We start from the raw sequence: 1,150,222 nt of genomic DNA on the forward strand, positions 1-1,150,222 counted from the left end.
GATAGAAATGACCACCCTTAAGTCATGTAAAACTCAAATATTTTGGACTTAAAGGCACTGTGCAAACACACTGTTACTGCAAGTCAGTGAACATCGGCTCCTAAACGGAGCAGAACAGGATGCAAATCTGTCAGCATTTCCCAACTGGCCCGTACCACCTAAGTTATAATGCGAATGAATGAGGCCTTAGTATGCTCTGCTGCAAGGTAAGCTAAACAGTAGCTGATCCCTGAACAGAAACTTTCATTTGGTATTAATTATGGTAAAAAGATATGGCAGGGTTGTGAGAAAATTTAAATGAACCTTTTATCACTGCTGAACTTTAGGCCATTTGCATCATTTGGAGGCTTCCATTATTTGTGTCCAAAAAGTCTGTGCCTACCCAGAGCTCAGTGTAACACAGCAACTGCTGCCTTTTGCAATTCAGGAAATAAGCTGAACCCAGACCAGCAGTGTGAGTGTAACTTATACTTTCTATATGGACCCAAGTTTTATAGCCCTGATAAAGCACAAATGAAGCAGATCTTGTTCAGTCATATAAAATCAAACATGCAAGGGTCTCTCTGTGCTCACTTGACCCCATCTAGGGAGAAGCCTAGTAGGTTTAAATTACACTGTGGGAGCAATTCCTAATCACCTGTGGCTACAGAAATATAGACAGTATTTTCATCTGCTGACACAGACACAGAATATCCCAAAGAGACCTTGGGAAATACTTTCCAGTGACTAAAGGGCATTTCTCAAGTATCTGTCACAAGGTTTTTCCAGAACCAGCTGCTTATATGGTCATTAACTTTCATTTAGCTTTTGTTTAACTACAGTTGAGTTTAAGTAGTTTTTAGCAGATAGTCTGTGCAATCAAGTTCACTGAAGGGCAGGCTCTGAAGGAACTGTCGTACAACTGACAGCAGATGTGAACATAATACCAGATCGCCTTCTTGAAGGTAAACTCTGGCCAACTCCTGGGACCCAGAGATGCATCCCATGTCCTTGGTCCTGATGTGCATCCTGACCATATCCTGACTGCCTGCTAGGGCAGTGCGGGCACCAATGCCCTGTGTGCAAAGGCTGATGTTTACAGAGACTGTTGAGTGGGTAGCCTGTCCCAGCTCCAATGTAGATAGGTGGTGGCTTTGAGACTGGGCCACATTGTGAGCATACCAGCTCTGAAGTCTAAATATAACCAGCCTCAGAGATAACCAAAGATAAGATTTCTGTGCCCAACAGAACACATACCAAAAAGGACAAGAAGAATCATAATCAGCAGTTAAAAATCCCCAAATAACAATAATAAACCCCCCCAGTATAATCCAATGATCACAGTATGCTCATGCCTTCATCTGTTTTCTCCTGCAGGGTCTGAAGCTGATACTACACTCTCTTGTTTCTTAGCTCTGATTAAATGACAGTTGAAATCTATTTTTTTGCATTAGAATTCAAAAAGGCATGACCTACTTGGTAGCATTTCCTCAGAGACAGAAAGAGAGAAAGGGGGGGGGAACAAACAGGGTCAGGAGTTCTCCCTGTGAGCAGTGATAGAATGCAGCAGCCGTAAAAAGAAGTACTAAATATTGCCCTGTGACACTGAAGTTGGACACCTGCCCTAAGTGTCACAGTTACCTCTCCACACTGCCTGCCCAGTGCAAGCTGGCTCTGATGGCCCCGTGGTACCGGCAGCAGCTCCATCCCTTTGGAATGTGGTGGCTGCAGCAAGCACCAGTCTTCAGCAGCCTGATGGAGTGTGTGTTGAGGGTGCGCCCTCAGTGATTTGGGCGGGGAGAACTCTGATAAGGAAGGAAATGCAAAGAGAATGCGCAGGCACCACTTTACTGGGAGGCAGGGAGATAGCAGTACCTCCCCGAGACCCTTTCCCCGTCTGCTGCCCCATGGTGGCAGCCATCCTGGGGAATTCAGAAGGGAGCCGCTCAGGTATGTTTGCCAGTAGAGATGAAGCAGTTTAAAGGCTTTCAGCAATAAGGCATATGCTGGGGGAAAAAAAAGAAAAAAAGACCAGGTTCTTCCTTGCCCTTAGGGCAGTTTTGTTCTGAATCATTATTTGTCTTATGGGTCTTCCTGGAGTGCCATATAGCTGTGTCAGTCCTTCACACGACTCCAAGAGCATTGTGATCACGCGGGATGGGCAGGATGAGGCATTACCTTGCAAGGACACTTTACAATCCTGCCTTTCGGGGGAAAAAAATAAAAATATGCGGGGTAGACCCAGTGTCACAGTCACTCTGCTGGATCTAATCATAGCCCTGTCCTGTCCACAGCCCCAAGGAGCTGCACAAGTACTTAGCCATTGCCTTTCTTGGGCTGAGAAAACATTTAGACCAGTCTTTTAGAGTGGCAGCCCTCTGCAATTCACTGTGATGATTCTGGCCAGTTTCATTTACCACAGGCAAATTTGTTTTCTCTTGCTTGGGAACAACAACAGGGTGAACCTGTAATGACCTGCCATCTTCCACAAATCACAGGACTATATATGTAGGACACAAACATTCTGAGATGGAATTAAGGCAATGAACATTTTATGAATGCTACAAGTTCTAGGAATTATCTGTAAATGTCCAGGCTGTACACAGCTCAGTGTTTGAAAATTTATTTTGCTGAATGCTTTGCCCCATATGGCCAAGCACAGCTTTTTCTTTTTGATTTCCAGGCTCTCGAACCAGAATAAACTACCCTAATTGCTTTTATTTATTATTTATTGAAACAGTATTCCTATCTCAATTTCCCTCTTTATTGGCTGAGTACATGTTAAGTTATGGTGACAGGAAATGACAGATAAAAATGACATGCAGTTTTTACATATATTTTTCGTCAGTGGGGCTCAAAATATTTTAAAATCATTAGCGCCATTTTACAGAAGAAATCCTGAAAGACAGGGCAGGAAATACTTCATCCGACAGGCACAGGGTGGAGCTGGAGCAGCCACTGCAGCTGCTGCTCTCCCTGCTGCTGCCCAACAGCTGCCAAAGTACATTTTGATTCATGAGAGAAACCGTAAGTACATGTAATAGTACAACTGTGATCTTCAGTAACTATCTTGCTCCCTCTGCAATATAAAAACTTTCATGAATATATGAGATGGGACATATTTTAAAGGAGACAATAAGGAATCGTGACTTTATTAACAAAGTTTTAAGGAACTGGCAGTATGTATCTAATGTTTGTGGGTATTAGGGATCAAAAAACCTCAAATATTAATTTACAGGGATAATTTTGCTTCCATTAACTATTTCATTCACAGTCACTGGCTTGAGCTAAAATCTTTGGGTGTGGGGATGTGTACTGATTGTAGCATAGCTCAGCAAAGCACTGAAGTGCATAGAGCCACACAAGTTACAGACAGACCGGCTCTCCAAATCATCCAGTGTTCTCCTTGGCAATTGCTAAGATTGTCCTCTAACAGCGTGGTGTTCCTGTAGTGTTTTTACTAGTCTCACTGTAAAACATGCAGGTGTAGGGTTACCAACATTTTCCCGGGGGACATTATTTCTTGAGGTGAAATCTCCACGTTGCATAGGTTTTCCTGCTGCTTTGCCTACACTTCCCATTCCTTAACAGGGGAAGTTCTTGTTCTCTTCAGTGTTCCCCCTCCGCGCCTCTACACCAGACACAGGCCCTGTCACATGAGCCAGGCTTCCCAATTGCCTGCAGCGACATCAGGCCTGGAAGCACCATCTGGTTTTCATAATCTTTCTGGCATTGCACTGGCCGTGGCCTCCCCCCTGGTGCTGTGCCCTGGAGCACGCAGGTCAGTCCCAAGCACTAAACCCTGGTCAAGTGGGGCGTCTTCCCACCTCAGCTGTGGGCCTGTGGCAGCTGCCCTGGACACCAGGGATGCTTCACACCACAGAATCACAGCATCACAGAATGGGTCAGGTTGGAAGGGACCACAGTGGGTCATCTGGTCCCACCTCCCTGCTCAAGCAGGGCCATCCCTGAGCACATGCCACAGGATTGTGTCCAGATAGTTCTGGAATATCTCCAATGAGGGAGACTCTACAACCTCTCTGGACAATCTGTTCCAGTGAGTGGTCACCTGCACAGTCAAAAAGCTCTTTCTCCTCCAGTGGAACGTTCTGTGCAGCAGTTTCTGCCTGTTGCCTCTTGTCCTATTGCTTGGCTGAGAAGAGTCTGGCTCCATCTTCTTGGTACCCTCCCACCATTAGATACTTAAAGACGTTGATGAGTCCTCCTCTCAATTGTCACTGGTAATGTAAAAAACCAGATTTCAACTGTAACTTAAACAGAACTAAGAAACAAGAGAGTACAGTAACAGCTTCAGGCCCTGCAGGAGAAGACTGAGGGATGGAGGGCATGAGCATGCTGTGATCACTGGATTACACTGGGGGTTTTTATTATTGTTATTTGGGAATTTTTAACTGCTAATCATGATTCTTCTCGTCCTTTCTGGTACTTATTCTGTTGGGCACCTTTCCCCCAGTGAATTTTGCAGTGCCTGGATGGCTCTGAGCTGTCACCACAGATGGCCCCCCTTGGCCACAGAAGCACTGCGTGGCCCAGGGGTTTCCCATGACACCGATTTCAGTAGGAGAGGGTGACGCTCTGCTGCCTGCTCAGGAAGCGGTGTCACAGGGGAACCCCCTGCCAGGCCCGGAGCCCGTTGCTGGGGCCAGGAAACTCCACTGTTCCCTAATAGTGTTTGCTGACCCCCTTCGTTTTTTGGCTGCAATAACCCCCTGCAGTGCTACAGGCTGGGGGCAGAGTGGCTGGAAAGTAGCCCAGTGGAGAAGGACCTGGGGGTGCTGGTCACCCGCAGCTGAACATGTGCCCAGGTGGTCAAGCAGGCCAATGGCATCCCGGCTTGTGTCAGGAATAGCACAACCATCACGACCAGGGCAGTGATTGTCCCTCTGTACTCGGCACTGGTGAGGCCACACCTGGAGTTCTGTGTCTGGTTGGGCCCCTCAACTCAAGGAGGACATCTTGGTCTTGGAACGAGTCCAGAGAAAGGCAAAGAAGCTGATGAAGGATCTGGAGCAGCTGAGGGAGCTGGTGGGGTTTAGCTGGGAGAAAAGGAGGCTCAGGGGGTCCTTACCCCTCTTTACAACTCTCTGAAAGGAGTGTGTCACCAAGTGGGGGTCAGGCTCTTCTCCCGGGTAACAAGTGGCAGGACAAGAGGACATAGTTTTCATCTGTGCCAAGGGAGGTTTAGGTTGGACATTAGGAAGAATTTCTTCACAGCAAGGGTGATTAGACATTTGAACGGACTGCCCAGGGAGGTGGTGGAGGTGTTTAAGGAAAGACTGGACGTGGCACTTAGTGCCATGGTCTAGCTGGCGTGGCCGTGTCCGGTCAAAGGTTGGACTCGATGACCTCAGAGACCATTTCCAACCTAACTGACTCCGCGATTCCATTCCCAGGACGGAAGGCAGATAACGCACCGCCCCCGCAACCTCCCGTCCCCGCTCCCGGTGCGCCTGCGCGGCCGCGGTGGCTCCTCCTCCCTGCCATCCCATCCCATCCCTCCCTTCCCTTCCCTCCCTTCCAGGCCCGGGCCGGGCTCTCTCCGCGTCCTTCCGGCCCCGGGCGCGCAGCCGCGGCGGCGCCTCCCGCATTGGCGGCGGCGGCCTCGTGCGATGGTGACGCCGTAGGGCCGGGGGAGGCGGCGGCCGGGCCGGGCGGGCGGCGGCGGCAGCGGCGGCCGCGGGACGGGGGCGGCGGCAGCAGCTCCGCCGGCCGTGGGCAGGTGAGAGCGAGCGCAGGGGGAGCCGCGGCCCCCGCTCCGCGCCGCGGGGGCTGCGCGGGCCCGGCCCGACCGCCCGCGGGGCCGGGGGTCGCCGCCGGGGCGAGCAGCCGGTCGGGGGGCGGCGGGGGGACCCCCGCGGTGTGGGGGCAGCGCTGCGGGGTCCCGGCGCTGCCCGGCGGGGCGGGGGGGCCGCGGGAGGGCGGCGGCGGCGCTGCCCTGGGCCGGCCGTGTCTGGGCCCTGCGGGCGGGTGTGCGGGGCGGGAGCGAGCGGAGCCCGCGGGCGGGGAGTTCGCTCGGGGCACGGAGGAGAGCTCGGGAATTGCCGGCTGGAGGAGGCTTTGGGCCAGGGGAGCGCTGTTAAGTGGGTCAAGAGCACCGTAAGTGGGTCTTGTTTATAGTCTTCGTGCACTTGTTGCTCGCCAGGGCAGGGAGGTCTGGTGCTGCTGCTGCTGCTGCTCCTGAAATCTTTCTACAGAGACAATAAAAATAATAACGCCTCCGCTTGCACAATATGGGAGCCTTATTGTGCAAGCAGAGCAGTCTCTGTCTCTCAGAGTCTCTGTCTCTCAGTGTTTTCAAGTGAATGTGTGTATAAACACTTGAACTACCAACAGTAGGTAATGCAAATATTCTATACCGCAGTTTGGATATTCTCACGTTGTTTGAGTAACCACAATTCGGATATTCTCAAGTGGCAGCGGAATAAACTTTTTAAAAAGTTGGGTTTTATTTTTTTAATTTTTTTTTTCCCCTGAGAGAATCAGACGTTCATCTCTTGCTTGCTTAGGCTGAACAACAAAGACGTTTAAACATATGGTAATCGCCCAGAAGACAAAGAAGATATGACAGCTGTTGTTCTTACTGGGCTTTTGCAGCAGTGTTTCTTTTTGTGTCTGTTTTAGCCTTACAAGTCAGTTGATTTCGTGGCTTTAGTAGTTGTGTGGGCATTTGTTTTGAGAAAAACGTTAATATTAAATTATAACTTTTTTTGACGTACAGACTTTGTCACCTTGTGTATGTAAACTATCATGCACCTGTTACATAGCAGAAAAGCTTTTAGATATTACTCCTTGTTTAAGGGCACTTTCTGTTCTTTGTGCAGCGTTGAAGTTCTTCAGGCGGTTGAATTGTCTTGTGTATCACAACCATGTTGCGTGTTTTTTAAAATGGACCAGGTTTTACTAAACTGGCCAGGCCCTCTGTCCAAACCCTTCTTGGTATAATCTGGTTTTCAAGACTTGAGGCCTTTAAAGTGTAATTTAAACTCTTGTTTTCACTCCCTTGCTGTAGTCAGTGCCGGGCAGTATTAAATTTCTGGTTCCATCCTGGCTGTGGTCTTCACAGATCTGTTCTGGAAGTCGCTGAAGAGCTGTGCACTGCACAGCCCTCTTTCTCAGCACTGTGGTAAAAATCCTCTGCTTTCAGAGGCCTTTTTTGTAGTAGTTCAGTGTCGAGGTGCTTGTTTTCTGCAGAACCTTAGTGAGACTGCTACAAATTCGGTGGCAGCTGCTGTAACAGAGGAAAATATGTTTGTGATCGACAGAAGTAGGTTGTTGTGTCATGAAATTATGGATGCAGCATGGTCATAAAACCCAGCCTGTTTTCCTTGTTATCTTTGGCTATGAGCTAATATTATTTATATGAGAAAGGAAGTGATTGTGTTTTGAGTTTGTTTTTCCTTTTCCCGTAGGGGTACAAGCCAGCTCCAGTTATGAAGATTTTATGCTGTGGTTCTTGCATTATTATGTGTAAACTTCATCTGTCCCGTGACACTTAATCCAGTATGAAGACTATGAGTATGTGTTAGCAGGCAACTTAAAAGAAGTTCATTGTTGTGTGGGAAGTGTAATTTTAGTTGATAAAATACGGAAATGATTCCCTTGCCTGTGCCTTAATTATGGCTGTGAATAAGGTTGTTGGCAGCTTTGCAGTGAAAACCATGCAGAATAGTTACTAACGTGGAAAACTGAATCCAAGTTAGTGATGGAGGAGTTAAAAGCTGCATCCTAGCTCAGTCCAGGTTTTCAAAATGATGCTTTCTGAGTGTAAATCAGATATGAAAACGTAATCTGGTGTGAAGGGCAAGAGCATATTTTTGGCATACTTCTTAAGCAAAAGCTTTCATGGTGAAAATTCCTTCAGCAGATTCTCATGTATTGTATGTGTATTCTCAGACATAAATACAAAATGTGTTGGGTATATGAGCTTAAATTGTATCAGGTCTTCAAGAGAGCCAGACACAAACAAAGGTATTTCCCTGACCCCCCTACAACCCCAGTCTTTGCACCGATGGAGTTGTATTAGTGCTGTTGGACTGGTGACATTACCACTAGTTTGCTAAAGTGGCTAGTGAGCAGTGATTTTTGGCAGTGTGGGTGAGATTCAGACTTGGAGCCTGACTCCTGGATACAGGATTAAAGGGCTGAGGTTTGAAAAGCCTCTGCTTGCTCTAGGCAAGCGTTTCTGCTGATTTGTCATGAAGGAAAATTAATGGGAATTGGCAGGGCATGTAATGCCAGTGATTTTAGTGCTTGGCTCTCTGCTATCTCATGTCTTCAGTTGCATGTTCAAGGAGCTGTGTCAAGCATTCATGTACGAAAGATACTCAATATTAGGCACTAAAAATTTTGCAAGTTTTACAGGTTTCTGGTTGCATAACCACATTGTCCAAGACACTGTGCAAAGCAACAAGGCCCACTTTCGTCAGTGGAGATGCTGTTTGTGCATGAGGAAAATCTTGATAAGGAAACTTCAGGAGATCATTGGATTATTAGGATGCCATCAGCAATTCAAATCCTTGAATAGAGGTAGTTCTGAAATGGAAATAGCAGTTTTGAGTATTTATGATTTGAAAGTGTCTGTGTCTGAGTCATTCAGTGAATTTTTCTGACAGACGGTGTTGGTAGATTTGAAAAGATAATGGTAGCGATTATGGAAGAGTATTTGGGACAGTGTTTAAAGGGAAGACTATTAATTTAAATTGTATTGTTTTCTGATAGAACTTGTTTTAAATGCTGTTTCCTTTGTATTGACATATAAGACATTGTATTTCAGTGAGTTGTGCTTAATGTGGTGACTGCCTGCCACTGCTATTTAAAGCAATATGTTTGTCAAGACAAGTTCAACAAAGAAGTTGGTTTTCAAAAATTCAGAATATGGAGACAAATAAGATACTAGTTCTGATTCTTCAGAAAACTGTTTCTGAAAACATTTTTTAACTTTCATTTGTTTATTCGAATATGATCCTACTACTGGAACATTTTACTTTTGAAGTAGGATGCTGCAGATCAGTATGTAAACTAGTAAGAAGCAGGAGGTGAGTTGTTTTTGTTTAGTTCCTGTTGCAGAGCTGTAAAGTGAATGACCTCCTGCCTTCTGTGTGACAGTGAGAGATTCAGACTTCTGTCATGTAACTGTAAAACTGAACAACAGTTTAACTTGCCCAGTGATTTTCTGGAAAGTTTGTCGCAATGGTTTGACATAAAAATATTATCTTTATCTTAGTCCACTTTGAAGGTGGACCTCAAGGTTTCCTTTCAGGACATGGTGACGCTTTCTGTTTGCAGAGGACTGTTCACCATGCTGGGATGTGGTAGCTGGTGTGGTGATAAGCAGACAGCCTCTCTCAGGAAAGGAGGTGCCACAGCTTCTGCTGGTGCTTGATTTGAGAAGTAGCAGAGAACTTGAAGTGAGTTGGCAAAATTAAGGTGCTTAGAAATTTGGAGAGCAAATATTACATGTTTAATTCCGTTTTGCATTCTGATTTAACATGATTTTCAATTATAACCTCTTTGGAATTTTCAGGACCTCATGGAAATACCTTTGTATTTCACTATTTTTTGTTCAGTGGCATCTGTCCGAGTTATGATGTGGTCACAGTAGGAAAAAATTATTGTCCAGGTTTTGTTTGGCCTCTTTTTTTTAGTTTAATGATATCTTGATGGCAGTTTTATTTGTTGTTGCACATAGCCGTGTTTACTCTTGTATTCTGGAGTTGCAGATCTCTGCTGCTCTGTTAGTGAGGAAAGGGTCTCTTTTTCTGACCAGGCAGGATTCTTTGGACTTCTGTGAACTGTGTATGTGTGACAGTGAATGTTTTTGGACTTCTCAGGGCTGCCTTGTGGTTAAATTGATTGCATAAAGGTGCCTTGAAATGCATAGGCAGATATAAGGTTCCCAGGACACGTAATTGTCAGCGTAGAAAAATCTGCTGCATGGTTCAGATGGATTTCAATAGCTGTGAAAATGCTGGGATGTGCCAGCTGCTGTAGCGCTCTGTGAACAGGACTAATTAAGCCCTTGTGAGAAGAGAAAATAGTCAGGCACTATTTACAGGATAAAGTGTTGGAACAGGCAGAGCTGTAATCATTGGCTCTGAGGTACCTTTAGACAGCAGTAGGCAAGAGAGTAGACAATTTACTTGTGGAATGGGTTGAAAGTCAAGTGTGAATGCTTACAATGGGTATTGCAGTGTTCTGCCAGCACAGCTAAGTACATTGCACACTTCTGTTGAGACCTGCTACAGGAAAGGCTACTTCCCTTTTTTGCCCTATTTTGTTCTCTTCTGTCTGGCAGTGTTTTATCTCAAAGCAGTTAACGTTCATGTTTCTCATGCAATGCTGAAAACCAAACTATATTAGATATAGATGTCGTAAATGTTGCTTGCCTTCGAATGGGTCCTGTCAAAGTCTAACTGTCTGCTAAAGTGAATGGTTGTTTTTCCAATTTTAAGCTTTTCTATTATCATCTGCATGTATTCAAAGACAAGGTGCAACTAGGCTGCCTTACCTTAAGTACACCAAAACCATTTCTCATATCTGCTCATCCAATTTTCCTCCTTCTCAACCAAATTAAATGCTCTTTTCCCTAGTGTGCATGGTTCCATCTGCTTAGAGGATTGCAGAGACTACCATTCCTGATTTGAAGACAAGATCAATTGTGCTGCTCTGTTTAGGTTTAGAGGATGACACTTTATGTGCCACGGATTTCCTTAGGAGATCATCACTGGATGTGTTAAGCCGTTCTACAGCTTTTAGGTAAGGGTCTTTTTTAGTGGTAGGAACCTTTAGTGGGCTTTTCTCTGCTTTAATGACAGCATTCTGGCAAGGTTCCCGCTTTAGCTCCTTACTGATGGATGTTTTTGGCTTGTCAAGTTTGATTTTTCTCAAAGTGCTGTCTCAAGTGTGTTTTAATAAACTGGGTGCTTATGGATATTTGAATAAACAGGCTGTTCTGGAGGGAACAAGCCATGGGCCTTCTTGCTGTATGAAACATTTGCTTTAGACTTTGTTAAAGACCCTTATTTGTGCTCCCTTGGTTTCTTGTGTGAACTACTTGGTGGGTGATACCAGGATTTGGGAACTGTAACCATGATAAGGACTTCAGGATCACACTGTCTGTACATTGTTTGAGTTTTTATTAAATGCAGAACTTGTGATGAAAATGGAATAATTGAATTGAGACAGTAAAAGCTGCCTTCTGAGAGCAAATACCAACTCTGGGTTCTTAGATTAAATCCGAATGGTAAAATTCCTTTAGCTGGTGGTAAAATTCCTAAAGTTAATCTTTAACTCCTGATTGTACTAGAAATATATCCATATCTCCCAGTCTGCAGTGGGAGCTGTTTTAAAAAGCAGTGCAAAGATAAGTGTAGCTGAGACTGACTGTGCTCTCAATCCTGAGAGTACTGGCAAGATTTTAGCTGCAAGGAAAGGGATTTTAGCATTTGGAACAAGGAAGAGGATGGCTAGTAGGACTTGGGATGAAGAGCCATTGAACATGCATTTTGGCATCTCTCAGCTGACAGCTTAGGTGTGCATTTGTTATGAAGAACCCTGCATGGCATTTCCTGGTGGGCTGCTCCTGGGATTTAGTGGTTGCCATTCCCTGGTGTAAACTGAAGGACTTACTTTTTCTGTTTTTTTTCCTAATGTTTTAATTTATATCTTGGTCTCTGTGACTGGTGGAATTCATGGGCACGTATTACTTAAAGAAATACTAGTGCTGTGGGGATAAGTTAGTGGTGGTGGAATCTGGTACATTTTGATGTTATGGGATGACACAACCAATTTGCACATGAAGAACAGTGTGCTTTGCAAATTGTGATAGTTAAAGCAATTATTTGTGTCTGTGTATTCCCTAGAATAGCATATGGCATTGCAAGGCTGGTAACAGTGATATTCTGCTCTTCTCAATATTAATCCTTTAGGCAAATAATTTTTTGTTTTAATGGAACATGACTGTAGAAATAAAAGTAAGAGCCTATTCATAATTTTTATTAAACTATCTATGTGACAAAGTGCCAGCTACTGGCTTTCTGCCTGCTGTACCTTCAGCAGGGAACAAAACGGGTTATTTTCTGAGGTGAGTGTTCTGAGAGTTGAGAAAAGCACAGCAAAGTCAACAAAAGCTTTACTTAGTAGTTTTCTGACCTTTATGTATTCCAAGCTAAAAGGAGGATGCTGAAAAAGGCTTCTGTCATGATTATCTTAATGTCCATGGTTAAGTGCAACTGCTCTTTGACTTCCTGCTCTGTGACATTTTAATAATTGGCAACCATATGAATTCTGCAGCGTTACAGAAATAGTTCAATAATAGGTGTGTGATAAAATTCCTTTTCTTTTTGTGAGCTTCACTAGTGCAGCAAAGGAAGTTGCTAGGTAGCTTAGACTTGATTTGTAAGATATTTCTCAAGGGGCAATTTTCAAATACGTTTTTGGTAGGGAAGATGGATACTGAATTTAAATGGAAATACTATATTATATTTAAATATAAATATATATACCTGATAAGTATGAATTATTCGTTTTACTCCTGTGAAGGATATAAAGAAATAGTTTTTGTGGTGTGTTTATTTATTCTCATTTCAAATCATCCCCCAGAAACAGAGAGTGTAATTTGCAAAAGCCTCCTTTTCTTTCTGTTAGGATTTTTCATAGATGATCTGGCATTCTTACACCACCTAGGACTGTAAAGAACATCAGTAATAAAATGTTAAAACTTTCTGGGTTACAAAAATCCAATGTTTCATTCAGTAGGAAGTGACTTGTTGCTAAAATAATTGGAGATGTGTATTGGTTTTAGCTGCTGTGTCTGTAAAACTCTTAAATTTGGCCTTAAACCCATGCTCTGGAGTTCAAAGGTGGGATGTTGCCTGTATTCTGCCTTGAAGGAAAACTCGGTTTCAAGTGAAGCTTATCCTTGATGGAAGCAAGAGAAGCTTGACCAAGTTTCATTGCATAAATGCTTCTGTCCCAAACACCAAACTGGCGCGTGACGCTGTTGAAAGTGCCAGTTGTGTCAACTGATTTGGAAGGGCTCCAGCACTGGGGTCAGTGTGGGGAAAGGGAGATTGCACCAAAAAAAATCTCAAAGACTCGGATAAGGTCCGGGTGGATGTAACAGTCCAACTCTGCATGGCTGTGGGTAACCAGGGCCCGCTTTGGGTTTGGAGCAGCAGAGTTTTAAGATGCTCTTGGGAAGGTGGTACAAGATGTTCTCAGAAGGACGTTAGTTTTTCGTTCCTCCGTGTAAGCCCTTTCCAGCTGACTTTTTCTGCCTTGGTTAACCGGATCAAACAGCCCCTTGTTACACACCACAGTAAAGTCATTGTGAGAAACAAAGCGTGATTACAGAACCCATGACTGTTTTCCTCTGAAAACTCATGTCTTGGCTCTGTTTCAATAGTTCATTATTATGTAAGTGCCTGAGGGCTTATCTGCTTGCAAGACTCACATGAGTGTTTTCTGTAGACTAAGGTCATCCTTGAAAAGGTACAATTCCACATTCCTGTTCTTTTAGCAGTAAGTATGATGTGTCCAGTAGTTCTTGTACCACCACCTGAAATCTTTACACATTTTGAGAGAATTCATCCTATGTAGACATTAAAACTCCCGTGAAACTTGATGCTTCCTTCTTGGAGATCCTGTTTTGAAGTAACAGATAATTTGAATGCTTTCTCATTTCAAGCCAAAGGAACTCGTGAATTGGGCAGTAATCGAAGTAATGTCTTTGTAATAAGTGAACAGTTTATAAGCATATTATTTGTTACAACATTCAAAGTCACAGGTAACAGTGGTGGTATTTGAGGTTGACCAAAGCATAGTTGCATAATTCCTGTCGTAGAATGACATTTAGTCACACTAATGATGGAGCAATTGAGAATTACTGGCACTTAAAATTAATTACCAGGCAAACATAAAAAGGAAAGGTGGAGGATGTGCTCATTACTGCTGCTTCCATTGGAGACTGCTGCTTCAGGGGATGTGACAGAGGTAATAGAGCTGTACCAGCATATTCTGCTGATGGTGATCCAGTTGCTAAGCAAAAATGCAGGATGTGTTTGTTAAAACTGCTTCTCTTCAGTGATTGTCCAACTGCCTTTATTCGTCTTTGAACTTTTGATTTAGTTGTACTGAAAATCTTGGATCATCTGGTAAGTTGTCTAGGGAATTGGTTATATTAGGAAGCAAGTGGTCTGTTAGTGAAAACCAGTTCTGCTTTGTGTTGGAAATGTTGAATAAGGAAGCCGTACAACTGGGAGGTTTTAAACTGTTGGGAATAACACTTCGTGTAGAAGTATTAGCAGCACTTACTGTGCATAATGTGGTATGTGTGTTGTTTGAGCCAGATTTTCTGCCTTGTGTACTACTTGCAGTATGGATTAAGTAGGTTGTATAACGTACAAGCCTTCCCTCCTCCACTGGAGTGCAGTGAATGCCAGTTTGAAGCTGTCATGCTAGTGCTGTGTGCTTTTCAACTCCAGTGGCACAGGATCCCAAGATAAACACAGCCTTCATTTAGTGACATTTTTAGGCTTTAACAGCACGCTATGAAGTGAAGCAGAGAAAATGGCAATGGATTACAGGAAAAGTCTTCTGCATTCCTTGCTGTTTTCATGCTGTAAAATTTATGTCATAGAGGATCTCTCCCAAGCTCTGATTTCAAACTCCCATGTGGACCAAAAGCAACATTTTATGTGGCTTGACAAGGGTCCCTTTTCACTAACTTTAAGTGACCTGAGGCAGATTAACGTGCAGATTAATGTATTTGACAGTAATAAATCAGCTTTAACAAGTACCGAGGCAGAGATTTGTTTGGCAGAGGGTTTGGATAAGATACGGTATCTGGAGTTATGTTGAACATTTAGAGAGGATGATATCCGAGACGGTTGAAAAATTTCCTGCTGTGTTAAATTTTGTACTGATGCATCTTTGTGCAATTTAGCTGTAACTATGTGGAGTTTTATTTAAGTCATAGTTGTTATCTTGGTGAGCCAGCCTATAAAAATGGAAGGATTCTAGTCTAAATGGAATGCGTGCATTTTGTCATCCCCTGTAAATGTTTACAAGTTGCTGTATAGGACACATACTCTAAGGAGTTTTCTTCCCTCTCTGCATAAATTTATTATCTAATTTTAAGTTTACTTGGAGAAACAGCTTTCATGTTGATTACACATCTTTCTTTTAGGAAAGATGTAAGCTTCCCAAGCTTGAATACAAACATCAAGAACCAGTGACAAAATTGAGATGAGAGAAATTGCTCTGTGCTTCCTCACAGGTAGCACAGCTGTTTATCAGAGAGCAGTTACAAATTAGTGTTAGGAATACTTGGTGGTTTTTTGGGAATATTATTTTAGTGGTTAAAATAACTGCTGTGTGTTACTCCATGGGGAAGGTACAAGATCTGTTTGTTTAACTGCTCTGTGGTGTTTCTCAGTACTGAGGCTTACAAGAAATTTGTACATTTGTGAAATGACGTGACAGTGTGACGAGCTTGGCTTCCAAATTGGAGTTCATAGTTCAGGTGAGGGCTGGTTATGTGCAGGAGAATATAAACCAGAGAGACAGGATTTAAACAAGTCATTCTTTTCCCCTTCAGGAGGGAAACTGTAGCAGTGCATAAAGTAATTGGTAAGACTGGCTTTTGGGATTTTTTTTTATGCGGGGGTTTTTTCAGGTGTGTGAGTTTGGTTTATTTTGTGTATGGGTTTTTTTTTGTTTGTTTAGGGATTTTTTTCCCAGTTTTTCTTTAAATCTTTGCTCTTACTGTTCTGACTTTTGTCAGTGAAAATCAGTGACATCAAACTGCTCTATGACAGTTTAAACACCATGCATGAAGAAATTAAAAATCATAGTAGTAAACAGATTTTATCTAATCTGTACATAAGAATAAAAAATTTGGGGCACGCCGAGTGTTTTGATTTCCTTGAGTCTCTGGAAAAAGACAAGGTAATTTCATTGAAACTTGAAATTACAGAACAGCTATAACATAAACCAGTCAAACTAGAAATCCCTCTGGCTCAGGATTCTGCCTTTACTGTGGAGTTGCTGCTTAAGCTTCTGCCCCCCGAGGCTCTTTGACCACCCCCTTGTGTGTGATGCACTGTGTGATATCTGCCCAGTGTGCCTCCAAGCCCTCCTCCAGAAACAACTTCATGTTCCTGGGCTCCACTTGCTCAGTTTTCTTGCCCCTGTGTCTCACCCGTGCACAGTGACAAGACCTACCTGAAGCAGAGAGACCAAGAAGCTCTGGTTTGCTTGTGCCCAGCAGATTCTGTGTGTCACTGGTGCTGAGCTGGTGGGTAGTGAGAGTTGTGCTATGGGCCTGTTCATGGCAGGGTTCACTTGATGTATCCCCCTTGCTGCAGAACGAAATCCTGACGTGCATATGCCAACTGGCCAGGTTGCAGCACCTTTTACTGAGGCTTTGACTCTGCTTTGTCCCTGACCTTTCTATTTATAACCTTTGAGTCTGAAGCCTGGCCAAGCTGCAGGACCACCTACCAGTCTCAGGCAAGCTGACCATTCAGGGGAGGAGGAAACTTGGCAGCCGTAGGGTTTTTTTGTCCCCTCGTCCTCTTATGTAAGTCGCTGGCTGGAGCATCTCAGGGTAGTGCCTGCTGGCTTGTGGGATGCCTTTGGGGAGTTACTGGTGTTGGTGGGGTGCTTTGCCTGGTGTCCCTGGGAAACTTTGTGTTTCAACCCTCATCCTTTCTTCTGTGCAGTTTTTAGTTTTCTGCCTCGTAATAATTTGACTTCCTTCCTGTTTGGGTTTGGTTTTTTTTTGCTGTCCTTCCTCAGAGAGAACTCTAAGGATTTTAGTAAGGATGTCCATTCCCTAAGGAAGAAAATAGCTTCTAAGCATGAATGTGCAAGCAGTATATGCTAGATGTTATTCAGGGTCTTCTAGAACTAGAGGTGGCTTCATGTGCTTAACATGATTTGATGAATTTATCCAGTACATTTGTCCACTTTCCCCGTGAATCCTCATCCTGTAGCAAGAAGTTCCAAGGTTTGCTTGTTTGCTTTATCAAAACCAAGTCCTTTTTGTGTGTGTGTTTGCCATCTGCTAACTCTGTGACCTTACCTTGGTTGATGGTCAGTGGTTGGTATCTTCACTTCTTCTTGTTGTTGTTTGGGGTGGTGCTGCTGTTGTAGACTTGAAGATGAGGAAACCTTGTGCTGTGTTGAAATCTTAACTGCAATTTTGAGTGATCGACACTGGTTTTACATCAAACTTTCTTTGCTATCACAAAGGAAACCCTCTCTCAAATAATTTAGTAGATGTGTGAAATGGGATGTAAGGCTTCTGAACTCTTACAGATTGACTAACACATGATAAAAATAGATTTCAGATTTTGTATTTCATAAATGCAGGACTTGTTCACTTCTTACTTGTTTCCTTAGCTACAGTTGCTTGCTTATCTACTCAGACCAGGACTTGCCTGGTTATCTGGGCAAGTCGGTTGTCCTTCAAGGTTTTACTTTTGCTTTTACTTACCTACTAAATTCACAACACTGATTATTGATTTTTGTTATGACTTACAACCTGACATTGTCTGCTTTTTTCCCCCCAAAATCACGTCTGCCTCTACTGTGCTGTCAGTACTGGAAGAACCTTTCATGCTTTTCCTAATAGTGTACCTGGGGGTTTTACAAGTGGATAAGGCAGTGTTTATGCTCTGTTTAGAACTGACCCCCTGTCTAGAGTTCTCAGCTGGTTTTCCAAGTACATCTTTGGCATACAAATTAGTGGTTGGCTTCTACATGTAGCACTTTGTCTCTGCTGAGAAGCTTGGCCTGCGTTTTCTGTCAGTGCACATCAGGTAGAATCTGAAGAGCTGTGTTGCATCTCGGTCACAGCCATGGATACAATAATCTGTCTTTGCATCAAAATTACATTAGATAGCTTATTTTTCTTACAGAATGAGTACAAACTTATACTAGAATGAGATCCTTTATTTGCTAATTCCATTGACAGTAAATGTTGTGTCAGCATGAGGTATTTTTTCTTCTTTCCAGAATAGTTTCCCGGAGTAGTTTTACACGTATTAACACTCCTTACAGATGCAGTTGTGTTACGGTAAGAGTACTTTCAGTGAGTATTTGAAAACTAGGACAAATAACTATTCAGTAGTTTGCTGACCCAGTTCTTGCTTTCTGCTCCTGTTCCTCCTGTCTGGGCCCTTGTCCAGGAAATCAGCTGAAATTCCTACCCTTCCTACTCTTAAGATCGAATGCTTATCAGCTTGGCCATGTTTCCTTCCTGTTTTCAGGGTTTCTTAAAGAAATGGTATCTCTTCTGTGATGTCTAGAGCTTCTTTCTGCAAAACAGAAAATGCAGACAGTGACTGCTTAGCTCCATGTTTGTGTTTAAGTGCTGTTGTAGGATTGTATAAAGGTGTGTGAAAGGCCCTTTGGTACAAAACAACAGTGACCAGGTCACCCCAGCACAGAGAGTTCCCTTTTAAGGGAGAGAATATTGCCGATTCAGGCAACTCATTTAGTTGCTTTTCTTGGGGCTACTTCAGAGCTTGTTGATATATTGTGATTTTCCTGTAACACTTTAAAGACAACAATGCTCTTCAGAGTTGAAAAATAGGAGAAGGAATGGAATACTCCATGCATGCTGTTACATTGTTGTGTATGGGCAAAGAGGGAGTACCCTTTGTACATGTGTCTGTTCATGAAAGTAACATGTGAGTAAGTAAAGCCAAGACTTTATTGTTAGTATAATAGAAATCTCAACAGTCTGACTCAATTTTTCTTTAACAGTTAAGTCTAGACTAATGATTCTTAAGAGAAATGTTGCAGTCAGAATACTTACAGGAAAATGTTGCCAAGCACAGCTAAAATTGTAACACACAAACTTTTTGGTTCCTGCCCTTCAGGTGGGGTTACTTTCACCCTTCCATTGCTGCTTTGGGTCTTTAAGTCAGCAGCTTTGGACTGCTGGAGAGGATAATGGGAGGTTGTCAGCCTTGGGAGTTGTTTGTTTGTAGGAGTATGATGTTGATTTTGCCCATTTCTTCTTCCCTCTAGGAGGAAGAATGCAATCAATAAGGGATATTAAGTCATGCAAAACATCTAACATGTAAATTAACACGAACCAAGTTTATGGTCTTAAACTGTTTCAAGCCTGTAGGTGTGTTTTGAGTTTAAGCTACATCCCTGCTTAAAGGGCTGGCATGTGTACTGATGATAATTTTGGTTCTTGAAATTTTAGCATTACTCTCATAACTAGACTCTGGGTCTTTTGCCATCTCTCCTTAGTTGTGGGACGGTAGAAAGTAAAAGATTAATTTAACATTTCTACTTTTGAACTGCATCAGTGATGTATTATGATACCAGTGTCCGATAGTAGGTCTTGTTTCAGAATTCGAGATGATTTCAAACAACGTTACCAGGAAGCATGCTTATATGAGAGTGGCACTAAATGGTAAAGGAGACTAAAAGTTCACTTCAGCTTTTCTTAACTCTCAACAATATTTATCTTTTAAACCCCAAATTATTCTCTGGCTATTGCATTAAGGAAGTTAAGTAATTAATAAGTAGCTTTACCTGGTTTTATATAGAACTTCAGCCGTTTGACTGAATTTGCTTCTGACTGACATAAATTTGATGCAGTCTGATTGTGGTGGATCTGCCTCTTTTCTTGAGTTTTGGTGGGTAAAAAAGAATCTGAAAGATGATGCATCACTTTTTTGGTCTTAGACTGATACAATTCTATGATGTGGATGTTGGTTATTTCTACAGTGTTGTTGTGGCATTTTTGCTACAGAAAAGTACCAAATTTTTAGTTGTCTGACTTGTGGCAAAGCAGCATTGTGGCTTTTGAGGAGGAGGATATATGCTGTTTTCAACTGAAAAAATGTCATTGCTGAGGGTAAGTAAAGTAGTAACTTTGCTTTGTTCTTATTTTTTACAAATATGGGAATGCAAACATTTTGTAGACCAAACCTGTCAGCCTCAAAATGAAACACTGATGAGCAAGCTCACAACCTCAGGAATAAAATTTAGCAAGATTATCAGTAAAACTAGAGAACAGGTGTCCAAAAACTGGGAGGAGTGACAGCTTTTTGCAACCAGGCCTCTGAGATCCTCTCTGCTCTATTAAAATTAGTAATCTTGGTAAGGTGCCTGGTTTGCTATGCCAGATGTGGCCTGCAGCCGGTCAGCAAGTCATAATAAAGGCCATGGTGTGTACATATATAACAATTAAAGGCCAGGCCCAACAGATAACTGTCAGTTTTTAGCAGGTTAGGAAAATACTGCCTATAAAATACGTGGAGTTACAATTTTGAGGGTGGGGTGCTGCCCTTTGTCACGTCCTCCATGCTTGAGTTTGCTTGTTTGATAGCATTTGCATCTTTCATGACAAATGACGATCTTATTCTCCTCCCTGGGTTAATGTTTTTCCAGACTGTCACCTGGAATGGGTTGTGACAGCCATCAGAGTGCCTCTGGGTGGAGGGGCAGCTGTGAGAAGTGGGACTCTTTACTGCCCAAACAGGGAGAGTGGGGCTGCCCCCTCTTGGCACCAGCCAGCCCTTAAAATCTGCACGGTGGCGGCATCTAAGGAAGGAGGTGTCCGAGCAGGCCAGTAAGAAGCGCTGCAGGCAACTGTCGGAATGATTTGCTGCTTGAAGTTTGCGGCCTGAAACGTGTGTATTTCTCTTCTGGTTTTAAAAGCACAGTGGTAGTGTTTGTTTTTGTAGGGTTGCTCCAGGCCTTGGAGCGCTTTCTTGAGTTATAAAAGATCTTGGTTCAGTTTTTACAGATTCAGACTTGGCCTTTGTAGGAGGAGTGTTGTACCTGCCAGGGTGGAGGAATGTTTGCTCTCTGAATCGCTATCTTGATGTCCTTTACATTCCCATGCAAAGATCCTCTGTGTAGAGGGGCTAAATGAATGTAGCCTCAGTTTAGTGCTCTAGCTCTGGGTTTCACTGCCTGCACCAAATACTTAGGTTTCTTCATCTTCACGCAGCGTTTTGTGAATTGGATGTCCTTGAGGCAGTAACTAAAAGGATGTATTCTAAATTTTCACTTAAGAGGAAAGCGATGTTTAATTTCAGTCTTTCACTTTTAGACAGTCTGTGATCCAAAGTGTTACTAACAAAAAAGAGCTGCATCTTTTTGTTGTTGGCAACCGTGAAGTAGCATGGTGCGAGTAGCCTACCATAGAAATAAAATCATAAAAGGGCAAAAGATGGAACGTTCCTCACTTGGAGAAACTGAGCTGTTTATTGAAAAATTAAGAAAAGGCAAGTTTTCCAGGTCTGGTCTGTGGATATTTGTGGAATGTGATGCGAAAAGGATTTGAACTTCTGTTCTTAGTTTTGTATTGCTTTTGTGACACTTCTCTTGGTTTTGGTTTATTAAAGACTAAAACTAATTTACAGCGGTTATGCAGTCTGTAACAACCGGACATTGTGCACTGGGGGTGGGCCAACCTCTTACATAACACTTAACCCAGTTACAAAACTGGGGGCCAATTTGCGGTACAAATTGGACAAATGTTGTAACAATGTAATGGGATCCTCTGAAATGGAAGCGTTTTGCTAATGTAGGCAGGCTGCCGGCTTGTTCCCTTTCTTTGGACCCAAATGCATCAGAATGTGCTTGATTGTTTGCCTCTGCAGCCTGCTGTGAAATAGCTTAGGCTGAAACGTCCAGTGACAGTTTACAAGTTACAAAGACAGCTTTTTGGCCACTGACCCTCTGCGGGAGCCTAAGCTTTGTTTTGTAGATGCCTCTTTATCTAGGGAAATTACAGCGAGAAAAGAGGTGCTGGATTACTTCCTCATTGTTCCTCATTGTTAAAGATGACCTCCAAAGAATTTTTACAGCCTGATTCATACTTTTCCTTCAGCGTACAGAAAACAAGGTCGTCTGTGAGGTTTTCCTCCTCCTCCCTTTCATACATACCCTTGTTTGCTTTGTTTTCGACTGTAGTTTTAGAGAATATTTGGAATGTTAACTGTGGATGTTTAACTCCTAAATTGAAAAAGACAGCTCAACTGTTTAAGACTCTAAGTAAAAAAAAAAAAAAAGAGATCCCTTATTTCAAGTTATATTCTTGAATCTTTCAGTATTAATGTTTTGTTAACTTTTTGTCTGTGGCCTGCTGATATAGGACAATTCACAAATTACTTAAAATGTCTGGATTTCTTATCTCCTTTGCTTTGCTGTGTGCATAATGAAAAAAAAACAGCCAGCAAGTGGATCCCCCATGCAGGTACCAAGTGACCACAGGTCAGCTGGACCACATGTGTAGATGTCACTCAATGTGAAATTTAACTCGTGTAACACAGGAGTGTAGTTAACACTCTTCTTCTTTCCCTTACATGCACCCTGTGCACCTGCACACCTGTGCTGGTGTGTACCTGATTTCCCCTGTATGAATCAGGGTGGTCAAAAAAAGTCCACCTCTTCCCCAGGAAAACCCAAAGGACAAAATACAACACCTTGCCAGCAGATCACAGCTGAGCTTCAGTGTCGGTGGTGGGGACTAAGGGAGCCAGATGGGTGATAAGATGATGCCATTGTCACCTAAGTCAAGCTTTTGTGTGATGTTACTGAATGCTGTTGGTGTTACTATACCTTTTGTGAGGGACTACTTGTGACAGAACGTCCCTATCAGAAGATAGTAAAATACAATGTGCCAAGAAAGCTACATTTAACTTAGTATACTTTATTTGTCAAGATAACCAGAATCCACTGTTTCATAGGTAGAACATTCCCTATCACCCTATATGAGCCGTGTTCTTGTCACAATTTGTCCATGGGTTGTACTGGAAGTGCTTTCTTTGCATTTTTGTAGCAGTGCTAACAGTTCTGGAAGTGGAGTTGTGCCTGTTTTGTTACTAAGGCCTCATCTGAACAGCTTTAGCTTTGGTGAAGTGATTGAGCCCATCAGTGGTCTATTGTTCAGTCACCTTTGCCGTTCCACTGGCCTGGTTGTAGTCACCTGGTGATGCCACTGTGGCTGTCATGGTACATGGACACGGGCAAGGCAAAGTTTGTAGACTGAAAGAGTGTCTCTTACAAGATTTTTCAGGCACTCAAGGCCTTCATTAAACATTAATGAAAGTTGAGAGAAATGTAGAGCCTGAAATGTTCACGATGGCCCTTTGTTGTTTTGATAACAGATTAGGGAGAAGGGGCTGATCTTATGAAGAATCACCCAGTGTATACATTGCTTATGCTGCTTTAATGGATGCTTGGGAAGAGGATTGGCAAGGAAGGAGCCTGCAATGAGTGCCATTGCCCACCTGTTCAGAAAAGTTTCCGTCAGAAAGGCGGCTGAGAGGGGAGTGTAGGGGGATGCAATTTTCATTCTTCCTCCAAATACCAGCTACAGACAGAATGAAATACCTTTCAGGGGATCATTCTTGTGCTGCTTATAGAAAAGAACACATTGACAAGAGTTGAATACTGCAGAGATTGCTTTGCTTAGGGGTAGTGGGAGGTAGTCTGACCATCCGGGACTGTTTTATCCTAAAAAGAGAGTGACAGATCTTTTAGATGTGCTTACACACTGTTAATGTGCTTTTTTTGGTTTGCTACCATGTGACATCATTTAGCTTAGACTGTAAACCAGTCCTTGTGCCAGGTGAATCCTGGGAGGTTAGAAGGGCTATAGTGCTTATCCTGGGGAATATCTTACAAAGAATAATAGCATTATCCCTGGTGCTTAAGTTTGTGTCTTTCCTTGTCATCTAGAGGAGCGAAGCAGTGTCCTAAATATGCTGCAGTTATGGATGTTGACTCCTGTGACATTGCACAATTGCAGTGAACTGCTGAGATAGTATTGCCTTCTGATTCTGTTTTTGGAAAGATGGCAGGTGTCTGTCTCCAGCCTCAAACTGGCCCTGACTGTCCTCGCTGTGGGGCTGACTGCTGCTGAACTGGGATGGAGGCAGCAGCTGAGGCTGCTGTGGGGGGTGTGGTGGCATGGCAGCAGCATATTGAGTCGGATAAGGGAGTGCCTCATTTTGTGTTTATGGTTGTATTAATCTGGTAAATCCTTTCTAAAAGCTGACTTAGCATTTAGAAATTTTCTACCTTAAAAAAAGGTAGAAAACCAAGTTCTGTAGATGCTTTTCTCAGCTTATTTTAAACACATCAGGAACTCACTGATTCATCTGGATGCTGATATTATGCTTATTATGTATGCAGTCATTAAGTAGATTTTAAATTGTACATGGCAACTTCCTCTTTAAATGGCAGCTAATTTTAATGAAACCTTTAGTTTGCATGCTACAAAAAAAAGTTAAAGGACTTCATATATGAGATTTGTGATCTCAGTGGAACACAAACCAATATTTTCCAAGATCTCAAGTGTTCTGTAGCTTTCCATTTTCTTGTTTTTGTTTTCATGAGCTACAGTCTTAGAGAGAATGGGGCAATAAGTCTCTTTACAATGTTTCAGCCATCGAATTCTGTCTAGATGCTACTGACCATACTTTACTATCTTTTAGTTTGCTTACTTTTGCATGCTGTTTTAGGGCAAGCACATTTAGTGCTAAGAGGATCCTGCATAAATGAGAACATGGAAACGTTTTAGTTCATTGAACAATTCCACTGTCATTTCAAGAAACAGCAACTTTTATTTCTGCAGAGCTCTTAAGTTCAGCTCTGCTGCTGAATGCAAGTCTGACTCTCTGGAGGTGAAATGCATCTTTTATTTTTAACCTTAGTGATTGCTTGGCAGCAAGTGCTAGCAAAGTAAATCTTCAAGGCCTGATTTAAAAGTCTCTTGGCATTCTTGTATCTTCTTGTGTTAGCAGAACCTTTCGCAACCATCTTGGCCAAATGCAGTTAAGCCTGTTGTGTGGTTGTTACTGTGTCTCAGGGCATTGCTCCCACAATGTCATAGAGGTGATGTAAGGACAGGCTATTAGGCAATATAGTTGGTAACACAGCACAAAGTGGCAACTGTATTGCTTAAAGCTGATAGAAAGAAGAACTAGTAAAACTTGCCGGTTCAAGGTCTAATGCAAAATTGCACAATCCGTGAAGCTAACTAGGGCTGTTCCAACTAACTACCTCTTTGAAATGTTGTATGGAATATCAGGGTGTGTGCCTGTGTGTGTGTTTAACTCTTGTTTATGAACAGCTGCTCTGCTTGCTTGCATTTTTTTGGTTTTTGCTACAGCTTCAAATTGGTACAGGGGACTTGATGTGGTCTAAGACCAGCTGGCAACTAAGCCTCACACAGCCACTCACTCACTCTGCCCCAGTGGGATGGGGGAGAGAATCAGAGGAGTAAAAGAGAACCTGTGGGTTGAGATAAAGGCAGTTTAATAAGTGGATACAAGCAAAGCCAACCAAGGAATTTGCTCACCACTTCCCATGGGCAGGCAGGTGTTCAGCCATCCCCAGGAAAGCAGGGCTCCGTCACACATAACGGACATTTGGGAAGAAAATGAGCTCTACCCCAGCCAAACCAGCACTGTACTGAAATTAGTCTCCTATAGGTTGCCTTTTAAATTAAGATGCATGTCATTTCAAACTGTAGTTGTTGTTGCATACTCTTTTCTTTTTTAGATCAGTTTTACCAAATGGCAGTGTGATTGTCTTCATGTTTTGTGCATAAAAATAGAATTGTTACTTGGCTGCTTGAAATATGACAAAAACAATCAAAATTTCAGCAGTTCTATGGCTTTCTAAATATTTTTTTTCTTGCTCTTAAAATCTTGCTCAAGTTCTTCATTGAGCTTCCTGTGTAATGCTGTTAAACCTCATTTTAATTCTCCCGTGACTCTTGTGTTTACCAAGTAAACAGCTGTGGCCATTTTAGATGTTACTTCTCAGGTGGAGGTTGCTGACCCTGTAGTGAAGGTAGCAGGAAGGTGGGCACGCCATCTGCTCTGCTGTGGTGTTGTCAGCACACCATCTTGGGTGATTAAAGCTGTGTGCCATGCTGAACTCAGACAACTTGAGGTATCATTTAGCTCTGCAGAGTCTGTTACCTGCTCATTAGCAGCTCTCTCCTCTGAGGATTGCCAGGCTGCTGAGGGGATATAATATTGCAAAATGCTGCAGCAAAATTAACTATAGCCCATTTGTCACAGCTGAGAATTATCTTGCAGTGATCATATGTAAATGAAATTAGTTCCTGTAAGGACAGAATACACTGTTTATTGGCTTTTTGGAGGTGACATTTTATTATAAGACTGCCAATATCAATTCCCCATCTTATATTTTTAATTTTCTCTCCTACATTATGACAAATTTCAGCATCTTTATTGGGCACTAAAATTCCAATTTAATTATGCATCCTGGCAAGTTAAAACTTGTTAGATGGATTATCCTAATGTTATGTGTTAGTCACATCTGAGTACTTAGATGCTACAGTAATAGGAGTGACACCAAGTGATTAGTGCAAAACGAATAGATTCTCATTCAAAGTGATTCTGAAGCCTCAGCTGAGGCTTCATTCTGATAATTTGCTCTGATGCTTTCTGGCACTCAGATTGCCAAGTTCGTTGGTGTTGTGCCTCCCAAGGCTACCAGTGTCCAGCAGGCATCTCTTGGCTGACTATTGAAGAGATACACAGTGATGTACAAGACAAAGGGGTAACCAGTAATACCCTTGGAGGAGAGTTCAGAATAACTGCTGTCATTAATTTTCTGCAAATATAATCGCATCTTTAGCATTTTGAGATAAATTTACCCCGAATCCTTTTTGCAGTGTTGTAAGTCTAAAATATAGTGACTTTTCTGAGTAGAAATCTTGGGTTATGGTTTTCTGGGGGAATTGCCTGTGTCTCGTTGCTCTGATGGAATGAACGGTGTTTAAATCTGTCTGCTCTAATTCACTGCACAAGTAAAGGTACAAGCCTATTGCCAGTAGTGATTGTGAGCATGTTAATTTAGGCAAGGAAGCTTAATTGCTCTGTGTACTACTGCCCTCCTTGCAGCCTGTCTAAAATTAGTTGCTGCATGAGCTCTGCTTGGTTGCTATTACCTGAGCAGCTGTACCAGTACTTAACGACCTACTTCTGGTGAATCCTAGCCCAGATGATTGAGCTTGGCTATGAGCTTCATACCTGCGAAAAGCTGATAATTACAGAGGACTTGTGATAAGTAGTTTATTTCTAAGTAGTATTAACAGCTCGGTGTTCGCAGCTTTGTAAAAATAAAAATAATTTCTAAAAGAATTGCAAATTTTTAAAAGAAAGTTCTATGAAGCTCACTTTCTATCATCTTTCCAAGCTGTGTTTAACTTATGTTAAGGTATGAAAGTGTCAGTGGTCTCAAGATGAGAATTCGTTGTCCAGCGGTTTAGAAATCTGTGCAACTGATCCCGTGGGAGTTTTGGCACACAGAAAAGCAGTTGTGGTAACTGTTTGGTGGCTTTTGAGCATGCTCCTCTTCCAGCCAGCTTTTACACACTTCTTTTTAAACTTCAGTCGACTTATATAAGCCGTTTGTCTTTCAGAGCCAACACGTAATCAGCCAAACTGAACCAAGAGGAAAGAGAATATTTGGGAAGGCTCCCAGCATCTCATGAACGAACTAACGGAACTCGATAATGCTGGTTCTCCAGAGCCAGGTCTGCGGCTCAGAAGAGGACACATGTCTGACCCTGCAACAACACAGGCAGCCTTTGAGGAGGACAGCTCTCAACAGAGGCTTCTTTTAGAGGAGCCACCTCTGTCTTCTGATCAGGAAAATGTAAGTTTTATATGATTACCTGCTAGGTTTGCTGGGACGAGTGAGTTGTGACATAAGCGCTCCTTAACCCTCAGAAAGGTGGACCGTGAGCCTACAGCCTTTTAATGCCTGCTAAATAATTGTAATAATACCAGGAAGATTCCAGAAATACTCAGTTGAATGTATGGGAGCTTGAGTGACAAGACTGGGCATAACTAATTTTACAACCTCAAAGAAATAGGATTTGTGGTGATTTGTTCTCTGCTGAGATGCTGCTCATATGAAAAGATTTTTGTTCTGGAACTTTCAGTTAATTACAAGTGAAAGGGGAAGATGTATTGACTTTGGCTGAATGTAATCAGAACCTTGACTAATTGCTATAATTTTGGAGATTAGGACAGAAAAATCTGTTTGCAAGCATTGTTGTTGGAAGAATGGCCATACTGGATTAGGCCAAACATCCACAGTGTACAATATCCTATCTCTGGACAGTAGCCAGTAACAGATTTATAAGGAAGAGTACAAGGGTGGGGAAGCACATTGGGTTACTTCCCTAGAACACTCTTCCAGTCTTTAGCAGTTGGTGGCTCACAGATTTTCTGAGCCAGTGTCAGTGTCTTAAAATTTTTGGTGCAGGAGCCTCTGTAAATTTGAGCAGCCACAACATCCTGTGGAAAGGTGTTCCACAGCTTAATTAGGTGTTACACAAAGGTAATGTCCAAGCACTGGACTACAGTACCTTCTGGTTAGAGAGTTCCAGAACTGTAATTAATGCTTCTCCCAGGATATGTTCAGATGGATATCAGCACAGTTAAGTGGAAGAGGCATTCATCTCAGGCTCACTATTAAATTTATCATGGATTAATGACTTTACTGTATCAACTCAGTCACAGCAACTGTGTGGTTTTAGCCAGCAGCAAAAACATGCCGGTGCTACTTAGTGTATGTTGGGCTGTGGCTGTAATTGCATTTGCCACAAATTCTGAGTATGTGCATGGACCACTGTCATGGGTCAGCTGACATGAGAACCTGTATGAGCCTGTCTTAACTTGATGAGTTTGAGCTCTTACAGAATTTAGTTTCAAGTGTTCTTGTAATGAGAAGTCAGAACAGATAACCATGGCTAGTAAGCTAAGCCAGTGGACTGTAAGTTGTACACTTCTTTAGGACATTCTCAGTATATCATGATAACAGGAAATACCCAGAGTCTTTTTCCATTCTGTGGAAGGTTGTGAAGCACGTGTATGAGGTGCAAAGTCTTGGCCAATATTTGAATTCTGTAATGTTATAAAAAGAGTAGTTAAACTGTGCCATCACGTATTTCAAACACACGTTTATCTGACTGTGTTCAGGCTCATCTGTTTTGAGGGATGTTTTCATTCTCATCTCTGACTTTCCTGGTTGATTAATGTGAGTTACATGCTACCTGTAGGTGGAATAGCCCAAAGTAAAAGCCCATAATTAATTTTGGTCTTAAATTCTTTCTGTACATTTGCTTAACTAAACAGAAATTACCTGGATGAGTCAAAGTGTTTAATTTTAAAATTTTGGAAATAAAATGGTTTGAACACTTTCATTCTCTGTTTCAGGCATTCTTAGCATATGTTATGTTTGGGGTTTTTTATTTGTTTTCTCTAATTTGTATGACAGAAGTATGTGTTTCTTGTGTTTTGGCTCACTAGAAGTGCTTAGCTTTCTTGTGTTTGATGTCTTTTCTTTTTCCTGGTCTTCTGAAATGCTGTCACAGAAATTTGTTGTTGCCATTTGGACCTTGCTGTTCTGTCTTGATCTGCATCACTTTCTCTGCCTTATATGGCTTCCTGCTTTTTTGATATTCTTTCAGCCTTTCATTCCTGTCCTCTGTGATTTCTTCTGTTTTAATAGTGTGATGTATTTAAATTATTTTTCATCATAAAAGGCTGAATAATTGATGCTTCTGATGGATCATCCCAAAACGCTCTGCTGTCAAAAGTACCAATATTATCTTGCCAAATGGCCTTTATTATGTGATATTCTAAATAATCTGGAAAAAACATTACACTCTACATCTTCCCCTGTCTTGTGTAAGCCTCAGCACAGCTGTTACTCAACTGTCAGCTGGGATTCACTCCTTTGCTCCACTGTCCATTCTGGCTGTGTGCAACTGCCTCAGCAGAGATGACTTAATTAGTTCAAAAGCATGATTCTCCTCTGCTTTTGACGAGGTTCATGTTTAGATAAGGGTAATGTAAGGTTATTGTTCTTGGCTAGATGGCAGTAGTACTCAGCCACTCAAGCTAAATGTAGCCTTATGAAAGGACTCAAGTGGTGCCCACTACATTAGTATTCCAGAGGCTAAATGTGACTACAGAGCAGCTGACGGTAACAATTCCAGTGCTGGATAAGGGAGGTGGATGAGAGCTATACAGTGTCTTGGTGGAAGAACCACCATCATCATTTAATGTGCTTTTAAGTGCTTCTACTTAGGAAAAGCTAGTATCATAATATAGATGTATTCTAAAGGATACAACACTTGCCAAAAATGTACTGGGCCTAAGACTTGAGGTATGAGTGTAAAAAATGTGTATATTTCTATCCTGCATAGGATGTAATATGCCCTCATAATATTGCATTGTTTACTTTTCCTGTCACCTCCTATTCCCCTGCTTATATCATTGCAGCTCCTTTATTTATATAAAATCTTCCCCAAATTCTCCTATACAAGATTCCTTTGCCTACTTTCTGCTCCACTTGTAGGAGTAAGCAGTCTGAGCTCTTAAGAGATAGTAGTTGAATTTGATGAATTATTTTAACAGTCTTTTCTAAAGAGGTGGAAGCATGCCATTGTGTTCAGAATTATTTTCCATCTCCCTCACAGCTTGCATTGTGTACTGTGTATTTCTAATTTTGATGGGCCAGTATTGTTCCCCATTAGTAATAATGCATTTTTTGTGGAAAGAAAATGGGAATGATATTAAGAATTAAAATTTACTCCTAAAAGTTCTTTTGTTTTTGAGGCCTTTGACCCTGGCACCAGTAACTTACCTGGGAAGTTGCATAGCTGTGAACTAAAAATTACATTACTTTCTGTAAATAGTGACATTCACTGAATACATACAGCAAAGATTTACTAGCCATATTGAACATGCTTATTCAAAATAATAATAAAACAGCTGCATCCTTCTGCCAGTTTTACAGTGATTCTTACCAGAGGATAAAATTAATATCCTTTTACATTCAAACCCCTCAGTCAGTATTTTATCCCATAATTCTCAGCCCTCTCCTAGAGTGCATATGTGTACATAAATTATCCCCTCTTCCAAGTACCTGTTCCGAAGAACAGATAAACATCTTACTATTTTGTTTAAGCATGCAGTTAAAGTAGTGGCAGGTGAGTGGTGAAACTTGTGTGACTTGGAGAAACAGTGACCATTTTTCTGCATTTGGTGGTGAGAAAAGGATCAGACAAGCTGCATAGTTCTTCTTGTTCTTTTGGCAGCTTAAACTTTTTTTCCTTTTTCTGGTTTGCCTGTGCTGTGTATGTGCTGATAAGGCGTTTTTCAGCAGGTGCTTCCCTCCTGTAACATACTGGATTGCCTTGCCTTTGGGACAGCATTCTTTCTTCTGTCCTGGAGTTTCTGTGTCTTAACTGCCTTTGTAATTCCAGCAGTGATAGTTCCTGAAGAAATCTCTCTTACTGTGGCTTTGTTAAGCTGACACAGTCAAATGCATGTGACTTCTCACAATGTGATGAATGGGCTCTTTATGCAGCCCTGAAACCCTGTGCTTGACTCTTTCCTTTTGTACTTTAACCGGTCAGTGACAGGGAGGTAAACAAAAGAACCATTTTTTTTTTACCTTTATTTCAGTCGTCGGGTTTTCCTGTGCTTGGGTGATGATTCCTTTTATCTTTCATGCAGTTGAGCTGTGTAGTGCAGTTGTCCTGTGTGGCACCAAAATGTGCCCATAAAGTGGAGGCCTGTTGCTTTAAAGTGTTTGAAAACCTACAGCAGGGGTTTGGGAGGAGATCTGTGTAGTGCTTAAGTCGTCTGAATGGGCAGAAGAAATTTGGGTAAATACTTGTCCGGATTGCTTCTCAGGGAGCATGGGCTTGACTTCAAGTGGAACTTAGCTGACCTCTGACAGATTTCATGGTGTCTCCATGTACCTACAGGAGTCTTTCTCGAGTGTAAATACCAAAGGGACTTGAAGGAGGAAGGCAGAAGGATGTAACAGAATTTCAGGTACAAAACAGAATTTTTAGAGTAATTGAAAGTGAGCAAATGACTTGAGTCATTTGTGTCATAGAACTTAAAGCCTTTTCTGTTACGGAAGTGTGTATGTATTATCTGCAAAAGCAGACTACAGAAATACTTTTGGTATTGACAGAAAGGTACATGTAAATAAATGAAATTGTCAACCTCTCTTTATGGTACATGCCATTGGAGTGAAGGATTGAGGTGTTAAGTCTTGAAGGTCAAAGGTAAACATTTCAGTCTTTCTGAAGCTGATATTTATAAATTCTGATTACCTGAAATTTTATCCTTTATAGATCTACTTGCAAGTTTCTTGCTCAGTTTGAAACTATTTAGCTTTATTTTCAGTCTGATATTTTCCTATTGGTACTTTAAAATTATGATTAAAAACTTGGCATCTGCTTCTGTATTTTCCTTCTTGCATTGCATTGCATTGCAGGTTTTGTTAGCAGAGGCTGTCTTCTGAGAGTGAATGGGAGAGGCCTGGAAAAATAAAGTTTGAGGTCCCACTTTGCTTTTGTTTTAAAGCAGATTATGTTCAAAATTTGTTGTTCTGTAGATTTCTTTACCACATCTTCTTTTTCTCCATTTCTGCAACTCTTGGGAAGGAGTGTTATTTCTTTAAAAGCATGCGAGCTGACAATATACTTCAAATCAAAAGATCTTAACATCTGAATTTATCCTTCACTTGCTGTTCTAAGCACTGGAAGTAATATGTATTTTACTCAGACTGCCAGTCACTGAAGTAAGTGCTTGACTCTAGTAAATATGCCCTTTTGTGTTTTTTGTACAGCAAAGCATTTTTGGATACACAGAGCAGGATATCTCCAAGTATTCCCACTGAAACAGTACAAAGACACGTGATACCTTTTTGGAGATGGTTTCCAGGCTCCAGAGGCTTGAGTTGGTCAGATGCTGATGGATCCTGCACTGACAGTTGATGTGCCTGGGTTATTAACAGACTTTAAGAGCTTGAAAATCTGTAGAAAAGACAAAAACTAGTGACCTAATCAACCATGAGTAGGCAGTGCCCAGGAGGCTGGTAACGTGTGCGAATCGGCCACGTCTCTCTGCTCTGTCTCCCAGAAAACTCTCATTGAGTTAACAAGAAGCTTGTCATAGGTTATGGCTTGTTGAGTTGCAGCTGGGTTCAACTCTCTCCTATTAGTGTGGAGTTTCAGCTCTTTGGGAGGGGAAGTGTTGGTACTCCAGGGTTTGCTGCCTGCCAGCAGGTTTTGTAACCATTGCCTGCTGTGCTGTGTTTTGAAACTGGGAGAGGGAGGGAGTAGTTTTGTTTATTGTTCACTGGCACAACTGTTTCCCTGGACAAGGGTTAGATTCCATGGGCTTTGCCTTTGTTCTCCTGGAGATCATATCTGTCTGATTTCGGCAGCACTGGGAGAGCATGTTGGCCTTTCACAGTGATAAAAGAGGAAACACTGTTGTACTGGTGGGTTAACTTGCATCTTCCTCCAACTGCTTTAGATTGATTGACTCTGCTCTGATGTTAAGTTCAGCAGTACACTTTGTCTCTCTTTGTTTATTTTTTTAACAGAGCATTTATTTTTCCATAAGCCCAGCATGCTTGTTTTCTTTTCCTGCTGTCAGGATTAACAATGGCAGAGGAGCAGGAAAAGGCACACGAGACTCTTCTGCAGTAGAAGCGATTTCTACAGGCTCTCCCCCAAAGGGTGCTGATGAGCACATGTGGGCATTGAGGCCTTTGGCCCTTGTCAAATACTGGGCATTGACAGAAAATCAGTAGTTGCTACTGCTCCGAGATTCAACAGAACCTTTTCATCTGAAGATATTTAACAAGGGAGCGAGTTCTAATAAGAGTGTGTTAGCAAGGGTGCTGAAGCCAAAATGTGACTTTGTCCTAGGACTATTTGCTACATGAGTTTTGAATGCTAGTGCTTGTTTTTAATGAGTGCCAGCAAGCAGTCACCCATGACCAGTTGTATAAAGCTGTTTCCAAGTGCTATGTTAAATAGACTGTATCTTTTATAAGGTGACCTACAAAGGAAAAATACTAAACTCCAGGAACCTCCCAGTACTTAACATTTTGACCAGCAGGCTGAGAGGGTTTTTGGCACAGTGCTAATGAAAGACTTTTTTTGGTCCAGTGACAGCAAACCCAGCTTTGCACACCCTGCTTAGAGGGTGAATATAGTTAGCCTTTTTGGTAACTGTGGCGTGGCTGTGTTTACAAAAGGCTGTCAGAATGTGAATTCTAAAGGACAAAGCTGTTATTTTAGAATATATGCAGAAGTTTGGGGAAGTCAGGGAAAGTTTTATGGTGCTGTTCATTTCCAGTTAAGTTCTTCCAATCCAAAGAACATAAGCTGATGAAATTCTGAAAATTGTGCAACAGGCATTCAGGAGAAGTGGTGTGGCACGACAGCACCTATTGCTGCTTCCCCCTTACGAAAGGCTGGTTAATAAAGGTCACTTGACAGAATGGGCACAGAGGAATTGCTGAAAAAAAGCAATCTAGGGAGCTGAAAAGGATGATACAGGACTGTAATTAGAAAAATAACATTTTTATATTATAGCCTTGAACATATCTTGGCCATTATGCTGAATGCTCTCGAGTTACTGAGTCTGGCACGCTGCCCCAAGGAACATTAAATGACTTGAATGTCATGTTAAACACTATTAATCATTCATCTGATGAGATCAAGATAAACAAGAGCAAAAACTCCAAGTCATGTCTAGACTTTGTGACTTCAGTTTAATGTGAGGGATAACAGTGGTATTGTAAATGCAGCAACATATGTTTTCTGACTTGCATTTTAAGAAGAGAATAGTGTATAAGTACCGTGCCATATAATATCCCATGACTCAATATTAGTCAAGACATTTGGGTTTTCTGAGCTATCTTGCCTGTGTTACAGTGATGTAACAATAATGTGTTCCTACTAAGGCAGAGAGTTTTGTCAGGACACATGTAAAGAAGAGAGTGAAGGAGTGATGTCGGCAGCTGAAGGAAGCAGCAAGAATATTAGAACAGATTCAGACTGCATCATGCTTTGGAAATTCCTGTGATGGTAGGTTTAGGCCACTGGTGACATCTTGATGGTGAATTGGCATCACAAACAATTGAACTTTGAGACATGGGAGTTTATTAACTCCAGAGCTTAATACTACATAGGTATGTGCATGGTCAGTTAGGCTCTTGGGTAACTGAGTAATGACTGTCTGAAAAGGAACTCTAAACCAGAAGACTTCTGCCCTTTCTGGGGTTTAGGAGAGTTTTATTACAGTCCTGGTTTTGACTATAGTAGAGTTAATTTTCTTCCTGGTAGCTGCAACAGTGCTGTGTTTTGGGTTTAGTATGAGAATAACATTGATAACACACTGATATTTTAGTGGTTGCTGAGTAGTGCTTACCTGAAGTCAAGGACTTTTCGGTGTCCCCTGCTCTACCAGTGAGGAGAGGCACAAGAGGCTGGGAGGGAGGGTGGCCAGGACAGCTGACCTGAACTGTCCAAAGGGATATTCCATACCACAGAGTGTCACACCCAGTATATAAACTGGAGGGAGTTGGCTGGGAGCTGCCCATCACTGCTGGGGAATGGGCTGGGCATCAGTCAGTGGGCAGTGAGCAATTGCATTGTGCAACACTTGGGGTTTATTCCTCTCTCCTTTTTATTGTTATTATTACAATAATATTTTACTTTTTTTCAACTGCTCTTATATCAACCCATGGGTTTTACCTTTTTTCTGATTCTTCTTCCTATCCCAGTGTGAAGGCAGGCAGAGTGACCAGGTGGCTCTGTGGCACTTCATTGCTATCTGGGATTAAACTATGACATGGTGTTACTGCTTAATGTGTGCACTTCTTCAAATACCATGCATGCAACCCCAAAAAACTGTTAAATTTCAGAAAGAGCAGCCCTGAAAGCTGTAAGAAGTTTTGAGAATACATCAGGCTGTTGAAGTGTTCATCAGTTTAACTTTCCTTAATCCATGCCTAGCTGGGTTCTTAGACTCCTTGGTAAATTATGAATCCTACTAAGAGGAGGGCTGTAGATCATTTGACATCCAGCTGACGTGTGTTGAAGAGAAACTTGGCCTTGCACGTGTTCCACAGAATGTATTCTGTGGTGGATCTCAGTAAAATGGGAGCTGATGCTCTCTTTGTTTCTGTTGCACTAGCTTGAGCTCCTGAAATCCCCTGGTTGTCTGCACCAGATTTATTATCTAATAGGAGGGTCACCTAGCAAAAACAGTGTGTTTTTTCTGCGGGATTAGTATTGGATCAGCTAATCAGGGATCAGAGGGGTCCCACTGTCAGTGTAAAAAAAATGGGGGCGAAGGAGAAGAGGACCACTTTTGATAGGGTAAACTTCTTAGGTAGCTTCATTCAGATTTGATTTATGTTTCAGCTTGCACAGTCTAACGAACACAGAGAGATGACACTTTCTGAAGTGATGAACCAGAACTTGCTTGTCACCTGTGCAAACAGCACATGTGCAAACTCTGAAACTTTCTAGAAATCTTTAAACTGACATCAAGAAACTACAAACCTCAAGAAAATAAACTTTTACTGATCGAAGTCCAGAGAACACAACTTTCGAGAAAGTGGGAAAAGTGTTTCTGGACTCTTATTCTTCAATTGTGACTTGACTTCTGACAGACTTTCTAATAGTAAAGACATTATTAAACAGTGTGTCTGTTAACAGATTTGAGAGTGATAGTACAGAAACTGTTAATCTATGTGAGAAGGATAAGCTGTTGTAGTAGACAAGAGAAGTATAGAGCAGGTTTTACTAGAGCAGGTTTTACTGCACTTTTCTCTGTAACAGGATCTTTGGCTATGTGATCTGACATTTTTGGACTGTATTCAGGCAACAAATTCTTGTACTAAATGTAAACTTTTTTTTACCTTCTGTGCAGTTGCTATAAAAGAATGAGATTTTGTTCCTAATCTTATTTAATGATAGGCACTGTGCAATTGAGCTCTTGGATTTCTTGCTCTTGTTTGCTCTGGGTGCTCTAAGTCTTGGTTTTGGTATCAAACCTTTTTGATCCCTACCAACATATGCTCTGAAATTCTTGTTTAGATGATGTGTTGCCTAGTTCTCGGTACAAAATGAATGTAATAGTGTGATTTCTCCTGCTTTCTTTTACATCCTTGTCTATCACTGTTATCACAAAAGAAACAGTAAAGCTTCACAAAATAAAGTGGATATGGATAAACCAGTAAAACTGTTTTCCTCTGGCCACTTTCATTTGTCCTTCAGATTTGATTTATTCTCTGGTACCATTACTCAACTTAGGCTGTTGTTAGTGTTTATATGTCTGTTGTGTAATTTCCATCTCATTAGGTATCTGTACTGGTTTTTAGTAGCTTTAACACACTGTGAATTTGCCAAGGGAGTAGGATTAAAACTGGAATTTGGCATTTCTATGGAATTAGGAACATTATGCTCCAGAGCCATTGGAGCATAAGTATCCAGAATTACAGATACTATCCACGATTTCTTATTTGTGTGAATGACTGATTGTACACCTTGCTGCATGTGTGCAACAGAAAAATGATAGCTGATGATTGCAACAACTTTGCTTGTTACAAAGAAATGAGGGGTTTTATTTAAAGATACTCTAAAATGCCCTGAAAACTTCACAGAATTATTTAGTCAAAATTTGCAACACTTATAAAAGAAATAGAATAAATTAGGTGACATAAAAGGAAACATTGACTGGGTGAAAATCCTTTTGACCTGTGCTCTAGATACTACAAAGTCAAAAGTTATTCTTGAAAGCACTTGATTCTGGATATACCATACCTCCTTAAAAATGGAGTATCAGAGTTTTCTTCTGGGCTCTCATTTCTTGCATGGTCTTAAGCAAGTGGTATTATTTACCCAATGTGTTTTCCATTTTAAAATGTGATTCTGTGGGCAGGACTTAGAAATAGTTGAAAACAGCAACTATAACAAGCAGATGCTTGCTTACGTTGTTACGGTCTGGAATTATTGTTGAATTTCTGACACGATCAGCCAAAGAGGAGAGAATGTGGGAATCCTAAGATATGAAGGAATGTGTCACAGAAGAAATTTTACAATATGCCTTCTGAACAGAAGAGGGGTATTCTTTCCTTTCAGTCACTGTCTGAAGAACTGAAGGTCAATAGACTCCTTCAGTTTTCCAAAGGAAAGCTGGTACTGGTGTTGCCCTGCACTGTAGATTTCTGGCTTTCCAGAAGCACAATTTACTGTTCTTTCCAATGAGACGTTACAGGAAGGAGTCGAGAGAGGACAGACGTTCCAGAATGGACCTTATTTTGTCTCCTTAGTGTGGAAAGGACTAAGAAGCTGAGCTTTAGCTTTTTTTCCTTGAATGCTAATTTTGCAGTTTAATGGCAGGAAGGAGATAGTAAAATCAATTCCATTTTCTGGCAGTCATCTGGACTGTGTATATGATATGAATTCCTTTTATCACTAGAAGAAGCTCAGTAATGATTTGTTTGTAGGCACATTGCCAAAATGCAAAGATTTTGGACTAGTTCATAAATAACTGTGCTCTTCAAGCTTAACAGTCTGTTCAAATTTAAACCTTCCCATCATTCTAGAAATGGGAGTATGTGCAGAGGAGGAAATGAACATTTTTTGGCTTTGAGTCACTGGGCAGACTGCAATGAATACAGGCTTTGATTCCATAAGGGACCTTTTTTCCCTTCAGTCCACCAAGTTTTGTAAATTGAGGATTACTAACTTGTTCACCCCATTTGAGCTGGTTATTGTGTGGTGCTGGGGGAGGGAATTCTAGGGTAGCTAAAAGGCATAGCAGTGCTTTTTTGTCAATGCATTGGAACTTAAACGCCAGCCTTGCTTTTCCCTAAGACCTGCCCTTGGAAATGGAAAGTTTCTTTGGTTTCTAAGATTGTGCAGACTATCATGAGCATCTCATGCAGACCTCCATGGCAGGGGACTTGGACTAGTTGATCTTTAAGGCTCCCTTCCCACCCAAACCATTCTGTGTTTCTGTGACCTTGAGTTAATTATTTATAATATTGAAAACTGAGAATCCTAACCAGAGAGCACCATTAGTAGAAAAAGCCAGTAAATTAACAGTGTGGTAAATAATGTGAGTGAATGTTGTTGAATCAGAATGAAACTGAATTTGTTTTTTATCCCTATACCTAACAGGGAATGTGCCTATTTTAGTAGGATATTAAACCTATTTGCATCTTGGTGTTGCCTGATGCCTTTCTCAATAGAACTAATGGGATAATCTAGGCAGAGTGTATTTAATACTGTCTTAAACTGCTGTAGAATCTGGTTAGAGCTGATCAATATTTATATCAGTCATTGCTATAAAATACAAAATATTGCTCAGAGAGGGTGTTCACTGGCGTGATAAATGAAGGTGAGTAGGCAGTACGAGGGATGTGGTTTGTCTACAAAGATTTGTTTAGTCAATTAAGTTTTTCTAGTGTGGACAAACGTAAGGTCATATGTAAAATGCAAGGGATCTATGCTGTGTATTAGCAGAAATTGCATTCTGGATAAGCAGAAATGGGTCAAGAACTATTTGATGGTGGGACCTCTTCGAAAGATGAAGCTTCAGTGGCTACTGCAAGCCTTGGGCACAAAAGCAGGTATTAGCATGTCATTTCTCTCTCAGAAAAACGAAAAATATTGAGGACTCTACATAGCTCACTGTAAGCAGGAAGAAGTCTCCTTTTATTTATTAAAAACCTAAAATTTTAAGCAGCTTATTCAGTTAACTTGTTGACGGAAGTAGTTAATAAGGCTTTACTCTAAGGAGAGAGCTGTAAAGTGGGACAAATGCACAGCCACATCTGAACTCTGACTCAGAGTTCGGGGCATTAACCTGGACATTACTGCTACTAATTTGTAGGTAAGGTATGAGAGGTTATGTACCACATTCTCAGTCACTTTGGATGGCATTATTGATACAGAATCTCGAGTTTAAAGTTGTTAACCTTGATAGGAGGGGAAAAGAGTGTTTTGGGAAATATGGAGGAGGCCAGTCTTCGTACGGATTGTGGAGCTTTCTGGGTCATGAGGTGAGTGGCAACTCTCTGCGTTAAGTCTGAAGGGTACAAAAAGCTCATTTTCTTTTTTCCAGCTTTCTCAAATTTGTTTACCTTGGAAGCTGAAGTGTTGAATGGAGTCTCTGATGGGCCACGAGCATTGTAGTAAGCAAACAGGAATGTAGGACTTCTGTGGCCCCCCTGCTTTTTTCCTAAATGGGAAGCTAGAGTGTATCATAATATGTAGATGATGTGATAAGTCACCATGGGGTAGGAAACTACCAAACCTCATTTCTGTAAATTTGTTAGTGGTCTGTACCAGCTTGATGTCCCATCTCAGCGGATTCTTTTAGCTTTTCTTTTCGTAATTTTTGTGGTGCACCTTGGGGATATGGGTGTTTCTCTTTATCTGAATTTTGCTTAAAACTGATGTCTGTTGCTGCTTTTCTTTGTTAACTTGCCTTTGTCCAACTGGCAGAAGTTTTATGCTAGTTTCTGAAATACCTTGAAAATCAAACAAATGAGTGAATGTTTGTTACTGGATTATGAGCTGAATAGAAGCGTCAGTTAAACAGAATATCTTCAGATTTGGACTGAAAGTTAAGGTGAAACATTTATAACGAGGTAAATGGATTCCTCTCCTCGACTTACCTTTTATTACCCTAAAATGCCAAATATGTTATAGAGGCATTAACACCGACATAGTGTTATTGAAACATAAAATGGGGAGTAATCCTTCCCTAGAGGTGGGTAGGCTGCAAGCCTCAGACTCCATATCTGGGCTTTAATGAAGCGTAACTTGCAGAAGAACACTGCTTGCTTCCAAACCTGGTGAGAACACATGCAGAATGGATTAGACGTGTGAGTCGCTCTCAGATACCTCAGAATGTAATAATTTTTTTGCTCGTTCTTTTGAATTCCCCTCTTCAGTGCTGTACAAGGAAAGACTTCTTTATTTGCCAAGACCTCAAATCATAGTTTTGTATGGAAAACAATATTACTTTTCTCTATTCATCTTTCTACAAAGCATTTTCTGTTTTCTTTCCCCCCCACAGTGTTCTGAGGATTGCAAACACAATGATGAGTCACCTCAAGAAGACGAAGGGTTTATGGGTATGTCGCCTCTTCTACAAGCCCACCATGCTATGGAGAGAATGGAAGAATTTGTGTGTAAGGTAAGGGCATGTGGAAGCTGCTGAAGTGGTTTCCTTTTTTAGGAAGCTCCACGGGCAGCAGGCTATACTTGCAGCATCTGTGCTGCTGATATAAGGAAGAGGAGGAGGTACACATGGTCCCTGAATGAGCATCTCGTGTTCTAACTAGCAATACTACAGTGCCTCAGGATCTCAGTGTGTCATACATGATTAAATTGTAAAGCATGGAGCAATAGGGATTACAAATGAGACTCTAAAGCTGATCATGCGACTCAGGTGCATCTCTTGAGAAACACCTGTGAGTGCAAAGCAGAATAAAAGCCTTCTGGTTCAAGGCACTTTAATTTACAAGGTCATTTTGTCCAGATTTCGTCAGACTTGCAAATATTTTGCTTTTCCAGCAGTATTTGCATCCATTGTAGAATAAGCTTTGTCCCTGACTTGAAAACAATGCTGTATTAAAACCATATCTAAGTAGATCCATTGTAGGTTTTGTAATTGTTGACCTTGGCTCAATTTTTGCACTTTTGAGAGTCATAGGGCTGTATCAGTCTCTGGCTGTCCTTCCTTGCTGAAAGGAATGCTGCCTCTTCATACATCGGTTCCTGCTGTTTTTATGAACTGTTTTTGATGTTTTTACAGAGGAACTGTAGTTACTTGGTGGTCTTTTGTGTGGGGGTTTTGTTGTTTTGTTTGGGGTTTTTTTAACTATGCATCTTTTCCTCTTTTAAAACATTTTGCAGAGTGGATTGTGTAAAATAAATTCCCTCCTTCTTTTTCTACCTCAATTCACATTTTTGGTTCATGAAGTAAAACAGTTATTTTCTTGTTTAATGTATTTAAGAACCCAGTCTTGAACTGGGTTGGTTATTCTGAATGGCTTTGTTTTGCTTCCATGCATGAGTGTGGAGAATTGATTTAAAAACTTTGGGCTCTTGTTGTTGAAACTGAAATAAGAATGTAGCCTTTTAAACTCAGTGTTTCAGGAATCTTCAGCCCTGCTCCTGTAATTCTAGCCAGACTGCAAATCCAAGGAACACTGCAGAAACAGCCCCGGTACATAAAGCAGTTCCCTGATCCCCCTCTGCTTGGCAGTGCTGCTTCTGACGCCCAGCTGAAGACTCCGTGTGTCTTGTGTTACCAAAGCAGTGCTAAGGACATCTGTGCACACTTATTTCATGGGGAACCAGCTGCAGGAATAGCTGTGTGCACATGCACTGCCTCCCTGTTTAAAGAAGAAATCTGATGGAATTGAGTCACCAACCTGTTGCCTTAACTGATCTGTTACCATTTCTTTTGTGAGCGTGGGAGCATTTTTTCCCCAGCCTGAATAAGTGGTTGGATACTTGCTGCTGGGCTCTTACCCCTTCATGCTTTCTAGCCCCTATTAGTGCTGATGATGGGTAGCTTTTTTTGCTGGACTGCCCCAAATGCTAGCAGATATGTAGTCAGGTTGGCTTGTGGTGGAGGAACGGGCTTGTTTATTTCTTTGAAAGAACTAGGTGTAGGCTTCTTCACTTAAATGGTAAAAATGACCTGTAAAATAACAAACCATGGAAATTAAATGCTTTCCCTTCATTAGCAGTAAGAAAAGCCCAATAGCCTTCCTGTCTGATGAAATGCTGAAGTATTTCTTTCTCTGGTAGTGCAGGTCAGCTTCATGATGGTTTTGAATAGGGAACAGTGACTAAACCATTGTATTTCAACTGTAGAGCCTTTTCCCCAGAGATATCCCATCAACTCTTTTCTCTTTACTGTACTCATAGAGTAACACTCTTACTAATATGGGTTTTCTTTGGCCATGCATTGCTGACACTTGATTTGCTGCATTTAACTAAAATCTTTTAACTTCTAGGTATGGGAGGGCCGATGGAGAGTCATTCCCCATGATGTTCTGCCTGACTGGCTGAAGGACAACGACTACCTGTTGCATGGACACAGACCACCCATGCCTTCCTTCCGGGCTTGTTTCAAGAGTATCTTCAGAATACATACAGAGACTGGTAACATCTGGACACATCTTCTAGGTATTGTCAGCTTGCTCTAATCTAATGCCAGTTGGTTTCATTGCTCTCAAAGAAAGAGAGCAAGATAGAAAGGGGTGTGACGTTGATCAGTGTTATTGTTCCACTAGTAACCTGTTAAATTAGCAGGTTGGTATCCCTCTCCTAATTTTATCCCACCAGAGTTGGATAGGACTTCCTTAATCATATAATACAAACAAATGCATTAAAAATTGCCTAATTGTTGATAAATTACTGGTACGTACTTTTTTCCCGAATGTGTAGGTGTTAACTGGGATCACATTTCTTACCACAAGAACATACCTATGTTGCAGCTTCTGTGACCAGTTTCAGCTTGTGAGAAGCCTTGAAGGGGAAGGGTTTCTTTTAACTTTGCCCTTCTCTTTCTACATTTTGCAACAGATATTTTGTTGCTCTAGTTGTCGGGCATCTTGCTAAACAAGTGAAAATACAGGGTCTGTCCAAGTCTGAGACAGAGCTGTGGTTGGAATGTGTAACTGAAGTAGGGCAGCACTCAACTCTGCATGTGCTGCTGGCTGTCAGGCAACTCCTGTGTTTAGTGGTCCTATACACTACAGTCATGCTTTTAAAGAAAAGCTTTCAGTATGCATGAACTTGACACCTCTCTGCCTTGCTGTTTTTCAGGATGTGTGTTCTTCCTCTGTCTGGGAATCTTCTACATGTTCCGGCCAAACATGTCCTTTGTAGCACCTGTGCAGGAGAAGGTGGTCGTTGGATTGTTCTTCTTGGGAGCCATACTCTGCCTCTCCTTCTCATGGCTCTTCCACACAGTTTATTGCCACTCAGAAGGTGTTTCCCGGCTCTTTTCCAAGTAAGTGCCTAAGGAACAGGGTAGGCCAAATAGGAAACAGGTGGGAAAACAGGGCTGGGATTTGTGCCTGGAGCCCCAGTGTGGGAGTTGTTCATTTCATGACTGCATGTACTTTGGAACAGAGTTGAGCAGAGATTTAATGCAGCTTCTTCTAATTATAGTTTGTTTCAGCATGAGTTTTTGTGCTGTCATTTTAGTCTTAAAACTCCATCATTTTCTGCTGTTTGGCAGGCATGTGCTTGCATCTTGCTGCTGTAAGTAATATACCTTGAGCTTAGTTGCTGGACTTTGAATTTTTAATGCAACTGTCACTTCTCATCATTTCAACTATTCTGACTAACTTTAAGCCTTAAACTTACGTAAGACAGTTCCACAATGTGTATCAAGATGTCTTGACCTTTTGGTTTTACTTCTTTTTTGGCTGGCTGCTTAAATATCTCGTATTTCCTAAGATTACTCGAGCTAGATTCTGTGATCCGCAAGACCACCTTTAAAGTAACCCAGCTATTAAAGTCCCCTACTGAAAAATTAACTCCACCAACTTCTGTAGGAGTGTTTTGTCAGGATGGGGTAAAAAGCAATGGCTGTGGATTTCCTTTTTCACACTGGTGTATAGTAAAACAGCGTGGTTGAAAAATTGCAGAACTTTTCCTCTGTGCTCACTTGAGCTGGTGCATAACTAACTGATGCTTGTCAGATACTGAAGTGTTTGCACTGGCTGTGCTCTCACAACATACTGTGTGCCCCGTGTTTAGGGGGCTCTTGTGCTGCTTTTTACCTCATCTGAAACTCAAATTTGAGTTTACCTCAAAAGGTTTTGGTCTAAAGGTTAATGAAGGTATTGCTGATGACTGTCCAAAAATGGCCTTACTGGCTGTCTGCCAAGGGAGTCCATTACTACAGGAGGGCATTGGTGGAAGAGTTGCCATCAGGAGTTAAGCTGCAATAGCAAGAGTAATTTAGTTTTGCAGTGAGAAGTAGGCAGTTGGTCTACTAAAGAAGGGCGTGTGGGTGAGAGAATTTCCAAAAGTTTGCATTTGTTACGAAACTGATTTTTGTTTCCTTCTAGGCTGGATTATTCTGGCATTGCACTTCTCATAATGGGCAGCTTTGTACCATGGCTGTACTACTCCTTCTACTGCAACCCTCAGCCTTGCTTCATCTACTTGATTGTGATTTGTGTCCTGGGCATCGCAGCCATAATCGTCTCACAATGGGACATGTTTGCCACCCCTCAATACCGGGGTGTAAGGGCAGGTAAGACCTTGAGTTAACTGCCTTTCCTCCTTCCTACTTGCCACTTGGAGAAACCATCTTGGGAAGACTTAAGAGAGCTTAATTTTATAGAGACCTAATATTCTTGGATTGGGAGCTCGATGGGTTTGCTTTCAGCATATATTTTATAGCCAACTGGATGCACAGACAAGGGCTAGTGCCAGACCTGGAAGTGCATTCCTGAAATGGATGGTAACACATGCAGTAGGAAAGGTAGTGCAAAGTATTTCTAGCTGTATCCAGCAACTTTGCTCCCAAAAACGACTGACTGCTTGGTGTGTGTATGTGTACTTCTACTGTTTGTCTTGGCTTGGTAACACTAGGCTCAGACACTAGCAAATCATTGGATGACTGAACTAATCTGAATGATTTGCCTGGATAAAATACATAGTTAAGACAAAAACTATTTTTTCTCTTTATCAAAAGAACAAAACCAGATTTGGTTTCACACTTTGAGGTAGGAAAAAAGAGAAAGCTTAGGGGGCAACTGTGGAATGTGCTGGGTTGAATAGTAATATTTCTTGTTTCTTAACCTGCACATGCTGTCTACAGTAAATCTAGATTTCCTGGACAAGTTATGGGTGTACCTTCAGAGAGATCAGCTTTCCAAACTTAAAATCTCTGCATGGGTCATGAATATCCCCCCCACGCCCTCTTTTTTTGCAAGTTTTCTGTACTTGCTGCTAAAATCTAAACAAATAAACCATGTTTCTCTTACACGGCAGATCAAATGAGCGCAGTTGCCCCTTTTCTGTTTCCTAGGACTGCTTGTGCAGTGTATGATAAACAACCTCTTTGTTGTTTCTCCTTGTCTTGCTCTTGAGCGATGATGGTGAAGTGAGGCACAGTCTGTGTGGTCTCAGTTCCCTCTACAGGCCAAGAGCAGTAACTGGCCTCACGTACGCTGAAGCTGGCAGGAGCAATCAGTACATGAAATATTTTGGCTATCTGCTGGAACATATAGCTGAGTAGCTTCTGGTATATGAAGGAAGCCTGTGCATTCTTTAGCTTCCTTTCCAATAAATCTCTTCTGGGCACCTCCAGCTTCAAGAGCTGTCACCTTTCTGGTGCTTTGGCAAATACTGAGTTTTTTCCTTGTGTAGCTTTTGTGTTTTCATTGTGTCCCTTTACCGCCACTGTGCTCAAACCTGACTCTCCCGCATTTTCTTTACCTCCCAGGAGTATTTCTAGGTCTGGGTCTTAGTGGGGTAATTCCCACTCTGCACTTTGTCATCTCTGAGGGGCTCCTGAAAGCAGCCACAATGGGGCAGATAGGCTGGCTGGCACTCATGGCATGCCTGTACATCACTGGTGCTGCACTATATGCTGCCCGCATCCCGGAGAGATTCTTCCCTGGCAAGTGTGACATCTGGGTGAGTCTACAGCATGGCTGGATGAGGAGACCAATGGGAAAGCTGGTTCCCCTTGAGGCTGAAGGATGTTGTGTCAGTGTTTTCTTATTGCAAGTATCAAACTGCTGCACCAGAAGCAATAGGTCTTCAGGGGCCAAATAGCTGTGGGCTCTCCGAGCCTGGCTTTCCTGGTGCCTCTCTTCCTGAGTTGTCACAATCTGGCTGGTCTGAGGTAACTGCTGGTGTGCAAATCCACCCCAGCACATGTACTAGGCAGCTTTAACAAATGGCCAAGCAACTCTGTGAACTTGTGTGTGTGTGTGTTGAGGATCCTACAAACACACATCTTTATCTTGCTTCTGTGCAGAATAGTACATGGTTATTTTGCTGATGTTCAGTGTGTTCTCTGGGGTCTTCACCAGGTCTGGCTCCTCATCTTGTGCAGCCAGTGAAAATGCTGGATAGAGATGGTGGACTTTGAAGGGATATCTGGCCTAGGAGAAGGGAAAGTGGAGTGAGCAAGTGGGTGGGTGGGGGAGACTTGATATGTGGGAAAGAATAGTGAAGACTGGAGGACAAATACATGGGGAAGATGTAAAGAAAGAAATTGGGTGAAGCAAGAGTAGAGATCAGGGGGAGGTGGACGTTTAGAAGGCCACTGTACTTCCACTAGCATAGTGAAGGCCCCTAGGGGCTAGAAGTGAGAATAAGGCTTGAGTTGTTTGAGTGACTTTTGCACAGCACCCCAGTTTGCTTGGTTTGTTTAAATGGCCAAAGAAAGCATTGCTGCTATGATGAGCTAGGCTCCAAAAGCACTGGTGTACCACCAACTCTTTTCCAAGCTTTCCATGAAGCCTGCAAACACACGTTTGTAGAAATATTTCAAAAGCATCGTCCATATTGGTACGACTTCCCTCAAACAAGGGCGTGCTTTGTCATGTAGCTCCCTCATGGTTTTCATTCTGCTGTACTATAATCAATAACATGCTGGGCATTCATTCAGAACATTTAGTTATTCTAGGTTTTAATATAATACCATTTTTTTTTTCTGTTCTGTTTTGCTATGGTAGAGAAGTAAAATAACAGCATTGAAAATCCATTTGGTAAAACTTATGCCTGTGACCAGAGCAGAGTTTGTACCTGTTATCTGTATGAGAGAGACCTTTTTATCAATAAATCAGCAGCGTATCTTGTGAAGGAACTAATTTTAAAAGTGTCCTGCTTAAGCCTTTTGCCTAAGGCTTTGAAATCATCACTGTCCCTTCACAAAGAAGAGTTGTAGCACTTACATACTATATTTGTTTATTGACCAGCTGGTTAAGGTGGCTCTGGAGGGAAGGGGGTATGTTTGTTTGTGTGTGTGTGTGTAGAATTCGATTATTTGGCTAATGATAGGAGAGGGATGGGCTTTAACACACAACTTGGAGAACTCTGCAGCTCGTGGTGTGAGGTACTGCTCCCTGTCACTGTGTACTTCAGCGGAGTGTGTGGCTTTTTGGGAGGCAGGGTCGCTCTGGAGCCGGCAGTGCCCCGGCTGAACAGGAGTGTTTTCTCTCCCGCAGTTCCACTCCCATCAGCTGTTCCACGTCTTTGTAGTGGCTGGCGCCTTCGTGCACTTCCACGGAGTTTCGAACCTCCAGGAGTTCCGTTTCACGGTCGGAGGAGGCTGCACAGAGGAAGATGGGATGCAGTAGAACCAGCCTTCAGCCCGAGACCGTAACCAAAACAGCCGCCGGCGCGGTGAAGCATACAGGCTAGCAAAAGGAATACCTAAGAAGAATCCACGTTTCAGCTGATGAGGCATGGAGCTTCATGGGGATTCTGACTAACCAAGATAAAATTCTATACCTCAAGCAATGGAATAAATCAATTTGAAGACCGGGAAATTCTGAAACCCTAATTTATTCTTGGGATCTACAGATTGAGCTACAGAGGACCCTTTCCAAATCGGCTTCTGTTCAATGCCATATTTATTTGTAGAATTGGGGAGGGATAGCTTAGCAGTTTCTGTTTTTTTAAAAAAAAGAAAAAAAAAATCAAGGTTAAATTTATATCCTCTTGGAGGGTTCGGGCGTTGATTTTAGATGCTCTTTTGGGAGAAAAACAAATTGTAAATAAGATTTCTAACTTTCTGTTTAAATAAAATTTATATAAATGTTTTAAACAATGGGTGGGGGGAAAAGGGTTTTTGTAAAGAATGCAACATGCAAGTACCACACACTGTTTCAATTTTGCACAAAATAAATGATTGCAGGAGGACCAGGTAAAATTCCCAGGAGTGAAGCACGTTGGCCCTGCAGATTTGCCTGGTGGCCAGCATGCCCTGGGCAATGTGGGGTCCTGGCCAGCACTTGGAGTAGGCTCAGTACATGTACACAAGGGTTGTGAAGGCTGGATTTGTCAGGTTGTCATCCAGGTCACAGTGTGAGCAAAGGTGTTTACTCCAGTAACTTGAAGGATACATCCCAGGTGTGTGGGACAGCTGCCTTCCAAGCTTGCGTGGCGTGTGTAGTTTTGGGTGATGGATCTTGCAGTTAGTTGGTTTGGTTCTCATCATATGGATTGGAGCATAATGGGATAACTGCACATGAAATGGCAAACAGTCCAACTCCATCAGTGCCTGCCTATACCCAAAGGCCCCCATTGAGAAGATGGTTGCCATTTGCTTTGTTTGACCTGAAGAAAGGATGGTAATAGGCTTGTCAGAAGATAGTTGAGCATGTGAGGGGAAACAGAGGTGGGGTTAAGATGGACTGGAAAGAGGAAGCTGTGTGCTCCAGGACTTGGAGTTAACAGTTACTGCAGACCTCAAGCACATTACCTTCTCGTGTGTCAGGCTCCATATGCCAAGGGAGTTTGCAGGTTTTTCTTTTTAAGAGGAGTAAATCCACAACCAGCCCAGTACAGTTCCTTTTTTTTTTTTTTTTTTGTCCTTAGTAAGGTCTGCTTCCCATCTGTGCTTTAGCAATGGGACTAATGGGACTGCTGGTATTTCTAAACCTAAAACTGAGAGTTCAGCTGGATTGCTGTGGAGCAGACGCACCTCCTATATAAGGGGAGGCCTATACCCTTCTCTTATGTAATTGATGTAGCTTGATCTTTGGAGCCCAGTCAGAAGCCAGACTGAAGGAGAATCTTTGGAGTCGTAAGATGAAACTTGAACGTTTTGTTTGTTATGGCACAGATATTGCTTGGAGTCTTTAGCTGGAAATTCAGAGCAATTACCTCTCTCACAGATGAGTTAAACAGCTCATAACATGCTATATTTCACAAGGAAGGAAGGTAAGGGGTGGTTGATTGGTGTGTGGGTTTTCTTTTGTTGTTGGGGTTTGGGTTTTTTTTAGACTCCTGCAAGTTTCAGTTTTCACCCTTCAAGAGAAAGATTCGGATTGCGAAGATCTTCCCATACCGTGGATGCCACGGAGTGTGTTTTGGGGAGTTGCTTAGTCAGATAGAAGCAGAATGCCTTCCTGAAGTTGACTGGATATTAAACTTCTCCCCTTGAATGGAGTAAAGCCTCTGAGAGCAAGGTCAGCTGCAAAAAGAGGTGCTGCAGCAGAGCCTGCAAGTTTAGGGGGACAGGTTCTCAGTAGGATCATGACACTGGATGCCTGTAGGGCTGGAAGTGGTTTGTCACAGGTCTGTGTGGTACTTATATGAAGTAAAGAGCAGTATTAACTTGGATGTAAGGGCTAAATGGCACTGGAGGAAGTGTGCTGGTGTCTGAGAAAAGCGTGGTACATATCAGAATCAGAGCTGTCTGTAAGGTGCTTTGGGATACCTCTGAACAGTACCAGCAGAAGCGACAGTCTCCATCCTGGATCATCCCACGTTCACTCCTTGAAGGGTGATTGTAACCTGGTCCTACACAGCACAGAACTATTACAAAAACACAGTACTCCACCTGCTATTCTTAACCCAGTCAGTCTCTCCGTTCAAGAAGTTTGTGTGTTCCAATAAAAACAACCTAGCTGTGCACTTTTCTGTAGCTTTTGCTGAGAACTCTTCCCAGGTTGGCACCTGAATGCCTTACTCTCAGCAGTCAGAGGCTTGCTTGCTCTGTGTGCAGGTTATTGCCATAGAATAGTTAGGACCTACAGCTTCTTTCCTTCCCCATTAAATAGTGGCCTTGTTCAGTATATTTCTTTTTAAAAATTGCTTACTGTTGGAAGCAATGAAGCACATTCTGGGGTTTTGATGGCTGGGGACTCTGGTGATGGTTCCATATAAGATGGGATCTTATTACTTGCTGTATTCTTAACTTCTGCTAATAAAAGAACCAAATGGATTATTGTCTAGTTTGGGTCTTTCTGTGCTGTGTGTGAAACTTGAAAGAGTCACTCTTGCTTTCTTCATTCCCAGTGCATGCCAGCCAGGTTTGTAGGTAAGAGACTTCTGTTGGTGCAGAAACCAAACTGATGCCTAAAGGCCCGTTCCCAGGCGGTTGGGGCTTGCTGTGTGCCTCCTCTGGCAAAAACCAGCAGGTGGGAAGTTTGTGCAGCTGGAACAGTAGTTCTGCCACGTGGCATCCTCTCGATGTCTGTGATTCACATCAAGTGTGTGCCTGGTCTTGCTCTAAGATTTCAGTGCTGTCTGGTGCAGTTAAACATCGTGGCCGACGGAGCCTGGACTGTGCTGCCTCTTCCTTACGGTGCTGATCTCCAAGGAAATTATTTTTTCGGAAGTCCAGACTGTGATGCCCAATGGAGTTGCTGGTTTTGTAGTATGGGGCCAGTGGTGGTGTGAGGGAAGGTGTTGAGTGTGTCTGGTGCTACCACTGCATGAAGCTGGTTGTCATAAGGATTCCCCTGACGTACATTTATTCCAGACTGGCAGAGAACGATAGGCCTGGGACGGTCTGCTCGGTTTTCACCTCTGCCATATTTTAAAAGTAACGTGAGGAACGAAGTGGGATTGGTGTTACTGCCAAGTTTGGTCTTTCATTGTGGAGAGCTCTGCTGAACCCATAGTGTAGAGTGAGGGCATAAAGCAGCAGTGTGGTCTTGGGGCTGGCTATCCTCGGTCAGGAGTCTCCAAGCTTTCAAAGCTGGGCTGGCTATAATTTCAAAAATTACCTTTTATTTTTTTAGAGATAAAAATTTTTAGTGGCTCAGTCTTCAAGTTCCTGGTCTTGCAGATTTCAGAGCAGACTATCCCCTTCCTCATTCCAAGGTTTAAAAGGGCTTAACACTTACCACTGTGTCTTGGGTGCCACATGACAACAGGCAGAAAATGGAAAGGAACAGGGTGGCCAGGTGGAGAATGGGTGAAATGTGTTCAAAAGAGCAGAAACTGTGATTTATGGACAGCACTGGAAAGCCAAAGGTGAAGAAGCACTGGGAGATGAGCATTTGCAAGGAGAAAAATGAGCGAGAGGGACCAAGGGTGCAAAGAAGAAGAGCTTGGCGGTGCGAAGAGGGTGAGTGCTGGAGACCTTGGTGGTTGTGGGCGAAATTTTAGGTGAGTTGAGACTGAGACATTCAGGAGGCCTGGATTTAAATTCTTTGTGTAAAGGAAATGCCTCCTATCCTGCACCCCCTATAAAGGATTGACCATCTTCTCCTGGTATGCAGGCTTAGGGACTGGCAGGAGCGGGAGGGAGGGGGGTTCGGCTGGGAAGGGAGTGGGGCTGGTGCTGACCAGAACAGCCCTGTGCCAGACTGCCTTCTGCTCTGTCATTGCTGTTCCTCAGCTGTCAGCAAACATCTGGGAACTGCCTGGGCAAGATACGCCTAATCCTCCTCTTGTGTTGGCTCACACCAAGTCTGGGCATCTGCAGCTGAGCTGTGGCTTTTCTCAGTTGCTTGACTCAGGATACATGTTTTGCAGTGACTTTGTAAAGAGAGACAGCTCTTGTAAAGGACCTCGACGGCTTGAGGTCTCAGGATGGAGTATTATTGTTTTATTTTCTTTTTTTATGAAACGCAAATTCAAGGAATGGTGGAGAATGTTGGCATCAGATTTCACACAAATGTCACTAAAAGTAGCTTCCACGTTTGAATGTGAATTAGGCTTATTCTCTTTTCAGAAAGCAGAGTAATACTTAAAAGTCTCCTTTTAAAATTGTGTGTCCTACCTCCTTTGCATGTAGTTGTGGTCATGCTCTGCCCTCTCCCAAGAATCACTTGCTTCATTCGTTGCCAAGTATCCTGAGTACGGATTAAAGGGCTGCAATCAAGGTGAGTGTCTAAGGCCATTGCCCAACTTTTTAAGGAGCTGGAAGTAAATGAAGCATATGATTAGGATGGAGGAGCTGAGTTCAGTTTGGTTGAAGCTATTTGAGGCTTCCCTGAAAATTGAGTTCTTTTCCCCTTTTTTTTACCCCTGCCTCCTGTGTGGCATCAAAGCAACTTGTTTGGACTAAACCCTCCTGCTCAGTGCTTTTGTTCTGTCTGGGTTGCCCAAGCTGAAACTCTCCAGGCTGATTTCCAGGAGTGCTGAGCACTGATGTGGTTTCAGTGAAGTTTCTTAAAAAGATCGGGTCCTTGGAGAGGACGTGTGTTAATTCCTAGGTGCATATTCCCCTGGAAGGAGAAATACTGGCCTTGAGCTCACGGCAGCATCGAGCGTGTCCCACCTGATCATCTGCAGCTATTTTAACGATGAGCAAAGTAGGAAAAATGCTGGAGGAAACTGCCAGACATCATGTGGGCAGTTGCTGCAAGTGGATTGCAGTGTAACCAGTTCCTTGTTCACCACTGCTGGGAAGGTAAGTTCCTTGGGGAGGGGTGGTGGGATGTGAGCCTAGCGCCCTGTGTAGTGTGCAGGGGGATGGTTTTCCAGCTTGGTCTTATTGTAGAATCACAGAATGGCTTGGATTGGAAGGGACCTTTAAAGATCATCTCATTCCAACCCCCCTGCTATAAGCAAAGGGCACTTTCTTCCAGACCAGGCTGCTCAAAGCCTCATCCAGCCTGGGTTTCAACACTTTCAGGGATGAAGCATCCACAACTTCTCTGGGCAACCTGTGCCAGTGTCTCACCATGCTCATAGTGAAGAAATTTTCTGGTATTTCCAGGAGCTTTACCTTTGCCTTTCTCTAGTAAAATTCATGTTTAAACAACTGAGATATTACTGTTTCTGAGCTGGGAGATGTTTGCACTGGAGATTCACCATGATTCCGTTTTGTTAGCAGCCTCATCTCTGTGGTGGTACAACAGGGCACGGAGGCACTTCACAGTTGGCGTAAAATCTGAACCAGTCTAGTTGTAAATGAGATGGGAAAATCATTGGCCTGGCTGGGTTCCCAGAGCAATGGTGTGTTTCCCTTACAGAGGCAAATGACACCCCAGCCACTTCCAGTAGCTGTCTTTGCTTTCACCTCCAGCCGTGCCGAACCTGTGCCTGTGGTTTGGGGTTGCCTTGGCGTGGCTGGAGCTGAGCTCCCCCGGGCTGCAGGAGCTGTTCCCTGTGTCTGAGGCCAGGCTGCGGGGCCGGCAGGCAGCCAGAGCTGCTCGCTGTGGCACAGGCAGACTGGGAATGTGGGGTGGCATCTGCTGCTGGGACAGGAAGCCATCCCCCCTGGGAGAGGGCAGCTGCTGCCACCACCTCCTTGCCGGCTCCTGGCCACTGTGGCCAACTTGGGGCTCTGCCCTGGCTCTGGCTCAGCTCCCCCATCCTGCTGTCTGCAGGGGCAGCCAGGCTGGGGTTGCTGCCTTTGCCAGGGAGCCTCCTGCCAGCTTTTAAAGCAATACTGTGTCCCTCAGGGCCGGGCAGGAGGGGGTGACAGCATGCTCTGGCTCTGCTGCCAGGGGCTGAAGAAAGTCACTGCTGGCTGAAACTCAGAGGAGCAAGAGCAGCCTGGGGCTTTGGCCGGTGTGTGACTTACACTGTCAGCACACCCACTGTCATTGGTGTGGGGGCTTCCCCAGCAGCTCCCTGTCCCTTTTCCTGCCGCCTATGAGAGACAAACCCTTGGTGCAACGGTGGCCTCCAAGAAGGCTGGCAGCCTCCTGCCACTATCCCTGCAGTTTGAGGAGGGCTGAGGAAGCACCCATGCACGTCCCTGTGCAGCGCAGGCGCTGCTCCTCATAATGCTGGTGGGAAGGACAGCAGCAGCTGCCTGGCCCTGGAGGAGCCAAACAGGTATAAAGACAGGGCTTGGTGCCCAGCCCTTGCTTGCTGCCAGCAGGGGCCTGCCTGGGGAAAGGCAGGGTGCCAGGGCTCCCAAAATTTGAGGCAGCAGCAGCAAGCAAAGCAGGAAGAGCTGATGAAATTTCCTGCGGGGCCTGGGAGGTATTCGCTGAAGAAACGTGCTTGGTGGCGTTCGAGTGGGGCCATTACCTTTGGCATCACGCGCTGATGAGGAGCCGCGTGGCTGCGGCTGAGGTCACGGGAGGCTATGACAGAGAGGTTTGCCTGAGCCACAGAAGGTGTAAAGGCTCCTGTCAGGGGTAGGCAGAGGTGGGTTAGGGGAACCCGTAGCTGTGGCAGCGGCCTGGGAAACAGGGGAGCTCCCTAACACCCAAGGGAGACAGGAGCAGCCACCGCCCTCAGCGAGGGCCTGGCTGGTGATGGAGTCGTTCATCACATGGGAATTTGATGCTTCTTCCCCACTTAGCACAAAAGTGTGATGCTTCAGGCTGCCCTCAGCCCCCTCCCCTACAAGCAGAGGCCTGAGAGAGCCCAGGGTTTCTGTTCTGACGGTGCCAGTGGGCTTTATCAGCTGAAAAAGGATCCTGGAAAATACTCCGTGGGGCCCGAGTTTGAGGTGTGCATAAAACCAAGGAAGACTGTGGTACTGATTCTTCACTATGGCAGAGATGGGCAACCTTAACCCACTTGGAGCATGCAGCTCCTCACTAGGACTGCTGCTATCCCCAGCCTGGGATGTGCCAGGCTCTTGCTAAGTATAAGCCAACTCAGGCCAGCCTGCTTTTGTGCCCGATCTCAACTGCAAACAGCTGCTGTAAATCCAGGGCTGATTTTCCTACTATTTTGTAGGGTGAAGTCATCCCTGTCTGGCCACACTTGAAGGTCTAGTCATGAGCCTGCTGTGTCCCAAGGCATGAGTCAAGGGAGGGCACGTGTGTGCAACACTGTGCAAGGTGTGTGTCCCTGCCTGCGGCTCGGACGCCCTCATTGCCCACTGCAGCGTTTGGGGGAGATCCAGGGTTACCTCAGCCTGCAGTGGGGTGTTTCTGAAGCCTGCAAGGAGTGCAATGAAGAGAATTCAGGTCCCTTCCCAGCTCCCTGTCCCCCTGCCTGCGAGGAAATTGGCTGCAGATTTAGGGCTTGTGAAGCCCCTGGTCCGTGCGGCAGCCAGATGTGGCTGGGTGGGTCTGATGGACACCCCTGGCTGCAGAGCACCACTTAGTGAGCTTTCTCCCCTGACAGAATAAACCCTGATGCCTACAGTTTGTGTGCTGACAGGGATGGACAGGGTCTTGCAGGAGGGACAGCTGTGATTTATGTGCTGTACCAGGATGGCAGTGGGGTGCTGCTCAGCCAGAAGTAAGAGACAGCTCCTCTCACAGCTGCTCTGCTGCTGGTCAGATCCTCTGGTCTCAGCTCGTTGTTTGCTTTTGCTGACCTATTTTCATCTGCTGTGCCCAGCACATGGCTGAAGAATTTGGGAGCTAGGGCAGCTGCTCTTCCTGAGGATTTTTCTCTCGCTGTAGGGCCATGAGTCACTATCTCTGTCAGAGCATGAAATGGAATTTGCTTAACCCCACGTTGGAGACCAGAAATGGGTAGGTTTGCTTATGGTCTGCTTTGCTGCCAAAAAAAAAAATAATAAAAGAAGCCATTTGCCTTCCAAGGCTCAAACCATACCTAGGTGCAGCTCATCCCACTGTGGATCAGCAGCACTGTGGGAAGGGCTCTGTTTGCCTCCTAATAAACAGCTAACACAAACCTCACGTACAGAAGCAGGAGCCACTTCCCTCTGGAGACATGCCTGACCTTTAGTTGCCATCCTGTTTGACCCTGTGAGGGCTGGAGGAGGCTGCACGGGCAGGTGGGTTGTGATCTGTGGCACAGGGGTCACACAGGCTGAGGTGAGTGCTTGGCATCCACTGCCTGCCCTGGCAGGGCCCATCTGAACTGGCCAGCCATGCCCACAGCCTGGCCCCTGCTGCTTGAGGGTGCACTGGGAACAGCACCTTTTCCTTTAGCCACGTGCACCCCAGCGCTGGAGCAGGGGAAGACATCTGTCCTGCTGCCCACTGCGGTGTGCCATCGGGGTGAGTGACTCCACAGCCTGATTCCTGGTGTGTGCTTGAGTTTTAAGTCAGGGCAAACCTTTGCCCTTATTTCTCAGCTTAAGAAATAATGCAGTTCTCACCCCTGTCCCATTCCCTCCACTTACAACCTATGCACAAACTCGCTGAGCCAACTAAACCAGGTGTACTTCACATCTTCACTCTCTCAGTGCAGGTATCTTTACAGGGCTCATGTTTATTTTGGATTTATGCACCTGAAATCAAGCATGGTTCGTATGCAGCGGGGCAATGTGTATTTATATATCCTCTTTAAGCTGAGTGGATATGGGACTGCTAATCCTTTCTGACAGGAAGGTCATCCTTGAGAGTGGTGCCCTGGGAGGGCAGGCACGTGGAGCTGGGGGAACTGTGCCAGCCGGCGGGGGATGCCCTGAGCCAGGGGCTCCTCCATCTGTGAACAGCTCCCGGTTCCTCGGCCTTGACAGCAGCCCCTTTTCCCTCTGTGCTGCCTTCATCTTCCTTGGCTGCTTCTGGCTCTGATAAGGTCACTGCATCTGAAGCCTGGAGACCATCTCCCTCTCCAGTTTTACTTCCAGTACTGCAGTCGTTCCTCTCTTTGCTGTAACACCGCCTCCAGCAAGGCAAAACCCCCACAGCAGGACCTCTGAGGTCCTGAAAAGTCTCCAGCAGGACCTGGTTGTGACTGATACTGTCCCCTTTGTGTCAGGTGAGATGGGTGACAAAGAGGGACAGCATCCATACTGTCCCTAGCACACCTGAGGTGTATTTGTGGGCTCCTGCTTGTGCAGGAAAGGGAACAGACCCCACGTGAGGATAAAACCCTTTCCCAGAAAACTCCTCTTTGCAGCAGCTGCACAAGTCCAGCCCTGGTGGTGGTGGCTGTGGGAGTGGGTGGCCTGGTGGGCTTGGAGAGGAGCCCCACAGGTCCCCATGGCAGGCACATGTGCAGGACAATGTTGTGGGCAGTGCTGCTCATCAGGCAGGGAGTGAGGAGGGTGTGGGCCCTTGTCCTGAAGGAGGTGGAAGCTTTCTGGGATGAGCCACTTGGTGCTCTGGGGGCCTGGAGTGGTGCAGGAGGCTCCCAAAGGGGCCCACCTGGCAGAGGAGGCCAGGGCAAGATTCTGCCTTGCTGGTCTACCAGCCTGCTCCCCTGGGGCCACCATGGCTTACCCATGGGTGGCTACAGATGGGGAGGGGGCAGAGCTCAAGGAGAGACCTTGTTTCATCTGTAGCCATAGGCTGTGGCATCCCCACCCCTGGCACATTCTCTGCCAGCGCTGGGACCCCCACCTCTCCTCAGAGTGACAGAGGGCTGTGGGTGCAGCCAGCGGGTTCACAGTGTGCTGCATGGCCAGAGGTTCTTCTTCCTGTAGCTCCAGCAAAAACCAGCAGCACAGTGATCAGGAGCACTTCCTGGCACCCCTGTGAGTTGCTGGCATGTGCCTGATGGCCAGGCTGAGTCCTGCCACCCACACCCTGTCCCCACAGGTTTCTGGGGTGCAGTGTAGGGCTGTGATTACCATCAAACATGCTGAAGCTGTAGTATCTATTTAGATTATGTCATATATTTGTTTTTAATGAGATGGTATGGAGCAGTTCATACAAAAAAAAAAAAAAGAAACATGGGTGCTCCCCACCCATTGTCCATAAAGCTCTGTAAGAAAAGGCCCATGCCCAGTAGCCAGGAATGCCAGGCTCAGGGCAGGGAACACCCAAGGGCAGCTGCAGTGAGCAGGGCAGTGCTGCTCCGAGGGGAAAAGTGCCTGTTTCGTAGCTGCTTCTGCAGTGAAGATAGCAGGTAGCAGGAAACATACGTTCTCTTTTGGTAGGTCATACAAAACCCCTTTCCCAGAGGTAAGTCCACATCTAGACAAGAATCTGGATGCTGTTCTAGAAGTGTTAGGAGGGTTCTCCTTGGCAGAGTTGGCATAGCTGTAGCTAACTAGTCAAGCCGTGCTACCTCCCATTGTCCAGCTGCATGTTAAGTTGGTGCAGTTCAGGTCAGACGCCGTGTCCTACCCCGGGGTCACAGCTGAGGACCACCCCCAAGACCAGGAGATGCTGCCTCTCTGCTGGGAACCACTAAGGGCCCTGTTCTGGCAGGGCTGTGCCTGGGCTGCTCCAGACCTGGGTGCTCAAAGTCCTGGTGGCTCCCACTGAGGGACAGGCAGACACTTGTTTACTGCCCCTCCTGCTCTCCCAAGTCCAGATCTGCCCCTCTGGGCTCTCTGCCCCCTGTACCCCAAGTGGCTCCGTGGGAGTCAGCTGAAATGTTGGCCATGCTGATGACCTCGGCCTTCCCAAGGGCTGGGAGGAGCCGCTCGGGAGGTGCCGTGCCAGGGTCTGACCCCGCTGGTTCTCGCACAGGCCTTTTGCTGACAGGTTCTCAAGGAGGGAGCAGCTTCCACCGTGGGCACCGTGATGGACCTTGCGGTGAAGGACACACCAGGGAGTCGCAGCGGGTGTCCCAGAGGGGGTTGCATTCCCATCTCCTCCCGTCCCACAGCTCCGTCCCCCCGGGTCTGTGCCGTGTAAGGTGCGTGGCAGGCGGGGTCACCGCAGGAGCAGCACCAGCGGCAGGAGCAGCAGCGTCGGCGAGACGGAGATCTCAGCAGCGCCACCACAGTCTTGGGCGTTTTCCTGGGAGATAGGAGAGAAGGGGTCAGCCTGCTCACCGCCGGGGCGGCTGCAGGGGGAGGGAAAGGATCCCACCCGTCACCTTTGGGAAGGGGAGCAATGCCTGTGGCCAAAAGGAAAGAGGCAAAGGAAGGGACTGGTTTGAGCAGCCGCCTGCAAGCTTGCACTTGCCTCCTCGGCTCCTAGCAGCGGGGGAGCTTGCTCCTGACCCTCTGGTGTCTGAGCTCAAGCCCTTCCCAGGTGGTATTAATGTATGAGGGTCCTCCTGCTAGGAAGCCCCTCGGGGATTCACATGGCTGTGTCCGGGTCCAGCCAGCAGGATGGGCACGTGATACACCTGACACGAGGGTGCAGGAGGAGACATTTGTGCATGGGTAACAGGCATGCCCACGGTGAAATTCAGCTGTGTGCCCTCCCTCCCTCTCTCCCACACTACCCCAGGGTACCTCAGGGTGGAATGCATGGCAGGTGTCCGGCCGCCGTCGCAGCTTCTGGGACCGCATCCGTTCACACTTCACTGAAGCGTTATGTGCGAGGCTGTTAAGGACCACGGCAGCAGCAGGCAGGGAAAAAGGGGATGAACACAGCACAGAGATACAGGGCCCGGGTGCAAGTTTGTACAGGTGTAACTGCACGACCTGAGAGACAGAGCAGGGAGGTCAAGGGAAGGGCAGGTCACCCTGCATGGGCTGGAGATTTTTCCAAGCTGTCCCACAGGTTGGGTTGTACCCTCTACCCCCACGGCAATTGCACCAGAAGCACATTTTCCACCCTAGCAAATATGAAGATGAAGGGGCCTGTGGAGCTTTGCATCCCTGCTGGGTGTGGAAGGATATATTTGACCTCTTTTGGGTCCATTGGGACAGGTGGGAAGATGCTGCAATCACAGACAGCATCCGTGACGAGGAGCAGGAGGTTACTGCTGACGATCTGCTGTGCCACAAACATCCTGCAAGAGAAGAGCAGATAAAGAAAGCACATCCTTCCAGCTACAACACCAGAGCTGCATTGCCTGAACCACAGCAAAGAAAACAGAGATCATCAGAAACAGGATGTCAGTCATGGAAGGCAGGAGAGACCCAGGGAGCAGATGTACATGGGGGGGAAGTGGCGCTGGCACACCCTTTTGGTCTCAGAAAACTCTGAACTGGCTCACATTTACAACTCCGTGCTAGGCTCAAAAGCCAAAATCGAACCCAAAACCCAACCAACCAACCAAACCCAACACAAGATGGGGCAGCACATCACAGCAGATGACATTGAGGAAGCCTGGTTTCGTCTGGAGGTACGTCAGTGCCCATTTAACATACATTTATGTGTAAGCTCATACTATGCAAGGATGTCTGTATTATGTGGTCCTGCGAGGAGCAGTGCTTTGCTAAATTTCATGTCAGTGGAGAGAGACATAGAGGATCCCAGCAGCACCCTACGTTACATCGGTGTGGTGGGACCGATGGCTCGAAAATCGCACGGCTTCGCTTTGCGGCCACAGTTTCGCCTGCCCCTTCCCCTCCCTGTCGGACAAGCAGGCTGTGGCTTGCGGTGACCAGCACAGGCACGTGCCTGTGGTGATGTCTCTGGATGGAAGCGTTTGCCCGAGGACGTGCACGTGAGGGCTGAGCGGGCAGGCAGTGCAGGCACTGAGTGGGCAGGGCAGGACGAGGGCAGGACGTGTGTTGGCTGAGTGCAGGGTTTTCTGCATGAGTGCTGTGCACGTGGGGGTGTGTGGGCAGCTCGGATGTGCCTCTGTGCTCACGAGGCTGCATGTGCCTGTGACTGAGGGCCTGTGCACTGGCACGTGCACATCAGTCACAGGGGGTGTGTGTCCAAGCATACGGGTGCCACCACAAGGTGCTGTACATGTCTGGGCACCTCGGCAACCTGCCCAATGCCTTGCAGCCATCACGTGTCATTCACCAGCACAGAGGCTGCAGCCACCCAAAGCAAGGCTGAGCTGCCCACGCTGCCATCCCCCTCTGCCTGCTGGCAGGGAGCTGGCAAGCTGTCCTGGAGCTGCTGGGCACAGGGAAGGCTGGGGATGTCGGGCTCAGTGTGCCTGCGCTGGTGGCAGGGCTACAGTGGCTCTGTACACTCCCAGTCCCGCTGAACACCGCTCGGCCAAGGGAGAGGGCTTCTGGATTACAAATACAGGTTTGTGAGGATGTGCCCACTGCACTGTCCAACCTGGCTGTGCTGGAGGAGCACCCTGTCTCCCTGGTTATTCACTACCTTGTCTCACTGCCCTCTAGCCCCCGGGGATCTCTGTGTTCCCTTTCAGAGGTGTTGAAGGTTGCACACTGCAGCTGACCATTTCATTAGTGGCTTTTTGACTAATGACTGCTTTGGGAGCTTTGACAAGCAGGCTTTAACAAATTCAGTAACCAGGACAGAGGTGCTCCATGCACTAATCTGCAAGCCAACTTTTTCCCCAGCACGGAGCACCCAGCCTACCCTCACTCCACAAGGAACTACCTGGGCTTGTGGAACGGGATCAGGAAGGCCTGCATGCCTGAGCTAATGCTTCACAGAGCCTGTGACAGGGTGTGTGTCTCTCCCAAACACCTGCACAAAAGATGCACAAGAGATGCACCTGGGATCCAAGGGCTGTAACCACACCTGTAATTACAAAGGAGCTGAGCAGGATGCTGTGAAGGACAGGATGCAGCACCTGCTGCTGTGACGCTGGTGAGGTGCTGCCTCCAGCAAGGAGGGGTCAGTCCCAGGCTGTGTTGGTGCAGAGATCTGTGCAGCAAGACCTTAACAGGCCAATTTAGGGCAGTCAGCTCCTCTGGATCTGCCCAGAGCTTAATGCCCCTACACAATACCTTGTTGTCACCAAATCTGCAATCTCTTCTAAAACAATGTTTGGCAAAGCCTGGTTTTCCTACAGTCATGCTGACTAGCACAGGCTGTTTTCCTAACCTTTAAGTCTTTCCTGCAGTTGATCCAAGACTGAAGTCAGACCAGGTAGGATTTTTATTTTTTTTAATGGGAATTCCAGTCAGATCTGTTTGGATGCCTCATGTTAGGAAAAGCTGGACCAGTGGAAATTCATCTTTCTGTCACCTTTCCACACGTGATTGCTGATGGCACTATGGAGCCACTGAAAACAGCCTTTTTCCACAAAGACTTTTCTATCTAACTTTGTACTCTTCCTTCTCTTAAAGTGAAAATGGAAAATAAAACAGTGGACCCTTATTTTCATTTCTTTCAGTTTCACGCTTCCTTTTTTCCCCATCCCTGCTTTTTTTTGTTTGTTTGTTTCTGTAGAAAAACAGAAAAAGGGTAAAAGGAAAAAAAAAAGGAAACGGAAAGCCGAAAGCATTGCAAAAAGGAAAATTTTCTAAGAAAACCTTTGCCAGAAGCATGAGAAAACAGAAAAAGTTCCTTTCTGAAACCTGTGGAATGGAAATATATATATATATATATATTTGAATGCTCTTTTCTTCGTTCTACAGCTACCTCTGCTTATTAACAGATGGTTTTAAATTTTTGTCTCTTTTATCAAGAACAAATAACCTGGTCTCTTCACCTCCTCCCTGTCCAGCACAGCTGTTTAGCTCTGCTCTGCAGCCACAGCTGGAGATACCGTGGTGGCCGCGCCATGGGCAAAGCAGCAGGTGACTCTTCTCAGGTTGCTGTCATCACCAAGAGGCCCTTTGACAAGGCTTGTGTGCCATCCCCCTGGGGGACCCCCCCCCAAATGAAAGGGAAGCTGCAGTTCTTACTTTTGGCAGTCTCCACACTCAATCAGCCCGTTGGTCTCCTTGATGGCCGGCTCGTACACGAAAACAGGGTACTCGGTGTCACAGGGCTGCAACATGTCGTGTTTCTTGTGCTTGTGAGCTGCGAGGGCAAGGAGACAAGGTGAGATGGGTGAAGGGCAGAGCATCACACAGGAGCTGCCTGCACTGAGATGGAAGCAGTTAAAACTGGTGACACAGGTTGGAGGAGCAGCCCTGCATGCCTCCTACCCCCTCAAGAGTGGCAAAGAGCAGGTGCCTACCAGAGAATAATGGGAAGGAGGTGCTGCACAAAGCAGCCAGGCAGTGATCCCTGCTCCCACTAGGTGGTGTGGAAAAACCAGTCTATGTGAGAAATGTGCACAATATTGCCACTTGCCTTCCCCCAGCAAACCCAGACCCTGCTATGCCCAAGCCACAGCTGTGGGACCGCAGTGGCCACAGCACCCCAGGGACTCCCTGCCCGGTAGGAAGGATCATTTGAGCACTGGTACCCTTCTGTTCAAAGGAGCAGTGGGGTCTGACTGAACCAGCAGCATTAATGAAGTCCCTCCTGCCTAAACCAGCCCTGGTTCACTTTTTTAAACATTGAAACTGTGACTGGGCTGGTCCTCAGTGCCTGTGCCAAGGGATCTATCCCTGCGGGAACCCTGCCTGTCCACGGTGGGATTCATCAACTGCTGATCCCTCCTGAGCCCTCTGATGCTTCAGAGCGAGCCCACAGCAGGAAATTTGAGGGGTTGAATATTTGTCACACCAAGAAACCACGGCCAGCAAAAAGATCTGGCCTGAGACCACAGGAAAGCAGATGATGGCTCTCAAGGACCAGCAGAGACCCAGCTCAGACACAGCAGTGGCTCCTGGAGGGAGCCATCCACCGCAGAGGCAGGGAGCAGCTGCTCCATCACTCATCAGTCACACTCTGTGGGACTTCCAAACTAATTTGGGGATGAGGGGGAGCTGGACCGCCTTATTAAGCCTCCCTCGAGAAGCAAGAGCGTTCTTTCTAGGAGTTCAGCGAAATCTGTCTTGCCTGGAACTGCCGCCTTGGGCCCTTCTGGCAATTATTTTCTGCAGATGGAGGTAGCAAAGCCAGCTCCTGCCTCTGTAGGACACAGGGGAATGCTGCCGATGGAAACGCCGAGCTTTGTTGCTAGGGCAGAGGTGGCTGCAGCTCAGCCAACAGGCACGTATGAGAAATGGTTTCTACATCAGCTTCGGGTCTGAGCACAAAGCCTCAGTTCGCAGCCCCCCTCGCACACAACAGCCACAGGCAGCCCTGCCGGGGGGGTGGGGACCAGCAGGGAAGAGGGTCCTTCGGATGGGGAGGGCACCCACTTTACCCCGTGCAGCAGAAGCGCCGAAGATTTATAGAAAAATGCAGCATCACGGGTTTTAATCAGCAAATGTACGTTAAGAAGGCACCAAGAGGGCACCATGATTCCGATGGGTAATTTGCATCACTGTAGAACCCTCGCTGAGAGCAATGGTCTCCTTTCCCCCCCCCCCACCCGATGCTGCCAGAGCACGCAGACAGCAGCAGGCACCACCCGGTGGAGCTTGCCGTCTAAACAATGTGGATTAAATGAGAGGGAGAAAAAAATGGATGATTTTCTCTGATTTTTCTCTCAGGAACTCCAGCCCAATTTCCCCTCTAATGCCCTTCCCGGGTGAATATAATGGGTACTCAAGCCCTTCCCTGCAGTACAGAGTCCTTGGTAGGTTTTTTTGTGCTTTTCTTCTGAACTCTCGAAAAACAGTGCTCATGAGGCAGACCCTTTAAATCCTCCCAGACTGTGGGACCCACCTGTCGGTCTCATGGTTAGGTTAATTTTGCACAGACCCAAAAGCACAGAGAGCACGATTTCAGCATGGTGCCTTGTTTTGTATTCACCTTGGATTTACATTGAATTAATCAACTAAACTCCTCATTTCAGGGGCTGGCAGCACCTCTGCCATCAGCCAGGAGCTGCCTGGCTGTGCTCTGCCACCATTTGCTGTCCCTCTGTGCAAACCCCACACCGCAGAAGCACAGAAAAGCCTCTCCCGTTTTTTGCTAATGGAGAATGCCTCTGTCACAAGGAACAAGTAGTCCTGAGGAGATTTGGGATGAGCAGAAGAAGACCCTGTTCCTGAGGTGAATTTCAAAGGCTTAGACATTTCTGATGGAACATGCAAAATATCAATGTTTGTGTTGTAAGGAGAGAAGCTGCAAATGCTTTCTAGCTCAGACCACCTCCAGGACTGGTAACTATTCTGGCCAGTAAAGTCCCTAAACTAAGACCAAAGGAGTGTGAGGAACAGAGCGGGAACCCTTTCAGCCCTAATTCACTGTAGTTGAGGCCAGGAAAGCAGCTCCAAACCCTGGAACAGGTGGCCAGGCTAGTCTGGACTGGGAACACACCTTCTCAAGGACATGCTTGTGGCAAGGCCACACACTGGTCTTTCAGCCACAAACCATCCAAGTCCTGTTGTGTTACCCCTGGATTTGCAGCACTGTCACTGCAGCCCTAACCAAGAATGGACTGTGCCATTCTTGCTCAGAAGAGCTGTTGTGATGACCGCAAAGGTGACCTGATAAACTTGGGGCAAACTGCTAGCAGGAATTTAGAGTATTGCTCATGTCAGGAGTGGCAAAGGCTCCTGACATAACAGGGATTTCATCCAGGACCTCAGTTTTCCCCTGTCTCTGGTAAAGAATGACATCCTTCTCTAGCTCCTGCTTCCTGTTATAATATCATCAAAGCAGATGGAGCTGCAGTAATATAAAATACAGTGGTGTGAAGGACGGGGTGGAGGGAGGGGGTGAAAGAGACTGTCGTCTTGGAAAATACAGAATGGAAATCAATCTCAGACCTCCCAGCCTCAACCAGCAATGAATGAGGGCTGTCATGCTGGTCTTAGTGGGCTTGGAGAACAGCCTTGGGCCTCAATGGGAATTAAAGACACTGCATGTCCATACCTGGACAGCACTGTTTGCTGGCCTGACCTGCACACATGGGCAAGAGCACACAGGACTAGAGAGCCAACACTTGGTCAGTAATTCTGGGTTGAACGACGCCGTGGTGGCACTCACAGGAGCAGCGTGTGCAGTGGGAAGTGCACCAGGTTTGGTTCCTTCAGAAACACTTTTGCCACTGGCATTATGGGCTGTGTCAGTCTCAGAAGGGGCATTTCTGGTTGAGTCTTTCATGACCCTTTGCAATTTGAGCTGCTCTGGGTTAACTTCATCGTGTGCACCAAGCTGTATTTTTAAACTCTGCTAAATATTGAGAAGTGCCCGGCACAGACAGTCTTTACTCAGATTTTTTTGGCACAAGCTGAATGAAAAGAAGCCACTTTAAAATCTCCTAACTTCTGCACAGAGACAAGACCCATGACAGAGATTATACTTAAGCCTACTGCCACTTAATTCTCTTGGAAGCAATGCAGTTGCAGCAGTACTGAGAAGTTCAGAGAAGCCCAGTAGCATGTACATCATCAGCAAAACGCTTGGGCTGAGCCTCTCAATGCACATGCTGGACATCAAAATGCTATCAGCCCCCTGAGAGTCTGGTGGTCAGGGATTAGTAAACAGCCAGCGGAGCTGATAACATATTGCAAACTTTATAGCAAAGAGTGAGTTAATTCCAGGCTGTCGTTGCTACCATCTGCACTTCCAGAAAGCCTTTGTCAGACATTTGGCAACCAATCCTTCTGAGCAGCAAAGGCAGCTGCTGTGCCTTGTTATGAACTATAGAGCCCAGATTGTGAACTCTTTCCCACCAGCATAAATCACGCGCCCGAGTCAGTGGATTTACTCTGGGACACGAGACAAAATCTGCCACTTAGTTACCAATATAAAACACAGAATCTGATCAATTTTCTTGTAAAATATCCTCTGTGTACACTACCATGCAGTAAAAAAAGGAAACTTTTATGATTTACAGAATTCTAGAAATAGTCCTTTCTAGGCTGCACGCCTTGGCTGGAAGTATTTTTGCCCTAATTAAAAGCTTTCAAACCTGGTGATGTTCATAAAAGCAGAAGCCCTTACAAACACAGAAAGAAATTAAGATGCTGAGAGCAGTGAAAAATCTGTGGCAGCAAAAATGTCTTCTCACCCCCTCTGAAAAGCAGATTTGTATGATGAGTGCACTCTGAATATATCATGCCCATTTTCCAACAGCAAGTCTCACCTTCCCAGGAAGCAAGAGAACTTGGGAAGCAGAAATAGGCTCAGTGCTGCAGAGCCAGAGGTACACAGTCAGGCAAGGGTGAGTATTAGAACCCTGATCATTAATTCCCCTGCACATAACCCGGAAAAAATGTGTGCTCAATTTCTCTCTCACAAAATGTCTCCTTCGCTTCATATTTTTTGCATACACCAGCCTTGGCATGCAGTCAAGAAAATGTTAACAACTCTGGCAAAAATCTACAGCCCCTTCTTAACAACATGTGCAATCCATTTCTTCCAGCCCCAATAGTATTCTTCCACCCTGCTACTCCCACACACACATGGACACTCATTTTTTTATCTGTAGACACCCTCTCCTTCTCTTCCTCTTCTTCATACAGTGAAATGCATTCCAACTGTCTCTATTTCTCTATCTCTGTCTCACACATACGTCTTGCTGGGCAGAGAGCAAATCAGCAAATACAAGCTAGATATGGAATCAGGGAGATACAAACACAGCCACAGTCTGGACTCCGTCTTGGAGGAATTTCTAACTCGCCTGTAGGAGCGGATTTATGAGCTAGAGCATATACTTATCAGTTGAACTGCTTGAAAGTAGTTTTGCATTATCCTGGAGCTGGGCTGGGATTTATCAGAAGGACCTAAGCCATAGGGTGTGGAAAAGAAGACTTAAGTTGCTTCTTAATAACTGAAGTCTACGAGACTCGTATAGTTTTTCCTGCAAGAAGGCGTGGGTTGGTCTTTGGTTTTGGGATAAAAACTGAAACAGAACGGGCCTGCTGGGAACCAAGGTGAAGGACATGCCACAGTACACAGGCTATGGGCCCAGCTATGCTGTAGTAATGAGTGATGATGTTGCCTGTGATTGTAGTCCCTGAGGAGGCTTGTGTGTTCCTTCTTTTATCAACTTCTCAGTGACAGACCTTCAATCACCAGCTCGGCCAGCTAAACGAGCAACAGCTTCTCTTGCTTCTTTGCAGAGCAGGGAAATAGAGCCAGGCACTGCCTTGTCCCTGTCACACCTTTCTGCAAGTTTCCCACTGTCCAAAAGGTGGAAAAAAGTTTTTCCTAGCCTGGAATTTCTAGTTAATTCTGGTTTTTTTCGCTGTTAAGTGGTTCTACTTACAATGATGGAAGACAGCCTTGGCTGGAGAAGTGCCGTGACAGGCAGACACACAGTGACGATGGAGCCACGTGACAGTTTCACATGATGGCAGCACAATGAACACATGGATTCACACACAGCAGTCATGGAGGTGATGTGGGAAAGAGATGAAGAAAGCACAAAAGGAAATGGTGATGAGCAGGGCAGCAGTGAGAACCCCCTCCCTTTTCCCTCACATCTCCTTGCGCAAAGACTAAATCCAACGGCAGCCACCGAGCATCCACAGCAGCTCAGTGCAGGAACACCAGGTCAATCTGTCCTCCAGAAGGAGCAGTCTCTCCTGCCCTGGCAAGAGCACTGCACTTGCTCATCTGACTCCTCCTCACTGATTTTGGCATGGGGCCCCTCCTGTTATCCTGATGGCAGCAGCCAGGGCCACTTAGAGGATAGCTGCAGCTTCTACTGCCATCTCTTTGGAGAAAGTGAGTGAGACCTAAACAGTACCCAGACATAGGCTTTGTTTTCTGAGCAGAAGGGAATTTTGCTTTCTAAAAATGACTGTTTCCCCATTACACCAGGAGAGTTCAGTGCAGAAGACTCAGCTCCACAGTTAGCATGGAAGGTACCACTGTCTCCACTAAAATAGTGATCAATAATTGATGAGAATGCAACAACAGCCCTTACAGGGCTGCACAGAGCACACCTCACCTTTCCCTTGGAGTCTCCTCAGTGCCATCTACCTCATCCCCTGCCTGCAGGGCTAGGGATGGGACCACGGAGATTCCCAGGATGTTTCTAGCAGGCAGCACTACAGCTGCAGGACAGATCACTGGATTTCAAACCAGACATACCCCTCTGCTGCACTCAGCTGCTGTGCAATACCATGTGCCATCATCTTCTCTCTTCCAGAGCAGGTCCAGGGGGTAAGTGAAGACCCTCAATGTGTTATTGAACTGTAAGGTTTCTGTCTAGCTTCCTGAAACTCCTGCTAGGCTCTGGAGAACCTCCTGCTCCAGCCCTGCTCTGTCCTGTCCTGTCGGAGACTGGAAGGGAGTCTTTCCAACTGAAGTGCTTTGCAGTGGATGGCCTCTCTCATCCCACTGCACTCAGGGTAGGAGTCCTCAGAGAGAAGCACCTCCCACCTCCTAAGCAAGTAATCCTGAGGAAAGCAAGCTCTGAGCAGCACACACCTCACTCTGACCGCTCTGGTGCTGTGGCAGCCTGAAATGGGGGTGGAAATGGGGGGAGATGTGGTGGTGGTAGGATCTGGAAGCTGGATTACAGTGTCCATGGATGAAGAGGTGTGGGGCACATGGCAGGCTCCTTGCACAAGGCCAGGCTTCCCCATACAGTTTCTTCTGTCACCCGTGGCTGTAACACTCACGTGCTGTGGGGTGGCTGGACTCTTGTGTACTCACCATCTGCCAAGTTGTTTGAGTGCCAGAAGCTACTCATGTTAAACTCCAAAAGGAAGCTGTCAAAAGAGCAAGAACAGAGGATGCTTTTTCAGCAGCCTGGAAGGATGCAGGTGTCAGGGAGATGGCCCTGTTGCCCGGCAAGTATCAGTTCTAAAATGTTTACTGCAAATTTGCTGGCAGTGGAAGTCTGATTTTTTTTTTTAATTTTTTTTTCTTCTCCATATGATAGAGTGTAACTCTGTATCGTGGGATCTGTACCGTGGAAGATGGGAAAGGGCTTTTTCCTGAAGTATATACAGTGTGAGGGGCTCGCCAGTGAAGGAAGGAATGATACAGCAACCCCTGAGGCTGGGAAGGAATTCAGTCCCTGTGGGCCCCACCTGAGGAGCAGGCATGGATGGCCATCAGAAGGCTATACTCTGTCTACTTGAAGGTAACTACATGCCACTTTGAATTATTCTGCACCAATAGGCAGAGATGTATCTTTTCCTTCCCTTTTGCACACCCAGCAAGCTGAGCAGTGGCGCTTTCATCCTAATTTGAGCTTGAACTCTGATTCACCCCAGAAGTTTGAGGGGAACCCAAATCTAGGGGACAGCCTTCCCTCTCTTCTCCCTGGCCTGTCACTCAGAGCTGAGCTCCCTGGCTTGCTTCCTTCAGCCTTCTCCCCCCGTGAAAGGAAGGTGTGCATTCGCTCAGCACGGGCAAAGGAGACAGGCAAGAGGACTCGGCATCAAGGATCTGCACAGGGCCCCAGGAGACCCAAGTCCTATTTCTGACTCAGGCACTTTGTACTGAGTGACTTCAGGTAAATCCCAGACCCACTTTGGGCCTCTGCCTCTCAAAATGGGAATAGTAATAGCTTTCTGTCTCCCAGGAGCAAGGCTGAGCTGAATGTCAGGAGAAGGCTGACATCAATGCCCTATGCAGGGGCCTCCTCTTGCAGCTTTCTCAGCTCTTGACCCCGTTGCTCTGAGCCTCCCAAACACCCCCATCTTTTGGTACTCACATGAGGAAATCACTTATCAGCCATTTCACTGCAGCTAGAAAGGCATAAATTGGCTGGAGAACAAAAGAAGAAATGAGAAATACCATAAGGACCTGGTCAGAGAATTTATAATTGTTATGCAGGACCCCACATTTCAGACCAATTCCCTCCACTGATCAGAGCTCTTGAAGACAGGCTGGAAATTCAAGGTCTGGGCATCACTGGAAAATGTTCAAAATGTTTTGAAGTAAAAAGCCAGCAGAGCTGCCTTGCTACTAATAATATCTTCTCACCCCCTCCCCATCAGGGTCAGGGAGTTTATCATAAATGTATGAAGGACTTTGAAGATGTAATTGCTTGATGATTTCTCTCCAGTATGGATGACCTTCAGAGCTCAGAGCAGGAGAGAAACACAGCTAAATGGGACACCACCAGTTTAGAATGCTTTATGTTCTGATAGCAAGTGGTGTTTCTGGGACAAGCCCAGGATTTAGTATTATCTTCCATTGATTGATTATGCTTAACTGTGCTTTCATCCAGCTTTTCCTCAAGATGGCATGACTTCTATCATCTTCCTGCTTTTCAGCTACAAATTGGAAATCCAGCATTATCCCAGGGACAATTCATCTGCAGAGGATCCTGCTGCTTCTTTTCTTCATGGTAACCATGTCTAATTTTCATCTCTCTCTCTCATAATCATGCCCGTGCCCTCAAACCCAAAACAGATGCAGTAGTCACAGGACACAAGATAATGTTCCATTATGCTAACTGACTTATCTTCAGCCAAAATAAGTCAGCAAATAGTAAAATGTAGAGATTATTGGGAATTCGACCGATTCTTATGTGTGAATATAAAAAACAGACTTTTCTTGATTTTTTCCTTTTCAAGGGTTTTTGCTAAGAGGGGAAGATGAGAGATGAAGGCTGAATGCTCACCTTTGTATTCTCTTCCCAGTTCACTTTGGTTTTGACAGCTCATATTTTGTGACAGTAATCAAAATTGGAGGATATGATCAAGCAAATATTTTCACTACAATCACAATATTTTATCTAGCTTAAGTATAGCCACTCCAAAACAGACTTACTGTTAAAAATGTAACATGTTGTTAAAAGTGTTAAAATCCCTGTTTAGGATTGTGTCAACTAGTTTAAAGTGGCCTAAGGGTCGAGTAATTACTTTGTTCTGCCTATTTGAGGCCACGTTAGGAAGGTAGAGTGGGATTAGATTCTTGGTTTGTATCAGCCTAAAGAGAGGTTGCATTTGGGTACTGGTAAAACTCTTCCCTCTGTTGGTTTGTTCCCTGGGCTATCACCACTCTGTTGCTCCAGCTCCACTCATACTTCCCCAAATGACTGTCAGTTTTCTCCCAGAGCAACCCTCCTTTATGAGCTGCTGAGTAAAACCATGCCCTGTAAAAGGATTCCTGTTCATTTCAGCTGCTAGCTGATTCCTTGGCTTTTAGGGGAAGCCTGCCATAGTTTAGTTCATGTCCTCTCCCTGAACCTTCCAATTTTCAGTGAGATCCTATATGCCAATAGAGATCCACATTGGAAACCACAGCCAGAGGCCACCGCTGCCTCAGAGACCTGCCTTAGATGAGTTTGGACATTCCCACCGCTTGAAAGCAAACATCTACTGCAGTCTTTTTTGTGGAATGTGCTGCCCCAAGGTGCTGGAGATGCCCCAGGAGAAAGCACAGCCCAGGGAGGGCTGCATGCTGCCAGATACGTACGCTGAGCAGGGGCCGGGCGCCGCTGTGGTGGTGGTAGGGTACTTTGCACATTGCCTGGTAATCATACATGGTCACCCTGCAATCAAAACAAAACAAGCCAGCAGTCAAAAGCAAGCAATGCAACTGGCCTGGGGGACAGACACGTCAGCTTTCTCTAAAAAATTTCATGTATGAAATATTTCCTGTATGAACCAAAACAGCGACCTGCTTACACGTGTCTTTGCTGTTTGGCCAGTGCTGGATCTGGCAGAGCAAGAAATACAGGCTCTGGATTAATGCAACTGGGTCAGAAGGAAATATGCCCCTAATTTCAGAGAGTGAGTAAAGCAGGCTGTGAAGCAGAGGAATTATGATTGTAACTACCTCAGGGCCCCCTAGTTCCTGTTTTCACTGAAACTCTGAACTCTCTTTTGACATCAGCTGGGGGGAGTGGACTGAGATGAACAGAAGTATTTTTAAGAGAAAGAGAAATGTGGTCAGCCAGTTGCAATGCTGCATCCTGGGGGGCTCTCAGACAACTATTCCGTAGAAAGGCTTTTCCCAGTGGCAGGAGGAACTGAAGCACTTTTGTACCCAAAATGCCAAGAAATGTTTCCCAGACAGAGAAGCAGCTACTTTCTGGCCACATAAAGATTGGAAGTTTCTGTGTCTTTCTGTGTTTTGCAGCAGGTGGAAGAGCAGGAGATGAGGAGAAACAGCCTGTGTGGTGATGATCCCTGAGCGAGTCGGGGGAGGGGGCAGGTAGCTAAAGGAGCTCTTGTTTCTAAATAAGAGAGTCACATGCATCATCAGCATGTACATTTTCCCCTGCTCAAGTGCTTCTCAGAGGGACCAATATGCTCTGACCCACACACCAGCGAAGAACGAGAAGTACAGCGTGGAGATCCCCCACTTACCGCCTGAACATGCCCATGTTTAGCAGCTGGGTCATTACTGAGCCATCCACTGCACCAAAAAATTTTCCAGTCTGCAAGTACAAAAAAGGAAAAAACAGGATAAACTGACAACAGTAAATTTTCCAAATGCTCGAAGGCTCCAGCTGATCTTGTCTGCTTGGAAGCCTGCTATGTACGACGAGTGTTTTATAAGGAGGTAACGCTGAGCCTTGTCCTTTGGCTGCCTGGAAAGCTTGAGGGAGGACTTCCCCCATCGCCAGCTGGGCATCCTGCACCATTCCTACCACGCTTGGAAATGATTTAGCCCACATAAGTCCCTGCAGCTTGTGACAGAAAAAGGCAGGCTCTCAAGCTGCAGAGACCCAGGCATGTTGAGTCACCGGAGGCCTGGGCTCTCCTGTGGGTTTTTGGGAACCCATGTTCTCTGGATCTGAATGCCTGACTCTTCCATTTGAGCCTCTCTGCTAGCCCATGACCACAGTGGCTTTGGAAACTCTGCTCTCCTGCTGCCCTGGGTGAACTGCCCCACCACATATAAGTGCAATGTACAGATTTATTTAGGCAGCAAACGTAATTTTACAACGCACTGCAGTGCAAGCTCTGAGCCTGAAGTAACCCAAACAACACAACATGAACCCATCCATCCCTTTAGCTTACACATTATGCACTGGCAAAGCCAGAGCTGTTGCACAGGCTCCACCCTAGCAAAAGTTGCATCTGGGGCAACAACCCCCCAGTCCCACTTGCACGCCTGGACTAAAAGAGAAGCTTGTGGTCCCATTTATGCCTTGGAGTCAATAACCTCAAATACGGACGCAATCCCAAATCTGGGAACTGCTGCTCTAAAGACTTCTTCAAAACCACAACAATTCTGCCTTTCCTGATTACTAAACCATGACAAATCTATTGCAAAAATGCTTCAAATCTGTCGAGTCCACCACTTTGTTTGTAGGCAAGTAAATAAAATATTCATAAGTAATAGAAACGCAGATATGAGCCGTCCTCTGTCTATTTTCCTGGCTCATGGATCCTGACACGGTAAATAGCTCCCACGTGTTATGGAAGCATTCACACAGTCTGAGGGGACGTTTTGCTTTTCCAATGATAGGCTAGCAGTCACTTAGCATGTATTAGCAGATGACAGATGACTTCATTTATTTGAGTGGGACATTTTGACTGGAAAAACCTGAACCCTTAGGCAGATTTACCTAAGATCACATGGTAATCATCTAAAAGTAGTGTTACATGGTTATGAGCTTCTTCCCAACAGGCTTTAGAAGTCATTTCGCTGTATAAAGCGATACATAACATCAACTCCTCTTTGAGCATTTAGGCTGTAATTGTCTCAGACATAGTAAAATGTGCCTGAGCAAGCACTAACTTTTTTCACTGTCCCTGCTCTTTCAATCTGATTAGGGTGATGAAGAGGCCAGCTGCTTCCATTTAATGCCAGTCTGCAGACCCAGCAGGCGCTGGAGCGGTGGGATTTAACACAGTGCAAGCTGCGGACAGCGTGGCAAGGGGAGGGGAGGGGGCCACTGCAAGACTGCAAATGGGTCCTGTCCTGTCAAGAGATGCTGATGTCCAACCAAATTTCTCCAGCTAGGATGTCATTCCTACAGGTAAAAGAATGAGGAGCTACCAGAGTAAATGAGAGTATAGGCAGTGTGTTCAGAAAAGCATCTGCAAACTGGCCTTTAACATCAAACCAGACATTCAAACCTTGGTATTGTTTTAGGTACCCTGTGCAGGAAGTAACACAGAAAAGCATCACTTGGCAGAGACCAAAGCAGTCCTTTACCAGAGCAAAGCAGCTCTCATTACAACTTGCTTCCTCCAGTGACTGCTGCTCTCCTAGGCATCCCTCTGCTGTGCTTCTCCTGACTCCCATCTCTGGGCAGGTTTCCACAGGCCCTTGCAATTTCAGAGGTTCACAGCACAAAGTGTCGCTCTGACATCCGGCATGACCCACGCTGTATCTCATCCCCCTGCACCCATGTGACACATGCTGTATCACATCCTCCTGCAGCTGAGTGTACAGGCACACATACAGGCTATGCACAGGAAAGAGATGCAACCCAGAGCACACATATGGCTCAAAAGCTACATCACTGCTCACAGACAATGCACATCCACCCTTTGCTGGCTCATTGAGCAATTTACACTTTTTGTACATTCAAAAGCTGTAAACAAACAGGGTCTGCCCAATAAGCCAGGCTTTGGGAAAGCAGGCAGCCTCCTTGTTGTATGGCTCAAATGGCCCTTGCTTTTCCACAAGCTCTGCCCAGCCCTGGTGGGACTTTGGCCTTTCAGCTGCCCCCCTGCACCCTGGGCAGAGCTTGCACACACGCCCCCGTGCAAAATGCCTCAGGGAGAAGGCAGGACCTAGAAAAAGAGGTTTAGTGAGTGAGGGAACATCTGGATGCAGCAGGCGGAGGGAGCTCAAGACCTGTGATCCACAGCTGTGCCTACGACTGGCAACGGAAGGCGGCTGAAAACTCAGGGGTGGTCGTGGGGCCACAGCTGCAAACATTGGCCGAAACACAGCACCGAGCAGCCCTCCCTGCAGCACAGCCTGAGCCTGCCACCCACTTTCCCTCCCTCCCCTGCTCTAGATCACCTGGTCCTCTCCCTCACTCGGTCCCTTCTCCTGACTCTGGGTTTTAACTCTTTGCTTCCTCTGAGCCAGATGGGGCTGAAGAGTCCGATGGGGAGATATTAGCTCCAATTAAGAGATTACCCATTTTTCCCCAAGTAATCCCGCAGGGAGTTTCCAACTCGTCACTCACTAAAATCCTAAGAAGTCCCTCTTCTGTGGTGGTTTCTGACTGCCAGCAAGCCTCCTGCTTCCTTCATAGAGAGGTTATTAGAGGCAACCCCCCATTCCGATCCCCGTCCCAAAGGGCAGAGGGGAGCAGGGCCTGAGCCATGCTGTCCTCACCCCATTCCTGAGGGAACTGGTTCACAGAATCATAGAATATGCTGAGTTGGAAGGGACCCACAAGTGGCCACCCAAGAAGAAGGTGCAGGCAGTGGGCAGCTCTGTGCTGAATGCAGCATAAAACACCACAGTCCCAAAGGAGCAAGCAGAGAGATGGAACAAAACGTCTCGGAGCCCATGGAAAGAGTCTCCAGCACCAGCTTCTGGCTCGGGGGCTGTAAGGACACAGGCATTTTGGCACCTCTCCACTATTGTTAGCTTCCACTCTGCCCTGGGATGTAGGCATTTGGATATGAAAGCTCCTCAGCTGTCTTCCTGGGGGAAGCAGGGATGTGCCTGGGGCCCTGCTGGTGCTGGAGCTGCCACAGCCCGCATGGCCCAGCAGGGTAGATGGTTCACCTGTGCACCCTCATTCCTTAGGCATCCCATGAGCTCACTCCTACCCCAGCTGGAGGTGTAGCACAGGCACTGTGCAGGCAGGCTGCCCTTCTCCACGCTGCTGGGCTGAAACCCTGACCCAGGTAGCTGAGCCACTTTTGCTGGTGAGGGCAGAGAGGGAGAGCAGTGAACTAGCTGACTTCTCCAGAATGGCAAAATACCCACAAAAATCCAGGTAGGAGATTTTGGTTTTGGCATTATGTTAAAGGATGCACTGAGGAAAGAGTGTGGGATGGGGCAGGGAAGGCCACACTGCAGCAAAGGATCCCATGAAGCAAAATCCAGGTCACAAAGCTGTGAAAACCAGGGTATTGATTTAATGCTGCTGCTGTCTTGAATTCCCTGTAGGGTTTCACCATGTGGACACTCATGGTGCCACCAGGAGATAAAAACAGCAACTGGAACAAGATAAAGAAATCAGAAGAAAAGTAGTGGTGAACCTTCTGAGGTCAGAGGAGGAAACAGCTGGAGGAGAACAGCTCTGGTGCCTGCCAAAATGCCTGCTCTTGGAGGCATGTGGATAATGTTTATAATTTACCCAAATCCACTATAATGCTATGTCTCTGCTAGTCAGATTTTTCAGAGATGAGCTTTTGGGAAACCCCATTTTCCATAAGATGCAGGAAAAAATACAGAGACAGAGCCCAGGAAGATGGTGTTGAGGACAAACAGGACACATGGTAGCTAAAGGGTGTAGTTGTCTCCACTGATGGACACGTCATGGGACTCAGTAAAGCACCTTTGAAAATGCCATGGGAGTCAGAAGAGGAACCATCAATTTTTAAGACTACCATCCAGAAGGACCTGACCTCCCAGAGCAGGGAGCCAATACAACTTCACAGCATTTCTCTCCCTTATTTTTCAAGTTTTATTTTTTATTTTTTTTTGTGGCACACCACAGAATTGAAAGGGCCTTTTTATTGGACTATTCACTGTGCTGGGTAGGTCACTTTCCTACAGAAAAGAGACTGGTTTTTCCTTGCAGTATGCCTCCCTGGATATCTGTCTGCATCACTCCCTGGCACCACTGTGCTGCCGATTCAGTTCCCGTCTTGGCCTCTCTGAACTCCCTGTGCAGTGCCTGTGGGATGCACAATCTCACCTTTTCCCTTCCCAGCCTATTCTGAATATGTTAATCAACACAAGTCCAGGTGGGAAACCACGGGACTCACATAGCTGATGTTTTCCATCTAAATATCCACCTAAAAATTCCTCTTCTTTCTTTTCTGTCCCAGCTACTTTGAGATCAATGCTGCTACTTCATGCTTCACTCTTTCACCAGAACTTCTTCAACAGTCTCTTGTAAGGGACTCTGAGGCTGAACAGAACTGAAAAGCAGTAGGTCACCCACTCTCCCTTATATTTTTTCTCGCTTTCAAAAAATATAGATGATAAGTTTTCTTCCTTATAGAAGCTGTGCTGCTTGTCCCAGTCACATCTGTTGGGAGTTTTGTTACCTTAGTTTCCATTTCAACCTGTTTGTCACATCCTGAAAAAAATAATTTCTGGGCTTGGATCTATTGCCCTTTGGAAATACCTAAACTGTATTTGTTAACTCCAGTACAATGGCAATTTTAATGAAAATCCACACTTCTGTCAGTAACAAAGCTGCTTCATTTCCCGTTTCTTTTGTGAGACCACTCTTACTACTGACTTATTGCTTTGCAGTTTATGAAACTGTTCCAACATATCACTTTCTGACATCCAGAACTATGGTGCTTTATTATTTTTAAGGAAATAGCTGTATGGTGAATTTATCAGAGAACAGAAAAGTATAGCTAAATCATGTAGTGGCTGGTAGTGTTGACTTTACCCAGGCTGCACAGGATGTCACATCACTCCTTCATCTCCCTAGAAATGGTTGTGGAAACACACACCTTATTTTTATTACAATTCTGAGCCTTTTTCCATACTCCTTTCACCTCTGTGAGTCCAGTAAATCCTTCGGTTCTTTAGGCGTGTTCTGGTTTCCAATTTGCCTAAATGATTTCATCTTAATTTTTGCCTTTAGCATTTTGCTCCTATCGTCCCCTCAGTTTCCTTTCCTGAAGAACATCTGCTTTGCCTTCAGAAGTGCTCAAAAGCACTGCTCCCTTCCCTTCCCTTCCCTTCCCTTCCCTTCCCTTCCCTTCCCTTCCCTTCCCTTCCCTTCCCTTCCCTTCCCTTCCCTTCCCTTCCCTTCCCTTCCCTTCCCCTTCCCCTTCCCCTTCCCCTTCCCCTTCCCCTTCCCCTTCCCCTTCCCCTTCCCCTTCCCCTGGCATATCTGCCCTCTGGGACTGTCTCAGGTCACCTTTCAGTAGCATTTGTGCCAAGGGAAAGGAGTCTAATTTCCTCACTTCTGATAAAAAGATATTTTGACTAGTTCCTCACTTATCACTGCAAACTCCTTCCTCACCTAGGATGTGCTGTCACTCTGCTGGGAGGCTTCCCCCTCACTGCACAGTTGAATTTAATTACACCACAGCCACCCTTATTACACAATTGAACTGCATTTGTTTAAACCAGCTCTGGTGGGTTATTCAGGAACAAGCAAACCCCACCCCTCCTCCTTCCCTTATGCTCTCTTACCTCTTCAGGTATTTTGGAAACGAGTATAAAGCCATTGTTATCAAGGAGGAAGCAATTCAGAATCTGCAGAGATGAAAGAGAATCAGTATTAAAGATGGCTTTTTCCGTGTTTGCATGTGCGTGCTCGGGATGGGGCGGTGTGGGATTGTGACGATGGCAACAGCCTCGGCATTTCCGTGCCAGCCCCACGGCTCAGCTACCACGGGTTTTACACAATTGACTTTTCCCTCTCTGCCTCCATTTTGAGGTATTCAGTTCATGAGCTGTGACAGAGATTGCCTCTTGCCAGAGCTGCGTGCAGGCCTAGCAGGCTGTGAGACACACTTAAGACAAGGCATGCTTCAGGAAGAGACAGGATATTGGGAGAGCTCTTCTCTTTAATAATATGGTGTCTAATGCCTTCCATTTTTAGGTTTCAGAGTTTTATAACCACTCATGAAATAACCCTCTCCTCACCACTGAGTACCAGTGCTGATCTTATTTTTATTTTGCAGAGCAGCAAATGGAGGCACAGAGTTTAGATGAAAACCCTTAGGTCTTGCAGAGAAAAACCAGGGTGCAGAGGAAATCCTACATGAACATACAACAAGAAATCTCTGGTGATCCCGCTCCTCAGGGCAGGAGCTCCTGTCCCAAATATTCCTGGGAACAAGGCTGAAGCAGTGGCTTAAACACAAAGAGAGGTGTCCAGCACGTCATGAGAGTGGCATGACAACTACTCTTTCCTGTTCATCATCATCATGTTCAATATCATCTGGGATGCCAGGGAGACAGAGGAGACAGACTTTCCTTAGAGCCACTGGCTGGAGCCCCCATATCCCTGCCTTGGCCCAGCTGGCCTCTCACAGCTGATGGGAAGACCTAAACTGCAAATTTTTCTTGTTAGCATGAGGTCCTGCCCCAGCTGTGCAATCTCTTGCGAGGAAACAACAGGAAATACTTTTCTTTTGGGGAGACAGAGATCTCCACAGAGCAGGTAGGCAATCCCACCCATCGTAGGTACAGAGAAGAAAGCTGGGCAACTTACATCATCCTGACAGCTGAGAGGACAGGCACCGTCAAAGGCACTGCACTGGAAAGGAAAAGTGGAGCATTAACTGTGGTGTTAAGGAAACTTTCCTGTCTGATCATGCATGAGCCACTCTGGCATTCACAATCCCACTACCAGAGACTTTCCCCGCTGATACTGAAGCCCCTTTGCAGCAGGTGGCTCCAGTGACCCAATGGGCTGCCACTTGACTCCCTACACACCCCACTCTCACACAAGTCAGACAAGTTTTCCCTACTGGTTTGACTCCAGGTTTCCCATAGGAGAGTCTCAGATATCCAGAACCTTAAAACAATTTATTCATGGTGCAGTAACACAGAAAGAGCTTGAGCTGATGCCTTTGAGGAGGGACCCTGAATGAAGTAAACCCTGGGCTTTTAGACCCTGCCAGTGTGATAGTCTGGAATCTTCCTGGTGAGACAGTGGCTCCTGCTGTGCCTCTGGGTGGCCGGACACCTGGCTGGCCCACAGGTCCCTGTGCCCTTTGTCGTGCAAAGGGTCAGTGCCAGTTCAAGGCCTCTCATCTCGGGCTCCCACCACCCAGAGCTCAGCCTGCAGCTGCACACCGAGCTACCTGCACTGAGTGTATCCCTCAGCACATGGCATGATCTCATCTTACAGCCTCCCCCTTGGGACTGCTGAGCTAAAGGTCTCCGTAACAGCACCCCATAAAGCTCTGCAGTTAAGCTGGCATTTCTTTGACGAGCTCTACAGCAGGCACAGGTACCACCCCCAAGTTGGCCACTCGGTAGCTCTTCGTATTCTCTACCTCTCTGAGCAACATCCCCTTTGCTGAGGGCTCTGATCCTGCACCCGCCTCCCTGACATGCTTCCAGCAGTACCTCTGCACTCCAAGCAGAGGTGCCACTTGTCAAGAAAGGGCAAAAGTGAAGGTTATTGTGCACCAGTGAGAAACCTGCGTGCATTTCTGCATCTGTTAGTATCCAGACTAAGTGTATTTTAGTTAGGATTCTTCTCAGGCAGGGATATTTTTTTTGTTGTTGCTGTTGGTTTCTTTATTCTCCAGACAGCTAATGATAAAATAGGATGTGAATGGTGCTCATGCAGCCCAAGGCAACATCCATTTGTTTCATTTAGGATTTCTGTGTACCGGACCTGACATGTGTTTCACAACAGTGATCCGGGTGGGGATATGAGGGGTTAAGTGGTGAGTAACAAAGCCCTTCAGGTACTTATTGATTTCATAATTGTTTGGAGTTTGCCCTGGCTGCATGTGTCTGTCTCTTCATGTTATTTTTTAATTCTATTTTCTCCAGCAGCAGAGGGAAGAAAGCTGACATGGTGATGCCATTTCTGTACACGGGGTCCCCTTCCTGCCAGAGGATTTTTGGGGTCAGGGAAGGACACTGGCATAGCACACAGCCTGTCTGCTCTCAGCCAGCTACCCTTTATTTTCTCAAAACCCTTAGACATAAACTCCAATCCCCTTCCTGGATGAATCTCAATAACAAGAGGTGAATTTGCCATTTCCGACCACGACAAGACCATAACTTTCAGCTAGAATTTGTTTCTCCTCTTGAGCTTTGCAGAACACAACCAGTAGTTTCAGTCTGCTGTCCCTCTGCTTAACTTCAGAGGAGGCTTGGAGATGCCTGAGTTTGCCTCAAGCCCCATGGCTTTGCAATATCACATGTTCACACTCTGAATCCAGCTGGCTTTTTGAGGCTCTAGGGAGGTTGGCTTAGGAACATTCCTTTATCCATGGTTGCAAGCACCGTCTCACCCCTGCCTCACCACAAAACAGCATGTGGTTGTTTTGTTTCCCTGGATGTATTCCTAGAGGTGGCCCTGTACTTCACCCTGGTGGTTTCCTTCCTTTGGTCAGCAGAGAAATGTGGTCACAACAAACCACTATAATGGCCTTGGGGAATAACAAATACAGAGATCGGAGTTCAGATGTCAGAACGGAAACCCAGAACCAGAGTGGTTTCCCACAAGAAAGGCCTGTGTCTTACAGTATCTTCCTCAGCAGGGTGAGGACCAAGTCTCACTGCTGCTGCTCTTCCAGACCTGGAGAAGTCCTAGCAGTGCCCAGTGCTGGGCTGGCCATACTGCAGCAGCACCACAGTGAGGACCCTGGTCTGAGAGCACTGGCAGCTTGCAGAGTCTCTGAGGTGGGGGCAGAACTGAAACTGTGCTCCCTGGTTACTCTAAAACCACATCTACTGCCTAGGGCACAGCTCCCTCCGCAGAGACCAGACTACCTCACAGCATCCTCCTGCTGTTGGTCAGGTCTCTGTGACCCAGAGCACTTTCAGCTTTGCCAAAGACACTTAATTACTGTGAAGACAAACACAGCCTCTGACAGGTTTGGACCATCTCCAGTGACTACAGACAAGGGACGGTGCCTATAATATGCTGGCACACAAATGACACAATTGCAAAGCCAAGCTGCAGCGAGGCCACGCCAGGATGCCTCCCTGTCCCCAGCTTTTGTCTACTTACATCACTGTCATTGGGCTGGGAGATGGGAGGCACAGCGTGGACATCCAGAGAGGCACAGTATGCAGTGAAGCAGGAGAGGGAGAAAGAAGGAAAACAAAATCTGTTAGTCATTCCTCTGTCAAACGGCGGTCACGTCCTGGGAAAGCACACGCACGCTTTTTTCATACCAGCATCTACCAGGGCCACGGCCTGCAGGCACTTGGCACACAGGCCTCCTTTAGCTTCTTTAATAAGGCTTCTCAGTTTCACTTAACGCCTGTGAGGGCTTGTTTCTGTGAGAACTGTCTGGGTATGGCCCTCAGGAGATTTTTTTTTTAAGTGATGCTCTCTGTTGCTGCTTCAGGATGCTCTCCTTTGCTTTGCAGGAGTCTTTTTAGCTCAGGTTAGGTTTATGTGATCTGCCCACCTGTGAGAATGCTCCTGCTGCCCCCAGACAGCTCTGGGATTTTTTGTTCCCCACGTGTTCTCACTCCTGGTGAGCAGCTTCCTGCCCTCTCATCTCCTCTGTCATCCCCATCTGATGACAGTTCCCTCCCCTGACAGCAAAGAGCTGCTTCTCCTGTGTGCTGCTTTAATCCTGTCAGAATCACCCCTCCAGTAGACCTCCCTGAAAGCAAAGCCTGGGGAGAAAGCCCCTGGGTGGTAAGGGAAAGGTGTTTCACTTTTCCTGCTTCTCAAACTGGGGGAGGTGTTTTAATTATTCCACTCTCTCAGTCCAGCAAGAGTGTCCAAAATTAGGACAACACCAAAAGCCTATCCCTGGAGTAAATAACTTTTATTTTGGCAAGCTGGTAGTGTTTTGTTATCATTATCAAGATGATAAGAGAAGGCAGTAGAATTTTTTTTCTGTGTGCCCAAAACTGCAGATTTCCGTGAGGTTTCTGAAAGGCTGAATGAGCAGAAACATATTTCTACAATTAAATGTGTCATATGCAGCAGAGCTAATGCCAGGCCAGGATGCTGACACTGTCAACACAGCATTTGCGGAGCAGACTCACGGCTCACACGGCATTAGTGCCATCAAAGGATTACAGAAATGTGTGACTTCAAACTAATCTACTTCATAAATCATTTAATATGAATTTTGCAAAAGCCCTCATCAAAATGCTGTCATATGTGATGTAACATAGCATCGACCTTGCTGACAAAGAGCATTAAATTGTCTCTCTGCATGACTGCTGATGCTCCTACCTGTTGCATGGTCATCCAAAACTTGCGTTGGAGCAACTCCAGCTTAATTTGCACACCCACCGCTATGGGAGACAAAAAAGAGGGGAGAATGAAGAGAGGAATGTGCAAGAGAGGAAAGACTAGTACAAGTTAGGAAAAGAAGAGTAAACATTTGCCCAAGGTGATGGCATGGAAATCACAATTGCAACCTGCTTCCAAGTGTGAATGATAAGCATCAGGGTATCAGCACTGCGTCAGACTGACAAGTGAGAGTCAGAGGTTTAACAAGGGCGAGGAAAAGGGGACACTGACGGTACTGAGGTACTGAGACCTCCCTCACACTAAGCACTATGAAGCTACAAACAAATTAACAAAAAATAAAAATTCCTCCCAAGACACCCCAGGGTATCATGAACTTTCCTCTTTGTCTTTTTCAGATTTGCCTGGCCAGAATGGATGTTTGTGATCACCCTGGCCCCAAGTCCTGTACCACGCAGCATCAATCAGAAATAAAGTAGGCCAGTGTGAGGAAGCGATTAATTTGAAAACCCACCTGTCTCAAGGGGAAATCACAGAGATTTAGATAGCTCCTAAGCCACTACAAATGCACAGAATTATGAATGTCACTTGACAGAAAGTGTGATTAGGAATAGCGATTTGTTACCTCGTCCCAGCCTAGCGCACGGTGGGCTAAGCAGAACTCCGTGTGTGTGTGTCTCTTAATGAAGTGTGCCCTAATTTCTTGGCTTAATTTCTCTTCTATTCCCAGCATTGTGTTCCTGAAGCAAGGCAGGAGAAGAAATGGCGCAGGGTCTCTGTAACACAACAACCCAGCTGTCCCCGGGTAGGTTGCCCACGAGCACATGGAACAACCAGTGCAGCCGTGCACAGCCTGGCACGGTGATGGGGAACAACTGGGCTGTGTGTCAGCTAGTTGAATCCTAGAGCTCTGGAGGAATTAAAGCCTCAAGCAGGACCTTGAAATAGAATATAAAGTGCAAGTGAGGGAGAAAAAGAAACACAAGAGAGGGAGATTCTGAGCCTTTTTTTTCACAACTGCCGATATCAGGCGGATGAAGTGTTGCTGTTTCTACAGATTTCCTCTGAATTAGAAAGAGCTTCAAAGGGGGGAAGAGATCCTTTAAATCTGAATCATGCCGTGTGGGTGCTTTTAAACTAACAGTATGAACTGATGCTCTAATTCAGATGGGTATGAATTAAAACCGGAGTATGCAATGGTGTATTTTCTTGACGCATCTTGGCACCCGGCATCAGCTCTACCTTTTATACCAGTGTCCTTGTCACATTCCCACTGCTGGTACATCTTACAAAATCCCACGTATCAGAGGCACACTTCTTAACCTGCCTCTGCCTGCTGTAAACTGAATCTGACTGCCTGTACACGGGAGAAAGGAATGATTTCGTAGAGCTGCATTGCCCTGAGCCTCACAGAGCACAAACCAGACAAGACAAAGAATGTAAAAAAAGGAGGAAGGACAGGGCTGAGTCGAGCCTGGGCGAAGATTCATCACCTTCAGCGAGGCTACTGCAGGCATGGTTTGGCTTGGTGCCCCTGCTGACAAATCAGCAGTCCATGACAGAAGGGAAACGGTGCTGTTGCTGCTGAGTCCAATGAGGCCCACGCACCCCATTTGGGATGTAGCTTTAAATAAATTCATTGCAATCCTTCCAAACCACCTCAAGAAAGAGCCATTCCCCTTATCACAGCAGATCACATCAATGGGGCTGAGCATTACCCAGGACATGGAGTTTTTACGAGACCTGAAGAGGAGTGGATAACTACATAACTAACCTTGCAATGCAGAGCATACTCAGCAGCTCATGTTTTTTGCAGGTGGGAACATTTAGTCTCAAATTGTTCTTCAGAGGGATTTTAGCCCCTGGCTGTGAATCCTTGTTTCTGCCCAGGAGGCATGAGTAGCACATACCAAACCTGGACAGAGTTGCCTGAAACACGAGGAAGAAGAAGACCTGGAAGCTTGCACGGGTGGCCAGTGGCAGGGACAGAAAGTGGAGTCTCTCAGCCCTCTTAATTCCTCTTTGCACATTGCCCACAGTCCTGTGTAACCTATCTGTGCTGTCTGACAGCAAGCCTTGTCCTTTGGATGCAATCTTTTCAGCCCTAACCTCTCCATAGGGGAGAGGGCTTGGACTTACTCATCTTCTCTACACTAGCCCTATTTCTCCTTCCCAGTAGTCCAGCACACATTTCTAGCTAGGGGAATCCATGGAGGTGTGGTGAGCACCGCTCTCCTCCTCACATCATGGCACAGCCTGAAGAGGCTGCTGAAAGCAAAGCTGGGGTCTCTTCTGCCTCGCAGCAAGGTTTGTCTGTCTGGATGGTATCCATCACAGGGAACCGTGCTGGGGGGATGGCTTCACATTCCCGCCTGGCAGCACCACTCCTTGCCAGTTGGCATGGATTGACAGCTACTGGCAAGAACCATGAGAAAATTTCACACATTCAGGTGACCTGAGGAAGACACGGGAACTGAGGAGAAACAGGCCACAGTCACCACCCCCCCAGTGCTAGTAACGAATAGTCGCCTGGGCATCTTCGCGCTGTTGGTGAAGCCAAGGAGAAAGGAGGAAAGCAGCACTTCAGTCTGAGGTAAGGATGATGCTACAGCTCAGGTGAGAAAACTGAAATAAACTCCTCCGTGCTTGTTCCACACTATAAGTGATTGTTAATGAGCCTTTTTGCTCTGGTGGCAAAAGTAAGCTGCATCAGTGGGAAGATCTGAGGTCTATGAAATGATGAATGGCCTCTGCAGAGTGTTCAGAGACACCATGGATAATAGTTTTATTCCTAGTAACGTGCAAGTAACCTGTGCAACTGTAGCATCCCAGAAGTGAAATAAAAGACGAGGACAAGCATTGCTGAACACCTTGCACAGGCAGACATTGCTTCGCTGTGCTGACACGCTACCCACTGTAGCTGTGCACTACTTCCCACCAGCAGGCACCCTGCCTGCAAACCCATGGCTGCAGTGGGCTCTCTCTGGAGCTGTGCACGGAAATAAAAGCCTTCCCCTCCACCTGTTCATCCCTCCATTGAGCATGCCTGCTTCATTAGCTCATCCTCTGCTTGCCTCTCTTTCTGTCTGCATTCTCTGGCTTCTCTCTTTGATTTATCCATATGTTGTTCTCATAAGGAGCTTTCCCCAAGATTTAACTCTTGGGCCTGCTGCACAACAAAAAGGCATAACAAAGAGGCGCAAGATTACATCCTGCAGAGTGCTTATCAAGATTTACCTTGCTGTTCACAACCTGTTTGCATGGCAGACAGTCCAATGGTTAAATAAAACCTGTGATTCAAATAGAAGAAGGTATCAGAGCAGCCATGCCCATACTATCTGTTTGCATTTTCCACTACCTGTTTCTGAAATATTCCCATTTTCCCTCTCGAGCCAGCAGCTCGAAATTTTACTTTAAGTCCTCTAAAAATTTTACTTAAAAAATAACTTCCAGACAAATGAAAATGAACAAAAGGCCCAAACCAGCCTGTTTATGACACTGGACCTGATAGAAGAGGAAGTTCAAGTAGATCAGCAAAAGAGTCATTCCTGCAAATGTGAGCAACCGAGGTCCTCAGCAAGCTGGAGGGAGGCGAGAGAGGGGTCTGATTTTGCAGAAGCCCATGGGAGAGCACAGAGGGAATCCTGACAGAGGCAGTGGGCTGGATTCAGCTGTTTACTGCGCCCCTGTACCAGCAGGCTATGTCAGGGAGGGCAGGGAATGCCTCTGTTACTGCATTGGTGTACCCACACCCGACACTTGCACTGGACATATGGCTGAGCACAGTCTCCCTGCTGCACACAAAATTCAGGGGAATGAATGGATGCAAACACACCTCTCTTTCACCCATTCCCCTTGTCCCAACTATCTCCGACCAGCACTCCTCAAGTTTTCCCTGAATCCCCAAGAAAACAGACACAGGGCTGTGCTGCACCCAAGCAGCTTCTGGGGACACCTGCTGTGGCCAGACAGGATGTGGCCAGCCCACCGTGGGCACCTCTCAGTTAAGTCTCTCTGTTGGACACGCTGCCATCCCCCCATCATCTCTGGAGCACCGGTGGAAAGGGGGTACCCTTCTCCCAGGCCCCTGGTTTCTCCCCTGCTGTCTCCCCTTCACTGCCACCGCTCGCCTCACTCCTGCACAAAAGCCAGGGCTCGTCCCTTCTCATCCTCATGCCTTTCTCTCCGGGTTTATTGTCATCAGACACAGCAGGCAGGGGGAGAGGTGGAGAGAGAGGGGGAGGTATTCAGCTCGGTGCCTTCTCTTGTAACCTGTGCCTGACCAATCTGCCTCCCGAGGGGCTGTGGGGAGCTCCTCCCGCCCTGGCATCTCCTCACCCCTCCTCGAGCCCCTTAGCTCCTGGCACCCGGAGAGGGATGGCAGCAAGGGTGGGAGGAGGGGGAGAGAGGGACTGACAGCAACTGCCCTTTCTCCAGGATGGGTTGAGAGAAACGAAAACCTCCCGAGCTCCTTCCTCTGGGTGTTTTGGAGCAGATCCTGCCTGCCTGGCGGGGTGACTCCTCTGCACTGTCTGTGCGCGTTCCTGTGCGTGTGCTGCTGCCATCGCAGATGTACCCCCAGCTGTCACTTCACCGCGCACAGTCTCTCCCTCTCCCGCCTCTCTCTCTCTCTTTCTCTCTCCCCCTATTTATTATTTACGGAGGATTACAGTCCCTTTCCCACGCTGTCACCTGGCCGTGCGGCTCCTCTGCCCTCCACGCGGGGTGAGCGGCTGGCTAGGGGGGGCTCCTGCCAGCGAGGGTCCACCGAGAGCCCGGCTGGCAACAGAGGGACTTTTCTGCTGGATTTGTTTTGGGATTGTACCGGCTTCACTGGAAGAGCTGCTATTCTCACAGGAGGGTCCATTCCAGCCTGAGAGAGGTAAGTAGAGACATCTCTCTTTTGCGTTTTTCCCCCCATCCCCAGCTAAGCGAGATCAGTGGAGCTGCCCCCCAGGAACCGGCTTCCCCGGGGAGGAGAGTGTCAGCAGGGGCAGCACTGTCTGCCAGACAGCACAGTGCACAAGTCTCGGCTGTGCCAGACTGATGGGCAGCGATCTTCCCGACAAAGCAGAACGGCAAACCTGCTGCAGAGGTGCCCGGTACTGGTTCCAGTCCAGTTTCAGTGCCGGCAGCTGGGAGCAACTTCTCCCAGCTGCGAATGGCACCAGCACCTTTCCTTGCACCACGGGCAGCTCAGGTGCAGTTTTGAGGCTTAAGGGCTTGGTGCTGTGGTCACCAGGTGCCAGGCAGCTCCCAGGGAGCCCTGGCTTTTGTCCCCTCCTCGGGACTGTGAAAGGGGTCAGCACGAGAGGTGCCACTTGCCTGGCCCGTGATGACTTTGCTGGCTATCATTTTGGACTCAGCTGTCTGAGTAAGAACAACCTAAAATGGAGAAGTGAGGACCAAAATTGCACAGGTTCAGCACTCAGTACACAGCTTTAGGATGAGGGGAGGGTGCATGTATCTGTGTGTGGGTGTGTGTGCTCACGGACATGACCACAGGACATGAAGTGAAGGATGCCAAATCACAAGTAGAGCCAAAAATAAGTCCCAAGTTGCTTTCAGCATCTCTGCAGGCTCAACCCGCAATTTTTGAACTTTTGGGCAGAAGGCACAGCACTGAGTGGGGTGGGTGAAACACAGCACAGAGAAGCCTCACAGGCTTTTCCAGCCCTGACTGGCAGAAGAGGGCAAGAATGAGGTCTCAAATGAGCTGATGTGAAGCCCCCTATGGATAGGAGTATATATATAAGCATTAGGTGTCTGTATGGTGTGTGTGTGTGCATACATACGCATGCACAGACACGTGCACACACACACATCCCACACAGGGCATTCTGCCCCCTCCTTCTCCCTCTGCCTGACCAGTTTATTGCTGTCCCTGCATCTCATGCTAATTAAGGGAGACGTGTAGAACTGCAGCTCTCCAGATTTGGGGAGAGAGGATTTTTTAAGCTGTTGCTCCAACCAGGTCATGACTGAGCTGGGCCCCAGGCCCACCACATGGACTGTCAGGTAGCCTGAGTGTGCCACATGTAGCACACCCCTGATGGGAATGGCAGCGAGCAGGGTACAGCACTGCTCTGCTGCTGGTGCCTGACCTGCCACTCAAGGATGGAGAGAGAAATTAAGATCTCATTTGGGAAAGGACTGGAGCAGCTGCTGTTGCACAGTTTAAAGAAGGAAACCCTTAAAAGACAAGGGAACCCTCAAAGGCACACAGGCACTTGTCCTAAAGCAGGGGACATTTCTAGAAGTGAGGGAGCCTTTCCAGCATTGCAGACCATTTTTCTTCTGAGCTTTGTCGCTCAGGTCTGTTTGGGGGTGGGAGGGGGTGGATCTTCCTCTAACTGCTGTGGGCAAACAACATTTGCAAGGGAATTATTCCACATGAGCGAAAGGCTTGCGGGAGTTGTCTCCCTGTCAGACATCAGTGCTGCCTCTGTTAGTGCATCTTGCCCACTTGGAGGAATTATGGTAAATCCTGAGCAAAGGGGTTGTTTGCAAAGAGAAAGGGGGAGAAGCCTTCTTATATAATTTTTATACCAGATCATAGCTTTACCCTTGCCTCCAGCAAAGTGAATGCCACATGCTAGCAAGGTGCACTCTCAGCTTGGATATCTTCATGAGTTACTCCAGTTTCCTGCCCTTCCTCTGGCCTTCTTTTAAGCCTGGTACAGAAAGGATTTTCTAGGCTGTTCAGCACCACAGAAGCCTGATGAAAGCAGACCTGTGTCTCAGCAGAGCTGGGATGCCCAGCAGTAGCACAGGGCCATGAGGATATCTGTAGAGGAGCATTCAAGGAGCAGCAGAGGCTGCAATAGGATGGGGACAGGCTCAAGCCTGTGGAAGGGCATTTCTGGGCAGTTCTTTGGTGACTCTTCAGCACTTGCCTGTTGCTGATCCAAAAGACAGACCAGGCAGTCTCCTGCACTTGCCATGTTTGGTTACAAGCAGCTGCTCACACCGCTTGACATCTGTCCCAGTCCTGAGTGGCTCAAGCCATAAATCAAATGGTCATACTGGGATGCTCCTGCCAGCTGGGGAATGTTTCAGCAAGCTACACCACGACACACACTCCAGTTCTTAGTGGAAAAGGAGCTGGAGTGGGAGTTCTGGGATGTTCCTTCTGCAGCGTGGAAACACGGAAATACCTTGTAACACATGCCTTTTTCCTGCTGTGGCTTTACGAAAATGCTGGCTCACAAAAAAGGTTTGTGTGACTGAGGGTATGAAAATAGCAAGAAGATGTGCATTTTTTTCTATAAACCAGTTAAATTCCAGACTCGAGAGATGTAAGGAAAAGTTGTTTTGCCTTTGAGGGGTGAGATTATGTGAAATATATTATTCACATTGCAAAAAAAAAGCAGTTGAAAGTTGGAAAATGTCGGTACTGGGGGTAACGTACCATCTGCACTGGGTTGCAGTCCTGACTGGTGGGATGACATGCTGTATTTTCATGAGCTGATCATTCAGGGTACTGGCTACATGGTGTGCAAGGAGCGAAGCAGGGGGCTGTTATTTTCTTTGGTACTGCAAAGTGTGCGCCCGTTTTATTTGTTTACTGCCTGCCATCCAAGCCCTGGAGGCAATACATCATTATTCATTGTCTTGTGGTGTTCTGAAGATGTTAGCTGCTACAGTTGCCTTGTAGCTGATGATAGAGAATTTATGCTCCTCACGAGGCAAGAGAGAGTGGTCATTTTCCTTGCTTTTGAAGGGAAAGGAGACTTCCGCTTTAGCCACACGGGGAAGGAGCAGCAGGTGCAGGGCCGGAGCTTGGGGCCTCTTGGCTCTCGGTGCCATCAAGTCCTTGAGACCAGTTTGCTGGCTAAGCTGCCAGCATTTTGAAAAACAGCTGTGAGTGTTCAGCAGTTCTGCAAAATGGCCCCTAGGGTCTTGTGTTGGGCACCCGCAAAATTAGGAATGTACAGACTGTGGCCTCCTGCCAAAACTGTGGTTTAATATTCAATTCCGACCACATAAAAATAGCCTTATTTATTACAGTATCCTTATTGTTAGCTTGAGTATCATGTGTCCTTTGCACTGAGTATGGGATGGGGTACCGTGAAAAAAAAGAATTAGTCCTTGGTTGGGTAAGCAAAGGCAGTGCTGTGATGCAGATGTGCAAGTGGCTGAATGAAGATTGGGCAGGTATTATCTCACATTTAAGTGCTTGGCTTTGCAAGCCAAATAGCATATTTGATCACAGGGCAATTTTTTTTTTTTTAAGTAAAATGTCACTTTCTTGATTCTTTTTCTTTATGAATGGGAAAACAAGAGACTTTCTGTTATTTATGCACTGCAATGCCCCACACCCATCATAGGAAGGACTGAGTCTCAAATTTACAGCAAGGCCATACAAGTCAGAACCTCCCGACCGACTGCAAGCAAAGGCTGTTACTTTGAAGACAGGCCCTGCTACCATGATCCTCCTCACTTCAAGGAGGCCAGAAAGACTCCTTCCCCATGAACCATGCTCTCACACAAGGAATAAAAAAGTAGGACCACATCCTGAGTCTGGAGAAGAGCTGTTAGAGGCAACTTGACTTGGCACTCATCACTTGGGCTCTCTTTCCACTCCTGGTGAGGCTCTCTATTGCCAGTGCTGCCCAAAGCAGGGCACAGTGCTGCTGTGATTTTGCTGTGAGGCACCTGTGTTGGGGCAGAGGGGCTGAAGGTGGGCCCTGCTCTTTCCACACCACTTGCATCTAGTGATTTTGATGGGATAACTCTATCTCTTCTGTGGCTGCAAACCCTCCAGAAAACTAAAGTCACATCAAATTTGAAGACCTTCCTCAGATTCAGCAAGCCCTGCAGCATGAGGCTGTGATCTGTGTGCTAACCCAGATGCATCCAAAGATCCTGGCTGGAACTCGGGATTGTAAGAGCTGTCACCACATCTTGTTGAGCTATGGGCAGTGTTCCCAGCTTGTAAAGAGCATAATTGTGTCCCAGAGATCTGCAGGCACCCCTGGAGCTGCAGGCAGCAGCTCAGATCCCACACAGTTTGTGTGGACTTTGCAGGGCTGCCCCTCTTGAGTGCTCTGGGAAGGTGATGGGGCAGCAGAAGAGCTCCAGGCTCTCTCTAACAGGCAGCACCAACAACCTCATGCCACATTGGCGACCAAGTGAGACAGATCCACACAACCCACCGAGGTAGAAAGAGGACTCCTTCAGAGAGCAGCACAAACGCACCGTGTGTGAGCAGTGGGAGTCAGCCTTTCCTGGGCAGGTTTGCCAGGAGCCGTGTGCGTGCTGGGTCACCGATCCCCTCGCTAATAAGAGCTGAGAGGAATTTTACTGCTGGCATCTTGCGCTCTGGCCCAGCAATGTGCGCGCATGGATGGACGATCCCTGCCCCTGTGAACACACCCAGGGCACAGGCTTGTGAAACAGTGGGGAAGTTCTTCCCTTGTTGGACCGTGTTTTCTACCTCCTCTCTCTCTTCCTGCCCCAACTGCTGGAGTGGCAAGACACTGCCCTTGCAGCTGGTGGTCTCATTCTGGGAGCCTGGCAGCTGGGGAAGCACAGCCGAGGTGGTGAGTGATGGAGAGGGGGAGGGACTCCCTCACTGAGCAGCCTGGGTGGCAGCAGTTCACCACACTGGCATCTCCACAAGAAGGACGAGTAACAAGAGTCAAGCACTAGGAAGGCCAGCGAGCTGGAAGTTCTGGGGTATTTCAGAATACAGGGTATAGAAAAAGGCAAAGGCAGTTTTTGGGCTAATGCAGACATGAACGATGGCAAACACACAGGTGTGGGGCGTTTTGGGTGCAAGAGATCACCTAGGCTTGCAGAATCTCACCTCATTTTAGGAATGAGAAGCCACAAGGAGAAAAGCTTATGGCTGAAGTGCCTTGGCCCCCATAAAATATAACAGGGGTTTCTTGGTGTTGATTTGGAAGCCCCTGGATTTGGCAGTCTGGCCATATTGTTCAGGCTAGACTTCTGGCCTAGCACTCCAGGGACAGAACTGTGAACTGAGAGCTTGTATTGATTAAAAACCTTATATTTTCCTATCTTGCTGCTAAACTGATGCACCTCCATCTACTACTCTGTGCATGTAAACGTATCTTTTATCTCAGACAGACTGGCACCTTTCCTCTTAAAGTTCTGCTGCATCCTTTGACTCTAGTAAGAGACACTGGGTCATGGCAAAAGTCCCAAACCCTCAGAGAATCCTTAATAAATGTGGGCCTATATCTATCTTTCTTCTTGAACACCACCCAAATACAAATAAGAAAGAGAATACTTTGGGATTCAGGGCACCATTCAACTAAGAAGTGCAGAAAATACCTGTGTGTGCAGTGGTAAGGGGATTGAGGACCAAAGAACCAGGATTCTCCCATTAAGCTGTCTTCTCTGCTTGGAACCTTTCCCTGGATTGTACCACCCACCCACACCCCCAGGGTAGGCTTGCCAGGAAGGGGGGAGCAGCATTTCAAATGCCACTGAGCTGGAGGATGCTTGTGGGGTGTAAAGGAGGAACTGGGAGCAGAAGGGTGCCTCCCTCAGACCTGCCAGGTCAGGAGCAGCTGCAGTCCTTCTGCCAAGGGACTGAGCGAAAGGATTAAGGGCCTGAGCTACCACTGTCCATGGGATTAACCCCTGCAGGAAATTAAAGTTGCAGAGAAGGCTCTTCACAGCTGAGAGAAAGAGAAAAACTGGGATCTGGATTAGAACTGGCAGGGCTGGTGACAAGCCACCACCCACAGCCAACTGTTCCCGGCTGGATCAGAAAATGTTATCTCAACCTTCATGTAGAACCCCCCTCCACATCTCGGTTACCAGTTTTTGCCAACAGTGTGAGAAGAGCGAAAACATCACTCTGTGGAAAGAAAAAGAGGAGGAAACTGGGTAGTCAACTCACGTGTCCCTCCTCTGAGCCCCTCTCCCACTCCCTCACCCGCTTGCCTCCTCAGCTGCCTCCGTTTTGCAGGGAGGAAACGTGCACGTGGTCTGTCGCATTCAATAATACTTGGAGGAGATGCTGGCACACACAGGGCTGGATTTCTTCCTGTCAACTGCCCCCTCAGCTCCCCTCCTGCTGCTGCTCTGGGCCTCCTCCATATGCCGTGCTCACACTGTGCTGGGACTTTCCTGTCACTCCTGTGGTGGGTATCCTGGTCTCCGCACCTGCTTCCACAGCTTCCCAAGGAATTCCACATCTCCACAGCAGTCTGGGTCTTTCCCAGCAGTGCTGCCCTCTCTGGCTCCCCTTCAGATGCTCTGTACTTTCTCAGAGGGTTTGCTGAGGCCTTATGTCCTTGGTATTTCCAGCCCCTCCAGCATCTCCCAGTCTAATTATTGTGCACTGTTCAGGGAGGCTTTGGATGGAAATAATGTGTACTGGTTAAGGTACGGAATGAGGAATCAAGAAAACTGGCTTCTCTCCTGCTTTTGCCATAGGCCTGTCAGGAAACTCTGGGAAAATCTGGCCAAAACTCCTTTTATCTGTGTAATTTTGGTAAGCCCTACAAGTACTTTGCAGGACAGGAGAGTATTTACAAGCCCAAGTGCAAGCATTGCTCTGACAGCTTTGAAAATCCTGAGTGGGAAACTAATGTGGGCTCATGGTGAAGTATCAAAAGCAAGACAGCTGAAATTTCACCCAGCCAAACTCAACAGTCATTTTGACTGTATCATAGTTTGCCCCTCCATAATATGGGGACAAAGTTGATCTTTCTGGGGGGGCCTTGGGGAGGAAATATTTTTTACCATCAACACATTTGCATTTCAGAGGTGCCTACACATTGCCAATCCAAAAATCAGAAGCTTTTTGACCTCTTCACATCACAGAGAAAAGGGTGTGGTTTTTATTCACACCAAGTCAGGAATGTGGCAGAGTCCCTTACAATACCAAGTGGGTTTTCCACACTTTCTACTTCCTTTACAGTTTTCTGTATGAGGTGCTTTGCTAAGCTGTGACTGATCACTGCAAGTCAGAGGGCACCATTTCTTCTGCAGCTGGGTTTTTCATATGAATTTAAAATGTGCTTTCCATTGATTGTGACAGCACAACACTAATGAATCCTGAACACATGTGTTAATAAATCAGCAAGTGCTGCAAATGAAGCCCTCAGCTATTTAGCTTAGAAGCTCACTGGGCCAGTGACACACACTGTATGTTTCTACAGTGCTGCTGAGCTTTGCTACCACCTCTGTGTGCTTTTGCAGTCCAAATAGATGACAAATGAAGAGCTGCCACTGCGACAATGTGACCTCTCGTGATCGATAATTTGCATGACTAACTTAGGTCTCTTGGGGGACCAAGAACGGGCATCATCTCTATGCCATCTGAACCCATTTGGGGTGTATTAATCAGCTGACATCTCTTCCTGCTGCCTGTGACTCTTGCCCCCTTGGGCTGATAAAGGAACAGGTGTAGAATAACATGCTTTGGTCACTGGGTGCTGTGGTACCACTGTCCCCCTCCATTATGGGGTGATACTAATAAAACATGAATCCTAAAAGCAACAAGGAAAGGGGAAGGGAAGAAGATAATCTCCTTAAAGCATCCTCCATGCCCTCCCTAACCCTGATGTTTTTCTGATAAAGGCTAAAGCAATTCAGCATCAGGAAGGGGAAAGGGACTTTGCTATCAAGGAGAGTGTGGGGGAGGGATGAACGTCTGTGTATACTTTCTGATAATTTATTGCTGGCATCTGTTGCAGCCTCTGCTACCTACCCTTCTGAAATATAGGTCACCCACATGCCCTGCCAATGCTCATAAGCCAGGCTGTTAACGGAGTCTGATCCCTGAGCCATGATCCAAGGGTTAGTGCAAAGGACTAGGAGAGATAATCAGAGACAGAAGTTGCTGGGCTCTGTTTTTCACAGTGTCTCATCCTAGTGACACAGTCACCTGTCTCTCTAGCCTCAATGTTGCTATCTGGAAAATGGAATACCTTTACATCCACCTGCCAAGAGCAGAGGCACCACCAGCTATTACCTCAGCCTTACTTCTGAGGGTCATTAAATACAAAGTAACACCACCTACAACTATGGTAAGAGCCATTCATAGAGCAAATTGAAAGCTTCGGATAGAAGGTGCCACAGAATTGGGAAGTGTTACTAAAACAGTATGTGGATGCAGTTATCTGAAACCCTCCCCACTCTCATAGCACGATCCTTGGGACCCTACCCACAGAAGCTAAGGCTTTGGAGTGATACTGCAAACATTACTGGTGTCTGGGTAGAGAGAAGCAAAGCACAAGACAGGAGTAGTGTCTGCTGTAGCTTTTATGCCCTGGCAAGTGCTGCAAAATCATTACAATCTCCTCTGAGCCCCCCCCACTCCCTGGCCCCAGCAGTAAAGTTCCCTGTTCAATCTAATTAGGGGAATCCTCATTAGAGAGTCCTCTAGAGTCTGACAGCAGGCCAAATGTCCAAGTGGCACTTCAACTCAGTGTATTTTTGGCCACTGGAGCCCATGGGCCAGAAATGGATGATTTCATTTTGTTGCTTTGAGCTGAAACTAAAAAAGTTGTCTTTTACTGTCCTATATGAACAAGTAAGAAGAAAAGGGCATCACCAGCGCCACAGGCTACCCTGTTAATTTCTCCAGAGTCTGGAAAAGACATGCTACTCCAAGTACATGGAAGAAAGCTCTGGATACTGTGTCCCACGGATCACAGGGCATTCAGCTGACATGTTGCTCTAGGGAGAAGGAACCATCTAGTAAGCCCAGGAGAAAGACTAATGCCTGGTTTGTGGAGCCCTTGGGTGACTTGGGTGACTTCAGAGCATTCAGAGCTCCAGCAATGCTAATCAGCCTTGAGCCCCCAAACCCAAGCAATGCCAGGTGGGTTCGGAACGGCACGGTACCTCGTCTTGAGTTGGGGGCACACAAGGGGCACTCCTAGGTCTGGCAGAGTGTTCACTGCTGGAAAAAACCCCCTGGCTCTCAGGTTGAAAGCAGCCAGACAGACCTGGTGCTGACATGGAGAGGCTTGAGGTGTGGGCAAGTGCTAGTTGTCCCAGGACTGGGTGTTCCCAGTGCTGCACTGGCAGTGAGTGCAGTTGGCCTGGTGCTCCGCAGAGCAGAAGGCATCTCTTGGGCCACAATAAAACAGCTAATAAAGTCAGAACTCAAGTCAGAGAAAGCATTTAAAAAAGAAACCCTCAAAAATCCTCTCTGCTTCCTTGCTCTCTCCTGACTGTGGAATATTAATCACTAAGGGTATAATGTGCTTATGGGCAGTCAATGCGTGGGAGAAACTGTTTTTTTTCCGGATCCTTGGAATTAAAATTTCTCCATAAACCTTCTACTTCAAGGTACAAATGCAGAAGCTCACTGTGCTTTGCCCTTCAGCAGCCAAGAACCTCTACCTATTTCAAATCTACTGTTCTGCCACCTGAGCATATGGTATGCTTGGAGAAGCAGGTGGTTTTGTGGAAGACATGGAGGTTGATAAATATGGGTTACAGAAGAGTCCCCAGCACATGTGCAAGCCCAAGTCTGTGCACATATTTGTAAATGTAAGCTAGATTGGTGACTAGAATATGTGCATTTGTACATGAAGGCAGTCACTTTGAAGTCTTGGAAACACGTGTACGAGTGCACACAGGGTGGCTGCTATCTGTGGGGTGGGAGTGTTGCGTGTATGTGACATGCTTTTAAAATAATCTTGGGTTTATCAAGGCCCCTCCATCTTTGTGCATGTTGCAGTGCAGGAGACAGCATTAAAGCCTGAACAGGTGTTAATCACTATGCACTGTAATAAATTCTAAACATAGGGAAAGGGCTTATTTATACACGGCTGCTCCTCCCACCCTGCACTCTCTGCTTGAGCCTTGGTGCTGCCTGAGAGAAAGAGGCGCCCGTGAGGTACCAGAAACCAGTGCAAGAGCTGGACTTGCCCTGGCAGAGTAGAAGGATCTAGGGGTAGAAATCTTGACCCTGTCACCATCCCCATGCCTGGGTGTGCCAGTCCTGCCCTCAGCCCCCCACTGTCACCTGGGGATGGTGCAGGTGAATTGCACAGAGCAGCAAGCAGGGCAGGAGAGACACCAGCCCATGGTCTGAGAGGGGGTATGGGCTGAAGGGAGATCACAGAGGGAAACTGAGTCACAAAGCACCCAAGGAAGCTGATTTTGGGCTTTTTTGTTTTGGTTTAGGTTTGTTTTTTTGTTTTTTTTTCCAAAAAGCTTAGCCCCCCAATTGGAACCGAGCCAGCTGATACAGACGGGGTGTTACAAAACAGAGCCAAAAAGCAAGAGTACAAGGAACAGAGCTATCTATAACCCTGACAAAAGTTAGATGGAGTGAAGGTGGGGAAGAGGGAAAGACAGAGCGTGGCAGGCGGCTGCCCCTGATGCTGAGAGCAAGGACGTGATCATTTGGCAACAGGATTTGGAGCTGATCGACTCGCGCTATCCAGCAGGCAGATAAGGCTCTGTGGCTGTCAGCTTAACTCTGCCGTTTATTCCAGTGCTGTAGGGAGTTAAATAGAGCACACGGAAAGCCTGCTGCTGGGGAATGAAAGTCAAGGAGGGAAAGGGAAGGAAGAGGCTGTAATTGGGCAGTGTCCGGGGAATCAGGTGGAAGTGGCTGCAGGCAGAACCTCTCCAGGTAAGTGCTTGTGGCTTTTCATCCTCCTTTTCAATACGGACAGGCGAGGAAAGGAGACTTCAGGGTGGCATTTAGGATGGAGACATTTATATGGGGGAGGCTGAAAGTCTCCTCAGTCAGGTCGAGCACAAGCACCAAATGGGGACAGCTATTTGTTGCGGCTTCTCCTTCAGTGGGGGCTGCAGGGAAAGGGCTCCAGCTCAGTTTGGGGAGTGGGGGGTTGCAGCGGGTGAAGGTCGAACCAGTTTCGGTACCGTGAGAGGTATTAATCTATTTGGTGCATTGACATTTAGGTAAGTGATCTAAATAGCCTTGCTAATGTACTAGTCCAGGCACTGAACCTGCTCATCATTCTCATCAAGATGCTAATTTAAATATTTTTTCTGGTGGTTTACATTCCCATATAAAATAAATCAGTCACGGGAGCCTGGGGGAGGGTAGGGGAGCCTGGCATGTGTGTGGGGAGAGTGTCCTGGTGGGAGTGCATTGCCCAGCTAAAATAACAGCTGTGGATGTTGTCAGAGCCCCTCAGAGGGGATGGAGCAGGGTTTATATCTGTACTCTGGTTGAAATGCGTCCATCTAACTGCTGCTGCGACTGTGGATGGCACGTCAGAGAGTACACAGGGGGACAGAAGGGTTCGTGGTGTTTTCCTTTTTCCTGCCTCCCTGTATCCAGAAGGGAAGCAGGAGGGAAGTTGAAACCTGTTGTCAGTCACTTATTGTCAGGGGATAGTTTATGGTCTTTGGGTTTCTAATTAGACTGAGGATTTTTCCTTCTTCTAATTAAGATGCAATTCCCCTCTTTTCAACACTCCCACTCCGTCTCCCCCGCCCCAGGTCCTTCCTTCTCCTTCTCCTCGGAGGCTCGCTTGCTCTTCAGCTCCTGCAGTTGCTGCAGTGGGAAATCCCCAAGCTGAAGCTGTGCTGTTCTAGCCACCACATCCATTTTACCTTAAAACAGACAGGAAGTGCTGGTAGGGAATACGGGGAGGGGGTGGGGTGGGGGGGGGAGGTGGGAGGGAGAAAAGCAGCTTGGCAGCCGCTGGTGCCCAGATCTCCGTGAGCCTGAGCGTGCGTCAGGGAGAGGATGCACAGGTGGTACCAGCCAGCGTGGAGGCGACAGGAATGAGCTGGAGTCTGCTGCCCTGGCAGGGTCACCTTAGCAATTCATCAGGCTAACCTTGAGCATGAGGCTGATGTAGCCACCACGGCAGGCTATTCAAGCACAAACTTCTCTCTCTGGCACTTAGGTGAATCAGGCCTTAGTTCTGCACTGTGAGGTTCAAAATGAATTAACATTGAGCCTTCAACATGCCGTGCCTCCTGAAACATCCTCCATTTCTCCTCCAAAACAGAGATGATGCCTCAAAGGCAACACACTAGCTGGGGAGGGGAAAGGACAACACTGAGCCCAGCCCCACGCTCTGCACCCAGGGAACTGAATCTCATCCGCTCTGCTCTGCTTTCTCACTCCAGGACCTGGCAGGCAGGCTACAAGGTCATTCCTTCTCCTTTTGGGGCTGTGTGCCAGGCTGGCTGTTGGATGTGAAGACACGCTGGAGAAGACAAGGATGCTGCCTACAAGTGCTGGCCACCGGTGGAGGAGCAGGTTCCTCATGAGGTGGCAAGAGGCTTGTCGTAAGTAATGCCTACTCAGGTACTCAGTACGATATTCCTGTTTGTCAAGGGAGTGGGAAGAAAATGGGTCACATGAGGGTTAAGAATAGGGGAGAGGGACAGCTAAGAATGGAGATGTTTGAACTAATTCCTGATTCCTTTAGAGGCCAGGCTAGCTGGGAGGGAGAGTGAGATTCTAAAGCTGAATATGGGCTTAAAGTGGGACAGCGAGTGATGATTGCTTCTGAATTCCAGTGGGCCTGGCAGGTGAGAAACAGCATGACAGATACCATCACACAAAGATCCACCCCGAGCATTTCTCAAATCAGTATCCTATAAGCTGCAGACTCCTCTCTGTGGTAGGGGTTTATACATAGGCTGCTGAACAAGGCTCCCAGCTCTTCACAGCAGAACTCAAAACAGATTTTAGAAGGGAATGCAGGACGTGAAGGCAGAATTCTCCTACTAGGCACTGCCACATGTAGTGAAAATCAAAGAGTAAATAAAGAAGATCTCTTTCAAACTAAATTGTAAGCATTCAGCCTGTGCATATTCCCAGTGGACTGGGACTGCTACAGTACCTCTGAGTGCAGGGCAGAGACAGCTAGGGTGATGTGGCCTTCTGGGAATGTACCTGGATCTCAGAGAAGCATCTGGGGACCACAGCAAAGGAAAGGGAACACTTGGAGTGTGTCCATCACTACTGCATGCCCAGGTAACAAGTAGGTCTGTGTTTTCCCTTGTTCCAGTCCTCCTGATCAAATTTGGGGCTGTAAGAATCTGGAGGAATTATTTCCTTCTCCAGAAAACAGGCATCTTTGTAATCCATCCTCACAGACCAGACTGTTAGATAAATTATTTATAATGAATGCTATTGAGTTTTGACTTAATCTGATATACCTGCATCAGCTTTCTGCCACCTACTAGAGTCACCAAACACCTCACAAAGTAACTTCATATGCCCCTAACACGAAAACACATATTACTCAGCCTTCCGTAGGGCTGGAAGACATCTCCAAGTTCTGTCTATGCCTTCCCTGCCTCTCTTTCCCATGGAGCTGCATCCTAACCAGTGCAATGAATTCCCTGATCTCAGCTCACATCCCAGTGTGATGCACTTCTTGCAAGGAGACGAAAACGAAATCAGGCTTTCTCTTCTCTCTGTGATCTTAGTAAAATATTTCCAAAAGCATACAGCAATGTATGGGTAACAACAAGACATTTTTGGCATATCCTATACATGGCTGCAGAAACTTGGCATAAATCCATTTCCTGAACATAACCACAGCCAGCTGCCTGAGACTTTGTTCCTACCAGCCGCTGCCAGCACACATACTGGTGGAACCCCACAGCCACCCGGTCGGCGCCGGAGGCGGGCAGGCATTTTGAGAGATAAGCCCTGTGAGCAGAATGCCACCTGTATAGCATTACACACGGTCTGCTCTTGCCTTTCTTGGTGTACAAAGCAGCTAAGTGTTATCTCATCATCACAGCTGTCAATCTATTATTAATACTGTGCTTTTGTTAAGCATCTAGGAAAAAGATGGGGTCACTGGAGTGACTCATGGCTCTCTCCCTTCCCCATTCTAGCTCCCATTCTTTTAATTCTCTTCCTACAACAAGGCTGTGATGTATTCTGAACAGAATTAAATATCAGCCAGCCAGTCAGTACCTGTACTGCAAGCCCAGAGGGTACAATCTGCTTTCATGGCAATCTCTGCTGTGGACCCCAACATTTGCATGCCAAGAATGCACAGAGGTGCTCGGGGTAAAGATCTGTCTTGTATTTCACCATAGGGATCCATGATTATTGTTAAAAGGTCACACATACTGGCATGGCCTGGGCTGATGTACACCTGAGCTCTCAACTGTAGGATAGCAAAAAATTCTTGAAGGGTTGAGAAAGATGGATAAAATAAGAGAGAGCTGGGACACTCTCTCTGAATGCTTATCCCTTGGTCCTTGATAAAGTTATATAGCTTAGGATCCAAAATGGGTACTTCTCCTTAGGCTACCAGTCCACAAATCTGTCAGTTCTCACAAAGATGTCTGGGAACAGAAAAACACCCTATGCAGGATGACAGGGTTTGAGCATGAAGGCACCTCGCTGACAGAAGCCAAGTCAATATAAAAAATGGGCTATGGGTCAGACTGAGATCTAGAGAGTGGCTCAGGGGAAGAGAGGAAGAGCATGGCTGACTTCAGAACTGTTCCAAGGAGAGCTACTCCAGAGCTTGTGTCTCCATTGGCTCCCTCTCTTGTGGCAGTCCTTTCACAATTCCTTTAGGGTTAAGAAACAAAATACCTGTGTGTTGGTTCTTTGAAAAAAAGCAGGACAAAAGAAACTGATTTTCAGTTTAGGAAAGAATGGTTAGACAATAAATGCATCCACCTTAGCCACCATTCACCCCTAAAAAGACCCCTAAAACCGCCCCCTAAGTGACTGCCTTCTCTGCAGAAAAGTGAGAAACGGAGAGGACAGGGCATGACATACAGACAAACCTGCTTCAGTTTTAGTTAAATGCTTAAACTTGTCACCTTAAAAACTGCGAGGGAGCTGAATTTGCTTCCCACATTGAAAAATTGTGGAATTCATTGTGCGAGCTCAACTCCATGAAAGGAATTAAGATGAAGGATGCAAATGTTTTACATAGTCTGCTAAAACATAACTCCCACTCCTCTAATGACAGGAGGCACAGAGCTCGCTTTCCTGATGCTATTGCTTCTTTATCACAGAAATGAGAGTTTTAGAAGTCACTGGTACCCAGGGAGGGTTGGTAACAAGTGTCCTGACTCCACTAAGAGGATCTGGACCTATGTCTGGAATGGTGATCCAGAGCAGCCTCTAAAAAAATGCAGATTTGTGGACTGTCTGATCTTAAGTCTGAGACACTGAAGGAGAAAGGGTGCACATGGTAACCCTTTTCCTAACACCTCTTTCTTTAGTTACCAATCTGCAATTTTTTTCCTCATTCCATTGCTCTGGGCAATTTTAGTCAGAGGAGGTACTTCTGGGGGCTATTGTTATAGGATCATGAAACTGTTTTGAGAGCAGTGGCAAGTTCCAGGTGTCCAGTCCAGGGACTTCTTCTTACTTTTTCCCAGCTTTCTTGGTCATCCCTTTGTAATGCAATCTAATTCATTAAAAGTGGACACAAGGCCCACACGACACACTATGAATATGGTAAAGCAAACAATACCCTGATGTAGAGGCTAACTTAGAACCTGAGTCTGATCTATCACAAATCTTAGAATTCAAACTGCAGGAGCGCAAACGAGATGTAGGTTGTTTTGGTTTCCTTTTTCTTAAAAGCTCTTCATTAACATGCCTATTCCTGAAGAAAATAGAGCTTCTTAAATATAAACTGGTCCCTCCTCTCTCTATCCTGACTGTTTAGAAAGAGTTGTCCTTTGTCAGAGGTGACACCTCCCACTGCTCTCTGCTCCATTCTCCTCTGACAGGCACCAGTGCTCCATTATCTGTCAGCAAAGTCCTCTGGGATGCACTGTTCTAACTTCTTTGTGAAGCTGGAAGGATATTTACTTGCTCATAAAAAAGAAAGGCTAAGAGGAAAGTCACGGTGTGAGGGTGCAGGCCAGCAGCAAAGGGATGTAGCTGTGAGGAAACTCATTACACTGCAGGGCATTGCAGCGAAGGGTCCTGCTGTGAGGGTTGTACTGTGGTCATAGCTGTGCTCAAGGTGGCGATGGGTGAGGGTGGGAAAGCACTGCTCTAATACATGCACTCTTTCTTTCCTGCTTTTCACCCACCAGTGCTTGGCTGTTGGCTGTCGCTATGTGCTGCTGAGTCCTTCTTTGCTTGTCCTTCCTCCTGCAAGTGTAACAGTGGCAACCTGGAAGTGGACTGTAGTGGCTTGGGCCTCTCTTCCATTCCCTCAGACATCCCCACAAACACCAGGACCTTCCTCTTTCTCAACAACAAACTCAGCATCCTGCCAGGGGCAGTGTTTTCCAACCTCTCCGCTCTACAGAGGCTGGATCTATCCAACAACTTCTTGGACCAGCTCCCTCAGAACATCTTCAGTGACCTGGGGAACCTCACGGAGCTCCAGCTGAGGAACAACAGCATTAGGGCCTTGGACAAGGACCTGTTACAACACACGGCCCTGCTGCGTCAGCTGGACCTCTCCATCAACGGCCTGGCCCAGATCCCCTCGGGAATCTTTGACGACCTGCCTGCTCTCCGCTCCCTCTCTCTCAGGTCCAACCGCCTGCAGAGCCTGGACAGGGTGACCTTCGAACCGCTAACCAGCCTGCAGCTGCTCCAAGTTGGGGATAACCCCTGGGAATGTGACTGCAACCTCCGAGACTTCAAACACTGGATGGAGTGGTTCTCCTACCGAGGTAGGTGCTCGCGCGGCGGGAGTGAAAGCGCAGAAGGGCTGGTCTTCCACGGAAGGGCAAACAAAGGCAGGGGAGAAACACGAGCAGATACATCTGTCAGGTCAGGCTGACCCGAATGACAGGTCTTAGCCAAAGAGTATGAGGACCATACCACAGTTTAGTGCCACTGCACATTTGTATAACAACACTGCCAGGCCGGGGAGTCCTCTGCAGCCCCAGATCTCCTATTTCCTTGTTTCGTTTCTAATCTGAACAATTACTCCCCTCCCCCCCCTTTTTTTTTAACCTTGGGAGAAGAAAGAACTTTCCCCAAGTAACATCAAAATTTTAGGATTATGAGTTCACCTCACCCTTTCTGCCTAAAGAGAAGAAATGCTTTTCACACTTGAAAATAGCCATCCCATTCTCTTTCTTAAGTCAAGAGAACTAAAAGTCAGATTTGGCTATAAAGCATCAGGTTTTCTGCCAACAAAAGAACCATAGGCAAGGGTGCCACTTAGGAAAAATACTCCAACTAATATTGGTAAACCTAAACTGAAAGCTCAAATTTACAAGCCAGGCCCCAAGTAAGACTGGCTATAAAATCATCATTTTAAAGCAAGCAGTTTTTGACAAGTTTGTATTTCCACCTTTTCCTTGAAACAGAGAAGGCTGAAAGGTACATATCACTTATGGGGAATGCTGATGGGATGACATATTTTTAGGAGATGCAACTCAAAGAAAGATGGCACATTTTACAGGAATGACGATTGAAGGCCTGACCTTCTGTTGCTGAAGCCAACGAGTAGGAAAGGGTCTCAAATCATGCGGATAGCAACAGTCAGCTGTCACATCCCTGCTGATCACAGCCATGCTGCAAGAAGATTATCTCTGCCTATGGCTACACTGCAGTCTGAAATATGCATTTGTGTGAGCAGAATCAAACAAGCATACAAGTGCCACTGTCCTCTTTTTTTCATTTTTGGTTTGTTTTCTTTCTTGACTCCCATATCACACGATATGTTGATGGAAAGTACACAGAGGTAACTTTGTTTCTTAAGTCCCCTTCCAAAGAAATTGCCCAAGTTCACTCAGGCATTTGTTTCATCATCTGTCATTATTTTCACAGAGATAGATTTGTTGTTAGAAGATGGGACCATGCATCTGTTGTTATTTTGAGAAGACACAGCCTGGTCCTATCTTTTTGCTTTTATTTCTCCTTTTATAAAACGGTTCTACTGACACTTACATAACTCACTAAACAATATGGGGCTGACTTAATAAATGGTTTCAGAGGGCTTTCATGTCTTGGCCTGAAAGATGTCTGTGCAGATATCATGCACCATGAGCTCTAGTGTGGAATCCAGCCTAGGCAGAATCATATCAGCCAGCTGACATGGGTGAAACTTCTGCAGGGAAAATACTTAGCAGACATGAATGGGGGCCCATGAACTCACCCCACCTCAGGATCTATCTCTGCTGTCACTGTCACAGGATGAAGCTGTGATTCACTCCTGTTATCTCTATTGGAACAGGTGGCAAAATTGACCAGCTGGCATGTACCCTGCCCAAGGAGCTGAAAGGGAAGGATATGCGAATGGTACCCATGGAGATGTTTAACTACTGCTCCCAGCTGGATGACGAGAACAGCTCTACCGTGCTGGACAATACTGGCCCACCCTGCACTAAAGGCAGCCCAACTCCTTCCAAATCTAAATCAGGCCCAGAAACAGAAGTGGAGCCCAGTGTGGGATGCCCTCAGAAACAGCGATACAGGCCCGTGAGCGTGCGCCGGGCCATTGGCACTGTGATCATTGCAGGGGTGGTTTGCGGCATCGTTTGCATCATGATGGTGGTGGCAGCTGCTTACGGCTGCATCTACGCCTCCCTCATGGCCAAGTACCACCGGGAGCTGAAGAAGAGGCAGCCGCTCATGGGTGACACAGAAGGTGAACATGAAGAACAAAAACAAATCTCCTCTGTGGCGTGAAACTCTTCTAGGAAGGAAGGGACAGCGATGAAAAAAAGGTACCTGAGAGCAGTCAAGCAGGGGGCCCTCCCAAAATACATCTTCCCAGACAGAGAGACAGACTGTGCTATTGCTCCACTCACCCAAGTAGTGCAACATGCTTCTGGGGGGTCAGGGCACCTGGCTCAATTTCTTTTCCTCTGCCCCAGGCCCATTTTGTGCCCTTTCACCCTTGGGGCCTCCCAGACAAAATAAAGTAGAGTCAGACCTCGAGTGCTTGCTGTGCCTCATGCCCTTGCACAGAGCTTCCCTCACATGCCTGCTGCAAAGGCAGCTGGCACATTCTGGGAACCTGTGTTGTTCTCTCAGCTTTGGTCCTGAGTCATCCTGTATCCTGTCAAGAGTTCTCTGCAAACCGAGAGCAGCTCCGTGAAAGCTTGTGTGGGAAGCAGGACACCAGAAGTGTCCATGCCTCACTGTTAGGGCCACTACCTGCAAGTCAGTGTTCCTTACATCAGAAGGGAGGGAAGGTCCCCAGGGTAGGACAACAGTCAGTGGGAGAGTTCCTTTCTCATTTTTAAAGGTGGAAGGATAACCTGTGTCACTTTAACACACTGCCAGGAGCACAGTGTCCTTCTTTTTGCTCCTGGCCAAGTCCAAATCTGTGAGCTGACACACATGTCATCTCCTATAGGTGCACAGACACGGAGTCACCCTCCTGTACACACACACACTGACTCATTCTGATCCCAACACGCACACACAGCCAGCCACAGTTCCAGATATCCAGGCACCCCACCTGCACATGCAGAGCCACACATGCCCATGCTGATCTGCCCTCTGTGTGTTGAATACATTCAGCCACTTTACCTTACCCTGATCACAGCACTGCATATTGCCTTCTGCTTCAGACAAAATACATGCACACTGCCACTGAGGAGCTAACAGAGACATCTCAGCCCTAGTGCAGAGCCAGTGGAAACTGGCAGGAGATGGTAGAGAGAGGCAAAGTTATTGAGATTAGAGCATGAGTCTGTGAAAAAAATAAGGTGTATTCTTCTTATCTGTTTTATGTTTTCTCTGATAAATGGAGAGGGTAAGGATACAAAGCCTCCATTTAGAAATGTTTGGCTGGCAGAGTAGAACTGGGTCATCAGGAAAGACTAGAGGAGGAGGTGGTTTACCAGCCTCAGTAGCGTAAGCCACGCTGAGCAGTGTGAGCCTGGGGAAAGGTGTCAGGGGAAGAAGTCACACAACTGACATGGCTGGCAGAGGGGCCAGCACGGCGTGTGGAGCAGGGTGACGCAGCTGAGGTGACTGAAAAGCGTGGGCGCAATTCTGAGGGGTCTTGAGCTGAAGGCTGAAACCTGGATCACAGCGTGGCAGGTGTGGGAGAGCCCAGGAAGGGTCTGGCATGGAAGGCAGCACAGCCCACATAGGCTCCCTTAACCATCACTGGTGTGTTTGACGCCATCCACAGCTGCACACGAGCGTGCCCACACACGCAACTGCGCACACTGCCACTGTCACGTAGGGTGACTTCCCCCAGTCAGACTTTAAAGCCCTCAGACTGCAGTGCCTCCTATTAGTCTTTGCTCATTCTGACCTGACAGGGGAAAAAAAAATAAAAAAAGTGAGAGGGAAAAAAAAATGAAAGGAACTCGACATAAGGACTCATTTTGTATCACTGGAAGTGGGATAAAATGCTGTCTCCAGGGGAGAGCGCACATTGCCATGGTAACCTGCTCTAACCCGTCACAGTGGGTATTCCTGGGCGAGGAAGATGACACTGGAGGTCGTGCATCCACAGTGCCTGTGGATGGTGTGATCCCTGCCATCAGGAAACAAGCTGGCAGCCAGCCCAGCTTTGCAGGGTGTTTCGCTGGCAACCTGTGTTCAGAGCCCAGCATGCACTGCAGGTGGACCCTGCCAGGGCACATCACCTCTTCCACCTGCTCCATCTGAATCCCGATGCCTTCGGACATGTCGCAGCCCTCCTGCTCGCTGTGACCGGATCCCTACGGAAGCAATGCACGCTGGCTCCTCACCCCCTTCTGGCTCCAGACAGGTGGTTGTACTGACCCACGGGCACACAACATCTTTAATCAAAGCCTGGAGTGGTAAAATCCCTCCTGCTCTACCCAGGGTCACCAGAGGCAAGGAGACAGGATGCTCTGAACTGTTTAAGCATGACTTTCCTTCGACACGGGGATGCATGGGACGGGGGAGGATGTTCTTCAGGAAGCAGAAGACAAGGCTGCCATGGAGGAACAACTGGGAGAAGCAGTCCACCCACAAGTGTGCACACACATTCTACCCCTGCTCCCAGCACACTGCTTGTGAGGAACTGGAAGAGGAGGAGGGGGGCTGGCAAGACGCGAGGAGGAAGGACTCTCACCCCATACACTGTATAGCCACTACAACCATCCCATCTGCTCCAAGTGTAGCCCGTTCTGAAGGGCAGAACTGGTGCACTGCAGACTCCATATGCGTGTCACTGCTGCTCCACATTCCCAGCAAGCCAGGACTAGACTCTGCCTGCTGGATCCAAACCTCTCCCCAGCCTCCCTCTCAGGGGAACTTCTCCCTTTACCATACTGGACTCCACAATCATACTTGAAATGGGACTTGAGTCAGAGTGGTATATTTATAGATCTATATTTTACTTGCATCAAAAAATGGTGAAATATTGCACAAAACAAATGGGATCTATATATGTGTGTGTGTGTATGTATGTGTGTGAGTGAGCAAGAGAGTGAGAGACTGTTTTAAAGGGAATAGACCAGAGGTAAAATGAATGGGAGAAAGGCAGGGCACACTGCAGGGGTTGAGGGGATGACATCCTCCTTTCCCTGCACCTTCCCTGTGACTTCCTCCAGCCCTGACCAATTTTTCTTTGTTGCTAATAATATTTTCTATATCTTGTGTTGTGGGGCTGATGATGACCTTGCCCATCCTTTCCTTTTTTGTTTTAATTTATACAGCAGAAAGTCTGGATTTATCTCAACCCTAGACAAGGGACTGCTATGTTTAGAAACCCACCCAGGAAAGGAGAGAACTGAGTGCTGCTGAGAAATATGAAGGCTGGCTGCTATGGGGAGTCCCACTGGAAAGCAAATACTCTGCTGGGAAGGATGAGGACCTCTCACACGCAGAGCAGAGTAACTGGGTTCACTGGGAAATACCCTCTTCATGCCACTGTTTGCAAACAGGCTCTTCCTCCTTTCCCTAGCACACCTGGAAAACAGGTTGCCCTGGTGTGACTGAGCTGCTGCACTGTCCACAGGCACACCAGGGAACACGGTACCTAGCACAGTCCGAAACAAAGCTCTCCTGTGGGATGCTGGATACAGAATGACACCCAGTGCTCCTTGCGTGCTCAGCCAATGGGTTCCTTTGGTGTGTGGAGACAGGGGCTCCTGTTATCCCTGCAGGCATGGCTAGGCACGGGGGAAACCCCCCTGAATGCACCCTTTGGTGCAGGCAGGTGCACCAAAGCTCCACGCAGGTGCCTGCACTCAGGAAATGGTATTCTGGGGCAGGCAGGTCCAACGCATGCCAGGGCGATCTAGGGGCTGGCAGGGCCACCAGAAACACCCCTTCTGCTCTCCCCCACTCCCTTTCCCCACACACCCACCTGTGGCACAGGCACATTTCTTGCAGGGAAGAGATGGCACTTGTAATTCCTTTTTCTTTTTTGTTACCGTTTGAGGGAGAGCGACAAGATTTTCTAAAATGATTGAATGGAGGTTTCTTTGGCATGAGACAGAAAATTTTTAAAGGTATATTATATTTCTGGCTTGTTGTTACAGAATAATAATAAAGAATGTATTTTCCTATGCTCCTTCTTGTTTAAATGAGATCTCTGATGATAAAACTCCCTCTCTCCTTGCCCCCTGCAAAAGCAAACACCACAGGGATACAGCCAGCCAAACGAGAAAGCCCCTCAATTCCCATAATGTATGCTGGTTTGTACACACTGTTGGAACTTGGAATGAACATACACACACACATACACACAGAGTATATCAGTGTAACTCAGGGTGAGGCTCTAGGACTAGACACACAGTCAAGGTGAGACCCTAGATCTAGAAACTCACACACACAGCGCTCCAGGGACACAGCCAGACAAGGGTGATTGTGTAACAAGGATAAGATACTGTGGCAATCAGCTCATTACATAAAAGTAGAAAGGGCCAAATTAATCCCTGGTGTAAGAACGCAGAAGCCAACGGAGTTATATTCAGGTCAAATTTGATTCCAAAAGCCTTTTTTTTTTTTTTTTTTTTTTTTTTAATTAGAACGTAATGTAACAAATAGTGAGCTATGGCTTCCTACATCTCCAGATTCCTGACCCTCTTGAGCAAGGTTATTTTGAAATGGATGGAAATTGCAGTCTAATCCTATTGCACCCCAAGTACACAAGCTGTCACCCCTGGAGCTAAAAGAGTCTCTCCACCAGCTGTTCACTGGCTTGGTCTATCACACACAGCTAAGAAGTTTAAATTCCCCACTTTGCCACTTTCAGTGCTAAGCATACACAATTCATCACATTCTCATCCTGTGAGAAAAAAGCTCATCCTGACGCATGTGGAACCACAAAAGATGTTAAGCCCCACCACAAGCAAACCCTTGTGCCACCGAACTCACACTGTTATACTCAAGTCACCCTGTTAGTCTCAGGCTGATCTTCAGAGAGAAACTGGGAACAGAACCCAGATACTCTTAATCTGATAAGAGCTGAAGCATCTGTGCTGCTAAAAAGGTATGTGCTGCAAGACAGTCACCATTATTGTTTAATAGTATGGTGTCTATGACACATAGTTTAGTCTAATTTTGCCATGTAGGTAGAGCAGTGCACACAGATACTGTTAAGCAGTTCATATAATACCAGAAACACAGAGCAGAAAAAAAGCAAAGCCAACACACTCATCTGATGACTCCAGGTTTTTTCAGTTCATGAACCATCTGGGAGCAGGCTGTAATTTTCTGCAATTTGATTATTATAATTTGATTATTATTTTATATCGGCAAATGTATTTGTCCTGCCTTCCTATCTACTCATGCACACATATAACACCATATACAACCATGTAAATATGTATATATAACATATAAAATGTATAAAATAGAATTCCTCTTCAGTATCTTGTTCATCAGCAGACTGCTGTGCTGGCTTGAAGAGCGTTTGCCAGCATTGATTGGAAGCACAGGTCAGAGGGTCAGCTTCTATCCTCTGATCAGATAAGTGCAAGTCCTAGCATGGGATTTCTGAGGACCAAAAAGCCCTCCCTCCAAGAACAATACAAACAAAAGAATAAGCATTGCCCAATGAGGACAGTTACAGAATGAAGTGCAAGTAAATAAAGATTTCCTGTGTCATTTCGGAGAGCTCTTCTCATTGGTAGGAGCCCTGGAAATCTGGGGACAAGGCAGCATACCCACAGCTTTTCTCCCCATAGAGGATGGGGGGAAAAGCAACCAACAGGGGCCAGATCTGTCCTTCCCACTGTTATGCTGTGCTGCAGCCAGGCAGACACCATGTGCAGGGCACCTGGAGCCAAGGAGAAAGCAAAGGGTGATGCTAAGAATAACTGCCTTGCATGGAGCTGCTGGGTCAGGACAGCAACGTGCCACTCTTTGCTCGAGGCTCCAAGCAGAGATCTGCCCCTTCACATTCGCCTTTTCTGTGTCCTAACTCGGGAATAAACTTGTTTTGTTACGACAGCCACAGAAAACCAAGTCGCAAAGGGCGCCGAAGGAGCGAGGAGCGCAGGTATTTCATTTGAGGCAACACGCACAGACCATACCCTGCGATATTCAACCAGCTCCGCATAAAGCTCAGGGGAAATATGCAGAGAAACAACAATGCTTTGCATTTCTATAGTGCTTGCCTTTGGCAGCTCTCTGGGAGCTTGCAAACATTAATGAATTCACAGAGGCAGAGATTCAGAGAATATAAAGGCCAGAAGGGACTTTAGATCATCCAGTCTGACCTTCTGCGTATTGCACGCTACTTGGAAATCGTGTGGAAAAGAACCACAAACATTATTTGAGGGTGGCAGAAAATGCCTTCCTGTGAAAGGCTTAAAGAGCTCAATCTGTTTAGCTTATGAAACAGAAATTAAAGAAGTTATCCTGCAGAAAGACCAACAGCGAGTGTTTACATGCAGCTAAGTCGAATCTTCCAGAAAGGCGTCTACCTTTGATTTAAAAAATACTCAAGAAAGGGAAAAATCCTGTTTCCCTTCATTCCTTACTACAGTAACTATTCATGCTCACTGTTAGCATTCATGCTTACTAACTAATTTGAGCTTATTTGGTTTTCATCACATTTTTTGTTATGCTTCTCTTCCCTAGATTAAAAAAATAAACCCTCAGTAGCCAGCACCTCTCCCTGTGAAGGCACTTTATGCTCTAAATCCAATCATCTCTCAGTCTTCTTTTAGGTAAAAAAAGCAGATTGAGTTCACTAAGTCTTTTGCCTGCAAAGCATTTCCTCACCTCTGGAACAACACTGTAGCCTATTGTCACACTGTTTACAGTTTTTCCTCCTCCTTTTAGAAGTATTCTTCTCATCCATGAATATCTGTGCTCTGTATTGTACATACGACATGATTTTGCCATAAAATAATAAATATTATCTTTCCCCACTCCTGCCCACCAAACAATGTCTCACAGCCCACTCACTAGGCTGTGTGAACATTGTTCCTACTTTAAAGGTGGAGTCATACGGAAATACTAGGGCAAACCCCTAACTAGTAATTTTGAGGAAGCCAGATTATGGATAACTGGTTCTGATCCCACTCATAGCCACCTTTATAGTAGTATAAATTCACTGCATTCTATACAAGAGCCTCCAGATTTATGCAATTCTTAGCAAGAGAAAATCTAGCCCTTTATTTAAGAGGATGGTCCCCTTCAAGCATTCTCCACTTTTTTAATCCACTCAGGCCCTCATATGGTTGTTTTTCACATCTCTCCTACTGGACATACATGTTTTTGATTCCCCAATTATTATTTCTCTCTCCTCCTTATTTTCATCCTCTTGTGACTGATCATTCCCTTTTCAGTGAGTGCCTCTGACCAGCTGCTTTTCAGATTCTCCCTTCTCTGCTCTGCTCTGCTCAGCTGCCACAAAACACACCAGCCCCCAAATCCCCACCTGGTTTCTAAGGGCTTGTTGTCATAAGCTGGGGTTTCTCTACTCACAATTCTTTAATTTGCAATACCTAAATCAATCAAGAGAAACCAACACACTGCCAAAGGCTGAGAGAAGGGTTTAGATCAGCCCTACGTTCTGGCCTTCCAGAATCTGAGGTAAAAAGACAAATGGGTTTAAGCTGGAGCTTGAGAAGTCTGTAAGAAGGAGGTGGTGCCTTGAATAGAAAGAGCTGGGTAAAGATGCGTTACCCCAACAGATAGAAACCCCCTTCTAATTTTCCACTCTAAATATTTTCATTGCCTATCTCTACTACACTATCTGCATACAACCTTGTGCTTTAGTTTAAATGTTTCCTCCAAGATGCATTTATTACAGCAAACCTATCCACTTTGGCTTGGTTGCATGTGGTTAAACAAGCTGGGTGCTTCCAGGTTCCTCTCACAAAGTCAGACTTCCCTTTCCTCTCATCATCTTTTCATCCTGTCTGTTCCTGTGTCAGCCTGTACTCCTTGGACCAAAGCTGTAACACAAACTAGAGGGGAGGTTTCACAGGGCTTTGGGTAGGAGTGCCAATGCATTTCCCTACTGGGAAAACATCCCTAAGTACTTTCTAGAACAGCGTTTGCTTTGTCCACAACTGCATCACACTTTCACTCACCACCATGCCACCATCCCAGCATTTTTTTCCTGAGCTTTCTCAGGATATGTTTACCTAATGAGTCTACCCAGCTGCCTTTCAGCAAGAATCTCAGGACACATCTTGGCAGATGACAAAGGTTCCCTGAATGTTATGTGGGCAGCAGGGAGCAATACAGCTTACACTGAGGATCCTCACTGAGTCTTGGCAAAATTGGCCCAACAGTTCCCAGAAGACAAGGACTGCCTCTAGTCCTGCTTGCTGTGCTCTCTGCCAGATCTCACAGAGTTCCCAGCTTACAGAAGATTTCTATTATTAGTTGTCAAGCATATGACCTTGTCTGTCGCACTACTGAAATTCATTCTGTTTCTAGTACTCCTGCCAAGGTCAAATAAGGCTTTCTCTATGATATCCTGGACCTTCCCTGCACTAGCAATGCCTTCTAGTGTTGAATTATCAGGATACTTCCTCACTATCTATAGCTATAGGGTCTGAGGTTAATATTAGCAAAGGCTAATCCCATGGGCGAGCACGGGGAGTGTAACAAGTAACCTTTTGCTAGACTTTGATAGGTGTTCTTGCTGCTTCTGTCTTCCCTGATTAACTTCTCCCTCCCTGCCTCTCACAACTCCTCCGCCTTTCTTATCTTCTCCAGTTTAACTAATTGTTTCTTGTGTGGCACTGTATCAAGTGCTTTACTGAAACACAGAGATGAGGCCTTTGAAATTTCTTTTGCCTTCCACAAAAACAATCATCTGAAAGAAAGCTATTGGGTTAGTCTGGTATGATCCAGCATTGATAACCCTTTTCCCCAACTGCTTGATAATAATTATACTTTCCTTCAAGATCTCCTCTAAAGTGCTACAAACATTAGAGAGGTCACACTCAAAGGCCTGACAAACTTATTTCTCACCCTTCCTTAATCCTAACTGCTGAATTTTCACTTTTCCAGGCTGCATGGAGTCACCACTGTGGGCAGAGTTGAAAAAAGCCCTCTGCTATAAGCCTGTGTTTCCACGTGCCAGCGCTCCCAGGGCCAGAGAGCACCCAGGCCCAGCACTGTGAGTGCACTAAGCAGCTTGAGCTGCTTATTCATGGTAGTCAGCTTGTTTCTTTCCCCAAGGACGACATTTCTGTCTTTATCAATAACTTGGGCACAGCGTTCTCTTTGGTTTTGGCTCAAGCTATAGACTCCTTGATCTCCACTGCACTCTTATTGCCAGAAGTGGCCCTACTTCTTCTTTTTTTTTTTTTTTCTTTTCAAATAGCTGAAGGATCTTCTGCTCTTTGTTTTAACTTGCTTTGCAAGGTCTAACTTAGCTTGATTTGTAAGCAATCTGCATTTTATCCCCATATTTCCTGACCCCTAAAAGGGGGCAGGGCAGGTCAAGGCAGGGCAGGGGCAAGGCAGGGCAAGGCAATCTTCTTTGCTGTCTGTTCTTTTTCCATTCCACACAGGCTCTCTGCAGGGCCAGTGTAAGCAGCCTAAGCAGTTGCCTGTGGTGGCAGACAGATGGAGGGCAAGAGAATCGGGCTCTTTACAGAAATGAGGGCTTCACACCGTCCCCAAAAGCTCAACTGCTCCCTCCCCACACTCCAGACTTTGCACTGCTGCCTGTGAAAGCAGTGCAGAGAGCCAGCAGCAGAACACCCTCCACACACTCTGGGCAGCAGTGTAGTCCACACCTTGCCTATCTGCTGCACACACAACCTCTCTTCTCTGCCTCTGCACTGCCGTGGGAAAGCCTGGAACTCCCCATGGCTTCCAGACAAGGGCTCTCCCATATGCAGAAGCAGGATGCCTACCTTCTGCTCTTTCCTTCCCTCTCCTCTCACATGCTCCCTGCCTCAGCATCCAACACTGGGCCCATACACACTGCAAACCACCTTGCCCTCAGCCCCTCCACAGCTCCCAGTGGGCAATGAAGAGCTGTTGATAGTCCTCACACAGCACAAGGACAGGGAGAAAGGGAATGGCTGTCAGTACAGCCTCTGCATGGTGCATCCAGGGACAGTGCAGTGCAAGAGCACTAGGGAGGAACATGAAATATTTCTGGGACTCTTCATGTGATAAAGCTCTAAGCAAATTGGTCCAGCTTCACAGTTGACCCTGCTTTGAGCAGAAGGGTGGCTAGAGACCTCCAGAGGTGCCTTCTGACCAGAATTATCCTGAGATCCTATGAGTGGGGTTTCTGCATCCCAGCGAGGGAAAGGAAGAGAAGAAAAAGGTCTTGCGGGGGGAAAGAGATGGCAGTCAGAGTCCCTTAACATAGGCTTATGGTGGGGAGATTTGTGCCTTAGGTGATAGGTAGGGCAGAAGAAGAATAATTCAGGTTGAGTTTGGTGGTAAAAAGAATGTATCTTAGGAGTAGACTGGAGCTTTACTCAGATCTGCTAAGTTTCTGTGGTTCTCACCCTGCAAAACTTGTCTGCTTGTGCCTTGGCTGAACTTCAGCTAAACCATCTTACCAGACATTTCCTATAACCTCCTCTGCTGTGATATTTGCCACCTTCATCCCTACATCTACAGACTGCTTATGTTCGCATTTACGATCACATATGCTTGTGTGATCCTTTTCAGCATCTCCTCACGTGACTTTGCTCCTCTGGTGAGCTGTAGGTCCTAATACAGCTCATGACATGAGCTCATTATACCTGTGCTAAGGCTGCAGTCCTTGCATGGACAACTCTGCTTTACTCCATGGACTTTAGATGCACAGACACAGGCTGTTGGGGGGACAGGTGTGAGCAAGGTAAAGTGCTGTCCTTGAATTCACACAGGGATTTAGGTGTGGACCCTGCTTGGTCAGAGGTGTCAGTGCCACTTGCTTGACATCTGGATCTCTGCACAGCTCCAAATGGAAGATCCTGGACTGTTTGTGCCCCTCACACTTTGTCAGTCCCCCAAACACTCAGTGTATGTTGGCAGACCCTGCACAGTGGGTAAAATTCCACGTCCACAGGGATTAATCACGGCCATGCCCGTGTGCACACACAGAAAACACGTGTGAGCATGTAGCCCCACCACAGACAGAATTAAGTGCAAATCACTCCGTGGGTATAAATATCTGTGCACATCCCTAATCAGACATTCAGACAGGTATCCCAAGCCACGCACTGCAGAGAAACTGTTTATGTATATAAATACACACAGGTATGCACAAATCCCCTAAAACATTGTGCATCTACACATACTCCACTTGCAGTGTGCTCCCTCGGGGCCACGTGGCCCTGGGCAGAGATACAGGTCCCTGCTGATGCTGGCTATGTAGGAGTTAATGGGAGAGAGGCTGGGAAGGAAATTAAAAGTAAAAAAAGTTGAAAGCCCAGCACATGATTCTTCTCCTATCACATCTGTGAATCCTGGAGCGCAAGAGTAATTGTCTGCAATGAGTCAGACCAAAAGGCACAAGGAAATGGTTGCTATGGCAACCCGTGCACTGCTCTAATTCGGCTCAGAATTAAAATGATATCAAATAATTTGCAAGCAAAGGGAACATGGCAAAGGCGCCGGGTGCCAATCTAAAAAATCCAGCTATATGCAAGTCTCTCCTGAGCTGGTGTCAAGGGCTCTTTTCCCTTCAAGAGTGACAACCATGGCAATCAGAGGAGCTGGAGAGGCAGTGGTGACGGATAACCTCAGGCTAGAAGATTTCTGCTATGCACAGGCAAGAACAGGGACCTGGGCTGGAGCTCCAGCCTGGAACAGGCTGCAGGACTGAGAGAGGCCTCACCAGACCCCACAAGAGAAACCCCCAATTTGTTTTGGTGTCCCATTGAGGAAATTCTCTGAAAGGGCTGGTGAGGGCAGGGCCTGGGCACAGGCACAAGGGGCTCAGTCACTTAGTGCTCTTTTCCCAGGAAGTGGTACAGTGTGCAAACTCTGGCACTCAGCAGGGACTAGAAGGAAATATTTATTCTACAGAATTGGCTACTCTCTTCACTTGTTCCCCAGAAAAGGACTCCTCCCAAGGCAAAAGGAAATGTCTGCACACACAGGGAGGAGGCATCACTCCTGTACTGAAGATCTTACAGCCTGTGCAGACAGCGGATACACCATGGAAGAAACGGAAATTGCTAAGGTCCAGCCAGGGTGAACAGAAAACTATGGAAGATATCTCACATGCCTATTTTTTAGCATTCTTTTGAGGATAAAATCATCTTATTTTCCCCTCTTGTTGCCAGCTACTGTCTATGCATGGAGACATCTATTTGGAGTTCTGTAGGTAGATGCTTGCTCTTTCTGCCTGTTCATTGTCATGGCTGGAGGATAACCAGCTCTGAACAGGGAACCATGTGGCCCCAGAACCTACACCAAACCTCAGTGAAAGGCAAAGTTTGTAATATCAGAGCCAGTGCAAAACAATGCAACCACCTCACTTTTGTCTGGCTCATAGATCAGCTTGTGTCTGCCCCAGAAACACCCCGAAAAGCAGCCTGTATGCTTACAGGTCTCTCCCCCAAGGCTCAGTACAGAAGCAGAACTCAATGGATGGCAGGTAGATGAGTAAATGAAGGGTGCAAGAAACACTGGTCTTGGCACTCCACTGGCACCATGTAATGTGGATACTGTGGCCCATGAACTACTGGCTCTACCCTCAGACCAGCCAAAGGTGCCCCAGACAGGTATCTTGAGAGGTGGAGAAGGCACAGCTGCTGTTGGCACTAAAATCATCAGCATTTCTGCCTTGCAGTGCCCCAACACTTCCTATGACTCAGTGCCAGGGCACGGCCCCTTCAGATGTCTCTCATTTTGTCAGATCAAAGGGATGAGTGAGAAACTGCTTGTGCTTCAGAGATTGCCAGAAGGGGCTGACATCAGACAGAAACCAAACATAGCAGGTGATGGGCTAAAAATGAGTTGAGTCTTCCTTCTTTTTATCCATCCTACCACTGGATGCGGGGGGACCGTGATTTCCATAAAGGCACCTGGTGATGCCTCAAGAGCTGACAGAAGTCTCTGCACTGGGACAACTTAGGCACAACCTTCAGCATCAAAAGAGGGACAGCATTCCTTCTGAATACTGCAGCACACACTCAAGAGGTCGGCTGCCCTCAAGTTTTGTATGGGTAACTTTCTGCTGGTTTCTGAACCAGACTAGTGAAATAAATTTAATTCTCTAGCTAAGATGCAGCTATTCCAATGTAAAATATGCTTAGGCTATTATAGCTTATTTCCATGCCTCTTAGCAGCTTCTATGGAAGCAACTGTCACTTTCTAGAGAGAAGGTTGAAATGTTTTATCCATCCAAGCAACAAAACTGTAGGAATATAGAATTGTGTGTAGATTAGTTTGAAAAGATGCCACAGCAACAGAACTGCTGAAAAAGCCACCTGCAGCTCCTGTCCCTGCTTGCTGGTGACAGACAGCAGGTATCCAAAATTGGGGACCAAGGAAGAGACATCACGCTGGCCAGGAATTGCTTTTCAAATGAAGAGCTTCTGTCAGAATGACAGAGGTGGAATATTAACCAGTGGTAAAATGGCAAAATAACTTCCCATTATCTATTTGTCAGACTGATTGTTTTCAAATACCTCTGAAAAAACCCATAAGTTTGTTTTTTTTTAATCTGCTCCTGCTGTGAGTACAGAGGTCTTCCAAAAATACTGGTCTTAATAACTCAGTGTCCCAAAACTCCCTCTTTAGAATAGAGACAATATTTCTCTTCTCTGGCCCTTGTTTGAGCTTGCCTAGAGCTCTCCCCAAATACATCTGTATATACCGTTGGTGTCAGGGGATAATGATTTCACCGTGTTCCAATCACTGCTGCTAAGAACAGTAACTTTCAATATCAACAGAGGAGCTAAGTGTTGTAGAAAATGAACCTGCATCTCCCAAGTGCCCATTTGGATCGTTTTTATTGGGCACCATGGAGCCTTTGCATGCCCCATTGTCCGTTTCCCATCCCTGAAACATGACAACCATGGTCAGGAACCTAATGGAAAGAAACCTCTACCTGCCCCTGCTGGGACTGGCAGCCAGCTGACAGCCACGTAAGTCGAACAGCAAGAAGGTCAGGCAATGAAAGAGACGTCACACACAGCCCAGAGTGACAGCTGAACTGGGCACACTCCAGCAGTTTCACCGGGGCTTTAAATCACTAAAAGCTTCTGTCAGCAACTACATGTGATTTCTGCCTTGCACCCCGAGGACCAGGAAGCCCCGGGCTACTGACTCACGGGAGGGAGCAGATGACAGTGCTATCTGGGGCAGGACATGGCTTGGGGAGAGTGCCATCACCATGCCTTATTTCTCATTTCCAACAACGTTAGTGTGCGTGAAAGGTTCTGGACTGACATCCCAGTAGAATAGTTGCCTTCTCGTTAATTATAATTAATCATCCAGGCTTTACTTAATGTTTGCATAATGCTTTGAAGTGGCAAAGCACAACATAGCAGGTAGACATTATTAATTCCAAGAAACGGGTATCTAGTCAAGCCAGGGGTAGGTTTCCCTGTGTGGCTTCCCACCCAAGAGGCCACACCACCTCAGCTCACACAAGTGGACTCTGCCTTGGCTCCATCACGTCCTCCAAGAAATTTGCACAGACCCTTTGTGCACTCACCTTGTGCCCCAGGATTGGCCCATGGGGGAAGGAGAGGGATGAGTGAAAAGGGGAAAGGGTAGAGCAGGGCAGAGGACACTGCTTTTCTCTCCTGAATTTGGCCACCTCCCCACCTGTCCTTGTGTGGAGTAGCATCTCTAAAGGCAAGAGAAGCAACCTTGACATCCCTCAAATACATTCTGGGATTTCTCAGTGAGCTAAACCAGATTGAAATGGGAGTAAGGAGGCCCTTGTATTCCCTCCTCCATCCCTTCTCTCAGCCCTCTAGACTGGCTACTCTCTAATCCCATCTGACTGCTCCCTCACTCCCTGACAGCACCCAGACCTGTGTCATCTGCCTGGAGATTTGATTTTACCAGTTTGCCTTACTCTGCCTTGGCTGGGGACTGACATTCATCTGCCAGAAGAAAAGGGGCCCAACACTCCAGCACTGACGTTCTCCCCACGGGGACACTGAGGGTGCTCCCTCCCCACGGGCATGGCTGTAAATCCTGGAGCCTAATTTTTCACTGCATGCATAGTGAACATTTCAAAGTGCTTACAAATCCCCTCCAGCACCATCAAGTCAAACAAGTGACAGTAATGATCACTGGCAGAATGACAGGCCAGTTCATACCACTTGTTCTTTTATAGGGGCACTTAAAAAGTCTCTGTTGTTTCCCTTCTATAGAACTGTGACTGCATTTATTCAGAAACTACAAGTCTACCCAGATATTTAGCTTTCTGGGAACAAGTTCTGGGTACCAAACTTCTGCTAGTATCATAATCCTAAATGAATACAGCATCAATCCCACTGAGGGCTGATGCCATCAGAATAACAATAATAATAATAACAATCTGCATTCCATTCTGCTCTGATTGCTTCTTGTTGTGTCTCCCCTTCCTTTACCTCTCTCCTGTATTCAGGATGGTATTGCAGCACAGCCCAGCATCATTTGAACTGGAGACTGCTGTAGGATGAAGTCCCCTAGAATCAGGATCTAGCCACTCAGAATATTAGTGTGAGGGGAGATGAAGTGAGACCTACATCCTTACTCTCAAAGCTGACATCCTCAATAAAAAATAGTATTTCAATAAGTAGTGTGATCATAATTATTGTCCTTTTTTTTTAATGACTTCTAGTATGAAAGACTCAGATGATGAACCTGGTCACTGCTGGAAACAAAGCAAAGGGTAATATAGATATAATACCTTTTTCCTCTTTGAAACCCCCAAAGCATGGTGTAAGCTGACACCCAAACCAGAAGATGGGTCATATCTCAACAAACCCTGGCACTCCTGCTGAAGTCAAGGGGGGGATGAAGGACTTTGGACCCTTTGGGAGAAAGTAATTGTCTGGATGCTGTCATTGAGCCCACACCATGGATGAAAGACGGGTCGTTTTCATCAAAGCATAAGAAACCAGGAATGAAGAACACACACCATGTGTGAGAACAGAAGATGCTTGTGGTCAGGTCACCAAATGGGCCTTTAGTGACAGAGACCATGGTACCTTTAAGGGACAAAAACAACTGAAAATTCATTTCTGTGTCTCAACTTCTGTGGTTGCCAGTGAGAACACTGGTTTGTTCGGTATCATTTCCATAAATGACAGATTTTCTACCTTACTGTTGTTGTTTTAACATGATTTGTTTCCCTATCCTCTGCTGTTCTTTCCACCTTCTGCAAAGGATCCTGCCCCTTCACAGCATGTCCACACAGACAGTCAATTCAGTGTGCAGCATAAGTGAGTGGGTGGAAATCTCCACAGGGGTTGTGAAAAGTGCTGCTGACAGAAGAGAAATGGCTCTGTCAGGGGCAGATCCTCCTGCCACTTGTTCTTGCTCCAGTGCTTCCACCAAGAAGTTTCCTTCCCTGTATTTATGCTGAGTGCCAGATGAACTGCTGCTGTGCCTCTGCTCTAACTCACAGGTCAGGAAAGGGAAGCAAAAAGACCATGAAAAACACATGGTCTTTTTTTTAAAATATTTTTTGTCCTCCTTAATTACTGTTTAGAAAAACACTCCAGTGCTACACAGGGACCCTTGGTACAGCTTCAATGCTCTTTTCTTTCTCTGCTGGGTATAACAGTGCCAGCTAGTATCAGTTTGGGGAGCAGTTTCTATGATCCAAGCACCTATTAACGTGAACTTTGCTGAAACCATCTCTATTTTACAGGTATCTCTGGACAGACATCATAACAATTTTCTGATTTTGGGCTTAACGTGGTGGTTTATTAGTGAAAAGTGCTATTGCATAACACCCTTCCTTCAGCTTATAAGTACTTTCTTAATGCCTGGGTGATATTTAAAGAGTACCACTCTCAGCTAGAACTTACTGGAAGCCTGGAAATTAAGGAACACTTGATCAGATGAAGTTAAATTGCCACAGTTTCACTGACTAGTAGTAGTGTTGAAGATCATTCCCTGCATACTACCCAGCCTAGGCAAAAGCAATATCAGGCTCTGTGATCTGAAGGTATCTGCTGTATGACCTTCTCTCTACTGGAGATATATATATACACACATAACTATATATAACTATAAGAAAGTTGTTGTTTGGTATCTATTCCATCAGTCATTCCTTCCACCATACAAAGCTCCATTAACACTAACCATTCTTTCACAAGAAGCTTTGCATCACAGAGTATTTCTGGTGATAATTACTCCATTACCTGTTCCATCAACCTCTTCCCTTGGTCAACACTTCCAGGTTCTAAAAAAAACTTGGGGTAAGAGCTACATCTTCTCTTACCCCAATACTCCTATGCCGAGCATTTAAGTTGGGTATGACACCAGTGTTATTGATTTATGTTGATTTTTCTTTGTTAAATGGGTGCTCTGTTTCACTTGTGAGTTTACTGTACTTCCATAAAGGCTGAAGCAATTAATACAGAAAATGGTAAATCTTCAAAAGCTTTGGGGTTCTGCTAGAAATAATGTGCTGTACGAATTTTCCAAAAGTAGATGCAGAGTCTAGTGAAGGTCTGCCAAAAAGGAGTTTAAAGCTCAGATACAACAATAACTTTGGCAATCTATAGGTCTGAGTTGGAGATCTAGCAACACATCCATTCCACCAGCAAAACTTCGTTTCTCAGCTGAGACAACAGTGGAGATGCACAGACATGATGCTTTTCCAAAGCCAAAAGTGTCTCCTGCAAAGAGTTTTAAACCTGCACAGACTTCTCAACCTACTTGTGCTCCAGAGAAAGAGTCTCAATCCACAAATTCACCAGCACTGACAATGGGAAGTTTCCTTTCAAACAGCCAGTTCCCCTTTCAGAAGCCTGTCAGCCATTCAGTACCTGCTCTATTATTCTCTGTTGAGCCTAGTTTTCAACATCACAGTCTATTGTGGCTCCCATCACTTCCCTTGAATGACAAGCTAAGAGCTCTCAGCTCCCACACTCCATACAAAAATGCAACCGTTTCATTCAAGATAAAAAGAGGCACCAGAATGTCCTACCTGCAGCAATCCCCATCTTCCCATCCACAGACACGGACACAGCCGTGCTCACGGTCACCACTTGTGGTAGGTCACCTCCCTCTGCCAAGACACAAACACAGCAGGCTTGGTTAGCTCACCACCAGAGAGGAGCAAAATGCAGCAGGAGCAGCTTGCTCACACATTTTCTCATCCAGGACAGTGTGTACACATGTATCAACTCTAGAACATCCCAGAGTTTCGAGGACTACATCTTTCAAGACACATAAGCAATGTAATGGGCTATGAGTAGATTTTAATTTTTTTTGCCTTTTTTTTTTTGCCTTTTAGATGATGTCTCATGATAAAAGGAGCATCCTCAGCATAAAAGAAGTGTACAAGGCCAGGCTGGATGGGGTTCAGAGCAATCTGGTCTAGTGGAAGGTGTCTCTGCAGGAGACACACCACCAAGCAGGGTGAGTGGAACTAGATGATCTTTCAGCCTCAAATATTCCATGATTCTAAGATAAAATGTAAAGGATTGGCCTCCTCGATTTTGGACATGTAGAGCCTCTCTTAGACCAGAAAGTTGTTCTGCTTAATGCACCATCTAAACTCTGTAGACAGAGGAGAAACAGGACAGGTAATTCTGACAACACTTGCACAGTAAAGGCTGGGCTTATGTCTAGCTCAGTTACCCAAGCCAGACCAGCACCACAAACTGCAGAGGCAGACAAAGCACTCCCAGGTACTTCCAGGGTGCACTCCATTTTAGAAATAAAGTCCTCTGGGACTTCAAACTGTTATGCCCCAGGGTCTCCTGATTATCTTTGAGCTGCTGTTTTAAGCATCCTGTAAGTCCTGTGTCACATCTGCCAGCCCTGTGCAGATCTCTCAGCTCCCACAGGGCATTTAAAATAACATGGCTGGATAGGCTTAAGCAACTGAACCCAACCTCCTCTGCCTGTGTTACTGCAGTTGTTTCAGTCTGCAGTTGTCCATGTGGCAGATCCCATTTCTGTATTTTTTTTTTTTAAATTATTAGATTAGCTTCAGCTGGGGCACCTCTTCTGGAACTGCCAGGGGACAGTTTAATGGTCAGTATGATCGATCTGGTCTGCAGCTGATTCCCTCCTTGCATGCTGCATGGAAATCTCTTGCTTAGACAGATGCATCAGGGATTCTTTCTTTCCAACAGCTCCAGCATTTGCTACTGCTTTCATCGTTCTAGGTGGTACCCAGTGCGTCCAGAGCACAATTCAGATTATACCACAGTTTAGCCTGGAGGCTCTCACTGTTTTTTGATTTTTGGACCAAAGCCACATTAACCTGCTCAAGGGTGTCAGAAATAGGAAAACCCTCATGAAACACTACCCAGCCAACTTATGCTCACATGCCTTGGGCATGATCCTGCCTTTATGGTGAATCCCAAATGTCTTGTTCTTCCTCAGATGGGACAAAGAAGCAAAATACATCTAGTGTCTCTGGAAAAAAAAAATATCTCGTCCAACACACGAGAGATCTGGGCTGCAAGAACAGTTCTACTTGACATGCAGAGGGTTCCCTGATATCTTTTTATCTCTGGGACTTTTGGACTCTGGAAGGAGGTGCCCTGGATAAAGTATTCTGATGACCTGCAGCCATTCCCTGCTGGTTTCCTCCCCAGCAGGGAGCTTTTGGGGCTTTTCCTTCTTGTATGATTAGAATTCCATCAGCCATGAAAACCCCTTGTCACTGGGCAGGGAGTTGTGGAAAACATGAAAAGGGGACTTCAGCATCCAACAGAATTTAATAAGAAACTGGGTGGCCTATTTTGGCTAAAAGGTGGGGCAACCCTGCTTCATTGGATGTCAAGGAAGGGCCTGGACTTTGCTTTACAGTGAACCCCTGTGGCTCAGAAGCACTGAGTATTATTTCCTGGCTCTTTCCAGGCATATTGTGTGATCTCATGGATCACAGTCCCTCTAAACCCAGCTGCTCATCCCTAAAGAGACTTCTAATCTCCCTTACAGTTTAGGGCACAAGGCCTTCAGGGTCATATACTACTTCTTACAATGTGCCTGCAGGGTTTCCAGGTGAATGGGGTTCTGGACTTGATTGAAGCTTCTGACCATTAGCCATGTAAAACAAAAACTAGTGGCAGCTACGTGTTTTCTGTCTTTATGCATAACTACCCATGACTTCTAAGAAAGCCACAGCAAACCACAACCCCAGTGTTAAGCCAAGAGTGACTGCTGTGGGTAAAGGCTGCCCTAGGAACTCCCACAGGGTGTCACTGCCCGGTTTTCTAACCCACGCTCTACTCCAAAGAGCAAATGTTGTGACATGCAGGGGAGTAAAAGGTCCTTCCTGCCTTCTCTCCCCCTCTCTCCACACTTGACTTTTAAGTGATATTTAAGGGTGCTGGGCAGAGAGAGGCTTTTCTGAGAGGTTTCAAGTATTTTCTCATTCCATCCCTCCCGCTTTACATCCTGGTTCATCTCTTGCCTTCGAGCCTGGTTTTCTTCACTTTGCTACTTGCTTTCCCACCCACCAGCCTCCCACCACTGCACCACAAAAAGCTTTAACAGCTAAAGTGCCGAGCTCCATGACAGAAATGGAGAGCTAGGGGCCAGGGAGGAGCACAGAGGGGATTTCTGCTTTCTGTGTAGGAGTCTCACATGAATATTTTGTTTTGTTTGTTTCTTTTTAGGCTCTTCTGCTCTCTTCCAGCCTTTAAGGAGGTCCTGGCTGGCCCTGCATACTCACAGGAACCAACACCCTAAGCAACAGACATTGAAAAGCTACTCCTTGTTTTCCTCTAGTGTTTGAACTTCTTTATTTATGCTATATTCTAGTAGGAAGGATGCAGGGCACCAATGCTGTGGAAAAGCTTTTTCCCCACCCTTTTCCTCTGCCATCTTCCATATCAAACCCATCCATTCCTGCCATGAAAAGTGGTGATGGAAAAAATGACACCCTCTAAACTTAGACTTCCTGACTGAGTGCTGATGGTCCCTCATCCGTGCCAGCTGCTACTGTCATCCAGTATGGCTGATGTTCCCTCCCAAGCCTGGCCACACCTATGTGTCTCATTCCTTCTGCAACGCCTTGCCTGTTCCCTTCTCACCTTTCATGTGTTCTCCAGCTCCACGCGTAACTTGTGTTCCCACAACTCCCACATCCCTACATCTTTCCATCTACCCAAGCCCTGCACTTCCACGCATCCTTCACCTCCTCTGTGACTCTGCATTACACAGCCCTGACCGCCTTCCCCACAACTTGCAGCTTTACCTTTCTGCTCTGACCAGTATCTCGGCCGTGATCTCTGTGCCCCTACACTGGTGTGAAGGTAACACCCAGCGCTCAGGTTTTAGCAATTCCCACTAGGCGGGGAGCAGCCATAAAGGCATCGGGATGGGCGTGGTGCGGGATGCAAGATGTGAAAAGCTTTCTCTTTCTCTCTCCTCTGAGTTCAGGCTGGGGTTACCTGAATCGTCTTCCGAGACAATGCTGTAGATGAAGCTCCCGGGGGGATGCTCGGCCGCCCGGCGGTACCACAGAGGGAAGTGGTCCATAGTGAAGATACTTTCCTTGTCCTTCTGTGTCAGGAATTTCCTGCCGGGAGAAGAACCCAGGGCGGCCGCTGTTCACGGGCTGGAGGGCGTGCCCTCCTCGGGGGCACCGCAGCGCGACCCCCGGGGCTGAGCGCATCGCCCGCCTCTCACCACCCGGGGCGTACCGAGCGAAAGGGGCACACGGTGTCCCCCGGGGACCCCCGGGGCAGTGCCGGGCCCTCCCTCGCCGTGAGGGGCGGCCGCTCCCGGGCCCGGAGCCGCCGCCAGGTGCCGCTGTTGGCCCGGCCGAGCCCCGCGGCGGGCGGCGCTGCCGCCGGCTCCCGGGACCTGCGGCTCGGAGCCCGGGAAGGGCGGGATGAGGGGGCATCCCCCTGCCCCGCCGGGGCGGGTTCCCCCGCGGGGAGCAGGGGCAGGGCCGGCAGTGCCACGGGTGAAGCGCGGCAGGTGGGAGCGGGCGGGAGAGGGGAGCCCACGTGGCGCTGGAGGGTGGCCGTGAGTTACCGCAGGGGAACGGGGAGCAGGTGAGGAAGGGGGGATTGGGCAGTCTCCTAACAAAACCGCTCCAAGCCTAAAGTCGCGCTACTGAAGCCAAATCCCGATCTCCTCAGGAGTCCCTCTCTCAGAGTGGAGACCTCATAACAACCTTCCAGTATCTGAAGGGGACCACAGATACTCCTTCATTAGGAGCTGTATTGATAGGACAAGGAGTAATGGGTAAAAACTGAAAGAGGGGAAATTTAGGTTGGGTATTGGGAAGAAATCTTTTTCTGTGAAGGTGGTGAGACACTGGAACAGGTTGCCCAGGGAGGTTGTGGATGCCCTGACCTTGGCAGTGTTCAAAGCCAGGTTGGATGGAGCTCTGAGCAACCTGGTCTAGTGGGAGGGGTCCCTGCCCATGGCAGGGGGTTTGGGACTAGTTGATCTTTAAGGTCCGTTCCAACCCCCTAACATTCTATGATGTGATGCAGGGACTGAAGTGCTTGAGCAAAGGGGTGCTCCTGAAGGCAGGAGGATGTGTCCTGCATGGGGGGCATGACAAGACAAACAGTGGATGCTCAGGAGACACCTCATGAAAATCAGGTCATTGGTTTCCCTGGAGGTCTCTATGGCTTGGCTGGCAAATTCCTTTGTTTTCAGGCTCTTGTTTTTCTGTATATTTTGACGTAATGATAATTACTCATTTATGTGGTTCCTTCCTTTCAGGGGATTCCAGAAGTGCCTCCTGTGGGGCTCTGTCTCAGCAGTGTGGTGACTGTGGCTGTTTGAAAGCACTGAACGCTGCTCCTGATGAGCAGTGGGGGATAGGGAATCATCATATTAGCCTCCTGCAGCACACAGCGTTTTCTCCCTTGTTGCCAGAGACTGATTACTCTGAATCGTTCAGACTACCTCAAAAACATAAGGGGTGTCACCTTTCAGGCACAGCAGAGCTTGAATGTAGGACTTATGTTTGGGGAACTTGGGGACAGTGAAACAGTTGCCAAGAAGTTAATGACCACCATGAACATGGTCCCCTTCTGTTCCATCTGCTGGTGTGCCTCTGTGACCTCTCCTTTCTTATAGCAGCGTGCACCAGCCTGCATATTCAAAATGCAACAGAATGCAAACTGTACCCTTTCCATGTCAAAACCCTCCACTGAACACACGCTTTTGCCTTGAGGCAGAGGGCAAGAGAACGAATTGTATGTGACAGATGTCAGTCACATCACTTAATGCCTCACTGGAAGGCATTGGGATGCTGCTGCAATGTGGGCAATGAAGGAGGCAGAACAGAATAAATGTGGGAGAGGAATTGAGACAGAAAGATCAAACATAGCCAAGCTGGGATGTCGCTGGGGCACTGGAGTGCAGAGAGCCTTTGCACTGCAAAATGGTCCTGAGGATATGTGGTAACTGTGGGCATTTTCTGCACTGGCTGACTGAAGTCAGGGAATGATTGAAAGTTTCCATTTAAATGAATGCACTTTGGGACAGTATTTTAGGAAAAACTTGAAAGGACCAGAGGAAGACAAAGGCCCCCTAACCTGACTCTCCAAATCAGCACCAATACTGTCAAGGTGTTGTTTCCATTCTGTTTCTGTCTCCCTAAATACATTTCTAAGGCTGGTGGTGATTTCGTGCTGCCCCTTCAGAGACACTGAGAGAAACCCCTTAATCAGTTTAGGGACTTACCTGTTGGAAATTTTCTCAGAGCCCACATAGAGGGCACTCCTCATGAGTCCAGCCCGAGTGCCCAGAAAAGCCATCTCAACACCTGCCTCAGTGTCCCTGTGGAACAGAAATGCACAGGCAGAAGCAAACAGCTCTCAGAAGAACAGTCATGTCCTTGCCCCAGGGTGGGAGCCTTCCAAACTAGAAGCCACACCAAAGACATGGTTAATTTGCAACATAACCCATTTACACCAGGAGTGACAGTGGTTCCTCCCTGCTAATGGCAACAGGTAGTTGCTGGCTAACAATTGGCAGGCTTAAGACTTGTACTTAGGTTCACACCTTTGAAGTTTGCTTATTTCATTCTCTTTTAAGTGGATCACAAGCTCCTCTCCCCCTGCTAACCCTGCTTCAGGCTACCTTCGTGAGGCTGAAGTGAAGGAGAGGAACTGCAGAGAGAGAATGGCTGGATCAGGGATGCAGAGGATGGGCAGCATAGCAGAATGTCTCTGAAGAGAGTGTGTTGGTGTAGCTGTTTAAGGGTGTACTGATAACTGGGTGGGTATCCTAACATGATTGTCACTGGCTCAACCTCTGTTAGTGGTAGGGATACCACTAACTGAGACAGGAGCTCCGTGGCCACATATCTGTGTAAGCAACATATTGTCTGCTGAAAGAGGATCTGTGTGACATGATACAAGATACTACAAGCAACAGGTGCATCACTGGAAGTAATAAAGTAGAAAGTTGTCTAGTGAAGCCAGCCTGTCCACTACCTTCCTGAGGCTCAATCTGAAGGCATCACCAATAGAGACAAGACCAAAGTACCTTTTCTTCACTAAAATAATCCCTCACCAAACTAAAGGCTGCCCCGAGGAGGCCCAGCCTGCTGGAGTTCACTCCTGAGAGACACTTTTTGAGTTATTTCTAAAACTATTGAGCTATTTCTATCAGCCTTTTGAACTTCTTGTATGCTGTACAAGGCTCTGTGATTGTTTCAGGCACTGCCTAAGTCCATATACTCTGAAGATGCCTCTTCAATGGTGTTCTACCCATATTTATTTCTCATACACTTACATGGACATATTGAGGGCTAATGTAGTCCAGTAGGCCTCCATGGGTGCAGTGACCACTGCATCAAACAGCACTTCCTGGACCAACTCCTCATCACCTGAGAAAGAGGGAGAACAAAAATCAGGAAAGAAAGATATGTTCCCATCTAAGTGTTTTAGAGAGCCCCTTGGTAAGGAACATCTATCTGGCCAGGAAAATGGAGAAATGTGGCACAAAAGGAGACCTCCCATCACAGGGCAGAGAAGAGGACCTACCCCCCCTGGATGGTGGAGAGCACAGGAACAGATGTTACTGCCAAGATCACAGAATCACAGAATCAATTATGTTGGAAAAGACTTCTGAGGTCATCGAGTCCAACCCGTGATGGATCATCACCTTGTCAAGCAGACCATGGCACTGAGTGCCATGTCCAGTCTTTCCTAAACACCTCCAAGGATGGTGACTCCACCACCTCCCTGGCCAGCCCATTCCAATTTCCAATCATCATTTCTGTGAAGAATTTCTTCCCAATACTCAAAATCATCAGACCAGTTCCCCTGCAAACTTGGTGGAAGGGTGGTGCCCAAACAAGTACGGGCAAGTGAGAGGCTTTCAAATGAAGTTATTCATTAGACCTTCACTCAACCATCTCCTTTAATGAACAGGACACTGCCTGAAATCCCTGCCTTGACTTTTCTTCTGGGTATCCCATGGAGAGAATACCAGCCACTACGTTCCACTCAAGAAGCTTCCTTCAAAACCCCTAGTGACTTCTTTATGGCCTCTACTCTATGCCTCTGCTCACCGGCTTCTCTGTTAGCCCTCCTTCCTTCCTGTAAGTCTCACAAAATGCTGTCCTGTCCTGGTTTCCACCAGGTGCTCAAGCCAGTCCAGGCCACCAGTCTAATCCACTTTGGAACTAAGAAGTGATTAGGAAAGCTCGAAGTATCATCATGTGCTAAATGACTTATCCCCAAACCCCATTTCTTTGACCTGCTTCATTATTGTATTGCCCCGCTTGCATTAATTCTCATTCTAATGAGAATATGATGACCATCATATTGCAGAAATGCCCCTTTCAGTGCTATTCTAGATGGAAACACCCTCACCATTTCAGTGTTTCTGGGTTGATATTCCAGTCTCCCTTAATGTTTTATCTCAAGTTCGCCCAACTTGCTTTGTCACAGCTCTCAGGATCCTTCTTTCCATCCTTGTAGTTCAAACCTCAGAATCAGAGCTCACCACGAGACCTTTCCCTCTCCAGGCCCCATATGTCTAAGATGTGTTCAAATCATATTTGTTTTTCCTCCACAGCACTTCCAAGTCTGCATGTTTCTCATAGTCAGCTCTCCTGAAACTTTCTTCCTCCCTGGCCACTTGAGCTGATACATATCCTCTTTCCAGCCTGCTCTAAGGAGAGCCAGGTGGGGATCCACTCACATTGTACAAAGAGAGGCAAAATTACTAGATTACATTTGATTTTATTTTTAAGAGATTCCCATTCTTGTACCAAAGGTTTGTGCCTCTCAGCTGCAGCATTATATGCAAAATCTTATACTTTGCACAACTAAAGGGGCTGAAGGACATCCTAAAGCTAAATAGCTGTAAGGAGTTCCCATGCACAGCTGCCCACCTCTGCCCCCTGACAAAGATCTCACTGTGGTGGTGCTGTATCAGCTGCCCGTGTGGCTACATGTTGCCTGGAGAACGGGACCTGGTGTAATGGATGAGCAGCAGGGGGAGCAGGAAAGACAATAATTCTGTGACAATTTTTTACTCCTGGATCAGTTACCTGTTGTGTTTGGAAAACAAAGGTAATAATCCTTGTTCTGAAAGACCCCATCTCTCTAGATGGCACTGTGAACCCTTGGAGGATGATGACTGGGACCCTGGGGAGCTGAGTAGTCTCTAGTTTTCCTGGCTCCTCCTGCCATTGCCCCATCTAGCCCAGCTGGTCAGTCTGTCTTAAACATGGTTTGCAGCCCCTACCAAGCTCCTTTCAAGCTTTTCACCCCTCAGTATTTCCTATGCTGAGACCTCCAATAAGGCTGAGTTACGTGTCAGCTTTGAAATGGAAAAAGAATCCTCTGACGGAATCAAGGGAGTGGATTCTCTGTTCGTTTCCACTTGTGAATTACTCTGGGCTTGAGTTCTGCCCTGCCTGTGTGAATAGGTGCCAAAAGAGCTCAGTCTGACACCAATCAGTTTGTCCTAGTTCCCTCTCCCCTGTGATGGGTACAGGAAAAGGCCCTTTCAGTGCCTGGGACTCACATTCCAGGTCAGCGTCCTCTCCAGTGAGGAAACGGATCACAGCCTCCAGCTGGCTGAGCTTTCGGTGGTCTGGATCAATGTCGGTGATGCAGTAAATCCTGGTGGGAAGGGAGGAAGAAGCAAGGGCAAAGAGAAACCACAGTTAACCAAATGCTCCTGGAAGATAATAACTGCAAAAAAAAATTCAGCAAGAAACCTGGGTCTGCAAAGATTTTGCCGCTGCTGCACGATGTGCCCACCCAAAATCTAACAGTGTGGCTGTAAGTCAAACCCTACCAGTAAACCAACACCAATCAACCTGACTGCTGAGCTTGGTAGGACTGTTGTTATGGTCTTCAGCATAAGCTCACAATGTAAAACAGCTGTCCCAAATCCTCTCAGCAGTTATCTGTATTACGTGTTGTGTAAGATGTGTACATGTGCCTATATAGACAATAACAATGTGATGGAGAGACCTGAGAAGCAGAGGGTCATGTGTAACGTGAGTAAGACCAGACCAGGAGCAGAAAAAACGAGAGACAGAGAAACAGAATGTGAGATGAGGAATGATCTTGCAGTATGATATGGTGACAAGAAAATCTGTCCCAAGGGGACACCACTGCAGGAGCCTCTGGACACAGTTTGGGGAGAAGCAGAAGAATGTGCTACAAATGCTCGGCATTATAAAAGAAACCAGTCTTCTAATCCTGCTTCCAATTTTGACCACTCCATTGTCAGGAGAGGAAGGGGTTATAAGAGAGAATTACAACTCATAAAGGGGCTGAAAGGAGTGATTTATGAGAGAAGTCTAAGAGAAATTAATATGTAAAGTGTGTAAGCTGACACACCAAGTCAGAGGTAGAAGAAGGAGAAGTCGCTGCTTGTGTCTCAAATGTGCTGCCTGTGAAACTTAGCAGTGTAATGAGAGGTGAGAAGAGGTGGAGGGCTTCTTGAATATAGTTATTTTGGCTTTGAAACAGGCTGGGTTCATGTGACTGAGTGTAACTGAATGTTGGGTTCATGAAAACCCCAAACCTCACAGCAATAAATGGAAAGTGCCATGCTTCACCCTGTTTCATATCCAAACCAAGCAAAACTGTAAATTCTGCTTGCTATTGAAACAGGGGTCATAAATCACCTCCATGTTCACTAGAAATTAGGTCTAGGCTCAGTTCAGAAGAATGCCAACCAAAAATAAGCTAGGATTTAAAAAAGCATTTCAATCTCTCACCAAGCTTGCAACAAAATTTCCTGACAGGTCTGACATACTGTAGGTCTTGTAAGACAATTCTGAGCAACATGAGGGGAAAAAATAAGTCTGAGCAGAGAAGACTGAGGATAAATCTCAGATGTTTGTTAGCACGGTAATGTGCCAGGTCTTGGTGGGATCTCCCAGAGGAAGAGGTGGAACTGAATTGCCTGGAGACAATCAGGTCTTTGCAGGTACAGCCCCTGAAGAGTGCTGCTTTTTCCCTAGGCCACAGAGGGTGGTGAATGCAAGCCACATTGCTGGGAAGTTTGCCCAAATATCGTGGCAAAGTCCTGTGTCACTGACAGGGTTTCCTCCACTTACCATTCATTTGCTAACGACAAGTCTGGCTGGAGCAGGTCATGCAAACCTGAAAGCAGATAATACATGGAATATTCAGTTAGGTACCAGCCAGATACAGGCTGTGGAGGAGAAGCGAAGTGGTGAAGTTCAGAGTAGCTGCCTTGTCCCTTGGGACAGCATGGCCCCTTCAGATTAACCTACCTTCTTCCACTGAAGTGTTCCCCAGCAGAATGTACTCCCCGTGTCCCCTGGACAGCACAACACCCAGGCTGGAGGCAGGAAGGAAAACAGAGGACTTGTCAGCAAGGAAAGGTGTCATTCCTAAACATGACGCTGCATTCCCTGCAGTAACAACCCTTAAAGACATTAACTCCCTCCACAGATATTAAAGAAAAGAACATCATCAGAAGAGGATTAAGTGAGATCCGATTTCAGCACAAGAGGCAAAGGAACCTGTCTGTAGAGCTGAAATGAGGCATTTCTGGTGATAATTTTTAGCCAACATTGTAGATTCAGGTCAATTATAACATTACTCAAATCTGTGCCAGTTTCAAATCATTTCAGCTGGGGAAAATAAAAGCCAACCCACAAGCAATCACACACACATGCTTTGCTTGATTTGTTATTAGATTTTTTATAATTTTCAGTTTATAACAGTGTTGTTTTTTTTTTAAAGCCATACACCAGAACATAAACCATATTCAGTGGAATGGAAAATTGAAGATGTCTTATTTCTCTGAATTGAAACATGATTCACCTAAGGCATAGCTTTTGTATTCTGAACTTCAGACAAATCATAATATTCCTTTTGAGTTGACCCCAAACAATATTTTAATGGCTATAGCAACAAAGAAGTCAGTTATTCACACTCCTCTGCTCATGACTTGTAGCCAGTTTTATGAAGAAAAGGGACCGATCTGCTGTTCATGATCCATGATCATACTTCTGATACATTGTGTTGATGTCACATAGTCCTCGCTCACCTGAAGGGTGTGCCACTGATGTCCGTGAAGAAATAATCATTGGTGAGGAAAAGAACTCGTTTCTGGAATAAGAGCAGGAATAAGAAGAGTGAGAGACCATCTGACAGACCAGGAGCACAGTGGTGGTGGGGACCTGGGATATATGTCCCCAAGGCTAAGCAAAAGCAGTCAATCATTACCAACACTTCACACCCTGCTAGGGCTGGCTGGAAGCAGGGATGAATGTGCAGTATTCAGCATATCCAGCTCTTTCAGCATCCAGGCAGCCACTCTGTCTTTCCAACTAGGGCTTCAGTTAAACCTTTCTTTGCTCTGGGGCTCCTGCACTGGTTGCAGGAAGGGGTGGGGGGAAGCTGCCCTCCCTCTCACACCCTCCAAGCCAATGTGCTGGGGCCCTACTGCTCTTTTGCCATACACAGCAACCTTGACAGCTTTGCACATCATCATCATCATCATCATCATCATCATCATCATCATCATCATCATCATCTCCAGCAGGAGGGGGGGCTCAGTGGGGCAGGTAGAAAGATGGCAAACCTACCCACTGTGTGTGTGGGCAGCTGGGGCCAAGGCAGCTGGAGCCAAGTCTCCCCACTCCTGTGGGAAATTCTAATATTCCTGACCTTTGCTTTCATGCCAAATTGGGACAAAACATTAGCATATTCCAATTTTGTTAAAAAACATAAGTAAAAAAAATTTACGCTTTAAATTTGGAAAAAAAGTGCTGATTCAAATCCAAGCCGTTTTGATTCACGTGCAAATATTTTTTTCAGACTGACATTTCAACTGAAGACATTTCAGATTATTGAAAGCTGCTTCAGAACTTCATCTGTTTGCCAGACTAGCCTTTTCCTGTAGGAAAGTGTTGATTTCAGTGGAACGCTTTTCCAAAGGAGAAAAGTTTTTGGAAAGTTTCTGTCCAAGCCTCATGCCAGTATATGAACCCTAATATGTTTAAAATTCTAGACCCAGCCTGAAAACGAGGTGAGAGGATGTGTGTGGGAGACAGGGGAGTGAACACAGAAAACTCAGTGTTCCCCAGGGAGAGCTGTGCCTGCTCTAACCTGCTCAAGCCGTGCAGCAGTGGAAGTGGAGCGAGGCACAAAGGACGAGCCAGCGCCAGCTCCAGCTCCACAGCGAGCACCGACTTTGTGCTTATTGGGCTGATGGGGCTGGGGGATATTTTTAGGTGAGGAGGTGGCAGGTGGCTCAACCCCTTCCCTCCTCTCTCTCTCTCCCCACGTATGGCAGCTCTATACTGCTGAGCAACAGGGTCTTTGGCTGTGCCAAGATCACACGGAATCATGGAACCATTTAGGTTGGAAAAGGTCTCTAAGATGACCGAATCACCATCTTGTCAACTGGCCCAGAGCACTAAGTGCCACATCCAATTGTTTCTTGAACATCTCCAGGGATGGTCACTCTACCACCTCCCCGGACAGTTCATTTCAATGTTTAATAACTCTTTCTGTGAAGTTATTCCTCCTGATGTGCAAGATCTTCCAGAGTGCTGTCATACCCCTGAAGAACACGGCATGGTGATTTTTTGAGGTGGTACAAGAGCTATTAATCCTCCCTTTTCTTGCCTGTCTGATCTGATGGTGGAGGCAGGGAGGCATGGAGAAGAAGATTTGGCCACTACCTGAGACCCTTTCCTTTAGCAGGGCTTGTCCTGCTCATCCTTTGCTCCCCTGACCTGCCCCTCTTCTGCTCATGCAACCACTCAGCACTTGCAAGTTGAGGGAGGGAGGGCAAACCTCTTTTTGGGCAGGAGGAGAGAGTGGGTGGCCAGCCTGCTCCAAGACAGCTGGAGGTATCACCACTTATCCATGGAATGGAAGAAAAGCAGAGGCACCCTTGAACCAGGCAGGGCTGAGGATGATCAGACAGGACTTTGCTATATAGGGGGATCAAGGGAGAAGAGAAGAGCATGGGCACGCTGGCACCATGATGGGATAGCTGACTACCACCACCTGCAGCCTGGGAACAGGAGTATTTCCAGTTTTGGTATTGTCACTGTACCAGGTATCCACTCCTGGTTATTGCCATTACCAGTGGTTTGCCACAGCTCCTACCCCATCCTCACCCTTTTGCTTTCACAGTCACAACTCTTTTGTACTCCAGCTGCAAACAAAGACATTTTTGCCACTTGATTCCTTATTTTCCCCTCTCTGTCTCACTCTGCTCTCAATACCTTCCTGAGATCAGCCTGGGAAATCAATGTTTACGTGGCTGACAGAATAATTTCTATCTTTTCATTCAGACCTTCTCTCTGTAGTCTGACTGCCTCCTTCTCTTTGTTTCAAGGCTCTGTCAGCACTTTCTTTGTTTCAATGCTGATCTGCTTCATCAGCTGGCAGGGTAAAATTGGGAATTGCTGAATTTTGTTTCTGGTTCCCACCGTGTGTATTCCAATAGTAGTAAAACTGTCACATACTTCAGTTTCCTATTGTGCTTCATAAGGCTTCCAGAATTGCAGAATGAAACAGGTAATACCTCTTTACCAGGCTACTTTTTGTTATCTTTTTTTTTCCCCCTGGGTAAGGGAGCAGAAAGATGTCTCTAAAATATTGAACTAAAAAGATATCACTGGATGACTCAGAAGAAGTGTTGTTGAGGGTGCACAAAGAGGTTAAGCTAGCAAAATAAGCAATCTAGACTTACAAATAATAGATTTTGCTTGAAAACCTTGATTGCTTTTCTGACAGAATAACTAAGGTAGAGGAATGAAGGAAATAAAGGACATGCAATGTATCTGGGTTTATATAAAGCACTTGAAACAGCTTCTCATGAAATTTTATTCTAAGGAATCTGTTAAAGTGGGCTTAAATAAGATACAGAGTGAGAACCAGCTGCAGCATTGTAAACAAAAAGAGGCAGTAAACAACAAGCCATCAAGGGAAAAAGATCTAATGAGAGGAACAGACAGACTCTGCCTTAGCAGCCCTTATGTACAGGGATCTGTAAGACAAAATAAAACAACATTTCTCTGCATGCTGAATAAAAGCCACAACAGACCTTAAAATTAGAAAGGCTGGATGAAGAGGAGGAGTGGGTTTCACGTGGAAAAAAATAGCTAAGAAATACAGAAGTGAAGGTGGCAGTTCCAGTGGAGCTGGGGGGGACAGAAAAAATTGAAGGGACAGCAGAAAGGAGATTTGGGGCTCCTTGTTCAGAAATATCATATTGCAGAGAATAGATGCTCTCTAAAGAGCATCAGGGAAACAGAACTCTAATTCAGCCCTAGTGCTTGTGCACCAGAAATGATAAAAGACATGAAGATAACAAACATAGTGGCTGAGTTGCTTGGATTGAAAAATGTGCAAATATTTCAAATGTAAATGTTGGCAATGCCCGGGAGAAGAAAGGCAAAGGCATTGACAGGAACCTGAGAGTTGTAAACACCAAGAATAGAGAGAGAAAATGTAGTGACAAGATCTAGCAGTACAACCATTCAGAGGAAACAAAGGGGTGTCTTCATTAGGAAGTGGCACTATTTTCAGCAGTGGCTGTGAGCAGCTTGTTGGAATTGGTGCTGACTGTGGCTTAGCATGGGAGCAGTTCAGCCAGCCACTGAAAAAAATACTCTCTGTAAAGGATGGAAAATTTTCCTGAAATATGGAAGATTTCTGGGCAGTGTAACTTGCAGGACTCTGGAATACTTCCTAACAGGAAATGATGAAAGCCAAAATCTTTAAGAGAGTTAAATAAACCTGAATGAAAAAGTACCAGTGAACATAAATGTACAAGATAATCTTGCACTGATTCCAAGGGAAGATGTATAACCCTACCCTAGAGCTGGTAGGGAATGTTCAAAAGTCTACATTTCACTAGGGCTTTTCATAAAACATCTGCAAATATTTGCATAGAAATTTAATCCTGGACCTGGATAAAGGAAATCATATTCTGACAAAGTGAGGGACAAAGTTTTCATGAGAGGTTTTGGGTAGGGAAAGGGAGTGGCAAAATAATCTCCAAACTTCTTTCTGTCTAGGTCAGATCTGTGTAATCTTCCCTATTCTAAACTCTTGAAGATCTCCCATTTCATTTCACAGCCCTATAAACAATGAACAACATGCTTTTTGGCTTTGCCTGGAAAAAGTAGGGGGCTGAGAGGCATTTCCAATAATTTTCTAAGACCAGAATATTAGTAGGTGTAAGGAGCACTTCTAATGATGCTTTTTTAGGTGTCTTTAGCACATGCATTACATATGTGTTGAAACAATAAAATCCTCACACTCAGAAATGCTGAGCATTAAAACCACATCCTTTGTGGTTCTTCAGCATCCACTTCCCATCCACTCCCTTGTGTGACCTGAACAGAAGGATAATTTCTTACCCCTTTGTCCACAGGGACCTTCACATCCATAGAGAGGTAGCCTGTTTCCCCATTGATCATGGCAGTTCTCAGCTGCAGAGGTGAACAAATTTAGTATTAGTGTCTCCAGGCAGGACAGGACAGGAATTAATAGACTCACTTGTCATTAACATACAGTGGCTGGCAGAAAGAGTGACTGCAGCTTCCCTCTCCTTCCCAGCTCTTTCTTGCTTCTTTTAAACTGAAAACCTGTTCTCAGTGGTCACAATCCTTGTTCGGTCAAGCTGATAAGTGACACAGAGTAGTAATGGTTTATGCTGAAAGCCTGTTGATATGTCTTTTTAGCACAAAGAAAGGATCTGGAATCTATGAAATTGCCAGTCTGAGTTTCAGGCTTTGCTGTGTGGCAGCCAGAAAGTCATTAGCACAGTGCTTTGAGAGCCTGGAAGAGGAGACAACTGAGAAACTCACTAACTCCCCCAGACCAAATCCAAAGCTCTTTGACATTTTAAAAACTGATTTATAAATTATAGGCTGTATTCAGCACCACTTCTGAGGTGCAGCAAAGCAGCTGTTTAGCGCAGCAAAGCAAGACTGTATGTCAGCAGGGTAGGCAGTGAGAAGACCTCTTTATTCAATCCAGGTTCCAAAATTTAATTTTCACGGTGACTCCCAGCCTCTTGCAAGAAAGAGCCAGGAAATTTTTCCACAAGTGCAGAGGCTTTGACTTTAGGCCCAGCCTGCCAGAGCATATCAGTCTATTGCTTCAGCCTGGATAGAAAAAATAGGTGGGAAGTAACTTATTCATTCACACAAATTGTTTCCTTACTTCCAGAGACAGGCCTCCATTCAGGTGCTAGCCAGTCTCAACTGCATTTGCTTTACAGGGCCACAGCTTTGTTTACTATGGCTGTTTGATGTGGGTTATTTACAGACCTAGAATATAAAGCTCATGTTTCCCAAGGCCCACATCTTGGAAATGAAAACACTGACTGGTACTATTACTCCTTTTTGGCTAAGAGTGTTTGACCTCCTGCCAGAGCCACGGCATACTCTCTGGTCTGACAGCCTGCAGCATTTGCTACAGGTTCTGGATTTAGAATCATTGAATATCCCAAGTTGGAAGGGACCCACGAGGATCACCAAGTCCAACTCCTGGCCATGCACAACACAGCCCCAAGAATCACACCGTGTGTCCAAGAGTGTTGTCCAAATACTTCTTGAACTCTGTCAGGCTTGCTTCTGTGACACTTCCCTGTTCCAGTGCCCAACCACCCTCTGGGTGAAGAACCTTTTCTAATATCCAACCTAAACCTCCCCTGACTCAGCTTCATGCCGTTCCCTTAAGGGGCCCCCCTGTCACTGCTCACCAGAGAGATGGGATCGGTGCCTGTCCCTCTGCTTCCCCTTGTGAGGAAGCTGTGGAGTGCTGTGAGGTCTCCCCTCAGACTCCTTTTCTCCAGGCTAAACAAACCAAGTGACCTCAACCACTCCTTATACATCTTCTGCTCTAGACCCTCGATCCTTCTCCTTTCCCCCTCACACTACAAATACCCCTGTGTTGCTTCACAAGCAAGCCCAAACCCTTGCTGCTGCCTGGCTGCAGATAGTACCATCGTGCATCAGTTGGTATTTTCCAGACAATGCCATCTTCCCTCCACTAGATTTCCTTTTAGCGGCTGGCTGTGTTACACATCATTAGCACTTGGGCATATTTTTCCAGTCGGAATTCGCTGCTTATCAGTGTTGCTGAGATTATACTGCAACTGATGTTGAGTCTGTCATTGATCTAATACCATAGCTACAAATCTGAGTGTTGAAATGTTGCAGCTTTCTGCTGCAGTGGGTGTATCTTGAGAGCCTCTAGACTTGCTGAAGTCACACTGCAGATATACTTCGCGTCACTGAATGTCTCTGTACCCTCAGTGACTGCAACCTTTCTTTCTTCTGGAAGGTGCAGCAGAGAAACACAAAGTGGCTTTGTTATTCATGCCTGTTTCATGACTTTTTTCCCCCGTGGGTAGTTTTATTCTGACTGCCTATGGACAAAAACCTTACACGTTGCATTGTAGTTAAATTCAGGTATCAGTTAATTGGTCAGACAGGAACCTGCTAGCCAAATAAATAGGAGAGCAAAGCAAAGTTCTCTCATTTCCTGGATTATTTTTTTTTTTAACAGCAAACTAGGTAAAGAGGAACAGCTCTAAAAGTGGCTCCAGTGAGAGAAAAACTACAGTGGGAGCAGAGCTCGTATAAGTTATCAGTGAACCTACACAAAGCCATTGGCAGCTACCATCTTGGTGGTCCCACTACATGTAAAGCCTCTTATTTTGTCTTGCTTTCCATGTTTCACACCCGGTTCTGCTGTGTTTTCTTTCTCAGTTTGCCACTCTTCCCCTTCCCAAGTTCCTTTGGTGTACCCTTTGTACTTGGCCTGCACTAGTGGCAGTGGCTACTTTGATCCTGTTGCTGGTCAGTTTGTTTGTCCTACCTGTTTAAGTGGATATCTATAGCATCAGATCCATTTATCTCTGCAGTCTCCCCTGTAATCCAGAAGCATCTGTCTCGCAGCTAATTCTGTCTTACTCCAAATTCAGTTCTTATCTTAGTAACTTAAGTATCTCTTTTCTCCTACTTCTTCTGAGTAAAATAAAACCAGCCACAGAGGAACTTCACTACCTTCTCATTTTATCTAGGTTCCTAGTTATGCAAAGCAGCAATGTGCAGCTATAACATGCATGTTCTTTCTTGTCTATCACTTTTTAATAATTTTTCTCAAAAGACAATAGAAAAAGTATTTTCTAGTCTTTACCCTCTGGTCAGCTATTATTTTCAGTGCCTCTACACCTATGCAATAAGGTGATTTCTGGAAATTTGTTTTTCTTAAGTGTCAAAGTCCCTTATCCTCTTTGTCTAATATTAATAGTAACTGCAAGCTTTAGACTCTTCTTGAATGCACTTTCTTCCTTGCAGCAGATCTTGTTAGTTGCGTGGTTTCAGCTATATCTCACATCCTGCATGTATGGGTAACATCACAGGACACTGCCACACTCCTAAAGCTACCTTGGCTTTGTATTAAGGCAGCATTTGGGCCATGTGTGCACAGACTGGCTCCATGGAGCACCCTCCAAAGTGCTTCCTTCCTCGTGCCAGCACTTTCCCTCTTTGTTCCTTGTAAAGGTAAACTCATACTGGGATGGAAGACAAACACTTTGTAGAGGAGTTTCATCTTTTGTCCTCTTTTAGAGCACCAGCCTCTCTTACTCAGAGCCGGTCAGGCACAGAAAAAAACAGGAGTGCCCACTGCTCCCCCACGCCTTCCATACAGGCACACCAAGTAATAGAAAGAAGGAACTACAAAAAAGGCTAAATTCACTTTCTGATACTCACTATTTCCTCCTGGTCTTCCCACTCCACTTCTGAGAGATCTACACTGTTGTAGTTCGGCTTAGGCTTCAGTTTCTTTCCTTCCTTATACTGGTGTTTATTGAAAAAAAAAAAGAAAAAGAAAGAAAAAACACCCAAATAAGTGGCTAGATAACTTTCTAAACTAACCCTTTAAGAATTGGCTGAAAAATAGGGGTGTCTCATTTATTCTCTGACTAGGAAGGCAGCATTTGTGCAGGTGCCTTATTGGTCCTATGTCATGTATTTCTTTACACAGGCAGTGAGGGGCTAGGAGAGTTCAAGTGGGAGAGGTTGATCCAGGAAGAAGGCAGGAACACAGGGAAACTTGCAGGTAAAAGCTATGGCCTCCTACTTCTAAACAGATCAGTACAACACACTTGCCTCCAGAAAATCAGTTTTTTCCCTGCAGCTAAGAGTATAATCCCGTTAACATTATAATACCAGCAGGAGATCCTTCCTGACAGGAGTTAGGCTTTGACTCCACTGAGGGTAGACTTTTCACCTAGAGCTAACTGACAAAAGAGAGCTATTTCACTGTAATCTTCCAGGTGAGGGAAAAGGTGTGAAGCAGATCGAGAGAGGCCAAGTTAAGGTGGAAGGTAAAGCATAGCCCTTGCCAGCTTTGCCTTGCCCTGTCCCTTCTCTTCACGTAACAAACTCCCTGTGCCAGTGGTCTCTCCCTTTGCAAAGCTGCCTTTTTTAAGACAGCTGCTGTGAAGCCCTGTGGTGGCACTTTCTCTTGCTGGTGACCACACTAATGCTCAGAGTTGTGTGCAGGTGGATTGGTGCTGAGCAGCACGTGTAGGAAATGTAAAATCTCTGCGTGCCTGGCTATCTGACTGATGAGGCCAGCTGTGTGTTTGCAAACAGATGGGTAGCCTGGAGCTCCCAGTGGCACCACGAGGGAGAAATGCTGTCCTTATGTCCACTCCCTCAAGTCCCAGGAGGTGTTTGCAATCTACTGGTCTCTGAATGGTCTCGGACTCACCATGTTACTAAGATTGGTGGTACCTCACCCCGCTAGGCTCAGAATCCTAAAATGTCCATATCTGCTGGGTGGTGATTACTGGGGTGCTACTCATGCTGAATCTCCTCGTAGGAGATATGCCTGAGCAAGGGGACCTGTTCCTGCAGCCTGGCAGTGAAACCTTGCGTGGGCACAGTTACATGTGCACCCACAGTACAGCAAGTGCACACGAATACAGCCCTCACATACAGTCCCACAGAGAACAGAGAGGCAGGATACCCTATGCTTCATACCCATGCGTGTACATATATACATCTGTGTACGTGGAATTTATTTCTCTGCCCCTCTTGCTACTGAGTGCCTGTATATCAGAGCCTGGTAGCCTTCACAGCTCAAAAACCCCCCAAATCAGAAAGACCCCTGAAATTCTCTGTTTTCAAGTCAGCAAAGGTTCTCAGATTCACAGCTATACATACCAAAGGACGGAGGTCTGGGTGTGAAAGGATGTAGCCGTTGTTGGTGTTCAGAAAGGCGTATCCATGGACACCCAGCTGAAGAAAGAGGCATCAGAATAATTAGTGCTTTAGCTAGAAACATGTATGATGGGTACCACTAATACTCTGGCACCACCGATAGTCAGAAATATTTTCCTTTTGTAGGTATTGACCAGAAGAAAATAGGGTCCATCCCAAACCATTTATCTCCAGATCTCTGACTGCTCTGCCCAAGCAGACTCACTGTGCTTGGATGCACAAAAGGATGGACAGGTAATTGGTTTTGTGTACACCTTCAGAGAGAGATGCCCCCCTACAGTCTGACTGTCGTCCTGGACAATCACCACCCAGAGGCAGACTGAGCTCTCCACAGCAGGCATAGCAGAGCCACTCATAAAAAAGGCAATGTTGTAAACAGCCCAGAAACACCAGTGACAGGTCTGTGTGCCCATCACTATGTGTGCAGAGCAGTGAACGAACAAGTGAGTATGAATCTCACAGACGGCTTCCCTGGAAACCCCGTTGGCCTTCAGAGGAGCTCTGCATTATGTTTCAGTGTTGGCAAGACCAGACCTAGCCCAGGCCAGTTGTACAAGCCTGTAGTCTTAAAGTGCTTTTTAAGGAATAGCACAGTCTAACAAGAGCAGACACTGACTGACCTGATCTGCAAGAGATTTCCGAGAGAGCAATTACTCAGCTCAAGCCCACATATAATACAAATTCCAGCTAAAAATCTGGAGATAGCCTGTGCTTGCCAAAACAAGAGGTGTCTCAAGAAAAACAAGGACGTCTAAGGTTTCTATCTTCAAAAAAATGTTGCAGCTTTATTTTCCTATAGAGACAATCCTGGAGGGATAACAGCAGGAAAGTGAGGAGGTGAGTCATTTACAATCCGTCTGTGCATTCAGGGAACGAATTCTGTATTTCACACATCTTGGATCACAACTTTGGACTGTCTCTATGTGAAGTAGCTTTTTGTAAAGCATACTTGGCTCAGCTCAGCGTGGTAAGAACAAAACCAAGATACTGGATCAGCAAACTTCTTTTTTGCCTATTAAACCTGATATTTCCCAGCCAAGTAAGCATGATCATCAATACACAAGCTCTTGAGGGCTGGAACTCTGGAACTGGTCCTTTTGTAACCTATATTCCAGGGAATTTAAGTTGAGGATCCTGGGTTTCTAAACTGCTTTGGAGTTGGAAGAGCTTCTGGGAAGATGTGTCCTGCCTTTCATGTAAAGAAATTCAAATAATTTTTTCTCCTTCCCTGACACTGCTTGGAGGAAAGAACTGTGTCCCTTCTTGGGTCAGAAGAAAGATTATTGTGACACCTGGCCTGACACCTGGCCTTTGAGTGACATGGAGAGAGGAAGATGAAAAGGTATCAGTCTTATACAGAAAATAAACGTATAAAAATTGAAACTCCTAGACAAGGTTCCCCCAGGCCCAAAGCACCCAGCTTTTGCATGCTGAATGCATGCACCCTGACACTCCTAGTTCTAGGATTACCTGAAGGATCATTTCCTACAGCTTCATGTTAATGGTCTGCTGTGTATCCACATCTGGAAGCGCCGCAGAAATTCATAGCTTCTGACAGCACTTTCAGTCCTGTGAGCCTTTAGCAATCAGGTTTTGGACAACTGCCTAACTGGTAGTAGTTTTCTGATAGTTATTTAAGAGAAACCGAAAACTTGAAATGATGGCTCAAATTTCCTCGTTTCATGGTGGTCCTTGGATGTGCTTGTTGTCTCCTGGTGTGCAGCCTGACTGAACAAAGGGTCACTGCATGGAGTTTACATCAGAAACCAAACTAAACAGTGCATCTCTGGAGGGATTTCCTATGAATGAACATTTTTTTTTTCTTTTTAGATACGTTGAACATAGAGCTAATGGAAAGCTTTTTGACTAACAAGTCTGGGGAGCATATACTCCATCTAGGTATAGAAAAAGTGAGTGAGAGCCAACTTTCTGTGCACTGTCCTGCCAAAAAATCTTCATGCTGATCTGGAGAAACTCTTCTGGGCATGCCAGAAGAGTTGGCTCTCCATAATCCATTCAGCCCTCACTTTTTCTTCTAAGAATATTGACAGTGAAACCAATACATTTTTTGCCAGCTGGCATGGCAACTCTTGTCCACTGGGAACTGGATATAAAAGTTTAATTCTTCTAAGATAGGCTGTCATCTCTGAGGGATCTAGGTTGGTGACCATCAAAATGCAAAAGTTCCACAACATTTTGCCAATCTACTGGATCATCCAGGTCTTGTGATCCTGAAGCAGCAAAGAGCTTCTAGTAGTGAATGTCACTTGTGCTGTATAGAAACCACACATCACCACATCCAACATCTCTTCCTTTATGCTCATAGTTTTTCTTACAGGCAGAGAAATGATTTTTCAGTCATGCCCATGAGAGAATGACTAATGACTTTGCTGTGCAAAAGAACAAATTGCATTTTCTGAGTCTTACCTTATACCGTGGAGCAAGTTTTAACAGCTCCCTCAGTGGTACATCAGAGCCCACCACACCCAGAAGAATGCCATGGGATCGCTTTAAAACAAAGGAGAATCTATTTTCAGAAGCAAGACCTGGGTAGTTTTCTACCTGAAGGCACATTGTCTCCCTACTAGTCTCTCACATATCCTCTCTAGGCTTGTGTATCTATCTTTATTTAAAATCAATTAGCATACTTCAAAAAGTCTAAAGAGGTTGTTCCAGGGTTTGTGGAGAGGAGTATTTCTACACAATACTAGTCAGTACTATTTACTATGCTTCAGAAGTAACATAAAATCACTGAAAACAAGTTTTGAGGCAAATTCCTGGATTCAGTATGTGTAAATAACAATAAGGTCAAGACAATCATGCAACAGAACACAGATTGGTTGACAACTTGGGTCAACTAAATCAAATACTGAATATAAAATTGTTAACCTAGGAAAAAGGAATTCCCCCCTCCACTGTATGGGAAACTGGTTGTTTAATAAGCATTATTAATGTAGCATGATGGAAAAAATGACACACAGACTCCCATTGCACCACTGTGCTAATACAGGCTAAGGCCAGCCCCAGGTGGAGAAGGCAGACAGTTGTTTGTAAAACCTGGATGAATAGTTTATCCCTCATATAGCAAAGGAAAGATACTGTCCACCATTTAAAAAGGATGCTGAGAAATTGTACAGAAATTGTACAGAAAAGAGCGTCTAAAGGGTTTTAAACCCTGGAGGAAATGCCCTTATCAAATACATTTAAATAACTCAGCCTTTTTATCTTATCAAGACAGACAGGTTTGACTTTATGTCAGCGTAGAAGATGCTTCCCAGGAGAACGTACCAAAGGGTATAGGCTTTTTAATCAAGTAGAGGAAGCCATTATGACAGGAACATGAGGCCAGACAAACTGAAAGCAGAATTTAGACACCAGTTTTTAGTGGAGAGTGAGAAACCACAATGGAGAGATTTGGGGCTGGATGCTTTTCTTCAATGGCACTTTTGCCAAAACAGGTTATTGGGCTCATGAAGGACCCTCTGTGTGAAATGTAAAGGTCTGCAATAAAAGAGTTGGACTAGACAAGGTAACGATCTCTTCCAGCCTGAAATTTTAAGGTCAATGAACTAGGCACATTTTGAAAATGGAAGGGATAAAACAGAGAGACATGTCATATTTAAGAGGTATTTTAAAGAAATAGCATTCAGAGGACATGACAGGCTATCATTTTGACAGATAAATTATCAGCCATCCATCCTGCCAGAAGTCTATCGCACTTCTGAATGGCTTTAAAACCCTGCAAAGGTCCCCTGCATCCTGTCACCTCTGCTGGCAGGGAGGAGAGCAAAGCCCACGTCACACTCACCGTCTCATTCTTCTTGCTGAAGACTGGCATGGCCACTGTCGTCATGAGCAACAGACTTTGAGCCTGAGATGCAAAGAGCTGCCACAGAGCAATGGAACGTGTGTTAGCAAGTGCAATATCAGAGATAACCCAAATGGAAGGCACTGGAATTCCCAAGGACCCCAGATGTTGATTACAATTAACCACCTCCTTGCCTCCTCCCACACTTCTCGAGAAACAGATGGCAGCACTTTTAAATACTCTGTATCCAAGAGGATCGTGGGGTGGATGCTTGCTCGTGTGGGGTGATGAGGATGGGATGAAAGCCAGTGAAATGTGTTGAAGCAGGAGAAATTGAAGAGTTGCTTTAATGAAGAGGCAGGAACCTGTAGAATTGGTGGCACAATTTATACCCACCATGTGTTAGGAGTGTAGACATGAACACTTATGCAATGAGTGTAAAAACCACCAACACAAGGAGCACAGAATGGAGAAAAGCAACACAAATATGAGCAAAACCACAGACAAGGTATTGTCTATATTGCTAACATATGAATACCACAAATGAAAAACACCACAGGCAAATATTTAACAGGGACAAATACACACAAAGCCTGCTTATATATACTTGTTACCCAACCATCTAAGTGTAGGAAAAACAGAGACAAAATCATGATCCAAACAGATACAACAGAGTGAGCTTTCTCTATGAGGGATATAGGAAATGCACATGTAATGGGGTAACAGATGCTCCCAGTTCAACAGAAGACAGATGCTCTAAAAACACACATGAAAGGAGGTAAACAGGTAAGACACATGCAAATGAGTCTCCCAAACATGCCAAGCTATCGAAAGAATCTAATCCTTTGTTGTCAGTAACATTCCCCCCTTTTCTCTCTCATTTGGCCAAGTCAGTAGCAAGGCAAGAAACGACCTCCTGTCTTCATTACAATATGTACTAGGAGCCATAAAGGAGCCAGTCAATAATCAGTCCCTTGATGGGGATTTGAGCCTCATATCTTGAGTTACTATTCTGATGATTTTTTGTGGAAAATTCCCATTCACAGCAATGCTCACTAAGTAAACTTCACAGCAAGTAAACTTCCCTGGCACTTACTGGACATATGGAAAAAGAGATCAGGTGAACTAAGCTACTGCACAACACAGACACCCCTACCTACTCTGAACCAGCAGCACAGCACAGCTCCCCAGTACATCCAGCATTTCCTCTCCTCTTCTTGCCAGTGCAAGAGGACTCTTTCAGTGCTGTGTCCCCCACCCCTCCCCAAAGATGTACAGGCCAGCTGTGGCTGTGAACACTGGCACTGACACACCAACTGGCACAAGGGAAACAACACAAAACACAGGGGTGCAGTTACCTCCTCAGACTGTGGCAGCTAGTGAGAGACATGGATGAACACATAAATGAATACATGAATGGAGGAATGAATCAAAGATGGGAGAGGCTGGGACAGAGGAAGAGAATGGCAAGCCAAGACACAAGGCAAGAAAAGAGGTGCAGCAACAAACCTCTGTGGCTGCCTTGGGAAGTGTGACCCCATACAGCAGTGCCAGAGGTGACAAGCCTGCTGATAAAATAAACTTGCTGGGTAATTAGTAGCATCTCTGGAGGTTTCGCCTTGTACCTTCAAGTACCATGTCCCAGCTCTCACCTGGCAGCAAAGACATCTCCATTTCACTCTCCCAGAGCTAGTGTGCCATGGCTGCAGCCTCAGACACAGCGCAAAAGTGGGGAATGGTCCCTTCCTACAAGAGTCTCCCAATTATAACATTTATACACCATGATGGCACAAGCCTGGCAACCTTGAAGGTATTTCCTGGGGTTCATGTGGTTGACTCTGAGCACAGCATTGAGTACCACCATATGTAGCCTGGACTTCCAGGAACTCATGTTTCTCACTGTAGATCTTAAACCTGAAAACTGTGTGTGTTCCCCAGGGCTGCGGCAGACACCCTAAAGCTGCTGTTGTCCAGACTGGAGCCTGCAAATTCAGTCCCACAGTGGGACTGTGTACAGAAACATTCTCAATGTTTCTAGAAGATTCTTCTCCTCAGATAGAATAAATAGTCCTGAAACCTTAGGTTCGTTTCTGGAAGAGGGAAACCTGACTTCAGATCATCTCTAGCTGTCCAGAAGTCAGGCACTTCTCTGGGGTGAAGAATCCAATGTGGGAAAAAAACTCTCTCCCACATAGAGGGTACAGAGAGCCACAAAAGAAAAACTGTAATTTTCTCTTTTGGCAGTGTAAAAAGGGGTGGAGATGGAGACTGAGGAACATCATCTGTTTGGTGAAGTGCACAGGAAGGTTCCTTCAGTGTCATCTACGCCTTTGTCCTTCCCTTCACTCCTTTGAATTTCAGAGCTGCCTTAGCAGCACCACATGATGACAGCACCTGCTCGTGGTCCAAATGTCTTCCAACAGGGCAGGCCTAAGGCAAAGCAAGGGGGGTTGGGAGTGCTGATTGTCTGGTCCTTTGTGATGTGTCCTTGGCCCTCAGGGCTGGGCACAGGACCATTGTGGTGACAGGCCTTGCTAGAGCAAGGAACAAAAGAGCAAGCCTGCTTCCCCAGCATCCTGTACCTTTGGGAGGCAAGCAATATGCAGTTGGCTCCTGGTCTGGAGGAAATCAGTCTCTGTGACCTGTACCCTGAGCCACGGATAATCTTTCCTGTGAATAATCCTTTAGAAGGTAACCTGCTTTCACAGAAGCACTACTTAAGTGACGTTGTGCCTGTGTGATTAGCCCTGGGAGACTGGGTCACTGCAGATTCTGATCTGAGACCGCATACACACCTCAGCTCCGGGAGAGAGTAGAAAAGAAATATTGTCTGTATCAACAGAGCCAGGGACCAGTAATTTCTGTCCATCAGCCAACTCCCGGTATTACATAAATTTCAGGGCTTTATTTAGATTCTGATACACATAAGATATTTAGATGGGAAGCAGGGATAAGTTATATGGCTAACACACTAGCTGTGTGCCTAAGACCTCTGCCACTTTGGCCCACAGGCCCTGCTGTTTGCCGACTAAAGGCTCGTGCTGTAGGTGCTTACCGCGCTGTCCATGTAGGCCTCAGTCCAGATGATGTCGTGGTCGTGGTTGATGACCATGGGGCGGCTGAGCACGTGCAGGTACTCCATCACGTTCTCCTGGACATCCGCCAGCGTGGAGATCTGAGTGTAGTAGCCTTTGTGGAGAAACAGAGGTTTGAGTCACTCTGCCAACGCATCTTCCGTATTTTTACACGAGCGCCTGTGCAAAGCTAGAAAACTAGATGTCAAACACTCTATCTACCCAGTTTACAAAAGCCTTGATGCGCCTTGTATTCACAAGCTTCTGTGGGCACACGTTTCTGTGGAAATCTAGTTTTGAAGCATGGACTCTGTTCTCTCAAAATACTGAAGCAATGCTCAAGGCCAGGGTCTTGATATAACCAGATTTATGCAAAGCAAATACACAACATTGCATTGGGTCTTGGGCAAAACCTTCCACTACTGAGGCTGCCTTTGGTCCTGAAGGCCAAACATATGCAGACAAAGTATTTCACCAGCCTACCTGCTTACCCTGAGCTATTTTATATTAAGACCAAACTCCCACCTTTGCTTCCAGATTTTTTTCCGGCACTCTTCAGTCTGCCTAGCTTTACATCCAAGGATGGCGACTACTTCCATCTACCCCTTGGAAGCAAAAGATAAAAGTGCAAGTAACCTATTTCCAAGGCTTTGTCCCTGCAGATGGACCTATAACAGTCTAATGCTACAACAAGGAGTATAGGGGGAAGAATATATTCAAGTTATCAGACAGTCCTCAACACTAGCTACTTAACTGGTTAGAGATGCTAACATAGTGTAATGTCATGAGGACCCTTGTCCTGCTTCTCACCACATGGTTTGATTGTACTTGGTATAAGATGGAATACATCAGATAGATGGAAAACTTTCCTATCACTAGGGAAACACTGTCATGTGAAAGGGCTTGTATTCTGATAAGCTTTGTGATTTGGAAACAGACTTAGTGTGCTTGAAAACAAGGACCATAAGAGCTATACAATGTGCTGAAACAGAAGAACCAAAATCAGGGAGCCCTCTACAGAGTTCAAGTGTGGTAAATAAGAATCCAAGTGCAAAGAGCATATTTTTGTTATCTGGTTATTCAGAAGAACCCCGTTCTGACATTTTATGATGAACCAACAGCACCACAAATTCCCTGTCACTAATCTCATCACTGGGAATACAATCTGAAATCCAGGATTTTGTTTCATTTAACAAAACCTAAAAATACTATATGTAATTCAAAGTGCTAATAGGTGAATGTTTGAGCCTTGAAAATCCCCAGCTCACAGACATTCTGCAGGTCAGGAACTCATCTGTCAATGATTTTCAGTAGAAATGCCTCCATGCATTTCATAGTCTGCTGGAACTACTGCTCAGACTGGAAAACAGCTGATGTACCCGACTCCCAGCTCCAGTCTTCCCTTCCTTTTCCTGTTTAAGCAGGACACTGATGTAGCAAGCACTGCTGTCTCCAGGCACACTGAGGCCAGGTCAAGCCCAAACACGGAAAACTTGTCCCCCCTCTTTCTTCCTTTAGCCTTGCAGACTCTGATAGGACTAAATTGACTTTTTAACTGGCCCCTAATGCATAGAGGTGACTCACCTACTGTGAATGGATTTTCCTATTCATGTAATTTAATGCCAGTTAGAGAGAATATTGGGTTTGGGGTGGGATTAACAAGCTATTCTGGTGCCTCAGTGAAAACCACTGACACACAAAGAATTTGGCTAGGATACAGGGGTTAACCCACAGACCTCATGAAAAATGCTGTAAAATCTTTAAAGAGGTGATATTTGTTTGACATCTCAGCCAAAAGATGTCGGGCTCTCTGACAGAGCTGTAGACAGATTGTCAAAAGCCAGCAACTGGGGCACAATAAGCACAGGGACTTAGGTGGACTACAGCCAGCGTGAATCTCGGTCATAGTGTCCCTTGGCACCGTGACAGGAAAATGCAGTGGCTCAGCATGGAGGACTGGTGTTAGTTGGACACAGACACACTTCACAGGGACTAGCAGGGTCTGATTTTTCCTTATGTTGTCTTCCAAGCAAGGGCTTCTGGGCCCCAGCTGTAGTGGGTGAGCCTTAGCAGGATCCAGGGCCCTGTGGCTGCAGTCCACATGTGACGTGTGTGATGGGGATTGGGGAGCCATTCCCACACAGCACCTTTGTTGTTGCAGGCAATCCATTTCACCTGGGGGGCAAAAGTGACCTCCCGTCCGATGAGGTAAGTGAAAACCCGGACCTGGGAACAAGAACGCGAAGATAGAAGAATTAGTCTGTAATGTGCTACCAAATCCTGAGGTTTGGTATCCTGAGGCTGAGGTTTGGCATCCTGTTACACACTGGTGTGAGTGCCTGTTTGTGGTGCAAAGCAATAGCTCTGCTTTCACACAGAGACGGGAACCTCTTGCGCCATTTGTTTTGCATTTTGCGGGCTGGAACTTAATTTCCGATTACAACAAGCCCAGAAAGCCAAGTAGCACCCAGCATCGTCTGAATAACAAGGCAGAAGTGCAAATTCTGCTTGATTTTATGATAGCAGCTCTGCCAGGCACTCAGCAACCACATGCAGAGAGGTTTATAGCTCACAGGAATCCTTTACCCAAGGGAACAGCTGGCTGCATGAATCATTTAGAGAAAGCTTTACCATTTCTCTTGTGTTTGACCACCAACAAAAGAGCCAATCCTGAAATAAACTGCTTTAACAGCCCCTTGCTCTGGTCTCTCAGTAGGTTTCTCCCTCCCTTTGTGCATTGCTGCTAGCTGGGAAGAGGTAAACAAATAAATCAGGAGGGTTTAGGATGAGCCGTGGTCTATTCTGCTTTCACAGTCAGCTCTGCTAGTACAAGACTGTAATTACAGACCTCAGAGTAAACAGGGCTGGAGGGCACCTAGAGAGCTTTTCTGGGCCATTCCCTGCCCAACATAAGAACTGCTAATAGCCAAACCTTTCCCAAACAGGACCAATTATAAACAGTCCTGCACAGGATTAAAACTATTTTCAAAAAGGCGTTTTGGTGGGTTTTTTTAAAAATTTTTAAGTATTCAACTCAGTGTTTATAATGTTATCAGGAGAACACTTTGGTTGTCCATACCTTTAGAAAATGAAATGTATGAAAAAACCCTCTTTACTGACCTACAGATATCCATTTGTAATCCTACCACCTTGAAAACCTCTGCAGCAGGCTCCTACCTGGCTGCTTTGGTTTGTGTTTACAGCCAGGTGCTCACGGGTATACAGGTGTTGGAGGATGTGAATGCTCAGCTCTGCCTGATATCCTGACTTGTGCTCTGCTATTCCCACCATAGCAGGATAGCACCTTTCCTCTCCCTCTCTACTTATCACTTCCCAGACAAACCTTCCGATCTGGCCAGTTGTATTTTTCGAACACGGATTCATAATCCTCCACTGCTCCGTCGGTGATCAGCATGATGGCTTGGTTACACAAGCCGCCTTGACCAGCTTCTCTGAACTACAAACAGAGAGGAAGAGCATTAGTTATCCCAGCTCAGGCTGCTTCTGTGTAATTGCACTCTATTTATTCACGGTGGGCCAGATCCTGACTTCCTCTTGCAAACCTCACACTCAGAAAGAGCTCCGCTTAAATAACGGCTGTGTTCGCACGCTGCATATAATTTTTTTATTTATACAGCCCTGCCTAGCACATGTAGACATGGGAGGCTTCACAGAAGTAAAATAATGAGGGGAAAATAAGCGTTGTGGAGGAAGGGTGCGATTCCCTGCTGCTTCACATCTTGCACAGTCGCATTCGTTTATGCAAAACAACTAGAGATGGACCATAAACACTGCAATTCTGATTTGACAGCAGTAACTGTCACTTTTTATGGCAGAGAATGTGAGAGGAGTAGGAAATCAAACTCATTATTTCAGGGTAAATACATCAATCTGCCAAAGAATAGCAGAGAAAGGCAGGAGCACATGAAAAAAGGACGCTACTACCACCAGAGATGAGAAAGGTTGTGGATGGGCCAGATAGAGAGCCCATACACTGCAGTGACAGATGACCCATTATCTGTGCATAAGTGACATTTAAGGCAGAGCAGAAGTACACTGGGACTCTGGTACAAACGCTGATGTGCTCCCAAGGGCACCTGGAGAGGTGTTGAACAGATGTGCTCTTGCAGGCAAGCCCTTCCTCTTTTTCAGCCAAAAAAAACCAGCCATGGAGCACTGCTTATCTTGTGCTTCTGCATGCAGAGCCATTTGCCTCTCATGCCCTCAGGTACCCAGCTCTAGAGAGCTAAATGCCTTATCCAGCACCAACACAGGTGTTAACAGCCACCGGTGGAGGCAGTGGAGGACATCCAAGGTACCAAACCAAGCAGCCACTTTTCTGAGGCTCCCAGCTTCTCCTTTTTCTGCATTTCACCACTTCTGTGCTCTGAGCAAGGAGAAGTCCAATCAACAGAGGAAGATACAGAAACTGATGCAGAGTAAAAAAAATACAGAAAGGGGGAGAGATGACAACTCTGCACAAGAGATTAATGAGAGGCAATGGCATGAGATGGAGACTATACAGGAGACTAACTGAAGGGTGAGTAAGGTTATATCAAACAGCAGCAATTTTAAATTGGAGAAGATAGTTATATCTTACAAATGAGGAAAAAGATATCCAAGTGGCAAGATTAATAGCATAAAAAGAAAGCAAGCATTGGATGGGAAAACAAAAGCTCAGAGTGCGAACTGGGACTTTTTGGGTCTTTTAGGGTTCAATTCACAACTCCCCTCTGTTTTGGTCATGCTATGTTATGACAGACAAATGTTTTTACCAACATGAATGGTACTGTAGTTCCACTGCAGATCAACATCATGTACATCCATACCTGCAAGCCAACGCCAAGTCCAGATTTCCCCAGTAATTTCACCACAGTTACCTCTGTGATTGTCCCTTATTATGAAATTACCAGGTTCAGTGCTAACATCACCATAACATCACCTTCTGCCACCTCCTCTTTCGTGTCATCACAGCAGCACATTCAGAGGGGAGACAGACAGTACCTCTGCTGCTGTGGTCACTCCAACACAGCCCTGGGGATCTCCCATGTCCTTCTCTACAGAGTCCCCAAGGTCTGCCATTTCCAGTTGTCCAAAAAGCTGCTATACTTTGTACCATGGAAAAAAAAACCCCATCAGTGTAACTTGATTGCAGGGTAATTTGAGCTTCAGGAGGGGTCAGAGCTCACGTGCATCCTGCTCAACAGGGAAACTCAGGGCAAAGGCTGAGAGTGTGCAACTGGGACAAGCACAGGATGCCCTTAGGTGAAAACTAAGGGAGAAAAGGAGGTGACAGCCACATGGCATTCTGCTGCAGACTATCAGGTACAAAAAAGACAAAGAGCCTCAAGTGAGCTATTTCTAGGACAGAGATCAACTGCATGCAGATTAGCAGAGAACAGACAGTGTGAGTGTCCACCAGGGAGGCATGGGGCTATTGGGGCTACGATGGTGCAGGAGATGCTGTTAGAATAAGGCTCAGATCACAGATATGCAAACCTTATAGTTACAAAAGCAGCTTAGTCCAAAATGTTGCAATCTGCAGCGTTTGTTTAGATTATTATTAAATTAACGCTTAATTAAGGTCACCCACCATTTCATCAAACTACTTAAGACATCTCTTCATGAAGCTTGCTTCAGATTTCATAATACTGAGATACTGAGAAATTAGATGCTGCATCAGAACTAGCAATCTCCTAATTACAGGAGTAGATGATATTTTCAACAGGGAAAATGAGATCATCAGTGCCATAGAAATAGAGATTAAAAAGACAGATTTAGAAAACAAATGAACAAGGAGGTAATCCTTGGGTTTTAGGTCCTTTTGTGACTGGTTGCAGCTGTAGCAAATGATCTGACAGCATTCACATCAAGCTCTCAGCATAATTCCCTCCTCTGACTGAAGTCTCAGGAGCGTGAAAGAAGGGGAGATGAGGAATAATATGTCCACAGAATAGATGTCTAAAGAAATGTGGGCTAGAGCTGGATCAGAGGAAAAGGCACGGAGCTACATGCTCTCCTATAGAACTTTGGTCACGTTGCCAGGACTAACAGGCGTGATCTAATTAATTCAGGGTCACAGTCTCCTGTACTCCCTTGTTTGCTCATTGCCATTTGCTTTGCAGTTATAACCTGGCACAGAGTTACTAGCTAAGCAATAGAAACCATCACCATCGCTCAGAGATGTGCAGGCACACGTGCTGATTATGTACACATCTGGCCAGAGGACTGAGCAGCCCCTCCTCATCTCCTCCTGCCCTATTCTTATGCAGACCTGCCTCCGGAGTGGCCTCCAGAACTACTGAAAATTCAAACTTGGTGAAAAGCGTCTCATGGGTAGAAAATTAGCAGTAGAGAAGGAAACAGCCAGTGCAGAAGAAATGAGAAATTAAGCAAAACAATAAGAACTGGTAAACAGGAAATTCTGAGCTTTGCATGTCTTGAAAAACACGCTGTAAAATCCAGGTCCAAAAATGCGACTGGAATCAAGAAAACATTTATAAACGTTCAGAGAAGAAGCAAAAGAGGGAGTAAAAAGAGTATGTTGCCAGCTAATAAAAAAACAGAGGGAAATGGTCAGACAGAGATGCTTTACAGCCTCCATACTTGATCATCAAAAGGACAATGTTGTAGTGGCTGGGTACGTGCTGAAGTGATAAGAAACAAGGAAAAGACAGAAAGAATTACAGGCAGGATCACAAAGTGGTAGAGTTAAAGAGAAAGCTAATTGAAAGCATATGAATAATCTGTGTTCAGCATGAAGGGAAAGAATTGCAGAAGGTATAGCTGAACTACTTGCCTCATGAGCTGAGACCTGACTGGGACTGTATGAGATCCCAAAGGATGAAGAGAGGATCAACTGAAAATGTGTTACAAGAAGGGACGAAACTAGATGGGTAAGTTGTCCTTAAACATTTAGCTCATTGCTAAAAAAGTTAGTAACACAGTTGTGAGTGCACAAATGAGATGTTTCCTCACACAAGTGGAGCATAAGAGACCACAAACTTTTGATAACTCACATCAGCAGATGGGTTCATCCTTTTCATAGCACCAGTTTGCTCAAGTTACTCAGAATTTTACGCCTCACTCAAATCCAGTTTGTTACCAGTTTCATAATGTTTTATCACCTATAATCATTCTGGAGAGACCTACTCAGTTAACTTGAACTTTTTTGCGATTTCTGAGGTCAGCAGTGAGTCAAGGCATGATTAAAGCATCTTGATGTTAAGAGAAGACAATGTTCCAAGGTGGCCTTGGAAAGCTGAACTTGGCATTTCTTGTCCTCCAGAGAATGGGTAAAGCATTAGCTTTCAAAATACTCTGAGTGGGTTCTGAGAAAGGAGGACACATAAGTGTCACAGATTTTCACAGAATCATAAGAATACCAGGTTGGAAGGGGTCCCTCAAGGATCATCTGGTCTATCTAATGCGCTATCTAATCTTAAAAGATTAATATATAACAAATATATGAATATATTTGTATGTCTCTCTTAGGATTGGGGGAGGGTGTTTGCATATGTATATGTGTGCACACATATGTACCTTGGAAAGGAGAGCCAGTGCTTCAAATACCAAACAGGAAGGTGGATACTGCCTGGAGAGGGATAATGCAGAGACAGATCAGCTGGATAGGAATTAACAATGTGACAGTGTCTGAAAAAACATAGCTGTTGTCTTACGTTGTGTTAAGAGGACTACGGTGTGTAAAACAGGGAAGGCAATTATTCTGCTCTGCTTAGCACTCGATAGCTCTCAGCTGCAGCACTCACACACTGTTGGGAGCGTGGTGTTTCAGGGAAGACAGCCTGGAAGCAGCCAGGAGCAGAGCAGCAGCCAGAACAAAGGGGTATAAATCCTGCAGGAAAAGGGTGAGAGAACAAGACGTGCAGAGCTTGTTGAAACAGAAGAGAAGATAACAGGGAGATAGATTACTGATAAATAAGAGAAGAGCTCAAAAGATAGCACTTAACACCTGAGAATTCTGAAGCACTTCATAAACGTGTGCTTAAGACTGTAGTTTCCCTGGGATGCTTATTACATTGAAACCACTTTGGCGTGTGGCTAAATTGAAATAGAAAGTAGAAGTGGTTTATTGAGCGTGGCAGAGAGGGGCAGGGGAAGCTCTGGATAACCATTCTCCTGAAACCATTCTGCAAATTGCGTCATGGATTAAAATATGCCCTACCTACTCCAGAACATAATGGAAGAAAACAAAGATGTGAGAGACTCGTGCTCTTCTTCATACCCTCTCTGCTACTCATACCTCATTGAGTAGGTCTCTGCTGGGCTATTAATTCTATGAGCAATTGGACTGAGGAAAATTACCAGGGAAATTTTGCAGTCACTTTCATTACAGATATTATTACTGGTTGTCTATTGTAATCAGCAAAGCCTGTTTCATCAGTGTGATGTAGCAATTTTCATTTTCATTCTCTTGCGTGTGCTCCTGTGAACAATAACAGGGCAGCCTGTGAGGAACAGCTACAATTACGAGCTGAGAATGTCAGTCTTGCCTGATGAGAAGGGGGTGGTCAAGTTCACCGAAGTTCCCTTTTCTCCTGCCTGCAGGACTGCAGTAGCACAGACTTGTTTCCAGGCACACTGATGAAAAAACCTTTGCCTCCACTATTACTGATACAGATTTAAGAGTCTCTAAGAGAAGATTTCAGAGAGCCCTTAAGCCATATGAGCACTTGGCAGGTGGTACCCTTCTGCCTTAAGCTGTGGTACTTGCAGAGCCTGGGGTCCTCCAGCTGGTGATATCAAGGCACTCTCTAGATGAGCCCTTACCAGGGAAGCTGCAGTCAGGGGAAGGCTGCAGCAGGACAACAGGCACGTTTCTATGCTTGCATTGCCTGTGTATGTGCAGCCTCTGGGGCTGCTGTGTGTGCACAGAGACACAATGCCTGTCTCTTGTGAATGTCACCAGGCAGAAATCCTGGGATGAAGACACGGGAGGTCCTGTAGGACTCCTGCTGCACCTCCAGCTGCCCCACAGCTGGTTGGGAACAAGACTCTCAGCTGATGGCTTCAATGACCGTGGGCTGAGGTCCCATTGTGCTGAAGAGTACAGTCATGGTCCATGCTACAGTGAAAGACACTCTGCAAGAAAGCTGCACTCAGTGTTACTGGGGAAGGAAGGCTGGGTGGAAGAGATGTTTAGCCCTGTTTCATGTCTTTCTTTGGCAGCAAAGATACCATTTCTGAACTACTGTTTTATGGACCGCTTTTTCCAGGATGCAGAAGAATGTGACACCTTTCCTCATCTGCAGGTGCTCAAAGGAATGATGCTAAAAAGTCTGAGCCAGTTGCCTTCTCCCAGATAGCAAAAGGCATGAGGAAAGCAGTACTTCACCTTGCAGGTGAAGAGCAGGTTGCTGGGTCCTGCAGCACTGTCCAAGAGCCATCTCAGAGCTGTTTCAAGCTCATTAGACAAGGGAAAATCAAAAAGGATCAAGAGAAGTGATGACTGCTTAAACTGTTGACTGCATTTTTGATGCCAAATAGAAAAAAATAACTTCTTTACCTACAAATAATTTCTTATCTATTACTGCAGTGGAATCATGTTAGTCCACTGGGTTGCATGGACATCAGTCTCTCTTTGGAGGTATTTTTGGTCTAGCTATGTCAGTGGAGGGCACTTTTTTCTGTCTCAGCTGTTTTACCATGTACCTTCTATTTCCCATGGGCATACCTGTCTTGAAGCATGCAGGGCTTTATAAAGGTTCTACCTCCTGGAGGCTTGAAGATTACCTAGTCTAGTGGATGATCCATGCCTGTCAGAAAGGAGGTGTGAGCTCTCCTCATTAGTTATTAGTGAACCAGAACAGTTTTTGGTGTCTGTGCCTGGAATGACCTGCTGCTATCTCATCTGGGGCAAGCAGGCTTTCTTTAGCACTGTGCTTTATGATTCTCCACTGAGACCTTCATAGCTGTGCTGCTTGAGAATGTCTGCAGTTGTACTGCTCTGGGCTTCTTTAACCTGTTGTCACTGTACATACCAGGGCTACATTGGACATTAGGAAGTAATTTTTCCTCTGGTGCAAAAATTCTTTAAATATTCTGATTTATACAGTGCAGCCCAGTATAGGCTCTGGATCTTTGGTTTTAAATATTAATTAAAAAATAATTTTTAAAGTATTTTTGTTTGTTTGTTTTGTGGTTTTTTATGTTTGTGGGTTTGTTGGGTTTTTTTTGTAATTTGCAAGAATACAAATTTGTAGGCAATCTAGCAGGCATCTAGACCGTGTAATTGTTCTAGTTCCATATCATTACTGCTTCCCTGGTCATCTCAGTAACTATCTTCCTCCAAAGATGTTGAACTCCTCGGAGTGCTGCCAGCCTATTACTGCCATGTCAAGTCTACATCCCACCCTTCTCAGGTAGTCATTAAAACCACTCTACTACCAGTGACAAGTCAGGTCAGCTCCAACCCTCCCTGGGTTCAACTCCGATCATGCCAGCACTGGCATAATTTAGGAACAGCGTTACCATGGCCAAACAAACCTACACCTTCAGTTTTTAGGATTAATGAGAGAGGAGGATCCTTCCCGGGGTGTCACACCTCCGGCCCACCTTTAACACCCACATCATCATTATGGCCACTAACATTGTATGTATATGTACCAAAGGCATTGGCTTCTTTATACCAACCCCACTATGGACAGTGCCATGAAGAGGGGGGTATTCAGCTGGTTCTTGGTGGGTTTTTTGTTACCATTCCTTAAGAAATAGAGCTAAGTTGCATATTTATCTCCAGGCTACTGAAGTCCCTATTGTTCACAGAAGGCAATGAATCATTTATGATTCTTATCACGGGGTATAATCAGAGTGATTAATTCTCTTGGACCTGTGATTTCTTCCCCAAGCACTGATACTCAGCAAAGTGACACTGAAATAAATCTGAAGCCTGAGAATAGTCTTTCATGTCTTCGCCATCATCTACTGCTCACTAATAACATTACTTACAACCAGAATTGCTGCCCTCAGTTGATCAGTTATATGTTATTGCCACCATCTATAAAGGTGCTTGGTCAAAGCACAGTTGTGGAGCTCATTAAAAAAAGACTCACAGAGCCACAGCCTTGCTGGCTCCTCATCCCTCCTGGGCAGGGATCAGTGGCCACAGACATCATGCACAAACCAACACCTCCCCAGAGCTGGGTCACCTCCCCCTGCACTGCTTGTCACAAATTTGGGGTCCATGAGATCAGCTCATGCCACATCCCCCTGCAGCACAACACAGTGAGGGACGTGCTGAGTCACCACTTGTAGAGGGGAATGTAGGAATGGGCAGGGACTCCTGTGCCCAACACGAGCACCAACACCAACTCTTACCTCCCGCAGAATTTTGAAGGACTCTGTCAAAGCCTTGCTCACAGTCCCCACTCCTTTTGCCTGCAGTTCTTCCACCAGCTGCTTGAAGTGCTGGCAAGAAGAGAGTGAAAAAGACAGGAATGAGTTGTAGGCAGGGTGTTCCCTTTGGCCAGGGGAGGAAAGGGTAACCTAGACAAGTTCATGCCACTGGGCTCCTGCTCCTCCACTACTGCTGGCGGGGCAGGGGAGGTCAGCACTGGGATTGAGGGAGGTGGGAAAGTCAAATGGCCACTCCTTTGGTGGCACAATCAGGTTACACCTTTGCCCATGCAGCTACAGCAGCACTGCATTTCTCAGTCTCTGTGCTGTGAACCATTGACAGCCCATGAAAAATCATGCCAGGGACAAACCCACTAGAAATCTGACTTTCCCTTATCCATTCCTTCAGGTAAAGAACATCCTGTGCATGCAAAAACAACAGGATTGGGGGGGGGAAGAAAACATTTGAATGCTTGTCTACTACTTAAGAGGCATTGTTGTAAATTAAAACCTCAGAGTGCTCTCTGCAAGATAGCTTCAAAAGGCTTGGGGATCCTTTAGGAAACACTGTAGGAGACATCACCCTCTGGAATCATACTCTGTGACCAAGGACCAAGCCAGAAAAAGGAATTTGGAGAGAAATCTAGTTTTTGAAGACATGGAGGAATGTGCTACCCTCTGTGGTATTAATACAGAGAGAAAAAAAAGGAAGAAAAAAAGCCAGTATGAAGAGCTAAAAATACCAGTCAGCCCAGAGGGTGGTGGAGCAGCTGGATGCAGGCTGACCACCTTGGGGCTGCAGAGACCTCCTGGATCAGAGCAGCAAAATCCCTCACCAGGGAAAGCTTGCTGGCAGTCCACCCTGTTGAAGGATAAGACCAGGCTGAGAACACGTTCACCAGGAAAGGGTTGGTTGTTCTCCCTTCTGAAGGCTCAAGATGCAGGGTTTCAAAGTTGGTTTGCCCTCTGTGCACTGTTTTTCCACAGCAGCCTGGACTAGGTCTGCTCGTGGTCCAACAGTGGGGACCCAGGAAAGCTGGCTGCTGTTCTTTAGTTAGCCAGCTGACCCCGTGCTACAGTGACTTCATGTAAGCAAAGATGAACCTCAGAGCCAGCACACACCACTGAACTGATGCTTGTTTCTGAAATGCAAACCATGTGCTGCTCTGAGATGGTTGTTCCTTGTCCCTGGAGTTTCGTATCTCAGCATCTTAACCCCACGTAATTCTCACATTAAGAGAGCTACCTGAATTACACTGATGAGAGCCTGGTACTCACCTCTCTGTTATCTCTGTCTGCTTGGACCAGGATACCCTTAAAACAGGGTTCAACAAAATGAACATAATCATTGTACTGCAAAGAGAAAAGGGAAAGAAAGGGGTTGCAATGGGAGAAAATTCACAAAATGGGTTCATGTCTTTGGTGGATGTTCAGAAAGCAGTATGGAGCATTATGCTAATTTATACCTATTTCCCTTTAAAATTGCTTACAGTGATAATGGCAGATTACAATTTTGATAAATCCTCTATTTGTTTAAATAACGCATTAATTACAGTGTTTTTATGAGTTCTATCCGAGCATACCTACCCAGCTTTTTCCCCACTCACACTGTAGAGTTTTTATCCACACTCCATTAGCTCGTGCCCCTTCTAGCACTATTTGCACATAGTTCTGACTTCTGCAGACTTTGTGAGTCCCCAGCCACCAGCTGAACTTTGCGAGTGGTTTTGTAACCTGAAGCTTGGTGCCTCTGGGTACCCAGCTGAGTAATAACATACCCGGTAACCACACCTCCACAGAATGGTGATAATTAGTGGGGTGTATGCTTCTAGCCTGGCATGTTTTACCTCAGATGTGGAAACCTTTTCCTACAAAGTTCAGAAGAGTGTAATTCATAAGAGGCTCAGCTGATCAGTAGGAGGTCAGGCTATAATGTGTCTGAGCCAGTAGGTTCTTGGTGCGAGTGCAGTAAAGGAATATATATATTATATGGTCTTTCTGGGATTGTTTTTGAAGAACAGATGATATTTCAAACTCCTTAATGACTCCTCTCCATTTTTCTGCCAACACTGTTCACTCTTCCATCTGTCCAGACATATAAAGACGGAGCTGTTGCCATTGGAGTTTCTAATTATCTAACATAAAAAGCTATCGACAAAAAGTAGACTTTACATCTCATTTTCTGTGCCCTGGCAAGCTTTTGTGGAAAGGAGCTTGGGGAAGGACATGATGCTGAAATAGCCTTGAAAATTAGAAGGTGAGCAGCCTTTAACCTGACACCAGTCTTGGCAAAAGTCATGGAAAAGTTTTGCTTTCTGTGGTCAGTGGTACCGGTTCTCTGTGGGTAACCAGCCCATCCTTATCCTAGTCAGACCTTAAAAAGGAAGAGAATAACACCTAGACAACCTGACCAAACTCCATGCAGGCCTGTGCAGATTGACTCTGAACTGTAGTGGCAGCCTTGCAGGGTGCTGGTGCACAAAAAGGCACATGGTGGTAATTTTCTAGCACGGAAACATTATCCTGAGCATTACACTGCTACTGGACCCAAAGACAGCATTCTAAGCTAGGTGAATTTATTAGCTCAGGTCCCTGCCATCTTAGGTGTCTCTCTACAGCTCCTTGTTATCTGTTGCAGTCACACCCTCAAGTAAGCAAAAAAATGCAGCTGACATGCTCTGTAGAGGAGAGGTGAAATGACTCGACAGCCACCCTGCTGACCACACAAAACTGACTTCCCAAGGGTAATTTTTGTTAATCTCCCATCCAACATAGCTCCTGTAGCTACATCACTGGAATGCCTGTAATTTGCTAAGGGGAAGGAGAAGTTGGTAAGAGGCACAAGGAAGGCAATTCAGTATTAGAATTGAGACAGACATACTGCAATGATGTTGACAAAGTCATTTTCTCCCAGAGTATCTAAAATGGTGACAATGGTGTGCTTGGCAATGGTCATCCTCAGGCCCTTCATGCTTCCACTGACATCCACAATTATGACAATGTCCTTGGGAGAGGTGGCTGCTTGGATGTACCTGTATAAAAAGAAGAGCACAAGGAAGCAGGATGAGCATCCAGGAAGGAGGAATGCTGAACATACTGCTGTCACACAGTGCTACCCACAGCATAACACAGGCCACGAGCACAGCTATCCAGCAGGATCAGGCTGATCATACCAGAGGTCCCTTCCTACCAACCTGCCCCTTCCACTGGCCCCAGCACCTCACTTCCTGCATTGGGAAGTGCTGGGCCTGCTCCAGACACACGTCCAAGAGTGACCATTGCTAAAGTTTTCTTTAGGCATGCTGAGTAGACTGAGTTAATATGCCACATTTCCAGAGTCTTAGTGTCCCTTCCACCAAATTGCAAAATTATAAGGAGAATGGGACAGAGAAAGGATACACTGGTGATTTCTGTGTAGATCCCATATGAAAAGCTGTTGCTGGCAGGGGATAGGGCTTCCTGCCATTACCTGTGTTTATGTACCCCCCATCTCTCACAAAAGCAGCACAGGACAGTAACTGTTTCTCAGCAACTCTCCCAGGTGTCACCTTGGAAAAGAGAGAGAGAGGAAAGCTGAACGGTGCTTTGGCCACATCTCTCCAAAACTTACCAGCCACGGTTTCTGCAGTCGAAGGAGATGACTCCATTCTCATCTGGTAACCATTTTATGCCTGAATAGAGCAGCAAAAAGAGCAATCAATACACACAGGCAGGCATCTGCTCCCCAGGCACTGGCACTGCTGCTCTTCACTGCCGAGACCCGGCAACCCAGCGGGGGCACACAAGTCTGGCCAGCAACAGCAGCACCCATTCTGCAGAAACCCAAGCAGAGCTGCGTGGTCTTTGGCAGTTCTTGGTAGACTGTTTATAAAGTTTTTGTTAAAAGATGTACCTAGGCATAGTCTGTTCAATTTTGGGGAGCAATTGGATGTACTTTGAACTTTTTGCCACTTTGATGTAGTTCTCAACAATGTATTTTTCTCCCCGAGGGTGGTTGAGAGCATAAAAAAGCAGCAGTGGTGACAGGGATGTGTCCCAGATTCCCTGCTAAATGCTCTGTTTGCAGTCATCCCTGCTTTCCCCTTCCCCAGCACGTGACAGGTCACAGAACAAGGGCACGCAGCCATCTGACAGAGCGGCCACAAGGCCAAGCTGCAGCTGCAGAGCATCTCGTGGGTTCCTCTGAGCATGGGACCTCCCTCTCGTGCCATGACCTTATGTGCCACTCACAGCTGGTGAGTGGATAACAAGTCAGGCCGGCCAGCTGCATCTGCCACGTGTGTCCTCTGAGACAGAGGGAGGCTTTGGCCACTACTAAAAAGCCCAGGGGAGCATGAGGCAGGGAGCCCTGCCATGGGGGAGGTCTGTCATAGTGTTCTGTGAGCTTTTTGGAGGGCAGCCTGCCTGAGGCATACCCCTGCCATCAGACTCCTCTGGGGTTGCAAGGGCAACATACCTGGGGGGCTGGTTCCCATGGGAAAAAGGGGTTTATGCCTGCTGGACACTGTTCCTTCAGCTTAAGCAGCCCATGCAAGAAGTATTTTGCTCACTGCACCCTGCCCTTCAATGCTCCCAACCTTCCCAAATTGGACTCTTCCATGGCACAGACCCTGTCCTGCAAAACCGTTGTGTTGCACTGAAAGGCAAAAATCAATCTGCTCTTTCACCTGGATAGAGCCTGAAGAATCCAGTGGAGCTGCCGAAGTACTGCCAGGTCAGCGTGGGATCCCTTTCAAAGTTGTCCACAAAAATAGGATTCAGGGCTTCTGACATGTAAACTCCATTAAGGATGGCAGGGTCTGTGGGGGGAAGAATAAAAATGGGGAAAAAAAGTGTGTAAAAGAAGGAAGGACATCTGCCACCCTGACAGAGAAAAGGGATGGGAACAGAGGAAACTCCAGGAGGAATGCACCCTTATCCAATGCACCCTTATCCCAATGCACCCTTATCCCAATGCACCCTTGCATTGGGCAGGGAGTTGGATGCATCATTCAAAATAAATCCTGGAGGTCAGGTCACCACTGGCCCCTGCAGGTGATCTCAGCATGGTCATACTCTGTTAACCTCATTTCTCTTTCCAGCCTTGTCTGCCCTTGAGCATTACATCTGGTTGGAAGAATGCTCTGAGAGACCCAGACAACCATCACTGTGCCAAGCACAGCTGGCACACCATACAGCTGGTACCTGAGAGGGGACCTGTGGCTGTTGAAAAGCAACTGCCTGATGCACCACTAACAGCCTTTCTGCAAATTGTGTTTAAATTCATGCTAGATGTAACTACCTAGGACAGAGGAGTCCTAGAATTTACACAGTTTCTCTTTTGTCTTTTCCTCAACAATTCTTTTTTTCTTTGCCTGCCCTTTCTCTCACAAAGCCTGGGCTGTCCTGCCTCACCCCCATCTCATCAGAATCAATAGGATGTTGCAGATTCCAAGAACTCCTGAGGCCATGTATATTTGGTGTCTGTGTTGACTCATTGTCTCAGGAGACCAAAGTGCAGCAGCAGTAGAAACAGGGAATCATGAGAAACTGGTCATTGTATTAAATGTTGAAAGGGTTGGGGATTTGACCTACCACTTCCTGTTTAGTTACTTTACTAAAGGCAGTTTTGGTCAAAATAAGGGAAAAAATGAACTGTGACTCCCCAGTGATGAGGTCAAAGTAAGTCTCACAGGAATGGAGAGCCACAAGAGCTGTGGAGAGCCAGGCTTGATGCTGTTTGTAAAAGGAGTGAGTACTGCTGGACACTGCTCCTTGGAGGATCCCTGGACATGGAAGCAGCCCTCCATGTCCTGCTCATGCTCCAGCCGTAGCCAGAAGAGCTGGTTAGTTTGTGCCAAGCTGTGCAGGCAGGAAATCAGCCAGCTGGGCAGTGCCTCTCTGCTGTCTCTGCCAGTGGCCATTTGACCACCTCTCTGTCCTCTGCTGAGGCCAGCAGCCTACACTGTGCAGCTCTGCTGTATCTACCCACAGCCAGCTCTGCTGGTGGCTCTATTGTGAGCAAGATTTTAGTGTCTGGGGCTGTTGGACCAGATGGAACTAATTTAACATCATGGGAGACCCTCTATTGTCTCTCTAAATAACACAGCAGTTGTGAGCACAGTCACTAGCCCCTGCCCCGTCTGGCCCTGAAGACTTTAAATGAGCTCCATCCATGAGAGAAGCAATGGCACTTTTTTTTCTTGTCAAAAATACACAAGGAGAAGAGCTGATAGGGAGGCAAGGAAGGAGCCAGCACAGGCAGCTCTGAATGTTGGCCAAAATGAGCTGTAAACTTAAGACAGTTGCAACTGGTGTCTCAACCTGCAGATGTGGCTGTGTGCTCGCCAGCCCAGAGATGAACCCGTTTCTGGGGTGTAGCTGGAGTGCTGTGAATGTGCCCTTGGTGCCTCCCTGGGCTCCTGCAGCTGCCAAGGTGCCAAAGGCTTGGTGAGAACAGAAAACAGCCCAGAACAGTCATGTCCCAGTAGCAATTGTGAATTATCCCTAGTCATCTATGGATATGCTCACTGAGCATTAAGAGTGTCCTTGTCAAGTGTTAATGTCTCCTGACACGAAGGTACTTGAGTCTCAGTTCTCAGCTGAAATCAATGAGATCCTTGACGTCTAAAGACCTTGATAGATCCAACCCTTCCTATAGAGCAACAATTGCCAATAAAGTCACATCAGTTTTCACAGCATCTTTGTTTGAGTAAATGAACTGTAGGAGAATATACTGCCTGCCTAAGATGGAAGACTGTCCATCATAAGAGGTTTTCCAAGAGCAGATTATACCAAGTCCTGTCACAGTGATAGAGGACAGCACAGATATGACTGTGCCTTGGGATAGTACCTTTCCAGCCTTGGTTTCTTTTCTGTAAGTTGTTTTTTTCTATTCCCATCCTTGTTTCCAGTATCATTACTGATAATTCCCACAGCAATCTACTAGTAGTGAGAAAGTAGAGGCCATTACCTTTGTTGTAGACATTGGTGGGGAGCTGGATATCACTGTATGTTGTGTTCACCAGCAGGTTATTGAAATGCTCATTTGGCTCCAAAATGAATTCATCTCCAAGCTCCACATAATTGTCATTTTCATCCTTCTCATTAATCAGGAGAGAGTTGTAGTAATCAAACTGTTGACGAAGACAATGGAAAAGAGAAAGACGAAGAGAGAATAAGACAGACGATTACCAGTGTGGCTGAAAAAAACACTCTTTAAAACATAAAGAAGGGACATATGGGGAATTGGGGCTTCAAACAGGATCAAGATGAGCAACAAACAAGCTAGTATCAAATGAAAATTGTAAAGCTGCCAAAATGATGATTGCTGGCCAATTTCTTATTGTCAATAAGAAATGACTGAAAGCATGGCCATAGCCTGGAGCAGAAGAGCCACTGAAGAACAAAGGGACACAGTGGCAGACTCCTGTGGTCCCTCAGAGGTATTTAAGTGATTAGTTGGAGAGCTGGAGTGTCTCACTGGGTCTGGCTCCCAGGTTTAATACAAGGCATGTCAGTGCCGACCTTACTTGCCCTGTCTCAACAGCTGTCATTTGCTAGGGTTAACTCCTGGTGTACATCCAGCTAGGATTATCCCCTCATTCTGTCACTCCAAGTGGCAGGCACTCATCGAGAGCAAAGGATCAAGCAGAAGGTGCTCAAAGACAACACAGTTTCCACCCTGTGAAGGTCACTTTAGTACATTTAGGACATTCTTCGTCCTTGGATAACCTGTTTTTAAGATGTTTTTGCTGATTTTATCTTAGCCAGAGGTTATTTAAGGATATATGTTCAAGCACCATCAGTATTCAGAGGGTGCAGATACTAAATCATGTACCTCGACTCACCCATGACCCTTACTGGGAATGCAGGTGACCCAACTACCATGACTAACGTGATTCTTAAAAACAAACAAACAAAAAAACCAACCAAACCAACAAAAAAAGAGGTAGGAGAGATGAAATTAGTAGCTAACCTGATTTCAACAAGTGTTTTCATTCTCAGCTTTTCCCTGCACTGAGATGTCTACTTGCAGGGTTAGCCTGCACTTCTGCTAATATATCTGTGCTTGTACTACAGACAGAGGACTTCCTTGAACAGAATTTTCCCTCCAGTTCCCCTCACCAGCAATAATCCCACAGCTTGGCCACAACTAACAGTTATTAACAGAAAGCCAATTATCCAAATTGCTTGGACAGCACCAAACTTTCACCTAACGGAAGTCCTGACAAGTGGGTGCCTGTCTGGTAGAGAAAAGATGGTGGGAGCTGTTGAGAAAGATGGTGAGAAGCTCAGTTCATTTGGATTAACAGTTTGCTGTGGGTATTTGTAACAGCATCCTCCTCGTTGCTCATTCACACTCAATTTTTAGCTCATTTTCCAGTCAAGTAACCCACCAAGTGCCAGCTAATTTGCACTAATGCACCACAGAACGATAGTGTTGGTCTGCAGTAAAAGTTATGCCAATAATATCACACAACCTAGTGTCTTCCCAAATCCTTCCCCTCCCAAAGCCAAAGAACTAATCTCTTTGGTGTTACTAGATTTGGGATCTGCCAGGGGAGTCTCTTATTCACAGTAGTCTCTAGACAAGCTGAGTGTCCTGAAGGCAAGGAGACTCCTAACCTGTCCAGGAACCTGAGGTGGCTGGGTTCCTGGCTAGGCCTATCTTTTGACTGGTCTCTCTGAGGATGTGTGTCATCTTTTGTCACTGACCAGGATAAACTTACCTCCAGTGAGGAGTTGTACTCGTGGTTCAGATCTGCGTCTTCTGCTGCTTCCACCAACCTCTAATGCAAGCACACAGAAAGAAAGATGAGTGGGTGCTGTGGCAAGCCCTCCAGAAGTTCTTCCAGCTGTATCAGCCATTCACACAGTTAATGAAAAGGCACGACTGCCTCTTTCACCACAAGAGATCATGGAGCTATAAACTTCCCTCTTTCTCTCCTTTTCTGCTGACCTATCATTCTGTGCTGCAACTTTATAGCTTGGAAGGTACATTTGCAACTACTTATTGCCAAGTATATTCACACCTATTTACTGCAGAGTCCCTACTAAAGCCCTGAGCAATTTTAGGTATCACAGGACATATACAAACAGAAACAGGTCCATTTAGAGAAACAACAGACAGAGATTTAATTTCATTTTCCGTGAACCCTTCCAAAAAGCCATGGGAAAGACTTTTCAGACCCAGCTTGATGTCAGTATCTCATCAAAGGAAAAGGCCTTGTGGGAGTCTCAGTCTGGTATTGTTACTGAGACAAAGACCATGACTTGATTTCATAAAGGGCTCAGTGATGCTGTGGCCATTTATAAGCTCTTACCATTTATGGAAGGCAGTAAAAATCAGCCAGTGTTCTCCAGTATGATGCTTCAGGGCACTAGTTCTCAGTCGGTACAGACTGGGAAGGAATCCAACTAAACATGTACATGTTTTCAGGGTTGCACAATCAGCAACAGTCTCAGCAAAACTACGTTTTGCTCCTTCACAAAGGATAAGGCAATCCAAACACTGGAAAAGTCTGGCTAAGAATTCAATGTTATGGGCCAAAGCTCTGGGTTTAAATATGCCCACATTTCACTTTGAGACTCAAATGATGTGTTTCTGGATGACTTTTCCACATTAGACGCCTTAAACAGTCAAGGCTCTGTGACTACAGAAATATGCTTTTCATAGAAGGTAAATACACAGGAATATGATAAATCCTTAGATGCAGGAAGTAAGAGGGGCCATAACGATTACCTGCTCTGATCTCCCACACAGCAACAGCTAAAGACCTCTTGCCACCTCCTCCACACTTCCCCATGTACACAGCTAGAAATCCAAGCACCTTCCTTGCAGCTCATGTTCAGGGGGTGAAGAAATTTCCCTTGAGCCACACACACAGCTGAAACAAGCTACTAGTCTTCAGTGGCCAGAGTGCATTATGCAAGGATGAACTTTATTTTCACTTGTGAGGGGGTTTTTTTCCCCCCTTCTTAAAACAGCTCTTGTCTCCTAAAAGGGTGTTCATTCCCTCATATTTATTCTTAGACTTTTTTTAATCTTATTTCCTCCTTTGGGCTGAGGGAGAAGCCAGCATTCCCTTGTCTGAACGCCCACATCCTCCCACCAGTGTCTGCTTAAAGCTCGGAGTGAGCAGCCAGCCGCACCAGCAGGAGTTTGGTTGGGCAAAGTCCTCACACAACCTCTGCGCCCACACGCTCCTGGAACAGGCAGGAGGCCTGTGCCTGCTGCTCTGGGGCTGACTGAAGGAGAGGACTCCCTTCCCAGAGCCCCAGTGGTCCTACCTCGACAGCTTCGACCTTCCTGCGGAGCATGCTTTCCATCTGCTCCGAGAACTTCTTCACCAGCTCCAAGCCATCCACCTCTTTGATCTTCAGAGTTGGCTCCACATCTTTGTACTTCTGCCCAAGGGAAAAAAGAAAATGCTGTTGAAGAGGAGGCTCGTAAGGAGTGAAGTGAATCTATTATTGCTGACTGGATATTGTCTTTGGTGAAGGAAGAGGTGTTGAAGGAACTGCTCTGATTTATCACCTTCTCCCATCTTTGCCTTTTCTCCTTTTTCACCCCACAATTTGGGTGTGTGCAGATCATTGGCCATAGTTTGAAGCATTTTGACTAAGTAAAAGTAACTGATCCAATTGGGAGCTTGTGGCTGTTGAAAACAGCAATGTACCTGAAGCTACTAGTGCCTACAAATTTGAGAGAGAGAAGCAGAAGGCCAACTTTTAAAAAAAACCCCTAAATCGCAGATTGTGATTACATCCATAGCAACATTAGACATGTCACATACCTGAAGTTTAATTAAGGCAGAGGGAAGAACAAGGGACCAGAGCTGTATACTGTCATTAACATCTCCTCCTATGTCATATGTGCTTTGGGGCAGCAGTGGGAAGGATGTCATGTTAGTCCATGTGCTGTCCTCCCACAGTGTCATCATATCTGTAAGGTAACTTGCCAGGTCTCCAACAAGAGGAGTCTGCTCAGTGCTTAGGTGGGAGACTGCCAAGGAAAGCTAGTATAGACAGTTATGATCTTAATTATCAGGCACCCAGGAGCACGCTTTAGGCCAAGAGCACCAGAGAGGCATTTCCCAGAAACTAGGAATTAGAAGCATGGCTGCTTAGTGCTGCCTCCACTGGGAGAGATGCTGTGATGAGGAAGATCTGGATCTGACAGGTTTAGAGATAACTGGTTTCTTCTGACCAGGTTTCATATAATCTAGGCATTAAAAAACCCAAGAGTACTCCCAAACTGTGTAACTAATCTGCCTCCTTAAATCTGCCCTTTTGAGGGTGGATACAATGGTCTTTATTTCTGCTTTTCAAAAAAGCCCACAGCTAACAGAAATAGCCAAAAGGAAAGAGAAAAAAACCTGCCAAAGGACACGGTATGATTAACCTATTCAGAAGAGACAGAGCCTTATCTCCTCAGCAATATGGAAAGACGAAGGCAACCAAGTGCAATTCCCTGGTCCCTCATCATCAGTTTTCTCTGCACTGTACTCAAACCCCCTTCATGTTGTGCTAGCACCACAGCAGCAATCTCAGCCAGGGCTGGACTTCTTGTGCTGGGAAAAAAGAATGAGGTGGTGAAAAGGAAAAGGAGATGGCAGAGGTTTTGGTAACACTTTCGAATTAGAAGAAAGTGGCAGAGAAAGGACTTTGCATGTCTTTAGGGTGAGCGAGTGGAGCTCCTTTTGTTCCAGCAGCTCCTTGATGGTGCGGGAGGGCAGCCGAGCACAGGCAGAGTAAGAAACGCCTTGAGGATGGGGCAGGCTGAGGAGGTCAGACAGAAATAGCAGCAGCATCCAGCCTGCAGCAGGCATGGCAGGGAGGCTGCTCGCTCTGTCTGGCATGATTAACGGCGAGGGTTTTACTGGATTAAAAACGCCGGGCCCCGCATCCCCTCCGCTGCGGCTGGGACAGGCAGGCAGCGGGGGAGGAGGAGGTGGGGTTGAGCACGAAGGTTGGTGTAACCACGCTGCAGGAAGAGGAATGTGCAGCCACAACCCCCCGACTGCGGTCCCTGGCCGCTGACGAGAGCGGAGCACATCCCAGCTGGTGTCTGTCCCATTTAGCTCCATGTCATGGTTTCGTCGGGAGAGAAGTGATCTCTGCCAGGCCAGGCTTTAATCAGGCCCTCCTCGGGGGGAGGAGGGTAATCTCTCCTGGGAAAGCTAACGAAGGGGGGGGACCACATCAGCACGGGCTTCACAAAGTGACCTGCCACCCGTTGCCTCGGGTCACATCTTCAATTAAAAACCAGGTCTTTTTACCTCTCAATTTTTTTTTTAATGTGCTTTTCACACATTGACAAGCAGATGCTCACAGGATAAAAGTTATCACAAGCAATCATGAGCACTCTGCTAATACTGTACATGCCTCAGGCCCAAGATCTAGCCAGAGCTGGGAAGAAAAAAAAAAAGCAAACCCAAACCAAAAAACCCAAAAAACTTTCTGCAAGATTTGGTTCGCTGAAAGAATACATCAAGTTTGAGCTCAGATCCTCTGTGAGCTTTTTTCCTACAAATGAACCAGCAAACCACTTTGTGCCTATATTTCTGCCACTAAAGTCTCCTGCTATTAATGACTATTGACTCCGAGAGTTTCTAATGGTGGGAAACGAAGTAATACTTGTGTTTTCAATACTGTTACCAGACACCACGGCTGAAAGTCAAAGCAGGTGCTTGTAGCTGGCCAAGATTATCCCATGCAACCTGCATTTAGGGTTCAGGTAATCAGATCATTATAATTTACAGAACACGAACGAGGCTTGGGAGAACTGGCTGGAAGGATCTGATGCTGAAAAGAGGCCAAAAAGTTAGCTCAGATCTAACAGAAAATCTTTTCTTATTCAGCTAGTACTTAGCACTCCCTTAAAACAGCAGGAGCAATTCATTAAGATTCGCCTTCTGCAGCGTTGGGGGTGGTAATTTAAAAGTGGAATATCCAGAATTCAGTATCCTAAGTTTTATCTGTGAACAGAGATATGTCACCAAATATATTTTCTTGTTCCCACCTCCACAAAATTTAGCCTATTGAAATACACAGTGCTCCATTACTCACTGCTAGTGGAACTATATTAAGAGTGTGAAAGACATTCCTTTCATCTTCACCCAGGAAAAAGTCTTGACTGAACTTCTTGAGTTTGTCTGTTCTTTGCCATGTACTTTTTTGTTGCACTTTCTAGTAATTACAGGGCTGGAGTCAAGCCCTGCTGTCCTTTCTCAGCTCTATCCACTGGGTAGGGCAATCAGCACCTCAGCTATAAAAGAGAGCAGGAGATGATTCTCAGAAACACCTGTAGTGCATTGTTAACACAGTAGAAGGAAATTTAAATTTTGGGTCTGCTGAAGCTGATGGTGTTTCTGACACTTAAAGACAAGCCCTGAAAAGCCCAGAGTCATCTCCTGGCATGGCTGCCCTTGGTGGTCCTGAGCCCATGGTCACTGCTTGGCCAACTGCAGCAGCAAGGCTGTGGCAAACACCTAATAAGCCACAGGTTCAAACTTCTGTTCCTTTGCTCTGTGAGATGCTACTGCCCTCCCCCTACTCACCCTTTCACATTGCTTCTTTACTCCAGCCCTGTTGCTCTCAGCTGTCCCAGGCCACAGCCAACACTAATACAGATCCATCCTCTCTGAGCCAGGTTTAAGTGTGCATAATGGGCAAGGGAATACAAGACAATGAATGCTTCAGCCATCAAGCCAAAGCCACTTGGCTTTTGCTGCCTCTGAGATTTAATTTGACATCCTGCCTGCTTGGGACTGCCAGCCATCTGAGAGCTTTCTTAAAGATTTCTGATCCAGGGTAAAAGCCTGTCCCTGTGGATTCAAGGGATGTCTACTGGTTCACCAAGTCTCTGGGAATGATAAATCCTGGTGAGAAGTCAACCATTTGGGTTTGCAACATGATATTAAGGTTCTTCTGGAGGAAGCAAACAAAAAACCCAAAGAAAACCAAGCAAACTCAAAGCCACAAAAGAAAGTTTATGCTTAATGTTAAAGACAAGGTTTACATGCAAAGCATCCAGTGACTGAGAAATTATGGCTCTCAAAGCAACAATAAGCTAGTTACTTCAAGACTATTAGGCACAAGGGAGACATGAAGAAAAATACAAAATATGCTGTTATCTCTCAGTCTGTGTTTCATCAAAGGCAAAATGCCCATTGACTTAGACAAGCACTGAGAAAAGAATTGCCTGGACCTCTGCACTGTGCTCCCCACCATTCTGCTGGTCTGCACAAAGAGAAATATTTCCCATGGAAAAGAGGCAACAGCCCAAAGAAGAGAAAAGTGCCAGAGGAGCAGGCAAATCCACGTGTTTGATTTTCAGACTTTGGTGTATTTGGCTCCCCAGGCATAACTCATCCACAGTCTGTGCCAATATGATGATCTACATAAAGTTATTTGGGGTCTGCCACTCTGCATGAAAGTGTTGCCTAACAGTAAATGACATGCCTGCATCCACTTGAAACATAGAAGGTGCCAGAAATGCAGAAGGAGCCCTCCAGAATGGTCCCTGCTTTAAGATGAGGATTTGTGAGAAGGTGCCTGACTTACTGCTCTACTAAAGAAACGGAGGCTGAGAGAAGGACTGAAATGGGTGCTGGCTGGTTCTCCTCTATTTCCTTACCACAGGGAAATAAGGGGAAATGAAAGAGCTCAAGAAGTGGGGCTTCAGGGTTGAAAGGTAAATCTGAGCTGTTTAAACTGCTTAAGTAAAGTTAGGGCAGGGAAGGACACAACATGCATTTAGGAGATGACTTTGCTGGAGTGTTTACAGCACAAGGCTGGATCCAGCTTATCTGTACCCCCTGCTGGAAGTTGACATTTTCCCCTCTCAGTCACAGATAACACTGTACTGCACAAAGCACAATCAGTCTGTGCTGTATCCAGGCAAAAGCAAACCAAACACCTTCCCCTCTCCAAGATGAAAACTGTGTGTATGGAGCAGGCAAGTGCCATTATTTTATAAGGCTGTCAGACCATCAGGAGAATATAGGTCTGCCTTAGTTCCTCCTGACATGAGTACTAGATTTGATTTGGTAACATTCAGGCTTCTTTTTCATCAGAAATTAGTCTTCTTCACTTCTGGAGAATTATACCAAGTGCTGATAAGAGTTGTGAATTTTGGTTCAAAATAACTATAATTTTTAGTGGTACTATACTAGCATCTACAGGTCTCAACCCCTATCCCAAAGGGATCAAGATTCCAAGAATAAAACCCACAGTGTGGGCAGAGGTAGGTAAGGCAATCTGGTGCAATATATCCAAAGTGCCAGCACAGCACAGCTGCCTTGACAGTCACCCCAGTACCACATCTGCCATCCTTGTCCTGCATTGCTATCTTCCACAACACTGTTTTTTCAAGCTAACTCTGGTTCTTCTTAGTCCCACTGACTTTTGGACCTCAAGGAACATGAGCTCCCTTAATGTGTTAGTATAAAAAGCCACAGAAGCAGTGCAAGTTGCCTGTGTTGACCCACACCCATACAGCATCAGCCAGGTACCTGACTATCAAATAACCTCAGCCTGTATCTCCTCCCCACTGAAGCTCCAGTACCCACCAGAGATGCCTTAGCATGTCACTTTGGCAACTATTGCCTGGGGACCCCGTGGGTCAATAGGCAATGTGGAAGCATCATCAAAACTGCTAAAAGGTGAACTTTTGCCTTATCAATACCCCACTGCAGCTGCCTCATGGTTAGTGCATGAAGTACCTATATCAGTGCTGATAGCTTTTAATTGCCTTGTGACCCTTTCCTCCCAAGAAGAACTGATGATCACCACAGACCTTTGTGATGGATGCTGAAAGCCTTTCTTGGCCAAAGCCTAGCAAAGCTGATGCTGCAGGAAATGCTCCCTTACTCAAGACAAAAAGCAGCACTCAGGGGACAGGGAAACAGGGCTCAGCAGCACAGAAAGGAAAACTATTTCCACATCTCTTTTTTTGCATTGGGATATGGGTGTTATTACTAACATAGTGACAGAAATCAGACACCTAGGAGACCTGAGAGGCAATTCATTACTTGTCTTGAAGAGAAGAATCATAGAAAGAGTAAAGAAAAAGAACTGAAGTAGAGAAGTGACACATGAAGTAGAGAAGTGACTGCATTCCTGAGGCCCCCTCCAGTCCCTCAGAGAAGCACAGAGGGTGGAGATCACCAAGTCTGAAAGAGGAGCAGCCATTCACCACTGACTTAAGGAAACTCCTCTAGAGCTGCAACTGGGATTATTTCTTTAAAGCCCCTGGAGCTACACCCTTTAATGCTGGTAGAGAGTTTAGTGAAACAGAGCCTGTTTGGTGATGAAGCCAAGCAGAGGTCTGTGCCTCTGGAAGATCGTGGCTTCCCAGGGCACCTGCCTCAGGTACTCTGTCCAAAGCAGAGTTTCAAGGGCAAAATTCAAAGGATTGATGAACAACTGGATGAATACTGATGAGGAAGCAGTAAGAAATAAGTGCCAGCTGAAGTACTGCAGGAGGGGACGATGGGGTGACAACAAGCAGGTGAGTGATGAGCAGCAGAGGGACTGATTTAGACTTGGGAAAGGAGAAGCAAAGGCACAGTATGTGAGGGCATGAAATAATCATTAGAGGGGAAACATAGGGAGAAAAATAGAAACTGTTAGAAAGTATTAGTAAAAAATGGGACAATTTAGGTGGTATTTGGCAATGGCTAATGAAACAGGAAAGGCATTAAACAGATCCCCCTCTCCAGTACATGGAAAATGGGTACAGAGCATCACTCTGTGCTCATGGATAGATTTGAAAGATAGCTGGAGACCTGTGCCTTTTTCTTTTCTTCCACACCAGGGGGAAACCTTGGAGGGCTACACAGGGAGATAATGTGAAGCAAAGGGAACCCTCACACATTTAGCCTACCTTCTGCAACAGGAGAGAGCCTGAATACTTAGTCACAATGGAGTACAGCTCCCCACCAAAGGCATCTGCCCAGGACTTCACCCTAAAAAGACAAAAAGAAAAGGAAAGTCAATGTTAATAAATCAAAGTCTGCCCAACTTCTCACTTTTTCAGACAGAGAAAACCCCATCTTTCCAAGTATAAACCCTGCTCTATTTCTCTAAGCTACTATAATAACAATGTTTTTTCCCCAGACTGCTAGCCAGACAAGCAGTAAGGCAGGAGACAAGCACTGCTCTTGGACATTCGTCAGCAAGGGGAAACATTGAGTTCTGCTGGTCTTGGTCATTATGTTTGGAGTTGAAATTTTCTCACCTAACTTTAGAGGTACAATTTTCATCTTAGGTATCATCTGTTTTCCTTCTATTGCCAGCAAAGTGAAATAAATAGCTTTCTGCAGACACCCATTTATCCTCACTGACAGGGCCTGGGGTGATGGGCTAGACACCTAGTGTCAGGACTGCTGAAGAGAAAGAAGTGTCAGACTTGGAAGAAGTTGTCAAGATTCACCCCTTGGATTCAGTTCCTGCAGCAGTGCAGGCCAGAGACTAATAAGGCAGATGAATTCACTGCTCTCAGTGGAGACACTACTGCTTGATAATGCCACAGTAGATTATGCACCTCATCATTGTAAAGCACTACTCACATTCCTGCCATCCTGTAAATAATTGACGATAGCAATACCACACGGAGAACATACGGATGCTGAAGAGCAGCCTGAACGCAGAGCCATCCAAATCAAAATAGATGGCTCTCATAATTGACAGAGCACTTCATCAGAAACCTGTTACACGATCCACATTAGGCAGTTCCACCTACAGTTGCAGTTTCTTCCTGAAGGATTCACTTCAGAGGGATGTCTCTAATGCAGTAAGTGGCCTTCTCCATTTACCTGAATACACCACTTATTTATGGTGTGCAGTCTTACCTATGGTTTTCAGTAGATTTCTTTGAGTCCCAAGCAGACTTTAACCTCGGGGCCTGATTCCCCAGTGCATTGCACCACAAATAATACACCAACACAGAGATGGGCTCTGGAGTGAAGCCAGCATAGCAATGGTAGAATAATCACAACTGCTAGCTTTAGCCTAGGAAAGCCTGTTTAGACTCCTCTCTTACAAACAGGAACTAGGCAGCTACAGGCAATAATTTGGTACAGACACAGGACTTCAGCTCTAATCTGCACCTCTCTCCACTGCCTGTAAAAAAAGCATGAGGGAGTGGGTGCCTTTTTAAATCACTCCTTAATTGGCAACAAGGCATTCGTATTTTACCACTGAGTGTGAACTAGCACCAGCTGAAGCAATTTTGTTTTTTCTTGCATTGTGCTCTGCATCTTATTTTGAGAGCCAGAGCTTTTATCTCATCATGTCATCCTTAGAGAAAAAAGAATACAAGTATTTTCTAGGAGACCAGGATTTATTGGGCCATATCAGAGTTATTTTAGCAAGCCTAGAATAAAAGAGGAAACCAGAAAGAGGGATCCCATGGGATGCTTTCTTGTTTGTTGTAGTAGTGACTAACACATTCCCTTAGATATGAGGATCTCTGGATCAACAGCTAACTTGATGCCCATCTGCTGCTGCTGGCTTTATAACTTTTATGTATGAGATGTTTTATGCTGATATTAACTGATATTCTCCAGTCTCCTCACCTTTTACTGCAGAAAGAGAGAACACAAACATGAAGCTTGGGATAGTAATTTTAGCAGGGATATTTACTTTTACCCCATTTGCCTTACAAAAATGGTGCACTTGACCCTGGCCTTTCTGTTCAGTGTCATGTCTGTGGCCATGTGTGTGCCCCTACTCCTTCCAGCCCTCATCATTTTTCAACCCAGCAGGGTGGAAGTGTCTGTGGTGTTAATTTCTGATTAGCAGGTATAGTTGAGCATCTTGAAAGTTCTTGAAGCTTCCAATAATGGCATAACTCAAATAAAAAGGTTGAGATTTGTATAATTTTGGGATTTCTGTGTGGGTGTTCTATGTGTCGAGTGGTCCCTTACCCTGGGAGGGCTCTCCCAGCCACTTCTGAGTCACTACTCTGGCTCAGGGGCTGATATTTCTGCTGGTCTTGAAGCAGAAATAGGAGATGCAAGGGCAGGGGGACCAAAGAGAGGGCAAAACTGGAGGGTTTGTTGGAAAGTTAGGGGGCACAGAAGGATTAGAGGCACAAAGGTTCAGAATCCCTGTGTAACAGGTCTGAAGACGGGGTAATTAAAAATATCTGGTGGCATTTCATGGAAGTCGAAAAGGAGGAAAGTGAAGAGGCAGGAATACACTGGCATTTACATATTTAAAAGACAATTATTTGCCAGGGAAGTGAGCAACCTTAGAGTACTAGGGAATTAAGGGCAGCCTGCTGAACTTAAATGGGTTTGCTTAATTTTTTCATGAACAAGTGAGAGAAAAGGTCAGTCTAAAGCTCATCAAGTTGTATAGAAATTTTGTCCAAGGCTGCTGGTTCCATCAACCCAAGAGCAGATGTATAAAGGCAATAGGGGCAGCTAAAAGAGGCCATACCAGGTCAATCTTTACCTCTCCCACCAGCATTTCCCAACGTTTCCATCAGCTCAAGAAGAAGCCAGCCCTAAATCCTCACAGCTGCAAGCACTCCTGCCCATGCCGTGGCCACCGGACAAGCAGAGCTGTGTCCAGGAGGAAAGAAGAGGCGGTTTCTGTGCTGAACTTGCAATGCACCCCAGAAGCATTGCTAGTAACTGGGCAGATTTTTGCACTGCTGGAGTTAAAGCTGAGTGAGCTTTGCAAAGATGGGAGTGAATCGGCAGTGAGCCAAGCGTGGTGCAGCAAAGCCAGACACGACTTGGGGAGCAGCACAGGCCGACTCAGCCTTGTGTCACTTAAATGTGATGGAACCCAGCTGGTGTTTAAAAGACTGCTTTTTTGTCCCCAAAATGTCCCTGTGTAACCTATGGAACAGGTCCATTTTCTGCTGATTTACTCCCTTTGGACCCCTGTCCAACGTGTTTCTCTACTGAAATTTCATTTGAAAAGGGTGACTTCTGTGTTTTAGTTAAATTCATAAGTGGATGTGAAACACCAGGGATTAATTCAGCTGTTGGTCTGGTTTTAGTACCAGGGGAGAAAAGCTCTTTTTCTATTGTTTATTCTTCATTCTTGTACATGAATTAAGTTCCAAACTGTGCAAAGTGACGTAAATCTTTTTCTCAGTAGTAAAGGGCTATCACATTATAACTAAACACATCAGAAAAGGATTTGGTCAGAGATTGCCTGCGTGTAATCCCTGCACTTGCATTCAGTGGCAAAAACAGCGGAACAGACTGGCTGGCTTCTTAATGCCACACAAAAAGTATTTCCATGAAGTATTTATCCCGGGCATGGAAAGTCAATTTGCATAGTTCGCAGTTATCAGAAGTTGGATTTTTTTCTGGGTAGCCACTGTGTCCTTTTTGTGAAACCCAAATCAGAACCACTCTGCTGAGGAAGGGCTTGATAGTGCAGCCAAGTATAAAATTGGCAGCAAAGTTTCCTGAGACCCTCTTGGACATCAGCTCAGCTCTTGGTAATTCCACGGGCTGTATTGGTGGGCACATCTGTAAGGGTTTTATTGGCAGTTTTTGAATGTAAAACATTTTCCTAAACTCAGGAAAGGGCTTGAGCTGACTTGTTGATTTATTGGACATATCTCCTTCTGAAACTGGATGGCAGTGTTGTCTCCTCTCCAGACCAGCCCACTGTCCTGCACCGATGGAGATACTGTAGCACCCAAGAAGCTGCCCCACAACAACTTTTACCAATCGCGGTGCTGACATTTTTAATCCTTAAAGGATTTAACTCGTCTAAATCAGCTTAACAAGGTGAAGTTTTTATAAACTGGGGTTGCTGAGAGCTGTTAGGCTCCTGGGGGGCTGCCAGGGCGGGCTGCATGGCTGGCAGGGAGCGACCATGCCAGAGGAGCCACTTGTCACACCAACACAAGCGCAGGCAGGGGTGCCCTGCAAACCCACATCCAAAAAGGTGCATCAAGGTTCCCTTCACGTGCACTAACTAGCACCTGGACCCAAATGCAGTGCGTGCACAAAACGTGGCTGTGTGTGCTTTATATTGCAGCTCAGCTTTTCAGTCATTTGCTCCAGACCTCTGGGAAGGGCTACTACACCCTTTGTGGTGAAGAGGAGCAGGAACAAGTAAGAAGTGCCACGGCCTCTTTCCTCTATTCAGCCTCCTCTCACTGACATCCCCTGACGTCCACACACGTGAGTAAATGTGTGTGCATGAGGGCCCTTTTAAGCTATCAGTGTTCCAGATCAATGCAAGGGATCAGAGCTTCGGAGCTGCAAACCTTGCCCTGCACGATCTGGATCTCGTGTGTGACGAAGCGATGTGTCTTTGCTTTGTGGGATAAACACCCTGTGTGTATCCTCCCACAGCCAGATCCTGGCCAGTGCTGTGCATCCCTTGGCTGTCCCTGCCATACTGAAAACCAGCAGTGTCTACTGAAACCACTCTGCTCAACTGGGGAGCTGCCAAACTGGGGCCACTTGCGTGTGCCTCCATGGTTGGATCTCCACCAGTTGCAGCAGCAGCGGGGTTTTATGAACGCGTCTTTAAACTGGTTTTGCCTTCTGCCGCCTAGTGCATTAAGCAGAGCATTAATAGATGTCAAAGTGCTTAACTAAAGCAGATGAGTATCATTGCTATGCTTGATGAATGGGGAAAAAGAGGTATTGCATCCTATGCTAGACCTGGGGAACTGAATTTGTGGCTCCTGTGTCTGTGTCCTCTGCCATGAGCCATCCCTACCCTCGTGAGGAAACGCCACCCCTTGCAGCACCGTGCCCCTCCGGAGGAGCCCACACCCACGGCGCCTGCCACTGCCAGGGAGACACTCCCACCCGCCTGCCATGCCCACGGCATTGCCCGCTCCACGCCAGGAAAACCCCACGCCAGAGAGAGAGAGGAACACTTACGTCTCCAGCGGGATCTTCGTCTGGGCCCTGGCAGGGGGCGGGAAGCAGAAGAGACAGAGCATCATCCACGGGACGGCCCAGGGCCCCATCCTCCGCGCCCCAACCATCAGCAACGGGACCGGCCGGCGGGGTGCGGGGGCTCCCCGCCCTTGCTGCTGCCCTGGGGGGGCTCCCGGGCGGCCCCCGCCATTCTGCCGGGCTGGGGGCCCTGCTGCTGCGGGGCCGAGCCCCGGGGCGACCCCGGCTGCCTCTGCCCCGGGAACGTCGCTCCTGCTGCCAGGCGCCGTCGGGGGTCTCCAGCGCAGGGCAGGCAGCCAAAAACCTGCCCTGCCGGCACCTCTCGAGGGTGGGCACCCACAGGTGCGGCGCGGCTCCGTGCCCCGAGGTGCAGCCGCGCCAGGAGGGAGCTCTGCGACGGGAGCCGCAGTGGCTGCGTAATCCCCTGCCAGCCCCTTAATCCCCTCGCCAAGCAGCAGCAGCCACAGATTTAGGGAAGTGGAGTGGGATAAAATCACCCGGGATTACTCTGATTCCTGAAGACGGGTCTTGGCTTCTCCAGCCGGAGGTCAGGCCATGCCTGCTTTAAAGGGGTCTCATGCGCATCCTCGAACACCTCTGCCTGAGCTTTGATCTCTGTCTGACGCTGCAGGATGCTGACAGGTCCCTCCACAGGTTGGCCCAGCGCTGCCTCCTCCCCAGTGGGTGCCTGGGATTGGCACTGGGAGTGTGGGGGCAATGGTGGGGTCCTGCAGATACCAGCAGGTTCATGCCAGCCACTGCTTGGTGCTGAGGTTTGCACAGGACAGATGAGGCCAGGCAGAGCTGGTGCTTTGGCAGCATCCAGTGCAGGTCCAAGGCGATTGCCAAGGAAATTGCCCTCCAAACCAGGAGTGGGAATCTCGCATTGGTGAGGGGAGAGGAGGGAAAATGAGCAGTGGGAAGCAAAAGCGGCGTGAAAGAAAGGACTCTGCCAGTTTTAACTGATCACCTCCTAATGTGAATGATTATTTATTAATAGTCAGACCTTTCCGTTTGGGCAACATTCAATTGAGATTGCCATCCCCTCATCTGTGTCTGGAGACCAATGAATCAAAGGAGCCCGACGGCTGAATTTGATGAATAGCAGGAAGTAGCAAACTGCATGCTCGAATGAGGGACACGCTATCAGAGCTCATTATCATCACATGAAGTATAAATTATAAATAACTACAGATATGGCAGCAGAAAGATTATAAATTACTACAGCAACCTGTTGAGCTGCTTTACTCTATTGCTATGAATCAAGCCATTTATTGAGAGTATCTTCCAATCATCTTTTGCACCTTTACAAATGGCTCATTTAATGTAAAATGCAAAGCCATGCTATATTGTTAGGTTTCTCATGAGGATGTGGAGGGCAGAGCTGACTGACAAAGCACTGAAATCAAATTAAGGCATGTGCTACAGATGTGATATCGAGTGCAGCACTGGTGCCTCTTCTGATTTAACCCCAACTGGGGTTAAGCCTCACACAGCTGCTTGTTCACACCACCACAGTGGGATGGGGGAGAGAATCAGGAGGCGAGAGAGAAAACTCGTGGGTTGAGATAAAGACAGTTTAATAAGTAAAGCAAAACCTGCACACACAAGCAAAGCAGAAAAAATGAGAAGTCATTGGGCAGGCAGGTGTTCAGCCACCTCCAGGACAGCAGGGCTCCATCATGCGTAACATCGGTTTGGGAAGACAAATGCCATCACTCTGAAAGTCTTCCCCTTCCTGCTTCTTCCCCCAGCTCAATATGCTCAGCAAGGTGCCAGGCAGTGTGGCATGTCCCTCTGGTCAGTTGAGGTCTGTGATCCCAGCTGTGTCCCATCCCCACCAGCATCTTGTGCACCCCCAGCCCACTCGCTGGTGGGGTGGTGTGAGATGCAGAGAAGACCTTGACTCGGCAGTAACCAAAACATCCCTGTGTTATCAACGCTGTTTCCAGCACAAATCCAAAACCCAGCCCCATAACAGCTACTATAAGGAAAATTAACTCTATACCACAGCTAAAACCAGCACAGGTGCACTTTAAATAGGATAATAGAAGTGACAGAGGAAATACAGAGAAGGGAATAAAACTATGAGATGTGAAATAGAGGTTAAATTGTATGACAAAGAGGCTGAAAGTCTGTGGTGAGCACTTAAGTAATTACAGGAATAATTCACCTCAGGATAGGATGGTTTCATCATTTATTACAATCTTTACTCCAGACTGAGTGTCTTATTGAAAGTTACGATCTTCTTCAGGCAGAAGCTGTGGGCCTGAAGGGCAGAAATTTCCAGATAATGTTCTTAAGTCTGTGCAAAGGGTTACATGGGAAGGTTTAAATGGTTGTTTCTGACCTTAAAATCTACAAAAAAAAATCAATTTCTATGCACATGAACACTCTATAGACAGTGTCTTCAGCATACCACCAGTGCATGGCAATTGCCATAGGCAGCTTAGGAAGACCAGATTTGGGTCTTAGTAATGGATTTCTCAAATTGCCAAAATGTTCTGTGAGGGCTCTTGCTCCAAAAAGGAGTACATGCAGACCTGCATGGTCCCAGGGGGAATCTGTAGGCGAGAGCAGTACAGAGAAATGTATTTCCTCCCAGAAATTGCAGACAATGTGCCCCCATGGGAACAGAGGGAGCTGATTACCCTTCCCCTGAGTTCAGCCTCATGCTGGGGCCCACAGGGCTGGGCTTCTGCTGCCTTATTCTTCCTCTGCAGCCTGAAAAGAAGAGAAGATTGCTCTTAGAGGAGCTGGGAACACTGACAATCAAGGTTCCATTTGTCTGTGTTTACCAGGATTACAAATGAGGGGTAGCATCCAGGCTGGCAGGCTTCCCTGTCTGGATACTTCAGGGAAGAGATGATAAAAATTCGCATTCTGAAAAAAAAAAAAAATCTAAAATGAGATCTGAAAGCAGGAGTATCAACATTTTAGATTGCATTTTCTTTCCACTTTTCAGGGAGCCATATAAATAGTTATTGTGAGTGATTTTTGCAGGATCTTTTCACTAACCCTCCCAGCCACTGTGTGCTATTTGCAGCTGGGACCCAGTTTAATCCAGATGGGTTCTGGCAAGAGCCCTTGTCTGGGTGTGTTTGGAAACCCCTGGAACATTGATAGAAAAGACAGTGAGACACAGGAACACGCTGAACTGGGAGATCTAAATCCCTTTATTTGGATTTATCTCATTTACTGGATATATCTCACTTAACCCCTTAATGATCTAAAATTGCAAGGAAGTAAGATTTGAAGATTAAATGAAAATAGCACTGAAAACTGAAAACCCCAGGTGCCTGGAGGGCCCTTAATGGGATTAGTGTGCATCCAGTTACTTCTGCAGAGCTCAGCCACCACAGTGTGTGAGCACAGTTGGAGCACGGGAAGGAGATAAACAATGGCAGGATCTGACTGGGGAAAAACAAAATGAATCCTGTGAGAAAGAATGAAAGCAAATACATAACAAGGAGTGGGAATTTAAGGCTGCAAGAGATATGAGATGAGCAAGTACAGCAATTTAGAGCTACATTTGCAAAACCATGAGGAAATAAAAAGAAATGCCAGTGTGATTTTGTGCTGTGTTCACAGGCACAAGGAAAATTTACCAGCTCTATTTATTTCTGGTTTGACTAGAACCCGAGTTCAGTTTGGATTATCATGTTATGAGAAGATACTGGCAAATGTTAAGATTAGCAAAAGAACAAATAACATCAGAACACTGGTTAAGAAGTGTAGTCTTACAGTGGGATAAATACAAGGAAAAGAAGGCAAAATGAAGAAAGGGGAATCTACACTGAGTGTCATGGAATCATAGAGTAGAATCGTAGAATAATTAAGGTTGGAAAAGACCTTCAAGATCATACAGTCCAACCATTAATTTACACTGCCAAGTCAAGCACTAAACCACATCCCTAAGCACCACATCGACACCTCTTTTAAATACCTCTGAGAAAGCTGATTAGAAAGATGCCAGGCATGGCATAACCTCTTGAGGCAACCTCTCTCCATGCACTAGTGGTCAATAAGCCACATTCTGTAGCAGTCAAGTGTCTCTGTTAGAAAGACATTTGGAATAGGGGATATGGCAACAACCTTGAGCACAGCAAAGAGAAGATCATGCAGCTTCACGGAGATGACGAGCAGATGGGACAGTGTCTCAGCTCCTCAAGTACCAAGCTCATAGTGAAGTTACTACTCTTGTTGCCAGCAGGTTTATTGGGCTGATGCTGGTCAACAGAGACACCTCTTCCCCATGGCATCCGTAGTACTGCTCTCCCAGATGGCCCATGCAGTGAGGCAGGGCTGTCCCTCCTATTTTCTGGGTACTCTGGAGCAGTGTCTCAGGACTCATACAGAGCAAACATCAGGGTCCTTTTTGCACCATAGACCTTTTTGCACCATTTTGTACCATCAGGACTGGGGAAGAGGTTGCAAGAGATCAGCACTGATTTGATTTTCCCTTCTGGAGACACTGCACTCTTGCTGTGTGCCTGCCGCCACTGCACACCTCAAGGCAAGTCTTTGCTCCATCATGATCCTGAACTAAAAACATTTGGGAGATAATCGCTTAATAAGACTAATTTGCTTTGATTTTGAATAACTTAAACCAAGGCATGATGGGAATAAACTATGCAGTCTTGTTCACAGCAGATGCATTTATCTGAGATCATAATCTTATGCCTCTCGTTGTCTCTCGACACAACTCCTTAGATGAGTATCTGGGTACAAAAGCTCCTTTCTGTTCTGGTCAAATATTCTGCATAGGAAACTGCTCTGTCACCAGTGTTTGAGCTTGTGTCCTGTTGAGGAGATATGAGGACAATGTCTCTGGCTTGTCTGAGTAGGTTTAACTGTTCCTCTGTGTGGTTTGGAAAGCAGACGTGTAGTGTTTTGCCAATACCAGAGAATCCGAACTCCCCGTCTCAGCAGCTGCCAGGAGGAGGGGGCCCTTGCCAGAAGCAGTGATGGAAAAGCACTTTCAGTCATGGTTTTACTGGCTGGGCATGCAAACCTCTTCTGATCAGGTTGCAGAGCTGTGGAGAGTCAGCACTCGCAGGCTGAGTTTGCAGAGGTGTGGATTTGATCGCTGAGTGGGGATGGGGAAGGAGGTGCTTCTGCACCAGTGCTGGCACTGCAGGCAGGATGCAGGCTGGGGGCTGGGGAGGGGTCCCTGCTGCTGAGCGCTGCCCTCCCACCCTGTTTGGTCACATCAGGGCCTGCACAACCCCAGCTGGCCCCAGAGAAGCTGGAATGAGGCAGGGAGATGCTGTCTGGCCAAGGACTCTGTTGGCCGCGTGACTGGCAGCACCTGAGATCTGGGACATTTGGAATGGTGAGACCTGACAGACCTTCATCACCGTGTGGTGCTGGGTGAGCACAGCCTCTTTGAGTGCCTCTTCCTCACTGCAACCCCGGTGGGTGTGTTTTGGGTTAAATTAGCTGCTCTTAACACCTTCCAGGCGCAGGGGAAATGCTTGATACAGTTTGCAGCTCTGCATGGAAGGGTTCTTCTGCCGCTGGAGACTGGGCTGATGAGTGCCAGTGGTCATAAGGAGATCCTGATATGACTGCACAGAGAAGGCATACAAAAGCCTATTTACCATGGGAATGCACCTAATACCTGAATACCTGATAAGTCACTAGAATCTCTGTAGGGCAGTACAGAGTCACCCCTAGTGTAACACAGGGGGGTTATGCAGGGGAATGTACAGGTACCCTGGCTGGCATGTAGGCAAGTATTACACCACTGACTCGTTTCAGGTTGCCTCAGAGGCAGTAAATAATTCATGAATGTCTGACCTGCAGAGCATCACGAGGCATCAGCAGGATGACTTGGACCACGTGCATCCTTCTAGACCCCACATTCCACCCGTGTGCTCAGTAAATATCTGCCTGCAGACCCGTTCATCTGCAAGCCACGTGCTCTCCCTGTAGTTTATAGAAGCAGCCACATAGGTGTCATGTTAATTAATGCCTTCGGCTGGTTACTTTGCTTTCTTTCCTTTTTATTTTTTTTCCACAGCTTCGCTCTAAATTTAGACTTGTTTAAATACTCCAAGATGAAATGAGTGTTTTTTTAAATTTGTTTTTGCTAGCAGCATTTTAAACCCTCATCAGACACAGCGTTCTGAGCAGCAGGAAATTGAGGGCACAGAGGGAGACACCAAGAGAGAGCAGAATGCATAGGAAACAAAGAGCACTGAAGCACCTTTCCACCACCTCTGAACCCAAAGCAAGAAAAAGAAGAATCAATTGAAAATAAAAAAAAAGGAAAAGTAAGTGAAAGCAGATGCTCTGTTTGGGGAGAACTCTAAGCAAAATGTAGCTTTCCTGGGTGATGCCACAAAAGCACCCAGAGTGAAAGTCATCCTTATCTCTCCACTACCAAAGGGTTAAACTTAATTTTTTCCATTTCAAGTCCACCTGAAGGAGCTTGATTAAGAGGAAGGGAAACCCCATTTTAAAGAGATTAAAGACTTTTGTAATAAACTGGTTGCACTAAACCAGCTTTTTCGCAGGAGGAGGCTTTGCTTTGTAGGGAGTCCCAGGAACCGTGTTGCATCAAGTGACCAAATAAATTATACTACTCATTCTGTTAGTCTCTATGCTGCAAAGACACTCGACTCAGTGCACATCTAGCAACATCATCTATGTTGCCAAATCCTTCTTATTAAACGTGTGATGCCACGACCCTATTCAGGGAACACACGACAGATACCTCCTTCTCTCTGCTCAGTGTGTAAGGATTCAGAGTTTTGCAAGGTTATCAGGACAGAGGTATTTGGGCCAAATTAGAGTTTCTCCAACCTGGCTGGGCTAGAAAGAAGGAGGGTCCGTCCTCCCATGTGTTCCCCTGTCAGAGTCAGCAGGTGTGGGGGGTGCAGAGATGATTTACCTGCCTTTGTGGTTTGATGTTACTGCCTCACGCATTTGCTGATAAGGATTTATTAGGTAATGGCTGTAGGGTATTTTGGAAGTACAGGGTGTTGTCTAATTCTATGAGCTCTTACAGAAGGAGGCAGCAGAACCTCAAAGACAAATGACCCTCTTCTCACTTGGCAAGTGATCTACTGGGGCAAAACAACCAACCCATCCACTCCCCTCCCCTCCCCTGATTTATTTGGATCACACCGTCAGTTTACATGGGGTTGGACTGAGCCCACAGCGTGGTTTTATCTGTTCCCTGGCAATAGGGGTGGATCAGGGAGCCAGTGGAGCTGGGCTGCAGCATCCTGCAAACCTCTTTGTAGTGATCCAGGCGTTAAACATCTGCCTGTCAGGAGAAATGGCATCAATACCGATGAGCTGACTATCCCCAGCGAAGTGTCTGTGGGCCACAGGCTCTGCGTCTGTGGGTTTGCATGGCACGGACAGCAGTTGTGCCTGATCCCTGGGGAAGCTGCTGCACGCTACCAGAGCATAAATAAAGGGCAATGTCTAGGCAGGAAGACTTTTTTTTTTTTTTTTTTTTAACCTTTCAAAGGTGTCCTGACAATTTTATTTGTTCTGTTGCTGTTACTGAGTGTTCAGGCAAGAGCTATTGTGGAAATGCATATCGGAATTTCTGGAATATTCAGAACTCAATTAAAAATCTTAAAAGTCTTATTTTTTTTCTGCCTTCCTTTTGATTTCACAGAAGGGAGCGGCTTTGCCAAAATTCTAGGTCAGAAATTATAGCTTTTCATGCTTTTCTGCTTTGAAAACTTTTTTCCCCACAAAAATCAGAGGCGATCATTTTCAGTGTGATTAAAGATAAAAGCTGGGCTTTGGATACATTTTACCACACATTGATGTAGGTGTAGATAAAAACAGTCCATTTTTTCATGAATATTAATGAAAACATGTTTTGTGATTTTAGGCAACCATCAATTGTTATTAAAAAAAAACCTGACAGATTTGAAGAAGAGGTGGGGGAAGGCTCCGCAAGGCTTTCCACATCCAATTAACACCATTTTGCAGCAGCTTGTGTTTTGCTCCGAAATTAGTCTGCACCGAGTGTGAAAGGTGCTTCCCTGACCTCCGGCTGCTCAGCGGGCTGACGGGGAACGGTGTTCACCCGTCCAAGCACAGCAGCACAGGCTCTGCCTCCTTTTAAACTCTTTTAACCTCTGGTTACAATTCAAGTCACTCCCCGTCACCCTAAATTGCCTCCGAGCCCGTAATTAGCTCCGTCACCTGCCAACTTCCATAACACGCGCTCGTTCTTCCTCCCTTCAACATCTGACAGCATCTCTCTCGCCGAGCAGCTTTCAAACAGATTTCCCCTCCACCCCAGGGGTTTTTGCGCTGCGAGCCTGCCCTGGAAGGATGAAGATACAAATCATGTTGCGCCCAGAAGGATCATTAAATGCCTTCTTTGATTTCCTTCAAGGAGTACAAATGAGCTGAGGAAGCAAACCGGCGCGTTTTCTGCCGGCATTTTTTGTTTGTGTTTTTTTAATCCCCATCGGCACGGGATGACAGAGCCAGTAGCCCCCTGCGGTGGGTGAGGTCTCTCCAGGTTACAGCCATCTCCTCCCAACAGGGGTGCTGGCTAAGGAGAACATCAATCCCCACCCCAGGAAACAAGGTCTCTCAAGGATTTAGCTTGGTCTGGGCACATATGTTTTGAGAGCAAATAATCTCTCTCACGCTGGAACGTGTAACATCGTGCAAAGTATGTGTCTGAAAAAATCAGTTTCTAGCAGTGGCGCTTCTTCTGCTTCCTCCTGCTGTTGTCAGCATCTGGGCAGCACGTGGGACAGGCAGTAGAGAGACAGGGAGAGCTCAGAAAACCATTTGCTTGGGATGGGGACAGAGCATTCTGCAGCATGCTTGAGATAAAACTATGAACTGCATTCACTGTTCGTGACAAAAGTGGAATTGAGGATTACCAGAGGTATAGATAAATAAATATTTAATAAATATAAAGCTTAAATATAAAATTTTAATAAAATAAATAAACATTTATACATTTTTTATTGTAAGAAAGAAAATTTATATTCCAAGTTGTGATGTCTGCCTAAAATCATCTGCCATTTGCTAAAGCAGTGCTCCAGCTCCAGCCTTCTGATTAGTGCAGTGTCAAGGCTGAAGTTAATGTCTTTCTGAGCCAGAGGCTCCTGAAGTTTCAGACAGAAGCCAAACAGTTGTGCCCTGAGGGATTCCTTCACAGGAAATCTGATGTGCATAAAGTAGGCAGAGCGGCGCTGAAAGCTCATTAGTGATGGTTGCTTGCTGCAGCTCTGACCTCAGCTTAATTCGTTCAAGCGATGCTGGAGTTAATTGGCATTCTCAGTTTGGAGTGATTCCCTTCTACAACTGCGGTTTAAACCTAGATCTACTCTGCTCCCCAGGCCTATAATTCCCCTGGAAACAAAAAAAGCATTATCTGGCTCTTCTGGTGCTTCACTGTACCGTGTCACACTTTGATAGCCACTAAGCTATTTTATGGCTGTGTGGGGGCCAAAGTGCCATAGCAGGCAGTGGTGTTGCAGCTTGCATGTTTGTAACCCCAGTGGAGTACTTCTGAACCCTTACAACAGCCATTGTCTCAAGACACTCAATGTCTTCATCCATTTACAAAGCATGTTGCAAGAATTGAAGACCACACCCGAGAGACCATGATGGATGGAGTCAGCAAAGCTGCTCCAGCGATGCCGACCTTGGAGCTGGTTGGAAAGGCCAGGTCCCTGTGGTTGCTCTCGCAGGGCATGTGAGAGCTGCACCCAGCTGGGAGGGAGAGGGACAGCAGCCTCTGCCACCATGGGGAATCCATCATGCTGTGGGTGTTGTGACTCAGGAGAGCCCTGGGCAGATGTAGGTGACATTTCCACTGCAGGCCAGGTCAGGGCTCCCAGCTGAGCAGCCACGTTTGGGACTCAGTGGCTGTGGCTTGGCAGCAGTGGCTCACTGTGATGGGACCTGCCCTTTTAGCACTAGTGGTGTACCCAGTCTAAATTATGTCAGACAGGTCACGCTCAGGCTTCCCCCTGCACTTTCCAGCCACGTAAGACTCTACCAGCCTCTGAGTGTCACCCACCCATGTGGGGCCCAGTGCTGGAGGGAAGCTATGACCAAACACAGCAGCTGAGTTTTACAGCTTAGGTTGTTGTGCAGCCTTAAGGTTATCTGTTCTCTGTTGCCTGGGCACAGGGTCAGCCACCTCTACCAGGATACTCCACCTGCTCACCTGCTCCAGCAAACTCCCCTTACTCATTGTGTGCCTCCACTTTGCAAACTCCAGCTCGTTTAGGACGTGAATTCCTGAGACTGGCTGTGGTTCTCTGGGGTTACTCAGGAAGTACACAAGGCCAGAGACACAGCATTCCTCACCCCACCTGGATGTAAACTAACTGTGCCTGGGATTTCATAGGTCCTTTCCTGGGGCACCTTCAAACTGTGCTGTGGCTGTTACAGCCCTGAGTTACTGGTCAGCCTTGTACCATCTTTAGAGAGCCATAAGCTTCTACTTGTCTTCTAGAGGTTTTCCAGAGCTCTATTGATATTTTTTCCCCTGATATCTGTTTCCACATCCACCAACAGCTGTTCTTTCCTCATCTACCCAGGCAGAACTGGCAACTGGAGAGGTTATTTACTTCCAAAGCTTTCTCTCCAAGGACAGTTTCCAGCAGCAAAGGGCAGGCACTGAAATGAACATCTGTTGAGGGTGATTGGGAAAGAGAGGAGCTCACTGCTTTCCAGTCCCCCAAAAATGCTGCAGGGGCTCCAGCAGGCTTTCAAATTCTACACGTTGCTAGTCATTCTTGGGCTAACAGATTAAAAAGAAATAAGCTAACACACCTAGTATGGAAGAAGATGGAAGCAGAGAAGATCAATGTAACTAGAACTCTTAGAACTGATTGCTTAGGAAGGTGAGGAAATTTGACAGGCTAGAATAGCCATGGAGCCCTTTTCCCACTTTTTGGCAGAGAGGGCACAGATTAGCTGGATTTAGTACACTGCTGCACATGTTAACCAAGTAGAAAATTGTTATTAGCTCTAGAAAATTGCTAGTTGGGCATATGGCAGTTCAGGGCCAAGAAGGTGTAGAAACAAATGCAGATAATACGCTTGAGAGCACACAGCCAGCTCAATCTCTGAACAGGGGCTTTGTGGAGACAAAGTGAGGAGATCCTGTGTGCAGGAGGCAGGAAGATGTTTTACCACCCACAGTGGTTTTCAGCATTGCTGGGCAGTGCTGTGCTGGGCCCTGAGATTTCTCCAGTGCATGAAGACTGGGGTGGCAAAGGACAAGGACAGAAACAGATCTCAGCAGCTCAATAGTCCACTCTATTCTGGCAAACTCATGTTTGTGGGGGAGTACCTAACACATGGGAGGTTTTTCCTTTTCCTCTCCCACTGAAAATGGACCTTTTGTTAATTCCCATCTTTTCTGAAATGCCGGTAGCGATTGCCCACCTCTGGACAGGCCATCAAAAAACCTTTAAGGCTGGCTTTAGGCTGCTGCAGTCATCTGGCAAGAGAAAAACATTTCTAAGGAAGAAGAGCAACAGCATCTGTGTCAGCAGCACATCTCAAGTCACATCAGAGACTGTGAGCAAAGAGCCGAGGGAAGAGCAGACGTTAATGGGACAGGAAGGATAATGGGAAACTTTCACCAACTGTCCTCTTTAGTGTCAGCTTTATTGCACAGCTGGGGAGAGTACATTTTGTAGCAACAGTAATTTATTTTTTGATCAATACAGGAATTGCATATGAAAGCACTCTCGCTCTTCTGATCATTCCTGCTGGCTTTGTTCATTTGCCTGGCCTGCAACAGGCACAGGGCACACCAGGCTGCCACATGCCAGCCACTGGGATGCTGCAGAGGAAGGGAGAGGGGAAGGGATTCCTGCTGGGAGATATAGCACACCTGTAAAGGTAAAAAATATAATATCAGAAATCCCGAATTTGTCAGGACTATTTTTTGGTTGCTAGGCTGCTGCTATCTGCTCCTTGCTTTTTCCAGTTTTCACTGCCTACACAACATGCTGATCTCTGATGAAGTGCTACATCTGGGAAACAGGGCAGTTTTGGGCTGGATTGAGGGATTTCTCAGTTGGCTGCAAACAAAAACGAAGAGATGGGGAAAGGAGTGAAGCCCCAGTGAGGCGTGACTGAGCATCAGTCTTTGCCTGTGCCTCTTGACTTCTTCTGTGACCTCTATAAATCCATTATCAAACCACTCTTCATGTCCATTTTAAATGGAGATAGTATTTCCTTCTCTCTTTTGCATTGGTAATATGTATGAAAGGCACTTCTAGATGCTTTTTATCTATCTAGCTATTTGTGTAAATGCACTTTTAGAGCAATGCTGAACTCACAGAAAATATATATAAGAAATAAAAATCCTTTAAAATCATGTAAGAGTTTTCATCCAAAAATGTTTTAGTGGATTGTGAAATCACTTGTTCTAAAAAAAGAACATATCACTTTGGGTTAAATACCAGAGTGTTTATATCCCTGTGTTCTGTACCTGAACCTGCCCATGTTCCCCACCCCACCATCTGTCTGCTCAGAGCTGCCCCCACAGCACCAGTGCAATTAAGCAGGTTGTTATGGTGTGACAAGAAGAGTCCCCGACTTTTCTCTTTCTGTCACGTCCAAAGCTGATGTTTTATTTCTGAGATCTTCTCATTTCATAAGCTGGTTTCTTCAAGGTGTGCACAGCAGCACTTGCAGAGTGCTCTGCTTTGCAAAGCCAGGGCTGTTTAGCTGGCCTGCCCATGTCTCAGACATGAGTGCTTGTTGTCTTCATCTTTGGGCATTGGACTGTTCAATGCACTTGGCACTGAAGAGCATTTTTCTGCTGGATTTAGCAGCCCCCTGCAGTGAGGGATTAGCTTAGTGTTCTGAACTTTAATGCTCTCTAAATTTCTGCTTTTATACAAGGAAGTGAAAGTTTCCTGAACAATATAATGTTTCATTTGTGCTTTTCAATCTTCCCTGCTTCCTCTTCCAATTGTCACGCCTTCACTTCTGCCCCTTAAAATGAAAATTCCCAGCTTTTGCTTCTCTTTTGAATTATTCACCATCATCTTGAAGACCTTACTGGATTTTCTTGAGTGCACAGCCATCATTTCCTCACACCTCTCAGCCAAAGGAGTTAGGTGGAGACTCTTCAACTTCTTCATGTTTCTATCCATTCCTTCTACCCTTCCTCTGATGAAGCTCGTGTGGTCCTGCTGACACTGTTAAGACATTCCTAAGTTGTGGCACACTTTTGGTGGGATGTGATCCACTTGAAGGTACCCTGTGGTGATGAGCTTGCTAATGGGGGAGACATATGTTACAATATCTCCCTGCAGCTGCTTTGGAGGAACTGGAGGTGGTGATTATAGGAATTGGGGTGGGGATAAGAAGGGAGGACACAGATTGCTTGGAAGCACTGGATTTTGGCCTTTAGGGGCACAAACAGGAGCAGGGAAAGGCGTATTGCAAGAGATGGCAGGGACAAGAGGTTGATCCTGCTTGTAAACATATCTCTAAAAAAGGTGGGAATTACACTTCTGCTGCCAAATTTCAAGCATGAAGTGTGCAACTCATGAACAGTGTTATGATACTACAGCTTGATGGCTCCTCTAATTCAAACTCTTGGCCATAGCTCACTGCATCCACGGGAGAAGCCAGGAGAGGAGAGGCAGGACTTCCATGATAAGAATCCAAGAGAGGAACCTCAGGCATTAAAAAACCTTTCCTTAGATGAATGTGAAAGGCAGGCACTTTTACTAAGTGGTAGGTCTGGGGCTACTGCTCTAAGCAGAAAGAAGGCAGCTGTTAGTGAGCCAGACTGCTAAGCAGCAGTAAAAATGAAGGAAAACAGAGCTTTTGTTCCCAGCCTGAGTAGCCCTGCTCTGGGAGGGCTGCCAAGAGCCTGCACGCTCCTTTCCCCTCTCTCTCTCAACACAGCATTTACAGGCAAGTGCTGAAGCAAAACCCACAGGTGGGTAGGTTTCTGAAGTGACATATTAATAATATCTCTCTCCATTTCAGTCTGTTTCAGAAGCAGATTTCAAGCATTGGTGAAGAGATCCGGCACGAGCGGCTGTGCCTGCAGACACAGAGTGTAAGAGAGATGTGCTGCAGCAGTTCCAGGCAGTACAGCAGCTCTGCATCCAGCCCATGGAGCAGGGTGGCAGCACTTGGGCAAGAAATGCGTTAATATTTGTGTAGGATCTAAGGGTGGGATTAGCATCCCTCTGTGGCAGCAGCTGTAGGACTGCCATCATCTCCCAGAGTTCCCTCACGGCGTGAAAGCAGGATATTCTCTTGCTGATAGTTAGATGTCATCCTTTCTATTTCTTGACTTTTGTTTAGTCACCACACGCCAGAAGGATTTTCCTTCTGCCTTTAGTGACTGCTGGTGTTTGTGCAGACACACTGTTCTGAACTCAGAGCTTACTTTGCTTTTTGTGGAATGTGGATACAAACGTAGTTAGAAGGGCTTTTAATTAATCTATGCTCCAAATGGTTTAAAATTTTTTTCTTTTTTTTTTTATTACGTGTATGACTGAAGCTGCTGCTCTCAATAAAAGTGCAGTGAGTTCCTGTTGTGTACACCAGATGTTTATTCTAAATTCATTCTTTGGAAGTTTTTATGTTGCTGCTCACCCATTAAAAGGAAGAAGCATGGAGATTGCTTGCAATTCAAATTCTTTCCACAACAGCTATAACGTAAAGGCATTCCTATATTGAACACGCTTTCTCCAAAAGCTATTCTTTAAAATGACCTAAAAATTTCTTTTTTCCCCCCTCTCCCCTTTATTTTTCCAGAGCTTATTTCCTGCTTGTTTCAGTAGTTTTTTTCAGCTACCCCTACAAAAGAATTCTGGTTCCTGCATTTCACATTCACTTCCATGCTGGGCAGATTTATATCTGAACAGTCTGTCCTGGTTTGATGGTACAACCTCTATTAAATTAAAAAAAAAATAAATAAAAGGAATATTCATCCAAACATCTGCTCTATTCCAAGGAAAGGTAGGGTCTGGCTGTCATGCCAGTACTGGTCAGTACAAGATGGTGGTGGTGGGGAAGGCTAACTTTAGCCCAGACACTTTAATCTCTCAAGCTAAATTAGGTTTGTACTGAGACTTGCCCTCAAAAGGCCCCCGTCTTTCTGCTTGGTCTGCGGTGAGATCAGGCTCATGGTCTGTAGTTACCCTTTGTGAGGGTATCTGCGAACATTCCCAAGGATTTCCACAGACAGCCAAGGTAGGGGACACAACAAAGTCACAGTTTGGTCTTGGTGCCACCATCCAAGTCTCAGTGTCAGCGAAGAGGCCCCAGTTTCACAAAAGCTTCAATCAGTTTAAGGCAGTAGCACAGCTCACATCTCCTGCCTCACTTTCCTCTCCCCACATGCCCCCTACTTAACCCCTGCACATCCCAGCCATACACTGATCCAGGCTCCTGGGCTGCTGCCCACTGAGCTCATATACACTAAAACCAACCTTGGCACGGCAGAAGTCTTAGCCTGGATTAATTCTGCTGCAACATGTAGCCATCTTAAAATAAAAAGGGAGAAAAATTAATTGAAAAGGCAGGAAAGATTAGTGTGGGAGCAGGGATGAGCAGCCAGGAGTGGGTGGCTGGGATGGGCTACAACCTTTGCTTCTTCAGTGTCTTGCAGAACCCCATTTTCCACTTGCTGCTTGTATATATGCCAAGCTCCCTCCTCCCATATTTCCAACTCAGCTGTGCACAGATTTATATCTAAAGGCCAGAAGACGCTTGTTAGAGAAATTCACAGCACTGTGGAAAAGGCAAGGACTTGGAAGAGTCTCTTAAAAGTCATCAGAATTAGCAGTAAAGTTTACTAGAAGTTGACTGAGGATTAATTTTTTAGTACATTATTCATCTCCAGGCCTAAAGTTTTGCCTGTTTCTAGGTGTCATGGATCTCCCCGGGTAAAGCTGCCTTCTCATAACATTTTCACAGAATCATAGAATCAGCCAGGTTGGAAAGGACCTCTGAGATCATCAAGTCCAACTCTTCTTTTTTTCTTCTTTTTTTCTTTTTTTTTTCTTTTTTTTTTTCTTTTTTTTGAAATCCAGTCTGGGTTTCCCCCCCATTCCTTACTTTGGAAAAATCCAGTCCAGTTTTTTTTCCCCATTCTGTACTCTGGAAAAATCCAGTCTGGGTTTTCCATAATTTGGAAAAATCCAGTCCGGGTTTTTTTCTATTCCGTACTTTGGAAAAATCCAGTCCGGGTTTTCCCTCATCCCCCGAATTTTTTGTACTTACTGAAAAATATCTTTTAATTTTGCCTTTTCCTCAGCAAAGATCTCCAAGTTTGCTAATATATTGAACCATGATTTTAATGTGTCCTAAAGGGACTAAGATATCTCCAATGCCCTCCACTTTTATGACTGAAATTCAGAGCTCAACACGTTCTAAATAGGCTGTCAGAGGAGATGAAGCATCCTGCCTGTTGAGCTGCATCCTGCTCCTGGAAAATTTTATTTTGCCGCACCATCTTAATTACTCCCATTTGTAAGAGATTGTTCCATCTCTGACTGGCTTCTTTGTTTTTACACTGACCGGTGTAATGAACAACTGATAACTGGCCGCCAGAGGTGTTAATGGGGTAATTAAAGGCCTTGGGCAAGGCTTCTTCGAAGCCGTTTAAAGTTGCACAAGCGGCATTTAAGGCGTTTTACCACTTCACACTAACCGAGCCACTTCCATCAGCTGAGGGACTTGCCAAGGTTAAGTTTTGGAGGCGACTGAACATAATGGGGGACACCGACTTTAGCTTTTAGCAGGGCTGTCTTCATCGACCTAGGGGGGCATTTTGCACTGCTCGCTGGCACCCTGGAGAGTCTACAGCAGAAAGTTGCTCCATTTTCCCGCCTTGGCAGAGCCAGCCTGCCTGGATACCAGCAGCATCCCCAATCGACATCGTGAAAAGATCCGCCCGGAGCCAAGCTGGCCAGTGAGCGTCCCCCGGGGGGGATTTAAGGCAGTGCCCAGCGTTGTTGACTGGTCCAGCCCAGTCGGTGTTGCCCAGGGTCTCCTGGCCCCACTCCTCGCTCCGTCCTGCCTGCCTCCATTCCTGCTCGTGTCCCACCTGCCTGCGTCTCCTGCTTCTCTTGGATTCAGGCTGCTCACCACGTGCTTCTCTCCAGCGGTCCTTCCCTGACTGCCTGGAGCTGACTGACCACACCTCCAGTTCCCTGGAGCTGACTACACCCGCTTCTCTCGCTGGTGGTGCTTTGTAGCCTTTCCTTTTCCTTATCTCTCCCTCTTCTTCTCCCCCTCCTCGCTTTTACCGTTACTTATTGTTACAAATAAAGTTAATTGTCTGTTTGAGACCTAACATTCGGAGTTTTTTGCCTTAATCTTGCCTTCGAAGTAATGCTTTAAAAGGACCTCGTTACAGCCTCTGAACGGTCTGTAACCTTTGCAGCTACAAGAAGGAGTAAACGGAGGAGCAAGAGAGCACTACTGAATAAAAATCATACTGAGGGTTTGAATTTTCTGTGAGAAAATACTTGGATTCCTTCAATGAATATTATGGATTTCCATGATAAACACTGACAGAAATTATGCTTCAGTATTTTCACTGGCTTTCTACTCCTTGATTTCTCACTCTAGTTTTAAAGGTGTGGAATTTTCTGAGCAAGTGGACAGTGGTTAAGTGGAACTACACTGAAAAGTAATATCAGTTCAAGGCTGAATCTGAGATTAATGCATAAAAGCACCGCTGCAACTCCTGGAATTCCTGCTAAGCCACAATTTACAAGTTATTTAATTCTACTGGAAATAAATAAAAAACCAACCAAACCAACCAACCCAAAGCAAGCACTATATTAAGAAATACACAGACACTAAAAATATTACATATACATTCTGTGGAATCATTTAAAGCAGTTAATGTGATCCTTACATACTTTCCAATTTTCTGCTTGCTACCTTTTTTCCTTATACAGGTAAAAAACCAGGCCCAAAGTAAGGCAATCCCAACTGCTGCACCCTTTTCTTCTCAAAAGGCCTTGTTACCTTAAGAGCTCCAACCATGTAGTAAAAAAATAAAATAAAATAGACTGTTCACAACTACTGTATTCAGAGGGGATCTATCAAACCCAAAATAACCTTTTTGGTGTCACACACAGATCTGGCTGCACAGAGACAGCACCAGCTGATACAAACCTGCTAAAAATCCACAAGGCAGAGATTAGGTTTTCAGTATTAAGTGAGAATCCTCCAGGTTTCCACAGTACTGGAAGTCTCTGACTATATTTCTGGAAAAAGCCTTTTTCTGAGACAGATACTTCAGTTTGTAGTAGAAAGAAGAGAGAAAGGGGCACAGCTCAGTTTTACACTCCACACTCAGTCTTCAATTCCCAAATGGACCTGAAGAAGTAGATCCTGCCATCTGAGATGGAAACCTAAACATGAAGTTTGTCTTTATTTCTCAACAGAATTCTCTCACTACTCCTCTTCTGTTCCTTCTCATAAAATTCAGTTTCTTTCTGAGTTTGTTCTATTCTCTTATCGCTGTTGTTCTAGGTAAGCATGACAGTGAGCTAAAACAGCACCTCCCTTCTTTAGCAGCTACTTTCCACAAGAGGCAAGTTTATGGCTCATGAACAATCTCAGAAATCCCTTACAGCATAATACAGTGAGAGCAATCCAACTCTGCCAGGGGTACTTGGTGTAGATGTAACCAGAAGAGAGGGCAGTGAAAAGAAACCCTGAATTAGCTCAATCCTTGTCTGCTTTAAGCCTCAGCTTGTCAAGTGTAATGCCAAAACTACAGTTGTCACAGGCATCAAGAGTTAACAGATGTTTTAAAAAATATGCCTTTAATTTTTGTAAATTGCTCTGAAAAGCAATAAATAAAGAGGTTTTTAAAATTTCTACTTGCCTTTTTGTAAATAAAAATGTTTCCCCCATGAGTAGAAAACCTATCACAATCACAGCTTGAAATGCTTAAGGATTATTTTTAGCCACCAATTAAAGAAGTTCTATATGTCAAATGAGGTATTAACTATGTGTCCCCATCATCTTTAAATTGCACTCTCAGATAATCCAACATCACAGACACCAATTAGGCATGTATTTAGTTTCAAACCCTTTTGTGTAAACTGCAATTTCTTCCACACCAGTTCATTCAGAAATAATACCAATTAACTCAGTAGAATCCCACAAATTATATGGCCACATAAATGACAAAAGCTGCAGGATTAGAATTAGGCCTTGCTATCTCTGAAGTCTGCTTTTCCTGGTATCTGCTCAGCATGTTCATTTCACTGAATCTGCAAGATTTGTAAGCAGTTTGGTAATAAAATGGAACTAGAGTAGGACTTGCTGTCTGCCAGTTACTTAGTGAAGGGAAAGTCTGGCAGCTTTGTGGGCACGAGTCTCTTGAGGTTATTGGCTTATGTTAATAAAGAAAATAGCTCTTGACTTTATTTTTTACTATTGATTTAGAGCCTTTCCCAAAGAAAGAGAGTAAATTCCCCCCCATCCTTGCATGGGTATGGGGGCAGGAGCAACTGTTTGAATCATTACAACTGCACTAATTGAAACCTGCAGCCAAATTTACATGAAGAACTTTCACAGATGAGGCTAATGAGTTGTGCCTACATCAATGCCCACAGTAAAGAAGATTGTAGAATCACTCATGGCTTGCAGTTTGGGTTCTCTGTGCCCACAAAAGAAATGCCTCTTCAGCAACAACTGTGTGTTCCTAAAGTGTAGTAAACTGGCACTTCAGCAGCAGATGCTAGTGAAAAATTATTTCAGTCATTTATTCTAATTGATTTAAGATCTCATGTGTCTTCTTGACAAGCATAAAAACCTTTTAAAGTCATACAAACAAGAGACCCAGCAATCCTAAATACATAGTCCATGGTACAATAAAATGAACTCAACACACAGTAGGGATTATCCTTTTTATTTTCTTAAGAAATGGATCAATGAAATCACTGTGCTCCAGGAACACACTAAAAAAAATTTAATAGGATTTTTACACCAGGTAGCCTTCCCCTTAGCAAATTTTCACATTGCTTATAATAATGCAGATTGGGCCTGGAATAATAGAAACATGAATCCAGTGCAACCCCAGAGCTATGTGATAGCAAGTACATTCACAAACCCACCCCCCCCACAATTCCTCAGAACACCTGCAGAATCCCACTTCTACACCTAGCTAAAAATAGTCTTGTCAAAATAGAAAAAGATTTTTCTACAAAAATTTGGGGGGAAGTCATGACACTTCATCTAAACTGCTTTGCAGACAACTAAGTACGATGATCAATCTTCCCGAGACTTTCCGTTCCATGATTTCACCCGGATTTTCACCCGTTCCTAAAAATAGTCCAACATTGCCACCATGTGGTCAGGGATGGGCACGTTCACCGGGACAGCTGCACAGGACGGCTCAGGGAAAACCCAGGACAAAAATGCCCAGTCAATGAATGACCACACTGCAAGTAAAAAAAGGGAAACTGGATCCCGAGAACTGAGTCCTTATGCAGGGAAACCAATTCTAAGCGTGGATCAAGATTAAGAAAAATAATTTAAGATATTTTGTGATTAAGTCTCCAGTATTGTGACGTTCCCCTTGCTAAAGGCACAATCCATTTCCACTCTTTTTTTCCTCAGTACAGCATGTCTTTGCCAACGTGCAAAATCCACGTGTATGCAACATGCCCAAGACCATTCACTTCTTCAAACATAAACATACTTGAAAATTTCGAAATCTTTTTTTCCTGGAGTTCAGGAAGCAATGGAAATTGAATTAAAAAAAAAAAAAATCATCTTTCACATAGACTTCTTCATTGCTGCCTTTCTCACACTGAAGAGATACGCTTCGTAAATAATATTTAAGAAGTTGTCATCATTCTGAAAAAAACAAAACAGGTAGTTGTTAGCTGGATAGGCACTTGGAGTAAAGAGATTAGAAGGTCATTTATTCCATTTTATGGACCAGATACTTTTCAGCCTTACTCTGTTTTAAAGAGCCAGCCATAGGAAGGCTATTTCCTTTACATAAAAATATGTATTATTTCCCAGCCTTGCCAGCAGCCTTACAAGAACTGGATGTGACTGTATCCCAGCAAGTAGCAATGAGGACACAGAGAATAGGTTTTCCAGACTTATCATGGATTTATTCTTGCATGATAACCCAGTGACAATACAACCCTGTAATTCCTTCTCTTTACCAGCACTGACCTAGGGATTTCCTTAAACTGTGTCCTCCATCAGGTCAGTCAGAATTCCAAGCACGTCTAAAGGAACAGAGAAACACCCTGGGTCTTGTTCCTACACTAAATCCTTGCATCTTGTTTACCTCTTTTAGGCTTAACACTCCTAACAGATGCTGCTCCTTTTGCTCTGCTGCTTAACTTTTTTCCTTCTGAAGAACAATTTGCAAGAATGAGTCAACCCACATTAAGAAAGAATATTATAAGTAGCTCACATAAACATATGAGGATAATTACAATCAAGATGATATTTATGGAAAATCAGGAGCATCCAAGATTGTTGTTTTATATAATGGAAAATGACAGCTAACAAATTGGCAGTAAATAATTTCCAGGTAACTCAGTTAATCCTAACTACCACCAAGAAAAGCAGGGTTAAATATATATTTTACAAGTACAGAGTTACAGAGGGTAAAACCCAATTTTCCTTGACTAGTTTCCTTTTTAATTTTCTATATACTATCCAGATAGTCAAAGTATGTAAAGATAGGATAATGAGATTTTGTTTTTAATCCCAAAATAAAAATACAGGCAAAAATGAGAAAAGCCTCTAATTTGTTAAAGATACTATTTTCTTTCTGGATCTATAATATAAATAGCATTTTAAGCAACTTCAACATTACAATAACAACTTCTGATTTTATTCCAAAGCCATACAGGCACATAGTTTTGGCCTACAAAGTAGACCCTTAACCTGTGTCTCTGTGTCTTGTGTTTTGTAGCTAGGTCTTTAGTTATGTAATGTCTCCTCAACTTCTACTCCTCAGATATTCATCACATGGCAAGTTAAGGAAAAAAAATATTCATAATTATGCATCATCCCAGAGCAGCAAGCAAGCATCTCATAATGTTGTTAATGCTTTGTCACAATTAAACCTGAAAAACTGCAGCAAAAGGAATTTTATTCACTGTCATCCTCCAGTCCAAATGCTAAGCTGAACTAGTATATATTCATGTTATCTAACCCATAGTTTAAAGTTGCTCACACTCATCCTGCAATTTTAATTTCCCTTTTGAATTCCTCTTGCTGCTTATACGCATCTCTGAAATTTTTGGCAGCTGGGATAATCACCCACTATTTATCCTTAGCTAAAAATATAATAGATATCTCTCTGGCTCATAGGCTGACCTTACAAAGCTTTCATTCATTTTGTTCTTTTCCATCAAAATTATTATCTTTCCTGAACCCAAAATCAGACACATTAATCAAAATGCAGTTGAACCACCAGTGTGCAAGCAGAAGCTCTCACATCCCCAGCCTATGTCATGGTGCCTTGTTATTAGGCAGCCACAGGGAGCACAACTTCCAACATATATTTTAATTATTCATTCAGCCTCTAGACACACACAACTGATCAGAGGTGCTTATACCAAAATGGGCATCCGGATTTTATGCAAAGTGGGAGAACCCCTGGCACTTTACCTGGATCAGGTGTAGAAGTGTTTCCTGCAGCTGCATCTTTGTCATGGAGGTGCTGCTGGCCACAGCTGGCTCTGGGGTTGGCAGGGGCAGGAGAAGGTTGGCAGAGCTGGCAGCAGGGTCTTGGCTGGCCCCTGCCAACCGCCCACTGTCACTGGCTTTTGGTGGAGCAGGTGTGGACTGAGTGAACACCATCGGGGACATCAGCAGGGTGGGAGTCACAGTGGCAGGAATGCGCTGAGGTGAGATTACCTGCCCATACAAAAATAAAGTCCTCAATTAAACCTATCCACTTCATTCTATGGGAATGGAGACAATGAAAACTGCAGAGAAGTTGGCAACAGGCACAAAGACTGCTGGATATGGACACACTGATGTAAAACTCCGGCTCAGAACCACCTATATGGTCTATTTTCAGATTAAAAGGTCTTCCATCCAATTTGAGATTGCAGCAATGGATTCAAGAGTGATTAAATCTATCTGATAGGCACATGATCTTAGGACAAGAGCATCTTATTACAGAAATCAGACCACTATTAAATATCAGTACTTAGAGAATGAAGCTGTAAAGTCTTCTACACAGGGACAGTAAGTAAGTTTAATCTTTGATAATATACTTACATGCAACTATTACTACTAAAGACTGATCTTTGCACCTTATACTAGAAAGTATTTTCCAATTAAAATTTTCACATTACTTTATAGATATATATATGCATGTATTTTATCTTCTCATTTTCTTAAGGAGAATGGAAAAAAAACAGAGACTAAGTGATTTATCTAAGAGTCACAGTGATATGGTGGCACTGCCAGAAACAGAACTCCTAACCAACACAGAGTTGCCAAAATCAAAATGACTCTCAAAGAGAATGAAAGCCTTGATGCTGCAGCAGTTCTGCAAGTTCACTCAGTATCCTAACTATGGCAACCTGCAAAGATGGGTGTCAAATAATTTTTAATTTCAAAATTTGCAACGCATCTTGGAGCTGTAAAACCTGTGGGATTAGCAAATGCTACCAGATGTAACATACAACATAACAGAAAGTTAATTCACTCAGTTTGCAGATATTAGACCTCTCTCCAGGTAATTCTAGTGATAAATCTTAATCCTAAACAACCATCTTCTTGCTATTCATGTATCCAACCTTCTGCTCAAAGAACAGAAAATACAAACTCATTGATATGAGCTCACCAAAGCTCCTTCCTTTTGAACTGGAACATGATTTATTGCTATTATATAAAGGTGAAAAGCTACTGAATCACTTCAGTCTGTGTCCTGGGTTACATTTCAGTTTTGAAGAAAAATTAAAATTAAGAAAATAAAACTGAGGCTGCTCCCCTAGGTATGCAAAACCACATAATTTAATATTAAAGAACATTCCTATTTTTGTAGCCTGTCTTACTCCTAGTTATGATCATTCTACCCAAGACATTCTTGAACAACATGAGATCAAAACATAAAAAGAAATAGAAAGAAATGAGGAGGACAGTTCTCATGCTGTTTTACAGAAAATTTAAGGAAGCAGAAAGCCTAGGGGTTAAGAAAGACTCATGGATATTAGAGAGCATGCAATATGCACCTAATGCAAAAACTTCCCCTACCTTTTCAATATTTACCCAGTTAGGTAAATATTGTTTCTGTTTCTCAAATAGAGAGCACTACTTCAAAACTCTTGACCTGCAGCTTTTTTCCAACCCCATGTCATGTAATCATAACAGTGATCATCAGGCCTTGTGTTACAAGCTCCTGAACGAGCAGAGCTTTCACTAACTTGCTGTAGGTTTGCTCCAAACAGTCAGGTAGTGCTTATGTTTGCTCACCTCTGCTTGAAAATCAACACTGAATTTAGAAGAAAACCAATGTGAGTCCAAAGTGACATCCCCCTGTGGAGCGAGACCTTCGGAGTGGGCACAGATGTTCTCCTGTATGTGAGAGGATTCTTCTCCTGCCTCTGGAAGACTGTCTATCCCCAGACACTTATCATAATTTCTGCTCTACTCATCCATGCTGCTGAAGCAACTTCTCTTTAATTTACCTCCAGCAAAATTGGCAGGGTTTGCTTAAACAGGATGACTCTCCCTAATGTGATTTAAAGAATGGATATACAAACTGCTCTGCAAGGGCAGAAACCTCCCGCAAAGGGAAGGTTGGGAGCAGCTGGAGGAGATAATCTGTCCCTCTGACATGGCTGAATCTACCACAGACTATGTCAGACCCAGATAACACATCCCTCGAAATCAAAAGACATTTTTTTCTACAGTCCAAGGCAAATAAACAAAACCTGAGACAAACTGCCCTCTTAGTAACATGCAGTGCCTCCTGTCAAACATGTACACACGCTGTGGTTTAAAAGACATGTGAAGAATTATGTCTTTTCAGCATAGAAACGCTTTTGGTAGGACTTGCCAAGCATATGGAAACTATATGGAATGAACAATATTGCCATCTACTGGTGACACAGCCAACATCTACAGGTCAGTGCAGAACTTCAAACATCTAGGTCAGAAGAACAGAAAACATACATCTCTTTTTTTCAGTGGATAGCATTTGTGTCTCTACACAATATTAAAATGAATTTTTTGCTAAGTGTTCACCCTCAAAACTTCTCTCATCTAACAAACTTTTACATAAACCACATGGGTTGTTTTTTGGTTTTTCTTTTTTAATATAAAGGAAAATTTTCATTTCAGATTCAGTTCAGATCTCCTTGAGTCACTGGGACAAATGACACCCACCAAAAAATGGGATGCTGATCTTGACATTAATTGCAATTCCTATAACACCATACTTTTGCAGAAAGCACTGAAAATGCTCTGTAAGGACATTAACAGCCTTTGGACCAATCTTACAGCTTTGAGTCACAAGTCATAACAGCCTTTCCAAAATTCTGTTGATCAACTTCTTTCCCACAGAACCTAACCTGAGCTGCTTGTTCACCCGGCCTCTACTAAATTATCTCCAGCTTTATCAGGTCAACACCTAAATCTCTGAGTCACAAAGAGTAGGAGTCTACCATCAGCTGTGCAGCAATGAAGTAAGAACAATGAGAAAGGTGCAAAACAATTGCTGCAGTATATAGTATTCCTCCTCTGAAGCCCAAGTGCTCCCTAAGATATCAGTCTGATATTCTGTGTGGCTGCTGGCAGATAGATGACATGGTAGCTGGCAAATTCACATAACACCATGAGCTAAGGAATGCACCAGATCTCCTGTAATGCAAACTGATACCTCTGTTGCTCCTGCGTGAGCAGAATCCCACGGGCACCAAGTGCTCCTCTGGAACATGGGAACATCAACACCCAGTGGGTGCTGTGAGCCTCCAACAGTTTTTAGTGGCATTACTTAAAACTGAGAACATCTAATCTAAGAATGGCTCAAGAACTTTACATGCAGTTAATTAAAATAAAGCTGGTTACAATGCTAACACGGTTTTGTCTTTCAAGTTCAATTTAGAATATTTAATTGATGTTTAGCTACAGAATCTTAAATTAATTTTTGAAACAAGTTTAATGCACCTATTTGCATTCCTCCTGTGCATTTACAATCTCCTACTGGAACTGCAGTCAGGACAAAGGAGAGGCAATGCTGTGATGCTCACACCAAGGATTCAAGATACCATGCACATACTCAGACGATGTAAGGCTATGTACAAAATACACTCTTGACAGAAAAATGCTCCAGGAAATGAGAAAAATGAGCTGCAGGAGAAGCGGCCTTCTGCAGAAAAGATAAATTTATGTCTGGGTTTTTGTAAGCACTTTTAAAACCATAATTCTGATTAACATAAACACTTAAGCACGCATGTATCTATAATCAGGATAACACATGCCTAACACTAAACATATCCTTAAAAGCCCACTGCAGATTAATGCTTTTTTATTGTATCTTAAGCACACGTTACTCACTGTCTGCATAAGGAAGACTTCACAGAATAGGGCTGGCTCCAGACCAGACTGAATGCTTCCAAGTATTATTCTTCGGCTTTTGCTTTTTTCTTCTTTTCTTTTTTTTTTTTCCCCCTCTTATTTTTTTTGGTAACTGGCCTCTTCCTTTCCATGTGGGAGATCACAGTTCTTATACCATATGGAGATGCAGCAGAAGCCAATTTAAACTTGGACTTGTAATGTGTCAATTGTGGAAAAGACTATTGCTTTCATTTTCTTAGTGCTGCTGATGGATTTAGGGTGTTCCTTTAATATGATTTTTCCAACAACAGACACTGTCCAGATACCTCTCTATTTCTGTCAGACTTTTTCGGATTTGCTCTTTCTGCATGCTGAAGTGTAGCAGAAGAGGCAATACCAAGAGACAAATAATTACAGAGAACAAACCTTTTGCAGCGTTTGTTGTCAGAATCTGCTTTGATCAATTCTGCATGAGCATGTGCAGATGTATTTGTGCCAATTCAATCTCACTCCAATGTCTACTCTGCAGGCATGGCAGCACTTAAAGCCTCTGCTCTACTGCAAGGATAAGATTATAAAGATTAAGGTTGGTTTTAAAAGTTGTTTTTTATCTTCCAGGTTTTTTTTCCAAAGGAGGCATATTTCATGTGGCTAATTCATGGCTTCCAGAGGAACACAGGCTCGCTCCTTCATTTTTAGCCTCCCTGCCTTTGCTTTTTTGGCAATCTGCTGCATGTGAAAGAGGCCATTCCTTCCAGACTGCAGAGCTTTAGGTGTCCTAAACAACAATTAGTCATGCTTTCATTATCATTTCAGTCTATGCATTAAATCTCAAAAGCAACACTAAATGTGTAGGAAGAGCTGCATCTAATAGTGTTTCGATGGCAGCTGTGGCTGTGTCAGCCTGTGAAGCCCCTCCTAGACAGTCTCAATCTCCTTGGTCTGCTCACAGCCACAGAAAAGGAGACTGAGAGTCTCAGTTGCTTCCTTTTTTTTTTTTTTTTAAGGTAAACTTGCAGCAATAATCACAGTGAATGAGACTTGGTCCAGAGAAGATTTTTCTTTTCTCACAAGCTAGTGTTCTATCCAAACTCAAGCAGTAAAATTGTTGTAATTGCATTATGTCAGACCTCAGTAATTGCCTTTCAATATTGCAACTAATGCTGGCATCGTTTTCTTTTTCATATATACACAAAGTCATTAGCCATAGCAGCATCTATGGGGATTTTTAATTTGAAAAAACATATCAGCATATTTCCTTTTTTCTTATTTATGCCTAATGAGTGGCACTTGCCTCATTTCACTTTTACCTTCAAAGTAGGAATGTCTGAGGTCCTTATGCTATCAGTACATGTACCAGTGAATCAGACAACTTCTTAGATTGAAAGCAGGCAAGTTCCATTCCCAGTGAAAACAAGTGAATTTTTGTGACTCTGGATCTTCTTTTTATTCTTTAGTTCTCCACTGGAAAGTCAGAGTTACCATCTGTAAGCAACCGATTCTGAATAATTTTAATGACTAATCCCCAAAAAACTCTTTCACACAGAGATTCAAAATCATGCTGCATTAATTAAGAGAAGAAAAATAATGATGGCTATTTGCTACATCAAATTCATCTTCCTCTGACCTCTCTCATGGAATTAGAAAACTTGACCTGTCACAGACTTAGTGACAGATGTGGCCCTTATATTGTTAAATGACTGTTTCAGCCTCTTCACATATAGAACAACTTTCTAGTATGGGGAGGATTCTTGGAGCACATTGAAGTATTCTGTAGTCTTTCATTCAGGTTTTGATAGAAATAGAAAAATAGAATAAAATAGAACAATGGAATAGTTGCAATAGAAAAGCAGCTTCTGAACTTTACACTGAAAAGGGGAATGCTTTTTCAATTTGTTAAGTAACTTCCAGACTCAAATACAAGTCATACTCCAATACAACACAAGTCTAGTGGAAGGTCTGTCCACAATAAAGGAAGCTGAAAAGAGCTTAGATGCATCCCTAAACAGGACATGTAAAGACATTCTAGTGTAGAAGATCCTTTAGAAATGTCCAGGATAGGACATTTTGCAATTGCATGTGCTGCTCTTCTGAAGACCAGAAAAAAGTACTCATGAGAGAGATACAGTCTCTTGACATCTGAATTTTTTAAGACATCAATCTGACTTTTAGGATCAAAACCACCAGAATTATGGGGATTTGCTTTTTTGATGGCATTTAGGTACAAGACCTTTTTTCAAAATAATAGATAGCAAACAAAAAAGAATAGTTAATGAATAGCTAGAAGTAACAGGTGTGGTACAAGATAACTAATTCACCAATATACAAACACTTCAGAAAGCTGCTGTTAGAAAACAAGGGACCTTTTAAGCATCTTTAGCAACTGGAATACAGAAGAATGCATATCTACAGAGAGAAAGCTATAACTAATTTTGTAGAAAAAATTATTAAACCCAAAATATTACACTCATTAACCAGCAATGACACACAACAGCCTGAGACTAAATATGGGAACTGAAAAGTAGGTGACTTTTCAAAGGGCCTCTGGAAAAACCCAACCCTGCAGTATTTTTTGGTCATCCCTGATATGCAAGAGATGTGGCATTCAGTACTTAAAACACCTCATTTTGGTAAATCAGAACTTACCTGACGTTGTTAAAGTATCACCTGCAAAATGAAAGACGTGCAACATGTGGTAAGACAGTCACAAGAATACGCTGGCCAAAATGAAGCAAAGACTAACATAATAAATCATCAAGTTTAAAAGACTGCACGAATTTTGTTTATTTATTTATAATTTTTAAAGTTCCCATTTACCTGAAAGAGTGCACTCTGTTTTTCTGTACCCGGTGCCTTTTCTATCCAGGACTCCAGTGGTTTCAGTGTATTTGTAGTCTGAGTAACAACAGGAAACTTAGCTGCCAACGTCGGTCTGCTGGACACATGCAACTGTTGCTCTTGTTGCACTATCTGGAGTTTTTTCAGTAACTCTTGAGGTGAAATCACCCCAGAATTGGCTGCTTGATTGCCAGAGAGAGAAAGTGGCTGTCTGGGCAGTTTGGATTGTTCTTTACCAAGTGTCTGAGCCTCTAAAGCCTGGCCCGGTAGGGACCCGTTGAAGTACACCAAAGGTGGCTGGCTCATGTTATTGCCCGTGGCTGCCGGTGCTCCCACAGCAGCAGGAGTCCTGCTGAACACGGCAGCCGTCGAGTTCACAGGTGCTGTCGCACCGGGGTCCATTTTTGTCACTGCCCCTGACTGACTCTGCAATTTCTGCAGCAAGCTCTGAGCGCCGGCAGCGTCCTGAACCACGTGAGACGCCGCGACACCGTGAGAAGTCACAGGTTGGAAGAGTCCTGTGAAAGTCTCCCCCGCGGGGTGGATGCTGCCGTTTTCGCAGAGCCGGTTCTCGGGGAACTCGGCGAGGGGGTGAAGGTCTGTCCCGCGCACCATCAGCTTCTGAATGGCGGGGCAGAGCTGCTTCTCCGCAGAGGGCGACTGCCCGCCGGGCTCCTCGTAGGACAGCGAACGTACCACACCCTGCCTGGCGGGAAGGTTCTCCTGCTGCTGCTTGTTAAGTGGTTCTGAGACATCCTGCTTTCCAAACAGCGCTGTCAGAGACAAGTGCTGTGGTTCAGGATCCGCATTCTGTGAGGGGACAAAGGACAAGAGTAAGCGTAGTTCCCTCACGCCTAAGTTGCATTAAGTGGTGACAGTATTTAGCCAGCGGTATTCAAGGAAAAGCTGAGAAAACTGCTATGCTCTTTTTTCCCCAAGAGGGTTTTTAATAGTTTTGTCACATAGGAAGGGCAAGAAGACTGCTGCCAAGCTGCTAATGTGGGAGAAAAATCACTGAATCTGAGATATAGCAGTGGCTTTGCTTTAAATATCATGAGAGAGCATCTTCTCTTTCAGCCATCAGTGCAATATTAGTAAGAGACAGAAATCTGCCTGTGTATGAAGTAGGGCTGCTTCTTGTGCATCTGCTGGTCACAGCTGAATTCAGTTTTTAGGATTTGGCAGTGTGATTTGGCTTGAAGATATATTGAGACTTTTCTTTATTTAGATTCAGTGATTTTACCTAAAGAAAAAACAATAAACACAAAAGCTGTGGTCCAGCAATTGACCAGATAAACTTGTGATCAAAGAAGCATCTAAAATTTGAAAGACTAATATTTCTTTGTGGCATCAGGATAGCACGTCTGTAATTCACGTGCTTCCACATCGTACGGTGGGGGTTGGGGAGCTTTTATAAAACAGATTAGTTGTGCATTAAAATCATTCCTTACAGTGGTTCCACCTCAGATTCCTGCACTGACCTTCCCACTGAAATAAATATTCCTACAGGGTTATTTGATTACAGCAGCCCCAGTCAGAAAACACACAGCACATTTTACCTTGCTTTGCTGAGAGAGGCGTTGCTGCTGGTTTTCACTGGGCTTCACTGGAATCGGTTTGATTAGGTTGGGGTTGTTATAGATTGCAGAGGAACTGGTTATTTGTTTTGGCTCTGAGCAGGTCTTACACTGCAACAGAAAAGAAGTATTTTTAGTAGGTGTGACAATATCTTTTCCCCATAGTTCGCAACTGTAGTAAAATACAGACATAAACAGGTATTCAGTAACCAAAAATGCTAATTGCAGCACTGACTATGAAGTATCATGCTACTGGAAAAACTATAACAACTGCAACCTAATTTTCTAGAACCACGAGGCATGTGAAAAATGAGCACTTGATTCCAACATTTCCCTAGTATGAGACTTCCCTCTAATTTAAATCTCAGTACTTTTTTTGATCTTCTGCTTTTCCTGCACTTAACAGAACATAAAATAATTTTTAAAAGCACTTTAGAAACCAAGCAACAGACATGCTTTTCCTGCATCAATAGGCAGCTAGAAGTAGTTCAGATCCATAAAGGATAAATGTGCCTATAAAGAACACTTAAAATGCGTTTTTTAAAGAGCAGAATTATAACTCAAACTCTTTCACATAAATCTTCAGTTTGTGGGAACTTGGAGGATGCATATATCTGCACAGAAAATTAATGAAAGATTTAATCAGTTTGTAAAATCAGTATGTTTTCTTATTAAATATGACAATATTAATAACAAATTTATAAAAAGATGGGCAGAGACAAATAACTAAAAGTGATCAGGGACATGGAATAACTGTCCTATGAAAAGGGTAAGATTTAATTCAGAGAAAACCCACAGAAAATGTTGCATGAAAGAGATAGAAAAGGAAAAGGTGAATAAGATGCTCCTATTTACATTGTAAAATATAAGAATATAGTCAATGAAACTAAAAAAATTTGGGTATACAAAGAATACTACTGTCAGTAGAAAAGAAAACAGTATATTGGAAGTCATTGTCACTTGATACAATTGAAACCAAAAAACTGGAAAGACTTTGAGAAGAATTATCTAACAAAAAGTTAATTCTATCCAACAATAATATTCACAGTTAATTATCTGAATTTGATGGGCTCTAAATTTTACACTGCAGGACAAATGGCTGGGTGAGGAATGATCAATTTTGGTTTCTCATTCTTTCCTCCAAAAAGCCCAGTCTTGTGTGTTACTGGGAACAGAATTCTGGGCTGGGCAGACTATGTGGACACACAGCAGAGTCACTGCCAGAGTCACTGCCAGTGTTCTTTCCAGAACTTTCTGAGACAAACTCCTTGGCTCCCTAGGCTAGGTGAGAAAATAACCCCCACTCTCAAATATACAAAACTCATCATTAAATTGATTTCTGACACCTACTACAGCAATAAACAAAGACATGCTGGTGCCAGGCCTGCTCAGTAAAGCAGAACCAGAGTTCTCCTGGGGACTTAAGGGGCTCTAGGAGGTCCTGAATGCTTCCTCTGCAACATTTGTCCTCAGGAATGCCAGGCCCCTGAGGCTGGTGAGAAAGTCTGGAGTGATGAAGACTCACTTGGTGGGGGAGGATGAGGACAGGCAGCATGAAGCCCATATTTGATCTATGCTAAAACAAGCGAAGACGATTTTGTTTTTCAGATTGGACAGATCCTACATGATACTACATAGACCAAAACTGCACTTCAGCAAGGTTAAATAGCTTTTTTCTCCCAAACTGTTCTCTTTCTAATGATGCTGCTTTTTCTTCAACATACCTCCTTCTTATTGCTATTTTTCAGCATAACCCACATAAGCTTTTTCTTTAACACGGTGGATAACATACTCTTGAATATTTCACAATGAGTTCTGCAGAACTTAAATAATATCCTTATTTCCTCAGGATATTTTAAAAGGCTTAATTCTTCAGAAACCATAAATACCTTAGATTCCACTGTCATGCTCTGCATGATCACAGAACTAAGCATATAAAAATGAGGCAAGAGGCAGCAGAGTTTATCAGAGTTAACATTATATAAGCATTTTTCAGACCAAATTCCTCAGCAAAATGAACATCAGTATACACAAAGGCCTATAGAGAATGACATTGACCTGACTTGGTATCATTGCTGTGATTTAATAACATGGCTACTAGGCTGGTATCAAACACAGAGTAGTACATTGAAGAGAAAAAAAAGTCTATGATGATTTCAAAAGAATCTGTGACTGTTGGAGCTCAGAATATAAGGCCATTTTGGCAGATGGGGAGCATGGCCTTGCTGATGAGTAAGTTAGGAGCACTAGCATGACATTTTAAGCAACTGTCAGGTAGACAGGTAAAGGAGGTACCAGATGTCATCATCAACAAACAGAAAAAAGCAGCATGAAAGAAATGTCACCATGCTCTTTAGTGATAGAACTCATCAGCTACAACATTTGACTTTGTCTTGTTCAAAACCATGCTCCTACAAAGGATGCATAAGAAATCAAAAGGTTCTAAGATCAAGCCAAAGAAAGGCTCGGCAACATTGGAACAACACGTGGTGAACGCGAATCAAAAAGCGCAAGAACATCACTGAGGATGTTTTGGTGAGTTTGGTACAGGCAGAGGCACTTGAGGAAAGCAGCTGCTCTGTGTTGTGAGATGTCACAGTCCACCTGTACAGCATGAAGTTCAAACTGAACAGGACACAGCCAAAGGAAACATGATGGATAAGCACGGAAGCTCAGCACCGCAGTTCTCCTGAGGCAAATACCACGTCACAGCCCAATCTTATGCTCTGCAGAGAAAACCTGACATTGAGACATGTGAGCTACAAAGAACTGACAAGAACAAGGAGGAGATGCTAGAAGGTCTGGTACAAGGAAAGAATATCAGCCACAGCTTGATGGAACTTAGAAGAGCTTTGTGAATTGATGTCTGCACTGAAAGAAAGAAAGTGGGCTTTGAAGTCAGAGCTTGAGTGCAGACCTAAAAGGCCGTGGAAAGTGAGGATTTCTACCTACCTGATGTAGTGCAGCCACAAAATGACATTAATGAACAGTCACATGAAGGTGTACAGGGTGCTCAGCAGAACAGAGTAACTAAAGAGGATAAGAACTGTCTCCCAGAAGAGCAGTAGCAGCAAGGCTTTCCAGTCAAAGCCCTGCTCAAGTGAGACACATGGAACCACTTCAGACTATTTAAGCACAGTAATGTCAACTTTGCATCATCCAGGCTGCCTATGGCAGTGCTCTCAGGGAAGCCAGACCTTCTGTATCCTACCATCAAGTCTTTCACACAGTCAATAAACCAAAAGCTAAGACACCTGAAAACTTTGAAACTATATTCCTGTTTGGTCAGGGCAGTACCAGTGGAACATTTTGCTTAAAACCAGTGAAGATGCAGGCAAAGAACAGAAACAGAAGTCCAGAGGTCATGCTTGCACACTACCAGAAATTATGTTCTCATCAAATGGTTGTGTCCTTAGTAAAGAAGGAAGGTTCAGTTATATTGGACACATCAAGTAGACAAAGGACATCCACTTAATTTGACCTTTACTGAATCAAAGATGGTGTGGTAAGTGGGTAGATGCTGGAGAAGATCTGTGCAGCACAGAGCTAAAACTAGAGCTTGTCCTGCAGTACAAGGCACAATGGTTGAGGAGAAACACGTTTTGTCATGCTTTGTTCTGTACCCTCAGAGCTGTTCTACCGTGTATCTCCCTGGCTATCATTATGAGGCCAGCTAACACCACTTTTTCTTGCCAGAGATCAAGAGAAGGCAAGTGCATAAGAAGCACAGTTTTCAAAAAATAATTCAGTGATTTAGCATCTTAAAGCTCCATTAAGAAAAAAAAAAGGAGGAGGGGCCTATGTATTTTATTTTGCATGTAACCTCTAAACGTGTAACTTAATTTGGGAACGAGATATACCCTTCAAAATCAGTTACACCACTAAAAATTGAGCAAATTTCCTTAAAAGAACACCAAGAAAATTGGTGTCTTCCAATACTTTAAAACACCCTCTTCACTGAAACAACACAGAATTCAAAAAGGAGCACAACGTATTTCATAACTGGTTTTACCACGTCAGCATTTTAATTCATAATACATACACTGGCAATAAAGTGGATGTCATAAAGCAGCCAAAACATGCTCCAAAACATATTGACATTAAATACAAAAATGGTTGTCATTGCTTTTATCTATCACACTCTTTTGAAATTTATATTGCTAACAAGACAAGAAATCACACATATCCTGCTCTTAAGAGGTAAGACACTCCTAGTACTCATGTTCCAGATGAAGAGGAAGTTATCATGTTAGTTTTTATTTTCTTGGCAATCCCTTAAATGCACAAAGATTCAAAGATGAAGTAAGAAGCAGGTTTTCAAAAGATCTTATCTGCAAAGGGAAAACTCCTAAAAGCTGTTATTTAAACAACAGAATTTCCTCTTCTTTGTCTTGATTTTCTGTGTGCTAATGTAGAAATGGAAGGTAACTTCTTTTAGATTTATTACCTCCTTTTCACAGAATCTGAAGACAGCTTAATATTTTTCCAGTTTTCCATTTACAGTATTTTAAGATTATTTAATGGAAATCTCTTAAACATTTGGTAACATCTCAGATCACACTCTCTAATGCCAACACTAGATACTGATTCAGTATTAAAACACAGAAAATATACCCGTTTCTGGAAGTGTTTGTCCACCATAATACTTTAAATCAGAAAATACAAAGGCCCCAAGCTTCAAAAGAAACTATACCACAACAAAAAAGGTTGGATCTCACCATAACTCAACAGTTTGCTATTATCTTTCTGAGGATGTTATTTGTAGCTACATTTCAGAAAAAAATAAACATGAAATTTAAAGAGAGAAAAAGATATATATATATATTTCTAGACTCAGAACACTTATGAGCTTTATTATTGCATGACAGCACATAAGCAGTACAGGAAACAGCAGCAGGAACCTGCAGGCTCTGTAACAATTTGCAGCTTCTATATGAATAGTTAAAATTATTAGATTTTTATTCCCCAAAGTAAAACGTTTTTGATTGCTCAATAATAGAGAACATTATTAGTCCATTAGTTACTTCTTTATTTAGAAGCCTCAGAAGACCAAAGAAGCACATGGGCTGAAACCATACTACATTTCAACCTTTTCATTTCCTTCCATTAGTGTCTGAAAGTAGCTAACAACCACAATTAAAAGCAGTAACTTCACTGTCAAAGGCCTCCTCTGAGCCAAGTCATTTGTACAAACCTCAGAAACTATTACCAGGTGAACACTTCACCCAGGAAAAGGGCACAAGGTGCTACTCAATAAGCACAGGAGATCTAAGGATAAAAATGAAAGGCAATTGATACTTGTTCTCTACCATTCAACAAATAATCAATCATATAAATGTTCTCCTTCCAGAAGTTTTTATTGATGGCATTTATTTCTTTTGAACCCTTAGCAAATTCTGTCAGAACTTTTCTGCCAGCTGCTCCACAAAACAAGAGAGCACACTGTCCAAAAGCACTTCACTTTTGAGCAAAACTATTCAAAAAGGAAACAAACCAAAATCAAACCTTTTATGTTTCATAATGTAAAGCAGGAGCATGTTGGCATCATAGCATTGCCCAAAAGAAACCTCTTCTTTTCATAAACAGCAAGTCTCACCTTGGTATACTCATCTTTGGCCTTGGTGAGCATCCGTAAGATATCCACTTCTTTGTTGTTAGCAGAGTTCATAAGCATTGGGGACACTCCTGTTCCTGTGCCCTGCTGGGCTTTGAATTGTTCCTGCTGAGTGAGGCTGAAAGTTGGACGGGAGAGAATATACAAGACAAAAAAACCCAGATAAAATACAAAAAGTTTACCCACAACTACCGTACAATGCTTCATTGAAACTCAAATATTTTTGTTTTCCCCCTATCTACATTAAAGTATATATTAAAAAGATCTCTATTAAAAGATCTATATAAATCCATAATTTGACATGAGATCAATTTGCTCCCATCTTGAATACACTAGACCACAGAATAAAATTTCTGTAACTGAGTCACGATTTCTATATCCAGAAGGAGCAGGGAATTTATAGTGTTATTCAGTTCTGCTGGTGGTGGAGGATGGCAAACACACACAAATCAGGCATTAACTACTAGCAAATGACCAATTTCCTGCCCCAGCTGTTTTACTATTATTGTAGAATGCTGAGAATTAAAACACGCAGCCAATTGGCTGAGCAACAGGGTATTTTTTATCTATATGAAATACTGCTATTATAAACCACTACATGTGGTTTACATTTGCATGAATCCTCTGAAAACTAGGTTTTATTGTAGTAAATTACCAGTTTGAGAGCACCTAATCACCACCAACTGAAACTTGAGCTAGTTAACTGAAACGAGCTGTCAAAAACCTGGGTTTCCTGGGGTTCATTGCTTATTTCTGTAAATTCATCCCCATCAATTATTTCTTGGGTCACAACTGACTCATTTTAGAGCTGTAGGATATACAGTAAAACCAACAAACCCCACTAAACAAACCCTCAACGCTGTCACAGTCAGTGTTTCACAATGTTTTGTCACTGCAAAATGAAAAGCAGCAGGTAGTACTTTAAAAAAGGATGTACAGAGGTAACATGACTACCTTCCCATCCAGTATTTTATCACAAATCCGATCTGGAACATAGCAGGAGAAGAGTTAGAGCACTTTGCTATGAATTGAGAGGTGTGAGGATGAGCCCTGTGTGGACTTGTACTGCAAGGGCACATAAATGGGCTTTTGGGCACTTGGCAACTTTGGCAATCAAACTTGATGTCACTCCCTCAGCAAGCCTCTGGCTACAGAACCTGTTAGCACTGAGACAGATGACCTGAAAAGGAGAGTTCCACAGGTCTTTGCACTGTGCTTTGTTAGCACCTAATACTGTCAGCTTGACTGTACCCACTTCCCATGGCTTTGCTTGGGATGATAAAGACGTGGCTCTACATCATCCCTCCTCCTGTCCCTTGCAAGATTTGTGATGCAATGATATGTCCAGCCCTCTATACCACAGGAAACTGGAATATCCTGTTCCTACCCAGCCCCTTCAGTATATCCTCCACATTATAGCTCTAAAAAATTTAGATTGCATATATTGATAAAATTTGTGAGACTTCAGCTCTTTCCTCCTCCAAGCAAACATTAAATCCTGCAGAACACAGTCATAAGAAAAGGCTCATTGCAAACAAGCCCATAATTAGGCTGCCTGAGGGTAGAGCAGAAGAATGAGCCTTGTCCATCCTGAACACATGAAGAAAGGAGTGAGAGTGGAAAAAACTATCCATGACATTCTTATATTAAAAACTAGCTGAGAATATAGTTCTGTGTGATCTCCAGCTTGACTGCAAAACTAAAGCTTCTGTAATACGTATAAAATAATAACATCTTTATGTACACAAAAGTAAGAAATTCAAAGATAGCTGAAGTCTTGCTTTATATTCCAAAAACAAAGTGAATTTTGTACATATCACTAAGAAATGAAGAAGCAGGAATTCAGTCATGATGTACAAACAGGACAAACCCCACAGAAATTGTATTAATATATTATGCCTTCAAGATAGCCTGCACTTACCTTGATTGAAGAAAAAAGGTAACAGTAACATTGAAAAACAAAATCTCCCCAAACTGAAAAATATATTAAACCCCCAAAGAAAACAATTCTTCAAAACAGATCTCTGAGTCATCAGGAAATAAATCATATCAACTGTTACACTCGGATGTAGCTGGAAAGCTGCACTGCAAATTAGGAAAAAGTATTGCAATACAGTGACTTATTTCTGATTATACAAAATGCAGGCTTGACAACTGCAACAAAGTTTACAAATATAGGTTTAAAGCAGAAAGGTATGATCATTCTAGAAATATAATGTGCATGTATGTACAGAAATACACACATAAAAAAAGCACATAAAAAAGTCTTGGTTACCCATCACTTACTTTTTCATGAGCTCTGCAATTCTTTGGCATTCTTCCTTATCATAAAACCAAATCCCATATATGGACACTGCAAATGCACATCAAACACAAACTATGAGAATCTCCTCAGACAGCAATTCTACCTGGTAGATATTTAAAAGTGACCTGTAAAGAAATTTTAAAATTTATTTCTGTCTTATGTTTTCCCCATCTATAAACAAAAAAAGACACCTGAGATCCTATAAAAATCAGAAAAGATCAAAGGCACATTTCTAAGCATGTAAATTACAAGCTCTTAAATATTCAACAGAGGCAAAGGTATTTGATTCTTTTCTTCAGAACATTAAACCAGTAGGGTTTTTTTCTTTAAAATCTTTTTCTCTGTCATTTTTTTCAGTTGTCATATCACATCCATTAGACTCCAGTGACTAGCTTACTGCAGGGAGTGCTGCAGCATACATAAGTAGGAAAATCTGTTTAGCTTTCAACAGTATTCAGGTCTATCCTATATAGCATCAAAGTTGTTGAAGTAGTAGGAACATAGCTCTGCCTCCCCGCAGATTTCCTATAATGCTGCCCATTATTTACACCACAAAAGCAGTAATTATCTGCAGCCAACCCCAAGATTAGAATTCTATGCATAAGTTAAGATCTTCACTAAAGTAAGTGCAGCAACAACAGATTTGAATTTACTAGTAGTTCAAGATTTTCAAACATACACACTGCTAATGAAACCACTATGATGGTAAGAACCATAATGGGACTCTAGTTGTAGTTACTTCAGGTTCCATAATCATCCTAAACAGGGAGCTTTTTTCCACTCACAGCCATGTGATATAGCTCTGGTAAGATAGCCTGGGAATAAATCTACAACACTGTCTCAAAACAATCTGTCCACATCTGTCAGGGTAACTGTCCTAGTTTTAACCTCATCTGCTGTGAGAAGAGGAAGGCAGAAGCACAAAGGCTTAACACAGATCTTCCCATCTCCATCACCACAACCTTGGGCACCATCCATGTTCATGGCACCAAAGAGGGAGGTGCTGTGTTTCTTCCCCCTTCCCCTCCTACCCTACTGCAGGCAAGAGTTTTCTCTTAACCTTACTAAGAAATGGCAGTTCTTAACACGTCTTCAAACACAGCAGTGGCTAGATTTCGTTTGAAAATGGGTTTCATTTGAAATGGATTGAGTACCTGCTTAAAAACAACTGCAACACTGCCCCTGATGATGTAATATTTCCTCAGATCAGCAGAATCCAAAAGCAATAACTCCTTCAATTCCACTGAGCCAAACCCGTGGCACATGAAGTGTATGTTGGCTTTGTTAGTGTTTGGAAAGAAAACAAATGTACAGCTGCTTGTAAGACACAAGTGTAATATTTTTCTCCATTCCCCCTCAAATTTTTCAGCTGTGTATTGTCTTCTACAGAACTAAAAATGGTTCAAACTGTTTAATGCAGCACGCTGGTGAAAAGTCTAAACTATCCCAAAAACCAAAAGACACCCTGTAGAAATACAAAAATTGACTTTTAAAAGATGTACTGTCCTTTTTATGACAAATGAAAAGGGTGATGATTTCTACTATTCACCTAAAAAAGGCAAGTAACATAATATGCACCAGTGGTTCTACAAATATGCAACATAAGAGCTGAACTGCACAAATGATCTCAGTTTTTTTAACATAAATATTAAAATATGCATGAAAATATACATTAATATTCTAGCACATTCCAATAGGCATCCAATAATAAATTGTGAATCTGTAGAAGAGTGTGTGAACTCACAAGGTTCCAAAACACCAACCTGTTACGCAAAACTACACATTCTTCTGATGAAACACATTTGAAAACTTATTGTCCAAACCACAATTAACCCTATATTCTTCAATCCAACGACACAGCAAGCAGACTGAGAGCCCCAGAGAAATCAAATTTGTTTTAATCAAGATTCTTCTTTGTTAGAAAAAAATCTGAAGAGTAATGATGAAATTTTGGCCATCTGCTTCATCTTCTCAAATTTTTCTATGTCTGCCACAGCTGGTGGCACCATCAATACGAAACACAGGTTGAGCAGCTTCACCTTTTGGCCAACTGATCAAACATACCATAGACTACTTATGAATATTTAATAAATCTGAATGCTGACAGTCCCTTGGAAATGCTGCAGGGCTTCTGGTCATTAAAAGTTGAAAGACTGGAATCAACTACTGTTGGAATCAACAGTAAACTGTTTACTAGTTTACTTCAACTCAGGGACAAACACAAGTAAACTGTCTGATAACCAGTAAAACAGATAATTTCAGATTTTACAGGACTACAACTAATATTTTGAAATAGAATTCCAACAAATACAAACTCATTTCAGATCACAGAATAAGGACACTGGGTCTGTCCCACCAAACCAAACCACCACCCTTAACTCCAGCTCTAAGTCAGGATACTGCAGAGCCAGAGACCTTCAGCCTAGATGTCAGCTGAGCTTCAAACCCACTCTCAGTTCCCTTCTCACCTCAGTTAAATGGTACTTTCAACTCAGATTAGGAAGCAGGGCTGAAAGCCAGCTAAGACCAAAGCCCAACAACCTCTGAGCTTACAGCTCACCCAGTTGGGAGTGAAATCTTTCACAAGTGGACAGCTCTACCCTTCTTCCTTCCACACTTCTCCCATCTGCCCAGAACAGACAAATAATTCAGAAACACACTGAGAAATAATCACTCAGCTGCTCCATTTGTGGCAGCACAACACTCTCCGAGCTCTTTCATGTGTGCGAGAGTGAGGTACTGGTGAGGAGGCAGTAAATTGTGGGAATCTGAGATACCTGGAGTAACCATGGTGTAAATTCACACTACAGTACTATATTCTACTATAGTCTGCATTTAAAAAAAAAAGTGTCAATAGTAGTAGTAAAAATGTGTATTAATGGCCTCCATCTTGATTAATGATGAACACAAAATGGCAAAAAGAGTTCTGATGTGTGTGACAACACATAAAACCCCACGACCAGAAAAAGAACCCAAGATGATTATGAACTGTAACTGTCAAGTGGTGAACCTGGCACACTTGTACACACACAATAACAATTTCACTGCAAGCTTTCTACCATCCTGAAAACAATGCATGTCTTATCAGGATTAAATCTAAACAGATTACTTTTATCTGCCTTCCCTCTCTATCAGACTGTTAGACAAAACTGAATTCCTGATCTAAGTATCATCTGTAGAGTGGTAATTTCACTAAAATATTCACATCAAAAATACATCATGAAACAGCAGAGAAAAAAGCAAATTTTTCTACTGCTGCACAGAAGAGGAAATATTAAGTCACTTTTAGGCCCAGCTTCAACCAGAAAGTTACCCAAGAAGAGATTATTGTAAAAAACAGAAAAAAAAAATCAAAATCAATTGATGACATTAAAGGAAAAAGAAAGCATCAAATTACAATGTTCTTAACAAGATTACACAAAGCTAGAAGGATATAATGCAGCTATCAAATCAAGAAGATCCAATTAATATTGAATGGGAAGCTAAAAAATGACTGAAATAATCTAATTGAAATTATTAAATATTAAGGGATATCAGTCTTTAGAATTTTTAGAATTTGAAAAAGGTAGACTACCCATAAATCAAAACTGAAGAATTTTGAACTGAAAATCTGTGAAGCTCCTTTAATAGCTCAGTGGTTGAGTTTCAGGAAGTAAACTATTTAAGTTTTAAATCACGACTTCAGAGCAAATTCTACAGCTTCCGCCTCACAATTTTCATTTTTTGGCTATGGATTTCTCCTGTCCTCACAAACACTAGAGCACTTGATACTATTTATAAGCAGAAGCTGACAGCTGCTATCTACCAGAATTATGGATAACAATTTCTAACCTCTCAGTATTTGCAGCATTTATTTAGTTATTATGATAATGCAGAACTTCCTATCAACTTGAATCATTCACGTTAAGCATTCTATTACAAAGGACAGCATTCTCTAGGATTATTTGTTTTACTCTTTATTTTTCCAGCTATCAGCTTTTTTGGCCTTCTGTTGGCTAGATGTTTCCATTACCAAAGTTTTTCTTTCAGTGCACCTGGAACACACGATTTTTAAGCTATTGCTGCACAGACTGTATAAAGTATTTAAGACTGGTAAAAATTAATATGGAAATAACTACTTACTAGAGACTCCCCCATACCCTGCTGGTATTACAAATACATAAATAAAATTGTTCTTAAACTTTCATATTTTATATCATGCTTCTTAAGGTACTTTATTCCCTATCTATGGTCTAGACTCTTGCTCCTGAATATGTAAATCCATGCCTGGTTATATTAAAAAGCAGTTCCTGTACACACATCTTATGTGGCAGCCAGACACCTTCATGTTGGTCGTCTTTTCTCTTTGCTGTCTACCATTCCTGTAATATTTGTCTCTTCAGCAAACTATCAATGCTTGCATATCTTTCCCTAGTCCTTTTTAAAATACTGCAGCCCCCAATTTGCAGCACCTACTGAAAAAGGAACCAAAGTGAGTTATATCCACAATAATATTTTTTAATCTACAAGTTCTTCACCTAAAACATGAACTAAAGCATGCCATGTTAATTTTGTGCTCCTCTACTCCAATCTAAGGGTGTTTCTTTTGTCCATGATGTTTACAGTCACAATACAAGCATCTGATGTTCCACCTACTTTGCTCAGGCTCAAGAGGTGCAGGAAACTTGCCTGTTGAAGCTCTACATCCTGCTCTGCAGCACAATGCAAGAGAGGACTGCAGCAAAGGAAAGCAAATACAAAAAAACCTGCAGCTGAGGCAACTGCACACTGTCTTGGAAAGCTGAATTCCATCTCTGATGCTGCCCCAGAGATGTTGTGCAATGATACACAAGCTGTGAAATGTCATCTTAAGTGGCTGCACTGACTGTGTGTGCCTCATTTCCCAGTGTCTGATTTGAGATCCCGGACCTCTGGGAAAGATTTGAGTGCATGACCTGCAAAAACACCACCTACTTATGAGCACAATCAAACCCAAGTCTGTAAGAAGTGGTTTTGATCATGTGAATAATAAGTATACTGGAAAACTGGCTCGAATAATGGAAGTCAGGCACCCCTTATTTAATTGGTCTCTGTAATTTTAACTACTCTGCCCTAGGATCCCAATTTGTAAAATGGGGAGAATAACATTTCTAATCTGAGCAAGGTAAAACAGTTCAGTTTGTTCACGAGTTATCAGCTATTATACTGATTATTTTTGCAGAAAACAACAAGAAAAAAGCAATTAATAATTCTGTCCCTAGTGCAGAATTTCAGTGGCATATAACAAAGCAAGAGGCCCACGTGTCAGCTATGAGAAAAAAGCCAGAACACTGAGTAGCCACTCTTCATGTGAACATCATTCTGACTGTTTGATAACTGAAACAAAGTCCTTATTGCAAAAGAAAATGATCATGTGATATAAAATTCCATAAACAGAGAGGTCACACAAGCAACTCTAATTTTGCCATTTCCTAGTTTAAGAGTCAAAGTTCTTCTAGCTCCTAACAGCCTTTAAGTTCTTTCAAACATAACATTTTGCTTAGGTCTCTAGGTACTTAAAAGCAAAACACTAGAAAAAAAATTTAAATTTTATCCTATTATACCATGTTGATAGTAATGTGGCCCATCAACAGGACTGGAATTTTTAGATCTTTTCCTTCTCTACATTGTGCAAAGCTGCACAATACAACATATAGATTAAAAATGTATTTGCTTCTAAATAATGGAAATACAGCTCTAGATATATCTTGTTATTTCAGGAGGTTTTTAAAGGAGAACCAAAACTTTTATGACTTCTCAGGCACAAAAACGTCAATAAAGTGAAGAAAGGGAAGAGTTTTTCAGGTAACAGAAATGTGTACTTTGATACTTTATTAACATAAATTCCTAAAAAGCTCTGAAAAGACCCAATCTGTTAAATCATCAGACACCTGTTCTTTCATTTAAAGGTTGATAAAGCTCCTAATCCACTTACTTGGGGAACTGCTAATAAAGAGAGGGAAAAGGATGACTTGGTATTTCCGTTATTTCAAATGTTTAAAATATTAAATACAAACGAGCAAGGAAAAAAAACAAACACCAAAACAACCAAACCAGTTAAAGGGAAAAGAATCCTACTTGGAGACATGTTAATGCAAAGCAATGATTAGACATAGAGAGTGAAAATATGCAACAACAAAACCCCCAAGAAAATGAAAAAGCCCCTCAAAACCCCTTCCCCCAAAAGCAAATGGTTTGAGAGTGGGCAATGATTGGCAACACTACTGAAGTCAAGAAAAAGTTCCTCACCACCATCTGTTTAATTGTGCCTGGAACTATGCCTTAAAAATCAACATAAGAAACAATTTTTGTTAATAGAATGGACCCTGAAATGTCCTTGCCATCTTCTACCAGTCACGAAAGTTGGGTGACTAATTTGCAGACTTCCAGATAGAGCCAGCAAATATTTCTGATTTCATGAGGCAAAAAAAGGGACAACACAGAGACAGTGAATTGTTTACTAAATAATGTCTGTGGCTCCACTGTGACAGCCTGACTTCAGGCAGATTTTTAATCAAAATTTATCAGAAATTCTTTATGGTAAAAAAATTAACTCTGTAGCAGAGACATAAAATTAGCTCACTGGAACGCCCCCTAAAATAGCCTCAAAGCTAAAGTTCTGTTAGTACTGTAGGAAAATTTAAAGTCCATTGATCCATATATTTCCATGAAGCTCAGCAGATGTAAGAGTCCATCAGCAGGTTCTTTACTTTTTTTGGAAAAGAGCCCAAATGCAAACTGTATTTGCAAGATTTCCTGTAAAAATGCATTCTGTTGATGCTACAAGAAATTTTTAGTCACGACACAGGAATAGCTTCTATGTTATGATCCATCTGGCTTAGTGCATTTATTTTTTTCCCCACACCACTGGTTTTCCAGTCACACCTCCTGCCATTGCATCATCAGTTCCAAATAATTTTTAGATCAGGATGGTGTGTGACACTGAAATAAAGGCAGGAAGACTGTAAATGCCAGGCTATCAACTTCTTAAATAACAAGTTGTTCTTAATAAATCTTTTATTGTTCTTATTTATAACTGCTCTTAAGTAACAAGTGGTTCTCATTACTATTTCACAATAGACTTCCAAAATGTCCCCATCAAACTGGAGCTCCTCTGCCTTTTGTAATGGAAAAGACTAAAGAGTCTCACTCAAGGAGTGTAAAAGCTAAGTGAGGAGGTATTAAGATAAACAAATGGTGGGTGAAAGTTCTGTTCTAGTTCTGATATAGAAAAATGAGAGATAGACAGTGACTTTAGAAAAGCAAGTGAGTGAGTCTGCAGCAAAGCTAAAAGCTGCATCCAAATATCCCGAGACAACAAAAGCAACCTTCTTGTGAAATAAAGACCCATCAGAGAGAGGCTTTGTGGAAAGAAATCCATAGCCCCTCAACATCTGAAACTATTACCTTTATTAGCTCTATATTCTCTGCTAACTTTCTAAAGCAAACAACAAAACATCTTCAATACACTGAAATGAAGCCAGGCCCTGATCTACAGGAATCATCAGAACAAAAATGCCTTGCACAAATCTAGGCTAAATATAGATCCATATTTTCTGTCAGTAGAAAAGCTTACACTAACATAAGACTATCACAATTAGAAGCATTTAAACTAGAAACCACACTCTTTTCTTGATTCTATGCATCTCACATCGTACCTAGAACTGAAAAGCAATGAGAACTTTCCTGGAGACAAAAAAAAATTGCTCTCATTTGAAAGAATAGGAAGGAGAGCTGCCTTCTGCATCTCAGTTTCCATCCTGCCTCCCATTATGTTAAGAAAAGCAGCAGTTTCCATATGTTTCTTGTGGAGTATCTGGGCTTCCAGTCCCATGGGGATAAAGCCTCCTCCACTGCCTGTGCCACACACAGTTGGTAGAGGACTCCTCAGGATTTGAACATCATGGTTTTCATTTATAATTTAGTCCAATCTAAGAATACATTCCCAATTACTTTTAAAGTGCATCTCTGAGGTACCTGCCAAAGGTCAAGGTACTCCTCTAATTCCAGAGCTATAGCTGAGTTCAAGGTCAAGTTATTTTCCAAACTCTGACAATGCCATTTTTCCAGTATAATAGAAGAGAGGAGAAAAAAAAGAAGATTATTTTAGCCTCAAATAGGTGTTCAATAGCATGTAATTTTTTCCTGAAACCTGAGTTTTTGCTCTAATCAGTCTGATGAGCTGTCACTCCAAATGGTTTAACTCCCACAAAATAATGAACAACTTGGAAAAGGACTTCATGAGGAAAATAAGCAACTTTAACTATAGAAGATGTTTCTAATTCTGACTGTTGTGATCTCATCTCTTATTTCTTCACTGCATACCTTCAGATCCTAAGTAATGGAAATACACTTGCAGATCTGGACTAAGTTCTTGGTCTGTAACAACAGACGTTTAAGTCACTTGTATATACTTGTTCTTATAACAAGAAACACCTAAGAAATACCTTAAGATTAAGAGAATTTTAAAAACCCCACTTCTGTATTTTTCTGTTTCTATACTCTGTACACACTATCACTTTGGAAGCAGGCAATTTGTTAATTTTTCCTCCACCATCTCTATTCTGAAATGGTTAGAAAAAGAATCAAAAAAATCCACATAGAAACAGGTAAAAGTAAAGTCAACTACTCCTCCTGAGATTTTAAACGTTTACTTCATATTTACATATCTTACATATTTCCTTTTATTGCTTTGCCACAGCCTGTTACCATGTTATATTCAACACATTAAAGAATTCTTCTCTACTACTCTGCAGCCATTCCTTCTCTTGCAGTCAGCTGCTACACTGCCTTCAGTGACATCTGCTTGTCTGTAGAGCTGCAGCTGGAAATTTTTAAGTCCGTGCAATTTTTAGTGATATAACACAATTTCACAGGCCCAGAAAGGCTTCTCCTTGTTCTCACATAATGGCAGGCAAACAGTAATAGGTTTGCTCCAGCTGTGGGTTGGTTCACACTGTGCTCCCAAGATAAATTTCAGCAGATGACTGTGCCCCTGAACCCTTTATCATTCACATGTGGCCACTGCATTTTTGCATGCTTGAAAGCTGAATGATCATTAAAGTATGAATAGAAATGTTTCATCTGTATTTTTCTTGTGAAATCGCACTTTAGTAATTTCTTTCATGAAGATACAAACACCACCTCCTCCAACTACCTCGTTGCTTTTTTCTTCTGATTACTGTAATTATTTTTACACATATTTGTATATCTTTTAAAATTGTATTGTTAGTGTTCAGATTACTTACTAGTTTACTGATTTTTCTGCCTCCTTGAACACCAGACATTCCATGTGGGCACACGTACAAAGGGAGAAACAGACTGTACCCCTGAGATCAAGTTTGCCACCGAGAAAATGCAATTTCAGCAGTAAACATTTCCTTACTTTAGACCTGTAATCCAACAGAAATCCCCCCCCCCCCCATTTATCAAAATAATTTTATATTAGCAGCTAGACATTTCACAAAAGCAGCACTGGGAGGTACCCTGCAACTTTGAATCCATGAATATACACTAGACATATAGTTGAATTTAAATAAAAATTTGGAATTTTGCACTGGATTATTCTTACTATAGCAATTGTATTATTTTCACACAGAAAGTAAAAATGTATATTTCATTTTGCTTCAGAAGTTGGCAGTATTTTATTAGCTCATGTATAATCCTTTAGGAATAAAATGTATCTTCTGCTTCCTCAGTCTTTCCCCTCCTTCAGCTTTTAACTCTCAGTGCAAATTTGAACATCTACTTTGTTTTCTGATAGAGTGTTAGAGAGAGAAATATTCATGTGAGAGAAACCAGAATAAAAAAAGAGATAACAGTAAAAAGAAAGCAGTAAAGCCCTGCAGGAAGGCATATAATACCTTACATAAAAATCCAATGTTATTTCTCTCCTTTTTCTAATTATTATGAAATCTCATGAACTTCTTAATTGAGAGATGCTACACATTCCCATGTAGAGAATGTAACACTGTATGTTATTTAGCAAATAATACTAAAATTTTACAGAAAGGCAGTTTGATTGGCAGAGACAAAAGAATTGGTGGAGCTCACCAAACTGAAAGTCCATATCCTGGCAAAGACAATGACCAACACCAGATGATTCACAGGAAGAATCTTCCTTGCCCCTTTATTTTTGACTTCTGACCTGAAGCATATCTTACATCTCTTACTTTTTTTTTTTTCCTCCTGGCTACAGAATCTCTGGTTGGTTTTATTCATATAAATAATATCTCTGCTTTGCAAAAGGATTACTGAAACAGGCCCCAAAAGACCTAGGCCTATGTATGTCCAAAATAATGAATCTAGCAGGTAAAACCCACTGGGGTATTTTATGATTGATTTTAAGCAACTCTTTATGACATGAAAAGTTTATATTTTATTAAAGCAAGTTCTGTGCAGCAAAACCAACAACTGGGCTGCAGCCACAACCATTAAAGCAGAGCAGACAGCAGGCATCAAGCCCAACACTGTTACTAGTTTGTAAGGCAGTTAAGTCAAAAAAGCAACGCTGCATTAGCAGCCTGAGTGGAATTCCACTGGAGCACTCGCACCGTGTTTCTGTATGTAACACATTCCTTGTCCTTTAAAGGCTATGCTATCTTACACTTGGGAAGGGTTTCTTTCCTTTTTCCTCCTGTAATTGAAAAGTATTGTTTACTGCCGACTTAAGGCTTGTTTTGACAAAGGGAGCGCTGATGAGGCACTCAAGAGCTCCCATTAAATCAATGTTAGACAGAAGTGAGCAGCTTGTATATGCACTGTGGGATGCACTCGCTCACATATTTATCTTCCATGTTTTCAGAGAAGGTTACAAATATTTTTATATATATAAACACACACATATAAAAGAGCACAAGTGAGCAAGCTCACATTCCAAGAGAAGTTTTCTGGCTATGTCAGGAGTGAAGTCCACCCTCTGCTAGACAAACCTATTTTTTTTCAAGCACCAGAGGATATTATCAGAGAGGTCCGTGCTGATATACAGAAAGCAGAGATCGCCGTGGCTCGGTGAGGTGATGAGCTGACGGGTGGATGGCGCCCATTATCTTCACTCCTCAATCCAAGTTTTCCTGAAAAACCACAGGGGGAGGAGAAGGCTCCAACTGAGCATAAGGCACAGAGGACAAGGAAAGGATTAAGAGTGAAGAGCAAGAAAAGGAAGGATAACGCAAGAGATATTGCAGAGGTTTCAAAGGGCTAGAAAATAGTTTGTAGATTAAAAGATCCAGTTGTCAGTAACTTAAAGCAGCATTCAAGCTTTAACTTCTGCACAAGGCTATTGCATAAAATAACCCAGAAGCAAGAAAAAGTTGACCAAAAGGAATGTGCCTTTTCTATCTATAGAAAATACAGTTAGGTTGAGCTCCTTGGAATTTTAAAATGTTTCAAGCCTTGGTTCGGCAAGCGTATCACCCGCTCCCCAGCCACCAGCCAGGGGAGCCTGACACCAAGTATAAGGGGAAGCTGGTGCATGAAACTCAGCTGAACTGCTTCTACATCAAACCTGGAGGTAAGACAAAGTTGTGTGCACAGGGATTGCACTGTTCTCTACCTGCTGCGATGAGTATTGCCTTCCTATTTAAACAGAGCACTCTGTATAATGTAGGAGACTACACTAATAACTTGGAGTAATATTTGGTGATAATGTACTGTGAACTCCTGAATGTGTGTTCATACCACCACAGGATTTAGATAATTCTGGTAATTCTTGAAGCTGTGGAGTTAAGTAGATGAATGGCTTCTCTTAGCAATATATTGTATTTTGAGCATCTAATGAACATGGCTTTCCAACTCCCACCATGACACGATAAAAAAAAAGAAAAAAAGGAATGCAAGTATAAGGAAAAAGAAAGATAAAGGTTTTTGGGGTTTTTTTTGGACAAAGAGGCTAAGAAGTTTAAAATATACAAAAGCTGGAAACACTAAATACGTGTGTTAGCATGTGAAGGGATTAAGGGAAAAGGCGGTTATGCAAGGGATTGCTGAAAGCAACTTGCTCTGTAATATTCTCATTTGCAGAAGAAATATGTAGGCATTCAGGTAAGTGTTTACCCTCATCTTGAAACACTCACCATTTTATGCAATACAAGGAGGTGTGTGTGAAGCAGAGGGTATACAGGTAGTCACATGAAAATAACCCCTCTGAAAAAAAAAAAATAATTATCTGTTCCAACTTGAACCCTTGAGCTTTGCTGCATCATATGCCTATCTTATCTTGGAAAGATGTCCGGAATTCCCAGCACTGGCAGTACACTCTCAACAGTGAACCTCCAGACAAGCTAATATCTTGCTTATATGCTGACATCCATAAATGGGAAACAAAGACTGTGTCTAGCAGATACATGCAGTATTACTCTCCTTCCACTCCATACAGGAACTCATCCACAACAGCAGGGTGCTTGATACATGTTTTTAATTCTACTCTGTGTAACTTCTCCTAGGAATTTGTTTGCCCAGGCAGAGATATACTTCCACCACACACAAAATAATTACCAGCCATCAAAAGACTGCATAGCTTTGTTATCTTAGCTCCTTAGCCCGTTTCTTCTCACTTGGCATATAGTTACTCTGACTGGACTCTGACTTACTTTCAGACTGGACTCCATTGTCACACAGAACTGAAAACCTGCTTTAGGATTACTGCACTTCTTTTCCTTACGCTTAGTTTTGACCACCCTCGAGGCAAAACAGAAACATGTCATTAGAGCAAAAAGATGGTTGGAGTCATCACAGTTACAGCTGCAAAAAGCCACCTCAGGAAGGCAAGCCATTCTAAATCGTTTGCTTTGCTCAGTCAAAGGCTTTCACACCACCTAACAAATCCTCAGGGTAGGAAGGGTGAGGAAGAAACAACTAAAACATCCTTTTAAGAAAGTCCGAATGGAAATACTTGTGCTATATTGGGTGGAGTGACAAGGGACAGGGTGTTACACATCCAAACTTATGTCTTACCAGTTCTGAAGGCCTTAAGTTTATCTACAAATTCCCCTGAAAAAACACAGATTTTATTTAGTTTTAAGGAAAACAAATAAGGCAGCACTGGAAAAAATAAATTTAGAAACACTTACTAGTACAAACAATTTTTCTTTAAAAACAACAAACAAAAAGGGATATTGCAGTTCCCCCTCTTGTTTTTTTTTCATTGGAACCCTAAAAACCTAAATCACAGAACATTTACTCTCCACAGTAAGCAGAAAAAACCCCAAACACTCTTAAGTAGAATTAACCAATATCTGCTAATCCTAGAATCACAATAATAATTTAGTTTGGTTGGGACCTCTGCAGGTCATTTATTCCAGGGCTGGTTTCAGTAAGAGAGAGACTTAGGAAAAGAAAAAAATTATGATCAACTAAAAGTTTTCACAGAAAACAATGTCCTATGGCACTTTTTCAGTCAATTTATTTTTAATCAATTTGCATTTATGCATACTTCTTTAAAACAAATTTTCCTGTCCCTCTCACTACATTAAAAACCCGCTTCTTCCACAGATTTGAGCTGAGTTTAGTTATAAAACCAGGTGTATCAGCTTTTGTACTCTAGAACAGGTAAGCCAAATAACCACTAGATAGCAAAATCACAGTTCCTGATCTTAAAACTCACTTGCCTTGAGCCAGAACTGCTGCACATCCATCCATTCTTGACTGCAAAATAGTATTAAGTTATGCCATCAAGTTACAATAATACTTTTATATCTCAGCAGGCAGGCATTCAAGATTTTCAGGCATCCTTGAAAATTAAAATGAGGCAGAAAGCACAAGGATCTAATACATAAATGTACATATTTTATGGGTTTAGTTATAAAAATGTAAATTGGTATCTATACCACTTCCAAGGGGCAGTTTATTATTTTTCTTGACATTCTGAAGCAATTTTTACCATTTTCTAAGCACATTAAAATCACCAGTTAGTTGAAATACAGACCACAAAGGGAGGAACTATATGGGAAACATAGTAGGAAATTAGTAATGCCTTTAAACAAGCTTTTGTAAACTAGCCTATGAACACATAATTTCTGAGTGTAGGTAGAAGGAAGTCAATTAACTGAGTACTAGAGAGCATCCCACATGAAAAAACATAAATCATCACTATGCACTTGATAAATAGAGGCAGTAAGAAACTTGTTTGCTTGTGTCAAGCAAATTTGCACTTGACAAACTCAAAAGCAGTTAAGCTGGACACAAACTGTATAACAGGTTTCAGGAAGAAAAAAAGCAAATAACACGACAAAGCTCATGCTGCAACTTTCATTTTCTGGGTTTAGAATTAACTTAGTAAGACATTAATTATTTTCAGTATGTATATTTTCTCTTGAAACTTAAAAAAGTTGGGTAGTGTTAGCATTCCAACACTCTCAGCAAAACTGAGGTTTCACTTTAAGGTCAGGAACACTCAGGGAAGACAATTGTGACCTCTGCTGTTGTTCTGTCTTGCTGGATACATGATGAATTTTTATAATGCTGATCAAAGGAGAGAAATTGGAATGGAGAGAAGGAGGAGAGGTTTGTTTATATCTCTGAGACAAAAAAGTCTCCAAGGACAGAACCGCAGGTAAACCACAAGCATTTGTATTCTGAACAAGTGGCAGTCGTCAGCCCAGGCAGACTTCTCAAAAAAACCTTTACCCAAATCTGTTTAACAAAAAAACAGGCTGAGAAGAATATACCCCTAAAGAGGGCAAGGCCCTTCTACCAAAATCACTTTGAATTGCTATAGTTTTAGCTTGCACTTTTGTTCCAAACCGACAAACGTTTTTCAAAGAGTTTTAAACTACAGAAATATTTTCAACAAAACATGCAGGTTGTAGCAGGCCAGAATAATAATTCTGCAATCAAACTTAACCTCAAAAAAATTGTTTTAAGTTATTCAGCTGTGACAAAAATCACTGCATTTGCTTAATGATGCAGCAACAGAAAACCATGTCATACTTCTGAATTAGTAGACCACTGATTTTAGAGAAAAATAATACAAATTGAATGAAGTTAAAAACACTGCAAGGTATTTGTTTCAAAATTCTGAAAAACAAATGAGCATTTGGGGAATATTCAACTGAATACACGTTGCAATTTACTGCTTTCATCATGTCAGGTTTTTTGTTTTTGGACCAGATACTGTATGTTGGCAGGCAGGAGGCTGATAAATAAGGCTCTCCATTCTAAACTGAACCAAAAACCAAAGAGAAACTCTACTACCTCATAAAAACTAAGCCTGGAATATCTATTTTGCCTGTCTCAGAGGAAACAATTGAGCAAGTAGTAGTTTACTGGTCAATATGCAGAAGGCTGAATCTAAATATATACACAAATAAATTTAACCACCAAATGCTGGTTTTGTTCTCGATTAAAAATGCATTTCAGAAGAAAGAAGAGATCTGAAACACCATGTTACAGAATGTATAATGTAATATAGACTGGAAACGTATTTCAGGGTAAACAAGACACTATGATACCCAAAAGAGGATTGGTTTCCATGATATATTAACTTTTACATATCACTCAGATTCTCTTAGTGTTGTCTCCTACTTTTCCTTCCAAAGTAAACCTCTAACAGCCTTCAAACTAAGAAATGCTCCTTGCAGGGTCACTAGGCCTTCAGAAATGCCTGCAGAGGCAGGACACTTGTTATCCATTTAGTACTTTTTACCAGGATGTATTTACTTAGGAGGGTGAACTAAAATGAGCCACAATCAGTCTCAAAAGAAGATGAGTTGTTCTGTTTAAGAGGGCCCTTGGATGCTGTAATTTAGAATTTAAGAATGAAATCCAATAGTTTGAGAAGAACATACACCGTTGTCTTTTCCTAAACATTTTACAATCACTTGTCCCCAGGGATATATTTGGAAAAATTGTCATACAAAATAATTATGACCTACATGGGAAGGAAAAAAAACCAAAACTGAACCACAAACAAAAAACCCACAATACTTCTTTGGACAGTTGGCAAACTTCCCTCTCCCTTCCATCCCATCTACTAGGCATCTTTGCAGTGTAGAAATCTGGGAAAATATAACATTTTCAGGGTTCTGACAGACACATGGTGGTATGTCAAACTGGACAACTGAAACAAGGATGAGCTTATGTATGTCTCACATGTGCCTAGGCAGGTTTGACAAAAACAGGCATGTCTGGTCTGCTTTTGGACCACTTACTGAACCTCTGCTAAGGCTCAAATTCAGTAGACACATCTGACTAGAAAGGCTTCATTCTGCTCCAAGCCCAGGGGATGAAATGATCAAAGGCCTTGCTACAAACGTGGCACAGAAATGAAAAGCAACTGCTCTGCCAACAGGTACAGAAACTCGTTATAAAGTATTTGTCAATCTGCCACACAGTTTCTTTCTCCACTCCTTATAGCAGAAAAGCACCCAATTAACCTGTATCAGATCATTGTCACAATTAGCACACTATTTTAAGGTAGGATCTTGTGTTCTTCTCTGGCAGCTGAAATGCTCAAGGTGAAGCTAACTCTGAGATACACAACTTACTGTTGACCAAATTCTCTGTGTCCTGTAAGCATGAAAAACAGTATTCAGCAATGAAAAGCTAAATCAGTCAACTGAGGAAATAATTAACTGACCCAGTACAAAGGCATAAACACCTGGTACAATACACAATGAGGAATAGCTGTAATTATTATATAGCTGATCAGTGCTAAAGAAAGAAAATTAAGTTCATTTACTCAATAATTTACCACCTTGCATTTCTTCTCAACTATCTCATATTATTCAGCACCAAGGCTTAAGCAACAGGCTCTAAATATTGCTTTTCACAATAAATATCACCAAAAAACAATGAAAAAAGTACTAATTATGTAGTTAAGATTATTCAAATATAGAACTCAGGAAATTTTTTAAAACCCTTAGAATTGTTAGATGATCTAAACGAAACCAGGACTCCTGTCTTGCTCTCATAAAGAGAGCATCTAAAATTGCAGTTAACTAGATAAGTTTAAAGGTCACATTGAACATTCCCTATTTGATACATAAACCTTCTCTTCTTGGTGGACAAAGATTTCTGCTGACATTAAAAACTGTAACTTGATCTTCCCTCCTGGCTTTGAAATGAATAACCCCAGCTCCAGCCTAACAGATTTCTCAAACTAAACTTCTCTGCAAAACAGTAGATCAGTGCAAACATTAACTGGCATGGATCCCAAATCCAGCCTGAAAAGTCCTGGGATTACACTGTGTCTCCAACATGGTGTTTAGACAGTATTTCAACTTAAGATGAACAGGATCACATAGAACAACAGAAGAAATATGAAAAAAACAACAAAGTAAGATGAAATATTTCTTTTCTTAATTTAAGTATTCCTAAAACTTATATTTATTTTGCATAATTTTGGAAAAAATCTTTCTGTTGCAATCATATATTGGATGCAAAGCAAGCTTTACAAAATGACAGCTATTACAAATGCTGGTGGACTTGTCCAGTACACAAGCACCACCTTTGGCTGCCAAGAGGTTTTATTTTAGGCTGTGTGGTACAACCAGCCATAGATATTCAGCTGCACTAAAATGAAGTTGGTTTCAACAAATATTCGGAATATTGGGAGAAGCAAAACACTGGGCAGGACTTCTTTGTTTCTCTAAATGCTTGCTTTTGTATTTTCCTGATGTTTATGTTATGACAACAGCCCTGTTATGTAGGAAAGCCACCATATCAATTGGAAAAACAGAGGAAACTGTTAGTTTTGTTAGATCTAAAAGAAGACGTGTATGAAAAACTGCATAAGAAGTCACCAAGTCAAACAAAAGGTTAGAAAAAGATAACTTGTTTCCAGACACTGTTAAGTATTACTGCCAAACTGTCCACTGTTTTGCCAAGTAAACAGCTATTACTGAGTACTCCTTGTCAGCATCTGGAAGCAGTAGAGAAAAATAATACTATGACATCAGGGCTTAAAATCCACAGGTTTTAGAGGCTGGGCATCTCTTAATTTCTTTTTTCATGACAGCACTCAAGGGAACGATCCAGTACAGAGTGCCATGAAGTCAAAAACCTGTCAGATCTCACGGCTCAGAGATTCTAAACTAAAAGAAGGGTAGTTCTACTTCCATGTTGCCACTGGCAAATTGTCAGTGTAGGTGCTGGGGGTCCACCCCAGCCAGCAGCTCAGCCCTGTGCAGCTGCTTGCCCCCTCCCCTTGGTGGGATGGGGGAGACAATCTGAAGAGCAAAAGTAAGAAAACAGGTTACCACTTAAAATATTTGAGACCCTGCAAACCCAAAAGACTGACATCTCTTGGGAAAAACAGCTTATACTCTCCAAACCCCACGATTTTCCTCCTAATAAAAAAATTAAGCAAGCACAGTTTATAGGTAGTAATCAGACTTACTTCATGTCAGCACAGAGTTATGACAACTTCTAATTACTCTTTATACCAATTGTCTCAACAAAAATGAAAAATTAATAGACCAGGTTTCAAAATGTAGGTACTAGTGTATACACACATAAACTCCTAATGGAATTTCAAAATGAGATTAAAGAAGATTACACTTACATAAGAAAGACCCTTCAAAAACAGATGGGATAATAGGTCTCATGGTACTTAAAATCCTAATGTCCTAGGTTAGCCTGAATATGTCTGCATTTCTTTTCAGTTTCTTTGTGAATTCCAATACTTTGTCAACCTAGAAAATACTCTCAAAAATAGCAGTTTCATTTAGGCTATTTAAAATGTTATTTCTCCATTGTTTTTACCACATAGTGCGTGTGAACAACAGGATTCCCTCTTGATATACTTTCCAACTCCAAACTAGTTTATGAAGTAAAAAGGTCTAGCAGATGATCAAATTGGGCTGCTTCAGCCTTTAATTCATCCAGAGGGAACCCTTCTGCATCACAGTTCACATAAAACATTTTTGCAATCTGCTTTTATGCATCAAGGACAAAGCACAGATGATACGACAGCTCCACTTCCAAGCACAGATATAAACTGTATATTTACAACTGCTCATTCTCGGGTAATTGCTCATTGTAACACTCTGTATGCAGATCTGCGTGCACAAGTAAGCTTTCCCATGTCTTCCACTTATTTCTGAGTTTGCCTGACACTTGCTAATTCTGGTATAAAGATAATCGTGCAAGATAAACACAGAGCCCAAAGTAATAACTCTGTCTTTCATCAGGGTATAATGAGACCCAACGTTATGTTGTCAAAGCACAGTGCCTTCCAGCTTGCTCCAAGGACAGTATTTTGGAGCTGGAGCACAAAACAGGGTTTGAATTTGCTGCATTTGTCTCTTTTTATGCAGAAAGCCAAGACTACAAATACCACTCCAAAACTTCCCAACACTGACTGGGGTACATTCAGAAAACACACACTCTCTGCCTCTCTCAGCCCATCACATACCCAGGACAATAAACATTTACTCTTTGTCAGTTAAATGAAGAGATTACTACTAAGCACATGCTAATACTTTCTTTAGCAGAGTGGCATTTTAGGAAGCACTGAGCAATTCTTCTCTTTCAGCACACCAAAAAAGCAAAATACACTCCTTTAATTTCACCTGTTAACCAGCTAATTTCAGCCCTTGAGAGCTGCAGTCTAAGCACTTGGACTGCCTTAACCAAGAACAGATTGAAGAGAAGCTGACTTCAGTATTTAACCCCACGTGTTATACTTACATCTGGCATTTCTGTACAGTAGAAAGGGGTCCTGGAGCTGGAAATCGAGGTCTTTAGTAATAGGCTCAGTTCGATTTTCCATGCTCAGTCTGTTCATAATTGTGAAACCATGCCTTGGAGAAGCTGATCTGAAAATTAACAAGCAGAAATCCCATCAAGCTGAGGAAAAAAAGAAATCACTAGAATTTCTTTCCTGCGTAGTTCTCCAAATTTATTAATCTTTTATTATTATTTCTAAGAGGTACCACAAAAAACTGATTTTGTTGCCAAGGAAATAGCAATTGGTTCTTGTAGTATTTTGTGTAATCCTTTTAATCATGGCAAAACCCCACATTATGTATGAGAAATAAACAGACTATCAGCATCACCTTATCCAACACCACCATCCATCCTATAGTTTCTTGCTGGAGTAGAAAGAAGTAATTACAATAAGTCAGTTGTGGGCCAGTGCAAGCATACTTTTCAATACTCTGGTTAACAATTGCAGACAGTAACAGTCACCCCAAAGAGGATTTTCCACGCCATCTAAAGTGTAAGAACAAAAGTGAGGGTGCTGGGAAACTGGAACAGGTTGCCCAGAGCAGTTGTGGATGTCCTGGAAGTGTTCAAGGCCAGGTTGGACAGGGCTTTGAGGAACCTGATGTAGTGGAAGGTGTCCCTGCCCATGGCAGCAGGAGTTAGACCAGATTATCTTCAAAGGTCCCTTCCATCCTAAACCATTCCATGATTCTATGACTCTAAATCATTATGCATGTTCATGGGGGTTACACTTCAAGTCATTTAGATAAAGGTGAGCTGTTAAATCCATCATGATCCTGATAGGAGATACTACTTCCAAACTAAGTATGACAATAAAGGAAAGACTATGGATAAACATTTGGGAAAAGTGCCATCTCTGGCAACTGCTGGTGTGTGGATTTCTCTATGAAACCCAAAGCAAAGGAAGCTGCATTACAGCATCAGAGTCAACAGAAAAATAAACAAAAGTGGAATCCTTGACAAGAATCCTTAATTTGCAACAGTCAGTGCTTCACTTAAAACAAACAAACAGTCCACTTCCACTGGTGTTAACCCAGCTGGAAGTCTGACTTTTTGACTGTTCCTCAGAATTCACTAAGATGGGATGGGTAGTAAATAAGTTATCTCAAGTAAAATGGTCACATCACTTTACATTGTGACTAAAGAGAAACAACCAAGGCAACACCAGTGGTCTCCAACCTATGATCTGTTGGCAATGTCTTTTCCACAGACCTTTATAACTCTGTTCAAAGCAACAGAAAATTAAAGTTAAAACTGATGATGTATGATGTTACCCACAGTTCACAACCTGTTCCATTCTGTTGCCTGTAGGGCAGCCAGGCATCAACCCCTGCTCTAAATGGAAATTTCCTCAGGCAACAAAAAGAACAGTGAAAGATCACAGATGCAAGGAGAACCAGGTTATATGTTGTCAGTTCTTGAGCTTTACAACCAACACACCAGGAAATACTGCTGCTGTTCTGCAGCCCATAACTACCCACATCCACCTACTGCTTGCACAACAAAGAGCTGGTTCTTTCCTCTCACGGTGCTAATTAGAAAAGCATCTTATCTCCACTCACCTGAAAGCAGCTTAGAAAAATTACTATTGACCATTTCCACTGCTGGTAGGAAAGATCTCTACAGATTGAAACCAGCATTCCCACTTCACACAAAGCTCACAGACTCCTGGGCCTCTCTGTCACTTCACACATCCATCTCTCGCCTTCTCAAAACAATCTCTTGCTTTCTCAGCTCTCCTACCAGTTCCTCTTTGACATAAAAGTTGAAGAAGAAACTTTCTGCTTTGGTGTTAAACCCTGGCAGCTACTGCAAGATCTGCTGACTGTATTATTTTCCAACTTTAACAACAGTCACAGGGAAATGCTGAGGCACTAACATGGAAACTACAACACAGGGCAGGCTTCATAACAGAACAAATGTGCTAAAACAAGTGATGTAAAAATGATGCTCTGAAAAGCCACAGTCAGAGGTGCTGCTAAAAGAAAGCATTAAAATCAGCCAAAATGTTGGATGAATATGCATGAAAAATGAACCATCAGACATAAGTAGTACGAAAGTACCCTAAGTAGAGAAAACAATACTTCCTAAGTTGTACCATTCCCTTACTTTAAAGAATATGGTTATTTATTTCACTATTTGCTTTTTGTCCAGACACTTTTTAAACTGCTACATCCTAATTAAACCAGTTTACCCATACTGAGATTTAAATCACATTTGGAAGTCTTATCAAAATACAAGGTGGTGCCTCCTTCCCAGTGTTTTCTTCCCCGCATTTGCTTCTATCAGTTTCAGTTTCTTTTCGCCCTTGAACAAGGGGGAGCATTTACTTCATGACTTCACTTCATTTCCTTCATTCACACTCCATCCACAGGTTATGGAAACATCCTGCAGACGTTAAAAGGTAGTGTCCTCACCTTGTGTAAACAAACAGCGTTCCCTCCACATCAGTCTTCTCCTGAAGAAAAGGAAAGTTAAGGAAGTTGAAATCAGGGCAGTGTTTTGCTCACTGTCAGTGAACCCCCCTTTATCTCTGTTTACCAGGACTATCAGTTTCACTTCTCTCATCCAAGCCACAAATACATAAACCCAACTTCATCAGCTGGTGGTGAGAGGCTGGAGCCAGCACAGGTCACTGTGCATCTGACCCAAGTTTTATGATAAGATATGGAAAGGCTAAATGCACGACACCAGGAGGCTAAACTGGATTAACTCTCCACTACACCCAAGGGCAGTGCACAGCCCAGAGTCAGGGAGAGGATTTTCCAAAGGGCACCTGTCCTCAGGGGCAATGTTTGGGACAGGTACAGGGGAAATGACACAAAAGGGAGATGGTGCAGATTCTTCAAACACGGGCCCTAAGCCCCACCATTACAGCAAAGCAAGAACCACCTGGAAAGAGCCTGAATGTTAGATTACCAAAAGTTTCCCTGAATTAATTAAGGTTTTAATCTTACAACAATCTTTTTAGCACTGTTAACTCCCACACTCACTCTTTTGTACATGTTTGGGTTCCATTATAGGTGTTTGAAGGGCAGAGGAGAGTCTGAGGCCTGTGTCCTGGGGTTAAACCCCAGTCTCCCACAGCTGTGGGTTAAACTCTGTCAGGCTTGGTGCTGTGACCACATCCCTGGGGAGCCTGTTCCAGCACCCAACCACCCTCTGGGGGAAGAGCGTTTTATTTCATCCAATCTAAACCTCCCCTGAAACACAACTTCAGGCCATTCTCTTGAGTCCCATCACTGGTCACCACAGAGAAGAGATCAGTGCCTATCCCTCCTCTTCCCCTCACAAGGAAGTTGTAGACCACAATGAGGTCTCCTCTCAGTCTTCTCTTCTCCAGCTGAACAGACCAAGTTCCCTCAGCTGCTTCTCATACGGCTTCCCCTCAAGGCCCTTCACCATGTTCGTTGTTCTCCTTCAGACACTGGTTAAAGCCCAGTCTCCCACAGCCCTGGGTTAAATTCCAGTCTTCCATCGACCTGGTTAACACCCAACCTCCCATGGCTGCAGGTTAAACCCCAGCCCTGGGTTAAGCCCCAGCCTCCACAGCCCCATGTTAATCCCCAGTCTTCCACAGCCCTGGCTAAACACCCAGACTCCCGAGTCCCTGGGTTAAACACCCAACCTCCCTTGGACCTGGTTAAACCTCAACCTCCCATGCGCCTGGGTTAAACCCCATCCTCCACCACCCTGCCGCACGGGACATAACTCCTACAACCCTGCAGCCTCCCAGAGCCCACTCCCCGGGCCCTAAAAGGCTGCTCTCAGCTGCGTCAGACACACCCCTCCCTCACTCCCGCCCTCACACCTCGGCCATGGCCGGGGCGGGGCGGGGGCGGGGCTTCACGGTGGGGGCGTGTCCCGGCCGCTCCCCGCCCCGGTCCCCGGTGCGGCGGGGGTGTGTGCCTCGCCGGGCGCACGTACCCACTGGCTGGCGCGGTGTCCGAAGGTGTAGAGCGCCACCTGGCTGGCCACGTCCACGATGCCGCTGATGTAGGGGTCGTGCTGCTGCAGCGCCGCCAGGCTGATGTCCAGCCCCCGGCCCAGCGCCGCCGCCATCTTGCGCCCCGCGCCCAGGCGCGAGCAATCCACCACCGAGCGGCACCATCACCGCCACCACCAGCGGGGTGGCGGCCCCGCAGCGGAGTGCAAGGCGCCGCAATCGAGCGCCGAGCGCCGCCGGCTCGGGATTGCCGCCGGTGTGTGTGTGGGGGGGGAGCAGGGGCTGTGCCGGGGGGGCGGTACCGGATCATGGGATCACAGTCACGGCATAGCCGGGGGTGCAAGAGGCCTCTGGAGATCACCGAAGTCCAACGCGCCTGCCGAGGAAGGGTCACCGAGAGCAGGTGGCACAGGGGCGCGCCCGCGTGGGCTTGACATGGGTCCAGACTCCGCGCCCTCCCCGGGCACCCTGTGCCAGGGCTCTGCCGCCCGCAACGAAAGGAAGCTCTTCCCCACGTCGAGCTCGAAGTTTTTTGTTTTGGTTTGCGGCCGTTGCTCCTCGCCTGCCGCTGGGCACCACAGAAAAGGGCCTGGCACCGTCCTCTGGGCGCCCGCCTAGGAGACAATGATGTGCATTGATGAGATCCCCTGTCAGCCTTGCCTTCTCTGGACTGAACAGGCCCAGCTCCCGCAGCCCCTTCTCATAAGAGCGATGAGTCCCACGAGCCTGCCCAGCTGGAGCAGGAGCAGGGGCACCACAGCAGGCGGGCTCGGGAGGGCAGGGAGCTGCAAGCCTGGATGGAGCTGGAGCTGGAGCCACGCGGGCTCAGCCTGGCACATGCACAGGGGCGTGTCTGTGTGTCTGTCTGTGCCACTCGGTCCAGGTCTGGGCTCCTCAGCTCGAGAGAGACAAGGAGCTGCTGGAGAGGTTCCGGCAGAGGCCATGAAGATGATGAGGGGTCTGGAGCATCTCTCTTATCAGAAGGGACTCCGAGAGCTAGGCGTGTTTAGTCCAGAGAAAGGATGACAGAGAGAATCTCATCAATGCATAAAAATATCTCAAAGGTGGCTGCCAAGAGGATGGTTCCAGACCCTTTTCAGTGGTGCCTTGGTGACTGGACGGGGCATAATGGACATAAACACAAGAAGTTTCACCTCAAGGGCAGGAAGAACTTTACACTGAGGGTGGCAGAGCCCTGGCACAGGCTGCCCTGGGAGGGCGTGGAGTCTTCCTGTCTGGAGCCATTCCAAATCCACGTGGACGCATTCCTGTGTAACCTGCTCTCGGTGACCCTGCCTTGCCGTGGGGGTTGGACTGGATGACTTCCAGAGGTCCCTTCAACCCTAACGATTCTGTGATTCTTTGTGGACACTCTGTGTGCCTGCAGAGAGAGAGACGTGTGGGACTGAGCAAAGCCAGCAGGTGTGTCTGTAACCACAGGAATCTGTCAGGATATGTGTGCTTCCCATGGGCTCAGCCAGCACAGTGCACGCTCAGCACTCGGGACAGGGAGAGAAGTTGGCTCAGAGCGATGAGCACACACCGTCTGTGTTTGCTGGCACACACTCACAGGCTCCTGCATCGAACTGAAGGGAACAGGATTGTAAACTAAACCATATACAGCCCTCCTGTAGATATATATATATATATATGTGTATGTGTATGTGTATACACTCGTACATGTGACAAGCAGCTGAAACCTAAACAAGCATAATATGATATGGAGATATACAAACCACAAGCAACAGATGGACAAGACCAAGAATTCAGTTACCACATTTTCCTGTCAGACACACATATTTATCATTAATCTATTGATACCAACAGTTTACAGCAAATACTCGAGCTTTATGAGGCATGCAAATAAACTCAGCACATACTTATATTGAAAAGATTTGCTTAACTGTCTGGCCTGAATCCCCAGCAAGAGCAAATTATTTTTACTTCATCACCTCAGACTGACGTAGTAGCAGTTTTGGAAGGAGTCACCATCTCCTCTGTACAGAAGCAGTAGGGCGATATTTTTACTTCCAGAGAACGGGATACCCTGGAATAACTCAAGGCAAAGGTAATGGATGCTGTCTAAATTGTTTACAATATTCCTGACACGACATTTTTAGAAAGGGAGTGTCTGGACAAATGGGATGAGGACTGCCATTTTATTTTCTTCCCTCCTTTTCACTGTAGGCCAGATGGAGCCTGTGGGACAGAGCGGGGAGTAACATCTGGTCTGAGAGCAAATGGGCAAGCCCAGGTGAAAAAGCTCCCATAGCGTGAAGTGGGGATAGGAGCAAATTGAGAATTCATAGTATTAAATGTAGGAACAGTGAGTCTCTTGAAGGGAGCTAGAGATGGGCATGTTGTCAAAAAGGACAGAAATAAAGATTGGGTTTGGGGACTTAGGAGAGAGTGTGTAGGTTTTATTTTATCACAGGCAGCCACTAAAAATTGCATCACTAAGAATAAGGACCTACAACTTGCTCTGCAAGCACACAGTGAAAGAGGAAACATCTGAACACACTCTTTAGTTATAATCCATCTCGTTCTTGGTTCCTCCTTTTCTAAAGGCATCTTGTTTCATTTGGGGCTGTGGTGAAACACCACTTTAGAGTTTAGAATTTTATGAGTGTTTTTTGTTATATTCTTGGTAGGAAAAGGCTCTAAGTGGTTCCATTGGAAAGCTCTGCCTGATTTATAGATCCTGTAATATCAAAGAAGATATATGGGCCCATAGTGGACAAGGAAAACTGCTGTCCTTAGTCTGGAAATGACCAGAGTAGAAAGGCAAAAAAGTAATATGTAGGAAAGATAAGTTGTGTTGCTCAAATGGCTAACAGATGCACAATAATTTCTTTTTGCTGATTAGATAGTTCTCAATTCACAGTTTCCAGGCCCCCCTAATCACATTCCTCCTCATGTGCTGGGGTTTCTCATTACCACCATCTACAATTCTTTGGCAATTCTCCTGCTTACACAAAATCCCAACTTGTCACCAAGGCTTAGAAGTGTGAAACTCTTGAAGTCCCACTCCTGGAGTTTCCCTTTCCAGATGCTTTTGCTTCCTCCAACAATAATACAAAAAAGGTGCCTTGCCTTTTTCTTTTTCTTTTCCTTGTTCTTTCTCTTTTCCTTTTCCTTGTTCTTTTCCTTATTATTTTTCTTTTCATTTTCCTTGTTCTTTTTCTTTTCCTTGTTCTTTTCCTTGTTATTTTTTTTTATTTTCCTTGTTCTTTTTCTTTTCCTTGTTCTTTTTCTTTTCCTTTTCCTTTTTCTTTTCCTTGTTGTTTTTCTTTTCCTTTTCCTTTTTGTTTTCAGTTTCCTTTTCCTTTCTCTTTTCCTTTCTTTTTCTTCTTCTTTTTCCTTACCTTTTTGGTTTTTCCTTTTCTTTTTTTTTCTTTTTTGGTGGTGGTGTGGTGCATATTGCAAAAAGTCCCATAATGAAGAGAGTGTTATAGAAATTGCATTTCAAAGGCTACTTATTTGAATTAAGGAAGTTACTCATAACTGTTTTCAGGTAGGAGAAAGCACTATTTAGAAGATATATTGCAGCCCTGTTCCATCTGAAAAAAAAATGTTTAAAGCAGAAATAAGGTGCCTTTCAGCTGTTACAGCTTACTTTGTTTCTTTTGTTGCCTCTTTTTTCAGACCAAGCAGTCAGACCAATTAAAGCCTTGCACATTTGTTGTGTTAGAAAGACTGACTGGCTCAAGGTTATCTCCTGTGCCCTTCTCTTGACATAGGAAGGCTGCAGAGTGTCCTGTTTCCTTGAGGTCCATGGAGGAAAATTCAGCTGTGAGGTTAAATATCTTGAAGCAGGCATGGCAAAAATGTTGCCTGTCTGTTTTCAGTGCCCTGTTTGCAGATGCATTTTCAGGACTACTTTCCTCCCAGATCGCTGTGCCCCTTCCTAACCCAGCTGGACAGACAATTCCTTCACCCTGTGTTTTTGAGTCAGCAAACCTGTCAGGCTTCTGATCAGGCCTTTTTTATATTTTCTGCTGCACTGAGAGGTGGTTTCAGCTGGTTCCAGCTGTTTTCCTCTCTAAGTGGGATGTAATTGCTCCTTCCATTTAGCCTGAAGTAAATATACTTAATAAAACCATTAGCTCTGCCCTGCTTTATGGGATCACTTGATAATAGACTAAAACTTTTCCAATGAAACAAGATGCTGTTAAGAACAGAAATGCTGTGAATTCTCACTGCATCTGAAAACTTGGGGATTTTTAGCAAAAATGTCACATCTTAAAAGATTGATTCTTTAAACTGTTATTTGCTTACAGTCAGTAATCCAGTAGTCCATAATAACTATAAATCAACTTTGAATGATTTTGCTGTAGTTCTGTTTATGAAACAAAGTGATTTTATAGCTTTCAAAATGTCATAATTTCATGAAGTATATTATTAGAATGTCACTTTTTTGTCTTCTACCTACCTGGATACTATTATGTTAAAAAAAACCCCAATACCCACACCTATGCTTTTGACATGGTATGAAATGCGTTTTGTGTGGGTAATATTCAGAGTGATTTAAGGCAAAATCCACACAGCCTGACATTCTGAAGGTCTCCTTTAATAACACAGGTTGGGATGGCCAGGCCAAACCCTTTCACAGGGGTTGTTCAAGCAGTTATTTAACCTTCAGATTCAAGACTCTGTGATGCTTGTAAAGATTGAGCCGTGCTTCCTGCAGCAATCACACCCCACTGACACCGAGGGTGTGATTTTATGGGCAGGTATTTGGTGGCACTGCTGGGGACGTGAGACCCATGTGCCAGGCATTCAGTCCTGCCATTCTGGCACCTTGGTTACTGCACTGGCACAGGTGTGTACGTGGCCTCAGTGTGAACCAGGCAGATGGGGGAAATGAACTGTGTGAGAAACAAGTGTTCATGCTCCCCCTGAGATCACAGCCTCCCCTGGCTGCCTGCCTACCTGTTCACGTTCACTCCGTTCTCTGGGCAGCACTTCTTTTAATAAACAGCAGGAATCACTTGAGCCAGGGGAGTGCTGAACACCTCATTTGCTTCACTTCCTCTTCCCCAGCCCATTTTGAGTTGTTATTGCATGGTAGTTGCCATTTCCTTTTTATTTCTTCCCAAAGGCTGCCATAATTTTCTTCTCGTTCTGGCTGGTGGCACCACTGCTTCCCCTTCTAGAGGAGCAGCATTAATAAGGTCCTCTTACTCCATCCAGGGCCACTTAAATACCTTTGTGTGATGCTTTCCAGCACGGTGGCTTCCTGGGAACAATGAGTTGCTCTCATGGAGCCAGAGTGATCTCACAAGGCTTGATTACCCGTGCCCCACATATATTCTGGGGATGTGCTTTCAGCACCATTTGGTCACCAGTGCCCTGTGGTTTGTGCTGGGTCCCTTCCCAGGCACATTTGCAATATATGGTGTTTTCAGCCCCTGTTTATTAGAGGCTCTCATTAGTTAGCACTGGAACACTTTCCTCATGCTCAGAAGTCGAAATTCTCGCTTGCACCGTTGGGCCACTTCTTAACTCTGGCCCTAATGGTTAAGATAATGTTAGTCTTTTTGTTAGTCATTTATTACTTGCCTAAGGTTCCTTAATGAATATCAGGTCAGACTATTATAGTTTCATCTGCTGCTGTTATTAAAATATTCTCTCTCTGCACTTTCATTCCAATTCAAAACAACCTTCCCCCCTGCCCCCAAAGAAACCCCAGCGCATTAAGATATTAGCAGGCACACGTGTGTCTGTAATGTTGTTCCCTGGTGAAGTTTGTGAGATTGTTTGGAGATTTTCTGCAAATGTTAGTCCACACAGAAGCGGGATAATGTTCTTTGGCATTGTTTGGGTTGAAATTCTGATATTATACATACTGTGTATGAAATAATTAGCTATAATTTACTATGATTTTCAGTTGGAGGTTGCATTTTTCCTGTGTGTCAGAGCCCGGGCTTTTACCAAAGGACTTTTTCTTTCTCTGACTTACATTTTGCTAAGTAATTCTCATAGTAAGTAACTCTATACATTTCTTTTGCTGTACATTTATTTGCAAGGTATTGAGCTTTACCTTTTTTATAGGCCCAGCCTCTGCCAGCTTGAGGAGAGCAAAAGGAAAGTTCTCTGCTATCATTAGTAGAACTACAGTTTTTTCTTTCTAACTTCCTATATAGATATTATTCTTGTGGAGTGAAGAATTCTTTTTAACTTTAGTCACTTTTCTGAGGGCATAATCTGAGATGAAAAAATAAATTTAACACCAGGAAAGACTTATTTCAGGAGGAGGAAGGGAGAGGCTGTACCAATATAATTGTATTGAAATATAGTGTTATTCAGAAAAAAAAAATCTTCCTTGTGTACATTTAATCAATATTAGATTTTCAGTGTTTTAAGTAACTATATGATTTCAGTGTCTTATCTTTCAGAAGAGCAGAAATGAGAAAATGATAAACCTAACAAAGGTCTTTGTGGAATATCTGTGGAATGTTTTTCCCAGGTAATCTAGTTGCCACAGTAAAAGGTGTTGCCTTTATCCACAAAATTTGCCTGACTTCTATAGCTCTACATTTGTGAGTATGATTCTGTCAGATCTCTTAATAAAATTCTAGATTTCATCCTCCAGTCTCTCTCTAATGCTGGTAATGTTCAAAACATTGTTGATTTTCCTACTGTAACAAAGAAAAAATACTGTCAAAACTTACTGGTTCCCCCCCTTCTTTCTTTATTTAATGTAGCAGAATTCACTGACTTCAATAACATTTATCATAAGGTTTACCTGTGCAAATTCCTTTGCATCCACACTCATACTACTTTAATTACAGTTTAAGAATTAACACTGGATTTTATTATGAGAAAGCAACTATTTTGGACCAGTATTTGATTTTTTTCAGTAATTTCTTTACCACAATTGTACGTGCTTAACTTCAATAAAATATTATTTATAGCCCTTACCTTCTTGCTATCCTGATCAACTGACATAAACTGTTTTGATCCATCAGCTTCATTCTTTGCACAGTTGGTTGGCTAGAAAAGCCACTAAAATACTGAAGAGCATAGAGCATTCCTACTGTCTCCTGTAGGTTAATAAGATATAATAGCAATTATATCTTACCTAAGATAATACCTTTCCAACCACATCTTTCTGGTAATCACCATTTAATTTGGCAGAATCAAACACCTGTAGCTCTACAAGAGCTATTTTCCAACTAGTTACAGGGAAGATGGCCCCATTTAATTAATTCCTAACATGGAAAGTTTCATTAGATGATTCCATTAAATCAGGACCTCGTTTTTACACCTCACTTAGCACAGCAGCTCTTGCCATATGAAGGCAATGGAGTCAGCACAGAGCTGTGACACTGGGGCTGCTGCAAAAGCAGCTGAGACTGCTGGGAGAGTGTTTGGGCTGAGCCCAGTCAGGAGGCTGGGATGGGCTGGAATGGGGTGCACTGGGAGCTGTGCCTGTGGTGCCAAAGTATCCCTGTATAAAAATGAGTTCTGTATGTTCAAATCAGCTTTTTGTTGAGTCAGTTGAAGTGAGGAAAAGGTCTGAATAGCTGTTATACCTGTAGCTGTTACAGTGTTAATTTATGAAGAGAATTTGCATTATTGCCTTGTCAACTGACAGAAGTATCTCCTTGGTGGTTGTTGTCTTGTTTGTTTGGTCTCTTGTTCATTTGTTTTAAATGAAGAATGTTGGTGCTTGTTAAAGACTAATACAGCATTTCACAGCTTTAGGCAGAAGTGAGTGAAGTTGGAGTATTGTAACAATATTGGATTCCAGAGAGCAGATAAATGATGAAAGAAGGAAGGATCCTTAAAGTTAAAACAATCCAGCAAATACAGTGGGATCTCTGTCTCAAATATTTCCCCAATCCTTTTGTATTTTTGATAGCTGCCTGTGAATATTGCCCTGGGGAGATCCTTGTGATGCTAATGGCTATTTCAGATCTGCTCCTGCAGGTGGGCAAAGCTTCTGAAGGTTCTCACAAATACATCTTCTGTAGTTAAAGTTAGGCTTAAAAGCTACTGTCTTTTAATGTGAGATCACCTAACTTATTATAGCATGATCTTGACATTTTGCTATAACATGTTGGGTGATTATTTTTATTGGTTACTGGCTTTATTTGGCTAGCAAATATCAGTGAGAGATTTGTTTTAAAGTAAACTTCCTTTCAAACTGAAAATTGACTTTTTTCTTTTATTATGCAGCATATTGCAATAAGGATCCCCAGTTATCTCTATGCTTTAAATGCAATTACTTGCTTCTTCCTGGAGCTTAGAACTGTTTCATTTTGATTTTATTTCCTCATTTTGGTCATTATTTTTGTTGCTTTAAGGTTTGTGGGTATGGGAAGAAAGCCCTGGGTAGAAAAACGAGCTTAGATTTGTGTAACTGTATCAGAAGATGAAACTTGATAACAGTTGAAGTGTTGCCCTTGGAAACAATGAATGCAGTCTATCCCTGGTTTTCAGGAGGCATGGATTTGGGCAAAGGCACCTTCCAGCAGGCAACCAATAGAAAAGATAAGCACTTTGAATGAGATTTTGAAGTGGAAACTAAAGGTATTAGCACCACAAACCTCCAGTGAATATGTGAGTCTGGGTTTATTACACTTGTGTGAATTTGTTTCCCTCGGTGAAGGCATTTGGCTGTCCCTCTCTTACAATCTGATTTTGTCATTTTCTGGTGAAGCTGTGCTGTGTCTTCTGTCAGATTACATTTACAGGCATATTACCTCGCCTGACTGAAACGTGAACTACATGGATTTTTCAAAGAAAAGCTTCTATAAGCAGTAACAGGACAAAGTTTCCCCCCTCCCCTTTATTTCTCCTGCTGGTTTGCCCAAATCTGTTAATTTTATTATCATCCTTAATTACTCTTAGAATCGTCAGATGAACTTGCCTTGTGATCTGCAGTGAAATTGCTGTGTCACTGAAGCATGGTAAACCTAACAAACTGTGTAAAACTAAACCAGGTTCAGGACATTTTGGTTTGGTACTTCTGCTATTTACTTTTGACTTACTACTCAAATTTTACATGGCTTCTGAGGGAGTTCTGTTATTAAAATATCAGGTAATGCAGTAATTCATAATGCTCTCAGAATCACAGAAGGGTTCAGATTCTGGAGGTTGTGTTGTCCAACATGATTATAAAGGAGAGGCAAGGATTGGAAGAGAATTAGTGAGAGTTTTGTGTTATTATTGGTACAATACATGAGCATGCAGACTGGGGAAACAGGATTCATGAATCACAACTGGTGTGATAAGAGGACAGAAGATCCTGGAAGAATGGGATGGAGGACAGGAGGCAGAGCTGAGGTGGAGCAAGGCTGGCTGTGGTGGAGTGGAGGGCAGGATTAGCATGGGAGCAAAACTGAAGGAGGTTTGCAACCAGAATGAAACACCTGCTAGGAATAAAATGGAATGGAAAGGCCAGAACTGTGTAGATCTCAGGGCAGGAAAATTCAGGTAGATTCTATAATATGCGGTTTTGGTGGAAGGAAGTGCTGAGCACAAGGATGGGTAAAGAGGGTGCTGTCATTACTGGAAACTGCCCTTCTGCCATGACCATTTTTTAGGTCACTTTAATTGCTGGTTGTGACATGACCTAGTTGGAAGTGGTTGCTGTTATGGAACACAATGTATGGAGAGTCTCTACTCACACAGCACTGAGCAATTAGGAAGCAGATACAGCATCACATACATTTTCTGTCTCTTTGTCTCCGAGTGGTTTCTGAGGGATACAGAACAATAGGAATTTTCTCTCCAGGAAGAAAGGGACACAGACTTAACAGCCTTAGGGGAAGTTGACTGACCATCAAAAGAAATGTTGTAATGATTGAGGAAGAATTTATGAAATGGTAAAGCCTGCTAGAAGCAGCTCTGTTTTCCCTACTACTTGGCAACAGTTGCCACAAGATGTAGAAGCCCTCTGTACAGTTCCAAGAAAGATGATACAGTCAAACACTTTCAAATGTCCAGGTATCATTAACTCCAGCTGATAAATAGCAGTTACATTTTATCCTAAAAGTCACACTTTTCCTAAAAGTATGTCAATAGAGGCTGCTGTTTGAAATGTGGTTTAAGAAACAGAGGGAGGAAAAGGCGTGAGGTGCTATTTTTAACATTCTGTCTTGGATTTTGCTGTTTGCAAAAATTATATAAACCAAACTGTTTTGTCTGAGCTTTAGGTTGTATGTGTATGTGTGCTTGTATACAAAAAAGCCACAGGCCCAAAAGGAGAGAGCGGCTCATTTTACTTCTCACTAAAAATTTCAGGCAATGAAATGATGTAAAGCTTTTCTGAAGTTTGTTTTCCTCTAGCATTTGGTTATCTGCATTAACCCCATCAGCAATGACTCCATTTTCATTCAGTGTAAGTCAATAGGATGGCTTGACTTATGGGTTTTTCCTTTCACGTGGCAAATCCATCTTGCCATACCTAGGAGAGAGTGAAAACCACATGAGTTTTGTAGTTTTATTGATTCTGAGGTGTCCTACAGTACTGAGGAATGTGATCTTTGTTCTGTGAATGAGAATACTGTGCTTAAACTGCTACACTAACAAGAAAAAAAAGGATCCCAAATTTGCCTTTTCTGTAGATGTGCCTCTGAACAAATCTTTGATTTAAACTAAAGTGGTAGCAACAGGAATGGAGATTCCACAGCATTTTTGGGCAACCTGTTCCAGTGTTTTGTTATCCTCACAATGAAAATTATTTTCCTTGTGCCTAATTGGAATTTCCTCCTTTAGAACTTGTCTGCTGCCTCTTATCCTTTCACTCTGTACCTCTGATAAGAGGCAGACACCAACTGCTCTGTGCTCTCCCCTTGAATACCTGGAGACAGCAACAAGGTCTTACCTTAGCCATCTCTTCTTCAAGCTTAACAAGCCCAGATTTCTCAGCCTGCCCTCAATGCATCGTGTGCCTCAGCCCCCTAATTCTCTTTGAGGCTCTGGACTTCTTCCAGTGTTGTGGTGTCTTGTACTGAGTAGCCCAAAACTAGATGGGCTACTCCAGTTGTGGTCTCACAGAATGCATTCCCTGTAACCTGCTGACAACGTTCTTGCTAATTAGATCTGGGATGTGGTTGGTCTTCCTCAGTCAGGACATGCTGCTTGCTCATGTTCAGCTTTTTGTCTACCAGGCCACCTGATTCCCAGCCTCTGCTGGTGCATGGGATTATTCCACCCCAGGTGCAGGATTTTGCTTTTGTGATTTGTGCTAGTCCACAGAAATTTTAATCTTCGTGGATCTAGTCTACATCTCTGAAATTTGGCTGCAAAATAGTATGGAAGACTGTCAAAGGCCTTGCTAAAGTCAAGGTAAGTGACAGTCACTACTCTCCCCTTGTCCACAGAGCCAGTCATCTCACCACAGGAGGTAGTCAGGTCAGTTGGCATTGTTTGCCTTTGGTAATTCCAATCTGGCTGTTCCTTTTTATCCTTTGTGTGCTTGAATATGGTGTTTAAATTACTTACTCCATGATCTTTCCAGGAGCTGAAGTTAGATTGACTGCCCTACAGTTCCCTGGATCCTCCTTCTTGGAGATGGATGTGATGTTTGTCTTACCAGTTGTCAAAAACCTCCCCTGATAGTCATGACCTTTTAAAAACAGGAGAGTGACCTTGCAGTGACATTGGCCACCTCTCTCCACACCTTCAGATACAGATCATGTGATTCCAGGAATCTCTCTATGTCCAACTGGTTTAAATGCTTCAATCCCACACACTCATGCTGGGCTCGGAGACTTCAAAGGCCTAAAGACAAACCTTACTAGGAACTAAAAAACGAAAATAAAACCAAACCCTCCCCCCCCAAACCTCAACAAAGCCAACATAAAACAGTCATTAAGTATCTGAGCCTTATTCATGTCCTTTGTCACTGCTTTCCCTGCCAGACTGAGCTGTGGGTCCACATTCTTCTCAGCCTTCCCTTTGCTGCCAATGTGCTTAAAGAAGCCCCTCTTTTCTTTCATCTCTCACTTTTTTCAACTACCTCTGAGCTTTGGCTTTTCATCTCTATGGTCTTGGGCCACGTCTGTGTATGCTTTCTGTGTACCCTGCTGCTGCTTCCACCTTCTATGTACTTACTTTTTCCCATTTGAGCTGAGATGGGAGTTCCCTGTTCATCCATGTTTTCTGCCGTGCTTGCTTCGCCCCTGCCCATCAGAATGACCTGTTCCTGTGCTCTGTAAAGGGGATCCACAAGGACCAGCTACATGTACTGGGTCACTTTGCCCTGAAGGGCAAAGTCTTCTGTGGGACCCCCCCCAGCATATTCCTAAACAAACTGAAATACAGTCCGAATTCCAAAGCTGTAATTCCAGTATTTCTCTTGCTCACTTCTTCAAGGAAGTTGAACTGCAGAATATCATGTTTGCTGCATCCCAGGCTGCCCTTAACCTTCACATTGCCCAGCTCTTCCTCCTTTTCTGTGAATACCGGGTCGAATGCCTCTCCTAGTGATCTTGTTGATAATCTGCATCAAGAAATTGTCATCAACATCTTTACATGATTATTCATGAGAAGGATTTGAGTTCATGAAATGTCTGTTTCAGAATTACAGGCTAAAGAAGTTTGAATAAGTTTCCCAAACTCCTGGGTAATTATCCTAACAGAACCATTTAAAGTTCTTCCGCTCCTTGTATTAATAGGAGCCACAATATTCCCATGCTGACTATGAGAGGAAAAATCAATATCAGCAAATGTGCATTCATATTGATTTATCTTCCCTTTTGGTTTTCTAATTTAGTAAAGGTTACTAATGCAACATTACATAAAGATTCTCAGGAGAGTAAAAAGGCTAATAAGAGCAGGTATTGCTCTTTGTTCTGGGCAAGTGAAGTGACTTTACAGTTCATAGTCACCTGTTGAGTTGCCCAGTGAAGAAAGTCCAGTGTGGACTTTTGAGCCATGTATCAGAGGATTTCATTCCAGGGAAAGGGATTAAAAGTAGCCACCAAGGTGACTTTTGGGAATGCAGGCCCAGCATGCTGTTACAATATACATATTAGAGAGGAGAGCTCTAAGGAACCAAATAGCAAGAGTTTTGTTTTCCACACAGTATGCCAATAAACGTTGTACATGCATTTGATTGTTCTGCTATACATGTCTGTTCAGAGCAGTCAGTAACCTTTGTCAAACCAGTTTAGAAAAGGGTTTTCAGGTCGTGTGCAAATTCTTACGAAACATTTGATTTTTAATATATTATTTTGTGTGTTGTATGAGGAAAAAGGAATGCATTATGAAAATTATCGTCTTGTTTCAGTGACTTGTTCTGAACAAAGTGAAGAGAAGCAAATGAGGGGAGGAAATACTTCTCATTATTTGAAAAATGAAGGTTGTGACTGTCCAGAACACCAGAAGGTTGTCTTATAGGAAAATGAGTAATCCATCCACATACATGTAAAATCCTTAGAGATGAAATTAGGATATGATATAGTGCAAGCTGTTGAGTGTTTGAACTGATATACAGCTTCAGAAACAGAACTTTTTCATTTCTTTCACAGCATACACTTAGCTCAGCTGTATCAATCTTGTGACATTATCTCAAGATATTCCTCTTATAATAAAAAAATATGTATTCCTTGTTATGTTATGAACATGGAAGTGCAACAGGTTACAAAATGGGAACAGCATTATCTGTGTTCTTCTGTGCATTATCTACTGACACAGATTCATGATTGGAAGTATTCCACATAGTTGGGGTTTTTGTGCCTTCCCTTTTTGAGGATAGGACATTCATGAGGACACTGTCAAAAAGTAGGACATTTCCTTATCCTGTTGAAGGACAAGGAAAACAGCAGATTGCTGAAAAATAAGACTGAATAATTAGGTCATTGAAGGTCCAGGCTCATAGAGGCTTTTAGTGTCCCAGAAGAACAGTTGATAACGTGCAGCTGAAAAATCACACTTTGAAGATGATTGTAAAAACTGAGTTCTGTTTTCCAAGGTCCAAATTCCTAGGTTTTTTTTGACTTCTATTGAATTTGCCTGTCAAGACATTCTAGTAGAGCAGTAAATGTAAGAACAGCCTTTGTCCCTTTCTAATTGATGGAAAATTAATTTTCGTTAGTCACCTTCACTGGACTATCCACAAGCTGTTGCTTATGAAGGAGAATTACATCTTGATTTGGAGTACCAAATGAGAGGGTGGCTATCTCCAAATAGCCATGACAGTCTGAAAACAACTGTGTTCAGGCTGCTCTTTCCCAGTCGTCCATCAGCAAAGACTGTGAATCCTGATGGGAGTTAGAGTAATACGAGTTTGGTTCACTATAAAGATCTGCTTTCTACCCAGGGGAAAAGGTTCTACTGTAAATGCAACCTCTTTACTCAGTCCTTTGGTTCCAAAGGTAGAGAAGATAAATCAATATCACAGAAGGTATTCCAGCGGTTCTGTCAGAAAGTAGTACTTCAATATGATGTAAATATTATAACTGCATGGAAACAGAGTTATGAGGTTACTCAGGCTTAATTCTTATATCTTTCAGTCTTTTGGAAATAATTTTCTTGTTCTATATCTCCCGAAATACACTTGTTGTTACTGCACAGTTTATTCAAACAACTGAAACATTTCTATTTAGAGACCTTATTTTACCATTTGAAAAACAGGAGTAACATACAACAAGTGTAAGTGCTTGTCTTCTCATGGCAGCCCTGGAGAGAAAACAGGGGCTACCCCTGCAGAAGATGTGGAAGCTGCTTTCTCTGAGCAGGAGAGTGCAGAGATCCAGAGGTTACCTTCTAGTGTAGCTTCAGTGGCTCCTCTGCTCTGGGATGTTTCTGTCCCTATAGCTTGTTCTTTTTCCATACTGAACATATGGAAACCACAATTCTTTCATGGAACTTTAACTTGACAAGATTCAAGTCATGTACATGACAGAAGGCCTTGAAATCTGGGCAATGTTGCTTGTCAGATTGCAAGTCCTGGCTCTGAAGCATTTATTCCCCATTTTCATGGGGAATTTCTACTATGTGAATTTTTGAATGTTGTAAGATAAAGCAATTCTTACCCTTCTCTTAAAAATTACTTGGTTTTCTTTTTTTCCTCCTGAAACTTGCAGAATAAATTCAACTTGCATCCTGAGAAATTTCAATCCGAATAGTTAAATCTTTGCTATCACAAATGGAGAAGAATGTCTTGTCATAGTGTTGTCTTATGCTTGCACTGTGTAAAGGAGGGTTATATTTAAATGAAAATCAAATTGCAGGATACTATTTAGTAATACTGTAGTTCATGTGTACTAATATGGATTTTCAGTTTTTTCATTACAAGATCTCAAAAAACTTCACAAATATTATCTCAGGGAGATTCAGAAATACTATATTCATCTTATTTAAAAAAAAATATGATGGGAAAGGCTGCAGTTGGTCAGTGTGAGTGAAGAGGTAAGATGCATTTGAGGTTAGAGATGAAATAATTTGTCAGCTCCTTCCTGTTAAACTTTGAATCTGCAAATTTAAGGAAAATTTAGTAGTTCTGGTTTTGCTTAGGATGGTTGCATTATTCACTGAAGTGAATGTGACTCTTTAACTTCAGTAAGTTTTGAATTAGGTCTCTTATTGTTGCTTGCACAGTCGTAAAATCTTGCTTAGTGGCAAGAATTTATATGTTTTCCTTTTACCCTTCATGTTCTTTTGTAGGTAATGCCTGGGCATGTCCTGCCCAGGTCCCTGGTCAGTAAATCAACAAGGATTTCACATATTCACCCCATCATTTTGGCCCACTTAGTGCAAAACCACAATCACCTGTGACATCTTGTTTTCTAGAAAAAATGCTTGTCAAGACAAAGACTAACTTGGAAATAATTCCAGGTAGTTTCTAATAGAGGACTCTCTCAGTGCCCTTCCTTTAAACAGACTCTATTGACTGTAAGTTAAAGAGACACTGTCAAGCAAAAATTTGCATGGGGAAAATTTTTAATGCATTTTAACCCTAGGCCTGCATATTTTAGAAATATTTTTAAAAAAATCAATACTGTTTGTTTATGTTTTGCTCAGGCTTCTTATTACAGTGATCAGTGTCATTCTTCATTTGCAATAATTTTCATCTTCTACTTCTAATGCACTGGTCAGTAGTTCATCTTGTGTAGCTTGGTGAAGTTATTAACCTCCTTACTCTCAAGGATTTGCCCATATTAATGAAATACCTCTGAAGATACCTCATATATCATCTGTCTGGACAGCTTTCTGCTGGTGAAAAAATAATGAGATTTTGTTTCAAAAATGTTTACAGTATTTAGAAAGTTTGCCAGTAGAAATACCAACAATGTTGTTTGTCAGTGATGCAGTTTCCCTTATTGAGATGTCAGAGAATTATTAGGGTCTGCAGTAACACTATTTTTCCCCAGTAATCCTCAAGCTTCTTCAGAGGTTTTTAGGATGTATGTTACTTACCTGAAAAATGTATTTTCTGATCACTAATTTTTTAATCTGAGGAATGGAGGTTTACCTGCATCTAGCTTTCCCCATCACTGTTTATCCAAAAACCTGGGTGATACTAGTAAAATGTATGGAACAGATAAGTCAAAGCTCAGTCTGAGAGAGAGATGAAGTGATGGATGGAAAAAATAATACAAGGAAATCACAATACACACTGCACCCTGTCGTGAGGAGATCTACCTGAACATTAAGTGTTTGCAGCCTCTTGTTCTCATAGATCTTTCATTACTTCCAAAAATCCATAAAATTGACTGCAAACCCAAATCTTCCTGAGGTGAGCAGGAAGGTTGCATGTCTTCATGGGACTCTTGGGCTTAGTTATAGAAAGCCACCATGACCAGGTTTCATTCTTTTGTCTCCCTGGTGCTGTCTGTCCCTGTGAAATGTGGTGACCAGAATCTCTGGGGAGAGGAACACAGAGCATAGAGGAGAGAAAGGACTATTTGGTTCACAGCATTACAAGAGGCTGAAAGTGCTGGGGGGATATCCAGCCACTGACACAACTAGAAATTAGCCAGGAGATGTCAAGTATTTCTTCCCTTTTCTACGAGTTTCAATAATAAATGACTCTGCACTCGCAGATCTGCTCCTCCCACCCTCTGCTGGGAACACAGGAGCTTCCACAGTGCCTCACAGACGGAGGGGGGGAATGGGAAGATGTCAGTACAAACATCCTTACTAGTGCGTCGTGGCCGGGAAGTAAAGGGGGGAGGACATGGCAGTTTGGCTAAGGCAAGATGTGTCTTGAAACCAAGATTGCCTTTATCTCTTTCTGGAACTCTAAATGTGATCTGAAACCAGAAAGCTAAGTAGGGATAAGAATGAAAAACTACGAAGAAAGTATGTGGATGATGTGATGAATTGATACCTTAAATAGTGACAGATACTGAAGAAAAATATATGTTGAGTGGGTTTTTTTTTCTTTGTTTCTTTTGGTGGGGGCTAAGAAGGGACAGCTGGTCCATCTCTTATTCAGAGGTCTAAGATATACTCTAGCTTATCCTTTGGAACTGAATAAGAGAAAGTATCTGTAATAAAGAAGGTCTTGAGCGTTTCAGAAGTCATTGATCTTCCTCTGAGTATTCAATAGTCATTGTCACTTGGGTATTAAGGATGACAACACTCTTTTCCTCAATGTTTTGGTGGTATGAGAGTAAATTCAGGAGCACCTTCTTTATGCACCACTTGCAGTAAATTCCACACATTGGCCTCTCACAGGCTGACATTTTACTCCCTGAGTTTGTGATTGCAGGGCAGTTTTTCCCCCACCTTCCAACACGTGGCTCAGGTCACTCGGTGAGTGTATTTTCTGTTCAGAGCTGAAGATGGTTTCTGTAGAGAGGGGAGTGCAGGGTGCTTTGTCAGGTGTTCTGTGATACAGAGAGCTGCAGGTAAGTGGTGCCCTCAGTCCTTCCCGGGATCGCTTCTTACATTCAGAAGAAACAGGGTGGTGGAAAACATCTTCATTCCCACCCTGCTGCATGTGTGTTTTCTGGCAGGAGAGGATAATTCAACTGGTAATGTGCATTGTAGTTTTTTGGGTCCAGTTCTGCCAAGTGTGTAGACCACAACAGGCCAAATGTGGCCTTTTACTTTTGTCTACGAAGAGCTTAATTTGGCTCTGGCATTAGTTCTAATTGCTTAAAGTCACAAAGCAACTTTTTTTTTCTTTCTTTTAACCCTATACAAAAGAGAAGGCTGCTAGTGTTGCAAAATAATTGAGTCAGCGCCTCTTGCAATCAAAAGATGATTAGCTTCTTGTGTTGGTGTGTGTTCTGATGTGAACCAATCTATTATGTCTGTTTTGTGTTCCTAGGGATGCACTATTTTTTATGTGGAACTTGCAAAAGCAGACACAGTTCACTGATGTTTATTAGTGACCTTGTCTTGTCCTCTGAATTATGGACAGTCTGCTTTGAACATGGGGAAATGCTACTAGCAGTCATTATGTGGATGTTAGGGTTTTTTTGTGCTTGTTTAACCACTCCAAGGCCCTGCTGCAGTTTTAGATGTAAAAAAGGAGAATTATGGGTGTTTAAAGCTGAAATATTTATAGAAGCAGTTTTTTATTTAAAAATAGCATTTGTGCCTGAGAAGATCAGATGTACCACTTCAGCATGAAAAACAAAACCAGATTTTAGTTGATATTATTAATAGAAAATGCATGAAATTTGATAATGTAATTTAACTGAAAATATTTTCTTCCAGTCTAGGTTTTGGAGTGGCTTTTGTGTTACTAAATATGATAAAGAAAACAATTCTTTAAAATTCTGTTGTTTTTTTTTTTTTATAGTTAGAGAATGCAAAGGCAGATAGTTGACTTACTGTTTATTAAAGGAGAGAATATACCAGGTACCAGAAGATATGACTTAGAAATGAGACCTTTCAAATTAAAACAGGCATATGACATGATAAAAATAATTTTGCTTACTACGGGAAGATGGAATCCCCATCTATCACCAACAGAGTGCAATAAATTATGATGAAAATATGTCCTAGAAATAGATTAAAATTAAAACCTGGATTATTTAGGATCAAAAGTTACCTTAATTGCCTGTGAGGGAAGCTTATGTGGACTTTCAAAATCCATTCTTATTAAAAATGAAAAGCAACAGTATGTGAAATCATGAAGTCATTATTGATTTGCAGTCACTATTTAGGTTGATTAACATTCTACCTGAATGAATTTTAGGAATTGCAGGATGTGGCCTCATTGATTTTAAGGTGGTGGCAATTATTAGTGCTCCAGTACCAAAAGTGTATCCAAATTTGGGTCATTTGCAAATGCTTCCTTATTGGATAAACCCTACATTGATGGGATTGAAAGAGTAAAAAAGTTTCCTGAATTTGTTTTCTAAAGCTCAGGGAAAGGATGTAATATACTATTTTTCAGCTGAATGAAAGGAATTCTTGCACATTCTTTGTCAAATGTTAAATTGTGATAGGGAGTAAAAGAAATGACTGCTGTGAGTTACTGCTTTGACTCTTCAAATGCTATCTTAAAGCACACTTTGGGGGGAAGAGAAGTGCCCTCAGATCAATGATCCATGACTCTAAATAAAAAACGTAAATTTGAATGCATTTTGAAGAGGGGTATTCCCAAGACTGTGGCAACTCTCTTCAATAAAAGTTTGAAGGAAAAAGTCTGCCTAAAACTTTGGGTACCAACCAGAGAAACCAAAGCCTGTCTGAATGAAGGGGAATTCCTGCTTCATGTTTCCTTAGAATGACAGTTCTCCTTGGCCTTGCAGCCTTCTCCCCCAAACCAGCATGAAGCAACACTCTTGATTAGTCAAGAGAAGGCAGCGTGCAGCCATTAATATTAACTCTATCACATCCCACCATCTGGCTCCACCAGCTTGGAAATTATGACCTGTATTCCTTAGTCACAGCGGACAGGAAATGGAAAATTAATTGGGAGTACAACTGTGATTTACCTTTTACCCCTTACTCTTGACCCCCGTAGCCCACCATTCATTTTACTTTTGAAAGGCCTAATAATTCTAACTGTATTGGTTGATCTATTCAAAAGAGAATATTTGATGTATACTAGAGAGCTAAGTATATAAAGGAAGACAAAAGGTAGGTGGAAGCTGGTATAGAGCTCAAGTTTTCTTTTTAAAAAAACACAAACTCTTTTTAAACTACAGAGTTTAAAGGAAAGTTTGAAGGAATATACTCTTCTGTGAGGATTCATTTAACATTTATTCTGAGATGTGTTTATGGACAGAGAGGGAAATGTTAGCCTGTAAGAATACAGTTGGGCAGCCACCTACTCACCTTTTTATTTCCTAACACAGAATTGACCCAATTTATTGGAAAATACATTTGATCTTACCTCCACAAGTAGGTTTTGCTACAAACAAAATTTCCAAGAAATCTGCAGTTTACTCCGGTTGAATCCAAGCACAAAGACCAAAATCTTCTTTGCTGTCTTCATAGATATTCTAAAAATTGATTGGCCCATGCTTTGCAATGCTTTAAAGAGTCATAAATGCTGTGTAAGCATGATAATCTGGTTCTTCACTCCAGTGTAGCCCAGCTTTTGATTGTTCTCCTTACCATATTACCAGGAACTGAACTCTTGCAAAATCAGTCATAGTTACTAATTGGATGAGACTTCAAGAAGAATTTAGGGTGGCACCAGATGCAGTAAAGCTAGTGAGCAGATTGCATTCTTCTCCTGGAATAAGTACTGAGCTCACAAAGCTGTATGTTTTGGGTTTCTCTGTGTTGCCTAATGTGCTGTCTTTCTTAACTGTAACATACAACTGATGGGTCAACAATTTATGGTCCTTATACACATCACTGAACCTTTTCACAAAGTTCAGAGGACCAAGCGAATTTCCTTTTTTTTGTGATGATATTCTGACCAGGTTCTTACAACAGCTAAATCATTTCACGTGGCATTTTTCAATTCCAGTTCCAAGGTGCGGCGCGGCGTTAATTCACAACGAAGCTTCAACTCAAATGTCACTTCTATCTTTGCGACTAGTAAAATTATTTTTAAACGGTTTTTGTGTGCTCTGAAGTTTTTGGATGCAAGGCACTCTGAATATCATCAGAGACTATATTTGATGCTGCTGCAGACTGTGGAAGCTTCATCTCAAGGGCTGAGAAACTTAAAACATGGGGAGTCACGAGGATGTTCTTAACTAGTGCCAGAACATCAGCTCGAGCTGATTGCTCCTTTGTGTCACTCTTAGGGCAAAAGTGTGATTCATCACTTCCATTTTGCTGAATACTGAAGTGCAGATGCATCTTTGTGGGTTAGATTTTACTTCCATTGAAGATTAAATGGCATCCTGATCTCGTTTGTAATAATGTAAATTGGGAGTAATTTGGTAAAACTGATAGACATACATCAGTATAGTTGTTGTGTGAGATCTTCTCAGATTCAACAGCTTCTCTGGAAATAGGATTGGTCTCAGGAAATACACATATTTAGTTCCCTTGGGAATTATGTGGATTTCCCTTAAACTGGAGAGCATCTGTGGATTCTGCTTGTCATTCACCAGTAGAATATTTGTAAAATAAATTGAGACATTTAGGCCATGTGTTCTTCCTGTGTGAGAGTTCAGGCATGATGTAGCTTTCGATGAATGATCAGACTTGACCACCAGCTCACTTCCATTTTGACAATAATACCATCTGCCATTCTTTCATAGTGTGCTTGTTCTTCTATCTTTGTAACTCTCTGGGTGACTACATTGTTTTGATATGCTAGGCCAGTTAAGCTGCAAAAATCTAGTTTAAAAATAGCCGTATGATTTTAAAATGATTTTTAAAACCTGGAGGAGCACAGAAGAAAAAATTGTTTATATATGGTTATAGATCTATTTCTGCAGTTCTATTTCTGGTAAACAAGCTATCTGATACATTAGAGTAGCACAAAAAGGAAGACTTATGTAAGTGTAGATATGGAGTCATTTTGGGCTGTGGTCAGGATGATCTTATAGGCATGTCTTTGGGTCACTAGGCCAAGCAGTGTTTGTTTTGGTTCTTTCAGGGTTTGTTGGGCTTTTTTCCCTTCTTTTTCTTGTCTTTTTTTTTTTTTCTTTTTCTTTTTTTCCCCCCTCTCTAGCATTCTTCTTCTGTCAACATGTTTTATTTTGAGAACAGAATTTCCTCTCTGGTTTCTTCCTCCTTCAATTAATGGATGTCTTTTACTGCTAGACATCCTTTGGGCTGCAAAACAGCAGTACAGTGATGTACAGCTAAATACAGATATTCAAAATGTGAAATCTGTCAGTCCATCCCCTGGGCACAAGTCTATGCCTATTCATGTTAGAACAACAGTCACATGCCTTAATAAATCAGGTACTCTTTGTGCAGCCCATGTACTGTGGATTTTCTCTGCTTTATACTGCATAAGCTTCACTGTTGTGCTTGTGCTGATAAGAATTCCTTCCTCAGGCTGCAGTGGAAAGCAGCAGCCCCTGTTGTGCATGGTAGCAATTGCCACAAACACTACAGATCTGAATGGAAGAGAAAGGGAATCAGAGGGATGTAATAGCCCTCTATTATTTAAATAGTCATTTTCTACATTCTCAAACTCAAACCAACCTGGAACTTGCAGACTACACTTTGCCTTTGGGTCTGACAGGCAGCACTGACCAGTGGAAAGCTCAGAAAGTTGACACCTCCATTTTCCTGTCTTTTTCCAAAGTTCAAGCTGTGTTTCTTCAGGAGATGGCAGCAGATGACACGGTAATTGTAAAAGTCAGAGACTCTCCTGTGAGACTGAAGAGGGAAAACTGCCCAACAGTTACTCAGTTAAATAACAAAACAACCAATCCTTTTGCATTATGATGATACAGATGGAACTGAGTAAGATTTTGAGCCTTTTGTGTTCCTTTGACACAAGAGAAGTACCCTTGAGACTAAAGCGAGACGGTCCAGTGCCGGACAGCTCACAGGGTGAAAAAAAGTTTTCTTTACATCAAGTTGGACCATCCTGTGTTTTAGTTTATGACCACTGCCACTTGTGCCTCTTGTAAAGAGCCTGGCTTTGTTTTGCTCTGAAAGTCTAAAAGAAGAAACTAAGGAACTAGACAGAGAGACTTCTTTGGGGATTTAGTTGTTAATGAGACCAGCCTGAAATGTTCATCTTGTTCCACCTAATCTTCTTCTGCAGTCAGAAGACTCGAACAGTCTTATGGAAACACAAGAAATGGGATATAGAGAACATCTGAAAAGGCAGTCAGAGAATAAAGTGGGCAGTGTGGGCTCTTCTGTTTTCTTTACAGTTTATAGCTTGTGCAACATTGGGTCACGCATTTGTTCTGGTTTTTGCAACTTGAGAGGTTACTTGTGATAGGTGTTATTATGTTTTCTCAGCTTATTGGTTTAATGTCGAAATTCTATGTCAGCATCAGGGCCTGAGTCCTTTACAACTCATGTTCCTTTTCTGTTTTAAGAAAACAATGCAAAGAGGTGAGGAGGATAGGAAAGAAGGATAATGGCAAGGAATGAAAGGATGCAGTTGCATGTGCTTGCTATAGGTGTAATTGGCAGGAGCTTTCCATTCTCCTTGGATTTAGTTTTTTTTTAGTAAAAGTGATTAGTTTTTCTTCCCATAGTGTAAAAGGAGAAGTCAAATAAAGACTGAAAAATTCAGTGGTGCTCTAAAAAATGGTGAGTTCTGAATGACAGCTCAAACAGACTTAGCCAGTGATGTAACCTATTCTGAAACCTATCTATTTTCCCCTCAGTGTAAAACTACCACTATTTTAAGTTCAAGCAGAAGGTGGTCTTTCTGTGTTTCTCGCTTACTGTCACCCTGAATTAAAGAGGATGTTAAACCTGATCTGGAGATCTTATTTCCTGTGATGCATTTCTTTTAGATAAAGCTGTCTTTTTTTTTTTTTTTCTTTCTTTCTAGTTTTTCCCCCTTCTGGTGCGTGTTAGGAGCTTAGCTGGGTCATTCATGATCTCATGGAGTTCTGGAGAGGCAACTCTTATAAACTAGTGTACACATCAATGGCATTATAAAATAATGAACTCTTAACCACTTATTTTAAAGAAATATAAATAATTCATTCAGAACACGTGTAACTAGTGAGTAAAGATTTTAAAGTTGTTTACTTGTTTCATTTTGCTTGTGTGCATGTTTAAGCAAGGACAGAAGAACTGAAAGTGGAGATGTAAATAAACTGTTCTAATTGCATGCTGGAGGGGTAGTTTAAATAACAGCATAGCATTTCTCTCAGCTTCTAAAGCTTCAGATTTTTTTGGAGAAGCTGCAAACATAATGAGCATTTCTTACACTGTGTCGAATCAAAACCTACCTTACTGTATTATCTCCCAAATCAAATAATGCTCTCAACTTTGCTGCCTGTCACTTCACCTATTTTACTGCTCCTGTTCCACCAAGGTTCCACTGCAGCTGAGGAAGCTTTGGAGGGCACATATTCAGGAAACCACCCATTACATATTGCTACAAGTGTTTGGAATATTCTGCAGCGGTCTTGGAGTTCACAGTGACAGCCACACAACCATTTTTAAATTAAGGCTATTTGACTAACTGTTTTGTGCAAGCCCAAATCCATGCAATTGGAGCAGATTTAATTTATACAGTGTTCAGGAACCCTTCCACGAGTGCCTTTAATATCTCTCCAGCAAAACACACTTTCAAACACTTTGTTTCACACTTCCAGAACTTCTGTAACACTTTATTAAAGTTCCCCTAAATGAGCCTTTGGGTGTCCTCAGAGAATGATTAGTCAGGATGGAACCATAACGAAATATACAGTTTTAAAGTTGATGATATAACCAATTCAATTAGGGTTTGTATAGCATTTGCTTGTGGTGTTTTGATGATGATTTTTTTGGAAATAAAGAGAGCTATTTTGAGCAGTCTGTTGGAAGTAATTTTGTTTTAAAGGGCAGTTTGCAAAGAATTGAACACAATGGTTAGGTGGTACTGAGGTAACTGCTCTGACTATGGTACCTAACCACACAGTTCTGGAAACTGGGGTTGAAATCAAACATGTGGAAGTTGTTTCTAACTTAGTGCCCATTTGAATTGACCACAAAATCATCATTCAGCTAAACACAATTACTAGTCATTTTAACAGGAGGTAGTGGGAGAGCTGCAAGTTGTAGAACAGACTTTGAGATTACATGAAATAAAGTTGCTGGAGCTGAAACAGAGGCTCTAGCAGAGATTGCTGGATGAGTTGTGTTTTTCTTTGTTTTGGAGAGAAATAATGGTGAAAAAAGCCAGAGGAACACCACAAAGATTGCATTATAACCAGATACACTTACTAAGCAGTTTAGTCCTTCAGTATAGGAAGACCCATAGTTGAAAATGAAGTGTTGACATTGTATGTCAGGCCAGTATCACAGTAACTGACTATTCTAACCAATTATTCTAATCATCTTCCTTACGGCTGATACGTAAGATGATGTATTTTTAGACCATTTTATCTCATTAGTGATTATTGTAAATCCTCCAAAATCTGTCAGAACTCCAAGTTGCTGGCTTCCATGAGTTTGTCAATAATTTTCTGTGTTGATGAAGCAGATCTAAAAGTTCTGAGTTTTAAAATTGCAAAAGACAAGGAAGGACCTTGGCCTTACAGCCCACTCCAACGTTAATTTGTTTTTCTTTTTTGAACTCGGGTTATGAATTTTATATGATTTGAATTGGTTCTACTAGCTAAACATATTTTTCTGCATTGCCTTCTTGTTTTGACTTTGTGTAGTTTTCATTGTTTGGTAATTAGATCCACTGAGGTTTCCAAATGTCAACATCATGTAATTCTTCTAGTCACTGTAAAGTCTTCCTCAACAATTGGCAAAAATATACTCCTTGAAGAATCCATCCCTTCCAAAAAAGTCTGTCTTTGTACTTGCCCTAAACCTTAACTTACACGTGGTTCTTAGTTATGAACAAGATACATACTACATATTCCTATTTTGTAGAACTATGTTAGAAGATTAAAATGGTAATAAGTTCTTAGTTTTTGTTGTGTAAGCAGTGGCAAGTATCTAAGATACCCTCAACAGTTTGCATGATTACTTTCACCAAAGGGTAAGCTGATTGGATTAAAATTTAATTTTTCATTGTACATCTCCTTGTAGACATTATTATGTCGTATCTTTTGTTTAAGTGATGATTTTAGACTATTATTTACAGTAACAATGTTGCTTTTTTCTCTCTAATTTTTTTTTAGTTGGCAGTAGCTGAGTCTAAATCTCTTTGGATCCTTATATAACCAGTCTAGATAGGCTCAATTATTTCTTCTTTAAAATAGAAACAGTGCAACATTTCTTGTTAAGTCCAGGTCTTTCCCTTAAGCTTTTATGGCAGAGGCACCAACTGACCTTTTTCCTGCTTGAAATTCTGCAAAGGTGTTGAACCTTCCTTCCTTAGTGCTCTAATTAGCACCGTGGCCAGGTGTCCCTGATGGTGATGGCACAGTGAAAACTGCCACAAGTTCTCTTCAGGTCTGATAAGCATAACTGCATTTGTGTTTTACTTGGGACAAATGTCTCCTCTGTTGTTTCTGGGTGTTCAAGCATTTGTTTCCTGTTGCACTTTAAAACTGTACCTGGGTTCATGAGTACTGGTCAAACACCAGTCACCTGTTTACAGGGATAAATGGTGAACTCTTCCATTTCTGCAGCTGGTATTAAAAAAAGCACCCCTGCCACCACCCATTGAATCACAGCTGACAGCTAAGATAGGCAGCAAGATTTGAATAAAATCACACACTCAGATATCCACATTACTTTCTAGAGGCTTCTGCAGTCTAGAAAATCAAAACCTACTTAAAGGCTATCAATTCCTTCTCTTCCATGTCTAATGACCATTTATTCTACTTGCTAGCTACTTTCTTATTGACAACTTACAGGTTGTCAGTTATTTCATTCTTTTCTTTTTCCCCCTTAGATTTGATATTTTCTGTGGTTTACCAATACTAGGCCTTCATGTGCTTTAGTGGGCCATACAACTATCTGGATAAATCTTAAAATTTTCCTTCTAACTTTTTGTAGTTGCTTGTCAACCTTTAAATGTAAATATAAAAGCTAATGACTGAAATTTCAAAGCCAAGTGACCACTCCTGTTAATTTGAATGTGAAAAATACAACTAAGTTTTCCAAGTCAACTCTGAAAATCAATCTTTTTCACTGTCTAAAATTTCAGAAGTTCCTGTTCATATGTCACTATTCAAGATTTTAAAAAATGAAATCACCTAGAAATTCTGATCATCAACCTTCCCTTTCCCTTCCATCCTAGATTTTATTTATCTTGAGAAAATCTCCGATGTTCTAGTTAGTGGATCGTTTTGAAGGGTCTGCAGTTTCCTGACCACACTTTGAATACCTTTACATACGACTATCAATTGCTTTAATTTTAATTAAAATGAAGCTACAAAGACAAGTCAAATAAAGAACATTTTTATAAATCCATACTCATAGATGTGAACAGGTATTTTTCCCGTTAACAAATAGGAATTTCACTTGTAGAGGATGATACTTGTGGTTTTAGATGATATGTAATTCAGAAGGATCAAAAATTTTAAACAGAGCAGAACTGAAGTATGAGAAAAAATTGTTATCATCAGTATTTCAGTTTAAAAAGTAACACTGCAGTCATGCAACACTGGCAGATTTTTCTCTTTCTATTATACTGTGTATGGACCAACCTTGCAGTCTTGACAGAAATGACAGAAGTTGTTAAGAGTATTATGTTGTTCATGCACAGTGATTCTTTTAGTGTACCCAGGACTGATCAGGCTATTGCTTAAGGCTGGAATGCTCTGAAGAAAACAGACACTAGATAGAAACCAGAATTATTGACATTTAAAAAAAAAAAAAGGAGGCTCAGACTTCATATAAAGATTGCACTGTGTTTAGATCCCATTTATTTAAATCAATGGAAAAAAAGAATTCCATAGTTTTCAATTCAAGAAAGTGCTGATTCTTATGGGAAGCCTTCTCTGTTTGTTGGTGGAAGTGCAAAATCTTAAATACATAGGGAAAAAAAGGTACGTTTCAGCAAAGTAATAAAGATCTCTGGCATGGTTTCTCTGAGCTGGCCCTGGAAGGAATTGCTTTTGTATTGTGAGCATTAGTACTATTTCTGGGATAAAATACATTTTTTTCCTGGCTTTTGAATAATTTACCTTTTTATTTTATAGTAGAAAGCATTAGTGCCAAAGTAGTGTGAACATAATCTACTGCAATTAGATAGACAGATAACCGATGCAGTAGGCCCAATGAAAACCCTCCATCACTTAAAAAGTACTGAGAGTGCTTAAAAGAGCCTTACCAATAATTTTATAAGTTATAAAAATAGTTCAGTGCAGAGTTATTGCATGCTCCTGTCTGTTTTCATTCTGTTGCTTTCCAGCTGTTAAATACAGCATGACAGTAATTCTTCCTGCACAGTCTGTTCGGGGGATTTCTGTTCTGAAGATGGATGCAGGCTCTGATATTGGATTTTGAAGAAGCTGTTGTGCCCAGTATACTCTATATAAGGCTGGATAAGAGGGAAGGACTACTATATGGTACATGGAACAAAACATTCCTGACACGCAGAATGGGCTGTTGCATGTTCACATCACGCACCCTACAAATCATCTTTGACACTTTATAGCTTTAAATAGCTGTTTTTCAGAAATCTCTGACTTGGTATTTTCTATGGCCCTTATTACTATTGTTCTCAGAGCAACTGGAGAGCAATTTTTTTCCTTGTAGCATTGTGTGGGAGAGAAAACTGGTATTTCCACCTTAGAGCTGGCCTAAGGCTGAGTATACATTGGATCATTTGTCTAATCTATAGTCATCTGCTTAGAGGAAGTCTACAAGCACACATTCAGCCCTTGTGTCTAATCCACCTTACCTCTAAATCTGCTGGGTGCTCTATCAGGCAGGGACTAAGAACGTTCTAATCGGTTTTGTATCGAAATAATAGTTCTTTCATAAGTTTTTTTAAAGATCTTTCACTTGTATATTCCTCTTTGGGCTGTGTGTGTGGGGGTTGAACTTTGAAGAAGGCTAAGTGTGTGTCCCCCCCTTCAGAAGGCCTTAAAGCTTTTCAGAGCTTTACTCCTTCAAAAAATTAGAAAGCCTTTTAATTGGTTTGGGCTGTACACTTTGCCTTTAGAGTCCTGGCCCAGAACATATCCCATAGGAGAGCTCAGGATTCAGAGGCCATACAGGGAAGGGCTGTTGTCCTCTCTGAAGCCTCCAAGTACTGCTCTGAAATCTCTTAAGAAAATCCCTGCTGTACTACTCTCAAAAATGGAAAGGAAGTGTAGAAATAAACTTTAGGCCAATTTTTTCCTAGTTTCTGTGAAGGGCAACACCTCGAGTTCTTTCCTGATGGAAATAATACTAAATGTGCATTCCATTAATCACATTTTTAATGGAAAAAAATCTTACAAGCACTTTTACTTCAAATGCCATTTCTTTAACAAAATTGTTTTCATGGATTACATCTTCTTTGTGTACTTGGACAGTACAAATGCTTTAGGGGAAAGTGTGATGCTCACTCATGTCACCTGATTCTCTTTCATTAGCAGGATCTTTCCATCTTAATCCTACAATCAGTTTCTATCCACTTCCCTGTATAGAAAATTATTTGTGTCAGAAATGCTGAGTAAGGAAACCTCAAGTTATAGTAGAATTTAATTTATGCTGAAGAAATTAATGCCAGCTAATATTCTTGTTTCTTGTTCTATTTTTCTTCTGTATTTGGTTTTTGGTAATTGGCCCAACTTGTGTCCTACTGTGGGAGCTTGGCAGGGAGAGAGGGATAAAGAACGGAGAAAAAGATTTGTAGGTGGCAGGGACAGCTTGTGTATGTGGCTGCATGCATATGTGAGCTGGCAGAAAGCAAGGCTATGTGGATTTTAACTGTTTAACTAATACTGTACATAAATCTTTAGCTAGCTGGGAATGTGACCCAAGAAAGGCAAAAGAAATATTTACAGGTGCTCCGCCGGTATTTGATTTCTGTACAGGAGTGATCAGCATGCACTTAATTACTTCCCCAGAGACTATGTCCATGCAAGGGTGAATCATGCAACTCTATTGACTCATGGGTAGAAAAAATGGAGTTAGCACAATCCAAAATGGCAAGGATTTGTGGTCACAAGGAGAAAAAGAAAATGTACATTTACACAACAAATGTAGGCAGTGAAGGATTTTCTGTTTGGTACTTCTTATCATGGCGAAGGGAAGACTTGGTTTTTTTTTAAGAAAAAGGCAACTTGAGTAGAAAATGAAAGCCAATATATTGCCATTCCACCTCTAGCTCTGATCTTGCTTGATCTGGTAAGTTAAATGGGGTAAGTGCATGTGACATTATTAGAGAAAAACTAGGCAATAGAGGACAGAGTATTTTAATTGCTCAGAGGAACTCTTCCTCCTGAGTCAGAAATAAAGCTGCGCCTCTACATGCTGTCAATGGCAATATGGTGTTGGTTAATTACCCTTTGAATAGCGTCTAATGCAGAAGTTGTGATGATCAGTGGTTATTAGAAACCAAAATGACCTTTATTTAGGACAAGTGCTTTGGCTGCATCCAGTTTTCGGTAAGTGCTTTACATCTCTTCCAGGTTTTTTTTAACTGTAGTTCCAAGTGGATGTGTTGTTTTCTTGTTTCTTTGCCTCAATCTGTTAGGTAGTGGTGTTTTCTATTATATTTTGAGTTCCAGCTGAGAGATAGCTCATTTGAAGTGGTGGGGAGAAAGCCTCAAAAAGAGATGGAAATTTGATACATCCCACTGAAATCCATTTGTAGAGAAGGCACTAAGTTTGTTCGAAAGTAATTCCTTTATAGGAGTATTACCAGTTCTAAATACTCTTTTTTTGTTTTTCTGGTTGAAATGGAAAACCACTTGAAAGGAAAGAACCACTGTGTTTCAAGTTCCACAAATAGTATTGCATGCATGTGATATTAAATGGATACTTGGTTATCATGAGAATCTACAGCCAGGGGTTTGCACATAGGACACGGTATTCCGGACATTCACCACCGTGTACGTCAGAGTGGATTAGTTCTTCAGGTTGTGGCAGCTTCTGCAGTGGTGCCTGAGGGGTGTTTTAGAACTCTGCATCTCTTGTTTAACATGGCAGCTCGGAGAGTCCAGATAGGTTTAACATGTACTGCATTCAGCTTGCATTTTGTTTTAAAGGAGTCATTTTTGCTCTCTGCGGAGGCTCCAATTGCAGAGGGCCAAATGACGGGCATAATTAAGGCAAGTGGTGGGATACCAGCGGAGCGCTTTGGTGTTTCCATCGAGGATTTTGCAAATCCTGGCTTGATTAATCTATTTAAACATCTGTGCATCCTCCCGTCTGTGCAACTTATCCCCGGGTATCTCTGCCTGCCTACCGTGCCTGTGTGTCTGCCTGCTCGTAGCGGATCAAACACAGCCGCAGCCCGCTCTGCCGCCTCGCTCAGCGCTCGCACACGATGCGAGCGGTTCTGTCCTCCTTGAAATGCAGCTCACACTCGCATTCCGTAGTGGAACCGCAGGGCAGAGCCCACAATATTGAGAAACCGGATCGAAGCGGGGCGGGCGGCCGGCGGCGCCGGGAGCCGCGGGCGGGCGGCGGGCGCTGCGCCGGGGCCGTGCCGCTGTCCGGCCGGGCCGCCCCTGCCCCCGGGCCGCCGCCCCCGGCCCGGCCCCGCTCCCCTCGCCTGTCCCCCCACTTCTCCGCTCCAGGCAGCCGGCTCCAGCTCGCCTCCTTGACGTCATGTCTGTAGCGAGGCTTCAGCAGGCGCAGTGGAGGCAGGCAGCGTGTTAAACTTTCAGATCAAGTCCGGCGGCTCCCAACGCCGTGCGCGGGGGGCTGCGTGCAGCCGCCGCAGCTGGAACATCTGGAAGCGTTCAGTGTGTCTGTCTGTCGGCGAGAGGGAGAGAGCGGGGAGCGAGCGCGCTGAGGGAGGGGAGGGAGTAAGGGGCTGGGACTGTGCTCTCTTCCTCTGCAGAAACAGCTCCCTGCCAACACAACGCGCTCAGAATGGCTTTGAAGAGGAGGAGCAGCAGCGTTTGAACATCTCTCTTTTTTTTTTGCCTTCCTCCTTCTCTTACTCTTGTAGTTGGTGGATTTTAAAAAGACATTTAGCCCTCAGAGGTTTGTCCTGGATGCTTTTGCTTTTTTCCTTTATTCCCCCCCCTCTCTCTCGTTTCCCCCCTTCCTGTTCTTTTTTATGGTTTAACAGCCAGAGGTGCTGTGCTAAATTCTTGGAAGGGGCCCGGATGTACTGAGGATGCATTGCAATTTCACTAAAGGAGGCAGTAGTGGAAAGGATCAGTTTTTGGTGTTTGATGCAATAATGGGAATCAGGTAATAATAAAAGGGGAAATTCTACAGCTCCATTCTTCCTTGAATTTTACCAAGCCGATTTTCGGAGGGATTAATCTGGACTCGTTTTAAATGGTCAATGAAAACAAGAGGATGTACATTCCAGAAGAAAACCATCAAGGTAAGCCTGAGATTTACCTCCGAGGACCTAGCAACCATTCCCTACCCTGCCCTTTGTCCGCTATCTCCCGGCTCAGTTCAGCCGCCGCTGCCACAGCCAGCGGCAGGCGGAGGGGCCGGGGCAGAGGACAGCCTTTGACACCGGGTTCCATTCGGAGCATACAGCTCCCCTCGGCCGGGCGTGCTGCGAAGAGACCACCCCAGCCCCTCAGGGAACGGGTGTTAGGAAACCCCGGGCAGAGAAAAGTTGCTTTAAGTCGCCGTCGTCGCCTTCTTAGGCGGAGGGGTGAGGAGGGGCGCCCAGCAAAGGGGCTGCTCGCTGGGGCCAAGGGCTGAGGGGAGCCGCGGAGCAACCCACTCCTCCGTGGCAGAGGAAGATTAACTCGCAGTGTGGCTGGAATTAAGGGATCTTTCCCAATTAACGTTGTCCCGGTCCTCCAAACCCCCGTCTGGGTACGGCTTCGTAAGACACCGGGAGAGGAGCCCTTCCCTTCTCTTACGCTATTTCTAATCTCTCACACGAAAGGGGAGGGGAAGGGAGAATTATCTGTTTACACGCATATACACCATACACGCGCCCATACTGAGAGAACGAGGGACATCGGGGGTGCCTGTATTAAAATTAAAGTTGGGGTTTACTTGGGGCACTGATTTCTCGCCGAGCTCCTCTCAGGATCGCCCGCATCATGGATACCAACCCGTGCTGCTGCTCCTCGGCATTAGCAAACGTCCGCCGCTATTCCCTGTAGTAAAACTTTGTTTGTCCAAACTCCAGAAGCCTTCCCCCGCCCCCACTCCCCCCCCTCGCCCAACCCCGATCTGCCGTTCCTGAAGTTATTTTTATCCTATTACCTGCATGGTGTCACCCCCTCCTCTCCCTTCCCTCCAGCCCTGGCTGCACACACACGTCGGTGTTGCAGAGCAGACAGAGCCATTTCCTCCCCTCGGCGAGAGAGGAGCAGCGCTCCGCCGGGAGCGGGTGCCGGGCTGCCTCTCCCTCCCCAGCAGAAGCCCCCAGGGCGGCCAACTTCTTCCTCAGCTCGCCCTTCGCCCCCGGCCTTGCCCTCAGGGCAGCCCCTCCCTCGGCCGGCGACAACTTGCCTGCCTGGAAACGAGCCCCCGCCCGCCGTGACCGAACACCTGCTCGGGGTGCGGGGGTGCCCCGGGTGAGCCCCCCAGCTGCCCCTACCCCCGAATCCTTCGCAGGGGCGGCCGAGGGTGCAGCTGGGGAGGGGCGTTAGCGCTGTGGCAGCCCTCAGTGGTGGAGGGGCAGTGGGTTTCGGAGATAACAACACCCTCCTTCCGATTAAATACAGCTTAAAAAGAATAAAAACCACCCAGCACCCCCACCCCTAGCCACTCTGTCGAAATGAGGTGGGAGGGGAAAGGAAGCAGCCCCTGATCCAGAGTGCTCCTTCCAAGTGGGAGCGAGTCCGCAGCACATGCATTCAGCAGGCATAATTGGGCTGCTCTTCCTGGTCCAGAGCTGATAAAGTGGATGAAGAGCTCAGCCTCCATAGCAATATGCCAACGCTATGGCAACCTAAATCCAGCTCCCTCCTTATCAGCTGCAGTGATTATATAATTGGAGGAACAGTTTTGCATCTGTCTCTTGATGCAGATTGTCATTACTCCCAGGTGAAAGAACAACTTCTAAAGCAAACAGAAAATCAGCCAGGTGGAAGAGAGTTCTGTTCCCTGATAGTGCTCAGGCTGCCATTTATTTACAATCTGTTTTTATTTTGTGCAAACAGCACCTGAAAGGTTAAATTGATCAGTAGTCAAGAAAACCTGGTGATGAGGAGACAGGAGTAAACCAATCACAACGTGGAGTGGAGCCATTAAAGCAACCACAGATTCCCAGTTGTGAGGTAGTGGTAGAAAGGGAGTGGAAGATGAAGTGAGGTCTGTGATCCTTGTCCACTCCTTGCTTCTAAGAGAGAAGACTGATTTGGATAAGTCTTGCGTCTCTCTCGGTTGCTGGCAGCAAGGTAAATGTTCCAGGTACTAGTGATGCAAGACCAATTTTGATGTCTGTTCTTGAAATGTGAGTGACATGACTAGGCCTCTGCCAGCAGTTGCTCTCTGCACAGGTCTGATCTCAGTCAGCCCTTTATCAGCCTGCTGAACAGCCCCTACGCTCAGGTATCTGGGCAGTAGGGGAGCTGGTGTAATAGGGCTTACTTAAAATAAGTAAATAAAGCATAGAGAGGCCATTAGTTACACCGTGAGGGCTGTGGGGAAGAGAAATTGCATTTGAAAGTGCTTTGTTGACTTCTTAACTGCTAATTTGGGTAGGTTTGTAATACACTTGTTTTACGCTTTTGAACATAACTTTGTACCCTGAAAATCTTTGACCCTAAACTAAGAATTTCCTAATTTTTTTGGGGTGTTAAAATATAAGCCTACTGTGTTTTCATTACAGTCTCCCGTTGTGCGAAGGGGGAGCAAACAGTATTATTTGTAGATGCTGAGGCACTTTCCAATCTTCATTTTTGCCCCACAACGGAGTGTATTTTTTGTTACCATTAATTATTCATTAATACCACAGAGCACGTGTTTGTCTAGAAAATGATGAAAACCCACCTGACAAGCCCCAGCAAAAGCTTTCAAAAGTAACTACATCACATCTAATGCACACGTGGGACCGGATGGAATCCTAGATGGGCAGCTTTAATGCGCTGCCTCATAATACTTTGAAAACTTGCTCTCCTAATACAAAATGGAAAATCGGTTTGCAAAGCCACGTGTTGCAGCTCTCTCCGGGGAGGGACCGGAACGAGCCATCCTGGCCCCTGGGTGGCCGCGTTGGCTTTCCAGCCTTGCTCGAACACCTCGTGAGGTTTCGCTGCTGGCCCTGCCGGCGTCCGGCGGGATCTGTCCTGGGGAGATTTGGGGATCAGGCAGGAAATGAAGCCAAGGCAGCAGTTTTTTGCCGTGTTTTTCAGTTCCGGGGATTAGGTGGGGAGGGGGAGCGGGGGGGTCCCGGGCTGCCTCTCCCGGAAGGTGGCACTGCAGGGCCGCGGAGCCCGGCGGCGCTCGGAGGGGCTCGGCAGGAGAGACACTTCCCGGGATGCTCGTCCAGACCCTGCTCTTCACGAGCAAAGGCCAGATGTAGCTCTGAGAGATAAGCATCTATCCCGGAATAAAATTCATTAGGATTGAAGAGCCCCTGTTAGGTCATTTATTCCGTGTAGTAATGATTCTCTGAGTGAAAAGCCATTTCTGACACCATGTCTGAACTACCCTGCCTTCAATTTCAGAAAATGCCTTTGGGCTTTGTCCTTATTGCATATTTTGAACAGATTTCTACCTGCTGCTTGTAGAAAAGAACCCCCTCAGGTATTTGTCAACCATAATTAGGTCTTCTTGCAACCTCCTTTCCAAACCTGCACATACACTGTTCTTGAAATCTTCCCCTGTAAGACACTCCTTTCATAGTCCTTGTATCTTCTGTATCTGTTAAATTAAGAACTAATTAGTATACCCTTTATTTCTCAGAAGCCTATTGATAGCGAGAGGGTCAAGTCACAAGCATAGTCCCTAATGCATTTTCTGACCTGAAGTGAGGGTCAAACCCACAAATATTCCCCTTAACTTTGCAGGTATAAATAGAGATGATTGTGCACACTTCACAGCTGATTTCAGTTGAAGGATTGAAATCTGTCTCATGCTGTGCTACAAGACAAAACCATTGGCTATATGCACTAGAATTTATTGGATGTTTGCTTTAATTTTCTGGTCTATTTTCAGAATGTTAGTTTTATTTCCTGTTATTTTTTGGGGGGAAATGCTTTTACATGTAGGAGAAACCATGCTCTTTCCATGGTGACAAAGTGATCAGATTAGCAAACTGAATTGTCATTTTTGACTATTTGTTCTTGTGCTCCTGTTTTGCTGTCAGAGTGGGCATTAGTCGTGGGGCATAAAGAATACTCTAAGTGGTCTGAAAGCTTATCTTCAAGATTTTTGTAGAAAAGAGTCTGAATCACTGTTTAAAAATGCGGCACTTTAATTCCATCCCCCCACCCTATTTAACAATAAACACTGGCATTTATGAAGTATTGTCTTCTGCCTCAAAGTACTTGGAACTTTCAGTAACCATAAAGCATTTGATGCAATATAATAAGAAATAGCAGTGTAATATAAAAATATTTAATATAATGCTAAGTAACAGTACTTAAACATTGTGCGTAATACAGTGCACTGCATTTACTTGTGAAAGGTGACAGTAGAGTCTTCAGCAAAGCATTTCCTATCCTTACAAGGAGTATTTAAATATCCTGGAATTTAAAGTATATACTTCTGAAAGATTGTCTTTGAAATCATCTTCAGTCACAGTCACAGAAACCAGTCCTGGTTAGGTCATCATCAGAGTTCCTGTTGACTGGTTCTACCTGAAGTTTGCACTGCTACCATGAACATTTACCTGGTGTACTCTCTGCAACCAAGGCACCTTTAGGAATCCACTCTTGCCTGCGTCTCTACTCTGTGATCAAAGATGTTTTGGGGGTTACATCCGAGTAATTCACTGCAGCAGACGTGACACAGTGTTGCCATGTGGAACTAATTTATCCTACCAAGATATTTACTTTGAATCATTTGTCCTCATCTTTTTGTTTCCTCAAAACACTTCAGGGAACATGTGGTAGAACTGTGGTGTTACTGTGTATGCTTGGTTTTGGCTTATTTTCTTTCAGTTTTGTGGAAAATGGTTCTATGTCCATGCTTAAAATAGGATTTATCTGAATGGCAATCACTTTTAAATTTATTTTTTGGGTGGGTGTGTTTGAATTGACATTTGTGGCAATTTGACCTGGGAAGTGTCTTATTTAACCCTTTCTGGGAAATAATTGAAGGAACAGAGTCATTCAAGTTCAGGAACAGCAAATACAAGATCTCTTCTGAGCAAGTGTGTTCTCTAAATTTATTGACTATCAACCAACATAACAGATGTGACTGCATGCAGTAAAAGTCTCTCTTGAATTATTGAACACAACAAATCAGATCAACACCAAACAAAGCTTTTTCCAGTGGTAGATATATGCTTTACAAAACATAATGTTATTAAATGGTTCAATTGCCTGTCTTTTTTTTTAAGACTGTAGACAAACCCAATATATTTTTTGTTAATCTGAAACACAGGTTTTATTTAGACAGTGGGGATGATATGAATTTGAGAGCAAGTGTATTCATCAAAATGTTTATTACTGAATTTCATCAATTTTAAAAAGAGAAAACAATATTAAGGGTTCAGACATTGGTTGCCACAGAATACTTTTGGTAGTTAAATTGGCATTCCTTGTAATTTTACCTGTGGAAGTTGAATTCTCTAAAATGGCTTTGTTTGTTTGTTTGTTTGTTTTATTGGAGAAAAAGCATCACTGTGCATTTAAGCCAATGGAAAATTCTTTTTTTCCCCTCAGCCTTCTTCTTTTGTTTTTTTTTTTCTGTTGAGAGAGGCAGTCACAGTCAGACTTCTGGGCAGAGTAATGGTTCTTCTGCCAGAGAGCAGGTGTGGTTTTAGGTGGCAGAGTGGTCCTGCTGAAGCTCTGATAACCAGTGGGGAGGTTGTATGATCACAAATGGACCTGTTACTCTTGCAGGATTGTTGTGGAATAAAGCAGGCTGTAGTTGCTAGTATACATAAATCTTTTTCTGAAAGAGTCCTTGAAAGTTTCTCTCAGTTTCTATGGATGGGATATAACCATAAAAGCAGTATAAACTTCTTTGAGAACTTGAGATGGCTTCAGGGTAGGTCTCTTCCAGCTGGAAGAGTCCCGGGTATCTCTGTACTGTGTATAGAGATTTCCAGAACAAAAGGGCTTGCTGAGTTTCTCCCAGAAACCTAAATAAAACATTAGAGATTGTATGGTTTGGCTAGGTGGACTTGACAGCCCATGAGGGCTGTGGGGGGAGGGAAAAAAAAAAAGGAGAAAAGGTTTATACATGTGTTGTAGAAAGTGACAGGAGATGTGATGGAACCACATTTTGTCTTTATTTGGTCAAATTGGCAGTTGTCCAGATATCAAGGCTGAATGGTTGTGATCCACAGCTGAGAGATTATTAGCACAGTTCATCCTCAAGAGATTAAATTGAGGAGAATGGACTGATGATGGCTTTGAAGGTGGTCTTCTCTGTATGTCCCCTTCCCAGGCATCTTTCCCAAAAAGTGGTAAAAATCAGGGAGTGGTTCACTTTAGCATTCCAATACATGTTAACATGTCTGGTTGATAAATGAATCCTGCTGTAATTTGTAACCATTTAGCTGGGTCTAGTTTCTTTCTGTTGGGATGGATATATACCCACACATAAAATCACTGGGGAAGTGATAACTGTAGGGCTTGAATCCAAACAGGATTGGGATCCCAACTTTGATTTAGATTCCTTTTTCCTTACAGACTAAAATATATCAACATAACTGTTAATGGATATTCTCTAGGATGTTAAAAACTTATCTAGGAATGCTAAGACTATGTATTTGTAGAGGACTTCTGTGATTTTCCTTTTTTTTTTTTTTTTGGACGTGTCTATGTTTTTCCCAGTCTCACATATTAAATTCTAAATCTCAATGGCTGCCAAAACATTCAGAATCCGTCAAAAAACACCAGCAAGTTGAATGTCCTTCAGCAGCTGGGAGGAGTTAGCAGAGTACCAGCTAAAGCCCTATCTATAGGGATTAAAAAAAAAAAAGGATTATTTAACCTGGCAGCTGGAAAGAAATAAAAGAAATCCACGAGATTCATCAACTGCACACCAACAAACGTAGCACATTTAGGAGGGAGGGAAAATTTACTTCTTTGATAGAAGACAGAATATTAAAATGAAGTCATTTTTAAGGGTGACTGGAAATTTATTGGTTTTCAAACCAGACCCAGTAAAAATCTGGCTAATTCCACAGGAACTCTTTTTGCATTTTGCACATAAATCTGGAGTTAATTGTTTTAAGGAAAATGTCGTCTGATACCCATCTAACCTTAAAGGATACTCTGTCATATGTTTAAAATATGCTTCTCTAAATGGTATTGTTGTTTATCTAAAATTTTTCAGGTTTTCAGCCCACTATGTGTATGGTTGCCTTTGGGTATTTTGGAAAAAACAATTAAATATGACTGAACATGACATTGTAATTACAAAGTAAATATGCTGTAATTGAGTAATTAACTCAACATTTCTTCCTAAAGGCATTGTAAGAACGAATTCATGTTACTGATCAGATTTCAGATTCTTTATTCTGAAGGAGGAAAAAAGGCTTCCATTCTCCAATATGGATGGCTAGATATAAGAATTCTTAAGAGTCCTCATTTTATAAATGTGATGTGTGTTTTTTAAAATTTAATATGTATTATTGATACATCAAATATTTTTCTAATATGAAGTAGTCGTTTACCTATACAAAAAGAATACTTGTGTCTCTTTGCTTGCAAGTCAGTTCAGCTCTGTTAGGTGCCAGCTATACTCTGCTTCGTGTATTATTAGCAAAAATAATAATTCTGAAATTGAAACGTGTGGGATAAAGCTGTTAGTAGTAGAGTTCCTGAGTTTTAGCTACAGAAACACTACAATGAACTGTGTGAGAAGCAAATGTAATCCAGGTGAATTCAGGAATTAAAATTTGTGTTTGTTGAAGGCAGAGGGAAAATGAATTATTGCACTTAAGTGCACTGCATAGTGGATTGATGTTGAACCTTAAGTCTGATACAGATTGACAAATGCCAGGAGGCTGAAAATTAGGACTGTAATGCCAAACTTTGCAGTTTTTTCTATCTTGTAACTTCCATATAGTTCCCAAAAGAATGTTTTCCATGCAGATCCTATATGTAAATATTAGGAATTCAGATTTAGTTAACTACAAAGGGGTCTGATTTCCTTGGGATGAATTTAGCATATTGACAGCTAAGTCAGTTGACAGCAAAGTCAGCAAATGAAGTCAGATAAGCCCAAGAGCCATTAAGAAAACAGAGGAAATCCATAGTATTCATTACTCTCTGGAGTAGTGAACAAACAGACTTATGTGTAGGGAGGAAAGCTTCACCTGAGCGCTGAAATTCCCATATGATACTTAAATTGCCTGTTACTGCTATTATAAATCGTATATTGCCTATTATTATTGCCTATTATAAGTTGTATAGATGCATAGAGTGTTTTCGAGTGTAATTTAAATTCGAATTGGTGTCTTTAGAGAGAAGTAAAATGCGTTTATGGGGTGAAAATTGAGAGTGATCAGGTTTAATTGTGGGTTTAATGGAACTTCAGTATGACCTGTATTCAGGAGCAGCATCTAGGTGTGGATTACATGAAAGTTTGACACCGTTTTCACCTATGTGAAAATTTTAAATGAAAAACCTGTTGGTGCAGGCAGTGTCAGAGTTGAATTCCTAAATCAGTGGATGGCTTGAGTGATAGAACAATAATATGTTGTCTGGCAGATTCTCACTGGCTTTGGCTCAATTGCACAAATTCTGGGAGGGTGAAATGTTTGTTAGCTGGTGTTTGGGATGGGGTGGTCCTGCACTTAGCAGTACATGTTGCTGAGTTCTCAGAAACATTTCTCTACAGTTCCGTTTAAGAATTATTTACTACTTGTTTAATGTGATGAGGCTTATTGCTTAAATCAAAAACAGGGGAATTCATGAGGGGAATACGTTGCAAAAACAAATTCTTAATTTTGGTTTTGGCTTTACATTATGACAAAGAGAGTTAATAATTTAATTTCAGTTTTGGATTTGAAAACAAATGTAATCGCACAACGGTGACTGGAATAGAGTATCACTTGTCATTTCAGCCATTATGGCAAAAGTCAGAAATAAAAGCAGAGAGTGAAAGATTAACATGGCTTCAAGGCTTTTATCTGCTTTAAGGCAAAGAGTGTCAAGAAAGATCATAAGAGATGAAAAATTGTGTCCCGATTTGCACGCAGTGATAAAAGCTGTTATGCATGCCAGGGAATCGGTAAAAAATAACTAGAGGGACTTGCCACTGGCAGTTCTTAAAAGCAACTAAAGTGTTTTAAAATAAAATTTTTTAAAAAATCAGGTATCAAACTTGAGAAAAATTGAGCGTGGGGCTTTACGGGTGCCTGGCAGCATCTCTGGGAAAGTGTCGTAGCGCATGGTCAGATGTGAAGTGCTTAAAAAAGGATCACATCTTAAGATATGCATAATTCAACCAAACACTGCAGGAAGTTTTTAATGCTGATAATGCAACTTCTGTTACTTTCTATGAAGCATTATGCTTAGACATCTTCTTAAGTGCTTTTAATTTGCAATGTGATTTACACAGCTTTTAGAGTATTTCTGTCAATAGATATGCATTTGACCGGAACATCCATCCTGCTGGTTAAAGGCAAAGCTTGCATTTAAATAAGTACATATGGGTCAGCAGTTCTTTATCTATTTTTCCAGCACTTAGCATTCTTATTGAGAACGTGACTGTTATCTTGCTTTGCCTTGATTTTGCTCTTATTTCACCAGAACACTTTTTTACTTTTATTTTGGGGTATGCATTTTTGAGGTTCTGTTTGCTGTGCTTTAAGGTGGTTTCTCATGGAGAACGTTGGTGCACAGAATAAAGAGCTAGGTCTGATTGAATGTTGCTAAGGATGTTGGCATGTGTGCTGTAGGGCCAGAGGATTCATTATTTATGAGAAATATGGATGGGGAAGTCCTGCGTGGAGTCAAATCTACAAATATCAGAGGGAAGGAAATTTATTCTTATAGCACATATCAGTGGTGTTTGATACTTCAAAAGGAATTTGATGTAAGCTCATCCAGATGGCTTAATATATTGGTGGATTTTATTACTCGTCTCCCTATGTCAGTGTTGAAATATTATTTTAAAATACTATTTAAAGATAGAATTAGTGCAGAAGATGGAAAGCCCCACTTGTCGTCTTAGGATTTAAAACTCTAGTTCATGTAGCTAGTTGTTCTAATAACAGCAGTAGAAAGTATCTAAACCTGATTCTGCAGCTACTGAACAGAGATCTGACAGATTGCCTAGTGCTGTTTGGAGATTAATGTAAAGACTGGAGTATGGATATTTAGAGCATCAGACTGGATTTTAATTTATTTTTGTGTTAGGATGTAGAGGTCCAGAAAATCTGTCATACCTCTATAAAGGCTATATTTCTTTTCTTTTGGAAGATTGAAAAAAAAATTGTTTTCTCTGTAGTTATTTGCTTATCTTCTTATATATTTATGTGGTCATGATCCCTGTAGTACAAACATCTTCCAGTGTTAAAAACTCTGTTACTCTTCACAACATGCCAGGTCAATAGTCTTGGAAAATTAATTTTCTCTTTCTTCATCAACTATGTGTGTGCTTATGTGAAGATATTACTCTGGGAGGTACAGGCAAAGGATTTAATATAGCATTTAATTTTAGCAAGGTCCATGTTATGAAATGGTGTGTAGTTACCGATCTCATCGAGCCTGTAGCAGACACAGCAATACTGGGATGTTCAGTGCATGTGTCTGGGTGGAAATCAAGGAGAGCAACCCCTGCCCTGGTCCTCCTGAGTGCACAGGTCCTTCCTGAGCACACAAGCAGGTTTGAATCTTATGATACAATCAGAACAACAGGTTGGTTTTTTTATCCTGGTCCAACTGTGGTACCCCTGTGTACATATTGTCCCATGATTTGCATTATCCCTTTTCAGTTCTGCTGACTCCCCTTTCATTTGCCTTTGGGCCTTCTTTCTCTCTCTAGTCTTCTCCAGAATAGACAACCAGCCCCTACTTATGTTTTTCCCCATTGTCCCAGCTCTTCTACATCCATATCCAAATTTGGTGTTCCTGATACCGGTCCTCAGTAATCCTGGCCTTATTTGGCACTACTAACAGAGATACCTGGGTGCTGTTGGCCTTCTGATACTTCCCAACAGTACTTCAGTGCTTCTTTTAACTGACTGTGAAGTTCATTCATCTCTGATTCAACTCCCTCTTAGCCGTGTGGGGATCTGGCCATCCCTCCCAATGCCACCTGTAACTCTTGTCAGCTTCTGCCATATCATGTCTGGTAGTTTCTTATGTCATATCCAGTAGTTTTCCATGTCCTATTCAGTCACCCAGGCCAGGGCTGAGTCATCTGCCTGCAGCCCTAATACCAATTATTCTTAGTAGTCTTAACTTCAGTAATGAGTGCTGCATATTAATAAGTAAAGAGGATTCTCTTCTTTGTAAGTGCAATCTTTCCCTGGTGGTCATCAGTTTTATAGCTGGGGAATGTAATGGTCATGGAAGGAGGCCAGTATCTTGGGTAACTGGAAACAAGTGATCAGACAGGATTATGGGGAGTCAATGCTGAGATTTTGGTATGAATTTTGAACCAGATAGGTTATGACCAGGATCCGTGTGGTTTCACTCCTGGATGTGAATTGCAGAGATAATGTTTTCCTGGTATGTAGATATTGCCATGATCAAGTGGGAAATGGATAGAAAAGGGAACTCTTACCTGGTCTCTCTCTGGGGACTGCACATGGTAGTATGTGGTGTGCACACAGTGTACTTGGTGCTAATGGATAAGAGCAGTTAGACCTCTCTCTTCCTCCCAGTTCTTCACATACCTACCAGTAGGCACCCTCAGGACTCGAATAGCAGCCTGGATATACAGACATTTCTGATTTTTATCTGCCATCTTCCCACTGTCTGTATCATGAGGCATTTTTATTTTTGTTTTCAAATAGCTGGAAAAAATTGTCTTACTCTCAGGAACCATTAGAATGTCTCTGAGATGTCTGCAGTTGCACAGTGCCTACACAGTTGTGAATATATATAGGCAGAAGTATAATTTGCTTAGTGGACCAGAATGAATAAGTGACTGTGACTGGAAGGATCTGGCTGTGTTATGAAAGATTTGGAAAGAAATAGAATAGTATGAAATAAGAGAGAAATGGTCTGTGTTTTCAGATTGTCATTCTTCATATAGTAAAACTAATCATTTGGTGTAGATTTTGTTTTACTTCACTGTAGGTGTTTAAATTGTCTAGTTGGAGCTAATTATTTAGAGCTGGTGTGTAGTCAGTGGAGAGGAAGGCAGCCATGGCCACAGAACATTATAGGTATCTAAAATAGTGCAGTAGGCTGGTTTTTTTTGGAGCTACTTAACTCTGCCTTGACTACATAGCTAAAGCTTTGATGACAAAGTTAGACTAAATGTCAGATTTTTAGATTGCTAAAACTAATGGAATAAATTCCACCTTGTGCTTGTGTGTTGATTTTTAATTTTGGTTGTCAGCAACAGAAGCATAGTGTCAAGAAAGGAGTTAGATGTCTATATTAGGCTTTAGTAAGTCACCTGTCTCTCAGGTGACCTGTATGAATGCAAATACATTAAAGGCATGCCTCCTGCCTCAATGGATGCTGTTAAATAAAAGAAATTGGCCAAGAAAAGCATGGTAACAAAAACAATAACTTGGGAAAAATCCCTGTTGGAAATGCACAGAAGCTGCTTGTTGACGAATATCATTGTTTCTGTCTAGGGTCAAAAAAATTAATTATTCCCAAGACTGTGCTTAGGAGTGGGAAATTTTGTGAATGCAAAACAGGTAGCTTCAGGATGGAGATGGGACTTTCCAGGCAGTGTCAGAGAGGGATGGCAATTATGCCAGAAGACACAGCATCAGAGGAACTGTGCTATCATCAGTTCAGTCTTCTCCTCCTAATTAGCCAGTGTGGGTAGCTGAGCTGGCTGGAATGTACCACATCCACAAGGAAAGATTAATAGTTAGGTAATAGGAATGTAGAGAGGGTTCTCTGCAGTAATTCTTTGATTTGTGTGTGTTGTGCTTCAGGGTGAACAAATACAGCATGCCTGATTTTGATCATGTCATTTTTGAGTCATTGCAAACTTATATACCAGCAGGGTCTCAAAGAGAAGGTAAACTGAGGTGCAAAATTCATTTGGTCTTACTAACTTGGCAACTTTGTTCAACTTTGGACATGTTGGCAGATGAGCTTCTGCCTGCCAGAGCCCAGAATGTGCTGGGTCTGTGATTTCAACCAGAGGGAGAGCCCCTGTCCCTCTGGGATGCAGGCAGGGGAGGAATATGATGGTACTTCATTCTGGTGACATCAGAAGAAAAGGTTAACTTGTCTTGGCAGGGCAAGTTTTTATCACCATAAATAAAGGGTGGCACACACACTTTCTTTATATCTTTATACTGCTATATTATCTCGAAGAACATGTATCTTTTCAAAATTTCTTCCTCTCTCTGCCACAAGCAGGGATACAAAGTCTTTATGCATCATTCTGATATCTCTTCAGATGCTCTATTCCCAGAATTTGCAGCCTTGACTCTCTCCTGCTGCCCTTTGCATAAGCTCCACAGTGAACAAACACCTGCTGTGCCCTGGGAGAAAGGCTGGGTTATGGCAGCTGGGATATGTGAAGCACCTATTCCAGTTTCCTGAAGAGCAGCAGTGAGTAATTTTGCTCACAGGGATTGTCATCTGTGATGGGGCAGATCAGCTCAAAGCAATGCTTGCCCTTCTCATGAGGTGCTGATGAAATAATTGAACTTTGTGGACTCAGTTTTGAAAGCTGAATTTCGAAAATAGGAAGCGAGGGTTTTTTTTTAAAATGAAGCAACAACCTTTAAATGTATAATTTCCCATTGGTGGCTTGCAGTTTAATCTTTCTGTAGAAATCAAACATATGCTTTGCCTCTATGGAAAGCTACTCTGTAATTTTGCATAGGGTTGTCCATGATGTTTTCTGTCATGGTCTCACCATTTGCTTTTGAATGCTCATTTACTGCCTGTGCCTGGTAATGATACAATGACTCAAAACTTGAGACAAGAGAATGTTTCAGGAAATGTATAGATTTAAGTGGGAGTAATTTACTTAAAAAAACGTAGCTGTTTTGGTAATGCTACTTGTCTGATCAAGCCATTGTGCTACAAATAACTTGAAATAGGGATAACAATGGGGATCCCCGGTCTACATGTGAAAATGTTCCATTTATCCCACTACAAGCCTCAATATGTTGCAAAAAATACCTTTTTTACAGGGATGCTTCTGACTGTTGTATTTTAAATATCATCCTAATAGCTTTGTTTCCTGCTGTCCTTGGGCTGTCTGTGGAGAACAGATTTTTGAGGACATCTGCCAAGCTGAAGAATCTCTCACAGCAGTTTCTGAATCCTCCCATTTGATCACCAAAAGGGACATTAGAAAATTACACAGACCTGATCTGGGGAGACAAAGTGGAAGTGATCCCTGACATTTCACAGTTAAATTTCTCTGGTTAGGCCTCCTCACAGTTACCTGTGTGTACCCTATTAGACATCTGAGTTTGCTTAGTTACAACTACCAAATATTGAATATAATAAGGGTTATTCCAGTAAGTTAAAAGGGTCATGGGGTGTCAAAAACCTTTCGTGTGCTCATGCTGATGAATTCCCATGAACTTTTTTTAATTCTCTTTGTATAAGACTAAATGATTCAGATAGTTTTAGTCTGTCATTGAAGATATTATCCTACTCTACATTTTCTTATATCTCTTTTTCTCAGTTCTTTGAACTATTTCATTACTCTTTTCGAGGTGTGGATTCTAGAACTGGGGCATGTGGTGGTGTGTTCCAGAGTAATGCTCTGTACAGCCACATTCCCTGGACTTCAGGCTCACATGCAGGTGGAAACTCAGTCAGGGCCACGTTGTCTGTGTGTTGGTTCACTCTGACCATTACTTAGAGCCAACAGCTGGCTCTCAGGACAGACCAGCTCAGTCATGGAAGAGGAGTTAAACCTGTGTGCACACTCTGCCTCCAAAGAGGGAGGGCACAGTACTGATGGCAAACTCCAGAGAGAATGAGAGGTGCTTAAGCCTTGTAAATAACCTGGATGTTTTAGGGTTTTCTGTTATGCTTTTGTTGGTTGGTTTGGGCTGTTTGGTGGGGTTTTTTGTGCGTGTGTTTTTGTTTGTTTGTTTATTGTTGTTGTTTTCTAATGAGAAGTAGAAACTGAGAATCTCTTGGCCACTGTTCCTGTGCTATCAGAGTAAATGGTTTATAGGAAAGGCCTTGCTTCTTCTGTGATGCTGATCCTGCAAAGTGCACAGCACTTCCCAAGAAAGGAACACAAAAGCCTCAGCTTTCACCATCTTTGGTGTGATCTGAAAACTCTGAAGGCAGAGCTGAAGCAGCAGCTGGAGCAGTAACTCAATGGCAGTTCCAAAATAGTGCCTACTGAGTTCTAAGCAAGTGGTCTACAAACCTGGTGTGGATCTGCTCGTGCCACCTTAGCTCTGCTATGTGTAAATTCAGTAATGATCAATGAATTCGCTTTTATATAAGCAGGAGTTCTTATTTTTAGAAAGAATCTATAAAGACTGTCTCAAACATTTGTCTGCATCTGCTGTAGAAAAGGTCACAGAGAAGCTGCTTAACAATGTTTGTATAGTCAACCAATGACATAAGAACTATTTTGGGGTTACATGTTATAGTGTTCAGCCTGAGATGTAAACCAGATGCTGGTTTTCCTCATACAGGTGCTTACAAAGATTCTCTTGCAAATTTTCCCCCTTTTATTATCCACCCCCCTCCCCACCTCCTTTTTCTGCAGTTGCAATCTTCTGATTTAGTGCCTTATTTAGCTTGGAAATGCTCTTCACTAGCAGAGCAAGTCAAGAGTGCTTGTTTTTGCATCTGCATATTACATGTGCTTAATATTCAGACTTGGAATATCCAGCAAGAAGATACCAGTAGATAAAAACATGGTAGGGAAATGTCTGCATGTTGGAGATAGAATGTGTTACCTTAGGTACCAAACAACTCAGGAAAATTATTTTTCTCTGTGCAAAGTGCCATAAAAATATGACTCTACATCTGTTAATACTTTAATACCTCTAGATCACAAAGGTCTAGTTTGAGTAGAGGAATGGTTTTGTTTGTTTTTTTTTTTCTTTTAATTGTCTTTTAATATCACCCTGACATTGAACCAAGCCACTGTTTTCCTTTGTTGTAAAACATGGTTTACATTCATGTGGTTAGTAATTTTCTGTGGTTTTGTTTTAAGGGGAGTTCACAAGGCCTTCCTTTTCCTTGCTTTGCAGAGCATTTTATATATGGAGCATTTCCTTGAGATTTTGTGGATGAAAGGAAATAGATAGAATGGAAGAAGCTTTTGTTCTTCCCTCAGTTCAAATTTTGCCATTGTTTTACATGATCTCTTCCTAGTACCTTAATGATGCCAAGTTACAAAGAACCCCCCTGTTTGAATACTTTGATTTTGTATAAAATTATTCAAAAATAAGAACATTAGATGACTGAAATCAGGAAAAGCACCAAACTTTTCTATTTTCACTTAATTCTTAGGATTTGATATAACTCTTTGTATAGTTCATTTCAAAACTTACCTCTTCAGTTGCTTTTTCTGATGTTTTGTTGGTCTTACTCCAAGCAGCAGGGGAAGAAAAAAATTGCATTTTAAAAATAGAAAAATGTGTTTTTTAGAACACTAAGATTAATAGCTGAAATCAAAGTCAGTTTTGACACTTGAAACATCTTATAATACCTTTTCCTTTGAAACTGCCTGCATTTCAAGAAGGCAGTGCATCTTTATTAGGATATTGCAGACTTAACCTAAAATTAGATAAATGCAGTTTAAAATAAATTTGTGCCTTTATGAAAAGCAACAAATAGTTTTCAAGCAACTGTTTTGCGTGGGTGCTAATGATATAATTTACAGATGTCTGGTTTTCACTGAGTATAATGCATCTCTGAAAATTAGAGAGATTATATATTTATAGATAGATATATTGATAGATAGATAGATTCTTCTGATTTGTATGCCCAGTACCTGAATGAATCTTTGATTTGGGTGCCTGCTGTGGTCAGTTCTTACAGCCTTACACATGGACTCAGAGATAGCACTGATGGTGCAAAGTATGACACTGAATAGCCAAAGAGCTTGAGGAACTGTGACCCCTTTGAATGAGAGGCTACAAAGGAGGAGGATGTGGACCAGATGGCCTTCAGAGGTCCCTTTAAACCTGAGTTATCGTATCCTAATGCGGATTAATGGCTTCCTGACGTGGGTATCATCACTGGGAGGGAAGGCTGGCAGGGAGTACTTGTGGCTTGTATAGGAAGTTGGGATATACACTCTGCTTTTGCATGCTTGCTGAGCTCTTTCCAGCAAACTCTGCCTGCTGCCTGGGTTTGTGCAGCTGAACACTGACTCCACAAACACAAAGAGGAAGCAAAAGCCTTCAGCCTGTTAGAATTTGCACTGTCTCTTGTTTGTCAGGGCTGATCTCCATTTAGATCTGGATGCTAAAGTTTGATTTCTTTTTTTTTTTGTGTGTGTGTGTGTGTCTATTGAAATTTTTGTCTGTAACTCAGATAGAGGCCTATATAGAGATCCCTTTGTGCTTTTTAGTCATCATCTGGTGTAACTGAGAACAGACTGCTATTTTTGGACTGAGAATACTATGAGTTGTGGAAGAATTGTGATTGATTTTTCTAGGATGAGGATATTGAAATTGCAGGCTTTGAATTATTTAGATATCATACACTGGTACACATTTCCCGAATTGTCACATGTTTTGGGCCAAAAGCAGCTACAGAACTGGGTTAAAAGCAGCTGCAGAGTTGCTCTCCACCTTGTTCACAAGCACATGTGCATGCATGTGCTCCCCACAAATAAATGGAAATCATCTCATTTAATCCACTTAAATTTGTTGTGCAATTAAACTCATGTTTTAGGTTACTTCTGCACAGTCTGAAGATTGGCACTTTGAGCAGCTGGTTTCACTTGTATTTCAGACATCTGTCTTAAGGATAGAAAAAATGATCCTCTGCACTGACTATAGAGAGAGTTTAGACAAGATCCCTTTTTTTAAATGGTTCAGGTAGGGTGAGGCAAATCACATGAGCAGGTTTCTGTATTCATTTTTATCCCACTCTGAATTCTCAGGCAAGGAATCTGGAGACCATCTAATACAGTCAAGATTATTTTTAAAGTGCAAGAGCTTAATTTCTGCAAAGAAGTTATATTTAGATTACTCACTATGTGAAAAGTAATCATTCACCAATAAGAAAATGGTGAGCAGTTAAGATGACAAGCTTGTCAGAAGAATCCAACCTATTGAGTTGCAGTTTATATGCAGAGGAATTTTACTGAAGCCAAGGAAGTTTTCCCAAAGTTGTGCTTGATCCCAGGATCTGTAATAGTGGTAACAATAACTTAGACAAATGGTGGAAAAAAACCCAAAACATTTAAACAAGAAAGCTCTCTTGGTGTTTTCATTTGAGGATCTATGCCTGGAGTTTGCCCAAGAAACATGTTGCTCCTTCAAGAAACCAGCATGTTGCTGCAAAGGTTTTGTGCTGACAGGTACCCTAAAAATTAGGTACCCCACTTTAAAAAGATGTATTGATGCACTATACCATGAGATGTGCATCTATAACTGCCTCAAGTTGGGTTTTTAATTTGTATACCATTTATGCTTTGTGCTCTGCTGGAGACTGCATTATCAGAGCAGAACTACTGTTTTATGTAAAAACCCTTGCTAGCCATTCCTTCAAACACACAGCTAATTGGGCTCTCTCAGGCATATTTGAGACAAATACTAATACTGTTATTGGTAAAAAAGATCTTTATGTCCCTAGTCCTCCATTACTATTTTTGAGTTGTATGAATGTTTCAGTGAGCTGTGGTTGAAGGAAAGTGTTCCCTGGTTTGACTTCTGAGAGCTTAATCCAGGTGCCACCAGAAACTCATCTCAAGACACCAAAAAGGATTCTGTGGGAGTTTTCATGTTTTCTTGTAGCTTGAAAGCCACAAAAGGAAAAAAAAAAAGGCAAATGTTTTGAAGGAAATTGCCCTCTTAAACACCTCTTCACCCTAAGAAATTTATCTCGTAATAGAATTTGTAATTCAGCTGAGTTGTGTTACAGACTTCTCTGGCTCAAACTTTTCATATTACACGCTTGCCTTAGGGCTTATAATTTAGTAGGCTTCATGCTTTTTTCACTTCTTCTTCCTCTCTGTAGAAATAAAAAAAAGAGACCTTACTTCCCAGTCTAGTTCTCTTGAATCCGTAGTTACAGAAGAGAAAAATCCAAAACTAGATTTTTGTGACTGCTGAGACTTTTCAAACTTTGGGCTTTCTCGATTCTTCTGGGTAAGGTTTGACAAGATGGCTCTGGTAAAGGAGGCAGAGCAGACTGTTGCTTTACTTACATTGTTTCAAAATGGAAAGTGAAAATTTTAGAAACGCTCAAGTGATGAAATCTTTAGACGATAACTTCTGATCACCTGCTAATTAGAATGGGGAGAGGCATGGGTTCTATCTTTTTTGTTAATGTACACTGAACTGTAAAACCCCAAATTTATCAGTAAATAGGGATGTAATTTGCTTTTACTACAAGTACAAGGTTGTGTCTTTTATTAAAAAAATTAAAACTAATGCAGCACAAACAGTGCCCCCTCTCCCAATACTCCCCCCACCAAAAAAAGAAAAGCCCTAAAGCAAAAAAACACAACCCACCCCAAACACCTGAACTATGTTCATTGAAAACCATAGTGTTTTCAAATAGAAAAGTAAGGGAAATCTTGAAAATTTGTTATCTCGATGCACATGGAGGAATATCTTATTAGGAAGCAGTGAGTGTGCAACATACTCTGAAATGAAGTATATTTGCATGGAGAGAACTATGTACGTGGTGATGTTAAGGGAAGAGTTGTCCCGTGGTTTATTCCAGTGTTGATAGTGAATTATTACTGCTTGTATTCTTGCTGGGCCTTATTCATGAGCCAGGAATCCCTTGTGCTGCATGTTCTACCAATGTAGAATCTCTTTCTCAGAAAATTCAAAATCTAAATAGTGTTGGCAAAGTTACAAGAATTTACCATGCAGTGTCAGTAGTTAATTTTCAAGCGTAAATATTTAACTTGGAGGCATTCAGTACTGGGAGTGAGAGGAGCTTGGCCTCTTCATTGAAATGGACTTTTTTTTCCACCCTACTAGAAGTTCATTGCTTCTTCTGTTAATAGCATGAAGGGAAAAACCCCACCTCTGTTTTGAGGAGGGAGATAAAGGAAAACAAAGATCCAGTTGCAAAGCGTGCAAAGCATGGTTCTTGAATAAGATTTTTTTGTTGTTGTTGTTTAGAGTTTTAAAACTGTTTAGTCTCAACTATGACAAACAAACCATCTTAAATCATGTATCTTCTCTTTGAGTGTGTGTGTTCTGAAACCCCAAAGCAATTTACAGGAAAAATTCTTTAACTCTCTTATCTGGGCTAACAACTACACACTGAGTTTTAGCCTAATGTGGTGTTTAAAAGTGTGTGTCTCCATTATAAATTTTGTTATGGAAAAAGGCATAGTTCAGGTTGCAATCCAGCTTTCATCATAATTCGTATCTCTAATTATAAACTGCCTTCAGAAAAACACTTGCTTTTGTGAAAAAAACCCTAGTGTTACTTTAGCAGATAGTTGTCAGGAATAATGTCTTGTCAACTTTTTTACAAAGGGCTAATAAGGAAAAATATCCAAATCATGTTTTAAAGCTTGAGAGATTTCCATGTGTGCAGCCTTGCATTCACTAGGGGAAATTTCCAGGCATGTCAACTGAAAATTTAATGGAGGTTTCTGGAAAAAAACCTGCTACTCATACAACTAAATGGGTTTATTTCATGTCGAGATTTTAAACTCCGTGTATGACTTGTTGTTGTTTTCTTGAAATGCTGAAAGGCTTTTAGACTTTTAATATGTGCAGAGTGATGTTTTAAAAGCAAAGAAAGAGAGCTCCAAGCTGATTGAGCTGAAGGTCCTCACCTTCTCCCCATCGTGGAGAGATGAGCATGCACATAAAGTCTTATGAGGTGCTGATGTTGCTGTGATAATCTAAAGGTTTGAGTGAACCTGGGTTTACTCAGATAGCTCTTTTTTGATAGATTAACTGATGAATAAACATATAATCTTTCTGTACAAAGGCCTTCCTTCGTGTCAAACTTGCTCTAAACTAACAAAAGAAACTACTGCTCACTATAAATCTTGCCTCGAGTGTGTGATTCCAGATACATGTTTTTCTGACCTGGTCTAAAAGACTTAGAGTGTGGGAGGTACATCCTGAATTTTTCTTACTGTGAAAAATCATTGCTTCTGCTTATACCCTGTGAACATGGTGATAGATATTCCCTTTCTGTTCTTTGAAATAAAACATACATACATATATATCTAGAAACCAGATATATAATATGTGTATATATAAAATACGTATAAAGGCTGTTAAAATACATTAAAGACTGTTATTGTATCATCCTCAGGAACAGCAGTCTGAGTTCTGTCACTCCCATTTCTGTGACTTTGCCTCATAGCTCATATTTTTTATGCCTTTGTCTGCTCTTGCTTGCTTTGGGCAGCCTAAACTGAGCTGTGTCTGTCTCAGAGTGTGGGAACCCAAAACTGCCCCCTGTATTTCAGCTGAAACCCTGCCAATGCTGAGCTGAAGAGAAGGATTCCTTGTAGTGTTGGATAGATTTTTATCCCTGTTTATATACTACATTGTGATGGTTTGCATTTTGATGGGAAGAAGGCAGTGTGACAATATCAACCTCTGTTATGTTGCAGATCCATTATAAACCTCCAAGGCTTTTCTGAAAATAATTTGGGCAGATGATTCATTTTGCTTAAATATTTGCATTTGTCTCTGCTGAACTCCACTCTGTTTTAAAGACTTTTGCTTCAATTGATGAAGTTCATTTTAAATTCAAATTCTGTCCTTCAGTGTATTTGCTTTACCTCTCAGCTTCACAGTTACCTGCTGTAGTAACACTGTTCACTGTTTAATCATCCAGATCATTAATTGAACAAAATCAAAACATTGAACAGAATCAGGTCCAGGGCAGGCACTTGTCACACTCTGTGTGACACATCCTCCAGTTTAGACTGTGTACCAGTGATTGCTGCTCTCAGGCATCCACTGGTTTTGTACTCACGTTATAGCAATTTTATTCTTGCTCATGCATCCCTAGCACCTAGTATTCTTATGAAATTATCATACAAGACCTCATAAAACTGTTAGTAAAGTCAGGAGACAGGGACCCTGCTGCTTCCATCTTGCCTGTGAATTCTGTTACTCAGTTCTGGAAGAATCCGGTTTTCTTTGACACAATGTATTCATGAAGGATTTATGTCACTTGCTCTTTTTCTACCTGTCCTCCAGGTACTTGGAGACACTTGTTTATTTTACTTATTCCAGATTTCTTTCTTTTTTTTTTTTTTAAACTGAAGTGAAACTGGATTTAATGCCTCCCTTCCACTTTTTTAAACTCCATTCACCCTTTCTCGGTCCTCTGAGAACTCTCCTGTCTTCATTCCAATCTTACAGCTGGAAATAATACCTGTTTTGGTTTGGGGATTATTTGTGTTAGTCTACAGCTCTTGATGGATTTTCTGTTGTAAAATTGATGCAAAAAGGTCATGTAACACTTAATCCTTCTTGCAATCATCTATAAAATGCTCTCCTTTTTCCATTGGTTAATGGATCAATGTTTTCCACACTCTTCCCCTTATTAACAGATGATCTCATACACTGACTTTTTTTTTTGGTGTTATTCTTCATACTTCTCCTTTGGACACCTCCCACTTGAATATTTTATAGCTGTTTTCCTGTGTGCTGGAATACACACATGATCTTAGTAGTGTGACCAGTTTCCTACTTTCTGTTTGCTTTCTTTCTGAATTCAATTAAGACATTATGATTTAGCCAGTCTTATCTTTTGCTGTACCCATCTCTCCTCTGCTTTGGGGAAAAATGCAGCTGTGCAGCACAGTTTCAAGGTTTGCATTTTTAGGATTCTGATGTTTTTAAAGTGATGGAAAAAGAGAATGGTGACACCCCACATTAGGATAGGTCTATTTTCATTTAAAGAATTAACTAAACACAACTTCCTATACAATAAATATGTGGCTAACTACGTGAAGTCAAAAAAGCTCATAAGTTGTGGTTCCACTGTGTCATTAACTTGTCCACATCTCATATCAAATGGTCACTGCTTAGCTGGGTTTTTATAATGATGCTTTGGAGATAGTTAATAGGTGGTTTGACAGATAGTATTAGAATGCAAATGCCACTTATAAAGTTATTAATGGTCATCACTGTATATTTTAATAATGATTTTGGTGATTCAGTTGTAATCTTACAATGTCAAGTACTTTGTGCAATGTGGTTCATTTCTAGTTATATAACAACCTTACCTGTTACTTCTGTGACTTAGCTCTGATTTTTGAGACCCGTGCTTTTGTTGTTTCTGCATCTGTTTTAGTTCTGCAAATTCTCATTTTTGCAAAAATGAAAGTCTCTCCCAAAGACTTTTTAATCAAGTTCATTCACTTATACGGCCTTTTCTGTTTAATTATTCTCCAAATGCTTAAACTCTTGATCCATAGCACAGAAGTACTTGGGAGAGCAGAATTCTGTGCACCAGCTGGACACAGTCAACAATACAAATTCTTACTAAAGGATGGTAGGGATTAGGAGGGTGATGATGCTGTGGATCACAGTGCTTAGTGAGTTATTGCATTTGGGTGGGGGCTGAATTTCCATTTCCTAGTTCTGGTCAACTTCTAACTTAATAACCATGTAAACAAATATGATTCCAGTGATTAAGGTAGCGTGAAACTTTATTTGTAATGGGGAAATTTAGTGAAGTATTTTAACTGCTACATTGCAAAAAGAAAACAGAGAATCCAGTAACTGCAGCTCTCAGGTTACAGCAAAGTTTTGTGGTGGGGGAGAAATGAATGCCACAGGTGAAATTTCAGTGTGATGCCTCACGAGTTCAATATGTACTGTTCTCCTTGCTTCCTAAGAAATAACAAGAAGCATTTAGATTATAGGGTAGAATTTCATTCTTCCTGAAATTTTGGCTGTGCTGTCCTTGAAAATATTTTGCTCAGTTCTTGAATGTACTTTCCTTGAAGCTGTGTGAGCTTCACTCTTAAATTCAAGCTATTTCTACAAACTGCCTCTAGAAAAGTCATTTGTCACTGCCATTAGTCGTTCAGTACAGATATTGTCTGCAGCCTCTGAACTTCATAAAACGGACAGATCCTTATCAGTAATCAATATTTGTAATATTTGTTAATATAAATCTGTCACTACTGACTCATCATTTGAAATGAATTTGAGACAAAGCACTTTATTATGGGGCTGCTGATCATGGTAGAAGCAAAAGCTATAAAACTACCAGAAGTGGGATCCTTAACTTTGCTGGCACATCAAAGTCCAAATGCATGGACTTGAATCCTCATGTGGAACCCAACTAATAAGCAATAAGAATGAAGACTCCTGACACGTTTCCAAATTGTGTAAAGGTCTTCATTAAGATGCAGCAGCTGTTTATTTTCAGCACCACATGGTCTAGTCAGCGTGATAACAACACAATGGAGAGGGATCAGCAAGACTGCCTTTAGTGGAAAACACCCACATCTTTCTTGTCCACTCTAACGGGTCAGTAAAGATGAGCTGGAGTTGGAGAATAATTAGAGTAATTTTCCATTTATTTTTTCCTTTCCAGTGTGCCTTAGGCTAGGGAGGTCAAATAGATGCTAGAGAGAAAAACTACATCTGGAACTAGTCTGAAAATAAATATGTATCCCATGAGTGGTGCTGTGTACAATTTGCTTAGCCTTAAAAACTAAGTTTGTCTGCCAGTTGATTGCCTGCTTCATCGAGGAAATCTGCTTAGCCTGTATGATTCTGAGAGCTCTTTTTCTTCAGTTTCAAAATCTGAGGGATGTGAATTAACTATTTCCCATTTCTTGTTTCTTTCAGCTTTCCCTTTCACATATCAGAGTCATATTACTCACCAGCTTCCTTTTGGCTGGTTTGCAACTAGGAGATTTTTTAGGGAGCGGAGACAAGCTCTGGATTTTCCTGCTGTGTAATGAAACTCTAACAGCCTTGAAATCTTATGGCAGTGCCTGACATAAAATAACACCTGACTCTATCGTGTCCTTCCTTGTGATTCAATGAGATGAATTTAAAAATCTGATATGCTTTCTAGGTAGAGGCATATCCTGTTGCACTCTGTGTGTCAATGCAATTGTATTTATTCTACCTGCTTTAGTTCATTAGTAGTGCAAGTGAATGCTCTGAGACCTTGGCACTGCACATCCAGCTATGAAATATGCATCTTGGGTAATTATTTCTGTTCAAGAACAGCTCGCCAATTCCCTGGTTTTGAATGTATTTCAGCTGATATTGTAAATGAAACACCGTGTTAAGTGGTCTTTTGTTTACTTTGTCTGGTAGTCTATAAGGAGCCCAGCTGACCTATTTAGTAACACCATATTTCTACATTGATCTAAAGTGGAACATGGTCAATAGTAGACTTTGAGCTTGCTTTGAAAGAGAAGGTGATCTAACTCCTTTACTGGGTTTCTCCTGTCTGCCCCTTGCACATGCACTTTTTCTGAAGCAGAGTCTGCTGCTCAGATAGAAGGCAAAACACAGGCCATGGAGTGTGCAGTGGTTTGAAACCAAGCTCTCGTTGTGTAGCCTGTTGAAGAACAAGATCTGTAGACCCCTTGGGCTCCCTTTTACCTGTATCTCAACATATGGGCCACAACCAAACTCAAAAGTCCCCAACAAATATAAGTAGGCTCTTAAATATTATATAGGGTATACCTAAACATGGTGTTCTTCTTAATCACAGTTTGCTGTTGTGACTGTGTAGATTCCATGTTGCACATTTTTAACATGGCTTATATTTTCTTCTGCAAAGTATCTGTAGTAAAACTCCTTTAATCCTTCTCAAGTTCTTACAAAACTCAACTGAAGCTCCAAGGAGTAAGGGAATATATTTTGGAGTTTCAAAATTTGCTCCATTTGAAGTGATTGAATTTTTAATTTGAGTCACTGAAAAAGCCTCGTTGAAGAGACACGGGTGACTCAACTGTCTTTACTGAACCAATGGAACAATTACACCAGCTTGAAAGAGTGACTTAAATTTTTTGTACTACCAAGACCTAAATATCAGCCACATGTCACCTGATGTGTATATTCTACTATTATGGTTGGACAGAAGAGTATATACTGCCTCACTTCTGGCTAAAAGAGCAGCAACACTTGGGATTGCTAGGTCTTAGCATTCTTGTTAACATGCACTTTTTAAGCAAGTGTTACTTACTCTATTGATTCAGTATTTTGTCTGTCTTAAAATCAGTTTATCAGGATAAAGGTATAGGTTCTGATTTCTAAATATATATTGGTTGGCCTAAACTATCTGTGAGCCTTGCCTTTGTGTTCCAGTTTCTGCTTCAGTGTACCTTCTGGTCAGGCTGTTCTTAGGATTATACATATGTAGTTTGCAGAGGGAATCAAGCTTATTGTTAAAATTTCACTTTATTTTGAGATAATCTTGAAAGCACAAGGATTTTTATGATAGGAATTGAGAATCTCACTTGGGTGCTTTGTCATGTACTAAATAGCATAATAGTGCCTGTCTGTGTGTTAAAGTGATGAGAACTATCCTCACCTTTGGCGCTTTCAAACAGTCCCACTTGCAAAATGCGTGGGTAAAACAGAAAATGGATAGTTTGTTTTCTGTGAATCCTGGAGATTGTATTGATTGGAGGCACTTGTAACAGCTCAGCATCCACTGGTCTTGTTGAGAGTCTCTTGCAAGACGAAGGATTGCATAGTATTATTACTTTAAAATGGAGAGTTTGAATGGAAAGAACAAGCTGATAGTAAACTGATATCTTAATCTTATCTCTTGATTTTACTGATACTGAAGGTTTTTAAAAACACTGGTTATCTCTTCTGCCATTTAGAAAATGTCTTCACAAATTTCTGTCCGTTTGATTTTGTTTTTACTTTTTTCCCCCCCTCAGGTTCCAACTATGGGAGTCCCCGTCCAGCTCATGCCAACATGAACGCCAATGCAGCTGCAGGGCTTGCCCCAGAGCACATCCCTACTCCGGGGGCAGCTCTGTCCTGGCAAGCTGCCATCGATGCTGCCAGGCAAGCCAAGCTGATGGGGAGCGCTGGCAACGCAACGATATCCACGGCCAGCTCCACGCAGAGGAAACGACAGCAGTATGGGAAGCAGAAAAAACAGGGTACCACCACAGCTACACGGCCTCCCCGGGCACTGCTGTGTCTAACACTGAAAAATCCCATCCGGAGGGCCTGTATCAGCATCGTCGAATGGAAATATCCTTTCTGATGTAAACGGCAAATCATTCGTGCCCATCAGGTGCTATTCAGAAGCGCGGGGAAATCAATACCTTAAGCTGAAAGGCGCTGCTGGGAACTTAAAGTACCTGAATGGTTTTGGATGTCTTAACTGAGATCGTTTAGGCAGGGGGAGGGGGAAGGGAGGAGGATTAGAGCTGAAGCCTTAACTACACCTGTGTGTAAGAAACCACCAGAAGTTTAAATGATGAGGGTTAGGAGTTGAATTCTGCTCTTTTGAAAACACGTGACCTAGGCTGAAATGGATGGGAGATATTCAAAGGATCTGAGGCCAGAATTGAACTGACTCTATGGGATTGATAGCAGCTGCTGGCTTTCCTTTCCCTTTCTGGGACTTTCATGTGGTTTTTTTGTTTTGTTTTGTTTTGTGTTTAAATGTTTGTTTTTTATTTATTTGTTTGTTTGTGGTTTGTTTTAGTTTTTTTTTTTGTTGTTTTTTTTTGTGTTTGGTTTTGGTTTTTTTTAATGGTTGCTTTTTTGCAGGCCCTTAGAGGTACCACCAGTCAACAGCTGTGGTACTTTGAATATCACACTTTTTTTTTTGTTAATCACGTGGCATCACGCTTTCTACAGTATGGAGAAAAGAATGGGGCAAAAGGAGGAGGTAAAAAAATCCCCAAGTTTATGCAGTAAGATTCTGAACCAGGGCTCAGGACTGTTAATTTTATTGGAATTCCACTTAAACGAGTAAGGCTCAGTAATGTATGGTAAGGGATAATGCTTATCTAGAAGAAGGGAAAAAGAAACACGTTACAGTAATCCTGCAACATGTACAAATGCAGTGCAGAGCCAGATCTAATTGTCTGAACATGAGACAGACTGTGCCACAGACAACAGATAACCACTGACACAGAACTGCCCAGTGTAAGGGTCAGTGCTGCTTCCCTGGAAAGCCATTGAGAGCTGGGCCAATGCTTTAAGTGCAAAGAGCAAAGCCCTTCTAGTCACCCAAGTCTGATCAGTGCAAGCTGGAATTTGAGTATTTGGTGTGAAACACAAACTGAAATAAAATACATCTCCCTTGCATCCCCAAAGGGAAAACAATACTAACCCTAATCACAAGCTAATGGGGTGCTTCAGTAAATACAGAAGAAAATGCATGTTTTTAGGTGTAGATAAGCAAGTCAAGGGAAGGTAGTACAGAACTTGGTAGTAGTTAGTATGATAAAAAATGAATTAAGGCATTTAAGATAATATGATAATATTATTCCTTTGGGTGTCTGGTGGGATGTTAGAAAGGTGAAAATAAAAAATGAGTATATTAAATATTGCTGACATAGACATATTTTTCAGATGAAGAACTTGTTAAAAATGCCCCTGTCAATTCTTAGATGTCCTTAAACTACCTGCCTACCTATTCCTTTCTTCTTCAGATGCTGATTTTTAATCCCCTGATTAAGTTTGCTACTTTTTATTGCTTCTGACATAGCTCTGATAGCTTAAGCATATAATGATTGATAGAGACTAACAGGATGAAGCTGAGTATTGGTTTAGTTGCCAGCACCCCAGTAACCACATGCCTTTAGAGAAAGCACAGAGTGACATTTGATAGATGAATAAGATCAGCAATGAATGATGGGAATGATGTGTTGTAAACCAGGATACAGCACTGCTGAGATCAAGAGAGGACCAAACAATGCAATTAAATCAGTCCAAAGATGCTGAAGCTTGCATTTTTTTGGTTTTGTTTGGTTTTGGGTGAGTTGATGGAAGTATTTTTTTTTTTTCCACCAGAACCTCTCATTGCACATCTAGTGTTTATAAACATGAAACACTTCAATGACAAGTAGCAATATCAAAGGATTGTGATAAGGTTTAATTTTATTCTGTATTCTGACTTTTCCTAATTGCTAAAAACTAATGAGGAAAGCTTAGCCTTATTTGCTGAACCACTGAAGTTTAAGCATAATAGATATTAAACAAATATCATACAGTACTTCAGTGGCATTTCTTACCCAAACGTTATAGTGTTAAGAGCCTGAAGGTGCAGTTTCATTTATGAAAAAGTAAAACGAATTAATTGCCTTATTTTGCAAAGATTTAGCTGCGTATTTAATTTTCTGCTTTGTCTGCACTGTATTTGTAGGTGTTATATGATTTTATTTTTACGGTGCAATAAAAAGAAGTAAAAGAAAATATGCATAAACAGTGATAAGTTAATAGATGATAATCCTGCCAAAAGAACAACAACAAAAAATCTAGGAAATAAAGCAATTAAGACCAGGAAAGGCTATGGAAATCCAGGTGTTTAAGCAGTACACATGATAAACAACCTGAGCTATATACCTGAGAAGTCTCACTGATATCACATGGAATCTACCTACCCTGACCTGCTCTTGTTCCTCCATAGTATCATATATCTCCTACTATTAAAAGGCTTAAGCACAGGAGTCTGGTGATTTTGGAATGCATTGAGTCTTCCATATGTGAAATGTAGAATATATTTGAGTATAAAGAGCAGTCAGGTGCCTGGGATTTGTGTTTATCTTGCAGTTCAGCTGCACATTAAAAGATCTTCAGTTTTTTCCTACTGAAGCCTGCTGAGAACAGTAGTCTGCTGACCAAAATCCCCCATGCTGTGTTGACATTTGGCAGCACTGCAGAGCCAGTCCCATGGTAGATAAATTCAGGCTCAAATGCTCTCTGTGGCACAGGTTATGCTTGGCATTCTCCCTGTCCCATCCTGCTCTTCATTCTCCTCCAGAGTACTGGTGAGTTATCCCAGAGCTAACCTCCAGGATATGCTTGCAGGCAACTAAATGTAGACAGACTGTAAATCTGGTCTCTAGTCTGAGTTGGGAGACACTTCACAGCAGCTGAGATCAAGGAGTCCACTGAAGTAGATGAAGTACAGTGCCAACAAACCAGGCAGTAGAAAAATACCCTTTGATTCCAATGGACAGTCAAAGAACATTGAGGTCACACAGGATTTCTTTGTTGAACATTCCAAATGTTTGGGGTTTTTTTTTGTTCCCCCTTACAAAGTTGCTGCAAGGTTGAAATGCCCATGAATTGTTGCTGGTTTCTCTATCCTAAGGAACTCTTAACTTCCTGGTGTCCCTAATATACTGTGCAGGCACATTTGTAGTCTCTGTGATGCCAAATAAAATGTGAATAAAAGAAAAAGAAATACTCCCTCAAATAATTTTTAAGCAAAACAAGTATACCTGGCAGTGTAAGCACATTTTGGACAAAGCCTTTTTTTTTTGCCTTAACAAAATTTATCATCTTTTAAGCATCTAGCAATGTATACATGTATTCCTTGGACCCTTACATTTAACTTTGAGATATGAGAGAGTAATCGAGAAAGGGGGAAAAGAAATACTGCAACAACAACAAAAGAAAAAAAATTCCAAAAAAAACCCCAAGGAAACCCAAACCAAAATGTTTGTTAAAATTATTTGAGAATTTGTAAATGCAGACGGAAAAAGACCAAGAGAAACTAATCCCAAGAGGAACAAAGGCAGTCCTTCTAGAGCAGGTTTCTGTTAATAAAAATAGTACAGCCACACTAGAAGGAAAATCGGGAAAATGCAATCTAAATAAATTAAAGAAGAAAAAAACTTTTTAGAAATCTGTGTTTACTCTGGCACGCGACTGGCCTGCACTGCTTTTGACATATTAGGAAGATTCTTGGCTGGAAGCTCCTAAGAGCACTTAAAAAGGCATATGCTTCTTTTCAGAGTATAAGGGGCTTGGAATGCTTTCTTTAAACAGAATTCTTATAATTTTTTTTTTTATTTTATTTTTGTGTGCACATTTTGGAACAATTTCCTTAACTCCATTCCTCAGACCATTTGAAATAATTATTTTACTGACTATTTTTGCCAATTGTGTGGCCTTAGCTATCTATATCCCCTTTCCAGAAGATGATTCCAATGCCACCAATTCCAATCTGGTAAGTCCTCGATGGTGTTTTGTCTTGCTGTTTTGAAAGTCCTTTTGAAAAGGGATCGTAGAGGCTGTTGAAGCTGGGGAACATAAATATATCCATCAACTATGAGAATGTAATAAAAATTGGGTTTGATTGCTATGTCTTGTTTATTCATGTTAGCACCTGTTACAGCTGAGCTGGATTTAGAAAAGAATGTTCCAAAAATTGTGCGGGTGCTGTGTGTGTGGGGTTCAGGTTAACAAATTTCTGCGTGCTGCAAAAGTGCTTGGTAACTTTTAAACTGCAGGTATTTGGGGAAGAAACCCTTCAATCAGGGATTGTATGGTGGTTTTTGTCTTCCAATGTGCTGTTGTGAAACTGATACTGTCCTCCTCTCAGGTGATACCCGAGAGCACAGCTTGGTGACTGATTTCTGGGAAGTACATTCATGCTTGCATTTCAGACACGTGTATTTATTTGGTTGGAAAGTGTTTGTGTGATTTGTTTGTTGTTTTTTTTTTTTTTTAGTTATGGTTTTTTGGTTTTTTTATTCTTCTCTCATATTGGGGCAATATAGCTTTTCTTCTGTCACCACTGATGCTAGTGTTGGTACTTTGGGATAGAGCTGTCCATATAAAAAGGCAAGAGTGTTTACTTTTGGCTTAGCATGAAGCCATAGCCAAGAATTTTGTCCAGTAAGGGCACAACACAAAACAGCTCTGGAACACAGTTCCCTGAATTAGCAGAAAACATTTTTTTTCCTCTCAAGTATGTGAACAAATCTCCTATTTGTCTGGTTGAATCAGGATGAAAACTTACTCCCAGAGTTTAGGAGCTGGGAGGTTATTTCCTGATTAAAATTTATTGAGACTTGAGAAATTTTAGAGCAACAGAGGAGAAAAACAAAAGCCAAACTTCTAAACTAGCAACAACTGGGATGGCTGACAGACCTTGTAATTCAAAAGATTCATGCTGTTCTTGGAAGTCAGTCATTTGATTAAATATCTCTTGAAGTTTAATAAAACACATTACAAACTTCATGAATTGCTGAAACAGTACTTTTTTGTTTAAAAAAAAGAAAAGGAGGGGGGAGTAAAAATTTGTAGTTGAATGCATTTGCACTGTAACTCCTTTAAGAAACTTAAAAATAGGAGCAGAAGGTGATAAATGATTGTTAACTAATCTCTATATTCAAAATATACATGAGCTGGTCTTTTTTCTCTTTGGCTGCTCCTTGTTAGCATGACTGAGTGTTTAACAGTGGTGAATTGTGGTATAGATGTTTAAAAAACTTTGGTGTGGCACCTCTCAAAAATTACTATCTTTAATAAAAAGCAGATTTAATCAATCCTTTGGTGAAAAAGACAGTATGTTCATTGCATGTTCTGACTTCCAAGGCTGAAAGAGGAAAACGAAGCAGATTTGAAGGTCAGAGGATCACAATTTGTCTTGAGTTTAATTGGGTGTGGGTATTTGCCTTAATTCAGTGAGGAGGCTGCTGGCTAATACTGGGTTGGAAGTATGTTCATAGCTGAATGAGGTATATTGGAACTGTTCTACAATCCAGAAATGTGTGCACCTCACTATTCTGCATCTGTTTTGCAAGACATCTTTTGCATCATTTGGTCAGTCTATCAAAACACTCATGTTGTTTGTGAGTAGGATTTAAAAAAACTCAACCAAATAAGAATTATCATCTCAGGAAAGTTTGGAAATGTTATAGCCTTGAGGATGAGGAGGCATTGTTAATTTATCTAAATAGCTGTTTCGCAGAAGTAGAGGGAGAACAAAGTTAAATGAGGAGTCTGCTTGAGTCCACTTTTTGTTCTCTGTGTCCTAATGGAAAAAAAAAATTAAAAATGGAAAATGAGATGCTAATGTATCCCATGAGGGGCTTGTACTGGTGCAATCAAGGCTCTCTTCTACACTAGAGATCAAACCCTTGAGCTCTGACTGCTCAGTAGCTTTTGGTCCTGTTATCTCTTGTTAGTCTGTGTTTGTGGTCGCTGGATTTTGTGTGTTTTGTGGGTTTGTTGTTGTTTTCTCAGTGATATACATGTCTCTTGGCATGGATATACTGCTGTTGAGAAACACACTTTTGGAGTCATGTGCTGCACTTTGTGAGTAAAGTCCTGAGAAACAGAGAGGGGAAACAGAAGCAAATGGGTGAGATAAGGGTGGAAAAAATGTTAGTTGTGTTTTAGAATGGGATGAAAGACTAGATGAAACTTGGAGTTAAAGGAAAGGTATTCCATAAGGCAGGAACTGTACAAGAGTGGGCCTTACTGTGAGAGCCAAACCATACATGGAAGAGACTAGAAAGAAGCTGGGGTTAATAATATGTTTTGTGTAAAAGCTCATCTCATTCTCACTTCATCTTTTTCATCTTTTTCTACCTGTGAGCGTGTATTTCACAATCGAATTTATTTTGTACCTGTGAAGTCCCTGAGCTCCAAAGGCCTTAATCTGATACAGGCAGTGAGTGTCTGTGTGCAATGTGTGCACAGAGGTGTGTACTGAGCAGAGGTGTGATCAGATGTGTGCAGGATCCTTGTAGGTGCCCAGAAGAAATCATCCCTGTGTGAGAACTCTTGATTCACTTCCATTTTGTAATTTAGTCTTTTTAGGGTTAAAGCTACGGCAGAAACTCCCTCATCCCTGGTTTCCTGAGCCATCCCTAACTTCTTGAGACATGACAAACTTTCTGCAGAAAACATGATGGGCAGTAACTGTTTTACAGGGTCTGAAAGTGGCAGTGCAACAGTTTTCCAATAAGCTGCCACGTTTCCCTTAGGGACTGAATATTCCTCCTCTAAGGTTTTCTTATAACTTTTCAAACAAGGTGACTGAAGGTGAGAAAAGAGAAAGGAATTCTGGATTGTGCGAGTGGCTTCTTTCCTTCTCTGTATAAAAGTAAAAAATGATACCTACATAATGTTTTGATGAATAATTTCTCTGTATGAAGTTCATACGTGTAACCAGCCATTGGTCAAACAGGGCACACATAGTGCTGCATGCCTTCCACAGAAGTCTTGGAGGCTCATTTACCTGTACAAAACCATGTCTCCATTTTAATAAGCTTTATCTGCAAGATGTATTTGATGTGATACCACAGTGATGAGCATTGGAACTAACTACAGAAGAGTCCAGTGAGGAATTCCTTCCCTTTTGCAGGAATTGTGAATAGCTGTTATGTATTACAAGTTTAGGCCAAATACCACACGGATATTCTGACTGTTTCTCTGCAATCTGTCTTCCTATAATAATAATTCCTGCAAATCCTCAAACCATTTTTATCAAGTCTAGGGATGGTAACTTGGACTGTGAAGCACTTTCATTTTCTAAATGCACATTTATACTAAACCTCAAATTCCACATTTTTATGCTGCCTGCAGTGTCTTTGTCACTGGATTTAAGAAAAATGCCAGAACAATATAATATACTCATAATAAATGCTTGAGATTGGCTTCAGCAATTTTTATATGTTACTTCTGCAGTGTGTTCCTGGAAAACTATTGATCTTGCACAAGTGGAGGGGAGTCGTATTATATGCAAAATTTTTTTGACATTAATGAAATTGCTGAGACTTTGTTTAAATTTACTTGTAAAGTAAATTTCTGTGCAAAGAGCCATTGTGTATTAGTGCAGTCAGGAAGATTGGAGCTAGTTTGAGGGGAATTAAAGTTAGCCTGCATCAGAGGCTGCAACTGATATGGAGGCTTTCTGCTTTTGTCCGTGCAATTATGTATTAGAACAGAGATAACAGAATAAAACTATAGACTGCCTAAGATAGGAAGCTGAGAGGAAAATGTTTCTGTCACTTTACTGGCAACTGCAAATGGCACAAGCCTGGACAATGTCACAGCATGGTGATAACATAATGAGGTTAAGACCAAAGTTTGCAACACGTTCCAGGGAAGGCAGCTCAGTTGGTTGTTTTTGCTTTGGATAAAGAGCAGGAGAATATTCCTAGTGTTGTTTTGATAGCTCTGCTTTCCCTTTCTTGTCCTGATTACAGGAAGGAAATCCTGTTGTACACTAGTTAAATTTAAAAAAAGATCTCTTGTGTTTATATGTGAGCTTATAATGGGATGTCACCCTCAGACTAATTTGTTAAACCTGAAATAGGACCCTGTGAAAGGAAAGATGGGATTTCTACTTGCTTGTTAGTGCTTTTGTCAGTTTGTGTCTGCCTACAGAAAGGGGGCTTGCCTTTCAGGAAGGTATGGCTGCTTTATTAACTGGTGATTATGGTACTATCCACCTGAGCTGGTGATTCATGTATTAAAAAAGAAGAAAGTGTCTTTAGATTTATTTTTTTTTTTTTTGCATTTTCAGCAGGCTGACACAATGCATGTGGATGTGACTATCTATTATGTTTCTATATATTGGCATAACAAACTTAAGCATTTTTTTGTGTCCCTAATTCTGGAGTCACCAGACTGAACAGCCTCTCAATTTTTGCTGTGCAAAGTCAGAAACTGTTAGAGAGCAAAGTGTGGGTGAGAGGGTCAGGAAAAGAAAGGGTGGCTTTTCTGCATAAGGGTGAGGAAGAATACTGCACAAAGGCTTTTGGTTCTGTGATGTCACTGCTATCATGCTCCTGTGTGACAGTTTCCAGCTAGTAAGTGAATAATGAGAGATGCTAACATCAGGGGTGAGGTGCAGGGTGGGATAGAGTGCATACCAAGCTAATAAACTCTGATAGGTTTATTACCTTGGGCCTCGTGCCAGCGCTGCTACAGCTGGGGGAGGTTATAGAACTTGAAAAGTGAGGAATAAGTGACAGAAGCTGGAAGAGGGATGCTGAGGAGTTTGGAATGGGACGGGAGTCAGGATGAGGAGAAGAAAGGAGATTTTGCCAAAAAATCCTTCAGGACTTCTTTTCCAGAAAGATTGTGAATCGCTGTGATTCTAAGGAAGTTAAATATGATGGAGTTTAGGCTCAGCATTTCCCAAAGTTCTCAGAAGTCCTGCCTCTTGCAGAGAGAGGCTGATACTCAGCATGTCTAGGTATAGTGAAACACAGGGTGGAAGAATAAGCTTTGGTTTTGAGAGCAAGATATTCAAGCTGGTCTGCTGGTCCTTGTGTTGGTAAACTCTGTGGCCTTGGATAAATTACTGTCTCAAGTTTCCCATCACACAGACCATTAGAAGAAATGCTGTAGAAAGACTGTCAAGGAAAGAATAAAATCTGTAACAATCAGTTCCAAGACAGTGGTCACTAACTGGAAAAATAAAGGTAAAAAGTAGCATTTTTTTTCCTAACACAGTGATGTAATTTCCTAGGCTTTACTAAGATGGAACTGGTAAAGTGAAGATTGACATCTGTGTTACTAGCAGGACCAAAACTACTGGGTTCCCTGAGCCCTGATCCAATCCCAGCCTTCTGCTTCTCTTTATACCAGTGGCCCCAGTGTCCTCAACCAGTCTGTGCTTCTTTTTGTTTGCCACCCCTTTGCCTGCTCTTGAGATCTCTCATATGTGTGTGTCCCTATTTTTTGTTGCTTTTTAGATTCATTATCTTTGCTTTGTCAAGTAATTTTCCTCCTTCCACTGCAGCTTCTACCAGACCTGTCCCTTTTGCTTTTTCTTTTTCCTTCTAACTTCAGTCTCCCTTCCACAGTGGTTTCATATGTTTCCCACCTGTTTCCTCATTTGATCTCAGTGCTATGTTCACTCAGCTTCAGCTTCCTGACCACTTCTCCTGTTAATTATACTCTTAAATTCTTTTCTGCTCCTAAATCTGGTCTCTGTAATCAAGTAATTAATCCCAGTGCACATTCTAGGCTGCTTCTTTCTGGCTCCGTTCTCAACACATTGGTCTCCTTGTCTGAACCTGTCTCTGGTTTGGCCTTAACTCTTGTTTTGAGATCAGTGTCCTTCCCAATGATGTCTGGATGCCAGCAGTAGAAATACTGAGAGAGCAGCCTCAACTCAAAGCTCAGTTGCTTTATTCCAGCTTGATTCAGAGCAGATGAGAACAGTTATTGTATGGGTCCTTGAAGGCCTCTGTAGCCCTTGTTCAGCTCTGTGGATGTGACTCACATTCTGGTCTGCAGAAGCTGTAAGATCATAGGATCATAGAATGGTTTGGGTTGGAACAGATCTTAAAGATCGTCTCATTCCAACCCCCCTGCCATGGGCTGGGACACCTTCCACTAGACCAGGTTGCTCAAAGCCCCATCCAACCTGGCCTTGAACACTTCCAGGGATGGAGCAGCCAGCAACCTGTTCCAGTGTCTCACCACCCTCACAGTAAAGATTTTTTTCCTAATCTCTAATCTAAACCAGTTCTCTGTCAGTTAGAAGCCATTCCCCCTTGTCCTATTGCTACAGCTCCTGATGAAGAGTCCCTCTCCAGGTGTCTATGAAGTCTCCATTCAACCTTTCCTTCTTTAGGCTGAACAGCCCCAATTTTCTCAGCCTGTATTCATAAGGGAAGTGCTTGATTAGTATTTGTAATGGCAGTTTGGGTTTTAAGTCTCAGCAGGTCTCTGAGGAGCCTGTGCAGAGGGAGGTTTTCAAAAGCCAATTTGACCACACTTAAGTGGGTGGGCAAGGCAAAAGATGCAGCCCTGGCACAAAGGCCTGTATTGTGGTGGTCCATATGAATTGTTGCAAAGAATATGTTCACTAAAGGAAACAGTTGTTGAGTATTTTTTATTAAACTAGGATAAATCAGTGGATATTAATAAACTGGTTTTTTTCATACCATGCACAAATGTTCAGCCTGAGACAGAAAGCAACATGGAAAACTCATATGAACTGGTAAAATCACAATTAAAAGCAATTGAAAACAGTATCTTAATAATTGAAAGGGTTGGGTAGCTTTAACAGAAGTAATACTAGAGGTTCACCTCTATTAATATCTTCCATATTAAAACGTAACATGGTGCTTCACTGAAGGAGTGAGATATTGAAAAGTGGCATAATAGGCTTTCAAAATTAAATAATGAATTATATCTAATGCTGTAATGAAATCAAGTACATTTACATTAGGCAGTATGTAACATAATAAAGAAAAGAGGATTAGGAGACCAAGGGGGAAAAGGAGGTTTCAGATATGATTTGGAAGTGAAATATGTGCTTTTGAGGCAAAATTCAACTATTCAAGAAGGGCTGACCTGGTTTAGAGGAGCTGCAGAGGAAGGACCTTTGTATAAACAGCTCTAAGACTGGTAGAAGAAATGGATACTCATGTTCCTTACAGTAAGACCTTAAGTGTAATTTTTGTGTAAGTAGGACTTAAAGAAATAGTAACTTGAAATTTGCAGGTTGTACGGTTCTGTGTAAGTGATTTTGAAATTTTAATTATATATTCTGGTTCTGATTGATGGCAAGTTTATTGGTGTAGTCCAAACATTGAGCCTTTTATCCCATTTCTTTAGACAGCTCTGATTACCATTTTCCCTTTCATTATGTATAGGCTTTCTAAAATCTTTGGCTTAACAAGTGTGTTAGATTTTTTTTTTTTCTTTAGGTGGCAATTATCCTTGTTTATCAGTCCTCAAGTTCACTGTAGGATTTTTGTGTGTGTGTGTTTTGTTTGGGTTTTGTTACTACTTGTTTTACCTGTTCAGGAAAGAGGAAAATATGTGGAAGCAGGCCAAATAAGAGTATTTAAGTACTGTTGTTTTCTCTGTAGTCTAATTCCTGCCACTGCAAAAGTAACAGTGTCTTTCAAAAGCAGTGGAAATTTCCAAAATGCCAGGTACTTTTTGTATTCTCCTTCTGATACAAGTATCCTTGTCATTCTGTAAGTCTGTGGGATGTCAGACTTCTGTTCGTGAGTTCTTCAAAATCCTTTTAATGACATTAGGAAATAAGCATCCAGAAAATCTAGAAATACAATGGAACACATATGACCTTTCGATTCCTTCATGTATAGTTTGTATTATATTACATTCTTGGGTTTTTAGTCAGGCAAACTTCCCACTGACTTCACTGGAGTTCACTTGACTGTCACCCAAATCCAACCACTGATTTAGTGCATGCCATTGAAAAACAATCCTTGGAACACTGGGCTTTGCTGACATCTACAAAATCATTGACTCTAAAGGCAATGCTCCATGTGCTTGTGCAAACTAGAAAAAAACCCCAACAACTTTTCATAATTCCCTTAGAAATGAAAGAATGGATGTGCTGCTTGCCAAGGGGCGGAATCGCCGAAAGGGAAGAATATGTTTTGTGGGTTCGTCAGAGTTTTGACGGGCTATTCCTCTCAAGGACAATTCCTATTTTTTCCCCATGTTTTCTAACTCTTAAAGCATGAGGGTCTGTATGTCATAGCAGCTCTTCAGTCCTCCTGGCTGAATGACAGTCTGTACTTCCAAGCAAGCTAAGAATTTGACCCTTGAGAAATGTGCTGGGCGATTATGATTGAGTTTGCCTACAACCTCGTGGAAGAAAATCTCTTTTCTTCTTGTATGAAAACCATGAAAAGCCTTTACTTAGCAAAGATATTTCTCAGTTAAGATGATGATGTAGGGAGTTGACCAGTTAGGGAAAGACTTCCAGTAAGCAGCACGAAATTAATGTCTCTTCAGTATGTTGCATTTCTGGTAGATGTTGGGAAGTTGGCACAGTGGATTATCTCCTTAAGATATCCTTAGCTAGTTCTGTTTCAGCTAAGCCTAGGCGAGGGAGCTGGACCCTTTTTGGATAACAGTGTTTTTCTAACTTTTTGCTATAACCTTAATAATTTGTGATGATCTGTGGGACACTAAGGAATGCATATTTTACTCCACTGAGACATTTTAATGGTGTACGGCTTCAGAGTTTTATACGTGTGTGATATAAATTAATGTCTCGGTGCTCACAATGAGCTTATCCACGGAGACTACTTTAGGCTTGGATGCTGAACAGCTGGCCAAGGGAACACACCTGCTCTTTGAAAGCTGTTACCCTCCTGAGGTTGCTGCTATACAGTTTCTTTAGAGTCTCTCTAACAGTGGTGTCACCACTTTAGCCCCATGCATTAAATTTGGTGATGGCACGAGCAAGATGCCCAGCTCCCACAGTATGAGCTTTCCAGAATGGAAATGGCACGTATGGATTTGTTGGCAAGCATGCAACTGTTTTTCAGGCTGTCCTCATAAACTTGCACTGGTGGAGAATTTGGGGTTTTGGAATTCATCCTCTTCTGCTGGTTTGCTATTGTCTGTTGCTTGTAAAATTTGTATTTAGGTAGCTTATATTAGAAACTGAAGCGAACATCTTTTGCATATGATTATCTTCATCTGGTATGTTGAAATGTTTTTCTAGTTAACAATAAATGTGCTTAATCTTTCACTATTACTCTTTGATCTGAAGCATGATGAATGCTTTTTATGTGGACATTTTTAAATGTTTTAGTTTTATTACATCCCCTCAAATATAAAACCTCATGCAGAAACAGAACTTGCATGTAATTTTATTATTATTATTTTTATCCATTGAAAACCACTTACAGTTCTGTTATCCTTGTGTGGCCTTATTGTCTGAGTCACTTTAACACAAGAATCCCTGTTTAGATGAGATTATGCTGCCAAACATGTGGTCACAAAAGATTTTTAAAGATCTAGTTGCATAATTGTTTCACAATCTAAACTTGTATTTAAAAACAAACAAACAGAAAGCTTCTCCTCATTATGGTCACCAAGATAATGTCTGAATCTGAACAAAAGGCACATCAATGCCCTTCAGGAGTAGTTGGCTGAGATGAAGGACTACGAGTTGAAATAACATGGACGAGAATGCACAGCTCCTGTAGCTGTAAATGCTAAATCATAACAATGACAAAGGAAGATCTCAAACACACATGAGATTGGTATCACTGTGGTGACAGGTGTTGGGACATTTAACTGTTAAGGATTGTTTTGCAATCTGTACAAGTACAAGGAAGTCTACTGTTTCTGCTCTTTAAAATCACTGCCATCCTTGCAACAAAGGAAAGGAAACAGGATTTCCAGCTTCCCCACTTCCATTAAAAGCCTCAGGTGCCTCCTGAGTCCAAGAAGCTAACTGAGCATTTGCTTGTGTAAATACTGAATAATCATGTGCAGCTATAGGAACTGGAGTGGTACTGTATTTTCATCTGGAGTTTTCTATAAAATCCGGTGCTGTTTGTCAAAGTAGGGAGTTAAAAGCTGGCATCTGCAAGTAAGTGTCTGGGCTGGATGTGCAACTGTGGCATACATCTTGTGTTGCATTGATTTCTACCAGCAAGAATCTGATAAATCTTTAAACCAAACAACTTGTATCCTAATTTTTATAAGTCAATAACCATGATATATTCTTCCCTTATTCAACCTGAACCAAATCTTAGCTGTGAATCAAGTCACTGGCTATTTTACAGCTCCTATCTTTATTTAATGTTTTCATTGTATCCCACTTCTCATTTGACAATTACACAGTTTTTATCCATCTCTGGAGTGTGTGTTATGTTTTCCTCCTTACACAAATAAATTCTTGTTTATAGCAGTTCATACTCCAGCATTACCCTTTACTTACTCAAATTAAATGTTTGACACATTTTACGACAGACTTAAAAATTACATTGCAGTTTCCTCTTCTTGTTTTTTTTTTTGTTTGTTTGTTTTTTCCCCAGTATTGTATATAAATATTAATGTCCAGATCTACTTTGTATCCACTTTTCATTGTCCCTATGATAAAACCAGCACTGCTGCTGCTTTGTTTTCCTTTTGACACATCAGGCTGCTGGATGCAAGTATTTGACAACTCTTAGGGGAAAAAAGAAGAAGCAAAGTTGAATGTTTTAGCCTTTCAGAGGCCATTAATAGGAGAATGTGTTTGACTATTTCTGATCTTTCTGTACTCAAATCTTATGAAGTGAAAGAAAAAGAGAAGGAAAATATGTATGCTGAAGTGTATTTGTAACTTTCAGAAGGTCTAATTCTGCTAAGTTCTGGACCTGTACTTAGCAGTCGTTGTACGGAGGATTTGACTATATGAAGGACATGGCATTTTAAAGGTATAAAGAGCAGGAGCTAATCTAGGGAAAATGCAATGTGGTATTTTAGAGGAGTAACTGCTGATACAACCTTGGAAGTACTTCTGATAAATAGCTCTTGAAATAAATTCAGTCCTGGCTGACAGTTCCTTTTGGAAATGTTTACCTTTGCTTTCACATTTCAGTATGTATTGAAAAGGGAGACCACAGAGATGTTGATCCCCCTTCCAGAGGAAGAGAGATCACAGCTTGTATTCAAGGGATCACAGCTTGTATTCAAGCTGCTGCTCATGTGTTTCTCTCCTCTGTTCACCTTGGTTACTTCAAGTCATTTTCCACGGTAGACGGGTGACATTGTTGGGCTCTGGTGTGAATCTAAAGGAGTATGTTTAAAACAGTCAGAGTCTTTTGTGGTTCATTCCCTCCTTTCACCATCCAGACCTGAACTGACATGGCTCCCAGCTTGCATGGCCACTGCTGCTTATTAATAAAACACAAAGAAATGTTTCATTGGATGATAACTTAATAAAATAGACTTTTTTTCCTTTTCTTAATAGAATAATAATTTGCCAAGCAGGATTTTTGTATCAGTGGTTCTTCAGTATGCCTTGGGCTTGTTTGTTTGTTTTTTTTTTTAATGCTTCTATTGAACTAATACATTGAAGCAGAACTTATGAAGAGTGTGGCTCCACCTTTGCTGGGATCCACTTCTGAGATCTTCGTGTGGGCCAGGGTTATGGACGTTTCTGGGTGATGCTCATATCAACTCATACCCCTGAAAGGCTGTGTAATTTCAAAGGTAGGCCTTGTCTCTGTTATTCCCAGTCTTTACCAAAAGTACACACTGGTACTGACATGGATGTCCAGGGTAACAGGCACCAGGCTGGAGGCTTCCCCTTTGTGTGCAGACCCAGCAGCAGCTGAGTGTGTGGGAGGAGTTGCCTCTTCCTATTCCTCGCACCTTCCCTCCTGTCTCACTGGGACGTAGCGGGTCCATTGGGCAATCTGTGCAGAAAAGAAGGCTGTTATGCTCTTGGAACAGTGGCAGAGCAGGTAAGGCCTTTCACTGCCCTTCCAAGGGTGACTGTTTGTTTGAGCTTTGATCAGGAGAGTGTTAAAAATTGCCTCTAATCAATGCATGTGCATCTATGGGCAGAGAGCTGAGCACAGCCGAATCCGGTGACAAGCACGGTGCTCTGTGTGCCTCTGGCTACAGGAACTGATGTGCCTTCACTGTTCCAGCCCACGAGGCAAACTGGGCTCTGCAGAGCCTTTGACCTTTTGAAAGCATGAAAATCCATAGGGAGCTGAAAATTATTCCTTTTTCATTGAACTGCTTAAAATAAAGTGGCCTATGACCTCCTGAAAGTATGTCTGACCCTGTGGGACTAGGGAGAGACCAAATGAACTAGACCATAGCAGGACCCAGAGGTAAGCACAAACTTACAGTCTGAGGCAGATTCCATAGATCAGACTATATTGTGAAGTGGGAGGTGATGATTTCAAGCACCCAGTCTTGCTTTCCATTGGTCTTATAAATTAAAGCAGTAACTTCTCTATCAAGCAAAGGGAAGATGTGTACAGCATATTTATAAGGACAACCTCACTTCTCATTTAAAGCTGCTTAAGAATAATGTAACCTAAAAAAAATATAGAGGGTTTTTTCCCTCCATATATTCTTCTACTGCTGTATGAATTTACACCAAGAATGAAAATGTATTTCCTAACTATGTAAATTCTGACAGATCAGGCTCGAGTCATGGCTTGATTGTCTCTGTTACAAGGACTACAAGGACTGTAATTTTTCCTGTTTTCACTATTTCCTGACAATACTTTTTTTTTTTTTTTTTTTTTTTTTTTTTTTTTTTTTTAATTCTCCTGAAAGGATGGCCATTGGAGGTAGATAAAGTTTTAAATATTACTCTCTTCTAGCACAGCATCAAAGTTAATAGCTCATTGGGCATCCTTTGGAATCTTATTAGCCATTTTACCCAAAGATTTGCCCTGATGCTTGTGTTCAGTTGACCTTGCATGTGATCTGAAAACCACCCAGAATAACTGTTATTCTCCAATATGTACTGACAGTCTGATAAGTTTGACCTGCATTCCCTGACCCCAGACATACACCTTTGTTTTTGATTATGCTGAAACACACTGTTCAATAGTTCCCAATTCTCTGATAAATACACTTAAGCCTGCACTGCTTTAGCAAAATTGGAAACATGCAGGTTGATCTCAGTTGGTAAGTAAGTCTTGCTTGAACAGCTTGCAAACAACATGTTGTGTTTCTTCTGCTGTTTGGCTACTCCTGTCATGTCTCTCCATCTTCTCTCCATTGTACCTGCTGGAGCCCCGTGTTATATACAAGTAATCATGTAGTTATGCTGTTCTGCTATCAATAAACACATTTTAATTGGACTAGAGAGCAAGAGAGACTGACTGTGAGCTCTGAGTCCATTGTATTTACTTGCCATATTAAAACCTGTTATTTTAGATACCCTGGTCTAAATCAGAAAAGCAAGAACTGAAAGCTTGCAAGCAAATCCAAATCTTGCTTCTAAGACACAGATAAGAACATACACTCCCTCATCATACAAAAGTGAGTAAAGGGGTGATGATTGTAAAGCAAACACTGAGGGGAAAGTGGCTCATAGAATAATGCACAGGAAAAAGCACCGAGTGAATTTTAAAAGCCCTTGTTAGGCCCGGCCAACAAGGATTGTACAACAATTTGTTCAGACATTTAATGCCAGAAGAAGAAATTGTTCCTGCTTCAGGATATTTGCCATTTTCTTTACAATAGCAAAATACTGTATACAGACCTAAATGTTTTGAATCTAATCTCATCATATCCATCAAATGACCATGCTTGAGGTATTTATCGATGAGACTGGATAAATCCTAGCTGAAGAGAACATCACTTGTCTTGGAGTGAGTAAAATCCTGGGCATGATGCCAGACTCTCAGGGACAGTTTTGCCTTGATGGCATTTAGGGATTTATACTTGTCTTTATTTTCATCACTGAGTGCCAGAGCAGGGAGAAAAGAGACAGGAGGAAAGCAAAAGTGCTGTATTCTCACATGGATGTTATTTACTTAAAAATTAAAATCTGCTCATTACCTCATTGTTTTCTGTTAAAAAAAAAAAGTAGACTCCTAACTTCATTTTAGATTATAGTCTGTGCTAAACATGAATCAGATACAATACTCCCTCTCAACCTAAATTATTTTGTTTATGCTGAGATACTCATAATCCTGTGACAGTAGAAGGTAGTTTACATTAAATAATCTTACACTGGACTGCTGATAAATAGGCTGAGTTCTTGGTAGGTTATTTTCTTGCTGCCAGGTGATGTTTTGTTTCAGTGAGCAAAAATTCATTTTCCAGTCTGCTTTCAGTGAATCATAGAGAAGTATATACACTTTAAAGATGGAAAATGACCAGCACATAAGCAGCCTTTTATGACTTTCAGTAAAACCTTTTGTTTTGATCACTTATTATGAATTTTTCCACTTGGGAGTTGATTGACTGACTTCTGCAAGGAGCAATACTTTCCACCTATTCCCTATGGCCTCACAGGAGAATATAATTCCCGGAGAAAAGTTGAGTCAGGAGACAGAAATGACTCATTCTTTGCACCATTCCCCTCTGACATTACTTCATGAACAATCAAGAGGTTTAGTCTGAAGTATTACTGTTGTATAAGAATGCAGAAAGTTTACATTAACTCTGGGGGAGAACAGAAAAAGAATTTGAAGTAAGGTCCCTTGAGGGTTGATAATTAGATAAACTGCATCAAGCTGAGGAAATCCCCTAAACTGAAAATAATTGAAGACTGGGAGAAGTATGCAGGACAGATACAAGCCTGTCCTGTCATTGGTCTTCCTTTGGGTTTTGACTGTGGTCCCTTCTAGAGGCACAGTACTGAGTTAGATGAACTCTCTTTTTTGGAGGGGTGGGGGAGTCTGAAGACCAGAACTCTGGGATTCAAAACCCAGAAAGAGTCCAAGATTTTGCTCTGTGGTTTTGTGGCCAACCTTCTGCTGGCAACTGAGGGGAAGGAAAGAAAAGGAAACAATGTACTTGGAGTACATGCCTTCAAAAGAGGTCAGTAGTCTTTGGTAGGGCCAGAGGATGGGTTGGGTTGGAAGGGACTTTAAAGATCAGCCAGTTTCAACCTCCCTACCATGGACAGGGACACCTCCCATTAGACCAGGTTGCTCACAGCCCCATCCAACCTGACCTTTTAGTGAATTTGGTTTAACAAGCATAATTGTAACATAATGACAATTGTAAGTGAAGCTGAAGATTTGTGGCTTGTTATTATAATTAAATCTGAGGAAGGAGGAAGGTTCAAGGTTGTCAGATGAGATGCTCATCCTGAGACAGTAATGTAGGAGCCACAAAACTCAGGTAGACATCTGAAAATGCCCTTCTGTCTCAAATTGCTAATTTTGTTGGTAATAATGTTTGGCTTCATATGTATTGTGGACTTAAATCTGAATTAATTTGGGAAATGAAATCTGAATGTGACTGATAAAACTGTTCGCAGGGAATTTTCTACTTTCGCATCCCTTCACGTGGCAGAATTCTTCTCAAGAACATCACTTTAATTTCCTCTTATTGGTTTTTAATTAGACTGGTCATCAAAGTCTTGTAAACCAAAACCACCAGTGATTCCTGGCATGTGATAATGCTGTTCATGCATATATTAACTTGGCATTGCTAACAGCAAAACTAAATTCTGTGCTTTTCTGAATCTTTCAGGATGCTGCCATGCATTGTCCAAAGTACTGAAGGTAAAATGGTCTTCCTTTTAAATAAAGAAGTATTTACTTTGGGAATTCAGTAATTGTGAAAGAGTATTCAGCAAAAGTTCTTCATCTCAGGGTTGTACAAAGAATTAGAAGAGAGGAATTAAGCTGAGATGGTAATCTCAGCTGGAAATTAAGGGGGAGGGAGATGTTGTTGGTTTGTTCATATATGATTTATCCCTCTATTCAAAACATGGGGTTTTCAGTCTGATTTTGTTTTCACATTGTAGTTAAGCAAGAAAAGTTGGAAATCTGAAGTGACGCTACGAATAGTGCATTAGAGTCTTGGCAGTGTAGGGTCACAAAGAAGCTGACAATTCACCATCAGACTTGTGACAGTTTTTGCTATATTCATGGTGTCCTTCAGTAGCTTTATTTCAAGGAGCTTTCGGTGGAGAGTCACATACAAGGACTGTGAAGGAGATGGCAGGACCCAAGGCATTTCAGCCTCTCTCCAAGGAAAACAGACCTAGCAGCATGGTCTAGATACTGTCCCTATTTTCATCAATTCCCTAGCCAGTTTGAGTCCAGATATAAGTGTCCTAGATATCTGAAAAAATGGATCTCTCTAAGGCCTCAGAAACCTTACTGGAACAGAATCCTCTTAGCCTTTCCAATAAAGTTCCTGACTGGGGAACTTTCTTAGAAGACAGCTTACAGGAACAGGCTGTGCTTACTCCTCACACACAGTATCAACAAGTGCCAGCTCTAGTCTCGTAGGGGTGTTCTACCCTACTTTAACAGGGTATCTGCTTCCCTTTTAGTCTTCTCACTTTCTCTGTATAGGAAGCACAACACCAATCTGATATTTTTCCAAGGTGGCTTAGCCAGTTTACCAGCTGTGGAGAGACCATACTGCACCCCATGGAAGCCTAGATATGTGAGAATTTTGAGATGGCTGCATTAATTCTCTGTATTAGTAACGAAAGGAAATTTCCCTGGGCTCAGGAACTAGCCTGAGATGAGCTCTGTGGCATCTAGGTCAGTCTCTAGTGTTGTCTGAATTGGAGGTCTGGATGCTGATTCTTTCTGTTGGAAAATATCCTGCTGGTTTTGCATTAGTTTTTGGCATTGCTCAGATTCTCTAGGAAGACAGTTCAGCAAAATTATTCTGAAAGCCAATAAAAATAAACTGAAAATGGTTTGTTTTTTTTTTTCAGAACACTAATATATCACCAGAATGCCATTAGAATCCAGGCATTGATGTATTTGCAAATCAGGATACTTTTCTCTGTACACAGGCTTCTGTAAAATTTTGCTGTTAAATTTATCTTTTGTTGATAAGGTTTCTTTTATGGACCGCTAGTGGTTGCTACTGATTTCCTGAGGATGTTAAAATAATCTAGTGCAACTTGGGATTGCAGTTCTGAATTTCTAAGGACAGGCAAGCAGAACTGCTGTTACATAATCTGTGGATGGATCTGCTTGACTTCTAATTGGCCCTTGTGCTCTCTGTATCAGCAGATGTGATTGGCATAGGCCACTCTCTGGATCAGTGCAGTGAACTTCTCAGAATCTCAGATTTTTTCCTTTTTTTTTTTTTTTTTTTTTATGGCCTAGAATTCTGACAGAACCTGTCCTGTTATATCATTCCTCATTTCACAACTTTTCTAAGAGTAGAATTGTCATGAAAAAGTAATCATCCAGTCACAACTAATATGGAAATTAGTAATATTAGTTAGTTGTTTCAGGGCATCTGCTGTCACTTCCTGCATTTGAGTTAGGTACCTGCATTTAGGACAGGCATCAGCTCCCGTTTGACACTTACTTCTTAAAGAGAACAATTTTAACAATGTCATGAGAAGGTCACAGAGCCCACATAAGTATCATCTGTGAGGGGTTATAGTATTTTGCACTTGTAAATTATAAGTGCATGTATCATGACAATGCCTTTGTCATTTTAGTAATAGTTAATATAGTGTTTCTATCAAAAGCAGTTCAGTTCTATTAGAAAACTAATTATACACTTTTGAAAAGACTCTGATGGTACATAGGACAAAGGAGTTATAAAATAGTTATAAAAATCCTTGAGTTGAAACTTTCCGGTAAGTGACTCAAGCTTATAGTCCTAATTCAACCAGCACAAATAAATCCAGTAAAAATATATATGACCTAAATTGTATGAATAACACTACAGGCTCTGAAAAGGCTCTGCGTGTTATCACTGATAGTCACTCTTTAAAAGATCAGTTTAAAACTGGAAAAGAAAATGTTTCTGTTCCTCTCCAAATTAAATTGTCTTGAGCAGAAAAATAGTCATTAACAATAAAATTAGGTACTTGTTTCTTGAAATAACTTTATTGGGAAAAAGAAGGAAGCTGCATTTAGTAATATTGTTCTGAATTTTTTTTAAAGCAGCACTGAACTACATTAAATAGCAGTAGCAAGATAATGTGTAAATATGGATTTTTGAATTGTTAACAATTGTGAGTTGACTTATTGTTTTTACATTATGTTGATGCTCTCAGAGGTGCTATGTTCCTTCCTTACTGATACAAAGGTTTGTGGTACAGTTGGCAAAATACTAGTTCTGACCACAGATCAGTGTTTGGGACAATGTGTCTGTGGTGTGTTTGGGAGGGTGGTCCGTGGTCATCACTGTTCAGGTGAAAGCAGTACAGTAGCAGTCTGCTTCTGACAGGGGTGTCAGGATTGAAGGAGAAGGTTGAATTCCAATGGGCTGGAGCTGATTCTAGAAGCATTTTGTGTATCCTGATGGAAATGTCTTCCATACGGATTCAGGTGAAGCTTGGCATCTCAGGTTTGCTGTCTTGAGTGAGTGCAGCCACACAGCAAAGTAACACTTGAGCAGCACAGCACATTTGCATTTAGCAGCGTGGAGTAGTGCATAGATTGATCTGTGCCATCTCTGCCATTAGACTGCAGCAAAATTATTTAAAGAATAAAAGCTGCTAGGAGCCTTAGAGGTAGGCCAGACCTCATTGTGCTAAGCATTATAGAGATTAAAAGATGATTCCTGCCCCAAATCTTTCAGCGCAGTGCTTGGAAGAAGCAATCCTGTGTAGTTCAAAAAGTTTTCTTCAGGTGCTTGGTTATTTTTCACGAATGTGAACAGAGAATATGTCTATCAATACAAGCTGTTATCTGAGTGAGTTTATCTGAGTATCAGGAGCTGTCTTGATGCCAGAGACATGTATAATAGCAAGTGACATATATCATAGCAACTTACTGCTTGACGTGTCTATTTTTAAGAATGCCTGAGTTTACAGAGCATTTTCAATTTCTTAAGCTGTGCAAATTTACCAAAACAGAAGGGGAGGGGGTTTAGGATTACTCTGTCATATCACTGTATTTGACGGTGTAAAATGTAAATTTTTATTTTTAAGGTATGTTTCCTGACATGGGACAATTGGAAGAAAAATTATCTGTTGCCCCTTGCATGTCTAGAAGTACGATAAAGTACCACTGCCTCAAAACAAAATATATGAGAATATAAGGATGTCACTGGAATTTTTGTGTGCTTTATAAAGTTAGCCCTGAATTATGATAGATATGTTTTCACCTGTATCTAATGAATGTAAGATAAAAAATGAATTAGAGGAGTACAAAGTAAGTTTAAAGCAAAGTAAACCAAACAAAAATGAAAAACCTATAAACTGTGATTTTTGCCCTGGCTTTATGAACTCTTTCCCTGGAATAAATATCATGAATCTACTATGTTACGTTGCTGGCAAGTGTTCATAACCTGTGTATCTAGCCCCATACTGGAAACTGAGGATTGGAATGGAAGAACATTGCCACTGTAATTACCCAGTCCACTTTCTATACAATTTTTGCTTAGATTTTTTTTATTCAGGTTCTCCTTGTGCCCAAACCTCTTTAGTTTTTGTGATTTAATGTTTGAGAACTGTCACAACTTAAACTGATCAAGCACCAAGAATCATGGATATAGCCACAGTAGTCTGAAATTAATCTTTGAGTGGCTGCTTTGAGACTGTGGCCAAGGGGTTATGTTTTTCAATTTGCCAAAAGTTTCCAATCTTGTGGTGTGGGAATTAAAAGTAAATCAGGAAAGTGGATTAGGTTGAGAGAAGGAACAGTAGGCATCAGGACTCTATTCTCTCATTGCCTTCAGATACTTTACAGGTGGATAACAATTCCAGATTGAATGAAGCTAAGTTTTTTAAGAACTGTGGGCTATGATAAATTTGTAACTAGAATTTGGAATGGAATCATCAAGATAAGCTGCATCCATATTTTGTAGCCCTTGCAGTACTGTTTTATCCTCCCTTTCTCAACCTCTGGCAGCAAATGGGATATATACACTTTAAATTTTGCATCCCATTCCTGAAGTCTGAAACTTAGAGGGAGGTTTTTGTTACAGATTTACATGGTATAAGATATTGATGTAGGAGCAGGATGGAGAATGTGAGTTTTCCTCTAGACACAGAGTGATTGAAATAAAATAAAATAATGTAATAATTCAACTTCAGTCATTGCAATGAGTCACTGTCCCAAAGACTTTTTGTTCTGACACAGCAGTGGATTAAGACAGACTCTTCCACAAGTCATTTGGAAGAGCTGTGCAGCTGGCAGAGAAGAGGTGTGAGCATGTCTATCTCCTTGACAGGCCTGACACTCTTCCAGCTACATTAGGTAAAATTAACTGATTGACTGGGGGCAGCTTCTGGTTTGTGCCAGGATAAGGAAGAAGACCTTGAACATGATTTACCTTCATTTTGTTTTTCATAAACTTTTCGTGTGTAATTGTGTTAAGGACAAGCATACTTGCTAGCAATACAAGTGCTTTTGTTTTCTTCACATGTAACTGTGTGCAGAAATTTGTGAAATGCTTATAAAGATGTTAAACTGTAGGACTTGTGATAAAACAGTGTGGCAGCTGGACTTCAATGCAGGGAAGTAATGATTATCATAGTTTAATTATGCCACATACTTTGACATAAGAGGTTTGCCTGTGGGAATCAGTGAAGTTCCTTGAATCTCTGTAATTTCAACATGTTCAGAAATTTCTAATCTCATCCAAGAGGATGATGGAGATTTTGTGCTTTCCTATGAAATTTGAGAACCTGGCCACTACCCAAAATAGGTTATCAGACCAGAACAATTAATTGACTGTACTGGATATTAAATGAGTTCTTAGGATAAGTTCATTATTCTCTTCTCTGATTTCTTATGAATCGTGGTGGTGAAACTTTCATCCTGTGGTTGAAATTCAGTATGCTGAATATTGTTGCCTTTGATCTGGAATGTCAAAATTCGTATTCTTGACAAACTCTTACCTGTACATTGGTATTAGGAAGGAAGAACATAGCTTATATGTTAGTATAGGAGCTATAGAATAGAATTCTATAGTAGCAATAGAAATATAAGAAGAATATAGCTATTATTGCACCATGTGAGGTGCAGTCTAAGAGGGATTTTGAATTTCAGGATGGGAACATGGGATTTTAAAAATGAGTGTGCAGTAGTGCTGTAGTGAGCTCTAGAGTGCTTCAGGAGTACATTGCCACTGCCAGACTACAAAAGGTATTGGCTTCCTTGTGCCCTGTCCTTCCTTGGGTAGGGACTGTAGTGGTGTCTGAACAGATGAGTGGAAGAGGAAAAGTCATTATAATGCAAAACCTTGCCTGAGGAGGAAAAAATTTTTCCTCGTACCAGTTTACGCAGATCTAAAAGACATTTTATTCCTTTGTGTTTCTTTTAAAATCTTACTGAGTTCTGAATTCCACTATTGATATAAAAGCTTATATTTACTTAGTCGGGCTTTTCTGCTTCACCTATCGAATTTTCTAGCTGTACCATGAAAAAGAAAAGAAAATACGTCAAATCAACTCTGGAAAACATACTTTCTTAAAAAAAACCCAATGGAATTTAGTAGTCTTTATTCTTCATTCTGGTAGGAGCAGCATGGTCAGCACTTCTGAAAATTAAACCACTGCTGTAGGTGCCGAAGTAGAGGAGTAAAGTGGTGACTTCAAGGAGTTGCTTTACAAACTCTTGCAAATATGATTGAATTACAAGTAATAATAGCAGAAGTAGGGCACATCATACCAGACTCTAAATAATGAAAAGTCCTGTATGACAAGAGATTAAAATCAATTTAAATATAGTTTAAAATTAATTTTTTTCAGTATAATAAGTATGTGATTTTGGAGCACATAAAGGAAGAGGGAGGACTTAAAATTTTGTTGTAGGGGTCAATGGAGGCAAATAGGCACAACTTAGGAATACAGAATCCAAGTTATTGGCCTATTGAACTGTTTTTAGGTTTGCCTATGAAATCAGACTCTTCTTCCTCCCTGCCTGTGGCAGGAGTGAGCACAGTGCCCCTGTCCTGCAGCTGCTCCAGTCAGTGCAGGTCCCAGGAATGACTGTCCCTCTGCTACTCTCAACTGCCCCATTGCTCCTTTCTGTTCCCTGCTGCTGTCAGGATCATTACTTAGCCAAAAAACTGGTTGAAGCTGGAGATAGTAGGCTGATAACTATTTCTTATAATGATGGTATTTTTTACCTGTTTCTAATGGCAGAAATTCATAGACCAGCCCTCTCTGCAGAGGACGAGGAGTAATTCAGCTATTAAGCATGGGAACTCTAATTTATTAGCAGAGCTATTGAAAGTTAGATGGAAAAAAAAAAGAGAAAACTGAAACTATAAAATTATCCCAGAGAAGGCTGTTTACATGCATTTTGCTACAAGAGTAAATTGAATAACAAAATAAAGGTACAAAGTTAAACACAATAAATCATAGAGGAGAACTAATTCATTAAAGCCTAAAAAACTTTTAAAAAATGGAAATTCTGTCCAAACACCATTAGTAGATTGGAGCACAAGTTATGACACAACTTCAAGATAATATTTATTAAAAGATGGTGAGATAAATACAAATAATGAAATGCTCTGAAGATGTGATGTAAGATAACTGATTATTTAAACAGAGACTTGTGCTTCTAGTAGCAGATGACCTAGAGAATTTTTTATTGCAGAAAATATTGTAGAAATTGCTTATTAAAAACATTTTTAATAGAGAAATTTAGTGCAGGCTCAAATGAAGATAAAACTTTTGGAATAGGTACGTCTCTTCCATGTATTTGTAGATTGATGTAGTTTGATCTGCTCCTTGACTGGCTCAGGATTATTTGGAGTTTTTTGGACTGGAGTGGTGGCAGTTTGCTGAGTTTTAAGTACTTCTCTTTAAGTACCTATGGTAATAATCAGCATATAGAGGGAAAATGAAAGCACCAGACTCAAACTATTCTCACAGAAGCAATTTGAACATATGGACAAAAACTGAGAAGTTTGTATCTATGTTTCAAAATCTGGGATGATTTAAGATATTTTTTCCCATCTCTAGATCTAAAGCATGAGGAGAAATCACAGAGAAGGGTGAGGAAACATCAAGCATCCACAAAAATAACTGTGATCAAAGACCTGCACTTGCAAAAAAAAAAAAAAAAAAAAGAAAAGAAAAAGAAAAAAAATAATCCCCAAACTGTGCAGACTCTGAATTTGAATCTAATTGAAATGACAGAATTGTTTAAAGACCTGAAGTCTGCTTTGAGCCCAGGGGCTGTCTTTGAGTGGGAGATTGGATCACATTACCTCCTAGATTATTCCATCCGAGATTATTTTACAATTCTTTGACTCTTTCTGATCTTTTTTACGGTAAGCACATTTTACCCTGGACTTGTGCCAGACTCAAAAGGATTGCAGCTCCCCTGGAAATGCCTCTTGGTGTGGTACAACTTGCCACACAGAAGTGTCCCTTTTGGGGAACATGCTGCCTGGCAGGGATGACTGGCAGGGATGAGGTTAGGATTAGGATTCTCATCCCGATTTATGCTCAGGAGGAGTCTTGAATGCTGTTTAATCTTCCTTTTTTTGGGAATTGAGTATGATGAGTTGTGTTTGTAACTGTCACTGTGCTCATTTACCTGGGTTTTGTATCTGATTTTGAAGAGTTAGCCAAGATGAAATTATTTTCCTTTTTCAGTCATCTGGGCAAAATTATTTAAAGCAGGGCCTTGGTTTATAATGACACTCTGTGTTCATTAGGACAATATCTAAATCTGTTTGAAACTTGGCCAGTAGTAGTCCTCTCTGCATTGCTTGGTGCCTAGCAACCATCATCAGGGCCAGTATTTTCATCCACTTTCCCTTTCAAGTGTTTTCCAGTTTCTTCTAGCTAGGATATGAAATAAAAACAGCCTGAGAGACACTTACCTCTGCATGTAATAGCAATAGCTGATTTTGTGTACTTCAGGGCAAGCTTCCTGTGGTAGGAAACCCTCCAAATCATTCTTTATTATTCTAATATTATGATTTGGAATCCTTGAATGTAATCTCTTGGAAACCTTTCCCATGCATGTGGTGGGAAGATGCAAGAATTTGCGTGCTCTGTATCACTTAGAAAAAATCACAAGTCATCTGTAGGGAGGAAAAGAAATTAAAAAACAGTGCAAAAGGATCATTTTCCCAAAGTTGTTCTTCATATACATTATCAAGAAGAAATGGTCTTGAATGCTTTCTAAATAAGCAGACAGCTTGCAGATACAAACAGTTTTTCATCTCTGTGCTGCTCAGGCAATAATCCTATTTTCTCAATATTAATAACTGCAGCGGCTTTAGGGGAAAATCTACTCTTGCAGCAGATGTTAAACCAAAACTGCATAGCCTAGACCTGATGTGCAGACTACTTCCTTTCTTTGCCAGGTTGCAACTGGAAGGTGTGTTGTTCCAGTATCCTCCTTCTTTCTCCCTCTCCAAGGAAGGATATTGTGCCTGCATTACTCGAGTGGTATCATGAGACTCATAAATGTATTTGCAAGTGCCATTTGTCCGCTGCATAAGGCTGCTTTCCCCCATCCTGGCTTAGCATGATTATTCCTCTTTTGGCAGTATAGAGTAGAAGAAGGAAATAACTACGTTGCTTTCCTTTTAAATCAGAGAGCTTTCAACTGAACTGTACCCATTTGGAGCGGTACCTTTTGGGTTCTTTAGGTGTAACAGCTCAGCTGGAGCCTGCAGTGCCCGTAGGTTCTGCAGAGGCAGCTCAGGCCACGCTGCAGAACTCGCGGTCGGCTTGGACAATAGCAGTGCTTGCTCTAATGAAAACACAATTAAAACCAGGCAGGAGCCTCAGGACTCCTACTAGAAGTTATTTAATTACAGCTCACGGACGGCCAGTGAGATGAGATCATTTCTGCCCATCTGAGACTCTTATGGCGATGAGTTTATTTCGTGAGGATGAAACGGTTTACAATAAAGAATCCCAAGCAATCCCCAGTCTTTGGAGCTAGATCCTCAGGCTGTGTAAACTGGTGTAACCACACAGATTTCAATGTTTTCAAACAGGACTTTCATGTCAAAACCAAACTTAGCTGTGGTGAGGGCGGGGAACAACTAACAACTATAAGCTCTTCTTCCCTGGGCATTTCCTTATTTTACTGCTTTCCTTCAGTCTTTCCACCTAAACAGTCATCTTTCTTCTTTAACAGTCATACCAAGGAACGAAATCTATTTGTGCAGTTACAGTACATGTTGGGAGACTTCCCTCAGGCACTGGTTGACGTAGCACAAATATAAACTAAGGGCACATTACTCGAGTCACTCGAGTATCCTGTTTGAGTGAGAAAAGGTCTTCTGCAAGTATTCTTACAGATGGTGACTGAATTTTGCCTAATGGAGGTTTGGGGTTTCTTACTTGGTTACCTCACTTGGCTGAAACATTGTGCTCCAAACTGGGGTTCAGGATTTATTTTAAGCAAAATTAATGCTTACGGCCGTGAAATTAAATGTTGAGGGTTAAAGTCTGGATGTCTCATCCAATGAGATATACATGTGTGTCACCTCTTATTGAGCCAGTGGTTGTTCTGTCTTTTAGGCATAGATACTGCAATGCCAGTAGGTATTTGTAATTCATTTGGGACTTACCTGGAATGTGTCTGAGCAGCAGTAAAATTTTACGATATTAAGCTTACACATATGGCAGTAAAAGGTCATCTGGGACATCTGTTGTGGTTTTTTTCCTTTGGAGTACCAGTTCTGCTTCAGAAGCACCTTAATATATTAAAAAATGTTGCTATGTATTGCAAGTTATAAAACATAGGTAGTGATGTTCCCTAACTTGCTTGCAAACCTTAGTTTTGGGATGGCCTGCTGTCCTGGGTTTGGCTGTAGGAGAGAAAGAATTTAACAAGAGAGATTGATTATTCCTTTTTTTCTGGTTCCATGGTCTGTGGGCTCCTCAGTGCATGAGGAGAAAGGAGATCAGGAACATGATCATCAGAGTGTGCTTGTTAAAATGTGGGGAAGGAAGGTGGCCAAGATGGTATCATCATATTTACCATTATATTGCTCAGGTGTGTAGGAGAAGATTTTACACTTGGAGCATCCAGAGTCTTGTGGTATCCCATTTACACAGAGATGGAGGAACCAAGGCAGCGGGTGACATTTTTTTGACAGAAGCCTCATTTTTAAGACAGAATAACCAGTAATTATGTCCCCTAATTCAGATCTAGTCTGGATCCAGCATATAGCTGCATGAATGTCTAACTGGAACAAGTGCATGTGTCATAATAGTCACTTTTTATAACAATGAGCACTGCCAGTTTCTGCAGGAGAAGCTTTTTAGTTTCGGGGTGGAATTTATAGTTAAGACAGAAAACACAGAACCTGAAACAGCCACTGACAGTGCAGTGTCCAGGGCCCTCACTTGGTGGAGTGATTCAGATTCAAGGCTTCAAACAGCTCAGTAATTTAAAGTGGTGGCTTCTCTGCGAAGCAAATGCCCCAACCACCAGGTTATAGACTCATTCCTGGCTTTTTTCCTGTCAGAGATATTCTTGGTGAGCATAATTTGATACAGTGTGGAACAGCTGAGGGTACAGTTAGGGCAATCACTAGAGATGTATGAAAGAGATTCAAACCTGGTCTGAAATGAGTCAATCATTTATACATGATGAGGTATCTCCAGTAGGAAACTTTGAGAGGCAATAATTCTGTAATATATTTGCTAGGACATTCTTTTAAAAAGAATTAAGATTCACATTCTTAAATAAGCAGAGTGAAGATCTGCATTGGGATTTCCTAAACCTGAGACAAATGCTGTTACTGCTTGTTATGCAGTGGGTAAGGGCTCTATTTTTTCTTCTAGACTCCAGAATACCCTTATCTGTAAGAAAAAGTTGCCAACTTTTGCATTAGGAAACCAGGGACCTGTTTCATGCTTAGATTCAGTTGTTTGGGTCTAGATGGAGCTTTACATGGTGCCTTTGTGTTAAAGATAATAGGTGGTTCCACTGTGTTTTATGTGTATATTCTTTTGCTGCTGTTTCATTATATTCCTCTGTGGACAAAGGATGCCCACCTTTGCACCAAAATACTTGTAGATGACTTCTCTTTGCAGTTCTCTGTATAAATGGTCAGAAAGAATGATGAAAGCCAGTAATAAAGCATTACCATTTGCATTATTAAGCTGCCTTTTTTGTTTCTCAAGGCCTCAAGTGCAACAGGAACAAATTTGGAAGAAGGCCCGTGTGTGTTTCACCGGGATGTTTCAATTACTTTAACCCTTATTCAATGAACTATACTAAACTAAGTGCTTAAAAGCCTTATAAATTGTCACAAGAATTGTGAGCAGCCTTTTTGAACCCAAAGCAGGCTAATGAGAAACACTGATTTAAAGGAACCAAATAACTTTGGCTCAAATTAGTAATGAGACAAGAGAACATTTTACTTGCTTCAATAGCTTGTGTGAAATGAATTGGTGGCCCCAGTCCAGTTTCTAGTAAATGTTTTGCTGCTACAGTAATAGTCTCTCTATAAATCATCAGTAGTGCCCACATCAGAAAAGTCACCACTAGTATTTGACCATAATTGGCTGAGTGAACATGTTCGTGCAGGATCATCCTCGATGCCTTTCAAAGGAGTTTTGCTTTGCTAATGTTAAAAAGCATTGGCAAGGAATGTGGAGGGGGGAGAGAGTGTTTGATGTTGCTGCAGGTGTTCTTTGGGTAAAACACCTGGATTTCTAATTCTGTAAAAGTTTCCTTTTTGTCCAAACTAAAATTCGATAAAAATTGAAGTGGAGGAATGTAAAGCAAGTATTGAACTATACAGTCCTGACTTTCTTTTGTTCTGATGACTGATGTTTCAATTATTTTTATGCTGCTGCTTTTTCAGTGGCACGGACAATAGTGTCAGTAGTAATTCTATTTTTAGGTGTTCAGAGAAAAAGTGTTCTGCAATTCTTTACTTTGTTCTAACACTCACTGGTGTTTTCTTTACCTTTAATACAGTAAACCTGTTGTATATTCTGAGATTTGTTCTGAGTTGGCTGCTATTTTAAGTTTTCCTTATGAGACATGCTGTCTTGCCTGCTGTCCTGTTGTTTGCCCTAGGGAATCTCCACAATGTGTTCCTTAATGGGAACTAGTAAGATATGTTTGGCCAAGCTGCCAGTTTGTTAGAAAAAAAAACCCCTTCAGGGTCTTAAAAATCTGAAACCTATGTAACAGCATGGGTATAAGTTCCACAGGACTGTGTTATTAGAGCACATAGGACAGCCATTACAAATAGGTGAATCAGTTCGGATAAAATTAGAACTGGCTCTGTTCTTTACCAAGTCCTTGAACTAAACCTAGATCAGGTTACTCTTGAAGTAACTGTCAAGTCTCTCTCATATTTTTAATTGGAATCACTCATTCAGGACTCTGATATTTCCATTTTATTAAATTTAGTCCACTTTGGTTCACTTTCATGAACTCTGCACTTCCTTGTTCTAGTGAAGGCCCTTTGTGCAAGGCCCACATCATGGAAGGGTAGCTATTCCAGCCAGACCAGACTTGGGAGAGACCAGAAATTCCCCCATGGAAAAATAACATTGAACCAACCAAACAGAGCAAAGCAAGAAACATGAATTCCCACATCTGCTCTTGCCAGACTTCCTTCTATGTCAAAAGACCAGTGAGGTTTGGTAAAGGTTTGGGAAGTCAGCTCTTCAGTGTGCTTAACAGAACCTCAAGTCTCCAATGGTTTGACTGTCACCGTTCAGAGTTAAAAAGGTTTTCCTTGATGGAGAGTACAATGCATATCTAGCAGCCAGTCACTTTTATAGTGTGCTTCAGACACAGTAGTATGCTATTAGCATTAGCAGACTGTTCTTTTAAAGGTCAGATGAAGTCAGAGAGGCGTATTCCTCAGTGACAATAAAATAAAGCCAGAGCTGACACTTCAGTAGTGCCAAGGAAAACACAGTCTGCTTTTGTGTGCGTGCATGCACATGCACCTGAATCAGAAAACAAGCCTCTGCATTCTTTTACACCACCACAATAACTTCATAAAGAGTAAGTTCCACAGAGAAACATAATATTGGCTCTTGAAATGAGAATTTTGTTTAGTTTTCTTGAAACACTAATTAATAAGCATCGATGAATTACAGGCTGTGGCTAGGAAGCTGTGGCCCATGCTGGCTGCATTTGTATGATCATTTGGCTTATGGCAAACTAAAATAAAAAAAATCATTGGAGATATATGAAGATGAATTCATTAGGAAGGATAAAATCACGGCAGTTTTTGTTCTGTCTCATGGTACTTTATTTCTATATGCTGTTCAAGGTAATTAATGAGTAAGGCTTTGGAGTGGCATGACAGATGATGCTGAGAATGTTACTTTGATTAGGTTATTTCAGTATTTACTCTACAAACATATTTAGTTTAATTGGGGCAGTCAGGTAAAAATCAGAACAAACAGAAATAAAAGAATGGCCCAAAGGCACTGCCTCCACAGCAAATACTTTGTTGGATATTGAAAGGATGTTTTTTTTACTCAGCACTACTGATAATGAAATCCTAACTGGAGTAAACCATAGCAGTCTAACTCAGTCACATCAACTGGGTTGTATTACCTAGCACACAGACTCACAGTCTGGTTATGAGCTAAAAACCATGGGAACCTCCTGCAACATAAAAAATGAAGCCTAGGAGGTGCACAGAACTGGACAGGAGTTGCACACTGACTGTACAGAGGCATCAGGGAGCACATGGAATCACTTGGTGCTTCTCACACTGGAGGTAGGTCAGCAGTTGTGTGCCCATTGACTAAACCAAGAAAAAAAGAAAAACAATCAACTCCAGAATAAAGTTAATAGTTAATATTACCTGCATCATTGTGATCATAGAATCATAGAATTGTTTAGATTGGAAAAGACCTTTAAGATCATGGAGTCCAACTGGGAAGAAATTTTCCCTAATATTCAATGTAAACCTCCCCTGGTGCAACTTGAGCCTATTTCCTCTTGTCCTGTTGCTTGTTACCTGGGAGAAGAGACCAAACCCCCACCTTGCTACAACTCCTCTCAGGGAGTTGTAGAGAGTGATAAGGCCCTCTTGAGCCTTCTTTTCTCCAGGCTAAACAACTCCAGCTCCCTCAGCTGCTCCTCACAGCACTTGTGCTCCAGACCCTCCACCAGCTTTGTTACCCTTCTCTGGGCTTTCTCCAACACCTCAATGTCTTTCTTGTCATGGGGGGGCTCAAAACTGAGCACAGGATTCGAGGTCACACCAGTGCCCAGTACAGAAGGACTATCACGACCTCTGTCCTGCTGGCCACCTATTGCTGACACAAGCCAGGATGCCTTTGGCCTTCTTGTTCACCTGGGCACACGCTGGCTTGTGTTCAGCTGCTGTTGACCATCACGCCCAGATCCTTTTCTGCCAAGGAGCTGTCCAGCCACTCTGCCCCAAGTCCGTAGCACTGCATGGGGTTGTTATGACCAAAGTGCAGAATCCAAAACTTGGCCTTGTTTGAGAGCTGTTCTTCCTTCCCATCTCCATCTAACATATTGGCAGATAATTTGCTTCAGAAATTAAAGCTGCATCAGTAATGAAGTATATAATCTGTAGGAAAATAACTGTCACATCGTGTTCATTGGTCATTTTCAAAATCAAAAATAAACTCTCTTATTAAATATAACAAGACCTTCAACACTAAAAAGAAAATAAAAATTCTAGCAAAGCTGAAGAGAGCATAAGTCCTATGAATATGTATCATTCCTACCTCTTGTTGCAGGTGTCTCTTATCTCACATTCTTGCCTGTGAATCTCTCAGCTGTTTTCACACTCATGATCTTCTGACTTCTGCACCTGCATATCTCCCATGTGAACCACAATGTGGAGATGACTGTTCTGCTCCCAGTTCTGGTACAGGTGCTTATTGGCTCAATGAGACAGAACACAGAAGCTCCTCTTTGGGCAAAATTCCATCAGGGTCCTTCCCCCTTCAGTACTCTGACGTGTGGGAGAGGATGGATGCTCACAGAAAATGTTAGAGGGGCTGGAAATATGTGCAAGCCTGGATGATGACTGGCCAGGGGGAGGTAGTCTTGCAATGTAAGATGCACTTCAAAAACCGACCTGGCAAAAGAACAATGGGTGGAACTTGAGGAAGAATCATCATAGAAGTATGATAACTTCAGCCTGTGCTCATGAGAGTTGTAAGATGCTTCTGTCCTTAATCTGAAAGGCTGACCTTGAAGATAGAGTCACAGAATAAATTGGGTTACTGGGGACTTGTCAGGGTTGTCTGGTCTAAAACACCACTCAAAGCAGAGCTAGCTTTGAGGTTAGATTGAACTTATTGCTCAGTGCCATGTCCAGGTGAGTTTTGGTCATCTTTAAGGATGGAGATTCCACAGCCTGTCAGTTTGACCACAGTTGTGATGAAGTGTTTTTATTAATATCCTATTGGAAATGCTGTGGTAAGGTTTTCTATATATATAAACTCTGGTTTGAGTTACATCCTGTGATCACAGAAAGCAGATATATTTATGTAGTTGGAAACAGTTTGCAATTTGTTTTAATAATTCTAAATACTAATTTCTTTTCATTCCATTCTAACTTTTTATGGCAAACTATATTTACAAAAGTAGAGGAAATATTTCCATTCTAAATAATTTTGAGGCATATAACTTTAGGAGAGAAAACAAATGAGGTGTCTGAACTCTTAGAAACTAGTTAGCGTTTTCTTTCATACTTAGTTTTCAGTGTTTGTGCGTTTCTTTGGAGTACCAAAATGGAAGGTATTATTTCTTAAAGGAAAGTTTGGTTCTTTTTCATTAACATGAGTTTTTTTATGAACATATAAGGTCATGTGATTCTGAAATTGCACTAAAAAGCTGAACAAAATCCAGAACACTGAGATGTAATATTTTTATGCTAATATATACCTGTGAAAATCATACTGTTCTCTGCAGCAGCAAAGCCTATATAGAGAGGAAATTGTTATCTAAATATCTTTTCAATGTGCCAGCAATGAAGTGTTTGTATGTTTAACTCTGTTATGTAGGCAGGGAAGGCCTAGGAATCAAATTTCAATTTTTATTTTAGATTATACCTGTTAAATAGGTTTTATGCCAAATGTTATAGAGGAATTTTCAGTTGCAATTTCAGTTGCAATCCCGTAGAGGTAAAAAGAATGCTGCAAACATTTATCTTTCTTTTGTGTTTTGGATGTCCAGTGTTTCATGGTGTCTGCCATTGTCTGTGGTGTAAATACCTTCACATATGTATAGATATTTCTTCCTCGGTTTTGCTTTCTTCAGTGAGATCCTTCTAACCAAACATCTTTCTTTCCATCTTTTGCACCAGCTGCTTGATTTGCCCTTTGCTCACCTGTGCTGCTGCTTAAGCTGACTTAATTTTCCTAAGATGTACCTGCACACTCTGCCCTTCCTTTAGGGAACCAAACATTCACTTCTTGTTAGCTTTATTTATGTTCAGCCCCACCATTGTACTTGGATGGTGTCCATGCCCAGAACATGCTGGACTCCTCCTTTCCATAAACCTCCCAAGGAACAACAGTTTTCCTTTTATCCAAATGGAACTGATGTGAGCTGCTTGTTGTTTGAGCAGTTCTGAAAGGGAGAATATTATGATGCTGAGCACCATTGCTTTAGGAATGAAGATGGAACAGAGAGTGTGAAATAGAATATCTGAGATGATGGCATTTTAGTCACGTGAGGAAAGCTATTTCATAGTTGGGAACCGGCTCATAATCTTCAGCATAAATACATTCACAGCTTGAATATTTCTGGATCTTCCATCATTTCTGTCAGTTCCTCAGCTCTCATTAGAGGCGGGTATAGATGTGTCCTGGAAATTCAGGGAGCATGTATGTCTCATCTAGATCTGATGAGATAGCAAGCATAATTAGAATGCTTTAACATGTTTGTAGTTGCCAGTAGATCATTAATCAAAGGTTTGGCAGGAGTCCACAGTAGATTTGGATGTGTGAAAGAGACCCAACAAAGTCTTTTTTAGTGTTTTTGTCTTTTGTGAATGCTTTTTTTTTTTTTTTTTTTTTTTTTTTTTTGGAGTAGGCAATGAAAAAAACATACAGAGATCTCAAAAATCTGATTTGGAAATGTAAATTTTGTCTTTCTTTGAGGTCTGACATTTAGTTAGGGAGCAGTCCTATTTCCACGGTAAAACACCCCCAAAACAGGAAAGATGGATGTATCAATTAATCCTTTCTTCATGTCAAATTTGAATATAATTGATTGGTTAGAGCTCTACAGGCCTCAGAGATCTGTTTCACCTGCAAGTTGCTCATCATATACACAGCTCTTTTTACGTAAGGTGTTTTTCAAATCAGGTGGGTTTTTTCATGAAATACCTTTTGCCTTTATGTGGAATTTGTAGGTCAGTTATGAGTTGTGACTTAAGCATACTTTTGTAGCAGGAATACTGTTTCCTTTACACTTGGTAGTGCATAAAATACCCTGGCTTGCATTTGGTGACCAACCACATGTGGGGCAGGAGCTGGTGACTGGCTGCAGGACTGTGCCCTGGAGAAATGTGTGAGCAAGCTCCTGTCATGCACATGGAAACTAAAGGTAAGCTGTTGCTGCTCTAAGGGGCAAAGCAACGAGCTTTTCCTTTTGGGATGATTATGATAAGCAAATGTTCCTTGCTAGATGTACATACAGATATGCATGTCAATAGAAGTACACAGAACTGGTCAGAACCCTAGATTTCTACAGCTAATTTTGATTAAATGATACAAAATTAATGATTTGACTTTGTTCTTCAAATTAGCATGCAACCAGATGAGGGGTTTGGTGTTTGTTTTTTTCCTCATGATGGACATTCACTGAAAACTAGCATGTTTTGTTGAGTATATACTTTATCATTATAATAATGTGCTCATGAAAGTTACTGGCCACTAAAGTTATGTGGCATTATTGCTACCAAAGATCTGATGCATGAGAACAAATTGATGATTAGACTGAAGTAGTAAAAATCATAAAAAGTAGTAAAAATCATAAAAAGTAGTAAAAATCAACCTCTTGAAGAGGAGGTACTGCCTGCAAGTTCTCAGGAAATAAGTATTACAGAGAAAAATACTGTGTTTAAAGGATAATTTAGTAATTTTTAACATTGCTGGGGAAATAGTTCATCATACTGCTAAGCCTCATTTTAAATTTGTACTTGATTTTAAGCAGAAAAAAATAGAGTTCCTTTTTTCATTCCTTACTACAACCCCAACCAACCACCGCATATTTTGAAGCAGAGAAGGTAGTAACTCACAGAAGTGAACACCAATGTCTTCTATATTGAACTATGGGATTTGTAGTGACTGTAAATACTAGAGAGCCTCAGCTGTAAAATGGTGCCTATGTGAGCAACAGCACAGCCCCCTCCTGGAGTTTGTCAGATCAGTCATTCAGTTGTTGATTTATCAATACTGGCTTCTGTAAGAAAAAGCCCTGTGCTGAATCATGGTTGAATTCAGCACACAGCTGAATTCTGCTGTGTGTTTCCCACCATCTCTCTGAAATAACCAGTAGAGCTCCAGCCAAAATCAGGGACAGAATTTTCCCTGGATGCTCAAGTTCTGCTGTTGTACAAGGCCCCTGCTACGAGTTTTGGTACCAAGGGAATGGTGGAAGTTGAGCATCTTGGCAAAGTAAAAGGAGCTCATGTGTCTGAGTACTGAGGAATGTTCTGCTCTTATGTACAAGTAGTGACCAATTTACACTATTTTCACAGTCTGTCCTAGTTTAACTGATGGCCACATTTCCCTTTAGAGCAGCAGAAAGACTTATAGTGCAACATCATACACTTGGAGCATCCCATTTCAAATATTGTAGACAGCACAATTGCTTTGGTTTTATACCCTAATAGAGTCCAAAATCCATTGCATCTGTGACTTGAACTAGAGTTTGCTGGTTTCCTAGGGGTTGGAATAAATGGAATATTGATCACAACTGAAGTAAACTCATCATCTAATAGATGCTGTAGATTTATACATTTCCACAAAACTGACTTGAATATGTTCTCCAGTATCTCCTTCCCTGAGTGAAAGCATCCCTGAGGTCCTAATATCTCAAGGTCATTTTGAAATTTTATTAGGCTTTCTTGGTCCTCTCATTTTGGGAACAAATATGTCCAGCATTAAAGGAGCACCAAAGGAAATGTAAGCTTAGCAAAGTGCTGATAAATGCTTGCTTTTTGGAGTCTGTTTTTTCTCACAAGGGTCTGCAAATCCCTTAAAAGTGATTGCATGACAACAGTGAATAGGGCTTCTTTTTCATCTAAATGTTTCCATCTGAAAATGAGTTCACTGAAAAGAAAGGTTTTGTAGGAATCCAGTGCTTTTGATGAGACTTAATTCAGAAGGGGTTCTGAAATCTTGGATGGGATTCCTGGCTAAAAGCCCTTCTAGCATGTCCAGTGTTTTGGTGGATGAAATGCTGATTTGGGACATAGGAAACAGGGGTTTGAATTCTCTTCTCTTTCCTGCTGGCAGTTTGGGACTGGGCTTCAGCTGGAATGATTCAACTGCTGGAGAAGTATGTTTTTGTTCATTGCAGTGAGCAGGTAAAACTTGGTTATCCTCATCCCACAAGAGACTCTTAAATGCTGAGGAGTACGTTTTTCTGTCCCTGTTATTACTTATTCATAAAAAAATAGGACTATTACATCAGGAGGCAGCAGAAAGGAACAGCTGTGGCTAAGTCTTCAGCTGAGTTTAGACTATCTAGGATTAAAAGCTTTATTGTGCTGGGTAGGGGTTTTAAAATGCCCCATTATACGTGGTCATTGTAGACCTCATATTGGTGTTACAGCTGCGACAAGGGTGGAGAGCAGAACTTGCTAGAAAAGAGTTATGTACCTAAAATAACAGAAATTAAAACATATAATACTGTGACAGGTGCTGTTAAAATAACACATTTTTCAGAAACGACATCACTGTTTAAAACCAGGTATTTACCACCAAAAAAAAAAATCTGATATGATAAAATTAGGAGAGTATTTTCCTCAACTGCAGTTTATCTCTTTTGCATTTGATGTGTGTTCAACAGAAACTTAAGAATGAGGTTGTTGATTGTTATGCAAGGAAAGGCATGAAATATTATGACCTTGTGTGGTTTCCTTCAAGACTGAGGTGCACAGTATTCAATCAAAAGGGTCAGTGCTGTGTGTTCAGTCTGTTGAAATTGGAGTCAATTATTTGGGAGAGGGAGCATTGTATTTAATTTCAACACACTGCAGAAAGTTTTGGTAGAAAACTAACAGCATTCTTGAGTGTGTATTTATTAATTTTATACTGAATTATTAATCAAAGTGTATAAAGGCAACGACAAATAGAAACAAAATGCTTCATCACATTTAGAAAGGAAAAATTCCAGCAAAGCACTTGTGGCACCATTTCAGTCGTTTTAAAAGCTTTCCCTCTACCACCCCTTTATGAACTTCCTTAATGACTAGAATAAAGTATCTTTCAGACAAGTTTGTCCTACATGTTCTTTGTTAGCTTTGTTCTATAAAGAAGGTAAAATTCTTATTCTATTATGAAGCACCAGTGAGGGGCCACAACTTGTGTTTTCCAGTGTTGAAAAGAGGCAAATAGAAGGGAAGGAGGAGAAAAGAGGAGAGAGCGACTGAATAGGGCAATAGAAACCAGAATCATGGAATCATTAAATAGTTTAGGTTGGAAAAAACCTGTAAGATAAATGAGTCCAACCATTAACCCCTCACTGACAAGCCCACCACTAAACCATGTCCCCAGGTGTCACATCTACACGTCTTTTAAGTACCTCCAGGGGTGATGACTCAAACACTATCCTGGGCAGCCTGTTCCAGTGCTTGACAACCCTTTGGGGGAAGAAGTTTTTCCTAATGTCCAATCTAAATCTCTTGTGACACAACTTGAGCCAATTGCTCTCATTCTGTGACTTGTTCCTTGGGAGAAGAAACTGTCTCTGCACCTCACCACAGCCTCCTTTCAGCTCATTCTAGAGAGCAGTAAGGTCTCCCCTCAGCCTCCTTTTCTCCAGGCTTAACAAGCTGGACTATGAGTGACAGCACCCATTTGTGTGAGTGACATATTGCATGACCTTGTGCAAAACAACTTTCAGTTTTTCCTAACTCAACCCTGGCTGATTTGGTCAAGGAAAAAAGTGTAATATAACAAGACAAGTTATACCGAGATTACATTAGTTATAATAATCTGAGATGAGTTTTGTGACGAAAGAAAGAGTAACACCACGAGTAACACTTCTTGGAACTGTATTTTTTGCATGGGTTCTTCAAGAAATAGCACTTTCTGTCAGTCTTCTGCTAATAAGTTGTGAGTTTGTTGGCAAATTTCAATCAAAATTAGCGTGTAGACAGATATCTCAGAGGTGTTGAATTCCTAAAACAATTATTAAAAAGTGTGGTTAATTAAAGGAGAGAAACTCTGTTAATGGCCTTACTGAGAGAATGGCAGAGAAAACTCAGCCTTTATCCATCGAGTTTGGCAAGAGCCTGTCAGGCAACCAGCACAAGTGTACAAGATAAGGAACGAGCACGTGAGTAGACACATCCCATCAGCAGAGAGTGTGTGTGGCTTTGGAGAAAATTATGGTTGGCCTTGCCCAAATGAGAAAAGTCAGTGAGGTCTGGAGAAAATGCAGAATTTTGATGCTGGAGATGGGATAGTGGAACACTGAGAACAATATGGAGTAATAATGCAAATATGGGGAGGAGCAGAAGGTCTTTCACAGGTGGCTGTTACTTTGGGTATCTGGGGAAACCTGGAAGATCAAATGGAAGCACAACAGGAAACATGGAGTGAGTTGAGCTTCTTGCCATGGAAGTAGAGAAGGCAGAAGGCATCTGGTGTAAATCTGTTGGAACCCTGATTTTATTAGTTCTACAACCTAAGGAGCCATTTGTTCCCTTTTATTTGGAGTGTGTGTGTGTGTTCACTGTTCTTCCTTTAGGTGGAGCTGAATCTGATAGAGGTTTAGTGCTTGCATCTCTGCATAAGGTGTCTCACCCCAAAGATAGATTTGGATTGTAAAAGTTTAATTTTAAATACTGTGCATATTTGAAGACTTCATTATTGAGAAAGCAGATAATTGTGAGGTTTAATTTGACTCTGTCTTGCTTGTCACATTCAAATTTTCTTTGAAAATTGTAAATTAGAGATTTGTGCTATGTCAGAGACCTTTCAAAAGAATCAGAAATATCCATATTCAAGAACCTCATGTTCTTTGGATGCTGATCAACATCTCTGTTTTTCCTTTGTCTCCTATTAGTTGAAGTAAAAGAATGTGTCATGTTACCTTTCTTTTCATTTTTTTTTTTTTTAGTCATTGGGGCTGTGTTTGGAAGTCAGTGCTTAATTTATCATTTCATCTTGGTTTACTCCTTACTTAAAGTCATAACTAAACCTGATCAAATCTTTCCTTTTCTCTGCAAGAAGTAAGATGTTTCAGTTTTGATGACAATTACACAAAATCTTGGATGGAATTTCAGCAAAACAGGTATGAATTTGTGCATACACAAGGCATGGGATGGAAGTGATCAAGCCCTTCATCTCGTCAAAAAACAAAAGAGATCAAAACTTCAAATGCTTTCAGTATATAAATTTGTTATTTTCCTGCCAGCCTTACACGTATTCCATATGCATAAGTTTGTTGTTTGAGCTGGTTTCAGTGAGTGGGTCTAGAAAATTTAAAAATAATATACTGTAGAAAATATAGGTCACTTTGTGATCTTAGCCTTTCAAAATTGTTTTCAAAATGCCTTCTTTGCTACCTGAATTGTTTTGAGGAAAAAAAACCCCAGCAATGCTGGACTACTGTGAGTGTTGGGAAGAAATTAGGCTGAAGCCGTAGGGTGGAGAGACAGGAATGAGGCTGACTGGAGGCTGATGGGTCTCCTGGCCTCTCTTATGAAGTAATTCCCAAGTAAGTGGTGCAAAACTACTGCACTGGATCCCAGGATGATTTCTAGATCTTTCTAGATCTGCTTTTGAGAGCTTCCTGGGAGATGGGAGGTGCTGATCACTCCTGAAGGACGAAGTTCTGCTCGGTTCTCCTGTGTATCTCTGAGGGAAAGCCGCCCTTCCAGGTGGCTCGTGAAATGATTGACACAAATGCAAAGGTACCTGCTGGAGCTTTGCATGTTCATTATGCCCACTTTCTGCTTTCATCACTGACTCAGACCTCAAAACTTGAAAGACTCCTGAAACTGCAGTTCTTCTCAAAATGTGACTTTGTTTGAAAAGAAAAAAAGATGTGATAGGTTGTCATGTTTCTTTCTATATAACTTCAGATCAAATATATTTAGATTACAGATATTTTTGCTGTCAGCCTTGCAGACTTAGCAAAGAAAGGCAAGCCTGATTCTTTCCTACTTTGTGCATCATCACCAATCATATTCTGCAGCATAGATTTGACTCTCAATGAAACTTATACAAGCCCATGGTTTTACAGGTGCCATAAACTTCCAGATCTGACTCTTCAATGGAAACCTATAAATTGATATATATGCCAAAAAAATTAACCTGGCTGACTTTGGTCAACACATTTCTTCCTCATTGGATAAAAAGAAGAAAAGAAATTTAAAGCAGCGCCTGAGACAATTAGTTATAAAGGAGTTGTGTGGCTAGTGTTCATGTTGATAGAAGTATTTTTATGGGTTGCTTTGTAAAGGAGAAACCATAAAGAGGTTTGTGAATCTTTCAAGTTTATATGAGTCAGTTGTAAGTTTTTAGTGGAAATAAGATGTAACTCAATGATTTTAGGGAGAATTTTACTCAAAGTTTTAGGTTTAATTAGAGTTAAACTGGCAAAAAAAATATTCACACTAAAATGTGTACTTGTTCATTTTAGTTGTGTGCTTTTGTGTTAGAAATTACCTATAACTGAGCAAAACCATGGAAGAGTGTAGTGAAGGAAAAGGATAAATATGTTCTCATGCAAAGGTAGTCCAGAATACCATTTTTTTTCTGCTATACTCTATATAATTTCTGTACACAGATAAATGGTGACATTTTAAAGAGATCTGGCCTTCTAGGAACTAAGTGCTCTTTCCCCTCTAACTGAGGGTGTAAGAGGTGGTCATGTTACTTGCTTATTCAAAACAGAGAAAGCAATGCAGAAGGCAATTCCAACACATTTAGAAGAAAAAAAATACTTCCCCAGGAAGATATACCACTTTTACTTTACTTTATAACACATTTTTATAGTGGTATATATGCTTTTACCTTTGCATTAGAAGTGAAGTTTTCTCAAATTGAACAATGGTCTTTTTGTTCTTTTTGGCTACAGGTCTCATCAGCAGTTTTTCCCCCAGTGTGCAGTCTCTAAATTTTGGATTAATAGAGAGGTTTGTTGTGTCTCAGGTGCTTCCTGGTGTGGGACGCTGACCAGATGAATTTCCCCGCTCCTCTTATTTGTTGTCTGAACACAAAGCTTTTATTTCTGTGTTGCAGGGAAATGGGTAAATCTTATGGGAGCTTTTTCATTGTATTTTGTCAGGTAGCTGTTGTTCTAACTATAAAATATCATGTAGATATGAAAGAAGAAAAAAGAGAATAAGTCTAAAATGCTTCTGGAGGCTATAATGAGAGATATACACAGAATTGTTTGAATTTAAATTGCATAATAATGCCAATATTCCAGAGGTAAATTAATAATCACTTTTTCTTGAGTGTATTCAATTTAGCTCATCCTCCTAGGCTGCAGCTCTATTCCCCAGAAGACTCATGTGAATGTGTGACAATTATTTGTGTATAAAATACCAGATTTTCTCTTTCATGGGAAATTTCAAAATTCAAGCAGAGAATAATTTCAAGTTGGAATATACATTCTACATTTTTTGAATTAGGATTCAAAATACAGCAATCACCTTAATGATATAGAAACATTTTGATTAATTTCATTTCCACTTCTATATTGTGCTGTCTCACCGAGTATAATACATATATTATTTTCACATGTACAATTACAATTAATAGTTTGGTGTGAGAAAGAGTACATTAATTGCTATGTTCAATATCTGAAGTGGAAAGCTTTGACAATGCTCTGTCAAAAATTTAATTGATATCAACATGCTGCAAAAAACCTGCAATTTTGTTTGTTATTTTTATGCAAGCGAGAACTTTTGTGCCATTGTGGTTTTTTTTTTTGGCTTGGGTTTTTGGTGTTTTTTTCTTTTTAAGCTTTTAGAAGACACCGAAAGAAAGACTTACTATGGTTAACAGAAGCACAGCAAAAGTGAAATAAGGACAACGGGAGATCACTGGATGATGGCTGTTCCCTTATTTTCCCTTAGTACTGTACATGGCAAAAGCAGAAATAAGAGCTCACCTCTTCCTTCGGCCTTCCCAGCCCCTCCCAGCTGCCTCTGTGATGCCTTAAGTGAGGGAATTGTGCTCCAGCACAACCAGGAGCCGTGGCTGGGCTTTGCTCTGGGTACCTGAGGCAGCGCTCAGGGCTCCATTTGGGTGCTCTTGTGGGATTTGCCATGGAAGGTTCCTTGGGGAACCACTTTTCCCTGACTAGTTGAGCTCTCTGGAGACAAAGGGAGTCTCGTGCGTGGCACAGAGAACAGAATGTCTTTATAAAGTCATGCCACTTGGTGCTCTCCTTCAGGGGAGCTGCTAACAGGCACCTCCATATATGCCAGAACTTGGCACAGGCTAAGGAATCTCTGATTATACTTTAGAAACAAAGCTAAGAAACTCAGAGAGTTCAAAATAACTCTTTTGAACTTCAGAGGGCACTGAATCTCTGGAAACCATCCCTGGGATGGCTATTTGTGTTTCCCAAGGGGATGGAACAAGAGGGAAAAATCAAGTCCCGTTTCTTTAATATTTGAGTTTTTGGCTTCCTTAAAGTTTATCACCATATTTGCAATTGCTTTGTGCTTTTATGGGAGCTGAGCCCACCCGGACAAAAATCTGATTCTAGGCTGAACTCAGGAGAGTTAAGACACAGTTGCATTAAGTGTTCTGTATGTCTGGCTGTGTTTGTATAAATTGATCTTATCTGATACTCAGCAAGTCAAAATGTATAACATTCAATGATGGATGCCAGAACAAAGGGAAGAGGATAAGAATGATTCTTCTAACTTGAAGAGGCATTTTAAGTCCTTTCTTAAAACAAACAGTCACTAGTAAGAAATCCAACTCTCATTGTTTTAGCTTCCTTTGTATTGTTCACGTTCATCTTTGGAAGTAATTTTCCACTCAGATTTGGCCTTTTGTTTGGTTCCTTTGTAGGATGTCAAAAAATATATTTTTAGAATATTCTTAGTAAAATCCACTGCTTCTTTATGTCACTGTTTCAAAGGTCCTTGTGCACAGGGATGTTATTCCACTGCCTCAAATCCACCGTGCTACTATTAAGTGTTTAATTTGACATTTTTTGCTTACCATTGATTCCTAATATACTTTGAAGAATATATATTATTCATTGAAAAAAATGAGGGGAAAAAAGGGAAAAATGAGATAATCATGAGGCTCATAGTGCAATCGTGTGCTGTGTCTTTCTAAACACAGGGTCACATACAGCATAGAATTTAGGAGGGAAATATTGTCTGGGCTGGGTGCTTGAGATAGAAGAGGACTGAATATTTTGATCAGATTTTACTGCTACTGAAACATACAGATTTTGCAACATCCAAGATGTTTTAGAAATTGCTTTTTTGTTGCCAAGTTACTAATTTGAAGCAAAATGTTCAAAAACTACCAAATGTTTCATTTTAGCATCTTAAGCATTGGAAGTTTATACAATTTTAATGTGAAGTTACTTTCCATTTCATAATTCCTTTTTGGTTGATGTCACTACATTTTGTTTTCAATTTACGAAAAGAGAAGAGGAAGAGAACAATGTTTCCTAATAGAAAGAATTAATGGTTTGGAGTTTGTGTTTTTTTTTTTTCAGATTTTCCTTACTTGAAATAAAGAAAAAACAAAGTAAAATTCCTTTTTTCAGTTAACCCAAAGAAATTGTTGATTTTGTACATTGAAATAGATTCAGACTCACTATTTCATTCATTGTCTAAATTTTCCTGTAAAAGGAGTCAGCTGGACAAGCAGTTTGGCCCAACCCTCCTGTATTTCTGCCATGGGCTTATCCCTTGAAACCTCCAAGGAATGATTCTGGGGAATCCAGTAGCACAATCCCATGCAGATCTTGGAGTCAATAACTGTAAAACACGACTGGTTACAATCAGACTTGATTTTTGATATTTTAGTTTACAGGGACTCATATAACTTTCTCTCCTGTAAAATACTTGCTCCTGGGAAGAAAGGTGTTGCAGATCTATCTTTCCATTTGGCCTGGGGTGACCTGTGGTTAGATTTGTTGTTTGTTTTTTTTTTTTTTGGCCAAGTATCTGTGTAGTGACCAGGAAGAAGCAGAGAAGGCCACCTCTTTTCTTCTTAGTAACTTCTGTTGAAAAATTGTTCACTGCAACAGCCTTTCCTTGTTTGGTGATGAGCCTTTGCAAGGTTTGCTTTCATAAACCCTGTTGCAGTGAGATGTGGCATGTCTTGTATTCCCACCACGTCTTCAGCCTGAGAACGCCAAAGCCCTTGATGTTGCATAACACTGCAAGTTGCATTTGCTCTTATTTTATAGGGTCCGTATGCAAATGGAATATTTAGGAATGGAAATGAAATCCATTTTTTCCCCATCCCTTAGCTACAGGACAGTTCCTACACTGGTGATGTAAACCAGCAGGGCAGGCGTGCTTTGTGACTCTGCTGATGCAGAGAATTAGAAAGGATTTAGTCTTTTATCTGTCAGTTGCTTTGAATATTCGGAACAGTTTATCTCCTTTCGTGCTTTTTAGTTGCATGTTTTCATTGACTTGGAATATCTTCCCACTGTCATGTTTTGGTTGGTTTTGTTGCTTAGAAAAATGTGCTAATTTTAAAAGGTGATCAAAGCCTGCGGAACAGAAACACCCCGTAACTGCCGAGATCTCGAGGGAGTTTTATTTATTTATTATTTTGCCTGTTACATATGAACATCTAGGAAAAAAAAAAAAAAACCAAACCACAAACCAAACCCCGACACCTTTATTTTTAGGCCTTGCTAATTCTCAGTCTTCTCTTGGTTGCGGGCTACCTGGCAACAGCCGATTGCCATGACAACGGAGCTGCTGAGCCGGGCTCAGCCGGGCTCTGCTGCCTGGGTCGATCTGAGAGATCCAGACTTGTTAGGGCCACTGCAGGGCACGGCCCCGCGGGCTGCTGGGCTCACCTGAGGCACTGCCGTGTTGCCAGGGGCCTCCTGTGTGCTCTAGAGGTGGAAGGAGAGGGAAGGAAGGGACTTGTTGCCCGGGGTTCAGGTTTTTGTTGGGAAATAGAGAGCTAGTCCTGTCAAATTCGTCTCCTTTGAGTCATTATCCAGACTCTTGATGCACTCGTTATCCTTGTTCAGGTCACACCTGCAGTTCCACTGATACCTGTTTGTGTTCCTTACTCGCCTTACTGATAAAGCCCTTCCTTTAACCCTTTATGAATTTTTCTCTCAGCCAGGGGCACCCTGCCCATGATGCTAGAGCAGCTCCTGATTACATTCAGATAGTTCATGCCTGCCATTGCACGCTCTGCAAGACACAGGTGGTATTTTGGCACTGGTGCTACAGTTTTACCTGGGACTTCAGTGCTGAGGTTGTAAGTCAGTGCAGAATTTTGACCATTTAATGTAGTGAGGAGAAACTAGCACAACAGCAGAAAGCTATTTGTCCTTTTGTAAATTAATGAAATATGTAGTGTTAGTTCAGGTGTTAATTTTTTTTTTATTATTGTTTGTGTTTATTCCACTGATCACTCAAAACATAAAATTTAGCATTTTCCAGTTTCTGGGACCTTGGCATGAAAGTTTGGTAAAGTTGTTGGACAGAGACTGTTCTCTCCCCTGGATGTCAGGACACATTGCTGACTTTGCTGACAGCTTTGGACTGCTGTAACTTCCTTGTCTTGGTTTTAACTCAGTGGAATATGACTCAGGCCTGACTGCTCTTATTCAAAGGGTGGATGCAAACTAGCAGTGATTGACACCTTTGCATTAGAAAATGTTTTCATTGAAATTGTTCTCCTATGGGTGAGCAACTGGTGGCACAGCTGGCTTTCACAGCAAAGTTTCCACTTTTATGACTGTGGAATTCTCCTTAAGAATTGAGGACTGCTAAGGAGGGATGGGATCCACCTTACCAAGCGGGCAAAAAACAACTTTGCCAAGGGGCTGACAGCCTAGGGGAGAACTTTAAAATAGGAGCAGTAGGAGAAAGGAATAATGACCCACAATCAAGCAACGAAGGGGTGGACTGAGCTTGTAAGCAAAGCATGAAGGGTTTTGGAGGCAGGAGAAAGCTCTTAATCCACAACGCTGAAGGGGGGCCCACATGCAATAAGGACACACCTACAGGGCAGCATTACAGGGAAAGCTTTTGTGCCTTTTCTGGGAAATCAGCATGACCAAGTACCCACCTGAAGAGTCTGCCTGCTACTGCACATGGTGTAGGGGAAAAAACAGGAGCAGTTAGGGTTCTGTGTGCAGCTTCAGGGCTACAGTATTGCCTGAATTGCAGGTGTGGTGGGATAGCTCACACAGGAGCAAGGCAGTAATGGATGCCTACAAACTCTTTAGGAAGGATGGGCCAGGATAATATAGGGGGAATTATTTTTCACGAGAGGGAGCATTTAAACGAAGTGGTTATACACAAGTCCATGTGACTTGATTGGGGTGCACTCACAAGAGCCAAGGGGGCTGCCTCTGTCATTGTGAGACCACTTTTGATTTATTTTTTTAATTAGTTTTAACAGAAAACATCAGTGTGTTATCAACATTATTCTCATACAGAATCCAAACCAGAACACTATACCAGCTACTGTGAAAAAATGAACCTTATTCCAGCCAAAATGAGAACAAAGGTGGGGCAATAGGGGGTTTCCTGCAGACTGGAACATGCTGTAGTTTTTTCCTCTGTAGTGTGAAAATGAAGGGAGGTACTAATTATGTCAATAGAAGAAAAAGTAAATTCAAGGATACCCTCAAACTGGTAATCTCAAGCTGAATTTCTCTTGGTTTCCAAAAAATCTGAACCTATCAAACAGGGTATGTCAAAACTAAATCAGTATTATCCACAGAAAAGCAGACTTTCTTTTTTCCCGGAATATGTCTTCGTTTCCATATTTCATTTTCCTCACAGAAGTTTCTGTGGGGACCAAAAGGCCACTCTAAGTCCTCCTCATTGGAATACCTGCTGGCTTGCCATTCTTTTTGGTTGATGTCAGAGTAACCACATTGATCAATGAACAACATGTCGTGGAGGTCTTTGGTGTTGTCACTGCCCTTTTGAACGTGCAGGGCAGCTCTGGACAGGATTCCTCAGAGCAAAGGAAGCAGCTTGTGCCACGTGAGCTACTGGTCAAACACAGCAGGTATGAAGTGGCCCAGTGCAGAGCCAGCACTAATGCAGGTCTGGGACATCAGGCACCCTCCAAAAACATTGACAAGGACAAATTCCTCCCTGGGCCTGCTTTCAGAGCTCAGTGTCTGAGTCTGAGGGAGTCAGGATCAAAGGGAATCTTTGCCTTGTGCTTATGAAGGGACAGGTACCAGCATCTCGTGGGTCCTGCTGAGTTTCCACCGGTATGTTCAAATATTCCCTGTCTTACCTGGGAAAGAAGCATGTCATTTGACATGCTGTACTGGGCAGGTAGATCACTGATCTTTGCCTTGCAATTTCTCATCTTTAATCTGGATTTGTAGGTTTGGGATTTTTTTTTTCTAATTTATTTATTGTTTGCATTTTAATGTCTAAGATTTTCTAAATGTTACTGTATATTAGGATTAGTAATACCACTTTGAGGGTTTTGATAATGTGGAAGTGAAATGTTTTCTTTTTTACCCAACAATACTCAAATATACAGCATTAAACCCCAGATATGCTTCCTGTCATGTCATTTTGAGGGCCTGTAGTTGCCCATAAAAGCATTTATTGATGTGCTCATTTCCCTTATCTGTCAGAGGAATAGAATGCTTTGTGACTGGTCTGGTATTTTAGTAGCTGTCATCTCATATCTCTGTTAGCAGTAGTAAAATACAAAGTGCTAATGCTTTCAGTTTCTGACTGAAATTCCTGTATTAGGGAAGTAATGAATTTGTAGAATACATGTCTTGATTTAGAAGATGTTGAGGGGAATTAGAATGTGCATGTATATATATTACAAGAAATGATGAGATCTAATATTTGTACCATTTAGTTTGCCTTCTACACCATTCATCATTCATGGGTAAAATGCTGTATCGTGTTGCATGTAAAATATGTTGATTACATGCATCTTTGAAGCAGCTGCACTTGGTAATTTGGACTGAGTTTAAAAAAAATTTGCCATAAAGCTACAGACAAAATTCTAATTGATACTTGCTGATTGAGGGTATTATGTTTAGCATCAGTGGGAATTATACAAGTTTCTTGGTTTTAGTGGACTCTGCATTGTTGAGCCCCATGGATTAAATGCTTTTCTTAATCAAGATAGTGACCTACTTATGAGAGATTACTTTTTAAATAAAATTTGTGAAAGCACAGTTATTGTAAATTCCTTAGCTATGTGAGATAACAATCACTATAATCTCGTTCCATCAGTAACTGGTCTTTACTTTGAGCCAAGATTTCACTGGTAGATTGCTGAAGTTCTCATGTAAAGAAAGATTGGTGGAAGTCATGATAAATAGGAATTTTAAAAGAATTTAATTAGTACAAAAGACTTTAAAAGGGTTCAATTAAATATTTATAAAGAAATTCTTCTTCTTTTTGATCCAAAATTTACAGTACAATTTGGATCTTCTGGGTGGCATTTGAAATCTCTGGTAATATTTTGCCGTTTGTCGATCCTGTTCAGGCCTCTGGAAATGCTAAGTGTATCTTGTGTTAAAGAATTATTTTACTCAAGACCTCCAAGGGTCTTATTTTAACACTTTAAAGATGAGATTATGATTTTTGGTCCCTCTACTTCGGTCTCAGGGCTTCAGAAGTCAGTCTAAGCTCTCAACACAAGGCTTGGGAACATTGTGAGTCTTTTTGGTGTCTGTGGAAGTTGTGACTGGAAGCCTTAGACAAACTTGGTAGTGAAAAACAAAATGTCTCTTTTATTATTAAGAGTGAGGGAGCTATTGGAAAGAATACATAAACAAAAGAGAAACCCCTAATCACTCAAATGCTCTTCCAGGATAAGGAATTGGCAGTTCTGGGCTGCATTGTGTTCATGGTGATAAGACAGAAGATGACTGACACCTCTGGAAGATAGGGAGGAAAGGATAGGTTGCTGTGAGCTTTGCAAGGGAAAATTCTTTTAAAATTGAGATTATTCATACAGTCATCATTATTTTAGCACATAACTCTGTTTTGTGGAGAGACTTCATGAGTGTTCATGTGTTGGTTTCCCCAACACCACCCCAGATATAATTACCCTGCTGACACAGTAAGCACTTTATTCTCTCAATAATATAATCTGTCCAAAAAGCTGGCAGCAGTATGGAAGATGGTTTAGAATACATCCAAGCTATGACTCTTTTTGCAATTGTTGCAGGTGGTTGCTTGTAGTTCACCATTCCTTTGGAACAAAAGCCTTAAAAATTTATTAAAAAACTACAGCTATTACAAATAGGACTATTGTTGAGGGGAAGGACTGTGTTGTCCTGGCAGGCTTTTAGAAATGTATTCAGAATTGCAATTGCAGCTGAGCCACAGTTTGTTCTCTCTTGGCACCTCAGTTCCTCAAACTGGATGCTTGAAAATAAGAAATGCTGCTTCTCTCTCCTTTCTGTGGGTCTGGCAGCACATTTCTATTTGGGGTTTCCCCTGCAAGTCACATGCAGCTTCCTACCAGTTCTTTCTGAATTCTGCTTTGTCCTGTTCTACCTCCCTTACCCTGAAGCCTCTTGCCATAGCTGGAGTATAAATACACCTTGCAAATATACAGCACTACAGCCCTATGGGGAGCACTTAGGAGAAGACAAGGGTATGGGAAAGTTTGGGCAGAAACAGAACCTGAGGTGCATTCCAGCAGCAACTTTGAGGAGTGTACTGATAGTTTCCTTTAATTTTCCATCAATTGCCTTTAAGCAACAAAAGCAGAAAACAAAGATGTATTGGGATTGATCTTTTTTGTTCCTAATCCATTAAAATCACTGTGTGTGTAACTTGCCTGAAGAGAGAGCCAGTGGGATGATTCACAGTGCTAAAAAGAGGAATAAATACTGAAATTCTTTAGGAGAATACATCTATGCAACTCTTCATTGTAAATTACAATTACGGAGGAGAGCCTGAATCCTTTTATTTTTAACCGTGAAGGGTTGACAGTGTGTTATGTAACTTCAAAATATTGCCCTCACACTTTCCTTGAACATCTTACTTAAAATCCAGGAACAAAAGCATATAAAAAAAGAAGAGCTTTGTGTTGTGTGCTCTGTAAGCATCATCAGGCTGGGCTGAGTATGCAGGGCTGTATGCTGTTGCTATCACAGATGCATTTCTGCAATCAAAAATTTCCCCTTTCACAAGATGAAAAGATATTTTGTTAATGTTCATTACAGTGTATTAAGACATTAGTGCTCAGATCCTTTCAGTGCATTAGAGAGAGCATTGTCATTCTATTTTCTCATCAGATGAAATAATCGTTTATCTGAAATTGCATTACCTTCAGAGAAAACAGGGAAGAATATGGGCTCAAGCTTTGACAATCAAGGCTTACTTTAGATAATGTAGTTAAGCACTTGAAGGAGCAGAGTGAGACATCTGAGCCATTGCCACACAGCAAACCAGCAGAAGATGGGCGATGCTTGGAGTTGTTCTACAACACTGCATGTTCTATTTTAAGACAAAACCTAAAGCAAAGGTCAGTCTACTTGTGATAAACTTTCAAGTTGACTTTGCATTAATAGGTGAGAGAGACGAGAAGCTGTTAAGGAAAAACAAGAACACTGTATTTTCATGACTATTTTTGTTTTTCAGAGCCGCAGATGTCTGTGGCACTCTGCAGTCAAATAAAGCAATGGGTCCTGACACTGAGGAATTAAGACTACGGTGAAATGTTACACAAAGGGATGACAGTACTCACAAGGAGATTAGAAGAAAATGTTTTCACAGGAGTGAAATATCTTGAAATGTGTTTATTACACACATTTTGATGTCTATCTAATAAAATGTCAAAGCAAAGCTATGCTTAGTACTTAGTAAGATCTTAGTAAGATCTTAACTGGTATCCCAGAATGAGGTTTGAGCTGAAGGTCAGTGATAGAAAGATACCTGAGTAACATTTAGAGCCATCAGGTGTCTGAAGATGGAAAGATGAAAGACAGAGAGAAAATTGCCAGCAATGGGAAGACATGGTGGAGGAAAAAAAAGAATATTTTGCCAATCACCAGCAAGTAAAACTCACACTAATTGTGGTTGCCATCCCAACCTGAGGTGATAGGTCTGTCTCTCAATGCCTAGTGCAAGGCCAATCAAAGACCCCATTCACTCCCAGCCTCCTATAAACAAGTGTCTGTTTTCTCTCCCACTTGCCTGTGATCCAAGAGATAGTCCATCACCGGGTAGTGGAAGTGACTGAGCAATCAGTGGAGGGAAATAAAGAGCAGGAGACAGCGATGACCCGGGTTCAAGCAGTCGATTGAAGGGGCATTTAGACCATTTAGGTTCTATGGAAATGAGGAAATTAGGCAAAGTGGGAGAATTTTGCAGTAACAACCTACTCTGCTAATCAAACCACACGGATTTTAAAGCACACTGTGTTAGGGAAAATGTCTGTTTTATTTCAGGTAACTTGTAAGGGGCTTTTCTGTGTGTTCTGTGGAGGCAAATATGCAGAATTTGGTTGGAGATATTCACTTGAGCCTTATGTGACTTTTATGACTAAAACGATCTTGCTACTTTTCCCTGTGAAACAGAAGGACAGAGAATATTTTCCTAGAAATTTTTACCTATTGTGCAGAAACTGAAATAAGCTGTTCATAGAAAAGAGAATCTTCTGCAGAGGTCTGCTCTTTCATAGAAAGACTGTTTCCTATTTGATGACTGCGGTGTTGAATGTCTTAAAAGAGGCTTCATGATGATGTGTAGTTTGCTTATTTTTCTTTAAATCTAAATACATGAAGATCAAAAGTTGAATTCAAGGCCTTTCTGAATGACTTCTAGAGTACTTGAGCTTGGATAAGAAATAGAGTGGGATTATCAATTGGCAGAATTTTACATACCATTAAATTGTTAATGTTTGTCATCTGCTTAGCAGTACCTCTACATTGAAGTGGAGATGGGGAATGGAGTAATGGTTGTATATTGCAAATAAAACTCTGAATTTAAGTGGACTTTGAAAGGCTATGGGGACTGGCTGTCAGATGTAGTTTAGTCAAAATAAAGACATTCATCAGCTTTAGGGGGCTATCGTGAAGATATGTGATTTTTCAGACAGGAGTGCTGAACTGAAAATAAAGACATTGTTATGGATGTGTTTTTTCCAAATGCATTTTGACCTCAGGAATCTGTTAATCTTGATTTTTTGTTTTGTTTTGTTTTTAATTAATCTGTCTAGAGATGGTCCTGAGTATCTTAGGAATCTTAGGAAAAATGATGTGCTTTGCTTCTCTGATAAGCTTATTTTTTTTTAATAAATAATTTTAGCTATTTAAAAACCTATCTAAATAAATCTAACATGAAAAATTACAGCTGGAATGCATATTATGTGCTGCTGAGGGGTGTATTTCTTAACTAAGAATAATAACAATCTACCAAATCCTTTTTACTGCATTCTAACAAAGATAATATGTAAGGACAGTGAATCGCTTCCTCCTCCACATGGAAAATGCTCCTTTCCTGGCTCCATCCAGAATTCCTTAATCAGTTTTCACTTGGTCATTATTTAAACAGACACTTTACTAACTTTGCATTGACTGAAGAAAAAAATGAATGAAAATGTGGGAACTCGTCCCTCGAGGCTTTTTCAGGGTAATTTAATACAATGAAAGTATATTTTGGGATCAGGAGAGAATTCCATTGGAAGAGATGATGTGTTTTTGAAGTGAAAAAAATACAGTTAGCTGCCACAGAGTCATTCTCAATAACGATTTGCATAATAATAAATACTTTACACTTCTATAGGTCCACTGAGCCAAGAATCATGAGATGCTTTATGAAAAAGGCCACATATTATTATCCTGACTTTGCAGATAAGAAATTGATTTAAATAGTATTTGAAATACAGGTGGAAGGTCTCAAATGAAGCAGGCATATCCAAGTTCACAAATAAACTCACTTTTTACACAGTGAGACCATCCTGCCAATTCTTGTGACACTTCTTTTTAACACACAAACTTCAGCAGATTGCAGTGAAATTTTTCTAAACTGACAACCATTTGGGCTTTATGGGTGGCTGGTCTTAATTAAGCAGATTTGCAATCCTTGCACAAACTGAGATTTAGGTCTAGTTGGTAATTATATCTTTTTATTGATGACAGGGCGGTCATCAATGCTTTTGGATGACTGGACTGATTCACACTTGGCTGTTTGCTTGACCTCTGTACGTGAGCTGGTTTTTTTCCTTCCCCCCCCCCCTTTCCTTTATTATTCTGAGAGCTTTTAGGTTTACTTAGGACTTTTTCAATGCATCTTTTATGAGTTTCATATCTTCACGCACAATTTAATTTAGTTAAATATTTCAGTCACTAATTTCCACACAAGAAAAATTACATAAATCATACTTAAGAATAACTGAAGCTGAATCTGTCAGAAAAGTTAAATTCTTGCTGCACACTTCAACTGTCCTTCTAACTAATTGGACAGAACTGGATTCGAATTGACATTTTCAGATTCAAGTTCATGGTTCAGTATTAAAGGCAGGTCCTCTGACTTCCTGAGCCAGCAAAAATGAGGAGTCAAAATTTAAGTATAAACTCCACAATATTCCTTATTTGCAGTCCATGGGAATGCACGAGAGCACTATTGACATTCTTCAGCTCCACTGTTGTTTCAGCTGAAAGCACCTTGTATATCTTGGGTTTACATTCTCCCAGTTTTCATTCTGTTGGTGGTTACTTACTGTTGCTGTTTTATTGCCCTCGGTTCTCTCACATTTGTCTTCCTTGTCCATTTAACCTCATAATATCTCTGGGACAGGCACTGCCCCAGCTGATGTAGAAATAGGATCTTTGAAGTGAAATATGATCTTTGAAGTGATGGGAATTGAACTTCCGTAAACACTCTCACTAGTAAAAAGATAAAGCTTCAGGGAATATAATAATTCCTGCATCTTAGCTGATATGGAAAAATATTATGCAGGCTAAAATTTTTGCAAAACCTACTCAGGAAAGTACTTAAGCATTTGTTTCAGTCTGTTTGTAGGGCTGCTGCACAGGTCTAAAGTTAATAATTTTCTTAAGCACTCCTCAGTATCCAGAGCCTGAATTATATTCTGTTGCTGTGTGATTATTTTTTCAAACAAAACCTGCATTAAAATGCAAGTTTTCATTACTGTTATTTGTTGTTATTTGGCAAACTGCATAGAAAAGTCACTGGAGAAATGAAAATCAAAAGGACAGGTAAAATGGCATAATTGGCAAACACCGAGAGAGCCCCACTGAGACTAAATCTCATTAATGTTGTTGTAGAACTGGACTGGGTAATCTCTTTCCTGATTTCCATTTGCATAGAGAGACAGCTGTCACGTGCATTAGTAGCAGAGAAGAATCCCAGCCATGCAGTTAAAGTATTTTCTTTATTAACCTTTGTGAAGGTCTATTTATGCTCCCTATTGTTCACTTGTACCCAGCAAAGTCACAATGAGGAAATCCCTTCTTAAAAACAACAAACTTCAAGCAAGAATCCCTCTACATCACTGTGGAGGCTTTTGAAGCTGTGGACAAAGTTTGTTCTGAAGCCAAACTGAGCTGTGTTTGACCTACACACCAGTAATGGCTCTTTGCTATTACCTGTACTGTGAAAATTAATTGTGTTTCCTATAGGCAGGCTGCAGGATCCAACACCTTGATATGACCAAGGTTGGCTAATCTGGGTTAGCTAATCTGATGGATGACATAATTTACAGGGATGTAAGCAGTGATTGGTTAGAAGTTGTGCCATGTAAACAAGGACCTGCTGGTTTGAAATGTTAAAATAGGTCGGTATGTAAAATATAAATGACACATTTGGATGACAACTGGGTATACAGTTTATCACATAGATTTAAATTCTGTATATGCCTGAATGTAAAATATAAAGTATGTATGAGAGAACCTCCTAGACTTGTAAATACAACTCACTTTGTCATTAGGTAAGCATTAACAGCCTACATTGAATTCGGAGAGCAACCTGATCTCACATCAGATTAGGTTATTCTTGATAGCATCTGGGATTAGGCATTCTTTTTCATTTGTAGAAAACTAAAAAGAAACATTCATCATCAGAGAGGATGGCTTCTGTGGAGCTGTATTATTATATAAACCTACCAGAAATTAATTCACAAAGGATGCCTGCAGAATGTTGCCACAGGAAATGAGGACCAAGGAGACTTTCTGCATGGTTCTGTCGAGTTAGGGGTGCCAGGAATCAAAACAACACACATATCTGCTTGTTTTCATGGGTACCAATAGAGAATCTGCTGAACAGACCCTTGGATTTTAACATAATCTCTCCCAGCTTTTATTTATCTGTTGTTCTCCAGTCTACAGGTAGTGTGTTGAATTCGCTGCTATGGTAACTTCAGATCTAAAGCCAGCAGAAATGTTTCTGTTTTAAAGATTTCCTTTTGTCATTACCATTCTCTCCATACTTTCACCGGAGTCATATTCGAGAATTACATTAACAAGTAAATAAAAATAAACTAATATTGTGGTGAGGTTTTGAGTGAGAATTAACTAGGCCAAAAACCAGCTGGATAGATGAGTCCAGGTTGAGGAAGGTGAGTTACAGAAATGCTCATTATGTATCTCCAGTGATAGGATGTTGTGACATTAGTGGAAAACAATTCAAGCAGGATCCTTTCAAAGGTTTTCAGTGAAAAGGTGACACTAAGAATCCTATTTGCAGATCCCAGGGCTGTCAGTTGGGTGTGTATGGCACAAGTACCAAATGGCAGGCTTGTTGGGATTGTTTTGGACCCACCGTTATTAACACAAAAAGTTTAAAAGCAACTGTGTTAGCATCTCCTTGTTTGGCTCCCTTTCCTAGGAAAATAAATAACCATAGTGCACAGATTCCTTTGCAAAATATTTTCAATTTCAATTAAAAAAAACAACCAACTTCTTTAGGAGGGGAAGTAAGTTCCATCTCTCTGTTCTAACCTAATTCATCCACAAGTAAACTCATTAAATATATATCATATATTATATATTTAAAATGAATCCCTGAAAGCTGATAAAAATGTGGGATGAAATAAAACAAAATTATAAAAAAAACATATTCCCTAAACAATTGTACTTTATGGGAGAACTGATCAAGAGGAACAATCCTCACAATATATTTACTACTTGATAATCTAAAAATAGAGACTGATAAATTTAAACCTGCAATTTCCAGTACTGTATGCTCAAATTAGCATGAAATTGAATTGTCTTTTTCCTGCCTCTATTTCGTTGTTCTGTACAACAAAATTCTCTCAGCTGAACTAACCCTTGTCTCATAATATTTTCCTTGCTGTTGTGCAAGTCCTACCCCACTTCACTGAGGTGGAATTTGCTCTAGTTGTCATCTGGTGCCAGAATGATTGCTGGAGGAAATAGACCATTTTTATTTTGGCTTTCTTTTTTTAATAAACTTTCTATGATATATCCTTAAGTTTCAGATCAAGACAACTTCATTTATCTTTCTGCAAATCTTTATGGATATTATTTGATCTACACTTCAGAAGAAATTAGTAGGAACAGGCAGAAAGACTGTCTCCTGTCCTATGAGATGTTTTAGCATTTAAAATATTGACTCATTCTGCAGATGGACAACTCTTTCAAAGAAGAGAAAGGTGCTCCTGCTAGAGCAGTAGGACAGGCACTCATTTTCCATGTTAAGGTCTATAGCTGAGTAAAACAAAAGTGTTTAACCTCCCTCTCCAATTAGAATGTAGTGAGTTATTTTTTACTCGTGCAGATTTCTCTCACTGCCAAACTGAGCTTGGTTGAGCCATTCTCCTTTTTTTCTATATCCATCTTTGTTGATACAGACATAGATGTTGATTTGAAGTTTTGACTTCAATTTATCAACATCTCTCTGGAAAAAAACCACAAATACTTCATGGAAATATTTTTAGCCATCTTCCAAGGATACTATGGCTGAAACACCTTCTCTCTGGTGACTGGCTTTGGACTTTCAACAGGACTCTTTTTCTCTCAGAAGTTGCAGTTTTCTCTGTGTCATGGAGATCATAACACCTTCCTGCCTCCTATAGAAATTGTGAGGGTGAAGGAATTTATGTTCATGCCTTGCCAGTGTTCTTCCTAAAGCTAAATGCTGCCTAAGAATGAAAGTCCTGACCTTGAAATTGGATGTAGTACTGTAAAGGCAAAGCTTATCACAGAGCAAATGTGCCAACCCTCTATTTATCACTTACCCAGCTGTTTTGCTGAATTGCAGCTCCTTTAAAATTACTCTCTAATTCATCAATAATTCAGCGCTGAATTTTCATGAAGAAAACACTAGATGCCATTTTGAATAGCTCCACTACTAAATGATAAGCTGTTCAGAGGGGAGAGTGGGAATACCGCCGGGGTGCCATGTCTCCGTTACTACGGGAAATCCAGTTAACACCAGAGAAAACTACGACACAACAGGGCTCAGGAGGTTGTTTCACAACAGACCTTTGGTAGACACACAGCAGAATGACGGGAAGGGAGAGGGAAGCCTGTGGGGTAAATATATTGATGTGATCTTCTGGCAGCTTTGCGGGCTTATCTGGGTATGTAAAGCCCACACAAGAAAAGCGGATCAATGCGTGTATTGCGCATGGGCGCGGGGTTGGCATCCCGCCACGCTCCGCCAACGCTGCAATTAGTCAGGGTGTGCTAAACAGATGTGTGTGTGGCATCCCTGTGGAGGGGAGCGAGGATTAACCCTTTGGGCATGGCTGGCACAGCACAGGACCCAAGCACTGCCTACTGAGCGCGTCTGCTCGCCCCACAAAGTGCTGTGGAGGGGTGGTCGCAGCAGTATGTTCAATTTGTCGTGGTTTTGCTGTGGCAGAGTCGTTTCAGCGGGACTTGCTGGTGCCTTGGAAGACTTGTCCTCTCTCCTGCTCACTTCTTCTATGAGTGTTTTGCTGTGTGCCAAAACATTTGTATCTAGACAGAGGCATGGATGTGCTAGGCGTGTGCATTAATGCTGTAATAGCAATGGCTGAGACAGTGCATGTTAAATCATGGCCAGATGAAATGGGTTATATCACTGCAAATGAATTGACTTGTACAGTAATTCACCTGCCTTCGTTTTTGGTTTGCACTGAAGTTCTGATGGGCTGACATATACTTTTGAAAAACATCCCAATGTGTTGTAAGTTTTGCTTTAATGAAAAGATATTTGTGAGATTATGAGAAGACTTTGGTCAAAAAATACTGTATGTTTGTAGCTCCAGCCTTTTGTATGACAGAAGATGAAGAAACCTTCTCACAAAACCATTTTCATGCAAAATAGCTGAACCTTGGAACCCAATCGCTTCCCTGCAACACTACAAAATCAGCCCCAAGGTGGAAGCTGCACCACGTGTGGCTTGTGCAGGTCTGGGTGCTCCCATACAAAATTTGAGGTCTCTCAGGAGCTAAAGTTGTCTTATTTTTCAGTTACAGTTGTACTCACTTGTCCACTTGGTCCTAGTGACGTTGGTCTTCCGTCAGGAATATCTTTCCCTAAGCCCTCCTCTTAAGTCTCTGAATCTTTTAGATTTATCTACCTCCTTTTGTCTTAGGCTTCCCAGGGAATTTACTTATTGTTCCACTCCTTGAAGGGAACAGCCCTTAGAGTCCCTGGATGGGGTAACAGTTGCATTTCTTTTTCAGGGACCACCTCGTAGCTCTGAAATCAGCTGCTCCGTGCAGGTGCCATTTAGCTCTTGATGGGAAAAACTCACATTTGCCTCAGAGTCTTGGGACCATACCAGTGTTAGCTGTGGTTATTTATATAAGGTAATGCCTAAGAACAACAGCACCATCCTGCTTAGACTACCATTTTGATGCCAGCAGAATTAAATAGTGCTCTTATATATAAAGCACTCTCCATTTCTTATTTTATTCTGTTTGTTTAAACAAGGAATCACTCATTTAAACATTAAAATTCAGTAATCCTAAATAAATAATGTAGTATTAAAATGCAAACAGATTAAAAACAAAGGCAGCATCCTACGATGCCTCTCTCTCCTACACATTCACTTGCTCAGAAGGGAGGCTGGGAAAGACACTGCATTAATAAACATAAGGCCAGAAGTAATCATTAAATAAATATAATTTTAAAAAAATCCCCTTGGTATTTAAAAAATGCTGAAGGCCTTTGTTTAATAAAAAATGGCTAGGAATATAAAATGAAATTGGTGCTTTAGAGTAGTGAGTTCCACTATCAAGAAATAAGTCATGATAAAGTACAAAGACCTACTACTTCGACAGGCAGCAGTAGAATCCCTGGAAGAAGAATGGTAACAAGTCAGTACAGAGGTTTCTCTGTTAAAAAGGGTCTTTCCAGTTGGGGTTTTAAAAATTCCTGAGATCACCTTCAAGGCAAAACAGCACTCCAAGCAGGCCACGGAAAACAGTCAGGGCAGACTAAATCTTTGTGGGACAGAAGAGCAGATGGACTAATCCATCCTGAGCGAGCTGCGAGCTTGGGAGCTGCTCTGTGCACACAGAATTACAGCCCCTCCAGCCACGGAGTGACCAAGGCACGTGGTGCTGGTGTGAGGTTGTCCCACAGTAGGTAAAAGCACCACATATGCAAACTATGCAGCAGGAAGTCATTTTCAATCATGTATTCACATCTCTTTCTGGGGAGAGTCAAAACTGATGTCAGGATTCAGCTCACTTGCTTTCAGCTTCTGTGAAATGTTGGACCACAAAAGAGGGAGCCAGGGTGGGACGTTGTAAATTGTTTAGTTCCAAACTGATGTGCTGGCCTGGTATGTCAAATCAGCAGCAGCTTTAAAGAAAATAATACCTGTTTTTACATGTACTGAAGATTGTAGAGTGGGAGGTATTTTCCAAATGCACACAACATGAAGACTCTTGGGAGTTATAAGACTCAGACTCTTATTTAATCTAAATAGCTGACAGATCAATCTGAGCAATGACGTATACAACAGCAGCTTGTGCAAAAGAAGTGGAGCTAGCTTTAAAACTAAGCATCCTGGCTAGCAAAAGCTCTTTAATCACAGCAGCACAGAGTTCAACTCCAATTAACTGGCCGAGTGTTTTCTGAGCTTCTGGTGAAATCTCTGCAGCTCGTTGGGCACCCTGGGATTCCCCAGCAGAACGTCTGTGAGCTGTGCTCGGTGTGACCGTGGCAACGTGGCTGTTCAGAGATTTTGCACCCCCTGTGAGTGGGATCTCCACATTCCCAGTCGTTCCCTGCAGCAAAACCAAAGTATCAAAGTTTGTGTCACTCGTTTCTCCTCCTTTGCCAGATAAGTCAGAATATTTCTCGGTGGCTGTGAGCTCATTTGTAGTGGAAATTTAAGGTTCTTCTAAATGACTGTGTTGGTGGTATTCCTGGCATTGTTTAGGCAATACTTGATAATGAAGAGCAGTTTTGCTCATAGATGGTGTGAATCCAGAACATTCATTTTTTATAGCCCTTTTACATCTAATTGACTTTTATCCTACCTACAAAATGGAAATGCATTAAAGAGCATCTCCATTTCACTTATAAGACTAATAGCCTATTTTCTATTTTATGTCTTTTGAGAATTCTTAATTGTCTTTCATAATTAGGTATTGGGAGTGTAAACAATTATATGAGATTATAAGAGCTCTTTTTTAATACAAGTTATACTGTAAATATCTGGGCATTAGGTAGCTGCAGCACTGTTTCCTATTTTTCTTTCCCTTTCCTAATTTTACTTTTGTAATTCCTGTTTCTTGTTTAGTTCTGCATAATTTCTTAAAAGTTAATATATTAAAATGTGTAACAGTTTCTAACACTTGCAAATTACGTGGTCCCCAGAGTTTTTAATGCATCTGTAGAATATCAAGACACTCCAAAGGGGTATCACAGGTTTTAATGTAGAATACTTAGTGTTTTGCAGCCTCTGGAGATATCACAACCCATAATTTTCCTGTTTTTTGTCTTTTTGGCTTCCCTCCAAAAATTCCACTAGCAGGTTCATACTGCTATACTTTGTGAAAGATCTTGCTGACCTGAACTGTTCTGCAAGTGGAGGAACATCTATTTTGTCCTCTAGAGCAAAATCAGGTAAAAGCAGAACTATCCCAAGGTATTTTTATTGAAATGCAGATTTCACAGTACTTGATCACTTTGGATGCCTGTAACATTTGGCAAACACAGGGGTTTGCCTTAAGTATTTCACTTGGAATGACAGTGGCTTTCATTTCTATCTTATCCTCATTATGTAACTGGTGGGAATCATCATATTCTATCCAACCTCACATGTATTCCTTATCAAATAGAAGGCTTGGATAGAAGTGTTATATTCACACTCCTAATCTCTGTTCGTTTTGAGGGACTAGTCAGTCCCTCCTGTTTATCCCAGTGAATAGATCATCCAAGCTTTGGAGCTGTAGAAATGTTACTCAAGTAGAAGATCAGATAATATTTGGACAGCCACATGACACCACTTTGCTCCCAAGGACATACTCAGCTGTAGGAAGGAACAAATTAGCTCAAATAAGCCTTAAATTGGACTTGATGGGCCATAGAGAGAGATCTTCATCCCAAGGTACTTCTGATTGTTGCTGTTGCTTTCTAACATATGCTGAAGCGTGCACTTTTGTCCCACTTCCCCTAGTCTCGTGCTCCTCTTCCCTCCTGTGCATAGCAGCTGATTTCCAGAGCAATTATTAGGGCGTGAGCAGGGAAGACTTTGTGTCCCATGATGGATGGGCTGGTGCACCGTGCAAAGCACCTGCTGTATGTCACACTTCTTCTCTGCCACTTTTTCCCTGCAGTTGTGAGACTTTGACCATATTTTAACACAGTTAATAACATGCTCCAAATACAGCAGGCCCTGCTTGTGTGGGGAACAAGACCTGCTTTCGATTTCTCTTTTGGGCTGAAAGAGCAGTTTGAATATTAGCAAGTGGCTGCTCCTGTGATGTTTTCAGTCTGTTGCTAATTTGAAGTACCTGCTCCTGTCAGTGGCTGAGGGCCTGTTGTGTCATGGGGAGCGTGCTTGGCTTCCATTGATTTCAGGAGAAGCTGAGGATAATCAGTACCCTGCAGGACAGGCTGTGAGTGAAAGCTCCAGGCAGTGGGAGCACAGAATCACAGTGCTGATGAAAGCAAGAGGTGACTGTCTGTGAAAATACAGTTTTTCATATTGAGTTTGTCTTAAGAGATTAAGAAAGGTTTTGCTTGGATTAAGTGTTTATAACCAAAAGAGAAAAAAAAAAAGAAAAGAAACAGGAGAGAAGATTATTCATATTTCAGGTTTCTGTTCTTAATCTGCAATGCTTGGGCTGCTCAAAGGAAATTTCACTGGAGATCTTAGACAAGACACAGTGGAAAGAATATTTTTTCCTGTGGGCTAATAGCACAATTATTTTGACTGAATTAATAAAAAAAATTTCCCCCCAAACTCAGCTTGAGGCAGGATGAAAAATTTCTAGCAAGACAGTTACATGTCAGTAATAACAGTGGAAAATAATACATTTCAATATGAAATATTTAACAGCCTTAACCTTGACGTTGCTGGCAAGGTTGTTTTGCCACCTTTGGTAGCTTGTTCATCCAATAGTAGAGAGCAAGTGGGGACCCAGCAGAATGATGTAAATCTAACACTGAAGAGAACATTTTTTAGGAAGGATGTAGAGGGTTAAATAGAACCAGTGACAGGAAATTATAACAGGGTGATTTCAGACCTGAGGGGAATAGATTGTGGAACAGAGAAATGGTGGGAACCCTATTGTTGACACATTTAAATATAGACTGGACAAAATGTTAATAAATGTACAATAGGGAACAATTTGACATTGTGCTCAAGGAGATGGAAAGGATTCAGTTACTGACTTTTTTAAAAAGGACTGCCAGTTTGTGAACTTTATTTCACTTTAAACATGTTCTTATTTAACATAAATACAAGAGAATTTCTTTTATTTATTAAAGGAAGTTTTACTCTTTTTTCCCCCTATTCAAACAGTACACTTCTGTATTCAACTCTCTGCTCTTGGTTGTCTGGCAGGGGCTTAGGGCTCTCTGCTGACTTGCCCTTGGTGAGTGCATGGCTAGTAGTATTTTTCTTTTTGAACCTCAAAGGCACTAACCAGTCTTAGAAAATCACAAGTAGCTCCAGAGAAGGGAATGGTGTTCAGATATGATCCTCTGAATCTGAAAACCCACTGAAACTATGGGAGGGAGGAATGTTTCTATGGAATAGCCATCAGGATCTGTGAGATATCGGTCTTGATATTTTCTGTGCCTCCTGTCAGTATCCCACAGTCATGAATCACCAACACTAAACTGCTGAAAACAATCAGCACTATCAAAAAGGTCACTTCTGATTTGCAGGCAAGGCACAGTATGGGAGTGGTGGAGTTGCCAGCTAAGGAAAAGATACAGTCAAATAAATACCCTTTTTATATGATTGAGTTGTGCTAATTTAGTTTATCCTTTTGAATCCAAGCAAATTTTCAGAAAATGGTGTTTGCTTTAGTAAAACATGTTGAAAGATAATTAATGGTCCTTGACGGAGAAGTTGTAGGTCAAGTGTAAGAACTGAGTGTACATTAGTGAACATTAAAACAACGAGGATACCTGGTAATGCTGTCAACTCCTCCCTTTTGGATTTCACCTGTGATCTGTATTGTTACTCACTCAACAAGAGCTGCACCCTTCGGGGTATCCTGGTTATTTTAAAGTTCACCAGAGTTCTGCTGCTCTTCTGGAAACATATGGCTTGGCTTTGGAGTTGGATGAGTTTATGAGAGAACTAGTGAATTACAGATGATACTTGAGAACTTTATGGCAAATCAAAAAGAATTACCTTTCTGTGATATTGTATGTTTTGAGATTCATAGTCACAGTGCTTGGGAGGAAAATGTGTGCTCCTGTTCATATATATTGTTCTGTTCATATATATTGTTCAGTATCTCTAAATTATATAGAGCAAAAACTTATTTTATGCATCTCCTCTCCTTTTTAAATGACTTAACTAGATCGCATGGTAGGAAACCTCCTTGAAATTCTTATTGGAAGTTTGATAGTGTGATATTAACCCAAGAAGGAAAATAAAGATAGTATGATGCTGAACTTATTTTGGAAGAGACCAAGCACTGAGAGAGTTCAGTATTATTGTTTCACTAATGGACAATCCCCTGGAAGCAGATCTGTGGAAACCTAATACTCAGTTTTTAATTTAAAAATTATTTTTTTTACAGCACTCCTTACATTTTTTATGGTCAGACTTTTTCATGAGAGGATATTAGATGAGATCCTGTGATTAAAAATAATGGTATTGAAGAGTTTTTCCTTCTTTTAAACTGACCTGAGCATTAAGTTGCTTGTCCTAAATGAAAAGCAGTGAATATTTAGCTTTTCTCCATTCCTGGGAAGTGAGCATCCCATGCCTCAGTTCTGAAGCAGAAGGAACATTTTTTATGTTGAAGGGGCTTTGGATCTATAAACATTTAATCCGTGGTCCCTGAAAGAGTCAAGGTCCCTGTTATGTCTGTTTGAGACAGTGGCTCTTCCAGGTATGTTTTCCACCTGGAACATTTCAGCACTGAGGGTTGAAAGAGAATCTGCCTCACCAATATCATAACATCTGCCTACATGGTGTGGTCGATGCATTGAAGTGCATGTTACCACTGCAGCTATAAAAGGCTTTATGGAGATTTCTGCCTTGGCAAGTGTGGAGGGGGAGAGGGTATAGGGCAGGCAGTTTAACATGCTCTTCAGCAGGTCTGAGGGACTCTGAAAGTGAACCTGTGAGCATGTACTCCAATGCTTTGAATTCTTTCTATATTTGTGATGGGTGAGTGCTCGTAGCTGTAGTTAGGAAGGGCAGGAAAATGGGGACATCTTGACTTCACAGGACATTGTAGCAAACTGGGCAAGACTGAATAGAAGGCTGTCTGTTGCTAAATAATGATTTCTGTAGCAGGAACGGAAGCAAGTTGAGGAAAGAGTAGAAAAGAATAAATGGGGTTTGTATTCCGTGCTTTACGTTAATTCTAAGAACATGTGAGAGCAACTATGCAGCAACCAGTTCTTCGTGTCACCTCCTGTTCACCTGCCCTAGAAATGTTTTTATTAAATGACCTAGATATATTAATAATATCAATTAAAAGTAAAGAAGCGGGAGCATAACTTTGTGTGTGAATTCCTTAGCTGGCAGGACAAGAGGGACAAACAAGCCTACAATGGATACTCACTTTTGGTTTCTTTTCTGATAGTATAATTGCCATTCGTACAATCTTGTTTGAAATAACTTCTGCTGCTCTTGAGAACCTTGTGATAACAGGCTTTTTGTGGCACAGCTGTTTGTTGCATTCATGTTTCCATGCTGGTTGACATGCAGTTGAAGGAGACAACCTCAGTCTGTCAGAGCAAAACCACCATATCTCACTCTCATTTGCATTCCACATGCCATGTTTCAATTTTCCATCGTTAAATAATAACTTGTAGCTATGTAGAGTCTTTTATTAGGGATCTCAGGAAGCTTTATGAATATTGCATGAATGAATGGAGCCTAGCAACATCATACCTGTGAAGTACAACTAGGTAAGAGTCATTATCTCTGTTTTATGCAGGAGCAAGATAGGACACTAAAGCATAGGCAGATTAGGCTCTGAATTTCATCCCCAGACTGTGAAAGCTGTCTCTCACAGCAAAGCAGTCAACTGTTGAATGTATATATTTGGAAAAGACTGATATATGTATATGCAGGTAACGTGAGTGGAGCTTCAAACTAAAACCTTTTATCTTCAAGGTCACGTAACGAGTTTAATCAGAGCAAGGAAGAGAACCGATGTCTTTAGTCCCCCTGTTCTGTGTTTTAAACCTAAAGCTATTCATTCTCCTTGAAAGACTTAAATTAACAGGGAAGTTGATATACCCCAGTGAGGACTAATCCTCCTCAAAACTTCATGTGGGCTTCTCTGATTTGTTATCTGTGTTTGCTAAATGGTTTTCTTCCCCCCTCACATTGTCTTTTTAGTTGGATTGCTCCCCACTGAGTTGAAAATAAATGTCAAACAATATGACTTAAAGAAAAATCCGTGTGTTCCTGAACTGTCTGCTTTCCCCAGGAAATACTAGCCAATTAATAAAGCAGAATGAGGGAGTTTGCCTAGGGAGCCATCATGAAATGAGGAGTGTGTAAAAATACATGCACAAAGAGACACATACAAACCCATTAAAAGAACATTTCATTTGGACAGGATCTACTTATCAGTGTGGATATTTATGAGGCTCTGTAGAGCATGGACAAACACAAATCATGTGGAGGATGCTATTTGGAAAGGCTAATAAAATTTTCCTTGTATATATATTTTTGTTACTACAGAAGGAATCATCATGAAGACCATGAAGCTGTTACTGGTTAAGGCTCTGCTGCAGAAGTTCTGAAACAGACGTTTTTCCCCAAAACACTTAGGAGGATGTTATGATTCATTTATATACTACCATTTCCATACTAGAAGAAATTTCCCTTTGACATCCAGCTTGAGTATCTCCCTCTGACCACCTTCAGTAACAGTTGTAACTGTCTCTGTGGAGATCTGCTCTGATTTCCAATGACACTTAATATTAAGATATTTCCTTATAGCTAATGAGATTTCTGGCTGAGATTCAAACCCAGATTTTATGCATTGACTTTGCACAAGTTGCCTGTGTTGTTTCCAAGCGATCTGTGCACATCATATGCAATTTATGTTCATCTTCTGATTACTCATCCTTATCTCAGTCTTCTCCACCTAAAGGCTAGTAAGTATTCTAAGATAGAGTTATCACAGCCATACCATGTGGGAAAACTCAGTAGTAAGACTCACTATTACAAATGCCAGACTGTTCGAAGGAATATCTCACTTCCTGAAATCTTAGGGATTACTTGTGGCAGAAGCAATAAAAATCTTCTTTAAAGTGATTTGTGAATTATTAAATAAATTTCTTTCAAACTGCTTTATTACTCATAGGAATTGTATCAATCAACAGTGAGAGCTAAATTACTAGATCAGTCAGAAAATATTGTTGCAGCTGAAGAATCAATGCTAATTGAATCATTAAGGCATTATTACATGAAACACAAATACCTCAGGATGATTACTCTTTCCTCTGCCTAACCTATAGTCTACCAAAAAGACATAATGCCAACAATTGTAATGCTTGATTGTTCTCCTAAGCATCATATTTTCTCAATATAGTGTTTTTCTCTATTGGTGTCCTTTTGTTTATAAGTCTCCTACTGGTAAATTAGAAAAAAAAACAACAAAAAAGCTGATCTTAGTTTAATGCAATGCAAATACATTTTCTCTGCAGTTCAAAGGCCAAACTTGCTTCAGCCAGACTCCCACTGACTGCAATAAAGTTCAGAGCTGGGAGCATTTTTAGCTTGACCTATTTTTGTGTTTTTGAAGAGCCTTGTCATTCCTGTGTTGGTTGAAGCAAGGTTGGATCTACTGGAAACTGTTTACAGGCTGTATTAAGACAGATATTGATTAAGGGAGCTCAGTGCCTTGGCTCTCCTCTACTTCCCTTTTCACTGCTGGCCAGAAAGGTTGGCTTTTAGTGCAGGTGATGAAGGATGTGGGTGCTGTCATTATCCTTGGATTTATCAGGCTCTGGTCACACAGGATGAACGCGGATGATGTGGGATCTCCTGACTGCTGTGCAAACCCTCTCACGTGAATACCTACGGTCAGTTTGCTGGACTTTGTTGCTGTGAGATTGAACAAGCATTTCTCTGTCCTCTGGCTCCTGTAATGTCACTGTGTCATGGCTGAGGTGTAGTGGCAGACCGACAGCCCGTGGGTTACTGACGTATATGTGGCTGAGAAAGTGAGTTGATGTGAGTGTTGGTGCGTACGTGCTAGCAGTGGTGGTGAGGATGGTGTTTAGGTGGTGTGGTGGTTTGGGCTAGGCCTTCCTTGGTGACCGGTTTGTAACCAAGGAAGGGCCCAGATTTACCCAGTATTCCCTATGATTTTTACGTAAGCCAGGCTGTAAGAAGAAAGGAGGAGAGGCCTTCGCTCTCTTTCCTTCCAGCGGCTTGGAGGTGCAGGTTCCCTGCTGTTGAGTCTGCTGTGTTGGGGAGTGAGGCCTGGTTAGGCCTTGTCGACCTTGGGAGGCAGAGGTCGCAGCGATCGTTCCGGAGCGACCCTCGGTTGTCCCAAGGAAAGTGTGAGATATTTCCTTGCTAACTCTTTTAGTTACTAGATCTCGGGCCACTAATCGGGAGATATATATATATATATATTTTGGTTTGGTTTTGTTCCTTTTCCCTTCCCCCTTCCCTTTCCCTTGGGAAATTGTGTATATTTTAATTGTATATAAGTGTAACATAGGTGTAAATATATTTATATATATCACTTTAGCTGTCTCTCTCTCGTTTCGGGTTTTCTTGGTTGTTTTTCTCCCTCTTCTCCCTGAGGTTTGGGGGGGGGGGGGGGGAACTCTTGTGGTAGGGTTTGGAGACTTGGCAGGGAGCCAGCTTCAAACCATATCAGGTGGGTAGGTGGAGGCTTGCTGGGGTAGATGGGAATAAGAGCATCTGTGTGAGAAAGTGTGTGAATATGTAGGTTAGAGTAGGTTCGAGGCGGTGTTTTTGTTTTGATCTTCCTACTCCCTCTTTTTCTTTTTTTCCCACGAGAAAAACAACTTTGTGTTTAACGTGTGTGCTTGCACTCATAGCAGGATTTTGATATACGGGGTATGCTTTTTTCCCATCTTCTTCCAGTAGTCAGACCTGCTCATTGTCTGTCAAAGAAACCCAGGGTATTTCCAGCCTCCTGATTTCTCATTCTTATAAATCAGGAACATAATTTTGGTGTATAAGTTAATTTCTTTTGCAAACTGACACCTTCCACTCCCATCAAGGAGGTTTTCAGTAGTGTTTTTATATGCTTTTGTGTAGTCATTACCTATGTTTTTATATGTAGTGTTTTTGTATGTTTTTATATAGTGATCAGCTAAAGAGCTGAATGGAGCTGGAAAATAATAAGTCAAGGAACCACAGAACCCACAACATATTCTTTAATTCTAAAGTTCATTGGCTACATTAAGAAGATTAATGAATAAAAGAGCTTGGTGCCAGCAAAGGCCTGGAGTGCACCTTTTGAATTGCTGTTAATGTAATTTAATGGGTAGAACAATACAGCTGCATCACTTCTTTTCTGGTTGTTGGATGTTTTTTTCCTATTAAAGTAAACATTCTGTTTTGTATTCATGCCAATGGCTCTGCCACAACCTTTCCAGGCAGTTTGTGTGCCAGTCCAACGGATCAGCTGGGAAATTTATGATGTACTTTTTTCTTTCTCAGTCATTTCCACATTTCTCCTCCTCATCGGTGCCCCAAGCCAGTGGTCTCCAAGTTCTGTAATCACAGGACTGCAGATGCTCATCATCCCAGACTGGTGTGTGATATGGAGCAAGATGCAGTGGAGAGGCAGCAAAACATTGTGCAACCCTTCTCATTCACATCAAAATATATCCAAAGATTTTTTTTTTCCCTCCCCTCCGCCCCCTTCCTTCACTCCAATTCCCAGGCCTGTATAACCCAAGGCAGTGCAGTGTGATAGACATACATCCACATCTCACCTGATTTCTTGTCCTTGTTAGGAATTTCTTGTCCTAACCCCTGTTTGCAGAAGTTGGGTTCTTCTGTTTGGCAAACAAACAAATCCATGTGAAGTTCCCTCTGTAGTGGAATAGAGCAATTATTTTAAAGTACCCACAGTAACAGAATAATTTTAGAGGAGACATTTCTTGGCATATCAGACAGTTAAGAAATAATTCCCTAGGTGGAAATTCAGCTGGGATATGAGGCTAAAAAATGCACTCTGAATGCATGGGGCTTTTTAGGAGAGACAGAGATCTGATACAAAGATTCTGCTACTGAAAAGTGGTCCCTAATTACAACCACAAAATGTTTCAAATGTAGCCAAATTGTAGAACTAATGCACTAACAATCCTTGCAGTACTTTATTTTTTTGACTTGGATAGTCTCCATTTGGAAATGGCCTATTCCCACCTCGTTCACCTCGAGGTACTACTAAATAGAATAGTGAAAACAATATGATCGAATCAAAAGATTCACAGATGTTGGGGGGATTTAACGGTGATTTACTACTCATCTGTCTTGTGCATTTCTCTTTTTATCTTTCCAATAAAGACCTATCAGCATTTTCTTCAGATCCCCCCCCTTCATGGGCCCTGTGGCTAATCCTACTGGCATTATTGAGATTTATTCCATATTTTCAGTAGGAACAGGATTTGATCTATAAAGAGTGGACAAAATGTTTAAAAGGAAAAGGAAGAATTCTAAGATCTCTTTCAAGTTGGTTACAGGTGAAAAGCTCTAACATACATAAAAGTGAGGCCAAGGATAAAATGGAAAGAAGGTTTTGCTGCTGAATACTGAAGAGTCTAAAAATACCAAGAACAATATCTAAAGATAAGGATGAAGAAATCAACACAATCTTTTCCATCATCTGTGATTGTGACAAATTTCAAATCCCAAATTCCTTTTACAAGTATTGTTCAAGACCCTCCTGGCTGTAAAGCTTATTAATTTCTCTTAACAAAATAAGTATATTTTCCAGTTGATTTTAAGAGGTTTTGTTCCCTCCTGCAGTGCTCCATGTTTGAGTATCAGGTCTCAGAAATATTTCCCCTGTTTGTACATGAAAAATGGAAAGAAGAGTGAAATGTGCTTAGCAAGAAGAATGAAGTTAAGTTCTGTTTTCAAGCTACACCTTCAGAATGTCACTCCATGCTCATATTTAAAATGTGGCACTTAGGCCACATTCTTAATATCATTCTCATGGGGGCTGCTGGGGAGATTCAATCCTCACACTCAGGTAAGGTTAAAGATGGTCTTGCCTCCTAATGAAGTCTAACTTTGTGAACTTAATACTCTTCCATTCTCTTTGCTGCCAAGCTTCTGTTCACAAGATACATCATCTGCTCCTTCCTGCCTCTGTAGGTGTACAGTGCAGGAGAATTGGGTTTGACACATACCTGGATGATGCCTAGCAGAGGACATGTGAATCTAAGGAATGTTCAGAACAGAAACAGTCCACGTATTTCTCTGTTTCTCTTTTTACCCTGCTTTCCTGATTTTTCATTCTGTCCCTTGGTTCTCCTCCAAAAATAAATCTGGACACTTCCTCGGTTTCTGAAGTGCTTTGATATTAAAGGCTTCTTCCAGCAAGTAAAGTTAGCTCCCTATAGTAAATCCTAAAGAAATGCTCAAAGAAAACAGATGATTAATTTTTTCAGTGTTGGATTCTCAGAACCTCTTAGACTGCAAACAGATCATCTAGGCCATGCAAATCAAATCTCCCATGAATTCAAACCTAGTTTCTAGGTAGTCTGAAAATAGTTGTCAAATTTTCTTACCATTTTCATTTAGGTGGGCAGCTTCTGGTCAGCAATTCCGTAAGACCTTGGATATTGACCTTCCCTGCAAAATTTTTCCCTGGTGTTAAAAAAGCTGTTGACTGGGATTAGTGGCAGCAACAGACTTTCTGCTCAGTCTGGTGCCAGTAACTGGCTGTGTCGAAATCTTGTATGATGAAGTTGTACGTAGTGAGATCTGTCTGGAAAGTGCCCTTTGGACCAGCTGTGTGTACTTGTTGGGAATGGTTTGAGAGGAATGTTTTGAATGGATTGTGAATGAAAAATAAGTTTACTGAACTAGGCCTGATGTGAAACATTCAGATCAACTTCACTGTTATGGAAAGACAGTAGGAAGCACTGACTCCCCATTTGTTTTCCATGACTGTCTCATTCTGTGTCCTGTAACCTGTGAGTGGTCTGTGCAGCTTTTGTCCCTTCCTAGATGCAACTGTATTATGGCAGTGTAAGATCACAGTCCAGTTGCTCTCTGTTCTGCATCCTACTTCCCAGGCTTTGGAATTCAAAGGGAAAAAATATCACCTACATCTTTATAGGGGCAGTCGTGCCCCTGACAATATGCAGTCCTACTCCAAAGATGCCAGGAGCAGCTCAGGATAAGGAAAAAAGGAGAATTGGCTGTTGGCAGATAATGTGAGATATGAAAAGCAGTTCAGGTAATTTGTTCAGACCAGTGGTTTAAAAAGCAACCTGTGTGTGAACTGTGTGCTGGGTGCCCTCTCTTCTGCTGTTTCTCGCCCCTGTCTGCAGATCTCTGCCCGAGGGCTCAAGTCAGTCGGAAACTCCTCTGTCCTCCATCCTTCGGGCCCAGCCTTCTCTGGTGTGTTTGTGGGCTTTCTCTCTCCACTCCTGCTTCTTCCATCCTTCTCCCAAGCTGGATGATACTCTGATATATTCTCTATGTCCCTGACTCGTGGTGGCAACCTTGGTGGGGAGTGCAGCAGCTCCCCGGCTGCTCTGGCTTGACCCTGTTAGCTGTGATTTGCCAGGGCTCACATGCTGTGTGACATACAGCAGGCTGCAATTATTTTCTTCCCCTCTGCTTGCTGCAGCACAGACCCATGGCTGGCTGGATGCTGGCCAGGGCAGTTCTCTGCCTGCTGGTGGTTTCCTTGTTTAAATACTGTTCTCAGTGGAAGAGCAGTTTGGTGATAGAGAATCTGTCCCAAAGCGTTTACTGTGAACTTTCCAAATCAGTTCTCTTAATACTCTCTGTGAATTGATTAGCTTTTGCTTTTTTACAGGATGGTGTGACAGTGCATCATATTGATGTTGGGACATTGAGATGCTTCATTATGCAGAGCTGCGTTTGCTGCCTCTGTTGCTGAGTGAATACGTGGTTGGATATCGGTCACAGTCCTCAAATCCTCCAATAGTTTTTGCTTTGCTTGAGCACAGATCCTGTGACAGCATTAATTAAAACTTAGAGGTTCCAATAATTTAGGTACAGATTCTGCCGTCAGCTATCTGTGTACTTTTCACAAACAAGCAAGAACTCTGTATTTATTTTAGTTTCATCTATCCTCATCTTCCTTTGATTTTTCAGAAAGGCAATTGCTATTGAAATTCAGTGCAAAAATAAGGAACAGAAAAATATAGAAACCTTCTTTAAAATTCAGCTCTGGATAAGGCCCTGAGTTTTCCCCTTCTCAGATTTTACTGGGGTATCCCTTACTCACAGAGGCTCAGTTCCCACAATCCTATCTCAAGAAAAATTCAGATTTAGACTTCAACCCTCCTGAGCTATTTTGAAATCCAGAAGCACCTAAAATGGCTTAGGCAGAGTCTCCATTTTGGGATAATCATCCACGCATTTTGCATTCCTCCTCGGATTGTTTATGCTGAACATTCTCTTAATCTCACTGCTGTAGTGCTATTTTCTTTGTAAGAAATAATAAATCAAGCTGGTGGTGTTTTCTCCTCTGCCACCCACCTTTAGTCCAAGGCCTGTGCACAGTGAGCAGACCCAGCTTCGGTGATGGTGCAGGAATGCCTGGAATCTCTCTGATGTGTTTCCAGGGAACATTTTGCCATGGCACAGCCAATGAGCAAGAAAACTTTCTCCTACCTTGCAGCAAAGCCCTTCCTCTGCTCAGGCTCCTCAATGCATTCAGCTTCCAGCTGCAAGGGAAGGGTTGTGTCCTTGGTGCCAGGGGGCCTGACAGGTGATATCTGCTGCCAGCTGGCATCCTGCATAGGAAATAGGTGGTTATGGAAAGGTGGTGGCACTGCCTGATGAAGGAGAGTTCTTTTCTTCTCCTGGCACCAATGCTGTTATCTGCATGGAGGCTTTGCTCTGTCCAGTGAGAGTTAGGAGTGATGCTCGGGCTGTGCCTTTGATCTCTGAACATTCCTGAGGGCAGAGTGTGAGGTGAGGAGTAAGGGCAGATGATGCTTCTCATCCCCTGCATGGAAGCCAGAGAGCAATGCTGAGTGTTATGCCCAGAGAGGGGGAAAAGACTAACTGATGCTTGAATGTTTGCTTGAATGTACTTCTGTGCAAAGGCAAATATTTGAGATACTCAGATGATAGAAAATTCAAGTGATGTAATTAGAAGAAAATCTAGGACCAGGCCTTAAGTAAAGTTTAAAAGTGTGATGAAAATTAGGCTTCTACATCTTTTATCATCCCAGGTGGGGAGCTACTGAGATCAGTGCTTTTTAAAACCACACAGCCTTTCTAAATATTTAAATATGAGTCAGAAGCTTATTTTCGGAAACCTGGTTATGGAAACACGTAGCAGAGCAATATAAATATTTTTTCTTAGTCCTCCTTTTAATGAAGATGGCACTGCTTTGCACTTCTTCAGATTATCTATGATGTCCAGCAGTTTGACTTCAAAACAGACTTCTTCAAGTGCTTCACTGTCTTTAATACTGAAAGCTGTATCATATCCTTGTTAGGCAAAACAACATTATTACTTTTGTTTTAAGAGTAAGGAGCAGAATGATTAAATTGATTGGTCAAATCAGCTGAGAAAGTTGGTGGTAATGCTTCAAAAAGAAGGAATCTTAGCTATCAATTTTAATTTTTTGAAGTTTTCAGCTGTTTCTGCCTTTAGAATATTTTAAATGGTAGGTTGGTTTGGTTTGATTTGTTGGGGTTTTTTTTGTTTGGTTTGTTTTTTTTTTTTTGATAGACTATAATTTGTTTTATTTGAAAGACTACAAGTGAAATTATTTTATTCCTTTGGTTCAAAGTGAAATTCTAATTGCATACAAGTATAAAAAACAGGACTCTTTATGGTTTTTTCCCCTTTTCTTCTTGGCTACCAAATACTCTTTTTGACTAAGAAACAGAGAAAATGAAAGGAAGTAGAAAATTAAGGTTAAGGATCTTGTGGGAGGGATGCTTAGTTACATACTCCTCAGACTTGGACATTGAAAAAAATCTAGGGGAAAATTTTAAAGCTGTAAAAATTAATTACTTTCTCTTATCCAGTTTGCATCCTTCTGATGATGAAAGAAAGTTTGAAAGTTCCTTCTGGGTTTTTCTTTTTCTCTTATATTAAAATTTGTGTTCCTTACAGAGAAGTTAACTGACAAAAGATAATGAAAAGACATTTGAATTTCCTCTTTCCAAAAGTGGAAAATATAATTATAATTATAAAGAAAATGTTTTCTAAAAACAATCACACTGACTAAAATCAAAGTTTCAACCAATATCCAAATAATGTATTCTTTTTCTTAATAATTTTTTTTTCTTTTAGCTGAAGTCTGAGGCTTCTGTCTAAATCAAGCCAGGAAATTTCATTTTGAAGTTATAATTTTGGTTTCAGAGAAATAAAATTTTCAATAAGCACTGCCTTTCTGTCAATCTTTTGGACAATATTAAGTAGATATATTGTCGTGCCTCAGCTTTGGTGGATAAATGTTCACTCAATGAAAGGATGATGTACAAAAACCTTTCATTTGAAAGCATTAATTTAGCTCCATTGAAAGTGGTGTCATATCCATGGATTTTTGTAATGGATCTTTGAAATCACGCAGTTTTCAGGGGAATGAGGGACCAGAGAGTTCTATAGAGGGAACTAATCAAGAGCCTTTAAACTACGTTCACAAACATGTCTCTGCTACATGTGTGAGCTGTGGTAGGGGGTTTTCCAAATCTAAGCTCACCAGAGGAAAGAGTAAATGAAATAAATTATTGAAAGATGGGGCAATAGCAGCCCAAAGCAATCTATATTAAAACTACTGGAAAATATATTTGTGCTGAATTTGGTAAATATTTTCAGTTTTATGAAATTCAAAATAATTAAAGTCTAGATATGTAATTCTTCTTGAAACAGATTGTATCTATTTATATATATAAAATGATGGGAAAGATGTCACCCAACTTGAAATAAGCTTCCAGCTTTTAATTTTGCTTGGGGGGGATAAAGAAAAAAGTTGTTCCACATAAAGCTTAAAAAAAAATGTTTTCAGCTATACCTAAGCCAAAAAACCCAGCAAGCATTTCGTTAGCTCCAAGGAGAAGTTTGCTTTCTATCTATCAGAAAAATATCTGAATTAGGATAGAAGATCCACAGTGTAACTTCATTGTCTCCTGATATCTCCCTTCTCCAATGTTGCTGTGAGTTCCTCCCTTGTATTACTTCCCTGTGCTTTCTGCTTTCCTCTGGAACTCTCCATGGTTACACATATAACCAGAGGGCAGCTGCTGGCAGGGGACCTGAAGGCATTAAACAAAGCTTTTCACCACATCCCTCCCCCTCCATCTTCATAGTGTTGCCTGTTGTGGCCAGTCAGAACTTCTTGGTGAAGGCTGAGAACGTCTGGCAGTAAAAGCAGCTGCTGTTCCAACAGCACAAACTGCAGGAGTCAAATGAGAGTCTCTCTCATATCGGTGGAATTGAAAGGGCCATTGCACACCCATAAAAGATTTGGGTTCTGTTCAACAGAAAGCAATGGTGTAACACATACATTAAGAGCCAATTAAAGACAATGTCATTATAAGCAATATTCTTGTTGGATGGCTAACACAGCTCTGTGACTCTGTCTTATCCTCTTATGTTATGTTGAAAAACTGATTATTCTGGTGCCAAAGGATAAAATGCTCTGGAATTTAGTCCATTTTATCTTATGTCTCAAGTGCCAGTGCCTGGCTGCCACGACTTCTGTGATATTTGGAGTTCTGCATCTATGGACTGTTTCAGAATCAAAAACATGCCCCTCTCAGTAAGTGATAAAATAGTTCCTTGGGCTGGGTACTCTATTTGCTTTCCTGGCTTTAAGGGTTTAATTCTACCCACATGTAACAATAAGGTTCAATAAGAACTTATTAAAATGAGGTCACAATCATTTCCAAGAGTCAGTGTGCTCAGGCCACTGAAGCAGTGGAATACACAGCTTTATACTTGGCCATGTCTTTATGCAGATATCTGAGCAGGAACTCCTCTCTCCCCGTTGCTAAAAACAAAACTTGATGGGATGATAGAACAGCCACATGTTTCCTTGTCACAAATTTTGTTTTAATTTTGCCCATCTTAATTTACATCTTCATTGGAAAAGGTTTCTGGAGGCTTGCATGGAGCTTCCAGATGGGAGAAAGGGGAAACCACTTATTCAGGTTCCATCTCTGCCTTATGATATTATAAAAGTTCACTTATATTTAAACACGATGTAGAAATGACGTGGAGGGAGCATTGCCTTGTGTAAACATCACAGTCTCTGTAGCTGGTTTTGTTTCTCCAAACCATGGAAGTTTCTAAGAAATTTCAAATACATTTTTTAGTTCAGTAAGGACATCCCACTATTTCTCTTAGGAGAAAGGCAAATATTTGATCAGGAAACAGAAAAATAGGAAGGGATATGGAGCCTTTCAAGAGTCCAAAAATAAACGTTCCTGTTCACTCTGCTCTCAAAAGGTATATGCTCACACAAACTAACAAGCACTCCTTTGGGAGAGTTAGCACATGAGGACATTTTTGTGGCAAGCTGATATTTTTTGGCCCAGCTTCTGCTTTGGCACCTGTTTGACCTGGCAATTTAAGCTCCTTTCTGAAAAACAGGGTTTGTCTGTCTAACAGTGTTGAAAATTGGAATCTCAGTGGGAATTTGTGATCCCAGCAACTTGTAAACAGCCTTTGTCCTTCCACATATGTCCTCCTAACCCCTGCAGAAGTTAAAATGTACAGGAGCCTCCTAGGCCATGACTTGTGCCATTTCATTGACTTTTCTTTTATCACCACAAGTAATAACAAAAGCAGTGAAATGAAAGCTGTAACAAGCTGCTGCTTTGGCATAATGGTTTGGACATACTTTATCCATAGTTAGTATGCACCTGCTGCACTCAGACAAACACCCCAAGCAGGGACAAGAATAAAAAATATGCCCAATACATATCTGAAACCAACACAAATTATCTTTGACATTTCTAAGATGCTTACTACACTGTACATCTGTTCCCCACATCTGGAATGTGCTGTCTGTTGGTAGTACTGCTTTGAATCTCATCTTTCTTTTATATTAAAAAAAAAAAAAAGTCTTCCTGCAGTGCTGGGAGAGGTAAAGAAGAGGAGGTGTAATGGTTTTTAGGATGAACAAATAATGAATTAATTCAATGCCAGGGATCTGTTTCTCTTACCTCTTTACATTTAATTTTCAGTTACTTGGTAAGAATTAGGAGCAACAACTCAGGGAGGGTATGCTTGGATTTGCCACCCTGAATCAAGCTGTTGGTTCCTCGAGTCTAATACCTTTACCCAGGAATGATGATCATTTGCAGCATTAGAGGAGCATAAAAAACCAAAAACCAAGAAACCCACCAACATTCAAGGCATGCAGTGACCTTTCTAGGGTGAGGAATGAGACTCCCATTCCCACCGAAGGGCATTTTGGACACCAGTGCACTTTCACTGTTCCAAATGTAGTTGATAAAGTTATCCAACTCAGCTTGTCCTTTGGCCTCCCCGTGTGATGAAATAATTTTTTAAGTTTAGTATAGAAAGAATAAGAGGAAGTACAGGTCACTTCAGAAATTCAGTTTCTTTTAAATTTACTGAATTTTAGTTTTAAAATGGTGTTAGGAGTTGTATAGTTCCTTCTAATTTTTTTCATGTCTGCAGTAATACCTGTCTTTGCATCCTCTGCTCCAAAATACAGTAAGTTGTACTATAGATCTGGATCTGTTTGAATCAGAATTATGGATTTGGATTAGTAAATTTTCTTCCTTGTAGTCTTGCATATTTTGTTCCATGCTTCTCTTTTCAGGGCACTTTCTGACTGCACTTTTGAATGGATTTGTCTGCCTTAAATTATTTTTAAATCTCTGTATTTCACTTGAAAGGTATAATTTCAGCAAGTAGATTTTTTCACTTCTAGAGATCTTAAGCTCTTTTTGCATTTGATGTAGACCAGATAACTTAGAATAAGAGAACCTCATCCAGAACCAAAGCATTACATATTCTTTTACAGTTTGGTACTCTGCTATTTCACCTCTCTTTCGTCCTTCTTGGAAGGTCATGTTACAGTCTTTAGTGTAAATTTCCATGTAGTGTTTCTGTAATAATGGTTTTCAAACTGTTATATTTTCCACATTGTCCTTTGCTTAGTGATTTCGTTGTGCCCTATGAAGAGAATGACTCAGAAGTGTTGTATTGAGTGTAGACTTTGTTATGGCAAAACTGCCAACCTGAGAAGAAGTTAAGCCCTTTTTGAAAATATTTTTTTCCAGGCTTTTGCAGGTTATTTGATGAGTTCAAACAGAAGTGGAATTCTGACTTACAGAGTCTCCTCAGCCAGTGTTCACAGACAACCTAAGGCCTGTGTGTCCCACCCACCCCACTTAAAACACTAATATTAGAGCTAAAGAATGTGCAAAGGCTCAAGCTTTATGCTGGGCTTTCACACACAGAATTCATATCATCACCCCACTCAAAAAGAAACTTGCATTAACACCTCCAGGAGCCTCTTTAATGACATTACTACATGTGAGCTAATTTTAAGATTTTTTTAAATGGTCTAATTTTCCGTTGAAGTGTTTCAGTCTATGAAGGGATGTGTTAAGCACTGTATTAACTGAATTACATTTCCCCCATCCTGCAGAATCACTGCCAATCTTTGGAAAGTATAAAAATACCATTTACATAAGCTTTTGTCCATTCATAAAATGTGATAGCAGGAGTCTTGACTAGCATACAAATAAATATAAAAATAAATTAATGTACAAATAAAGGGCCAACTTGACCTCATTTTTTAACAAGTGCAAGTTCACCTTGTCACTGTGGTTACTTCTTATAAGAAATAATGGAATATCTCTGAGGGTAAAAAGGCTTTTTCAAACAAGAATATTTTTGATAGATATTCTTTTTTTTGTACAGACATCTCTTTTAAAATATTTTGGCAGCTAGTAATTCCCATGACCACAAATCACTTCCAAGACTAAGCCAAATAATTTAGCTCTTACATACCACAGTGTCCTTAGCCCATCAGGGTTGAATGCCCTTAGCAAATATTATGGCTTTGTTGGGCTGGAAAAGAACAAGTTGGAAAACCAGCAGGATTGAGAACTGCTGGATCTCAGACGGGGAAAATAGTATTCCCATTATCATATTCAGGGGATTATAACAGTTGGGTAGACTTTCAGGTCATAGAAGTATCTCTTTGCTGATCATAAAATGATTCAGGACATATATTTGTAAAATTTTGTATGCACCTGCTCAGATAGTACTTTTTCAGATGAAAAAATACGACCAAAAAAAAAGTCCGAGTTCACTGTCTACACTGTGACAGACAAAATAAGTGAACTATACTTTAAAAAAAAGTGATGGGCCCCAGGTTTTCCATGTGATATGAATAAATCCACCCAGTCCTCACAGTGCTCAGGCCTAGTCCTCTCTCCATAGCTCTATGCCTTTCTCTGTTCCAATACCAATCCAAAGTTATTCCCATTATTTAAGTATTTAGTTCAGTGCTGTTTGTTTATTTTTAAGTATCCCATTATAACCAAAATGAAAGCTTCATGTTAGCATTTTGGCACAGAGAAGTAGTGCAGTTTTGTAATGCATCCTCTGATTGTCCCCACTTGCCACCTCTTGGTACATTTCTCTGGCGTGGTTTTGGTTCATATTAAATAAATTCTTCTCAGAACAACTGCAACCAAAAGCTCTGATCTGCCTTCATATCCAGAGGATTTAAAGTCCTAAAGGGAGCATGGGGGTCTGAACCAAGGATCAATCTGCTAGTAACAGCAGAACTTCATGTGGGGGAGATGTAGGGCCCTGAGCATCAGCTCTGCTGACCTGCTGATCCTCTTCTGTCGTGTTAGAAAAATTTCTCGTGTAGACACAGTCAAAGAAAGCAGGTTTTGAACCAGTGGGTTTTCAGTGTTGTCATAAAACTATCACCAGCCATTCTCTTTCTCATTCTGCTTTCTGCCTCAAACTGATGGGACGTTGTGCTGCGTTCTAGAGCCGCACTTGAAAACAAGGTGTGCCACGAATCAAAAAGGGAAATATTGTCATAGGACAATAGACTGCCATGCTTCCAGCTCTGCAGGTAAAGAACAGATCTGAGCTGCCACTATGAAACAGAATTGAATTACATAGAAAACGTTAACATGCCTTCCTAGTGGGAGTGCTTGTAGTGGTAACAGGTAATTGCCAGCACTCCTGCTCTGGAAGGTCGTACAGGATTGAAACACAGATGCTCCCATCTTGTCCTTGGTGTAAGTAGAGTTATAGCATGAAGAAAAGGCAGCCTGGTTTAATGGGAGCCTGCTGCTACTGAGCCTGCAAAAGGAAATTCAGGATAATATGTTTCTGAGTGTTCTGCTACTATGAAAAGAAGATTAAAGGATAAGTGGCTTGTACTGTTACATTGACTTGAGCCTTCAAAACAAAATGGAAGATTTTTTTTTTTCTGTGGCAGTTTTGATATGCTGTTTATCAGTTGTGAATATCCTCCATTTGAGCACTAGAGTCTTAAAGCAATAGAGAGGAAAATGTATTTTGTTCTGTTCGGAGGAATGCAGTCCAGTGGAAGAAGTGTGAGAAACATAGAAATTGGTATGCTAATTAACTTGCTCCATGACTTCAACTAAGTCATACTTTCCCAAATTTTCAGACAAAAGTGCCTGAAATTAGGTCATTTCAATGTTGAAGCTTGGCTAACCAAATGAAAGAAATGAAGAAGGGTCAGAGCCTTGCACACAGATGGAATGTTTTTCTGGTTGACAGCTTCAGTTGTGGGGAACCTACAGTACTGGGGAGAATTTGCTGCTTTCAGAAAAATCAGTGGTTGTTTGCTGTTGTCTGCTAAGGGAGGCCTTTTGAGTCAGCTGTTTGAAAATCCTATTATAAACATGCAGCAAACTTCCCATGCAAGAGAAATGTGAAGAAATACTAACTTTGTAAAGCATGTTGGGAACACTTCTAGTTCAGTTTTTTCTCTTAAAATGAATAGGGTTCTCATTGGCCAGGGAGTGGAGGCACATGTAATTGCCCCAAATCACTGATGATTTACAACACAAGTAAGGGGCAGCCGTGCACAAACGACCTGTAAATGACATTGCTAAAAAGCACTTTTTTGATGTGCAACATCAGCTTCCTCTTGCTAGGATACAGGCATGTAATTTCTCTTTATGCCTGCCTAGTTCTGCTCTGTTGGAATCCACTTATAAATCCCTTGCTGCTTCACTTGGAGAGCTAAGGTAGATTCTGTCTGCTAAACTGCATACGTGGACTCTTGAGGTCTCATTCTTTGAAATCCAAGCATGCTTTTATTCCCCTCCCAAAGAACTGGCTATACCTTTCCTGTCTTCACTTCCCTCACTAGGAACATAAACATGGATTTAATTCTTAAAAAGCACACAAATTCTATTCTTTTCCCCATTGTTACTGACAAACTCAGTGCTAAGTGAGTTTGGTGAGACTTGACCTACAGCTTCAAGCAAGATTCTTATGGAAGCTACAGCTTTATGTGTCTCTGGCCAACAATGCTCCAACAAAGTGGAAAGTGGCCCTTCCAGACTGTGTTCATGTAATACAGTGAACTGGAACATTCTCTCTACATGGGCCTTATGACCCCTTTTTTTCCTGCTGTCCTGATGAGTCCTTGGCCAATGTGCTGCAGGCTGGTGAGAAGTTGAATCTCTAGGGTAAGGACAGCATAGAATTAAATGCTCATGCTCTGTCAAAATGCTGGCAGTTACCAAACACTCCAGCCAGTAACTTGTTGGAGAGCAAGCAGTGAGTGAAATTACTTCAATATGTAGAAGAAATTTAGATGCCCTGAGGGAATACTAATTCAGAGAGATAGTATTAGGGATTACTACTTGATTTATAATGTGTCTTGAAAGTAATCAACAAGACCAGACCTGCTGCCTACATGTGCACTTAGCCAGTCCCAATGCAGAAAGGCAGACAATAATTGTCCATCTTGCCTTCATGTTACCTCCTCCTCTTACCTATTCTGCTCAAAGTACAGGTGGATTCTTTTCTGTCTCTAAATAAACAACTTGTCTGTGACTTCAGCTGTCCCTCCTGTTTCCACCCTGTACCTTTCTTTGCTTTACCTGAAAACTTATTGTGTTAATAATTTGCAGCTGCTGCCCCAGGTGCCACCTCCTCCCATCTGATAACGCCTATAACTCACTTCTGTCCACCTTCTTCTTTGTTCTGTAGCAACTGCATTCATTAAGGTCTAGGAAAGTTTCTTTGTAGACAAATCTCCTGTCCTCTTTGCCACCCTGAACCCTTTTGCTTGGGTGTATCATCCATAAATGAGTTTTCCTCTGCTCTCTTTTCCATTTCCTTCTTTGCATCTTCTAGTTACTGTGGAATTTCTTCTGGCCCACTTAACCTCCAGTTTGGAAAAGGAAATTGCACTTTGGCATGTCAGCCTGGAAATATTGCTGACCCCTCATTTAATTTCAGCTGTCTGACATGCTCTGTGCTCAGACCTCTGCTCTTCTGCTTTGCAATGTTTCTTCTGCCACATTTTATGGAAAAGAGTCAAAAGATGGAAGGATAATCTGTGAGTCACTTGTGCAGTGATGACTTGCAGATTTTCTTCCTACCATCCTAATTTTTTTCTATCCTGCCAATCCAATTTCTTCTTTAAAATGGTGAGAAATCATTTGAAAAGAACATTGAATGCCTCAGCTCTTATTGCAAAGTATTTTTAAAATATTATCAATACTTACAGAAAAAATTCTCCACTTTCATCTGAAGAGTGTATCTAAAGGATTTTTTCTTTTTTGTCAAAAAATATAATCTTATCACAGAGATTTTAGAACCCTATTCATGACAGCTTAGACAGGGAGATTATATACCCTTTGAGCTCTGGTTCTCCTATTAGAAGCCAACTTTTTGCATATGTGCTTGTGTTTTTTGTGTCCCACACTGAGCCTCCTTCCCCCCCGTGTTGTTTAAACATGGAGATGCTGTAATCTGATGATTTAGGACACTGAAAAATACTAGTTATTTGGGAGCTGGGATGTCCTGTTGTGTAAGTGGGTGGTTGAGTGGGGAGGTATAATTTAGTACTGCCCTGGACATTTCTGTTTTGAAATGACTAAGTATTCTGGAAGTCATCTGAAGTTTCTGACTGAGATATACAGTTGCCTTGTTATGTGTATCTATCAGTGACTGTCTAGGTAGAGAAGAGAAACTCTCAAAAGAGAAATGAGAGAGAATATTATATAGTTTTATTTTAATATATTTGCTGATAGCACTGCTTTGAATATATCTTTTGATTTATTTTGATCTGCCCATGAATTAGTTATTGCCATATGCTCTATAAGTAGAATTTGTGTCACTGTTCAACAGCCATCATTGGACTATGAGACTTAACAGCATTTTCAGTTTTCCTCTTTGACATTTTTAGGATAAATATGTTTTTTGCAGTGCCTTGGGTTATTATGCAGTCAGAGCTGCTGTCAGATAGAACTACCCAGACAGCTCATCCCTGGTTTGTGACATCTCATTACTGTAGGCCTGTGACCTTCACCCAGCTCTGTGCCTGTGTCTCATGTTCTGATTCCAGCCTTCCTCAGTTCCGTGGTTCCAGAGATGTGTGCTGCCTCCACCAGATGTGAACTGCAAAAGCCTCTTCTGTTCCTTCTCGAGTTTCTCACATATTCTGCCTAATGTGGGTCACTTCTGACCTCTGTGACAGCTGTGCTGTTGGAATCACGGGCCATCCTTGAAGAGACGTTGTCACTCCTGTCTAGTCCTGCCAAACCTGGTAATAGTCTGCAGTCCTCAAGAGTGCATTCCAAACCACACTTCCCTTGCAGAGCAATTCCTGCCATGAACCTGGATTTGGGGGCATCTCTAAAACTTTGGGTTTGTAAAATTAAAAAATGCAGACTAAGACGAGACCATCCCAGTCTCTTTCTCTTGCAGATGTTCTACATGCAGGGTCTCAGTAAGAAAACTAACTCTTTTGATCTCGTGACATTTAAGCAGAACAGCAGATACAACTCCTTTTAATCCCTAACAAATGTTTTAAAACGTTGAGAGAAAGCTGTATTCTTATTCTAGTTTCATGGCATGGTATAATGGTTTCATGCTACACAGGTTCTGAGTTTTCTTAAGGAATGCAGGAGCAGTTCTATGAACCCACAAATAATTGAAAACCGAGATTTAAATATGGATAAGGTCAAACAATTAATGCAGTTAATGAAATAAAGTGGATTATTTGCAGATAATCTCAGACTTTAACATGTAAAGGATCCTCTTTTTAATAAGGTTAAAAAAATGGGAAATATCTTAGAAATATGGTTTCAGAGTTAAAAATTGTTAGATGACTGATTAACTGACATTTTTTCATTCTTCCAGGGAGTACTGGAGCTTTCACAGCTCATAGAGCATAAATCTGAAAGGCTGCATAAGGCTTCAACATTTCTTTAAGAAAGCAAGCTATGAATAATAAAGGACACATTCAGCCTCCTATTTTGATTTATTTCTGAAATGTAATACATTTCATGAAATTCCAGAATACATATTGCAGTTGGAGTGAGTTACTTTTTTATTTTATTTTGGTTTTTACAGGCTAGGAGTATTAGTCACTATCATAAAAATGAAATGTGTAACTTCTAACTAAAGAAGCTTAGCATGTTTATGTTGCTAGCAACATGTGTTTTCATGGAAAAAGTTGCTGAAAGCTGAGCCCATACTGGGAAAATTGCTAATCTCCAAACAGAATCTGAAACAAGTTAATAGAAACATTTTACTGCTTGTGTTTTTAAGGTCATCTTGCACATTCTGAGACAGTATTTCATTGCACATTGGAGATGTGAATGGATTTGTGCCTCCAAAACATTGTTGTTTTGTTTCACAAGGAATCTTCTCATCCCTACACTGATCTAATAATTGTAAAAGTCTCTTCTAGTCTTACAACACTGAGTGAAATTATAGCTTTGGTTGAAATTGGTGACACAACTACTGAGTTCAGCACAGCCATGGCTTCTTCACCTGAATCCATTATCTTTATGTACATTAACGATTCTAAAGCCAATAGTGATCTCTTATGTCTCAAAGGTGTGATGGCTCAGTTTATCATCTTTAAATATCTGAACAGTCTCAGATGAAGCAGATGTGATGTATTATTCTCATTACTTAAGTGCACATCTTAAAAATATGACTCCTCTTCTTTTGTATTTACCCAAATGGGTGTGACGATAAAGTCTCCTCACAGCCACGGTGAGCCTTCACTTATCCCATCTTCCCACAGCATTCTCCTGGAGAAACTGGCTGCTCATGTCTTGCACAGGATTCTCTTTACTGGGTAAAAACCTGGCTGGATGGCTTGGCCCATGGTTGGGAATGGAGTTAAATCCCATTGGTGTCCAGCCACACGTGATGTTTGTTCCCCAGGGCTCAGTGTCAGGGCTAGTCCTGTTTAGTGTCTTCACTGATGACCTGGAGGAGAGGATCGAGTGCACCTTCAGTCAGTTTGCAACACCAGGTTGGGTGGGAGTGTTGATCTGATGGGGCTAGGAAGGCTCTGCAGAGACATCTGGACAGCTGAGGCCGGTGGTATGAGGTACAACAAGGTGAAGTGCCAGGTGGTGCTCTTGGGTCACAACAACCCCCTGCAGTGCTACCGGCTGGGGGCAGAGTGCCTGGAAAGCTGCCCAGCAGAAAAGGACCTGAGAGTGCTGGTCAACACTGGCTGAACATGAGCCATCATTGTGCCCAGGTGTCTTTATGGCTTTTATGAGAAACATGTGGCCAGCAGGATCAGGGCAGGGATTGTCCCGCTGTACTCGGCGCTGATGAGGCCACACCTCGAACCCTGTGTTCAGTTTTGGGTCCCTCAAGACAAGAAAGTCATTGAGGTGTGAAGCGTGTCCAGAGAAGGGTGACAGAGCTGGTGAAGGGTCTGGAGCACAAGTCTGATGAGGAGTGGCTGGGGGAGCTGAGGTTGTTTAGCCTGGAGAAAAGGAGGCTCAGGGAGGACCTTGTTGCTCTTCACAACTCCTTGAAAGGAGGTTGCAGCCAGGTTGGGCTTGCCTGGTCTCCCAAGTGATAAGCAATAGGACAAGTAGATAGGACAAGTGGAAATGGCCTTTGGTAGCACCAGGGAAGGTTTAGTTTGGATATTAGGAAAAAAATTTTTCACCAAAAGGGCTATGAAGCCCTGGAATAGGCTGCTCAGGAGAGTGGTTGAGTCACTGTGCCTGGAGGTATTTAAAAGACCTGTAGATGTGGCACTCTGGGACATGGTTTATTGGTGGGCTTGGCAGTGCTGGGGTAACAGTTGGACTTGATCTTAAAGGTCTTTTCTAACCTAAACAATTCTATGATTCCCTTTTGTTTTCGTATCCATTCTTTTTCATATTTTTGTGAGCTGATTCTTTGTAAAGAAACTTATTCTGTGGTGTTATGAAGTGCCTTGCCTCGTGAATCTGAATTCAGGTCATAACTCTGGATGGTACTGTACTAGTAATATAAATTAGCAATACCACATTTTACCAAATGTTTATTTAGTTCTGTACTAACAACATTTAACACTCAGGTTAAATCACTGACATATTTCTATGAAATAAGCAAAAAATATTAAAAATATTTTAAGTTCTACAGCATAAATAGAGGAATTGAGTCAGAGAAATAAAAATACGTGGCTACCAAGGGGATGGAACTTGATGATAGAGCTACATTCCCAAATCCTCTTCCTGCTTCCAGGCTTATGCTGATTTCCCTGGGCAGGCTGCACTAGGAACTGTACCACTACAGTCTTCCTTTGAAATGGGAAGAACTCAGTTTATAAAAAAATACAGAACTGGCTCTATGGTCTGCATCTGGACATTAAGCTAATCAGATTTACCAGCATTCAGGTTACAGTGGGTCTGGAGTGTGCTTTTTGGCTTATCACCTCTCTCGTTAGCTGAGGCTTTAGGTTTCTCACAGTTTAATTGTATTTGAAAAGAGCTGTTTATATGAAACCCCAAAATGGACTTATTTTCCAGTACCTCTCCTTTGTTGCATATTAACATTTAATTAGCAAAGAGATCCTATTACCTCAGCACTAAAAGTGAGAATAGCTAAGGCACCTGCTCAATATAAAATTAGATGCACAGTCAACCTTTAATCTGGCCATAATGCTGTTACCTAAATATTGTTCTAACTCCTATCATAAACCATGATTTGATTGATTTTGAAATGTTTATACCCAGAGTGTCTGGCACAACTTGTTTTTGAGAGTACACTGAAGTCAGAATGTCTGAACCAAAGAGACAACCACTCCTAACAAGCTTTATTTGGGGTTTTCTTCGGTTGAAGTGGTCGGGCTGTAATGTCCTTTCTTCAGAATGGGAACTGAGATGGAATCCAAGTTGAACTTAAACCAAGAAAAACAATTCTCTAAGCATACTTTAATCACCCATAAATGTTCTCATGGCTCTGAGGACCATCTTTCAGAGGAATTCTGAAGGAATAGCAGGCTTTTCCCCTATGATACTAGCAATTGTGGGTGCATAAGTAAAAGGCAGATGTAACCCAGAAATATATAAGAAAATATATTATTTTGTTTGGGTTTTATTTGGTTTTTGTTTTGGGGTGAGCGGCATGAAGCCAAATATTAGATGGACGTTTTCACAGTGGGATACATAAGGAATGGCAAACCAAAGGGCTCCTGGGATGTCTGTCCCTTCTGCAGCTTTAAGGAGAGCTTGGCTATTTATTACAACTATTACCACAGCAGTTAAAAAGGCTTTTGGTAACATGCCCTCTGCAAAATCTCTTGACTGTTTTTTCCACTTAGTTTTTGTTGCTAAGTTCTGTTTCTATACATGACATCTTTCTGTTTTGTTTTGTATTATGATGTCTCAGCAGCAATATTTCATCACGGAGAGTTGTTTTAATACTCATGTATTAATATAGCAATGGGCATCTCACACATCCCTGTATTTTAAATTTGGTTCTCAGATCATGGTTTGAGAACACATATTAAGGTTGCTGGGATGTTATGTGATAAGACTCTGAAACTTTCTGACAGCACATACAATGTGTTTGATCCAGCTTGGGAAACTGAGAGATATAACTAAAATTTTGATCATGCTTGCCCTTACAGCTTCCAATTCAGAAAATCTATTTGTTAGAGAGAATTACACAAGTGATTTGTTTTTATAGTTTAGGAACAGGATATCTCTTGAGAGGATTAGGTTTTGCAAGAGTTTCAAGAAGTTTGCAAATGAAAGAGGATTTCTTTGGTTTCTATTATTATTTGTTACAACATTATCTAGAAAAAAGACTCGAACAAAAAACTTGTCTTTTGAAACACTTACATTTTCCTTAAAAAAAATGTTACCAGTATTTTCTTTTTCTTGGAAGATAAAGCAAGCAAAGTATTTAATTTTGAGTCTGATTAATCCAAAACAAAGTTTTTCATGGTGTTGGACTGAAGAGAACATATTCTTTTTGCTGTTAATTTTCTGAGCTGGTTTAATGCCTCACAACAGAAGTAGTTGAGGTACCTGCTGCCTTTCTCCTCTTGTAGGGATTAGCTTTGGTCTACAACAGACTCACAGCCTGTTTTCTGGCTGTACACTGAGCATCCATCATAGGAGATGTAATCCCTAAAGCATGTCACATGTGACTTGACATGAAACAGCAGAAACACATCTAAGGAGCAATATCACAGGCTGCAAGATTTCACAGTAATATGAAATCAAACTTAAAGAGTTTTCTTTCCAATGGATGGCGTAAAAAATTAATAGTTTAAAAATTTCAAACAATTTTTAACATCTTCAGACAACTGCTGAAAATATTCAGTTATTAAAGCCTTAACCTTCAGCATGTTTTATGTGCTGCAGTGCCTGAGAGGTGGTTCTTGTTTGTCATTCTGAGTGGATAGGTATGAAAAAATAAATGCAAGAGGAATCACATTTACTGGTATGAAATCTTGCAACACAGACTATAGAAGACTATAAATATAATTCAAATTCCTTTGACCACTGTGCCTTGGCAGGTAGGTGCAATTTCAGAAGAATACAGTTGCTGTTATTTTATTGATTTTTGTGGGTAGTTCAATGAGTAGCTACTCTTGGGGCTTTTTTCTTTCCTCAGATATTTGCCAATATTATTTTTATTGTATATTAAGGGTTTGTATTATTGTATATTAAGGGTTGGACTTGATGATCTCGGAGCTCTTTTCCAGCCTGGTTGATTCTATGATTCTATGATTCTATAAGTTCTCCCATTTATTCAGTTCTTCAACTCTGTTTACTGGGACAGACCTAAAGCTTTTCCACTAAAAAGGGAAAGCCGATGGAAAGTGCTCATTCACTCCCTACAACTGCATGAAAGGAGGTTGTAGCAAGGTGGAGGTCAGCTGGCAATAGGACAAGAGGACATGTCCTCAAGCTGTGCCAGGGGAGCTTCAGGCTGGACATCAGGAAGAATGTCTTCATTGAAAGGGTTGCTAATCATTGGAATGGACTGCCCAGGGAGGTGGTGGGGTCACCATCCCTGGAGGTGTTCAAGAAAGGACTGGACGTTGTCCTTTGTGCCATGGTCTAATTGACAAGGCAGTGATCAGTCAAAGGTTAGACTTGATGATCTCAGAAGTCTTTTTAAGAATTAATTAAGTCTAATTAATTCTGTCATTCTGTAATTCCCTGAGAATACATTTTCCTCTGCATTTGAAGAGTTGCTTATCAGTTCTGGCCCAAAATTAAAAGTGCTGACCAAACACCAGAAATGCATTCAAGATTTGTTTTAGGGGTGAACCCACTTGATATTCAAGGGGGGAAACACTGAGCATGGCTTGCCATGCATTTGCCTGCTGTGTGCATTAACAGTTGTGGAAAGCTCACTGTTGATGTCTCAAGTAACTCCATGTTTTCCAACTGTTGTTGTCATGCCACAGCACCACTGGTGCTACTCATAAAATATGTCCTGTGGTCCTCTTTAAAAAAGCCAAACTTTCCTGGTGCATGGACAGATGGGATTACCAAGCAGCCTTATCTGGACACAAGGAGACAGATTTAAGGAGAATATGCCACAGCTTCCAGCTGATCCCAACACCAGCCAGCTCAGGTGCAGATGTGCACAGCCTTCACATTAAAACATCAGTGGGTGCAAATAGGGTGGTTCCTTTTCTAAAGCATATAAACCATTTTAAATTTTGTTGCATACCACAGTATTCCTGATTATATATTTGTCAAATTTCCTTGTATTTCTTTGCTCTTGTATGCATTTCACTGCTGCTTTAAATTTGTCGTGTCTGGTTTGCTGTCCTGATTCCTGCTAGCACAAAGTATGTTCTGTACATTTGTTTTTTTACTGCTTTAGTGCAATGTGGGCAGAGATTCTGTGCATATAATTCTAATTTTCCAGTTCTCTTGCATGAGCTGTCGTTGAACAGTTTTCACCATCATAGTGACCTAATTCCACCCTCAGTGAACTAAATTCATTTGCAAAACTAGAATTTGGGAACCAGGACTGTATTCTTTTCCAAATAGGTTATTTGGAAAACAAGAACTTTCTCTGCCTCCCTAAATACTTAAGAAAATTGGGACCAATTGAGAACCTCTTCAATCCACAGATAAGAAATTCTTTTGGTGCTTGTATATGTTATGTAAAGATCAGATTTAATTTAGGTATTTGGAATGAGAACATCATCCTTCAGGATAGTTTAGAAACAGTGTCCTCTTTGGTTTTACAGCTTTCTAAATGTTCAAGTTGAGTAGGAACACCTGAGAGTGGATGCCAGCTTTTTAGTCACTTTGAGCAAACGAAATTATTAGCCCTCTTCTTGAGTGGGACAATTGAAATGCCTGCTAAAGCAAACAAAGCAGACAGCAAGATGGAGATTTTTCAAGTTGTCTAAAACATTTGGAGTCCCAGAACAGGTGGCTTTGAAAAACCTGTCTTGAAAGTTATCCAAAAAAAAAAAAAAAGAGGGAAAGAAAGGAAAAATAATTAAAATAATTATGTGAGAATCTGAGTAGATCTAGTTCTTCAGGCTTCACTTCTGTATTCCTGGCACTCTTAACAGATCTCTTTTCCGTTCAGAGCAGCGCTGCAGCAGGACATTTGGCACTGGAGGTGAAACAGGATCCAGGGAGTCTCCTTCTGTCCCCTCCTGCTGTGGGGCCTCTTCTGGCCCATCCTCTCCCCCCTCGCTGTGTTTCCCAGCTGAGCCCTGAGCTGTTGCCTTGCAGGAGCTCCCTGGCTGTTCTATTACTAATTTGTGTGCAGAGTCCTAATTACAATTTACCCAAATGTTTTTCCATTTTCTATCTATCATGTTCTGAGTCTATAAAAGAGTGGGTGAGAAGACTTGTCAGTAAGTCACACCTCTTCCATTTTTTAAGCTGTATTTTTAGTTGACTGACTCAGATGGACGTTTGCTGTCAGAATATCAAAAAAGCCTTACCCAGCGTGTGTGTCTCCTTCCATGATCAGTCATTTTGAATTCAGGATTTGAGTTCATGAGGGGATGTATTTGTATCCTCAGCTTACTGATTTATTTCATCTCATGTGTTGTTTCAGTGCCCTGAAGGTTGAGGGTAGATTACATGAAGGTATGAATGTAACATATTGCAATCCTAGCAGTTGCTTTTTCCAGGGGTGCCAGTAGTGAGCATTTGCAGTTTGTGGCCTGATGGCTTTTGATACGTAACCCGAAATTTAGCTCTAATTATATTGCAGCATGTACTGATGAGTCTGTGGTTCCTCCAGTGACAGTGAACTTTTTCATTGATCAGGTGGTTTATCTAGAAGGGTTAAAGATCTTGGAGATGCAATAGGATATGGAAGAGATCCATTGCTGCTCTTGTTTAATTGCTCTCATCATTCCTCCATGTCTGGTGCTTTTTACACTGCTACTTGCTTTTCATTTGTAGTAGTATGTTGTGTTCTTTGACAATGATCTATGTTATTGACAAACATCTGTAAATTGTTTTCTCTAGTAATAATGTTTTTTTTCATCTTTTACTTGCCTGCTTGCATATACCCACAGTCACCCTGCATTTATACACACACCTGCATACAGAAGACACACCTTCATGAGCACACACAAGATTCCTTTTGTGGAAGATGAAGCTGCTAGAAAGTCTTCCTTATCCTTTATATGTCAATCATATCACATAATGGTGTGCCATCTTTTCCCAAGATGTATTCTAAAGAGCTGCTTTAAATTGAAAGCCCAGCTCTGAACACCCTGGAGCTGCAAATTTTCACATGATCTGAAAATTTGCAGCTCATGTGGTCTTCAACACAGAGGCTCAGGGTGAGGCTCTGGTGTGAGGAACTGCTGCTTCCCAAAGTGTATGTCAGTCTTAATTTAAGTCACTTCCATTATGGTCAGAGTGCTTTAAATGTAAACATCCCCAACAGGAAACAATTAATTCCTCATTGATCCTTTCTGGCAGCTTTCTTCCTCCCTCCAGCCGAGTGGAGTAGTGCACCTTTGGGTTTGCCTGCCATATAGCTGGCTACTTAAAAACCACATTGACATTACTGAAGCTTTATGGAGCCTGCCCACCATGGCAAGTTACAGCCTGAGTGTTTTATGTCCCCTCTGGTTGTCACAAAGAGGAACAAAACACTGATTGAGAGATTGCAGGGACAGACCTGACCTCAGCTGTCCCAGAGAAGGCAACAGGAACTGTGTAATGTCACCGTGCTGGCTCTGTTTGATCTAGTCTTTTCATGACCTCTTATGGGAGCCTGGGAAATTCCCCTTTTCCTTTTGTTCTGTCTTTGCTACCAAAGCTGTGGTAAATTTTTGCCCAACTCTGTGCTCTCTCCTCTATGTATACTTATTCTTGTGTTCCTATGTGTTAAGAAATGCCTGTTACTAAAGGTTTTGAGGTTATATTTGTTTCACAAGGTTACTACAAGCACATCACTAGCTTTGATGTCCGGTAAAATACACAAATGCAAGTCCACTTGCTGCTCTCCATGGCACAGTATGGAAAGTAGCAAAAGAACTGAAACCCAGAGAGAAGAAACTTCTGTCTTCATTTCTCTCCTTCTAGAAATCATGGAAGATCACTGGGGTGACCTTCAGAGGGGCGTGTTCCCTGCTAAACCTTACTGGTTGCTAATTTGAAAAGAACACAGGAGTTTGTGCTAATTTGGCCAGCACAGGTTGTTCTCCTTAAGCAAATCACCTCTGAGAGGCTCCCCCAAGGCTGGGGCAGGGGAACCCAGACTATTGTGCTGAAACTCAGAGGGCTGCCCAGGTGCTCCTCATTCCCATCAGAGGTGTGAAAGAGGCGGTCCTCCCTGGGGCATTGTGGGACTTAAGGGTTGGATTCCATTTCTTCACTAGGATGAGCTTAGCAGCAACTCCCTGCCCTCCCTTCTTCTGCATGAATGCTCATGTGAGTACAGAATCTGACTGGTAACCTCTGAGCTAGTTTGTTTTCTGCTACTTTTATTTCTCCTGTCGGGATTGCTGATGCTTTGCCTGTTAGGAGCCTTTGGTTGTTCTCTCATGTATGTGTTTCTGGTGTATATATAGTTTATGGAAAGCCTATATTTTTTCCTGTGTTGTGTTCCATTTGCAAGTGTTCCTTTGCATGGGCTGCACAGTGAATGCTGACAGCACAGCTGCTTGTATGCAGTGAATGGGTGGGGGAGAGGATACTGTACATACTAATGAACACAAGGCTTGATTTGCTGCTATCTAGTGGCTCTCACAGCCTTTGTTGAGTGATATTTAGTACAGTTGATTGAAAGAACTGTGACTGTCAAAAGATAGTACTAATAGCTACATCTGACCTTAAAATGATATTATAAACTGCAGGGCAGTGTATGTAGTATAGCCAATTTTAATTAAACTCTGTTCAAAAGCTATGTAGCTTGTTAAAATGATGGGATGCCAAATTGTTAACTTGCCAGTCAAGCTAAAAGGGTTTCTGTCTAACAAAGTGGGCCCATCTGAAAAATATGGTTTATTGAAATTTGGCACCTTTGAATAATTTTATACCAAATGTGTCTGCCCTGTGAAGCAACACCAGGATGGAGTTGTACCTGGCAGACAGAAGCTTCCAGAGTTATAAAGAGGCTGTGAGACAAGTACAGCTTGTGCATACGGAGGGCAAGGGGGTGATACACGGTGGGCTGGCTGCAGGACCATCATTATGTGGATCTCTGTTGGTATAAAGTCTTTTCAGCCTGTAAACTTTGTGACTGGGACATATGAGATCATGGCTACCTAATGTGTCTCACCAAGTCACTTGCATGACTATCTCTGTGCTAGAGATTTAAGATAATGCCATGTGAGTGTCTCTAGTAGGTACATTTTAATTGTGATATGAAACTTCAGGTTTAATTCATTACCAGTTACTGTAAGTTTGCTAATTGGGCTTTATGCAAAATAGTATTAAAGTTGTTTTACAGAGAAGTCTAAGGAATTCAGAATTCTTAATTCCTAAATTGAATCAACCCATAGCTAACTGAAAACATTCTTTTTGCCTTGCTCTTCCAAGTGGAAGGTTATTCATAGGGTCCATGTTAAGAGTGGTATCCAGAATTCTAAACATTTTGATATTTTTCATCTTTACCCCACAACCCTGAAGAAGAATAATACTGTCTACCCTGATAATCTCAAGAAGAATGGGCTAGGGAATACTATTGTTACCAATAAGTCAGAAGAAAAGTGAAAGAGCAAAATGCCCTCTCCACTTTGGTAGCAACTTCTGCTGTTGATGTTTGGTGTGAAGGATATTCTCAGCTTTGGATGATTCTGCTGTTCATTTTGCAGACAGCAGAGAAAGCAAATGAGCAGAGGTGCACAGGAAGGCTCTGGTGTAGTAGACAGATGTGTATGTTGTCCCTGATTCCTGGCTAGCACTATAACTGCTGGACCTTTTGTCTTCAGCAGTACAAATACCATCCTGTTTTCAGGGCTTTACTTTGAAAAGTGCTGCTGGGACAGTTTCAGACTATGAAGAACCACAGCACAAGTGAGGTAGAGCCATTACAGCTGTGCAAAGAATGAAGTATGGAACAAACTGGGAGCAGTATGTGCTGAACTTACCTTGGCAGGTGTCAGATCTATTGTCCTACTACTTGAGACAAGTAGGGGTGGAAAATTAAGATAAAAATCTGCCCTTATCTTTCTGATTCCAAAGAAAATTATTTGGAACATTTAAGGAAGCTGTTTCAGTTTGGTAACTTTGCAGCATTTTCACCAGCACACAACTTGATTGCATAATGTTGTGGGGTCATACTTCCTGTATTTATAGGCTACATCAAATTCTTGTATGAACAGTGATCCCTGTGTGAACTATTCATGGCTATAAGGAAAGCAGTTCCTTTGCTTCCTAAGGTACTGGAGAATTGTTACTGTTTCCCAGAAGTTAACATGTAGGTACACAACTGCTGGAGAGTGTAGCAGAGATCAAGACAGTGTTTTTCTAGAGCAGTGTATTTAAGATCACAGTGTGCTGCAAACTTGAAGAAATGCTGAACAGAAAAAAGAGTTCATGATATTGTGGCTATGGAGAGCTTGAATATTGCAGGGCTTTTGTTTTCTTTGAAGATAATGGACAGAAAAAAGCAAAACTCTGGTTCAATTATCATTTGTGAACTTCACCAAAGAGGTAGGCTTGTGCTTTTCTTGCCTTTGGTTATATATTTCTGCCACAGCTCTCGTGCAGCTCTGTGGTGACTCAGGTCGGGGTGAAGGCTAAACCTGTAGGAGAGCCACGACTGGTTTGCAGCAGAGCTGGTCCCTGGGGAGGGGAATGGGAGGAGTCCAAGGATGAGGAGCTAAGTGAGCAGGATATTGGCATTAAGCTTCATGAACAGTAGCTTGAAAACTGCAGCATTTGAGGTATTTATGGTCATGAATTGTGCTTCTTTCGTAAGATTTGGGATGTCAACCACTCTATCTCCAGGAAATGCATTCCTCTCTTCTAAATCACTCTTTTGGCTGGGTGCAATAAGCTTCACATGTCTATAAGTGTTGTTACACATACTCTTTCTCTCTGAATTCATGTGGGGAGGGTTTCAGCCATGAGTGAAATACTGGGTTTGTAATTTTTGTTTTCTTACTCTCTTCCCTGTTTCTCGGGATGTGTTGTGATGCCAGTGATTCAAGGATACTCAGAAACAGTTGAATCTAGAACAGTGTAGGAAGCCAGAGTGCTCTTAAAAAATGCAAGAAACCTTAGCAATACAATTTTTGCTAATTGACCCCCAGAAAAGTTATGGTTTCCTTGCCACTTTAAGCCAAAAATTTAATAGCAGAGTGCTGCAGTGAAGTTTTTTAAAAGCAAAGAAGTCTTAAGTAATAAAAATATGCCCAAGGACACTTACTGTAAGAAATATTAGCATAAATAACTAACACTATAAATGACATTTGTAAAATAAATTATCAAAGTACTTTGTGTGATGCATTGTGCTTGCTTCTGTGTTATTCATTTACTTAGTACCTAAAAAAATTCAGGAATTTTCTATGTTTTATAATTAAAATCTGGAAAGTGACTATTTAGCATATAAATTTAGAGATTGAAGGCTATATTTTACTCACACAGAGAAATATCTTCACTGACGTCTGTTAAGCTGTACTTGGTGTCAAACTGATGTTAAAAAAAATGATGAAAACAAGCAAAAATATGAAGAATGTTGCTTTATGTATGGCTAACAATTACTAGGTGAAAAAGAAAAAATACACTTTTTTGGATAGGCAAAAAGACCCACTTTTTTGGACTTGCTCTAAATTGATTTTTTTAATTCTAAAATATTGCATTATATGTATTGTAGGCTTAATTTTTATTTTTTTTTTTAGATTAAATGCTTTTTTGAAATTTAACAACAAGCTGAAATATTCTATTCTGGACACTAGTATTATGACATGGTCAATTTTTCCCTGTTATTATTCTTTTGACCCTCGAGGTGTTGCAGTTTGGGGTTGGTTGGTTGTTTTAATCCAACCATTTCGCAGAGTGTTTTTCCACAAACTAGTTCTACCTCTATCTTCTATTATCTCTGATTGTTTTACTCCTCTTTTTTCATGCAAGCCAGAGTTAGTTTTTCCACTTGTGGTACACAGTTTACATGAAGATGTACCACAGGCTTGGCCTGGTACCTGAATAAATGTGTACCTTTCATTTCTTGGAGGAAAGATGAATGTAATGAGAAGACATCTAAAAATAAGTAATTTGGACACCAGCTTTTGTGTTTCATGCCTTCCTCGAGAAGCCAGCTCTTGTTTCAACAATATGCTACAATTGAAAGATTAGGAAAAAAATCCAGTGCTTTGAAAGAGAGAATACAATATCATTTTAGCACGCTAGAGATGAAATTTTGTAAGAGTATTAAATTCCCTTTCACTTTAAGGAATGATGGGCTTATGAAACAGCAGCAGAAACTTGAAAGTAGAATAGTCGGTCACTGGCATGCAGCCACACACAGGCTGGTGTTGTTATATGCCTTTTTGATGGGAACACTGGAGAAATTTTTAAATCAAAGGAAAGCAACAATTCTAAAACAGTAAATATAAGTGTAGTTTAGAAACCTGCTATTGATGGCATATTGAGTTTGGTTCTGATCAGCAGGTTTTATTTTGATTTTTTTTTTCTGTCTTTTTTTTTTTTTTAGAAATATTTATATCAGCTATTTAGATAACTGGAGAACTTGCTAGCACCACCTATTGGATGAGAAATTCTCTTTAAATAGTACCTGTTAATTTTGGTACCAAAAAAATCAGTGTATTCATTTGAAGCTGAAATATCTCCAAAACAGTCAGCTTTCAGCAGGGCATTTTGTTTCGTCTGTCTTTCAATAAATACAGTAATTTAATAATTAGTTGTGAGCACTGAGAAATATTAGGGTTTCGTTGCTGCAGCATGAGGGCTTTCTTATGCTGGGAGTATACCTAAAGCTGCTGATTGTTTGGAAAATCCTCACTCTGAGCACGCTAATACTATAGCTGTCACTCTGTGGGGAGGGGAGGAAGTACTTGGAGCTTGAGGCATCCATTATTTTTGCCGAAAATTGCTTTTTGTTAATCCATTAGTTCTTATCTTCTCATGAATAAAAGGTATCTGGGGTGAATAAAAACCTCAACAAAACAAAACCCTCCTGCCTGAGCTGATTTCTTTGACAAACCCTTATGCTGAGCTAAAGCTCTAGCTCTGCAGTAACTATATTTAAATTAGAGCTATGCTTTTCACTTCTTTTTTAAAATAGATTATTTATCCTTCCATATACATGAACACAAGTGACTCGACAGGCATAAAGAATAGTTATTTATTTCCACTCCTACTCTCTTGTTTCTTCCCTATTACCATTATCTCCTTGGTAACACATCCCATGAATTGTGTCTATGATATGCCAGCTCCTGCAGTTTGTTTAGTGTCTTTCTACTTAGATGTATTTAAATTTTGTCTGTGAGGTCCTACCCTAAATGGTAGATTTCCTTTTTCTTTTTTTTCCTCTCCTCTTTTTTTTCCCTGAGTGTTTTGGAGTTATTTTGTCTTCATTGATCCCAGATGTAACATGACCCCCAGCCTCTGAAATTAATGACACTGAATGTAATTGAGCCAGAATTTCTCAGTTTTTCTCTTTTAATCCTATTTTAATATCGACAAGTGCTCAGACGCATCTTTTTAGTATATTAAATAATACCTCACCCAAATGAATGTTTATACACAAACTTAACAGAAAAGACTGACATCTTTTCTTCCTTGCAGTACTTTTGTGCAAGAGCCTACAGACTTTAGTTTTGAATATTTGATAATGTGTAACCAGAATCCATCTGAGACCAAAACATTGTCGCTTTTAATACCAATTATAGCTGATAAGGTTTTCTCCTTAGCAAGGGCCTGAGCAGACATATTTATATATAGTTTTTGGAGCAGTATGGAGATCTGTTATGTCTCTATAATGTGTACATTCTCTGTAGGGGTCCTCACAGCTGCTGAAATAGTGGTGAGCCATTTGGGATGGGATATTAATCTCTGAAATTCTACATTGACTTTAATACAGGTTGCTTGAACTTGTTGGTGTTGGTGGCAAAGAGAGAACCCCTTTAACTTCCATGGCTGAATAAAGTTAAATTGCATCCTGGAGATCTTACTCTTTCATCTATTACAATGTTATTAAATGGCTTCCCAAAGAAATACAGGGACCTGGAAATTACATCCAGGTCCTAAAAAACTGCCCATTTGGAACCAGCTCTCTTCCCTGTGAAAAATTTCTTGTTCGTTGACTCAGAATTTTGTAGTAATAAGAAACAGTACGTTGGCTAGTTAAAAATTGACTTAGTTCTGCTAAAAACCTCTGTGGTTCCCTTCCTTTTATAGTAATGAACACAGGCAGAGAATTATTCCCAGTTCTGTGAAGCAGGAGCTCTGGCTCCTGTGGCAGGCGCTTCCTTCAGTGCACCCTGTCCAGTGCTATAAAGCAGAGATCTTGGAAACAGCTTTGGGTACCCCAGCAGTACAGCCCAATTGAGCTCCCAAAATTACTAGTTGCTAGCAGGAATGTTGTCATTAATTTATGTTTTATAAGAGAAAATTGAGGTAGTAATGGAAGTAATCTTTTTTGTAAAATACATAAACATGAATAGTCACAAAGTGAAACTCTATCCAGTGCAGGCTCAAGAAACACAAAGTGTCAAAAGCAGGAGATGTTGCAGAGGGCAAATTCTGTAATTTAATGCGGAGATAATCCTGGTGAGATAACGGAGTATTGGCTGGGTTAGGGGAAAGAAAGCTTGGCATGAATAACCTGCTAATAGGACTTGTGTGTCCCAGGTGCTAAAAGCAGCTTAACAACCTGCAGCTGTGCATGTGTGGCTGTGCCTCTGTGTGGGCACATCCACAAATGTGTGTGTCCTGGTGACAGCGAAGGCATCACAAATACAAATGAATAGTCAAAAACATTTTTTTGTTGGGAAGAGTAGATTGTGTTGAGCTGCTCCATTTGTCTCACTTGATTCATTCATTGGTGATAAAACTGACACTTTTCTGTATGGGAAGCATCCAGAAAACTCCAATAGTTTCTTGGCAAAGAGGTGAAGAAATGGCTCTAATGTTTAGAGGCTGGGAGTATTGATGTCAGCCTCAGGTGCTTGATGTGTTAGGAACTCCTCCATGCAGAAGTAAAGATGTGCTTAAAGGTATGTTTTTGACAAATTGAAGACTTATGCATTTATTTGCTTTGTCATTGTCAACACTTTCTACGCCAAGTGGTGATAGGTCCTTTATTGCAGTAACTTGTACACCTGTGGACACTTTTCACCAAGTAATCCTTATTTCCCTGGTGAAATAGTGTTTAGTGAAATAGCCTCTTGCTTTTGAGTTAGTAGAAATGTTTCCTCAAAGTATGGATGCTTCAGTATGGAAATATAATATTCAATTATCTTTATCCTTCGTGACTGGCATGGTGGTCTATGTGCATGGGAACTAAAGAAAGTGGAAAGAGCAGGAGGCACGAAGAGAAGAAACAATTTTTAATCATTGTTCTACCACATAGCTTAAAGAAGGTTAATAAATCATTCTGAGGACAGGCATTTAAGAAAGCTAGAAAGCCACAAAACTGCACCCCTCAGTAGGTAGGGAGCCCAGTATTTTTGCTGCAGCAAAGCTGGGAGTGGGAATGTCAGATTCTTTTGTTCTTGGAAGGTTTTTGACATGTATAAACCAGGTCCATGCAACTTGGCCACTCTGAACTTTGAGGAAAGAGCCCAGGTTTTCAGTATTTTGAGTAGGGTGCCCAAAAATCTGTGCCAATGCTTCCCAGGATTGACTTGTGAATGACAGTGATCTCACAACTAGTAAAGGAGTGGGAATGGAAAGAGACGTTACTTGCTGGGAGAAAAAATGTTGATAATGTAACGTAGCAAAGTTGAAATTTGATTGTATTTCCAAATTTTCTGAACTTGCTTGTTTCCCCTGGGTTGACATGTCTAAATTCTTAATGTCACTTACACACAATGGAGGAGGAAGGCGAGAAGGGGAAATTACCCCCCGTGCTGTCAGCGCTGAGAGCTGCACTATTGACAGGGAGCATTTACGAGCCGCGTTTAAAGGTTGTTTGCTTTATCAGCTGTGTTATAAAAGAGATACACTAATCTTTCACACGAGCTAAACCTGACAAATATAAAGGCTTTGACGGAAACAGGCACTGTCATTAGGTTACACGTCCGTAGCAGGATTTTGTTCTTATGATATCACCTCTTTCAAGAGCATAAAGACTGCCCAGACGGCACACTCAGATTCCAGGCTTTGCTGCCTCTCCCCTGCCAGGGCAGGAAGGTGGTGTGCAGAGCAAACCCCGAGGAGCTGGGGTTTGGCTAAGGAGGAGCACTGATGTAATGTGCTACTTCAGTACACCTTCTGGGTATGAGAGAAATCTGACCTCACAGCTCTGTAGGAGCCCTTATTGTGGGTTTTTTCCTCCTTTTTTTTTTTTTTTTTTTTTTTTTTTAATATTTTTTTCCTCCTAAGAATAAATTGTCCTCAAATTTCAGGAGACCCTTCTGGTACAACATACAATTTTTGTTTTTATGATTACTTACAAGGGAAGGTATGAATTTGGCCTTCTGACTTCAGGTGTGCAAAAGACTTGCTGAACTGTGGCATTTTCAAAAGTCCTGAGAGTTTTGTTTTATGTTAGGCTTAATCTAAACCTGAGCACAACCATTCCAGTTGAGCTGTTGGATGTTATGACTGAGACCATAAGTTTGGCTTGTCATGATTTTGTTCATGTTCAATAGGAAATGTCCTATAGACTTGGGTGTCATGACTCAGACAAACAGCATTATATCTATACCTGAAGGATTTAACCTGCAAGCCCATCTAATTTTGGCAAGCTGTGTGTGCATGTGTTATCCATGTGGATTTTGCATATGTTTTTATATTGCTTTGGACAGTGAAAAAGGTAGAAGCCTGAGAGAACTTACACGGATAGCATAAGATTATAGTTTGCATGAGTGGCAAGTGAAAGGGCTCATCCAGGTGTCAAGGAGGATTTGAAGAGCATTAATGGGAATGAAGAAATTGGGTCAGGCAATCTGCAGCCCAGGCAACAAGGACAAGATATTTTGCTGCCTTCCAGCTTCAGGACCTATTCTGATGGTAGTGCTTTTAGAACTAGGGATTTAATCCGGGCAATGTAGTTATTGTTCTTCCTCAGGAGTCCCAGCAATGTGAATGTACAAACCTGTTTCCCTGACAGAAATTGCACTCACACTGTGCAAGAAAACACTTAACAAAGGGTGACAATGGAAGCTTCATAGGAACCTGCTTACAAGACTACTTAAGGGACAATTTGGGTCAAGTCCAAAACTGCATTTGAAAAAAGTACAAAAAATAAATAATAATGTAAAGTTAGTGTAATCCAAATATTTACATTTTTCTTTTTTGATTTTAAGATATTTCTGGCCATGTATAGTAAAGCATTCCTAATTCCTGTTCTGCTCCATTCTCTGTTTGAGGGAATTCCCCTGTTACATGGCTGTGGCTGAACAAAATAAATTGTCCAAGTTGACATCCTTAGTGGACTGAAATAATTGCTTTTTGTAAATATTTTAAATACAAGCAGAAATGTCCTTTGTTGTACACGTTGTCCCCAGATTAACATCAGCACATGTCAAAGGAATGTCCAAAACATTTAGAAATTGTCATGAATACTTAAGGTATGTCATGAAGTCAGGCAAAGCAGAGCCAGGTTGGGATACTGTACTGTGAGAAATGAAGGCAGGCAGTCAATCCTCTTCAGCTGAATAAGAAAATGGATAAGAACTTGATTCCAAATTTTTCAGTAGGGTAACAGAATAAAATATGACACTGTTCACCTCTCAGTGCATTGGCTACAGTTGTGTTAGTGACAGCTTTCTTAGGTTTAAATCAATACTCTTCCCTTTGGACCCCCTGAGTTACTAGAGATCTGCAGTACACAGAGATGAATTTCTGGCTGTCAGCAATACCTCCAAGCTGTTCCCAGGGATAGGAGCTCTGTACACATACATATGCCAATCACATTCTAATTCAGGGAAGAAAATTTCCCTGCTTTGTTTTCTGCCAAGTTACAGCTGCGTGATGTGTTCACTTCTAGCCACAAAATGCTTTGCATTGTTCCTCGGGGTGGTTTGGTGTGTCAGGACCTCTCTTCTGAGTGCACACCCTTGCTGGGAAGGTTCCCTTGCAGTTCCCCTCTGCCCAGACTCAGCCCAGAACAGCTGTTGTTGCTCCATTTCTCAAATTGACCACCCTTCTATTCCTGGTATTTGTAATATGATTCTAAATTGAAGACATTTATGAAGAAAATTGAAGTCTAACGTAAGATGATGTTTTTAATAAATTAAGGTATTCCTAGGCACTGAACTTTTTTAACATTCTTAAAACCTCTTTGCCCATAGGAAGGGCACGTGTTCCAAGGATTCTCATGAAATGTCTGTGGGCACTGGCCTGGAAATTGATTTCTGCCAAGGTCAAGGGTTTTGTTAAAATCTTACTGTAGCCTTTGTTTCCTCTTCCTGTTTCTTTTGGTAACTGGATAGTAGATGAGTTAGTTCCTTACAGGGTTAACCCATGACCACTGGCTTTGTGATACCTCAGGTATTTTTGGAGATGATGTTAATGAGATTGTTGACTTCCTAGCTACTGATGTGCAGCTCAGTCTCTCTTGAACCTCATGGACCTACAGTTAAACCCCTCTACTTTAGTTTAGGTGATATATTTCAAGGAACAAGGCTGTGATTTCTGGAAGTATGTCTTATTATTATTTTTTTATTTAAAAACTATTGAAGCAAAAACTGATGTTTGCTCTGCTGCAAGTGTTACTACTACCACAAAAAAATTAGAAAATTTTCTTTCTTCTCTTTCAAAAACTACTGGTAACTCTTCTGTCTAGGCATTGCATCACACCAATTTGTAACCAATACAATTACGGTTCTCTAGGGGAACATAAATGCCCTATATTATGATTTTTTCACTTTGGGTAGCCTGCAGATCCATTCTGTATGAACAGTACTTATCTGAAAGTATGCAAGATCTTCTGAGAATATCTATAAATCCTCCTCTTCCCAGCATTGCTAGTGGGGCTAGAAATAGAAACTGAGAAGATGAGGAGTGTGGTCTGCTAATGTATTTGTCACTTTGAGAGTAGTCTGCTTTGATGAGCTCTAGGTGAGGCTGATTCTTAAAGCTTTTTGGAAATTGCAATGATTTTTTACTTTCTTAGGTCTGTTACTCTTTCTTAATTTGCTCAAGAAATACAATAATAAGAGAATAAGTAGAAGATTATATATATATATATTTTCTTCCAAGTGCAAAACGCCTTCTTGGGGAGCTTATTTAGCTTAATTTTGGTATATTTTGTTAGGATTTTCTGATTTGTGGTAGGTGGGTTTTGTTTGGGTTTTTTTTTTAGAAAAAGTAAATGGAAATAGTTCCATTGGTTTTGGGTGACACTACCTTAAAATTCTGCTTAAATCCTTAGAGGCTGGTGTTTTCTGGACTGTTAGGAGGAGAAAAATAAAAGCTACAAGAAGTAGCAAGATGCATAAAGTCTTTAATGGGTTAAAGAATAAAACTACAAGAAATACTTTGAATTTGCTCACTTGATTTTTAGACCTATTTTTGGTTGGTTGAACATGTCTCTTACATAAGGTTCATTCAGAGTATATAAACTATTCAATAAATATTCCCAAATGTGAAAAATCATATCTTCACCCATTTTGTTTCTGTCTTTCGCATTCAAAAACAGGCCATGGGAACACTTCAGATATATTTCTGTAATTGCTGCATGAAGTTCTAGCAAGGATTCACAAACATACAATATATATTAATAATATTGCAGGGAAGTTAGCACTTGGGCAAGAAGAGACAAATACTATTGGGGGGTGTGTGGGGGTGTGTGTGTATTTAAATAAGCTCTGTGTCTTGATAAATACCTGTGGTACTCTTTTTTTGGTCATGTCTGTTACACTGCAAAGCTGTGGCTGTGACAATGTGATTTGCAACACAGGTACTTGATGTGATTTGCTACACTTGATCATAGTTACTCCATGATGTATTTAACCAAGGATATATATCTGATTTGCTTCTGCTAGCTGTGCTGGAGTTCAGCCTTGGCCACACAGAGCAAAGTTGACTTTTAGCCAACTGCCCAGAGAGGCAGAGGTTGCACTTGAGCCCAACCTTATGTTCCTGAGTTTCTCTGCCAGTAGAGGGAAAAACAGAATCTGATTAAAACCTGTTGAGGAGCCCTGGTCTCAAGTGCAAGGCTGAGCTCTCTGGTACCCCGGATAACCACATTTTCCTTCTGTTGTTACAAGATGTTGAGGGTGAGCTTGACTCTACACAAGTGTAGCTCAGGCCCCCTCTGTGGGCAAAGTTACAGCTTCCAAAAAAACAACCTGTCAGGGGAGCTGATTGTCTCTCTCTGCTCTGCTCTGCACTGGTGTGGCCTCGCTCTGAATATTCTGTCAACCTTTTCCCCCCTGACCACTGAAAACTACTGAACATTTAAATATTATGTTTTATTCAGTTTGCCGCTACTTAGCTCCTACTGATTTTAGGTAAAACTGCAGTATGATTATACATAATGTTGAAAGCTAAGACTCCAAGAGAACCAGGGGAGTTGATCTGAAGAGGTATGGTGTTGGGGCAACAGGTTTCACTCCATGCTTTAGTGGCATTTTATGTCTGAAACACTGCAGTGTGTAGTAGGATTAGCCTGATCTACTTAGGTTAAAGAAATATCTTCTGCTATACTTTATTCCTTTTAGAGTTCTACATAGAAATAATAATATATTGACATATCATTCTCTGGTTTATGAAAAAAAATTCTCAGCAACTCTTTGGTGACAACCCCAAGGAAGGATAAAATGAGTGCTCTGATACCCATACCTGCAGTTTGACCACTAAATTCCACTGATCTGGACCACTACATAAGAGTTGCTGCTGTCTCCAGTAAGGAAAAGGAGAGGAGATCTCAGATTCTGTACTACTTGTCTCATGTTCTGCTTCTTCCCTGCAAAATTAGGAGCCAGGCTGACATAAGTGTTTCCAAGCGTACACAGAATAAATAATAAGGAAGGGGAAGTGTTGGAGAGATTTAAAACAAAGCAACAAAGTCTTTCCAGCCTTGCCAAGTTAAATAATTTTAAATACTTTTCCTTTCAAGAAACAGAGTTCAAGACCAGCATTGCAAATAAGCCAATATCTTCTGAATATTAATATTAATCCCTGTTCCCATTCCTCTGCACCTATGACAGGGAGGGGTGCTGCTGCTCCCTGTGCCCACCTGCTCTGAAAGTGCTTGCAACTCGTGCATAAATCCTGTTCTTTGACATCTGTGTGTTTCCTGGCCTCATTCTGCAGGTATTGCAGAGTGTGGAAGAACCCAAAACTTAATTCCTCTTTCCTAAGGGAAGTTGCTTTACCGAACAGCAAATGACCTTGGACAGGTCCACAGTATCTCCCAGATGTTACCAGTGTGGTCAGTGGGACTGTGTTGCTCCCAAGCATTCCCATACCCTAACTGTACTTGGGGCTGGATATACCCAACTTGAAGGTGATTTCCAATGTGATCACTATGGGAAACATGCAGGATTTAATTAGTGTCTCCCCCCTCCCCTTCGCCCTGCCTGCAATTAATTGTTGACATTAATACTAAGCGAGGTCAATCAAGTGTTACAAGAGCAAACACAACTGAGTGACTTAGTTCCTTTACCTGCAAGGGGGAGGGAAATCACTGACTATCTACTGTTGTAGGTCTTAAAAAGAACCTTATTCTTTCCTTGTTATCACCGTAATTTTGACTGTTACATGCTGGGGATGGAGTGCTGCATGAGGAAAGCTGAAGTGCCAAGGTGCTTCATTTCTATTATGAAATCAACACATGTTCAGTCTGTGGGCTGATATGATCTGAGATTACTTAATGGGATCACAACCAGCAAAAAGCACTAAAGCTAATTCTACTTTATCAGAGAGAGAGGGCTCGCATTAGAGATGAATGAACCTGGTTATGGACCTGCACAATCCTAACAAGTAGTGTTTGCACACAGGAGGTAAAATGCAGGTTTTTCTCAGGAAAGAAGCACAGCAAATTTTCCAGGGGGAAAAAAAATATTAAAAATCTTAAGGTGTAGGATAAAATAGCATCTAGTGAAAACAAAGTTGACAAAAAACAAGGCTTAGTGCTAATTAACAAACATCAGCCTGCTTCTGAAAGTCTACATGAGGAAACATAGGCTGCTGTGTGACTCACAATATGCATCAGATGAAGCAAATTCCAAACCCATTTTGCTGGTGCCTGGAGATAGATGACAACTTTGGCACCAGCAGTTTGAGAGTCACACCCTGGGTAAAGGAGGTGCTCCAGACAGCAGCCACTTCTTGGGGAAGATGCTGTGCCTGGAGCTGGCAGCAGCTGTGGTTTGGGGTAAGGCTGCACCTCTCCACCGTGAGGTGAGCTGTTGGGTGACTCCTCGAGAAGGGGAGGAGGAAGCAACAATTTCTTTTTGGAATCCAATATGGCATTTCACTTTATAGGTACAAGCTACCAAACCAAAAAATTTCAGATCAATTTGATGTTAACCTTTGTTCACCTGAATTGCTGTGATTCCTTCTGAGTGTTCCTATTCAGATGGTGCATGTCCCTGTTCTCTTCCTGGCTTAGGCCATCTCTTTGGGCTTTCTCTGTTGTGATACCTTTTTTTTTTTTTTTATCATTGCAATGTATTATGAGACTCATATATTCCATGAAAACAAAATGCCTTTTAGTCCAAGTATAGCTTTGAGTTTCAACTTGACATTAATGACTAAACAAAAAATATTGGCATTTTAAATTTTCTGGTACTTCATGTTCTACAAAATATGCATGATGTTTTGGCTTTTTGACTGAGTTTTGGCACACTACTTTGATTAAAAAAAACCAGTGCTGAAATATCAAGTGACGTACTGAACTTCCCATTTTTGACTAGTTCTAGGCTTTGTTTACACTATTCCAGCCTTAGTGTACTCGGTCTGTTCTGCAGCATTACAAAAACCTGTATTTCATACCAATCAGGACTTAAGGATGTCAACAATAATTTATATATACTCCTACCAATCCTACCAAAACAGGAGGGAACCTGAATTGCTCAACTAGGAGTAAGCAGATAGTAGCACATACCAAGTGCTGATAGTAATGCTGTGACAGCATCCTTGGTACAGTATCAGTGGTGTGCCCATGTGAGTGACTTATACCCCGTGATCTCTCTAATCAGAAAAGAACATTTCATAATTGCATCTGTTCAATCAGCTCTATCTACATCATCTCTCACAGCTCTCAAACCAAACTGCTGCTGCTTTATCTCTCCTTTTGGTCCCCCCTCCCCCCCCTCCCCAACAGCAATTGCGTCACATTTTCTCTTAATCTCTGTGGCTGTCACTTTATGTGACTCAATGTTACTTCCATGCTGGAGTCATATATTTTCCTGAATATATTTTCTTGACTGTCTGCCTGTCATCAAGTATTTCAGCTAAGGTCACCAATCTCTGCTTTAATGGCTGAATGACCACCACTTTTTTTTTTTTCTTTTGAGGAATAATAGTTCTGCCCAGGTGATGCTTTTTTTTTTTTTTTTGATTAGTACATTGTCTACCTTCATAATTGTAGTAGCAAAATACCATTGAGACACAGCCACACATGCAGTAAAATGAGAAATACACATTGCATTCTCAGTTTCTACTGCATCTCTTTATATGCTGTCAGTTTGACTGCAGCATGGTTGTAAAATTGGGATCCTCTCCTGTGGTCTTCATGCCATTTTATGAGCTTTAATTAAAATGCAACTTTTCTTGAAAACCCAAACTGTCTTTCGATGCCAGTTCACAACTCAGTTGACCTAACTGTAATATAACAAGAGATATAAATATAATAAAACAAACAAATCCCAAGGTAATACCTTTAAAATATTTTATTCCTGGTATTCTAGAAAATTAGTCTTACACAGAACAGTCATCCAATAAGGTGACAGGAAAATTCGACTGTTCCACTGATCCACTTCAGGTTTTTTTAAGTGATTCCTGAAATCTCAATCTTTTAGCAACCTTATCTGAACAGAGAGCAGAGTTAAGCACGGATGCCTCTCTAATCCAACGTATCCATTTGTACTTCCTTGGTCAACTCATTTTGTGTAGGATTCAGCAGTCTGTGTCTAAAATGAGATTCATCTACTTCAAGGTAGATGTCTCAGAGTTGGTTGAATCTTAGCCTAGAACCGTTTCTTATTTGCCACCAACTTAAAAAAATAATAAAAGAAAAATCTCTGTGACTAGTTCAGATGCAGACCTGTAATAAAGATGAATCCTCTCTCTTCTCTACCGAAATGCTGGGAATCTTGTGAGACATTTCACATAATCCCTTGTGACAAAATGGAAGAATAGTTTCTCCTGCAATAAAATAGCTATGATCACCTATGCCAGCAGGCCTGATTGCTGGTTGAAAACACTTCCATCCAACTCATTAAATTTTACTCGAAGGAGACATTGAGCAGAATATGTTATCTGAGCACTTCAACACCTCTCTGCCTGCCTGGGTGTGCTGTGCTGTTGCCATTCCTGCTGCAGCTTGGAAGGGAGGGCAGATTCCACTGGGGGAAATGGCATCTCATAGTGTCAGCCAGCATTCCTGGTGTCCCCAGCACTGGCAGAAGTGGTAGAGCTCTGCAATGCTGTGGGAAGGGATATGTTTGGCAATTCATTGTGCTTGACACAGGTGGGAAGAGGCTTGGGAAGGGTGGATTAGATGCCATGGACAGAAATTGTGGATGGAGCAGGGGTGACTAGGAGTAAAGGAAGAGTCCTTAGGTTTGCCCTTATGTGGCTGGAGGACCCTGCACTGCACTGCAAATGACAGGCACGTGGTGGTCGTTGCCTTCTCTGGGTAAAAGAAACACGACTTTTGTAGAAAAGAGGTGGTTGGACAATTGCAATGCAGTCAAGTATGAGCTCATCTTTCCATTAAATGAAACACCAAAGGGATTGACAGATTCCTACAGGTTGCTTCTGCCTATTTCTGAGCTGAGTCAGGCTTGTGTTTGGAAAAGCAGGGCTGCTTCCATGCAAATGGCCTTTGTCTGGTGACTCAGTTCAGGGCTGTATGAATTGCTCCAACAATTGGACCACTTGAGGAAATGATCCTCTTCAGCTGCTGCTCCAAGGACAAAAGCTTTCTTCCTCATTTAAGCATTGTTTTCCTTAAGCTGATCATAGACTCATTTAGTAGTTTACACTGCAGTTTCTTAAAACACTGGTTTGGCTTTTTTAGTTATTTGGGGTTTTTAGAAATAGTTAAGGGGTATTATTTGGCTACAGGAAGATATGAAGCTGTAAAAGTTTTTTTTTTTTCTGGGTGATGAAACAACAAAAATGAAATTGTGAGTAATGTAACCATGAACAGTATTTCAGTTATGTGCCAAGTGTAAAATCCAGCCAACACAGCAAAGAAGAACAGAAGAATTCTCAAGAAAATAAAACCTTTTTCTTGCAGTGCATTTTGTGCAGCTACTTGTATAGATTCTTCTCTTACAGGATAGAGATTCCAGTTCTGACTTAAACATTTCTTACCTCCAACTCTTTTTATCTCTTTATAAGACCTCTGTTTTATAACAAAGCAGAGAACTTGCTGAACTACAGGCAAAATCATAAAAAACCAAGACCATACAGACCTGGTCTTGAATGATAATAGTCTCTTGAAAGGAAATTATGATGCTCAGGTCTTGAATGTTAGTAGTCTAGTTCCACTTTGAGTGAAGTCAGTTTGTGTTTTTTTTTCCACTGAATTCTGTGCAAGAGGAACCAGGTTCCAGGTCAATGACAGTCTGAAGATTGAGATAAAAGAGGGAGGGTTTTCTTTGCTTATCTTACAGTATTGTGGGGGCTTTGGCAAAATTCAACACTGTCTGCTGCCTAGCATACTGTCACACATTTTTAACAACTATACCATAGAATTGTCCTATGTCACCTGATGGGAATGTGACAACATAAGGCATTAATGTGTTTTGGGTTTGGTGATGTTTTTTTCCCAAGTGCAAGTTAATTTTTCTAAAGGGCTTAAATAGTACACAAGCTAATAGACATTCTAATAGCATAGCTTTAAATTAATTTTTTGACTAAAAGTGATGGTTCTTTCTGGAGGTAGGGAATAAATTTAATATTTTAACTTAGGAAATCGATGGGGTTTTTTAATGGTTAGAAGATTAGGTATTTAAAGTTGAATTAGTTTTAATTAGTTACAATATAGAGTTGTTTCTTTCCTAAGTAGCTTCGTTATCCACATAATTAGCATATACTGTATCATGTATAGGTAATATCTGTAACATCACTGTCATGCTAATTACAAGCAATAAAACTACTAATTCTTTCAGTAACTTCTCTTTGCCTCCTGCAAGTGAGCAATGCAGGTTGTGCATAGGTAGAATCAAAAGGTGTTTTGGACTAGCGAGCTGAAAATGTGTTATTTCAGTTTAAAAATAGCATTATTTAAAAGCACATTCGCCCTAGTTCTTTGAAGTCAGTAAATACTGAAGCCTGTAACCCTGTCCTTTCTAAGAAATAGGATCTGAGGAAGATACTTGGGCGCTATTTAAACGCAGCCAGCTGCCTGGGGTGGAGATGGACATGAACACTCCACAACAGCACAAAGCCACGTTAGCAAAGAGTTTGGGTTGGGAAGTAAGGCTGGGACTGCAGTGAGGATTTCAAAAGGCACCTTATAATCAACTGAGTGTGGCTGTGCTGCCATATACAGAAAATATTGTCACATCCTATGTGTCCAATGCTAACTATGTTCTTTGAAGGACTTCCATTTAGCAGCTGACCTCATACGACTTTTTTCAGCTCCTAAGACCTGCTGGTACAGCAGTGCCAGGTGGGAAAGGCTGTAGGCTGTCAGTGGTATGCTGAGATAATGACGTCCCTGTATGTCAGCTTTGCAATGAAAATCTTTTGCAGCAGGATGATGCTGGAGATGTGACAGTTGCTGGGGACTGTGCACACATCAGAGGGGGAGCAGATAAGGAGCCCTTGGTCAATAAACAGTGTGCACATTCCCAGTGAGGCTGTTCTGCTTGTAGCCTTCGTAATTTGGTATTGTTATTTTTGCAGTTCATACCCACACAATCAAAACTAGTCTCTTTTAATGCTGTAGAACATAATTATAGGCCTGACAGGCTCTGACAAGTTGGTTGAGACATTTATTCTTGCAGCCAGCAGATGCTTAAATGATTTTGTATTGGAAAATGCTGTCTGTGGAATGTTCTGTCTTAGTCTCTGTTACTAAACCCAGATTCATAATGAAGTCTAGCATCAAATATTTATGTAAAATTACTTTAATCTGTAAATAGTTTTATCTGTAAGAGATAAAAACAGCCGAGAAAATTAGTCAGGAGGGCTTCAGAAGTTTGTGTTGTGAAATAGTGATGTGTTTCTCTTCTGGTCTCTTAAAGTTGCTACCCAGCTGGCACTTAATAGAGAAAGAAGTCCACAGTATCCATTACTACGTGAATGATGTTCATGTTCTAATGTATTAATAGCAGTGTAACCTATCCCTCTTGGGGTCGCTATTATTAAAATCCTCTCACAAGAGCCATTTGGAAAAGCAGAAGGCTTTAGATAATAACCATGGATCAGTCATAAATAAAACACTTTCCCGCAGAGTTGTTCTAAAATCAGATTGGTTCTCACCAGGAAAAGCCAAAATTGTATATACTGACTTCTACCTCTACAGTCCTCTCTACCTCCTAGTTTAAGCTGTGTTTAAGGAAGCAAGCCCTCATTTACCATGAACCAGCTTCAAGAACTTGGAAAGCCACAAGGAAGAGAGGAATGTCTTCAGCTATTTGAGCTCTTACTCAGATGTTTTGACAGTGACTGAGTTTCTTTTAATGAGTTGAGTCATTATTTGGAAGCTTCAGTAGCTGGTGGTTCATCTGCAGCATGGTTGAGTCTGAAAGTGACTGTAGCCTGATCCTGTGGAATTGCACATTCCCTAAGTATTTTAAGAACAGCAGATCTCCTTGAGTCCACTTCTAGCTTACACACTCTGATAAAGGGCACTACGGAGGCTCTGCTTATCCCTACCATGAGGGAGGCATAAATCTCAACCACTGACTGCTTACAACTTTGTTTTTCATAAGGTTTCTAAAAGTAATCCCTTTCTAGCCACTAATCTGACCTAGTTACTATAAACTGATTTCACTGGGATGAAAGGGCCTGTCTTTCCTCTGGGTCTACTGCAGTGGGACTCACATACTACTTAATGTTTTTATACTCTCATCTGTGTAACTTGGAGACTATCCGTTGGAGTGTTTGTATAGTCTATGTAACTGTCATATCTGTATACATATATCTCAAAAATATTTAAAAACTAATGGTCTTGGTCAATTCTTCTCCAGCTGGGAGAAAGGAGCCACCTGTTTTAGTCACAGGGTTTTGTTGTTATTTGCTCATTTGTTTGTGCTTGTAGGTGGGTAGAAATTTGTCAAGGGAAAACTCGACAGGAAAAACAATACCAAATTTTGTTCTGAAACTAATGAAAGTATGGTCAGTTATTTCTCTTGTAAGTGTTATCTTACAAGATAGGCTTCGCTGCTCTGAAAGTTGTGATATCATTAATTGGTGTTTAAGTGTGTTGGTGAGAAGTAGGTGTTGTAGGAAGGCTTGGACAAGGGAAAAGGATCGTTCTACATTGTCAGAAGTAATCCCAAGAAAACTGTTTTTTCTGAACAGGGACCTTCCCCTCTGTATCTAGCAGACTGTTGTAAAGGAAGGTGAGTATTGCAGGGAAGTGCCTCTGTGATTTGCACTTCCAACTGCATAAATCTCCAAGGTAAGCATGGCATTATTTACAGACACTTAGGTGATATTCTCCTCTCCAGTCTTGTTTCTTCATAGACAGGCACACAACTGGGCTTTCTTGATACAGTGGCTATTTGGGTGATGTCTTAAGGAACGCAGATGAGACTAAACAAACCTCAGAAAATCTAAGGACAAATGTCTCTGAGAGGAGAGAGAAAAAAGCTGCTTCTTACCAACGTTACTCAGTCTTGTGTAGGTTGTTCAGCTGTAGGTAGATACTGAGCCTCCACATGCTGTTTTCATAGAAGCACTGAGAAAGCTGAGGGATGGTGCTGTTTACATGTGATGAAAAGGAGACTTGGAGCTGTGGGTTGGCTCACAGACTGCCAGCACGGCAGTGTTTGTTATCTTGCTGGCTCTCCCAGCAGCTTCGTACAGACAGCGGGTAATGTGGAGGAAAGAGCTGGTTCTTGAGGACTCTGGAAGCGAAAGAGCAACTTCCCAGACTACTCCTGTTCAAGTGAAGCAAAACTATTGCTGTTGATCATTGCTCATTCTCTCCAGCAAAGGTCATGGAGTAAGTGTGAGATTTAGTGCTTTGATTTCTTTATTGAAACCTTGGAAGGAATAAAGCCATCAGGCTCTCCTCTGCTGATTACTGCATCAGGAGGAAGCCCAAAACTTTCTTCCATAACAATAACTGTTTAGATTTTTGGGTCCTCCATGTAGCACTTATTATTCATAGCTTTATTGCTATGTCTGTTGGATATCTTGGAGTTCTTATATCTCTGTAGGCACCTGTGAATTAGCTGACAAAGAATATATTTTTTGGGGGGAGGGCATCTACCTTTAGTGTCTATGAAATTCACTGGTAAGAACAGTACTGAACAACTCAAGAAGGAATTGTAGAGTTATGGTCATGTTTGCCTATGAAATGCATGATTTGGATTCCCACCATCACTTGGAATACGCAGGTGCTCTTCATCCTCATGCACAGTACACTGACCACCCATGAGAATGTTTGATTCTATAGGTCTGTAATTACATATTTACACTGCTTCATTACTCTACACTAAAGGTGTGGTAAGCAAAGCAACAGCCACTTTGGATAGAAGTCAGGAGAAGGATTGCCTGCCTTAGCCGAGCAGGTGGCTACGTTGTTCACAACAACAAGCTGGAAAAATACTATTTGTTCCACTGTTTGTTATGAACTTGCATCTTTCACTAGCTTACCAGTTATCCAAAACAAGACATGAAGTTAAGGTTAAATTGCCTTAATATGGTCAATATCTGTATTTGCTAGCAAAAGAATGTTTAATTTTGAAAATATTTTTGTGTTTAATTTCACAAAGGCAAATGTAGGAGAACTAAATGCAGATAATAATTTAAAAGGTTTGCAGTGTTAGTCCTGGGAAGTTACACAATCATTATTTTGGCAACTCTGTAGCTTGTCTGCGTGTGCCTACTGTAGACATAAGAATACCACCAACCCAGAGCTGTGTGATTTACCATTTAATTTGCCTTGCAGCTAGAGAAATGTATTAGAGATTGTCGTGGTTTAATCCCAGCCAGCAACTAAGTACCACGCAGCCGCTCGCTCACCTCCCCCCTCCCCAGCCAGTGGGATGGGGAAGAAGAGCTGAAAAAAGGCAAAAGCCGTGGGCTGAGATGAGAACAGTTTAATAATTGAAACAAAGTAAAATATTATTATAATTATAATAGGAGAGAGAGAGAGAAGTGTTGCACAATGAGATTGCTCACCACCCACTGACCGATGCCCAGCCCATTCTGCAGCAGTGATTGGTGGCTCCTGGCCAACTCCCCCCAGTTTATATACAGAGCATGACGTTGTGTGGTACAGAATATCCCTTTGGCCAGTTCAGGTTAGCTGCCCTGGCTGTGCTCACTCCCAGCCTCTTGGGCCTCTCCTCACTGACAGAGCAGGGGATGCTGAAAAGTCCTTGATTTAGGGTGAGCACTACTCAGCAACAGCTGAAACATCAGCGTGTTGCCAACATTATTCTCATCCTAAATCCAAAACATAGCTACTAAGAAGAAAATTAGCTCTATCCTGGCTGAAACTAGGATAGGGGTTAATGCACCTAGAAACCTGTTTGGTTTTTGCTGCCTGTTCAGGATTAGGTCATCTGAGGCTGTGCTTGCTCAGTGCTCCTGGAGGACATAGCTACACTGTGGTGTAGGTTGGGAACTGCTCTGGTTCCCAGTGTCAGAAGCTCACAGCAGGAATAAACTATATCCCTGATGGCTGGGGCCCCCAATGGACCTCCTGGCATCCAGGAATAGTTAGGCAAAGGCAAGATGCATCTTTGACAAGAAAAGCAAGGGAGATGATATTAGAAAATCAGCACAGAGCTATATAGCCTATTATGCTATTTTAGAGAGAATAGATGCAATCTTTGGATACACAAGCAGGAGAACAGGCTGCAGAAGAAAGGCAGAACCCTTCCATCTTGGTAAGACCTTAGATGAACCACTGGGGCTAGTTCTGGGTAGTACATATTGAGAGAGGTGTGTACCAATTGCAGAGAGCACAGAGGAAGAACGATCAAAGGAACTTAGGAATGTTTAGTCTAGAGACAGGAAGACCAGACTGGATATTGGGAAAGAAATTTTAACAATAAGGATGGTTAAGCTTTGAAATACGTTGCCAAGGAAGGCTGTGGAGTCTCATTCATTGGAAGTTTTCCAAAAGACTAAGCAAACATCTGTTAAAAATGATGTAAGTATATTTGATTCTCCCTTGGAACATGGAGAAGGAGTAAATTATGCTTAAAGGAATGAAATAAACTGATGATTTTCAAACTCTGGGTCATGCTACTCTTGAATTCAAAGAGTCTTTAGTGTTAGCAGTGGCTATATCTAATAGCATTTGACCTTGAAGTTTCTGGCCCCTATTCATATAATCGTTGCAAGAAGATATATAACCCAAAAGGGAGTTGTGCTTTTCAGAAGATGAAAATAATTGTAATAAATGGCTTCTGAGGGTTCCTCCTGGCCTTCTGACTCTGATCCCACAGTAGTGCTACTAGAGCAATGCAAAGCAAAGCAGGCAGAGTAGATCTGAAATTCAGATTTCAATTTAGGTTAATCTCTTCTAGCACTTATTTTAATGGATCAAAATATAATGGCCATTGCTGTCAAAATTTAAGCTAAATGGCCATTGGTCTTTAAAGCTGTAGTAATTTTTTTTATAGCTGCTCAAAATGTTTCTGCAGACAGACATACAAAAATACTCTATTTTTCTCCTGTAATTTAGAAAATGGCCATAAATACAAACTCTGTCCTGTGGACAAAGAATAATTATAAAATGTTCTACCCTACAGACATTTTGTTAAAGAGGTATTTGCGTAAGACAGAGCATGGCAAAACACAGGAAGTTTTGAAAGTTTACCACAAACAAATCTCCCTTTTACTAATAGAGGAAGGATGCTAATTCTGAAACTCAGACACAAATGAAAACATCTGTAGAAGTTCATGAGTGAAGCATGAGCTGGTCAGTTTATTTAAAGGGACAATGCCTGAGTGAGAATCACTACCCATACGTTAGGAAATGACCAGGTATATACATAATTTACACTTGGGTTTTACAGTAATGGATCATCTCTATTACTGGCTTTTAATGTATGCCCAACAGAAGAAATATACCCTTCTGAATAAAAAAACCTAAACCAGCCAAAAAACCACAAAACAACAAGACCCAAACAAAAACAAACCAAAAAATCCAGCAAAAAAAACTCAACAAAACCAACAAAAGTCAAACCAACTAACCAAACAAAAAAAACAACCCAAACCTATAGAAATAAAAAGAAAAACTAAGAAATTATTCAGTATAATAAAAAAGCATAGAATAATTTAAATTGGAGAGTTCTTCTGTAGGTCGTCCTGCCCAACCGTGTGTTCAAAGCAGTGTTGACTTCAACATTAGATCAACTTGCTCAGAGACCTCTTCAATTTGGGACTTAATTATATCCAAGGACAGAGATTCCACAGCCTCTCTAAGTGACTTTTCTTGCTTTAACTTGTGTTCATTGCCTCTTGTCCTTTTGTTGTGTAGTTTTGAGTAGAGTCTGGCTCCACTATCCATCTTCCTATTAGATAGCCCTTCCCTCTAATATTGAGCATCATTCCTCTAGATCACTTTGGTGTTAGTGAGGTGATTAATACTGCTAGTTAAACATCTGCCATGCTTTGTTGTGTGTCCAGGTGACAAGGCTTAGAATTCCGTAAAGTTTCCAAGATAACTGAGCAGCGGTCACGGTTCCTTGTAAAGAATTGTTTGTTTTTAGAACCAAACATCGTATCTAGTTGTCTCATTTTACCACAGCAAAAAAATCAATGTTGAGAATCCACTCAGATACTCTGATCTCATGGTTAGCCATGTACAACTCGTGTTTTACACAAGGTGCACGACTGCAGCTTCTGGTGTAGTCAGAGATTTGGAGTTTAAGAGGATGTACTGATAAGCGACTTCAAAAATCAAAAATGACAACCCCTCCTTCCCCAACAATGCAGAAGTTGTTTTGTCAATTTGAGTTCATAGAGACATTCCTGAATATAGATCTCACTATCCCTCTTTTGGCTATTATGATCAAAACACTGTATCTATTTTTATGCACAAATAACAGATGTGCATTTTTTTCAACACTTGAGGTGTTTGGCTCCACCATTATTATTTAGACTTGTATATTATGTTTTGAAATGAGATTTAAAATCATGTTTTGCCTTCCCCACCCCCCACTGCTTTCTTTTCTCTGTTTAAAAAGTCTCTTGATTTGAACTTCTTTTCTTCTCCTAATCCTATCCTGTCTTTCCACACAAAAGGATTGCTGTGGTCTCTTCATCTTCGATGCATGGGTTGAACATTTTGTAGTCGATACAATGAATCATGGTTTTCTTTATATGTATTGATACACAAAATATCACTGAGAAACCAGGAGAGATTTTTTTATACAGCTACGGATGAAATTTTCCTCTATAGAGGAAAAAACACTCTAAGAAAAGCTGATGTAGATAAAATGGATTATTGTTTGGGATTTTTTTTTCCCTTTCTTTGCATACCTATCCTAAGGTATTTTTGTTTAGCATCTGAGCAAAATATTTAAATAAACTCAGACCCTAGCAATTCCTATTTGGACTTATCCTAGGCAGAGAAAGAAAAGCATTTAGTTCTAGTCGAATCAAAATTTAAGAACAAGCTCTCTGTTTTATTGCAGGATGCTTTTTTGTTGGGGTTCTTCTTAATATGTGTAGAGTTTTATTAAGTTTTTGTCACTGTTCTATTACATCTGTAACTGAGAAATAGAACAAGCAAAGCATCACTGTGCAGTCTGGCTGGGCTTGCTCTCTTTGGTGCGTTGGTATTTGCACATGTACACAGGAAAATCCAATAATTAATTGCAGCTGGGACTTTGCCCAAGATAATTGTGGGTCAAAGTTTCTAATAGATGTGCTGACAAGGAGTTGGAGCAGGTGTAGAAGCTACACGGGGGTTGTCCCCAGCGGAGGTGCTCGTTGAAGTGTGACACGTTGCTGCTGATTGGGTCGGTGCTGCCTTAAAGGCAAGAGTCATGTGGGGTTTTTTTTTCTCTGAAGCAGAAAAGAGCTGATGAAGTGAGATGGCAAAAAAGTGATTATCACTTCAGTGCTATAAAACTGTGGTCCCAGTGAAGATAGCAGGAGATGTTTTAAGTGTCTTGGGACACAGGAAAGTCTTAACCATTGAATGTGGGAGTTCTGGTGTACGACTAGGAGCTGATTGCATTTTATATATTATTTTCAAGAAGATATTCATAATTTCATAGATACATATTTGAATCTTTATTGCTAAGAGTGTGCTTGGCATAATTATGTCTGGTTTGATTCTGTTGCAAAGAGGTTCTCTGGAAAATCTGCTCAACAGTCTGATCCTGTCATTACTTGGATTTGTTCTCTAATACAGTGATAAATACAGTGAAGACTTCATTCTGAAGTGACTTTTTAAAGTTGCCTGAAAGATTAAAATATACTTGAAAAATCTATGCTGAAGTATGCTTAGTACTACTGCTCTGCATGAGTATTTCACACTGAACATATGTTTTTGAGAGGATGAGGTGTGCAATAATGCAAACTGCCTCGGCATAAACCACAAAGAAATTATCATTACTGGCCTAATAAGTCTGTCACTTGCTAAGATTACCAGGAAGAAGGTAATTTGGCAACAACGGTGACTGTTACATCAATAATGGTGTGGTGGGAACTGAAATGAGACCAAGAATTCAACTTGTTTGTTTATAGTAACACCTCTTTAGACAAATCCTTTGTAACAGGTTAGATCTTTTTGATATTTAGGTTAGATCTCCTTGATACATGATCCAGACATAGATGATAATAGGAAGTAGCTCAAGTTTCTGCTTCCAAAACCAGTCTAAGCCATGTTGGCAGAATGATGTTTCCAGCATCACTGCTGCTTCCAGCATTCAGTTTGTCTTCTGTGAATGACCAAACAAGGATTTTCTGTGGATCTCTGCACCCATTTCTTTCACTTCATCCTATCGTTTCTTTCGACCAATGTCAAATTGATAAATTTGACAGTACTTAGTAATTTCTATGAGTGCCTCCTCTTGTTTTCTTGGTTGTAATTTCAGAGTCTTTGCAGAAGACAAAAATTGGAGGGAAAGCAGAGGAAGAGGGGAAAAAAAAAAAAAGACTTCAAGGTCATTGGGATACCATGCCCCCTGGGAGTTTCAAAACCTGAGAGTGTGCTCTTAAGTGTTAACAAGGACTGTGCCAGAATAAGCGAGCTTTAATTTCTGCATTTAGTTCCTTTAGTGTCTGGAAAAAATTCTGGGTTAATTCCCAAGGGTTATAATTTCAACCTAAATTTCATCTAAAGATGATGGAAAACTGATGTTCTAATCCACTATGAATGCTCTTTGTAAATGTGACATTTTTGCCTAGGGTGGACCAACACATTAAGAACGAGCACCTCATTTTTGTTACTAATGACTTAAACACAGTAGATTCTGCCATTGCCAAAGGTTCTATGTCCACATAGCTCTCTACTTACACCTCTCAAGAACCAGTTCAATGGTGCATTAAATAAAAGCAATTTCAGTTTGTTAGTCAATCCTTGATAATTTTTGGCAGCCACATGGAGTTTTCGGCACTCTTTTACAAAGCACTGTTGCCTAGACTTGACAGGAGTTAAGAAGTCAAAGACTGGACTACTTGAGTTGCAGAACTGTTTTCTGGCATTGAATCCCCTTAATCCTTGCCAATCTTATTTAGTTCTTCAGAATTCTATGGATTTTTTTCTACATTTTCTTCAATATTTCTTTTCCAGCTTGCTGGCTGTGCATTATCATCTTCTTTCTCTCTCTCTCTAGCCTAGCCTCTTTTAAAATGTTACTCCAGGGACCAAAATAAACAGGTTGCCAGATAAAGCATTATTTCTAATTACAGCCAGAAAGTACTCCTTGAAAAAATGTGGAATAACTATTTTAAAAAGAAGGTTGCCCAACTGAGGCAGTTGGGAACGCAAGTGCTTAGATAGGGTAAGAAAAAGTTTAAAAATGTTTCAAGAATGTTTTTGTTTGGGTTTTTCTGTTGTTGTTGTTGTTTGAGCTGTTGGTGGTTTTTGCTTGTTTGTTTTAGAGGTTGCATCTTAAAATATAGAATGTGATTAAAGCACCACTGTCTGTTGAATTCCGACAATTTATAAAATCTCTTTTTCAAGCCTAAAATTTTATTTTCTAAGACTGGCTGTTTGATGGAATTTTTTGGAAGTTCTTATACTCAGTGGTTGGGGAGGTTAGAGAATTACTAACTTGAAAGAAAAATTAAGTTGAACACTCAGGTACTGTTTGGCATTGATAATTGTAGTTTCTGAGTAACACATGTGGACCATTTTACAAGACAGGAGTATGAAGCCAGTGTCAACGATATTGAAGTTGCTGTGTAAGAAAATGTGCTGATGCAGGAGATCAAAAGTTTTTAAGCTTTAGGAGTTCCTGCTGATCACATTTCCCAGTTCTCTGTTTGATCAGAATTCTTTCATCACATCAGTTCAGAAGGTATCTGCAGTTTCAATCCTCTGAAATTCTGCCATACAGGTAGACCACTTATTTAGTTGATTTAAATGAATGTAATTGAAACACTAATAAAAATTCATCATGCTGATGGACAAGTTAACTGTTAGTCTCGGCATCAATGCCAGATTCAGAATAAAAGGCAATATGAATAGTCTCTGTGCCTTTCATGATGAGTTTTCCTGGAAATTTCTTAGGACTTCATCTCAGATTATAGTGTTTAGTTTGCTTTTATACTTTATATCACAACAATCATACCACTTCAAAAAGTGAGGAGCAAGATAAGCAAAATTTTATAGACAGATCATACATTTTTCAGTGCACCTTTATGAAATGTGTCCTGGTTAATTCAAGAATGGGTGACTTGCTAGCACAAAACAAAATCAAGGAAAAAAAAGTAAACAAAACTGCTTCCAATATGTTTGAGCACTGGAATGTGTGTTCTGGGAGCTGTAAAAAGCACTGAGGTTCAGGCAGTGTGGTAAGGTGCGACTCCATTATTGCCATGTTTGGGTGTTCCCTCTTACACATTATCCAGTTGCTTCCAGGTACGCAAGTCAGAAAGATACATGGTCACTGTTTCTTGAGGTCTCTTCTGCTGATGTTTGGAAACAATTGTAGAGGTAGTTTCAGGCCTGGTTTTCCAAAAAAGTTAATACCATACAAGTGAAGAAGCGTAATACAAACTTGAGTTGGTGTTTCACTGATTGCCCGTATCCAGAGGAAATGTGTTTATTTCTGCCTACATTCAGTTCCAGGGTCTACAGCTCCTATTTTTAGCAACCATGCACTATTGTTAATCTGAGATTTTTGCCTATCCTGTGAGTCAGAAGGTCTGACTGCCCAGAGATACATGAGTCAGACAGGCAGGAATAGTCTGTTCTTCTTCAAGACACCAGGAGACATGGATTTAAAAAGGAGGTTTCATGCTTAGTGAACAATACAAATGGAAACTTCATATATAAATAGAAATCCTTTTACCCTTCACATTGGATCCTTTTCCCAGGATCTCTTGTCCCAAAATTAGTTACTTGTCCCAAAATGTACTTACTACACAATCTATTTGTATATGAAAAGGGATAGCTCGTCACCCTTTATATTCTTTTATATCCCCTGTCTATTGGTTAGTTAATGTATTTCTAGGACAGACAATCTTCTCACTGTGACATAGCTATTCCCACAGTAAAAGGCAGAATATGTAAGAAGCTTAGAGTAGAGGTGTGGGTCAGGGAGTAGAATTTTATAATCATTTAAATTTATCTTCTGAAATTGTCTCTCTATGAAGGGCAAATTCCATTGAAACAGCAAAGGCATGTATGTGGTCCTGAAGTTTCTTTCTGTAATGTGTTTTGTTTTTTATTTTTGAATGCTGATACCTTTCTGACTCTATTCATGGCAGTGGAAAACTGTTGGTAGCCACAGGGCTACACATAACATGTAATTGAGGTTGTAACAGTAGACTGTAAAAGGATGAATGTTACACATTGATGTTCAGCCCCAATCGCTGCAGAATTTCCCCAAGGAAGGCAGAAATGTCCAACTAGCTGTAAAATTTCATAGATTCTGAGCTGGGGATGAAGTAAATGCAAGATACAAATCCACACTGGCATGTTTCGTAATGGAATCACAGTGCTTTGGCAGCTCAAGAGTTCAGGAATGAAACAAGGATATTTTTACTCAAAGGTCATTGGTGTAAAAGCCAAATTACCGGAGACTGAAATGCCTGGTGGTATTCAGAGGGACAGGCATTGGTGATCTGGGGTCTAATTAGGATAGATGGGTGCACAAACAGCATCAGCTCCCTGCCTTTTGGTCAACTTTAGCAGATGGCCATAAAATGAAGATTAAAGTTACCCACTCTTTAGGTGAAGAAAACATATGAATCTCTAGGAATCCAGAAATTCTTTTTCAGAATGAGTTACTATGTGATGCAAATAAAATGCTTTTTCTAAAGTGTATATTTAGGGAGAAGTTCTAAAGACTTCCATGGGCTTCTAAGTTGAGTGAGGTCTTAGTATGCTGAGAGCGCCCTTCAGATTTGCTGAAGGCAAAGGAGTCTCGTGAAGTGATTTGGACAGGTAACTCATGGAGCTTTTCGGAGATAGAAGCCTGTAAATGAAGTAGAACAGAATTAAATATACAGTAAAATAATTCCAATTATTTTTAAACAAGAAAAGCAATTGGTCTTTTATTTAGCCTTTAGTTTGATGTCTGTAATATTTGCATTATCTGTTAAGCTCTCCTAAGGCTTGAAGTGCTTCATGTTTTCTTTGAGCCAAATATCTTCCATGTCTAATCCAACTGTCTGACCACTTCAGGGCTGACCACAAGGTAAAGCCTATTACTAACAAGAAAACCTGTCTGAACCACCTGCATTCCTGGAGCTGTCTGTTCTTAATGTTTCTTCATGAGCCACTTCTTTTCCTGCCACGTGGTCACTTGGGTGTTATTTCCAACAGCATCGTTAGCTCTGCACTTGACAATGCAGAGACATCCAAACTGAAAGGCTGCCTGAATAAGGACATTGTCTTGTAAAGAGTAATGAGTACATCATTTTTTCATTGCTGGAGGCATCAAGATGTGTGACAAAATTCATCCAAGTTTAGTATTTTCCCACACAACAATAGGGAACACGAATCCAGACATCACTGGATATGGCTCATCTGAATTTCAATTGTCTCTTCTCCCTCAACAAAAGTTCTAGAAAGCATTGCCTTTGTGGAGGAGACTAATCAGAGCCAGCATTTTCACAAAGATATTGCTGAGTGTGTTAATTCCAACAGGAGAATCTGTACAATGGTTACTGGTGGATGTCTGTCTTCTTCCCAAAAATAGGATTTTCCTGAATTGTCATACATACATGTTTTGGCACATGCTTGTTGCATGAAAAGTACCTTTAAAAATGGTAGTTTTTTAAGTCTTTGAGGCAATGGATGCCAATTTTTGATGATTGATCAACATGTGATCTGCAGAGGTTAATGAAAGGAAATTAATTTTGCATAATTGCTCATTTCTTCAAGTGAGTGGTCAACTAATCTATCATCTCACCTCAAATGTGCCATCTGATTCTACATGTCAGTGAAATGAAACTGATAAATGTTAAATGTTTCCCATGGCTTTTACACTAAGGCCAGTCCTTGTTTTGCTTGACTTTTAATTATCTGGACAATTTCAAAATTATTGCATTCATGTGACTTCCCAGCTGATGTTCTCCTTCGATCTGTCATCCAGTCTCCAGCCAAAGCTTACTCAAATCTCAACAATGCCCATGTCAAAGCCAGGCTTAAGCAAAAACAATCACTAGGAAAATTTTCAATCACAGGAAAAGTATCAGAAATATGATTTGAAAGCTCTTTTGTGGAATCTAGATTTAATTTTGATTAGCTCATTTCTACCCCTAAACTCTATCTCTTCATAAGTTCATTAAATAAAACTGATAACTCTCTTAGTAGAGAAATTTTATTCATGAAAACATTAAAAAAACTTATTTTGGATATAGAGTTAAAATTAATTTCAAATGTGATAATTTCCGGTGGAAGCAGAAATAATAGATTAATCTACTGTTGAATATATGGTTATAATATTAAACCAAGTGATCTGGGAAAGGAAACAGCACTAGTTAATTGATATTAGATGTCAGTGTAATTTTAAATAGAATTATCATGCAGATCAGCACAAAAGCCACAGCAGTCCATAGATTTGAAGTATGCAATATTTACACTTTCCTTAATGGTTTAGTAATCTGTGTGGAGCACAACTCACATTCCATTTGTTAAGTAAATTGTCTGCAATAATTCTGAGCAGCACTGTAGAGCTGCAAAAACAGTCAGACTGGCATCACTGTGTTTTTCAATAAATGGCTGATACCAAGCTATGATGCTTTATATTTAGGGGTAAAAATTACTTTGTTAACAGTTAAATAAAGAAATGTTTTGCGCCTTTTCAAAAGCCCAGGATTCTTCTGTCAACAGTGAAGTAGCAATAGTGGGTTCAGGACTGTGGTACTTTGGAAGAACTGTTGGAAAGCTGGGGTTTGGAGGTGCAAGAGTGCTGGTTTATATTGCTGGACAAATTTTAATAAGCATAATATGGCAGAGTAAAAAATGTTAGAGGAACACCATCTAGAAGACCAGAATATCTTGCATGGTGTGATTAGACTGTTCAGAGAGAAAAGTTTATGGAAATGGGGCATCACTAGCCTGCACTGCACATGGGTTAAGGCAAGAACATGGTCCCTTTGTTTTCACAAGGAAAAAAAATTCCCCAGGATGCACCTACAAACACACAAAAGGAAAAAAGACCAAACCAAAAAAAAAAACAGGGATGAAGGACATGCAGGAGAGGTGAAAAAGAGAATGAACAGGTTCAGGCTATGCCTGGAAAAAAACAAAAAATAAAGGCACAGACTCCAACTCAAGAAATGGAGGGATGACCCCTCTTCCCCTGAGACCCCATTAGTTGGATCCTTTGGAGTGTCAGGTCTAGTGCGCGTGCACTGCCTGATGTTTCAGTAGGAAGCAGCCTCAATTCATTCCAAAACCCACAAGTTCCCTGGACAAAACTATTCTACATCCAAAAGGAGAAATTTGAGTAGTGATAATAACAGGAACCAATATATCTGCTACAGAAAAGATGACCTAATAGATTATTTTCAAATATTAGGCAAGCCGAGGATTCCTTGCTATTAAATATTATTGCTTCCATCACTTCTCTCTGTCCATCAAGCATTACTTTGTGACAATCTGTAGCTCAGAGATAATTGTTAAGTTTTATTCAAATTATATTACTAACCCTGTAACTCATACTATGCATAATCTTAGCTATCTAAAATGATTCTGTGGGAGGGATGGGTTTCAATTTAAGCCGATATATTTAGCATTTTTTCCCCCTCCATTGTGTAACAATTAGCAGTAAGCCCTAACACACCTATCAATGATTTGTGATAATAAAAATTATTGCTAAAAAATTTTATACTTCTTGAATGTGCTGTGCTACTCTTATTTAGTAATTGTCAAGTAATCTGATTTGGCAAAAGCAGCTTCTAGAAGTTTCATTATCACTTGAATGATTTCAATTTAGTCTTTAACTACAAAAGTGTCTCCTTTCCATAGTTTTGTCATGATGTGTAATTTCTTTTCCGTTCTAAAAGAGATGACAGATTTTTAGAATTTACAATTTTGACCATTAATACTGTTTTATTTACTGGAGCTGCAGTCTGTTATATGAGAAAAGAAACTGTTGCTAAATTTCTCCCACTATCTACTTGCCAAAGTTATAGTCTCTAGCTGGAGTTACTCCAGATTTTCACTAATATAGATAGAATTAGAGTGAATTGCAAATGTTGCAAGATGGAAAAAAGATTTTCAAACTTTAAACCTGGAACATAATTTTTTTATTTTTTGTCTACAGCGATGTGGATTAGAAGCACCCCTAATAAAACTAGCAGGCTCAGCACTAGTGGAAAGTCAATGCAAATGAGATTAGGATCAGGTGGAATGGAAATGATCTTTTCCTGTCAGATTCAAAATCTGGTTCAGGCTTAATTTATGAATAGGCAAAGAGCCAAAAAGATCTTCCTCATGAATATGCAGGCATTGGTTGTGGGTTAAGGAAAGTAGAGGCTTTGTTGTCAACTGGCAGCAGCACCTTGATCATGGATGTCACCTGTCAATCTATTTTATGAATTTACCCAAACAGGACAATTAATATTGTGAAGGACAATGTGTATCAATCAGTACAATTATTATTCAGTTGGTAATCTGGAGAGAATGAAATGGAAGCCGTGGGCAATAAGGAGAGAGATGAAAAAAAAAAACCACATTCTACATTCATATTCAACCCTCCCAGAGAGGGAGTAAACAGAACCCACCAATATATAAGATGATGACAGAAGCAGGATGAAAGCTTTGGATTGACTCTTGTTACTGAGGTTGACTCTGCTACTGATGTTGTGAAAATCAAAGTGGGATTATTCTCTGTTTACTTCCATTTCCATTGTACAAAGGTAGATTATAACGTTGTTTTAAAAGTGAAATTTTATTGTAAACCTTCATAAATCTCAGCACAAAACAGCGTCCGGAGCATAAAAGTAATTTTATAGCAAACCCTCTTAGGGTAATTTGATAAGATGCTCTGATTCCAAAAGAGTAAAAACCCTCTGCATTGGTTCTTAGCTGAGTTTAAATAAAAATTTTAGCAAAAGAGGAAGTCAGGGAAAGAACTCTCATGGAATCTACTTATCTACCATTCTTTTTTTTAGAATCCACTTGAGTGGTCTGACTTGCACACATTGTTCATAAATCCTGATAGCCACATGGTCTACATTTATAGAAGGATTGGTACCATATGGAGAAGATATAAAAGTGTGTGTTAAATACATAGTCTCATATGTTATTTCATAACAAAAAATGTAAAGCTTTTCCAGGTAGGGGAGAAGAAGTACTACCCAAAATTCTCAAAATATCACAGCTTATGCTCCTGTTAGCAACTGGATGCCACTTTGATTGAAGTCCTTTATTTGGATGTTTTCAGACAGACTCATTTTGAAGGCAAAAATTAGTAAGAATTCTAAGATTCCACATAGTTTTCCTTCTTTTTTTCTTTACTAATGAGAATAATTTTATCAAATGTCTGATTTCAATTCATATTTTTTGGCTTCGCTTCCATATCTGAAATTTGTGAGGTATTTATTGTAGGCTTTTGATATTAATTTGGTGTCCCAAAAGTTTCTGATTGTTGTGAGGATAAGCATGATTAAAAGAGCTCCTAAAAAGGCAAATGATATTTTTTTCAACAGATAACCTACATACAGATCTCTTAAAGTCAACACTGTTAGTTGTCTAAAAATTTGATTTAAAGATGTAAATTCAAAATTGTATTACAACTGGGAAAGCCTAGTTGCCAGTTATATAATTAATCCACTAGATCATGCTGCCGCTTAGCTCTGCTATTAAGAAATATGTGTCTATGTAGCCTCTCTGAAATGGGGCCTCCTGATGAGATAATGTATTAGGGAACAATGATGGGTTGTTATGTAATGAAACCAAACTCCCTATAATCTAGGACTGTGCTGGTTAAACAGAAAAAAAAATGCTGTTCAGTCTATTCTTTTGAGAGGTATTATTCTGTGCTTAGTCCCTCCTTTAAAAAACACAGTATAAAAGAGGGTTCTAGGATCCTTTTTCCAAGGTCAAAAGCCTACTGCATCTTGTTGTGAAAACCTAGGTGTGAGGAAGAATAGGCAAAAAGAAGATAAAAGATTGAATTGAAGAGAAAACAGAGACCCGAGTTTGAAAACAAACAGGTATCTGAAGATGCAGATTTGTGCCTAATGAGGGTTTCTGAAGTGCATAAGGAGGTTAGGGCCCGGGAGGCGGGTGTTAGTTGTGTCTGAAAACCTCACTTGGCTCTATTAGCCCTTTCAGTATTCTCAATAGCTTTGAAAATTTGGCTAAGGGAACCGAAAATCTGTTTTCTCTGTTCTAGAAACCTGGCAAGTCCTGCGTGCCCTGGGTGTTGGGGAAGTTCCAGTGATTTCCAATGGGCAGATTTAGTTCCCTGTCCTCTCGGTTTATAGGCAGTGTGTTCCAAACAGTGAGGGCCCTTACAATAGCCAAGAATTCCTCTTTCTTTTGCGTGGTTTTATAGTATCTGCTCAATGTGGTAAAGTTCTTTGTGAGGTATGTAAGCTGCCAGCTGAACCAATCTGCAAGCATAACAAAATAAGGTATGTTCTTTGCTCAGGAATGCTCAGCAAGTGTGATACATGTATGTGTTTGCTTTCACTTGATCTGCACCTCAGCAGTTCACAGGGAGCCTAAAACCTGGACCTTCCCAAGCTGTTCTTGCCTTGGCTCCCACTCAATCTAGGCAGCAAAGGCAATCGTATTCCTTTGTTTGACTTTCTTGGTTCTGAGGTTGCTACCTGATATAAATTAGTTCTTCTTCCTATTTTGTATATTATGGATTAAATTCTGTCTTCCATTCTTAGCAAAAATTTCTGGTTGTCTCTATGTCCTTATAACTGAATGAGATCATCTGATTTTTACTTTTTTTGTCTTTATTCTACTTGTTAATAAGGCTGGGCACTGCGGGCTCCTGGTCTGGGAGAGCCGGTCAGGGATATTCCTTTATAAAAGGGAATTACATGGACGACACGAGTGCTTAATCATTCAAAATAAAAGCCACTAAATAGCGAATGAAAACTGGAAGATAACACAAAAATCACTTTTTCTTGGCCTTCCCATGAGTTTGCAAGGCAGCAAAATTAATGTAGTAACTGCAGAAGGCCTAGTGATAAGCGAGGCTTCAAACCTCCCTTGCTGTTTCATTGTGCCCTGTTCCTCTAATGCCGAGTCTGTGCTTCCCAATAAAACCTCACTGATCAAAGGAGACAGAGGGAAAGACACAGAAAAGTAATCCATAGCTCACCCTGCTTTATACAGGATTTTCTAGCTGATTGGATTCGTAGTAAAGAGGACTAGAGAAAGAAAAAGAAAACCGTTTAGCAATTCTTTTAGAAACATTGTTATGGTGGGGTGGAGATTATCGAGGCAGTGACTCTATAAAGTTCAAATGGGGGAAAAAAACCCCAAACAAACCACCAAACACAGAACAAGGCACTTGATTCGTGAGGGCTGAATGTAATTACAAAAATTCTGATCAATTCTAGTCCTGAGATGGTAATTGTATTACCATAGATACAGAGGCCTGAAGCAAGAAGGTAACAAGAAGAATATATCTGTTCTTTTACCCTATTTTTTTAAAGAAAAACATGTGGCTTAAATAGGTCTTCAGTTGTTTATAATTAAGTTTTCCTGAACAATGCAGGAGTTGGCCATTTCTTAACTGTCTGGGGCATCTGTTTTCACATGCTTCAAATACAATAAAGATTTTTGTTGTGTGTTGGTTTGTTGTTGGATTTTTTTTTTTTCTTTTTGGATTTCCTGTACAACAAAAGTAGGAATGGATGTGAACTTATAATTGGTTATGCCTTTTGGGTACAGACAGCTGGAATAAAAACTGCTTGAACTCAGATTTGCCCTTAGTTATTCTTAGATAATCTTATGGAGCTTAAATTCTACAAATGTAGAGAGGAGACAAAACTATTCTTACTCGTTCTACGTAGAGCAGCCGTGTCCTCTAAGGAAACAATACTTTAGCAATCCTTAGTCAAAATAACCTGGCTTCAGTATTTTCTTCCAATCTGTCTTGCAGTAAAGCTTCGTCTCTGCTGTTTTTTCACAGAGTTGGTTTGCATGTTTTTCCACCCCTCTTATGGAACTTGAATTTTTTGAGCACTTCAATAAATTGTGAGTTGCTTTGGTAACATGAAAAACACTCCAAGTCCAGCCACTGGACCATTAACCATTCAAGGAGCTAAAAGCTCCTAAACTTTTGTTACACATGAACTCATTCTGGCTTGGTGTTACAGGCTCTTTGGGTTTTTTCCCCTGCTGTTTTTCATAAAATTTTGGTGCTTCGAAGCAAAGGCTGGTCATTCTTCTCCCAGTAAAGACATTTAGTATCAAAATGTTTATCTTTGTTTTGCCAGTGAAATAGAGCTACATTTTGTTGTCATTTTTACAACAACTTTGAGCTTCTGATGTTAAATCTCTGCGGGGAAAAAAACATACCATTTTATTTAAAGCATTTCAGCAGTATTGCAACCTGCTTTTTATCCGTCTGTAAAAGGTTGTAGTGAGTGTAATCTTTTTATTTATCTTGTGATTCACAAAATGTATGTTGTGAATGAAGCAGATTTGTGACAGAAAAATGTCCAGTAGGAACAGGATGCTACAAGAGAGTTTTTTTGTTTGGTTTTCTACCTATCAGAAATGGTACCATTTAGTACAGTAAAGGCAAATAATGCATTCAAAAGTACTCTCAAGTTTTAAAGTACTCTACCTTGTGGGATTTTTTTAATTTATCTCCTTTCAAACTTGAGCCATTATCTGGTCTGTTGCTTCAAAAGGTAAATTTTAGGCTCTCAAGAAAGAATTCTTTACTTTGTTCATAATAGTGACAAACTGCAAAGATTTGGGACGTACCTGCAACACTTCACTCTACACAGCCTGACTAACCAGTAGTACTATGCAGATTACATTGTCTGTGTTTCATATATTTCTTTCACACTTCTGACTTTTCCATGTAAAATCTTGTCATTTTTAGATAAAGAATCCTGTAAAGTGTTTTGGGGGGAATTATGTTTTGGGTTTTTTTAAAGTAATACACCACTTTTCAAACACTGATTATGTTCAGATAAACTTGGCAGATGTTTCAGAAGAAATAAATGAAGAGTGCAGAGACCAAACTAGATGAGCAAGTATATTTAATACTGGGCTAATTAGGGCAAGGAATTAAATATTTCTTATATAAACTCTTTAAGGCCTTACATGCAGTAAGTTCCCCTTTCACTGTGAATTCATGGAGGGATTGTCTTTAGAAACACAATAGTGGAATAATTGCTTGTTTTCAGCAGAACTAGAACAAAAAAATTGATCTAGAAAGTTTTTATGTCAGAAACTTTCTTAGGAGAAGGTGATTGGGCCTGGTATGGTAGGTCTTTTTTCTTTGCTTCAGTTCCCTGTTCCTTTTATTCCCCTGTTCATTGCACCAGCCCTCATTTGAAATTTCTCTTCATAATACAGAATTCCCCAAGGAACACAGAGATCAATATTTCTATCCAGGAGACTGATCTATCAGGGTTAGAGACTTTTTCCCATCACTTAAGCATTTTTCTGAACTGATAGTTATCCCCTCCTATTTTGCATAATGTTTTAGTTGATTCTGAAGATCCATGAGCACTGCTACAGTTTTGATAAGCCATGGGAAAATATGGCCATGCTTTATGTTTCTTTGAATACTATTTTGCTTGTGTGATGTTCTGATTATAGTCCAGTGAGTGAAATTTAGTATGTGAGTGGTGTAATAAGTATGGTTACTGTTATATTTGCTTTTGTGTCTTGGTGTACTGAGCTGTAGAAGTATTTTTCTGGCTAGTTCTCATTTTTCTCATAATCAGATATTGTAGTGCATTGCATACAGCAGTAATTCTTTCTTTTGATTCACTGCTAAAAGACATTATTTCACTACACTAATGATTGTTTGTGACAATTTTCCCCATCTTCTCCCCAAATCAGTGAAATCTCTGCTGGCACACAAAAAATTATGCAATTTTTATTTATTTTGCTGTATTAAAAAATGGTACTTCAGAGTTTTGAGATATCAGGTCAGAATATGACTAAGGCAGTGTGTGTAGCTTAAAGGATTAGAAGAGTCCTGCCATGAAAGGTGTGTAGGATATATAAGCCAGGTTAGAGAAAATAACAGCTAACTGCAGTTAGTCCTCCCACAAACCTCAGATGAAGCTCTTTCTGTAATTTAGAAGTGTTCAACTGCTTTTTTGCCTTAATTTTTCATATTTTTCATACCTCTGTGCTTTGTGCAGAAGCATCAAGAAACTGCAGTAAAGACTCTTCTGCAGACTCAAGGGATTATGACAAGTATCAGATATTGCAAATGGCTGTCTGAACCTTCAAGACATTTGTGGTTTGCCCATGACTAATTTCTGATGGCTCTGGAGAGAGCAGCTCAGGATGACAATTTTCCCATGGTGTAATGTACCTGAAGGCACAATTTTTTCACCAGTGAGGCCTTTAAGAAAGTTCTCTTCCTTCTTCCAGGATCTCAGTTTGCAAAGCATTCCTTTGATTTTTCTACCACAATATATAGGCAGGGAGAAAACCTCTAACCCACAACCTCTGTCATTTCTTTTCTTTTAGCTGATGCTGCTCATCTGCTTGCTCAAAGTGATGTTAGGGATTGCTAATGAATAATACAGGGTCTGCCAGTTGCCCTTTTGCTGTTGATACAGCTCTTTAAATGCATTTAGTGTAAACAGATAAAATGTCAGGGTTACTGAAAAGAAAAGAGCAGTGAAGTCAGTTAATTTGATGAAACACTACAAGTGAAATTCTGTCCTTAGCTCCTTAGCCACACCTGACTGAGCTCCCCATCTGTCCAGTAAGATTTTGGGTATAAATGGTGGCAGACCATACCTGGATGTATTGTATTGAAAAGCCAAATGGTAGGAGCATTAGAGAGACTATAGTTATAGGCTTCTGCAATTGGCACTGTGCTCAAAATCTCCAGGGAGCACACTTCCCAGTCATAACTTGGGAAATCACCTCTTTCCGAGGAGGCTGGAGTGTTTTGGCAGTAGTATTTCTCATGGTGTTTTGAGGATTAGTATGGAAGTGTAGAAACTTTCAAGTAGCATAAATGTGGGGTTCCTGACTGACCAAAGACTAATTGGGAAAGTTTTGAGATTTGCTTCAGATGAGAACAAAAGCACGTGTAATTTCTTTTGGTTCTGACTGTATATACCTATGCCAAAATGATAACTCTTGAAAAATTAAAGTTTTGTCTTCAAAGTGAGCATTATTTTCATCCAGCTTACTTAAAATTTGCATTGCATTTAGTCAGGAGAGGAGGAAATGGAGCTGTGAATTTTTTTATTGTTATTAATCTTGTTTGTCATTTCTCTTACATCTGGGAAGCTTCCACTTCTAGAATGTTCATAGTAGACAAAGAACTTGTTGGCAATTCCCCACATAGCCACAGCAATTCAGGATGCAGGATATTTTCAGAAGAGTATGTTTGACTTTACAGTATGATAAAGAAGAATGGGTAGCTATTTTCAGGGACAGGCATATTTCATCTGTCTTCGTCCGTTATTTAATTCTGAATCTCAAGAAATATAATCAATGGCACAAAATAAGACTTGGTTTTTGTAGGTTCATTAGTGAAGCACAAATCCGTCCTCCCAGCCAATATTTCAATCTCTACTTCAGTCTGACATGTGCTTAAATCTCTTATTAATCATCTGGTTTAAGACAAACTTTGCTGGCATCCCAGGCAGATAAAAGGAAAGCCACTCAGAATGAGAATTTGCTTTTCTTATAGAACTGAGGATGTAGTTATGCATAACAGAGGATAACCACTCAACGTTGTCCCTGGAGTAGCAGTGTACAAATCGTTGAGATAAGACTACATTTAAGCATATTTAGGCACTGTGGTTAAATCCTATGTTTAGACCACTTGTCTCTGCAATGTGGAACCTCTTTGAAGAATCTGTTCAAACACTAAATGCCTATTCCGTGATTTTACTTTCACTGAAATGTTTAGAAAAGCTCTTCTAAATAAATTGTGCAGCAAATATAAGGCAGAACAAAATATGTGCTGGAGATGTCAGCTTTTTCTGCTGATTCTCCTTTATAAGTCACCTCTGTAACATGTTGGGATTTTTCCTCTTTTGTTCTTGCTTCTCCTCAGCTAGCTGGCTGGTTTGGCGTCTTATACTCGTGAGTATTTTTAGCATCTCTTGAAAAACTTAAAGATGGATTCCTGCTGCTGATCAGCCAATGTTCTCTAGTAGTTGCCATCAAAATATGTTCTATCTGCTTTCTTAGCACTCTTTACTCATTGATTTTTTTTATTCAATATCCACAATATTTATCTCTTAGCAAGTATCCCCTCTTTGGAGAAGGAGATGTATGGATTCTGGCCAGTACTCCGCATGTCTTTTGCTCAGACTCTTTGAATTGCAGAGTAAATACCTGTCAAAAACTTTAGGAGTGTATTTCCATGGTGATTGCAACATGTTTACTGTAGAGTCTGCCTTGTATTCTGTGTAAGTTGTCCCTTTTTCTCTTTGCCTGGCTTTTTGTGATACTGCAGGAATGTGCCATGTGCCTTACAGGAATTCTGTCAAAATAACATTTCTTTGTATTTAGTGCAATGGGATTTTTTTATTATTATTATTTCAGAATAACTAGAACTAGGAGAGGAATTGTCTTCTGAACAAAGACTGTACAGTTGTTTTTTTGGTTTTTTTTTTTTTTTTTAGTCCTAACCAGTACATCTCCTGATGCAGTAGCTGCCTTATATAGAAAGCTGAGTTTGCTCCCTTTGAACTCAGAGAAAATGTTCTTAGTTGTTACAGGCTGTTTATTAACAATGGCAGTTTTCATATCAAAACTTTCAGAATCATTATCCTTCTGCCTGGCCTCTCTCAGGACACTTGCTGGGAGCTTGGAGTGGCTGTGCAGCACTTACTGCTGTGTCCCAGGGACATTTCTTGCTGAAGCTTTTGCTAAGGCGAAAATGAGTTTGAAACACAGGCAAACAAGTAAAAGGCAAACCTCAAAGTGAAGCAAGACTGGCTTCACTTATCCCTGCCTGGAGTGCTGTGAGACTGCTACTGCACCTACCCAGTTCTCAGTGCACAGCACAAATGACCAGGTATCCATTTACAACTGGGTCAAACGAGGACAGTCTTTTACACAATTTCAGTAGGAGAGCTCTGCCACCTACATCCCAGAGATGAAAAACGTGTTCTTTATTTCTTTATAAGTCTTCTCACTTCCAAGGGCCAGATTTCCGACCCCCCAAAATACATGAACTGGACTCGAACCAAACTTCTGAATTAGCAGACTTTTCTGGGAAGCACTCTAGGAAGCACCATGGGAACATGGCTGTTGACATGAGCTCTCTTCACCGCAGCTTATGGAGATGGTGCCACAAACAAAGCATGTAGCACGGGCAGGTATTCCCCAGGTGTTACTCAGCCTTTTCAGCATTAAAGTGGAGAGTGTATTATTTTAGACTTATTACTTTTCTTGTGCCTGTCCACTTTTATATTTCCTAGTCATGTGGGAAAGACTAAGCCCCATTATATTCCTTGCTTATTAACCTGATGCAACAGCACCTCCATGCTGCATATTTGTCATCAGAGGATGGAGCAGTACCTTGGAAACTCGTGGTTTATCAGTAGTAGCCTCATGTGCAGAATGCTCTGGGTACCAAGTTTCACAGTAAGCAGCATGTTTGTGGTGTATGTGCTCAAAACAGGGAAAAAAGAAGAAAAAGAAAGAAAGAATTGAAATGCCTACTGATGATACCTGGAAGCTTTCAGTCCACTGATATCACAGGATACTGTGAAGGGAGGGGAGAATCATGGCTCACTGTAGTAGGGAAATAGAGGCACAGAGAAGTCACACTGTGACTTTAGTCTCAGGGTTGACCAAGAACTTCCATTCTCACTGACCTGGGTCTGCATGGGGCTGCTGTTTGCTGTAACCCTGTCCAGCTGCCATCACAGCTTTATGATGTTTATCTCAAATGTTTTACTGAAACCTTATTTGTCCTTCTCTAGAAGCCTGTCTCTTGTGCATTCAAAACTTCCAGTGATGTCAGAGACTTGGACATACAAGGAGTATATCATGGAAGGGAAGTTAGTTTAAAGCTGCTTAACCCTTTCCTCCTAATTCAGGATAAATATATAAAAATGGGATTTCTTATGTGAAAAGATAAGGCTTTTGATTTTCAGAAACAATCAAATGGAGCTCAGTAATATCCCTAAGGTTTTGTTTTCTTCTATTTGGCTAAGAAATAAGACACCAACTAATACATCTTACGCTTTGACAGTACCTTTCTTTAAACAGCAACTAATTTAACTGAACTCTCAGTTAATTGGTTTAAAAATATGAAACCGCTCAACTAGGGTGTGCAGTCAGCTTTTCATAGCACATCCTGGAGTCAGTTACCATGGCACTGGGAAAGATTTTGGTCTCCATGGCAACCTCAGGTCGGCTTGTCGCACCTTTTATCTTATGCAGACTGAAAGCAGCAGCGTGTGGTATCTGGAGTTAATATGTCGAGGAGTAGGAAGATATGTTACCAGAGGGGTGTTGGGTTTGTTGGGTTGAGGGTTTTTTTCCCCCTGCTTTAAACTCAGTCGGTCTCTTAATTGTTGCTAATCAGGCTAATGGCAGGAGCTGGCAGTAAGGGGCGAGCGGAAGCAGCACAGCCTGATGGGTACATGGATAGGCAGGGTACTCATGGGGGCTTTGCAGCAGGTGAAATCTCCCTCTTTCCCTCCTGGTGAGGTGCCTGCAGGGCTGGAAAGCTGTGGCTCCATTTGCTTGTTGAGACACCTTTGCAACTGGTTGTCCTGGGTGATTCTTGTCTAACCCTGCAATGAGACGAGTTGTGCCTTTGGTCCCCTGCATGCAGCGTGTTTAGTCAGGCAGCTTTCACAGAAGAGTTTGGGTTGGAAGGGACCTGCCATGTGGCTGGATGCTGGCTCTGGCCAGGGTTAATGCATGGCCTGGGCCCTGCCATAGGCCACCCTGGTGAGGAGCTGTGTCTCCAGACAGTCAGTCCCTCCTCTCTCTGGCGGCACCAGCTCTTGCTGTGTCTGCCATACGGTGCCATCAGGGTGCACACAGCAAGAGGAGCAAGCCAGCCCAGCTTGGGAAAGGTTGGGGTGGCTTTCAAGAATGAAGCAGGGCAGAGAGTAACCACCAGCTGGGGCACTGGGAAATGGTTCTTCAAGTACACAATTTCAGAAACCGTTCCTTGTGTAAATGTCGGCCAACTTGGCGAGATGAAGCAAACAGTCTCGTTTAGCTTTCTGGTCACTCTGTGCAGGGTGTGGTGGATACTTCTGGGGTTTTGTTTTTTTTTTTTTGCTCGTGTTTGCTTATCCCTATGCAGGCTACATCTTTAGATGGAATTATTGCCATTAGAACTGCCCCTCTGCAGCTGTGACATCTGGGGCTGGAGGGAGAAGCTGCCTCCTTGCTCTTCCAGCTGAAGGACTGCCTGGCAAAGCAGAGTGCAGGAACATGCAGTGTCAGCAGTACAGACTTCCCTCGCTCTCCCTGCCTTCACACACACTTCACAAGCACTGCTATGTCTCTCTGCTAGATTGCCATGTTCAGAGGGCTGTTGTTACGAGAGAGGGTCAGGTTGGAGGCCCCAGTAAAGACCACTTCTGCTTGTGCATTGGGCTTGTCTTATGAAAGTGTGCTGGTGATGTTCAGGCTGTGTTGCTGGAAATCATCGAAGAGTTCCTGGAGCTGCAAAAAAAAAAAAAAAAAAAGGAAGTGTAGCTCTGGCAACCTGGTGCTCAGAGCTGCTTGAACTACTCTTTCATATTCACTACTTGTTTACCTTGAAATTGTAATGGCTGAGAGAGCAGGCTGGTGAGGAAGACTGCAATGGAAGCAGGAATTAAGGCAGTATTGCACTATTTTCTAATCCCAGAACAGACTGAAAACCCTTTATGTTGATATTTTCAGGGATTTTGTGTGCTCTCAGGGCAAAGTGGCACATGAAGGTAGTTGTTTAGCAGTGGGTGTGTATGGTGTGAGGTGAAGCCTCTCTAGTTACACTGTTGGCTAAAAATAGCCAATGCACAACCCATGTCAGTAGTGATTTCTGAATGTTTGGTCTACCAGGATCCTCCTTCTTAATATTGCAGTACAGATCTTTCTAACTGCCTCTTTTTAAAGTTGAACATACTACAAACAGCAGAAGTAAATAAGTTTTGCTTTCAATGATGAGCAAACTGTCTTCATGTGAAACTGGGAACCCTGAAAATCTTTGGTAGCTTATAAACAAAATGAGCATTACAGTACATTTAAAATGCCCTTTTATTTTTCATACATATTATCTTCCATTCACGCTGATGCCTGTGTTGGGTTTGCATGGTAAGGTTGTGGTAGCACGGGGGGGTACAGAGGTGGTTTCTGTGAGAAGCTGCCAGAAGCTTTCCTGAGCCTGACAGAGCCAATACTGGTCCAGTTCCAAGACTAACCCACTGCTGGCCAAATTTGAGCCCATCAGCAACAATGCTAGCACCTCTGGGATAAAAGATTTAAGAAGGGGGGAAAGAAGTTGCTGGGTAACAGCAATTGTAGCTGGAGAAAGGAGTGAGCATATGTGAGAGGAACAATTCTGCAGACACCAAGGTTGGGGAAGAAGGAGGAGGAGGAGGAAGTGGTCCAGGTGCTAGGGCAGAAATCTCCCTGCAGCCTATGGTGAAGACCATGGTGAGGCAACTGTGCCCCTGCAGCCCATGGAGGTCCACAAGGGAGCAGAGATCCACCTGCAGCCTGTCAGGGACCCCAACACCAAAGCAGGTGGATGCCCAAAGGAGGCTGTGACCCAGCAGAAAGCCCCCATGCCAGAGTAGGCTTCTGGCAGGACCTGTGATCCTGTGAAGAGAGGAGCCCATGTTGGAGCAGGTTTGCTGGCAGGACTTGTGACCCTGCTGAGGACCCACACTGGAGCAGCCTGTTCCTGAAGGATGGGACCCACGTTGGAGCAGTTCGTAAAGACCTGCAGTCCTTGGGAAGGACTCACATTGGAGGGAAGTTCATGGAGCACTGTTTCCCATGAGAGGGACTCCATGCTGGAGCAGAGGAAGAGAGTGAGAAATTTCGCCTCTGAGGAGAAAGGAGCAGTAGGAACCACTGACTTCAACCCCCTTTCCCCATCCCCCTGTATTGCTGGTGGAGAGGAGGTAGAGAATGATGCTAAGCCCGGAAGAAGGGAGGGGGCCGGGGGGGAAGGTGTTTTTAAGATCTGGCTTTATTTCTCATTATCCTATTCTAATTTGATTGCTAGTAAATTAAACTAATTTCCCCAAGTCGAGTCTGTTTTGCCCGTGACGGTAATTGAATGATCTCTCCCTGTCCTTATCTCGACCCATGAGCCTTTTGTTATATTTTCTCTCCCCTGTCTAAGCAGGTGATGGAAAAACCCTCAGGAGGCCCATGGATTTATTCAGGAGGATTTTGTTAAACCTCATTTGCGCTACAGAGTTTTCTGCTTCCTTAATGTGGAAAGGAAAAACTTTCCCCCCAAAATCAAATCTTTTCTCAATTTTGTTTCTCGTTCACGACCAATGGAATTAAAATCAGGGCCTATGTAATATTTTCAGGCCTCAAAATGGATTTATTTTTCATATGGATACAGACTGTGGTTGAGTCTTATAATCTGTTCTTAACCTAATGATGAGGCCAAGGAGAAAAGTTTGCATCCAATTTTAGAGGAGGAAAGTATGTGTTGCAATGAAGACTGTATTTGTGATGGTGTTAGGCTTTATGGCTAAATTTAGGAAGTCTGTTTTAGGATTCAGAAATGAAATTTTTGTATAAAAAATTGATACATAAATCTGTATGCTTTTAAATATATGGATTTCATTTGGAAATTTGACAGCCAGAATTGAAAGCACTTAGCTGTGACACAAAATTACTCTGTTAAATACCAGGGAGAGAAGAGAGAAGAATTAGCAAAGACAGGAACCAGATGTAAGAGCATATTTTAGACTGATCCCAGCATTAGAAGGGAGTGCTTCCTTTCTCACCTGTGCACTGGCCATTCTGCACTGCAGTCAAGCAGCTTTCCTGCAGCTCTCCCAGCAGGCAGCTGCCCTGACAGCATCACAGTCCTGCTGCCTGAAGAAGGCAGAGCTGGCAGGATAAAGTTCTTGTTTACATTTCAAATGTTGCTCTGCCCAATACTCTGAAAGACACAAATAGATGCATGTTGAATTTGTAAAAATCCAACAGCTTTTCGAGTTGGTGCTAGCATTGGAAGCTTCCTTGTTTATTTTCCCATAGAGCTTGTGTTTGAGAGAAACCTGTGACTGCTGTAAGGGGCAATTACTTGCTCTTCCTGTGGTGGTTTTCAGTGCTTAAAACAAAGCTTAACAAGTGCATAACATCCCTGTACAGTGTTTTCAGGAATCGCTCTATAGCGACAGAGGGAAGGAACAAGCAAAGGCAGAGAATGCTCTGCCTTCTGCCTGACTTGAGATAAATGACAGTAATCACATAGACAGTAATCTGGCCTTTTCTGCTCTGCCCACCTGCTGCTGCTGTTGTCATGCTCTGCACTCTGCTGCCATCCTCCGTGACAGCGGCGCCTCCAGCTTGGCACTGCTGGGAATAATTAGGGGTGGCACAGCTCTGCAGCTGCTGTGGTGGTAACGGGGGTGAAGGCAGAGAGGGGGCAAGGAGCTGGGCTGGAGCAAACATAGCAGCAAAATAGCTGAGCTGTCATTCCTGCAAGCAGTGAGTGTTTTAGCTCTAGCGTGAGCTGAGGGCATGAAAGGGAAATTTTTCCATCTGTGGAATGAGAGCCTGGAGAGCAGCCCCCGAGAAAGAGATCTGGGGGTCCTGGTCAATGGCATGTGGAATATGAGCCAGCAGTGTGCCCTGGCTGCCAGGAGGGCCAGCTGTGTCCTGGGGGCATCAGGCAAAGGATCGCCAGCGGTGAGGGAGGTGATTGTCCCACTTCTCTCTGTGCTGGGACAGCCTCACCTTGAGTCCTGTGTGCGGTTTTGGGCAACACAATGTTAAAGACATTTACGTAATAGAAAGCAGCCAAAGGAGAGCAACGAAGGTGATCCAGGGTTTAGAGGGGAAGCTTTGTGAGGAGCAACTGAGGTCATTTGGTCTGTCAGGCTGGAGGAGACTGAGGGGAGAACTCATCGTGATCTGCAGCTTCCTCACAAGGCACAGTGGCAGGGCAGGCACTGATCTCTTCTCTCTGGTGACCAGTGGTAGGACCCAAAGGAATGGTATGAAGCTGTGTCAGGGGAGGTTTAGGTTGGATATTAGGAAAAGTGTCTTAACCCAGGGGGTGGTTGGGCACTGGAACAGGGTCCCCAGGGAAGTGATCACAGCACCAAGCCCGAGGGAGTTCAAGAAGGATTTGGACAATGCTCTTGGACACATGGTGTGATTCTTGAGGCTGTGCTGTGCAGGGACAGGAGTTGGACTTGATGATCCTTGTGGGTCCCTCCCAACTCAGGACATTCTATGACTTTGTCAAGCCTGACTGTTACAGGGGAGAGGAGGGGGCATTGTGAGAAGTCCAGCCATCATCTTAAGTGTAAATTGCCAGAATATGGCTCAGAGGGCAGACCTTGGCACCTTAAATACACTCATGACCCTAGCCCTTCATAGGGCAGCTCAGGGCTTCAGTGGAATTGTCCAGGGCAGAAATCCTCCAGTGGACAAGAGGCTGTTTGAAAGGGCAGGCACTGTCTGGCTTTCAACACAGTAAGAGCACATCTCAAAACACGTCAGCACGTCCCAGCTGTAACTAACAAAGAATCAAAAGTTAGTGTGTAGTATTTTTTTAAAAATAACTGTTAATGGTGAAATTAAGAATACAAACCCTACTGGATGTAGCTAACTCAAAAGGTGATGGGGATATGGAAAATAAGTAGGTAGTGAACAAGCTGGTGAACAGATCAGGGTAAGGAGTAGCAAGTTGTAGGACACGGAGGTTGTCTCAGTCTGAGTTCCCAGACTGAACACTGATGTGATGTTAGGGCTAAACAGTGACCTTTAACCATACAGAGGTCAGTGGATGAGGCAGAACCTGTTTCAAGTAATCTGAGATGTTCCCATTATTGGGATGTGCCAGCACTCATGCCAGGCTGCAGCATGTGAGGTCATTATTTTGTCTGATCTAGGTGGACCTTCTGTAGTTCAGCATAAATACAGTTTTAAGAAATATAAATATGTAGGCTTGTTCTGAGGACCTACTAACCTATGCTGTTTTGTGTGTATATATTTGCATATATTTATATGTATTTATATATATATACACTTTTACATATATTTAGTGTAAAATTGTATCCTGCCAGGACAGTGTCTAATCGTTTGGGGCTGATTGATTGAAGCACACATAACACAAAAGATTAACTTTCCACTGTAGATAAGCCGGAATTGATATTTAAATATGAAATAAATAGGGACAGTTACACTTTCCTGCATCGTTATTAAAAGTTATCGTTTGGAGACTTCTGACATGGAAGATGCTTAGAATCTCTCATCAGTACCAGTGCCTTTGGTAGGGCTCATGGATGGTGTTTCTGAGTCCTCTCACAGTTTCCATTGCTCCCTTTGGACTTCCTTTAATCAGTCCTTACATGGTATCTAGAAATGAGCACCCAGACCTGAAGCCTTTTAGTTGTTCAATAGAACGAAAAGAAAGTTTTTCGTGCTGACTTTTCTTATACATATCGGTATTTCATTATCAGTTACAATTGTTGTTTGTATATTGTAAGTAATCTCTAAAATAGTGTTTCTACCAGTTTGCACCTTTTTTCATCTAAGTCTAATTTTCTACGTTTATGGCACATAGGAGCACATTAGATACATTACTGATGTTGAGTTGTGCACCATCTACTGTCTTTATTCCCTCTCCATGAGACCTGTTACCAGGTCCTCAAAAGAAATTAGACGGGTGAGAGATGATTTTTTTTCACAATCAATTCTTGCTGGATGTTAGTAATTGCCTTCCATATAGTTACAAACATCTCATCATTTGTTCCAGAAATTGAAGTTAAACTGACTCTTTCTAATTCACTTAATTCTCTTTTCGTGTCTTTTAAGAAATAAAACACTGGAGAAAGGTAAATGTGATGTCTAATACCTTACCCAGACTGGATGAGTTATCCAAATAACTGCTATAAGCTCTAGATTTCATCAGCCAAACCCTCAGGTTTAGTCTGGAATGGTGCTCATTAGGTCTGGGCAATTTGAAAATGATTGAATTTAACTAATACTTGTTAATGGGGGAGTTTTTTCATATTCGAAGACTTAACTCTTGCTCTTCTGTGACTGGAATTAGATATGATATCCATCTGATGAAAGCTTGTCTCTTGTGATGATGAACACACAAAAAAAGCAGTAACAACTTGACCTTTTCGACCTTATACAGAAATGACTTTCACTCTTGAGCCTACCTTTATTGCTAACGTCTTTACTGAATGATTTCTTGATGTCTCTTGCTGGTTACATCCTACTTCATACCCTGGACAATCTTAGCAGGTAACACACTGTAATTTAATCTAATCTTGTTGAGTCTTTGTACTTTTGTGTGGTAATCTGGTTTAGTTTTCACTGCTCCTTTGCTCCCTTTTCGTGCTTCAGGTCAGTGAACAGCTCCCGGTCTAGTCAAGGTTACTGTGTCACTTGTCTTTTCTCCACAGTGAAAGAGCTGGCACATAAGGCCGTGAGAATTATTTCATTAAAGAGCTTTCATCTCTCTTTTTAATGCCTTTTTTCCTTAGACCATTCTCTTGAGGTCTTTACTGACAATCCTCTGGGATTACTGAAGTGTACTCCCTTGAGATCTATTCATTTGACTTTCCTGTTGTGCTGCCTTCCCTCCTAAGTTGCTAAGGCTGGAAAAAGGAAGAACTCTGAACATTTTATCTTTTCCCTGTAAGTAAGGCCACCAGATTTTTCTCCTGTTGTCCCAGATCTCACACACATGAGGGTATTCATTCACATCACCTACCTTTTTCGGGTGCCTAAGTTCAGAGGTTATTCTCTAGGCTCTTGGAATAGTTGATGGAAAGTCATGAGTTGTGTACATGTGTTAGCAGAGCACGATTCACAGGCCACCTCAGCTCTTGTTTGAGTTACAGTCTAGCAGGGCCTTTCTCTTTTGTAGGGGATGTAAAGGGAGACTTTACCTAATATAGGCTTTTAAGTTTGGTGCTCAGAATTAGGTACTTTTTCATGTGTTGTCTTTCTTCATGTTTCCTCCCCAAACCTGTTTCAGCCTTACACTGAATTGCACTGCGGTGTCTCTTTAAGATGGAAATGGAGGACCTGATGTGAAGAAATGTGATCTGAGTAGTCACCCTGCACTGTACAATTTTCTGCGTTCTGACTGATAAATTATTGTGTCTTCAGCGTGCTCTGGCATGCAGTGCAATTTGTCCATGTAGCAGTGATGATAGGTTGTCCTGAGCTAATAATTAGGACCCCTTTGTTTAGATTCCTCAGCCTTTTAGGGAAGTCTTAAAAAAGAGTTCTTATCTCTTTGTCAGTTTTTATTCACATTTTATCATAAAGGGAGCAAGCTTTTAGCCTTGAGTGTTTTACTGTGATCATGTTAAGAGGCAATTTAAGAAAAATAATCTGCACTGTTTGCAGTGACAGATTGTCTTTGTGCATCACTAGAGAACACGGTTAATTGAATGTTGCAAAACGCTTCGAAAAGGAAAGCTGCCTTTCTTGACATATGTCTGAGATCTTTGTGCCATCAGAAAGCAACACTCTGACTTTGGCCTGGAGTTCTTTCAGCCTTTTATCAATAAGCTTATGATTTCACACTCGTATGTTTGTCCTCTGTACCTACTCACCTTCCTTCCACCTTGCAGTCAGGGTGCCACCCAGAACAGGATTCCACCACAGCCTATTACCCTGTCTCCCACTCTCCATCTTCTACAAGAGTTCCTCACCATACAAGCTGAAAGCTTTCTTTCAAACTAAAAATTGACTGTCAGTGTCACAAGGGCAATGCAATTAACTTGTAGAAAAATACTGAAGAGAAGGAACTTAGCTGTTCAGCTTTAAAACTGTGTTATTAGCTACTTAAGTTTGATTATTTGCACCTAAACTTTCAATGGGTAGTTTCTCATTTTTGAGGGACCAAGGCTGCTTTCTCATGGCAGAGGGGCTACTGATAGAGCAGGAATTGTTCCATGGCTATCCAATGGCAAAATTAGAGGTTGAAGGTCGGTTGTCTCCTCTTGAATCCTTGTAATAATAGAATGCTTTCCCTTTGTCAGTATGATCTGCTCCTCAGCTGCACCATCTTTCACTGCAAAATGTAAGGCTCCCTTATTGATGTTATAATTCAACTTAAGACTGCTCATATATTTTTTTCCTGACTTCATTTAATGCTAGAAATGTTTTTGCTTCAATATTCCTTTATTCTTGCTTTGCGGGTTTGCTTTGTTATGTTAGTCCAACTTCATGACTGTATTTCCAGATTGGTTTTAAGCATTCAAATTAATACAGAGGCAACCCAATGTCTCACCTACCTAGTGCTTCTAAAGAGGTTTTGCAGCTGATTCCAATGAAAGTACCCTCTCAGTTTATTGGGAGAGGTCAATTAACAACGAATTTCTTTTTCCCAAATATCTTTTTTTTCTTTTCTTCCTTTGTCAACAAGGTATAGCCCACTGAGACTGATGGCTCCAGCTCTGTGACACACTTACAGCATGTCCTGTTCTACGAGCAATGCTATGGAGCTAGTCATTAATATTTCCACAAAAATGATATTTTTAAGAGCAAGTGGATTCATCAAAACTGAACCAGTTCACGTCACAAGTTAGTTTTGATTAATTTTTCAGGACAAAAATTTTTGGGGAAGTGGAAATTTTCCAAATGTGAAATACATCTATTTTGACCTTTTTTAGATTTAAAAATAGTGCTTTTTCATTTCAAGATGACCTTTCCTTTAGAAAACTAAGCTAATTATCATTAAAAACTTTTCAAAAATAAGAAGTTTAGTACTTAATCTTTTAAGGAACCTGAATGAATTTCTTTTCCTTAGTGCCTCTGGGACAGAAAATTACATTTCTGCACAGCCACAGATGTTGCCTGCCACTAACCAGAATGGAAGCTAGAGGTCTGAATTGAAGCAGAATATATGTTTCAGTGGGTTTTCATAGGAAGAAGCTTCCAGTCTTTTTTTATTCAAGTACATCATCTGGAAAAAAAAGAACAAGTTGCTACACAACAGGATAACTACAGTAGCCTTTTCATAGTTGTAGATCAGCTACCTGTTAACACAGATAGCAACTTCTTCAGAAACAATCCTGACCCTTAAATCAGGAATTCTACTTGCCATAACTGCAGCACACACATTCAGGAACCTTTTTACTCCTTGCCCCCACTTTCTCATGAACCTTTCATGTGTGTTTTGTGAGTGCTTACCAAGCTGTGGAATGATGTACTATTGTACTAATGTTTTGAAAAATTCCCATGGGAGATCCAAAAGAAGGTCTTATATTTTGCAAAGTAAATAAGTATCAGAAAGATGTGCAAGTGTTTATTGCAGAAAGAGCTTTTCTAAATGAACTCTGCTATCTTACAGCAAATACCACAGCTATTTTTGTTATGCTCTCCAAAGTCATATACTTCTCAAGTAACATCTGCCAAAGTGAAGTCTGACTTGAGCTTTCCAAAGCACTATGTCTAGAAGATATGAAACTTCTTTAGCCCATCAAACCATGGTCATTTAAGTTTTGTCCTACTAGGCTATGATACCTACATTTTGTTTAAGGTCTCAGATAACCCTTGGTACAGTGTCCTCATCTGAAAGCTTACCAGGCTGCTGTGTTTTGATCCCACCACCCAGAGCCTCCTTTTCCTGATGCAGAGCTGACTCAAGTTGTAAGTCCCACAATACTTAGCAGGTAGAAGTTCACTGTGTGTGCTTGTCCTCCTTGTAATGTGCAACTCATTTGCCTTCTGTCTTCAGGATCTGAGCTGACCATTTATCCCCTACCTTCAACCCAGGTATTTTATGCCTCATGCTTATTTATGCCCTTTTCTGTAGATCTACCTTTGATATATGTGCAAATTCATAAGGGGCTTTTTGAGTGACATAACAACAGGAGCCCAGGGATTCTCATAATATGTATGGATTCTTCATTGTATTTATCTGGTTTCTTTCTGCCCAAACTATCCAGACTTCCCCTTTCCCAGCAGGTTTCTTAGCTCCATGATACCTCTGAGCAATGATGTCACCTCCAGGTCTACTCAGGAGTCTTTGAGTCTTTTTGTTTCTTGCATATCTTGCATATCTCTCAATCTCCATGACATTTAAGATAAAGGCCCAATTTCTGACCTCTTTATCTCCTTGTGTGTATGTTCACCACCATTCATGTTCCAGCATTCTGCACACAGTTTGTGGGAAGCTTCTTTTGGCCATCCCATCAAGAGACCCATCAAGGTTTAATGAGTGCCCATTTTCCTTGGCCCAGGATGTACACAACAGTATAGAATGCTCTTGTGTGCTGAAGCATCCCATAGATCACAAATTACAGATTTAATAAACTATACATGGATAGATTCCTTAAGTGTTTACTAGGTTTTAAGCCTGAAGCCAAGATTGCTAATTATATAGGTAAAGTTCTAAATCTGCATTTTGGAGGATCTTGGGAGTAGGATGAAGAGATGGGGGTGCAGAGGAGTGACCATAAAGGTGAGAACTGGCCAAAAAAAAAACCCAGACGGTGGGCAGGGGAGGAAGGGGAGAAAGCAACTGCTGTGACATTCCATTTTAATAGCATAATTAGAACTCATGGCTATAGGTTTTAGCTTCATGTTCCCTCACTGCTGCCAATAAGTCTGATACATGGAGTTTAGTCTGCATTTTCTTATCAGCTGTAGTACATTTGCACTGATCTCATGAAATTAAGACAAAATCACAGTATCAATGTCAGGTAACAATGGATCACAACAGGCTCCTAAGTCAATGTTTACTGTATTGTATTTTTTGCACATGGATGGTATCGAGGTTCATACTGTCCCATCACCCACTCTTCATTTTACAGCACAGTGCCCTCACTGATAACCTTGACACACTTGTTATATAAGAAAACTGAAGTCACGTACATGATCTTTTTCCTGTCTAATCCTTGCCAGTTGTTCCACTTAGATCTCCCTGCAACTTCATATGAGATGCTACGTACGTGGAGGATCTTTGTGATGGGGCAGGCACAATAGCAGATAAGGCTCTAAGCCTTTATAATGTTAAAGGAACCATGGAAGTGGTTGTGGCACTGAATAGGTGAAGACAGAGTAAGAGGAAGGCCAAGGAGGAATATGTTTAAAGAAGGGGCATGAAATAATCCAGTAGAAGTAAATTTTATCTTATTGGGGAAGATACTTGTTCTGAAGTCATGTGGCAGATGACTTAGGAAAATAGGTAGAGGAGAACCTGCTACAGTTATACACCTTAGTACACAACAGCATGTCCATCAACGGTGCTACTTATGACAGATTCCTGCATTACTGAGGGGAATCACACAACTTAGTGTCCAAAAATCATGTCATCACAACGTTCTTGTTTCCAAGAGGCATAAGATTATTTTAGTGGCAAGATTCTGGTACTGAAAAAATCAAGCCCTAGGTTTGCAGTTAGTTAGCTTTGTCTTCTAGGCTGAGACATCTGACTTCCCTTAGCCTATGTTTAACCATCCATAAATGAGAATAATTCTTACTCATCTTCCAGGCTGCTGAAATGTTTAATTAATTAGTCTTTCAAAACTGTTTTGGACGATGCAGATATGAGGCACAGTAAAGTGCTGCTATTATTTCTTAACACTACATACACTTTCCTTCTATTTTATTTGTAACTGCAAAAAAAAAAATAAAAAATTTGCTGCAAGCTACTGAAGCCACAAGGTGTGGCTTCTATCATCCTATACTAACCTTCCAGCCAGAAAAAAGAACTGAGCCAGACACTGAAACGTTTACAGACACTTTTTGGTAATTGCTGCAGTTAATAGAAACTCCAGTTGCTTTAAGAGAACTTTCAGTTTATGGCTGTGTTTGAATTTAACGTGCCATGAAACCATTCTGACGTGCACAGAGCCTGAAGCTTTTGCTGCTCAAACCTTTCTCCATGAAACTGAGAATCTTAATGAGAAAAGAAGGCCCCAAGCTAAGGATCTCACAACAGGCTGTTGCTGTAAACAGAGCAGAAAATGCCCCCCAAGGTGAGAAATCCTCTTTAAAAGATTACTCTGCTGTGGAGGTGGAGGAATGCCAGACCTTCCTCTAGTGACCAAATCATTTGGAGCCAGGTAGGTGTTTTGGCAGCCACTATATGATGAAGAAGGAAAACCCCTCAGCACTTTGGAATATTTCTGCAGCAGTGCTCTGGCTGCTACGAGAGTGCCAAAGTAAAGCTCCTTCACTGTTGGAGCTTCTCTTTCTGGACGATTTATTTAATTCTCCCACCCACCAAGGCCTTTTTCCCCTCCAAAGTACACATTGACCCAGAGGTTATTGGATGAACTACTTAACAATGTATTGCAGAAGTGAGCCAGAGCAGTATTAACTATGGCACACTTCTGATATCAGGGAACATTGAGGTCTGGACTCCATTTCCCTGGGTGTGTCATGAGGGCCAACTCAAACAGGGCAACATGGGCAGCAGCGCAGCAGTGTCCCTCCTCTGTCTGCTGAGCAGGAAGGTGAATCCTGCCACTGGCATCAAATTCAGAGCAACGAAGTTGCACTCAGTCAAAGTCTATTTCTGGTATTTGGGTTATTTACAAAGAGAGATTCAGTGCAATGCAGCAAATTTAGCCTGAATTCTTGGTTTGTTCAGCTCCTTCACAAAGCTGGCTCTGGTCTGTGTAGGCCATTTTTAGAGGGATGGCTGCCACCAACCACGTATGTTGGTGTCACGAGCTACCTGTCTCAGCAACACCTACTCCACTTTCTCCAGAGGGATTAATGTGAGCTTTTCAGATAGAGAGGAGGAAGAGAGTTAGATGCAAAAGGGTAGTTTACAATAACCTCTATTACTCTGCACAATGTTTTCTTGAAGTAGATCTATATAATAATTTTGTGGAATTAAATATTCATGTATAGTTAGAACGTGTTGTTTCTCAGGGCAGTAGCAAAAAAACGTGGACTGTGTGCAGAGCTGGTTAGTGCTAATTTAATGAGGGTGCAGAACTGCTAACTTCCCCCAGGTGCTTGCTGCTTTACATCAGAAACATTGGAGATGATTCTGGTTTTGCTAAATGAAAAGGTTTAACAAAATATACACCAGCTTATATACAAAAATATATATGCAATTATGCAGACACATAAATATATAATTTAACATGTACTAAATACATATGAAAGATCTGGAGAGAGATAATCATTTCATATTTGTGTTGGTGTTGTTGCCAAAAGTGAACGAACACAGTAAATTAAACAATGCTCTCTGATCGTTGTTGTAATCAAATTGGGTGTAAATATTTTAGCAGAGGCTCTGATTTCTGTCAACAATTATTAGTCAAAAATATATTTGCTCTTTGACTGAAAAGCAATTTTCATGTATGTCACCAAATTTAGCTACTTTAGGGCATGTTATCAGTGTTAGGTGTGTTCACGCATTACATCAGCTGCAGAACTCCCAGTTCTCTTCAATAAATAAATGTGAATTATTTAACAGGATCTTTGTACCTATCCTACCTGGTTGTTCAATATGGAAATGGCCTTCTTGTTCTGTAATCTTTTTCATTTTATGCCATGTGGTGGTAGATTTGGGAGAAGAGAGAGCCATATGTAATTGTGTCTGTCTGGAAAAGGATTTTCAGTCTATTCTGATTGCTTATTTTGGTGTTTATTTGTCCCATATACTCATATGTTGTTTACTTTGAATACAGATGGAACAACCAACAGAAAAACTGTGAACTGACATTTTGGCTGATAAAAAATAAAATTATTAATGGTAACCTGCAGCCAGAAATTGGCCCTTTACCTTGGTCTCCCATTTTACCATGCTGCCTGTTCCAGAGCTGAGAACTTGCTCAGACTGGCCTTGTCTTTTTTCAGTATTTAGATTATTTAATTATGCTGACCCACAATTTCCAATCTCCTCTTTCCTCCTCCTTCCCTGGGTCTCTCAGTTGCTTGGCAGAACAAAAAAGCTCATCAAAGACATTTGAATTCTTGTTGTCTGACATGGCTGGTTTATTGCAAATGGAAAACAATGTTCTCTCAAAATAAAGTTTTCATATAATTTTGACAAATGTGTTGTAAAAATAATTTCAAATCCCTTTACTTATGTAGGTTATTTCTTGTCCAAAAGGAAAGTTTAGAGTTACACAGTATTACCAGAGGCTGTGGAATCATTAGTAACATCTTGGTCTTTCTGAGGAGAGAGGAATAAATTCAGTAAATGACATTATCCATTAGTTGGGTGGAAGATTAGTTTTAGAAATTGGTTTTTTTCAACCTTTTTCTCATAAAGGGATTAAGGGGGTTTGGGAGGTGGTAGCTTTGAATACCTAAGAAAAGAGTCATGAATCACCTTGTCATTGCTCCTGAGCAGGGCAGTTTGGGAGGTTCAGGCACATAACTTGGCTGTCGGAAATGATCCTTTCTTGTCAAGACTGTTCTAGTAGCAGGGCTTTCTCCTGGATTTAGTGACAGCGAGTGACGATTTGCCATAAATTCTATGTAATCTAGAGCGTCCTTTTAGCTTCGTTATGAGGTATGATAGAAGTAGGAATTCCTTTGGAGGATCTTTGAGTTCATATGCACTACAGTTTCAGAGACTTGTCAGGGGGGTGGTCTGTCAAGAAACCCTAAACTGAGTAACATGACAACCAAAATGGAATGAAAATACCCTTTTTCTGTTCAGCAATATAAGTTTCTTAATAGATGTAGCAGAGCGGTACCATAATTGAAACTGTAAAGTTACAGCAGTCTTTACAGGCAGAGCATTTCTATTTTGCCACTTTTTGTAACATGAACACAATGTGAATGTTGGATATCTCAAAGAGAAAATAAACCAGACACTTTGACTATCCATCACTTATCAATGGAACTGGAAAACTCCTGCTAGTTCGGAATACTGCATGGAGAAATCACTGAGCTCCAAAAACCCACTGCCTTTGTTAGCAAAAAACACGCAGCAGATGCCATGTTGTTTGTTATTGGTGACACCTTTAGAAAGCAGAGAATAGCAAACAGATTTTCTCTGTACTAGCGGGATTCACAATCAGTCTCTTGCAAGGCTTATGACAGCATATTTCACACATAGGAGAAGAGAAAGGAGTGTTCTTTATGTGCTGTCACTGCTACCTCATTGAGAAATGCTGGCAGGCGTAGGGTGGAGCCTCCAGCGTAAGTAAAAACGGAGGAGAACATGTGAGCCTGGGCTGTGTGAAGAAGGTAGTCAAATAATTGTAAGACAACTGCAGGAAAGGGAAGATCTGCTTTAAAGCTGTGACAGGATGAAGCAGAAGAGGATAAACAGCTGGGGGGATAAGATGCTGGACTGAAAAGTATACAGGGGGAAATAGAAAGGTTGAGGCATCCTAAATTATTTCTACGACAAACTGTAGGCTTTATTACTTGTATGAGTATCCTGAGTATCCTGAAAGAGTTTGGTTTGATTAAGCTTAGCCCATTCTCTGGGCCCTGAAGCACAGCTGGCTCCCTGTGACATGTGGCATCACACGGCAGCATCATCACTGCTAGCCTGAATTAAAAAATACATGGTTTGATGTCAGGCTTGAGTTGGATGTCCTGACTTAGTTGAAAGGAAGTAAATTTAATATGCTAAAGCAAGACACTTTTCTGTGCAACGTGCAATTCGACCTGTCTTGCAGTGGGCAAATAGGTTACTAAGAGAAGAATTGGACTTGGTTTTGGATAACAGTAGTGATTAATCTGGTTTGGATAAGATTGTAAGTGTCAGCTCCCTGTGTTTAAAGGAACTTTCAGTTGTCATCAGAAAGAAATAGTGCATACATGCAGCTGGTTTACTTTAGCAAGATCTTCAAGATTTTGTGGAGGTCAAGTACTTAGATTTAGATTTTCTTTTATTGCTTTTGCATATGGAGTAGCTGACCTTGTTGCTGGAGAGTTTCTGTCTGTATCCATTTAATTGTTATTTTTGGGAAAGAAAAACTTAAAGCAAAATTTGGGAATCATCACTGAAGCCAAATCTCCTGGTCCTGCAGTCAAACCACAGAATAATCCCTTTTATAGACTAATCAAACCCCATCTTACAATAGTTCTCTCTTATTTGAGAGGCTGTTCCGGAACCTCCATTCTTTTCTGGTTAGAAATCTTTTTCTGATCTCTGTTTGAAACACAGGCACGCACTGGTTCTTGAGGCACTGTGTCCTTTTGGTTAAATAGATCTTCTTCCTCCCTGGGATATACCATGACTTGTGTATAAACAGCAATTACATCCCCCGTGGTATAATGCTATTACTGGCTAGCCTCAAGTGAAGAGATTACATACCAAACTCACCCTGGCATTAGTGGGAATGCATTGCCTTACAAGAGAAAATAATGGTTTTTTGGAACTGTGTGTTAAAGAATTTGAAGTGGTAAAACTTGGAGTGTTGATAAAGCCCGTGTTTATTCCATTCCTCTAATCAGAAGTGATGAGTCATTCTGCTGTGCAAACCCGGGCCTGGGGCCTGTCAGCAGCCTCAAGGAGAGAATCGTTTCTCCAGAAATAACGTCACTTCTGTAGTGCTGCTTGTCTTGGAGGATCCAAAAGCAGACCACGAAAGGATCTTTAAGCTAGATGGGAAGACTGTGTGTCCACTCCTGAAGTGAAGCCTTGTCCCTGTGGTGCGATGCAGCAGTTTTTTTAGCACCACAGTTTTATTGCTACTGTGAGAACAAATGAAGTGAAGACCAAATTTACTTAAAACTGCAGGGTAGCCTTGGGTGTGTTGGAGAAGGTGCTGGGACAGCCAGGGTCCCTGCTCTGGCACTGAGGCCTGGGAGGTTTTTTTCTTCCTTCTATGTCATCATTTTTGTCTGTTGACTTTGCAGCTCCCTCAGACTTGTCTATCATGTCTGTCATTCCTGGCGGAGCGGGAAAAAACCTTAATGGTGGTGCTGGGTCTGCTTTCCTTTCCTTTTGATTAATTTAGGCTTTTTGATTAAATGGCAGCTTTCATCACTTTCAGCAGTCACTTTCTGACAAGGCAATTTATAGATGCATTGGCATTATATGATTAGGATGAGCACAGTAAATAACAAATGAGAGTGATTTATTTTGATATTTAAACAGATCCTCCTCCAAATTCAAAGTTCATGCTGTTTTCATATACAGAAATATATTTTATTTGTTTGCTGAGTAATCTAATACTTGGTGTACCTTTCAAAGATAACTGCTGCCATGCAACACTGAACACAAAAGACAAGATGTGCAATATCACTGTGAAATTTAATCTGTATTTCTGCAAAAGTTGAACTAACCAGATATAAAGAAGGAAAAGTTAGAGTTCAAACAGTGCTTTTGGTGTTTCCATCTTGTGCCAAATCAGCTGATCATTAGATGTCACGTTCTGGTTAATCAACAGCATTAATCTCTAGATACCAATCTCAAACTCAACAGCTTAGAGCCTCTCACTGGGTGCCTGAACCCAACTGTGCAGAGACAGAGAAGTGCTAGTGATGGACACAGCTGCTGGAATTGGTTAGATGTTTTCTGGAAGTATTTCACTTCTCAAAAAGTAATTTCAGGAAACTGGAAATGCTTAAAAGATGTTTGTTAAATCAGACAAAACAAATAAAACACAGGAAGTACAGAGGCAGAACATTCTACCATTTTCTTTCCAGATTTTTGGAGCAGAATATTTCGATTCCTCATTACAAAATGTTTATTTTGTTTCCGACAGCTATACTGATGTTATGAAACAAAAGGACAGAATTGGAATGAAAGGTTTTAATTGCTGTGAAGACAAAAAATTTCTTTCATTTTTGTGGGGGAAGATTCAAGGGCTATGGAGCTCCTTGCTTCTGTTGAGGATGTGGTTAACTGTTAGAGACTAGGATTTTCACAGGTCACACCAGCACTAACTGCAGTGTAGTTGTGTACAGCCCTTTGGGAACGAGCTGAAGGATGACTAAGTGAGGAAATTTCTGGGGTTACATGCCTTCAGAGTCACAAAATCATATCTGGATACCTCCTCTGGAGAGGCAATAATATGAAGCACACAGGTCCTGGAGTGGTACATTTTGATAGATGTATTTTCAATCAAATCCTGAGAAGGCAGGACAAAAGAGGCACTTTGGTAGTAGATGTTGTAGCTACATGTAACAGCACGATCAGTGAATTGTCGTGTACTGGTGCATAATAACAAGCTGGTTGTAGTTCTTGATACTTTCTAGAAGCTTCTGCTGCACTCTCCAACTAACAACCCAAAACGAATAATAGGATTTAGAAGCTTATGAAGTTGTCAAGACTGAAGGCAAAACGTTCTCACCTAGCTTGCTGCCTTCTCTGGGAATATTCTGAGCAGACCTCGCCCCTGTCCTTATTGAATCAGCTCCCTCAAATGTGTGATTTCTTTGCACTCTGGTTCTAGTTTTGCTTTTCCACAGGTGAATGTTGGAGCAGTGTGTAGTTCTCACTTGGTAGTTGCTTGTAAAGAACAAATCTTGGGTCTTCTCTTACCTTTTGAGAGACACTGGAGGAGTGTAATTTCTGCTCTCACTTTTGTTTTACATGTCATACTAATTACCTTTGTTTTGAAAAAGGCTGTTTGGTTTATTTGTCTTCTGTTGGTTTATTTGTCTCAGGCCTTTTAGCCTGAGATAAACAAGCAGGTTTCCCTATTTAATTTGATGAATGGCTCTAAATTTGAACAGGGGCTCAAATAGAAATAAAAGATTAATGGAAGACTACTACCAATAAAAAAAACTAAAAAAAAAAAAAGAAGGTATTTTGTGTTTGACTTTTTTTTTTTAAAGGTATAGTAATAGAACACTGAAATATTGTGAAAGGATTGGCTAAGACATCCCATTCAGATGACTGTACGTGTTTGTCTGCAGATGTCTAGAAAGGTCATCCAAGCTGTCATGCATAGATCCAGCATTCTGCGATTCCAGTGTATTTACACTGATTCATGAATTAGGTGAACTTTTCTGTGAAATTCCTTGAGATGCTTGCTAATCATAAATTGTTTCTTAAAAGCATTCTTTTCCTCCTAGATAGTCTTGTGTCAGCTGGGCCAATCTCACAGACTGAGTAACCTGATGTTTTTAGCCCTTATTTTTTTTATACTTCTGCTGTTCAGTCTTGTTAATAATCTGTTCTCAATTTACAGCTATAGAACTGCATGGTGCAGCCTGGAATTACTTAAATGGATATGTGTTACTTCTATTGATCAACAAATAGAGCATTCTATGCACTGGGGTGGGAAGTCAGGGTATGAAAGATTACAATTCAGTGTGGGATTTAACTTTGATTCATTGAAGGTGAAGGCAGGGACAAAAACCTGCAAAGTTAAAAAGTCTTCTGTTAAAGAAGAAGTGGAATTGATGGATAAATAACATAATCCACAGATTTCAAGATTCAGGAACGCTGTTAAAGCTGATTTCTAGGGAAGATCCATGTAGAGCCTTCCCTAGGGTACACAGGGAAGGGACGAGCCTACCTGCTGCCAGGAGCCAGCGATGCCCTGCAGTGTTCTCGCAGCTTCTCACTCAACAGCCAGGCCGGATAATCCTCCTCCCCACTGAGGTGAAGCTGTACTAAGGCCAGAGCTCTGGCTGTGGCTGGAGCTCAGCATGGCTGCATGTCTCCAGGAGTGCTTTTTCCTCGAGCACACACTTCACTAAACAACTCTTTGTGCTCTAAGATGCTTTGCAGACCTAATGCGCTGACCCTCAGCTTAGCCACGGTGGCTAAAAGCCATGGGAGCCCTCTAGTTTTTCCTGGTGGGGCTGTAGACCTCTCTAAGAGCTGGCATAGCCCCTCCTGCTTGGAAATGCTTACCCCTGTAGGTTAAGCATATGTTTATTCAGATTCCCAGGAAGCTGTGAGCTGAAGGATGCATTTTTGTCCTGGTTTCTGTCTGCCTGTCTTCAGGTTTTTGCTTCTATGCTGCTGCAGTTGCTGTATGTGGTGGTTAGAGACACTCAGACACTGGGACATCCGTGCCTGAGAGGAGAGTGTGGGTGTATTGATGGAAGTACCAGGAGGTATTATACATGCTAAATCTCAAGAGGCTGGAATTAAAACATTTTTGTTGCCACATGAGAGCAAATGAGTTGAAATGGGTGTGCTACTTACAGAGCCCATGTAAGGATTTCTTATTAACCCTTTTCACATTACATGTTCGAATATGCCTTTTTCCTTTGTGAAGAGAAAAATTACATACAATTGTAAATATTAGGTTTACAGTGGGCACAAATAAAAATCAAATTCACAGGTTTAAAAATGCGAACTTGTGCAGTTTTGGATCCATTGTTAACAGTCTTTTCCCCTTAGTATATAACCATTCCCCAAATTTAGATGAGCCAGGACATAAAATAAGGACATATGTAAATCTGGACCTTTCAATCCAAGTTCATTTCTACTTTTGGCAATAACTTGTTAAAGTCAGATTTTCGGGTAGTTGCCAAAACTGTGCAAAATGTCAGTGGATGAACATGCTTGCAGAGCAATGCACGAGTGCATTCAAGTGTACATTTGCACATTAAGAGGCTGTAACTGTCTCTCCAGATATTGGGTAGGTGTAAACAAGTGACAATTTCTGCACACATGAACTGAGAGCATTCACAGACAGTGCAAAAATTGGATTTTCTGGAGGCTGGTAGGAAATGTGGTCTTTGGATACCTTGTTAAGGCAGCATCATCTCCAAGTTCAGTTTACATCTTCTATCTCTCTGAAACCTTAGTAAGAATTTACTTACTCCAGTTTTCTGGATCTTTTTGCTTCTGCTTAGAAGGTTGTATTGAAAATGCTTTTCTCTGTTATCCTCTGTATTAATTATCCTTGAGTGTCAGCCACAGCAAGTGACCTCTGCACTTTCCCAGCTCCAGAGGAGAAGTGAGTCCCAGAGAACGAGTGTGCAGGCAAAAACAGAGCAGAGACAAAGTTTGCCTTGGCTGCTTGATGAGAGGGCTGATCCAAGAGCCAAATCCAGTTCTAACTCTTGGTTTCAGCCCCTTCATCAGTAATAAATAATCCCATGCACCTCGTTTTCCCTACCACTGTTTTAAAATACAGTTACTTAAGAAGAGGGCCTGGGTTCTTGGGGGGCTGCTTTCCATCTCTAGCCCTGTTGCAACTTCCTAAGGTAGGTAGGAAGTTCCTAATGGAGGTCCTGATGGAGAAGCTGCAGGGATTGAAGTTATGTTGTGACTTTACCATTGCTACCTTCTCTTGGCACAGTTTTAATACACATCATGTTTCTTAGATTTAAGAATTGGCTGGTCCCCAGTGCATTTCTCCAAAGTCATTAGGAATTACTGATCCCTGTTCTGTTGATGCTTTGTACTGTATTTTGAAGAGCAACAGCATTGGGTAGTATTTACATCTAAAATGAAAAGGATTAAAAGTTGCCTTGTGTGGGTTCTGTACTGTCCCTACGGAAGATAAGATCTGATTTGTGAGTGCAGAAACATGTGGCTTTTCTGACATAACAGCCAGTTCTGAAAATGTGATCTGAGAGCTGAGCTGGGTTGCTCTTGGTTCAAGCTGAACGTATTGTTCTGAGGCACAATTGGATTTTGATTAACAGTTTTATTGATAGTGCTGAAGATACAGAGGAATGTAGTTTCTTTTCAGGATGCAATCAAATGTCCTCTTCTCTTGTATTTTAACTAAAATATTTAATTTATACTCATCTGATTTATTTTTTTTATTACTACTGTTATTATTATTTTTTTTTTACTGTATTTCACTTGTAGGCAACTGTTTTTCACAGTACTTTGTTAGTCCAATTAGTCTGAGGTATGGAGTGAGCCTCTCTGCAACCAACTGCTCTTACTGAAGACCTGATCACCTACAGCTTTTTTAACGTCAAATGAGTTTGTTAAATGCTTAGGGACCTTGTAATTGGGTCAGGAATATTTCTTTTTCTACTTTCTACCTGAGGTGGTAGGTAGACTTGAACAAGTTTCTCTGTTGTGGTCCTTAATTAGGCAGATTTCCTACAGTGGCCAGAACTAGTCTATCCACCAAAACCTCAGGACCTGGGGTTTGGTTTTAGGACAGAGCTGCAGGTTGCAGACTCCTGCCCTATACAAGGAGCTGCTTGCCTCCCTCCCTCACATAGGAACAGCACATTTCCACAAGAGAAAATTCTATTTCCACAAGGGAAAATGCTTTTCTCTGTTGCAGGACCTGCTCATGTCTGCAGCCGTCACCTGGCTTTTTATATTGGTGCAAAAGGAGGTAATCTGTAATTTGGGTAGCCAGCAGCATTCAATCACAGCTCAACTGTGTTTTTGAGAGTTATGCTGCATAAACTGCTGGGAAATTTCATAGGAAACTGAGTGGAAAATATGCTGGGGGGGAGGTTGTATTTTTTTAATGCTTCTGGGTAAGTTTGGCTCTGCGCCTTGGCACTCTTAAACACAGCATATAGCAGTTTATCACCCATCAGGAAATGAGCAGGTGCCACTTAAGTTGATACACATATCCAGGGAGAGCTCTGACATGGTTTCCTACCAAAATGCCATTCAAGGCTGATGTAAGTTGGGCTGGTGCAAAACGTAGGAATGGGGAGGATCGTTCCATTCTTAGTCTTCTTGTGACTATAGGTTGGTGTTTGAACCCATGTCATGTGTGGTGGATTAATTTATTTTTTCTTGTCAGAGCTATTTCAAATGAGGGGTACTTTGAGCAAGTAGCTGTAAGTCCAGAGGGAACGTACAGGTCTCTAACAGTAATATCTGTGGAACTGAGTGTGCTATTTTAGCCCAAACAAAACAGGTTCAAACATGAATAGTTGTAGATTAAGTCTTTCAATGGTAAAAGTGTATCTTCAGATACTTTACTGCTTATATCGTCAATGAATATGTTGGGGTTTTCATACTGGTTTATACAAGGTCAGCAGTTTTACAGAAAGCCAATAAGCCACATCTTGCCACAGACATAGTTCTTGGCTTCTGTGCAGTCAAAATCTAAACTTTATGCCCACATGGATTTTTAAACTGTTACAGGCATATGTAATGATTTAAAAAGGTCTCCCACAGAGTGTTTGATGTTTGTATTATTGTTTTGTTTATATTACCAGTAGTAGCTGACTAAAGATATATCAGTGTCTTCCAGGGAGGCTTGTCCTTTCTGGACATATGTGTTTGTGAATGCATAACAATATACTTTTGTCTTATTTTATAACTCTTAAGCTATTTATGTTGCTGCATCTTCACACCCAGCCTTGGTTTAAAAGCATTACAAATTAACTCCTAGTATGATTTTCCAAACTTGAAATATAGGCATGAAAAAATACTCCTGATGGAGTATTTTAAAGTGCTTTAAAAATGGTGGATTTCTTTTCCTAGTAGTGCAAAAACCCCAATCAACTTTCCTAATCCCAAGAAAATCTAGACTCAGTCAATAAATCAGTGACTGTAACTTCAGCTCCAATATACTGCATACAATTTGTTTCAGTAAGAGGTTGTTTTGCAGATGGAAATGATTAGCAATAAAATGTATTGCAATAATGGAGCATGTTAAGGTTACATAAGTTCAAAAATACACAGTAAAAACAGACTGTCATTTGCCTTCTCATAGAGCTGACCCAATTAAAAATGCTCACTGTGCTGCATCACGTGAGCAACCATTCTCTCACTTCTCTACACTTGTCTCTTTTCTTCATTCCTGTATTCTTTTTCCTCTCCTTGCTTTATCTGTCAGTTCTTCCCAAGTAATGTTTGCGTGTCCCATCTTATCCTCTGCTCTTCTGTTTCCACAGGAAATTCTATATTCCTTCTCTGTGGTTCTCTGAGAAGGGATGTTGCAGAAAAGACAAATGCCCGGTATGATTCACCTCAAAGTGCAATCCATGCTGACTAAGGGTGCAGTGTTGCTGTACAGAGCTGTGAATATATGTGGTGACAGGCACGAAGATTGCTCTTTGTATTTCCTCCAGGAACGTCCAGGCATCAAATGAATCAGTGCAGAGGGCAGGCTCATTTAGTGATAAATCACACTTCTCCCTTCCCACCCAAGACATGGGAAAAGAACCTTTCTCCCACAGCAGGAAAGAGGCAGGTGGGAATGCTGGAACTAAGGAAAATCTCTTTTGCCTGGCAGTGCTAGTAGCAGCTGTTGCCTTATCCTTCTGTTTAGGGTAGCTGCCGGGGACAAGAGTGTACATGTGCCACAGACAGTTTGTTGCATTACAGTAAGCCTGAAAAAGCCATTTGGAATTGGTTTGCATTAGCAAAGGGCATAAAAGTCTGTGTGAAGCTGCTCAATGAAGTTTGCAGTTAACAGGAAGGATCAGTCCACTGAGGAGGGAGAAGATGCAAGAAATTACATTTAGATTGGCTTCCCCCAGCTTGCTTCATCAAGTGTGATTTTTCTGAGTACCCTCTATCTTGTTAATGATGTACAATAACAACTGTACAGAAGAAAAATAAAAGATAGCTTGCTCATTCGGGGAAGCATAAGTAGGATAAACACCAGAGATTCTGCATGGAATAGAAATAACTGTCCACCATCTTTTCCTGTGAATTCTGGAAGGCAAAGGATGAGATGAAACTAGCAAGTAATGGGGCAGGTTATGAGAACTTGGCTTCTAATGTGTCCTGGGCTTCATTTGTGAGCTCCTCCGTGCAGGGTGCTGTGGATATCGAGTTCACAGACGTTCAAGAAGAGACCTGGCTTATTCCCACAACAGAAAGCCACCAAAGTGTTTAGGTACAAAGATACTACTTGTGGCTTCAAAGGTCCCTCAGCTAACACTGTAGTGCTACATGAAGTGCTCTGCAGAAGTGCCACTGGAAAACTATTCTTTGTCCTGGACTCTCGGCTGAGAAGCTGCTGTTGGCCACCATGAGAGCCAAGATAAGGGACTAGGCAGATCTCTCATTGAACCACAGCCTAATATGATTGCTGTATTTCTATGCTATCTCTTCTTTCCTAAGCTGTCCTATTGCTCTCAAGTATTACTGGTATTATAAACAATATGAACCTATATTTAAATGTGGTGGTTGCTCCTGATTCGAGCTGATATTTTTACAGTACACCTGACCTCTTCTGACAGGTGATTGATTCAAGTAAGTCTCTCTTCTTGTTTTCAGTAACTCTCTTCAGTCTGACCCACCCTTTGATGGGTTGTCCACCTTTGTACAGTAGCGGCTACAAATTTTCACACAGTTCAGGTTTCTTTTATCCAACGAGATTGTTGGAGAATGAAAAGATTTGACTCTGCCACTGCTCCGCATGATCCTGGTTCTCTCCTTTTCTCACTGGGCATCTGGCTCTGCCCTGTGGTCTTGCACATTCAGAGTGCAATTCAGCTGCCTAATGTTGGGCATGTGCCATTTTAGGTATGCAGAGTATCCTGCCTGGCCTCCAGGAGAGTATGTCAGATCTGCCAGCCCAACACAGCTGCCTCAGAAAATTTTTCAAAATTTTTTCTAGATGTCTAAGTTCAGCAAACTGGTTTCAGTTCTGTCCTTAAAGCACCTGCTTTCTTTAGCAGCTTTTAGTACATCTGCATTGACTGTATGCTTTGAATTCTTTAATTCCTTCCTTCCTTAATGTCCTTCCCTGTCCTTTTATACTTTTCTCTCTCTTCCTTTTTTTTTCCTTCATTCTCCTCTTTTTATGAATTTATCTTCTTTTCACTTCCTATCAATGTCTCCTCCTCTTCATGCCCTCCCCCCTCTCCAACTCTGTTAATGTGGTTGTTCTTCATTTTCCATCAAAAAGGCATTTTGGAGTATGGGAGCCCCCTTCAATTTGCATGCTGAAATTAGCACGGGGATTATATAGCGAGCTCTGTGTGCATGTGTGTGGCTAGAAACTGTTGACTGGCACCTCCCAAAGAGCTAAATTACAGAACAAAAGAAAATCAGTTTTAACCAATGACTTGGCCTTCCCACATGCCCACTAGCTAAGCTGCAATTGGGATAATTCATTAATGAAATCATCCTCCAATAATAGCTGTTTCTATTGAATCAACTGCATCTCTGTACCTCTTCCTTCTGTCTGCCTTTTGTTTAGAGTGTGACTCAAATGCTGTAGCGCTGGGGCTCCTCTGGATACTTTGCTAGCCAAGCGTGTAGGCTCTGTCATGTGTGGTGGCTGTGTCAAATCTCAGCTCTACCACAAGTGAGGTCAGGGCAGCCTGGTCCTTGAGCAGGCAGGAGCCCAACACTTCCTATGAGGCATCCCCAGTAGCCGCCCCTTCCTCGCTCGCTTCCCTCCCCTGCCTCCCTCCGCCCGGGAACCACAGCAGCAAAGCAATTCCAAATCTGCATCACCAAGGAATGGGTTAAAATGCTGTTGAACTGAGAGAGTGAGTGTGTGTGTAATGCCTCCACAGCCACCCACGGCCTGAGCCCCAAAGGGAAAGTTTTAGATCTCCTTATATGGGGATCTTCTTTTCAGAAGAAAGTGGTCAGGATTTGGACGGTGTCTGTGTTCAGTCTCAGCGTGTGCTCAGTGCTGTCACCTCCTGTATTACGGTGCCACGGAGCTCAGTGCAGACCTTCTCCAAGTCGGGAGGGAAGCGGTGGGGGTCAGGACAGCTCAAATACTGCTGCTTTTAGTAGTACAGTGCAGGTACAAAGAAACCTGGTGGGTATGATCTTTACTTTTGCAGGTTTTTTTTTTTTTTTAGACCGGTAGATGACTTCGGTGTTTGAATATTGAGGTATTATAGATTTGCTACTCCAGCACTCCTGTCCAAAATTATTCTTATATTCTTCTCTGATTTCTTTTTTTCCTCTTACTGCTTTCCAGGAACGGGCACATGTGTGCATAAGAATACCCACACACACGCTCAGCCCAGTAAAGCTGGCCCGCACATGAGCTCAAGAGTATCTGAATGTGCAGGGGCTTGGGATGATTATTTACATTTCCTTTTATGGGGATCTTTGCAAGTGTAGTTTTATGGTGATTCATTTTTTGGCCAAGGCTTGGCCTTGAGTCTTTTTCAGATTTTTCATTAAAAAGACTGTTGTGTTTAGCGATACTTTACGTTTTTCTGCTCATGCCTGCCTTGAGCCGTGCAGTGCTGCGTGTTGCACTGGTGTGGAGGACAGAAGGAAAAGCAAGCTGGGACACGGGGGTGACTGGTTAGTGCAATTAGGACTGTGGGTTAAAGACCTGCCCAGTCATTTCCCAGTGCTTCTCCACAGAGTGACCGAGACAGCAGCTTCCATCTCCCCTGCCTGTCAGCCACAGCCCCCAGCTTCTTAATTTCAGTGCTGTACCCGGGGTGAGAGGGGCTGTACTCTACACACAGGCTCACCTCAGACCACAGCCACCCCCACCTATCTCTTACGAGCATAGTCCCCTTCCTGCTGCCTGCGGTGGCCCTGGGATGAATCCTGGCAGGCAGCCACAAGCTGAACTGCAGTTTGGCTATCCCAGTCAGGTCTTCACTGAAGGGGGGTTCCTGTGGCTGCACCTTTGCAGCGTGTTCCTCTGGCTGTGCATTTTCAGCAGGCTCACCATGGAATAAAAGCAGTGATGTCTCTCCTGCAGACTCAGCATGGCAACTGCCTGGCCCCGTGGAATTATAAAGAATCCATAGGAATGCACACGCTGTGGAGGGGAAGCTGAGGGTGAGCACAAGATAAGAAAGAATCAAAAAGGAGCTGGCAAGGTGTGTGGCACAACCAGCCCTGGGCTCTGGTGTGTTAATGACTCCAATGGCTCAGATGCTTCTTTTTCTGTTTATTTGATGCAATAGATGTAAACAATGCTGCTCCCTCTGCTCCCCATCCTTTCAGCTTCCCTCTAAGTGCTAAAGGAAGCTAAAGGAAATTACAGGTTTTACAGAGACCAGAAAACCTTTAAGCTCAAGTCCAGAGCTGCTTTCCCTGGGAGACCTCCCTTCTCAGAGCAGAAAAGAGCACTATGAGGATGGGCTCTGGGAACAGTTCAGCTAGCAGCTGGTGCATCCACACATTCCCCTGTAATCTTAGCCTCAGGACAGCAGGACACTGCCCGTGAGATGGCAGTGTTCCCATCTCTCAGGTGTGAAGGAGAGGCACTGCCCCCACGCTGGTGTTTTGACTGGAGAAGCCATCATGGAAAGCCTCATCCTGTGGCGGTGCATATGCCACACTGTGAGCCTGCTGTCAGGGGGCTGCTGTGCCAGGTACCCTGTACAAACACAGCACCACTTCACTGTTAGACATGCAGTCACTACATTTTATTTCCTAGGTGAGGTTACAACTGGGTTCTGTCTACCCTACCCTATGTTTCTTTAGGATCCTGGAGTAATTTCCTGCTGCCTTAAGCCCCCATAGCTTCAGTGGTACTTGCACAGCATCACATTTACCTTGAGACTTAAACACTGCATGAGAGCTGCGGGCAGCTACGGAGTGATCCAGTGGGATCCAGCTGCTGCCCTTCAATTCCAGCAGTGAACAGTGACTTCCAGCTGATGCTTTCCATTTCCATTGGTGATGCAATTGCTTCATCCCTTTAGAAGGACTTGAATTAATTTCTGAGGGATTGGACTCTTCTCATCAGCCTGTCTGTGACCCTGTCAGTACTAATACTGCAAAACCAGACTTGATTAATCATTAGGCTTTTAAAGAAGATTTCCAAGCCTAGCTGCCTGGATTATCTGCAGCCATTGCCAACACTGACAGGACAGCCTGTAGTAGAAAGGGACATGGTTGGTGCTCAGCTATACCTGCAAGCATGCTATTTCTTCTCTATGAGACTAAAGTTTGGGAAGTGCTTTTTAGCTGCACTGAGTCTGATTTTAGTAGTACAAGCAGCAATTATCTTATTTAAGGTAAGAAAGATCTCTCTTCAGTTCTTCAACAGGTATAAAAATCACCCAAATATTTTCAATACCTGAATGAGAACATAATTTGGAGATTGAAACTTGGTCATGTGTAACAGGTGCAGTTCTTTTATTTTTGACTGTTCAGGCTATTCATTTGGAAGATCCTTGTGGGTCCCTTCCAACTCAGAATATTCTGTGATTCTGTGTGATTCTGTGAAAGCTGCTGTTAGTAGTTACAATATAAAAATGTTTGCTCTTCAGTTGTCACATTCCATTAGTACAGCTAAATGTACCCATTCCACCAGGTCAGTGGTTTGAGCTGAACATCTCTTTCATTTTCTGTGATTGCTAACATGCTTCTTGGTACCTCTTAGGTTAGCTTAGATTTACCCAAAGTATATTTTTCTAGAGGGAATGAGCTTTTAATCATGATACAAGCAGGTACATGTCCCATTGTTTTAAGAAGGGAATCCTGAGTGCCCATTTTCTCAAGATACTCCTGGAATCAATTCTTGGCTTCACCATTGTCTGGTTCTGGACCCTGAGGAAACCATTGAAACTACCATTTCTTGAGTGTGTTTTTGTACCTGATTCCTTGACATTTATATCCTTCAGATATGAAACAGATATAACTGTTGAGTTCTTCTTCTTTGCCTCTTTGCCAAGATCTGCATATTTAGCTTTTTCTTAGTCTTTCCTTTTAAATCACTTACACCAAGTTTAGATGCAGTGTTGTCAAGCAGTAGTCAATAAGTAATGTATAATACTTTTGTAATTTGTAGGAACTCTTGAGCAAGAGAAGACAAATTAGCTTTCACCATCTTTGTGAGCTAGAAATTCTCATTCTAATGTTTTGTTTCAAAATAGATATTCAGAGAAGTCACAGTAAGGAAAAAACTTACTAAATCATGAAACTTCTCTGGCTCCCAGTATGAAATATTTTCCATACAATCCATTCCACCAATTATTTGTCCAAAATCCTTCTAAATACCCAAAGCAATGGATCTTCTGAACTTTCTGTTGGAAGACTGCTTGATATCACACAAGAACTACTTGTAAAGACAAATTGATGTTTCAATGCAAGTTTTTCTTCTCCTAATTTAATGTCATTACTCATAGGTTTACTACTTCTTGCACAACTCAAAATTCCTCTCCTTTCTTAGTGTTTATAGCCTTCAAACATTTGTCATTTCTTGTTGTATTCTTCTTCATTGTCTCTGAGCCAAGGTCTGCTTATTTCATTCTCTCAGTGTTTCCCTTTAAATCAGCCCCCGGATGTTCTTGTTTCTCCTCTGCTACTGCTTTAGCTCCATTTTTGTTTAAGTTAATGAACTGTCTCAAAGTGAATGAAATATCCCTGAGTGTTCTAGAAAGAAGGACGGAATCTCCCTCTTCTCTGATGTGCTGGCCCCAAACACAAAACCATTTTAATGCACGGGATTGAGAGAAGGTCAAAAGATCCCTGAACCAATGTGGAATTCCCAGATACCCTATTTATTACAGGATTTCCCACATAAATAAAATACATTGTGTAATATGGGACTCGACACAACTTTTTCTCTATTTCTGGGGCAGCCAGCACTTGCAGCTTGCAAAGGCTCTTGATGTACCTGTGCAAATAAACTGTGCATGTAGAGCAAATCTGGTGGGTTGAATTTAGTGTGGAGGCTCATCTGAACTGTGTCACATGCTGTGTGAACATAGTCAGACTTGCTGTCGTCATGTTCCTGTCTGGACTTGTAGAGATGTTTAATCATAGTTCAGTCATAGGCCATCAAAATCCTTAAGGCAGCCCTACCTTATCCTCAGCTGTGTTGGGGTTGCTTTGCACATCTTGAGCCCTGAAGCTATTTTTCAAGGTTGTTAGAGGGACAGTGACATTCTTGCAAGGTGTGTGGAAATCCTGGCAGTGACATTTTTGCTTTACTGTTGTAATCCACAGATATGATCCTTGCAACCAGTCTGTGACAGTGGCCAAAACCTCTGTGTAGAGCTCATTTCAGTCTCATGGTTTCCAGTTGTCATTGCAGCCTTTAAATCTACCTTTCTTCTAGCTTTATGATTTCTGATCTAAGTTTTTTAACCATTTTTTTTATAGTTTATAACCATGTTATTCTTTGTTAATACTCCCTTATTTTTTCTGGAGCAATGAAGATGTTAGGCAAAAAGTGGACTAACATACCTCCAGAGAATATTCCAGTAAGCTAAGTGTGCAACCTTGATGTAGTGCCAAAAACTAGATTTTGTTTACTGTCATTGTCTACTTTGGCTTTGGTTGATTTTGTTCCCATCGAGATCCAAATGAATTAATTCTATGAGTAATATTTCCTGAGATGCTCTGTCAAACGCTTGTACTTCATATATATCATGTATACTATATTCCCTACAGCCACTAATTTTACAATTCGTAAAAGAGAAGGTTTTTCTGGCAGTCCTTATTCTTTAGGAACTAGGGCAGCTGAAAAATTTGTTCTGTTATTCTGTAGATTAGAGTTGACTGACTACGGTCTGCAGACACTGGTTTTGTGTTTCATGCGGTCTGCAAAGAATTGTGTGGGCACAAAGTGCAGTCTTTCCCTTGGACACTAAATCTCATTACAGACACTTAGAGTACATTAAACACATTTCTTAATACTAGCCGTGTGTATAAGCTACTCTTCCATTTGCTACAGGACTATGATTGAGAATAAGAGGGAATATATATATATGTATATAATAGCTGAAAACTCAAAGGGTTTCTTGCATTCGTGTGTTTTCCTGCCCTGTTGAACAACCCATGTCTTGTCTCACCCATGTCTTGTCAGTTCTGTGATGTTTTTCCCTTCTTGCCACAGGCTCTGTGCATTTTCTGCACCCTTTCTTCTTAAGTCTGTACTTTTGCACCCCTGGTTTCTCTCAGAGGCCAGGTTGTTGTGTCTCTATGCCAGAGCTCCAGGGATTCCTCCCTTCCATGAGGGGCCCACAGTTCATTTTTTACTTGTCTCATTTCCTCTGTTCTTCAACCTGGAGAGGATCTTTTATCCTCCCAAATATTTATTTTTCCCATACCATCTTCCTATTTCCTTTTTTATCATAGTGATGAGATTGAAGCTTTGCAGAGAATCCGTGTTATGACCCCTAGATTTGTCATCTCAGGTACTGGAAGTTTTACTTTCTCATAGCTTTCTACATGGTCTACATTTTGAATATGTTCAAACCTTTGTCATGTTGACCAAAAAAAAAAAAGGTTGCTTTTTGAATTCGCACATAGCAGAACATAAATATACTTTATTTATTTCCCTCCTCCAATATTCATACTTACAGTAAATATTTTATTCCATTTTACCCAAGTGGGACAGGGGGTTCTTTGCAAGATCTCTCCCCTGCAAATGAATAAAATAAGATTTGGTTTACTTCATAATCCCTCATTTTCTTCATTAAATATTGTCACAAGAACTGTCAGTGAAACTCCCTGTCAACCTTAGTTCTTTAAATCTCTGTTTAGGACAAATATCAGTAAATTATTGACCTAGGAAAACTGTTGTAAAAATAAATTAGATAAGCAAAAAAAGTCTTATACCATGATGACAAATTTTGCAACAAAGAGAAAAATATTTCTTAGCAGATCCTTGTCTTCCACTACTACCAGTACTGAACAAATTCTTTCACAAGTGAAGGCAGATAAGATAACCACATAAAGAATATCTTTACACGGCTCTGACCCAGTTAGTTGTCCTCAGCTGGGAACCAGAATGCCTTTGTCTTATTTTTTGCCAGCCCGTGTTTTCCTGAGTAAACTTTTCACCTGCTGGTATCGCTAATTTTATATTATTGCTCCTATTACTGCAATCCTAAGAGATTTATCTAGTGCACATTAGTGTCCTCTCCTGTTGAACTTTTAACCCCTGCTGAATTCCCACTGATGGAAAGAGCCCTTGATTCCCTGGGTTGCATTTGACTAGCAACTGCCCTGTTTGCTTAAGTTCTACCATTGAAAGAAATTGTCGTTGTCTACTGTTTCTGCACTGGCAACCGAGTTTTTCTAGTTATTTGATTACACACCATTTTCCCACTCTCCCCAACTTCACTGTTTCATGCATATATTTCACTGAGCTGTGACTTGCAAGGAGTCAATAAAGTAGGGAGAGATTGGATAGCTCTTGCAGCTGGCTAAAGCCACAGAGAAGGATATTATAAGATTGGGGTGTGATATTCTGGGAAGGAAAGAAAGAGGAAGCAAAAAAGAAGCAGACCAATAAGGTGTCTCAAAGCTGTAGTTGAAAAGGACCTTGATTTTACTTATGTGCTACCTCATTCGGTATTTGTGCCCCTGTTACCATCACGTCAGTCAGGATTTGGGGAAGAGGGGATAACCAGTGCTTTCCAAAGGGCACCTAACTCTGATCAAGCAGCTCCCTGGTCTCTACTATCTAAAGGCCGATCTGGAACCTTCCAATGTCAGACACGGCCGAGATGTCTCAGATGAATCATGAAGGAGAAGGTCACACACTGTCTTTGGATAAGGCAAACGGGAGTTAAACAACTTGGCTCATGAAATGTCCTAGATTTGTTTGAACAGTCCTGAGAAAATTCCCTCTGTTAACAAGATTGACTGCATTCACCCAGCCACCTTGGGACAGCAAAAAGAGAACAGCGTGCCAGCATGTTCTGCCAGTGCAGCTGTTGGGGTCTGGTATCTCTTGTTGTGAGTCCTGGCTTGGAGCTTTCCCAGGATTAAATTGCTGGCACTCGTTGCATTAACAATGAGCTAGAGGAAGGTCCAGGTTGTCTCTGCCTTGTGCTGCTTTGTTTAGATCACCTGAGCTCCCCCACTTCAGGCTGCACCTTTTTGGTCTAAAGTTAGAGACTTTGCATTTTTGCATTTTGCTGTCCTTGCACTCGGTTGTTTTGTCCTTCCTCTTGCTGACGTGGGTGAAGGTCACAGATGAGCATTCCATTCTCCACGTGGGTCACTTTATGTCATCAGGAGCTGTGATGATAAGACAGGTTATTAGAAATAATCTTCTTACCTGTCAGCTGCCTATTAAGAAAATGTTGGTGTGAGCGTGCATGTTTGTGATTTTAGAGAGAACAGACATGTACTTGTAGCCAGGCCACCTGGGGAACCGAGCTTATCATCTCTGACAGCCCCAGAGAGTCAGTCCAGAGACTCCAGATCCTCCAACACAGTTTTTGCCAATGAGTGCCACCAAAGCCCCCCCTGAAGTTGCTGAGACAGTTAATGTGGATGCCTACTTGCACAGAAGGCATTTGAGAAAATGCAACCACAGAACAGGAGACCATCAGTTTCCAGCCTCCCTGGCAGTCCTTAGGTTAAGAGAGACCTCACATGTGGGACTCCACAGAGTCTCTTCTTTTAAGCTTGAAAAACCACAAGCAGTGTTTCAGCTGAAAACAAAGTAAACCTTAACCCCAAGGCAAAACCCATTTTCAGAGTTGTGTGTAAGATGCCTCAGCTGATTATGGGAAACTGCACTCCTTTGACAAATGCACCAAATTCTGTGTCACTGCAAGTAGTCCCTCTTTATGACACATAATGATCTTCTCTGGTTCATTTTTACCCCTCATCTGGAAGCCATAATAACTTTAAATCCAGCTTCTTGCTTCCTTTGATGACTGAGTGTGCAGAACTTGGAGAGGCTAAAGACAAACCAAATAACTGAGCTCTGCCCCTTTTTAATCGCCTTCCAATCCAGAGTGGCAGTCTCCAAATCACAGTGGTTAGTTGGATGACTTTCTCTAATCCCAGAATGTTCAGATTCAAAACTAAATGGATTTAATATAAATTTATGACTGACAGCTGCATCTTTTATGGTCTGAGTATCTTTTGTCCTTTTTGTACAAGCTGTGAGGTGCATATACCTGAGATTGATTAAAATGTTGAAATGTTCCTATTGCCCACATCAGAAAATGTAATTTGTCTTCTCCAGACCCAGGCTCCTGCAGTCTTTGAAGAGCAGGCTTCAGAAGGAAAAGGTCGATGCACTTATCTATAAACTACTGTTTTCATCTGTAGATAAAAAAACTTGTACATTAACAGAGCTTGTATGTATAACAGGCTTCATCTGCAGCTTCATGTATTTTCCACTTAGAATAAGCCAAAATAATAAGTTCTTAGCATGCATTAGTAAAAAGAAACACTTTCTAAGATAATCACCACTCCAGACTGCACAAGAAACCTTGATGCCAAGGATTCTTGTTCTTTTGGGAATGGGAGGGAGAAGGGAGGTGGACTGGGCAGAATCCCAGTCCTCAGGACATTGCTTACTGCACATCTGTCCAGTTATAAACAAAAAGTGAAGTCCAAGTGTGCTTTGCACTGTTTGGGTCTAAATGTATCTCCTGGCTGCTTCCAAATGCTATGCCTGAAGGCATGCAGTCTTTCCCTGGGAAGGAAATCCAGGCACAGGGACAAGGAGGGACCAGAAGGCTGAGGCATGCTGCACAGTGCATCACAATTTAGTTATAGCCCAGTGATGAAGCCTCATGTGTTGGATCCAGGCTGCTCTTCCTTCCTGCCTTGATTGCAGCCCCGTGGCTGGAGGGTTCTTAGCTTCCTCCAGCTGCAGCAGCAAAACCACTTGTGTTTGTTTGGGTCTTGCTTATCCTGTTGCTGATTTCATCCTGACACCAGCTGATGAACCTTGAGCCAAGATGCAATCCTGCAGCCCTGCTGCTTGGGCAGACCAGGGATCTTCCCTTGGAATGCCATTGTTTCCCTGCAGAGAGGTGGGCTGCGACTCAGGTGGGCTGAGTCTGGGCTCAGCTGCACTGTTTGCTGTAACCTGCCAGGCTGAGAGGTCGTGGGCTGGCCCATGTAGTTGCTAGTGCTCTGTGGGTTGCAGCTGGCCTGTATGGACAGTAGTTTGGGGATTTTATAATATCTGTTTTTGCTCTAGGCTTATTTTGCAGGAAAGCATGCTGTATTAGTAAGGGAATGGTGACTTCTGGTGAGACATCACAGGGCCATATCTCTAATGCTATTACAGTGTGTGATTGTGTAATTTGAATCAAGGTGACTTTATTTGAGCCTAATTCACTTTTCTGTCTCATTTCTATTTTGTGCACTCTGGGGATGCTTCTGTCCTCCCTTTCCCGCCCTGGTTTAAAACATCTCTGATCCTATTTTGGTAGACTTCTTTTTGCTCTTAAGCCCTGAATAAAAAAGTGTTGATTTCTTAGTGCAGAAAGAAGCAACACTTCTGAAGCATATTCCCAAAAGACTAAAAAGATAACTCCTTGGGTTTGAAAGCTCATTTGGAGAAAGGAGATGGAGTCAAAACTAGCAGTATTTGACAAATAAAACCATGACTGAAGTATTAGGAAACATTCTAACTGTGAGGCTGCCTGGCTTGTAGAAGAGGCTTGGAAATCAAATAGTGGAAGCTCTGTCTGTATAATGTAAGCATAATAAAAGTAGACTGGACATTGCAGGGGAGAATGTGCTGTAAAGCTCAGCTCTGTTTGTTCATCTGCAACTGTTAAAATTTTTCTGACTTTCCTGTCTGTGCTATTAGTGGCTTTGCTTCTGCCAAGATAAGAAGTGCATGTCTCTTTGTGGTATTAACTATCAAATGAGAAAAATGGGATTCCTTCAAGGCTAGAGGTGAAAAAATGAGCAAATCTCTTTTTTTTTTCTCTGTTCATCTCTGATGACATTCTGCTTCCCCTTGCTCCCTCATTCTTCCCTACTCTTTGTCAACAATAGGAACAGAAATCTAAGTTTTATATATAGAATTTGTGGGGCCTCTGTGCTTGACAACACATTCTCTTGTGGTTTTGAGACTGGAAAACAATGGTTAATGGGGCATTGTGGATTATTTATGTGGGATTTTTTTTTGTCCTTGGCTGCTAGTTAATATCTGCAAGAAATCAAATTTAAGTGACATCTACAAATCTTCTTCATAACGACTGTAACACCTGGGCTGAAACATGAGGGACACTGTGACTATTTTGATTAGACATAATAAGGAATTTTCCTAATGAAGATGGGGCTTTTAAAATTTTATATCATGAAACATAAGATTCCCTTGTCTCTCGATCTGTACGTGTATTGCTGAGAGACAACTTGCAACACCTGGTCCAAAGAGTGGGTTTTTTTTTAAAACATACAGGCGGTGTTACCGACTTAAACTGCAACGAGCCTGCAGACACAAGAGGCTCTGCACAAGTGTCGTTTTTTGATTCCAAGGAATCTGAAATTTTGGAGGGTCCTGCCCCAGCTGTGAACAAAGCTCCAGCTGTACTCTTGCAGCAGTCCTTTGTGGCTCTGCAGCCTGACCGGCCCCTCAGTGAACATAACTCCAACTGACTGGACGTAGGCGTGTGCGTTTCGCATACTTTAGCAGCTGTCACGGCGCTGTAGATCTTGATGATATATGACCCCAAGATGTTTGATAAAGCATCAGCCTTTAATATTAATTAGTCAGCTCAGATGTTCGTACGGCTGAGGGCAGACCAATTATTGATAATTAGATTATGAAAATTTATATAAACTACATTTTAAAAGTGTTTAGGCAATAAAATGTTCATATAACCAAGACATTAATTAACCATGAGATGCCGAAATGGACTCTGCTCTCAATTTGTAACTCCACTCAAGTTTAAAAAAAATCATACTTGTGAGAAAGTGGTGTGAGGGCATGGAAGCTTGAGGCTCATACATCTAAGTTCACTGCACATATGTCATTAATAAACTGTGAAGCTGTGAATGGCAGTGATATGAATACCTGAGAGCAACTTTCTTCTCACATGATACCAAGGCACTTCAAATTCACTGGAATGCTCTGCTAATAGCCTCAAGGTTAAGGCAGGATGAAGCTGATGGCCACTTATATTTAGCCCAGGTCCTTGACTCCAGGACTCACTCCCCTGCTGATGCAGCTGGACCCATCTTTAATGACCTTCAGTTCACATTGCAAGATGGATTTAATTTTGGGGATCTTTGGAAAGGGAATTGGGTATGGATGAATTCTGGAGGGCTATGATAGGTGTTGCTTACACGCTTAGTCTAATCTGCATATCTTGCTAAATCCCACAATTTTACCTTGAGTTTCACAGCAGTTGATGATTTTGTGGTAGCCCAGTTTTCTGCAGTTATATTGCTTTCAGCTTTGCTTTGGAAAACATCAAAATTCTAGCCAGCATAGTTTTTGTAGTAAAGTTTGAAAATGTGTAGTAAAGCCTCAGAAACTATAAATCAAAGAAAGACATCTATAAACACAGTTCTGCTGCTCTTAATAGGTCCTTTTAAGGTAAATTCAGGATTTTTGTATTTATGTGCTGTTAGTTATAGTACATACGAGTTTGAAATAGATTCAGAGTTCTTAGAAAAAATACATTTGAAAAGAGCAGTGAGCAGTATACAAGAAAGTGCAAAATGGAGCACGGAAGAGCTGATTTATGACGTCCCCTAAAATTTGCTTGAAAAGGAACAAAATCAGGACATGTTACAAGATGGGTCTGTTTGTTTGTTTAAAAGAATTTATCCTTCTTAGTCATTAATGAAGCTGGAAGCAGTGCTGCTGAAAACTGTAGGAGCTGCGCTGTTTTCTCACCCTTGGGAATAGAAGTTGGCCTTTGGGAGGGAACTGAACTGTAGATATCCTACAGGCATCTCTCCTTTCTAGGCACTGTTGCATAAACTAGTCTGGCAGGAACGTGTTGTTTCTTTCACCCTGAGTCAATGCACTACATGTTTTGCTCCTTGTTTTGCTTTATCAAAGACTAAATACTTCTGTCTTCTCTGCTGACTGTGCAACTGGCAAGTGGAGGTCTTAAAACCATGCTCAGTTAAGCTAGAATGTCTGAGTAATGTGTATTTCTCAAACTGAGAAATGGGGTAAAATGAGGAGGCCAAAGCCTTCATACTGCCTTGTTTCTGCATCGTTCATCTAATTCCATGCTAGCTCCCATTGGAAGGGAAGGGTGAGTGCCACAAGGAGGACCTGATCCTGGGAAACTTATAGCAACATTTGGAGGTACATCATGACCAGGCTCATGTTTTTCTTTAGACCTGCTTCATAGTCTGTGCATTCTACAAAATATCTCGCTGGGATTACATAAATCTCATCAGTTGCCATTCATGGCAGAGCAGAACTGCAGCAGACACACTCCAGCCTCCCTCTCTCGGGATCATGCTCGAGAGAGAGACTCCGAGGCTACAACTCCACTGCTCCTGCTCTTTCCTTCCACTCAGGCCTGCTGCTGTTTTCTGGCAACCTGTCTGGTTTGTTAGTGTCAAGAGAATCAAGCAGAGCCTTCCTGAGCACAGAGCTTCTCTTGGCCTGGCAGGATGGGTGTAGACTGTCAAACACAGCTGCTGCATACAGATCACAAGGACCATCAGCAACCCAGTTAGATGCTTTCTTCTGCCTATACCCTTGAAGGGGGAGGAGGGATTTGGAAGCTGTTTGTGTTGGCTTTGATGGCAGCCAGGTGAATCGAGTGTTGTGCAAAGCCTTCAAAATGCAGTAAGTCTTTCTGTCTGTAATTAGTGTCCCTTTCTCAACTGCTCTTTCTGTGTCCTAAAAAGCATATCCAGATCAGTTATACTGATGATAATCCACCAGAAGCCCAAAGCCTGCAACCATGGAAATTTACTTCCCCTTTCAGTGTACCAAGATATAAGCAAATAATTATGTTTTTAATATTTGGTACTGCCACCCAGGAAAATAATACTCATATATTTCCCAACACCAAAATCAAACACAACCCACTTCATTACCAGCAAGTAAACAATGGTTCTTCCTCCTTAAAATACCCAAACGCGTTCATAATTAGCTAATTAAACTACCATATAAATGATTATTCAATATAAAAGAGCGATCGAGAGGCAGGCAGAGGAGGAAAAGCAGTGAAATCATTACCCACAGACATTTCTTTCTCCAAGGAAGCTACCGAGTCGTTACAGGAGAGATGATGAGTGGAAAATAATAAGAACAGCAGCAATAATTAACTTGACAGCAATAATTAACTTGACAATATCTGCAGTTTGAAGCCAACCAGCGTGTTTGTTTTGCTGGGAGAAGACCACGTGTGAGGAGATATTTACCTCTTTCTCAGCACTTCCGCGGTGCGTGTTGCAGGCGGTGTTGGCAGAACAGGGACTGGCTGGCTGGTGGGAGTTCTGGGTTGTGCCCTCCAAAAGCCTCACCTCACTGCTTATGATTTGGGTCAATCACACAGATCTGAGTTTTCATTGTCGAATGCCCAGTTTTAAGCAACAAATTCCACGTCTGTGCGGAACTTTTGAGTGGGCCTGAGGAACGGCAGAGGAGCTGGTTATAAAACCAGCCTTTCAGTGCTGCTTTCTGCTGTAGACACAGTAGTTGCCCTAATTCAGTGCTACTGTGGGCTGAGAGGCCCATGTAAACCATGGCTGTGCCTGATGAGCCTTCACTCATCGTTAGCCTAGGACAGAATTTCATATTTCATTTCATAGAGACAAATTTGTTCATTCAGGTACTCTTGACACACCTAAAGAACAAGTGTTTTGATTTAAGGAGCTCCACTGGCTTCAAATTGTTATAGAATCATAGAATGGTTTGGGTTGGAAGGGATCTTAGAGATGACTTAGTTCCAACCCCCTGCCATGGGCAGCGACGCCTTCCACTAGACCAGGTTATTTAGAGCCCCATCCAACTTGGTCTTGAACACTTCCAGGGATGGGGCGTCCACAGCTTATCTAGGCAGCCTGTTCCAGTGCCTCACCACCCTCACAGTAAAGAATTTCTTCAAATATCTAATTGAAACCTACCCTCTTTCAGTTTAAAGCCGTTCCCTCTTGTCCTATCACTACATGCCCATGTAAAAAGTTCCTCTCCAGCTTTCTTGTAGACCCATATTATATAGGTTGAACTTACATTTCCAAAGGCATACCAAAGATAAGTGACATTCCTTCATTTCTGCATCTTTTCAGTGTTTCCACCACCCTTGTACCTGAACATTGTCTTTCAGCTTCAAGGCAGTAAAGTTTCTCACCTCTTTCCCTGCAGGGATTAGTTTGAGGGGATTTCAGTGCCTTCCCTCCATAATCTACCCCATATGGCAAATAAACTACATAGATATTCTGGTTATTTAATTTTGGGGGGGTTGTTTGTTTGTGGTTTTAGGTTGTTTGGGGTTTTTTTGTTGTTGAATAATAGTTAGAAAGCAACAGGACTAAAAAGGCTATTTGTTAACAAGGGAAAGAAATGAAAGTTGGAAATACCGTTCAACAGGATGAAAAATGAAGTTGCCTACTGGGTTATGGAGACAAATGTCCTTTAGTAATTGTATGAGTCAGATTAATTCTTTTCCAATGTTGTAAATCAGTATGCTTAAATCTTTTTCCTTTAGCATATTGGCAGAAGACATAGATCTGCTGGTTGCCTTTCCTCCCTTAAATCTAAACAATTTTATAAGGTTCTTTTGTGGTTTTGTATTGGAGATGCTGCTGTTTTTATGACCACTTGTGACGCACTGAAATGGTAACATTTCTGAAAAAGCGTTGCAGAGATGAGGTACGAGTTTTGTGCCCTTCAGATTCTGTTTTCTGAGAGAACTGTGTGAAGTGTAGCTTGGATTGTGCAATAAATTGAAGTGATATCTTAATCACTCTATGTTTTAGCTTTTTTTGCCATGTCACTGAGGCGTTCGTAGTGTTTGAAGGGGAACTGTGCATTTTTGTTTAGGGACCACTTACCAAGAAAAATGCTTGGTGGCAAAGGGTAGAAAAAGAGGAAAAAAAACAAGAAATGAAGCCTAGAGATAGGGACTAGACAGGAGGGATCCCTACAGAATTGATCAGTCTTGCCCAGAGTGCCCACCAAGAAGCAGCTTCTGGGCAGACAGGTGAATAGCTGGATTGAAGACTAAGTGGACCAATTTTGGACTGCTGCTGGAAGTTAGGCATGAAGGGAAATTGAAAAGAATAAGATGCACATCTGCTACAAACACAATTAATTGTAAAAATTGGTGTACAAAACTCTTTGCTTACTTGGAAAATGCAACCCTCTGTCCTTTTTCATGAAAGACAGGGAGAGCTAATGAGTTGCTCAGATGTTGGTAAGTACATTGATACAGACAGGAAAGACAGAATTTGGATGAGTGGCTTTTGAAATATTGGCTCTGATTCACTGTTATGCCCTTTGCAGGACTAGTAATAGCATGGGGAAATGTGGCTGTGGGATTTTGGAGTTTTCTGGGAATTGCTAGGGAGTCATTTTGTCCATAATGCAGATTAGAAGTTTAGCAGCTCTTGCCTCCAAAAGTCTGGACCAACAGTTGGGAATAGTGTACTGTCAATATACCCTCTGTTCAAAACCCTTGATGAACCATAGCATAACATCATCCCATCATTTCTCTGTAAACCAGGAGAAGGGGACTAGAAATGAACCATGAGGCACCAGGGGTCCCTGTGTGCTGTTAAGGAAGAGACAGGGTACCACTGATCCTCAGACTACTTGTTTTCCCCCAAGCTGAATCCAGCTTTGTACCTTATGCTTTCCTGGTGCTGTCTTGTTTGGGCTTTTCGTGCTTCATTGACAGCTTCTGATGGCTCCCAAGGAACATCTTTTTCTTGTAAATTCCCATTAAACAAAAGTAGTCTAGGGATTAAAAACATCATTACTATAGGGTGCTTGCAGTGTTTTAACAGGAACCTGGGAACTCTGAGAGAGTGTGATAGAAGGAAAAAAAAAAACAAACCAGTATCTAAATACAGGTGATAAAGTGGGATGAAAATGGGAGAAGTCACAGGTAGGAGGACAAGAGACAAAAGCCATCAAATGTGGGGAAGAAAAACAAAGAAGGTTCGAAGTAACAAGCAATTAATTTGTAAAGCAGTTTCCAAGTTAAGCTCTGTTTCTGTGACTGCTCTTGCTGCAGTCCTCCATGTTGTCTTGTATCCCCATCAGGGGTCTCTGGGGACAGCAAACCATCTCCTTAAAATAGGCCTCTGTCCTCTGTGCCTTGCAGAATGCCATCGTCCTCTCTCGTGCAAAGCTGCCTTGACTCAGTCCCCGCAGTAAACTGCCCTCAGGCCTTTCCAAACCACGGTCAGCTGTCAAGTGCTTCCAGGAGAAGTTAGCCAAATAGCTTTTTTTTTTGGTCTTTTGCATAGTCCTTACCTTCCTTAAGTATTCTGAGTTCAGATGTCCCTGATTATATTAAGCAAATCTTAATTCTGTTCTCTTCTTCCATCTTGTCTATGTAGCTTTGTCATTCATGGATAACTTTCACAACTAAGTAATCTTTTTTAGATATTTATTGTTTTTATCCATGAAAAAGGTACTCACTCTTTAGAGTGGAACCCTCAGGCTAAAATTGTGTTTTCATCAACATTCATGCCCCACCACTGAACACAGATCATCTGCTTCACCTTGAGACAGCTTGGCTTGTTTCTGTGTGCTCTTTTGAAAGCTGTTTGATGTGCTGACTGAGAGATAAATACTGTAATGAAAGGGGGAAAGGAGGAAAAAATTATTTTTTGGATATAGGATGTCCTTTTCCTTTCCTTAAGTGACTAGAGGCAGATGTCAACACTTCAAAATAGGCAGCAAAAGTCATTATTTGGTGCACAGATGGCTTTCATCATGTCCTGAAGGAGTTTTAGGGGCATTTGGGAGCTAGGTATTTTTGAGGAAAATTCGAGGTGAGGAAAGGTTGGCTGCTTTTAGGGTAAAACTAGACATGCATCACAAAAAGGAAGTTACCCTTACCTTAAATTGGTAAAATTGAGAGAAGACTTACATGTGCCCCAACAGAAAAATTAGAATGGGAATTCTTTCTTCCTATGCCCTGGGAGTCTGTTTCACATTGTGCTTTGGTTTATATTTTCTTTCTTCCTCTTTGTTTGCCTGTATCATTTTTGTTTATCATTCTCTGTCCATTTAGTTTTAACATCCCAAATTAACATAGCACACTTTAAATATCATGCACAACTCTTACCTAGTAAACAAGTGTACATGTTAAATATTAGAACATGATTAAGCAACTCTGAACACATCCTGTGTCCTAGATCCTGTATGACTCATATGTCATGGCACTTAACAACCAATCAGCTATAATTGAGTAAAGCAGGAAAAAAGGATAATACCAAAAAAGAGAGGGCTTGGGGGTCTTTGTGTTTGTTTGTTTGTTTGTTTTGGTTTCATTTGGTTTTCTTTTTTAAACAGTACAGGGACTCTTTTCTATTAATAAAAGAAAGTATATTTTTGTGTTGCCTTCATTTAAAGATCTGGGAATGCTCTGTGTTCCTTGCAGGCAGATTGGGAGTATACAAAGGGATTAAGCAACTCTCCACAGGAATGCAGGCATGCTGAGCAGAGATACAGCTTTTAAATGAGGCAAAGTCACTAAAGAGCTCGAGGTACAGAGTAAAGAAAGCCTCACCAGTAAAAAAAAGTGCAGAACATGGGAATTTCTCTACTCGAGGTAGGCTGTATTTGTCTAGCAGAAATTAGTCCAAAGAGAGAGAATGACACTTCTAATTCATGAGGGAAAAAAATGTTGCCATGTTAATATCACATCATATTAAATTGTTCTGAAAGGAAGGTTTCCAAAGGCTTGGGATTTTGGGTTACAGAGCAATATAGATGATGGGGTACATTTTCAGGTCTTGCTTAGGGGTGAAAAATGTATCTTGCTTAGGGCTAGATATAAGAGAAAAATGTATCCATTAAAATACATTGGTGCTCATAGGCTTGGGTATATGGCAGCACTTTTTTTTTTTCCCTCCTAAATGGGCTGAATTTTGAAGAGTGAAAATCAGAAATGGATAGTACCTGTTACTCTTGGAATCTTGTTTTCCTAAACACCAGCATACTCTTAAACAGTTAAGAATAACTGCTAAAACTGCAGTATTCCTTTCAAAAACTGCTGCCTGGTAAAACACAGACCCATAAATATTATTTTTAGAAGGCTGTAAGGCTCCCCTTAGGAGAGTGCAAAATAGGAGCCCTGGTGAAAGGAAGGACATTGTGGGCACAACTGGGGCTGGAACAACACCACGTCCCTCTTCCTGGGCCACCCCCAGTCTTTCTGGTGCACCTACTACAGGTTATTAGAGGCTCTGATCTCCCTCCTTGTGAAGGTCTTCCTTGCTCACACTGCAATGCTCTAGAGCACCAGCCTTACCAAAAGCATACCAGTGCAGATTTGTAAGGAGTTTTTGTTAGGGAAGAATGCTTACTGTCAACATAAAGCCCCTTTTATTTATTACCTGCTCAGAATTTGATCTCAGATCTCCGTTTTCATCAGCCTACCCCCAGAATGAATTCTTGTGATTGCCTTGAAGGAGGAGTGTCATGACAGTGAGCTATAAGGTGCCTATTTTACAAGAGGGACCTTGTGCACTCAGTAGGTACATATCTTTTTATATAATTGTGTTTTGTTCTGCTTTTTTAAGAGCAGAGGCCTACTACATTACTTTGTTGCAGTCCTGAAGAGTGCATCCTCTTGGATACTGCTTTAGTTGAACTGAATCACAATTTTACAAAGGGATTTTGTATGTTTTGGCTCCGCAGAGAAAGAAAAAAATCACAGCAACAGGTAGGAGGAGGAGCAGGTTGATGCACAGGGTCTAACTCAACTTCATTAGGATGCTGGCAACTGGCCCAAGTCCGGGTTTATAGAGAACGGGAGAATTCTGTTGTGCAGAAAAGTATTGCAGCTTCTTCTCTGGTGAGTGTACATGCAGCCTGCCTTCTGTGTGAGGTACATTGCAACCTCCTGCACCCCAGTCAGCAATCACCTGTGGGTTGAACAGCAGTGAGATTTCAGTAAATGAAAGTACATACCAGCTACAGTGCAATAAATTCATCCTGCTGTGATATATATCTTCCCTCCTTTTAAGTATGTGGCAACAAAAGGCTGCTAAACTGTTTATGACAAGTTATTCAGGTTATTCTGTTATAACAGTTATGACTGTTATTCAGGTATAATTCTCTTGCTGAGAGAGAATTTTGGTGCTTCTGGTCCCCACTGGCTGCAGTTGCATTTGCAATGTCTTGGTATTGTTTTGATGCTACAGTGCAAATGCCACCAAATAATTTGTGTTGCTAGAGCACTACATATTAGAGTAGTTTACAGAAGTGAGCCAAAAGGTATCCTTCTTGGATAATGAAGTTTCTTTGGCATCCCACAAACTTTGCATGGTATGGACACCATATCTGTGGTGTGGAATAGCAAAAGTATCCCCCCAAGGTTTGCACCATCACACTCCTGATTTTGTCAAAAGTGGTAATTAGGTAGGTCCAATTTCCAAACCTGTCTCTCAGTTTTGAATGGCTTGTGTTTTGGAGATGGAGATCCTGACACCTGCACTTTCAGCCAAATCTCTGGAAAAGAAAAGTGGAGTGCAAACTAAAGCAACAAAAAAAGAGATAAAAGGTTAGAAAGATGGCAGAAACATGAGGCAGGAGGTGGAGTGTAAGCAACAAAGAGGGACAGAGACAGCAATATCTCAGTTTTCATCCACCAGGAATTAATCAGAGATTTCTAAACATTTAGACAAGGTCTTTTTATGCTTGTCAGAGGTTCGTCTGCCGTAAATTGCTATTAGCTTGTTAGCTGGTTAAATCAGTCAAGTCACTGTGCCAAGCTCCTATCCCTAGGGGCATCATCAGTCCAATTAGTCAACAAACCACTTGGTGTCTCTGAAAAAAAAAAAAAGAATCAGGCTGTCATTGTCCTAAAATGAGTACTTAGGAAATGGAAGACCTCAAATCTTCAAATAACTTTATCCTATGTATTTCTCAATTTTCCCAGTTGTGAAATAGAGGCAGTTTCTCTTTTGCCCCTGGGGCATGATTTATATTTTAATTCATTCATTACTGTCTGTGAAGTCTATTGCAACCTTTGGATGAAGGAGACTGTATTTATTCAAGCTAGTAGTATTGCTTTGAAGACTTCTCTGATCTATGGAAATCAGTAGGTTCAGTGGCCTAAGCCAAATTCTCAGCAAATGCTGACTCCTTCTCTGCCGCTTGTAACAAGGAAACTCCAGCATTGCTCCAGAGACATAAGGAGTTCAGCAAACCACTAATCCCCACATTTCTCTAAGTCCAGGATTAATTACAAATATGCTCAGCAAAGCTCATAGATTTCTGCTGCAGGGGCTCTGTGGACCCAATGCAAAAGAGATCAAAAGAAGACTAAACATTCACAAGGTCATGTTCCCGAATGCCCTTCAGAGGCAGATCCACTGAGGAAGAGAAACTTCTGCTGTATATATCACCAGCCTAGATGAGAATCTGTCAGAAGGATAGTGTTTGAGATTCTTCTCAGAGAGGGGAAAATCCCTCCTCTTAACTTGGACTCTACAACGTAATCTTAGAAAACACTGAAACTGCACTGCAAGAACAGAAAACCTTACTCCATTGCAGTGTGATTGCAATGACATTTCTAAACAGAGAAGCCCTGGGGAAAAGCCTGAATTCTGTTTCCCCCAAGAGACCTATTGAGCTCCTTTTCCAAATGATGACATATGGAGGCATTCCTTGAAATCCCAAATGACTAGTAGATTTCTTGCCTAGATCTGCCTTAGCTGCATGGGTGTCAAAAACATTTTGAAAGGCTATTCACTCGTGAATAGAAAAGGACTTGTCTGCTGGTGTCTTTCTGTTCCAAACCAATGGACAGCTGCCTCCCTGATGAGACAAATCTGGCTGGATCTTGAGGCCATGGGCATCTATTAGAGCCTCAAGAATACAAAAGCTGTGGCTAGAAGGTAGCCTGGTAGATCATTTAGTCACAGAATCATAGAATCAGCTGGGTTGGAAGGGACCTCCGAGATCATCAAGTCCAACCCTTGATCCACCACTGCTGCGGTTACTAGACCATGGCACTAAGTGCCACATCCGGTCTCTTTTTAAAAATCTTCAGGGATGGAGAATCCACTACTTTCCTGGGCAGCCCATTCCAATGCCTGATCACCCTCTCTGGAAAGAAATTCTTTCTAATATCTAACCTAAACCTCCCCTGGCACAACTTGAGACCATGCCCTCTTGTCTTGCTGATAGTTGCCTGGGAAAAGAGACCAACCCCCACCTGGCTACAACCTCCTGTCAGGTGATGAGGTCTCCCCTGAGCCTCCTCTTCTCCAGGCTAAACAACCCCAGCTCCCTCAGCCTCTCCTTGTAGTCATTCTAATCCACAGGGGGATTTAACCTCTTGTGACTTAAGGACTATAACTTTCCAACCAGTGTACTCTGTCACAGCTCTTTCACCAATACTGGCATCCCAGGGTAAGGTTTCCTTAATGTCCATCCTAAACCTTCTTTGTGCCAGTACAAAGCCATTACTTCCTGCCACATCCAAAGCGAACGCAGGCAAGCAGGTTATTCGCGGCCTCTCTGCAGCAGTCTGGAGCCTTGTCATTTTTCTGCACTTCAGAAGATGCTTGTTGCTCTCCCTTGATCCATCTCCATTCTGTCCATGTATTCCTTCATTCACAGAATTTCAGCAAAACTTTCACCCCTGCTGTGTACAGCAGAAGGAATTTTTCTTGCGTCTTGTGGTTTGTACGTTTGTTTACACATCCCAGCGTGTTGTTTGCTTTTTTGTGTTTTGCAATAGCATGACATTGAGTCACATTCAGTTTGTGATTGACTGTAACCCCTGCAGCCTTTTCTGAAGATCTAAAGCACTTAGATGATGAGACAAACTTATCCCTGGCAATGTCATCCTTTCAGTCAGCTCCACAAGCCTTGTGGGATCATTCAGCCCTACTAGATTCGCATCTGGCGAGCTCTACAAGAGATTTCACTGTCATTTTCTTTTTCTGTGTAACACCCCAACTAAGCATGATATAGTACAGTGAATCTAACAGTACTGCTTCTTGGTAATTGAACTTTTCATGAAGGGAACAATTGCAGAAAGGAAGCTAATTAAAATTAAAGAATTTCTCCTGATTATTTTATGGCATTTGCCATAGGCCAGTGGTTTCATAGTCCTCCTTTCTTGTTTTTTTCATCTCCCTGTGAAAACAAATTGTGTTTGAAATAAAGCAGAGTGAGACAGCATAGGAGAGTGAGACAGAGGACATGCAAGTGACAGATATGGTTGGAACATAAGTCATGCTTGGGAGCTTGAGATGCGTCCTTATGATATGTTATCCTACGAATGTTTTTCTATATTTTTATGAATCCTGATGGATTCTACAAGGACGGAATTGTTATGTGAGAAAAAATATTTTGGAAAATTTCGGTTTAGACTGATTGGCTAAAATTGGAAGACTACAACAAAACACAAAAGTGTCTGCAAAAATTTAGTCATCATCTCCTTTGCCATTCAAAAAATATTCTGTGAGCAAATTTTAGGTTGCTGTGTTTGTTCTTGCAGTCTGTCAAAGGATCAGAATAAACTGTGCACTGAGCAATGCTTATTACCTGCAAAACTTGTTCTCCTTCCATCTGTGTGTTACTAACGGTACCAAAGACAGTCAAAACAGAATGAAGGAGCAATATTGAAATTATTTTTTGCTATATTTATTTCTATGTTTGTTCTGTTAACACCCTTTTTGCTGTTCTGTAAATAATAGCAGCTTATTACACTTAATGTTAGTTTTTAATCAGTTCCACCATTGAGGTCAAACATTAGCACAGCACTGCCTTAGCACAGTTTGTAGACAAGTAAAAAAACCCACTAAAATCCCTCAATTCTGTGCAATTTGATTTAGTGTTACTATAGAATATTTTTGGTAGGACTAGGCCAAAGCTTACTGTACTTGATTTTCAGTCAGTTCTTGCTCATGCAGTCCTTCTACGAGTCAGTGGAAATTATGTCCAAATAAGGACTTTATTTATTTAAAATCTGTTCCATGAGAAATTTCATAATGCTTGTCAAATTCATATTTTTAACCTTTTTTCTTTTGGGGTCTAAGCTTATTATACTATGTTTTTTAAAAGCTTTGCCTGCAATTCCATTTATTTTAGGTATTACCATATGCAATATTAAACATGTATTTCCATTTTATGTTTTTGAATTTAATGTGGTATTCTTCAGTTAAACACAGTAGTCACTGCATGTTTGACTGGGAGATAATATGACAGGAGAATAATTTTCCTGAAATGGCATCCAGGAGTTCATCCAGCTCCTGCCACTTCTGCATTGGCAGCAAAGAGCTCAACTTTACTATACGTGACCTAAAATGTACAGAAAGCAGAGTAGGGGAATGGAGGGGTAGAAAGCCAGAAAATGTCACCCAGTGACACTGTGCAGCTTGTGAGGCCACGAGGAATATGCACTGAGCACAAGTAAACACTTGCACCCCATTAAAGTTCAAGTACAGGCGTCGGCTGTCTTTTATTTCTGTGGTGTGAGCTGGGTCTTGGCCAGCAGCAAGGCCAAAGTGATGGGTTTAGTGTGTTACAGATCAGTCAGAACAACCAGTCAGGATGGAAATCTTGGAAGACATCCATTACAGCAGCCTACAACATTAATAGCATTAAAAGTAATTTTCAGACAGATCAATACGAATCCTGTTTGCTTCGAGCCTGAGGGTGATTGAAGCAAAAGGGAGTCTTGGGAACAGCGTGAGTGAAAACACATTGTGTAACGTCTTATTTTCGTCAAGTGAACACAAAATCTTTGAAATCCAAGTCCATTTGGCAGAATGCTTACCAGCCCTGAGCAGCAGTGTGTCTGACGTAGGGGAAATCTGGCTGAGTTCTCAGGGATCGTTTCACCGGGGGTGACCCCCCCGAGTGATGGGCGTCACAAGAATTTGACTGTGACTGATGAAAGGGAATTCTGGTTGAGGGTGGGATTTAGATCTCTTTTTTTATTATTTTTTTTTTCAGACAGGCCAGCTGAAATCTAATTTTCCCTCTAGACAGAGATCCCGCAGCCTTTAATATCTGCAGGAGATAGAGCCATCCCTGAAGCCAGGGAATATAGGAAGAGTATGCCTTTTTGTAAACTAGCCAGAAGATAATCAAGCTGAGTTTAATTAAAGGGCATTATAGGATACCAATAACATTTCTGACCTCTCACTGTCCACACTTTAATATTTTTCTTAGTTTTTATTTTATCTACATGAGAATAAATATTGTCTTAAGGGGGTTTATCATAGTAAAAGAAAACACAGGTACATTGGATGCCTCTCCTCTCCTCTAGTATGAAAATTAGTAACTCACTATAGTTCTTATAGACTTTTCAATTGCAAAAAGTGTCATGGGTGCAATCTTCATTTCTTATTAACGTCTGAACTTAATTAGAAATCCTTCTTCCTTGCTTTTAATGAAGTAAATGCATTAGCCTGTATTAACCCATTTTGGAGCTGTTTCTCTTTTTTCAATTTTCCTTCCTGCTGGTTTGGCACTCAGGCTGGTGGAGGTCTGGGCATTGTCTGTGAAACTCCAGTATTTCAAAACTTGGTTTTATTGAATATTAGAATGAAATGTTTGTATTATTCTGTAGAGGATATTCTCCCTTTCTAGTGTCTGTAAAGAGAAATTCTCAGAAAGCTTCAGCTCAGAAATAACAGAACCTTATGTTTAAACATTTTTATTGAGCAAAAATGTTTTTAACATTCCCAGATCCATGTGTTTGGCTTGCTTGAAGCAAATCCAAATATTTTGTTATGACGTGACCTTGCATTAGTCTGCACCCACCCAAGCACTTCTCTGCGCCCTGTGAGACTGATCCTTGTGTCCAGCAGGCTGGGGTTACACCAGCTTGACACTTGGACCCAGCCTAACTAGATGGAAGGTGGTGGCATCTAGTAAGATTATTAGTTTGCCCCTTTACCCCTGCAATACATGCACATAAGAAGATGAAGTGCACGCTTGTCTTAAAAGAGATGAAAATGCCTGCTCTGGTTTGACTGGGGGAGGCCGGGCACGAAGCCAAATTGCATTTTCCAGCTTCTTGTCCCTGAGTCTGTTTCCACATCAGCAGCCGCTGTAGTGAGGGTCAGCAGAGTGGCTCTTGGGCATCAACCAAGGGACAGAAGACCTGGCAAAGTTCTTGGGGCTTTTTTCGTTTGCCTAAGTTAGCAAAACCTGCTAAAAACTAAAGCACTTCTTACACTTCTCCTTGCCCAGAAAAAGTCTTTCTGCTCTGCAGAGCTGCAGCCCTGGGAGCTTTATCTGTTTAAAATGAAGTCAATTTCTATTCTCTGGGTACTGCACAGGTCACAGTCATGTTTTTAATTACCAATTAGCCTTCCATTAAGGAAATAAAATGAGTTTTATGTGCTGGTTGTCAAAGGTCCTTATAGCTGCCTCATTTCATGTGTCCTGTCTGCTAAAGCAGCAAGCAAACGAACAGAAACCTACTCAGGGGTAGTAAACAAGACCTGAAAACCTTTGTCCCACAAAAGGAAAGATGGAGCCTGAGATGGAGAACCTGCAAGGACTTTTCATTTTTCATTCCCTTCAGTTGTGTTTTTCCTGTCTGCCATGAGCACTGTGAACAGAATGTTAAATATGCCCTTAAGCTACTCATGAAAGGAAAGGTCACACACACATACACACTCCATATCCCCCTCCCTTTCTCTCTTTCTTTCATGCATGTATGTTGGTTGTATGTTTGTATGAATGTGTACAGAGAGGCCCCACCCTTGGAACACTGAACTGTGGGACCAATTTATTTGCTAAGAAATTTCAAGAGGTTATAAATAGTCATAAATTCAATTTATTTATAAAGCATTCCCTGTCAGGCGTCACTGCACAAACAATTATAAAAGAATTGTAGTAGATTAAAAACATAAATTAGGGCATCATAAGATGCACAAGAGTGATCGGATTCAAATGCATTTGACGGAGACGTTTTAAGAGTGGGATTTGATGAGCTCTTCTGGGTGGTCAGTCAGAGAAAAGCCTCTGCCCAGTGGTGTCTTAAAACAGAGATTCATGGTCAGATTTCTGCAGGGCCTTGCTTGGGGCTCTCTAGTTCTTAGCTCAGAAGTTGGGAGTGATTCACAGAGGGTCAAAGCAGTGCTGGATGTGGCCATGGTTTCTTGAGGAGCCCATGTTTGCTGACATCTGATCCCACACAAGCTGCCTGAACACTCCTTTCTTTGGCTGCTGTTCTCATCTTTCCCCTGCTAGCCCTTCTCTCTTCTGAACACGTGCTCCATGTCAAGGGCAACGTCCTTCATTCTGTCAGTCATGGCACCTTCAAATTCGGGTTCCCCTTGCAAGGCGGTTTAGGGAAAGTTTCTAATTCTGTAGTGTTATCTGAGAAGTTGTAAAGAAGATGAAGAGAAATGGGCAATTCAGCCTATAGACAAATAAAATTAGTAGCAAAATTCTTCCTGGCATGCAGTAGAATTATTTGAAACCTTGTAGGACCAGATAATTTCTGAAAAGTAAAAGAAAAACCAAAACCAACCCCCAAATTTCTGACAGAAAATATGCTTCATTAAATTAAGGGTATGGAATACAACTCTTCCACACCCCCCTTATCCATGAGGGGGTTGTAAAAAATTCTTGGCATACAGAAAGTCTCGTTATGGGTATATTTCCAAAGGAACTCACTATCCACGTGTTGGAGTCTGTTGGAAATTCAGTCCTGCATTTTGGGGCCCAATTTTTGGTCACATCTTAGAAAAGATGACCCAATACAATGATCAGTGTGTCTCAGTGTGCCTGTCCATATGACAGTAGTCTGAGCTTACAAGGCAGACAAACTACAGTTGCCAAAGTGTTGACTTCAAGCAGTTCAAAAATCATCAGCTCCTGAAATTATGTAATTGATTTGAAATTAATAAATCTCATGGGGGCAGGGTTACTTCTCTTTAGCAGTCAGATGCTTGAGATTCACGTTTGTTAAGCTTCATGCTACCGCTAACAATCTTAGACTAGTAGAAAAATAATGTACTGAGAGCATTGATTGTGTAATGATGGTCAGATTAAAGTGATATCATGATAAGAGGTCCAGACCTATAACTTCAGGAACCAGCCCATAGATGGTGCAAACCAATTAAATCATTAGAACTGTTATTGCTGAGGTCACGTAGATTGTTTCCAAAAGTAAGTGTGTTTGGTATCCTGCTTGGAAGATGCATTATAGATAAGATCTTTTAGAAACTGTCCTAATGAATCAATATTTAATTAGTTATTTCTCTAGAATCTCTCCTAAAGCGGGATATATATTTACTGTTCTGTCTGCCAACAAAATACTCAATATTTAACACTAGCATGTTTTTTAATGCTAATAATAATAACAATAATAACAAATTAATAAAATGGAGCACTGAAATGTTGCATGGCTGATAGACTTGTATACCTCATTGCATACATGATTGAGGTCAGACACCTGAGCATGGTAAATTGCCAATTTCTAACTTGTTTGAGTCATTCTGGGAGCTGAATGAGACACAATATGCCTTGTGATGATCTATTAGATACAGCTGTCGTACTGGGGCTGCTCTGATTCAAATGGATGCTTCTGGTATCCTGTCGTTAATCAGTGTTTGGTAGATGGACAATTGATTGTGGTGTTTCTAATGGCTTTGTTAACCTTGGGAGAAGACACTGGACTGCCTCCCTGCCTCTGAAACTGCATAAAGGAAACTAGTAAAAGCTTTCTTCTAGGGGGTGAATTTAATTCCTAAGCATGGTAACAACACAACACCTTGCCAGCTTTTAATTTCCATCCAGAGATCCTAAATGAGGCTCCCTCAGCCATAAACCGTATGCTGCCTTCTCTAATTTTGCTTCCTCCTAGAAGGGTAATCTCTTATTGGTCTGATCAGAATATAAAGTGACAGTTCATTTCAATTTAATCAGTCGGGGACAAAACAAAAAAAAAAACCCCTAGACTACAACCTTTTTTGCCTCTTCAGAGCTGTTCAGGTTGGAATATTTTTACATGGCATGTTTGGATAGCTTCAGTTCTTGGTCAAGAAAAACTGAGCCCAAAATTCTCTAAATTTAACTCATATATAGGCAGGATCCTATTGTTCTATTTCAATTTTAAAAAAAAGTAAAAAATCTTGAGCAACAACACCCAAGAGATTTCTGCCATTGACAACCAAAAACCATAAAGAAAATCTTATATATATTATGCATTGTTTAACTGGCACTGGAGTCCAAATTTTAAGTTTGAATGGACGCATAATCCTTTATAAGTATCCAGAAAGGCACATGCTTGACCACCTCTATTGTGGAGAATGAGGCATCCCACTGGGAAGCATTGATGTGCAATGGAAAGGAAAGATCAAGTCTGTTAGTTTATTCTGAGGACTAGAGGTGCATTTAGGATGAGAAAATATGCATATACAGTCTCAGAAAAAATATAGGTTGAACAGGGACTTTTGTAGGTTGCCTAGTCTGAATTTGAACCCACAGCAGTGCTGTCTTCAAAATTAAATCAAACTCTACAGAATTTTGTTCAGTATAAAGGTTTCAAAATAATATTCCTCTTGTACTGTCATCCAAATGTTATTGGCATCCTTTCTGAAATGTAGGATTCCCAATAATTACATTATTCTGTGTAGTTGGAGCTTGTTTCCCCAGCTAATGTTAGCAAAAGATGTAGGTGAAATTGAAATAAATCAGAACAGCAACGGCATTCATCGTCTGTATTTTGGTTTGGGTGAATATGAACATATGGCTCGCTGAGAAGCAGAGTGTGTTTGTACAAGGTAACTAGCACAGGGGATTGACCCCCATGTACCTTGGCTTTGCTTTACAACTGGACTCTGACACAGAACGTGGTTCCACCAAATGCATAAATAAATTCAACTTGATCCTCGCCAAAGTGCTCTAAGAAAAATAAGGACCTCAGTCTAGATTCTGCAGGACAGCTATGCATGAAATATTCCTTGATCTGCCAAGAAACCCTTGAATATAGGGCGGCTGTATCAGGCCTGTAATCATTCAAAACTATTTATGTCCTCTCTTCATTTCAGGGGAAGTTCTTTAAATACATCGTGGGCTTGTTATGAATTATCATAAAGTACCAAAGGCTGGCTTGCACTATACTCCTGTTTTATAATTGCTTATTTCAGATTAGTGAGAATTCTGTCTTTGATTTATGCTTCCAGTGTTGGACACTTTTAAAGCAGCTACATGTGAGTGTTATCTCCCATTTCACCAGGTGTTAGTTAAAAGGTGGTATTGCTGCAGTGCTTGGTGTGAATTTAACTGTGCTCATCAGAAAGCCTGACACTGCCTTTGGCTGGAGTGCAGAGAAGGCAGAGCTGATCATATTTGGAAATCTAACCTTTCAGAAGCTCTTCTGCCTTTTGTTTACCTACATAGTGGGTTAATGTTTAGTCAGATATTTGTCACCCACTTTCTTCTTTGGGTTTGTTTCATTCTTGTCAGGCAAAATCAGGTAGCGTTCTTTTGCTCAGTTTTTTGGAATATTGTTTTTGGGGAACATGTAGAAGAAGGGATGCTGTGTTTTAGGACCAGCAGTGACAGCAAATGGAGTTATGTTCATCAGTATGCCATCTTACCCCTTTCTCTTTATCAAATAAATGGATATGGCCACTTGTTTCTGCAATGGCAGTAATTTTAAGGAGAAATAAAAAAAATTCGAATGTGTTCTCTCCTTTAAGTTTTTCCTTCATGTGCTTGTATTTGTTTTCATGCATACTTAGCTGAAAATGTGTCCTAACTGAATACATTCAGAAGTAACTCGTTGTCAACAAACCTGTCTTAACATCTGCTTTATTGAATTGATCCTTCAAGTGCACACATATGGGTCTTCCTCACAGAAGGTCAAAGCTATTAATGCCAACAGTAGTCTCCAGGTTAACATATTCACACAGTGAGGATATCCTTATCTCAGATGTGATCATAACCTGTAACTCAAAAAACACAGAACCTTTTTTTTGTTTAGTCTCTCAGCCATCTTTCCCAGCACAGCAGTTCAGTCTCCTTACTGCCCATCAGAAAAGATTGTTTTCCCTACTAGGGAAAAGTCTCAGTGCTTCCCCTCTGATTTGTATCTTTCAGAGTCTATTTATACAAGTAATGCCAAAGCATCCTATATGACAGAGGCCCTTAAAATACTGCTGTTTTACTTGGACATCTGAGTATTTGCATTACTGAAGAAATGTATTCTCTTATGTTTAAGGAAGCATTAGGGAATAATAATGCAGACTCTGACGTCTAAGGTCAAACAGGCAGCTTCATAAAGGTTCTAGCTGTGCAGGGCTGGGGGCTCATTACTTCAAACATACAAGCTGTAATTTTTGAAACATGGTTTGTAATAAGCTGAGCAGAATGCAAGTAGAGACAGACAGAAAAGTCTGAGAAAACCTCCACTGACTGAATTTTGTATTGTATACTCTTTAGACTGGTGTGTATGAGATGCAAGAACCTGATTGGGATTTGATCCTTGAGTAACTATTGCAAAGAAAATGTTATGACCTATCAGTGCTGCTGGGTGGATGGAGTTTGGAGAGCTGGGATCAAGATACAGTGAATCATTCTGACGACCATTTCTCAGAAACAGCACTGGTCTACTCACTCTCTGACAGGAGAAAAGCCTTATGGCACCCTACAATAATTTCCTTGGATTTCCTGTTTTCAGACTCCTTTTATAAACCCAGGATGACATTAGCTACAGTTTAAAAATTATAAACAAAAACAAACCTATGACTTCTTCGGAAGGCACATGGGATTAGAGGGTTTTCATACTTAATGCAGTAATCCTCTTTCGGAAATGTATCTTAGAGCCTTAACAGTAAGTTGATGTTTGTTTCTTTGTTAAAAGTAAGATGATGTACAGCTTGTTTCTTGGCAGCATTAGTGCTGGCTAATCTATCAACTAGGGTAGCTGATGCTTATGTCCTATATCTACAAAAAAAAAAGCCCCAAACAAACTCAAATAAACAGTGGTAGAGCCAGTCTCAGAACACGTGTGCTCCAGGGACTGGCTGGTTTTTTAAAACTTTGATCCTTCCTCTTCTTCCACTCATATTTTGTGGTTTTTTTCTTTTGGTTTTCGAAACATTTGCATCACTCTTGCCCAAGCAGGAAGCTCCTGCTTTGTAATTCTACAACCTGCAGTATGCTTCACGTGCCTCGGCCACGTGAGCAGGGTTCCCATTTCTAAGGCACAAATAAAAAAATACTGTTCCTTCTTTCCTACAACTCCGAAGTAAGTTGCCTCTCTTTTGATGCTGTGGTTTGGATTTGTGTTTCAAGGGGCAATACTGTGGCTGTCTCCTCTCATAATGGTAGTGGGCAGCTCCCTCCCTCCCTGTCAGCAGGGAGCTCTCTCAAAGGGAAACATCAATACTTGTCTAGTTTGGTTGCTTTCAAAATTGTACCAAATCGGCTTCTTGGAAGAGTTGGAATTATGGATACTTTGCAGTGCTATGTCCCTTGGGAGACTGAAACACTGAGTCCTGGTCTACCAGCTTTGCTCTGAGAGCAAAGCTTCAAATGAGCAGGCAGAAGTATAGATGCCCATTTGGCAGAGGCAAATTTATTGTTCTGTGGCTGCTGAGGGCAAGAGGTGGTCCTGTCATTTCCAACCTGAGGCAGGGGATGGTTGAGTCATATCTGTGGGCTCACTGGGCAAGGTGGCATCAGAACTGGGACTGAAACCCACATTCCAGGGAACTCAGTTATGCTGTGTCGTTACCGAGTTATGCTGTGTTCATAAAGGCTTTTCAGTTTTATAGCATGAGGACAAAAGGGAACACAAATTAATTAGTAGGCTTTTCAAATTCTTCTTGAGTCTGAACAGGAGTAGCTTTCCGAAATGATCTTGGAGCAGCTGCACTGTTTAATCTCAGCAGTATTTTTCCTTCAGTTTTAGACTCTGAAATCATTAATTTAAGTGCAAAGGGTCATAAAATCTCTCCTCTGCTCAACATTCTGTATCTTATGTTCATTTCAGAGGCTTTTATAGAATTTTATTTTTTATGGATCTTTCCATCTTAATCAAAGCATTGTAAGGAATTTATTCAAATAGCTTGTAGTTATATATGTATATATTTATATATCTATGTATAGATGTGTATATATGCATGTGTGTGTAATATTTTGTTATATTAGTACCTCAATAACATGCTTCAACAAACAGCATTATTACAATAACAAAAGAGGGGCCAGTAGTCCCATAGGCATCTTCAGAGACAAAAAGGTATAAGGCTCCCAATCCCAGCCAACTGGAACCTGTGAGTTGTTGAAATACTGTCTGCTCCGTGCACTATTACATATTTAAAAAGTAGTAATTAAAAAGAAAAAAAAAAAAAAAGTTGTTCCAGAATTTTCTAAAGTGTTTGCTTTCATGGCTCTTTCGATTGCACTGGTACAGGTATTTCAATGAAATTCATGGAGTGGAAAGGCTCTCCTGGCCAGGCAGGCTTGCACAGGGCTGTGGCCGTGGGAGCAGCACAAAACCAGACAGAGCTGGCAGCAGCTTTTGTCCCTGGGTGCCCAGAGGTCAAGGACAGTGTTTGGTGTTAAACTGCTGGGCACAGGATCAGCTTTAGGCCTTCCTCTTCAACTGTTCTGCCCACCAGCTTCAAATTGGACCTGGAGTTCTTAAATAGGAGGATGGGCTCCTCGACATTCCCCTGTAACTATCTCAGCTGTGGCCACTGAGAGGTTTTAGGGGCAGGCTGTTTTTTAGGGCCTACAGCACTCCTGCATGAGCCTGTGTTTCTGTGTGCACAGTGGGATGCTGGATGAACTTGAGTGCACAGGGCCACCTCAAAGGCAGACTGAAGAGTGGTTTTACCCTTTTTGTGAGAGGGAAAAAGAGCTTGCCCACAGCTTTAGAAAGCCCTTGGCTGAAATAGGGAGTGAGTGAGTCTAATTAGTGGGTTGAGTTGCCATAAGAGAAATCTTTGTTTCCATCCTAAACAGTGTTCATTAGTCCCTAGTGAGGCCATGTCCATCCTAGGCACAGCACTCCCATACTGAGTTCAGGGCAGGTTCTTCCCCCTCAGAGCCCATTTCCATCTTTCTCCAGCCTCTACATAGGTTTTACTTTGTCCTTGCAGAGGTAGGGCATCACCTCTCAGGCAGAGCTACCGTGAGCTGTCTGTGGGGTCGTGTCAGGCCCTGGGCTATGTTGATAGAGGCAGCACAAAGGTGCAGGGCAGTCAGAAAGACCACACAGACTTCCCATCATGCAGTCATTTTATACTACTTCTAGGGTTTAAGAGATTTCGTGACAGCTAGTCCCTCTTTACAAATGTGTGCATAGGGATCGATCATTTGGGTCTGTTTGGCCATAATTTGTGTGTCAGGAGGTACTTGCTCAGTTGTCAGCAAGAGTGGAAGGTGAAGGGCTGCCCTGTTAGTCCCTTCTAGGAGTGTGCAAGCCATTATGGAGCTTTTTCCTGTGGTCAAGCCCATGGTTAGATTCTTGATTGTTAGCACTTCTGTGCCTATTCCTGGGCTAAGTAAAACAGTGCCCTCACTATTTGTAGAGGGGACATAGTAGGTGCTGATATTGTATGCTGTTGTTTCCATCTCTGAGTTCAAGGGAAGGAAAATCCATAGTGTACTGCTGTGTCTCCATCTGGGACAACAGTGGACAAATTCTGTGCTGTGGGCGTGTTCAAAAGCTTTACTACTAGATCAGATAACTTCAGAATGATACTTTTGCTTTTTCGGGTGTTCCTTGTACTAAGCACTGGGGGATACTGCAGGCATTGTGAAAGCATCATCTGAGGGAAACCAGCAATATTCTAAAGCACAAACATATGCCTGCTACTGTCAGATGGAATTTTTCAGTCATGTAAAATATCACATTAATGTAAACATACAAATGAACTGTCAATTGGGGTTTTTTGATCTTCAGGTTTCTAGTGAGTTGTTAATTATCTGGAGCTGAATGTAAAATATTCAAATGGGCAACTGTCAAAAGGTGGAATGATTTTTTTTGTAATCCTGCACATTTTTTATTGCTATATAATATGAAAGTGTCATACATACGTTCAGCTGGACAGAGGAACAGGGTAGATAAAATTTGGAGCTGAGAAGAAAAATAGTGACCTGTCTGATTGTCTTGCTGGGTATTTTTCAAGGTATCACAGGAATGCCTAGGATGTTTTAATTTGTTTTTATCTCAGATATTGTTTCTTCAGTGTGAACTTTTAATGACTTTGTAGTTTAACCTCTCAGGGACCTACTCTCCTTTTGCTGTTATCTAGTTTTCATGTACTTATCTCCCACGCAGCTTGCCACGCAGCACTTCTGTAGTGATTACCTAATGCTGCAGTTTCCCTCCTACTTAGGTGGAGGTCCCTACCATTTCTGCAACACTGCTATCCTTATTCCACACCGGGGCTAAAAGCCCCAGGGATGAGAGATGGTGAGCCTCTGTACTGCTCCAAAAGCTTGATTGCTTGTCCTGAATCAGGCTGTACTGTTACTGGAAGTGACTTTGGATATGCTTAATTGCAGCCTGCATTTCACAGGGACACGTACATTTCTAACAGTATGACTAAAAGCCTCTAGTGTTAGTCAGCCTGATCTGTAAATCACTTACCACCAGTATTCAGCCTAATTATTCCCCAGCAACAGAAAAGGGAATCCCAAAGAAGGCTCAGTCTGACACAAGCATTAGTCTCAGGTGGGCTCTTCTTATTTTTTAACCCATCTCTCTCCCCATTATTGCATCCAGCAATGTTTCCTCTCCAGAGGTAGAAGATGGCTGGATGCAGTTCATTCTGCTGGCTGGCAATATTTGGCCATGTATGCTGGAGAGACCTGAGTGCTTGGACACTGCCTTTCTGCTTTGCACAGGCCTGTGCAGGGGTCAGTCCTCACCAAGGCAAGGGCAGCAGGTTTCAGAGTCTAACCAAAATTTAGTGCCCCTGTCCTGTCAGACTGATTGCAGACTATGCAAGATTGCACATAGGAAAGCTCCCTGGCAAGCAAGCCATGCGTGTTAGGTGCACCCGAGTGGCGAGTCAATGAGTTGGGTGGACTACAACAAAAGAAAACATCCTTATCCGTGGTTTGTCACTCACACTAACCATTATCTCTCTTGTTCTCTTGTCTTCCCCAGGAACGAGTGGAATATCTCTTTCTCATAATTTTTACAGTGGAAGCATTTTTAAAAGTAATAGCATACGGACTTCTCTTTCACCCCAACGCTTACCTCCGCAATGGCTGGAATTTACTAGATTTTATAATTGTGGTAGTAGGGTGAGTACCAACAGTTTGTTTTTGAAGGCACTGTACACACGAGGATACTGGCAATATTTGGGAGCTTAAGGGTGGGGGAATCTTGGTACATTACGTATGAGTGATGTTAGAGGTTGCTGTCCATTGTGTTCCTCCTACAACCACCATTCAAACGGTTTGCAAGACATAGAAATTAAACTGCTCTTTGGGAACAGGGATAAAAAGAAGAAGCAGTGCAAGCTGTTGGACAAAGTCAAACGCCTGGATATGCTTAAGTAAAAGAAAATCCCTTTGTCTTTAAATCTGTGTGAATATTAAAAATAATATCTAGGTAATCCTTTAATTAAGATTAGGAGTTGGATGACAGATAAATTCTGCCATCTTGTGAACTTTTACTGGTGTTTCTCATTCTGAAAGACGGATGAAAAATTTAAACCCCAGGTTTTCCTACAAACTAAGTTCCTCAGCTCAATTGCCCTGTTCAGCTGGTGATTTCAACACTTTTAATTTTGACCCTTTTAATGTTTTAACCTTTCTAAAGAATAATTTTACTATTGTAGATCAAATTGCTACTTTGAGCTGCAACCTTTCTAATCCTGTTATTCCTCTGCATGTTTTTCAAGCTTGGCATTTAATTTATTTGAATAAAAGCAAAGTAGTACACCTTCTGCTTTTTCTACCTAAGGGTAAGAGATAAGCAGGGGATTTGAATTGTGGTTGTTTGAGGGAAGAGGTGAAGGATAAACTACAGCTGAAGACAAAGAGAACAAGTATTTCTTTGCCTGAGTAATTTGTCCCATCCTCCCACCACCCCATTGTTAAAGAGTTTCATCGCCCACAAAATCTTATAGTCTTTTCACCTCTTTACCAAGGAAACTCTGCATCAGCTCCTAGGGAGAATGTCAAAGGGGACACTCCTAGTCATCAAAACCCCTTCATAATTTCTTCCCCAAACCATCTATCTTCCTGACCATTTTTGTGCTGGTCCCGAAATATTTCATCGGCAAACTGCTGTGTGCTACCCAGTCCCTCCCACTTTCCGTCATCACGGGGAAAAGTGGGTGGAAGGAGAATTCCCAGTGAGGGGGAGGGAGAACAGGCTGAAACCTATTCTTAGTCTCAAGACCTCTCTGCCTCCATGTGGACACAATGCTTCTCCTTACGGCAACATCCATTGTCTTTCTCCTTTGCTCCTGCTCGAAGACAGAGGATCTGATAACATATTAGCAATTGAAAACTGGAAAATCCCCAACCCCTCCCCTGGTATTGATGGCCAGTTCCATAGTTGGTTCTGCCTTTGAATGCTCTCAGATATCCCACCTGCTTGGAAATTGCTGCTTAAGTTGAAGAAAGATTAGAGAAAAAAGAGTTCCGTGAATGCGATCATTCCATTTTCATTTTTCCGAGAGACATTTTAAAGAGAGGACACATTACCTCCTCTTCTTCCATTGGAATGCAAGAGAGCAGGGCTCCAGAAATCACAGAGCAGCATTATATCTAGTTTAAGTACAGTCCTTTTCAATTTTCCTACTAGGGCAGTTAATCAGCAAGATGATATTCAGGCTGAAATTAATTCTGTTGCCAGCGGCAGAAGCTGCAGCTCTCAGGTCTTCTATCTGCTTTTGCCTCCAGCAGCTCTCAGTTCCCCACCAGAGGGGGAACAAAAAATGTAACTGGGGAGGGATTACAGGAGTATAATAAACATGGCCAAGACCCCAAGGTCTCTGTTAAATAGTAACAATCTCGAGTGACAGGTTCCACTTCAAGGCCAGATGGGTTCCTTTGATGTTTATCTGTTTAAACTCACTGGTTCAGTACCACAGCCTAGGCTGGTGCACTGCTTTTCCTCTCCACAACCCCTCTGCAAAATCTACGTGGTGATACCATCTGTTCCTGTTCTGCCCTGTCTTCTTTTCCTAGGGGCTGTCTGAAATCCCTCAATGACATTATGTTTAAACTTCAGTGTATTTGAATCTTTTGCCAGGGAGGAAGCCCCATGGAAGATGTTTAAAATAAATTTTAAAGAGAGAGGAGGAAGAGAGCAAGTGCTGATAACAGTATTTCTTTGTGGTGCTTTTTTCTGCCTATTGATGGAGCAATTGGGGAAACCTGAGTGATCTGTACACAGCTGCAGCACTGGGCAGAGGGATTTATTTGGTATGTGGGGCAAAGAATGGTGTGTGACTAATACTGGAAGCATCAAGCCCCAGAACTGTACTAACTGCCAACTGTGCTTGCTCTGCCTTTGGAGTCATCTTCTTTTACAATGATGACTGTCCTTGCTACACAACATAGAAAAGCTAGGTGGGAAGGACCTCTTCAAGTGCTGTTGGAAGTTAAAGAAGCAAAAGAAAAAAAAAGACAGGTTTTAGATCTTTTAAATCCACTTGTGCACTATTTACCACATGTAACTTAAAGAGATAATATTGCACAATGGGCTTCCTTTACCTTAAAACAAACAAGTCTGCAAAGTAAGAGCAACACAGACATTTACAGGACCAGGTATACATTTTGGAGGGGAATCACAGTTCCTGTAAAAAAGTTTATAACAATGTGCTTGTACACTGTCCCCTGCCTTCTGAAGATAGGTCCTCTGGTATCCAAAGGGATTTTAGAGTCAGTGGTTCTTACAAGGCCACAGGAATATGCAACAGCAGCAGAGAGGAGCACTGAACACAACTGCTATATTTTCTGATGAAAGGATGCACTTTAGACCTGTAGTCTTGTAGCAGCTTATCATTCTTGAAGTGTGGAGATCTGCTTATTCATCAGTTAATGTCTTCTAAGGTTTGATTCTGGCTTATCTTTAAGTAGCCTATGACCCTGCTATAGCAGCCCTGTTAAATGCTGCTTTGAAGAAAAACGTCTGTGTGAGGGTATCAATGAGAGGCTCTAGTAACATAATTAGCCAAGAGTAGAGACCACACCCCTAAGCTGCCTAATAAGGCACAACCCACAGACACGAATGGTTAGTCAAATTGTCTCCTGCTTCCTTTATTTTTGCTGTTCCTCTTTTGGAAAACATTAAAACTTTCAGATTTCACAGTGATGTCCTTTAATATTAGGCTGTTGGAGGAAATTTCTCTTGAGAGAAGACCAACTTGATGATGCTGTGATAGAAAAATATCTGTCTTTCCTGGCAGTGCTGTGGTTTGTCTGCCAGGCACAGTCATTCTCCAGGGACCTGTAGCATCTGCCAGAAAAAGAGGTGGTGTAATTTGAAAGACAGTCTTACTTGGGAAGGTAAGCAGTGAAGGTGTATTTGGGGAGGATCTGAAACTAGAGCAGACTGGAAAATGTGGTCACAGTATCTGTGTTTCTGAAGACCTGTGTGGAGTTTCTAAAGGGCAGATCCAAACCCTTTCACACTCAGAAATCACAGGTGATCTGTAAAACACTGTGAAAAAAACCCAACTTTGTATTTTACTGTTTTTTTGCACCTGAGAGGATTCTTTCAGCTATGTTTTTCTGCTGATTTTTGGACTTAGGAATACCAAGCCCTCTGTTTTCTTTTAATATGCTGGAGGCCCTTGACAAGCCCTCTTTTTTTTTTTTTAATACTGTAAAAATCACGGTGCACTCCCCACAGAGGAAGAGATGAAGAGCAGGTTACGGCCTTATCATGCTGCTGTTGGGGTCATCCTGCAAAGTGAAAACCTTCTTGATATTTCAAATGTCAAAAGAGAAACAGCAAAATATAAGACAGAAAAACAGTGAAGCTAGCTCCATACTTCACAAGTAAATGCAAAAAAAAAAGTGTTGATAGAAATTTGTTTTTCTGCTGTTATAATTCATGTCTGTCAGATGAATTTAGTTAAGGTGTAGTCATGTCACAAGTGAAATTCAGAAATCAAGATGCTGTTAATTGTGCTTCATCATACCCAAATGAAAATGGGGCATGAATTTAGGCTGGCAGAAAGTAGTTAGGTGGAAGGAAATAAGGCTGATTTCTTTATTTTTTTTTATTATTATTATTTATTTTTCATGGTGAGATTTTCAGTGGCCACAAGAGATTAACCCTCTTGCTTTTTTGTGCCATCCAAACTTCGATTTCTCTGTCAGCACAGTGTTCTCTCACACTATGCTTGGAGCATGCATTTCAGCTAACTAACCTCCTGAGAAGAGAAGGAAAGAACTGCACCTTGCTCCACACACCTACTGGAAGCTTTTCCCAAAGGTTTTCATCAAAGAGCAGAATTTCCCATGTAAATATAGGATAGAAGGGCTCTGGCCTCATAATTTATATCAGTAGCCTAACATCCATCCAGCTGTTTTAGTGTCAGAAAACAGTTAGCTGAAAAACTAAGAGCATTAGGTAGTGGTAGCCTCTGAATCATAGATGTCTGCCAACAGGAGGTGGTGAGGACAATGAAGCAGGACTGGCAGGATGTACTATAAACTTGAAGAGTGGGGTAGACATTCAGCAGGCCACACTGAACACAGTCTCGACCCCAATACAATAGACAAAGAGAGTGAAATAAATGAGACAAATAAACAGTTGCAGTGCATCAGTAAAAAGCAGGGGAGATATTAACTATGGAGTAAATGCATTAGAAATGCAGGATTAGAAATTCAAGTTTAAATGTAGGGTTTTTAATGAGGAGCAGCAGGAATTACTGCAAGTTATTCCTGAAGCGTAGTAGGCAGATGACTGTGGGTATCTCAAAATAGCATGTTTTAGCACATCAACACAAATAGGGAACTCTGCACTCTGGGAAGGGAGGTTCTAGCTCCAGAGGAGTGAGCTGTCCTACTGGTTTTGTTTCTGCTCCTCCTGAACTAATTTGGGACAAGTACAGCTTGCTCAGGGTGCAGATTTCTGGAGCAGTCTGTGGTTTGCTCACTGTAGGAGTGGCAGTAGAAGCAGCCTTGGTGCCCAATGCCAAGAACTGCTCTTTGGTAAAACAGGGAGCCAGTGAAAATGGGGACCAGGAGAATGGGACCTCAGTTTTGCACTATTCCTGACTCAGAGTTCCTTGAGATTTCTAGTCTTGGAGATATAAAACAGCATTAGAAGCCTTTTTGCAGTAAATTCTTTTTCCTCCAGAGGATCCCAGGAGACTGGGACTGTTGTATAGATATGTCACTCATCATCTAGTATGGGAATTCTGTTGACTAGGAAGATAGAAACGTTTGAATATGAAATGGAGCACATTGCTAGAGCTTAATCACTAGCTTACTGAAAATACATTAGGCCAAATTTGACCTACAGTGTTTCTATTATGGGGACCAGCAGAAAATTGCAACTGTATAATCTGTGTACACAGCTAAAGAAATACATACATTCTACTAATACATGTTCTTTGCATTAGCCCTTGTTTATCTCTCTCTGTGATATCTGTAGTCAATGCAGTATTTCTCATAGGCTCTGTTTTTGTCTTCTCTGCATCCTGCTTCTCAGTCTGCAACACCTACAAACTCAGCATCCAACCTCCCCACACACAGTTTTTCCCACGCTTGTTACCTAGTTGATAAATCTTTCTGCAGTGCTTGAAGCTGAGGCTTTGAATAGATCCAGTTTAGGAGTTCCTCAGTCACCGTTGACAAGTTTTATAAGACTCTTAATATGAAAATTTTAAAGAAACCCCACCTGCTTAAGAAATGAATTTCACATTTGCACTCCTCTAATCCACATTGTTTGTTGGATTTAGAGCTGGGGAAATGTTGACTTTGATGCTTCAGTAAATGAATCCCCCTTTTCCTATCCAGGGCAAGCTCCCTATGTTTGTGGCCCTATCTGTAAGATTTAACACAGGCTGCAGGTGTTGGAGTTCCTTGTTAAGCAATTGTCCAGCTCAGCCTCTGCTTGATGAGGTCTGGGAGCTCTCTGTGGAATATGGATGAGATCCTGACAGAGGCACTGCAGGCTGAAGTCTGAGGAGAAACCAGCCAGTGCTGAATCCAGGCCACTCCAAATAGGCTGTTCCTGGCATTCCAGGCAGTTTCTGTAAAGTTGTCTGTGGAACCTCCATGGCAACTTAAGGGCCAAGGGGGCTCTGCCACTCCCAGGCAAGTATTTTCTACAGAGTGCCAGACATCCATTTATACTGGAACAGCTTTTAACCTCTGCTGAATTTGGCTGGGTCCAAGCTGGTGGTTTCAAGGCTGAAAGCAATATCATTAGCAAATTCATGAGGAATCTGTCCTCCCTCAAAGGTACTAATGTTTTACCAGAAAAATGGAAGCTGCTTCCTGAAAGCTAATTTCTTAAATCAAGTTCTTATTAACAGATAGATTGAGCCTTCAGCTTTTTCACACAACAACATTGTCTTTTCTGCCTTGTTTGCTAACATAATAAAACATTCCAATAATAACACTCCTACAGTTTTTCACTTTGCCCAGCCCATGCATCAGGGCATTTATAAATGGATACTCAAGCACACAAAGTGAACATACTCCCTTATCTAAAAATTTGCATCTTGAAGGATCCCTGAGTTTCACTCCAAGTTCTACCTGCAGTAACCTTGGTGAATCTTAATTCCTTGTAAAATGGGTGACAGATAATTAATGATTGATTAATTATGGGTGATAATTCTTTTTCCCCAAGGTGGATCGTTGGTTAATAAAGATAGCAAAGTATTGGTAGCCTATGGCTGGCTGCAAGGAGCCATTAGGCTGAAGGAGGGGCATGTCATGTTTATGTCTGCTCCAGAAACAAGTGTTTTGGAAATGGTATAGACATCACCAATAGGCTGTTGCATATGGGAAGAGTCTGTCTCTCCTCTACCATATGTGAATGTCGACTGAGATGTGTGACACTCTTCACAGGTCTGTGAGAGAGTTTGGGTGATATGATGATGATGATCTCTGTTCCTGTTCAGCCCAAGCCTTGCTGTCTGCCTACAGATTGTTTCCTCTTTCTTTTTGCAGGCTTTTTAGTGCAATTTTAGAACAAGCAACCAAAGCAGATGGGGGGAATTCAATAGGAGGAAAAGGTGCCGGATTCGATGTTAAAGCACTGCGGGCTTTCCGAGTATTACGTCCATTACGGCTGGTGTCTGGAGTTCCTAGTAAGTAACAACATTGTTTTTCTTTTGTCTGTGGTGTGGCATGGGGCAGGAGTCATTTGTGTAACAATTTTGGAGACGGAGAGTGATGCAGATTATTTTTGGGGTGTGTGGGAAACCTTTCTTTTAAATTAATGCATTCATGATAAATGCGATATTAATCAAAGGATGACCAAACCAGAGCTGAAGGGGAATGGAAGTCTCATGGTATGTCAGTCTGATTGTGCAACCTTCGTAAGATCCAAGATTTTCGTGATTTCAAGCAAAAGATCCTTTGAATAATTTGAGGTCATAGTGCATTGTTGGTGCTATAAATTCTTGACCTTGATGGAAATGCTATATGGTCATGTGTGTTGGTTTTGGAGGGAGAGAGACTTTTTCATTAAAACTGCATTTTCTTCTTTGCACGTGGTGTTCAGCTCAAGAGCACTGGGAACAATTTAGAAGCAACAGGACATAGGGCAGTGACACAGTCATGTTTTCTGTTAGTCTTATTTGCTTAAATTATTTGCAATGCCTCTGAGGAAGTCCTCAAGTAGCCTTTGGTAGTCCATCATACATTTTCAACAAATTACATCATCCAGTTACAACAAAGATATGAGTAACTAAGTCTGGTAATTCCATTGTGAAGGTGGAATATGGACATGTCAATGTGGGAAGATTATATCCTTTGGCTTGAGAGTTTGTAATAGCTGGGACCTGTTTGCCTTCTGGAGAAAGGGTTAGTTAAAAACTGTCATTGTTTCCTTTTTATAGTAAAGAGAGATGTAGTTAGTGGAAAAGGAGTTAATCTTCTTCAGAATAGCTGTAGGAAAGCACTTTGTTTATTTTTATTTGAGGAACTTGCTAGTTTGATAAGTTAAAGTACTTCTAACCTTAGTCATTCAAAAGCCTTGAATCAAGTTACCATAAACTATGAGATCAGCTTAAAAGTCATGATTTATTTGTTAGGAACAGAAGTGTGAGGCTCTTGTTCCTTGGCTTGTTTTCTGACCCACTAGGTTATATTAGAATCATGGTTGCAGGCTTTTCCCCACAGCCATAAAGGGTAGAAACTTTTTTAATGAAAGCTGATAGTCTCTGTGGGAGGAGCTGAAGCACTGATAAAAGCAGAAAATACTGAAGCAATTGACAGCACTGCTATTTGGTCTCACAAAAAGCTGTGCTTGCCAGTCTGTCTGTAAGGCCTCAGCTTGTCCTCAGCTTGGGGTCGCTTTGGGCATCAAAGGGTGAGCAGAAAAACAGAAAAGCAAATGTTGTCTGTTAGGCAACTAAGAACCTTCCCCTCTCATACAGAGCTACCATCCATTCATGACACCTGTTAGGCATTAGTGGGTTGTTTCATTCAGACAGTTGTGTACCATGCACTACCTTCAGTCCCTGTGGAACACAGCTCTGCTTTTGGACAGATTTGTCTCATGAAGCCTGTTCTCTCCGTGGTCTTCAGTCTGCACTGGAACCCACCTAATTCCTGGCTGTAAATTAAGGTTTTGTTCTTTCCTAGTCCTTCTCTGATTTAAGCCTTTTAGTGCTTTCTAGTTGCATGCCCACTGTCTAGTAAGGGAAAGGTACTCACATTTAAACATCTATGAAGAGGAGTGTTTTGGGTGAGAGGCTGTTGATGCTGAGACAGGTTCTGAGAGTTGTCCTGACATAGGCTGAGCTTAACTGTGCTTGTAGTTCTTGCATTTTGGAGAACAACATGTGTTCCCCAAGACATGGGGAAGTTTTATTACTCCTGCTCAGGTCTCTTGGCTAGTGCTTTTGGAGAACTAGAGGAAGCTGAGGGAATTAAATCTGACACATATTCATATCCATATACGATCTTGATCCCAGTGTAGACTATCTAATAATCCATTTATGGGGTTTTTTTATTAAGAGAAGTATTTTATTTGCACCAGAACAGGACCAGGGAGCCTGATGCAGGCTAACAAATATTTGATCTAGACAAGAAAAGGCTAGTGCAGTGTGAAGCAGGCGAGCCATTAACTTGACCTGACAGACATCCTCTATTAGTCTTTATGGTCCTAACTAGGGACATATTAATTGAAAATGGCTTCTTTGGTGCTGGTGTGGCTTTAAAAAGCCTACTGAGGTCTGTAGCTAATACAGCTGCAATCTTCACTGGGCATTTTTTAATTGTACAAATGCCTGTTGATTAGCCTAGAATAGATGTTATCACATCCATATGTATTAGAGCGTAACTTTTCTCATGAGGCCTTTTAAATAAGATTGCCCAAGTTAACCATAAATAGCACGTTACAGGATTATGCTCTTACATAAGTTTAGTGCAGAGGTTTAGAAGTCAAATCTCTGGGTCCCGTCCAAGTTTTGCCCCTGAGGCATCTTAAATACCAGTAGGTGAGTTACCAATATTGCACTTGCAGTGTTTTGTCATCCATAAAGAAATACTTTTTGCTTCCTTCCCCTTCCAAAACGCAGTACACTTTTCCCCTCTGAAAAAACAACCTGCATAGATTTGTCCTAAAATTACATGAATGTAACATGCACTGCAATTTCTTCTCACTTAGACTCTCTAAGTGCATGGAAGCGGCATCTCTTTAGTAAGAGGGGATCCTCTGGGTCATTGGCAGCCGCCTTCTGCATGGAAATTCCAACATCTGCTGCTTGGCTTGAGGTCCAGATCTAACTACCACTGCTTGGAAAAAAGTCTGTAAAGCACAATGACCCTTACAAACCAGATTTGTGAAACACATGGTGAATTTTTGCCTGCAAATCTTAAATTCCTCAGAATTGGTGTTGGGAAATAGGTTGTCTGGAGGGACTGGCTTGCAGCACGGAATCATTTTTTCTGAGTCACAAGGAGTTTGTGTAGATTTTTTTCTCTCTGGCTCAATCCATAGGAAATAATGTAATTTAAGAGGGACATCTTTTGTATTCAGATTCGTTCATTTAAAAACCTGTCTCAGAATATAGAGAGTTTCCACATAAGTACGATTTGAAGGGGAAAAAACATACTAGTTGCCCTCTGATGTAAATCACTGGTGTCTGCATTTTGCAGATCGAGAGACTGAAGTGAAAGTTCAAGGTTTAACACTTCCAGAAGTGGCTTGTAATTCTTTATGTCTCATGTTGGCTGGCAGTGCTGGACACCTAGGTCAACACAACTATCTGAAAGCTTCAGAGCTCAGAATCCCTTTTCTCCAAGTCCCATGCATTCTTAGTTCCCGGGACTTGGCTGTCTCTTGCCAGTAAATGTCTCAATGAAGGAATCAGGGACTGTCCAGTGCAGTAAGTGGTTCATCTGCAAGCAAAGCTGGTTCACCCATGGGCAGAGAAGCAAAGGTACCTTTGGCAATCTTTGTTAGGCTTGAATGGTCTGAGGCCCCACATTATTTCAGTGCCTCCTAAAATCAGAAGGGCTTGGGGTTATGAATTCAACAAAGCCTGAAGACTACATCTGGATGACTGTTGTGGGCATATCAGTATTTCATAATCTCTAAGAGAACAGATGATGCTTTTATGCTTTGTGGTTATATGGACTTTCACAAGACCACTTGTCATAAGGAAGAAGATGGACATTTTGTTTAAAAGATTAGACAGACATTTTTTTACCCATGTCACAAAAAGCAATTGTAGCATCATGGGATAAGCCTTCAAAGGCACTGTATTTGGGTACAACTTCAAAAAATAGTGTTAAGTATTTACACGTTTCCAAGCAGTGCCATAGGGATAGACTGGGTTTGGTTTGGGATTTTTTTCTGGGTTTGATTTTTTTTTAAGTAGTTTGAATTCTTTTCTGGAAAACTTTTTTCTTTGAGTGAGAAGTACAGGTTTTTTTTGCCTATGTGAGGTGCATGGCAGAGCAGTAGATTGGATACTTCCCACAGCTCTCATCCCGTTCTTGCAACTGCTTTTTGAAAAAAAATAAAGTGTAAGAGATAATTAAGCAAACTTTTCTTTCCCAGCCCCCAACTATTTTTGAAGTCATACTGCTTCTGGAAAAATGATCCACACTCAGTCTGTTTAGCCTGGCATTAATGTGTAAGCTAATGCTGAATATTTTCAAAAGCACATGGATGATTTAGGTTTCACAGTGGTGGGTCACTTTTGAAAATTAGACCTAAGTACTTTATATCATAGATACACAGGATAGATTTCACTGTTCAACTATTCTGTCACTGTCATACTAACATAGTTCTTGTAGTGCATACTTTATTTCAGTTGCTGAAATCACTTTGCTGCTGGTGTACCAAAGCAGTCTCCTTATAAGAAAAACTTCACACGTGCATTGGAACACTCATCTTAATATGTGGCATTAAGATCAATATATTGGTCTGAGAAAGGAGAGAGAAGGAAAAAAATTCCCTTGATGGACAGAAGTAGACAAGTGCAAAATCAGCATGTCTACCAAAACTTAATCACTTTACTGTCTTGGAAACTATTACCCCAAATCTCCTTTGGCAGGAGTATAAAGCATTATAAAGCTTTCTAGGGACAGAATCAAGTCAACACTTTTGTGCTAAAAGTTTTCTGATGATTACTCTTCTCTCTCAATTTTATGTTATTACATATTTTAAAACTTGTTTTAAACGTTTTGTGCTTGAGGAGGGCAAAAAGAAGCATCCAATTCGTCAATGAAGAAGTATGATCCAATTAAAAAAGAAAATCACTCCTGAATATTGGAAAGGGCAATCAGTTACTCCTACGCATGCTAACTCACGCCCTTTCAACTTATTAAATTCCATTTCTATCACCTTTATTCGTGCTGCTCAATTATACCACCTCATACATGCTGTTCATCCTCTTTATGTTGTACTTTGTCTTAATGTAACTACATTGTTGCCACTGGTTATTGTCTATCTGATATTTGCCAGAAATAATTGCTTCTAGACAATTTGGAAGCCATATAACTTGAGTGGATGCTGTGCTCCGTATTCGTATTTTCAATGAGCTCCTCTGCTGACAACACAGATTTATGTGGTCAGAAGACCATGTTATGCTTACCAAAGCTGGAGGGGAAAACTCCCTGTTCCACTAGAACAAAAACCTGCCATCATTATTATTTTTTAGAGCAAAAAATAGCTAAGCTTGTGATGTGTTCAAGCTTCACTGGAGTCTTGTAGCAGGAGAGTCACTCAAAGGCAGTGTAGCACCAGCACTTACATGGTCTACGGGAGATGCAACAATTCTGTAACTGGGAAAGAGAGGGTATGAGCAAAAGAACCTCAGCCAAACCCTCCTCCCAACAGTGAAATGTCTTTCTGTTAGTGAAACAACAGCTTGTATCTGGCTGAGTACATTTTTTAGTTAAAATGAAATAAGACTAGAATTTTGCTGTGTGAATGCCTTGAGGTGACTACCTTTACATGTATTTAAATAATTAACTGGAGTGACTAATTTTTCGGAATGGTACTTCTGTTGAAGTCCATGATTACTCTGAGTTCATGAGAAAATTGGGCACCTTCAGACAAGGTGAATGAAAAATTTAAACATTTTTAGATTTTAGTCTGTCTCATTACAATTAGTTCTCATTTGCCCTAAAATGCTCTTATCTATTAAAATTTATCATTCTTTTCACAGTGTTCTCTACCCCATTTTCTTTGCAGTGTTTTCTTGTTACCACAGTCATCTTCCATCCTTATCCCAAACTCTCTGGCATTAATCAAGCTGTTTCTTTGAACTTTGCAATAGGTAGTAAAGTATCCTGCCTTTACCTGCAATGTCCTGATAGATCTGAACCATTCAGGACCACATATATGATGCCACATTCACCACTTACAGCAATGAAGATGAGAAGAAAAATAAACTTGAAGGCTCCATGGGCAGAGTAAACTTGCCTCTATGGGCATGAGGAAAGTGTTGCCCCTTTGAGAGATGCTGGATTGGCAAAGTCATCCAGTTGTGTTTGTTATTAATTTGCCATATTATTGCGTGTAGATGAAGCAAGGAAGTCCCAGGGGTGATAGGACTGGATTTATTTCTGTCTAGTTTTATTCTGTCTGGGACACTGCCTAAGTACATTTTGCATATTAAATTACGGTCAGGTTTTTTATGGAAAAGTAAGAGCAAAAGGCTTTAAAAAGCTTACAAGATGTTTAGGCTGTAGTCTGCATTTTCCAGTGATGACTGTTCTTAACAGTAAGACTGGCAATATTTTTTCCTCCCCTTTTTTAAGGAATGTGATGTAATCTAATAATTTAAAATCATAGGGGAATTCTGTCTGTATAATTTCATAATTCAGAGATACCATACACTGAAAGAAAAATACAGAGGGACTTCTGTAGCAAAATACAGAGTAACTTACAGAGTTCAGGACAGCAGGGACACGTCAGACTCACCATGGTAATCCTCCTAATGTAAAACTATGCAACTCCTCTATATCATCCTTGATTCCAGGACTCTGAATCTCCTCTTGAATGATTTATAAAAATGGGGGGTTGATGCTCATTGCCTATCAGAAGACCTCTTGATGCTGTGAGCTAGAAACTGGTACTATGCCAAAGACTTAATCTTCCACCAGAGCTGATTTGGAGGTAGTGTCCTTAACCAGGGGGGAACAGATATAATATTTTCTCTCTTGTGTAATCCTTGTAAACCTGAATTATTCCAGAAGCCAAATTGAACTTGGATGTGATTGAAACATCCTCATAACCTCTCCACTTGGTGTGTGCAGAAGGCTAGGCCAGTAGAGAAGGATCAAGCACCACGCAGAGGGCCAAGTTCCTGCTGCAGGCACTGTGCTCCTGGAACCTTACATCCTGCCTGTACCAAATAAAGAAGGGAGGTTGAAATGGTGATTTTTAACTACCCTCAAATGTTCTTTCCCAGGGGAAATACACTGTTCTCAGTTACAGCACCGTGTCAACTTGGGTGTGCCAAACCACCTTACTGGAGCGTGACGACAGGACCTAGAACAGCTCTAGATGTTGTTGGGCTCTCTCTGTATCTCAGTGTGCAGTGGTGACATTTGCCTTATTCTGTCCCCAACACCTGACTGTCTGGCCTGTAATTGCCCTCCTGCTTGACCTGCAGTACCTTCCCAGCCACTGTGACAGCACAGCTCAGTCTATTGCAATGATTCCATTTTGCAGCTGTTGAAATAAAACACTTCCAATGCAATTACCTGGTTTCATTTGGGATATATGGGTGTTTTGGTTTTTTTTCGTTGCCCAGTTGAACTTTTCAACTGTAATTTCTCATTGTTTTCTGCATTGTGCAAGAAAATAACACCTCATATAGTTGAGGAAATAATGTAATTGAGGTTATAAACACAGAGAATTCAACAAATCCAAAATGACATCTCTTTTGAGAACCATGTACTTTTGGAATATGGCAAAGAAATGTGAGCCATTGACTGTTTTTATATGTTGTACAGCACATGCTAAGTCTTAAGTTTTAAGGAAATGGTAACTGGCAGTCAAAAAGTCAATTTTCTTTTGCAATGTGTATGTTTCTAGCAAAGTGTGGTTGACAGTCATGTGTTTTGCACAGGGTTTGCATTTATTCACTGTCACTGGTGGAGCAAGGGGCTTACATTTACCCTTCTGATGCATGTGAGGTTATGGTGGTCACTGCATACCAGTGGAAAATCCTGCTTTCAAGGTGAGGAGATGGGTGAAGTGGCCTGATGTAAGCTTCCCACCTGTGAAAGGTTTGTGTGTAGGAACAAGAGAATACAGTAAGCTGGAGGAGACAATATACTTGGCAGTTTACTGCCACCAAACCTATGAGAATAAAGGTACTTGACAACAGGGGGAACTGCTGCAAATACCTTTAGGCAAAATTTGGCTTCCAAATTCCAGTTCTGCCTCAAACGTCATTTTTTTTACATTAAATAATGTCAGGTTTTGCCAAGTCCAGTTCCTTTCTTTTCTCTTGAGCTCTAGAAGCTGTAGGAAACGTGCTCTCAGGCAGATTTCTGATGCTCTCCTTCATTCTTTAACAAGACTTCTTAACTGTCTGTACCATCTCTCCAGCACATACAGCATGTGAGGACAAGCTGCACCACCTTTCCCATGTCCTTGCTTAGCTGTTCTTAATCTCAAGTGGCCAATTTGTTTTGCTTTCATTACAAATGGGAAGGGAGCGGATTAAAAAAGATAGAACAGTCTGAACCAAATGTCCTCATTAAGTTTGTTTCTTCATAGTTAACTTAAAACTCTACACATGCTTGCAAGTCCTTTATTTGCTTAGGTCACCATTACTCAAGGGAGTAACTTGATTCTAGCATAGCATCTCCTGTAGGTGATCATTCCTGTGAGTAGGGGTTACACAGTCAGGACCTAAAGTACTGTTCCTTGAGAGGTACAACCTACAGAATGATGTAATTTATGGCAGAAGAAGTTAACTTGATGTAGCCAAAAGAGGTTTATCTTGGTAAAGAAGATTACTCACAGAGGCACGTTGTTGCTGTAATAAAGATTTTGCTCATATTTAAGGAACGCCAGTGAAAACAGGGAAATATTTATTTGATCTTGGCTATGTAGCTCTTTTAAAAATAACACTAACTACAAATGTATCCAATAACAGTGTCAGCCTTTATCCTACCAATTACTGTGCATGCTGGCATGATTATTCAGCATGTCTTCACAACCAAAAAATCCCAATACCATAATGTGGGACCACATCAGGGTGCAGGCAGTCCCTTCCAAATGAAGAGAACAAAGCCCATTCTGACATCAAAGAGCAGACATGGAGATAATAAAAATATTCTAGCTCGGCTTAGTAAGAGATTTTTCAGAAGTGGTCTGGATGGATCAGACTTTTTTTCTAGTTCCCTTTTTTCATTCTTCATGTAATGCCCAGAGTTCTCATTCAGAGAACTGGGTGTAGGGCATGGCTCTGAGACAGAGCCCCTGCCATCAACATTGCTTGTCCTAAAGCATCTGAAAAATCAAAGAATGCCATCTGCTGTCTCCTAAGAATAGTTTGTGTTCTTTAGATATGCTTTTGTCTGGACAATAAAGGAGCAGAAGCATCCATACAGATTGTAGCTAACTGGTATCAGCAGGAGTGTGTTGGGTTCCCTGTTGCTCACTTGTAGTTGCTGGCTGTTACTGTCACCATGATGGGCAAGGCAAGATATTGCTGTTCCACATCAAAATAGTAAGAGTATGATCTACTCTGGTTTTTTTCTCACATTCTCTCCCAGATGACATCTCTGCTGCATCTGATGTCATCCCAAGCTTGCACCAAATGCATACTTTGACTCCAACTGGCTGAATTTTGTATTGCTTAATAATTTAAGATCTTGTAAGCAACGATTTCAAGTCCTTTGTTCATTTTCTCTAAAGTGCCTATATGGCTATTAATGTGTTACTGACCTGTTGGGACTTTTTAACATTCTCTTTCCATCCTCTCTCAAAGGTGTGACTAACACACACTGGGTAGCAGTCATCTCAGAAGTGGGACACAAGAGAGTTCATAGGTTTTGCTCAGGACACAAGGTTGTACATGGATGTTCCATGATTCTGGCATTATTTGAATTAATTCAGTTTGTCCTGACCTTCCAAAAGCATTATTAGATGCTTGTAGTCATTGTTGTGATTTTCACAAAGAATTATCAAAATATCAGCAAAGCACAGAGCAGTGGACCAGTCAGATAATTCTCTCAACCAGTGAATGCATTTTAAGTCTACAAATGAATTATTTTTTTTCAGTGATTATCTGAATTTGTAATAATATGGCATCTTGTATAAGTGCTATAGTAAGAAAAAAACAAAAGAACACTGAATTGAGAGGGAGGTAATATAAGGAAATAATATTTTAAAATTTCAGTGGCTAAATAAATCTGTTGGAGACCTTCCCTCTTCTCTTTAATGTAGATTTCTCCAAAATCAGCTGCTGCCTTCTGAGTTACATCTGCTTGGTATTACTGTGCAAGTTGAGAACACCAGGAGATTGTCTGGTATGAAAAGCTAATAAACTTTTCTCTGCTTAAGATGTTCACTGATGGAACAAATAATTTGCTACTCTGATCATGGAGAAGTATGGACCAAAGACAGATGACAGCCCACATAACCTGCCCAGTTAAAATTTTATCAAAGTTTTCTTTCTGCCAGGGAAAAGGGAAGGAGATCAGACATCTTTCTTAATCTCCCTTTTTTCCAGAAGCAAATCCAATTTCTGTTTAACACATGTAACAGTAACCTATCCCACATGTGTTTTGCCCTTTGTTTCAACTATTTTTTTCTGAGTTGTCTTAGTAGCTATGCCTCTTATTTTTTCAGTTTTAGATTATCTTCTGCTGGTTTGCCCTACCACATCAATCATGATTCAGAAAACATCTGCTAGCCCTCTGCAAAGAATTTTTTTTCTATTTCAGTGATGCTAAAGCTGCTCAACAGTTTTATATCAAAAGCATTTTTGACAGAATGGATAAAAGAAATAGAAAAAATGATTCAAAAAATCTATTTTTGTCACTTTTTTCCATAGGACTTACTCTCTTCTCTCCCTTTGCCTCTGCCTCTCCCTCTCCCTTTGCTTCTCCCTCTCCCTCTCCTCTCTAAACTTTCTTCAAGCATCTCATCTTACAGATACCATTCTTGCAGAGGACTCCCCTTTTTGAAGGCATTAGTCCATGCCTGGTGTGAGAACTGGGACATAGCAAATGCTGTATATCTTAGAAATATAATCTGTTGGGGGTATTTATTTTCTATTACTGTTAACACACTAAACTAGCAGCCTGGCTGAGATTTCTGTCTTGTTTTGCATTGGCTGTTGGGTTTGGTGATTTTTTTTTCTGTAATAAGTGTTTTTTCTTGTTGTTCAGCACATTTCTGCAACTGGTGTTTTCTCATAGGCCGTTGCTGGACATTGGTTTCTATATGTATTGAAAGTTACCAAAAGATGAAGTCCCTTTTAAGCAGGTTTGATGTCTTGGTCAGAGATCCAACCAGCATGACCATGTATCCATATACACAAGCTTTACAAAGGCTTGTTTTAAACCGAACAGTTCTGTTGTGTATACTAAGCACTGCCAAATGAAAGACTGTTGAGTCTCACCCATGCTCTCACAAGAGCAGTGAAAATTTAAACTCAAGCTTTAGCCCACCTTTTGCTTTTCACATTCCAGGCTATCATGATTTCACTTTACTTTTACTTCAAGGGGGCCAAATTCCTCTCAGATTTATATTTGTAGATTTCTGTATCTGTTAAGAACTTAATTTAGCTCTTCAGATTGCAGCAGGAAAGCCTTATGATTCCCTCTAGACAGCTTATTATATGTAAAGGAAATTAAAAATAAATATATGTTTACTTTCAGTGCATTCTAGCAATACATACACAATCTGTAGAAAAATCTTTGAATTGTTCAAGTTGTAAAGAAAGTTACAAAGGAAGTAAATATCAATAAAGAACCATTCTTTCTTCTGACAAATATGTATTTGTGAGAACTGTAACCATTAATTTTTCTGTCCAAATATACTGGAGCTACCTAGTGAGCTAAAGGAGGTTTTGCTTTTTATGTCAGAAAGTGTTTTTTCCTCTAAAGCATTTTATTAGCTGATGTGTGCAAGCAGAGTTTTAAGTCTGATAAGGTTTATAAAGATCAAAAACAACAGTCTTACTAGTGTGGAAAAGAAAGCAATCTGGAGTTCTAGGCATTCTGAGATGGGACTGATTAACCACTGACTTGATAAGTGCCTAAATCCACTCTCTGTTCTTAAAGCTAAGAGTCAGAGTTGCTCAGATTTGTCTGGCCATGTCTTTTAAAAGATTTTAACGTCATACCATGCACTTTTTATTAACAACATTTTCAGTAGTTTAAAAAGAAAACAAAAAGACACCAAAAGTATACATCAAGGCAGTAACACAGCACTGATCACACACTGTGTGGCTTGCATAAATTCTTTCATTACCTGATCAGGGTTGCTTCCTATTTTTAGGTTCTCAAAATACTCCAGAAAATGTCATGCTGTGTCTCTCCAGAGCTCAGTCCCATCTATGCCCATTAAGCACTGTCCCAAGTTAAGAGGTAGAATGAGTTTTCTTTGCCAGGGCTTTATTGCTGCTCTTCTACACAGATAGCCAGCTAAGGAGAAAGTTTTAGGATTTATGCAATTCTATCCAATTTTTTTGTAATTCTTTTTTCATGAGAAGTTAAAACTTAGTGTAGCTCAGAGTATGTCAATTTTTATATGTTGCAGCATTTAACCTGCAAGAAGATTGATTTCTGCCATCAATATATTTTTCTCCATGTACTACAAGACTATAATATCATCATCCCTGGATGCACTTTTATATTTGCAGAATCCCTGTGAACATTCTTTAACTTTTAAGCTTTTACCTTTTCTAAACCTCTTCACAGGTGGTGAGTTAAAAAGAGTATCTAAAGAAGAACCTGAAACAATTAAACTACTCTATTATTTATAATGCAGAAAGGAGATTAACATCCACATAATTCAGGAATTATGAGAATAAACAGTAAAAAATTTCGAAAACTTTACAAAGGCAGTTGAAAGCCAACAGTTATTAGTGCTCCACTCAAACAATTGAGACCCAAGTGCTTTGAGCCCATTTCTGTTACTATGATGCCTTAGCACTTACAGGTGTCCATAGCTCCTTGTTTTGAAAATTATGTCCTTAGGACATAGTAATGTGTGTAGTCATTTCTCAGAGGTGTGTACAAACAACAACAAACATCCTGAAACAAAGCTTTCTCATCCTTATCTCAGTTCAGAGGTTATTTAACTATCAGTTTCAGGGGTTCTTTATGTTCACTTGACCAGACTAAAGACAGTACTTCATGTTGCCACATTCCTATACAAGTTTTCTGATTGAATCCAGTGGCACAGGACTAGACCAAAATTTCCTCTTGAACTGGAGCTTGAAAAACTGTGCTCTGTCACAGCTGTGCTTGAGAATGAAGCAATTAAAAAAGTGGAAATCTGATGGGTCAATTCACTGAGAACTGGTGCAGTCCTCAGGCCAAACTGTCCTTGGGTTTGCATAGCTCTAGGAAGGGTGAAGAACAGTTCTTCCTATTTGTGATCCTTCACAGTGATTAAGTATAGATAAAACCTTTACAATGGGCCCAAGAACAGTTTTCTCAGTTCGTGATCATCCTGTCTGGAGAAAATCAAAGCTATTTCCTGGGAAAGGGTGACAGCTGACCCTTGCTGGCCTAGAAACTGCCAGGGCTCCTGCACACCCTTTACCTGCCTTACCTTCAACCACTCTTTACAAGTCCCCTTTACAAGTCAAGTACAATCTTTACCCCCTTTACAAGTCAAGTACTCACTCTGGCAGTGAGTACTTGACCTCATCGTCCCTGCTCTCTTCATTAGACTATTTTACAACAAGCTGTGCTCTTTGTTCAAAAGAGCCTCAAAGTTAAATTACTTGACTTCATTTGTGATTTTGCTCAAAATAACCCCCATGCTCCTTCTCTATATGCAGGTAGCTGCATGGGAGAGGCACTTCCTTTTTTTTTTTTTTTAATTGAATGTCTAACGATCTTGCCTGGACCTCATCTTCAGCTGAACTGAGCTAAGATCAACTGGTTAGAGGATAAAGTGGAGCTTGCAGGAGCTATCTAATGTGTTGGATCTGGAAAGATGAGTGAGGTCTTTTAATCATCAAGCAACTTCATAAGAAAGTCAACGCTTATGTACTTTGAACAAAAAGCTGTTAAAAAAAGCCCCCCAGGACGAGAGAGAGATGCTTGTATGAGTGGTAGAAGAGGTCTGTTCCAGCAGAGTCCAAATGCCTAAGCCAGTGTGTGTACATTTATCCAAACCACCCTCCTCAGGCAGCCAAAAGCTGGGGCTGTGTGGCCACCATGCTCAGGGCAAGCTGTATTGTTTGACTGTCTAAGTTAGGTCACTGACAAGCAGAGGATACTTAAGATGAATTGCTTCCCAAGAGAAAAGGATCCAGAAGGAAGAGCTGGGTTTTGTTGTGGCTTTTGTTTTTGTTCTGCTGTTCCTTTCTCGCCTCAAAGGATGAGGCAAGGGTGGTATTGCAAGACTTGGCAAACATAAAGCAATTGTGTTCACATACACATCCCCATTTGTATGAGTCTCCTTTTGTGTGTGTATTTCGGTTTGGGAAGTCAATGAAGACATGGTTTGAAAATGCAAGAGTGAGAACAGAGTGAGCAGATGCCAAAACTTTCCTTTTTCTATTCATTCCAGCACATGGTTTTGAATTCAATGTTTGTGTATGTTTATATGGCATTACCTGCTCCAAAATAGTCACCATTCAGCTTAAAAAGATGTCTTTCCTTTTTCTTTTCACTTCAGCTAGTTTTCTGTCCTGTGTCGTGCCTTTCCTTCCTATTCCAAGAGCTTCCCTATTATTCTTGAAATAGAAATGACATCTGCAGCCCCAGGAATGCTGCACTACACCCACAGAATTTGCTTTATCTAGAAATCTGCTACTAATATTTTGAGACTCCAGCAAGACAGAAAGGGACTACCTTCCCAAACTGTTATTGTACAGCTGTCCTTAGCTGAACTGTGTCATATGAGTTCCTTTTGTAACACTGGGGAAGAAAGTCCTCCATGTTTTCCCTCACAAATCATTGCAGATGTACTTATCTAAGATATCTTGCCACGACTGTTGACCTTTTTGTGCTAAAACCGTCTGACGTTCTCCAGGCTTGCTTTAAAATTGGTATAAAACCTTTCATATTTATGAATATTTAATATTTTTCAGTTTTCTTAGCTGATGTCTACATTTATTAAATTATAAACATCCACTTTGGGGAATATTACTGGTTATATTGCTTGTGCTTTGGAAATACAGATAACTGTTGTGGCAGTCTCTCAGTGTATCGTCAGAAATAACTGTGATTTGTGGGTAGGCCTCACTCCTGGCTGGGAATGGTGCATAAACTCTGTCACTGAAGAGTGGTTCCCAGAAGTGATCTGAGTCAGGCACTGTGCTGAGTCACAAATCCTCCCCTGCTTCCTCCCTGCTTGCAGAAAGTGGTAGTTTTCTTCTGAACTATATTAGCAGAAAAATAATTACCTCCCACACCCCTGGCACTGGCTTAAGTATGAAAATGTGTATTTGTGTGTGTATCAGGAGGCAGAGGAGGGATGGATGCGGTTGAAAGTCCTCTTCTTTCCCTTCTCTTCCTGCTCATTTTCAAGTAGTCATTTGTATGAGACTGTCCCTGCTCATATTTATGATTCAGGCATCCCCACGGGATAGTCAAAATATAGCCCTGCAAAACCAATGGAAGAATAGACTTGGGATACACTTTCTCTTGAGACCTGGACCACTAAAATGATGAGAACAGGAAACTGCCCTGTCCAGCATACCAGGTCCGATCCAAAATTAAAGACACATAAAAATGTGAGTTAGAGCTGTGCTTGGAAAGGCCCAAATATGAGTTCTGAGACCAACCTAACATTAGTTTCCTTGGGTATGTTCCACAATGCAACAACGCCAAGTGCATTTTAGCAGCTGAGTCTGGTGCACTTTTTTTTTTTGGTGCCATCTTGCAGATCATTGGTTGAAATCCAAAAAAGCTTGTAAGTACACAACGGGGTGTGTAGGTAATCCCATTGCTTTAGGTGCAGACACTTACATGCTTAGAGATAAAGCACATTCTTCAATAACTGCCTGAATCGATGGGACAGCAACTAGCCCCTCGCATCACTGTCTTCCTGAGAGAAAAGTATAGCATCATATAATAGTTCTGAAACACCTGCAGCACCCCCAACAGTGTATTTCCCATAGCTTTGAGAGAGATCAGTGTTACTTGGTATAAGGGGTTTTTTTCTTTCTTCCTTAGTCTCCCTGCTCCCCAGTTGTATCCTAAACCTTTGGGTTGATGCAGTCCTCTAGAGGCTAAAAGGGCTTGACCTGGTATAAAAAGCAATGTTTTTCCCATGTAATAAATATTTAAAATGTTTTATCAGTGTAAATAAATGCTAAATTCTGTAAGCCAGGGGAATGGCACTAGCATGTTTTGCTTGCTGAAACATTTATGGAATCAGTGTCAGCCAACAGAATTGAGCCAAGAGGGGTTTTTTTTAAAGGTAAACTGAAGTGCTTTTAAAATAAATACTACGAGTTGTTTAAGATCTTTAATTATTAACAGAAGAAAAGCCTGGGCTTAAAAACTGCAAACAATCCCTTTCATAGCACTCTCCCTAATCCCTGTGCAGTTATGTCTGTGTCCAGCCTGGAGTGAGCTCCTCAAAGCAGATGCTGTACCTTCACAGATGTCTGGAGAGTGTCTAGCACACGGAGAGAGCTTCCACAAATGAGTAACTACGTTTAGAATGCCAAATATTTGAAACCCATTTATTTTTATATTTGCTTGTCAGGACTTAAGGTCAAGACCCCGTGTTGACGGTTGGCCAAGGATGGCATTGCCAGCCCCGGTAAAGCAACACTGTAAAAATTTGGCTCTGCTGTGACAAGGCAGTTAATGGTATCACCTCCTTGAAATCCAGAGGCCAGCTTGGCAGTCTGATCAGGTCACCACTCTGATTTAATTACGATTATAAGCTGCACAACCCATTGCTAGGAGTGCAAGCCTTTCCTCCACAAGTGAGAAAAAAATGGCAAAGATGTGCAATGGTGTGAACACCCGTGTTGGGTGATACCTACGTGTTGCACCGTTGCAAAGATTAAGAGCATGTATGAGTTGGGTCAGAGAAATCAGTCTTTTAGAAGCTGAGCTGTCTTTTCTTTCTCTACACAGGGAAAAGAGCCTGTAAAAGTGTGTAGAATTCTCACCTTTTGTTAGAAAAAATTTTTGTGGCTGCTTGTAAAGGGATGATTTGCCTCCATTTACTCTGATCAGAAACGCCTGTGATCATCCCCAGACACTGATCTGCACCTCTCAGGTTTCAGAACATAGATTTGATATGGTTTGAGGCATGTGAAGTTTTTTTTTATTAAAAAAGTTTCTCTGTTCCACCTGCCCATGGCTCTTCCTTTAATCCTTTTCTGACTGGGCATTCTGACTTTTCTAGGCAGGATTCCTCATACCATTCCTTGCAACAGGTACTCGTGTTGCAAGTGGCTGCTTAAGTGAGAATAAAGTAATTTACAGGCAGTACCTGTATTGCAGCAATAAGCTTGACAACAATGCAGGGAGTTTGGTGATGTGCATGTATCTCTTGCCCTTCCACAAGTAGCATACATTACATCTTCTGAGGACACTTCCCAAGTTGCTGCATAGTTAGTATTTTTTTAACTTTTTCTCTCTGAATACTTTAATGGTAATGTATTTAAGCTTGCTAATTATTGGAATCATCAAGATTTGAAAACAGGCTGCCCTAATGGAGCACTGCACAGCACACACATCAGTTCATGCTAACAGTATTCAGAACCTCATCTCCTCTTCAAAGCTGGTTTATTATCCTCAAGAAGATTTTCTCTAATTAAGCTGGCTGGAGGTCCTGTACATCTTCTGATGGTACCTGTTCCCCTTGACTGCCTAAACACCTTGTCATCTCATGTTTATGGTGCAAGCCTTTGATTTCACAAGTACTGCTTTGTTAACACAAGGGGCATTGATTTGTGCAGATATTATCTTCTCTGGACATCTGTAGTAGCTGAAGCACTTTTATGAAGTGAGTGATAATGAAGCTGTATTTAAAATGAGAGAGCTTTTTTGTTCATCTTTTTGTCTATTCTCGGTACCCTCTCAAGAGTACCGGGTATGTCCTATGATGCATAATAAATCAATTAATGATAATAATTAAGGGTAAATTACATAAGAGCTGGTATTAGAACTCTTAACCTCGTAATCTTGGCTACATATTGGATTAACAAGACTCCACTAAAATCACTAAAAAGGGAGGCCTTTATTTGCTTTTGTGTAGATTTGTTTGAAGCTACAAATATTTCAACCTGCAAAGTTTTGGGGTTTTTTCTTCAGGTTTGTAGCCATCTGTAGTCTTTTAACTTTCTTGTATTGTTGACATTTTTTGGAAGTAGATGGGACAGTGTTTTGATTTTCTAGTGAATGTGACATTCCTGACTGATATAAAGAATTGGAGTGATGTTTTCTGTACGTGTTTAGAATTAGTAGACTGAACGATGTGAACATCTAGAGGAAAAGCTTGGCTGCCTCATGTAAGTACAGCAATTTCTGTTTCCTCCAGAGGCATTGCTTACCCAGAGGAGTACCCAGAGGCAACTGAGCAAGCAAAGAGGCCCATTCTTGAACGGGATGTTTTGATCCCACCAGTAATGTACTTCATGTAAGAATCAGTTTGTGAAAGCCAGAATGTTTCATGCTGAACATCTCTCCCTTTGGGTAGCAGCATGACCATTAACATATATCTGAACTGACTGTAGAAACCTGAAAACATGTTCTGACTAGAGGGATGTTAGTACCCAGCTCTGGGTTGCCAGCAGGCAGTGAGTTGATCTTGCTGGCCGGGCAGCTGATGCCACCTTTGATGGTTTCTGCTGTGTTCCATCAAGGCTGAGGAGCAAACGCAGTCTCAGCCTTAGCTGTGAATTGACAAGTGGATTGCCTACAAGTGAAAGTGCTTGTCAAGAGATGTGTCATCCTTATAAGAAAGTATTTAAATTAGTTGGCTTTTTTTTTAAAGTAAAAAAAAAAAAAAATTGAAAATCTCAGATGATAGATTTTCAAAGTTAATAGTTATCGCAAACTCTCTTGGCAGATGTATAACAGGCATTTACAGCTCATGAATCACATTTTTCAAAAATCACAGCTAATATCAACTTCTCTGAGGAGATGACAGCATTTGCAGGAGACATTAATGACTTCTGGCTCTCAGTCATTGCAAAATCATGAGCTCGTAATTGTTCTGGTGTGGCTATTTGTAGACTATAGAGTTCCAGAGGTCTCTCAATACTTCCAGCATTAATAACTTGCCAGTGACAGTGGTTGCCATCATTGCTACCAGTGATAACAACTTTAAGACATTTGTAAATGCAAATCCTTACTAAAGGCTTATGAGGCTGGCTTTATTATTCTGGTTTTACAAAATGAGGAGAAGGAGACAGAGAGAAGCACATGAATCTGCAGCTTGAGTCCAGTGCATGTGAGGGTGCAGCTGCTTAGTGCTTCAGAAAACTTGGTGGCAAGTCACCTTCCCATTCTGGAAATGTTTGGCTTCCTCATGATTAGGACTTCTAACAGTTTCATGCCTTAACAACAGTCATGTAATAATATTTTATTCATACCTCTTTCTGGACAACCTCTGTTAAAAAGTGATCCCTAATCCTCGGAGCAAAACCAACACTGCTGATTCTGACTCTCCCTCTGTTGAGACTGAAGTAAGGTGAGGGGGATGTGGAGCAGAGGGCGATCCTCAGAAGGCTGGGAGCTCTCACTAAGTGTGGGTTTGGTGGTCCTTCAGCGTCTCAGGCTCTGCCTGGGACTTTCTTGACTTCTGCAGGAACCCAGAATCAAAGTAGGGATGTGACTTCAGTTTGTCATCTCTCCCCATGCTCCGGAGTGCAACTCTGTGGCACCCCAACATTTGCTGTGTGTCTCACAGTTCTTGTCCCACTTCAGTTCTGGTTGTACTTTGTTTTCCCCATACTTTAGCTCTCCCCAGTACTGTGTGTGGAACACCTTAGGCATGTTTTTCATGAATAGGCAAAACAGCTAATATATTCCCTCCCCAGGGAGGTGGTATTTCGGTGACAGGTAAGTTAATATCTTATCTAAAGTAAGCTTTACTTTAGTCTGTGATCTAGACCAAAATCGTAAATTTATGGAATGCTGGGGAACTTCTGGAGGGAGTTGATCTGTGAATGTACATCTTTACATCATCAAGATAATGAGTTCAGGGGAGGGGGAATGAAATAAAACTGACATACTACTGTGCAATTTATAGCCTCTCTAAATTTTGTTCTCTTGCTGATAAGTGCTTCCTTCTGTTCTCTCTGCAGGTCTCCAGGTGGTTTTAAATTCCATTATCAAGGCCATGGTCCCTTTGTTGCATATTGCCCTGCTGGTGCTGTTTGTCATTATTATCTATGCCATCATTGGACTGGAGTTATTCATGGGGAAGATGCATAAGACCTGCTACCATGTGCAAGGGGGACTGATAGGTAAGGGGAACACGTACACATGTACAAAGATTTTTGGAGGGAGGCTTTTCCCATAAGTAATGGAGCATTTGTGCTGTCACAGGAGATGGGTGGCTATTGCTCACTGCCTGTTTGGGGTTACACAGGGGTGGCTCCTCTGTTCTGCTTCTTGGATATGAATCCCCTGTGATGCAGAGAGACTGCAATGGTGACAGTTTAGCTTCCTCATCTTGACCACTCAGCTACTGGCCTGTCTGTAAAGGCTACATGCAAAGCTATTGATTCCTGCTAAACAGAGCCATGGACTTTTTAATGTGGACCCTTGGCACAACAAGCCAACCTGAGTTCTTTAACAAATCTCCCAGAGGCTCAAGCAACACTAAAATAGTGATAATTTCATCATTAGCAGACTGAGCTACAGATGACATGGCATCACAGAAATTTAAAACTCATATATTTTATTATTAATCTCATACACAAATACATCTTTGTTTTAAACCAGTATCATTGTAAAGGAATATATAATTCAAAGCTGTACCTTTGTTTTAGTCATAGACCGTGGCTGTGGTTAGAAATGGAGCTAGAAAGAAAACAAAATTATATTAATGAGAAGAAAATTTTTGCATCAAATCCATCAGGAAAGAACTTTCAAATTATTTACAGAAAGAAATATTCCCATTTCAAAGTAGTTCAATTGCATTGTCACTCACTCATCTAACCATCTGCTCTTTTTCATTTGATTTGTTGAACTTGAACAGCATCGATTTCTCATGTGGTGGTGGGTGCTAATGCCTAGGACCCAGAGCAACTCATAACTAAGAAAATATTTTATATTTTACAGCAGGAAATTGTTTCAGAAGTTCTGTATTTTCTGCTTTTATAATGTTGGCAGATTTCATTTTCTGGAAATGATGTTAGAAGTATAATGAATTGTCGCTCTGGTTTACATTTTAAAGTGTGCATATCTTTCTCCATTCTGTCTGGAAATATTTACATTATGGCATCTAATTCTAATATTACTGTTTGTGGCATTCTTTAATGATCAGAATATGATCATAACTTTCAGAAAATTAAATTGTTTACCATATAAGATGTGAAACAAACATAATTACCTGCTCCCCTACACATACATACCTGCATCTGTTAAAAATGTAGCCTTAAGATCTGAAATCCATATATTTTTAAAAGAATATTGCAGAAGTTTTTGTGATTATAAAAATGTTTTCTGTGGCATTTTTCATATACAAAAGCATTCAGTTTGGCTTGTTGTATGGGTTCTCAGATCTCTGAAAACATCTGTACAGAATAAGGGATCGATAATCAAGCAACTGCCTTATAGAGTTTCTGAGTGCCACTGGGCTACTGATAAAATGCCACACAGCTTCTAAACTCCAGAAGAGCAGAGCTCCAGATGCTCTCTGCTCTAATTCAGCAGTGGCCCAGTGCCATATCATCTTGTCTCCAGAGCACTGAAGCCTGTGTGCTGCAGGGGCTCAGCCTCCTTCAACAGAATGGCCATCAGTGCTGCACTTCCCTTCCAAGGTTAACCCGGATGCCGGGTGACTGCGGAATGAACACGCTGCCATTATGGTCACAACGTGCAGCCTAATGAAACATAATAGACTTGGTCTAACATTCCCTCTCATGTTGAAAAGCGTGACTTCTTTCTCATAGGAGGGTATGCTTTGAAAAAAAAGTCCATCTCTGTTTTGCCTCTAAAATTTGACAGCTTCGCTATTTTTTTTTACAAAAAGAAAGTGAAGCACAACAGCCAGCAGTCGCTCGTGTATTCCTGAGAAATCTGTCAAACTCACTGCAAAATGTATGTTAAAATCAGATATCCTTCATGGTGGGTCCAGTGGCAATTCTTTCTCTTTATCTCCTTTTTCCCCCCCTTCTCTCCTTCAAGATACACCTGCAGAAGACGACCCGTCTCCCTGTGCCCCCCAGTCTGCGCACGGGCGGCAGTGCCAGAACGGCACGGAGTGCAAGGCAGGCTGGGAGGGACCTAAACATGGCATCACGAACTTTGACAATTTTGCTTTTGCCATGCTGACAGTGTTTCAGTGCATCACGATGGAGGGCTGGACAGATGTGCTCTACTGGGTACGTATCCGAAAATGATAAGCTGAAAGTCCTGCTCGTGTGCTTACAGCTATGTGGAAACTTGGGGGCTTTGGCTTTCTTGCTTGCTCTGTACAGTGAAGGCATGGTTGCTAGCATGGAGCTTTAATTAACTCAGCATATTATTAGGTAAAATGGGAAGGTTTATCTGGTGCAATTAAATCAAACATAAATGTTGACTTTCCGTTGATATTTTAATTTTGAAAGAGGCAAGTGGCTTATTGATTTGAAGATTTGAAATGTACCTTTGTTGAGCAGGAAGTCATGTAAAGACCCTCTCTGCAGGAGTGAAATATCTCATACATCTCCAGATTACTGATGTAGAAGTATTTGTGACAGATAACCGTGTGCTCTACCTGTGGCATTTGTGTTACAAAGGCACTACACTGATCAACTTGTAGGTTTTATAAGAAAGGCCTCACAAATTCCAGCACTTCTTATGATTATGACTTTAATCATAGAAGAATTTATTCTAATGCTATTAACTATGATACTGGTATCAATCATGATTACATGTTTAGCCAAAACATGATATTATCTTTAATCTAAATGGTGTCCCATCTTGTCCTGTACCTTAATTCTGGGCATCTCAGTTGCTTTAGTTTGTACCTTTTAATTCCTAATATATTGGGAAATTTATTACAATACAATTATACTACAGGAGTTAAAATCATATTTAGCCTTCAGTTGTAAACCATATACAAACGTGTTTCTGGATTCAGATCTTGCCATCAGCTTTTGCAGCAGCAAGCTGTGGTCCAGGAATGTAATTCTCACACAGCCCCATCTCTAAAAGGCTCTCACTAACTTGGAAGACTGGCACATCACGAGATGTGGTTCTCCAAGATGGTAGGATGTGCTACAATGCATGATGCAACTTAACTCAAGACCCAAAGCACACAGAAGGATAATCTGGACTGAGGCAGCTTGCACTGTTAATCAGCATCAGCTTCTCTCTTAAACATGAGTCTGAAGCTGTCTTCTACCCAGCAGTGATTTAGAGTTTACGAGATTTCCCTTTGAAGATTTAACTTATCTGCAATAGATGGTCTCTGTTTGGAACAGCTAGAAGTTGTCTCTTTGTCCTCATAAGTTTAGATTAGAATTGTGACTCTAGCTTCCTTCTAATGCCTGAGATAAAGGGCAGAGATCAAACCACAAGGGGAGTCTGGGTCTCAGAGCACAAATATTGCCTTTACTTGAAAAGAGGGTATAGATTAATAAAATGATGAAGAAGAACAGAAGTCAGAAAAGGAAGAGAGTGAAACTGCTGCACAGCTCAGCTATGGCTATATATAATATACCTGTCTTCTTGTCACACCTAGCTCACATTTCTCCAGCCTGTGTGTGAGTGAGAGAATTTATAGGTAGTACAGGGGAAATAGAAGAGAGTCAAAGGTATCAGATAAACGTAAAAATAGTTTTGGCTGTGTATACCATTTAGAATTGTGAAACCTGTCCACGAGCTATCATCAGTTTCTCCAAAGCCACAAGCTATGAAAGACCATTCCAATTCCCACCCTTTTGGACCCATTTGTCATTTTCATGGCTGGCTATAAATCATGCAGAACTCAGTTATCAGTTATCTATTAACAGGTGCCAAAAGCATAAACTCACTGCCAAGTGATTTTCTAATGTGACTGTGCTGACAGTCTGATTTTTAGGGTGTCCCTGCACCAACCTGGGTTTTAGATGGTATTCAGACAGCTTTTTTAACTGATTTCCTGAGCTGTTCTTTTTTTATTTAGGGACAGTATGATGAAATTAGACCTGCAATTAATACAGATTGATGTTCATTATTTTTAGGGGCATCCATATAGTTAGCCTCTTAGATTATGGCTTTGGTAGAATGCTTGCTTTGGAAACAAAAGAAATAGTTGTTATCATCAGTTCCCAGTTATTCCTGGAAAAGACTACAAAAGATAAGAGTTAGCACTGCAGAAAAAAATTTCAGTAATGGAAGAGGAGGAAATTTAGGTTGCAAAGAAGAGAAACATTACCTAACGCTTAAAGACTTGAAATACAAAGTTTGAGTAAACACCTGAGCTGGCAGACATACTCGGTTATGGGGCTGTAAGCAATCCTTAGAGTACTATTGCCCCATGGGACTTTTGTCTCTTTGTGCTGTGTTGAAGAAGCAGATAGAAGTCAAGTCTGATCAGTGCTTGCCATCTGGTAAAGAAGGTATCTGAGATGGGATGTGTATTTCCTTCTGCAGAGGGGTCTGTGCTACTCTGGGGGCAGGTGTTGATTGGGCACTTACTACAGGGCACACCTACGAGAAGGACTGTCCTGTTAATATTTATAGGTAGGAACAGTCTCTAAACATTCACACTGTAATTTCATGTAAGTTCAAGCCACATCTATTGCAATTTGAAACCTTTGTGACTTCTGGATAGCAAAGAATAGAGAAGACGAAGCATTTCATTTTCTGAAAGTGACAGAAGAATTTTAGTAAGTGAGGTAGGATACAAGTATCTGTCTTAAAGTCAGTGTGAGCCACTGTTTCCTCAGTGCAGCCTGGCTCGTACACAACTCTCCTCCCCCTCCTTTATCTTTTTGGCCAGAGTGGACTTGACATAGACGACCCACTGGGGAATGCATCTCCACAGGAGTGCAGAGATAGGAGGCTCTTCTCAAGTAGATAACTCTGAAAGATTTGGATCCACAGTGAGGTCATGGAAATTAAAATTTGCTTTATAAGACAATAAATCTGGACAGTTAATTAAGTTAGAAATCCAGACTTAAAGGTCCTTTCTCTCCAACTACCTCCTGAGGTAGAGTTTGTTGTCCATTTGACACTGAAAGCACAGATTAAAGAACAGTATAAGAAAATTTTGTCTGCAAATCAGTTTTGCGAACAAAAAATTTAGGTGATGATTTTCAGAGGTCATTCATTAAACTTAAGGATGTAAGCTAATGAATTAATATTTAAAAGTGCTGAGCATTCAAAGTTCAAGCAGACTGTCAAGTTCTTAGCTCCTCTGCAGTTCAGGGTAGATAACTAGGTTTGAATCTGGGGTCCTGCTGGGTTCAATGGCAAAATTCTCATTAATTTCGAAAGGTCAGGATCTCACTTTTTATTTTGCAAAATCTTGATCATGCTGTGGAGATTTTCCACACCCAGTTACAATACAACACGAGGACTCACAGATGCCTAATCAGGTCCTTGGTATCTGTTGAGATAGTCTTCCAAGGGCATATATGTGGATGTGGGGAGTTTTCTTTGCTCCCTTCTTAAATCTGAAAATATGTGCCTGACCTAAAATTCAGCAGAACAACAGATAAAGCTCTGGGCTGAATTACTTGGCTGGAAGTGTTTAAACGATGGAGCAATACCCTTGCTTTGAACTTTTCTATAAGTGCTTTTCAATTATAACTTCTTATTTCCCAAAAAGTAATTTTTGAAGGATACCTAGATCTCTGCATTCCTCTCAGTGGGAATGGAGGGAGCTTAGAACATTTTAGCATGTTACCCTGAAAAATACAGTGGTCATTTCATGAAACCTATGTCTGTCATTTGCCACACTTTGCAAGGTTAAACCTGCCTGTTTGAAAGTTACAAAGCTGTATGACCCTCCACAAGCCCTGGACTCCTAATCCACTTAATAACTCTTCAAATTTTTATCTTCAGTTTCCTGCTTCTTTGTTCATGCTTCCCTGTGTAGGTTTTTAACCTATATAGTGAAACCTGTCTCCTCTCCCATGGAGTAGTAGTGTTTCCCAGCTTGTGATCCACATCTTCACAAAAAGATAATCAGAGACAGGAAAGCAATAAACTTTTATTCCCTAGAAGGACTTGACATCACTAAGATCAATACACTTCCAATCTCCTCTCTCACTTAGCAGATAAGACTTGTGAGTGGATTGTTTTCTTTTGAAATGTGAAAGAAAAATGCTAGGGAAAACAATTTGACACTGCTATCATGTAAGACAGGATAATTACTTAAAAGGAGCCAAATTTTTAATGTGAAATAACTATATTGGACAGGATGAAAATCCGTGCTAAACAACCTTGTTGACTCTTCACTGAAGAATTGATCTTTGTTAAAGGGAGTGTTAAGTGTTTGTAGAAACACATTTCCTACACTGCCTCAGTCTTACCAGGTTTACTTATGTCCCAGTATAAATGCCAGGCAGCTTTGTCTCATGTGCAGTCAGTTCACAGAATCATTTGAGTAGACAGGCACCTCTTATGCCACATTATAATTTTTCATATGCATTGTAGAAGGATTGAGGTTATTACTCTCAAAACTCTCCTTAATGTATGATCAGCCAGCATTAGCAGCTTGCTCTGTGCAGGCACCAAGGCCCGTTTCTGAAGACCCCTCAGTCTTTGAAACTTCCTGCAGCAGATGCAAATCCAAATGTTACAAATTAAGTCATTTAGTACTTTGTGATCAGTCTCTGCTGCAGTCCCTTATTTCGTATTGTCTTGTTGACTAAGGAGGAAAATTAATTCCTGAGCAGTTTATAACATCCTGTTTAAGTATTTTTAGGCATTTGTCGTCTTCCCTTAATCTTTTTCTAATCTGAACAGATTCAGTTCTTTCAACCTTCCTTAATAGGGCTTCTTTTTAATTATTTTTAATCAGTTTGTTATTGTCCTTCAGGGGAAGCTTCACTTCTGAATTAAATACAATTCGGACAGTGCCCTGCCTCTAGAAAGGTTTTCATCTTTGTGTGAAATGTGCTCTCTGCAGCTGGAGCCTTGTGACACTGCATGCAAATCTGCCCACTGCAGCCTCAGTTTTACGTGCCTGGTGTCTCCACTCCCCTGCATCTAAGCAGTTGTACCTATAAATGAAAACAGAGCACAGAGAAACTTCAAAACACAACCATATGTTGTTGCACTGGGCAGTTCCTACTGCTGGGTAGTGGAGAACCTGGTCCTGAGTTTTTCTGCTTGCCCATTACAGCTTGATTTCTAGGATCCAGTAATTTTACTTGATCTGCTTGAAGATTATTAATAATGAGCAGCCTTGAGCCTGCCATCATTTTAGAATATTGGCTTTGACCCATTTCATTTGGACAACATTTCAGAATACTTGGTTATATCTCTAACGATAACATGCAGTGCCTCCAGGAACAGTTTACCTCAAGGCTCTAACTGTAAACTAAAGACTGTGGTATTATTATAGATGGACTAAGGCCAAGTCTGGATGAGATCCAGGGCACTAACCTGTCCCTGGAAGAAATGCCCAGATTGGTGCATAGTTAAATCACTCAGATTTAACTGAAAAAATCCTTGTTAGGCTTTCCCAGACCATAGGGAAGAAAATGTGTTAGTGGTCTACAGCAGTGCAGTGGAGCCACTACACTGTAGTGAGAGACTCAGTGGGCAGCACAGAATAGCATATATAGATGCAGTGGGTTAAACAGGCTGTCCCAGAAGATCCCTCCATCTCTGAATCTGTGAGATCGTGCTTTCAAGAGTCATTAAATTGGCTTGAAACAGGGGCTTAAAGTCACCCTTACAATTCCCATCATGAAATCAAAATGGAACAAATTGAACAACAGAAGTAATTTACTTTGCTGACAGCACTGACAGATCTTGTGAGCTTTTCTCACCCCTCCTCCCCCAGCCCATTGCAGCCAATGAGGAAGATGTGAGAAATACACAGATATTGCCACAAAGTGGAAGACATTAAAAGCAGAGCTGCAACCCCCAATTTTCACCAGCTGTGTTTTTCCTTCTAACCCTTTATTCTTGCAGCACTTAGGCTTGAATTAGTAAGGCTTTCCACAAAAGAGAATGATCTGATTCTAAGAATATATCTGTCTACATGTTTCCATGGCGTTTATTTCCCCACCCACCCCCCACCCCTCCAAGAAAATGCTGGGCTTTTATTGTTGTGGGGTTGAGGTTTTTTAATCATCTTTTTGGCAGAGGTTTGCATGGATGTGAAAAATTTACAAAGAATAAGCATGCAAGTATGAGCAGCCCATCACTGTGACTGCAGAGGTTATTTCATCTCCACTGGCTGTGACAGTGGTGGGCAGGGGGAGAGGGCCCACAGTTCAGAGCTCTGAAGGGCCACAGCATTAATGCACTGAAAAAAAGCAGTTTCCACACATAGTTTGCATAAATGCTGACCTAAATCTGTTTTCCTTTTCTTCACAAACAACTGCACATGCAACTGTCATGGTTGCCTGTCCCACTGCCTTGGAAGTGAGTAAGAGCAGTGACTTACTCATTGGCATCTGCCACAAAAACCTGCTGCTGAACATTTGTTCATGCACTTATTGTGTGAAATGAAGTTTTTATGAGACCTTCAGAACTCTGCTTTGGACTTCTCAGCCCCCTTCCTCTATATGGAAAGAAACTCTCAGTTAAAAATAAGGGGTTTGGCATTGGTTACGGGGAGGTATTAACAGAGACCCTCTGCCCAGTGCTCCTGCGTGGGAAGGACCTCTTTAATAGCCCTGTCTTTCTGTTGCCCTTTCTCTATTCCTTCTTCTTGTGTTCTTCTTTAGACTGTTTCCTAATTGCTGCTGTCTGATTACCACAGAGACCTTTTTTTGATTTTAATCTTTTATCCCAGAACTATAAAATTAGGAGCTAAGCTACCGGGACACTTTTATTTGACTTAGGATTTTGAGTACCTCTGTTTGTGAGTTCACTGCTTGGGTCCTACTACCAGTTTTGTCAGAACTGATGATTGTTGCCTTCTGAAAAAATTGTCTTCAGAGTTGTTAGATTTGGACATATATCCACCAGACAAATTCACAAATAACAGACTTCTGTTCATTATCTAGATCCTGGGAAAGAAAAAGACAAGGGAATATGCCCAAGGTCAGGACACAAGTTGTGTGTCTAGAACTATTTATAAAATTCATGTTTATTTTGAGTTTAACTTGTTTCAATGTCTTGTTTTCAAGGCAGAGGGCAATGCAACTGAACCATCACCAATCTTACTATGAATAGTAAGTCTTTCCTGCTTGCAAAGAGAATGGGTCCATTATTATGGGCTTTATTCATTGATTTTGGTGGGATTTCTACCTGAGCAGTATTTGAGGGTTCATTATGATGAGTGGCCATACCATCATAAGTGTAGATTTTGTCTGCACCCCTGGCCTCCTCTAGAACTGTCTCCTTCTAACTCCAGTCCTCTGAACTGCACCCAGAGTGGAGACCTGAAAACAATATTGGGCACATCTCCCTAAAGATACAAAATGACTAGAAGTAGAAAATAAAGGCTTTAGGACTCAGTCAGAGGAAGTCAGAGGAATCAGTCTTCCTATGGAGAAGAACTTGTGGGTTCTGGTGGATGAGAGGCTGGACATGACCTGGCAATGTGCTGCTTGCAGCCCAGAAAGCTGCACCCAAAGCAGTGGGGACAGCAGGTCAAGGGAGGGGATTCTGCCCCTCTGTTTTGCTCTCATGAGACCCCACCTGCAGTGCTGCCTCCAGCTCTGGGGTCCTGAGCACAGGAAGGACATGGACCTGTTGGAGTGAGTCCAGAGGAAGGGCCATGAAGATGATCAGAGGGTTGGAGCACCTCTCCCATGAGGAAAGGCTGAGAGAGTTGGGGTTGTTCAGCCTGGAGAAGGGAAGGTTCTAGGGAGACCTTACAGCACCTTCCAGTATGTACCTATAGGGAGCCTGCAAGAAAACTGGAGAGGGACTTTTTACAAGGGCATGTAGTGGTAGGACAAAGGGTAATGGATTAAAACTGGAAGAGAGCAGATTAGATATAGAATTGGATTAGATATAAGGAAGAAGATTCTTACAAGTAGGGTGGTTAAACAATGGAACAGTTTGCCCAGAGAGGTGGTAGATGCCCCATCCCTGGAAACATTCAAGATTGGGTTGGATGGGGCTCTGAGCAACCCGATCTAGTTGAAGATTTCACTTCCTAGTGTAAGGGGGTTGGACTAGATGGCCTTTAAACCCAAACTGTTCTAGTAGTATTTATTAGGAAACATCCACTCAGTGGATTTTTAAATCATATCTAGAAGAAATCTGTCAGGACACTCTGCTGATCTTGCCTACATGGTGTTGCTTATAAGACTCACAGGAAAAAGAGAAGGGGCAGTCTTGTCTGTCAATAATGCAGTTGCACCTCATTCAGGCTCTTTGATAGTAATTTCTCCAGCAAACCTTTAGTGATTTTACAATATCTGTGAGTGGCAAGTGTGCCTATCAGATAAGGTTTATTGGCTGTGTGCTATGAGGTCTAGATATTGCACGCTTTTTTTTGAGAATTTTGGGTGTGATTTCACAACTGGAAGATGGATTCATCATCTAAAATTTAGATAGGAGTTCTAGGAATACCATAGATTGGGAACTGGCTACAAAGGAATCTGGGATATACTGATCAAATACAAAAAAAGAATTGACAGTCATGCCTCCACTTATTAAAGAAGGTAGTGATTATCTACAGCTTACAGTACTGCTTTTCATTATCTTTACTTTTAAGGACTTAATTTACTATGTAAATCAATGAACAGTATGTGCTTGTGTATTCCTGTGCATGCAGCAATCAGCACTGTTCGGATATTCTTGTGGTAGAATTTCCTATCAGTCTACCCTGAGATAAATAGAAGGAGTTATACAACAGCAATACAGTAAAACAGGCAGAAGATCCTTTCTGGATAATCAGCCATGCAAATGTAAATACAAAATAAGCAGAGACAGGAAGGGGTAGCCCAGAATTCGAAGATGAAATGAAATTTTTAGATTTGGAAACCCACCGTTCTAGGGGATATTTTTATGCTTGAAATGAGCACTTCATTCTTTTGGAGTGAATTTCCAAAAACTTTAAAGGATGAAAAGTGTTTTAAATAACTGAGTAGCAATAAGAGATGGAATTGCTGCAGTAGCTATAATGAAAGAATTATCAGCCCTGTGGCTAAATAGCCTTTGGGCTCTTGGATGAGTTTTTCAAAGCCCAACCTTTTCCTTTTAAAGGGGAAAAAAAAATCTGTGCACACTTATGTGGGAATGTGGCATCTCACGTAAAGCTCTGTGACTTTTGCCTCTGGAGACCTGAATTCAAATCCTGATGGAAGTCACAAAAGTCCAAACAATTTATGGAGGTAACTACATGGCATTTCTGAAAATTGCAAATTCACTCAACAAGCTAACCCAGTCATGTAATAAAACATGAGAGAATGGAGGGCCTTAATGGCTCCTCTTACCTGTACAGAGACCTGGCTTTGGCAGAGCACTGCAGATGGATCTATGATATGAACCTCCTCTAAGTAGATCTATTGCTTGGGAACTAAGAAGGCAAAGGTAATATCACTGTTGATGTTGGCTGTTGAGTATGGAAGAGGTAGGGGAAATGATCTGTCAGTCATCCATATCAACAAGCAAAATGGATCAAGAGTGAGGTCTTGGCCTACCAGACTCCAGGATGTGTTTGTGGAAAGTTCTGAAGACCTGCCTAGTGTTGGTCTTGTGTTTAAGAGCTCAACCTGGGTCAGGGTATGGCCTCCTCTTTTCCTGGTGCTCTGTCTGACCCAGTCAGCCTCAGTGCAGACAGAGCCATCTGAGACACCACTGGAGAAAACACAACTAACTTCTGAGGGAGCAGTTTAGAGGGAGTTATTTATGGCAGTTTCAGCCCATTCTAGTATGTCAGTTGCTTTATCATGTGGCAGTAAATGAATTTCAATATTTCACCTTTGGTTAACATCTTCCATGCTAAACTGAACTGAAGTAAATTTAAATTTTTTTCTCTTATTAAGCCTGGAGAAAGAGGGTGAGGTGAAAAAGCAGGAGTCTTATTGGAGCTCAGAATTTGTCTTTGATGTACGGAATTCTTGCTGTGTAACTAATGTTTTCAGTGGGAGTTCAGAATCTCTGTATTGCCAAACATGCTGCAGAGGTATGTAGTCCCCTCCAGTTTTCACAGAAAAACAGAGAAGTCCCACAAGAAAGCACAAAGAGCACAGGTGGGATGGGAGGAGGTGTAAATGGTAGATTCCTGATTATTTTTGTTTTTCCTCCCCTAGTACGGTTGACTACAGGAATTTCCCAGTTGTAGTTGTACTAATAAAATTTAATATGCTGAGATTTTTGTCAGCAGAATCCTCTTTTCAGATAGCTGATTTGCCATGGTAATCCATGTCCCTTTGGTACACTACCAGTGCTAATAAATGTTGCAACGCTGTGAAAACAAAAGCCAGTAAACACTACTGGGTTTTTTTAAGTCAAGGGAGAGCCTAACTTTTTTTTAGTTCTGTTTTGAAAAGTATGAAGTTAAATGCCAGTGGCCTTTGCCATCTGTCAAAATTGTACAGTAAATTTGTGAGAAGGCCCCTTGAAATTACAGATTTAATTAGAACACTAGTAAACACCCCCAATATTTCCCCTCTAGTGGTGAACATGGTGATGCTAAGTTGACAGTTGGACTTGATGATCTTTAGAGGTCTTTTGCAACCTTTGTGATTCTATGATTCCCTACCTCTCCAGCAAGCACAGGCTGCTGTGGGATCAGTAAGCATTTTCATCAGAAATAGATTACAGTGGAAGAGTTCAGCTCAATCACTGTGTGCCACAGACATTTTGACCTGCTGGTATTTGAATGCAAGTTTTAATTCTCTTCCCACTCCCGGACAGAGACCTTATATTTCCCATAATAGCTCGTTCTGATAAAGAACAGCTGACTGTAAAAAAACAATGTGCACCCAAACCGAAAACAGCTGAAATATGAATATGAACTTTACAAACGAATGAAATAACTTTGTGGAATTCAGTGATTATATACTGGGTCCTAAAAACACAGTGGGAGGATTCAGTGACAGCATACAGTATCTGGGGCTAGACAGCTGAAAGTTGGGTCTTTTTCCATGTGTCTCAGACTTTAGACAGTCTTTCCCAGCCTCCCTCCCTCCCAATAAAGTGAAGTAACCTTGAAAAGGTGGGACCAGTATTTAATGAGTGTCGAAAATGTGACTCAGTGCTGCTATAAAGAAATAAGCTTGGCAAATTCTAGGGGTGGCAATGTCCTTCCTGCAAACTCCATGCAACAAAAAGCAAATACAGTTTGCTTCATGTAACAGCAAAATGGCATTCCTGTATCATTTTAAAGAAGCTCATATGAACTATTTAACGTGTTTTCTCTTTGCCATCAAGCAGCTGACACGGTTAAAAGGCAGTGCTTCTAGATCTCTGCTCTAGCCTTGCTCTTGCACAGGTTGCAGCAGCCTGGTAGGGCTCTCCTGCAGGACTCCTTCATTTACACAGTCTCCCCAGGAAGCTCAAGCCAGCCAAAGCGTATCTTTTGTAGGAATGTTTGCTCTCGTGGCTCTTGAAATTGAGCCCAGCGCTGCTTTCACTTGTCTTCTCTGTGGTGTGGGAGGCTTGGTCAGTTCTGCAGACTTCATCCTCTTGCCAGGGAGATCTGGGAGCATAACAATGAACTATAGCTATACCAAAAGCTTTTAATTAATAAACCAGGAATTACAGTTCACCTGGATCAGAGCAGGTGTATTGGGGTGAGGGCATCTACAGCAGATTCAACACAGTCTTTATCAGGAGGGGTGAAGAGGCAACCTCTGCAGACCCCATCTTCTCAGATCTGTCTGCCCCCTTCCCCTTCTCTCTTCCATTGCTGCAATTTCTTTGATTCTTTCTCAAGGGTTCTCTGTTGCAGATTAATCTTGATGTTTCTGTTGTCCTCATCCAGGCAGTCCTTTCTCAGTTAATGGCTCCATTTAGCTCCTGCAGAGAGTTCTGTACGAATTGCCAATGTTGCTGCCTCAGAGTGGAATTTTAATTTGCTCTTTCCATCACTACAGAGCATACAGAACAACTGGGGAACCAAGCTGCACATAGGAGTCCTGTTATTCTTCCTACAACCCACGTATGATGAATCTTGCCTACATTATTCATTTTTATCCTACGTTGACTGTATAGCAGAATAACCTGTCTGGAGCAGTCTCTGACCAGGCTGATGATCCCTGTGCTCTTGGCTTCACCCATCTCTGTCTTGCCTTTCTTATGAAGACACTGAAAAGAAGGTTATAGATGTCTATATGTACCTAGAGAATGCACACACAAAATTTGTAAAATTCCATAATTGAGGTAACACAATAAGTAGAAACTTAAAAATAAGAGCTTGGAAAAAAATAACTGAGCTTAAATTTTCCCTTTCCCTTCAGTACTTCAAAATAAAAGAAATCTGATTGTCAAAACAAATAATTTTTGACAGGAGCAACTGATCAAGTGCTGCTCGCTCCTTTGACTGGCAGTTCAGACTGAAGTTGGGTTGAACTCTCTGGTCTCTCCTTTGCATCCATCTGATAGTGCCAGCTACAAAATATTTGGAACAGTTGTAAGGAGTGACTTTGGTTTAGAATCCCTTTAAGACTATTAGGGTGTTGTTGCTTAGAAAGGAATTCTACCCGGAGTAAGAGCAAAGGCATCTGAAGTCCTTTTCTTGTATTTTAAGCCATTCAGAAGCAATTTTTAAGTCCATACAAGTAAATCTAGTTTCTTTTAGGTTTTGTATTTTTGCTTATTACAAAGTTTGGAGATTTTGGGGTTTTTTTTACCCTCATCTCTTTCCCTTTGCCTTGAATCAGCTCTGAGACCTTAAATTCCCACTCCTTATCACCTGTCTTAATGACTCAGGAGGTCTGAAAGAATATTCCAGGTCGACAAGAGGATAATACTTTTCACAATGCACTAGAATTTATAGACAGAAAAACTTTAGTGTTTTCGTCATTTTTTTAGTCGCTATGTACATTAAATTTATACTTTTTTACAGGGAATTTCAGAAAATGAGCTCCTTATGCATTTCTTCCAGTCCTGTGCCCCAGCTTATTCAAGCAAAGCACTTATGCATATCAGTTCATTTCCACTGGTAACAATAATATTGACCATTGACTTCAGTGGAATTATTCATGTGCCCTAAATTATGCATATACATGAGTACCGGATTAAAAACCAACCAAGCAAAGACAACTAATTAGATTTTAAGTAATGAAGGAGCTGCAAGTTGGAATCTGCATCTTTAGTGTAATAATACACTGTCTAAATCCAACTTTAAGGATATATCCTGAGTAATAGGAAATATGATCTTTTTCTTGCTCCCTTTGTGAATGGTGAATTCAAATGCTCTGTGTATACTTACTTGAGGTCTATGTGGAGAGCACCCAGGAATTTATCAAGTAAAAGCATGCTTTTTTTCATGTCTTTATTGACATGATATGCAGCAACCTCACACCATTCAGGCTCCAAACAAATCAGCAGATTCAGGTTATTCAGGATTTTAATGCTAAAGAAACAATCCCATGGTTTGCCCCATAGGTTGGAAAAAGTGTTTATCAAGCCTAACGTACACAGAAAGTCAATTTTAGTACTGTGTCCCTCCTTACTGTACCTTTAGTTCCGTGTTAGCTCATTGAAATCTTCCTGGGGCTTCTTTTGAGAATTTGTAGTTTTGTGAAAAAGTTAGAAATTGTGAACAATAATGAGTAATTTCCTTGTTAAAAGCGATATTAGATGTAGGGGAGTTTCCAATAAATTTAAAAATGCATAATTAATATATTTATCACAAGTATTACATGGTGAAAAAAATTACTATAACACAGGCAGTGTTTAGAGATCAGAGGAAAACACCATGTGCAGGATTCATTACCAGAACTAACAAGCTAAATTTTTGCATATTTAGGGGTTGGTTTATTTTGTGTCACAATTGTATTACCGACCTACAAGTTGTTTAAGAGCATGACTGCTAAAGAGACAGTTGTCAGATGTCTTAGATCTCTAAGGAGAAGTTGAGAGGAAGACTGGAGTCACACCTTCTCATTAAAAGTCCTCTGCCTGCTCTGACTACTACCAAGAGTTTTCCAAGCAAAGACTCAAAATACTGCAAAGACAAGGGTTCTTAAGCTCAAAGAAGCTTTGCATTGAGAAGTTAACCAGAAGAGAATGTTTCATTGAACAAAATAGTTTCCTTTTTGTTTGCAGAGCAGCCTCAAAAAACTGCTGTTCCCAGGTACAGTTGTTAGTTGGGTGTTCTTAGGAACTGCCAGCAACATCCTTTTTCTCATTTGGGAGGAATATTTTGCTCCTCAGCTATTTCTGCTGCTGTATTGTGTCTAGCATGAGGAAAGGTAGATCTTTCAAAGTTTTACTTCTTCACTGGACAAATGTATACAGACACTCACTAGGAAATTCACCCCACCTTAGTTATAATGAAGAATGAATACATGGGTTTATGAGATCCTTTTTTGTTCCCTGACTGTATGAATGCCAAGCATTTGAGTTAGTGAAGTTTCAGAAACAAAGCAAAGCTTTAACAATCATGAAGGCAGTGTGAAGATATAATGGAAGCCAAAGAAAGAGTGTAAGAGTAGAAGTACTCTAGGCCACAGAACCCTTGCCTGAGATGTAGGATTTACCTACATCTATAAAGTAGACATTTTTTTCTTTAATATTGTCAACTCAACCGTAGCTGTGAAGGGTAAAGTTCAGTCCTCTCTTGGTTTTTGGTTGGTTTTCTACCCAAGTTCTGATTAAAAGGTGTAGGGGAAAATGTTTTTCTATTGCAGTGCAAAACAGTGCATCATCTTATAAATAGTGTTTCTAGTGTTGTTCAAGCAGAGTTTAAAGTTGTAGCTCCATGAGCATATGTGTGAATGAAGTGCATTCACCTAAATAGTCCTGGGAAGAGAAAAAAAGAGAGGGTGAAAAAGGAAAATTTATGCTTTAATTCAAACCTCTTTGCTTTGTAATCGATCAATGATAAATATCTAAATCTCGCACTGGTACCTTCATGACCCTTTATGGATCATGTGAGCTGTGCCTGCCAGTAGCCTATCATGTGATCTTTGATCTAAGGTGAGGAAATCACTTCTATGCATCCTTAAAATTATGAAGGTGCTTAAGTACTGTTCCTGAAAAGGTGCTTTTTGAAATAAAGACTTCAAGCAGGAGAATACATTCAGTGACAATTGTTATCTTTTTTCTCAACTGTCTCCTGCTCCTAATGTTCTCCAGTTTTAGATTGTTACAAGAAATCCTTGGTTTCAAGTAAAGATCTTGCTACTGGCCACGATCATTACTTTTGGCTGGATCATTTCCTGAGGTAGTAAATTCCACAGATAGGCTACATAAAATAGCACTTCTACACAAAATTTCCAAAGTTACTGCCCTTTAATTTTATTGAATACTCTGGTCCTCTTGATGAGTGTTACTCTGTGAAAGGTTATACAGTTCATTACAGAATACTACACTTCATTATGGAATACTTGTAGCACTTGCATTTAAAAAAGGTTATGATAAAACTCTATAGTAATTAGAAATCAATTAGCAATTTATTCAAGAAATAGAAACCTAACCAGGTGTCCTAACAAACTCACTTTCTGTTAAGCTGCAGCTCTCCAGCGCTGTGCACTGAACAAGACAGATTTAATTTTTTTCTTCAGCTTGCTATTTTCCTGTGACAGCTGCCCTTCTATGATGGATTACACTTTTCCTGTAACTCGCCGTTATTTTTGAAAGACATTTGCCACAAAGTGTCAGGGTGTGAGTGTGTGTCTTGTAAAGTCAGCAGAATTGAGTGAATTGTGTCTGCCCCTCCCATTAAGTGACTGAAAGCCCTCCACTATGTGCTTGGTCATGCTCAGCCACTGTGTTAATAGGTAATATGCCTCTAACATTGTCTTTGAACTATGATGCCTGTGTAAGGAATGAGATACTTGCAAAATGTGCCAGACTATTATCCCTGGGAAAGAAAAAAAACCACTAAACAAGTAATGCATGCATATCTCCTGTGGCCTTACCAATGTGTCTTCTTCTGTGTCTTCTGAAGAACCAGAAGACATAGGCACAAAGGTCTATTTATAGAGATAAATAGATTTTTATTCCTTGGCCCCTACTGAAACTGCTGGTAGTAATTGTGATCAGCAAACTACAGAATTAAACATCCTACTGTTATTTCTAAGCAATTACCTGTATCACTGGGAGAAAAGCCTTTGTTGAAATCCTGTAAGCATGATAGCAATTAGGGATGCCTGGTGAAGAAAGAGCTCTTCTGCAGTACACAAGGTCCATCAGACCTCAAATATGCTTAAATATCCCATCATCATGATGCTGAGTGGTTTCTTTGACAGTGCCCAGTGAGGCAAGGTAGTATTCCACTTTGCAGATTGGAAAGCTGAAGCACAGTGAGCCAAATGATGCCCCTGCAGTGCTGGAGAGGGTATGCAGCAAGTCATGAGAAGGAATCTAAGATCTTTATCCCTGAGGTCTCTGAGAGATGATGCATTAATGCTCTGAAATGTGCCAACTTCCTGACTGTTGAGAGTAGTGACACGTGAGTGTTGAGATGTGAGCTATGAAAGGTCAGGCAGTTTGACTCAGAAAGCAGAATTATTTCTATAAATGACAATCTTCAGATTCCCACTGATCCTGTGCTTCCAGCTGACGTAAAAATTGTTCAATACATGCTTAAGTTGGCAACAGATTGCAATCACATTGACTACTGGAGCTGGAGTATTATCATTCAGACCTGTCCTGGCTGATAGTCTGTGTTCAGAACTGTGATTTTAGAAGATGATCCACCTTTTTTGTTGAGATTCATAGGGTCAGTAGTAAACACTCTGGGAGAAGTGGTGCCCTCAGGGACCAGAAAACTGAATTGTGTATCAGGAGTTGTCCATCCTGGAAAGGTAACCTATAACTGAACCATTTCCTGTTCACTGTAGGCAACAGTACAAAAGCTATTCTGCACACCTCATTTTCTGCACTCCGTAGTGTGCAAATGGTAACACCCCTGGTCTTGCTGTGACCCTTTGCATCTTCTCCACTTTAACAGCATAATGAGGAGAAATCAGCTCTACCACCTAAGTTAGGCTTGCAGTGAAAGGCTACAGCTGTAATCAGAAGGACATGTGCATGCAAACATGCAGCAGTAATAGCTGCAGATTTGCAGAATGGTGGTGAGTTTCCAGGAAACAGCTTCACTCAAATGCAGGTGCAAGGCTCTTCCTGAACAGTGCTCCCATGCAGTTATCATTGAGGACAGTCCATCCTGGACTTTTAGGATACTTCTGTTTTGGAGGAAGCATTTTCAGATATTTGGAAGAATACAGTCTTAGCCAGGAATTTAATGTTCCTTAAATGTTGGTACTTAGCTGTTGCTGTTTTAAATAAGTCTATTACTTTTCTTCCCCCCTCAACTTTCACTTTCACCAAACAACCTAATTCTCTGCATTTCTCCTGCAGATGTTTTTCAGGAGCAAGTAGCAAGTTCACAGTGTACTGTTTCCTTATTACAGAGAGGTTTTAACTTAATTTACCAAACACCTAGTGTTATATCAATATATAACATATATTCCTGTCACCTATGGGTCAGTCCCACAATGTGTGAAATAGTCTTGCCTGCTACTAAAGAAATGAGACAAGAAAGCACCAAACATAGGCAAGTCCAGCAACAGAGAGAAGGACTCAGCTGTTTGCCAAATACTGATGGTTTCTCTATGCTTGAGAAGCTGTTGCTGTCTCTGGCCCTCAGCTTCTCTGTTATGTATATCACTGTGCAATAAAAAGGAGATGAAAAGCTGACTTTCGAAATTTTCATTCTGAGAAGTCCCAAATGCTCTGCTGTACCAGAATGCAGGTCTATTTTTCAGGACTCATTTGTGCTGATGCAAGCTGGTACGATCATTATGCAATTGTGCAGGCATTGGGAATAGCCAGGGTACACTGTATTCTAGGTATATACTTTACCAGGCCATGGTGGAAGCTTCTTGCCATCTGGAAATCTCTTTGTGCCAGGGAAGCTTTGTTCTTCCCTGAGTACCCTGACATGCACCTGAACTCTGTATCTGGCACCCTGGCCTTTGCTGTTTAGGATTCACTTGTACCACAGCTTTGAGAAGTTCTACTTTTCGAGCTGACTTTCCCACATGACAAAAAAAATCCCAAACTGTTGATAGATAAATACCATACAGCTCAGGCTTTTTTATCACCATCTATCATAATTAGAGGGATGTCAAGTCGTCAGTGTGCCCACAGTGGTAAATTCTTATGGCAGTTTTTCAAAGTCATCCATACTCATTGTTTGTGCAGATCGTTTTATATAGATAGTGATGTCCTTTTAGAAGAGAGAGGCTGTTAAGTCTCATTTCTTTACTTAATTCCAGCTTGGGCAGTTACATTTTGCCTGCCTGATTTCCCCACTGGGATCTCAGGTGAATATTTCCTTCCATCTTTATACACCATGATGCTTTGTTCTCATTAAAGCACTGATGTGTAGTATACACCAGAAGTGTCTACTTTTTGGTCGTGTGGGATGAAATCTGGCTTGCAAACACAAAGAATAATTAGTATGATTTATAAACTAACTGAAAAATTCTACAAAACTATAAAAGAGAAGCTGTTTAATACGGTTGGGGGGTGTTAGAGGTTCAGGTACTCTCTTTTGACCACCAAATGTATTCATCCTGTGAGGAAGGAGCTGATGAACTGTTTTCACAGAGGGAGATTTCAAGCTTATTTTTTAATGAGTCTACTTCAGTTCAGTCACAGCTGAAGGAGCCTTGAGATGGAGTTCTGGATCGGCCCATTGACTGTGGACTATTGCCAGACAAGGACTTTAGTGATTCTGCTTTGGAAGAAAAATGGATAATGGACTTCCATCCACAAAGAACCGATTATATTAGTGTTCTCTCCTGCCTTCTCTTACTGAAGGTTTGAAATACTTTTTCTGAGTTGTTACAAATCTTGAGTCAGATCCCCTCTCCCAAAGTGTGTCTCAGTGCCCATGTATGGAAGAATATTTTTTCTGTGATCCCAGCAAACGTGTAGGTTGCAAAGGAAAAAGCATTTTCCTGGAAAGAGTAGACAACATACAATAAAATTTTCAAAAGAGTGGAAAACAAAGGAACGTAGGTTGCTTTACGCCTTTAGGTACTTTCAAGTCTGCAATTTATGTTCACAAATCAATTTAGTGCTCCTGAAAATGTTAACCACCATCTGTTTCTTTAATGATGCTACGTCTGGCTCCGAAGATAAGTGTTTATGAACAGTAAAGAAGAGACTCTGGTATTTTTGATACCATCATGAAAGTGAGACTCTATTAAGGTATCCAGCAACTTTCCAAAATTTTGAACTTTGAAGGAGACTTCAAGATAAAATAGTGTTTATGTACTAGATGCTTTTAGAATATATACAAGATCTTATTATGTGCTGGAGTTAAACCACACATAATAGAGGTTCTGGTCCTAAAACAATAGTCTGCTTGCTCTGTTTGCAGATGCTTGTAATAGTGTGAGATCATTCAGTTTGCAGTCTCCAATTCTCTTACTATTCAGTTGCATAGGAATCACATTTTGATAAGTGATTCATCCTTCAAGCAGAGAAAGGAAGTTTGTGAGGAAGCTTTAGAAAACACTTGACCAGCTCAGGGCACATTGGGCCTTGAAATGACCTTCCTCGAAAGTATAAAGCTACTGCCCTCACTGTGGTAAACTGGGAAAATTACCAGAGCATTGCTGGGGAAAGGTCAGTATTTGGCCACAGTTCCCACATGCTCCTCTCTGAGGTACCTGTCCTTGTGCTACACGTGGGAAGTGAACATGATCTGGCAACACATTGTGGCAACACTTAGGAAAAACCAGCAATATTTTCACTGACAGCAGAGGGTCGTGTGTGTGTGCAGGGAGTAGAAGTTCAGAAGTCATGGGTGGACCCTTTGTGGTACTGTAAGTAAACTCCAAAAAGTAACAATCCACAGCTTTGAGCATCTAAAGAAAGGGCCAGTAGGTACATGGTTATATCTTAGCCTGTATTAATCACTGACTGTAAGGAAACAGATCAAAAGAACAATGAAAGGAGCGGTCACATAAGAAAGGACATACAGAAACACTTGCTATGATTATGTGTAAACCAACCACAGGCTCTGTTTACAAACCTTTCCATCTGTTCCTTTGCCTAATCATTTCTGCTTTCCCTCTCTGTCTTCTAACTTTCCTTCGTCTTTCCAGATGCAGGACGCTATGGGCTATGAGTTACCATGGGTGTATTTTGTCAGTCTGGTCATCTTTGGATCCTTTTTCGTTCTAAATCTGGTTCTTGGTGTGTTGAGCGGGTAAGCTGACAGTTTTGGTGTCCTTTTTCCAATGCTACAGGGCAAGACTCCATAATAAGGGTTCTTCCCTGTCACCAGGATACTTTCAGAGGGATTAAAAATGTGAATTCAAGGAAGCTTCACATCAGCTCTGAAATGCTTTGACAAAATGTTCAAATATTGTAAATAACAATACAGGTAACAAAAGCGGTGTTATTCTCTGACAAAGAAATTCAACCTCAGGGCATTCAAAATCACTAATGTCAACCTGTCATAAATTTTCAGAAAACTGGCTATTGAAAAATCTTACTGCTGGTGACTTGGGATCTCTTTGGCTGGAGCCTTGCAGTGCTCAGAATCTGAGCTTGTCTCACTAATTATCATTCCACTCTTCCAGGTCAATGATGCCATAGGAAGGGACTGGCCCTGGATCTATTTTGTTACACTAATCATCATAGGGTCATTTTTTGTACTTAACTTGGTTCTCGGTGTACTTAGCGGGTAAGCAGTACCAGGAAAATGTTTTATTATTGTTTATTTTTTAAAATTTGTATTTCTGTTCCTACTCTCTGGTTACCAAAACAACAGTCAGTGGCGGGTTGATCTCAAGAACCTTAAGAGAAGGCCTATGCTGTTGCTGTGCCAATAGCAAAATATGGCATTCCTAATATCATAGAGTGAGTCTTTTGAGTAAATCCAAGGCATATAAGACAATTCTTTGCCTGTAACACGTTCCTCTACCTGTACTCTGTGGGAAGAGGACAGCACTATGCTCTCCTGTGGGCAAAGCAATCCATTTGCCATAGAAGAAGGGGATTATAGTAAAATTTCTGGAAGAGTCAGTAGGATTGAAGGAAGAACGAGAGCATGAGACAAATCTCTTCACATCTGTAGGATGAGACTCCTGCCAAATTATGTCTTCTCACAGGAGAAATTTTCACATTGCTGAATATATCTAACACACAGCCTAGCAGGAGACTATTTTCCCTGGAGAGAGTCTTGGGCATGTTTCTTCTTCAGTAAGCCCATCTTCTCTATTGTGCAGATTACAAGCCTGGCATGATGCAGAGAGAAAAGATCATTTCCCTCTGACCTTTCCTAAGGATGAACAGAGAAGCAAGAGAAGTCCTTCTAGTGTTTAAGCATTCTTAAGACATGCAGACATTTATCTGTATTTCAGTTCTACAGTATAACCCTGGCTGCAAAACATCATTTTAGTAGCTTTGATTAAAAACAATGGATATTGTCCCCAGTAGTGAAAAACTTTACTGCCCTGGGGAGCCACATAATTAGAGGAATCAAGCCAGCAAACATTCCTCACAAGATTCTAAAAAAAAAAGATCTCCTAGGATCAGGCTTCTAATTCCATATTTGGGCATGACTGGGTGATTACAGCCATTCTATGTACATGGATAAATATGGTATGAGGACTTCAATGCATCCTCTTTTTCTTTGTTTCTAACTTATTACCTCTTTGATGAGCTCTAAATGAATTTGCTCAGGGCCTGTACCTGTCACCTGAGTGGGCAGCCCTGAAGTCCCCTGTCTTGTGGTCATAAGAGAGGGAAAATTATCTCTGAGCAGGAGAGAGGACTTGATGCCTCACAGAAATTATGTCCTCAGTACTTGGGCCAACAACATAGGAAGGGCAGTAGAGGGACCAGAGAAAAAGATCCACCACTGGCCATCGGGCAAAGAGACAGGTAATAGAAGTTCTTCAGGAGGTATTATTACAATCTTCATTACTCCATTGGAGGAGATGTGCTGCTAAGACAGCTGCTGCAAAAAGAAGGGTTTCCAAGCAGTAATGGGAGTGGGGAAAAAAAAATCCCCAGTAATGAAGTGTCAGGCAATAGTCTGTGTTTGGACATCTGGAGAGTGATACTCTGGGTACAATTTTAAATCATGTACTCCTCATTTCTCCAGGTGGATACTCTGACCAGCAGGTAAGGATATCAGCAGTAGTGGAGGAGGATGACCAGCTGACAGAGGGGAAGTGATCTGTTCTCTCAGAGGTGCACTCAAGGAACATATAGGAGAGTTGTTAAAGATTATATGGTGTCTAATTGGATAAACGGTGCCTGTGAGCCCAGCCATGAGGAGTGCATACTATTGAAGCACTGCTGATTCAATTTACCTATACTTGGATTTTTATCTGTATATAATTAAAAATTGAATTTCCTCTTTCTTTTATTGTCAACTCAAGAAAGTGTTTTGGGGCCTAAATCTTCTGCCTCCTGACATACTGCAGCTAGAACACCACAGTTAGTGGTAAGAGATAGAAACAGTCTATAGAGGGAACTGAAATTGAAGATGAAGTTCACCTTGTTTAAGCTGTGAGTCACTCTTTCTGGCTGTCTTCACAGTGTTATGACAGCTGCACTGTTTCTGCAAAAATTTCCCCAACTGGAGAAAAGTAAAAAGAAACTTAAGAATTTGCAACCATGAAAAAACACAGAAATTATGGGAGAAATGTTCCAAATTTTCTTTGGGCTAAATAAGCAGTTCTTAAACAATTAACTTTCTAAAGCAGTTCTGAATTCTGCTGAGTTACAAAGTGTCTTCACTTTGCAGATTCAGCTTTTTTTTTTTTTACTTAGAGTATTGCTATTAATCTGATCTATGTAGATGATCCACCTGCCTGTTCTACGTAGATACAAAGCAGCATTCCTGGTTATCTTTGAATATCCGTTCTGGGCATCTCTGATTTCTTCCCATTTATCTATTTCAGGAACTTGAGCAAGCATGTTGTGTAGGTAGACTTTGTCAATGACAGATTAGCTTAGGGGTTTTTTTAATCACTTCTGAATACATAAGTGTAATTAATTGTACTCACAAAGACATCTTGATTGCACCTGCAAAATCAAATGCTGAGTTCTGCTCTGCCTAAAGAGCTCATCTGTAATTTGTTTTTACTCAGGTATGTCAACCATTCATGGTCCTTCTGGTGAATTTAGTAGTCTCATGCTAAGCTGAATAGCATGTCAGAGTATTTATATATAGAGTTGTAATCTCTTCCTGCCTTGACTGAGCACAATATAAAATTCATGTATTCCAGAGGAAATATCCAGTCAGCAGATCACACAGTAGACCTCCACAAGCCCACAATTCCACATCATTGCTGTGAGCAGTGATTAGAATTTGCTTGAGATCAGAGATGTTCACATCTGTGTTACCTGTTTCAGTTAATTAGCGAGGAAAAAAAATTGCAGCGTGGGTTCAACCTTCAGATGTGCACGCTGAAGCATAGAGATTCACATTTCCTTTATATTTTGCCTAACAGTGAACCAAATCCCAGGACACAGGCCAAACAAGCAGTTGCCTAAGGCAAATGGAGGGCAGGAGAAACAGCCTTTTTCTCTGCCTTGAGAGGATCCTGCAAAACCCAGTTGGCTGCTTGTGATGCTTTTACTGCTGAGAAAGAGGTCAGAGTGGATGGGAGGCTGGCTATGGTTGTAACTCCTCCCTGAGCAGTTTTTTTGACCTTTCAGGAATTTTTTCTGGTCTTCTGTCCCCTCTTCCAACTCTTCCCATTCCTTGGTGTACTTCTTAGGATGGATGAAATTTGAAACCTTGTGCTCCACTTCTAGTAGTAAGCAAGAGCTTTGAACTGCTAGAATTCTGCTGGTTTTCTCACTTTCCGTTTCCTCTACATGTGAGAAGTCATCTTGAGATCAGATATAGACAAGAATTACCTATATTCCATCATCAGGGTGGCAAAGAGAAGTTTCCTTCTGATACAGCACAGGATGCAGAGCTGGGTGTTTATATTTATGATTTTGACCCACTGTAGCCTCAAAGACAGAAAACATCTCTCCAGAGTACTCTGCTATTTCGTATTCCCATTGGCAGACAAATCTTATAATTTTCTGTGAGAAGTAAAAGAAAGTGAAGGAAACTGAATTCTCATAAAAACAAACAGATTCACCAACTCTTATACTGATGTCCTTGGGCTCACTGAAAATGGACAGGTTGCTTGATAGTTCTGCAAGCCTTTGTTAACCTTATCCTGACACGACAGTGCAGTCTTTTTGGAGTAGACCACCTCCAGGCTCAAGATGGCACTTCCATCAGAAAGCTCATTTGGTCCTTGGCCTCCCTGCTGAAACTGCAAACAATGAGCCTTTATTGTGAGCTGTGATGGTGGCAGAAGAAATGTGCCCACCTGCCTGCAATAGGCACCGGGCCGAGGTCACCAGCTCATTTCACGGGGGATGGTAAATGATCATCCGTAGTAATTCTCGACGGTGAACTACATTTGCCCAAGTACAGGATGGCATTCCACATGGGAGGTGATTTGAATTGCAGCAGCAATTTCCTGAGCTACCTGTTCCCAGTGGTCTAATGTTAGTAGAGCACAGAAATTAAGACAATTTAAATAGGTTGTCTTCTTTGGAGAGTTGTTTGAGATGTGCAGTTGTCATACGCTGTACAAAGGAAGGAGACATGCAATTGCAGGTTGTTTAGATGAGGCAATCACAGTATTTCCAACTGTGCTATAAAACTGTAGGTAAAATTCACTCCTCTGCTGATGGTCAGTGTAAAGACATCCTGTTAAAAATCTCACATTGCTTCAGTTAGCTCTCCCCCACAGCCCTGTTGAGAGAGACAGTAAGTGTGGACTGAAAGGACCCAAACAGACATGCAGCTTAGAAACATTGAACATAAATGATCCACTTCAGTGCACAGTAGGAATTTCACTTCTGTAAGCTGGGCTGTTTTGTAATTTTTGCCACTTTGGTTTCTAAAACAGCCCCTTTCAGTTTAAATCCATACAAATATAAATAGTTCTCACCTGGAGTTCAGGGCTCAGTCCATTTAAAAATTGGACCCATTTGTTTTAGATTCTAAAATAACAATTTAGGAGCTAACAATTGAAATTTGATTTATCAAAAGGGCTTAATAATACACAGATTCATTCAGTGATTTTTTTTTCAGAGTTAATTCATTATTTTGGATAAGGCACTGTATCAGACCCAGTGGAAAGGTGTTATTGAAGCAGAAAATATAACTACTATTGATTGATTTTTTTGAAAATTCTTTCTACAGTTTTTATTATTACTCTTGGGGGGTTGTTTATTTGTTTTACATCGTAAATAGCAAAATATCACTCCCAGTATGAGAAAATTTCATTTTTCATTTTTTCCATGCCTTGAGGCTGAGTTTGGAGCCAGGGTTGACTGTGATCTACCTTCAGGCCAGAGATGCCAGTGTTTCTCTTACTCATTTCCACCTTCCTTATCACAGTCCCAAGGGAGGGGCTAAGCCCTCAGCAGTGTCACCAAAGCACATGCTTTGTCAAATACTTTGGCTTGAAATTCAGGGATCATCCTACTTTGATTCTGCTACAGTGCTGGTTTTTGCACAGCTCATTTTATTGAAAGCCTGATCCCAAACCTGTTGAAGTCCATGGAAACCTTTCAGTGAGATTTGGACCAGACAGGAGGAAATTACATCACCATCACTGTTAGAAACCAACCTCCATCTCAGTTACCTAAGGAGCAGTCACATGGCATTCATTAACATTTTGGGTAGGATTTTCATAATCCTAATATTATGCCACCAATATTAGTGTTAGGTTTCCTATTTATTTTTGCAGAAGCAAACTTAAGACAAATCCTAGGCGGAGTAGGATTTTTTAAAATCCACTCATTGTTGACATTCATTAGCAACAGCAATGGAGAATGAATTGGAAAGAATGACTTTACCATTACAGAATGGACTGTATTATCTGCTGTGTGTGTCTTATGTAGTGATCTGCTTCAGCAGATATAAGACTTAATGCTTAGGTACTCTTGGTCCAGCAATTTTCACAATCATTAAGCTTACTTTTTGAAATACAAGTGCTAAAACCTGGTTTAGAACCACATGGGAGTCTCTAAATAGGGGTAGGTCAGCATTTCTTGAAAAAAAAATCTTGCTGTATAGGTGTCTCTGAAAGAGGGGAAGACAGAACCACAGCCAAAACCAAGGCAAAGCATTTAGGATCATAACTAAGCAACATGAAATTCTTGTTCTTAAGCCTTCTGTTTTCAGTCTATATTCTCAATAGGGTTCTCTCATAAAACTGTCATCAAATGTCTACCCTTTTCACTTTCTGGCAGAATCTATTAGTTTTTTTCTATCCATAATTTATCATGTTTCTTCACCCAACTTGTATTTGAAAAATACATTTCATGTCGGATAACAGGCTTGAAAACCGAAAGTCTGCAGTAAAACATTGAGGTCTGAGTTTTTAAATATACTTTCCAGTACTGTGGGTGAAATTGACCATAATTAAATGTGTACAAAATTGTGAGTACCATTAATTACACTTAAACCAATTTAGTTGTGATATATAATCTTAAAGACAGATTGAAACCTGGCTAAAAATTAGAGCCACCATCTCACTCTCCAGATGTCAGATTATTGTCAAACAGTTCATCATTAACCATTATTCATATAGATATTTGTGGATAACTGTTAGAGAATATCAAGTGGTAAAGAATATTAGAAAGTGTATGGCATTGTACAGAAAATTGCACAGAAATGTTACATATGTGTTTTATTTGAATAGTCAGTCAAATGTTGAGAATTAAAGGATTAAAAACAGGTATTAATCTTTTCCTGAGTATTGGTAGAAATGTGGACACTCCAGCTGTTTTACATGTGTATCTAGAAGGGATGGTTCATTCATGTGTCTGTCTTGAAAGAGTAGAGAAAGCTGGGTGTGCTACACAGACTGAGGAGACTTTCTAGTGGAAATCAATCTAACCCATTGTTTTTCCATGTCTTCCTTCCCTCCACCCATGTCCTGTCCCTCCCTCCCTCTTGCTAGGGAGTTTTCCAAAGAAAGAGAGAAGGCTAAGGCTCGAGGCGATTTCCAGAAGTTACGGGAAAAACAACAGCTAGAGGAGGATTTGAAGGGATACTTGGACTGGATAACTCAAGCAGAAGATATTGATCCAGAAAATGAAGATGAAGGCATGGATGAGGAGAAGCCTCGAAACAGTAAGCAACTTTCTTCTCTCTCTTTCTCATTCTCTCTTTCTCTCTCTCTCTGTGCTTTTAGCAAGAGAGCCTGTGCCCACCTGCTGTAGTGCTGAGATGGCTTAAAAGGAAGAACAAGTTCTTCCTGAGACATGCACTGTGCTTATACATGATTCCAGTTTAATGCCCACAGGAAACTGTGGGAAGCAGAAATATGTGTGCAATAACTGATATTCTGCAGATCCTTGGTGTTTTGCCTGTGATATTGACATAAGATCTTGATATTAAACAGAAAAATACTTGGTCAATACTTGGTCAATACTTGCTCTTCCACTACTGGGAAAAGCTTTAAAATATATGTGTGTTTCCTATTCATTTATTTAATTGCAGTTCAGTGTTACAGGCTGTTTACAAATGGCTGGTACTTAGAAAGCAAAGGTTTCTTGGGCAAAACAGTGCTACAGTGTGGGAGAAGGGCCTAATCAACCCTGTTGTACATTAAGTGGGCCATCTGTAACTCCGTTGAAATCAGTGGATTTGTGTTTCCTTTTTCCAGGCTGGATTTAAGCTCTCAGACATTTCTTGTAAGGGTGTTATTCTTCTGTTCTGGAGTTGACAAGATGTTTGTATGAAGTGAAAATTCACCAACAATCTCTTCTTATTAGGAATCCTGAAGACAGAAGGGCTTGGAGAAAGCAGTGCTTTCTTCATTGAATTACCTTTATTGAATCTTCTCCTTCCACCTGCTCTTTTACCAGTACAGGCTCCATAACACTTCAGAAACAATTAGCAGTTATCATTGCTGGTTGTGCACTTGGGGAAATGTCAGACTTGGAACCTTTACACAGTTAATGGACACTGACTCTACTCTTAGCTTTCATTGCAGGAATGTGCATTTTCTTAGTTTGATTTTGGAAGAGAGGACATGAAACACTTCCCTGGAGATCATCCTTCCTACCAAACAACCAAAATCCATGGGGTGATCCAATCAGAAACATATATGCTAGTAATAAGAAGATTGGACATGGGAAAGTTGTGCTTTTCTTGCTTTAGCAAGATTTTTATCAGATGTTAATAACCTTTTGGGGAATGAGCACTATCACTGTCAGAACACTTGAGTTCTTTTAGAAAAAAAAAAGTGAGGTCATTAATATCAGGTTATACCCATGATACTTAGGTATCTGGACTTGCAGGAGTCACTGTGGTAACTCACTCAGACTTTCCCCAAATCAGGTTATTTTGATTTTTATGCTGCTGTCTTCATAGGTCATATAGCTTACTTTCACAATTTAACCTCAGTAATCATTTGGAAATGAATTTATTATTCATAGCCAAAATTTGCTGCTCTGTGGTGTACAATACATGAATATGTAAGATGTAGATTCATTGCATGTGCTGTTGAGTGCAGTCAATCCATATTTAAGCTAACAAGCTCCTTTTTTGGTTGGTGATATTAAGAACTGAAAGATAGTGCATCTCCAGCTTGCTTTCAGTTCTTCCTGTTCAGTTTAATAAAGTGAGGCTTTTAAGACATGATTGATAAAAATTAGCCCCCTTTCATCTTACTAGTTGTCTAGAATTTTTCATAGTTGGCTGTTAATTATAGAATTACCTACTATTATTAGCAAACTTGTTAGCCCTTTCTTTTCCAAGCTACTAATGAGTGCAATGTCTACAATGCCATTGATTCCATGTGTCAGGTCTAAGGGCAGTGGTTGTTGACAAGACCCTTGTACACAGCACATTCTCTGTGACATTGTGGCTTTGGGGTACATTATCCATTTTTATTACATGCAGACCAGGCTTGGAAACAAACATCTGCAGTCTGCAGTGCCTAGCACTAAACAGTAGAATTACACCTTTGTACAGGATACAAAGGAAGGCTGTGGACTGATTTTGGCCATGTTCTGGGGACAGTGGTCATGCTAAGAAAAATTTCAGCACAAGAGAATGACAGAGACCAAGCAAGCAGGTCACTGTGAAGTTTATTTGCCTATTCCTCTGATATATGTGCCCCATTTAGAGCAGGCACCATTCTTAGTGTCTGTGGCCTGTATCTTTGAATACCAAATCAGTCCTCCTTCTAGCCTTGGTGTACTATCCAGTGCTGTATCTTGGTGTCCCCACCACAGGCTTTTCTGACTATGTAAGTAAAGGGTGCCTGTGAACCATCTCAACCCACTCAGGTTCTGCAGACCAGTTTACTAACCAGCTCTGACAAGGCCTGTCTACTGTCCTGAAGCTGAGTCACATTGCAGCTGTACTGCTCTTGGGGCTTGATAGATCTGCTGGAAATTGGGTTGAAAGAACACTGAGTCAGAAAAACTGAGAAACAGAGACCCTTTCCTTCATGGCTTCAGCTTAAGATAATACCACAGAAAAGGTGCTGTGAGTAAGTGACAGGGTGTTTTCTTTGGGATGGGTTTGCCTGGTGTGTTAGCTACTGTGTTGAATGTTTTGGCATTCATGCCAGCAGTCAATCACTGGTAGGGTTAATCTGAGGGAGAAACATGGTATTAATTCTCTTCCAAAAGCCATCTACAAAATGAGCTCCAACTGTAAGGGACAGATGGCACAGTTGTAAATTCCCTCAGGAATCCCTTTGGCTTGAGTGCTCCCAAGACATTTGAATCCCACCTACTAGCAGTCCAAGATTGCATCACCAAGATTCCAATAGCTTCCTTGTCTTTTTGTCTCAGTTGCCTCATATGCACCTTCAGTGTGCTTTTTGTTCAAGTGCTCTTCGAAGCTCACCGCTTTCTGTCTCTGGTACAACATCCTGAACTGCACAGAGGAACGTTTCTGCCCCTTTCCAGCACACTTCGTTCAGTGATTAATTAATGTCGACTTTTAAGGTATCAGCCCTGAGACTTTCAGATAACAATTCTCTGAAATGCACAGGGCAGTTCAGGCCTCCTTAAGCTGCTGCCTTAGCTCAGTAAACTTCTGAGGTGGCCTTTGCATCAGTTATGTTGTACTGATGCTCAGGAGAGGTGCTCCTGCCTGAACTCTGGCAGTGACTCACACGGTTACTTTGAAGAAGTCACATCAGTTTTTGCTTCTTTGGTTTTCCCCCAGAGGTTGTTTGGAGGCTCTGTGGGGAGTTAATAAGGAATATCAGAATAGTTCAGAAGTTTAATTAAAATATACTTATTAAACCAGAGTCTCAGCTAACCTAAGCTCTGAGATTCAGCAGTTTACACCATCTGGGCCCTGACCCAGGTAGTCTACCTAAACTGAAGCATCCCAAACACAGAGAACATATGTTTCCAGTCTCTTCTCTGTCCTTGGCAGCTGCAGAGGCAGGTTTTGCTGTCTTCTTACTTTGTAGAGAGTGCTGCCTGCTTGTCAGCATGGAAACTGCCTCCTGTAAAACAGAGAACACAAGGTGGAAGAGAAATTCACTTGCATCCCTTTTAGGTTTGACTGCCTATGACAGTCCTTAGGGCATCATTGATTATCTTTTTTATATTCTGCTGCTTTCCTGAAGCTGTCAAACCTTGCCCTAAGTCTCATTCTGTGTTTACAGTCCTAATGAAATGATCAAGTCCAAGGACTACAACAGTGAGGATCTTAGTGAAAAAAAAGGGTAAGAAAGGAAGATAATTGCAGCCAGAGTCAGACAATCTGTGCATCCTTTAGCTGTTGCTCCCCATAGCAGAGGTCTTGGCATTCTGCTAAGGTAGTTTTTTACCAGTGATCACTCACACGGATTGAGAGACATTCACAGAAGAGGCTGCATTAATTCTCTGTGTTTCGGGGAATTACCATGTTTAAGGCAGTTTTTTTCATGTTGTTTGCAAACATGATTTTGCCATTATGACAGATGTGAGGTGGGAAATGTGAAAAGGCTTCTGGGGGCCGTTTGTGTTGATGATTTTCATCTGTGCTCTTTCCCTGATGGGCCTTCTGCATGGGAAGAAAACATTAATTTGACAGAGGGTAGAACACATGTCATGGCACAAAGCAGCTACTGAATTTCAAAATGACATGATACCAAAGAGAACCGTCCCTCCTATTGCCACAGTTACTGTGAATTTGCCCTGTTTTTTTCCCCCCCTTCCTGAGAGTGGTCTGGAATGCATCTGTGTTGCTGTGGGCAGAATCAGGAAACCTCAAGCCAACCCAGATTCTCCTCCTATTGAAATTAATTGGCAAAGCTCCCATTGACTTCAGTGGGGTCACGAAAAAGCTGTGAATAGGCAAGGAGAAGTAATTTGATGTTTCTGACTGCTCAGATTTTGTCCACCCTCTGTTTTTTTCTATTTCAGTTTTATTTGGTGCTACTATCTATGTAAGTATGACCTAATTAATGTCCCTGAAAGTCTAATGTCCCCTAAAAGTAACAGAGCCCACTGCTTGGCTTGGGATCTGACAACAAAGGCATTCTGTGATTCAAGGCAATTCATTCTTCTATTTAGTCATATCCAAGGTAGTAGTGTAAATTCAAGACCTCATTTGCAAGTTGCTTACCATACTAAAATTTAAAGGCTAATCATACTCCAAGGCCCTATTGTAGTGGAACTGATGGCTATAGATAATCGGGTTTTCATGTAACACAGCAGAAAAAAACCCAGTACAAATCAATGTATTGCCTATCAAATCATTTAACAATACTTCAGATAATATGTTAAAAAGCGAAAGGTATGGGAAGGGAGTTGACTGCACATATATGTAGTTTTATGCCTCAGGTAAAGTCAGAATAGTGCACAATTGAAGAAAAAAGTACAGAAAAACAGGCAAGTTCTAAAATGTTTTTAAAAAAATAAGCTGTTCAAAAAGAAATAGTCTTCAGTCTTCACCTTCTGAGCATTTTTTGTAGTACCTTAGTGACCTTTGGAAATGTTTGCTAATATCTGAGTTCACTGCCTCTAAGGAATCGACAGCAACTGAACTTTTTGGTGGACCACAGATTTTTGTCTTGCTCCTACAGCCAGTGTTACTTGTGAACATCATCATAACTAGGCAGTAGAGTGCATTTAATCACAGGTTTGTGAGAGTATTCCCCAGAAGAAAATGATTCTGAGGCAGGGAAGAAGTTTTCAGCAGCAAAAGCAATATTTTAGAAGAAATTGGTACCTCTTGGAACATTTGAACTTTTGGAAAATCTATGTCTTTCATGGAAACTGCACATCAGGCCATAAATGAGAACAGGAGAGCTGGTGGTTCAAACAGGAAAAGGGAAAGGGAAGAATTTTAGAACTCTAGCAATAGAAACCTCAGCAACTTTAACCCAAACAGGGTTTTATTCCCAAGGGATCCAATAGTAGTTTGACTCTATTACATAACAGGGATAAAAGCATGACCACCTTTCTCTAAAAGTCCAGGCATTTTAGGATTTATCTGTCCAATTTCTGTTGACTTGACTTCCTTTGGCAAAGTCAACTTACATAGCACAAGGACACTCCGTTGATCTCAGGGAGGTTATGTTACCAAATACATACCACTGACTTTAATGAAATCTGTCACTAAATCCTGTGCAACCCTCTGGGAAAGTTGGAGATTTGAAGCTGTTGGATAGAGAGAGCTTTATGTACAGCTCTAATCATGATACCAAATATAAAAGAATACCAACTTGTTCGATTTGCACATTTAGTAATTTCATATGTCAACTCGCTCAGCGGCCCCCAAATCATGTGCTTAGTGTAATTAGAAGGAAGTAGCTTATTACTTTCAGCCTGAAAAAAAAAAATATCATGGTACTGTGGGATAATGTCTAAGGTAGGAAGTACATAACAGGATTTTCCAAGACTTGACTACAGGCTAAAATTTCAGGGTGGCCTAAAAAACTCTTGGTATATTTTCTGTGATGAAATTTAATGGGGAAGTTCACAGCTAGGGAATTAACATGGAAGATGCAGGGGGGGAAATCAAGGAGTGTATATTTACAAGATATCTATTTTAAATCCATTTTTGACCGTCACTATCTTAAAACTCATGTCTTCTTACTGAAAAGCAAAAAGATGGTGTTCTGAGCTAATTTCTGTTTAACAGAACATACTTGAACTTGTCTGTTGACAGCAAGTTAGTTCACCCTGTATTATTCTAGGTTCATCCACAAAATCTGTCCCAATGTATTTCACATACACATGGAAGGACAAGGGCAGCCACCCCTTGACACGCAGGTACAGCTTGATATTTCAGAGGATTTCTGCCTATTGTCAAAAAGCAATTAAAAAAAACCCCACAGGCTGCTTGCATGGGATTTAAGGTCATCTAAGCAAAAGCTCTAAGAGGCACAGGCTAAAAAATGAAACCTTTATCAGTTTAGTTCCTCCACTACCAGTTGGTGGTTTGAATGGCATCATACAACCTATTTGCATTTTGTTGCTTTCCATGTGTAAACACAGGGAAATCAATGCCAGCATTGTAAAATGATTTATTATCTGTCAACACCTCATTTAAAGAGGAAGAAAGCACAATCTCTTCTACTTTTATCATTGTCCACTGATGTGGAAAATAATCATCTGGTAACCAAGAAGAGAATAGCTACAGTGCCAACAATTTGAAGGCATTTCACAAGGGCACTTGGTAGGTATTTCACAAGGAGTTTAGCAGCTGGGATAGATTTATTCTCTTTCACCTGGAGACAGAGGGACAAAATAAGTGCTTTTTGGTGTTCACTGCACCACCAGCTTCTTCTAGGAAAAAAAAACTCCATGTGCTCAGCTGCAGAGGTTCCAAAACATGGTTTGCTTGGACAGGAGTGAAAGCAACTCCCAAGTATGTTCTGTTCCCAGTCCACACTGTAGAAAACAGTCCCAGTGGCATTTTTCTACCTTGTCATCTTTTGAAGTAGCTCATATGCTACTCCTAATATAAATACTACAGTTTGAGGACACTTAATAAAGGGCCTTTGTAAATGATAAGTCAGCTTTGTTTTTGTTGTGTGGTTCTTCGCAGAGAAGCTCAGGTTGCAAAATGCAGCATGGGTTTGTGCTACAGATGTCCAGCTCGAGTCTATAATTAGCATGCTGCCTAGAAAAAGCTTCTGGGACATTAGTTCTCACATTAGGCTGAATCACTCCTGCAATCCTTAGGCAAAAATCATACTGGAATTCCTGGGGATTTTGCCTGGGTAAGGACTTGGGCCCCAATCTGTTTTGTCCGAGGTCAGTAACAAAACATGCAAATGTCAGCGCTTGAAAATGTTGCCCAGTGTGAGGCCTTGATGCGCCAGAGGCTCCTCAGTGCTCACACATGACTTCAATATTGTGTAACTGTCAGCCACCAAAGGCAAAGCGTGAGATATTTGGGATCTGAGATTGCTTGCAGGACTGAGTAGTCCAGGACTGTTTGCCCAGTGCATAATTCCACTGGCTACAGTGCAGTCGTATCTGGCGTGAATTTGCCCCGTTGTCATTACGAGCGTGTTGCTCCCATAACTGTGCTGAAGGAAATGTGGGATCAGACCCAGATAAAATTTTGTAACCTAAAAAGAAGAAGCAACATATATCAGAAAAGAATAAGAAAGCATTTGTGAGGCTTTATAGTGACCCTGCAGGTAGCTTTGGTAGCAGAGTACAGAGGGCAATGATACTCAGCAATGTAGGTGAGAGAAAGTGAAGCTGCCATTTCCAAGTGTCATTTTCATTGTGTAACTTTCTGTGCAGCTGAAGTAACAAAAGAAAGATCATTTAGTGTGATTCTGCTTCTACCTTTGTCCCGTGTTCCATCAATGTCAACAAAACGATGCCAACATTTGACTTTTTCCTACTGGAATAAAACCAGAACTGAGAGTAGACTTCCCTCCTGACTCTCTTCACTTGATGCTTTCTTTTTTTTTGTTGTGAGTGAAAAATCAAGGAAGCAGTATGGCTTTATCCTTGAATGTTTTGTCTTTCTCCCCATTTCCAAGAGGAAATACTTAAGGGAAAAAATTAGTCTTCTCAACAAAGTGAAATTTAAAACTTTGAGGTTTAAATTATGCTTAAAAATGCTTCAGCTACAGCATTGATTCTTGAAATATGTATGCAGGTTAATATTTGGAGAGGAGTGAAATCTTGTTCTGAACTCTTTTGTCTAATTTAAAAAAAAAAGGCACAGGAAGGCTAAACAGTGTTGTCAGGGTGACTCACCCTGTCAGTGCCAGTGACACAGTCTCTCACACCATTCTTTGCCCTCTTGACCAGAATTTTGACCTTGGAGTGTATCAGATAAGGCATTTACAGGTTTGATCAAGGGTGGTTTTGAACTATTTTCCTTCTCTGGGAATTCACCATAATCATGTCAATAATTTTAGTAAATACAGTTTTCTTGTTCCCTTGAATGTATGGATGGTTCATTCCATGTAAATTAATCAACAGGTCTGGTTTTTATTAGTAATATAATTTAATAACCCAGATTTTATCAAATAGCAGCTTTTAGGTCCATTGTTCTGTAGATTTCACAACTTCCCAGCTTTTCTTTCTCTCCTTCTGGCTGAAAGGAATCTTTGATCATGAAACAAAAAGCAAGCAACCTTTTGTAAGCCTTCTTCCCCTTCCTTCTCTGCTGCTAAGTTACTGCTGAGGGTAGGTAAATCCCATCTAACCAAACAAGATGTAGAAGCAGTTTAGTTCAAGCCTGCATTTTCTCTCCAAGGACTGTATGGAGAAAAAAAACGTTTCCTTTGTTTGAACAGAGAGAAAAAGAAGATGATGCTGGTAATTCAGAAAGCCTCAGGACAAAAGCTGTGGCCAATGTTACAAGCTATAATTCAGCAGTAATTTGTTCCAACATAGCATCAGAAGGCCTGATACCCTTTGGTGAAGGAGGAAAAGCATTTCTAAGAAGGGGAAGGTGAGCTAAATTCAGGCATGTGGCTGACTCCAGCAGCTAGCTTCTTGAGTGAGTGCTGGTGAATAGTGACAGCTCTGAGATAATTAACTGACCCTAAGGGGGTCATTGTGATGAGCACCAAATAAATCTCTGTGCCACTTTTGCACGGAAGAAGAGATGCCAGCGTTTTGAGCCCAAACTCCAAAATTGTGCTGATTTCTGCCCACAGGCTCAGTTTTGCTTCTTGTTCCCTTGCAGGCGTCCAAAGTTACAGAATTTAGATAAGCTTCCAGGCTGCTGTAGTTCACAACTGGGAAAAAAACTCTGCCTGTAAGATCCTCTCTAGCTGAAAACGTTTTGTGGTGATCTACACGTGCTCTTGCCCTCTTGCAGCTGAGGATGTGCTTTGTGTTGTTCAACTTACAGGGTTTTCCAGCTTCACCCTTCCCCAGCTCTTGTAACCTGGAGCACAAACAACATTAGACTGAGAACTGCTGGAGCAGTGATGTGTGACCAGCCACAGCATATAGAGGCTGACATTAATGTTGATAGGGCATTAAGTTTATCTACTATAAAAGCTATTTCCCTAGCAAAGACTGTCTGATAACACCTCTGCTAGACTTAGGTTGATGTAGGAATCCTCTTGAAATACTAGTATGTTACACAGAAATATTTTTGAAGGTGGTAAGGCTTTAGAGGGAATCCATTGTTTATATAGCTGGGGAAGACTAACTTTGTGCAAATAAATTAATCTCTATCTTCCCTTTTGGCAAGTACTTCTTGAAGCTGTCAAGATTAATTCACTGACATTGTGATTACACTTCTCAAGAAAGGACAGTAGTCTGTGAGAAAACTGCCTTTGCCATACCTTCTGATGAATTTATTTCCCGTGGTTAGAGAGGCATAGAAAGCATTCAGTACCAGGATATCCACAGAAAATTTTTGGAAGAAATGCCACAACCCCCTAAGAGCAAGATCATATTTTATTTTATTTTATTTTTTAAGGAGATGGCTATAGTGTGCTCTTAAATCTTTATAAGGACAGTTGTAAAGTGGTTTTAAAAACAATGGAGTATTGAACAGTTCCTGCTGAAGTCAGTGAGAATGATCTGTGATCAGTGTTTGAGAATTAGTTCTCATTGCAGATATAGCCTCAAGAGTCTCTTCGTTGAGAAGAAAGCATTGGAGAGCAGGACTGATAGCAGCTGAAATCCTGAGCATTTTTTCATGTGGTATAAAGAACTGTCAGGAGAGAGGCTGTGGTGTTCAGTAACAGTAGCTGAGAGACATAAAGCATGTGTTTGGAGATAGAAACAACTGTTGGGGATGAGAACTGGTTGTATTACAGTAATACCAGCCAAGATCAAAGCCACAGTGTGTCTGGCACTGTACATACAGAAATTAAAAGTATGTGTATGTACTTCCTTTTTACGGAAAACCAAAGCTAGTAAATATGGAGTTCAGCTACCTAAACATATTCATCTAATGCCAATTTAGACATTTCATAGTATCCAAGACCTTCATTGTGAACTGACAGATGAAGTATAGCAGCTGAGGCTTGTACTCTTGTGGTGTAGTAGTTGGAAGGAAATATTCCAGGTAGGATGTCAAAAATGCCATCCAGTGCCTCAGAAGAGGCAAGTGAGTGTGGTTAGTCCAAAGACATGTAGGAAAAGTTTTGTACAAGTAGAACCTTCAATACAGATCTCATAAGCTGAATGTCTTAAAAGTGCTCTTGGTAGGTAGAGGAATGTGATGGAACAGACCATACAGAAATTGTTCTGATACAAGCATTTTTTTCTCTCTTGGTCTGTGTATTCATTATGATCGATCGATCGATCGATCGATCGATCGATCTATCTATCTATCTATCTATCTATCTATCTCTATTTTTCTCTCTCTCTCTCTCTCTTTGTCTTTCCTTATGTATTTTATATTATAACTTGAAGATTGATGTGCAGGAAGGTAAATACTGAGACTGAGACCTTGTATTCCTTGGCCCAGACTGAGTTCTGTTTGGGAAGGGCTCAAAGCAGGAAGTCTCTAAGAGGCCAGAACAGACTAGGAGAGTCAGAAGGTGGATTAGGCAGAGCTGTCCCTGGGAAACTCTCATGCTCTCCACCTTGCCCTCCCCTGGCTGCAAGGTAGCTTGAGTATCTTAAATCAATTCACAAGCAAGCACACAAGAAGGCAAACAGTATTTAACAGCAGGTGGGGTTAGAACACAGCCCCTGCTGTTGTGAAGGCAGTGCAGTGGAGCAGCTCAGTGAGCTGGAGCTGACAGGGGGCCTGAGGCTCTGTGATGTTCCTGTGGCAAAGCTTGGAGACAGGGAGTCTGGGCAACATTACACAGCTGAGCTAGTATATATGCAACCAAACTGGTGGTAATGCTGATGCAGCTGAAGAGAAAGGACAGTTGTGAATGGCATCCAGCACTTTGGGAAGCCTGGGAAGTTTGCAGCAGGGACCCTGTGCAGGCTCGGCTCCGAGGGAGCAGCAGTCACACCCTCACTTTGCTCCTGCTCACTTCTGCTGATTGGATGAGAAACTTCCCATCCACTCTGACAGTCTGCTAATAGGATAAAAATCTCTGGTTGTATTTGCTTCTGGGAAGAAAAGCAGGTCTCTCCATCCCAGTTATCTCATAAACAACAGCCTGGAGAGGTGGCGGGGGAAGGAAAATGTTTCCAACTGGGGAACTGAACTGAAAATAGCTGTGGCACTGAGTCTGCCTGCTGATTACAGCAGCTCTTCAGTTAGCAGGATTGTAAAGATAAGTCAACAGATTAAAGAATTGGCCTTTCAGATCTTGAGGACTAAATTCAAATTCAACTTTAGGCCCCACTGGTGTTCCCAGGACTTGTTACATCGTTTTCCACTTACAAAGTTCTCAAACCACAGCATGATGCATCTCCTTTCTCACCTGAGGAAGGGCTGCAGTCAGACATGTCCCTCTAAGGGCAAACTATGAAGGTCTTGCAGTGGACCGAAGGATAGGTAACACAAGGGTGCCTTTAGGTCAGGGTGAGGATTTTACCAACTACATTACAATCCATAGGCTGAAGTAGCAGAAGGGTTAAACATCAGAACAAGGATGCAGTGGCAGAGCTGCGTGGATCCTCACAGATGTGCAGATCAAAATGTAAGTGTATTATCTAGCTGTTTGAAGAACCACGAGCAGAATAACAGGGCTATGCCAGGTCACGAATGACTTGTTTTAACACAGCTGTGTGAGGGAAGCTTGCATAACACCTGCCCACACTAAGCTTAGCTCAAGCTGTTATTATCAGTCCCTCACTCTCCTGCATGCTAGAAGTATTTGCAAACTAGGAATCTATTATTTCAAGGCCACTATAAAATGCCTGTTTTTTTGGCTCAAGGTAATTCACCTATTCTCAATGCCCTGCTCAAGAGGTATAAAAGCTTTAATTACAGGTTTGACAAGCTGACTTTAAGGGCAAGACTCTTTAACTTCAATTCTTTGTTTTTCTCCTGGCTGCACGGTAACACACAGCTAGCCTGTCTCATGCCTCTGACTCATATGATATTGTGATAATAGTGTCTAGTATCAGACTAGTCATTATATTAGCAGAAGTGTCTGAAAGAACACCACATGCAGGAGCAGCACACAAAATCCCAAGCATTTTATTTACTAGGCACAGAAGAAATGTAGCAGACTAGGGTTTCAAAACAGAGTTTTATGCACATTTTGGAACAGGAGAGGTGAGTTCCATGTCAGGTCATGAAGCTGAATAGAATCTGTTCAGTGTGATCTATGAATACACTTATGGGGGGTCCAGTGTTTTCACAGAGCCCTGGCTCTGGAGTGACCTAGATCTTATGTGTGTGGTACTGTACCTGTTCATCAGTGAACTGAATTGCTTGATTGTTTAGCATCAAGGAAGGCATCGTCCAGAAGCCTTCTCACACACCTCACATGAATACTGCTATTAGAAAATGTCTGCACTTGCTGAGAATTGATCTGGGTCAGGCACTGCCTGTGCAATGGAACTGTTCATATGGACAGGGCCTCGCTGCTGTCTTTTCATAATATTAATGCTTAAATATTTTAAGCACTACTTCTAAATTAAGTCTTCCCAGATGCAGGAAGCATACACTACTCTTCCAGCTTACAGAGTGGTATTTCTGATGAAAATTCTCAATCATTTGTTCTCTCCTACAGTCCCTTCACCTGTGGCCCAGCCTGTACCCTGCCTCTCCTTTGAAATAATACAGCCCATTTTCTCCCTCACATTCACTTTTCCTGTAGTTTGGTTTTTTTTTTTTTTGTGATGCCAACAGGGGCCAGCCTTGAGGAGTATAGTTTCCTTCTTCTATACCAGATATAGTCCTCAGAGAGACGTACCTTCTCATTGGCACAATTCCTGCCAAAGTTCCCTGGTTGCAGGGTTGTACAAGCTCCCTCTGGGGAAAATGTCCATTGTGAGCTGCCAGGGCATTACTCCCCACCCACTGCACCATCCAAACAGTCCCTGGTGTCCTGACCTATCCTCTTACGTTCTCTAGCTCACCAATTGTAGGCCACTCACAGAGTTTTCAGGCATCACCCACCTTGAAATGGCTTTGGGCAGTCAGGAACGTCATAAAACAGCCAGGGCAGCATCTCAGTCACTTTGAAGCTTAGCAGTCTAGGTGTAAAGTAGACACCTAGACTCCCTGGAGAGTTTCTGATGACCTAAGCAGATCAAGTTCTGTAATTATTTTTTTTTTCTTCTCCTGGACTCTGCAGGGAAGATGGATTCACAGGGCTGTGAACTGAAAGAACAAAGATGCTGTTGCTGAAGAAGAGATTCTCTTCAAAGCTACAGCCTCATCACCCAGCTATATATTTGTATGGGTGGGCAGATACAGAAGTTCCTCAGTGCACAGGAGTCACAAAAAGCACATGGGCTGCTTTAAAACCACATTTGTGTTTAAAACCTATGTCCTGGCTATTTTCATTAATAACAAAACCAGTGAGAAATATTAATAACTTCGTGATTATTAGAAACAAAAAGCAACCAATCTTTTAGTTGTTGATTTTGCTGTCTTGAGGGCACTTTCTTTGTGGTTAGTTATTTTGTTCATAATCAATGTTTGTATCACTTCCCAACACATTATCTACAGTGTTTGCAGCTTTCATACCCCCATTTCTAAGGCTCCTGCCAGACCAGCCTGCAATAATGGAATCCTTCTGGTTTTCAAGTGAGACACTCCTGCTTTTCGTGCCGATATATCATTTGTGGGGTAGTTTCAGGCACATTTGATGGCACTGCTGCTTATCCTGAGTTCCTCTGATAAAAATTATAAAGAATGAGAGTGAAAACTTGTAGAACCATTAAGATCGTGCTGTTGTGATTTGTTTGCCATCACAAAATACTGTTGGAAGAGTCAGAGATCCTCAGTTGTTTTGCCTTTCTGTCATTAAGTTCGTCCATCCTTGAATTGCTTCAGAATTTTGTGAGGAACCAAGGGTTTGCTAAAAAATATTATGCTGATACCAGAAAGTTACACTCTAAACCATGTCCCAGCAAGTAAATGCCTTGCCCTTTGGCACCTCAGTTGTTGCTCCCAGCAAGGCAAACAATGCAAGTCATTTATCACACATGAAAACCAGTTTAGGATGTTGTAGGAGGATCCAGATTCAGGAGAGAGACATCTTTCAAGACCTGTTCTGGTAGCACCTCTGTCACTTTGCGACCCAGCCCATCTGTCCTTCTTCAGCCACAGGGATTATGAGAGTTACTTCCATTGCACTTGCAAGGGATACTCTGCAGTGAATGGACTCCTATCACAGACTAAGGTGTTTGCTCAGCAGCACAAGCAGTTTCCCAGGGAGACTGCTCCTCGTGCCCTTTTCAGCAGAGTTAGACTCTCTTCTGTGAAGTTTACTTTTGGGTGAGTCCCACATCCTGTGCTTACGGGATATTTTGAGATACCACAGGTTATGCAAAGAAAAACTTTGTCCTTCTGGCAGGGAAATGCAAAGAGGATTTTAAGTCCTTCCTTTCAAATACAGAACAGAACATGTGTGAGGCTGGCAAAGGCTGTCTCTTGGCTGGGCCAGGAATCTGACTGTGCCCGTTACGTGGTCCTCTGTGCAATGTGCATTCCACTCTCTGGCTGAAAGGAACAAATATTTGTGGAACACAGCATATTACTGTCAATACTGCTATAAAAAGAAGGGAAATGGCAGCTGTTCAAAGTAGCTGACGAGTTTGTTACACTAAAATAAGTCTCAGGAAGATTAATTAGTAACAAGGTAATGCATTCATAGGTGTGCAGTAGTCTGCATGTGGTAATGACAGATCTATTAATCACAAGGCCTGCACAATTAATATATTTTACTCTCTCTCCTATTCCTCTTTGTGTATGGCATAAATCTCCATAGCCCATGGCTATATCCCCTCAACATCATGTGATAGGTATGGACATATGTTGACACTCTGGAAGAAGGATAAGTAAAAACAAGTCTTTTTATACAAAAGGCATACTTTGCAATTTGTATTGTAAAATATATAGTTTATCTATGAACGAAGTTTGGAGGTAGGATACTCCCTCTCAGTATTGGCAGTGTTCTTTGTACTTCTCCATTCAGTAAGGCCATGCTACACTGCATCAGTGCCTTGTGGTACAGCCCAATGCCCAGTTTGGTTTTAGTGTAATAGCAGGTCTTGTTACTACACAAGTAGTAAGCTGCTGTGCCTTCGCTGCTTGTTCACTGATGTAAAGATCTTTTTACCAAAAGCCTTTTCCTGCTTGACTGAAGTGAATACAACTGGCAATCACTTCATGACTCTTTTTTACAGTCTTGGCTGACCTTGAGTGAAAGTGTGAATCAAGCCCACACCCCTTACAATCACAGTCATTTGTACATAATCAAAGATTAGATAATGCAAAGTGTATATATTACATGCATTTAATGTATTATAGTAGATATATTGTATATAGTGTATAATAGTGTCTGTTGTGAGTATTGGCCTCTGAGCCCTTGGTAAGCATTTTCCAACTATTTTCACAATTTTTCTGGATTTTTTTTTTGCTAGATTTATTGATGCATTCTGTCTAACTTTAGGAGGTATGTAACCACCAACATATAGTTCAAGTTCCCTTTCCTCTTCTCCTGTAAAAGCTTTTCTTTCACAGAACTCCTTTTCAAAGAAGAAAACACAAAAGAATACCCCAGTCATACCTAGTAAATTTTCCTGACAAAATCAGGACATCTAGAGAAAACTAATCTCTTACCTCTGCAGTTTCCCTTCTGCATGCTGCTTGCATTAGGAGCATACTCACTGATTGTTCCCAAGACACTGTATGCATGTAGCAGAATGAAAGCTGTATCTTATTTAAATTAATAAGATGAATGAGTCCAGCATTTCCAAAACAGGCGGTGAGAAGAGGAAAGCTAGGCAATATTCATGTATTAATTAAAATGAGATCTCTCCACCAAAAAAGAATATGAGTCAATTGATATTCTGACAGCTGCCCATAGACTCATTCGTGAAATGATGGGCATGAAAAGCACCAAGGGAAGCAGGGTTTTTACCAAAGTCATTCACTCCATGCACGTTCTGTTAAAGGAAGCAGCTTGGATATTGCAATTTATTCTTGTTGGGCTTGATGGGAAAAGAAATCTTAAATCCCAGCTGGAGAATTCGCAGGACTATTTTGCTCTTTAGATTTGCTTTATGGTTCTGCAGAGTCCCGCTTGGGAGACATTAACATCAGTAATAACTATAGCACTTAGCACTTATTGTAATGTGTTTCATCTACAGATCTCAGAGAGATTTGCAAGGTGAGTGCAGAATTACAGTCCCCCCGTTAGACAAACTGAACAGATATGTAGAAAGGCTTGGTCATGTGGCCAAGGTGACACAATAAGGTGAAATGGTGGTGAAGTGACTTCAGGTCCTTCTTATCTCAAATGCCACCATGGGCAAAAAGGGTTATTTAGACTCATATTTTGCAAAGTAATTCAATACCAGTAGAAATTAGACGTGAAGTCACTCAATGTGAATAGCCTCTGATATATCCAGTTCTAAAATTAATGCCTAGACCTGCAGAGACGTGTAGTAAGATGTCCCATTACAATCTGTGAAAGGTTTATGTTTTGTCTGTATTTCTGGAACTGGGCACCCTTTGCCCAGGCATGATCTTCTCTGGTTCATAAATTGTCAAAGTATTAAAGTGAGGTAAAGCAATAAGTGCGGCAGCATTATATAATCCATGGAAATAAATCTGAATATTAGAATTACTTCCTCTGCCAAGATGACAAACATTTCATAAATGCAAGATGCAACAGTGGTAGTGATGTTTCTGAACTGGGAAGCAAATATTATTCTCCCAGCGTGTAAGGGAAAAATTGTCTCAGAACTGCACAGAAGGGTATTTGGTTGTGCCAGCTTTCTGTTTCAGCAGTTGACTGTCTTTTGGCAACCAGCCATCTAATAATTCATTGCATGCCCATGGGGCATTTCATTGGAGGAGGGACATATGTTAGTGCAAGGGTAGAGCTGGTATCAATACTTGGTGCCAGTGACATGGAACAGAGGCTCTCAAAGGGTCTTGCACATCTGTCTGTCTAGTCAGTCACAGACTGCAGGCTCTGCCCTGCTTTCGGTCTGCCTGTTGGGTTTCAGAGCTTGAAGTAACATAGCATGAAGCATTTTGCAGCTTTATTTTTAAGGAAGCTGCTACATAACCTTTGTTGTTGCTTTAACTGCTGCAGGAATGCTATGTAGGTAATGTGAAACTGGACATTAGGTAATCCAGGAGAAAAAGTCTATGTTCAGTGATGAGCCACACTGTGGCAAGATGGAAGAAGTGCAAAGACTTCAGAAGGCGCTGTAGAGAGAATGTCAAACCTACTGGTCCTTATGGTTTGCACTGTTTAAACCATATAATACTTGCATGCCTTTAAGAGGCTGTTTCAATTCCATTGAAAAAAGTTGTTATGCTATGCTATGCTACCTAGAAAATATGTAGCTAATGGGAGATTTCATCAGCCAGAGTGCATTATGGATGTGATGATAAATCTAAAAAAAGAGATTCTCATGTAAGCAAAGCCACCAGGGTTTGCCCCAGGAACAGGTACAATACTTGCTCAGAGAAGTTACAAATACGCCGTTGTTGCAAGTGTTCAAGGTCAGGTTGGATGGGGCTTTGAACAACCTGAGCTAGTGACGTTTGTCCCTGCCAATGGGATGAGGAGTGGACTAAATGATTTTTAAAGGTCCCTTCCAAGCCCAACCATTCATGATTCTGTGAAATATGTAATACAATCTATGGCACCTGTCCCTGTGTGGTTGTTAGTGATTCGCTGTACTGGTCTGGTTGAAGTGAGCTGCCCATTCTGTGCCCATTGCCCTGTTAGCTGGACTGCTGCTCCTGGTGCAGTCAGGCAAAGACAAACTGTCTGATGGAAATGCCTTCTCGCCCCTTCAGCAACCTGCTGTCACTTAGGATGGATAGATGTGGGGACAGAGTTGTTCTCTACCGTCAGGAAGTCCCCTGTATAAAACATTGGTACTTAGCAGATTGACCAAACACCTTAGTCAGTGCCTTGCTAATGCTGCATTTTGAACACTGAAACACCTTCAATGCAAATTATACAGTAGATGGAAGATCTAATGGGCTGTTTGAAGGGCAGGAAGTGTGGAGGTGTGGTCCCTCTACATCTAGCAGAGCCAAGACCCCCGGGGATCTCTTATTTTGTTACAAGCAGTGGATATTTTGAAGTTGACGGGGAATTACACCTGTGAGACTGCGTGGGTCACTGAACACACATGCCATAGGATGCAAGGCACCTGGATTTCCATTGCTAAATCACTTTGTGTGCACCCGTCAGGAAATCTACCTTGGTCTCTTTTTTTGCCTTTGTCTCAGCTCCCAAAATTACAGAGAGGAAGTGGTCATTGAGATGGCATAGTCTGTATACCATGGTCCTAAATACAGCTCTGGTCTGGACTTGAGCCCACCATTTGGAAGAAACATCTCTTCTTGATTAAAGCATTCCTGTGGTGGATTTACCACCAGCATTCTTGGTACATGGTTCCAGTAATTAATTACTCGTACTGCAAAAAATTCCTGCCTTGTTTCTAGACTGGAGCCAGGGTGTAGGCAAAAAGTCTGGGTTCTCTGAGAACTGAATCAGATAAGAAAGCCATCTGGGCAGTATTTGGTACTTCCTCTCATATTAAACCCCAGTTTATACACAACTCTTCTGCAGCATTTCTGTTTTCAGGTTTAGTTAACTGGCCTGAATGAACCTCACAGGATCTGCACACCTGATTATCCCCTGGTATTGAAGGTCTTGTGAGGTGCCAGGTAAAGCAAGTGATTGTGCTGCTGAGAGCGTTCTGCACTGGGGAACATAGTCCTAATCTCCTGTCTGTTCTGACCTTTATCTTCCTGTAATACTTCACACCATCTTAATACTACTTATTGTCCTTAACGTTTTCCATCCGTGCAGTGTATTAAGTGCTTTGTGAACTGGTGGCTGCACGCTGATCCATGGGATCTCTTCAGCCCATGTACCACTGCACCTGCATCTCTCACTGTACTTGAGTTTGACTTTCCACAGCAGCAACATCAGGGAAGTGTGAAGTACAATCTAGGATGTCTTTGTGTATGCACTCTGATCTGTGGGGGCTGACGACCTCTGTGCATCATAGGCAAAGGATCAACATTAAATAGTGCCATGAAAAGCCAAGCAACAGGATGGCATTGGGGGGCAAATGCCAAATGTAAACTCAAATGGAAATCGTGAGTCATAGTCCAGGGGTATCCTAGTTTTGGTAAGGGGGTGTGCATCTGAGTGCTCAATGAATGTTGTTATCTCTGGAGATGAGGAAAGACAGAGAAATGTGATCACCCTTACAACTTTCCTTTAGCAGTTCTGACAGTTTTGGAAGAGTCTCCAGATACTGGAGCAGCTTAGGAAGAAAGCCGATGAACATCATTCAGCTATAGGCTATTTCAGATTATGACCCAAAGGGTCAGAGGATAACCTGGGGACACTGCCATTGCCTTAGTCTCATCAGTTTCAATAGGTCAGACGGTCAAACAAAGAGAGTTTTGCCATTGACATCACTGAAAAAAGGATCTGACCCATAACCTCATATTCATCAACTTCATGTTCTCAGAAGCCAGACATAAAAAAGAGCATAGATCGAGTAAGAGTTATCCTCTGAGGATCTGCTAGTGATATTTCATGCCTCTGTATACCTTTGTTTTACATTTTGTACTTTTAATTCACATGATGAAGTTTTCAGACAGAAGTGGATATCATGTGTAAGCTGAGTTCCTTGTCTTTTTCTTTTGCCTGTCACTGGCTGCATGTTCTCTATTGATGTCTTGTTCCTGGTACTTGACACTGACCATCTTGTCTGTGAAAGGAAGCACTCCAGCTGGTTTGCCTGATGAGAAGAAAGGAAAGTTTGCTTGGTTTAGTCACTCTACAGAAACCCATGGTAATGTTGCACTGCACTCTGTGTCCACACTATGTATATCTGTGTATGTGTGTCTGTATAGCTCAGTGCAGACTGGCATGTAATACAGCTTTGTATTCTTCTGCATGTACATACCTTGCTTTTTCTATTGTTTGTGCAATGTCCTCTTCATGCTCTCAAGATAACAAGCTGCTCTGCAAATCAGTCTCTTGCTAATGTCTTCAAAATTGTTTTCCATTTGCAAATAAGCTCAAATATGTCTTGAAAGCGCTTTACCTCATCTTCAAAAATGACTTGCAAAATATCAGTGTTTGGGGATTTTTGCCTGCAGGGCTTAGTCTGGACAAAAATTTTAATTATAAATGTTGTTTTTTTCTTACAGCTTACTTGACTGTTTCATATACCTCAGAATATTATTTCATGTTATCCTTAATTTATCTTTCCAAATAAACAAGCTTATTAAAACATCTGTCTTCGTATAAAGGAAAAGGCACCATCAGAGTACAATATTCCATAGTTCTGTCGAGAATGCTAGAGGGTCCATTATTTCATATGGTCCTAAGAACACAACAAAGGAACTTTAGATTTCCCAGATATGTGTTTTAGGTACATGAATTTTTGTGATGGGATGATAGTTCATTTTGAGGGACATTTCTGCCATAATGCTTTCAGAGCAAGAACCCAGAATACTTTTGGAAGAGCCTTCTGATATCTCTCTAGCCCCTGAAAGATGACCTGGTCCCATGGCCCTCTGAGCATCTGCCCAATTGAAATACAGAACCTGTTTCTTTTACATTGTCTCCTTTTGTACTGACAGCCCACAAGCAGGTGTATTCTTAGTACTGAGTTACATATTCTTACAGGCTATTGGAAATTTCTCCACCAGCTAGTAGTGCATGCTCTCAAGTCTCATCTGATATATATATCCAATTGCTAATACAGGTCATGTTCTGAAGTTCTACCAGGTTTCTGGGAGATCTGTTTTAACACCACCATCACTCAGTCTTAAGTATAATTTTTTTCAATTGTTTTGTGTATTTGAAAATAGGGGAGGAGGAAAGAGAACACCTATTAAATCCTATCCATTTTCCTAACTTATGTTTAATTATTATATATTAAGGAGTTATTAGAGCTCATATAGGAGCCACGAACAACTGGTGAAGTGGTTTTTCTTTCCTTTTTTTTTTTTTTAATGATCTATAGAAACAAATCAAATGCTGAGATTTGATAACAGATAGAAAATGTGACAGGTGCTTGAATCCAGATGAGATAGGTTCACACCTAAGGTTACTTTCAGTTGATGTTTGTTCCATGATACTTCTGTAAAAACCTAGGAGGTTCTGTCCAGTTCTTCGATGGTGAGTGCCAATGTGAAATCTCCACCATAGTCCATATTCATTGGCTGCTTTGCTGGTAGTATCTGAGTGGGTCAGACAGACCTAATTTCTCTCTTATACCTATAGGTCCAGTTTATAATTGTAAGGTTGAAACACATTGATGTGACAGATACACAGTATACAAAATACATCAGTATTATTGATGGGGTAATTGCTATCAGGCTAACAGAAGCTTTTTATCTGCATACATGTCAATCCTGGTACCTTTTATTTGTATTCGATCGTTGCACAAAAGACTGGGGAGGGCAGTGAGGTGGCTGGGCTGCTGCAGGTAAAGAGGCTCTTTTTTAAAGTGTTCTGTTGAATCAAACGGAAGCTTCTTGTTGGGGTCATCTGCTTTTCAGTGGTTCTCATTCATAAAATTTCCAGGAACTGACTCTGAAAGAAAGAGAGCAGCTGCTTCTTCCCTTTTCTTTAGCATTTGAGCAACCTGGGTATGTTCCTGAAGTCTACCTGCCCGGCCTGGTCTGTACAGGGAGGCACAAGACTTGCTCAGCAAATCGCTTAATCCTCAGGAGCTGCAGCTGAGGGTCTTTTCATTAAGCCAGTTCCTTCACTCATGTGGCTCACTAAGAGATGTGCCAGGTTCTAATGGCCAACCCTCTCTTTTTTCTTCCCTTTGACTCTTACAGTGAGCATGCCCACCAGTGAGACCGAGTCCGTGAACACAGACAACGTCCCTGGAGCGGATATGGAAGGCGAAAACTGCGGCGCTAGGCTGGCGTGAGTACACACACACACACACACAGACATCTGCATCAGGGCTTGGGCTGCACTCAGGGGTTAAAACCAGGGCAAATGTCAGGCTTTTTAAGAGGAAGAAAGCCCCACTGTGGGTGAAAGGAGATGCTGCAGAAGATCTATTGATCCAGTTTCTTATCTTAATTGCAGTGTAAACTCACTCTGGACATTAGCGAAGAGCTACTGGGTTTACATAGATTTAAATAAAGCACAGGATACCCAGGATAAGCAGATCTGGTTTTGCATAATAGCTAAAAGAAAAACTGATGGCTAACAGTGTTCTTATTTTAAAATCCCTCTTAGGTGATGGATAATCAAAACCAGTATGTGTAGACCAAAGAGTGGAAATGACTGGTCTGTTTCAGTTTTTCTAATGATTCTTGTACACTTTACAGTGCCTTGTAATAGAAATACATTGATGAGAATTCCCATTTGACAGACTGCATTACACCCTTCAAATGCTGCACAGAATACTGTAGTGACAAAGAAATATATCAGTTAGGAGGGATTAATGCCTCCTTGAAGTTGCACCATTGTAGTTAGAGAAGATGCTCAAGAATGTGTGAGAGAGTGGTTATGAAATACCGTATTATGTGGTGTATTTTTTACCAACACAGAGAGAAAGAATAGGCAAGAGGAGTCCTATATTCCCTTTTGTATGACTAAACAAGAATGGACTTTATGCTGTGGGGGCAATATGTTAGTCCCTCCTAAGTTCCTCAAAAAAGGTGTTAAGCATACCTCTGCTATAGTTTGGACCATGCTGGAGTATTTTGAGGCTCTGTCCTGTCCTTGGGCCTACCTTGATCTCTTTGGTGATGCTCAAATGCTCATCAGAAGTGAATAAGAAATGCTTTATTTTGTCATAGCTGTTGACCAGTTGACCTGGTGTTCAGGTTCTGACAGGAGGGCAAGCGCTTGAGCCTGGGTATTTCCTGCTTTCCAATCTCCTTTTGCTGCTCCCAAACTCATGCTTATTGGAATTAGAGATATTAGCGGGCACATTTCTGCTTTTTGCCTCTATGCCCCTGTTCATGGATTTACCTGACTAAGGCTGTCTGCCTTCACAATCTCCTGTGGCAACAAGTTTCAAATATTCACTACCTGCTGTGTAGACAAGAACTTTCTCCTGTCTGTTTTAAGATGATCTATCACTGCTTTCAGTCAATGTCCTCTCCTTCTAATATTGTGATATTTAGTGATCAATTGTTCCACATTCAGCTTATCTATCACTTTCATAACCTTGTAAACCTTGATTGTATCTCCCACACATACCCTTGGCCCTCTCCTCTACAAACTGAAGAGGAGGAGATCTTATCTACATTAAAAGATGTGATACCTGGGATATGTTATAAATTTAATCTGCTTTCCTTGAAGAGTCAGCCAGCTGCTTACAAACACCTGCCTGCTTTTGTGAACCTGCTGAGTCTTTTAGTTTAGATTATGAACACTTTTCTGAAGGAACCAGGCTAGATCTATTCACAGCACTGAGGCAGTTGTAGCCCTTTCTTTGGTACCCCAGCAAGTTGCTTGTGCTCTTGGTGCATTACAGGAAGAATCAGGTGGATGTGTGATCACTTCTTCCAGCTGAATTCAGTTTGAAGAACCATCTCTATTCTGCAGCTGTGGGTCACAGAATCACAGAATGGGTCAGGTTGGAAGGGACCGCAGTGGGTCATCTGGTCCAACCTCCTGCTCAAGCAGGGCCATCCCAGAACACATGTCACAGGATTGTGTCCAGACAGCTCCTGAATATCTTGAAGATCTTGAAAGATGATCGTTAGCAGCCTTGCTATGGTGTCCATCAGCTCTCTCATGGATGCATTCCATCAGGGCCCATGGACTTTTGGATGTCAGGTTTGCCTAGCTGTTCTCTGACCCAGTCCTCCTTGGCCAAGGAAAAGTCTTCTTTCCGACATTTCTCTACCTTGATCTCCTGGGTCAGAGATTCCTGAGAGCTGACTTTGTCTGTAAAGACCAATTTAAAAAAGGCTTTCAGTAATTCTGCCTTCTTTGCACCATCTGTTACCAGAACCCCCCCCTCCATTTAGTAACAGACCCACATTATCCTTAGTTTTCCTTCTGTTATAGATGTATTTGAAGAAGCCTTTCTTCTTGTCCTTGACATTCTTTGCCAGATTTAATTTTAGATGGTCCTTGGCCTTCCTCGTCTCATTTCTACTTACTCTGACAACTTCTCTATATTCATTCCAAGTGGCCTGACCCTGCTTCCATCTCCTGTGTTTCCTGCTTCAGTAATGACAGGAGTTCCTTGTTCATCCACAGAGATCTCTTGCCCCCTTTGCCTGATTTCTTGCTCATCAGCATGCATTGTTCTTGACCCTGGAGGAAATTATCCTTGAATATCAGCCAACTCTCCTTAACACCTCTTCCCTGGAGGAACTTTTCCCATGGGATTCTTCTGAGAAGATCCCTAAAGAGGGCAAAGTCAGCTCTCCTGAAGTCCATGGTTACACTTTTACTTGCTGCCCTGCTTCCTCCTTGCCTGATACTGAACTCTACAATCTTACAGTCACTGCAGCCAGGGCTGCCCCAACCTTCACATCTCCAACAAGACCTTCCCTGTTTGGTAGTATTAGGTCAAGCAGCACACCATTCCTTGTGGGATACTCCACTACCTGTGTCAGAAAGTTGTCATCAATGCTTTCCAGAAACCTCCTGGACTGTTTGTGCTTTGCTGTGTTGCTTTTCCAGCATCTGTCAGGGTAGTTAAAAGTCCCTCATGGAGGGGGGACGCAGTGCCAAAAGCAATGGCAACAGCTACTTTAAGGTTTCATATATTTTTTAATATTACAGCTTGCATTCATTTGTTCTTGCATTCAATGTTCTTAATCCCAAAGGATCCTAATGCACTTTATGAACTGTAAATGCAGGGATTGTTTTCACAGCATTAGACTTCAGCCACTCTCAGGGTAAAATGTGACAGGTGTTTAAAAACAACAGGCACAAGTGTGTAGGGAGATGTATGAGGGATAGCTTGTTCTGCACTGAAACTGCATGGGGAATTTTGGCAAGCAGAACATAATTATCCTAGCTGGAATGTGGCCAGGAGAGCCAAAGTTAAACCCAACTCTAAACGTAATCATGACTTAGAATGGAGTTTGCTTAAAATAGCCCAGCGTGCTCACGGGAGAATGGCAGTCCTCAGATTTGGCATTAGGAGCAGGGATGGCTACGTCCAGCAGGTTTTAGGGAAGAAGGCATAGGAAAATTACAGGAAAACTGAGCTTCATTTCTTCTTCTCAAGTTGTGAATGTTAAAGCAGAGCCTAACGTTTCACCAGACCAGGACAAGTAAGATTCAGAGAGATAAACAGTTTCCTTGCCACTTTTCACTTCATTTGAAAATGGATGATGTATAGTAGGAGAATTGAAGTCTGTTATTGAGAAGGGTTTTTTTTACTCTTTACCCAAGGACAGTTGGGATCCTCAAGGCCTTGCTCAGATTGCTTTTCATCTCTAGAAGATGGATAGGCTCCTTCATCCATGAAAATGAATGGTTATATCATTGTATATGAAATTCTGGGGTGAGACACAAATTTTGCCAGTACGTCCTGCATTTGTAAAATGTTTGTTTCAAGCTTTGTGAAGCTGCAAATTCCTTAGTGGTGGGTAAATTCAGATCTGCCTTTGATACTGAGGTTTGGAATCCTTTCTGGTTTCTTTTGTTACTGTGTCACACACTTAGGCAGAAAGAGAAACCAGCTTTCCTGGTTTTTTCCTGATATTAAGTACTCTTCTCACTGACCCCTCTTTTAAACACCCCATAGGCCAAGATTCCTGCTGGAACATATAAAATTTAAGCAAGAATTTATCTGAATGAATGTTTTCTTTTATTGGAACCTGACTAAGAATCAGAATTTGACCCAGTGTTCAAGAATAGTGAAAATTCATGTGGGAATTCAGTTCAGCTTTTCCAAAAAGTTCCTCATCAAGTACTAGAGATGTTGAGTAAGCATTAATAATTATACTCATGCCATCCTGATTTACTCTAGTTGAAGATTAGGCCAGGACTTTTGAGCAGTCATCTGCCCCCTGTTTTTACAGTTGAAATGTAACCAAGGTTTTTGTTCGATTGTTGAGTTTCATGTATTGCACGTGAGTCTTGGTCTTTACCAGTTTTCTAAAATCACCCAGTGGCCTTGAGTCCCCATTGCTTTGCTATTAAAACACTTCTTCCCAGAGGGCAGAGGCTGCACTGGACCAACTGCAGCCAGATGTGACTGAAGCAAGGTGGGGATTTCAAGTCAAAGGCAATATATTTATTTATTTAGTGACATCAAGCTGCCTAAGGCATTTAACCACCCCAGCACCACCACCCCAGTTATAGACTGAGCTTGCCATCCAAATGCACTCACGATAAAAGGAATAAAAATGCTCAGGAGACTGAAGGGAAAACTTTTTCATTGAAGAGAATTTAGAATTACTGGCTGTTCTTTCTGTTCTTTTAAAAATCTACAGAGCTTTGAAAAACTGTGCCTGTGAATGACAGAAAGATCTGCTTGAGAAGCCAGGCTCAAACGTGCCTTTTGGAAAAGGAGATCTTCCCTGACAGCCTTTTTCAGCTCCACAGAGACATATGCTATGTGAGATCAGGAGAGTACCTCTCAAACACAAGCTATCTCCTGCTGATAAATTGTCTCAAAGAAGCTTTTATTTCTATAGTATCCATACTATAGGAACTGCCTCCATCAGCTGTGCTGTCTGGAGCAATGCCAGTATTCAAACCAGCTGAAGGAGTTTCAGGAGGAATCTAACATCTAATCTCTCTTTGCTTGTTGTGTAAATCCAATCTTTCAGAACTTAAACAAAACGAAAAAGAAAAAAACAACTTCATTCATATTCATTCCTGGTGTAATTCTGCTGGCAACAGGAGTGCTGTGGTGCAGAGCAGTTCCCTTCCTAGGGGAAGTATAGTATGAACTTCATCAGGCATTGGAATCTGAAAATGGTTTTACAAGGTTCCACAGGACACTAAAAAGCATCCCACAACTTTCACAGTATATTATCCCTGTCATGGTATTGCCTTGTATTGCTCTGACATTTGCCCTGAGGTAGGAACACAACAGCTTTTATCCTCAAGGACAACACTTGGAAGTGGAACTTATCTTATTCCTGATGTGTCACAGCTTTAATAACCTGTTGCCTCGGGGTACGAAGAAACACGTTTCCTCTGCAGCAGGCATCAGTGGGATAAACCCAGAGCTGGGAGCAATAGGTTTCTATTTACAGGATATCCTTATTATACCCAGGGCTTCCCAATAGCCAGTAATTTCCCTGAGCCTCTGTGGTTACTGCTGTGCAGGACTTAGATTCCTGAGGACAGGCTATTGCTCATAATCAGAAGTAATCAGTTCTGCACAGGGTGTCAGCCTATATAATCTTCCAATACAAGCAGAATGTTAATTTTCTAATACAACCATACAGATCTGGAGTGCCACAATAGAGCTTGCTTTTATACATATGTATTAGATTAAAAAAAAAGACCTTTGTGGAAACTAATGTTCCGTAGAGCTTCAATAGAAAAGTGAAGCACTTGAGCTCAAAGGGAAAGAGGGCTTAAAATTATCTGCTTTCATTGAAACAATAAGCCACTTGGCATTTTCACCTTGGCCGGGATTTCCACACATTTGGGGGACAGTTCAATTGCTTTTCCATCAAATGTAGTTCAAACAATAAAAAAGGATAAACCAAAATGAGCAACCTACACTGGCTTTCCAACTGAAAACCGTGTGTCCTGAAAATATGAGAATGGAAGCTTTCTCTGGCAGCTGAATGGTCAGGGATTTTTCCCTTCATGCGTTTCTGGCTGGGAAAATAATTCCTGTGCAGTTCTTGCAATCATCAGCATAGGAGCCAGTGGTAAAGGCAAAAGAGTCAGTTTGCTTGCAGGTTTGATGTAGTTGCTGCTGGTTTTCTCTTTGTGAGAAGACAGACTCCTTGTGGTGTGATGGGACCAAAGTCCCCATCACATCAGGAGCAGTGGTAAAAAAAGTCTGCCAAAAGCTCTGAAACCACTGGTGACTTCAGCGGGAAAACACACGGGATCAATCCTTATGTGTCAGTCTCAGCTGCTGCTCTCTCTCCAATTTATTATGAGCAAGGTGCTTTTAATATTCACAGTCAGCTCTAGGTATGTGTCTAAAGGACAATAGCATGCCCTTGTGGAAGAGGAGTTATCTTCTTCCTCCGGACTCTGTGTTAGGACTTGCCTGTGACTTACCACAGGGAGAACAACATTATTTACTGAATACTGAAGTGCTGGCCTATTTTCACAGCCTGTAAGAAAGCCTGTTGAATAGCAAAACAGCTCAATTTTAAGCTAGGCAGATCCAATTTTCTTAAGGATGTTCTGTAGATTCTTACTTCTGCTGGTCAACAACCGCCTCTTAAAACCAGCAGGTCGACGAACACCTCTTTAAACCAGCACTGCTCCCATCAGGTCAACATTCTTCATCCAGTGGAAATGGTCATTGCAAGTTCCTGTGCAGGTCCCCAGTGTTAATTGTGTTGTACAGAGGCAGGATGGAGGCCCATTGCTTTTTTGTGAATCGTAGAAACTCAGCTGAGGGTAGAACTCAGCCCTAACACTTTATTAGGCTGCAGACTGCATGTATGCAGCTTATATTCCTGAATATGTTGTATCACTATATGCTTTTACCCCAGTAATATGTGAAAAAAGGACCTTAGGGTGGACATTTTCTCTTCAGGGGTGCCAGCATCCTGGCTAGAAGCAAAGAAATGTCATCGGCAGGAATGGAGAGAGGGAAAAATGTTGTGCTGCTTGACCAGTAACTGCATGACTGCACCATATTGCACCAAAACAAAATCAATGTCACACCATGACTGTGTTCTCACAGTTCTAAAATCTGTAAGATATGCCCAGTGAAGCTCTTTGAATGTTCCCCAAAGTTGTGTGTAGCCCAGAGGCACAGTAAAGTCCATTTCTGTGTTACTGCTTTTCTGAGAGCTTTTACTAGTGTGTCCTCATGAAGGCAGTTGCCTCTAAGTGGAATCATATAATATAAAAGTAGCTGTGACCAGCATATCAGATAATTTTATGGACATGTTTAGTGACATCCACACTCAGAAAAAAAGCTGTAATGTGGCCTTTTTGTCATGCTTGGTGACCTACAAGATTTTTCCAGAATTGTTTGTTGTGTGTGCAATTACATAGTCCTTAATCACTGTTATACAACAGTGTCATTCACAAATGCCTTCTCTGGTGTCCACCACGAACATGGAAATGAAGACTCTTATCTCTGAGAATGTGGGGTATCTCACTACATTTGAGTTATGCAGATTATCCAGAGGTTTATGTTGATAAAAAATCTTTAAATTTCAGTTCCTTATCTGTGTGTGGTACATAACTGTGTGAGGTTAGAAGAGTTTTAGAGAATTTTAAAGATAGCTTGTCACAGAGTAGAGATCTGATTTTTGTGTTTCTCTTTCTAAAAGACAATCTGAGTTGTGTGGCTCCTAAGATAAAAACACTCAGTAGTGATCTGAAGTGGTTTTTATACAGGCTCCTATATCATGATTTTAAACAATAGTTTCTCAAGACATTCCATAGTTTGACACAAATGGAGACACTCTCTTTCTCCCAATGACATAAAACTCTTAGAATACTAGGGATGCAAGAGATCCATGTTTAAACTCAGCAGAAAATCTGTCCACCCTAAACTCCTGACAAGTGTCAGTTTGGAGTGTCACAAAGACACTGTGCCAAGGCCTCAAATTGAGACTATTTGACAGCTATATGACTAGTGATGCCATAAAAGTATTTTTTTATAGGACATTGGTGTCCATGGTTCTGATAAACCATCTTGATCATAACAGTCATTTGAAAAACGTGTTTCAGATTCGTGCATAATGTTTTCAGAATCAGTTATTATAGAGTTTGTTTCCAAAATTCCACTTCACTCTCAGATTCTACCTCTAAATATAAATCTAATCCTCCTTCCTTGTCCTGTTCTATATATACAGCACACCCACATGTGATAAAGCCTTCTGCCATAGCAGCAAAGAAAGGTGGAGGGGGGGGGAACGAAGGCTGTAGCTAACCTGTGGGAGCACTGAATGCAGTTGGCTGCTGCTCATAATGTTCAAAGATATAATTATCACATGCATGATGAGTACTACACCTGCTGCATCTCTTTTGCTTAAATAAATGATTCCTTAAAATGCCACAGAGCTACCTCACTTGGAAACTATTAACCAGAGAGGTCACCAGAGGACTTCACACTCCCTGTCCTTCCCCTTCCACCAGGCAGGTTCGCTAATGCATCTCTCTCTCTTTCTCTTTCTCTCTCTCTCTCTCTTCCCACCCCTGCCAAACTTTTCCTATCAAAATCCTCACCACCTCCTTTCCGGTGCCCACCTTTCTCCTTCATTGTGATTTTTTTTTCATCTCTTCATTTCCCCTGTCTTTGTCTGAGCCTTCTTTCCTGTTGCCTGTAAATCTGATCCATTACAGTTTGTAGGTAGTGCTTATTGAACCAGAGTTCTCAGTGAGAAGTGGGATAGCTTTAAGGATGTGCTTTGTAGGTGCTTCACTCGGCATCTTTCTTAAAGCTTGCTTTGTCTCTGCAGCACAATTTAGCATTCTGTTCCTCCAGTGCATTATTTCTTCTCTATCAAGAGTCTTGTGTTTGTCTGTAACCACACTGCTGCCTAGTAGGTGGCCTAGACAAGCTGCCTGTGACACAGCAGGAATGATGTATTCGGTGCAAAGGCTTCTTTTTTTTTTTTTTTTTTTTTTTTTTTTGTCTTGGACCATCTGCTGGTGAAATGTTCCTATCACTCAAACCTCTTCCACATAAGGAACCTGACCCATCACTGATTACTTGTCAGTAGCTGATGTCCTCAAGCAGGGACTGACCGTTTTTAAGACTGCTACAGGAAGTAGTGTTAGATGCTTTGAGAATCACATTGTCCCATGTCTACTAACAGTGAATCCAATTTTAAGGCAGTACAGTCAGACCTTTGCTGACTGTTGTCAACAATGAGTCACTTTCCTATCATAGAGGGAACCTTAAGGAAAGCTTCAGCGCAGCAGAAATATCTTGTTCATAGTCACTCCCCAGATTCTCTTTTCTTCTGATATTGGCAGTGGATTTTGCAGCTTCCTAAATCACCTCTGACTTGTGTCTTTGTATTTATTTGTATTTATTTGCACATTTATTTCTTTCTGTGCATCATGATGAATGTACCGAAAGACAGCCAAAGAGTTCAGAGGCCTTACAGGACATGTGTCAAGCAGAGCAAGGTTGTGGTTAGAGTATGAGGTCTATTTCTAGCTTTGCCTGTGACTTCTCATAAAAGGTTATTGGGATTATTTAGATGAATAAACCCAAATGCACGAAATTACATATTTAAACACGTGGGAACGTGGCCAAATTTTCAGGAGTGCTTAATTCTGAAAATTTCATTGGTAGCAACAGAATCTGTTATTTTACAGACCTTTTTGAATGCAAAGCAATTTACATAGATAACAAAGACAAATAAGAGTTGATATCTAAGTTTGAAAATATCCATCATGCACTGTTTTTCTTTCAATTGCTGAAAAAAAAGAAAGCATTGTTTTCTCCGTTATTATGGTTTCATAATGTGCTTATGTATCTTGAAGTGATAGGTGATGTGTGAAAGTCTGTCTGTATCAAGTCATACATATTTTAATATATTAAAAAAATAGTGACTAAAAAAGAAAAAAAAAAAGGGGATGATACTTGAGAAATGAATTTGTTAGCAGTAGTAGAGTGCCCCTTGCCTTAGGCCAACCTTTTACCCAAGAGAAAAACTAGTTCCCTGATATCTATAGGCGATAGAATCCCATCATGGCACAACTCCTGCTTTGTGACTCCCACCAAAAAACCCAAAATTTCTGTATCAGGGAATTCTAGCCATGCCCAGTGCCTACACTGACTTACAGCAGACTCAAGAGGAAAACAGCATTGATTAAAAAATGAATTCAGCTTAACTTTGTTTCTTTCTATTACCATTTTCACAAAAACCTTGGAGGTATGAGACAGCTTCAGAGACTTTAATGGCAATTCTTGTCTTTCAGGCATCGGATCTCAAAATCAAAATTTAGGTAAGTAAAACTGATTTTTGCTTTTCCTGCTTTCTGCTGGTTTTGTTCCTTACTTTGTGAAGTGGTTTAGTCCAGCATCTCTAGGATGCAGTGGTGATTCTAGGAGATACTGCCAAACATGTTAGATTTAGTCAAAAATCAAGATTGTTCTTCTTAGTTTTATACTGAAATAAGGCACAGGGACTACTGACATTATTCCACTCAGAAGTACCTCTCTGATTGCTACCTACGTATCTCAAACCATAAAACACAATATCAGAAGTGAAATTCAACCACATAATTATATTGCATCCATCAATATCAACCCTGTCAGCTCAAGGCTCTCTTTCTTACACTTTATTGCACTCCTCTGCTTTGCTTGATTGTAAATATTTCAACTGATGAGGTTTGCATCTTATTTGTGAAGTTCTTCCCTTCACCCTGGGACATGGGGAGTTTTTTCTAGTTGTGTTTGTTTTTCTGTTGACTTACAGATTTTGAAAAAGTGAAGCAGTCCCAAGGGGGTTTGCATTGGAAAGGCTGACTGAACTTGTGAAACTTGGTTGTTAAAGTCCATTTCTACCTTTTTGGTAGGAGCTGAGCTGCCTCCATAACCCTGAATTCAAAGTCAGTTTTATAAAAAGCTAAAATAAACTAAAAAAAAACCCTAAAACTAGATTAACTTTCAGTATAACTCTAATGAGTAACTGTGTCCTTCAGCTACCTAAATAACAAACAGTAATAAAAATTTTGGGATGCACATATGTGTACATCCTGCCTTTATGCATCCCCGTGTAAAGAGTGTAGGTGTGAGCACAAAAAAGCACTATACATTTTCATGTGCATGCACATTTGTGCACAAGTACACACTAAAGTGTGTGGGATTCCTAAGGATTTAATGACAACAATATTGTCTAAGCGTTGTGCCTATTTTGGAAGTTGGGAAGATCTTTTCTTGTCCTAAATCTACTGCAAAACACACAACCCTTTTTGAATGTTTGTGATAGCTTGTCTGGGTGCCTTTATAAATTGCACAGATAAAACACTCCAGATTGGATTACCTGTTAAAATGTTGCTGCAACATTCTCGTTCACATTGTGTTCACATTGCCTGGTGTTAGTTCATAGAGATGCTGAATCCTGACCTCAAGTAGGGCCATAGTTTATCACTGAAAATAATATACAAGAGAAGAATAGACAAGAAAAGTTCTTTCCCTCTGTAATGTAGTGTATGTGTATGTCCCTTCAGAGACACACTCACACATATGTATATATTATCTATATAAAACTATTAGATTTATTATACAGTGGCAAGTGTTGCCTGGAAACTAGTTGCTATGCAAGTTAAATTCTGACGAGTAGGAGGTGTGTAATTAGCTTTAAATATCTTCTGTGGTTAGTAATTACCCTCAGAAATCAGTGACACAAGGGGATGTGTTCATGGAAGGCAAACTTTAAAAAGTCTGTTGATTAGCAAATGGTACCCTTAGTTCCAGGCATGAAGGTGAGATGCTGAGGTCCCCTAAGTTTTGGGGTTTTGTTATGAATTAGACCTTGTATTGGGATTACTCCTGAACATTCCTGAATTTTGTAAATGTTACATGGATTTTATTTGACCTCACCTCTCCAAAGACATAATCCAAAGGTTCATGTGGCATAGTGGGTATCTTTTCAGTGACTATCCTGAGGCTGGGCAAGGTCCCATTGCAGGCTACAAGCATCAAATACAAGGAGAATGATTATTTTTGTGGGAACTGGGCTAAAAAAACCTCTCAGGGTATCTGCAGTGGATGTCTTAATCAGATTAAGATATTGCTTGAAGATGTTGCAAATTGGTTTAGGACCAACTTTATTCCTGTAGATAAAGGAAGGATGATCACAACTGTCGACTCAGATGAGAATGAGAGAATGTTTCTCAGAGTGAACTTTAAAGTTATTCTCTACCTCTCTTGAACAATAAATCAAGACTAGAGTCTCTCTTGGCAGAGAATGGCAATAGCCTATGGATCCCTATCTGAAAAGAACTTTTCCTTTTTCAATATTTCAAGCCGCTACTGGCGCCGATGGAATCGATTCTGCAGAAGAAAGTGCCGTGCCGCTGTCAAGTCCAATGTTTTCTATTGGTTGGTGATCTTCCTTGTGTTCCTCAACACCCTCACCATTGCCTCTGAACACTACAACCAGCCAGACTGGCTCACGGAGGTCCAAGGTGAGGAGAAGCTGATGGTTCTGTTCATTATGGTCAGTGTCAAAAAAGGGAGCAGAGAGAGGAGCTGGTGCATTAAAGCACATGATGTAAAAGGAGAATCTGAAATAATACAATAAACATCCTGCCTACAATGGGAGAAGTTTTAGGAAAAATGTAAGTACCTAGTTTCCAGCCAAAGCAGTGTTTCCTTGGGTGTAAGTGAAACCAGGAATTTATGCTAAATATATATTTGCAACTGGATTACCAATTAATGGATAGCTACTGAGAGCCTCACGTTCTCCAAGGTTTTCCCTGAAATGGCATTTATGATAATTTTTAATTGTTAGGGAGGTGATGAAGAGTGATTTGTAAAGTTCTCCTGTCTGCAGAACAGTTGAATTCTCTCTGGAGGTGAGAGCAGCTGAAAGGCTTAATTAAGCAACAGTAGGTAGCACAGCAGCTCTTCTGTTCCCACTCTCCCCTGCAGATGACAAGTGTGATGGGAGGTTGTGCACAGGAGGGCATGTCCCTGCCATTGGTCGTTGTGTGGTTGTGTAATACGTTGCAGCTGGATATGCAGTACATAAGAATTGCTGTAACCACCCTGGTAAAACACTTCTGTGAATGAGATGCCCACGCTTTTGAAGTTCATTCTTTGAACCAAGCTTATACGAAGTTAACTTTTAAGACTGACCCCCAAAAAGGTTTCTTAGCAAGGGCCGATGATTAGTTGTGGTGATCTTTTGACTAAGTTTCCTTAATCTGTTCCTTTTTGTTTTTCATGAGACACTGCCAACAAGGTGCTGCTAGCTCTTTTCACGGCAGAGATGCTGCTGAAGATGTACAGCCTTGGTCTCCAGGCCTATTTTGTGTCCCTCTTCAACCGCTTTGACTGTTTCATTGTGTGCGGAGGAATCCTGGAAACGATCCTGGTTGAGACAAAGATCATGTCACCACTGGGCATTTCGGTTTTGAGATGTGTTCGACTCCTAAGAATATTTAAAATCACAAGGTACTTTATTGCTTCTTTGGGACTGAAGGGGGGCTACTGCTCAGTGCACGACATATATAGGTACAAGTCGCTCACATCCCTGGTGTTTTTCACTTTTTCTACCACTAATTGGGTAGTGAGAGGTGTAGGTTAACAGTCCTCATCTTCTGCCATCTGTGGTGGGATGGGGAGGACTGTACAGACTGGATATCCCTGATGTGAGTGATAAGGATTGGTGAGGAGCCTGGCATAGGGAGCTGGAGACACTTGATACCATGCAAATTGTTAAACTGAAGCCTGGAATGGTAGTCCAAGCTGAGATTGGGCTCTTATGGTTCCCTGCAAAAGTCAAAGCAAAACTAAAACAACAGATAGCCTTGTGACCTTCTCTGATGCTTTCTGGGGACAGAGAGGAGCCTGAAAGACTGCCTTGAGCTAAAACAACATTTGACTGAGTAGCCCATGCCAACTCCAGTAGACTCAACAGTGGCCTGAGTGGGAGATTGTGTCAACACCAGCAGCTATAGACGAAGGATGTTGCCAGCTATTCCCCTTCAAAGGAGTCCATCATGAAGCAGCAGCTTTATGAACAAGCCAGACTTTTTCCAGATTCCAGTATCCCCTCTTTTTCCTTTTCATTCTTTCTCTTGTTCCTCTACATAAAGGCACATTTAATACATGTGTAGTAAACAGGCACTACTTCCTGAGTCAGCTACCTCCAAAACCACCGGGTTGGTTTGGCAGGGCTTTTTCAGCTTGAGGGGAGGTTGTAGGAGAGATCAGCTCCAAACTTAACCAGATGGGAACTCTTGAAACTAATTTTACCCAAGTGCTTACCCCAAGTAGCACAAGGTCTGCCTTTTCCCATGTGGGCACCAATCAGCTTTTATAAAAAGCTTGACTAAGGTGGTGAAAGAGTGAGTTTTCTGCATGCTCAGCTATGGAAATGTCCCTAAAATTGCTGTAACACACCCCTCCAAAGGAAACATCTGACAAATTTGAGATAAAAACACGCAGCACATGAAGAAAACAAGGCCAAAACTGAAAGATAGTCAAGATGGCAGAGCTGAGAGGCAGAAAAAACCAACAAATTTGGACTTGTTCATCATAAAAGATTTACCCTTAAAGCTTCTGAGCCTCAGCTCTCTGGTAGGATGGATGGTTTTCAGGGTCAGATGGCAGAGACAGAAAATCAGTTTACAGTCTCAGAGCAGAGGCCAAAGCAAGCCTACAACTATTAGAATGGGGGGAGGGAAGTGGTCTGTTTAGGCTCGTGTTTATAGAAGAGGGGAAAACGTTCCAGCTAACAAGAGTTTCCAGCCAGAAAGGCATCTTTGCTCTTTCAGAAATAGTGGGGATCTCTGGTCTGCTGACTGTTTTTCCTGGATCTTTGGGTCTGAAAGCTATCATCACCAAGTCCCAGGCCTGGTTTCTGAGGAAACCAGGAGCTGTTTCAGGCATTGGGTAATCAGATACACCCAGGGCAACATACCAATAGCTATAAAAGCATAAGCTTCAACATAGCATCCTGGAGAGGTCATTGTTTTTTCAAGACATTTCTCCACTCCTACACAAAATATATAAGCTAGCTAAGAGAATTCTCTAATAGAAAGGCAAACACCGAGAGAATATCATTAATACTTTGAGCTGTTGAAGTACTCAAATATTCCTAAAGCTTCTGAAAGAGATGTAATGATGGAACCAACCAGCAGTAGGACTAGTTATATTTACCTTCATTCTGCAACACAATTAAAATACAATTTTTCATGGAAACAAATGTTACCTGGAATATGTCTCCTGCAATTTGTGCATGGGTCTATGTGTAAAACACAGAGATGAGGAACAATTCATAATGCATAATGTATTAATCAGATTTTGCCTTCTTTCCTGTTCCTGAAATATTGGCAAGTAGGTTGCAGTGGTTTCAAATTTATCTGTTTTGTAATTATTCATAATTTTCTTCATGATTTCTTCTTCCCTCCGTGGGTGAAGTTCACCCTCATGTGGAAAGCCCTAACACAAGCCTCCAAAGCAGTATTTTAGGCCCACTCATGTCTTAACGCAGGAGAGAATATTCTGGCCCTAAAGCAAAACTTCTGCCTTGATGTTCTCTGGTAAATTACAAATTTTTCCATTATTCACTCAGCTCTAAATACAATGATGATTTATTGATGACATTATCAGTACTGGTGCAATAGACCACCTGAGTGCAAAGATAATACAGAAAGATACAACACTAGAAAACTGGGAGGGGTAGGAGGGGTGGTAGGGTAGTGTTTTGTGCCAAATATATATTCATCAGCAATGACAGGGGGACGTGCCGTAGAGGTGCAAATGGTGATAATCAAGGGCATTAAAAAGGCACAAAGCAGGAAAATTACTCTGGTGAGAATATATCAGTAGGTAGCCTATTCTTTATGTATTTGGATGGATTTTCCATTATAAACACCAAGCACAAACAAATTCTGGGTGCATCAAGATGATACAATTCTAGGAGAAACATAGCTCCTTAATAGAATAGAAGCAAATAAAGACACCATCAGATGAACAGTGCATCATTTTAGAAACCACATTTAGAATATCAAGAGCAAACATTTCTTCCAAAATTATAAATACATTAGACAAGCAGACAATATAATCTGTTTGTTTTATTCTCCCTAATTTTTAAAGTGCTGTGCAGAACATCTCCCTCTTTGCTATGAGAAGACAAATTATTTTCTCATTATAAATAGTCCTTTACTGCTTTATAAACCCCTACATATAGTCCTTTATATTTAAAAAATAAATCATATCATTTGCAACAGCATACAGAAAGTTGATGGTTTATACCTAATCCTGCCACTAGATATGTCACTGTTAACTGTAGGGAGAAGAGACATGATGCCTTTTTTTTATACCTGCTTTCAAAGTAGTTTTATATTGGATGAACAGTGTGGGAAGCTTTCATACTATGAGACTGCCAGCTGTTGCTACTGTTTTAAGCTTTGCATCTGTGATTGCCAGTATCACTAAGACATTGTGGAAGGCAATGGAGAGGAGAGGGAAGAGAATACATGAACATGTTAAATTCTAATCCAGTCCTATGATTGATTATTGTGTGAGATGTTGAACAAACCATTTAACTTCTCTGCACCATTCCCCCACTTTGAAACGGGGATCATAATCACACCCTGCTCACTGGTGCAGTGCCCCATTCACTGGCATCCTCAAGGGTCTGAGATCTGCAAGTGGGGGCTGTTAAGAAGTACATTCATTTCCCTACAAGTCCAAGGCAGCAGCAGTGCTTTCTGTCATATTTCCCATTATCCGCTGCCTGGTCCAAAACTTCCAATTCCGTTCAGTAGTGCTGCATTTTTCCTTTGCAGTAAGTTATTAACCAGGGTGGATGAAGTATTGAGAGACTTTTCTTTGTCTGGGCTTCAGCCATTGCTGATTTGAAAACCTCGTGTTTCATTGAGTAATCCCAGATCTCACTTTGAGGGAGCGTTCATGATAGTTCTGCAACCACCTAATGTGACAGATGGTAACGTCAGGTCAGACTTGCAGGTCAGGCTTCTAGGACCCCGAGATAAGGCAGTTGTTATTTTCACATCTTAGTCAAGTCAAGCCTTCCTTATCCTCTCCTTTTTCTGGTTTTTTTTTTCTCTCCCCCCCACCCCCAAACAGTTTATTTACTTTTCTAATGGTTCTGTATTTCTAGCTAGCACTCAGTACACAAACAAAACAGCACTAATCTTATCACCAGGCCATCTCAGTTAATTGCTTTAAGTTTGATAGTCACATAAGAATCTGAATCTCAAGTATTGAGCCATTTTTAAGAAATGGAGAGCTGATAGAAGTCTACACAGTTGTTTGCTGAGATAGCAATGCATTTAAGCTTAAAGTGAGTCACTGGGACTGATCAGATGTGTAACAGCTTTACTGTATGCTCCTTAAGGGCACTGCTAGAAAGACCTAGAAAATGTGTGTCCTGGCTGACATTGGAGGACTTGGAGAGATATTCTGGAGCCCATCAACTTCTGCTTTCAGGATGCTGAATTCATTTGACTGCCACCAGAAATGAATTTTTCCCTTTTCCCATGTCACTTTCCCTTCTTTCTAAAGTGTGAAAGTATGTGAGCTGTAAGCATAAATGCAAACACAGTGAGCTGTTACATTGCACATTCCATGCAGATATTTGGTGGCACTGAGCCCAAAAGCTTCCATGCCCTTACCTTTGCTCTGTAGTTTTTCATTGCTCATCTCTTTAATTGCAGTTAAACTTTAAAGCACTCTAGTTTTGTCTGAAGTGCTGAAACTGGGCTGGAGGGAAAACATCACAGTTATCTTTGAAGCTTAGTCCTTGGAGATGAACCAGTTGCTGAACTTCAGAGGACATGGCAGTGTCCCTCTGCAGATCAGACTGCTAACCTTCATAAAGTAATTGGGCTGCTCAGGCAGTCCTGTCTTCCATGGAACAAGAAAAGTATTCTTTTTACACTGTCACTTTAAAAATATTAATTTAACTGGGATTTTAAGAACTCTTGTCTCTAATGGTTAGATTACCTACAGAAAAAAATTGCATGTTGAAGGATCAGGCTTCCTCAAAAGAGCCAGAGCACTAGACATGTCTGCCATCCTTCTTACATGGAACTCTTTCTTCAAGGTAAATACGGTTAGAAATGCAGAGTCCTCCCAGTAAAGAAATGTTCAGTGTTATGGGCTTTGGGAGAAGGGCCTGGAGGACACTGGCCATCGTGGAATCTCAAAGTGTGGTGGTAGGCAAGGTAGAAGGAAGGCCCAGAGATCACAGGCGAACATTAGTGGCCTGCTGACCCGTGAAAGCTGTTGAAGCTTGCTAGCAATGTGCTTCGAAATGAGGCAGTTCGAAGATGACAGCTAATCTTCAGCCCAGTCTGAAAGCTCTGCCACACTAAAAACATAAGGGAGAAGAGGCCATGGCCAGCTAAGCAATAGAATAGGAGTGGTTGAGCAGATGCAAGTCCGAAGTGGAAATTGCTTCATGGGCAAAAAATTTAGAAATTTTTTCTGAAACCTCTTTGCAACTCGTGACTACCGTGCAGGCTGGCAAAGAATGGAAGCAAACTTAGATGCTGCAGCAATCATACTACTGGCATCTCTTTGAACCCTAAAGTGGAACCAGAAGGGAAAGAAAGATCCTTTCTCTGCGTCATACATGACTCTGAACTGGACACAAACCTGAACACACTGAGAGAACGGTTCTTCAGCCATCCTGTCTCTTGAATAAAGCTCTTCAAAATACTCTGCAGCCTATTTGAGGAAGGATAGTAGGTTTGATACTCAAAGAAAAGCAGTGATGGTGTGTCCTTCCAAATGGATGTAGATCTGGAGTCTCTTTTAGAGTCCACCTAAAAGGACCATTAATATCTTTCTCATTCCTCTCAATCTCAGAAAGCCCAGCAACTTCTCTCTGTGAGTGAGCCCAAACATATACTCACACACGCCAGATTTTGGGCAAGTTCATATTTGCATCCAAAGAGTTGTTTCCCCATCTGTTCTTGTTGGTTATTGCAGACCATTCTCTGGAGTGAGGTATTCTGGCTGCCATAACATCTGTGAGTGTTGTAATGAGGTTGGTTAGAATGTAACTCACTGAAGCAGCAAGAACTAATCACTGTATATTGATATAAGATGTGCAGAGCCTTAGATGGAGAGTGCTGTAATAATCTTCTGGGTGTGCGTATGGAGTGGGGGGTGGAGGGAATTGGGTATGTACACGTGTGGTAGTAAAATTACTCATTAGCTGCAGTAGGTCTCATTATCTTAGGGAAGCACATCAATGATTCACTGCTTAACAGAGTGTTTGGAAATGCCTGCTTATATGCAGAAGGCAGCCCAAACCAATATCCTGTACAGTCCATGAGCACCTGTCTCAGATTGAGGGAATTTTAACTGCTTCTATTTTCTCTCCCAGATATTGGAACTCCCTGAGTAACCTCGTGGCTTCACTCCTGAACTCAGTTCGCTCCATTGCCTCCCTGTTGCTGCTTCTCTTCCTCTTCATTATCATCTTCTCACTCCTGGGGATGCAGCTCTTTGGGGGCAAGTTTAACTTTGATGAGATGCAGACCAGGAGGAGTACATTTGACAACTTCCCTCAGTCCCTCCTCACAGTGTTTCAGGTAAGGGCACGAGTGGTCCCAGTGGGGCCAACACTTTGTGTTTGTGTGGGGCGAGACAAGTCCTGCACCCTTCCCCTGCAGCCTGACAGTCCCCAGGACTGGACAGCACACTAACAGCTCCAGGAGCAAGGTGCCACACTGTGCTGCCAGCACAGTATTACAGTGGGTATTCCCTCCCAAAGTGGGGAACCAAAGATAAAACCTCTGTGTGTTCCAAGGCCATCAAGTCTTAACAGGGTAGGACAAGAGAAGGGCCATTTTCATGTCCCAGGGCAACAAGCCAAAGCCCAACCCCTCCACTGTGCTGGGGAACAAAAATCCTCTCACAGCACCACAGAATTCATCAAATGACCATAAGCTGACTGCAGTTTTGGGAGTGATCCACCAAGAGCATGAGGATGCAAAACGAAGGGAAGTGGCAGGGAGTGCTGTCTTAGGGCAGTGCTACAGGTTGTGCAGCCTGTCTGAAACAACAGACACGTGGGAGGGAAATGCCTGGAAAAAAGTGGGAAGATTTGAACAGAGTTGTGTGGGAGAGCCGTTTGCCTTCAGCCATCATCTTCAAGGGGACATGTGTTTGGGTTTTTTCACACTTCGAACGCAGGACTTCTTTGCATGCTCCTTGTTCTGTGGTTTGTTGTTTGTTTTTTAATTTAATTTTCTAGATGGACACAGCCAGAATCACCAACCATCCTGGGGGAGGGGGTGCTCTTTAGGACAATAGATATCTTTGTGTTAATGGGGTTTTCAAATTCTCTGTGTGGTCTAACACTGTATCCCTTATTGGTGGGAATGTGTCATTTAGATCCTGACTGGGGAGGACTGGAATTCGGTGATGTATGATGGGATCATGGCTTATGGCGGCCCCTCTTTTCCAGGAATGTTGGTCTGTATTTACTTCATCATCCTCTTCATCTGTGGAAACTGTATCCTTTGATGCTACTCTTTTCTGCAAGAGGGGCTGAATTTAAAGCCACCATTTACTTTGTCATGTCAGAAAATAATGAGTTTCATATCTCACGTTTTTACCTTTTCCCTAGGTCTGAATTTTGGCTTTACACTGCCTAAAGTTAAACAAGTTTGTTTAATTTTAGCTACTGCTAAGGCATATAGACACTTGTAAGAGCCAGCTACGTGCCAGTTCCACGTGCTAGCTTTTATTTTATATTTTCACATGTTTAGTGTTTTTATTTTTCATTCCCCTTAATTCTGTCGTAGGTTTTCTTTCCTGACTTCTTCAGATACTAATCTATGTGTGTTCCTACTGTACTTACTGCATATTTTTTGCTTCAATTGCTTTTTTAGTAATATATTCCATGTGCTTTCATCCAAGCCTTATGTGGAATAAAAATATGTATAATCTACAATATGCTATATACAAATGCTGTAATAGGAGTAACATATGTTTGACATAATTGATTTATGTGAGATCATACATTAATTCATGTGTAAACTCACAGGACCCATGTTCCATTTCAGTTGCTGCAATCTGTGTGTTCTTCAAACAGAAAATCCTGTGCTCTGTTATCTTCCAGCCTATGCTGGTCTTAAGTAACTTGAGTTCTTTCTGGCTTCAAGGTGAGGTGAGGGCACTGTGCATATCCCAGGAGGTATAAAGCACATTGCATGATTAGGCTCTGAGTGTCTCTTCACAGCAATTTGCAAATAACATAGAGCTGTGGTTCTGTTCCATATCTCAGTTTGCTCCAAATTTGTCCATGTTTAGTTTCTGCTTCCCTAATAAATGGCCCTTCTGTGTCAGAGGTGACATTTCATTTTATACTGGTGCTTCTATAAAGCCACCTTGTGGACTCAGCCCAACTCTTCTGGCCTTTGTTCATAATTCAGATCTCTCAAACCCTGTTATTTGACATTTCAGTTGACCTGCATGCCCTCACTTCAAAGTGAGATGGTGCAATTCCACTTATCTGAAGGTCAAGGTAGGCAATCTTCCTGACAGCTTAAAAAAAAGCTACAATTTGGATCTCCTTGTGAAAATGTGAGCCAAGTCTACATGCTGGCTGACTTTGGAGCCATTAGACCTTGGAGCCCAGGGAGGGGGGTGTCTGTGTTTCCAGGCTGAGCCTTGAACCGGGGTTTGCTTAAAAGTTATCATGGTGTAATAAGACCTAAGCTCAAGAAATTTATAGAACAAGCTGATATTCAGATTTGTAACACGAGACCTGAACACTGACTCATAACACAAGAAAACAGTTGTGATTCCTTGCCCTTGAGCTACACAGGCATGACTGGCCATGCATGGACTCTCTGCTAGGAGATGTCAGAGTTGTCAACTCAACTCTTCACTGTCCAGACTAAATTAACCTCAGAAATGCTCATCAGAGTGATATGCTTGCTGTCCATAAAATCCATTCATGTGACCTAAGCTGTCAAAGATGCAAAGCATTTAGTGCTCCCCTTATCTTCTGTGGGATTTGTTGCACAAAGTGATGCTCTTTTGGGATGTTGGAAACTAAAATATAAGCCTGGACTTAGATGTTTTATATCAGTTGTTCTGTTGTGAAATTTTGGAAACCCGCAGTGTGTTAACTATGTGGATGGAAGGTGTAGGTTTGTGCATGCTGGATATGCACATCCTGAGCAGTTGTGTGAAATGGAAGTTTGGAAAATCCAAGACACATGATGACAGGTTGCTAAAAATTTTTCAATTAAGAAACCCTTGGTATAATCTTTTCTTGCAGTTTTTAAAGCCAGTTTTCTTTAAGTACACACAAACAGATATCCTGCTGAATGTATTTTTGGCCATTGCTGTGGACAACCTTGCTGATGCTGAGAGTTTAACATCTGCACAGAAAGAGGAGGAAGAGGAAAAAGAAAGGAAAAAGCTAGCAAGGTAAATCCATTTGCATACAGCTATCTGCACTCATGCATATATTCCTGTGAGTGTAATTACACAGGATACATATACATAGGTATATGATGCATATATATGTGCATAAATATGATACATTTACCTATGTATATGTATGTTTATCTTCTCTGTGTGTATATGGGTTATACATATGTGATTAATGTAATTATGTATATATAAATTTTTACGTAAAGGAATTCACACTGTAAGACAAGAAAGTGCCATGAGCTGGGAGTCCCCACAGTTGCAGTGATGTGAACAGGGAAAAGGAAGTCTGGGTGACTGATGAGCTTTCAGAGCATCAGGAGAGAATGAGTGTGAAATGGTGTCAATGTTAAAATCCCATTTGAATCTCCCTATTATCTTCCAATTGCTTTGGGCCACAAAGCGTATTTTCAGACTGTCATTCCCACTACAAGATTCAGCAGCTTCCTTTTCTTTTGATGCCACATGCTGTTCTTCTCATGCCAGTTCTTTTAGTGTTTCCACAGACACTTAAGAGGCACGAGTTGGATGTGGAGCTTCTCTGTCATTCCCAGCTGCCAACAGCAGGGAAGCCTCTCCTTACTGGTTATTTCCATTCACTGTCTTCCAGGCTGCTTGGAGGGGATCTCTTGTGCAGATCTTTCTGTTTCATCCTGCGTGCTACTCAGCAGATTTCCCTCCCTCTGGGAGTGCAGAGAGGGGCAAAACCTTTGTAGGCAACCGAGGGGAAGATAAGAGATGAAAATGGTCCATGCCTTTGTCATTGGGTGAACAAAGAGATCTCTGCTGACAGACCTAGAATATGCACATGCACAAACACACAGGCACATACTTCCCTCACACACACACACACTCACACACAAACACACTCACATGCCATTGTGAAAGCTACAAAATAAAGGACACTATACAGAATTAGAGCAGAGCCTCTGCCTTTGCCTGTGGATGAGGACAAGGTGGAGCCACTGGGCTCAGAATGGAGATGCCAGCTGATTGTTCTCATGGTGTGTGCTGTATTACATGAAGTCCCTAAAAGGGAAACAAGCTGTTCACCTTTGTAACTCTCTGCTTTTTATCTTGTGAAATTGTTAGAACTGCAAGTCCTGAAAAGAAACAGGAGATGGAAAAAACAGCTGTGGAGGAAGAGACGAAGGAGGAGAAAATTGAGCTGAAATCTATCACCGCTGATGGAGAATCCCCACCTGCTACCAAGGTAAGGTCTGCTGCCAGCCAGGCACTCTGTGCACTGATGGCATGAGCAGCCTGGGTTTCTGAGGGAATGAAAACTGTCTGCCTTGTCTGATAAAGGCTTTGATGCTTCTCTTTCCATTTCTGTCAGATCAATGTGGATGATTATCAACCCAACGAAAACGAAGAAAAGAGCCCATATCCCACAACGGAAGCACCAGGTATACATCTTCTTCCTCTTATCCCTGATCTGACAAAGAGAAGCTCCAGTTGCTAATGCACATAAAGCCAAATTGTGGTAGCAGGCATGCTGAACATGTAATGCTTTCATGATGGGACAGAGTGATGTGCTTGCCTGTGTTTGCACAGGTGTGGACTTGGTCCTTTGCAGTCCCTGTACTGATTGGTCATCTTTCATTTGGTTCTCTGTGAAACTCTTTATTGGGAAATGCAGAGCTTTGCAGAGAACCAAATCAAATCACATGAAAATCTTTGCATTTGAAAATATACATGTGACTTTGTTTTCAGTGTGTTTTTCAGTACTCAATGGTCAGGGAGACTCACGAGAGATAGTCATAAAAGGGAAAGTGTTGAATGCCTTTTTGTGCTGTTTTCTAATCAAAAAGGACAGTGTGACATTAAAATAACTCTAATGGCATAAGACCTCAGCACAGAATGGGAGGAATCAAACTATAGCATTAGTTAGGCTGATTTTCAAGTCAATTGGGCCTAATTAACATCATCCTCAGATACCTGACAGATTGGTCTAAGAAATCTCAGGACTTCAAGCAGTTTTTCTTCAAGAGATCCTGAATGGGGGGGTGGGGTTGGAGCTAGTCAGTTCAACTTCCATTCTTGGAAAAGTGCTTGAAAAAATGATTAAACAAAGTATATGACTGCAAGATAAGGAGATGACTAGCAGCCAACACAGATTTGCCAAGAGCAACTCACATGAAACCACTCTGATTTTCTTCTAGAAGGGGCTGAAAATACTGGTACGTGAGAGAAAAGAAGTAGGTGTCATATTCTTTTACATTTTGCTAAGGCTTCTGACCAACTCTTGTAGCGTTCTCCGAAGCTGGCTAGAAAATTATGGTCTGGATGATTGTGAGAGAATTTGATCCAACCCTTTATGTGGAGGGTATTGATAGCCCAAGTGAGCCTCTACAACCCAAAAGCCTGTCTGGAGTTCACTTCAGTTCATTGTTAATGACCTGAATGATGGAAGAGGCAATATGCTTATTACATTTGTAGATGACATGGAGCTAGGAAGGACACAAAGCATGCTGGAGGGCAGCATTAGAATTCAAAGAGCTGTTGAGGTCCTGGATAAATGGTCTAAATAAAATTGAAAGTGCCAGGCTCTATACATAGACAGGAATAAACAATTCACAAATAAAGGATCTCAGGTGACAGCTAGTTAGGTAACAGTCCTTGAGAAAAGAATCTCAATCTTATGATCACAAACTCAACAGTTTGCCAGCAACAGTTTGCTGTCTTTCAAAAGGCAAGCAAGTAGTGAGATTTATAAACAGAGAAAACCAAACCTTTTTATGCAGTTATGGGCTTCTTTTAAGTGGTCAGTGAAAGCTAATCAGAGCAAAGCAATTGTTCTATTGTGTTCTCTTCTGGAATATCATTTCTCGTTTTGGGTGCTCCAACTGGAAAAAGTATAGAAGAGAATGGTGAAAACAATGCTAGTAGGAGGCAAGAACTGAGATTGAATGAACTGTGATAATCTGAGTTAGGAAAGGCAGGAGAAACACCTTCAAATGCATAAAAATCTGCTACAGGTAGGAGGGAAATTATCTCCATTATCAAATAATACACTTAAGATTCACACCAGAGAGAATTTTCTAATGGTGAGGCTAGAAAAGATCACAGAGATGGCTGTGGAATTCCAGCATCACTGAATGCTGTTAGGAGCAAGTCAGAAAAATGTCTTCCAGAAAAGGCTTAGATATAATAGTTAATTGATCCTGGCCTGGCATAAGCATGAACCAGAGGGCCTTTTGTGGTCCTTTCCTGCTCTGCTCTTACATGTTTCTATGATTACGTAACAGGCTATAATAGGTTATGAAACACATTCTCTTCTATTCCATGATTCCTAATAAATAAATGTCTGATAATAGGTTGATGTGGCAGGGTAAAAAAGAACACAATAGTTCATTTTAAGTAGATGGACAAGGGTTTCAGACAAGCAAAATGGAAAACTCTTCATTGCATTTGACTTTCAGTACAAAAAGTCCCCACATTTGCTATACTTGTATTCTTCCATATTTATAGCCAATTTATCAGGAATAGAATGTGGTTCTAACTCTATGCAAGAGTGTTTTAACATTGCCTGGGGGAGATGCCTCTGGCTTTAATCTTCCCATCACCTCTGTAGGCACAGGCACTTACTGGACACATATCCCCAGTTGCTAAGGGGTTTGCAGGAGTCTTTAGTTAGGACAAATTAAAACAGCTCTATACAGTTCCGTTTCAGTTTCTCAGCTGGCCTGGATTTGCAGGCCATTACATTTTTTTTCAAGTGAAGCAACAGTCATCTGTATCGATTTTAAGTCTACTGCTAATAGAATTGGAGTTTAGTTTTGCCTTCTGTGGATAGCTTAGAAATAGTCCAGCATATGAAATATGTGACAAAAGCTACATCTACATTCATTTTTTGTCATTCAGCCATGCATAGAATTAAAGTGTGGAAAATTAAGTGAAAACACTTTTAACTCCTGCCTTGGGGTGCCAATCCCTGACTTAATATACTTTTGAACACAACCTAAAATTTGAATGGATGATCAGGTTTTCTTCTGTTTCCTGTTAGAAACGCAAAGGGACACCATCTTGGTTACTTTGTTCTTTGTGAAGAGTGAAGTTGATCTCTAACAGCTCACTAAATTACCTGACCACTTCTTTCAGACTTCATGGAAGACAACCATAAGGCTCAGATGCCAGTAAAGTTTTGTAAATCCCTTATTAGATCAGATTTATCATAGTCATCTGTTCCGTTCTGCTGTATAAAGCTCAGAAACACCAGGGTACTCTCAGAGCTGATATGACATGTCACCTCTGCCTTGTGTAGTTGCTTCTGGAGAACAAGGCTTCAAGGCTTCCCCTGGCACTAGCAAGCAAGAATTTCCTAATCCCCACATGTATCCCTGCCCAGTTCCCTTGTGGCCATCTGACCAGCCCAGAATCCTTCTGCTGATTGCCAATCAGTCCAGCTGTGGTACAGGAGATGCTGTGCAGCCATATACAGCCCATCTGGGAACACACCTTTTCCTGCCCACTTGCACATAGATCCATTTTCAGCTGTGCTTTAAGTGACACATCCTGTTGTTTCTTAGATGCAGTCAGTTGGTTCTACCTATTTTCTGTTTCTGATTTAAGCTGTTAGTGCCTGTGACCTTTCCATGGCTGTGTACCATTCCATCCTCTGAAAACATCCTTCACCCTAATCTAGTGTTCAGAAACAATTTGAAATGGTCACCTCATTTTTTTTTTCTTTATTCTTTCAACCTACCTTGTTTGGGTTCTAATTTGTTTCTACTTCTCAACCAGTTTTCTCAATAACCTCTTCTGGCTCTATTTGCTACACAGTGTTGCTCATAGGCCCCAGAGTACCCTGTGTGCTTGCAGCTCCTCAGATCACCTAGCCCCTTTTTTTGGAAGGACAGACTAGTTCTTCCAGAGATTTGTGTACACTAGAAGAATTATTATGATGATATGTTTATTATAAGAAGACAGGGAGCTAGTCTTGCAGTCTAGTACAGAAATAGACAAGGAATTCAGAACGTCAAATGAAGGTAAAAGCTCGGGGATGATTCATGGGAGGTTGAAGCAAAGCAATGTCCTTATACAAGAGTTCTGGTTTTCGTACAGTAAAAAAAAAAAATATCCCCATCATCAAATTTCTCACTGATGCTGCACTGTAGCCTGTGTTTGTCTTCACAGCCAGAGAACTTCTGCTTCTACAAATGTGAGCAACTATGCAGGTTCTATATGCAGGTAGATACTTTACAAACTGACGTGAGGTTGTTCTCATGTTGTTATTTGCGAACTGGGGGCCTCGCTGTTTCCTTTCTTCTCTGCCCCAGACTCTACTTTAAGTGAAAGATATTTAGAACATTATTCTTTATCTATGGCTGAGGAACTGAATGTGTTTTTCAATCTGAAGGTATGTGGTTGCCAGAATCATTAATGTATTTCCTGCTGAATGGCAGACAGGAGAAAAAGAGGAGAGGAGCAGCGTTCTTTATGGTCTTCATGGGGCTGATCCTTTTGCTAAGGGTCCATTTTCCTGAGGCATTGTTCCATATCCACTTAAAAGGGTATTTAAGCATTCCTCTGAGTAAAAGAAGTAGAATGATCCAATAGTGAAGGTGCAGAACAGGGACTCAGAATACTAGTCTTTTTAAGTAAGAATCTCAAATATCCCACATGGGCAGTGGTTTTCTGGCCTGTTATAGAAGAAAAGGAATCTTTTTACATCGCTCATTGTCAGTCTGCTCTGAAACCTGTAGGTAAAAGGTATAAGTGCAAAGTATGGAATATTGTATAAATATGAGCATTGACATTAACACCTGCTTTACAAGTACTATGTAAAAAAGTACTTGTAAAAGAATGTTTCTTTAACTAATAAAGCCTGTATAAAGAGTATTATAAAGTATATTACACATTAATTGAGCTGTTAAAAAATAGACTAACTGAATAAGTACAAACTCTGTGTACCAGCTCAAACATTCATGAAAAGATCTATCAAGTGAATTTGAGCTGAACTCTTGGTACTGGAAGTGTAAAGAAAGAATCCTATTTGCATGTAATAATGGCAAGCATTCAAAAAGGGCACTTTTCTCCTGTCTCTGATATCTAGATTAGGATCTGTGCTGATTCATCTGTTCTTTCTGATGTGTCCTGTAACGAGATCAAGTACCTCACCCTGAAGGAACAATCTTTTCCTGGAATTTATCTCCCTTTATGAACTCAGGATGAACCTTTTAACTAGAGTTTCCTCCTTTGCATTGCCTGGAAGATGAACCAGCTTCATCTAACCTGTCGGACTCCTTTCTTGAAGTATATTTTTTTCTGTCCTGCTGATTAAGCAAGAGGATTGGGATCTTTTAAAACAGCAAAATCCTATCATGTTGTTTACAAAACAACATCTGACTTCAGCAGGTAGAAGGAATCCTCAAAGGTGGAAGCTTCTCTTTCACACAACCCTTAGACCCCCTCTCTGTATTTTTTATCCCGAGGTTGCTCATTGTTCAGCACAAGGCCTGGAGATCTGCTCCAGAGGCATCAGGTTCAAGACTCTCAGCAGTCTCAGCCTCTTTCCCACCTTTTTAATCTTCCCCCCACTAAATTATGAAAGAGGACAATTTTTAAGACCTTCTGATCGGTGTCATTCAGTGTGCCCATGCTCAGTGTTTACTCTGTACATGCACTCATCCAGACACAGTCCCAGATGTGGCAGTGGCTCCATGGAGATCCTCACAAATAGGAGAAAAACAGAACTTGATAAACTGGAGGAATGGTCTGAAGAAAAAAAGATGCGGTTCAATAAGGCTGAGATCCAAGTGCCACTCTTGGGAATAGTCAGTGGCAGAAATGCAGAGGGGGAGTGACAGCCTAGACAGTTGTTCTGTGATAAATAATCTGTACTTGGTGCATATCAGAAACTGATGGCAAATTAATGCCAGAGTGTAATGAAAAGTGCCCATGAAGGACATTTAAGCAGGAAGATAGTGTAAGATATAATAAGTATTCCAACTCTCCTGCACCAGTGAAACCTCAACTGCAGATTAATCCTGCACATAATCTGGAAGAAAGTAGCAAGGGTGATCAGAGACCTGGAGAACACAGCACCTCAGGAAAGACTGTTGCTGTTTTGCTCTAGGATTAAGATATTCTCACAGAGGCATATTAATTGTCCTTGAGTATGTAAAAGCCTTCTGCAAGAGGAAGATTTTTCAATTCTCAATTTTCTGTGTGCGTGGAAAGTAAGAAAACAGATACTGGATTTAGACCATAGCAAGAAAGGTACAAGTGAGTCATTAGAAGCTTTTTTTTTTTTTTGCAGTGAAGTATCTGAGGAGGGTGTTGTGAGAATATTGTGGGTTTACCAGCATTAATGGTTTTACAGAGAGACTAGATCAATGTTTGCCAGGGCAAGCACTGGGCAACAAATGCTGCCTTGGGAGAAGGAAGTGGACAAGGAACCTCAAGTTTTAGCATCCTATTTCAATGGTTCTTAGCTTTTAGCTCTAGTTATGACAGAGACAAATGCCCCAGCACTGCAGAATGGGTTATATTTTGCATTAAAAGACAAAAATGTTTCTTGCAGCAGAGGAAGATGAGGAAGAACCTGAGATGCCTGTCGGCCCTCGGCCTCGCCCAATGTCTGAGCTGCACCTCAAGGAAAAGGCTGTTCCCATGCCTGATGCCAGTGCTTTTTTCATCTTCAGTCCTAATAACAGGTATTTAAGAGACTGCTTAGCTGGAAGAAGGAGGTAAAGAGCAGGTACCCTTTTCATGTTGGGCCCCAAAGGTTATGAGGTGCAGAGCTCCCTTTCAGCAATTCATACCAGAGACCTTCTTTGACCCCTCTCTCCTTTAAAGGCCCTGGCATGAAGTCCTCATGAAAGCACAACTGTAGGGACCCCCCTGACAATATTCAGTGGGAGTTCATGGCACCTGCAAAGCTGACTGAAGACACAAATCATGAAAGCTTCAGAAATAAGGGACTTGGAGGCAAATCAGTAATTGGAATTCCCCTACATATTCAGATCCAAATTGCAAGAGAGCCATCATAGAATTAATCAAGTGTGAGGTAGGAGCTTCCTGTCCTAAGGGCTGCTCAAAATCCACTCCCAGTACAGAGTTCATGTGTCTCTGCTCATTGCTGCACATCAAGAATGAGCATAAAATTAAAAATAGGAAGAGGAGGAGGAGAATCCATAGCTCTGAGGGGAGTCTAAGGAGAACATACTTTCCCATGGGCTCCTGCAATGCAGCTTCACGTCGTGCCACCTGTCTTTCCAAAATAGCTGTGCAAGGCTAGTACTGTGAATGGAGGGTTGTTATGACACAGGGGAATTTATCTTTCCAAGGGTACAGAAATGAGCTCACTGCCCACTGGTCTGTGCAAGATCATGTACCCCAGTATCTCTCTTGAGGGCTCAGCCTCCAGACACAGCCCCAGAGCAAGACAGGGCTGTAAAAGCACTGTTGAATTCAGAGCCAGTTTTTCCACAGCAGAGCTTGTGCCACTCCTCCTTGGGTATGTGTAACAGGGAGGGACTGAGGATGATTGGGACTCGTGGACTCTAATGCCAGCTTTGCCACCCACCCACTGTCATTTGTAGAAGAAGTAAATTAACCTCTGCAGTCATCTGTAAAATTACTATAATAGGGACTGGGAGACTTAACAGCTAAGAGTAGAACTAAATAGATTAATGAAGTGCCTCTAGAATTAATGCACAGGGCTGTTATGAGGTTTAACTCCTCATGTCTTGATACCAATGTATGGAAAGTGCTGTAATGGTCTCCAATAAGCAAGTTGCCATTTGATGGGAGACTGCTCCTTCCTTACCTGCTAGTTTCCCACTAAGAGCACCAAGCCTGCATGGCATGGTGTCCTCTCAGAAGCCATTTGCAAATGCCAGCCTGCCCTATATCCATTTGGCCAGGCCTGTACCCTGTTAGCAAGGTAGACCCCCACAGCTCCTGTTAAGTGACGCTCCAGCCCCAGCTCAGAAAGACACTGGAACTCCAGAGCCTGTTTCTGCTGCTTTCCTCCCAGATGAATGAGGACTGGTTCTGTGAATGAAAGCAAGGGGTATAATTTTGGGTTGGCAGTTTTCAGACCACATGGAAATCACAAAAGGCTCTGTCAGGACAGAGTGACTGTTCTCCATTCAAACACACTGAATGTGAGTCCTGCATGATGTGGAGAGCCAAGGCTGCCCGGTACAGCTGCCTGGGGCCATCATTCTCCCTGCTGTTGGGGCAGAGGGAAGGTGCTCTGCAGAGCAGTCCTCTGGGGCCAGTCCTGCTGGCAAAAGAGGATTGAGGGGAAAATGTTTCCCAAGTCTTGCTGTTCTTTGAGAGATAAAGTTGTGCCTCTCCTCTCTCTTGCAGGTTTCGTGTCCACTGCCATCGAATCGTTAACGATAACATTTTCACCAACCTGATCCTATTTTTCATCTTGCTCAGCAGCATCTCCCTGGCAGCTGAGGACCCCGTCCGACACCTCTCCTTTAGGAACCAAGTATGCTTCACATCCTCCTTCCCTCTCTGGGTATTAAAAGTGTGGTGTAAGCAGATCATGAGTTGAAGCCGGGAAAGGCAGAAAAGACTGCATCAGAGGCTTTGGGAGTGCCTGTCTTCTGTGATTTGTGCCTTTTGTAGGCTGTGTGTGAAATCATTGGGCTTTGCAGGGAACATGAGTCAGTGCAGAATTTGGCCTCTAGTTCATTTCAGAACCGTGTGTAGGGGAAGGAAGAAGAGGAGGCTGAAGCAAAATTATTGTTCCCTGGGATTAAGGCGTTATAAATGAGCTGTAAAAACATTGATTGGGATACAGATAATTCTAATTTGAGGGATTTTCAGATTCCCTTTGGAACATTTACTCTGCTGCCACATGCTGTCTTTTGAACTAAAATCCCTGATTTTTACTTTATTCACACTGGTTTAAATCAGGAGTAACATTCTTGAGTTTGATGCAGTCACTCTGGGGAAAATTGATGTCATCAAGGTTAGAATCAGACTATTTGAACACAAGCTGCAAAGCTATTATTAAAGTTGAGATAATCCTCAAAAAATATGCTGTGCTCCTCTCCTTACCAGCCTGGGGGGAGAAGAGGAAGGCATTCACCACAGAGGTACATTCCCACCTTCCTTCCTCACCATTCTTATTAGCTTTTTGAAATGTTCAGTGCTCCCTTAACTTTGCCAGTGGTTGTTTCCATCAATCTGGGGTCATTGCAGAAATCAGAAGAGCCAGCAGACATATATGAGACTTCATATCCCTGCTGTCTGCAGTGGCATTTTGGTGAAGAGTTCACTAGGCTTGAAGAGTTTGCTAAGCTTAAAGAGTAGGACGACTTTTTGTGGTTTAATAATAAAACCTTAATTTAATGCTCCCTGAAATATCCTGGCCTGAGCATGCATTTAAACACATATGTGCATGCAGAGAAGGTGTTAGTGGCAATTTATTCCCGAGCTTATCTCAGAGTAGCTTTGCATTTTGTCCTGAAAAATGGTGCTAAATAATACAGCCAAACCTGTGCCACCAAGGACCCCACTTGTGCACAGATGAGTGTGCCCACCATGCAGGGATAACTGCATGTCAGTATGAATTAGTGCTGCAGCATCTCAGCTGGCAGATGGGCTTCTGACATGCCACAGAAGCTGTCACAGAATCTGTAGCAGAGAGATTTAAATGAGTAGGAAAAAAAAAGAAAAGGAGTTAAAGCTTGTTGTCCTGGATTAAAGAGCTGAAGGTTTGGGGCAAAGAGTTGTTTCGTGTATTTGAAGCCACTGATGTTGCATGAAAATCTGTGTTTAATTTTTGCAGGTACAGATGTTTAAAGTGTATCATACAAGGGGACACTGACAAGATGTTTGGGTTGCAAATGTGGTCTGCATTTAACAGTAGAACAGTAAGATTGTGCCCTACCCTGTGCCCACACAGAGGACTGGGAGGGGAAAAAAAGAAAGCAATCTGAAAGCAAGGCACCTGCCTCTGCTTTCGCTCTGAGACTTGTGCAGACCAGGGCTGCTGTTGGCACAAACCATCCCAGAGCAAGGAGACAGGAACAGAGAGCCCAGAAAAGGCTAGTGAAGAGGCTTGGACACTGCTTCTGTCCTGGGGCAGGCTGGTGGCTGTGTTCTTCTGGTGTCACACAGGGCTCAAGCAGCAAGTTTTTGGAAGTGCCCCCCCAGTCTGATCAAACAGCCTTTGAAGCCCAAGCGAGTCCTAAGACTGTGTGCTCACAATATTCTCCTGTTTGCACCTTGGTAAGGTGCTTATTCATTTTAATATTTTCTAGGGTAAATTCCTATTTAAATAATAATGAATATGCCAGCTGATAAATGGTACTGCCTGCATAGGTGGAGCAGTGATCATTTTCAGTGGGCATGATTTCATCTGTCAGGGACATCTTTACTAGCTGCAGCTTTGGGGCCAGATTCACCACTATGTTCTAGCTCCTTTGCAGTGCTCTGGTGATGTAAAGCAGCAGCAGGTACAGCTTAATCATCCACTTTAATCAAGTTTACAGATGCTTTATATTGATGGAGTCATGCAAGGCAGCCTGAGAATACCCATGAATCTGGCCCATTGATTATGAAATTATTCCATTGGTATAATGACCAAATGTCAAGACCTACAAAGCAGCAATGCAATAGGATATTGCCAGTTATAATGTATGTAAATTAATATAGGGTGCAGTTTATATCTATCCCCCTTGAAGTGGCCCTGTTTTAATTCTCTAAGTTGCAAAAATTTGTAGAGCCCATGATGGCCTTGGGATTAAAAAATACACAGTGACCTAAAGAATTTTAATACACAGTAGCAGTGATACATCCCCCCATTTGACATCCAGTGTCTGCAAATCAATCCAGATTTGGATTATGCTTAAATAGTGCAATGTGATATAACCCTGTAGTTTGCAGTAGCTGCCCCACTGCCCTTTCATACCATGCTGTAAAATCTGAGTGAGGGTGCAGGCTATGAGCTACAATAAACACCTGTGGGATGGGAGAGGGCAATTTCCTGTTTTATGTTTATTAGTGTGTTAGCAGTAAAGGTTTACATTTCACAAATTATAAGTTTTCTACAGCTTCCATATATTGGCCTTCCAATTTAGAACTCAATTGTGGTAAAAGAGCACTAACCATGAGCACACAAAGCTTTGATATTCAGCATCTGTAGTGTAGATAGCACTAAAGTGGCTTGGAATATTGAAATATATTGGAAACTAAGACAGTTCAATTCTGGTCCCATTAGTCAATGAGAAAGTACCCATTTGCTGCAGTGGGTTGTCAATTGATTGGCAGTGAAAGACATTTCTGTCCCTGATGCTGCTACTGTGAAAGCCCCTTTACACTTCCAAACTTGCTGTTGCCTTCTGTGACACTCTAGGGCCACTCTTTGTGGTCTGCTATATGTGCCATGGGTATCTCCATCACCAGGTCTAGATTTCTGGGAATGAAGAGTGTTTCAGCTTGCTTGTTGTCCAGGATGCCAAAGGAAAGATGTGAGATCTAAGCTGGGCACCTTTAGCACATGACCAAATTATGGTTGCAATGCAGTGGCTGGGATTCTGTTCAATTGGCAGAGTCTTTGTGATTCATCCTAATCCAGGGAAATTCAGGACAGAGAAAAAAATAGCTCAAGTATGAATTTGTAGTTTGCATTTCTTCCTTTGAGAGAGAGCATGGGACAAGCATGCATGAAAGTCAATAAGAAGAAATCTCATGTTTTCCACTGAGAGGCCAGGCATTCTTTGTATTCTCAGTTTGGGAGCCTATTTGGGAAAACCCTTCAATGTCGTTTATTAGATTTTAAAAAAAAAAAAAAAAATCCTACAGCAACCCAAAAGTTATTTTGCCTCAATAGCGTTCGTGGGATTGTAACTCAGAAAAGATTTAATGTAATGTGTAATGTGCTTCTTGTCCTCTGTGCCAGGACCTTCACTGCATTCAACAGGACATCGTTACAAAACCATTCCCTATAGAGTCATCCTCGTTCCCTTGTGCAAAGAACATATGTATTTGATTTTGAACTGTGATTTCCCATCCAAGTGATTAGTCACCGATCTACCCTCCCCGCTCCTATCCCCTTTTGTTTTTACAGATTCTCTATTATTTTGATATAGTTTTTACTGTCATTTTCACCATTGAAATTGCTCTAAAGGTAAAGTGCCCATCTTCTCTACCATTGCTTGTTCACAAGCTTACTAGTTTTCTGCGACTATCTGTTGCTAACACACACGCCTGTTTGTTCCTGGGTCATGCTCAGTACCACTAACCCAATTGTGCTTATTTTTCAGATCCTAGGCAATGCAGACTATGTCTTCACTAGTATCTTTACATTAGAAATTATTCTTAAGGTAACCAATCTGAGCAATACACTTGTTTTCTTCTTTCCTCCTTTCGTTACTTCTCTTTCTTTCCTTCTTTCTTTCCTTTTCTCTTTCTTTTTTTCCTTCTTTCTTTCCTTTTCTCTTCTTTCTTTCCTTCTTTTTCCTTTTCTCTTTCTTTTCTTCCTTTCTTCCTTTCTTCCTTTCTTTCTCTCTCTCTTTCTCTCTTTATTTTGTTCTCTTTCACTCTTCCTCTTGCTCTTTTTTTATTATTTTTTTTAACCCCATTATTATCTCTACACAAAGGGTTGTTTTTTCTTTTGGTTTTAACGTTTTGGTAGTTGCTTAAAAGGTCTTCTGTGAAATTTTGATATTCAAACTCATAATTTAGGGCCTATAGCAAAACAATACTTTGTAGAGGAATCTCAGTGAAAGGATACAGTGTTGGGAAAAGTCAAAAAGTACCAAAACAAAGGCCATCCCCTCATAAATTTCTCTCTTTACCCTGGCCAGTCTTTTCAAAACAGGATTTGTCTGCTCTGCAAGAAACTCTGAATACATGCACCTCCTCTTACACACACTACACATAAAGGGAAGGTCTCTGTTCTGCACAAGTCATGAGGCTGGGCCAGGAGGTGGCTGATGACTTCTCTAAGGTTACAGGGTGCACAGCCAAGTAGGAGACAGGGAGCACAGTGCAAAAGCTCACTTTTTAAGTGCAGAGAGATAACTGAGAGTACAAACCACTGAAACACCAAGGACAGTAGCTGCAAATGCAAACTGCTGCATTGAAACCCGGCTTCCCATTTCCCAGGAACATGCTCTGTACCAAGGGAAATGTGCAGGAGAATGGAAGAAAATAAAAATAGGCTGCCTTGTTCTTAACTCTAATTTTCCCAAATTGGTAGGCTAATAATTTAAATAACAGTAATTGAGCAAAGTTCTGGCTTTCTAAATGCTACGTTCACTTGGCAGCTGGTTTTTTTTCTCAGCAAGCTAGTTCTAAGTGCTGGCAGGCAGTGCCTCAGAGTTGCTCAAATTTTGCAGCTCAAGACCCTAATAACAGTATCTATACTGAAGGCTGGCAAGCAGGGTGGCCCCTGCATATTTTTGTAGAGAAACGTGCTTTCTGATATGACTTCAAATTGCCAAAGCCATAATGTCCTCCAAAGAAATGTACATATTATGCCTGCGTGCAGTTTGCATCTGTGTTTACACAATAAATCTGAACATGCACTCATCACATGGCTGATCAAAAAGGCCTGTCAAAAAAAGGAAAATACCTCAACAGCAACATTTAAAAATAAAACCATAATTCAAGGCACCTATTTGAACTCAGAATTTCTGCTCACACTGAAGGAAATGGTAACATTCCTAATGACTTCAGTGGAAGCAGAACCTAACCCAACCCACTGCCCTATTGCTCTGTTTCCATCAGGGGAGTGTACTTCATAGTACCTGAACCTTCCCACTATCCTGTTAACTTCAGTGGATTTATGACAACACCACTGGATATTCTCTGAGTTCAAGTGGGAGAGGAACACAAGGCCTATAAGTTTAAGTCATAAATTGCTTTATTTCTCAGTGCGTGTTTCTCTGCTGCCTTGCATTGGGCACAATGTTTTGCACAGCGGCAAAGTTAGTGTAAATGGTAAGAAACAAAAGAATAAATGCCCATGGGATGTTCAAGGCTGTAGAGAAACAAGCTTCATCTGCCTTCATGTTGCTGATGACACCTGCAAGCCTCACGCTGCCATGGTGGTGTCTGGTGAATCTTAGCAAGGTGACTGTCAAGTTTTTTTTACCTTGCAGGCAGGTAAAAAAATGGGAGGCAAATATAGATTATACACTCTCTGAGAGTTTCTTCTGAGATAACAAAATCTCTCAACAGGCTTGAGAGAACCGTAGTTTATAAAGAACTTAAACTCAGCAGAACTTCCCCTCCTGATTTCAATGGTGTCTTTCTTTCAAGATTGCCATACAAAATCTAACCAGTAAAGGGCATCTTTACCACCTTTGTTATGGCAAGAACCCTCCTCCCTTCCCCAGTTGAATGTGTTTATAAGTATAAATTCTAAGCCAAGACCAGAGTTTATACTTCCTCCCCTTCTAAGTTCTGTCTGACTGATAGTCAGTTCCCTGATGTCATGGATGTTTGGTGAAAAAAATAATCTGCAATACCATGTGCCCTTCCTCCCTCCTCTGAATAAAATTGTCACAGGTAGTCATGGCTGGAAACCACCAGCCAGTATTCCATCCTGAGCTACTAGTGGGAGCCAGAAAACTCCAGTTTGAATTTCTAGTTTACACTACTCAGCTGGGAGTCTGGCTAGAGCTCATCACTGAGGAACAGTCTCATGGTGTCTGCTGCGGGTTACTTTAGTCACCTAATTTAGGTGAGATTCAGAGGACCAGATTTAGACACCTGTGTTCCTAACTAAGGTAATGAAGGGACATTAGCAGTTGTGGGGATGGGGTTTCTTCAAAGCAGCTACATTAGATCACTCACCGAGTCTAAGGTAGGTGAACAAATACCCCCATCCCCTCACCCTCTTCGACTGTGCCAGACTCATTTAGTCACTTTCTGTAACAGAGCTCAGTCTAAAGTTTTCTGTTTACACTGTCACTTAATCCAGTTCTGGAGCTGTGATATCCTCCTCAAATCCAGCAAGTATTCAATATCCCTTCATACCTGGATGGGGCAGAATGTCCCTTGTGAAATATGTAAAAATTTTCCCTTCCTCTGCTGGGTGATGTTCATGATTACCTCCACAAAGAAACCACTCTGTCTGAAGGAATATTGCCCTGGGCTTTGTGAGGAAAACTCAAGGGAAAATGCTACAGCATTTAGAATAAAAGTGGATGAAGATGGACAGGAAAAGGGATATGGGATTGAGCTGAACAGAAGGAGCAAACTAAAGAGAGCAGTGATCTCTCCTTTAGTTCAGCTCTAAAGCATCAAATCCCTGAGGGATTCTGTTTTTCCTTCATGGAAGAGAGATCAACTGTCCACTGCAGCTGGTCTAAGCACTAAAACACATTACAAAAAAGAGCCCATTTTATTTTATATGTTCTATTTGATTTAGCTAAAGAGGCCTTCGTATAATACAAGCATCATACTCACAGGTGTCCTCTGTCATCAAAGGGAAAAGCATATGATTGCAAAGAGTAGTTTTTGAAAACAGTCATTCTGCTGCTTTGCTGATTCTAAATGTTATGTACTCAGTGCACTCAAAGTGCATATTTTCATTGCTGAACTTTCTCTGGCTGGGTCTTTCATAGTTATCTTACTGTCTTCTTCTCTCTCTTTTCTTTCAATGGGGACTAAACTTCTCCTTTGGGGCCTGGGGGTAAATTGTCTGCTATGTTAGAAATACTGCCTCTCCCCTCCCCCCCAGTTATATGCTCTGAGCACAACCAGGTGGGTTTGGTTTCTGAACAGATGCTAATGGCAAAGTGTGTTTGTGTCTCCGTGTGCCTTCCTGCAGATGACTGCCTACGGGGCTTTCCTCCATAAGGGCTCCTTCTGCAGAAACTATTTCAACATCTTAGACCTGCTGGTGGTCAGCGTTTCTCTCATCTCCTTTGGGATCCAGTGAGTGAGCCATTTCCAACTGGCTGTTTTTGTGGGGGTCGTAGGGTTGGGCTGGGAGGGATAGCTCAGCCTCATGTCTTATCTGGGTAAGATTTTTCTCATGAGCCTGTTGAGGTGTTCATAAACTATTTTTCTCAGGTGATTCAAGAGCATTAAAATGCATCCTTAAAAGGGGAGGTAATAATTGGGAAATGCTACGCTGGTGACCTGGAGGGGAGGATCTTCCAGAAAGAGCAAATGGAAACAAAAAACTTGGTGTATTGGAAATCATGACATTTAGCTTTGTTCCAAGGTCTCTGATTCACTGTATTGGTTCAGGACAGTTCAGTGACTTACTGTTCCCTCCTAGACCTCTCATAACCTTTTTGGAAAATGGGGTGATACTGTTTTGCTGCTTCCAGAGATGTTGTGAGTCTTGGTCAGTGGAAGACCATCAAGCGCTTGGAGAGTTTTGTGATAATCTTCAGAGTGGTGGTGGCTGTTCTGTCACTGTATTTTCTTTTATTCATCTGTTAGTTTGCTTAATAAGTTTACAGATTTATTTGACCATGTGGAACTCGGTGTGTCGGATAGGGAGTTTGCTAATTAGTTTCACATCTGATGAGAAACAAGCTCCCAGTTTTTACCATCATAGGTTAGCAGCTCACATATGTTATGTTCCAGTGCTAAGTCAGGCAGAAGAATTTGTAAGGTCCATTGGGCTTTCAGTCAAGGTCTTAAGAATGGCACAGTGCTCGTTTTGACCTGCTGTTTCTTTCTTGCAGACCTAACTAGACTCTTACTATTTTAAAATAAAAACTGTTCCCTAAATCAGTAGGAGGACTTGATGTCGTACAGCAAGAAGATTCTCAGTTGGGATTTTAGTCTTGGAAGGTGCAGAGAGCTCTGCTGCAGTAGATAGTTGTGTTCAGTACTTAAAATTAAGCACATAAGTCATCCTAATAAATTCAGTGGGAGTTTCCACATCCTTAAATTTATGTACACACTTAACTGATTTGTGGGATCAGAGGTCAAACACATTGCAGGATCAAACTCCAAGTAGGCAGTATACCTTTAATACTGGAGTCTCTTGGGCTTTTCACTCTTCTATGAAAACTTAAATAGAGTGCTTCTTTGAGCCTTATCTGAAAATACCTTGTAATGACTACATCTTTGCACAATTTCTATATCATAGATATCTAGAGAGTCATTTTGCCCTGCTAAAAAATACATCTTGCCCATGTTCCATTTCCCCTTCATTAATACAGCAGAGATGGTGAAAATGAGGAGAATACATATTGCTGAGTCTGCCCAGAACAAGAAGCAAGATAACATCAGAAATTGGTTTCCTTACCCCTGAAGTGCCATAGCAAAGAGTCGACTCAATATCCTAAGCAGCCTAAGGCTATGCAGGATTTAAAAGATCTGCCCTCACAGCAGAGGGCAGATTCCCCCCCCCCCCCTTTTGGTGTATCTCTCAAATCTTCCAATACTTTCTTCCAGGTCCAGTGCCATTAATGTGGTGAAGATCCTGCGTGTTCTGCGAGTCCTTAGACCACTGAGGGCCATCAACAGAGCCAAAGGACTTAAGGTTAGAAGAGTCCCAGTGCATTCTATAAACTATATATTTGGGTTATTTCAAGATACAAGGACTTTTGCAATGGTTCAAGTAGTTTTTCAGCAGAATCACAGTATGGTTGAGGTTGGAAGGGATCTCTGGAGGTTGTCTTGTCCAAAAACACTTCTCAAGCAGGGCCACTGAGAGCAGATTGCCCAGGACGATGCCTAGATGGCTTTTGAGTTATCTCCAAGGAGAGAGGCCCCACAACCTCTCTGGGCAAACTGTTCTGATGCTCAGTGCCCCTCACAGTAAAAGTGTTTCTCAATGTTCAGATAAACCTTCCCTGTTTCAGTTTGTGCCCATTGTCCTTTCAGTGGGCACCACTGAAAAGAGCCACTGAAGGCTCTGCCTTCTCGGCATCCTCCCTTCAGGTGTTTGTGTACACTGACCAGATTCCCCTGAGCCTTCTCTAAGCTGAACAGTCCCAGCTCTCTCAGCCATTTCTCCCAGGAGAGATGTTCCAACCCCTTAGTCATCTTTGTGGCCCTTTGCTGGACTTTCTCCAGTGTGTCAATATCTCTGTTGCACTGAGGAGCCCAGAACTGGACCCTGTACAACAGGTGTAGTCTCAGAAGTGCTGAGTAAGGGGGAGGAATCACCTCCTTCAACTTGCTAAAAGTTCTTTGCCTAATGAAGCCCAGGATACCATTTGTCATCTTTGCAGTGAGGGCTCGTGATCAGCTCTGCATCCACCAGGATCATCGGGTCCTTTTCTGACGAGCTACTTTCCAGCTGGGTTACCCTCATCACCACTGAGCTTAAATTATGTCATTTTCTAAGGTTACAGATGGGCTTACAACCCTAAACATAACCTTGCTGTATTATATAACCTCCTTCCTGTGGACTGTTGGGTGCCCAGCTGTGTAAGTTGGTGCAGCAGGAAGTCTGAGAGAGCTGAGCTCTGGTTTTCCTATCCCTTTCTCCATGCTTCTGAGAGTAGAGCAAGGAATGTAACAAGTTGGTCCCCTTTCCTGAGACTTTACTTAATGGGTATTAGTTAAATAAATATGTTTTTATTTGTATTTTTAGTCTTGGGCTTCTCCCTTAGCCAGAACAGTTCAGAACAATCCTGCAAGTTACTTTTGTTCCTACCTTCCATTTGCAGCACGTGGTCCAGTGTGTGTTTGTCGCCATCCGAACCATTGGAAACATTGTGATTGTCACCACTTTGCTGCAGTTCATGTTTGCCTGCATTGGAGTTCAGTTGTTCAAGGTAAAACCATTGGACCCATTCATTCATCCATTACACTGAACTGTATTAAGGTGGGGGGGAAGAAAAATAGCATGAGGAAGCCTGAGGAAGGGGAAATGAAGTCTTCTGTGTGAAAGGCAAAACATTTAGGGTACTGTCAGTGTTACCTGGGCTTCTGCTACCAGCAGTTCTCCAAAACTGAACCAGGCATATGCAGAACTCTTGCCCATCATCTGTGATCACAAGAAATCATCAGTAACCTTCTTCCCTAAACAACCTGTGGCATGACATGGTGCCAGGGAGGCAAAGGGGGCTGTTCTAAGGATTGGTACTCACTGGCTCTCTACCTCCCACTTTGCAGAGGAAGAGGCATGCCAGATGATCATGGGAGGTTATTCATTCACTTCTTTATGTCTGCTTGTATTTCTTTGCCCTTCACTGCCCTCCTGACAACAAGTGTTCTGCAGCACTCAGTGACCTTCACCTCAGGACATACACATAAAAGTACCGTGCGAGCAGATGAAAGGCTGTGCTCTGAACTACCCAGATGCAGGAAACTCTCAATGCAGTTTGCTCAAATCTACCTGCAAAAGAGCATGTAAACATATTCACAGTTGGTTAACCAAGTAGTAAATGTAGATGCTACATGATCTGCCCTAACCCTTGCACTGTCAGGAAAGGAATCTTCATTCCTCTTTCTTCCTTTTCAAGGGCAAGCTGTACAGCTGCACTGATAGCTCCAAGCAGACAGAAGCAGAATGCAGGTGGGTCTGACCTTTTCCAATTAGTCTCCTTCACTGACCAACCACCCTCAGTGCCTTGTGCTGGAGGTGCAGTTCTGCCCTGTTCTCTCTCTGCTCTCCACCCACAGAGGGTACTACATCACCTACAAGGATGGGGAGGTCAGCCAGCCCATGATACAGCCCCGGAGCTGGGAGAACAGCAAGTTTGACTTCGACAACGTCTTGACTGCCATGATGGCCCTCTTCACTGTCTCAACCTTTGAGGGCTGGCCAGAGTGAGTGCTTCTTGGACCAGTGTCCAACACTAGCAATGTCCTCATTCATTTCAAAAGAGAAAATTCAAATGCACAGCACAGTCTTTCCCATTCTAAGTGTTAAAATAAGTCTAAAGCATTAAATGTAGAAATAATAGCAGCAGTCATTGTAGTCATTATGTACTTGGTGAATTCCTCAGGGCCTGCAGGAATTTCTGTTCCTGTGATTGTAAACAGCGCAAAGCACTGTCTCTACCTCCTAAAAGATGATTGCCAGTTGTGGCAGTGATACCAGTATTTGTTACAATTATTATGTATACAAATGGATATAAAATGCCTGTCAGGCACTTACTAATGTTGCAGATTTCCCGATGGAGTCAGCAGGGCAATGTGAAACACAGCAGTGCTATGTCTGCAGTATTGGCAGGCATGGGATGTCTTACAGGCTGTGCTATCTGTGCCACGGGAGCTGAGGACTCCCACAGAGTGACGTGAGCATGCAAGTGCATCAGGGGGCTGACCCTGACTTGTGTCACCAGGTGATGACAAGAGCAGTGTTAACAAATAATAACTCCTGAAATCTTCTTTTCTCAAGAAGTTTAGTTCCCTTCAACACAGACTCTCCTGTCTTTTGTTAGCTGAAGGGCATGATTTTGTTCTAAATTGTAATTGTTCAGCTATGAAAACATTTCACCTCTGAAGAGGTTCAAACGTGTAAAGTTAATAAGAGCCATGTCTTCTCTTTTGCAAGTGTTTGCACACAGATCAGTGCAAGTCTGCACATCTGTGAGTGAATTGATACAGGCAGAAGAAAATCACGAAGTTAAACTTTATGACATCACCTATAAGGCCTCAAGGCAGTTGCAGATTTTCTCTGCATTTGGCTCTGTTTGCTTTCAGGTTGCTGTATAGGTCCATTGATTCCCACATGGAAGATGTGGGACCCATCTATAATCACAGGGTTGAGATCTCCATCTTCTTTATTATCTACATCATCATCATTGCTTTCTTCATGATGAACATCTTCGTTGGTTTCGTCATCGTCACATTTCAGGAACAAGGAGAACAAGAGTACAAGAACTGTGAGCTGGACAAAAACCAGGTAATTTACAACACCTTGCTGTCACTGAAGTTAGAATATGCATTGAGGATAAGTGTTTAATAGATAAATACATACAGACAGGAACATGTGAAGCTCGCCAACAAAATAAAACAATAAGTTGGCTTTGCTGACGTCTTTCAGGAGTCAGGTAGAAAAAAATCTTTCTGTAAGATTTGCTCAAGGGACAGCAACTACTTTAAAATATTTGTTGTACCATTTGTTTCATTGAGATTAGATGAGAACGACACCATTGTCTGGCCAAAGTAGATGGCCAAAGTAATTGCATATGGAGCTCTTTGACAGGTAGAACATGCACATTCAATTACGACCTAAAAGAAATTCTTGTACCAAGCATTTTCATTTCAGTAAAAAACTCGAAACTTATTGTATTTTTATTATATTTGGAGGTAGCTGGCCACCCTCATATTTTGGCTTGCAGTTTCAAATTTACCCTGCCTCTTTCACAGCGCCAGTGTGTAGAATATGCCCTGAAGGCCCGGCCCCTGCGGAGATACATCCCTAAAAACCAGTACCAGTACAAAGTTTGGTATGTGGTCAACTCCACCTATTTTGAATACCTGATGTTCGTTCTGATCCTGCTGAACACCATCTGCCTGGCCATGCAAGTAAGTAAGCAAGCAGAAAACCTTAAGGTGATCAGTTAGTAGACTTTGTTGGGGAAAATATAAAAATGGCCGAGGCTGGGATTTACTTTCACCTTCATACCATGTGTTGAGGGAGAGGGACAAGGACATGACAAAAAAGCCATTGTACCCTGTTCACTTCTGATGATGTTTCATTAAAATGAGGGATCTAACTCTCATCCTCCCTGCTGCTAATATCTGACACTTTCAACAACTCTGTTTTACCTCTTTAAAAACAAACAAATGAAAAAAAACCCAAACCACCAACAGGTACATCACAGAGCATTTCAGTGGCCACTGTAATAATAAGTGACTTCTCAGTTCTGACTTGTCCTCTATGAAATGCAGCAGTGAGCCCAGAACTGCCACTCACTTGAGATCTGAATTTTAAATTTGAGTCTTTTCTATGTTAAAAAGTAGAGAGCAAATATTTTGGCAAACAAGATAATCAAGTAAACTGGAGAGAGAGAGTAGAAAGGGCTTAGTATTTCCTTTATTCTCAGTTAAGGACCATAGAAACTGTCTAGAAAGAACCTCAAGAGGCCACATTGTCTATCCCACCAATTATAGGCAGAATCAGCTCCACCTGAAGCCTTTCTTGATAGAAGTTTGCCTAACTTGCTTCACTACTGATGCTAGACTGCCTTACTACCTGCTATGCTTGTTTTCATTTTCCTTACTGTGAGAAGGTTTTCCGAACACTGAATGTGAATCCACCAAAGAAACATTTGCAGCTGGATCTGCAAGAACAGCAAATAGTGGCATATGTAGGTGGAACAGCAGTAGAGGAAGGAGTCAAACCCTTTACCAAGTAGCCAGCTTATAAAAAAGAAGTCTTACATTTCTTTCAGTCAGGAAATGGACCCTCATACACACAAACTGTTTTGTGCATTTCCCAAGTCTGTACTTTGCTGACTTGTTCCTTTCAGTCTGTGTCTGCCCAAGGCCTCCCTCACATCCCTTTCATTTTCAGTTAGTCTCAGTTTACACCTTCTAAGCCTGTCTCTGCACTCTAAGTTTGCTTGGCCACTCGAGACCTGGTCTCTTCTACACTCCTTCTGCTTAAGAGCTGGTCTGTGTGTCACTCTCCTCCCTAAAACCCTTCCTTCCTCCTGTCCCAGTCAGGCTGTGAACTCTCTTCCTTGGTCTTTGGCCCAAACAGTCCAGATGACCACTCTTCAACCAGTCCTTCTCTTCCTCTTCCTTCGCAGGCTCACAGTTGAGTTACCCCTGCCATGAATCATCTTTCCGCTCTCTCTCCCCCTTCCATTTCATTCTCTGCTGCACTTTTTTTTGCTTCACTAATTGTCCTTTCCTGTGAGTTCAACCCCCATGCATTCCTACACCAACTTTTCTTTTGACTGCGTTTTTCACTGGATCAATCCCAGTCTGCTCACTCCCAGTCCCCCCTCAAAACCAGCCTGTTTCCTACCTCTCACTAGCACTCTAAATCTACATTCACAGGCAGTTTTCACTTTTCACTTTCCTCTCACTGTCTCCTGCCCAATCTCACCAGATTTCCCCACTTTTTCTTCATCTGGTCTGGCTCTTTTCCACCACCATTGAAAAGTTCTTCTCTGTTCAATTGCCTAAGGTCCAAAAAAAGGAGTGAGGCAAAAAGAGCACAAGAAAGTGCTCTGCTCTCAGCTGAAGTCTCTCCTGCCCTGTTCACTCTGAAGTTGTGAAACATGCTCAGTTTCTGTGACAATGGTGCAGGCCTAGGGCAGGTAGAGCCAGAAGCTGAGAAATGTTTGTGAGCCCACAAGCAGGACGCCATCCCTGGAGATTCTAGGAATTCTATATCCATCTTGAGAAAAGTACAATTTCTCAAAGTTTTATACTGTGGCCAGATTTGAGTCAAACATCATAACAGGCAGCAAACAAAAGATACATGCCAGTAAAATTCCAAGTTTCTAAACAGAGTCCTGCAAGTACTGGAGTCTTTCAAGAAAAATGATACAAGAAATTCTGAAAATGCCTCGGTATTATATTTTCCCCTGGCCTTGCTTTCAGCTGTGGTTGAATTGTTTTAACTGAAACTCCTTTGACTAAATTACCTTGAACCAATACGGAATATGAAAATCCATCCCAGCTGGTTAAAGTTTATTAAAGTTAAGCAACTACAAATGGGGTCTTGTAACATGAACTAGAAGATGAACTTAGAATAAGGCAGTGCAACCAGTCTCAAGTATAATGATCTGGAAATAGGGATATGAAGAATGACGTGGCAACATTTGCAGAAGACACTACTTGAATTAATCAATAGAAGATAGAGAGTAACTTCATAAGATCATAATAAAGTTAAGTGAATGGGCAGCATGATTGCAAATTTAATTCAGAGTTGACAAATGCAAGATAATGCATATTGGAAAGATATGATTTGAGCTGCTGATGTACTTTGCAGAATCCTGAATTAAGTGTAATTACTTGGGGAATGACTTGGTATCATTATGAACAACTCAGTGAAACCCCTGTTTGCTGTGCAATCGCAATCAAACCAAAAAATGATCTAAATGTTAGGGAAGGTTGAGATAACAACACAATTCGAGATTGTCTTGTACCAGTATGCAAATTTATAATGAACCCTCAATGGGAATGATAAGTGTGATTTTGGTAGCCACCACTCAAAAAGATCTTTTTTAAAAAGAGGAGATCCAGAGCCAGGTGGCAAAAATGGCTAAAGGCATGGAAATGCTAATATATGAGGGAGATGGGGATTCTTAGTTGAAAATATTTGATGTGCTAGGGTCTTCTTTAGAGAACTTTGGCAGGAAGGGAGATCAGGAGGGGTCCTGTGTGTTCCTACCCAGCTGGTATGTCTGATCCTCACCCTGCTGCTGGGATGCTATTTTTCAGCACTACGGTCAGAGCTGCATGTTCAAGGAAGCCATGAACATCCTCAACATGCTCTTCACTGGCCTCTTCACTGTTGAGATGGTCCTGAAATTAATCGCCTTCAAACCCAAGGTAGGTGCCATGGGCGTAGGTTTTCCTGGCCTCTGTGTGTGTGTGCATGTGTGCGGGGCAGCTCTGAGGAGAAGGAGGAGGTGAAACTTTCTGATCTGTTACCCCACCGATAACTGAGCTGGACAGTTGCTCTCTGGATTGGAGTCTCACTTATATTTAATAATTTTTTCACTGGAGAGTAGACACACGTTAAAAAAAAAATTAAAAAAAGGCAACACCTGCTGATAGAGAAGGTTCCTAGTTCTCTGTTTTCATTAAGTTATAGTAGTGATGCTGTGTTAAGGCTAAAATATGTTTTCCATTCTGAATGTTATTCTAATGCTCTCTCTCTGACTTTCCTTAAATAATTTATAAATAGCATCTCATGATTAGTCTTCTGACCCAAGTGAAGTTAATCAAGCATGACTCATTTTGAGTTTTGAGCTTTGGAAAAAAATGTTTCTTCTGGGAGGGCTACATCTCAATGATGGTTTGGATTGCTTTAGTTTTGAATTCAAGACTTCATTGATAATATTCAGTACCCCAGCAGGTCCTATCTGAAAGTATTGTCCTGTGCATTGGGCCATGATATTATGCTAGTATAGCTGCACCATGGGGTATGATTATAACCTACAGGCTCTTCCAACTAAGTTCTCACAGTTGCTGCAGGACAAGGACAAAGATGCTGACCTCATATAATTACACAACACTTTCTTTTTGGGGGTTTAAACTCAGTGGTGTGTCACAAAGAGGCGAATCCAGATACCTAAGTACAGCTCCCTTGAGCCATTTCATATGTTCAATGATTCTTTGACACATGGAGCGGTTTCTTGAGGGATACCTTGATACATTGTGTGGGTAGTAAATGGTGCCTGAAACATCATTTATGACATTGGTAAAGATGAGAACATTTATGTCTGGCAGTTGTGCTTGTCCTTCGTGTTAAACATTTAGGGGATCGCTGAAGTTAACTCCTCCTAGATCTAATCTCACATCTTCCTCATCCTCAGCTCAGAAACTTTACTCTCCATTACTATTGAATTTGGTCTTATTTTTTCTTTTTAGCTTCATGTTGGCTTTACTTCCACCCAACCTCTTTGTCTTTCTTTCACACTTTCTGAGACTTCTTCTTGGAACAGTCAAAATTTTATTTTTTTTTACCTGAGCCCAATACCACTATCCTGTCTCAGATGTAGTTCTGTTGAAAGTTAGGAGCATCTTGTGCAGTCCTATTGAAGACTGATTTTGCTTTGTGAGATCTCAAACACTGTCTTGGGAAATTTCAGAAGGATCATTATCTGTTTCAGCAGGGATTGTAATTTTCAGGAGAGTTCTACCTTTCACTCTTGAGGTTTCACCATGTCTATTAGTAAGGAATTCTCTGGCACTTTATGAAAATTTTATCTGCACACTGTATACCCAGAAGTGTATCTCACAGGCTCTGTAATGTTCTTCTGATTTCATGGTTCTACTTTAGAGGAGATTCTTGACTTTCAGAAAGATGAGATTCTCAGGAGAACTTGGGTTTAAACATTTAGGGGATAAGTTTAAACAGGTCAAACATTGAGCTTTGTGCATATATAAGGAAGGCTTTACCTGACATGATTGCCTCTAACACTAAGGAGTTGTCATTGATGATATTGGAGGTCTTTCAACTTGTGTCTCACCTTCCTGTGCTCAATCTCCTTTTCAAGTTTTGCTGCACAGCAAAGTATTAAAAAAATCGACTGAGGGTAAACAAGCATCCTCTGGATGGCAAAACTGTGTAAGAGATTTCCTAAAGAGATTGTGGAATCTCCATAATTTGAGGTTTTAAAATGAAGTTAGGGAGGAACCTTTCATTCAAAGCAGTTTAGGAATGTATGATCTGCCTTGAGAGATGCAAATGAAATAGAACATCTGACAAGGTCCCTCTCAACCCAATTTTCCATTATTCTGTAATTTCCAAACTAAATTTTCAGCCTACTGCAATACAGTAAAAGTGAGAATATAGAAGAAGCTTTCCTTGTGGTCAGAATAGCAGAGGCTTCATGAAGTCTTCTCGGCTATGACCCAGAAACCAACCTTTGGTTGAGTCCCTCCCATCCTGAAGGGAGTGAACAGCTAGCGGAAAGAAACAAATGTTTCAAGTCCTGGTCTGGCCTGTCTGCCAAAGGTAGTGCTAGCTCTTATACCACTATTTTAATTAAATACCTTAAGGAAAATCACCAAAATTTTTAAAATGGAACCAAAGGATTTCCAGGAAAGAAAAATAGGAATGAACTTGTGAAAGCAACTAGTGCAGCCAAAAGGCTTGCCTCCAGCAGTATATTCACACTGGATTATGTTGAGTACTAATTCAGTGACTCAGGTTTGGAAGCTCCAAATTCCTTGTTCAACTTGCCATTGTCTGTTCAGTACAAGGATTTGGCCTGCAGCCTTCATTCCCTGCTCCATATTGACCCAACCTGCTCTCCAAAGAAGGCAACCCCCTCTCCCAGATGACCACTTGGACTGATGTGCACCAACATTGGTGCACACAATCTGCTTTTCTTCAGGTTGCACACTGGGATTGAAGCTGGAGTTGCCTAGAATGTGTTCTGAAGTAGGAGTCTCCCAGCATGTAGAAAGTAGCTACCTCAGTTTTCTGCTTGGCCAGACCTTGTGTTCTCCTATCACTCAAGGTACAAAAAACAAACTACATTTGCAGATGGAGGCTGTGCCTAGGAACAGCAGCTGGAAAAGTCCAAAAGGATTTCCATTGTCACCTGGGTGAACATATGTAAAGCACAGCCATCATCCTCTCCCCTCTAACCAACCAAGTCCCCTCAACAAAGAAGTGAGATGCTGAGTGATATTAGTGTTTCCCAGATGAGAAATGGCAAGATTAAATGCTCATCAGATCTCTGCTGAAGACAGATTTGTCTGTCATTTCCTGAGCAGTAAAACACAAACCAGCCTTTGTTTAAGCTGCTTTGTCTCATTTTGAATATGTGCCCAAACATCACTCTTTTCTATCTGAAGAGTACCCTAAAATAAAAGAGCTGTGAGATTTATGACTGACAGCAAGAAAGCAAGAAACTTGGTTAGCTGAAGGTGTTGTGTTCTAGTGACAAGCCTCAGGAGAATGTGGCAGAACAGAACTGAGCAGAGAATTGAAGCTGGCAACATTCAGTCTGTTTTCTGCATTTTTTTTGGTGCTTATCCCCGCAGTGGGTACTGCAGCTAACCTTCAAACCCAGCAAGCAAAGCAGGATCTGACTTGTGGCTCTGAAGCAGCTGCCACAGAGCTCTCCATTGCACAGTCACTTCCTAAAGGCACCTTGGAACAAATGGTCTGCAGCGTCAACAGAGGATAAGGTTTTCTCCATCGGCACAAGGTGGAACAAGCTGCTGCTTATTCATACCTTTACCAGGGAGAACTGGAAAGGGAACTAGGACAGATCCCTGAGGTACTCAGCTCTGCTATCACGCTACCTTCTTAACCATAGTCACCACAGGGATGTGCCCATGCAGAACAGCTCTGGGGGAAGCCTAATATGCAGAGTTCCTGCTGCAGTCCATGGTGTGGCCTTCACTATTGTAGACTCATGGATTTATTTGGGTTGGAAATGACCTTCAAGATCATCAAGTCCAACTGTTAACCTACCACTGCCAAATTCCACTAAATACAATGCACTCCAGTGTTACATGCATAGCAATGGAAAAGATGGCATGCTGTCTCTGACTGAATGGATTTTTTGGCTGTATTTTTTATTTCTTCACTTGTTTCTGTGAGGAGAGGTGTCCTTATTTGCTACTCTTGATAGTAAAGGTGAAAAAAAAAGCAAACACAATCAGTTGCACAGATAATAAGCAGGATCACATACATGCCTGCGTGGATAATCCAGGCCTGCAACTAGTTCTTGTGGTAAGAGCAAGGCTTTACTTATTGAAAGGCCAGCTGTAGGAATAAGGAGCCAAGTCCAAGTCAGTGCTTGTCTCCTAACACTTACAGAAAATATGTGAAGGGGTAGAAAGACAAGGGCTTTCCTAACTAAACATACTGTTACTGCTGAGAACGGTTGCTCTAGTCAGCAAGTCCCTTTTATAGTTGTCCTTTTGAATGGCCTTGCTCTGTGAGCAGTGTTTTGGTTTGCTTAGTCTCCAGGGAGGCTATAGAGAAGAGGGGTACTGGAGCAGCTGCTGCTGTGGTATAGATAGTGCATGCCAGGACAGCTTCTTGAAAGCCCCTGTGTTTCTGTGTGACACTTTTTCTGGTGGTGAGGATCAGTTGCCCCATTTTTTTTGCAGGATTAAGCGCTGTGTAAGACAACTCATCCATGTCTGATGCGGTGTTGTCAGGAGGGTGAGCATTTGGGATGATTAGGGCTGTTGATAAAGAAAACATCCACTACATGCCCTGCATCTCCTTACAGAGTATTAATATGCTGCTCTGAAGCAAAACTCCCAAATGGACCTCAGTGTTTGTCTTGGCTCACGCTCATAAAGTGATTCAAGACTAGTTACTTCAAAGAGACAGACAAGCTAAAAGTAACGCTGTTGAGCCAAGGCCTTTTGCTGCTTTGTTTTTCTAATTTTATATATTCTCCAACCAGTCTGGTGAGCTATTTTCCAGTTCCTGCATGGAGAAATCTGCTGCTGCTGCTTCGTGCTTTTTCCCGAGAAAACTACTAAAGGGAATGAGGTGCTGTGCTGCCTGGGGTGCTCACAGCTACCACTGTCCTGGCTTCTTAAAGAAGAAATCCCCACAAGCACCAGTCCATGAAGGGCCAGCTGCTCTACAAAACCTGCCTGGGGTTTATCTTTTCAAGTCAAAGACAGCAACTTAAAATTCCTATTCATATGAAGCTGCGCCATCTGTCAATGTACATGCTAATGTGAGGATGGATATTCCTCTAGGAATTTCAGATCTTTCCAGCTCCCTGGAATGGGCTGTTTTACTGATGAACCACGTATACTTTTTCTTTCAGGAAACATTTCATCTGTCCCCTTATTAGCTAGGGCACGACCACTAATCCGAGAGCTATAAATTTTCTACTGTCATCTCAAACCAGGGAAGACACATCTGTGAAAGTACTGCCATGCATAAAGTAAACCACATGTTCATATATTTTGTCAAATCTGTGTCTGTGTGTGGAAAGGGAATCTTGGGGATTTCCTCCATGGAATTATGACTATCAGAAAGACTACAGATCACAAGTCTATTCCATTTAGCAGACACTGTCAGCACCTTTCTTCCCTGGGTGTTTATGGATGTTACTTGTAAAGCAGCCTGTAACAACGCCATCTGTCCTGCCTCAGATAGTTAGCTCGCTCCCTCATTTATCACTGCTACTTTACTGTGAATTCTTGCCATTCTTAAATGTCATTTTTGTGTAGCAGAGTTCAGACTTAGTGCACTGTTTAAAACAAGTTTCGCATTCAGCCCAAGGCATATAATCCCATGTGATCCAAGGAAGAGCTGTGACCCTCTGAGTAGTGGAAGCCATAAGTGCCACCCATGGTTATTTCTTAGTCTTCACTTACTGATGGATCTATGTGTCCTCAGTGTTTCTTTCTCCCCTGCTGTATTTGCCCTTCTTTATTCCTCTTTAAGCTCCTCTCAGTCAGCATTTATCATGCATTTGATGTACAGATATCTCTTCTCAAACCTGCAAAATGACTCATCTGTTTTTGTTCTCTTTTTACCACTACATTTTTTGTACATTTATGCCTATAAACAGATCTTTGAGCAGTCTCTCCTCAAGTCACACTGACTGCTTCATACCACTTGCATTCTTCCTTCTCACCAAAACCATAATCTGTTATTACTTGGTTGGGATAGAGGCTTCAGGATTTTCACAAACTGAAATTTAAATCCATGCTATCCCCTTGCACCACAGAAACAATGTTGGTTAATTTTGGAAATCTAATATTTTTTGTATTTCTTCATTCTAGTACCTTTAGAAACACCAGTATAGCTTAGGATGCTGCTCTGGCATCGCTCATCTCAGTGTTTTATTCCTCCAGTTTATGCAGAGAAAGCAAAGTAAAGACATTCTGCAGTGATAATAAATGTCAGGAAAGCTGGTTACAATTGAGTGGTCTTTTGCTCAGTGCCAAAAAACACTTTGGCTGCATCCAACAGACATAGGAATCACATTTAGTTAAAAATCACATGCTCTGGGCTGAAGTATGGTGGTTTAAATTAATAGTTTAAGTTGTGTAAATGTATTTGTGAGCCCATCTGCCTCCCTTTCATGGAGTTTGGCCACACAATGCTGTGTGGACAAATGTGATGGTTGTCAAATGGCTCTTCCTTTGCAGATTTTCTTTGCTGGTTTTGGCAGGTTCTTTAGTCTGGTGGTCACCTAATTGTTTCCTCTCCTCAGCTTTAGTATTACCTTTTTTGGTTTGGAGGGGCTGCATCTAAATGTGCAGTATTTGATGACTGAGTCATCTACCCAGTTGCAATAGGAAGGACCATCTCCAACCACCCCACTGGCTTGGGGTGGAAAAAGTCTTTTAAAAGGCAAAAGAAGCAGTGAGAAAACTGATGTATTTCAACACCTGTGGATGGGCAATAATATACATCATTCAACAATGAAGAAGATTGAGCTCTGCTTGACTTGGGTAAGAAATAGTGAGCATGGAGAGAAGTAGTAATGGGTCAGGTAAGAGAGTGTGTGAACTGAAGAAAGTGAGAGAACTAGACAGGAAGGAACAGCTATAGGAGGAAAACAGAATAAAACCGAACCTGTGGAGGAGGAAAAACCATACAAAGATAATGGAGAGTGGGAATGGACAGAATATCCTTAAAGGCAGAAAGAAAAAAAACAAATGGAAGACCTTGAAAGAAGAAAGTATTAATAAAATGGAGGACGAAATGATTCGACAAAAAGTGATGCAAGGATAAGAAAAACAGAAACAAGGCTGAAAGTAAACATGAGAAAGGATTTTTAGAAAATTAAAAACGGAATTAAAATCCATAGCTTTTAAGCTAATGAACATCTTCTTGTGCTTCTACATTTTATAGAAGTTCCCTGGCAGACATCCCAGGTCTCCATGTTCAAACACATTAGTACCTCAGCCACAAAGCCTCCCTGTGTACTGTCTCATCAGAATAATTTGCAATAAAAGTTAAGCACAATACATTTCTCTACTTCTGTGGGTTAATCTCAGCTACCTTACAAAATGCATCAGCATGTTACCCCAGAGAAAGGCTTTCCTTTCTCACCTCAAATTTTGTTCTGGATGAAGTCTGAATATCTTCTGTGTTTCTCCGGATCTTCCATACAACCAGTATCCCAGTTGGAATTAATCTCAGCTGCTCCAAGAAGCCCAGCTGCAGCCATAGGACCAGAAATCCCTGAGATCTTTGTAGAGCCCAACCAGACACTGCATTGCATGTGTGCAGTCAGTCTAAGGCTCAAGAAATTGCTGAATCAGCCTCAAGGGTTTTGGAAATAAATTGAGAAAAGGGGGAAAAAAAGTCTTAACCCTTCATTAGTCACTCCTCTGCTTTCTCTTTACTATGATTACCTGTCTGTGAGGAGTTTCATGCATTTTGCATCGCATACATATCATGTGGAGACTTGACCATATTCTCTCTCATGTCCACAGGTCTGGGAGGAAGAATGAGTCTCTTTTCAAACCCTTTCTGAAAAATTATATACTAGAACTACTGTGTGTCAGAGCAGCATGTTTAGGTGACTTTGGTGTGAAGAAATGCTTGGAATAATTATTTTGGACAAGGATGACCAGGTCATCCAGGATGACCCACCAGTGGGTTTGGCACAGATGGGTTGCCACAGTCATCAGGTAGACTTGCTCCTGGATGCTGCTTGCCTGACAGAATTTCTATCTGCCCATGTGCCTGGGAAAAGGAAGGAAAACAGAGGCTAAGAAAGCAACTGAGCCTCTTGTAACACAGTCTGTGCCACAGCAGTCTCACAGCAGCTCAGCTTTGAGGCTTTCTCACAGAACATGGAAGGACACCCCACTAGCCAAGGGTCAAAGCAGCTGGTTTTGTTATTCCAGGCGTTAAATAGAAACTACTCAGGAATCTGTGCTGCCAACAGGTTGCAAGGCAGTGATATTTAAAGGAAGAGGAACCAAATCCTGGTGTTTCAGTGTTGGCCCATCAAGTAGAGCCTCTAACAACAAATCTTTCAGTTAATACAGAAAAATAAAATTTGCAATAAAATGCCCAGGCATGGGGTTGATTTAGCAATGGTTGCCACAAATGAGGAGTTACCAAGCAGATAACTGCCTTCTCTATCATGTGAAAGCACTGGGAATCCTCTTTGATGGCTTCTAGATTTCACTGAGCTCCTCACCAGCTCCTGAGCGTGCGTGGGAGGGGAAATCTGGTCATTCCAAACACTTTAAAGGAGAAGAAAGTAGTGCCAGACTAAAGTTTTTCTATTGTGCATATGCTTATATTCTGAGATGGCATAGGCGTGACTCCACCTAAGCAAGTCATACAGTGTGAAAAACACTTGGTAGGTGAATGTAACACAAGAAACAAGGCGGATGATGAGAAATGAAACTTCCACTGTAAATCCTAGCTCATACATCTACGTGAATCTGGGTCAGGAAGCATCAAAGTCTTCCTTGTCAACATCCTGACATGCCTGGTTGGCATCCTGTATGAAGTATACTAGTCTCTCTCCCATTTTGTTGTGGAAAATGTATCTGGCAGAAAGGCATGAGCAGAGTGGATCTCGTTTGGTTTCTTTATCGGTGCCCCCAGAAAGAGGCCAAGAATGAAATGAGTATGCAGAGCAAACTTCCTTCTTCATGAAAAAAATCTTGTCATTTCATGTGGAAACAGAAACAGCTGGTGAGGGACAGAAAGGCTGTTTGATCTGCTGCTTCCCATGTTACCTTTGTGGTTTAAATGTAGGATCTTCTCTTTCTTGGAGGACAAGGCCAGCAATTCTCTGCACACAAAGAGATCCTCTAATTACTATAGAGAATGTGTGAAATATCTAACCCTGATCAACCAGGGTTTCTGGAGGATCAGTGGAGAATTCAGTAGACAGAAAAGGCTGTTAGAGGAGCTGTATAAGAGCTTCAATGATAGAGGACCTTTTCCTTCACAGCACATGTACCCAGAGAATTTGCATATTGCTGCAACATTATGACAGATGAATTTTCAGTCTGGCACTTGGGGGTTTTAATGTCATTATAAATGATCCAAAATAATTATATGACTGCACAATGCAACGGTGTGGGAAGCGCTGTATTAGCTATTGCACTTAATTATTTAATACAGAAAATTATTCGCACAGTCTTGAAAGCCCAGTGGGATGGTGAACCGGGGTCTCATTCACAACAGCATCAGCAGTGTCAGCAACAGCATGTAAAGGGAACAGTTCCAGGGAAAAGTGACTTGCTCTCACTCTCAGACAAAAAATCCCAACCCTCTATCACTTTGTGTGAGGTTGTTTTGAAGGGTCAAAAAGTTCTCACAGATGTGAATCTTCAGAGAGGAACGATACCAGAATACAGACTGTGAGACAGCGCCTGTTAAGAGCTGTTCATCATGTTAGAAAGTGACATTTCTATGACAAATGATCACCTGACTGAAGTCTGAGAGAGTTGATTTCTCTATCATGATTTGGAGACTTCAGTTTTTTTGTAGACCTTGGAGACGTGAGTTTTCTACATTTCTGCTTCCCCAAGAGTAAAATGAGAGTAACCATCCTCATTTGGAAAGTTATGATTGATGGGTGAAATAAAATAATAATTAGCATCATTTTATTAACTACTCCAATCCATATAAAATTCAGCCTTTTATGAAAATGGAGATAACTTACAAAAAAAAAAAGAAAATATGCAAAAACCTATTGCTCGTACCTACTGCCCTGTTTCTTCAACATTCTGTCTTTCTGCCAGTCAGTATGCACTATACATGCAGCAAACCATGTCAGAGCAGTCCACAGCCTTTTCCCATGCTGCATACGGACACAGGGAAGATATTCCAAGTCCTGCCCCATATTCAGAATGTTTCTTCACCCATTACTTGCCACTATCTCATCTTGCCACAACATTAAGTGACTCTTCACTCTGAAAATGTCTCACTTCTTTTCTGATAGGTTGAGTTTTACTTCTTTTGAATCATTCTTCCCTGGGCTGGGGTGTCAGTCCAAATTTAGAAGACAGAGTATCTTAAGCAGCCAAGCCCATCCTTTTGCTCTTTTCACAGGACTGTTTCACATTGCTGTTTTGGTTTGTTGCCTTCAAGAGTTATTTGTTGGCTCTCATCAAAACATGCTTTGCTAGACCTTCCAAAGTCTTTGGAAATTGAAAGCATTTGCAGCTTCTTCAAAATGGAATTTGACAGCAAAATTCTCATGGAATGCATTCTGTGATAAGCGATCAGTTCAGACATAGCAAGCCATCACATTCACTTCAGTCTTTCCGGTAAAACTGGTGCTGATTTTGTTTCTCTTTGCTGGGAACAAGTCTGGTTTCTGACTGAAGGGCAGTAATTGTTAAATGATAGCAATGTGCTTACTGTTCATGAAGAAGAGGGCCCAATCCCTCGTAGGGTATTGCTGTGCCACAATACGCCTGTAGGAAGGTCAAGAATGCTTATCTTATCTTATAAGTAGACAGCAAAATTTATAAGAGAGCTTCCTGTTATTCTGCCTCCATTTTCATGCATTTATATCAGTGGCCTTAGGCATTATTGTTCTGAGGCATTACTCACCCTTCCTTCAGATGCAACTAAAACCAATCCAGGCCAAAAAATTACATCGGGATCAACTGGTTGAATCATCCAGCTTCAGGATGTTTTACTGTTATGATTTCCTCAGGCCTTCTCAGCATGTTGCCTTGAAGCACAGTCTTTGCTATGTCTAATAGATGCTTTCATAATAAATGTTTCCATATTGTCTTTGCCGTGCTTCTTTCCCAGCCTTTGGAGGACCTGGGACCATAATGTTTCACTTCAAGCCTTCCCCATGGCTGAGAGCTTGTGCACTACCAGCCACTTCACAGTAAATGAAGTACAGAGAGATGTAAGATAACTGTGCCACCAAGTGCTACCACTTCCAGAACTTAAGGGAGCCTACAAGGAGGCTGGAGAGGGTCTTTTTACAAGTTTGTGTAGTATCAGGACAAGGGGGAATGGCTTTAGAGTGAGAGAGAGTAGGGTTAGATGAGGTATTGGGAAGAAATTCTTTATAATGGGGGTGGTGAGGCACTAGCACAGGTTGCCCAGAGAAGTTATGGATGCTCCAGCTCTGGAAGTGATCAAGGCCAGGCAGGATGAGGCTTTGAGCAGCCTGATCTAGTGGGATCTCTAAGGTCCCTTCCAACTCATACCATTCTATGAGTCTTTGTAGATGAGCATGGAGGGACTCATGGGACCATCTAGAAAATACAATTCTGGTGAAATGAACTGGGTTGCAAGGTCTGGAAATGAAAATCTCAGTTGACAGATCAGATATGATACACTCTTTTCTAGGCATGACCCCCCCAACGTTGTCAGTTATCAGTAGGCGTGGAGACCATAAAAAAGGGTCAGTTTTGACACAAGAGATTCTATAGTTCCAGCCTCCATAAATGTTGAGATTTGTCAAATGGTGGCTTGGGGACCTTGGTTCAGGCAGTGGGGTTTTTTCCTGTGATGGAGATATTTGTTCACCAGAAGCAGAGGTGAGACCCATAGTTTGCTTTAGGACCTGCAGGATCTCAAACAATAATCAGAACGTGTCCACTTCAAGGTGGTCAGTAACAAGATACCTCAGTTTTCTCACAGTGACCTAGAAATAACCATTTGAGATCTTTTTCCAGATCACAGGGCCACTCAGGTCCTCCAACTCCATTCCTTCTGTGTTCAGGATATTCGAGCAGGCCCTCAGACCTCAGGGGACACCTGTCTGCTTTCACCAATGTCCTCATTGTGAGAGAGAGCATGAAAAAGAATGGGGGAGGACAAAGGAAAATATCAACGTTTTTGAGCATCTACTTTGGTCAGTCTGCAAGTTGGTCTTGTTTTCTTATGGAATAAGCAGAGAGATGTGAAGTTTCTTCAGAACAGTCTAAAGAGATGAAAAGCTCCTCTTCTCTTTCCCTGTCTACAGAAAGATTTGACAGAGTACAGGGGGGCCTTGTTTAATTCCCTGCAGCAGTGACTCATTACAGTAACTGGTAGGTGAATTGCAGGGACTCTATGCCTCAGAATTAATCCATCAGTGGATAAGAGATGATAGATAGTATGCAAATAGATGCTGTTTTCCTGCAGCCTGTCAGGAGCTCCAAGCAGCTGCACCCTCCACTTTATTCCTTCTCTATTAGGTTCTGCTAATCTCCCTGATTGCTGTTATGGCTAAATGGTATTTTAGCATAACAGAATTTGCATCTGACACACATCTCTGTTCGGTGTCAGGAGCTATTGTAGCTTTATAAGATTGTTTTGCATGTTAGGATACATGCAAATCCCTCAAATCTGCTGTGAGAGGTTGTGCCAAGAGTCATGGTAGTGTGTAAATGTCACTTGATTCTATACTGTTTTGTGATGAAACTGCCTCTTTTGCAAAAATACTTTCAGGAAAAGCCTGTTTTGATGAAGTCTGAGAACTGACTCTCACAGCTTCAAATAGCCTGCCGCATTTTCAGATACAAATTCACATACTAACCAACCATCAACCAAACTAGCAGTTCATGTCATTTTGCAAATCACCAGCAAAGTCTGCTTTGGTGCCCTTTGCAATCAGCAGGAAAACTTCACTAGGAAATCATATGGTATACCAGGGTATCAGCCCCTTCCTCTCCTTTCCTCTCCTTCCTATATACTTTTTCCATCTGATTAAGACTGATGTTTCTTTTTGTTGTTTTAGCATGCAGGGTTATTTCAGATAAGTGGTAGCAAGGTTCTCCTGTAGTTTGCTTTCCTTTTAGGCTGCATAGTTTTCTGTATGTCTTAGTTTCTCCTCCTCAATGCTTCATTTCTGTGTCATAAATACATACATGCATGCATGTCTGTCCCTTTTTTCCTATAACATTGCAACATCATCTTCCACTGGGGACCATCTGACCCACATTCAGATCCCGCCCAGTGAATAGTCTTGACCTTGCTGTGCCCTTCATCTTTAGAGACTTTTTTCTCAGAGGGTTTTGTTAAATTTTGGCAGCCACTTCGTAAGAGACAGAAATGAAAACCTGGGACTGAGCAGATAAATAACTACACATCAGTTAACACACAAGTGGCCCTGCAGATCCCACAGGCTGGATGCTCAAAACCAACTGATACCATGACTCAACAGCACCATTCCCCTGAGGATTTCTCTGCTTCAGTGTGGATGCACAGCACTTCAGCTACCACATACTCTTATTATGGGCCCCAGGTGACTCTGAGCTTCAGGTAGACTCCAGTGGGCAATTTTCCCTGCTATTGTTGAGGCTTCTTAGATACTAAATTTAGGATCTCATATTCACAAAAAAAATAACAGAAATGGTGTCCAGAGATTTCAATGCCTCCATAAGTACCAAAATAAACCTTAGCTTCTTTGATAGATCATCTCAGCAACTAGGAGACCTAAAAATGATTGGCATACTCATTCTGAAATGTTACAATGTCTGCTCCTCTTGCACAAATGAGATTCCATTCCAGTCAGCTACTGCATATTTATGCTCGGTCTTTCATTAATTTATTGATCATATGGTGATACACTATCATTTGCTACCTTTGGGGGGAAAAAAAGTGGGGAAAAAATATGCTCTTCTGGTGGGGCTATTTCATGCTTTCTGAATATTCAATCCAATCCTCCTGGTCTCTCTCTGTCCTCTTTTCTCCCCAAAAGCTTCATGGATCTCCAAAGACATCCCACAAGAGAGGGTGACTACCATTCACCAATAAACCCCTGAGGATGCCATTATGTGGCATGCAATTATACAGCTAAATCAGGGTCAAGCATCTCCCTTTAAGGGTAAAATATGGTATTACACTCTAAATTCCTGTACTGCAAAAACAAACAGTGCCATCAATTCATTTCCAGTCAGACCTCCACCCTCTTGGGAAAAGTATACAGAACTTTCTGGTGGGAAAAATATTTTGGAAATACAACCTCTTTATTAGAGTGAAAGCTCTTTCTTCATTCAGCTTGTCTTTCATTAGCCACCCTGGTACACTCCAGTGAGGAATGTGGCTTGAAGAGGTCCTTTGAGGTCACAGGAGGCAAGTCCCAAAGGGGTGTAGTTCACTCCTGATATGTACTCATAACTCCTGACAAGATTATGAGGTCTGAGCCAAAGCTAAGTAACCACATGGCCATTCATAGGTAAATGTCTCTAAGGAGGGTGGTTGGCTTTTCAAGGAAGGATCCCATTACCTTTCCACACAAATGAAGCATCTGTGTTCTCTGTTTCTTTGAGCTCTCTTACTGTAAATAATATCTTCCTGTTTTTCACCCTTCTGTTTGAAACACAGAGGGAGCAGGTGAGGAGGAAAGGAAGGTTTTAAAATTCATGTGTTTCCTTAATTCAACACTGGTATATTGGATGTGGGGTTGAGTAAAACTGCATTCATATCCATGGTTCCTCTCTGGAAGACTCCTACAGGAGGAAGAGCTCTCTGAGTTCACCTTACAGCCATGATAATGCTCTTTCTGGGCTTCCAGAGCAGACAAGCCCATGACTTTCAAGCAAGGAACTGGCTGATGAGACTCAGCAGAGCATCCTAGGAGAAAGAGCTTCCTATGTAAATCTGAAGCAACACTACTGAAGTTAGCAGAGTGACTCCAGATACATCATGGTGTCACAAAGGTCCAAAGCAGCTATTTTTTGATGGCAATGAAAAAGGGACCTTTTCTTTCCAGGCCTGAATCTCTCCTGAGATGTGCCAACTCTGTCAGTGCAGTGTCATTGCATCCAGTGAGGCTGTATTACTACAGCTGGGAGCAATATTTAATTTACTGGCTTTGGTGGTCATCTGAGGACAGGATTGATGCTACTTGTCACCTGGGTTTTGTATCAACAGCAAATGCTGGTTTTGTGAGCAGCAAAGACTATTGGGCTCTACAAAAGAAGCTGCTCAGTAAAAAGAAATTGTGAATTTGGTTACACCAAAAACATGCTTTGCAGTATGATGCCAATCACAGCAAAAAACCCACAGACTTAAAAATCATTAAAAGTCATCATTTTCATGGGCAAAACCCAACCAACATGTTTTGGATCTTTATATTTGTAGCTGCCCAAAACCAGACTGGGGTTTTTTGAGTCATTTAAATTACTGTTGAAATCCTTAATAATTCCTAAACTATGCATTTGAGAGGAAATAAAAGAGAACCATGCTATTGAACACATGTGAACAGTGCTGTTGCCTTCAGCAGGACTGTGCACATGGACAGGGGCAGAAGGATTGGGTCTGTTGTCTTCTACTCTGTTCTTTGATCCTGCAAGTTTACTGTTTGCCAAGGTCGCATCAGGCTGCAAAGGCACTTTTTGTAACTCTGTATGATCTGTGTCTGTCCTCTATTTATTCCAAATGCGTTTGCCTCTACAATTTAATCTGCTGTTCTCTCCCTCCCCTTCCTCTTGGTGAAGTCTAATTACAGTTTTATTCCAGGTCCTTTGATTGCTAATGATGCTGGACATCACCGCTGAATTCGTTCTAATATTTGTTGTGTATTTTCTAGGCTGGACACTGAATAATAATATTCTCTGAATTTGCTTTTGCTTCTATTTCCTTCCTCCCTGTTGTAGCTAATTGTGTAGTAATGTGTAGCCCTAGGATGATTACTCTTCCCAGTGTAGAACTGCTAAGAACAGGCTGCAGAATGAAGGGGTTTTATTCTGGTTTTGAGGAGAGGATTTCAAAGTCCACTCTACCAGCTCCCTTCACTGGTGTGAAACCAGCCAGGCAGTGGCTTTTTTTTTTTGCTTCATCTTTTCTTTTTCTTTTCTTTTTTTTTCCTTGCCCCAAGTGTAATGCTGTTCATAACTGTGCGTCTCAAAGTGTCCTGGAGGCAGTGTTTCAACACTTAGAAAGACACTTTTTACCAGTGCCTGCTCCATGTGATGGTTGAACACACAGTAATTTGAGGTTCCCAAGCCTCACTTTGTACAGTGCCAGTACTGAGATAATTTTTTTTCTTTCTTTCTTAATTTTTTTTTTCCTTTTCTCCTTTTTGCTTTCTGCAAGACTGCCTGGGAACACAGACTCACACTTTACCCATGACCTGACTCTTTGACTAAGAATAGTAGTCACAGTGCAGCTCGGGTTCAGTCTCACTGGAGACATGCTGCAGCTGGGAAACAGGGAGGTCAGATTAGCCCATGCTAACAAAACCAAACACAAATCCAAAGGACTATGGAGGATTCTGTATGTTTACCTCCTTTAAAGACTTCAGAACAAGGGGAAGAGATTGGCACAGGTGTTCAGTGAGCGAAGACAAATTTTCTTTGCTTGTGACATTGTACAGGAAGTTTACATACAGAAGTTCATCTTCTGGGCTGAACAGAACCTTTTTCAAAAGAATCCTGTATCCTTACAGCCTATCCAGCCAAAAATTATGCAAGATGGGGATAGTAAGCAGTGCTGATTAGCATCTCCTGAGCTCTGCTTAGGACAATGTGATGTTTAAGATAGCCCCTGGAGTGATCTGCTGTGGCTTGTCCTGGACAGCTAATGTGACAGTGTTGCTGGAGCACTATCTTTGACATGAGGGACCAACAGGTCTCTCTCTGAGCACATGCTAAAGCCAGCTTTGCTCCCATTCTTACCCCTTCCTGCTGGGATGTGCCAGGCTACATTCACACCCTCATTTTGTGGTGCAGACGTGCTTTCAGAGTAACAGAAATACCAGTCCTGCTCTGTATTCTTAAGACAAGAGCTAAAGCATTAGTAATAGAAAACGTTAGGCTAATGATTGTCATAATACACATTGTGGTGAGATTTAAATAACATATTCCCAGCTCGACTGTGCCCTCTCCTCCACCGTGACACAGCAGCCAGCTGTTCCCTGTGGACAGAGCCTTACATCTGGAACGTGGACTGGTGGATTGATACTCACACTGGCATAAGGGGATCCATTTTTTGAGAGAACCATATGGCACCATTCCTGTACTCTCCCCCAGCTGAATCTAAGTCAAATGGGGAAGGGTGCTGTGTTGCTAGAAACCGAGATATCTGGAGGAGCTGGTCCTGCAAGCCTGGCTCCTATGAGCAGCCATGCTCAAAATGATCTCTGTGACTTCCCTTCAGCCCCTGTCTCAGAGTCAGAGGGGAGGGGTGACTGCCCTGGCATCACATTAGCTGGATGGGGGCTGCTCACTCAAGTCAGGGAACCCAGGCCTGGGCTACAGCTTGAGACGCAACAAGTAGACTTGAGAGGAAAACCCCTTGAGGTCTCAGGGCAGTAATTCTAATGGTAATTTTGAACTGTTTTTGTCTGTCTAACATTCCTTTTTAATCCCCATCCTGCCTGCCCCTTCCTTATGTAGGGTTACTTTAGTGATCCTTGGAATGTTTTTGACTTCCTCATCGTAATTGGCAGCATTATAGACGTCATTCTCAGTGAAACTAATGTGAGTATTACTCTACCCTCCCCAGGATACCACCACCTCCTCCTCCTCTGCCGTTCCTTCTCTCTTTCTCTCTTTTTTTCTCTCTCTTTTTGTTTTCTGTTTTTTTTCCCTCTAGTCATGCTTTTATTGAACTTGCCGTCGTCCTTCTCCTTCTCCCAGGGAAAAAAAAAGGAGGGGGGGAAATGCCTCCTTCTTTTTCACTTGTCATAGCTCACCCCAAGGCTGTGACTGGTGAAAGCGCACAGAGTTTGGGGTGTGTGTGCTTTTTTTCCCTCCAAAAGGTAGACATGTTTGAGTGTAACTTTCTGACTAACCAGGCTTTTGTTGATACCCTCCATCATGTGAAATGTTACAGAGGTTTGAGCAACCAATACTGTAGAGTGGTAAGAGACTATTTAATATGCCCACGTAACCTCTTTCTTTTCTTATTTTTTTCCTCTTCTCTCCCTCTTTCATGCTTTTGTTTTGTTTCATTTCGTTTTTTTATTTTATTTTATTTTATTTTACTTTTTACTTTTTTTCCCCTCTTTTCTCCCTTTCCCTCTTTCTCTCCCTCCTCTCTCTCTCTCATTCTTTCTTCTTCTTCTTCCTTCCTTCCTTTCTCTCTCTCTCTTTCTCTCCTTGGCTTCTCTGCCACATGCAGCACTATTTCTGTGATGCATGGAATACATTTGACGCCTTGATTGTTGTGGGTAGCATTGTTGATATAGCAATCACCGAGGTGAACGTAAGTAGCTGGCGTCTGTCCATGATCGTGCCTGCTCTAACATTCATTTGCCTTTCCCGGGTTCTTTTTATTTTATTTTTTTTTTTTACCCTCCCCCTTTCTCCTTTCTTTTGAGTTTATTTTCAGAACTTTTTGTTTAGTTTTGAAGCTCTTTATTTTTTATATTTCTTTTTTTTTTTTTCGTTTTGTTTGGTTTGGTTCTGTTTTAATTTTTGGAACGACTTAAAGGACTTTTTTGACTGTTGCATCATTTTCTTCCCTTCATAATCCGCCTGGCATGAATTAAACTGTATAGCAGGAAAAGTGATGGGAAATGTGGAGTGTAAGTGAAAAGGCTATTTGTGCCATGGGAAGCTGCTAGAATAGTCCCAGGCCAGCACTTTGGTCTACCCAGTGTTATGCTTTGCTTCCCATGGCAGTTCAATACTCTCCACCCCACAGAGAGATAAAGGTCAGTTCTTTCGAGGTGGAACTGCGGGAACCAAACTGGGAATACTCCCTGTGCCTCCTCACTCAGGCTTCCTCCAAAAGAAATAAGAACCAAATCACCTCTGTTTAGAGGAACCTTCTCCTAACGTTCAGTTTCTAATTTGAAAAAAAAAAAAAAAAAAGGTAGATAAAATAAAAACAAAGCCAAAATACCAAAGAAAAATAAAGCACTAGAGTTCCAACCCATTTTTTGGGGATTTGCAACCTGATTTACTCCATCTCTCAAATTCCACTGGCACAATTGACACTGATTGGCCCCACTGGTGCCCATCTCAGCAGACAGGTGAAGGATTGAGTGAGCCACGGAGACTGAAATAAGCATCTGATGTTCAAGACATAAATCACATCAGCCAAATGTTTTCCTCTGTCTATTTTCTTGGAGGTGGATGGATACAGAATTATAGGATAAATAGACAAAGGACAGGCAGGAAACGCAGAGATTCCCAAAAGAAAGACTATGATGGATTTACGAGCACAGACAAAAATTGCACTCAAATATCCAGCTTATAAAGGCCAGGCAAATAGAAATATTGAAGGAAAATTGCTGTAAAAAATGTTAAAGGAGAGCAAATTAGTCATGAATTTTCAAAATTATGTGGCTGCTGAATAAATATTACAACTTGGAATTGTTGTGTACTGTAGAGGCAATCTATTGCAAGCAGAAAAGTGACAGCATAGTTTTCACTCAGTGCTGTGTTTAGAGAAAGAATGTAGGCAACACTTTGAAAAAACTTCCAAATAAAATATTTTCGTATCTTGGTTCTAGATTAATTTTTGTTCAACTTCTTTTTTCTTTTTTTTTCTTTAATTCTGAAGCAGGGACACTTATTCAAGCTGTAACATTTTGATTTAGAATAAATAATTTTTTTTTTTAAACTAGTTTATTTTCCTTGTTTTTTGAGAGAATGGAAAATAGTTTCTAACTGAAAAGGAACTTTTATTTCATATCTCTTAAATGTCCTGCTTTCTGGACACAAAAAAGTTGTTTACAACATTTCCCACAGAATGTTGTAAACTATTTTGGTTACCCTTTTACTAGATAGATATTAGGATTAGGCTGACTTTGTAGAGAAAAGTTACAATTATCAGCTGGTTGAAGTTGTTAATTTTTAAGAATGAAATAAAAGCCTTTTTTCTGCCACACTTGTCACAAGAAAACTAAATAGGGAACCTGGCAATAACCTTCAGGTTGTGGAAATTTCAATTCTCATCCATAGAGACAGAACTGTACATGATAATGGAGGAAATAAGTACAGTTAGCTGGAGATGAATCATACTAAATATCAATAAGACTTCCCTGACTGATATATTTGAATCCATACAAAAGTCTTCCAAGCAGAAAGGAAGGAAATCCTTGCGTTTTGATAGATAAATGGAAGTCTATCATAGAGCAGAAATCCAGGGAAAATCCATTTATCCTTTTGAATAAATTCACAATAATTCCCTATGAATTAAAGAACTTTTTACATCATGGGTTAGGACACTTTGATGTGAGAGAAGGACAGTCAGCAGGGCCTCCTCTTGCTGTTGGTGGGGAGAGATGCAGCTCTCCTCAGACCCACTGGTGCCTCCCCTTACATGTCTGTGACAGGGGAAATTAATTGCTCTTTGGAGGTGCCCATCCAGTGGCTGGTGAGTGTCTAGATTTGTTGGGTTTGTCTAGACACCCAGCTCTCAGACACTAAATTTGAGCAGCATAAATCATATTCATTCTCAGCATCTTGTCGAGACGGTCATGCTGCTCCTGATTGCTCTGATCTTCAGTCTCCAGGGCTGTCCATTGTGGTGTGCTTAATTGCCACTGACAAGGCTCCCTCCCTTTTCCATTCCCTATCTAAATTCAAGTTTATCTCAGCCAAGGCCCAGAATCCAGTTTTTGGTTAGAGAAGTCATTGAAAAATAAAGACATGTGTCTGTCCAACCAACCATCTCCTGTCTTAGTTGAGGAGGCAGCAGGGGTGGCCCTGACTCTTTTAGTAAGGGCTATGAAGAGCATTGTATATGGTTCCCCCTGTTTCCTCTAAAGAATCCTTTCCTTCTATACAGTTTTACAGATCTCTGCACACGTCTTTTTGTTACCTGGCATGTTTAAATCTTCTCTTTTTATCTAGGCAAGTCCTTTGCTACTAGTTTCTAATGTTTGTTACTAAAAACTTGCACAATCTTTTGATGCACTGATAAATAAGCAGCAGCTATGGATGGAGTTTGTTCTGAAATGTTCTGAAATCCCTTTGCACTTGTAACCCTTATTGAATAAGAGAATGTTTTGTATGTTGGTTTGTCCTGTCAGATTCCCTTCCTGCTAGCAGCAATTGATATGTTACATCTGTAGAAAATGGGCTCTGGAAGTAGCAGCCCATCTTGGACGGACGGGTGTCACCTTCCCAAGCAGTGTGAGGCAGTTTATCAGACACACTTCTCCCACCTCCTCAGGAGCTTGTTGCTTTCTTGCTGTTTGTGGGTTTGAGCAAACCCTGCCGTGTGTTTCCGTACACTGTCTTGTCTTGTTCCAAGAGACCTGGAGTCTGAAAAGGAAAGAAACAATAAACCCTAAAATGCCAATCAACTCCACTAATAGGAGATGTTTAGACTGGTCAGGTGCAGGTAAAATGTTTCTGCCCAGCTCCTTTAGAAGCTGAAGAGTGTTTGTGGTAGGGTCTTGGGAGGTGCTGCTCTTGGAGGGAAGGGACAGTTTTCATTGTGGTCAGTTAGGGAAGATGGAGACTCCTAGCACAGGTCACAGACACATGAGCCTGAACTCCCTGTGAAGTTCATCTGACATTTGCATTCGGGGGAAGCAAACCCAGCAGGTGCTGAGCTGCCACAGCTGTAGCTGGGGGGCAGGGGTGGAACACTGGTTGTCAGCCTCCACAGTGTGTGTGTAGGTATGAGCTTGGTTTTTTTTTTGTGCAGTTCCCCATGCTCTGTTTTTGGTGTTTTGTTTTTTGGTTTTTTTTCCCTTTTGACATTTATTTTTGTTTCTCGAAAAGGAGTTTCCCAGACCAAAACCTTCGTTAAGATATATGTGAGTGTGCATGGGTGGATCTTTGTCTGTGCACTCCATTGGTTGTACTGTATGTTCCTGAGTGTGTTTGGATACCTGTGTGTGTGGGCTACAAATCCATGGGAGAGTGTACAGGCACAAATCCATGTGTGGGGGAAAGAGAGTGTGTATGTAAGCACACATATTTCATATGTATTTGTGTTGTGAACGGTTGTGGATGGAGGCACATGGGTTGTTGTGTACCTGAGAAATATGAACATGCTTTCTGAGCTGATGTGACTGTCTTACTGTGCAAGTTCGATCTGCTTACGGATGGGTGTTTGTACCTGAGAGTTTTCTGAATGCAGGCATGTTCATCTGCATGCCTGGGGGTGAGTGAACACTTGCATGCCAAGCTCAGCATATTTTCGTTAGCATGGCTGTGCGTTCAGAAACAGTGAGAAGGCATGTGCTTGTGAGGTAGGCTCCTGGGTTACCACAGCATTTCTGAGTCATTTAGGAAGCTTTCACTTAAAGCACCTCCATGGTCTGGAGATATGTCAAGCAATAAGTCCAGTTGCATCATGTTGGGCCCACTTGCTAACTGCAGCTTAGGAACCCCAGCCAGCGCCCCAGGCACGTGGAGAGGCATCTCATACAACTGAGTAAATGCCAAGGGCACAGAGCAGGTTAAAATCTGGTGGGTTTAAAAACCTCAGAGGGGCACAATTTTTGCCAAATTCACTTTTAAATTGCCTGACTTTGAAGCTGCATTTTCAGAGCTTTGCTCTCGGTGGCTGTTGCACAACTAACTTCCTAGCCACAAAATAAGGATTGATTTGGGGTTTTTTTCAAAATTTTCTGGAAATATTCAATGTTTCTGTTTTGGGGCAATCTTAAGCCACTTCTTACGTGACTGAAGAGGGAGAGGAGGACTTTTTAATCTTTTTTAATCTTTTCCTAAAAAAAGAACTTCCAAGGCAGAGACCACATCTACCATGTGTCAACTCTCTTTAAGGCCAAGGGTGACTTTTGGAGAGTAAGATGAAAGATGATATAATATATGAGGCCTGGTATGTAGGGCCTGTGGATTCCTTGGACTTTGATTACATCCCTGTACCTCAGTCTTCCCATCAGTGACTTGAACATTGTTATTACTGCTTATGTTAAGAAAGCATTGTCATTAAAGTTTAAAAAACACTTTACGCTCCTTCGAAGAAAACATTAAGATGGTAAAAATTATTACTATCTATTATAGTAGGAAATAAATGCTATAGGAATTGAATAAAAGTCAGCAAATTTGGAATATATCATCCCAGAAGCAGCCCTGGGCACAGGCTTGCATTTCCTTCCTTTCCACATCAGCAGGCACAGCCTGTAAAGCTGACTGACAGCCTGCTGTCCCCTCCTCCAGGCAAAGAAAGAGGCTCATTACTATTTGTTGTTCTGTATCAAAGGGGAAAATCAAGTTCGATTTGTGCTCTGTGCTACAGTGCCCAAAGTGACAAAAGAAAAACTGTCAGGCCCTGTGCCACTGGGAAAGCTGTAAATGTAACCTACTCCCCCTCAGCCAGAGAAAAGTTTTGGTTCGTTGGGTCCTTTTTCCTTCGTCCTTTCTTCTGCCAGTGTCAGACCAAAGATACTGTGTCGCTGAGTCTTTGTTTGCTATCAAAGCAATGCTCACAGCAGTTCCCACTGAGCTGGATGAGTCCCTGTGGCCCTGTGGCCAGCTGAGGGGTTGCCAATCCAGCTGCAGCGGGCAGCTCATGGCGTGCAGATGTGTGAGAGTTACAGAGGCATGTTCAGGTGAGAGCATGTGTGTCTCCAGAGCATCAGCATAAGTACCAGTGACAGTGGGGATGTGGTGTGTTTGATTCTGTCTGTCTGTCTGTCTCGAAAGAATGCCAGGGAGGGGGAGGATTTGTGCTTACTTGTGAACCTGTCTCTGAGGACTTCTGCCGGTGCCACTGAGTGTGTCTGCACGTGCGGGTACTTCTGTGTTCATCAGCTGTGTCTGGGAGTGCACGAGGATGACTGAGCAAACCATCTGGACTCGTGTCCATCCTGCCTCTTCCACTCAGTGGCCATACTTGCATGTCTGAGTGTGTCTGTGAACACTGCAGGAGGTACAGAGGAGGAGGAGTTACCTGTGACAGGTACACAATGCGATATGGTAGATGTGATGAGCCAGGGAGGTGTGCATGGTTATGAGATGAGAACTTTTAGGAACAGGGTGACCTGCGGGCTTTTCTGAAATAATGGAGTATTTCCCTACCTAAGATGCCCTCCTGCTGTAGCAGCACACATTTTCCTAAGAGTGAACATTATGAGTGGTTTTAGGGTTGATGGAAGTGGTGGGGTTTTTAATGGGAGAGGTGACAGGAGGAGAGTGCAATGTTGTCTGTGGTCTGATCCATGGTAGCATCTAGGAGACATAGGACCTGGGTTCTTCAGGAAGTAGCACCCCTAGGAAGAAGGTTAGAGAAACCCAAACCCCACTTTGCTATATTACTTCCCCTAAAAAACGTCAGTCAGATCTGTTGTGCCCAAGCCTGCTGAGTAGTAGTTTGGCATTTGGTCTATCAGGAGAGCTGAGTACTTTATATCTTGTGCTTCTGAAAAGGTTTTCAGTTTCTGATAGGAAGTCAGCAGAGGGTTGCAGCTTGATTGATTCCTGAGTACTGATCCAGTAAGGCCAGATAGATACCAAAGCATTCAGCTCCCAAGTCTTGGAGACCTGTGCAGTGATTTCATATTTAGGCTATTTTATTTTGGAACTGAAACAGCTCAGGCTTAAACCAGGCGCATAGGGCCTTTTTTTACAGTCATCTTGCTTTTGGTGTCTAGAGGCTTCATATGATTTGCCATGGGCTCCTGCTCCCATTCTTTGGAATATCTGACAGCCTATACTTAAGTCTCCCTCTCACCTTCTCCTGCACTTCTCCCTTTTAACCCACACCCTGCCTTTCTTCCTTTTCTCCCTTGCTTTCCTCTCCCTCGTCTCCAGCCACACTAAACCTCACGAGTTCGTTTTCACCCTCAATCAATGTGTCTGAAGGCAGAGAACCAGTGGCTTAAGTCCTGCAGTCCTTATTCAGGCAGAACTGCCCCCGGGCGTTCCGCCTGTGCAAGGACTGGAGCGGCCGAGCCCTGCAGCACAGCCCTGTACACACACACCCCCACAATGGGAGCAAGGATCGGTGGAAGGACGACATAACATCCAGCCTGCACCTCAGTTGGGACTGGCATTCATATCTGTCGCTGTGTCTGTCTGTCTTTCTCTGCCTGTCTGGTTCTCTCCGCTTCCACGCCCTTTGCTGCTCAGATTTTGGCCACCAGCTGCCACTGGACACAAATCTTTGCAATTCCTAGAACTTGCAAGTTCGTTTACCCAAACCTTCTGGAAGAGGCAGAAAACATCTCCCTCCCTCTCCTCTCTCTCTCTCTCAAATGCCATCTGGGTAGCAGAGGCCTCCAAATTATGTAGCAAAGGGCTGGAGAAGCACAGTGGCTTCTTTTGACATCTCGTGTTGTCATACCCTTACTGCTGCCACCCTAGAAGTTGTACGTAGTCCTGAGCTATCCCTGTGTGCGTGTATTTGTATGTATATGTGACTTGTTTTCTTTTTGGAACAACTACTACTGATAAAATTGATGGGGAGGGGAGGGTGGATTTCGTTTGCTTTTTTTTTTAATATATCTGGTGGTGTTTTCATCACTAGAGTAATTCAGGTAATGCACCACGGTGGCCCCAGCTTCTGTGTGTAGGAAGCCACGTTGAAGCATGGTTGTGAGCTGTAGCAGTGGCAAATACTAGTGCTTTGTTTTGCCTTTGATGAACATCAGAAGAGATGCCCTAAACAACTCCTCCCCAGATTAGGCTTAGATTGATTTGAATTTGATCACCTCCCATGCTTATTCAACAATTCCAATGCACATTTTTCACCCTGTGTTGGTGAGAAGGAAGTATGGAATGACTATCTGACCACAACCATGTTTGAACAGGGTTATTTTGTTTTTATTTATGTATATATTTGTCATGAAGATGGGGCCTCTTTTTCTTTTTTTTTTTTCTCTTTTGTCTCTAAAATGTTGGTATTCTCAGTGCATTTCCAGAGTTCATAATGTGATTTGCCCATTCAAAGAGGTGATTTTGGTAACTGCACAGCTTTTTCTGTAAGGAAATCTATATGAAATATGGACAATCAGAAAAAAGTATGTATTTTTGTTAGAAAAGGGAATAGTAAATACAAATTACTTTTTCCTAGGTTTACCTGAGTATTTGAGCTGTTATGAGCAATATTAGCACCATAAGAAGGAGGCAGGTAGTTCCCACTTTAAAAGACTCTTCGTACTACCCAGTTTTGAGGAAATACCTCAAAATACTGTGGTTTCCACAAAACTACTTGTTAGACTTGGCTCCTGACATTGTTCCAGGTGCATGGAATAATCAGAATGCTTTTTAATGCAGAGGAGACTTAAGAGTAGCAGAAAAATATATTTGCCTTACTGGAAAACTTTAACCACTCACATTTTAATTAATTGAAATACAGAAAGATAAAGAATCCAAGAGAACAAATTCTTGAAAGCTAAGTGTGAAAGCAGCAAAAAGAAGCTTAGGCAGCCCTATAGGTGTAAGAGTTGATGCACAAACCTGTCTGGAGTCCTTCTGAGTGAAAATATTTAGAGCTCTTTAAAATGCTGGGCCACAGTGTCTTACTGACTGCACTGAGGAGTGAATTGTGCTTTTAATTACTGCAGGCTTTCATGTACCCAAAACCTTGGTGGGTTTCAAGGCCTTTAGAGAAGAAATCTTGTTTTCTTATTTGACCCTATATTATTGTTACAATAACAATAATAGCTAATAGTAGAAACACAAAGAACCACAGACCTTGTCCTGTGTTGGTTCAATAGTGAAATAAGTGTGTGAAGTGTACATTTCAGTACAAACAGCTCTTTAAAAAGCCTACATCCAGATTTTCCGACCAGTATTTAATTTTACTTGTCATTTTTCCTATCACATCTATCACACTTTGAAGTAAAAAAACACTACAATATTCTGGCATCAACATTTGTGATGTATTACAGCTATATTTCATTTTCCTTTTAATTCCAATGTGGTTTTCCACAAAGCTAGTTAAAACGCTCAAATTAAAAAACATTAGAGCTACCCCCAGCTAGTTATATTTTTCCATTGGCTTGCTAGCCAGGATAAATCATTCTTTTTGCCTAGCAAAAGTTTCTTTTAACTTTCCCTGAACTCTAATAGAGATTGTATCTCTATATGAACCCATAGAAAAATCTCTGACTGATTCTTTAGATGGTCTCTGAATATATTAATGTTAATTAATGATTGCTCCCCAAGCACCCTAAAGATGGTCAAAAAGGTGCTCGGGTGAGTTCAAATCCATCTAGTTCTATCATCTCAGGCAATTCTTTGAGGCAGTGAGGGATGACTTCTGGCATTTAATTCTCCTTTTTCTAAGACCTACCTTGCTGAGAATGCCCAAGGAATTTTCCAGCGTTGCTGTTCTGCACATGCAGATTGCAGTCATAGAGAGGGCACAGTCCCCTATATTTTGCTCATTCAGTTTTGCTGCAAAAGCTTCTGTTCTTCATGCAAATTACAAAAGCTTTAAACATTGGTTCTACAAGACCTCATTACAGGCACCATCTTGTGCTATTACACATATTCAGAGAAATGCCAACTGGTTCCTGATTGCACTGCCAGTTGCAATGAAAAAGCAATGGAGGTGATGGAAGAAGGGAAGACACACAGAAGTATTTTATTTGTTTTCCTCTTTAACCTTCTCTTCTCCCCCATCTTCTTCTCCCCAGTGACTTTCCCCAAATTTTGCTGAACTCTTGGGCAGAAGAGGTCATGTCTCCTATTCCCAGGAGCACTAGGGGTAGTTTTCAGCAAGACAGTAATAAGTTCCCCTCTACCTAGTGTATCAGTGATTTTTTTCTGTCTGTCTTCAGCCAAGACACCATCAGTCCAGGGGAAGGGCTGTTCCCCTTTGAGAGGCCATTTGTGCCAGGCACTTGGCAGCAGGTCAGCATGTTGATGGGCACCAGTCTGCAAACCCAAATGCACAGACTTCATGTTAAATAAAGACCTGATTGTGGGAGGTTTGCTGGGAGGCAAGAGAATGTTGCCATCCAGACAGATTTGTAATCAAAGGTAAACCCATATAAACTAATTTTACCCTTTCCAGTATAGTCAATATAGCACACTCATTTAGCTCCTGCTCTGCTCCCCCTACACTCATATGCACCAGCCAGGCAAACATAAGAGGGTTTTGGTTTTTTTATTTCTTGCCAGACATCTGTTTTTAAAATGACTGTGCTCTTACCTTTCCTCAGTGGTCTGTTCTTAGTGGAGACTGTCTGGCACAACATGCCAACAAAATGACTTCTGCTTCATATATCTTCCTAGACATCTGCTAAATGGGGCGCATTCCGTGCTGCATCCAGATGACCTAGCTGTAGGGACTGGATTGCTGCTTATGGTCAGCTGATTGATGGCCAAAAAATATGACTGGCTCTAATTGCTGTTGCAGAGTAATGGGACATCCCAGCTGGTCACATCCCAGTTGTTCTCTCAAAATCCACTTTTAAGCTCAGGGAACACAGTCAGCAGTGCTGCCTGCTGCGCCTCACCTGAGGGACTGGGAGAAAAATCTCCTTCACCCAAAGCCAGATTAAGTGACATCTTTTCATAAGCTGAACAGACATGAAGGCAAAGATGCCTCAGCTGTAAATAAATACTTGTTAATAGAAAGACACTAAAATAAATTGATATTTAGAGATAGGGAATTTGAGGCTCAACTGTTTGACCAGACGACCATAGTAAATCACACAGTGAGCATTACATATCATCTCAACTATCCCTACATTTTTTTTAACCAAAGAATTCGTCAAATCAATAATAATTTATTCTTGGAAAGACGAGTAGAACAAAAAAAATGTAGCTCGGTAGCTTTGTAAGATCTATCCACAGTCTCCACATGACCACTTCTAATGTTTTCCTGATAGTGCCTGTGATTGGCATTTCAAATCCCTGAATGGCTCGTAGGCTTTATTGTATCCCACATGAACATACAGAAAACCAATACAAGTCTGTAGGCTGGTTTTTTCCTAGGAAATGTTCTGCATCCACATTAAATAACTTTCTAATTCAAAAGGCAATGAAAAGACACAGTCTGGGAATTACATACTAACTGCTACAAATGTCAAATGGCCCATAACAAATTCTCTCTTCGGGCTGCTGGTATCTCTGTATATCCTCCTTTGAGCAAAGACTCATTGTACAAAATTGACAGGGGCTGCCAGTTCACCTCTGTCTACAGTCTCTTGCAACCCACAGTCCTGGTGCTTTTGAACGAAGGCAGACTGGGCTTTCACCTGTTTTCAACATCGTGTGCAGTCTCTTTAAGCACCTTCATCAAAGCACAAGATGGCTCTTTCATCTTCACATTTTCCTAGAGCCTTTGGGCTTGCCAAAGAATGGACCCTGCCAACACTGCATGCAGAGTCTTAGAGCTGGTAGGCTACTGGCTTTCCTTCCTGGAAAAAACTGCTCCTGGTCTAGTCTCCATCTGGCTCCGTTGGTCCCCAGAAGAGTTATACTGAGGAGTGGGTATTTTGCTGCAGACCACAGGCCTGCTTCTGACCTTAACACCACCAGTATAATTCCACATCAGCTATGGAGGAGTTGCAAAGATGCTACTGAAGTTTCCTTCTGGATCCGCGTACTCCTGACAACCACGTCACAGTAAACCCCCTCATACTGAGCCTCCAGAAAACCTCTTCACAGATGGAGCCCTGAAAATCCAAAGGTTTACAGGCTCCTCTCAGGTGAGGCTGCCCAGAGAAACTCCAGTAACATCAATACACAGAGAGCACCAAGTTTCACTCTGTTCTTCTTTTTTTCCTTCTTCCTTATGCTTTTCCCATACCATGGAATCCTATAAGTTAAATCAGAAGCACTTAACAAGTGGCTGTAGAGGTGCTGAAATGTTCAGTGCACTGAAGACAAGCACAGCCATGGCAGAAGAAGGAGATGCCTCCGTGAGTTTGCTTAATTCCTCAAATCACCAGTGTTCAGGGAAGATGAAGGCAGTAGATGTTACTCATCCTCTCACTACTAATGGAGTATTGCAAGGTGTTGGAGGCAAAGAAAGCTCCTGCCTACCTATGGCTTAGGAGGTTCATCTTAGAGAAGAGCTCTGCTGCCATTATCATTCCCAAGGCAGGCTGTGGGATGTTACTCAATGCCTTACACAGTGCACAACATCACATCTTTAAAGTACTTAAGCCTGGTATGAATGCTTTGAACAGTCTCTTTTTTTTTTTTTTTATTTCAAGGTCAAAATCAGTGGCATGGTCTTAGTACACAGGATCCTTAGCAGGCCAAGTATGTCAGAGAACATCTCTCTGCAGCCTGGCAGAGCATCTGTGCTTTCACAACACTACTACAGATAAGAAGTCAAGATGATGTATTTTTTCAGTGTTTGGAATAGGAGAACCTGGATATGAAAACAACTGTTATTCGAAGTGAGTCAAAACCAGGAGGCTGTGCTCCTTTCGGAAAATCAGTCCCACAGATTTCCCTCCCAGACAATGAAAAAAAAAAAAAAGGGAGAGAGGAGAATAATGATCAGTATAATACAGAACATAAATCCTTCTAGAGAGGTGGAGGAAAAGAAGACTGCCACAGGAAAGGCAATGAGGCACACTGGACTGCTTAGGAACAGCAATGAGGACACTCTTGGCATGGATGGTAGTAAATCTGAGGAAGGCTGGGGAGATGTGGGAACTCTAAATTCTCGCACTTCCTCTCTCTCTGTCTTGCTCTGTGGTCTGTTCTGTTCCCAAGGTTGTTCTCTTCAGTCTGCTCTGGGCTGGGACAGCCTGATCATCTCCACTGCCCTGTGAATCAAGAATTGGTCAAGTGAAAAGGCAAGTTTAATGGGATAAAGTCCACTCTGTCACACATGGCTTCTGGCAGAGGTGTTCAAATCAGCAAAACCTCTCCTCAGCTGTTACTCAAACAGAAAATCCTCAAAGTCACTCTACTTGTAAAACAAAATGTCCTGCATGCAAGTAACCTCTCAACATTTATTTTCATTGCTCAATTTATCTTCAGTGCCTTCCCATCCAGATGTTCTAGGGCTTTTTTTGGCTACCTGTCCCACAAAAGACAAATAATGAAACACAGGCAAGATGGACATGCCTCTCTGAGTCAGGTCAGTACTTGTACCTGAAGATAAGCACTGCATCTCTCATAGTGTTTAGTATCTACTTCTTTCTCAGGAGTCCCCCAGGCTTGATTACCATAAGACTTGATTACTCAGAGCTAATGAGAAGGATTATTAAAACATCCTGAAAATTAAGAATAATTTGCATAGATATACTTTACCAATTGTTCTGCTTTTCTGCAAGTCATGGAAAAAAATAGAGCTTTCAGCTGTGTGAAAAAGCAGCTCTTTCATTACTTGTCCAGTAATTGTCAATCTAGGGTAATCTGCATAACCAAATTAAAGCAATTGACTTCCCTTGTATTTACCTTAAGCACTTGGAACCATGAGATTACTGTCTGACAATTTCATGGATATATATATATATGAAATTAATTAATAAGCTATTCAAATTGATATGGTTTGCATATTTGAAGCTAATTAGAAAAGCAAGCTCCAGAATTTCAAAATCTTAGAATACATAGGAAATGAAGAGAAAAAAACTGATAGCTGCAGGACTCATTTGCTTAAAAAGTTAGTTTGACCTTATTAACTGTATTCCAAATAGGCTTTTGTTGCATATGGATATGCAAATATTTCCCCTGAGGTCTGAGATCATGTGGAATCAGTGAAGTATAAATGCATATATATTGCATTTGTATGAGTTGACACGTGATGTCTGTTGGCCCACATGAGTTAGTGGAGGCAGAAATGTAATGGCAAACTTCATTGCAGATGTCACATTTCTCTTAATTCCCCTTATTGCATCAAATAAAATTTTAATTCCCTGCTGCAAGAGATTTCAGCCTTCTCTGCAGAGCTGGGTATCAGATGTTACATTGCTCTGGGATAAAGCTCAGGGATTTTGCCAGGGAAATCAACAAGGTGTTCACCATTTGCCCCAGTAAAGACAGCATCCTACAGCTCAAATCCCTATTTTCCTGTAAGATTGTACCCTTTTCTAATAGGCATTAAATGATCCAAAAAGCCTCTAGTGCTTCACCCAGATAAGAGCTATAGGTAGGCTTGATTTTTTTGTTTCCAAAAGCCCTTTGTAACGTTTTTTTTTCTATTTTAAAATAGAATAAAAATTTAAACTTGAAAAACTTTCAGTAAAAGATCATTTTCACAGAAATAGCTGAGGAGAATCAAAACATATGCTTACGTAAAGTAAAAGCAGTTTAATCTGAGATTGATTTTTTTTTCTCAGTTAGATATGATTTCTACTGGAAATTAAAACAAACTAAAATGTGTGAGGACAAAATGTGAGATTTTAATCTTATGTTTCTGAAATGCCTTTTTCAAAATTGACATTTTTACAGAACGTTTCATTTTCAGCATCAGCATTCTTCTAACAGAAAATACTTTTGTAAGGAAAAAAAAAGAATTCTGGCTAGTTTTATTCAAAATATTCCCAAAAATTCTCAAAGAGCTGCCCACTTAATAGAAGAATGCACAGTTTGATAAGCTTTTCTGGCTTTTTTCCCCCCCGCTAATTATTTGATTTCACAGTAAGGTTGTGGGAATTGAGAATTATGCCATCTGCAATCCAGTAGTATTCCCTGTCAGAGAAACAGCAGATACGTTTCTGCCTGGTTTTGTAATAACTTCACAGACTGTGGTGACTGGTGGGTTATCTCTGGGGTTCTTGTGATTAAAACCACAGACAGCAGCAGCAGCAGACAGATGGCTCTGGAAGGGGCTGTGGTAACTCCCCAGTGAAAGGGCAGGCTAATACCTGCCAGCAGCCAGGGTGATTTGAAACCCTAACTTTTTCCAGCTCTCCACAAAGACTTGTGTTACTCAGACTCCTGAGGCCGCTTCAGATTTTTGACACTACAAACACAAGAGGAAATCTTGTGTCTTCTTTTGTCATGCCTCCATGGCACTGATAAATTATAAATCTCTTTTTCTGCCATACTCTGGTAAATTCTTTTTCTTTTTGAAACTCAGGTCGTGGCAATCCCATCTCAGTGTGAACTCCATGTGAAAGAAAAAAGTCCAGAACAGTAGCGTTGTTGGCTTGCCATTGCCCTGTTTGTGCTTACACTTCCTCTCCAAATCTTATCTGTGTTTGTATGATGAGTTCATTTCCCCAGAATGTCCCTTTCCACCCTTCGTTTTGTGTCCAAGAAGGTCACAGATGCAGTATGGCTAAAGTAGGCAGGGCTCTTGGAGGAGACCTCTACATACAAAGAATTTGAGCTGGAAAAGACTGATACCCTACAACTGCAGGGGAACCACACAGCACTGCAGTCTGCTCAGGTGAACTCTACAGTGTGGATTCTCAGGGGCATCCTTCCTGCAATGAGTAGAAAAAAGCAAGAAATGAACATCTGTCGCCCTCCTTTCTCGTGGGACAAACCAATGGGCAATCTTCAGGGGTAACTTTTCATTCTCCAGACATCAGCAGCAACCACGGAAACGTCTTAGCAGACATCCATCATCAATCAGCTACTGTGAGTGGTCTCCTAAGAGCTGCATCCACCAGCCATAGTTTCCTCAGTGGAGAAATGCCATTATAGATTGTTTATCACAAAAGGCAGCATAAGCGTCTGACCATTTGTTTTGTTGAAAAATATGAATTTACTCTGTCACATCCTGGTGCCAGCATTTCAAACACAGATTTCCTCTCATCTCTTCTAACCTTGGGCTATCAGACAAAACTAGAAGGCTGCAGTCGTGTCACTGCATTCACTGAGACAACTCTGACTAGCAAAGCAATAATAACACTTTGTATTTAGCTGCAGAAATGCTCTCCAGATCGAGCCAGGCCAAAGTTTTCCACAACATAAATGTTGGATTCTCTCTTGCAAAAAGAGATTCTTCCCTGAGAATGAAATTAAAGGATGTTTTACTCCTCAAACATTAGGGGAAAAAATCAGTTTGTACTTCGAGCAAAGAATGGATACTCCAAGGGAGCTGAACTCATCTTGTCTTCAGTGTGTTCTGTGGTATTAAAAAATTACTACCATCAGCAGTGGTGGTAATGGGAATGCTGCCTGCCTGTCCTGTCATCTTGGTGGCAATCAAGCTTCTACAACTACTAAAACATACTTACCCAGCAGTCCAGGAGCCTCCTTGGATGTATTGATTAAACATATGCTGCACAGAGCTGATGAACCTCCCCTTCAGGCATTTCTAGGTGCTGCTTCTCTGCATAGCCATTATAGCTGTCAGCAAACCAGCCCAAACCCCCAGGGAACTCAAACCTCTCAACATGGTCCTCCATCTCCAGTGTTCCACAGGGATGAGGTGGGATTAATATATCTCTTCGCAAGAATTTTCTACTAAAACTTTCATTTGAATCTGTTTGTTAACACATCTTATTGTTTTCTTCCAAATCTTTATCCAGAAGATATTCTAAGCCATGAATATTTCACAGGGCTTTGATGCTACCAGGACTATACAAAGTGTTCAGTCTTTTTGCTTCCATCTTTACAGCTCTGAAAAGCCACATCATGCCTTCTCAGAATTTCAGAATGAATTGCATAACAGCATAAATATCATACAATATTGATTGTTACATATCACCCTTGAAAGACTGAGACTGGTTCTCCTGGAGTGAAAATTTTATCCTATCCTGGCTTCCTATGTCCTTGACTTGATGACAGTATCAGACACCAAATCTGACATGTGAGACAGTATGTAGGTCCAACAGGACCTGGAGGGGTTATGATCTCTGTAAACAGCCACCAGTAAACCTTACTTCCACCTACCCAGGCAGAGCATGACTAACAGGAACACAAGTTACTTTCTGCTGTGCTCTCTTGAGATTTTAAGTATCTGTCCATCAAATAAACCTGTCTTCTTTCCCAGACACTTCCTTCCCTGGGATCCTGACTTCATACTGGGCATAAGCTGTGCCTTTCTCTTGTGTGCCTGTAGGGGCTTTAAAGATGCTCACAGGTTTGCAGCAGCTCAAGCAATGTATCTGCTTAAAATTCGGTGTTCTGGTACACACTGAGCATAGTTAAAATGAGATGCATGCAGGCAACAGTATCCTGAGGAGCTTTTCAGACACGCTTCAGGGATCACTCAGTCTTTATCCTACTGAATCTTTACTTGGGCTTCTAGAACATGCTCTTCTCTTTCTTGACCTCTTCTGCTCCTTAGCATCTCTGTTACCTTTTTAAATATAATGACATCAAAAGAAATAAAAAAATATTACCCAAATGGTTTCAGTGCAGTCATCCTCTTGAGAGTCTTTACACTGACACATCCTGCCTCAGATATTTCTCTTCCCACTCTTGGGCCGCAGGTTCCCTTCTACATCGCTCTAAATACGGGCCTGGACTTGTTTGGGATTTATACTTCAAGTCCCTTTTCTGTATGATGGAAGTTGCACAGAACATCATCTCTGACTGATCTCACTGTTTCGGACCTTTCTCATTCAGTATGTGCATCCTACTTGTGTCCCAAATGACAAGAACAAGGGTAGAAGGCTGTAAGTTCCTTTGCAGTCTCTTCCTTAATTAAACACTACAAACAAGGATGCTTTCTCTTAAGTGGTGCAGCTTCTCCAAAAGCTCTTTCAATGACATTAAACAGGCCAGGATTTGTTTTTCTACGTTATTCTGAGATTTGTAGAAATGAAATCCTATCCACTTCACGTGGGCAAGAGACACTGGCTTTAATTCCAAGTACCTGTCACCATGCTTCCATCCCTGAGAACTGATGTGACTACTGCATTCTCAGATGTCAGTGGCCTGTCCTTGCCCTAAAATTGGCATACCCACATCACTTGCAAGGTTGAAGATTCTCAGAAAATCTGGCAGTAGCGGAAACCTTCCCCATGCTGCTTTTGAGCCTCTACCACAGGTAGTGATACAATTTGCTCCATATTTGACCCAACTTAAAACGCAGGCCAGTTAGCTCAGGGAGTAAGAGAGGAGTAAGTCAACTTCTGCTTCCCTTTCCCAGCAGTGCCAAAGATACTCAGAAACTTCGGGTTTACCACATGATGCCAACTCCTCCAAACTGAGCATCCTATATCAACCTCATAAAGTCATATGCTCTTATACATATTTTTTTACTCACATTGCTATCGTCTGCACTTTCTGATGCAATACTAACAAATATCAAAACGACAGTTAAGGTATGATATTCCACAGTAACTCAAAAGGTTTTTTCAGCCTGTCAGTGACAGATCCACCAACACTGCCAGCCAGGAAGGATGGAGAATCCTGAAAGGTGCTGAAAGTTTCTAGGCTTCCTTCCTTTATTTTGAAAGGCCTTTGTACCTTCTAACAGGAATGTAGCAACTAGCAGATTAGGGTTCCTTCCACTATTAGAAAAGATGATTTGCAAAACTAGGAAGAGGAAGGGGGATGGGACAGAGAAACTCTTTGCTGGAAAGATGTTTGCCTAGCAACACAAAATCAAAATCTATGCCTGACCTGTAAGAAATGTCTCTATGGGCACTGCTCCTTTATTTGGTATTCAAGCCAACTTTTGCTTGTATGTGATCTGAAAACACAAGAACAAACATGTAAAAGAGGAAGATAAAAACAATGAAAGCTGTCATTACCAAACCAATGAGTTAACCCAAAAGACTATTACATGATTAGGTGTACCCTGGGTTTTTAATTGTTCCTTTTTGCCTATATCACCAAATAGACTGTGCATCTAAACCACAATTGTTATTTAGGTAATACAGTGCCAATTGGTTCCTGCAGCATCCTTGAAGAGCAGGAGCATGCTGCAGGAGTCCTGCATGGCACTACAGGGGAATTCTGTCACTGGCAGAAGAGGAAATACATCAGTTTCCACTTGCTAATGTGTCATGGAAAGTGATGACAGACAGGTTTGGCATATGGGGCATATGGTAGAGGTTAGGCCTGAAGGATTATGTTACTATTGAACTGAAGGATTCCTGATAAAGATGGTTTTATTTAATTTCCAATTCTGCTTCTTACACCTAAGGATATTTGCAGCCTTGGGTGTATTTTAGAATTGCTCTCAGTACTGGAAATGGCCCCAGAGGTTAATCAAGGAATGTCAGGCAGAGTGTTTGCAGCAACTAGACTCTTCCAGGTATGACTGGGGCTCAGCTCAGCTCAGCTCAGCCTGGCCTCCAAGAACACAGCTTTGCTGTGAGGTGAATGAAGGTACATCAAGCTAATTAGCTATACCAACTCGCTTTCCACAGCTGGTGGTGGGTGTTTCAGGGTTGCCAAGAGCCAGTTAGGCTCTCCCAACCCATTATCTCACCCAGAACTATGTGTAAGGGAATGAGGATATATAAATAGAAAGTGTTGCTTTAGCACTGGGATGTTTCGGGTTTACAAATCAGACGGATGCACTAGAAGCTGGCTGGTCCCTGCGCAGACATGGCCTGGATCTGAGTTGGAGAGCTAAATCAGCCCCTGTATTGAACTTGATAGCAGTGATTAAACAAACATTTTAACAATGTTGGTACCTCCACTGCCTGGACGCCAGGATATCCAGCACTCAGGAGATCCTGGGTGTGATTCACATGTGGTGGTAGTGGATAGAGCTTACATCAAATTCATGACCAGCATTGATCCTGGGCATCCTAGGGAATAAGCCCAGCCTCTTGTGCATTTTTTTCAAATTCCCTTTTGCCCTCTTCTGCCATTTTGTTGCTCCTGTGTTAGCCAAGACCTAGTTTACTAGGGCTCTTGATTGGAGACTTATTACAGCTTATTTCTGTCTGCCTTTCTTTAAAGCCAGCTGAACATACCCAATGCTCTTCCTCTATGGTAAGACCGAAAATACAGACCACCCTCCCAGCTTCTGTGACACTCTTTCTAACACACTCCTTTTTTCTCTTCTCCGTGATCACAAGTTCTCTCTCCAAGCCCAGCCTAGTTATTTGTGCATGAAGCTGCCATGTCGTGTATTGCTGTGAGTCTGGTGTTCACATGAGCTGTGAATATGCTGCACATGTGTATTTCTTGTGCATCCTGAGCTTTCCTTTGGTCAAGTTAACTGTTGTTCTGCCTTCTAATGAACCACCAAGAGAGAACTAGACCTGGTCAGATTTCTTGTTAGGCACAAACTGTGTCTCTGTCCATGTGACACTGAATGAGTTTGCGATGTGACTTCATGTCCAGCCCTCTGGACAAGAAGAGATTGGGACTCTGAAGTTCCTCTTCAGTGAGGTGATTCACTTTAACATTTGAGTTTGTACTTCACACAAAAAAAAGTAAGTCATGCACACCGAACTCCTCTACCTTGGTGTGCAAGGCAGTTCCCACACCACCCCAACAGAGTTGCAGTAACTCCAGTCTCTTGATTGCCACTTTGCAGAACCTCCCTCCACTGGCAAGGACGTGCCTTCAAAAAGATGGATGAAAGCCAGGAGAAAGCAAGCAAGGCTACTCAAGCACCAGCTAATCTGTAGCCATCTAGTCTTAAAATGACTGCAATCTTCTGAGGCATCACTGAGCTTTTGGCTAAGTGGTTTGATGCCAGTAAGTTGCAGATTTGCGTCAGGGAGAAATTTGTTCTGTTTTATCTGCTGCTTAGATTTTGCCTGCCCTAGAGTTCTAGGGACAGGAATAATTTTCTCGCTACAACAGCTGCCTCCTCTGAGCAAGGAAAGATGCAGGAATGCTAAAACCTCCATCCAGACCCATATCCTAACTTGCTACCACCCAAAGGGCCAAAGCAACAAGAGGAGTAGCAGGTAGAATAGGAAAACACTTTTTTTTTTATCACAACCCCAGCAATATTGCTGTCCACACAACTTTCAAATTTGGACTTCAGCTCTCTTTTAAGTAGTATTGGAGTTCGGCTTCTTAGAGAAGTGGAAGGGAGGCCGTAGGACTTCTGTAAGATTGGGAGAGGTGTGTGACCTTAGAGTTAGCCCTCAGGGACCATAGTGCTGAAGGTATGGAATGTCATGATTTTTAATTTCTTGGAGGCCGCATTCCCTCCTTCACCTCAGAGCAACTCCCTCTGATTCACTGAAGCCCACAGTTTGTTGTCCAAGTAATAAAATGAGAATTATGTGCGATGTAGGGAGCACTCAGGCTTTTCCTTGACACAGCCTGTTCCCCTAATCTTTTTCACCCACTTACTCCACGGACAGTGAGCTTCGGCCTTTGCCACAGACTTGAGGAAGCTACCCAAACTATCCACTGGTGATAGATAGACCACAGACAGACAGACAAACTGCAGCTGGGGTGCAATCCTGAAATGCTGTACCTGGTGCTGAGCTCTCTGTGCAAGCAGGGTTCACACACCCAGCACACAGCTCCAGCCCCTGAGTGCTCTGTGGCTGCTCCGCAGGAGCTGGGATGTGGGCAGAGCCGAGCGCCATCCTGGGTAGAAACAGGAGCACACACAGTGCACAGGTACACATCTGCATCTGGACAATCCCAAAAACATCCATCTGGGCTGTCCCTGTGCCTTGGGTTTTATCAGAAGCAGACAGGCAAGCAGCTGCTATTTTCACTGCCCAGTGACAGGAAATCCAAAGGGTCTGTTCTCTCTTGGTTTACACAGTGGTGAGTAGTTAACAGCAGGGGTGATCTGCACTGTTTCTTCCTCCTAAATGTTGCTCTTTTGGTAGCATTTAGACTCAAACTGCAGTCTTTGCAGCCTGGGTGGGGACAGAGACGGGGGTTTCCGTGCACTTTGCTCCACAGCAGGTCAAGTGGCAGGGTGACAGTGTTATCTCCCCCTGTGACAGGAGGTCACATTCCCACAGTGCTGCTACCGGAAGCCACCATCTCCACAGGCTTCGCACAGTATTTTAGAGGGTTAAGAAACTGGGAGAAGTGGCATTTGCTGTGCCCTTGAGCTAGATGGTGGGTCCTCTGCCAAGGCCAGGTGAGCCTGCTGCCACAGCAGCCCTCAGATGGATGTTGCCTTCACACATGTGAAGGCTGAGGGACGTCAGAGATGGTTGCAGCCCCAGGGGAAAACGCTTAGGGACAAAGCAGATGCTGTGAGAAAAAAAACAGGCTAGAAGAAAGACTGTTTTAAAATACTGCACGCTTGAACAGTAGCGGTGAAGCCAAAATAAAATGTTTTTAAAAAAGCAAAAGTCAGTGCGCAGACTGTGGGAAATACAAAGGGGTCATGAGAAATGCAGAAGGCCCGAGCACAGAGCAGCGGGAGCGAGCGATCCCGGCCCAGCCCCCAGAAGCATGGCCAGGGCAGCGCAGGGACAGCCAGGCTGACAGTGGTGCCAGTGACTCCAGCAGCTGGGCAGGGGCCAGCACTCACCGTGCCCCTGTGGGGTTTTGCACCCCAGACCTGCTACTGTTTCCCAGCAGAACAAGCAGCACGTGGCTGGTGCCCGATACCAGATTCACCAGAACTGCTGGCTGAGGCGCTCACTGGGTCATAAAACACCTGAGACAGGTCAAAAGAGAAAGTGTCCTTCTCCTCCAGTGCAATGTCAAAGGGGATTTGCATCTTTCCAATGTAAAGAGGAGATGCAGTGGAGAGGTTTACGGCATAACATATCCCTAATCCCCAAAAGCCCAGGCAACCTGAAGGGAGAGTCTCATGGCCTTGAGAGCCTCTGTAGAGTGGCTTCACCACCATGGGAGACAGGGCCGGCTTGACCACTTCGGCCCGTCCCTGGGGTGCCGGGACACTGGAAGCCCAGGGAGCAGTACCAGGACAAGGAACAGTGCAGTGAACTCTCGACGTAGCGTCCTCTGTGGCCCAGGGCCCCCATTCCTCTCGTGCTGTTGTAACTCCTGCCTCTGTGCCAATGGCTTCCAGAACGCAGAGGAAAATTCTCGCATCTCAATCACCTTCTTCCGACTCTTCCGCGTGATGCGTCTCGTGAAGCTCCTGAGCCGAGGGGAGGGCATCCGGACTCTGCTTTGGACCTTCATCAAATCCTTCCAGGTATTCCTCCGCTTATCTCTCAGTAAGACCTAACTCCTTTTTATTTCCCCTTGGTGGCCTCTCGTGGAGGGGTTTCACCCAAGTGCCTGAGCTCAAAGGCAGAGCTGGGCACACCAGGGACACGTGGCACAAGTGAGAGTCAAGCAAATGTGACTCACAAGGAGTGGCTGCCTGTGTACAAGTTTCATCTTTAAAGCCTGAGTAGTTGCTTGAGACCTTTCTGAGCAGCTTTGATAGTTCAGTTCAACTCGATTACTGCCTGTCTGTAACCCTTCAGTCTCCTTTTTTTTTTTTCCTATTTGAGCTGTATTTTATGTGTTGCTTTAACTGAAATACACAGCTATGGGGAAGGCCTGGGTCTCAATTAAATTTCCTTTAAGCCTTATTTTGAGGATTTCCAGTAAGTATTAGAGGTGTGTGGCCTCCATACTTTCACCCGGGAAGAATTCACCTTTTTGGCCCCATGCAATGCCGACTTATTAAATTGCTGCTGCTTTTACCCCTAGAGACAGGTTGCATTTCAGTGGTAGATAAAGTACCAGAGTAGAGAGAGGAAGGTGAAGAAGACCAGACTGGATAAGAATCATCACCTCTGGGGGAAAAGAAACACCACAGTTATTTGCTAGAAAAAAACTAGCCACATATAGTAAGATGATAGAGATGAAGTATAGCATATTCTTGCATTTTAAAAGTACTTGACCTGGTTTTATTGGACCAGCACAACCTGGAAGTTAGCTGGGGCATGTCCAAAAGAAGTGTCAGGGAATGACAGCACAGGAATACAAATGGTGGTCTATACATGAGAAAAGATGCAGAACACACCAGTGAACAAAAGCATGAAAGAGTAACTTGTGCAACACACAAGTCTTGAAACGGCAACTACACATCCTTCACACGGAGGCTTTAAATGATCAATAGCTTTTGTGTTGGCTCTAATGGAAAAGGAGCAGATCCACACTTTTAAAACCTAAACCTCACCAGTGGCAACACAAGCTGGGACCAAAGCCTGCAGTGCTGTGGATCATTGCAACTCCTGTCAGCAGAATTAGCATGTGTGTACACTGGGGATCAGCCTGGACTTTTTCCAGTGCAGCTCTCCGTGGTCTTGGTAGCCAGACCACCAGGCTTATACAAAGGACTCTCATTTTGCACACTCCTTGACTGCCAGAGGATCTAATATTGCACAGCAGTTTTCTGACACATCTGTACCACAAGTGACTTTTTCCATTGCTTACATGGTTGCTAACTTCCAGGTTGTTATTTGAGCAGCTCCAGTGGGAACCGTTTTGTCTGCATGCATAGGAATGAAATTCCCTTGGCACAGCTCAGCTATCCTTGATGCAGGGGGCAGAGTCACACTTTCCAGTTCCTGCTTCTACTCCTCTTGCCTCTGTGGCCCTCCAGCCTCTTTAGCAGTAGCTCGATCTTACCCTGAGCTCAGCTTGCCATGGCTCTTGGCTGAAGAGGATGAGATGGATGGGAAAGGGAGTGCCTGGTACTTCCCTCCAGTGACCTTCAGACCTCTTTGATTTAAGAGTCACTTTTGGGCAGGGTTGTAGGGTGGTGGGAGAAAGTATGAAGGGAGGGATCTTCCACAGCAGGGGAGGAAAAAAAGAAAACAGAAAAGAAAAAAAATCGTTGCAAGCAAGTGCCTTTTCTCTTGAAAGCCTTTAGCCATTTATAACATGGTATTCTCTGCTCCAAGCTCCTCCTCTTGCAACTACTGGGAGGCTCCTTTGGTAGCTAAGAATAGTCTCTGTGCCGCTCTTGATTCAGCCACTCCCACTGTCAGAATGTGGGATCCCTGCAGACTTTGGCACAAGCTCCTCTCTGTGTCCCCATATGCTTCCAGGAAGCGCCTCTGCTCACACAGGGCAGACTAATAAGCAACGAACTTGTGCTGGAGTTAGATCCCATCGTAACTACCACGTGCCCTGGGCATGGCACAAAGTGCTGACGTACAAGTTGGGGCACTGGTCAGAGGAGTGTGGGATGGGAAAATGCTCAGCGGGCTTTCTGTCTGCAGAGACAGCAACAGAGCTCAGGCTGGTGAGTGGGAGGAGGAGGAAGTGAGAGGGGTGCTGAGGGCACGGCAAGGCCATGGGAATCACAAGGACAAAGTGGTAAAGCCAAGGAAGGACAGAGACAGAGGCAGAGTAGGACAGAGCCCGAAGAGTAGAATATGGGAGGTGGGGAGCTGAAGGAGCCGTGGGGAATAAGGGACAGAGATAAGTGGGAAGGTGCATTAGTGGAAAGGAGTGGGCTGAGCAGAAGAACATGAAAAAGAAGTGGAGGGCCAGGTGGCCAGGACAGAAGATACTTTCTCAACCCCATTTAAAAGACAGAAGAACTGTTATGGTTATACACCTCAGACCCTGTCTGGACACTATTCCAGGAGCTCTTAGGTTTTGAGTGTATCAAGTCTCAACCTGATCATCACAAAAGGTTAAGAGCCCAGTTCTGAGCTGGTGTCTCTCCAGTGACATTGTGAGGTAACCATACAGATTTGTGTGACCCCATAAAATACAGAGGAATTTGCCCCAAACCTCAAGATGATGATTACAGGCATTGTCTAAAGGTTTTAATTTTTTCTGTTTTAATATTCAGATCGATTTGAGATTATTTATGTTGACCGTAGTCAAGTCTCCATGATGGCCAGTGAAAATTTTTCCTAGATTCTTCCTATGGGATTTAGCTGTGTTGAATTTAGGATCATAGAAGGCTTTGGGTTGGAAGAGACCTTAAAGATCATCTAGTTCCAATGCTCTTGCCATGGACAGGGGCACATTCCACTAGTCCAGGTTGCTCAAAGCCCCATCCAACCAGGCCTTGATCACAGAATCACAAAATATGCATCCACAGCTTCTCTGGGCAACCTGTTCATGTCTTGCCACCCACACAGTAAAGAATTTTTTCCTAATATTTAATCTAAACCTACCCTTTTTCAGTTTAAAGCCATCATCCCTTGTCCTGTCACTGTATGCCCTTGAAAAAAGTCCCTCTATTGCTTTATATAGGCCCCCTATAGGTACTGGAAGGTGCTCTAAGGAGCCTTCTCCTCCCCAGGCTGAACAAACACAACTCTCTCAGCCTGTCTCTGCACGAGAGGTGCTCCAAACCTCTGGTAATGTTGAAGTCTTGTTATATTCTGTGAAATTGAGTGTTCAAAGTCCAGATCAGGGACTGTGCTCACATTTTCAGGATGAACATGCTCACCCATTGCCTCTGAAGGAAAGTCTGGAAATCCCTGGTCTGAGCACTATGTATTTCAAAAGCAACAGAGTAGAAAATTCCTCCTCAAAAGCCTGAGCTTGTGAGGTCCCAAGCTGTGCCCTGGATTCCTGTTAGTGGGAGAGGAAACCGGTAGCACTCAACACTTTGGTGATTGCACTGGTCTCTTCCTTAGGCGGCAGCTCTGCATATCAGGGCTCTGCATTTCCTCTTCAGCAGCTGATCACAGACACTTAGTGCATTGCAGACACCGTCAGGGACACCTAGCTCGGAACAGGGAAGATGTTGATGCTGCCTTAGGTACTTAGGATGGTGCCAGCCATTGTAGCAAAAGCTACAATTTGGATTTCAGCAGCTGTTGCGGTTTTTATTTCACCAGACTGGATCAAGGGAAAAAAATCACATTGCTTTTAGTGCCAGAATAATGCTGGTTATGAGAGCTTTCTCCTCCTGGTGAGCAGCTGTAGACACTGGTTTTGCCCTCGCTTTCCTCGCTCTGTCAAGGGCAGGACTGACACGCAGGCAGCGCAGCTCCACCACCGCGAGTGGGAGCAGAGCGGAGCCTGCCTGAGCTGGGTGGTGGCGGGGAAGGCAACCAAATGTGGGCCTGTAGAGGCATCTAGTGGCCACCTGCCCAAATTACAGACTCCACGTTTGGGGCCAGCCTCCGCCTGGTTTCCCAAAGCCAGGAGCATGAGGCAGGCTTGGTGGAGACACAGTGCTCTTTCTTTCTTTCTTTTACTTCTAGGCTCTCCCCTACGTGGCTCTGTTAATAGTGATGTTGTTCTTCATCTACGCTGTGATTGGGATGCAGGTAAGATGCTTGAAAGAGCTCAGCTGTGTCTGTCTTCCCCTGTTAGACCTTGGGCACTGTCTTATAGAGTAACTAGATCAATGTGTGGTTGTAGGGGCTTGCAAGAATGTTTTCACCCAGTCAGGTGAAATGGCAGCTGGCCTTTGTTAGAAAACATCGTCTGCCTATGCACTCCAGAAAAAAAAAACAACCAAACAAAAATATTGACCCATTTAATGGCAAAACACAATATGCAAATAGTAAAAGGACCGTGCCTGCCCTCCACACTCTCGAAGGAATATCCATAAAGGAGATTTACTGCCTTGCCTGTTGGTTCAAAATAGTTTTTTCAGTGGATTTATGGCCATGCTGCACTGAAAAAAACCTCAATTTTTCTCTCCCATCACTTTCACGCTGGCGTAAATTCCACTGAGTTGTAAAGAGCAACTTTTGATCTACACCCTTGAAGGTAAATATGGGATCAGATCCAATGTACCAACACTGAGTTTGTGCCAGTTCTTCATGAAGTTGCATCAATACAACATCCTATTCAGTGTGCAAAATGAGCTTGGAATCATCCTGACCATTCACCTGTGCGAGGAATGATGTTGCATACAGACCACTGAAGAAAGCATGTGATATAGATACAGTCTGTGACAGCCCCAGCCTCATCTGTTATGCTTCTTTTCAAGCTAAACTTCATTTTCCACTTCAGTGTTAATCAGAGTTCTCAGATGAGTCAGCCATCTGAGACCAGAGACCACAGTATAGAAAGGCATGGCATAATTGCTTCCAGAGGTCTTCAAACATGACAGGCTTTTTGGTTTCACAATGCCAACAGAATTTGTAATGAAATTCATCTGACCTCTGTGACCTCTTTTGAATTTGTTTCCTGTTATTATAATCACATGTTTTCAGAGACTCCATCTACTCTGCCCCACTTTGAAAAATAAAACTAATTTTTTCTTGAATTATCACAGGTTATCTCAATGGCCCCAGTAATTACAGCTGTAATTTAGTCTACTGTGCTCATGCTGTAAACTTGCCACTTTTGCCTTTAATACCTAACTAGCTCAAATGGCCAAGATCTTGCAGAATTACCTGTGCTATACAGAAAATCACTTCAGAGTATTAAGCTAGTGTTACGTTGCCATACAAAGCATTAAAAGTGGCTTCCAAACACCCACGCAGACGGAGTCTACAATGATCAGGGCACTGCCAGGGCTAGATACTTTATTCTGTAATTCTATTCCTTTTTTTGTCAGCTAGTTCTAAGTTATCTATTTAAGCCTTGGCTTGCATTCAAGCCTCTGGTTAAATCATTTCAGCAGCCTGAAGATCATGTGTCTGTCTTTCACATTGATCTAGATTATTAGATCCCTTCCTGCCCTCCTGTCTTCTAATGAGAAAAGCAATTTTTCTCATTTTCCCTCTTTGCTTAGAGCCCACAGACCTGTTATCATCACTTTTTGTCCAAGTGGCATCTCAGATATTTTGTGTGCTGCTCTCTTGAACCTGCTGACATGTGGAGTTCCCTCACACACAGGAACATATAGGAAAGAAAATCATTCCTCACTCCATTAAGCAGCTACTATGAAAGACTAGGTGTACCAGATCTGATGAAAATATCAGAATTTCCCATATAAAGGAGACCTACCACTTTATCTCAGCTGCTGCCATGACTTGGAGCGTAACAACATTCAAGCCTCACTACCTAATGTGCTCAAGTGGAAAAAATCCAAGTTGATGCTGATGGATGAAGCCACTCATATGATGCCCCAAGAGACACAGACTGGAAAGGCCATAAGAGAGGAACCACTACCTATAGCTCCTCCTCAGTACCTAATGCAAAGCACTCATAGCAGCTGCCACCAGTATCTCATGTGAGAGGGAAGCTGCTGGTTTGAAAGGAAGATCAGATTTCCAGCATGGGAAGCTCCCTTGCCTATGTTTGCCTGAAATGAAAAATATGGGTTGCCTCAGCTCAAACTGCCTCTGAGCATTAAACTGTCCTCCTGCTCCCCTTCAGTGCAGCTGGGGGCAGTTAGGGCTGGAGAAGGCCCACTCATCCATGAGGAACCCCTGCAGGAGCCTGCCATGTGCAGGCCCTCCCTCCCGTCTGGCACGGCCTCCCCGCCCTTGTCCCCCCACTTCTCTCCACATCATTGTTTCTCTTGGGGTGCTAATTATCGGTGACATTTCCTTGAAAAGAAGCTCCATGTTCTCCCAGAGCTGCTCTGTTCCTGCTGCTTGTTTAGGCTGTGAGATTACAGCTCTCAGTCCTCGACATCTTTGCCACGTTGTTGTCGATGGGGAATAAATAGTCCTGACTATGCTGTGCAGAGACTTTTCTGCCAGGTGAGGTTTGTTAAGCTCTCAGTCCCACTGCCCAAAAGTACCAAAGCTGTCTAAGATTTTTTTCAAAGAAACCTAAAAACTCTGCTGCACTGGGGACTTCGTATCTGAGGACAGGCTGCTAAATAGGTTTGCTGATGGTTGCAGCCTTCATGCCGTGACTGGATGAACAAGTTGGTGCAGCAAAAGTTGGTTGGGCACAGGGGGAGGCTGTAAGCCGTCCTTGTCTTGGCAAATCTAGTCATGGCCTTTGTGCTGCTGCATTCTGGGAGGTACCCTGAAACACCTGCTGGTGACAAGCATGACTATCAGAAGGGCAGGCATTCAAACAATCTCCAGATTGAAATCAACGTACTTTACATTGTTTCAGAAAGATCCAAGGCACCCCACAGAGTTGGAAGCCCAAGGCTTTGCAGCTGCTGGTCTTTTGCTATCATTTCCTCCTGCTGAAGACAGATGAGCAATGAAGGAAGCAGACTTTCTTCTGTATTATTGATTTCTTTCAGCTGGGACTCCCCATATGAATGCCTGTTAAAATAAGGCCTTATATTGTGTATTCACAGTGTATGAGTAAGGAAGGATATCTTGTTTTAACATAAGATGCCTCTTGTTACAAAATTAGTGCTTTTCTGGTAATAAAGTACAAGCCAGGGAAGCAACAACAAATATGAAAGGCACATGGAAATGTTCTTTTAATAGAAGAGCAGATTCCGTTAAATATCAGAATCAGGGTGAGGCCAAGAGCTACAGGTGACAGGAGCTGTGGGGATTTTGCAGGGCTAATCTGAAAAGACCTCTGCTTTCTGCCAGGTGTTTGGTAAAATTGCGCTGAACGATACCACGGAAATCAACCGCAACAACAACTTCCAGACCTTCCCCCAGGCAGTGCTGCTGCTTTTCAGGTGGGTGTATGACAGGTCTGGATTGTGTCAGTCTGGGAGCACGATTCCTCTGCTCTCGGGCACAGCTTATCTCCTCCTACCGTGTCATGCTCACGAGGTGCATAGAAACATGTTGTCCTTTAGCAGAGGAGCCTGGGAGTTATGTCAGATGGAGTGGCCAGCCTCAAGCCTTGTACCCCCACCAGCTGACACTGGCCAACACTTAGTGCTGGGGAGGGAGGCAGGTGCTCCTACTCGGAAGGAAGGTAGCCAGTTTTCAGTGCTCTCAAATGTTGATATGCATCTAAAACTCCTTTCGTTCAAATCTAGCCAGTGTGACTTCTAGCAGGGAAAGGGACATGATGGGCTCATGCTTAGGCATGGCCATACCCAGCTCAACTTAGCACATCATCCTACTCCAGCTGAGGCCAGCTGGACTGTGGCCAGGGAGGGAGGGGTGCTGAAGGGGTGGGAAGTTGGTACAAATTCAGCACACTCTCTTCATTTTGAAGGACTTCTTGCATGCAATCCATATGAGATGCAATCCGTATTGAGATGTGTCACACACATCTCAATGGCTGTCTGGTTGGAACAGGAGAGACCCGTACCCACATTAAGCCAAAGCCAGTCAGGAATGAGGACTGATGATGGCAACAAAACCAAACAGAGGAGTAGGGTATGCCAGTGTGTCAAAGCCCAGCCTTCAGCCTAACTTGCTCTTAATTAACCTCAGTGGCAAAATTCCCATTAATGTTCATGGGAGCAGGAACAGGTTGCTAATTTGCCAGTCCCTCTCACATCAAAGGTCAATGATGTCTTCCCTTTCCCTTTGCCATGCCCAGGTGTGCCACTGGTGAGGCCTGGCAGGAAATCATGCTGGCATGTCTCCCAGACAAGAAGTGCGACCCGGAGTCAGAGCCGGCCAACTCCACCGAAGCCGATCACTCCTGTGGCAGCAGCTTCGCCGTCTTCTATTTCATCAGCTTCTACATGCTCTGTGCCTTCCTGGTGAGTCCACCCCAGCAACCAAAACCTTCCCTCTGACAGGCTGAGCCTCTGCTTCCCCAGATATCAGCACTGCGCAGGAGAAGAATGATCTCAAATAGAGGAAATCTCCCCATGGGGTCTTTCCCAGCAGCACCCTTGCAGTGACAACACCCCTTCCTGCCTCCCACCAGCTCTGGGGGATGCTCTGCTCCCATCCCAATCCTTTGTGCACAGCAAAGGAGCGCTCTTCCCCCCCTCCCCCTCAATGAGAAAACCAAATTAGTGTGTTGTGGGCTGTGCTGAGGCTAGCAACGCCTCAGCCACACTTCCCACCTTCCCTCCTACCATCCTTCTGGATGCTGAGCAGGTTTTTCCTCCCCTGCCAGCAGCAATGACTGTGAGAATACACATATCCCACTTACATCTGCTCCGTGTTGGCTGTGCGGCATTGCTCAGAGCGACAGCACATGCTCTGCAGCTGGCACCAGTGCCCAAAACTCTCCCAGTGAACTGCAGCAAATTTGGAAAGTTTTGGTCTTGGGCCAGAAGAAGGGACTTTCATCTCAGCCCCACTGCCTATAGAAGATAAATCCAAGGTTCTCCCACCCCATTATGCCGGGCAAAGACCCAGGTTAATAACAAGCCACCACAACACGTCTAAGCATTCGGCAAACTTGTGCCTCGTCCGTTTAGTAGGGAAGGGAAAAGTGTAACGAGCTGAGAATATTCCACCTCTGGGCTCTTCCCATTTAAACTAGGGGGCTGGCATGGGGGAACAGAGAACCTACCCCTCATAGCTTCCTAGTTTTATGAGTCCAAATCAAGACCTTAAATGGAGAACTCAGTAAAATCTACTGATACTTGCCTCTTCCATCATGTCATCTCTGTCTTTGTTTGCAGATCATCAATCTTTTTGTAGCTGTTATAATGGATAACTTTGATTACCTGACACGGGACTGGTCCATTTTAGGACCACACCACCTGGATGAGTTTAAAAGGATCTGGGCAGAGTATGACCCTGAAGCTAAGTAAGTAACCCAGCCTGGATATCAGAGCTCCTCGGGAGAGCAGGCCCATTATTTTCTGTTCTCTAAACCCATTGCAGTAAGTGGCATGTTCCTCCTGCAGGAACACTTTTTTTTTTCTGTTTTTGCAAAACTCCTAAAATAGACATCTCCAGGAGGTACTGCTGGTTAATCTGTAAGCCTGAAGTGCAAGGATACTCACAAAAATCTCATCCTTTAGGCTGCACTGTTACTTGGCAGGACATTGCTTCACTTTCAGTCGGAAGGGAGATACAGACTGCTTAGGGAGGGGCAGCAGGAGACTGAGAAAAGGAGATTAGAGGGATGGTTCGTTGTTGCATGTGTTTTGGGATATTGACTCTTCTGCTTGACTTTCTACTCACAGTAGAGCTGCTGTGCTCAGATCTCCATTTTGTCATATGTCATATAGGCCCATCACAATCTGCATATACACATGGCTGCATTACATTGTCTGCAGGTTACTCACATCAGCAGACTTGCAGGGATTTAAAGTTACACTAGAACAACTCACATGAGGGCTTAACTGACATTCAGTATTATATGCTCTGTTTGACACATGCTCAGGCTTAAAGCGTATTTAGATCCCTGTGGCATTACAGTACAGTTGACAATTGTAATTGCAAAACCCCCTTCATAATGCAAAAACTGTGGAAAGAGATTTTGGTGTAAATTAAAAGCAGATCTCTTTAGGAAACATAGTGTCAAGTTTAATTTGGGCTCAGGTTCTGCCGTATGTGAGGCTGTGTCACATTATGAAAGTGATACGTGAATTTGAACATTTCTTCCCATCTATGTTGACTTCCTGGGGGGACTTTTAATATGGATGAGGAATAAGCCCAGAATTCTAATAAATACACCATTTGTTAACTAAACAGGTGCTACTATCTGTGCTTGTTTGGAGGCAAGACTGCAGTGGCTGAAGCCATATAAAAGATAGCCACTTGGTAAAGATGACATCCTGTTCTTCCCTGTCTATAAATGGGGAGCTCTTTTTCTTCCTCTTCCCCATCCATGTCCCATGCCCCACCTCTGGCTCTGGTAGCTGTCCTCCCTCCATGAGAGAATTCTTCTTTTGAGATGCCATTTACAGAACTTAAGAGAAATCCAACTGCTACTGTGAAGGAAGTTCAGCACTTTGTTTTGTGCTGGCCCTAGAGACAGCCCAAAGCATAAACAAGTATCAAAAGGCTTGGGGCTATTTATGTGGGTCAAAAGTGGGTAAAGCACAAGGAAGAAAAAAGGTTCTTTGCACCACTGTGCCTCCTTTAGACCTAAGTAAGTAAATAAACAGATATTTATTTTGAGCAGGTCAGTGGTGGGGAGGACAACCCCAAATTGTCAGTTCATGCAACATTCAAACACTGAGGTCAATTTTTGCAAGTATTGACTTGTGTATGACTGACAGATGAGTTTTCTGTAATAGTAGAAGTTATATGAGTGCTGGGCAAATGCTGAGGAATGCAACAAATACAAGAGGCCTGGAATAATGCATTAAGCTCTGCCTGGGCTACAGGGAGAGCCTGGCAGCTGGAGAGACCTCAGTGACACTTCCAGCTGCATCTGCACTCTGCAGGTGGATCAGCAGCTCACCCTGTGGTCAGGATGCGACCCTCACTGTGCCTTCTTCTTTAGGGGACGGATCAAACACCTGGATGTGGTGACGCTGCTCCGGCGGATTCAGCCCCCCCTGGGCTTTGGGAAGCTCTGCCCTCACCGGGTGGCTTGCAAAGTAAGGCACCCTGCGGCTCGCGGAAGGCCGTGGTTCACGGCGGCTAAATTGTAGATTCAATCACACAGTCACAGAATGGTTTGGGCTGAAAGGCGCCTGAAAGATCATCTAATTCCAACCCACATACTGTGGGCAGGGACACCTTCCACTAGACCAGGCTGCTCTACACTAACAAGCATTTTCCAGCTGACCCTGGCACACCGACCGGACACCTTCCAGCTCACTGCCTGCCAGGCAGAGCTAGCAACAGCACATGTCTGAACGGCTGTCCTGCACCACTCACCAGCTCCCCTGGGATGCAGCCACCCAGTCAAGGGCTGGAGGGTCACTGGCAGGCATTGTTGTTGTCCACTAGTCAAGGGCATCAGTGCACTGCCAGCCCTCTCTGGAGAGGAGAGCGCATCCATGCTAACTACAGCTCTCAAGTACCAAGAGCCACACACCTGCCTGTACTATTAAACACGCATCTTGAGACAGATTAGGACACTTAGAAATAACAGGGAAAGTAAAAAATATCTCTAAGGTTTTCTTTGGACTAAGCAGTGCACCATAAACCTAGTGTTTTCTCTTATTCCTTCCTGCTTAAATAACTGACAGATAATAAACAGCAAAGTGAGCATGGCATTAAAATACACAAAGAGCAAGGACAGATTTTCTGTGAAAATCTCTCACTCATTTCTTTGGTTGTGAGACTCTGGGTATAAAAAAAGGACTCTCTCTAGTGAACCATTACGTGTTTATAACCTCTATGCTTCCTTCACTTAAGTTCTTTGTTCATCTCCTTGCAAGTCCCAGAGTTTGTATGTGAAACTTGTAGTTGTCTTTTTATGTAAGTCTCAGAGAAAAATACAAACCCTGGAGCCTGTACACAGAAATATGTGACTCCTGTGACCTACTGCTGATCCCTTTCAGTCTGCCATCTAACTATTCCTTGCTGCCTCAATCTGGTTCACACCCCAAAGGCTATGATTGCAGTGGTAGTGAGGGGGGATGACACTCTGTCTTTTAATTTGGTTCTGAACCAGACCTGTTGCATGAAAGTTGCAGAAGGCAGAGCTCAAACAAAATCAGGCCCTGAAAGCATAAGAGTTCAAGCCAAGACTCCAGTATCTCTTACCTCCTGGGACAGAAGATCTGGTGACTCTGTGACATCTGATTCATATACATGTTGTTAGTCTTACTGAAATTCACCCTGTAGTTGCAAAGTACTCAGCACTCACTCTCTGTTCTATATGACTTTACAGCATTACTACAGGCAGACACAACCTTGTTTTAAAAGGGAGAGGGGGAATAGTTGGATAAAGCAGACCAGCTTTTAGGTTCAGCTAATCCCCTTTCTTCAAGCCTGTCACCTAAATGAAAGATTCTGTCTCTCTGTATATATGCATTTGCACCAGGTACAGCTTTAATGCAGATGAGTTTGCAAGTGCCTCGTGAGGTATGAAGAAAGCAGTTTGCTCCTGATAGGAAAAAAAGTCAAAAGTTTTGAAAAAAATCACTGTGCATGAATTGTCAGCAAGTGCCCACTGACCATGGGGAAAAACAAAGATGAGAAAGTGATAGCCAAAACTTAAGAAAACAGAGTAGTAATGAAAGAGACACCCCAGGGCAAACACACCATGGTTGGGGCCATCAGTGGAATCATAGAATGTTTGAATATCCTGAGTTGGAAGGGAGCCACGAGGATCATCAAGGTCCCTGCACAGGACAACCCCAAGAACCTCACCACATGCCTGAGAGCATTGCCTAAATGCTTCTTGAACTCTGTCAGGCTTGGTGCTGTGACCACTTCCCTGGGGAGCCTGTTCAGTGCCTAAACACCCTCTGAGTGAAGAACCTTTTTCCAATATCCAACCTAAGCCTCCCTTGACACAACTTCAGGTCATTCCCTGGGGTCCTGTCACTGGTCACCAGAGAGAAGAGGTGAGTGCCTGCCCCTCCACTTCACCTGGTGAGGAAGCTGTAGACTGCAATGAGGTCTCTCCTCTCAGTCTCCTCCAGGTTGAACAGACCAAGTGCCTTCAGCTACTCCTCACACAGCTTTCCCTCTAGACCCTTCAGCATCCTCATTGCTCTCATTTGAACACTCTATAATAGTTTTATATCTTTCCTACATTGTGGTGACCAAAACTGCACACAGTTGGTGGATATGACAAGTATTTTTATCATTGTCTAACTAAATCCAGAGGCCACGGATGCTCACATAAGAGGGGTGGCAGGTCTGGAGGGTGTCATGAGGACATAAGGAAGAGCATACTTCAGTTCATGTGTTGGCAGTATGATTGTTCTCTTTCTTTTCTTTATTCCACAGCGCCTTGTCTCCATGAATATGCCACTGAACAGTGATGGGACTGTCATGTTCAATGCCACTCTCTTTGCTTTGGTCAGAACAGCACTGAGGATCAAGACAGAAGGTAAGAAGCTTGATGACTGCAAGGGTACAGAGGTAGCTGAGTGGTGTTCACACCAAAGTGTGCTGAGCTGGAGTAAGCCAATAAGGATACCTTGTGCAAGATTATCCAAATTACTCATATGCAGCACATGGGACAAAAAGCAGTGTAAAGAGGTTCGGAGAAATAGTTTCTTCTAGGAAAGCACAGTGTTTCCTGTTACCTAGGAAGCTGATGCTTCCTATGGTATCATCTCATATTATTGATCTCATTCTTCACAATGGTCTAAAGGTTTAAAGTTTTAGATCAATGCTCAAACAGCTGCCAGGGGAAGGAAGAAGGGCAAAGAAGCCTCCTCCTTTGTACACTGTCTGCAGAGCTGGGCTGCTTTTCAGCTGCTGCCACCACTGATCTTCCAGTCCAAGGGAGGCAAAAGAGCTTGGACTCAGGGGTCTCATCTCACTAAAACTCCTCCTGCACTTCCATTAGCATGAGTTAACATTACATTGTAGGAACAGTGGTGTTTTAAAGACAGATGAGAAGTAAAGAGACTGTTAATAGCTTTGCACAGACAGCAGGTATAGTTGAGGAAAACAGACAAGATTTTGAGCTCAGCTTGTCATCTTTGTTGCACTCTGTCACCTGCTGTAATGAAAGATATTGGTCCTGAGTCAAAACTTGGTTTCAAGTATTAATGAGATGCTTTAAAAGAGCATGTAGGTCTATGATTCACACCTCTGCCTCAGTAGTAGCTGCATTACATCTCAGGTATGGGAAAGCAGAGACCAGCAGAACCCTAGCTTACTGTGCCAGGATTATACACAGCTGAGACAAAAAACAGTGATAAAATTAAAAAACTATATTAAGGCTTTGAATATTGTGCTAAACAGAATTTGACTGTAGCTAAAGAAGCTCTCCTGAAGAAAAGCCATCTGCAAACCCTATAAGATATCTCAGGTCTAACAAAACAGACACACAAAAAGGACTTAGTTTTCTTGTCTGAGTAGGATGCATCCTATTAAGAGAGCTACTGCCATGCAGAGCCCCGTGCAGCACACTGAGGAGCCTTAATGCTGGGGAGCAATAAGAAAAACTGCAGGAACCACACCTTTAGGAGGACAAGATACTTAGGTTTCATACACCTAGAGAGAGAAGAGAGCTTCATTTATATTACGTACATTTTAATGTACATAAATGAAGAAATAAAATTGAAGGTGACTCGTTTGGAAGGAAACAGGTATCTAGAAGGAAAGGATATGAACCAAATCTGCTTCACTCACTCTCACGGGAGTAATGTGGCTTAATTAATGTCTCATTTAACTCAGAACCCCTTGGAGGAACATGTAAAGTCTAAGTTCAGACAGTGTCATACAAGGCTTGTTATAGCCTATGCTGTTCTTCAGAGAATAAACATGTATATCCTGGGACAGTCCTCTGAGTCAAACAGCAAAAGCCTTGCACTTGCCTCTGGTGCCTTGTCAGAGCACTGTGCACACCCTCCGAGTCAGACTCTTGGTACCATGTGCAGGAGCTTGGTATCTGCTGGGAGGCAGGGACTGCAGTAAGTAGTTCTTGAGAAGTGCTGCAAGCAGCCACAGGTCTTCAGATTGCCAGCTGCATCTTTACCACCAGTTATTTGTGATCCCCAAGCTGTAGTTTCCCATTAACTGACCTCTGTTCTCATTATATTCGACCTTCACTGGATCTGAATTTAAAAAGTGTTCGATGCAATTGTTGCTTTTTGGGATGAGGTAGCACCATGGATCTGGTTGTTTCTGGCTGTTGCCCACTATCAGTCAGTAACTGTCACTTTCCTACCCAGAGATGAGTATGCACATTTAGGAAGAAGAGCTCTTGCTGTGAGGGGGCTTTAGCAACAGTCAGAGCATCTCTTGGCCCAAAACTTTCCACTACTGAAAAAGCTCTGATATTTTCCTCCTGAGGTTGCCATGCCAGACATGAAATTGCTCCTCTGCAGGGTCTGCTTAGTTCCTGTCTCTGATGATTTTCACCCTGCAGGTAACCTGGAGCAAGCCAACGAAGAGCTGAGAGCAATAATTAAGAAAATCTGGAAGCGCACCAGCATGAAGCTGCTGGACCAGGTGGTGCCTCCTGCAGGTGGTGAGTGCAGGATCTTGTCCCAGTCTCTGAATCTCTCCGTTTTTTTCTCTCATCTGTCATGTCCTACTGCACCTTGTGATCATCAGGTGGAATATGGGGAGACAGGCTTTCTTCTACAAGCTGTTAACTGTATTTCATCAGGCTGAAATCTTTTCTGCCTATAGTGTCATAAATATCCCATTCTTATTGCTGAGAAATCAGGGAAAGAAGAAAATGTGCATAAATAGGAGTTAGTGCATGGGCATCTAGTTAGTGCATAGTGAGGCCTTTACTGACATTCCAGGTGGTTCCATGGGCTATAGCACAAAACAGCACTTGGCAGCAGATGCAGCAGATGCAGCCGAGTGCTGAACCTTGCTCGGCCTGCCCTGAAGTCAGTGGACCATGTTTCACAGAATTTCCAGAGGGTTTGGAGAAGGGAGGAGAGTTACCTGGAGAAAAACATTTTGGCTGACTGATAGTTTTTATTGAGTGAGAATGCAGCAATGGCTGCATTTCAGGGTGGAGGTGATGGTTCCTGTTCGCTCACGCCCATGTGAGGCACAAGCAGACAGAATTTCAGTGCAGAGAAGGGCCAGGTCAGGTCGAGGATGTATGATCAGTCAGATCATGTATTACCCCAGGCTGTCACAAGACAGCAGCATGCTTTGACCCAGACTGGGAGGCTGCTGCTATAATGAGGTCCTTTGTGGTTAACCGATACCAGAGACTGCAAAGGTCAGATGTACTTCCCCGTAAACCATATACATCCAGAGGTGCACAGCTATAGGGGTTCTCTGCCAGCAGAGACAACCTATCCAAATGCCACATGCACCTCTCCTCCTGACTACTTTACAGCAAGCTCTGGTTGTAGAACAGTCCCTTCCTTCAGCTCTGTATCCTGGCGCCATGAAAAGCAGACGTGCCCTGCGGTGCCCAGTGTTCCTGCTGCGAATCCCAAGGCTCAGAGTAGCACATACACTGTTGAAATCAGTTGCTTATTTGATTTGTTTTTTAACACCTCTTTGCAGATGACGAGGTGACCGTCGGGAAGTTCTACGCCACTTTCCTGATTCAGGAGTATTTCCGGAAGTTCAAGAAACGTAAAGAGCAGGGGCTGGTGGGAAAGCCCTCCCAGCGCAACGCGCTCTCCTTACAGGTGACAAGCGGGCACAGAACGGACCGGGGTGGTACAGTAGAGGCAGGTGACCCCATTTCCCTCTGGACCATTCTGGGGGCTGGATTGGGCTATCCCTACTGGAAGGGGGTTTGTAGACCCCTTGAATTATCACGCCACTCCTTTTGGGTGACTATGTATGTGCCATGGGCCCACATCCCTTAGCTCTGGAAATGGAAGGCACAAGTGAGCTATAACCACAGTTTATCAATCTGCTGGGAATATTTGAAATTTGGGATCCTTTCAGAGAACTGGTATGAAGTGTCCTACAGACATTTGCTTATTCGCACATACCTTCTACCCTTTCTGAGGGTAGTCATTGTAAAAGGGTCAGAAGACCATGTTGCCAGGAGGCAGAACCAGTTAAAAAGCAAAAAGCATACCTGGATGCCAAGGCCATCCAATGGGCAGGGCATCACACTCAAAGAACTGGGATCTGTTCACCTCTCTGCTACATGTTCACTAGGTGAACTACCAGCTGTGTGAAAGAATGAGAAAGCCCCATTGACTGTACAAGCAGCACCATTTATGTCCCTTGAGGGTACAGTGAGGAAGAAGGGTGACTCTGGAATTTCAGCAAGTTAAAAAGTGCTGTGATGTGGGCACAAATACAGAATGAGGTCTCAGTATACCCACAGCTTACTGCCCTGGATGGACTCCTTGGAACAGATTCCAGTCAGCAAGGGGCTTGAGGACTATCCAGGTCCAGATGCCAGAAGTTTAGCTATTAAATCCGTATTTAAGCTTCTGATTAAAAAGAAGAGATTTTCAGAGGCACCAGAGTACATGGTTCAGCTGGAACTGTGACTGCTCAAGGGCTTCTGGTTGTGGATCTGAGAACCTAGAGTTGAAAGCACAAAGACCTGCTTAGTCAAGCCTGTGGATTTATGTCTGTGTCCTGTTGTGATGAAGCCAGGGGACTAGCAACAAACATTCCTGGCTTGTATTGCTAAGAGTTTCTCCCTCTCTAAGCTGGAGATGAAAGAACAGAATTTGTTGGTGTTTTTCTAGGAGCTGGGGATGCTATATGCTAAGTAAAAGGGCTTCACAGAGCTTAGGAAGAAATGGCAATGCAGTTATTTCTCCCATATCCACTCGGAGATATGAAGCTCTATAGTTTGCTGTTTTGCAGGCTGGTCTGCGCACACTCCACGACATTGGCCCAGAGATCCGACGAGCAATTTCTGGAGACCTGACAGCTGAGGAAGAGTTAGATAAGGCCATGAAAGAAGCTGTCTCTGCTGCCTCTGAAGATGATATCTTCCGGGTAGGTGCTGAACAAGTTTGTGAGTTGAGACTAGGCCAGTAGCTGAGCTCAGAAAGCTACATTCTCTTTTATGCATTCTGCATTTCATCCGGGTCTTCCTTCATGTTTTGTAGGTCCTACTAGAAAACAGCATAGTGAACCTAGGAGGCCAGGTCCTGAGATGTTTGCACAGTTTTATCCCAATTTCTTCTCTCTTTGTCTCAAAGGAAACTCCTCAGTGGAAGTTTCCCTCACAAAATCTAAATTAAAGAACAGATCCGTTAAACCATCTCACAGTCTGCAGAGCAGCAGCCAGGCACACTTCAGTGTTTTTGTCCACTCTTTTCTGTGGCACAAGTAGCATCCTTCCAAAAAGTACATCAGAACCCAATAGAGCTCCTATAGAAGGAGGAAATTTTCTGAGCAAGTTACCTAAATCTTTTATTTCTTATTTCATTCCTATTTCTTGTAATTGTCTCCTCTGGTAATTTTTCCTCCCTCTTGATGTTTTCCTCCTTTCCTTACAGAAAGATGCTGCCAGTCCTTTTCATTACTCACCACCTAAACAGTACATAACTGGCTCACTAAATTTTTCATCATTTCTTCCTCCAGGTGATTAATAGTTTCTGATGCTCTCCTCAAATTCCCTCTCATGTCTGAATGTTCCTTCGCAACTGCACTGGGAAAACCAGACAGGAGCTACCTGGTTCTTGCATTCTTACCCAGTCCTGCTGTTCCAGGACTGGTGGGAGGTGTAGAGACACCTTTGCCTCACCTATACACCTGGCCAGTCCTCTGAAATATCGTAGAAAGCTAAAGTTTTCACAGCCTGTGTGTACCTAGTCTCTGTGACAGAGAAGTCCACACAGCACCTTCTGGAAGAGAGAACACCAGTGCCATGAACAGTTTGGTTCCCTTTTTTTTTTTCCAAGAACAGGCTAAGCAGGAAACGCCAGGGCCCTTGCACATCTTCTCACTCACAAAGGGAAAATCATTTCTGTTTTTCTGACAGAGGGCTGGAGGCTTGTTTGGAAACCATGTCAGCTATTACCAAAGTGATGGCAGGAGTGCATTCCCCCAGACATTTACCACCCAGCGACCTCTGCACATCAATAAGTCTGGCAACAACCACGGAGATACCGAGTCTCCATCTCATGAGAAGCTGGTGGACTCCACCTTCACTCCCAGCAGCTACTCATCTTCAGGCTCCAATGCCAACATCAACAATGCCAACAACACTGCCCTGTGCCGCTTCCCCAGCCCACCCACCTACCCCAGCACTGTCAGCACAGTGGAAGGCCATGGGACCCCCTTGTCACCCACGATATGTGTGCAGGAGGCTCCTTGGAAACTACCATCCAAAAGGTGAGTTTCATAGCAGGGTAAGTCAAGGGACTGGGTATAGGAACGTGCATGGAAACACCAGGGCACTGCTGCCCAGCTGAAGTCACCCCCAGACATTGCCCAGCTTGCAGCCTGGATTGAGCCTTCTGGTTCTCCACTTGTGCCAAAGCCCACAGTGCAACAGATATGCATCAGTCGAGCACTGCAAAGCAGAAGCACTCTTACTGATCAACTCACTTGTTTTGTTTGGGCTTTATCATGAAGAAACCTTTGTAAGAACCAAAAGGAGCCTTATTTATCCCTCCTTCACCACAGGGAGGAGTTTTATCAACTGGTAGCTGAAGGACACTGCAATTCATTTCTTAATCGCCCAGTAGGGAGCTTTGTGGAAGTCAGTGGTTTTCCATTCAGTGGGTCACATCCCTACAGAGGTCACCAAAAGCATTCTGGGGAAGGGAGGCAAGGTCTTCAGAAATGCAATACTGTGCAACACAAAGAAAATCCCGTTCTCTGGTCAGTTCTCAGGCTCTCTACACACAGGTGTCTAATACAAAAGGAGGATCATTTTTATCAGAGGGAGATTTCAGTAACATCAGGAAGGAGCTGGAATTTGGTTTTTTTCAGTGCAGAGAGTGGGCAGTGGGAAAAGGTGGACAAATGCTGCCCCTGGAAAGGACAGAATAGGACAATAAGACAGAGGAAATTCAGTGGGTGCAGAATTGCCCAAGTAAAGAGTCCCAGGGTTTTTCTATTTCATGCCTTCCCAAGGGAGGCCACAGGAGTTGCACAACACATGTTACCATGTGCCCTCCTCCTTTGCTGACTTGTGCTGATGTGACACTGCTAACGTGGTGTTCTTTTCTCTCCTTGCTTCCTTGGGCACCTTGCTTGAATTAGGACACATTACTACGAAACACTGGGACGGTATGTGTTCTCCATAATGTCTAATGCTGTCTGGGTGTAAGACTCATTGCTCATCCTGTTGAAAGTCCAAATTCCCATTCATGCTGAATACAGGCTCTTCTTTTTGGTGTCAGTAGGGCTGAAAGAGAGGTAGTGATCACCATGACAGCTCCAGAAAATGCTCTTAACACAGGGCAGGTAGTGATTCATGGACAGTTTCTAGCTGTTTACTAGATTTGGGGGTTTTTTTAGAGTTTCTAGCTGGGCTCACACATCTATGCACTCTCTCACCATGGCATAGTGAAGTACACCCTGGCATGTGCACACAAAAATTCTGTATGGTTTTGGCTAAACACAGACTGTTGAGCAGGAGATACCATGTACTGATTTTTTCCCCTCTGCACCTTAGCAGTTTTACTTGCCTCCCATTTAAGGAGGAAGGTCGCTCCAGCACAGTCCTACAAGCTCTCTGAGCCTACAGGCTCCCTTATACCTTGCATACACACATTTTTCCCGATGCTTTTTGCTTAAACCAGATGACAAAATAATGTTTCCTCTCAAGTCCCTGAAAGATGAAACAAAAACCTGCCACACTGCTCTTTCCTGCAATTGCTAGTAAGAAACTGAGATTGTCTCCAATACCTCCATATCGGTACCTCAAAAATTCAAGCTACCTTCAGATTTTACTTTACTCCTCAGAAAACACAAAGTCCGAATGAAGTGAAATATGAGTGCCCAAATGTGAAACAGAGGGACAGAGAGGAGGCAAGCAGGGAATTAAGGGCTGTTACACCTAAGGGTCTGAACAGATCCTACTGAATTCAGTAGAAGCACTCTGCAGTTAGTGATGAGGAAAAAAGGGACCAAAAGTGAAAAAGACAGCAGGGAATGAGAGTGTGAACAGGAGGCAGAGGGCAGAGGTGGTGCAGAGTAACGGATTTGGGAGGCAGACACCAGACATCACAGAGCTGAGAGGGTTACTGTGAGTGTCTAGGAGGCTTCTCTGAAATCCATAACCAAGGCTTTTGTAACAAGAGCCCATCTCAGATTTTACTTTGAATTCAGGTGAGGTATAATCTTTGTACATGTGGTCAGTGTGATGTGCACACTAATAGAGTTCATGTAGTCACAGATGACAATAATACGTTTACAGTATTGTTCAGCATTGATTTAAGAAACCCGTCCTCTGACAGAGGACACTGACAAAGGTTGTTGCTTTGTATTTGTGAACTCTGTAGCTCTGTTCAGTCATTGATTTTTCTATGATGGCTCTTCAGCATTATTATAAACTGGGACAGATGGAGCCTGTCATTCTTGTCTTTACAACAGGTTGTCTTTACCATCTCCATATCTTGACTTGTCTTTTTTGCTCATTAGCTCCAGTTCCAGAGACAGCCAGCTGGCAATTGTTTGCCAAGAGGAAGTGTCTCAGGATGAGACTTATGATGAAAATTTGAATGAAGACATTGAGTACTGTAGTGAACCAAGTCTGCTCTCTACCGAAATGTGAGCTTTGCAGCTTTAGTCAAGGTGTTTGGGTGGTTCTTTGATTAAGGGGGAGAGGTGGGAAGAGGTGACCTTTGTCAATTTATGGGATAAGGTCAGAACCTGCAGTTAAACCCTAGAAGTAACACTGAAAAGAATATCTTTCACCTAGGATTTTCCTTCTTCTCTGAATGAGGCATCTGGATCTGCAGGGCCTTTCTCCACATTCCCTTCTACCACCTGATGTTCCCAAATCTCATTTTTAGAGGGGTTCTCTGTCTCACAGTTGTTACTGCTCCTGGACCAGTTATAGCTCGAAGCTAGCTCACTATTGCATCCTTCTGCTAGCATGATCTTCCTGGCTTCCTTGCTGGGAGAGGAGTTATTCTGTCCAATATCAGCTGCTTTTCTAAGTCCCTCTGTTCTCCTTTCCAGGCTTGCATACCAAGATGATGAAAACAGACAACTCACTCCACCAGAAAACAGCAAAGGAGAGGACACCCGGCACTCTCCGAAGAAAGGGTTTCTGTGCTCCTCAGCACTAGGTAACCTCCCAGCAGGACACAGGGGCTGTGCTCTCCTCTGCCTTGATGGAGTCTCCCATCTTGCTGGGGGACTCCCAGCCTGTGTGGGCATAGGGGTTGCTGTTTGCTGCCTTTAGCTTGTTAGACCAGGAATCCCCCAGTGTGCAGATGATCCTGGTCACGCACATGACTGTGCTGACTTCACACTCTCAGTCAGTAGATGAACCTGTGGCTGTTTGGATAGTCCATGTGATCTGCTTGATAAAGCCTGCCTGTAAATTAGAGGAGTCTATTTGAGCACTGTGGACTCTCCAAACAGTCACCAGGGAGTCACTGAATGGGCTAGCCTTGAATATACAGTGTTCTGGTCTGTATGTATTCAGCAAGGAGAGGTTGCCTCTGTTGTCTGCTACCAGGAACACAGTGAATTACTGATTAATTTAACACAACACAAATTACCTACTGTGATTGTACCTGGAGATTTTCAAGTGCTTGAGCCTGTAAACTACACTGTCAGGTGAAATCCATGAATCACAAATTTTATGAAAGTGAAATCCATGAATCACAAGATTTTATGAAAGTATTAAGACAAATGTTAAGAGTCTGTTAGAAAATGAACTCTTCTAGCTACAACATTTTTCAGCCTTTCTCCTGGGTATTGGTGTGGAGAACAAGGACATTGCAGGGAGAAAACGAAAAGAATCATGTGTATAAAATATACTTTATATATAAAATAACAGTGACAGGCAAGGTAGTGTAATGTCTAAAGTGAAGCTACTGAGTCTTCACTCAAATCCTTCAGGATGCTTGTACAATTGAGTGTTCTAAAAGCATTTACTTTATTTCAAATATTAAAATATTAGGCAAGAACAATTCCTATCTGTAAGGCAGTCAGTCCTTGATACAATGCTTCATTAACTACATCCTAGTGAATATTTATACAGTGATGTTAAACTCATTTTACTAATTGGTTTTCTTCTCTAGAAAGAGAAAATACTTTTAACCTGCATTGTAACATTCATTCTCTGGGTTATAATGCAGCTCCTCCCAACCAAAGTCCTCTCCAACCTCTGAGAGGACTTTTTCTCAACAAATCAATATTATAGATACATCCTATTTTCAGAATTCTAATTATCTTTCCTTCTTTAGAAAAATGTCATCAGGATCAAGAAGTCCCCAAAATATTTTAGTGTGCCATGCAGTGTGTCATGCACTAAATCTTTAATATTGGATTTATTTGCTATTCTCTGGAAGTAAAACCTTTGCACTTTTTCATAAACATACTTTGCAGTACTCTTCAATCTTTAATAGGGAGAAGAACTTCTCTTATTTAGAGAAAAAAGGTTTAATTTTATAGCAAGTAAACAATGTGACTGTTTCACCAGTTCCCCCTAAAATCTTTTTTTTTCAAGAGAAAAAAAAAAGCTTTTTTCTCTTCCCTTCTTTCCAAACTTTGAAAATGCCTCATGTCTAAGTCACCTCCCATTCACTAGTAAATTCATCATTGATTAATTCACTTGCACTTGACCTTGCTATAGACACAGTCTCATAAACTGTGGTATGTCTGGCAGCTAAGGGACACAGATCACATGCAAGCAGGAGGCCAGTGTCTCCTGAGCAGCCTGACATCCCCTTCTGCATGTTGTGTACAGCCAGGCACAGCACCAGAGCCTCAGCTGCCATCATCAGTCCTGAAAGGGGCTTTGTCTGGACCAGAGAGGTCTGAGAACACGTCCACTGTTCAAGAGGGAAATCAACTGCATGTGTTTTAAAAGAGGAAAAATTAAAACCATTTTTCAGAATTTTATCTGAAGGTAGTGTTGGTTGGTTCACAATGCCTCACTGCTTTTTGCAGACACATGTGCTCTGGAAAGGGCAAGGTGTAGAGGGAAAGTGGACACAGCTGAAAGTGAGGGTGTCTTTGCTGTATCTCCAGTGGGACTGCACTAAAGGAAATGGAAAAGAAATTACCTGTAGTGTGTTATGAGTGATGGACACAGCTGTGTGTGATTGCTGTTTCAGGTCGAAGGGCATCTTTTCACTTAGAGTGTTTGAAAAGACAGAAGAACCAGGGCGTGGATGTCTCGCAGAAGACAGTTCTGCCTTTGCATCTGGTACATCATCAGGTAGGTGTTAATGACCACAAAGGGCCCAGCAATGAAACTGAAACCCTACTACCTGCAGTGCCTCCCCAGTGCATCCCAAACAACTTTTTAAAAGCCATTTGGGATAGTTTCTCACCCACATCAATGATCCGGTTTTTAGAAATCAGATTTGCCATCGTGCTCATTCCTGCTTTCAGGATTTTTATCATTCCCAGAAGAATGCTACAGGAATATGTCCTTTGCAGTCAGCAGAGTTATTATTTTCTGATGTCAGTAAAAGAATAAAATAAAATACTAACTAAAAGATAAAAATAGCTACCCAAATTGCATGCTGCAGTGCAATTACACTGGCTTTGATGGTAGTGTGCATATGAATAAAATGTGCAGAGTCTACTTTCATGTTAATTAAAGGTAACCAGTAACTGTAATTAATCATTTTAAAACATAGTCTGATTACTTGTCATTAATCAGCTTCTCAAGCCCTTTGTAACTGTGTTCAGCAGCCTAGCAAATGTATGCTTAGGCACGTACCGAGATGATTAGCCAGCTGTCATACTCCAAAGCAGATTTGTGTCTTTTATTTTGATGATGCCACTTTTTGTCACCATAAAAGAAACAGGTGCAGATGGTAGTGCCAGCCTTGCAAGGGTGGTGTCCTGCTCCATGCAGTTCCCTGGGGCAGGGCACAATGGCCTTGTCACCTCGTTCGCTGCCACAGGGGTACAAAATGCTACACAGTAGGGCTGGGAGAAGTGAGAAGTTAGAGCAGAGGAGTGAGAGGTGAGTATGTTTGAGGCTCCCTGGCTTTTGTCACCTCCACTCCCAGAGACTTATCCTTCAATACTCAAGTTCCAGAAGGCAGTAGTCTGCAGAGAGTTACAGCTGTGGCAGGGACAATCAGAAAATTCCTTGGAGCAAGGAGGACTGGGCAGGAAACAGCTTCCCACATTCAACACAGCAGCAACAGCCCTCCTGAGACTTCCTGCCCTCCCATGGCAGTCCAGGCAGAGGGAACACGTGCCTCCCACCCTCTCAGCCCACCCAGCTGGCAGAATCACCTCCCTCCAACCCATATAAATAGGATGGAGCTACTTCATTCCTCCTCATCCCCCCACAGAAACCTAGAGGGATGGGGCACTGTCCACCCAAGTGTCACTCAGCCAGACTCAAGGGCTACCCTGCAATAGGCATCTGGCCTCCAGCTGACAACATTCAGTAGTGTTCACATGTGTACAAAGATGTCAGCCTACAACAGTGCTTAAAACAAGAACATGAGAGTGGACAGGTTGCCTCTGCTAAGTGTAATAGATTCTGTTGCTGTGAATGCCTGAAGAGGTATTATCATGAAATACTTGTCCATCGCAATATGTAAATGTATGCAGCTGAAGCTCAAAGCAGTCCATAAGAGCTTCTTTCAGCTTCCTCAGCACCTTATATTTTTGATAAAACACTTTGTTATATGTTTCTGCCAACAAGTTGAAAAATTGGTGGTGTTGTTCTGCCTGACAGGTCTATGTCTCTCCTTGAAGACCTGGCAGTTTAAGGGATGTGCTGAGGCCATCATAGCCTGCAGGGCATGACTTATACAGAAGAATTTCTAAGGACTTTCTTCCTCATTGATATCTGATAGGAGTCTGGCATCTAATTCCTGGGAAAATCTTGGTGAACCCTGTAGGTGACTAATAATTAATTCTTTTGTTCATCTGTCACTGAAGTCATCAGCATAGTTATCAGTTCCCAAGGATTTCAGTGGCAGATGGGCAGAGTTCATTTAACATTAGATAGCTTAAAATTAGCTCTCTAGTTTAAATTGGTCAGTTCAGTCCCACTGTGGTCAACAACAGGAAGGAGCACCTCCAAAGGGCAAGTTTAAGTCTTGTATAAGTCTTCAGAGTATTTTCAGAGAGAGCATTTTCAGGCAGGGGCTGAAGAGACAAAAGGCTTGCCAGTGTCTTTCTGCACAGCTTAGACTACATGGAGCCTTCAGATAGCTGAAGCTGGGTGAGACTAACCCCAGACTGAACAAAGGGATTTTCTGCAACACAATCCACATCCTCTCGCATTTTCCATGCATTTATTTAATTGTTCATACTGGGCTGCAGTGAGCTCTGTGAGATGAGCTTACGACTTTGACAGTATTGCTTTTAGAACAGGGAGGCAGTCACCATGAATAAGGCATCACATCAGCCCTGTGCAGCATGGGGCTTCTTGAGAAATTTTTTATAAAAGGCTGGATGACTCAGAGGTGGTGTAAATTATTACAGGAAGGACTTGAATGGCTGACAGTATATTGATCCTCCCACCAACACCAGATGCCTTAAAATCCAGTGGTGGATTTAAAGTCATTGCCAACTGCAGACACATGTAAAATTCACATGTGGTATCTGTTCAGGTTCCTCAGTAGACACTTAGAGAAAACACAGCAACTGGCAGTAAAAGCTCACGGTATGTGTGGTGGCAGTGGTGGGAAAATTAATTGCTGTATCACCCCCTGGAGAAGAGGTGGTTTTTGGCAAGGCTGTGGGGAGCTGGGCTGCATCCCTCCTGTCAGTACGGTAGCTCCAAGGCCAAGGAACTGCAGTTGTGAAAGCTTTCAGTCTGGTTCTTGGCACTAGCACAGGGCACACCATTTCAAGGAAAACGAGTTTGCAGCAAACATCCAAACCCATCGAGGAGCTGGCAGCTATTTTCACAAGCCTTGAGACTCTCCAGGCCTTTCTTGGGGAGCTTCTCCAGAACCAACTCCTTCCAGCCCTGCTGCCGAGTGCAAGCTCTCACTCATCTTGCTCCTCCTCTGTCCACAGGCGTTAGCAGTGGCCGGCCTGAGTCCCCTGCTCCAGCGAAGCCATTCCCCCACCATGTTCTCCCGGCTGTGTGCTACGCCCCCCGCCACCCCCTGCAACCGTGGCTGGCAGCAACAGACCATCCCGACCCTGCGCCTCGACGGGGCGGAGTCCACTGAGAAGCTCAACAGCAGCTTCCCGTCGGTGCACTGCGGCTCCCGGTTCCCCGACAGCACCGGCTGCAGCAGCCCCAGGAGAGCCAGGCCAGTGTCCCTCACCGTCCCCAGCCCGACCGCCGGGAGCAGCAGGCAGTTCCACGGCAGCGCCAGCAGCCTGGTGGAAGCGGTAAGACTGCACAGTCACAAAGGACACTGTTGTCAAGGCCAGCTAGAAACAGGGCCCATGGAAGAGCAGGGCGACAGATACGTTGCTGCCCACAATGCCAAGAGTAGGAGAGCCCATCTCCAAGCAGCATAAATGGGAGATGGACCTCTGGGGAAAACACAGCAGTGGAAGAGGGTTGTGTTAGAGGCGTGACAGGGTTGACGATGCAGAGTACTAACGTGTGTCTTTGTTTCTGGTTCCCTGCCTGCTTTTGAAGGTCTTGATTTCGGAAGGACTGATGCAGTTTGCTCAAGATCCAAAGTTCATTGAGGTCACAACCCAGGAGCTCGCAGACGCCTGCGACATGACGATAGAAGAGATGGAAAATGCAGCAGACAACATTCTCAATGGTAACAGCAAGCAGAGCCCCAATGGCAACCTCTTGCCTTTTGCTAACTGCAGGGACCCAGGGCAGGACAGTGCAGGAGAGGAAGAGGAAGAGGTGCAGAACCCGGATTGTAGAATAAGTCAGGAGGAGCTCAAGGACAGCAGGATTTATATCAGCAGCCTGTAGTTGCCAGGGCTGGAAGCGATGCTGGTTTTTTATTTGTTTCAATGTTCCTAATGGGTTTGTTTCAGAAGTGCCTCACTGTTCTCGTGACCTGGAGTAACCGGAACAGCGTTCTTCATTCATTTCTGTTGGGACGAGTCGCAGAGTTGGGTGGTGTAAGAAAGCTTTTCAGGAGCGGATATAACCCCAGCACGTGTCCATGAAGGAAGAGTGAGGAGGAGGAGGAAGAGGAGGAGAGCAAGCTCCCTCTTTTTTTCAGTCCCTGCACAAGGAACGACAACTGCCTCCGGAGCACGAAGGGGAACCTCAGCTTCCTGTGGATGGCCCTAGCCAAAAGGACCCTGCGCCAAACGGGTGTCTTTCGACTTTGCTTGTAAAAATCATTTTGCACATATTCTGTATGAGCCTCACCGTCTCCATAAAGCCAAGGCCCTTTGATTCGGAAGGAGAGGAAGACTTCTGCTGTGGATTCCCATGCCGCGAGGGGGAGGAGGAAGCAGGAGAAGCGCAGGGGTGCCCGAGGGGCAGGCGGCAGAGCTGCCCAGCCCTGCCGAGACTCCCAGGCAGTGGTCCCTGCCAACCAATCCGAGCGCAGGCGGCCACTCCTGCCGACCAATCAGAGCTCGGGCAGTCACCTGCCAGCTAATCCGAGCTCAGGCAGCCTCCTGCTGGCCAATCAGAGCTCAGACAGCCAGCCATGCCAGCCAATGGGAGCGCCGCCTCTGCAGCGGGGCGGAGCCGACCTGCCCCACCCATGCTGAGGTGGTGGTGGTGGGCTCGTGTAGATCCCTTCTTGTTTTGCGGTTTGATATTTCCTTGAAAGCATGTTGCAGTTTTTATTTTGACCTTTTTTTCTTTTTTTTTCTTTTTTTTTTTTTTTTTTTTTTTGAGGGAGAAGGGAGTGTTTACAGCGTTTTGTAATCACCTACCTTTTTTGGTTTGGTTTATTTTCACCTTTGCAAATGTTAAATTGGTTTGATCATGTTGTATTATTTAAACTGGGGTGGGGGGGTCTCCATTGAAATTTGGTAGAAGTATAACGATAATAGACGAGTTTTACCAACCATTATGTACACCAAGAATTTGTAATTTTATTTACTAGTAACTGAAACCTTTTTTTGTTGTTGTTTTATAATTTAAAGATAGTAGGCAATGCACTTGATATAGTCTTGCACATTTGAGTGATTGATTTGGGTTCTTTTTAGTGCTAAGTATATCTGTGAGTGTGGGAGCAATACGGGGCGAGTGTGCGTGTGCGCGTGCGTGTGTGTAAGTGCATGCAGCTCTCCACATCCTGGTTTGAGCTGCAGGAGATCTGTATCTGGGGCCATTTGAATGCAAAAACAAACCACTGTCTCTGCTTTTGAAAAAGGGAATCAGTAACTTTGCATTTTCTGTTCCACAAGATATGCAAAAACAATGCAATAATATTAATTTTAAAAATAAAATTGTAAGTTGTGTTGGCATTAAAACTGTATAGAAAAAAAAATTGCGGGGGTGGGGGGAACTAAAAAAAAAAAAAAAAAACCCAGAAGGCGTTCCGCTTCAATATATTCCGTGTGATGTTTTATTGCATTGATAATGTTTCTGTTGAAGAAACCGTTATACTTGAATTCAGGTCAGTTTCAGTATTTTTCAAATATTTTTTTAAAATGAATTGCAATTGTGCCAAGCAAAGATAATGAATTGAATTAAGTTTGTTTAACAAAGAAAAAGAAAAAAAAGAATCACTTCTTGTATATTTTGCTGCATGTCAAGTGAATCATTTCGTATTTGGAATGTGCCAAGCTTTACCTTTGAACTTTTAAGTGCTTTTCTACGTGTGGTTGGGGAAAGGGGTACTATTTTTTTTTTCCTTTTTTAATTTGTACAATGAACAAAGTGTACCTGGTGTAAGTAACTATTCTGCAATCCACTGACAGGTTGAACGTTACTGATTTTGCATATCTTGTGTTCATTTTCCTTCTTCCTCACCCCCTTTTAACATGCACGATGACTTTATTGGTAGAGAATCTTTCTTCCCTAGACTGGGACATTTTATTCAGGCTTTATTTTCTTTCCTTTTGCTCAATTTCTGTAAAGGTCTCATCCCGCTCAAGGGTGGCAAGACCCCCAAGCCCATTTGGCAGATCCATCCTACATAGTCAGCTGGCACCAGCAATTCAAGGAGTGGGGGGGGGAAGAAAATATGCTTTCAAAATTATTTAATTAGATAGCTGACCCTGCTCAATTATAGCAGGGTGCTGGGATAAGAAATGCAAGAATCAGAATAGTTAGCAAAGTTGTCTAACTCTGTCCTGAACTGAAAGCAGAGGGTAAGCGAGGGAGAGAGCTCTGGATCTTTATTAGGAGAATTGCTGAGACTGGTCAAGATGCAGATGCTGAGTCACTTTTGAGTGTTCCTATGCATAGTCTCAGTCCTCTTCCCAGACTTCAGTGGATGGGTCAGATTCTAAGTCACAAAACATCTGACAGCACAGCGTGTCCCAGCCAGACTTCCTGACTAGTGAGTATGAAACTGTCTTTTCTCGCATTGATACTCAGCCCTAACCCATGAGAGAGGCTGAAAAAAAACAGGCGTGTATTGTTAGATTTTTTGCAACTGATTTTTGTCCAGACTACTGCTGTTTTTTCTCCCTTCTCAAGATGGTTCACAAATTTGCAGATCAGTGCTGAGTTAGGCGGTGTGATCTGACTCAGAGCTAAACTTCCATTCAAATCTTGAGCTTCTGCAGATGTCCGAGAACACCATTTATTGCATACGTTGATTACATTATTTTTGTAATGCTCTTGTTTTTCTTCTTGATTCTCTGGGGCATAAAGGAGAAATACCAAAGGGTGTTTTTGACAATGCACTTTTTGAACTGGCCAGTATCAGCTTAAGAAACCTTCAGAAAAACCCCAAGTATGTTTAAACTAGAGAAATACAAATCCATTTTTACAACCATCTGTCATCAAAGTCGTAATTCAAGACTTCCCCGGAGAAAGTAACCAGCTGATGTCGGTCAGTCTCACTTTTTCCATCCCTTGTGCCCGTATCAAGATGGGCACACAAGTGTGTCTCCCTTTGAGTTTGTTGCTGCTAGTGCTGATATGCTCCAAAGGTACTTGAAAGAAAAGAATGCTGTGCCTGGTAGTGTAAGGGCTCCCTGTCTCATTTTCTTCCACTAGAAAGTCCATCTGACTCTCCCAGTCGGAGACAGAAGGTCTTCTCTGCTCCTGACAAACAGAACACTTATCTAAATTAGTGGTGACAAAGGGCATTTTGGATGCTTGGCAGCCTGTGTCATCTTTGAGGACTTTTTTTGATGGGAAGGAAAACGGCGGAAAGGATTATGCCTCACACATTCCTGGTGAAAGCTGCGACTCCCTCAAGGGTCAGAGCCTACAGTGCCCAGGGGAAACTCTGCTCTGTCCTAGGTCCTGCAGAGTGGAAAATGTATGGCTAGCAGAGAATGCAGATGGCTTTTGCAGTTTGAGGTGTTAAATTTAGTAATTGCTGGTGCCAGCTGTGCAAATTTCTCTTTCTGGGGAGGGCGGCATTTTTATTTATTTTTTTTTCATTTGAGGTACTTCCAATGTGCACATTGTGACAGGCCTGAGCAAAGAGCTACTGCCTCCTTCAAGCGAGGCAGAGTCTGGGGGACAGTGGGAAGGAGGGGGCAGGTTTAGTTCCTGGAGTGTTTTCCTGCATATGGGAGTAGATGGTGGGTATGTACAATCACTGTGCTGTGGGTGGAAGCTTTGAAGGAACCAATGGCTGAGGAATGGCATGGAAGGAAAGGAAAGAAAGGGGAAAAGAAAACAATCTGCTGTTTGCCTGAGCCTCTCTGACTTGCAAGAGTACACTGCAGACTAAAGACATTTCTTCTAAAACAACAAACCTCCTCCCTGTATCACTCCTGCTCATTAGTCCAGACAGTTCTGGGCCAGCCACACCGGGTGCATTTCTTTTTTTCTTCCTTATTTCTGTGTGGCTGACTTGATGGGAAAGAAAGAGGAACTCACGATCCAGAGCTGGAGTTTCAATACCCACAGACCTTTTGTGCATCATCTGCCTCTTCAGCTGGACATGTGGACGATGATGGTGTAGATGCTGCTGCTACTGCAGGGGTCCTGCCTGGTTTATTACCCTGCCCACCACACCCCAGCACGGAGGGACAGCCAGAGAGGCGCCATGTACAGAATCGCATCTATTTCTGCTTTGTTTTCTGACTCAGAACCCTGCCCCGATGACTACGACAACAATGACAACAACAACAACAACAAAGAAAGGGCAAATGCATTTTTTACATTTCTTGATAATTTCCAAAGCAATGTATCATTGCTTTCTTTAGACTGACGCCAATATAACAGTTGTATGGGTCTCAGCCAGGCTCCTGTGTCTTTTCTGCCTGATAGTTTCAGATTGCTCTATGGAATGTATGCGCTTTGCACACAGACACAATCATACGGGGTGGCGGCACCACGAGCCCGTGGGGTTGCTCCCCTGAGTCACAGATGAAGTTGGAGGCCTTGCTTCGTACATGTAGATGAGAAACCCTGACCCACTGGTCCAGTGAGCTGAAGTGAAGCAGCCCTGCTGGGACAGAACTGAGTATCCTAAGATATATGCATGGTCCTGTCGTGACTGTCCCCATGGCAGGGGCAGGGTGGGGGACAGGAACACTGAATGGGGAATTTGGAGCACAGCCAATATAAAATAAGTAGAATCCAGTTGGGGTTTCTCGTAGTGGTGACATTTTATCAGTTCCCATAATGAAAACTGTAGTGCATATAAAGAAAACATTCCAGGCCATCAGAAGCCCCCGTTCCCATCTTGCTAACATGGAGGCTGGAGGGCACTAGAGGCCACAGAGGTTTTATTGATACAAAGAATGTGGAAAACAGAACTGGGCCCTGAAAAATTTAATTATGTTTTCCCCCATTTATTTTCTTCTTCAAAGAAGTCTAACAAATATAATTCTCAGTAGCTGCACAGGGTTTCTTTTTTTCTTCTTCTGAATGCTGCAAAGTTTTTAAAGTTTTATTCCATAAGCAAGCCCAGGAATCCAGAAGGTTTCCAGTGGGATCTCAGTCTGTGGAGCTTTTATCCCTGTTCCTACTTTGTTTCTGGACAGCTGAAACCACTATGGCCTTGCTGCTAGAGCACTCTGAGGTGTGGGGGGGGGTGAGGGCAGAAGGACAGCAAGAGACATGTCCTGTACTGAAAACAGATTGGGCTCCAATTGCTCTCAGAGAAGTCAGTAGCATCACACTGGAATGGAAAAAAAAAAAAAACAAAAACAAAACAAAAACAAAAACCTCTTCTGATACAAACTTTAGTGTTCTAGTTAAATCCTCCATTCTTCCTCTGCCCCTTATGGGGAGCTTAGCTGTTAACACTTGAGCATAAAAAACAGGCCTTCTTTAGGGGCACAGGGCTCGACTCAGTTGCCTAAATGTGGCGTCTCCTGTCGCTTGAGATACCCTACAGGACCCTGTCGGGTCTGCAGCAGCTCGTTCAGAAAGGCACAACTCTGCCCCAGGCAGGGCTGGTGTCACAGCCACCAGCCCCAGAGGATGGCAGAGATCTCAGGTGGCCAGAGACAATTAGGCAACTTAATCAAGTCCCTTTCTAAAGGGCTAATTGAGAGGAGCAGCACCTATGACTGATATAATGAGGGAATCTTCATTAGCATTACCAAGGGCTTAGTTAGGCAGGACCAGGAGCTTGTCTGCACACTCCCATGCTGTTGTTTTTCTACCCCAAGTCAGGCACACAGCCTCCACTCCGACAGTCTGATGTTCACAGCCCAGCCCTTACCTTAAGCCAGGTTTAGCAGCTGCATCCCAAGCCCAGTGGAGCAGGGGCAAGCCCAGGCGAGAGCAGGCATCACTCCACCCGACAACGAATTTTCCTGCCAGCGTTCAAACAGCCCCTTTCCAAAGCTTTATCCTATTCAAGACAGACCCACAAACTCAGACACCATTTGCTAGCCTCATAATTTGGATGAAGAAATACCTGTGTTTTTCTGTTAGCTCTTTCCCCAAACAGGCTTTTAGTATTTTAAGCATCCTGAGTCAGTCTGCTCCCATCTCAAGCACCTAGGTAGACTGGCAGCCAATACTATCTAAATATCATCAACTTTATGATCGCTCATAGAAATGATTGTTTCAAGCTTATTCAGTCTTGACAGTTTGAATGTGGGAAGATTTTGTAGGAGGAGGAGTGAGATTGTAAATATCTCTTTGACAAACATTGCTGCATCACACACAAAAAAATAAAAAGGGGAGATACTTATAAAACTGCCTTAAAAATCAATTCTGAATGATGACATCTCCCTCCAAACAATTGCCGCTTGATAGAGCAAGGAATGAGTCACTTTGGGTGAATTCTGGCAAGAAGTGGTTGGAATCTAGTCCTGTTTCAGGAGTGAAAGTAATTTAGGAGCTGATCTCTCACTCAGTCTGAATTCACATCAGCACAGATGACTGAGCACTGCAGGATCAAACCAGTTTAAGGTCTGGGGGGTGCTGTATCTGGCCTGCACCTGCATGGTTTGGGTGTGGCCCGGCAAGGTACCGGTGTTTCCCAGTGACTTCAGGGAAGATGGGGTTCCTCAGCACCTCTTCAGTTCAGGCCCTGGAGCACCATTTCCTGCTCTGATCATCAGCTATAAATGTTGATAAATATAAGTGTTTTGCCTTCATTTGAATTGCCCAGAGCTGTAAAATGACCTCTCTCAAGTATAAATCAGCCCAGATATAAACCTCCTCTCCCACTCTTCCCTACACTCCCTGCCCACCCTCCCAGCCCTCCCTTGCACCTCCACCCAAGCCCTTCCCTGTCTCAATTCTTTACCTCCTGCCACAATTTTATATCTAGTTTTCATGAACCCACAGAAATGCTTTTGTAAATAATGCTGTACAGTTTGTAACCGTCATGTAAGCCTGTCATCAGTGCCAGAGTCCGTCTTGCCCTCTCGCACGTTTTAAAATCAACAGAGGAAAGTTAGAGTGAGTGGCCCGCCAGTGAGCTATAGGGTCATCTCTGTGTGGGACAAATGTATATTCCTGTAAGATTGCATTTTTATCTAAGGAATGATGTTATTTTAAAATTGCTAATAAATTTCTAAACAATGTCCAGATTTGTTTAATATTGTAAATGTTATCAAAACTCCTTTTGACGTTGCTCCCTTCTCCCAGCAGTGGCTGAAAAATAAGACGGATTCCTGCAGCCCTTTATTTCCCATCAGCAGCCCTGCTGCCAATCATGCACTCCCACCTGTATTTAAGGGGCTGCAGAACAATCTTGACAGTCACAGCCTGCCTTGATAAACAGTAAATTAGGAAATCCAACCGCTCTCTGTGCTGTTGTCACCACAGAAATTCTGCCATGTCACGATGTCCAACGTGTGACTCATGCGTAACCACACATTTAACATTTTCTCTACTGGGTTCCTTTTTACCAAGCACATGCAACTAAAAAAACCAAATGCCCGCAGCTTAAATATGGTGTAATTAGTACATACATAAGCCATGAAGCTAATGGGATGATAACAAGTAACATACCATGCATGTACTTTTCGACTGAACAAATTTGTTCTACCACGGTTATCAAGCAATTACACCACAGTGCCAGCTGAGCGCTGCCTTTCTGTCATAGCACTGTAAATCACAGTGTGCTCAGCCCAAGTACAGCAGTATAAGATTGAGTAAAATAATGCCTAAAGAAAAAAGAATGTGGGGGTTTTTTCAGTTACGTGTATATATATATATTATTTCCCCTGACTCACACACAGCTGTCAGAACTGCAGGCTTTGCTGCTACTGTTAATTAGTGGTGGCACAAAAGGCTAAAACTCAGGAGTTGATGAAAACCTGTGGATGTCATCAGTGCTGGATGTTGGAATGGCAGAACGATCACCAGCAGAAATCTCGTTATCTGCAGGCTCAGGCTGGCCATCAGTCAGACATTTGCCACCACAAAACCATATGAAAGTGCCGTGGCTGCTGGTCAAAGCCCAGCAAACAGTTCAGCTTTGCTGAAAAACACCCTGAGCTGGAAATTCGGTGGAGCTCCCTGGGGCTGGGCTACAGCTCTGTGTGACACCATGAGGTGAAAACCATGGCAAAAAAACGGGTGAAAGCGGCTGTGGGCGTGTTGCAGTGTGAAGAACAGCGCGAAACCTCGAGTGAAGCCTGTGAGACAGCTGAAAAGGGGGGAGAGTCAGGAATGGTAACAGGTTTCACAGCCCCCTGTGAAGTGGTCGCATTTAGAACAGCCCCTGGACAGGAAAAGCACAGCATACACCTATACTGCGTTTTATTCGGCAGCTGCACACTGCTGCTGGTGTCAGCTTTTAATGCTCACGGCATCTACCCGAAGCCAGAGGCCAGCACCGGGAGTTTCACCTCAACGTGAAGAACTTCTTCGGGGGGGGCAGAGCCCTGGCACAGGCTGCCCAGGGAGGTCGTGGAGTCTCCCTGTCCGGAGACATTCCCAACCCACCCGGACGCGTTCCTGTGTCAGCTGCTCCAGGTGACCCTGCCTTGGCGGGGAGGGGGGAGGTTGGCCTGCGTGATCTCCAGCTCTGACGATTCTGCGATGAGCCCGCACACCTCGGGACCCCCGCGAACGCGAAGGCAACCCCCGGGCAGAACCAGGTTTGGCTGCCCCCAGGGAAGCGCTGTGACCAGCGGGGCGGAGCCGCTCGGAGCTCACTCAGCCCGGCCGGGCCCGGCCCAACCCGAACAACCGGCCCCACATGGCGGGCGGGGCCGGGGCGGTGCTGAGGCGGGACCGCGGGGCCCCGGCCCCTCCTCAGGTGCGGCCGGCGCCGCCCCGCGCAGGTCGGGGCCCGGAAGGCCCGGGGCGGCGGTGGCGGGAGGCGATGGCGGGCGCGGGGCCGCGGCGGCTCCCGCTGGGGCCGCTGCTCCTGCTGCTGCCGCCCCTCCTCCTGCTGCCCCCCGGCGCGGCCCTGCGGCTGCTGCTGGACGCCGCGCCGCCCTTCACCTGCTCCCAGCCGGTAAGCGCGGGCAGCGCCCGGGAGCGCCGCGGCCCGGGCGGGGCGAGGAGCCGGGAAGTTGGGACGGGGGAAGCGGCGGCCGGCGCCGTGTCGCTGTGCCCGGGAGCGCCGGTGCGGAGCCTGGGAGCGGGGGAGCGTTCCAAGCCCGCAGGACCCGGCCGGCCGTGGGATGGCCGCCGGGAAGCGCCGGTCACTGACATCTCCGGGGGCCGCCCGGAGTCACTGGGCAGGATGTGAGTCTTTGCTAATCGCTGGCGTTGCCTCACGTCCTAAATGTTTTAAGCTGTTCCTTGCAGCTGGGGGTTGGTTTGTTTTGGGTTTTTTGTGGTTTTTCTTTTAGGAGAAAGTAGGGAATCGCTTGTGAAGGAGCAAGGAAACAAACATATGCTTGAGGGTTTTGAACTGGCAGATTTTGGTTGCGTTTTCTCCCTGTGAACCCAGCCAGAGAGGAGGTGCAGATTTGGGGTCCGTATAAAAGGTGAACTAACCAACATGAGCTAACTTTGGCACCCCAGAGTATGAACTCCGAGCTGGTTCTGGTCGCTCCCTCTGCTGTTTTTTGGGGTTTGATTTAGATTTGTTTTGTCGATGGTCACTGTTGGGTTTTTTCTGCCTAGGATACACGTAAGGAGTGTGTAGAATAAGGGAGAGATCTGCTTTTGCTTTTTATCTCTGACAACGATAGCGGTTCATGCATAAACAGGAAAATGGGCAGTTATCTTCTAACCTAGACAGTTTTGTATGTCATGATGCACTTTCAGCAGTCTAGCGAAGGCAGCTAGTCAGGTGCAGCTATAAAAGCTATAAACAAATGTAAAACAAAATCTGTCCTTTGGGATGAAAACTTCTGTAATCTTTTCCTGTACACATTTCCTGTTTTTTGTCTAGTCTGACTTTCTGACTCCTTTCCTAATGTTTGACTCTATCCTTACCTCTCTTTTACCTGACCTCCACTCTGCTGCCTTCACTCCTATTACAAAGACCCCAAGAAAACAGACCAATTCTGCAATTTTACTTTAGGCTGGGCATTGTGGAGTTACAAAATGCAAAATCTTGGAAAAGTGGAAAGAAGACATTACAATGTTGCTTAGGCATCTCGCATAACCATGTCACATGGAGATTGAGATAAATTATTAGAGAGTTTCTGTGAGTCCTTGGATGCTTGGGCTTTGCCTGACTGTGTCTTGCTGTCTTGTACCTCCTTTTTTTTTTAGGAAATGTGAACCACAGTAACTTGTTGAGGGCTTCACCAGTGCATCCCCAACTTTCACTGAGGAGCAGTGTTGCCCCATGCTCTGGGTGTGCTCACAGATCACTTAATGTGCAAGGCTGCTACTTTGGCCTTTTCTATCAAAAAGCAGGTTTCTAAAATGCAGATAGGCTTACGAAAAAGGCGTTGTCTTAAGCCCCCCGAGGAGCCTCTCTAGAAGCAATTGTGAAGCTGCTGACACAAACAGAAAAAAGTACCATCAACTGAAGTTTTGACAGTTGAAAACAGTTTCCCCTTCCCTTTCTGTTGGTTGCGCCGTTTTCGGAGCATGATTCAGTAACCCTCCCAACGTGTGACTGTGGTGTCGTTCAAAAGAGAAGCTGTTGCTGAGCAGGGTGGGGGAGACCCACTTCCTTTTTCTAACCCACCCACTGCCATTGCTGAGCTTTGCAGCAGGTCAGGGTGAGCAACAGCAGCTTTTTCAGCAAAACTCTCATGCGGCAAAGGCTGCTGGAAAGATAAAGTGGTGGAGGGAAAGTCTCACGTCGGTGTCGTTAGACACCTGTGAATTGTGAAAGTAAAACTAAATGCTTGTTAACTGCTCATCTTACAAAAATGTCAACAAATGCACTCAATGGGCTTTATTCACCACCACTCCATCAAACCTGCTCAGCTGTAGGGCTGAATAGCACAGCTGCAAGTCCTGTTCCTTCTAGAAACTATTATTTGAATATGTCATCTGCAGGGGTTTTTTTCTACGTGCAGGGGGAAAAAACTTCTCACACCTTAAATACCCATCTGGTTGTTCATCAAGTGTTAAATGACTGTGTTCAGTCACTGGGCTGTAGCTGTTTCCAAACATGGCATGCCTTGGTGTCCTGGAGGAATGCAGTGTTTGTAACTCTGACATCTTTGAGGGGCTGCATAGTTGGGTAGTTGGGTCTTTGAAACCTATCTTACCAGCTTGGTGGATATTCACTACAAGTCTCTGGAGAAGAATTGATGTAACATCTCTCATGAAGATGAGCAGTGGTGGTGTATGTGAGGAAGGCTTTACAAAGGTGTTCATTTTGCCTTTGCTATTGACTGGCTTCTCTCATTCCCCTCTGTGGCATCTTTTTGCTGTGTAGGATCTTGACATAAACTGTGGTCCACTTAGTGCTGGTTTTGAATCTGATTTTGCTGAGAATTTATATGAGGGCAAGAGAAAAAATTAGAAACTATAGAGAAAAATGCTTTAAAAAATCAAAACAATTTTGTAAAAGATGGTTGTTTCCTACGTGCCTTAAGCAAATCACCCTTCAGCAGTTATTCCTGTAGTGTGTTCATGTCCACTTGATCTTTATTTCTTTTTACTGAGGAATCAGAAAGGGGAAACTGCAGTAAACTTCAAATCATCCAAGCCTCAGAAAATACACAGAATCGCTCATAGGCAAGAGGAGGATTTTGGAAAGCTGGACCCCTTCCCATTCAGCAGCCACTCTTTAAAGGAAAACTGGACACTTGCCCAGCTCAGCAGTGGTTTCTTGCTAGTTACCACAACATCCTGCTGGGAAATCTTGGCCCCATGTTACTTTAATTGAATTGCTATGGGATGATGCTGTTAATCAGTTTCTCTTTTTTTTCTTTTTTTTTTTTTTTTTCAGATTCTTCTGATTCTCTGGGGCATATGGTCTATTTGGGTTTAGGGTTTTTTTTAACGTCAAAAGCAAAACAAAAATCGTTAAAAAAGAGTGAAGGAAACAGTTGCTTATCTCTCTGTGAAAATATGGCAAGTAAACATGACGAGTTGACTGTGCCTGTCCTCTTCTGCTGATAATAGTTTCAGCATCACCTCACAATCGTCTGCTTCTCATATTTATGCCTCCCCTCTGTGTAGCTTTGCTTGTCGGGCCTGAAAGGCAATAGGAAGCTGCTGAGAAGAGAACATTTCAATTTAAGCCCCTTCTGTAATAATGTGCAGAGCATGTTGTCTGACTGTGAGCTCTGTCTTCAGCTTTTCTGCAGAGCTCTTAATTTTTGTTCCTTCTCCTCCTGTTTATCTGCTTGTCTGTTGTATGCAGACTGACACATCTCTGTTCTGTCAGTGCTTCTTACATGCTTCTAGCTCTGTGTAGGCAACCAGAAACAATCATTGCTGTCATTTTATTTCTACTGTATCATCTAAATATGTGCTTTTTCAATGTAATGGTTTAAGCCCAACTGGCAATTAAGCAGCATGCAGCCACTCACTCTCTCCCCCCGCAGGATGGGGGAGAGAATCAGAAGGGTAAAAGTGAGAAAAAGTGAGTGTTGGGATAAAGACAGTTTAGTAAGTAAAGCAAAAGCTGTGCACACAAGCAGAGAAAAACAAGGAATTCATTCACCACTTCCAGTGGCTGGGGAGGTATTCAGGACAGCAGGGCTCCACCATGCTTAATAATGACTTGGGAAGACAAATGCCATCACTGCAAACATTCCTCCCCCCTTCCTCCTTCTTCCCCCAGCTTTATGTGCCAAGCATGATGGTATGGACTATCCCTTTGGCCAGTTGGGGTCATCTGTTCCAGCTGTGTCATTCCCTTAGTTTGTGGGCCGCTCCTGCAAAGTCTCCACAAAATGTCCATTGAGTTCATTTAGTCCATGATGTTGTGCTCCATCTGTTATGGTGGTCACTCAGGACAGGAGAGGTGGTGTGTTGGAGGACTTATTGGGCACTAAATCCAGCTCAGGTCTGGTCACTGCTGCACTTGCACTGCTTCTTGCAAGGCTTGTCCTCCTGAGGTTCAGGTGGTTCCTGTTACACTAATTCCTATAACATGCAATTCAAATGACAAGTTAGAACAATTTAAAGGTATTTCCATTACAGTCTCCACTTCTGGTCCTTTTGGGCCATCTTATATGATTTAACATTGCAACGAACTCCTCCCCTTGCTCCCAGCCTAGCTGCAATAAGAGATTCCTGCTGTAGCCCACCGTGGGCTGCCAGGGAACAGCCTGCTTCACCATGGTCTTCACCACAGGGGGCAGAGGGATCTCGCACTCTCCCTCCTCCAGCGTGGGGTCCCACCATGGGAGACAGTCCTCCATGAAGTTCTCTGACATGAGTCCTTCCCACAGGCAGCAGTCCTTCACAAACTTCCCCAGCGTGGGTCCCTTTCACAGGGTGCAGTCCATCAGGAACCGGCTGCTCCAGCCTGGGTGCCCCACAGGGTCACAAGCCCTGCCAGCAAACCTGCTCCAGCATGGGCTCCTCCCTCCGTGGGTCCACAGGTCCTGCCAGGAGCCAGCTCCAGCATGGGCTTCATGCAGGGTCACAGCTGCCTTTGAGCATCCAGCTCCTCCAGCATGGGGTCCCTCCATGGGCTGCAGGTGGATCTCTCTGCTCCACCATGGACTCATCCCTTTGACTCTGGTTCACGCTGGAGTTCCAGCCTGTCCAGTACAGCAGTGATGCCCTGACCATTTGCCAGCCCAAACACTTTGCCACTGCTGTTATCAGAGTAATTGCAACAGAACAAGGACAAATGATTTAATGTTAAGTGATAGGATTTAACAGAAGTCATTCAATTACAAAAAGCCCCACGGTTAGTAGCTAGTTATTTTTATTACCTCTTGTTGGTTCACCCCAGCCAGCAGCTCAGCCCCATGTGGCTGCTCACTCCTTCCCCTCAGTGAAATGCACCATATCAGCTGCTCTGAAAAAATTATCTCAGACAAAACTACTGCACCTTTTTACACAAAAGGCATTGTCAGGCTAAATAGTTTACCTAAAAAAGTCTGGTTAAGTGTTAGGAGTAATTTTCATAGTTAAATCGATTTTTCCATGCTGGCACTTTACAATTTTTATTTTTCCCTTTGTTAAATGGTTGTAGTTTAGCTGGTTTTGGTTTGGTTCACTTCTTTGCTTTTTAGGTTTTTCCCTTTATCAAAGGATGTAGGTTGCAGGTACTATGTGGGAATGTCCTGCAGTGGCATGGGGGGAGGGAAACCTGATCTGAGAGGTACAAAGTTTCAATAATATTTCTATTAACTATATTTGTAACCAGTTTCTCTTAAGTCCAACAGGATCTATATGCACAATGGAGGATTTATCTGTGCATTTGTCTGCAATAATTAGATGCAGTAAAGTACAGTTTAGACTAAATCGGTATTTATATTCAAATTGATCATGTTGATTCCCCTCGTTGGGGCTGACTTGACCTTTTGAGCACAACAAAAATAGTGAAAAATACCTCTTGCTTGTCCTTATATTGACATTAAGTTCAGATTTATTTTGCTTTTGATTATGTTAGAACTACTCTGCCCCACAGCTTTTGGGGCTGCTTATACCAGGACTCCCATCTAGCATCCTATGGGACTGTCCATCTGTGGGTGTTTTCGGAGTTAGTGCCACAAACCCAGTGTTATAAAGGTAAGAGAGGTCTTCATTGTCAAGTTTAAGTTCTGAATCCTCATCAACAGACTGATGGCTCCTCATCCTCTCCTTTGGTTTTCTGATGAACCACTTTGTGCAGTGTTTCCATGATGGTAAATTCTTCCCGTTTGTGTGCGTCACTGAATTCACTGAATTGGTTTTTTCCTGCCCTTCTCCTGCCACCAAGCAGAGGCAAATTACTGTCAATCCAGTTTCTATTCTGAGAGTAACATTCTTGTTTCTTTCCCCCCACAGGATTTAAACTGTCTCGTAAGAAATAGTAAGTATTTTTTTTCTTCATTGCTGTTTTCTCATCAGATCATGCTTTTTTTATTTTCTTTTTTTAACAAGGGTTCATACAGCATGTTTTTCCTGCTGGAATCAGAGCTGTGAAGTGAAGCACTGCTGTCTTACTTTGCTTTGGGAGATTCCAGTTTCATCCCTTAATAAGCACTGGCTAGAAGAGGAATGGAAAGTTATGTCTTTTTTGGGATAGAGTTTGGGGGTGGGCAGTGGCATGGGTGGAACCCAACCTATTTTGTTTAGTTTCTATCTAAAGCTGGGATCATCATTTTTAAAGAAATGGGAATTTTAGGACAAGTTTGCCAGTAAATGTTCATTACAAGTCATTCTATCTATGATAGTACTTGATGAAAAATTAATGTATGGACTAGAATTAAAAAGAAGGCATAGAGGTGTGCAGTTGAGAGCAATTAATGTAAATTATTGGGTGCTGGGGGTCAAGTCTTAGCAATGGCATGCATCTGAAGCACTTTAATGTGATTATGGGTGACGTTCTTAAAAAAAGGAGAATGTTCTGTAGTTGTCCACTTGATACCCAGAGGCAACTGGACAGTGGTGCAGAACTCCTTGGCCTTTCCTTGCAGTCCCTGTTCTAAGCAGGCTCATTCCTGCCTCAGTGCCCAATCCTGTATTGGACTGGCACAAGTATTTTTGTAGCCAGTAGTACTTTTTGTAGTATTATTGCTTGGCTTGACAGGTCAGGGAGATGACTATGCTGAAAATACCCAGGTTTTAAACTTTTTTTGGCAGGAGAGGGATTTGGTGGGATTAGATTGGATCATATTTCCCACTGGCAGACAGCCATTGGAATACATCTTGACAACAAGGCTAAGCCAAACTGCACCTCCACCATTAAAATGCTGCCTTATTTGAATATTTGGTTTAAATTCTGCCTTATGGCTCTTGTTGTGTTTTTCTGCTCAAGGGGAAATATATTTTTTTTTAGTGCCTAGCACTCTCTTTTCTGAAAGGTACTTTATTCTTATCAGGCTTTTTATAGGTATTTTTTTGGTAGAATGAGCATGTGGGGATTGTCTAATTACTTCCTAAGTATAAAACCATGCTGTTACCAGAAGGGATAGTGCCCACTGTTCCCATCACTAACCCAGCAAAACAGACTGAAAGTGTACTTCGGGGGGCCTGACTGTGCTATTTTTAACATGCTCTGATAAGTCAAATGTCTTACAAAATCTAAGTAGATCGTGTCTGTCTAATGCCTGTCATACCTGATTTCACTTTCTGATGAGATTACAGCACCAGTTTTCCCTAACACTGTGTTGACTAGAGTAGTTTATTTTTCTGTCCAGAGAGCTCATTAATTTAGGTAAGGCATAACACTGTTGGAAGCTAAATTCAGATGTATATTCAGATTTGAGGTAAAGCAGTTTTTAGACACAAAGTAATTAACAGTTGGAAGAATTTCCCTGTGTATCTGGCAGATTTCTTATGATTGGAAGGCTGGTAATTAGTACTAACATGGGTTCATTTCAGCACCAATGTATGGACTTGCTACGGGAGATACTGAGCAAACTTCCTTGACCTGTTTAGCCTGAATACATTGATTGAGGTAATTACTAATGGATTTTCAGGAAAAGAGGAAGTATAAGCTCCTAGAACGAGTTCAGAATATTACAGGCAATTTACAAAGTGCTTCCGTGCTGAAAACTGCCTTTTTGAATTGGGGAGCTGTCTGTCACCCAGTTTTGCCTTCAGGATAACCCTGACCCAAAGGGCAGACCATAACTGCCATTAAGCAGAGCTTCTTCAACCCCCCTCTGAATGGTGGTTTTCATTTGCTGGACAGGTACCTGCATGGAGTCGAGCTGGCTGAAGCTTCCAGATTGGACTCCTTCTGCTCCAAGCAGTCTTCATGTCTCTTCTCATGTTTTCCGTCAGGTGGATGGAAAACTGCTCCCTGTGCTTCAGATAGAATGGAAAGTGGCCACCGATGGTAAGTGATGGTTGTTTAATTTGAGCACGAAGCAGAGGAAATAGGTGTGGTCTCGTGAGGAGAATTATGACTTCAAGTCTTTCACTGTCACGAAAGCAGACCTTTGAAATTTAGGAGTTTGGCTGCTTAATTTTGTTGATTTGGGGGTTATGATCTCGTCCTTGTAACTTAGGTTTCCTATATGGGTATGTGTCTTCATAAAGGAATAATTGTCCCATTGCTGGAGCATAAATTAGTACTAGTAAGTCAAGTTTTCTCACTCTCCAAGTGTCTTTAATTGTTTGTTTGGAAGTGATGCTTCCCTTGCACACTCTTGTCCAAAGTTTTGCACAGATTTAAGATGGAATTAAACACATTCATTTCTTCCTTCTACAGGGCCTGTGTCTGAGGGCTATATAGAGTTATGGCCTATAGCTATAGTAGTGTAGAAGCAGGTGTGACTTAGGTAACACAGTCATTTTCTTCAGCTGTGGTTATAAACTTTCTCATTGGGACTGTGTGTACCAAAACAAAAGCGTATTTACTTTGGGGCCCAAACTGCATGAAGCAGCTTTGAGGGGCAGAGCTAAACACAACACTGAATCTAGGGAACTACCAGGGAGTGTGGCAGAATGCACTTGCCTTCTCCTTTGCTCCTTCATCTGCAAAGATGTAGCTCTTGCCACGCAGGACAACCTTTAAGCTGAGAGTGCTGTCAGTCAACCCTGCACGCTCACTTTTCGTGGCCAGTTATCTTTGTGTTGGGATCCCCAGCGCTTCAAAGGAGTAAGGCTGTGACAAGGCTAAGCACAGTGGTGACCTCTGGGGGGGGTTGCAACCTCTGCACGTGCAGATGGCAGGAAAAGACAGGCATGTCTGTGTGTCCCTGTGCCTGCAGCCAGCATCCGCTGTCTGGAAGGGGCAGAGCTCGCCGTGCTGCAGGTGAACAGCAATCAACAGGTCTGTGCCCAGTTTGACTTCCAGAACAATTTGCCTCTTCAGGTCCGTCCGGATGGAGGCCGGGTGAGTGCCAAGGGCTTTAAACTACTTCTCCTAGTTCATGGCTTTGTTTCTGCTTTCACTGTCTTACAGCAAGGTTATTGATTAAAAAGTACAGACTGGTTAGAAGAGTTGGTGAAACAGTCAAGATATTGGACTTGACATCTGCAGTCATTTGCAGTTTCTCTTTCACTCTTCCCATGCCTCAGGTTTTAGAAATTATTGCTCTTGTTTGGTGCCTACCACAACCAAGGTCTGGATGTTGCTTAATTTTTAGAAGTTTTTGGATTCTACCTGAGAGCTATGACATTTTATAGCTTTTTTTACCTTTGCCCTTCCTTTTATTTCCACTTGTTTCCTATACTCTCTTGCTGTGGAGGAAAGTGCCAACCTTGGGGGTGGTCCTTCAGCTTACACTCCTTCTGGGAAACTCATCAGAAAAATGCTGAGCATCCACAGCTCCCTTTATAAACAATAAGGAATCTGGAATTTTTTCCTTACCACACAGAATTTGGCCATAGTTAGCTTATCTTCTGGAGCCAGTGCCTCTCCCACAATTTGCACAGTATTGCTGATGTGGAGAACAGTATAGATTTAGGATAATATGTATGGAATGGCCAAGTACAGAACTGCATATGTGTAAGTGCAATACTAAATGCTTAGCACTTGCACAGCACTGCAAGATTCATACTAGACTAAAATTTTAGTCTTGAAACTGTGTATTTTAGCCTAATCTCCTTTCAGTTTAGAATGTAATTTAATGGAAACCACACAGTTGTTTGGCATAAAACTGTTGTATCAGTTCAGAGATATAAACTCATTCCAAACAGAAGAGTTGGGACAGACCAAGGGACTGGTACATTTAGTACACTTAAGTTCCATTTTTCTGTAGTCAGGCTGCAGTAAAAGGGTTACATGGGATGAGGGAACACAGTGGAACAGGGCCAAGTCAGCTGTTAGTTTCAGTGCCTTTAAAGAACATCATTGTCCTTTTAAGTCCATGTGGATGTGTTTTGTTTTCAGTGGAATTTCACTTTTGACCGTTTTGAAGTGGAACCTGGCCAGACTTACCAAGTGACTGTCTACCACCTGCCCAAGCTGGGTGTAAATGGAGACTTCAACTGCAAGTCCACGTCTTTCACAGTGCCTGGTAAGAGATGCTCTAGTTCACTTAGGCCTTGAGCTTGGGACTGTAGTGGTTTGTGGACCTGTGGCTTGGGTGTTTTTCCAGTCCAGACCCGTGAACTGTGAGCCAGTTTGGCAATAGGGTGGCAGTATTAAAAAAACCTGTTGTCCTTTTTGGATATTGCTGTTCAGAAAATCCATGGTGCTAGCCTATCTCCAGTACCCCTGTGGTACATACCCAAAATGTTTGTATCATTTTTACTACAAATCACCATCCTTATTTCTGGGATCCTGTGTCCAGAAGTTTGTCAAGTCTCTGCTTGGAATAAGGTGTGTGTGGAGGGACTATTCCATGAAGGACGGACCCTTTGATTCCAGTTGATTGTAGTTTCTGCGTGGAAGATACTGCTGTAAAAATTATTACATGCTTTCTGGAAAGCTGGACAAAGCCTTGGACTTGGGCTGCTGATTTCTGAGAAATTGCATTTGTAGCTTGTCCAGAATTCTGCTGCAGCTGTGGCTAAAGAGAAATTCACAGTTAAACCTGAAAAGGAATATAAGTGCTCCTCTGAGGGGCTAATTGAATGTGAGTTACATCTCCTAAATTTTGTTGCTGAAGTGCTCGTCAGCTGAGCAAGCACAAAGCGGTTTCACCTACGTGAATGGGGCTGTGGAGGAATCTTTCATGTTCTCTGCAGAATGTCGCTGCTACTTTAATTTAAAATCTTTCAGAGTTGCCCCTCTGCTTGTGGAAGCTGGAAGTACAGGCCAGAATTTTGAAATTCGAAGGAGTAAAGTTTGGCTTCTAGGTATTAAAGCTTACACGTGTGAAGTTCCATTTCAAAGGCAGAGTTAGGCATAATTTACCAAGAAACTTGATAGTGCCGAGTGCCTGACCCTTTCTTGCGTATGTGAAAATTTTCCTGTTGCTAAATGAATTTTTGTGGTTTTCCTCAAGGATGCTGAGCATCTGCAGTGCCCTCTGGCTGCACTGACTGGCTTTTAAGTATTTGGCACTTATTACAGAGCTTGAAAACTGATTCTTAACTTTTTTCTTAACTTCTTATAGTTGTCAACCTGATTTTGTAGTTATAAAATGGCAAGGTATGGAGTGTATCAGTCAATGTGAGCTGGAAAAGGAGAGGGAACACTTGATTCTCAGCCCTCTTATCTTTTTTTATACCTGGTCGCACTAAGAACTTCCTGGCTTTTATCCTCCACTCTTCTTCAGAAACCTAATACATTCTTACACATGAATTACAGGAGCACTGTAAATTTTCCAGCTTTGAAAATTGGAAATGTAAGAGATGCAACATTTTGTTTCAACTGTCTAAGCAGGGAATTTTTCCTTTTTCTTTATCCAAACCCTGGAGGGGAGGCATAGTTTAGGCTGAGACTTGTAAATCCCACAATGCCAAGTTGAATGCGTAATTCTGGATTTGACTCTGAAGAAATTCCCAAAGAGCAGGGGCAATCTGATAAATGAATTGAATTATAAATGTGGAAAAGTGCTTTGGAATCAAGAAAGATTCCTCCTAGTTTTCCCAGGTCAGATTGCCTTTGGAGGAGTCTATTGCTATGGTGCAATCACAAGGTGTGGAGATCAATATGAACTTTTAATTCCACTTTTATGACCCTTTCTGCACAAGTCTTACATTAGCAAGGCTTCTCAGGTATTACTGTACTAACGAGCATGGTATGTTTTCTGTCTTTTCTTATTAATTATCTCTGTTCTGAAAAGAAAAAGAAAAAGCACACCATTACATCAGTGGAGGGGGCTATGTTTAGACACTGGAAACCAATACTGTTCTTCTACAGAATTTTGCTACTGCTTTGGAACAAAGGTGTCCACTCATTAGGGAGAGCTTGGTTAGGTATCTGGCTTCTGATAAGAAAGTGTGGTTTTTTTGCTAAATGGAAGTACAATGTTTCTGACTACTCACTTATGGTCTTTCTTGCAGACTGCAGCGATTCTCTGATGAAAAAAACCATCCCATGTATAAAGACAGGTAAAAATTTTTTAGGCATGTGGGCATGGATGCTATGCTGAAATATTTCTGATAGTTATGAAACGCAGGAGTATCTTCCCTACTTCCAGGCAGCTCATGGGAACCCAGGATCCAGGGTAAAAGTCTAGATGATACAACTCTGCTCGTGAGCTTCACCCCATGGATGGAGCCAGCCCGATACCACATTCATGTGGCCAGTTACCTGCATGAGAAGAAGTGTAAAATGATCACACATGATTTCACTGAGGTAATTCCCATCCCAAATTATACCTTCTGTGGTGATTTAGACAAATGTCTCAGGTAGTTGCTAAACCAGGACTCGGAGCCGTGATGTAGGAGATGTAGCAAACATTTGAACAACAGTTTTCAAAGAATTGTTTTCACAAATTTTTTCATTGCCTCTGGAAAGAGGAATGTTATTTCAGGAATTTGGTGGATAAAAGATCAAAAAAGAGGTTTTACAATTCGTGGAGCAGTCTATAAACATCTGCAAAGTCAAATTTGATGTTTGACTGGGCTTTACATTTTTCAAGCCAATGCCTAGGGAGGCTAAATAAATCAACCAAAACTGAGGTGCAAAGTTCCAATAGATCATTGAAGTACTTTATCAAATATGATCACGGGAGGGCATTAGTTAATTTTTTTAGATAAAGAATGAGTGCTTTAATAACAGATGTTTCATTCAAGCTGAGAATCAATTTCTGTAGTCTCACAGTCTGTGTTGCTGAGAAGCTCAAAGTGTCCAGAGTGTCTTCTGGCATGAGAAATGTTTCCCTTCAGGCATCTGAGGGAGGAGAAATGCTGAATATTTGATACCAGTCCCCACCCCTCCCTGGGGGCAGGCAGATATAACAGCATTCAGTTTGTTTAATCTTCATTCCTTAACACTTAAAATCCTTTGTACTGAGTGCGCTGGTATGCATTAAGTTATTACTGACACAGATTGTACACCTGTACATGTGTTCCCCTGGTAGAGAGGAATGTTCCTCATTCTGGAGTGTTTCCTAAGCACTGTAAAGAATATATTTAGATTGTCATGATATTGACTGTGTACAGCAGGTAACAAGGGCAACTTATTTGTCTGTTCTAATGTCAGAAGCAGCAGTGTTGACAGCTGCTTTTAATTAAACAAGGAACCTTGTTAATGTTTACACATTACATAACTAAAGATGTTTAGAATGTTTTAGAAACTGTAAGTTTAACTCATTTGAAGTTATACAATGTACATCCCTAGTAGTTTCCTGTTACTTGTGCAATCTTAGCCTGCTGTCTTAATTGTGTTACCATGTCTGTGTCACAGGACACCCACAGTGATGGTGGCCAGATCCCTTACTCATTTTGTTCTCTGTGGGCTTCTTGTTCCAAAGAAAGAAAATAGAAGCTTTTTGCTTCTTTGGACCATTCCATGTTCTCCAGTCAACTTATTTTCTTTTTTCCTGCTTTCATTCAATTTTCTTCCTTCCCTTACTACTGATTTCTACAGGGTGGACTACAAGAGCAAGTGAATGTCACAATCAAAATAGAGAAGAACATAAAAGCTTGCTGCAGCTACAAAATACAGGTAGGATGTCACTCTTGTCCCTGTGTCCTTCCTTCACAAACAAGGCAATGAACAACTTAGGAATGTTACGGGGTTTTGCACACTATTTTGTTCTGAGATTGAGTAATCTCTAATTACCTGTATTAAGGAAATACTGATTATGGCTGAAAGGACAATATTTTTTATATAGATGTTCTCTGTAGTCTGTGGCTTTTCCTTAGCATAGGGCTGCCAAGTCAGAGACTGTGGAGTGGGAATGGCAAGTGTACAACCTCAGGAGCTCCCAACCTTCTTAATATCTAGTGTCAGAATCCTTGATCAACTTGTTTGCTGAAGGGAAATGGGATTTCTGTGTCCCTGTGCTAAAATACAGGAAATGTTGAGGCAGGGGGGAAGTAAAGCAGGGAACAAAATTGCTTTTAAGAGTAACTTATGCTTTCTGAATTTATTTCAACTGCAGATTCAGCCATTCTTTGCGAACTGTGGCACAGACTGTCTGAGACACTCTGCTTTCATCCCATGTCCACCAGCTCCAAGTGAGAACCACTTTTCTGTTATCTAGACTCCCATTGGCTTACAGAGGAGAGCTGAATTTTTAATGTAATTCTTGTCTTTTGCAGGTGCAGACCCATCAGGTAAGAAGTTATTCTGATACCCTGAATCTTTTTTTTGCTGCTCTTTTCCTGTTGTATAGCATAAAAAATGATCCTCCCTGGGAATGACCCAATGAAATGTCCCTGTTGAAAATTTTATATTGTTTGAAGGTAGGTGAGTGCTTGTTTGACATAAGTAGCCAGAATTGTTGGGCTGCAAGTTGAACTTTTTCTGAATTATATGGCTGTGTTGTGTAAGTTAAAGACAGATCATAGTGAAACCTGGAGCTAACAATCTGAATGTTAATAATAGTTAGAATAGACAAAGCTATAGCTTAAATATTACTTATAATAGTTAGAGTAAACAGGTCATGGGGTATGAAATGTAGCAAACCTATTGTATCATGGACTATATCACCCATGTGACTGTATCACCCAAGCCCCCACTGAAACCAACCTCAGAGGATGTGAAGATGAGCACATGACAACCACTTGGTAACAAAACACCAAACCAGTGAAGGGTGAGGAGACCCCACACCCTAATCGTGCTGTTGCTCCAGACTGTTGTGTGAGGGATGGGGAATTTAGGTCATCAGGGCATAATTGCCCAAGGATTTCTTTGTTTGGTGTCCCTCTTTGGAGGCACCAAGGTCAAACTACCGGATACCATAACTGAGCTGTGCCAGTAGATCTGTCTGATGGAGAGGAGAGCCAAGTGTCAAAAATTTCTCTAACAGTCCTCATGTAACACCGAGTTCAGAATTAATTGTGCTAAGAATTACTTCACCATGATTTAATGAGGCAAGTATTCATATGCAGTGTGAACCTTAAAGAGCAATTTTTTTTTAGATACACTTCACTTGCATAGAATTCTTTGAGAAGCAGTTTTGACAAGGAGAGTCTTAATATAAAATACTTTCTGTCACTTTGCTCAGTGTTAAAAAATTTGCATAATATAAAGCAGCTTTTGGAGAGAATAGCTTGCATATATTCATTTTCATGAATGTCAAGATAACTTGTGCATAATGATTTGACATCTTTTTTTTTTTTTTTGGCTGCAACACCTGTAAGGAGCTGGTTTGCCCAAGATTGGGGGGAAAAAAAAAAACAAACACCTGTAGACTGAAAAAATACATGACCCAAAATGGTGATTTTTTTTTTTAAGATAGATTACATGAACAGGCAGGACATGGGCGGCGTGCCTGTCAAAGCTGGGTAAACATTGCTATTTAGAGGAAGGTTATTGATCTGTGTTTTCAGTGTGCTGCACATATGGTTCTTTGTGTGGAGCAAGCTGATGGTGTAGAGCAGCATCATGAAAGCAGGAATTCATTTTGAGAAGTGACTGTATATTGTAAGAGGGAAGTGCTGGTCTACCCATGGTTTTGGGCACAACCAGGGTCCTCCTCCCTTGGCCCCCTCTGCCCAAGAAACTTCTGCTCTTTGGTGAAGCTCTATTTGTGTAAGGCAATGTCTGAGGAGTATTTTTGTACTGCAGGTGATATGTTTATATGGCTCTACTGGTGTATCACTGGGATCTGTGTGTTACTGGTGGGATCAGTCATAGCAGGTGTGGTGTGTATGACTAAAAAACGAGCAGGTAAGACTCATACCAGCTAGGAAGACAAAAATTCAATGCTAAAGCTGTATTTTTCCTACTTCTGTTGCTGTTTTGTTCCTTGCTGTTCTGATGCCTTACTGCTGAGATAACGCCTATGTAAACCCCTTTTTCTGTTTTGCATCTTAGCACTTGTAACGTCCTAATACCATCCACTAGATAAGTAAAGTCTTCCATGAGTTATGCTGTCTGGTACTTCATGTTCTTCATACACAAGTTCATAGCACTTCAGAGCTCATAAAGGAAAAGGAACTTTGTAGTTCAGCCCTCATGCTGCAGAAATCTTTTCTATTTATTTTTCTCCTGCATTGCAGCAGAGTTTTCCAGAACAGAAGCCCTGTTTGTCCACACTGTAGTCTTTTCCCTGATCCTGAAACTCTACAAAATTAATTTTTGTACTATTTAGGGCTTCAATAATGTTTTTTGATTAAGGTGGAAGGGAAAAAAACAGGACACAGAGGTTGACATCAAGCAAGCTGGAAAATTGGGTACTTAAGGGCTAATTCCTAGTGTTTTTGTGCTGTAGCTGTGAGGCAGTTACCACAGGGAAGCTGTGTAACTCACAGCTTAAGTTTTTCTTTTTCACCTGAGAGGAATAATTGGTAATCTTTTGGAAAATTTCTTAACACATCAGACTTACAGATAAGACGTAGCTGGGGACATTTTGGTCACCTCTTCAGAGAAGCCTCTTAAGAAAAAGCCATCTTTAAAAATGCCCTTTCTCTTTAAAGAGTGGGGGCAGAACAATTGGATGTTCTGTGCTTCTTGAGACTGAATGGATCTAGGGGAGATAGAGAAAGTTTGTTTTAAGTGCATTCTGTCTTCTCTCAAAGGAAAAGTAAATAGCAAAGTATTTGTTCAGTATATTTTTTATTAGGCTTCTTCCTCCCTATGGTTTTATCTCCCTGCACGACTAAGGATTGTTTATTTAACTTAATCTGTGGAAGGTGTTGTGATTTTAAGCACTTAATCTTATGTCTCAGAACTGACTGTGACTTTCTCTCTCTTCCAGGACGCCGACGAGGGAAATCCAACCACAGTGATTTGCAAACTGGTAAGATGTCCTGCCTGTGTTTTATCAAGCAAGTGTCATGTGTTCTAGAAGTCTCACACAGTTGTCCAGAAGGAGTTGTCAAAGGGTCTGCTATTCTATAGGTGCTTCTGAAAACCAACAGGTAGTGTTAGGATCTTTGCTGATACAGGCCATGGCAGTAGGAGATTGGTTTGGGCTGGGTACATTCAGGTCTCCACCAGAGAATAACAGATGCATCTGCAAACCTCTTGAAGCTGATGTATTATTTTTGTGTGGTGAAATTCGATGAACCATCTGGGCATTATTATAAGTCACAGCTCCCCTGTCTGTACTTTCGTATTAAATTTGTACAACGAGATGTTGTCCACACGTGTCACCAAAATAGCATTAAAGCTGATAGTCACTAGTGCCTTTTGTTAATATCTATGTTGATTACTGCTGACTTGCACCATTACAATTTTGGGAATGTGGCTGCAATTAATATTTTTCTGTCTTTCATCAGCACCGTATACCGACCTCTCCCTGCCGCCCTTGAAGCCCCGGAAGGTTTGGATTGTGTACTCTGCTGACCACCTGCTGTACGTGGACGTGGTGCTGAAGTTTGCTGAGTTCCTGATGACAGTCTGTGGCACTGCTGTAGCCTTAGACCTGCTAGAAGATCATCAGATCTCGGAGTTAGGGCCGTTGCCCTGGCTTACTCGGCAGAAGAAGGAAATGGAAGACCTGTCTTCAAAGATCATTATCTTGTGTTCTCGGGGCACCCAGGCCAAATGGCAAGCCATGCTTGGGAGTGAGCCTGTGTGTCTCAAGCAAGATCAGCAGAAGCCAATGGGAGACCTGTTCACCCCAGCCTTGAATTTGATCCTGCCAGATTTCAAGAAGCCAGCCTGCTTTGGGATGTACATAGTCTGCTACTTTGAGGGAATAAGCAGTGAGAAAGATATACCTGATCTGTTCAATGTCACATCCAGGTACCAGCTGATGGACAAGTTTGAGGATATTTATTTTCGGATTCAGGATTTGGAGAAGTTTGAACCTGGGCGGATCCATCGAATCCAGGAAATCACGGCTGAAAATTATGTCGATACCCCCAGTGGGAGGAAGTTGAAAGAGGCCATACAGAAGTTCAAGAACTGGCAGACCGAGCACCCGGACTGGTTTGAGAGGGAAACCATCTGCTTGGATAATGATGAAGAATTGCATTCCCTAAACAGAGAGAGCCAGGTGGATTCACTGCTGAGTGAATCAAGTGGGATTGTGAAACACCAGCTGCACCTGCGTGAGCCTGACCCCAACTGCAGTTATGTCATCAACCTCCACATGCATGAAGGTGAAAATACAGGCTGTAAACTGCAGCCTCAACTTAATCCGTGTGGGGATCCAGCTTCTCAGACTGTGGTCCTTCCTGTGGATGAGGCTCCTCTAGTTCAAGTAGTGGAGCCAGTCTCTCCCCTGGAAGACAGAAATGTACTTAGTCATCATGTGCTGAGTAATGAGGACTGTATGGAAGGAGTTCCTCTTCTGGAGACAAGCTTTCCAATGAGGAATAACATCATCCTCCACGATGACTCTGACGTTTCAGCAGTAGCTGACCACAGTCCTGCCAACCTCTCAGGTGAACTGAGGGACCATCTGAGTGGGTTTATGTACCCTCTTTATCAACAGAGTGTCGTTCCTTCAGAGCTGTATCTCTGCCAGGAGGAGGCTGACGGGCAGCACCAGTTGGTCTTTGATGACCAGTGCAAAGACCAAAGACAGTCAGTGCAGTCAGACCAGGGCTACATCTCTAGATGTTCTCCTCTGCCTCCTGATGACCTCGTAGAGGAGGAGGAGGAAGAGGAGGAGGAGGATCAAGAAAAACAGGTAGTCTCCCATGAACTCTCTCCAGAAGTCTTGAACAGTCTAAGGAGCCTCCAGAAGCAGCTGTTTTTCCAGGACATTCAGAGGAGCTCTAACTGGAGCTATCCAGCTGAGGTGATGGACATTGACCAGTCTCTGGAGGACTGTTAGGTTCTGTCTGGGACCTGCTCCATTTGAAATACAGAGGTGGAAGGTGGTCCTGTGCAGAATACTGGAACTGCATTTCCAACACCATCCTTGTCCTTGTATTGTAAATGACTTAGCAGTGGGATCTGACTGCTGCTGGGATGCAGGGTTGCCCAGCAGACTGGTGATGTTGCTTCCAGTCTCTGTGGGGAGAAGCAATGAATATTGCTCACCTCTGTGAAAGAACAGGCAGTAGCTCTGTTCCTTGGGGGAAGGCATTAAATTGAATCCTCACTGATAGATGGCAGAAAAATTACTGTGGCTTATCCACTTGTGCCTTCAAAATGCCCTCCAGCTGAACTGATGCTATTGCACTGGATAAAAGTCATGGCCAGGGTTTGGAAAATAGATTTAGATAGCGTGGCAAAATGTGCATTGCCATTTCCATACACATTTTAAATGTTTTGTTGTAAATACTGTGTCAAAGATGTGTGCCTTAAATCTCAGCTAGGTTACTGCTGTTTCTACCTGTTGATTCTTATGCCTGAAGACTTTTCTTCTGCCACTCATCCATTAATTTCCAGCTGCATTTCCATGGTCGTTCAGAAATCAAGTGGAGTAACTGAGCAGTAGGTGGGATAAACTTTTAAATTGTGAGTCTTCATAACTCTCCCTGCCTCCCTTCTGGGAGGTATGGGCTTGAAGACTAACAATAGCAGGAAGGGAGAAAAGGGAGATAAAGGATCAAAAAATGGAATTTGGAGTTGTTGCACAATTTTGAGAAAAATCTGGGGCTAAATAGAGAACCTTTGAATTGGAAATCTGCTGTATCCTGCTACACAGTGCTGCAGTGCTGTTTGCTTTTGGGTATATTGGCACCAGGGAGATGTGAACTGAAGATGTAGGTAGTGGCACACAATTAAAGAAATGAAAGACTATTTTGGAGGAGAAAAAAGCTCAGCTTCAGCAGACACTGTTCTGGAGCGGAGGTTATATCTGAGTTATGGGAGGCTGAGTGAAAATGACTGTAACATGTACTTGTGTGGGTATAAACTCAAACACAGGTAGTTCAGGTTAACCATAGTGAAATACTGAATAGACCAAGGGGTTCATCCTCCAGGAGCAGTGATGGTAACTCTGTCAATTCCAGTGTTTTTTAAAAATGAGGCTGGATGCACTAGAAGAAATTGTTCCCTGCGAGTAATGGCACACTGGCCCTTGTAGCACTGGCTGGGTAGCAGACTAGCTGAGGTTGGCATTTACCCTATTTTTTATCACTGTTTCTGCAGCCCAGTGGATAACAGCCTGAGATGTAAATACACCCAGGTCTTTCTCCTGTGCCTTCAGACAAGCTTGTTATCTTCCTGTCCTTCAAAGTTTACTTGTCAAAAAATCTTAGGATAATTTTATTTCAGCTTTTTAAAAGTCTGATGTTTCAGAGAATAATCTAGTTTTTGACTTGCAATGAATATTTTATTATGTATATTTTATAATTTTATGAATTGTGGGGGTTTTCCTTAAATTAAAAACCAAGAATACCTTTTGAACATATTTACTTAAAGAGTTCTATGTCCTCCATTGTGCCTAACTCCTTCTGTTAGTATTTGTTATAGAAATCTGAGGCAAAGCTGAGCCAGAACTGAACTGGCTCACAAATGCCAAAAAATTCCTGCAAAGCATGGCAGCTGTATTGAGTTGAGCTGGATACAACTGAGGACCCTTACCTGTGGGAAGTGCACATCCCTTCAAAAGGAACGTCAAAGGAATTGTTAGTAATTCCCATGCACGACTGCTCCATGAGGCAGGACTGCTAAGACAGCTGCTTTCTCTGCAGCCAGATGACAAAGGGACAGTCCCTGCAGAGATCCAAACTTAAGACTGGGAGCCTTCCTGCCTCTACAGGATCTAACCCAGCAGGAGCTAAGCAAGAGGCAGCTGTGATCTCAATGCTTCTCCAGTGAGAACCCATTTCCCAGATTATGTGAGTAATTGCCATCTTGATGATCCCACTTCTAAAAGTTTCTTTTATCTTAAAGCAATTAACATGTAAATCTGATTTTTTTTTCCCCATGAGTCTTTTTCAAGTGGTATGAATTCCTATAAATCACTTAAATAGGAAGCTCAGAAGTGTCATCTGGATTTTCTTGCCTTAGTCATTCCCTTCTCAAATAACTCCCTTGGTGTTACAGCTCTTAGAATTTGCTTTCACTCCCAAAAAGTTTGTTTGAAGGGAAAATCCAGGCGCTATTTTAGCAATCCAGTATGAGGAAAACAAGTAACTTTAATGCATCTGTTGGTCCCTGAATACAAAATTGAGTAGCCCAGCAAAACTTAAAGAAAACAAAAAAAGGAGCGAAATCAGTCACAAGTTTCTAACTTTATTTTAACAATCTTGCTTTTTAAAAAATACAAGTTCTAATTAATGCCAGGGGGATGCCAAGTGTCCATCAGCCACAGGCCTTATCTCTCACTTCAGTTTCCCCTCCTGAGAGTAGTCAACTCTTTTGTCAAGATAGCAAACAAGGAGCAATAAAATTCTAAATAACTGAGTAGTGTTACAAGGCTTGTGACAGAATCCCAAGGGACCTACGTCTTAGTATGGCACAATTTTGTTTAGCAAAGTGTTACTGACCTGGACCAGTAATTTAATGTTGGGAGAATATACAGTAGGTGTGCAAGGTGCATCAAGAGAGGTATTGCTTGTACTTTAATAGTACCACTATCTCTCTTTTCTGCAAACAGATCTGTTACGTGGCAGAGGGGTTTAAATGGAAGAGTGAGCTCAATTACCAAAGAAAAGGGAATTCAAAAGGTGGAGCAGGCTTATAAACAAGACATTGAAGAGCTTTAAATGGTTTTCTGTAGGAAGTAATTGAAGTAGCAGCAGAGGTGCCCTTTTAGTTGCAAGGAGGCTTCTGTATAGCCAACTACTACAAGAGCTTTATAGTCTCCAAACAGCACACCTACTACCAGCCTAGAAACCATGGCACCACAAAGAACAACTTTTTCTACCAAGGAATTCTATACAACAGAAGCATCATTTTGCAGGGTCGTCTGTCCCAGGCAACCTTTTCATCCACGGACAAAGTTGAACTGTGATTTCACTGCCAATGATTTAAGTATGCCATGGCTAGATAAATTTCAAATATGCCATTTTTCTCAATAATGTCCTAACTGGAAAAAGGCACTCAATGTTGAAACAGCAACTTTATGTGCTATGAAGGGGTACTGAAGTAAGACTTGTTAATAATTCTGCTGTGATTCCTCTAGTGTCTCAACTATGTTCACACTTCAGCATATCGATGCTATTGTGAAGTTGGCCATAGGAGCAGCAAAACATAGTTGTTGAATAGCTTTTTTTTCCTTCACCTTGTTTTGGGCAGTGTTTGTTGTTTGGGGATTTATTTTTTATTTCTTCAGCTGTTTGACTGAAGCATGGAGTAGTCCTAGGTTCAGGTGTCACCTCATTCTCTCTTGAGTAATTATTTCTGAGATTTTACTGTCTACTTAATGCTGAAAAAGGAAGGTGCAAGGAAACAAATATCTGTACAAGCGTAATACACCTGTAATTACACCTCCTTTGGCCAGGAACTTAGCATCCCCTCGACACATTTCACATCACACAGGAAAAGTTCACAGTACCAAGTTTTACAATCACAGTCACTCACAGCACCAAGATTGTCCAAACAAGAAGAAGTTACCGAAGAGAAAGGCCACTGGCCAAAATTCACACAATTGCCCACGTAAGGGCTCAGGTAATAAAGCACTGGTGGGAAAGTTAAGCCTAGCCTTTGCCAACTCTCTGTTTGGCAGGAGGAGAGCAGCAAGTCCCCCATCCTAGCTGCACTTCTGAACAGAACAGCACTATTGACCCATCTCTTCCAGGGGCTTTTCTAGCCCCTCAAAACCCACCAGCCAGTGAGAGCTGGGGGAGTAGAGTCCCATGGCATCCCTGCTTCTGCCTCTGGGAGCTGGAAGTTACCAGACTGTAAACATTTTGTTGTAGCAGTCCACTGGAGCAGGCAGTTGATCCCACTCTGTGAAAAGGAAGGTGGGACAGAGGCTCAGTCCCACTGAAGCCCAAGCCCTGAAGGAGAGAATGAATGTGTGTGCGGAAGAAGTCTGGGCTGTGCCTGCAGTCCTGCTCTGGGTAGCAGTTGGTTGTGCTTTATTTCTCCTTCCCATCAGGACAGCTCGAAAAAAAAATTTGGGACAGGAAACTGTCATTTTTCACAATTATTGCAGCCTTGCCCAGATAACAAAACATAAGCCTGGGAGGGGCAAAGTCCTTCCTCCAAATGTGGCCTGGTGCTCCTGCTCCCGGGGGGCTGGTTTCAGGAGCAGCTGCAGCCAGGCAGAAGAGCAGGCCTTAACCCCACCGAACATTCATGGAGCTTAAAACCAAAGAAAACTGTTTCTATGAGAGGTTACTAACAATTTTTTCCCCTGCCTACCCTAAACCACATGCACAAGGAGGACAGGATGCTGATACGTGGGGCTTTCACCAAAGCTCGGGGAGCCCCTCTGCCTTGAGGGCTCCTGCAGCACTTTGCTTTCTGTGCTGAAAAGTGAGGTTCACTGAGCATGGGGCCCACCCTGAGCAGTGCCAACATCTTCTGCTTTGCTGTTTAAGAGGGGGCAGCTTGCAGGCTTAACCCTGTCTCTACTCTCTCAAGCAGGCATGGAAGGGGGCCAGAGGAAATCTTTCCAGCCTTTCTGGCTGTGTAAAGGAAGACCCTACACTCTGTGTAAAAAGAAAACCAATGCTGATCCCATAAACATGCATATTCACAGAGAAATGAGAGCCCCAGCACCTGGGGATGCAAGCAGTAGGCTGCTGTAAACCCTGTTCTCACCAGAAATAAATGTCTTGGTGGTTATGAAATGGGGCCTAAGCCCAGGTTCATGTCCATGCTGGATTCATGTTTCTTCAGCATGTGAAGTCAATGTAAGATGCAAAAGGTTGAAGCACAGAGGTAGACATTTTTGGCGTGGAGAAGGTGGCTCATGGGCTTGAAGTGACCAGTCGGCCAGCGTGCTTCCAGAGGTTCCCCAGCTGGGATGCAAAGGCCTGGGAAACAGAGGCAGCAGCTTTGCAAGACCTAGGGAAGCCAAAGCGTGCTTCCTTCCGTCCTTCCTGCATCCCGGAGGAACGTCTCTGCTGGTCAGGCCCCTGTCGCATCTCATTGATGTGGACAGCAGGAGTTCTTAAAAGAGGGGACAAAATGCACTGGTCCCTGTTGTTTAGAAGGAAAAGGAAAAACTAAACTTATATGGTCACAATGCAACACAATATCCTGGCAGGGAGCGGGAGGGGAAGAATGGGACCCTCCAGACAGGGGAGAGACAGAAGCACTCGAAGAAGTCCTGTCCTGAAGGGCAGATGCGTTTTCCGGGGACAACTGTCATCCTGCAGGTAGTCGGGTTTGTGCGGAGCTTCCGCTGCTGGATTCGTCCATGAGAAAGGGAGGAGAGGAGAGAGAGTCTGACAGGGAAGCCCACGTCCCTTTCCCCTGCTCGGCCACGGAGACAGGAACCTGAGCAGAAACGCAGAGAGACTCTGCCGGGAGCGGACCCGGAGGCGGCGGAGCCCCTCCGGGGGGCGGCCAGAGGGGCTCAGCCCTGGGCGGTGACCGCCAAGGCGTTCACGTACCCGTGGGGTCCCACGTCCACGTCGGAGAGCCCGTGGGCCAGCGGGGCGGCAGCGGGGGCGGCGGCGGCGGGGCCATACTTGGCGGGCGGCGGGGCGGTGACGGGGCGGAGGAGGCAGCAGGTCTCCAGCGCCTCCAGCCCGCGGCAGGTCAGGAAGAAGAGGTTCTTCAGCATGAAGAGGGAGAGCGGCTGCTGGTAGCGCAGGAGCAGGAGGCAGCGGAGCGCCAGGAGCGGCGCGTCCAGCAGCCCGGCGGGCAGCAGGAGGTGCAGGGCGAGGCGGGCGGCCCCGGGCGGGCGGGCGGCGCTGAGCTCGTAGAGCCACAGCACGGGCGAGGCCAGGCAGAGAAAGTAGACGGCGATGAGCAGGTAGCGCAGCGGGGCGGGCAGCGGCGCCGGCCGCCCGGGCTGCAGCACCAGCTCCAGGAGGGAGAAGCTGTCGAGCAGGTCGAGGCAGGTGGCGAGGAAGGCGGCGGCGGCGCGGTGCTGAGGCGGCGGCTGCGGCGGCAGGAGCAGCTGCCCGGCGCCCTCGGTGCCGATGGCCCGCAGCAGGCAGTACAGCAGCGGCGCGGACAGCGCCAGGGTGATGCGGAAGCCGGTGGTGCCCAGCGGCAGACGCAGCTCGATCAGCTCCAGGATGGAGGTGCCCAGGATCAGCGCCGCCTTGGGCGTGAAGGCGATGGAGTAGATGAGCCAGGCGAGGTGCGCGTAGGCGAAGTCGCCGCCGCGGGGGGGGACCCCGGCCCCGCGGCCCCCGGCCCCGCGGCCGCCGGGGGGGCCGTGCAGCAGCAGCGGGTGCGGCGGCGGCGGCCCGGGGGGCGGCGGGGGCCGCTCCCGGCGGCGCGCCCGGCTGTTGCGGCAGAAGAAGATGCCCCAGCCGGCCGCCAGCACCAGGTCGGTGGCGATCCAGCTGCACCAGTACAGGTCGGTGACGGCGATCAGGTAGAGGTCCAGCAGCGCGCCCTGCCCCAGCAGCAGCACCAGGGACAGCGCCTGGAAGCCCCAGCGGCGACCGCCCCCCGCCCCGCCGGGCCCCAGCAGCGCCCCCGCCGCCGCCCCGCCGCCCCCCGCCCCGCCGCCCGCCGCCGCCGCCCCGTACAGCTCCGCCGCCGTCATGCTGCGGCCCGGGCTCCCGCCGCCGCCGCCGCCGCTGCTGCTGCTGCTGCTGGGGAGCGGCGAGGCGGCGGCGGGCAGCGGGGTGGCGGGCGGCGGCACCAGGGGCTTGCTGATGCTGATGCTGTCCTCCTCCTCCTCCTCCTCCTCCTCTTCTTCCTCCTCTTCCTCGGTGCTGCTGCGGGGGCTGCGGGGGCGGCGGGCCCGCGCCGAGCCCGAGCTCGACCCCGAGCCCCGCCGGCTGCCGCCGCTGCTGGAGCCCCCCGGGAAGAGGGGCTGCCGGTCGGCGGCGTGCGGCGGCAGCGGCGGCGGCGGCGGCGGCGGCGGCGGCTGGAAGGAGCCCGAGGAGGAGGAGACCGAGCGCTGGTTGGAGGCAGCGCGGTGCATGGTCCTCCCCGGCCCCCGAGCCGGCGCGCCGGGCCCGACGGCCGCGCCGCGGCCCCCGGCCCGCCCCCGGCCCGCCCCCAGCGCCCCGCGCCGCCGCACCGGGCCCGGCAGCGGCAGCGGCAGCGGTGCCGAGAGCCCGAGCGGCGGCAGCCGGGGGGGAGCCCGGGGGGGAGCCCGGGGGCGGCGCCGCGCTCCAGCAGCAGCAGCTGCCGGAGCCGGGGCGGGCGGCGGGGGGTGGGCTGGGGCTGGGGCTGGGGCCGGGGGAGCGGCTGCGCGGCCGGGGGAGGGGAGGAGGGGTCGAGCAGGGGAGGGGGAGGAAGGCTCCCCCGCCCTTGTCCGCGGGGCTGCCAGAGCCACGTCTCGGGGAGCGTGGCCCCGCCGCCTCCTGTCCAGAACCCCCGTGGATGGAGCTGGCCGGGCTTGGGCGAGTCGCCCATGGACATGCCACAGCATCCCGGCAGCCACTCCATAAATGCTCTGCTTCCATAAAATCGGAAGTATTTCAGTCTACCCTGATCTCCCTAGGCTGACCAAGACAAAGGCCAGTTGGCCTGGCACAGAGCCTGCAGTGAAGCACACTCATGGCTTCTCATCTGTGCTGCTGGACACTCATCTGCCCCTACATTCGGTCTCTTGTAAGTAATTGTTCATCAAAGGAAGTGTCTTTGACCCCACCAATTTCCTGGGTTGAGCCAATCCACATGCTGAGAGCCCTGCCCAGCTTGCCATGATGGGACAGTGGCTTTAAATTGATGTGAATAGTCCTAAAGTTCCTAATTCTACTGAAAGCACCAATTGGGACCTTTATTGACTCACTAATAACGGCCTCAAATTGAGCTTGGCTGGCTGGATCTGCTCACCACCAGCACTAATGACTTGGTACATCATGTTTCAAGGTGGCTTGATGCTCAGCATGACTAGTCTCTCATTCCTACCTGTGCCTGCCAGTGATGAGCCAGCTGCTGCCTGTCAATGTCATGATGCCCATCAAATAAACTGTACCCCCACATGTCTGTATTAACTACAGACATGTGATAAAGACAAAAAATAGCTTGATTTTTGAACGTGTTGCTAAATCAACACATGAGCCTGAGCAAAACACAGATGCTTAGTACCGGGAAAGGGCATCCGGGACAGCAGTGACAACCATCTAAGACATGCTGGTGCAGGCTCCCTGAGAAGCCCTACTCCAGTCAATGTCCCTGGCTGCTCCTGAAAACAACAAGAAATCAGTCTGGGGTACTAGGAGAATTCATGCTTAAACTTGAAACAAAGAAATAATTGAAAAAGAGAAGGGGAGAACTTGAGCTGTGTTGACACAAAGATTTCTTTAGACACACAGCAATGGTCAGGAAGAAAAGCAGAGTAAGAAAAAGAGTTACAGCAAATGCATTGCTGCCAATGGAGCTTTGAGTGAGGGGCACAGTCAAATCAGTTTTCTAAAAGCATGGTCAAAACAGAGGGAAAAGGAGAAGGTAACTGGAGGCTATGCAAGCTTTAATGTAGTTACTTGGGCAGCACAGTACTGAACCAGTACCACCTCTAAACTGGGGTAGCATCACGCAGGTGTTCCCAGTCTCCCACACTGGTTGCTGTCCTGCTTCTGAGTCCAGGCTGCTGCATCCCTGCTGCCGTAACCTGCATGGCTGGGTTGCAGTTAAGATGGGGGACATCTATTTTCTGCTACACTCACATTATGTTTTCGATGCTTGGATACACTTGCCAGGGATCAGCCTTGCATCAGCGCTACTCCTGTCATTGCCTTCCTCTAACTCACCTTGTCATCATATCTCGCATCAGAGGACACTGAACACGCATGCGCTCTCTTCCTAAGGGCTTTCTCAATAACTCCACATTTCCATTAGCAAATAAAAGTACTTCATTCTAAGAAGGTCAGTAATTATACCATATCATAAGGAACACGAGCATCCAAAAGAACAGTCTAGCCTGGAGGGTGGTGAATGGGCTGATGCATCCAAGCCTGGTGCCAGGATGGAGAACATGAAGCTTCACCCCAGGGCAAAACAGGCAGGACACCCACACAGATGCTCATGAAAGGCCCAGGATGCAGCAGGCAGTACCACGAGCTTTGTAACTCTGAGAAGCATCACTGGCATTTGGAAGTTTAGGATCAGGTGAGTCCAAGGAGGGCTGTTGCCATCTATTTTCCCAGCAGGTGACTGCGTGGCAGCCTGAGGCCAAGGACTTCTCACATCTGGCTTCCAATAGCCCTGTATTTAGTCCGGGCACCTCGTGGGCCTCTGCCAAGGTGCTTGGCCTGGGCATCACACCTCTGGCACACCCTCTGCCACATGAGCCACAGGGCTGCCCTTCCCCAGGGGCTGCTCCCCATGATCCACATCCCACGTCAATGCCTGAGAGGCACTGCCATGTTGCTGCCTCCATGGTGACATAGGTGACACTAGTCCCTCTGCATTGTGGGGGCCCACAGCAACCCATCACAGGGAAACAGCAAGATTTTGTGTGATGGAAGCAAGACAGCACCGCTCTCAGCCGAGCAGCTTAGCCTGCACTCATTCAAGATGCAAGAAGACAGTGAATAGTGAGCCCCCCCTCCCCTTCTTTGCCAGACATGCTCCCACTGTGCTGGCTTTGCTCTCCAGCCTCTCAGGGTGTGTGGACTGTGTCAGGGATGAGAGCACTGCACCTGGGCTCTGCTGCCAAGCACTGTGTGTTTTGCTGGCAAGGCTTTGTCTCTCTGACAGACTTCGCTGCCAAAGAAAAACCCCTGACCAAACAATTGCTTAGACTGCAATTTTTGCACAGCCCTGCCAACGCTTTGCTTGGGGCTCTGTGGATGATCTCTGTTTTCTAGGGAGCACGAGGCTCGAGGCCAGGCCAAGGAGGATGATTCTGCCTGTGTCACTCTTTCATGTTTGAGCAGGGCCCAGTGCTCCTTGACAGATGTCTGAAGTTGCCCAGTTCAGGATGGCTCAGAGTGACAGTAAGGGTTTGTGAACACCAACTGTGCCTCCTAATTTGGTTTCCACCAAAAGGCTGGGTTAGATGGCAGTGGAAGTGTCTCTGGTCCAGGGCAGAGGATATAACCACTTTCTTGTGTTCTGGATCCTGGCCTTTATCCAAGGTGGGTGTGTTCACCTGACACTTCTCAGGGCAAGCCAGTAGTTGTGTCACTGGCATGATTCATGTGTGGTCAGTCCTGAGAATTAACTCAATTGGTCTTGATCCTACCACATTCACCTATTCCACTGGAAGAAGAGTTTTCCACTGGTATGAGAGGACATGGAGTGAAAACCATGCATCCATCTGGGCTGCTCAGGGCAACAGCCCTCACGCTGAGAGGGCTGGTCCTGCCCTACCTGGGCAGCAGACAGTGACAGCTTTGCCTCATTGGCTCTCATCCTCTGGGTTTCCTGGGCAATGTGATTCCCTGTGTGCCACAGGCTGGACATGCTCAACTTAGCTGCCCTGGCAGCCTGCCAAAGACACTCACACCTCCTCTGCTTTCAGTGGAGAAGCTTTGTTTCACAAAGGCTGTCCGGTGTCTGTCCCACCTGCTTGGGTAAGTGCAACTGGGTGGGGATCCCTGGGATCCCTTTGGGAGGGATGGGCTGTTGCCCACAGCTGGTGTGCTGATCTGGGGAAATGGGCTCTGACATGGCAAGCAGGTGGTGTGGTGAGCCCAGCCCAGGGGAGCTGGGGTGGAGCTGTGTGCTAAGTGAAGGGGCACCTGCACTCCAGGATCACGGTCCTGCTGGGATAAGGCTGAGCAGGGCAAGAGGAGGCTTATGGAAACAGTTCTCCAAAGGCCAAAGGACACCTGCTGGGGCTGTGAAGGTCCCTGTGTCCAAGGTGGGCAGGTGGAAACAGGGACCTGCAGCTATAGGGCAGCTCTGAACAGGGATGACGGAGCACCAGGATGGAGAGTGGGAGCTCAAGGGATTCCTTGGGGTGACCACAGGCCCCAGCACTGCAAACCCAACCCAAACAAATAGGTGAGAATAAGAAAAGAGCTTGTATGTGGGAAAGGAAGCAGAAATTGAAATTGTGCCTTAAAATGGGAGGGAGGGGAGAAATGTCTTCTACTTGAGAAGGCACTGAAGAGCTTTTTGTAGCACACTGTAGGATGAGATATGACAAGATGATGCTTCCCGTGTGATCTGGTTATTTAATGCAATGTGCAGTCCTTGGAAGTGTTAGTGCTTAACTATTTACTGTTAAAACATTAAAAAGCTAAACTATAAATAGCTTCTATAGCAGTTCCCAAGCTATGTTTCTGGGTTCTTTATGTATTGATGTGTATGCATAGTGATGTGTGTGTATACATATATTTGAAGGCAAGCAGCAGACAACAGAGTTTCGTGAAACAGTCATACTGAATATCTGAAATGCTACCACTTCTAGTTTACACTACTAGTGGAAACAAGTAGTGTGCCCTCAAATATACCCCTGCTGGGGAAAGGCAAAACTTTCTTGAGGACTGAACTCAGGGAGGAAACAAAATAATGACTCAAGTTCTTGGGGGAAGGGAAAGAAAAAAGAAAAAAAAAAAAAAAAGAGGCAGATATATGCCTGAAAGAAAGACCAGAAACTAAATACCTAATTATACCCTGCAGTAAGCTGTCAGAAACTGGCAGCAGTGGGAGGGAAGGAGGCAAAGCTGATCTCAGTGAGTTTGAGCATAATCTGCTCTAACCATACTTAAAATGCCTTTTGTGTGGGAATGGAAGGTTCTGGTATTCTCTGACACATGCTTTGTACTGCACTTATCTAATCCATTCAAACGGTCAGGGCTGAAGGTACAGACAAGTGTAAAAGAGTCTCACCTGGCCAGTGCCAAAATTCAACCATACCTCAGCTTCTGAATGCAGTCTTTGTAACTAAACTGCTGATCCAGTATTACAGTTCAGGGAACACAGACACACTTCAAAAGGATATACAAGTGTAACAGCCTATTGCTTGTAATTACATTTCGGTTCAAAGAGTTTTCGATGCCAGCATAAAATGCCAAGACATTTCTTCCCATGCTTGTAGCAGGGCAGGGGTTTGGAGAGTGGATTTGGGGTTTGATCTTGTTATTTTGTACTTCCTCAGTCTTAGCATACAGTGTGTATTGAACTGACCCTGAGGAGAAAGTTCTTAGCAGTTGAACTGACTGAAAGGGAAAAGTGGGTTTGTCATAGTAAATTTAGAGACAAGTGTTTTATTGGTGGAAGTTTGGTTCCTTGAGAACGTGCAGCTGCCTTGCTGGTGTGGGATTTTACACTGATGCAGACTGGATCTATAAAGGTCTTAAAGTGCATAGTTTTCATCAAATTGACTGTGACGGTAAAAAACATAAAGACTTGTGCTTTTACAATTGGGGTGAGTAAGATTCAGTAATGGAAGGGTTTGGGCAGGCCCCCAAAGGCAACAGTTACCAGGGCAAGCAGGTAACTGCATAGCTTGTGTTCAAGGCCCACCAGTATCCACACACTAAGCACTTTTCAGGGGTTGCCCCTGTAGGCACTTCTCACAGCATTCACCTGGGAACAAACTCCAACTTAAATAGGGCTCCCAATCCTCTTTTTCCAGTTGGTCCTTCTTCAGTGTTTCACAGTGCTGGTGTTTAACTCTGCCCCTTATGGTGGTTAAGGACTTCTGTGGGACTCTACCTTCCACCTAAGGCTGCCTCCAGGGGACACCTTAACCCCAGGCTGCCCTTTTGCTTTGACAACAGTGTAGTGATTAAAAGCATTCATCTGAGAGGATCAGGTTGTGATCTCTTTCTGCTTAACTAAATCTTGATATGACCTATCTTGGGTGTGTGATCCATCTACCAGAGTACTTGGTAAAAGGAGGATGCTGGTTAACACTTTTTATTATTACAGGTCAGGGACATAGGTCATTTCTCCAGGATGTAGAATATAGTTCTATTCCTCTCTCTGCTAAGAATGGGAATCCTTGCCCAGTCCATCCAAAACTGCTTTATTGATTGTTGCTTTCAACACCAAGATCTCAGGACTCTACATCACGCTTGTTTTGCTGTCTAATGTGACTCCTGTGAGCTGTGAACTTTGTAGATGGAAAACTTTCTGATGGAATATGCTATAAGAACAATGCAAGTGAATTGGCTGTTCCTAAGATCATTAAAAATGACTGTTTCCACCTGGAATCTTTAATTTTCCATTTGCTGTAGTCAGTGGACGCTTTTGGCTTTAATCCGAAAGTTAATACACGTCTGCCTAATTCCTCACCTTTTTTAAAAGGTGAGGCTCTTGTCAAAGTTGGGTTTCTTTTACGATCACAAAGGATTTAACATTGAGTCAAGTAAGCTTCCAGTGATAAGGATGGCTTTCCCTAAGTCCTTAGGCTTGTTGTTCATCTGCAATAGCAGATTAGGTTGGTGGCATCAAGCTTGTGGTTTCCCCACATAGTAGACATTAATCATCACAAACAACTGCTTAGGTCAGGTCACAACTAAATGCCTACCCTGAAAGTACCTCACATATAGGTGGCATCCCAAAATTCATCTTGACTGTGAACAGTCAGACCACAGCTTATGATGTGTCCTTTCCCCACCTCTACAGAGTAGGTTGCACTCATCTCACCTGACTATGGCAGATGTAGAGTTCACAAGAGATTACAATTTGGCTCAGACAAAAGAATTGCTGGAGAGGTATCCTTTAAAGTAGTCCCCTCAAGAAAATCTGATAACAGCTTGATGAACACACAAAAAACCCCCAGCATTTGCCCTAATAATCTTCTGGGGCAAAGATGTGAAAGAGACCAGGACAATAATCATTAAATGTACACACAGCAAGTTAAAATTTATTTCAAAGAAAACATCTTTTATTATTTTATATATGTTCTAGATCAAAGTAGCAACTCTGGAACTGCATTGAAATTAACATGAAATCTAAAATAATCACAGCTTCTGATCTCTCTGAATGATATGTAATCACTCTGCTACAGTGCACAGGACACAATCTGAAACATTACCCATTTATTAAAGGGAGAAAGACGTGGCAGGATTAAGATTGGAAGAAAGGGAACAGTAGTGCTATATGACTCCCTGAATGCCATGTTAGTAGTTGCATGTGTCCTGTGGAATAAAGGAATTGACTTCTCTGGCCACAATGTTATTGCATGACATAAAAGCTCTCTACTTCAGATCCAAAACAAGGTCTATCCCCCTTGGTTCCTTCCTGCTGTTCTCAGCTGCATACTCCCTTTAAGCTTGACTTAAACCTGTTCATCTTTGGAAGATGGAGTTGTTATGATTAGGTCTTCACCCTGTTTGTTGTATAGGGCAGTGCACCACATAAATATTAAGGTATGGGATCAGCAGTGAAGTCCCCTCTCCAGCTTGGTCCCATAATCCGCACAGAAGTGCAGTATGCTTGCTCCAAATAGAGAAATATGGCCTCAGAAATACCACTTCTGTGCAATATGTGAGACAAAGGAAGAGTTTTGTTCTGGCCACACTGGAAGTTAATTCCAGGAAGCTACAGTTCCAAGGAAAAAAGATTTCACTGAATTCTAGCAGTAACAGATGTCTATAAATGAACTGCAGATAAGCTAGATGCCTGCACAGCACTCTAGCACAAAACTCGTGGAACAGAAGAGACCTGGCAAACACTTCCATTAACAGAGACCTTCCAGAATCAAATCAGTGTCTAACAGCAGCTGGAAAAGCCAGATTTCTTACTCCATCCACTGGGTCCATGCAATTCCTAGGCAGGGACTTGGACAAAGTGCACTGTTTTAAGGAGCTGAGAAAGAGAAGAGGGGAAAGGTCTTCGTGTTGCTCAGACCAAGGGTTTGGCTAATTAGTGCACAGAGCAACAAGCAAAGTCTTTTATGAAACCTTACTTGGTAAAAATTGGGGAAAGGGTACGAGATTCTTCTAGATTCCCTCTCCTCCCTTCTGTCCAATTTCAACTCGCAAGCAAAGCATTTCTTAAATTCCTTATCACTGAAGTTCCTCCTACGCATTTTTAAGACTCCCAGAAGACTGTTTCAACACTAACATGGTGAAAAAAAAACAAATCCAGAGCTAAAAGCAGATTTGGAAGCTGAAGCAGATTCACATCAGTCAGCTCACCTCCCTCCACTGCTATTCCAAAGATGGAGATGCCTGGCTCACTCTCTGTGCAAATGCAAACCTCTTCCTGTCTTGAAAGAGGTGCTACCTCCCTCCTCCTGCTACCTACCTCGCTTCTGGCTGGGATGTGCCATGCATGCTGATAGGAAATTACTGCTTGGGATTTCTCACCCCTAAGGGAAGGCTGGTTCAGCAGCACCTGGTCTTTTGAGTAACCAGCACCACGGTTTTTACAAGTAACAGGACAGAGCCCTGCCAAAGGTTGCTGCGCACACAGGTGGACAGACCTCGGTATTTCAGCAGGAAAGTGCCTACCACATGCAGGGTGTGGCTCACATTTACTGCCAGTAACCAGCCCAATACTGCAAGCAAAGGGAGCATTCCTCTTTCTGCATCTGAAAAGCAAGCCTGAGGGACGCTGGAGCTAGTTTATGAATAAATGTGTTTTGGACCTCCAGTTCCAGGCCTTGCACTCTGGGCCTACAGCACAACTGTGACTGTGGAGATGCACTGAAAGCTAAAAGGACCTTCCTTATGTTGTATGTGAAGTCCTTCCCTGTGCTAACTCTTCTGGATACTGGAGACAGGCCCTTGTCTTGTGCAACTGGATGAAATGGTAATTTTTCTCTCCAGTGAAAGGGAAGGATTCTGTGTTTCTCACATTACAGCTGCTTTTAGAAGTAGCCAAGTGATTCTTGTCCTGATGAGACAGAGGAGGACAACCCCAAGCAGTGCTAAGAGAGGAAGAAACTTCCCACTATGGATTTCACAGGAGGAAAATTCATGCAAAGAGAGATTTTTCTGCCCCAATTCATAAAGTAAGGGATAGAGAAAGAAGCCACAGAGAAGGACTTCTTTTGCCTGGGTCACTGACAGAGCATCCAGTCCTCTTCAAGATGCAGAGTCTGGCACAACAAAGAACAGAGCCTGCACTGCAGTGGCCTTCTTGGAATACACATAAGTATTGAGAGGATGGAGAGCTGCTGAAGCAGAACTTCAGTGCACATGGATGCTGAGACTTGAATTAAGAACTCAAACTTCTGTGTAGAACATTTTGTTTGTACCCTGTGTATGGAGCTGCCTAGTAAAGCAGGAGGGAGGGAAGAAGAGGCAGAGCAGATCTATTTCTGATCTTTCAGTGTTGTGTGAGATGAGTAGAACTAGGAACACCAACTCAGTTGTGTTGGCTCCAAGGCTTTTCACCATATGCACAGACTGATATGTGCTTCTAAAATCACAATGCTCCTCTAGAATTAAGATACTCTTTGCTGGGCCAATCTTTCACATGAGTTTCTCATGCAATCCTTGCTCATCTTCTTTGTAATGTCTACAGAGACACAAGTCTTGATCTTTCTCTGGACAGCCTGAGCTAAGAGAACAGAGGCAATAGAAGGTGGATGTTGTTAGGGACACGGAAATGTTCCTGGGCAGGCAAGTTCCAGTTGCTAATTCATGTTAGGGGGACTCTACCTGCATGTTAAAGAAAGAGGAGGGAACAGAGGTCAGACCATATGCATATCCCTGAGCTGCAAATCACATGAGAGGAAGAAAAGAAGTGAAATACAGAGAGACATTTGTATTCTTAAAGATGAAGACTGGGGATTTGGGACTTTGGTACCATCCTGGTTTGATCTTCTTTTTAAATCCTTGCATGTAAGGAAGGAGTAAAAGTGGACTGTGACTCTTTCTGTTTAACCTTTGTTCCAGTGAAGGGCTCCTCTTAGAAGCTGTGCCAGCTGGAGCAGGTGGGTGGTTGTTGCAACAGTTGGGATCAGGGCGGGTGCCAAAAGAGCCTCTTGCTGCAGCACTGAGTCCTGGGCAAAGACAACTTTGGAAATTCAGACTCTGTGGTAGTTTCCTCTGCTTCTGAGAGCAGGCTGCTGGCTCCCTAGTGGGATGTGAAAAGGTAGGAGTGTTCACAGAATGCTAAATAGGCAGAAGTGAACAATATAACTTTCACCTCAGCCCTGCAGCAAGTTGCTCTGGCTACTGCAGCTTCCTTTGAGGGGCCTTGCCTCTCCATAGCTGCCAGAGGACTGCAAAAGAGGACTTTGTTTCAGACTGACAGTGATGCAGTGGCAAATCCCCGAGCAAACAGAATTTGTTAAAGTCCATAGGCACTTATTCTTTACAAGGAGAATGTTAAGACTTAAAGCCTTCTCTTGGCACAGTGCCACCACAGCACAGCTTCTGGTGTGCTCGTGTCACAGACTGGACAAACAGCACACTGCAGGAATGGTACAGTGGCTGATGGGAGCTCCTTGCATGGGAAAGAGCTTCATCCTCAAATATGTTGAGAGGAGGAGGGTGGGCTTGCCTGATCTTCACACACAAAGGGGGGAAAAGAAAGAACTCTGATAGCTGAACAAAACTGGGATTGCTGGGACAAGCCTTCTCCCTATACCCTGTTTCCATTACGGCTCAATTATTGATGTACCGTCACAGTCAAAAGCCTGTGGGCAGCTGTCAGGATTGCAGAGGAGTACCAATAAAAGTAAGGGGCTTTTAGTGCTTTAGTTTTCTTTCACGTTGTCTAGATCAGATCACTCCAGGTCTCTCCCCATTCTTCCCCTCTTCCCTTTCCAGTACATAAAATCCCTTACAGCAGATCTTTGGGCACACCCGTCTCGGCCCCTAGCTCCAGTTCTCTTTCTTGAAAGCAAGTTGCACAGCATCATTCACATCCTGCACTATGTAAGACGCCTGCACCAGGCTGGGATCAAAGCAGAAGTCCCGATGTCCATGGAACACCGCCTCGGTCGTGCACTGCTCTGTTTTGCTGGGAACACCGTTGTCGCGGCGGTAGACCCCAGTGCAGACCAGAATCGAATCGCAGCTCTCCACTGAACTGTTGCAGTCCTTCCTCAGCTCCAGGTAATCCTCAGTTTGGGGACTGGCTGCCTGTGGGTTCCTCTTCCCCCCAGCCCGGACCTGGTTCTGCTGAGCTGACTTGAGGTAGTTGTTGTAGAGGTTTGCCCCATAGACGTCAGACATAGGGTTATCCCTGGATAAGGTCACAGTGCGAAACAGGAATGAGAAACTAGCCCATGCATCTCTCTCTGGCTCTGGCAGATTGGGATTAAGAAAGCACTGAAGGAGGAAGGGGTGTGAGATATTTACTAAGAACAAGAGGATCACCCAGACTGGGCTAGTGAATCCACCCCCCAGTGTGTCCTGTTCAGGCCACATGCTTCACAAACATCTTCCGAGCACGTTAGAAGCACCCCACATCATTTTCAGCCATTACTGTGTTGTGTTCCCTACGTTTCCAAAGTGTTTGGCCTAACTGGGCTAATGGTGCTACATCTGAGCCTCTTAACTTTGTCTTCAGTCACCACTCTACACACACTCTGCATCCTACAGCAAACAGCTCTCCCAGGCTGACAGGGTCCTTCAAAATATTGGAAATGTAGGATGTGAAAAGCTAGTAAGCCTCTGTTCCAGGACGTGAGGCTCCAGAGACACCACGGGGATTTTTGGTATTAATTTTAGAAGTATCCAGACCAAAAGAAACAAAAACAAAAACAAAAAAAACCCCAAAGAAACCCCAAAACTCCAAAGAGAACTCAGTGTGCAACTCCCTAAGGAAAGCAGCAGGAAAAAGAGTCTCTTACCCAACTGCATAGAGGCGTCGGATGGGAGCCTTCCAGCCCTGTTTCTCTGCCTGCTGCTTGATCAAGTACTCGGCGTAGCGGTAGGTGACTGTGCTGGGTTTGCCAATCAGCGCCTCGTACTTCAGCTCCCTGCCCGTCACCTTCTTGTAGATGTCCTCCAAGCAGAGAAGGAAAGTGCCATGGCCAAACCTGCTCCAGAAAGGACATCATCAGTGTCCCCAGTCACGCCCCTGAAGCAGCAAGCGCTCCTCGGTGAGGAGAACCACCTGCTGTAGCCAGGTTAACGCCTCGTCTGGATGTGGTGCCTACCCACACACACACCTCCACAGGCAGTGGTCTGGCTTTTGCTTCTTGAAAGCTTTAGGCTTTGTTTCTCGTGCAGCTTTCGTGTCTCTGCTGCTAACTACACCAGACATTCAAACTTTTAAAACATTCAAATGCTAAAAAAATGCAGTAGGAAAAGATCATCTGCAGGAGAGGTATATGAAATAGTCTAAACCAAGCATCACACATGCTTTTCACCTGGGCATCTTGGCTTCAGCCATCCACAGGAGATCCATGTTGCAGGCCAGGATAGGCAGATGGGGGTATGGTACATCTTGCGGCTCTGCCCCGGGGTTCCCGTTGCTCAAGAGTACATCAATAATAAGTTGCAGGCTTGTCTCCCACCTCACCGGCTCACCAAACAGAATCACCCCTGGAAGATTTCAAGAGATGTTTGGAAACTCACAGCATCCAAGTATAGGACCCACTACCAAAAGCCACCCACTAACGAAACCACTCCTCTGCTGGGATGCTCTGGTGAGTACAGCCACTACTGGAACACAGCTGGTGCCAGGGCTCCAGTCTGGGTACCACTGCATCATGTGCACCACTAGTCCCAAATATTGGAGCACGGCAGAGAGAAAAGCTGGCTTTGCTTTTACCCAGATTGTACTTCATACTGCATGAGAGCAGCGAGGCTGCCTCCCGACTGTATCCTCTGAGTGTGCTGCCCGTGGATACCAGTGAGCCAACAGCACGTCATCAGCTCCCATCCCAGTTGGCCTGCCTTGCTGTTAGTTCTGCTGGCTGTTCATATGTAAACAGAGGCTCCTGCTTACCTTCTATAGTGGGGAAGCCAGTGGTTGGAGGAGGCTGCCAGAAGAAAACAGAAGGCTGGGTTAGTAATGCAAAACCCAGTGCCATCTCCAAAACAAAACTAAAAATGTGCTCCCTTTGAACCTGCCAAAGCAGTTCCACAAAAAGGCAGGGCAAGGCCACCTGGAATCCTGAAGAAAGATTTCCCTCACCTCCCCCCTACCATCCCAGACAGGATTTCTGGGATGCAGACCTTGCACTCCTGTCTCAGAGCTGGAGATGTCAACCAAACCGTCTTACCCCTCACTGCAAGGAACAGCAATGGAAGACAGGCACAGCATGAGAAACACGAGGGGAAAGTCACTGCCCCTCCTGCAGGAGCCAAGGCTGTGAAGAGCAGAGAGATGCTGGCTGCTCAGCATCAGTCCCAGGCTCTCACTGTGGGGAGCCACTGGCAGCCAGCTGCTCCGTGCCTTTGCAGCCTCTCTGCCCTGTCCATGTGGCCCCACTGCACCAGACCACCCCTTCTACTGACGCTTCAGGAAATTACCAGTTCCTTTGGCCTCCGGCTCTGATCCACCATGTCTAACAGGGGATATGCCTTCCTCAGCGCCTCTATGGTGACCACGTGCTTGAACCCCAGGCTATTTCAGACCATCAAGGAATGTTGTGGAGACTGTTGAGGGTTTTTTTAAGTTACTTGCAAAAGCATCTATAGGATTAAGGAATACGAGTCCTAGTAACAGATCAGTTATTGAATGTGGTAACGCATAACCTCATGGCTTTCAGTCACGCTGTGCTTCAACCTATTGATAGCCCTAAAGGTTACAACTAAGAAAAACAGACTGGGGTGATTCATCAGCAATCCCTGGAACTGGGCAAAGAGCAGAGACCACCACTCCAAGCCTTGGTCAGCTCAGCTGGTGCAAGGAAAATGGTCTGTGCTGATAAAATTACACAAGCCAAGCATGAGTTACATCAGCTTGCAGAACACCCTGCCCTTGGCTTGTCTATAGGCCTCAGGGAAACACACATTTTTGTAACAAATGAAGTTAAATGTTGAGCACAGAGTGTGCCCCTGCGTGTAGAGGCTGAGATGCTGTCAACACTGCAGGCAGTTATTACCTCCTTGCAGACATGTCTGACCTGCTGTTCCCCCACCTCATCCAGGCAATATGCATGTGGAATTGTCATTTAGACCACTTCCCTGTACTGGGATGCTCTAACTCTAATGATATTTCATAGAATCATAGAATGGTTTGGGTTGGAAGGGACTTTAAAGATCAACTAGTTCCAACGACCCTGCCATGGGCAGGGACACCTTCCACTAGACCAGGCTGCCCAAAGCCCCATCATATCTAAGTTCCTTTAATTGCTGTCAGTTGGGGGTGATCTCTAATGGGCTTTGCCAAGAAAGAACAGGAGGAGCACAACTTCATCTCAAAAGTGAGATGGGCCCAAAGCTGATGGAGTCCTCACAGTGACATCCCACCAACTGGAACAGCAACCACAGGAGAGGTAATCAGCATGAGTTAATCAGCATGACAACCTAAAAACTGAATAAGGGTAGCCAGGAGGTGACCAAGATGGAGTTATTGCCTCCCCCTGAGCCGCTCCATGAGGATGACCAACGACCTTTCTGTCTCCTCGTGGTTCTACAAGCTGACTGAGTGCCAGGGGCAGCGGCAGGGCAGGAGCAGCAGTCTTTAGCTGGGAAGCTGCAGCAGAAAAGGCAGAGCACCATGAGGCACACGGAGCAAAGGATACTTGTGGGCAATCTCCTCCACGGGCCCCTGCCCGGCCACCAGCATGCACTTCTGGTGGAACTGGCTGAAGAGCTGCAGGGGGCTGTGGGACAGAATCACCTGCTCCGGAGACACCTGGGGGAGGGTGGAGAGGATGGCTGGGAACCGCAAGTAAGATTTCGCCCCCCTCCTCCCTGCGGTCGGGTCGCATCGCTGCCACCTGCCCCTCTCCGAAGCGAAGCCAAGCACTCGGAGTGATTCCCTGCCGGGGCACTCGCGCAGGATGTGCTCCCTCCTCCCGGCGCTCCGCTTCAACGCCGGGAGCGCTCCCCCAGCCCCGTCACCTTTACCTGCATCTCCAGCGCCCGGGACAGCTCTTGGGCCTTGTCCGAGCGCAGGCAGTTCCCGGCGTTGGTCAGGAAGACGACGGGCACCCGGAGCCTCCCGCTGCCGTCCGCCAGCCTCTGGAAGGCGCGGCGGGCGGCGGGCACGGGCTGGCTGCCCCGCACCAGCACCCCGTCCACGTCGAACAGGAACCCGAAGGCCGGCGGCTGCAAGGCGAGCGGAGCGGACGGTCACACCGGGGAGCCCTCCCTGCGCCGTTCCCCTCCCCGGCCCCTCGCCCCCGGCGCCGCTCACCCACCCGGGCGGCGGCGCAGACCCCGCGGGCGGGCGGCCCCGCGGCGCGGAGCAGCGCCCGGCCGGCCCGCAGGCACCCGCGCAGCGCCATCCCGCCCGCTGCGACCTCGGGGCACTGCCCGCACTACAGCTCCCAGAGAGACCCGGGGCCCGGAGGGGAGGGACCGGGGCGGAGGGAGGGCGGGCGCGGCGGAGGACGGTGCATCCTGCCGGCTCCGCGGTCCCGGGGAAGGGGGCTGCCGGCGGAGGGGTGTCCCGCCTGCTTCGGGGCGAAGGAGGGTTGTGGGTTTGGGGGCGAGCTGGAGAGAAGCGGGTGAGGGAAGCACCGAGGCTGGCGGGGCGCGACCCTGGAGAGGAAAAAGGGGTGAAGGGGATACAAGCAGCCCAGCCATGGGAGAGGCAAAATCTCTGCAGAGGAAAGGTTTGGGAGCAAAAGGCTTAGACCTCTACAGAGCAATCACACCGGGTTTATCTCAGCCCTTCACAAAATCAAAGAACAGGAGTCCCTCGGCCTGTGATTGAAATCACTCCAGTGCTGTACAGCCGGGTCCTCCTGGCTGCACAGGCATCTCCCCATAGTCTGTTTTCAGTCTAAGGTGGTTACAGCTTACCCTGCCCGCAGTGTGCGTGCCGAGGGGCTGCACTGCAACTTGTTACCTCTGCCAGCTGACCAGGGGAGTGATTGTCCCCCTGGCACTCAGCACTGGTGAGGCCACACCTCAAGTGCTGTGTCCACTTCTGGGTCCCTCAAAATCAGGAAAGACACTGATGTACTGGAGTGTGTCCAGAGAAGGGCAACAAAGCTGCTGAAGGGTCTAGAGGATAAGTCCTATGAGGAGCACCTGAGGGAGGTGGGGGAGGTTTAGCCTGGAGAAGAGGAGGCTCAGGGGAGACGTTATTGCTCTCTACAACTGCCTGAAAGGAGGTTGTAGCGAGGTAGGGTCTGCCTCTTCTCCCAGGCAACTGGTGATGAGACAAGAGGACATGGCCTCAAGCTGTGCCAGGGGGAAACAGGTTGGGCATCAGGGAGAATTTCTTCACTGAAAGGGTGGTAAGGCATTGGAATGGACTGCTCAGGGAGGTAGTGGAATCACCCTCCCTGGAGATGTTCAAGATGTGACTGGACATGGCACTCAGTGCCATGGTCTAGTTGACAAGGTCAAAGGCTGGACTTTGTCTTGGAAGTGTGATTCTGTGAGTTGCTGCCCTGCCCTTGCTCAGTCTTTTCTCTGTAAAGCCAAGTCTTGTGGTCCTCTTCCCACAGATCGTAAAGTTTTCTAAAACTCTGGTCATCTTTTATGTTCTCCGATGGACTGCCTCCCTCTTTCCTGTGCCATGGGAAAGAAGCCTTGACGCTGACTTCAGCTGAGGCCCTTCCAGACCTGGGGAAAGTGAAAGGTTCACTTCACAGTCATGGAGATGAAACAATGTTTGTTTGCTTTCTGGCTGGGCTCAAGGTCTCCTGACTCGCTCCGATAGGGCAGGTTTAACACGTATGACTTTAGGCATCAATTACCCAAACAATGTAATTGTTTGTTTTTACGCTTCCATTGCCTTGAACACCAACCTTAATTTGTTTTTGACCCATTTTAACACCCAGAGACCTTTCTGCAGAGCTATTAAAGCACTGGCAACTCAGCGTTATACATTTGTACAGATGGTTATTCCTCCTTAAGTGCCTTTGCCTTAACTGAATTACCTACCATTTATTTTATGTAATTTCCTCAACCTGCCAGGATGGCTTTAATTTCTCGCAAGTGTTTGCAGCTTCTCCTGCTCTGGCAAAATTTATGCTGGCCTTGGAGATGTTACTGAAAGTATTAAGTTCCCTGCAGAACTGGGCTTCAAACCTTCTTCCACTAGCACGAGGCAGGCAGCTACAGCTAGTTTGAAGTATGCCTTCTCAACTATGTAGAAACCAGAGACCCCCAACCCACACCTCCCTTGGCTACCCATGAAAAATAAAGTCAGAGAGAGGGGCAAAGGCTTTCTGAAATTAATGACAAACACAAGAGCCTTGTCTCGAATGTTTCTCAGCTATCCACCAAGGCAGCCACTCCCGCCAGAGCGAAAATATGATTGATTTGCTGTGATTTCTGCTTAGAGTATTGGCTAATGTGAGTTTATGGCCTTTTAACGATACAACCACTTGCAAGTTAGATAGGTTGTTTTGGTTCCTGGTCTCAGTGCCTCTGAGACCGAATTGCATTGCAGGGGTCTCGTCCGTCCCTTCTTTGTAAGTGTAAGGATACTTTTAGTCCTTTTTTTCCCCATCCTGAGACTTGTGAAACAGCCGCGAGAGACATCCAGCCAGTTCCCTGCCGCAGAGAGGATGTCATTGCAAAAGAAAAAAAAAAAAAAAGAAAGAAACGGTTTAGTCTATTTAAACATCCTGAAGTTCGGGGGGTTTTGGGGTGCGGGTTTTTATCCCGCTGTGCCGGCTCTTCCCGCGGATCCCTGCGGGAGGCGCTCCTGCTCCACGGCGCGGGCGGGCCCGCAGCGCTCACCTGCGGGAATCCCCCGCACCCCGCCAAGGCTCGGGGGGCTCCTGGCAGGGTGAGGGGTGCGGCTGGGGGATGTGGGGTCAGGCTGGGGGCCGAGGGTGTTGTTCTGATCCCAGGTGAACTCTGGGGGTACCCGCCGTCGAGGAGGTGCCCCCGAGGTGTGCGTGTGTGCGCCCCGGCGGGCTGGCAGGGCTGCCGTGTTTATTTTTCCAAGGAAGGCCGCCCAACAGGCTGAAGTGCTTATTTTTAAACCAGCCCGGAGGGAGTTTGCCAGCAGTCGGGCACAGGCTGAGCCTGGCAGGGACCGACAGCGGCACGGCTGCCAAGCACCGCGCTCTGCCTCGGCTGCGGAGCCCCTCCCGGCACCGCGGGCAGACTTTAGCCCATCGTCCCTGTGCTAAATGCCCGGTTGTGTAATTTTCCCTTCAAGAGTTGAGGCTTTTCTCTGTGATTCTACTAGGAGCTCCCCATTTTGCGTGCTATATACATGGATGGACCTCGTGATTTCTTCTGCGGCCACATCTGGCAACAGACATATCCCCAGATACCCCTAGGGATCGCCTGTCTGCCCTTCTCACACCAGCCCACAGGAGACTCCCTCTTCTTTCCCTGTCTACACCGTGCTTAGATGTTTATCCCACCCCCTTTCATAGCTGACTATGAAGACAAGCAAAACAGGCAGTTGCCCACAGCCTTCTCCCGTGGGTCCCTGTGTAAACTTTGCAGCTCTGTTTTCTCTGGACTCACAGCCCTGTCATCACCCCCCTCTTCCTGACCTTCTAACATCCCCCTCGAAAGTAGATGCACCTTCCATCTTTTTTCTTACCGCAGAGGCTCTAATGGCCTGAACCGACCCTCCCCCCACGGTTTATCTCTTCTCTTTCCCTGCTGCAGCCTGCTCATGAAATGATGGACAAGCTAAAGGTTGAGAAAATACAGTAAAATGCTTTTCTTATCCTGTAATGACCAAGGGGGGAGGACACAGCCTGATAAAAATGACAAGCCAGAAGAATTGAGAGCCAGACCCTTCACCTGCCTGTCCCTCAGTGCACAGAAAACACTTGATAGTCCTGCTGTGATTGCAACTGCTGCAAGCCCAGGAAGAAAGGAATTAAGTACTGAGCCAATTAGAACTGTAAGTTTCTGTCCAAAGAAATGTCTTTCTGCTACTTGTGAAGAGGCTAATTCAAAGATTAATATAGGAAGAAAACCTTGAAGCAGGCTGAGCACTGGAAGCTGGTGGAAAATGCATCTGTAACCCTGTGTTTTATGGCCAGAGGGCTTTGCTTAGCATGTGGAATCTGTGTAGTCCCACTGCAGTGATGGAGGCTCACATGACATCCAGACCCAGCTGCTCACTTGGGCCTATCTCCATTTTCAACCACTCACCTTATTCCTCTGTTTTTATTGGCATGATTTTTGACAGCAACCACTAGTGCTGGATCAGCCATTTCCTGGCAGTGATTGACCAGGAGGCAAACATTTCATTCTCTAAATTGCCCCAAAGGCAGTCTAAGATGCTCTGCAGCAAACACTGCTAGACCTGTGTGCTGCAAACAAAGCTCCATCCACCTCCCATTTAAACAAATTGAACCTGAAGAGGCCACAGGGAGAGACAAATGGGGGAGATAACAGGCATAAGGCTTGATGTATTCTTATGGCTGCTTGAAGTAACCCTCACAGAAACCCCCATGGATTTTCTACTCTCATTCCTTGCTCCTGAATCTGGATGGAGACCGAGGGGGAGGTGCTCTTTTTGCCTCTTTATGTCTGCCCTACTCAGCTTCCCATCACCCTTGTGTCTGTCTCCACCTCTTTCATCCCAGATATTGAAGTTCTCTGGCTACTCCTTTCTTCCCATGCCCACCACCAGCATTTGGGGCAAAGAGCCTCAGGTTGTTGTACCATGTAGTTACCTGGTGCTCCACAAGGCACTTGCCAGATTCAGAAAGAATAGGATGATCACATAGCATTTACTCTTTTCCTTGTTTTCCTCCATTAAAACCCTGCTAAAAGGAGGGTGAATGACCTTGAGTAGTTCCTCTACTTTCCCATGCTGTAACCACCACATAGATGGTACAAAACTGTCGTGGGAGGAGAGGTAGCACAAGGAAATCGTGTCTGTCAGGCGGTCTCTGTATGAAGACACAGCCCTCAGCTGGATGCATCTGTGAAGACATTTCAGACTCCCTGATAACTCTATGCCAGGCTGAGTGATGTGAAAAATCCCCCTCCACTGCACGTTCCAGATTAAAACTTCACATCAAATCCAGGTATCCTCTGTTCTTTTTGGTGGGGGAAGAAAAAAAAAAGGAAGGAAAGATAACCCCCACATTTTAAATGGGTTTAAAAATTTAATTATAGACTATGTTCTGAAAGCAACAGGCAAGAAAGCATTATATGTGATGTGTTTGCCAACAAATGTGAGCAGGGAGCCAAGGTATGGGGATAGACTGGCAGCAAAACCCTTGAAAGAGGGCCCTGCAGCCAAATTTACCCGAAGCTTTGAGGCCGAATAGATGGATCTTTTATAACTGCTGTGGTCCAGCCTAAATCCCTCCTTTTTTGCGTGCCTGGAGTTAGAGAGGTGAGGATGCAATCTGGGTTTCTCAGTTTGCACCGTTCTCAGAACTAAGGCCACTCCAAGGAAGTGTTGATCCCCAGCAGCAAAGCAGGCTGGCCCTCCTTCTCTCACACTTGCTTAGGCCCCATATATGGTTGAAGCCCATCTGCTGCCAGAGGACTCTTGGGAAGCCCCAGTCACCACACATGGCAATGCCCTGTTGAAGGAAGGATCCAAGGAAGGCCACACCACTGGAGTGAGGCCCCTCTGTATGGTTCAGGTTCACATTTAAACATACATATATGACCAGGACAGAAAAGTTTCTTCTCTCTGCCCAAAGCTAAGATGGATCCCTTCAGCAGAAGTGCAGTCACTAGGCTAGTCACAAATGCAGACATAGTCCTGTAGAGTTGTTGCGCCTTTCTGAGGGCTTCATCTGAAAGTCATCTCAGACCTGTACAATCCTGTGATTTCTGTAGAAACCTGTTTCTGCTGTAATCCTGAACAGCATCACTCACTGGTGGCTCCAGATAATTGGCTGCAAAGTAGGTAAATGGCCAAGTGCACAACAGGCTTTTCTTAGGAAGGCAACAACAGGTAAACTGATTCCAGCAGGCATTTGGCAAATTAGGATCCATCCCTGCAACTATTGCAGGTAATGAGGAGGGAGGAGAACCAAAGAGTAGTTCGAGCCCTCAAGGCATCACATGCAAGAAGAGCTGAAAGCTTTCTACTGTAATAGTAAAGGAGGGGACTTAGGTCAACCTGTGTTGAGGAACTCACCTCCTCACACAATGGCTCTGTAATGATTAGCTTCACCTTGGCAGCAAAGAGGCTTATTTAAGGGAGAATCAGCTCGTGGCAAATAAGGATCTTTGTCCATCCACATATAGCAATGCTGAAAGATCAGGTTGCTCAGAGGCTTTGGGTCATTGGTTAGCAGCAGTTCTCCTCAGCAGCATTACAAATAAGGCATTTCCCAAGTCAGCATTTATAGCCTGGCCATGACCAAAGCCTACCTTGGGGACTTTAGACTGAGCTCTGTATGCAACACCCATGGAGGAGGAGGGAAAGTGGCTCTACTCTGGCTCCTCCTCCGGTGTAAAGCTTCTTCCAGGACCAAAGCTGCATCAAGGCCCAGGAAAGGTCAGCCTGCCAAAAAGCATCTGCTGGTGCTCTGAGGGAGGTTGTGGAGGAATGTGGGCAGAGAAAGCTGGACTAGAGGTAGCTGTGGCTGAAAAGGGCTGGGGATGTGAGGCACTTAATCCCCCCCGCCAGCAGCCTCCCCGTTATCAAGGGGTGTGACTGGGTTCTCTCTTTTTGCTTTCTTTGGTTTGTGTTGCTGGCTTCTGCAATGCACACACCTGTGGTTTGTTGTGGTTTTATTTTTTTCTGTGGTGGGGGGTTTGTAGTGTGTTTGTTGTTTTGGTTTTTTTTCCTCTGAGATAACTAGAGATGAAGTTGCAGCCTGTGAAATGTGGGCAATTTAACACGGGATGCAGGGGCTGTTCAGCTTGATCCACTTCTATAGTAAGTGTATTTGCCTCCTGCTAAGGTGTTTCAACCAAGGTCAGTGGAAATAAGCACTATGGCCAGGCAGCTTGAGACAATTAGCAGAAAGCCTAAAGGAGCCAATTTGCCCAAGCTGGTCAGATCAGGAAACAACAGTCCTTGCAAGTCTGTGGCTCAGAGGAGGGACTTGTCTTTCAGCAGGAATTTTTGTCAATTCTCCCTTGGCTGATGCAAACCAGCATAACTGTACTGAAGTCAAAGAGAAATGCTGTTTGATCCTGGCTGCATGTTTGGGGTATCTGTGCTGAATGACTTTGCTGCATTTATTTAGCATCCTGATTAGGATTTCTTTTTTTTAAACCTCTCTGCAACTAGTTCTCCTCCTGTTATTTTTGGTAATGCTAAGAAAGGGAATTCCCTTGTCCAAAGACTATTTATTGTGTAGTTGTTTTTTGCCAAAGAGCTGGAAGTCACAGAGGTCCAAATGAGCACTGTGGATATACACAGTGTGAGAGCAGTTCTCCACCAAGGTGAAAATCTGCCTGACAGGCTGGATAAGGATACATTTGCACTCTGAGTTAGGCAACAAAGACTAGTAGTGGAACCCCCTAAAATCACAAGGTGTTTCCTATAAATGCAGAGGCCTGTGTTAACATGGCCTTGTCTGGGGGGACAGTTTTAATTAAGCTGGATCTGGGAAGCGAGGATGTTTTTTCCTCAGATGAAACGTGTTTTGGCTTCCTTTTGACCAGAGGACAGGAAAAGATTTTGCAGTAAAAAAAGCTATTGGCAGCTCAGACACCTCTTTTTGGCATTATGATCACTGTGCAACCAGGCTTAAATGTTCTGGGAGCAAGTTCCATCAGCTTGTTTCCAGCCATGGTAGAGCCTGAAATAGCAAACATCAGACCTATGACTGGTTCTTCGACCTAGCAGTGCTATTTTGGCAGCAGGCCCAGGGTTAAACGTAACGAGAGTCATTTTCAGTCCTTGCTCTCCTGAAGGTCAGTGGCCCAAATGGTTGGATGTTTGTCTGAGCTGTTTCCGGACAAGGTCTGCATTTTGTAATGATAAGGCAAAATTCAGAGATCCTCATGTTGCCAAGCTCCTGCTAACCCTAATTGGAAAGCATATTTTTCCTGAATAAGGATGTCAGGATTTGGTCATTGGCAATTTTTAACTGTTTTGACTATTTTGAGTGGGGCGGTCTTTTGTGGTTGCTACAAAGGCTCACTCCTCCCTTTTACCTCCAGTCCATGACTTTCACAGAACAGTTCACCTCATTCTCAGTTTTAAGCCCATTAAGCCTGGCTTACCAGAGTTGCCCACTGCCAGGTAAGACTTCGAGGTTCATTCATCTGCTCAGGTCACATGGAAGAAGCAGTCTCCCTCCTAGCAATCACTCTGGCTTGCCAAATGCCTTCTGAGACAAGTCTTGTACTCTTTAAGGCTCCCTTAAAAAGCTATCAGAGAGGTCAGCCACAAATTGGTCCCATTTTTTCTGCCAGACCTCTTTGGCCTTGGCTTTCTCATCCGGTAGCATGGCACTGTATCTGTGAGGAGGAGAAAAGTCAGTGTCGGACAGGAGACAAGGGGGCAGCTATTTCAAGATCAACACCAAAATGAAAAAGCAGGAAACAGCAACATGTTAACCCTTGCAGGACATGCCTGCACCGCTCAGAGTGACACAGTGTAAAGAGCCTGGAGCTCCTGCCAGCTGATCTCAGGCTGGGACAAGACACATCACAGCCACATCAGCAGCTACTGAGTCCTGCACCATGAGGACAAACAGCTCAGTCTGCATCAGCTGGAGACTCGTTGGGCAGCAACCACTGACTAGTACAGAAGAGACAGCACTGCTGCTGCTTTCAGATGTGCCCTGGGCTTGGTCCAAATTGGTAGGAAATCAGAGTATTTGTTGTCTCCCTGGCCATGCAGGGACTTGGGATTGCCTAGAGGATTGGCACAGGATTTGGCAAACAGGCAACAACTGAGGAATGTGCACAGAGACCCTGGGCATCATATCCAAACTATTCTGGGACATTCAGAGCTGCCCAGATAAATAAAAAAAGTCGTTAAACGCACTCAAACTAAATGCTGGTAGGTTGTTTTCCTGTGTTTCCCAGGTGAGCCACAGCAAACACTGCAGCAAGTCAAATTTTGGCAGAAATAGACAAGTGATACAAAGACATAAGATTTCTCCCATACCCAGAACCAGGTGCTGAAGGCAAGTTCACAAAAGATGGAAAAGGAAGAATAAACAGAGACACAGATTTACAGAAAGGAAGAGCACAGGTAGAGGAGCCTCTGGGGTCACTGTGTCATGCCTTTGGAGAAGACACATAGCAGAGATTTTGGATTAATGGAAGCCCAGTTCATGTGGCAGAGGAGACTCTGGGGCCAAAACCCAAATACGGCGGGTTTCTGGGGAGCAAGCTGATAGTCTCCTTATGATTACTATGGCTAGATGAGAGAGGTGAGGAACTTACTTTATGGAGCTGAGCGCAAGTTGTTTTAAGGTCCTCAGGTCGGCATTCATCCCTCCGATGGCCATGAACACCTCGTAGAAGTCATAGGAGACTCCCTTTGCTCCAAAGATAGGGGGATCATCGGGGCTGATCACAATGGGATGCCCCTCAGCCATGAGGTCAGCTGCAGGGTGACTCCGCAGGTCAGCTACCAGCAGCAGGACCTCGGTGGGAAGGGTGGAGACAACACCGCGTCAGGTTATTGCTGTAGCCGTGTTGGGATACCTGCCACAGCTGCCTGTGCCAGCAGGGAGTCACCCGGGAGGGACAGCCTCCAGAGGGCTGTTCAGAGTGCATTCTGCTCTGAACTGCTGTGGGAGGGACCAACTTGTCTCCTCAAGGAGATGAGTTTCTTAAATGAATTGCCTAAGTCAAGGCCAGTGGGGTGAATAACTTCTGATTATGTATAACGATTTGACTGCGAGCATTTCAGGAACAGTCTTTTGGTTACATGCTTGCCATGATGCTTAGCTCAGGGCGTCTGGAGCTGGTATCAGTGTTCTCTCCCTTAAGGCTCACACCAGTACATCTCTACCCCAGAGTATCCTTTCTGTTGCACCCAGGGGACAATGGGCACCACGTTAATGTGCTGCAGAAGAGTTCCCGCTGCTTATGAATTCTACAAAACCAAGAGACTTCCAGTTACAATCCCTGCTTCTCAGCCTCTGGCCCTCCTGGCTTTGAAGTATTTTCCATTATGTCTCTTTAGATACCTCCCTGGCTCTGGGCCTCATCTCCACTAGGGAGGACTGCCTACCCAAGTTCCTCTGGGTAGGAATATAAATGATTTTTTTTGCTGACTGGTATTACAAGCCTTATATATATTCACAGTGTGTGTCTATGTAGCAAACTGCAGTGTAATGTGGCGCAAGGGAAACAGCCAGCCTGTGTGCATCAAAACTTGTAGCTGCCCCCCAGCTCCCTGCTGCTCCCCACTGCTGTGATGAACCCCATTCCAGTGTCCCAGCCCCAAGAACTAGGCTTTTAACAACATACCTGGTTGGAGATGGGACAGACTTCTACAGGAATATCCCTCTTCAGAGACAAATTTTTGGCTACTGGGTGTTTAATGAGAGCGAGTCCGTGGCCAATCCTGCTGGTGTTCAGGAGCAGTGCATCCAGCACGTTATTGTCTACAGAGGTGCCCTGCCAATCTGAGCAGAGACAGGTAAGAGTCACTGCAGTGCTGTGAGGAAGTATGTCTTCTCAAACTGCTGGATGATTTTGTTAATAGATGCCCCAGTTGCGAGGTAAGAGGGTTTCCACTTGCATTTTCAGCACAACAGGGATTTAATTCTGCCCAGGATATTGCTCAGCACAGAGATATCCATTCATTTCACCTGGCTTTAGATGTCCACAGTGCTGCTCTTACAGCTAAGCTAATCATGCTGGTCTCCATTCATTGTCAATGGAGAGAAGCAATAATTTGTGGGGAGTGCAACAGGGTGAGATGTACTGTGCCTTAGAAGAGCTTGTTAGTGCCCGTGGCTACAAAAGGAGCCCAGAGAAACTAGTTCAGAAGTAGACCCCTTCTCTGTAGATGTCAACAAGCAATACACATAATGCACAAGTTAGACACAACTGTCATGCATGGTTAGAATAAATCCCACCCATACTGACTGAATAATACACATTGCCCCACTAATGAAATGAAGGGTACATTGGTTACTTTGATGAGCGTATCCAGTTAAGACTCAAGGCTGGCTCAGATATTCCTTCACCTTAAAATGTAAAATAATGGCTCAGGAATTCTCCTGCCACTATGAATGGGAGGTGAGTGCTGCTCCACGAAGGAAATGGCTACCAGCAATAACTCTCACAGCATGACTCCATGTCAAAACACTGAGCAATGTGACACTTGCAGTCAAAAGCAGGGAGTAGGTAAGGGAGTGGTCCTGTAGGAATGCTACAGCAACAGGCTGACATGGGGAGAAGCTAAGGAAAACTGATTATGTACACATGTATACACACACATCATCTTGATACATCCAGGCTTGCTTCTTCTGTGCTTTGCAAGATTTCAGTCTTGCCTCTGTAAGCAATAACAGGCCTTGAGCCCTCATGCTTACCAGTCTCGCCAGCATGGAAAAAGTACGGCAAGCTGACCCCCATGGAATATGGGATGGTCAGGGCATCCTTCAGGTCCCATAAAGAATGACCTTCATCCTCATCACCAACCTAGAGGAAAAAAGAAAGGTATTTTTGAACACACTTGGGAAGATAGTGGGAATAACAGCTATATATCACTGAGGCGCCAGCTGTACAGAAATTGCAATGCTGTGGGGTGGGGAGCTGATTCTTTCAGGGGATTTTGCCAATTACCCTGAACAAAATCCTTAGCTGGAGGATTTGAAATCCATTAACACTGATTTCAGTACAGCAGCAGAGGTTCTGCCTCTGGTATACAACATATGCCATATCATACATGTAGTTATATCACTAGGGGTTAATGTGAAGCCACAGAAGAAACACGGTTACCAGGTCGAAGCCTGCCAGGGTGTCTGGGAATTGGGCTCTGAGTGCCATGGCAGTGACGATGGCTTCTTTAATCTGGGAAACATTCAGCATCCTAAAGAGCAAGAGAGAGAAAGCAGTGCAGAGGCTCACTCCCATGGGCCCGCCTTCTTTGGGTTTGACTTGTGAAATGGGGCCCCCAGAGGTATTTCCAAAATGCAAGTTGCTCCCGAATCTGACAACCAGCTTCAGGTCTCCAGAGTAACAGTAGCAGAAAATTGATATTATGAAAGGAAGCCCCTGAATGACCAGGAAATGCCTGGCTAGACCCTGCTGTCACTTGAGTTGAGGCATGCCTGTCTGACTCACTGGCTTTCACATCCACACAACAGCGTGGAGAGAAAATGTTTAATTTTTTTTCCCCTCTCGACTGTTTTGTTGGGAGGTGAGACACTGACTGCATTTCAAGAGAGTTTTAAATCTGGGGTTGTTCCAGCCCTATCAGACTTTAACATCTCGTCTCGTTTTGCAGACACACTCTGTCCATATCCAAGCTGTCCAAAGACAAGCCAGCTCTGAGCTGGAAACGGCACCGTGCTGAACCAGAGCGAGTAAATGCTGCTGAGAGGTCTGCTCTGTTTGCTCAGGATCACCTCACATGACTTCGTGGCATCTGGCTGACTTGGAGAACAGCCTCGTGCCCGCCTGCGAGCAGCAGCACGAACATACCGTACAAAGGCTGCCGGGAGAGCAGCGTCTGCAGGGTCCCACGGGGGCCTTCGCAGCACCAAGTGCCCATACTCGGGCACTGCTGTCACTGCTTCGGTTCCTGCAGAGACCGGGAGTGTGTCCAGGCTCGGGAAGGGAGCACGCACGGCTTGGACACGCACACAAGCAGCCCTTCCCTTGCTCGTTCCCGCACCCAGGGCTCACGGACTCCCGTCCTCTGGCGCACACCGTGAGCTAACCCTGCTCACTTCGCACGTACGCAGACTTATATAGATGATTTCTCACCCTCAGCCTTTTGCACATGCCAGGGAATGCCTCGGGAGTCAACACCCCGGGTCTGACAACACACGTGGACATTGCTAACCAACTGTGGCACTTCAGCACTGCTTCTCCTGGCCTGGCCCCCTCCCTCCCAGCACAGCCGGCCACGCAGGGCCGCTCTTAGCCCTGCACAGCCTCTGTCTACCTGTGTGCTGTAAATATAATCTTGGCTCCAACAAAGTCAGGGTGCTCCTTCACAAACTGCCTGGTCACTTCCCGATAGGTTGCCACAGACCATGATTTATTGTGCCGGGTGCCATCCAGTTCATACACCTGCAGGATGAAAAGCACATCACAAACAGTAGTTAGAAGAGATGTTTTACTGGAAGGTGGGAGAAATGAACTGAAGAAAACCTTGGAAGAAACAATGTGTTATGGTCCTAGGAACAGGGCAGGAAAAAAACCCCCCAGCTAAATCTGTGCAGAATATTTTCTTCTTGAAGCCTTTACCAGCTGGCAAGAACCAAGGAATGGTTTTCCTCCCTCCTATGTGATACAAGAAACAAGTTTCTCCGTGTTCAGACACGGTAAGCAAGTGCCCTTGAGTACCCAGAGGAGACCATGACCTCTTACTCACGTCCGTATCAAATGCTGGAGTGTTTTGTCCAGCCGTCTGGCGGCTCCCACACTCTGTGCCTTGCGGTGGCAGTCTGTCAGCCAAGGCAGCCCCAAGGCACGCGAGGGCCGAGTTCCATAAGCTACCAGCTGGGCTGGGCTTCTGCTCCCCTTTGCCAGAGGTTTGCTCCATGACCTTGAGAGGGTCATTTAGTCTTCCCATGCCTTCTCAGTTCTCTGGCAGCAAACTGGGAAGAATAATTCTTTTGGCATACTCTGTTTCATCAGCTTACTCTGGGGATTCCTCACTACCAAGACTGTACCCAGGGCTTTTGCCCTGATTTCATCGGGGGTGTAGGCACTGAATGCCCCCAGTGATACTAATGCACAAAAGCCCTGCCTGGAGTTGCTCGCTCAATGGTGGCTGAATCCCTCAGTTTTCTTCTCACCATTCTTTTCTCTTTCACCCTTTTCCTCCACCCCTCAGCTGCTCCTCTCCACCGTTTTACTTCTGCCTGATGCTGCCCCTTGCAGTGATGAGCCTCACTAAGCCCCCGCGCTGTGCTGACCCCCTTGTAGGCACCAGCAGCCGTGGGGCAGCTGCAGATGCTCAGAGGGAACTCTTCCCCAGCTGCAGCCCATGGGAATGTGAGACTTTACACAGCTGAATCTGCAAACACAGCTGGGCTTGGGGGGCTTTTCCACAATGTTTGCCGTTTCACACTTAATCCCAGCGTTCATTTACTTTTCTTCAGGGGCCGCTTCTGGCAGGCTTTGCTGCAAGGAGAGGTTTTGCAGTGTCAGTGCTGTTGTCCGAGCCTTGTAGAGGATCTCCAGCCACACGAGCATCTTGTTATTCCTGTCACACCCTGCTCACCTTGACTAAAACAGCAAAGTGTTTCCCTTCCCTCTCATCCCAGCTTCAACCTGGCTGTCCCTTCCCTACCCATGCTGCACTCCAGTCCAGGGCAGTTGCAGCTCCTGGCATCCCTCACTGTGGTACCTGGGCTGCAGGCAGCCTGCCTGTACCTCACAGCACACCGAGCTGCTGGGTGTGAGCAAGCCCCGGGGCTCTGGAGGCTCCCACATCGGCAGCCAGCATTAGGAGCTGGATGGGAAGCAAATCTTCCCTGCCAAGCCTCCCTTCAAAAGACTTTACAACCGTGTCTAAGGGCTGATGGTAAAGGCAGGGTATTTTCCAGTCAGGCCCACGCAGATTCTCTTGGCCCAGAAACATGTGTGACCTGGGGGGATGCCAGTGCTTGCGCTGTCTCACAGCACAGGCATTTTGACATTGCTGTTATTTTCTCTTTTGAGGTACCCCGAAGACAGATGGTGACTGAGTTCAGAGCAACTGCCTTATGACAACCCTCAGCAAAGTAAGATACACGTAAGCTTTGTGGTCTTCTCCCCCTCCTTTTTTTTTTTTTAACCTTGTCAAAACCCTCTTCTCATCTCAGACACGACTGAGTGGCAGCCTGAAGCCCTGTCTTGCTGTGGGGCCAGCCCAAGCCTCAACAGGGCAGGGTCAGCAGCCCTGCTCCCCAGCTGTTGGGACAAAGCCAGATCAGCCTCCAAATTTGTCACAGCACCTGCCTGTGTGCTGGTGGGGGTGGCTGTGGAGGCCTGCCCGACAGCAGAGGTGGTTGCTGGGGCACAGACATTCATCTGCAGCTGGCTGGAACCCCCCAGCCATTGCATGCAAGGGCAGGGATTTATGGAAGATGCTGGCAGGCACATTAAGGAGTTAAGTCACCAGCAGGACATCAGCATGGCTACTGAATCCACTGGATGCCGCGGCACCAGCAGCAAACTGATACCTGCATTCCCATGCACAACCCACCACCACCTCCTGGTCCTTCAGATGCTTCTGGATGAACCTTGTACAGCAGCTTCATTCCTGTTGTAATGGACAGTTAAGAACATGGAGGTAGGTGGTGTAGTGAGGAGCAGCAGCCCTGATTTGTTTGCTTTGGTAAGGCATTTTCCCCTCTGACAGAACTCCCAACTCCACGCTACCCCTCTTGGAGCTGGGCTGGAGGATTGCATGGGAAATGTGTGCCTGCAGTGTCGAAATTTTCACTGGGAAAGTGGGAACTGTTACACAGCCAAAGAACAGTGGTGTGGTCTGCTGCTGCTTTGGAAGGCATTAGGGCAGAGTGGCTTTGTAGGATATTCTGACCAGCTCTGGGTGACACACAGGGAGAACGGCCTAAACCATTTCCAGCAGATTTTAGTGTTAGGGGCAATGAAAGGAGCAGTTCATGCTTCAAATACATAGCCAAAATTTTAGGTTGTCTGCAAACTGTGCAAGACAGTGCTTTGCCAATTTATTGAGCCTATTCAGAGAAATCATTCTGAAATAAGCTGAGAATTTAAAATAACATAACTATCCCAGAATGAGTCTGTATGCAAGACAAGAAATTTTTTGAGAATAGCTGCCATAGAACAGGTGATTCTGGTGCAGACAAAGCTGAGATACATCTTCCCAATAAGCAAGATTTTGACACAGCTCCCAGTCAGACTGTACAATGCAGTTTTGTGCTGATACCACAGTAGGTATCTCCCTTAGCCATTAAGAACAAAGCATGTCTCACTTTCAAGCCCTTGCCTATGCAAATCTCCAACAAAGACCTTTGAATATGATCCAGGTTTTCCAGCATCCTTAGAAGGGCAGGTATGCAAACATCCAAAAACTAAATTCAAGATAGGGCTTGAGAAAAGTTATGGAGAAATGAGGATTTAAAAGAATACTAGAGAGGCCAAAAAATACGTACTGCAGGCAGGATAGCTCTTATCTCGACATATTGCACGTTATCTTCATAGAGCTCCAGCAGCCCCTGGTAGAAATAGGCCTTGAACACAGGTGCATAGCAGATAAGTCCAGAGGCAATGAGAAAGACTTCTTCAAATCTTTTCCAAATGAAAGCCTGAGAAGGGTAGGCCTGCTCAGGGGCATCTGTCACCAGGGTCAGGTTTCTCAGCAAGCTGTAGAGAAGGGAAAAGAGAAAGAATGAGGAGAACAAACAGGACAACTGGCTTTCAGCATGCAAAAAGCCACCAGCTGGCAGCTGAGTGTTGGGTACAGGAGGAAATAGATTCCTCCAGGATAGGTGTGACTTTCATTGTCAGAGACCAAGCTTTGTGCACATGACACTCTCCCTCTCTCATGCTCTGGGGAGCAGCAGGGCAGTGGCTGTGCTGAAGGAGGCACATGTTCCCTGGGCAGGACCAAGAAAAGGTGCAAAGCCCTTCCTGCCACAACAGGGGCCCAAAATCTAACTCAGAGCCTGTTGGCACTGCAGTACAACAATTGTAACAGCAACTGGTGCAACTAGAAAGCATTCAGGTCATTTTTCTGCCACCTGTATTTACTGTTCTAATGGCTGGTACAGAAGTCATACAAGACGTGTTGAGCTGTAAGCAGGGTAAGACAAGGTGTTCAAAACCTGCCCCTCCCTTTTTCAAGGACAAAATCGGAGTAATGGGGTTACAAAAGCAAGTATGGTGCTTTTATATCACAAGAATTGCACTCTGCTGCCCAGGGGTATCCTTACTCCCAAAGTAGGCATGTACATTACTCCTGCAGACAATACATTCCCCCAAGCACTTTCAGTGCATGTAAAATGTTATGACACTTGGCCCTCTGTTCACCACCTAAAGGCAGACTGAGTCTCCAGGAGATGCCATGTACTGGGCCACCACCAACCTGCTTATTGAGCTCATAAGTTGTCCTGGTACCTTCATATTGTCAAAATATGCCATCTAAAAAAAGCAGGGGGAAAACAACTGTGAATCACAAATCATTTTCCCCCACCAGTGGACCAACCCTGACACCCTGCCTGCCTGCCTTGCTGATACCTTCTTCAGGGAAACAGCTGACAAGAAGGTCCTGGCTTTTCCTTAGTGGGATGGAAACTCCCACTATTTCCTCCATAAACTCAGCTGGCATATAAACTTCCTTCAGAAATCCAGAGAGACGGTGGGCAGTGTTATCAAGCAGACTTTAAGGGAGCCAGTAATTGCAAGATTATCTAATTGTGAGTGACAGCTTGCATTTAGGACAGAGTGAGCATCTGTGCCACAACACCATCCTCTGACAAGCTGATAGCCTTCATTCCACCTGAAGCCTTGCCTCTGGCAACAGCTGGTGGTCACCTGAAGAGGAGTTCATAATAAATTTCTCAGGGCAAAGTCTAAATGGCAGTATAGAGGTGATTAACTTCATTCCTGGGTGGAAAAATGGAAGGCATTGCAGGAAACTGTAGAGCTGTTTGCTTGCAGGTGGGTGGGCTCACCAGCTAGGCCAGGCCTGGAGCTTATCTTGTGTCAGGGGCTAAGCAGGTTCAGATAGAAATACCTTCAGCCATGCCTCAGCTTTCATCCCAGTATATTGTTTCCCCTCAATAACAGCTACTGATCTTTAATAATGTTCTGTGTTTGATGTCTTGGCCTCCGTCCTCATGCAGTGTTCTGCTCTGTTATATGGGAGGTGTGGGTTTGATTTGCGGTCTTATTATCTTCGTCCAGGACGCTTCTGTATTAGCACCACCCCCCGCTACAGATGTAAAATGTGATCTGGTCCAAACTCATAAACTAAGACATCCTGGACAGAGATATGCCTTTGGAGTCCCTCCATCATGCCCATAAAACACAGCCCATTCCCCCAGGATTTGCCTGCTGTTTCACTCTCTAAGGGTGCTCTTCCAGGGGCTGCAGTTTCCTTTCTTCCTCACTCTGTTAATTTCTTTGCCAGGAACAATTTTAGAAGCAAAACTGTTCATAAAGAGACGCTCATACTCTGTTAAGGATGAGATTTTAAATGTTCAACAGTCAGGAAAATTCAGAGTTAAGGTTTCCACAGCAACTTCGGCTCTGCCTTCCCATGCATTACAATAGGGGCTTTGGTGCCATTATCACAGGACACTGGGCAACCCCAGCTACTGTTCAGTAATCCATGCAACCAGAGGAGACTGAGCTGGACCATGGAAGGGGTGGGCAGTGGGGAGCATGCAGCAGTGGGAGACACTGCAGCATCACCCTAGAAACCAGGAATGCAGGAGCCAGGAGCATCTTGGAGGTGCTGATCCAGCTGCCCGAGCTGCAGTGGAGGCCAGCCACCGGCAGAAAGGGTGTGCTGCTGCTTGTCAGGGAGGGGAGAGGAGGTTTCGTTTGGGAAGAGCTGGGGAAAAGAGATTTTTCCACTTCCCTCCTGGCTGAAGGGCAGCTCCCCTCCAGCTCCGCATGCCAGCGGAGAGCACCTGCCCGGAGCCAAGAGCCGAGTGGGACTGTTCCCACCAGCCCTGCAAGCACTGAGGGAAAAACCTCCCCGTGGATCAAAAGGCCGTGCAAGCCCGTTCTCGCCACTCCGTGCAGCTTCGTTTCAGATAAGGATGGGTGGTTAGTCGGGCTCCCACCACTTTCTCCCCTTGTCCTGTGAGAACTCGGCTCCTCCAGCAATGAGCGGGCGCAGGGCTCCGCTCCCTGCCTTTAAATCTAGCTGTACAAACTTGTGCTTGTTTACTTAGCCTGTGCTCTTGGGCTAGAAACAGCAATAAATCCCCACACCACCCTGCTCCTAAAGGCACATAAATCAAACTGTACTTTTCTTTATAATCCCCTTCCCTTTGAGACTGATTATTGATCCCTACAACTGTTGAAGATTTATTGCATAATAGTTATCCATCCCTGATAACCAGATAATCTCCTAAGGGTTCAGGGGCTTTTGCCATCAGTAGCTCATGCAGATGAAGTAAAACTTCATAAATGCATCTTTTCCTTCTTTTCTGGAATGGGTCTTTGCCAGTGATCAGGTGCAGACTACAAATAGCCTTCCATGTCATGTCATATATGCACCAAACAATGCTATTGCAATGGATATGCCCAAAGGGGTACAGCTAAAATGACCAGCTATGGATTATTTATTTTCAACTGTGGGTTTTCAACTGTTTTTCCCCCCAGTTTTCCTTTCCTGTGCTATAGAATGCAAGGAGCAAATGGTGTTGTTGCCTTGTTTTTAAAGGGACTCCTTTTTCTGCTTCTTTTTCTATTCTCGATGGGTAATTATGCCCCTCTCCTCACTGTAGTATCTAAATGTCTTCCAGTGGTGCATTAAATAGTGTGACTAACATCTGTCACATGTGGTTCGTTCGCTTTCTCTTGCTCTCTCATCCCCTCTTCTTCTCCCCAAGGGGAGACTTGTAGAGGGAGTGAAGTGCTTTGTTTCCGTAGCAGATTTTTATTCTCTCTTTTTCCCCCCCCCCCCCCTCATAATGCGCACACTGCCCTATTTTTCTGTGAGATAAGGCAGTCAGAGGACATGGAGGGGAAGGTGATGGTGGTCTGGACAGCCGCTGGTGCCCAGGGGAGTTGTCCCCGCAGCCTCAGCCGCGGTGTCGGCTCCCTCACAGATGACTTCATCCTGGTGATGGAGAGCTCCGCTGGGCCGGCGGAGCTGCGCTGCCGGGCACGGCCTTAATCCTCGGGCTGCCGGCGGGGGGTGTGCGGTGGTATTTTACAGATATCTGGAATGTCAGTGCTGTTTCCCTAAATATCTAGGGGCATGCTCTTTCTTTAGAGATGGTAGCCATTATGCTACATCTTGAGGGGGAAAAAAATGGCATTCTCCTGTATCGTAAAGGACTGAGGAGAAAATAAGTGAGGATTGTTTTTTTTCTTTTAAGTCTCAAAGCAAAATTCCCTTCCTTTCACTGTCTCCTGGCCCATGGTCTCCTGGCTCTCCTAATAGCATCCTTTTGGAAGCTTACCAGTAACACAATACTCCAGGGTCTTGGCCCATGAGACATGTGTGTTTTGAATAGGAATGATTAGACCTTCTTTTGAGGGAAACAAGCAATAACACTTCCTTCCAAAACACACACACACACACAAAAACGTATATGTCCCTAAAAACACAAACAGCAAAAATGTAATGCAGATATCTCTTTCTCCCACCCCTTCCAGGTCAAGGAATGCTGAAAGATGAAGGAGGTGCAGCTTCTCAAAAACATTTCCATTATTCCCTTCACATTTGCTGATCCACTCTGTCTTGCACGAGAGCCTTTCCCTGCTGCCATATTCCCTTGACACTTCCTTGAAACCACCCAACTGTCCATCCGTTCTTTCCTCTGACATCTGCTTTCTCTCAGCTTGTCAGTGCTCAAGGGCAAAGAGGAGCGCAGGAAAGAGGTAGCCTGGGATGCACATGTTCAAGAGACTGGGAGAGTTTCCAGAAACTGAGAAGCAGAACAGATTGGGGCCTATTCCTGGCTAGAGACCTATTTCCAGACGGCCAAAAACATTCCTAACCCCTAGACTAGTACCCAGGGATTAGATGAAAATAGGAGGGGAAGTGCCTCAACATGGCTCTTGTCCGTGTGTTTGCACATTATGCGCAATGACTCCTCTGTGATTTTGTGGTGATGAGCATGGAAGGGCAAGAAATGAAGGACAACCTACTCAAATGAATAAGTGAGCACCCAGGATGCGAGAGATCCAAAGTTGTACTTGCTCTGGCATGTGTTTGCTGAGGAAAATCACTTAATTGGTCTCTGCCTCAGTTTCTCCTCCACATTTGGGGAGACCCCTTCAGCAGGGTCTGTCTCGTGTCCCTGTGCAGTGCCTGACACACTGAAGTCCTGCTCTGACTTGTGACTACTAGACAGACAACTAACACAAAAGAAGAGGAATGTGGTAATACTGCCTCTGAAAACAAGTCATGTTTTCAAACAGGAACAGAGGTAACCAAATAATACACAGCTCCAGTCTCCTAGGTGCATAGGATGCCTGGGCCTCAAGCCTCAACCAGACAGAGGCGGAAATACAACTGAAAACAAATACAACTAAGGGTTGCTCCTGAGACAGTTCTAAATACCCAGTGCAATTGCCTGGGCTCTAAGGAAGTGAAGCTGTTTCAAAATCCAATCTCTTGCACATTATTTATGGGTCTCCTGGTGGGGTTGAAAAGAGCTGATGCTGTCATCTTTCCCTCCTCACCATTCCCTGTAGAAGTGGAAGGGAGCTAATGGAGAACCAGTTTTCTCTTTGGAAGACATAGATAAGTGACTTCTCACTAGAACTTATTTTGTCCATGACGTGTCAGGGCAGTTGAGCCTCAGGATATACAAGGTCAAGAGTCTGGGGTCTGGCATTACTTTAGGCTTCCCTTCTGTACCTCTGTAAGAGAGGGAGAGTGGGTGATAATCTGGAGAGTCAGATTCCTCTGCCCTGCCCCTTGCTGTTGTTGAGAAGGGAAGGCAATATCATGCCAAAGGTCTGGCAGCTCCTCAGCTTTCCAACCTGACCTCCTTTCCAGATCTGTAGGGAACAAAGACCAGACAGCTTCCAAGTGGAGGGGACACCAGCTCCCTAAGAGTTAAAAGGTCTCTATTTAAGAACAAAAAACCTCCCTAAAGAGGGAGGCACTACAGTAAACCATACCAAGTTTCACTTAGGAAATGCTGTAATTAGGGTCATCTGTGTCACCTTAATCCAGCCTCTCCTTGTGTGTTGGCATGGCGATACTCTTTCATCACATGACATCCCATACTATTTTTTCCTAGCAGACCCCAGCCCCGGGAGTGCCACGGACAGCAGTGCCCTCTGAATGGATGTCTACTCAATATTTTCCTTTGTCCTCATCGCTCAGTGTCTGACTTCATGCATTATTTAGTGTGCTCTCTCCAGCCCCCACCCTATGAAGAACTGTATGCTTTCTCCTGGCCTTTTAGGCAGGGCTTTGTCCAGGGATCAATGGCCCCTGGATGGGCAGATATGATTCAGTGGGAGGGGGAGCCAGGCTATTCCCAGCCACCTGTAAGTGATTAGATGGTAGGTGGCTGCTGAGCAGCCAACTAATGACTTGTGTACTGATAATAGGCTGCCAGCAGTTAAGGCAGGAGATGCCTGCAAGGAGGGAAGCTTTTACAAGAGGGTGAGTGATGCTCTGGGGAGCCATTTGAGGTGTGAGCTCCTGGACAGCTATAGGAGGCCTTGCCTGTAAGGGGAGAAGCTCTGTTAGCAGAAGGATGTTGAGGAGGGAAGAGTGCCACCAGGCAGAGGTCCTGAGTGGGGTTTGTTGGCTCAGGCAGTGCCCAGGCTGAGACTAACCCCTTGTCTGAGGGCAGGATGGTGAGTCACAGCTCCTGCTGCCTGAGTGAGGGTCCTGTTGGGAATGAGTGCCTCATGCTTCAGGGTGGTGGGTGCCAGTGGGGTTTCAAAGACAGCCTGCAGAAAGCAAGGTTGGTGTGTGGAGGGGGAGGTTGGGTTGGGTTTTATTTTGGGCTGCTTTGGGGGTTTTTTGCTAGTGCAGTAATTAACATAAGTAGTTTGCCCAACTTCTTACTCCAAATCAAGGCAATGACTTTATAAATGCCTCTTCTGCTGTTGGGGAGAGCCTGTACATCAGCTACCTGGCTTTCCTCATCCAGTTGTTGGGTACCTCACTGGATGAGGCACCGTGCAGCCCTGTCCCACGCCGGGAGCACATCCAGCCTGGGTGCTGAGGAGAGGTGGGGGCAGGTCACACAAATCTACTTAAACCACTGTCCTCAGCGTGTCTCTGCAAATGACCAGAGTGAGTGCACGCAGAAAACTTCAGTTTTTATGGTCTCTAACTGTGGTGCACTTAGTGCTGTAGCCTTCAATCTCTTATATCACTATTTCCATTTTCTACATAAGCAGTCCTAAATGGAGTTCCTTACTTCCAGAGCAGCAAGGGAATGGGACAGTTGGACCAAAATAATCCTGCTGGCTACACAGTGCTGCCATGGAGTACCAGCAGGTTTGCAACCCCTCTTCACTCACCTGCTGTCAAACTCGGTCACGTTGTGCAGCTGTTTCCGGTAAGTCTCCAGCAAAACCCACTGGGAGCACTGGGCTGGCAGTGGGTGAGGAGGATGCGGCTTGGAAAAGCGAAATCGGACGGTGCCCGCGTGGGTGAAGCAGATGTAGCAGTTGGGGAGGTAGGAGGCATTGTACACCAGCCAGTCCACACTCAGCATGGCGTAGTCGTGCAGGTGTAAGACAGCACCTGGTGGGAGGACAAGTACGTCCTAATAATGAGTCAAGGCAGCTGAGAAGAAGGAACCGAGATTTGATGTGATAATAGTTTCAGTTTGCCCATCCAGGGGCATCTGGAAAAGCTTCTAGATGGCTGTGAGTGACCTCTCCCAGCAAAGAGTGTGCGGCTGCTCTGCCTCCCCCGGGCTAGGGGATGTGGCCCCCTCCACATCAAACACTGGGCAGGCAGAGCGTGACAAGTCCCTGGGAGCACAGGGAGGGGGGAAATCAATAGGGAGCTCTGCTTCTCCACTGGGATGGAAAATGCTCCGAGTTATTAAAGGTCTTTCAGACAGACTTTGCTGTGAGCTGGCTCAGGCCCCACTGATTTAAAGAGGAACTCACACAGTAGGCAGCAGTTTACAAGGCATGCTAGCTGAAGCAAAGCTCTGTATCTAAGCTGTTTGAATCCCAGCTTCAATTTTTGCAGCCAGTCTGTGGCTCTTCTTTCAGCTCTCTGAAACTCTGGCATACACCAAAATCCCAGACCATGATACAGTGGGGAATTGCACTCAGATGCAGAAGTACAATCTACTGCTATGCCTTACCAAAAGCATACTCACTTATATTGTACAGCTGCTGCTGGCCAACACAAAGGGCCTCTGGGACACTCTGTTATTGTGCAGTTTGCTGGCAACTGCCAGCCTTCCTGGCACAGGAGGCATCGTCTGTATGCTCACCTTCCTCATCGTTTCATGGGGCTGAAATATCTCCTTTTGCAGAGACTCCTTAGGCCATTGGTGCTTGAACTAAACTTCACCTTTGTAAAGGGAAGATACTGTGAGAGCTGAAGTCTTAGATATGTGTTTTATTAGTCTAGGGGAGACCTCATAGTTAGAATAGCTTTGATGGCCTTAGGGGTAAAGGGAGAACATGAATAGCAAGAACAAGACAGAAGACTGGTACGTATTTGGCATTAGACAAAGTTCAAGACTAAAATTTATAGTGGACTAATCTAATATAGACTGTAATGTGTATAACCTCCCAGTGCAGACAGAGGGATTGGCTGTTAAGATGCTCAGGAACTGTGGTTGCTGCTGTCAGCAGAGCCAGTGTGACAGAATGGCCATGCTGCAGCTGTCTAGATCTGACCCTCCTCTCGCTGGCAATGTCACCTTCTTTCCTATGTGAACAGCAGCAGAACTGACAATAGTGCTTGAAACAACAGGAACTCCCAGGGGCTCTTATCAAGATTAGATCCTACTCAAACAGCTACAAAGATGTGATCTTGGCCCTAAAACCTTATGGCTCTTGCAAAGATTCCAAGAACCCATTTTAATATCTCCTGTGTTGAAAAGTGTTAACTGTTTTGGTTCCAACTTGGTATCAATGATACCCCACTGGAGGTGAAGAGGAGGGGTACTTTTAAATTCTTTCTAGTGTTCAATTTGGCAATGAAAGGATAATGACATTTCTGGCATAGTAATCATTTACGGCAATAGATTAGGATGCTGCAAGACATGGATCTGCATCCCACAGCAGAAACTGGGAGGGAGAAGTGCTGAAGGTTGCTTAAGGCCCCATCCAACCTGGCCTTGAACACTTCCAGGGATGGGGCATTCTCAACTCTCTGGGTAAGCTGTTCCAGTGCCTCACTACCCTCTGAGTAAAGACTTTTTTTCTAACATCTAAGTCTCTACTCTTCTAGTTTGACAATGTTCTCCCTTATCCTGCCACTATCCGCCCATGTAAAAAGTTGCTCTCTCTTCCTTTTACAAGCCTACTTTAAGTGCTGGAAGTACTCAGGCTTTGATTTGTATACAACAAGCAAAGAAACTTGGAGTGCTGGAGGTAGCCCCTTCCTCCTCTAGTGCCCCCAACTTTCCAGCAGATGTCCAGGTCTGCTGCAGAACCACCCTCAGAAAGTCTTTTTGGGAGATACAGCACTTTTGGCTAAGCTGTGGAATAAGTCAAGGTTGGTAGCACATCTGTGAAATGTGTATGTGGGAAAAAGAAAGGCCCTGGCTGGAACATGCTGAGCAAATGTGGATGTTATGTCTTGTTGTCTGTGCTTCCTCTGCCCTTTCTTCACTCTTGAAAGGCTGAAGGATCCATATTGTAAGTTAAACCAAATGCCACAATTCCTGGAAATGTGTATTCATCCAATCCATCCCCCTCTTCCTCTTTCCCCCTGCCCTGTCCCTGAGCTCAGAGGCAGAGCTTTTCCTGGAACCCAGGGAGCACGACTTACAGCTCTAATAAGATTGCCTCACACATCTCATGCTTTGCCCTGGCTCAGCCACAGAAAGCAGAAGGTGAGACCAGGATGGGTAAGATGAGCAATCCTTAGGCCAAGCCTACCTTTAGGCATGCGCTTTAAGATGCTGAACATCACGCTCTGATCAATGAGGCTTTTGGCCCGGAAGAAGTGCATGCTTGGAGGGAACTGTCCCGCAGTTGTGGCCGTTGCAACTTCCTTCTTCTTGAGGTTTACGAGCTTTGCACTGAGCTGCTCTTCCTGCCTACTCAGCACCAAGTTGCCCCCTGTCTGTCGGGCTCTCTCCTCCTGCATTAGGGAGTCCCGGTCCTTCCAGAGCGGGGTGGGAAGGCAGAGAGGAGCCAAACTCAGGAGGAGGTATGCCAGCCTTACACCTTGTCCAGCTGAGGGCTTCATCTTGGAGTTGCACCTAGGAAAGGGGAAAAGATTGAAGCATTAGCAGAGGTGAGAAGTGACATCTGAGCAATGAGCCCTTGGGATATGAAGTTGTTACACAACTTCTGCAGGATGGGCCAACTGGATGCTCAGTACTGAGGGAAGCACCTGGTACCACTGTCCCCTGCATTAGCACACTCTCCATGATGCTGATTGCACACAGCAAGACTGTAGGGAGGGTGAAGAGCAGATATTGAACCTTGGGTCAGACAGGCAGCACATCACACAGACCTGCAACATGGCAAAGGTCTAGCCCTGGAACGGGGGATTGGTGGGGTCAGGACTCTGCTTGCAAGCTGGGATACAGCCCTGTCTGAATAAGGGGTGCTGATGATGAAGCCCTGGCTGTGCTGATAGTGGCCCAGGAAGGGAAGCAGGAGCCATAGGACTTGAGGTGCTTTTGGCTTTGGCTTGAGCTAATCAGATCCTGATTCCCTACAGTCAAGAAAAGACCTTGTTGTACCCTTTCAGTACAATCCAGCTCTCAGAGGGGTTATTTATGGGCAGAAAACCCCACAGGTTCCTCTGCAGTGATAGAGGTGTGTCTCTTCTTTGCAATCCCAGAAGAAAGAGGATGGAAGTTAGACCATGGGAGTAGTAAGAGATCATAGGAGACAGGCACATGTGAAGTCTGAGAGCTCTGCCCTTCCCCAGAAAAGCACAACTGCAACATAATCCTTCAACACCAGGCTTTAGTGGCCCTCCACGCCAGTCTCTGCAGAGCAAAACAGGCTGGAGAAGGGCTCAACATTTTGAAATGGTCCCCTCTGAATTACACAGAAAGTCCCTGCATGTGCATATGTTTTCTGCTTCCAGGCTCTCCTCCACCTGTGGGCCCACAAGGATACCTTTGGCCCCAGCAGTGGATCCCACGAGATGAAGGTGTGCTGGGGGAGCAATCAGCTGGAAAGGGAGCGGGGGGCGGGATGGATGCAGCTTCACATCAGACCTGGCTCTGAACTTTGAAAGAGAAACATCCTAAAAAACGTGTTATCTTATCCCTGGTGAGACTGACTCACTTACTGTTAGCTTGCCTCCTCCTCGTATCCAGAGCTCATCCAGCTGCCGCCCGAGAGAGCAGGGAACAGTTATCTCTCCAGCAAACCGGCGCTGTCCCGGCAAAGATAAGGAGGCAGGATCCGTGCCGGCACTCACAGTTCCTCTTCCTGTGCTGCCGCCCCGGCTCGCTCGGCTTTTATTTATCCCCGGCCGTGCTGCCTCATGAATATATAAAGAGGAGGAGGAGGCAGGGGAGGTGATGAGAAAACGGGACGGGGGCTGAAGGGAGCCCTGCTCAGACTGTCCCAGGAACGCACATAAGTTCGGCTATCTGATCTAATATAGAGCACAGCGCGTTTAATGCCAACAAAAACACTGCAAATTCTGCTTACTAATGCTTTTTAATCCGAAAAAGCAGCAATTTGTACAATTAGTTTTAAACGATTTTGCCCGGTCTTTGCCAGCTGTGTGGATCAGGCAGATGTCAATCCAGCAGGCTGCCCCTGGACTGCATCGGGCACACAGGACTAAGCTTGAGCCTGGGAAGTAAGTCAGGTGGATGGTGAACAGTCTGATTTAAAAACAAAACAAAACAAAAAAAACCCCAACAGATATAGTAATTTCAGCATTTTATTTTGCACAGTTGAATGGATTGAGTTTTGAACTTATTTAAAACAGATGTTACATAAACAGCTTCCAGTGGAGAACAAAGTCTGTTTGGTTTAATTTAATCAAAATTTTAACGATTTTAAATTTTAATAAAAAAAAGAGAAAGCTCTTGTAAGCCAAAAGCTATTGAAAACAACCCACAGCAGTCACAAAGATCGGTTTTGAGGCAGAGAAAGTGGAATCTGGTCAATAATATGTTATATTTTGTTATCTAGCAATACTGAAACAGGCTGAAAGCAGAGTGGACAGCCCATTCTGAATAACCTAGCTGGACACCTGCCAGCTTTTCCTCCTCTCCTGGTCCCTTTACTCTTTGCCGTCATCAAGATGGATCCCAGGATCCATGCAGGGATAAGTCAGGGATCTGCAATACTCTCCAAGCCCTGGCCAGGGCAGCATGGCCAGAGTGCCCCTTTGCCTGCTCCTCAGCAGGACGGGGTATTTCTTGTTTCTGTAGATGATCCTGCTCCCAAAGGGAGATCAAAGGTGTGGAAAAATGACCCAGATATTCTCAGCAGCAACTATTAGTTGATGAAAGCAACCCAAGTATGAGGAGGAAAGTGCATGGAGTGAAAAGGGATGGTTCAGTAAGGACAAGCATTCTGCCTGCAAATAACTCAAGGGAGCAATATAAGTGAAGAAAGGGAATTGCTCTAATTATCTCGTAGTAGTAAAGCCTGGCATTAGTTTCATAAAACCAAATTCAGCCTAAGCAGTTAAAAAACTGTCTCTGCAGTGCACAATCAGGCACTAGAGAAAGGTTCCCAATGCGGAGCATTGAGGGGGGTTAAAATGCTGTGTGAAGGATCTCAAATAGCTTACAGCCAGGCAGGAGTCTTGGAAATGCCTGCCAGAGGGCCTCTGAGATTTGCAGCAACTGGTTCATCCTGTCAAATAGAGTTTGAAAAACAAAACCGAAGTCCAGTGCTAAAACACTTCTTTAATGGGACTTTTTCACACAAGCAGTCGCAGGCATTGCCAGGAGAATGCTGTACAGATGTTGGGAGGATTGTGCTAGGAAATAAGAAGGTGTTTGAGATGCTTTGCTTCCTATTAAAATGTGGTACATGCTCTGAAAATAGAATTCATGGTGAAATAAGACCGCAGCTTCTTTTAGGCAGGATCCGTGTGGACATGGAGGGTGGAAGGAGGGAGAACAGGACAACCCAAGCCAGGGTATGGATGCCACCAGCCAGGAGCCTGTGGGAGGACCTGGGTTCCTTTAGTGCCTACAGGCATTCACAGCCCTGGTTTCAGATGTCCCGGGGAATGGAGACATGGTATAGGAAGACTTGCCCTGTCTGAAGGACTAACAAGGAATGTTATAGGGGTCATTTCCACACCGACACATCTCTCGGCTAGTTTGAATTCTTGATGAGAAGTGGGTAGCCCGTCTGGAGGTTGTGCAATAGTCCTGTGTGTCTCTCCAGAAGACTGTGATTGCAGTTCCTGTCCAGTCTTAGCTGGCTCCTGAAATAACCTGGAACTCCCTGGCTCTGGTCCCACTTGCTGTTTAGCTAGGGCTGATAGGGGCACCAATCATGCCCTCTCTTTCATCAAGTAGCCCAGCTATTCTCTGGTTTCCTGGGTGGTTTCTAGCCCACGCTGACCTCCCAGCTGCTGCAGCTGTACTTGGCAGTGTTCCAAAGCCCAGTTTAAAGCTGCCAAGGGTGTGTCAGTGCGAGCTGCAGGCATACCCGTTCTTTATGCCCAGCTGCATGTCAGATGCATGGGAAGCTTTAAATAGCTGGTGGCCAGCACTTAGTGCTCTCAGAGAATTCCCCTTGGTTCGGTTTCAGTTCTATGTGCAGACCAGTTTCTTTCAAACCTTTCAAGCTTCTAGGAGGTGACAGATACAGTCAACTCCAGAATGTTTTCCCACCTCTCCTTCCTGCATCTTCCCTTCTGTGGCCCCAGCCGGGTGTCTGCTCCCACTGTTCAGTCCCTTGCAGCAGCAGTGCAAAGGGAAGCACAAGCAACTGTGGGAGTGCAGGAAGGGGGAAGGACCACAGGGGCAGCAGCAGCATTAGGCTTGTGGATCTGTGTTTTTCACTTCGTCTTTCAGCTCAGCATCTCACACAGTGCTTTACAGCATCCTGCAAAGTCCACCTTTCAGCTGCAGCCTCTGCGTGCAGGGTCACCTTGCTGTGTGCTACTGCAGATCCCAGCCCCAGATTAAAGCCTGGCAGTGTGTGTAGGTGATAGCAAAGGCTACAGTGATAACAAATCCAGCAGAGGCTGGTCCTGAGGCTGTGATGCAATCCTGGCTGTGCTTCCTGTGTGGGCAACCCATCTTGCATAAGCCAGATCCAAACCAAGGGGCATTTCTGAGAGTACAGAGGGGCAGGATGTCTTTTAGCTTCCCTGCCTCTCTGGACATGCTGAAGTCTAAGCTGTGCCCTGGAAATATCACGGAGAGGCCAGGAAGAGAAGGCTGGAGCTGGGAAACATGTTCCCAGCTCACCAGTTATCTATTCTATCCGTGCCAGCTGCCTCATTTGTGACATGGGACCAATTCCCTGCCTAGCTTCAGTGATTATTTGCTGTATCTGCCTGTGAAATAGCCACGGTCCCCTGGACAGTGGCTGGATGGCTGCTATTTGACAGCAAGTCTGCATAAGGGACACAGTTCAGATTGGAGAGGAAAACCATGAGGTAGGACAAGGGGCTGGAATACAGCCATAGGGGAGCAGGTGCACAGGTGAATGAGGGTAAGCTGTGGAGAGTTTCTGCCCCTCTGCTGGGCCTGGGTGAGACCATAGTGCCAGTCCCTGGTTAACGCCTGCAAAATGCTTAGAACACATAAAAGTGCTAAGTGTTATAAATTATTATTAAGAATAGCTTGTCCTGGGATGCTTGGGATGATTAAAAGCTCCCCACTGGACTGCTAAATAACCCCTGCTTTTGTCTAACTGGGCACAGGTTAGTGTTTTTATTTCTTTCCACCCCACTTTGTGCCCAGCCAGGCAAAAATATGGGCCATTGCCCAGCCCAGCAGGGACATCAGTGAGAGCCCTGGAGCAGAGAGGATACTGGTCTGCCCTGGCAGCATTGTTGGCAGCATTGCTCCCCAGCCTAAAGGCAAGCTCTGCTCATCCTCAAGGTGCTCCATCCCCCTTTCTGAACCCTCCCTCCCCTTAGCTGCACAACCATGTCTCAGTGCATCTGTCCTTCCACTCCTCAGCTACAGCCATAGCTATCCAATGATTTAAAATGAATAAGACACTTGAGATGCTACAAGAACGGGAGCTGCTGTTGGAGAGAGCCAGGGAAAGAACTAAACACCACGGTTAATGATGAATCACTCCGGGAGTGGAGTCATTGATTTGTAATCATTGCCTGGCTTCCAAATATAATAGCCATGAATTCCTCTGACCAGCAGCCGAGACAAGGTGATTGGACTATTCCCAGCACACCTGCAGAAATTCAAATCTTGCTCACAAGAGCAGTCTCAGAGCTCTGGGAGCCAAACAACTCCAAGCTCCAAGAAGAGGAGTGCAGCAGCCAGCACACACACCAAGCTGTTGCTGCTCTGCTGAGCTTAGCATGCAAATAAATAAGTGAAACTGCACCATTTCCTCCAAAATCCTCCACCCATGCCCATCCCAATTCCCTGCTGCTGTTACCACACACTGCAGGTCTGGGAAGAGGAAGTACAAAACAAAGTGAGCTGGTGTGTATGAGCACCCCGTTGCTCTGGGAGCAAACAGCAGGCTGCCAAGGGCTCCCAGGGCAGGAGCTGAGAGCCTTGGGTATTTGGAAAAGAGGCTCAGTGCTATCCAGAACAGGTCCCAGGCTGTCACCAAGGTTTCTGTGCAAAGGTTCCCAGAGGAAGCCTTAAGTTTATTCTTCGTATTCTTGTATTCTCTCCCTCTCCTACCTACAGAGGCAAATATGAGAGCAAACTAGGCAACCAAAATATCCTGAAATATTAGCAAGTGTACTTGACTCACTTTCCCTAGGGGATGACTCTGGGGAAGAAAGAAGCCCAGTGCCACTGTGAGAAGTGTTTTCTTGCTTTTTGCATTACTCATATCAGGTTTGCTGCCTGAGCCATGGTATCTATCCATCAGCAGGCTGTGGTGACTCCCAGGGATCAGTGTGTTGGGTGGGGGTTGGCCCTAGTATAAAAAGCAGGGCAAAATTCCTTTTCCTAAAAGCTCTATTTCATCTAAACATCCTTCCCACTCCCATCCTCCTATTCCACCCACGTGACTTTCCCAACCAGAACCTAAAGCCAACCACATCTCTGCCCTAATCCTCCCACTTCTGCTTCCAGAGTCTATCACACATTGGAACAGAGGATTTGAGTTCATCCATGGTCACTACAGCTGTGAGATTCCCTGTGACCACTGCCAGCACATCCCGTGTCTCCATGTCAACCACCTCGCCATCTCACTGGCTCTCCACTTCTCTGTATCTACATCACTCACGTTGCTCCACCATCACAAAGACTTCAAGCCCAATCAGTAAGAAGCACAAGGCCTTGCAGTGGCAAAGCACCGTGTTTCTCTCTCACTCTCTCTCACCCTGGGCTCTCATAGAAGTCCCACCAGAAGGCACACATGCTACACTGCATCCCAAAGCTATGGCTCTATCTTATGCTCTAAGGCTCCAGAAGTGCTTTGGAAGAGAGGATAGCAAAGGCTGGGGGACCACATTGGCAGCTACACCCAACCTTCAGCTGCTCAGAAATCAGCCCACTCTGTATGGTTTCTTTTCCATTTGTGCACAAGGCAAGCAAGTCAGCATTTGGAATGGGTTTATAATACAAAGTTAACGGTAGCGAGGAGCATTTGAGTTAAAATCTGACTGCCCAAAAGTGCCTGTCTTGTAGCCAAGCTTCATCTTGCCTAGGCAAACCTCCAAACTTTATTAAAAGCCTTGAGATGTCAAAACAATGCTTCTACATCATTCCCTTTACAGGTACCTCCATATACCATAGCACAAATGCAGACACTGGCTTCAAGCCAGTCAGCACTACTAGCACTGCCAGCAAAACATCATTCCCCCAAGCACTACCCAGCTCCTTAGGCAGGGCTGGGCTCTGTGGGGATTTATATTGCTATCAGCTGTAGCAACACCTGAGCAACAGAGCTTAAAGCAAGGTGAAGAGTGCTCATCACAATACCAGCCACCTGCCCAGGGTACACAGTCAAGAGCAGAGCCCAGCCACTTGGGATCACTACAGACAAAGCTCAGGGCATTTCTGGCACGCCTAGACTTGTTCATCCTGTTCTTCAGAGGCATTTCAGCCCAGCCCAAAGCACTGTGCCTCTTGTCCCCTGGCACCTCCCAACCTTATCCTGCAGGTACAGTCTTACCTTCAGCTAAATCACTGCATTGCCCAAGAGGTGCTCTTTCACCAAAGCAGTACAGCACTCCCTGCATCACCACAGCAAGCAGCGAAGTCCTCAGTGCACCCACCCTAACCTGGCTGACCAGAAAGGTGTGAAACACACAGTTCAGTGCCACTTTTGCAAGACCTTCAGCAACAAGCTGCAATGTGATCACTGAGCTCACAAAGTGAGGCATGGACAGAGGCTTCAAGGAGGCTTGTAGGGTTTTTGAGACAAACAGCCCATGTCTTTTGGTATTCACAAGAATACAACCAGTTCTCAGCCCACCTTGGGAACAGATAGCTCAAGACCACCTTCTTTCAATCACCGGTGAGCAAGCCTTGGCTCTTGAACCTCACTGAGAATGGCCCTGAGTGTGTTGCTGTGAGGTTCACTGTAAAGCCATCAGCTGTGGGTGGAAGCGCAGGCATTGGAACCATCCCTTCCAGCTCCCATAGGATCCCAATCCACACCTAGCAAAGCCCCATCCAGAGTGACATGTTAGGAGACCTGGGGAGCCATTATCACCATCTGCCTAAAACTCACCTTTCCCATGGCCTTCCTCAGTTTGAGAAACAGCCCTCCCGGCTGAAGCACACAGTAAGATTTTGGCATGTGGCACATACGTGCAGGAATGCTGCTGTCCATCCCTGCTTTGCATTATAATATGTGAGAGCTTCTTCCTTTATGTTCTGCCTGATCGATATGTCCTCTGCAGGCTGTTTCCCGCTGTGGTTTCACTCTGTTGGTGACAGCCAAGGCAAAATCCCAAGACACATCAGGGATACAGGCATCAGTCAGTGCGTCAGCTGGGAGGAAGCAGCGAGGGCTGGCTGCTCCATGGAGGAAGGTGAGTGGAGGGTAACAGAAGGCAGGATGGGGCAGTGACCACATTGGCAGAAGCACAGCCCCACAATACCTAACCAAGAAGAACAGAGCAGGTCTGGTGATGGGAATCAGGTTCAGCCAACAGTCCAGTGATTGCCAGGCAAGTCCATGGTGATGAGACAGATCCAAGGTCACCTCAGGGACTGAAGTCCACAGGCCAAGGTCCATATAAACAGGGTACATGGCACAGGCATGGCTGCAACACAGCTGCAAGGTAGCCCAGCCGGGGAGCAAGAGCCTCAACTAGTGAACAGCAGGACAGGCCCTCACTGGGCCTTTTTAGCAGAGCTTTTTTGAAGAGCTCTCTTCAACATCAGACACTTGTGTGATTATCTAAGTCAGCCGTGAGCCCAGGGAGCCAAACCCCCAGGGGATGTACTCAGAGTCCTGACACTAGACACCATGCTGTGTGAGCCTTCTGAAGGCAGGTGTAGATGCAAGAGATGACTGTAATCTGCTGCCAATCTCCAGGCTGAAGCACTACAGCTCCTCAAATGCCTATGGTAACAGCAGTGGGCATTTTAAAGTAAAAGGTCCTTACCAGACACCCCTGCAGCAGTGAAGTTCTCTACTCTTATAATTGATCTTGGTCACACGGAAAGGAGTGTGGGAAGTTGCTGTTAAAAAGGGAAGTGAATAGGGGAATTATAAACCACGTAAAAATAACCATTTTAGCAAAATTTTGAAACAGTGCTGGGGACAGAAATCAGTGCAGTGCATAGGAGGGAATCCTGCCTCAGGGGTACTATGGGCACGCACAGACTTTCTTAAGCTAAAACAATATTCATGTTTTCATTCTGGAGAGGGAAAACTATCAGCCAAACTGAACTTCTGACTCCAGCAATTCTGGTAGTTTCTGTTTATTCACCTTCTTTTGAGTTGGATCTGAACCAGATCCTGTCTGCATCTCTCTCGGGTGTTTAGAACTCACCTCTGAGTGATGACAGGAAAAATCAACTGCTCAGCATCAACTGCCATCCTCACTGGTCCCTGAGGATTTGTGCTATCCTCACCCTGAGGAGAAGAGGGGGCTAGCATCCACCAGCACCCTTTCTGGACCAAGACTACGGTGTATCAAGGTACAGCAGTGTGCTGGGTTCAAAGATTTTAGTCTAAACTCTGCTTCCAGCTTCTCTCCAGCAAGGCCCTACTTGAAGAAATTAAGCCTGAAAGAAATGAGGCTTTATAAAAGGCACAGAGGGCTCTGCCACAGGCACTGAGACACAGCCAGGCCACAGCTTGTTGGAAGGGAGCACCTCCATTAGCATGAAGAAAGAAGATCCAACAATGGCATTTTAGTTTGTGGGCATCTTAATGGCTCTGAAACTGCTGGCCCACCTCCTCCTGCCACTGTGTCAGCCCAGCATGCCTCACCCATCACCACATGGATGTAAAGCTGTAATTGCCAGCCTGGGGATAGGGGCCCAGGGGAATTCTCTGAGGCAGTCGGGCTCTCCGGCAGCCTGTCAGCTCCCAGATCCACAATGGAAATTAATCACTGAAGCTCAAGGAAGCGCACCTTGAAGAAAAAAACAACAAACACCACTGACTATGCTGAGGAGGCAGGGCATGTCCAGCCTGTTGAAATGACATGGTAATTAAAACTTAATGAAAAGTGTCATTTATCGATGAGTTGTATTAACCTTGTCTGAAACCATTTGGACAAATTAAAACTCCTCTTGGCCTTTTCCTGCCGTGTTAAAAGCAGCAAGTCACGAAACAAATCAATGACGCCAGCCACATTGGCTCTTTGTTTGGGGCAGAAGAAAGCTTTGCTTTTGGAAAGCTTCAGCTGGCATGGCTTCAGCCAGCAAGACACTGCCTCCTGGCCTCTGCCAGGGCCCCTGCTGGCGAGCCCTAAAAGAGATTGCCAGGGTACTTACATGGGCACATAAAGAATGCTCCCAAAAGCGCTGCCGGGGACCAGCTGTCCCACTCCGGGGGACACTTCCAGGTTATTTGCATGAGCAGATATAAATGTATGCCCCAGAGAGCACTGCCAAGGCTCCTGCTGGCACGCAGCAGGGGCTGCTGCCAGGGTACTGGCCCCAGCACAAAGCAGCACGGGCCTTGGGGTGAGGCTGTCACAGCTCCCGTGCATGCACATCTCACCCTTGTGAGGGTGTTTCACACACAGCCCCTCGAGGGGTCATGAGGGCCCTGCATCCCAGCTGGATCACTCTTTGCTGCCTCTGTGCCGGCCACAGACCTGTAAAGCAGAAACACTGCCAGACCTTGAGCTCTTTCCTTCCCTCGCCCAGCTGCGTCCGTCTCTCTGCAGCCCCACGACAGCTGAGCAGCTCAGCACTGTGCCACCTGCTCCCCACCTCCAACATATCCCCCTCCAAATCCCATGCACAGCCACCCTAGGGACAGTCAGTGCTTTGCCTCTTTGGCTGCACCCTCCTTCCCCAGGGCTCCAGAGCCTATGGAGGCCATGGGCCGGTCAAGCAGCATGCAGTGGCCAGGAAACAAGTGGACACCCTGGGAGGAATTTAAACGTACCAGCTCAGGCAGGGAGGACAAGCCAGCCCTTGTGTGCCTCCTCCCCACACAGCCAGCTAAGGTGAGCAGCAATGGGCAGGAGAAAGCACAGGGGTGTCTCAGTCTTCCAGCCACTGTTGGGGATTCTCACACTTAGGCACAATCTGCCCACTATGGCTTCTGCTAAGAGCTACCCCTAAACACACGCTCACATGTGCTGTCAGGTTTGCTTAGGCTGTGACCCTCATGCTTCCCCCTGCAGTCCTGGCCATGGTCAGGGGGCTGCTCTTCTCCCCCTTCACTCATCTGCTGTACTCGGCAGCCGCTGCCTTGCCACAGGCCATCGCATGTGTGAACAGCTCTGAGTGTGTGGACATGGTGGTTGAGCTCCAGTTGTTCTCATACAATCAAGCAGACACACTAGGCTGGTCCCTTTCTGGGTGATGTAAAATCCTTGGTCTCCATTACAGCAGCCAGTGACACAGGGAATTGTGTCCCTGGGCCAGCAGCCCTTAAGCAACTGCAGTTGGTACATGCACATTGCTGGCAACATGCAGGGATGTTTAAACAGGTAAAACATTTTTAGAGAGAAAACGTTTAGGAACTTTCCCTTTGGAAATGCAAATGCTGCAGCACAGCCAGTGAAATCAACCTCTGGCAGAAATAAATCTAATAAGAAGAAAGTTTGCTTGTTTGCTTCCCACCTGAGCAGGTAGTTCAGCTGTGGAACTCACTCCTTCCTCCAAGACCTTTGTATAAGGCAAAGGATTTTTTGCACTTTTTCATAAGTGCCTAACACAAGCCCTTCCTGAGGTGAGGACTCTGTGGACCTCTCCCTTGAGCCATCCCTTTAACCTTGCATTTCCCTCAGGACTGGTCAGCACTACAGTGGGCATATTCAGTGCTTGGTAGTTGAAGTAGAACTAGAAAAACTGGTTTTGTGTTTGATCAAACTAACTCTTCCTCTCTTCTAACTGCTTGTTTTTGCCAGGGATCAGCATCATGGGCAGGGAACACAAAAGCCTCCAGTAGGTAGGAGCAGGAGAACATCCCTACTGATGAAACATTTCCCAAACTCCACAGGCAAAGGCTGAATTTAGCTTTGGTAAGCAGGACTTACATCACTAGACGTTTTTGTTACTTTTATTATAGCTTTTAAAATTGCCTGTAAAAATGTTTGAGACCAGCTGAACTCTTTTCTGAATCCTGCTAAGACCCCTGGGCTCCATCACGTGTGGCAGAAGGAAGTTCCACAGGTAAGATGTGAAGAGTGTGAAAAGATACTGCCTTCAGTTGGCCTGATATGATTTCTAATGTAATAGAATATCTCTGGTTTTCACACAATGAAACAGAGAGATGAGTTCCCCGTGAATCTTTTTGAGCTGCTCATTCTTTTATGGAGTTTTATCAAGCTGCAAACACAAAGAAGGGAAAAAAAGACTTTGACTCAACCCTGTCTGGGGAGGAAAATGCCTTTGTTTTTCCTGTGGGGTTCTGCTTCCCATTTGCATTCAGAATTACAAGTACTCTGTCTAGTGTCAAAAGCAAGTTCTTGATGCTCTTCCTTTTCCTGCACCTTGGGCTTATCCAGTCTTCTTGCAATAGCAATGCCATTGTAGGAGACTATTAATATAAAGTGTTAGCAAGCAAAATCTGCCGTGTTGATAAGGGTATATGAAGAGGAAAACCCCACTAAAGCCTCAGGCCTCCTGTTTAGTTTTCAGGGTTGCAAAACATGAAAAAAAAAATCCCTTTTTATTAAATTGAGCAAACATGGTCCAGAGGAACTGAGAGACAGATGTGGAACCCCATGATGCCAGGGCTACAGACTCGCTTTTCAAGCTAAAACAATACTTTAAAATGAACAATTCATTACTCAGATCTGTGAAAACCAAATGAAGCTCAGCCTTTCCTAACCTTGACATTTTCCAGACTGCTGGCCAAATCCACGGGTAGGATACTTCATGTAGAATAGAGGAAATAAGGCAAGAACTGTTTATTCTGCTGGAAGTCATGCTTTAAAACATAATAGGATAAAAGCTTTATTTTATTTGAAGTGCTGGAGAGACCAAAGGAAACAAATTCACATCTTCATTTTATACTGAGCTTACTCTGTAGAAAGGCATTGTCTTTAAAGGTAGTTGAACTTCCTGCTTTCTCCCATATTTGAGGTGGTTTTTTTTTTAAACAGTAGTTTCAAGGAATTTTTTTTCACTTATTCACTTACTATTTCATAAATGTTAAAGCCTTTCATTTGTCTCTGAAATCCTTTGACAAAGTTGCCTGGCTGTGAAGAGAATCAGAGTTTGCTTCTAAAAAAAGGTGTGCAGTTGTTTTGTCTGTGTCACTGCAGAAAATGAGCCAAAGAATTGAACTGTGGCCTCAGTCAGTGCTGTGTGTTCTCTTGAGTGCAAGGCTTCTCCATTAAATATCTTGTTTTATTCTTCTAACATGGTTTGTTAGCTTTCTAAAAGGAGACCTCAGGATGTCACTCGACCTTGCAGAAGGAAGGAAACCTGAAATGCAGGCTGTTCTCCCATTCTGAACTTAGAGCAAACCTTTGCAGAGGGTTCAGTATTGTTGCTAAATAAATGTAGAACCACTGTACCATGCATGGAAAATAGGGAAAGCATAGCTATGTGTGAGTGTTCCTGGCTTTATGAAAAAAAATTTGCTTAATGACACCTTGCATGTAAGTAGAACAAAACAGCAACCTACATAATTTATGTAATTTCAATTCAAAGGAGTATAAAATCCCATTCTTCCCTCCCCACCTTTCTTAGAATGTGGGGACAAAATGCTATGTGCCCTTTCTGGTATGGGATGGGAGTTTGAGATGGTGGATTCAGCTTTGTTGGTGTGCAAACAAATCAGGTGTGGTTAGCAGACAATACTACTTCATTTTTACAGATATTTGAAAGAGTTTGTCACTTACAGGTCTAAATATCGTGATTCCTATAATCTGTTGATAAAAAATGAATTTGTGCTCAGTAAAAAATTTAAAAGTCAAAGCAGCTAATGCCAGTATTAAACTTCTTGGTTTTCCGGTAGACTTTGGTATCTAAAAATAGTGTGCTGGATAAAGAATAGAAGATACAGCAGCCAAACATTTTTGTTTTGATCTGCTGCACTGCTTGATAAATCTACAGTTTTGAGTCATAGAGTAAGGGAAGAAGGGGAGACCTTCAGGAAAGCAGAGCATCCCGGTCTCTGGGGGTCAGGGTTGGTCCCTGCCTGTGATGCAGGAGGTTTCAGGATGGACAAAAGACAGAAGCAGCCAGGGCATCAGGAAAGACTGAGAGTGATGCAGTGGGAGCTGCAGTTTTGGCTGTGCCATGTTCCTTATGGCAGATGGTTGCTAAGAACTGTGGGGGTGCTCGTGCTGACTGGGGTCTCCTGGGATGGAATGTAGAGGATCCTGGTGTCCTACTCTGTCCCCAGCAGCCTCCCTGATGCCTCACAGGATGGAAAAGGGTTCAGGGGGCTAGGGTGCCCCCTGCCCCTCCAGGTGGCTGTTGGGTGCTTGGCAATGGGTGGTTGGCAATGCCTTGGGCTGGAAGTTTTGGTCAGTTCCCAGAGCAGGGCTATTGCTGGCAGTGAGACTTGCTGAAATGAGTCCCACACCCTGAGGGCTGTGCAAGATGATTAGAGGGACAGAACATCTCTCCTATGAGGAATTGGGATTATTCAGCCTAGAGAAGAGAAGGTCTCTGGGGAGACCTCATCACAGCCTTTTAGTACTTAAAGGGGACTTATAAGAAAGATGGGACGTATTTTTTAGTAGGGCCAGTTGTGATAGGGCAAGTGATGCTCGTTTTAAACTAAGAGAGGCTAGATTTGGACTAGATACAAGGAAAAAATCTTTTATGATGAGGGTGATGTAACACTGGAATAGGATGCACACAGAAGATTGCTGTGGATGCCCCATCCCTGGAAACATATAAGGTCAGGTTGGACAGGGCTCTGGGCAGTCTGATGCAGTTGAAGACATATCTTCCTTCTCATTGCAGGGCAGTTGGAACTAGGTGACCTTTAAAGGTCCCTTCCAATCCAAACCATTCTGTGATTCTGTGACACAGCCATGCACACCCACACCCTCCCTTCAGAGGGCTAGCTGGTCTGACAGAGAACGCCTTTCAGATGTGACTTGTCTTCTCTGAATGACACCACAGAGTCCCAGAGTACAAGATGCTGTGCATCTTTATTTCTAGTGACTAAAACTGGTGATGGTAAAGGCTTTATGGCTCTGAGCATTCCCAGTTCTTGGGCAGTGCCCAAAGACACAAACCAGAGAAAGAGTGAGTGAAAGCAAAGCACAACAATTAGTAAGTTCATTCACCAGAAGGCCATTTACATGTGCTGTTGCCAGTTGCTGCTCCACTTAGCCATTACAAGCTATTTTGGCAACCAGGGTGTGCTCACTGGTGTAGCCCAACGCTGCCCTCCTTGCTGTGTGTTTTGCCCCCATCCTCCCCCAGTTCTGTGTATTACGTGACAGTCTCTGCCAAACAGCGTTAGTGCATTAGCCACTTCTCAAACGATTGCTTCCCCACTGGGCAGGGTCTCTTCAGAGCGAGAGGATGGAGACAACCAGCCTCTCAGCTCCAAAGAGATTTTTCCCCTCTCCAGTTAGTGGTATTCCCTGAGCCCTGCTGATGAAAGACACAGATGTGTCTGCAGAGGAGCAGCTCTCAGTGCCTGCCTCATTCCCCAGAGCCCTCTTCAGCCAGTTTGATGTCTAAGTGGAAGGGAAGAAAATAAGCTGACAGTGGGGTTACCACCCAGATGATTTTCTGAATTGATTAGCTGCTTTTTCATAGGTCTCACAGCCATACAAACAGCCACCTCGTTGGATCTCACAAGCTAAGTAATGACCTCGGCTAGGAGAGCTCCAGAGAAAGACCAGCCATAATGATGTGCTGCTTCCTTATGAAAGAAACAAAGGAAAAGCCAGGGGAAAACAACATGAAGGGAACTAAATAACAGCTAGATAGAGAGGCAAGGGACATGCAGCTTGCAAGAGTGAGACGAAAAATGAGCACCTTTCAGCAGCAGCCGCAATTTCTGTGTAAAGGGCTGGGCAGGCAAGGAAAAGAGAGCTCAGACCACAACTTTTCGAGGTCAAGCCTGTGAGCACAGGGCAGGCTCATCAGCAGCTGAGGGCCTTCTTTGGGTGTGTTATGGTAGAGGTGATGTTGTAATAAAATCCAGATCCCTTCAAGCTGTCATGTGCTGGTCAGCCTGCTGCCACATGTGGGATGGCAAGGAGCAGCCTTAGCAGCTCTGGCCATGACCTCCCTGAGAAGCACTGCCCCTTAACCTGGGCTTCTGCACCCCAAACCTTCCCAAACAGGCAGCTTTCAGCTCAAGTGGAAACTGTCCATGCCACAGACCCCCCCACCGGTGACTGCCCCCCACTCCCAGCCTCTGCCCTGCTGCTGTAGGGTGGGAGTGGTAGGCAGCAGCACTGGCTGTCAGTGCACACTGTCTGTCTGTCTGTCTGTCCGGGGTCTTGCACCCTGGCGGCAAAACCTCCGGAATGTGCAAACAGGAGGGCCCGGGGAAGGACTGTCGAGCCCAGCAGCCGTATTAAAGCTTCCTCAGTTTCTCCCACCATTTCTGAAAGGGAAAGCTCTCCTTCAGCAACCTTGGGCAGCCACACTCATGGGGAAATGGCAGGGAGGGAGGGCAAAGCCCTCTCTGGCTACACTGCAGAGCACTTTGGAGTCCACAAGTGTCCCACACAAAGCCTGAGCTTCACGTGCCTCTGAGCAGAGACTGCCACTGGGGCACACTCTGCTGGACTCCACGGAGATGGTGGGCACCTTGGGAGGGGTGAGTTGTGGAAGTGGGGAGGCCTAGGCTGGGCTTTGAAGGACTATGCTCATTTAGATCAGATACTGAAACTCTGTCTTTGAAGGAGAACAAATGGTCTAGCCTTCCTTATCTTTTGCTCCTGCCTCCTTCTCATACCCCAGAATAATGCAGATTAGAAGAGGGAGGGTGAGAAGAGAGCCTCATCTCCTTGCTCTTTCCCATCTGTGCTGTGCTATCCTGCCAGAGGTTTTTATTTGGGAAAAAAAAAAAAAAAAGAAAAAAAGCTGGAAATAAAACCTACACACTCTATATTCCCTTTGCAAGTGCCCCAGCCCAGAACTGCAGCCTGCTGCTCTCAGCGCCTCTAATTAGCTAAGCAAGGCAAGCACTCATTAGCCCCACCTGGGTCACTCTACAATTGGGAAAGGGAGCATTAACCCCCACATGGCTCCAGAATAAATAGGTGAGAGGCAGATTTGTTCCCTATGGCTGCCCGTCCTGGCAGCAGGGCCCTGGAGCAGGGTGCCTTTGGGTGGTGGTGCTGGGAGGGATGTCAGTGCAAGGAGGTTGGATGTGCTGACAGTGCTCCTCTGCAGAGTCCAATCTCTCCCAGGGAGGGGTTATCAGCTGCAGATTTTGAGGGGAACTCTGAGAGGGGCAAATGTTTGGTTAAGCACCACAAAGCACACCACTGCAATTTTAGCTGCTCTTGTGCTGTGAGTGTTTTGCAGGTAGTGTCTCCCAGAGTATATTTGTGTGGGAATAGAGGGAGACTCTGGCATGATAGGTATGACTGCAGTGACAGAGTTTGGTTTGACGCTGATCTGCTGTGTAACAGCCATAACTTCAAAGACCTAAGCAGCGCCAGCTGCCACCTTAATTAAAAAAATTACATGTGTTTTTTGCTAAAGTTACAGTATAAGGGATAAGTGAACACCAAAACTATTCCCTGTGCTACAACTATTTCTCTCCTTCTAAGTCAAAGTTTTTCCACAGATCAGGTTTTTTTTCAGCTGTGGTTGTGCATCTGGCCCTAGTCTAGAGCCCAGGGTGACGAGTACAACACGTACACATGGGATGAATCAATCACTGTCTGAGGCTGTTCGTAGCCTTTAAGTAAAGACACTTACAGACTGGATTCACCCAAAATGGGCAGGTGGAGTAAGTTTTAGAATAGAAATAAGTGTGTGGCTCCTTGTTCAGTAAAGTTCATTATTATTTTTAGGAAATTGGTGCAAAACCATAGAAGGCATCTCTCCGGGAAAGGACAAGAGAGGAAGAGGAGCATCTGTTCTGCCTGCAGGCAGGAGATGGTGAAGATCTCCGAGCGGCGGTAAGTGCTGAAAAGAAAATATGCCTCTGTCCTTCTCTCTCTGTTACAAAGAAACAGCATGGGGCACAGCAGCTGCAGCAGGAAAGGGATGGGGAGTGCTTAAAATACTTCTTGACTCTGACTGAATCTTGAGGCTGCAGAAAAGTCCTGCCTTCCTCTGCATCCCCCACCCCACAGGTGGGATGAAATCTGGGGTAGAGAAGGCCAGCGGTTGAGCCTGGCATGAAAGACCTCTTTTGGGATTGAGAATTATACTAGGTATACCAAAAATGTGCTATTCTGCCTCTTGTTCATCATTTGCAATCAGGGCAGCAGTTAGGGAACCCCCCCTGAGTTTCCCAAGGCAGGCCACACAAACGATAGTACAGCATGAGCCACTAAACCAGTGACCACAAGTCACTGCTCACAGACTCTTTTTTTCTGAGAATCATTTCTCAACAGGCATTGATCACAAGTATGGAGATACCAGGAATAGATGCAAGAGGCTGACAGCCACCAGCCTGAGGTATCTAGTGGCTTTCTGGGTATAGCCAGCAGGAAAACCATTCCTCCCCAAACCCTGCCCTCTCTCATGCCACTTCAGGTGAAGGGCCAAACAGTTGGCCCGAGAAGCTGGAAAGCTCCTCAGTCAGCAGCTTTGAGATTTCCATGCAGTTCCCTAAGCAGAAAGGTTTAAAAAGGATTAGTCTACACGGGCTTTGTGTGTACATACACAGGTACGTGCTCATACACACGCAGGCCTCCTCATGTTATTAACACCGTAGGAATGTCTTGCCTACCCTGACCACGCAGGCTATCAAGGGAGGCAATAAAGCCAAAGCATGGCTATGAGTGATATGGAGTCTGTAACTCACAGTTAAGCAGATCTTGTAGTGAACAGTGACATATTTGGCAGTTCATTTCAGCACTTGTTGCCTCCCTCTATGACCTTCCACCTATAGCATTAAGGGCATTTAACAGATTGCATAAAATTGCATATAGCTACAACTATATATTAACATCTTCATTTCACAGACAAGGATCTTGAGGCATAGTGATCACTGCTACTAACAGCAGTGAAGAAAAAAAATAAAGGGTTACTATTTATGCTAGCTCTTTCCCTCCTGTATCTTTTTCTCAGCTGGATCAAAGGAATTAGTTTGGCTGGTTTCTCTCTTATTTCAAGTTTTCTTTCTGTTTCTTAATCTTCTTCAGCATGGTTTTCAAAGTTGGAAAGACTGTAGGGGAATTTTGGTTGTCACTTTGGTTTATATTTAATATTGCTGTTGTAATGGTATGCGAATGTTTTGCTACATGAATATTTGCTTGGTTTTGCTTTCAACTTGAGTCCCATGATGCTAGTTCAGACAAATGGTAACCCTCTCTTATGGAAAAGAAAAATCAGTTGAGAAAAGCCATGCCTTGGTAAGATGAAGGTAGAGTTGTGATGGGTATTTAGCGACTCTAACTTACATTAGAAAGAGAGGAGAGGAGATAAAACCAAAAGTTCCGAAGTTTTGCCTCTCAAAGCAAAGAGATGCTTCAGGAAATGGTGCACTTGTGGGGTACCCTTTGGAGAGGACGGAACCAGAACCAGTAATCATTTAGGCCTCAGCCTGGAGCTCCTGGGTCACCTGGTACTTGTGGCCACAGGGCTGGCAGTAGAGCACAAGCCACAGTTGGATGTTATCTACCAGTGGACTGGCTGATGGACCTGGAGAGGTGGTGAGCTGGGAAGAGGGCTCACTCCTGCAGCAGGCAGTGGCTGCTCACAAGCTTAAACAAGAGAACACCCAAAAACTTGTATATCATGATCCCAAACTAAAAAGCTTGTTGAATAGTTCCCACAAAAAAATCAGGTCTGTAGGTGTTTGCAATGAGCAATGCTTTATCCTCTAGTGGCTTTGTTCCTGCTTCCAACAAAGGCAGCAAAGCAGAGTGTTGTTACTGCTTGTGCCCTTGGGCCATTGAAGACTGGTGACCAGGACACAGGCAGATGAGAGTCACTCTGGTAAGGACAGGCACATCCACACCAGCTCGCCAGCCAAGTGCTAACAGGAGTGTGGATACTTATTGCTGATAAACCAAATTCATACTTGAGTGGGCTGGTCCAGCTCGTGCTGAAACCTACACTGCTGCCTCTTCTCTGCTGCTCTACGTGTGCTGGCTTGGAGACATGCTCCCTATCCCACTTCACTCTGAATACCCACAAATGTTTGGCAGGAGGTGCTTGAGTGGGGTATGGCTCAATATGTGCATCCAAAAAATGCCTGCCCAGCTCCCGCCTCTTCACAACCCCCAGATCAAAGAGCAGGGGACTTAAACATGAAGCATGGCTGGCAGCTAGGCAATGTTTCTTGACAGATGATACCCTGCAAAAGAAGTGTGGCTTTTGTTTCTCTGCTTTTCGTAGGGTCTTGCCCAGAGAAGCAGCAGGATGGCCCTGGTCTTGTGGTGTGTGAATTTTATGTCACAAATCTCTCATACAAGGTGGGTGGGAGAGCACTTCTCTACCACATCTCCCTCATGCTGGTGAGGTTTTCTCATGTGCCCAACCAGTGTGTTTGGGAAAGAGCAGGTGTTGGAAGCCAAGTGGGTCAGGACAAGGTGATCTATCCCGTCTATTCATCTTGGGACATTGAAGCTGTGTGCTGCCACTTCCCTGGGGGGGCTTGCAGGACCCATCTTGTCTCTGCAGATTTTCCCCTATCCTCTCTGACCACTGATCAAAGGTACAAAACATGTTCCATCCAGAAGCATCTCTGCAGTATGTACTAACAAGCCATTTTTCCTCCTCCCAGCTGTCCAGCTGCCTTTAGCATAGACTGTCCACAGCAGGCCACATTTTACCAGGGAGGGGGAAGATTAATTTTTCTTCCAGCTGAAGCTGTCTGGAATTGCTTTAAGACCAGCAAAATGCAACTGCTCAGTTTACAATGTACCCAGAGCACATGTGCCCAAACACTACCAGGGGATTTTTAACCATCACAACTGGCTAGAACCTAATGCAATATTACATCTTAAAAGATAGGATCTCTGGAAACTCCATCCCTTTCCCTCTCCAAACACACACCTGCCCCCTCCCCTGCCCCCCCCCCCCCCCAGCACTGTGACCCAGAGGGAATTTTACTGACACTGGATGTGCTTCCTGTGCTCTCCTGGGTCTCCCATGGAGGCCTCCCATCCCTTACAGAGTCTGTCCACCTTACAAGAGCTTACACAAACTGCTCTTTCCCCCCATGGAATCCACGTAAGGTAGCACACTTCATGTCACTGGTGGGAACAGCCCTAGCTGGGTGTTAGTGGTGACAGGAGGTGGTAGGAGGATTTGCTGTTTGCCTGATGTGCTGGCTCTCTGATTTAAGTTCCTTAACCCCCTCAGGCTCAGCTGTGACTCACTGCTGGTATTTGATCATATTTTCAGAGCAGGATTAATTATGCTTTATTGCTTGTTCACGTAAGGGAGCAGTATCATTTAGATTAGAAAAGACCTTTAAGATCATCAATTGCCATTACCCAGCACTGCCAAGCCCACCACTGAATCATGTCCCTAGTGCCACATCTACATGCCTTTTAAACACCTCCAGTGTTGGTGGCACAATCACTTCCCTGGGCACTCTTTTCCAGTGTTTGACAACCCTCTGGGTGTAGAAATTTTTCCTAATATCCAGTCTAAACCTCTCATGGCACAACTTGAGGCCATTTCCTCTTGACCTATGACTTGTTACCTGGAAAAAGAGACCAACACTCACTTTCGGGTAGCTTTTGAGAGTGATTAGGTCCCCAGTGAGTGTCCTTTTCTCCAGACTAAGCAACCCCAGCTCCCTCAGCCACTCCTCCTAAGGTGGAGGAGGAGGAGGGAGATGTGCCCCATAATTTAGTGACCATTCATTCTAGATGAGAAGGTTAATAGCTTGACCACTTCATATTTTAACCCCAAGCCTTTTCTCTCTCTAATTGTAAAGCATAATGGGTTTTATTTCCATACAGCAGTTTCCTGTGGGGCTTTGTCTAGATGTATAAATCAAAACTTTCCTGCCATGTTTTGGGGCTTGGGGGCAGATTCTGCCCTCTCCCAGAGCATAAAGTGGGGTCATCCCCACAGCTTCCAGCAAAGTTACCCATTTTATCTGCATATTGCTGGGAGTGGCCCCTGGGAACAGGCAAGGCAAAGATGGCCACTCAGATAACTGGCAGGATGGTTGGGTGCTGAGTGCTTTTGCAAATGATACTGTTGATCTGGGTGATCAAGTGGTTGGGTTTTTTGATGCCATGATGTAGCAGGGCAGAGAACATCTTGGGGGCTGGGTCAGACAGACAGAGCTGCCAGCATACATCCCTTGCTTCTCAGCAGGAAAATGAGGCTTAGACATGAGGGTGAACCAGGAAGCCTGGTTGTGGGAATCCCAAAACTCAAAAGCTATTAAATGCAGAAGAAAGAATAAATCAGCTGGCCCTCCTCCCTGCCAATGCAGGCCTTTCTCCATTACATACCTACTTGTATTTTTACCAAGTCACAGGTTTAAAACTACTCAGGTGCCTCCACAGGAGCAACTGTTCCACCACAGGCAGGTGATTTGCAGCAGGATCCTCATCTTGAACTCAGGGGAAAGCAGAGGTACATTGGCAGAGCTGTTTGGGGAGCTGGGAACAGAAGCCTAGAGGTTCTTCTGGGCAAGACTGTGATCCATTTATCAAATCTATGTTCAGGAGCCTACGGCATCCCTCCTGCCTAACTTTAAGGAGCGCTAGCAGGTTTTATTGACATCCTATCAGCATGGGAACCCCTGGAGCTGAGCCGCAAGTGTTTGCTGAGTGGTGGTAAAAGAGAAACAGCTGAAAGAGTCAGTGGATGATGGTGCCACTTATGGCACAAGCAGGTCTTTTCTTTTTACTTCTACACTGCTGTTCAACTGGACTAGTGACCAAGAGAGGTGACCAGCCGCTGTCATTGTGTGGCCTGTTTTAAATACATCACATGGCCTAAGTCCACACCTCTGAAAGCCTCTGAACAGTGGAGCTGCCATGGAGGACACAAGGGCTCTATCTGCCAGGCAGGGTTATTTTCCAGCAGACAGTTATTTCAGGAGTAAGGAGATCACTGCCAAATCCTTTGGACAGCTTTAGAACATTGGTTTTCATGGTGATTGAAGACAACACCTTGCACAAGCACCTGCAAAACCATGCCAGTATCCCAAGCCCCCTGGTCCTGCTGCCAGGTCTGTTCTAATAGCCACCAAGGTCAAGGCTGTGCTCCTGTGGAGCTTTCCCTTAAGCGGTGTCAGGAAAAGCTGAGTATCTCAAAACTCCCCAGTTACAAGCAGGACTGTTCTAGGAAAGGTTTGGAGATGACTAACCAGATTAGTCACTAGCTCTTTTTCTTTGAGTCTGGGCACCTAACATCCCCTCAATCCATGAATCTGACAGCCATTCCCCATTTTGATCTGCCTACAGTTATTTTTCTCTGAGTGACTTGACAGGTTCTGAAAGTCTTTCATGGACCTTGTTCTGATTGAGACCCACCTGGATTATTTATGCTAGAGGAAGCGATCCTAGCTGGAATGAACCTTGCACTGGAATGAACCTTGTGTCTAAACAGTTTAAATTGTGTTTGTCCTGAGTGAATTTAATTATACATACTAAAAAAGGGAAACCGGTAAAAATTCAGTTTAACTGTTTCAAGAACAGCTACATTAGGAATCTGGAAATAAATCAGTTTTGTTATATGTCAGGGGGACTTTTCTACAAGTAGGGCAGACCTCATACCAATGCCAATACCAGGAATGTCGACTCCCTGCCTTTGGTACTTACAGAGAAACTGGATTAAGTTGTTCCACTTCATCTAAATAATAATGTTTAGCATGTAAGTAGCATTTTACAATTTCAAAGCAATAAACATGGAGATACCATGGTAATGAGAACTGACAAGGCACTAACATTAACTAATTAAGCCTCACAACTTCCCTGAGGTATCTAAATACGACCGTTCGCATTTTATAGATGAGGAAAAAGTATATAAATTGATTTACTCAAAGGCACAGAGCAATTCAGGGAAAGAGCTGGAACCACGACTCAGTTCTGCTAATGTTTGGATGGCTGCTCAGCCCTCCGTGAGGCTCTGCCTAATTTCTAGAGTCATGCATCAGTGTAACCTCGTATCCCATTCTTAGCAAGACTTAGAAATAAATTACTTTTAATTTCTGCTGACTGCTATGGAAGGAGTGGGATTTGAATATCTCCCTAGCCAAATGTAGCAGCAATAAGTGGAGGTATCGGTGAGGCTGGAAATGGATGGTGGTGAGGTCACAAGTTAGCGCTGGGGAGTTGCACTCACCACAGAAGCAGCATAGCAGGAAAAGCAACTAACAGGTGGGTGTCAAATGAAGTGTTGGGAAGGTCTGCCTTAGACTAAACCACCACGGGTTTTGCCTTTCCAGCCCCTCCACAGCTGCGGGAATTGGTATGCACACAGCCATCCCATTTTTTAATTTGGATGGGCTTAGTGGTTTACGTCAACCCTGAATCCAGCCCAGAAACCTCCGTTGGGAGCACAGCTTTGGCACCAGTGCTGAACAGGAACCGTCTTGCTCCGTGCAATAGGTACTCAGCACTTCTCGGAGCGTGTGAGATCAGCAGCTTTAGATGAGAAATCAAGCTTTCCCTCATGTCTTTAGGTCCAGGCTACAGAAGGCTGGTTACAACAAAGAAAGTTTCAGCTGCACTGCCAGCTCTGCTTTGATATCTCTAATCCCCATCTAAGAAGGTGTTGAACAGAGAACTGAATCATTATGGCTTGTAAGCAAAATGGTCTTTTAATTCCCCTCAAGGAATACAGTTTTTCTCTCCTGGAGTGACTGATGAGGAGCTCCTCTCTGCATGGAGCACTGCCCTGCTGTGGAGCATCCTCTGCATTTCATCTGGGGCTGCTCTCTTTGCCTGTGAGTGCCTTACCTCCCCAGCACGCTGCACCTGAGCCAAATAAGCTTAGGCTGGGGTGGTGAATCCCAATGAGCCTCTCCCTGGGTGTTCAGAGGCAGCCTACAGGAACCAGTACCGGGGCACATGGTACACGTATCAGCACCGTTGCTAACCGCTGGTCTGGAAACAATTAAAGTATCTCTTTGTTTATGCCGTAGCACTGCTGCCTGTGGAATAGCTGTGGGTAGCAGAAGTAGAGACAACAGACCTGGAAAGACATAAAAGCACTGGGGTTTGTGTGTCTCTTCGCTCTGCTTCTCGCCGAGGTTTCTGGGGCAGATCACTAGCTCCCCATCTTGTTTTGTAGCCATTCAAGCCAGTCCCTGTCTGACTTGTCTCTCTGCCAGATGTACAGGCCGGTGCTCAGCAGCAGCTGTGAGCATGGCTGACCACAAACAAACCCGTACGCGGTGGGCCCCTCTCAGTGCTACTCTTTGGGGAAGACTTGGAAAGATCCAGATTCCCTGGCTTCAAATCCGTTGCCACAAATTATTGTTCGCCTGTTGATTGCTCTCTAGGGGATAAAACATCAAGTTACAACCTGTGGTTTTCAGCCCCAATGGATTAGGGGCAGAAAATCCGTTGAGATCTAAGGCTTAGATCTGTTGGTTTGATATGTAGTTCAGTAAAGCACACAGGAGAGGAGCCATGATGGAGGGTGCTTTGCCACATCAGTGCCAGCCAAATTCCCAGTAGGTAGATGCTTTGTGACTAAGAGAGTGAATGCAAGCTAAAAAGGCACAATGCTGCTGATTTTCTGCCTAAACCAATGGTGATGTGTGTAACTGCTGTTATGCTTCACAGAAAGCGTGGCTACACTTCAGTAATGTGAAATCGCTTCTACTTTCCAATGGTTTGCTCAGCTGCAAATAGTGTTGTGAAGTAAATATCTGGGTTGTTACAAAGAGCATCAGTCAGTTTTTCGGCTGCTAGGCCAGGTTCTTGGGAGTGACTGCTTTCACATTGTCTTGTACGTTAAGCAAATTAAATGTGTGCATCCAGGAGACAAAACAAATACTGCGTGGCACTTTTGCAATTGCACCCTCCAAGGCATAGCAGCTGGGTCTGCACATGAAGAGCTGGAGAATATATTCTGACCAAGCAACAGGCTCTTCAGCAGATGAGCCTCAAGCAGGCTGCAGAAATCGTGAAAAACCTTCTGCTAACTCAAAGCTAAAGAGAAGTCTTCATGTCTTAGCTAAATCTGAAGCCCTGCTTGCGTTAGCTAAAGTTTAAATGTAGCTGTACTGACACCGTATATCCAACTTCAGCAACGCACCTGTGCAAGCTGGTTCATTGCATCACAGTGGCAAAAAAAATAAGTGGGAATGCCAGTTTTCTCTTGTTCTCCTTCAGTTTCCAACTCCTGCCTCCCACGCTTTCTCACACTGCCCAGGCAGACCCTGTGCTCTCTCGTGTCCCCAATTACCAGCTGCCTGTGCACTCCATTCGTTTTCTACCTTAACAATTGGCTCTCCTTTTCATTGATGGCATCTTTCCTCTTGATAACTTAACTTCTCACTTTGTTAGGCTGCTTAGATCCCATATTTTCTACCTTCCTCATCTCACCTTCTTATTCAACCCTGCATCATCCCACTCACCAGCAGAGCCTCCTGTTTGACCTTGCCTTCACTGGGCATTTCTTCATCTTTCTGCATTCAGCTTCTTCCTCCATGACTTTACTCTCTCTCTCAGCTGCTCACAGCTCGTTCTCTCTACTCCTCACAGCATTCCTGCTCCTTCTACTCTGCAAGTGTTTGTCACTACAAACTCTTCCTTACTCCCTGCTAATCAGAAAGGAGATGTATTTACTTCCCACCTCTCACAGTATTTACCAGTTTCTCTCATCCCCTGCTTCCCTTGTGTCTCTCTCATCCTACACAGCCTCTTGGCTACACCAATGTCCTCTGTTTCAGATGTATTTTGTTGTCCTTCAACCACTCCTATTGGCTTTCATGCCTCTTATTTCAGCCCCTTGTGTGCCACTGCTTTCCCTACCAGTAAAATCATAACTAGTGGCACAAAATAAAGAGTTGTCAAAATGCAACATGGCTTTCTTCTCTCGACTCTCCTGGTTTAGTTACAGTAAGCAAAGTTTCTCACCTGCTGCCACACCTCTTCTGTGACCCCTCTGGCTGCCTCCACGACCCCAGTCCCACCACTACCCAGAAAAATCTGTGCCCCTGTTTTCACTGTATGTGCCTCAGTTTCCTTGATTTGTTGTCTGAGTCGGAAAAGCAGATCAAGGGATTAAAGCCAGACGCCCAACACCAAGTATTTGACTCCAATCTTTGCTCTGTTCAGGAAGGCTTTTCAACTGTGATATGTAAACTACAGCATCTCTTTTCCCAGGAGGCCTTGAACAGGGAACAAGGAACTTGAAGATGGATCAAAATATGAAGAATCCTAGAAGGTAGAAGTGGCCTGGGGTGAAAGTAGGAGGCTAAATCACACCTGTCTTCTACTTCATAATCAGAAAGCAGAAAGAAGCAAAGGCAGTGAGGTTTGTTGGTGCTAGATTATTGAGGGAGGTCAACACAAAAAGGGGAGCAATAAAATTCAGACATGCTACAGCAGGGAGATGAAGCAACTCACACAGAGAAATGCAAAGGTTCTGTTTTGAAGAAAGTTGGGGTTAAGCTATTCTTAAATCATTTTCCCTGAATTAGGGAAACTTGAACCTCCCAAAGCTCCGTCCTCCTGAGAATGTGGTGCCAGTGAGAACAGAATCTGAGGTTTATTCAAAAGCACTTCTGCAAGTGCTTTTGAGTCCTTATGAGGGAAGATTGAAGATCTCCTGTACCCAGTTTACAGAAACCTAGTCAGTCAGACTTTAGCTTAAAGCCATGATGTGGAAACATGAGGAAGCTAAGAAATTTTTAAAGATCCTTATTAATGATAACATCAATTCAGCTGGTGAGAAACTGAGGAACTGACCTGTACCTGTCAGTAATCCATCCTCTTTCAGACATGGCTACAAGAGATCTACCTGTCATTAACCTAATATTACATTTAAGCTTTAAATCAGGCACAGGTGGCGGGTCTCTCTGGAGAAAGTGGAAAGCATTCCCCCTTCCTTCTGTTCCTAGATGAAATGATTTGTCATACAGGAGTGGAGACATGCAGTCCCTACATCTCTACAACCTTTTTATTTGCATCTGGCATTTTGAATTTGGCTTTTTTTTTTTTTCTCAAGAAAATGACCTCAGAAACCCAGAGATTACCCGAAACAACAAAAACAAGAGGCTTTGATTTGGTCCATCAGGACAATCAGAGTTCTTTCTCAGTGTGACTCTACATGGTAGAAGGACTCAATCCTCAGCCAGTTTGGGAAGAAAGGAAGAGAAAAAGTGCAGAAAGTAAGGGAGGAGTGTAAGTATGGAGGGCAGCGAGCAGCCAGGTTTGGTAATTGAACTGAAAAATCAGTGGTAGGGGAAGTATTACCAACAGCCTAGAAAAAAAAAAGATGACCCATCCAAAAAAGATGAAGAATATAGTATACTGGGAAAGGACACTGGTCAGAGCAGGCTTTGGTTTTGTTAGTTATGAACAGGAAACTCATAACCAAAGGTAGCTTGGAAGGAAAGAAGCACATGGATCAAAGAAGAGGAAATGCCATATTGTATTCACCAAGTCTTTGCCTACTGTTGAACAGCAGCAGGAGAGAAGAGATTTTTGTGCTGGAGTAATAAATCTAAAGAAGTGATTTAAGAGCAGTGCAAGAATCTAGAGCAAAGTGAAGCAACCTTAAGCGATTGTGGGCAGCCCTCAGCATCCTTGCATAAAAAGAACAATATAAAACACACTCCAACAGAAATAATGGGGACGATAGAGGGAGCCAAATTAATTTAAAAAAAAAAGTTAGGCAAAATTGGTACCATAGCTCCTCTGACAAAAAGAGAGATTAGGAGTCTTCATTAAAGTCCACAAAATACTTAGTGGGATAGAGAGTGGGAATACTACAAAGCTATTTGACCTGGTGTCAAGAACAAGCAAAGATGCATCAGTAAGATAAGCCACAGCTGGACATTACAGGAATTCAGGGAGGAATGTCAGCATAGAGCAAGACAGAAATGCAACATAAACTCCCCTTACATGGCCAGAGGACAAAAAGTTTGCTCCATGGAAAAACTGGGCATAAGGTAATACTGTAGAGTTCTGTAACTGCCCCAAAAGAAGCTGTGTCTGAGGACTTGTCACCCTGAGATTTCTCAGGCAGAACTGTTGGTGTTTTATAGTGATCCTGTATGTTGACAAAGTGCTGTGAGTTAGCTTGCCCTCTCCTCTCGGCAGTCACCCTGCTGGAGCTGGTTCAATCCAGTGCCAGAAGACACAACACACAAGAGATCAGATATTGCCTTGCTCAAGATCAAGTCTTGCAGTCACTGTGCCTTGAATCAGAGGGTTTCAGTGTAACATATTGGTCTTCCGCAAGCAATAATTTAACTAAGTCAAAAGGTTTTGGGGAAAACAGAAGCAAAGACTATGCTTAGAAAAATAGCGAACATTTTGGCAAAAACCTTGGTGGGGAAGGCCTAGGAAATCCGTGCTGTGTGTGTGAAATCTACAGCAAAGGAAAGCAAAGTCTGTGTGTGAAGAATGATATAGGGGGCCTGATGCTACCTCTTGTATCTTATCCTTTTTGCTACTCCATTTCTCAAGCGACCCTCACAGCCCTCTGTAGAGCACAGCAGTTGCCATACCAGATCAGCCCACTGGCCCTCCTAATCCAGTCTTCTCACTTCAACAGTTGCTACTCTCTGGTACTTCAAAGAAAGGTGCAAGAAACCCCGTAGTGGACAATTATAGAATAACCTGCCCACAAGGGAAGTTTCTCCCTAATCCCCCACCATCAGTTCATGTTTATGTTGTGCCTTGAAGCCTGATAGTTTATATCCCTTCTAAAATTTATTTATATCCTGTCTAATGTGACCACGAATGTTCTTGGTATCCATATAAATGTCTAATCCTTTTCTGAATCCTGCTAATCTCCTGGCCTCAATGAAACCTCATGGTAACCAATGCCATGTGTTAATTACACACGGTACAAACATTTCCTTGCACCATTTTAAATTCGCTTCCTTCCAATTTCACCGGGTATCCCTTGATCCCGCAAAATTAAAAACGGCAATGAAATTGGAGCTTGCTCATTCTTACCGAGCCACACTGCTGTCTCTTGACTTGTTTCTTCTCTAAACTAGCTGTTCCTGCCCTCAGCCAGTTCTCCCTGGTCGGGCTGTTAGGCTGTGGCCGATGGCACAGCGCAACAAGGCGGCTGCACATTCACACAAGCAGCAGCCCCACGCCCTTGGCTGGCTGGAGATGGCACTGGAAACGGCGTGGAAGTGTAAGGTGTGAAGGGGAGAGGCTAAAAATGAGAATGTTAACTGAATGAATGAAAGGGAAGTGCCAAAAAAAGTCTGAATGGTATAAAAATTATGAGGGAGGGAGGTCCTAAACTGTGTTTAAACACCAGTTTTACAGTGGTTTCACTAGAGGTAGGACCCTAAGCTGAGGCAGCTGTGTACAATGATCCTTTGTATCTGTTTTGAACTGGACTGTGGCAGCAGACTGTGAGGTTGTGAGGTGACACAGCGAGAGGCTGCAAAGTCAGCGCGGCTCGGTGTGTTCGCTGAAGCTCCGTGAGGGACATCCCACACGAAGGTAATTAATACGTATCTGCTGCTGAATACGTTTCCACAGTACAGTTCAAAACAGGGCAGCGCAGCTCGCTCCAGCTCGGGGCCAGGACGAGCGGCGGCCCTGGGCGCAGGGCTGAGGCACCGAACCGCCTCAGGGCGGGGGCGCGTGTCCGGCTCCCGCGTGGCGGCCGCGTGCGGAGCGCGAGAAGCGCCGCCTGGGCGGCAGAACAACGTGAGAGCAGAAACCCCGCTTTGCTGCAGCTGGGACCCAGTCCCAGCAGCTCCGCGGCATTCCTGGTGACCGACCAAGGGATCGGGATCGGGACCGGGACCAGAAACCTAAGGCGCGCGGTGCCACAGCGGCCGGCGGCCCCGCCTACCCCGCGCTGGCCCCGCCCCCAGTGGGCGTGGTCGGCCGGGAGCCGGGGGCCTGTTGTTGTGGTGAACTCGGGGCCCCGCCCTCTCCTCGTGCAGGGCCGCGCGCCGCCCCGCGCGCCCCGCCCTCGCGCCTTTTGTCCCCTCCCCGCGCCCCGCCCCGCAGGGCCCGCCGCGCCCCGCCCACCGGCCCAGCCCGTCTCCCTATTGGCCCTTCCGCCCACAGCCACGCCCATCCCGCACGCGAGACCCCGCCCCTCCCCTCGCGCTCCCCGGGCCCCCCCGCGCCCATCTGTTCCCGGCGGCTCCTCCGCGGGGCGCGGGGAGCATGAGGAGCAGCGGGATGATGATGATGGGCCCGCGCGGCCGTGGCGGCTGCCCGCGATAGGGGAGGGCAGCGGCAGCGGCGGCGGCAGCAGCGGCGGCAGCAGCAGCGCCCCCGCCGGCCCTGAGCCGCCCCGTGCGCGGGCGGCAGCGAGGGGGCAGCGCGGGGCCGCCGGGGGGCGGCCGCTGAGCGGCGTGTGGCGCCGGGGGGCGGGCGGAGCCGCAGCGCCGAGCGGCGGCACCAGCACACGCAGCCGCCCGCGGAGTGAGGGGAGGCAGCGACCGAGCGGGCTGGACGGCGGCCGCGGGAGATGTGCCCGGAGGAGGACGGCGGCTGCGGCGGCGGCGGCGGCGGCGGCGGCGGCAGCTTAGCCGGCACCGGCGGCCCCGAGGCGGCGGCGGTGGCGCTGGACGAGCTCCGCTCCTGGTGGGAAGTCCCGGCCATCGCGCACTTTTGCTCGCTCTTCCGCACCGCCTTCCGCCTGCCCGACTTCGAGATCGAGGTGAGAGCCCCCCGCGGGCGCCGCTCCCCGTCCCGCCGTGTCCGCGCCCCCGCCGCCCGGCGGGTCCCGCACGCCGCTCCCCGGTCCCGGCCGTGGGGCGGGGGGCGCTCCCGTGGCCCGGGCGAGCCGCTGGGTCCCGGCGCGGTGCAGCGCGGGGGTCTCCGCTCCGCTCACGGCGGACCCGGCAACTTCCCCGTCGCTCCCGGGAGCGCCCGCAAACTTTCGGCGCGGCCGTCCCGGGGCAGGAGCCCTCCGGGTCCGGGGGCTGCGGGGCGCACGGCGGGGGCGGCCGCGGGCGGAGCGGGGCCGGGCCGCATTGTTCGGCCGGGCCGGTGTCCGCACACAAAGGTGGCGGGGGGACGGAGCCGGCCACGGGTCCCCCGTGCCCAAAATGGTGGCGGCGAGGGGCGGGCCCGGCCCGGTGACCCCCCACCTCTCCCGGGGGTACTGGCGGCTGCTGTTGGGGGGATTCCCCAGCGCCGCTCCGCCCGTGCACGAGTCGGCCCCTTTTGTTGGAGGGAAGGGGAGGGTGTCGGTCCCCACCTGGCCGGTGCCGGCGCGGGGTGGGGGGCGCGGAGGGTCGCGCCGAGCCTTTCTCCCGCATCCCGGCGAGGCCGGAGGGCTCCGCGGGGCTCCGCTCATTGTGCGGCTCCGCGGAGCCTCCGGGGAAGCGGCGGTGCCTTCACCACCGCCCCTGTCCCCCACGGAGGGAACGCGCTCGGCTTTCGTACCCTTCTCACCCGTTTTCCTCTGTAACTTTCCTGTGTGGGTCGGAGGTTTTTTTATTATTTGTTTATTTTATTTTGATTCTTATTTTCGTATGCGCGCAGTTAGCGTCCCGTAAATATTTTGTGCGCTGGCCACAAATGTTACAAGCAAAGTGTGTCCTGGTAGGAAATCTTTTGTGCTTGCTGTGAAAAGCTATTCTTGCCAGCGCGTTGGCAATAAACCGGGTGAATAACGTGGTGGCGTGTGTTTTTTAAAGACAGTAATTGCCCCGTGAATGCAAATTCCAAAGATGCTTAAAAGTTCTATGGGATGCGCGAAGCCCTAAAGAGCAAAACTCCTCGAGCAGGATGTGAATTTCTGAAGAGGGGGAATCCCTTATGCGGTACGAAATCTTGAAAGGGGATAAGGTCTCTCAATGATGCAACTTCTTGCGAAAGGGAACTCCCCTCCCCCTCCTATTGATGCCAAACCATTAAAGGGGGAGGCTCTCCGGGCCCAGCAGCGCAAAGTCTTGAAGGAACCTGAATTTACAATGATAAAAGGGCCAAGGCACTAGCCTTTCACCTTTGGAGGCAATTAGCATCTGGCTTGCTTCACAAATGAAGTAAATGTGGGCTCCCCTTTGGTTCCCGGAGCACGCTTAGGCTGGGGGAGTTAACATCATCACTCGGAACAAATTAACTTGCTTTTTTTGGGGAGATGCCCGGGAGGAGGAGGAGGAGGAGTGCGAGCGGGTTGGTGCCGGGGGTGTTGCAGAGCAGAAGCAGCACACCGAAAACGTCGCCTAAAAACTCCTTGCGCGTGGATGGCCTGCAGCGCTTGGCAGAAACGGGTTTTAAAGAATGGCGTTTGTCCGAGGGACGGTGGAAATTGCGGTTAAAATCGGGATGCTGCGAGAGGACGGATGCGGCTGTCAGAACTCTGCATCTTCAGGCACGTGGAGTAAATCTCCTTCCCCGGCACAGTGTGAGCAGCCAGCACAAGCAGTTTCAAAAGTTGCTGTTCCTTGAAGCTCACCATCTTGTTACGTCTTGCCTGGTGTAGTTGTTCCAGTCTCATCACTGGTTTCAGGGCTATCTGGGAACGGATTTGCACAAAGAGCTTGCTCAGACAGTTCACAGTGTGAAGCCAGTGGCCAGCGATGGAACTTACACTTTTTCTAAGAGTGCTGCTCTGATATTTTTTTTTATTTGGCTGCATAAAGAAGGTTTCTCCCACGGTTTTGGTCTTAACAATGCCAGTGCCCCTTCTGGCTGTCTCACTGCTCCATCTGAGGTGTGCTTTGAGTTTCAGGGGTGTCTGAATAAAATGAAGGTGGCTGTTTTTCTAGGGGCTTGGGGAGACTCGAGGCGCATATTCAGGGGAAATAAAACACTAGCCAGCCATCAGAAATTGAAACTGTGCTCATCTGCAAATGATATTTTCTTGCTGTAGCTTTGGTTATTGTGGGGAGGTGTGCTTGTGGCTGAACACCAGCAGTTTGAGTGAGTGCCTCTTCCCTCAAAAGTTACTGCCCCTCGTGGGTAACCCAGGGGTGACTGCCTCAGTCCATTGGGATGCAGAATAAAACAGGTGCTCTGAGTGAATCTGTGTACGTGGAAGGAGAAATGGAGATCTTGGGCTCAGAGGGTTTCAGCTGGAGGATGGTTATGCTCAAAGTCCTCCAGCTTCACAGCTGAAGTTTGTCCAACTCTGCCCAGTATCTCTGAGGGATGGCCTCACTCTGGATGCAGCTGGCTCTTCTTGGAGGATATTCTCTTCTTCCTAGGTCTGAGCTCCTCTGAACTTAAATCCTGGTTGGTGGCTTTTTTTTCCATTTTTCTGATACCAGTGCATCTCCAGTGGGGAGTTTGGTGCTAAACTCTTACAACATCATTATAAAAAGCAAAAGTTTTAAACAAGCCTTAATTCTGATTAAAACAAATATCCTCTGATCTCACCCTCCCTCTGATTTCAGCAGGCAGGTGAGGTTAAGGTTACCCTGCTACAGTCTCTGCAGTCCCCAAACCAGAAAGAAACTGATCTTCCGATATGTTTCTGTTCTAATATGGTGTTCCGTTGTTTTGGGTTTGTTTGTTTGTTTGTTTAAAGGTGTAGCTATTTTTTTCTCCTTTCCCCACCCCCCTCTTTTTTTTTCTTCTGGTGGGTCTGTCCATAGCTAGCTGGAAGGCTCTGTAATGATAGGCCATCTGGACCCATCCCTCCCATGCTGAGCAGATTTGCTGATGGTATTTGAGAAGTTTGGGGTCTTTGGTAGTACAGGGAGGCAGCATGGAGCTCTTTTTCTTTTTTTCCCCCTCCCTTTCCAAATTCAAACCCTTCACCCTCTACTTATTGGCGCAGAAGAAAGTGAAGCTTCCAGATGCAGGGCTGCCGTCCGCAGCTGGATGGCAGAAACCTGGGAAGCAGATGTTTTGTTTTTTTCTTTTTGCTGGACCAGTGCGTAGCCACAGACTACAGGGAAGGGGTGTCCAAAAAGAAAGCAGCGCATCCATCAGGCCGGACCCTGGGCATTGTTCGGGAGGGGGTGGGCACAGCTGGCCCTCATGCTGGCTCTGGCAGATGCAGGCGCCTGACGAGGCGCAGGGCTCCTCTTTTCAAATTTCTGCTGCAGCATCACCCGGTGATGGGCTCAGGAGGGGTTCAGCTACCGACAGCAGGTCAAAAGTTCAGTGGGACAGGAGCGGGTGCTTCGGGACATGTTCGGCTTCATGCCGTGTTTTTACATGGATGTGAGGATGCCAGAGAGCACTTCTGCCTTCTGGGGTGAGATTTTTTTTTTTTTCCCCTCCTCCCCTTTTAAATGGCTGCCTTGTCAGCCATCTGCTGTACAGAACTTTCATGCCACTTCAGAAGTGGGGTTTTAGTTGTGTTGGCTTGGTTGCTGCGGTGCATTTCTGGGTGGTTTGTAAAATCAAATAATAACAAAATGGGTAAGGTTGCGAGGGACCACAGCAGGTCATCTGATCCAACCTCCCTGCATCAAAAACATTCTGTGTCAAATGCGTTTGTCCTTATCTGCTCTAACAGCACTCCAGTGGGAGAAGGTGAGGCTGTGTGGGTTATGTCATTTTTTCAGTAGTCATTGCCTTGATGGACAGAAAGGACGCTTTCCACAGTCAAGTTAGTGCAGGCGATGATAGGGAATGATTTGTTTCCCTCTTCAAGACCGGACTCTAATATGGGACACCTCTCGTGACAAAGTGTCTCCTGGCCACGTGCCCTCCCCTCTGCAACTGAAATATCCTCCCGACAGCTGTAGGGATTGTTTGTATCAAAAATATTAGGGGAATATTTAACGTTTTCAACTGTATTTCAGCACAACTTGAAAACACTGGACAGGAGCCAGTGTGGTGTGGCCACCCAGCTCTTTGGCATGTGCTCTCAGGAACTTCTGTCTGGGTAGGTCGAGGGGAGGTGACTTTCCAGAACGTGCTTGAAAATAGTCAAAACATTGTTGTTAACTTAGTTTATTTGGAAAAGGGGGAAAAGCCACATTACACAGGGAAAACATAAATCTTTTCCTGTGGTTTTTAAAAGCGCCTTTGGGCAAATTGCCTCTGCTGTTAACTTCACTATGGCTTTAAGATGCTTTTCCTTGCCTCTTGCCCCTTCCTGGCACTTTGGGCTCTGGCTCTGCCTTTAGGTACATTCCTCCCACCCACAGGCAGGGCACTGCTGCTCTTGCCCACCTTTTTCCTCCTGTAGTGCGGTATCTGCCATGTCGGTTCTTGAACAGGCTCTTTCTGTCAGGAATATTATGTGGCTGTTAAAAACTGCTCCCTCGGGTCCCCCAGGAGGAGGAAGAGTGCGGAGAGAGAGAGGTGGAGAAGGAGAGAGCAAAGAACAGGGTTTCTTCTATCTGTGCAAACCAGATACAGCTTTAAAAGAAAAAAAAATCGGTGTGTTAAATAGAGTGTTAGAATTTTAATACTTTGAAAAAATGTTTCCTAGTGAGGACAGGATGGCCAAATATGCTTTGACCTCCACTGTCCTGTCATGTTAGGTCCTGCCAAAAATTCTTAGTGGATCCCCTTGCTCTGCCCTTCGGGTGTGTCCCATGTGATCTGTGACACCAAAATGGCACAACCTTCCTGTTCTGTCAGTGGTTTGTATGGGGTTAGTTGCACAGACAGTGTGGTACAGTACCCATGTGTAATGTCTGTTGGTGCCTCATCCTGTTCTGTGATAGTTGAGATGGTCAGGTAGTTTCTGATCAGAGGAATTTAGAATCTAATTAAGATCAATGCGACAAGTAGGTGGTGCAAGCTGATGAAAATGTTGGTGAATTCATGTAGGTCAGCTCTGCTCCTGTGGGGTAATTCTGAGTTGTTTAAATGCTTTTTCAGTAGAATAGTTCAGGCATTGGGATGTCCAACCCTCTTGCCATTTTCCTGTTGATGGTAGTCAACATTAAAATGGAAGGGAGTGGATAGTGACTGTCTGAAAGAACAGTGAACAATAGATCTGCTCGTTAAAACTTCACTCTCATGTGATGCACCTTGCTTTAGGAAAAACAAGTTGAGGAAAGGTACAGTAATTGGCAGTGCAGGGAGAGGTGCTTTACAGAGAGTAGACAGGGTTGGAAAAAATTAATGGAATTCAAACATACTGAAAAAAAAGTGTTGGTCCCGTTGTGTGGAGAGACCTGTTTATGGACCGCTGTGTGAATTTGGCTTTTATACCACAGTCACTCTGTAATGGCTCTGCTTCCCCTGGGCAGCATCAGCTTCATCAGAGTAGAGGCTGTGAGCTGGGTGTTTGTTGTTTGAAAATCAAGCTTAAAAAACAATGAAATCAGGGGAGTTAACACTGTTTTTATTGTTCTTTCTACCTGTCCCATCCACTGTTTGTTTTAGTTGCTTCGGTGCCCCGTCCCGCTCTCCATGTCTGTTCCAGCACCAGTTCTTACTTGCCTGGTCTTCACTTTTGCTGCCTTAGTTATTCTGTTCATAATAGAATCATTAACACTCTACATGTCAGTGTTGGGCTCTAGAGTTCATTGAGATTAATGGAGGGGTGAGGCAGAGAGATACTTCTCGGAGCTGTTGTTTCAAGTGGTCTGCAAATTGGGAAGCATTGTATCAGTTTCCATTTCAAATGCAAGTCACATCTTTCCCAACTGTAGATCTTAAACTTTTAAACAAGTGTTTACATTTTACATAATGATACTCTAGTGTAATTGGGTGCAAAGGGGAAAAAAAAAGGAATAGGTAGTTCAGGAGGCTGATTTACGAGTTAAAACGTTATCTTAAGCCTATGAAAAGAAACAAGAAGTGACTGCACGAAGCCGAGGGGTGTCTGAACAATGGATAAGGAAGGTTATTTTGACAGCAACATTTTGAATGGATCTGAGTTAGGTGACAGGGGAGTTGGGGTAAGACTGTAGCAGTCGAAGGCAGAAGAGAAAGAGGAATACGATAAGAATTTCAGGGATTTGGATGGAGCACATGGGGGTTGATGTTACAGATTTTGTGATGTTAGTATGAGCAGTTCTTCTGCTAGCACATCTGACACTGAAATTCATGCCTGGTGTTAACTGAAATGTTTGTGCACCCACAAGTTTAACCGTTTAATCTGAATGTGTTTAGAAACCGATTTAAGATAATCATGTGCAAGTCTTTCCCCACTAGGAAAAAAATAATATTTTGTGTAGGAGCTTAAATATGACTTCTCAGTTTGCTTTGTTTAAGAAGACCACAAACCTGTGCCAATTCAATCAGACGATTTAAACTTCTGCATAGCGCATCTTAATTAGGACTCAGGAGTTTGTTACTTTAGGAATTTGCTGTAACCGAACTAGCTAGAAGTAACACCTTTTAAAGTGTTGCAGCTTTATGTGTAGACCTGCTTAACTGCGGTCTTTCTCTCCCGCGCATAATGCCGGCAGAGCTGTGCCATTCTGCCCCTGGCATCTGTTAAGTGCCTGCATGAAGGGTGAAGAATTAACTTTTGTAATGGCAATCGATGCTTTCATAGACTTCTTTCAGGCAAAAATCTCCTCAAGAAAAGGGCTATAGGTAGAAATGACAACAGCCAAAGAGTTAAAATTCCCGGATTAAAAGTTTATCATGTAAACCTTATCGTAGGTAGGTATGATTTTTTTTTTTTTTTTAATTTTTTCCCCCCTCCTCGTTACCAGAAGCAACAGCATCTGCTGTGGTGGTGGGAACAATGCAGCCTAGTGATTCCTCCTTCCTTACAGTAGAGAATCCTGTTAAACACACAAGGCTGTGCCTCAGAGTGTATCCTTTCAGCAGGCTTGTTCCTTTTAATGGGTGCCCATTCCTGGGGTCTCCATTGTTTCACCAACAATAGCACTAGGGGCAGCTGATTTGGTTGACAGAAAATGCGTTAATTTAACAGATCTATTCCCTTTAGCCGGTCTCCTTCCTATTGTGCCCCAGTTCTCCCCCAGTTCCTGGGGAGGAGGGCCTCGAGAGCAGGGTCTGTTAGGTGGAAGGCTCCTGCAATTAGGAGGGGTTTGCAGCCTTTTGTGTGAGGAACAGAAAACAGCTGATGGGGAAAAGTGGTGCTAGTGCAGTTCGCTTACTGCCAGAACACTCATTTTTCTGCTTTTTGGGGGGGCTTTATAGACTGCCTTTACAAGAGGTGGGGGAATAACTCGACACTATGTGCTGATGGCAGTCAAGGTCTTTGCTCAGAGGTGGTCTTGCAGCCCAATGTAGCAACTCCTTTCAGAGCTGGCTCAACTTCCTGACCAACTCTTTATATCCTCTAAATGCTTAGCTAAAACACGGGCTTTCCACTAAAAAAGTAAAGCTGCTGGTCTTATCCAGGGTAGGACTGCTGAGGGCTGGCTGGAGAAAGCAATATGTAAAGTTTATACCAAATTATTTGAAACATGAGGGGCATAATGGTCCTCAGGGACCCCTGGCCCGGGCCAGGCCACCAGTTTTGGGACTGGTCTGATTTAAACAGTGCAAGCTCTTCGCCCTAGATGCACTTACACTGGTTCAGCTCCTCCCTATGTTAATATACCTTGATTCAGCAGTGGAGGGGGTTGTCTTTGTTGATTTTTTACATCAGTGTGGTCAATCTGGCATGTTCAGCCTGGTGGGAAGGAGGGCACATGCGCTGCTGAGGGGGCTGTGAAACCCAAAGCTTTGCTCTTGGGGGCTGCCGGCTGCCAGAAGCATCTTGGCTGCCAGAAAGAATATCTCGCTCCCTTTCAAGCCCTCGCCTCAGCCACGCTTCTGACTCTGTGCTTTGCCCCTTCCCTGGCACCATCCCAGCTGCTCCCTGGGTCCTGGCTGGGTTTTTGCGGGGGTTGTAGTTCCGTGGTGGGAGCGGGACCTCCTGCTCTTGATGGCTGCAAAGCTGCCAGGTCAATCCACTGTGGCTCTTGAAACTCTAGCCTTAGTTTAGTTCTGGTTGCTGGGGCTGGTGATGTAAAAGGAGCTCTGGAGGGTCTTTTTCCTCCTCGTTGGTAAAGCCATTAATTCTCTGGCTCTTTCTTTCCAGCTAAGCCTGATGTAAAGGGGCTGGAGCTTTGTACAGCCGAAGGGTTGGAAGGCAGAGCTAGTATTCTCCTTTCTGGTGAGCCCTGTATGTAGGGAGTTGTGTGGCAGCAAAAATACTTATATATCCATAACACGAGGCAAAGAGAGTTGTGGTTGGAGGCTTTTTTTTTTTTCCTTGCTTGGGTTTTTTTGTTTGTTTTAGGAGGTAAAGGGTGAGAGTTCACTTAAAGAGCTTGACTCTTAATAGAGCTTGTCATTGTTGCTAATATAAAACAAATGATGAGCATGGGAGAGGAGTCAAAGGCTCCCTCTTCTGGTGTGCTACTGGGAAGGTTTAAATGCTGAAAAATAAGCAAGGAAAAAGACCCCTTCCTTGCTTTCCTGTGTTATTTTGAGACCTCACTTAGGCCTAACCCTTATTGGCCCACCACATAAGTTTCTTCATGTCCCCTGAATAAGTAGCATTAAGAATCTCTATAACAGTGAAATGTATTTTCAAATGCAAACTACAAATGTACTTGCAAGTAGAAGTGGTTTCAGAAGGGTCCCCAACCTGAACATGGAAGATAGCAACCCTGCCCATCCTCACATCTGGCATTTCTCAGTGCTTCTCTTTGCTTCTCCTCTTTTCTGCATCCTCCCCTCAAAGATTATGTGGTGTCCATACAGCTTCCAGGCCACATGTGTGCACTGGCATGTAAACATGTTTGGGATGATTGCAGGGGCCAAATATGCTGAGCACTCTCTCTAAGAAAGCGTGTCCAAGGCTCCAGCACTCCTGTTGCTTTAGGTTGAGTCAGTCCAGAATTCAAAACTTACTAATGGTTGGTTGACAGAGAAATGCGCACAAGGGGTTTGTTGGGATTTTTAGGTGGATTTTCTAAAAATCATTTTATGAAGTGCTGTACCTCTGAAATCAATAAGATTTTAGGGCATTAGAGAAGGGACTTTTTTTTTCTTTCATATTATCTTCTTTTTCACTGGACAGTTTGACATCACGTGGCCATTTTCCCTGTGTTGTTAGTGTGGGCTCATGAGCAGTGTCTGGTGGAAACCGAGGACATCAATTCTCGAGCCTCCTTCCCGTGGCAGCTCCTGCCACCGTCACGGATGGCAGTAAAACTGCTCACCCGGATTAAAAACCGCAACACTTTTTTTCTTCCAAGTGAGCTATGTCTAACCAGAAGCAGTTCCCCCAGCCAGCTCCCTCCACAGCCCCACAAAAGGGTTGTGCCGGCATGACTGAAGCAATGGCACAGGAATGGAAACAGGCAGCGGGGAGGGGAAGGGCTTTTTATAGCTGACACTTCTGGTGAAAGAAGCGCTTATCGCCGTGCAGCCCTGGGTAGCAGGTGGAGTGAGCCTGCACAGGTAACAAGAGGTCATGCAGCCATGAGGGCACCTGGGGAAGAACCCTTATCAGCCTCTCTTAAAAGGGTTTTGGGCTGTATCAAGCCTTGCTATATTTCTTTTTTTTTTTTTTTTTAAAGTTAGCATTCTAGTTAGAAAAAGTTTAAACTGAAGTTGGATGGTGAGCCTGTAAATTGTTCCTTTCAAAGTCAGTCCTGAACATGCAGTTGAAATCATGTTGAAACTTCACTGTAGCCGAAAGTCTTGCACAAAAGCAAAATAGCACAAAACTCTTCCTTAGAAATTCAGGCTTTTCTTTAAAAGCAAAACAAACCAAAAAGCATCTCCTCCAGAAAGGTTTCCCTGAGGCTCTGGTCACCCAGCAGTGCAGATATCTATCCATCAGGATTTGTTTGCCTGTGCTGAAGAGGCTGGAGCAGCTTGCCTTGTCGGACAGGGCAGCCATGTAGAATAAACAGGGAATAGCAGTCTCGGTTTCCTTTCTTTCAGCCCAATACAAGGTGCCGAGGCACTGAAGACTATTTTGCCCTTAAGATAATTGTGTGTTGGAGAGGATCAAAGGGCTTGAGGGGGTTTTTTTGGTTGAAAAGGGATTTTCTCCATGGACAGCTGCAGTAGTGCATTAGTAGTGCAATGGATTATCTTTCCATGATCTGTAGGATCTCAACCAGCTATCGAGGGGCCCTGCTGAAGGCTGCTGCTTGGGGGAGGCAGAGTGAAAGTCTCCTGTAACAGGGAGACCTGTAATGCCTGGGAGCTCGGACCACTTGACTCTCCCTGCCCCAGCAGGGCGGGTGGTGCTGGATATTCTTAGACTGCAGATAGTGCTGGGAGCATGGGGAAAGGGAGCCCAGCTCTGGGTTATGACTAACTGCAGCTGATGCCCTGCATCCACCCTGCTCTCCGATGGAAGTGCTTATTAAGGAATGTGAGAAGCGAACTGATTCCAGCTGCTGTGGCATCCCGTAAAGGGCAGTGTGTAATTTGGGAGGGTGTTGCGAGTCCCTTCGTGGAACAAACTACTCTCTGTAGTAAACATCTGACCTGCCCAATGCCCGGACTTTCTCATTTTGGGAAGTTTTGGATGATGGCTGATCTGCAAATAGCCATGGCACTGAGAGGATGTCCCTTCTCATGCCTGGATGTGTATCAGTATCCTTGCTCTGTGCTTTTCGGTGGGGGAAGGTGATGCATCTGGCCTGACTGTAACGAGGGTGGCAAGAGGGGATGGGACAGGGCTTGGTGCTATCAAAGGTGGAGATCAGGTCACGCTGTGCCTCCCTGACACAGTTTCAGGGCCGGGGGATGAGGGGGCTGGAATGTGCAGGGCAGCAGAGCTGTCAAGGAATGCAGGTCCCCAGGTGGCCACTTCAGTCGCTTGTGCTTAAGTTGGGCTCAAATTGCATCTGTGTGCTGGTTAATGAGTGTTGGGGCAGCTCTGCCCTGGCAGGTTCTCCTGTGTGCACGTCCTCGGGTAGCAGGATGCCAGAAAGAGAGGGGTGACAATAGTATCTTGGGAGGCAATAAATTCAGCTCCTCAGCGTTTTTAGAATTTTCTGCTGACTTTAATCATGGAAGTTTTGTCACTTTTTGGCTGGTTTTATTTTTGTGACCAGTGAAGCACAAGCTGGGATGAACCCAGCTTTGAATTTCAGGGCTGAGTTTTTTTCGGGACAGGCAGTTGGAAAGACTTGTCTTTTTTTTGTGAGCAGGACTGGTTTCAGAATTAAAGGATGAACATGGACCGCCATATGATGTTGTGTTGTTTTTCCTTGGAGTACCAACTCCAGTTTATAATCATTCCCTAGTCCATAGCCAGTTGGCAGGAAGGCTGCTGTGAAGGGATTGATTATTAGTGGATGCTTCATTGTGCTCTCCAAGCCTGACTTTCTTGATCTAACCAGTTTCCTTCATTTGGAATGGCTGTAGTCAGCAGAGAGAAGAGAGGGAGATGTGTCTTCTCTCTCAGCAGCGCTGTTTCATGTTCATGGGATATACTCAGGAAAAAAAGGGTCAACAGAAAGTGTCAGCACTGGAGTGTTCTCATAGAAAGCCAGCTGGCTGGCTGGGGACTGCTTGCAATTTTTCTGTTTCCTCTTGTGATTCTCTCAGTATTTGTTTTCAGACTGGTGACTTAAACAAAACTTGTGCTGTTTGGTGTTGAGCATCCTGGAGGCTCTGCTCTCTTCCTGGGAAATGCACCGGCAGAGTGGAAACATTGTCAGGAAGGAGATCTAGCGCTCAGAAATGTGAAGACACACTGGCAGCTGTGGCAACTGGAGCTGAGTTAGCATTTAAACTGGCAGTGAGGACACACAGAAGTACAGATGCAGCAGCACAGGCTGGAGCTTGGACAGCAACATCTGCCAGGCTGCTCGGATAGATGCTGGGATGGTTTGGTTGTGCTGAACCACATCCTGCTGCAGCTCCTCTGATAAACCTGGGCTAGCTAATTAAAAGTTAGCATGTGTGCAGCTATGCAAAAAGCAGCCGTGGTGCAGAGGAGTAGCTGGTGCTGCTGTTGGAGAAAGGGAGTTTGAGCTGGATCTGAGCAGGAGCAGTTGTGCAAGTGAGGGGCCAATGTAGGAGGTGGTGTGTCAGGTTTAGGCTGGGCTGCACATCCTGCCTTCCCTGCCTTGCTGGGCTGAAGCTGAACAGTAGCAGTTGGAAGGGGACAGCTGAGCTAATACTTAGAAGTCAGAGGTGTAGGAGACTCCATGCCAGGTCTTGGAAGTATGGTCTTAACCCTCTGCTTGTCTCCTCCTTTCCTCCCCCACTCCCAAAGCCCCTCTCAGGGCTGTGTGGAAGTGTCCCAGTTCTTGCAGCTGTGTTAATTGTAATGGGTCATTTAGTCCTGAAATCCCTGTTTAAAAGGGGCAAGTCCTTGCCTCGTGTGACAGCTGCCGCCTTGCACTTTTCCCCAGGCTGGAAATAACTGCATATGACACAGGAGCAGAGCATGGCATGGGGGAGGGAGGAGGGTTTCTGGCTTCCTCTTAGTGCTGTAATGGCTTTGCTGTGTGACTCTTCTCCCATGTGGACCATAGCAGAGCCATGCCCCATATATTTAGCAGATCTCTCAGTTGGCAGTGCCTGGGCAATGCCCTAATGGCCTGGTGCTCTCCAGACTCAGGTCGACTGAAGCCTTGCTGTGCATCTGGGAGAGACCAGAGAAGGGACAAGAGGTGGTGGTGATGATGCAGGATGCTTACCTGGAGCATCAGGGACCCTCTCTGGAACCAATGTGCCTGCCCATCTGGAAGGGGGAGCCTCACTGTTCTGTGCAGAGGCAGAGACAAGGAGAGGGAAGGTGGGAAGATTTCTGCTCCCTGCTCCCATCCCCTCTTCAAAATCCAAAGCTTTGAGCCCATGGAAACCTGGCCAGCTTTTCCTTCTAGCTGAAGAGCTGTCTCCTGATTGGAATGACAGCTTTGAACTGGAAGACATTATTTCATTAGCGTGCTAATCAGATACAGAGATTACCTGATTGGCTACTTAATAATTAAATGAAGTTGCCTGTAATTCTTTGAGCACACACAGAACTAATTAAATTAACCCTTCACTGGCCTGCGTGCCTGGGATGCACTTGTGTGAAATGGAGAGGGCAACTTCCCCAATGTGGGGACTGTGAGCAGAAGGGTGTGGTGGTCATGAAGTATCCAGTGCTGAACTGCCAGAGTGGCCTAATCAAGAGCCTTACCAAGAGAGGAGAAGATGACACCCTGTGGTACCCTTCCAGTTTAGTTGGCATTTGGCACACCTGGTACGTGTTCAGTGTGTCTGGCAATGCTCTATCAACAAATCTCCAAAAGGCCTGGAGAATGCACTGGGCTTGTGGAAGTTGCTGCCAAGGCATGTGCTGTAAACCAGCCCGTGGTTTAGTATCACCTGGTGAAACGCTGAGTTTTAGTGAAGAGATACACTTGACAGTTCCTGAGGAGAAACAGTCAAGTGGAGACCAGAAGATGTTCTCCTGTCTTTTTGAAATATTGTTCTTCCCCATCCCCACTGGCACACAGCCCCAGACAAGCCAGGTTGTTTCCATGCATTTGGCAGGATTCCACTACTTAAAACTTCTTGTTGACCACCTATTTCTCTCTTCTGCTGCAGTGTCTGCTCGAGGAATTGCATGTTGCACATGCTTACAGGGGTGTATTTCCTATAGTTTGAGGAGGACACAGAAGTAATATCAGTGCCATAACTTTTATTATAGATTGGAAAAAAATGTAAAAAGAGTAATAAGCGTGAAAGTTTCCTTGTGTTTTCCAGCCCCAGTGTTCTGCCCAAGCTTTCAGCTTCTGTAATGCTAGAGCTGTGGCAGTTTGAAATTTATAGTGAAAGGCTAATTTTTATACTGTGTGAGAATATTGTTACCATGTTGAAGACACTCTGTGTTTGATCATTTCATTGCTAGGGTGAAGAGTCAGCATCTGTAATTTTTCTGTATCCATTTTTAGTACTAAGCACTGGGTTGAGGCAAAGGAAAGCTACCTTATAATAATCCAACTCTCTTCCCTTGCTGCTGCCACTGTCTCCTTCTAGACTTTGCCCATACATGTTAAAATGAAACTGTCAAATTAAGCACATTTCACTGTCATCCAAAGCTAAACTTGGCAGAGAAGAGCCCTTGGACCTTCTGGCCTAAGTTAACCACGGTTGGCTTCAGCTACCCCAGTAAGGAATTGCTGTGTTGTGCAGAACAGCTTTCCCCTTACCCCTGGCCCGTGTTACTGAATCTGTCCTCTTTTCCTCTGAAGATTGGTTGTAGCAGCAGTGCCCTTGGAGTCAGCAGAGGGATAAATATCTTGAGCCACTGCTTTGTCTTTAAAATCTGGCTTCCACATGACAGGCAGCCCGAAATGCCTTCAAAAACAGGTCAGGAGACTGAAGAAAACAGGGAGGATGGGAAACAAAAGGGCAGCTTTCAGGGTAATTAGATGATTTCAGTGCTCCCTCTGGCAGGGAGTATTCGCTGGTGAGACATGACCCCCTGTGCTGACTCTCTACGGATGTGGGTATGCTGACAGGGTTTGAAGGAAGAGCAGAGGGAAGAGCCAGCGAGCCTTGGGATCGTGTGTCCCTATTGATCCCTCCAAGATTTAGCATCTCCACTTCCAAGGGAAGCCATCACACCTGCTCTCCCCACAAGCTGACCTTTGTTGTCCTTCCTACACACCCCCAAGCCATCCTGCAGCAGAGCCATCCAGAGGGAGGTCTCTGGGAAGGTGCTTGCTCCTATTTTGCGGGCCAGTGGGCAGGCACAGGTCTTAAAAGTGTGGGTTTGGGGAAGGCAGGGAAAGTGTGTACAGCACACGCAAGGTCAAGCTGGAGCCCAGCTGCAGAGGCCAGTTAGGTATTAGTATTATTAATATTTGATGGTGTCCTGTTGTAAAAGGACAATAAGTAAAGCTAGCAGGTCTGTGTCAGGCCTGTTGCTGCAGTAAAAATTCGGAGATTTCTGAAACAAAGGATGTTCCAGCTTGTGGTGGAAGTGGCCATTTGAATGCATCTGACCGTAAAGATGCTGCCTGCCAGCAATTTTGATATCAGAGCTTGTGGGACTCACTCCTGTGGGTAAAATCAGGCTCTGTCAGACAGAACCTGAATGCTGGAGACTGGGTTTGGGGATGGAGTTCTGGGAGGCTTTTTACCTCTTGTGTCTTCCTCTTTGTTTTTGTTTATGGGTTTACAAAGTCAGATTAGCATTTCAATGTTGGAGGCGAAAGCCCTTGGGCTGTGGTGGAAGGTGGCCTGATTTAGCCGGTTTGGGATTACTGCTCCTTTCCCAGCAGCCCTTCCCTTCCCGTCCCGTCCCAGCTCTGGTGAGGAGCAAAGCCTTGGGCTTTTCCCTATTGGGAATGCACCGAAGCTGCAGCTACCCCTCCAGCAAGTCTGAAGGTAGATGGACAGTGTCACAGAGAAGGGTAATTAGCCTTCTTTTCAGGCAAGGATACCTTTTTTATTGTTTTCGATGGTAGCACAAGTTCTGGGGCAATAAAAAAAAAAACCAACCTCAAACACCTCTCAGTCCAGAAGCTGTCCACTTTTTCTGGTTGTAGCTGCTGACCTAATAGGTGTTGTCTGTCAACAGGCTTGGCTTTTCTTTAGTTGTGGGAATCTCACATCCACGATTCTGTTACTTTTAAGAAGGCAGTGTACTGAAGAAAAGAGAAGCCCATGCCCCTTTCCTCACCCTGTCAGGCATAACGCTGTATTCAGTCACAGCAGTGTAATTTTAGGGCAAGTCCAGTGGGTTGAAGTCAGTGTACTCCAGACTTATGCTGCAATTGCCCAAAGCAGTGTCTCATCTGAAACCAAAGTCTTCTCTTTGGGCTATTCTGTGTTTGTTCACTAGACCTGACTGCTGCTCCACGCAGTATCCAATCCATATTCTGAATATGGAGTGTTATAGGAACGTGCTCCTGTAATGCAAGACTCTTGTATGGGTTGAGCACACAAACTTCACACAAGAAGCTTAAAGAGGAGGTAACTTAAACATAAGAACTTTGTGTTTATTGCTTCTTTATTCTGAAGAAAAGGTGAAGATTTTCTTTTAAATATTACCCCAGTTCGTTTAAATTGCTAAAAAATGGCTTTTCACCCCCAGTTCAAAGAGGGCACTGTATTCTTTGTTGGAAGACTCTAAAAAATCTTCTCAGCTTGCAACTATTAACAAAAACTGTTTTGAGTCTGAGTAAAAAATATTTCTATAGGTTAGTTTCATCTTCTCGGCTGTCTCAAGTCAAGTTCTGATTTTTTTTTTATTCTGATATAATATTTTATAACTGGTAGTACTTTGTGCTGCCGCTCTCATGCTAGGACACTGTGTGCACACCTTCATTCCTCCCTCCCCTTCACATTACTGTTTGTCTGCTGTCTGGGAGAGGAGTCGTTCAGGGTGCCAATATGTTAAGCTGTTGAGAGAGTGGGGAGAGATGAGATGAAGGTATTGTTATGCTGGAAGGTGTTAATTGGTGCTATCAACCACTTGTTTGATTTCTAGACAATTACAGCAGTCCTTGAAGTTGTGTCTGAGCCAAACAAATGGCAGGAGCTCTGCAAGTTCCCCATCTTCTCTTTTTTTGAGAGCTGATTTCCCCATCGCCACTCACAAAAATTAGCAGGGCTATCTGTACACACTTGAGCCGAGAAGATGTGCCTGGATCTTGAGGAGTTAACTGGGTGTACTGCACGACAAAAGTTATCACATTGCCCTGGCCTAGCCTGGTTTGGCAGGGGCAGGGTATGGGTAGGAGATGCTGAACTGTGTGGGGATATTTCTGGGTTCGTTAGAAGCAGAGGAACTAATATACTTGGGTGACGTTTTCTTCTGTGATGTTTCCTGTTTAAGAGGCAGATGCTTGATATTATCTAGGACAGTCCTCTTGTAGGACAATACCCAGATGCCAAATAGATCCCCTTAATTGTAGTCTGGGATTTCTGCCCAGAGAGAGGCCAAGTGAGAGTCTCCATTCCTCCCCCTGTAGGAGGGACAAGTTTCTGACCTGTGGCACCAGAAGAGTGGCTTGCTCCTCTGCTACCAAAGAGGAGGAATCCTCTCCACTACTGCCCTTTCTTCTATAGCTGGGAAGTAAGGAACCATCCTCATTTCCCTGATTTTTTTTTCTACTTTTTTTTCTGGATGTGATAAAAATTGGGATGGGGAGTAACACCTGCTGCAGCTTGGATTCGTGATGGGTGGAGTATTGCCACATTGCTGTCCTACCTGGTATCATGGGTCTGCTTGCTTCTTTTCCTGAATGTTCATGCTGTGCACCTGGTTTTGTGCTATGGCTTATGTGGAAAACAGAGTGAGAGAAGGCACCTGAACAGAGAGAAGTGGTGTTGTGTTGCTAAAGGGAGGCTGAGACCCTGAAGGTGTTAATGACCTGTGGAGACCATTATGAGAGGAAAGTCAGTCGAGACTTGATTTCAGAAAAGACTGATAAGGAAAACCCAATATAGAATTACAAAAATAAGTAGTCAGAATGAACCTCTGTTAAGTCTCTGGTCCAAGCTCTTGGTTGGATTCAGGCTGTTACCAACAATAGGTCAGGTTAACCATGGTCTGAAGAATGCATAATGCTTTTCGCTATTCTTTTCCCTTTTCACATCCCCCCCAAAATAGAGCAGAATTGTCAGAAGAGTTGTTTTAGGAGAATATTTAACAATGCATGGTCTGAAACTGTTGCCTGAAGTTAAGCTTGGGCAAAAAGGGAGCTGTTAGTTCTGAGGCAGGGATATACCTTTTGCTGGTGTTTTTTTGAAACTCCCTTCAAACTGTGACTTGGAGTCTTTTTTTCATTCTGTAAGGGAATAGCTTGAGGGATGATTGTTGCTTGTGCACTAATACCATCCTTCAGGAGTCATTATGCAGGCAGTCCAAATGGGACCTGGGTGTAAGCACCATACAAAATAGCAGCTGTTGCCTTGAGAGAAATGCCTTAGGCCGGACAGGAAGATTATTATTTGTTTTATTATTGAGAACAGATAGCCAAGAGTTCTGGCCTTTAGTCTTTTAATACATTGCTTGTTTTATCCACTCCTACATGCCCAAAATCTGTGTGACTATCTGGTCTCTGCATCCCTATCAGCACATTCTCAGGTGTGTCAGTGCATCTCTTTCTGGCACTAAACTGAAGCAGGTCAGGCAGCTGATCTGGACAGTGGATTAAAAAAATACAAAACACCTCAACTCCCATTCCCTCCAGTTATTTTTTGCCTGGATTAGTTTTATAGGCTGGCTCACAGGGTGGCCTGGCAAGTACTTGTGCCAACCATACCGTGGTATTGAGTTGGAATAAGTGGTGAGAATGAGCAAAGGGGCAAGAATAATCTAGTGTTCAAAGTGGACTGTCATGTCAGACTGATCATGCAGGGGTTTATCACTGTCAGTGGAAAGAAATTGAACTTTGAGAGATGAGAGGAGTCTATTTTAGAATGACATGAATCACTCTGAAGGTGTTTCCCTCTTTTCTCCATGGATGATGAGAACTGAGTACACGAGCTCAGACAAGATATCAGACTTAAACCTCACTTTGTGACTCTTATATTTTAATAATGAAAATATTGGCATGCCTGATTATTGTTCATAGTGCTTCACCTTCAGTGCTGTTATAAATATAGAAAATGTCACCAGCTAGAAGCAGAATCCCAAACCTCCTAACAGGGCAGCTGTGAGCAATAGCAATACCATGAAAATCCAGCTTCTCACCATCATGTAACTGGTTGAAGAGATAACTATTAGCTGTGAGGGGAAAAAAAGCCCCACTTTTAACTGCTGCCCATTACCTTACCTTTGGGTAAGGCTGCCCACAAAATGGGGATGATCCTGTACACTTTTCAGAGTTTCTGCCTGCAGTGATGGCTTCAAAGACCAATATTGTCTGCTTGCCTGCTAATGGAATTTGTGCTTGGGCTCAAGTGGTAGCAATGATAGAGGAGGTGGCTGCTTCAAACCACTGCTGTATCATGGTAGTGAGGGGTTTATTATTGGGGGGGTTGTGTTGAAACTGATGCTAAATGATTACAAATTCGGTTACTTGACAGGAAACTATAGACTTACAGTCCTCTCTGCAACATTTAATTCAGCACCTTGTACCTGTAGATTGGTTTTAATTAGAGGGTCATATGCTTTTTCCATGGGCTTGCTCTGTAGAACAGATGGTGCTGAGGGTATAAACCAAGGCTGTGCACTGAATGAAGCTGTTGGCTGTGTGGTTCTCACCTCATTTGCTAAAAAAGTTTGAAGGTGGGCAGGATATGAGAGGTGAAGACTGTCATAGGAAAAGAAAGGATGTCTGTTGGTTATGTGAGGGTGTAGTGCTGTGTCTATCTAGCCAGTGGCAAGGCAGATGTGAGGTCCATGGCTCTCCCCTCTTCTGCCTTAAGAGATCACAGCTCCTTTTCATCCACCAGTTCAACTTTGCGGGGCTGTGCTTATGAAGGGAAGAGGTGGAATGATCCAGGTTTCAGAAGCTAAATTTTAGAGGGTTTGTGTTTGTTTTTTGTTTTTTTAAGCTAAAATTGTTTTGGTTGTTTGGCTTACAATAGAGCTTTAAAATGAGTGGAAGAGGAGTAGGAATAGAGAAATAATGATGGGTTTTGCCAACAGAAACATGCTGATGTCAAGTTGCATGTTCAGTCTCAGCACTCACCTTTGTTGCAGAGACTCAGGGCTTCCGGGTGAGTTGCTTATGCCTCATTTCTCACAAGAAACCTTCATTTACCTGGCTGGGTGGCAGTGCTCTGTTCCAGAGCAGCTCAGGACATGTGCCTCTCCTCAGCTGTGGCAACACAATGATTCACAAACTATGGGGATCTGGAAAAGAGCATAATAAAGCCAAGGGAGACTGGCATGAGGTCCTAGATGACATCACAGACAGGCCCCACGAATTACTGCATTGGCTGAAGCACAGAAGGCAAAGGCTCCTTCACCCATTATTTGTGCTCCAGAGGTCTGGCTTGAGCCCTGGCTCTTTCCATGTGTCTTCATTCCCAGCAGCTGGACATCCAGATGATCCAGATAAGGCTGTGTTTTTCATTTGCTGTATTAGCCAGCTGAGGAACAGCCATGGGTGCTGGCCAGTACAGAGCCAAAATAGGGTGGTGTTTTAAAAATGTCAGGGCTGAGTTTATGCTCAGTCCCACTTTGTGGCATTTCTGGTTCAGACTGAGGCTATCTGAACTGTATTGCTGAACTTCAGCCTTAGAAAGTGATGAAATGGAAATTGGTAATGGTTCTGCAGGGAAGAGCCAGCCTCTGCCACAAGTTCCCTCAGTGGCTTTGGTCAAGGCACCTTGCTCTCTGTTGCTTTCCCTGCCTCTGGGGTGTGTTGCTACCTACCCACCTTCTTGCAGCCCTGGGAAAAATAACAATTAAATCTGTTGTGTTTTAAATGCTGTCATAAAAACGCCAAGGACGAGGCTTGTGGGATTGTTTTTGGGAGTGGGGGGAACAATCTCAAATAGAGGTGCAGCAACCAGATGCTTAAATGGAGTGGCAAGTTTTGCTAGTGTTGGTCAATTTTTCCCCCCGCCAATTTCTCATTTGTCAAGTCAGATTTAAAATCATTAACTTGTAAATAGATTGAGAAAAGAGTTAATGCTTATTGGATTGAGATGCTACGTGGAGGCCACCACAGAAAAAAGTCTGTGAAGCGATTAATAGCTTATTTGGTGGCCAGACTTGGAAGTGAAGTAGCAAATTAGACACAGGGATTCATAAAAAATAAGAAGGATAAAAATCAATATTGAACAGCTGTCTTTACTTCCTAGTCTCACACTCTCTTGTACTGAATTAAGTGTAATGGAGATGTATGTGATTACTCATTTTATAACTGTTATAAAGGGTTTGAATAATGGGACAGATCTCGGGTTGGTTTTACAATCCTAAATGTGACATTTCTCTCTTCACATGCTGTCACCTGAACAGTCATGGAGAGTCAACCGTCTGCACGGATTGTATGAAAGAAATAGTTACAAGTGAGGCTGTACAGCAGTGTAAAATCTTAAATACACCAGTTAACAACGAGTGAAGAGGGAAGTAAGGGTTTGGGTGTCCTCTTTTGGGTGAGGACAGGAGGGAGCAGGGAGAAAAATGAGCTTTAGGGCTACTGGAATTGAAGGAAATGAGAATGGAGGGAATTGCCTGGATCAGCAATATGCAGAGTGCCATACTGGTTGTTGGTTTGAAGTGTTCTGGTATCAGATGGCTTTCTGACTGTGTGATTACTAGCAGACTCAAAATTCTAGGATATGCAGCTCTGACTCAGAAGACAGATGATTTTTCTGATAAGACATCTGTAAGACCTAACTTTTTCTTTTTAATAACGTAACTATTGTAGTCCCAACAGATCCGTGGTTGCAAAAATGCAAATTTCTGTATGTCTGATGAGGTTGCCTGTATGGAGTGGATGTTGTCAACAAGCTGGCTGGTGCTGCTGCTGCTCCAGTCTCTTCAGGGATAATAGAATCTGGGAACAATTAAGAGGCAGCGTAATCAGTTCCTGGGGGCAGGAGCGTACCCTCTTGCTTTTCAGCATTCCCTTGGCTGACTCATGAACTCTGTTGATTGACTTGGGAAGCAAATGAATCCAGCTCTCCTCCGCAAGGAAGAGTTATGGAGGCAAGGTGGTGAGAGGAATACATCAGATCTCAGGCAGCTCCTGCCCTCTGTGCTGTGAAATGTGTGGAATTTACAATGGCTACTTAGCTGCTAAGCAAGTAGGATTTTTTTTTCCTTTAAGCTCTGTCCATACTTTAAACTAAGAAATACAACCAGCTATAGCTAGGAAATGCTCACGCATAAGCACAGAGGATAGTCTTGGCAGCTTGCTGGAAAACAAACTGTAACTAACTGTAGTTGTCTAAAAATGTATCCAGCCTTGCAAGCACTTTGTATGGGCTTTGGTGAAGGAAGGAAGTGGTGTGTTTGGACTCACATCTCCTTGGGCTATCCTCTGTTATTCAGCTATTCCCAAGCAGGTAACTAAGAACTTTGCTTTGGGGTGCAGGTAGACATCCCTACTTTAATGCACTCTGTATTTCCATGTTTCCTTCCACCCATGACTCCTAAGGGTGCTAGTGGCTGGTTAATGAGTGCAGGCAGGCAGGATCCTCAGAGCCAGGCAGCTCTGAGTCCTGGTCTCACAGGTGAGGCATAGTGTGCTGCAGAGGGGTGAGGTGACAGGTGAGGCACAGTGTGCTGCAGAGGGGTGAGGTGACGTGCCACAAGCTTGCTGCATGAGTGTGGGCAGTCTGCAATACAGACTGGATCATCTGTCCTCCAGTCCTACATGTGGGAAACACAAGAGCTCTTAAAGCACGAGAGTGTTCAAGACATTTCTTTTTTCTTTAGCGTTACTTAGTTCTTTTGCCAAACAGTCTCTTCTTTTTTTTTCCTTTTATTTTAAATACTCTGTTTTGATGGCAGTATGCTCTAGGTAGTTGCTCATCTCCCAGGCACATGGAGCAGAGATAAAAGCTTGCAGTACACCAAAGTGCTTTCAAGGAAGAGGTGGGGATGCACAAGCAGGACTTGCCCCTAACCAGATTTGGTTTCTGGTATCTTACATTCAAGGATGAGAAAAAGGCCAGTGGTAAAAAAAAAAACAAAACAAAACAACTCCCAAGAGGCTGAGTGTGCTGGTGACAGGAGAAGCTGCTGAGGGAAGGGAGAAGAGACCAGCACATGGAAAATAAGCTCCTGCTCCCTCAAAAACATGCATGCAGAATGATAGCGGGGTGGGTGTGGGGGCGTGTAAGCAAGTAACATCCCAGAAGCTGGAAGAATAAAATGAAAAGGCAGCAGGATCAGCCCGCAGATGAAAGGCAGCCCCTTTAACATTTGCTCCCGGACTCCGGCAACTCTCAGCAGTTGGCTGGAGACTAAGCTGGACGGTCCTGTGGAGCTCCAACAAAGGGACGAAACAAACCCCCGTCCCCCGGGGCCCCCCTCCCCGACAACGCGTGAAACAACTTGATAAATGATTGCTCTGTCAGGGGACGAGGGGATGGAGACGTCTGGGAGCACAGGGGGAATGTATCTAATTCAGGCGTGAGGGGAGCTCGGGGTGGGAGAGGGGAGCAAGCCGAGGGGCGGTGGGATGGGGCAGCAAAATTAGTAAGTGTGGGGAAGGGGTGAGTGGCTCTCTGGAGAGGTTTCTGGGGAGCAGGCTGTCAGGGCTTGGGGGGCTCGGGTGAGCTCCCCCCGCCCCCGGCTGTGCTCTGCCTCCAGCCCCCATGCTCGCATTACCTCATTTACAGGGGATGGCAGGAAATACAAACCTCCCCCCCCCACCGCCACTCCCAGCCCAGTCCAGTCCGGGCTGCTGATAGCATTGAAAGCTGCAGAAACAGGAGCCCATGCCCTGGCTCTATTCAAGGGAACATTAATTACCCTAAAACAAAAACAAGAGGAGTTCACAGCTGGGGCCCAACACTTCAGATTCCCCCTCCCTTCATCCCTCCCTCCCTCCTTCCCTGCTGCTCCTCCAGAGTATGTGCAGGCCAGCTATTTATACAGTCTGCCCTCCTAAATGGCTGATACTGGGCCCAGAGCACCCTTGGTGCCCAACGCTCTGCCAGCGGGGTTTGCAGGGACAGCGCAGGCATCTTGCAGGCGGAGACGATCCAAGGGCTGGATCCATGCTGCGAGGGAAGCAGCATGCCACCACCAACAACCAAAAAAAGACTGTGGAGTTTGTGAAAAGCCCTGGCAGCTGGAATAACGAGCGATCCTGCACAGTCTGGAGGGCTGCTGACAGAAACCCGGACTTGGGAGGCTTATCTTGGCAAGGATGGGAGGGAGCATTGGGGAAACTTCAGTGAATTCTGCTGGAAGAAAATAGGAATTTGGTGGTGGCGTCTTTTTCTTCCTCCTCCTCTGTGGGAATGGAGCAGAGAACTTAATTTAGAGCCCTCTCAAGCTGCTGGTTAATAGACGCTTGATCCAGGAGGCAGCTGCTGCCACTACTTACAAGGTGACCCGGAGCCCTGTTCCAGCGTGTCCCAGGCCACTATGTCATGAGCACCAGTTGCCAGGAATAGAGAGTGCAGCAACGTGTATAAATAAATAAAATGGGGTTTGAGTGCACTTCTGTGTTCGGCTGATGAAGAGGAAGGGCCTGGCTCCAGGAGAACTAAATGCTGAATTTTGCTGTTGTATTGGTTGCTGTCACCCATCCAAAAAGAAGTCGGCCCCAAGCCTCACTCTTGGGGCAAATCGGCAATAAATACTAACAAAAATAGGTAAAACATGAGGAGGAGTGTTCTGAAACATGTGGAAGGCCAGCTGTCAGCTTCAAGCATGTCTTCACAGGAGAATCTGATCTCCCCTGGATATTGCCCTTCCCCTTCTCCTCTGTGCCCCTGCCCCAAGGTCTGTGATGAGCTTAGCAAGTGCTTTGGCACAGGGTAAGGTGGCTTGCCTGCGGTGGAAGCATTGCATTCGTTTGGGCTGCTAACCCTCTGACTGTGCATGACAGAGTAGAACACCTGAGTGCTCAAAGCCCTCTAGGACCTCCCTGAATTCATCTTTTGTCTTCAGAAAATTAACAAATCACCCCGCGGTTTGTCAGAAAGTAATTTTGCAACAGCTACAGTTATGGTGAGAGCTGTGAGAGGTACCTCCCTGGCAGTGCTGGTGTGAGCAGTCCCTGCAAGACCACTTGCACTCATTTTGGGTTAAGTGAAATGATGTTCAGCTCCGTTAAGCAGACCTATTTATAATGTAGATCGGCCTGGTTCAAGCACTGCTGGAGATTAGGAGGACAGGAGATAGGGAATTAGTCGACCCTGTTAATGCTTTACCTAGCAGTGAGGAGGAACTGCGGATGGCCTGCTCTTCTCTTGGTCATGCAAAGGCCCTCAGTGTTTTGGTTTGTTACAGGGATAGCTGTCGGCCCTGGTAACTCCCTTGGACTTCGCTTTTGGAAAGCAGCAGGCACATTTTGCCGAAGTTACCCTCTGTTAGAAAAACCCAACACATAGAAAGACTTTTTGGACTATTTGGATTATGAAGAAAGGTGGTGAGACTAGAAAGAGGTTTCATAGAATATTATCTCTACACTCTTTCTGTAATTCAGTCTATCTCCTGTGGACCTGAAACAGTGGGAATAAACAGCCACTAAACACACAAAAAATAACAGTACAAGCAAGGCAAAGAATGTGTGATCATTTGCACCGGGTTGCAGCATTTAAAGTTATTAAAGTGTAACACAGGATACTTTTTAGAATGCAAGACCCTTTCTCGCAGTCTAGGAGGGAACAAATCCTGTCTTGTAACAGTGGATTTTTGCGAGTGCAAAAATAACCTATTTGTTATCAGCTTACTGCAAGTTCCCAACTCATTTAGGACCATCATCCACCATCTTCATGTAGCACTCCACCTTTTTCACCATCAGCCTTGTCTAGTACTTCTGCAGAAGGCTAGGGAGGGCAAATGAATACAGTGGTTTCTTTTAAAGCTCCTGCAAAACATTGCCAGAGCTTGTAGTCTTACATAGTGATAGTTGGTTGGTGGTTTTGGGGGAGTTTTTTGGTGCTTTCGTTTTTTTAAGGAAGTAATTTCCTTCACAAAAGGGAAGTATTTTTTCATGCAAGACATAATTAAACTGGAATTCATTGCCACAGGATGTTGTGGATGCCAGAAGTCGAGATAGGTTCAAAAAGCAATTAAACAAATTCATGGAAGCGAAGTTCATCCAGGGCAATTAAGCACAAAGATACAATCTCTGGCACAGGAAGTCTTAAGCCACAGCTTGCTGGAAGCTGGTAGGGGGGAACCTTATGCTGTGCTTGCGCCATTCTTACGCGCCCGCCAAGGATTTGCTGCTAGTCTTTGCTGCTGGTCTCTGTCTGGGGCAGGATATTGGGCTCCATGGGCCTTGGGCCCGACCCGGTCTGGCAGATATATTCATCTGCTGTGCTTTAGCCAAGATGTGAGGCATCCCAGTTTTGCTAAGGAAATGCTAACAGCATGTAGAGGTGTGTGTGATCCTTTGGAGTCCCTTTTCTGTGTCTCCTTTTTTTTTTTTTTTTCCTCCTTTTTGCAAGCAGAAAGCAGAATCAAGACCAGGTCTTGTGGTGGCTCAGAGAGCTGGGCTCACAAGGGAGGGAGGAGGGCAGTGGGCAAGGAAATGAAACCAGGCTGCTCAACCACTGTCCTGCTGGCACATGACGTGGTCTGCAGAGCTCACGGTGTGGTGTTTGTGGATGAGCTCCAGACACTTCATGTGCTTCCAGAAAATTTGTCTGTGTGAGTCCTGTCTTCCAGTAACCTGCCCTCATCAACCAACTGCTTTCTCTGGTATGCCCAAAGCACACTGCCTTTGAAAATGGACTTAAAATGAGACTGCATGGTGATTAACAGCATGTAGATACACAGAGAAATTCTTCAGATGGAAGATAACTTGACTTTTAGCCTTTTCTTTAGTTTTATGCTTCCTGAAGTTTCCTTTGTTTTAGAAATTTAAGTGAAGCACTGTTAATATGATGTTGTATTAAGTGCTGTCATTCAGGGGTGGTAACACATGATTGTAAGTTAGTTATTAGAAAACACCTGATTTATCTCAATTGTGCCTCTTAATTTGTATTGAGAAGTGTAAAAGCAATAATCAAAACCGCTCAGGTCCTCCCCCCTACCCTGGGCAAGCCTGTAACTAAACTGCTCTGTAAGAGGATATGTATCAGGGTGCCACAAGAAGCAGAAATAATTTCTGTCTCAAATTCACTGACAATTCAGAGAAAGAAATAGGCACTATATTAATTCATTGATGTAAAAAATACTGATGAAGTACTACTCAAAAGTACAAGAGCCTAGAGAGCGATTGAAAGTATGAGTAAAGAAATTCACTTTGGAAGGTTTACACTATCATGTCTGGACATAAATAATCTAAACCAGAACTAGTTGGTGGGAACATGCTGGATATGAGAACAAGTGTGCCATGTCTTGTCACTTTTAGCCAAAATCAGTATTTCGTATTTTACTTGAACCTTCAGTTCTTGAAGATACTTTTGAGAACATGATCCAAGTATATTCCCAGTTCAGAGAACCAAATTGCACCAAATTTATTATCCTTTTAAAAACACTGTGAATCCAGTGGGTCATGTTTGTTGTGGGCTGGACACCATGTTCTGTTGTTTTAGAGAGTAAGGCGGACCATTAGATCAAGAGAGGTTGCTAGAGTGTGATGTTTTCTTCTTAAATGTTGCCCCTGCCCTTTTGTGTAACCTTGTTTCTGAACGGCTTAATAGGAGAAAGATTTTAAAAATTGTAGTGAAGTGACAGAGTATCAACAAGAATAACAGAGTGAGAACGATCCTACTGTAAAGAAAGATTGAAAGGCCCAAATATATTGGATGCTTACCTGTATCTATAGGACAGAGACAGCACGAGAGCAAGGAAATTGGATGATTGAAATAATAGAAGAAAGGAGAAGAAAATTGATTTAAGCACAAGGAAGGGTTCCTAGGCAGGTATAGGAATCTCTGCTTTTGAAACACTTGCACTAGACAAATACATTGTGTTTGGCAGGGAATATCCTCCCAATAGTTGAGGGTTGGGAATAGAGTTTCGTATGCCTTTTGTGTCTCTGAATTTTATCCTCAATAAAGTGGATTGAAAAGCAGGGGATGATTAGTATCATGAATCAGTAGTGGGTTCAACTCAGTAACCAATATTGGGATTATGTGACAAATTAGGAGAGTGGGGACACTTCAGATGTGTATTCTTTTGGCACATTTGGGCTAAGTATTGAATAAGCGACTCAGGATTTACTGGAAAGTATAAAAAGTAATTAGATGGCAAATATACAGTGATTTTGCTGTGCGAATCAGTGGCTCTGGAGATTAGCCAGCTGCGGTCCTTGGGCAGCTTTTGATGGAGATGTTTTCCCTCACCAATAGGGAGAAAAGGTTGACATCTCATTAACCGCTGTTGTTTTTCTCCAGTGGTGGATGGCCATCAGGTTGGTAATCTCACACACACCTTTCTCTTTGCCTGCAGTGTCATGATGTGGGCCGTGTTATGTGACCTCCAGGGCAGATGTGCAGCCCTTCTCCCCTTCGGCATCACAACGACGCCCACTCCTGGTTTTGTCTGTGCACTTTACAGTTCAGCAATGGCTATTCCACTTTTAAATCCTCACTCTAATCTGACCGAATAGGACGGTGTTGGCAAGACTTGCAAATAAAAGTCTAATTGGTTTAGATGGAAGAGTTGGTGATAGTAACTGTAGAGCTGCCTCCTGCTACTTTGCAGAGAAAACAGAATGTTGTAAAGTTGAAAAGCTCTGTTTCTCAGCATTTTTTTCTGCTATTCCTGTGATAACTTTAAGCATCTTTTCCTTGAATGCAACTCACACAATGAGGTTAAAATCATGTCTTCCCTGTTTCCTTCCTCTTTCATTTTGAGCTACTTTAACGTACAAACCATCCATCTTTTCACACTTAACCCTCTGAACAGGTTCTGGATGAGGCCACTGGCTCAGCTTCTTCTCATTTCTTGTCCCAAGTCATGCCTAATATTAGATGCCTTGGAAGAAAGAGTAAAATCCTGCAAAGACAAATGGGAACACTGCAGAATTCTCTTGACTCCAACTGCTGACACTGTTGATGTTTTGTGGTTTTTAATCTTATTAGGACTATTACTTCAATAAATACCTTGCAGAGAAGAGTTCTGTGGGTTGGTTTTGTCAGTATGGGTGCAGCAGTATTTTCTTTCATCACTTCTAAATCTATTGTCTTTTATTTAGTTGGACAACTCCTTGCTCCTGCCTTATTGTGAGAAAAAGAGGGTGGGAATGGAGAATAAGTGCATCCAGATGGCTTTCTCTGCCTGTTTTATGTTATGATATGCTTGGATTGTTTCACCTCTTACTTATTACCCCTTGAACGTAGCCCAGAAATTTGAAAATCATTAGAGTTCCTATTCAGCAAACTTTTTAATGGACTGTAGGCCATTCAAAGTCATGCTAACAAGGTTTCAACGAGTGAGTTTTGTAACGTGTGCATTTTGTAACTGAGTTCTTAGATGAACATCTTTCTGGAGCTGTTAATTTACGTTAGTTCTTTCTGGACTTTTAAGTGTTTTGTTTTGTTACAAAGGCAAATGGATTGAACGCAATGTTCGAGACAGAAATCGTGTTTTCCATGTTATTCTTTATCTCTCTCTAACACAAAGCTCCACATCTGGTTTGTGGTTTTGACTATGACTGGAAACTAAGCAGATGTTTTCCGTGCGCTGTCCAGGAGGGCACTTAGATCTTTCTCTGAATGGTTACAATTAATATGGAACCCATCCATGTCTACAATTAGTTCAAACTCTCCTTGCCAATTTGCATATCCTTGCACTTGTGTGGACTCACATTTATTTGCTGTAACTTGAGTGGGTCCTTCAGATTTAGTTCTTGCTGGTTTTAACTAACCTATAGAGCAATATCATCAACAATTTTTTCCCCTGTTTCACATTGTATATGCCCCTTTCCAGATCATTTAATATATTAAATGTTGATCATAGTATCCACCCCTGGGACTTCCCCCATTAACCTTCCTGAAAACTGGCCATTTATCCATGCTGTTCGTTTTTTCTAAATTAGCTTTAATCTATTGACAGATGTTTACCTCTCACCCCATGACTAGTTTCCCTAATAGGCTGCAGTGATTAATATTACCAAAGACTGTTTGAAAATTCAAATTAATTACAACTACCAATTTTTCCTTAACCACTGTCTTGACGCTCCTTATAGAAAATATGGAGGTGCCCGTTTTTCTTATGGAAATACCATGCTAATCTGTGCCTGCTGCCTGGCATTAATCTAAATTTCATAACTACCCAGTTGAGCCATTTTAGCAGGCACTAAACTAAGGTTTACAAGTGTCTGTAATTCCCAAGTTCACCGTTGCTTTTTATACACGAACCCGCGGTATCACCTGCCCTGCAGCTTTGCCACTTCCTATTTAATTTTAATGATCAAGCTGCCAGCAAAACGTGGAATACTCTGCTCAGCTCTTAACATTGTTTGAAACCCGGGCGAGTGCTACCTGGGCCAGTTTGTTTCCAATTTAAATTAATTTTATGTGACTCCAGGCATCAGTGGCAGGCTGCCCTGGGTTTTTACAGCGCCTGCTCTTGAACTGCTCGTTACCGGCGCCCGTCAAGGGCCCCTGCAGGGTTCTGCTCTCTGCAGCTCCTATGCCCTCCTGTACTCCTGTTTGGTGTAGCCAGCACAGCCTCTCCTTCTGGAGACAGGCTTTGAAAAGGTCCTCCAGCTATCTTGACAACCCCTTACCCTCAAACTTCTGGGAAGCTTAACCATGTTTGTTAAAACTGGAATTTTTAGCTTTTCAATTCAAACAAGCAATAGGACATCATTTAAATATGGTTTTAATGCTTTTTGCCTTTTGTGTTAGTTAAAGTTGGATTATCTCTGGATCTTGCTATGATCTGGAGATTTACAGCCAGCTGAATTCAGTCTTTACATTCAAGTCATTCTTTTCTTCTGTGCATGTTTGAGCAATTTATGGCTTTAATGTACATCTGCATGAATTTGTTTTAATGTTTTAAGTTACAAAATCATAATTGTTTCTTCCTGTTTACAGACTAAACTATTTTGCTTATGACCTGTGTTAAAATGCTTTTGGTTAAAACATTGAATTAAAAAAAGCACTAGAACTTTTTTAATGGGTTTGATGATGAAGTTTAGTATTGAATTGTGTTAAATGAGGTGCTTTGCACCTAAAACTGCAGTTAGCCAATTGTTCCAGGTGGTTTCTGATCTCTGGGTCCTCTGTGGCTCTATTTAGCCAACATCTCAGCATCTCACATAAAGGCTTTTATTCAGAAACTGGCAAAAGAAAGTAAGTTTTTGGCTTGCAGCTCAGTGCTCCCCTGAGCACTAAGGTTTGTGCCCAGGTTGTAGGTAGATTCTTGGCAGCGGATGTGTCCTCCTGTGTGCTGCACGAGGGACTGCTAGATGGGCAGAGGAAGGCTGATCCACCTGCAAAATAACCAGGCAAAGGAAACTCAGCTGGATGACCAGTTTAAGGATTAAAATGCCTAAAACCTCCCCGTAGCCTGGTCATTGGTCATGCCCGGGGTTCTAAGCGAGCAGAAAGGGGGATATGGGTAGATGAGGTGGGCACCAGCCTGGCAGTGTTGCTATAAAGTTACCCGTGAAATTTCATCCAGGATGAAGGGAATAAACAGAAACGAAGCGCGTACTCTTCGTCGCTCGCAGATGGGCTCCACACATGTCAAGGCTCAATTTATCCTACCAGTAAGGTCTATTCTGGGCTCTTCTGTGTTTTCTGCCAGTTCAGTCTGGGAGTCGTTTTACACCTCTTGGCAAATATTTGGTTTGGGTGTTTTTAAATATAATTTAAGTGATTGATTAAAAGTCAGAGGAAGTTTCAGCACTCTTTTTGGTTAGAGTAATTTCAGATTTACCATTAGATAAGTTTTAAAGGTGTTTGTGTATCTTAAGTATTGAAAAGTATAACTTCAGTGGATCCAAACAGCCTGTACCGCTGTTCATCTAGATGTTGTGCTGGTATTCCAAGTCAGAGCCTGTTTGTATCCCCTTTAGTGATACAGTTAATATTCAAATGATTTTAGGTTTCTGTTCCTGATAGCAGAGGGGGAAAAAAATCAGGAGAAAGCATTGTAAATGTTAGGCTAAACATTGTTTCTTTGCTTCTGAGTACTGAAGTGCATCTTAGATGTAGACTCAGTTACTGCAGGACTTGGTACATTAGAGCAAATCATCCTGTTCATCTCCCTGCCTTGTAGTGTCGTGCTGATTCCTTCCTACAGCTTGCAGCATTGTTCTTCAGAGGCATTGCAAACTTTTCAGCTCCTTAAGGCGCACTTCCTGCGCCTTATATTTTGACTGGCTTTGAAACCTCTTCCCTTCACACCTTACTGGGTTTAATTTCCCTGAGCTGACCTCCTGCGATGGAATTCTTTCCCCTGTCCCTGCCGCTGTGGTTGCATCCCATCCCACGCTGCGTCTGGTCCCAGCAGCCCATGAAACGTGGTCCTTGGCATGCGAGCGCTTGGCGTTTGCTATCCCAACCGTGCTTCTTCAGACACCACGCTGCATCTCAGATGTTTAAGGAATTCAGCCTCACAGCTTTCCTGTGCATTAAGAAAATATTTTCTCAGTGTTACAGAGCAACAAAGTGAAGTGCCCAACATCATGAAGGAAGTCTGTGGCGCAGCTGGGGAATGAACTCTGATCTCCCTGTGTCTGTCCAGTACCTTAATTACGAGATCATCTCCACTGCCTCATCTCACATTCATCTCTTGAAGTTGAACCGAGCGTGTCAAACTGCATTTTTCATCTCTTTTCTCTTAACTCTGTTTATAGCTTGAGGCATTGGAGGAGAGTGGAGTTTTTACATGTTGGGAGTTTTCTTCAATACTGTTCTTTTATCCCCTCTCTTTTTGCCTCCCTTCTTACATCCCAAGTCGTGTGAAATCAAGTCTCTATTCCCTTCTACATCTGAAGTGCAGTTTTCTGTATTCATGCACATACTTGCCATCAAAACTCTCATCTCTCTCCTCCGTTTAAATGCTGTAACAAGATTTTATTATTTTTTTTTTAGGACCCTCTCACACTTTCACTCCTCTGTGACATTCAACTCTTGGCTACCAATGTGTTCTGCATTTGCCATCTAAATCACGTTCTTCCCTGTTCGAATTTTACTATCCCCAACCTGATTCAGTGTGGAATACAAACCCTTTTCTGCCTTGTACACAAAAATGGACATACAGGGTTAGATCAAAGGTCCACTTAGCCCGGCATCCTGTCTCTTGTTGTAGAGTGGATACCCAGGGAAGAGCATCAGTTCAGGGCAGTCAAACAATGATACTTCCCTAGTCTGTGCTGCCAACCTCTGGCTCATTTGCAGCTCAGAAACTTCATTTTGTATTTAACAGCTATTGATAATTTTTTTTCCTCCCCCTTCTGTTAATTTGCCTTTCTTCTGTGAACCCATGTACTCTTGCCACATTCATATTCCAAGAGACATGGCTAAGAGACAGAATTATTTCTTCAGCAAGGAAGTGTCTCCTTTGTGGTTTTTTTATTCTGATAATTTCATTTGATGTCTGTCCATTCTTTTTTTCAGAAGGGGCTACAAGCACTCCTTCATTCCCCGTGCCTTTTCTGGTTTTGTAGTCTTTTATTGCTTTGCATAATTGTTTTTCCTGCAGAAGCTGTTTCATGCATTTTATCACTGTTGTCCTACTCCAGCTTTTCAGTTCTTCTGTGTCTTCTTTTTCTCCAAATGTGGGGTCCAGAACAGCATGTAGTGTTCAAGGTGTAGGTTCAGCCTACGTTCGTGCAGAGGTATAACGATGTTTTATGTTCCTTTCCTCAGCATGCCTACTAATATTATTTCATTTTTGACAGCTGCCACTGCATTGCTCCTACTTTCAGGGTTTTGCACACTGATGCCCAAGCTGCATCTCTGCTGAACATTTCCCTTGCACTTTTGCTTATAATCTGGACCCTGACAGTTCTCTTACTTCACCCGAATTTTCTTTTTCCTCTTTCTTCTCCCTTTTTATGCTTCCACTATATCTGTAAGGGCTTTCCTCCCCCAGTGCTCCTACCCACCTTGATCTCTAAATTTCTACTGAAGAGTCATACTACAAAGCCCTTCAAAAGCATCTGCTCTTTTTTTCCTCTTATCTAGTGTACCAGCACTGTCAGGCAACTTTCTATTATGCTGGAAATAAAAAATGCCTCTAAGATGTGTGCCAAGCTCACAGAATGTAAATCCACATATGTATATCCAATCCACTCTTCTTTTTTCTTCTTTTTTTCTTCTTTCCTCTTCACCATCTGTCTTCTAATCTGGTTTCTGTGGGCATTAAGGTATAATTTTACACCAGTCTGGTTAATTCCAAGTTTAGTTCTAGTTTGTACTGTTCAAAAGTGTCTCATGCTAATAGAGCTTAATCTGCTTGCACCGTGCACAGCATCGCAAGGAAAGCAGCTCTGATTTTAAGAAACAGTCCAGGAAAGTCTGGGGCCTCCTCTGTTCCTGTCTGGGAGCTTTTGGATAGAAATCACTCACATTATCTGTGTAACTTCTGCCTAATAAGCCTGATGTTCCTTCTCTGTGTTGGACCACTGATGTGCAGATGTGCAGCCTGTTTGTCTTCCAGACATGTTGGATTGTACACAGACGGGCTCTGTGATCAGGGAACACGCACGTGTGAGGTTGGAGACATACCAAGAGTATTATGTTTGTTGCTTGTGCTGTACACTGGGTCAGCACGTAAGCATTTGTCCAGAGTTGTCCCTGGTTAGTGGTCCTGGCTGAATCTGTAAGAGAGGGATCTGCCATCAGGTGCCTTCCTGTGCAATTCCCAGCATTTCTGTGAGCTTTAACCATGACCAAGGTATTACAGGGCTACTCTGTTTTTACAGCAGTATAACCCATATTTGGTATATTACCATTACAGATTATTTAATTACCCTGATCCCCTCTCTCTCCCCTTACAGTGTAGAGCCTCTTGCAGAAAGGGGTTGTTATGAGCTCTGAGCAGTTGAAAAGTTGCACATTGTGTTCAGTTGCTCCCATATGGACTTTGGACCGTGATCTGAGATGTGCATATACATCATTCTGCAGATGCAGTGATGAAGGATCAGTGTCCTCCTTTCCCTGTCCTCCACAACCACATAGTTAAGCTGCAAAGTGGTGTTGAAGGTCAGCAGCATTTCAGATCCCCCAGTTGTGGAGATGCTGAGGATGACTCTGTCCTTAAGGTTGCATCACTACTTTTACATGCAGAGATGTGATTCACAGAAAAGCCCAAATCTCTCTTCCTCTCATGTATCGCTCCGCATCATGTAACAGTGGGTTGGCATAAATCTGTTAGCTGAGCATTAAGTTCAATTAAACTAAATTAGAAATGGATTAATGCTGCAATGGTCAGAGGTCTAGCCTGAGAGTTGTTGTGCTCGGTATTAGTCCCCCTGCACTTGGCTTCCTGTGTGATCTTGGGCAGTCACTTAGCTTATCTGTGAGGAGCCCACATACATGGCAGTTGTGAGGTTAAATGCCATAAAGATGCATCAAGTCCTCTTGTGTGTATGTTACTGGGCTTGTACAGGGTTTGAAGATAAAGTTAGCAAAGCCAGTCCCTCTTTGTCCACCCTTTCTGTGTCCCAGATGATCCCTATGGTGGAAAAAGCCCGCACTTAAAAGTTACAAATTTTACAAATATACTTGCACAGGCTGTACCCGAATAAATGTTGTCACGCTTAAATGATTAGCTGCTGAATCTACTGTTGATGATGATATTGGCAGTGTGATCTGCTTCTGTAGTGAGTGTGGCTCAGAGCCATTCTGATGTTAAGAAAGGCACAGAAACAATCAGTAACCCCCGCTGCCAGGCAAAGGAAGGATGAGGGCTGGGGCAGACAAAAGCTTAATCTTTCTCTTTCTCTCTGTTTTTCTAAGAGTTTGAGCTAATCGCTGATAACCAACACTAAAACATCTGAATCATAAATCTGTTCAGCTGCTGTGTGACTCACAACAAACAGAGTATGAACTGTTTGTGCCTTAGCTATTCCCTTCCCTGCTGAGCTGTGCCTCGAGTTATCTCACATGTAACCCCTTCTCATAGTCTTTGCAGGTTTAAAGCAAAATTCCCATAACACTTTTTACATTTAAGTCATTGGAGCGCTCTTTCCGTGGTAGATCCCTTTCAAGATAACTTTAGGCAGAAGGTGAAATCATGGTAAGCAAGGAAGTCAAAGACCAGGGATGCAGCCTACACACTCATCCTTCTCCCTTCTCCCCCACTCACCGCCCCAGGAGCTGGGACTCCTGCTTCCCACTATTGTGAGAATTAATCCTCTAGTGCTCCTTGCTGCTTTACCTTCCACATAGCCAATAAGCACAGAGAGACTGAAAGATTGGATCTGTGTCCAAAGGAATGAGTAGCAATGGATCAAATTGCTCCAGCTCTTTTGCAAGTGCCATTAGGAAAATATAATCATTTGCTTTTAATTTGAAAAATAATTAAGATATCTCAGTTTATGTGAAAGTGGGTCTCAGCATTTTTGGATTTTTTTTCTTCGTTCTCAGATCAGTGGACAGCTAGGGAGGAGGGGGAAAGGAAATTCCTAGCTTTGGACCCCAGCTGGAAATCAATACAGAGGTAGTCCTGAATGCTGTTCCCTGATTGCTGGCTGTGGATGTGCTCCTGTGTTGACTGAGGCTGCCCACAGTAAAGGCATAGGTGGACTTTTTCAACACCAGCATTTATTTTGGAGGAAAAGGAAGTGACATTCCTTTGTTGTGGTTGGATAACTGTCTTCTGTGCAAGAAAGCCTGGAATGACCAAATTTTGTAGGCTGCACAGAGAAGGATGTTATTTTTTTGTTTGCTTTTTCTTCTTCTGTTTTGACTGGGTAGAAATGGTGTGGAGGTTATTGAGTTCAAACAACTTCCTGAGATTTCTGCATGCTGGAAGGGAAGCTGGGAAACAGCCTTTGGAGTTCCTCTTGCTGAAGCTTTATTAGCAAGGCTGAGTTGCAGGAAATGTACCAGCCAGCACCACGGTGGGACTGAATTCTCTGGGAGTGACCAGGTCAGAGTCATCTGTGCTCATGGGCAAGTAGGTTTTTTGAACAGTAGCAGCATGTGAATGCATCTATTAATATGCAGGGGTGTGCAGAAAAGAGCTGTGCTCAGCCTTGAAAGATGTGAGTCTTTGAAATGTTGCAGTGCATAGCACAAGTAAGGCTCTCCATGCTCTCTTTTAAGGAGGTTTGGAAATCATGGGGTTGTTCTATGTTCAAATGTTTGGTACTCATTTTATTTAAAAATTTGAAGGACACTACTATATGGAAACAAACATGAAGGGTATGTAACTATGACAGTTTGGGAGGAATGACAGGTACCTTTTGAGAGGAGACTGTAAGCCAGTATTGGTTTTCACAGTGGAGATGCTTGGGATGAATTTGTTCTTGGAAGGAAAGTAGTGATCCTTGTTCCCAGTGCTGAATTTTTTGTGTCATCTCACACTTCGGTACTTTTCTGTATTTTACATTTGAAATACTTGATTTTTCTTCTAATTGTTGTTGTTTTGTTGTCTTGAGGTTGTTTTTAACCTTCGTGCAGTGAAATCAGATCCTGCAGAGGAAAGCTGTTCATTGAGAGATGCCTAGCCAGCAGCATGGCTTTTCCTAAACTTGAATTTTAATTAATTCCTCAGTTTTGCTTCTTTTGGGCTCCTCCTCTGGACAGAAATGCCAGACAGGATGAGACATTTCCTTCACTGCTGAAAAAAATGTAGTTGGTAAAGTTGTAATTCAGGATTCTTGCCTGTATGAAGTGCCCGGTGCAGGTGTCCTTGCCTGGTATCTGTGGGACCTTCTGTTTGGAGAGGCTTGAGCAAGCCTGCATATGGAATAGCCAGACATCATCTTCTGCTTGGAGGGGTCTGTGAAGAGTTAAGCTGGTTCTCGGTGTCTTACAAATATTAAGCCTCATGGGAGATTTAGGTATTTGTCTCTATGTTGTGCATATTGAGAAAGAACAGAGAACAGTCAAGTGGGTTGCCTGAAGTCAACCAGCCTGTCAGAGCTGGGAATAGGTTTCCTGGCTCCCAGTACTGTACTTTAAACCACAAGATTAGTCTTTTTTGAAAAGGATAATCTCTATGTTCAAAGAAGGCTTTATAAAGCTCCCATTAACCCCGGTGCCGTACCTAGTGAGGAATCTAATTTATGTTCTGGCAAATGAAAGCAGTTTCGAAGACCTTAGTGCTGCAGGTCACTGTCAGACCTTCAAGGTTCGTTGCCACCAGTTTAATTTTTCTCCTGCTTGGATTTGACTCTGTTGTTTCTGAGAAAGGAGGAGCAAAATTGGGCTCCTGATGAAAGATTTTCAGAGACATCCAGTTGTGGATAACTGAGAACAAGGTCCATGCAAGGCTTTTTTTTGCTATACTTAGTTAATGTACAGAATATCTAATGTTCCCATTCCTTCCTTGAAAGAAAGAGATACCTTCTGGCAAAGCTCTTTTTTTTTTGTTGCATTTTATCACTTAGTCAAGATCTGAAGATCTGAATTCCAGTAGCCAGTGACTGGAAATGTCCTTTCAAACTAAAATGTTGAACTTTAGAGTTTACCCCTGAGTCCTCGAGCTACCTTATCTGAACAGCAAAGGAAATTTTTTTCCAGTTTTCTTCTGTTATCAAGGTGGAACACAGCATCTGAAAGTTAGAGAAGTAGCAGTACATTAACCTCAGCCTTGCTTTTACTCAAAGATTGCAAGTGTTTTACAGGGTTGGCTAAAAATTATCTAACTTTTGGGTGGGGGAGGAGGGAGAGACGGACAGAGATTTAGCTCTCATCACTGAATGCATGAAGTGAGAATAAAAGCCAGGGCTTTCCTGATCCCATGCTCTACTAATAACACTTTTACAAGCTGGTTATATAATTATCTGTTACCATGAGCTTTTTTCCCCCACTTCAGGCAGATCAGCTTTTTCATCCAACCAAAGCGTTTTGTGCGGATCTTTGGATAATCCAGTGTCATCAGTTCTGCACTGAATTGCAGAAACAAAACTGGCTATTACAGTTTACAAGATGTAACAGACTTTGGGTTTTGTTGTTGTTGTTGTTGTTGTTGTTGTTTTTAAAAATAATGAAACAAGTCAGTGGTGGGTTTTTTTCCTTTTTTTCTTATTCTGGATGGCAGGAAAGAATTTAGGAGAAAAAGGTACTCCAACTATGTCTGTGGAATAAGTGTTACAGCAGTAGACCTGGTTTCCTCTGTGTCTGGGCAATAGTTTACTGCCCTTCTCTCAAATTACGGTGCTCTTTATGATATGTGTTTTAAGAGTGCAGTTAGCATTAACAGTTATGAACATCATAATAATAATTTACCATTTCTGGCAGATATAACTATTATTGTGTAAATAGCCAGGTGTTTGTAGCAATCTGCAAATTTATTGGCTATAAAGACTACATTAAATTAAGCTAGAGAAAGAATTCCTGTATGGCGTGTGTTTTGAAGAAGATTTTCATCCTGTGCTCTGGAAGGAGAGCCACAAGCACTCCGTCACCTTTTTTATGGAGCAACCTTGCCAGATGTGGAGTAAAGCGCGGAGCGTCTGTCTCCTAAGCACGCAAAGGGCTCCGTGTCGTTTCCCTTGGCAAACACACATGTGAGCCAAGCTCCTTCCAGATGGGAGTGGAGGTGGTGGTTCATGGCCACCTTGGGCTGGGGGGTGAAAGTCAAATTACTTGTAGTGTGTCACGAGAGGCAGCCCCTGAGATTTTACGCTTTACTCAGCCTCAGAACCCTGGGACTGCCAGCTTTTGGCTTTGTTATTTTGAGCAGATCCTTCTCCCCTCTGCCTTTCCCCAGCTGCAGGGAAGGGACTGAGAATTCCCATGGGGCTCCCGGCTGCTCCCAACCTCAGGAGCGGTTACCTGGGTCACCAGGCAACCCTGTTGGTTCCTGTTTGGGTTTTCACCAGGGCAGGTCCATATGTTCCACAGGACATCCGAACAAGTGCCGGATGGGAAGGTGGGTTCAGCAGCAGTCGCTGAAATAGAGGCTCTGAGCCCCGATCAGGCATTACAAGCTGAGGGGGGGAGGGCCTTTCCAACATCCAGTGAAGTACAGATTTTTTTGGAGCATAGATAGAGTGTGAGTAGCAAGAGATAACTTCTTGTATTTATTTTGACATAGGATCCCGCAGTGACGTGCATTAGGAAGCCAGGTCTGTGTAAGGAGCTCTGACTCGCATTACAACATTGGATTGGCTTGAAACACCATTTCCTATTTCAAGCCTGTCCCTTAGTGCATATATATCTCATTAAGGTGGTAGCATCTGTGTTTCTTAAAAATAAAAAAATTGTATAAAAGCCATTAATTTTTCTGTCAAAGTATGTCTGGACTGTATAAGCTTGGAATAAGTTCAGAAAGTCTGATAAACAAGGGGATGATGCTGTTGGCTCTCCAGAGTAGTGCAGACACTTATCCAAAAGTACAAAAAAGACCTTTTAGCTGTAGTTCTACAAACTCTTATGTTGTGGAATAGACGTGTGTTTTTAAAACTTATTCTTAGGTTTGAGATTAAGCCTGTTGCAAACAGGCAGCTCACACATCCAAGTGGCTGGCTGGCTGCTTCATCAGGGTTTATACCAGTAGGCAGCTATTTCATACTTCTTCAAATCTTTCTTTGCTAAATCAGTAGAAGAAAGATGCTGGAACTTGGATTTCACCGTGGCTCTGCAGTGGAACTCACCCACCACCCATATTGGCCATGCACAGTGGTAGAAACTCGAGGGGTACCTGTGTGTGGCTGCAGGCTCCCTCGGTGGCTTTTCTTTTGTCTGACCCGGAGTGAGGAGGAAGAGTTTTCAGTGCTGACAGCACTTTAAGGCCGATCTCCCTGCTGAGCCACCAGCCAGGGCTTGTTTGTGGTGGGTACACTGTGGGCTGCGCTCCACATTCTGTGCAGCATCCAAGGGGAGGCAGAAGAATAGCTGGCTGTGGAGATCAGATTAAAGGGAAAAAGCAAGGCTTTGCAGCCTTTTTCTGTCTTGACGTATTTTACTGTTTCATCCTGCTTTTTTGGGGCAGGGGTGAGCAGGGACCTTTCTTCCCCTGTTCAGAAGCCAGGTCGTTTCTTTTTTTGTTTGAGGGGCAGAAGGGATATGAGGGAATCACCTGACTCCTTAAGGGATGATCTGGACTTTCCATTTATTTTGAGGTTCATGAAAATAAGTTATTTCATGATTTGCTTATCAACTGGCAGCTAATATCATCCTGGAGTGGCAGGGGTGGGGGTAGACAATGTAAATGCCGGAGGAGCACCACTCCTTTCTGTTACAGGAGAAGATTTGTGGGGAGAGTGCAAACCAGCTGCATAGCTTGGCCGAGGTGGTGCCTCAGGAGTGTGTGATGGCAGGGAGTAAATCCTCCGTGAGTTTTGGCTGATGCTTGAAATAGAAAAGTGGAAGATAGACCTGTTGGCTGTATCAAAAGCAGTAAAAAAATCCCTTAAAAAAATTATTTCCCCAGTAAGTTTTGAAATGTTTGCAGAAACTTTAGCCAAGCAATCCATTCCAGATTTTGGCACTCATCCTTTCCCTTCCCCGTGCTCATGCTGAGCAGATGAGCGCAATGGGCAGACCTAAAATGAAGAGCATCTACAGTCTGATCTCATCCTCCCTCACTGCCTTTGGCTGGAGAGGAGGAGGAGCTTTGAAATCGGATTATTACTTCGAGCCTCTTGGCTTTGGAGCTACAGACTGTTCCCCACGTTGCCAATGGGCTTAAAAGCTTAGCAGAACTCCCACTAGGTACCCAGGAAGCCTCTTACTGCAGGAGATGGTGACACGGCAGGATCAGCTGTTCTTTATTTATCGTGCAGCTGAATTGTCTGGGGAGGGACCATCACAAACCCACTGGCGTTGTTTCCAGAAACAACATCAAAAACAGGTAGAGCTGAGCTGATGCTGTTCCCCACCAACATGACTGTGTTCACCCAAGGTGTTATGTAAAACAGTTGGAAAAAAAACCTACTGGTAGTACTTAGCCATAAACAGGAATGCTAAATCCAGCATATGTGGAGAGAGAGAGTTTGGGGTTGTTTTGGTTTGGTTTTACTAGCAAGGTACCGCTGGCATGAGACTATGAGAGCTTAATCATATATAATCTCTACGATACTGTGGGTTAGATTCAGAATGGTGCCGACCTCTAGCTGTCTGCTCACCCCTTTCCTCACCCTGTCTTCCCAGAAAAGAAACCCCAAAAGCCTAAAACAGCACAATCTACAAGTAGTTTAACGATCTGAATCCGTCTGATACTCCATACATGCGCAGCTACTGGGAGAGGTCCTTTCTAGGAGATAATAAATGATACCTTTCTGAGGGTGAGGCAAACAGGATGCAATTCAAACAGACTGTGTTTCCTCTCACACTGTTGTGTTTGGAGGTTATTTTCAGCTAGAGGAGTTGAACTTGTGGCTTGGGCAGTAATGGTCAGCCACTTGGTGTGAGGGGGGTGGGATTGGTTGGGGATTTTTTTTTAAGGGCACGACCCCAGTACTTTTCCAGTAAAGGCACAGACCACTGATTAGAAATTTAAGCACACTGGTGTTAGGCTTGCTTTTCTTAATTGCCCTTCACAGGCCTCTTGGAAGTCTTCCACGGGATCTGGAAGAGGTCTGCAAACCACAGGCTAGAGACCATCGGTTCTGCTGAGCCTGAAATTTCATGTAAAGCCATGTCAGTGCCCAGTGCGACGCTTGCCCCTCCGCCAGCGTAACTGGCTTACGGTAAATGGTGTAGATTATCTGCTCTGAAGGAAGAGGGGATTATATTGAAAGGGAGAAATGATCCTTTGGAGGGAAATAGCACGATCTCCAAATGCTTTGGCTGCTAATAAAACTGCTGAAAAAGAAAGATGATTGCAGTGGCATCAAGTGTCAAGCCTTATGGCTTCTCTCTGAGCCTCACCACTGAGTGAAGCGTGCCCCTGGTGAGGATGCTGTGTTAGTTTCTCCATTTGTAAAATTGCTCTGCATGTGGGTGTGTGCCTCCCCTTCCTTCACAGGTGCTACAGGGCTTTACTGAATGTTCTTTAAATGCTTTGATGCTCTGGGATGAAAGCTGCTCTAGGGGCATAAAGAACTAATATCTAACTATTAAACAGTAACTAATCACTTATTACTTCAGAGCTTTAGACACACCCCATCCATCTGACCCTGTCCCCCATATTTTACAGGGGGAAGAAGTGGAATGAGTAGCAGTTTTACATCTTTAAAATGCTGACAGTGCATAAAAATCATAACAAATGTAGTTCTTGTCATAAATCGCTTGCACTGCAGGCAAGATGAGCTGGGAGGAGAGGAAAGCATTATTAGCACTGGTACATGGCTATGGGGCATGAGGGAACTGGATTGATCAGTCTGAAATCTCTTTTCAGTACAGTTTAGCTGCCCAGCGTGAGCTACTTGTATTTGTTTGTATTACACAGCAGTGAAAAATTCCAGTTGGAGGGCAAGCAGCTGCGTGCTGTGCAAATAGGAGAGGGTCCCCGTCCCAAGGGAGAGATCAGGCAGCAGGTTAACGTGGGTGGAAAACAAGAAGCCACAACTGTTCTGGCAAGTAGATAGAGAGCACAGTGGTCTCAGAGTTTTAAGCATCCTGACAGAGGCTAAAGGAGGGCAAAATATGAGTGTGCCTATAAACCAAGCCTGGAGACTTCTATTCTGACCAAAATGTCCATCAGCATTGCAAAGAGTTTGCATTTTCAAACCTCCTTAGGCTGAACCAATGTTTGTTGCATCCCCTTTTGTAGCTGAAGGGAGCTGCTGGAGGAGAGGATGGCTGACGTTACCCGTTGCGCTGCTGGCACCAGCGGGGAGCACGTGGGATTTGTTCTTTGCAAACAGCCATAATGTGGAGGCAGTACGACAAATTCTCCCTGGCTTTCTGTTTATGACCAATCTCCCTCATACAAAGCTGCCATCTCACACCTCTGCTCAGCCCTGGGGTAACATTGTGCTCCTATTTACAACGTGCTTCAAGTAGCCTTCGAAGTCTGCTCTCAGAAAGTTCAGGGAGGTAGAGATCTCAGAAGGCACTGACAGACTTTAAGGGGGAACCTGAAGAAATGGAAAAAGGGAATACCTTTGCTGCTCCTGCTTTGTCCCCCTACCCAAATGATAGTCCCCTTTTGACAGGATAGCTTTTCTCCCTCCTCATGTGTTTGCTCTTCATCCCTTGCCCTCACACACACACCAGACTGGAGGCTCAGAGAACAACTGGGAGCACTGCAGTGGCAAGTGTCACCAAATCTCTTTGCCTCACACCCCAAAGCTATTGTAGAAGGCCAGCCTGGCTCCCCCTGAGCTCTTGGTCCCCAGAGGGTGAGGTGAAGATGATGATGTTTCTTTAAAGAAGCTGCTGACTTGCTCCCCACTGCCAGAAGCAGGTTCAGCACCCACTTTCCTTGCAGTGGAAAGGCAGAGTGAAGAAGTTGGAAGTCCTTTTAGCTCAGGAAGCCATAAAGCCCTGGAGCATCACAGAGAGAGAGGGCAGTGTGCAGGTTCCTGCAGGACTGTGGGGAAGATGAGAGAGGTCCATCCAGCTGCAAACTTGGATAACAGGTAGTGTTTCTGTCTAGCTGCTTAAAATTAAGATAACATGGCTGGAAGACTCCATCAGGACCAGGAGTCATAACTTCTTTCTGGCTTTATGGCAGCCAGCTAAACCCACCGCCGTTCGTGCTCATAGAGACAGCCCTAATGCCCTCCTGGCTTGTCATGCAGAGCTCAGCACTCTCAGTAGGTTTCATATTTTGAAAACTATTTGTATATGATGGCAGGAATCCCAAGCAGGAAGAATGTGGCACTGGGCTGCAGGCAGCATGCTGGCTGCTGGGTGGGGGCTTGTGTTTCTCAGGCATGCTGAGTATGTCCTAGGGGCTGAGCACACTGACAGACCAACAAACTGAGTTGTGGGGATTGGCAGAGGAACTGGCTCATGGTGTAGCTGGGTCCCATCCCCTCAGCTCCAGGTTCATGTCCGGCGGGACATTGCTATTCACTGCAACAGCCTTCTGATGCTGCTTTGGGTGAATTGGTGGCTGGGTGTGTTCTGTGGCCAAAAGGAGGTTGCTATGCTTTGCTCTCTGGGATGTGTTGGGAGGAGCAGTGGCCCCTCCCCAAGTCTCTGCATCCCCCTGGGACAACTGGCTCCTTGGTGGGGAGAGCAGCAGGAGCTCCTTGCCAGGGATGGGGAGCACGCACAGTGGCTTCATACTGATGGGGATAAATAATGCTTTTTGGAAGCATTTCAGACCTGCAGTTGACTTCCCATCTTCCTGCCCAATCCTGGTACTCTTTGGCATGGGTTTGCCAAACTTTTGCCCAGGTACTTGTTGTCACTAATTATCTGTGAGGGGAAAAGAACATTCTGACTCAACTCAGCGCCTGTGCTGAAATTTCAGCGCATGGGCTGGGGTTGGCTCAGCACGTCCGGGTGGTGGCTCTCCGTGATCTCCTAAAGCCTCTGCAAAAGCCCATTGAGTCACTTGGGAGCATTGCAATGGAAAGCTGATAACGGCAGCGGTATGGAAATAGAGATGAAGGGATTGGGGTTTTTAAACTGATGGCTAACTTGGACAAGGCTTAGCTGTGCTTAAACTGGTTATGTCCATCAGATTCGGTTATAGATGATTCAGCTCCAGCACAGAGGAAGCCTTTAAATTGTAGTCCTTTACCTCAGCACATAGCCTGCTCACAGTGGGGAGGAGCCTGTCTTCTGAAATGAAGGCTCCAAACTTCATGAGGCTGCCCCCTGAGCAAACAGCTTACCAGGAGCTGGAAGCTGGACGGCTGCTGTGTGTTCAGCAGCCCCCCACCCCCATCACCTCTGCACTGGGTTAGTGACAGTTAGTGGTGTCACTGCTGTGGACTCATTTGTGGACTTTTATCCAAAAAGTTGACTGTCCTTCCTCTCAAAAATCAGGGCAGATACCAAAAAGGCATATACTTAGTGGGGTGTGGGGATTGGGTCACCACATGTCCTGAAGCCACAGCACTTCTGTGCTGTCAAGGGCACGACTGAAGTAGTGATTGCCACAAAATGCAGGTGATGTTGGAGTTGAATCCGTGCTCACAGCAGCTCTGGGGGAGCCACATTTGTTTCAGACCCAGCCAGTGGGGTTAACCATACCTACCGGGGTGCCTGGTGTGGGGCAGGCAGCAGGCACGGGGCAGCGGGCCCTTCTGTTCCAGCCCACCCCTGCCAGCTATTTTCCCAGGGAGTGGGGAGGGATAGGTTGGTGCCCTCTCACCCGCCCCGGCTAACCCTGCACTGGGCCAGTGCTCCTCCTGGGAGAGGTGGTCACCCTTGCTCCCAGCCTTGCTCTGGCGGCTGCTTCTTCCCGACAGTCCTTGCCTGACTCAGGGGGGATTTAGTACCGGGCTGGGGGGAGGGAAAGACGTTAAACAGGCTTTTCCCTAATGAGGTGTGACGCCAGCTGGAGAGGGGGAGAATCCTGCTTTTCTCCTGTCTGTTGCTCTCTCCAGCTAGAGGAGGAGGAGATATGTGTCCCCCCCTTCCTCTGCTGATTTGCTGCCTCTTCTGTTTCCTTTCTGTGCTGTCCCCAAAGCGTTTTGGCAAGGTTCAGATTTCTGTGCTCACAGCTCAGTGCTCAAAGAGAAAAGGGGAAAAACAAAAGGATTGGAGGCGTGGGGAGGATGGTGGTGGGGAGGAAGCCCAGCCGCTCGCCCTGGCCAGGCTGGAGGAGTGTGGGGATGGGTGACTGGGGCAGGGTTTGCCCCAGGACCAGGGGTGGGGGTTTGGTGGCTGCTTTCTCCTGAGGGTACCTGGCATCACTTTGGCCTGCTCAGATGTGCCACTTCAGGACCGTGCTGTTTTGCTGGCTGTCCCTTGTTGGAGGGGAGGACTGGAAAAACAAAGTTTATTCCTCCCCTTGCAAAACGTGGGCCAAAGTGTTAGGTGAAAACCTGAGAGGATGCTAACTCTTTGTTTGCGGTCCTGAGATTTTAAAATTTGCATCACATCTTCCTGGTGTCCCTGTCATTCCCACAGCACCCTGAGTGTGTGGAGGAAGTCCAGGATTAGGTATCTGGGGACAGGAAGCTGGAGAATCCACTGGGATAGAAAATCATGGCATTCAGTTAAACAGGGCCAGTGGACCCAGCCTTGAGAAATTAAAGTTCCTCTCGCTGCTTTTATCCTATCTCAAGCAGTGATAGAAAAAATGTAGGCAGAAACAGTACAGGACAACGTCAGTATCTTTTTTCCAAGACCACTAATCATGGTTATACTTGGACTGTGCCTGTACCATAAGCTGCTGGCAGTGGGTGTTCCTGTTGGTAGGGACCAGAGGACCAGGATGGGCTCCAGGCAGCACCCATGGCATTGGCGAGCGCAGTGGGGAGTCTTTCCACAGAGGTGCTGACCAGCCTCACGCCTGCTAAGGATGGACCCTCATTACCCCCATGCTATGTGTGTGCTGATTAATCCTGGCTTGTGCCAGAGCCCTGTAACCCAGTGTGGCACCAGGACTGCACCCAGGCCCATGTTGGTCTGTGTGCCCAGTGCCCCTGTCAGCCAGCAGCTGTGAGATCTCTCAGCAGCTGTGTCAGGTCCCCAAATTGGTGCTGCACCCGCTGTGAAGACAAGGACAAAGAGCACCCATCTGGGAGAAAGGAGGCAGCAAGAGAGGGGGGAAACTACCCAGCCAGGTGTTTTAGTCCCTGCCCAGGAGAGTGCACCTTGCCCAGTGCCCCAGGAATGTCCCCTGGCTCCTGGGATGACCCGCCAACTCAAAAAATGTAAAGGTCACTCCCGGGCCTGGAAAACAATGGCTGCAGATAGGGGCTATCTGAGCCAGTTGTGGCCACTGCTTAAGGAGTGTTAGTCAAACAGCAGGCTGAAAAGGCTCATGGGAAGCAGTTTAAATATTCCTTCATACAAAAGGCTGTCACATCCTAGCAGAGGCAGACTGCTGACTGACAGCTTTAATGCACAAGTGTAATGTGGATGAGGGAGAGGCTGAACCGAGCAGGGAGAACATCCTGGAGACTTACTTTCCCCTGCCCTTTATTCTGGGTTCTAATATGTCATTTTCCACAAGTTGCAAGTTTATTGTGGTACTGTGGTAACACACCTGGGATATTTTAGCATATCACATACTTTAGGTCCTCCATTCTCCCCCCTCTGCCCCCGGTATATTTATAGAAGGCAGATGTCCACTAAAGTATTTTACAAGTAAAGTAAGTCAACACCTCTAAAATACTAACCACTTACCAAGTGGTAAGTAGAGCCAGGGCCAGGAGCTGGACTCAATCCTTGCGTGTCCCTTCCAGCTCGGGATATTCTATGATTCTAAGTGAATTTGCTCTGTAATTACTATTTATATAGTGTGATTACTATTTATGCAACAGTAATATCACTCTCTCCAAGGGATGGCAAGCAGCAACTGCAGTTTTTGTATTAACTTGTCATTAAGCATGTAGAGGCCAGAAGAGACATTCCTGGGACTTTCCCTGGCCCTGTGGCAGGGATGCTGTGTCAGGCTTTGCCTGCCCACTGCCCTTTCCTTGCCTCCAGTTTCCACACATAATAGCTGTGTTTAGTACATTCTTCACGGGGCAGGTGTCAGGCTTCCGCTCGTGAAGCACTTCAGGTCTTGCACAAGAGGTAAATAAGGGCAGTGTTGATAATGAAAATATGCCATTAATACATTTCCAATAAAAAACTACAAGCGGCGTTTAATCTGCAATCTGTTATCAATAATTTTATTACTGCAGTTACTGCGGTCTAATAAAAAAGCACTTTCTCTTCTTTATTGGGTAAGTGCCAAAACGTTTATCCTTTATTCTCTGGCCATTAACCTTTATTCCATAGCCATTAGCTTAGCCATTTGTGTAACAGTCTGTTGAGTAACATTCAAGTAGAAATTTGTATTCAATCCATTATTTACTCTGAAACCCAAAAAGAATGGCTTCTTATGCCTATGTTGTTTATCCATATTAAATCTTGTTAAGTGCTGTATGCTACTGATGATAAGTCTTATAGAAAGTGGATTTTACTTACTGTGAATGACTTTCTGGCATACAAATAAAACTGTAATTAATCAGTTTCTGCATTGCATCTTGATTTGAACTCCATTGTTCTGAAATAAGCCATGATACTCTTCATCAAGAGCTGAGGCTTTGGGTCATGAGGTCTGACATCCCTCCATCCTTTCTTTCTCTCTTACTATGAAAAAAAGTAACCCAAAGAGAATTAAGTTAAAGAATCAAAATGCTTGCTTTTCTTTGAGCCATTTGCTTGCTAGCTTTCAGCCATTTCTGGCAATCCATCTGTAACTGCTGCTTCTCTGTGTAAGTGGCTTTTAGGGCCACGCTTTCTGAGCACACTTTTTAAGTGAACTCACCAGTGTCAGTGAGTGGAAGCAAACCAGGAGAATGAAACTGTTGATTCCTGCCCATCAGCTGAACATGGGAGAAATCACGGCTTCCTTATTAGGCTGTAGTATCTCAACCTCACTGAACCCTATTTTTCTGCATCCAGACAAAAGCATTAGTCTTCTGGCTGGAGACTGACATTCAGTAAAAGCCTTTCAAGGTCTTCCTATAAACTCTTGCAATGAAGAGAGGTAGTAGAAGCAGTATTTTTAATGATGGGGAAGGTCGGCTTCCTTAGCGTGTACTCTGCTGCTGTACACGTATGTGAGGCTGCTCGGGTCTTTCTGGTCCTGATGAGCTCGCAGTAAATTTTAAGGAATTAGTTTGATGATTGGTTGTTTGTTTTTTTTTTTCTCTCTCCTTTCTGCTCAATAGGAACTGGAAGCTGCTCTTCACAGGGATGATGTGGAGTTTATCAGCGACCTGATCGCCTGCCTTCTTCAAGGTTGTTACCAGCGCAGAGACATCACGTGAGTAACCCACTCTATGGCTTAAGCACTTTGCAAGGGGAGCTAATTAACACGGTCTCAGGGATGTTTCACGGCTTTAGAGTGATGACATGGCAGTGATCAGCAGCCACCAGCAATCAGGCCAGATGCTTCACCGAGTGGAAGGGAATTCCAGCTCTCTTGGGTCGAGTTGTAGGCTTTTAATTGTGCAGACCCGTTAAGCAAACTTCTTTGTTCAGGTGCCATGCAACTGTGTTTGATGCTCTGCGGCAGCATCAGTGCCTACAGTGAACACCCACAACTGCTGTTATGCTCTGCACTGTGCTTGGTCAAATTAGTGATATCACACTAAGTGTTTAAATCATCACAAATATTTTTGGCATTTATATGTATTGCGTAGCACAAAACTCCTGCTCTGCAGCCACCTCACTTGCATGGAAGATCCCATTGCTTTACATAGGGGCAATTATGATTATTTTCTTAGAAATAAGAGGAGTAGTGGAATGACTTCAGTTGCGGGGTGTTGGAAAATGAATTGGCATATTCTTTTGGAGTTTTGACATCCAGAGACACTTAGTTAGTGTCCACTAAAGTAGCCTCCCAAACTGAGGCATCTGTAGGACATCATTCTTGAGGGAATCGCCACTCACACAGCAAAACGTGCTCCCAGTGATAGCGAAGGTTTGTTGCAGTGTGTTTTATTTGTTCTTCTGTGAATCATGTAATAGCAAGGCATAATTGTGGAGATAAAGACAGTTTGGCAGTTGCTTTGAAGCAATCCTGCTCCCTAAGATCCCACTGTTGTGGAGAGGCTTAGGGTGGTGCATAGGCACAACCATAGATGCTTGCATTGAAAGCTCTATTTCTAATTAACTGATAACGTTCAACAAAGATTATATAGTTAGGTAAGTGGCAAGTGTATATATACAAAACCAAAATTCTCTTGCATTTCCATGTTGGCATTCAGCATCAGTGAATACCAGGACCTGAACCAGGCATCCGTACTGCATTTATTGTCTCTGAATTAAACTGATGTGATGAGAAGATTGATTGTAAAGGGACTGCAGTCATGTATATCTTCTTCATCAAAATAGCCAAAGAGCAAAATAATCTGGCCTAGAAGCATTCAACAAGTTTATTTCTTTTTACCATAACTGTCAGAAAGTAGGGGCTTAAGTGTTTTTCCCCATCGTAACCAGCTCACCCTTGTGAGCAGTGGAAGATTTGTCCTTTATGAAATTCATAAATTCCACATTGTCAGATTCTCTAAAACTCTCCAGATCTAAGACTGTCCACGTAGCAATTGCACTGTGTAATTGCCTCCCCTTTCACAAGTGTTTTAACTCAGAGGATTCAGGGATGAGTCATGGGTGAGTCGCTTGGCATTGGCGAGTTGTCTGTCTGTCTGGAGAAGGTTACACATGTACATGAAGGCTCAACAATGTTTACTCAGCATTTTGTGTAGGTCCCAGATTGTGCCCATTTAGGTCTAGCTTTGATTTACTCTGAGATGCAAAATCTGCAAGGAGGCAATGCTGTCTCAGAAGGAAGAGCTGTGCCTTTGTGCAGCCTGGTCAGGGTGCACAAGCAGCATGGGCAGGTACCTGTGTGGGTGTTATTGTGTGTCTGTCCGTGTACCAGAGGTGCCCAAGGAAACCGAGGAGTGTGAAGCCACATAGTGAAGTTGTGAGAACTTACACCTCCCCCAAACAGCTGTGCTAAGGAAAGCGTGAGGTGCCTGGAGGAGAAACCAGCTGCACCCTTTCTGCAGCACCTCCTGTAGAAGGGAACTACCTCATGGGCAGGGGTATAACGAGAAAAGAGCACGACAGGAGTAATGTGGTGGAAATGGCTGAAGGAGTAGATCAGGAAAACTGCCTAGAGCCACTGGGATGTTAGAGAGGTGAGCTCTGAAGCACTGCAGAGGAAGCAATGGGGGAGGCTATCTGGAAACAGAGGGAAAGGTGCTGTATGCAGAGGCAAGTCATGAAGGAAGAAGCATTAAGATATAGACTAAACATTAAATCGGTAGATGAATTAGAATAAAAATGATGGCTTGGATACACTTCTCAGAAACAAACTTGACACACTGTTTCACACCTACAAACCAAATGCAGGATATTTATCCAAAAGCCTGAAATTCTCCTTCTTCCTTTTCACATGTATTTCCAACATCTTTAACCCCAGTTCAAGAGGCACTGGCCTTGTCTGATGCACAGCTTCCCTACTGTACCCTGTCTGTCCCCAGTTAGTGGTAAGGAGTTTAGCCTCTAATTGATTTTTGAGTACTCAGTGGGCAATGCTGAGTACTGACAATACTCAGCAGAATTTGTGTGGGGTTTAGAGTTGGCTCTTCTCGGTAGGCCAGGACTCTATACTTTTCTGTTGCAGGCAGGAGGTATCTGTGTTGTGTGGGAAAAATCAGCAGTTTCACAGATCATCACGGTGGTGTTATTGCAGCATCTCTCCAGTCATTTGTGCTCTGCATCCTCCTGCTGAGGCTGTGAGCTGTTAATATCGAGGCTGTAAAATTCACTCCCTGTTGCACCTCAGAGAGAAAGGCAGGAGCTTGTTCTCATCCTTGTTCTTGGGCTGGAGCATTGGGGCTCAAGCAGAGGATGCTTCATGTAACCTCATATAAAACATGGTTTGCCTACCTCTCCGAGGGGTTTTGAGGTTTAATTAGTTTTGTATTGTGTCTTACATCTTTGATGGCCAAAATGTTATCTGCCTATGTTTTCTCACAGTCTGTCTGGGAGCAGCTTGTAGTTCTTGTCACATCTGTTTTGATGGTGTGCAGAACTTGTGGCAGAGCTGGGCTGCCTGGCTTTAATCATGCATCATAGAGGGGTATAAAACTGTCACATACCTTTGCTAATTATAATGTGTTCTCAAGTAATTTTGGAAGTGACTGAGAGCCCTTCTAATGCACAGTTTAACATGCTCTAGTTTGATTTGCTTTTCATTCTTTGAAAAAAAAGAGATTAATACTTTTGTAGGGTTCTATGTTCCTTGGTTTTGAAGTAAAGCAGCTTTGCCTTGGTTTTGATATTCTTTATGACAGCCTTTTTAAAAGAAAAAAAGAAGAATCACATACGAGAGAGAGACTGGTTTTTACCTTGCTTGATGGCTAAGGAGTGTTGAATGTCTGGTAACGTAAGACTTTCTTTGAGTTATGGATATCTGTGTTTAACTACAGAGACTACTTAATGGGATGCTATGTGATCTTCTCCAAACTCTTATTTATCATAACCTATCATAGCTGTTAGGAACACTCCGTTGACCTGGTTCTTGCCATGTTAAGTCCTGTAGAAATACAGAACAAAAAAACCCAGTTACTTGTATTTCTGACTTCTGGAATCTTTAGCAGTGACTCTGTAGCTGTCCTTGCCTGGCACTGGGTGCTTGGAGCACTTGGCCATGACAGTTTCCCCATTGCTCTCCTCTTTTCACTCTGAGCCAAAATACTTCTGCAGCTTTTGTTGCTTCATAAATGCCCTTCATAGTTTCCACATACCATCTGTACCATCTAACTACTAGCAACGCGATAGGCATCGTTCTCTGCTATAGGCATGGTTTGGTTTGATGCCTCTGAGATTGCCCTTACCTTTTTCCTGCTCCTAGCTTTTTTGCACAGGTCTTAAAATCTCCGTGTTTTCTTTTAATTGTTTCAAAATGCAAATACCTGGAAAGAAGAGAGGGAGAAAACTCTTATCAGATTTTGGGGGGTTATAAAAAAATAAATAAAAATTAAGCAGTTTGAACAAGTCCTGGTGCTTGCTTCAGATTCTCTCTGATATAAATTGGGTAGCTGCATACTCCCCAGGGGCTGCTACTTTAATTCCAGCAGGAAATGCGATTTGATGACTTGTATGAAGACAGGAAGATCAGAGCTTCAGCTAACGGCAGCAGCCGCAGCAGGAGCCTTCTGCAGCTGTTTTTAAGTAAGAAGTGATGGTGTGACATGGATGTGTACACTCAACTAAAATATTCTAGAAAAGCTCCCGCTGTTCAGCATTTCTTTGGGTGAAGCTCATTCTTCACTGCTCTGTTATTGCACTTTTGCCATTTTTCTAATGTGATGGCATAAGAAGTTTCAACGACTTTATTGTATTTCTCATTGGGATGCATTTTGTATGTTGATATTGTGCCTCAAAAAACATCTTAGTTGTTGTTTTTGCTTATAACGTTTTTGTATTTTTTTAACATAGACAAAGGCCAGAAAATGAGGAGGAAGAAAAATATCTCTGGATTTTTTTTTTCTATGCTCCTTGAGATTCTTTTCTTTTTTTTACACCTCAGGAGGTTGGTCCATCACTGTAGCTGAAAACTCTGTAACTGACTTCTGTGGTAGAACAGACAGCATTTGCTTCCTTAGGAACCTCAATTATTGCTTTTCTTGTTATTTCTTTCCTAATGCATTGGAATTTTTTTTTTCCCAAGTGGATCATCAGTTTTACACCCCACCTTAAGCTCTTTCGGGATCTGTAAACTAGCCCTGGAGTCTTTGGCTTTGCACCTGGTTTATTCTAATACGGGTAATAAGATGATATTCCTAAACTCCTCTTCCCTTCCCTACAATTGTCTTAATTATTTCTTTCATATCCTTAGTGGTGGCATTGAGAAATACTCCCCGTATAGCATCTAAAGAGCTATATTTCCTACTTGTTGAATTGCCAATCAAGAGTACTGCCACTATTCTGCATATTTTCCAGTGCTTGTTCTGTAATCACTTATTTGAGCTTTCATCAGAAAGAAATAGAAATGATCTGAAATCATCTAACCCATTGAGGTACAATACCCTTTTCTGAGGACAGTGTTTAATAGCTCTGGGTATTTTGCTTCTTCCTTCTGCTTTGTCACTTTTTCCCTTCCTTGTCCTTTATTCTGAGTGGATTCTGCCTTTACAGGGTACTTTGGAGGTTACCCCAGCTCTCATGTTTTGGTAAAAGGGACCTCAATAAAACACTTAACATGTTGAAATCACCCTCTGCATGTGACCACATGAGCTGTGTCCTTCAAGAACTGCTGTATGTTGGTCTGGGCTAGAGGATAAAGCGGCAGGTCAACAGGAACAGCCGGCAAACCAGTGCCAGGTTTTCAAGCTCATGGATACTGTGGTGAACTGAGCTGTGGGAATAGCTAAGCCAAGGTACTAAGACAATCTGAATGAATTCAACTCTTCAGTCCATGCCATAAGATGTGGGGCAGGCAGCCTGAACTCAGTCACAGCAGACCTGGTGCCCATCACATTTGGAAGGAGCTTTAACAGCCGGCTCTCGCAGTTGTGCCAGTGACCTTGATTATAACAACTGCTCCAGTGGCCCAGCCACAAAGCACCTCACTAACTCAGAATCATATTCATGAATGCCAAGTGAATATCAACAAGATCAGCATTATTTACAGTCTGACTTTTAACAGGTGCTGCCTTGCATACATCACAGATATTGGTGGATGGCCTCTGGAATCAACTCAGTATCATTGGCACAGCAGACACCATTAGGGGGCAAGGGAGATGAAGTGCCTACATTCCTCATCTTAAATCTAATTTTAATATTTATTATAATAATAGCCAAGCCATGCAAGGTGAGCCTTTTAAAGGGTAAAAAGTGAAAATGAGGCAGCTGGCAGGTGTTGGGAAAGGAAGGATGAGATTACAGCAGTAAAATAACACAGTCATTCAGAGATTAATGAGAAGCACAGTGGAATAAAATTACAGAGCTCAAGTATAACTAAAGCTAAGTAAATGTCTTTGATTCTCAGATGGATAAAATGAATCTTTAAAGAAGAGTTTGAAGAAAAGTTGGTAGCGTGTTCTGGAAGTGCTATTCCATAGATGTGGTGGAGAATAAGGGCTGAAAATGGTGGAAGAAAAAGAGGAAAAGCTGTTATTGTCAGGGCAGATGGATGAGAGACAAACAGATTGGATTGCTGGGGAGAGGGAGTTATGCAAAACATTGACAGGGAGGAATAGGTGGCTAAACTTCAAAGAGCAGTCAGTGAAGGGTCTTGGAGAGACTGCAGTGATGTCATCGTGCCAATGTCAGAGCATGAAATATGAAAGGGACAGCTGTATTTATGAGTTCTTGATGTTGCAAAGCAAGTACTCTGGAGAGGAGGAAGAAAGCAATTATGAAAAAAGAAACTGAGAAGGCAAGTGAAAATATCTTCTACTGTCAAGGGAGAAGACAAAGGATTATGGAGAGAGGGGAATGGGATGTGGAAATTCTCCTGATAGAAACCTTTGCCCTCACTTCTGAGACTTGCGTTTCAAGACAGTGATGCTCCAAAACACTGGTGCAGGATTTTTGCTCCAGCACAGCTGGTTTTGCACACCACTTCCCGGCACCCAGCCAAGTTCAGAAACCAATCTTTAGTCCAAGGGTTAATATTGGAGAAGTTCTGAAGTTTGGTTTTTTTGGAGCCTTTTAGCCTCAGTGGGCTCAGTGAACAGCTGGGATGGCTCCTGGCCAGCTGCTAGGCCACTGCAATAATTTGGTGTGTCGTTTCAGCCTGTTCTGAGTCACCTATGCTTTTACTTTTTCTCCCATTTCACCGTCCATCCTTCTTCCTCAGTTTCTTTCTGGCCCAAACAGTGTAGTGGTTTAAACTTTAGAGAAAAGAAGATGAAAGACCTGTTCTGAAACAAATCCCAAAAGGGACTTCTTTAGGACCTGTAAAAACTTGGTTTTATCCAAGGTCTCCAGAAACTTGTAATGTGTGGGGCTGCTGCTAAGTAATGAATTTGCTAAGCTTATTTGCTTCAAGGCAACCCCACACTAGATATTTTGTGCCTCACAAGAGACTCTTTCCTCTGACATTAAGTGTATTTTTCTATGAGCAGCAAGGCACATAAGGGCTTGTTTCATATGGATTTGTGCTATAATACACCATGTGTCCTATTTCCCCATCATCATCAAGACAATAACTCCAGCTTCTTCCCCACAGTGCTCATCATCACTGTAATACCCTAAGGTCCTCTCTAGAGCCCCTGAACAATCAGAAGTGCTTATGCCACAGCAATACTGTTGTCTTTCCTTGTGGCTATGAATTGGGAGCATGCTTTCTGTTGATGGGCACTAGGAATGAACAATGCAGCATTAAGCTGGCTTCACTTGTTCTTCAAGGATCCAGGAATGAATAGTAAGTAATGATCCTCTTCCAGTCTGAATGCTGAGCACGGTAAGCCCCATTCCTATTTGCTCTTTCAGAATATGGAAGATGTATTTGGGTCTTTTGTAAGTTAATCAGCTGCAACTCCCAAGGGTTGATCTGCTTCTCTTCAGAAGGAGAGTCACCGTTAAATAACAGCAGTAGAAAAGAAAGAAGCATGTGGATTAAAATTGGCAAGCACATATCAAAGCCTGTTTAGATGCAGGTGAAGTTAACTGATGGATGAAATGAAACAAAATGCCATCACAGAGAAACCAAAGCCCTTGCTGTTCAATCACAAGGTGAAAGTTGGGCTCTAGATACATTCCTTTATTCATCCAGAAGACTGTGTTCATCCCTCCTGAGGTAGAGACTGCTATGCCTCGATCTTCATTTCATCACGTCCAGAGTGGCTTCTTGTTGGGCATACACTGTGTGGTTGGTTGTCAAGGACACAGAATAGGACACTAAACTATTAAGAGTCAAAGTGGGCACATGAAGCAGCCTGTGGCAAGAGCAGGGAGTGCAGCAGCCGTTCTCACACTTCATTTGTCTGTGTGATCATCATCATCCCTCCCTGCACATCTTTTCCAGGTCAGATCAGTAGCCCAGCATGCACAAACTGAAGACTCCCTTAGCAGAACCCTTCAAAGCAATACCCAGCTGTCTGCATCTTGCCAGGCCTTTCACCCCTCACCAGTGTCACCCAAATCTCCCCCCTCGGGAATGATGGAGATGGCTTCCCCCAAGGTACTTGTTCTCTCCTGAGCACTCAGATCTTTCTCTCTCCTTTTTTATTGTATCAACCAACCTGTAACTTCTTCTTGGGTTAGTTAATAAATAGTTCTAACATTGGTTCTTTTTGTTTTCCTTTTTGATCCTTCAAGAGATTGCCTTTTGTTATTCAAAACCGAAGGTACTTGACACAGAAGCAATGCAGAAGCCCCCGGGCTCCGAAGCTGTCCTGGCTGTGGGATCGTTATGCCTATAAGTGATTCCCATCCTCAGTGTGATAAGCCTCCGGGAAGAAATTGGCAGAGAAGAATGCAGCACTCTGAATTCCTGAGGGGTGCTGGGAGGCATCCATCCTTGTGGGGACTGGAGGAGATTCACCTACTGATCAGGGAGCAGCATTTCATGCTGCCAAGGGACCCTCCTGCCTTTGTCTGACTGACTTTTCTTTATAAGGCTGGCAAAAATCAAATCTGGCCTCCTATCTATCTGTTGGAGGAAAAGGTACCTTCTTTTGTTAAGTTGCCTCAGAAATGTCCGGGTCAGACAATTTTGTTTCCAGGCCCAGGAATTGCTCCTTGAGCTCTAAAGCTGACCCTAGGAACTGGTGTGTCTTGGATTTACTGCTCTGAGGAGAACCTAGGTTCTTTGCTTTTCTGTTGCATCCAAAAAGTGACATAATTTACTGATACCATTAAATCTGTCATAGAATCTTAGAATCAGCCAGGTTGGAAAGGACCTCTGAGATCATCAAGTCCAACCCTTGATCTACTACTGCCATGGTTACTAGACCATGGCACTAAGTGCCATATCCAGCCTGATGATGTGCCTGTAAAATCTCCAGTTTGGCATCAGTGTTGCTTAATCTTCTCTTGGTGATCTTATGCTTCACCAGAGGACCAGCTGTGCCCTGCAGGTCAGCGTGTTCTTCCTGCAGCTGGCTGTCCTACTCTGCACCAGTACCACCCACTTCAGTACGGATCATCATGACATCTCATCACCATTATCTTCCCATCCTTTAGTACCAGTGTATCTCCAGTGCCTTCAGTGCACAACCCAGTGTTGGCTCTGAGACTCAGGACCTCTCTTCTGCCTCCTACCAGTCTGCCTTTACCACTGGTCTCTATTATTCATTTTCTGATTTTGAACATGACAGAATATTCTGCACTTCAGGATCTCAGGGGATTCTTGCCTCTTGATCTGAACATACTCTCAAGGAAAAATTCATGTTCCCAGTCTAGCTGCAGTGATAGATCTCCTTGGATGGGGAAGTGTTGGGCTCCAGCTCTCCTCAGCTCTCTCACCCTATTCACTAGCATGCCAGGGAATTCACTGCTTAATGAAAGCCATTTTCCCTGACCCTTCCCCAGACAAGATCAATGTCATCACATGGTAAGATATGACCTACACTTAGATATCTCCCTTTTATCTTCTTGCAGAATCACATGCCAGCTTGACAGCAAAATTTCTTAGGTGTGATGGTAGGCATTTTCAGTTTTATTATTAATTTATCATAGCTGATAGGGTGAGATAACTTCTTTCCCTGGTCTTTTCTACCTCAGACATAATGTATGATGGCATCAATACTGGTACCATTTGCTGTGCCTCCCTTTCTGGGTAAAGCTTTAGTAACTAAAATTGCCTCTCTCTTGGGGCTCCCTTGGCTCAACAGATTGATTCCTCAAGGAAGGAAAAGAGTGGCTGACCCTTTTGGGAACAGGTGGCTTGTCCCTTCTGTGACGGATGGACTGCTCAGTGCAACCCCCGGTAAAGAAGCAAAAGCCTCTTACTGCTTGAGGGACACTCAGGTCTTCTTTCCGTTCAGACAGGCAGGATATCTGACAGACCATCTTACCAGGAGTTTTCTGGAGGTTCCTATATGTCTCCAGATGCTCAACATTTTACAATTTCCACCATAACTCAATGAATTGAGGTCTCTATTTTTAAGCAAGAAGAGAAAAAGTAGCTGCAATATCATCTGCTTTCCTCTGCTAGAGCTGTGGTGCAAGTTTCAGTGAGATGGAAGGTAGGAAAATGCATGTTAGTGGCTGATTATAAAGATGGTTTCCTCTTGGAGTTTAAACCTACCCTTGCTGATCTCATGGGCTGTACATCACACTGAATGCAACTGCTTTGTTATTGCACCCTTTGCCTAAAGGTTTCAAAGTAATATCTTAAAGGTAAAATTGAATAAACTGAAGTACAGAGTATCTGTGGGGGCAGCACCTTTGGCGTGAACCCTGAGTCAAAACCAGCAATGCCCACTGAAAATAGCACAATCACTCTCTAATTTAGTGTATTTATGCAGATGTAAATAAGGGAAAAGACAATTTTTGAAACTGTCTCAATTTATCTCTTATTTGTAATCATTCAAGGTGAACAATCCTTTCTGTTCATCTATGGCTATATTGATTCATATTTTCACAAATATACATAACAGTACTGTTTGCTCAACATAGTGATGTTTCAGGATCTTTCAGCAGAATGATTTTTCCCCCTTTTTAATCCAGTTATCCAACTCATTGATTTGTCATTACCAGTTTTCACTCAAATTGCAGCATCAGTAGTGGGGGAGGGAGTTCTTGCTTCTCTGTCCATACCACTGCCCTAAACCCCCCTGCATGCACTGAGAGCACAAGTCATCCCTTCATGGAGATTGTGCAGAGACTCACTGAGTTTGAAGGAAGGGTTGAGCCAGCATTGAAAGACAAATAAGCAGTCATTATATTTTAAGTTTTATTTTAATCCCATTAATATTCTCTGAATCTCTCTGGGCAGTGTGTGCACTCTCCTGCTTATCCCCTTTGACCCCAGGACTTTCTCTTCCTTTAGTACCATATGCCTTCAGCTTTTGTTTGGGATATTTCTGGCTGCTCTGGTTTCATAGCTGCTCATATTCCTATTTCTTCCTTCCCATAATCAAACGAAAAAACCACACAAACAGCCCTTGCCCCTACCTACAAATCAAATGCAGGCCCCTGCACCCAGCATGCATCTAGTTAACCATATGTGTCTTCCTCATCCTCCAAGAACTGCATAATCCACCAGGCTTGGCAAATCCAAACCCTCTTTTCTCCAATGCTTTACGTCTTCACATCAATTGCTTTCTTTCCCTGGCTTACTTGGCCAAATAGGCTGCCGGTCTCTTGGGATGGGGAGATGGATGCTGGGCATCTGCTCACTTCTTCCTGCTATTGTGGTGGGGAGCGTGAGGGGGAGCAACGGCGAGGCAGATAAGGGCAGTGAGGAGCAGTTGGGCATAGGTAAAAGAAGGGCCATCAGTGCCTTCAGGCTGTGTTTCCCTCACCCAAAATTAATTTCACCTTCTCATACAGAAGGAGAAGCAACAACATGCCTCTCTGTTGCCTCCCTGTGCTTTGAGGTGTTAGAGGCAGGACCACAACAGGCCACTCCTGCTGATCCCAGGGATGGTGATGAAAAAAGAGCAGCCCTGCCTCACAGAAGGGTGCTTGGAGCCTCCTACAAGCAGGAATATGACAGGACAGTTCAAAGTAACAGGTATGTGTGATTTCTCTTGCCAGTGCTGCCTTTCTCTCACACAGCCCAATTAACAGGGGTCACAGAGCACTGATTAGTTGCCTTGGCATTTTGTGAACATAAAGCAGTGAAAAATCCAGGGTAAATGGGGGAAAGGAGATCAAATAGACACTTATCTCAGCTCTCCTGCCTGTCACTGGCATTTGCCAGCCCAAGGAAAGCGCCTTTCCAGAAGAGACCAAGGCAGGACGGTGCTGTATCTGTGCCGGTATCTCTGCTGCTCTTCTGCCTTTTCTCAGCAAAATAACAAACAAGCCACCCCCAGCAGCTGTGTCATTCGTAGGGTTGTTGCTAGATAAGAGCCAAACCACTGGAGATGTGTGGACCAAAGGCAGCTGGGGAAGATCAGAGTGTGCCCTTTTGCCACGCTGGTGTCTGAGATGAGTTCGGTTCCTACGGCTGGCGTCTCTTCTAGGAGGGGTGGACTCGCTGCCTCCTGTCCTTTGTGTGAGGGAAAAGGGGTGAAAGGCAGCACATATCAGTGAGGGGAGATAAAAGGACATCTCCATCTAGTTCAAGAGTTGCTGAGTGTGGCCTAGTAGTGCTAAGGAGCCCAGACTGGAAAATTCCTTGGTTGTTCAGTTTTGTGGCTGTGGCTGGTGTAAGAAGTCTGGACAAGCAGACCTGGAACCTTCCTGAAAGGTGGGCAGCTGCAGTGACTTCGTGCCTTCCTCTTCTTCCTTCATGCTCCCCTTTTTTGGAGGTAACAAAGCAATGCTCCTACTTCAGCTGTCATACCCAGGTTAAGTGGCTGCACTTGCTTCTGTCAAGCCAGCACATGCTCCTGTAGTGTGATCCCTTATTAGACTAGACAGCCCACATCAGCTCTCCATTCTCTCTGCCTCCCCAGAGACACTGCCTCGCTCCATAGCTGTTCCTATTCTGCTTCTCTGTGGGATACAGCATATCTGCCAGCTCCCCTTCCAGCTTCCCCAGTTTTTATTGTATGGGAGATCGCTCAAGGTAAGATGGAGGAAGACAAGGAGTAGGAATGTTCTTAGCTGCTGACAGCCATGGGTTTTCTTAGCTGATTTTTTTCTCTCTCCTAAACACAAGCATTGTGGGAGTTCAGCTGGGAAGGTATTGGATTCCACAGCATCCAACCATGTAAATTAGATTTCCTTAGCAAGGTTGAGCAGCCCTTCTGCTGGAGAACCTCCTGTCCTAACTTTGTGTTATCCTATTGGAGGAAACATCCAGAACCCTGTTGTCTTCCTTAAACATCTCTTCAGCATATTTTGGGGCTGGTCTGGACTCTGTGCCATATTTGAGTTCTGGAAGCAAGTTATGGGGTGAACAAGAGAGAGGCAGGGAACAGGAATTGCTAGGGTGCTGAAATTACTCTGCTGTCCTTTACTTTTCTGGAAGCCTTCGGGTGTCTCTGTCATGGATGTGGAAACCTCCAACCACTCATGTTTCAGACTGCCAAATCCAGGAGTTAGACCAGACTATTTTAGGGAAGAGCTACCTCTACTAAACATTAGCTAACCGGCTAATATTTTGTCCTTATGTTTTGAAATAAAACCATGGTTCTAACGTAGAAAGACTGTCTTTCCATGTTCAGCAATGGTGAAGACGAATGTCCTTGTGTGCAGAGCTCAGTGCAGTCGACCCACTCAATTTTTCAGGTGTCTTTCTCTTCTCCTTCACTGCCAGTGACAGGTAAGCCACAGAATTACTGAGGTTTCAGCAAGGTCAAAAAACTAGTTCAAGTTTGCAGTGGAGGACAAAAGGCAGGCCTGTACATGCCCTGTGATGGCCGTGTACTCCAGCAATCTCTGCTGTCTTTACGACTCTGGGAGGAGAAACTTCACTCTGGAGCTTTGATCAATGTAATTCGAATTTTATTTTTTTCCCCCCACTTTGTGGTCTCATTCAAGGTCCATTAATGTCAGCTGTCCTGCTTTTGTTCACAGTCACTAGTAGGCCAGCAGATTTTCTCTAGGCATGTTTCAAAAAAGGCGCTGAAAGATGGGATGTGCCCAGGTGTTTCCTCCATCACAGGGGCTCTGCCAGGGTTGGACCTTGCTGAGGTCTGTCACAAGTGTGGTGCCCCCAGGAGTTGCTGCCTCCCTCTAGGCTGTTCCTGGGAATTTTTGAAGTCTGTCCCCATCAGTGGTACAACTAGTGGCACTGCTAGTTGAATTGGAAATGACATGTGGCTGTTAAAGCTTAAGATCATGATTCCTGGATCTCCAGCTTCTCCGTCATTTTGCTCTGCCACGGTGAAGTGTTTTGTGCAGAGACCCTTCAGGGTGCTTGTTGCCCTTGAACCTCTGCCAGTTTGGCCACCCCGATGACAAGTTTGCCCATGGTCTGAGGAGGACATGCTTTCTGCTGGCTTGCATGCCTTCTGAGCAGGTTGCACATGGAGGGATTGGAAGGATACCTTCCCAACCCTTTTCCTCCCCAAGAAGGATGGGGTAGCATCTTTTTCCCCCTGCATCATACTTAACTTAGTTTCTCTGTAGGGTAAACTGTTTGAAGGTGAAGTACCAGCTGGTCCATAAAGCTTCCTCCCCCACCTCAGATAAGAAAGCTCATTAATACAGTAAAAAAAAAAGTCTCCATTGTTACATGAGAGCTCAAGGTCAGGCTGGTAGTAGTAACTCATATTGCCTCTAAGGTCAGCCTAAGCTTTCTCTTTCTGACAAGCCACGATAGATTGATCATGAGGGTCCTTACATTATTTTTTTTTCTTCTGAAATAGGCTTTGCTTCTCCTGACCCTGTTAATGATGTTTGACTGAGGTCATCTCAGCAAACCCTGAATCCTTCCCATTACCTTCCAGAGGGCTTGCCTTTGTGCCAAGGCATTGTATGCTTGTTAAGAATTAAGCCTTCCTGATCTCTGCTCTAGCAAAGGAGCTGTCTTCATTGGAGAGGCGAGAAATATCTTGAATGCCATCTGTCAGTTAATGCTCTCATTAACACCTGAGTGACTCTCAACACCAAGCTGATGTCTTTTTGCCAATTCAGAACTTAAAAGGTGCCAGCCCATAAGGTGAAATATCTTCAGTCCATAAAATTAACTGCATGATAAAACGTCTGTTCTGATAAGACCTTGATTTTTTGAGGTTCTTTCTTTTAACTGGAGAGATCACAGAGGCAAAGCCAGTTCTCTTGTGTGCTGTGAATTAGATGCCAAAGAAGACTTTCTTCATCTAGTACTAAGAACTCCGAAAAGCAACGCTTGTGTTGGGTGGCTGGGGGCATCTGAGTCTTTTTTAGCTTTTAAAGCGTTTACCAGACATAAGTATCACCTCTATTATTTTTCTTTCTGATTAACTGTCTAATAGGAACTAAAAGAGTAATTATATTCCTGTTTAAATGGTCCTTGAGGGAAAGGCTGAGCTCTCCCCATCTTGTTTTCCATGTTCCTCCCACATATAACTCTTGGGTAGGAGGTGGAAGAGGTCTACTGTTGTTCCTGCTCTCTGTCATCCCCTGGTTTTGTCAGGGTTCTTGGTTTTAATCTGAAGAACAATATACTGTCTGGGATTAGATGCAGGTCAGGCTTGCCATTTTCCCAGCAGTTTTAGCTCAAGAGTGTTCCAGTATTTACTCTTCCATTGCATTTTGTAAATTGAATGAAACAAGAGACCTAAAACACTGTCAACATGATAGATATTCTAGCTAGTGGTCCAGGCAATTATTTGGCATCTGAACTTTCAGAAGGCTTATTTTTGTGTGCCAGCAGTAGCTGAGCATCACTGGGAGATTTTTGTCTCCAATATTTCCAACTCCTTACCCTAATGTTTCTTTTAATCCAATACTTACTCACACAGGATTGGGGGGTTTGGGAGGGGGTGGGGGGTTGGGTTTAGGGTGTTTTTTAGGGATGTGTACAGGGGGAGGGCTTGTAACAAAATTGGCAGCAATAGACCAGATAGGGCAGTGTGCCCTGGAGCAGTAATTCCATGCTCAGGCTGTGGCATCCTGCCTGCGGGAAGTGCAGATTGACACGGGGACTCTCTTACTGAATCAGTGTTTGGTTTTGCTTTTGTTTGTTTGGCTTGATTTTGTTTACAGTTTTCCAGCCAAGACTTGATTTACTTTGGAGTCTTTAAAACTAAGAGCACAAGTGGCTCTGCTTCCTTTGGGCATGAGGATAAAAAAAATAATTGTGTGTGTGTGTGTGTGTACACATAATTCCAGCCCCGAGGGTGCTGGGTTTGCTCAGAAGGAATTTCACGTTGGGTTTGCCCTACAGGGTGCCTGGGGGGCTGGGGTCTCTGGATGCAGCTGTTCCCTCCCAAGCCTGCACACCGGAAGCTCCGACCAAATTTTTCCATACATCCCACCAACTGTGTGAAATTTTCACCCTCTCTTCCAGAGGTCTCCAAAGGAGCCCCTCCGGGAAGCCGGACATGCTGGCCAAGCTTGGTTTTGTGACAGCAGAGCATGACCCCACGCGTTAAAAGCCCTGGCAGTGGGAAGGGTGCCTCTCCTGCGAGCCGGGGAAAGCCACTGGGATCGCCAGGCAGGGGGAGGAGTCCTCAGCTCCCCTCTCCTGGAGCTCAGAGAAACCTCCCTCTTTGGGAGGCAGCCGGGCAGCAGATGGCCGGGCTGCGGCGCTGAGCTGTCAGGGGGTGGTGTATCATTTCTCTGGCTGTTCTGGACGCTGATACCCATGTTGGAGAGCAGCCCCTCCTTCAACTTGCTCCATCTTCTTTATGCCCTGATTTTTTCGCAGCTGCTACTAAAGATCACAGGCAACTTGAGCTGCAGCCTTGATGGTGCTCTTGTGGATTGTCTGACTCTGTTCCTCCTCTTTGACATGGATGTGCTAGGTCTTGTCCTTCCCTGTGCCCCAGATTTCCTTTTGCATATGCACAGGTCTGCGACATGCGATTAAAACTTTCAACCACAGTTGCAATTCAGCTTTGACCTCCTTTCTAATCTTTGCAAAAAAAGATGGGGATCTCTAGCAACAACCCTTTGGTTTCAGAACGCAGCCAGGGATGAGACTAAGAATTGCATTGGGCTCAGGAAAAATCATCTGCATCTGTGTGGGATGTATCACACTGATATGCAGGTACTGTTCCAGCACTGCCCCACTACAGCTATCCAAATTGCTTTGCACATCGAGGGGCAACTGCAAAGTAAGAGATGTTTTGACAAGTGAGGGAAATTTTATCACAGTTCTCTGGAATACTAATGGTGCTAGTGAAGTTGGGATGGAAGAAAGGGGTTGGAAGGATAAAGTTTTACAGTTGCAGAGTACTCTGAGGTACCTTTTCTAATCTCAGTTGATTTCTGTAATACTTTTCCTTGGTTTAATGAGCTGTATGGAAGATGGTTATGCTGTACGTGAGGAAGTGGTTGACATGCGGTGACAGTCGTGCCTGTGGTTTCACACTTTTTTGTGAATTTTTTCTGGAACTCCCAGTTTACTTTCAGAAGAGAGTTGGTTTTCCTTTGGATATGTGCCCCGAGACAGAATGTTTCCATGTACCAGTTCAGCCTCCTTGGGAATGCTTCAATTTGTAGAGAAAGGACATTGCTAACCTAACATTGCCTCCATTACTTGAGTGTTTTTACAAGTCTCAGTAATGCTGAGAACCTCTGGAGAAGAGAAACATCTGTCTCAGCTATCTCCCTCCTGCCTTTTTCCCACCTACAAAATGGTTTTCAGAGGTTCTCAGTTGCAGCAGAAACTCTGTAGGACTTGGCATACCTGCAAGTGTATTACTGTCCTATTAGTCAGCTTGAAAAAAAAGTATTTAACAGACTGTATCCAGGTCATTCCATTCCTGGACCCTGTCTCTCTGGTTCTTGGTTTTGAATTTTAATTCCGAACAGTTAGCACTGAGCATTTCTGCTCAGAAAACCCAAGGGCAGGGTTGTCACAGATTGCTCTGCTTCCTGCAGATTTTCTTCTCCAAATCCCTTTTCAAAGGGAAATGTAAGAGAGGCAGGCTGAGTGAAACTAACTGAAGGTGTGGCAGACAGGCTGAAGACGAGCACCCTACATTTGTCTGGAGAAAAGAGGTCGATTCCCATTAAGAGGGAAAATATAAATTGGGCAAGATTGAGAGTGATTGGGAATGCCTTGAGACATCTGTTTCCCATCTCTGGTTCTCATTTCTATCCTTATTCAAAGCGACAAATGCACAGTAGCTGTCTTTGAAAATTGATGGGGGTAGGAACTCAAAAGTACTCTTAAGAACAGAGCTTGTAATGCATTGAACGCTGGGTGGATGGCTGAAATTTCTAGTGTTAGCCACTTATGCGAAAGTCAAACTCAAACCAAATTGGTTAAGTCAACAGAGCCAGTCCCCAGGGGGAAAGAGAGCTACATAGGCAAAGATTTCAGATGATCTTCTGGAATTGAGGGGCTTCCTGGATCGGTTTTCTTTGAGAGCAAGCAAAATGATAGAGCAAGATGAGTGAATTCGTGCAAGTAGCAAAAGTATCTGTCTGATCTCATTTTTTCCATGCCTTTCCCCCTTTTTTTCTAGGTAGAAAAAAATTTAGCCAGAAAAAAATAGGAGCAGATAAAACCCTGTTACTTTTGTGGCTTCTTCCTGGCCAATCCTTGTCACTCACGGGTTATTCAGGATCCTAGGGAAACTTTTTTCAGGCAATTTTATTGGAAATAGCCAGAACCTCTATATCAGACTTGATGAAATTATCTTCTGCCTCGAGATCTGACAAAGTGGAAGAACTGAACTTGGGGGGCTGAAACTCGAATGTTCTCTGGGAGCTTACAGTCATTTCCCTTCTGCAACAGACTAAGCATCCAAATGCAGTTGTTGCTTTCCTGCTTCCAGGAAAAGATATTCTCATCACTCTATTCTGAAAGCTAGTCAAAGCTGCCTTTTTTTTTTTTTTTTAATCTAATGGCTTTGGTAAATATCTAACATTCAAGATGTGTGATCAAATAGCACTCTTAAAAAGTCTATAAAGGGAATCTATTACTGCACTCTTTGCCAAGTTGAAGTCCTTGCTGGAAGTTGGGTCTTGAGTTAAATGAGGAAGACACTGGGGATGCACAGCTGCTCCAGGTAGGTGTATGCTGCATTGAATATTTCACTTGAAAAAGGATATTTGCTGTCATTTTTACCCTAAAATTACTACTTGAGGCAGCACATACATCATTTCATAAAATGTCAGCTGTCATTTCTCCCTTTTTGACTGAACTTTGTCAGCATAGGGGGCTGTTTCAAGTTGCATTTGTGTGACTGCTGGTATTAGTGGGAGTGAAACAATGATGCTTGGAAATACTGATGCTTTACTTGTGTCATGCAGAAAAGAGCAAACTCCAGGTTGCAGGAGGCAATAGATCCACGTACATTCAATCTATTGTTCAATACAACCAGAGGGCTGGTGACAGTCATCGGGTGAGAGGACGTATCCCTGGGAGGTCAGCTTGCATTTGACGTCAGAAGGAAGCAGGCTGGTGAGGAGTGATCTGCAGGGTGGTAGCACTAACTTCTCTCTACTCAAGGAGGAAGGGAAATGCTGCCAGGTGGACATGGCTTGAGGCATCTGTTCCTTCGTTCTCGCAGTCACTGTCCAGTCATGCTCCTTGCAAAGAAGCCCGGTCTTTACCAAATGTGTGAAGACCTCTTTCTAATAGCTAACTTCTTGTTGACTTTTAACCATCTTTCTTCAGTTGGATCACACTCCTCTATCTCTTTGTTTAAAAATAATAGCTTTTGTGGAAGTTAGCGATTTCTCAGGGAAATGCAATTCTGTGGTGCTGGCGCGGTTCCATTAATCATATAGAGTAATCTGCTTGTGCCAAAAACCTATCAAGTTGAGCTGCCTTTTTGAGAGCTGGTGGGAATGTGTACCCAGTGGTGTTCTTGCTGGCATATGGACTTCCCGTGTGTGCAAGAATGGCTGGGGCATGGGGGGGTCCCCCTTTGCTGTGCTCAGGGTACACGACTTGAATAGGCTGAGCGAGCCTGGCAAGTCACAGGACTCAAAGTGATACGGACAGATCTTCAGGAAGTTTTATATTTAGGGACACATGGACTCACCAGCCCTTTTTCATTCCCTGCCCTGAAATTTTCAGCATTCAGAATAAAGGCTTACGTCTCATTAAAATATGGACAGGAGTTCCTTTAGCCTTGAGCTCCATCAACAGTCAGATGGGGACATTTACCCTCAATGACAGACAGGGGTAAAGAAATGTCTGCTTCCTTGAGTTATATGATGAACTGCTGGGAATGAAAATGGGACTTCATGTGACCCAGCTAGAAGATGAGAAAGATCGGTTTAGTAGCAATGTTTATGAAGAGCTTGAATGTTCAGCTTGATCATCTGGGAGACTACAGAGGACAGAGCCCTCTGGGTGGAGCCCTGTTTGGGATGTACACTCATGCTGCGTGTCAGGGTCCAAACCATGTGTGTTAACTGGGCTGTGCTGATGTCCTGCCAGAGGCACTGATGGAGGGAGGAACAGGCAGAAAGTGGCAGCACCTTTGGGAATGGAGGGAGAGATGAGTAGGAGCCACAACAGGAGTATGGGAAGCATAAATCAGCAAAGTGGGGAGGAAGTGATGAGCTATGGAAAGTTTCAGGGCACTGAACCAGGGCGTGGAAAACTACTTTAGGGGCAGAGGGGGTGGAGCAGGGCTTGGCAATGACAGATGTGAGGGGCAAATGAAAAGCTGAAGAAGAAGGTTTAGGCATCAAATGGGGAGAGGTGGAAGGGGATCAGACCAATAACTTTTGTTGCATCCTATTTTAGCAAAGGGTGGATGTTGGTGCTAGCACAAGGCGCTGCCCATTAGGATAGAAAGGGGATGAGGCCAAGTTACCGTAATGTTTAGCTCGTTCTTTCAGCTTAGAAGGAAATAACAGTAATGCAGAGCCCTGTAAGCTGTCTGTGTATGGTGTGAAATCCCATGGTGTTGCAGTGAGGTTGCTGTGTTTTGGGAATATGGGTTACAGAGCTGCACCCAGCCACAGCTGTTGTAAGGCACCATTTTCCTTCAGGTGCTGTCTCTGTGTTATGTTTGTTCGAGTCACTTGGTGCACCAGATGTTTCTGGCATGGCAAACTACAGCAAGTGTGTGGGACTTTTTTCCCTTGGTCAGATCCCAGACGTTTCACAGCTACCTGGAGGACATCATCAACTACCGCTGGGAGCTGGAGGAGGGGAAACCCAACCCCTTGCGGGAGTCCACCTTCCAGGAGCTGCCCCTGCGCACCCGGGTGGAGATCCTGCACCGCCTCTGCGACTACCGCCTCGATGCAGACGATGTCTTCGACCTCCTCAAGGTGCTTTGGGCAGCAGGGACAGGGGAAACAGTGTGGCTGTAGGAGCTGGGCCAGATCCATGAATTTTACTGGGAAGAGAGGAGTAGATGCTTTTCAGTGTATTTTAAACCAGGTAACCAGGTGGCAACACAGTGGGTTGGCAGTGCTCCATCTCCTCCTCTGCCTTGCAGAGGACCCAAGGCCAGTGCCCAAGGCTTGGGCCCTTGTCCTCTGCGGATGTATTCATAACATGAGAGTTGCCAAGCAAATTGGCTTCATTGGCTACTCTTCCTGAGAAGAGTGAATTTGGAGATGCTCCAATGGCAGGGCTGTGAGAGCTGAGACTGCCTTGCTGAGGGATGGTGTGAGATGAAAGGATGGAGCTGAAGTATACTGGGGGAGCTGGGGGATGGTAGAGGCTGGGAGGGGGGAGGGAGCTTCTCAGGGCTGTGCGTGACTGTCGCCAGCACTAATTAGACCTTCCCTGTCAGGAGCACCAGAGATGAAATGTTAAAACCAGAGAGGCCATTCAAATTAGAGATGCCAATCTAAATCCCTCCCTGGACAGAGAGCGAACAGTCGCCTTCCCCCTGGAGTAACATTTTCCCAGCTCGGCCGGGAGGAGCAGCTGTACTGCTGCTGTGGCGTGGTGGGAGGGAAGGAGGGAGGGAGGGAGGTGTTTGCGGAGGGGTGTCATCATGTTTTGTGTGACAATCGTGGCCGCTTTTCAACTTGTCACCGTCTGGCGGGGGGCTCCCGGTGGGCGCAGGGCCTGGACGCCGACAGCCTCCGCGTGGAGCCGCTGGGCGAGGACAGCAGCGGGGCCCTGTACTGGTACTTCTATGGCACGCGGATGTACAAGGAGGACCCGGTGCAGGGGAAAACCAACGGAGAGCTGGCTCCAGACAGGTAACAACCCACACACATCCCCCCCCGCCATGTCTGGGTGCAGGGGGCGAGGGGGCACAACCAGCCCAGCTGGAGGGGGCTCCGCCTGACTGCTGTTGTGCCGGGGTGGGGGGGCCTGGGAGAGGCCGGGGCAGTGCGGGGCGAGACTGGAGTTGCCAAGCAGACAGCGGAGCTGCCCTGCGCCGTGCATTGTGTCGGAGCCAGCCTGCAGCCTTTGTGGCACCAGGAGAGCCTGCTGTGGGAACGATGCTGCCTGCCCCACTGCATTCCTGCCTGTCTGCCCCGCACCGTACCGTGCCGTGCCGGCGGCTCCCAGAGCAGGCTCCCAGCCAGTGGGAATCCCTCCTCTCCCCTCCCCATCCTGTTGCTGCTCTGATTTAATCCCTCCTTTGGTTGGGTTCCTAGCAGCTGTTCCAATTTCTGTGCCCTTCTCCCATCCTGCCAGCCTCAGTTCCCTTGCTCAGCAGATATTTCATGGTGGTTTTGCCATTTTTCAGGGGATGTGGGGGGCAGACAAACACCCCAAATGTTCCTGGGAAAACAGGCAAGAGACGAGGGCGACCTCCAAAGCGGAAAAAACTACTGGAGGAAAATTTGCTGAGGTATGGAAGGGTTCTTCCTGCAACAGACATAAAATACGCATGTTCCCAGAGGAAAGTATAATGTAGTTCTGGGGTTCCCCCAATAAGTATGTATATACCATGCAGCCATAATTTCAATGCATCTCTGAAGCAAAGCAAGCTCAGACTTGGTGGATGCTTTGATCACTCTCCAAAGCAAATTCTGACTGAGCTGGAAGTTCGGTGAAACAGTGGGCATCACTCTTCCAACCACCTCACTTCAAATGCAGTTCCAGTGTGCAGTGCTAGAGGATTTGCTCCTGATAAAGAACACTTTCACTGTGTAGCACTTGAAGCCAAAAATCTCAGCCACTTGAGTCAGTGTAGATTTCGGGATGCTTACACAAGAACTGAAATACTGTGCTTGCCAAACTTCAGCCTGCACCCTTCACTTTTAAAAACTTTATGAAGCTATGGTAAATATATATGTGAAAATATATATCAAACGTGTGTTCTGCAGGTTGTTTTTTTCATGGTTTTGCTGTGCATTGAATAATTGCTGTGTCCCCCATTCTTCTTAGAAGCAGCTGCATTTCACGTGGTGTGAAGTAATGTATTTATTGTATCACTTCTTCTCTTTCTTTTTTTTTGGTAGGGAGAAGGCAGAAGAGAACTTGCTAATCCATGAGACTCAGATAAGAAATGGTAAAGAGATTTTGCGGCATCAGGGTTGATACCATCGGCTAACATGGTTCTTAAATTGTCAAAGCCCAGAGAGATGTCTGTAACAACCCAGCCTTTCTCAGGAAAGGGAGAGTCTTTCTGCTGGTGGTTGGGGCCAAGCTGGGAAGGAGGGGTTTGCAGGGATTACAGGCTGCCTTGCAGCTGGGAGCCTGGGCACATGTAGGCTTCCTATCTTATCATGGATGATTTTGGGAGGAAGAAACCTAACCTATTGGGATACACTAGACCTTGAGGGCTCACCTACAAAAATGGGTTGTGAATGGTCCTCCCTCTTCCAGGCATGAGGTAAACACATGGCCCTGTTGGTAGCTGGTGTGTTTTTTAGGGCTGGGAAAAGAGTGTGGTCAGTGATGCCAAGACAGAGAAGGAAGAACCTTTTTGATCCTCCTCACTTCTCCTTCCTGGTAGCCATTTGGTGGCTGAGCACAGTAAATGACATCTTAGGGGTACCCACCTAAGGGTTAACGAGGCAAGCAGAAAGAATCAGTTGGCAACACGATGTGAATGTGAGTTCAAGGGAGCTGGGACTCATTTGTCATACATGTGTATCCACTGGCTTCCACAAAACCCAGGGACTCGGCCTGCCTGTTCCCTCACAATAAAAGGCAAGGGTGGCATTGTCTTTCTCATGCCTCCTTCCCTTTACCCTTTGTCTTCAGATTTCCTGGCGGCTGCTCCAGAGCTGGGCGGCAGAGCCAGAGCGGTGCACGTGAGGCGCTGGGGGTTTTATCAGATCATTGTCTTCCAGCAAATTGTGTCACTTCAGCTGCAGAGTAATCTTCTGGTGGCACAAAGCAGTGCCTTAGTCCTGTTTGCTATTGAAATGAGTTCTCTGTAGGCAGCTGGCAAGGGAATAGGAAACAAGGGTACAGGGTTTGGGGGCAGCGTGCAGGTAAGCTCCCCCCTGCAGGTGGGCAGATGGCTGGTCCTTTGCCATCTCCATTACTGGTCCCCAGAGCATTCACTTGAGCTGAAGCTGAGGGTGGGCTCAAGTCCAGGCTGGCCTGTGACCCGGAGCATGTGCTCACTCTGTGCCACTGCCATGGCACCCAGGCTTCTGACAGAGGGCAGGTGGCTGGGGGGAGGTTGCAGCTTCCCGATCTTCCTAGGGCAACCTGACAGCTTGCATGCCAGAGGCACTTGTAGCTCAGATCCATAAAGGGCCCAGAATCAGGTTCAGAGAGAAAGCAGCTCTGTTTTTTCACTTCTTTATATTTTTCGTTGTTGGTTTGCTTGAAAATGTGATGAGAGGGTGCATGACATCTGCCAGTGGCAGTGGTGGCCATTGCTTTCTTTCCAGAAGCCAGTGGTTAGCTCTAGAAAAGTCTAGAGGGAGCTGAGAACTCCCCAACCTGAAGGTGTTTGATTCAAGACTCATCCCCCCCGTCTCCCAAGTGAAAAAAAAAGGGCCACAACCTTTTTTGCTTAGAAAGCATCCTGGGGCAAAAGCTTACAAGTTGCAACCCATGAGGCTTCCCTGCTCTGTGTAAACATTTGCGGAGCAGGAACCACATTCCCCCTCTCCAGGTGGGTGTTCCAACCACCATGCAAGAGAGCCCTTCCTTCACAATTAGTATTCAAATATTTCACACAAGGTGGAACAGCTCAGAGTGTCTTGGTAGTTGGGACATGCTCAGAGCGGTGGGTGATCTGCTTCAATCCCACTCTGGATCAAGCAAGGATGGGATGTGAACTTCTGGAACTTCCCCCTCATCTGGCAGCCTGATGAACCCTGTCCTTCGCTTCCTCTTCTGTTCTTTCAAGTGCCTGCGAACAAAATGTTTCATTTGGGGAGAACGGGGGGATTTTTTCACTGCAGAAAAGGTTTGCAGTGCTTAAAAAAAAAAAAAGAGCTTATTTCAAATTACAGTATTTTTTGATGGGTTTATTCTGCTGCCAGACTAAATCAGATGTTTGTATTTCCCCATGTCCTGCTCTGGCTGACAGCCTCCATTACAAGAAGCAAATTAAATCCTTTTCTCTGGTCTGTCATAACTGGAATGTAGGCTTGCTACAGGGATGTTGTACTACCTGTGTATTGCCATTTCCCATCATTATTTCTTCAACTGTGTGTTTCCTCTGTGTCTTGGCATCACTTTCAGTGTCACTAAGGGAGGTAGCAGCGCTTCTGGTGGATGAGGAGAGCTTTGGGTCTATAGCAAAGAGCACGTTTTTCGTAACAGTGGCCATTAACAGTGTCTTTTGCTCTTCCTGAGCCCTGAGGAGAGAAGAGAAGGGATCAAGAAGAGCTGTTAGTCATAACTGCTGTGGAGATAACATCCTTTCATGTTTTTGAAGGGTCCCAAGGGCCTGGCCGTGGAACATGGTGGCTGCTGTGCCAGACGGAAGAGGAGTGGAGGCAGGTCACAGAGAGCTTCAGAGAGAGGACTTCCCTTAGAGAGCGGCAGCTCTACAAACTCTTGAGTGAAGACTTCCTGCCGGAGATCTGCAACATGATTGCACAGAAGGTGAGGAGACATGACATCCTGTTTACCTCTCTTTGACCGCTTCCAAGAGCATGGACGTTTGCTGAGTGAAGTTGCTGAATCCAAGCAGAGCCCGTCACCCCACCTCCAGCCTCCAAGTGTCATGGATGTGGGGGCTGTTCAGCTTGTGGGGGGGGGAAGGGCTCTCCCCCGTGCTGTGGCAGGGCTAGAGTTGGTGCTCGAGGATCTGGTTCATGGTTGCACGGCGGCGTTGGTAGGAAGGCTGAAGGGGTTACTGTCTTCAGCCATGTTCTGTGTCCCTTTTCTCCTAGCAGGGAATTCGCTGTGCTTTTGAACTGCTGCGATTTACAGCCTAGCTTTTCTATGCAAACTGCCTGTGATTCCACTTTTACTGCCCTTTCTCAGCTGGCTCTGCTGGAGGGGCTCTGGCTGCTTTAGCTGTCCTAGCTAAGTCTGCTTGAGCTGGTTATGTCAGAGCCCTGAAACTCTGAAGGGTATTGTCCGTCACCTGAATGTTTTCAGGTGGGACAGATTTGGAAAGGGATCCTTTGGCTAGATGGCTTTGTAAAATGGGCTCTGCAGCCAGCGTGATGTTCTTGGATTGAGTTCAGTTTGCTTGTTTGCTACCCTTGTAAAGCTAATAGGGATTTCATGGTCACTTCTAGCCCCCAGAGTTTCTCCTGCCAGTGTCACCGATGTGCCCTAATTTCCTCCACTCTCTTTTTCCTTCCCTCAATTCTCAACCCTGTTTCAGGAGAAGCGTCTGCAGCGGACAGAGTTTTCTCCCAGGTGGATGTCTGACCATCAGCCCATCAAACCAATCAAGCAGGAGGTGAGGGGGGGTGCGAGGGGGAGGACGACCGAGGGAGGCGAGAGCAGATGCCTCCTAGGGGAAAAAATAAACCGCAGCATCGCTATTCAGTGGGAAGGAGTCGCTTGAAAGTGCTTGTGCTGAAAGAGAGATGGGTGGTAATGCCCGTCAAAGGCAGGCTGACACTCAGGGTTTCTATGGCGAGCAGGGAGGTGCTGCCCTCTGGATCGCAGAGGTAACCGGCCTCGCTGCAGACTCCGGTGCAGCTGCATATGGAAATCTGCACTCAGTCTGGGGAATTCCACTTCAATGAGAGTGCTGGCACATTCGAGGCAGTTCAAAGAAAAGTTGAAGAAGGATGAGAGGGCTAGAAGAACCGGCTTACAAAGGGAAATGACAGAAATTCAGCCAAGGGGAAAACGTGAGGCTGCAAACACATGAGGATGTAGATAGTGCTGAGGGAGAGAAGAATGACTGATGCAGCATGCGGAGCTGAGCTAGGAGGGGGTCAGCTGGAAATGGAAGTCACAATGTAGGCAGCTTAAAGAAATGCTTATCAAACTGCAGCTATGTTGGCTGAAATGGCTCTTTCCGTGCCTCTTCACCCTCATCTCCTCCACCCCATCAGTGTAACAGCACTGCTGCTGCCGCTCCTTGCGGGTCTGTGCAGTGAACCAGACCCAGGAAAATGACTGGAGTTAAATATAACCTTTTTCTTTGGTCAGGGTTATTTTTAACATAGATCAGTTTTCTGATCCAGTTCACCACACAGCCCCCAACAGTCACGCCGGCACAGCCAGGCATGTGGTGCCGTGGAGATGGGGGGTCTTTGAACTGGCAACTGCTGCCCAAAGCAATCGGTCAGACAACTCGGGATTAGCTCTGGAGGAAAAGATTGTCTTGATTCTATCAGGTTGTGGCATAATCTCTCACCGCAGATGTAATCAAAATGTAGTTACCTGGTGTTTTGTCAGAGCCTGGGAAATAAAGCTGCAGGGAATATTCCACATGAGCCGGAGTCAGAGGTTCCCGCAAAACAAAGGAGAAAGTAGTTCCCTGCAATAAATATACTTACTTGGAACAGATAAATAAAAGGAAGGAAGAACCTCTCATCATGCTGCAGATAAAAGCCTGCCGGGAGGAAAATAAGACCCCAGTGATGGTCAGTTTGGGGCCAGAATTGCTCTCTGCAAAGCCCACCGTGCAGGGAGCGCAGGGACACGTGTTTGTTCACAGGCAGCAGAAATCCCAGGGGAGGAGGGGAGTGGGAAACACATGGAGCCTGAATGATGCTAATCAGTACCGCAGGTGCTCCAGGTCTGCTGTGGCAGAGGGCTGTTAATTGCTGCCTGTGGGCCACTGAAATGTTTCCAGCGAGCGGGGGGCCCTCCTGGCTCCCGGGGCACAGGGAGCCAGTCAGTGTGAGGGTGGTGATGCTCACAGCGCTCCCCAGCAGGATGTGGCAGTCATCCCTGCCACTGGGGAGCCAAGGAAGGTGCAAGCATGTCTGATATCTTATTTGTCAAGTGAGGGCGGGCAGCAGGCGAGCCTGAGCCTGGGGGAGAAAACCTCGGCTGAGTGCAGGTGACCCCTTCCTCCTGGCTGCTGCTTCAGTCCAAGATGTAACTGCTCCATGGGCTCCTGATCCTGCAGGGGATTTCTCAACAGGTGGTTCAGATTAGCTCCTCATTAAGAGCCGCCTGAGCAGCACCCTCATTAGGATCACGCTGTGGAAACCTGAGCGGGAAAGGTTTGGCGGATGAGAGGCCAGGGTGTCCAGGGCATTCGTGCCTCCTGGCCTTCTGCCCCTGAAGTCTGATACCAACTGCCTGGAGAGCAAAGCAAACGGCAGGAGTTCGGGCAGGAGTTTGGCCCTTTCAGGTCGCAGGGCCAGGGGAAGGCAGCGATGTTGTGTCCTGGAGTGCTCTCTACCGGAGGGAAGGAGGCGGTGATGCTGTGGTGGCAGTGGTTTTTATCCTCCAAGTGGGGAGGAAGCTGGAGAAACGTCCTTTTACCACCTGTGTGGTCAGGAAGGAAGTTTAACTTGAGTTTGGTTCTTGTTTTTATCATTCCAATAGACATCGGCTTCCACCACATCTCATAGGAGTTTGCTGGTTTGTGTTCGCGGATTTTTTTAACCCTGAGTTGAGCACGCTCATCCCCAGTGGGCTTAAGGGGGACACCAGGCAGAGGGTCCCTCTGAAAATCAGGTTGTTTCTGTGTCTGAAGTGTCTCAAAGAGCCAGCATTGCTGCTGCCCTGCAAGTGCTGCAGGGAGCAAGTGCCGTTGTGGGTGTCTGCTGCAGCCCTTGGGGCTCACTACACTGCATCTGTGGTTTCTGCTTTTCCCTTTTCTTCTTCTGCTTCCTACATCTAGTAGGATGACACCCTTCCTTTGCTTAAAATTGTCCTCTTGCTTTGTCAATGCCATATTTGTGGTGTGTTTACCTGGAACATGCTATGGATTCGATGCCATTACAGTGTAGGGTGCTGAATGCACCCTGCAGGCTTGGAAAGGTTCTGGTGGTGAGCACTGCAGCTTGGATGTTGTGTTCATGTTTCCATAGGACATGAATGGTGAAAGTTGTATGAATCCAGGGAAAGGGAAGGTCTCACCTGTGTACCAACAGAAAAGATGGCATGTCATGCCAGGCTGGCTTAGATCTACTGGTTGGAGAGTTTAAAGGCTGATGGTCACATCCTCAATAAAACATATTAGTGTACCAACTTCTGATGGCTGGTTCCTGCTCACCTCTTCTAATTGCTGCAGAGCCTGACTTTTTTGGTTCTTACTGCTATTTGAAGATTGATCAAGAAAGTCAGAGGTAAACTGTTTGACGACGGTCATAATCAGACCTGAAAGGAAATTGTTTGCAGGTCATGAGTAGAAAATCGGATGGTAGAGCATTTGAGAAAGGGATATGAAAAGAATCAAAAGTGTAAGTGTAGAACCCAATTCTGTAGGTTCTTGACCTCTTGTACTTGGCAAAGCACTTTCAGTCCTGAGCATCCTGGCGTTTGGATATTGATCAGGGAGAAAAGCCCTGAGAGACAACTGGAACTGGAAGGATTGCTTTATAAGGAAACATTTAACCTAACTGGAGAAATGTGGGAGTTTTGTGTAAGTGTCTGAGGAAGCCCGTAAAGGCTGGAATATGGCTGAAGAACAGAAGGATTTGTGCTCACCCAGAAGAGCCTGAGAATAACTGGATGGAATGAGGGGTTGAGAAATGAACTTTAGGCTGAATGTGAGGAGAAGCTGGCTAAGCTAAGGCACATGGGCTCACAGAATGATTTTTCTAGGAAAGGGATGTACAAGTGAACTACTAACATTTGGCAAATATCTAAAAAGGAAAAGATAGGCAGAGTTCCCTCATGGTGAGATGATGCTATAGGGTTCACCTAAAAAGATTGGTGTTTTTGCTGCCCAGTCTGTCTCTAAATGCAGGATATGGTCCTAATTTTGTCAAGAGTCCCATCACCCTCTCTTTGACACTTCTCTGTGACTGTTGGTGGTTGAAATATAATTCTCTTAAAATATTTTTGCTGCTGGAAATAGGGAGATAATTCATAATGCTCATCCACAGGGAGTTGGAGTGGGACTTTGTAGGGCAGCTCAGGGCTGTATAGGGGAAGGGGAGGCAGAGGGGGAATGAATGTACAGTGAAACCAGACAGCATTTCTAGGTGTTTATCAAAACAGCCCCAGGTTCCACTCCTAGGCAATGAAACAAGGACAAAACAGTAATCATGGGGCCAGAATTTTTTTTTTTTCTGGGGATTAATAATGGGCCTGGAGAAGTTGATGATCTGAGCAGCAGCCAACGGACCCCAGCTGATTGCTAATCCTCAGGAAATGCCTTCTGCTTAAGTGGTGGTTGCTGGTTATTCCCTGAAAATGAAGTTGGAGCAAACTGTGTGTACGCTGTTCTTTTCTGATTGATATTCCTTGCTGACAAGGCACATGTATCTTGGTCTTGCAGAAGTCAAAGGGGTGGGAGTGGCTGGTGGATGACTGATTCATTTGTCTTATCATTAATTTAAGCTAATAAAGATAATTCCACACTTCCATATACATATCTTGCACTTCATTGGAGAAATAGGAGCAGGCGATCCCTGGTCGGGAAGCCTGCAGTCTTAAGCAGGATCAAACACAGCCTTGGAGCCTGCTGGCAGTGGGGAGCTGAGGAAGTGGGGCAATAAAGAGCCAGGCATCCTGGAGTGAGAAAACTGGTTTTGGGACCCAGCAGGAAAACTGTCCAAATAAACAAACAAGATGTAGTTCGGGGGAGATTAGCACACAGAAATTTTGAACAGGAAAGGAAAACATTCCAAACGATACCTCGATGCAAGGCTGTACCAGTCTCTTTTCCTAGTGAAGTACTCTGTGTTTTATAGCAGAGCCAGGTTTGGCAACGTAGTTCTTTCTGCTCACACTTCCCACTTGGAGCTCTGCTAGCTGGAAGAGGTAGAGGTGTTCTGTGGTGCTGTCAACAGCCTGAATCCTTTGCCCAGAAGGGAAGGGAAATACTCACAGTGTGTCCCTGACAGAATGGCAGCTTGTCTAACCCATTGCTTCTCCTTCCATTGTCCTTGTATCAGTAGGATTTCATTGCTTGACAAATAACTTTGCTTTACATGTTGCTTTTCATCTAGGAATTCATGCGTACAAATCCATTTTTCCCTTTTTTTTTTTCCTCCCAGCCATTCATTGTAGGTTTACTTTAATATTTGCTCAAAGTAATCCTTCCTGTGCTCAGACTTGAATAAGCCAATGCATTACAGTTTTTGGTGCCCTGTTCTGTCGCAGGTAAACCCGAATGTGCTGAGTTCCATGGAGAAGCAGAGGCGCAGGGAGGAAGAGGAGGAACGCCAGATCCTTATAGCAGTGCAGAAGAGGGAGCAGGAACAGCTGCTAAAGGAGGAGAGGAAGAGAGAGATGGAGGAAAAGGTCAAAGCAGTGGAAGGTAACGTGCAGCCAAGTGTGAAGCAGAAGGAGAAGTTTTCAAAGCCAAGATTGAAATCTTGAATTAGGATCTGCCATTTACGTCCCTCCCCTGCCAGACCTGCTAATGGGAATATCTTTTCTTGCACTTATCTGTGATAAGTTGGTCTGACTGTAGCTTCTTTTCCTTTGCCTATCTCCCTTGGTGTTGGTGGCTGTTCTCTAGTATACCCTTTGACTGTGTTGTCTTCCTCAAATCATGCTTATTTTCTCCCTCAGCTATGCTTTTTTTCCTGCTATCACATTGTTTCTCAGTTCTCTTCCATCTCCCCACTTGTCTCCTTATGGATTTCCCTGTGTGCAGGATTAGCTGGATTTGCTCTTGCTGAATAGCATTTGATTCTTTTGGCCCAGTCCATGATGAAAGAAGAATTCCCTTTGAGGAGAAAGGGAAGGGGACAACATAGGAGTAGCAAGAGTAACATTTTTTTCCTGGCCTTACCAATTGGAGAACTAAAGATGAAGGGACCAGGCTACCAGAACACCAGAGGTGGCAACTTCACATGTTGGTTTGATTATTTTTTTTTTTGGTTATGAATTAAATGCTGAGTTAAACTGTTCTGCAAGAAACAAATGTATTTAATGTATTTAATACATCAGCTCAAGGCACAGACAGCAGGCATTCAGCTGTGGCATGTAGGCATGGGTGTCAGAGCAGGCTCATTTCTGACCACCTTCTCTCTGTCAGCCTCCCTTACGGGACTTCCATGAGCTGCTGCTTCTGCCACAGTGACTGGCTGGGCTGTTGCAGTTCTAGGGAAAGGCTGAGCATCTTCAGAAAGCTGTGGTGGTAGTGTGTGGCAATATCAGTATCCTGAGTCCTTAAGGGGATAAATAATCAGAAAAGGAAAAAAAGATTACGTTCATGCAAACCTTGTAAACTTTCCAAGATGAAACAGTCTGCTACCAGATGTTTGGTAGCATGCCAGATGTTATCTAAGAATAGGGTTTTTTACCTGCTTACCTTTCTAACCTTTAGAAAATCCAATTACTTCCTTGGCCTTCATATATTCCTGGTTGCCAGTCCTAGCTAATCCAGTGCTTTAAACTGAGACTCATCCACCTTCCATATCTGCTGTAGATATCTGTTTCACCTTGGAAAATTGCATATTCTCTGTGCTTTTAATTCTTCATCTGTATAGACAAAATTAATCTTGAGGTTCCAGAGGAGCTGCAAAGATAAATGTTCCTGTAACATGGCTTTGCTTTGGGATAAGCCACTTCCTTTTCTGGGTAAATGCAATCACTACATCATCTGATTCAAAGACACCAGAGCCACTCAAAGAAATTAGCATACATTCATAGCTTTTCTTGGCAGAGGTGCTTTTATTTTGGTTTAAACTCATCTCTAGTCCTAGGTCTTCTGTAGAGGAAGGATGTGAAATACAAGGTGAAATATCTGCTCTCTGATGAACTTAATTAGCACTTCACCTTCTTCTCAATTTTGAACTGTATGCCTGTTTTTTAAAACACGTTCCTGTTTCCAGTCTGAGATTTCACTTCCCCCCACTCCAATGCACACCCCAGGTAGCAAGTTTCCTGCTGGGCCCATCTGTAGTCTCCTGAATTTATGAGTTAAGGCAGCTTTCTAGATTTCTACCACAACAGCAGGTTAGAGTTTCTCAGTTCTCTTTCCAGATGCTGCTTTGTCATAATCTCTCACAAACATGACTTTCTAGCTGGTTGAGGTACTTTTTAGGGCACTGTTTAGATTTTAAAACTGCTGGGTAGGACTCGACCCAGGCCAACAGTGTGAGAATGAGCTCTGCCTGATATGTAACATGCTGTGTTAATCACTAGCTGTGGTAGAGGTTCCTGCCATTAATCCTGACTGAGATCCAGTCTGGTACCAGGGTAGCGCTCCTCGATTCCTGTCAGTTTACCGAGTCACATCTTTGGCAGGCCTTGGAGGATTTCTAAAATCTACATCACCTTACCTCTTGGCTGCTGTTGCCATGAGATTTTCCTTTTGCTGCCCGAATTATTGCTTCATGTTTTCCTCAGCTTTCTCATTGCAATGCCATCTGAGTGATGCTAATTTTAGGAAAGAAGCATGAAGTACTGAACTGTGCTTGGACAGACTCAGATAATCTCTGTTACCTGCAATTGGATGTTGAACTTATCACCATGAAATGTTATAATAGATGCTGTTACATTCTGTAGGACACCTCAGAACCAAGTCCTATACTCCCAACTTCAGTGCTGCCCAGAGTCTTCTAACAGGAAATTCAGGCTTTCTTTTACCAATGTTTGACATATCTGACCATGGATGTCCCTATAAATAACCACTTTGTAGCTATTCCTACATTTTTTGTGCCCTCAGCTGCTATCCCAAGTTTGTTTTTGACCGACAGAGTAAGACATTAAATTAACATTTTTCCACCAGAACTGGTACTTCCTGAGTCTTCGACATTTTCCAAATATGAAGCTTCTGATAGAGGGTGTTAGCCAAGTCTCTCCCATCTTTCTTTCTCTCTGGGTGTTCCCTGATGTGGCCTGTTTTCAGGGGTCCTACTCCTGTGACATCTCCCCTTGAACACTACTTTCACAGAATTCTGCTCCTACGCAAGGTTGGTCCAACCACAGGTGTTTTGCAAGTCAAATGAATTCAGATTTCTTATAAGAGAAAGGAAATGAGGTTCATAAGAGCCCATAAACTTTCTATTATGAAGCAATCTGTTAGCCAGCTGTCTGGTTGCAAACCACAGGTTATATTACTAGAATTGCTTCTTCCTGTCTCTCACCTCTTTAAATCAAAGCTGTCCCAGTGGTCTTCCTGTGTGGCAGCTTGTTTGCTCTGGCTGCTGGCCATGAAGACCCACCTGAGCAACCTTCCCAAAGCTAGCCATGATCATGGAGGATATTAATGTCCCCAGTTACTCATTGCCACTTAGCTGGTAGAACTTCACCCTTCCTTCTGCACTGCTCTTCGTCCCCTTCAGTGCAAAACCAGCTGCCTTGAGTTTACCTGCCTGAGCCGAAGCACCTAAAGGAAGGTAACAACAAGCCAGCTCTATGCCTAGGTCTGGTTGAACTTCTCTCTCTGTACCACACCACTTCTGGAAGCTGCCTAGGGGAGCATCTGTGTCACAGCAATGCTTCAAAATTGGTGATGGTAAACCAAGGGAGGATGAAGAGGTGTGTTGATGGTGCGCTGCATTCTCACCTCACCTGCTCCTGTGCTGTTGCTGCTTTTGCCGAAAGAGCAAGACCCTCTCACTGGAGTTCTTGAGAGCTGCAGGACATGCCTTCTTTTTCCCTGAAAGAAGTTGACAAGTAGTGCTGAATGTTTTTTCACCTCTTCCTACTGCAGAACGGGCCAGGAGGAGGAAACTTCGTGAAGAGCGGGCCTGGCTGCTGGCACAGGGAAAGGAGCTCCCTCCTGAGCTGTCCCACCTGGATCCCAGTTCCCCTTCCAGGGAAGAGCGAAGGACCAAGGATATGTGAGTACCCAACTGGGCATTGCAGCACGTGAGTGCATTGAAGTAGTGAGTATGGCAAGGAGAGGAGTGTAACCATTCACAGGAGTGAGGAGGGAGAGGTGAGGTTAGAGAACAGTGAGGAGTAAGGTGGTAAACATCTGAATTTGGTCCACATGAGAGGAGTGTTTGTGATGAGGCCTGTTTGTCAGCATTGTGACACTGTGCATGGATGGAAGGGAAGATGAAGTACGAGAGCATGTCCTCAATCTGCATATTCACTGTGGTGCTTCTCATTGCAGCTATGAACTGGATGATGAGTTCACAGCCATGTACAAAGGTTAGTCCTGCCCCAGATTTCCCCTTTGCTTGACTTGCTCAAAGTGAAATCCTCCCCTGTGTGTGTGTAACCGTTCACCTTTCTCTTGCTAACTCCAGTTCTAGATGTGGTGAAAGCTCACAAGGACTCTTGGCCCTTCTTGGAGCCCGTTGATGAATCCTATGCTCCCAACTACTACCAGATCATTAAGGTATGGAAAGTGATCCAGCCATCTTGACTGATGCAAGGAGGCAGTTTTTTGGAAGTGTTTTGATATTTTGTGGGCTGTATTAGTCTCACCTCTCAAACTGCATGTCTCCAGTAGTCCTTTCTAGCCTTACAAGTCAAGAAAACCAAAGATGAGAGGCTTCCTCTCTGGAGAGCATCCTCTGCTGCCCCATCCCCTCTCTGAGGAAGCTACAGCTCCAACTTTGTACACCTCACTATGCTTGCTGTCACTGAAGGGAGGTTTGGTTGTATTTCAGGCCCCCATGGATATCTCTAGCATGGAGAAGAAGTTAAATGGAGGTCAGTACTGCACCAAGGAAGAATTTGTGGGTGATATGAAGACCATGTTCAGAAACTGTCTTAAGTACAACGGTGAAGGCAGTGGTAAGAGCAGTAAGATAATAAATTCGTCTATTTGCAGTGCTCAGTCAAAGCAAGCAGTGATCTCTTCCTCCTCACCAGTCCTTGATTTGTGCTTCTTCTCTTTCAGGATATTTTTGGGAGACCAGATGAAAGAGTAGGAGCTTCTGAGTAATAAGGCCTGGGGTTTTAGTGAGGCTTTTAGCACAATTTGGCCGTGCTGGAAGGGGCATGGGATACTAAGGACTGCCGTGTTGGTAGATGGTGACAGCAGAACATATAAAGAGAAGAAAGTCTGTTTCTTTCTGAGCTCATTCCTTCGTGTGCTTGTGTGTGCCTGTGTGCCCCTTTTTCTCATAGTAACTAACACAGATTCTGAAAAGCATTGGAGTCTGGTTAGCTCCTAGTGTTTGAGTACTACAGTGAGGAGTGAACCACGTTTGTAGTCCTTTGGATGGAAAATGTCAGGTTTAGGTTCCTGGTCTATTGAATGAACAACATGAGTCTGCAAATGAGAAATCCTGGGTTTAATTGCCATGCCAATTAAAAACTAAAACTCTGCATGTTACTTAGGTAAGAAATCAGTTCGCATATGGTGAGTCATCACTGCAGACTGTGTCTCACCAGCAACACCTTGGAAGGGATAACAGTTAGGAACTGATCAGCTTGTTGCTGTTGGCTGCAAGTAAAAGCATACCTGCACTGCCACTGAGAGAGCTCTGTCCCCCAGGGAACTTCAGGGTTAGTTTAGTGGAACCAACTGGAAGGTCATTTGCTTCAAGGCCTTGTCATTAACACCTCTCACATGTCTTTTCCTTCCTACCCACTCAACGAAAAGTAGAAGCCCATCTCAGCAGGGCTGTCCTGTGGAAATGGTGCACTGGGGACTCTGGTGTTGGCAGTAGCTCTCATGTCAGGGCTAGCAAATGCTTTAGAAACTGTACATGAATAAATGTGTTTGCTGATTTTCCTCTGTCTTGTAGCCTATAGCGGAGATTCGAAGGAGTCCAAGAAAAGCCTCTGAACGTAATCAAATAGCCTTGCTGGAAGTTCACATTTCTTCTCCCAGCACTCTGCTGGCTAACTGTGCACTGTGCAGGTCACACATCTCTGTGAGCAGAGGTAGTGCTCCTCTAATGTAATTCTTGGCACTCCTCTGGAACAGAGTTAATGCTGACTCCGCAGACCGTGCTGCCAGTGGTACTTTGTCATGCCTATGTGCCTGTCCTCTGGTGGGGTTACTGAACAGATCTGTGTTGCTTATGGAAGTTTAGGAACCAAAGCCAACTAGTTAGAAACAAAAGTCTTCCTCAAAGAAACTTGGAGGAGGGGAGATGATTCATCTGATGGGGAAAGTCTGATGTTGCGTAGCTGTTTCTCTCTATAAGGCTCCATTCCTGACGTTGTTGGGGTTTTTTGACTGCAGAATATACCAAGATGGCTTACAACTTAGAGAGGTGTTTCCACCGAGCAATGATGAAGCACTTCCCTGGGGAAGATGGAGACACAGATGAAGAGTTTTGGATCAGAGAAGATGGGAGACGAGAGAAGAGGAGCCGGCGGACCGGCCGCTCCAGCACGGGCAGTGTTTGGACTCGGTCGCGAGACCCAGACGGGCCAGGCAAGAGACAGCAACGCCTGGAAAATGGAGGAAAACCTCCACCATATCGAGCTACTTCCAGGGCTCCTGCTTCTTCCTCTTCTTCTTCTTCCTCCTCCTTCTCCTCGTCCTCTGTAGAGGACCCAAGTGGCAACCCAATGCAGACTACTCGGGAGGTGGGCCCTTCCAACGGGCGAGGCTTCCCCCGCTCCCTGCAGTACGGCGGCATGCCCAGCCCTGTGCCACACCCTGGACAGATGGTAAGGACCAGCCTCCGCTGTTCTGCGCCCATCAGACCTGTGGAGGGAGGGAGGAATGAAAGGGGAATGAAACTTTCTACTGTGAAATCCCTACTGTCTGGCAGGGACCTTTTCCCAGAGATAAAGGGTCAGAGCTGTGGTTTCTCCAAGTGAAACTTTCCAGCACTTAGATTTAAACTGATACAATTTCAGTCTTCGCCACACGAGCTGGGAACAATCTCCTAACGTTTCCCATGGCCAGCATGTCCCTGTGTAGTCTTGCACCAGCCCTGGTTTCCCCAGTTCTCTTCTCTCCTTAGAAAGTTTTACCCCATTGTGCATGGGAAGCTGTCACATTTCCTCTCTTAACCTCCAGTTTATGAAGCTGAAACAAGCTGGTCTTCTTTTGTCTCAATTGTTTACAGATGCCTGGTAACTTTGTGCCATCTGTGTACTACTGCATTTCGTGCCTTGAGTATTTATAAAAGCAGTAAACTAAATCAAACAAAGGCCACCCTGGACTGCAGCAGTGACCTATCTTTAGCCCAGCATTTCTTCTCTGAATGCCACCTGTTCTGCCTCCCGTCTGGGCTGTTCCTCACACATCCTTCACTGCCTTTTCTGTTTTAACCACTGATTGTGGTAATGGTGGTGTGGTGTATCAGCTGCACCTCTGAGATCCAGGCTATCCCTTGCTCTTTTAGCTGGAGATCAGACAAAATTTTTAGAGCGATTCTTCTGATGCAGATAGTGGCAGGCAGTAGGGAGAGCTGGAGGCATCAAGTATTTTGAAGGAAGTCTAGCACATTCCCTCATTATTTTCCTGCTTCCATAGTCTTGTGGTTCACTCCTCTTCTTGGAGCAAACCACTGCCCTCTCCAGTCTTCTTGCTTGCTCCCAAGTACTTGAGTGGCAAGTGAGCGTATTGCAACCTAAAAGCAGAGGTGAGTGACTGGGGTGTGAGAGAGCGGCTTTGGCAAGGGAGCTGTGTCACCTCCTAGAGGGGAGTCTACAGGTTTTCCGTGGTATCTCCAAAAAAGTCCATCTGCTCATCCGTGTGGTACCTTCAGCCTTGGCTTCCCCCAGCCTGTGGTTCTTCTGTTGCTTTTTTGTGCTTCACACGCTGTTTTGTTTCTCCTCCCTGCACCCCTCCCCGTCCCCCAGAGACCAGCCGTGCCAGGAACGTTTGGTCCCTTGCGCGGGTCGGATCCCACGAAGCTGTACGGCTCTCCACGAGTGCCTGAGCCCCATCCTGGAGACCCGGTCCAGCAGCACCAGCACTTTGCCATGCAGGTAAGGAACACTGCAGCACCCCAGGACCCACAGGTGTGACAGCTCTCACTGAGACCCACCTCATGTCTCTCTCTCTCCCTGCCTCCTCTGCAGCCGGCCGTGGGACTGAGCGAGCACCGTGGGCACCGGCTGGCCACTCCGGAGAAGCAGGCGTGCGCGGGACCCACCCATGTCTCCGGCCTCGGCCCCCGGCCGGGCACGCTGCAGCTGGGAAGGGTCAGCGGCCCCCCGCCCGACGCCGTCTACCCGCCAGCCCAGTTCCAGCAGGGCTTCCTCCCGCCCAGGCACAACGGGCCCCCGGTGAGGCCGCCGGAGGGCTCGGAGGTCCCCCCGGGGCACATGTACCGGCCCTACAAGTATCTGAACCGCGCACACCCAGCCCTGTGGAATGGCAACCACGGCCCCGCTGGCCAGGCTGCCATGGGGCCGGAGGAGAAGGTGCCCATGGGGCCAGGGCCCTCTCTCCAGCCACGTGCCCTGGGTCATATGATGGACCCCCGGGCCATGAGGCCGCCGCTGCCTCCCAGCCAGTGGTCAGAGCAATCGAATTTCCTACCTCACGGGGTGCCTCCTTCAGGGTATATCCGACCGCCCGGGAAAGCCGCCGGCCAGAGGATGCCACAGCCACCGGCCGCTCTGTTTGGGGCACCGCCTCAGGTTCAGAGAGGGTGCCAGGGCGGGGACTCCATGATGGACAGCCCGGAGATGATCGCCATGCAGCAGCTCTCCTCCCGCGTGTGCCCGCCGGGAGTGCCTTACCACCCTCGCCAGCCGCCCCCGCCACACCTCCCCGGACCCTTCCCCCAGCTGGCCCACGCTGCCTCCGCCGCCGGCGTGCAGCCCCCAAAACCTGTCGTGGGAAACGGGAGCTCGCAAGATCCAACCGGGCAGACCATGGAGATGGAGAGCAACCAAGGTAAACCCTTGAGTGCCCACTGGTATTGTTGACTTTCGCTGCCTGCACATCCCAGAAAATAATTCAAATTTTGATTAAATACTTGAGAGGGACGCAGCTTTTACATGGTTTTTTATTTTTTTATATATAAATTGGAATACGTTTTCTAATCCATCCATCACTTAGATTTTTCTAGGCTGTTTTGTTTCACTGTAGCCTGCCAGAAGTCCTCTCTGTCCCAGCTATACCTGCAAGTTATCAGTTTGCCATGGGGTACAAATGCAAAACATAGGCTGTGATGCTTTTAGAGCTCACTTGGAGTTAATATAAAAATGGGATCTGCAGAGAGTTAGGTAAGGAACTTGGAGTTAATATAAAAATGGGATCTGCAGAGAGTTAGGTAAGGAACGGAGATGTTGTATGAAATAGCTTACATATATAAGGAGTATATATTAAATATACTCCTTTAAGTGTACATCAGTATGACTTATCCTCTGAAATGCACGTCTGCCTTGTGAGCTCTGAACATCACAAAATCTTCGCACAACAGGACTGCCCAAAAGCCCCTGAGCAGCTGTATCGGTTCATGTGGGATGGCAGTGTCTCGTGTGTGCCCTCACAAGTTTCTTTCCAGTTGAATTTCATCTGTTCTATCTAGTAAACTACAGATTAAAAAAAGAAAAAAAACCCCAACCTTAAAAATAAAACCTAAAGTAGAGATCAAAATAACACAGAGATCAAAAAAATTTTTTTTTCATTAATTCTAGCTGGTAAACTAGAGATCAAAACCCTTGTATCTTTTATCAATCCCTTGTGTGCCTTGCACTAAGAGGAAACTCTTTCCTTGTGTGGCATTGCTTAAAAGTTATCATCATAATTTAACTTGCTGGATATAGAACAGAGACCAGGGAAGGACGCTGAGTGATTGCAGGACAGAGTACTCTCATCTTCAAACCACAGTTGGTTAAAATATGGCTGCGATCAGCTCTGCAGCATCTCGGTGTGCAGCAGCGCTTCTGCTCATGCTGTAGGCAAATGGCGTTTGTGGAGGGTGGGTTTAAATTTGGTATTAGGGAGAAATTCTTTACTGCGAGGCTGGTGAGGCACTGGCACAGGTTACCCAGAGAAGCTGTGGATGCCCCATCCCTGGAAGTGTTCAAGACCAGGCTGGATGAGACTTTGAGCAACGTGGTCTGTTGGGAGGTGTCCCTGCCCATGGCAGGGGGGTTGGAACTAAATGGCCTCTAAGATCCCTTCCAACCCAAACCATTTTATGATTCTGTGACCAGAAGGGGCAAGGCAGCATCAAATCAAAGTGCTGCTACTCTGACTTCTTATCTTGCTGTCATGTGGACCCCACTATGGTATTTCCCAACTCTACCTCTCCTTCAGGCAGCCTCTGCACCCCTGTGTGTCAGACCAAACGCACGTGCCATGTTACTCCAGTGGAGGTGTGACTTAGCAGTGGCTTGCAAACTGCAGAGTGTCTGTGTCATGAGGGTTCAGCCCATGTGTGCCATCTTTCCAAGAGCGGTGCAACCTCATGAGTAGTTTTCAAAAGATCTCTTTCACAAAGAGCAGCTACTAAAGGTCACCCAAATTTGAAAAAAAAATGCACTTCAGAATTGCTAAAGATCTCTGAAGGAAAAACTGTGTTATGGGTGTGGGAGGAAGGCTGCAGCCCCAGAGAAGAGCACTTGTGCTGATGCCATGCTCCAACAGCCCTGTAGAGAGGTTTGTGTGGACGACAGGACATTGTAGGCTTTGGAGTAGTGACAATGGAAGGACCTGCACACTTTAGAAAGTCAGTCCTTTTTCTCTTTCGTTTGCATAAAAGTGGAATGCTTTCTCCATCCAGTTGTTAGGGACTTGTTTGGCAGAGCTGCCCAGCAACTTTGGGTCAGCAATCAAAGAGGTTTGGTAGATCTGGTTAACCTGGCAGGAATTACTCTTTGGCATGTGTGTTTTGGGTGAGCATGAGCAGGCATGTGCATGTGTTAGGCAGAGAGGGACGATTTCCAGTTAGACCGGTGTGTGACTTTCTTCTCTCTCTTTCAGTGGAGACACCAGCAGGCATGGACGAGAAGGCTCAGTGCATCAGCATTCCCGACGGGGCCTATGCCAAACTCCTACCTCATCCCAAGCCCCCGCTGCCCATGGAGTGCGCCAGGCGCGCCTTGCCCCCGGATGGGGAGGCGGATGGCTCTGGTGTGAAGGGCGAGCTGAAGGCAGGGCAGAGCAAAGGTGCATGGTCAGCAGAGAGCGGCTACACCGGTGACCCAGGCTGCGTGAGGGACCTGGTGCCCGCCTCCGAAAGAGGGGGTCCCCTGCCTCAGAACGGGGCGGCGGGCGAGGGGCCGGCAGCTGGCACCGAGGGGAAGGGGCTGGCTGCCAACCTGCTGGAGAAGCCCCTCTGTGGTGGGGGCAAGACTCTGCCTGAAGCAGCCGTGCCTTGCATGGGGCAGGGCACCGGCCTTCCTGGCGTGGATGCCGGCTCCATGGGGGCCACCCCCAACCAGTATCACCCTCTGTACATGCCTGGTCTGGAATACCCGAGTTCGGCTGGACGGTACCACATCAACCCAGGCCTGCAGGGTTTTGGCCCGGTGATGGGCGGGAAGCCACCTCCTCCTGCCTCCCACCCCCAGCATTTTCCCCCACGGGGTTTCCAGCCGAGCAGCGCCCACCCCGGCGTCTTCCCGCGGTACCGGCCCCCCCAGGGAATGCCGTATCCTTACCAGCCACAGCCTCAACCTTCCTACCACCACTACCAGCGACCGCCCTACTACACCTGCCCACAGGGATATTCGGACTGGCAGAGGCCTCTCCACCCCCAGGCCAGCCCCAGCGGGCATCCCAGTGCCCACCCGCCCCTGGCCAGAGCCCCGTTCCCAGAGCGGGGGTCCGCGGGCGGCCTGCAGGGCTGCGAGGCACTGAGCGCCGCCCTGGCCTCTCCCAACCGCATGGACGTAGCAAGTGCCAAAGAGGTTTCTCCAAGTGACGGGCAGGATCTGGGACCTGAAGATGAGAAGTCCGAGGAGTCCCAGGAAAGACCAGAGAGTCCCAAAGAGTTTCTTGATTTGGACAACCACAATGCAGCCACAAAGAGGCAAAGCTCGGTGGCAGCGGGGGAGTTCCTCTACGGAGCACCCCCACCTCACCTGAGTGCAGGGATGGGGTTTGGCCCGTCTGCTTTCCCTCCCCATGGGGTAATGCTACAAACTGGCTCTCCTTATGGATCCCGACATCCTGCCAGTCACTTCCAGCCCAGGACATATGGGTCACCCATGAATGCCCACTCATCTCACCATCCAGCCTCCAGCCAGGCCAACGGCCTCTCTCAGGAGGGCCCCCTGTACCGCTGCCGAGAAGAGAACATGGGTCACTTTCAGGCCTTGCTGATGGAGCAGAGAGGCAGTGGAGGTGGCATGGGGGGGCCACCCCAGGACTTGTATAGACCCTCGGGGTAAGACTGTGTTTTCTGCGAGAAGGCAAGGTGGGAGGGGGGTGTGATGCCTGGGTGACAGTCACTGTTGGTTATCCTTGAAAGGATGTGGCTTGAAGTCAGAGGAAATGGCAAATGAAGTTGAAAGTCTAACAGGTGGCTCAGATCCTTGGAGTAAGAGCTCTCCTAAGATGGAGAGAGAGTCTCAATGCATCTCCTTAAAACAATCATGGAGAGCCTGTTAGCCTGCCCCATCCATCCCCACATCAGTACTTTGTTTCATCTAACAGTGTTTTGTTAATGTGTAATTCAGGGTTGTGCATCTCTTAGTCAAATGTACTCTTGCCATTTTCTTTGCAAGTGTTTTATTTCTTCTTGCTTATAGTGGGGCAGAGTAGCTGACTAAATTGGAAGTTGGCCTCTTGTTATGAACTCCTTTAATGCTGCCTTCTTTTTCCCCTCCTCTTGATTCGCTCCTCCTCTCTATGTCAAATTTCCCTCACAGAAAGTTGCTTCTCACTGAGACTGTGCATATCACCTTTTTTTCCCAAGTGGAAAATTCTGCTTCTCCAAAAATTGCATGTTCAGTTTTTACTGTTCAATTGTTACTGTTTTATCCTCGTCACAGCATGACAGTCCTTCCTTCTTCTAGTATTCAGGGAACTTGGATTACAGCTAAGCCTTTGGGGGGAGTAGCATGGATTAAGGGTTGTGTTTTGGGGGGAAACCAGACAGAGGAATACACAAGACTGCATGCTTGTATGCTAATGTTGTATGTATGCATTCAATGAAGTAGTTTGAACCAAGAGTAGGGATTTGCTCCTGATATTCATGTGCTAAAATTCTCTCCATTCAACCTGACTCCAGAATGCAAATGCATCAGGCTCAAGTTCCCTTCCCGAAGATGCCTACAGCAACAATGTCCCGGGAAGATTTGACATCACAAAAACCATCAGTGCTGCCTCTGGATCAAGTAAGGACTGCTAGAGAGAGCAGAGCTGAAATGCAAGTCCTTCTCTTCCCACTGGTTAAAGGAGTAAAGTGTTTGATTAGAGTGGGAGGAACTGGAGGAAGCTGGGAAATTAACTACTGCTATGCAAAGGAGTCTTAGCTGACTGCAAAACATAACCTAGGCAGATTGATAGTGCTACCTTTGAACTGGTTGCATGCAATCATGAGGTCACTCCTTTCTAAAGCTGCCAGTTAAAGCTTCCAACCCTTGTTCTTCCTCTTTCAGAGCTAGTCCAAGGAAGGAAGGACCTCATGAAGACGAAAGCCACACATGATTTGGACACCCAGGAGGAGGGGCAGGCCTTCCTCCCACCCTCCCCTCGCCCGAGCAGCATGTAGCTTCCTGGGTCTGTGGAACATGGTGCCGTGACGGCTTTTGTGTTGGAAACCCGGGGCGGTGCTGGGCCCCAGCCAGCCGAGCAGCTGGCTCCCCACCACAGGGCAAGCACCGCAAAACTAGTGGCTTTCTGTGACCGGAGACTGCGTCTCATTCAGGGTTTGGGGGAATTTTCGGGTGGGGAGGGCGGGGGTGGGGGCAGAAACTTTCATTGACTGCTAAACTCAGGTATATTTTTCAGGGTGGAAGAGGACGATGATGAAATTTTACTTGTAGTATTAACGTGTGTGTTTTGGAGCTGGATCCAGTTTACAGAATTTAACCTGTTGCCTTTCTAAATAAATTTCTGTTGTTGGTGAATGTATTGTACATAATGGGGGAGGGGGTGGGCCCAGCTTGTAGTGGGCTTAGCACTGGAGGAATCATTAACTGTTTACAATCATATCACACTGAAATCTTTCAGGATAGGGTGAGGGTTCAGGGGGGACCGGGGAGAGGCGAGGGAATGTGTGATGGATGACTTGCTGTCCTCCTTCCTGTCCTCTGCAACCAAGACATGACCCGACGGTTGGTTGACTTAATAGCATGAATTGCTCAGGAGTATAACATGTCCTCCACTTTCTCTTGCCTTCTTCCTCCTTCCCTTCTCACCCCCATCTCCACTCCTCTGGATCCAGGGCCTGAGTGCACTTCCAGCTCCTGTCATCATGGGGGAACAAGGAAACCAGGACCAGGAACTGAAACCAGGGCAGGACACTCATGGCATTGTCCCTTCTGCTAGTACAGGACCCTTCTCCCTGCCTTTTTCTGATAGGAGAAATGTGTGCTCTAGGAAACAGAAAATGGCGTAACTGGTCATCTTAAGACTTATTTTGGTGAAACCAGCACAGCTGTGGGTGCAGCAGCACCCATCCAGTAAAACAAACTTTGTGCAAATCTGTACTGCCCTGCTGCTTGAGGAGAGGAGCCAAGTCCCCACCTTTGTTTCTCTGACCCTGGGCTATATTCACTTCTTAGCAGCAGCAAAGCAGAAAGTACCACAGGCTTCCTGACCGCTCTTGCTTGGTAAGGAGGAGGAGCAAGAGGCTACCTTGGGGGAATGGTAGGATTACTGCAGTGTGAGCCATTTGTTGGCCTGTGGAGTTGGATTTGGCATTCGCAAGTTGCAGGTGAATCAGAAAGCACTGGTTCAAAGTCAGGTGTTAAGGTGGCACAGCTCAGGGGCTGGGGGACAGGAGGGCTGCGTGCTCGAGTTGAGGTGGTTTTTTTGTCCTCATTGATGATGTAGCAGCAGGTCCTACAGGACTAGTGGCAGCTTCCCTGTGCACAGTCTGCAGGGGCTCTTCTCAGTACTGTACTGTGGAACCTCTGTGTGCCAGCATCTTGACAACCACTGGTGTTCAAAGGAGTTCGGCAGGACTCTCATCTGCATTTATTCACATCTTAAAGCTAACAGGCACACACAGTTGGCTGTTCTTGGGGGAGCTGGGGAGTTGTTACTCTACGAGGCTGGGCAGCAAGACTTGCTGGGACTGTAACCTGGTTGTACTGGGGTGGGGACAGTGGTGCAGTTTACAGGAGGATGTGCCAGTGTGTCAGATAGAGTATGCTAGCAAGAGCACAAGCAGCAGCAGAAGGAGGACAGAGCAGCATGCCCTTTAGTCTGTGGTACCAGCATGGGGAGGGACTGTCTCCAGGTTTCTGGAGAATTCTTCTGGCTGCTTTCTTGTCTTGGATGGTGCCATCACCTGAATCTTTAGCTGGATTTAACATCCGTGACTGCACCACCTTTGTCCTACTTCGTGTAGATCTACCATGTGCTGGCAAAGCTGTTCAAGCAAATGGCAGGTAGCATCTGAGTGAGTCGTTACTCCTTCTGTCCTAAGCTTTTGGAAGCACACAAAGCCTAAAAGATGAGAAATTACCCTTTCCTGAAATAGTTAGAACATGGAAGGACTGCTGTGTTAGTGCCCTCTTACCAATGAGCCTCACTGCTCTGTTGCTGCAGTACTTTTGCCTCTGATGAGCTGTGTAAGGCCAAGGCATTTTCCAAGCCTAACAGGAGTTAAAATTCATCTTACAGCTGCAGTTCTCACCCACTGCTGCAGCCAGCATGTGAACTGTAGCTGCTGGCTGCTTAGGCCAGTGAGTTGCCTGGGACAGCTGGTTCCTCTGCAAGGGAAGATGTCAGTGTAATGTGAATTACTTACAATATCTATCTATAGGATACATTAGGAAAAGGAAGGTGATTTTTTGGTGTGGTTTTTCTTTTCAGTTGCGTTCATCTGTCAGGGAGCAGTTGTCACTGGTGGATTGATATGAACTGGAATAGATGATCCTGAAGGTTGTCCTTTGACTGAGAAGTGCTCTCCCCAGCCAAGAACATTATGCTATGGCTCTTCTGAATTTGTCCCGTATCTGAGGGTTTGCTGCTGGCTCTTCAGCTGGTAGTTGGTTTTCAGAGGTGCCCCAGCTGCTCCAAAGGCAGCTCTTAGTCCTTCACTGAAAGGAGATACTGAAGCAGTGATAGGTATTTATAAAAAACTGTGCAAGTAGAACTGCTCTTCAAGACAATAAACCTGGGACAAACAAGAACACAGTTGCTTCTCCTTGTAAAATAATCTTGGGTTCACTGTACATTTAAAAGCAGATAAATGGTAAAATATAACTTGTAGCAAAGTATTCAAAACTCTAGAAATGTGAATGTAGATCCTGCAAACAATCCCTGCCGTACTTCAGCCTGTGTCCTCTGTATCACAGACAGCCACCCAAATATTTGAAGTGCCTTTCATTCAGCTCATTGTGAACGTTGTGGAACAGGAGGGTTTTAGAAGCTGTAAAAAGTCTCCAAGCAAGCTGAAGCACACTTCAGCTGGAACTGGCACTGAAAACGTGGTTCTAGTGGTCACAGGGTCTAGATGAGTACCAAGCCCAGGCCAAAACAGGGGCTGAACAAGAAAGGCAAGAATTGCTTGTGGTCTGCCTGGAGAGCACAGTGGAGTGTTAGACAGTGATAGATACCCCGAGGAACCTGTATGGAGTGTGCAACAGGAAGATATTTTCCCTTACCCGACATAATGCAAGTCTGGGGGAAAGATTTGTCTTGCAGGTGGTAGACAAAAGACAGTAGTGAAGCTGTCTCCTCCTGGGAGGGTTTCTAGGTAAATGGCTTTTGATGTAGTCAGTAATTCTTATTAAAGAGACTAACAAGCTGCTGTTGTGAGGACAGATGGTTTCTATTAGAAAAGTACTAATATAGCATAGGGGGAACAATGGCTGGACTACAGGGATAGGGCTATCCTGAGGACAGGACATGCTGAGATGGAGAGCTGGTTGTGGAACCTTAGCTCAGAATAATATTTTAACACAATAGAGAGAAATTCTAGTCACTGGTTGGAAGCCCTCTGTCTCACCCCCCCAGCATTGTTGTTGCACAATATATTACCAGTTGGTCCTTTCTCAGAAAGCATCCTGAGCTGGTGACTTTGTAAAGTTTCCTGTAGCTATTACTTTTTCCATACAGAGGATGTATTTTGCTATAATTATGGATTTCATGTTAAACAAGACTGTATAATACACAGAACAAAGATGATGTTGGCCATGCTGAAGCATGACAAAAATTTCCAATATTCTCAGAAGAGCTTTGTATGCCACTCTGGCTTTGTATGCCACTCTGGCTTTGTATGCCACTCTGGCTTTGTATGCCACTCTGGCATCTTGCTCTCCCCACCACCTTGTCCTCTGTAAGTGGTGTGTGGTGTTCCCAAGCTCCCAAGATATCAAGTTGCTTTTGTAAAAGCTGCTTTATAAACTACCCCAGGGACTCTGAAGCTTTGGACGTCTTAGAGTAGGACAGGCCCAGGCAATTCAACTAGAAGGGCAGTCACTGAGGCTTCACAGTGACTTTTAGCTGTGTTTAGCAGAAGTTTGCAGTCTGTAAATTCCATGGTGTATCCCACCAAACCACTCAGTAGCAATCCAAGGCACCAGCCTGCAATGAAGAGGACAAAAGGGGAAAGTAAATTTGAGGCTTCAAGGCCCAACTGGTTGGATTTGTGACTTTAAAGTACATGGAGACACTTTTCTTGGAAGAGCTGCTGATTCTTTGTTGTCTGCCAAATGCCTTTCCCATGCAGACTTTCCGAAGCAAATCGTCTGTGTATATTTTTGTAAGTGTGGTTTCTCGGGGTCTTGGAGAGCTATCAGCTTCTTGATGTCTTATCTGAAAGCTAGTCACAGAGGCTGTCTTTCATTCCGCTGACTGAGGCAGCTCTCCTGAAGCTTCTCACCCCAACACTTCTCCATTTAAAATGAAGGTATAATTAGAAAACAACCTCCCTTTATTTCCTCCACTGATCTCTGTCAGGCTTTTGTGCATCTCTGTGTTCAACTAGGGCTGTTTCTTTGTTCTTGATGGCTTTGTTCTGCTTTCTTTTTCCAAGAAGACTGTGTTGCTGTATGAACTGTGGAATTTCAGAGAAGGTGCTGAACTGAGTGACAAAGAAGTGTCATCCCAAGGGGTGGATTGGAGAAGAACAGCAGGGGAATTTGTGACAGTGTAGTTGCTCCTGGTTCCTCTCACTGCAGAGCAACCACACAACTGGGCCTGCACTTAATCAGGGCAACCCCTTAAAAAGTTTTTACTGCGGTGCATCGGTGGCAGAGAAGTTTGCTCTTGCAGAATTCCTGTTTTGCCTTGAGTCGGGTGCTGGCTGTTGGAGAGCAGGTGTGTGGGAGCCGTATCCTTTCCGTAAGGCCGAGATTGAGATAGCAGGCTGGGAAAGTGGGGTTGCAGCTGCAGGCCATGTGACAAGCTTTAAGAGCGTGTGCTCATTGTAGCCGAGAAAGCATCTCAAACGTTGACCTTCCAGCCTTTCCCCATCTGTACCTGTTTAACATACAGATGGGGGTGAGCACACTGGGGCTTGGCAGGACCCCTGCCGCCCATGCGGAAGGAAAACGCTTTTAACCGGCACATAATGAACTGCGCGCTCCGGTTCTCACTCCCTGCCTGCTGCCCACCTCCCGCTCTGAAAAAGAGCTGGGGAGGGACCCACTTCCAGCTGTCTCCCCGTAGGAGCTCCTGGGGATGACAAGAGCAAGGCTCAGTCCACCCCTAGGCAAGGAGGTTCAGGACAGAGGTTTTATTTGAAACTAGATGGTAACATCCAAGCGTACCTTTGAAGCAGAGGTTGTAGCGAGCTGTGTGGTGCTGTTCTCTTTTTGGTGACTGTCCTGCCTCGGCTCACGTGCAGGATTTGAGAGACCATGGAGCGTTTTGTAGATTTAACGCTGCTGGTGTGGCATTGACTGAGGGCTCTTTTCCTTCATTTGCAGCAGTGGCCTAGATTTCTTTTGGCGAAGGTCTTCCTCTTTTTGAAGCATGGATATCAAAGTAGACTGTGCATCCAGGAGAGAGCAAGGGCTATGTCCACCAGTGGAAGAGGGGACAAAGGATTAATTAGGGCTGAGGCTTAACTGAGATTTTCACTAACTCTGGCAAGCCCCTCCGTCCTTTGCCCCTTTTATTTGGAAATACTTGGCTCACTTAGCAGAAGGGCAGTAAGTGGAATATCTTCTAAATAAAAGTGGAACTGGCTCTGTGTGGGTAAAATTCCCTTGTTGTGAACAAAGTTGGACCAGACAGCCATAAAGGACTCCTTTGGGCATCAAATGATGAAGAGGCACACAGACACCTGGTGCTCTCAAACATTTTGGAGCATGGCAGAGGAGTGATCTCCCTTTCTGAAGCCAGCCAGGCAGCTACAGGAGCTCAGGCCTCAACTTGTAGTCTGAAAAGTCCTCTGATCCCCTTTTGTGTCATATGCCAACACTTTCCCTCTCCTTGCTTCCTAGCTTTCAAGTTCTTTTCCCTCTGCTCGCTTCGCTGCAGTCGGTTGCTGTCAAGTGCAGAGATGAAAGCTCACTGCCCACGCGAGCACAAGGGCAGAAGGTTGAACTTGCCAGCTGTCTCCTCTGCACAGGCATACAGACAGCAGGTGGGGAGAACACATTTACTCTCCTCATGAAATTAAGGTGTCCTCAGTGGCTCACGAGTGTTCTCTCGTGTGCCCCTGGGGTTTGCCACCCTGGCACAGCGACGTCTGTCCCTCTGCCAGCACAAGGATTTGCTCCTGGTCCCTCTGCAGGGTTCCAACACATGGTCCTGGCGTGTCTACTTCCAAGGGGGTTTAGATTAAAAAAATATATTCTGTACAACTGTGAAAACTCTTGTCTCTCTTCCATGATCTATCAATGAACATTGCTGCCTGATCTTTTTCCAAGCAATAATAATGTGCAGCAGTGCAACTTTGATGTTCCCACGCTGTTTCACGGAGTGGATGGCTATGGAAGCTGCCAGGCTTCACAGTTTCAATGGGAAGCAAGGTGCTTTCTGTGGCCCTGCATTTTATCTGTGCCACATTCCTGCTTTCCCAGAGACTGGCGGGTTGATTTAGGTGGCCCTGAGAGAGCTGGTTGCTGCTTCTGTGTTAGGGAAGGCAGAAAGAGGAGGGAGCAAGTTGGTAAAGTTGAGCCTCATCCACAAAGCAGAGCACATGTAAAGGGGTTGCCTGTTGCTGCCATGGAGCAAGGGGTGGGTGGACCACTGATTTAATGCCTCTGGGGGAGGAGAGTGACCCACTGCTGCTTCACTTGGCGTTGATGGGGGAGGCAGAAGAGCCGATGCCACTATGTCCATTCATTTTTCTGAAGTTGGGTAACATTGGTTTTTTGGGTTTTTTTGTATTATTGTAAGTTTGTAAAGAATGTAATCTGTCTGTCGGGGGCACAAGGAGAAAACGGGGGCCTTTCTTTTTTTTGGGCGAGGCTGTTCTTATGTTGCTGTGTTTTTTGTTGTTGGGCAGGGAGGGGTCTAAGAGGCCATGGGGCAAAAGCCTGGCCCTTGTCAACTGCTTGCAACTGTCCCAGGGCAACGGGAGGGTGAGCTGATGCTGCAGCAGAGACCTCCCACACCAAGCTGTGAAAACGACCTCTGTCTGTGTCCCTCTGTGGGGGAATCTGACCTGCGTGGGGTTCTGCACTGGCATGCCTTGCTGGGGGTGGGATGTAACACTCAAAGACTGGTCTTGCTTGTCTTTGACTCAAGTAGAAACTGGGCTGGGCAGCTGCCCGTGCTGTTTATGGAAGGCTGGATTTAATAGCCTGAGTTTCTCAGTGCAAGAAGGAGTTCATGCTGGAGCTGCTCGCCCCAGCACTTCTTTCCCCAGCAGGAGCTCAGGTGCTGCACCTCTCCCATCACCTGCTGCCCAGAAGCCCTGGTTCTCACCCCTGCCTCCCTCCCCATCCCGTAGAGCACAGTGTCAGGGATCCTCTTCTCTCTCCTGCTGCTGCAAAGTTGTGTGAACTTTCCTGGTCAATACTGGAAAGGGGAATGCTATTTATTTTTATATTGTGTATATTTTGTCTTGGTCTGCTGATTACCTTTGTTCCCCAAGAGCGACAGTTACCTCAATAGTTAGTTTAATACTGTGTGTTGGGTAATTTTTTTAAAGAACTTTTTTAAAATCTTGATCCTTGGAGGTCTGTAGATTTTATTTCCATATAAATTGGTTATTTTGTATAAAGTACATTCTTAAAATAGCAATCACCCTTGCTGTATGTGTGTTTTCTTGTCTCCTGGATGGTCTCCGTCTTCCTTTGTGAGGGGAAGCGGATGGGGGTGGGATGGTAACACAGAGGGCTTTTTTCAGAGACAAAGCCCTGAACTGCAGTCAGACACGTTTGTACCACCTGAAATCCATTTACAAGAGAGCACCTGGAAAGCTAATTGGGATCATTTCCCGTTCTGAAGCACAGCTGTCTGCCTATGAACAACCCAGTTGTGGAAATGCGATGGTGTCACTGCTTTCCCTCCGAAGTCCCTGGTGGGCTGTGGGTTTTCCTGCAGCCCAGGTGTGCTGGAAAGCCTGCCTCTCTCCCCAAAACACCACGTGGCTTTGGGGTGCAGGTAGTCTGGTCCCCCACACTTGTGTGAAGCCTCTGTGCTTTAAAAGCAGTGCCTGCCCTTGAGTAAAGCCCGTGGAGCGATGCTGCTGCGAAAGAGGAACTGGTGTAGCCTGTGTGGTTCCCCTTTGTGCTGCTTTAATGCTGAGCAGCACAGGGTATGAGCCCCCCCCCTCGGGGGCTGTTGGAGGAATGAGAAGCCTTTCAAGCTCATGCACGGTGGTCCAAATCCATATTGGACCCAAAAGGTCACTTGCCATTTGCTGTTTATTAAATCTCTCATGTGAGATGGGGCAGGGGCTGCAGCCCCCCCAGCAGAGAGGCGTTTAAAGGCAACTTGGCTCTCTCTCACAGGGAACTGGCTGTACTGTTTTCGTGCTGGAAGGTGCCAGCTGTAGGTGCATGGAGGCAGCTTGCAGTTGGCCCTTGCTCAGCTGGTCCCTGAATAAATAACTTGCTCGGTTCTGCTGATTCAGCAGCTTTGCATCAGGACAAAATCAAAGCAATGATCCTTAAAAGCTGGTGCCAGCAAAAGAGGGCATGGGGGGATGAGCAGCAGGAGGCTGGGGGTACGAAGGCTCCTGGGTGCACACTGCAGGCCCCTTCCCTTTCCTCTACAGCTCCCTCTGTCTCCTCCAGGGCTGGTAACAGACACATCTCCTCCTGCCGAAACAGCTTTGCAGCTGCAGCCTGCTCACTCCATGTGCCCCTCCTGCCAGAGCCTCCCTGGGGCTGGGGCTGCTCCCAAGCCCAGCAAACTCTCTCCCATGCTCTCAGTACCAAAGCTGCCTCGGCAAAGTGATGCTCACGAAATGTTTGTCCCTGACATGGGACCCCACGCTTGCTGACCAAACCAGGGGCCTCATCCTGTCCTCACAACTCCTCTTTGTGTGCCCTAAGCAGCAGAGTTCATCCCCTGAGGCTGTCAGCATTTTCCAAAGATAAGTGAGCTGCAGAGAGCTCAGACCCCAGGCAGGCTTTGCTGAAGTTGATGGATGATGGATTTTTGGGGGATACCTAGTGATGGGGGAAGAACCAGAGTGCCTTTGCACCCATCAATGGTTTGTTGTTTTCTAGTTGCCCAGACTAAATCCTCAGGGCATCCCTGCCCCGGGGCCTCACCTCCATGGCTGGGTCTGAGAGTGACTTATCCTTCCACATACTTGCATATTTTATGCAAGAAGCTCCCAGGAGCAAGAACAAGTGTGAGCACATTCCCATCCTGGGCACTGGGAGGAGCCTGAGATGTGATTACATCTTGAGTACCCCAAAACCACCAGCTGGGTGTCAGAGCTGCCTGCCCCTGCTGCCCAGGGCAAACATCCCAGCTGGGCACTTCCCCAGCATGGCTGCAGCTCCAGGCCCTGCAAAGGCTGTCCGAGGAACTTGGCTCCCTGCTCCTGGGGAGGATGAAGGGCTGCTCTCTGTCACATAACCCCCTTCCCCCTCTCCCCTCTGCAGGAGCCAGAGTTCGGGGTGATGAGAGCAAGCTGTCCAATTTAGGAAGGGGAGGAATTTGGTCGCCCTATCAGTCCCAGGAAGTGTTTGGGTCAGAGGGGATTGGCACGGGAAGATTTTTAATCCTGGGGCTAAGCCAGCACTGAGTGGAGTCAGCACTAATTGGAACCAGTCCTGGGGAAGGGGCAGCTTTTAGAGCTGCCTTGCAGTCCAGGCAAAGACAAAGCTTATCTGTGCTATGGGAAATGCCACATCCTAACTTTGATGAGATGCTATCATGAGGGTAACAGGCCGTGAGGGTAACAGGAGGCATCAGACCAAGCCACGAATCCCCCTATTTTTTCTACCTTTCTTTCTACTTTCTGCTGTCCACAATTCTTGATTCTTCTCCTCTTTCCTTGCCTCCATGGGTTGGCAAAGCTACCCCTACCCCTTGCTCAGAGTGAGCTTTCCTGAGCTCTTAGACTGAGGCTTTAAACTCTTGACTTTCCTTCTAGCCTCCTTCTCCCAGAGAGCTGGGATGCTTCCCAAACCCAGATTTTTTGTGCAGCCATTTCAAAGCAACTCAGTACTTCATGTAGGCTTGATTTAGGGATGGATTGGATGAACCAGTTTCAACAGGGACTTGTTTAGTGCCCAGTTTGGATGTGGAAATAAATGGCAGCCCTTCATATCCCCCACCCTGTTATGGGGTAGCCCCTGGGGAGAACTCAGACTCCAGGCAGGCTTTGCTAAATTTGATGGATGATGCATCTTCGGGGGTTACCTAGTGGTGGGGGAAGACACAGAGTGCCTTTGCACCCATCAATGGTTTGTTGTTTTCTTTTTTTGTTTGTTTTTTTTTTTGTTTTGGTTTGGTTTTCTTTGGAAGGGGAGGGTTGGCTTTATATATTTCCCAAAAAAAAATAAAGAATCTTGCAGGTAAAGTTCCCATCTTGAATTTTCCTTTTAATCACAGCTTTAGCATGGGAGACACTACCTTGCACAGAAAGGCAGGACTAAGGCATTTGGGGTAGCTCAGGAAGAACTCGGTTTTGGGCTGAAACAATTTCTAATGTTTGCTTATAAGTATTAGGAAAAATATATGCGCTCATAAATTCGAAATTCTGATTTTTGTCCCACATTGGGATGTAAAATGCAACTTCTCCAAGCAGCCGGGGGTCTTTGGAGGGGTGGGACCCTGCTGTATCTCCTCCAGCCCTCAAAGCTGCTGCAGTTTTTGTTTGGTGGAGAAATCATGGGCACAGGAAGGCAAAGCAAAGCCATTTGCCTGGTGGGGCAGCTGGGAACAGACCCGAACCCCTTGCTCCCAGCCATAAGCTCAGTCTGAGGTGCAGCGTTGGTGCCTGCATATTTATACACACACATAATGGATGTCAGGGTCTCCCAGGCACTAACAGAAAAATATAAAGCTTTTCTGGACCCTAACAAGAGCCCTAAAGGCTGGTCCCCAGATGGGCCCCGTATTTGCCCAGCAGCAAAGAGACAAGAGCGGCTTTTCTGGAGGAAGGGGAGGAGGTGGCAAGGGGCAGGGGCAGGGGCTTGCCATGGGCCCGGAGCAGCGTTTCAGGGCTGCCCCCTCCTCCCTCTGTCAGCTCCCGGAGGCCACATGTTCCCTGGCCACTTTTTAAAATTCCTTTCCCAAAGAGGCTGCCGGGGTGGAGAGATCATAAAAAGTTCACCCCCTTGTCACGAGTGCACCCGTTCTTCCGGGGCCGGTGGGCAAAAGTTGTTTGCAATTTCCTCGGGCCGTGACCTTTGTTTTGACCGTGATGGAGGAAGATTGCAATCCATCAAACCTCTGCCTGACCCACGCCGAGGATGGGGGAGAGGGCTGCCTTTGGCTGGCAAAGGAGGGAGTGCCTTTACAAGGGGCAGGGGGCACAAGGACACTGCTCTGCCCCTCGGGTTCGGTCAAGAGGCAGGGGGGTTGCCAGCTGGCTCAGCTGGGAGCTCAGACTTCCTGATGTGGGATTCAGTGAGGGAAACTTCACCGTGTGTGCCACACGATACACTCCTGCCAGAGAGATTTGAGAGAGTTTGCTTTAATTTTTTTTTTCCGAAGATGGATGCTGGATTGCAATTTGCTGCATCAGTAAAGTGGGAATTGCAATTTCCTGCATCAGTAAAGTGGGGAAGGACGTCTTGCAGGGCTTGTGCCCAGAGCCAGCCCTGCAGACTGGCCAGCTGCATTAGGACCGTTCCTCTAGCAGGAGCTTGGACAAAATGGGAGATGCCAGCAGATTTACTGCCTGCAAAGCCTCAGCCGCTAATGGTCCCTGGCTTTTCCAGGCTGCACGAGGTTTTGGAAGATCCCGCGGCGCTAAGTTTTGTTAGGAAAATCAGTGGCAAACTACAGCTATCCCCTGGGAAATGGCTGGCACCTGCCTCTCTACTGGAGTTCCCAGGGGGGGTAATTCAGCCCAGGAGCATGTGCTCCCCTGCAGCCCCATGTCCCCTTTGAAGACATACCTGCATCTGAGATGAATCTCCCCTGAGGAAATGCAGCCGGTGCATACCAGTCTACTCTGCCTCCCTTGGCTGCCTGCCCCTGTCTCTCCTCCCTCTGATCTCCACTTCCCTAGGGAAATGCATCCTACCACACTTCCCTGCTGTTAAATACAGATTCCCTTGGGAAGTTGCCCTGTCAGGAATCCCCCTTGATCAAACCCCTAGGTTTTGGGGTCTGAAGGGAGGATTTTAAAGTTTCGCTTGTCCCCTCATGTAACACCAAGCATGGCCTTGCCACATCCAGACCTTCCTTTCCAGCCCAACCACTTGCATGAGAAACAGGGTATTTCTTTTTCCTAGGAAGCACCTCTGTGCTTATTTCCAGGCACAGCATACCATGATATGGAGAAATGTGCTGCTTGTTTCCGTGTTTGATGGGGACCTGTTGAGCTCGGGGAGAGGGAGAGAAGGGAAAGACCTTTTACACCTCAAGCTGAAAATCATGCTGCAGGAGGTGGCCCCTTGGACTAGGAGGCACATGAGTCCCCCAGAAACTCTCCAGAAGACAAACCAGACCCCTTTGTAGGCACCATCCTCTGCCCCATGTCAATCACTGTTACACTTGGTAGCCTGTGTGCCTGAATGCCCACATCACTTCCCTGCAATTCTCTTCTTCCCCTCTAATTTTCCCATCTGTATTTGGCTGCCACCAAATCCAAATTTCTCCCTGTCTTTGTCTGTGCACACTTGAGTCAGCAGTGCTGGGGGCTCAACATCTTTGACGTCCCACCATGCGCTGACCAGTTGTGCAGGGACTTTGTACCCTGGGTGTTGACCCCAGGCCTGCTGGCATTTAGCATCTGTCACTGCCAGAACACTAAACACAGCCCTCCTTGTCACCCTCCCCAGCGTCCCGTGCCTGCTCCAGAGGGCGTGTCACGCTGTCTGGGCTCAGAGCACCCATTTTCAGGCCTCACTGAAATTAAAGCCCCAAAGGTCGCTCTCTTTTCCCCCAGCTCTGCTTTAGCTGGTCTCCCTCCAGCCTAGGCACTGTCCACAGAGTGGCCACAGCTCCCATGTGGCTCAGAGTGGTTTGGGGGCCGCGGCCCCTGGCACTGGTGGGCAGGGGAACAGTGAAGATGCAGGGTTGGACACCGCTTGGCTCCACCAGCGCTGCCTTTTCTCCAGGGCTGGGGCTGCCTGACTGCTTTGAAGGAGAGGGCCCACAGAGCATGGGAAACAGGGAGCATCTTGCTTTGGGTTTTCATCCCCCTCTCCCAGTCCTGCATGTCTCTGGGCCTGCCCCATAGGCAGATATAGAGTGGATGCCCACGTACCAGATGTTCTGGGAGATCAAAGTTGCCGCTCGCTGCATCCTCCGCTCACGTGTGCGCACACACCCCCCTGCGCCTCCCAAAGGACTTGTAATGTATGCTCTCCATCTTCTGTCCAAGATATTTTCCTTCCTTTCCTTTGTTTGCTTTCCAAACCTCCTCTCTCGTCTTTGGCACTCCCTGCAGCTTGGGATGCACCAGCAGGGAAAGGCACCCTTTGCTCCCACTCACCACATCCAGCGGCAGAGGGAGTGAGCCTGGAGTGCCTCGCAGGTTTTCCACCCTGTTTTCCTGCTCTGGGATTTGCTGCTTCTTGGGGTGGGAGGCAAAGGGACCTGTCACCCATGGGGTTCCTTGCAGTACCCCTGCACCTCCCACCCCACACGGCTGAGAGGTGCTGAGGGGTGTTACAGCTCCACGTGATGACCACGAGACCCTCTGGAGATGCCCACCTTTGCCCCCTGCAAATTTCTGCAGCCCTCTTATCCCTTCATTGTCCTGTGGGGGTTTTCAGCCTTTAGGGAAGCCCTGAGACCTCCCCATGGGTGCACTGGGGACAGAGTGTGACACAACACCTCTAGTACCAAGTTTACTAGTACACTGACCAGTAAGGAATGCCTTTTGGGTACATCACATGTCTCCAAAGTGGGGTACATGCAGGAGAAAACATTGAGGTGCAGGAAGAAAATACAGTTTGTACTATCAATAACTAAAGGAATATTTATTTCATACTTATATAATCATAATTTTTTTCTATGCTTTATAACACAGAGTCAGTACAGTGATACCTGCATATAATTTACAATTAAACATATATATTGAGGGTGTATGCCCCTAATTTATGTATTTACTTTTACCAGTATGGGTGCACAACCAAAGGAGTTTGGAGCCTGCTGGCCTCAGTCACCAGCCAAAAGGTTAAAATCAAACCAAAGGGTGATGCCCAAATGCCAGCAACCCACTGAGCAGTGTGGACACTGCTATAGGGAGACAAAGCAGCCGAGCTTTGGAATGCTCCAAGGGTTTGTCTCTCTCCTCTTTTCCCTCAGTGTTACATAATGAGGGGTCAGGCAGCTTATGGGGACCTCCAAAGCACATGCAAACGTCCCTCATGGGTGCTGCAGATGGGGAATTCCCATTTGGGGTCGCATAGAGGCGGGAAAGGTGCTTTCCCCATCTTCCCACTGTGTCTCCACCTGAACTGGCAGGTAATTCATAAGTTAAGCAGGCTCTAGCCCAGCTCTTTTTGCAGAAAAGCCATGGGCTTTATTTTTTCCACCTGTATTTCAGAGAAATGCTGTGTCCACAGCACACAGTGTGTGCAGCACAGCCACCTCCAGCCAGAGGACGGATCAGGTTGGTCTCCTGCCAGCTGCCAGGTTGGAAAAGCACATGCTGACCTAGAGTTATAGTTGCTGGGGGTGGCTACAGAGAGGTGAGTGACCTCACATGCCTCTTCCCAGCCCACTTTAGATGAAAGCAAAGCAGCAGCAAAGCCCTGGCACAGCTGTGCCCCTCCTGCCATCCCCCAATGTTGCCTGGAGTGCCCAGCCTGTCCCTGCAGGGAGCGTGAGGGGCTCTGGCCCGATGCTCTGGCTCAGAGGATGGACACACCAGCCTGCTGCCAGCCCACCATGGCAGTGAGGCAAGAGCCACCTCCAGCCCAGCTATCCCACTGGCACACACAGCCAGAGATGTTCCAGCTGCCGTTGTGGGGAGCTGGTGCTCCTTGGAAAAGGGAAACATGAGATGCAAAAGGGACGGTTCGTACAGAGCAATAAAACCACTCAGGTGCAGGGAGATATGGCAGCAATATACTGAATGGGGAACAGGAAAAAAGCCAGAGGGTTGCTCCCATTTACTTTACAACTCCAGATGACTTCACAAGAGGTCACCTGGTGGAACTGAGAGGCAAATGCTTCAGGTTGGATGAAAGCAAACAGCTCGTGCCTGCCAACATAACGTGTATGAGGCTGAGGAACACCCTGCTGCAGAATGGCACTGGCATAGCTGGACTAATAACATTTTTAAGGGTTTTTAATAGGTTAGCACCCTTAACCTTCATTGCAGCAGTAGTCACTGTTATGCTGGGATTAAAATTTCAAATGGCAGGATTTTAGAACATGAGTGATGAACTGCTCATGCTCTTAGCCAAGAACGGTTCCCCCCCAGTACAGAAGCACTTCCTTCATGTGGTTTATTGCCACAGGTGGGATGTGGATGTCCTTGATGTTAGCAATTCTTGTGTTCCTAAAGTCCAGTGACTCTGCAGTGCTATCCCACAGAGCCCACCACGGCAGCAGGGATACTTGGCAAGTCAACCACGCAGCAGGTGAAAGGAGCCTCCCAGTTCCTGCTGTCCCAGCCCTGGATAGTCATGTTACCATCTTCCTTCAAAGTGTTCGGAGCTGAGAGCAGGAGGGTGGAACAACTGGCTGTGCTTAAACTGCTTTACACCACATGCATGTGGGAAAAATAATAATTTTTTAGAGAGATTAATAATTTTCTGAGTTGCTCAAGAGTTGCTTTGGGACTAACTTCTAGCATTTCGCTGCTGATAGTGAGGCTCACCTCTCCTTCTGGAGCCCTCTGAGGGGAAGCACCAGCATTTCTCCAAAGGTGTTCCAAGAAGGTTTTGTCTGTGCTGGGTCCCCACTGAGGGTTGCTGTGACCACCAGGGTAAAAGTGGCCTTTGCTGGGAGAAAGGTGTTACAGTGGCACTGCAGGCAAATGATCCCAAGGGAGCCAGGTAGAAACTGTGCACATGTGGATGAAAGGAGAGTTTTGCAAAAGATCCCTCCAAATAGCACGAGTCTCTCTCCCTTATTTGTGTTCAGTTCACCAGCTGGGGCAAGCCAAGACAGCTGTTCCCTTCTCCTGTCCACTTCCAGCTGGATGTCAAGATGCTGCCTCTGTATTTGGTACCCGTTTGCCCACCCATTTGGCAGCCACAGAGAGTTGAACAGCCCCAAGGTTTGCAGTTGGTGCTGGGTTGGGGATGGGCAATCACTTGGCGTTCAGGCAGTGGATATGTGGGCCAGGGGCTGTCTGGAAAAAGGAGCTGACTTCTACAAACTCTCTTGGACACAGGAAGGGAAAGGGCCTTCAGAAATACTGGGAGGGACCGCCCTTGATAGTTTCCCTTTGCAGTCTCTCCCAACAGATCAGCCTTGAACTACCTAAAATAACATGGTAGCCTTGATTTCCACAGCCTTTGATTTCCATCATGTAACAAGGGCTGGGAAATGGCATATTTTGGCACATTGTCAGTATGATTCTTAACCTGAGAATGCTCCCATACAGATGTTTGTCTTGCTTTCTCTAAAGCAAAGCCAAAGAAGTGGTATGGGATGCTCTGAACGAGATGCCTAGGAAGACAGATTTGGGGTTTCCCAGCCAGCTCTACTTTGGCTGAGAGCAGCAGGAACTTCCCAGCCCTGGAAGGGCCTTCTTGTCATGGCCTGTTCCCTGAAAACATGTTTGAGAGGCAGGATGAGGGCCTCCACCTGCCTCTCTGAGCTGCCTGTATCAAACAGCAAACCCAGCCAAATCACACTGCAGTCTGTCTGGGCTCTTGCTCAGGGCTACACACCTTTTGCCAAGTTGCTTTACTGCAGTCTCAAGCCTTTGCTCCCCAGAATAGCAGCTCAGAGTTCACTTTCCCAAAGAAACTTTTTTGCTTTGAGATTTCCCCTGGGGTCGTTCACTTTTATTTCCAAATTTTTCTGTTCCTCCTTCACTGCTATTTCTTTGGAAGTAAATAAATGGGTAATTTTCTCTTAACCTCCCCAACTATTTCACACTCCTGTGGGCCTCTGGAGGTGGCCCCAGCCCTGCTGTACTGTGTATGCTATTGGTCTGTGTAAGGTATGAGCCAACACTCTTCTGTTCTCCAAGAGATGCATATTCTGCTTGCTCACATCAGCAGGGCATGCAACAAGCAAGGTACCCTCCCCCTGCCAGCCTGCCTCTGGCTGCAGGATGGGATCTGTGGCCTCCCTGGACACTGAGCACCCCAGGGCCTGTAGCTGGCCTTTCCTGGCAGGCTTCACCCAAAAGTTGGATTTTCACTGCTAGTTTTTACAAAGCTCGCGGAAAACATTGTTGTGCTTTTCTCCAAGACTGGAGGAAGAGAGCTGGGCACCTGAACAGCCTCCCTGCAGCACCTGGCCCTGTCACCAGCACTGTTCTGGGGAGTAGCACTCACCCCCTTGACAGCCAGCTCAGAGCTTCCCTCCAGGAGTTCTCTCTCTATCCACTGTCACTGGCTTAATAAAGGCATTGAGGCCTCAGTTCTCGGTACTTTCTGGTTGTTTTCATCCAGTCTTTCTCTCACCTTGACACTTGGGTGCACCTCCAGGAATCATTCATCCAGCACGTGTCTCTCTGATTAATGTTAATTCCTCTCAGTGCGAAAACTTCGTGCTAAAAGCGGGGTTGTGACTCAGATGTGCAGTAACATTTTAATTCCTCTGCTGATCACTTAGTGTCAAGTCTGCTCTTAAATTTTCCACTGCCAACTCTGCAGAGCAAGCACAGCATTATCCACTTCCCTAACTCCTTTTCCAGCTCTAGCTCTTGCACTCACTGTTAATCTTGCCTCTCCCATCACAATTTAATTCTTTTACCTGAACCCTGATTCAATGCTTCCTTTGTTCCCTATATTTGTATAGTTTCTTAATGTGCTGATCTGGCTTAGGGCTTGTTTACTATATCCAACTGGAATATTATGCATGCTTATACAAAGATGAATAAAGATCAATATCCTCAGTGATTTGCCCCTGGTCACCAGGTACATCAGTGAGAAAAATATCGTGTATCCTACCTCATTTGCTTCATTCAGCAGTACAGTTCAACTCGTGAAACAGTGCTGCAACACAGCTCCAGCAGGAATTCCGAAATCCACCTAAAATGCTGCTTTTGTCTCACATTTTGCACGTAAAAATCTGTGTACAAACACTGAAGAGAAGTCTGGATGAAGACATAGCGGGGTTGCCAACTGCACTAGGTACACCTGGATGGGATATTCCATTTTTCTCTGCATCTCTAAGGCAACAAAACTCAGTAACAGCCCCTGTTACTTGGAATCAAGGAGAAGGATGTTCCAGGTGATGCAGACATTTTTTTGCAATCAAATTATCTCATGTGGTTGTCCCAAGATTAAAATTAATCCGTGCCTCCTTGTAACACTCTTGCAGGGAACTTGCAGTGAGCAACCACAGTCAGACACTTAACTAGTTACTGTTTTGCTTTTCAAAAACACACAAGAAATGGATTTATGAAGGTCTTGCCACCTTCATAAAAGAAACAGACCAAAGAATCTCCTTTTGTCACAGCCAAGCATCTTTATGTTACTGATATCAGAAACATCTTCATAACTTCTCAAAGAATAGGTTTTTTTAGTGAATAAAACCTACTGGAAGATAATGTTGTAATATGTCCCACCACTGTGGAATGATGTACAACAAAGCAATCTGTTTTCTTCTATGTCCCAACCTTTAGCTTATTCTGCCCCTGACTTTACCCACATACAGTAACACCACGGCCTGTATCAGTTTTCCAAATGAAACAACAGCACTAGGACAAGATAAAAGCTACACTTTCAAATTATGATGGCCAAATCTAGGCTGTTCACTTCCTTAGAGATAATCTCACCATCTCTTTGAAGTCTCTTCATGGAGCACTGGAGAAAATATTCATAGTGTACATCACCTACCAAAGACTACTAACCTCCTCATCTCACCCCTCAATTTTTATTTCCATACACTGCACTCCATCTCAACGTTTAATTTCTGTTCTTAAGTCCCGGTTGCAGAGCAAATAAGGACCCAAGTAAGTTCAGCTGCTTTTTCAAAGCACTGGCAGATAGCCTATTGATGAGCAGCCTCCAGACAGGAACCAAATCTGCTTCAAAAAGTACTCTTTGAACCAAGAAACAACACAGTTAAACATGAATATGTGAAGATTTTCCTTTCCTGCAGGTGTGTCACAAAACCAGAGCCCAAAGCTTAGTCAGGAAGCTGGATCACTGTTGCAAAGATTAAAGCTGTAACCCTTATCCAAAATCTAGAAAGGGTGGGAGTTTAATCCAGATACGCTTATTGCCCAGTCACAGAAACATGTATTAAAAAGCAAAGCACTAAAGGAATAAATGTCACAAACCATCTATGTGAGAAAACAAGAACTGGCACCTAAACGCAACAGTAAGGAGCAGTAAAACAAAAAAAAAAAACCAACCTTGTTAAAGAATCTCATTTTCTAAGAGTAAATTTAAAGCATTTCTTCTAGACATGAATTAAATAAGTTTGGATTCAGGAGTTTCTTAGCAGTCAATCTCCATTTGAGAGAAATGAGGCAGTAAAAGGCTCATCTAGCATTTAGAGCCCACTTTACATGAGGGCACACAACTCAGCTTGAGAAGAAAGGGCCTCAGGTTAAAAACACCACATAAAGCAGTGTTGCTGCAGCTTTCAAGTATTCTTCATGGCACAATGTAAAACTCCTACTATTCCTGATTCACTGCAACACTTAAGAGAAGATGATTTCAAAACACACTCAAGCAGTAATTCATCAGCTTCTTATTGCCACAAAAGAAGTTGCAGAATTGAGCACTAGGCAGAGAGTCAAGTATTCTGGCAGAGGCTTGTAATATGGAAAGTCACCCCAAGAATTTTTCTGTCCTACACCATAAAATGTGGAGACAATACTGGTCACCACAGCAGAAGCAAAGGAGAAGTAAATAGCAAAACTTAACAGATTTGGTAATTATTATAGTTATGCTACTGTTAATTAAATTAATAGTTACTGTAACAATAGAGAGAACACTTGCAACAGAGTCAGTTGCTGTCCCTCAGGTCCTGAAACTTAATTACTACAGGGTTATGGTTTGGATCTCCTGCACAGAAGCGACAAAGCTGCGACTGGAAATGGATTGCATTTGTTTTATCTGAGCAGCACAGTCGTGTTACTGTAGTTCCCTCTTGTGAAAGAAGACTGAGGGAGCAAAACTACTGACCCATTTTTCAGGGAGAATGACGTGCATCCTGGAGTCCTATTCAAAAGCCTTGCCTGCCATCCAACGCTATTCCAGCAAATAGCTTGACACCACTCCGTGCACTCGAGTTCTGGCTTCACAGAACAGTTAATACACACAGCTCAAGTAGTAAGTCCTTACTCACACAATCCCACTCTTCAAAGGTTGCTGCCAATGCCCCAGAGAGAAGCGTCAGGGAACTCCATATACACACACACGCATTTTTATTTTAATAAATAAGAGTTTTACAGGCTCAGGCTTTTTATTTTAAATCACATATACAGAACAAGAAATGCCTGACCAAGTAACATGAATTAAACTACTACCTTGGGAAGGAATACATGCCCTCTGTAACATTGAAGACCTCAATTGAAAAGGGGTTTGCCAGCAGCAAATAAAAGCAAATTTGCCAGCACAGTGATTTACTTCACAGATCAGACAACTTGAAAGAGATGTGGCCAAAGCAAACAAAGTGACCCTAAATGGACCACTTGCCCTTATAGTGTCACAACAGTGTAAGGAAAGCCAAGAGCCCAAATGCCTCCACTTCCTAGTGCCACTTCTGGATGAATATGTATGTCTTCACATCCTTTGAGCAATACATTCTAACCACAAGTAGAGAGGCTAAGCACAGCAGGTATGCAAAATTATTCCATTGAAGAACAGATATTGGATGACACAGTAATGTTATATTTCAAGATTTCAAATTAGCAGATGCTTTTGCATCCCCTTCAGTATGGCAGTGGAACAGATCCCACCTCCTCTCATAGAGGTTTAGTCCAAAAACTTCCTGTTGGCATTAGCACCAAAGAGAGCCACTCTGATTTCTGGCATCATCTGTGGAGAAAGAGCACATCAGTTCCATGCAATGGGCAATACAATTCCTGTATGTTCCTCCTGCAGGCACTGTGGGATAGCTAGGCTAGGGTTCAAAATTAACAAGTCAGTTCATTTGAGCTTTCTGAAGTCTTTATCAGATCACACATTGTCTGCTTCTCTCTAGACTGGAAGGACTGCCTGTACTGCAGCATAAGAAATAGATGCCAGAGCTAGTTCGGTGGTTTGGTTTTTTTTTTTTTTTGCACTAGGATTTAATAGGTGTCAGCCAAAGTTTCTGGTCCCAAGCTTGCTTCAGTAATTCAAGTTAGCCTCAGAATTTCAGCATCCTGACTGCAGTGTAGTCATGCCAAGTCTTTCAGTATCATAATTTATAGAGTTTTATGCTCAAGCTTAATTCAAAGCTTAATTCAAAAGGGATCATTCTGGGGAAAGCCATGTTTGTTGCAGACAAGCACAAACAGTAGGTAACTTAGCTCTTCCTATTAAAAAAAAACTTCTTGTCATCCACGTTGAAATCTGATCCCATGCATTATTGTGACACACTGGAAACAGGAGGGTTTAATTACAAGACCAAACTAGTTAACTGTACTTTGTTCACCTCGGTTGTTAGAGAAACTCACCTGCTGGGCTACAAGGTCCAGTCGACTTTCCAGGGTATTGGAAACCTTAATTTTACCATCACCGTTGTAGATTTCAACACCTCCAGCACTAAAAAGTGGCAAAAAATAAAAAAAAAAAACCTGTGAACTCCATGGGTCAGAGACAGAATGTGGCAGAGAAACTATCATAAACCAGCATTTATAAACAGGTCAGATACACAGATTTTTATTTCTAAAAAACCAAACTTTTTGATCATGTGTTAACAGGAACCAGCACAGAGTGATCCAGTGAAGCAGCAGTGCAAAGCACCTTTGGAGTTATCAGAGCCCACAGCCACGTGCAAGGGTCCTCATCAGCATGATCTAAATCTTAAGTGGAGCTATGAAACTTGTCACTTCAAAACAGCTTCAGACTCTGTGTTATTAAGACAGCTACCAGATTTCAGAAATGAGGATGAGTGATAAAAGAATTGTTTGTTGGTCCATACACAAAGATCACTATCAGAATATACAGCTTTGTGCCATGTTCTTTAGAGCCTTGCAGACAGAAGAGACATAAACCCCATAAGTGATTATCCTGCAGCACCTTATGACTCAGTTTGCATCATCTTGAGACAGAAAGCAACATCCATATCCTCTCTCCTAAAAAGACCAGTGGTTAAGTTTCTATGTGCAGTTATCCTCTGCTCCAGTACTGTGTGAATCAGGCTGGAGGGTGCACAAAACTTTTACTGACATTTTTGACTGAGACACTGCTTGCCTGGAGAAAACTGCAGAGTCTGTGCCTGATTAACACAAAGAAGTGCCAAATTCCACAAGAACAGCAGCAGACACTGTGAGGATGTTCCATACTTAATTTTCTGAGAGTGCTCTAGTACAAGCTGCATCTTGAAAAGTTGCATTATGTTAGTCCTGTGTATAAAACACTCCCGTTTTCCTTACATGTCTTCTGGCAGGAAGTTGTCTTGGTCAATGTGAACATCCACATCTCTTTTTATGGCATTTTTGTAGACAGGAATGCTCTTCTGTACCGCACTCTAGATAGAAGATAAACTTCCAGTTAGCACTGACAAATGCTTTTGCACCACTCAGGTTCGACCACTCAATTATTTGTAGTAATAAAATGAAGGGATTGAGGCCTCTTTTTTTTATTTTAATTAAGCAAATGCATTTCAGTTTGGCTTTTGAGCCAGATCCAATTATTATTCTTAATACTGTAGCAATGTATAAAGTTTCCAAGGTAATATCCAAGCAGGCAAATGATCCCCAACTTTGGAAGCACACTTAGATTCCTGCATTGTATCTACAACAGAAGTGCAACAAGCCAAGCTTGTTTTCATGTCACGCAGAAGGCATATGAGCAGCAAATATTTGCAGTCAGGTCTAGGCCTTTGTGAGCAGGACACTGTCAAACCATTCCAGGTGTCTTACCTTAACCATTGGGAGATCCGGCTTCCTGCACCGAACAACTAATCTGGGCTCAAGCAGCTGGTAGAATCCCTGCAGGGAACAACCACTTCAGGATCATACAGTCAACATTTTAACTGTCTTAGAATTATTTAACCCCAAGAAAGGAAAGAAGCTGATCACTTTGAAACCCAGAACCTGACGATATCAGCCTCTTTTATTTAGTTCTTCGCTCGCAAGTTCACCTCATGCAGACATTCTGTGAGGACAGCACCAATACCTGGGAAAGAGCCCAAATATGGATGATGGGTTTGGAACTCAAGTGCAACTATACATGGAATCATAGGATTGTGTTGGCCAGTTAATGTTCATGTATACACAAGGAGCATTGCTGTCTATGTAGACTGAGGATGCAGCCAAGCTCTTGAAGACATGCAGTAGCTTCAGATGCCTGTTCTAATAACTCCTGTCTTGCAGCTCCTGTGGTAATATCTGAGACTAGAACAGATTAAAATAAGTTTAGTTCCAGTTTGAAGAGATCTACAATGATCATCTAGTCTAACTGTGAGTACAGATCTCTCACTGGATCAAATATAATGAGCCAAGACAAACGTGGCCAATTCGCAAGAGCAGGACAGGTTTGTTTGATGTACAGCAATACCAGATATGAGTGTGGCAAGGAAACCCCACTAAATTGGAGGCACAAGCTGGTAGGAGACACTGCTGAGAAAACTCAGCCATCCAACTGTGACAAGAGAGCTCGTGGGTGGCTCCTGGGAGTTCACAGAAACAGGACCAACCCGTACCAGGAGGTGGCACCAGGGCCCGCAGGACTGACCTGGCCAATGCCTGTTGGATTTCTGGCAGTTGATTTCTGGGGCTTGAGGACGTTCTTCTAGGTAAGCAAAGCTTTGATTTCTACCTCATATGCCTCTCACAGGCACATGCCATACTACAGTAAATTTGTCAAAGCCAGGGCTTATTAAGTCTCAATCGCCCAAAAGACTTTAGAAGTGGATAACTACTAACTTCTGGGTTTGGAGAAACAGCCTTTGTCAAAGGTGCATTTGATCCAGCTAATTACTACAGGACCTTAATGTGTGCAGCCTAAAATGTGCATGTTACAGTGTATGTGTGCACATCTGCAATTATTGCTACAATGGAACTGCTGCTTGGTATATCAGGTTCTACCCCTCAAAATAAGCTGCCACCTCTTCTGTTCAGGATCCAAGTCTGAAACATATTGAGCTGATGTTTAAAACCCAAAGATCACTCAGCAACATTTGATCTAGACTCCAATACAACTGTAATTTCCAGTGGGTTATTTCTGACAAAAGAAACTTAGGGAGATAGGGCAGCAATGATCTGTGTTCTACAATTTAAATATTTACCTGTAGAACTAGTCCATCCAGCAGTGCCTGGTACCTGGCAGTATCCTTCACCACCTTGGCAAGTCTCTGCTTGGCCTCATTCAGCAAATCCTACATTCAGAAGAAATCAGATCAGCAGAGCCCATCTGTTTGGCATTTGGTTTCGTGCCTACCAACTTTCTGTACTTCTATTATAGCTATCACACCCTGCCAACACGTAAATGTACACTCCAGCTGGTGTTCATCCAAGCTAGACCTTCATCTCTGTGCATGGCACACTATCCTCTCCAAACACTTCCCTTCTTCCTGCCCTGATCTGAACTCATTAAAATCTGACAATAACTCCTTTCTCATGAAAAAGGGAGAGCTCAGTAGTAAAAGGATAGTACCTGCAGCATTAATTCAGACAGACTAAATATGTTGTAAATAAATGCTTCATGTAAACTAATAAAGTTGTCCAAACAAATTTTTCAGCTTTATGGTCAAACAAAGAAACCTAATTTACCTTTGTAGCAAATAATATTCAGGTTAGGTATTTTTTAATTGTAAGCAAATGCAAGTCAAGATTTGAAAGAGAGAGCTTATTTTTTAATTTGAAGAAGTTGGTCTTGATTATCTTTATTTGATAAATCAATACTGGATGGGATTGAATTTTTAAGAAATTTGAGTCACCTCAAACACAGCTCCTAGAACTGAACCATCATAATTATTTCAGATAAAGAAATCATGATTTGGTATAAACCCTTCCCTACTGTCCTGCCTCATGGCATTTAGAAGAAGAGTGCAGGGTAACACAATCACTGTGAGGATATAACACTATCACAATTTAATGCCATGGTCAAACCTAGTTACACTGCCCTCCCTAGAGTAACACAGCATTTCTGGAACTGCTCATCTCTCTTCACAAAAGAAGCCAAAGATCTGATAAGGGAAGAAAGAGTGAGCAGCATGTGATTTTAAATGTCTTAAAATGAGGAAGAGTGTTTAGAATTACTCAGAAGCATGAGGTTGAGTCAGCAGATAAATGAGGAAGAGATTACCCAGCAGAGACTATCACAATAGAGTTAGCTCTTCAGCTACCCACCTTCCTCCTCTCTGTGAATACAATCTAAAGTTTGAAACTCGATTTAAAGAGTCAATAAACTGGTGATTTTCTTCTGCTAACTCCCCTTTTTCATGGTAGAATCAACTTGAACATTATCCTTTATCCAATAGCTTTTATTTTTGACTTCCACAGGTCTCTCAGCTTTTCCAACAGCTCAACAGCCCCACCTAGCAGAGCAGGAACCGTCTCTAAGACAGGCGTGGGAACGCAGCACAATGAGCAGAGTGAGAACACACTGCACGTGGTGTAAGACAAACACAGTAAGCCCGACCTAAGCCCAAACGTAGCCTGCTCTGATAAACGATCACTCACCCTGTAAGTCAAGACACAGACTGGTCACCTACTAGAACAAGAAACAAAGCTTTTCATGTAATATGGGCCACTGAAGGAGACAGAAAAGCCCAGTTAATGGTGTTTTAAGCCTCCTTGCTTACACCACGGCAGCTTTAACACAGAAACGTTCCTTCAGGCAAAGAGAACCTCAAACTTCTACCAGCTGTGCAAGAGGGTGTTCCTGCTCTTTAAAGAAACAAGCTGTTGTGCAAATGACAGATACAACAGTCCCTGCAACGTTCCTGGGAACAGGAACAACTGTATTTTCCTAAAGGAGCACGTAACAGAAACAGTGAAAATAAGCTAAAGTAGATCAGCAAATCTGGACTAAATCCTTAATGCCTTTTAGGAGCAGCTTGGAAAGCCACTTTCGTATGTTGAAGCAAACGTTACTCACTCCCAAATCCTGTTTTTCTTTAGAGAATGGTTACATTTCCTGACACACGGTAGAAATAGAGCCTCTGTGTATTTACTGGAGAGATACTCACTGCAATAAGGTCATCCCTTGCCTTGAGGACCTTCAGTCTTGCTTGATTCATCAGGTTGGACATCTGACTGCAAGTTGAATGATATATGTGAATCAATCCGTCAGCCTTTGACAGAAGAACTGCAACATTTATCTGTACACCTTAAAGATAACAGTACTACAACATTTAATAATGAAGCCTGTTCACCTGTTTGAATCTGTTTCTGAACCTGCACAAATGATTAAAATGCAGAACTCTGTCCTTAAGTAAAGACTCACCCAAAATAAACCTGACATGATCATTTGTCCCAGGGTAACAGACCAGGGCAGATTTCCAGAAATTAAGTGCATAAAGAAACATGAAGGATCCTTTAATTGCTCTTCCTAAAAGTTACACTATTGTAGCTCAGCTCTGACAATTTCTCTCCAGAAAAAAACCCTAGAAACTCAGAATTAAATATATCATCAGTTTGCCTGTTTGCCAGGGAAAAAGAATTTTGTATAAAATTAGCAATAAAATGAGAGGTCAGGCTTTGAAGTCAGCCACCTAACCTAAGCAACTTACATTTTCTTTTGCTGTTCTATTTGCTTCTCCTTCTTTTCATAATACTCCATGATTTTCAGCCTCTGTGTCTGAACAAGGCGACCCTTCTCAATGTTGAATTCTTCTTCTGCCTACAGTAAAAATTAAATAACTGAAGTGGAAATTGATTCCATGGGCTGAAAGAAACAGAATCAAAATGTGACAGCCATTCTTTCAGAGCACATTCACAGACAAGATAGGATGATACAATTTATGGTTCCACATAAAATAAAACATTTCGACCAGTCCTCAAATCAGAGTGAGTACAAGATGTGTTCTGCTAAACTAGAACCTTGCTCACCAAGATAATGCTTATTTTATTAACTGACTGAGGCATGTTTCCTTGCAGCATGTATTCCTCAGGCACAAAATTACCAAATTTATGCATTATATACTGTTACACGAAACTCATTTTAGCTTCAGCTCTGATTTGCTTTTACAGAATTGGTCTCTTTTCTGGCTACAAAAGATTCTACCTAAAACAAGGTACCCAACCCTCAGTGTCCACAAACATCATTACTTTAAATAATTCTTTCACAGGGAGAGTGACAGTATAGATGTTACTTTTGTGTAAAGCCTAGCCAGGCAGCACGTGAAAACACGTGGAAAACTTCCCTAATTATACCTGAGAATCCAATCCCAACCTTTGACTTCTGTTTGCAGATCCTCAGGAATACCTGCTTTGGTGCTGATTAAATATTTGTGTAGATCTAAATGTTTAAGGGAGATTAAATATTACTAGTAATGCACATGCTGAGTCCAATACCAACAAGGTGTTTCTGAAGTGGTATAATGAACACTGTTAGGGCTGTAAGGCACCATAAATCCTTCTTTAGTAAACATCTACACTCTGTCACCTGATTAATATTAAACTTGGTCTCTTGTGGCTTAACCTAAGTGAAGAATTCTGCAAGTAATTCAACACAAGCCTTAAACATGAACTGATGGTTTAGTTCCCCAGGATCCTACTGAATCACATCTAGAATTAAGACTGCAGCTGTCTACACAGTTTTAGGTACAGTTATGAACCTGGTTACAAACAAACTTTCACCAACATAATCCAACCAGTCTAACTTTCATCTTTTAGCATTTTGGGACATGTATGAGTTCTTGTGCAATATTATAAATAGTTATAATAAAACAATACTATAATTGTTAGCACAAACCTCAGCAGAATTAATAGCTATGAAGAGAACTCCTTCAATCCTCAGTGATATCAAGTTATGGACAGGAGGTGAGGAAAGTGTTTCACTTAATCCAATCCAGTCACATTATCACTCAGATCTCCTGATTGCTTAAAAAAAGGAGTGAACTTCCACATGGATAAATTTTTATCTGAGAACCACTAAGAAAACTTAGGTCAAAATATAGCTCCAACCTGTTTTCACCTGTCAAAAGCTAAGAAATGTTAACTTTATTTGGCACACCATTTTTTGCTATGTAATAACTAAACATGGAATCAGCTGTAGCTTACAAAGGTGTTCTAGGCCTGCTCTGAGTGCAACTATCAAAACAGGATGCCAGATGCAGTTTTCCTTTTGCACTTACTGACAGTGAACTTCCATTTTTACCTTTGCATCTATTTCTTCAGCCTTTTCATTGGCTTCCTGCTCAATGAAAGCCATCATATGCTTGATCTGTGAAAAGAGAGAGGAAAGAAAATATTTTGTGTAGGAAAGCACTTTGACTAGAGGAAGCAGGTATATATATTCCTCATTTGTACAGCAGGCCCTTCCATATCCATTTACTAATTCATATAATGTTGTTTGCAAACAAAATTAAATTGAGCAGGCAGGCCAAAGAGTCAGTTTATCTTAGCATTGACTACAAGAAAATTATTTTTCCCAATAATTCTACGTAATGGTGTTTCAATGGCTATCACTAGAAGAATGTTCCTCAGATATGCAACCATACAAAAAAACCCAACCAACCAAACCCAACCACACAAAAAAACCCCAACCAACCCCAAAGTAAATTTGTATAAACGTGAGGCTGGGTGTTTTTCATTCTTCACTAATGAGACCAACTTTTTGGTCTCCGGGGTTTAGTTAAAAAAAAAATATTCAAAAATCCTCACACAGCAAAATCAGTGTGTTTGTTATGACATTTACATGAAACAGAGAAGACTAACATAGATGGCATCTGAATGAACCTGGGCCTTCCACACTCAGTGACCAGTGAAGCAAAGCAAAGGGCTACTGACCACTCTGGTCAGATCTGTACAACCTTCAAACACCTGAGAAATCTTTCCTGAAAAAAAACCCGTAATAAATTCAGTAAAGATCTACAGGGTCATTAAAAAATGCTGCTACAAAATGACTTTACAAAGCAGTTGCATGTCAGTTTGGAGGAGCTGGGGAAGGAGACAGAGGCAGCAGTGCTAGTTGATCCAGACCACATCAAGCAGATCACATGCTGCTTCAGAGCCTGGTATGCACCAATATATTCCACTTGGAGAATATTTCTGAAGCCACCTCGAAACACTATAAAGCACAGGTCCAGCATCTTAAAGACAAGGAAAGCAACTATATTGAGCTCTTCTTATCTATCACATGCCTTTCTGTGACCAGGCCTAAGGTCAGGATCCCATTGTGGGGCAAACCATACAGACTCATGACCACACAAACTGCAGCTGGGAAGGGGGTACATCCATTTCCAGGGGCAGATGGAGCAGACCACAAAAACCTACTGGCTTTTTGCTTGCACTTAGTGCTGAGACACGTTTTGCAGACAACCCACTCTGAGTAAACTCACACAAAAGATTCTACTTATAGAATCTCATGTTAAAATGTAATATTTTAAAGAGATTAGGAAGGTGCCAAGTTGAGCACTGAGCCAAGGTGCAGAACAGCACTATGCCCACAGAGAGGAGAAAACAGAAGTGAACCAACAAGTGGAAGATTTTAAACATGTGCAGTGGAAGAAGTGAACAGTAATATCCACATCCTCAAATCAAATCAGCAATTTTTCTTCTAATTCCAGTTTGCAACACTTTAAAGTGTGTGTCTACCTACAGCATCAGTTTTCTACCCTGCACTTCAGAAAGGACAAGAGAGGCACATAAAGTAAGGAAATTATTTTGCTGAATAGCCTATTGTTGAAGGAGACTAAGAACTTTTGTATAACAGCAGCAACCCTCACATTACTGAGTCACTTCCTCCAGTGTGGTTTGGTTTCTGAATTTTGGAAAACTACTTCTAACAATTCTGGGTGTTCAAGAAACATCCTCTGCATGCAGAAAAGGAACAAGATGGAAGTAAGCTAATACAGAACTCACTTCCCCTGGTATGGTAAGACTGAATAGCGTCACTTCCTTCAAATGCTGCTGTACTGAAATCCTTTTTTGCTTTTTATAGACATGAAAAGAGGTCCACAGTGAGATTTTCACATCTACAAATAGGATTAGTTTTAATAATACTAACAAAAAATGTATTTTGAAATGAGACATTAACTTTAAAGTATTATTTCCTACAGAAAGGAAGAGAGGGTTTGCCTATCAGCAGTATTGTGATTACCCTTTCCATAGGAAGTTCTAGATGTTAGACTGGCTGTAGCTAGAAATAACTAGATGGAACAATCTATTAAACACCTCTGACAGAACAGAGCAAACAAATCTATCAATGGGAAAAATCCTTAATTGGAGATGATTTTCAAAGTGAAAATTATTGAAAGCGCCATGGCGAGTAGGCAAGAGGGTCAGTTGGCAAGTTCTTGCCAGATTTATACACATTCAGGACTGCCATATCATCAGCATTCTCCTTTCCAGTCAGCAGGATCATCCAAGGCTCAGGAGTGTAGAGCATTGACAGGAAAGCTGCAGATCTGAAATGCTATGAGAATGTCATGTTTAGTACATCACCAGAGCCTGAACTAACCTTTGAAGTTCAGGTCCATCATGGCTGAGCAAAACCACCCCTAAATCCAGATTTATTTTTATTCTCTTCGTGGAAGAGGCAGGAAAAAAACCAAACAAGCTTTGTGGATAAAATGCAGTGTTACAACTCTCCTTTAGGAGGAAGGCAACCCGTTGATTTTACTTTCAATGCGATGCTTCCCTGCCAAGAGACCATGTTTACTGAATGAGAAAGTGAGACACGAAGTACTTGTGATGCAAAGGACAAAGGGAACTTGCCTGATCTGCTCATCACCTGTAGGAAACCCCACAGACCAGTGCTGACTGGATCCGTGCAGCCTTTAACACGGCACAGCATTTCCAACCCAGCTGAAAGCAGCATTTTTAGGCGGGGGCAGTGTTTACTGTCAACAGGGACAGGCTGTCCTGCCCCGGGAGGAGGTGTCTGCAGCCAGACTTACTGCAGGGCTGTAAGTTTCCATTTCAAGCCAAGCCCAGGCTGCCCCACTCTGCTTAGATGTGAAAAAGGCATTCAAGAACACCACACATCCCACCCAAAGGCTGAGGTACAGCCAAGTGGATGTAGGACAGCCACAAGCAAAAGAGAGATGGAAAGTCCTTAGAGAACCGTAGAAGGGAGGTTGGAAGAGACCTTTGAGATCACTCAGCCCAACCATGAACTCAGGACTACTCCTGCAACCCCTAAACCACTAAACCATTAAAATGTGTCACCCAGGTGACTCTTGAGCACCTTCAGGGATGGTGACTCCACCACCTCCCTGGGAAACCTATTCCAATGCCTGACCACCCTAACAACGAATTTTTTTTTCTTCTAATATCTTCTGAATCTCCCCTGTCTCAGCTTAAGGCCACTTCCTCCAGTCCTCTCACGGCAGAAGAGATCGGCCCCGGCCTCTAAACATCTACCGCAGCATCTAAAAAGCCGGCACTTGTCTAGGGCCGTGTGTTTATGTGCCTTGAAGTGCAGTTAAACCCCGCAGACAGCAAACAGCCTGCTCGTGAACCCTTTCCTTATAGCCCGGCACAAAACGTCACCAAAACGCTTCACGGAATAAACCAGTTTGTTCAGAGACTTCTCCCCTTCCTCCTTTCCCAGAGGAGCGCCCGGCTCCCCCTCGCAGAGCAGGACACACGATTTCACACCCCCAAAGCCCGAACCAGCCGCCGCCGCGGGGGCCGGGGCCGCTCCTGCCCGCGCTCCCCACGGCTGAGGCCCCGCGGGCCTACCTGCTTCTGCACGTCGGCATCGCTGAGCGCCATGGCGGCGGTGTCTGCGGCGGTGGCGGTGACAGTGGCGGTGACAGTGGCGGTGACAGTGGCGGTGACGGTGGCGGTGGTGGTGACAGTGACGGTGGCGGTGTCCGAGGACGCGCCCGGTGCCGTCGGTGCCCGGAGCGGAATCACATCCGGGTCGGGTCAGGCGGCCGCGAGCCCCGCCCACCCCCCTCCCACCGGCCAATAGTGAACCGCGCCCCGCGTGACGTCACGCAGCCGTGCATGGCGGGGCGGGGCCGGGCCGGCCGGGGCCGCTTCCGGGTGGGTTCTGGAATGGTTCGGAATGGCTTGGAATGGCTTGGAACGGCTCGGAGCGGCTCCACGGGAGGAGGCTCCGCGCCCTCCCCCGGCAGCCTGTGCCAGGGCTCTGCCGCCCGCAACGTAAAGAGGACCTTCCTCGTGTTGAGGTGGAAGCTTCCTGTGTTTAAGTTTGCGGACACTGCTCCCCCAGCCCTGTCGCTGGGCACCACGGAAAAGGGCCTGGCACCATCCTCTTGGCACCCACCCTGAGGACAGTTACGTGCATTGATGAGATCCCCTGTCAGCCTTCTCTTCTCCAGACTAAACATGCCCAATCCCTGTTGTCTTTCCTCATAAGAGAGATGCTTCAGACCCCTCATCACCCTTTCCAGCAGCTCCTTGTCTCTTGCTGAACTGAGAAGCCCAGACCTGGAAACAGGGCATTCTGTGATTTCATGAAGGAAAAGCAAAAGGATGCAGGAAATAGGTGGACAAGGGGAGGGGAAGGACGGCTTTACAGCAGCAGGGAGGCTGGAGGTCACTGGCTGTCAGGTGGAGCGGGCATAGGGGAAATCTTGTGCTGGCCCCTTGGGATGGTTGTGCTGCTGTGATTAACGAGCATTTCATTGTAGTATACACGGTGGGGATCCAAGGCATTATTTATTTATTTTTTCATTCGTTATTTATTTATTATTACCTTCTGTGATGTGGTGATTCTTCAGAAGTTGCGTTGCTGCTGCCATTCTTGTCTTTCTGGCAAAATTTAAGGCAATCTTCATAACCTGTAATAGTGTTCGTTTATTCTAGTTGGCAGGAAGCTTCTGTTTCTGTTCTGCAGGTACATTTACTGGAAAAAAAATAGAACCCTTCCTTGTGAATCAAGTGTCAAACGCGGCATTTGTCACACCCGTGCTTCTTCCCGATTTATTCCTATTTCCCTAATTTTTACCGTACTTTTCTATGTGGGGGAAAAAAAAAAAGAAAGCTTATTATAAAACTTCGGTAACTTTGATGTTTTTTTCATATGGCAATTATAGAGTGCAGGAAAATCAACTTGTACTTTGAGGGCTTGAGAATACTTTGTATTACTTCGGGCACCATCTAAATGACATTATATTATAATACATGTGAACTACGTTCAGACTCGGTTTGTTTTCCTTGCGGCTCCCCTACCCTTGCGGGGGGGCGGGTGTTTGGGGGGGGTTGACCCGCCCACGTGACCTGGGGGTCGGGCTCGCGGAACCTGAAGTGCCAGGAGGTCCTTTTGCTCCGAACCCGCGGGTAGAAGGCGGAGGGGTTGGCAGGAACCCCCCCCATCCACATTTCCCCCTCTCTCCGTGGGACTCCGAGCGCCGGCCCCTCCCCGCCGGCAGTCACGTGACAGGGGGCGGGGCCCTGCCGCGCGGCGCGAGCCGTGACGCGCGGCACGCGCCGCGACGAGCCCCGCGCGCACTCCTCCCCTCCGCACCCGCCCCCCCCGCCCCCTCCATCATGGCGGCGGCGGCGGCAAATTAGGGCAGAGCCCGCGCTCACCGGCCGAGCGCGCGCGCGCGCGTCCCCCCCCCCCCTTCCCCACCTCACCCCACACACACACCACACACACACACACACACGCACACCATACACCGCCCCCGGCGGGAGCGACCCGCGAGCGGCGGCCACTCCTCCGCCGCCTCCTCCTGTTCCTCCCCGCGGCGCCCGCAGGTGAGGAACGGTAGGGTGAGAGCGGGGAGCGAGCGGGCGGGCGGGCTTGCTGCCTATTTATTTACATTTATTTGTTTATTTATTTATTTACCTTCACTTATTTATTTATTTATTTGGGGGGTGGCAGGGAGCGGGCACCGGCGGCCTCGCGCGCGCGCGCCCCCGCTCCGCGAGGGGCTGGGGGGAGCGGAGGGGGGGCGGCGGTTGGAGCCGGGCGCGCGCACGGACCTTCCTTTCCCCCCCCCCAGCCGCGGGGGGCGCGCGTCGGCGTCGGCGGCGCCCCCTGGCGGCCGGTGCCGCTCTCGCCCCGCCTCCCCCCCCCGGGGGTCCCCGCTCCGACCGGGACACCCCCGGGACACCCCCGGACACGGCGGGAGCCCCCGCGGAGCCCACGGGTCCCCGCCGGCAGCTGCGGGGCGGAGGAGCAGAGCCGGCGGCTCCCCCGCCGCAGGGGCCGCGGGCTGCGCGTCCCGCACGGCCCCGCCGGTGACTCATCGCGGCTCCGAGCCCGCCCGGGTATAAATATCTCATTCATCGCCGTAGTAACTGAGGGGTTCACGCTGCTCTGGCGCTGCTGAAAACTTGGAGCCGAGTTTTTGTCCAAGTAGGCAGAAAGTGAATGGAAGGTTGTTAATGAAAGCTGGGTTTGCCGTGGTTTAATGTTGTGGTGAGGTAGCTTGAAGCTGGAGAGGATCGAGGACCTTTGTAGTGGGTAACTCACACAGTTTTTGTTTCTCTTCCTAGAAGAGAAGTCACACCATTTGCCTAGAATACTCTAATCATATTTCCCAGTAAGGTTGACTACAACCACTGCCCAGATAAACGACCATAGTATTTTCCAGTATTTCTATCCATTAAGTGCCACCAGAGGATCAGCAGTGGATGGCCATATCGATTCATTTCCAGTAGGGACTGACATGTTTGAACTCAGTAGTTCTCAGTTTATTAAAAACAATCTCTTAGTCATGCTCTCATATACTGTTGGAAAAGTACTCTGCAGAATTTTTATCTCCCAAGTCGATCACGATCAAGTGTATTGGATAGACCTGCCTGTTATGTGAAGTGTGTTCAGAGGCAAACTGCTGCAAGGTTGAACTAGTCCACACATGCAGGTCTCATCTGAAATCCGTACACAAGCCTCCTGGTAAGGTTGCAGAGCGCTTGGATATTTTCCATCCTGTTGATATGGGGTGTGGTTTTTCAACTCCTTGAATTTCGGTAGGTTTGGATAAAGAGCATGATGTAAACCTAAGGCTGTAGATACAGCTGAACTGACAGGAGTTGCCTGTTGCAGAGACTGATATCAGGAGGATGACCCAAACCATGAACATACCAGTGTCAAGCTGCCCTAAAAATGATTTGAGCGTCATTTTGTTGCCTCTCTAAATTGCCTGTCCATGCTTGAGTGAATGCTTCTGGCTGAGGCCATTCATGCTCTGAAATAACTCTGCAGCACAGGAGGTGTTCTGCTAGAGCTGTCTGGGGTGATTAGGTTTGTAGCTGGTAAGTGAGGCCTGGTGACCCGGACTGTAGGTGGGAAATGCATCCAGCTCCAGCCTGACTCTGTGTTCCAGTGGAAGTGAAGGGCAGCGATGCTGCTGTTTGCAACAAGAAGGCAGTCCGTGACAGCACCGCTGCTGTTTCTGAAATACACACTGACACTGAACACCCACTATTTTGTTTATAAACACGCAGCAAGATACTTGGTGAGGCTGCAGAAGGGCAAGTCTCAGACCTGCAGCAGCCGAATAGGTGCACGACAGATCCATGGCAGCTGCTGAACTGTTCCGATGGGCAGCGTTGTGCTGCGTTTTGGGGGCTGAATGATGCCCAGTGAAAGCTCGAGGCACGGTGGCATTTTGCAGATAGGGATTGAAACACAGCAGAGCCTCCTCACTGGGGGATTATATTCACTGTATTCATTGGTAGCCTTGCTTTGCCCGTTATCCAATGTATAACTCTTCTGTGGATTAGGACGTGACAGACTGCATGAAGAAATGTCAGTCTGGCTGGAACTCCTGTTCTCAGGTCGGTTGAGCAGCTCAGCCCACATGGAACAAGTGACAGCAGGGCTGGAGGAGTAACAAGCTAAGTAAGCTTCAACAGGTATAGTCTTCTGTTCCCCCAAGGCTGCAGGAACTGAGAAAGGTGAATTTTTCTGTAGGGAGCAATTGGTAATAATTTTGATCTCTGTAGCTTTTTAAGGGCAATATTCCTGCAGTGAACCTGTTAAACCAGAAGTAACCCTCTAGCTCTTGCTCTGAGACTTATGGAGTCTGTATAATACCTTATTTCCTGTGCTCTGTTGCATCTCCTGTACAAGCTTATTCTCTAAAACTGTTTCTGGACTCTCTTCCGTTTTGCTCCTTTAGTGGAAAGCTCTCCTTCCTCTGATCTGGTCTCTCAAGCTACATGCCCTTTTTCAATCGCACTCATTCCTGTAAAATGGCCTTTTCTGAGATATTTACAGTATCTGAGTCAATATTTCTGTATTTCTTTTTGTAAACAAAACCAGTAATTCACAGTTTGAAATGAGTAATTCGGTTGCTGTGCTGTGGGCTTGTCTCAAAGGAAAACCAGGGCTTCTGAAGTGCATTTCCACTCATGACATTCTTTTGTGTGAAGCTGAAGATTTCTCCCATTCAAGTTCTTAAGTCTCCCTTCTCATCTCAGTATAAAACTACCTCTCAGAATATATTGACCAAAGGGATTATTTTTTGTCATCCAAAGCTGAGTTTTGTCATTCTTTTCCCAGGGAAACCTTAGCCACTATTTAAATGCACTGTGGTCTGATTCTCTCTGTTTCTTTTTCCTCCTCTCTCCAGAGGTGCTGAGCTAAGCAAGCTGAACTTTTTGTGAAGTAGGCCTCCCTGTTGCACATGGATCAGTGTGCTGCTCTGGAATCTCTTGCTTGTTGTCATCAACTTTTTTTCTGTCATTTTCTGCGCTGATATGGAATTATATCTTGAAAAATAATCTTTGTCGTACGTCCAAATTTGTTCTTTGATCCACAGCCTAGTTTCTGGATGTCTCTGGGCCATCTGTCAGGCTGATTCTTTCAGGAGAGATCAGTTCAGGTTGTCTGGAAGGGCTCCCATGTGCTGTGTAGGCACTGTGGGAAGCACGTTGATTCCAGGGCTGTGGATCTCTGCGGAACAAACCAGAACTGAAACGCGCTGGGGAGCTTTTGCTTTTTGGTGAATGGCATCTTTCCCACCTGGTGATGTGAACATGGGATGTGGTGGTTGTGCATGGGGATCTTGTCTGAAGAGCAGATCTGTTGTTAAAGGATCCTAAAGTCCTCAGAGCAGTTATCTTTCTCCCAAATCCCCTTGTTTTATGGAAGTCTCCGTTTATGGAAGCGGCTGAAGGATAACTGTGCATTTTGCAAAAGCTCTGCTTTATCTCTGCTATGATTTCTTAGTTTTCTGAAGTAGCATACAGTGCCCATAGAGCATTCTGGGATGGAAGAGGCAACATAAATGTAGGATTATTGCTCCAAGGGAAAAGGGATGAGGGTTGACTTAAAGTTTCGACATTGTTTCCTTCATAAATAAATCATTACTTTGGTTCAAGCTGCAGGAAAGACACAACTGAAGCTTTCTGGTGAAGGCTTTCAGGCGTTTTTGAAGACGTGGTGCAAGAGGCAGGGCTGCCATAGTACAGTCTTCATGAAAGAGTCCTTTTCTGTTTTCAATACTGAATGAGTTTCAGAAACTAGAGTTTCTAAAGATTAAAGAAAGAACACTTAGCCAATTTTACACCAACTCTTTTCCTTTTGCAGCTTTTAGTTCGATGGGTAAATTTTTCTTTGCCAAGCTACCTACTCACACAGCAACCATGCTGCAGCACAGTTCTAGTTCTGTTTATCCTCAGTAACCACTGTACAATTGCTGGTAATCCGAATTCCTCTTCAGGGAGGAGGGATTAGAAGTTAGCCCAGACATCTTGAATAGCTAGACAGGTTAGTGCTTTTCTTTTGCTTACTCAGTTTACTATTATTATTTTTAATCTCGAGCCGTCATTTGCAGCTTGTGCTTTGGGTTTGAAACTTGACTTTCTCTCTTAGTCTCAAGGCGTTTCCAGAGTAATCAAGAACTCTCTTGAGATGGTCCAACTTCTGTTCCCTGTATATAGCACTTTGCTCATTCTGACTGCTTTAAACTTTAAACTTGATTTAAATGCTTCTTCTAAATGCAACTGCAGGCTCACACTATTTAAATTGTCTGGCTCCTTTCAGTGTCTCTTTAGTAGTATGAAATATTTGCGTGTCTTTCATTTGGACATTCATTCTGATGGCCAAGAATAGGCTACTACTTGTTTGGGAATGGCTCTTTGAAGTCATGGAGAACTTAACTTTCAGAGTTTATCATAAACCCCTAAATATTACTGTTTGATTCATTAAGTTGATAGCATGTTGGAAATAGTTATCCAGACTTCACCCAAAAAAAAGAGCTAAACCATGTTGATTAATCTGAAACATCCTTTCAACCTGTTGCTTGGCTCTTTTCTCCACTTCATCTTGTTTTCTGAGTTGTTTTTTTTTTCCCTTGTCCTTCATGACTGTTTTCAATTTCTCTCCACTGTAGTGTTTCCTGCTTCCTTATTTGAATGTTTGAAAAAAGCAACAAAAAAGAAGAGTAAAACAGGGAGGTTCTTTGGCCAGATGTTGCTGTTAGGTGTGGCTTTCTGGTTTATACTTATTAATGTCTGGGTGAGAAATCCAGGACACACAACCATCTGTTCTCCCAATCCCTACAATAATGTGGAATTTTCTCTGTTGAGCATATGTTTTCTGTTGCTGTTGGAACAGTGAAATGAATTCAAGGCAATTGTGGTCACTTTTTCTGCATTACAACTTTTAAGCATCGTAACAGTGAACCTGAGAAAGCAGAGAACTGGGAAAATATTCATGGGAGGCTTAGGGGAAGAGAGATTCCTCCTCTGTTCTTCAGGGGAGGAGAGATTCCTCACAACCTGTCTTTTTACCTCACACTGTAGTTAAGTAGGTCTTCAGAATCTGCCAAGACCTCTTTGTGTGGTTGAGCTGGGAGGCGTTGGGAGGAGGACGTGTGGTGGGGAACTGCTCAATTTGCTTTCAGGTGAGAGTTTGTGTGCCAGGCCAGAGCTGGGCTGGGGCGCAGTTGGGTTTGCTCTGCATGGTTCTTATTAAAATAAGAATGCATAGGATATCAGGGCAAAAACCTGGATATTGCTTCCGGATTGTTACGTAATTCCTGGTTATGTAGGAGTTCACGACCTGTTGCAGCCTTACAAACAACCAAAGAAAACCCTCTGCTCTTCCCTTACAGTCTTCCCGGGCTCCCCGGAGCGCTCCTGCCGTGCCCCACCAGGACACTGCCGCCTGCCCGCCAACCTGATGGCGTCCACTACTGCTGTGCCTGTAGGATTCCACTATGAAACCAAGTACGTAGTGCTCAGCTACCTGGGGCTCTTAGCACAGGAGAAGCCGCAGGAGCATCCTCCTCCTCCTCCTCCAGCTCCAGGTAACATTTGCATATTCATCTGTACCATTTACTTGTGCAGCTCTGCTTGCAGTTAGTTCTTGGGCTGTCGGCGGAGCGCGAGCCTGATGTTTGGTGTCACGCATCTCTTGTTTTATTCCCTGAAAACTGATTTGAATTTCAGTTGAAATAGAAGAGATGTTGATGGAAACGAAGCTGTTTGTATGTAGATGACTGTTTTAGTTTGAGCTACGTCAGGGCCCACTGGTGTTTATGAAGCAAGTAAGTGGTTTTAGTAGCTGCCTTCAGGCCAGGAGGGATGAATATATATTGTCTTCATTGAGTTTGAGCCCATGCTTGCTTTTCTGGGGACACAAGTGGAAGTAAGCAGGGGTGAGGTGGTGTTTACCAGCTGAGTGATGGCTTGAGCAATCAATCTCCTGTGCTAAATACTTCTGCCCTATTACATTGAGGCTTCTGTTGTTGTCAGTCAGTGGCAGTGCTGAGACAGGGCCTATGCTGCACCTAATTATTTATTTATTTATAAGAAGTCAAGGACTGCGTGGAGTCAGGTGGTTCTTCCAGAACAGGTTTATGCATAAAAGAGGTTAAATAAATAAATAGAAGGCAAAGTAAAAGAAGTCTGGTAGATTGTGTTTGGCATAAACCTGGGGAGTGAAGCTTTTCTCTACTTTGTGGTGGCAAGCACTTAAACAATGTTGTTTATCAGGATTGCTTGGGTGACTTGCCACTTCTTAATGATGTTTCAGTCACTAGTAGTTCCTATGATTCAGAACTTATTCTGCTTAAAGAATTAAAAATACCCCAACCAGACAAAGTCTTTAAAATATTTTTTTTTGAACAAGCATTTAAGAATGCATACTGTGTCATTTACTGACCTCAACTGTCATGAAGTGAGGAATTCCTGGAAAGAAAAGATTGCATCAAAGTTACGACAGAAATGATTTTCAGTTTGGCACTAAAGCCTATAGCATATGCTGGTTGTATGATATATAATTCATAAAATTAATTTTAGTGTATTTAATTCATAAAATTAGTCTGAGTATATTTAGGATATGTCTGCTACTTCCACTTTGATCTGTGGTCCATGAAAGGAGAGGCACCTTAGTGCCAAGAAGCTGTTTCATAAAACCCCTAGTTGAAAAACGTGCTTATTTTAGCAATAATGTCTCATTCTGAATATCCCATCCAGTTATAACTGGGCTGTAACTGGAAATGTATTGAGTACATAGAAAGGTTCAGTGTGGAAGAGTCTGCTTTGTTCTTATAAATGCAAGACTCAGAAAGGAAACTGTTAGTCTTAAAGCTTTTTAAAAACAATTTGGCTGTAGTTACCTTTGAAATATTTGCAAGCTGAGAGGAAACCCTTCAACTGATTCTCATTACTGAAACCTCTAAGCTTCTAATTTGAATTGAAGAGCAATATTAAAGCTTTCTAAAGAGGAAGCTACAAGTGCTTGAATAAAAATTTTGTACTCAGGTAAGAGGACTTTAAAGCTCCTGAGTGCAGATAACTATTGAGTCTACATTTCAGATATTGTTTAGATATGTTAGCTTGTGTGACAGCAGGGTGCAGCTGGATTTGCTATTAAAATACCCTAAATCATTGATACTTTACAAATCTGTTCTTTCATCCTTGTTGCTTTAAACCTTCCCTTTTAAACAGGAAGTCTTCCTACATTTTCCCACCTCATTCCCAATACCAGACAGTGCCCACAATGTCTCCTCCTCTTGTCATCTTTCACTTTAAATAGATCTCTCTTTCAGTATTTTTACTGCTTTCTGATCAAAGCCTCTGGATAAAATAATTTCCCCTTACTTTTAATTTGCCATCTTGTTTCTCACTCTGTTTTGTAAAGCCTTAGATGGACTTCAGGCTGTGTTGAACCAAGTGCAAACACTTTATCCTTCTGCTTCAGGATTCGTTTCATTCTTTCCTAACTCTCTTTTCCTGGTGCTGTTCTGCTTTCCATGCACCTGACAGCTCTCATTTGTCTGACAGCTACTCTTTAAAAATCCTTTCTCCTACTTCTTCTCTCCTTGCTTGTAAACAAAGAGTGTTTCCCTGCACTCTAAGGATACGTGTGGCAGCAGCCCTGTGGTTATTTAGAGGTGCTGTATCCATCTTCTCTGACTGCTGAGTAGTTTGTATACAGTCTGTATCTCCTTGTTGTCTGGCACGTGGCTGATGCCTCCTTGCTGTACTCTGCTCCCTGTGCTCTATATTCTCCCCTAGGAGAGGAGTAATACCCATAATGGATATTTCCTGCCCTGCTAATGCACTGCTGGGACATAGATGGGTGTTACAGTGTGGTCTGAGAACCTGATAAGAGCAAGAGAGATGTGAGAGCCGGTAAATGAAAAATGGACAGTTGTTGTCTAAAATCCCGTCATGAGGAGGAAACTTCTGGGGTTTGATGACTATGACATAGGAGGGTGATAACAGCTTGACATTGCATCGTGCTTGCCAGTGTGTTTTTCAAGCACCATCATCAGTCTGATGATCCCAAGTTCCTCCCATTGTTGATTTCTGTGGCACTTCAAAACACTGGTTAGTTGTCTTTCTACTCTGTATGGTTGAATTGTGAATTGAGAGGATTTCAGTAAAAAGCACCTGTTGCTTAATCTTGTTTTGCTTTAATTTGGTTCTTGTGCTGTCAGACCTGTCATGGGAAAAAAGCAGTGATTTGGGCTATTGCCTGTTTCCTTTTCAGGTGCAGAACACTTCTCAATTTTATGTGTCAGTGAGACATTGACTGTGGTTTATGGTACTTTCCTTTGTTTATTCTTTTTAAATCCAAATGAGTCCTTACTCAGTCTGTTTTCTGAACCACGTTACATTATAATGGGAGTATCCAGAAAGACTAGTTCTACTTTGCCCTCATAGTTTTAACCTCTTTGGTCTCCCTCGGTGTGGGAGAGTGAGGGACTCCTCTAGAGGGCAGTTCAATGCAGGATCCTGATTGCAGCCTCCTTGTGTCACCTGCTGGAGGATCTTCTGCCTTTCCATTGCATGTGTACAGAACATAGGAAATAAGGAAATAAGGCACACTTTACTTTTAAGGTGTTGTTAGTATTTCTGTACTGCTCTTGAGTCTCCTTCTGCAGCAGTTTCCCAGATTTCAGGCAAAGTTTCAACAGTCCAGTTAAACCAAGGAGTGTATCTGATGGGCCAAAAAACCCAACCAAAAAAGCAATCCTTCCCAACACGAGTTGGAAGTTTCTCTCTTATCCTACCAGAACCAGTAGGAGAGATTAAATGCTTTTGTCCCTTCCTTTCCTTCTCCCATCACCTGCCACAAACCTCTGCCTTCCTGCATTCCTTACTGAAGAGTTCTTTTTCTAATGTATGACTTTTTGTTCCAAAAACTCAGATAAGATTAAATCTTTAAGTTACTTGGTAGGTTACAAGTTAAAACTTCTCCTTTTTGCAGACATAATATGTTTTGCAAGACTGATGGTTTTCAGAGGGTTTTTATTTAGTGAATAGAGATTCAGACAAATTACACAGAAAATTACCTCCTGTGTTTCCCTTTGGATCTCTTGGTTGGTCTTGACTTTGTTGGAAGAAAGATGCTTCAATTACAAGCGCTGAAATCACTTTCCATTTCAAGCAAATAAGGCCAATCTAAGTCAACACCTGATTAGTACTTCCAAATTTTTGTTTAGATCTCTTCTCTTCAATGCAGGGACTGAAGAGAGAACCATCTGTGGTATTCCAGACTCTTGAAGAAAAGATGGCTTTACTGGACAAACCAATCTTTTAGCATTACAGCTCTGTAGTTCTCTGCAGTGGATTTCAGTGCCTCCAGAGGATAATCCAGCAAATTTAACTGGGAAATGTTTGAGAGATTTTTCCTATTAGTTTTGGCAGAATAGTGATTCTGCATAACAACCACTTCTGTTTATTAGAAACAAAGTCCATCAGCAATAAATTCTGTTACTTTTTGGTAGGTTTTCAGGTAGGTGGATAGTACCAGTTGCTCAGATAAATTGATAAAACACACAGAGTAAGATCTCACCTGTGTAAGTTCGTGTGGGTTGAGGCAACAAGTGAGTACATATATTTAAAATGTGTGGAAGCTCTCAGCTGTCTGTTCATTGGATTGTGGAGAGATGCTTTAGTACTTTTTCAGAACTTTTTGTCATACCTGTAACTACTGGTTCTTACACAGAAAATAAATATCAAATATTGGAAAACATCTCTACATTTCCCCCCCTGAAGTTACACTCGTTACAGAAGCTTCCATCTGCTGAAATTGTTTGTACTACTTGGTTTTTAAGTGAGTCAAAGTACTTTGTTTTTGTGATTCAGTGAATTTGTATTATAAATACTTCTTTGCGTTTCATCAAGGAGGGACTTTTAGTGTATTCCTCTTTCTTAATGTAGTTCCCCATGTTTTGGTACCATCCCAAGAGCCTGTGGCTATAACAGAGGTTATGAAGGAAAGTAGTTTTTCTGTGTTTTCCTTGACAGAATGAGAAATCTTGAATAATCCCTTAACTCAGAGAGCATCTGGAAGATTGATAATCAGTGCCACTACTGTGTGGTGACATAGATTAGTCAAGAGGTGAACAAGGTTTTGACAATTTTTCAGTTTCCCTGAGGTGTCTGCTATCCACAGTACTTCAATCCAATTATTATGTTCTTTAGACCATTTATCATCTGTTTTGGAATCACTGTATGAAGTGCTGTGGGTAGTTAGTGATCAAGCCATTTTTGTGGTTTCCCACACGCATCTTACAGCTGAGCAGTGTTGAACTGGGTTACTGGGAAAAATGGGGTTTTTTTCTCATTCTCTGTCCCTGTAGGAAATGAAGGTGTTTTTTAGGTGATTTTAGCTTAGGTGATTAACTCATTTGTTAGAAGCTTTCCTCTTAAGGAAAACATGCCTGCTTTGGCTGAAAAAGTACACATTGTAGTCAGACCAGTCGAGGTCATGGTAATGAGGAAGCTATTCCCTGAACTGAGGTGAGGAAAGGGAGTTTTTGGAGTGTGAATTCCCTCCAGGAATATGAATTCCCATTTGACTAAGCCTCCTCTCTGCCTACAAAAAACCCAAAAGCAAACAAAACAAACAAAACAAAAAAACCCTGCTAGTTGGCAATGTCTTGTCTCTTTTTGGTTCTTAATATTTTAGACTTTTTTAGGTTTTTTTAAGCTAAGCCTTTTCATTAAAGGATAAATATGTTTGTAAAGAGATCTCTCCTTGTAGTTGCCACTGTCCCTTGTTAGCTGCAGTATTTGGCCCAAGCACTGTAGAGTCAGATGTGCAGACTCTCCAGCTCTGATGAATGACTTCCCATCCCTCCTCCTCCTCCTGGGATCAAACCTGGGGAACGGGTTAGTCTTGTATTTTTACCAAACTTCTGGAATGGCCTTACCATGGAGTTTTACTGAAGTATTACATTTATTTAGTAGTCTGATGGGCAGTGATGTGGCACTTGATGGACTTCTAGAACACAGTTTCCTCTGCTTTTCAAGTACCTCCAAATACCTGAAAGCCAAAATCTTAACGAGAACACAGTTGTGCAAAGGGGAACATTTATCACATAAATAGAAAGTAGAATGCACTAACCTGTTGTGTAAGACCGTGTAACAGAGGTTTGTTGAGCCTCTGGGTTTGAAAGAGGCCTTAAAAGGGTTGGTTTACCCAAAGCCCACAAGAGGCAAAGCCATTTCTTGAGCACAGGAAAGCACTCGGTGTTTGTGGCTCTTACAAGCCCTGGGGTGTGACCGTTTGCATCATTAAATGCTGAACGTTCTCATCTACTACAAACTGATTTTGCTGTTTTATTCTGCCTGTTTGCAATCAGACTTGGGATTTGTCTGAAGGAGAAAAAGATACCCCTCAATTAGGACCTTGCTGTTGGACTGTGCTGTTCTCCAGCACCGTGTGCAGTTTTTGTTGGTACTGGTCAACCTGCAGGAGCTGCAGAAAGCTGAAGTCCATTCATAATTGAGGGAATAAACAGTGCAAAGTCACTGGTGTGGGAGGGGTAGGGGTTTGATATTTTGGCATGACTGAACAGTCAGGTGCTCTCGGAATCAGCAGCTGCTGCAAAGTTGTGGGTGTTACGAGATGGAAACCATTGACTGCAGCGCTGATTATCTAAACAGCTCTTTTGTACCCTGGCAGCAATGGAATTTCTCTTCCTTCCACTTTCCGGGTGACTTCTTATCCAGTATGACAGCTTGTCATGTGCAATCATCGTCACATTAGTCCCGTGAGAATGGTGCTCTCCTGGACACCCTCGTCCCCTCCACGCACAGGGGGAGCGCAGGTTCAGGGAGGAGTTTGCACTTGCACGTACTTGTTGCACTTCACTCAAAGAGGCGACTGAAAGGGACTGACAAGGCATTAACCAAAAGGAGGAACAGTTTGCTCCTCTCTGGAATTTGTGGTTCAGAGTGACAAAGAGAGACTGCTTGGGAAGGGATTTAAGAAGCTGAATTAAGTTATTCTGCACATGTGCGGCTAAGTAAAATGGAATTAAACTGACTATGCTTTGTTCTTTTAGACTGGTCACATAAATAAATGAGAACATTTTGCACTGACTTAAGCACACATTGGTTTAGAAATGTTTTGTCTCACAGATATCTATGAACATTAACACGCATTCAGTGACTTGATTCTGTGGATTTTTAACTTATTTTTCAGTTGCAGGAGACCTTGAAAGTCTCATTGCACAATGTTTTTTGAAATACAGAAAATGCACAGAGTACTTCACTTGTGTGTAGTTAACTGCACACCTGTGTGTGTTAACTGCTTTTATGGTTTTTAAACACTCTGTTGTGAAAATTAATGGTATTATGTGTCCATTGTGGAGGAAAGGGGCAGGCAATGAACAGTTAAAGAGAGTCCCAGACAGACCAAAGAAAACAGACTGTAAAACAGTCATTCATAAGACCACCAAATTATGATTTAATGTCTTCGAAACAGGAATGAAGAAAGATGTGCCAGGAGGCTACGCTGGCTGTTACAGGACTTACCTGAAGATTTGGGTGTGAAAGCTGTAGCAGTTGGTGTAGGTGAAGAAAGGGTGAGGAAGGTTGGATTGTCAGTATTTGGGTGAATGAGTAAGAGACAGTGGATATGGGGAACGTTATCAGAAGCTCAGCCTGGAGGTGGTATTTAAATCAGGGATGTGAGAGAACATCAAGTCCCCCCCCAAAAAATTTTGAGGAACATTCAGAAGTAAGAGAGCTAAGAAAATGTGTTTGGGGTAACCCAGTCACTGATGCTGTTGAACATAACACAGTGCAAGGCTAATGAGGACTGATAACTGACCCAAAACTTAGGGAAGGAAATGGCTGGAAGGGGGATTACTAAGCAAAGGGAAGTTTTGTTGACAATTTTATTTGTTGATTTATTTCAGGAGTAAGTTGATACAAAATTCACTTTTATATTCCTTTGGATATAACAGAGATCCATTTTATCTCTTAAGTAGGATCCATTTTATCCTTAAGTAGGACATTTTAAGGAATGGAATGAAAGGAAGAAGAAAATTTCAGTGGTGGGCTGTTGGTTCAGTGAAGTTTGGTGAAAATAAGAGAGCAGTTAATGGAATAGTTCTTGTGTGTGCCTTAAGAATGGGATTTGAAGATGTGCTTGAAAGCTGATGGAAGAAATAAAGATGAGCAAACCCAAAGAAAAAGCAGCTAAATAGCAAGAGCTCTGTCCCAGACCTCTGATCTTTGCATTAGTACCCATCCCATAAAAGTTACTTGAGTAGTTTTACTGCCTTATATTGGAAAGGCTGACGTTCAGCAGACAGTTGTCTTAAATACCTTGCATTGTTTGGAGACAGTTTTGTGTGTCTATTTTGGTTCAGCATAATGATTAAGATGATTTAGATGGCTGAAACAACTTTTTGTGACCAAATATCCAGAGTCAGCATATGGGATATGTATTCATAATCCCAGTCCATGGCATGTGTACTTCTGGGGATATGCAGCCATTTCAGATTCCTAAATTGTTTGATCAGGAGACGAGAATTGACAAATAACTGACAACTGTGGGGTCCTTTGCCCTTAGTCTTACTTGTAAACCTGATCTTAAATTATTTCATTGTGGCCTGTAGATCCTCTTGACCAGGGAAATGATGCACAGTTCACAGATTTCAGAACTGTTCATTGATGTCATTGCATATTTGCTCTGAGTATTTCGGTAGATTCTGCAGGCATCAACATACATTTTTTATTTTGCTACTAAAAATCAAGCTTATGCCAGTCTGTTTTGTTTTGGTGTAGTTGGATGGTGACTGTATTGGGTTTAATGGCAGCTTGTTTGTGTGCCTTGGTTTGGGTTTTGTCTTAAATTTAAGATAAGCTGGTTTTTAAAGCTGTTATATATTCTGTTTGTAACTTTTTAGTTCTGTTTTTTCTTTTTAATATTTAAAGCACCTATTCTGTCTTGAATAGGCCTGGAAGTTGATGTGTTTCTGGGTTCGTGTAATAAGTCCTCTTATGGAATCATACTTGTCACTGTCTGAAACAGAACTGTCACCCTGAATTCCTTAATAATTTAATATTTCAGTATCGTGTTCCATTGTCTACCTTGTTTGAAATATTGAATTGAAACATTTGAATGATTTCTCTGGTTTCTTCTAGGGGCTCAACAACAGCTTATGACCCAACATGCTTTGGAGAAAGAGGCTTTGGAGAAGATCAAAGTAGAAATCGAGGAGGAGCTAAAACGTCTCGATGAAGAAATCTTGGAAGGTGCTCTTCAAGTTTTCCCATTTCAATCCATAATCTCTATGCCCTGTAATGGTGGTTAATTTGTAACAGGTACTCCAGTTAAAGAGATTTTTGAATGCATTGAATCTCTTTACCCTCCTCCCCCCACGAGATTTCTACACATTGTCACGTGAAGTAAAATAGTTAAACGCCACCATTTGGAGTGGTGGAGCCCAGCCAAAGCAAACAACTGGATGACATTTAATAGGCTACTATAAATAATGAAAAGTAAACAGCCCTTAAGCTGCTGCAGCTGATGGCAGAAGTCCTCAGCAGCCAATATCCCAAGGAGTGTGGACTTAAACCATCAGATTTCTCACTTCCAGCAGGTTTATTTTTTGTGACATGCTTTGATGTGTAGATGTGGCTTTTATAGGATGCCCAGTGAGGGATGATTTGAAAACAGTCTTTGTTTTGCATGTGTATGGCAAATTGGAAATCTGAAGTAGAAAGACTCCTAAGTTCATTCATAGAGAGCTTTCTTAGAAGTTTTAAGCAGAGAAGGAAAAGGTTGTATGAACAAAATAATATTTTAAAAAATGATACTCTAGTACTGCTGCAGAGATGTCCATGTGTGGGCAAATTCTAGCACAGAAAAGAGGCTCCCTTACTGCTCCATCAGGGTTGGCATCAGCTTAAAATTGAGAATAACTGCACATTCAGGAAAGTTACTGGCTGGGATGCAATTGTGAAATAAGAGCTGGAGGGGAAATGCAGCTCAAAGTCATCTGGGGCTCGTAAGTACCACTTTCAGAATGTATTTGGATGTTGTTTTATGATCATGTGTTTATGATTTGTTCATAACATGCTTTGACTACAGAGCTGTGATTTCTTCATCCCTCATGTAAACTGTGTTAACTGCTGGGATAAGAAATCCGAGACTGTTGATGTTCTTATAGGAATCTATTTAATTTTATTTTGTATACTTGTTTCTCTCAGCATTTACCACTACAGGATTTGACTGCCACACTTCCCCAGTGTTCAGCCCTGCCAATCCAGAGAGCTCAATAGAAGACTGCCTGGCTCATTTGGGGGAGAAAGTGTCCCAGGAGTTGAAGGAACACCTGCACAAAGCACTACAGACCTTGCTTAGCAAGTGAGTTTCTATTTGCTTTTCCAAAGGGAAGAAGGTGTTTCCTTTCGCACTGTGACTGCTGTTGAAATGCTGAAGATCTTGAATTGCATTTCTGTCTTCTTCAATGTTCCTTTATCTGGCTGAGGGGTTTTTTTGTGTTGGTAATGTGCAAATACTTTGTGGTATTTGGCCTCTGCAGTAATGTAAATTCTAAAATCTTTCTAATCTTGTTTCATTGAACTTCTGAGGCTGCTTCAGGCAGTTTGAGGTGCTGGTGGAAGTGGCAGCTGCCACTGCCATTGCCAATTAATTTCATGAATCTGGGCTGTAGCCAGATTAACTTCTTTTACCTTATAGTTAAGAGTGGAGCTGAGGGTTGGTTTGTAGTCTGGCTCCTGATGAGTGGGGGAGTTTGCCTGAAAGGATGGTGGTTAAATGCTTTGTGACCACCATTCAGGTACACATCTGGAGCAGATGTGGGCCCCTGGGCTAACCTTGGTGCCTTAAGAGCTGTGCTGCCAGTTTAAGCTTGTTGTTTAAACAGCACATTGTACTTGGCATGCAAGTATCTTGATTAATGTCTTTTGAAAAGGGATAAAATTGTTGTGGTTGCTTGGTTTTCTGTTATAAATTACCAGCCTGAATTTAATGGATCCACATTGACTACTTGAGGCTTTTCTGAGTGACCTCCAAAATGTGTTTGTAGAGAGCTGGAGTTGGAAGGTGCTGCTTTAGGGATGGTTACATAAATGCAGTTGTGAAGGCAACATTAGCAAACAGCTCTCTGAGCCTTTGTTTTGTGGATTGGTTAAAATAATGTGGCTCAAAAGAGGCTGAGAATCTCCAGTGCTACTTTTTATAAGAGTTTGTGTAGCTGTTCATGAACTGTTGGAACAAAAAGGTACTGGAATTCTCAAAAGCTGTCCTGGGCAGCGTGCACTAGGAGAGCCTAATAGAGCAAGGAGGTTGGACAGGATGTTCTGCAGAGGTCTCTTCCCACATCAGCCATTCTGTGATTCCTTAACTAGCCCATATATTCCTTAACTAGCTCCCTAGCTGACAAGTAGGTGTTGACTTTTTATGACCAATATAATTTAAAAGTGACTGTTCAAGGTCAGGTAGGATGGGGCTTTGGGCAACCTGATGTAATGAAAGATGTCCCTGCCACTGATCTTTAGAGGTCCCTTCCAACCCAAACCATCCTGTGATTCTATGACCCTGATGTGGAGTTCACACCAAAGGTGCCATGTGACATCTGACCAGAGAGATGAAGATGGTTGTCTCTTTTTCCATGAGTCATCCAAGGGAGAAGTGCACTCTGTCTTAAGTGGCAAAAGATAGGCCAGTGTGTTCCTCTAGAAATGGCAGCAGCTAATCTGCCTTTACAAGCCAGGCATTAGTCCCACGTGGCCTTAAAAACTTGTACTTACTGTCTTCTGGAGAGCTGAGATTCTGAAAAATACCTCACTAACGCACTAAAAAACCAGACTGGCAAGGCCTTGGAGTGGTGGAGCAGGAAGTCTTGCAACCCATCCTTTTTCTGTGTCTAAAATGTTACATCGAAATAACAGCATTTTAAGATTAAGTGTCTTAAAGGTTATTGATAGTTGGCTGACTGGCTGACATTGAGGGGTCATAAGTGGTGCACTCCAGGTTGATTCTTTTTGGAAAGTTCCTGAAAGGAGGTCTTTGAAAATTAAGGATTTCTAGCTTGTTGGTAACCTGATGTTCTAGGCTTCTTATGTTTTCTGTGGGAAAATGTTTGCATTCTGAGTAATTTTTTCTTTATGTACGTACAGACATATGTATAAAATCTGAAATGCTCATGAAACTATGTGGCCTTTTTCTAAGGCAAAGTAGAGCTACTGTTTAATCTCCCGAGAATATCCTTCCTGCAGCTGTTCTTGCTCCTCTCATCCCACTGATTGATCTGGATTTGCGTTGTAAAGAACTAACATATCAAGGAAGTTAAGAGAATGCACTTAAAATGACAAACTCAAATTATGTTTTCCCCACTGTGCTTTAACTCTGTTCTTTTACCCATGTTTGCCACAGTAGTGCTGTTCGCTGCAATACTTATTTATTTCACTTGTATTTTCCTGCTCTCTAACATGCATATGAACAAGTATTAGGGTTCAGCAGGCTGTTAGATCATGACAGATTCAATAAGGAGTTTTCTTGTCCAATGCCAGTTAACACTATTTCCCTTAAACTAAAGTCTGAACTTGCCTTTTGTAATGCTCTGGCTGCTTTTGAAGCAGTGCATCACTTGGCAGACAACCTTTATTGTTATTGGTTCTGTATCAGTTGCTGTATGATCTTGGAGGAAAGAATATGGAAGAGTGGAGTTTCATCATCCCAATTCTGAGAAGTAGAGAGGTGATAAATCTAGAATGGAGGTATCTACTGAAATATGAAGGGTTTTTTTATGATCAGAAGTGCTGTTTCTTGCAAATAAAGGCTTCAACTCTGACATAATGTTAATGCAGCCAAGCACTCTGTGTTGGTTCATAGCCCATATTGTTTATAAAATTTTAACTCTTCATTGGCCTCCAGCTCACATATGAATTTCTTAGTGGAATTTTTTATCTTTTAAGTCTTAGACCATAAAAAAATTATATTCAAGAGCTTAGAAATTTTGTAGCATATCAGAGAGCCTACTTATCTAACGTCTTTTAAGTTGTAGAGTATCAAATTGTTACAAAATTTACTTAATCAGTTAAACAAAACTGTGTAACTGGGAGAAGGTGATGCCTTCCTGACCCTGCCTGGTGCTGGTGTTTTATGTCCTGAAACACAAGACTCATTGGCTCTGAAAAATTATTTGCTGTGATGCATGTGAAAATGTTTTGTTCTCTGGAAACTGAGAATTTTATTTTATTCTTGTTCTTTTGTTTCCTTTTATAACTTTCAGTGTTGGTTTAACTTCTGCAGGCCGGTGACATATCAAGAATATCGAGAGCGCACACAAGAGGCAGCTGCTCATGCCAGTGGATGGAACAAGGTACCAGATAAATGACTTTACCTTGGATATGTCTCATATCTGTTTGATGTCCATAATGGTTTTATGAGGTACAGCTTCACAGAGGGCCAGGAATACAAAGAACCCACTTGGTTTTAGTGTGAAATAAATTGCACTCTCAGAACGTGCACATATTGAGTAGTTTTTAGGTAATTTAGTCAGAAGTTATAGAATGTAAGTATTAGGTCAGTCCTCCTCTGTTATAGTAAAATGAAAAGTTAGAGATGTTGCTTGACTTTTTTTTTTAATAATCATTAAACATTTTTAACTTCCCAAGAGACGTTTATTTCCGTAGCAGTTTCGTAATGGAATCTGATACAGATGTTTTTGTAATACTTCTCTACTGTTTTTCTGTTCCCATGTCAGGTTTAAAATACATGTAAAAAAGAGTGCTGAACATGGTGAAAATAAAAATTGACAGTATCTTCATGATATTTAAATTGTTCATAAAACATAAACATACTGTGCCTACCTGTCTTCCAGAGTAGTTGTCTGAAATGATACGAAACTTCCTTTTAAAGCAATGTGCAAATCTGTAAATGAACTGAACCTTCTCTTTAAAACAAAATGCAAATCTGTAAATGAACTATCTTTATAATACTTTTCATGTAGAATGAGTAGAATTACTCTTCCCAGATTCATCTTTCATTAATCATTCAAATTCATCTCCTTAATCATTCTCTGATAGGTTCAGTGGGCATCAGAAAAAGAATGAAACGAAATAACTATTTGCAAATTTAATCACAATTTGAGTGTTAAAATTCAGTCTTAAATTTAAAATAGAACAAGAAATCTTTTCCCTCTTTATATTTTTTTTCCAGATATACTTTTCCTTGACTAGATTTCCCTGCTTACTTCAGAAACTAACCAAGGGTGTGGGCACTCATAAAGCAGTTTGTTTAAACATTGCATGACAAGTTACTGCCCATGGCTCCAGCAATTATAATTGCTTTATGTGTGTGCTCTTTCAATTTGTTCTCTTGTGATTCACAGCATTTTAGTTTAAACAACCATGAAATCTGATTATCAAGAAGGTGGCTTAAACTAGCACATTTTACTTTTCAGTTGGTGAAAACTAAAACCAAGCATAAAACCAGTCATTGTGGCTCAGCTGGCAAGGGAGGAGGTGGATGGGGCTTGTCAGTGCCCTGGTGCCTCTCAGTCTGCTTTTGGAACCCATCTCTTGAAGATACAGCCCTGGGGAGGTGGAATGGCTGTTTTGGGGGGGTTATGATTCAGCCTCCATTGTGCTACATTTGTGCAGCCCCTGGGGGTTGGTGGATTTTGGTCCCCATCACCTTGTGGTTGCCATCAGCTTTGCTTCCCTATAACATTTGTTGCTACAAAACTTATAGTCCAGAAGCAAACCAGAATGGAAATTTTGTAGACTAGCACAGCATCTGTTGATATTGTTTTCATGGTAGCTTGGTGCTTCAGGAATGCCCAGCAGTTCCTTTAATAATCCTTGTTTTGAGGAGGTGGAATACATTTGTGTTGGTTTCATTTCCTTTTAAATTCCTTTATCATCTTAATCAGAGTTGTATTTTGTAACAGAAGAGATCTAGATATCTTTCCTCCCATCTCAGCCCAGCTTAATTTTCACTGTAAAGAAGCTGTTAGAAAAATAATTTTAAGAAGCAGCTATAAATAGAGAGAGTGTTAGGTCTAATTAACAGGCACATAGCAGCAGAATGAGGCTGTGCTGGCCTCAAGTTTGTGAAAATCTGGAGGATGTATGTTTGGGAGAACTGAAGCTTCCTCCTTTTTATGACTGAATAATAAGAAAACACAACTGGCCTGGCAGAAGAGAGTAACAAAGCACTCCCTGTATCCTGTAGTTTCTTGGGTGGAGCAGAAATTGAAGATGCACAGGAGCTGTGGCAGTAGCTGATGGTTTGAAATTGGGGAGGTGTCATGTTTAGTCATACCAGCTTCCAAAGAATATTCATCATACAAATGTGAGCAGAAGGATGACACTTGGAAAATATAGCTGTTATTTTTTCCCTTTAAAAATATGGATATTTTCCAAAGTGCAGTGGTATGTTTGAACTCCTGAACAAATTTGGTTAACTGACTGGCACATGGGATGTAAAGGGATGGTTGCAGTTACTAAAACATGAATACCCATCTGAATGAGGAAATACTGCAGGGTAAGCTAATACATGAGATCATCAGTTCTTCCACTGACATCCCACAGAAGCAAAGTTTATCCACAGACATTAGAAGTGCTGGTTCTCAGAAAAATAAACCAGGAAAATAACTTTTTCCATGTATTTCTCAGAAATTATGGTGTGAAAATAAGAGGCACGCTCTTGGATTCTGTAAAGAAAAAGTCTTCACTTTCTATTTGAAGTAAAACTCTCAGTAAAATAAAACAAAACCAAAGCAACCTAAAACAGGGCAAATTATATTTCTGTAATAAGTATAATTTTAAAAATTGAAGTACTCCACTGCTGAGTTGTTATGTTTTTTGCTTAAAACTGAATATTCTATACATGCTCCCACTATTGTGCATTATATGGAAGGATAACAAATACTGTTATTGAGAGCCAGTGGAACTGGTGAGTAGGTTAGCAGTCATCTCAGTGCCCCATTCTTACTATTAACAGGGCCAAAGAATAATACAACTCTTAAGTACAGAAAGCTGTTGTTAACCTCTGTGGAAGTACTGTGAAGGTAATTTCTTTCATGAATTTAGGGACAGTGTCATGCAAACCTGCTCCAGTTCATTCTGGTCTCAAAGGTAGAAGTGTCAGTAATTTCAGGGGGAGAGGAAAACCAGGTGGTGTTTGTTGGTCTGTGTGGGACTGGTGTTAGAGTTTGAGTTTGGTCCCTCGGTCCTGAGGCTTGCACAGGCTTACTGAATTTGGGAGGAATGGATGGATTAGGTATTTAAGTTGGCAGAGGAAGAAGGCAAGTCATGTTCAGTATGCCAGCATTTGAGCTCCCTTCATTTCCCAAGCAACCTTTTTTTGCCTTTGTTTCTTTTGCCTTCAGCTTACAGTAAATGTCAAATATTTTGAGATCTCAGTGTTCATGCTCTTGTAGAGTTATGTGGGTGTGCCCAAAGCCTCTGAAACATGTCTACCCTTGACAGCATGCTTTTATTTTGGGTCCAAAAAGATAAAAAGTTTCTTCTGACATCTCACCTTGACTTGCTCCTTACGTTTGTGCACTGTGAGCTTGTACCTCTTCTGCCTCTGAGTTGAGATCAATTGCAAGAAACTCAAAAAACCCCCCAGACTTTTAAAATTCAAACACCATCTTGCTTTTAAAATTCAAGCACCAAGTGACATTCCTAGTGAAGTGTTGACAGTTACCAGCGTTTGCTGTTCATCACAGAACAGTTCTGTAACCTGTCTGCCGTAGTATAGGACTCTCACATTTGTTAGTCAGCTGGAACATCTGAAATTTATCAGGTAACAGGTATTTTTTAAGTCCTTTCTGGTTTCGGTAGTCCACCTCAGTGAGACACCATCATGAATTTAGTACTAATCTCAAACCCAGCCTTACTTTTCCTATTCATCTTCCTCCAGCTTTTCATTCTAAGGTGTGATTTTAGGGATAGTAGTAGTAATGCAGGATATTTCCAGCAAAGAAAACCAGGCTGAAGGGGGAAGAGACCGGAAAAGGAAGGAGGCATTAGGAGGTAGGAATAAGCAGTAGGAAAACCTGTATGTCCCTTGTGCAGCTGGGGAACAGCGTTCCTGTCTGCACAGTGAATGGATGTGCAGTGCAGTTGTCACGAACGAGGGGTGGTAAAACTGACAAATATTTTTCTCTCACATCATAAAAGTGCTTTTTCAGATGCTCGTGACTTCAGTTCATGCCGGTTTCCTGACCTTGGCAAAGTGCTGCGTATAAACTTTGCCCAGAGGGCCACTTGGGTGCTCTAGGAGAATAAATTTAGAGTTTAAAAGTTCAACTGCTTGTTGTTTAGGCAAACAAAAACATAATTTCAGAAGGAGGTGGCTGGAACTGTATAATATGAAGGAGATGGGTTCACAGAGTCTTTCATCTTCCAGAGCAATTTGGGTTAAGGCTGAGCATTCAGTTAAAGAAAAAACGTTTCTAAAGAGGAATGGGAGTGGGAAATGAGGGAGCAAAATCCGTGTGTTAAATTTGTCATAGTTTGACATGGAGAGGGGTTTTTGTTTGTCATTCTAAACACGTCTGTGATGTTATGCTGCTGGGAGGAGATGTTTGTTCCTGTCCCGTCTCAAGGTCAAGTGTGAACTTCTAAAGAGAAGTGCAGAGTATCTATTCAAGAATGTGTATGAGTTTGCTGCTTAAATACAATTGGATGCATATCCCTTCAAGCTATGTTTTATCTTTCCATTTCTGGGGTAGAAAGTTCTGGACCTCTTTTGCTTTTCTGCCTGAATCCTGTCTTGGGAAAAAAATGGGGCTTAAGAAAGCACTGCAGTCGTGTCCTATGAAATTCTCTAGTTAAGCTGTGCATATCAAACTGAGTGTTTCTTTTTTAGTGCCTTGTATTGCGTGTCTGCCTTGTGTCTTCACAGAAATGAAGTGTATTGAAATGTCAGAAATTAAATCCCTGGTATCTTTGGACTTGTAGACTCAGACCTTTTCTGTGGACCATGTGAATTCTGTTCTAGCTACACAGTAGCGTTGATGATGCTTTTTATATTTATTCACAATTCTTGTTTTTTGAAGGTCTTGGTGCCCCTGGTTCTGTTACAGCAGTTTCTGATGGAGTTAACCAGACGGGGCCAGGAACCACTGAGTGCCCTTGTGAACTTCGGGGTGACATATCTAGAAGACTATTCTGCAGACTATATCATTCAACAGGGAGGATGGGTAAGAAGAGCATGTTTCATTTTCGTACTTTGTCCAAAGTTTATTTGTGATAAATGTGATAAGAGTCTGAACAGGAGTGAAGGCTGAGGAGTTGCTAGAAGGAATGACTCAGAAAAAGCAAAAAAATATGAGGAGGTCAGGACCAGAAAGGGATCTCTGGCAGTCATCTATGTCACTTCTCTGCCCCAAGGCAGAACTGACTTTTACCCATTCATTTCTGATGTTGACAATAAAGACCTGTGTGATTGGACTCCACAGTTTCCCCGGGCAGTCTGTTCCAGTTCTTTGCATGCCTGGTTTGCTGGATTGCTGTTGTAGTTGAAGAGGTCCTTAGGTGTCAGATAACAATTAGGTGTCATACACGGTGTGTTAAGGTGCTAATTTGTTGGTAATTTGTATGGTGAGCTTTTGATTGTATGTGCTTTCCTGTTAATATACATGCAGCACTGCATGTGGAAGCAAACACCCCTAGCAAGAGATACTGTGCCCAAGAGGCTTTTCTTTTTAATAGTATCCCCTGGTGACTGCTGGGAATGGTATATGTTTTCTTTTCTCCTCTTAAATTTCAGAGGGGTTTTTTAGCAGATAAGTAATTGGAGAACACTTCGTACAGAAATGTCAGTAGGTACTAATTTATTTTTATAATAAGTGTTAAAATACCTCATGCATATTAGACTTTATAGCTGTATAGGAACATGCATAGAATGAGCAATCAGGATTTCTTTGTGCTTCAATTTTCCTTGTAGAAATCTTTAATTCATGGTAACCAATGTTCCTGAGTCATGGCATGCTGAGAAGGTTTCATTTAAAAATACATCAGAGAGACAGCTCAGAGCCCAGGAGCTGGGTCTTGAAGGCTGAGACTTAAGATTACTGGGTTTGGGAGGGATGCCAGATTTGAATGGAATTAATCTGGGATTTGTGAAATGGCTCCAGCAAGTTGATTTATTCTAAAAAGAAAAGCTGTTCAGGAAAACCCAGTGATAAAAAAAGCACTAGTAGGAAAAATCTCATTCAGAAGCTTCTCACATTTCAAGAGTGTACCTGAGCTTTTTTTTAAGACTAGTTCTTTCCAGAATTTCTGCACATCTGCACCTTCTTTATCTGTTCCCTTCCTGGCAGTGGTGGATAATAGTTTTCAAGGCCTTTGGGAGAGATTGTTTGTCTTTAATGGAGAGAAGCAGTAACAGCACTCAGCCAAATGACCTCAGGTTGTTTGATAAATGCACTTACATTTCAAAGTATTTTCATCCCAGGGCAGGTCCTTACTTGCAGCTTTTAGACAGATCAGTGTTGGTGCTGTTTTGCTTTCCTGCCTCATTTTTTAACCCCAGAAAGGGCTGTGGTCTGTTCTCCAGCCTCTTTTAGAGGCCTGCTGTAAACACACTTAACACAGTGCAAAGCCTCTGAAAACAAGCAGCTTTCCAGCACGGCCTCCAAGGGAGGGGGCTGTGCTTTGTGTTTGTGTGACTGTGCATGTATGTGCAGAGCCGGGCTGCGAGCCCGTCTGTGTCCGTCCAGCCAGGCATGAAATCACACTGACACCAGCGGCGCAGCAAACAAGCCAGAGCTATTTTTGAAACAGCACAAGAGGCGAGGAAAGAGACAAGGTGATGAAAATCCTTTCCAGATGAATTAATGTAGCTGCACTAACCTTTTGTGAGTTGCTCTGGGCATAGGGCTGGGGACCCACTGGGCATGTGACTTTACGTGGAGGAAGGGAAATAGGTGGGTTTACTGTATTTTTTTTTTTTCCTCCCTAAGCAAAATGTTCATCTTTCCCAAGCTGCATGATTCTCAGTTTGTTCCGAGCCTGTGGGATGGTGGTTGGGGATGGCAGTGCTGGGAGCAGGGCGTGGGGCCGGGGTGGGAGAGGTTGTGTTTCTGAGAAGGGCCAGGAAGAGCCGCTGCCATGGAAGTGTTTGCATTTTTTAAGATAAGCATCTGCCACTGGGGCTCTGTGTGCCGGATCAAGTTGTCAGTAATAATCTGCTAGAGCCATAAGGGCAGCATAGAAACCTGGGAGTCTCCAGTGACTCATGTTGCTGTGACAGTAACAGGGTCAATTTTTGTGTTATTTTGGAGCGGGTGAAGATAGGTCTTTCCTGCAGCTGCAAAGAGCTTGCTTAAAACTGAGAAGATGCCAGAATAGCCTCTCTGGTTTTTTGTGGGCCAGGAGCAGAGGAGAACTTCACAGCAGTCAGCTTTTCAGGGGCAGACCTGAAAAACTCTGTGGTGTCTCTGGTGCTATCTCTTCCCTTGGCACCGCGTGATTTGGGATCTTCCTCAATTTTTGGATTGAAGTCAACCTTTTCCAGGAGGGAAGTAGCCAGTCAAAGGTAAGGGGTCAGCTGAGCCTTTCCTGTGCCCCACTGTGGATCTGGGGAGTCAACATTTTACAGAGCTGTGTCATGCCCTTGGTGCATCCTGCTGTGCAGCCAGGATGCGGCTGGAAGAGCTCCCAGTGTTCTGCATGTGTGCAAGGCTTGAAGGTTCCTTTAGGAGCTCAGGAGACTTGTTGGTCTGGGAAAGCATCTGATTGAGGAAGGTGGACAGTTAACTAGAAGCAAAATTGCAGGCTCAAGGGAGTTAAGATTTATAAATTGGATAGCTCTGAGCAGATTTCAAGAAGTTGACGTGGCTTGTAGGGAATGGGAGATTTGAGATATGAGAGGATGAGAAGTTGCATTTTGATTTTTTTCATGCCAGTCCTGCAGAGAGATGGTTACGAGATGATGTGTTGAAGCAATGAGTGTTCCCCTCCCATTCTTCCTTCAGGCACTGAAATTGTGATTCAGCTAACTTTGGGTGTCAGGATGGGACTGGGATGTAATGGTGGGTTGGTTGGTGAGGAAATGGCTGGCATATTTTTGTGTTCAAGTGCATAGGTATTTCAGTGCTGTGATTCTGGCCATTGTGTATCCTGTTCCCCTTCCCCTGGCTCTCTTCCACTACTTCAGGGTGAAAGTCTTCCAAGTAGGAATGTCTGCAGTGCACTGTATATGGTGTTTGGGTGCAGCTGGCAACATAAACATGAATGAAGAGATGAAAGGACCACCTCATCTAGTTTACAATCTCTTAGATTTGCAGGTAGATGCAAAAGGATTTTGGAGGACTGTAGGAAAGCAAGGAAATCTTGCTTTCTTCTGGACAGCCTCCCTCTTTCACTAATTGCTGTGACAGGTTTGGCTGCAGCTCTTACATTTACCCTGCTTAAGTCTTAAGTTTTAGTATGATCTCTCTTTCAGAGCAAAAAGTGTGCTGGGCATTCCAGGTTCTCTAAAAAGGGGACACATTTCTTCCTCCTGACTAATGAGTCAAATGGTCACGCTAAGATCTCCTTCCTTTATCATCTTGAACCATTGCAAAGCAATACCCAGCCTGATTACAAGTAGCTTCGTTCTTCTCTTTCCCGAAAGCAATGTTAGGGCTCAACAAACTGACATGCAGTATACATGCTCTCCCCTCCCTTTTTCTCCTCTCCCTCCCTTTTTCTCCTCTCCCTCCCTTTTTCTCCTCTCCCCACCCCTTTCCTCCTCTCTCCTCCCTTCTCCTCTTCTCCCCTCCCTTTCCTACTCATACCTCCCCTCCCTTTTTGCTCTGTCTGACTTCTCCAGGGCTGAATGCTGCTGCATCAGAAGCAATTCTTGGTCTCCTGGAAAGGTGCACAGTAAGGCCAGTCAGTTGGTAAGGATTTTTTTCCTCTTCCTTTTCCACCCCTACTCCCAAAAAATTCACTTCTTCTCAGGTTCTGCGGATCCTGTTTTCATGGTTAGATTTCATATATGTAGAAATAGCCTGGGAATGTCTATAAGGAGGAAAAAGTGTAAGATTGCTTGGAAACTAGCTGCCTTTTTTTTTCTCTCTCAGACTCACATTCCTGTCACAAGCCCATCTGCTTTTCCCTTGTTTGAAGAGGTGAATTAAGCGCACGCAATCGATGTTTATCGGTGTGCAGTTAATAACCAGCCTGGAACTTCTTGTATTTGTGAAGCTGAAATTGTCTCTGCCTTCCCAGGGTTCTTGTCTCACGATGTTCAGGCCTGGATTTGCGTTTAACTAGTTCATTGCCCATGCTGAAGAGAGTAAAAGTAAATTCGCTTATAATGTGCACAGTGTTTACAGTTTCCTATCTCAGCCTTAGAGGAGCTGTTCTCTCTGTGTTCCCGGTGTTTTGTCTTGGGCTTTGCAGCGAGTGTAAACATTTTCTTTGCTACTGGTGCTTGAATAATGTGCGTATGAGAGTCTGTTAAACAATCTGGAAGAGAAAGAGTAAAGAGACGCTTGTCATCCCACGGAAGGAGGCAGGCAATTTGTGCTACCAGGGATGAAAATCTCCTGCAGCAGTCCAGGTGTCTGCCCTGGGAATGACAATGCAGAAATAGAGAGACGTGCTCCACTGGAGGAGAGAGAAGTAAGTTTAACGTGGGAGAGATGCAAGAAAGGGCAGTCTAATTAGAGAAGTCCTAGAAAGGAGTTTTCCTTTCAAAATAATTATAATTTCCACTCATGTCATGGAACACTGCAGTGAAATGTCCACTTTTATGTGTATCTAACTTCTTTGATACAGTAATAGATTTTTTTAGGCGCTGTGACTGAAAAAGGAAATTAAACAGTAAAGGAGCAACTAGATCTCCTTTCTCTTTTTCCCTCCAACAACTTCAAATCTGTCTGTCTGAAGAAGTGGTCTATAAATAACTGAATTTACCTCAATTTAAACAGATAACACAGAAACCTTAAAAGATGTTGGTTTGGTGCTGACTCTCTGCAGGTTGTAGAGGTTATGCTGGAGGGCAGGGATGGAATAGGATCATTTCTGCAGGCTGTTCTAGCCAAAGCATTCCTTGAAGGGAAGAATGAGAGCAGTGGTTGCAGTACAGGAGTGCTTTGATCTGGTTCACTCAACCTTTTTTTCCTTTTTTTTTTCCTTAATAAAAAGCGCTGTCCTATTTGTGGACTATTTGTAAGAACTCTGCTCTCTTTGTCTTGGCTCCACCTATCTCAACAGTTTCAGAGAGATGGACAGAGAGGCACAGTAAGTGCCTGAGGGCTTTTTCTTACTCCTTTATATTTCAAAATGTGTTGTTCTGGATCTGAGTGTTGTCAGCAGCTCCTTTATAATCCCGTTTCTCTGAAGGATTAGCAGGGTAGTGCTGTCAGGTCTGACTTCCAGGAGGGTCTGAAGAGGCACAGTGTACCAGGGCTGTGGATGGAGACATGGAGCAGATGGAACTGCAGCCTGGTCAAACAAGGGTGGGAGCGGAGCTTCCGCACCCCGGCAGCCGTCCCTGGGCACAACCTTTGTCTGCTCATCCCTCAGCACCAGCACATGACTGCTCCTCTGCCACAGCTAGAAATCCTACAGCAAGTGTGTTCCCAGCTCTGGGGAAGTTTGTTGTTGTGGGAAGTTTGCTTATTTCCCCAGAGGGAGATGTCTTAGGACCCCTGGACACAGGCCAATTCATCGCTCCTTGCCTCTTGTTTGTTGGACAGTAGGTTTTAAGCACAAACGCACCTGATGGATTCCTAGTGCTCATTGCTGTGACACTGCTGGTGTGAGGAAAGTGGCCATAGAGTCATAGAATATCCTGAGTTGGAAGGGACCCACAAGGATCATTGAGTCCAGGTCCTGACTCTGAATCACACCATGTGCCTGAGAACATTGTCCAAATGGTTCTTGAACTTCATTTCTCTCTGTGATGGGTTATGTTACAAGATAGTCAGTACCCTCAACTAAGAAACTTCTAGCTGAGTTGAGTGGTTTGAATTTTTTATCGTAGCCAGAATTGCTCTCCTGGGACTGTTCTGCCAGTATTTCCTCCTGCACCTCAAGACACTCTTTTTATCAGGGATTTTATGTGGGTCTGTTCAGTTTCATGTTGAGGGATTGAAGCCCAGGGAACATGTTTATTTTTTCCCCTGGTGGCACTTTGATCTGTGTACAGAATTTTTGCCTGTGCTGGACAAAATCAGGATCTGGGGTGTGCGTGTGGCTTGCTGGGCTGTGTGGCTTTTCGGGTGGGCTCCTCTGTGTCTTCAGAATTGAGTTTTGTGTGAGTTGCCTGTCCACATAATTCCTTGTTTATATTTTAAGAACTGAACCAGAGAGACCAGCTGAGCTTTTAAGAACACTTAAAACCAAACCTTAGAAGCAGCTTCCACAGCATTTAGACACAGTTGGTTTGCATTTTCCTGGTCTTTGGTGTTTACAGGGGAGGGCATTCAAAGTCTTCTCAAAGAGGCAGTAAATGTTCTGTTGGACACCTTGATGGGGATCTCTTTCTGTTCACTATTTAATAATATCTCCATTATAGATGCAGTGTGTGCTACTACTCCTACTCTTTTCATAGAGAAAAAAAGTTGCTTTTGTCTTTGAGACATTCAGAATTTGGATGTGAATATTGCTTTGCACCAGGAGCAGGTTTACATAAATCAGGCTGAAATTATTATTTTGCTAAATAGGGATTTTTTTTCCTTAGGTGTAGTTAAAGTTTTTGCTGTTTAGCAAATATAACTACTATAGTTAATAAGTCAGTTTGTATACCCTTAACAACCTATTAGAATACTATGAGAAATAATATTAGTCATCATAAGAGTCAGTTTCCAAGTCGTGGTTTGGGGTTTTTTTTGTTACATTTGCTGTCTTTAAGTCATAATTGAAACTTGACAGGTGGTTTTTAAGGAGCAGTTCTGTACTGTATGTCAAAGACTGGTAGTGTTCTGAGTCCATGGCTGAGAGTGATTTTCAGCAAAGTTCAGGTTCCTGGCACTGGCAGGACTACAGCTAAATTCAGACTGATGGATTCTGCTTGTTGGAGGAGCTTTCAGATGTGTGTTTGTTATCTTGTTACCAGTTTAGAGTACTCCGGTGTAGCTCACCCTGTAGCATAGCAGCTACAGCCTGTGCTGAGGGTGAACCTGCCACAATTGTTAGAGTGCTTTCTGTCACTTGTCCAAATACTTTCTGCAAGTCAGACCCCACGGGCTGAGGACAGTGGGGTCTGACTGCAGTAGCTCTGTTCTTTAGGTCTGCAGATGCCACTTCCACAGAATTGTTGATCTTTTCCTCAGGCCTGCCTCATGGGCTGTGAACCATTCTGGTTATGTTCTAGCCAAGAAAGGAAATATGCAGTTCTCCTTCTCCTCCTCACAACTTGTGCCCACTCTTCCCTCAAGTGGCAGTGGCTGGGATCAGGAGTGGCAGGATGCTGTGGTGAGGGGCTTACCCACGCTTCTCTACCACACCTGACATGTAGACTGCCTATTTACAATAAACAAAGCAGATAAAGAAATGCTTACATACATTCATACTTACTAATAAATCCAAAGTGTAGGGCTTATATAAGGCCTCAAGTTATTAAAAATCCTTCCACATGTTACATCCTGTCCTGAAATAATCTGCCTGTTGGGGCTTTGCTTCTGGGTCACATCTGTAGATGAATCAAGAGAATTGTCCTGAATGTCATTCAGCTTTTATTGCAGTTGCTTTAAAAGGGGAAAAAAAAAACCACCAGGAAGTGCAAACCTCAACTGAACTGTCACAAAATCCTGGCTTTATCCGCTTGACTTTATGTATTAAATCTTAATTCAGCTCAAGAAATATTAATCATGTATCCTAAATAATGCCTATTACTGTCTGGCTTTTCAATTAAAGCTTCACAAGCTTTTAACGAAAAAGCAGTGGAATGGAATTACCCACTGCCACTCGGGGCGTTCAGCTCCCCCCCAGGTTTGCCAACCCTGGCTTCAGGCTTGGAGAGTTGTGTCCCCGAGGCACTGACACGGAAGTTAAATTGTCTGTAAAGACAGAAAGGAATCAGCCAGGCTGCATAAGGCTCTGATTTGTAGGGAGCCAGCGACTGATAACTCTTTTGAGGTCAGCGCAGCCTGCGTGAGAAGAGGAACAATAACACTCTTGAGCCCCTTTGGCCCTCCTCCCTTCTGCTGAAGGCAGGATGTGTGTGTGGTGTTGGTTCATGTATTAATGAAGTATTTGAAATGTTGAGGATTGCCCATGTTTCTTGTAGTACCCCCCTTCATTTCCTTATGCTCTCCAAAACAGTTTATCCTGTGTGTTACCCTCAGGATCTTACTTGTATTTTGTGAGAAGTGTGTCTCCAGTGAAACCGCTCCAGCAAAGCACATTTTAAAAGTGCCTTGATATGTGAGGATAACCAGAATAACTAATGCCCAATCTTTGTGCACCAGTGTTGCCTCCCCATCTGTTTGTCAGCTTGTTGAGGATCTGGCATCGTGTCATACTGAGCAAAGATATTTTCTGGGCCTGGGCACCTGCTGGTCCACATTACAGCTGTGGTGGTACCTTATGTACCACATGTAGGTGGAACTATTTGTTCTTTTTTATCATGGGCAAATTGTCTGTGGGTTTCCTTTGATTTTCCTTATGACAGGGAAGGGAATAGTGAAGAGTGGTGGATCAGGAAGAGAGCAGAAGCAGAGGCTAAAGGAATAAGTACGTATTAAGAAGCATCAGGATGGCTTAAATTTCACGGCAGTCTCTGTACCCGACTGTCCCTGTTGGCTACAGGTGGCTCCATCCTCCCCTCCATGGGCTGCTGAGTCACAGCTCAAAGCCTCTGGGCTTTCTCCAGTGAACAGGGTGTGACTGCAGGGGAATTCAGGCTGTCTGAGTATGGCCCTGTGTGATGCTTCTTTTAGTTCATTATGGAAGTTTGCTGCAATTGCCAGGGCTCACAAACCCGCAGCAGCACGGTGTGGTTTTGGAATATTTTTGTGTATGCCTCGTGTTGAGTGGGTCACAGCAGCAGGGGCACACTCCCAGGGCAGTGCCAAGAGCAGAGCTGTTGTCAGGGCTGGGTGTCCCTGTTCTTTTTGCTAACGTCAGATCACAGCTGCGGCCTAGTGTGTTGTGATGTGCTGTGGAGGGGAAATCATTCTGATTTGTGGAAGGGTAGAGCTGAGCAGGGAGGAGGGTAGTACAGAGGTTCATGAGATTGCAGGTTTCACCCCTAATTATTTTGTTGTTTAATTGCCACTCTTAAGAGTCTGTGTCACTTGTGGAAATTAAAAATCTGTTATAATCGGAGGTATCTGGTACTGGCTTATATTCCAGTGAGAGTATTTCCTACTTAATCAACATCCAGAGCAAACCCTGATGGTGAAAGGAGTGAGTGTACAGTCTCAGAGTGGGCAGTGAGCTGCCTCTCCATCCTCAGCAGAGTGGTGGGAGCTGACAGCAGTGACTGACTCCCTGCTGTGCTGCTCTCCAGTGTCTGCTGGAGCAGGACAGGGCAGTGCTGCTGTGGAGTCCTGTCCTCCCACACTGCACAGCAGCCCCGGCCCACACGGCTCAGGGCTCTTTTGGATCCAGTAACCTCTGCCTTTACTTCAGTTTCTTGACTCTTCTTTTCCACTGCTCTTCCTTTGCAATGCTGGTTGTTTCCCCCTGGGTGTCGAGCTCCATTTTGCTTTAATGGCCTGAACTGCATTTTAAAAAAATTAGTTGTTCTAGTGAAACATGACTTTCAAGAGGGTACCAGAGTCCTGAACTGTCAGTCACTGCTCACAGAGCAGAACTTGCTTTGGGTTTGTTGGCATGTGGGTGGTGTCTGAAATTTTCACAAAGGTAATGCTTTATTAGCTTTTATTTCATTCTGAATTAAGACTTTGTGGAGATCCTTAAGCAGTTAATGAACAGCCTAATCACCTTTAACCCTTTCCCTGAGGAACTCTGTGCTTCATTTCTCTTTAGAGTTTCTGAACATGTTACCGAGCTGGATGATGTTTCCCACATCCAACCAATTTAAAGGCATTTATGAAGAAAAATTCCTTTTCAAAGTGTTCTTCAGTATTCCTTTGTCCATGTCCAAATATATTCCGAAATTCCATGGGTTGAGGAGATTTACATCCCAACCCTGCTTCATGTGTTCTGATCACAGCTCCTGCCAGTGACCAGCAGTGTTTGTGCTACCTCTCCTGTGTCTGCCAACTCACTTTTTGGGATTTTAGTGGGTTTTTTTTGTCTGTGTGGACATCCTTCCTCGTTCTAGGGCAGTGAGGAGTTGCAGTGTGTCTTGTGTCTCTGTGGAGACGAATGGGAAACAGTAGGTAGGAGACTGGAGCACAGTCAACCCCCAAATGCACTGGTGTTGGAAAGGTTTAAAAAAGAGGGACAACTGCTTGGAGTGCTTTAGAACTGTTGCTTGTAGAAGGGAGCAGAAAGAAAGAGAATGAATGGAATTTTTTTCTTCATGTTATGATGGAATGTACTGGAAAGCTTGATAATTGAACAAGGAATTTGCACAGAAGAGGCTCCCAGCACTGCAGTACTTTATAGAATGTTCAAATATTTTTGTTATGAGCAGGAAAGTTATTGAATCTCTGTTAATGGTTTCACAGACTTCTATTATGTGGCATAGCAAACTTTGGGGTTCCTCTCTGTCCCATCTCTTTGTCCTGGTTTTGGCTGGAATAGGTAATTTTCTTCTTGGTAACTGCTACAGAGCTGGGTTTTGGATTTAGTATGAGAGTAATGTTGATAACATGCTGACGTTTTGGCTGTGTAGCCCTTACCCTAAACCAAGCCCTTTTCAGTTTCTCATGCTCTGTTAGCAAGGAGAGGTACAAGAGGCTAGGAGGGAGGGTGGCCAGGACAGCTAACCCAAACTGGTAATATCCAAGGGATATTCCATACCATAGAATGTCATGCTCCCTGTGTGAACTTGGGGGAGTTTGCTGGGAGCTGCCAGTCACTGCTGGGGAATGAGCTAAATACAAACAAGCCAACTCTGTCAGCATCTCTGCATGTCTGTGCTTGGTTGTTTGTTTCAACTTAACTTTTCAAGACTTTGGCTACACAACTTAATTTTAAGAATAGCTAAAATTGTTTGCGGTAAAATACTAGAATTACTGTATATTCCAGCTTGTTGGTACAAAGTAGAAATGCAGGCTTCAGATAGCACTGGAAATGGGATAAAATTAACGTAAGAGGAACACTGTTGGATGAAAACAGACAAGCAATAGGGTGCACAGAAGGGAGAAGGCAGCTGTATTCAGCTGGGCACATGTCCTTGTGTTTGCTTGCTTTGTTTTGTTGCAGTTTGGTTTCAGATTTTAGTATCTTGTCTGGTTAATAGTGGTGTGTTTTGGTGGTGTACTCAGCGATGCAGTAACGTCAGGGAAAGGAGGAGCTCCCAGCAAAGCTCATCTAAGAGGTTCCATTCTCTGGAAATGCCAGCTGCACCAGCTGGGTCCTGTAAGCTACTGAAATGTAGGTCAGGCAGCTGCAGAGCCCTCTCATCTTTCTTCCAGCTCAAGTTTCCAGGTGTCCTGTTCCTTCCTGTACAGGGGAGGTAATGCTGAAGCCGTGGCTCATATGTTGTGTCTTCCCTTTTGTTTGTAGGGGACAGTCTTTACTTTGGAATCCGAAGAGGAAGAGTACCCCGGGCTCATCGCAGAGGACAGTAATGACATCTACATCCTGACCAGTGACAACTCAGGCCAGGTGAGCCCCCCCGAGTCCCCCACGGTGACCACGTCGTGGCAGTCGGAGAGCCTGCCCGTCTCCCTGTCGGCGAGTCAGAGCTGGCACACGGAGAGCCTGCCAGTCTCCCTGGGACCCGAGTCCTGGCAGCAAGTGGCTATGGATCCTGAAGAAGTCAAAAGCCTGGACAGCAACGGAGGGGGTGAAGAGAGGAGCGAGAACAACTCTTCCAACTCCGACATTGTTCACGTGGAGAAGGAAGAGATACCGGAGGGGATTGAGGAAGCAGTGGTGGCAGCTGGCGCTGCAGAGACCATGCAGGCAGTGTTCCCAGAAACCTCTGCTTCTCTACAGGAAGCAAAACCTCCAGCTGAAGTTGCTGCTGTTGAAAAAGCACATCCCTCTGCACTTCTGCGTGCAACCCAGGAGGAAAAGGGAAAAGCGGCCGAAGAGCTTGTTGAACCTGAAATCCCCGCACTAAGTAAACCTGTCCCAAAGGTAGCGCCGTCAGAAGAAAAGGCTGCACCAGAACCTGAGAAAATACTGCTTCCAGGGGAAAAAAAAGCGGGGAAAGAGGGCCATTTGGAAGAAGCAGAAGAGAAATCCTCCGCTGCCGAGGAGAAGCCCATCCTCTTGCCGGAAGGGAAATCGATACTGCTGTACGGCGGGGCTGCCGCCGTGGCTATATTGGCTGTAGCGGTCGGAGTAGCGCTGGCGCTTAGGAAAAAGTAACGGAGCTCTCTCGAGGAGGAGGAGGAGGGGGGAGAGACAAGAGAGCACCATCCAGTTTTTTTGTAGTTGTGTTACCTAAGGGTTGAGCTGCCTGCTGTTTAATTGGACATTCGAGTAACTTAATGGTGACGGGGTGAGGTTGTTCAATAAGCCTCCAGCTACGGACAATCATGTTTTTAGTAGAATTGGGGCGGGGACTGGTTTTTCGTGATTAAAGTACCGGGGTATTTTTAAAAAAAAAAACAAAAAAAAAATTCTGCAAATTTAAGAACTTAAGTGCAGGTGCTGAAGAAAGGGGTGCTCATACTCTAGGAACTGGAACAGAGAATCCCCAGGGGAAGGGGAGAGCCAGCTGCTGCCAACCCCTGGAGTTTTTGGCTTCTCAGACTGACCGCTATTGCAGCTGTGCTGTCTTGTCACTTCCCGTTGCGCCCCAGAGCCCTTCCTAACAAACATTAGCCAACCTGAGTCCTGTAGCGAGAGGGTGGTCTCCCTTTTGTCTCGGCTTCCTCTCAGGTACAGCACTGCTCCTCATAACCTTCCAGGTTCCTCCTAAGCCCCGGTGGGACAGTGCTTTTTTTTACCTCTTGGCTCACACTGGTTTTGGCCCCTAACGTTTACTGGAGCCCCATCCTGTGAAGATGCTGCCTCTCTATTGCTGTATTATCTCTGAGCATCCTGGTGTTCCTGGGGTAGAGGTGCTGCCCAGGAGGGTGGGAGGGACACTGCTGGTTTGAGAACTCATTTGCTTTCCTCCTGCCCGGCCCACTTACTGCGACCCCTCGGTTACCAGAGGTGCAAAATTCATGCTGGACACGGTGCCGCTTGGATCAGCGCTCTGATCTCCGGGGTGCGTTCAGCGGTAAACGCTCTGCTGTCCTGTGTCACGCCGCAGTCTGCATCGTCTTTCCCAAGTTAAGCACAGAGTGTATTTAGTCCTAACTTGGTCTTGCCTGTGACAGAATCCCAGATATATAAAGCAATGGATTCTAGTGAGCAAAAGAGCATTAAACATCTCCTCTATCTGCTTGTTCCTGACCTGACCCAGAGCTCTGGTCAGTGCAATTTCTTTTGCAGCGGTGAATCTGTAATCAGCTAAACTTACAGGTTCACAAATGCTGAGAAAAGTTACTTTGGCAGAAAGGAAACCCCTCTTCCTGCAGTCACAACTCTTCAGTGCGTGTGGAGAGAAACGTTTTAAGTATTGCCATGCTCGTTAGTCAGATCCAGCTACAAGCCTTCCTCTTTCAGCATGTTTGTGTGTCTGTCCATGTCCACTGCAGCTCTGTGGGCAAGACCTTGGGCTTTCCAGGCAGAACTATGGATGCATCTCTGAAGGTTGGTGCTGGCACTGTGGCTTAGACCAGCTGGAGGGAGGTGAAGGGGAACTCGCGATAATGTAGAAACCGAAACATGAGCTTACAGGAATCTTACTCTTCACAAAGCACAAAGACAAGGTACTTTTATTTCTAAATAACCTTATCTAGGGTACATCTCCTGATGAGCCTGTTTCTTGAGGGATCTCAGAATGAAGAGATTTTTAGCATATTCTCTATTTTAGGATATTCTTGCTGCATTTTCCTATCCCAGGATGCTGGAAAGTTAGTCAGAGCGTATCAGATTCTGAGGAATTATTTTTGGTTAAGCTTTTGTGAGAATGGATTTTCTAGAAAACTTACTGGATTTTGAACTCTGTGTGTGTGAAGTTGAATATTAAGAGAAAGGTTGTCACATATGTGCTGCCACTGTGGACTGAACTTGGGAGCTGTGGAGTTCTGGACTTTACTGTTGATCACTAATGGCTCTTTTTCCATATACAAAACTTAGTAGTTTGGCCTTAACAGAAAAAAAACAAAACCCTTTATCATATTGCAAAGTGGAATTGACTTTGCCATTTCCTGGTAGTCTCATTGCTGTGCTTTCCTGCCTGGTCAGTCAGGATAGGGCTGCCCCTCTCCTGCTGCTTTGCTGATGGCTTTGGGTTCTTCTCCAGGAACATTCTCTGTGGGAAAAAGGGCTGTTCTGAACCTGACCTACATCCTCTCCTTACTGAAGACACTGAGCCTACATCTGGGACATCCCCAGCTGTCACCACACAGCAGGTTACTCTAAAGCAGAGATGGATTCTGTGGGCACCGGATAATTTGTGTATCAAGGGGGGTGCAGACAGAACTGGTTTTACTTTAACTCTTCTCTGGATGTAGTTGTTTCAGTGTTAGTGTGGGAGATCAGTAGAGGACAGGAATAAATCCAGGCTAGCTAGGGAAGAAGTCCATAACTTGTTGGCACAAGGAGCCCAGCAGGGTATTAAATACAAAGCATCTTCTTCCACACAGCAGTGAGAAGGTGGCAGCAGGAGTACGGAATAAGTGACTGTGTTAAGTCTTTTGCCTGACCGTGAAAATACTTGAGTATCTGGTGTGTTGCCACATTTAATGGAGCATCAGCTGCACTGTATGTTTTTGCTTGGTCCTTCCTCTAGAATATTCTTTTCCTCTAAGGGTCTTTTAGATTTGGCAAGTCAGCAAGAATTTGTACCCTCTTCTCCCCCACCCCACTGACCACATGTTCAGGACATTGTGAGTCTCTTTCCTCTGGGAACACTCCATTAGTTAAAAAGGTCAGTTGTGGGCTTGAATTCTGCTGAATTTGGAGTCCTGTGGTCAGAGCTGGGACAGGCCCTGTGGAAGTCACCAAAGGGCAGGTAAGGTCAGATGGCAGTGTTCCTCCATACCTGAGTGACAGGCTGCTCTGTCAGAGGTGTGAATTAGAAAATGGAAGGGGTTTTCCCCCCCATCTTCAAGTATATTGCAGTAATCCTACACTGCAGGTTCTAACTACCCTGAAAGGTGGGATGCAACCTCTCTTTAGTGGATCTCTTGTAGCTGGCAGAGGGAAAGGCAGTAGCTCTATACTTACAAAAGGGCAACTTGTGTTGCATATCCCCTTCCCAGAAGTGCCTCAATATCTGTCCTCGAGTGGCCTGTATCTTAACAAAATATCTACCTTAGACCCATTCTGTCTTCACTTTATCCTTAGCACACCCTAAAGCTGAGATGCTAAAACAGCAGCAGATGAGATCTACAAAGAAGTGGTAAATAGTTAATGACCTGCAGTGGGCAGCATGCTCAGTAAGGAGCTGTCAAGGAAAAGGCTTTCAAGATAAGGTGCAACTTAAATTTCAGCTGTGCTTAATTCTAAGCTATGCTCAGTTGGGCATTGTGGCTGGGAGATGGGCAAGGGCTTTCTTCAGCTGGCACTGCAGGAACAAGAGGCTGGGAGCAAAGACCAAACCCCAGAATCCCACTGTTACCCAAAAGCCCAAAGTGCAGACACAGAGCCACGTCCCTGCCTGTTGTAGCTGCCCTGTGTGGGGTGGAGCCTGGTGGACTCCCTTAACCTTCACAAAATCCAGCTGTGGGGCTGGAGGTGGGGCAACACGACAGTACTGAGCTGTTCAGCTGGCCAAAACAGGAATATTACTGGGCAGAGAGAGAGAGGCAGCTTGAATACTTAAGGTTTTGGTTTTCACTTGCCTGGGTGGGTGCTGAGAGGGGTTCTCAGGGTGGTAATTTGGCTGCTGAAAACTACAGAAAATAACAATCTAAGATGCTAGGGCTGGCCCAACAATCTGGAGCCAAGAAAGCAGCACTTCTGCAGCCTTCTGTCCATTAAGATGTGAATCTTGGAGCAGCTGCTGCTGCTCCAGGTACTCACCAGTCCAAACAGAAGCTCCTGGCACAGAGCCGGATGATGCAGCGGGAGCGTGGTCTCTGTTCAGTATTGCACCTGCTTTTGGACACCAGTTTAGATTCTGGCTGGAGGTGAAGTGCCTGTTGTGGTGGTGTTTGCAGTTGGTTGTTTCTTTCCTAACATGCCTTCTGGAGAGCAGGTTAGTACTAAGGAATCCATCCTTGCTGTTTGTGAGGGCTTGATTTTTCTTCCTGGCTGGAAGCTGCGCTCAGGCATCTGCAGCTGGAGGGCCAGGTGAAAGCTGCAGTGCTGAGTGCTCTTAGACAGGATAAGTTCTGCTGCCAGAATCCTGCTTCCTTCCTTTTCACACAGCATTGATCACAGCCAGCCTAACACACTGGACTGGATTTTTTAACTAATCAATGCTTTCTAAGGGTCACAAGCAAGGTTCTCAAGTTTGGTCTTTTTTCATTTTAATGACTGTAGTAGATAAAATAATCTGAGCTCATAAACCTTCCTGGTATTTAATTTCAGCTACAGTGATATGGCAGTACTAGGAAGGCCCTAGGAAGGTAGATCTTGCTATTTTGGCAGAAAAAACTAGAAGTGCTTCTGGCAGCATCGTGCTCCCTAAGCCAGAGCAAGCTCCTGTTACAGAATTTGAGAGTGTAATTATGAGGTTCCTTTGCTGTGAAATGGGGGGGTGTGGGGTGGAGAGGTGAACACAGCCCAGCTGCAATGCCTGAGGGGCTTCAGAATGCCCAAGGCTTCAGGAGAATGTTTTATCCCAGGCTCTGTTTGTGTCTGCTCAGGTTGAAGCACAACAGGAGAAAGTGTTTCCCAGTGAAACATGGAGAGGTGAGGCACAATATCTCCTGTACCAAGTGAAGGCAGAAGCTGTGCATGATTTTAATTTGGCTTGGTCTGCTTAATTTCAGCACTAGGGAGGTTACAAGAACAGTATTGCTTTGACTCCATGTATGTACCTGTGCTTCAAACTGCAAGCTCTGTATTGCCATAACAAAAAAGGGGGGTGAGGGGGTGTTTATAAAATTTAAGCCACCACTACTTGATTCCAGCAGATTGAGCTCTCATGCCCAGAGGAGCAGGGAATTCAGTTTGTGTCTGACAGAGTGAACTCTCCTGCCCAGTCCTTGGCTGGGGAATGGCACCAGCTCAGAGGGGTCAGCTGCAGTGTAAAGTCCAGGGGAACCACAAACACATCATTACCCAGATCCACTTCCTTAAGTTAAATAACTTATCACTTTTTTTTCCTACTTAGAGCTGACCCTCTCTTGGTCTCTTGGGTAGGTGACTTGCTTCCTCCAAGCCAGAGGTCTATGGTCATGCTGTAGAAGTGGGGGAGCTCCTGTTGGCTTCCAGTGGAAGCTGCCTTTGATCTCCCTGCAGTATCTGCAGGGGAGGGAAGGAACACTATCAATGTGGACAGAACAAGCTACAGAGGATGCTTCTTACTGCTATACCTTTAGGGGGTCTGTCCCCATTTTTAACTTGCAGTATAAGCAGTATAAGCAGCTTATACTTGCAGTATAAGCTTTTATTCAAACTCAAGACCAAAAGAATGCCACTTGATTTGTTAAGTAGCAAAGACTAATGGGACTTGATTTGTTAAGTAGCAAAGACTAATGGGACTGACTAAAGCTGCATGTTAGGGGATATCTTCTACTAGGCTTCTGCTGGGTGTAAGCAAATAGTGACAGACTTGCAGGGATTTCGGATTCTGTTCTCAAGAGGCCTGCCTGGGGGAAGAGACCCTGACTGGTCCTCAAGTCACCCATTATCCCAGGAACTCGTCATACTGTTCCTTCTAATATGCAAGTGCAGCCCTCTTGGGGAAAACTGTCTAAAGCTTCTTGTGCCATTTGGTTAATAAAAGTGTTTCCACCTTTAAAAGAAAGTTCTTCCCAGCTTCATTGTTCTATAGTCAGTTGAAGTGAAGGGGTATGTACATTTTTTCCCTCTGCTAATGGGACACTGCTGTAAGATCCATGCCCCCAGGTTGCACTTTAATAAATGGTACAGTTTTCAAGAACAATGCGTAGACTACTTCTGTGCTTCCCCCTCTCCCTGTTTTAGTGCAGGCACCAAAAGAAAAGATGCTTTTACTTACATAAAATTTGCTCATGCGAGGCACAAGGACAGGACCAGAGTGTCTCTACTGCTGCCAGCTGCATCTTAAGCCTTGGTAAATCAGAGGAATGCCACGAGTACTTGAACAAAAAATTGACAGCACCAAAAAAATCCAGGTGGAAATTGAAATTGTTACGAGCCATAGTGCCACGAGAAATGACATTTTTATTTAAGAAAGCCCATAAAATATTTACAAACTTTCAAAACTCATGAGGCAGCTGGATCACAGGTGACGCGTTTGCCACCTCGTGTGATTATGTGTCGAACAACCTGAGTCCAAGTTTGTTGAACCTGAGATGTGATTACTAGATATATCACTTTTTCTCAAGCATATCCAGGTTGCATTATCAAAAAAACTTGCCCTGTGCCTACTCCTGCCTTTTTCTTTACAGTTACTCCATCAGTTTTGTTTTTCAAACAAACACAGGTGGATGGTGATTGATACTAAAGTATCTTTACCAGGCCAAACACCCCTCCGTCCTTCAGGGCTCTGTTGTCTCTTGCTGCCAGCTCCCCATCAAGGTAGGCCTGATTCCCACCCACCCCACAGATGACTTGTGATCTGTACTGATCAACCATCCATTTCACAGCCTGAGGCCTTCCAGGGAGCAGCACTCAGCACGGCTCAGCTGCAAGAGCAGGGCTGGCAAGCGAATAACTAAAGCAAAATGCTGCAGCTGATTAGAAAAAACACTGAGGGTGCAGGCCCTGCCCCCACTGGGCCTCTGAAGGTATAAGCCAGGGTCTGCACAAACTCTGCTATTGCTAAAAAAAAAAAAAAACTGAAAAAAAATCCTAAAATTATAAAGGGCAAGCACTTCTCCCTGCAGGTACTGGCAGAGCTGTGCTAATCTACAAAAACCTATCTATGGAGCTCTGCCATCCCTTTCACAGCTGTGGGAGATACTGAGACACTTCCACAGTATCTCAGAAGTTAAAAAGCAAACACCAAGAAAAGTTGTCTTCTAGAATCCGTGTTCTCCACGTGGAGGGCAGGAGAGCTCACTCACCCAGCTGGAGGGAGAGAAACAGAACGGGCATTAACAGCAGCAGAGCCACCCCCCGCGGCAAGCCCCGAGCCCACCCAGCCCAGGAGCCCGGCAGCTCCCGGGGGCCTCTGGGCGTCCCCAGTGCCGCGAACCGCGCCCCGACACTGCCACCTGCCGAGCTCCGCGGCTGCCATCACCCCCTTCCCGTGCAGCGGCAGGGAGGCATCCCGGGGGAACAGTGTGGGACAGCCCCTGGCGCCCGGCTCCAGCCCGCTCCTGATGGCACCTCCTGGGGTGGGATAACCAGCAGCTGCTCAGTGCTCGGAGCCAGCTGGGGCAGCAGGAAGGGCCTGTCCCACACGAGTGACCCATTTCTGGGATAACTCAGCGCTCTGGAGCCAAACTGAGTGAAGGGAAGGGCAGTGCCAAGTGACATTGCACAGTGACACTGTTCCCTGCTGCCTGGCAGGGAACAGGGTGCTGAGTCCTGGGACACAGGGTGAGCCCAGCCCCTCTGCAGGTGGCTGCCAGTGCTGCCCATGGCAAGGCTGCAGCACAGGGGTGTCCCACGGACCTGCAGCTCCCCACAGCTGTGTCACCACTGTGTCTCAGAGTGGCAGGATCACAGCTCTGACCACTCAGACTCATTCTTGGGTACTGCCACATCTCACTACATGTGTGTGTCCTCTCCCCTTCCCAGACAACTGAAGCCCTGGCCTCTACCCCACCTTGCCCATGAGCTGCACAGAATCCACCTATGCTGAAGCTCCAACAGTGAACAAAACCAGATCTGACCATTTCTCATTGTTGCTCTCCTAGGGTTGTTTCTCAGGGACAATCCCTTTCCCCTTCCAGTTCTGCCAAGCTCTGGGGAGCCAAGGAAGTCAAGAGCAGAGAGCTCAGGATCAAGACATTCAGGATATACAGCCATCAGAGCTCAGGTCAGGCTTTTAGGGCACGATTAACCCCAGTCTTACTGGCACAGCTCCCTGAAGAGACTGCAGGGAGGAGAGGAGCAGTCACAGCTCTCTGTTCCCTGGCTACTGTCAGAAGGGGGCAAGCAGAAGCTGTGACCCCCCTCAAGCACACCGATCTTTAGAGACTGACGTTTCCTCCTGACTTCCAGAGCACTTCAGGGAGCCCAGCACACCACAGGCAGTTCAGAGCTAGGCCACCCCTCTGGGAATAACCCAGGCCAGCCAGGAGGGCAGCAGAGAGGCCGGCTGTGATCGCACCGAGCTGTTTGACAGCACTCACCATTCCATCAATGTAGTTGTGGAACTGCTGGTTCATGAAGTCCACAGTGACGCTGAAGGCACGGTGTAGAAGGGAGGGCACTGTATTCACAATTTTCTTAGTCAAGACCATTGCTAGCACCAACATGACCCTCTCCTGTTCCATGTCTGCGGGGATGGCTTGTGCAAGCTCTCTCACTACCCTTGACATGTGCCGCATTATCTCCTGTATGGAGGGAGGAGAGGGATCTCAGTGCAACAGCTGGGGGAGAAAGGGGTCTCAGCACAGCCTGCCAGGACTGCTGGTAACTGATGTGCTTCTTTCAGCATCCACAGGATGTCCCTCCCCTTCCTCCCAGGCAGGGCAGCCTGCCTGCTACATACCCTGAATGACAGCAAGGATCACTCTCTCTGAGCTCAGCTGCTCACCCAAGATAAAACAAAAGGGAGGCAGCACACCACCACGGGAAAATTTAGACAGCACCTTACACACTTAGGATGCAACAGCCCCCTCCTCCCTAGGGTTTGTACTAAGCCTGTCAAGTCCTGAAATGGTAAAGGAATTCTGGGGCTCCCAGGAAAGGACAATCCACCCAGCGTAGATCTGGGGTACAAGCTTAGATAGGGACTGGAAAAAGGCAGAGGAAGTTTCACAGAAAAGCCTTCACATAAGGAAGAGCTAGTGAAGGTGTCCAAGCCTTGCTCCCAAGGTCAGTGGAAGATCAGTTTTCCCAAGACAGAACAATATGCACACACTAAGCTATATTACTAATGTGAAAAAACAAGGTCAGCAACTAGGTTTATATCTCAGTCTTATCAAAGACTAAAAGGTTAGGCAATAAATTTGAAGATCTGAAACGTAACTGGGTGGAGAGCAAGGCAGCAGGAATGAGGAATGGTCAGACTTTGCTGGAATCTGTGTAGTGATAAACCCTAGTAGAAAACCCCACATCACAAAAAAACCAACCAAACAAAAGGATTGGTTAAAGTTATTAAATCCTGACTTTTTGGCAAGAAGGTGGGTCCGCAGTTCTACATTGGCTTGTAGAGCATAGAAAACTTCATCACAGACAGAGAAAGCCAAACAAGCCAGAAAGCCACAGTTACCTTGAAGATGCCAAGAAGGCTCTGTGGAAGCAAACTATGGCCCTTGGTCCAGATGTGGAACTAATCCTTAGACATCCTTCTTTTTTCCTTTTTAACACAAGAGACTTTCAACTCTATTTCCCTTGCAGAGCAGCAAGGCATGTTAGATGCTGGGCCAACTGCATCAAAGAGGGAGAGGCCACCTGGAGAGGCCACCCCAGCAGGTCACCCATCCAGGCCAAAACCCACTGCTACTCCCAGCACTGAGCAGTTATGGCACTAAAAAAGGGTCTCATGACTTGCTGTCTCTTCAGTGTTCAGTAACAAGCACAAGTCAAGCTTCTGGCACTAACCTGCTTGTTTTACCCACATGACAATCAGCAGGCACACAGGACTTGGCACCAAAGTCCAAAGATCTTAAGGACAAATACTAAGCCTTAACCAGACAGTTAATTTTCAAAGGTAAGTCACTGGGCCAACAGAACAAGGACAAAATGCCTCTGAAAGTCAGTCCTTTTCCACAACTACCCACAGCTGTAATTACAGCATCTGCAGAAAGGAGATGAGCCCAAGGAACCAAATTTACACAGTAACTTCTGCCACAGGCTACAGAATCACCTCTAACAAATCTCCAAATGTAAGTGTTTGGGTTGAATTTTAAGATGGCAAGAATTAAATCAGCAAAATAGCAAAGATACAGAAGAGATTGTCTCAAGCTTGCTGTTTTCAAAGTCACAGCAGGAAGGACGCACAACATTCAAAAGGGGAACTGCTAGCCAGGTGGCTTTTCACTCACCTCTCTGGAGAGATTCTCATTCAGAAAGTGCTGCACTAGATCATTTACTACATTTCCTTGGACATCTTTGTCCAGCTTGTCTCCAATCTCAGCGAGCTGAGCAGCGATGATCCGGATAACGTCTTCGTTTGTTGGAGCGTCAGCCTCTGCCAACACGGAGCAGGATTTAGTCCACAGGCTGCAGCCAGACCAGGTTCAGTGCAGGTAAACTGACCCACAGCATTTTGCTCATCTCCATTAGCAACCACCTTCTCATGGTGTATTCATGACAGCTCTAAACACAACTCCTTTACGTGAACCCAAGTTGCTTCACAGAGACAGTGCACAAACAGGTTTTTTATCTATGGTTTAGATAAAGTGCAGCCAAAAAAAATCACTACAGGGGATATTAGAACATCTCCATCCAAAATCTCAACAGAACAGCAACGGCTACATCCTATCCAGAGAGGAGAATTGAAAAACTGTGCATGACCTTAAAAGTCTTTTCCACCCTAAATGATCCTAGGATTTATTGAAGTGACTGTTGTCATGACTTGTCTCTTAAGCACCATCTAAAATGGAGCATCTCATGGAACAGTTTGAGTTGGGAGGGACCTTGAAAGGCCATCTTGTCCAAACCCCCTGAAATGAGCAGGGACATCTTCAATGAGATTGGGTTCCTCAGAGCCCCAGCCAGCCTTAAAAGTTTCCAGGGATGGGGCATCCACCACTGCCAGTGGGCAGCCCGTGCCAGTGTTTCTCCACCCTTGTTGTAAAAATCTTCCTTATATCTAGTGTGAATCTGCCCTATTTCAGTTTAAAACCATTACACCTTGTTCAATCTCCTTCAGGCAAAGCTTCCCACAGTCACTTCTGGCATGAGACCTACACAAATTTGTACAAGGGGGGTCTATTTACTGCAGCACTTCCTCCTCACCCTGGTTGAGGTCAATGTGCCAGCTGGCACACCCTGGGCAAAGGGCAGTAGCCACCCTGCAGATGGCTAGTGAAGCAGGAAAAGGACCAGAAACCTTTTGAGTGAGGAACAGTTTCCACCACAGTGGTGGAGCAGAAAGGGATTCACCCAGTACCAGAACACGATTTGTTCCAAGATCCCAGCCCCAGTCACTGCCTGAGGAGCAGCACGTGGCCCAATTAACTGCTTTTATATCACATTCCTTGAGGACAGCTATCATGAGAACCAGCTTTGTGCCCTTGTCCCGTGTGCTGCAGACAAAACCCTGGGGTTATGGGTGCTCTAGAAATCCATGGACAGATAAAGTCTGTCTTATCCCCAAGTGCTAAACTCCCAACCGACAGCCACACTGTGAAGTTTCTCAGTGGAGAAAACACTACTCCCTCTGAAACAGTCAACAGCCAAGACAGGAAAGGGGGAAAGAAAAACACCACATTCAGACAGACATTTGGGATGTAGGAATGCACACTCACCTAGCTCTCCGTTCTCCAGGTGGCCGCTCCGGTTGCCGTCACACTGGAGTTCAGAGTCATCGTCAGGTCCTTGGCTCCGGGGCACAAGCCACCCTCGGTAATGCACAGTCCTCCCCTGGTAACCATCAATCCCCCCTTGGCGACGAGGCACAATCGGCCCTTGGTCAGACACAGGTGCCAGGGACCACAGCTGCTCTTTGAACTGGCAGTCAGAGGATGCCTCCAGGAAGGTGTACAGCAGGGCATGCTCCATCTGGAGAGAGCCGTTGATCGGAAATGTTAGGAAATCACTGTCAAGCCCGTGTCCCGCTCAAAAGCTCTGCACATACGCTGTTTTCCAACCCTGAGCACGTCTCTGTGGCCTCCTTTGGGCATCCTGAGTAGCATTAGCAAGATTTCAGCAAATGCATGCTAACTCCTGGATGTGTACCCCCACTGAACTGTCCCATAGTGAATGACAGACAGCTCTGCTCTTACCAACTGGTGGTGGAAGAGCCAGCTCACCTTCTCCTCACACTCCCAGCTGTGGCAGTGACAGCAACCCTGATCTGAGCTCCTCCTCTGAAACACAAGTGTATGCAGCAAAAACCATCCACTTCCCCCACTCAGACATCTCTGTTTGGAAGGATTTTACCCCTCTCTTTGGGCACTGGGCATTGTACTTCCTGTGCATAAAGAAGGCAGCAGCTCCCCACTTCAATGTAATCAGAGCAGAGCAGTAACAAGGTGGGAAACAGAGATAGCAGATAGCATAAGCCTGCAAAAAACCCCAAGGTTCACATTTCTTCTCCCCCTTCAAAGGAACCTCAAGTAGCTCCATAATAAACCTGTTCAGCTCCTCGTGCAGAGCCAAGCAAACTTTCTATCACACTGTGTTTAAAAGGCTTGTGGGAGGGCAGAGCAGAGGGTTAGAAATGTATCCTAATACAAGCTGGGGTGGGGGAGGATGACAAGACATTTCAGTAACAGTTCAATGTAGTTAATCAGATTTAAGTGTGAAAAATAGCACCTTCATAATTGTGTTTAAGGTTGCACAAAACAATGCAATAAATTGATCACAGTGCTGCGCCTATTAATTTGATTTATTAGTTTTAGCAGTTTGTAGCGTTATCAATAAACATTGTAGTCTCTTACACAGCTACATCTCCAGCCTGCAGTTTCAAGGGGGAGTGCCACAGAGAGATAATAAGGAAGCAGCTTGCAAACTACACAGTTCCATCCACTCCTCTGTGTTCAGAGCAGTGTCAGGGCCCCTGCAGGAACTCTGAGAAACATGAGAAGGACATGAGCCAACACTCGTGCACAAGAGAACCACTGGTCACTGCAAACAGCTGACTTCAGCCATGCTTGACTCTAACCTGTTGCATGATTGATTGAGAGACAGAGCAGCTCCTGTCACCCTCTGCTTCAGACCAGAACTCCTTGTCCTACAAAAGAGTAAGAAGAGTGTGAAAGAAAAAAAAATAATTCCATAAATCCACATCTTGCAGCAGTGTTCGTATATCTGGCCATGTCTCGCAGAAAATGACCTTTTCAGTGATGCACATCCATATTTCTGGAAAGCTGGCAGTCATGAAAAAGGGCTGAGAAATCCACAGCTGCCTCAGTGAGAAGGGCATGTGAATGTGAGTAAGGGGCATGAAACTCCTTCCTGCCACAGACACGTGCCAGACACTGGAGTGACATAACCTACAAGTGAGGCTTTAAAGCCAAGGTGGTGCTGGGGAGGAGAGGGACAACCCTCACACAGTGCCAGAGGCTGGAATGGAGAGCAGTGTTACCAGAGAGGAATTTGAGCACCTACTGAGAGCAGGTGAGCTGCTTGGCTCTGTGCACAGCACAGTCTGTAGTGAAACACCCAGCTGACAGCACTGCACACCTGCAGGGTCTCAAGTGTGCCTCCCCCTGCCCCCCGTGCCAGAGATACATGTGGATACTCAGGCTCCTTTCAGTACCTCCCACCAAATGCCAAAAATGGGGGGAAAGCACTAAGGAGCCCAGACAGATGGCCTGCTAACCTGGGCTAGTGATGGATGATCCCGTTTCACAGTAACAACCCCTTGTAATTGTGTTTTAAATAACTAAGTGTGCTGGTGGAGAAGAAGGAGGAAGTGAAAGCAGAAATTAATTCAACCTCTGAAGCAAACCACAGTAATATTTCAAGAGACCTGCCCAACTTTTTAAAGGCTCTTAAAAGTCCAAGGGCAAAACACAATCTCAGATACATTTAAAACACACAATAGCCCACAGGCACTGTATTAACCATGAGCCCTTCTTTTCAGAGTTGTTATGTCAGACTAATGGCTAAAGCACAGGCTTAAGCCTTTGCTGCTTTCTATTTCCCTCTGTTCCATTCAAACCCCCACTGCTGCTACTCACCTCTACCCTAAAGAGTGCTGGCTGGGGAGAGAGTGCAGTCCCCTCTGTCCTCTTCTCTGGGACGTGACAGAGTTCTGAAACAGGTCAGAAGTGACCCTTCTCCTGGGTTTGACTTTGCTGGAGGAGAGACAGACATTAATTCAGGTTAGAGAACTGGAAACAGAACTCTGGGATGAAGAGGAAAGTGGGGATTTAGCACAAAGTCTGTGGCAGGACTTTGGCTTTGTGCAAACTCCTCAGGAATTATCCACACCAGCAATATTTTTGTAGGTTAGGTAAAGCCTCAGCTTGCACATATTCTGGTTTTATAGATAACATTTATTTTCAATTCAAAGTAATTCAGACCAAAACCAAGGTGTCCGTGTTACAACTGGCAAACAGTGGATATCCTCTGCTATTAACTCCTCTTGAGTTAAACACTACTTCCTGAAGCATCATGGCTTAGACCACAGGAAGCCTGAAGTAGTACCAAGCCTCCTCTGCCCACATCCCATTTGCTTGGAAAACCCCATCCATCACAGCAATATCAGCACTGCCATCCCCACCCAGCTGTAGCCTGTGCCAAAAGCTTCCTGTGGCACCACAGCAGGACTCCACAGCTGATCAGACAAACCCATGCTGGCTAATTTGGGCTGGGAGCACAAATATAAACTGAAGAGAGCTGCCCATCTTTTCAAGAAGCTGCACCACCCTCTGATCACACCACCCTCTGTTGTGGAGGGGTAGATGTTCTCCCAGGCTTCTGGCAGAAGTGATGCAACACAAGCCACTCCAGCTGCAAGCTGCACATAAATGGCCAGATGTGCTGGTGAGGCTGCCTGACTGACCAGCACCAATGAGATCCCTCACTCACCAAAGCCCTACAGCCAGAGCTCTCCCCGCCAAACGCAGCCCAACGGTGCTGGGGTGACCTACTTTTTCTCATTGTTGAGAATTCCTGTAAATTGCTGGAGGGAGAGCTGAGTGAGCATCGACAGATGGTGATAAATGGACTAAATAAAATATCATCCTATAGAGGGACCAATGTAAGCTTTTCTTACAGCAAGAGGACGGAATAGAAATTGAAGTCAAGATGCTTCCTTGGGGGTTTGCCACCTGACACATCTTTCCAAGGCAAGCTCAGAATGTGGCTTTAACACCCAGATCCCCTACATTTTTTTTTCACACTGTTTCATACTGGCAGGAAACTCATTTGGTTCAGTCTGAACACCCATGGGAAGAGGCCACCAAAAGGAGACACACTATTGTCTTTTCCCACTCCCTACTTTAAAAGAAGAGGCACGGACCGCTCCAGTCTGGGAAGGAAAAGCAGCACACTGCTCCATTCCCAAAGCAGAAAATACAAGTCAAACAAAGCAGCACAGGTTTATTCTGGGCATGCCCACAAAGCCAGGCCCAGAAAGGCGGGGAACAGCAGCTTGGCACGAGCCTCTGCACCATCCACACCAGCTCACTTTACTGATAAGAAGCTGCAAGAGGAGCTCAAGCCCGGGCATGTTCCACACATCAATTCCTGGAAGTGTGCAGGAAAGGTGCCTGTCTGCCTCTACAGATTCAAATACTGTGTTTTGAAAGCACTTATGATTTGCAGAAAGAGGCAGATGCTCACATGCTGGTTAGAGCAAAAAAAAAAGTCCTCCCTGAGTGCTGGGTGCCCTGCACAGGTAGAACACCTTGACAAGACCTCAGTGCAGGGAGGAGAGACCTACAACGTGTGTGGTTCTTCCCTCCCCTCAGGGATCATCTCAGCTCCGGGCAAAGTCCACAGAAATAGAGACATTAAAAAAAAGTCACCCATAGTAGTTGCAAACTGGAGTTTTGTCCTCTCCTGCACATGAGCAGAAGTAAAACAAAAAAAAGAACAATGAAAAATTCCACCACACTCCAAAGTACTTGTATGGGAAAAAAATGAGACAAGGAAGCTTGAATATGGTAATTTCATGAACTGAATTTCCTAAATCAAAGACTGACCACCCAGGCAGTCAAAGCCCCTGAAGGGTTCCTGCCCTGGGCTAGCAAAGTTCTGCTTGGGTGGCCAGAGAGGAGGAAAAAGGATTTCTCCCACACCACAAAATGGCTTCCTATTACTGCAATCCAGGGCCAATTATTTTTTATTTAATTAATTACTAATTCCACAAGCCTCAAGTTTTACATAATTACTTTGAATCAACATAAAGGGCTTGGATAGTCTCAGTGTTCCTCCTGAGAAGTCAAATTCCTTAATGGAATCTCAAAAAAAACCCCCAAAAACCCATGGACCCCTAAAGAGCAAACGCCAAACAGTCAAATGCAATCATGTTGATGCCACCTGAAGATTTTAATCATTAAGACTTTGGAAGCCTGGTAGTTTTAGATCCAGCCTAAGACCATTTCTGGTGGATGGAAAAAGGTTTCTTTATACTGGGTAAAAGGAATCTTTAGCTGAAGAATGAGAAAAGATGGATAAAGGCTACAAACCCCATCTGCATTCACATTCAGAATAAAACTAGATTATTTGCTAAGGCTGCTTTAGGGCTGCTGAAAGCCTGGAAATGAAATTTCACAAAATTTAATTGAAATACCAATTAATTTTAATACATTATTCATTTTCTCACTTTCAATTCACTCATTAGACAAATGAGCTTTATGTGTTAACAGCTGCCTCTGAGAAACCACTAGATGCCTTGAATAGATTCAACAGATAAGATTACAACCATTTTTTTTGGACCAGTTCTTTATCTCTTACTCAGAAAAAAAATGAAGGGGGTACTGCAAACACAAGTTTAGGACCCTTAAATCAGTTCTACAGAGTCAGTGTAGGGATGTTCATTCCAATTCAACATTGTATTGGGATGCAGGAGACTGGAGAGGCATTTGTGAATTAAATATAATTACAGTCAGAGAAGCACATCCACCAGCCACTTGTCAGCACAGAAGGACAGACCTCCTTCCACCCACACACATGCCAGTTTTCACAAGTGAATCCCATGGATGCTTCCCACAAATCAAGTCTCCAAGGCTTCCCCCAAGGCAACCACGACTCTTTAGATGGGGCTGAGTACACCCTCAGTACATACTGCCCTCCAACAACACAGGTCGTTCAAGTTTGGTGTCCCACCTTCTGTTTCTCCCTCTCATCCCCAAATTATCCTTATATCATCCTTTAAATCTCACAAGGAACTCACCAGAGCAACTGTTCCCATCTGCAGCCCACCAGTGAGGGGGTGGCAAGAGCAGGCAGGACCAGAAGCCCCTGACTCTGGGCTTTAAGGAGAGACAGAACTGCAATTTTGCAGGGCAGAGGAAAGGGAGAGGCAGGACTGCAAGACAATTTCCTCTCTTCCACACCTGCATCTTCTCCTACATCAGGCAGTGAGGGCTAAGCCAAGGGAAAAGCCTTGTATGCTGTACAGCACTTCTCCCACAGCCCTTGCTGATGGTGCCTTGCCACCCTGGGGAAAGAGGCAGCACTGGCCATCGTCGTGCTGGACAGAGACCACACTCGGTGCTCTCTGCCATAACCACGGCCACGGACATCTCAAGGGCAAGCACTGCAAGCACTCACTTCATCTTCCCAGGTGGGAAGCTACACATGGAAACAGCAGAGCTGCAAAGCAGGCAAAGTGTCACCTGCTCTAAACCCAGTGAGGGGTTCTGCTGCTCTCAGGCACCGCAGGCGTGTCAGCAGCAGCTTCCTGCTGGCTGCAAGGATCGGCAGGGAGTGTGTGGGGGGACACTCAACAGCTCTCAGGGCTGCCAGAACAGGAGTAGGTCCCAGAATCCCTACAGCAACACTGCTAAGCCACCCTACAAATCAGCTTTCATCTCTTCTCCACGCTTCTGCTACATCTTCAAGACAGCTCAGAAAAGAATCCACCCCACAAATAATGTCTCTGCTTGCCATCACTTCCCCTCAGACCCTTGGCCTCTCCTCACAGCTCAGCCTGAGAGTTACTATTCTCAGCTGTATCAGACACTGTCTGGTTATGAAAACATTCTCTTTCCTGCAGAAAAGCCACAGCCTGTAGGACTGTCTCCTTTAACAACTTGTCTGGATTCCAAGACACCTCCCTTACAAACACCTGGACAGTCACATTATCAACTCAAAGGATCAATTGTGTGAGTTGTCAAGATACTTATCTTTCTGTCTCACATTAGAGTTAGGAGTGAATTTAAGTCTTTGAAGCAGAAACTGCAAAAAACCATCAGTCATTGAGGAGTCAAAAACTTCCATACTGTGTACTGGTTTCCCTGTCTGGCAGCTGAAAGATAAGAACTGTGGTTTTAGCAGTCAGGATGACATCATTGTTAGAAGAAATGGAACAGTGCCTGTTTGTCCCTTCCTGGACCTGGTGGCTCTTACCTGTCTTGTAGGCAAACATTTCATTGCTGAGCTACAGAGCAAGGCATCACTTTACAGGCAGGGAAATGGAGTACTTGATATGTCCTGACATTTTAAACCCACACACCAAGCCATAACCACTCAATTTCACTGTCTTCAAGAAAACTTGCCACAGGCACAACTACTTTACTTAACCAGCTATTCCTGGAAAATAAGGAAGAGAAACAGCATCACAGACACATGAAGTTCTTTATTTGAGGATATTCCAAGCTGTGCCACTGTTGTCCGTAGCACCAAAGGAATCCCTGTCACCCTACAATGCTCACTTTCTAGCCCATAAACCCACCAAGAACTAAACATCCCAATTACCAGATAACCAGAGCTTTTCCTCATATTTCCCTAGCTATGGAAGATGCCAGATTACTCCCACAGTTGCTGCACACACACTTCAGACCTTGCAAGGAGATAGAGAGAGAGACAGAACCGACAGCAAAAGGGAAGATATCTCAGTGGTGTGCAAAACAGTGCTGAGATTAATAAATAGAGTGTTATGATAACCACAGAAAACCTGTTCCTTTCACTACTTACCCTGCAGTACATGCCACCCTGTAACAGTGCTTGTCTCATCTGAGACCCACTGCATTCCTAAAGTTGAATTTGCTTCTAGGCTTTGGAAAGAGAAGCAGGGTGGTGGGGGAACAGAGACATTGCAATGTATTAGCCAGGTGAAGGATGGGCAGAACAGGACCCTCTGGACATCTCTGGATGCACATACACATGCTGCTGTGAAACCAAAGGGATGGTTTGGTACTGCCTGGTTAATACCAGAGCTATTGGCTTGGAGGGTCTTAGGACTTTCTCCACCATAGGGAACACTGCTTCCGAACTAGAGGTATTTTCTGTCCATTTGCCTCCGAGGGAGGATACAACATCAACAGCTTATTTTGGAAGCGGCAAAACTGACAAGCCATGAGCAGAACACCTGGAGATGCCAGGAGCTCAGTGGGCCAGAGCAGGACAGACTTCATCCCTCAGTCACTCATGATTTGTTTGCTAGACTCTCAGGAAAGATACCCTGTTTGTCAGGGATCACAAGACTACGTAAAATCCAACCAGAACAACCTCTCCCTGCTACTCCCAAGCAGTACTGCCCCTTACTTGAGGCTTTCAGCTTTTGTTTCTATTCATTTCAGCTTCAAATTATACTCCTTTAAGATGCAAATAATGCTATTACAAATCACTCCAGCGAGGGAAAACAAAACCCACCACCAACACAAAGCAGTTTACCCTTAACACCTTTGATGTAAAAATACACTGAAACATGCTGAATATACTTTCTACTCCGAACAGTTTCAGTGCTTATTTATCTTCCAGTATTGGGTGGCGCCAAAACTCTAAATGGAACACAAAGACACGACACCAATAGATGCTTGTCCAACTACTTCCTTAGCTGGGGCATTTTTATCTTTGCTTCTTTATGCTGTTTAAGTGCAGAGTGAACATCTCAGCCTGGACACTAAGTACTCTCAGATGTATATTTTGATTTGGAAATACCTTGCACACTTTGTTTGATGGGGCTTTATTTTCCTCTTTGAGGAATTCTCCAATTCAGAAAACTAAATTTGAGATTACAGTAAAATGAAGGTGTCAGTTTGCCCTTCTGTTATAGATTTATTTCAGTTCCTGAAGGTCTATTGCCATTTCATGAATTGCAGAAATGTTCTAGTTATCTGGGCAGTACTTCGACTTCTCAGGAAGAAAAACGTCCAACTACCTCATCAACCACTGTTTTCATTCGGCTTGGAATGCTCTGTTGCTCAGCTCCTGGGCAGCACATGAATGAATAAGAAGGAACAGTGCCATTTTACTAATTCTCTTAAAAAAAAAAAAAAAAAAGAGGTAGGCAGGAGCTTTTGATCGCTGTGGTTTCTGTATCAGATCAGTGACAGGAGCGGCATGACAACACTGTTTATTCTTAAGAAGGCAGCCTTCAGGCACAGCTGGGCTTAAACTGAGTCAGCAGGAAGCCTGCAGCTCAAACTGCCCCAAAGCCTGGAGCTGGGATTTGAATTCAGCTAACTGGAGTCAGACCCAAATGGAATTTGCACATCTCCATGTTTTGGGCATGGCTGTGACTAAGACAAAGGGGCAGAACTTGCATCTTGACTATTACAGTGCAGGTGGTTTCTTTAGTTCTCACTGAGCTGAATTTTTCCCCTCTGGTGTTGAGCAAAGTAACTCCAGACAGGTGAGCCCAGCCTGCATTTCACTTCCTTGTTAAGGTTAAGAAAATACTTTTACACTTCCTAAGGACCTGGCAGGAGGAAGCAGAGCAAACCCTGATGAAAAGGCACTCTCACACTCGAGACTGTTGGTCTTTACAGGGTTAGCTTCGTCTTCGAAAGTGTAACTATTCCAGCCCAGCAGCTGCAACACACCCCAGCAACAGTCACAGGGCATACTGAAGCAGTTCTGTTTGTTTCTCAGAAATGACTGGAAAAGAGGAAGGACTGAAGAATCACAGTTCCAGTCTTTTGACATCAGAAAGGAAGGACAAACAGTCTGAGAGCAGGGAGCTTCTCAGTAATGCTGGTGAGTGGTGAGCATCGGGACAAACTGAGGTCATCACAGGGGATGTCCAAGTGACAGTGTCCACTCAGAGAAATGCAAGACTTGCCTCTGGATTTAGAAGACGCCCCTGCTGGGCCACGGCCATTGGACCCTTGCACTGTGGCGTTCTTTTACAGTTGAGCACTGGCAAAGTGATCAGTTCCTGCAGCAGTCTCTCATCACTTGGCAGTAGTGCCTCTGACAGATGCAGGTGCCCCTTGGACAGGCTCTGCCAGCCAAAAGGCCTCAGAAAGTGGGACTGGATACAATAACTGCCATGCCACCTAGAGGACAAAAGAATCCTCTTTATTTTAGTTTTAACACATATACTACTGTTATGTGCCAGCACGAGCACAGATTTGTCAGTAAATCAGGAACACCACTTCATATTGCAACTTCGATGCATTTCACATCTGATACCAACAGCAAAGAGGAATGTAAATCTGTCTTTCCTTTGCCTAACTGGCAAGTTAGATAAGCAAAGTAAGAACCATCAAAAGTAATAAAAAAAATAAATCAAGAAGAGAGCTCTATGGGCACAGGTGGCCACTAACAGTAGCATTCTCTCTGCCCTTGGTTATCTTCAGGTCATATGACCAGACAAGAAGTACTTTTCCAGACTCATAAGTACCAGGAATATCTGCACTGCTTTCTGAAACAAACAGCAGCTATAAAGATGCTTCAATGTGAAGTTTAAATACTGGATCAGCATGGGTCATCAGAGAACAGCACTTGGTAAGCTCCCTGCTTAGTTAAAACAAGGATGCTGGTGCAACAGCCAGGAGGGCACTCACGGAGCCACTAAGCAACATCTCAGTGCACTGGACAACTTACTTTCAAGGGAAATTTTTCTCACTGGTACTCCCTGGAATGATTTTAGTGGAGTCTGTTCACCTAATCAGACTCTGAACATTCACCACAAAAAATACCCCCAAACAAACGACTTCAAGTATTTATGGAAGATGGGATACAAAGGCAAATCTTCACAGCTGCATGCTTATGTGCTCTGAAAGCATACACAACCCTGTCTCAATATTTGACAGCTTTTCCAAAACATGAAAATGAATTTTAAATTGGCTCCCTTGCTCCTAAACATCAAGCGTATCACAGATATAAACATCTCTTACGTTCCTCACTTTTATGAAAAAACCACATACCAGCACAAACAGCCAGAGAGACAATCCCCAGAGGCAAAGCCTGACACTGGTCCTTTGACTACACTCTCCCACTGTGCTGCACTGCAACCTCCCACTCCACCACCATAATTAAATTCAAGAAGTCAGTAAAAACAAAAAAAAATAAAAAATCAAGATAATCTTGAAGGAATCTCTTATGACAGGAGCCCAGACACCCTCAAGAACCTTAAAGAGGAAGTTGTGCATCAAATCAGGCAGCCACAAATGACGGTAACTCAAACTGGCACTCATAACCCTGACCAAAGCCTTTTGACAGCAGCACCTCAAACACTGCGAGCATAAAAGAAAGCATTACCTCTCTTAAACACCTTTAATAGAAATACGAAGCTAAGGAAATACACTCTTTCAAAGAAACACTGCAGGAGCAGTGTTTCTCTGTGCCAGCAGAGTTGCAGAGCAGTTGCCTCCAGAAGCACACATTTCCTAGTGCCAGATAAACAGGAGATGCCTCAGCACGCTGCTTCTTCCACTGAACAGCTACAGCTGTAGGTCTAAAAACACAGTGACAAAGTGTCTTTTTTTTTCCCTGGGAGAAAACACATGACTGTGCATGAAGTAGCACAAAACCATTTCACTTTCAGTTCTAACTTGGGAGGAAACACAGGTTGATGTTGAAACACAGGAAGAGAAGATAAAACCGAAACACAGCAAGTAGCTGATCTAAGTGGATTTGTTTCGTGTGGCTGTCAGTCTAAAGGCGTTACAGTAATTACACCAAACTACCAGAAGTTACACTGACCAAGGAACCTATTTGCTCCTTTAAGGGACAGAAGAAAAGATCCCAATATGGAGAGACCTGGGCATTGCCCATTCCATAAACAGCAGCAAGAGCATACTAGGAACTGGCCAAAGGTCGCAGTGTTTTATCAGGAAATACAGCAGGTTTGCAGACACTTAAAAATTCAACATCAGTGTGTGCCATGATTGCACACACAGTCCAACTCCCCTGCTCGTACTCTAGTGAAGCTGAATAAAAGCTCTGAAATTTTAAAGGAAAGTGGTGAGCAGGAGGAGGAGTTTAAAGCCACAATGACACTGTCCTCTCTTGTGAGAAAGGGCAGCATTCCGAGGATGCATTAAGGTGTACAGGCCTTTCCTCATGTTTGTCAGCAAGAACAGTCCAATCAAAGCCTGTCATGGCCAGGAAGCACCTCCATGCAGTGCCACTGGGATGCAAAGAGACAGGGAAACCAGCAGACTGGATGGAGAACAGAAGCCACTTAATGCCCAAGGCAGTGCTAACAAAACTCCCAGCCATGGGGCTACTGGAGGGGAGGGGACTGAAGAATTCTTGGAGCAGCTGTTGCCAAGAAGGGTGTGAAAGAGACAACACACCCCTGCGCTCTACACTGAGCAATTCCTTCAAAAAAGCACGGAGAAGGCAATCTGTGCCATCATATCCAGGTGCAAGGAGGTGCCTAATGCATACCACTGGCAGCTAGAGTCCTGTTCACTTCCCAGGATAGATGGGATAACAGCAGGGTGTCAGGACATGGTTCACTAAAGATGTCTGGTACAAATCAAGGCAATCACAGAAGCTTAACAGATTGCTTTCAAAACCTAAAGAATGAAATTGGACACTGTGTGACTCAACATGCCTTTTTACCTTTTACTGCTCCTTTTCTATATCCTTCTTATCTACTCTGGGTCAAAAAAAAATCAGACTTGTAAAATCTCTGGGGCAGGGACCATCTATGCACAATCTGTAATCACCACTGATGAGTTTTAACTAAAGTTGAACTCAGCCCCCTGCAACCTCCTCCAACCCCAAGACAAGCCATCCAAAACTAACAGGGGCTCAGTTTTCAAGAGTTTTGCACCTTTGGTCGTGAGTTCCACTCGCTAATTAGAAATATTTGCATGTACCTGGCTTTGCACACCACACAGATATGGAGATAATTCCAGCCCCCAAAACTCCGTAAAATCTGCCACAGACAAAAAGCCACAGCATACCATGAAAAACACAGAGGAAGGCTTTTTGCAGAAAAACCCCAAAACCAGAATTGATAGTAAATTCTGCTCTTTCACTGGTCGAGGAACTGCTGACTGGTAAAAATGAAACCTGTTCCAGCAGAGAAACTGCAAATCAGGCTGGCTCCCTACCCCCCTTCGACTTGGTAGTTCATACCCAGAGGTCAAAGGAGCTGCTTTATCAAGGAGCCAACACCTCGTAGCTGCTCCTCCAGCAGTCCTTGCATCAGGTATATAAACCTGATATACAGTCTCTTCTCCCCCTTTTGATGAAGCATAAGGCAAGCGATGACTTCCAAGCACCAGGCTGCTCCAGGAAGGTCTCCAGAGGTGACAGTCACTAGATTTATGTGTCTGCCTGCTTCCAGTCTAAACACTTTCATTCTATTACAGAAAAAAAAATAAAAATCTGTTTGATCTGTCAGCTCCTCAGACTACTGCTGAGTGTGGATGACTCCTGTCATCCTGTTACACAGGAAACACAAAATATCCGGAAACAACATGGTATAACATGACCCCAGGTGAGAGTGCTCAGTGAATACACACACGCCCCAATCTTCCCAATTATATATCACAGCTCTTACTGTTTTGGGAGCTAACAGAAATAAAAAGCCACACTGTGCACCTTTACAAGGCCCTCACATTACCCAGAGGTGTAGCATCCCGGTGCTGGGTACAGACATGCCCAATTCCCCGGAGCACAGACTCCAGGTTTGCACAGGCAGCCCTGGTGGAGTGTTGCACATTGTTCTGCTGCGAGAAACCGAGCTGAACTCACAGCCTCAACTGGCCTAATCTGATTTTGAGAAACTGGGAGGGCAGAAACCCAACAAAACCACCTAACCAAGAATCAGTCATATTTTTTCTTCATAAATTCAGCAAATGTCACCCGATGCAAACAAGAAGGCGCTGCCAAATCAGAAGGGGGGATTTTCACACCCACCCTTTTTGGTGTGAGGCAGCCTGTCCACAAGGTCTGCAATCACCTGTTACACTCTGCACATGCACAACAGAAATGCTTTGTAATGACAGACAAGAAACCTAGAAGGGAAGACAGGAAACTGGGTTGCAGAAATCCAAGCAAATTCTAGCAGAGTGCTAGAATGCCTTTTTTTATACAATGCATTCCCCCAGGGTTTTTGTGAAACACCACAGGCACAGAGGAGACCACAGGGAATAGATGTTGCAAAGCTTTATCCTAAAGAAGACTCTGAACTCTAAACTTATGTAAAGAAGTTACAAAGGAGTGGAAAAAAAAAAAACCACACAGAAAACCCCCTTCTTTTTAAACAACACTTTCTCAGATATGTTATGCTTCCACAGGCAGGTGAAAACAGTTTCATTCTGATTAGCGACAGAAAGTTATAACACAACACCAACCAATCTTCCCCACAAGTGGACTTTTTGCAAAAGTCCTTCACGAAAAAAACCAAAACAAAAACCTTAAAAATTATTTCCTGTTGGGGAACCACTTTGCTCCTTCCTCCACCAAACATTTTAACGGTTATGAAAAGATAACAAGTGTCCGACAGCAAGATTTTGGCCCAGATGCCCCAAGAAACATCAAGAAAAACCTCACAGCTTCTGGAATAAGCCTGGACTTTCTGAACTAAGACTTCGGTGATTTAAATAACTCTGAGGTCCTGTACTTTTTTTTTTTTTTAAGCTACAAAATATTGTGCTTTAAAAAAAAAAAAAGACAAGAAGCCCCCCAAACCCATCAGTTTGAGAGCCACTGTCACCCCAAGTTACAGACCATCACCAGACCATGTGCACTACAGAAACACCCTCCTAAGGAAGGGGTGCCGCTCACTTTGTTGCTTCCCACTTCGCACGCCGCCCAGCCTCCAGCTCCAGCCTTCCGTCACCCTGGATCGAACGTGCGGTTGGGTCACGGGAACGTGAGCGCTCCTCTCAGGAAACAAAGGGACAGCCGAAGGCGCTCACCACCTCGACAGGCGGCCAGACACCTACAGCCCCGGGGAAGGCACCGGAGAAAAGCACACACCGAACTGACTCACCCGTATCAACTACCAGCTTTTCCTGCAAGTTTTAGAGCTATTATTAGAAATCCTTTCTTGCCTCGCTTTCTCGCTGTTGCTGCCACTCCCACATCCCTCTTGCTGGAAGGCTGAGGCAAGCGCGGGTCCCTCTGGAGTTGCCGCTACAGGATTAACTCCTTCCTCTTCCCTGCCCAGCAAAAGCCCCTCCAGTGCGAAAACTCTCACCGGGGACTGAGGGCGATGTGTAGGACTTTACCACGTAGTCCAAAGGCAAGAGGGAGCTTTCTATGGTTTACGAGATAGCCCCCGAGCGGGAGGGAGGGCAGAAGCGGGGACGGGGGTGCAGAGAGCGGCTCGATCCCGGCGGGAGAAGCACAGAGGGGCTAGAGGCGACAGCAGAGCCGAGGGTCGCTCCCAGCACGGGCGGAGGGACGGGCGGGACAGCGACACGGCCATCGGAGACCGAGCGGGAAACGTGGCAAAGGGAGAAAAAACCGCGCCGATAAGCGCCAGGCCAGACTCGGCGGGCAAGAAGAAAAAGGGAGAACGGCAGAGGAGTTCAGGGGAAACGGGGGGCAGAGGAGTTTCCAGCATCCGCAAGGGAAAGGAGAAGGCGCGCACGGGGTCCCTTCGCCCCGCAGGCCGGGGGGCTGCGAGAGGCAGCGGGGAGCGCCCGCCCCGGCGCTGATGCCCCGCGGCCCGGGCGGCGGCGGGCCCGGCCCCCGACCCGACCGGCGGCCCTTCCCGGGCGCGGCCGCACCGACCTCTCGGGAGGAGGGAACCAGGCGGCGGCCGATGCTCACCCCGCCGCACGCAGGTATCCCCGCCGCGGGCAGGCGCGGGCCGTACTCACCGGGAGCGGGGCAGGAGCGCTCGGCGGCGGCGGCGCCTCCTCTCCCGGTATTTGAGAGGCTCCGCTCCGGCCCCGCCCCGCGGGCCCCGCCAACGGCCGCGCGCGCCCGGGCCGTGAGGGCTCCGCGCCGGGAGCGCTCCGGGACCGCCCCCGGAGCCCGCGGTCCGGCCGGGCGGGGATCCCCGGCCCCGGCACAGCCCCCGGCCCCGGCACAGCCCCCCACCCGCACAGGGATCCGCTGGGGCGGGGGGCAGCGCAGCCGCGGAGTTCTGATGGGTCCCCACCTTGTGCTGCTGCTTGGCCGAAGTCTCCTCGTCTATGCCCCATCTATAGCCACTCCCCTCCCTGACAAATGAATTTAAATTTTCGTTTGATGTCGTTTTATGGGCTTAATATCACAGAATCGATCAGGCTGGAAAAGACTTCTGAGGCCACCGAGTCCAACCCGTGACCGAACACCACGGTGTCAACCAGACCATGGCACTGAGTGCCACGTCCAGCCTTTCCTAAACACCTCCAGGGACGGTGGCTCCACCACCTCCCTGGGCAGCCCATTCCAATGTCTAATCACCCTTTCTGTGTAAAAAACTTTTCCTAATGTCCAACCTAAACCTCCCCTGGTGCATCTAAAGTCTATGTGCTCTCATTCAGTCACCGCTTGCTTGGGAGAAGAGGCCAACCCCCGTCTGGCTACAACCTCCTTCCAGGTGTAGTAATATAGTCCCATTTAACTAATATAGTACTACTTAAACTAATTTGTATTTAATACAGCCTTACACTTTAACACAGTTCCGTTTAAAGCAATGCTTACCTGGTATTCAGTGCAGGTTTCCTCCCTGTCACGCTTTTCTTCCCAACACGCGCAGTCACGGCCGTGCTCAGCCTTGGGATCACCCCACTGGCCACTCCACGGGTGTTTGCCCAGAGAGGGGCTGATCACAGAGTGCTTTTTAAAGTTCCTGGGACTCCGTGAAACGGACCAAGCTGACTCTGATTCTGGTTTGAGTCATATTGGTCAACCCATCGGGTGGTTTCCCGCTGGGAATGATGGAGGGGGGGAAAAAAGTGACATCTGCTGACTCTTCTAAGTTCCAAGGAACTGAAGAAAAGTTTCTGTTTCTTCAAACTTTTCGGCTTGGTCTCACAAAGTCAGCACTGCGAGCCCCAAGTAGGCAAGACACACTCTCTCCCTTATGCCCAAAGTATAGTTTTTCTCTTGAGATAAGTGGTTTTTATATTTTTTGATTCTGGTATCTGAGTAATACAGATTATATATTTGTATAGGAAATGTTAATAATAAACAAGAGATGTTATCTTTTGCTTACAGAAACCCACGTGATTTCTGTGTCTGAGACATGCAGAAAATTACCACACACTCAGCGGGTTTGGAAATACTAGTTTATCCACTTTCCTGCTATCCACAGGCATTTACACTGTTCCCAAGGTGCCAAGGGAAAACGTTACTTTTCTGAAGCTTGGTTAGGACAGGGTTTTTTTTTTTCTTTCCTTATTTTAAGTGCTGTGTAAAAGGATGCAGGCTAAGGGAGGAGGCAAGTCTAACACCTATAAAATGAAGCAGGAGGCCTCTCCCTCTGCCTCTCCAGGAGGATGGTGCCAGAAGAGATGCAGCCACAAGCCAGCACTGTTACTTTCATCCCTTACCACCTGTAGGATCCTTTTCCCTGGTAATTGCTCTGTTGCTGATGATGCTTAGGATTTAAAGGAGGAAGATACACTCCAGCTCTGTTTGAATTCTTAGAGACGTCTGGCCAAGTAGCATCCTTACAGGATTAGATTTGCATTCTCTTAAAAATGCAACTGCTAATGTAGGCAGCTGCAATTGCTAATTGCTGTCACAGCACTCATGGTGAGCAATTTTCAAAAATGTAAAATATGAGGGAAACCAGAGCGGCAGAGTTTTTTTAGGCATGACTTCCTCTTAGTTATTTTTCCTGACAAGTTACCTTCGTTGTCCTTATCCAGGCCTAGTATAGGCAGGAATGCTGTATAAGATAATATATATCTGCTGCTGCCAGAAAGGGGCTCTGCACATTACTCAATGAGCCCACTGACATCCTTCCTGTTTTCACTGACACGTGAAAACGTGTTCTCCCTCCCACCTCGGTAACTTCCCTGCTGTTCCTTACCTCCTCCCAGAGAGCTGGGGAATGACGTCAGGTGGGTGAGGTAGCTTCGAGGGCATGGACACCACCTGTGGAAGAGGTCAGAGGCTCCTGAAGGCTACTTTCATTATGAATGAAAACAGAAAGCAGCAGCTGCCACCATGCTGGGCTCCTGGGGCGGGGTTTATTTGTTGGAGGGCCTTTTCCTGGTGTTATTTCTTAGACACACGTGGCTGATCCGTGCAGGACGTGCGATCCTGCTCATCTCAGAGGGCTGCCATAGCTCTTTGCCCAAGAAAGCAATAGAGAAAGTCGTCCCTAGGAGTCCAGTTGCTCTGTTCATAGTTTATAAAATAGCAAAACCTCTGGGTTCCTAACTGAGACTGGGGACTAACAGGCTTACAGTGTAATTAAACAGCCGTGATTGTCACAACATTGGTCTCCTAAGCTATGGATGAGAGCTGACCTCCTGTGTCCAAGAGTCCATACACTTATTTTTCTTTCGGCATCAAGGGAGAATTCCTTGTGGACTGGCCTTTTGACACCAGAGGGTTCAAATTACCCTCGCCCTCCCTGGTAATCACAGCTTTCTCCCACTACCATTTTTCTCCCACTACTATTTGAAAGCAAGAGACCAAAAGGACAGGAAGAACTGTGGGGTTTGAAAGGTCCTCAAAGAACTGCTACCCTACCGAGCTGCACAAATGAATGAGCCAGCTGAGCACCTGCAGCACAGCCTGTTGGCCCAGCCTCCAGGCAAGGGGAAATCCGAAGCCCATCATGCCTCCTGCTGCCCTAATAGGTCTGCTTTAATCACACCACCTCAGGAACAGCAGGGTTTATCCTTTGTTTTGAGAGTGGTTGAGTGGGCAGGAAAATAAAACTCATTGTTTGGGATTTCCCTGGCTGGGATTTCCCCACAGCATCCTGTGTGAAATTTCTTTAAAAAAAAAAAAAAGACACAAAGTTTTTTCTCTCAAGTCTCCTTACTGACAGTAGTGCTGCTGGCTGGATGTCACTATGCCAGGCTTCAAGCTCCTGATGTTTACTGGACCCAGCACTGACCACTGAGGCCGAACACCTGCCCTTTTCAAACAGGAGATACCCAGATGCCTTTTCTTGACTCTTGAGCTGGTGAGGTTGAAATCCTGAATCCTTCCAGTCTGTTCAAGGGGCACAGCTCTGGAGCTGCACCTTGCTTAGCTCATATGGCAGAGCTGGCACAGCACAGATGAGACACGAGCACAGAATGGTGGAGACTTAAAGCAACACAAAGTCAGCACAGAGGCATTTGTGTAATTCTCTCCTTGTTTTACACCAGTGTCAGATGTTCAGGCTGGTTCTGCAGGCTGAGAAAGTGAGCTACAGTTACAGAAATTAAATCCTACAATTCAGTTTATATTACCTTCATCCCTTCTTGGCTATTTACCATAACTTCTCTTCACAAGAAATCCAAAAAACAATGTAAAATATGGAGAGGGGAAGACCTTGTATTTGGGCTTTATCAAGATTGATTTGTTTCCATCAGATAATTCAGAGTGACTCAGATTGTTCCAGCAAAAGAGAAATCAAGGCCAGGCCCTTTAACACCTAAGTTTTTATCTCTAGATCACCTTCCCTCAGCTCCCAGCTTGCTCCTCAATCATCAATCACAGGAGTGAATGCAAGGGAAACAAACGGTAACTCCACCAACAAAAAAGAAAAAATAATTAATGATTTTATTTTTTTGTTCTTTTTTTTTTTAGTTCAGTTGGCCATCTGAGGTGCTAAAATCTCAACACCAACGAAGCAAGTGTGCATAAAAACAAACAATAAAACACAACCCAACAGAAGAAAACAGGCTGGAACAGAGTTGGTTTTGTACAGGTAGGGTATGCGCTTTTCCTCTTAACACTCCATACATGCCAACCGTAAGAGCCTCGAACAATCTGAATATCAGAGTTCACTTTCATACAAAAGGGAAGATGCCAAAGCAGATCCCTTCACCTGGATTAGACTTCACACACACACGCATGCACGCACAGATACAGAGTATTTAAGTTACTGCAATGCCATCAGAACATGGCATCCTCCCCTTCACATCCGCTTTCAGTGACACCCTCATCTGCCTGCTACCCTGCCTATAGCAGTACTCTGAGCACTCCAAAAGCAGGAACTTTTGGAAAGCTTCTAATATTTTACAACAGTTGAGAGCCAGCGATCTCTTTCTCTGTGAACTATATACAGGCTGGTTTTTAGTATGCTTTAGAGTTCTCTTTCTTGCAGATGGTGATGACTGAAATTCCCAGAAAGCCATATCGTGGCTTTTCAGTTTGTACACAGGAGATTTTATAATGCAACACCTTTCTCGTCCACTGGTGTCCGGTGTAAACACTTAAACTGAAAACTCATCTTAAAAGAATGTTAACCAAACAAGGTGTAGCTGTGAACATTTTAGGAACAGCTGCTCACAAAATGGAACTGCCAGCTGCTCTAGATCATGCAGTCTAGACCACTTATAATACTTCATAACGTTCAGGATTAGGATGTATAAAAATATTAAAAACCACCAGAGTGCACACAAATGTGGTGACTAGCTCTATGCAAGCACCGTGTTCTAAGAGAAGGCCTAGGCATTGCACAAAACTCAGATTCTTGACCGTGGGGGTAACCCAGGGATCCACTTGGTGTCTTTACATACAAACAAATATTTACATAAAATGCAGAGACGGAGAGAGAGAAGGACAGACTTTTAAAACTTGCGGTTTGCTCTAAAATATGTTGTTCAGCAATGCAGTTTGTAACATGCCCTAGTGAGACCATGGGGTATTGGTTAACTGAAAGAAGGAGTATGTCTGAAAGTTGGAGCTGAAATGTCTCGTCACCTCCCCACACATTAGTTCTCTGAAGCTCAGGATTTTACAGCCATTTGTGAGTTTTCATGAGAATATGGTTAAAAAAACAGAACAGTTAAAATAAAAATGTACTGTGAAAACAGCATCTTAGTTGTTTTGGTAGTCCTCACTCCCCCAGTCCCACTTGCCTCCTGGGTGTTTCCAGGAGGTTGGTATCCCCCTCCCTTCCCCGTAGGGGACTGAAGTGCTTGCCCCATCCTCAGTGTGCCCATTTCAAAACGAACACAGCTTGGGTTCCAAGCTCGGCTCTCTCCCTACCTCCTGCAGGGATGAAGCAGCCAGCCCCTGGTACAGACCGTGTCACCTGGGACAGACACCCTGGAGTGCCCACTCCTCGGAAGCTGAGGGCCTTTTCGCTCTCCTCACACGTGAAATGGACACACGTCATCGAATGCACATGGCCGAGTCACGTGCTGCTGCCCACCCCGGGCAGCACAAAGAGCTAGAACATCCTACTTGCATTCTGATACAAATAAGGAATCTTGTGGCCACAAGAGCCTTCTTCAGCTTTAAAAATATAAAATTTGAATTAAAAATATTCAGATAGTAAAAAAACCCAGTATCTGATATGCAAGTCGTATTCTTAAAGTGCAACTGAACAGCAAATACGAGTTGTGCCTTTTACAACCATTTTGATATAAAAAGGCCTTTTAACATTCCCTTTCATGTATTTTTAATTAATTTGCGCGTGCGATGTTAGCTCTTCATTTTCATTCTCACTGCTGGAGGCCTTCAGCATAACCTAACGAGTTTAGGTTTAGATTATGTGGTCTTCTGGTGCAGTAAGAGATTATGCCCTCAAGTGATATCACTCTTCAGCGCTGCAAAGATCTGGCCCATGTCCCCCAGCATGAAAGGGAAAAGGAGTGATCTGGTATTTCTCCTTCAGGACTTTGTTCTGTTCTGCAGCTCACATTCAATGACTTTTCGTTACGGGTTAGGTGTGGTCCATATACCCAGTGCACATAAAATGTACTGAGGTCAATTCTCTGCACAAGACAGTTCACAATAAACTTTATATCTGGCTTCCCTCTTTCTTCCCTCCTTCTCCGCTCCAGCTTCCAGTGGCCTCTAAAATGCAGATTATGTAAACTTCCACTGCCGGTTTGACTTGGGCAGCTGGCATCTGCACTGGCAAATGGGGGGAATTCTGTCTGTTGGACATCCTGTCAGTAAGCCAACACTCCAGGATGCTGGGATAGCAGGTATCACTTGCTAACATACACAATTATGAAATAGCACTGCATCTGCCTGTCTGCTTGGTTTCACGAGCATCTGGATTTAATTTGTAATGTCTTAGCAGAAAACACTAGGGGGAATAAAGGAGGGACACTTCAAGTGGAAAAGACATGTTTCCACAGTTAGCAACCAGCACCACTCAGAGTCTCTGGGGACACCCCAACCCATTCTCCCTCAGCCTGAGGTACGCTCCCAGGTCAGAGGGGAATTCAAATCATAGACCTTGCCTTACAGGACACCTCTCTGAAGGAAGGAGAGAGCCAACAGCAAGAAACCATGCTAACCTCTGTCCCAGGGCAAAAGACTAAAGGATGTTCAGCCCTGCTTGGGTGCCTTGCACCAGCAGTGTAAATTCAAGCTGAAAGAGTCAGTGCTCTGTACGAATGTGCTCGGGAATGGGACACTTTCTCAAAGACTTTGGGAAGAAGGCTTAGTACTTTAACAAGAAAAGAGCACAGTCAGCATCCCAAGGTGGGAAAACCTCTTAATGCATCGCATGAAGGACAGGACACCTCCCCAGCACATGGTGCTGTTTCAGCTCTGCAGGACAAGGTAAGGACATGGTGTGCCCAGGGAATGTGTCAGACAGTGAATGGTGCTGAATTGCTCAGTGCATATCCTGCTCATTGTTAGTCTGTGATCACGGTCAGCACCTTCCCGGCTGAAAAGCTTCACTAGCTGAGCCAAGAGGAGTTTCTTCCAATAGATGCAGCAAGAAATGTGCTATTTTTGTTTTCATGGAAGTCCCTCTAGCTGTATCTCAGGAGCGTGAGGGTCCCCTCTTTCAGTGAGAAAGAGACGTGGGATATTTCTACCTCACCGTTTTGGCTTTCCCGTTATAAAAATGTAAAATTTAAATAAATATAGGTTTATTAGTCCAAAAGAGGGAATCTGGGATGCAGAAGAAAAGGACGCTAAGAACACAAATAGATTCTTAAACTCCATGAGTGTGCAGGGTTTTTTCATAGAGGAAAACTCCTAGGGCAGGATGCATCCGTGGGTACATAAAGGCTGCCCTTGCTGTGAAGCAGGGACCAATCCGCAGTAGTGTCTTTCTCTAACAGAGTTAAAACACTCCCTCCACAATCAAATAAGTGTAACAATCAAATTATTAATAAGAACACTAATAAATAGCCACAGGTAACAACGTCCAGTAATTTAGAAGTGGAAGTTGTAGGATGCAGCAGGCACACACACTCATCACTCGTCCATTTGTTTCCTAAAAGATACAAAAATGAATCTTCTTTCAAGTATTAAAAAAATAAGTTAATTGACATAAAAGGGTCAAAGTGACTGAGGGCCCAGGCAGGTCTTAAGCTTCGTTTCCAATGTGCAAAAACAAAATACAGAGGAAAAAAAAATAAAAACACTGAAAAGTCTTAATGGTGGTTCGGTCACTTAAGGGCTTCTCCCTTTCAGGGGCCTAACAGCCAGGGAATGCTGCCTGGGAACACCCCTGCCCCAGCACGCACTTACCACTGTCCCACAGCAGTATTTTCCAGTGTCAAAACAGTCACAACAAAAACAGAACAAGGAAGCCCACCAGTCTCTGAGCTGTGGCCATGAAGACTAAGGCCAGCAGTAGCTGTCTCTCCAGTGTGTAGCAAAGCAGATGGGCATCTTCCCTCTCTCTTCTTCTCCCCTTGTTCCCCACAAGAAGATTTAGGAGGCTATGACAGGGAGAGAGTCTACTGATGCCCACTTCTCTCTAAAAACCAGGAGGCAGAAAGTTCTGTCACACATACTAGCAGTATCTTCTCTGTCTCGTATTTCTTCATATCCATGCATAATGATCAACTGCAGGTTTCTTTGGTGGGGAGGAAGACTAAAGCAAAGAAGGTGTTGCCCTGGGCTTCTGGAGCTCTCTCGGACAGCTGAGTCCACTGCTACAGGCTGCTGTGGTTTTCCAGGAAGGGTTGCCACTTCCCTCCCTTTTATAAGAACTGGTGTAGCAAAAATGGGGAAGGAATGGACTGCCATAAATCCAGCTTAGTTAAGGGCACTTCTTCCCTTAACCTCCTTCCCCACACATGGATTATTCCCCTCCCTCCTACCACACACACAAAAATACGGTCCATTTGTATAGGACCTAAAGGAGACTCCACAGTCTCAACTCATTTCTTCAACTTGGCTTGCAGACATGTAAAACTTAAGCTTCTGGAACCAACACACTTATCAAAAGGCTTCTGCGTGGTTCAAACCAAATTCCTGCATGCTGTCGGACCCTTCGGAGATTTCCCCTTCAACATCTTCCTATCCGTGTAATTCTGGCAAACTCAGGGTAGGCCAACTGGACAACACAGACCAGCAGAGGTAAATGTGTTAAGCTCAGGACCAGTTCAAGCTGAAACCTTTGGAAAGCATGACTGCCTCCAGGTCCTTGTCTTCTTCTTTTTCTCGAAGCCGTTGCTCCTCCAGGAGAGCCACAAGAGAATCTCTCTGCTCCACTACTTCTAGCATCTCGTTCAGGATCCTCTTCTCCTCCGAGAGCTCCTCATCTGTCTTCAGATGATCTACAGAGACATCCAAAACTATCAGCATACAAAAGGCTAGAAATACACACACACAAAATCCATGAAATATTGCCTTTTGCTCTCACCTTCTACTGCCATCCTCTCCCGGAGTTCCTGCTGTAATCGACTCTGTCTGTCTTCCAGTTCTAGCTCCCGAGCACTGAAAGGGAAACATCAGAAATCCAAATTCTGGCTATGTTAAAATACTGCATACATTGCTTCATACACACTCTCAGTTTCTACTCCCTCTCTAGATATTCACTGTGCATTTTACCAATCTGTTTCAGAATATATCTTCAGTGTTTTAAGAGTTGTAAGTGTATTTTTAAAAGATTTAATGGTACTTTCAGCATTTCAGGTTCTTTGCCTTCAGGTAGGATGTGCAACACCAAAAGTTTTACAGGTTGTGGGTGGGATTAAATCTAAAACAGAAGGAAAGAACAAACAAATCTGCAATACCTCTGTGTATCTCCTGCTACTTTCCACTCTAAAGACAAAGTTACTTATTAACTAAGGACATCAGGTCACTTGCAGATTGCAATGCAGACAACATGTTTGGGCTTTTCTGCTACAGGCACTAAGGCCATCAGCTCCACACTGCCAGGGTGAGCTGACATACTCAGAAATTAATTTTAGTGAATGTGCATCACGGGAACAGAGAAAACTCCCAATTTCACTAACAGGAAAAAAGTTTTATCACCTGAGCCCAAATGAGAGGCACTGCAGGCAGAGAGGAGGCCCACATGGCAAAGGTGACTGAGTTAAACACTTTTGGCTTTGCTTAAAAGCAAACTCTACCAAAACCAGGAGACACACATTATTTCTGCACAGCTCAAAAACACTTGCATAAACAATGTTTGTTTTATACAAGAACAGCTTGAGAAGGACTCACATATCTGTACTTCTGCATGTGCACAAATAATTGGACCTTCTATTTCTTACTGCTATTACTCCTTCTTCTACCTCTCTTCTGAAATGTACTTGGACTCATATCCCAGCCAAAAATCAGCCTAAGAGGCTGCTGACCTCCTGGCCCTATAGGGAACACAGTACTGACAGATCTTCCAATACTATTTATGACACAATCCCCATTTTGAACACATTGACTCACAATATCATCAGCTCGGACTCGTAGCGAACCAAGGCATTCTTCTCCTGCACCAGCTTGAACCACTCCTGCATCAGCTTGGGGTCATCCTTCTTACCCATGCCTGCCAAAAAAGAAACCTGTTAAGTTTTCAGGTGATGCCCTGCAATCCTGACAAGCCCAAACCGCAAAAAACAACGATGGGGCAAAATGTGCAAAGAAAGCCGAGCAAGATGCTGCCAGAGCACTCCCAAGCCGGGTCCATTCAGTTTGCCTAGAGTACACAGTAGAGTGGAAGTCACCTCCAAAAGGATTCTCTTCTCTTTGGAGCCTAATTTATTTTTCCCTTCCTGATTTTCTTGCGATTGCTTGTTTCTTCCTCACTCTTACTGCAGAAACCCCTAAGCATTTAATTTTTCCTTTCATCAGAAGAGTTTTATAGACCCTCAGGCCAGCTACTTAAATGTATGCTCATCAGAAAAGGATTCAACTGCCGCTCCATGTGTTTGACCTTTATTTTCTTCAATTGCATGTCCTCAATCTTTTCTTTTACTAGCCAAAAGTAACACCTTTTTTTTTTTAAATGGCTAAATAAATCTTTTCTGACTCCTCCTCCTAGCCACGTGTATCTATTTATCTTGAAGATCCCCACTGCACAGTGAACACAGAAACTAAGTCTACTGTATTGCACATCAGCACTGGAAAGAAAAAGAACCCCCAGACACATTTGCTAACATCAAAGCAGAATAAAGATACCTTGGGCCTTGGCCACCTAGTACAGAATTCTTAGCTGGAATTTCTTTTATTTTAAACCCAACTGCTAAACTTACTCAATAATCCATTGATGAATCTTGTATCTGTCAGGAGTCACGTGGAATAAATGCAGAACGCTGTTCCCAAAGCCTTCTGTTGATATTTATCAAACACAAGAGCTTACAAGCTCTTGGTCTGGGCCACTTATTCCACGTTGAACTGCCTGCAGATGAATTCTGTGACTCAGATCAGACCCCATCAAGGACAGTAACAATGCTCCTGCCTGGATAGAAGTGGATGCAGAAGACCTCAAATCAAGCTCAACAGCACTTTCAGTTTGCTGCATGCTATCAGCTTGCATTGTATGTAACCAAGGCATCCCAAAATAACTAACATCCCTGCCTATATTTGTTATTATGGATACATACTCTCTACATCAAGAACAAAAGCTCTCAAACAGTCCATTCGATGCTAAAATAGTCAAGCAGCAATCTTACTGTGCAAACTCTGTGAGACACTTCACCGACACCGCATTAATGGCTGGTTAATTCAGACCCACGCCCTGCCTCATCCTCAGCATGTCACACAAGTGCTGCCCTGGAGCTACACAAGGGAGAGCCTACAACTCCTAGAAAATCTTTGGCTTAGGCTGAGAATACCTGCCTTTCACTTGTCATAGCAGCCCCTTGGGCGATACCAGACCCGGTTGCACCACCTTAAGACTTTATACGAGTGTGTTGCTCAGTTCCAAGCATTCCTTTCTGAGCATCTCTGCACAGTATGCCCACAGTGGCGACAGGAGAGGGAGACTGTACATGCAGATGTCCAGTGCTGTGGCGCCATGAAAACACTGGGAAGTCTCCCCTTCCCTTCTGATGCCAGGATGTGTAGAAAACAAATGCCTCTAAGAAAAAGCCGAAAACACAACGCTACTGACCTATGAAATACGTAAGTATTTTTAAACAGCCAATGAGCAGAGGAATAATGGGAGGATTGGAAAGGGAGCACTGACAACTGATGTGAAGGGAGCACCATGGAAAGCAGATAAGTGGTTAGCAAAATTACACCATGAACACACATAAACAACCCCTTCCCCATGCCTTGGCAATGGAAACTCTACAGTAAACTCCTTTTGGGACAGTTAAAGAATGCACTCAGCAAGGCAGATGAGGGAAAACTGGTCTAACTTAAGGTCTGTTGGTTTTTAAAGTTCAAGGATGTTTTTGCAAACCAGTCCTTATAAAGACACAGTATTCCTTTAATCCCTACATGGTAATTAAAGGGCCATATTTAAGGAAACAGATTGTCTTCCCTTACCCCACCTTCCAAACATCTTTCAGGAGGAATAGAGAAATTGAAGCCAGCAAATGAAAACAGAAACTTTCGAGTGTGACATTATTGGCCCCACGGCTGCTGCCCAGGGCCCCTCCCAGCCGCTACACCTTCTCTAGCACAGCTGGGACTCGCAAAAGGGATACTGTACCTTTAGTAACTTGCCACAGGCTCAGAGAAGCTGGTTATCGGGTTGCTACAGAGAAGGTCGGTTTTGAGGATACAGCAAGAAAAGGGCTGGGGACGGGGCTGGGGGGGCCTTGTGGTCACTATCTGACTAGTGCTGCTATGACAACCCAGCTGTGGTCAAGGAGGACGGGGAGCGTGAGGTTACGTTACCTTCATGGGCACAGCAAGGGCAGAAGGAGAGAGGTCTACGACGTGGTGTCCCGGCATTGGGCTCAACTTCAATAGGACCAAACGAGGAAGAGGAAGAGGCAGGAGAGGAAGAGGAAGTTGGAAGTGGAACGGAAGAGGAGGAAAGGGGTGAAATAAAAGACAAGCAAAGGACAAAAAGCATAAGAGTGAGAAAGAAAGGAAACACAAGAAGAAAAGAAAAGAAAAAAATACAAGAAATGGAGAAGCAGAAACAAGGGATACAGTCTACAGATGAATAATGTCCCTAATAAGCACAGATAACACATGAGAGGTAGACTGAGGTACTGGTGAACTCTTACTGAGCTGTACAAATACCAGGCAGGAGGTTACTGTTAGTGCATTTTTCCTAATGTACATTTTTCAATTGCATGGTCTTTAACCAAAAAGTTTGTGACCCAGATCTCAGGACTAGCAGAGATGAATATTCAGCTCCTGCTGATAACATCAAATTTCAAGCAGGGTTACAGTAAGTCTCGCCTGCATATGTAAGACACCAGCTGTAAGCAGCCACCCTACCTTAAAGCCTTATCAGGACCATGCTCTTATCACCGTGGCAGCATCCACTGATGGTAAAAGTGTCCTCTATAATGGAATATAATGTCTTCAGACAGGGAACATCACAGGGAGAATCCGATTACCGTGGAACCAGCCTGCCAGGATCTGCTGTGTCAAGTATGGTGAGTACACATGTACTCAACTGGGTTGTTGTGCTTAGAGAGGAAAAGGCTTTTACATGGATAAAAATGTGATTTGCATCAGGATCTGCAGGGGCAGTGACCAACTGAGGGCTTTGCAGAGTTAAAACAGTAAATTTAAAGCTCTCCCTTGACGTTCTCATTTCACACAGCATTTTAAAGCTTACAAGTCCTGTTAGTATCGGTGACTTACTGAATCTTTGGCATCTTTTCTGTCAGACAGACATCGAAGGACAAACACTTCTCATCTCTCAAAAGGTTCAGCTGCTTTAACACCAAGAATTTGCTTTTCAGCTGTACTTAACGTTACAGAGATAAACAGTAGGAAATAACCAACATCACTAATAGTTACAGGAGGACATGCACCAGGGAGGTGATGAGCCTGAAACACCAGAGGAGCAGAATGGAACACTTACTGCTCTCAGGGCACAACCGCATTTATAAAGAGGAGGCATTTCTGTGTTGGGAAAAGGCATAAACTCCACAACAATAATATGGTAAGAATAACGCTTTTTTTTTTTTTTGGAAAAGTCAACAGGGTTTGATGTATGTGGTTCAGAGAAAGCTTTATAGAACTAGAATACTCGTGGACTGGGAAGGCTTTAGAAGGGACCATCACAGAACTAGACCAGCACATGGAGGACACACTGGAGCAAGAGGGAGAGCACATCGGCTTCAAAGCCTGTGACTGAGCTGCGTGGCTTTCTCAGACAGGAAGAAACCTCTGTACTGGGAGCAGGAAGGGGTGACATTAGGAGAGGTGCCACAGTTGGCCATAGGACAGCTACAAATAAAGCATCGTACCAACGTTAGGTGACAGTACCAGAACCTTAGTCATAGTTGTTCTGAACTTTCGAACTTCCTCATTTGAAATGAAAAAAATACTAAGGGTTTTTTTTTTTCCCTACAATTGCCATTTCACAGATCGGGTTAATAAAAGCAATAACAAACAAGAAAAACTCCAAACCACAAAGGCACTGTGAAGAATAAGCTTCCACACAAAGCAGAGCATTAAGTGCACGACACTTACTAATAATTTTTTATTTCACATCCTATCTTGTTCAACACTAATTCTTCCATATAAGTTTTAATACTGTAACTTGCTCTAACCACTGTTTGGGGGCGGGGGCAGGACATGGGTATTTAACTGTATAGAAATATCCACTTCAATTTTTCAGGGTTTGAGATTTCATTCAGAATTGGAGGGTGATAAATGTCAAACCATGGACATACAGACTTGGTGAGGAACTCCCAATTTTTCATATTTGATCTGAAAAAAGAAATACCCAGTATGTGAAAATGTCCTTCATCTCACTGTGAAATGGCCACAAAACTACCAGTACTAGTCATCAGTGCACAAATGATCTGATACTAGGAAAGGATACCATCTTTGATCTCCAGTAAAAAGACACAGGACTTACACAGCAGCTGACTAATACGGAGCTCACACCCCAACTATATTTTCTACCTTTGCTCTTAGTTATACTCTCACTCTTGTCTAAGGAAAACTTGTCCTTGGATCAAGTTGCAAAGTCCATGGTATCTACAATAGTCCTGCTACTAGAAATGTTGACATTGTTTTTCAGTAAGATAACAAACATAACCTGTACAATTAAGAGCCTTTCCATCTACTTCAGATGTAAATTACAGTTGCATCAGTGAATATATGATCATTACAATTGCTTTGGGAAAAAATTCTGTCCAAAGCAGGATGATTAGCAAGGCTTTAAGGAGTTTCCTTATGTACTGGAGGTCCTTAACAGCAAAAAAAGAGGAAAGTACAACCTGAAAACTTAACTCCCAGTGGTTCTCTAAAGCTGTGAAAATTATTATGTCCTAAAAAGTGCCATAATCTGAAGCTGCAAGCATTATAAAACATATCATGCAGCAGAATTTTAAATATATTTTTAGAAACAACTCTTAAGGTGATAGTCATGAAAACTGCCTCCCCATTCTTGCTAATAAGGAGTATCAGCACATGGTATGCACTCTGAGCAGACTGAAATAGAAACTTTTAAATTATAAGAGAATAACTATTTCATTGTACAGCCTGAAATGGAGAAAGCTTTTTCACTGACAACAACCAGTCTTTGTCACATTTCCCTTTCCCTTCAGATAAACACTTTCAAGAAAAGGCCTCTTAACTGTTTCAGAAACAAAGAACTAGTGGGGGGGAAAAAATCAATTGATAAATGGAAAAAGTGTTCCCTGGGCCAGCTGATAATTTTAGACAGTGAATGTACCATCAGATCATTCACATTCCTGTCAAGGTTAATTTAAGAAAATACAACTTCACAGCACTAGTTCTCACTGTGTGTAAGTAAGCTCAAGGACAATCCTGGGAAAAGGCCGAACTCCTTGTCTAGTACTATCAAGAAGGAGAACTATGCAATGTCCTGTTTTGCAATATGGTGTTAAAAACTGTCTCATCTACCTTGCCCTTATCACACGTCTGATTACATTATGGAAACCCTTACATGGCTTCTTATTTCTCCCAAAGCCATTACAAATCCTGCAGTAAATAGTATTATTATTGTGTTGTTTAGAGAAGAGAAATCACCACCTCATGGTCCCATTAAATTAAAAACAGTATCATCACTGCAAGACAATCTTTTGGGACATAAAGTCGGGGCCAGATAGGAAAACCCCTTTTGTCATGCAAATTAAAAAACCCCCAACAAACCCAACCCCCCTTCTGTTTAAGTCTCCTTCCCCACCAAAAATATCCAGGTCTGGCAACACAGGTCTTTACCCACAGCATGGTAAGAGTGCTGTTGGCAGCAGCAACAGCTGCTGAAGGAGTTCTTTCGGAAAGAGCTGAAGGGCAAGAGGGGAACCATTTCTGTGACCACTTCATTCTTTGGTTCTCCCTGTGCTGTCAGCAGGAGTCTAAGGTGTGGCTGTCACTTCCAGACAGAAAATCACCATTTTTTTCACCAGAGAGGCAAATCTGTCAACAGATGTATTAATCACAGGTTGTTCCTTTCCAATGCCACAGGCCAACTTTCCTAACTGTATGTAAAAAGCCTTGGAAGCAGAGCTCAGCAGCCCAAGCTGCTGTCAACCAGAGAGGCACGAAACGGAGGCAGAAGCTGCAGCTCGTTAAGGAAAGGACTGTACCCCAGCTCCTGAGCACACTGGCTTGCAGATCAGACACATCCCATCAATAAAGTGACTGGAATTATCTTGCCTCTGTGAAAAGAAGCCTTTCCCAGATCTTTCTGGGAAGTCTTGTGTGCAGCCAGAACAAGAATGATCCTCTTTTTCATAGTACTCTTGAAAGGCTGCAGACTTTGCTACAGTGGTGGAAACCAACACCTAGGCCAAGAGCAAACACCATAGCTCCAAAGCCTCTTCAAAACAAGAGCCAGAAATTATATAACCACTATGAAAATATACCTTCCTTTTCACTGTACATTGTTCTTTGTTACACAAGCTACACTGGACTGTTGTCTTCTTTTACAATTTTCAATTACCTATTGTTTAAAGAGCAATACTTCAGACTAGTTTTGTCCTTTTCTGCTGTAGCTATGTAGCACTTCTTCACAATCAGTAGTCAAATGACCAGTCAGGATGAACAAAGCACAGCAGAAAGTTTGGGGTGGCAGACCCCATTATCCCCAAGCTACAGCTCATAGGATCCCCTTCTTGTGTCTTGTGGTAGGAGAGCTGTGATGATTTCTGAGAAGTGGTGAGCCACTGGAAGCCAAAATTACTTGAACAGATATACCACAGACCACATGGGATCACATCCTTTGCAAGCTTTGCATCCAAAGACTTTGCATTCTATATTGCTGACTAATCAGGGCGGTTTGGAAAGCAGCAACACCGGACAGGAAATCCAGCTCTGAGGCTAATCTCAGTTCCACTTGACCTCACAATCTAAGAACACAACACTTTCTTATTCTATTAACAATTTCCAACCCTCATTTATCAGGCATACTGAGAGCTCTAATTTTAAATCAATGTTTAAAATATGGATCAGTCCAAAAGAGGTCAGTAAGCCAAACTGCACTGAGCACACAAAATATCCTCTTTCCCACCCTTAAAAAAATCAGGTATGATCAGAAACCCAAGTACTGAAAAACAAAGCATTCCATCCTTACTATTTGGTGAAGTTGTTCAACAGCAGTGTTGTAAAAGAGCAAGGATACAGAAAGCCATCTCTTGGAAAACAGCATCCACACCACTGCAGGTTGAAGACAAGGATTCTGACAAACATCCCATAAGCACACCACCTAGTGTGTCTGACTAACAGTTTACTAAATCTGTCAAACCCAATATCCTCTCAAGCACAATCACTGGAAGAAACCCAGGGAAAACTCACAGACCACCGAACTGTCATGCAAACTGAACCACTTTTATTTATCCAGCAGAAGGGGGCAGGAGGGAAGGCAGGAAAGGGAAGGGAAAGAAAACTGGGGAAAGCAATAGTTGGAGCAGAACACATACACTCATGACTGCACAGAAGTCTTCTGCTTCTACTAGACCTCGAGGCACTTCAAAACATGGTCAGAATTAGCACAGTCCTGCACTGACCCTGTCTCCCAAGGCTGTTAGTTTTTGTGTGCAGAAAGAAGCAGGTAAATGGGAATTGCCCTACAAGTACGGGTACTTAACAAGTTCTGCTTATCAAGTGCTCTTTCCTGCTCAAAATTTACAGGAAAGAAAACATGTTACCGATTCACTTCAGTGTCAAAAACAGCTGCAGACTGCAAAAGCAATATTTATCTTACACCTCTACTCCCCTTCCAGGAGAGCTGTGTTTGTCAATCACAAGAAATAGGACTGTTCCCACTCGAATATATCAGACTCCAACCCTGCAGTTAGACCTGAAGGACTTAAAAGGATGTAGTCAGCTTAAATATTTTAAATAAGTTAATAAAAAGTGAAGCTATTGTCATGTGTGCTTTAAACAAAGTACAAAGATTTTAAAAAAAACAACCAATTGCACTTTCTCCCTCGTGTTTACCTGATGTTCATAAGGCTCTTGTGAATAAGGGAAAATGTATTTCTGAAATCAACACTATCAAACATACCAGCTCTCTTCCCTACATCCTTCTTGTCTCTCTTGGCATACCCCAGCCAGGAACAAAGCAAGATGAGAGTGTGTGGCTTTTTCCTCAATGATTCCCTGCTGGGTGCAAGGAAAAGGAAGCTGCTCATTTGGACTCAGAGGGAAGAACGGAGGTACTTTCCATAGGCAGACAAAGAGCAAACTGGGACAAGGAGCCAGTGAGTTAGGAGGAACTGAGGCTGGGACTAAGGAAGCAAGGTGACTAAGAATCCAAACTACTAATGAAGAACAGAAGAAGGGAGAGGGGAAAAGGGGTAAAGAGTTAAGGGAGAAGGTAGATTTGAGAAGATACGACCTACAATTTTCCAGACAAATAATGCTGGGCAGAAGAGGGAGCAGAGCCCAAACATTTTGGAAGAAGGCCAAGGGCAGGGATTTAGGCTGTGGAGACTGTGTCAGTGGGAAGACCAGAGGAGAAGTAGCTAGTGGGGAGGAACAGGAGGTCTGAAAGGTAGAATGGTAGGATTTCTTTGTCAAGAAGGTGGGATTAAAATTAAATGCCTGAGAAAGAGAAACTGGGACTGAGAATTAAAATGGAAGTGGGGAAAGGAGCTCTGGATAATAAAAGACAGGATTAGGACAAGGACTGTCTAGAAAAAGGGTGTAAAGGGACAAAGAGTGTATATCCACCAGACCACTGCATCCTTCCACTATCTGGCTCAGAATCCATGTTTTCAAGTCTCACCATTCCACAGCTGCCAACAAACATCTGTGAAATCCACTGAAATCCACTGTGTCCCATTTCTTCTCCATAAGGATCTACACAGAGGATGACAACCTAGTGTTGCTACCAGTTATTCCGTAAGGGCATGAGACAAGAGTTCTCTAAGGTAGACCTAAAAGCTACAAGTCTCTTGATATATCAATATAATACAGTGTCTTAATTTCAGTTGACTTTGCAACCTTTGTAGTGTTCTTTTAACATAACCACACGCACAGTATACACACGGGAATAATTACTCAGAACTGAAATGTGACCATCTGTAGCATGAAATGAAACATCTGCATCACAGCAACGGTACACAACATTTTAGAACAGGAAGAGAGGATTATGGCAACTGAGCAGAGCAAAGGGGGTAGTTAAGATAGCAATCTGTAATCCTGCAAACTGGAACTTGACCAGGATGTCAGCAGTTACCACTCCCTTGCAGAAGTTTTGTTGCGCAATCTGTAACGACTACATGAAAACGCAACTCTCATCAGCGTAAAGAAAATCCAGAATAAACTAATGCCCTGATCATTGAAGAATTACTACCACTTTACAGATAACTTTTCAAAGTACTTTGCAATTTTTCTCATCGTTCTACTGACAGTGTGACTCCAGAGTCATGCCTAAGCCTCAGAGCCACAGGTTGCCAGTAGAGTAGTTACCCGTGCAGCCATCCCAGCTGCCCGCGCAGCCACATGGTGCTCCAGAGGCAGCATCCTGCACAGGCATGTTAATTCTGAAGCTGAGCTCTAAATCTGCCACTAAATAGTGACAAGCATCATCAGAGCAATGTGTGCCTTCTGGTAAAAGTGTTCTAGCAGCCCCAAAAGCAAATATAAAGCAAACTATAGAGGTAACAAAATAATACTATAAAGCCACATACTCCAGGCTATTCGGGCTCGCTGCATTTAAAGGGATACTGCCCAATAAAGTTTTTTTAAAATTTGTCTTGAAAAAGTATTTTTGAGACGAGCAGAAATTTGATGTAGTTTTAAGATGTATCAACTATTTAAAAAAACCCCCCCATGAATATTGTCTGACTGTCAGAAGCCCAAGTGACTGAGTCATCACACAACTCAAACCAGCCTGTTAAAAAATGACCACTCTGAGGTGACTCAGAGAAATGGAAAAGGCAAACACGCAAAAAAGATTAACATTTCCAATTAAGAATTTCTGCAATACAACAATTCTTTTAAGTGACAGTGTCCCTTTAAGTAAAGATTATTTTACTTGTCTTAAAGCCACTATTAGTGATTTTGATGGGATCGCTGTCTCTAAAGAGGCATTAGGAGGAGAGGCAGGAGGCAGGAGAGGTGTAGTGGAGATAGCATTAAACAGGGATAAGGGTCTGTTAAGTGTAATTCAGCATCACCCTTTTACAGCTCCTACTCTACACACATACGAGTACGGGCCAGCCCTGATGGATAAAACCAGCAAGAGGGTTTCAAAGTCTCTCTGCAGGAGATACCCCAGGAAAGAATGCCAGAGGGGCTGAACAGTGAATGAAGCACAGGGCTAGCAAAGGACTATCACATCAAAATTAGCACAGGGGAGCTGGGCAACCAATTAGGTCTACTAAGGAGAAAAGTCTCCCACTTTGAAATTTGAACTTGGGTGGATATTCTTAACTGGGATGTTTTTCAGTAAAAGTCTATTGTGCCAGGACAATTTGGAGTCACTCCCAACAGACAGGTACAGGTAGATACTACATGGGACAGCCTCCCTGGAGGAGGAGAAAAAAAGACAGCTAAAAGCCTGGGCAAGATTATGTTTGAAGGATCAAATGCAGAACACAATGAGCCAGGGGAAGACTTCCAGTGATGTGTCTTGGATCAGGCCTAGAGCATGTGGATCTCTCACTCTGCGGAGCTGGTCTGTAATGCGCTCCCTCAAAAAAACCCACAGTTTAGATCAAGCAACTTTATACCCTGAAAGGCAAATGAGACCCTCAGATAACATGGCAACTGAGCAGACTTTGCTTTCTCATGGATCTGCTGACAGACAGATGTGTTCACTTCGTAAGAAAAGATTTAGGGTGATTAAACTAGCAAGGGAAATTTTAATTTTCAAGATGGGCAAATGCTAAACAAATGCTGTTTGCAACCCAACAGTTATCAACCTACTAAGGGATTCAGGAAATAACATTCATTAAAGAAATGCAGAACCATGGCAAAGAGTGATGATTCTTAAGTGAAAAAAAGAGCTAAACACTGTAACATGTTTTTAGCACTAAATGGAATATTAAAACAATAACATAGCAAGAAGTTTATTAGCTGTGTAATGATGCAAACTGGACTGACTGGAAACTAACAGCAGATTCCAGCAAAAATGACTGGAATTCTTAATAGCAGATTCTTTCCTAACCTTACATTAAGACAAAACAAAAAAGAAGACATATCTGCCATCTACAAGTGTTTTCAAAGTCCCTTGAGGGAGAATTTTGGTTTTGTTAGATTGACAACACTCTGGCTTTTTTTCAGAAGAAACAAACAAGCCTCAAAAGGGCAAGAGGGAGGAGGCAATGGCATGACTAATCCCTGACACTGCTGTTTGCTCTTGGGAGCAGGTCAGTTCCGCAGTCCCCTTCACGTGAAAATATTTTCCTAAAGAGAATTTCAACGGCAGAGTTGGACTTTGCAAAGTAGAAGCAAAAAACCAGAATGACCTTCCACTGCTAGCAGGGAAGGTGGGTAGAGTGAAAACAGTAAGCAAATTTTGAAATAACCAGCACTGTGGAAAATAGAAGAGGGAGCCTTACACATGGTTTGTGGAGCATGCCAGGATCTCCTCTTCCTGAGCTGGAAAAGGGGTTCTGCTATAATCAGTCATGTGCAAGGGCTATTTCTTCTTGTTTGTGAGCCAAGGATGGGAGAAGTAGGTGAAGGGAAGGGTGGGGAGGAGTGTCAGCAGGGTTAGTGTCAGCAGGAGGTTCAGCCATACATACCACCCAGATGCAAGTCGATGAGGTCACTGTAATAAGACTCTCCCCAATAGTCTACAACAAGGAATTGGTGAAGACAGAGTTATTGAATCAGATACCCACCCTAGCCCCACACAATCAAAGCAATATATGAGAAAAAGACATAGAAACAAAAAAAAGGCAAACAAGAGACAGGCAGCTATAGACGTGGGCACACACGCACATATATATATATATATATAAAAACTATAGGTCTCTCTTTCTCTGTATATATACATATATGTACACACACACACAAATATACCACAAACATATATATTGGGAAGATGAGGAGAAAATTTCCAGCAGGCAGGCAAGGACTTCCAAGAGGGAAAACCAAGAAGTCTACACAGAGACACTTCACCTATTTCCGTCTGCACCAGTACCTGTCACTGAGGTCTCTCCTGTTCTTGCTGAGAAAAGCAGAGTTAATCTTGTTGGTTTCATGCTGAGCAATATGTCAGAAGGAGATAGTGTAAATTCTTAGGTCAGCTGCAGGAAAGGTGTAAGGATTGATTTCTTGGAGGTGAGTGAGTGAGGATGTGTGTACGGGACACGGGTGGAAGGCACTGACCGAGCGTCGACACAAACGGCAAACGCGCCGGTGCAGGAAGATGGGATTGTGTGTTCCTGCTGATGCAGTCCCTGTGCCAAGGGAAGAACTGCACAGCAGTGTGGAGGACAGAGATGTGTATTTCCACAGCTCCTAGAGACAGGTGCATGAGTCCAGGGCTGTGGAACATTTTGTTGGGAAAAGACAGATGGGAGTACTGAGAGCAATATTTCTCACTGCATACGATTCGCTTGACGTAAAGAGGTGGCTCTTAAATTTTTCAGTATTGATCTGACAGTAGGAGACGTTTTCCAAGCTCTTAAAAATGACTATCAAGGCTTATGCTAAAGGGAGAAAAAGAAAGGTTCCAGAAATTTCTGATTTGACATATTTTTAAGTTAATAATTGAAAAAAATAAAAATTCACACAGGAATTCAAAGTCATTAGCATGTCCAAACAGGCGAATGCACTATAATACGAAGTACTTTTGTGTTAGTAACATTACCTTACATTAATTAACTCAAGGTGTCTCTTGGGACACCACAGAAAACTGGGAAAATTCTTCACTGAGATCCTGCTTTACCTTTGCAGTGAAATATCATGATGCAGGAGGAAGGGGGGGTGGGGTAGGAAAAAAAGGGATAACAAAAGCTTAGACCACCTGAATATGACAAACTTGCCACCTGAAATAGAGCTTACATTGTCACTCAAAATAGAGCTTACATTCCAAATCATTCATTCTTGCTACGAATGCAACTATCAAAGGCTGAGATTTTCAAAGATAATCACAGAGAACACATTAAGGCAATTAAATAATCATAGGGTGTGAGATCATTTCCAGAATCAGAAACTAAATGCTCAATTGAGCATTCAGCTTTTAAATGAATAGAAGACCAACTGTGCCTTGCCTGAGGCTGAGCTAATTTAAAACAAGAAAAGACAATGAGGTAGCCAGAAGGTGCAATTATTTTGTCAAAAATTAAAGTTGATGGTGACCTCCAAAATGTTTCTGAGTTTGATTAGTTGAGGAGGAAGTATCATCCTATAAATATTCCAACTCGACAACTATTAGAAAATGGGTGAAATTCCTGGAAAGAATAATGAGCTGTCACTACCTATTCCCTAAACTAACTGTAACCTCTCAGGACAGCAGGCCATAGCCGAGAAGAATTTATTGACAGTCTGCTCAGCATAAGTCACTTGACAATAACATATTAAGGATGATGGAAAATTGATGGAAAATAGAAGTAAAATTATTCCAAGTAAAGACATTTTTACTTAAGAGTTTGTTTTCTTCCCAGTCCGACTGAAAAATACTTTTTTATAAAAATGGAAAGTGGTCCAGATCTGAGGAAAGTTAATAGAAGACCTCTACAGGAGAAAAATTTGAAATTCTTTGCAGACAGGAAAGATGACTAAAAGTCAACATATTAAAAGATGATAAGAGAATGAGTTCAGATGGTCTTCTCTATCTTCTTCTATAATACAAAAATAAAAGAATCATTACAAGTTACAGAATTCTGTTCCTTCTGTCAGAATTTTAAAGTAGTGGGAAACCACTGCTATCTAAAACTCCATATTTAAATGCTTGTCAGTGAGTGACTTGTTCTTTCCCTACAGAGCCCAGTATGTTCTCCTAGAACCAGTTAATACTGGTTGCTGTCCATGGAAGAGCCATTACTTGGATCCTGCACTGCAATCCTTCTCTGTTTATGTGGACAAGGTATGTGCACAGGAGAGTCTCACCCTCCCCCATTGCTTCTCATTAAGTACAAGTTTATACAGAGATTTTTTTTTTTAGGAGGCAACACCACTTTATACACTGTCTTTCCCTTTTCAAACTTCTGTTTTCATGGTTTCACTAGGGGAGGGACTGATCAGAGACAAGGCCATGACTCCACATCTTTACACGATGGTTCTGGCTGAATGTTAGGTCAGTGTCTTGCACAGTGCAGATAACAAGAAAATTATATTACTCTCTTGAATAATTAATGGATATTGGAGGCAGAAATTTATTGTATTTAGGAAATGTGATGCCATAGACCTTTTGTTATTCTACTGCAAACATATGTAAAATGTCTGGAAAAAAGGAGGCTCTCTACAACTACCTGAAAGGATGTTGTAGACAGGTGGGGGTTGATCTCTTATCCCAAGTAACAAGCAAGAGAACAAGAGGAAATGGCCTCAAGTTGTGCCAGGGGAAGTTTAGATGGGACAGTAGGGAAAATTTCCTCATGGAAAGGGTTGTAAAGCACTAGAAGAGGCTGCCCAGGGAAGTGGTTGAGTCACCATCCCTGGAGGTATTTAAAAGATGTGTGGATGTGGCACTTGGGGACCTGGTTCAGTGGTGGGCTTGGCAGTGCTGGGTTAATGGTTGGACTCCTAATCTTAGAGGTCTTTTCCAACCTAAATGATTCTATGATTCTATGGCCATGCAAGAGTAGCTAGAGAGGTGAAGCATGAAATTATTCATAATGTGTTCCAGGCAACACAGGTTAGAACATGCCAGGTTTTTCCCCCAACAGAATGTGTTCCCTGTTAATCACCTGAAAAAAGTGAAAGAATTGAGGATGGGGAATTCTTTATGTCAGAGCTAAGCTTCTGTAAACATAATGTAGGACCTGTTGGCAGAAACATGTTGCAAGAGCAAAGCATGCCCTAGAGAATTCCTGAAGAAAAGAGATTTCAATTTTGCAAAGCATGACCTACAATTTCACAATTCTGCTTGAAAATTCACAAATACACAAGCTCATCTAAAACTGCTTCCATTTAGGAGAGTTGAGAGCGAGAAGCTAGTTATACAAAGGTTTAATTCTGTAGCCTCCCATACAAAATACTAATTCTTACTTTTGGTCATATTCTGCCCTCTCTGAACATTTTTTAGTCATTCTGTCATTCTGCAATGAGAGAGCACTCTACCATGAATAATGTTTTCTCAGCTACTAAGATCTGCAACTTGTGCTGGCATGCCTGACATGAAAGATGGACTTCCAGGTGAAAAGAAGAAAAATGGAAAGAACCATTGGATATTAAGGAGGTGGGTTTAGTAAGGGCAGCGACTGGCAGGCCAGAGAACAGAGTAGGGCTACACAGGAACACACAGCATAAGGAAGGAGGCACCACCGCAAAGACAGAATATTTGCACAAGGCTATTTTTCTGAACCCACAAATGAAAAAGACATTCTGATCATAAAACCATTGAAGTCCTCAACACTGTTCTTCACACTATTTGCTTTGGTGACCACTCAGTCCTGTTGCTTTGGCACACCCTTATGGAGCATCAGACATACCTAAATTCTGTCCAAATAGTAACTGATGGGAAGTCCCAAAAGACTTTCTCTCTGGTGAACCTTCACTGCTTAATCACATTCCATCTTCACAGGCATAGAGGTGGCTCTTCAATCCAAGCAACAAGCATACATTTTCCAAACACCTGTTCCACTATTGCCATTTCTGAACTCTGACTCTTGTAGTCAGGTACATAGTCCTGGGCCTGTCAGGTGTACACACACTGCATTTGCCTGTTGGATATTTGACTCCTTGCAATTGAGGATTTTTTTTTCCAAATCATTATACTACTATCAGCATTATCTGAACCAGGTACTCCTCCACTCATATGCTTGCCAGATCAGATGATACTCATTCAATTTAATTTCAAGTACACATAATCTTTCTTGAACAGCTTGACATGGATACCTTTCAGTACACGTGTGCATTTCTGCTCTGCACAACTTTGTCAGAAGTAGCCAGTGTGCTGGGCTGTGCAGTGAGGAAGATGTTCTGTGATGGTCCCTTGTAAGGACACTGCCTTGATAATCCAACAAAATAGAGAAAGCACACACAGTTTCACAATTATTTCCTTAACATACAAATAAGGTTCTCTTACTGTGACAACTTTGTGTGAATGGCAGGTAGGAAACCCCTGCAATTTTCTAGCTGTAGTACCCAGTAATATGCAGAAACAGTCAGACAGCCATTATTAGTAGCTGGAGCATTACCTCCTAAGCCTCAGGCAAAGGTAAGGGAACTAAGTCTCTGCCAATAGGGAAGTTCCAGAATTAGAAGAAACACAGGAAAAACAAGGCCTCAGAAAGATAGCAGAAAAGGGAGAATGGATTCACATTGGACTCTATCTCTAGGCTATAAAGGTCCATTTGTCTCTAAAATCCAAACAGCTATGAACTACTGCACAAGCACTTGATAAGAAAACATGAAAAACAAACCAAGCTGTGATGGATACCTGCTTCTCCTCGAAGGGCCTTCTCCACAGCAACTCCCCTCTCCTCAAGTTGCCTCTGCTTCTCTTCCACTTGTTCAAGCTGTCGCTGGATAATCTGTTCAGAGAAGAATGGAGCAGAACCTCACCAAAAGCAATTCTCCTGCTCTATCTGCAGCACACATCCAGCACTGAGTGACTTCAGTCAAATTTGCCTTCCCAGAAACAAGTATTTGTATTCAACAATACACTGCTTCAAAAGCATCACAAACCCTCCAGTAACATCCTCCCCACTCCATTGCATCTGATCCCTTAAATTTGAAAACACCTTGATATTCACTTATTTGCTACAACTCCTATCACCTTCATAAACACTGAACTGAAAGGTGATTCTATTCAGTCAGCTGAGCCCCTAACTTGAGATTTTAACAAATCCCATCACCTACAGATGATGTTGATAGTTTTCTAGCAGATTCTGTGCTAATTAAATGTTAATTTGGTAACACTTCATCCACCAGCATAATCCAGCAAAGCAACAATAGGTGCAGCTCCATCAGGTATTATCTGAGTATCACTGTTCCATTCAGTGCATGATGCTTCACTCATCTCCAGATAGAGAGGTGTTTGGGGCATTATTTTTCTAAATGTAAAATCATCATGATAGGTTTTGTGCCACTGCTCAGTGGCATGATACCAAATTTGAAAGAGGGAGCAGGAGCAGGGACACTCATCCAGAAACAGAGGAAAGTTCTGTCTCTGGCTTCTCTTCTGACACACTCAGAGGAATGTCAGGATCATGGTGCTCTCACACAGAGTTAACTGTCTGCCATGACAAGAGGACTGTGACTGTGAGACACTACCTGAGCTCTGTGTAACCTCTTTAGCTCCTCTTGCTTGGCTTGTCTACGGGCAGCTTTCTGCACCCGCCGGGTCAGCTTGGCGTTCAGCTCCTCTTCTGTGTAGGCCCTCTGAAGGAAGGAAAAATAAGAGCACATCTTATTCACATGTTCAGAGGAACGGGGGCAGGGGTGACCATTTTCTCTTCCAAAAATCTCAGAAAGGAGGTGTTCTGTCTTTGCCATGGCTGTGTCAAAAGTCAAGCTTCGGTAGGCAAAGGTGTTCACAGTGCAGTGAGCAATAATTTCAGGATCAAATCAGGAGTGAAGAAGCATATAAGCCAACTGCAAAGCTGTGCTTTTATATAACATCCCACCCCAGCCTTCCACTACTACATGAAACCTCTCTCCAAAGATAAAATCAATTTTTATTCTATTTCTCAATATTTAGCCAAAATGGATTTAGTTAAGTCAATGAGTACTGTGTAGAGGGGTCATTTTGATTTTGTTCTGAATGAAGGTAAATGCTTGTCTACATGAACAGTTACAGCAGTGTAAGTTAAGAAATTATTATCGACTAGTGTAGTTGTACTGGAATTCCCTTCTCCCTATTATGTTCTGGAACAAGAACTTCCATAGTTGGGATTTATACTGGTAATGACACCCTCTGTAAATTTGTGCAGCTTTTCAGTGATTCAAGAAGGCAAAAAGACATTTGAAAGTAGATTGACATTCTGGTGTGAGATGGGAAATCAAGAGCAACCCCACAAAACTTGCTGGTATACAACATAGGAAACAATCCTTAAACTAAAATTAGAATGTGACACCACCAGAAGCCATTCAAAAGGAGAAAAGCTATTTTTGCAAAAATAGAAAGGTTTTCCTCCTCTTCTTCTCTGTCAGTGAAACTAGTTTAAAAATAAGTCTTTTTAACATTACTGAAATTGGGTTTAGTATCTTTTCAGATAGACTAGTTGGATGTGTTATAGTCTAGGAGGGTTTGCAGAGTTTCATTGAGTCTTAAGAGTGTCAAAAAAAAATTCACAACTGCATTAAGTGCACTACAGTGACAAAAAGGACTGTTTTTTCATGTACATGTATGTAAGCTTTAAGGGACTGCTGTAAACAGATGTATTCCACTTCTGGAAAGTGATCTCCTCCATGGACTGTCAACTTTAAGAACAGAATGTTAAGTCAGACCACCCTGAAATTTGCTTTATCTGGTTATTGTACTGCTACAATGGTCACTCTGCCTCTGGTTTATTTTTCTTAGTGAACAGAATTCAAGGTAGGATCACAGCTCAATTAAAAATCCCTCAGGTAGGTCGTTGGAAAGCACCATTGTTAAAGCTTCAAGAAGCCAGCACTTTACTCTTTCCTCCTTTCTTTTAAAACACGAAATCCACAATGATACCCAAATCAGAAGGTAAAATGACAGAGGGTGTGACTTTCCTACCCCATGTAACACTGTTGTGACTGTGAAGACAGGACAGTAAGAATTTCAGAATGCAGCAACTTCTGCCTTGATTTTAGCTTGATACAGAGTTTCACTCAGATCGAGTGAACTCAACAATTTTGAAGGATGCTGATTAAAGTGTGATGATTCACTCGAACTTACATTCTAAATATTAAAAAAACAAAAAGAATATGCAAACATATTTAACTGCCTTGAGAACCAATTTGCCCTGAAGCTCACAGATCATCCACATCACTGTACAGTGGTGCACTGATAAACACATGCATTCTGACCAGACAGACATTTCGGAGCTTAATGCATTTTTGGTAGACAACTTCTGCAGAGAATTTGCTGCCCATGTCTGCCACCATCTCAGGCATGCACAGTCAGTGTCGGTGGTGTTAGTGCACATGTGGTGGGGAGCTATGGATCCAATGGGTTAATACAGGGACATGCAATGCAACAATGGCCAACTAGTGGGAATGGAGACACTACCTTTGACGAGTATGATCTCTTGAATGCCAAGGCGTGTGGTACATAGATCGACTTTAAAGGGGGAATGGTAAAGGAAAAAAAAAAAAAAAAACGTACAAAAATGAAGCAAAATCAGTTCAACATTGAAAACAGATGCACAGTAATAAAACAAAGTGGTTTTTCAATGAAACAAATTTATGCAAATGCTGAACGTGACCCAGACTGACGAAGCACAATGGAACTTCTGCCCACAGAATCAAGTTTCTAGCACTCTCCTGAAGGCAAGTAGTTTTGGCAGCCTCTTTAAAGATACAGTCAACCTGGAAATACCTTTTTCTAGAGAATTATTTGGTCTTTATCTACCTGCAGTTTTAATGTCCACTGAGCAAGTATAGGCACAAAATTTTGGCTTAGGATTTGGAATAATGACTTAGGCTGGGGGATGCTTGGTCTGAACTGGCTCAGCCAAACGTGTATTACTCTGTCACACAATTCTCCATTTAAAATTTGATTTACAGTCTCTCCTAGGAGTTGTGTTTATTCCATGGTTTTAAATTATTTCACAGAAAATACAATTTGCATTTAACTAACATATTAAATCTTCCTCACTGCTTTGTGAACTAAGAAACTGCAGACGGACTCAGAGTGTGTTATGTGTCCTGCAGTAATGGAATCTCCTTGTCTAAAAGGAGGGCCTGCAAAGATCCTGAGGAGCTAAAATTGAGGGAAAGGAGGGGGAAAAGGAAGGGGAAAAGGAAGGGGAAAAGGAAGGGGAAAAGGAAGGGGAAAAGGAAGGGGAAAAGGAAGGGGAAAAGGAAGGGGAAAAGGAAGGGGAAAAGGAAGGGGAAAAGGAAGGGGAAAAGGAAGGGGAAAAGGAAGGGGAAAAGGAAGGGGAAAAGGAAGGGGAAAAGGAAGGGGAAAAGGAAGGGGAAAAGGAAGGGGAAAAGGAAGGGGAAAAGGAAGGGGAAAAGGAAGGGGAAAAGGAAGGGGAAAAGGAAGGGGAAAAGGAAGGGGAAAAGGAAGGGGAAAAGGAAGGGGAAAAGGAAGGGGAAAAGGAAGGGGAAAAGGAAGGGGAAAAGGAAGGGGAAAAGGAAGGGGAAAAGGAAGGGGAAAAGGAAGGGGAAAAGGAAGGGGAAAAGGAAGGGGAAAAGGAAGGGGAAATCACTACTTTCTGTACCCAAATATAAGGCAAGTAAAGTTCTTAGCATTTAGAAGAGAGGTGACTTTCCCTTCATGCCATGAAGTACAGAAGGCATTGTGCCACTCGGGGTGAACAGGCAGCATTTTGCACTTTCACATTGAATTAACTAAAACCAGTCACAAATGAAAAGCCAGAGAACAACACCAGCACGTTTGCAAACTCCAGTAAAAAGCAAGCTACCTGTGGCAGTAAAACACACGTCTGACCACAACACCACAACTGTACAGGAACAGTGACAAACACACACAGTGACACACACCTACAAACATGAGACCCAGAGGGCATTTACATTAGGAATTCTTTGCAAGATGCTTCTCTTGAAAGCCACTACATTAAACAACATTGAATTAATTCACTGCTGATCACAAAGAACAGGCTAAACAGAGCAGGCTGTCTGGAAGCAAAGGTCACTACAATTACCAAAAAAGCAGCACAAACAGAATTTCAGTTCAGAGGAGGGGGTTCACATAAAAGTTATGTAGTACACACAGTAAAGTCAGTTCTTACCCATAATAAGTAGCATGCAGGTTGTGACTTAAAAAATATCACCCCTTTCCCCAAATCAGTACAAACCCAGCTTTGTCAGTCTCGAAGTTTGGTTACATTTCTTTTGACAGCAAGGCATTCCAGTGCTTGCACATATGTTCTACATCCTTGGATAGGATGCAATGAAACCAGGTAAGGGGAGTTCTCAGATCTGTACCCTCTAAACAAATGCATTCTCAAAACTGTTCTTCAGAAAACAGGCAGATGCTGAGCAAACAAATTCCTAACATAACTTCAGCAACAGCAAATGAGAGAGAAGGAGGCACCACCACCATACCCTTGGCAGAGTTTGCAAGACAATTTTGATATTAGGAATCCAGGCATCTGCCACTGTCACTTATCATCCTCTCCAGTGCTTAGTGATATTTTTTTCTGCAAAAGTCATTTGAAATCGAAGTAGCTCAGCACAGAAAAAAAAAAGTGACCATTAAGGTACATCAAAGTCTGAAAACAAGGATGGACCTTACTGCAGCCTTGGCTCCTTCCGAAGGAGCTCACAAGACAGAGCAGTGACTCCGTAACTCTTATCTGAACCCCAGGTATTGGGTATCTGTCCTCTGCTGGCCCCAGGTACCTCATTCTTCTGCATCTCTGGGAAAATGCAGAATTTCTCATGAAACGCCTTGAGGGCATGCAAGGAGGAATGGAAGGGGGAGAGAAAAAAGGGAATAAAATAAAAACAAAATAATCTTCCTCTCAGAAGAGATCTAGACCAACTAGGGAAAAAGATTAAAAGAGAGATAAGTAAATACAGAAAATTCCTATTTAGTTCATCAATTCCTTCCACCAGTTTTAAATTCATTAGTTATTCTATTTCATTTTACTATCTATACATAAGAAGCATTTCATATGACACTTTAATTTGCAGTATTTCCACACCTTTGCCATCTGAGCCAAGTATCAACTAGAGCCTGGCATCTGAGACTGATTTGTGCACACTGGAGGACAGGTTTGAGACAGGAAGGCACAGAGCACTGTGTCTGTGACATTACCCTCTCAGATGCTCTCTTCTTCTTGAGCTTTTCTAACATGTGTACCAGGCACCACCAGGGAGGGACTGTGGGAACACAGTTTTCACTCTTCAGTACCAGAAGAGCTTTAGTGTTTGATGGGGTCAACAAAATCTCTACTTATTCCTCCAAACCTTGTCAATTCTGTCTAGCAGAGCTTAGAGGTTCTCAGGAATGAAAGCAGGGCTCTTCATTACTATGATCAAGCAGTTCCTTAAATTTTTCCCTTGTTTTTGCATTAATAGTGCCATTCTAAAATTGAATTAAATAGTTTAAAAGCAACTAACTTCGGAACCTTGCTCTCATCATTTATTTTCCACATATAAGTGTGTGCAAATAAACTAAATCCTTATACTAGATCCTTAGGCCGGTGAGGACAGTGCACAGAAAGCTCACTATCCTGGACTTCAGGAGAGTAGACTTAGGCTTCTTCAGGGATATGCTTAGTAGAGTGCCATGGGATAAAGCCCTGGAGGGAGGAAGGGGCCCAAGAAAAGTGGTTAATATTCAAGGACCACCTCCTCCAAGCTCAGGAGCAATGCAACCCAACAAAAAGGAAGTCAAGCAAAAATGCTGGGAGGTCTGCATGGATGAACAAGGAGCTTCTGGACAAATTCTAGAAACAAAAAGGAAGCCTACAGAGAGTGGAAGCAAGGAAAGGTAGCCTGGGAGGAATATAGAGAAATTCTCCAAGCAGCCAGGGATCAGGTTAGGAGAGCTAAGGCCCTGACAGAATTAAATCTGGCAAGGGACATCAAAGGCAATAGGAAAGCTTCTACAGGTACATCAGGGATAAAAGGGAAAATATGGGCCCTGTCTGGAAGGAAACTGAAGATCTGGTTATCCAAGATATGGAAAAGGCTGAAGTAATCAATAGCTTTTTTGCCTTGATCTTCACCAGCAAGTGCTCCAGCCACACCATCTCAGTCACAGAAGGGAAAGGCATGGATTGGGAGAATGAAAAAATGCCCGAGGCAGGAGAAGGTCAGGTCTGAGACCACCTAAGGAACCTGAAGGTACACAAGTCCAGGGGACCATGGGTTCTGAGGGACCTGGCAGAGGAAGAGCCTAAGCCACTATCCATCATATTTGAGAAGCTGTGGCAGTCTGGTGAAGTTCCCACTGACTGGAAAAGGGGAAACATAATCCCCATTTTTAAAAAGGGGAAAAAGAAACACCTGAGGTACTACAGCCCAGTCAGTCACCTCTCAGTGCCCAGCAAGATCCTCCTGGAAACTATGCCAAGGCACATGGGAAATAAGGAGGTGATTGAGGACTGTTGCTTCACTAATGGCAAATTGTGCCTGACCAATGTAGTGGCCCTCTGTGGTGGGTTGAGAATGGATTGAGAGCAGCCCTGAGGAGGACTTGGGGGTGCTGGTCACAACATGATCCAGCACCATGCACCTGCAGCCCAGAAAGCCAACGGTATCCTGGGCTGCATCAAGAGAGCCGTGACCAGCAAGTTGACAGAGGTGATTCTGACCCTCTACTCTGCCCTCACAAGACCCCAGCTTGAGTACTCCATCCTGCTCTGGGTCCTCTGGGCCACTATCCAAAAATCAGACTCTCAGAAAAAGTGAGAACTATCTCATCATTAAGTTTTTGCAGTAATATTACAGCCAGTGAAATTTACTCTTCTGACAGTAAATCTGTTTTCTCTAGATTGTGGAGATGTTCACGACAGGGACAAAACTCACTCTTCTGACTGTAATATTCATTGTAAAGTAATGCCACAGTGAGACAATGGATCCTTCATATGATAACAGGGGAGAGTAGCTTGCAATTGTGAAACCAAGTGAAATCAACTTATTTTAGGCAGAATAGTCAGCCAGCTTACAGGAAAAGTCTGGGAGAAACAGTAAAAACAACATTAATCATCCAAGTTTCTGATGTGATTCTCTGAGTCTGTGATATGCAGGACACGAGATGCATTTCCCATCTACCTACCTCTCGTTTGGATTTCTGGGAGGAGCGTTCCAGAACATCATCACTGGACAGGTCAGAGTCCTCTGAGAAACTCAGGTGTTGACGGAGCTGTAAATCTGAGAAGCCGGGAATAAAAAGGGAAGTTAAAGGAGAGGTAACTACCCTTTCTGTAAACATTCTAGAACTCAGTTTTAAGTTGTTTGACTGAGTATCAAAAATACTTAGTCCTTTCATGTCAGTCTCAGTTGCTTCACCTGGGATTCAGTGACCAGAGCAGCACCGCTCCACAAAATGATCAGCATCTCTGAGCTTTGACCTACAAGAGCATCACTTTCCTCAAATGTTGTTAGAAATAATGATCATGATTCTCCCTTTGTACTGTATTAATGCTCTTAGATACAGCACTTGGATGACAGCAGCTAGCACTATTTTGAGTCTTTGTCCAACGCCAGAGAAATGTTTTCAATCACATTTATGGCTAACTTATTTACTGTATCCCACACTGCCATTAAACAACTGGTGGGCATGTAGAAAAAGACAGAGAGAGAGAGAGAGAGAGAGAGAGAGAGAGAGAGAGAGAGAGAGAATGAGAGAGAGAGAGAGAGAGAGAGAGAGAGAGAGAGAGAGAGAGAGAGAGAGAGAGAGAGAGGACAGACCACCCAAGAGAAGATGAGGATCAGAATTAAAATAGGGAAGAAATGTCACAAATTCCAACTAATAGTGCTTATTTCTCAAATCCATTTAAGGCAGAAAACAGATTTGCTTTGTCCATGTTGAGAGTGAAACTTTTAGTTAAGGATCCATTTTTTCCAGTGGATATCAACTAATTCTGTCAATATGCAAACATACAAGTCTAGTCTCCAGCACTTACCCCGATCTGCCCATCTGACACTGGGGAGCAGCATTATCAGCACAGTAGCTGAATGACAAAGCAAGCCAAACCTACTTTCAAGGATACCAAGGAATAGGAAAACTACATGGTGCAGAGGCACATATCTGTCATACCTGCAGCTGTAATCAATGGAGATGCTTTGCGCTTGCCAGAATCCACAGTGGCACTACTTGAGGGAGTACTCGGGCAGGATTTGTCATCGCTCTTTTTCTTCTTGTCTTTCTTATATCCAGAGAAAACAGACTTCCATAACGACCTGGGCTTTGTTGCTTCCTCTGTCCCACCACTAGATTTGTCGGAAAGCCTGCTATCATTCTTGGATTTCTTCTCCTTTTTGTTCTTACGAGGGGAGAAAAGAGAACTTCTTTTCTTACTCTTCCCACTGGAGCCTTCTGAAGAGCTGACAGACCCTTCAGGTCCAGCCACATCAGCAGGAGGAGTGGAGAACTTCTCACTAGCAGAATTATGCTTTCGTGTGGATCCCTCTGCTAATTTCAAGGCCAAATGCTTTGGAGACTCATAAAACAATTCTTTGGTCTTCAAGGGCATCGAAGATGCCTTTCGTGCCCTTGTGGCCGCAGTAGCAGCAGCTGCAGCCATCTCCATATCTTTCATCTTGCACAGCTGCTTAGCCATGGCATCACGTAGTGCCTGGCTCTTGACAGACTTCTCTCTGGCTCTCATTCTTTCTTCAGCAAGCTCCTTGGCCTCGACAGAAATCTCAGGGAACAGTCTCTTCTTTTGATTAACCCCTCCTTCCACTGAGGGTGGACCACCATTTTCTTTGACCAAGGGCAAAACAAGTGTTTTCTCTGGCCTTGGCCTACTGGTAGGAGGGGTAAAGAACTTCTCGTGAAGGCTTGAGTCCTCTGTCCTGTCATCATACGTGTCTTCTACATCATCAGCAAACGGAATCTCGTCCACACTTTCTGCAAAAGACTTGCGCACGTCTTCTCTCTTGGCTGGGGTTGTCTCCTTGGCAGCAGGGGCTGGCTCCTGGTGTCGGAGAACAGGAGGCGTTGACGCTGGTGTTGGAGGTGACCTGGCTTCAACCTCGTTCTGCCAGAGCGCCTGGTATCTCTTTCTGCGCAAAGTGGCTGGTTCTTCATCCTGAGGAGGTGGTGGAGGCGGACTCGATGGGGGAGTGAGCATGGTAGAGTCAGAGGTGTTGAAGCTCTGGCTCGCCATAGTTCTCATGTTGGATGAGCTCTCCTGAAGGCCAAGTCCAGAACTGCTGGATACATCTCCCCGTACTTCACCGGAAATCTTTAGCTCTTTTTCTGATGGAGACTTTGGAGTGAGCAGAGAAATCTGCTCGTTTTCTAACTTGGACAGTCCCTGCCTTCTTGGGGCAGGTTGGGGTTTCACAGGATGGATCCTTTCATCCCCTGAAATATTCTTGCTATTAAAACTCTTCAGAGGAGTTGTCTCAAGAGCAGACACAGTGAAGTTCGTCTCTGGGCGTTTGTTTCTCTCTACTGGGGTGAGCCCTAAGCTCCTCCGGATTTCAGCACTCTTCATCCAGAACTCTTCCACAAGGCTACTCCGTTTCAGGGCTTCTTCTGCAGTAGTAGGGCTCCCCAGTTTTTCCACCTCACCATCCTGGCCCCTAAGGACCAGTTTGGCTAAAGGAGTAGATGTTAAGGCTGGGACAGGTTGGAAACATACTGGAGGCTCCACTGGGGATGGAATGGATGTTTCAGCAGAAGGCAAAGGCTGGGAACAGATAGGCATTTGAGCAGATTTTGGGGATGAAGCCAATGTTGGTGCTGCTGGCTGAGACTCTGCTAGTGACGTAGGTGCAATGGCTTCTGGTGATGCAACCGGTTGGGATAACACTGGAGATAGTGGCACCAAAGGGCTCTTAACTCTCCTTTCTTTGGGAATTTCATCCTTTGGTCCTTCCTCAAGAACAAAAGGCTCAGGAAAAAAGTGTGCCTCTGGGGATTTTATTGCACGGCGTACTTCAGCCAGGGGATCTCGTACATCCTACAAAAAATGAAAGAGGAAAATATTAATATTATCTCTCCCTTCAAATCTCCAGCTCTTTGTATTGTGGTGGTCCCTTATCTCAGACAGATTTGAAGTAAGTCTCTCCAGGTCTCATTTGTACAGCACTTTTCTGCTGACTAGTGTTGCCGTCATGCTTTCTTAAAGCAAGGGACGCTTTCTCTCTTTTGAGAGTAAATTAGGCTGCAGTTCACTTGCCCCTTAATAGTCTGAGAAATTCTGGCTTTCACCTCCTATACCCATATTACTCAAGAGCACAGTTTGTTCTTCTACAATTTAACCCTTTGGCAGGGGACTCCTCAGACTGAGATCTGGTGTTATTCTTTCCAATGGCATCTTTTGCTCCAGCTTTCTTTTGAATGCAGACATGTGACCACTGGAGCATGAACCTACCTATTAAACACACAGGTCTTGAGAACTGCATTCAGGCATTGTACTGATATAAACACTAACTATGTCTAACAGAATTATTAGATGGCCCTCAGAAAAACAAACTGAATTTAGCAGAAAGTCAATGTTGTCAGCAATTGCTGTCAGCAAACCAGACTTAGCCCTTAATCTGTCCATGGTAAAAGTAAACTGGTTTATGTCAAAACTCTCTAGGATGAAGTATCATCTTTTAATAATTCCTTACAAACAGGCACTTGGAAGGGAAAAATTTGAATTGAACATTTTAAGGGTCATGTACTTTCAACTCTTAGACACCAGCAGCCACAAACACCCCAGTACACTTGCAAGCTGCCACCCAGGGCTGACAACATGAAGTACAACATGTGACATGCCTCAATTCCTTAAGCTGAACTAGGCTGAATTCTGGAATAGAGAAATACTGCTTTGGTTACTACTATAATTTTAAATCTGCTTTTGGTACATAAAAGACAGCCAGACCAGGATAAATAGGAAACACGCTAGTTATGGCTCCCCTCATTCATCATGTATACCTCTTGTTAACTGGGCACTGAAATTAAAATATCCTGGATAATTCTTTTTGGGCTTTGTGATGGGAACTTTTGTGACAGAGCCACTACACTCCAAAGATAGGTTAAAAAGATAGTACTTTATATTTTGAGTATAAATAAAGTCAGATTTCAAGATCAACATAAATTTTAGAGACAGGAAAGGAGAAAAGCCCACTGCTGTCAGCCCTCATTAGTTTATCCAACAAATTGTTTTATTGAACTACAGGTGGTAAGTGGAAAATGTCAAAGATTCTCTTTCTTACCTCTGCTTGTTTTGCTTTGGGACTAGCAGCTGGAGACAGAGGAAGAACACTGTCACTAGATGCCTGGATAGGGATGGATGGTTTGCATGGATCTAGGGAAAGCAAAAATGTTCCAAAAACACATGAGACCATTAATATTCTAATTTTTTTTATGTTACACGCAGCAAGTACAGACAAATTTCTCAGCTTATTACAAATTCTAGATTGGACATCTGGAACATAGACAAAAACTTTTAAATATTCAAAATGGTACAAGCTTTTTAATGTAAAAATTTTTACAAGAAAAAGCAGTTAGAGGGGTTCTCACATTTAGGAAGCCGTGATTAATGGATTCAGAACATTCATCTCAAAATGTCAATGCAAGCACATGCCTTGCCATTGAGAGGAGCAAGATGGTTCAAATCCAAGAGACTCTCTTCTCTCAAATCCCATAAATGTACAGACTATCTCTAACGCAATCAAAATCACTGAAACACTGATGAGAAAGCAACTACCTTCTGCCACACTGGAAGAAGCACCTTCTGCTTCTTCTTCATCTTCTTCATCTTCAGAGACTTTTAGTTCTGCCTGTTCTACACCACCCCGGTGTAAGCGAAACTCCGCTTCTGCGTCAGATGCGATGTCATCTGGTCGTGGGTGGGGCAGGGGAAAAAAAAACCAACAAGAGAATTCAAATACAAATCCATCAGGACATAATACTTTCTTTTTATTCACAAGGTGCCAATCACTTTCATAACCTGAGCCCCTAAATGTTTCACTCCTTTTCTGGTGTGATAATTAGTCATTTAGGCAGTCAATGTAAGCAGTTAATGATTGCACTGTTAGTACAAATAGCTAAATCAGTAACTGAAGTCCTGCCTTATCTGTTTTCTGGAAATTTTTTTGTTTTCTGGCATATGCAGTTAATTTTACAACAGCAAGGGAAGGATTCTGGCAGAATATTGTAGAACTTTCCCAAATTTACTTCTATTTCTGTTATTCATCAGTATCAGCACAGAATATGGACACAAGACACTTTAGTTACAGTGAGAAGACATGAGAAATTCATTACAAAATCCATGGCATTGAGGTTCTCGTCTTTCTTCTTGTCACTCACTCCCGGCTCCCTCTTGACTATTCAAAACAAACTCCCACACCACTAAAAATAATACCATGTTTAAGTAGCTTCACACAAAGTATTTTCTGCCAGTACAACTGTGTTCACACAACAGGTTTAAAGGCTGCACACGGTACCCTACCATCATCCAGCTCTGCACCCGTGTCTCCCTCTTCACCTGCCTGCCCTTCTGTGTCTGCAGGCTCTGTGCCCAGCTCATCCTCCACATCATTATCCTCACACGGAGCTAGAATATATTCAAATATTGAGAAAAAAAAGAAAAGAAGACAAACACTAGACAGTGAAAAGGTTCTACATTGAACTGTACCAACAGTTTATAGTCGAGATGTTTATTAATTACTGCCAAAACAAGGAATCCCAAAATGTGTCACCTGGAAGGACATCTATGGTGGAACGACACTTCCAGACTCCAATTAATCAAGGAACGCCTGCCCCTGGGAGTCTCCGAGGCATTTGCAGTGAAAGCAGCCAAGGCTTTTCTGAGCAACAGGCCTTGTGAAAAATTAAACAAGAAGGGGACTGGGAGGACATCAAACCAGGATAAAGTTTACTGTTCTTCCAGGAAGATTGTTTTTTCCTTTACCACACCAGAACAGTCACCACCACTTGATAGAATACGTTCATTAAGTCAAAACTGAAATCTCACCACGTACCACGACTGTTCATCTTGAAATCGAAACAGGTTTTGAGGGTGTAAGTCAGAGACAGAGTCTAGCTCTGGGATTGACCATTATTACATTTGAAAACTGTTTAATGCTGTGCAGCTACTGCAGTCTTTGGTAATAAAGTCTAAGAAAATTCATATGCTATACAAGTACATAGGGCACAAATTGAGATAGTTTAAAGTAATAAAAATGATACATAAAAAGCTTTTTTGCTGTCACAGATCATTAATTGAGATACTTTTAAATAGTTTAAATTACATTTTCAAAACTTTTTTTTCTTTTAGAGATCATAATTTGATTTGCTGGGTCAAAATAAAGAAAAGATTCTTGAATTTGCAACTCTGAAAATTATGTTATCTGACATTACTACTTGTGACAAGATTTAATTACAGGGGGAGAGACAAGATCAAAGTCTGGGGTCTAAATTCATTATTAAATGATACTTTTTAAAATAACCCCTTAAACCTTATGACACATTATTCCATATCTAGTGCTATGGATGATTTACTTTTTTTTCTTTTGTTAAACATTTTCATAAAACATAATTTAAATATTAAAAGAAGAGTGAGTACTTCCCTTTTTTTTTCCTACAGTAGCATTGGTCAACTACAGTTTTAAAAGTGTGAAGTGAGTTATTATCAATTCATGTTCAACAACACTTAACTCTGTTGTACATCCTCTTGCAAACATGTACACAGCCAGCATGTGTTACCATGCACATCTGCTAATTATACACACAGGATATGGTTCTATAACAACGATAAGTTATATATTTATAACCTTATTGGTTGCACCTACACCAGTAAACTAAGTGGTGCAGGTCTCTAGACCTGAAAGCACACAGTGTCACACTGTCATCCTGAGGAGGGCTCCAGGCACAACTCCCTGGGAAGGGCCCAGGCTGTTTCCACAGGCAGTCTGAACACAGCCCCCAATCTTGGATGGCAAAGAAGTTAAGCCATGCAGGAGAGAACCACAGTGTGCCAGGTTCCTCCTGAGTCAGGGTGTAGGCCCCAGTCCTCTTTGTTTACTAGCGAGGATGTGGCTCTTGGAACCATTTATATGACAGCAATGCTAATTAAGACAATCTCGAAAACAAACTAACCCTCCCTAAAATTGAGGTCTTGCAGCCTCTCCTCTTTCTCTAATATAGGTTTTTGCTTATTTCAAAACACAGCCTTCAGTGGGTGGTTTGCCTTCTTCCTTCAACCTGAGAATTTCCCTTTTTCCATTTTCTATAGGATTATTTAACATAGATAAACATATGGGCTATTTTATTTTCTGTCAGCTACTGTGAAAAGGCATTTCCACTCATGTGTGATAACATACTGGCCTATTCCCTTATGGATAGGATGATAAAATCCACACCCATACTGACATCAAGCACAGGAAACTAAATCATATGGCAAAGGCTGGACTTCCCACAGGGGCATTTACAAATCTACTGAACAAAACTAAAACATGTTCCAGTCTGATTGTTGCTTAGGTATGCAGTAGCTTATGTTATTTTGGAAATGATAATGTCATGGGATGGTTTTATGGTAGCAGCAAATGTGAGTTATCTTAATCAGAACTTGCAAAAAACATAACTGATGTTAAGAATATCTGAATCCACTACGTATATGTAGGTCTTCAGATCCAGAAACCATGAACTGACACGACACACACAGGTTGTGTTGGAGAGAGAGGAGAAAATCAGGTTTTAAACAGGTTGGTACACAAAACTCAATGGAAGATTACAGATGCATCGATAAGTAGCGACTTGGTGCAAGGGTGGATCCCACTTTGAGGGACACGGAGAGCTTGCAGGTGGCTGGTTATATTATACATATACTGTGCATATACATATATGCAGTTAGGGTAAGGAGCAAGAGGCCAAAAGCTGTCACACAGTAACTCAGAAGCTACACACTACAGCAGCCAGAAACTGGGATCAGCACTTGGTTTGTATTAGGCTGTCAGCTGTCAGCAGACTGCTTCGTGTGCAGACATCTTGTAAACACTGCTGGCTTGCCAAAGCAGCAGCAGAAGCAAAGTTTTAAAGGCAAGCGAGCTATTCTGATGTGCCAAAGCAACTCAGCTGTACACCAACTACCCAGCACAAACTACTCCACTGAATGAGATACCTTCACAGCTTTACACAGATGTACCCCCCTACTGGCATCCCAGAATCTTCACACTCACCAGTTTTGTAATGGAGTTTAGAGGACCACATATAAAAAAGCAGGTGAGCTTTACCATCCTTCACCATTCACGAGGCTTTCCTGAATAACGTGAAACCCCAGGCCAAAGGAAACACAATCGCTATTCCTGAAGATCCCAGTTTCAATCTTATTATTCTTTCTTACTTCCTTCACCAGATAGCTACAGTTTGCAGTTGCTACAGAGAACTGCCATTGCTCTAAGCATTCTCTGCCACTTAATCTTTCACCTGCAAGAAAGCCCCACGTTCTTCTATTCTGTGGGCTTGGGGAAGAATAACTGCTCCCATCTTCAGTTGACAAAGCAAATTGAAGTGCTCCTTCTGCATTATTGCACCCAAGATAACCTGCCCTCAGGAGGGTTACAACGGGTGTGGAGCTCATGCGAGAGGGGTCTGCCTGAGCAAGGCGTGCATGCACACTCCCCTTCCTCCCGCCCTCCACTCCACTCATGCAGTAGCGACAGGGCCGTAAGTTCCAGGGTTAAAGTACCAGCTCAGCTGCTGAAGGCATGGAGAAGAGACGGGCAGGGTTATTGTGCATTGGAATACATAGAACATCACCAAACTACCTCCAGGGACCGTCTCCAGCCACGCCTGTACCGCCTCATGGCGTACGGAGGGAAGGTCGGACGCTGAATTTAAAAAACAATAAATCGTAAGAAATCAAAATTAGACCATCAGTCAGTGTCTAAAACAGAAGAGTGACAAAGGGAAATTTTTCAGTAGCACGTACAGGAATAAAACCTATGAAATTTTAAACAACCGATTCCAGGCTCGAGAATTAAATTGAAGCAACATACAAATGTCAGGGGCCTAATCTTCCCTTAGGATCTGTAACGTTAAAAGGAAATATGGCCTTAGGATCTGTAACATTAAAAGGAAATATGGATGGCACAGTGAGAGAAACACTGCATCTGACCAGCAGGTTGCTGCTACTGTGCTCCATTTGAAACTCTGCAGAGAAGTGAAACGAGGAGAGGAGGGATCTGAGCAACAAGAGAGGGGTGGTCGTACCGGGGTCCCAGAACCTGCACTGCCCAGGTGCCCATGCCAGCAGACGAAGAAAAGCTCCCAAAGCAGAATGAGAAGGGCTTCTATGAACTGTCACGTTATCCCAGGCTTTCACAGCAAACCTCATCACTGCTGCTGCTACCGACGGGCTCTCCAAACACTTCATATCAGAACAGAGCTCAGCCAGGAACAATTTGCCCGTTGAACTCAGGCTGAAAACTTACAGCATGTCCACAAGTACATATTGGCAACAACCCTTTAAAACCCCAAACTGCTGATACACCTGTACACACATGTACTACGTAACAAAGTAATTGAAGCAGCTAATCAATCAATTAGGATTGTCCCAGTTTGACTGGGTTTTAGGGGAAGGAAATTAAAATCCTGCCCCCATTCCCAAAGGAATTTAGAAAAACCAAAAAATCAATTCTGGAAGGATGACCTGTTGCTGGCAACTGTACCAGTACAATACAGAAAAGTAGGAATTACAAAACACAAATGAAAATAAAAACTGGGAAACTAGAGTGACACTCACTCTGAAGCAGAAGCACAGGTAACCTGAATTGCTGTAAGCTTGAGAAACTGAGTTAACATTTTTTACTTAATATTTTTTAAATATTAAACAACTACTCTAACAATACTGAATGTTACAGACAGTTGAACACTGTGGTTGCAGTGTGGGAACAAAACACCCACTTCTTATTTGTAGGGCACAGATTTCACACCAGAAAGTCCCAGTGCATTCTACAAACTGCAGTTTTAAGTGCAGCCAAACTGATCTGGAACTGTGTATCAGCCTAGACCAGGATAAAAACACCCCACACCAAACTTCTAGAACTGGGAGGAAAAGATAATTGCCTGGAATAGAAGATGATCAGGAAACATGAGGTAAAGCCCCAGGCTTTTTAACTTAATTTCACATTTGCTGTAAAAGACAACCCACAGCATACTTACTCCCTCTACAGTTCTGTCACAGTGGTTGCAGGCTGGGAGAAGAGCACTGCTCATCAACTGCATGGTGAACTTTAATTAAATTCATAGGTAAAGCACCTATGACATACTTACCTTAAGACACACTGTAATACAGTTTAGAACAAAGTCAGCAGAGACTGCTGGAAGGCGCTCACATGAGAACTGGACTTACCAGCATTTTCCCCCTTCAAAGTTTTCCTTTTAAGTAACTGACAACATGCAAAGGTCACACCTCACATTAAAAAAAATAGATATACTGCCAAACCTTAAACACAGGCAGTCAAAACTCTCACTCATCAGATTTGCAAGCCCTTTGACCCCCATCCTTCCCTATTAATACCAGATGCAGTTACACTCTTTGAAAACCAGCAGTAGAGAAATATGCTCAATACAGAAGCTGATCCTGTTCAATCTTTGCTAGAGTAGCTACACAACACAGCCCTTCAGCTTTCCCTAGAGAGGTGTAGAGTCCTCACTGCCACAAAAAGCACATGACAACTTCTTTTTAGCATCCCTAAAGTTGGTTACGGAGGGCAGATTTCCAGCACCACCAAATCATGTGTGTGGTGAAGAAAAATGCTATGGAGTCGAAGCAGGCAGACAAATGGGTTAGAAGTCACAACACAGAGATGAGAAAGCAGTAATTTTAAACAGACACCGGCTTGAAAAGCAAAATGTTTAACCAACTGTAATTTCAGTGTAATTTGAAAGTAGTTCCTTTCAATCACTGCTGCCCCTGCTGAAGTCACTGCTCTCGAAGGGCACAGAACCAACAGAGTTAAACAGCTGCAACTGTGATCCAAGAATTGGCGGTGTGGGGCTTAGGGGGATATTACCTCTGGAGGTGGAGGACTTTGAGGCTGAGACCATTTTTTCCTCCTCCTCTTTTTCACGGATGTGTGTCCAGTGCACATCTGCCAGGATCTCCAGAGGATCAACCGGATTTACAATCTGCTGCAGCCTAAGGTTTCCAGCTAGCAGGAGGAGGGCATGGTATACCAGGTTGTAGGAAGGGTGTATGAAGGACAGGGAGGAAAAGACGGGAGAGCAGTGGAAAGGAAAGGTAACACAATATAGGAAAGGAAATAAGAAAAGAAAATATTATTGGCTCAGATCAGTTTGCAAGACAGACAGAAAAAGCTCGGTATTGTGTGTGCACGCATACACCAATACAGCGCTCCTCATACTTCCCATCAAAGCTTGAATAATGCCATTCCAAAGGCAGAGGAATGCTATAAAGAAAATAATTATAGATTATCTCTATTGCAAGAAGCTTTGCTGAAATGAAAGACATTCTCTGGGTGTCCAACAGTATGTGGTATGTAAATACCAATTTAGCAGAAATTTCCAGCTCCTTCAGCCTATTCATTATGATTATTGCCAACGATGTCTTGCTGTTAAAGGCAAGGGACAATCTGCATTGTAGTTTGATGCACCAAGACAAAAGGTTTTTCATCCCCTATTACTGGGTTAAGCACTCCTTTCTGGGCTGGGTACACACTTCTTTGTGAATTAAATTACATGATGGATCTCAGAGTTTCACATGTGTGCATGTGCATATGCACACAGGGGCACATGCCTACTTTAGCACTTAAAACACTACTTTGTTTACTCCTGCTCTTTTGTACTGACTTGTTCAAAGGGGGGATTTTTTTTTCCTGAAGAATAACAGCATTTTGATTGTGACTTAACAGCCACTCCCACCTCCCCAGAAGGGAATACCTGCCTACACAAAGCTCAGCTACTTATGGAACAACGGGCACCTAAAGCAATCGATAAGCAACTTGTTTAACTGCTGCAGAACACCCACCTTTGGGAGCACCTATTCTGAGGTATTAAATTCATAAACCCTGTCTCTGTTGTTATCTGCTCTGCGACTGTAACTCAGTCTTATTTATCCATAATAAAATAACTGATTCTACAGGGGACAGGTGTTCACCTGTTCACCTTCTGCAGGAGTGGTCTTCAAAAGCAAATGTCTCAAACTGAAAGAAAAATGCCCACTTACTTTATAAAGTAGGACATCATTTTTATCAACAGCTGGATTACCACTGAGTAGGGCAAAACACTGCTTCAGCAGGTTAGAACCTCAAAAGCAGTTAGACTTTCACATGGTGCAGTAGTGTTTGAAGAAGACAGGACACATTAGCAGCATTTAGAGCTTGCACTCGTTATTTCCTGCTGTCTCATTTTAATGAAGTTCCTCTCTCCTGGCCATGTTTTTCCCAGATACGACAAACTGTTCGGGCCTTGCATTTTAGGAATGATTATGTGTGAGATTTGGCATTAAAACTGCAGGAGAAACAGGCAGAAGGAACTGCAGGAAGGACAGAATCATCAGATGGTTATTAAGGGGAAAAGGCTTCAGAGGCACAAACTCAAATGCAGAGTGGGATTCACAATTTAGCCAAGTATTTAGCAGTTTTATGTCTCTGTCGCCTCATCAGAGAGTTTCTGTATCAATTAGCACAACCACATGGGCTACCAGAGCCACTGGACATCCTGCAGGGACAGGAACCTGGGCTTTTCTCGCTCCATACCAAAGCACTCGCATGCAGGCCCCAGGATGAGTAGAGTTAGCACTTGCATCGCCGCACAAAAGTCTATGTTAAAAGGTTTAGGTTTGCCAGCAATGGCTGAGAAGTATATAGTCCCTCAGCAAGGCTTGGAAAGAGCAGGTCCCACGTGATCTGCATGTTTTAAAATGGATTTCCCTGGGATTTAGACTACTGTAACATACACACCTATAATTTCTCCACGAGCCTCTGGACAGAGGCCTGAGCCTGTCCTGGTTAGAATACTGGTCCCTCTCACCTTCTCCAGTAAATAAGGAGCAGCACAGCCAGCCATGAAAGACTGCTGCTTGGCTAAGAGACAAATCTAACACTTTCTTAAGGTCTAAGTGCTTGAGAATTTCAAACACCTGGCACAGCCTTCCCTCAGGACTGCCTGCTGAGCTGTGCAGGAAGCTGAACAGTAATTGCACTTAGATTTGGAACAGTAACATTTCCCTCCATTTCCACTGTAGCACCTATCAGCACTTTATAAGCTGTGGGCAATCTCAATGTTTTCACTTTAATGGAATGAGGAGCCACCTGCAAATCAACTCCTTAAGAGCCAGGTTGAGAGCACACTAACAACTCCAATGGGAGGAACTTCTTCAGATATGCCCTTCAGCCATCTTACTAATACTTCTCATTCTTACCATCAGAAAAGTTAAATGAGGAAAAAATGTTAACTTCTTCCATTTTTTTCCCCCTTAAAAAAAAAAAAGTCAGAAGCCAAGCTACAGTTATTAAAACCATAAGCTGCAAAATATGCAGTTTGACAACTGCATATGCCCTCTTACATGCAGGAAAGCACTTGGATTTTCCTCTTATGTATTCTGGTTCTAAGGAATCACATTGAGGAAATATGTATTAACAAGCTATTAGGACCAAGTGCTTACAAAAAAACCCAAACCAAAACATAAAAATAAACTGCAAGAGAACACAACCAGTTAGATTTGAATGTCAGATTAATTTTATGACCAACTGTTCAAAAAATCTTGAGGGATCGCTGCAGCTTGATTAGTTGCCCCCCAGACTCTTCCCACAGACACACACTCAACAAAGGACAACAAAAAAAGCAAGTTTGCTGACACACTTCTGATGCATCCCATATGTCTGACATATTGCACAGGTGCAAGTAGTCTGTGTGTATGGAACAAATTTGAAACTCCTAAATATGTGGAGGTCACTGTTCATACAAATTACAGTAGCAAATTGTCCAAGCTTTCTAGATATCCTGAGGTACTCGGCAGCTTTATCATTTTACTAAATCCAGTGGCAAAGACAGAACTGATTTATGGCACTTGGATGAGGAGACAAAGATAACAACAGCTCCCGAATCAGTTTTGAGGGAGCTGGTAATTAAATAAAACACAGGAACTTCTCATGTGGGACCTGCTCTTTAAAACATTCCCCGCTCCTTTGGGGAAACGGAAGTGGAGATGGTGTGTACGGGTACCTTTATATGTACCCGAGTCCTCTTCATCTGAGAGACGTTGAAGCCAGAGGCCTTGCTGCAGCTCTCTCTCCCAAGGGTTATACTCCCCCTCTACAGCAGAGGGAACCACACATCCACATATAACACCAGACACGCGTGTACACACACAAGCGATGGAGAGAGGGAAAGAGAGAAAGAGAGAGGACAGAATCAGAAAGAGAGACTGTCTGGAAATCCAGCAACTCCCCGTAGTCCCGCTGTATTCAGTGTCTGACAGGAAAACTGCTAGAATGGAACAACATCCGTCCAAGAACACCACGGCTCAGCAGACTAAACACACAACATGCATGTTACCAGACTTAAAAAGAAGTCCTGATTTCCACAGACTTCAGCCATGGAGATACAGCTCCTACGTTGAAGAAGTAGCCAAGTAGCCTGCTGAGCTCATCAACAACGCTGCCACTAAGGCTCAAAAAACTGGACCTCTGCTTGCAGTAGGCAGCCAAAGACCTTTACGAAAAAGCTCTTTGGAGTCTACTAGTCTCCACAAAATGGAAATGTGAGTATAAAGACAAAGACAAGATCAGCGAGAAATTTGGCATGGTGGTGAAACACTGGAAACATGTCTATTCTTAGCACAAACTTTGCATTTTGATGATTGACACAAACACAGGGGAACGAGTCTTTCCCTAAGATTTCCCACAGAAGTCTCTCAGAGCTAAAATGGGAAGCACCTGAACTCCCTGATTTCTCAAGGCCATCTTTTAACAAAGGAGAGCTACAAGTAGCTTCTTCTGGAATGCCCTGACTACAGTGACAGGGCACTACCCCTTAGGGAGGCACTGCAACCACAATGCTTCCAGTTCTTGTTGCCAAAGAACAAAGGGCACATTCAAATCCAATTCCAAATAATCATAAAAACCAACAATAAACCAATACAGCAGCACAAAGCTGTGAATTGCACATGTTGGCATGGTGTACGGGAAGCATATTGTGTTGGTACTAGTGCTCTAACTGCCCTGTGGGCAAAGTCCTTCTGTGTCCACAAAGATCCACCCAAAGCTTTCCTTGACAATAACTCCCTTAAAAAAATCAGAGCAATAAAGATGTGAAAGAAGAAGAGAAGTTTTCCAGGCAAACCTTTCTCATTCTGCATGGCCAATACTCAACCCAGTTTTCCCTGCTGTCTAGCAGAAAGAAAGGACAAACCAATCTAACCTTCGCTCGACTCCTCATCTTCTTCCTCTTCATATTCCTCCTCATCATAATCATCTTTGTCCTCAATCTCGTGATTCTCCTCAGCCTCAATCTCTTCTTCACTCTTTCCCTTCAGGAGGGCGTGGATACGCACAGCCTCTTTCCACGGCACACCACCCAAGTCTGAAGGGGGTTGCTGAGGCAGCAGTAGTTCATCCTCTTCCTCCTCATCTTCCTCCTCCATCTCAGACTCTGAACTACTGTAAGGTTTTAGGAAAAAAAATAAGGATTATATAGTTAATAATAAATAATAATATTAAAGATGACGCAGTTAATGTTTCCTTGATCAGTCTCAGATCACTGACAAATTGTTTCAATACCCACCAGCCCAAAACATAACACTAATTTTCTGCTTTCAACATTTCATAGGCATTTTAGTGACAGCATCACGTGTGGACTGCAGTATGGTCCTTGTTCTGCTTCCTTCAAAGAATGTGAAGCAGCAGAAAAGTGCCTGTGAAGCCAAGTTCAAATATTTGTGCAGCATTTATTGTTACAGTTCATGACAACTGAACACAGCAAAAAGAAACTACTTTCTTCATATCACATTGCTTTGGATAAACCAGTGCAAGAATTCTTAGCAGTATCAGAATGTAGAAGGTCACATCTTTTGATATGGCAGCTACTGCCAGCTATGATAACCAAGATGATTTTGGCACTTGATGTTGTGAACCAGAGAAGGCTTTGGGAGTAGAAAGAACACACAACACAACTATCAGGACAAAGGATACAGTATGTGAACCCAGGGGAGCCGGAGAAAAAAAATACAAAATTACTCACTCTTCTACATCACAGACAGAAATATGTATCCAATTAAGTACACAGTGTACATAGTGGCAAGAAACTGTAGGAAGCAGTGCAAAGATAATTACAATAATGAGCTTATTATTCTCATAGCAAAGTCTAAACTATATAAAGCAGCAAAATATTACTGCCTTTCAGAAGCCATTTCTGTTTAATTGTAACAGTTCCTCAGCATAAACTGCGGGGGCAAGAAATGTAACCACTTATACAAAGGTATTTAGTCTGGCTCACTCTTACATGCTGGACTACCTAGAGGAATTGGGAAGAAAGGTGATTGTGCTTGTCACTGGAAAATGAATGAGAACTACAGCACACTCAGAGACCTCATATGCAGGGTGAAAAGGTGCTCTACCTTTGCTTTTCCTTAAGAGATCATTGCCATAACAGAACTGCATTTATTAGAGCAAAAGTTGGATGCTTCCCATATAAATCTTAGAAGGCCCAGTTCATCTGACTGAAGGAGAAAACTGTGAATAGTTAAAAGTTTGGGCAAATAAACTGAGAACAGTATTTCTGCTTCCTTATGCCCATTATCACTGGTTAACAGCCTTTGGCAGAGCCCATTCCCATACAGACAATGAAAGAGAAAACCAACAAGTTGAAAATAATGAAGCTCACACCTCATGTAAGTCTACAAAATATAACTTGTGCAGTGGTAATATCATATTTACATAATTTTATTCATCTACTTGTCTGAAAGCCTATTTTTGATAACAAATCTAATAAGGAAAACACTTCATTCATGCTCTGACTGTCACACACTTCTGTCCAGAGGCTCTTAAATTCTCCTCACTGTTCTGCATCCATATAGCACTATTTTGCTCAGGTTACAACCCACTTTTTCACAGCATGAACCGAATACTTATTTTTAACATGTTGCCTGATTTTCACATGTGAAATACAAACACTGGTGCAAGTCATGGAATCGTTGCATATTCCAGGAGACCGAAGCATATTCCGAAGGTTTTACGCAGATATTGTCACGAGATAAAAAGTGATGTTCCCCTCCTCCCTGATTAACCTTCCCAGCCTTTGGTGTGGAAATAAACCTGACAGGTGCCACATGCTGGAGTTTTCATGTGCTGTCAATAAGGTTTACTGCTGCTCAAATTGTTGCCATGACTGCTGAACGGGACGAGCTGCTGCTCTTCAACCAGCGGCTTATCGCATGGAATATTGACGACACACATTCCTTATCACACAGCTCACTTTACCTTCTTTGGTTTTTGTTTATAACTTGGTTTTTGTTTGACCTTTGAATACTGAGAAATGAGAAGCTGAAAGGCAGCAGTGAGATGGCCTGCTATAGTGGGCATTCCTTTCAGCATGGCAACCCTGTGCCATAGGAATTAATGCAACAGCTGAACTCTTTTTTTTCTATAAAGCAGAATTCAAAGACCCAAGGTAGGTTGCTTTATGGAATTTGTATAAGCACTTGAATATCTCATTAGAAAGGTGTATGTACACAGACTTAGTGCTGAGGAGACTAACTGAAAACCCAAACTGTGGAAATGAACCTCCTTCCTTGCCACGCGGACCCACACGGCACAAGCTTTCCTACAACACTGCTTTGAAAGGCCACAGAGTGGGATACCAAAACTGCAGATGACATACTGGGAGTTACTGCAAGTTAAAGGCAATGAATAAGGCACATAAAGGGTTTCCCACACCTCATACCTGTGTAGTCAGGGTGTAATTGCTTAACTGATCTTTTTTCTTGTGGAAGCTTAAACAAGATCAACTCTCTTTTGAAAAAATATACTCTGAGTACTGTTTCCTGTAAACTTCCTCTCCAGTGTGGATGCTCCCAAGTGTGTGTGTGTGACGGGAAGCTGTGCAACCAAAATGTGAGGTCTCTGCCTGACATAGATCTCACACCTCAGTGAACCCCGAGGCCCAGCCCCCTGCTCCATAAGACACAGAGAGGACAAAGAGTTCCCATCCCCTCCGCCTGCTCCTAACCCTGCGGCGCTGCACCATGACAGTGAAGATGATCAAATCAGGGATTGGTTGGCTTGTTGCAGGAGTCAAAACTTTTTTTCTTTTGTTGCTGAAAAAGTAGTCAGGCTTTTCCCCCTTTTTTTGCCTTCTTTCTGTGACGTATCACGGAGTGGATACGGCTGAACAGAGGATACCCAAGAGCTACATTGCCTAGAAAATTCTCTCTCTCATGTTTGGCCCACACAGCCTTGTCAATGCTCTCAGTAAACTGCTTGCCATGTTTAGATTTGGAACATAAATTTTTCCAGGTCATACTGACAAGGAATTTGATGTATTTTCTCTTTTCTCCCTATGACAGAGTGTGAGTTGCCCACTAAACACTGCTTTTCACATCCAAAATTATACAATACAGTCTATTATAGACAGAAATATCATTTTAATACAGGTTATGGGGGTGAATGTAGGACAAAGGGAACTAAATGTAACACCCAAAGAGACAAAATCCAACTTGCTAACCTAATAGTATACTGCCCTCAGTCCCCATAGTCCCACAAAACATCACTCGGAAATGACCAACAACTTCATGCCAAAATGCCAAAAACTCCTTTTTTTTTAAACTAACTCTTCTCCTTTGTAAGTCTTCTGCCATTTATTGAGCAGGTCTATTGTGTCCTGATTTACTGAAATCAAGACAAAGAATAACAATAGTGAATAGCCCCATACTAGTAAATTTTGTTTTACAGCTAGAACCATAAAGGACTAAAAAATCCCCACTATCATTAATGCTTATATTGTCACAGTTGATAAAATTCCTAGACCTGAGCAGGGAACTAAAGGAAGGACGAGTGAAGAAAATACAGTTGGCATCTCCCACAAATAGTCCAAGATTATTTGATTTTTCATACAGCTCTGTATCTGTAGGTAATGCATACACAGATGATGTTCATAGGATCTAAGCCTTAGGAAACCAATAACAGCATTTTCTGAGTTTATTTCAAGACTACTGGACAGACTCAGAGCTGAAAAGTTAAGGGTTGCTATTGCTATAAAGACAAGTAGATGATTTGAAACCCTGTTAAGAAATCAAGACTGCATAAGCATGTGATCCACTATAAAGTTCACAAACATCTTTTTGAGGATTTTCTCTCAATGATTCTTCCAACAACTGTTTCCTGTAGCTCTACCTGCACATACATGGATCCTAGTGTCCTTACAAAGCATTTTGCAGATAAGGAGAAATTCAGGAAGGTACAACATATTTTTCAATAGCCATAACTATTGCTTCCAATTAATATCTCTCAGGCACTGCACCAGCATTCCGTCACGATTACATGTGTGTCAAGGTTGAATCTTGAAATCAAAAGCAGTTTTGAATTGTAATGTAAAACATTCAGAAGAGAAATTAACTTTGGAATCCCCTCCTACTTGAATTCGTGTTCTGTTTGCTAAGAAAAATTCATTTACATGACAATTAAAAAAGTAAAAATTAAAAAATCCGTTCCAATTCAGGACTTAATTTCATGGCATTACAGTCCTAGAAGTGTCTTCTAAGAATGGTTATAAGCTATTTAGAACAGAAAGCGCAAGATAAAATATCTGTGTACGTACACAGAACTTCTTTAATAACTTTGGAAAGGGCAACCTGGTAAATAATACGTTAAGGAAAGCTAAGGGAAAAGCAGGCAAAAGCCAGTATAAAAAAAAGCTCATGGGCAACGTGTGCTAACCTGCTGGGCACATCCTCTTCTGTTCCTTTGTCCAACACGCTGCTCAGGTTATGCTCTGCCAGTGTCTCTTCGGGAACCTCTTCCAGTTCTTCCTCCCGCTGCAGCGACAGCCGGTAGTTCTCCAGCTCAATCCGCTCCGGAGTGCCCCGCAGCCGCTTGGCAAGGCTGGGCTCCTCCAGCCCATTCACATTAGAACCTAAGGACAAGCCAGTGAATAAACAATAAATGCAACAGTCAGAACTGTAATTCTTTAAGAAAACCGAGCGATTGTGAGAAAAGGGGCGCGAGGCAGAGGGAGGTAAATAAAGCGAGAGAATACCTTATGTCATTATCCTGTTCGCCACTACTGGCACAACCTGCTGGGAAGCCAGACTGCTAAAGGGAATCTTAAGTGGTTTAGGCTAATAGATGCTAAAAAAAATGTTAAATGTCCTAGTTGAGAGAGGAAACAGGGCCATTTTAGCTGCAAAAACTAGAGATGCAATAGAGTCTATGTAACAAGTACTGGGGAAGGCCTGGGCACAGACTGGATATATTTTCTGAGACACAGTAGGAATGCTATGGGGCAACCCTCCTGCGTGTTAAAATCGTTACCAGTCAAGTCTACAGAGTTAGGGAGAAAGACAATATTGTTACTACTTAAAGATGAGCGAAGGAATGAAAAAGGCCCAGTTGGAGTATGTTTTAAGGCTTTTTATAGACTCGAATTAAGTTGCTTTTTAATCAGAATTTGTGATGAAATGAATCACAGGGAAAAATCTTGGGGAGATGTTTGCAAGCAAAAATCCCATAAATCCCAGAAAATTGCAAGGATATGTGACCTAGGCAGTTGGAGAAAATAATACAGGAGCTTCACTCACTGTGGCACTCAATGAAGTATATTCTAATACTTTAGCTCGAATAACATGCCAACGTTTACCCTTATCCAGCTTATACTATTTACAGAGCCCAATATTTCCATGCTTTTGTTTTGCTTTGCTAAACAAGCCAAGCCACTCTCTCACGAGATAAGCTCTTCAGCGTGCTGATCATCCCCTAGGTCTCTGCACCTGTCCCAGTTTGGATTAATCTTTCCAGAACCTGTGTGATTAGAACTGAGCACAGCTTTCCAGATGAGGCCTTATCAGCGTAACACACAACCTTGCCAGAAATCTCTCATCTGGTACACGCTGGGAACACACTTGCCTATTTATATGCCACATAATACTGGTGGCTTTTACTCACTGACTGGTGTACAGATCTTTCTCCTTCTTTGCTTTCAGCTGATAAGAACTTTGTTGGTAGCCAAAATTCTCACCACTTTCTCAGTGCATGACCTGGTACTTTCTGCTATTACATTTCTGTTCAACATCACAGATGGCAACATTTTACAGCTCTTAGTGAATGATGTGCCCATCCTTCTCTGCATTGGTGGGGGTTTGAAATTTCAGCAGATTTTTTTCCTTTTTATTTTTTGGACAGAAACCTTAGTGACACTATCCCAAAGATCAGTCCCCCAGTTACTTTCAGTGAAACTCCACAATCTGTAGGTGACATCCAACCCCATTATTTTCTTTTTCAATAAAACCTCTAATCTCTCATTTAAGCCAACTTCTTAGCCACTTGACACTTCATGTACTGCTCCCACATTTTATCCAGTTTAAATAATTATTTCCATGTGTCAGCATTCAGGTGCTTTACTGAAGCCCAGACTTTTCAAATGCACTACATTCCCCTACTGGAGGTAATCAGTTATGTTGTTGATAAAAGCTGCCAAGCCAAAGGCATAGCCTCTGTTGAATCCATGTCACATTTTATACCACTTACCTGCATGAAAACAAAGGGCTTCACTTGCAGAACTAGCAGTCTTTAGTTATTGCTCCAAAGAAGGTGTTTTATCTACTGTTTAAATTAACTTACATGTACTTGATCAAATCACCTTTTAACCTTTTTAGTTTGATGTTTTGTTTTCTTTATAATTTTTTATTTGCAGGTCATACTTCTGTCACCCAGTGGTCACAGTATTGCCCCGATTTAAGCAGGCAAGGTACATCATGATACCTTGATTTATTCACAAACTGTTACCACAAAGCTCACAATTTCATTGTACACTTCTTCCACTCTTCTGAGACTAAGACTATTTGGTCAAATTTTATTTTCAATCATTACAGTATGGTAATATTTAAACTTTTCTTCCTGCATCATTGGATTAGTCTTTCCCAATCTTGCTACACACCGACTCTTTCGCTCCCACGTCCAATGCCAACTGAAATGGAAGCCCATCTGATTGACTATACATTAAACTGCATTTTATGTCAGCTCCATCCTCACTGTGGACCCACTGCTGGTTTCCCTTGCCTTGCTTTTACTTACATGCTTAAGGAACAGAGCTCTCTGCTTTCCTTTCCTTTGCAAAGTCTAACCCAGCATGAGCTTTGGCAGCATTTACTTTATCCTCACACATTTTAACCTCCAAAACAGTTTTTGTTTCCTTTCTCCACCCTTTGTAGTTTCTCACTTTATTCCTAACAGTCCTTTTTTCAGGGCAATTACTCTCTCAGTCATCTTAGTGTTCCACACAAAATTACACAGGCCTTGCCATGATTAGTGGCATCTATTTCCAATCCCTCTCCTGAAAGATAATATCTCATAAAAACAACTGCCAGGAGTGTTTTGCTCTCTTCCTTAGCATGATTTAACCCTTCTGTGATGTGGGCAAGTGGCTGCTGTGCCTTCAGCTGGAACTACATGGCTTCTTTACAGTATAAACCAGAGAAGCTTGCTCAGGTGGCAGGTGGGAACATTGCCTTGCATTTCCAGGGATACTGTGGTCTCTACCGTTTCCTGCTGCTAAGCCTTATGTTGTGTTAGTGTTTGCAAAGTTTAGTGGAACTGGACTGGCTTTTCAACTGGGATTCATGTTTCATTTAATTCTCTCTCTTGATCGTGATACCACTTCGGCCAAATCTATTTTTGCAATCTGTGTTACATTCCCCAACCCTGAGTTCACAGTAACAGGGGAACTGACCTGGAATATTGCTCTGCCACTTCTGGCTGACAGTAAAAGACCAAAAGACTTTGGTTAACGCAAGAACACCAAAGTGAGGGAAAGCAAACAAGGAATATATTAAAATAATACTAAAAAAAGTTTTCCTAGTACTTGGAACTCTTCATATACCCAGAGCTATCAGCTTGGCTCACCTACTTCAACAGAAGTATCTTTTCACAAGCTGTTTTTGACTTGTTCTCTTCTGATGCAAACCCTAACACAGCTGCAAAGTCCACAAGCAGAAAAAAAATGATGAAAAACAAAAAGAACAAGAACTTCTAATCCACCTGATGTTATTTTACTTCTTTTGTTTTCTATCAAAATATAAAACCATTCCCATATAATTAAATGAAATGGAATAGAGTATTTTTTTAAAAAAGGTTGTTTCACTGCTCCAGTATCTAGGGTGGGGAGAAAGACTAGCAGCAATCACTCTAAGGTAGAGGAGGACTGAAAATCAAGTTGACAACCATTTATACGCATTTCATGAACACACATGATCTTTCAGGTATGTTTTTCAAAACACAAATCATCACTGCCCTTCTCATCACGAAAACCCAGTATAACCGGTACACAGGAAATCAAACAAATCCTATCACAGCACAAACTGTAAGTGGGAGTGGCTCAATGCAACTGTGTTAAGAAACTGCATAGATGGAAAAGCTACCTAAATGTTAATGCAAAAGGATGTGTACAAGCCAAGATGTCCTGTGAGCTTGACAAGCACTCCATGCTTCAAAATCTCAAAGAAGTAGGAAGGACATTCCCAGCACCTTCTCTAATTAATTTATATATCCACACACTTGAGATGCAGGATTGGTCACATCCCTCCACTCCCCTCTGCAAAGAAAACAGCTCCACATCAGAGAACATGATACAGAAACTCAACTGATTACCAGCTGCAGCAAGGGATTTCTAGGAATTGCACTACATGGACCACTTAGTTCACTTGATCTATCGGTTCTGTTTCTAAAAGATCCCATCTAGGTAGCTGCAAAGCCACTGTTACCAAATATGAAACAAGAGAAATGCTACTGATAGCCAGCTTTGTGCACTGCAAAGCCATCAACTATCAGAAGGAAAAGCATTACACTTCCCAAATCTATGTAAGGGATAAAAGTAAGAGTGAGGTACAGGTATCATTAACGTGTTTGGATGATGGACAATTTCCTCATAATATGCTACAAAGTGCACACCAATTCATTTGATGCTACAATAAGAAAGTACAAATAGGAGCAAGGGAATCTGAAGCTCTCCTACCCTCACTTCTCATATATATATATACAGTGCTAAATGGATGGGCAAAGTCTATTCCATTGCAGTTCTTCCAGACTCTAAAGCTTATCCTTAAAGTTCCTCTGGAGGGGAAAGGTGTCTCTCTCTAAAATCATTATGCTGGGCTCTCTAGACTGTTCTGTAGCTCACTGGCACAAGACAGCTCCACAGCTGGTGGCTGATGTTCTACCTGGTCAGTGCCTCTGGGCCCACAGAGACAAAAGGCAGCAACCAGTCACAGCTGAGAGAAAAGGGGCTGATGAGGCTACATTTGCTGGGAAAAGAAAGCTGTGTTACTATCCAGGGAGGGGAGCTACCTGAAAGCCAAGTGCAGCTTCTCATACAATCAACTGATCAGCTAAAAACCCATGAGCAACATCCAAAATAGGGCACATTTTAAGACTTGATTCTTTACTTTGGACAGTGGGCCATGAACATTACACAGATCATCTCAAGGGAACTGTTTTTTGTAACAGGACAGGCTGCTTAGCTGGTGCATGAAAGTTGCCAGAATCCTTTAGTTAACTCAGCCTTGACACAGCTTGCCTCCTGTAAAGATAAGTGTATGATCAGAGATAACATTCCTGCACAGACCCACTGCTTGCCTAATAGTGTGTCCTTTCCAGCAACTCTGGCAATTCCTGGAAGACTTGAGAAGCTCCTCTTGAGAAAGGATCCCATCTCGATTCCCTCCCAGTACCACCCTGTTCTGTAAAATTGACACATTATTCCCATAAGCTCAATGAAATCTTGCCAAAGTTACTCCCTGACACAACACTTGCTGAAGATGCAGGAGAGAACTGGGAACCTGAGAACAATGAATTCTTCCCAAAGGGAAAATCCCTGTCTATTTTACTGAAGTTATTTTCAGTAATCACGCAGTACCTCTAGACTTGCTTTTCTTAGCTTGCAATCTTAATATCCAAGTTACATGTCATCTCTTGTAAGTGTGGGTTCAGTATTTTGCACAGGCTCAGCCATTGCCTTGGGGAGTTATGGAAATTCAAACAAAGGAGTCTACTTTGAAACACATGCAAAAGGGGGAAGGAATTAATACATTCTCAGGAAAAACGTCATTCTGGATTTCTCAAGTCTTGTGGTTTTGTGGTCAAGTGAAACACTGCACCTGTTTGTTTTTACTTGTCTTTTCCAAACTCTTCAATTACTTCTACCTCCGCACAATTGTTTGAGAACATAACTAAGTCAGATAAAACAATTCCTACAGAGACAGCAGCACATTGTGCGTGACAAAGTACAGAAGAGGAAGAAGGGAACTTTTCCACTGGAGTTTAAAGGTGTTGCAGTGAGCTCTGAGTCAGAAATGCTGGAAGTCCTCATATTCCATTGTCATTAATTTCTAAGAAATATCTTTTGGGGTAAGGTTTTTGAAGTGTGCTTGCAGCTCAGCAAACGTTATCACTGAGATATAAAGGCAGCAGACAAGATCCAACAGCATTTTTAGGCTTCTCATTTTTCATCTGTGTTAAGGTCAAACTGAGTTCCATGTTTTTTCCTAGAAGTTTCACCCTCACCCACTTCAGTTCCATTAACTCCCTGTTTGTATTCCAACTCCACTTCTCATCCAAGGGCCTCAAAATGCTTTACAAGTGCTAGCACACTAAAATAAACCTATTTTGGAAGTAGGTAAGTACTGTAGGGGCATTGCACAAGTCCAGACACAGAGATTAAATACCAGCAAGGCAATTCCATAACAGACTAGTGGCATTGCCAGAAACAGGATCCAGAATGCACAACGCCAACCCTTTCACTCTCAACTTTACTTGAAGTCAAGAAGAAACACTTTGGTATAAGAAAATGCCCAGCACTGTGTGTACAAAAGGAAAGGAAATCTTGGTACTGAGGTCCGTGGTTAGATGCTGCACACATTGAAACAATAAGTCAATTAAGACATTCCATTTACATAAGTGCAACTGATTTCTTATGAAATCGTTTCCTTAATCCTCTTGAAAATTGTCACCTAGCCACTCTTAGCAATTTTTGTACTGCACAGTAACAGATACATAAAACACATACATGGCAACTCTAAACTGACCAGCGGAAGTGTGTTAAATGGAATGGATTTTTTAAGGGTTAGAAAGAAATTCTAAGTTTTAAATCTAGATTCATCCACCCTTTAAAATTTTAAAATTTAAAATCTCTCTTTGAAGACATGTCTCCAGGAAACCACTGGAAAGAGCCCAGCAGAGCTGGTGAATTCTTGTCACTGCTTGTTCACGCAGCCTCACATCACATAGTGCAGAACTGCACATATCCTGGCAGGATCCCCTGAATCTTGATAAGCACAATCTCAAAGACAAAAGGGGCACTATAAATACCTCCTCAAATAGAAACAAGAACCCATTTATTTGAACACAAATACCAAACAGCATCTTGGGTTTGGCTGGGGTAGAGTTAATTTTCTGCCTAGTAGCTGGTACAGTGCTGTGTTTTGGGTTTAGTGTGATGATAACCTCAATAGCACACTGATGTTTTGGCTGTTGCTAAGCAGTGCTTATCCTGAGCCAAGGACGTTCGAGTTCCCTGGGCTCTGCCAGAGAGCAGGTGCACAAGAGGTTGGGAGGGAGTGTGGCCAGGCCAGCTGACCCAAACTGGCCAAAGGGATATTCCATAACTATGGAACATCATGGCCAGCAGATGTAAAGTGGGGGGAGTTGGCCAGGAGGGACCGATAGCTGCTCAGGGACTAGTTGGGAATCGGTGGGTGGGCAGTGAGAAAATTGCATTGTGTACCAGTTGTTCTTTGGGTTTATTCCTCTCTCCTTCATTTTCATTACAGTTATCATTATTGTTGTTGTTATTACTATAATATTTTACTTTGTTTCAATTATTACACTGTTCTTATCTCAACCCACAAGTTTTACTTTCCTTCAGATTCTCCTGCGCACCAGGGCTGGTGGGGGGTGAGGGAGAGAGCAGCTGCATGATACTTAAATGCCAGCTGGGGTTAAACCATGACAAGTAGATATCAAATGTCAATGTTATTTTGATATAATGCCTCAGCTTTCTCTCTAGGGTATTCCCAAGCCCTCAGGAAGCCTGAATTACTCAGCTGTAAAAAGAAGCCATCAAATCTCAAATTTTCTGATGTCTGTGTTTCCAGTTTGATTCATAACATGTTCTGCTAAATATAAAAGGCCTGAATTCAAAGAGGACAGTAGGGTAAGAAAAACAAAGTCTATTCATAAGCAAGATATCCAGTGTCCATGCACAGGATTCAAACTGAACTCAAACCTGACAATGACCCTGCTGGAATTCTTCTGCAATGTACACATACCAATCACAGCAGTGAATAATAACTCAGCTTTCCAGAAGATGCACTCTACTGAGTCAAAGGTCTTGGAGTTTGACATGGGAACTGTACAACTGCAAACTGGCTTATGCAGGGCAGACTTGATCAATACAACTGTCCTTAAACTGACACTTCAAATCTAGGGAACTCAAGGGCAGACACAGAGCAGAACTGCAGCTCTCGAGCATACCAGAAGAAAAAGAGTTTTGCCACTGAGCAACCAACATGGCTCGAGACTTCTACTTCTATGTCAGGCTCAGTCCTCAAACTCGCAATCCAACAATTCTTCCCAGCAAATCAGGGATCTGAACAGAGAAATGACTGAGCTGTACAGACAGAAAGGTGCTTTATCAAAATATCCCCTGAAGCAGAAGTACCCAGCAGAGATTTACCAGTACTACTTCCAGGGCTGACCAAAAAATTTTATAGCATTACTTAATTCAACAGCACATGAAATAAAAATCAGTGAGATTCCTGTTGATATCTACTGGTCCCTAAGCAATGAGGAACGCAGAGGCCCCCAAGGGGGGCCTATATACCATTATAATGTGTATAGGAAGAGCTGATAGTTAAAATACTCAGGGAATTCTGAAATAGATACCCCAGAAACAAACATATTAAGATATAAGTCCTCCTCCATACATTCCACAACCTCCAGCTAGAATTAAGTTCTTCATTCTCAGATACTGTCAGTAAATGTGGAAGCCTGCACTCTTTATAATTATGAAAGTGAACTGGACTGACTACTGAATGAAATTAAAAGCTCACATATTTGTCTCATGAGTGTTGCAATGTTTTCCCCCACTCCCCTAATTATTTTGGTCAAAACAGATTTCTAGAATTCACAAAACAGACACTGACAAAACAGTTGCTTACTGCATCAGTAGGACAGAGCCTGGAAACAGCTGGCAATTGCATTGATCTGACCTTTCTCTGGTTTGAGTGGAAGCAACCAGAAGTGAATATAGTTAACCAGTTTAATATCAAGGTCATCTGTAATTTATACTTATGTCTTGAAAACAAATACAAATTCATCTGCAACTTCATAGTATAAAGTTATGTTTAAGAAACAGTGTTTTCCATATGCAGGTGTGTGAAGTAGCAGCATTAAGTCATGAAAGTTAAGAGTTCAGTATATGGTTTAACGATACAGAAAAGTTGTCTTCATTACAGTAGAAGTATAGAATAATCCAGGAATATAGCTATTTCTGACTCCTGGAAAGCATCCAGTCTTGTCACTGGCGGGTGGATAAAAGAATCAGGGGAAAGGAGGTATTAGGTCACCTAATCCAAGCCCCGGGGAACACTGCTAAGCTCAATACTCCTTATTACATCTCCTTCGGCAGAAAATCTTAACATTTGTACAGATTTCACTTTTACTGCTGCTCAAACAGGTTCCCAGTATTAGAAATATAATATAAATTATGTAGGGATTTTAAGTCCATTAATTACTGGTGTGTTTATCACTCAGGAGTATTGGTAAATCAGTAACCTATTATTGATCATTTCCCCTTTTGCTGGTATCATCTAAGATGTTGGAGCTCTCTCTGGTATTTTGATCAGCTCTATCATATATTGCCTGGCCTCATTTCCATTCCCTGAAAGAAGCTGAGTGTGGGAAGGCTGAAGAGCGCTGAAGGATAATCTGGCTAAAGATAACATTACTTTGCAGGCATAAATTTTGTCCTGAAAGCTATTCAACATGTTACCTCAAAGAACCACACATATATTTAAAATTCACCATGACTTTGGTTCATGAGCTTTCCCCTTCTTTTTTTAAGTACTCTATTTTTGTTAAGTAACTTAGAAATTAATATTTAATACTGATTGTCCAGTATAATCCAAACAATATCCCTTTTATGGTGTTACAAAGAAAGCCTCTATCTTTTCTACTAGGTAAGACTTGGCTCAGTTTATTCACTGTGGCATCTTTTTCTTGCCACTTTTATGTAGTAGCCCTATGGAATGTCTCATCTCAGTGGGAGGGATCAGACAGGTGATTCCCACTGTGCAAGTAACACAAAGCTGAAACAAGGATTATTTCCACTTATAAGTAGCAGTGGAATCTTCACTGGCAAGTGCTTCAGGCACACGGCTCAAATCACGGAAGGCAAGGGCAGGGACTGGGAGGATGAAGAACCACCCACTGCAGGAGGTCAGCTTCCAGAACATTTAAGGAACCTCAAGGTACATGAGTCCATGGGAATTCTGAGGGAACCGATGGAAGAAGCAGTTAAGCCACTTCCTGAGAAATTGTGGCAGTCTGGTGAAAATCCCACTAACTGGAAAAAAAGGAAACATAATCCCCATTTTTATAAAAAATGGAACACCTGGGGAACTACAGGCTGATAATTCTCCTCTCAGTGTCCAGTAAGATCATGGAGCAGATCCTCCTCAAAATGATGCTGTGGCACATGGAAAGTAAGAAGGTGATTGGTGACAGCCAGTATGGCTTCACTAAGGGGAAGTTGTGCCTGACAAGTCTGGGGGCCTCCTACAATGGGATTACGGAGTTGGTGGGTAAGGCAAGAGCAACTGATGTCACCTACCAGGGCTTGTGCAAAGCGTGTGACACTGTCCTGCATGACATCCTTGTCTCTAAACTGGCCAGACACGGATTTGACAGGTGGACCAACTGGTGAATAAGTAAATGGCTGAAAGGCTGCACTCAGGAGTTGTGGCCAACAGCTCCGTGTCCCAGTGGAGAGCAGTGATGAGTGTTGTTCCTTGGGGGCTGCCGCTGCTAAACATCTTTGTCACCGACCTGGTGACAAACCCTCAGCACGTTTGCCAACAACACCGAGCTGTGCAGAGCTGCTGGTGTTCCTACCCATGGCAAAGGGTTGAAACTGGATGAATTTTAAGGTCCCTTCCAACCCAAACTGTTCTATGACTCATTCTGTGAATCTTTCAATGCAAATATTGCTTACCTTTTAAAGAAACTGGTACTTACAGTTCCACCTTGGATCATGGATGATATTTTGATCATTAAAGAACAACCAATCTGGATTTGAAAATTTTATAACATATAATAAAAATGCAGAATGTAATATTTTCAGTTTCCTGTTCAAACTGTGATCAGATTCAAAATACCACTTGTGAACAGCTATCTTCTTTCAACTACTGAGTTAACAACCAGGGTCTCTTCTGTGGCAATGTACAACAGATTTCCATAATTACTAGATCTCAGAATATATTTAGATACCAACCACGTCCTTACTTAATTTCTATCATTTGTGTCAAGATTATGAAGTGTTGAAAATGGAACAGGCTGAAATGCTGGGCTGGCAGTTACAGGAAAATATACTGGGGAATACTTGCCCTAAGAAAAAGGCCCACATACTCCAAAAAAGCTTCAACATCTGCTCTCTCATTCTGTCACATACTTGTCTATTATCTACATTTATCCCACATACTCTTCTGTAACAACTGAATTTTCCAAGTGATCCAGAGCTTCATAGCTTTGTGGGAATTCTTCCTGAAACTAAGAAAATTCTTGTACAGAGACAGAGCTAATTATATTTATAAAATCTCACACACTTCCAGAAAGAAAGCTTCCAAAAGATTCATTACTGATTAAAAATAATTTACACATCAGTTCTGATGTTTTAAATCACAGAGTTACCCAAGCCTGAAAGTATTTGAAACATCTCTTGGGTAAAAAATTCCTATTTTTAAACACTTCTGCCCGCAAGCCATCACATAAAACTTCTACAACAGCAGAAAGGACAGTTATGAAATTTTCCTAAAAAAGCAAGCACAGCCTTCTGGGATGACAGCAAACATAAGAAATGTCAGACTAAACATACATTTTTGAGAGAAGATGTAAGCAACTAAGCAGAGCACAGAAGTGCCATCTCATCCTTAAAGAGCATCTGCCCAGTTTTGTTTGGAAAGCCTAAGCTAAACTCTACATGGTCAGGATCAGCTCTGCAACCATTACTCCACCTTCTTCCATAAATACACTTCATAGGAGTAGGAGAATAGCTTTGACATTGACTCTGGATTATCTATTCCTTCCCCTGAGATTATTTCTATTTGTTTTGGTTTTGTGGCTTTTTGTTTTGTTGGTTTTGGCTGTTGGTTTTGTTTGGTTGGTTTGGTTTTTCCTTTTGTTTTGGTTGGTTGGTTTTCTCCCCTTACTTCTTGCATTTTAAGATGCATTAGCAATTGCACACCTTAATACATTATGCTGCTGATCACAAGCAGGTGGTAAAACTAAAACTGCCTTGGTTTAATTTGCATAGAAGTGAACAGACATTTATTTGCTCATTTCATTATTTTAAAAGTACCTCACACTTTTTCATGACTGTTAAAGAGCATTAGAGGAAGAGATCTGTGTGAAGCAGCTACAATTCTGCCATACCAGATGAAGAGGGGTAATATGTCTGAAATATAAAACCACTTGTACACAGGAGGTGTTCTACACTACCCTACTGATGGGTGTTGCAAAGGAAACAGTCCATGGCAACATGATTCTTGGAAAACCTGTTACCAAACTATATCTGATGAAGCAAGCTGTTTTGGGATGCACGGTGGAAAACACCTTAGTAGTCCCAAAATCTCATTTCTTATTATGAAGTTTTCAAATCCCTGTAAAAGCTAATTCGGTCCATCTTCAGTGTAAGTCATGGTTTTTGAGGAAACAAAATATCCACATTGCCAGCAGACTCTTGTGCATTTGTGAATGGCTCAGTATCTCAGAGTTTTAAAGTGATTGATACACTAATTAAACCTTGTATTTAAAAACTGTCTTTAATATATTACTCCTTCATAGTGAATTTCAGTCCTTCACTTTCAGTTCTGGAATAAATTGTTGGATATTAGCTGATGGCCACCTAAGATTGCCTGTGGATAATTTTTTTGAGGATGTTAAGTGAGAACGTTAGCTGCAAAAAAAGTATGATACCTCTTTTTCTGTGTGATAAAGACATATTTCATCTATTCAGCAAGCTCTACAAATTCCAAATAATATTAGAGACCCTCAGAAGTGACAGATGCAATGAAAGGACAAATCCATGTAATTCAAGATCCCAGCACAGCATATTCAGAAAAATCCATGTGTTCTCTTTACAGAGCTACAGGCAAAGAAGCACATAAAGTCAGCAAGAACATGGCCCAGCCCAAATCATCTACCTTTCTTTCTCATTTTCAGGTCATTTTATTTGCCAACAAAGGTTGAAAGGAGTGAAATTTGACATAGTGTTACTTGGGACTTTATTTACAGAATAAGGTTTCCTCTAGAGTAAATCATTTTAAGGTAAATCTTGGAATGGGAGAAAGAAAGAACAGTGACAGTGAACGGGGAAGACTGTTAGAAAAAGGTTCAGGTTTGTTTCACAAATAAAACTAGGATGCCTTTACAAAAAGCAATTTTTGAGTGTCAGGGCCATGGAAGGAGTTTCCAAGGCAGCATCCCTCTCCTAACCAGTGGGGCAGGATACAGAGTTCAACTCTTTTCACAGACATTAGTAAGAGAACACTAGAAGCCAGGAGACTAGAGGAGAACCACGGCCACAGAAACAGAAGAAAATGAGCTGAGAAGTGTCTCTCCCATCACACATATACTTGGTTTCTCCATCTGAAAACAATGTTTCCTCTACTGGTACAGCAAGGAACTCTGATTTCAACTCGGATGGGGAAGAGTTCTGGAAATGCACCTCCCTTCATACTTTTTATTTTCCTCCTCTTCTTAATTCATGAAGCAAACATTTGATTTCTTAAGAGTGTGTATGTAGCTGTTAACAGCTTCCCTGACACAGAAGAGTGGAGGCTGTTCCAGTGGTGCATCACAAAATGACATTTCTAGTTCACGCACCAGCACACGGAGTTTTATGCTGAATGCTGATGGCTCCTTCTCAGAACTGAAGGCCTATTTTAGCCTCAAAACTGGGACTGCTAATCACAGTAAAGGAAAATTAAAGGCAATTTCAAAGGTGTAAAGCAATTACCTTCCTCCAAAGAAGGAAATTTTACATATAACAGAACCGGTTTGTGGTTGTAGTTTTGTGAACTACCATTTAAGTGTAACTGCTCCAGCCAAACATTGTTCATAATTAGACTCTCCAAAGTCATCTCCTATTACAAGCTTTTCATTGCCAAAGGTGCAGTACAAAGTATGAGAAGCATGCAAGACACAGAACAAGTCCCTAATGTAGACTAATCCAACGTATTTTTGAGAACAGGAAAACACAGCTCAAAACTATGATCCAGCTCTGTTTGTCATGGTGAGAACATCACACAATAGTCTCTTAATGGTCTTGAGGAATGGAGGTCACCTCCTCACGTACAGCTCTCCTGGGAAAAGACAACAGTCCAGCTAGAACGTGAGACAGAGGATTTGGCTACGAGGCTCCGTATTTACTCATTTTCTGCCTTTCCATCACACCAAAACATCCCACCATCGCAGCAGATGCTGTACCAAGAGGAGGAACCAACCCCTGACAAGAGCCTCACCTGTCACACTGTGTCTCCCTGTTCCTGAATGCTGACTTGGGCTCACCCATGGCTGTCACTGCCTTGCTTACAGTGTGACAAGGACCTCTGGCCTGCAGCAAGGCACACAAATACACTTCCCAAATAAACCAAAATCTGCCAAGCTGCAGCACTGAGAGCACATCTATCCAAGGTCAGCTTTGCCAAAGCAGTAGGATACCTAGCACAGGGGTCCTTAGCAGGTTTTCTACAGTAACACATCATGATGGCTGTGCAGTGTGTGCCCTGAACTGCGAGCAAACCACAACATAACAGCAAAATTTAAAAAAAAAAACAAAACAACAATAAAACACATACAGAAAAAGCCTGAAGAGTAGCACTTTGCAGTGACAGACAGCACGTGCCATGGAGCTCCCCAGATGTCTTATATTTAAGCCTGCTAGATCTATTCATTCCACTTTCCCCCAACTCTGTATCCCCTGCAGCATCCCTCACCTGGAACCAGTGGAGGGAGAAGGGGGAGGACAAAGAAAAACTCAGAAACCTGAAGTTTGTTTGGAATTTATTCCCTTGAACATTTCACACAGTTGAACAAAAAATATCTCAATTTCACAGCAACAGGAAAACCACGTGTTACATAATTCAAAGAGACACACACACCCAAAACAAAAACAGGTTGAAAACAACTGCATAAATCAAAATCTTCAAAGGGACTTCAGTGGAGACATGAAGCCTTTCTGAGCACTAATTATCTCACTTGAACTTATCTGTCATCAAGCTTATTTTATGCACACTCCCTCCTTTTCTTTGAGGGAAACAATCTCAAATGGTCATTACTCAGATTACACTTTCCAAAAAAAGACATTTTAATTCTGCAATTAAAAAAAAAAAAATCCAACTCCTTCACACCAACTTAGTACTATTTTTCTAAGACACAAAAACATTCAACGAATCTCTGAAAGTGCCCAGAAAAATTCATATCACCCTTCAGAATATACACATACAACAAATATTCCAGTGGCACAAGTCTACAGGTCTGAAAGCTAGAGAGAGAGAGGGAGAGAGGTGGAAGTGGGAGCCCAGTTACTCCCAAGAAAGTGTGTTCTTAGCAGGATCCAGCCATGAGCACAAACTCAGCACATTGCTATTTTGTATATATCCTCCTCAGTCCCCAAAATGTTTTTCAGGATTTTTCAGTGAAATTCTATCAGATCAGCTGCATACCCCACTCTTAAAAACAAATAACCTTTCCATCCTGCCTTTTCCTTTCCAAATTTTCTGGGCTTCAAATTGCTGGTCCTTTGGCATTTTCCTTTCCTTTACGCCAAAGCCACCCATATCCTGATAAGAACACTGAAAAGGAACATGATGGACTGGGAACAGTCAAGCATTTATCCTAACAGAGATTCCTGGCTTGTTATTGAGCAACGATTCACTGGGCACTGAACCTTGGTTCTAACTGAGCAACCCACACACTCTCTCCTCAGCTTCCAAAAATAGAGGGTCTGGTTTTAAGTTTATATTTTAAATGTTCCAGAGAGAAATAAATCTTCCATCAGATCTCTTGGCAGTTGTATGATACCCCATAAAAGGGTTCAGTATCACGTGCCATGTCCTGCAAAACACACCACCACGGCTCCTCCAAACAGAACAGACAACATCCAAGGCACACTAGTAGAGGAAATATCTTTCCTCCCAGTTTGGTGGTGCATCCTGAAATATGAATGTATTTTTTTTCCTTTTTCCTTTTTTTTTCCAGGAGGTGGAAGGGTTTGTAATGGATGTGCTTGTAATGTTCAGTGGTTTAAAATGAAGGTCCCACAAACAGAATGTAATGTCACAGAACTAGTTTGCTGCTATCTTCTGTAATTTAATGTTTAAAAACCAGACCAAATTAAAACAAGGACAAACCCCAAATGTGAATAATAATGAAGTGGCCAAGGAGAGGACTGGGTGAAGATGTTTGTTTGCACAGCAAACAGTATTGCTTCGAGCTAAATCATTTTCACAACTAAGACATGTTTAACGTAAGCAGAACTGTAAAGAGGCAATGAACAAAGCTTATTTCTAAACAGGAATATATACAAAATATATTTGTATTTCATTAGATGTAAAAATAGAATTGTGTGCAAATAATATTGGATGCAGTCATAAAGACTCCTTTTGCACTTTTGTAAATGTGGCTCCCATAATTTACCTCAAGTGACACGCCATTTAGAGGAAGCAGTCATTCTTTTCTAGCTCTCCAAGTTGCCAACAGAACTTCTTCATATATATTGCTTGCTCTATACAACAGATTACTTTAAGAGTCTACACTGAAGGGCTTTGCTCTGAATATTTCTCCCTGAAAACACTTAAGGCACACCCACTTTTCAGACTGCATACCTATATCACATCCATAGTTGTGTGATGTTAAAGTAGAAGGCCTAGTACCTCTACTTTGTACTGCACTTTTCAGATTTGCATTCTATGGCTTATATTTAGCTTCTTAAATCTTTCACAGGTCAAGTAACTACAGCAAAGAACTCATGACTTGCCTTATATTGCTGTATATTTTGAAGTGTTTCTTTTATGAACTTCCTATTGCTGACAGGGACAGAAATGCACTGCTTTGAGAACATGAGTTTGAAATGGGAAACATCTTATGATAAAACATCACTGGCTAAAGTCACCCCAAGGAGCACATCATAAAGCTGATAGGGGTAAAGACTGTTCCAAGTCCATCTGTCAAGAAAGAGCTGAAAGTTCAGAAACATGTTCTTACAGACCTTTAGAACAAACAGAACAGCATTTGCATTAAAAGCACATAAAAACCATATAAAGTACTGTAAATAATATTAAAAAAAATTCCAAGACACAGTAGTTACAGATTATCAAAGGGAGAGACAGTTGAAAAGCAAAAAGTTGTTTGTTGGTTTGGGTTTTTTTTTTCCTCTTGGCAATAGCAGCAGTTTTGGCACAAAGGCAAATGCAGAAGATAGAGAGAAACAGGCAGACAGGGTACAGAGAAAGTTACAGAATCTACATCAAGCATGCCACAGTTCAGCAGGACCAAAAGCACAGTAACAGCCTTCCCCAACTTCCCTTTCCCAGAGAGAATGGCATCCATTGCTCAAAAGCTTGTTGCCACTTCCCAGACTGAAGGGGTAAGAGCCAGTTTGACCATAACCTCCCTGGGAACATCCCTTGGAATCACCACACCAGAAGCCACACAGGCTCTCTGGCAAACCAGACAAAGCCTTCACAAAAAGGGTGATTCTGGTTGACTGCTAAACAAACCTCAACTTGCTCATCACAGATTGTGCCCTGCAACTATCTCCATTACAGAACAAGGGACAGACAAAACACAACAAATGCCACCCACAGTGAGGGACTGACATCCTTAGCAAAGTTAATACATGCCAATCAGGTTAGTAACACACCACAAGAAAGGGTTTGTTGTGACCAATTTTGACCAATCTCACCTCATCTGACCAAACCTGCTGAATGCTAATTTGTGGCTGAATATATTTTAAGCATTAAGCCACCTAAAAAGGAGGCCAGATTTGGTGGCAAAGCAAAGGAGGCAGTGAGTGTAGGGAAAGAACTCATGCAATTTATATCCGTCTGGGATTCCATGACAACTAAAAAGCAGGCCTTGCACGAGTTACCATAAAGCTCACTGAAACAATCACTGTTGCTAACTCAGGGCTGAATTTAATTCAGAGGTATAAGAGTTAAAAATGGCTGGTTTTTTGTCTTGCATATTCTATAATTGATGTTACTGTTGTATGCCTTCCTTTTGCCTTCTAAGCTATCATCTCCATCAAATATCAAAGCAGTTCATGTTACATGTTTTTCTTCTTTTACTTAATGCTTTTAGAGGCAAGTCATTCTCCACACAAGATCTACCTCACTACTGAGGATTGGTTCAGACCTCAGGGTTTGAAATTGTTATTGCCAAATTCCATTTGGTGGCACTTGCCTTAAAGGAGGCAAAACATTTTCAGATATATGACCTGTACTGTATGAGTCTACCAGACAGGTGAAGTGGAGCCTTGGAAACAGAGTTCTGACTCCGTCTCCATCTCAGACAGGTTTTTGCTCGAGGTATTTGCCTACTCTACAGTGAAAGCAGAACATCTGTAGCCTCTCAAAACAAACAATTTACTAAATTGCAAGAAATCATATACACAAATAGTTCAAATTCAGGAGTTACACTAAGATATAATCTTATAGGCTCCTTTTGATTATTCAGGAATAATGTCCTGTTCTTCCACTGTATTAGCAAGCTTGGTAATTCAAAAGGGTTTGTTTTGTTTTTTCAAACCATACATAACTGTAAACATATCACAGGTTTCTTGACCTACATACCCAGCAAGAACAGGAGCTAAAGGTAGGTACCTACAGGACATAACTGTTACACCTGCCTTTAATAACACAGTGACTTGTTTTTAAAGTATATTGCATTCAGCTTCCTCCTGCTTCTTAACCTCTGTTAGGTCAGTAGTTTCAAGATATACTTAAAACCTACTGCATGAACTAAACAAAATCTCAGCCACTATTGGCATTTCTTTAGCACAGCAGAGGCACTGCTCACTTTTCCTACCACTAAATGTACTTCTGTCATGCACACACAAGAATGCACCACGATAGGCTACCTGAAAGATGACCCAGCTAAGCTGAGTGTGTCCTAATGCACTTTGGGCACTGCAAGAGGCAAAGCTATACAAGGTCCAAAAGCTCTAAACATTATGCTAGCTATACACTGCTTTAAAAAAGCAGAAAGCAAATAGAAGGAGCCCTAGATTTCAAGTTTTGCTGTTTGACAAAACGGTGTCTTTTCCATCTTATTCCCCTGGAAGTACTACAGTGCTGCTACAGGATTGTGCCACTGCTACATAAGGAGAGATGGGAGCATCTGATTTAGGGCTGATTTACATCTCATTTATATAAGTTTATTGCAAACTATGGTCTATTGTTTGCTCTACTTAGTGATCACTTAGGTGCTATGTACTGAATGTTCCTTCGTAAAAGTAACTAAATTTGATCAGTTGGAAGGACTAAATCAGAGGAAGGAGATTTTCTGCCAGCAGTTGCTTTGATAAACTAATTATACATGTAACTAAAATCTCCTCCTTCCAATTCTCATCACCAGTAGCTTCACTCCCTAAACCACCTTATTCTCACATCAGACTCCCTGTGCACCAATAAATATTTTTTTCATTCATTTTAAAGAATATGTTCCAGCTTAAAAAAAAAAATCTCTTCACTTTCAGAGAAAACAATTTGAAGTCTATCCAGTTGTACAAAAAAATGCTGTAGTTAACACACCTTTTAATTTCGCAAATGGCATTCTTCTCTACCTTTTCCCTTTTCTCACTTTTGCCATATGGAAACTCCACACACACAAAAGAGGAAACCTTGAAAGTAACTATAGTTCAAGAATCAACTACACACACTAGGAATAAATTTCTCCCAGATTGCATTCAGTTACAATCTTAGAAACACTTGTAAGAATAATATATAAAGACAAAGAAAAATATGATTTTTATTTGCCTCTGGGTTGTTAAGGTCTTTTCCCAATTGGCACTATGAAAACATTCTTTTCTCAAAGTATTGCTGTAAGTATGTTCTCTCCTAAAAGCAGCAGATTTAGTTTATCCATAGTGCTCTGGAACAAATACTGGAAATCAAATCTCTTCCTTTTTCTGACATCACTAAATGAGCACTTCGGGGCTGGGCAAACGAGCATTTGTAGCACAGACACTTCTCTCATGTTAGAAGGAATTAGAATTTCAAGTTAAAAGGCAAAACTACTTCACAGTAAGACACACGCATTCACCACCCCATTTCCAAAGCCACGGCCGGGAGCAGCACAGACACTGGCAGTGAGGGAAGAGCACCATGACCTGCCCACACCACGAAATTCAAGGGGTTTAAGGAATCCAATCCCATTAGCTGTCAGACACCCAGAATTCCAAAGGAGACACAATCCAGAGATAATGGGATCTTTCCCATTCAAGTACCAGATTAATGAAGAGAAGCTTGGGAGAACAAGAAACCACACCCAGAATTCAGGCAAACACAGAAATCCAGTTTGTGATCTATTCCAGTGCTTCAGAAAAACTTTTAACTTCACTAACATTTTGCTGCATACATTACAGGGATTTTATCTGGGCCCACTCAGAGGAGACTCTCAACTGAGCATCTGTGTTTTCCTGGAATTCTTTTGAATAATGCCCTTGAAAGGACTGAGAACATCTAGGCCCCAAAGCCACAGTGCAAAATAATATATTGAGATTTTTCACGTAACACACAAAATTCACATGGCACCGCAAAAAAACCACACGAGTTACACAGCTCAGAACTGGGTCACGTTAATTCTTACTGGTCAGCAGGCTGCCCACAGAATTCCCCTAGGATCTGCACGAGAACTTCTGACTGGACATAGAGAAAGGGAACCCCAAAAGCCATCAGCTGACACATGAAAAAGGAGTCCAGAGGGTTCTGGGCTACCTGGTGCCCAATCGAGGAGACTGTGCTCTGCAGGCGCTGGCTTGCCAGCCTAACTCTGCCCAAGAGGCCGAGCGAGTACTGCACCACCCTGCTAAAGAAGGAAGCGGAGCTACCTGGGGCCCTCTCTGCTGAGGCGGGGATGGTGTTTGCCCGTCCGTTTCCATCACTCGCCATGGCGTCCTGCAGAGGTCCCTTGTTGTCCTGGAAGAACGTGGGGGAAGTTAAATTCATGTTAGAATTGAAAACTTCACATGTACTGAACATGCTGAACTAGGAGAGCGTCCCGCTCGCAGTTGTGATACCCCACGTAACCATCGCACAAGGCAAGGTCTGAACCAAGTATGTTCCTTCTCAATTTACGGCTTTATTAAAGCTCTAAAAAACAAGTTGGATATCCAAGAAAGTCAAAGCAGTAAGATCCCTGAAGTCTGCTCTTCTGGGAAATAAAACAAGTACCGTTTTTAGTCTTTATTTTTGGCAGGAGGTACGGCACATATGCTGGGATGGCTCCATTATCCTTCCGTAAAGGAGGAGTACAGCTTCAGCTTGTACTAATAAAAACTGAGAAACAGGCAGAAAGGCAGGCACCAGCACTACTATGAAGGAAAATATAACCTAAGGGAGAAGGTCAGTTTGCAGCATACAAGCTAAACAGAACTTGTTAAGAGACCAGCATGCAGCTTGCTCAGTGTAAAAATACTGAAAAGGGTTTTGAGGAGAAAATTAAGTGCCTTGGATTGCAACGACAAAAGCTGAGAGACTTTTCTGTAATACACAGTGTGTCTTCATCCCATATTTAAAGCACAAATGCTTCCACTACGATAGTATAGGAAAAGGGATATCCCTTCTTTTCACACAGGTTCCCATTAACACACAGAAAACCTTCAGAAATGAAGGTAAGTGATCTTCATAGCTTATGCAAGTGGGGTAGAATTTTATGTTTCAAAGGAAAAGCAAACAATTTGTTTCATCTTAAGAAAAACCATGAAGAAACAATGCAAAACCAGAACTGGTAACACTATTCATATAGTCTCTGCATGGACTGAGTAAGAACTTCAGCTGATAAGAAAACAAATCAAAAGTCTGTTTCGAATGGGATAGTACAGAATTTCATAATAAATACCATGAAAAAAGAAGCAGTAAGTACAGGAAGTGCTTTTAAATAATATTTGTAGAACTGGAAGCTTTCACGATATAAAAAAAGCAACTAAACGCACTCTGAATTTTTCTACTTAAAAAATCCCCACCAAAACATCATATGTACTTTCTCAATGTTAAGAATCAAAATCTATTAACACGACATGTTAAATTAAAATAATGAGTTACCTTTCCTGACAGAGGACCCACTGCTGGCCTCTTTCTTTGAGCATAACCAGAGAGCCGGTAACAGTAGTGAGGCTTACAGTAGAATTTACCTGCAGATAAAACACAAATGATGGTCAGCAATGAGAACACAGGAGTTTAGCACAATATAAATGCCCATCTCACTGCAACTTATTTTCCGCTGCCATTCCTGTTGCTCCCTCCAGTTTCTTCACTGCACAGGGGAGGCAAACACTATCTGAAGTTTTTAACTCCAGCCCTCCTCTCTCCCCCTCATAACTAGCCTCCTTTCCATTGGGTGCCTGACAGCCATTTAGTTTAAAATCCTATCAAACACCAAAGCAAAGCTGTGAGGCTTGTGTGGTATCACATGCTAACAATGCGGCAGTGTGTGAGGAACAAAGAAATCATCACATGAAAAGCTGGCAGAAGCACTTTTGGAAAAAGCAAGAATGAATACAACCAGCAGAGGAAAGTGGGTGAGGACAGTGTTAACTCCCAAAGAACCATCCCTCAAAGTGCACAGTGTCTACTCGTAGAAAGGACAATCAAACAATGTTTCATTTTCAAAAATAAGACCTTTTGTGATACTAGAGGTTTAATAACACCCCTGAAGTCTAGATGGGTTTTTCACTGGTATCTGAGCACTGTCAGGAAGACAAAGCAGCACTAGTAACACCATAATACAAATAATAGCAGCAAATAGATGCCATGTAATTATCTTCCACTGTACCTTTGCCAGCGTATCATGCTTGGTATATGCAGCTCATAGCATCCCCTATTGCTATCCCATTCCTAGAGCTTTGCTAATGCATTCCCAACATATATTTTGACCTCCATCTCTTTCTCCAGGCTAGTATTTGCACAGTTCTTTGTTTTATGGTGGAAAAGTGACAAACATTATCTATTGAAAAGTCTTTACTTAAATAAGCATTTCTTAATATTTCCACTTTCCAAAGACCACTCCAAGACTGTCTGAAATGAGCAACAGCAGAAAAGCTCTTAGATAAAAATTCCCAGACTTTGAAGCCTTCAACCAGACACTGACTGCAGAACACTGCAGAATGCTTATCACTCCCAACAGCTACATGAACAGCAACAATGTGTGTATAGCTTTGTTGTTTTTTTTTTCTCCCAAAGAAAACTCAGACTGAAATATAAGCTGAATTTTCACAATGATGAGATTAGACGAGATACCACATATTTCTGTTTGGTCATATCCTCTTCATACACACACACAACTTAGGCATGGAATATAATTTCAGAATCAATGCTATCAGTGTGCTGAAACTCCCAAGTTCTGTGTTTGCTTCACTGAGAACTATCTGGCCATAACTGCATACACAAGCTTGCTTGCAGAGGGAATCACTAAACCTGGTGGTAAAAACTGTTTCAGCCCATACAGCTGACAAAGGAGCCCAGTCTGTTACTGTTTAACATACAGTCAGGTTTTCAGTTACTTGTGAATGCCCAAAATAACAGCAGTGCTCAAAAAAATGCTTTTTCCCAACTTTGATTACTGGCAAAGATGTTAATTCTATGTGCTGGTTTCAAAATGACCATTGGCCCCTTTAAACTCGCCTGCCAAGTCTGCTGACCTTCTGAACGAGAAATAAAGGGTTTTCTATTCCTTACTGGGAGTCTGGTTTGATGATTCTAAGTTTCCTCAACTTTTCACAACCGAGCAAGTCCACTACTTAAAGTCATTATATAATGCATCATGAATACGTAACTCTGGTTCTCTTTGCCCCTTAAGCCTAGATAGTGTTTCCATGGCCATTACTCCACCCAGTATATGTAAAAAGATTCTTCCTAGTTACATGCAGTAGATACCTATCAATTTGATAACTTCGTGTTTGCCAATGAGCAGGGAAAATTACCGGTACAAACTTTTTTTCCTGTTACCTTTGTTTTCTATACCATCATGTTCCAAGTAGAATCCTTTGCACCTAACCTGTCACATGGTTTTACAACATTTTGCACATACTTTCCTATTGAGATAGGATTAAAGATAGGCAGCTGTGGAAGAAAACAAAGACATACCTGCTGATGTAAATCAACATTTATCTGAAATACTTTCTGGTATTTTTTCTTCAGAAAATGTGACATTTTAATCAATCACTGCTCAAGCAAAGATAGCAATATGTTGCAACTCTTAGAAGGAGATTACATTTCACAAGTGATGGGTGCTTTCAAATTATTACTTTCAATATGCACACTTTGTTGATAAATTGAGTTTCATCTGCTGCCACATTATCTGGATTCTCAGACCTGTAGAGTATATCTGAAGCTTCTCTTAATTCTTCACATGTTAGATGCTATTAACTGAGTCATCAGCAAGTTTTGTAATCATATTCCTTCCTCCTTAGTCTATCAGATATAGAAAATGAGTCATTACTGAATCTTCAGTAACTACTTCAACACCACTCTCTCTGTAACACTGACTCACCTCTGTGCAACCTTGATGCTCCACTTTATGCTATATAAACAGAACTTAGTTTGTAATGATCTATTATCGTAGTCCCTGATTTTAAAGTTCCTATTTTAGTACATCTAAAATAAACACACAGAGCTGGAGAGTTGCGATGTCTTCAAGAAGAACAAGCTGACTACATTTCTCTCAAACTTGGTATTTTCTCTTAAGTGGTATTAAACACTAAGGGGTTTTACTTAAAAACTGTCAAATGAGAGTAAAGAGTCTAGCTTTCAAACTCAGCCTCCAAACCCTTTCAAAGCCTCCAGCTACTATTTGATTCTCTGCATTCTAGCAGCTGTTATTAAAGTTCAATTAATTCCTATGAGCTCAGTTATTTTGCTGTCAGCATGACCTGGCCACAGGAAATCCATAAAGCTTCAACAGTTGGAGAGATGGTGAACAGCAGGAAGAGTTACTCTCTTCCCTAACTCACCCAATAACTTTTTAAGCAAAAAAAAAAAAAAAAAAAAAGAGCTGCAATCACTCAACAGATGATCCAGGACAGGTAAGAGAACTCTGGCAGAAAGGCAACTTCTCTTACCATCTTCGATGTCGTAGGCGTAGGACGACAAGCGCAGGGTGGTCGCACAGTACTCGCACTTGAAGCAGCTGCGGTGGAAGAACTTGCCCTCAGCACTGAGCCTCTCCATCACATAGACCCGCTTGCGGCAGAAGTAACAGACGTCGCTGCCTCCCAGGTTTTGGGGGAACTCCTTTTTGAGCGAGCCCTAGACAGAAACAGGGATGGTTAAATCCACCTGCGTCCGGCCTCACCGAGATCACACCGTCCCATCTTCTCTCCATTTACGTGGATACAGGAGCACCTAGATGCTGCAGTTCTTGGACATAATTCACAGTTTTAACCAGGACACCAAAAACTAACCTTACCGTCCAGGAAAAAGGGTCCTAGGATTCCAAGTCTACATATAATCAGGAGTAAAATAAGCTCTGGGTGGATGAGCGGACACCGGTACTACTAATGATGACCTTGAAATAAATCACTTTAGGAGGCATGTATGATGGAAAGCCAAAACCATTAGAAAAACCTTCAAACCAGCAATTCTTAGACCTACATTATCAAAATCATTATCTCCTCCAGAATGCAGCAGAAGTAAGCAAAAGTATTACGGACAGTTTCTCAACTAATTTTGCCCAATCCTTGGACGCTGAGATTAGATTAAAATATTTGGCAAAGAAAATGAGGACAAGAGTGAGGGTGGATGGAAAAAGGGAAACAAAGTCTTTCACAAAGCTACGACAGGTTCCATCAGTGGTGTAACAACTGGACATTCACAATACTTCAGATCTACAGGACATCTAATCACAAACACGCATCACCTTCGGCACATGGTCTTACCAGTTCCTTCTTGTCTAGAAGGGTTTTGGGTTGCTCTTTCCTTTGAAGCTGATTGGCTATCTGCTCAGCCAATGAGCTCACTCCGCCTGTGTACATCTTTATGTACTTCTACCAGATGGGTTGGATAAAACAATAGTGAAGTGGGAAAAGAAAAAAGAAATCAAATTAAAAAAAATAACTGAAATGATGATAGGTTAGGTGGTGAAAAAGTGCAGAGAGGTCAAATCATGCCAAGACAGTGGACAATATGAAGTGACAAGTAGTAATAGCAAAGCCAGTGTCATCAGAAATCACCAGTCCAGTCCAGGATCACCTGTAAGAACGGACAGGGAAACCTGCATTTTGCAAACGTCTAAATGCTCCAGAAATACTACGATGATGAAGGGAGCAGGTCTTGTTTTCACTTATAGGGTATTTTGCGCCCAGAAACCTGAGAATAGACACTCCTAAAAGATGAGGCTAAATATAGGTTAAGATTTTAGGTTCCAGGTAAAATTGGCATCAGAAACAAAGATCTTTTAGAAGACATGTCACACTGATTGCAGAAATGTATTTATATGCTCAGCAACTAGGAAGAATTCATTTACAGAGCATTCACAGAGCAGGGAGAAGTCCTTAATTAAGGAACTCACAGTGATTCAAAAAACATTAATTCTTCCAGTGCTAAAAATACACAGAGGTGTACATGGAAAAAGATGGAAGAGCCTCATCCAATGCATTAAAGCCATACCTGCATACATCTGGAACACATACTTGTTCAACTGTGAACAGGGCTTTATGACTTGGCTTTTCTCCATCATGGATACTGACTGACTGCGTAACTTTGGATACCTAAACCAGTATTCCAAGGAATCTAGGCAAGTTGGCTGTTACCTTAGAGGGTACAAAATGAGTGTCTGCAAGCCAAGTTCAATCACTGCAGGAGCGGAGGAAGTGTTTTTCACAGGAAACACAACCGTTGGCAATAACGACACGGTTAAGAAAACGATGTGGTTACATCCATGTTAGCTCAATCACACTGCAAACGCCACGCATTTGACCCGGAGCAGCAAGGAGCACGCCAAGCAACTTTCCTTTTCCAGAACAGGAAACGTTTCTAGCTGGAGACTCAGCTAATACAGGATCAGAGAGACACTCCAGCTTCTAGCAAGTGTAAAATATCAAGCATAATAAAAGGACTATAGCTGTATCTCAAACCCCCCTTTTACTTGTATAGCACAACTTGCTTGAAGCACACTAGTTATTTCCCACAACTAATAGCCAATTTAATATGTGTGGTTATTAGCCTTTCAGCAATGTTTAAGAACTCATACGTTCAGATATGAGAACAGCAGGAAGCATCACAAAAACTGAATCTTGCCACAGAATGGGTACTTCTTTGGGGAAAAAGACTTGGAAAATGGAGTGCTCAGCCAGAGATTACTGCTGCTGTCACTACTGTTCTAATTCTTTAAGTTCTTTGTCACTGAGGATTTATTTCTACCCAGAAAGAACTTATACCTGTCTACTGATTCCATTCCAAAATGCAGAGCACTTGCAGCATTTCTATATGCAAGAAATAACAAAGGATTTGTCTTTCAAAATTTTCCAGGTTCCATATTTTTCCTCAGCCAGTGTGAGCACACAAAAATGCAGAGTCGCCTTGCTATGACAAATATTGTATCTTGTCAAGTATTGCATTTAAAATGGTGCTCACTTGTAAAATTTCCCTCAGCACTGATCTTTAACTAGCAATCATAGTAGACTTGACCAAGAGTTTTTGCTTTCCTCTAAAGGACTAGAAACCTTTGAGGCTCTTTAACTTTTCTTAAAAGACAGATCAAGCATTTCCATGGGAAAAATGTTTTTAGCTGAATCAGGTTTTCCCTGGTCAAGTTTTGATCTGAAATCTTTATTCAACCTTAAATGCAGATCCTTCAGGATCTTTCAGTTTCTACCACCACATATGAGGTTCCGTGCTTACAAAGTGAATATGTTAATATTAACTCACAATACCTTGGACTATCTGGAGTGAGAAATTTAATTGCTGAATTTTTCATTTGGGGTTGTGTGTTTCTGATTTATTTTGCTTTTTTCCTACATATCACACCTGGCCTAATAATGGGTTTTTTAATGAAGCATTTTATCTTTCTTCCCATGGTCAAAAGCCTTCAAGATAGACAACGTTCTGCAGCATTTTCAAGAGCAGGGAAAGAACCCACTCCAGCTTAGGTCAAGTCAAGTTCCTGCTGTTCATGTATGACAACTGCAACTAGTTCAAATTCTCCGTGATTTTTCGGAAAGCCAAAGTACTTTTTATTTCACACTGTCCATTAACCATATAGGCACAAACACATTCTGCCATTCGGTCCAAAACCTCAAACAAAAGCAGCAAGCAAAACCAGAAAGCTTTACTGCAAAGCCAGAAGGACTACCAGTGCTCAAAAAAACCTGGTTTGAGAGTGAGATGTACCAAAAGCTTTTCACTTACACCAAATGTTAAACATATTTAGCTTCAAACTGCTTTATGGCTGACAAGAACCGAGCTGTGCCGGGCACAGGCTGCCTGTGGGTTCTCATTTGTGCATGGCTATGCACAGATATTGTGTTCTGCAGGTGAAGCATTGCCAAGCCTGGCCATCTCTCGTGGTGTGTCCTTGGCAAGCAAACACAGCTGGATGCACCTGGCAATGCCCAGGCCAAGGCTACCTGTCGGAGGGAGTCGGATGAAGGTGAGGAAGGGCGATTGGAAGAGCGGAGGCTAAGGGAGAGCTCCCACTGGTCAACAAAGAATCGGCGAGACGGTTCAGTCTCAGGCTAAAAAATAAAATGAAAGTCAAAACAATCACACATGGCTACAGAGGGAAGAGAAGAGAAAATGAAAAAAAACCAAACAAAACCAAAAAACAAACCACTCATGCCTTTCTGGCCACCATCAAGAACAATTTCTTAAAGAAATATCCAGCGTATCTTCACTTTCTCCCTAGCGAGGCAGAGTAAGTCATTCTTAATTTGCTTTTTATTAGGTTTTAAGTTATTTAGGACCATTTGGAAGCAGTTACCTACTTCCACAGATGTCCAATCTCCTGTAACCCAACCAACTAAGGCACTGGCAGAGATTCCAAATCAATTTCCTCTGCTTCTTCTGATCTCCCATCATTCTCTATTACTGGCCCAAGGCACCAAAGATCATCTTTCAGGTCATGTGAGACCTCCTCTATATTTTAACTATATAAACCAAAAGCCTACTCTCCTGGGGGTGGAAGAGAAAGAAATTAGCTTGTATGCATTTCCTGTAATTAGTAGCAAATTTCCAACCTTAAATTTACTGTAAGCAGATTAGAAAAATCACACAGAAAAAGAATGAATCAATATAAAATAATCTGCTGCTCTTGCTTATCAAATGGCAAAGAATAAATCACAATCTGAGAATCTGCGTCCATCTGAAACTGGTTCTTCACAGAAGAACCCAAAATTTGGTCTTCCAATATACCCTTGTCATTATCTCTATGGATTATTATGCCCCTCTCACAAGAAATATATCATACAAATAGGAAAAAATCAAAAGCTGAAAGTGTCAGACAAACAGCAGTACTGGTAGAAACCACACATTTCTAAAAATTATAGTCTGGAAATAAAAAATACACAGGTTTCAAACAATTTACTGTCTTTGAAAAGAAAGTTATGATTTTAGTAATAAAAAGGAAAAATAAATGTCATGTAACTGCATGACCCATGAAAATATCTACTTCTAGCCACTTAGGATAGGCTAACCTCAAGATTAAATTTACTGGACAAAATGCAAAAGAGCTTGGCTTTCACAGTTTCCCCAATTTAAAGAAATATAATTGTTAATACACAAATTTTCCATACTTAAGATCTTCAACATTTAATCAAATTTCTTCTCAGAAAATGCCTTACTTTTCTAAGTTGTCTTTCTCTTACCAAACTATTTTTCTTGTTTTCTTCCCTTACATCCCACATCATAATCCATCATTGCTTGCAGTGTTCCAACATCTGTTTCCTCTTTTTCCTCTCTGCCCTACCCACTTTATGCTTTCCTCTACTTTGTGCTCTCTGTCTCCCCTTCATTTTCTCTCCTTTTCAATTCTGCACAATGCAGACATTAGACAATTTCAAAAATAATTTCTGCCTTTGCTTTGCAATGCTGTTAATCTTTTACACCCTCAAAAGGAGTTTAAAGTCTCCAGAGAGCAACACAAAAGGCAGGAGCAAGATGTTTTGGTCTAGATCTTCGTTTCTGTATCATCATTTCAACTGCATAAGAAAATGCACATGAGCATTGTGGATCATGCCCAAGATCTTCAGTTGTGTAACTCATTAAGAAACAAGTGCCACTACATTTAAACCAGTCTTCTCATTCAGTCTTTCATATCTTGTTCTACGTCCCCAAATCACAAATCTAGCCAAAGGTTCACTGTTCCTTCCGAGAGAACAGCTTCACTGGCTTTAATCATCAGTAAAGATGGCACCCCAAAAAAACCCCAGCAATGAAAAGTGACCTAGAAGCTATAAATTTCCTTTCAGCATGGCTTGGAAAAGTTATGCCTACCAGCAAACATTCTGGGACTACTTATGTTCCAGCTCATGAAGACAGCTTGATTTTAGATGGTTAATTCAAAACAATAAGTTATAGAAAATAAAAAAAAATCACTTTTGTAGATGGTGTTTTCCAAAAGCACTCTGCAGTTTGCCAAACGCTGCTGAAGGTAACTGAAAACAGAAATAGGGGAAGCAACTGAAGAACCCCAGCTCAAACTGGCACCTTCCCATATCCCAAAGACAGCACACTGGAGAGAAAATTAAGCACAAAACCAAAACAAAACAGAAGAGTATACTGGAATCAAAGAAAACCCACACAAGCTGCCAGCTCTACCATTGGAAATGACTATGCAGGAAGCATGGACACAAAAGTAGTACTTCAGAGCCAGGAATAATGCTTGGAAAATGTGAAATGTTCTTGCTTCCAGAAGAAAGTAAATCTGTGAGCAGTTGACTGGTAAATGACCACTGTGAGATGATTTGATCTGGAGCCCAGCTGGTTTTCAGCATCTACATGCTTAAGTTTAGAGGCTGTTTTTACTTTATTTTTTATATTGCGTTTTGAGGAACAGAAACACTGTCCCTCACCAAGCAAGGAGACAGCTAAGAACTGGTAAGTCAGATGAAAACACTACACAAAATAGACTTGACTGTTGTTTTAACCATATGACTGTAGAGCAGTGGCCACTGTATTTTGGTGAATTTTTCTCTGTGCCCCCAGATTTCACCTGTACCCAGAATCCCGCACTGACACAGGACACCAGATAGGCAGGGCTGTCATCACCTGATGCCTCACTGCACGTCTGGACTCCAGGAGGGCAGCCAGCTGACATGCCCTTTGCTCAACATTCTCAGGCACTTGGTCACCAGAAAATAAACGAGGAGATCTCTGTGAGACGAGGAAGGAGGGAGGAAGTAAACAAACCAGCAAAAGAAAGTCCCAAAAGGAAGAGACACCAAAATGCCAGCCAAAAAGGTATGACATTCACATGCAGAACAGCAAGAGGAGCTTCTCATGTGAAGACTTTTTCCCCCAGTGTCTACTGCCCTAATGAAGTGCTACATTTTGACCATTAAGGGCAAGAAAAAACAGTAGATTTAGTTGTTATTCGCAACTCTCCCACTAGGACCTGCTGCAGCCAAAACCAAACAAGCGTGTAGCCTCTCTCTCTGGCATTACCATCAAAAAATAATTTAAAAATGTGGCTTTATCATGCACAGAGGAGCTTATTTGTCAGTTTATTTCCCCATAGTTCTCCGTTCTCAAGGATCTCCTTTAAATATCTAAACCTGTACTTATTTGTTTCTCAGACTTTGTGCACAGTCACATATTTTTAGGGTAATGTCCTTCAGTTCTCATAGAGAATGGAATGAACTAATTTCCTAAAGATGGTGGTATATGCAAAGTGAATGCTCTACATGCCAAAGAGAGGATGTTTTAATGAGCCTGGCTGGTTGAAGCTAAGAACAGCAAAACCAAATACTCACAGAAGCTGCCAGTTTTACTTCTGCAACTTCACTGTCCTACTTATTCTTACTCCACTACCATGTCAACACACCACAGGCACAATATTTGACACCTCTGCTATTCTGGTCTTTCATATCAACCTTCCTAAACTGTTGTGTGGTGCACTTGGTGACATGGAAAAAAGACCTGGCTTGTGGCCTGCTGTATAAAGCAGGAGTATCACTTGCAGTATCACACAGACTTCAGCTAATTTGTTTGTAGAGTACAAAAGCAAATGGACCAGGAGCTACAAACATGTGCATCAAGAAACCTCAGGTCTGATCTGTCAGGAATGCCAGGGTACTGCTTTGTATTGTTTATTGTCCTCTAATGCACAACAGAAAATTGGGTTCACACCCAGTTTACGAGAAACATCTTTCCCATTCAGATGCATTAATAATACTCTCTACTTTCAAGCTGCTTTCAGTTCCACCTACTCCTTCCTACTAGATCATTTTCAATAAAACTAGGGCCTATTACAAAGCTGTGGGTTTCTGTGTCGCTGCAGACACGCGTATTCATTTTCTGTTGCCTGTCAGAAAACATTCGGCCCACAAGAGGCTTTTGTTAGAACACATTCTGAAAGTTGCAACGGTTTTGTTGCTGGCTACCACTTATGACTTAATTCATTCAAAGCCTTTACTGGAATGTCAATTAATTTGTCAATATGAATTCAAATCAACCGATCCTTTTGAGTGCCCATCTTTTCTTTTCCCATGCTTCTGTATAATACTGAGCCATTCAGACAGACTGTTGAATATTTCACTGTTAAGAAGGCTTCAAAGTCTCTATACTAAATAATGCCTCATCATTTTTCGTTTTACTTTGGCCTGTAGGAGGCAAGATGGAATGCCAGTTGTTTAACCATCCAGAAAGCAAGCAGTGAAAACAATGCAACCACGTTCGCATGAATTAGCACAAAACATAACTCCTCTTGTTCTGCTACAGCCACAGCATACTTCACTAAAGAGGTGTAAGAGGAAAAGGAGAATGAGAAGAGCTCAAGTGCTAGATCTAAGGCAAAATAAAAGCATATAGCACACTGTTGATGAATGCTTGTTATGCATTTATGTGGGTATCACACAGAAAGGATCGCTCCTAAATGACTCTCAGCAGTTCCAGCGTGTTAACAGCAGCATTAGGATAAGTGTGTTTCACTACCCAGTATATTTGCTCTCTGTATTGCACACATCCACCACAGCTTTGTGTCATCATTGCACACATCCACCACAGCTTTGTGTCATCAGTGTCCATGCCATTTGTTCATGCTCTTTACCCTTTCCTGTCTGGGACTCTGCTCCCCAGGATAGCCGGCACCAGGTTCCCTGAATCTCTGCAGGCAACAAATTATGAGCTTAAAAACAATCACAGACCAACCTCCTAATCAAAACACACTTCATCTGATTTTTTTTTTATGAAACAGGTAGAAGAGAGGCCATAACAACAGCAGAACAGTTTATTAAGTATATTCTAAACCTGGCAATAACAAGTTGGCTCCTGTAGAGAAATTTTTTTCAGTAAACAATAATATAGTACCATAATGTAATGAAATTAGTACAATAAAGAATGAAAGACACTCAATATAACTCATACCGTGAAGTTAGTTCAAAGGAAGGAAATGAAGAGTTTAAAAGAAGTGGCAGAATGAATGCATTAGATGTGCAGAGGTAGAGGTTTTAAGAGACAGAGTAACAAGGACACATCTGTCTGACTTGCTATGAGGCTTAAGCCAAGATAATTTCAGGAAAAGAAATCATTCCTAAGGAAAAAAGAATGTCTCCAAAAGAAGACTACTCAACTGAGTCTAACAGATCAGTTCTGTAGCACAGAGGGTAAAAATTCCTGAGAGATAAAAGAAGGAAGACTGATTTTTCTTTTAATTATTTCTTTGAGCAAGAAGGCAGGAAAAAAAATTTTCTGTGGGATACAACATAGAAAATTATCAAAGTACACTTGAACCCAGCAGTAGCTGGTTCTCATGACTGAACCAGGCAACCAAAAAGGCACAGGACAAACAAACACTTGGAGAGGCGAGGGAAGGAAAATACAGAGCTGCCAGACCCTTAGTGACTGAAAGCAAATTTCTCTATATGGAAAATGAATCCCCATGCTATAGATTAGAAAACAAAACTCAGCATTTAACTGCCTTAGTTTCTCTATTTGTAAGCTTGGGGGAAACCCTTCTTCTTTCATAAAACATATCCCTCAAAGTTCTCAAAGGATTTTGACAAGAGGAAGGCAGCAAGCTATGGACATCATCTGATAATGTCATGCTCCAGTCAAAACCTATCCAGGTTTTGCTAATGAAAAGGGCTTTCCCCACCCATTCTACCTCGATGTCCATTCCCGTATCCTTCCTTGCACTGTACACTGTCCACAGTGTGGCAGAAAACCAACCACCTTTTTTGTTAGGACAGGTTCAAATGGGATCAGTAAGCAGACCTGACCTGTTGTGCAGATGCAGACCACAGAGGCAGCAAAGAATGTGTGTTCTGGAGGCTGATAATAATTAGACCAGATAAAGTGCAACATGTAATTACTCTGAGAAATCACAGCAATAAGGCAAGTCAAACTTTATGACACAGAATAAAACTTGTCTACTCTGCTGAAAGGTAACACGCCCTTACAGAGTTTATGGGCATACAAGTGTTCAGCAAAGAAATATTCTCTATCTACAGGGAAATTCATTTGTACAATCTTTATATGAAGTAATGGAACTTCAGCTACCTTTTATGACCTCAATAGTAGTTCAGGATTGATCAGAAAGGAGTGGATTTTATTATGGCAGTAGGAAAATTAAACAAACATTAAAAAAGGAATACAACTCAAAGAAGCACAATGACAATTACAAGAAGACACAAATATAAAGGATTTCAGGTAACATTTAACAAGGACAACAAATATACGTGCACAAATATCTGGATGCATGTTTACATAGTGGCTCAAAACAGCTATCACTGCTCCAGGTTCAAAGTCAGACAGACTGAACACAAACTCTTGTGAGACAACAGCCTGAGTGTGGGGGAAATAGAAGGACCACAGTGGACATGTGCAGGCCACTACAACACCCCAAAAAAGCACTTCATACAAATAATCCTAAAAAAGTTTTATGGATACAAGGGCAAATTTTGAGTTGAAAATTTAAATTAAGAGTGGAGATGGAGTAAAGTTTCATTTTCTTTCCCTCCATTACTCCAAATGCTTCTTTTCTACTTTGCTGTATCTTAACACCAAGAAAGGCTACTGTAATTAAAAATTAGCCTATAGCAAAATCTGAGTCTCCAGTGGAGCCTCTCCATGTTTCCAGTGAGACAATGCTGCCCTATGTTTCTAACCTCAGAGGCTGAGAAAGCCCTATCAGCATCTGAAAAAAAGAAAATTGTGAATCTCTTTGTAAATGGGACATCTGGTAACTGATCTAGTCACTTGTACAAGCAGCAATGAAGAGAAAGGGACAGAGCATGCAGAGGGAATCACCTGCTGTCTGGGATACGGTGGAGAGGAAGATGGAGTGGAAGAGAGCATGATCACTTTTTTGGGGCAGGTCCGAGAACGTTCCTTATGCCTCATCTTTTTTTAAAACAGAAAAAGAAAAAAAAAATTCATAATAATGGTAGAAAGGAGATAACATTACCTCTGGTCTGGTAAGACTGGCCAGAACACACGAACTGAGAGACTGTGACCTTATGCTCACACCTCTCACAAATGACCAAAAGCCACAGTTTATCTGAAGCTTAGGGACCCAAGTTTTTTATGCAGAGCCACATGATCACAGCCAAACACAGACTTGTATCAATCAATTAAACCAACAGCTTCTGACTCAAGGTCTTACAACCAGTGAAAGGCAAAACTTGGAACCCTACACAGCACAGTTGGACTGCTCTCTTTGCTTCATGAAAAATTACTTATTGCTTTGCCTGGCAATGTTTAAAAATATCCATCCCGTTGACCTAAATACTCTGGCTTGCAGTTCATTAGTAATACAATTCAAGTCACAGCATTCTGTCCTCAGCTTCAGATCCCTCTTCTTAAACTTCCAGATATTAAACCATCTTTGAACCATTTTTAAGTTAAGCTGTACTACATTCTAGCAGAAGAGAAATACAGCTGGTTTATAGCCAAAATGCAGTTGTATCTAATAGCCTGAATATTACACAATTGCACATACAAGTCCTCAATTTCATGCCCTTCTAGTGCTGTACCTCCTTACTATGTACAGTCTCTTCTCCACCACCACTTCTTGTTTATTAATGTATCTTCTGCCTGATATTTCCTTTACTTGTGAGTTCTCACCAGAGCATATCTGGAAATGGTTGCACTGTGAAAAACAAAACATTGTGTCCCCACAGCCACTGTTAGATGAGTCTCCAAAGAAACTGCACGTGGTTTAAAGGAATTACAGATGTTCATTACTGCCCTTGCAGCTGAGCTGGCACTAACATCTGTTTGGGTGTTCTCTTCCCTTTCAGCAAAAAAAGTAAATAAATAATCAACTCTTCTATTTCAAACAGATGCTACAAGCAGCTTAAACTAAAACATATGACTTTGCACTTAAGTGGATGAAGACTATTCATATGTTGTTTCAAAAGGCTCATCTATGAAGTCACTGATTTCTGGTTGAAAGGATGGTAACATTCTCAATCACAGAGTTGCTCACGGGTTTTCATCTGACCATGGTCAAGTTTGCATTTCAAATGGCAAAATTTTCACAAACTTGCTTATTTTTCCAAGGCAGACCTCAGAATATAACACTGTATAGGTATATGAGATACGTGTTCAGTCCTCTAGTAGGATGTATTTCTGAGCATGCAAAGACAAGGGTGACTGTAGGAAAGAGAAAAAATACATCAAGAGATTTAAATAAGAAATCTAAGTTTAAAAAGCAGTATTTGCAGAAATCATTGGTGTTGCAAGTTCTCTTCTGTTGACATTTCAGCTCTTGCTGTCTGTGGTCATCTCGGTCATGGCATATCTTTCAGAAACAGTCCAACAAAGTTACTGAAAAGTTTGTAATACTGCCCTTTATCACACTTTAGGGAATCATCTCAAAAGAATAAGCATCAGATCTCTAAAGGCAGAAAAGATGTGCACCAAAGGACATGGGATCTCCATCTTACAAGTGTCTTTCTACACATCAGTGATCTAAGTTTATGTATTACACACAAAAGTTGCTGCTGACAGGAGATCTATGAAACTATAGCAGAAAACTGCTGAAGGTTGTAAGCTGAGAGTCTGGAAGTCCAGGACAAAATTCAGTTTAAAAGGCTTGTCTCCAGTACCATGTCCAGTCACATCCATCCTCTTCTGGATAGACCATATGGTTTTCAATGCTTTCATGATCCCCAATGAGATGCTACTTCCCAAAAGCAGCCAAAATGGCTCAGAAAGCAACAGAACATGATCTCATACAAGAAGGCATTCATTTGAGGAGATTAACCTCCATGCCATGAAATACAACCCAGCCTTTTTAGGAGATATTACCATCATATAAGAAAATCACATTTTTCTTTACTATCATATAAGAAAATTACACACATTTCCACTGTGCACATACACTTCACAGTATCTTCATGCATCAGTAGCTGCTGCTGAGGTGCTCAAAAGAACGTGAACTGAATTTTGACAACACAGGTCAACATTCTCAAAGTGTAGCTCAATAAATCAAACTTCATAATCCAATTCACAAGGAATGCAGGCCACACTAGATGCTGAGGAGCAGACTGGTGAGGTTTTTTAAGCCACTTGCTCTTTAGCCTTCCCCAGAGAGACACCATTTAAGTCTTGTGATGAAAGCAAAAAGCACTTCAGAGCAGATTCTGCCAGGATGCCACTCCTTCTAGGAATTCTGTTGTAGCAACCACCCCTACCCCACCTATACAACACACAGAGAGGCATTCTGCCTAACAAGCTCAGTGAATCACCTCATACCAGGGCAAAGCAAGATTCTAGATTTAAACTGATAGGCAACTACAGCTAAGGAAATCCATCTGACAGACACTACCAGGCAGTAGCCCAAGGTAATGCAAATTTCCCGTCAAAACTGTGGGTCCAACCCAGAGCATATCCTCTGGTTTATCCCTTGCAATCACTCTTATGCTTTTGCTGTATAGTTTCCTCTTCCATGCAGTTTCCAAAACACAGGAAGGACCAAACCTGTCAATCACATAACTGCCCTTCTGCCAAAGAGCCCCGAGGATCTCAACTTCATATCCTAAGAAACCTGTGGTTTCCCTCAATAACACATCACCCTTTGTCCCCTTAGGAACTCTTTTGCTCCTCCTCTTCAAAGCACTCTTCAGTAGAAAGCATTTGCTATATGATATATCTAACAGTCAGTAACAGAAGTTTCTGCTCATGAACCTCAACTCCTGTGCCAAACGAGAGAAACAACTTTCCAACAGCTTCATGAACAGCTCTTTCTAGCAAACATACATCCTCCTAAAGAACTTGTCAGGAGCAATACTAATCCTGTACAGCATGTCCTGTGACATGTACTGGTACCCAGCACCAACTCCCCCCTTGGCAGTCTGTAGCCCAGGAAATAGCTTTAAGGCCAGCTTTAAAGTGCCCAGTGTCACTGCAGAAAGCCATTCCAGTACCATCAAGAGGTGCAGTCCCACCACTGCCACATTCTGTGTGCAAGAAACCACAGTTACAAGTCTCAGCAGCCAGCCAAGGGGCTGCTCCAGCAGCAACTTCCTGCAGGATGGATTGCTGTCCAAGCTTGGCAAAGCTGGCTGCTTGGCCCAGTGGATGGCTTTCCACCTCAGCTCATCTTTGATCAGTCAAGAATAAATGGTTCTATATGTGTCCATGGCTTTTGAATGAAGGTAACCAATGTTCTTCACTTCCCCAGGCGAGCCCCTTTGGAACAGGAACTCTCTCAGTTGAGTTTTTGCATCCTTGAGACTCAGTTTTACGCTTCTCCATTTCAAAAGCACTGCAAATTCAGCATGAAATCTGGACCCAAGAATCAATCATCTTCTATTGACGCAGTAAAGCCCATCAAGGAAAGATCATCTCCTTGTGTAATCTTGAAAAGGAAATCATCCACACAAGGCAATCATTGCCAGCATGGAACAAAATAATTTAAGTCCTCTGAAAGAAAAACTGCTACAAAAAGATTTTTAAAGATATGTCCTACATTACTGCCTATAAAGAGATGCTATCAATGTTGAAGGAGAGCAGAGAATTTTTTCCTTCCTTTTGTTTTGTCTTTTTTTTAAAATTGTGTAGTGCAGGTAAAAACAAAAACAAACACAGGAACAACAAACTGCTCTCTGATGAGGAGAAAATGCTATTAAAAGCAAGAAACAAAAGTTCATCCTTTTTTTCCAACCAATTACAGAAGGATGACAATAAGAACTTCTTCTGTTTCGCTATAAAGGCTTAATTATAAAGCCTTCATAAAGTTTCAATAGCAGGTTCAAGTAGGAATCTCAAGACTGCTCAAATGTGATATTTTCCAAGTGCTAAAACACAAAACTTCATTTGCTTGAACAGAGACAGACAGACAGTGCAATCCAGTCTTCCCTTTTTTTCGGGAGGTAGCATAAGCAGTGCTCATCAATTGACTTCATATTGTATGGCTTTTTGGTATCAGGGTTTTTTTCTTTTTCCTCTTTACTTGGTAAGTATCCTTAAAAAATTAAATATTCCTCAATCATGGATGATGTGCATCCATCTGAAAGTGCTCATTAGCCTGTAAAGAAGATTTTGATGAGACAGAAGGTAGAAGAACAAACACTGAGTCAGGAAACCAAAATGTCTTGATGGTTCTACTAACAATAATTCCCCTGGCTTAGGTCTTCTTCCTTGGAGAGAAACCTTCTAGATCATGGCACTAGTCATGACATGCAGTATTAACTGTGTTGAATACACCCCAAACACAAAGATCACCATGAATCCATATTCATGCAGAACAGTGGATTTCCAAACCCAGTGGTGCCTTCTTCCTCTTGACTCCAAAGTATGCTCTGATTAAACCACAGCCAGGAAGAAGTAGATATTTTTCCAAATTATGGCTGCCTTAAAAATACCTCTCAGCACTCTGAGAAACATGAGGAGGCCACTTGCACAGAGAAACAGTGGAAGCAGAGGAAGCCAGTGAGATAAGTATCCCTATCTGCCTAAAAAGATCATCTGTCACAAGCCTTAACTTTGGAAAGTCTGTGGCTGCAAGAAAAGCACAAGCAATGACAATGGGCCGAAACAAGGGAGAGAAAATAAAATTTGATACCTGCTGATTTTTCTGCTGATGATCCCTATTCTGAAAACCTCTGTGGCAGAAAACCTGAAATCTACTGAATTCACAATAAGATGGGAATCTGCAATGCAATGAGGGTGAGAAGTTGGCAAGGAAAGCTCCATATGGTATAAAAGAAAGGGAAACCACAGTAAAATCTCTTGCCAGTACAGAACACATAAGATTTAGCATATGAATAGCAAAACTGATAACCAATTTTACTAGTTATGCCAAGGAAGAGCTTTAAAATCATAGATGGTATGACACCTTTTACCTTGTGGGTTGCCAAAATTGCTTGCATGTTTTCATTTTTCTTTCTAACAGAAGAATCTAGAAATCCTGTAGCAAAAATTTCTACTGCAGCATCCACTGAAACCTCAGTAAGTTGAAACTATCAGAGAAGATTTGATTAAATCCTTTTGAAACATTAAACCGTGCATCATTACCGAAGGGAGATGTTGACTCTATTCACTGAAAGTTAAATTATTTAAAATAATGGACTTGGACAAGGTGCTGGAAAAGGACTGGTTTAAAAACATGACAGTGATGGTTGGTGTTGGGTGCAGGCAATGCATTGTACTTAGAATCAGTTTCTTTACCTGTTTCCACTGGGGTATGGGAGCAAGACGGCCTTGCTCTCGTCTGCTGGATGGCTGGTTGTGAACACGTTCTTGATAAGGCAGGACAGGTTGCTGCATGCAGGTTGTAGGGAAAATGGGACGAAGGAGGAAAGATAAAATAGTAAAGGAAACTCAAAGAAAGCCACAGGAATGGAATACAGAGTAAGACAGACAAACATTCAAGAAAAAAAATAGGGTAAGGGAGAATTCATTTAGCAAGTAAAACATAAAAAGGAAAAAAAAAACCATCCAAAAATGGGAAACTTAACATATTTTGGACTTTAATTTCACTGTTTCTTCAAATCATTGGCTGAGTATTCTAGTCAATGTGTAGCAGCTGAAGAAACATTTGATTGGTAAAAGGTGGGACAGACATCACCTTTCTGAGATTATGTTACACTACCAAGGCTGATGTGTAGTGTAACATAGAGAAACTTGACCTGGCTTTAAAGTGGCCAGGTCAGGTCCCACTCACAATGTGGCCATGGCAGCACAGAGCTTGGCACAAGCTGTGAAGATGGACTTATGCAGTAGAGCAAGAACTCTGTCACTTAAACCCTACTGCTGACACTGCACTGCCAGCAGGAGCTTGAAGTGACTCAATCTGACTTCAAAGACAACTACCCAGCAGTTGCAGTTCAGATTCCATCCTGAATAACCAGCAAGCCTCAGCTGGAATGATACAAATATCCTGATTGCCAAGAAACTCCCAGGCATTTATCTGCTGCACTTACATACATGTACAAACCTTAATCACAATTCACAAGAACAAACAGATGCGACCTGATATGAAAATGTTCAAATCAGAATGATTGTTCTTGAACTGTGTAAAAGTGGAACATTCCCGGAATGCTTTCAAAGAGCAATAATAGTCATAAAAGAAACTAAATTGCTGGTAATATATTTGTGAAAGAGATTATATAACATAATATAGGCAATAACAAAGAAATAAACTTTTCTTAGGAATTTCTTCTTCACCCCATACTCATAAATTTTAAATTTCTTTGAGTAAGTTTCACTCTCCTCTAAGAGAGCCTTTGAAGTAAAAAAGGCTAGCATCCAGTCTTGAGGAATGTGTGCTATTATTCCTTATTTTCCTCCACAATTCCAAAATAAAGGTGTTCTTATCCCATCTCCTACCTGTCTCCGTAAGCTTGAGGACGGCACTGGCGCATTCTCTTCGAACTTGGCCAGTAGCTGGGTTGCCATAGACTTGACTTTGTTCTGATTCCCAATGGCAGCATCAATCCTCCTCTCTGTCAGGGCGCTCACCAGTGTGGGCCTTTCTTCTCTGTAGCTCCGTGGGAGGTCCTCCTAAAAAGCAGTGACATCAAAATTCAACAAGATACAACGAGATCACCTTTTCCCCTCTACCTCTTTGTTGTGAAGGGTTTCTAACACTGTAGATAACAAGTCTGATAGCCTGCACTTGCAAGCTCACATTTTAATTTCCTTTGGCATGTCATCAAATGTTCTGTTAAACTTTACTTATCTTTTCAACCACATGTGATGCACTTACCTACCAAAGAGGCTACAGCTGAAACACCCCTGTGAATCCCATGACATAAAACAAAGGCCTGTCTTCAAACCTTCTCACAATGAAGTCAAAGCACTGAATTTTAACTCACCTGTACCTATTTGGCTACAAATATTTAATCTGAAAGCCTGCCTTATGGGGCCTACTGGAAAGGTTAGTGCTTTTTGCACTAACCAAGGCTAAAGTTTAAATGTCCATGAAACTTCTAACAATAAGGCATTATTTAACTAAAGTTTTATTCTTGATGTCCTCATCAAACCACAGCAAATTGCTATTAAAATAGAACATCAGGGAACTGCAATATTTCATTTGCTGTGTACTACTCTTTCATAAGCATCAGTAAAATATTTGTGCTAAAGATATGACAAAGCATAATCTTTGAAGAAGAATTAATTCTTGTCTAAAAAACCTTACATAAATCCAGTCTGGATACAAGGAATGAAAGAAGTGGGAATAAGGTACCTACCATGTATTTTCCTCCCTGACACCTTCCTTACTGTAATACTTACATCCTCAGATTGGCTGGTTTTTCTCCTCTTTCCTGCACCATCCAGTTCTTTTTCTTTCTTGTCCTGGAAACAGAAGGAGTAAAGGAAAAAAAAGCAAAGATAGGGACTCTCATATCTTTCTGGGCTGAGATAAATATCATCAGTGCACTTAAGTTACCTTGAAAAGCTTATTTAATTCTCTGGGCTCACTGTCCATTTGGTCAGGAAAAGGGGTATTTTTCCTACATATTCCTTAGAGGATTCTTACCTTTGAACTGGACATTCAACAACACTTTCAACTCATTGGAAACTCAGCAAACAGTTATGATTCAACACAAAATACATCCCCAAATCTTAGCCACAAGGCTAAGATTTTAAGACTGAAATATACCACTAATTGAGAGTACATATTACGGACGTAATTCAAAAATGTCATGTATTGTCCCATACCAAGAGCTGGTAAACACGTGGCCTCTTGCAAACACACAGCAGATGCACACTTACACCTGCATTTTTAGTACCACTACTTGGACAGGAGCCTGACAGACACAAGTGTTCCCAAGGCTGTCCATGGTTACCTTGGGAGTGCGTTTCCGAGAGATGCTCTGTCCCAGTTTGCTGAGGAAGGAGATGGGTGACTTGGTACTGGCAATTAGGGCAGCTTTTTCTTCTGCATTCAGGTCCAGACTATCTGTTAGGAAAAACAGGTAGAACAAGGGAATGCCAAGAAGTTTTCTTCTGTGGTGCTGTTATTAAATACACAACTGAAGGACTCACTGATTTTTTTTTTTTAACATAACAGTCTTTTCCTTGAATTCTCTGTACAAAATTACTATAATGTCTAGAATTAATACCTTTCTCAGCTACTCTTCCTTTTCATTTTGCCCAAATGAATTCTCCTTTCAGGGTTTATAACCATCCAGAATAAATGCTGTGTTTATTTACTTTTATATTTAAAAAGCACCAAGATCATCAGTATTCTTAAAGAGTGCAGAGTTTTAGAAATAATACCCAACATATTTTTAAAAGGCTACTAAAACCACTCTTTTTCCCCCAACCAGAATAAAACACTTGAATCATCAGTTATAAAGAAAGATCTATAACAACATTATTAATATTAAAAGGTTGGCCCTATTGATTTGGGTTAGGCAATTACATCTTTCAGTTCTAATCAAAGGTATTTTATTCCTCTTGGCCTGAAGTTAGTCTCAGCATTCACTGATTGTAAATAGGTATAATACTCAGTCAGTGTTTTGAAATTACCAACTAAACCACTACTAGCAAGGCATCTCACATTAGCTATGAATGTAAGAATGCAGAAAACTTATCTAGTAGTACTGAAGGGAGTTTAGAACTTTTGAGGACATTGCTGTGTATTAAACCCTTTTTCTGCTCCCAGTGCTGCTGAAATGGTCTTTATCAGCACCAATAAGAAGGCAACTTTTTGTAGAGCTAGTGAGTGACCAGTATGAGCTTGTGCAGCAGCAGCATGAAGGGAACTGAAACCCACACATTCACCCTGAAGCTTTCTTTAAATCTGACAGAAGTGCCCCAAACTCCTTACCACTAGAGGGGATGGTGTCTTTGAACATCTCATAGAACTGTGTGAGGTACATCACCATGGACAGCTTATCTGGCTCTCCAACAGATGCCATTTCCTTTCCAGTCATAATGGGAGATATTCCAAACTCTTTTTCAGCGATGTCGAAGGCCAGTTGGTTATTCTTCTCCACATCATGCTCATCCAAAGAATCAAAGTCTCTGCAAAGGGCAGAAAGAGGCCATGCACTGAATCAAGTAGAAAACAGTCTTCTGAAAGAACTCAGGGATCCATCTCTTCTTTTTTTCTCTCTCTCATCGAAATATCTCAAATTTATTTGCCAGCAACATGGTAAAGTTCATGCTACTTAATTACAGTGAACTTTAGCTCAAACATATCCTTTTTTCATTTTTTTTCTCCTCCTACAAACCCAGATTTTTTCTTGTTATGAAGTATTATCCTCTGAAACACACCTTCACTTCCTCCATTGCTGGAAGACTGTACTATTTTCCCCTACATAAATTCTTCTGTGTGCTTGGGACTAAATTAAGTCTTCATTTTTTGTCCCTTTTTTCCCCCTTGACTGATCCATATCTTAGTCCTTCTGGCTTTTACCAAAACTTGTAGAACTATATAAAGTCTATATAAAAAGCTATAGCTTGTAGAGAATTACATAAACCATTTTAAAAGCTATTTGAACTCTCCACAAACCATAGGGCTATTAAACAGAGTACCTCAGGTTAACTCAAGTACACCAACACAGAACTAATTCAGTGAACATGGAAGGGAATAACCACACAATTTTTCAGCATGCTTTACATTGGATTGTGTCTTTAAATAGAGCTCTAGCATTTACTTTCTCTAATGTCCCTTTGGGAAGTTGAAGACATTTCAGATTTCAATTTAAGTCCCAGAATCTTCGCTACTGTTACTTATTCCAGCCAGTGTTTTCCCATTTTAGAATCTGGGCACTGTTTTACCCAATGTCATGTAAGGGGACACCTCTCTCATTCACCCAAGCCACACGTCAGTGTACAAAGAGTAACAACACCTCTATTTACACTGTGGGTCACTACTTGCAAAAAGAGCAGCCTAAAAAGTCTTTTTGAGTTATCGTTAAACAGGAAGTTTATAAAGGGCTGTGTAGATACTTGTTCATGAGAAATTTAATGAATCTTTGAACTATTCCTCACTCACTTTACACACACACACACACAAAAAAAATCTGTCAGTCAATAATGCCTCCCAGTCAGTATCAATTTGAAGCTCAATTCTGCCAAATCATCCAGAAGGGAAAATGACAACACATTTATCTTCAAATTCATCAAGCTATCACAACCTTCCACTCTGCTAGTGAATCACTGTACATTAGTTTCTATCAAGTTTAATTGAATTCATTTCAATCCATTTCTTCATAAGTCACAAATGCATTGCCTCAATCTCCACATTATTAGTTCCAAACACCACTAATGTTCTGCCCTTCCCAGTTATTCGAAGTAGCCAATTACTCACATTAAGTCTGGACGGTATCTGTGGATAATGGCACACAAAGCTAAGCCACTTTTCCATGACATTGTGAGATCTGTCACATTAACACCAGCATATCCATCGGTCTGCCTCTGGCACCAACTGAGCAATTTACTGGAGCGAGCTACAGACTCTGTAAAAAGAAAAAAACCAAAATTTTAAAACAGAAATGCACAACATTTCACAAATTCAAAATATGCATAAAACCCATGAGTCAACAAGGAAAACCTTAATGTAAAAAACAAGCTCCTTCTACAATGGGTAATGGAGGACAGGATTCTCATTTAAAAAAAAATAATACTATCGTATCTATTTTAAATCCAAGAAAGTATTTTTCATTTGCTAAAAAGCAATTATCTAAGTTGTAACTTGCCAGACTTTTCACCCTACCCATTGTAAAAGAGCCCCAGGAAATATAAAACAGCTGCAAAGGCTTGTTAAGTATGATCAAAAGGACATACAGTAGCACAATGCTCCCTAAAGCCCAGATATACTATTTCTAGTGAAAGAACTACAAATGTACTTCTGTAACTTCTTTTCCCTTGAAAACTTTCCTTTAGAAGCGCTGACCTGTTTTGACCTTGTCTTACGGCAAGATCTGATGAGATTACAGCCTAAAGGGACGTGGCTGCAGGGCAAAGAGCAGAAGACTACACAGCTATTCAGCAGTGAAAGGGAAGCTTAGCAGCAAAGAGCCACTCAGTGTCCCTGAACAGTCTGGGCATCCAAGACAAGGCATGCAAAAGGAAAAGTTTGACATACCCCTCAGGGTAGAGACAAGTAGACAGATACTGAAATGCTTATCACAAGGCTTTCAGAATAATGCAAGCAAAGTGAGATGAAGAAAAGGAAGGCACAAATGTGAAAGTCTGCACAAGAAGTACATTCTGTTACGTTTGTAAGAATTCTGAGTCTACTGTTAAGAGAGATTCAGTCTAGGCTTCTGCACTCTAAGCAAGGACATTGTTATAGATAAAGGAGGTGAAAAGAAATGCCTGTATAAGCAAATATGCTTAGAAATTTAACAGTATTACAAAGTAAGGGAAATTAGGTAAATAAAAATATATTTACATGCTAATGAAAACTTGAAAAACTGGAAACTCAGACTGTTGACAAAACAACTGCTGGATACATTTTCCAAATCAAGAGACTGATTAAATTATACTCTACAGCTATGCTGTTCTATAGTTCCTGCACTGACCCAGCGCCAGAATACCAACAGGAATAGAACAGCAGCCAGGCCTACCATTTCGAGTCAGCTTTGGTGTCCTGGAGTTCACAAAGTTCTCTATTTCCAGGTGAATGTCTTTCAAGTCTCCTGTATTATACAAGTGCCGTACCTAAAATGACACAGAGGTTTCAAATGACCAACACACCATGCACCCCAGATCCATACAGAAACAGGTAGAGGACAATAAGGAGCCAACACAGGAAGGAAAACAAGTACACTTATGCAGCAGAAGGCAGAAGTTCAAGGATCAGGTCATCAGTGCTGAACAGTCCAGCTGACTGCTGCTGCTCAGTGGATACCAAATTGCAATGACAGACTGCTAGACTAGTTTATTACAAAGAAAATGCACATGCACACACACACACACACAGAGACACAAATTTATAGATTTCCTGTATCATTACAGTACGGTTACAACTATCGAAATAAATTCCTAAAAAGGAATTTGTTAAAGTACAGAGGTCTATTGCTTCCACGTTATACACACATCAGGTCACTATCTGTCCCCAAAACACTATCACAGCTTCACCTGAGGAAAGCCAAGGCACACTACAAGCACTCAGAAGCACCATTTGTGCAGTTACCTGCTGTGGCCGCAGGAAGTTGACATTGATGTTGGGATACCGGGTGGCAGGATCGATGCTGTAATGGCTGAAGTTTTTACTCACGTTCTCAGGGGTGGTCTGAGGCAGCAGCCTATAAATGCTTTCCCTTGGGAAAATAACATAAAAAGAAAAAAAAGAAGTCTGGGGTTTTGTTTTGGTTGGTTTGTTTGTTTTAAGTCTTGTGGTGGTTTTGGGTTTTTTGTGTTTGTTTTGGTTGGGTTTGTGTTTTGGGTTTTTTTTTGTTTTCTTGTTTGGTTTTTTTAAAGAGATGCATCACTACTACTACAGCTAAGTAAACTCTGAAGAGATAAACATTCAAATTAAAATCTAACCACTTCAGACACTGCATAGCTAAGAGTCAGGATAAGCATATTAAAATCTGCAATTTAATAGAGCTCCAGAAAACAAAAGGAGGGAAGAAACAATGCACTAAGCATAACTGAAAGGGTTTCCCAGTGCAATAAAGACATTGAGATGCCAGAGGGGCTCAGGAAGAGGGCTACCAAGGGGACTGGAGCACTTGCCCTGTGAGGAGAGGCCAAGGGAACTGAGTTTGTTCAGCATGTAGAAGAGAAGGCTCAGGGAAGACCTTACTGCTGTCTGCAAATGGCTAATGGGAGGGTGATGGAAGTCTGGCTCCAAACTGCAACATTATTATCCTCATCATTTTTTTAAAAATTCAAATGAACAGAATTTTATGTATGCTTTGTGCTACTGAGCTGCAGTTGCTTAAGTCTACTCCATCTTTTAATTTCCTGAGTTCTGATCTCTAAGAGATCACCTTGAGTCACCAAGACAACACTCAGACAAATGATAAAAATATCAAGAATTCAATACTTCAAAGAAACACAAGATGTTGTTTAGCTTATATGAAACAAAGTGGTCAGTTTAGGAGAACATGAAAAAAAGCAGGTCATAGCTTCCTTAAAAGGAAATACTAAAGAATATTCACAAGATAACAGGGGATGGCAAGAAGTTCTGTATCTGGTACTTTAAAGTCACCTACATCTTCATCTGGTTTGCTATTGCAGGGCTGGTGACAGTAAGTTGGGCTCACTTTCTCCATGCAATGTCAATAAGCACCAAGAAAAGATTCCTCATCTAATCTTTTAAAACTAGGACCAAGAATAGATGCAACATTTCTTATTTCTATATATGTTAGTTTATTACCTTCCTAGGAAATCTTTTTCTTCAATTATACCCTCAAGTATCCTCTAAAATCAGAGTCTGTACCTCCCATTCTGTCTATATACTTGTACTAGAAGAAACTGGAATGAATGATGAGACATTGGAGGATTAGATTAGAACTGTAAGTATTCATTTTCTCTCTTACCTCTCTGCGAGAACTTCCAAAGGACTCGCTCCGAGCGACCAACTTCGTACCATCCAAGCAGAGTCCATTGCAGCCAAAAACCCCCTGGCTATTCCAGTTCCCATTGGCCAAAATGGCTAATATAGTTTACAAAAGAAAGAAAAGAAAAAGGCAGAGAAAGGAAAAGCATCAGTTAGGGAAAATTTTAAAGAAGTATCAAGTATGTATTCAGACAGTAATCTGCTGGGAAATTAGAGTTCAGTAATTAGCTTAAAGCTCCACTCCTCCTGGGTTAGTGGAAATCAGATGTATAGTGCATAGCTCATGAGCTCTCCCAAAGCCAATGTCCTATTTCCAACAATTCCTAGCCTGGAATGCCTTAACAGCTTCTCTTGAAGACTGTACTTTTTAAATAACTACAAAATGCTAATTATTAGCAGGACTACAGTAGGTTCTGTAGAGTCAACTCGTCCCAACAAGAAGCAGATGGAACAGACACAACTTCAGAAAAAGCCCTGCACACATTTTCTTAAGCAAGATCATTACCACGCTAAATATTCCGTTTTCCCAACACTCCCACCCTTCCTTCAAACCTCCCACTTCATTCTATAATAAACAGCAGCTTTCCTTACAGTGACACTCTCACAGGCAGCACGTTTTTCAGTGATGGCCTGTGCCTGTGCTTCCATTCAGTGTCTGCCCAGAGCGAGGTTAGAACACAAACCTCCAAGAGACTGTCCCCCACCAGCGCCACGAGCAGCTGGTGGCCGTTCTGCTCGCGCACCAGGGCGGCGTTCTCGGACGCGTACATGCACGTGAAGTCAAACATGGCCACGTCTGGCTGCCCGTAGTGATTGATGGCGAAGTCCAGCGATGGCAGCTGCTGATTAGTGGAGAAGTCAGCTGCCTCCCTGGCGTAGTTCAGCAGAGCCTCCTGGTCCACGTTTTCCCGTGAGAGCAGTACCTCTGTGTCAGCGTGATCCTGCCAAAACCAGAAAAGCTAAAAGTGCAGTGGTCAAATCCACAGGTTTATTTTAAGATTGGTACATAAGGTAGTTGGCATTAAAATTCTGACAAACTCACTGATACGGATCTGCCCTCTAATTTCTTTCATTCCTATCTGTGTTTATGCTTCCAAGAGAAAATCTATAAATCTTTTATTGCAAATAGTGATCAGTCCTGCTTGTATTTCTAACTGTGAAAGGGCTAAGAAACTTCTGAGCATTTTTCATTCCCATAAAATGAAGGAAGCTCAACTAAGCTATCAAACATTCTTTCAGCATATTTTATCTTAGCATGAACAAAACTCCCAAATCTGCAAAGGGATACAAATTTGGAAAGGACAGGCTTTGTAACACTCTTCTGATAGCTTACAATACTTGCGAAGGGCATTAACTGCCCTTTAGAACACAATTGCATTTGTGTTCTAAAATACTGTATAAATACTGTATAAAAACATTACATGGTGGAAGAAAAGCATGTTTCCCTTTTTTCACCATATCACATGAAAATTGTCACCAAAATTTTAACTTATAGAGAATACAGGAGAAGTTAATACCCACATGCCGTATCACCCCTTTTTCCAGCAAGCTCTGTTTTTTGGCAGTCATGACAAAGTAGTGTGTATCATCTTTGTAGTAGACAATGTTCTCCAAGTCAATGCCTTGTGACAGAACAAAAGAAATGGTAGTGAAGGAACAAATTATGAGTTATGGGCAACACTAGAGCTCTATCAGAAGGAAGTAAATTGAAACTGCACGGTTAGAAAGCCTCAGAGAGAGAATGCCAAATAACTTTCTCAAATGCTTTTGATGACTTTAAAAAACTGAATCTTCAACAAAACCACAAACAGCACATTTCACCTGCATAAAGCTACCTCTTCTAAAAAACACATTTATCATCACTAACGTTTGCATTCAGATGTGGAATCCAAAAAGCTGAACTCAGGATTCAGTCTCTTCCCATTTAGGGCTCAGGTTTCCTGAAAACAATAAGTTCTCCACTTCTGAACAAAAATGACACACATCTGCTTTGCACAGCAGAACAGCTGTAAAAATAGGGAAGTCAGAGACAGCAACGACTGACTTCCTTGCATATTGATTAAACATGATATCTGAGTTACAAAGTTTTATTAATAAAGACAAATCGTTTTCACTGGCAATCTGTCAGCTGCTGGCAAACCTGTGGCTTCTCGTAGATCTTGGAAGAACTTCTGGTTGAATATGAAGGCCACACCGCTGATCTCTTCTACTTTGGCTTCAGCTGTGGTGTTGCGATTGATGAAGTTTGCTGTGATAGCAATCGCGAGTTTACCGCGGAATTCTTTTCGGCGAAACCCTGGGGGAAGGATAAAGTAGCACTGAAAAACAGAGCACACCTTCAGAGAGGGCTCAGTGTGCCACAGACAGGTGCCCTCACAAAATAAAAAGAGGAGAAGTGATCTGATGAATTACAAACTCCAACAATCGCTTCATCAGAAAAATAAACGCTCTGTTCAGGGAAAAAGCCCCCTCCCTCATATCTCTTCTCAAAACTGCCATTTGCATAAAAATATGAATATCGGATTCTTTACTACAAAGAGTAATTAAACACCTCAGTTCTTACACCCAAAAGAGCTACAACACTAATCAACTAAAGAAAAAAAATGTAAGAAAGGTTATCCAGATCAAAAAACCTAATTCCTTTCCTAGTGTATAGGAAGAGGAAAAAAGACAACCCAGGTGTCTTTGATACAAATGGATTTTTACATGAACTTTTAATCTCCCTTTCACTAGTCAAGTGTCCTTCCAGATGTTGATTGGCATGTTAAAGGCATATTTTGTTCTAACAAATTTAAGAGTAAGTTCTATTTGAAAGCTAATTATGGAGCCAATATTACCTTCTAAGGTGTTCCTCCTGCCATCCCCTCCAATGATTACTTCAAACTCATACTCAGACACGGGATGGGTTTTGGGGTGGACCAATGCACGCCAACCTATTCCTGTTGATAAACTCCAAGTTAATGGCAACATAAACAGCAATGGTAATAGAACAAATACATAAAACCACTTCTTATTATCCATAATCCCTTCATCATATGGTCGCTCAAGAAACCCTGTAGGACAGCTGCATTGTTGACAGGGCTATTCCTGAGCTGTGCAGCCACTCCATGTGAACCAGAGGCAGACACAGCTCTGGTAAAACTCCCCTGACTATTTCCTTTAAGGGCCACTGAACCTTTATAGCTCCTTTACTACCTATGCAATTGATAAAAAGTTGAAAAATAAGTAAGCCACCATCTCCTGTGGTGATCAGAGAAGAGGGTTCACAATGATACTAAAAGCATAACAAGGATCATTCACTGTTATAAACATCCTCAGTGAATGCAAAGAAAGGAGTTGTTTCAAAATGTTATTTTGTAAGTCTAATAGGCTTAAATATTTTTAGAATTACAATCTACCATGTCTTGGTCTATTTACTATCGTGTAGTACTTCCGGTGACTTTGTTTCATATATTAAGTAATTTGGATTTGTCACTAGAAAAAAAATAAATCCTACTAAAAATCCAAGTAAAAAGGGATTAATAATTATTCTTATTAATGGAGCACGAGGAAAGGACTTAAGGTCATAAGCAGGGTTAAGGAGTAGGAGTCTGTGTATCCTACCCCAACTTTCCCATTCTCTACCACCCATTTCAATGCTACTTGCTTTCATTCTCCTGATCCTCTGGAGGGTAAACAAGTCCCCGAAATTCCACATTGACATGGATCTCTATTCCCAAGATCAAGGCAACCTTCAAAAGGATAAGCTGGAGCTGACGGATACCTGCAAAAAAGCAAACATTAAAGAAATCAAAGAAAAAGAAAAGAGCACAAGATGCCTATGTGTGTCTGTGTGACATAACTAATAAACTGATTCAAAGGACAGCTGCTGTTTTCTTTTCCCCCACTGTGTTCCCAGCACTTCTCAGCACCAGTGTGGAATATAACACAACATGCCAAGAAACTTCTACATAGTTGAAACCCAATCCTTTTCAAAGAATGACAGAAAAGTAAGTATTTTTTGGATGTTTCAGTCCCCAAATCAGCAACAGGGGAAACAATCTGCAGGAGAGAGAGGGAAGACAGCACAAGCAGGACTGCACTTGTCACAGATGGCAACGAGCCATGTGATCAGCCTGGCTGTGATACCAACGTGCACCTTCATCCCAACACCTTGAGGGTATATTAAGTTTCTCACCACCTCTTTCCTCTTCCTTTTACATAGGTAGTGGGTATGAAAATGACAGTGTGCAACCTCTGTTAATTAGAAGGAAGACACCTTACTGTCATATTTCAGACACTGAAATGAAAAAAATCCTCCACCTAAACACTAAATTTCAGCTGTGCTGATGCACAAAAGAAGACAGCATGCAATAAGTACTGAAAGAATAAAAGTAACAAGAAATTGGAAGAAAAAAGCAATCTGCAAGACTGAAGTTCTGAAGATCTTTCAGTTTTAGCATTCACTGCCAAATTAAAAAAAAAAAAGTGGAGAACAAAGACTGGTGGGCAAAACCTGGCTCTGCCATGTACAATAACTTTCAGGGAGAAAAAGGAAAAACAAAAGAATTTAAAGAAAAATATTAATTCCTGCTCTACCAAAGCATTCAGCTTTCAAAGGAGACTGATTTCTCAGAATCTGAGAATCATCAAAATTATTCTGAATTTTAACATGTAAACCTCTATTTAATCAGAACTTATTCATAGGCTGGCAGTGTTCTTTAACATATCTTCATCACTTCCAAAAATCAACAAAGCCCAAACTGTTCCTCCTTTATCTAGATCGACATTCACAAGGATGTTCAAAAGCATTCACTAATTTTCCTTTTTACAAGTCCCTTACAACGTGCAAGGGAGACAGAATAATGTGGCAGCTGCAGGAATGTATCAGAAAAACAGAAAAATTATCCATCAAAAATGAAAAAAAAAATGTTTAAACCTTCTGTGTACTTTTCAACGTAGGAAGAAGACACGCCTTGGGAATGCACAAACGATGATAGATACATTTTGCCTGTGTGTTGATCTCATGACAACGTACTTCTTTCATATCTGGGTCTAGCCCAAAATGCACGATGCAAAGGTAATGCTGAATTGTACCATAAGGACTTGAAAGCAGTGGTTGGGGTAGACTGAATTTTAATTACCCCATGCCCTCAGCTACTTTTCCCCAGTGCAGAGTAAGTGCTGTTGTGTCCAGCAGCTGCTGTACTTACTGATGTGGTCTATGGATCCCGCACAGAATTTGCCGTAGAACTTTTTGGCGCCGAGACCCCTCAGGTCGTGAATGGTGAATGGCCACAAGTGCAGCACGTTATTGCGGGAAAAGGCATCCCTCTTTTCTATGACCACCACCTTGGCTCCCAGGAATGACAGGTCGATGGCTGTACGAAGGCCACAGGGTCCAGCCCCAATTATCAGACACTGCAAAACAACCAGCACAGAGTAACTTTACAGTCCTAGGAGGAAATAGGTATTTTTACCACAGCTTCCAAGCATCCCACGGCTCTTAGGAGCAAGTGCTCTTTGTCTGCAATATCAGCTGAAATTTCAGATCAGTCTTTCTATTGTTACCTGCCAAGTTCTGCCACTGATATGGTTAAAGCAGTAACCGCAACCTAAAAATAAAGCACATTCCAGAGCAGAGAAAAGTCTTGGGAAGCAGGCAAGTAAACTGCCTGCGTGCAACCCTTGTTCTAAGAAGAGCTGCCAAGGTGTACTCTCCAAGCTACGTAAGTACTTGGAGACCAGCAATGTGTCTAATGGCTTCTCCCTCCTCCCTTCCATAACTTTTTATTTTTGTCTTAAAAAAAAAAAAAAAAAAAAAAAAAAAAGGCAATGGCAAGTTTTCTTTTCATCTTCCAAAGCCTGAGCTGGCCTTTCTTAAGAATATCCTCAGTAGCATAAACACATGCAGATAAACACATGAGATGCTAATGCTTCTATAAACATCATCATTTAGAGTAAGACAGACAGTAGCTAAGCTAGAGCACTAACTCATCCCTATGTTGGTGCTCCTACTACTGCAGCAAAGGAAACTTCAGGGAAGTAAACACAGTGTAAATACAAACTTTGTGTGACTGCACAACTTTTATCAAAATATGTTTTTCTCCAATCCAACCTTTGTCATACAAAAGGTCTTTCACCTTCTCATATCTTTCTCCGCTCCACTCACAAACATTATCAGACACTAATAAATAACTTGAGAATGAAAATACATGCAGTCTAGTGTTGACTTTCTACTTTCTGAGACATGACAGAGCAAAATTTCTTTTAAGATTAAAAAGCCAAGATAGTCAGCTGATAATTCTTACCCACAGAAACCGAGGTCCATGGAGAAAGCTGGTGTTGGTATGTGATTTCTCATAAATACAGTACACAGTCCATTTTGTCCTATCGTTATTGCACTTTGATTTCTACCGAGTACAAACCACATCCACAGAAAAAAGACCAGTCACAGGGGTGACTGCTGCTGCCATGTGATTATTTTCCAGATCCTTACATATCCTTATGGTTGGACAGAAAAGTTCCTTAAGAAATTCTTAAGTATGCCAAAACTTAACCAGAAACCAATGTTCTGATAAACAGCCTATCCCAAACCAAAACTGTGTTTGTTGGTCATCCCCACATGACAATTTTTACAGGCTGCCACATTCTCACCACTCATTCACCAGGCCATAAATTCTGCAATAATGTGAAACTGCAAATATAAAGCCTGAATGAGGAAAAACCAAGTACAAGTTACATCAGTGATGATACAACAACTGACATGCAAATTCAAAGTAAGACTGTGTAAGATAAGAAGTCACATAAATTTTAGGGCAGAGATCCAAGTCCAGAAGAAAGGGAAGGGAATAATAACACCATTGCTTCTTTAGTAGCTTCAGGAATCTGGAGGCATTTGGGACAAAAGGCAAGTGCAACCCCTGCACTAATAAATTCCTAAGTAGACTTGGATATTGAACAGATGTCAGTCTTGTAACTTGTTAAAAGGGATATTCAATTAGGACCTAATATGTTCTTCAATTTGATATTATTTTATTTGTAGATAAGTAACTCTTGAACAGCATTTAGCCTATATTTTTTTAAACTTCTAAGAAAATCAGCTGAGTGTATCATTTTATCCAGGTAATAACTGTGCTTGTCTGACAACTATGAACTTCAAAGAGCCTGGATTCAATAAGCAACAAGAGCACACTGAGTTGGGTGGCTTTTCTTCTTGAATAATTTTCCACATACAAAATAGCTACAATGGAGTACACAACAGCAAAGGAATTGTACTAAAACGAGACTATTCAAACTCAGGTCTACATAATCAAATTATAAACTAATTGTCTGCAATTTTGTCACAGAAACATTTTTTTTGTTGTTGTTCTTTGTAATCGTCCCTCTACCCCAACAGAAGGATGTGGTTAATGACATCTAGGTTATGTTTAAGATTCTAGATGTTATGAAAGTAAAATATATGATAATCAGTGAAGTAATTCATGGTCAAAGTTGCCTTTTTTTCTTTAACCATCACAAAAACATTAAATTATGTTGTTATAAAACATAACAAGTTTTAAGCACAATTAAAAATAGAAGAAAAGATTCTTTTCCACCTCTAATGCTTCTTCCAGTTTCAGATCTCTTGTAGAGCCCCACCTTCTGATACTGTCAGACCACAGTAACTACATGAGATGCCAAGTACAGCCAAATATAGGCAGCTACTGTTGTTCCTTCTTCCCTTTCCCCTCAATGACTCCAAGCAATTGCTGTAACTCCCTGCTCTGGAGCTGTCTCACCCCTCAGAAACACTTCTTGCTCAAGATCTTTCAGACAGATTATATTAAGTTTCCAGTAACAATGCCATGGTAATGGAACATTAAAGGCAAACTGAAATGCTGTATTCTCTGTATAACCAATGAAGAGAGAGCACCATTTGTAACTATTTACATTTGAACAACCCATCATGTCCAAGACTTGCTTTCACATACTCTGATTATCTGAATTCTGGTAAGCCTGGACGTTGGTCATGTGCACAAACTGCCCAACTCCAGGCACAGCACCTCATCCCTGACCAATTTTTAAATGGGAAATTAAGAGCTACACTGCAGAGGATGAGAAATCAGAACTGGTGTATGTTCCAAGTGTACAACAGCCAAACTGTTGTAATGACTGACTTCTGTTCTGATAACATGGGTAATACCTAATCTTTATTTTAAATTCTATCATCTCTACATGCCCACTTAAATTGCTGTATCTTTTAATCAGTGGTTTGCAAATTACATTCAACTTTAGGAATATAAAACTAAGTGAGTTAGGAAACATCAAATCAGATATGATTCAGTTCTCAGAAGGCCTCTGCTTGGAGCAGTTATGATTCTCTCTTAGGAATTACATATAAATATTTAACAGCAGATACTATTAGGATAGGAAACAAGCAATTAATAGAAACATATACAAAAAATATAAAAAGAATACATCCAAGTTTTTTAAACTAAATTTCACTTTCTCTCAGCTACCAGTTTAACTACTCAAAATGGTGTGAATCCCAAATCCAGTCCTCTATGTTTCTGATTAGGGGCAAAGGGGTGTGCCAGCTTTAATTTATTAAAGACAGTTGGCTACATAATTTTTTTCAAAGCACATCCTTGTCAGATTTTTTTTTAAGGCTCAGTACTCCTCTGCATCTTCAGATATTCTTTCACAGCACAATCTGAAGGACTTCCCTCATTTCTCTCACTATCACCTTCCCATGGGGCTTCACCTGTTGTCTCTTGTATGATCCTCCCTCTACAAATTGCCTTTGCATCACCTCATTCACAGACACTGCTCCAATCAGCTTGTCAGTGCTGTCAATTCACAGAACTCCCCCAACTCAAGAGTTGGCTACTTTTTGTCCAAGCTAAAATCCTTACCTTTCTGACATTTCCTTATGGCTCCCTAGTTGTCAATTCAAGCACGACCAAATGGAGCTCTAATGTCCTTCTAAACTCAGCTCACCACTTCTCTTCTCTATAAATGCCACATTCAATTTTCTGAATGCCCTTCATAGTTGGATGTCACCCTCCACTCACATCTATTTTTTGTATGCTGTCACAATCAAGCACTGTCCACCTATCCTTCCATTAAATCTCTTGTTCCACGTTGCATCTGTTATTGAAGCAACCATTTTCCTCAGTGTTAACAAATAGTATTGCAGACTAAGATATACTCATGGCACAGGTGCAAAAGTCATTCTTATAGCCTATTATTCAAACAAGTTAAAAGGCCTCTGCATCTTCCACAGCTCCCTCAATCTCTTTCTCATTAAAACATAAACCACCTGACCTCATTTCACAAACTTTTAGCACCTTAATTCAGTTCTACCCATCATGTTTCATTCCAAATAAGAGCAATTCCTGAATCCAATGAATGCAATCAATTATTCAGAAAAACAATTTGGAATTTTCTCTATAACATCCCATAGTGTTGGGAAGGTTTATTCCTAAGTATATGCAGAATCCGCTACATTTATCTTGCTGTAATTCCTTCCTTTCTTATGCTCCCTGAAAAATGTAAACCTTAACAGTGGTTGTACTTTTGAGGTGTTGAAGCTACTGCCCACCATGACAGTGCCCAATTGTTCCATTTTCAGTTTACCAAGTTATTGTAGTAATGCATTATAAATGCCTCCCTTCATATGAAAATGGCCACTGAAAAGCAGAACAGAATAAACAATTAAGAAACTAACACAATTTTCTAATATTTAGTTGAGAATTAAACTTCACAGATCTGAAATGACATACTCTAAACTAGATATATTTCCCCCTCTGTTCTCTACTAAGGAACTAGTCATTTACTCCTCCAATTAAAATATTTCCTTCTCTCAGAAGGTGAATATTCAAAAGAAGCAGCAGCATCTATTGTTCTCAATGAAGGACAGAATCCTGTTTAAATTTTATAGTGTTCAGTACTATTTGCCTCTTTTAAAAAAGGAAGAATGCTTGATTATTTACAAAAACAACATATTTATTCACATTTTGATAAAGGATATAAAGAACTGCTTTCAGTAACCACAAAACAAATAAATAAGATCATACTGCACAGTCCAATCAGAGTGCAGCACATAAGTGCCAGCTCACAATAATTCAGGTTGGAAAAAAAAAAGGTAAAATGCTGTGTGTGTGTGTGTGTGTGTGTGTATGTACAACAGGAATTCCTACAGTAAATACCATACATACCAACCTTTTAAAAGAAATTGGTATGAGTTTCCAGGGTATTTTTTTTTCTTCTTTGAATCTGGAATATAAATGATCATTTTCTAAATAACGGGAAACAGGATATTTTACCCAATTGGCAGGAAAGTTTATTTTTCTTCAGAGAGTCATGAGGTTTTTCAAATTAAAGCTGGAAATTTCCAAATATGCATATTTTGTACCTAGACTCCAACAGCACGTCCCTGTTACTGCCTAGTAAAAAAATGCGAAAAAAAGTCTACCGAGATTAAAGGTTTACCAATTAAGATTTCCTAAGCCATCTATAGTATTGATGCCACAAAAATGCACAACAGAGGAACCTGCAGGCTGCTTCTCCTGAATAATTGACAAATACTCACGTGGGCAATCAAATCTTGTAGCAGAAAATGGAATTTCTGATTGCTAGTCAAATGCTCACACCTTGTGGCTATATTATAAATACATGTATACAAGAATATTCCTGAGTCTTCCCCAGCATTAGAGGGACACCAAGCAAACATATTTTTACATCCAGACACTGTTATTGTGTGTTCCAGAGACAAACAGGTAATAGTTGTTTTGGCCACAGTGAGGGTATCTCTTACCTTCGTGTTGGCGCACGCTTTCCCTTTCTTATAGTCCTTATGGCTGCCTCTTTTATCCAATTTGGCCCACAAGGCTTTGGCTTTCCAGTAATTGAGCTTGGATTTGAGTTTGTGATAGAAGGAACGATAGTCCTTCGGCTTTAGTTCTAAGTAGTCACAGAGCTCTTGGAAAGCCTTGAGAGTCCCCTTGCAGGTGGAAGCCTGGACAAATCTGTCGAAGAGAACATGAGCCTGGTTCACCTTCTCGTTTTTACTCTCCTCCATGCTTCACACGTGGCAGCTGCCCTGGGGGGCAGCTGTTCTCATCCAGTCTGCCAGACTTCCCAGTGTTGCTCTGCTGAGCCACTTTCACCTCTGGCTTACAAGCATTATCAGCCTAAAAGATAAAAAGAAGAAAATGTAACTCAGCTTGCTCTTTCATTTTCTTTCCAAAATTTTGTCTAAGCCTGCTGAACTGAGAGCCCAGATTCTCAGTAATTACTAACGCATCAGTCCTAAGTAAGTCAACTGATTGATACCCCAAGGACTTCTGACCAAGCTCACTGAAGTAGAGCCTTCCAGAGCTCACTGAGCCTCACTGCAGACAGTGGCACATCTCACCTCTGTTAAATCACAAAATACTTTAACCTGAGCCGGTGCCTTGGAAGTTTCATCAAAACGCATTTCAAACGAACAGCAGAGAAATCACAAGTAAACTGGCAGATGTTACATGATGCCTGGAAGAGGTTGTGAAAACAAAAGATGCAGAGCTACTGATGTTGCAGTTACTGTGTAACAGCACAGGAATAGTTACGTGCTGGTCTTAAAGATACTGCTACCACAAAGTACTTCAAGAGTTGGTACTGCATCAGTAAGATAAGCTTTGGTTCTTTCATTCTAAAAAGACATGCTCATGATAAATAGAGAAGAGGAAAGAGGAGGGCATAGCACACAGTCTTGCAAAGACCGGGTTTTGTACAGTGATGGTTGCTGTGATCCTAAAAAGAAGTTAAACCTGCTAAAAGCAATCAATTGCTTAAGATGTCAAGACTGAAAAAAGAAAGCCTGTCTGTGTTGCATCAGGCACTGTAAACATTCCCCTTACCTAAGGGCTATGCACTTATTTCTGTCAGTAGGTGAGCAGCATAAGAGTGAAATGTGGCTGGTACATGACCCTTGTAAGATTCTCATACTAATTCCTCTATTCTGTGGGTTTCAACTTCTTTTGATATGCAGGCCCATACAAAATTTTAGGGGGTAGTTGGGGTCTGGTTTAATCTGCTGAGGCAGATTACACATGCTCTCATGAGCTCTGCTACTCCTAGTTGCCTTTCTGGGATCCCTCAGAAGCAGCCTGCAGACTTACAGAATTAATTGTTTGGCTCACAATTACAGATTTTGTTTAAAGAATAGATATTTTCTCTTCTCCTCTCTCTTTCTTTTTTTATACAATAAACCTTTTTTTTCCTTTTATACATAATACTAAGTACATACATAGACTAGATTACCCTGCTCTCTAAGAAAGAATAGTTCTGTTTGCCTTCAGATAGGAAGGCAGCATGGGAACGTATGCAGGAACTATGGAAGTAAAAGCACTTCTGAGGTGCTTTTTGTCCTTTGGTTTTTTTGCAAAGGATATTAAAGTAAAAAAGGAAATATGTGGACTCAAATAAAACTTTTTAGTTTCTCACCAGCTCTTTTCCTGCTTCCAACAGACAGGAAGCCAAGTCAAACATTACAGCTCATGTCTCTTCCCCTCCCGTATGACAGCTCTGTACCAGTTTATTTGGGCACTCCTGCTTTTTAGCCTAACATGGTATTTATTGTTTATGTTCAGAAATAGCAAAGGAGACCTGAAAACCTTTACTTACAGATAGAAATTGATGTTTTTAAAAATAAAATTTCCTAGAGAAGCCACAGTACAACAATGGGTTATACTGCAGAATGTGATCCTAACTTTATTGGGACAACTGTCTCAGAAGACTCAGTATACATGAAGCTGTTTTTCTAACTGGCTTATGGTGATGCCGTGCCCATATCAGTACTGCTCACTAAGCTGGATGGAACTGCTTTCCTTATTTTTAATCTTAACTTCACTGTTGTGAAGCTGGAAACATGCTTCAGGCTTGTGCCTCAGGGAAACCATTGCATTACTGCAGAGTCTAAGTCATAGAATCACAGCATGGCTTGGGTTGGAAGGGACCTTAAAGATCATCTAGTTCCAATTCCCTTCCCTTGGGCAGGGACACCTTCCAATACATCAGGTTGCTCAGAGCCTGGTCTTGAACACTGCCAGGGATGGGGTATCCACTACTTCCATGGGCAACATGCTCCAATGCCTCAAAACCATCACAGGGGAGAATTTCTTCCCAGTATGCCATCTAAACCTGGCCTCTTACAGTTTGAAGCCATCCCCCTTGTCTTATCACTACATGCCGTTGTAAAAAGTCCCTCTCCAGCTCTTGTGACCCTGTTACGTACTGAAAGCCTGTGTCTCCTCTTCTGTTATCAAGAAGAATATTATAATGAACTCCAACAAAACACCTCTAACACTGAAGGAATAGTTTCAGTGTGTCTGTGTAACATGAGCACAATAAAATACCAACAGCCTAAAGTCACATGCCTCATTAGTTAGCACAATCTCCCAAGCTGAATGCTATTCTCTTACATTCCCCCCACCTCTTGCACCCCACTCTACCACCCAAACACTCACTTTACGGCAGTGCTTTGGGTCACTGAGACTTCTTCAGAAAGAGTAGTAGAAGTTACATGACCTAAATTAAGCAGAGTCACAACTTAGGTCTCTGAGTCCACAGTCCACTACTGATATATCCAGATGTAAGGACAGCATAGGAATCACTTCTTACTCTTCCTTCTCCTGTACCTTATCACCAGAGGAATAAGGCAGCACCGGTTCTGCGCTGCTCAGGGAGATCCCAAAATTAAAACTCAAACTATTGCAATTCTAGGAACTTACTGCTTTGTGTTCAAGGTTGGCCAAGCCAGGAGACAAACCTGCAGACAGCAGGTCATTTCAGACAGCAAATCCCAAGTGACACGTTAGCACAGCAGCTCTGCCGACATCCCGTTCCACACAGGCTGGGAAGTCAGTTATGCCCACAGGTCAAACACCAAGGCTTCAGTCACTGCGGTAAGTCACTCCCTAGAACTCTGCATTCCTGATGTAAACACCCATAGGCCTTGGAACCCGCCAGCAACACGTCAGAGAACATGGAAATTACAGGAGGAAAGCAAGGGCAGGCAAGAATTATTTGCCAGGTTTCCAGGGTATTCGTACGCCTTGCCGGCTGTTCTGCAAGTCTGCAGTATCCTGCATGTTTTGTCTCGAGGCAGCTGATTGCTGACTCAGAAGCTCTGTGAATTCCTTGGCTGCAGTGTTGGGCGAGGAAGACAAAGCCCGTGGAAAAACGCATGCAAGAACAGCGTTCATGTTGCTATTTACAATAATAGCATGAGGTTGTCACTGACTCACGGCTGAAAGTACGCTCAAGATCTCCAGCACTCGCCCGGGACAAAACAAGCCAATGAAAAACAGAGACGCAGGTAATGAATAATTCCAGGTGGTGGTTCCTCCCCACAGTCACCACGATGCAGGAATATGAATATTTTACCAAATGCGTACACGGGAAAGAAAGCCCAGTGCCCTACTTCTGCTGAAAGATAAGAGAGAAGAGAGATTCTGCAGAAGCTACACATCATGAATTTGGTTGTACAAACTGAAGTTCTGCAGCCAGTGTTGCAAATGCAGGGCTCGCATGTTCCAGGCAAATAAACACACCCATTATAGGAGTCACCACCACCCCTTTTCCATCCTAATTTTGTTAGAAGTGCTTATTCAAACAGTGACTTGAGCCTGGAAAAAAATAAAGTATTATGGGAATGTATTTTTCAGCAGTCTTCTCCTGTTTTTTGTTTTCCTCCATCAGAAACTATTGAGTTAATTCAATCTACATTCACAGCTTGTTCTGTCTAGCCTAAAACAGGAGTGAATAAAACATTTGCCAAAGTAGCTGCCCAGCTGCACTTCAGAATGCTGAGTTTCTCTGAGTACAATGTAAATCCTTTCTTACATTTGGGTTATTTCACAGCCTGGCAAGCACCACAGATGCACCCTTGGCAGACACATCTCTGAGAAGTCAGAGATCAAGAAGGCGTAGTAGTAGTACCATACAGAATCTGAAAGTGAGTTTGGTCCATCTATCATACTTAGAGCTCCAACAGCCCCAATTTCCATTGATTTCATCCTTTCCCTAAAACTCCCAGTTCCCCAGCAACATTCCCTATGCCCTTGTCTCCCTTTCATGGCCCCTCAGTTTCTGCCTAAGTGAGACTCAGTAACATGCTCTGGAGACTGGAGATTACTGCAGTACCCAGGAGGCCAGGACACACTTGCAACTTGGCTAGCAAAAGCCTAAGAACAGATTATTGTTAAGCTCATGCTGCAGACAGTGGGGACACCTATTTTTGTCTCTCTCCTCCACCCAGCCTCCAGTTTTCTTGTTGGAAAGCAATTACCTTTGAGACTTTTATTCCTCGTCAAATCTGGATGAAATTGTTCAAAAGTTATTAAGGATGAACTGAAAAGCAGATGGACAAACAGCTCAATCCTGTAAGCCTGCCTTCTTTAGGAAACAACACTAAAAAAATCTATTCCAGCAAATGAAAGAGCTCTGTTTTCATTTCCAAGATTTAATTTATTTTACTTTCAGCTAAAAGGAGTAGACTTTGCTACAATATGTTCCTGACTTTTTAAGTGATCACAGGTATCAAGAAGTGCAGCTTTAGGGCAGTGGTAAGACTGTGGAACAGATGGCAAAAAGAGGACAATTTTGACAAGAAAAGCTAAAGCCAAAACTGGCAACTATTTTAGCTCTATATTATGCAGACAGAGAATGGGAAAGCAGGAGGACAAAGGCGTGGTTGCCATTGTTTACAGCTTCCCTTTAACACCAGATGGAAAAGGGGCATGTCAGCACTGTCCACAGTATGCTTTAAGATGGTATTTGGATCTGCTCCTGTTCATAAAAATCAAGACTCAAGCAAATACGCTGTCAAAAAGATGTTTGTGTTTGAAAACATTTATCGAATCTAATTTGGTGGGCTTCTGCCCACCACATGGGAGTGAGTCTTTCGGGTCTCCACCTTTCCTGTCCACCCTCTTTCCCAAGCTAGGCCAGAAGCGGGAAAAGACAAACCAAATATGAACTTGGTTGAAACTACAAGAACTTGTTCTTAGCACATACACAAATAGTTCATAGAATTCTCATGTCATGAAAAACTCAACCGAGTAATGATTTGAAAAGAAATGCAAATTATATCCAAGAACACGGAAACATACAAATACAGAAGCAGTTACTGAAAATATTTTGGTTCCCAAACTCATATCAAGGTACAGAAGCAAAATGTGTACATTGCTTGTTACTAACCATTTCTTATGTGCCACAATGTGACTACTGAAAGCATTTGACCTACAAAATACAACCTTTTATCTAAATGAATTCAAAAAACATACTTTGCTGCTGCTCTGTCATACACAACTCTTTGATCACAGCAGTCTCTACACTGAATGAACACTAAAATAAAGAAAAAGATCAAGAAACAGATCATCTCTCTTCTCTGGATGGAAAAAAAAAGGAAATTATACCAAGGAAGAGGTATCTCCTCCCTTATAGGATGATAAGGGAATAACAGTAGGCAATCTGGATGAGTGTCAAATTGTAAGACAAGCTTCAAGAAGAATGAATAGTTTAAATGCCTGACACTGCCACGTACTAGGTAGATCTCTCACAGCACAGATCTTGACATTGGGTGACCAGTGCAGTGATTCCTCCTCATCCAGCACCAACTCACCAGCTGTGTTTGGGAAGCTGGGGACATTCTTTATGCCTTTGAACTGTCACTGTGAAGAACCACATGAGCAGCAAAAGAAAATTTATTTCTCAAAGTAAACACACTTTTATTCCAACGTTAAAAAGTACTACATCCCACTAGAATCAAAACTCTCATGGCAAACTTTTTGGAGAGTGGCCATTAATGCAGCAAGACACGTGAGCAACACTTCTTTTACTGGCCTCCCCAAATCAGATGACATGGCAGCAAAGGCTCCGCTTGTTACCTGGATGGTGAAAGCCATGCATCTCCCACAAATCCTCCCGAGAAAATACAAGTCCCCAGACCATAAATCCACATGTTTCAGTATAGGGAGCCCTCAGCCTACAAGCATCTCCACAAAGACCACCCCCCACACCTGGGGGCAGTCAGAGCAGGGGCATTTCTGATGAGCCACACATACTCCACTTCTGAGGTGAGGGAAGGTGACTTCACTACCAGCTGAAACATGTGAAAGCTTCTCACTCCACCATTCAAAGGAGCAAGAGGTTTGGATGTCGTTCCCTCATTTGAAGTGCTTTGAAACTGTTCCTGATGCTACATATCAACATAGAAATCCGTCCTAAAGTTAGTTCCCACCCAGTTTTACAAGCTGGACTTCCCCAGAATTCTGCAAATGCTGTCTAATAACCCAGGGAAGGCTCTTATATATAAAAAAAAGTCTCTAAGAAATGCCTGGAATGACACTTTAACAAAACTTTATGCCTTCAAATGGGGACAAACCAAAGCAGTCACCTTAGCACAGCAAGACATAGCAGCTTTTGACACCATATAGAAAATGGATCCATTCATTTTCCCAAGCCAACATACTACATATACCCCAAGAAAGATCAGTTTTCAGGAAGGATTTAACGAACATTAGAAGAACACTGTTCTGCCCCAATTAGAAATTCTGAGCAGAAAGAAGACTAGAGGCTACAAACACACTATAACGACCCCTGCAGCCCAGTGAGCCAAGTCCTCTGAGGTCTCCACATCCTAGCAGCACACTGATCACCCCAAGCCATTCCATGGCACAGGGAGAAAACAAATAGAGCCTGTATTTGTATTTAGGAAAAAAAAATCTCATAAAAGAAATTCTCTAAGGAAACGCACATAAACACATTTGTAAAAATTTACGTAAGTGAAGGCTTCTATCTGTCAGAACCTGGTACCAAAACACAGACTGCAATAATCACAAAAGTTATCACAAAGCAAGAGAGATAATCAGCAGGAACAAAGAAACAAATAGAACCATTTAACCTGCAAGTGACAGAAGGAAAAAAATTACCATTCTTTAATGAGCACGTAAAAAGGTTCAGGAGATCTGAAAAATTAAAATGTCTAGCACCTAATGTAGTATGTGCTTGCTTTCTACTTTGTGCACTTGTCTCCACTTACATGCTTCAGTTCTTTTTATTACCTAATTCTCCCTTACACAGGTCAAAATTACTAGTCACTTAGAATCACAGGGTCCAGACCAGGTTGAATTTACCAAAGCCACCCTCATTTGGGTCAGGAGAAACATCTTAGCACCCCAGAAGCAAGTTCAAAGACTGGTCATTTGTGCCAGCATTTATTTTAATCACAGCAGATGGCTGCCTGGACATTAAACTTCAAGGCTCACTCCTCAGTGGTTTGGCAAATCTAGACTCTCACAAAACAAAGAACAAATATTCCAGTTAACGACATTAAAAAATGAACATGGGAAAGCAAGTTTTATTTGTGCTGCTTCCAACTCTCAGCTGTTATGGGTGTGCAAAAGAGGCAGGCACTTCCTCAAAGGAAGTGGTGGAGGACAAGGGAGTTAGAAAACAGGATTAAAATATTCCTAATTCCACCCTTCGCATACAGTCAACTAGGCATGGCATCACAAATTGAGTACACTGCACAGAGCAGTTCAAACAAATTATTTAATGAATGTGTAACCTTTTTCTGTAGAGGAAGGCTGAATATAGAAAGCAGGGAACTTCAAAATTTTGGAACGCTTTTCCTAATACAGGTCTTGCAAGAATCTTTTGGGAACCAAGAAAGCTAAGTCAACAGACATTTGAATAAAAGAGCTATAAAGATCTCTCCAACCCACAAACCACTTTATTTTGAGACTGCTATACTCTAAAAGCAAAACAGATCCCAAGCTTTATTCTAGGACAAGTCCAGGAAGGACTTGAGACCATGCTAGAACCCACGGGTGTAACCTTAGCTGTTATAATTACCAGGTAAATACATGGGCAGAGCTCAAAAAAAAACCTAAAAAAATTGGACCTAAAACCCAGACCTCCAAAACCGCCACCTCATTTTCCTTAACAAGAAAAATCCAACCAGGAACAGCCTCCTAAAGACTCGTGTGCAGATGAGGACCAGCCCCTTATTCAGCACCAGCCTCTTGTCCCTGTAATCTTACCCCTGCTCTCCATCCCAGCTATCCTGTGCATGGCCAGCAGACCCAGGCTCCACCAGCAGGCCGACTCCCTCAAGCTTCACCGCTGCCAGAGAAAATCCCATTGTGTGTTTATAACCACTCATGGGTGTACCCTGCTCGTGTAGCTCAAACCACTCCCCCAGCCTTCCTTTCTCCTTCAAAGTCATGCATAAAAATGTGTGCTGTGCAGTCTCTCTGTACATCTAAAATCAGAAATAGCAACGACAACGAACTCGATCCAGGTTAGATCAGGTTGTTTCTTGATGATCCACAGGCAATGCTGTCCTCCCACATTAGTCACTATGTTAGAGCATAATACAGAATTAAGCAGTTTAATTTCACTTTTCAGAGGTAGAGAATTACACACCTCAGCCAGAGCACTACTGCCTGAACAGGGCACAAAGCAAGATTTGAAAGGAACCTGAAGGAGACTAGTTTCCATCGTGGTTTGAATTATCTTTTTTTGTCATATTCACTATGGAGTTACACATAGTTTTCATGGTAGAACTTATTTGTTCTAGGGGCTTCTAGACAACAGAAAAAATACTGAATGTGTTCAACAGACACAATGCTAAATCCAAATTTGTTAGATCACAGATAGAAAACACACATATTAACATACACACAGTAATCCCATAACTTTTATTTCATAAATTAGATAATTTAGTTGAGGTCTATTCCACAGGTCCCACAAACCTCCTCTATAACCTCTCCCAGGGTGCATTCCTGTGGACGTGACTTTATTCTGATAGAAAAAACAAAAATCTCTATCCTAGCCTTTCCTCAAAGCACTCTCTTATACTGTAGTTGCATTTTGGAGTTCTTAATTTAACAGTATCTTAAACTTAGTTTAGTATTAACCCTCAATAAATTTACTCATGTAAATCTTTCCTCTTTTCCAGATAAGAATACCCACCCTTTGCACTCTGGCAGACTCCACGATCCTCAGGTAAGAAAGCAAAGCAAAATCCAATCCTTAGCAACTAACAACTAACATTGTCAAATGACAACTGATCAAATCTAGCAGCTTAATGAAAATTCATCTCTGTTACACAATCTGGTGTGTCTAATGCTTCCCATCGCTCATTTTCCTCACAGGTACAAGGAAAGCTTTTACCTGGAGACAGGAATGTATTGTAAGCAAATAACCTGTCCAACATTTTGGCTCAGTTTTGACAAACTGACAGAATAAGGAGGTTACATTTTCTCACGCTATAAATTGTATCAAAGCCTTGAAAAGTAATCCAGTTTGTAGGTAGAGGGTGGTGGAACCAAAACTCATAACACTGAACTTTCAGCTCTGGATATCAGCTAATATCAATTGCACATATTGTTACATAGGTTAAATATAGTAACCAGGCAGCACCTTCCCTGCTTGGCTGGACATTTGACTCTCAATAAACGCTGAAGCAGTTTCAATTGGCCAGACAGCAATCCCCTGAACCCACAGGAGATGCCTCTCTCAGCAAAGACCATGCCAAGCTCAGTGCCTCGAGCAAAAATCTGTTAGGAAATCAGTTAGAGGAAAGAGGTGGAGGTGGGTTTGTGACTTACTCTCCTCTCCCTGAGGCTTTGGCAAGCAGCTTCTGAAATAAGATGGCAGTCATCACCATCACTTCCAGAGGCACACATCACTAGTCTGCTCAAATACAGCTGCACTGGTGGGGACATGAAAAGACTTGGTACGAATTAGTCAGAGATTTAATCCAACCTAAGTGTAAGGATGACATTCAGCAGAATTTGTTCCTAGGAGCAAGGACACATAAAAGCTTCTCTCTTTGTCTTTCATCCTCAAGGACTTTTCTGTCTAGTCTTTTTAATTCCATCCTCCTTTGGATAAGGGCCATTCCTCTGCAAGGATATCTGGGGGTCTGAGGCAGATATTCTCAAGCTGAATCTCAGAGCTATCTGGCATAGAAAGCTGCTCTGTGAGGGGGCACGAGCATCCCCTTTGCTTAAGGCAGGTCTGAGAGCCCTCCCCGAGGGACTTACAAACCCCTTTTGTGCAAGAGATCTGTGTGCAGCTCCTTAACAGGCAAAGTTCTCAGTGAGCACAGAGTGGTTCCACAGTTACTTGTGCTGCTCACAGGTTGCAATTTGTCTCGTAGGGCATTCCAGCATTTCCACTGGCAGATGATTCAGTTCTGGACCTTGGCCTCAAACTGAATGAACTCCATAATCTCTTATTTCAGAACACCATCCTCCATCTGGTGTTTGAGCATTAGCCAGAAGTGCTTTTAATGCAGCAAGGAGAAGGGTTACCTGTGACTTTCTCAGGGACAATACCAACAGGCTGCTGCTGGCTTATCCAGAGGCAGGTAATTTTGGGATCAGACTGACATGACAAGCTCTCCTTCAGAAATAAAATACTGAAATTAAGAATTCATTCCTTCAGCTTCATTCAGTTGCTGCTTTCAGGCTCAGTCAGCCAGAACAGACTGGTAGCATGGCACAGCTCTGTAAAGTGGGAATTACCAAGAGTGGTGGCAGAACTGTAGCACGACAGTAGCTGCTTTCCTGGAAATCCATATGGTGCTCCTGTGCATCAGACCACAGTGTTAACTGCACAGAACACCCTGGGGCCTTCAACATCTGGAAACTACCTTCCATCCAGCTGCTCACTGGTAAATAATTTAGCACAAACTAGTGGTAAATACATGAATACCAAGAGAAGCAAATGCTGCTGTTAAAAAGACTTGGTTTTCACAAATTTGAGGATTGAGAAATGTAAAGAACTTGTTTCTGATTACAGTGAAAGCTACCAGTAAAATCCCTGTGTCTACTCTCTCCCTTCCTCTGTCCTTTCCCATACACACACCCCAGAAATTCTCACAAGTAGCCTTTTCTCCATGGACCCAGAAAGATACAATCATTGAATCACAGAATCAACGAGGTTGGAAAAGAGAGATCATCAAGTCCAACCCTAACTAACTAACTGTAATGAAAAATTTCCTATTCCATGGGTCAGTCTAGAAAACTCTTTGACACTTGGATCTTCAAATACATGGGAGGGGCCACAACTAATAAGTAATGTTTGCTTTTAACCTTTTATTTCTGTAGCATCTGTTTATTTTCTAGAATAGAATAGATTATTTCAGTTGGAAGAGCCCTACAATGATCATCTGGTCCAATTGCCTGGCTGACCAAAAATTAAAGCATGTTGTTAAGGTCATTGCCATTCTGAAAGTTCATTTCCCTTCCCTGGCTGACACCACCAACTGGGCATGCAACTTCTGCAGGAACTTCTGAATTATGTTGTGTAATTATAGGGAATAACTTGGAAATACTTATTTGGAAGACCAAAAGGCAGACAGAGGGACATGAGGCTGATAGAACCGGGCAATTTCCTAGCCTTACTACAGTGGCAACTGAGATTAATAATGCTTTATGTTCCATCCTTGTTATCACCTCAGATGTTTCTTCCTGAGCCAGTGGCTTTTATGATCAATAGCTTTCTTTTCATTTCCAGGCCAAGTTTACACCTCTCTGTTCCTGTAATGATGCTGACCTATGCATTAGCTTTTCCTCCCTTCCCACATATATTTATAGACAATGCCACATCCCCTCTTGGTCTTTGTTATGCTAAGGTCAAATCAAGCTCTCCTGGACTAAGAGAGGCTCTCTTTTCCTAGGCTTCCCAAGGAAAAGAACTGCATATTGCTGGGTATGGGGTGGGGGTTTGGGTTTTGAAAGGTAGGAAGGTCATGTCAAGGTACTCATTGGTCACAGGGATCACCATTTCTCCTCTCTTGTTCTTTTCCAAATGAAAGGACATCAGACTGTCTCATTCTTGTTTTTACAATATTGAAATTCACTTCATGTATATCCTATAAGTTCTAGTTCTTTCTCCAGAATATCAATGTAAAGGCAGAGTTGGTCTCAAAGGAGCAGCATCACACTCCTGACCCTTCAAGAGCAAGAACAAGAACCTTTCCCCCAAAACTAGTTCCTTCATCTTTTAAACACAATTTGGTACTTTCTGTTCCCAAGGAAGATGCTCAGAAGTGCAGTACTCATCTCAAATCCAAGTCTCACTCATTTTCCCAATTAAACAGCACCAGTAATAAGCAGCCTTTTACATATATGTGATGCAAGTATGATGAATTCAGTAAATATATGATCCCCAATATAGAGCTATTAATTCTTCACACTTCTCTGCATTCATTAGCAGAGAAGTGTCTCATGTTTATATTTGAATGGATTTCTTCTGGGTACAGTAGATTCTCTGCTTCCTTGAAGAGAATCAAAAAATCCTACATGGGAAACGGACTGACCTCAAGCACTAGAGCAACAGAAGTAGGATGAGACAGAGTGCTAAGGCTACCAGAAATCCCTCTGATCTGGTTGTGAAAGAAACAAATATCATAGTTTGAATGCAGCAGTATCTCCAGAAAAGAGTAATATTAATGCCACTGGCCTGGAGACAGATAGAGCTTCATGTGGAAGCTTCCCTTGGGCTGTTGGGCCAGTAAAACTAACAAAGAACTTGCGATCACCCTTTCCCACCTCCCCTGCTTCTAACCCATTTTAATCAACATGATAAATAGTACACCTCTGGCAGTGGTAGAAAAAGGGCATTGGGTTTTGAAATGAGGGAAATGGGGTTGTATAGCACTCCCCAAAAAGAAGAGCCCGAGGCAATTAAATGCTAAGTTTATTAAGAGAATACAGTTCTCTGAGACTGAAAAGGAACAGACCACATCCAAAGATTTACCTCCAAACTCGTCCAGTGCTTTGATATTACTGTACAGATGCAGACATGGCAATATATGCACAACTGATGTGCCAAGTCAGAGTCACATGCTCTTAACTATGTTTACAAACATATATGCAAAGCAAAACAGCTCCATTGAGGATTCATAATGCTGCACAGAATTACCAGTTTTCAAGGCCTTTTGCTGCATAAAGATTAATTTCTGTGAAACCAGCTGATACTGTAGCCATTTCTGTAACCCTCTGTCCTCTTACTGACACATGTTGTGAGGGAGGTGACTCGAGTCATTTGAAACACCATCTCCTTGGCAGGATGGGTGAAATTTCGCTTCTTCCTCTATTTTAAAGAATTACAGCCTTGAAAGCTGAAGGTGGCAACAGACTTCCAGAATTTTGCCTGTGTTCATAGGTCTGACAGAAACAGTGCTGCTAACAGAACAGTTGTTCGGAAAGGCAGGAAAGAAGTTCATCTAATTTCAAGGAAACTGTGTTTTTGGTAGTGCACCAAGGTACAGAAGTAGCATAATAAAAAGCTGCTGGTACACTACTGCATGTTGTTTACTTTGGAAAATTAAATTTGAATGTTGTATTCCCCCAAAGGCGTAGCTATGCTATGGGAAGAAACACTTCAGGCAATTTATGCCACATCTGTGTCCCCACAGCTAATAAAGGCATGTGAGATGACTACAAGCTATATGAGTATAATCAATTCACCAAATTACATAAGGGAATTTAAGAGATAAGTACTTTCTAGTGCTCTGAGCACATATTTTACTGCCCAGGAGTCCATTATCCCGAAAGAAGAAAAAATATTTTGTGTCTTTGAATTGCTCTTAAAAATATCTCAAATCCCCCAACACTGTGGTTGATTCAGGATTGCTCTAATCTGATACTGAACAAGCTTGGCTCTCCCTTTTCCACATATGCTATGCAACAGTAACTTCACTTTCATTAGTCCCCTGCCTAACTCCTCAGATCTGGCAGTAATACAGCCATTAAGCAGATCAGCAGGGTCTCGAGTTTAACAGAAAGATCAGTACTTAGACATGTCTATGACTTCAGTCCAAAGTTGCTGGCACATTTCTAAGCAGCCATAGATTAAGATGTGGTAATATCTTCTAGAAACAGAACAAAGTAGCAAGTTCACAGTATCCAACTGTAATGAAATGTCCTTGACAAACATAATACAGTATTGTTCACTGGCTACAAGGGGTGGTCCCTTCTCTAGTTTCCAAGTGCCCCTATGCCCATCATAATTCTTAAGTTTTGGAGAAAACAGTCTGCCAGTGTTTTGCATTGCAGGTCTCAGAGCTCATCTCTGTATAGGCTGCAGGAGTAACCTTAAGGTTACACAACATTTAGGTACTTCAGTAACTCACAAGACACACAGGAGAGAACACCAGTGGTACCCACACACTTCTTCACGGGCTCAGAGCACTTCCAGCCTCTGTATGTCTGGATCTAAGCATTAGACTCCCATGTTCCTCCACTCCAGGGGACATGGCAGTTCACTCGTAGCACAGAGTTATTTTATTAGTTATACCACATGCTACATTAACATGAGCTTATGTAAGCAAATTCATAGCCAGGCAACACCTAATCAAAATGGCCAACAAGATGGGTACCTTGCTATTAAATGCTGCTTTCCCTGGAAGAATTGAAAGCAGCATAGGGAACATGTGAGAGAAGCTTATAACACTGCAACAGCCAGCTGCAGCAAGGCAAATGTGGATGCAAAACACTTGCAAACAAACAATCCATTACCAAAGGTGGGTTTGATTTCCACCTAACAGCTAAACATCACGCACACAACCTGCGCCCACTTCTATTTCAGTCCTACCTCAGGTCAGCCTAAAAGGGTTGGGTGTGACCTCCACAGACACACCATGCTGCAAGGACAAATACCAACTGAAGTGAAGATCAGCCTTCCTTTCACAGAAGGGCAAAGATGCTTTGTGACTAGAGTGTCCAGGCTTCACTCTCTCAGCCACCTTTTCTACAGACAGGATGCAGCATAGAGAAGCTTCCAGCCTGCTCCCTTTCTGGCTTCCTTCACTGAACACAAGTAGTTAAAATCCATTCGTGGAAAAACAGTACGTGCATACAAAGGAAAACTAGTCTGTCCCATCTAGGCTACACTCAACAACAAGAGTTAGTGCTAAGGTGAGCCTGCTAGGATTAAATTGAAGGGCTGCCATGCCATCAGCTTTCATCAGATCATCATTTGGCTGCAGAAGAAGTAAGATCATTTCTGGGGAAAGACATCCATGCTTCCTTTTCTCAGTTAGGAAACTTGATTTGGCTGTTGATTAGGGAAGTGCACCAATCTACCTTGTTTAAAACTCTAATTTGAGGAGTGGGCCAAACTAAGAAATTGAGAGTCACAATACCACAGAATAATTAAGGCTGGAAAAGACCTCTGGAGATTGCTTAGTTTGATCCTACTGCTCAAAGCAGAGTCAGCTAGAACAGGTTACTCAGGACTGTGCCCAGTCAGGTTTTCAGTATCTCCAAGGATGGAGTCACAAGGGATGCTTTAAACCTAACGTAATATCTCTTGCAACAGACAGACCTGCATATATAACTTCCAGGCAAATTAATTTTTATGTAACCAAGCAATGCAAGAGAAGATAGATACCCAAGTCCCAGCACACATCACCCTAAAAGGTAAAGTCAAGAGAGCCAAAAGCAGCAAGTCACTTTTTCCCCTATATTCATGAAACTCATAAGATCCTCAGATTTCCTCCTTGCCCTGAAACAAACTGAAGTGTTTATTCCCAGGCCTCATGGAACATTAAACAAAAGAAAGCTTAACCCACGCAGATAACACATGAAACTTCTCTAGTAGATGGCACTGTAGCTGTGAATCCCATTTTACATTCTACTTTCTAAACAAGGGCAATACCTAAGCCCAAGGGTTCAAATAATCTGTCTCTTCTCTCCTTGAAAATAGTTCTTACTGGTCAAGTTTGGTGACATCTGAATTTGCAGTAAACAAGTACTGGTAGAATCACAAAAATAACACTGAAGAGAACCTCCAGAAGTGATTGAGTGTCACACTGGCCCAGATGTTGGCCCAGAACATGTGAGTTTCTTACAAGGTGCCTTACGGAAGCGCCACCTAATGACATCAAAAAAGATATTCACACCTAATAGCAAAATAAATAAATAAATAAATAAATAAATAAATAAATAAATAAATAAATAAAATCCATGTTATATTTTCTGAGGGCAGAGTGCAATTCCTGGCAGTGGGGCCACAAAGGAATAGTTTTTCAGCTGGCAACCAAACCACAACGTTTTAAATAGATAGTTCAAAGCAGAGATTATTGTCTTATCCTGTATTGTCACTGTTACAAGGCTGTGAGGAAAGGTAATGCTGATGTACAGAGAAGAATCAAAAATTTACCACTTGAATTTTAAGTTATCTGCCTTTGCCTTTACAAAACCACATTTTGGATGACTTGCAATGTGCCAACATGATTTAGAACAGTAGATATCTGTAGAATCCAAAGACTCCTGGTTCAGTTTTAGTGCAATCAAGATGCTTTAGTTCTTGCAGGATTGCCATTTTAATTCTGACATATGAAGAACTCAATAAAATAAGGTTCACCTCTGGGATGAAAAGCTGTTTCTAGTGTCAGTTTATGGTAGTTACTTACAAGTACTTGGAAAAACAAGTGATCCTGCAAGAAAAAGAAAAAAGTCAGTTATGGGGGAAGACAGGTTAAGAAACCAGCAGAGCAGATTGAACCTACAAAGATTTAGAAAAAGACCTTGTTTAGTGGAATTCTATTACACACATGGATGTGGGACTGAAGAACCTCTAGCAGGTCAGTCCTCTTATGCCCAGGGTCCGTCTTCCTTTCCTCATCCCCTAACAGGAGGGTCTGGAGACAGGATTTTAAAAGATTATCAGGTCAAAGCTGGGAGTATGTTCCTGCCAAGCAGTCTAAAAGTGAAGTTAATCATCTCAGCACCTATAAAGGGGTAAGGCCTAGGAAAGATTGAGCATTGCTTTCATTAACTGGCCTGAAACTAATTGCAAGCCCTGCAAATCCAACACTGAAGTCCTCCAGTCACAAGTTTAGACTAAAAAGAACTTTTGTTAACAAAAAAAAAAAAAGTATGTATGAGTATTTAGAAAACAACTATCACCACTCAAATCCTCTGGCAACCAGGGAAAGTAGCACTAAGCCTTTTACAGGGAAAAAACCTTCAGTCTAGACTTAGAAAGGGCTTAGTCTAGACATGAATACCACAAGCACTGAAAATGAGAAACCTTTTCTACTGTCCTTAGTGCACAGCATCAGTGCCTCCCTTCTCACAGCAGGCAGCCCAGGTAGGGATGCAAGGCTAAAATTCAGCTACAACATTACCATACACTGTTACAGTGCAGAATTGTTCATAAACTTGGGAATTTATGCTGAAACTTGGCAGAAAATATCCAAAACAACAACTTCTAGCCAATACCTGAATCAAGTCTTTAGCCTAAAGAGGTCAACTACTTATTGCAGAAGTATTCACTGAGTTTCTTCTGCTTTTGATGCCTATATTTGCATCCTTCCCTTTGCATAAAAAGGAAAGTCAGAGACCTGTTTTTAAAACCAAGTTTGTTTTCATTTAAAGAGAGAAATCTGCACAAGTGCAGTTTTGAAATTACTGAGTATTCCAGATTTTATGTGAACTAACCTGGCTCCTCCAGTAGTAAATAAAAAGCACATCCCAAGGAGACATAATACAAATTATTACACTCTCCTGCTCCTACAATCCTTAAAATTCAATTCTTCAAGGCCCATTTCAAACACCCACCTTTGAACAGGGCATTAAGGTTTTGGCAGGAATAAAAGTGCCTAATTTTAAAACTTGCTTCCTTAACATTACTAAGTTCAAATAAATTAATTACTTAAATGCTTCCTTGAGCTCTCCAGTTCACTGTTTAATGAAAGAAAAGGCAGTGTAGGTTTGTTTAGACTATATTAAAAATACTAAAAAATTAATTGAAAGAGTTAAACATATCTTGGCATACCTAATAATAATTGTGATATGATGTTCTGAGATAATGCAACCAAAGTGGTTTTAGTTGCTTTGAGGTCTGAATCTGCCACAAACAGAATGAGCAGGAAAAGCCACAGTTGGTGGTTTTTTTCCTCTCTTTCTTTAGATGCAGTGAAGAGACCCTTCAAGAAGGGTCTCCTTGCAGTACTATCTTTCCATTTCAATTGCTAAGAACAATATAGGGAACAGTTCCTAGGACAGGGACAGAGAAATCTTCCAAAATCTGCTGCTTGCTTTGTAAGCTTCTGAGACTATTTCAGTCACCAATAATTGCTCTGGAATGGCACTAGAGATTCCAGAGGGAAAGCTCTGTTATCCATCACCAGCAAGTGAGCTACGCTGAACTCTGTAAATATATCTCGGAAGAATTAAATGTTATATTAAATGTTATCCTTTTCCTACATTTATAGTGCTGTGAGAACAAAGAACACAATCTCTTAAGCTTTTTTTCTTTTACTTCTTGATATGTTTTCATTCTAAATTTCAAAATTTATTCAGATCACTGTAGCATACATTTCTTAAAATTGAACATTTTAAAATGCAATCTCAGCCAAACATGATCAAGAGAAAATTCAGTACCTGTGTCCAAAATAGAAGTGCTAACAGATATTTTTGCCTTCAAAAAGGCCAAAGACAACATTCTTGTTCATCAAAACCAGTTCCTGAATTTTACAACTTTCTCTTCCAGTCCTGTGGTTTCACTGGGTTTATTAAATCATATCAGACAGTATTATTAAGTTCTTAATGAGAATGCAGAAAGGAACAACAGCACTTCTGTGGTCACAAACCCAGCCACACAACCTTCCTGTTAATGCATAATTAGAGGGTGTAATAGCAGACGCAGCCAGGATCTCCATGCATATGGGTCCATCTTCGCTTAAATTTATTTATTTAGGATATCTATTCATGCTACCACTGAAAGGTATTTGATTCCCTGTTCCCTGATTTTGGAAATGAGTTTCAGCTGAAGGCCATGCTGGCACCTCTCTGGCCTAACCAAACACGAGCAGCCTCTTCGGTCAGGTCAGAGATTTGATCCGGCTCCTCACATGGCACAGCTACCACAAGAGAAACGAAGAGGAAAAGAAACACAAGCTTTGTGTGAGATGGGATTGATCCCTTAGGCAACTAGGGACTTTCAGCTGTTTTATGCAAATCATGAAGATGTAGATATTGTTACACCTTAGGGCAGAGGCTGCAATAAATGTAATCATCTCACCCTCAGTTTTCAAAGTCAGTGAAAGGTTGAAAAAAAATCCAAAAACCTAAAAAGCAACAAGGTCTTGGCAGAGGAAAATATTTATGCCAGTATTTTAAAAAATTCTGCAGTTCCAATCATCTCAGTATGACAACATGTCTGGGGAAAAAAGTTCCCCTTTTTTTTTTTTTTAGTTGCAGTACCACTAAGTTTAACTAGAAGTTGCATAAGGAAAGCCAAGAACACTCAGCCTGCCTACTGTCAAAGAAAGAATAAAAATTATTTGTCTGGATCTACCACTAAGTTTAGGTCCTCAGGACACTTTAAGGAAACGCCTTTTTAAAAATGCAGTCATATTTCATCTTGCTTACCCCTTTAAGAAGGGCTCCAATTGCTCTTTTAAATATCCCCATATTTAACTTCAGTTTTAAAAACCTGTAGATTTATCACTGCCTTTTTCTTGCACTCATAGGAGCTGCATACTAAGCAGAATTTTCTTCCAGGATCTTAATCTGACTTTTTAAGGCTACAGCTAACTAACTCCCAAAAAAAACTGGAGGAACATCAATCAGGGCAGTCCAAAGGGCTGCCATCAGGAACTGTGACAAAGCAGTAAAGAAAAGCTCATACCCTCCTCAGGAGTGCCGTGGAATAGAGTCAAACTCAATGTTTGCTCTATTATCAACTTGGCACACTCAAGGGAAGTTATGGAAGTCTGTTGTTCAAGTAACTTAAAATTAGACTATTTAAAAAAAATAACAGGAGGAATAAGCCTTAGCTGTCTAGGTTACGTTGCCTATAATTTTGCAAGAAAATTATACAAATATCCAGAGATTTATTTTTGTGCAAGGGTAATAAGCTCGTGGGATGTAAATTACCATAACGTTTGATGTTTAAAGACAGAACATTTGAAATGCAATATTTGTCACACTCTCCACAAATGTTCTCAGAGCTCTTGGTTGGGTGCCTGACAAAACACATTTATCTCACTGAGTTCACAGGTCAGCACCTGAGACTTCTCACGAGTGTCCAAAGACATTCTCTCTAAAGCCCTCTTCCATGCAGCTCTGGAGCATGACAAAATTATAATCTTGATCCTGTTTCTTTTGGAATCCTGACACAGGGAACACAGAGAATCTGTGACAACTGATGGGCATGTTTCCATGCACGAATATCAGATGGAGAGGTAGAGGTAAGCACAGGAAAAAAAAAGGAGCAAGCATACAAAGGAAACAGTTTCACTGCCCATCTGTAGTGACAAACTACAATGACAAACACTGGGTGTATTGTAACTTTCAAAAGATCAAGCTTTAGGTTCTGGATCCTGCTCTATTTAAAGTGTTCTCATCTAATTATCTAAGAATTCAGAGCAACACTTCAGAAGCTTCCATACTTTATTTACATAGAGAGTTCCTCTCAACAAAAGAAAAAGGTGTGAGCTACCAATATGGCTCTGAATCAAAAATATGGTCCAAAAAATCTAATTTCCAGAAATTCCTTTTATTCACCTTGTAAACCTTTCTGACTTACCATCTTCAGCTAGCAAGCTGCACAAAGAGCAGAGCTCCAGAGCATGCCTATTCTCCTGGAATATGTTTTGTTCAGGAAAATGTAAACAATTGGTGAAGTTCTGTCTTTCATAGGGTGAAGTTGTACCACAAAGGAGCTAAAGATATCACAATTATTATATGTTTTCAAGGAAGCAGTTAATTAAACCTCGCCTAAGCAGGCAAAAAGCAACCACAGCTTGAACAACTACCATTTCTACAATAATTTTTCATCTTTCTTCCCAGAGCCAAAATACACAGTCCTCCAGAATCTCTAAAGGGTTATGATTAAGCTGAACAACCCAGCTTAGATCTTATTTTTTTTCGAATCAGCAGGGATTTTCATGTGGCATCATGAAATCTGAGTTATACAGGTAACTAGTGCAGCCAAGATCCAGAAGGGAGAAGGTTTAGAGAAACAGGAAGACAAGTTTAATTGGAAACAATCCTGTGACCAGGAAAGCACATACTGTGCTCACTATAAAATCTATTTACTCTTCAGAGCAGCAAGGTGAGAGACTGGAAAAAAATGCTGGACAAGATAAGGCAACAACTAATTTCAATTGGTGTCATTCAGTTTGTGTTCAGTCTCAAGTCTTTAACCCCTACTTTTTTTAATCCACACTTTTTGCTAGTATGCCACCATTTTAAAGGAGAGCTACAACAGCCTCCACAAAGCCTTCATTATGAGGAGGTCTATTTGATTGCAACACAAAATTTAGCCATTTCCAAGCAATTCTTGAATTCTCAACTGAGGCCGCTGTCACTTACATGGTGCAGTAAAGCAAAGCAAGCTGCTCCAGCATTTTTGCTCCCTTACTTCACTCTTACTCTAGCACAAGAGCACATATCTTGCTGGCCAACCTCCTGCTTTTCAATTCTGCACTCCAGGGAAATCGATGCATTTCAATTATGCACACTTACGTCACCACCTACAACCAAGGCAGGACAGGCAGAGTTCAGCTCATCCATTAAACTATGCACTCCTTGGCAGCGAGTGAAAGAGGTGCAGGTGGAAAGCAGGAATCTCATCTGTGTTTTGAAGGGCAAGGGTGGATCAGGTAAAATCATAATAGCAGCAGCCACGAGACTCTAAGCTGAAATTCTACGAGCACATACAGACTCTTCAGCACAAACTGAGTACTATCATTCTTTCTCCCCATCATACACACCCAGGAGTGGTGGGCAGACAGAACCCTGGTGATGTGGCAGTTGGTTCTCTCTCCCTAAAGCAGATGATTTCATGTCAGAGTAGACTTTGATTTCAGTCAAAGAAAACATCCAAAACTGTCATAAAATTTTTAAAAGGAGGATTTCTGACCACAGTGTGGCAAGACTGGGATAGAAAAGGAAAAGACAAAAAAGCAATTTTGTTTTGAGACCTATTTTAAGTTCACATCTCCAGGCAGAACAGCTTTTAGCATTGCTATTCTCAGTAAGAAGCTTCAGGGTCAGTTACTTTCATTTGTTGTTTCTTCCCTAAGGAATAACTAGGTTTGCATGAATAGAGCTGTCTAGCTTGGCTTAGACCATGCATGTGGGGGGAGGTGGAAAAAGACTGAGTGGGCCGGAGAAGACAACAAGAAAATTGCAGTACAAATGTTGTGTTTACAAATGCTGCACCACACTAAGACAATTTCCTCAGCTGCTCAGGCAAATCATTAAACCAAACCCCAAACAACAGCAACGGGAGGTAGAAAGAAGTGACACCATCTCATCCTTCCCTCTGAGGGTAGGTGGAAGGGCAAGGATGTTCCACGCAAAGCTCCTAAGAGGACAACAGAGGAAGACTTTAGTTTTCCCCAGGAATTAAGCACTTGGCTTCTGACTCCAGGAAAGTCAGCCTCAATCTCGCCACAGCAGAACAGCACCTCCAAGGAACAGCACATACAAGTGTCACAACTAGACAGGACTCCGAAAAAGCCACTGCAAAAAAAGTGGTAGTTTGGTGCACAGAAAAAGGTCAGTGAAGTCAAAAGGAACTCAAGGACTGCCTATTCTGACCATGAAAGCACAGTTTTACTAGGGCCCAGCCTACCCAGCAGTGTTACCATTATGGGTTTCTATTTTTATCTGGACAGCGAAAATGTAGATGATGTAGTCAGAAGCTTCTCACCACTTCACTGACTATTTTTTTTATTTGAAGTTCATAAAGGAATGTATAAACACTCCATTTATCATCTGTACAAGCACGAGTGTTCAATGCCCTGTATGCCTACTTCATTTCTTTGGATTATCATCGACACCTGTTTAATTCTTTGACTCCAAGTTTATTTGCAAGTACCATTTATGGTCGTTTTGCAGAAAGCCATGCCCTAAGAGCCTGACAGATTGCCAGCTCACTTCATTAAAAAACCTCCTGTGGCAACAGCTTTCTTCCACTGCTGACCAAGGCTGTGTTTGAACTGATGACCCTAAACTGAAGTGCTCCACATGTTGACTGTTGGCTATGCCAAGTCACCTTGTAACCCGTGAATACGGGAAATTCTTGAAATGGAACCTTCTTTAACTGTGGCAGCTGTTATTCCCCTAGAAAAACAGAACAACTAGTAAATATGCTTTTACAGTCATCTTTAAGCCTCTAGAAACTACTCTCCTTTCTTCGCCTTGACACGCCTTTCCTCCTCTTGAATATTCAGAATTTTCTATTACCCCAGCAGATTTTAGAATACATTCTTTAATCCCTTTGTTGATTGACAACTTCACTTAAGGTTTTATCTTCACGATCTTGAGATTACTAACATGGTCAAACTCTGCTCTTCAAACAGCTTGTTAAGTGAGGATTGAACAATAAGGGGCGGGAGAAAAGAATTTAGCATCGGGCAGACAGAACAATTCTGGCTCCTAGGGTTAGGCAAGCCTTGGAAAACACTTCAAGACTTCTTGCCATCATACTGCAGATCACTGGCCAAATAGTAACAAAAAACCCCACAGAACATAAAAAAACCCAAAAACCCAGCAACTAAAAAGAACACAAAAAAAATACCACTTTCAGATCCAGTTACCACCACCCTGAAATGCAAAGGAAAAGGCAACACCACAGAGCTGACAGCCTCCACCCTTGCACAGAGTCTGCCAACCAGCCATTTATCAAGACTCCACAGCCACATGAACTGCACAACACTCCTTGTCAGACTTTTGTCAACTGTCCCAGCTCAGGTTAATACCAAAATTCCAGTTTGTTACAGACAGAACCTGTGACAAGTTTCACTACATGGAGAATGTGACCAAAAAGGTGCTGCTTCAACACCTCATCAATCTACTAGTTCTGTTTGGTCCAATATTAGAATATTAAAAGTCTACTAATGGTAACTGCTTTTATTAGCCTTTAAATAGTTTTTTCCATGGCAGCATCTCTGATTCCTCTCTCACAATCTTCAATCACAAGGCTACACAGCTGCCTCACTATTTTCCGAAGATGGCATGGGGAGAAAGACTAAGGACAATTAAAAAAACCAAACCAAAACCAAAAAACAAACCACAACCCAAAAATCCAAAAGGTTCTGTCATGTTCTTAAGAGCACCCAAGTGTCAGACAGTCTGTGCACTCTGCTGTTCTCCAGGCTGAGCTTTTTGCCACAGCATCTGGTCACACACTGAGCTCTACAAATGCACCAGGTAAAGGCAGCCCCTTCCCTGGGAGTGTCAGGCACAGCAGGACCTGCATCCACAACAGGGTTCCTAGAGGTTACCACAGCAAGATTCCTCTTTGCTGATGCACCTTAGGCACTCAGAGATAAGCCTCGGGTGTTATAAAGAGGGGAAGCTACAATTACCTGCATTCTCCTGTATTGTAGCTCTTAAGATGAATCATGCTGCACAAGCACCTTTTTAACTGCTCTGCTGAGAGGCCTCTCCAAGCAGTGCTCACTCACAGACCTGCTCTCTTCAAAGCTGCTGTGCTACAAACCTGGAACTCCTTCTCTCCACAGCTGATGTGTTGCTAACCTTGACAGAACAAAACAAAATGAGGGAAACGCATAAGCCTTTCAAGTCTAATTTCTGAAGCCATTTAGGCACTGAAAACAAAACTGTTTGATCAGCATACAGCAACAAGACAGTAATGGCTTGGTCCTGAATAGATTCTGAAGGGAAAAGGAAAACACTCAGAGCACAAAGGTGTGTTTCACTACTGCTGCCTCAAGGATCTAAAGATAACTGGCACACGAGTATGTCTCAATTTGCAGTACCTTACATGCTCTCTTGACCAATTCTTGACCCAGAAAATAATGGCCTAAAGGGACAGAGAGGAAACCACATGAATATTTATGCTCTTTAAGAACAATAATATGTGTGTTGAAATATGCAAAATATAAACAGTTTACTAAGGGTCAGGTTTTGAGCGTTCCATTGTCCAGTCAAAATTTTTTGTTTATAAACTATTACACAAATCAATCTTAAAAAACCTGTCGGCCTCCTGCTGAAAATAAGCCGAGTATTAGTCCTTGAAATCTCACACAAGCAGTAATTATTTTTAGACTAAAGGATACTAAGTGAAGGTTATGAGGAGAGCGATGTCATTTGCAAATAAGCTCTCTGAAGCAGGAAACATCTGAATTAGGGCTTGTTGCTGTTCAAAACAAGCTATCTGGCATTTCTTGCCAAAGGCATGTTTTACGCACACAGAGGTGCTGGTTTCTAGAAGCAAGATACATCTGCCACTCTTGAGCACCTGTGACAGACTCTGCGACTCCAGAATAAGATAGAATGACAGAAGATAGACCCTTCTCCTACTCAGTTTGAAGTTCAGAGCATTTTGGGTGCTTCAAAGCGAGAAAGGGAAAGGAAGGTACACAAAGTGAGAGGAAGCAAAAGGAGGGATGGTTTCTTTTCAACAACAGGCAGGCAGAGACACAATTTCAATTCACATAACACAACCATGGAGATCACAGGAGCTCATCAAATACGTCCCTCAGCACAGAGTGGTGGGGCAGGAGGAAGGTGGAATCACATAGTAACACTGGACATACCCATTCCTCTCCCATCAAACAGCCTACCAGCTGATCAGTGCCCTGCTTCCCACCAACAGCCGTGCAAATTAGGAGCTGTCAGTATGGTGAATGATCAACTCTTGACATCAGATGAGACTCAGATGTAAGGATGATGACTAGACCTGTTACATTATGGACAGTTCGAGATCAAAGATATAAAAATTGTTGTCTCCCAGTCTCCAAAAATTAGATTTCAGCAGAGGAAAAAGAGACTGGCCTGCATACACCACATTTTTGCACCAGCAAGGAAGGACAGGTTAGCACAAGTGCCTCTTGAAAATATCCTGTCAGAACCTTCCCTGTCAGGTCATATTTCTGGGCTTGTTCTCTTATCCCTGACAAAAGCTATTCCACATAACTATGTTCATCTCACCGAAACAACTTTTTGGGAGTATGAATATCAAAAGTACATTTTAAGAGTAGGTGGATTTCCACACACACCCCCATCTATGTTTATTTTGCTGATTATGAAACACATAAGCCTCCAGGTGCTTCATATTCAAAGGCAGATATTTGTTTATTTAAAGTTCCAGCCCTTTTTATTATTCTTATTGTTCCCCACATATACTCCTTACCCTGACTACTTAGAGGACTAAATATCAAATGCAGCAGCATTTCCAAGACTCAAGACCTTGCCAGATCTCAGTTCTTCATGCTTTATCCCACATGATGTCCCTCAAATAAGCTTTTATGCAAGTTACAACCAGCTGCATTATTCTTTTAAACAATTATTATTTAAGAATAAAACATAATATTTGATGCGGTCTCTTGAGAAAGGCATCACACTTGCAGCCATTGTCCATTTCAAACAAATCCAACTTCTTCTAGAGCTGAGGTTGGTATATGGGGACCATGAAAGTCCTGAAGGGAGGAACTAAACTGAAAGGCAACAGCTCTACCACATAACTTTGAGAAGCAGCTTAAATCTCTTCCCATCAATCACAACTACTTGTATTTACAGCTCTGCATTTTCTTCAGTATGGTATCTCCACACAGTAGTAAACAAGTTCTAGACTAACTACATTAGAGTTGGAAGCAAACATTTTTGTCTTACATATACTCTCAAACAATCCAAATATTAACTGATTTTAGTCTGTTTCTCTCCATTCTAGAACAGTCTGGAACCATGACTACCTTGAAACCAAGACCAAATTTCTGAACCATCCAGAAGTTTCAAAGTTAGCACTCTTAGCTAGAAAAGATTTGGATTTTTTAAATTAATTTCTTCAGCAGGAGTTGTGATGACGTAAATATCTTTGTACCAGCCCTGGCTACCAAGCTTTGCAACATGGAAAGAATGTTGGCAAACGTTAGAGTAATGCTGTTAGAAAAATCATGGAATGGTTTGGGTTGGAAGGAACCTTAGAGATCATCTAGTTCCAACTCCCTGCCATGGGCAGGGACATCTTTCACTAGACCAGTTTGCTCAAAACTCCATCCAGCCTGACCTTGAACACTGCCACGGATGGGGAATCCACAGCTTCTCTGGCAACCTGTTCTAGCGCCTCACCACCCTCACAGTAAAGAATTTTTTCCTAATATCTAATCTAAACCCAAAGAGACAGAAAAGGAAAAGCTAGATCTATAGCCACTCCCCTGCATCAGCCTGAGCCCAACTCCAACTGGGAAGGAGAAAAAGCCTGTGATCAGCAGAGCTACCTACCCAAGTTGTTCTAGAAGAGATGTGTTGGTATGCAGCTGCCATGTGCCCAGCCTATCTTTTCTGATGATGCTATAAATAGGCTTCTTTGGACAGCACAGCTCCTCCCTCCCCAGCTCTTCTTGGGGGTTGAAAGTAGATGATCCTTAATGCTGCTTCCAATTCAAACCATTCTGTGATTCTATGAACCAGTGCAACTTCCAAATATTTCTCTCAATTAAGAGGCACCACAAGCACTTAGAAACCACTCAGTGAATAATGAGCAAACCTGCTGCTCTCCTACACAAGCACACTGTGCCCTGATCTTGAACAATCCTCATGGCAGCGTTCCTGAATCCAGAAGGAAGGCTTTACAGTGAGCACTAAACAAACATGCAACTAGGGGTGCTTTAAAGAGGCTACTTCACCTGATAAAGTGATAGAAATAACACCGATAACATCCTAGAAGGATGAAGCCCCAGCTTATTTTAACAGCACAAGTGGCAGGGTGTAAAAACAGCACGAGTGGCAGTATAGCCTTCCCCATATTTCTACCTGCTTTAAGACAAGGGGAAATGAGAGAGGCAATAACTCAAACTCTTCCTGAAATTAAGTACAGAAAGATAATCTCCCTTCAGGGCCCTACAATCCTACTACTTACAATCTTCAAAGAACTCGTAGCTAAAGAGTCAACCAGAGGAGCAGATGTGCCCAGAAGTTGCCTTGGCAATCAGTAGATAAGGGATTTGTGAACCTGCTTCATTATGTACTGAGTCACTTAGGTGGTTTTATATCGAGAAGATCACAGAATTCACAGCTAGCAGGCCAGTTCCAAGGGGAGACTTCAACTTCCACCCTATAAATCACCATCAAGATATTGGTATAACTGTGGATTAACAAGCTCTTCTTACATATGAATATACTTTCAGTTAACATTTGGTGAATGGACCAAAAATAAATTTCTGTTAATATTTCTTTAAGACCCAACTGCTTATGTTATGCATCTGCTAAATCTATTTGTGAAGTCTCGTCAACAGAGAGCAACTTCAGAGAGAACCATCTCTAGGTTTACTGTGTAAGTGAACAGAAGTCAAATATTAGTCTCTGAGTAAAGTGCAAAACCATAAGAGTTTGTAGTCCTAACTCCCACACAAACAGAATGTCCTTTAAAAAGGAACTTCACTGTAGAGTTCCCAGTCTCTATTGCACATCATCTTTCCTTTGAAGAGTTAACAACTTATTCCAACTAATGGAGACTTAACAATAAAATATTTCATTTCACACAAAGCCACAAAAAGTGAGGGTTGTTGGAGCAAAGTTCAAGCCTCTGATCTGGGAAAGAATATTAACTTAAGATTCAAAGGGGGGCAACTAGCACCAGTGTTGGAAAAACTAGGGGAGACAGATCATCAGCACATAGACTGTCAGAGACAGGAATCAAAAGCAAGATCTTAAAGCTGTCTCTATCCTCAACATGGAAGTAACCCTGGAACCTCTGTGACCAGGTGATGTGATTCAGGACCATTGAGCTTGATGCATAAGATGGTGAGAACCATCTCAGTTCAAACAAACTAAGATGGGATTTCTCTCCTTCCTTCCTCATTCTTCAAAAACCTTCTCTGCCTCCTGAACTGTGGAGAGGATGTGACTGTCAGTTCACTGGCAGCAATTTGCAGGATACCATCCCAACAACAGTCAGAAGAAACAGTGCAGAGAGATGAAACAGGCTGCACAACTGAATTAGAGCTCAGTTACTGCAGAGACAGTTACTGCAAAAGAGATCATCCAATTCTGCAGGAAGCTCCCCACTTTTACACTGTCAAAACCAGGAATCCTCCTGGATTGATTGATTGCTGCCTTTCCACTAAGCATTAGCAGCAATATATTTCACTATGTGCTTCTAACAAAGCATTCTTTCCCCATAGAGTGGTGGAGGACAGAAGAGCAGGCAGGTACAAGAGGGCAGGAAAACTAGTTCCTGACCTTCTGCAGAAGACCTATTCAACATCAACTCCACACTGACAAGAAAGTTTCTCCTTAACAGCTCACAGCAAGATATCCAAGGCAACAGGGAAAAACAAGACAGGAGTGTAACTGTGTAGGTGGCCTTTCCTGTTATGGCCTTCAAAGTCTAAATGAAATTCAGGTTGATTAATTTATCACATACTTTAAAAACTCTAAGAGGCCATCGAGCTCACCTAATGCAAGATCTTTCCTAATTCAGAGTCCTGTTCTAAAGAGAGGGTTGTAAAAATAAGTATTTATTCCATAAAGAATAAGTATTTATTCCAGGATCCAGATTTATTTTTCTAGAAATTGAGAAATTTCTGAATTTGAAGTTACTTTCCAATAAATCAATTTGTCCAGAGTCCCAGTCAACGATTCAAGCTTCTCATATGGTTGAATTTAACTTGAAGGTTATTCTTGGATTTATCAATTTATTCCTTGAAAATAATAAATAATGACCAAAAAAAAGCCCCAAATCCTTTATATGTCAAATTACTCTAATCCCCATTGGCAGAGCTGCTAGGTGGCATAACAGATGGCTGTATGACACAAAGGTATCCAAATTTTAAAAACTGATACCTTGATTTTATGGCATTTTAGTCTTTCGTACTCTAACAATAGTTTTTTACTCAGTTTCTCTAAAATGTATATCTCATCTCTAACCATTCCTTTTGAACAGGCCTATAACACTCTATCAGATGAGCTCTTTTCAGAAGAGCTACAGTATCTACACATCTATATCCCAAGAGTCTTACCATGATTTGAATCCTGTTTTCTTTAGGGTCTCTAGGAAGCCCCTAGTGCTGCAAAGAGACAGCTGTTCCTGACTGAACTGTTTCTAATTCTAGAAAGGATTCCTCAGATACTGGGATCACACCTAGGGGTGCAGAACACAACATCCTCACTGTTTAGGATGACATCAATACTCCTGACTGGTGTAAGAGCAGCTTCTACTCACACAGGTATCGACATGGCCAGAAACCTTCACAGTAGAATAACAAAGTCATATGCAAGGGCACTTGCCACAAACACCAAACTAAAGACCACTCTCAGCCAAGTTCTCCTGTTCTGCACCCATGTCATCACCTTCCTTCTTTTTTCCTAAAGATGCCAGTCCAGACCTTCACGCTAGCAGTATAAATTCACTTGAACACTTCATGCTGCCCTACTCAAGGGGAGAATACACATGCAGAAACATGTCCTGTGCACACACAGCTCTCCCCAGTCAGTCTGTAGCACTTCAACACAGGGACACAGATCTGGCTCTCCTAGAGTACTATCAGTCCTGTAACAAATCCAGGGCAAGCTGACAGCAGCTGGTGATAGAGCCAAGCCCTCTCCTAAAAACATCAACTCAATAGTTATCTTCCTCGCACAGAGTGCTTTGTGCTCCTCCAAACATGGAGCTTTCCTGACATGAGAGGAGAAGGGCTGAGAGAGCAAGAGGCAGAGCAGCTCTTTTGGTTTATGGGCCATGGCCCAGTAAAGCAGATAGCCCTGGCACACAAGATAACACTGCAAACACGAGAGCATTCCTTGGGAACAAAATGGGAAAAGGTTTGTAACCTGCACAGTCAGCGAGATGCTGCATTTCTACACCTCACTGCAAACTACAAAAAACAGTTGAGCCCTCCCCATTTAGAGGGACGCTGCAGAGAATTAGGTACTCAAGTTTTCTTTAGGATTCATTTATTCCATCTCTGTAACACTCAAAGCAATGCTTTTAAGGCCTGCTTCAGACTTATCTCTATTTGTAGCAAACAAGTTTTATTTAAGCAGGAGTTATGTTGCACATTATTGCTGAAAGCAGTACTTAAACCCAGTTTTTAAAGAAGAGACTAGAACAGAGCAACTGTGTCAGGGCTAATGTCAACAGGTCTGTCTTCAGCCTAGGGGCACAGTAACCTCACCAATTCAAATGTGACTGTTTGTTGCCTCTGCTTCCCTTTCACAGGAGAAAAACAGCACTTCAATAACTGCAGGTTTGTGAGATGAAGAGCTCTCCCCAGCTGTTAAGTCTGAACTCCATAAGCAGAAGAGAACATAATGCTTCTACAAACCAGACTGCATTCATGCCTTAATACCTACTAAATTTCTTCAAATCCAGTGTGTTCTCTTGTCCTAGTAATGTTTACAGTCTTTTCAGCACAAGAGAAAACCAGCCGTGCAACAGAAAATCTGAGCATGACACATTGTCAAGCTGACAAAAATAAAACCAGAATTTCACTTGCTCTGTTAGCATAGCACACACTGAAGTTGAAACCACTAAGTAGCAGAGCATTTTCAAGGAAACAGTATAGCCAAGATAAGGGCATTTGTTCCACATGCTAAAATGAATCTCCACTGCTTAACCATAACGAGAGTAGTGATCATAAGCTTGGAAAAGAGTGAAGTAATTAGAGTTCCAACTGTAACTGTTGCTGCATTTACACAAAGACATGAAAAACAACTCAAAATGTTACTAATGGAAATTGCAAGCACTGGACAGTGCTGCTTTAGACTATGCAACAATAGTAGGAAATGGAAGTATCTTGCCTTTTTCAGTCAAAACATACAGAACACCAACACATCATGAACATTAACCATCTTCCAAGTAGCCACTTTTCCACAGAAAGGCAGAGAAAATTTTCAACTCTGATAAAACCTCCAAAGTCAAAGCTGTTACACTAAGAATCAAGCAGAGCCCTTTCCTCTCACAGTCCAGATCTGACCTTCTGCTTCCCCCTGGCTCTACTGGAAAAGCACAAAGTAAATGATTCACTTTCTCTCTGATAACCACACCACAGAAGGGAAGCTGTCTAGCATTTAAATGATTACAGTGGGGCTTTTCCTTCCCATTAACTAACCTTATGTATTCTCTTTTTATCTT

General features: G+C 43.1%; 14 protein-coding genes across 43 annotated transcripts; 6 read left to right on the plus strand and 8 right to left on the minus strand.

Annotated features, from left to right (window-relative positions):
• Positions 1-5,567: 5,567 nt before the first annotated feature.
• ADIPOR2 (adiponectin receptor 2) lies at positions 5,568-50,831 on the plus strand. Of its 7 annotated transcripts, XM_051784985.1 has the most exons (9): positions 5,644-5,719; positions 10,590-10,755; positions 27,449-27,684; positions 40,962-41,081; positions 42,916-43,087; positions 43,730-43,916; positions 44,986-45,173; positions 46,371-46,564; positions 48,106-50,831. In XM_051784985.1, the coding sequence occupies exons 3-9, from the start codon at positions 27,517-27,519 to the stop codon at positions 48,235-48,237; spliced, it is 1,161 nt and encodes a 386-aa protein (XP_051640945.1). In that variant the 5' UTR covers positions 5,644-5,719; positions 10,590-10,755; positions 27,449-27,516; the 3' UTR covers positions 48,238-50,831. The 7 variants fall into 7 exon arrangements, with proteins under 7 accessions (XP_051640946.1, XP_051640945.1, XP_051640951.1 ...); XM_051784986.1 differs by lacking the exon at positions 10,590-10,755 and having other exon boundaries at positions 5,568-5,719; XM_051784991.1 differs by lacking the exons at positions 5,644-5,719; positions 10,590-10,755 and adding an exon at positions 6,077-6,096.
• Positions 50,832-63,088: 12,257 nt separating this feature from the next.
• On the minus strand, positions 63,089-186,355 carry CACNA2D4 (calcium voltage-gated channel auxiliary subunit alpha2delta 4). Its single transcript, XM_051784926.1, has 35 exons — positions 186,249-186,355; positions 181,259-181,340; positions 174,658-174,774; positions 173,097-173,156; positions 171,338-171,500; positions 169,053-169,184; positions 167,996-168,056; positions 167,267-167,417; positions 165,664-165,738; positions 164,368-164,457; positions 156,374-156,487; positions 155,178-155,256; positions 153,012-153,145; positions 149,957-150,034; positions 148,576-148,656; positions 146,092-146,166; positions 144,631-144,717; positions 141,262-141,333; positions 136,923-136,984; positions 136,141-136,208; positions 135,961-136,006; positions 134,409-134,506; positions 132,162-132,255; positions 131,106-131,201; positions 128,846-128,973; positions 125,419-125,499; positions 84,077-84,138; positions 82,886-82,900; positions 80,399-80,443; positions 79,372-79,434; positions 73,425-73,495; positions 72,529-72,604; positions 70,817-70,869; positions 69,808-69,863; positions 63,089-63,210 (listed from the first exon to the last, which is right to left on the minus strand). The coding sequence occupies exons 1-35, from the start codon at positions 186,353-186,355 to the stop codon at positions 63,089-63,091; spliced, it is 2,994 nt and encodes a 997-aa protein (XP_051640886.1).
• On the plus strand, positions 88,352-111,447 carry LRTM2 (leucine rich repeats and transmembrane domains 2). Of its 5 annotated transcripts, none has more exons than XM_051784998.1 (5): positions 88,352-88,976; positions 99,535-99,674; positions 101,153-101,314; positions 105,068-105,658; positions 107,173-111,447. In XM_051784998.1, exons 3-5 carry the CDS (start codon positions 101,248-101,250, stop codon positions 107,625-107,627), a joined length of 1,113 nt encoding a protein of 370 aa, XP_051640958.1. In that variant the 5' UTR covers positions 88,352-88,976; positions 99,535-99,674; positions 101,153-101,247; the 3' UTR covers positions 107,628-111,447. The 5 variants fall into 5 exon arrangements, with proteins under 5 accessions (XP_051640958.1, XP_051640957.1, XP_051640960.1 ...); XM_051785000.1 differs by lacking the exon at positions 88,352-88,976 and adding an exon at positions 100,514-100,650 and having other exon boundaries at positions 99,215-99,674; XM_051784997.1 differs by lacking the exon at positions 99,535-99,674.
• Positions 186,356-205,863: 19,508 nt separating the features above from the next.
• On the minus strand, positions 205,864-249,915 carry DCP1B (decapping mRNA 1B). Of its 3 annotated transcripts, none has more exons than XM_051784955.1 (9): positions 247,351-247,770; positions 247,227-247,267; positions 244,771-244,898; positions 225,105-225,171; positions 222,801-222,936; positions 217,187-217,315; positions 215,607-216,437; positions 208,887-209,135; positions 205,864-207,101 (listed from the first exon to the last, which is right to left on the minus strand). In XM_051784955.1, exons 1-9 carry the CDS (start codon positions 247,375-247,377, stop codon positions 207,021-207,023), a joined length of 1,689 nt encoding a protein of 562 aa, XP_051640915.1. In that variant the 5' UTR covers positions 247,378-247,770; the 3' UTR covers positions 205,864-207,020. The 3 variants fall into 3 exon arrangements, with proteins under 3 accessions (XP_051640915.1, XP_051640913.1, XP_051640916.1); XM_051784953.1 differs by lacking the exon at positions 247,351-247,770 and adding an exon at positions 248,737-249,915 and having other exon boundaries at positions 205,865-207,101; XM_051784956.1 differs by lacking the exon at positions 247,351-247,770 and adding an exon at positions 247,803-248,627 and having other exon boundaries at positions 205,865-207,101.
• CACNA1C (calcium voltage-gated channel subunit alpha1 C) lies at positions 236,026-712,589 on the plus strand. 2 transcript variants are annotated; one of them, XM_051784889.1, is made up of 49 exons: positions 236,026-236,653; positions 307,982-308,303; positions 312,138-312,243; positions 512,366-512,505; positions 519,355-519,494; positions 539,301-539,462; positions 541,351-541,547; positions 561,996-562,099; positions 568,416-568,588; positions 590,807-590,897; positions 601,002-601,028; positions 603,055-603,215; positions 603,981-604,206; positions 610,121-610,328; positions 611,134-611,254; positions 613,068-613,182; positions 614,278-614,398; positions 614,525-614,594; positions 620,714-620,846; positions 622,510-622,639; positions 626,231-626,290; positions 626,427-626,486; positions 629,945-630,051; positions 631,534-631,621; positions 632,757-632,864; positions 633,555-633,607; positions 633,715-633,861; positions 634,741-634,942; positions 635,410-635,568; positions 638,443-638,553; positions 655,951-656,034; positions 656,678-656,761; positions 676,168-676,200; positions 679,184-679,312; positions 683,292-683,357; positions 686,502-686,593; positions 687,415-687,580; positions 688,460-688,587; positions 690,238-690,334; positions 692,646-692,748; positions 694,744-694,845; positions 695,856-695,983; positions 697,134-697,268; positions 698,260-698,612; positions 700,872-701,000; positions 701,415-701,524; positions 703,526-703,629; positions 706,413-706,736; positions 706,993-712,589. In XM_051784889.1, the coding sequence occupies exons 1-49, from the start codon at positions 236,524-236,526 to the stop codon at positions 707,287-707,289; spliced, it is 6,636 nt and encodes a 2,211-aa protein (XP_051640849.1). In that variant the 5' UTR covers positions 236,026-236,523; the 3' UTR covers positions 707,290-712,589. The 2 variants fall into 2 exon arrangements, with proteins under 2 accessions (XP_051640849.1, XP_051640850.1); XM_051784890.1 differs by lacking the exons at positions 236,026-236,653; positions 561,996-562,099; positions 626,231-626,290; positions 655,951-656,034 and adding exons at positions 280,394-281,129; positions 561,516-561,619.
• Positions 712,590-716,072: 3,483 nt separating this feature from the next.
• On the plus strand, positions 716,073-737,305 carry IL17RA (interleukin 17 receptor A). The gene is made up of 13 exons (XM_051784927.1): positions 716,073-716,296; positions 722,158-722,182; positions 724,010-724,156; positions 725,034-725,158; positions 726,158-726,284; positions 728,221-728,268; positions 728,358-728,515; positions 729,752-729,829; positions 730,269-730,344; positions 730,429-730,443; positions 731,900-732,001; positions 733,032-733,073; positions 733,555-737,305. Exons 1-13 carry the CDS (start codon positions 716,162-716,164, stop codon positions 735,060-735,062), a joined length of 2,586 nt encoding a protein of 861 aa, XP_051640887.1. The 5' UTR covers positions 716,073-716,161; the 3' UTR covers positions 735,063-737,305.
• Positions 737,306-737,396: 91 nt separating this feature from the next.
• On the minus strand, positions 737,397-742,187 carry TMEM121B (transmembrane protein 121B). The gene is made up of 3 exons (XM_051784662.1): positions 742,016-742,187; positions 740,692-741,700; positions 737,397-740,575 (listed from the first exon to the last, which is right to left on the minus strand). The coding sequence occupies exons 1-3, from the start codon at positions 742,185-742,187 to the stop codon at positions 740,308-740,310; spliced, it is 1,449 nt and encodes a 482-aa protein (XP_051640622.1). The 3' UTR covers positions 737,397-740,307.
• A 6,765-nt stretch (positions 742,188-748,952) lies between these two features.
• HDHD5 (haloacid dehalogenase like hydrolase domain containing 5) lies at positions 748,953-757,438 on the minus strand. 2 transcript variants are annotated; one of them, XM_051784978.1, is made up of 8 exons: positions 757,338-757,438; positions 757,045-757,245; positions 756,717-756,829; positions 755,500-755,593; positions 754,973-755,006; positions 754,392-754,566; positions 753,870-754,058; positions 748,953-753,259 (listed from the first exon to the last, which is right to left on the minus strand). In XM_051784978.1, the coding sequence occupies exons 1-8, from the start codon at positions 757,422-757,424 to the stop codon at positions 752,890-752,892; spliced, it is 1,263 nt and encodes a 420-aa protein (XP_051640938.1). In that variant the 5' UTR covers positions 757,425-757,438; the 3' UTR covers positions 748,953-752,889. The 2 variants fall into 2 exon arrangements, with proteins under 2 accessions (XP_051640938.1, XP_051640939.1); XM_051784979.1 differs by lacking the exons at positions 755,500-755,593; positions 756,717-756,829.
• A 4,423-nt stretch (positions 757,439-761,861) lies between these two features.
• Positions 761,862-813,656, minus strand: ADA2 (adenosine deaminase 2). 7 transcript variants are annotated; one of them, XM_051784959.1, is made up of 15 exons: positions 812,855-813,656; positions 809,299-809,481; positions 806,911-807,905; positions 805,214-805,363; positions 801,595-801,675; positions 784,235-787,206; positions 782,860-783,185; positions 780,304-780,529; positions 773,277-773,487; positions 770,090-770,217; positions 768,919-769,009; positions 768,510-768,618; positions 767,437-767,594; positions 766,402-766,604; positions 761,862-765,465 (listed from the first exon to the last, which is right to left on the minus strand). In XM_051784959.1, the coding sequence occupies exons 7-15, from the start codon at positions 783,170-783,172 to the stop codon at positions 765,357-765,359; spliced, it is 1,548 nt and encodes a 515-aa protein (XP_051640919.1). In that variant the 5' UTR covers positions 783,173-783,185; positions 784,235-787,206; positions 801,595-801,675; positions 805,214-805,363; positions 806,911-807,905; positions 809,299-809,481; positions 812,855-813,656; the 3' UTR covers positions 761,862-765,356. The 7 variants fall into 7 exon arrangements, with proteins under 7 accessions (XP_051640919.1, XP_051640920.1, XP_051640921.1 ...); XM_051784960.1 differs by having other exon boundaries at positions 806,911-808,211; XM_051784961.1 differs by lacking the exon at positions 805,214-805,363.
• A 604-nt stretch (positions 813,657-814,260) lies between these two features.
• Positions 814,261-908,714, plus strand: LOC127469952 (chromatin remodeling regulator CECR2). 2 transcript variants are annotated; one of them, XM_051784895.1, is made up of 19 exons: positions 814,261-814,541; positions 864,004-864,098; positions 884,572-884,755; positions 885,504-885,643; positions 886,141-886,245; positions 886,859-886,908; positions 889,246-889,415; positions 890,149-890,226; positions 895,014-895,170; positions 898,522-898,651; positions 898,930-898,967; positions 899,066-899,157; positions 899,432-899,558; positions 900,961-901,394; positions 902,538-902,666; positions 902,760-903,582; positions 905,620-907,027; positions 907,874-907,979; positions 908,244-908,714. In XM_051784895.1, the coding sequence occupies exons 1-19, from the start codon at positions 814,350-814,352 to the stop codon at positions 908,247-908,249; spliced, it is 4,464 nt and encodes a 1,487-aa protein (XP_051640855.1). In that variant the 5' UTR covers positions 814,261-814,349; the 3' UTR covers positions 908,250-908,714. The 2 variants fall into 2 exon arrangements, with proteins under 2 accessions (XP_051640855.1, XP_051640856.1); XM_051784896.1 differs by lacking the exons at positions 814,261-814,541; positions 864,004-864,098; positions 890,149-890,226 and having other exon boundaries at positions 884,625-884,755.
• A 20,088-nt stretch (positions 908,715-928,802) lies between these two features.
• ATP6V1E1 (ATPase H+ transporting V1 subunit E1) lies at positions 928,803-940,595 on the minus strand. Its single transcript, XM_051785007.1, has 9 exons — positions 940,400-940,595; positions 936,870-936,935; positions 935,281-935,390; positions 934,738-934,804; positions 932,833-932,922; positions 931,466-931,534; positions 930,977-931,071; positions 930,056-930,143; positions 928,803-929,432 (listed from the first exon to the last, which is right to left on the minus strand). The coding sequence occupies exons 1-9, from the start codon at positions 940,430-940,432 to the stop codon at positions 929,370-929,372; spliced, it is 681 nt and encodes a 226-aa protein (XP_051640967.1). The 5' UTR covers positions 940,433-940,595; the 3' UTR covers positions 928,803-929,369.
• Positions 940,596-942,139: 1,544 nt separating this feature from the next.
• BCL2L13 (BCL2 like 13) lies at positions 942,140-981,733 on the plus strand. 2 transcript variants are annotated; one of them, XM_051784974.1, is made up of 7 exons: positions 942,140-942,391; positions 947,704-947,898; positions 956,492-956,602; positions 957,560-957,716; positions 960,630-960,699; positions 965,395-965,538; positions 976,922-981,733. In XM_051784974.1, exons 2-7 carry the CDS (start codon positions 947,772-947,774, stop codon positions 977,732-977,734), a joined length of 1,422 nt encoding a protein of 473 aa, XP_051640934.1. In that variant the 5' UTR covers positions 942,140-942,391; positions 947,704-947,771; the 3' UTR covers positions 977,735-981,733. The 2 variants fall into 2 exon arrangements, with proteins under 2 accessions (XP_051640934.1, XP_051640935.1); XM_051784975.1 differs by lacking the exon at positions 942,140-942,391 and having other exon boundaries at positions 947,723-947,818.
• A 1,598-nt stretch (positions 981,734-983,331) lies between these two features.
• BID (BH3 interacting domain death agonist) lies at positions 983,332-1,004,534 on the minus strand. Of its 4 annotated transcripts, none has more exons than XM_051785009.1 (7): positions 1,004,446-1,004,534; positions 991,492-991,608; positions 990,471-990,539; positions 989,113-989,365; positions 987,685-987,830; positions 985,825-986,028; positions 983,332-984,592 (listed from the first exon to the last, which is right to left on the minus strand). In XM_051785009.1, exons 3-7 carry the CDS (start codon positions 990,477-990,479, stop codon positions 984,581-984,583), a joined length of 624 nt encoding a protein of 207 aa, XP_051640969.1. In that variant the 5' UTR covers positions 990,480-990,539; positions 991,492-991,608; positions 1,004,446-1,004,534; the 3' UTR covers positions 983,332-984,580. The 4 variants fall into 4 exon arrangements, with proteins under 4 accessions (XP_051640969.1, XP_051640971.1, XP_051640972.1 ...); XM_051785011.1 differs by having other exon boundaries at positions 991,492-991,603; positions 1,004,442-1,004,479; XM_051785012.1 differs by lacking the exon at positions 1,004,446-1,004,534 and adding an exon at positions 1,003,607-1,004,333 and having other exon boundaries at positions 991,492-991,603.
• Positions 1,004,535-1,008,272: 3,738 nt separating this feature from the next.
• MICAL3 (microtubule associated monooxygenase, calponin and LIM domain containing 3) lies at positions 1,008,273-1,142,813 on the minus strand. 5 transcript variants are annotated; one of them, XM_051784887.1, is made up of 43 exons: positions 1,142,493-1,142,813; positions 1,117,911-1,118,286; positions 1,112,323-1,112,530; positions 1,110,777-1,110,893; positions 1,109,968-1,110,069; positions 1,109,271-1,109,426; positions 1,108,652-1,108,752; positions 1,107,814-1,108,071; positions 1,107,111-1,107,226; positions 1,105,757-1,105,883; positions 1,105,188-1,105,281; positions 1,103,927-1,104,074; positions 1,102,439-1,102,635; positions 1,101,453-1,101,565; positions 1,100,896-1,100,958; positions 1,099,990-1,100,163; positions 1,098,829-1,098,921; positions 1,093,462-1,093,554; positions 1,091,261-1,091,317; positions 1,089,262-1,089,366; positions 1,086,624-1,086,731; positions 1,083,936-1,084,043; positions 1,083,120-1,083,306; positions 1,080,106-1,080,194; positions 1,078,893-1,078,980; positions 1,058,234-1,058,429; positions 1,053,723-1,053,961; positions 1,052,526-1,052,615; positions 1,049,354-1,049,491; positions 1,047,104-1,047,166; positions 1,043,788-1,043,892; positions 1,043,044-1,043,175; positions 1,042,550-1,042,641; positions 1,039,431-1,041,306; positions 1,038,447-1,038,541; positions 1,033,761-1,033,811; positions 1,031,834-1,031,941; positions 1,030,998-1,031,091; positions 1,026,190-1,026,240; positions 1,016,726-1,016,791; positions 1,014,326-1,014,425; positions 1,013,301-1,013,374; positions 1,008,273-1,013,214 (listed from the first exon to the last, which is right to left on the minus strand). In XM_051784887.1, exons 2-43 carry the CDS (start codon positions 1,118,172-1,118,174, stop codon positions 1,013,030-1,013,032), a joined length of 6,921 nt encoding a protein of 2,306 aa, XP_051640847.1. In that variant the 5' UTR covers positions 1,118,175-1,118,286; positions 1,142,493-1,142,813; the 3' UTR covers positions 1,008,273-1,013,029. The 5 variants fall into 5 exon arrangements, with proteins under 5 accessions (XP_051640847.1, XP_051640844.1, XP_051640845.1 ...); XM_051784884.1 differs by lacking the exons at positions 1,026,190-1,026,240; positions 1,083,936-1,084,043; positions 1,086,624-1,086,731; ... (1 more) ...; positions 1,091,261-1,091,317; positions 1,093,462-1,093,554 and having other exon boundaries at positions 1,142,493-1,142,812; XM_051784885.1 differs by lacking the exons at positions 1,026,190-1,026,240; positions 1,083,936-1,084,043; positions 1,086,624-1,086,731; ... (2 more) ...; positions 1,093,462-1,093,554; positions 1,098,829-1,098,921 and having other exon boundaries at positions 1,142,493-1,142,812.
• Between the last annotated feature and the right edge of the window lie 7,409 nt (positions 1,142,814-1,150,222).

This window comes from Manacus candei, unplaced genomic scaffold (genome assembly GCF_025592945.1).
Source record: "Manacus candei isolate 608988 ecotype Guabito, Panama unplaced genomic scaffold, ASM2559294v1 h1tg000018l, whole genome shotgun sequence".
Classification (NCBI taxonomy): Eukaryota; Metazoa; Chordata; class Aves; order Passeriformes; family Pipridae; genus Manacus; species Manacus candei.

Coding starts and splice junctions, on each gene's coding strand:
- ADIPOR2 (XM_051784986.1), top strand. CDS start 27,517: ATGAACGAACTAACGGAACTCGATAATGCTGGTTCTCCAGAGCCAGGT. Junction 27,685..40,961: donor TGTCTTCTGATCAGGAAAAT/GTAAGTTTTATA, acceptor TCCCCCCCACAG/TGTTCTGAGGATTGCAAACA. Junction 43,917..44,985: donor GTTTCCCGGCTCTTTTCCAA/GTAAGTGCCTAA, acceptor GTTTCCTTCTAG/GCTGGATTATTCTGGCATTG.
- IL17RA (XM_051784927.1), top strand. CDS start 716,162: ATGGCGGGCGCGGGGCCGCGGCGGCTCCCGCTGGGGCCGCTGCTCCTG. Junction 716,297..722,157: donor CCTTCACCTGCTCCCAGCCG/GTAAGCGCGGGC, acceptor TTCCCCCCACAG/GATTTAAACTGTCTCGTAAG. Junction 733,074..733,554: donor CCACAGTGATTTGCAAACTG/GTAAGATGTCCT, acceptor GTCTTTCATCAG/CACCGTATACCGACCTCTCC.
- BID (XM_051785009.1), bottom strand. Junction 987,831..989,112: donor CCTGGAGAACGGAGAGCTAG/GTGAGTGTGCAT, acceptor CCGTGTTGGCAG/AGGCTGACGCTCCAACAAAC. Junction 986,029..987,684: donor ATGAGAATCTCTCCAGAGAG/GTGAGTGAAAAG, acceptor CCCTCCATACAG/GAGATAATGCGGCACATGTC.
- CACNA1C (XM_051784889.1), top strand. CDS start 236,524: ATGTTTCAAGCCTTGGTTCGGCAAGCGTATCACCCGCTCCCCAGCCAC. Junction 697,269..698,259: donor CTGAAGATGATATCTTCCGG/GTAGGTGCTGAA, acceptor TTTTTCTGACAG/AGGGCTGGAGGCTTGTTTGG. Junction 701,001..701,414: donor AGTCTGCTCTCTACCGAAAT/GTGAGCTTTGCA, acceptor TCTCCTTTCCAG/GCTTGCATACCAAGATGATG.
- MICAL3 (XM_051784887.1), bottom strand. CDS start 1,118,174: ATGGAGGAGAGTAAAAACGAGAAGGTGAACCAGGCTCATGTTCTCTTC. Junction 1,084,044..1,086,623: donor CATCCGACTCCCTCCGACAG/GTAGCCTTGGCC, acceptor CCCATCTGGTAG/AAGTACATAAAGATGTACAC. Junction 1,080,195..1,083,119: donor CGCCTACGACATCGAAGATG/GTAAGAGAAGTT, acceptor TTTTATCTGCAG/GTAAATTCTACTGTAAGCCT.
- ATP6V1E1 (XM_051785007.1), bottom strand. CDS start 940,432: ATGGCGCTCAGCGATGCCGACGTGCAGAAGCAG. Junction 936,936..940,399: donor ATGCCGACGTGCAGAAGCAG/GTAGGCCCGCGG, acceptor CTCTTTTCACAG/ATCAAGCATATGATGGCTTT. Junction 931,535..932,832: donor TGGATGGACTAGTTCTACAG/GTAAATATTTAA, acceptor TGTTCCCTGCAG/GGATTCTACCAGCTGCTTGA.
- BCL2L13 (XM_051784974.1), top strand. CDS start 947,772: ATGGCGTCCACTACTGCTGTGCCTGTAGGATTCCACTATGAAACCAAG. Junction 960,700..965,394: donor ATGCCAGTGGATGGAACAAG/GTACCAGATAAA, acceptor TGTTTTTTGAAG/GTCTTGGTGCCCCTGGTTCT. Junction 965,539..976,921: donor TCATTCAACAGGGAGGATGG/GTAAGAAGAGCA, acceptor TTTTGTTTGTAG/GGGACAGTCTTTACTTTGGA.
- ADA2 (XM_051784964.1), bottom strand. CDS start 783,172: ATGAAGCCCTCAGCTGGACAAGGTGTAAGGCTGGCATACCTCCTCCTG. Junction 773,488..780,303: donor GTGACCGAGTTTGACAGCAG/GTGAGTGAAGAG, acceptor CCTTCTCTACAG/CTTGCTGAGAAACCTGACCC. Junction 770,218..773,276: donor TAAGAGCTATCCTGCCTGCA/GTACGTATTTTT, acceptor TTCATCCTGCAG/GTGTATGAACTGGATGGCAC.
- DCP1B (XM_051784953.1), bottom strand. CDS start 248,871: ATGGCGGCGGCGCTGGGCCGGGGGCTGGACATCAGCCTGGCGGCGCTG. Junction 216,438..217,186: donor GCCTCTCTCAGCAAAGCAAG/GTAAAATGTGCT, acceptor GTCCCCTCACAG/AATGCGGATCCTGAACCACA. Junction 209,136..215,606: donor AACAGAGTGCACTCTTTCAG/GTAAATGGGAAC, acceptor TTGTATGGGCAG/GTAATCTCACCTCAGCGCAT.
- TMEM121B (XM_051784662.1), bottom strand. CDS start 742,187: ATGCACCGCGCTGCCTCCAACCAGCGCTCGGTCTCCTCCTCCTCGGGC. Junction 741,701..742,015: donor GGGCTCGGGGTCGAGCTCGG/GCTCGGCGCGGG, acceptor GGGCGGGGGGCG/GTCGCCGCTGGGGCTTCCAG. Junction 740,576..740,691: donor GTGGACGTGGGACCCCACGG/GTACGTGAACGC, acceptor GTTTCTGCTCAG/GTTCCTGTCTCCGTGGCCGA.
- HDHD5 (XM_051784978.1), bottom strand. CDS start 757,424: ATGGCGCTGCGCGGGTGCCTGCGGGCCGGCCGGGCGCTGCTCCGCGCC. Junction 756,830..757,044: donor CCCGGGCGCTGGAGATGCAG/GTAAAGGTGACG, acceptor ACCCTCCCCCAG/GTGTCTCCGGAGCAGGTGAT. Junction 753,260..753,869: donor CGACGCCTCTATGCAGTTGG/GTAAGAGACTCT, acceptor GACCTTATCCAG/GGATAACCCTATGTCTGACG.
- LRTM2 (XM_051784998.1), top strand. CDS start 101,248: ATGCTGCCTACAAGTGCTGGCCACCGGTGGAGGAGCAGGTTCCTCATG. Junction 101,315..105,067: donor GAGGTGGCAAGAGGCTTGTC/GTAAGTAATGCC, acceptor TTCACCCACCAG/TGCTTGGCTGTTGGCTGTCG. Junction 105,659..107,172: donor GGAGTGGTTCTCCTACCGAG/GTAGGTGCTCGC, acceptor CTATTGGAACAG/GTGGCAAAATTGACCAGCTG.
- LOC127469952 (XM_051784895.1), top strand. CDS start 814,350: ATGTGCCCGGAGGAGGACGGCGGCTGCGGCGGCGGCGGCGGCGGCGGC. Junction 864,099..884,571: donor TACCAGCGCAGAGACATCAC/GTGAGTAACCCA, acceptor TCCCTTGGTCAG/ATCCCAGACGTTTCACAGCT. Junction 902,667..902,759: donor ACCAGCACTTTGCCATGCAG/GTAAGGAACACT, acceptor CCTCCTCTGCAG/CCGGCCGTGGGACTGAGCGA.
- CACNA2D4 (XM_051784926.1), bottom strand. CDS start 186,355: ATGGTTGGGGCGCGGAGGATGGGGCCCTGGGCCGTCCCGTGGATGATG. Junction 131,202..132,161: donor TTAGCCCTCAATATGTCCAT/GTAAGTGTATGA, acceptor TCTGTTCCACAG/GGACACTGAGGCAGGTGTTG. Junction 70,870..72,528: donor GCGCCCGGCCCCTGCTCAGC/GTACGTATCTGG, acceptor TTTGTTCTCCAG/CCAATTTATGCCTTTCTAGC.